At 34.9% G+C, this 1,114,719-nt stretch overlaps 36 protein-coding genes, 6 long non-coding RNA genes and 1 other non-coding gene across 131 annotated transcripts; 24 read left to right on the forward strand and 19 right to left on the reverse strand.

The window, feature by feature from the left end:
• Positions 1 to 46,152: 46,152 nt before the first annotated feature.
• LOC129925957 (uncharacterized) lies at positions 46,153 to 47,549 on the forward strand. The gene is made up of 2 exons (XM_056027561.1): positions 46,153 to 46,558; positions 46,873 to 47,549. Exon 2 carries the CDS (start codon positions 46,935 to 46,937, stop codon positions 47,547 to 47,549), a length of 615 nt encoding a protein of 204 aa, XP_055883536.1. The 5' UTR covers positions 46,153 to 46,558; positions 46,873 to 46,934.
• A 27,210-nt stretch (positions 47,550 to 74,759) lies between these two features.
• On the forward strand, positions 74,760 to 87,726 carry LOC106078151 (39S ribosomal protein L42, mitochondrial-like). Of its 2 annotated transcripts, none has more exons than XM_056025242.1 (6): positions 74,760 to 74,916; positions 80,598 to 80,664; positions 81,364 to 81,448; positions 83,054 to 83,086; positions 84,432 to 84,553; positions 84,643 to 87,726. In XM_056025242.1, the coding sequence occupies exons 1-6, from the start codon at positions 74,862 to 74,864 to the stop codon at positions 84,704 to 84,706; spliced, it is 426 nt and encodes a 141-aa protein (XP_055881217.1). In that variant the 5' UTR covers positions 74,760 to 74,861; the 3' UTR covers positions 84,707 to 87,726. The 2 variants fall into 2 exon arrangements, with proteins under 2 accessions (XP_055881217.1, XP_055881218.1); XM_056025243.1 differs by having other exon boundaries at positions 74,786 to 74,916; positions 80,601 to 80,664.
• LOC106078150 (uncharacterized) lies at positions 86,094 to 135,646 on the reverse strand. Its single transcript, XM_013238910.2, has 27 exons — positions 135,296 to 135,646; positions 115,796 to 115,975; positions 113,985 to 114,093; positions 113,671 to 113,891; positions 113,337 to 113,476; positions 112,704 to 112,948; positions 112,500 to 112,603; positions 111,900 to 111,981; positions 111,356 to 111,439; positions 110,259 to 110,374; positions 110,021 to 110,135; positions 109,733 to 109,842; positions 109,011 to 109,091; positions 108,590 to 108,890; positions 108,216 to 108,374; positions 107,922 to 108,128; positions 106,309 to 106,443; positions 105,916 to 106,214; positions 99,448 to 99,640; positions 99,165 to 99,347; positions 98,738 to 98,897; positions 98,221 to 98,408; positions 95,750 to 97,840; positions 92,169 to 92,436; positions 90,584 to 90,694; positions 89,029 to 89,148; positions 86,094 to 88,924 (listed from the first exon to the last, which is right to left on the reverse strand). Exons 2-27 carry the CDS (start codon positions 115,888 to 115,890, stop codon positions 88,377 to 88,379), a joined length of 6,465 nt encoding a protein of 2,154 aa, XP_013094364.2. The 5' UTR covers positions 115,891 to 115,975; positions 135,296 to 135,646; the 3' UTR covers positions 86,094 to 88,376.
• Positions 135,647 to 135,857: 211 nt separating this feature from the next.
• LOC106078152 (calcium-dependent secretion activator 1-like) lies at positions 135,858 to 182,646 on the forward strand. Of its 7 annotated transcripts, XM_056025226.1 has the most exons (29): positions 135,858 to 136,801; positions 140,710 to 140,790; positions 142,286 to 142,449; positions 144,135 to 144,161; positions 149,252 to 149,345; positions 149,736 to 149,857; positions 150,459 to 150,570; positions 151,812 to 151,948; positions 152,196 to 152,262; positions 152,435 to 152,543; positions 152,658 to 152,852; positions 153,808 to 153,828; positions 155,777 to 155,913; positions 156,641 to 156,828; positions 158,875 to 158,976; positions 159,129 to 159,192; positions 159,961 to 160,084; positions 163,873 to 163,979; positions 165,961 to 165,972; positions 167,612 to 167,768; positions 168,034 to 168,175; positions 169,715 to 169,870; positions 174,698 to 174,848; positions 175,631 to 175,705; positions 175,894 to 175,977; positions 176,142 to 176,249; positions 176,338 to 176,442; positions 176,905 to 176,991; positions 177,874 to 182,646. In XM_056025226.1, exons 1-29 carry the CDS (start codon positions 136,007 to 136,009, stop codon positions 177,976 to 177,978), a joined length of 3,828 nt encoding a protein of 1,275 aa, XP_055881201.1. In that variant the 5' UTR covers positions 135,858 to 136,006; the 3' UTR covers positions 177,979 to 182,646. The 7 variants fall into 7 exon arrangements, with proteins under 7 accessions (XP_055881201.1, XP_055881202.1, XP_055881203.1 ...); XM_056025227.1 differs by lacking the exon at positions 165,961 to 165,972 and having other exon boundaries at positions 135,859 to 136,801; XM_056025228.1 differs by lacking the exon at positions 153,808 to 153,828 and having other exon boundaries at positions 135,859 to 136,801.
• Positions 182,647 to 183,866: 1,220 nt separating this feature from the next.
• LOC106051712 (WD40 repeat-containing protein SMU1) lies at positions 183,867 to 205,984 on the reverse strand. Its single transcript, XM_056025236.1, has 13 exons — positions 205,843 to 205,984; positions 198,976 to 199,042; positions 198,723 to 198,866; positions 197,512 to 197,664; positions 195,172 to 195,322; positions 194,808 to 194,896; positions 194,384 to 194,524; positions 194,200 to 194,295; positions 193,975 to 194,102; positions 193,753 to 193,854; positions 193,433 to 193,625; positions 193,189 to 193,341; positions 183,867 to 184,083 (listed from the first exon to the last, which is right to left on the reverse strand). The coding sequence occupies exons 1-13, from the start codon at positions 205,866 to 205,868 to the stop codon at positions 183,985 to 183,987; spliced, it is 1,542 nt and encodes a 513-aa protein (XP_055881211.1). The 5' UTR covers positions 205,869 to 205,984; the 3' UTR covers positions 183,867 to 183,984.
• A 118-nt stretch (positions 205,985 to 206,102) lies between these two features.
• On the forward strand, positions 206,103 to 211,104 carry LOC106052342 (uncharacterized). The gene is made up of 3 exons (XR_008777313.1): positions 206,103 to 206,764; positions 206,839 to 207,395; positions 208,909 to 211,104. It is a non-coding gene; the product is annotated as an uncharacterized LOC106052342 (long non-coding RNA).
• Positions 209,540 to 226,636, reverse strand: LOC106052316 (ras-related protein Rab-7a-like). 3 transcript variants are annotated; one of them, XM_056025240.1, is made up of 7 exons: positions 226,499 to 226,621; positions 222,967 to 223,081; positions 220,492 to 220,577; positions 219,809 to 219,914; positions 219,548 to 219,674; positions 218,464 to 218,682; positions 209,540 to 211,770 (listed from the first exon to the last, which is right to left on the reverse strand). In XM_056025240.1, exons 4-7 carry the CDS (start codon positions 219,859 to 219,861, stop codon positions 211,552 to 211,554), a joined length of 618 nt encoding a protein of 205 aa, XP_055881215.1. In that variant the 5' UTR covers positions 219,862 to 219,914; positions 220,492 to 220,577; positions 222,967 to 223,081; positions 226,499 to 226,621; the 3' UTR covers positions 209,540 to 211,551. The 3 variants fall into 3 exon arrangements, with proteins under 3 accessions (XP_055881215.1, XP_013063134.1, XP_055881216.1); XM_013207680.2 differs by lacking the exon at positions 222,967 to 223,081 and having other exon boundaries at positions 226,499 to 226,636; XM_056025241.1 differs by lacking the exons at positions 220,492 to 220,577; positions 222,967 to 223,081; positions 226,499 to 226,621 and adding an exon at positions 220,152 to 220,170.
• Positions 226,634 to 236,271, forward strand: LOC106052301 (EEF1A lysine methyltransferase 2-like). Of its 5 annotated transcripts, none has more exons than XM_056025238.1 (8): positions 226,634 to 226,747; positions 232,192 to 232,289; positions 232,442 to 232,510; positions 232,626 to 232,691; positions 234,588 to 234,702; positions 235,145 to 235,252; positions 235,362 to 235,593; positions 236,164 to 236,271. In XM_056025238.1, the coding sequence occupies exons 3-8, from the start codon at positions 232,452 to 232,454 to the stop codon at positions 236,268 to 236,270; spliced, it is 687 nt and encodes a 228-aa protein (XP_055881213.1). In that variant the 5' UTR covers positions 226,634 to 226,747; positions 232,192 to 232,289; positions 232,442 to 232,451; the 3' UTR covers position 236,271. The 5 variants fall into 5 exon arrangements, with proteins under 5 accessions (XP_055881213.1, XP_013063126.2, XP_013063116.2 ...); XM_013207672.2 differs by having other exon boundaries at positions 226,642 to 226,734; XM_013207662.2 differs by having other exon boundaries at positions 226,653 to 226,797.
• Positions 236,272 to 237,606: 1,335 nt separating this feature from the next.
• Positions 237,607 to 312,532, reverse strand: LOC106052259 (transcription cofactor vestigial-like protein 4). 9 transcript variants are annotated; one of them, XM_013207623.2, is made up of 6 exons: positions 280,117 to 280,230; positions 267,987 to 269,070; positions 252,062 to 252,254; positions 244,767 to 245,305; positions 240,409 to 240,507; positions 237,607 to 239,137 (listed from the first exon to the last, which is right to left on the reverse strand). In XM_013207623.2, exons 2-6 carry the CDS (start codon positions 268,954 to 268,956, stop codon positions 238,893 to 238,895), a joined length of 2,046 nt encoding a protein of 681 aa, XP_013063077.2. In that variant the 5' UTR covers positions 268,957 to 269,070; positions 280,117 to 280,230; the 3' UTR covers positions 237,607 to 238,892. The 9 variants fall into 9 exon arrangements, with proteins under 9 accessions (XP_013063077.2, XP_055881209.1, XP_013063087.2 ...); XM_056025234.1 differs by having other exon boundaries at positions 244,776 to 245,305; positions 279,969 to 280,227; XM_013207633.2 differs by having other exon boundaries at positions 267,987 to 269,043; positions 280,049 to 280,222.
• A 10,526-nt stretch (positions 312,533 to 323,058) lies between these two features.
• On the reverse strand, positions 323,059 to 335,779 carry LOC106052247 (OTU domain-containing protein 5-B-like). The gene is made up of 10 exons (XM_013207572.2): positions 334,555 to 335,779; positions 332,407 to 332,500; positions 330,710 to 330,774; positions 330,456 to 330,612; positions 330,183 to 330,331; positions 329,710 to 329,772; positions 329,460 to 329,597; positions 328,612 to 328,765; positions 328,135 to 328,251; positions 323,059 to 328,020 (listed from the first exon to the last, which is right to left on the reverse strand). Exons 1-10 carry the CDS (start codon positions 335,050 to 335,052, stop codon positions 327,794 to 327,796), a joined length of 1,662 nt encoding a protein of 553 aa, XP_013063026.1. The 5' UTR covers positions 335,053 to 335,779; the 3' UTR covers positions 323,059 to 327,793.
• A 281-nt stretch (positions 335,780 to 336,060) lies between these two features.
• Positions 336,061 to 336,131, forward strand: Trnas-gcu (transfer RNA serine (anticodon GCU)). The gene has a single exon. It is a non-coding gene; the product is annotated as a tRNA-Ser (tRNA).
• A 5,923-nt stretch (positions 336,132 to 342,054) lies between these two features.
• LOC129925628 (uncharacterized) lies at positions 342,055 to 346,475 on the reverse strand. Its single transcript, XM_056025259.1, has 2 exons — positions 346,248 to 346,475; positions 342,055 to 346,068 (listed from the first exon to the last, which is right to left on the reverse strand). Exon 2 carries the CDS (start codon positions 345,128 to 345,130, stop codon positions 343,568 to 343,570), a length of 1,563 nt encoding a protein of 520 aa, XP_055881234.1. The 5' UTR covers positions 345,131 to 346,068; positions 346,248 to 346,475; the 3' UTR covers positions 342,055 to 343,567.
• Positions 346,476 to 353,724: 7,249 nt separating this feature from the next.
• Positions 353,725 to 401,102, forward strand: LOC106051703 (ectopic P granules protein 5 homolog). Of its 2 annotated transcripts, XM_056027040.1 has the most exons (46): positions 353,725 to 353,788; positions 357,432 to 358,535; positions 359,624 to 359,791; positions 360,332 to 360,492; positions 360,710 to 360,792; positions 360,947 to 361,086; positions 361,286 to 361,497; positions 361,621 to 361,720; positions 361,839 to 361,959; positions 362,764 to 362,920; positions 364,881 to 365,024; positions 366,842 to 366,859; positions 368,079 to 368,227; positions 369,291 to 369,442; positions 369,584 to 369,724; positions 370,063 to 370,227; positions 370,671 to 370,793; positions 371,405 to 371,661; positions 372,638 to 372,778; positions 373,028 to 373,151; positions 373,380 to 373,477; positions 373,667 to 373,763; positions 374,861 to 375,097; positions 375,279 to 375,445; positions 376,459 to 376,755; positions 377,174 to 377,297; positions 377,661 to 377,802; positions 378,284 to 378,455; positions 379,069 to 379,159; positions 379,653 to 379,730; positions 379,816 to 379,958; positions 381,084 to 381,252; positions 382,151 to 382,345; positions 383,424 to 383,555; positions 383,726 to 383,807; positions 383,937 to 384,094; positions 385,458 to 385,650; positions 386,508 to 386,681; positions 389,277 to 389,452; positions 389,722 to 389,901; positions 390,246 to 390,403; positions 390,795 to 390,988; positions 391,344 to 391,592; positions 396,275 to 396,497; positions 397,619 to 397,828; positions 399,126 to 401,102. In XM_056027040.1, exons 1-46 carry the CDS (start codon positions 353,729 to 353,731, stop codon positions 399,424 to 399,426), a joined length of 8,160 nt encoding a protein of 2,719 aa, XP_055883015.1. In that variant the 5' UTR covers positions 353,725 to 353,728; the 3' UTR covers positions 399,427 to 401,102. The 2 variants fall into 2 exon arrangements, with proteins under 2 accessions (XP_055883015.1, XP_055883016.1); XM_056027041.1 differs by lacking the exon at positions 366,842 to 366,859.
• Positions 401,103 to 401,465: 363 nt separating this feature from the next.
• LOC106052217 (plexin-A2-like) lies at positions 401,466 to 509,032 on the reverse strand. Of its 6 annotated transcripts, XM_056027044.1 has the most exons (29): positions 508,937 to 508,995; positions 506,660 to 506,747; positions 505,968 to 506,035; positions 441,551 to 442,626; positions 427,739 to 427,927; positions 427,499 to 427,621; positions 427,163 to 427,399; positions 425,998 to 426,175; positions 425,460 to 425,550; positions 425,242 to 425,344; positions 424,926 to 425,045; positions 424,643 to 424,747; positions 424,330 to 424,426; positions 423,622 to 423,818; positions 423,156 to 423,301; positions 422,887 to 422,992; positions 422,008 to 422,144; positions 421,653 to 421,820; positions 421,236 to 421,329; positions 419,956 to 420,207; positions 418,624 to 418,782; positions 418,069 to 418,369; positions 417,012 to 417,131; positions 416,648 to 416,731; positions 415,316 to 415,500; positions 414,804 to 414,913; positions 414,328 to 414,502; positions 412,108 to 412,244; positions 401,466 to 403,676 (listed from the first exon to the last, which is right to left on the reverse strand). In XM_056027044.1, exons 4-29 carry the CDS (start codon positions 442,586 to 442,588, stop codon positions 403,505 to 403,507), a joined length of 4,824 nt encoding a protein of 1,607 aa, XP_055883019.1. In that variant the 5' UTR covers positions 442,589 to 442,626; positions 505,968 to 506,035; positions 506,660 to 506,747; positions 508,937 to 508,995; the 3' UTR covers positions 401,466 to 403,504. The 6 variants fall into 6 exon arrangements, with proteins under 6 accessions (XP_055883019.1, XP_055883018.1, XP_055883023.1 ...); XM_056027043.1 differs by lacking the exon at positions 506,660 to 506,747 and having other exon boundaries at positions 508,937 to 509,032; XM_056027048.1 differs by lacking the exons at positions 505,968 to 506,035; positions 506,660 to 506,747; positions 508,937 to 508,995 and adding an exon at positions 454,757 to 454,995 and having other exon boundaries at positions 426,004 to 426,175.
• LOC129925858 (uncharacterized) lies at positions 456,884 to 461,119 on the forward strand. Of its 6 annotated transcripts, none has more exons than XR_008777592.1 (4): positions 456,884 to 456,989; positions 458,765 to 458,955; positions 459,433 to 459,542; positions 460,384 to 461,119. It is a non-coding gene; the product is annotated as an uncharacterized LOC129925858 (long non-coding RNA). The 6 variants fall into 6 exon arrangements; XR_008777594.1 differs by having other exon boundaries at positions 456,907 to 456,989; positions 458,799 to 458,955; XR_008777593.1 differs by lacking the exon at positions 456,884 to 456,989 and adding an exon at positions 458,029 to 458,073.
• Positions 509,033 to 525,444: 16,412 nt separating the features above from the next.
• LOC106052165 (RNA-binding protein 5-like) lies at positions 525,445 to 544,466 on the forward strand. The gene is made up of 23 exons (XM_056026922.1): positions 525,445 to 525,565; positions 532,791 to 533,126; positions 533,227 to 533,344; positions 533,721 to 533,864; positions 534,043 to 534,109; positions 534,586 to 534,659; positions 535,326 to 535,436; positions 536,004 to 536,064; positions 536,258 to 536,317; positions 536,487 to 536,760; positions 536,854 to 536,887; positions 537,012 to 537,141; positions 537,337 to 537,413; positions 537,564 to 537,630; positions 538,097 to 538,188; positions 538,285 to 538,467; positions 539,132 to 539,284; positions 539,404 to 539,442; positions 539,711 to 539,920; positions 540,038 to 540,094; positions 542,946 to 543,052; positions 543,445 to 543,571; positions 543,886 to 544,466. Exons 2-23 carry the CDS (start codon positions 532,798 to 532,800, stop codon positions 544,009 to 544,011), a joined length of 2,640 nt encoding a protein of 879 aa, XP_055882897.1. The 5' UTR covers positions 525,445 to 525,565; positions 532,791 to 532,797; the 3' UTR covers positions 544,012 to 544,466.
• Positions 544,467 to 545,642: 1,176 nt separating this feature from the next.
• Positions 545,643 to 626,998, forward strand: LOC106054102 (cAMP-dependent protein kinase type II regulatory subunit-like). 8 transcript variants are annotated; one of them, XM_056026929.1, is made up of 16 exons: positions 545,643 to 545,797; positions 547,538 to 547,589; positions 552,481 to 552,528; positions 575,479 to 575,511; positions 575,912 to 575,964; positions 599,068 to 599,193; positions 615,111 to 615,175; positions 618,201 to 618,342; positions 618,454 to 618,555; positions 620,796 to 620,870; positions 621,794 to 621,814; positions 622,199 to 622,264; positions 623,164 to 623,172; positions 624,385 to 624,448; positions 625,247 to 625,315; positions 625,417 to 626,998. In XM_056026929.1, the coding sequence occupies exons 2-16, from the start codon at positions 547,565 to 547,567 to the stop codon at positions 625,545 to 625,547; spliced, it is 1,029 nt and encodes a 342-aa protein (XP_055882904.1). In that variant the 5' UTR covers positions 545,643 to 545,797; positions 547,538 to 547,564; the 3' UTR covers positions 625,548 to 626,998. The 8 variants fall into 8 exon arrangements, with proteins under 8 accessions (XP_055882904.1, XP_055882907.1, XP_055882905.1 ...); XM_056026932.1 differs by lacking the exon at positions 552,481 to 552,528; XM_056026930.1 differs by lacking the exon at positions 545,643 to 545,797 and having other exon boundaries at positions 547,428 to 547,589.
• Positions 626,999 to 627,182: 184 nt separating this feature from the next.
• On the reverse strand, positions 627,183 to 651,342 carry LOC106054101 (tyrosine-protein phosphatase non-receptor type 12-like). The gene is made up of 14 exons (XM_056026923.1): positions 651,053 to 651,342; positions 647,366 to 647,474; positions 646,196 to 646,272; positions 645,829 to 645,963; positions 645,113 to 645,181; positions 642,643 to 642,848; positions 641,301 to 641,367; positions 638,418 to 638,495; positions 637,828 to 637,926; positions 637,669 to 637,708; positions 637,107 to 637,370; positions 629,383 to 630,008; positions 628,883 to 628,901; positions 627,183 to 627,818 (listed from the first exon to the last, which is right to left on the reverse strand). Exons 1-14 carry the CDS (start codon positions 651,155 to 651,157, stop codon positions 627,742 to 627,744), a joined length of 1,971 nt encoding a protein of 656 aa, XP_055882898.1. The 5' UTR covers positions 651,158 to 651,342; the 3' UTR covers positions 627,183 to 627,741.
• A 282-nt stretch (positions 651,343 to 651,624) lies between these two features.
• LOC106052155 (uncharacterized) lies at positions 651,625 to 669,485 on the forward strand. Its single transcript, XM_056026933.1, has 5 exons — positions 651,625 to 651,785; positions 660,849 to 661,011; positions 662,319 to 662,582; positions 662,973 to 663,170; positions 663,519 to 669,485. Exons 2-5 carry the CDS (start codon positions 660,865 to 660,867, stop codon positions 663,867 to 663,869), a joined length of 960 nt encoding a protein of 319 aa, XP_055882908.1. The 5' UTR covers positions 651,625 to 651,785; positions 660,849 to 660,864; the 3' UTR covers positions 663,870 to 669,485.
• An 8,326-nt stretch (positions 669,486 to 677,811) lies between these two features.
• LOC106052145 (serine/threonine-protein kinase A-Raf-like) lies at positions 677,812 to 699,669 on the reverse strand. 2 transcript variants are annotated; one of them, XM_013207444.2, is made up of 17 exons: positions 699,528 to 699,669; positions 688,733 to 688,834; positions 688,205 to 688,477; positions 687,801 to 687,904; positions 686,853 to 686,985; positions 686,553 to 686,743; positions 686,284 to 686,455; positions 686,095 to 686,134; positions 685,755 to 685,856; positions 684,427 to 684,569; positions 682,492 to 682,688; positions 682,181 to 682,357; positions 681,707 to 681,753; positions 681,449 to 681,579; positions 680,938 to 681,069; positions 680,711 to 680,845; positions 677,812 to 679,398 (listed from the first exon to the last, which is right to left on the reverse strand). In XM_013207444.2, the coding sequence occupies exons 1-17, from the start codon at positions 699,627 to 699,629 to the stop codon at positions 679,216 to 679,218; spliced, it is 2,364 nt and encodes a 787-aa protein (XP_013062898.1). In that variant the 5' UTR covers positions 699,630 to 699,669; the 3' UTR covers positions 677,812 to 679,215. The 2 variants fall into 2 exon arrangements, with proteins under 2 accessions (XP_013062898.1, XP_013062904.1); XM_013207450.2 differs by lacking the exon at positions 685,755 to 685,856 and having other exon boundaries at positions 699,528 to 699,668.
• Positions 699,670 to 699,704: 35 nt separating this feature from the next.
• On the forward strand, positions 699,705 to 706,902 carry LOC106052134 (putative Dol-P-Glc:Glc(2)Man(9)GlcNAc(2)-PP-Dol alpha-1,2-glucosyltransferase). Of its 3 annotated transcripts, none has more exons than XM_013207418.2 (4): positions 699,705 to 699,724; positions 700,002 to 700,183; positions 701,693 to 701,890; positions 705,826 to 706,902. In XM_013207418.2, the coding sequence occupies exons 2-4, from the start codon at positions 700,025 to 700,027 to the stop codon at positions 706,876 to 706,878; spliced, it is 1,410 nt and encodes a 469-aa protein (XP_013062872.2). In that variant the 5' UTR covers positions 699,705 to 699,724; positions 700,002 to 700,024; the 3' UTR covers positions 706,879 to 706,902. The 3 variants fall into 3 exon arrangements, with proteins under 3 accessions (XP_013062872.2, XP_013062863.2, XP_013062883.2); XM_013207409.2 differs by lacking the exon at positions 699,705 to 699,724 and adding an exon at positions 699,771 to 699,913; XM_013207429.2 differs by lacking the exon at positions 699,705 to 699,724 and having other exon boundaries at positions 700,025 to 700,167.
• A 2,927-nt stretch (positions 706,903 to 709,829) lies between these two features.
• LOC106052081 (U8 snoRNA-decapping enzyme-like) lies at positions 709,830 to 716,450 on the reverse strand. 5 transcript variants are annotated; one of them, XM_056026949.1, is made up of 4 exons: positions 716,381 to 716,450; positions 713,740 to 713,951; positions 711,378 to 711,644; positions 709,830 to 711,092 (listed from the first exon to the last, which is right to left on the reverse strand). In XM_056026949.1, exons 2-4 carry the CDS (start codon positions 713,947 to 713,949, stop codon positions 710,880 to 710,882), a joined length of 690 nt encoding a protein of 229 aa, XP_055882924.1. In that variant the 5' UTR covers positions 713,950 to 713,951; positions 716,381 to 716,450; the 3' UTR covers positions 709,830 to 710,879. The 5 variants fall into 5 exon arrangements, with proteins under 5 accessions (XP_055882924.1, XP_055882923.1, XP_055882922.1 ...); XM_056026948.1 differs by having other exon boundaries at positions 716,340 to 716,394; XM_056026947.1 differs by lacking the exon at positions 716,381 to 716,450 and adding an exon at positions 716,302 to 716,366.
• Positions 716,451 to 716,484: 34 nt separating this feature from the next.
• LOC106052061 (formylglycine-generating enzyme-like) lies at positions 716,485 to 731,531 on the forward strand. Its single transcript, XM_013207306.2, has 8 exons — positions 716,485 to 717,462; positions 719,263 to 719,337; positions 721,035 to 721,117; positions 722,336 to 722,458; positions 726,336 to 726,450; positions 727,275 to 727,391; positions 727,587 to 727,646; positions 729,508 to 731,531. Exons 1-8 carry the CDS (start codon positions 716,980 to 716,982, stop codon positions 729,631 to 729,633), a joined length of 1,182 nt encoding a protein of 393 aa, XP_013062760.2. The 5' UTR covers positions 716,485 to 716,979; the 3' UTR covers positions 729,634 to 731,531.
• Positions 728,854 to 741,507, reverse strand: LOC106052072 (histone-lysine N-methyltransferase SETMAR-like). 10 transcript variants are annotated; one of them, XM_056026943.1, is made up of 4 exons: positions 738,697 to 739,886; positions 734,098 to 734,177; positions 732,960 to 733,070; positions 728,854 to 732,453 (listed from the first exon to the last, which is right to left on the reverse strand). In XM_056026943.1, the coding sequence occupies exons 3-4, from the start codon at positions 733,044 to 733,046 to the stop codon at positions 731,644 to 731,646; spliced, it is 897 nt and encodes a 298-aa protein (XP_055882918.1). In that variant the 5' UTR covers positions 733,047 to 733,070; positions 734,098 to 734,177; positions 738,697 to 739,886; the 3' UTR covers positions 728,854 to 731,643. The 10 variants fall into 10 exon arrangements, with proteins under 10 accessions (XP_055882918.1, XP_055882914.1, XP_055882912.1 ...); XM_056026939.1 differs by having other exon boundaries at positions 734,111 to 734,177; positions 738,697 to 739,885; XM_056026937.1 differs by having other exon boundaries at positions 734,111 to 734,868; positions 738,697 to 739,885.
• Positions 740,575 to 786,957, forward strand: LOC106052308 (protein polybromo-1-like). 2 transcript variants are annotated; one of them, XM_056026920.1, is made up of 39 exons: positions 740,575 to 740,775; positions 754,713 to 754,846; positions 755,213 to 755,458; positions 755,584 to 755,757; positions 756,344 to 756,544; positions 756,647 to 756,814; positions 758,004 to 758,095; positions 758,914 to 759,150; positions 760,136 to 760,205; positions 760,319 to 760,417; positions 760,884 to 760,946; positions 761,886 to 761,963; positions 764,282 to 764,473; positions 764,732 to 764,863; positions 765,058 to 765,221; positions 765,327 to 765,453; positions 765,594 to 765,761; positions 765,949 to 766,086; positions 766,218 to 766,303; positions 766,400 to 766,442; positions 766,524 to 766,610; positions 766,718 to 766,948; positions 767,104 to 767,195; positions 772,376 to 772,511; positions 773,767 to 773,868; positions 774,523 to 774,597; positions 774,848 to 774,997; positions 775,118 to 775,199; positions 775,347 to 775,422; positions 775,514 to 775,686; positions 775,981 to 776,075; positions 776,477 to 776,548; positions 776,900 to 777,052; positions 777,561 to 777,686; positions 778,625 to 778,769; positions 779,360 to 779,437; positions 781,014 to 781,127; positions 784,052 to 784,148; positions 784,953 to 786,957. In XM_056026920.1, the coding sequence occupies exons 2-39, from the start codon at positions 754,745 to 754,747 to the stop codon at positions 785,182 to 785,184; spliced, it is 4,896 nt and encodes a 1,631-aa protein (XP_055882895.1). In that variant the 5' UTR covers positions 740,575 to 740,775; positions 754,713 to 754,744; the 3' UTR covers positions 785,185 to 786,957. The 2 variants fall into 2 exon arrangements, with proteins under 2 accessions (XP_055882895.1, XP_055882896.1); XM_056026921.1 differs by lacking the exons at positions 779,360 to 779,437; positions 781,014 to 781,127.
• LOC129925958 (uncharacterized protein K02A2.6-like) lies at positions 745,065 to 745,931 on the reverse strand. The gene has a single exon (XM_056027563.1). It carries the CDS (start codon positions 745,929 to 745,931, stop codon positions 745,065 to 745,067), a length of 867 nt encoding a protein of 288 aa, XP_055883538.1.
• An 11,184-nt stretch (positions 786,958 to 798,141) lies between the features above and the next one.
• LOC106052050 (ER degradation-enhancing alpha-mannosidase-like protein 1) lies at positions 798,142 to 813,611 on the forward strand. The gene is made up of 12 exons (XM_013207295.2): positions 798,142 to 798,476; positions 800,244 to 800,316; positions 801,146 to 801,249; positions 801,366 to 801,537; positions 802,767 to 802,950; positions 803,094 to 803,185; positions 804,192 to 804,274; positions 805,414 to 805,534; positions 806,205 to 806,449; positions 806,788 to 806,884; positions 807,890 to 808,129; positions 808,516 to 813,611. The coding sequence occupies exons 1-12, from the start codon at positions 798,187 to 798,189 to the stop codon at positions 808,630 to 808,632; spliced, it is 1,818 nt and encodes a 605-aa protein (XP_013062749.2). The 5' UTR covers positions 798,142 to 798,186; the 3' UTR covers positions 808,633 to 813,611.
• Positions 813,612 to 821,092: 7,481 nt separating this feature from the next.
• LOC106052014 (glyoxylate/hydroxypyruvate reductase A-like) lies at positions 821,093 to 835,431 on the forward strand. 5 transcript variants are annotated; one of them, XM_056027968.1, is made up of 10 exons: positions 821,312 to 821,644; positions 823,668 to 823,799; positions 824,651 to 824,688; positions 825,152 to 825,291; positions 827,680 to 827,756; positions 828,370 to 828,472; positions 829,386 to 829,503; positions 829,714 to 829,781; positions 831,113 to 831,242; positions 831,721 to 835,431. In XM_056027968.1, exons 1-10 carry the CDS (start codon positions 821,515 to 821,517, stop codon positions 831,805 to 831,807), a joined length of 1,023 nt encoding a protein of 340 aa, XP_055883943.1. In that variant the 5' UTR covers positions 821,312 to 821,514; the 3' UTR covers positions 831,808 to 835,431. The 5 variants fall into 5 exon arrangements, with proteins under 5 accessions (XP_055883942.1, XP_055883941.1, XP_055883943.1 ...); XM_056027969.1 differs by adding an exon at positions 823,019 to 823,166 and having other exon boundaries at positions 821,511 to 821,644; positions 831,113 to 835,431; XM_056027970.1 differs by adding an exon at positions 823,023 to 823,166 and having other exon boundaries at positions 821,542 to 821,644; positions 831,113 to 835,431.
• On the reverse strand, positions 829,654 to 852,888 carry LOC106052044 (uncharacterized). Its single transcript, XR_001214965.2, has 3 exons — positions 852,730 to 852,888; positions 830,230 to 830,297; positions 829,654 to 829,808 (listed from the first exon to the last, which is right to left on the reverse strand). It is a non-coding gene; the product is annotated as an uncharacterized LOC106052044 (long non-coding RNA).
• LOC106051982 (stimulated by retinoic acid gene 6 protein-like) lies at positions 836,325 to 839,321 on the reverse strand. The gene has a single exon (XM_056027962.1). It carries the CDS (start codon positions 839,319 to 839,321, stop codon positions 837,333 to 837,335), a length of 1,989 nt encoding a protein of 662 aa, XP_055883937.1. The 3' UTR covers positions 836,325 to 837,332.
• Positions 839,327 to 882,537, forward strand: LOC106051684 (molybdate-anion transporter-like). 3 transcript variants are annotated; one of them, XM_056027965.1, is made up of 15 exons: positions 863,650 to 863,829; positions 867,524 to 867,708; positions 868,651 to 868,795; positions 872,770 to 872,830; positions 872,936 to 873,043; positions 873,621 to 873,739; positions 873,938 to 874,074; positions 874,505 to 874,683; positions 875,976 to 876,046; positions 876,158 to 876,212; positions 876,464 to 876,566; positions 876,706 to 876,773; positions 877,116 to 877,195; positions 878,272 to 878,311; positions 879,446 to 882,537. In XM_056027965.1, the coding sequence occupies exons 2-15, from the start codon at positions 867,561 to 867,563 to the stop codon at positions 879,452 to 879,454; spliced, it is 1,323 nt and encodes a 440-aa protein (XP_055883940.1). In that variant the 5' UTR covers positions 863,650 to 863,829; positions 867,524 to 867,560; the 3' UTR covers positions 879,455 to 882,537. The 3 variants fall into 3 exon arrangements, with proteins under 3 accessions (XP_055883939.1, XP_055883940.1, XP_055883938.1); XM_056027964.1 differs by lacking the exons at positions 863,650 to 863,829; positions 878,272 to 878,311 and adding an exon at positions 839,327 to 839,474; XM_056027963.1 differs by lacking the exon at positions 878,272 to 878,311 and having other exon boundaries at positions 863,651 to 863,829.
• Positions 882,538 to 898,217: 15,680 nt separating this feature from the next.
• LOC106057862 (sodium- and chloride-dependent GABA transporter 1-like) lies at positions 898,218 to 954,321 on the forward strand. Its single transcript, XM_056026973.1, has 15 exons — positions 898,218 to 899,020; positions 900,805 to 901,223; positions 926,198 to 926,329; positions 927,519 to 927,730; positions 932,593 to 932,708; positions 933,337 to 933,469; positions 936,893 to 937,027; positions 937,172 to 937,275; positions 938,189 to 938,313; positions 938,408 to 938,520; positions 939,856 to 939,987; positions 940,826 to 940,928; positions 942,859 to 942,959; positions 945,520 to 945,687; positions 949,474 to 954,321. Exons 2-15 carry the CDS (start codon positions 901,001 to 901,003, stop codon positions 949,582 to 949,584), a joined length of 1,908 nt encoding a protein of 635 aa, XP_055882948.1. The 5' UTR covers positions 898,218 to 899,020; positions 900,805 to 901,000; the 3' UTR covers positions 949,585 to 954,321.
• On the reverse strand, positions 918,552 to 934,528 carry LOC129925854 (uncharacterized). The gene is made up of 3 exons (XR_008777581.1): positions 933,797 to 934,528; positions 927,566 to 927,827; positions 918,552 to 918,871 (listed from the first exon to the last, which is right to left on the reverse strand). It is a non-coding gene; the product is annotated as an uncharacterized LOC129925854 (long non-coding RNA).
• A 2,618-nt stretch (positions 954,322 to 956,939) lies between the features above and the next one.
• LOC106051974 (F-box only protein 39-like) lies at positions 956,940 to 969,525 on the forward strand. The gene is made up of 7 exons (XM_056028007.1): positions 956,940 to 957,127; positions 963,028 to 963,320; positions 965,359 to 965,684; positions 965,866 to 966,005; positions 967,286 to 967,444; positions 967,664 to 967,907; positions 968,807 to 969,525. The coding sequence occupies exons 1-7, from the start codon at positions 956,955 to 956,957 to the stop codon at positions 969,092 to 969,094; spliced, it is 1,623 nt and encodes a 540-aa protein (XP_055883982.1). The 5' UTR covers positions 956,940 to 956,954; the 3' UTR covers positions 969,095 to 969,525.
• A 6,224-nt stretch (positions 969,526 to 975,749) lies between these two features.
• On the forward strand, positions 975,750 to 992,475 carry LOC106051957 (sentrin-specific protease 8-like). Of its 2 annotated transcripts, none has more exons than XM_013207190.2 (6): positions 975,750 to 975,903; positions 985,547 to 985,635; positions 988,248 to 988,356; positions 988,457 to 988,572; positions 988,663 to 988,716; positions 988,871 to 992,475. In XM_013207190.2, the coding sequence occupies exons 1-6, from the start codon at positions 975,785 to 975,787 to the stop codon at positions 989,065 to 989,067; spliced, it is 684 nt and encodes a 227-aa protein (XP_013062644.1). In that variant the 5' UTR covers positions 975,750 to 975,784; the 3' UTR covers positions 989,068 to 992,475. The 2 variants fall into 2 exon arrangements, with proteins under 2 accessions (XP_013062644.1, XP_055881912.1); XM_056025937.1 differs by lacking the exon at positions 975,750 to 975,903 and adding an exon at positions 983,833 to 983,870.
• LOC129925725 (uncharacterized) lies at positions 976,628 to 978,744 on the forward strand. Its single transcript, XR_008777459.1, has 2 exons — positions 976,628 to 976,865; positions 978,311 to 978,744. It is a non-coding gene; the product is annotated as an uncharacterized LOC129925725 (long non-coding RNA).
• LOC129925726 (uncharacterized) lies at positions 978,562 to 980,974 on the reverse strand. The gene is made up of 3 exons (XR_008777460.1): positions 980,653 to 980,974; positions 979,437 to 979,527; positions 978,562 to 979,320 (listed from the first exon to the last, which is right to left on the reverse strand). It is a non-coding gene; the product is annotated as an uncharacterized LOC129925726 (long non-coding RNA).
• A 1,305-nt stretch (positions 992,476 to 993,780) lies between the features above and the next one.
• Positions 993,781 to 1,015,590, reverse strand: LOC106051928 (centrosomal protein of 83 kDa-like). 4 transcript variants are annotated; one of them, XM_056025933.1, is made up of 14 exons: positions 1,015,438 to 1,015,590; positions 1,006,266 to 1,006,475; positions 1,005,973 to 1,006,123; positions 1,004,732 to 1,004,956; positions 1,004,418 to 1,004,534; positions 1,003,637 to 1,003,768; positions 1,002,637 to 1,002,883; positions 999,585 to 999,729; positions 997,685 to 997,834; positions 997,367 to 997,598; positions 996,306 to 996,437; positions 995,693 to 995,793; positions 995,298 to 995,490; positions 993,781 to 994,899 (listed from the first exon to the last, which is right to left on the reverse strand). In XM_056025933.1, the coding sequence occupies exons 2-14, from the start codon at positions 1,006,448 to 1,006,450 to the stop codon at positions 994,705 to 994,707; spliced, it is 2,205 nt and encodes a 734-aa protein (XP_055881908.1). In that variant the 5' UTR covers positions 1,006,451 to 1,006,475; positions 1,015,438 to 1,015,590; the 3' UTR covers positions 993,781 to 994,704. The 4 variants fall into 4 exon arrangements, with proteins under 4 accessions (XP_055881908.1, XP_055881909.1, XP_055881911.1 ...); XM_056025934.1 differs by lacking the exon at positions 1,015,438 to 1,015,590 and adding an exon at positions 1,015,181 to 1,015,312; XM_056025936.1 differs by lacking the exon at positions 1,015,438 to 1,015,590 and adding an exon at positions 1,015,119 to 1,015,134.
• Positions 1,015,591 to 1,023,754: 8,164 nt separating this feature from the next.
• On the reverse strand, positions 1,023,755 to 1,029,788 carry LOC106051905 (selenoprotein K-like). Of its 3 annotated transcripts, none has more exons than XM_056028113.1 (7): positions 1,029,770 to 1,029,788; positions 1,028,819 to 1,029,014; positions 1,027,204 to 1,027,288; positions 1,026,866 to 1,026,884; positions 1,025,842 to 1,025,894; positions 1,025,533 to 1,025,594; positions 1,023,755 to 1,024,581 (listed from the first exon to the last, which is right to left on the reverse strand). In XM_056028113.1, the coding sequence occupies exons 2-7, from the start codon at positions 1,028,838 to 1,028,840 to the stop codon at positions 1,024,550 to 1,024,552; spliced, it is 273 nt and encodes a 90-aa protein (XP_055884088.1). In that variant the 5' UTR covers positions 1,028,841 to 1,029,014; positions 1,029,770 to 1,029,788; the 3' UTR covers positions 1,023,755 to 1,024,549. The 3 variants fall into 3 exon arrangements, with proteins under 3 accessions (XP_055884088.1, XP_013062574.1, XP_013062581.1); XM_013207120.2 differs by lacking the exon at positions 1,029,770 to 1,029,788 and adding an exon at positions 1,029,546 to 1,029,763; XM_013207127.2 differs by lacking the exon at positions 1,029,770 to 1,029,788 and adding an exon at positions 1,029,522 to 1,029,763.
• On the forward strand, positions 1,025,357 to 1,036,815 carry LOC106051850 (ubiquitin thioesterase OTU1-like). Of its 12 annotated transcripts, none has more exons than XM_056028107.1 (4): positions 1,030,011 to 1,030,026; positions 1,031,210 to 1,031,390; positions 1,031,550 to 1,031,666; positions 1,034,816 to 1,036,815. In XM_056028107.1, exon 4 carries the CDS (start codon positions 1,034,825 to 1,034,827, stop codon positions 1,035,800 to 1,035,802), a length of 978 nt encoding a protein of 325 aa, XP_055884082.1. In that variant the 5' UTR covers positions 1,030,011 to 1,030,026; positions 1,031,210 to 1,031,390; positions 1,031,550 to 1,031,666; positions 1,034,816 to 1,034,824; the 3' UTR covers positions 1,035,803 to 1,036,815. The 12 variants fall into 12 exon arrangements, with proteins under 12 accessions (XP_055884078.1, XP_055884081.1, XP_055884079.1 ...); XM_056028108.1 differs by lacking the exon at positions 1,030,011 to 1,030,026 and adding an exon at positions 1,030,137 to 1,030,271; XM_056028110.1 differs by lacking the exon at positions 1,030,011 to 1,030,026 and adding an exon at positions 1,032,081 to 1,032,176 and having other exon boundaries at positions 1,030,878 to 1,031,390.
• A 209-nt stretch (positions 1,036,816 to 1,037,024) lies between these two features.
• LOC106051674 (CXXC-type zinc finger protein 1-like) lies at positions 1,037,025 to 1,049,667 on the reverse strand. 7 transcript variants are annotated; one of them, XM_056028096.1, is made up of 14 exons: positions 1,049,595 to 1,049,667; positions 1,045,849 to 1,045,935; positions 1,044,682 to 1,044,782; positions 1,043,292 to 1,043,425; positions 1,042,805 to 1,042,891; positions 1,042,364 to 1,042,432; positions 1,042,000 to 1,042,073; positions 1,041,348 to 1,041,507; positions 1,040,923 to 1,041,095; positions 1,040,322 to 1,040,529; positions 1,040,092 to 1,040,199; positions 1,039,779 to 1,039,922; positions 1,039,050 to 1,039,205; positions 1,037,025 to 1,038,694 (listed from the first exon to the last, which is right to left on the reverse strand). In XM_056028096.1, the coding sequence occupies exons 2-14, from the start codon at positions 1,045,920 to 1,045,922 to the stop codon at positions 1,038,554 to 1,038,556; spliced, it is 1,629 nt and encodes a 542-aa protein (XP_055884071.1). In that variant the 5' UTR covers positions 1,045,923 to 1,045,935; positions 1,049,595 to 1,049,667; the 3' UTR covers positions 1,037,025 to 1,038,553. The 7 variants fall into 7 exon arrangements, with proteins under 7 accessions (XP_055884071.1, XP_055884077.1, XP_055884076.1 ...); XM_056028102.1 differs by lacking the exon at positions 1,049,595 to 1,049,667 and adding an exon at positions 1,049,573 to 1,049,591; XM_056028101.1 differs by lacking the exon at positions 1,049,595 to 1,049,667 and adding an exon at positions 1,049,566 to 1,049,584.
• Positions 1,049,668 to 1,056,469: 6,802 nt separating this feature from the next.
• LOC106051839 (ADP-ribosylation factor-like protein 8A) lies at positions 1,056,470 to 1,066,193 on the forward strand. The gene is made up of 6 exons (XM_013207052.2): positions 1,056,470 to 1,056,701; positions 1,061,355 to 1,061,435; positions 1,062,545 to 1,062,618; positions 1,063,576 to 1,063,737; positions 1,063,957 to 1,064,027; positions 1,064,223 to 1,066,193. Exons 1-6 carry the CDS (start codon positions 1,056,579 to 1,056,581, stop codon positions 1,064,267 to 1,064,269), a joined length of 558 nt encoding a protein of 185 aa, XP_013062506.1. The 5' UTR covers positions 1,056,470 to 1,056,578; the 3' UTR covers positions 1,064,270 to 1,066,193.
• A 5,596-nt stretch (positions 1,066,194 to 1,071,789) lies between these two features.
• Positions 1,071,790 to 1,111,757, forward strand: LOC106051826 (isocitrate dehydrogenase [NAD] subunit gamma, mitochondrial-like). 4 transcript variants are annotated; one of them, XM_056026516.1, is made up of 14 exons: positions 1,071,790 to 1,072,104; positions 1,088,649 to 1,088,744; positions 1,099,408 to 1,099,508; positions 1,104,729 to 1,104,844; positions 1,105,304 to 1,105,361; positions 1,105,489 to 1,105,621; positions 1,106,090 to 1,106,223; positions 1,106,330 to 1,106,432; positions 1,106,599 to 1,106,745; positions 1,106,881 to 1,106,975; positions 1,107,238 to 1,107,298; positions 1,107,795 to 1,107,883; positions 1,110,922 to 1,110,949; positions 1,111,301 to 1,111,757. In XM_056026516.1, the coding sequence occupies exons 1-14, from the start codon at positions 1,072,039 to 1,072,041 to the stop codon at positions 1,111,316 to 1,111,318; spliced, it is 1,245 nt and encodes a 414-aa protein (XP_055882491.1). In that variant the 5' UTR covers positions 1,071,790 to 1,072,038; the 3' UTR covers positions 1,111,319 to 1,111,757. The 4 variants fall into 4 exon arrangements, with proteins under 4 accessions (XP_055882491.1, XP_013062486.2, XP_013062495.2 ...); XM_013207032.2 differs by lacking the exon at positions 1,110,922 to 1,110,949 and adding an exon at positions 1,108,724 to 1,108,749 and having other exon boundaries at positions 1,071,791 to 1,072,104; XM_013207041.2 differs by lacking the exon at positions 1,110,922 to 1,110,949 and adding an exon at positions 1,109,218 to 1,109,271 and having other exon boundaries at positions 1,071,791 to 1,072,104.
• The last annotated feature ends 2,962 nt before the right edge of the window (positions 1,111,758 to 1,114,719 follow it).

A 1,114,719-nucleotide genomic window follows, 5' to 3' on the forward strand; every position in this document is an offset into this window, starting at 1 on the left:
TTCCCCACCCCACATCATGCATTTCACTCTTATGATAGTGTTAAATACTTCCACCCCCCCCCCCACATCATGCATTTCACTCTTATGATAGTGTTAAATACTCCCCCCCCCCACATCACGCATTTCACTCTTATGATAGTGTTAAATACTCCCCCCCACATCATGCATTTCACTCTTATGATAGTGTTAAATACTCCCCCCCCCCACATCATGCATTTCACTCTTATGATAGTGTTAAATACTTCCACCCCCCCCATCATGCATTTCACTCTTATGATAGTGTTAAATACTCCCCCCCCACACATCATGCATTTCACTCTTATGATAGTGTTAAATACTCCCCCCCCCCACATCATGCATTTCACTCTTATGATAGTGTTAAATACTTCCCCCCCCAAATCATGCATTTCACTCTTATGATAGTGTTAAATACTCCCCCCCCCCCACATCATGCATTTCACTCTTATAATAGTGTTAAATACTTCCACCCTCCCCCTACATCATGCATTTCACTCTTATGATAGTGTTAAATACTTCCCCCCACATCATGCATTTCACTCTTATGATAGTGTTAAATACTTCCACCCCCCCACATCATGCATTTCACTTTTATGATAGTGTTAAATACTTCCCCCCACATCATGCATTTCACTCTTATGATAGTGTTAAATACTTCCCCCCCCCACATCATGCATTTCACTCTTATGATAGTGTTAAATACTTCTCCCCCATCATGCATTTCACTCTTATGATAGTGTTAAATACTCCCCCACATCATGCATTTCACTCTTATGATAGTGTTAAATACTTCCCCACATCATGCATTTCACTCTTATGATAGTGTTAAATACTCCCCCCACATCATGCATTTCACTCTTATGATAGTGTTAAATACTCCCCTCCCCCCATCATGCATTTCACTCTTATGATAGTGTTAAATACTCCCCCCCCACATCATGCATTTCACTCTTATGATAGTGTTAAATACTCCCCTCCCCCCATCATGCATTTCACTCTTATGATAGTGTTAAATACTCCCCCCCCACATCATGCATTTCACTCTTATGATAGTGTTAAATACTTCCCCCCACATCATGCATTTCACTCTTATGATAGTGTTAAATACTTCCCCCCACATCATGCATTTCACTCTTATGATAGTGTTAAATACTTCCCCCCCCCACATCATGCATTTCACTCTTATGATAGTGTTAAATACTTCCACCCCCCCACATCGTGCATTTCACTCTTATGATAGTGTTAAATACTTCACCCCCCACATCATGCATTTCACTCTTATGATAGTGTTAAATACTCCCCCCCCCCACATCATGCATTTCACTCTTATGATAGTGTTAAATACTCCCCCCCCCATCATGCATTTCACTCTTATAATAGTGTTAAATACTCCCCCCATCATGCATTTCACTCTTATGATAGTGTTAAATACTTCCCCCCCCCACATCATGCATTTCACTCTTATGATAGTGTTAAATACTCCCCCCATCATGCATTTCACTCTTATGATAGTGTTAAATACTTCCCCCCCCCCACATCATGCATTTCACTCTTATGATAGTGTTAAATACTCCCCCCATCATGCATTTCACTCTTATGATAGTGTTAAATACCCCCCGCATCATGCATTTCACTCTTATGATAATGTTAAATACTCCCCACATCATGCATTTCACTCTTATGATAGTGTTAAATACTCCCCACATCATGCATTTCACTCTTATGATAGTGTTAAATACTTCCACCCCCCCCCCACATCATGCATTTCACTCTTATGATAGTGTTAAATACTTCCACCACCCCCCCACATCATGCATTTCACTCTTATGATAGTGTTAAATACTTCCCCTCCCCCACATCATGCATTTCACTCTTATGATAGTGTTAAATACTTCCACCCCCCCCCCACATCATGCATTTCACTCTTATGATAGTGTTAAATACTCCCCCCCCACATCATGCATTTCACTCTTATGATAGTGTTAAATACTCCCCCCCCCCACATCATGCATTTCACTCTTATGATAGTGTTAAATACTTCCACCCCCCCACATCATGCATTTCACTCTTATGATAGTGTTAAATACTCCCCCCCCCTACATCATGCATTTCACTCTTATGATAGTGTTAAATACTCCCCCCCCCCACATCATGCATTTCACTCTTATGATAGTGTTAAATACTCCCCCCCCCCCACATCATGCATTTCACTCTTATGATAGTGTTAAATACTCCCCCCCCACATCATGCATTTCACTCTTATGATAGTGTTAAATACTTCCCCCCCCTCAAATCATGCATTTCACTCTTATGATAGTGTTAAATACTCCCCCCCCACATCATGCATTTCACTCTTATGATAGTGTTAAATACTTCCACCCCCCCACATCATGCATTTCACTCTTATGATAGTGTTAAATACTCCCCCCCCACATCATGCATTTCACTCTTATGATAGTGTTAAATACTTCCCCCCCCTCAAATCATGCATTTCACTCTTATGATAGTGTTAAATACTCCCCCCCCCCACATCATGCATTTCACTCTTATGATAGTGTTAAATACTCCCCACATCATGCATTTCACTCTTATGATAGTGTTAAATACTTCCCCCCCCACATCATGCATTTCACTCTTATGATAGTGTTAAATACTTCCCCCCCCTCAAATCATGCATTTCACTCTTATGATAGTGTTAAATACTCCCCCCCCCACATCATGCATTTCACTCTTATGATAGTGTTAAATACTCCCCCCCCCCACATCATGCATTTCACTCTTATGATAGTGTTAAATACTTCCACCCCCCCACATCATGCATTTCACTCTTATGATAGTGTTAAATACTTCCACCCCCCCACATCATGCATTTCACTCTTATGATAGTGTTAAATACTCCCCCCCCACATCATGCATTTCACTCTTATGATAGTGTTAAATACTTCCACCCCCCCACATCATGCATTTCACTCTTATGATAGTGTTAAATACTCCCCCCCCACATCATGCATTTCACTCTTATGATAGTGTTAAATACTTCCACCCCCCCACATCATGCATTTCACTCTTATGATAGTGTTAAATACTCCCCCCCCACATCATGCATTTCACTCTTATGATAGTGTTAAATACTTCCCCCCCCTCAAATCATGCATTTCACTCTTATGATAGTGTTAAATACTCCCCCCCCCACATCATGCATTTCACTCTTATGATAGTGTTAAATACTCCCCACATCATGCATTTCACTCTTATGATAGTGTTAAATACTTCCCCCCCCACATCATGCATTTCACTCTTATGATAGTGTTAAATACTTCCCCCCCCTCAAATCATGCATTTCACTCTTATGATAGTGTTAAATACTCCCCCCCCCCACATCATGCATTTCACTCTTATGATAGTGTTAAATACTTTCACCCCCCCCCACATCATGCATTTCACTCTTATGATAGTGTTAAATACTTCCCCTCCCCCACATCATGCATTTCACTCTTATGATAGTGTTAAATACTTCCACCCCCCCACATCATGCATTTCACTCTTATGATAGTGTTAAATACTCCCCTACATCATGCATTTCACTCTTATGATAGTGTTAAATACTCCCCCCCACATCATGCATTTCACTCTTATGATAGTGTTAAATACTTCCACCCCTCCACATCATGCATTTCACTCTTATGATAGTGTTAAATACTCCCCCCCACATCATGCATTTCACTCTTATGATAGTGTTAAATACTTCCACCCCTCCACATCATGCATTTCACTCTTATGATAGTGTTAAATACTCCCCCCCACATCATGCATTTCACTCTTATGATAGTGTTAAATACTCCCCCCCACATCATGCATTTCACTCTTATGATAGTGTTAAATACTTCCACCCCTCCACATCATGCATTTCACTCTTATGATAGTGTTAAATACTCCCCCCCACATCATGCATTTCACTCTTATGATAGTGTTAAATACTTCCACCCCTCCACATCATGCATTTCACTCTTATGATAGTGTTAAATACTCCCCCCCACATCATGCATTTCACTCTTATGATAGTGTTAAATACTCCCCCACATCATGCATTTCACTCTTATGATAGTGTTAAATACTTCCACCCCCCCACATCATGCATTTCACTCTTATGATAGTGTTAAATACTCCCCCCCACATCATGCATTTCACTCTTATGATAGTGTTAAATACTCCCCCCCATATCATGCATTTCACTCTTATGATAGTGTTAAATACTTACCCCCCCCATCATGCATTTCACTCTTATGATAGTGTTAAATACTCCCCCCCCACATCGTGCATTTCACTCTTATGATAGTGTTAAATACTTCCCCACCCCACATCATGCATTTCACTCTTATGATAGTGTTAAATACTCCCCCCCCACATCATGCATTTCACTCTTATGATAGTGTTAAATACTCCCCCCCCCACATCATGCATTTCACTCTTATGATAGTGTTAAATACTCCCCCCACATCATGCATTTCACTCTTATGATAGTGTTAAATACTCCCCCCCACATCATGCATTTCACTCTTATGATAGTGTTAAATACTCCCCCCACATCATGCATTTCACTCTTATGATAGTGTTAAATACTCCCCCCCCCACATCATGCATTTCACTCTTATGATAGTGTTAAATACTCCCCCCCCACATCATGCATTTCACTCTTATGATAGTGTTAAATACTCCCCCCCCCACATCATGCATTTCACTCTTATGATAGTGTTAAATACTCCCCCCACATCATGCATTTCACTCTTATGATAGTGTTAAATACTCCCCCCCCACATCATGCATTTCACTCTTATGATAGTGTTAAATACTTCCCCCCACATCATGCATTTCACTCTTATGATAGTGTTAAATACTCCCCCCCCCCACATCATGCATTTCACTCTTATGATAGTGTTAAATACTCCCCCCCCCATCATGCATTTCACTCTTATGATAGTGTTAAATACTCCCCCCCCCCCACATCATGCATTTCACTCTTATGATAGTGTTAAATACTTCTCCCCCATCATGCATTTCACTCTTATGATAGTGTTAAATACTCCCCCCCCCCCATCATGCATTTCACTCTTATGATAGTGTTAAATACTCCCCCCCCCCATCATGCATTTCACTCTTATGATAGTGTTAAATACTTCTCCCCCATCATGCATTTCACTCTTATGTTAGTGTTAAATACTCCCCCCCCCCCACATCACGCATTTCACTCTTATGATAGTGTTAAATACTCCCCCCCCCACATCATGCATTTCACTCTTATGATAGTGTTAAATACTCCCCCCATCATGCATTTCACTCTTATGATAGTGTTAAATACTCCCCCCCCCCCACATCATGCATTTCACTCTTATGATAGTGTTAAATACTCCCCCCCCCCCACATCATGCATTTCACTCTTATGATAGTGTTAAATACTCTCCCCCCACACCTTTTTTTCAACCCCTTTCTTCACATTTTAGTAAACTTCTCTTTCCATTTCCGCTTCAAGCGTCAGGTCCCCACGTCGAGACAGAAGGACTCTGTACAACGTAACAAAGTGAAATTAGAATATATCCGCTAGAGAAAAAGACCCATTTGTCATGCACTTGTTTCTCTCCCGGCTTGCACTCTGTTACTTGTAGTTGGCTTTCCTTATCCGCCCAGTTGATCGGATGTCAACTTGTTTGTGGCGCTATGACCTTGTACCCCATGTTGACAAGTTACAGGAGTTGGTTGAAACAAAGTGTTAGTAATATGGAGCTCCTGGATCTACAGGGCACCCTTGGGCTAATTCGATACTGTGGGTACCTAAGGTGTCGCATATACAAGACACTATGTATCTTAAATAATTTTTAGGTAATCAATATTCTGGATATACAGCAAGCCCAGACAGAGATAGGTGCAATAAGCACGTGCTATGGGTGGAAGCTATCCCCCCCCCCCTTTTAAAAAAATGAAAGTGTAAATGCATTGTAATAATAAAAAGGAATAGCCTTCGAGTCCAACAATGTGAAAGTATTTCACGGGGCTACCCAGATTTCATTGTTTGGGGTAAAATAATACAAAGTTATTATCTGTCGATGCTTCATTATCGGAACATGGGGCAGTAAATTTTGGTGTCTCGGGCTAGAAGAAATAATGATAATAACAAGGAAACGAAACAGGACAAGATTTCCAGTGTTACTGCAGACAAGGTGATCACTGACCCAAGCAACCTATGCACTGATTGTAATCAGCTTTTCAACGCTGTAATCTTTGAGTTTCATAAGCAATGAGACTGTGCTCATCTTCAAGTTCCTAGGTGTAACCATATTTCTATTTTAGTGCTAGATGTCTTGATGTTACGGTGAGATTGTGTTGATCAGACAATGCGTGATAATTTAGTATAGATTTCTACTTTTAAACCATTACTGAACACTCAAACAAATCGTTATGCCGAAGATTCAAATGCAAACTATAAATTCAAAACAACTGAGATCCTTCAAGAATAAATACAAAGCTTTAATTCTGGAACTAGAAATCACTGTAATCAAATAGACACTGTACAACACAATTTCATTCAATTAACTATCGTCGTGCAAGCTCTCAACTGAATCAATCGGTCCTTTAAATACTTTTTACCATCTACCTCTCTCTATATCTATATATATGGAAACAATCAATCTCGCTACTTTTATGGTCTGGAATTAACTTGCCGCCATATGCGAATGAACTTGCACGCTTCTGTTCTGTGAAACTTCGTCAACAACATTACCATGACCTTGCGGTGCAGAAATCTAAAAATAAACTTAATACAATAGCTGCTTTATGCTACGTGACAATAGGAAATAAGACTGTGCTCATCTTGGAGTTAATAGGAAATACGATTGACCTCGTCTTTGACCTCGAAGAGAGAGCTTCATTAGTGATAATAAAATAATCTGGATTTTGATTTTTAAAAGGCAAGAAGAGAAATATTTAACCCCTTCAATCTTGGCTATCGGCCCTAAACGAATTAACCCCTTCAATCTTGGTTACCATCCCTCAAATTCCCTTTATCTTAGCTCATACTAAGACTATTAGGAGATATTTTACAAGCAGTTCCTCTTATCATATTTCATCTTCTACAAAATGCTACAAATATTGTGTATACAAAGAATACAACTACGTTCGGTTTACATTAAACCAGTCAACTAGATTCAAATGTGAACATACTAAAGAGAGGGGGGATTCTGCACAACCCTATATATTCATATTTAGTTGTGCTTGTTTGTTCAGTCTAATGTATTTCAGTCACAGTTGAATCTAATTGCTTGAGAGATTTAGAATGAATAGTGATAGAGGAAATACATTGAAAGAGCTTATCGCCCTTGGTTGAAAATTGTTTTCTTTATCCTTCAAAATCTTCTTTTTGATTTCTTTGAACAAGACAGCGAGCTTAACGATTGGATGACGAAGACGTGAGTTGCAACTACATTTGTTTATTCTCCTCTGTTAATCTACTTATGATGCTTAATCTGTTATGTTCCTTCTCCTCTGCCTGTCTACTTATGATGCTTTAAACTGCTATGTTTATTCTCCTCTACCTATCTACTTATGAAGCTTTAAACTGCTATGTTCACTCTCCTCTACCTATCTACTTATGATGCTTTAAACTGTTATGTTCATTCTCTTCTGCCTATCTACTTATGATGCTTTAAACTGCTATGTTCATTCTCCTCTGCCTATCTACTTATGATGCTTTAAACTGCTATGTTCATTCTCCTCTGCCTATCTACTTATAATGCTTGAAACTGCTATGTTCATTCTCTTCTGATTATCTACTTATTTAAACTGCTATGTTCATTCTCCTCTGCCTGTCTACTTATGATGCTTAAAACTGCTATGTTCATTCTCCTCTGCCTGTCTACTTATGATGCTTTAAACTGCTATGTTCATTCTCCTCTGCCTGTCTACTTAAGATGCTTTAAACTGCTATGTTTATTCTCCTCTGCCTATCTACTTATAATGCTTGAAACTGCTATGTTCATTCTCCTCTGCCTGTCTACTTATGATGCTTTAAACTGCTATGTTCATTCTCCTCTGCCTATCTACTTATGATGCTTTAAACTGCTATGTTCATTCTCCTCTGCCTATCTACTTATAATGCTTGAAACTGCTATGTTCATTCTCCTCTGCCTATCTACTTATGATGCTTTAAACTGCTATGTTCATTCTCTTCTGCCTATCTACTTATGATGCTTTAAACTGTTATGTTCATTCTCCTCTGCCTATCTACTTATGATGCTTTAAACTGCTATGTTTATTCTCCTCTGCCTGTCTACTTATGATGCTTTAAACTGCTATGTTCATTCTCCTCTGCCTATCTACTTATGATGCTTTAAACTGCTAAGTTCATTCTCCTCTACCTATCTACTTATGATGCTTTAAACTGCTATGTTCATTCTCTTCTGCCTATCTACTTATGATGCTTTAAACTGCTATGCTCATTTTCCTCTGCCTATCTACTTATGATGCTTTAAACTGCTATGTTCATTCTCTTCTGCCTATCTACTTATGATGCTTTAAACTGCTATGTTCATTCTCCTCTGCCTATCTACTTATGATGCTTGAAACTGCTATGTTCATTCTCCTCTACCTATCTACTTATGATGCTTGAAACTGCTATGTTCATTCTCTTCTGCCTATCTACTTATGATGCTTTAAACTGCTATGTTCATTCTCTTCTGCCTATCTACTTATTTAAACTGCTATGTTCATTCTCCTCTGCCTGTCTACTTATGATGCTTGAAACTGCTATGTTCATTCTCCTCTGCCTGTCTACTTATGATGCTTTAAACTGCTATGTTCATTCTCCTCTGCCTATCTACTTATGATGCTTTAAAATGCTATGTTCATTCTCCTCTGCCTGTCTACTTATGATGCTTTAAACTGCTATGTTCATTCTCCTCTGCCTATCTACTTATGATGCTTTAAACTGCTATGTTCATTCTCCTCTGCCTATCTACTTATAATGCTTGAAACTGCTATGTTCATTCTCCTCTGCCTATCTACTTATGATGCTTTAAACTGCTATGTTCATTCTCTTCTGCCTATCTACTTATGATGCTTTAAACTGCTATGTTCATTCTCCTCTGCCTATCTACTTATGATGCTTTAAACTGATATGTTCATTCTCTTCTGCCTATCTACTTATGATGCTTTAAACTGTTATGTTCATTCTCCTCTGCCTATCTACTTATGATGCTTTAAACTGCTATGTTCATTCTCCTCTGCCTATCTACTTATAATGCTTGAAACTGCTATGTTCATTCTCCTCTGCCTATCTACTTATGATGCTTTAAACTGCTATGTTCATTCTCTTCTGCCTATCTACTTATGATGCTTTAAACTGCTATGTTCATTCTCCTCTGCCTATCTACTTATGATGCTTTAAACTGATATGTTTATTCTCCTCTACCTATCTACTTATGATATACAAACTGCTTTGACATCTAATAAATCCCACAGATGTAGAGCACCGAGGATAGATTGAATACAGAACTGAGTAGAAACTGGGGCAATGTTAGACTTGACAGCTTACATTTCTACGTTAGTTGCTCGGAGGTCTGGGGAATTCAGACAGACACGCACCTTGCTTCATGAGTAATAATGAACGCACGCGATTTCCTCATCCCTGTGGTTGTGTGTGTGTGTTTATGAAGTATGCGTGAGATGGGTGCGTGTTTATGATGTATGCGTGAGATGGGTGGGTGCGTAGAAAGGCCCATGTTATGAGTGTGTGGGTGTGTGTGGGGGGGGGGAGGGTGTGTAGAAAGAAGTGAACAACTGCTAGAAGGAAACAAGTCTTGACTTTGAACAAAATGACGTAGAAACTCGTGTTCAACTCGAGGCTCTCGATCTAATGACGTCACCAAGCAGACGACAGGACTAGATGGTTGGCATGTTGTCCCATTTTTTGTTTAATCAGACATCTTATGACTTTTTATGAAGAAAGAAAGATTATTAGCATCCAAAAAAAATATATATATATATATTTATGTATATATATACACATGTGTGTGTGTGTGTCCATAATTAATTTTTAGTACATTCTGACCCTTCATTCTCTCGTGAGACGTTTATTGTACCTTAGTATAGGTTCGTCATGGAGTTAGTAGAAAAATTGTATATTCAAACCCTCTATAGCTACGCTCATAAAATTGTGAGTGTGTAGTTTGCTTTTTTATATTGAAGAGGTGGTTTTTAGCTGCAAACCCCGCTGGAGAGGGGTTTTAAACACGCTCATAGAATCTGGTGACTGGATAGTCTTATATTGAAGAGGGGGGGGGTTATCGTTAATTTCGAAGTGGGTTTTAAAATCAAAATCTTCCTTATCCATGCTTTTGGAATATAGGGATTGGCGTTTGCATATTTTTGTTTTGCTTTGTTTTATAGGAGAGGGGGATTTAACAGCAAAACTCCCTGGTAGGGGGATTTAAACTCAAAAACTCCTTGGCTGCGCTGGGGCAAGTGATAGTTTAGTATTTAAATCTCAACTTAAATAAACAAAATCAAAGCAAAAAATCAGTCACTAAACTCCGCCCCCCCCCTTGCGGGTGTGTGTGTGTGATTTCATTGGGGGGGGGTGAACCCCCAAACCTCCCCCCTGGATACGCTCATGATCTTATCTTTCTTTCTTTCTTTCCATCCATCTAACTACCTACTGACTAACCTGTCTACCTATCTTTATATGTCTATCTATCTATATAACTAATTAAGTAACTAACTATATATTTGTATTATGTAACAATATGGCTACCAACTATAATAATTCCCTTCGATGGAGCAGTCGTGGGGGAATAAAATTGAATATAAGGTTTGGAAAAGTCAGAAAACTAACAATCTGCCCTCAGCTTTCGGTTATCCATGATCCGCTTTCACCTCTCAGTAAGTCAGTGCCTTGGGCCCAGGCTCTCCACGTCTTTGTCCTTTGAGACTTGTGTCTATAACAACCTTGAAACTAATGAATGTACACACAGCCTGACTATTAAATATCACACACACACACATACACGCACGAGTACGAACACATTCCGACACTAATAAAGTGTGAGTGATTTATTACCTTAATGACTAAATGCTTTGCTGAAGTCGAGGCTATTGGTCAAATTTAGAAAAGTCGTCCATTGATTGGCTGATGGCTGCTGAGTGACGATGACAACATTTTTTACAAACTTCATTGTCTGTCACAGCCTGTCATAAAGGTGATGTCACTGCTACTGTCACCATGAGTCACAGCCTGATTGACACATGTCTCAGTACACCGGAACATGTTTCACTTTCACTCACAACGATCTGCGGGTTTTTAAACAATACATTTTCTTACATTTATGAATAACTAGCATTACTCACCTGCTTCGCGCGTTGATTTCTTCCAATGCTATATATTCTTTATTTTGCCATTTTTCTTACTTATAAAAATACGATGACATAAAGTTAAATGCTCCCCAATACATTCCTATAGCCAGCGAATTCTAGTATCTATTACGTTGAATTGGACCAGCCTTTCAAGCATCCCTTCTCTCCACTCCCCAGCCCCACAACAAATAGGGTCTAGTGTTAGTTAGGATTTCAGTTTTTATTCGAAATATTTCACAAGCCCTATGATATTTTTGAGGCCTGGGCCTATTTTTTTTCTTATTATATCTTTCAAATGCTCACATAATACTTTGGCGTACTCTACACCTTTATTATTTATTTTTTTTTGCATTTTCAATACAACTGCCCGCATTTCAACAACCCCCCCCCCTTTTTTTTTTTTTGGCCAGTGTACTCTAGTAGATGTTATGTTTAATTGGGACAACCCTAGCCCTAGCAAACACACTCACGTCCGGCCTGTAAACTCTAAGCCTATTTCACTTTTTTTCTGCCCTTCCCAACCCCTCTCTGTTAAAAAAACACAAAAACAACACTTGTTATTAACTGTTACATCTAATTGCACGGCCTGCTTTATAATGCTACCCCTCCAAAACACAATTTTATTTTTGCCAGTGCTTCAAACACCATAATTTTTTTTTAAAATCAAGTGTTAAAAATCATCTCAGCATGGGGTTATAAATTCCGTTTCAAGTTTGTATAGATGAAATTACTCAAATTAAATTGTGCGAAAAACAATATTTACAAAAATAAATGAAAATAAAACCTTTAAACCCCTCTTGGCTACGCTCATGGAATTTGGTGACTGTAATTTGCTTTCGATTTTTTTTTTCGAAAAACGGAATTTTATCGTCAAAACCATCTGTTATGGGGTTATAAACTCAAATCCTTGTGGAGGGTGAAGTTTTAAACTCAAATCCTTTATTTCGCTTTAGTTTAATATAGAAGAGATTTTTTTTTTAACCTTAAAATTACAGAAGCTAGTCGTATTAAAAGAATACTTCAGATGCCAAAGACTTCCTGTCTAGGTGTAAGTCTAATGGGTGCCTATAAGCCATAAGCTGAAGCGAACAGTAAGTGCTAATTAGCATAATTGTTTATTATGTCGTCTTGGAAAAAAATACTGGGTCGAAATTTCGACTAAAGAATTGTTTTGGTTAAATTTAACCGCTGCGGTTTCGATCGTGAAAGGTGCTTGGTATAGAGCCTGGGCCGGCTCCTTCGACCTAGGAGCACTAGCGGATCCAGAACTTTGGAGTGGGGGGGGGCGATTTTTTTCCAAACCCTAACCCTAACGCCCAGTAAACCCTAACCCTATACATAAACGTGCGTACAGCACACACGCACACACACACACACATATATATATATATATATATATATATATATAAGAATAAATAAGCAATATTTCTCAGTATTTTCATGCATTCTTCACTGCAGAAACGCATTCTCCTGACATCTACAGCTCTTTATCCATCAGTGGAGTTCGGGGCGAAGCCCCGACGCCAAAAAGCGTTTTCTTGCATTTTTCACTGCAGAAACGCCTGCTCCTGACATCTACAGCACACTATTCATCAGTGAGTTTCGGGGCGTAGCGCCGACGCATAAAGCGTTTTCATGCATTCTTCACTGAAGAAACGCATTCTCCTGACATCTACAGCTCATTATTAATCAGTGGAGTTCGGGGCGAAGCCCCGACGCCAAAAAGCGTTTTCTTGCATTTTTCACTGCAGAAACGCCTGCTTCTGACATCTACAGCTCTTTATCAATCAGTGGAGTTCGGGCGATGCCCCGACGCCAAAAGCGTTTTCTTGCATTTTTCACTGCAGAAACGCCTGCTACTGACAACTACAGCTCAGTGATTTTCGGGGCGTAGCCCCGACGCATAAAGCGTTTTCATGCATTCTTCAATGAAGAAACGCATTCTCCTGACATCTACAGCTCATTTTAATCAGTGGAGTTCGGGGCGAAGCCCCGACGCCAAAAGCGTTTTCTTGCATTTTTCACTGCAGAAACGCCTGCTCCTGACATCTACAGCTCACTATTCATCAGTGAGTTCGGGGCGTAGCCCCGACGCAGAAAGCGTTTTCATGCATTCTTCACTGAAGAAACGCATTCTCCTTACCTAAAGCTCATTACTCATCCTATTAAAAAAGGTCTAATTTGAATGTATATGCCCTTAATACATTGCAAATTAATCCGATTTGTTCCTTGAAAAGATAAGATACCCCACATATTTAGATTAAGGCTTTGAGGATCGAAAAAAAAATTTGATAAATAATATTCAATAAAATTCAAGCATAAATTGTGAGTTATAGTCCCAAATTTAACTAGAAAAATATTAGATTGAGTAAAGGTTGGAAAAAAGGCTACTCATCTCAATCGTGACTCTTATACTGAAAATTTTTGCTTGAATTCTAACTTTTCCAAAGCAAAGTCTTTCTTAAAATAATTATGATAAATTCATGTGAAATCACATAAACTCTGGAAATGGGAGGGGCGGTAGAATGAAAACGATTTATCCTCGCTCCTTTTTATAATTTCTGCTAATGATTGCATTTGTCATTAAAGAATAAAGGTGGGGCCACTCGATACGAGAATTTAATTTATAGCATATATAAATTATATTAGTGGCTGATTTTTTTTTTTACATTTTGTAATTTCTTAACTATAATACAAAAAGAAAAATTATTGCTTCGTCCGATGAGGGAAAGGAGATGGCATGTATCGCCCCTCCCACCTTTTTCCTTTTATATTTACTAATCATAAAATTTGAGATTAGAGTGTGGTGCGACATAATATACAAATGGTTTCACATATCAATTATATAGAAATTCAACTATTTTTATTCACAAACTATGATTTCTACATAAAAATATGGCCGCCCCCCCCCACTCAGAGGGCTAGAGCGGGGAGGGCAGTACATGCAATCGCCCCCCCCCCCTTACTCCACCGAATCGGCCAAGATACCTGAAGGAGAGCGACATAATATCAAATTTATATATTAATGCAACTAATCTTGCTCACAAACTATGATTTCTCCATAAAAAAGGACCGCCCCCCCCCCACTCAAAGGGTTTAGGTGGGAAGGGCAGTAGAGGTTTCGCCCCCCCCCCACACACACACCAATCGGACAACAGGGGAACGACATAATATAAAGATCGGTTAAAATATCAATAACAAGTTTTAATCATAATTGATTCTTTTGGCAAGCTGTGATTTCTACAAATAAATTGGACCGCCCCCCCCACTCAAAAGTTTATGGTTGGGGGGGGGGCGGATTGATGCTGTCGCCCCCTCCCGACCCCACCTAATCGGCCAACATACTAGAAGGGGGGGGGCGAAATAATCTAAAAATAGTTTGAAATATAAATAACTAGTATATATTATTAACATAAGTAATAAATTCGTATACAAATTGTGTGACTTCTATACTAAAATTCGTCCGCCCCCCCCCCTTGGGGGGGTCGGCCGAGTGGGGGGGGCGATCGCCCCTACCGCCCCCCCCCCCTGGATCCGCCAGTGCCTAGGAGTCACGGAGGTCACGCCTGGGCCGGCTCCTTCGACCTAGGAGTCACGGAGGTCACGCCTGGGCACACTGAAAGAAGTAACCGTTAAATTTTCGTATTTTTTATTCCACTGCAAGGGAGGAGAATCAGTGGTGTGTCAGTCTGTGAATGAGGGCTATTACGAATATATTATAGATATACTGAACCATTTCATCAGTCTTTAAGTAGTGTCGTCCCATGTAACAATACATAACACAGTTGAAATCATTGTTGATATCTTAGATCTCATGAGCTTTGAAGTCACTTTCGGTTATAACCTTTCAAAACCTCAAACATATCATCGCGTGCCAATTTGAAGTTATTTCTACTAAGACATGGTCAATGTTCAACAAAGAGGCTCAACATCAAAATAATAAGCACAAACACACACCCTCACTCACATAGACAAGCCAACTTTCGAAGAAGACTTACATAAGTCTTGCCAACACGTCTGTAATTGTATATATATATATATATATGAGGACGTCTAGAACGGTGTTCAGTAATGTACGGTGAATGTGTTGATTGGAGGACAGTGTTACTCTGTGATTGTGTGAGTGTGTGTGTATGTTGATTTGGTGTTTGTATCTGTTTTTATTTGAGCTATGGCGACCTGATGACGTAACAAAGAAACAATAGAGTGATTAGAATCCTGTCGTGATATAGGAAACTGGTGCGGAAATGCTCCATGATATCCACACACACACACACACACACACACGGGTTACCTACTGGCGTTTATTAAAAGACGCTTACTAATATCGTGGGCTTAGAAGATTTCATTGCAAACATTTGTTTGTAGTCACCGCTCCTTGTAGAATCACATGTAGAAAAGAGAGCTTTAAAATATATATATATATATATATAAATGTATACAGTATAATATACACAAGCTGGTTATTAGACTGGTCTCTATACATAAATATCAAACCATTTAGTTTACTTATTTGCATAATGATAGAGTATTCTAAATCATTTGCATGACAGAGGGGCCACCGTTGACCATTTTGTGTTAAAGTAACAGAGTTATTGTTTGGAAGTTGGTACCCTAGAGGCCCTAGGATGTTTAACAGAAAATCTTTGGATACAATCATTGTGTTGGTTGAATCGGGTAACCAGAGTTATTGTAAGGTTATTTTTAAATGACAACATGCTAATTATTATTTAATTTCTGAAAGCGAAAAATGTAATTTTTAAAATCACTTATGCAAGCAGTTTTTTCATAAAAATACACCATTTTTACAGCTATTCACTATTAATAGTAACAAACACAGGAGGCTATTTAGTATGCGAGATGGCAATTTACCATATTTTGTAACACAAAACGGTTTTAGATTTCTTGTAAAAAAAAAATTAACTAACTACTAAATTAAACAAAAAAAATAACTAACTACTAAATTAAACAAAAAAAATGGTTACTATTTTTTTCAAAGAGAAAAAAATCTATTTAATATGCATATAAGTGGAACATAATTTAAAACAACAATTAATAAGTTGCTTTTTCATATTATCACGTGAACAGCAACTATGAACAGACGGTAATAAACACTTAACTACGGATTTTTTAATGAGAATTTGAAGATAATCATTATATGAAATCAGTTGGACCAGTTTCACATTTAACTTCACCTTGACTTTCTCCTATCCCTTGGTCTGCTGGACCGTTGTTGCACTACACAACATCTGTCAACCTTCTTTCTCCATTCTTCTCTATCATTTGCCTTTGATAGAATTTCATTCTGATATTCTTTCTGAAAATATTGAAACCTGCCTTTTTACCTGCCTGGCTGGACCACTTCGGGGACCGATTTTGAGTTTGTGTTTTTTTATGAGTCTATTCCATTGCATTTACAAGTACAATGCTAATTTTAGTTATTATTATTCTAGATATCCTTGTGTTTAGTGTGTTTTTACTTCTATACTAAAACCAACCAAAGGAAACAATGCAAAAAGATGATGTTACCAATATTAATAGTTTGTGAAGTGTGTTATTTTAATCTCCGGGACATGCGGCTTACGAACACATCCTCTGATTTCAATACGTTAGTCTCAGGCGAACTCTTAAAATCTACACCACAAGTTTAGGTCAAGGACAAAATATAAGAGTCAAGCTAAATATACTTCTGATGTCATGTTACATACACAAGGCTTTCGTTTTTTTTTTTTGTTTGTTTTTAAAACCGGACTCACGTGTGTCTAGTCTCTCCTATAGTTCATAGTTTTATAAGTGGCGGAGACTCCGTGCATTACGCCCTGAATAGACATCTTCAAGCTTTGAGCTCTAACTTTATTTTTAAAATCATTTTAAAAATTTTGTTTGAAGTTTGAAGTTGGTTGGAAATTTGATGCAATATTGAGTCATTTATTTCTAGTCTAGCTAAAATTTCGCATATATATATATATATATATATATATATGGCTCCTTTTGTCTCGAAAGGCAATGGATGCGCCCAAGTGAGTCACTGGTTTTGGCTTAATCTTGAGACGGGGCAGAATCTGGTGTGGCTAATCAAGCCAATTCTAGAACGGCAGACTTTGCCACAATTCGTACATTTGTATGCCTCTGATTTAGGGCTAGCAGACAGGGCAGCTTTCTTTTTTTCCCTCTTGATTAAAGCCGCTTCAATTCTTTTGTTCTCAGCAAGGGTTGTCCCAGCACGCACAGTCTGTCTCCATGCACTCCGGTCTTTGGCTATGTTTTCCCACATACTTTCACTGATGCCTGAGGCTCTCATGTCTCGCTTGCAGACATCTCTATATGTTAGTCTTGGGCGGCCCTTGGGTCTGACTCCTTCCACAAGCTCAGCATATAAGATATCTTTATATATGACATAGCGGTATGGCTGGGTAACGCATTGGATGGAGCGTCACGAGAATGTCGTGGGTTCGGTTCGCATATTGGTGATTTTTTAAATTTTACTTAAAGACAAAAAAAAAATGTTTTTTTGTTGCTATATTTCAACCTAAAGTAGGACTCGATCAAAAGAAATCCTCTTCATTCTGACTACAATCCACACAAGATTTAAAAGCGAGTTCGTGTTTTCACACAACTCATAGGCAACTCCCGAAGGATCCATACATGAGTCATCTGTTCAGTTTTCAATGCCGGTAAAAAAAAGATTTCAATATTTTCAGCACGAATATCAGAAGCTATGAACCTACAAACTAGCGACAACCACAACCCTCCCTCCCTCATAACTGCTTTGTTTTTTATTATATTATTGTAGAAGGGGACCAATTTCATTGACACTCTAGCCCCATTTAAAGTGTCCACTGAGGAATGTTCAGGTAAAGTAGCCGTCTGCAACAGTACTGCCCACTTTAGAGGTAACGATAATCTTCTTAGCTATGTTTCATGGCCGCGAATGTGTTTGCGAGCAGGGGCGGACTGGGTGTCATCATCGGCTCGGGCATTTCTATACCACCCGGCCCATAAATTGTATATTATATAATGGACATCCTATTCTAGGTCTACCTGAAACCTTCTCAAAATCATTATGTTGCGTTTGATTATTTATCGTTAGATGTACACATGCATACAGTAAACATTATATCTTTTTAAGGAATATACCGGTAGGCCTTATGTAAAACTTATGTTGCTTTTTAATGGCTGTGTGTAGGCCCCTAAAAGAATGAAACCTACTAGATCTAGTAGCACTGTCTACGGATGTAAGCTATTATATTATTGCGGAAAATGTGTTAGATTAAATTAGTAGGCCCTAGTCCTAGTAGATTCTGTATAAGATTTTTTTTAAATACGTCACCCAGAGGGCACTTTTACAAGAGAATACAATAAAACCTTTGACAAGAGAATACAATAAAACCTTTGACAAGAGAATACAATAAAACCTTTGACAAGAGAATACAATAAAACCTTTTACAAGAGAATACAATAAAACCTTTGACAAGAGAATACAATAAAACCTTTTACAAGAGAATACAATAAAACCTTTGACAAGAGAATACAATAAAACCTTTGACAAGAGAATACAATAAAACCTTTGACAAGAGAATACAATAAAACCTTTTACAAGAGAATACAATTAACCTTGAACAATTTAATACGTGACGCCCTTCTCTTATAAAATACAGACGTTTTTTTTTTTAAAGTTTATTTCTGTGGTCCTACCGGCCCATTTTGGGTACCGGCCCACCGAGACATTTGCCCGAATGCCCATATAGCCAGTCCGCCCCTGTTTGCGAGGTCAGTTTTCATTATCACCTCGGTTGATAAAACAGCCTGCTATATTGTTATTGTCGATAACTTCCATAGTAGCTTGATCTCTAAGCTTAGTTTTTTTTTTGTATTTTGTTATTTCCCCCCCCCCCCCCCCCAACTTTTTCGTCTATTGTGGGCTAGTGGTACCGAGATGTCGACGACCGATGCGTTGTAGATTTTTTTTCTTTTTTGTCAATAAAGAGTAAATCTGGTCGATTCAACTCCACCAACTTATCAGTTATACTAGGTCTATCCCAGTACAATAGATAATTGGTTGACTTGAAATCCTTCCGAGGTGAGTATTTGTAGTAAGATTGCATTAATATTGTTATGACTTTGCCATGCGCACCGCCATCCAAGATAGTGCAGAAAGAAGGTGCGCACTATCAGTGACCAGACAAGTCGGATGTTGACATAAGAGACTAACTATTTCCGCCCAAGGCCAGAGCCAATATGGAGATGCTGTACTCAAGGCAGATGCCCTTTGTGTTTGTCATGTCTCAGTGTAAATAAACGTCTATGTCCTCGTTGAGTTGCCTCACTTAAGCTATTACAATTGGTTGTCAGAAGTGGGATTATAGGCAACTCAACGAGAGGAGGTAGGATTTACAATGGCAGCTTTGAAACGATTAGACCAACTCTCGGTTAGAGAGCTTAGGAAGGAACTTCGTAACCGATATGAAATAATTGGTGGTACCAAGGAGGTGCTTACAGCTCGTCTCTGGCAAGCCTTGATTGATGAAGACGAAGATCCGGAGACCTACCTATTTGAAATTGAACCGGAGATTTATTAGCTTATTGGCAAGATAAATGAAGCAATGTGTGAACAAATTAACAGTATGGGGAACAAGATAGATAAAATGTTGTCTCAGCTGAAAGAAGGAGTTAACTCGTTTGTAAAGGAGCAGTTGCCTGTAGACTCGTTGGTTAAGAAGTTGCGTGGTCAAGATTGTGGTTGCACAAACAGTGGTGACGGAGACGCTGGGGATTTGAGCGCCGTCTGTGTCTGTGTTGTGGGCAAGTCTTGTGGTTGTGACTTTCAAGACGAGAAACGTGATGGCGATTGCTGTGATGATCTCAACGGGATGTACCGAGTCAAACGGAAAGAGACAAATGAAGTATTTGTTCCTGTTGTACCTGTTACCAGTACCTTAACTGAAGTCTGTTATGTGCCTGAAGCGTTTGTTCCTGTTGTACCTGTTACCAATACCTCAATGTGCCGGACAGATCAAGACAACGTTGGGTCTGCGTTCGAGCCTGTTGCTGTGGACTTTAAAGACCTCTGCCTATCTGCCGGTGCTCACGAGGGAAATTCGAAGCTTGACAACAGCATCCAGAAGTTTAGCATGAACTGTACGTGCGGCGCTTCACACATAGAATTTAGATGCCAAGAAAACCACCAACAGGGCATATGTACTTCTACCATCATCATCGACATTGGCATAGATGAATGTCAATCAAATCTCTCTAAATCTGAGCTATCAAGAGAAAGACATTTTCCACTTGAACCTGAAGAGACCTATCTTCTGGACGTAAGACTGTTGTCTGAGGATGACTTCGGTGCATTGGACTTTGCTTGCAACGTGGCTGCATGTGAACCTGAAGCTCCCTTGAGAGGCGTCTGTCGGGAAGGTCTGCTGAGACAGCGTGTCCGATCAACGGCTGTGCTGAAGAAAACAGTGCTCGACCCTATCTCTTTGTGTGGCAAACGGCCACGTCATTATCGCAACAACAGCCTGGTCAACTGGAGAAAGAGAAAGCGGCACTGGAAGAAAACAATGCGGATGGCCTCGTGGGGAACACGCTCCCTGCCGCCTGTGGCTCCCACTGATCGACCTCCACCTGAACTGTCAAACCTCAGCTGCAGTGTTTCTTTTTGGGACGAAAAGTGCTAAGACGGGGGCAATGTTATGACTTTGCCATGCGCACCGCCATCCAAGATAGTGCAGAAAGAAGGTTCGCACTATCAGTGACCAGACAAGTCGGATGTTGACATAAGAGACTAACGATTTCCGCCCAAGGCTAGAGCCAATATGGAGATGCTGTACTCAAGGCAGATGCCCTTTGTGTTTGTCATGTCTCTATGTAAATAAACGTCTATGTCCTCGTTGAGTTGCCTCACTTAAGTTATTACAATATTATTATTACATTATTAATATTCATAAGCAATCAATGAAATGAGTGTCATGAAGATATGTTTCAATGCAAACCTGACATAACAGATGCTATTTAACGATGATAAAATTGGTGGTTGACATAATGATATATATATATATATATATATATATGTAATTTTAAAAAAGTTTGTATTTTATCTAAAAATAAAAAAGGCATTGTATATTTCATTTAAAAAATAAAACAGTTTGCATTCAAAAGATAAAAATTTGTCATTGCACAATATCTTTTCTAGTTTTTTTTTTTTTTAGATCTAAGCGTGACAGACGGGCGGACAAACAGACCACACACGACTTATAGCGGCTTTTCCCATTTTGAAGGCCGTTAAAAACACAATCTCCTAGAACCCAAGTAATTCATCTCTTATCTGAAATGGTCAGTCACAGTGATAGGTCTAGATTTCTTGACCCCAAAAAATGTATTTTTCCTATTCAGTTCAATGTATTCAAATTCCTTGCTTCAGGACAACTGGATTGTATCTACCGATTCATTTTAGTTTTCAATAGAAGTTGGTCAGTTAAACAAAACCACATCAATTCGATCATAGCACAGTGACATTAATTGCCAGAAAGACACACTCCAAACTTCCATGACGACATTTGATTTCAACCTCGAGCTTGATGACAATACAGCTGAGAACAAAAAAAAAGGAAAGGGGAATTCTAAATTGTCACGTGTGCTCACACTGGAAACAACTAGATCAAGATTTGTTAGCACAATGTGATCATCCCTTACTTCAGGAACTCTCTTGACATGAAGGTCAAGTACAGAGAATTTACTTTTTTGGGGGTATTCCATAAATGTTTGAAATTAAATCTTATACGAAACTCCAAGTTAGCTCCGCTCTGTCACATTAATATTGAGTTCGATAAATGATTAATTATAATTTGTTGAGAAAAGTGTTAGAATTTTTCTTTTGAAACCAAATGATTTAGCCAATGGAAACTATACAAATTTCCATTCTGAAGTCATCCTCTTAAAGACAGGAAGTGAATCGGATCTATCTTTAGCTTCGGTGTCTCATGTCAATTGCTTCCTTAACATCTTGAATTTAACTAACGTCAACTTCTTAAAATAGAATATGTACATGGCAACTACACATTTCCTCCTATCCAATCTCAAATGTTTCTTGAGATTTTTTGAAGGGATGTTACAAGTTTGACTAGGATAAAGGTTGAATAGGAATAGCATAATTGATACATTTGGAATCACATCCTGGCCAATAATATGATCTTGAGATTGTGTACTTATTGTCAGTGTCTGTCCTTTGAACCTGAGTTAATCGGGTATTCAGATTTTGACTACGGTTCGGGTAACTTGAAATTCGCTAAATATAAATGCAATTATATTGTGGGACAGTTTGAAGTGTTTTTTTTTCTTTGCTTAGATGGAAATTGATCATTGGAATTTCGTTTGCGTCTGTGAAATAAATGTGGTGGGTTTGGCACAGAAGACAACTAAATGATGAAGGCAACTCGTAGGACGATTCGAAACTGTTTATTATACACTAAAGACCTGCCAAAGGCAAACATAAAACATAATTACAAATAAACATAAACTAAACATAAACTAAACATAATTAATAAGCCTAAATGGTTAGACCAAGTTGTTCACACAACATCAAAGTCTAAATACTAAATCTTAACAAAAAACGAAAAGAAAATCATATAGTGTAAACCAACCATCTCTTATACAAACACAAGAGAGATATGGAACACCCGAAACATAATAAAAATAAAAGACAATGTAGTTCTCTAAAAATAAATCAACTAGTTGTTCTACATAAAACTAATATACATTGTTTGAAGAGTTTCGCTCTTTACTTTCCTTACAAAAAACTACAACAATTAAATAGAACAAATCTATACACTCACAAATACAATGTTTCTTAAAAGCCAGTATCTAAACACTTGTTGTAAAAATACATTTACAAAATGGACAGTTCACATTCTATATAGAATACTACAGGTACGCATTTCAATAAATGAATTCATCTACATGCTGGCTTCTAAAAATAAGAATAGTCCAACATGAACAAAAACCGCGGTAGTGATATTCTATATAAACTACTACCGGTCATTAAATTTACAAGCTAATATGAATAAGTGATTACCTGCAGCCATACGAACACATGGTGTAGAACCAAGCACAAAAGGGAGTGGAGACGACTTAGGTCCAGTAACATACGGACATTACAGCGATACGAGATGCCGGTCGAATGGACAGTGCCCACGTTGGTCTGCCTTGTCATGCGCGGACACAAGGTGCCATCTAGGGTGAAGGGTCACGTGGATATCGGGGTGGCCGGTGTTTTTCTAAAAAGATATCCACTCCACTACAGAGCCCCTAGCTTGAAACGACCCGTCCCGGGGCGTTCAGCCTAGTATGTTTCTGAAAACTGAAACAACTGTTTCTTGTCAGTGTCTTCTGGAACGACAAGCATCTTTCCAGTTTGTAACGTGCTGGTTCCATCGGTCATACAGAGTGGTCTGTCTTTCTCTAAACATAATGACTGGGAAGCTGTAGAAAGTGTGATAGGGAGCAGTGAGTGAAATCGTCTTTGTGGCTGGTTAAAATGCCTGTAGTTTCTTCTTTGTCTATCTGGCCTCCGGACTCTGTTATGCCTGTTCTTGTTTGGCTGCCCAGTGTTAAAGTTTCTATTTCTCGATGTTTGAATTGAGTGACTTGCATCTGTATTGTACATTGCATCAGCTTGTGGCTCATTGGTTCGTTGTTCTACTTGGTGGGTTGGCTGTGAAACAATGGGTTCACTATTGCACACAGATTGAACCTCAGCTGTGAGTTGTGGTGATTGCTGACAGTGACGCCTTACATGTCCAACTTCCCAGCACTGGGTGCAGACTGGTGATCCATCATCAGTGTATGGGAAGAATCCTCTCTTGGTCCTCGTCCACAAAAGACCCGGTGGTGCTGTTGGTCGACTTCTGTTTTGAAAATGGACAGTTCACATTCTATATAGAATACTACAGGTACGCATTTCAATAAATGAATTCATCTACATGCTGGCTTCTAAAAATAAGAATAGTCCAACATGAACAAAAACCGCGGTAGTGATATTCTATATAAACTACTACCGGTCATTAAATTTACAAGCTAATATGAATAAGTGATTACCTGCAGCCATACGAACACATGGTGTAGAACCAAGCACAAAAGGGAGTGGAGACGACTTAGGTCCAGTAACATACGGACATTACAGCGATACGAGATGCCGGTCGAATGGACAGTGCCCACGTTGGTCTGCCTTGTCATGCGCGGACACAAGGTGCCATCTAGGGTGAAGGGTCACGTGGATATCGGGGTGGCCGGTGTTTTTCTAAAAAGATATCCACTCCACTACAGAGCCCCTAGCTTGAAACGACCCGTCCCGGGGCGTTCAGCCTAGTATGTTTCTGAAAACTGAAACAACTGTTTCTTGTCAGTGTCTTCTGGAACGACAAGCATCTTTCCAGTTTGTAACGTGCTGGTTCCATCGGTCATACAGAGTGGTCTGTCTTTCTCTAAACATAATGACTGGGAAGCTGTAGAAAGTGTGATAGGGAGCAGTGAGTGAAATCGTCTTTGTGGCTGGTTAAAATGCCTGTAGTTTCTTCTTTGTCTATCTGGCCTCCGGACTCTGTTATGCCTGTTCTTGTTTGGCTGCCCAGTGTTAAAGTTTCTATTTCTCGATGTTTGAATTGAGTGACTTGCATCTGTATTGTACATTGCATCAACTTGTGGCTCATTGGTTCGTTGTTCTACTTGGTGGGTTGGCTGTGAAACAATGGGTTCACTATTGCACACAGATTGAACCTCAGCTGTGAGTTGTGGTGATTGCTGACAGTGACGCCTTACATGTCCAACTTCCCAGCACTGGGTGCAGACTGGTGATCCATCATCAGTGTATGGGAAGAATCCTCTCTTGGTCCTCGTCCACAAAAGACCCGGTGGTGCTGTTGGTCGACTTCTGTTTTGAAAATGGACAGTTCACATTCTATATAGAATACTACAGGTACGCATTTCAATAAATGAATTCATCTACATGCTGGCTTCTAAAAATAAGAATAGTCCAACATGAACAAAAACCGCGGTAGTGATATTCTATATAAACTACTACCGGTCATTAAATTTACAAGCTAATATGAATAAGTGATTACCTGCAGCCATACGAACACATGGTGTAGAACCAAGCACAAAAGGGAGTGGAGACGACTTAGGTCCAGTAACATACGGACATTACAGCGATACGAGATGCCGGTCGAATGGACAGTGCCCACGTTGGTCTGCCTTGTCATGCGCGGACACAAGGTGCCATCTAGGGTGAAGGGTCACGTGGATATCGGGGTGGCCGGTGTTTTTCTAAAAAGATATCCACTCCACTACAGAGCCCCTAGCTTGAAACGACCCGTCCCGGGGCGTTCAGCCTAGTATGTTTCTGAAAACTGAAACAACTGTTTCTTGTCAGTGTCTTCTGGAACGACAAGCATCTTTCCAGTTTGTAACGTGCTGGTTCCATCGGTCATACAGAGTGGTCTGTCTTTCTCTAAACATAATGACTGGGAAGCTGTAGAAAGTGTGATAGGGAGCAGTGAGTGAAATCGTCTTTGTGGCTGGTTAAAATGCCTGTAGTTTCTTCTTTGTCTATCTGGCCTCCGGACTCTGTTATGCCTGTTCTTGTTTGGCTGCCCAGTGTTAAAGTTTCTATTTCTCGATGTTTGAATTGAGTGACTTGCATCTGTATTGTACATTGCATCAACTTGTGGCTCATTGGTTCGTTGTTCTACTTGGTGGGTTGGCTGTGAAACAATGGGTTCACTATTGCACACAGATTGAACCTCAGCTGTGAGTTGTGGTGATTGCTGACAGTGACGCCTTACATGTCCAACTTCCCAGCACTGGGTGCAGACTGGTGATCCATCATCAGTGTATGGGAAGAATCCTCTCTTGGTCCTCGTCCACAAAAGACCCGGTGGTGCTGTTGGTCGACTTCTGTTTTGAAAATGGACAGTTCACATTCTATATAGAATACTACAGGTACGCATTTCAATAAATGAATTCATCTACATGCTGGCTTCTAAAAATAAGAATAGTCCAACATGAACAAAAACCGCGGTAGTGATATTCTATATAAACTACTACCGGTCATTAAATTTACAAGCTAATATGAATAAGTGATTACCTGCAGCCATACGAACACATGGTGTAGAACCAAGCACAAAAGGGAGTGGAGACGACTTAGGTCCAGTAACATACGGACATTACAGAGATACGAGATGCCGGTCGAATGGACAGTGCCCACGTTGGTCTGCCTTGTCATGCGCGGACACAAGGTGCCATCTAGGGTGAAGGGTCACGTGGATATCGGGGTGGCCGGTGTTTTTCTAAAAAGATATCCACTCCACTACAGAGCCCCTAGCTTGAAACGACCCGTCCCGGGGCGTTCAGCCTAGTATGTTTCTGAAAACTGAAACAACTGTTTCTTGTCAGTGTCTTCTGGAACGACAAGCATCTTTCCAGTTTGTAACGTGCTGGTTCCATCGGTCATACAGAGTGGTCTGTCTTTCTCTAAACATAATGACTGGGAAGCTGTAGAAAGTGTGATAGGGAGCAGTGAGTGAAATCGTCTTTGTGGCTGGTTAAAATGCCTGTAGTTTCTTCTTTGTCTATCTGGCCTCCGGACTCTGTTATGCCTGTTCTTGTTTGGCTGCCCAGTGTTAAAGTTTCTATTTCTCGATGTTTGAATTGAGTGACTTGCATCTGTATTGTACATTGCATCAGCTTGTGGCTCATTGGTTCGTTGTTCTACTTGGTGGGTTGGCTGTGAAACAATGGGTTCACTATTGCACACAGATTGAACCTCAGCTGTGAGTTGTGGTGATTGCTGACAGTGACGCCTTACATGTCCAACTTCCCAGCACTGGGTGCAGACTGGTGATCCATCATCAGTGTATGGGAAGAATCCTCTCTTGGTCCTCGTCCACAAAAGACCCGGTGGTGCTGTTGGTCGACTTCTGTTTTGAAAATGGACAGTTCACATTCTATATAGAATACTACAGGTACGCATTTCAATAAATGAATTCATCTACATGCTGGCTTCTAAAAATAAGAATAGTCCAACATGAACAAAAACCGCGGTAGTGATATTCTATATAAACTACTACCGGTCATTAAATTTACAAGCTAATATGAATAAGTGATTACCTGCAGCCATACGAACACATGGTGTAGAACCAAGCACAAAAGGGAGTGGAGACGACTTAGGTCCAGTAACATACGGACATTACAGCGATACGAGATGCCGGTCGAATGGACAGTGCCCACGTTGGTCTGCCTTGTCATGCGCGGACACAAGGTGCCATCTAGGGTGAAGGGTCACGTGGATATCGGGGTGGCCGGTGTTTTTCTAAAAAGATATCCACTCCACTACATAAACAAAAAATTGCTTTCAGTGATTTTGATCGAATGTTAGTTGAATTTGGTGTCTACAGTATCAACAAAGTCTAGCCTGGTGAAGGTTATGAAACCATCTGGAAAATCACCCTCAATAAAAAAAACATCTTCGAAACTACTTTTTGTATGCATGCCTATTCCTACATTGTCTAGGTACTGACTTCTTGTATGCATGCCTATTCCTACATTGTCTAGGTACTGACTTCTTTTATGCATGCCTATTCCTACATTGTCTAGGTACTGACTTCTTGTATGCATGCCTATTCCTACATTGTCTAGGTACTGACTTCGTGTATGCATGACTATTCCTACATTGTCTAGGTACTGACTTCTTGTATGCATGACTATTCCTACATTGGGTAATTGGGTAGGTACTAACCTGTTGTAACCCTGTCTATTCCTACATTGTCTAGTTAAGTCTAGTACATTGTCTAGGTACCGACTTCTTGTATGCCTGTCCACTACTACATTGTCTAGGTAATGATCTCTGATAATCCTGCTCCCATATTGTCTAGGTAATGATCTCTGATAATCCTGCTCCCATATTGTCTAGGTAATGATCTCTGATAATCCTGCTCCCATATTGTCTAGGTAATGATCTCTGATAATCCTGCTCCCATATTGTCTAGGTAATGATCTCTGATAATCCTGCTCCCATATTGTCTAGGTAATGATCTCTGATAATCCTGCTCCCATATTGTCTAGGTAATGATCTCTGATAATCCTGCGCCCATATTGTCTAGGTAATGTCTTCTGGTATTCCTGTTCCTACATTTTCTAGGTACTGACTTCTGGTATTCCTGCTCCTACATTGTCTAGGTACTGTCTTCTGGTATTCCTACTCCTACATTTTCTAGGTACTGTCTTCTGGTAATCCTGGTCCTACATTGTCTAGGTACTGTCTTCTGGTATTCCTGCTCCTACATTGTCTAGGTACTGACTTCTGGTATTCCTACTCCGGAGGATTTCCAGCTACCCGTCGCCTCAGCGTGGCCCTCCGGTGGAAACATCCAGAGGTGGATCTGGACAGGCTAAGAACGAGTAGCGAACCAGGCCTTCTAGCAGGTCTCCCTGGGTGAGCTTTTGTTTTTTTTATCTCACTCGGGGTGGGGATGGAACAAGTAACCTGCAACCCAGTCCAAAAAGTCCGCCACGCCGTTCCACAAAGGGGGTCGTCATCAGTTCCGGATTGCTGGATTGGCGGCCCTTGCACGGAATAGTGGCGGTTACAGTATAGGAATATGAGACAAGCTCCCCGCAGTTAGCGCTGTCCCTGACACTTATAGCGGGTGACTTAAGATTCGGGGACGGTGCGCTGTGTACACGGCACGGCCCGGTTTTACCAGTCAGTCTTCTGGTATTTCTGCTCCTACATTGTCTAGGTACTGACTTCTGGTATTCCTGCTCCCACATTGTCTAGGTAGGCCTACTGACTTCTGGCATTCCTGCTCACACATTGTCTAGGTACTGACTTCTGGTATTTCTGCTCCTACATTGTCTAGGTACTGACTTCTGGTATTCCTGCTCCCACATTGTCTAGGTAGACCTACTGACTTCTGGTATTTCTGCTCCTACATTGTCTATTTACTGACTTCTGGTATTCCTGCTCCTACATTGTCTATCTAGGTTGTGACTTCTCGTATGACTCTCAGCTACCACATAGTGTCGGAACTTGTTTTGCCCCTCCCTCCTACAACACTATTTCTTCTCTCACGTGCCTTATTTTAGAAATCTTACTTCTCTAACACACGAAGTTATATCCATTTTTTTTTACAGCTAGAAAACAAATAGCCAGCCAACTAAACACTGGTTTTACATTCTTACTAAAAAAAAAAAAGAAGTTTTAATTTAAACAATGTGTATGTGCCGCCCTTCTTGTTCTTTGATCTCTAAACTATTTGTACCCAACCATTTTCACCACGAGGTCATAAAATCGCTGAACTTGCTCTTCAGTCTAAGAAAATATTTCTGATGTACGTGTACATTTTTTTTTCAGAAAAAAATATGCCATCAATCACTGACCTACTATCATTCCATTTTAGATCGATCAATTTCCAATCCATCAATGAAGTATGTGCAATCAAATTAAAAAGATCTATTTAGGTTTAGAATTATACAGAAATATATTGTAATAGCCTCGACTAATTTCAAAGATCAAAGTAGATCTAGATCTTAATAAAATATATTCTTCTATTATTGACATGTTAATGTTGATTGATACTAGATGGTTCACATCGTAAGCTGATTTTTAAAAATTGTATAGGCTACCAGCATTACCCACCGGCTTCGCCTGTTGATTCCCAGACTATATATTGTTTATTTGGCCAAGGACCCCTCCCATTCTTTTCTTACTTATAACAATAGAATGCTATAAAGTGAAATGCTCCCACATGCATTCCTTTGGCCAGTTAATTCTAGTATCTATCACATTGAATTGAACCAGCCCGTAAATTCGAGTATCACTCCCACCCGCAACATACTTAACAAATAGGGTCTAGTGTTATTTACACTATGTAATTTTTCTTATGATTTTCAGTATTCAGGATATTTCACTGGCGTTGGTCATGTTTTCTTATTACACCCTGCAAACGCTCACATAATACTTTGGCTGCACTTCCAACCTTATTTTTCTGCACTTTCAATAAAACTGCCCGCATTTAACCCCCCCCCCCCCCAATTTCATCAATGTATGTTGCGTTGGAACGGCCCGCTTTAAATCGCCATATCAAACACACTCAATTCTGGCCTGTGAACTCTATATCACTTTTCTCGCCCCCCCCCCCCTTTCTTATTTCACCCCACGCTTGAATTTTAGTATCTGTGACATTGAATGTCACGGCCTGCTTACCCCCCTCCCTAACACCTATTTTTTGGCTTACCAATAGCACTTACCCCCCCCCCATTTATAGTAGTACATACAATATATGAGTAGGCCCTATACATCGACTTGTTAGTCCGTGAATTATTGTATCGTCCCGCTTAATTTCTTTCTCTCTCTCTCTCTCTCTCTGTAACCCAGTTTTAGTTGTTGTTTTTTTAACCCTGCGCACCATAATGACAGATTTTTAACTTGATTGGGAACGAACCACTTCATAATGACCCTCCCCCCACACGACACACTCATGCACACGTGTTTTGCATGCTTTTGTCCCGTGAAAACTAATATAATTTTCATTCCTCCACTCTGGTCTGGGATCTAAATATACTGAATTCAACATATAGCTAGACATCTAGATAAAAATAAATATAATCAATAGAGAAACCCTACAAAACTCAATTGAAACGGATAGGATGCTTCTAGACCTTGGCCTGTTTCTGCTCTAAGAAAAACGCTGAGTAATTCTACGGCGCGTGATTCATGTGATATCACGTGACTTCATTCATTCAAGTGACTTCAAGTGTGTGATTCAGCCAATCACACTAGTCTCTATTGTACATTGTATACAAACACCAGGAAGACGGGATTACCATTTCTCATATTATCTCAATTGAACTTTGTTCAAATTTTTAGCAATATGTGTATACAGTTAGGGCCTACTTTTTTTTTCACTAGGACAATACGTTATATTTAGTTGCCTACTCATCATATTATGACATCACGCTTAGTTTTTTTGTAAATAAAGGAAGCTAAGCTGTTAGATGTTTTCTGAGCCATTGTGAATTTTCACGCTTCAATGTTAATTTCGATTTTTAAGATCAGGTCAACATTTTCAAAACGACAATCAATAAAATAAAAAAATAATAAAATAAATCAATATAGAAAACTATGGGGCGATGTAATGAAACCTATAGAAAAAAAAAAGTAAGGAAATCCGAAGAAAATGAAAGAGATTTAGAACAAAAATAAGCAATGTTGTCGACTCTTTCATTTCAAGATCACTGTTGCCAACTAAATATCTCAAGAATGACTGCTGATCGTCCTATCAACTCTAGCTTAGTACCGCTGATTATTTTCCTATTTAAAAAAAAGTTTTAGTTGCGCCATTATCAATGAGCAGACTCGTATGCTTCTTCCATATTGATAGTCCACTGAACACGTCATTTCTTGATAGGAAGGCTTTTCATTTTAATCCAATGATAGTAGTAAGTCAAAGTAAAGTTCCCCTTTCAGACCTAGTGGTCTACAGGGCAGATGACCTTTATATCAAATGATAGAGGCTTACCATTTTAATTAGTTGATAGGAGACTTACCTTTTTAACTAGTTGATAGGAGGCTTACCATTTTAACTAGTTGATAGGAGGCTTACCTTTTTAACTAGTTGATAGGAGACTTACCTTTTTAACTAGTTGATAGGAGGCTTACCATTTTAACTAGTTGATAGGAGGCTTACCATTTTAATTAGTTGATAGGAGGCTTACCATTTTATATTTTTGATAGGAGGCTTACCATTTTAATTAGTTTATAGGAGGCTTACCATTTTACATTTTTTATAGGAGGCTTACCATTTTACATTTTTTATAGGAGGCTTACCATTTTATATTTTTGATAGGAGGCTTACCATTTTACATTTTTTATAGGAGGCTTACCATTTTTACATTTTTGATAGGAGGCTTACATTTTTACATTTTTGATAGGAGGCTTACTTTTTTAATTAGTTTATAGGAGGCTTACAGTTATTTGATGGCTAACCATTTGTGCTGGTTGGTAGGATCCTTTCCAAGTTAACACCACCGATAGTTGATTGACATGTGGAGATGGTTTTCATTGTTTTCAAGCTTCTGAAGAGGCAATTCTTCAAACATTATGAACATTATGAATTCCTTGTCCTAAAATACATTTCTGTTTCATAAAGTATACATTATCAGGTCAGGTTGAACCTCATATTTATCACTGGAGTCTAGTTTCATTCATAAAGTCTTCCTTATAACAGTTTGTATGTTTGTCTGTTTATGTTATCTGTTGACCAAATGTGTACACAATCTTACAAAAACTTTACTTGAAATAAAATAAAACACTGAGGCTCTTGGTTTATTTCGTTATTTAAAAAATCAATCCCCCCCCCCTTCACAATCATAGCTACGTACACCAACTACGTTCACTTTAAAATTAGATATTGATTTTTTTCTCTCAATCACATTCCAAGACTGAAGAAATTAAAACAGCAGTCTGTCCCGAATAGGAGTAAATAGGGTTGATATGTATCTAGTGCTTCCGCTGTTTTTAAAAATACCCAAGTCTGGGTATTTAGACTCAGAATTATGCAAATTCTGTTTTTCTTATTGAATCTGTGTTTGCAAAATGAAACGTCTAAATTTTTTTGCTCTGCCTTTAGCCCGTTGGACCGCTGAGGCACCACACATAATCTGCCAACCGTCTCTGTACATTCATCAATTTCTGAGAAACAACATATGATTCCCTGATCCTCATATCTTGTGAGAGAAAAAAACCTAGATGAGAAAACGCTAGTGTTATATCATTTTCTGTTGTAGCAACGGAATGACACGACAAACATTCAAACAAACAATTAACGAAAGTTTCAGTAAGGTTGTTAGGCTAAGGAATCTCACACATTTGCTCCCACAGAAACAGTCGGCCTATATGTATTTCTATCTTGTCAACGTCACTACATGTGTAACTCTTAACCAAGAGACCGTCACATACACTCCTAGCGGGAGATCCACTAGCCTCAGAAATTACTCGATGGTTTCATAAACGATCAGGTCAAGTTGAACTTTTTTTCTTTGAATGGCATACGTCCCATTCATAAATTCTTTCTTTAGTTTGTGTCATGTGTGTGTGTGTGTTTGGTTGAGTGCGTTATTTTTCCAGTGACTTGTACGTTTGAAGCAAGTCTTTAGAACGTCACTATGTGTACCTATAACGAATGTTTTATTCCTGGTGTATTGTTAACTACACGCATGACAAATGATGGCTGCATATACTATTTATCGTAGGGCTGATGACCAATACATTTTCTTTTGTATTTTAGTTAATTAGCGTGTATTGGACCACATGAACTTGTAGTAAATAGATACCGTTTCTCTCCTGCATTACTTGTACATGTTCCGGGACACTAATTGTCAGCCAATTAGAGAATTTGCTACCTGGACTGGAGGTTTCAACTTAAGGACACGGTCGTACTTCCGGTAGGATAACTCAAGTCTACATTTGTCACACTATACGATTGGAGTTCCGGATCATTAAATTAACTACTCACCTGAAGCAAATAATTATGCTAAAAACATTTAAATAAGTCCAGTCTTCTATTGTAAAAAGTGTCTAGATATAAATATTGTTCGCATTCAGTCTCAGTGGGCCTTGATGGCGTCAAACAGAAATTGTCATCAAGATAGGACAAAGTTAAGAGATCTACGAGACGCGCTACAGATACTAACTTCCTCATTGTCCGAAGATGATTGTGCTGTTACGTAGATGTATCATGTAGACAGGCTGTCCCCCCAAAAAATGTTAATTACAATTTTTTAAATAGTTTTTACGTAAAATGCTTTAGCGGTAATGTCTACGAGTCCAAACATAAAGGATGAGTGAAGTGTTTCACATGACCACACAAACCCAGTCGCAACCTACATATTTTTCGGCCTTTCGTGCAGACAAAGCCATTATCCACCGGAAGTTGTTATGACACCTTTACAATAAACCAGATGAAAGCATTCCTCACATGAAGGCACTGGTACACAAAGTCTAACTGACAACACGAGTTCACGTTTGGAAGTTAATATCAAGTTTGGTATAAAAGTAAGAATATTTCAAGGGGCTTTTTTAAAAATCATCTATTACAAAAGTTCAATCTTATTTCCTTCTTTGGTGTCATACCTTAGAGCTCATTTAGGCCCCAGTTGGTTGTTAGTCAAGCGAAATGAGTCAATTCGAGGCTATGGGCCCCTAATGGACGTGTGCCAGGGTTCATTGAACCCCTTCGCGCCATGGATGCTACGCCACTGAATTAGAGACGTTACTTCAAACGAGAAGAAATGTTTATATTTCGTGCTAAAATATGCACAACAAATTATCGTTTAATTAAAAAAAAAGACATCTTATGAACACTTCCTTGATTCTGGACACCGTAAGCACCAAAAAGCTTGCTATTTATAGATTGGGCTCCGTGTATGATAATCTCAAACAGCTTACGTCATGTAAACAAAGTGTTGTTTTTTTTAAGATAAAGGTATGACGTCATTACAATGACAATGAAATGCATCAATTATGCAAAAATGAATATGGAAACTACAGAATAACAGAAAAATAACATGTCATATTTTATTCAATAAATAATGCATGTAAGTTTTATTTCTTAGGTTGTAATGATTGTCATCAATCCTATGGCAATCGGAACACGTTTCTCACAGAATTTAATTTAGCGTTTATAACTTTTTTTTGTTCACCCACGCAGTCTATTCCGCTTAATTTAAACACATCAGAGCGCAATTATATTGGTCCTATTACTTGAATAATTAGTGTTTTAGTAATTGAAGATTCTGTCGGAATAAGCTGCTGGCTGTTTTGTTATTGCATTTATTGTGTAAAGTAAGTTCAAAAACTTTAAAAAGCAATAACCTGTACGCCATAAAAGTCTTTTTCGTCGTCCATTTCACTGTTCGGTCTAAACTAGTCTAAAAAGTCCCATGGTAAGCTATAAGCTACTTAAAAATCGTCCATCAGCCATCAGTTGTCTCTGATGTTAGGTCATTCCACTCATGTCAATGTTTTAGTTGGTCAGGGATTCTCTTACTTTCGATGCAATGGAAAATTTTGTAACTTCGAAAAGTTTAACGGAACACTTCCCTTCTTTTCATTTCTAAGGCTGAATTATTAATAGTTATTTAAAATATATTTAAACATTTCAAATAATTGTTAGTATTTGTTTAGAGTTTCAAACTATAATATAATATAATATAATATAATATAATATAATATAATATAATATAATATAATATAATATAATATAATATAATATATACGACAGAAAATATTCGAGATTAGTTAGTTTCTGCTGCCTGCTTTAATTAGGATCTAATGCCTTTATTGACGTTTTGATCCTAAAGATGCATATTATGTAGATAACAGATACAATTTTAGTAAGTTAATAACTGAATTTAAACAGCTTTTTTCAGCTACAGTCTAGTCCATCTTTACACAAATCACATTTTAAAAAAAGATTATTGAATCCTAGGCTTGTCCCTAGGTCATTCTGAACTATTCAGTCAAGGAAAATGTACTGTGAATTATAGTATTATTCTTACTGGTTTTGAGAACATATTTCATGAGTGTGGATTTCAATCTTTGTGGTGTAAAATACTTTGAATATTTTGTCATGTATTTTAGAATTTAATTTATTAAAACATTTTTGTAAGGCAGAAAACAAAATGACATTCAACAGATGAAATATCCAAAATAAAGGCTTATTTCGTTGTTACTTTCAGGATACCAGATTCAAACTTTTTTTTTCTTCCAATGCTGGAACATGACACGTTACAAAACTTATCTCTTGATTTAAAATCTTATCATTAATAAAATTTTAATATTTCCACGTAAGTTCATGTAAATATATGCCCATGAGTAAACCTTCTATGGTTCGATCAAATGTGAAACAAATACCAGTTCTAGGCCTACAGCTAGTTCTGTGAAAGAGGCAGATTCATCCATTCGCAAAGCATATTTAGTGCAGGGTCGAACTGTTTGTTTGTTTGTAAAATGTTTGACATGTTTCGGATGTTCCTTCAGAGTTGAAGATAATTTACTTCCTAGTCCATACCTCCCACAGGACGACGGGGGGGGGGGGGCACAAGACCATTCGATAGGTCGCAACATGTGGGTAGTAGAAACCAATAGCTTGTTGCCACGTGGTGCAGACCTGTGACGTGGCAACGAACTATTGGTCTAAACTGTCCACTGGTTGTGACGTTGCTGGTCAGTGTTCAGGCATTTTATGACGATTGGTCTCGGATGGCAGCGGACAGAGTATGAACCCTGGGCCATTAAGAAGTCAGAACGACAGTCCAGCGCGCATTTGGCTAGTGCCTAGTAGACCTATCTTTATTACGTGGTAAAACAATATTACTTAATAGTTCATTGCTCACATATGTGTAACAGTATGCTCGTTAAAAGCGTATGGCTCCTAGTTTTTGGCACAGTGTCTCTTCATTTGTATGAACTTAGCCGATGCAATAAGTCACCTATGTCGAATTTTCATGTTTATCCATTAAAACTCTTTTGAAGTTGGCACTTTTCGAGTGAGTTATGTGTGCTATACTTACCATTCGACAGCTGCGCTGGGTCGGACACTTATCAAGCGCATGTCAAAGGCGATATTCTTTGGTGAGCGTTAAGGAGGATGGCTTAACATAGGTGCCCTTCTTAAGCGCTTTAAAGGTAAAATTAGATGCCATTTTGCCCTCACTGGTATAGAGGAAAGTAGCTTGCAGCAGATTGCCTACGTAAGTGACAGCGAGCGCTCACGAAGGTTGCGGGACATACATTTGAGGCTCAGAGGAAAGCCATATAGAAAACTTAAATATACCCCTTGCGGACAACGGCTTTGTTTGCATCAGATGTGGAAAAATATGCAGGTAGCAACTGGCTTTAATCTTCGGAATTGAAGACATTATACCATTCATTCATTAATGTGTACTAGATCTAATTACTTTTTCATGAAACGTTCATTCCTGTTTGGGAACCTCGGATATAGAGTCCTTTGAGTAAACATGAGTAGGGATGACCTTAAAGTCTCTAGATTCTTTCTTTATTGACACTTGTACACCGGCATCTGTCATTTCTCTTGTCTACTGGCTCGTTGTCAGTCAGTTCATTAATACTGACAGTGCAGGTCAAGGTAGTTTAGAGGTTAATAATATGTGTAAGTAGGTCAGGTCTCTCTCTCTCTGAGCTACTGATGTGTTGTGTCTGTTTCTAAATGGAAGCCGACACAAAAAAAGAAAGCGAAAACAAAGCCGGTATAAAATGGCGTCGCACCTTCTTAGAAGACCTAGAATCCGTGGGCACCATCTGAGAGAGGCAGTTGAAGTCACCTATGACTGATCTCTGTGGAAAGAGCTTGCCGCCCTATGCGCATTAGGACCTAAGTACTTCTGGTTAGAGATTTATTGGAGTTTAGACTCGCACTTTACCTTGATTGTAATCAATCTATTGTTTAGATATCGCTTAATGCATCAAACTGAAATTCACCGAAGTATTTTAAATACAAGTACATTACAGTGGTAAGAGTGCTAGAGCCATTCTAAGTGGACTTCAGGATGTCGGCTCTCGGGCGTTTTGACGTCTGCCTAGAATTCAGTTGTTTCTCTCTCGGTTCATTTGCCTGTGCAGTTGTATTTCCCATGTAATTAATTAATGCGATAATTATTATTGGATGTTTTGTCTGACCTTTAGGACATAAACAAAAAAGATACAGAAAGATCCATCACATCGCCAACTAAAGTAAAATAAAAGCCATTAGAAGAATTATTTTCCTTTTAGTTTGATTTACATTGTACTTAAGAAATGTGTCTATCGGTTGTGCTGGGTTATCTTTCAAGAACTATATCTAATGAAATTCTCTCTACAATTACACGCTATTATGTTCAGGCTACACAATAGATACATTATTTTTTGTTTTGTTTTTTAGCAAACACAAATATTTAAGTTGTGAAACTAAATATATAAGGATTTCAGATCAAAGGGAACAAGCAAAATAATGACATTAAATGAAAGAGAAATATAAACAAGATTACAAAGACAGTTTGTGTGGAAACACAAACTCAAAATCGGCGCCCGAAGTGGTCCACCCAGGCATGTTAAAAGGCAGGTTTCAATTTTTTCAGAAAGAACATCAGAATGAAATTCTATCAAAGACAAAGGACAGAGAAAATGGAGAAATAAGGTTGACAGATCTTGCGTGGTGCCCCAGCGGTCCAGCAGACCAAAGGATAAATGAAAGTGAATGTGAAGTTAGATGTGAACCTGGCCTAACTGATGTCTTTTAATGAATATCTAATTGATCTAATTGTTTTGTAAAGGGTAAATCTCTTATTCATATCCTCACGAAAAAAAAAACATTTCCGTAAAAAATAAAAAAATAGTTAGTTGTATAATGTCGCATAGTGGGGCACTGCAGTTCACACGATAATATGAAAAACTACTTATTAATTGTTGTTTTAAATTATGTCCAAATAGATTTTTTCTCTTTAAAAAAAAACAACTTTTTTGTGTAAATGTAGTTGTTAGTATGACAGAACTTACATAACTTAGCAATACAAATGTAACCAAAAATATTTTTGACAAAAATCTAAAACCATTTGCATAAATATGTTAAAAATATGGTAAATATGGTAAAACGGACAGACGGACAGACATTCCACACAAAACTAATAGCGTCTTTTCCCCTTTTGGGGGCCGCTAAAAAGAACTGAGAATAAAACTACACATTTCATTGTTTGCAATTAAATAGAACCTTTTGTGTTTCAGCTGGGCTGCAGAAAAAAAAAGATTCAAAATCATTTTCATGTTTTCTAGTAATTTCCATACGTTCAAATACGTTAAAAATATGTAAATAAAAATAAAGTTAAAGGATGGACTGATTGACGCTAAAGAAATAAAGAACTGTTTTTTCCTCAAGGTTGCTGGGTTAATAAATAGTTTAGTTTCAAATCACAAGAAGTAGATCTCTAGCTCTGCTTGTTGCTTTTATCATTCAGTGGTTTTTCTGGTTATAACAATGAAACAAGAAGAGTGGCCAGCGTGAACGAGCGCCGCATCATCAAAAAGCTGAGAGAAGAAGCAGGCCTATATGCAACTAACCGAACCTACCCATGACACGTATGCGGCCGGCTTTTTAAAGCGAGGATTGGACTTAACAGTCATCTTCGAGTTCATAGGAAATGAGAAATGTGATCATCTTCGATCACGTAGGAGGAGCTATATATATAACATTTTATAACAATATATTCAAACACTGGACTAGTTGGCTAGTACAGACTATTTAAAACAAAAAAATTAGTCATATGTAATTTCCCTTAAAATAATTTATTTATGATTATTTGTATTCCGTTTCCAATCCTCCGTGAAGGGGAGAGTCAAATAAGTTGTGGTTTTGTTGGAACTATAGAAAACAAAATTCTTCACCTTCATCTATCCCTTAGTCTGTTGGACCGTTGAGGCACCACACAAGATTTGTCAACTTTCTTTTTCCATTCCTCTCTATCTTTTGCCTTGAATATAACCTCTTTCAGTAGCAGGCCCGTCCATTCTATTATGTTGTATTCCCATCGCTTTCCCTGTCTCTTCTTCTTTTTCCTGGTACTGTTCCCTGAAGGAAGGTCTTTGCGAGCCTCAAAGACCTTATAATATGGCCATAGAGTTTTAGTTTGCGTTTTTTTTCAATAGCAGGTCATCATGGGGTCCAGTCACTGTAGTAACTCTTTAAATGTGATACCTAGGATCCTCCTGTAGCATCTCAATTCCATTGCTAGGATCCTTCTTTCTAGCTCTGCCGGCAGCGTCCAAGACTCGCAAGAATACAAAATTGTAACCATGACCAGAGAGCGCATCAGTCTGATTTTGGTGTCGAGGGCTACACCTTTGTCTTTCCATATTGTTTTGTGTTTTGTAATGCTGCTGTCGAATGTGTAATTTGGTCCATTAGTTCTGGTTTGGTTCCCTCATCTGAGACAATAGTACCAACGTATTTAAAAATAATGACACTTTTCAGCGTTTCGCCACCAATGCTGATGCCCCTATCAAAGCCCTGATGGCTATTGGTCATAATTTTATTTATTTCGGCATTTATTTCCTTACCATATGCTGCGGAAGTCTTGTCTATGCACATGACTAAGTCAGCTAGTCTGTTCTTGCTAGACCATCTATGTCATCCTCGAAGCGCAAGTAAGTAATTCTTCTTTCTCCAATGCTTACAGTACCTTCATAGCCCTCGAGAGCATCTTCCATGAAACAAAATTAGCTACGAATAAATAGTGAAAAATTAATGAACAACGCTTTAGTTAGAAATTGGTGAACACTTTAGTTAGAAAATAATGAACATTTAGCTTTCAGTAACCTAACATGAATGAAACAGTCAGTGTCACCCGGTGGAAAGTCGTATGTGTATGTTTGTATGCGGAGATGCTGCACACAAAAAAAAAGAGGAAAAAGGGGGGGGGGTTCCTCTGTGTTATTTTCTGCTCCGTTTTAAACATCCAAACTTGCTTTGTCATGACTAATTCACTTCAACACTCATGTTTTATATACCTGCGTGTAAATTGTACAGGTAGCTTACCGTAAACCTATAGGCCTATATTTTTTAATTCACGATATTACAATGATATTAATTAAACCTGTTGCTAGTGAAAAAAATTCAGCGAACCATTAATTGAAATAGGTGATTAATAGCTACCATATAGGCTACTAAACAAATGCAATCACACACAGAGTTACAGAAATTGTTCTATTGTAAGATCTACAGTGTAGGTTAGATTTATCTATATTATAGTATTATATCAATCAATCAATCAATCAATCAGACTTTCTGATTTAGACTAGACCCTTTAAAAACTAAAATCAACAACAGTCATCATGAAATTGCTCTGGCTATTTATCCTAATAATTACTAAATACACACTAGCTGAACACAGAACCAGATCTACCTTAGTCAACACTAAACTTAAAAAGGAAACAACAGTCATAATCAATCATCACACTTTAGATCAAAGCAACTTAAAAAATAACCTAACATACACATCCATAACACTAAAGAAGATTACCCATCACAAATGGAAGTTCTCAATCAGACACAGCAGAAATAAATACCTATCACTGGGCCAATATGACAATATTAATAGCAGGAGATGTAGAGTCAAATCCAGGGCCTAGATCTAAAGATAGATGCAACATCTGCAAAAAAGTATGCACCATGAAACAGAAAGCCATTCAATGTGACACCTGCGATGGATGGTACCATGCATCATGTCTCCATATGAATACACCTGTGTATTATGCCTTAGGCAACAAAGATGCATCATGGCACTGTGTACCGTGTGGGTTACCTCAGTTTACATCAGGACTGTTTGATTCATTTGATGCAGACACTTCTAACCCATACAACATCCTAAACACCATCCCAAACCAAACTCACCAACCACTAGCCAGATCCACTCCTGTTAAACCTAAATCTACTAAAATTAATACAACAGCCTCACTAAACAAACCTACTAAAGAAGTAACACCAAAATACCTTAAAACCTTAGTAATACATTTTCAAAGCATTAGGAACAAAACAGCAGACTTAGAAATTTTATTAGAATGTGAGAAACCAGACATAATTGCAGGCACAGAAACTTGGCTACATCCTGAAATTTATAATGCAGAAATTTTCAATAGTAATTATGAAATTTTTAGAAAAGATAGGGCTGATAATCATGGAGGAGTTCTTTTAGCAATAAAAAACACTCTTATAGCAGAAGAGTGATCGTTAAATGAACTTGTGTGTTACCCGTGCTTGTAATCGTGCTAGTATTTGTAATCGTGTTCGCATCATCGTAGTCTGTGAATCGTGACCAGTCTGTACTGTGTTATTGTGTGTATCAGTCGTGTTTTATTGAAATAAAGCCTTGTTTCTAAGGTTATGAATTGACTTAGTATATTACAATTTATTTCAATACAACCATTCTTAAATGGACAAGTTTTTGCGTCCCAATAGACTGGATGCTGATCCTAGTTCAACTAATGCTTCAGTTACATGGAAACATTGGATTTCTTGTTTTGACAGATTCGCAACGAAGGTAGGGGCTAGTGAAAGCGAACAGTTTAACCTGCTATGCAACTTTGTGTCTCCATCCTTATATCAGTATATTTCTACCTGTTCTAAATACTCAGAAGCAAAATCTATTCTTGAGAATTTATTTGTGAAGGCCCCTAATGAAACATTGGCCAGACATTTGCTTGCAACTTGCAAACAAGAAGTCAATCAAAGTCTTGATCAATTTGTACACAAGCTGAGAGTGATGGCCAGAGATTGTCAGTTCCGAGCTGTCAGTACTGACAAAAATGAAGAGGACGCCATTCGCGATGCCTTTGTTAGCGGCATGCGTTCGAGTGTAATTAGACAGAGGCTACTTGAGAAAAGATCCCTTGACTTGAAAATGGCTTTAGATATTGCCAAGACTCTCGACATGGCCCAAAAAGAATCCAGTTCGTTTAGTACTCCGTCTCAATTGGTAGAGTCATCTCTTTCGTCATCGGCAATCTCAACCGAAGAAATGGTGGACTCAGAAACAATCGCAACAGTGAATACTAAATGTTTCTTTTGCGGAGGTAGTCGGCATCTCAGAGCGAAATGCCCTGCCAAAGACTGCATGTGTCATTCGTGCGGGAAAAATTGACATTTTTCGAAGGTTTGCAGGTCTCGCAACACTCCTATAACCAAAACAAAAGTCAAAACATCTCCTAGCCACGAGATTAAAAGACAATCTTGTAAAGATTGTAGCTGCATTAAGGACTCTACACATCTAACATCACTAATTGTTACTTCGTCTGTACCTGGTTTAACTAAATCAACAGTACACATCTCTGTAAATGGCGTGAACCTAAAAGCCCTAATTGATACAGGTAGCGGGGAAAGCTACATTTCTTCAAACATACCAAGAGAGTACGATTGGTCAGTGACACGTTCAAAGCACAAAATTTCTATGGCGTCATCTCAACTGTCAAGCGTCACAAGAGGCCACACGTTTGCATCGCTAAAATACAAAGGGGAAGTTTACAATCAATTCAAACTTTCGTTACTAGATGAACTTTGCACTGATGTAGTGCTTGGGTTAGATTTCCTCACATTACACAAAGAACTGATAATTCCATTCAACGGTGGTCGACCTGCATTTCATGTCTGCTCGCTCAATGCTGTTAAGGTAGAGGCACCACAATTGTTTGCAAATTTATCCCCTGATTGCAGACCTATTGCTACTAAATCTCGTCGTTACTCCTTCCAAGACACACAATTTATTAAACCTGAAGTTGAAAAATTGATACGAAACGGTATCATTGAACCTTCCAAATCACCTTGGAGAGCTCAAGTCCTTGTCACGACCAATGAGCGGCACAAAAAGCGAATGGTCGTTGATTATATCCAAACTATAAATAGATTTACTTACCTGGACGCTTACCCCATGCCTAGAGTGGATGAAATGGTGGAGAAAATTTCCAGGTATGAAATCTTTAGCACATTGGATCTGGAGAGTGCTTATCACCAAATACCTATCCAACAGAGCGAAAAGAAATACACAGCCTTCGAAGCTTGTGGTAAACTCTACCAGTTTTGCAGAATACCCTTTGGGGTCACTAACGGTGTAGCTTGCTTCCAGAAAACCATAGACACTATTATAGAAAAAGAAAAGTTGTCTGACACGTTTGCCTATGTCGACAATGTAACAATATGTGGTACAGATGTAGACTCCCATAACAAAAATCTGTTGCATTTTCAGAAGGTAGCTCTGGAATACGGAATAACTTTCAACGAAAGTAAAAGTGTATTTGCTACTAAGAAGGTAAAGCTGCTTGGATATGAAATATCCAAAGGGCATTTGAAGCCTGACCCTGATAGATTTCAAGCTCTGCGAGATTTGCCACCTCCAAAAGATCTGAAGTCTCAGAAAAGGATTGTAGGACTTTTGGCATATTATGCTCACTGGATACCAAATTTCTCCGACAAAATGTATCCTATAATGAAAAATCAAATTTTTCCTGTACCTACAGAAGTAAAAACAGCGTTGGAAGACTTGAAAGAAGAATTGCAGAAAGCAGCAATTTTCACCATAAAGTATGACCATCCTCTAATTGTGGAAACTGACGCTTCTGACATCGCAGTAGCTGCCACTTTAAATCAAGAGGGAAGACCTTTTGCATTCTTCTCTAGAACTCTTTCACCTACTGAAAGGCATCAATCTGCCATAGAGAAAGAAGCCACTGCAATAATTGAAGCCATACGCAAATGGAAGCATTATTTGTGTGGCAATCATTTTACCCTTATTACGGACCAGCGGTCTATTTCATACATATTTAAAGACACTCATGACAAGAAAATTAAAAACGATAAGATACAAAGGTGGAAATTGGAACTAGCAAGCTTCAAGTTTGATATACAGTATAGACCTGGGAACGCCAACACAGCAGCAGACACCTTGTCTAGAGGGCACTGTGCAACCATGACGAAACAAAGTAGCCTGAAGACGTACCATGACTACCTGTGTCATCCAGGTGTCACTAGACTTCTACATTATGTCAGGTCAAAGAACTTACCCTTCTCGGTTGAAGAGGTCAGACAGACCATTCAACAATGCAGAACCTGCAATAGAATTAAACCGCAATTCTATAAGGAATTTGCAGGTACGCTCATCAAGGCCACACAGCCGTTTGAAAGAATAAGTGTTGACTTTAAAGGTCCTTTGCCATCAGCTACTCGCAACAAGTATTTGTTAACAATGATTGACGAATATTCGCGGTTTCCATTCGCTTTTCCCTGTCCTGATATGACATCTAAGACAGTAATAAAGTGCTTCGACCAGTTATTTTTCCTCTTTGGAACACCCAGTTTCATCCACTCTGATCGTGGCACATCATTTATGTCCACAGAAACTACAGAATATCTACATTCTAAGGGCATAGCCACTAGCAGGACAACGCCCTATAATGCCAAAGGAAATGGGCAAATAGAAAAGCTGAATAAAACATTGTGGCAGGCTATTTTATTAGCATTGGACTCAGGGAAGTTGGAACTATCACAGTGGGAATCTGTGTTGCCCCAGGCACTTCACTCAATTCGATCATTACTGTGTACTTCTACTAATGAAACTCCACACGAACGGATCTTCAAATTCAACAGAAGATCGCCAACGGGAACATCCTTGCCTACTTGGCTACAGAACCCAGGCAAAGTATTACTAATTTTTCGATAATGAGCCATTTTCAAACCCATATAACGGTCGACTTCGAGTTTTCCCGATGGGGCCAATGAGTTGAGATTTTTTTCTCACTATTATGCATATACCGTGAAATTTTAAAGAAAATCGTTAGAGCCGTTTTCGAAATAAAATGTATATATATATATATATATATATATATATATATATATATATATATATATATATATATATATATATATATATATATATATATATATACATATAAATATATATAATATCAGGTGACCGAGCCTCGCTCGGATGAATAATTTGTTAAGGAAGGATATATACCCGAAGCAGTGGCGTAACTAAGGGGGGGATGGGGGGGGAGAATTTTAAAATCCCCCCGGGCCCCCTAGGAGGGGGGGCCCCCAAACGGGTGTCCGAAATTTATTGTAAATACATAAATTAATATATTTGATTGACTAATAGTGTCAACGAGTGTCTTTTTTTTTCAACATTTATGGATTAAATTTATCACAAAGACTAAACCTAGATCTAGGTCTATCAGTACGTTGACTTTGTTGACATTTTAAAAATATTTTTTTCCCACAGAGATCAAAGTTTTTTTTAAGTTAGTTTTACATTTTAAACTTTGTTGCCACGAATAAAACTGCATGATATAGAGTAATTCACCAAATTGGAACACTGACGTTTTTGAGCATAAATGGAACAGCTCGCCGTTTTTTCGTTCATTTGCCTTTTTGTCTTTACTTGTTGCAGAACTTCCGGTATGCTAAAGCGCATGTTCCATTTTTGAACACATATCTCACATACTTTTTCGTTTTTCTTCAATGTTGAAGTACCAATAAGAGTTCAAAGTGAACAGGTATGTTTTTTGATTTTTTTTACCTAGTCGGGATAAACTCAACCAGGTCAAGTGTTAAGGATATTGCTATGGACTATGAAGCATCAGCTAATTAGAACTGGTATAATAGGATTATAAATAGGTGTAGAAATACATGTAATTCATGGTCAATGCTGTCTATTTAACCTAAGATTTTTTAAGAGGGGGTGTTCCATTATGTTTACGATTGTCGATTAGTAACAAAATTGAAACACTATAATTTAATGTAGACATCTCTAGTCTATATTTATAATAGAATTTTATGTGACTAATGTTTGTTTGTTTTTTTATTCTAGACTCGTCCAACTATTAGATTCTAGATCTGGACTAAATCTAGATTTCTAGACCTAGATCTATCATGTCTTCAAAGAAATCAACACCTATACGTTACATACGTCATGACATAGATGTAATAAAGGCAGCTTTGGAAGATATTCAAAGTAAAGGAATGTCCTTAAGAGAAGCAGCCAAATTTCACAATTTACCTGTTACCACTCTTCACAATAAGCTGAAAGGGAAGAATCCCCTTCTTTCTAAAAAGACACTTTTAACTGTGGATGAAGAGAACAAACTAGCCAAATGGCTTATAGAACTTGCCAAATATGGCTTTGGCAAAAGTAATAATGAGGTTTTAGAGACTGTACGGGCCATCATTGCTGCCAGAAAGGATAGCACTCAAAGTCAAGAACAGATAAAGCTACCAACCAGACAGTGGTTGTTTAGATTTTTCGGCAGGCATCCAGAACTATCTTCAAGAGCCCCAATGTCCCTTGGGAAGGAGAGAGCTTTAGTTTCACCTGAGGCAGTAAGCTTATGGTTCACTAAATTTGAAAAAGCCATCAATTCTGTTGACCCTACCATTTTAATAAGTCCCAACAGAATATTTAACGCTGACGAGAGTGGTTTTGGTTTTGACAAAAAAAACCGTAAGGTTGTAGCTTTTAAAGGCAGCAAACACATTTACAAAATGTAAATATATGTTGTATATAAATGTAAATATCTATGTATATAAATGTAAATATCTAATGTATATAAATGTAAATATCTAATGTATATAAATGTAAATATCTAATGTATATAAATGTAAATATATGGTGTACATAAATGTACATATTTATCTTATAAAAAGGCATCTTTTGTTGTTTTTTTTTCTTCTTTATTTGCATTTTTTTTATATTTAAAACATAAAGTAATGCATAATTATAATAATGTCAGGTCTTCATAACAATTTATCATTGATGTAATAAGCAAAATGATGAAGAAACTTGACCCATAAAATGAGAACAATATAGATTCTAACTAAGTATTGATCAATCAGGTAGGGTAAATAGTCAAGGTGTCTAGATTAACCAGATACAAACAGAAAAAGAAAATACACAGGGCATGGTAAGAGTGATAAGGAATCATTAACATAGGTAAATAAATCTGTTGTGAAAAGAAAAATGATAGAATTTGAAGATTAGAACGCTTTTAAAATATTATTTCTTAGATTTGTTTCATTTAGTTGTCAAGGTGTTCCATTTATGAGTCAGGGAAAAAAATCTGTTCCAATTCATTAACACTTGAACACAGCAACCATGCCCCCATTAGACCTCAATTTTTTTTTTAACCATACATACTAATCTATAAGATCATGTCTATTTTTATTGACCAATGGATGACAAGTTTACAGATACAATAAGATTTTTCCTAGGTCTATCCAATACAAAGATATGAAAATTCAAAGTTAAAAATTGGCGTCAACTAGGCTTTACAGCGAATTCCAGGTATTTTGTTACCTTTGCTAATAATAGATCTAAATGGCGAGTATTTTATGGCTACACTAATTAACCTTGAAGCAAAATTTACAGAATCGAGTATAACAAATCCAAAAGTTATTCTTAATAATGCTAGAATAGTCCATTATTCGGGTTTGACGTCTAAAATTTCTGAATTAAACTTCACACTCGAGTTATTACCCCTCTATTCATCTTTCCTCAATCCAATGGAAACTCTCTTTTTATTTCCATCTAATCCTTTTGCTTTCGCACAAAACATAAACAACAAACAATGACGTAATATCATATAATATTAGCACATCATTCCTTTTGAAGTTATTATCTCACCCTTCCTTTTAAAGTTCTTAAGAGTGATATCTACTAGTAGGTCCGGCCTTAGCATTTGCGGGGCCCTATGCGAAACGGATCGCACGGGGCCTAGTCTGGGTAGGGATAAGCATAATGTCAAAATTATTTTTTTTGAATAAGAAAATAGGCCTACTTTCGTCTTTGCAATACATTTTTATCAAATGAAAGCTCGCAATGCCACTTTTTATTTATAGCACCCCAAAATTTCAATTTCGTCTATTCTTCAGGAGATTTGAATAAATTCAAAAAAAAGTTCAGGACTTTATCGTTTATTTTGCCTTTCATGAGATTTCCTGAAGGCCCTGGAAAATCAGGAGGTCGCGAAAACCCTGTTATTTTATATACATTATAATGGTTTAATTTAATAATGTACACTTAGAATTAGCGCGGGTCCTATGAAAGCGCGGGGCCCACCGCCACCGCATAGGCTGCAGTGGCCTAAGGCCGGCCCTGTCTACTAGGAACTTTAACAATTCGTCCACTTCTGGTTGTCTTGACTGGCACAACAAGTTCTCTAGACGTTGGTCTATAACTGTTTCGTTTGTTCCAACAGTTTGCAGTTCATTGTCTCCATCGGTATCATAGTACTCACAGATGTCTTCATCGAAACTCTTATTCAAAAAGCGTTGATTTCTTCTGTATGTTTTTCCGTTTGTCTTTACGATGTAAGATCTGGGTGCTGAATGTTTTTTTATGACAACTGCTTTCTGCCATGTTTGACCTAGACGAACTCTCCGACAGAATAATCTTTTGCTTTAGTCTTTAGTCTTGCTTTTGCATTGTATTTCACTTTGCTTTTCATCTGTCGTTCGTTGAGTAATGTCTCTGCATTTTCAGCTACCGATGGTTTCAATAGTTTGGGATCAGTTGGAATGATTCCCTGAGTCTTCTACTCGTCAGCAGTTGTGATGGTGAATACGGCAGTCCACTTATCGGAGTATTTCTATACTGGAGCATAACGAGATATGGATCTTTCCCACTTTTGTATGCTCTGAATCCTTTTTCTTGCGCACAAAACATAAACAACCAACAATGACGTAAAACCATATAATATTAGCACATAATCTTCTTCATGCAGTGGAAAATTAAGAATTTTTTGCCTATCTTGAATTCTGGTCAAAGCTAGTGATGGGAACTAAACTAATTTTTTTTAGTTAAACTAAAACTAAGTTTGAACTAAAAAAAAGTAATTAAACTTTTAGTTAATCACAAATTGAAAAAATTAGTTAAACTAAACTAAGAAATTTTAGTTAAACTTTTACAAACTATTTTGACCTTTTTTAAGGACGAAACAGCCATACATGAAAAATATAAAGCACAACCAATCTCTTTAGCTAAATGTAATAAACATTTATTTGTGCACATGAAACAAGATTTAAATGTCTTTATGAGATAGATGTAGATCTTAATAGAATCACTAGAATTAGAATACTATTATAGAAAGAAATTAGAAGTAATTGTCCAAGTTCTAATATAAGTTACCTTTAGAAGTAATGATAAAACTGCACTCTAACTAACTCGACCTAGATTCTAGAATATTCTGGATCTAGATCTAATATCTTCTGCAAACGAAATTATCAGAAACATAATCTGGATCTAGAATTAAATCTAGCTACTAGACCTAGATCAAATAATTAATATTTTAATCAAAAAATAATCTAAGAAATACTAGTTAGGCCTACTACTACTACTACTACTATATTAGTAGCATATTAGTTGAAACATTGTTATTTTCATAAACTTCAGCTATTTTTTAACGTTATATATTTCATATTCCGGTTATTGTGTTGGATACATGATGTATTATTATGTTATTAAAAGTTCTATCATTTTTTAAGAAATTCACAAAATGTTACATTAAAGTTTCAAAAATGCGTTGACGAAACAGATCTAGATCTATTTTATTACTTAGAAACCAAATTTAACAATGAAAGGGCGGGGTAAGACACATTTGACCTGTGTAACTGTAAGAGTAGATCTCGATTTATCCTTGACTATCAGATGTGTTATTTGTTCGCTAAACAACTGAAGCCTATTACGCACAAGGAAAACACATGGCAGTCTTTTTATCTTTTATAACAACTAGTCGACATATCGACTACACACTAGCCCTAGAGCTATCTGACCAATACACACTGGTCTGCTGTCCAACTTTTAGTGTTCTACTCAAGTTCAAGTTTGTTTACTTTTGGGCAGAGAGGAAAAGGGGGGGGGGATGAAAGTGTTACTTTTTTTTCTAGGACTGGTTACCCGAACGCTAAGAACTGTAAGTGTAGTCATTCATTGTAGATCAAGAAATCTTGATCTCAGTATGGCAGATTATAGGCCAACGCTTCGGTACCTTCTATCAAAGGTTTAACTATTTGTTTTAGTTGAAACTATTAAAAAATGTATCTCTAGATTCTCCTGTTATTAACAAATTATAGTTTAGCGCTAATGAGTAAATTGAAACCACTAAATATTGACTTAAAACGCTTCAGATTCCCACTACAAACTAACTAAAACTAAGCACGGTGCGCGTTGTATACACACAACCACGTGACTAGGGAGGAATACGAATAGTAGAATCTCTAACTAATAGTTCTAGTCTAGTCTAATAAAGTAAAGTAATATAGATTTCAATTAATAGATCTATATTATTGACTTATAATTTTAAATTTACATCTAGATCTAAGACTAGGCTAAGAGTTAGACTCTACTTAAGACTAAGAGACTAAAATAATTAAATATAGACTATTATGCCTATAGATCTAATAGTAGTAATAGACTAATTCTAATACTAATAGACTAGACGTCACTAGACTCTAGATCTATCTACTAGTAAAAAGTTTTAAAATAAAATAGAGTCGACATTTCTTTTAGATCTATAGTAAAGCAAAATTCTTTGTCTGCAGCTATACAGGAACACACTGGTGTTTAAAAAAAAAGCAACAAAATGTAGATCAATAGAAGCAAGGAATTATCAGGGTTTATCAAGCAGCGAAACTTGCTAGAAATATAATGAACACGTTTATTTTTCTCGCCTTTCAAATACATTGGGGAATAGCGACCATTATAGGGTAAAGGTCAAAAGGCTTTCTAGTGAACTGTGCACCCTCTAGTTATTTCTCCTCTATATTATTTATTACATATATTCTCCAAATTAGATAGATCTAAATAGTTATTGGTATGTCTGTTAAAAAAGTTTGTAAAATTTGTAATTAAACTTTTTAGTTTGTAACTAAAAAAAATTAATTAAACTAGGATTTTAACTAAACTTTTTTTTTTAAATTAAACTTTGGCCTTAACTAATTTTTTTTAGTTAAACTAAAAGTTAGCAACTTTTTAGTTAACTTTTGCCCATCACTAGTCAAAGCTCTTGCGCCCAATTAATATAGTTCAGAAGAAACTACAAAAGTCTGGACTGCATATACGGGAAGCTGCTAAAGAAATTAGTACCCTTTCATGCTTTCTGCAAAATGATGAGAAACTGACAAAAAACCAATCCATCGAAAAAGCAAAAGAAGGTAGTGAATACTATGGACTCCCTGTAATCAAAACAACCAGAAGAAAGAAAAGATGGGAAGTAGGACTGTCAATAGAACTGCAATTCAAACGTGTTGCGACAGAAGTGCTGGACAGATTTCATATGGAGATGAAGAGCAGATTTCAAAGGTTGGAAAGAAAATGGATACCTTTGGGTTTCTTCTTGAACCAAGACACCTGTTAGATGAAGACCCGCTTATGACAAACTGTGCTACTTTTCCTGTTTGTATGATGAAATAAATGGCAAATCGCTTTTTCAATGATGTCATTGATGCACGAGCACTTTTCATCAACAAACCAGTAATACAATCACCAATAGACATATTGAGGAAACAGGCTTCATATGTTAATTACGTGTGCTCAAACTTTGCAACCTCCTCCGAATACCGCTAACTCAGGCCACTTCCATTACGTCATGTGAGAGATCATTCTCAAAGCTCAAGTTCATCAAAAGCTATCTCAGGAGCACAATGACACAAGAAAGGCTTATCATGGCTTTAATGTCAGTGAAGTCACAAATACTAGAAAGTATCGATGTAGTTGATGTTATAGATGTCTTTGCTGCACAGAATGCACGACGTGAAGCGATATCAATTTAGATTTGTCACTTGTGCATTATTTAACTAATAAATAAAGGTATTATTCATTAAAAGAGTCTTGATGATTACTTTTTGTTATGTTTACTGATATACTGAACCAATTGGATTTGGGGCGTATATATTTTTGCGTACATTATCCCATGTCATATGTCGAATGTCAAAATGTAAGGGGCCCCCAAAGAGGTCAATCCCCCCGGGCCCCCAAATCCCTAGTTACGCCCCTGACCCGAAGTCATTTTGAGAATATTTTTGTACCAGGTGGCCGAACCTCGCTCTGTTAAATAATTTCGGAAGGTTATATACCCGAAGTCATTTTGGGAATATTCTTGTAATTACGAAAATGAACGATCGGATAAAGACTACTAATCTGAAGAGTTGTTTTAGTGTTCTGTTAGTTCTAATTGTAGGCCTAATTGTACATGTCAATTAGTTACCCATACGGGATACGTGCCCTGCCCAGCCTGACTGTCGGACTATAGGAAGTTCATACCGGCTTTTGCCATCCATCCATCCTAGTGGTGCTATGGCCTGCTTTTACACATCCATCCATTCAGATCTCCCCTGGCCCTAACTCCAAGCTTTTTACCGAGGTTTATAGTTAAATCAAAAGAGGCTGCAGCGTAAGCAAACTCGTTGACCGCTCGCTAGATATCATGTTTAGTGTGAGCAAGTAAGGCGTAGAGAAGTTGTGTTATGACCATTTCCTTTGTTTTGGTACAGGACAGTAGACACCGAAGCATGAACACATGGTAATAATTCACCAGCAAAATAATAATAATAATAAGGCTTGTCTTAGAGTCCGAAAATTAATGAGGATTGCAGCTGTGACCTACATATCTTGCCACATCCAGGGCAAGCATGCTCGATTAAGATTTTCTTTTAGCGTCTGCGTCTGTCCTCGGCAGCAAATTTTCTTTTGGTCTCAAATGTGTATCCGCGGCCTTTGTATAGAGGGAATTCTTTAAGTCCGACAGTTACGCTGGACAGAGCAGTATCCTGTATGGGAGACGAATCTCAGACGAACGCATGCCAAAGGCAGTCTTTTTTGGTGAGCTAAAAAGTGGTCGACGTAACACCGAAACCCTTAAAAGACCAGCTTATGGCGCAAACTTGACTTAGCTGACATAGAAAAGAGCACATGGTTGCATGCAACCTCAGAACGAGACAGCTGGAGGTCACCAGCAAAATAAACAACAAAGTAAAAGGTATCTACACCGCTCTACACAATTAAAGTGTAAACAACTTATTAAGCACAGTGTAAACAACTTATTAAGCACTTAAAACACAATAACTAATCATACATCGGCACATTTAACTTCATTACTTTTCTTTCATAGTTCTATAATAAATCAATCTACAGTAAGATGGTGCGCAAATGTTTAATTAGGTCTATTGATCCTTTAAAACTCGTTCTTGTTTGCAAAGAAATATTTTAGTATACTGCGATAAGCCTAGTGACATAAACAGCGTTTTTCCCGTTTACGTCATGGAAAATTTTCATTCATAAAACATTCTAGCCAAAATTAATTTTTCGATAATGAGGCATTTTCAAACTGATATAACGGTCGACCTCGAGTTTTCCCGATGTGGCCAATGAGTTGAGAATTTTTTTCTCACTAATATGCACATACCTTGAAATTTTAAAGAAAATTGTTAGAGCCGTTTTCGAAATAAAATATATATATATATATCCTATACTCTTAAGCGAGCAATTCTTGTATGTATGTATGTATGTATATATATATATTTATATATATATATAAATTTTATTTCAAAATTTATTTTTTGTATGTATTTATGTGTGTGTGTGTGTACATAATCTATATTGCATTCTGACCTTCATTCTTTCGGAAGACGTTTATTGTGCCCTAGAATAGGTTCTTCCATAAGTTAGTGGAAAAATTGTAGATTCCCCGCCAATACTAGCAAGAGGTCTGGGGGAGCGCTAGGAGCACTATTTCTGATATTGAAAGCCAACAAAATGCATATTCTGAGGTATCTACAGTGCATTTTCCTGCTATTAAAAAGTTTTATTTCAAAAACCTAATGTGCTATTCTTACTGACTTAGACCCTCCCGCGCCGTTTGGCGCATTTACCGTCAAGCTGTTTCCATAAAATTGTAGATTCCCTGCCATTACTATCAACGGGGTCTGGGGAGGGCTAGCGCGGGGCGAAGCCCCACCGCCAAGCACTATTTCTGGTATTGAAAGCCAACAAAATGCATGTTCTGAGGTATCTACAGTGCATTTTCCTGCTATTAAAAAGTTTTATTTCAAAAACCTAATGTGCTATTCTTACTGACTTAGACCCTACCGCGCCGTTCGGAGCATTTGACGTCAAGCTGTTTCCATAAAAATCTGTCACTGGTAATGTCTGAAGCCTCTTCCAACCTGCCATGAGGACCTCAATGAATGAGTGGCGTCAAGTTGTACTAGGATATCATTGCAACTCTTCTTATGCGTAAGTCCTTTTGTCGGAGAACATGTCCCGCAAACCTCATGCGTCGCTCTCTCATAATCTTACTAAAGGATCGACTCCCAGTTCGGCATAGGATTTCCTTGATTTAAACCCGATCTCTATAACTGACTACTAAAATCTGTCTTAGCCATCTTTGTTGAGCCACATTTAGTGTTTTTCGATTTCGGCAGATGACTATTCACTACAGTTTATTAAGGGAGCCCTGCCACTGGTAAAAATGTGTAACCACTCTTGAATACGCTCTTGGAATTAAGTGACTGTAGTTTACTTTAGATTTTATATCGAAAAGAGAAGTTTTATCGTCAAAATCATCTGTTGGGGGTTTTCCACCTCAAAATCCTCTGTAGGGGGATCTTAAACTCAAAACCATCTGGAGGGGTTTTAAACTTTAAACAAACGCAATCTGTAGAAGAGGGGTTTAAACTCAAAACCCACGTTTGGATTGGCTACGCTCAAATAATTTTAGTGTGTAATTTGCTTTTTTTTTATATTGAAGAGGTATTTTTAGCATTAAACCCCTCTGAATGGGGGTTTAACTCAAAACCCCTTTTGGCAACGCTCATAGCATTTTGAGTGCGTAATTTGCTTTTTTTCTTATACTGAAGGTGTATTTTTTAGCCTCAAACCCCCTGGCGGGGGGTTTAAACTCAAAACCCCTTTGGCTGCGTTCATAGATTTTAGTGTGAGTAATTTGCTTTTATTTATATTGAAGAGGTACTTTTTAGCTTCAAACTCCACTGGAGGGGAGTTTAAACTCAAAACCCCTTTGACTACACTCAAAACATTTTGAGTGTATAATTTGCTTTGTTTTTATTATTAAAGAGGTATTTTTTACCTTCAAAGTTCAACCCCGCTGAAATGGGGTTTAAACTAAAAACTAAGTCAAAACCCATTTAGCTACGATCATAACATTTTGAGAGCGTAATTAACTTTTTTTTATATTGAAGAGGGGGTTTATCGTAAATTTTGGATGGGGTTTTAAAATCAAAATCTTCCTTAACTGTGCTCTTGGAATTAGGGGATTTTCGTTTGCATTTTTGTTTTGTTTTATAGAAGAGGGGGGGGGGGGGAGTTAACTGCAAAAACCCCAAGTAGGGGGTTTTAAACTCAAAACCCCCTGGTAAGGGGTTTTAAACTAAAAACCCCATTGGTTGTGCTGGGGCAATTGATGGTTTAGTATTAAAATTTCACCTAAAATAAACAAAATCAAAGCAAAAAATCATTCACTAAATTCCGATCCCCCCACCCCCCCGAGGGGGGGGTCATTTCGGGCCCATGATATATATATATATATGTCTATCTATCATATATCTATCTGTCTAAAATATTTTGCATATTTAGAGGTACTTTACGTTTCCGTGAATTTGACGTATTTAGCTTGAGTCTATTCCTTTCTGTAAAGTAGCAATAGTTAGGTCTGACACAGTCAAGTCTGACTCAGTAATTACGGGGCTTGTCTATGTCAAAATCTAATTAAGACTCGCTCCTCCAACATTCACTCAGGTGAACCAACATTTCCAAGCAAACTAGAGAGATCTGTGGCTGGAAGCTCATCCTTCTTTAATGTTCTACAGCCCCTGTCTAATTGAATTAATTTAACGTGTTCTCCAATGGGTATGTTTAAGAAGTCAGTCCCACTCTAAACAACATTACACCAGTCTACGCGAGACTTAATCCTTCTGAATCACCTTTAGGGTATGGCTCGTTGCATCTCGATTTTTCGAGTGATATCCAAAAAAATATTATAGACCCCAATATTGTTGTATATCTAGGAAGGCAACTCAAAGAAATCACAGTGGATGAGGAGGTTTATTTATACAATAAGAACGGTGAGAGGATCATTGTCACACACACACGCAAAGTTGATCGTTTTATTTCTTCTTGGCTTTCAGACCTAGCCGAGAAATCTCTAGTACACCCAAAAATTTTGTTTTAAATCCTGTAGAGCAACCTTTTTCTTGAATACCTGCTTCGCAGATAACAGGCAACTGAAGTAAAATAATAATTACTTGTTTTGAAATAGCGTGGTACTCTTCAGACAAACGAGGTAAGAAATGATATACCTGTTGAGCTTTGTTTCAAATAAGAATCAGTCAGAATGTAATCCTAAATCAGTTGAAAGATCATACTGGTATTACTATACATTTTATTTCGTTACCAAGAAGAGCTAATAAAATCATTTTTTTTTAAACTTTAGGAATTCATTGACTTGTAGGCCACTAGTTAACTACGTCCAAGAGTTAATGCAACACATATTCGAGCCTCGCGGAACAGAGCTGGGAAACAGTTTTATAAGATGGTGGACATGTTGTTTTAATGTTGTTTTTTTTTTGCAGCGTATTGGAGATGTTCACGACCAACTAAACAATGTCAATGACGCTAAATTGAACTTCACTGTTGCCAACTAAATAAAAAAAAAAAGGATTGAGGTAATATTACAACACTATCGCGATACGTGACAGTTGATCTACGTATAAACTCTTCTTTTATTACCACTGATTAGTTTTCCATCTGTTTTTAAATAAGTTTTAAGTCACAGTGGAAAGTCGAATACACCCACCATATCAAAACTATTTTGTGCTTAAAAATAAAACGGAGGAGGTTAGATCATGGACATTTGAGTCTGCAGTGCTAAAACAAAACGGAAGAGGTTAGATCATGTGGTTAGATCATGTGGTTAGATCATGGACATTTGAGTCTGAGGTTAGATCATGTGGTTAGATCATGGACATTTGAGGCAGAGGTTAGATCATGTGGTTAGATCATGTGGTTAGATCATGGACATTTGAGTCTGTAGTGCTAAAACAAAACGGCAGAGGTTAGATCACGGACATTTGAGTCTGCAGTGCTAAAAACAAAACGGCAGAGGTTAGATCATGGACATTTGAGTCTGCAGTGCTAAAAACAAAACGGCAGAGGTTATATCATGGACATTTGAGTCTGCAGTGCTAAAAACAAAACGGCAGAGGTTAGATCATGGACATTTGAGTCTGCAGTGCTAAAAACAAAACGGCAGAGGTTAGATCATGTGGTTAGATCATGTGGTTAGATCATGTAGTTAGATCATGTGGTTAGATCATGTGGTTAGATCATGGACATTTGAGTCTGCAGTGCTAAAAACAAAACGGAAGAGGTTAGATCATGGACATTTGAGTCTGCAGTGCTAAAAACAAAACGGCAGAGGTTAGATCATGTGGTTAGATCATGTGGTTAGATCATGGACATTTGAGTCTGTAGTGCTAAAACAAAACGGCAGAGGTTAGATCACGGACATTTGAGTCTGCAGTGCTAAAAACAAAACGGCAGAGGTTAGATCATGGACATTTGAGTCTGCAGTGCTAAAAACAAAACGGCAGAGGTTATATCATGGACATTTGAGTCTGCAGTGCTAAAAACAAAACGGCAGAGGTTAGATCATGGACATTTGAGTCTGCAGTGCTAAAAACAAAACGGCAGAGGTTAGATCATGTGGTTAGATCATGTGGTTAGATCATGTAGTTAGATCATGTGGTTAGATCATGGACATTTGAGTCTGCAGTGCTAAAAACAAAACGGAAGAGGTTAGATCATGGACATTTGAGTCTGCAGTGCTAAAAACAAAATGGCAGAGGTTAGATCATGGACATTTGAGTCTGCAGTGCTAAAAACAAACGGCAGAGGTTAGATCATGTGGTTAGATCATGGACATTTGAGTCTGCAGTGCTAAAACAAAACGGCAGAGGTTAGATCATGTGGTTAGATCATGTGGTTAGATCATGTGGTTAGATCATGGACATTTGAGTCTGCAGTGCTAAAACAAAACGGCAGAGGTTAGATCATGTGGTTAGATCATGTGGTTAGATCATGTGGTTAGATCATGGACATTTGAGTCTGCAGTGCTAAAACAAAACGGCAGAGGTTAGATCATGTGGTTAGATCATGGTCATTTTAGTCTGCAGTGCTAAAACAAAACGGCAGAGGTTAGATCATGTGGTTAGATCATGTGGTTAGATCATGTGGTTAGATCATGTGGTTAGATCATGTGGTTAGATCATGGTCATTTGAGTCTGCAGTGCTAAAACAAAACGGCAGAGGTTAGATCATGTGGTTAGATCATGTGGTTAGATCATGTGGTTAGATCATGTGGTTAGATCATGTGGTTAGATCATGGACATTTGAGTCTGCAGTGCTAAAAACAAAACGGAAGAGGTTAGATCATGGACATTTGAGTCTGCAGTGCTAAAAACAAAACGGCAGAGGTTATATCATGTGGTTAGATCATGGACATTTGAGTCTGCAGTGCTAAAACAAAACGGAAGAGGTTAGATCATGGACATTTGAGTCTGCAGTGCTAAAACAAAACGGCAGAGGTTAGATCATGTGGTTAGATCATGTGGTTAGATCATGGTCATTTGAGTCTGCAGTGCTAAAACAAAACGGCAGAGGTTAGATCATGTGGTTAGATCATGTGGTTAGATCATGTGGTTATATCATGGACATTTGAGTCTGCAGTGCTAAAACATAACGGAAGAGGTTAGATCATGGACATTTGAGTCTGCAGTGCTAAAAATAAATCGGAAGAGGTTAGATCATGGACATTTGAGTCTGCAGTGCTAAAAACAAAACGGCAGAGGTTAGATCATGGACATTTGAGTCTGCAGTGCTAAAAATAAATCGGAAGAGGTTAGATCATGGACATTTTAGTCTGCAGTGCTAAAACAAAACGGCAGAGGTTATATCATGGTCATTTGAGTCTGCAGTGCTAAAACAAAATGGCAGAGGTTAGATCATGGACATTTGAGTCTGCAGTGCTAAAACAAAACGGCAGAGGTTATATCATGGACATTTGAGCCTGCAGTGCTAAAACAAAACGGCAGAGGTTAGATCATGTGGTTAGATCATGGTCATTTGAGTCTGCAGTGCTAAAACAAAACGGCAGTGGTTAGATCATGTGGTTAGATCATGGACATTTGAGTCTGCAGTGCTAAAACAAAACGGCAGAGGTTATATCATGGTCATTTGAGTCTGCAGTGCTAAAACAAAATGGCAGAGGTTAGATCATGGACATTTGAGTCTGCAGTGCTAAAACAAAACGGCAGAGGTTATATCATGGACATTTGAGCCTGCAGTGCTAAAACAAAACGGCAGAGGTTAGATCATGTGGTTAGATCATGTGGTTAGATCGTGTGGTTAGATCATGTGGTTAGATCATGGACATTTGAGTCTGCAGTGCTAAAACAAAACGGCAGAGGTAAGATCATGTGGTGAGATCATGTGGTTAGATCATGTGGTTAGATCATGGTCATTTGAGTCTGCAGTGCTAAAACAAAACGGCAGAGGTTAGATCATGTGGTTAGATCATGTGGTTAGATCATGTGGTTAGATCATGGACATTTGAGTCTGCAGTGCTAAAACAAAACGGAAGAGGTTAGATCATGGTCATTTGAGTCTGCAGTGCTAAAACAAAACGGCAGAGGTTAGATCATGTGGTTAGATCATGTGGTTAGATCATGTGGTTATATCATGGACATTTGAGTCTGCAGTGCTAAAACATAACGGAAGAGGTTAGATCATGGACATTTGAGTCTGCAGTGCTAAAAATAAATCGGAAGAGGTTAGATCATGGACATTTGAGTCTGCAGTGCTAAAAACAAAACGGCAGAGGTTAGATCATGGACATTTGAGTCTGCAGTGCTAAAAATAAATCGGAAGAGGTTAGATCATGGACATTTTAGTCTGCAGTGCTAAAACAAAACGGCAGAGGTTATATCATGGTCATTTGAGTCTGCAGTGCTAAAACAAAATGGCAGAGGTTAGATCATGGACATTTGAGTCTGCAGTGCTAAAACAAAACGGCAGAGGTTATATCATGGACATTTGAGCCTGCAGTGCTAAAACAAAACGGCAGAGGTTAGATCATGTGGTTAGATCATGTGGTTAGATCGTGTGGTTAGATCATGTGGTTAGATCATGGACATTTGAGTCTGCAGTGCTAAAACAAAACGGCAGAGGTAAGATCATGTGGTGAGATCATGTGGTTAGATCATGTGGTTAGATCATGGTCATTTGAGTCTGCAGTGCTAAAACAAAACGGCAGTGGTTAGATCATGTGGTTAGATCATGGACATTTGAGTCTGCAGTGCTAAAACAAAACGGCAGAGGTTATATCATGGTCATTTGAGTCTGCAGTGCTAAAACAAAATGGCAGAGGTTAGATCATGGACATTTGAGTCTGCAGTGCTAAAACAAAACGGCAGAGGTTATATCATGGACATTTGAGCCTGCAGTGCTAAAACAAAACGGCAGAGGTTAGATCATGTGGTTAGATCATGTGGTTAGATCGTGTGGTTAGATCATGTGGTTAGATCATGGACATTTGAGTCTGCAGTGCTAAAACAAAACGGCAGAGGTAAGATCATGTGGTGAGATCATGTGGTTAGATCATGTGGTTAGATCATGGTCATTTGAGTCTGCAGTGCTAAAACAAAACGGCAGAGGTTAGATCATGTGGTTAGATCATGTGGTTAGATCATGGACATTTGAGTCTGCAGTGCTAAAAACAAAACGGAAGAGGTTAGATCATGGACATTTGAGTCTGCAGTGCTAAAACAAAACGGCAGAGGTTATATCATGGTCATTTGAGCCTGCAGTGCTAAAACAAAACGGCAGAGGTTATATCATGGACATTTGAGCCTGCAGTGCTAAAAACAAAACGGCGGAGGTTAGATCATGGACATTTGAGCCTGCAGTGCTAAAACAAAACGGCAGAGGTTAGATCATGGACATTTGAGTCTGCAGTGCTAAAACAAAATGGCAGAGGTTATATCATGGACATTTGAGTCTGCAGTGCTAAAAACAAAACGGCAGAGGTTAGATCATGGACATTTGAGCCTGCAGTGCTAAAAACAAAACGGCAGAGGTTAGATCATGGACATTTGAGCCTGCAGTGCTAAAACAAAACGGCAGAGGTTAGATCATGGACATTTGAGCCTGCAGTGCTAAAAACAAAACGGCAGAGGTTAGATCATGGACATTTGAGCCTGCAGTGCTAAAACAAAACGGCAGAGGTTAGATCATGGACATTTGAGTCTGCAGTGCTAAAACAAAACGGCAGAGGTTATATCATGGACATTTGAGTCTGCAGTGCTAAAACAAAACGGCAGAGGTTATATCATGGACATTTGAGTCTGCAGTGCTAAAAACAAAACGGCAGAGGTTATATCATGGACATTTGAGTCTGCAGTGCTAAAACAAAACGGCAGAGGTTATATCATGGACATTTGAGTCTGCAGTGCTAAAAACAAAACGGCAGAGGTTATATCATGGACATTTGAGTCTGCAGTGCTAAAACAAAACGGCAGAGGTTAGATCTTGGACATTTGAGCCTGCAGTGCTAAATGATGCACACAAAAATATCACTTGAAAAAAAAGACGTAGCTAATCAACACTTCCTTTATTTTGTTCAGCGGAGACACCAAAAATATTTGTAGAGAGTTTTTCCGCCATGCATGCAAATCTCCGATACGAATGTGACGTGGTGTGTCTATTGTCTTCAAACCAAAACCTGACAGCTTCTCATGATGTATTCGAATCGCTTTAGTCCCATCCCTAACAACACTTGATGTTAATTGTGCGCTGTTTTCTCAATTGACAGTTCACATTCTGTGTTGGTGGGCTGCTTCGTGACGTTGGAGAACCCTTTGTACATGTATAAATGAAATCTATGACTTCTTCAAAGCGATACATAACTTAAAATATTGATTCAAAAAACGAAGAATGGTCAAATAATTGACGTCAAAAAAGATCTTTAAAGATCTATTTCCAAAACAACTGGGGGGGGGGGGGGAGGATCATAAAAGATTGCCCAGTTTAAAAAAAAAAGGGATAGTTCAGGAAGGTGAGATGTTCAGGCGTAGAATAAACTGTGGCCGCTTCATCAAAACTTAGCCGGCGGCTAACTTTGAACTTGTCCCAACCAAGAGTGCACATTTGTGTCTCGCTAGACTTGATTGACAGTTTCATCCTACGACCTTCTCTTTGTTTTCTTATGTATAGACTTCAAAATGTTCTTGCAGATAAAACATTATTCTTATTTATAGAAAAAAAGAAATGAAACAAATTTTTTACTGAAATCATCGTAATGGATTAAGGATCCTATGTAACACTATTTTTAAGAGTAATTTTAGTTCAAATGAAATCGCAATAAAATAAAAAAAAAGAATAGGACTTAGTATTAGTATTTTTTTTAATTGAACTACATTTCTATATTTAAGTACAGGTATAGGTCACTCTTCGTGGTAGGCCTACTGTATGCGTCTACTTACCGCTCAAAATGTTAAAATGTTGAGATCGATGTATACTGGTAATTATATTTTTGTAAAGTATACATGATACTATTTCTACATACTTTTTAGCTTTGTATTACGCTCCACAGAAAGAACGTACCCCCACCATCATATGTTGTTGTTTTTTAAATTCAATTCCACACTACCTAAGAAACAAAAAATCCCAGAAAACTATTACAGGCTTATTGAACAGGTCCTTCGGGACCGTGTCACCTTATCACGCTGTACTGTTCTGTACATAGGGGCCGACTCTTTTTCAGGACCCTAACGCTTTGAAACGTTGTTATGGGTTATGAATGGATTAAAACTAATATTTGTAAATTAGACTTATAAGTAAAACTTCTTTTTTAATGTAGCGCGCGTGCGTCAGCATGTTAGTGCAGTTGACCAGAACGAGCTGCCGTCAGAAGGACACCAACTTGGGTCATGACTGCCCTGGGTTGTGACAAACATTCTGATAAACGTGACAGCAGACCCTAACCGTTCTAATTTAGTACGCAGATCTGTAGCGTGTTTATGTATGTATGGCCATGAGCAAACAGTCTGACGCACATATACACGAGCATATACACACGTGAACTGCTGGCTTAAATAATCTAACACTAAATTTCGTTGACATCTTAAAACGAATGTGTCTTTAGATGTGTGTGGTGTGTTTCAACACATTGCAGGAGTAGACTATCTCAAGCAAGAGATACAAAGTGACAAAATACATCTACATATTATTCGCGTAACTGTTGTCATCCATGACCTATAGGGTCACCACACACAGAGAATCCAAAACCCACAACTTTCTACCCATTGACGCCACTGTCACAGACCAGCGTCACATGACCTCCATCTCCCCCTTCACCATCCAGAAATAGCCGGACTGCGTCAATGTGTTGGTCGTCAACAGACCTCAGGACATTTATCATTTTATCTCACAGAACAAGCACTGTCTTAGTTGGCAGTGTTAATCTATTCAAACAAAATTGGGCCTAGATCTAATTATCACAGTAGACTGTTAGCCCCATTTCTTGACAATTACAAAAAAAAAAAAAAAAAGAACACATGACTAAAACAACAACAAGGTAGCAGTTCAATCAGTGCAAACGTATCAATTAAGCTTCGGTTTGTATGAATTCTTACTACTGACATCTTGTAATCCTTTTCTTACTGACGTCATTATCTTATTTTACAATGTACAGACTTCTTTCAAAATATATTGGTGTCAGATCCATGTGTTAATCCAATCGTTGGACAACTAAAACTGTACCGAGTCTTTGGTTTTGCTTAGCTAGAGGAATTTAGGCCGAGTGACCTATCGCGCCCGAAGGTCGTCGTTTACGAGTCTTTCACAAGCGCACCCCTTTTGGAGTAACTTTCTTTTGGTTCAATGGTTTAGCATGGTGCGTTTCATTGAGGTGATGGCGTAACTTTCTTTTGGTTCAATGGTTTAGCATGGTGCGTTTCATTGAGGTGATGGCGTAACTTTCTTTTGGTTCAATGGTTTAGCATGGTGCGTTTCATTGAGGTGATGGCGTAACTTTCTTTTGGTTCAATGGTTTAGCATGGTGCGTTTCATTGAGGTGATGGCGTAACTTTCTTTTGGTTCAATGGTTTAGCATGGTGCGTTTCATTGAGGTGATGGCGTAACTTTCTTTTGGTTCAATGGTTTAGCATGGTGCGTTTCATTGAGGTGATGGCGTAAAACAACTCATGACTTCAGTAAGCAATAGCAACGAGAGAGACATGGGAGAAACTAGAGAGGGAGAGACGACAGAGAGGGGGCAAGAGAGAGAGTGAGAGAGACGAGAAAGAGACGAAGGAGAGAGGAGATGGAGGGAAAAAGACGAGAGAGAAAGCGGAATAGAGAGAGATGAAGGGGAGAGGAGAGAGAGACTAGATGGAGGGAGAGAGACGAGAGAGAGAGACTAGATGGAGAGAGACGAGATGGAGAGAGAGACGAGAGAGAGAGAGCGGAATAGAGAGAGATGAAGGGGAGAGGAGAGTGAGACTAGATGGAGGGAGAGGGACGAGAGAGAGAGACTAGATGGAGGGAGAGAGACGAGATGGAGAGAGAGACGAGAGAATGAAAGCGGAATAGAGAGAGTGAGAGAGACACGAGGGAGAGACGAGTTGGAGAGAGAGGCGAGATGGAGGGAGAGAGACGAGATGGAGGGAGAGAGACGAGATGGAGAGAGTAACGAGATGGAGGGAGAGAGACGAGATGTAGTGAGAGAGACGAGATGGAGGGAGAGAGACAAGATGTAGTGAGAGAGAAGAGATGGAGAGAGAGACGAGATGGAGGGAGAGAGGCGAGATGGAGGGAGAGAGACGAGATGGAGGGAGAGAGACGAGATGGAGGGAGAGACGAGATGGAGGAAGAGAGACGAGATGTAGTGAGAGAGAAGAGATGGAGAGAGACGAGATGGAGGGAGAGAGACGAGATGGAGAGAGACGAGATGGAGAGAGAGACGAGATGGAGGGAGAGAGGCGAGATGGGGAGAGAGAGAGACGAGATGGAGAGAGAAGAGATGGAGAGAGAGAGACGAGATGGAGGGAGAGAGACGAGATGGAGGGAGAGACGAGATGGAGGAAGAGAGACGAGATGGAGTGAGAGACGAGATGGAGGGAGAGAGATGACGGAGAGAGTGGGAGATGTAGTGAGAGAGACGAGGGAGAGAGATGAGATGGGGGGAGAGAGACGAGATGGAGGGAGAGAGACGAGATGGAAAGAGACGAGATGGAAGGAGAGAGACGAGGGAGAGAGACGAGGGAGAGAGAGGAGATGGAGGGAGAGAGACGAGGGAGAGAGACGAGATGTAGTGAGAGAGACGAGATGTAGTGAGAGAGATGAGATGGAGGGAGAGAGACAAGGGAGAGAGACGAGATGGAGGGAGAGAGACGAGATGTAGTGAGAGAGACAAGATGTAGTGAGAGAGACGAGATGGAGGGGGAGAGACGAGATGGAGGGGGAGAGACGAGATGGAGGGGGAGAGACGAGATGGAGGGAGAGAGACGAGATGGAGGGAGAGAGACGAGGGAGAGAGACGAGATGGATGGAGAGAGACGAGGGAGAGAGACGAGATGGAGGGAGAGAGACGAGGGAGAGAGAAGAGATGGAGGGAGAGAGACGAGATCGAGGGAGAGAGACGAGGGAGAGAGACGAGATGGATGGAGAGAGATGAGGGAGAGAGACGAGATGGAGGGAGAGAGACGAGATGGAGGGAGAGAAACGAGGGAGAGAGACGAGATTGAGGGAGAGAGACGAGGGAGAGAGACGAGATGTAGTGAGAGAGACGAGATGTAGTGAGAGAGACGAGATGTAGTGAGAGAGACGAGATGGAGGGAGAGAGACAAGGGAGAGAGAGACGAGATGGAGGGAGAGAGACGAGGGAGAGAGACGAGATGGAGGGAGAGAGACGAGGGAGAGAGACGAGATTGAGGGAGAGAGACGAAATGGAGGGAGAGAGACGAGGGAGAGAGACGAGATGGAGGGAGAGAGACGAGATGTAGTGAGAGAGACGAGATGTAGTGAGAGAGACGAGATGGAGGGGGGAGAGACGAGATGGAGGGAGAGAGACGAGATGGAGGGAGAGAGACGAGATGGATGAAGAGAGACGAGGGAGAGAGACGAGATGGAGGGAGAGAGACAAGGGAGAGAGAAAAGATGGAGGGAGAGAGACGAGGGAGAGAGACGAGATGGAGGGAGAGAGACGAGATGTAGTGAGAGAGACGAGATGGAGGGAGAGACGAGGGAGAGAGACGAGATGGAGGTAGAGAGACGAGGGAGAGAGACGAGATGTAGTGAGAGAGACGAGATGTAGTGAGAGAGACGAGATGTAGTGAGAGAGACGAGATGGAGGGAGAGAGACAAGGGAGAGAGAGACGAGATGGAGGGAGAGAGACGAGGGAGAGAGACGAGATGGAGGGAGAGAGACGAGGGAGAGAGACGAGATTGAGGGAGAGAGACGAAATGGAGGGAGAGAGACGAGGGAGAGAGACGAGATGGAGGGAGAGAGACGAGATGTAGTGAGAGAGACGAGATGTAGTGAGAGAGACGAGATGGAGGGGGGAGAGACGAGATGGAGGGAGAGAGACGAGATGGAGGGAGAGAGACGAGATGGATGAAGAGAGACGAGGGAGAGAGACGAGATGGAGGGAGAGAGACAAGGGAGAGAGAAAAGATGGAGGGAGAGAGACGAGGGAGAGAGACGAGATGGAGGGAGAGAGACGAGATGGAGGGAGAGAGACGAGATGGAGGGAGAGAAACGAGGGAGAGAGACGAGATGGAGGGAGAGAGACGAGGGAGAGTGACGAGATGGAGGGAGAGAGACGAGGGAGAGAGACGAGATGGAGGTAGAGAGACGAGGGAGAGAGACGAGATGTAGTGAGAGAGACTAGATGGAGGGGGAGAGACGAGATGGAGGGAGAGAGACGAGATGGAGGGAGAGAGACGAGGGAGAGAGAAGAGATGGAGGAAGAGAGACGAGAGAGAGAGAGAGAGAGAGAGAAAGCGGAGAGAGGCGAGATAGAAAGAAGTCGGCATGAATGTCGGTGGCAATTAATAACCGAACGGAAAACAGGATGGATCGAGGATGGAAAAGGTGAAATGAAAGACCTTAGCAATACACCCTGGTAGCCATCATGATAGCGTAGCTGAACACATTTTTACAAAGTTTATATTAACTCTTTCTCACCTAATTGACGATACCATCGTTGATTTAACCTCATTAAATTAAATTAATGTTTGGTTGTATAAACTTTACTTTGTGTTATATAAAAAGTGCATGCATTCCCCTTTCATTCTAGACCAAATAAATCACTTTCTGATAACAAACAAAAAAGTTATTGAAGCTTAATCATAACAGGGTAAAAAAATAATAATGTAGAATTCCGTCGGAACTTAAAAAATAATTACGGAGACAAAGAGCTAACTCACTCTGTCTATGGTCTGAACATGTTTTTTTCTTTCATTTCTCATTATCGGATCAAGTTGAAACTACACAATTATTCATTTACCTAAAAAGACATGAATCAATAAAAACAAGGTTACAAAGACAGTTTGTGTGGAAACACAAACTCAAAATCGGCCCCTGAAGTGGTCCACTCAGGCAGGCTTCAATATTTTCAGAAAGAACATCCGAATGAAATTATATCAAAGACAAATGACGGATAAGAATGGAGAAAGAAGGTTGACAGATCTTGTGTAGTGCCCAAACGGTCCAGCAGATCAAAGGATAGGTGAAAGTGAATGTAAAGTTAGATGTGAACCTGGCCTAACTAGTTCCCCTTTCAGTTCATCTGTTTTTGTGGCCTACGGTTAACGAGGTTGTCATGTAGCCAGCATAACGACTAACCACCTTTACTTTTCCCCAACTAAAGTCAGGTACCTATTAGAGCTGGGTGGACTCAGAAGCGTCCAAAGATTGCGAAGTTAAAAATCCCAGTCTTCACCAGGATTCGAACCCAGGACCCCCGGTTCGGTAGCCAAGTGCTTTACCGCTCAGCTACAGCGCCTCCCCTGGGCTAACTGAAGTATTATAATTGATGTAATCGTTTTAACAAGAATCAATCTCTTAGTTTAATCCTAAAAAAAAGGAAAAAAAAATTTTGCGATTTAAAAAATTGTTTAAGAAAATGCAGTTAACAAGATTGCCATACAATGTAAATTAGGTTTAACTTATAATGCATAATAAATAGCTTTTTTCTCTTTAAAAAACTGCTTGCATAAGTGATTTAAAAAAATTAGATTTTTCGCTTTCAGAAAAAAAAAGTAGCCGTTGCATCAGAATGGTCTAAAATATTGTGATGTCGGATTTTCACTATCTTTTCTAGTTTACGAGATCTAAACGGGACGGACGGACAGACGGACAAACATTTCACACAATAGCGTCTTCTCCCCTTTCGGGGGCCGCAAAAATCAACTAGGCCTAATTGGTTAATTATCAGTGATTAATTTTGTTTGATATCGAAGTAAAGGGAATAAATACTACTTAATGAGAAATATGTAGGCATATATAATGGATTTATATCCCTATTAGACCTACGTTTTGGCACATTTTACTCTCGTTTCCCATTCTCGTAATGAAGTTGAAATGTTGCATAATTATTCATAGTCGATGACAATACACGAATCAATAATAAAAAATCAGTTAATCAATTAGTCTGAATTAGTACTAATTAATTAATTTTGTTTTATATAGCAGAAAGAGAGCTACACCCTGCCATTTTCAGATAAATAGCGATTCTTCCCCTTAGAATGGCTTAGATAAGTTTTTGTATTTTTCATTGCTCGAGAGAGTCCAACAAAGCTATAAGATGACGTACACGTTCAGTATACTACAATAAGCTTTTATTTGCCGTTGTCTATTAATATTCTCTGTTTAATTGTCTATTTTAATTTGTCGTGTGTCACTTTCCCTCACTCGCTTAGAGGAGAAGACATGACAGCAAATGACTTCGCAAAGAGACAGAAATATCTACAAAAGACGCCGCAGACATACATCTACATTTGAGACGCAAACAAAAAGCTATTGACGAAGACAAGCGTGAACGGCGAAAATATTGAAATCGATCCCCGGCAGACAATGGCTTTGTATGGCAAAGTATGTAGATTCTAGACTAATCTAGACCACTTGTTTTATTGGCCCTCTGCATAGACATGCCAATAAGTGATATAGGCCTACTCTCAAAGACAAGCCTTGATGTTGTTCTGTAGTCAATGATAAAAGTTCAAATGTGTACAATATTTAATTAATAGTTGGCCTCCTTCAGTCGTAACGATTATGCTTCATCTCGTGATACACTTTCTTATGCAACTATTTTGTCCTGCAGTGTCTTTTAAGTTAGTCATTTTACTAACGGTGTTAGATCTACTCTAATCAAATTGGAATATTCGTTTATTATAAATCTCACTTCTCTATTTTGTATTTGTTCTAGTTTCTTTATGTTTTCTTGGGTTGAGGGATCCTAAACAGAGGATGCATAAAACCTTAAATCTAGATATTATTGATTGATGAATAGATTGTATGATTTGGGAAAATTTACATTTATCCCCCTTTCCTATTGGTCTTTTTGGTTGCCCCGTCGGGAAAAACTCATGTAGGCCTATTTAGATCTAACTAGAATCTATCTGTTACGTTTAGATTTTATAAAAAGGAGTGTTCATAAACCTTTTTTTATCACAATAGTAAGATCTAATAAAGGGAGTTTTTGTTTAAATTAAAATGTTTTACATCTAGACTATAGATTAGTATAGATCTATTCGTAAAGAACAAATCCGGATAGCTTACACAACAATGGCTGGTGCAAATGATCCGCTTGAGCTTTTCCATATTTTTCTCTATATAAATTGAGTAGATTTAGATTTAGTAGATAACATTGAACTTCTATAGAAGCCATAGTAGGCGAAGGCCTATTGTGCGTAGGGTCACCTTTTTCAATTTGGGGTAAAAAAAATGAGTACCCATAGACATATAGATCTATATATAGACTGGACGATAAAGTAAAAATTATTATGGGAAACATTTGGGAAAAGATAAGTTTGTATGAGTTATACAGCAATTATGAGCAGTGTAAAATTAAAAGTATTTATAGTTTGTTTTTTTTTTAGCCATAACCTATATAATTGATAGAACGCCTTCTGTATTATTATATCTCTAATCGTGCCTACATAATTAAAATAATTATACATAGTTTTAAATACTAGATTTAGATCTAGTCTATATAAATACTATAGTAAAAAAATACTACTTACTACTATACTATACACTATAGTTGTAATCTGTATAGTCTAGTCTATAGACACTATAGTACTATAGTCTATAGTTAGTATATAAAATAGTCTAGGACTAGATTGTCACTAGATCTATAATCTATACTTATATTAGATCTAGTCTATAGTCTGCATGCAAAGATGATAAACTGACTAGTTTAATAGTTAGTAGTAAAAAGTATGAAAAGTATTAGACCTAGTTATTACAAATATTAGTCATATTTATTAGATTTAGATTTTTAGATCTATCAATATTATTGAATATTAAATTAGTGAATTTAGTGACAGTCACAGTTATTCTGACTTACTGAAACTGAAAGTTAATGTGTATAATATTCAATTTTTTTTTCAACCTTTAGAATTTATCCCTTGGCCTATCGTACTACGAACACTAGAGCACGTTCAGCTCATTTTCTTTGACTTTTTTTGACTAAAAACTAATTCTAACAATTTGAATCGATAAGACGACCGCCATACATTAATAAAGAAGCCATGTCAACAAACATAGATCCACATCACAAACCTATATATATATATATTTGCCTATGTCTATGATTATGAAACAAAGGCAAAATACTGGGAATATGGTAGTTTTGTACTTTTCAAAACTAAAGATCATAATTATATATTAGTCCTAGAATTTATAGCTCAATTGCCGCCATTTTTTTTTCACATAGATATAGTACATAAAACCTATTTGACTTCCCCCAAATAAAAATAACTTCCTACTTCCAGTCTATATTTATTTATGTCTATGTGAGTACCTTTCTTGTATTTTAACTTTTATTATTAGATCTAATTTATTAATAGTTAAAATTTAGGCAATCCGTCATTCACTGAGTACTGGCACCATATATATATATATATATTGTTATAAACCTGGTGGTGGCACAGATGGGGGTAGTGGTGTGAGTGTAGTCAGCCGACGCAAATCGCCCCATGCCTAACCCTAACCCTAACCCTAGACGAGCGGTCAACCGTGACGAGTTACGACGGTCAGCCGAGACGAGTGTCAACACGGCGGTTCGGGAAGGATCGACGGCGGTCCGGGAAGGATCGACGTCGTGAACAGAACTCAGGAGTGTCACGAGAGTTGTAGTCATCTGACCACCTAGAAACGTCGAGCGGCGTTCTGTCCGGTTCGAGAAGGCCAGTAGGGACCCTATATAAGAGCGGAGGTGTCGCAGTCAAGACGGTTCACGGCAGGGGTTCAGAGCCCGGTTCACTACAGTCCGGTCGACTACAGCACAGTTCAGCGGTGTGGTTCTGTACGGAGCATTACGACGGTTCAGTGCGGAGTACTGTCAAGTACAGTTGAGAGTTGGCGTCTTGATCTTGGTCTGCGATCGACTCCGACACAACGAGCCTAGTGTGTGAAGTCAGTCCTGAACTGTTGGACCCAGTGCAAGCCCGGAACGAGACGGAGAGGCCAGTGCAAGAGTTGATACTGCGGAACGGTGTTATCGGAGAGATATTTGTACAGTGTACGTGTTGCCAATTGTACAGTATTGGCTATTATTTATTCAACTATTAAAGTGTTACGTTACTTTGGAGCCCTGAGTTGTCAAGTTTTTTAAGTTGGTGGTGTATGGTGCAGTTTGCAGAGAGCCTGGATAGTGAGATTCGTAAATATATATATATATATATATATATATATATATATATATATAAAATATATATATATATATGGGAAAGGACCAATGGCGAACGCTTTTGTGCCAGTTTTTAGTTTAGAATTTATAACTCCGCTATGGTTAAACTTATTTAAAAAATGAAAACATCTGCGGACTCCTCAGCTATTGGGCGATAAAACTAAATGTGACTCTTTTTTCCAAATCAGCTATTAAATTTATAATTTAAGTCAACTTACGATAGGGGTCGGACCTAATCAGCGAACGCAATTTTCGCGGGAGTCATAATGAGCGAAAGGCCGTAAAAAATAGCGAAATAGCATGTTGAAATATAGGAAATTATGCTTCAATTAGTTCTATCATCTAACTTCTTCCATGAAGCATTATAACTATTGTCCTCCTTGTGGCATTAGGTCTAAATTTTTTTCACTTTTCTTGTGCTCCACATCTCTTTTCTCTGCTTGGAACTGTTGTCTATATATAACTTACGAAACTTGCGATGAAATATTTTTTTTTAAAGAAACTACAAAATTCTATCTCGCCTCCTCCTATAGGCTAGTCCACGTCGTTTTACTCCCCATTTCATAAACTCTCGTTACTGCCACTATTTTTTTTTAAGAACACATGTTCAGTGCACTTAATCACCATCAACTCGATCTCCCCCCCCCCTTACACACACACATACACAGACGCGCGCTGATTGACCCAAAGGCAGATCCCGAATGCGATGGATTGATGATATATGGGAGGCAGATCCACAACAGCTTGGGTTTCGGGCATGGAGACGAAAGGATCAGGAGAGATCTTGTAATTTTATACATGTATATTAAATGATAATTATTATATTTATTACTAAATATATAGTTCGCATTTTTTCCGCTCCTGAGTACGAATATTTTCTCCTGGAAAACTCTTGGAAATCTCCTGAAATCCTAATCTCAGAATGGTGGGGGAACCCTGTGAACCCCCGTATAAGCCGTATAGGCCTAAGCGCTGATAAGATCAATTGAAGCGTCATTTCACCCTCACTGGTACAGAGGAAAGTAACTGCCAGCATATGACATCTGAGAGACTGTTGGAGAGCTGCGAGTCAAACATTTTAGACAGAAAGAAAATGCGGGAAAATATGCTGGTCGCAACTGGGCGTAGTCATGTGAAACACGTAATGCACTCATCCTTAATCTTCGAAATCGAAGACATTGGGTTAAGGTTAAAAATAGGCCTATTATTTTAATATTTCAGTTTACAAACAATAACAATAGATAAGACAAAAAGTAAAACAGATTAAATCAGTCATTAAATTATCATTAAATGGCTTTTTAAGCTTATTATAGGGGCTTTCGCTGAATAGGTTTTCAGTTAAAAAGGTCATTTTGAGTGAACACCCCATAATATATTTTTTTCAACGGAATAAAGAGCCTTTGCTATTATAGCTAACTATTTCCTCATCTCTTTAGAAGTACAATATGCAAATCTTTTTCGGCCAATGTCCATTGGTGCTTTAAAATCGCCTATTCTCGTTTATCCGGAAACGTTTTGAGAATGAAATTTCCATACATGTCAACTTTGACCTTCAGCTATGCTTTATTGTATGAGGGAAAACGAAAGTGAATATGTGGGAAATGTAGAAAAATGGAGTCTTTGTAATACCATTTTATTAGTTCTGCAGTTACTTTTGAAATAATTAAGAATGAATAAAAATTACGGGGAGGTGTTCGCTTTATATGCCATTTCGCTGATGGGCCTTTCCTATATATATATATATATATATATATATAATGTTCTAGATCTAAAAATTCTTGTTTTTTAATTCACCAATCTGTCTTTTTAAAAAAGAAAATGGCTGCGCCCTTGATACGAACCCATTACAAACAGATCATATCCTTTATTAAAGGTTCATTTGCCATTTAAATATAAATAAATCTAGATATTATAATATAGATTTTTATGTCTCTACTAATACTAATACTATAGTCTATACTACTCTATACTCTATATAGATCTACCTATAGAGTCTAGTCTGTATTATGTAAGATAAGAAGATATAATGATTTATTATAATAATAATGATTTAAATGATAATAATCTGATATAATATTTATAATATAATAATTATTATAAGACCTAGCTAGATCTACTACTCAGTTGTCTACTGACTAATCATAATCTAATGAGTCTAATGAATTTATTTAAATTTGTGACATTTTGTCACATTTAGAATTAGATTTATTTCAGTATTTGATGATTTTGATCATTTTCAGAATTTGTGCACTTCCAATACTTCCAATACTTCCATTCGAAAAAAATATCTAGCTAGATCTAGCTAGCTAGACTATTCAGTATTCTAATTCTAGACTAGACAGTGACTAGAGTCTAGAGTAGGCACTCTCACAGGCGGCCATATTGGATCTAAAAACACATTTGACATCAAAACAATTTCCTGTTCAGGTTTTACAAAACTGAAATTAAGCATGTCCTAAGAAAAGACATTGCTTTATAACTGAGTGTTTTTATGACATTTTCTTGAGTTTATTCTAAAGATAAGAGGTTCCTCTAACGGCTAGTGGGAAAAAAATATTTTTTTCTTTTACTATGTCCTAAATATTTTAATCTGAAAAATTTGAAATTTTCAAATAACAAGGAAAAAAATATAGGTCTCCGTACATCTTTAGTTTTAAACCATACACTTAGAAAATTCATTCAGCTTTCCAATGATACCAAATTTATTATGATTAAACGAGTCAACGATATTTTAAAACTTAGCACACTTTTATCAGGTACTAGAATTTCACTAAGGTCGGGATGACCTTTTATCAATAATATCTGTTTTTTACATAAGAGTGTCACTAGAGCTATATGATATATCTAAGACGTCTAAGTTATATTCTACTTTATTCTAGTAGTACTACACTAACTACAGATCTACAAAAGTTAGCAATTTTTAAACTGACTTTACTTTTACTCAACTTACTTTAAATACTAGATCTATATTAGTATATATATATATATATAGCTAAACTTTACTTATATTAAGTTATATATATATATTAAATAATATATATAGTTATTATTCAAAATTATTGTTATTTAACTTATTTTACATCACATTTTGAAAATAACAAAAAAAAATGTACAGTTGTAGGCTACTTAATCTGAAGTCAATGAAGTATTAATAATTTTATTTAATAATAAATTTGATAGCTTTTTACACTGAGGAAAACAACTTCAACAACACAATTTAAAAATTTAAATTTTTAAAACTATTCCTGAATGTTTAAAGGCATATATATTTAGAATTATACATCAACAGAATTGATACTATAAAATTATAAAAGAAATCATTAATGTTTCAAGGGGTGAAAATTGTATAAATATTTTAGTCACACTTTAGTGGTAGAAACCATTGACAGTATAGTATATAATCTATAGATCCTATCTCTGAATTCAGACCTAGATGCTTTCTTGCAGCCATACCCATACATGGGATAGGCTTCATGATTCAGATATATATGGCTCCTTTTGTCTCGAAAGGCAATGGATGCGCCCAAGTGAGTCACTGGTTTTGGCTTAATCTTGAGACGGGGCAGAATCTGGTGTGGCTAATCAAGCCAATTCTAGAACGGCAGACTTTGCCACAATTCGTACATGTGTATGCCTCTGATTTAGGGCTAGCAGACAGGGCAGCTTTCTTTTTTTCCCTCTTGATTAAAGCCGCTTCAATTCTTTTGTTCTCAGCAAGGGTTGTCCCAGCACGCACAGTCTGTCTCCATGCACTCCGGTCTTTGGCTATGTTTTCCCACATACTTTCACTGATGCCTGAGGCTCTCATGTCTCGCTTGCAGACATCTCTATATGTTAGTCTTGGGCGGCCCTTGGGTCTGACTCCTTCCACAAGCTCAGCATATAAGATATCTTTCGGGATTCTACCATCTGGCATTCGGGTGACATGTCCGAGCCAGCGTAATCTTCTTTGTGTCAGGAGAGCATACATGCTGTTCATATTGGCCAATCTCAAAACTTCCTGATTGGAGACATGGTCCCTCCAAGAGATGCCCATTATGCGTCTCAGGCAGCGCAAGTGGAAACTATTCAATCTGTGCTCTTGGTACATGTATGTTGACCAGCTTTCACTGCCATAAAGGAGAGTGCTCACAACACAGGCGTTGTAGACTAGGATTTTGGTCGCTGTGGTCAATTTACCATTTTCCCAGACGCGTTTGGAGAGTTTTGCCAATGCTGTGGTAGCTTTTCCTATCCTTTTTGTCAGCTCGATGTCTAAGTCTAGGTTACTGACAATTGTTGAACCCAAGTAGGTAAATTCCTGCACCACTGAAAGGGTGTGGTTCCCAATTTGTATTATAGGTATTTCTGCGACGTCTTGTGCCAGGATTTCGGTCTTGGAGAGACTTATAGTAAGGCTAAACTCTTGACAAGCAGCTGCTAAGGCGTTCACTAGCTTCTGTAGACCTCCTTGTGAGTGAGATACGAGTGCCGCGTCATCTGCAAACAGCAGCTCCCTTATCAAGATACGACGCCTTTTCGTTTTGGCTTTAAGACGTGCCAGGTTAAAGAGCCTTCCATCGGATCTGCTATGGATGTATATTCCGTCTTCCAGGGATTTAAAAGCACTGGATAGTACGACTGAGAAGAAGATGCCAAATAGTGTAGGGGCCAGTACACATCCTTGTTTTACACCGCTCTTAATGGAGAATGGCCTGGAGGAAGAACTTTCAAACTGAACGGTACCCTGCATATTTTCGTGAAAAGCTGACACTAGTTTTCTTAACTTATTTGGGCAGCCGATTTTCTCTAGTACAGCAAACAGACCGCTTCTGCTAACAAGGTCAAAGGCCTTGGTCAAATCAATAAAAGCTATGAAGAGGGGCTGCTTTTGTTCTCTGCTCTTCTCCTGTAGCTGCCGCAGAGAGAAAATCATATCTGTTGTAGATCTACCTGCCCTAAAGCCACACTGCGACTCTGGATAAACACGATCTGCCAGGATCTGTAATCGCTTTAGTAATACTCTAGCAAAAGCCTTTCCGACTATGCTAAGCAGTGAGATGCCTCTGTAATTGTTACAATCAGAGCGGTCGCCTTTATTTTTATAAATTGTAACAATGTTGGAGTCTTTCAATTCTTGGGGGACCATTCCTTGTTCCCAGCACAAGCTTAGCAGTTCATGGAGTGGTTTGATTAGGGCATGTTTTCCAGCCTGAATTACTTCAGCAGGAATGCCATCTCCTCCGGGTGTTTTCCCATGTGCAAGCATGTCAATGGCAATGCTCAGCTCCTTTACTGAGGGCGTTTCGTCTAATTCCGTCAAAACTGGAAGTGATGGGAAGTTGGAAACAGCATTTGGTGAGATGGCGTTTTCAATCTGGTAGAGTTCTGCATAGTGTTCTACCCATCGTTCCATTTGCAGCGCACGATCGCTGATGATTGAGCCATCTTTTGACTTGAGTGGAGCACACTTGCTGGTGTGAGGTCCAAAGGCTTTTCTCATGCCCTCATATAGTCCTCTTATGTTACCACAGTCGGCACAAGATTGAATATCTTCGCATAGCTCCTGCCAGTATTTGTTAGCACATTGTCTCGCTACTCTTTGGGCATTGTTACGTGCAGCTCTGAGCCTTTTTAAGTTGCTTGGGGTGGGATCCTTCTTGTAGATTAGCATGGCTGCTCTCTTGTTCGTAGTGGCAGTTTCCATTTCTGGTAGACTAGCTTCAAACCAGTCTTCGCTTTTCTTGGTTTTGTTTCCAAAGACCAGTGATGATGTTTGGTAGATTGTATCACGCATAAACGTCCAGCTTTTTTCTACCTCAGTCACAGAGAAGTTTTTAAAAGCTTCCTCTAATTTGTTCTCAAATTCGGTGCAAAGATCAGGATTTTTTGTGCTAGTAGTATTCAGGCGTGATTTTCTTTTTCCCTGTGAAGTGTGGATCTTAGTTGGCAGCAGTCTGGTCCGGCAGGACACTAAAGTATGATCAGTATCACAATCCGCGCTTTGGTAGCTACGTGTCAGCAGTATATTTCCAATGTCCTTTTTTCGTGTCAGTATCATATCCAGCTGGTGCCAGTGCCCAGACCTAGGGTGCCTCCATGAGACACAGTGCTGTGGCTTTGTTCTGAAGTATGTGTTGGTAATGCAGAGCTTATGGTATGTGCAGAATTCAAGCAGTCTTTGTCCGTTCTCATTCATCTTTCCGATTCCAAAAAGCCCAAGACAGTCTGGCCAGGTAGTGTGATCTGATCCTACTCTGGCATTGAAGTCACCTAGAAGGATCATATGTTCTTTTTGAGGAATGTTTGCAATGGCTTCTTTGAGGTCATCATAGAACTTGTCTTTGTCCTCCTGAAGCGAGCATAGTGTGGGGGCATAGGCACTAATTAGAGTGACTTTTCCAGATGCTGTCATCATACTTATGCTTAGTAGCCGTTCCGAGCCACCAACTGGAGGGACTATCATGGGAAGAAGACTGTTCTTGACAGCAAAGCCCACACCATGTATTCGAGTCTCATCCTGTGCCTTCCCTTTCCAAAAGAAAGTGTAGTCAGTCTCGCGGAGCATGCCGTTTTCGGCCAGTCAGGTTTCTTGCAGGGCTGCAATGTCAATATGTAGCCTTTTTAGCTCGTTGTTTATAACTGCCGTCTTCCTTGCATCGTCGATCTGCCTTAGATCATCAGTGAGACCAGGACACATTGTCCTGACATTCCAAGTGGCCAGTCGCATGACAGGGATTTTCTTTTTCAGTTTAATTTTTCTTCTTTTGTTGCTTGGTGCAAGTTTCCAGCCTACTTGTCGTTTTAAACTAAGCTCTAAGCACCCATTAGAGCAGGCAGGCTCATGATTCAACCCTGAGATAAATCAGGATCTACAGCTTATGACCCATTGGCAGCTTGCAGCTACTCCCTGGCAGAGACTGTGATGCTTCTGATCCCAAACTGTATATTTGCACTTGCCTTTCCTTTGGACATTTCAGCTCCCTGGAGAGGGCAAACTGGTGTTTTGGCGACATTGTTCTCACCATATCTAATGCCAAGCCAAGGCATTCATCTCATTACTATGAGATGATCCATAACTGCTTTGCGAATGAAGGAGGCCATAAAAATCTATATATCTATCTATTATGTATGATATATATCATATTTATCATGATAAAATGCTCTGACGGGCATCATGCAGACTACCTAGCAGCATATTAACAAATTTTCATGTTTTCTATCAGCTTTAAACATTTTCTTGAAAAATTGAATTAATAAAACTAAACAGACTTAAGATACTCTTCTAATAACAGTACTTCAACCTTTGTAAACTTTTATTGGTGGATACTTCTTCAGCTAGTGACAAGGGCTGTAGCTGATTTTTCTCTTGTTTGTTGTAAGATGTTTTCCATGTTTCGAATGTTCCTTCAGAGTTGAAGATAATTTACTTTCTAGTCCAAACCTCTGCAGGACGACGGGGGATGGGATCGGGCAGGGTTTGAACCCAGGACCATCCATAAGTCCAAACGACAGTCCAGCGCGCAAACTGCACGACCAGGCAGCCAATCTGATTTAATTTTCTTTTTTATGTAGCAGGTCTGCATTATCCCTGTGGCTCACCAAAATATCTGCATCTCTCATCATGTCTTCAAAAAATAAGGTAGGCTATCATATTTTGTAGTTGTGATATAAAATTCCTGGTCTCCCTTTGTCGTCTTTGTTTTTCCAACTTCTCTGCCTTATCTCAGATAATGAAAATTTTACTACTACCATTTAAAAGCTACAACATCTGTATTATGAAAATCTTTTGATTCTTCTGAAATAAATAACAAGTTTCTGTCTGTCCACTAAATAAAATGACATGCTTAACTCTTTCTCTGCTAATTGAAGAGACCATCGTTGATTTGACCTCATTAAATTAAATTAATATTTAATTTTATAAACTTTATTTTGTGTTATATAAAAAGAGCATGCATTCAACTTTAATTCTATACCAAATAAAATATTTTCCAAAAACAAACAACAAAGCTATTGATGCTTAATCCTAACAGGGTAGTGAAAAAGTAATGAGCAAAATGAAGAATTCAGTCGAAACGTGGAAAAATAATTATGGAGAGAAAGAGTTAAGAAGTAGAAGAGACTTTGATTTATGAACTTTGTTATGAAGTGAAAAGTTTTAACATAGTATAAAATCTTATAACCGCACCTTTAATTATGCAGAGAAAATTTGAAAAAAATACATTGGTAACAATATGTCTTTATCACATAATTTTTCCAACAAATAACTTTTTTTTTTTTTGCATGAGCGCATGGACTTAATATTTTCTTTTATATCCGAAATTTTTTTTTTTTCTTCCAGATCACCTGATGTTTGCTTGTCCCCAGATAACTCTATTATAATGTGTTGGCACCCAGAATCTGAACATCCTTATGAACACACATTAGTAAGTAGTGATACTGCTAATTTTTCTTATTATATTTTTGGGCTAAGACCTATGTAAAGATTTTTCAACTTTTCAAAAGCACCAGGAAGAATGAATTTTAAAAAATCTTGATAATTTAACATTTGTTTTTAGCTTGTGTCACATGAAATATCAAATGCGGTCAATGTCTTCAATTATTCGTCCTCATATACAACTTCAAGAATTATTTTTTAATATAAAACTCAATAATAATAGTACTAACACTGGAGGACCATAAAACCATTAACAGAAGAGGGTTTAAGCTTCAAGTTTTGGTAATATTTTACACCCAAAAAATCCTGAATAAGTGTCCTATTTTCATTGCATTTAATAGAATAATTATGTAGGCTATTCATTTACCAAAACAGGAATTACCTTTTTGCACAGCCTCTGAGAGAAATTAGCCTGTTTAAACTTATATCTAGTTGTGTGAGTAAAGGAGAGTGAATATTGGGTAATGCTATGCTATTGGGATGGAAGGGATGATTTCCATTTAACCATTTCAACTGTGCAGCATGACTTATTGATTGAAGAATATGAAAGCTTTTGTAATGGCATAAATGCTCTGCAATTGAATATTTTTTATTAAGCTTATATCAACTCACTCTGTCAGTCTATCTGTGTGACTGTCTGTCTGGCCAAAAGTTTGTATGTTATTTCTCTGACACCCAATCTCGGATGTAGCTGAAATTTTGCATAATTATTTCTTTTACCTGACAACATAAGAATCAATAATTAAAAAATTTAACCAATTAGTTAATAAACTATTGGTGATAAATGATTTAGTTTCATATCTCAAACAAGGGAAATAAATAGTACTTGACTAAATTGGTTGTATAAGCTGAATTAGTCCCCTTTATTTTAGCTTGTTGTCTTAGTGAACACAAACATGAAATAGAAACAATAGATAACTATACAATCTTCTATGTTCATAGACTCTTCGTTAGCATAGTGGTTACTGCGTTAGTAGGCAGGGGAAACCTGGGGAGGCCTTAGCCCACAAGCTTGAATTCAGGTCGTTTTTTAAAAAAAAAATACATTTGAAAAACGATCACTCAGTTACCTTGTTCGTTCTTCCCCTACCCCTTTCCAACTGGTCCAGACAATTGATAGGTTCATAGCGTATTGAAATTCTACTAAACAGAAACAATTGGTAAAAAAATATTTCTAGTTTCACAGATTTTTTTATAAAGTATTTTTTTGTTTTTCTTGATTTTAAAATCTTATTGTATTTATAGTAATACATTTCATAACTTGAGATAGTAGGTGCCACTAATTAATTAACAATGAACTGGGATTCAAGTGAGTGAAATAAGCAATTCATCAGTTTGACTCTCTGGCTGTTGTCAGCTGTGCTCATTGGAATGAGAGGTTCAAGTCAACTAGATCTTGTTTTGGGTGGATAACCTACAATACCTCACAACATTTGCTATATAACATCTGCTAATCCAATTAGTCCATTGGTTGACACGTCTAATGCAATGTGTGTTTGGCACTCTATTTCGAAAAGCATGATCACTTTTGTAAGCAACATTCTTGGATTAACTAAAATGTTTCAGATAATTTTTCTTTTATTTTCTGCTACAGCCTCTTATTCGGGATAAAACAGAAGTTGAGAATGTAAGTCATCTTTTATTTCTAATTTATTTTATTATGCTTTATCTATATAGCTCTGCAATTTAATCTAAAGCTAAATTTTAATAGTTAAGTAATTATTTTATCAGCTTTTAGGAGAACAAAAATTTGGAACCTGGGCAATGCACACTGATCTTGAAAATGGCTCCAAGGATGTTTTTTCTAGAAATTTTAAGTTTATTTATATCTTTGGAAAAAAAAATGCTAGCTAATTGGCCTTACAGGGAAAACTCTGGTTTTACTTATAATTTTTTCAAATATAATCATCTTTAAATTAGATTTAGTCTGGAGAGCTAGACTATCTATATATTGAACACACATCGGTGGAAATTTCCAATTATATTCACTAAAGAGTTAAATAAACAAACAGAGTTCCAAAGCATTTTGCAGTGTCTTACCTAGAAAGTTGTCAAGACTACTGTCTTTTAAAGTTTCTAGTCTGGATCTATATCACCAAACTAGAATCTTCTATACTTTATCTCTAACTAGATCCAGTTATCTATTTTATACTACTGTCTTTTAATGTTAACATGTCTGGAGCTGTATCATCAAAGTAGAATTTTATTTACTTTGAGTAGATTTTTACATGCTATAACCAGGATTTTTTGGAGGGAAAAGGAAAGGGGAGGGGGGAATCAGGACATGGTTTAAAAAAAACAACAAATTTGAGATTTTTAAAATCTATCATTTCATTAGTTATAGAGAGCAAAGTAATCACTCTTACAGAAATTCATCTTTATAAAGTAGGAATTGTCTTAAAAAAACATTTTTGTGTCTTGTTTAAAAAATACTTATTGCAATTATAGAAATATATTCCAGTACTTAAGAAGGAAGTTGCCACTAATTGATTAACTGTAAATAAGATCTAGCATGATCTGTTAATAAATATATATTTTTTTTTTAGCTCATTTATCAAAAACATCAAATGTCTGAGGATGACATATTAGTGAAATAGATTTCTCACTCATTATCTGCATGGTGATTCTATTTTTGTTCCACAAGAGTGTGTGGTTGTAATATAAAAGCAGTTAACCTTTGTTTATAGCACTGTTTGTTTACTTATTCTCTAAGCCTCACAATGAAACTATAATGTTCAATTACTCTTTCAATACTTTTTTAAAAATTAATTACCTATGACCACTGCCTATGGCTGCCTGGTCGTGCGGTTTGCGCGCTGGACTTTCGTTCAGATTTATCGATGGTCCAGGGTTCAAACCCTGCCCGCTCCCATCCCCCGTCGTCCTGCGGGAGGTTAGGATTAGGAAGTAATTATCTTCAACTCTGAAGGAACATCCGAAACATGTAAAACATTTTAAAACTTGATTTTCAGACTGACTCAGTACTAAAGGTCCAGCATCTGATAGATGAGAAATTAAAAAACAGACCAGATGGGCCAACAGTCAATGAACTCTCTGAGTTGTTCTGTACAACGAAACATCAATTTTATAGACGGTACGAAAGAGATTCTAAAATGGCATTAAGAAAGAAATTGAGTTTAGGTTTCAATTTTCAAACCCTTATTCTATCCTTTTTGTTTTCAGAAAGCGCCATGAAAAAAAGACAGAGATGATAAAATACAACCCAAAAGATAGAGAAGGTTTTTAATAAAAAAAAATACTAAATAAAAATTGCATTTCTTACTTTTTTTTTAATACATTGGGGAAGGGAGACAATAAGTTAATGTATATCAATGTTATATTTATATTAAGGGAAAAACACATTTTAACCTACTGGCCTGCTTTCAGCATATTAGGTCATTTCTTCATAATCTTAAGGTACACTATTCAACATATGTTTACAGTATACTAGGTTATTTATCTGTGATATTATGGTACACTGTCTCAAGAAAAAAACTAATTTCAACAATATGTTTTCAACATACTAGGTCATTTATCCGTACTATTATAAGAACACTATCCTAAGAAAATATCAAAATGTTAACTTTTGCTTTTAGTGTGCTAGGTCATTTCTCCATAATCTTAAGTAAAACTATCTAAAGAGAAAGTGTTTAACATATGTGCTCTATAGACTATGTCATTTCTCCTGTATTTACTTGTCTTAGAAATTATAGACGTTTCTTGAAAAGAGAAGATAGTGACATCTGACATGCATTCATGTAGTGCATGTTAGAGACTTAAACTCTGCTAAGTTATTGGTTTTCCTGTCTAATGGCACCAGAGAAGAAGAAGCACTTCTATGTATTTATCCTAGCAAAAGGAATAAGAAATCTGACCAAATAAAAATAGATTTAAGTCCTAAATAGATGATTTGCAAAAATAAAGGACATCTGATTTTTGGTTCAATTTGTGATTTTCCATTTTACTTCTTAATGAAGGCTTCAAACTTTATTTGAAATCTGTATTATACTTTTGTAGACCAAGAACTATTATTTCCCCCCTCTCCTCAAATAAATTTTGTTTCTTCCTTAACATTTAATAAACTGACCAAATAAAAATAGATTTAAGTCCTAAATAGATGATTTGCAAAAATAAAGGACATCTGATTTTTGGTTCAATTTGTGATTTTCCATTTTACTTCTTAATGAAGGCTTCAAACTTTATTTGAAATCTGTATTATACTTTTGTAGACCAAGAACTATTATTTCCCCCCTCTCCTCAAATAAATTTTGTTTCTTCCTTAACATTTAATAATATATTGAAAATGTTGACCACTTATTGAGAAATTTAAAAGGATTTGATATTGAAACAAATGTTCTTATTCAAATATTGACTTACATATTTTAGTTTTATATAAAAAATACTGTTATGGTATTAACCTAAATGAATATTTTTGTTTCAAGTAGTTAAAAGAGTAGCTAGCATGCAGAAAATTAGTCATGATTCTTTCATTAGATTTCTAGCTTTCATGTAAAAAAAAAAGTTACCCCAGCCCCTCCCCCAAATTTTTACTAAGGGTCATGACTGCTTCTGTAACAATTACAGTAATGCACTGTTCATAAATTCAAACACAAAAAAACAAACAAAAAGCGGCATCACTTGAAACATTTTTATTTTTTTGTACTTCTCATCAATTTGGAATACAGGAGCATTTAAATTAGCTTTTTTTTTTTAATTTAAATTTTTCTGCAGTAGACAATACCAGTCTAGCATCTTATGACACTTAAAACATGAAAGTAAGCATCCAATCATAGAATGACTCATTAAAACAAAATATGTACACAACAAACAATGTCTTCTATTTTAGTGTGTTATAACAGTGGGACTAATGTTGCTTAACTCTTGTCTTGCTGTCAAGCAGCACTAGAGTGAACAAATCAAATAGCTGCTAAATATTGAGCCAATAGAATAGCTATTTACACAGAATAAAGGATTTAATTTCAATAACTAAGATGACTTCTCTCATCATATTCTTGATTGAAAAATCAATGTACAAAGGCCACCCTACAACTCCATTTAAATATAGTTCAGCTTTGAAAACAAGAAAAAGAACATTACATTCCAACCATTGCAAAATGAAACTCACTTGTACCAAACAGCTGGGTTCATTAGTGCCAATAGGATTCAAGAGTAGGTTGGACTAATGATTTACATGCTGTAAAGACACTACTTTAAACCACTTTGTATGTACAAACTCTATTCAGTAGACAAATGTACATAACATCACACAGTAAAATGTTTGCCACAAGAATTCATTTAAAACTTTTAAAAATTATTTTCAAACATTGTATATACACTTTCTATTAATCATACATTCCATATTACTTAAATATATATTATACATACACCTAATGACTTATGCTAGGCATTACCAAAATAAAAATAAGTAAGAAAAAGAACTCTAACCCAAGCACTAAGATCAAAATAGACTAACATGTCTTGTGAAAGTTTTTAATTAACTTCTTTTGTAACAAAAAATATCTTCTACCATTGAGAATGTAAATTATATAGAGAAAAAAAAAGAGGGATACATTTTATTTTCTATTGATGTTGACAGCTTTGTGTAGCAATAAAATTGTTAAGAATCAATTTCAAGATTGATTCATAAAAAAAAATTTGAAGAATGTTTTTCCAAAACTTGATTTTTTTTGTAAAGTTTTAGATTACTTTTTTTTTTTAAATGGAAAACCATTCATCTTATTTCAGATGAAATTACTACACCATCTAACAGCAATCATTTTGGTCCATTTGAATGAAATTAACAAGTACTCATATATAAAATTTAAAAACTTTTTAAACTAATGCAACTTGTACTAGATTCAATGATACAAGATTATGAAGATGTTCTTATCATCCATGAAAGAAAAAGTTTTTGAGAAAGTGTTTTAAAATCCTGTTCATTAACTTTTAATAGACAACAGGCACTTTATAGACATATATATATATGTATACATTAAAATATAAAAAAAATTATATATCAATATTTTTGTTGAAACAATTCACTTTTTACTAAAGTGGTAATTAGAATGTTGTTGGTCTACAGTGATAAGAAGTCAGATATTAGAACAGTAGATCATGACTTCTACTCATGACTGTTGAAACATTTCACTTTGATGAAAGTAGTAATAAAAATGTTGTTAGTCTACAGTAATAAGAAGTCAAATATTAAAATAGTAGATCATGATAGCTAATGGTTCTCTTTGTGATTTCTCATTGTCCTTTTTTGTCCTGTTTTCTCAATAAATTTTGAAAAAAACAACAACTCATTTAACAGAAAAATAATAACACTGAATTGTTTTCCTTTTTTCCCCCCATTAACTAAACAGCATCTATCAGAAATAATAGTTATGAAAAATTTAATGGATTAATTTGAAAATACAAAAAATACACAGAATAGTTGAAGTGAAATAATGAGAAAATTTTAAACTGTACAAAATGGCTGGCAGTTGCAATAACTGAAACAAAAATGGATTAATATCTAGATTTAAATAAAAAAAAAAAAAAGAACATTCAGATAGCAAAAGCTAAATATTATTTGTGTGTACAAATCACTAAGCATAAAAAAAAAAATACACTGTATAATCATATAAATAGTACACAGACCAAAGAATAGAAATTAACAAGAACAAAAGTTTCCTTCAAACAACTTTGAACAAATAGAAAGAAAACAGTGCACAGCAAAATAATTGTCAACAACTTAAGAAGATTGACACAAGCACCTTGAACTTAGTGGTTCACTTTAATGTAGACTTCTAACTCTAGTGAATGACAGGAAGTTGTATCCTACCATTTTATAAAGCAACACAAGTGGCAACATAAATGATCATCACAATAATACACATATAGTACACAATTTACAACTTGTTCAGACTCGAGTTCTAGTATCTGCTCCTGTTCTCTGGGTAATGAGTTGATGAAGATGCTGCCTTGCTGCTCTTACCATTCGAGCTTTGAACATGATTCTGTCTGTGTGAGGGTGTTGAAGCTGCTGGAGATGGACGGTGATGTGGTGGTCTAGGTAGTGGCGGGGGCGGAGGGGGTTGGTCTTCTGGAACAATGTTCCCACTCACAACTACTGTTTGCGACTGCAACTGTGATTGTCTATGAGAGGGAGGATAGTCATAGAATGTGTGATTCGTTGATGATTGTGGTAGTGATGGGGATGTAACAGATGTTAAAAGAGATAAGCTGGTAGCCCTTGTCAAAGGATGTTGAAGATTTGAGTGCAACGTTGATGAAGGTGGCGGTTGATGTGTGTAAGAAAGTGGCAGATTTGGCAACAAGGTACCATTAAGCCCAGGAAATGCTGACGAAGTGTCTCGTTCCCTACCATGGGACATTCCAGGGGACTGAATAGTTAATGATGTTGATGTAATGTTTGATTGCTGGTGATAGTTGTAACTAGAACTTTCATTCACACTTGATGCTGTAGTAAAAAATAAAACAACATAATTAGGGTTTACAATTCCAGAGCAGGACTGCTGTTAATAATAAAAACAATTCCTATTTTTTTAAAAAATCTACCATTACCATGAAACCCTCGTGATGTAGTTACATTTAAATTCAGAGGTGCTGATGGAGGCAGAGGAGGTGGGGGAGGTACTTCATCATCCACAGCTTCATTGGATGATACTACTTCTGACTCTTCCCCTGTTAAAAAAAGGATATATCTTCTTATTACAATAGCTTGACATTTATAAAAAAATGAATTATGTGAAAGTAAAAGTCTTAAAAATAGATACATTTTTGCCAATTCAGTTAGGTCATTATCAGCAAATTAATAATTGCACATGTCAATATTTATTTAAAAAATGTGTACAAGATAATAATATCAAAATAGTTAGTGATAAATACACTGAAAAATGCATTAACCTTGAAATTTCAGTATGAAATCTAGCAAGCTAAGTATTTGTATAAATAATGTATATTTTAAAAAAAAGTATATACCTATAGTACATATACTAGTAGAAGGAATTACTTCAATAAACATAGACTATTCATAAATTGCAAAGTAAAACAAATTGAGTGCAAATAGAATATAAATATACAGTCAAACCCTGCTATTGGTAAAAATGGATACATCAAAAGTACAAATGATTCCAAGCTCTATTCTTGAGTACAATACATACAGCAAGGCATACAAAAAAAGCTTACATTTTCAAATTATTTGATTCACTGCAATATATGTAGTTGTCATACTATCTAAATAGACTAAAACTGCTAAGAAAAAAATAATTAATTTAAAAAATACAAATTTTATCACATTTAGATCAACCTAAAAACATTCTGATTAAACTAGCAATTAAATGCTTATGAGTCAAATCCTCACTCTGGTAGATCTTCTTTTCTATCAACTGTTACCAAATGACATTATGTAAAAAAGAAAAGTGTGATACATTTTTACAAGCTTGCTATGCCAGGTAGCTCAGTAACTATTATAATTTCAAGATACATCAACACCTAAGAAATTTAAAAAATATATATTTGATATTTTAACATTTAAAATTTTTACTTCATGTTTATAAAATCTGATGAGCAGAGTATACATGAGGCAATTCCCTTCACTCCATTCTTGCTAACCTGAAACTGACTTTTTTTTTTTTTGTCAACAACTTTGCTTCTTTTTCTTGCAAATTATATTAACTGTTCTTTTTATCTTTTGTATTTAGCATTTTCTCTTTATGTATAGCACAACATAAAAAAATAAATAAAAAAAAGCAACAACACATTGCTTGCATGGCAGAGACGATTCCAAATGAACTGTTCTGTCCACACTCACCGTTGTGTCTTGAGGCAGGATGAGTAAAATGTAGATGATATAGTGGTAGTGCAGTGCCAGAAGAATAGAATGAAGGATGAAGTGGAGGGGGTGGTGGTGGAGAGGATGGATAGTTCAGCCCCTTCGATCTTTTTGCCTCTAAGCCTAAAAGTGTTGTAGCAGAAGTAAGCAATAGGTTTAAAGTTGTTTCAATGAAGAATTAGTAACACCTACAAACATTGAAATAGAATGTTTTTTTTTTTTTAGATGTATCATTTTGAGAGATATCTTGTACTTAACTAAAAAATAACAACACTAGTAACAAACCTTTGACTTTCTTATTCACATCCTCCCCACAATCTTCAAGGCCAAACTCTAAACGAAGCCTCTCTGAAAGACTTAACTGTTTCTCTGTTTTTGGCTTCTTTTTATTTTCACCTGGAAAAATTTAAAATAAACATGAATCTGCACAGATAAAAAAAAAATTTATGTCATTTTTTATATACATTTTGTCCACACTCACCGTTGTGTCTTGAGGCAGGATGAGTAGAATGTAGATGATTTAGTGGTAGTGCAGTGCCAGAAGAATAGAATGAAGGATGAAGTGGAGGGGGTGGTGATGGAGTTATATATATATATCTTAGGCAATTAATTCTTGTCAAATGCGAATCAATTATACTACTCTTTGAAGCAGAATATTAAACGATTCATTTCAATGATAATTTAACTTATTAAACTCTTTCTCTCTGGAATGATGCTCCTTTCATTAATTTATAACGGCCTTTTCTGTCGGATGATGAGCCCATTTTTGATGCTTTAAAACTCATTTCTTTTGTTTTTTTCAGCCTAAATGTTATTGATTGCTTAAAACTTAAATCTAGAATAGTTTTCCATTGTTTAACAAGAAATTTTTTCCTTTTCACAATTCACAATGTTTTTACAGATTATGATGTATTAACAACTGAGTTTTTAGCACAGAGACAAGTGTGAGACTGTGCATCTTGTCTCCCTTCCTCTAGCTCCTAGCCATTGACTACATAATGAGTAGAGCAATGAATCAGACTACCTTCAGTATTCCATTGCGTGAACAAAACAGAACGACAGACTTCCCCAATGATGTTGCTCTACACGGGTCTACAAATAAATACATACAAGAATTGACAGAGAGCAAAGTAGAGAGGCACCCAAAATTGGCCTCCGCATAAACCTGGATAAGACTAAAATTGTGCGAGTGGGATATAAGGGAAAGGGTGCCTCCGTCAGACTTGCGAGTCAGAGCTTGAAGAGTTGGACAAGTTCAGATACATTGGCAGCAACATAACAAACGGTGGAAATGCATACCATTACGTAGTCGAATAGGAAAGGGAGGGAGCATTTTCAAAAGGCTGCCTAATTTGACAAGCCAAGCCATTTGACTATAAACAAAAATACACCTTCTTAACACAATCATCATCCCAACAGCAACATATGCATGTGAGACATGGAAGTCATTTGCCAAATTGAGTAAAAGACTAGATGTGGCTCAACAAAAATGGCAAAGAAGGATTTTAGAACTCAGTTATAGAGATCAGGTCTCAAACAAGGAAATCTTATGCCGAACTGGGAGTCGACCACTTAGTGAGGTGTGAGGTTTGCAGGACATGTTCTCTGACAAAATGAACTATGCATACCAAGAGGTATGAGGAAAGCGCAAATATGGACGTCCTCGTATATATATAAATCACAAATAATATTTTCTGGTAATAAACAAGAGTTGCTGAAGTTTAATCATAACATGCTACAAATGGGCCAAGTAAATAAGTATGTAAAGAATAATTACAAAGAGTTAATGATACATGAAAGAAAAGCACTGCACTTTAACTTCAAAATTAGTTTTTAAGTTTTAATATTACAATGTCAGTTCATTACAGACCTTTCTTTTCATCAGCTGATACGAAAAGCGGAAGAGTTGCTAGAGTTGGCATATGTTGCTTTTTATGATTGGAACTCATCAAAGGTGACTTTGTTGGTGATACAGAAGATGATGTTGATGGTGAAGATGCTAAATATTCTGACAAAGTTGCAGACATTTTGTGATTGTGTACTAAAAATGAAGATGAACTGGATGTCTCTGTTGTTTTAGTTTCTGTAGCACAAGCTGGTTTTTCCTTTAAACGTTTACGATATTCCAACAAACTGACCTGAACAGTAGAATAGTAATAGAATTTAATTTAAAAAAAAGACATAAATGTTTAGAGAAATATTTGTTATTAAATAATACTAATTTCTAAAGCAAGTAAGTAAATAAAACAACATTAACAGACAAGTGTTACCTATGGAAATTCTTATAACTCAACTCTTAAAGAAGCTTTTTTTAAAAAAAAATATAAATATTTTTTGTGAACGCAATGTCAGTATGGATTGGTCACTAATCCATAAGTTTCCTATTTATGCACAATTCCTTTGACACATCTCAAAGTGTAAAAGGTGGATGATGTTAGAGATAATAAGGGTAGTAGAGAGATTGTTTTTAAATGTGAACAACATTATATAAAACACTTTGGTCAACATTGTGACATGCTTATCTTCTCTTGGGAAAAATTGCTTTAATTCGGAAGTACTGTAATTCCTTATACATATATATATAATTTAATATATATATTTTGCATTTTGCAGATCTACTTTTAAATTAAAACGATATTATCAATCACAATGTAAATGATAGAGAAAAAAAAAATATGTACAAAAAAAAAAAAAAAAGATAAGCTGGGATCAAACCCAGCACTACTTTCTGTGTCATATATTTTACCACAGATCAGTGTATTTTTAGGCTCTGAACTTGAAGTAGGTTATGTACATCTGGTTTTACCAAAACATTTCATAAATATTGTAGGCCTATATGTAAAACATTAGTACTTTTTATTTAATATGTTTATTTTTAATGAAAATTAAACAATTACAATATCAGATTTAAAATTAAATTAATGGTGAAACTTCTGAAGTCTAGATCCAAAGCTATTTATTACACATAGACTGAACATATTTTTTGTTGAATTTGACAATGTAAATCTGATACACAGTAAAATTTATCACTTGATTGTAATAATAGTTATAACAAATATTATTTATAGATCTATTTAAAAAATATATAAATAGGGCCTTTCAGAAATGTTATTTGTCTACATCAGATGTGGAATTTGCAGCTGGGTTTGCATGGTCATGTAAAACACTGCACTCATCCTTCTTCAGAATCCAAGACATTGCTATTATTATTATTAGAGTATATCTCTACTGACATTTTTACACTTTACAAATTTGGTTTTGACTCAATATTTTCTATGTTTACATCTAATATTTAGATCACAGCCCTATAGAAAAAATTATATATTAAAATCTGAATGCTGTCTACATTTAGACTAGGAAGTTTTGAATCGAAATGGATCTGAGATATGAGTACCATACAGAAAGCAATAAAGATTTCTTGAACGCTTTCTCCAAAGATGTCAGTGCTCCATCATGGACTTACGGTGGCAAGGCTGCACAACAAAACAGTGATGTCCTTGGACAGTTTAGAGGGACTTCTTTTAGTTTGACAGTAACGATGGGCAGGGCAGATGAATGTATACCAAAACCAGTCCTTTTCGCGATCCAGTCTTATCAAAACCAATGTTGGATCTAGATCTTTCTTTTTTTTTTTTAGTTAGGGTTAGGGGTTAGGGAAAAATTGTAACTATCAAACTAGAGTTGTCATGGTGTGGCCAACAAGCTAGTAATTTTTTTCTCAGCCATATAATTCAACTGTTAAATTTCTAGGAAACTAGAGCCTTTTTGAGATCCATGTCCAGGTTCCACAAGTTGTGACTTGAATAGATGTATTGTAAAAAATCTTTTTTTTTTTTTAAAAGCAAAGGGGGTAAAACCACAAAATCACTGCCATATATCTCAATACTCCAAGAATAAGCTCCCCCCCCCCCAAAAAAAAAAAAAAACAAGATTAATTAATTAGCATTAATTGATTAACCAAATGGGTAATTTTTAATTGATTAATGTATTGTCATTGACTATGAATAATTGTGCAAAAAAGTATAGGAAGTGGGAGGCAAAATGTGCACGAAATGTAATGAGGAAAATAACTCCACTTATACAGCCACATCTCTCAGTAAGTAGCATTTTCCCACCTTGTTCAATACCAAACAAAATAATTGATTAATAATTTGATTGATTTATGTTTTGTTAGGTACAACAAAATATTGAGTCAAGTTTCCACGTCATACGAGAAAAGTTGCAGGAGAAATAATGACTGTGTACAAAAACAGGCAGGTAGAGTGAGTTGATTTGTAATTAGATACTATCTGGTCTATATATCTTGTACAATAAATAAAAATAATATATTGGGGCTAATTCATTTCAAATATATTTAAACAATATTTATTAGTCTACAATAGATTTACTTCATCCAAATCTATAATCTCTTTCTGTCGCAAGCAGCACACAGTACATAAGTATGTGCTTCTCACATACCTAAATATTTTTTCTTCATTTTCTTTTGTAACTTAATTTGGAAACTGTGGGTCAAATTTGAACTGACACATTAATATTTTATATTTTAGCAACATGGCCCATTTTAAGCTTTACAATTGTTTGATTGGTTTAAAGTCTATGAGACTATATTCAAACTAGATGTTATAATAACATTCATCTAGAAAATTCTTATACGGGGAAAAAAAAAGTATAACAAAGGATGTATGTATTATTTTCTATTAATTGATTGTTTCGACTGATCACTATATTGAACTACTTAGTACTATACCCATAATCACAGAGCAAATAATGTGGAAATACTATTTTGGTAAAAGGTACCATGTTCAGACCTTGTGATGTATATGGGGCAGATGATGTAAAGCTCATCTATGGTAAATTGTTAAGAAGGGCACCATGTGGCCAGCACAATGACCAACCTCGTTTACTTCACTAACATAAGACAAGTACTAATTAGAGTTGAGTGGACTCAGAAGCATCCTTAAATTTTCTGATCAAATTCCAGCCTTCACCAAAATTCAAATCCCTTGGTTTGGAAGCAAAGCGCTTTACCACATCGCTACCACGCCCCATAAAAAAAGATTACTTGGACAGTTGTCAACTGTAACAGCATATGAGTTAAAAACTATTTAAAAAAAACGGTAATGTAAGTAGAAGTGAAAGGTGATTAAGGTACCTGGATAATTTGTTAATCATGACAGATAGAAAATGAGGTAAAACTATTTTTAATAATATAAAAAAAATATTTAAAAAATAAGATAATTTGAATAATTTGTTAATTATGACGGATCTCTTTTCGATACCAAAAACTAATTCCAATAGGTGACTATGATGTTCATTAGTAAGGTCCTCACAAAATAAATGAATTCATATTAATTACCTTTCACAAAAATATTATAAAAAGATTTAATTGTTAATAAAACATGAGCAAAGAAAAAAAAAGAGTCCCATCTAAAAAGTTACAAAACTGATTACCTTTTTTTTCACAGAGGGTGTAGCTTCTCCTGAGGATGATATTGGTGGTGAACAACTGATTGAACTGACATCAGAATTGGTAAGTGACACTGGCTGAGCAGATGTGCCAGGTGAAGTGGAGCTTAGTGCACATTCAACACTAAACATGGATGATGATGGTGAAGATGAAAGCAAAGAGGATGATGGTGGAGATGTTGTGAAAGAACGTGGAGCCTGAGAACTACCAGGGACAAGACTGCTGGCAACTGTACAGCTTGTAGCTGATGCTGTTCGATGGCCTGCAAAAGAAGATGATGATGGCTGTGCTTCTAAACTTTGGTCTGACTGATCCTGGGTGACTGGCTCAGGAGGCAAACTCTGTGAAATTCGTGAAAGGCATTCAAGATTTTCAGTTGAAACTGCATTGTCAGTAAAAACGTCAGCATGAAGATGCTTTCTTCTATAACTTTCCCAAGAAGAATTATTTAATAAAGAATCAACACCATTTGAAGAAGAGACACCTAGGCCTTCCAAAGATGATTCATCACCAGCATTTACATGTTCTGAGAGACAAGGTTCACTTGGTTGACATTCATAGTTACTATCACAACATCCACCTTCAGCAAGGGTCATCTGTCCACACTCATTCACTTTAGCTTCATTTGAAAATGATGACCTAATGTTTCTTACAACTTCAGAGCTAGTGGAGTCTACATTATTATCCAAGGTTACTGTGAAGAACGGAGCATTTTCTAAGCAGTGTGATTCTGTGACAGCAGTGTCTTCTGTTTCTTCAGTTTCATTAGTAGTACTAATAAACAGACGACTGCTGGCTTGGTTTATGCCTACCGAGTCACACGTTTCTTCAGTATCACTGTTATCTTCTCCTTCCTGTGCAGTATTATTTTCCATATTAACATTATTAGAATCACACTGCAGACTTATGGACCCAGTTTCCACATTATGCTGCTCAATTTCTTCTAATGAATCACAAACAAGACTGTGTTCCACTGTCATAGAATCATCTACATTTGATGAGGTCAAACCACTGGAACTGATACATTCCAACTCATGTCTGGAACTGGAGGATGTAGGCGGAATACTTTCTTGAGCTCCAGAAGCCATTACATTGCTTGGCTCTTCAAATACTGTTGGTAATTCATTAGTTTCTATCCTATGTACATGTTGTGAGCTATCAACAGTTTCAATCTCTTCTCTCCCCAAATGGCTTTCATTTAAAGTCCTCTGACAATCGAAATCTCTTGCACCATTTAACTGTACACATACAGAGTCTGTGCAACTATTATCACAGATATCACTATTGTGGCCAGGTGTGACCAAAGGCATAGTTTCAACAACATCCTCTGAACTATTCACTTGACACTCATTGCCTGTACTAAAGCTCAGCCTATCCTGACGACAACTTCCAAAATATCTGTCAGTAAGATTGACACTTGTAGTCCCATCTGTTAAAGAAGAGGGTTCCATCTCATGGGCATTGAGATCTATTCGAACAGTGGCTGGACTATCGACATCCATGATAGTCTTGGCTGTGACACAGCCTGCTTCACTGCTTTCATCTATTAAACTATTTACAGTTTTGTACACAGAGTTACTATTTACAAGCACAACATGTGAGGTTGATGCAGAACTATCTATTCTGTCATCTTCTTCAAGACTTTTATACATTGGCTTCAACAAATGAAGCCCATTCTCATCAATGCGAGAGGAAGAAGCAATAGGCTTTAAAACGATGTCCTTATTTGGAACTTCACTGCTATCTACCTCCATTCTTTCAAAATGCCCTCTGTACTTTAGTGAATATTGTGAAGGTTGCTGTGGAAATGGCACTGTCAAAGTAGACAGCGATTCTGCAATACCATTTACCCATGGCAATGAAACTGGTACTGGTAAAGGATCTATTTGCGAATTAGATATTGATTCAAGTCTTTGATCTAAGAGTCTGTTCCGAGTATCCAAGGTGTTATGTTCTGTGTGTGGTGCTCCATTAGTAAATCTAGAGTTTGTAGCAGAGCTAATCTTTCCATCATTCATAGCGCCTGTTTCTCTTATGCCATTATGAAGTGGGTAGCCTTTGTGCAACAACAACCTCTGAAGGGAACCCAGTAGAAAAAAGAAATCAAAACAAAAAAAATGAATTAAAAGCAAATTAGTGAACAAAATTCTAAAAAAAAAATCTAATTTTAAAATTAACATTTTGCACAAGTATTTGCAACTGAAGACTAACACAAAGAAATAATTAATAACTAAAGTTTAGATTTAATCTGTTTCATTGAATCAACTTTATTTACACTTATCCATATTATCTAGCATTCACCGCCCAACATTCATCCCGCAGAAAAGCATAAACAAAACAGCATTCATGATTTATTTCTATACAGCTATGTACACAATTTATTCACACCCTGCTCCCACTCCCCAAAATGTTTGACCACATTCCCCATTCAATCAGAGATTAGTGGACTTCTTACATCATCAACACTGTGACGGTGAACTGGGAAAATTTGCTTCACACCATTGGTTTTAGTTGTGATGCCAATACTGTTTGATGAGAAATTCTCAGACAAAACACCAGCACTGGGAAAAGGTATAGGTCCATTGGTCTCAACAGACAAGGATTCCCTCATTAGCCTTCGCTTTTTTAAAGGGGTAACAAAGTCTGAAATTGAATGTATTACAGAAATGGTAAATAAAATCATGTGCATGACATTGTTCAACTATCACTTTATGATTTGATGTGATAGTTAAATGGTTTACATCTGTTGATATAAGGTAGATGCATGCTGGTTACAACATAGGTTACAGTGATGACTCAATAATATTTAAAGATTAAAGCAATACAAATTTAAGTTTAATAGTTTGCCATTGCCATTATTGTCATATATTAAACCCTAACCACTTATGACTTAATGTAAAGTAGGTCAGAAATTGGAAACAAACTCATTGTATTATCTGCTAATAAATTGTGATTGCTAAGATACAGCTTACCTAAAGGTGATGCTGCTCCAGGACTTACTAGACCTGTGCCTGGGTTAGGACTAGAGCTACCATGTATAGGCGAAGACCCACCATTTTCTGTATTGACTGACAGACTTGGATGAAATGCAATAGGGGCAGGCACGTCATGCATAGCTTGACGTAACCATCGCTGCAGAATATAGACAATGAATAATAACAATTTTACCATGGAAAATATAAATATCATAATTACTCTAAAAAACCTTGATGTAATTTAGAGGCACTTTATTTGAACCGCACACACAAAAAAAGATATTCTTAAAAACAATTGAAAACATGAATAAGATAATGTGCTATTAGATTAAGACAATACAAAACAATTCAATGCACTTTTTAAAACTTGTATGTTTTTTTTTGACAAACAGATGTTAACTGGGACTTTCCACAAGTTGAATACCTTTTTAGCAGATCCAGCACTAGATTCTGTACCTTTGCTGCTACAACCAGCACTGCTGGAATTTCTTCTCTGAAGATGGTCCATTGTGTTAACATGTGGATTGGGTAAACACTGAACAAACATCTCTTGTTCTTGTTTGTTACTTTCATCTTCTTGCTTGTTAGACCATTCTTCAAATAAGTGCTAGAAACAAAAATTATACAATAGTACAATAGTAACTTTTTTTTGTACTGCTAAAAAATGTCAGAAGCTTTTTAGATTGTTACTATGATTTACAACTCACTTTCTTTGTTTTAATAAATTTGAAAATGCCCCCATCTGTTTCCATGACTGGAGCAGAACTGTTAGCAGACGTTGAAACAGGAGTGGAAGGTACTGAAACCAGAGCAGAAGGAAAACTACCATTACTGTTTCCATCTTCTGTTGATACAGATGCTACATCAGATACGGCTGTGGTACTCTGTACTCTACTTCTCCTAGATGATGAAAAAACATTTAAATCTGTTTATTTAAACAAACTCTTTAAGAAGAAATTAATATATATAATACTTTGCATGCTTTAAGGCAAGAAAAACATTATTTTGATCTATTAGAATAGGCCTTGATGAAAGTTAAAAACATCCCCCCCCTTACTTTTTAATTATATACTGCTTATAATTTTTTACTGCTAACAAATGAACTGCCATCACATGTCTAACTAAAAAGCTGCAGGTCTGAACAATGACATTCTAACTGTACAATGTGCTAGAAACAAATAAACAACACAGCTATGTAGTTTGTAGTATGACACCATAAGACATGAGGGTGTTTAAAATTAAAATAAATATAGAATCACTGGAAGTATAAAATGTCAGAAATAGATGAGATCAGTAAATTTAAACATAATAGAACAAGGAATAATTTTGAATAAAAGTTGGATTGAAGAGTTTCTGTATGAGAAAGCCTGTTTGTTAAATCATGAATGAGTGAAACTATGAAAAGTTCTAAGGACTTGATATGTGCTGAGAAAGTAATGTCACCGAAGGCAAGTCCAAAAGCACAACAGAATTTACTTTGAAAACCTCATCTCAGGATAATTTCAGTCTTTGTCCTTGCTACAAAAAAGCAGAATCAATTTCAAAACATTCCCTTCCCAGACATGCCTACCCCCAATACCCAGAATGTGGAACACTCAGGTTGAAAATGTGGAACATAAATGTGTTTATTACTAAATAACAATGCCAGTTCGCTTCTTATACATTAGATGCACACAGGCGGCTCAGGCCATATGGTCGTTCACCACTGACACAGAGCAGCAGTGGAGTCCGGCAGCCCCCTGAGTGGCTGAGCAGCCCTATTTAAGAGTGCACTGCTCACCTCCATAGCATGAGGACAGGGCTAGAAAAGGTGCCCCAAAAATTGCCTGCTCAAAACTATCCTAGCCAGCCTACCACAGTTGGCTGGAACCCTACTCAAGCGGTGGAAATGCAAAGAAAAAGACGAGGATAGTTCCTCTTACCATAGGCGCATGGAATGTGCGCACACTACTTGACAACGACACATCTGATAGACCACAAAGACGAACTGCACTAATAGCCAGGGAGCTCCACAGATACAACATAGACATAGCAGCACTAAGCGAGACTCGGCTTGCAGATGAAGGTGAACTCTGCGAAAGAGGAGCTGGATATACTTTCTTCTGGAGCGGTAGAAGCACTGAAGTACGACGTGAATCTGGAGTCGGCTTTGCCATAAAAACATCAATAGTATCCAAACAAGTTGGGCCTCCCAAAGGAATTAGTGATAGGCTCATGACCCTAAAGCTGCCTTTACAAAACGGAAAGAAACATATTTCCATTGTTAGCTGTTACGCACCCACCATGACCAACCCAGATGATGTCATAGCAAAGTTTTACGAAGAACTAAACTCCACCTTACTTGATATTCCAAAAACAGAAAAGCTACTCATTCTCGGTGACTTCAACGCAAGAGTCGGCTCTGACCATCACATCTGGAAAGGAGTCCTAGGCAAATTTGGGATAGGTCAATGCAACAGCAACGGATTATTACTACTCCAGACCTGTGCTGAACACAAGCTGCTCATATCGAACACAATATTCAGTCTTCCAATAAGAAAGCGAACTTCCTAGATGCATCCCCGCTCAAGACACTAGCACCTCATAGATTACGTCATCACCAGACAATCTGACCGTCAGGACATTCGTGTCACCAAATCTTGCTGTGGTGCAGAATGTGGAACAGACCACCACCTCATCATCACAAAACTAAACATTCGTATCCAACCAAAAGACGTCAGCAAAAATCAAAACCCCCAAAAAGGCTGAACACGGCCAGCTTAGCAGATGACAAAACTGAAAAGTCGCTTGCAGATGCAATAGAGAACTGCCTCAAGTCCACCCTTCTAACTGAATCAAATGTAGATAAAAGCTGGGAATGCTTCAAAGAAGCTATCTATAGCACAGCATTAAACATACTCGGTCCTATGGAGAGAAAGCATCAGGACTGGTTTGATGAAAACAGTACTGAGATCAGAAAACTATTAGACGAAAAGCACAAGCTCCACAAATAGTGTCTGAACAACCCAAACTCCCAGTCCACTAAAGATGCATTCACTAACATCCGCAAAAATGTGCAAAAACAGCTACGCCAAATGCAAGATACCTGGCTTAGCAAGAAAGTGGAAACAATACAGGAATTTGCTGACAAGCACGATATGAAGAACTTCTACCATGCCATAAACGAAATCTATGGACCCACAAAGTCAGGCTCATCCCCTCTATTAAATGCTGATGGGACAATCCTATTGACAGATAAGGAAGAAATCCTAAAACGCTGGGCAGAGCACTTCGAAAAGGTTCTCAATACACCTTCCATCATAAATGAAGCGGCCATAGACAGGCTACAGCAAATACCAATAAATGAAAAAATGGATGACCCCCCTACGCTAAAGGAAACCGATCTTGCCATTCAACAGCTCGCAAGCGGAAAAGCCCCAGGAGCTGACTCCATTCCCGCAGAGTTCTACAAAAAAGGTGGATTAGCCCTGATTGAAAGACTTCATAAGCTCTTCTTAATTATGTGGGAAAAAGAGTCAATACCACAAGACTTTAAAGATGCCACAATTGTTCATTTATACAAGCGAAAAGGAAACCGCCAGATCTGCGACAACCACAGAGGAATATCTCTTCTCTCTATTGCTGGGAAAATCCTTGCACGCATCCTACTAAATCGGCTCATGCAACACATATAATATGGTCTACTACAAGAAAGCCAGTGCGGTTTCAGAAAAGAGCGTGGAACCATTGACATGATCTTTGCAGCAAGGCAGCTCCAGGAAAAATGCCAAGAACAAAATGCTGACCTGTTCTCAATATATGTCGACTTAACAAAGGCATTCGACACTGTTAGCAGAGAAGGACTCTGGAAGATCATGTCAAAGTATGGCTGTCCACAAAAATTCATAACTATTTCATGATGGCATGAAGGCTCGTGTCCAAGAAAGTGGAGAACCATCAGAGCCCTTCAAAGTATCAAATGGGGTAAAACAAGGCTGTGTCCTAGAACCTACACTGGGTATCATGTTCTCCGCTATGACAGATGCATTCACAAATAGAGAAAACAACGGGATAAATATATCATACAGATTTGATGGTGGCCTATTCAACCCGAGGCGGCTTAAAGCAAAATCAAAAACAAATGCAGCAGCAATCAGAGACTTGCTATTTGCTGACGACTGTGCCCTAAATGCCTGCTCTGAAAACGATCTGCAGAGCATCATCAGTGACTTCTCAAGAGCTTGCTCAGACTTTGGCCTTACCATCAATACGAACAAGACTGAAGTCTTATGTCTACCTGCTCCTGGGAAAGCCTACTCGGATCCAAGCATTACTATAAATGGACAGGATATAAACGCAGTGGACAAATTCACATATCTTGGCAGCACACTCTCCAGAAATGGAAAAATCGATAGTGAAATCGACATGCATATCGCCAAGGCCAGTGCATCCTATGGCAGACTGTCTACAAATGTCTGGAACAGACGTGGTATCACCACAAACACCAAGCTAGGGGTCTATAGAGCCGTCATCCTCCCTACATTGCTCTATGCCTCAGAAACATGGACAGTGTACAGTAAACATGCAAAGAAACTAAACCACTTCCACATGACGTCTGAGAAAAATACTAAATGTCAAATGGCAAGACAAAATACCAGATACAGAAGTCCTTCGAAGAGCGTGTCTGCAAAGCATCCACACAATCCTGATGCAGTCCCAGCTGCGATGGGCAGGTCACGTCTACAGAATGGAAGACCACCACATCCCTAAACGACTCTTGTATGGCCAACTAAGCAAAGGAAAGCGCTCGCAAGGTGGGCAAAGAAAGCGCTTCAGGGACACCCTCAAAGCTTCTCTGAAGGCGTTCAGCATAGACCCAGGCACCTGGGAGACAGAGGCACATGACAGAGCATCATGGCGTCGCGCTGTGAAAACTGGCGCACAGGTTGCTGAGGAAAAAAGAACAACGCTGGTAGAAAAAAAACGCCAGAAAAGAAAAGCAAGACAAACGACACTAGCTCCAGCTGGAATAACCTGCCCAGTGTGCGGCCGAACATTCCGGGCCAACATAGGTCTCACCAGCCACATGAGGAGGCATAAAACCCCAATGCAAAGCCCTCAGCCCCCTGGATGACAAAGTGGTCATCATCGAACCACGATGGACGAACTATATACATTAGATGTAAATAGTATAATATAATTAAAACTAAGAATACTTGTAGTCCTATATCTTAATTATGCCCTATGAAATTAATAGTTATAACTCTATATGATGAATTCCATTGCCTTAACTAGATCAAATGGTTGGAAAAAAAATAAATATAGATCTAGGTCTACATATTGAGTCTAATAGTAATTATAGATCTATATTACAGAAATAGATCTAGATTTACTTACTATAACAGTACAAATATTCTAGAAGTTAAAGAATTTATTCTATTCACTACGGATGGCTGCCTGCGCGCTAGACTGTCATTTAAATTTATCAAACCCTGCCCCTTTGTCCTGCAGGAGGTTTGGACTAGGAAGTAAACTATCTTCAACTCTGAAGGAACATCCGAAACATGTAAAACATTTTACAAACCAACATTTTACAAACACTAAATAGCAGCGCCAGACTTAACCATTGTGACCGAGAAGTCATGGAAAGAGATTTATTAATCTATGTATGTATGACCATTGAGGGGCCCTATGCGAAATGGATTTCGCGGGGCCAAGTTTGGGTAGGGAAGCGGATAATAAGTGAAATTTAAGAGTTAGTATTAGAAAATAAATTCATCTATGCATTTCATTCATTCTTTACTACGTACAGAATTACTTTATGAGCCTTGCGTGTAGCAAAGTCATACAGTATATCATAATAATTCTGTTTCATACATTGATCACGCTTAATAGCAAGAATTACCAAATGTTTCAATCTATCTTTGAGAATTGTTGACCTCAAGTAATACTTCATTAGTTTGAGGCGCGAGAAGCTTCTTTCACCAGATTACACAATTACGAATGATGCATAATGCCACGCGTACGATTGGCGTTTTCCATATTGAATGACACCCCAAAATGACAATTTTTGTGAATATATTTCCATATATTTTAAGGACTTTTTCATATATTTTGCCATTTCTGGAGATTTCCAGCAGCTCCTGGTAAATGGACAGGAGGGCGCGGGAAATCTGGCTAAAAAAAAAACAGTCTAAGAATATAATTATAAGAATAATATAGAGAGACTTAAGTCTTAAGACTAGATCTAAATAAAAGATTTAAAAGACTAACTAATCTAGCTAGACTAGATGATCATGATGTAGACCCAGACCATTGTCAGGAAAGAAAGGATTTTAATGGAGCGTTTGGCCTATTTGCGCTTACTAGATTCTAAGAATAGATCTAGTATCTAGACTACTAGATAGTCTAAATCTAATTTATCTCAACCATATCTTCGTAATTCTCTCTATATTTTTCATTTGGCATTCAGTATTTTCATTTTGCATTATTAATAAATAATGAAAATAACAGAGATTTTTTTTGTTGGAATTCAGACTTGGCAAAACAAAAAAATGGTGAATGCGGACGGTAGGCATGTCTGCCTTCCGTTTAGAATGGTCATTTGTTATGCAATGTATGTTAACTATTGGGGAAAAATTGTTCTGATTAAGTTAAAGATGAACAGCAATTCTAGTCTATCATCACAAATGATCTTAGTCTATCATCACAAACACAGACAAGAAAACTGAGAACTAGTAAAGATTCTTTGTGATCAGCTAGTTGGGAAAGCAAAAGACACTTTTCTCTGACTTTGGATGACAATAAAGATTTTTCTTAAACTGCATATCTGCTGATTTAATAAAACATAACACAACTACGATAGATGATCTGTCTACAATTTGGAATATAGGTTTGGCATGGGATACTTTGCTACACATTTCTACAATTGGGTACCATAAATATCTTATGCTCCAACAGTAGCATCAATGAAAATTAGTGTTTGCATTTTGTATGTTATGTACAACCCACCATTAGGTTTTAACAATTTATGTGGACCATCAAATCTTAATGAAAAAGGTTGCTGCCCCTGTATTAGAAAGTTACATGTACTACTGAAAAGGAAGCACACAATAAATATACGTATGTATATAAATATATATATAAATGTATATGATGATTCTTTCAATATGAAAATTAAATACACATATATTCACCTTCGCTTCCTTTTTCCAGATTTCCTAACAGGCTTGTGGGGATGAATTTCCTCCTTTGCAGCCTTTGTTATCTCAGGTATGGTCACTGTTGTTGTAGTGGAGGATTGACAGGAAGTCATACTAGTACTACTCATTATATTGATGGGGCTTTCAGGCTTTGCTTCAGTGCCAGCATCTAATGATTTAACATCTGTTGGTTCATCAACATGTGTCTCTGATTTCAATTCTAGTTCCACTGAACTTTCTTGTGAACCTGAGCGGGAATGAATAGTACTGCTACCTAAATGGCCCTCATGCTCCTTTAAAAAAAAAAAGAAAAGAACAGGTTTTAAATGAAATAAAGGCAAAATGAAATTTTCATAGTTTTTATTGATATATTTTTTTTATTATTACCTTTTTAGGCTTTACATCCAGACATTTTTTAGTGCCAGTTTCTCCTCTTGCTAAGGCTTCTTTGCGTCTTTCCTCCCTCCTTTCCATTTTTTCAAATGCTTTCATTATAGCATCAAGTTTTCTTTCTTCTCTAGTCTGGAACAACAAAAATATTGCATGCTCTCATTTTAATATTTATTAAGTGTGAGAATAGTGAAAATTTAAAAAAAAAAAAAAAAAAATTGTATTTGTACACATCAAAGAATTTTTTTCCCTTATGTGGCTGTTCGTACAATATAAAAAAAAACTCTGCCTAAAATCTTTAAGAACCAAAAATATTTTGCAAATACCTGGTATCAAGGTTACGCGGCGTTCCAGTACCACCTCATCGTGGTCGCCGCGTGAACACTCCGCTCTTTGGGAGTGGCCAAGGGTACTGGTTGCTTGCCTCTGATGAATGGGCAGCCGGCAAGTGTAAAAGGAACTCAAAGGGGTTATGTCCAGCCCCCCCCCCCCCCCCCGTGGGGCCCCAGGGCAACGGTTAGTAAGAGACTCACAGGTTCTCCGCAAAGCGGATAGCGCTGGACACCAACTCAACGGTTGGTGGGGTTCTCCTGGGACTCGGCTGATTCGCAGGTCTTTCTTTTGGCAATGACTGGACTGACTGGCGCGGCCTTAGCAGGCTGCATCGGGCGGACCGGTTGGCGTCCACGAGCTAGGCTCTATCTAGCCCGTTCCCTGGCACGCTAGTGGCGGAATCCGCCGCGACTAATGGCAACTCTGACACTGGGAATGTCAAGAAACATGCGCCGCCCCACTCCTGCCTTGCAGGAAACTTATATGCCAAACTGTGGCGGTGATTGCTTGGGCAGGTCTCTGCCTTGCCCTTAGTGGCGACACAAGTATAGGCCATGCACGCTGCTGCATTAGAGCAGTAACTAAGGCCGCCAACAGCCTTAACCATACAACCATGATAGGCACAGACACAGAAAAAAACGGGCACGAGCAGACCCGAACAGGCTCCATGCGCTGGGTAGTGGGCGTCAGGCCTGGACACGAAAAGTCAGCTACTAGTCGCCCCGCGACCTCGATGAGGGGGAATTTGTCAGGTCGTGAAAAGTTAGCTAAAATTCCTCCATAGAGTCCTGGGAGGAATCCGACAGAGCATGTGGTGTCTGGCAGCGCATGCGTCACCCAGATCACGACGATCCATGGTGGCGACTGAGGAGGTCAGAGCAGTCAATAGTTGCGCAGTGCAGGACAGAACATTGTCCTATTGGGGCATACTTTGCCCGGTTCCGCACTAACTTTGACTCCCGATGCCGTCACTGTGGAGAGAGCGTCGAAACAGTGTCGCATGTCTTGTAAAATTGTCCCCAGCTCCGCGAGCTAAGGGGGGGACTTGCCTGTGCAGTCACTCGACTTGTATGGTAGCTATGAGGCACTACGCCGGATGGCTAAGTTTTTTGCCAGAGCACTACGGGAGGACTAGTCCTTCCTGCTCTGATTTTTCAATAGTTCATCTCAGGTATCAAGGTTATTCTTAATTCAAAGACCATGAAAAAATATATAATGGTGTAATCTTTCAAATATTTTTTTTCTTCACTATAACAGTTTAACCTATAAAAACTTACCATTTTTCTTGGACATTCAGCACCAGCATTAGAGTCGTCTGATTCATTTCCTGCAGCTAGTGCTGCAAGGGTAGGCAAATCATTTCGAACCTCCAAACTTTCTTCAGGATCCTCTTGGCTTTGTCTCCGACAGGATAGTCTTCTTTCTCTTTTTATTTCTTGATGATGATAATGGTGGTCTTTTCCTTCCTTGTCTTTTGTTTTAGTCTGCACATGAAAACAGCCAATTTGATTGAATTTCATGATAATAAATCTTTTTCTTTTTTAATGCTTAGACCACATGAAAGTTCTTACCTCTTTTATCTTAGAGTTTTTATCCTTACAAGGAACCAGTAACTTGGCCTCTGGTTTCTCTTCTTTGATAGATTCTTCAGATATCCGACTACCTCTACGAGACGATGTGGCTGATTTTGGATGAGGTGCAGGTGGTGGAGCAGGTGGAGGAGGTGCTTGCTATATTGTTATATAAACAAATGTAAGGAAACATAAAAATAAAATGTTTTAAAATAAGTATTAATTTCAAATGGTTTCAGCAATATAAGGGTAAAAGGTTTTTACTAATAATTTTATGCCAATTAAGAATAAGTGATAGTCATTGGTGAAAGCCATAGGTGAAATTCAATTTCTTATTTTAGGATGACCAGAATTTGAAAGTAAAATGTACTTACATGTAATAAATCTGGTACTTCAAGTTTAAGAGTTTTTGCTAAATCTGGCTGTTCGTCCAAAAGAGCAGATGCAGCCAGTAAGGTTGAGACATTTGATAGTTTAATTGGACTGCTAAGTTTTGGAGGTGGGCTTGTGGGTAAAGGAAGTTTGACTGGCAATGTTTTATTAGGTGAAGCCAATGTTTCATTAGGACTAGCCTGGATTGTGCTTGTGTTAGATGCTTCAAATAAGGAATTGGTTTCTACTTCAGTACCTGAAACTCGTCTTCTACGTTTAACAGTAGGATCTTTAGCTGATGACCTTTAAAATAAAATTCAATAAATAAATAAACTATCAATGTTATGCCAAAATACAAATAAAATAATTGCATCATTTATTTGAGCTTAACAGTTTAAATGTATATTTTACTTGAATACTTACTTATGGGCATTCCGAACTTTTTTCCAAAATCTGGATACAATGCAATTGTTTTTTATGCAAGCACATTCAACACAAAAGGAACTAAAGAAAAAAAAATGTAAGCAACAAAAATTAATGCATAAAAAATTTTTTGATTCAAAACTAGCCGGATATGGCCAAAGGCCTTAGTTTGTGTATCACTGATCTAATGCATTGGAATTAGATCTATGTCGAATATGGCTACATGTTTCCTAACACTATATTTTTCACATGAAAAGAAAAAAGAATATGAAAATGGGGTTTATCTGTTTAGCAGACATTCATAGCTAATATTAAATACTGTGAAAATGGGTTTACCCCATTTGTTAAAAAAGTTTTTTTCTTCAATAGAAATAAATGAAGGTATTTTTATGTAGAAATATTGCCTTCTTGTTGTGGGAGAGTCCTTGCAGTGATTTTAGGAACATTCATGCCAAATGTTATCAAGATTGGTCAAATGGTTTTGGTTCAATAAGTAACATTCATAATCCTTACAATGTGCATTATATAGAAGTAAAACAAACAAAAAAAAAATTAAAGAAATTCAGAGCAATTTCTTGAAAACTATAAATAACCTAATGTGATTTTCTTAAAAAAATCTAACAGTTCTTTTTTAAGTTTTTAAAAACTAAAGATTTGATGTGAGATTGCAGACAGAAGTTTGAGTAATGTGAAAGTCATCCATTTCATCAGCAATTACTTACCATTCTTGATAATTGTAATCAAAAGCAATGGTAATTTCTGAACCAACAACAATTTCTTTCTGTGAGACTATTACAAAATATACTTTTCCTTGCGCAAACAAGTGCTTGACCTAAAAAAATTGACATCTTTTGAAATACTAAGCCACATTTTTAATACTTTTCAAGAATTATATAAATAATAAATTATTTCACACAGAATACTAACATTTCAATATTAAAATAATTGTACTAAAATTTCAAAGATGTATTATTTAAATTTTTCAGTAAAAGTTCTTCAACAAAACTTACCTCAGAATTCGGAGTGCATGACCTTCTGATAAATCTGGCTTCATTTCCAAAAACTCTTGCATCAACACAAATATCAACGTCCAATTTGGAGTAAAAAAGAACAAATGGCTGTAACCTACAAAAAAAAAGTGTTTTTTTTATGATATAGACAATACAATTATTAATTTAAACATTTATTTTCAATTAAAAACAGAAGTTTGAAAAAATTGTGATAAATAAAATTAAAAGAAAATCTCACTTTTTAAATGAATTGACAAATGCATACTCTTGATCGTAATCATGTCTAAGCATGACTTTACCCTTGTACTCTATGATTACCTGACCAGCAGGAATTTCTTGTGTTGCTTTTAAACCCTAAGGAAACAAAGACACTTTAATAAAACTTGAAAAAAAGTAATTATCAGACCCTAAGAACAAATATAATAATTACATGTCAATAATGCACTTATAAAAACCATATTAATTGTTAGAATTTTATTAGCAAGGGTGTCATTCATTTTCCAAGTAAACCCTAAAATTTAACTTTACATAAACTTAGCAAATTTGCTATTAAGTGAGCTGGCTGAAATGTTCTTAATTAAAAAATTTGTGAAAAAAAATTGAACAATAAAAATTGATTTGCATATTTACTCGCCATAAAACAATGGTCACTGTAATACAAATCAAACAAAGGTACAAAAAACAAAAAAACAACAACCCAATAATGTAAAATTCTAGGAAAAAAAAAATGTATATACGTATATAAATTACAATAGATCACACTAATAGAAAATACACATGAGATATTAAAAAGATACCCTTTAAAAAACACATTACTTATGCAGAAAAAACAGAAACCATCACAAACTGCATGTGTCATGAAGGTAATCAGCTTTTAAAAGTGAAAATTAGATTGCACAGGTATCACTAAGTTTTATAGGAAGAAGCATGAGTAAGTGGAAAAGTAAAATGAGTGTTATATATCTTGAAATTCAAATGACAAGAGACATAGCTGGTGAAAAGGAAGGCAACAGAAAAGCAATGTCCACATAAGTTGTTAACAATTTCTGTAACAAGTGGTTGTGGAAACTAAAGGCAGTCATTTTCCTATTTTCTTTACAACTACAACACTCCTGATCTGCATCATCTTAAACAGCTAGTCAAGCATCCATGAAACAGTATTATATGTGAAAATAAATAATATCTATGTGAATCAATTTATAAGTTTTTGATTTTAGTCTACAAATGTAAACAATACAGAATTTTGGATCCTTCAAAGCACAAAGATTACTGAATAAACTATTAAATGATATTAATTAGACTAATATCAAACAATTTCAGATTTTAAAAAATTACCTTTCTATTTTTTTTGACGTCTGCTACTGTTGTACATGTGTGATGTGTTAACACATGCTCTGGCAGTAAAGAGGAAACATCCAACTAAAATAAAAAGTAACAACCAATTTATTATTAAAAAGTAATTAAAATATAACTTTCTTTTACTTAAAACAACAAAAAATCAAGCATATTTAAAAAAAAAAAAAAATTCAATATTAAAATATGTCTAAGGGGCAAACTTTAACATGAAATGGAACAGGGGCAGATGACAAGTACAGTATTTTAAGTATTTGATCATCATTTTGACAAGGAAATACAAAATGCTTAGTTCAGGCCACCTTGGTTGACAATAGACAACGATGAATAGGATGATGAATAAGATAGGTGCTAACTACAGATCACTATCTTTTACCTGAATAAAACAGAATTTATTCTAAGGATCTCAAAAACTTATTGACTAGTACAACAAAAATCATTACAATGTTCAGTAAAAGAACAAAACAAAGATAATATTCTCAGTATTCTGTTTAGAAAATTTTTATCAGCCATATCAATTACTGACCACATTAGAATTACTGACTAACTCCTTTACAGCTGCACTATACTGGTTTTCATTAGCATGTTCATATGAATCAGTCCATGGGCTGCCAAAATAAAAAAAAATTGTTTAGATTATTCATATCTTTTTATTTTCATAAAACAAATCCTAATATTCTTTTATATTCATTTATTTAATGAACAACTAATGATGTTAAAATATTGTAACTGACAAAAAAAGAATAATAAAAATGAAAACTTCAATAACACTGTTGGTTTTTTGTCACTTATTTTTTTTAAATAAGATCCTTTCATTGACTCTGTTGCTATTATAATTATATAATTATAATAATTGTGCAAAGACTAAGCTATACATAATTGTTTATTTTTTATCAATTTAAAGTAGGCCTATACAGTTTACTAGAGATGCTTGATGCTGTTTCTCTTAATGTTAGTCATAACTAATGTGGATGATTAACTTTTTCCCACAAAACACAATATAAAAGTTGTAAAATGCTAAAGAGTAAAGCGCATGTTGTTGAATGCGAGTGAAGGAATGAAATAATTAAGACATCTATTTTAATCATAATTTTATTTTATACAGTATTAAAATGTTACATCATACCTTTGACTACTATTCCACGGATCAGCATTCAACTGCTCTACCGTTAACAATGGCCTATTTTTTATTTTCCCTATTTTGATCTTCTGTTGGCCTTGCTTAAACAACTTGAAAAAAAAAGTTCAAATATGTTAACATCCTTAAACAAAAAAAAATGTATATATTATTATTTATATTTAACTTTAAAAAAAAAAAAAATACATTTACTTTCTTAGGCTTTGAAGCTTTTATGTTCTCTTTCTCTTTTTTCCCAGGCTTCTTTATCTTTTTCTGTTCAAGTGTTTTTCCAATTTTTAATTTTAATGGTGGTTTATCTTTTACCTTCGTAGTGCGCTTGTGTTTTAGACCTTTTTTTTTGGTAGAAGGAAGTTTCTTTCCCATCGAAGCTAGGGCATTGGCTGCTTCTTCAGGATCTGTATCAGTTGCACTTGAATCTGACAAAACATTACGAGCTAAAAGAAAACAAAGTATAATATTAAAAAGATAAATAATACTTTTAAAAATGTAAATAGCACAATAATTATCAACTGCAAATTATTATTAGAGCAACAAAGTATAATTTTAAAAGATAATAATTAATGATTTAAAAAATTTTATAAATTAATTGCAAAAAATAACATAATAATTATAATAGATAAATATAATAATTTGACTACAATACAGTCAAAGTTAATATTGAAATTGATTACAATATTATTGAATTACACAATCTAAGAGGTGTAGATGTGGATTTCAGTTTTCCTAGTAAGGTACATTAGTTCTTAAAGAATACAGAAACATGATTACACAATGATGTATATACATCGAGTAATAAGAAAAATTTTTTTTAGCAAACATTACCAGCTAATTCTTCTCTTTTTCTTTTCTGTAAGGCTTTAGCTTTGATGGCATCAAGAGTTCTGGGCTGACATATCTCACAAAAGTAACTTTCAGGGATATTATTTCTATCTACTCCCATGCAGTCTATGTGCTGCCACACACTGAAATACATATTATTTTATATTCATTCTTGTACAATAAAATTATCATTTTTTTATGCATATATATATATATATATATATATATATATATATATATATATATATATATATATATATATATATATATATATATATATATATATAGCATTATTTCTACAAGAAACATCTTCCCAGCATTAAAAGGACTTTGTTACCTGCACTTGTCACAACAAATCATGTAACCATCATCATGGAGGTAACCACATATGCAACGTGTAACACTGTCTTCCACAACCTCCTCTGCCACAGAGACAAGAGGAGTTGTCTTAACCTCTTCTTCCATTTGCACAATGCCATTGACTTGTAAAGGTGACGGGGGCCTGGGAGAAATTGGTCTTGGTGGTGATGGCGGAGGAGGCATGCCATAATTATGATCCTATATAAAGAAAAATATTATAATTTTCTTGCAGGTTTTATTTATCCTTATAGGTATACTGTTATATTAATAATTGGTTGAAATATTCATTACCTGGTATGGCAGACCAAAACAGCTGAAGCTATTAAGAGATTGCGTACTGGAAGGAGGCAGAGGTCTTTGATAAGTATGTTCAGGTAGTGGAATGTCAAGAACATCAGCGCTGAAATAAATGTCAATTCTTTTAAGCAAAAGCATTAATAAAAATAATTGTTAGAAATTTATAATTATGTTTGAGCATTACACTGTATATAAATTATTGACATATTTTTTTCATGCTCAATATGTTTGAGAATCATATTCATCGACATTCTTGCAGTTGTAATCAAGCAATTTATAAAAATTTAAAAACATAATAAAAATCACAAAACCAAATATCTTTTCTTTTCTTTTTTAAAATTTGTTTTACATTTGAGTCTAAAATTAGTATAATTAGCTTCAAATTACTTATTTCCATGGCCAGATTTTTTTCTTTCAAATATATAATAAGCAAAAAATGTTCAGCCAAAAAAAAAAAAAAAAAAAAGGTTTTGGAGATGAAAAATAAACACCTGTTACTGCCTTAGAATGCAATTTGCCTAAACCACTAATCACTAGAAACTTACCTTTCCCCCCCTAAAATATATGTGAATAGGTTGAGCGTTTGGCACATGCACAAGAAACAGATTTTTGCAACTCAACAATCGTTATATATATAGGGCATTGAGAAATGCTTTAAAGAGAGAAAAACTCCCTGAAATCTGTCTAGCAATAGACAAAAATTAAGAAAAACAAAAATTTGTTGTGATTACAATAAAAACAACAACAAATACATTCCCATAAATAGAACAGACATAAGAAGTTCATTGAGTGACTATACAGATGTCTTGATCCTATTCATGTTTCTTAGTCAATGAGTAGTGTTATACAGTCTGACAGAGTAAGGAACGAACAAGTTTTTGTACCATTCGGTACAAGTTTTGATTGACAGAAGTCGCCGATTCACGATGACTTGATGTAGATATGATGGAGTGAGTGGCTGTTGTCTTTCAAGATTTTCCCAACTACTTGAGATATTATCGCTCAAAAATTTCAATTAAATATGGTTGTTTTGCGCTTGTGGTTTTTGATGCTCTTTTTATAAGATTGTCTAAGCAGTGCAACAGTTTAGATGAAATATTGCCTTGCCAACAGGTTATTTCATATATTAGCAGATTTGTATAGGACAAATAGCAGCTGGGCAATTTTCTTTGACAGAATTTAAGGTGGTCTTCAAACGAAAGCTTGTTGTCAACAATGACACCTAGATATTTGTATAAGTTAACTTGTATCAGTATATATATAGTTTATCTGTATTTTGTGTATCATTTGTTTGTTTCTTCTGAAATCTATTAGTTCTTTAGTTTTTGTGACATTCAGTTCTAAAAAGTGGTCAGTGCACCAGTTTCTAAAGTCTTCTATTGAGCTTTGATACTGAGTTACTTCTCCTGAAAAAAGACTTACTATGGCAGTATCATAAGGGAATTTTATGAATTCTCAATAGCTAAGGAAATAGATCACAGAATATCAGAAAAATACAATATAAGAATATGAGTTAATTAGACCAAACTGATAAGATGTTCTTTTTTTGTCACTTTCAATTACTTTTTTGCTAGTTTTCTCCTCAATGCCTATACAAAGTCTTGTCTTCTAGGTATCAACACTAAAAAGAAATGTCTTAGAAGGGCTAAATATTATTAATGGATATAATTTATACACACACTGAGTTTAGTTTGATAAAAATTTCAAAGATATGCTAATTTCTAATTACAAGAATTATTTAAAAGTTATGTTTAAAATAATTATCTTATAAGCTAGAGAAAGGAATGCTAAGAAAAAATAATTACTCAGTATATGACGATGATGCCTCATCTCCACTTCCATAATGCAACTCTTGACCACTGACAGACTTCACAGCACCAACTCGTAAAATTACACTCATCGCGAGGGTACAAGATGTAGATGTGGACTTTCTACATCCTCTGCTTTATTATCAATGAACTTTAACATTTCAGAATATAACAGCGCTTAAAGAAAGAAAAAAAAAAAAAGAAAGAAAGAAATGTTGTTTAACAATTTAAAAAATAATAATAAAAACATTTAAAATAGAAATAACTTAGTTGTGCCAAAAAAAAACCATACTTTAACTCTTTGGCTCCGCAACAACGCACAGGACGTTGATTTAAAAAAGGGGAAAAAAGTCGGACCAATGCTGGGGGCATCGGCTATTTAAAATTATTTTTTTCTTTTCTATTTCTCCAATTCATGTTTTTTATTGCTTAATTTTTTTATCTAGAATAGTTTCCCTTTGCTAAACATCCGGAATTTCCTTCATTTAACGTGTTTTTATTTTGTACAAAGTTTGTAAAGAGATGACATTTATTTTTTCTGTGTGCGTGTTTTTTTTAACATGGAGCTTCAACCAAGGCCATATAAACTTTGTAGATCTAAATATTTCTTTGATAAAGAAGTATAATAATTCAGATGACAGTGATTTTGTTTCATCTGATGGTGATATTGATAAATCTAATTATATAGATCTAGTAAATTAATTTATAGATCTAGAATCTAGGGCTAGGTCTAGTAATGATGAAGTTTATCAGCTGATGAAGCCTATAGGGAAGCAGATCTGAAAGTAAAGAGAAGCTGTCGGCAAGATAAACGGGACTGGATTGAGCAGAAGGGACAAGAGGCACAAGCAGCTGCAAGCAGAAATGACACAAAAATCCTCCATCGTATTGTCCGAGATCTCACTGGAGCAAAGGGTGGACATGGGGCACCAATAAAAGACAAGCAAGGCAAAACGAAAGAAGAACAGGATGCAAGATGGGTAGAGCACTTTAAAGAGACCCTTAACCAACTGTCGCCAGACCTAACTTACATATTCAAGGACCCATCTCCAGACAATGATCTCAAGGTCAAGACCAGACCCAATAACTGCTGAGGAGGTTACCATGGCCATTGCAGTGCTAAAGAATAACAAAGCACCAGGACTAGACATGATATCAGCAGAAATGCTAAAATATGGGGGACAGTGCATTGTTAACAGAATGACTGATCTCTTAAATATCTGTTGGCGAACTTCAAAAGTCCCAGAGGACTGGCAAAAGGCAGACTGCAACAACTGGAGGGGTATTACTCTCCGCTCTGTCCCAGGCAAAGTTTTCAGCACTGTTTTGTTGAGACGGCTTCAACAGTCTGTAGATAAAAGGCTCAGAGAAGAACAAGCAGGTTTCTGAAGAGCAGATCATGTACAGAGCAGATTTTCGTTTTACCAAATATCATAGGACAAAGTCTTGAGTACCAACAACAGCTAACGATCAGTTTCGTGGACTTCAAAAAAGCGTTTGATAGTGTCCACCGAGAGTCACTATGGAAAATAGTTAGAGAATACGGTATCCCAGAAAAATTCGTCCAGATCCTACGACACCTTTACAATCAGTCTAGTTGCTGCATTAAAACAGAAGAGGGAACAACAGAGTTTTTTACAATCGAGACAGGTGTGAGACAGGGGTGCATCTTATCTCCCTTCCTTTTCCTCCTAGCCATCAACTACATAATGAGGAGAGCAATGAACCAGACTGCCTTGGGTATTCCATGGCATGAACAACTCTGATTGACGGACTTGGACTTTGCTGATGATGTTGCACTACTCGGGGCTACAAATAAATGCATTCAAGAAATGACAGAGAGCCTAGACAGAGAGGCACCCAAAATTGGCCTCCACATAAACTTGGATAACACTAAAATTATGCGAGTGGGATATAAGGCAAAGGGTGTCCCCCGTCAGACTTGGCGAGTCAAAGCCTGAAGAGCTGGACAAGTTCATGTACCTTGGCAGCATCATAACAAATGATGGAGATGCTTACCATGATGTAGCGTGCCGAATAGGAAAGGCAGGGAGCATTTTCCAAAGGCTGCAGTCTATTTGGACTAGCCAAGCCATTGGCAGACATGCCTACCCCCAAGACCCAGAATGTGGAACACTCAGGTTGAAAATGTGGAATTTTGGGCCCCAATGTGGAACATACACGCATTTATGTTTGTACGCAATATAAATAAAACTTCAATTATATTACTTTAATAACAATACTAGTTTGCTGTTATAAATTTTATGTAAATAGTATAATATAATTAAAAGTAAGAAAACCTTTAATTCATAATTATGTCCTTTGCTTTTCTAGGGCTCTACTCTAGTCACTCTAGAAGTTGTCTCTAGTGCTAGATGTAAAATAATTTAAGAGTCTGTCTACTAGTAGTACTAGTCTAGGACTAGACCTACATCTAATCTAATAAAATAAATAAGTCCTCTAAGTCTAAGAACACAGATTATAATAATAATATTATAGATCTAAATATTTATGTCTAGATCTATGGACTTAATTGAGAACTAAATTTATTACATACGATAATGATGCATAGAATTCTAGAGATCTATCACCTTCTATGTCTATTTCTCTAGATACTAAGATAGATCTAGATTTAGTATCATCTATCTTTAATCTAGTTAAATCTAGTAATCTAGTGCTGGATCTAGATACTACTAATTTAGACTATGTAATAAGTAGATATATATATATAGCCTTATTTAGGCCTTAGCCTTACTGTGTCTAAGTTAATTAATTATATTTAGGTCTAGATCTCTAATAACCTATTTGAAAAAATATCCTTTTCTTAGACTTAGATTACTTAACTTAGTCTTTAAGTTTAGAAGCTAAGAAACCTAAGAAACCAGACTAGTCACGTTACTGTTAGAATAGCGCCTTTGTCTGGAAAAGAAAGGGATTTGAATGGAACATTAGGCTTATTAGCACTTTCTAGAGTCTAGATTCTAAGAATAGATCTAGTATCTAGACCTAGAGTACTAGATCTAGATCTATGTCTAGATCTAGCTCAACCATATCTTCGTAAATTTAGGACACACCGGGTCCGGGAGGAGATGAAATGTAAACAATAAACACAGACCTAGATATATGATATATTTTATTTTGCATTCCGTATTATTAATAAATAATGAAAAATCTGCTATTTTTTTTTGTGTCGGAATTCAGACTTGGCGGAACAAAAAATCGTGAATGCGGAACATATGAGCTTTTTAAATGCTTTTGCGGGACGGTTCCGCATAATGCGGGACTGTAGGCATGTCTGCATTGGACTCAAGACAAAAATACACCTTCTCAACACAATTGTCATTCCAACTGCTACATATGCATGTGAGACGTGGAAGTCATCTGTCAAAATTGAGAAAAGACTAAATGTGGCTCAACAGAGATGGCTGAGACGGATTTTGGGAGTCAGTTACACAGACCAGATCTCAAACAAGGAAATCCTATGCCGAACTGGGAGTCGAACACTTAGTGAGGTTGTGACTGAGCGTCGCATGAGGTTTGCGGGATATGTTCTACGTCAAAATGAATTACAAACACCAAGAGTTGCGATAACATGGAAGCCAAAACGAGGAAAGCGCAAACAGGGACGTCCTCGTATTACCTGGCGACACACCTTCATGGAGGACCTCAGAACAGTGGACACCAGGTGGGAGGAGGCTTCAGACATTGCCAGTGACAGATCATTATGGAGACAGCTTTCCGCCCAATGCGCCAAACGGTGCAGGAGGACCTAAGTCTAAGAAGCAGCTCCACCCCCAGCTAATGTTCAATGTAGATCTAGAAATAGTTTAGCTGTCTCTACATCATCTAGATCTAAATCTAATCAGATAGAGGTAGATCTCTAGATCTATCATCTAGGCACTGAAACAGATCAATTTCAGATTTGTTCCATCAAGAAATTGGGTTGTCAACCTAGACTTAGTCAGCACTGCATCTATTGAGCTGGAATGTTTTTTTTTTTTCATTGACAATCACATTGTTGATAGTCTTGTCAGCAAAATAAATAGCTATACTGACCATAGGATTAAATTGAACACCCCTGCTAGAATAAGATCCATTTTCAGAGAATGGAGACCTATAACTATAAAGAAAGACAGAGTATGTAAACACTGTAGGTCAGGGAGAACGGTTTATGTTTGCGCTGGATGGGAGTTGAACCCACACTTCATATTGACTGCTTCCATGAATATCGCAACTAGAAGGAATATTTATATACTAAGTACATGAAGAATTTAAGAAGAAAATATAATAAATATATATATGCTGTACAGTTGGACTAGTTTTAGGGTAAAAGTTTTTTGTTCCAAGAGTGTTGCTTTTTTTATGGGTGTTTTCATTAAAGTAGTGACATTGGATTATTAGTTCCAGTTTATTATTTTTTGCATCTATTGCTGTTTCTTCTATGGTGTTCTGTAAACAAATGGATAAAAATGAGAAAAAAAGCTATTTGGATTCAATTTGAACAATAAATTTCTTGTAACATGCACTTGGATGGATATTTTCAATGTCGGTGAGTTTTTCATTTTTAATTTTTATATTCAAAACCCAAAATTACAAAAACATGATTTGCAAACTAGAAAACATAAGAAATGGAAAGAGCATCCATTTCTCTTTAATTCTATATCAAATTTATTATTTTCCAATAATAAATAAAAAAGTTATACAAGTTATATCGAAGCAAAGTAGCGCACTCTGAAATGGTGGAAAAATTAATTCCGTCCAAAAGTGGCAAATAATTCAGAAGTAATTCCGGAGCCAAAGAGTTAAGGAATTTTTATTTTCTCTGTATATTACTCATTATTTACAGGACTTAATTGCAAAATTTCAAATTAGATTTTTTTTTACCAAAATGTTTAAAGAAGTAGAGGACTATTTCAAAAGTCTTAAATGTAAATTTATATTGAAATTATCAACAAAATACATTTCTAAAACTAACTCAATGATCAATTATCACTAATTCTCATGCTTGCTATGGGTGATAAAACGTGAACATTTAATGTTATTCCTTTACAAGTTTATATAAGCCATTCTCTCTCACGATCAAAATAAAATTACCAAAACAATTTATTATTTGCAACAAAATGTTTTTTTAAAGCCAACATTTAAATGTCTCATTTCCTTCTGCTTTAAACACATATTAACACTTTTTTTTTTGGTGCATTACTTTCTTTCAATCCATTTTTTTAAATTTAAATTTATGTTATTTTTTCTACAAAGATCTATTATTCCAGTCTGAAATGTAACGACTGACGACTTGTCAGTAGTTTTAATTTTTAATTTTTATAATGCAAAATTTTATTAATATTTGGCTTTATAAATAAAAAATGTGTGTTACATAAAAGGGCATGCATTTCCCTTAAATTCTATACCAAATATAACACTTTCTGATGGCAAACAAAAAAGTTATTGAAGTTAAATCATAACATGGTAATGAACTATAAATAAGCAAAATGAATAATTCAGTTTGAACAAGTGGTCATGAACAGTTACAGTTAAATCTCTATGCTTGACACCCAGTGACTTAGATACTATCAGTTAAAGGAAGTATGTGAAAAGACAATGAATTTTTGTCTTATGTCCAGTTTAGGATTTGAGTGGAAAGAAAACAATTTATACAAAAAATGTGAAGGAATCCTTTTTTAACAAGATCTAGGATTTGTCTGTTAATATCAACACCCTAGATTTGCTTTAAATTGGCTTAAATCTGGTATAGCAAGATTTCAAAGATAGTTTCTTGAGCCTAGAGTAATTCTATCAGGGTGAAATATTGAAATTGTAAATAATGTGTGAAATTGCCCAAAATTGTGGCTTTTGATGTAACACGGAACACCGTGGTATGATTGAATTAATATCATACTAAAACTGCTAAACATTGCATTTCTGTTACAACAAGCATGAAAGATTTCTTTGAAAGTATTTTTTTTTCCTTAAAAGTTTTCTAAACATGCACAACGAGCATAAAATAGGTTGAGTCTCAAATGAAGCGCCTGTGCTGCGTGTGTTAAGAATGGGATTATTTTTCCCACGACACTACTTTTTATGAATGAGAGAAGTGCAATTTCCGCTGGAAATACTAGCATAGTAATTAACAGGAGTACTTAAACAATAGCGTGTCCCACAATTAATGATTGATGCGCCTGAAGCGTTGACATGATCAATATTGTACAAAAAACTCATTTAAACTGTTTTTTTTTTTAAATCTTTTGTGGAACAACAACAACCCATCAGGTACGTAGATATTTCATTATTCTACTGAAATTTAAGCTTATTACAAATAAGTTTGATTGCAATATCCTAATCAGAGTGCTTTTTTAGTACGAGGTTACTAAATTTAACCATTTAATCATGATGTCACGTGAAGCGTCTTGAATACAATTTAGTCTTAAATCGTAAAATTAATCAATTTTAAAACCTGTTACTAAACAAAACATTTATATTTTTAAAACAATTATGTTGATGTACTAGTGGACGTGTGTAGGAATTTAAAAATAATCTACATTTTTAAATTTTGATAAGTAAATTGGATTAGGCGTTGAGGCGCTCCATGGGACCCCGTGTTGGTGTTTTCCATGCATAAATTATGGCCTCACATGTAGCGTCTAGTACGAGTTCAGGTTATTAAGTTTTTTGTATTCATGGAAAGTTTCAATTTAGATTAAATAATTTAAATATATGCAATAAAATATTTTCATAATTAATAATTTTAAATGAACATTTTTTGACATCTTTCATTATATTTTTTTTTTTGTAATTTTACTTTACATCCTTTGAGGCGTTTTAGTTGACAACACTTCATTTGTTTACTAATGGTGTCCTAGTTAAGTCCAAATAGATTTGAGTGATATTTTGTTAAAGATTTTACAGTGTCAGATAATATTAGCTACATCTAAAATAATAATAGTGGTAGTGTTTAGAAATATTAAATAGTTAAAATTTACTTATTACTGGAAATAAGATTTAGATCTATTTGATTTTTCGTTGGAGGCGCATCTCGGGCACTTGTATTTAAAACTTTTAAGAGCTAGACTAGATTAGAACTAGTCTAGATCTAGTTCTAGTCTTTTTTATCTAATTCATTATCTAGATTTATTCTAGACCTAGATCTAAAATCTAATGATCTAATTCATTATCATTAGATCTATTTACTCTTGATCAAGACTATTCAAGACTTACTCAATTAGATCTAAATCATTATCTAGATTTACTCTTGATCTATACTAACTAGACTAGAACTAATTCATTATCTAGGTCTAATTCTAGATAATAAATAAAAAAGTAGATTCTTTCTTTAAATTGACAAGTAATATATTTGTATATCCAGAAGTTCAGGATATACAATTAGTGTATGCAGACATGATTGTTACTGAAGTGATGGCAATAGTTTGAGAGAGTAGAGAGTGGAAGGCTTTGATTTCTGAATTTGTCAAATGAAATATGTGTACAGATTTATGAATTTTCTTTTCTATATTTTTTAAACCTATTTCTATGTGTTAGACCAGGGCTGGCGAACCTTTTTCAGTCCGAGTGCCAATTAATTTCAATTTAAAAACAATGAAGATTGTTGCGTGCCCAGTAGCTCTACTAGTGACGCCGCTATATAAAAGAAGTGCTACAGCCAGTAAGTCAACTGCATGTATAAAAACAGCTTAGTAACAACATTACTTGTTTATTCAATTTTATTATCCTGACCTACAGATTTGAAGTCTTAGGGCAGGTCAATCAGTGCGACTTCTGCTGTTGTGTGGTAGACGATAACAGTTTGATATCTGGTGTATACCGTGTATTCTTCAAAGTTACACACGCCGCACTTAGTTCATCGGTCAAGCAACTTCTGGCATCTGATTAATATAATTCATTGTAGAAAATAAAGATTCGCATGAGTAAGTAAACGAGAAAATTGACAGAATAGATGTTGCTACTTTTATCAGAGAATTGAAAGTTTTAGGCAGGTCATTCCAAACTTGAAGAATCTCATTTTCTGCTAATATCTGAGGTTCTAATGATCCATTTAACCGTTCACGTTCAATTAATTCAAGTCGTATTCGTAAGTTAATAAATTTCTGTCTCCAAATTGCGCTGGACTGAAACTCAACAAGTTGCATTTCAAAGTCGTGTAATCCCATCCAAGAAAACATGGTCAAATCCAGAGTTTCTAACTGGATATTTTATAAATTTGGAGGTGTACTCGAATTTTCGAAATTGTTCAAAACGCAGTGAAAATTGTTCAGCAGTTGTGTCAATTATCTCTAAAAATAATCTTGTCTGATAATCTTTGCCGGTAGTATCATGAACTTTTAAATCATCATAAAATTTCTTCAGTTTGTTAAAATATTTTAATTCTTCCTTCTCTATGTCACGTTTGTAAATCTTCAACTTTTTCTCAAATGCTGTCAAGATGTCAAATGCCTGATCGACAGATTTTCCGAAACCTTGCAACTTCGTATTAAGTTCATTTAAATGAGATGAAAAATCGGTAAAAAACATTAGTCTGATAAGCCAGTCAACATTTGTCAATTCTGAACAATTTTGTTTGTTATCATCCATAAAGATTCGAATTTCATCAAGGCATTCCACAAACCGTTCCAGAACGTACGTTGTTGTACATTAATAAGCCAAAGTAACTGGACTGAACTTCATTTAGCAGCTGTTCAAATTTTCTCTAATTCAGTAATGAAGTTTACGGTTTTTGTTACACATTTCATAATGTCTTCAAGTTCCTTTAAGCCGTTTTTTTGAACATAGGGCTTGTTGGTGAACAATGCAGTGAAAAGTTATTAGTGGGTGTCCAACATGCCCTATAAACAAAGTAACGAAACCTGCATCTTTTCCAGTCATACTTGGAGCACCATCAGTTGTAACAGAAACTATTTTTTTGAGATCTACACCTGCATTTCTGAGTTCAGTCACAACAGTTTGACATATATCTGCACCTGTTGTTGTCTTTGGTAAAGTTGCTAATTTTATTAGTTCATCGTGTATTTCATTTTCTTTGCTATATTTGGCAATGATGGCCAGTCTGATGTTGCATCAGTACTTTCATCAAGGCAAATAGAATAGGCTTGACATGCATTAATATTCTTCTTTACTTGTTCTTGAATATTAACGTGCAATTTCATAACTCTTGCTTTAACCGTGTTTCGGCTTATTGGCAAATCCTTTATTCTCTGAATGACTTTATCCTTGTTTTGAAAGTCTTCAAACAAATAAGACGCACATTCTAACATTGCTTCCTTGATATAATCACCGTCACTGAAAGGTTTACCATGCTTAGCTATAATTTTTTAAACTTCAAAACTTGCAACCACTAAGTAAGAAGAACTTTTAACAAAGTTTACAAAAGAACTGGATTGTAAAATCGCTTTTTTTAACTCACGCGATATATGTTCTTTTTGCTCATCCTCGCTTTTGCCTAAAAGCCAGCTGTGATTGGACTCATAATGACGTTTTACTGATGATGTCCGACAAACAACACTTTCCAAATATATGGCACATAAGGCCTTGTTTTCTCTGTGAATCATTCCATATCTTTCAGTCCACCACTCTTGAAAAGGTCTTCTTCATTTAGTTTTCTTTTTTTTTTAATTTTTGAGAATGACAGGTTATGGTAAATATTCTGATAAAAATTTATTGATGGTAACGCTAGCAATCGATGTAAGACCGACACGTTTTCAGTATCAACAAAATGGCGGAAGCTAAAAAGATCTCGTTCAAATACAAGAACTATCTTGAAAAAAAATTATTATGCCCTATGCTCCCCAAATGAAACACAGTCATATGAACAAATTATATGGAATATGATCCACTAGCGCTTCTTCCATATTATTTACAGTTCTCGGAATTAATTGAACGTTATTAATTATGGTAATTTGAGATATCCATGATTTTTCCAAAAAACACATTTCTTAAGGGGGTCAACGGGTCAAAAATAATCAATTTTCATCAAAAAAATCGATTTTTCAAAAGTTGCATATTATGTTATAAAAATATCTTATAAATGATATTTTCAAGCTAAAATCATCAAAATATCAATATTTAGATGTAAAAAACGAGTTTGAAAGGGGTAGGGTGTAGCCCTTTTGTTCAAAATGTTGAAAAAATCGTCATTTTATGATGCCGATTACCACGTTGCCCGCAATGACAGTGTATCATGTTTGGTATGGTTGTAAAGCTTACGACCTCGTCTATACTGCCCTACAAATGACCCACATGTGTAAAAATAGCCATAGCCTTGAGACCGGTTTGAACAGCCTTAGTTCACATGTTTCTATTCAAATCCGATTGGATGCCGTATGTTTATATACAAAACAAACGATTTTGATTGGTTGTTGTCGGCCATGATGCTTGGATGTCAAGGATAACAACGATAGCCTCTTAGTATCGATAGTAGACCTTGTGCTGTCCACATGGAAGTATTGGCATTATACTAGGAAACAATACGCTTGTCTTCATCTTTATTTTCTTACGGTAAGAACAAGCTTTCTTCAATTTTTATAGATCTACATTGAATAAAAACGTTTTTTTTCGTAGATCTAGATCTAGATATAATAATCTAGATCTAGTACTAGACTCTACTATTACACTGTGACTATGACTATAATACTTCTGACTATACTATTACTATTAGCACTAGTAAAAAGTTGTTTAGACCTAGACCAGCGTGTTGTTTGCATTTTTACTGGCAAACTCAACTGTTTTAGTGTTTAGATCTACTATCAGTAACTAAACACTGTATCTATTCCTAGAAAACTAAGAATCTAGTCTAGATCTAGATTCTAGTCTCTGTAGTATATCGTAGCATATAGATCTAATATCTAGATCTAGATCTCTAATTATCATTTATTTATCTCGATCATCTAGACTCTTAAACTTAGACTAGTGACTAGTCTTGATCTAGAATCTAGAGTTAGAGCTAATCATCTAGATCTAGACTAGTATGGATCTGGATCTAATCATCTAGACTCTAGCTAGACTATTATAGTCTGGATCTAGAATCTAGATCTAATCATGATCATCTAGACTCTAGTCTAGTGTCTCTAGACTAGTCTGGATCTGGATCTTCTAATCAGCTAGACTCTAGATCTAGACTAGTCTGGATCTAGATCTAATCATCTACTAGAACTCTAGTAATAAAAAAAAAGTAGTAACTCTAGATCTAGACTAGTATGGATGATCTAGATCTAATCTTGAAGTCTTGATAGAGATAGACTAATATAGATCTAGTGAGATACAGACAACAGAGTCAAATTTAGATTTAGATCTAGAATATCAAGTTTTAAAAAAAAAATCGTAATCTCTAGATTTTAGATCTAGGAAAAGAGTTACCAACAAAAATACAACTCTTGATATGAGTATATCAGATATTATATGTAGATCGACACTTTTATGTTAGGTTATGATGCTTAGATTTAGTTTTTAGATCAATCAAAAACTTATTATAACAAGATCTAGATCTAGACTTCAGCTTTCTTTTTTTATTTTTTTCTTCAGCTAAAGTCGTCAACAAGACCATTTTGGACCACTGTTACACATGATACACTGATGCAGCTATCAGATAAGACTTTTTTTTTTCTACAAATATAATTAGCTCTGTATATATCAATGTTGTGATTATAAATAATTTTGTTTCTATTTCACTTCATGTATAACTTTTTTTTTCTTTGCTTTGTTTTTTGAACAGGCATATATGATCCCAGATTGTTGACAAGACCATTGCTTGCTGATGCTAAAACTTTCTGGAAAAATCACTGCTCTATTCAGATAAGACTTTGTTCTTTTTATGTGGATATACTTATATATATATATGTATATACATATATAGATAGATAGATATACCTGTATTTTTCAGTTGTTTGTAATATTTGTGCTTCTTATTTGTATTAGAATTTATACATTTTCTCATTTTTTTCTTTTTAGATAAAAATGCCTCCACTAAAACAATCATCAATAAAAGCTGCTCCTAAATCAGAGAACAGAAGAAGTAGACAATCAAAGCTTGCTTTGGAAGCCTTACTACGGAAATGTGCTGCATCCCCTTTGCTTACTTCCTCATCGCAAAATACACCTGTTTTTACCTCAGATCAAGTTACTTCAAATTCATCTGTTTTGACACCAGTGCCATCAACATCGCCATCTTTATCCTTACTAATGGACTCAACCTTGTCAACAGATATTCAACAAACTTCGTCAATACCTGCATCAAAACGCAAACTTGCTTATTTTGCAAATAAAGAATCCAGCCCCAAAGAATCTTCTTTGCCCACAACTTATGTCTTCTTAGAAACACTGCAGACCTTATTTGATGGCCTTCAATGTGGAAAATGTGGTACACAGTGTCTACAGCTGAACCATGATGCAAAAAACAAATCAGGGTTTGCAGTGCTTCTTCAGGTGTTTTGTGCCACATGTTCCCAAGTAAAGTCACAAACTTACACCTCGCCTAAAGTGGAAAAAATATTTACTATCAATAGGCAAGTGGTAGCTGCATCACTTGCAACTGGTATGGGCTATGCTGGACTTACCAAATTTTCTGAACTGATGAACATGCCGGTGATGCACAGCAAGTCCTATGCTCACCATACTACGCAAATCCACAAAGCTTCGACGCTATATTCCAAGAAAATCCTTGATGAAACAGCACACATTGTCAGAAATGCCTATCCTGAACAAGAAGGAAACAGTATTGTAGACATCGACATTTCTTACGATGGCACATGGCAGACCAGAGGACACAAGTCTAACTATGGTGTAGGATGTGTCATTGACAATCGGACAGGTCTTATAATAGACTTCCAAGTAATGTCGAAATACTGCCATGCTTGCAGCAAGAAAAAGGACCAACTGAACAAAAAAGTCATTACCAATGAACAATTTGTGGCTTGGCAACAGCTTCACAAGCCATTAAGCAACATCAACCACACCGGATCTAGCGGTAGTATGGAGCAGCAGGCAGCTCTTATCATGTTTTCCAGATCTATTGAGACATTCGGGTTGCGCTACAGAACTGTTGTGTCCGATGGTGATAGTAATACAATCAAAGCAATCCACAAGTCCAATCCATACGTGGGTCTAAATGTGGAAAAGCGCGAGTGCATCAACCACGTTAGCAAGCGTTTGGGTACAGCCTTACGAAATGTGGTGGACACTGCAAAAAAACAAAAAGTAACTCTTGGAGGTAATGGCAGAGGTAAGCTTACCCAAACTAAAATTGCTGTCCTACAAAAATATTTCACCAAGGCTCTGCGTTCATTCACTACGGTTCCTGAAATGCGCAAGGCAGTTTGGGCTACTTTTTATCATTGCACCTCCTCAGATGAGTCCTGGAACCATAGCTACTGCCCTGAAGGATCACTGTCCTGGTGCTTTTTCAAACGAGCTGAAGCACTGGGCGTTCCAGCTGCTTCCCATTAAGAGATGAGTTCCACATATCTCTCTCCATTAGTAGCTGAATACATAAAGCCAGTTTATGAGAGACTTACCGAGGATGATCTGCTCGGACGATACACCGAAGGGCAAACTCAAAATGCCAATGAGTCTGCACATGCTCTTATTTGGAGTCGTTGCCCAAAACACCTTTTTATTGGTAAACAACGTGTGGAGGTGTCTGTTTCTGTTGGGATTGGGGAGTTCAACATGGGCTCGTTGGCGTCTAAATATTTTTTGGATTTCTTAAAATTGGATGTTGGTATTCATACTGAAATATTGGGGTCAAAGAGGGACACAATGCGAATGTCTAAGGCACAGCGAGCATTAGATAACAATGAGAGTCTTCGAAGACAGCTGAGGAAGAATGCGATAGACAAGGAAGGAAGAAGGATTGAGTTGGTTGAAGGAGGTGCGCAGTATATACCTGGAGGTGCTGACTTGTAGCTTTAGAATTTGTAATTTTAAATAATTTTTGTCATCTGCAGTTGCATTTATTTGTTTTTGCCTGAACCACATTTGTATATATAAGTGTACATATCATTTATGTATATGTTTGTATTTATATATTTTATTTTATGATTGATATTGATTTTATTTATTTGCTGAACCATATATGTGTGTGTATATATTTATGATTGATATTGATTTTATTTATTTGCTAAACCATGTTTGTGTGTGTATATATTTGTAAATATCTTTTTTTCTATTCTATTATTAATAATGATTTTTCTGAAGAAAACTTTTACAAATTATCTTCAATTATTTTTTTTATAAAGTTATTTTTGTTTCATAATTAATATAATTTATAAATTGTTTTGCATATGTTGACTAATTAGCTATCTTTTTTTTTTATTTGTATGTTTTTTTATGTTATTTAAAGTAATCACTTGTAAATTATTATTATTCTGGTGTTTCAAACAGTACTTTAAAAAAAAATTTTTTTTAAGAAAAGCGGGGTGGGTGGGGGGCACACAAATGCCATCTTATAAAATAATTAAGCAGAATTTCAATTGGTGCTTGTGTATTTTCTTTTCTTAAATGTCATATCTGCTAAATAAAAGAGTATTTTTTAGCCTTAAATGTACAATTCTTGTTGTTTTCTCTCTTTGAAACTTTATTTTTCGTTTTTCTCAAAATGTCAATTTTCAAGGGGTATATGTTTTTAAGAATCACTTTTCTCAAAAACTATCTATTCAATTATCATAATATTTGGTATAGATGTTTAAATATGGTCCTAGCACAGGATGACAATAGAAAATGTCATAAAATATTAACAGGAAATGAGTAACAGTCATTTTAATGGGTTTCAATGAACGAAAACGCTGTCCGCGGAAGAGGTGAAAATGAAAAAATTAATTAAAAAAAAATTATATAAATTTTTCAAAATGTCTTATTGTCATCCTGTAAGGAGTCTATCAACATACCAAATTTCAGACCTGTAGCTGTAATAGTTATTTCAGAAACACATTCTTAAAAATGAGGTGATTTTACCCCTCGACCCCCCTTTTTGATGGAAAAAAAGTTTAATTTCATTTAAAATTTATATTTTTAAAGCTTTTTATGTGTTTTTATGATCCAATACATCATTTGAATACATCAGATATCATTAAATGTTGAAAACTAAAAAAAAGGGTTTCAAGGTAGATGACCCCCTTAATATCATCGTCGTCGCGTGCCACACAAGATCGTTTCGCGTGCCACACAAGATCGTTTCGCGTGCCACACAAGATCGTTTCGCGTGCCACCTTGGGCATGCGTGCCATAGGTTCGCCATCCCTGTGTTAGACTAACAAAAGATATCAAATATATAGAGTAGAGTCACTATTGCGGAACAGTTTGCAGCTACTTTTAGTTTTCAATTTTTTGCTCCGTAATGGTTAGACCTATGGAAAAACTAAAAGTATCTAGACATTGGCCATCCATTTTCCGATAAAAATAGATGCTTTGTTTAGTTTTTCAACAGATATTTAAATTTTACATTCAATTCGACTGAGATATGGGTAGTCACAATTACGGAACAGGATTTTTAAAGAAGTCACAATTGCGGAACACAGTAAAAATGTCAGAACAAAGCCTATATAAAGCATATATTTTATTAGTCTAATACTTGAACTCCTTATCCTTTACATTAATTTTCTTTTATTAAATCTTAAGACAACACATTGTCACTTTTAGATTCTCCACCTCTTCTTTAATAGTATTTGAGGTCACACTACCCAGATTTTCCATACAAGGTTTTTTTTTTCCACTATTCTTTTATTCTTTTTTGTTATATTAATATTATATATATACATGGTATTATGATTTGTCTTCTTTTTGCTGGACGTATGGTAATCATAAATTATATATTATAAGTAATATTATTCTTTAAATGTTTTTAAATTTATATATACTAATACAAACTCATATTTAAATTTCGATATCTAAATCACTATGTAAATATTAAGCTAAATGATAGTAAATGCGCAGGTCAAATAAATAACATCTATAGTGTTCCACAATTGTGACTATCTTTAAAAAGGTAAAAACAGGATAAACACCTCCTAATTTTTTAAAAATTGAATTCCTGGTAGATAGCTATGAAATGAAGTTTTTCCTCATCCATTTATAAACCGAAAAATATGTGTATCATGCAGGTGATATGTCATTATCATTTTTAAAAAGCCTTAAGCCATGGCCTATGCGGTTCTCCTGGTACGTGAAAAATAATGGACGATTCCACACCTGTCAACTTTAACCTGGAGTCAAAATTAATTTTCTGCTGTGAAAGGAAAATCCTTATATTGGAAATGTAGATAAATGGACCATGCGCAGTACCGTTACAGTAGTTTAGCAGAAAATGTCAAAATAAAGTAGATTTTAACTAATTTCGACGAGCTGTTCCGCAAACATGCCTGCTCCGCAATAGCGACTGTACTATATTTGTCAATGATTAAAAGTAATAATGACCATTTACTTGTGCACAGATAAGACCAAATTTAAACTTTTTATACATTTTTCTACATACATTTTGTGAAATTAAAACAGCATTTTTACAAATGGGTACTTTATGGTTAGAATAGTGAAAGTAATCAAAAGCCTGATGGATCACTTTAGTGTAAGAATAAAATAATTTCTATATTCTCACTGAATATCTTTTTAAAAAACTAACATGTAGTGTCACAGGTGCTACGGTGTCCCAATTTTTTAATTGAGCTCAAATCTACCTTTCCTATGCAACAGCATAAATTTCATTATCTAACGACTAATAACAATAAAGACAGTTATATTATGCTAAAATACAATGAATTTATTAATTGGGTTTTGTTAAATTATCAAGTGGTGTCCCGGCGATGCACCTGTGATGAAAAAGGGGGTACCCCTTGAATGGACGCTGCTGTCAAAATCTACATCTTGCAATTCATTTTCTATTGATAAATTCTTAAAGTACACTGGTTGAAGAAGTGAATACAGTTGAAATGAAACCAAAAACTTAACTTTAATTTTTAGCCTAATGTGACACTTTTTGGCACCAGTACTGGAGAAACACTCAATATATAAACTTTTCCCTTAGCAGAACAAGATCTCCTTAACACAGTTTGGTAAATACTGGTCTAGACTATTCTAGTCATATAGATTTATAAGTTAAATAGATCTAATCTAGATTGTAGATCTATCTAGATACTAGATCTATATATAGATGAATACTGAGACTATCATTAATGACAACGTTAGTCATCACCTAAAATCTAGCTAGATTCTTAATCTATATTTTATATATTTTATTTTATAACTTAACTGTCTAAAACTAAAGGTAAAAGTAAAAATACAGTGACTATTACTATTGACTATTCAGTATTCTAGTTGATCTATATATTAAATATATTATATTATATTTATACTTTAGAAATCTAGTATTTAGATATTCTAGATCTAGTAGGTACTCTCATAGGTGGCCACTTTGGATCTAAAAACACATTTGACATCAAAACAATTTCCTGTTCAGGTTTTACAAAACTGAAATTAAGCATGTCCTAAGAAAAGACATTGCTTTATAACTGAGTGTTTTTATGACATTTTCTTGAGTTTATTCTAAAGATAAGAGGTTCCTCTAATGGCTAGTGGGAAAAATTGTTTTTTTTCTCTTACTATGTCCAAAATGTTTTAATCAGAAAAATTAGAAATTTTCAAATAACAAGGAAAAAAATATAGGTCTCCGTACATATAACATTTATAACCATACACTTAGAAAATTCATTCAGCTTTCCAATGATACCAAATTTATTATGATTAAATGAGTCATCGACCCTTTAAAACTTAGCACATTTTTTTTGTGTACTAAAATTACACTAAGGTCGGAATGACCTTTTATCAATAATACCCGTTTTTTTATATATTAGTAAAATAAAATAAGTGAACACTAAAACATGTACAATGAACAATCACTTATTTATACCAATATCATTGATTATTAACTTAAAATGTAATAAAGATCTGCATGCTTGGGAGTTCTTTTGGACAGTCGATGTCGAAACACAAGAAGCTAAAATCTGTAAATCTAGGTATCTAAAATATCCTTTCAAATAAATATACTTAGATCTAAATCTTAAATCTGATGATTATTTTTCAAATCTACACTTTTGTTCTATAACTAGATAGATCTAGATCTCAACTTTTTAAGCTCGGCGACCCCTTTTTACAACCCCCCACCCTGCCGCGACCCCCCCCCCGCACACACACACATACAACAATAGAAGAATAGACAATAACAATCCATATTTTCGATGGTATTAGGCGACCCATGGCAAATCGTCAATCGACCTCCAAGGGGGTCATGACCCACAAGTTGAGAACCCCTGATCTAGATCAATTTAAAAGCTTATTGTGTTGAAAACTTGACAACCAGGAGCATTTTTCTTTTTATAGTCTTTAATCAAAGAAAATTAGAAAAATTTTAGTTTTTCGTAATTTACTAATGATATTTTAAAATTTTAATTTTATTATGATTTGCCACTTATAAATTAAAATTCCTCCTTTGAAACTGTACAATTTGATATATCTTTTTGAAATATTCACAAAAAAAAAATTTGCTTCACTTTTTAAAAATTTCTCTATAGATCTATTGAATCTATTGTAGATTCTTATACTATAACTGAACACTGACTTTTGGGAACTAGGTCAAATTTTTATTTTATTTTTGTATTTGGTGAAGGTTTAAATTACAAAAAAAAAAAACAAAAAAACTGAAAGCAGATTCTTATTCTTCAACTAACGAACAATAAAAATATATGCGTTCCTATGTATTACTACTCATAGTCATAGTCAAAATTTTATTTTAAAATAAATTGGGTCACTTCATTCTCTTAAGCTGAACGCAGTTTTTGTGCTTTCCCCTTCATTGGACACTGAGCACTGTCGCTGAACACCACTATGTAATTGCTAATAAAAAGATCTAAATCTAGATTAGAATAATTAGCTCTACTTTAGAATCTAGATCAGCTTAGTCTAGCCTAGAATGGCCTAGATCTAGATTATTCTAGCTAGATCTAGAAATCTAGATATATATTTATTATTTTAGAACATCTGCCCTGCCATGATCTGGGCTACATCTCTAAAAAAGAATGCCTAATCATGACTTATACACTTAAGATCTAAATCTAGATCTAATAATCTATGACTGGTATGACAAGTCTATCATTTATCATGATTCATATGATAATGATATATTATACTCTAGACTAGACAGTCTAGACTCTAGATTCTACTATCAGTAACTATCTAGCCCCTAGACCTAGAGTTAGACTAGACTCTAGACTAGAGTACTAGATCTAGATCTAGCTAGAGTCTAGACTCTAGTGTCAGTGAAGTCTAGTGTCTAGAGTTAGAACTAGCTAGACTCAGCTAGAGTAGAGCCCAAAAAAAAAAGTAATCTAATCTAGATCTAGAGTCTAGAAGCTTATTTCAAATATGATATCGATCAAATAAAAGTAAAAGTTAAAAACACTTCACTTTTTTACTAACAAATTTAACGCTAAAAGAAAAAAAGGAAATACTCACTTATAGCATCAATATAATATAATAACAACCATCCTAAAAAGAAGAGGATCTTCTATCAGCATATTAAAATTGTCAGTTGGAAATGAGAAATATGAAAGTAATCCAAACAACCGACGTAAACAAAACAAACGCTCAAAACCTCAGTCGGTTTGTTTACACAGTTTAAACTACTTTGCACATCAAAATAACTTCGATAATATAAAAATCCAAAGATAATGTAATGTATTCCTAAAAAATGTAATACTATAACATCAATATTTCGTTATATATTACTGTTCAAAGCAAAGAATAAAGATAATAAATTAGTTTATGATTTTGATGCCTATCCATTATGGCGGCCATAATATTGAACATATTGAAAGGGGTCTTCATAGACGGTTAGCACGGTTTTTCTCGCGTGATTATAGAATATATTTCTCAATAAATATATTTTTTAATAATTTAGATTGAATTCGTGGGATTTTAGTAAAATACCCAAAGATCTAATTTTTTAAATATAAATAATAAAAGTATTTTATTTTGGTCTTGTAAAAGCTTCCGTAATTAATCATTACTAAAGCGCATGCGCGGAAGCCAATACTATCACATATCAATGTCCGCTATTTGTTAGAATGATAAACAATTTGTTCACTAGCTAGATCAAACTCTACAGGTCTAGATCTAGATATCTAAATGTAAAGCAATAGCATATTCATTTGTTAAACCACGATAATGCTTGACCCCTCTTCAAGTGAAGAGGAATCTGATAATGGCGCTGTTGAAGATGGGGATGAAAATAACTCAGATGTTCTCAGTTTGCCTAGCGCTGAACAGAGAAGTTTGTCTGCTAGCGGAGATAATCTGAGTGTTGTTGGTGGACATTCTCGTTCAAATAGCATTAGACCCTCTAGTCCCAGTCCATCATTAGTAAGTGACAGAGATAAAATAGATGATTTCGATAAAAGTGAAAGAGAAGAAGAAGAAAGGAAAAGGAGGTTACAATTATATGTTTTTGTGATGCGCTGTATTGCTTATCCATTCAATGCAAAACAACCAACTGATATGGCAAGGAGACAAACTAAGGTAACAAAAGCTCAGTTGCAAACAATTAAAGAACGTTTTCATGCTTTCCTAAATGGAGAAACACAAATTGTAGCAGATGAAGCATTTACAAATGCTGTTCAAAGCTATTATGAAGTTTTTTTAAAAAGTGATAGAGTTGCAAACATGGTTCGAAGTGGAGGATGTTCTGCTAATGATTTTAGAGAAGTGTTTAAAAACAACATAGAGAAAAGAGTAAGAAGTTTACCAGAAATTGATGGATTAAGCAAAGAAACAGTCCTTAGCTCATGGATGGCTAAATATGATGCAATTTACCGTGGTGATGAAGATCCTAGAAAACAACCTCAAAGAATATCCACAGCAGCTTCAGAATTAATTCTAAGTAAAGAACAACTCTATGAAATGTTTCAGAACATTTTAAATGTCAAGAAGTATGAACATCAGATACTTTACAATGCATGTCAGGTATATTAATTATATAATCTTTATTTAGACCTCTAATATCTTACAATGTTTAGAATAGAATTATACTTGAACATGAGAACATATAAAATATACTCTTCAACAATTAGACATTAGCAATACTTCAATAGATTCATGCTTGTTATATATTATACTTTTGCACACCAAAAATAAAATAAATTCTTAGGGGTTTATTATGTAATTATGTTTATGTAAATTAGCCTCCTCCATTTGTCTTAAAATTATCACTTTATTTTCACGGCATTACTATTGATATTTTTAATACCTTGCTCAACATTTTAATCTGCTTCTTTTTGACCTACATTCATTTTTTTTTGCATTGTTTTTTTTTTATTTCTCCCTAGAAACTAAAATACCATGAAATATCATAAATATATCAGGCATACATTTTTTCAAGCAATGTTTAGTTGATTTTATTTATTGTATTTTTTTTTAAAGGAAAACACAAACACACTCAGAATATAGAACATAGATGAAACCTAGGTGTGTTTATTTTTGTGTTATTAAAATTAAAATTTACACCCTGAAAACTAAACTCTTGAAATCTTATTTCCTTGACACAACCAAAAAATATGACTTGGATCTGGAGTATCCAGAATTTAGCATGGTCCTAACTTATTTAAATAAAAAAACAAAAGTTATATATGGTAAGTTGTTGCAGAAATATTATAATAAAATATAATATCATATATAATTAACAAAACATATACTTTAATTTAATAAATCTAGATCACTTTTTTTACAGGAACATAGGAATCTAGTTTTGTAATATATATACTTAGTTTCTCAATTCAAAATGATCACTTATGAAGTTATTATGATAAAACATTACACGAAGAGAAATAAAATAATATATATGTCATATCGTTATTATACATTTGGACATAACTTACATCACTTATAATTATTTGTTACTACAATAATAAGGGTAATACAATAAAAAATAAATAAACAGAGCTTACATCAGCTTAAGATCTACCAGACACCATTTGCTTCCTGTGAATTTTTATGAATAGGCTCCATTCTATGTTATATAAATTGAAGATAGTAAAATAAAATATACAAGTTGCTTGAAATTGCTTTGCAAATATTGTATGCTTTCATAGCACAAGTGAATAAAATGAGTTAGTAACAAATCTAGAACTGAAAAATGCATCTCTCTATAGGTTAGGTCATGACAGCTGGTTCTTCATTTCAAATATATTACAATAAAACATGTTTAATTAAAAGGTATGTTATACTAGCTAAGCTTTATCCTGCACTTATTATTTGGTGCTATAATCTATACTAACCATCAAATAAGCTTTTATTAAATCTCTCATTTATAATGCAAAGGTGAATTAGGTAATTAACATATATATATATATATATATATATACATATACTCAAGTTTATTATGTCAGAGTCAGTGCCTTATAAAACAAATAGCAGTAAATTAAGAAAATAAAATGAATTTATTCTCTTTGTTATGACTGTCTTTTCTTGAAATTTATGAAAAAGAAGAAATAAAAATGAAAATAATTTAAAACCCCTTCAAGAAGGTTCTAAGTTTAAAACCCCCATCTGCAAGAAAAAAAAAGGTTTTTGAGAGTTTATTTCCCCCCACCCCCCACCCAAAAGGAAAACTACAGTTTATAAATTCCATAAATGTAGCCAAGGAAGTTTTGAGGATAAAATCACTTTCCAATAAAAGCAAATAAACTACTGTCACTAAATTACAAAAGAGTAGCTAAAAAGTATTTTTTTGAGCCCCTCCCCCTTTTTTTTTCCCAACAAAAATCTGAGGGATAACGTCACCTAATTCCATAATTGTAGCCAATGAAGGCTTAGATGTTAAAACCTCAATCCAATAAAAATTAAAAAGCTACTGCTACTACATTTCATGGGCGTAGCCAAGACCAGTATGAGTTTAAACACCCCCTACCCCCCCCTTCCAAAAATAAAAATAAAGGGAAACTGCAGTTAAAAAACTCCATGAGCTAGCCAAGGGGGGTTTTGTGCACTGTAGATACCTCACAATATATTTTTTTTTAGTATCTATTACAGGAAATAATAGTTGTGCTCACAGTCCTCCCTCAGACCTCCTAGCTAGCAAGGAGAGGTGACTACTTTTGTTCCACAAACTCCAGAAAGAAACTATTCTAGGGTACAAAAGACATCTGAAAAAATGAAAGGACTGTAATGAAGATTAATTATATATTTAAATATTATATATATATGCATGTCAATGTGTGCATGTGCGCAAAGGAAACAAAAATCACTTCCCCAATCTTCTATATTACTCATATCGTACAGCTAGCCTCCATAACTCAGGCCATAACAACAATAACAAAACTCAAGGGCCATGACTCCACTTTACCTAGTCAACCAATGAAATAATAATAAATAAAATAAATAAACATAGAAATACTCACATCTTACAACCAAGGTTCTATAAAGTGTTGTCCACAATGGTCTATACAAACACAATCACCACAATCTCCATCAATCCCAAAATGACTGAATCATCTCATGGAAATTTTAAAAAATGGCATTAGTTATGGTCTGAATGGTGTCACCTACACAGCAGTTTTTCCTCCCTATGTAGCTGATCTGTCCCTCCTCATGTAGCTGATCTTTCCAAAGAAACTGCTAGTGTTGGTACCATTTAGGATAAGTGGCATCACAGGCTTTGCCAGGATGTTGCACTGTAAGCTACCTAAAGGTTGCTGGCTCATGATTTTTCCTGAAGCCTTTCTCATATTTGGGTATAGATGCAAGGCAGCAGATGTTTGAATTCAGTTTTCCTTCTCCTATGTGGGGAGCCAGCTAGAAAGCTGACAAACCCCTTACTGGTTAAGGTCCAATTACTTGCCTTTGCCCCTTCTGTTGGTCATAACAGTTCTGCTGGACCCAATATCTAAGCCATATATGAAGGCCAGAAGTTGGAGTGGTTGTCAGAAACTATTGGAGATGCATGCCAATGAAAGCTTTATATATTTTGTGGAGTGATTATTTCCATTAAAATCATAACTTAACAAAATACTGAGACTAAAAAAAACAAAACAATGTGCTAGGATAAATTCAAGAATTTTGTTTGCAAATTTCATTCATGATTGAAATGTATTGCTTAAATCAACCATGAAATATAGTTTAATTATTTAATTTAAACATTAATTGGATCAGCATAGGACATAATAGCATCTATAAAATAATATTCTAATTTGTAAGGAAAGTCTGTAATTATTTCTAAGATTATTGATGACATATATCAAAGTTAAAAGACTTGTTGCATTATCCACCTTTTTAAAAATATCTTTGTATTACATATATCTTTTTGTTCCTGAAGTATGCTTTATTGACACTTAGCTAACCAAAAATGTTTCCCACAACAAATTACTCAATAACATTTGGTTCAATGACAATAGGTTCACATTGTCTGTGAAACAAATTTGTTGTTAAGATTCATTGAACCATTTTTCTTGTAGCTAGTTGTTTGTGCACCACTTGTCATTTAATACTAAACCCCAAAACTCTCAGTTGAGTACTAACAACTAGTTGAAAGAAGAAGGAAAATAATGTGAAAATGTTTCCTAAGTAGGTAGATATATATATACTTATTCTTCTTTTATCATATTGAATTGAAGGTAACTGTATGTACATTTTAGAAAATATTTAAGTTGTAAAGACTTTTTAAGCACTATATCTATTGAATTCTCAATTCTAGCTGTTAAGAAATTGTAACTTCATTGCCGATTGAGCTGTAATAAGCTACAGCTTAGTTTTTGGTCTGTTAAGCTATTGATTTAGTTCAAATAATACTCACAGTTTCTCCTAAACAATAAATTAGAATTAAATCATTTATTACCTGAACCATATCTCCAATACTTATTTATTATAAAATTTCACAGTTGGACAATGCTGATGAACAAGCAGCACAGGTCAGGCGTGAATTAGATGGCAGACTCCATAATGTTGAACAGATGGCTAGGGTAAGTTATTATGTGCAGGTCACATAACATATTAGATAAAGTTCTTGTATACTTATATTGTTTTCATTATTTTTTTTACCTGCTCGATATTAGAATATGAACACTTTTTTTACACTATAGATGCCATTTTCCATCCTCCATCGTTCTTAATTTATGGATAGGAAGATTTCTTTCTTTATTTCTTTCCTATCTCATGATAGCTTGTAGGATTGTTTTGGAAGGACGTTTGATGTTTTTATTTTTACAATGTTGTGCCTGATGTTGAATATTTGTATTGGCCATTTTTTTTGTTTTACGTTCCTTGTAGGAAATGTACATGGTACAGTGGCTTTAAGAATAGACCAAAATTGCTCCTGTATCAATGCTATTACAAACAATAAAAGATTTTAGCTGTTTATTTTGTGTCACAGATTTGCTATAAAAACTATTATTACACATTGTTTTACAATTTATAAAAACATGAAACTTTTATCAGTGCATTGTATAATGTGTTATACAAACATTCAAGTGAATTGTATTGCAATTTCTATCTTCTTTTGCTTTTCTTTTTTAAACTGTGTTTATTAGTTTGCATCTGTTCATTATCCAATAATTGTTTATGATTGATTTAAAATGCCCATTTTTTTAAACTCATTCCATCACTCAATTAATAGACCCTTGATTAGTGTCTAAAAGTAGTTTTTTCCATTTCTTTCTGTCAAAAAACTAGCTAGAACTAGTCTTAATCATTGTTTAATTAGTTCATTATCCTGACTCACTTGAGAAAGCTACTGAGGCTTATGGAGACAATGGAGTCATTTAACATTGAACCATTCATATAATATGGAAGTATCCAGTGTGCAGGCTCTTAAATAAATAATAATAAAAAAACATGTCTGTAGGCTTATTGATCTTTGCTTATTTTTTTTTCTTCTGAACTTCATACAATTATACTTTCCCTATAGCCATAAGAGAAGCCTCTGTACTAAATCTGTAGACATTACATTTGCATTGGTCTCTTCTGGAGTAGAGAAATAACACAGAGAAGCAAAAAAGCCTTACAGAAAGAAAATACTAAATATAAGACACAGCTAAACAGCTGTTTACTATAGTGTCTGGCAGATCTGATGAGAGGGAAAAAAAACACTATGTACTATACCAGATAAAACCCAATGTTAAAATGCAGTCAATTTGCCAAGAATTTACCAGCTTATAGACACTATATTAAATTTAAAATATGTCACATACACTCTTAAGTAAATGTTTACAAACACAACAGTAATGCATAGCTTAAATTAAAATAATACTGATGTGTCATAAATATTTCTTATAGTCCCCCCCTCTGGGGTAGCTTGTAAAATGGCCAGTGAATTTTGTCTACACCCAAACCATACTAGAAGATCAATAACTGAAGAGTGTGCTGTGCAATCTATTCCCACAAAAATGTTGACAGGATATGTTTTCATTTTTTTTTTTTGGTAAATAATGCTTTTACTATTGTGCATAACATTTACAGACCAGACGCCATCCAAAATTTGTTGTGAAAGAAATGGAAAGTATGTACTTAGAAGAACTGAAGTCTTCCATCAATATTTTGAAATCTAATTTGGAAAGCTTGCCTGTTTCTAAAGGTGGCACTGATTCAAAGTATTCTTTGCAAAAGCTCAAAAGATACAACAGGTATGTTAGTCACTCAAATACAAAGGTAAAAGTAAACAATAAATGTATACATATATACATGTTTAAGGTCCAAGATGTTTGAAAGTAGTTTGTACCTCCATCCTAACTAGCAGAGTCAAATATTATTTTGAAAAATCAGTTGTCAGACATTCTGTTACCTACCAGGAGTTGCCAATGTTTTATTTTCTCAATGATAATTCTCCATGTAGCATTAGCTTGTCAAACATAACAAACATAAGATTCTTAGGTATCTTATATAGTCTTGTTCCTCACACACACACACATATTCTACCTACACTTACAATAATAACCTTTCTTCTAATAATCTTGTGTACACTCAACAAGTGGTCAAGGGATGTACCATTGAGAAGTTGCTCAGAAACTCTGTACTTTGAATAGTGGTGTAGGAGCAAGTTTTAGACAAGATTTGGTATTATTGGGTTTACCTACTGGTCAAATATGGATAATAAAAATAATACATTGTCATTATTTTGAGGTCTGATCACATTTTGCATGTGTTGTTACAAATTATTGTTGACTTAACATTAGAGTCACCTGCCCAAGAGAAATTTCCCTGCAATATTTATGCAAACTATTAGAAAACCACCACACCATATCATGCAATACAAGATCTCTCTTTGTGTTCAATAACATTTGTAGAGTCCATGTCACTTCCTACTCTGACAATCTAGTAGCCATCTTTTGTCACTAGGCATCTGGGAACTGTCTGCTTAAACCTTTCAAAAAAAATTTTTTTATTTTTTTTTTTACTAACAATAAGTTGTTAATTCATGTCTATCTAAATAAAAAAAAAAAGAATGCAAAGTTCATAGTTATATCATTTGAAAGATTACATCAATCTAAAGTTTAACTAACTATAATTTGAATTATTCTTTCTATCTGTATTTTTCCCATGTACATGTTTTCATTTAAGTCATTAATAATTGTTTCTTGGATTTTAATATATTTATTCACTCATGAGAACTTTTGCTTTGTGCAAACTTGCATATCAATATAAATACAAAATAAGCAAAAGACAGCAATGTTTTTTTTTTCATTTTTAAATAATGTTTTATTTGAATTTCTAAAGTATTTGGCTAGTCATAATGTTAATAATAAGAAAAAGATAATTCTTGATACTAACATGAGTGAACATTTGAAATTGTTCTTACTATTTTATTCAGTTGCGTTAAACAATAACAAGATCACCCAAGTAAATAATTAAATATCAAAATTAAAAATAAAAAAAAACAAAAACATATCCTAAATCTGCTTATGAAATGAATTATTTTATCACTTTTAATCAGCACATTTAAATTCAAGCAAATTTAGACACTTAATGTGAAAAATCAAACTCTCTGAATGACTCGACAAATTTTTTAAAATCAGTTGTTCTAAACCATATTTCATCAATGCTTTTCACATTTAATTAGCAGATAATTTCAATATAATATATTCTTTCTTAAAAAAAATAAAAATAGATTTTATGAGATTTTCATTACCATTATTAAATAGCGTAACATAGTTTCTTTTGATTTAAATAACATTTATTAAAGCAGAATACAGTACTTTCTGTTTCCTTGACATCAAGAACATAATCTAATGATTCTGTCATTTCCTCAATTTCACCAATATATATATATATATATTCCCTTTGTTCTATTGTTGATCAAAACGCTGAGCAGGCCTGCTGCCCAAACTTCACCTACAAGGTATTATTAGTAGCCATGGCTCATATAGCACCTTGTGTGTTTGGAAGATTTCTGTGCAGATTTTTGTTTAACATTTTTCTCCTTATATTTGTTATTGTCATGTTTACTACATGAGATCAGAGAGACTTGACCAAATAGAGAAAGTAGTAGTAAGACTTGAGTGTTTCATAGAGGCATTTCTTTTTTGAATGCTCAATTAACTCCTTAGATCAGTGGTTCTCAAACTGTGGTCTGCTGACCCTTGGGGGTCCGCGCAACAACAATAGGGGGTCCAAAGAAATATGAAAATCTCATACAATTAAAATAATTTCTTCGCTAAATGCTAGTTTATCTGATCGAATAATTTGAATTATAATAATCATCTTACTGTTTAATATGTATATTACCAATTATTCTCTGACAACCTAAATGAAAGATAACATTCTCCACTTGGATACTCACCACTTGATATTGAGCACTTTTGCATTTATACGAAATCAGATCCCAATCACATTTTAATCCATTCTAATACAATTACAGCTTACACAGCTTATTTTAATTAATAAAAAAAAATGAGGAACCAATTTTTGAACAAATTCTGGTTTCAATAACAGATAACAACTTTATATCCTGCATTATGAGTTATTGTACAGAAGTTGTTGACTGCTTTCCCGTCTTCTTAGTTGGTACTACGTTGATACATTGCCGTCATGAACCTAATCACAAATATAAGAAATTTGTGCTCATTGAGATTTGCATTAGCTATTTATAAATATTGTGCTGGACTCATTATTTTTATTTTTTTAAATTTTATTTTAAACAAAAGTTATAATTTCAACAAAATCTTTTTTTTTATTTTACATTTGTAATTTATATACTACCGTATGCATTTATGTAGCTTTTTCACTTTGGAGTCTGTGGACAAATTTTGACAATTTTATGGGGTCCCTGGGTCAAAAAAGTTTGAGAACCTCTGCCTTAGATAATAGAAAATATCCGTAGTCATAAACAGTTTGGCTTATTCTACTTCTTTAGACAATAGAAAATCTTATTAGCTGTAAACAATTTTTTTTTTTGCATGCAAATTAATTATATTGACGTGATTGTCAAACATTTTTTGTGAACATTTAATAGCAAGAGAAAAAAGGTTGTATAAGAACAAAGGCAGAAAGAACCGCAACTCCCAAAGAAAAATAATATATAATATTACTCTTTAAACCTATTTCTTGTGTCACTCTTTCTTTTTAAGGGTACATGTGCTAATGTTGTATGTTCTATATGTAATGCATTTCTTTTGATTCTTGTAATACACTGAATGAACTGGAGTAATATCCCCTATCACCCAACTGTCATATTACCTTTTTACTTCTGGCCTTTGGGTGTCTGTTGAAGTACTCTTTGGCCAACACTTTCTACTTTATAGAATTAAGCACCATCGCCTCTTGGCAAATTTCTCTGTCATGCTTCTGGAATAGTATAACTAAGGTTTTTCTTTAAAATTTTACATTAATTCATTGCAAATTTAAAGTACTGAGAAAAGAAAAGAAGTTAAACAATACTTTTAAGATATGTACTTCATTAAAAACAATTTTTTATTTGTTTGACCTCCTGGAATCAAAGGGCAAGTTTTAGGTGAATGAAGATAGCATGCTCATTTTAGCTCTTTTTAGTTTACATTATCAGTGTGCAGTTTGAACTGTAGAATGTTTGGCTTGATGAATTTAATTCTAGTTTATTTACAGTATCTCAAATTTTTGTTTATTACATTTTATTTATAAGACTTTGAATGATTTTATATATATTTGTAGAGACATTGTCACTGCTGTGGCAATTTAGAGACTGGCTATTGAAATGGCTTGTACTATTTCTCATATAGTTCTTGAGTTCTGTCATGACTTGCTGCATGTACTTCACATTGACTGCACTTTGAAGCTAATCATACTATGGAGTTCTGTTTCTTTTCTTTAATGAAAGCATCACTCTTAAACTTAATACCATTCTACCCCAATGATCACTATGCTGTATGATCACTATATGCTTTGTATCACTTTAAACCTAACACCATTCTCTACCACCATATTATTCTCTACCATTATATCCAGTAAAATAAAAAAGGCCATTTTACCCTCATGATCACAACACCATTTATGATACCCTGTTGGTGAGTCAAAGTACTGTTATAGTCACTATAATGCAAGGACCAGCATACCCTAACAATATGTATTCATTTAAGTTAGGTTGGTCAGAGTGCAGTATTTATACTAAAACAAGTGATAATGGCAGCTTCTAATATTCAACTCACACCTAAATTTCACTTGCACCAGTAATCATGAATTAGTCTTAAGAGATCATTAGAAACATTAATTAGAAAAATAAGCATCTTTTTTTCCATTTGATCATTAGTTTTGTTAGATTGACTATTATTATCCATACTTTAACTCTACCAACTCTTAGTCCCTACACTTAGTTGTCTCTTATGCCTAAGATTTTGAATGCCATACAGGAAAATACTTATAGCAGCTTTGTGCCATTTAGGAAGTTACTGAAAAAATGGTTCAGTGGTCTGGTGGAGTTAGTATATTGTTATGTATTTATAATATAAATACCTTACATACTATTACATTAGCTGACTAGGAAGTATTACATTATTACATACACTGCCAAAAAGATTTAAAAAACCAACCAACCTGTGTTGAAGCTATTTGTATGAACACTTAATTTTACAATTAAACTAGCATCAGGGTAGGAATGGCTGTGACTGGTTGACAAATGTGACGGAGGCAGTGATCAAGCATGGCAAGAAAGGGCTATTTAAGAACACACTCATGCGAACACTGCATTCCGATTGCCCCTGTTATGGTCATGTGATCTTTTAGTACAGTTCAGCGTTTGTACAGTCAGTGTCAATAAATTACAACACAACTCAAATTTGAATTATCAAGATCTTGAGTTGTAAAAATGTTTGTAAAATGTTTTACATGTTTCGGATGTTCCTTCAGAGTTGAAGATAATTACTTCCTAGTCCAAACCTCCCGCAGGACGACGGGGGATAGGAGCGGGCAGGGTTTGAACCCGGGACCATTGATAAATCTGAACGACAGTCCAGCGTGCAAACCGCACGACAAGGCAGACCAGAGTTGGTTGTGATGTTTTGTCCAACATTAGTAGTGAAATAGAGGCTACAGTATAACTTAAATCCTACAAAACTATAACACAATCTCTCTTTATCAGCATGTTTTTACAATTTATTTATTGAAGTTTATTTATTTTTTATTTTTTTGTAAATGCATACTTAATAAATATCAAATAAATGGCACACTTTCAAAATAGCACAAAATGCCATTGATCCTATTTGAACATGATAAAGATGATAATACAATTTATAAATATTTCATAGCACATAACTTTCACTGTCATTTCTTCATTTTGCTTTAAAAATGTGTACATGTAATATGCATACTTATTTTTAAAACCAAAAGAGCATGCTTTCAGTAAACCATAAGTAGCCTTTGCACCTATTTTAAACACACTCTAAAAAAAAAACACTACATATAAACAGCCTAAAAATGAAGTCATATTCTGTTACACATGTAGTCTCAAGATAAAACTTGCAATAACACAAACTGCTTTTTGCATCTCTTTTTTAAGAAATGGATTAAAAATGTGGGCATACAAAAACAAGAGGGCATTATTTTATAAAACATTTGTAACCATTCAATTATTTTCAAGCACCATGTGGATATTTAAATTGGAGCATTAATAGCATTTTTATTTTTGAGATCTAAATAAAACAAAGTATTAACAAAATTGATGTGTTCCCTACACATTTGACATATTTATTTATTTTTTCTTTCTTAAAGCTTTTTAAGATTATTGTGAACAACAAAAATGTATCCTTTCAGAGTAGTAATATATTTTTAAAACAGTACTTCCAGCAAAGAGGACATTATTGTAAAAAGATCCAGGCTAATTGCATAAAAAAAAGATTTTTTGTTAAATATAGATATAAATATAAAAAGAAAGTTCCCCTTTCAGACCTTGTGGTCTGTAGGGCAGATGATGTTAAGGTCATCTTTTTTTCTGGCCTATACTTAACGAGGGTGTCATGTAGCCGGCACAACAACCAACCGCCTTTACCTTTCCCCAACTAATGTCAGGTACCCATAGAGCTGGGTGGACTCAGAGGCACCTAAAGATCCTGAAATTAAAAATCCATCTTCACCAGGATTTGAACCCCACACCAGTTCGAAAGTCCAGCACTTTACCACTTAGCCACCACGCCCCCTAGATACGATACACAGTTGTTTAAAAATAGAAAAAAATTAATAAATAAAAGGATATATTCATGTTTGTGTCCTAGACAAACATTACTGCTAAGAAAACCTTTAAATTTGCCCAGCAAACAAGCCAAAAAAAAAAAAAAAACCTTGGGAAAGTTCAAATTTTTTATATGAACTGCGAGAGAAACATGGCTCTAACATTTCATTTGTTTTCATTTCCATCATCACTCTTAAGCTTTGAATCAATTTCTCTTTGTTTTGAGCAATATTTTGGTTTGTAGTGCATGTCAATGTGCTGTCATTTTCCTGTTTGAAAACTGCCAGATGTCAAAAGAAGAATTCAACGTTTTCTTTTTTCATTAACAAGTTTGCATGCTCTTTTGAAACATTTGGTGATCTTGATTAGTTGCTCTTCTTTCATGTCCTCTATTTTTCTTCTTTTGTCAAGTAATTTTTAGTGAAGATCATATTAGCCTATGATACAAGTACTAAAAGCAACAACCACATTACATCCTAAAATTCATTCATTTACTTTTAGACATAATTATTTCAAAGAGTAACCCTCGACCCTTTAAAAAAAACAACAACATATTAAACTGTAAGTTTAAAGAAAAATCTTTAATTTAAACATTTTAAAGTTTTCTTGCCTTTTTTTTTTTTAAATCCTGTATTTTCCTCCCTAAACAAATTGTTTAATAAGTTTTGTGCCATGCCAACATTAGCACAATCTGTCCAATTGAAATGGCTGATTAGTTGTCACTAAACTATGAACTACTTGTGTGCTGCTTGTGTTTAACTGAACTTGTGTGTTATTGTATGTGTCATTCATAGAGCACAGCATTCCTCTCTTTCCAAACTGGATACTAATGAAGACAACGATCCAGGTCTGTCCAAGATGGATGTCGTACTCACCTTCACACTTGAGGTAATACTCACAGACTTTGATCTACAACATTGTCATTTGAAACATACAGATATAAATGATTTTAAATGTTTTCATCTTGACTTGCTATTTGAATTCATTTTTTATGTGTTTGCTATTTCATACAAAAGAATGATTAATATTTTACCTTTAGTAAAGGGAATATGAATGATGTTTTTCTACTTAATGTAATTATTTTGTGTCTCATAGTGTTATTGTTTCAATATTTCAGTTATCACTTATATTGTATTAAATTGTGGGTGGTAACTTTGAAGTAAGAGGATGTGAAAGCTGACATCACAGACAATATTTTGATTTGGTTCAAAGATTGGCTTGTTGTGAACTTTCATTTTCATTTGTTTTTATCTTGTATTTACTGCTTTTTTTTTTTAGGTCCATGTCATTGAAGTCAAAGGTCTGAAATCTCTTGCTCCCAATAAAATAGTTTACTGCACCATGGAAGTGGAAGGTGGCGAGAAGTTGCAGACAGATCAGGCAGAAGCATCTAAACCTCAGTGAGTATCCATTTGTTTTGGTGAAGTCATAACTTATCTCCATATATTTTTATCTTTTTTTTTTTTTGTTTGTTTTAATGCATTTAGCTGAAACATCAGCTGACATTTAAAACTAGTTTTTATATCTAAGTCATAATCTTTAGGATTGCAGATTCTACATATTTTTTATCAACATCACACGGGTGAAACTGTTGTCTTTTTGAGGTGGATCAAAGATTTAATTATATATGCTTCATTGGTATTGTATTCTCAAAGATCTTTGCAAAAGTAGTCAAGTATTTCCCTTTAATCGGATGCCTCAGCTGGTCTTCAAAGTGTTTACAGAGTAACTGTTTTGTGCATTATGAGCTCACAGAAATAGGTTGCTTAGCATATTTACAATATGTATTGCTTCTATTAACCATAATTTCTTTCACCATTTTATGCTTATGATCTAGCCGACTCCTTAGGGTTGTATTGAAATGAAATATAAGCATACTAGTCAGAGGACTTGAAATTTTACTATTTTTGTTACCTTGTTTATAAAAAAGAGGCTAAACTTTTTTGGTTTCCAAGACAATGTCATCAAATAAATAACTTTAAATCCAACTTTTGTTTGCAGATGGGACACGCAGGGTGATTTTACAACCACTCATCCACTTCCTGTTGTTAAAGTGAAGTTGTACACTGAAAGCTCAGGGATGCTCAGTCTAGAAGATAAAGAATTGGGAAAAGTATAACTTTCATTTTGAGTCTATTTACTTTTATTTGCTGTTTATTTCAATGAAATATACAAACTAATCAAAGACAAGGGAATTAGCACCCTGTAGATCCCAAGGTCTGCAATGGGTACTTTACATTTTTTAAGTGCAGGTATGGCTGGAGGGATATCATATCATGATCAGACAGACATTTTAGTAAATGTTCAAGATTTGGGAGTGAGATAAAAAAACTCTTGGAACTTCTGGAAAAAAACAACTTTTCTTTTAATTTTTTTAGCGACTCCCGAAAGGGGAAAAGATAGTTTTGTGTGAAATGTCTGTCCGTCCCGTTTAGATCTCGTAAACTAGAAAAGATAGTGAAAATCCGACATTATAATATTTTAGTCCATTCAAAGTTCTGATGCAACGGCTGCTTTTTTCTTTTCTAAAAGCGAAAAATCTAATTTTTTAATTTTTGAAATCACTTATGCAAGCAGTTTTTTCATAAAAATACACCACTTTTACAACTATTCACTTTTAATAGTAACAAACACTGGAGACTCTTTAGTAGGGGAGATGACTATTTGCCATATTTCTAACACATTTTGCAAACGGTTTTTGATTTTGTCAAAAATTATTTTTTTTACATTTGTATTGCTAAGTTATGTAAGTTCTGTCATACTAACTACTACATTTACATGAAAAAAAATGTTTTCTTTTTTGTTAAAGAGAAAAAATCTATTTAGTATGCATATAAGTTGAAAAAAATTGAAAACAATTAATAAGTAATTTTTCATATTATCGTGTGAACTGCAATATCTGAAATGATAAATAGAATACACAATTTTTTTTTTTTTTTTTTTTTTGAGGAATTAGAGATTGACCATTTACAAAGCAATTAGATCAATTAGATATTCATTATAAGACATCAGTAAACAGGTTCACATTTAACTTCACATTCACTTTCACCTATCCTTTGGTTTGCTAGACCACTGGGGTACCACACAAGATCTGTCAACCTTCTTTCTCCATTCTTTTCTGTTATTTGTCTTTGATCGAATTTAATTCTGATGTTCTTTCTGAAAATACTGATACCTGCCTGGGTGGACCACTTCGGGGGCTGATTTTGAGTTTGTGTTTCCACACAAACTGTCTTTGTAACCTTGTTTTTATTATACCTTTGCATATTTTTCTTATGCTTTAGGACTATCGTGACTAATTTTTTTAATTAACTTCGTGACAAGAATTATACTTTTTATTTTTTGTATCAAAAGGTTGTTATCAGACCAACAGCCAATAGCTCAAGAACTCCTGAATGGCACCATATGCACAAAACAAAAAATTTTCCAGATGATTTAAGAATAAAGATTGCAGTGAGGATAGATAAACCACAAAATATGAAACACTGCGGGTTGGTCTCTCATATTTCTCACTCACTTTTTTCATGTTAACACATTTATCTTATCTTATGAAATACTGACATTACTTCAAAAAAGAAGAAGCTATCATGCTAGTTTATGTATTTGTGAGACATTAGATTTTAAACAATGCGAATTTAAATAAACCTTTGAAATTTGAAGTTTTAAATCATTAAAAAAAGTAGTTAATGGTATAAATCTGAGAGATACTTAATAATGACAAATATGTTTTTGTTACAGGTATTTGTATGCACTGGGAAAAACAATTTGGAAAAAATGGAAAAAACGTTACTTTGTTCTTGTGCAGGTAATGAAAGAGTTTGTTCATAATAATGTTAAGAAGGGGGGAGGGGGGCAGAACCTTTTGATGCAGTTCTATAATATAGTTGTGAAGATATTATTTATAAAAAAAAAAAGAGATTGCTATCTTAATTATTGAGTTTTAAGTGTACTCGTTTAAATTTGCTAATACATTCCAGGTATCTCAATACACATTTGCAATGTGCTCATATAGAGAAAAAAAACCTGACCCAACAGAAATGATGCAATTAGAAGGTTTTACTGTTGATTACTGTGAGCCACTTCAAGGTATTTGATGAGATTATTTATTTTGATTGAAAGTCATAAAGAAAAAAACTTGTATTTTAGTAGTCATCGTGGGGGGAGCATATGAACAAAATTCCTATTTCTTTCTCTCTTCAGATCTAGATGGAGGAAAGTACTTCTTCAATTTGGTCAAGGAAGGTGACAGCTTAAACTTTGCAACAGAAGATGAATCTGAGCGCACCTTATGGGTACAGGCCATTTACAGAGCTACTGGACAGACACATAAACCAGTGCCTCCTGTTGTGCAGACAAACAAGATTTCTAACACACAAATCTCTCGAATGCAAGGAGGTAATCATAATTGCTTCATAATTTTATATACATTTTTTGTTTTTTGAAATATTTAAATAAAAACACACACACTTATTATAAAATAGAACAACAAACATAAAAAAATAGTCTACTTTTAATAATTTAGAAACAACAACACCTAATTAGCTTACTAGTTAGCCTTTACTAAAAGTTCTGGGCACACTTTAATTAAAAGTGATGACAAAACAAGTAGGCCTACAGTTGTCAACAATTTGGTTTTCACTTAGAAGAAAATATAACATACTCTTTTAAAAAATAACATTTTATATGAGATTACAAACATATACTTAAGGATGGCTGTTTTCTACTGTATTAGGTGTCCTCTTTAAAAGCCACAAATTCTACTAAGAATATTTTTTTGGAACTGTTTTCATCTTAATAATGAATTTTTAAAATGGATTTATCTTTTATAAGCTTAATTTTATCCTCTGAACTTAGTACAACTGAATGGATTTAATTTTGTTTTAACTTTAACATGGACACCTGAGTTTTGACACTGATTGTTAAGATGTCAATATTTTTTTGACAACATGAAAATGTCTTATGCTTAAAAATAGGTGTAATATTATAATTATTAGGTGTAATATTATAATTATATAGTTTCAACATTAATTAATATATTTTAAAAGGTAACAATTTTTAGTCTCAACACTTATTATAGCAAGAAAATATTAGATCCATAAATCTTTCTCAAAACATCTACTTGTATTTCTTAAATGGTGAAATTTTGTTCAATAATATACAAGCTTTGTTCTTAAATAAATTTTCCTTTTACATTTTAATTAAGAGAAGACTCATGATCAGCTAAAGCATTGTTAAAAAAAAAAAGAAACATTTATGATGATACAAAATCAGTTGAAAATGCTGGCCAACATAAATTGAAAATACCAATTTTTAAATGACTTTGTTGTTGAACACACTTTTGTTTTTCTAGACAGCCAAACAGATTTAAAAAGTAAGTAGATCTAATCACTGTAAATCTTAAACATGAACATAGTTCAGCCTTCTTATTAGTTACTGTAGAAACCATTTGGTTAATAGGTCAACAGTTCTTTTGCTGCTCTTTTTGTTGTCCAGGTATTTCAATAATGAAATGAAGTTTCATAAAAAATTAGTTACTGTATACATACAGCACATTTTATCAATCAGTTAAAGATATAATTTTTTAGCATTTCTAAATAAAATGAAGTAAGAAAAAATATATAAGCTGAAGTCTTTTTTTTCTTAAAGTTGCAGGTATTTTGATGACTTTTTATTGTTTTAACTTTAATTATTTTTATTTAGTTAATGAAAAAGAAAATGAAATTTAAACCTAGTATAAATTGGTAATTTGTTTATTAGTATTGAGACTCAACACTTAAAATACCAGTTCAAATATTTTATCTATAGCAATAGTTACCTTAAGTAGGCTTAGACCTATGTATGTATTTTTTTTTCTTAATTTTCTTTAGAAGCCAATTTTTTTTAAAGTTCTTTACTTATCAATTATATATTAACTTACCCTACAACTACTATCTGAAAGTGCTAGGACTAAAACAGAAAGTGTATAGATAAACCTCCCTAGCTATATTTCATCATATTTTTTTCTTTTCCTAGACATCTCCTTTTTATTTATGACTGATCAACCTTTACCTAAAATTTTTCATTTGTCAATTAATATGAAAACAGCAACGTTGTTTGCATAGCTTGTTTAAAAAATAATTGTTAATTTGGCTTTCTTATGCTGCATACTAAATCATGATTTTTATGATTATATTTGTTTTATACACTCTTTTTTTTATATAAATTAATGTAAAATATCAGATTGATTTACTTTTGAAACATTCATCGGTCCAACAAATAAAGATTAAGTAATTTTTTTTACGCAGTCTAGGAACTACAACTTGGTAGTCAAATTCTATGTTTTTTAAGCCTACCTGGGAGATTGGAGGTTTAGTCTTTTTGAAGAATTGTAGTTTTAATGTAGAATGTTAGGCCATTTCAGTCGACCCAGTTTTTTTCAAAACAATAGTAAATTTCATTCATACTTCTTTTCTTCATTTTTCTGAATACTTGAGAAGTTTAAACAAAAGCCAATGTTGTGAGATTATTCAATGCAGACATCCATGTTGGTGATTGTCTCTGTCTTCCATCTTCATTTTCTAAAGTTTAATTAATCATAACTAAAACTCCTTGTTCTAGTAGGGTTGATTCTTGCTGTACAAATGAATTTAGTTAATGAACAAAATATGAATCCACAATTCCATTGGACATCACAAACTAAGATGCACTCAACATTGTACTGCAAAACATCTATATTTCAGATTTTATGATGTATAACTAAAACATATAGGTTACAGTAATTTCTAAATAAGGTTTGATAAAGAAAAGTAAAGTTCCCCTTTCAGACCTTTATGGTCTATATGGTCTATATGGCAGATGATGTAATGGTCATCTGTTTCTGTGGCCCATGGTTAACAAAGGCTTCATGTGGCCAGCACAATGACCAACCGCCTTTACTTTTCTCCAACTAATGTCAAGCACCCATTAGAGCTGGGTGGACTCAGAGGCACCTAAAGATCCTGAAATAAAAAATCCCAGTTTTAACTATGGACACCTTGGTTTGGAAGTCAAGTGCTTTACCACTAGATAAATAAAAGCTGACTTATTTTGACCCTTGTTTCAATTTAGTAGAAACACCTTGTCATTCAAAATTGTACTTATCTCCTAGGAAAAGCTAGAAACTCAAAATGATTTTTTAATGGTTGAATGTTGATTGCAGCATTCGCAACATGGAAAAAGGGAAACTCTGAGATGCTCTGTTCACCAGCTTTTTAATTTCTTGATCATAACTTTTAAGTGCATTTGTGGTAATTAATTAAAAGCTGATTTTTCAACGTTTTGTAATGTTATCCTCCAAACAGATGCAGACAGGGCACGTAAACATGGGCTGGATGAATTTGTTCTGGCAAATCCCTGTAATTTTGAACATCATGAGTTGTTTAGCATTCTTCAGACATTGACTTTAGACTATAGACTTAATGATGCTTACACATGTCTGGTAAGATGTCAAGAATAAAGCTTTTGTTTCATTTAATCAAGCCTTGTTATAGGAAACTATATTTATGTATATTTATGTAACATCTACTATTCTGTGTGGCTGAGTTGCATGTTCAGTCCTCTGGGGCAATCACATTTGTTGGGAGATGTGATATCTGGGAGGTTTCTGAACTGTTTTGAGGAACTTAGCAAACATAATTCATGTCAAGTCAAATCTTACATTAAAATTCCAAGTCTACATAGGGATTTGAACTTAATCTATGCCACTTAGCCACACATCACACCCGTGTTTAGATGTCTTGGCTAATCAAATCATTGGTATCAGTGAAATCTAAAGCCATACATCCCACCCATATTAAGATGACTTGGCTAATCAAATCATTAGTCTAAATAAAATATATAAACACTTAATAGATCATAGTACATAATGACTCTAAAAATCAATTAAAATATGCTTCTTAGAATTTCTAATTTTGACACACAAACTTACCCTATGTATGTTTAAAAGTTCATTTGTGTGTGTGTGTTTCCAACTAACTTGTTTTAGATAGAAGCTAATTGTCATATCTGTCAACTGTAGAGAATACAAGGAAAACTTTTTTAGCATCTTTTGCAGATTATTCAGCACTATTAATCTAGTTTTAAAAGAAAAAAAAAAAGAGGAAATTCAAACACTTGTTAAAGGAAAAAGAAAATACATTAGTTGACATTATCTATATTTCTAACAGGGTTGGTTCAGCCCAGGGCAAGTATTTGTTCTAGATGAATACTGTTCTCGCTATGGTGTGCGAGGTTGTCACAGACATCTATGCTATTTAAATGACCTCCTAGAAAGAGCTGAGAAAGGAATTCTTATTGACCCAACTCTTATACATTATAGCTTTGCCTTTTGTGCCTCACATGTCCATGGAAACAGGTAAGGTAGTGAGTTTTGGTTTGGTGTAATCTATTGGGTTCTTATTTATTGATAGCACTGCCCTCACACTTTGGCATTCTTCATCAGTTTGTAACAGCATATGAAAGCTTATAATTATTCAATATAAACGTGAAGCTAAGTGCTGAAATGAAATATTTATTGCTTTGTTTCCCTCCCCCTAGAGCAGGGGTGGGCAACCTTTTTGTATCGAGGGCCGCATAAAAAAAAAGTTTGGGAATGGCGGGCCGCATATATATATATATATATATAAGCTTATAAGCTTGCTGTGTAGAATGTCTTTTAATTCATATATACACTGTATTATATTCACGTTTCTTTCTTTATTTTCACACTCCACGTTGAATTACAACAAGAGTTAGCAATTTTTTAAACCAATTTTACATTTTTTTAAAAATTGCTGTTGTCTTTTTATATCACAGTATCCACACAAATATACAGTTGTACTTAATGTGCAGTATTTTACTTCTTACACTCGTACATAATGTTTCTTAACTCTGAAACTATCTTACTAGTTGTTACCCCCGTGTGTGACTGCTGTCAAATTACAGTCAGTCAACATTGACCAGTGATTATACTATTTTAGTTTCCACAAAAAAAAGATGCTTGCTCACTGAACGAGACAATAAATATTCCATAAGTTAAATGTCGGGACGAGCGAAACCTGCCCTTGTGGAGCATAACCAGAGAATGCTGACCATGTCCTTCAATTGTGCATACTTAATCAAGAGACCCGAACAAGACTGGAAACTACTACGCAGTTCATATCTTATTACTGATCTGAACCCTCCAATATGTAAAATGAGAACGAAGAAGAAGAACTGATGTATGTGTACCCAAATAGTGTGAACAGCAGCAAAGCTTTTTTAAGTGTGGAAATACAGCTTCTGGCACCCATAAGACTCCTGTGTTAGTACTGACTGGAACTTCTCTTTGCTTTGAGTTATGTCCTCTGGATCGGCTTCTGTGCTAAATGGTGAGCTGATGGTATTAAAAACTGGTTCTTGGCGTCTTAAAATTTGCTTTTATAAATTGCACAATAAAGGAATCTTTATAAGTGTTGTACTTTAAATCATTCCACTAATAATAGTTGCACCTTTCAGTAAAGGAAAATTACAAAACTATTTTCTTTTGCTTGCTTGTAGAAATGGGAAAGTCTTGTTTGAAAAGATTTAACATGTATTTACATTTCATATGTAAACAATCAATTGCAATAGCAGTTATAAGTAAAATAAAACATGAAATTTGTCTTCCACTCTTCATTAGAAATATTGGTAACAAGGTCCTTCAAGGAACAAGCACTTTCTTCCTTGAGATTTTATATTTTTCTCCTTTGCCTTGCCTATGCTAAGATAGCGGATATATTGGATTATTTATTCAAAATCAGACTACATGTGGTTTTAACCTCTAGCCCTATTAATCTTATATACTATTCCCATTAGAACTATTCAATGTTGAAATTACATGCAGCTTTGTGCAAACTTTCCTGTTTCGAGTTTATGGTTCTCAGTCAAAGATTGCGCTCCATCAGTTGTTACACTTGCCATCTTGTTCCAAGCCTACCCAACACTCAACACAGTTCTTCATAGCATTGTGTCTTCAATTGTGTGTATCGATGTATAGCCGATAATCATTAGTCGTCGTTTACTTAAAACTTTTTATAATAAGACAGTTTCAATAATCTATTTAAAAGTTGTTTATAATATTTGCATTTTTCTATCTTTATACTGTGGGCAAACCTGATTTCTGTAGGTGTTGGCGGGCCGCATAAAACACCTCGGCGGGTCGCATCTGGCCCGCGGGCCGTAATTTGCCCACCCCCTGCCCTAGAGCATCCCTTTCTTGAAATTGTATTCTACCATTTATATCCCATATTATATAAAAGCAGCAACATCTGTTTGTGTTTTATTTAGGGAACATTTTTTTGTTTACAATGGGCTAAGACATGAGTACCTAGATTTCTGAGTGAATGTCTCAAATATTGTTGTCAATTTTGGTTAGTTCTCAAAGTTTTATTGTTTTTTTCAGGCCTGATGGTATAGGCACAGTTTTGCAAGCAGAGAGAACGACATTTGATGAAATAAAAGAAAGATTGAGGATACTTCTGGAGAATCAGATCACACATTTTAGGTAAACTTGCTAGTGTTAGTTTCAATTTTGTTTACTGTATGCATCAACTTACCTCAGTTTAATTTGGTCTGCATTGCATAAATTAAAAAAAAAACAACTCTAAAAATAAACATTTAATTTGTTGTTTTATTTTGAGTAAATTCTCTCTTTAGATATTGTTTTCCCTTTGGACGTCCAGAAGGTGCTTTGAAAGCAACATTGTCGCTTTTAGAAAGGGTATTTCTATTTTTTTTTTAAATTTGTGTGTCTTAATTTCTTCTCTAGCTGACAGCATAATTGTGAGTAAATGACCCATCTGCCTTTATTTTTAACAACTTTTAAAATTTGCTTTCTATTGGGAGCCATATTTACTCTTCCTCCTGGGACTAGTGGGTCTTCATACAATTGTAAATAGCTCTACATTCAACAGTAAATGGTGGCTGAGTGGTAAAGTGTTTGGCTTCTGAATCAAGGAGTCTGATTCGAATCTTGATGATACTTTAAATTTCGCGATTTTTATGATGCCTGTTCGTCTGACATTAATTGGGGAAAGTAAAAGCAGTTGGTCCTTGTGCTGGCCACGACACCCTCGTTAACTGTCAGCCATGGAACCAGATGATCTTTACATTATCTGCCCTATAGATCACAAGGTATGAATGGGGTTCTTGTACTTTTTTTTTTTTTACTCAACAGTCAAGTAAATATAAATACTAGAATTGCTGACATCTTTTTTTATCAGTGGTCAGTTTATTAATTCCAGGAAAAATGTTTTGTGTTGTACAGTTTGCTCATAAGGATTCCTTCTAGTTCTCATAAGCTCATAATTTCTAGAATTAATTTATTTCCATTTGTATCAAACCATTTTCTTTTCTTTCTTTAATCCTCTTTTTTTCTTTAATCCTCTTTCTTTCTTAAAAGGTTTGTTTCCCTTTAGGTCTCTCTTTTTTTTCTTTTATTTCTTAGATATAAATGTTCATGTTAACATCTGTGACTACATAATTTCAGGTTTTAATGAAAGATATAGTCACACCAGTTCCACCTGAAGAAGTACGACAGGTCATTAAAAAATGTTTGGAAAACGCGGCTCTAGTGAATTATACCAGAATTTCTGAATATGCAAAAATAGAAGGTAAGTTGAAAGTAACTTCTAAAAAAAGAACTGTGGGCAGTATATCGTTCTTTTTTTATTCTGTTATATTTCTAAACTTGTTTCTGTCTATAAATTTGGCATTTAATATAAAAACTATTCATCAGACTAGACCAAATGAACTTGTGTTTTGAGCATTATATTCTTCTAAGCCTTCTCTTTCTCTCTGTTTTTTAAATGAATCTATCGTACATCCAGGCAGATATGAGCTAATATGTTTACTGCATTATGTTTGTCTAGAAATCTAAAGTAGTGCATTTAACCATTAATCTAGCATTGTTTAACAAGTAATGTAGAGGAAACTCTGCGCTGTGCTTTGCTTGGATGTACACAGCATTTGGAAACGGTTTTAAAGCATGAAATGCATGTGTGCACTTTTCAATTGGGTACTTTTCTATTTGAACAAAGTAAATTAATTTTCCCTACCAAATTTTGATTTATCTGACAATAATTGTTTTCATCTGAAATAATGTTCAATCTACTATTCTTCGTCTTGGGCACACAGGCCGTAAAAAAGGTGATCTTATTTCTGTCATGTCATTGATGTGTAGTTCAGTTTCAAATTACCTATTATTTTCTTCCTGATTCACATGTTCATTAGCTGTAGTGTTTTGTTTTTTTAACTTAGTCACTTTGAGAAATAGTTTGCTGAAAAACTTTTTTTTTTCTTTCTTCGTCATCTGTATTATTAAAATATTTTTTTTCTCTGTATTATTTTTTTTCTTTAGAAATGTACTTGTCTGTCACATGAACATATTTAGATTTATAACACAAAATTATCAATTAGATGAATTATACAAAATGCTTATCTTTTTTTTAAAGTTGATTTGTGTATTGTGGTAATATACTTAAGATCTTGTTACTAGGTACAGTAAATTCTAAGCATAGTTACCTTTAACTATTCAAAAAATCATTATAATTTTTAGAAAAGCAAAGATAAATGTAATTGTTCATTATATTTCATGTGTAGAAGACCTTGTTTTTTTTTCTTTTTTAAAAATGTATTTATTATTGCCATAGCATTGGTGGGATTGTTTTTATTTTCAAATCAATATTTACATCCAAACTTCAGTCGTAGAAAACTGTCATATCATTCACAAAACGTCAGTTAGTTCTGCTTTCATTTGTTTGATAGCTTTCTATTTCTTACATTCATTCACCTGTTTATCCACATTCTTGTAAACACATTTGTAAGACTGGGTTTTATTGTGGAATATTTGCATCTATTTCTTGTATCGAAATAATAGGTAAAATCCTTGAAAAGGGAATTGGGGAGGGACAGGGGAGAGTAGGGTTTTTTTATACAAAGAAGGTGTGTTTTTGTTTTCTTCATACCAATTTTAGTATAAGGTTTTGTTCAAATATTTTAAAGCCTTTCACTTTCTTTTGTAGTACTTTTTTTAAAGAGAATCTGGGGCAATGGCAGGCAAATAACACAAAAATGGAATTCTTAGTAACATTAGTTCATAGTTTCATAGTACCATTTTTTTTTGTAGACTTATAGACTATGTGATTTCCTTATTATGTTCTTTTATTTTTCTCCCACTTACTTTAATGCTTCTTCAAAAGTCAATGTTGTTTTGCTGTTGTCAGTATTACAGCATCCTGAATCAGTGATTGGTATCAGTAGTTATGTACTTTTACCCTCAACTCTAGATACACATCTAGTGCAAGATACTAGCATTGGAAACACATAAAACTACATTCATACAACAAATATAAAGATTACTTTCTTTCCTAACTTTTCTTTTCAATCTTTACTGATACAAATGTAAAGATCAGAAAATTGTAATGAAATTATTTCATGAGTATAACAAAGTTTAGAAAAATAAATAGGACTTAACAAAAAAAAAATTTTATTGTATTTAAAAAAAAAAATTAAATTGTTTCACCATGCTATAGCTACCATTCCTTTGAAGTTTTCTATTTATGCAACTAATTGGTGTTGGACATTTCAACTCCTTACTTTCAAGAGAAATAAATGTGCCATGAACTTTTGTTTTCTATTAGTTGACTTTTAAAAATGGGTGTTTGTTAAAATGAAATAACTTTTTTCAATAATTATTCTTATCAAGTATCATATTTTGTAACCTCTTGGCCAGTTCTTTCATAATTAAATCATTTTTTTTTTTATAATTTAAACTTGCTTGTTTCATTTTATTTTATTATTTTTTATTTTTTTTGCTGTTAAGTCCTTCATTCTCTTCATTTATGTGCACATATTCTGGACTTGTGGTATTTTTTACCAATGTTATTCATTTTCCTTTTCAACCTTTTATGCACTCCAGGAACTGGTGGTAGGTATACTTTTCTAAAATGGCTCTCCTTTTATTGTCATTTAATGTGTCATGAAAATGTACATTTTTACAAACTTTTTTTTTTTAAAGATCCAATCTTGTTTTTTTGTTGTTGTTGTTTTTTATATGTTTATTATCTCACAGCTAACATTTTTGTATTGTGTATAATGAAAGGTACAAATAAAAAAAAAAGAGAAAAGAATATTTATTTTATGTTTAACTCTTCAGTTTAATATATCCTTGTTAACAATTTTTTTTTAAATGGCACAACATTAGTTCATCAAGAACATATTTTAACAAATATGTTAAATGTTTTTGAGTTGTTGTTTTTTTTTCAAGTAAACTGTTTATGTAAATTGATCTTTCTTCACTCATTTTCATTTTTTAAACTATTATTACAATTCTTTTGCTTTTGTTGTTGTTGTTATTTCATTTACTTTCAACTTTTTGAGCTGTAGATTGTAAACAAAATTGTTTCTGTTTCAATGAGTATCATGTCTGCTTGTTGTCATTTCTCTAAAAAGTATTGATGTCATATTTAAGTAGGTCTATGTCTCTTCTTGAAGAATTTGAAAATTAAAAAAAAAAACAATTAAAGTAATGAAAAGGTTTGATTTGTGGAATTAAATGAAAGGTAGACTTAAGTTTCAAATAACCTAAATAGGTCCTCTGTTCTTTTTGATCTCTATTTCACTATTCATTGTGTTAGTGTTAAACATTCTTTACAAGAATAACCTTTCATATTTTACTTGTCTACATAATATTTATTCAAAATTTGAATTTTGATTGATTCATTAGTGAGCAATAGTGTTTTAGGTTTATTAAAGAACTTGAGTTGAGTCACATGTTTGAAAGTACACAGTTTATGTACATTTATAAAAGTTTATTAGGAATCCTTTTAATTTTTTTTTTTACTAGATTTAACATTTATTACATATATTGGCATCATGGTGGCTGAGTGGTAAAGTACTTGGCTTCAGAACCTAGGGGTCTCTGGTTTTGAATTCTTGTGAAGACTTGGATCTTTTAAATTTGGGATCTTTAGGCCACCTCTGAGTCCAGCCAGCACTAATGAGTACCTGACATTAGTTGGGGAAAAAGTAAAGGCGGTTGGTCATTGTGCTGGCCACATAACACCCCTATTTACTGTGGGCCACAGAAACAGATGACCTTTACAATATCTACCCTAGTTCTGACAAAAGGGTACTTACATATTATATTAACTCTTATAATAATACAACTGGTGCTCACTGAACCATAGAATATATTTTTTTCAATATTTTTTACATTTAAATTAATACAAATTATTTTACTGAAGAAAACTAAGTCAGTAGAAACAAAAAATCTGTCTTCATTTTTAAACCTTTTTCTTTGCAATTAAAATTTTCCAAATTGTAAAATATCACGATGCCATGTTGTTGATAAAAACAAAAGAACATTGTACTATCAGCCTTTCACACCATTCTCTATCAGAAGTACTAGGGGATGATGTACCACCCAAGAAGAAGTTAGATGACATTATGCACTTGGCTGAGCTGTGTATAGAAGTGCTCCAACAGAATGAAGAGCATCATGCAGAGGTAACCAATCAAACTTTAAGCTTTCCAACATTTCTTGGGGCATTTGTGTCAGATTTTCTTGCTTTGCAAAGTTGCTTGTGAAGTTTGTTATCAAGCCTTTTTTTTTTCCCAAAGCAGGTTTGTAATTCTAACATATACATTAAAATGCTAATTGCATTTTAAAAAACTAGTTCAAAAGGGAAAAGAAAAGAAATTACAGCTCTAAGTTTTAGGTTTGGCTTTTGTAGAGGTATTTTTAAAAGTGTTACAAAAAATTTTAAAATCTTTTTTGGGATATTGCAATTTCTAAAATAAAATATTCCATTTATAAAAATGATGCATTTAAATTACTGAATTTATTTTAAATTCATTTTACTGTATGGATTGCTTAAAACAAAAAAATATCTGATGATTTGTTCAAACAAGACTAGAAAGAAATATTTTATATTCTTTTAATTTTCTTCCAAATTTCCTATGGTAGTTTTCTGGTTCACACAGCAGCCTATTTAGTTCTTTGCCAATTCATTATCAGTATCTGTGTGACATTGGTTTCTTCCATAGCATTGGATTGATTATTTTGAATCAATTAGTTAATACATTGAATCTTTTTCATGTCAAAATCTAACATAAAAAAAAAAAGAAATGTGTATTGTTATTATGTTTCCATTACATATGTATGTTGTGTTCTAGTAGTCCTACTATGATTTGTTATTGAACTTGTTTAATGTTTTTGAATCTCTTAATCAAATATACATATATATATATATATATATATAGGTTATTTTTTTTTTAAATATCAATCTGATCTATCTATACACATTAATCTGATATATAGACTCTTTATTAGATCTAGTTCTCAATGTTTTGTTTTTTTACTTGACACGACCTTCAATTTTGTTTAATTGGCTCTTTTGATTCTAGCAAAGCTCATGTCCTTTTTATTTAGTAAATATTCTCCTGTTGTTACAGGATTATCATTATATAAAACATTTAATTTATTGACTTTGTCCTTTATTTGGATAGTTCATGTGACTTAACAATTTTTTTCTTACTTTGACCCTTTTTTTTTGTTAATCACTTTTAAAAGATTTTGTTAATCACTTTTAAAAGATTTCTTTCATTAATTTCCTTTTTAATTATGAGTAGCAAAACTCAATAAAAGCATATCTTTATGAGGTTATGTGACATTTTGGCGCAAGAGGTTCTGAAGATAATTTATAAAACACAAATCTTTTATAATAAATATTGATTTTTCACTGTACTGTACTGTACTGAAAATATTTACATTCTCCCCTCCCCTCCAGAAAAAAAGATGTAATAATTTTATCTATTTAATTAACGCATATTGTGAATTATGGATGGCTGCCTGTTCATGTAGTATGAGTATGGTACATGTCGTCTGGATGGCCCCTGTTTTGAACCCTGTTGACCAAAATTCTCAGCCACAAACACATGATGTTATTTATATATAATTACACAACAAACTTAAATCCCTAATCTAATGGATAAAAAAACTATTGTTCTTTACAAAATATGTTTGAACGCAAACACACATACAGAGTATCATAAAATGTACATATTGTGACTAAAAAATTTTCTGCCAAAACAGCTATGTCAAAACAATCATCACACCAAAATGCTTCGCTTTATGAGAATTATAGTATTGAAATCTAGATTGAACTAAAGTATCATGTTATTCAGTTACTATTGACTGGACTAGACACAAATGTACTGAGATCTATCACTGCTTTAAAAATACTGAGCGCAGGCTGGAGGAAATGCTATATATAGCAATGTGAAATCTGCACTCCTTAATCTTCGGACTCGAAGACAAACCTAATTATTATTTGTTCTTAAATTGTAAAATGAAAGAAAAATTCAAGCTGTAATCAATCTAATTGTTAGACTTGTTGTGTTCCTTTTGTTCCTGTGTCTATGGTCTATTGCATGATTCCACATTAACACTGTGCTGTTGTGCTTTCTCCTCCCTTGGCTAATATAGGCATTTGCATCGGTGAGTCATTCCATCAAGCATATAGACTTGCATTTTATTTTTAAACTCAACTGTTACTGTTAAGCATCATTTAGTTCTTTCAATGTTCACCATTTGTACAATCACCATTTTGTTAACTTCGAGGAATAAGATATTCCTTTTTTTTTTAATTTTCTATACACTGCTTTACTGATAAATTCTTTTTTACTATTCTAAATGTATTATCTTTTCTTGATTTAAATCAGCCTTTGATATAAACATTCTATTTCCTATCAGATGTCAATATATCTTATTTCTTTATAACTTAACAAAAATGTGTTGATCACGCTAAGTTTGTTTCAGCACTTTTGAAAACAGTCTTGATGTTTGACTTAGTTGGGAGAATGTGCCACTTTAGTGATTTCCCATTACAAACACTTTGCTTTATTAAGTAGTGAGCAATTTGAACAAATACTTTTTTTTTTTTTAGAATAAATTGTTTGCTGTCATTTTTTTTTTGTACTTTAAATTCTAGCTTTATGTGTGTGTTTATTATTATTACTTTGTTATATTTGAAGTCCAATGGTTTGCACATACAAGTCTAGTGCTATTCATTTAGTATGGAAAAAATTATGACTGTATTAGTTTTAAGGCTGTTCACTCTTATATAGTAATTAACTTTTTAGCTCCTCATCTTGATGGGACATATCCATAAGAAGTTCAATGCAGTGTAGTTTTTTTTGTCTAAATTAAGTAGTGAATCACTTGCTAGTCATGTAGTCCTTTAGGCATGACCTGATATGCATGGGAAAGAAAAGTGCACAAAAAGGAGAGATTCAACTCTTTTAGAAATGTCCTAGGGTGTTAACGGAATAGTTCATCTTTAGTTCATGTTTATGGCAATGCTGCATTTTGATTTTTTAAAATTCTATCCAAATTTCAGTCACAACAATTTTATTGCAATTTTTACTTATTTATGTTTAAACTCTTCAGACTTAAGTCTAAATTATTTATTAATTGATCACACACACACAGAAAATCATTTTTTGATTTCATGTCACACTTTTTTTTTTTTTTTTTTTTTTTTTTTTTTTACAAGAAAAAAAAAACATTTAAAAATTCAATCTCAATTTTTAGTTTCAATAGAAAATATTTCCATCTTTGTATCAGCTGCTAAAAATCATGTGAAGAATGTTTTGAGTTTCTGTCACTGGCAAACATAGTGTATGCACATTTATATTTCCAGTTTGTTTCTATCTGCTCATACCTAGATTCACCTGCACAATATGTAGATATCTATTTCTTTTGACCAAAATGAAATGTACCTGGCAATGTCTGCACAGCTTCATTTTTATCCTCAAAGATTTTGAACAAGTAAACGTGTTTCAATTCTGTTACACTTTAAACAAATGTGTATAGCAGTTGAAGAATTTGTTTTGTTGTTGTTTTCAACTCGTTATGTTAATGTTTCTTTGTCTTTTTCAATGTTTTGTAATTAAATGATCTAAATTTAGGTCTCTTTAAAATATAAGTAGGGACTTTCACAATGTTGATAGAAAACTTTTAAAACCAAATGATCTCTCATACAAGTTAACAATGTGTGTGTGATATTCTTCAGTTCTCATTTTAGACATGAAAGCAATAAATGATGTACCAGATATATTTCATAAAACTCTTTTAGGCATTTGCTTGGTTCAGTGACTTGCTTGTTGAACATGCTGAGATTTTTTGGTCACTGTTTGGAGTAGACATGAATTCTGTTCTGGACGCCCAGCCTCCAGACACCTGGGACAGCTTCCCTTTGTTTCAATTGCTGAATGATTATCTTAGAACTGATGGTAAAACATTTGTTTTTCTAATCATTTTTATTTGTAGCTTTTAATGCTGAATAGAAACCACACATATGATATTGTCTTTTTTTTTTGGTTTAAATTAAGTGAAAATGACAAATGATCTCCATTTTGGAACTGTCAAATATTGGTTGATGTAGTCTGTTTATTGAAAGGTCCTTACTCTTGAAACTCAAGCAAATCTCAGATTTTCTCTATTCACTTTCTAGGTTCTTTCTAATAATAATTAAGAATCTTTACTTCCAATCTTCAGAGAATTTGTGTAACGGAAGCTTCCATCAGCAGTTGAGAGATGTCTTTGCTCCGCAAGTTGTCCGCTATGTGGACCTTATGGAATCTTCTATTGCTCAGTCTATCCACAAAGGGTTTGAAAGAGAAAAATGGGATCCCCAGGGGTAAGCTTACTGATGCTTTCTATTAACATTTTTTTTTTGACTAGATTAATTAATTGACCTAAATCAACAGCTAAACATGAAGGCTGCATATTTCATCTCTACTACCATTACTCTTTCTGAACTAAAACTTCTCAATAACTATTTCTAAAATGTCTACTTGTAAATGTTTTATAGCAAATTACAATATCTTGAACATAATAATTTTGTCCATAATGTCTGAGTCTCTTTAGGAATCACAAATGTAGATAAAATCATAAAAATATTATACAGTTTAGATTTTTCTTTTTTTTTTTTTTTATTGTTATTCTACTTCATTTTGAATTAGACAAGTTTTCAAATAGATGTGATAGAAATGTTGAAGAATGTTGTCATTAATATTTTTACAGCCTTCGTCTCTGACCTATGGATTTAGAGTAGAAAACATGTTGTGTAGAACTAATGTAATGCTCAGTTTTGTTCCTTTAACTTTCTTTTTTTTTTTTCTTTGCAAAGTTTTGTTTCTTCTAATACCACCAGATATTTCACTTACCATCCCCTAATGGTTTTACTTGGAGCAAAGCATTTGTACCAAATGTGAAAAAAAAACAAATACTGTTTAATAACAAGCTTTGATTTATCTATTGTTTTGTTTTTTTTTGTTTGTGTATCTACTTTTATGTTTTAAAAGCTAGTAATTTTTTTTTTCTACTCATTTGAAATTATCATTCCCATTTTTCTGTTTTGATTCATTTTTTTTTTGTCCAAATAATGAGAAAAAACTACTAAAACATGTAAAAATGAACAATTTTTTCCCCCATTTTTACTATATATAGTTTAACATATCAAAGATAATAAATTACATTCCATTATTCAGAGTGCACAGCTAAATTAATTGTTTTTAAAAGCTAGAAGGTTTGGGTCTTTTTTTTTTTCCTCTTGTTCTTGTTCACATTGAAGTGAAGGTTTCACTTGGCAACAAAACTACATAATGGTACAGACTTGATTCTACTATTTCACACTTGTATACTATGAATAGTACATTTTAAAGAGTATTAAATATTGCATAGTTTTTATGTATTTTGTCTGTCTTAAGTAAGAAAATCTTAAGCTATTTACCTAATTTTCTGTTTTAAAGCTCTATCATATTTGTTACCTACTTAAGTAGATCAATCCTTACTAAGTTAAAACATAATTGCTACTCTTGTCTTGACTAATACTATAGCATTTGAATGAATTAGAGTCTTTAAAGTCTACAATTTATTTCAATCTGACATAGAACTCACTCCTCTATCCATATCTACGCCCTCTCCTTCCATTTTATTATTATATGAACCTATAAGTTTTGTTTTGAAAAAATATTTTGTTAGTCATTGATTTCCTTCATATTTGCATTTCATTTTAAGATAATTTTTTTTTTCTTTCTCACTTGAGGACATATTTGTAGAGCTTAGGAGAAGTAGTTATATGCAAATATGAAATAAGCATAGGCTAACTTAATGTGTTTTTTTAAAATACATGTTGTTACTTGTAATCTTGACTTTTTATCATTTATATCCATAGAAATGGTTGTTCCACATCTGAGGATATGCTTTGGAAGCTGGATGCATTGCAGTCTTTTATCAGAGACTTACACTGGCCAGAAGAAGTTTTTGCTGAACATTTGGACCATCGGCTCAAGTTGATGGCAGCTGATATGATTGAGGCAGCAGCAAAAAGGTTGCTACTTAGTTTAGTGATATTTACTTAGTGCTTTACTTAACATTAGGTTTTTTTCTTTAACCTTTCCTCAAAACTACCAGCTTCACTTACTATTCTATTACTAGTCAACCCACGGCATAGCATACGCCGCTATTTTGCAGGGCCGGCCTTAGACTTATGCGACCGCAGTGGGCCCCACACTTTCATAAGACCCTGCGCTAATTCTAGGTGTAAATTATTAAATTAAACCATTTTATAACTTATAACAGATTTTCCGCGGCCTCCTGATTTACTGAAATTGCAAAATATACGAAAAAGTCCTAGAAATCTCAGGAAATTATTAAAATCTTTTGAAAACTCATGCAAAACTCCTGAAATATATAGACAAAAATTGTCATTTTGGGGTGTTATTTCATATGAAAAACGACAATCCTACGCACGATAAAAAAAAACGGCATTATGCAATACCCATAATTGTGGAATCTGGTAAAAGAAGCTTCTCTTGCCTAAAACTAATGAAGAATTACTTGAGGTCAACAATTCTGGTAGATAAATTGAAACATTTGGTAATTCTTTCTATTGAGCGTGATCTAGATAGGAAATATAATTTTTATGATAAACTGTATGAGTTCGCTAAAGGCTCGTAAAGTAATTCTGTATTAGTAAAGAGTGAATAAAATGCAATGATGAATTTATTTTCTAATACAAAGTCTTATTTTTCACTTATTATATGTATCCCTACCCAAACTTGACCCTGCCAAATCCATTTTGCATAGGGTCCCACAATGGTTAAGTCCAGCCCTGCTATTTAGTGACGGGTGAATTCAGAATATATTACCTGTTCTCCCCCCCCCCTTCTTTTTCACATGGGGTAACTCTAGTCTGACTTGCAGAAATAAAAGAGTGATCTTTCAATGACTTTTTGGTCACAATGGTTAAGTCCAGCCCTGCTATTTAGTGACGGGTGAATACTAGTTGTTCTCCCCCCCCCTTATTTTTTGCTACTAAAGTTACGTAGGATAACTCTAGCCCGACTTGTAGAAATAAAAGTTATCTTTTCTTTACTTCTTGGTGTCCAAACTGTTGAGCCAGTAAGAGAATTATATATATAGATTGCTTGACTTGAAACTCTTGATCAATTCAAAGGCTTTGGAATGTACACTACAATTCAAAACAGCATTATTAGATTATTTTTTTTTATAATTATCATGAAAAGGAAAATCTTTTTTTTTTTTTCTAGTTAATTTTACACAATTTTTTAAATTTACTTAACTCAATGAGTGCGGAGCGTCTATCCCATAGACGGTCTGTCTGCCCCTAAACGCACGGAACGTCTATCCCATAGACGTTCTTACCCTACCTTTGTTTCGTTGCATTTTTAAATTAACATTTTTAACTTAAACAGTGGAACTATTTTTACTTTATAAAAGAGTTCTTCATCATTTGTTTACATAGAAATTAGTAACTTTTGGCTTTATTTAGACATTTATTTATTACTTTTTTTACAATGTAAAAAAATGTCGCCATGACTACGCTATTCCAAGACTCACCCACACTGTTTACTACTGAAAAAACTTTATAATTATTCTAAAATTTATCACAAATAAATAGTAATGATGAATTTTATATACATATATATATATATATATATATACATTAGATCCAGGTAGGTCTAAATTTAGTGTATTTATATCTATATTATTAGTATTTAGATCTAAATCTATTATTGTCAGTAGGCTAGGTGTAGAGTGTAGTCTGTAGATCGAGATTGACTAGATCTAAGCTTTTATCTCTAGGCTTGGACTCTAGATCTAGATATATCTCTAGATTGTCTAGATCTACGCTTATGATAAATAAAAAGAAAGGAAATGGTAGATCTACATCAAATAATCATCCACTGTGGAAATTTTCTCGTTTTTTTTTATAGTAATGTTTATCTGTAAAAATCTACAACATCATGGCTATGCTTGTCCAAGACACACCCACAATGTTTACTACTGAAGAAGCTTTATTATTGTTTTATTTATACTTCTATGAATTGTAATAATGAAGATCTTGATCAAGATTTAGCATAGGATGAAGCAGACTTGGACATTATTAGCATTTAGATTTAGATCTAGTATTGCCTTATGCTTAGGCCTTTAGGTCTTGAATGTAGATCAAGGTTGACTAGATCTATACTTTTATCTTTACACCTTTGTAGATTCCTATAGATCTAAATCTAAGCCTAAGATAAATGAAAACAACAGAAATGGCTGATCTAAACCCAATATTCATCCACCATGCTGGGCCTTTTCTTGGTATATTTTCTAGCAATTTTTTTTAGTATTGTTTTTTGGTAAAAATCATCACAATCACTATACTGGTTCAAGTTGGCACTCCAAAAGGTTTACTACTAAATAAAAGTAAAATATAAAACTATTCTAAATCCATAATTTATCACAAAGGAACAGTAATAATAATTTATTAGATGTCTAAATCTTAGGTAAAATGAATTAGGATTTTTATTGTCCTTCATCTAGTTAGAGATTTAGGCTTTAATCTCTCGCTAGCCTATGTCTTGCACTGGTCTAGTATTAGAATGAAAGATGTTATAGCCAAATAAAAAGAAGACAAATCTAGATCTATATCCCATTCATTCAAATGTACATAATATTTGAGTGCATTTGGTTGATAGATTTAGTAGTGGTATCTATTGTTATTGGTAGTAATGAAAAGCGCAATAATTTTCACTTTTTTTCTGACTAAAAAACCAGGTAAAAATAATAATATAATCAATGATTCATCATCTTTTATTGACTGTTTTATCACATTTCTTTTTGAAAATGCTGTAAATAGTCTAAATATGCTGTTTCAACAGTAATGCAAAGAACAAAATGTAAAGTTAGGTCTCAAAAGTTCTAAATTTGGCATCCATTTTTTTTTCTGAGTGTCATATTAATTAGATTATAATTTGTATCTTATATTTAAATAGAAAGATGTTTACATTTTCACATTCTCCATTCATTTACCTTTACTTTGATACCAAATATGTTACTATAGCATCATTTGTACTTAAATAATAAATTTTTGTTTTAGCCATGTTTGGAACATTTTCTTTTTTTTTTTTTTTAAAGTAACATTTTTTTGAAAAAAAAAAAAACTGCAGTCAATGAGTTAAGAAGAATACCAACAAATGTTTATTGTATTATAAAGTCAATTCTATCCTAGTTAATAAAAGGTCTTATACACTAACTTTCTAGGCTTTTGCAATGCAGTGATGGGAATTTTCCAAAAATTAAAGAATTTCAAAAATTTTGTCTGATCCTTTTTTTTAGACAAAAAATTTGAATTTTTTTCCCCCCTATATTTCTCTGATTAAAAAAAAAACATGCAATTTTTAATTTTTTTTTTTCTCTGTAGAATGTGAACTAAGACTTGATTTGTTTTGTACATTCACATATCCAAAATCTCCTTTTATCTAGATCTAGATTTACAGTGATTTGAAGCATTCTAGACTAGATTATGCACTTTGAATTTGCACATTTTGAACTATCTAAGGTCTGGATTAAGATTCTAGAAATAGATTAGACTAGAAGAATGAGTAAAACTGAAAGCCTAAATCTAGATCAAGACAATCATCATCTGCTGAGAGATCTTCAGTAGATAGAGATTGTAAGCTTAGATCTAGGTCTAGATTTTATTGACAAAAAAAAGGTTATGATCACAAATCTCCTGGACTGGAAGCAAAATAAAATGTACAGATAAACACCTAGCCTAGATGAGTAGGCTATTGACATAAATCTAGATTGTAGAGCTAGATCTAATAGTGAGTAATAACCGTATATATTATATATTTATTTATCTACTATGTTTGCTAGCAAGAAAGTGTGCCACACAAGGAAGCCTTTAGTTAAACTTGAATTAATATGCTTATTATGCAATTTCTTCTCATGGCTCATCTGGTTACTCTTACTTAACAACTCAATGGAGATTAAAAAACTTACTCAAAAAGGCTTTTTTAAGCATTCTTAGTGAAGCCAGAGTAAAGTTCCTTTTCATTCTTCTACATTTAATCAACCAGTGAAACAAACAGAAGTGTAGCTCATACTTTTGAAGCATTCAAAAACTCAACACCTTAGTTCTTTATAGTTATTTAAGAGAGATGTTCTTACAATATACATGTTCAAACTGTGTCAAATTGTGCCACTCCAGAAAAAAAATGGGCTTGATTAGTCACACCAGATTCTGCCTAAACTTAAGATGAAGCCAAAACCAGTGACTCATCTGGGTGCATCCATTGTCTTCCAGGACAGAAGGAGACATTTATATCTTACAATACCAGTAAAGCATAAATCTATTATTGAATGTTCAATCTGCCTGGACCAGTTATAAAAAGCTAGGTGCAAAGTGCAAAAAAAGAAAAGCTGTCAAAGTTTTCTTATCTAAATGTACAAACAATAAAGTTCATGTCATGAAATTGATTTGTAACATTATTTAGAGAAAATACTAAATATAGTTCATTTTTACTTCATTTAAAAAGAACTTAGTTAGGTTACCATGACTTGGTGGTTCACAAACACGGGTGTAGAAAATTTCCTAAAAAATTTTTCAAAGTCTGTTCCCATCACTGACAATTAAATTTTTCCAGAAAGAGAGGAATAATTCTCTGAATGATAAGTTGTCACTTAGATTTTTATAATGTTTATAAACTGCACCAGTTATTCAAGTTAATAGTTTAATTTATACATTTTTATTTAACCGATGTTTGAGTATTTAGAAGTGCACTTCCTAATGATCTCATGTATAAAATGTTCATTGAATGTTTTTGGTTGTGTTAAACTGAACATTTGCACCAACTCTCAGAACCTTGAAGTGCTTTGAAATCTGGCTGAGGAAAGGAGGTAAAAGTACCGACTATCTTGTGTTTACTGAAGTCTGCACCATGATGAATGTAATCATTGACTGCAAGAACAAGGCCCTTCATTTGTGTGCACTAGACCATGGGCAAAATATGGTGAGAATATTTTCTACGTGTTGGCTTTGGTGACAGCTAAATGAAACAAATTATGAGATTTCTAATAGTATTGTTTTAGCAAGTTGAGTTGTTCATGCTAATTGCATAAATTAACCACTGTCTTTAATGACTGGGTAATCAAGTGATAGCAGACTTCATATATCAAGCAGTGGTCTTTTAAATAGAATGATATTTTTTGAACTCTTTATTACTTACTTTGTGTACCATAATATTCAAATTACTTCATAAATTCCTTACATTTTATATTAATTATTTTACTTACTTTTTATTTCATTTTGATGTTATGGTTACAGAAATAAAACTAAAAGTTAGATATAAATAGGATCATGATCAAACTGATTGGTGTTCCCTTTGAGACATTTCTACCAAACACTACCTAATGCCAACTTAATTAAATCATTTTTTTCTATTCATTGCTACACAAAAAAAAAGTCTCACTTATTTTGCAAGGTGGTTTTGTTAATTCAGGAAACCAACTTGTATATTAAGGATCTTTTTTTCAAAATGTGTGAGTCATTGAACTGTTTTTTGTCGATATAACATAATATTTTTTAATTGATAAATATAAATGTAATGACAATAGCACAGAAACCTTACAATAGCACAGAAACCTTACAGGGTTTTATGTTTACAGGAAATCACAGCGACCTTCATGTGCAGCTTGTGTCATGTTTTTTTTTTGTTTTTTTTTTTTTGCAAACTCCAGTTTGGCTCGAAAACAAATATCCTTTCTTTAAAGTGTTTTTTGTTTTGTCCCTCAGCATCAGTATCATACTAAAATAGATGAATCTTTGGAAAGGGCTCAAATAGAGATGGCAAGATGTCTTATTGAAAAGGTAATTATTTACTTAGCCTGTAGAACAGCACTAGGCTCATTCTTTGTGATGTATAGAACTAGATCCATTTGTTACATTTGAAGTATGATACTCTAATTATTGTTTAAATATATCTATAAAGTTTGCCACTAGACAAATGACGAGCATTACATGGTCAACAAATGAAATATGTGCTTATTGTGTTTCAGCTTCTGTCAGTTCTAGAGAGTATATTGAGTAAACTGGCTCGTTATGATGAGGGAACCTTTTTTGCTTCAATTTTGTCCTTGACAGTATGTATTATTTGGATTTAAATTTTAAGTGATAGTATCAAAGTACTTTACACTAATACTATTTAATGTACATATTATCAAAGTACTTTATACTGATATTATTAAGTGTACATTAATCAGAGCACTAGTACTTAAAGTCCACATTGTGCTATGGATTATTGTAGAAACCTGTGAATGAACTGGGCAAAGCTTATGTTGACTTCATGAGAGGCAATCTGGATCAGATGAGGAATAAAATCAATGATGAACTGTACACCCTGTCTTTATTTGAGGTAATTTCAATCAAATGTTGATACAAATTCTTGAGACATAATGTTAATGCAATGCCTTATGTCATTGACAAATATTTCTCTTTTGTAGCAATGGTACAGTGGCCAGATGAAGATGGTTTGTGATTGGTTGACTGACAGACTAGATCTCTCATTACACCCATACCAGTTAACATGCCTCATGACAATTAACAGAGTATGGAAATTACTTTATTGCTGATCATTTTATTAGGGAATACAAAAAATACATTAATTAATATTAGGGAATTGTATTACATGTAGTAACAATGACTAGTTTAGATTTTTTACAATTTTATTATCATTATTATTTTAATGTTTATTCATATGGCAAGTTTCATTACATGTTGATGAATCTCTTTGACTGATCAATTGTCTTAAATAAAGGTTTCTGTTGTTTTTTTTAGATTTAAAAAAAAATGGAGGGGTCTTTTTATCCATAAACCAGTTCCATTACAACCAGCATGAATCTCACGTATAACATTGTTTGAATGTCCAGTAGTCTTAAACACTCTTCCTCTAAATGAATGACCTTTGTCTAGTGTCTATGTTATTCTTTGACTAGTCATTCTACCTTCTTATGTCAATACATGTCCTGTCTGATACAATGACTCTTTTTTGTTTCATCTTGAATATTTAGAAATGTTTCTCTGACTTTGAATTGCAAGGAGTTCCTGAAAACTCTCTTAACAGTAAAACTTACCAGACAATATGCAGTAGACTACAGGTTAGCATTGATATGGAGTACTAGTGTAACAACTATCTAAATCAATCTCTAATAAATAGGTTAACCAAGTTGAAGAAGTCTGTTATAAGTTACATAAAGGAATATAATTTCATTTTCCTTTAAAGCTGAATTTATGTACAAAGTTTATTGTGTTATTATTGAACAAAAAAAGACATGAGGCATGGTGGCTGAGTGGTAAACCTCTTGGCTTCTGTACAGAGGAGTCTCAGGTTTGAAGTTTGGGATTCTGGATTTTTAGGATGCCCATTAGTCCATCCAACTCTAATGGTTACTTTGCATTAGTTGGGGAAAGTAAAGGCGGATGATCATTGTGCTGGCCACACAACACCATCTGGAACCTTCTGCCATGTGAACATCATTTACCCTACTGATCACAAGGTTTTGTATCACTTTGGTAGTTTTGTTGGAATGTTAAATTGAAGATTGCACATTGAAAATAGGTGTAAATAGGAAGTTTATCATGTTATTTTGAATATTTAGTCTATCAGTTATATTAAGCTATTTACTATATCTGTGGTATTTTTTTATGCACAAGTTGGCGCTTCATTTAGCCAATGTATAATAATCTAAAGAAGTTGGTGCTTTACTAAAATTTGTATTATTTTATGGTAAAAATTTGTATTATTTTATGGGCAAGATGGTGTTGTACAGTCTTTGTATTTATTGTATGGTAGTAATAAAGTAAGTAGTAAAGTTTCCACTTTCAGACCTTGTGATCTATAGGGCAGATGATGTAAAGGTCATCTGTTTGGAGGGCTATAAACTTTAGCATTGCTTATTCATGATTGCTAGAGTAATTTTGGACTTTGATTATCTCTTCTGTAACAATAGTTATGTTGATTTATTTATGTTTTTATCTAGGTGGAGGAGGCCACTCAGTCAGTCACACAATCAGAAAACAGTGGAAGAACATTTCTGAGTAAACCAGCTAGTTCCTCAGCTGTAAGTGGTGACGATTCTGATTAAAGCATCTGCTCCATCTTGTGTGATTTTCTACAAACAGTGATATCTTTTTATGATACTACCTTCAATTATGCAGGTCTTTGTGTGTGCGTGGATGTGTGTTTTTAGTGAAAAATGTTTACCATTGCGTTAGTGTGGCATTGTTTTTTTTTTTGTGTTTTTTTTTTTAACTTTAGCTTGTTAATCCTTGGATTGCTTTTTTATCTTTAAATGTTGAATTTTTTAAGTGAAAAATATTTGGAACATTTCAGACAAACTCCTATCAAAGAAAAGAATTTTTAAACTTTCTTCAATCTCAAAGCTTATTAGAAAAAAATGCACATTATTTGTATATTTATTTACTTTAGAGTTTTGATGTTCTAATGGATATTGAACATCACCTCTGACTGACATTAATGAACACCTGAGGTTATATTTGTAGAAAAAAAAATCTCAAGTGTCAATTTGTTGATATTATTAGCACTTTTTTTTCCTGAATAGTTGAACTGTTTCACTGCTTTAAGCTTAAACAATCCAATCTAACAAAAGCCTACAGAATGTCACATGTCATATAGGCCTAGTACAGTGGTGGTTGGCTTACCTGGATAGATTCATTCTAAAGGGGTAAAAAGAAATTATTGTGAGTAATGGAAACTAAAAGAAAGTATTTCATCTACTTTATAGGTTCAAAAGCATTACACAATTATTAACTTGGCTATGACACATTTGTCAGTTGTCTAAAGTGTTTATAAATTCTTTTTCAATTCATTAATTCATTTCAAAGTCGAGTAAATTTAGTCCCACATTTATCACATAAAAGTGAAGTGTATCTGATTCTGGAAATGTTTGAAACAAAACGTATAACTACTTTCTCATAAAATAAGTATTTATTGTTTTCTTTCACAACTAATAAAAAATAGCAAACAGTATTTTGCCTGAAATAAATTGAAATTGGGGTTTAAAACATTTCTTTTTTAGACTGAACTTAAAACAAAACAAAAAATTGTGGCTTTGATTTTAAAGGAATGTTTTTGATAAATTAAAAAAAATAGCCAATGGATTTTTGCCAACCTGAAACAGCTTTTCCAATAAATTTTCTTTAGAAGCTTTCTTTCAATTATTATCATTATATTCATTTTATAATTACTGAGATTTCAGTCAAATGGGAAGAACATCTAGCTGTACATGCAGTTTTTAATTCTTCTTTAAATTATAATAATAATAAGTGTAAAATTTAAAAATATTTTTAATGGCTGAATACATTTAAATATGTAGATTACAGAATAAATTTATTAATTATTGTGTTTAGTAAAATGTGATTTTTTCTTTAATGCTGCTGCAAAGCCTTAAAATCTCTCTCAGTATTTGCCATCACTTTTACCTGGATTTTAGCTTCAGCCATTTGGTCCACTGTTACCATAAATTGTAAAAGTTTCTTCCACTCACAAAAAACAATTTTAATTCACAACTATTTTCAGGACTAAAAATGTAAAACTAGAAGGCAGGACTTCTTTCAAAACAAATATGACATTATTGGATTGAACAGAAAAGAAACCAAAATTAATTCTCATCTGAACCCTTTTTTTTTTTTGGGAGAGATACATTGTTGATTCAATAGTAAACATTATTTCATATTCCTTTCTATAGTGTAAGGTATTTGATATAGACTAAGACTAAGACTGCTTTATTGATCCTTTGGAAATTTGTTGTGATTACAAGGATTCTTTTAGCGTATAAAGACAACACAACAGAAACATGCACATAAACACAACTTTAAGTGTAACTAAATAGTGTAAATATTAACATTAGTTTAGTTTAGATAAAGAGTTAGTATGACATGATTAAAGATCATTGCTCTTTTGGTTGTTATTTACATTTTTTTTTATACTGGTATGTTGAATCCATTTTCTTTTGTAGTAGTATTGAAGCTTGTACAGTTTATTTCTTGCCAGTTGTACTCTTTCAGATACAAATGTTTCTCTGTGCAATACTTTTGTCTGTTTTATCTTATGTGATACTTTGTGATATCTTGTATTTAAAGAAACTCTTATGTATGTACTATAGAATGGTGCAGCCATAGATCATTTCTAAACTTTGTACAACGAATGTAAGAAAGAAAAAGAAACAACTAAAAAAAAACTTTACATTTATGAATAATGGAATGTTATAGCCAATTATAAACAGAAAATTATGACTGAAATACATGGTGAAATGTATGAATGAAACAGACTTACAAAAATTATTTCTAAATAGCTACTACTTAGCTACTTAAATTTACCACAACTCTCTAAATTCATAGAATTAAAACCAGTGAGAAGCTGATGCCTGCCTCCCTTCAGTGATGAATATAGCTAATTTTTCGAACTTATCTCAAAGAATTTTGTGTGATAACTGGACCAACACCCTGTACAGCAGTGCTGAACAACTGAAGAGAACAACACACTATTTTTCCTTGGCACAGTCTGCTAAAAGCTGGCTAGAAGAAGAAGTGTGATAACTGGATAGGGATGTGCCCCATTTTCATACATGCAAAGCTGTTTCTTATTGGTTGTCTTTCTTAGATTCGTTTTACTTGCAAACCTTGTTACTTACTGGTTGACATTTTAGATAGTTTGGATTTTTATACCGGTAATTGTAAAAATGTAGACATGAAAATTTTTTAAAAAATTTGTCTTTTTTATACTACAAACTCTAAAAGCACTATGTTCTTGGAAACATGATACAAATTGTTTTGTTAAAAGATGCCAAAATAATGTTTTGATTCACCTATATTAATTTACATTTTAAAATTATTTTTTTTAAGCTTGTTAGATTATTTTTAAACTATACTTTTTTATAGTCCAAACTTGCTTGTATCCAATTATTTTTAGAGAGTGTTGCATTCATTATTTAATCAATGTGTTCAATGTTTTCAAAGATGAAGTTTGTGTGCCTTTTGGCCCTGCTACAAACTTTTTCAAAAGATTGGAACCAATCTTCCAGCAGCTCTTAGTAGCTTATATGCCAATGTAATTTTTCTTTGTCTAGACCAACTTTGAACTTCTTGAATACAGATGTGAAAAAAAGATTGGGACCAATTGACCAGCAGCTCTTTGTGAGCCATATATACCAGTTTGATTTCTTTGTCTAGACCAACTTTGAACTACTTCAATAGTTTATTGCCATTATTTTTTGTTCTCATGAGATGCCAACAATCTACATGCACTAAATTTTTAAAGAATGAACTATTTGCATAGTTTTACTTAAATTTAAGTTAATTAATGCTGATAATAGCAATGTTTGGGTAAGTACATTTTTTTTTAAATACCTGTACTGTAATACAGCAGTTATTCATTTGTGGATTACTTAACAATAATTAGAACATAGATGGTCAATGTTAATTTTAATGACATATTTTTTTTCTTGATGATATATGTGATTATCTAGTGGTTCTAAACTTTTGATCAATTGAGGACCACTTATATAAGAGAAAAACCCTGCTAAAATAAATCATGCTAATGGTGCATTGTGATGTTTAAATGTATTGCTTGGCTGAGCCACTAGTTAAGACTTTAAAGAAAGGAGGATGGGGTGTTTTTTTTTTACTAGTTGATGTTCAGCTCTAATGTATTTTCCTCAACTCTGTATGTGTGTGTATATTAGCATGATACAAAGTTGTGTCAATATTAGCTCAATATGTTGATATGTTAGACTACTACTGACTGTTCATGTCATTGAAGCACCAATGTAAACATGCCCTTATTGTTCATGGCCTAGCACATCTCACACATCATGATCTATTTAGCTAGGAACTGTGTGGTTTAGGTTAGTAACTAGCAATGTTTTCATGATCTATTCTGAAACTGTTACAATGTTCCTGTTTACACTTTGGCTATTTGTTTCTCCTTGTTATTTCATTCCTGCTTCATGACTTGTCATTTGGTTTGCATTGTTCACATGGAGCACTGTATATTATATATATATATATATATATATATATATATATATATATATATATATAACTACCTACAACTAGGTCACATCCATTACTTGACTGTACAGTTCTATCATTCATTCAGTCTCTCTTTACAATTTGTTTGCCCATTTTTACATTAGTTGATTTCTCTTGACGGTTGTGGTGGTGTTTTTTCCTTCACTATTTTGAACTATTTCAGGAGGAGTGCCTGTAAAGTGTGTTTAAAGACAATCTACATTATTTGGGGAGGTAATGGCTTCAATGGTTATAGAACTCATGCTTACCCACCTGTGTGGTAGATTGTGCATGTAGCGACAGTTACATCATGGGGCGATCACAAGTTTGGAGTCACCTAATTTTATCCTTATGCAAATCTATTAGACAAATGTGCAATAATTTTTTTCTGTCCTCACTTTCCTCTCTAGTCAGCACCAGAGTATTACATAACAGTGAGAACTGAATTAGTTTACTTTGTTTCCATTTTACTTACATGATTAGATAAGGACTGGCCTTGAACTTTCTGATTAGGTACAATTTCTTCCTTTCTGCTGTTTACAGTGTTCTATTTATGATGTTCTTTTTTCTATTGATGTTATAGTTGGATACTGTGTACTAATTTACCCTGGAGAAAATATTTTCATCTTTTTTCCCCCTTCTTTATTACAATTGTATCCTCATGTGACACTGTTTTAATACTTTGAGGTTGAATTAGGAATAAAGGTGTCATTTTATACAGCCATGTTTGTGTTTCTTAATTTCTTTCATAATCAAACTAGTTTTTTTGAGAAGATTCATTAAAAAAATGTGTCATCACTCAAGCCCTCATGACATCTGCTGACATTTGCTATGCTGGTAGAATGACAGGTTTTAACATGTTCAGCAAGAATATTAGAAGTTATAAACTGCAAGCTACCTATAGTCACAATCCCACCTACCATACATAGGTAAAGTAAAGATAACCCTTTCAGACCTTGCGATCTATGGGAGCAGATCATGTAAAACTCATCTGTTTCTATGGCTGAGGGTGTCGTGTTGCCAGCACAATGACTAACTGGACTTTACTTCCTAAATGTATGTAACTACCCATCAGAGTTAGGTGGACTCTGAGGCATCCTAAAAATAACAAAAGTCTTTATTGGAGTTTCACGCTGTTGGCTCAGAAGCCAATTACTTTACCATGCCCCATACAAAAAGTCAAAAAGCATGATTGCCTGTCATCACATATAGACCAAGATTTATGGGCAAATTGTAGCCCTGCTGTGTTCTAGTTATGGATGAAAGGCCCAGTTTGCCTTTAATGGCATGTGTAAATGAAAGTTATCTAAATTATTAACTAATAAAACTGAAGTAAATACCCAAGATTTAGAATACAAAAATATTTAAGTCATGGTATTTGTTTTCATTGACGCAACCATGACTACTTGATTCTAGTTCTGCACTATTAGCAATCAGAAAAATTGCCCACATTTATATAATGGCCTATGCCATAATCAAAACTGTAAATACACATAATGTCTTTCAGAAAGCAGAATATGCCTTTAGTATGCATAAAAATAATGGGAAAAGATATGTACATACAATGTGCATTATTTTCTTTTTAATAAGCTGTTCAGTTGACTATTTGTAGCTGATACACCAGAAGAGACACAAAGAAGTACAACTGAATGCATAAATGTTGCAAAGAACAGAATTACACTATAATTATCTTTCGTTGTTTATATATATCCCATACATTTATGTATGGTATTTTTATGAATTAATGGCTTGCATTTTGAATTTTCAAATAAAACAGTTCACTTTCAAAAAACAAATAGATGTGCTTAAATATTGCAAGCTGCAAAATATGGTGAAATCATATTTTCAATAGCTCTGCTAATTTTTGAGATCTAAAAATGACTACACAAAACCAATAGCAGCCTTTCCTTATATGAATGAAGTTCTAAAAAAAAACAAATAATAATAATAAGTCTAATCATTTTTTTTTTGGTGGTTTTATTTTTTCTTATACTAAATAAGCATATGAAGATACTATAGTAAGAACAATTTAAAAAAATAAAAGTTAGGAAAACATGATCTTATGGCTTCCACAATTTTAATAATCCATCTTCTGAATAAGTAGCAATTAGATTCTGATGTGGGTGGTGACTGATTCCTATGACATCTTTTTCATGAACCTGGTCAACAGAAGTAGGCAATTAGTAGTTCAACAGACTAAGTAATAATTATATATGTATAAATAAATGCAAAATACCATTCAAATCATCCAGTTATCTAACTTGAGATCTCTGAAACCAGTGAACAGATTTTGTACACAGGTCTCTAAGTGCTTGCCAAGAAATGATTTTGATACTCACAATATGATAGCGGAAATTTGCAAATAATTGCAAGCTTTTTCTTTAAATCTTTTAATTTAATTTTCATTTAATTGGCAAACTGGCAGCAGTACAATTTTTTGTTTCTTCTCTAGAACAGTGTTTCTCAAACATATTGTTCTGTGAGGCCTGAACAAGTGTAATAATAAACTAGTAGGCCACTACTTAAATTAATCTCTTTCTAAAAATATAAGCCAAGTGTTCCGTTAAATACTCAGATTGTGTAAAGTGTTCCATTAATAAAAAACATGAACATGAAATAGTATGAAGTGTGTGTGTGTGTGTGTAGAATAACTACAATATGAACTGTTTAGTCTAAAGCATTAAATAACATAATTCAAAAAATCCCAAGATTTATCAGAGTGAATATGAGGGCCTATTAAAAGTGTGTGCGTGTGTCTATGTTCATGGGAGAACTTTTTGTATAATACAGTTTATAGCTGCTTCTATCTACCAGTTGCGCATCTTTCATGTGTATAGCATGCTAAGTATGCTATGGTCCAATCTCTTTAAGACTAGAAGGCAAATTTAAATGAAATACCATTTAGTTCTAGATTTTCATTCAACATTACTATTTTTAGGTTTAATTTTAAGTTTCATATTTAATATAAGTATTATTGTTAAATTCACACACCAAAATGAACTCAGCAACTGGGAACCTTGTGCCTCATGTAGTTTGACAATTTTAGAAATGTCAGGCTTTAAATTAGTCAAATCAAGAAAAAGTTCTCCTCTTACTCATTGAGTTTGTGACACTAAATCCAGTTTCAACCATTTATGTTGAGGGAAATAATAAAACTAATTCCATTTTCAACCACACAGTTTTGGTATTAACAGCAACATTTCAATACAGCCATATTTCTGTTGGGCCTCCTCTTTTAAAATTCGTTTTACTGGTGACATAATTTTGTCACTCTTATTTTTTCAAGCAACTCAATAAGACCATTTGAATATCAGTAACAGATGTTTTAAAAAATGTGTCATCCATGTTTCAATGTTTAAATTGATTACATCCTAGAAGCAAGTTATTATTTCTTCATTGAGCATTGTTAGGTGAGTAAAGTAGCCTACATAAGCAAGTAACAATGAAGAATTTTAAATCAAATCATCTCATCCATATGTAAAAAAAAATTTATTAGTTGAAATTTCCTAAGTTGTTGCTTCACATATTTGGCCATTTCACTAATCCATCTTCAAATCAAAGTGTTACATATTAATACATTCTTCTTCTTCTTCTTCTAGCCAGCTTTATTGCTGCTGAGCTGTGAGCTCTTTTGCAGACTGTGCCAAGGAAAAAAAGTGTGCTGTTTTCTTCAGCTGTTCAGCACTGCCGTAAAGGGTGTTGGTTATGTTGGACTGTAGTGGAAGTAGGGTCTGCCTAAGGTGGATTAGGGAGGGGCATTCAAAGAGGATATGGTTTACGGTTTCAAAGGGGTGGGCGCAATGTCTGCAAAGGGGTAGTTGTGTGGAGTTTATTTTGTTCAGGTGGTAATTTAATAGTGGTGTGTGTCCTGTTCTTAGTTGGAATATTTTAGATTGTTCTTTGCCGGGGAGGAAGTTAATACTGTCCAGTTTGTTAGGCGTAGTCATTTCTCTGTACATGGCTCTGCCTGTGTTTCCTGATGCCCATTGGTTGAGCCACTCCTCTTTGTGATTGTTGACTAACATTGACCTTAGGGTGAGGTAGTTAACAGGTCTATCTGGTTGTTCCATAGATGAACCTGCCTTTGATAGCTTATCTGCCTTTTCATTTCCCATGATGCCAATGTGTCCAGGGATCCACTGTAGTGTAATATTGATATTTAATTTTGATATCATCTGGTGGATTATCACAATGAGTGTTGTCAACTCTTTTGGGCTGTTTGAGGTGCTGCTGTTAAGTGCTTGCAGAGTAGATTGGGAGTCTGTAAAGACAACAATATCTGATGGTGGTTGCACTCCTTCATATAATTTGTTTTCCACTGTCTGGAGTGCTATGGTAATTGCCTCAATTTCGGCTTGGAAGTTTGAGCAGTAATCACCACAGGGTGCGCTTATCTCAAAGTGTTTATTTTTAGGGAAGACCAGGAAGGCACCAAGACCAGCATTGATGGTAGCTTTGAAAGCTGATCCGTCTGTATAAATATGGATAGCTGTTTTTTGATAGCTTTCGATTGTTTCAAGCGTGCCTACTTTGAGCTCCAGTGGATTTGATTCTTTTGTTAAGGTGTTATTTAGTAAATGTGTTTTGATGGTTGGTTGTTTGTAGTTTAGTCCGGGTGTAATGTTTGAAAACCTGGTAATTTTTTCTCTGTTATTGGGTAGGTGGTGTTTTAGGGCTAGTTCGTCAGTAAGTTGGATCAGAGTCCTTTGCTTTTTTTGGTTGTTTTTCCTATTTCTCTGTGTTAGTAATTTATTTGGATGATCGTCCTCCAACCTTCTGTATCTCTCAATAGCTTCTCATGCTGCTCTGTTGCGCCTTAACTTAAGAGGTTCAATATTGGAGTCTATTTCACATGCTTCTGTGGGAGTAGTTCTCATACCTCCACTAATTAACCGCAAGGCTTGGTTTTGGATTGTATCTAATGATGATTGATAGGTTTTGTTGGCAGCTACTTGTATGGAGAGACAGTTATCCATTACAGATCTGACATATCCAGTGTATAACTGTCTTAAGGTTTTCTTTTTAAAAAAGCCTGAGGAAACACCCAGCCTACACTAAATATTAATACATAAGCTCATTAGGATTTTCATGCTTAGCAGTGAAAATGACGTTTTGTAAAGCTGGAATGATCAATTTGTAACCAATATTGAGACTTAAATGGCATTGTTGTTTTTTTTGCTCTAAGTTCTGCAATTTTGTAAGAGACCACTAAATCATCTTCAGCTTTTCTATTGTTGTTTTTTTAAATTGTTGGAATAGTCAAGTGTTTTTTTTTATGTACTCTGTTGTTTTTTTTTCATTTTGTCAGGATGCTTGCTATATGTTCATGAAGATTACTTGGTTTTATAGCGTCATTTTAAAATGTTTTCATGCAAAGTAAACACATGGGCATATGTTTATTTTGTGGCAATTCAATAAAATCAACGGAAAGATAAATAACAGCACACTGGCGAGTTTATTCTTTGGCAGACATTGTTAAAGTTTTCATTTTTAAATAAACATTAAATTATCCAATTTGTATGTTAGCTTAAAATTTCTTAATTAACCTTTACATAATATATTTTTGTCACTTTTGCTTGCAGTTAATGAAATAACATAGAAAATGGGATTTCACAGACTCCAAAAAGCAATCTATAATGTCACTAATTATAATTTGTCTAACTTTACTTCGCCAGTGCAAACTTTGAAGAAATTTGTTATTCTTTTTGTTTTAGAGCACCCCTAGTTTCTTCTTTCATCTCAAATAGCCCCATTAGTGCCCAGCACCTTCTACCGCACCTTTGGATCCCAGTGCCCCCCATTTTCGTGAAATCAGCCCAAGAGGGGTGTTTTTGCCCTCGTTGAAGACCACTGGTCTAGATCTATAACTGACGCAAAAAGACAAGCAAACTGTGGTGTTGCTTTCAAACAGTTCAGCTTAAATATAAATTCACATGTCAAAAGTGTATGTGGGACAGCTTCATGATTTTATTCCACATCCCGATACTAGAATTCAAATTAATGGGCTATAAGTATGTTGTGAGACATTTTAATGGAAGTGAAAAAAAAAGTGGGAGAAGCTCTGGCAACAAATTAACAGGCATCACAAGTAGATAACGTAAGAAGAGAGGACGTAGAGGAGAAATAAGAGTTAAGTGTAGAAGAAGAGGACAAAGAGGCTTCCTTCCACCCATCGTAACAGGCAATGTTAGGTCTTTACAAAATAAGATGGAAGAATTAACAGGTTGCTGTGAACATCTGTATCAATTTAGAGAGTGTTCCTTAATGTGTTTCACTGAAACCTGGCTCAATGATACCCGACTCTTCTGTTGATCTTGATAAATTTTACGTTTATAGAGCAGACAGAACAATTAATTGTGGGAAGTCAAAAGGAGGAGGACTCGCAATCTATATAAACAAGGAATACTGCAACGCCAATAATGTGAACATCAGGAATAAAATTTGTGACCCTAACATTGAACTTATGTGTGTCACACTTAGGCCTTACTACTTGCCTAGAGAATTCACCCAGGTGTGTGTTGTTGTTGTGTGCATACCACCGACGGCTGACACAGTGACTGCGTTGGAAATAATTTTTGATGTGCTTCACAATGTCCAATCAAAACACCCAGACTATGTTTGTAACGTAACTGGAGATTTCAACAACCTAAATATTGACAACACACTGTCAAACTATTGCCAGTATGTCTCCCTCCCCACAAGGCAGGGTAGAACGCTCGACAAATGCTACGTAAACATTAAGCAGGCTTACAAATGTAAAAGTTTGTTCCCACTTGGAGAATCTGACCATGTATTAGTCCATCTTATACCAAATTACAAACCTACTCTTAAAACTACAAAGAGAGTTATAAAAACGGTCATGATGTGGTCTGAAGAGGCTGTAGAAAAACTACGAGGATGCATTGGGAAATCTTTATTGAGAACTGTCCAGACATAAACGAACTAACAGAAACTGTTAACTCATATCTATCATTCTGCGAGGAGTTAACAATTCCAACAAAAACAATACAAGTCTATGGAAACAATAAGCCCTGGATGACCAAAAAAATCAAACACCTTACTACTGAAAAGAAAACAAAGTATAAGGCTAGCAACGAAGAGTTTATAAATGCTAAAAATAAAAAGGAAAACAAGAGCCCTACGTCAATTTTGTAACTGAGGATGAAGTGACCTTGTTATTATTGTTATTTAAAAGAGTAGACATAACAAAAGCTTCTGGACCAGACAAAATTAGTGGCAAGCTGATCAAGCTATGTGCGGAGCAAATTTCTTCTATCTTCTGTCATATCTTTAACCAGTCATTGCAAACGTGCGTAATTCCACACATCTGGAAAACTTCAGAAATCATACCAGTGCCTAAGAAACCAAAAATAGATTGCTTAAATGATTTCCGCCCAGTAGCACTAACACCTATTGTTATGAAATGTTTTGAAAAATATATGCTTAAACAACTTGTAGCAAAAGTCAATAACAGCCTAGACCCTCACCAATTTGCATACAAAGCAGCTAGAGGAACAGAGGATGCCATTCTATTGCTTTTGGACCAGCTTTATAAGCATCTCAATATACCCAAAACATATGCACAAGTCCTCTTCGTAGATTTCTCCTCGGCTTTCAATACCATACAGCCACATCTAATGATAAACAAACTGAGTAACTTAAATGTAAGCCCTTACTTACAAGCATGGGTTCTAAACTTTTTAACCCAACTGCCCCAGTATGCAGGGGTGCCACCCATGAGACCAAGTAAACCCTGAAACCAGAATTTCCAAATTTTACAAACCCTGAAATCATAAACCCCAAACTTTACCAACCCTGAAACGTACCGCATATACAATTTAAGGAACAAAATTTTACGAAGAACAGTATTAAATTACTACTAGATCTGTATCATAATATGCCCCCCATGTTTTAAATAGTAATCAGTAAGCCTATCATTATAATAAATAGAGTTTGTGTGTATTTATTGATAAAGCTTGTAATACAAGTTAAGAGGATTTAGTACAATTTTATATTAACAATGTTTGTAAACCCCCCCCCCCCCCCCCAAACACACAGTTATTTTAAATGATGTTCCTCTCTTAACATTTTTTCCCTCATTATTCCTTTGAAGCAGCCTACTTTAATCAACATTGATAAAACTGATTCCATCAATGTACATGCATGGACCTGTAAATCTATTGCAACAAGATAAAATTGATTTTGAGATTTAGTACAGATCTACTCCAAAATGAACATTAAGATTTAGTTTCTAATATTTAAATGTAGACCTAGTGACTAGAATGTGCTGGACTGCCTATACATAATTATAATTTATTTGTATAAATCTATTGACCAATCGATCTATTTTTTCTAGCCTTCAGGCGAACGCAAACTTACTAATTTAATTCTTCAATCATTGATTCTAGTTCTGATCTAAAAATGATGTAAATATCCTAAATCTAGATCCTACTTCTATAATAATCTAGACATAGTCTAAGGCTCTATGTCTATATGGAACCTATACTTATACAAATTTTAAAATATAAAACACGGAAAAAAAAATAATTTCTCACTCGTGAATTTTTTTTTCTTTTTATTTCTAGATCTAGGACTAGCCGCTCGCCGCTAGGTACGCGAGTAGATCTAGACTATATCTATACTAAATACAAGACTTTACAGTCTAGATCAGATCTAGATTGATCATAGAAATAGATCTAGACTCTAAATCGAGCCGATTCGAGGCGCGTTCCGTAGATCTAGAAATTCTTTATAGATCTAGATCTAGAATGTTTACACTTTTTTGTCATTTAAAAAAAAAAAAAAATACTGTACCGGTAAATAAAGCTTAGTGCGCATGCAAAGTGAAAGTCTCGCGAATAGCGAGATATGAGACTGGTCGATTTTGTTTAAAAATGGCGGCTCGCGCGATCGGAACTAACAAACTAAAATTAACGGGGGAAAATGACCAGAAATTTCGAAAAAATCTAAATCAACTAAAACCCTGGATTTTTACAAAATTGTAGAAGGCAAACCCGGAGGGGGGGAAAATCGGACCCCTCAAAACCCGGATTTCCGGGTTATTCCGGAAAAGTGGCACCCCTGCCAGTATGTTAAAGTCAACAACACCAAATCGTCAACTCGAGTACTATGTACGGGTGCTCCACAAGGTTGTGTTCTTTCTCCTGTACTATACACTCTTTACACTAATGACATAAGAAGCATCTATGACTCAGTTAAACTCATTAAATTCGCTGATGATGCTGCCATAGTCGGTCTTATTTCAGGAGACGAAACTCAGTATCGAAGCTCGATAGAAGAGTTTACAAACTGGTGCACCGACAACTTTCTAGAACTGAATGTAACAAAAACTAAAGAAAAAACAAACTATACGTGAACTGCAAATAAACACTACATTTATAGAACAAGTAAAGGCCTATAAATATCTAGGCGTTATCATCAACAACAAGCTTTCATGGGAAGACCACCTAGGAACTGTGACAAAGAAAACAGCCCAGCGACTCTTTTTTTCTATACAAACTCAACAGTTTTAAATTAAACAAGAAGATCCTTGAGACCAGGGGTGCCAACCATGAGACCAAGTAAACCCTGAAACCCGAATTTCCAAATTTTACAAACCCTGAAATCATAAACCCCAAACTTTACCAACCCTGAAACGTACCGCATATACAATTTAAGCACCAAAATTTTAAGAAAGAAGAACAGTAGTAAATTACTACCTAGATCTATGTCATAATATGTCCCCATGTTTTAAATATGTAATTAGTAAGCCTATCATTATAATAAATAGAGTTTGTGTGTATTTATTGATAAAGCTTGTCGTACAAGTTAAGAGGATTTAGTACAATTTTATATTAACAATGTTTGTACACCCCCCCCCCAAACCCACAGTTATTTTAAATGATGTTTCTCTATTAACATTTTTTCCCTCATTATTCCTTTGAAGCAGCCTACTCTAATCAACATTGATCAAACTGATTCCATCAATGTACATGCATGGACCAGTAAATCTATTGCAACAAGATATAATTGATTAGAGATCAACTCCAAAATGAACATTTAGATTTAGTTTCTAGTAATAGTATTTAAATGTAGGACCTAGATGGCTAGAAATAATACTAGAATGTGCTGAACTGCTTGTACATAATGTCATAATTATAATTTGTATAGATCTATTGACCAATCGATCTATTTTTTCTAGCCTCTAGACTCTATAGGTTTTCAGGCGAATGCAAACTTATTAATTTAATTCTTCAATCATTGGTTCTAGTTCTGATCTAAAAATGATGTAAATATGGTTATCTAGTTCATCCTAAATCTAGATCCTACCTCTATAATACTCTAGTCCAATATACTCATAGCTCTAGACATAGGCTAAGGCTCTATATGGAACCTATACAAATATTAACATAAAACACGGAAAGAAAAAAAAAATCTAATTTCGCACTCGTGAATTTTTTCTTTCTATTTCTAGATCTAGGACTAGATACGCGAGTAGATCTAGACGAGACCTCGCCTTAATCTAGACTATATCTATACTAAATACAAGACTTTACAGTCTAAATCAGATCTAGATTGATCATAGAAATAGATCTAGACTCTAAATCGAGCCGATTCGCGGCCCGTTCCGAATGTTTACACTTTTTTTTTTTAAATCTGTACCGGTAAATAAAGCTTAGTGCGCATGCAAAGCGAAAGTCTCGCGAATCGCAAGATATACGGCGCGACTGTACAAAATCTGCTAACATACGGAATAAGTTGTTGGCAAGGCAACGCCTCATCTAAACTGTTGCGAAGTCTAGAAAACATCATTAAAAAAGCATCAAAAATTACACTCACAATATTACCACATTTAAAGGAACTTTTTGAACAAACGTGCCTAAGATAAATCGAAAAAATCTTGGAAGACAACGGCCACCCGCTTTATCAGAACTACGCCAGGTTGTCGCGAAGTGGGCGACTGCTGTCAATCAAAACAAGAACGGAGCGGTACAAAAACTCGCTCGTACCTCACTCGGTTAGACTCATCACTGCCACTCATTGATCAGGGAACATGAAATGCACCAAGATACCTGTGTGTAGTCGCTGAATGAACTCTTTATGTTGTCTGTTGTATTTATGTGTATTTTTCTGTTGTGTTGTCTTTATATGAGAAACGAGTCCTTGTAATCACAACAAATTTCCGTAAGGATCAATAAAGCAGTCTTAGTCTTAATTATAAACAAGAAGTCTCCAGGAATGAATCAAGTGTCTGTAAAACTTACTGTTAAAGTTCTCTCCAACTTGCCAGTGGTAACACTGAAACAATAGAGTACCATGTCCTCACCCACACAGTAAATCCACTCTCCACGTGGTGACAAAGTTGCACAAACAAAGTCTCCACCTTCTCTCTTACCACTGGAAAAACTTCTAACAATCTGCAAATAGTTGGAAAAACATTGAATAGAACCCTCACTTGTAGCTGCTAGCAAAACTAACATCTAATAATGAACAAGCAATGGAGGCTACCTGTCCTTGGAAGTTCATAATAACAACAGTGTTGGACCTGTTGCATACAACAAACTGCTCAGCATTACGAGGTAAGATGTGAACACTGTGAACTGTGGTATCTGCACCAGAGACACTCCCAAGGGATTTAAATGTGTTTTGGCATTCTGTGGTTTTGACACTCCACACTTTGATGGTTCCATCAGAGCTGGCACTGAAATTGTAAAAACAGTTCAATATTTTGACTGTTGCAGACCGTCAGGAGAAATAAGTTGCTGAAAGCAACAGCATTTGTAATAGTCTTAAATAATAATAAACTTAAATAAATATCACTAATCAACCTGAGTATATGGTGACCATCCTGTGAGAATACAGCATCATTGACAAAAGAAGTATGACCTCTAAACTCTTTCAATGTTTTCCCAGACTTCATACCATGAATACTAAAGAAAACGAAAAATAGTTATTAATATGCACATTATGTATAATGATTTGACAAAACTCAATATTTTTTTAAAAAGTAATAATTGAAAATAGCTAAATAAAAACAAAAAATGATTAACCGGATAGTTTGGTCAAAAGATGCACTTAGAAGCTGGCTATTGTCTCTGGCAAAGTTCACACATGTCACTCCTTTACTGTGAGCCTTATCAAACTTCCTGAGACATTGTCCAGTCAGAATTTTCCATACCTATCAATCAGACCAATGGATTGTATGAATGTTAACAGTGTACAGCAATTCTAAGTACACAAAACTTTGGTGTCTCTACCTTACAACTAGCACTAACCTTTATTTTACCATCTTGAGCTCCTGTTGCTAACATCTCAGAATCTCTGCTGAAACTCATACACAGAATGGCTTCATCCATCATCATGAAATTATCCTAAGAAACAAGTTTTAAAGTTGACTATTGTCTACTCTAGCTCTACCAATTTAATAAAAGTAAACTTTAATAAGAAAAATATACTTGCCTGTGCTTGATATCTTAAATCCTTTCTGATTTTTCCAGTTGTGAAATTCCAAACTTCAACAAAGCCATCAACTGAACCAGTCACTAGATATTGGCCATCAGGAGAGAATCTAGCACATTCAACATGAGCTTTTTGGCCAAACTATAGAAAAAAATAATTGTAATTTAAATAATACTAACAGAGATTCAGGAGTTCACTGTGTTTATTATAAAATGTAAAACAAAGCCAATGTCACTGAAATAATTTTTTTTTTTTATTTCAAGCCTTCCTTGGTATAGCCTCCTCAAAGATCTGAGGATTATTCATGCAAAGTATCATCAAGAACAGTGTAAATTTTTTTCCTCAAATAATTAATAAATGTTAGATATAAATTACTAATGTAAACTAAAAGAAAGTATGTAAATCTATCTAGATGAGAATGTACCTTAATTTGTTTGCTCATCTGTGTAGGGTATTTCTCTTCTTCTTGTTCTTTAACAGCTGCTTTCCCTCTAAACACATCAATAGTTGTACCTAGATGAAGACAGAAACAGTAGACAATTGAATGAAGGAACAAAATTAGACACTTATTGGGACTTTGTACAAAGTGACAGAAAGTATAAATTAACCAATCATTGTCATGAACAATACAATAACAGGAAAATTCAATACCATACCAACATAGGACAACAAATGATTTTCGCAGTCTACCTAGACCTTAGGACAATAAGAATCCATGGGATAGCAATCTTTCTAGGTTGAAAACACTATATAAAACACTTTTCTACATCAACTATTTAGGATCCAACCTGGTGGAAGTAATCCTTGATGCTGTTGCCATTTCAGAGATTGTCCCAACAATGCTAACAATCTTGAAGGAGGGACAACATTCACTTCCACAGCTAATGCTTGAGCAATGGCAGCTCTTCTTTTTTCTTTGGTCTGTCCTTCAGGGTAAGCCTGAAATCAAGTCAAATGTATCAAATCAGATGTATAGTAACAAAAAAACAAATTCAGTTATAAAACAAATGGCGATGACAGTGAAAACTGCCCAAAGTAGTTTGCTTAGATATTTTACTTCTGCTTTATACGTCAAACAGCTAGTAAGTACCTGGCTTTAGGGTTAGGGAAAGAAAAGGGTTGTTGCAATGGCCACATGACACATTAACCATTGGCCAAAGAAACAGATGATCTTAACTTCATCTGCCCTATAGCTTGCAAAGGTCTGAAAGGGGAACTTTTACTTTTAGTGATTAGTATTACCAATATAACAGTAGCTCAAGCTCTATAGGCACCTGACCATAGTGACTTCTATAGGCCTTAAAAAAGAGAGAGATGGTCACTTAATAACATCTATTAGAGCATGCTCACACTAAACCATATCTTCATGACAATCATAGAATGTAAATGAATATTAACACGCACATGGGCGCCCGCAGGATTTTTTGCAGTGGGGTGCAAGTTGCCATATTGGCTCAAAGTCGTAGCTTCAAATTTTTTATTACAGAGAGTATTAAAGAAAAGAAATGGTGCCCCCCCATATTACACTATGCAATATTAAGTTCACTGTTAATACTTGTTTCATGAAATAAATTTAAACAAAACATGTGAACAAACTAGTTACTGTACACTTTGGTCAGTTTATCCGTGCGGCCTGTGCATCTCAACGGTCGATCAATAAAAAAAATATGCAAACACTGCCAAAAATGTAAATAATTTATTACTACAGAATTGCTTCCTATCGTCGCGATGGACAAGTCTGCTTGCAATTATGTTGCAATTCTTGAATCGTTTTAGGATGTAGACAAAACCGGTTAAACTGAGCATTATTATTGCTTGAAAAGCGAGACATTAATGAAGAAACTAACGAGACATCAATGAAGAAACTAACAAATCAAGATACGGTTCTGTAATAATCCCAAAATCCAAACATGTGGTTTTTGCTCAGTGTCTGACCACTGCGAAATCTCGACAGCACCAACTGAATACCAGGTACCAAGCGTATCTGCCAGCAGTAACTCCTTCCTCAAGATGCCATCCCTGAAGTGTTCCTAAACAAGGTCAAGTTGGGTTTTTAAAATACACCAAACAGTCAACAATCATCTTATAGTTGTGACTTAAAGCGCTAATAAATTCATATTTCTCAGTACATTATGTCTCCCACAAAAGAGGTAAATTTAGTATGAATGCTCTTGCTTGGGACTGTTGCAGAAGAAATATATATAATCTTCTTGATGACACCAATAGCATTACGTATATCTGAAAGGTCATTCCGGTCAATGATAACAAATTTAAGTCTGTGGGACGAGCAATGGACAAGGTCTGCTTTTGGATATTTTTCACGAATTCTTGCCAAAACACAGTTCTAAATGCTAGCCATCTCGGGACAGCCAACGTAACCTTGGCCAATTAGTTTGTCGATGTGAAAAATGTACATAATGTATTCGCTGACAATGGCGTTAGACACAGGCAGTGCGTCTCTATTAACAACAGTGACAAAACCAATGAATTCTTCTCGAGTACAATAGCCATCAATGAATCAAACGCTCAAACATATCTGTTCCGTACCTAAGATATCTGCAGTTTTATTTCCAAAATACCAAGAAAACGTAGTTAATTCATGCTGCAGCTTCTCATATATTTTGGTGTCTTGCTACTGTCAGTGGTCCATCAATACAAATTAACGTTTCGTCCCAGACAATGGCACATGAACAACTTTTTTATATCTCTTCTATCGTAAACTGGTGGACGTGTTTAGCCTGCTATTTATCAAGGGCTAACACCAAACGGAACTCTGCAAGATGTAAATGCATTTCATACAATTATAATGGCAACACTAATGACCTGTACATCTCTTTTGAATGGACAGAAGTAGTTTGTAGTTCATTACTTCTGATAGTAAAGTAACCCTTTCAAGCATGGCAATCTAAAGGGCAGATTCTGATAAAACGTGCTTAAAATATTGAAATCTGCCTTTTTGCCTGCAGGGTGGACCATTTCAGAGGCGCTTGTAAGTTTCCACACAAACTTTGTGTAATCTTCTGAAAGCATTGAAATGCAAATTGTTTCACTCCACCAAGTTCTCTCCTAGTTCAGATAAACTACATTAATATTAAAGTAAGCTAACAAACAAAAAATGTAAATCATACTTCACGTGGATCGAAGTAAGATCTAGCCAGCATGTTCTCAAGATGAATGTATCTGTCTGGCTGACTGTGTTTCATCATAATCATGGGATCTGTCTGACGTAGCAATGATCTAGCTGCACCAAGCTCTCGCAGCTCAATAAGTTCCAGCACAATCTAATTTGAAACATGAAGGAAGTTATAATAATAATAATGAGAAGAAAACTTTTTCTTCAAAAAGGTACAGCCTTCTTAAGGTCAATCACCAAGAGATAATAATAATGCTAATACCCACATAAGTTGTTGGTCTTTACTGAATATTCAGCTAGTTTGAATGAATTTTTTCAAACTCCAGAGTGTCCGAAATTAAAACACTATGCCATAATAAAAAGCTTATATCAACCCACTCTCTCTGGTACAAGGTACAAATCTTGTACACATCATTTCTCCCACTTCCTATTTTAGGATGAAGTTGAGACTTTGCACAATTTAATCATTGTTGATGACAATACGTGAATAAATCAAATAATTAACCAATTAGTCGATTAATTAGTGTTAATTTTGTTTTTATATAGAAAATGGAAGATAAATCTTGCAATTAAGAGAAATATGGCAGAAATTGTGCAGTTCTTTCTCTTATAATAAGCTTTGTTGTTGTTGTTGTTGTTTTTTTAATTATTTTTTTTTTAAATTTTGCTTGATTTTGTTTTTCAAACTAGCCAGATCTTGCAACATCAGCACTATTTCTTTTCCCATAATTTAAAACATCAGGATACTGAACATAAATTGTTTCATAAATTTTATCTATATTAATTCAATGTTATAATTTTCTTAAAATGGAAATTTATATCTGTACAAAGCGAAGTGGATTGTATATTAAAAAATGTTTAAACAATTCCTTAGAGATAAGAATACTGTCAACATTTCCATTTTTATAACGAATAATAGTTTGAAAATAAAGCTTATTACAATATATGATATATTCATATTTTACTTTTTCCTGTAAAAATGTAAACATAATGAAAGTACAATTCAATGGAAAATTATTTTAGTTTTTAATTAAAATATAAAAAAATGGATGTCTATCAAAAAAAAAAATGTTTTTTGAAGATATTGATATTTTCACAGACTAGAAGAAAAATAGTGACTTTCTGTTGTTTTTCTTCAGTAAACAAAAATATTAAAATATCCAAACTGCTCAATATTCTTTATAACCAAAAGAGTGGAATACTTACTTGACCATAAAGATCTACCAGTGTATTGTCAGGGAGCTTGAGTGTTTGAATAGCTTGAAGAACACTGTCCCAATGACCAGCAGTTATATCAGAGATGAAACTGTCCACAGACTCTACAGTGTTGAGTGAGATACCACTCTCTTCCTGTAGCAACAGTAGAACAGTCTTCAACAATAATTCTAACACTGGTTATATCAATATATAATAACTTAAGTAATGAAGGTTCCTTACAAATTTCCAAACATAACTTTACCTGTAGACATGATAGTGTCCTTAGAAGATTATTTTCTTTGAGGTACTGTTCTATAAGTCGAACAACACTAAAAACAAAACAGAGACTAGAACTATTTAAGTTAAAAAATAACATAACTTAAAATGATAAAATATTAAACATCATTTTAGGCTTCAATGCCATCAAAACAAACATTTAATAAAGCTAGTGTTAATGTGTTGCTTTTTTTTATTTAAAAAAAAAAGCAACAATAACAAAAATAACATCTATACTCTAGAGTAGCGGTCTTCAACAGGGGCGCTAGCGTCACCCCAAGGTAGGATTTTGTGAAACGTAGGAGGAGGGTGGTAATTATGATGTAAAAAACAAACATACAATACCATTATGAAAATAAAGAAAGAGAGAGAATACATATTGTTAGACACTTAATTTGTATTTTTAGTTATGTAGAGACACACCATTGTAGACGCATTTTGAAAGTGACTAGTGACGCTGGGGATTAGTTGGGTTGGAGGCTTCTTAGAGACAGAAAATCAGTTGGTGATAGGATTCTATAGGGTTAGAATGTATTTTATCGACAGAGACAGTGGCCTTTTCATGGATTAAACATTTGTTAAACAGTTCAACAGATTTCAGACTTGTCTCTTCACTGTTAAATCGATGTTGTCACGAACAAGAAACTCATACATTTGCAGAGTAATCTGTCATAATCTGACAGGCATCAACAGTTAACTACAAGACAGACAGGCATCCATCACAATATGTAGATTAAAATGTCACGTTTATTAAACATATATATGTATTTCAGTCTGTTTCTTCAAATAAGTCGTGTACTTTTCAATCATTTCAATAGAAATAGTTTCACCTTTCAGCAAAGTAAAATGACAAAAAAATGTTTTCACTTCCTTGCCTGGAGAAATGGGAAAGCTTTGTTTGAAAAAGGTTTAACGTGCACATACATTTCATATGCAAACAGCCCATGTTGCAATACTTGAGATGAAAAACATGAAGTCTGTCTTACACTCTTTCTTAGAAATATTAGTACAAAAAAAAAGTCACTGTCAATGTTCTTCAAGGAACATAATAATTTCTTCATTTAGATTGCATAATCTTCTCAATACCTTGCCCATGCTAAGTACTTCTCGGAACTGCCTGCGGTTAATACCCCTTGTTCTGATCAGTTGATCAATGAGATAATTGTGTCAATAATATTGTAACGAATCTCACTATCCAGGCTCTCTGCAAACTGCACCACACGACACCACCAACTTAAAGAACTTGACAACTCAGAGCTCCAAATAAAGTAATAGTTTGATGTAAAATAAATCACAGCCAATATTATACAGCTGGTAACATGTAACACAAGACTGTACAAATAAATCTCTCTGTTAACAACTGTACCGCCAAATCAACTCTTGCACTGGCCTCTCTGCCTCGTCCCGGACTTGTACTAAGCCGTTGTTCTGAACCTCCGCTCTTTAGATAGGGTCCCTGCTGGCCTTCTAAAACAGGACGGAACATCTCGACCGTTCTGGTTAATCACATGATCACATGTCTCGTGAAGCTCCTGAGCTCTATTCACTCTAGATATTTCTACAAACTTTGCCAGTCATCACAGTTGATCGTCTTCGCTCGTCACGGTTGACCGCTCGTTTAGCACTGGCCTGGGGCGATTTGCGTTGGCTGTCTACACACACCACTACCCCATCTGTGTCACCACCAGGTTTATTACAATATGTTTAATATTCAATGCAGCTTTGTGCCAACTATCCTGTTTAGATTTTATGGTTGGGATATTGTTCTTTAAACTAAAATTTATTTTTTTAAAAACGTTTTTTCTCAGTCAAAGCATGGGCTCCATCAGTTGTTACACTTATCTTGTTCCAAGCCAACCCAACACTTTTAAACAGCTCTTCACAACATTGAATAAATACTGGCCTGAGTTTGTGTCTTTGACTGAATGTTACGAAATATAGCCAATAAAAGAATAATCTTCGTTTACTTTTTAAAACGTTTTAGAATGACATGTATAGACAATGGTTCTTTAGCCTCTTCATAAGAATCAGAAAATTCAATAATTTATATAAATCTGGTTATTATTGTCTATTTTTAATATAGATCTATCATCTACATCAGGGGTGGACAACCTTTTTGCATCAAGGGCCGCATTAAAAAAAAATTGGGGAATGGGTTGTTGTTTTTTGCATATATATATATATAAACAAACTTACAACTTAGATAAGCTAGCTAACTGTGTATAATGTATTTTAATTCATATTTATACTGTATTATACATTCACTTTTAATTTTTTCACACTCCCGATTGAGGAATTACAACAAGAGTTAGCCATTTTTTAAACCAATTTTACTATTTAAGATAAATTGCTATTGACTTTTTTAATCACAACATTTCATCACAAATGTACAATCTTACTTAATGTGAAGTATTTAACTGTTTGCATTCGAGCATAATGTTCCGGAACTGTGGAACTACTAATTGTTATCATTGTGACTGCTGTCAAATTACATTCAGTCAGCAGCAACCTGTGATTACAATTGTTTAGTTTCCACAATAAAAAAATACTTGTTCACAGATGTATGCGGACCTAAATAATGTGAAAGCTTAGCAGCGAAGTTTTTTTTAAGTGTGTAAATGCAGCTTCTGGCACCCAAAAAACTCCAGCGAAAGCACTGACTGGAACTTCTCTTTCAGGTCATAATTTGCTTGGGAGTTATGTCCTCTGGAGCTGAATCAGCTTCTGCACTAAATAGTGTTATTGACATCTTAAAATTAGCTTTTTATAAATTCCACAATTAAGGAATTCAAATAAGTCTTGTACTTTTCAACCAATTCACTAGAAATAGTTACAACTTTCAGCAAAGGAAAATGACAAAACCTGTTTTCCCTTGCTTGCGTGGAGAAATGTGAAAGCCTTGTTTGAAAAGATTTAACATGCACTTACATTTCCAGACCTGCCTACCAAAAAAAGTCCAAATGCGTAACGCTGATAGTCAAAATGCGTATTTTGGCAAAAGAATGCGTAAGACTTAAGCAATCCACTATTTTGTCATATATATATATATAATATTAGATCTAGATGTCATGATTAGATCTAAAATCTAAATCTATATCAATACGACAATAGAGATGATATCTAGACTAGATCTGGATCTATCTATATAATGAATATAATCTACTCTAGATCTGGGCTCAAGAGTGTTACCGATGCAGTGGATCTGCTACAAACGTAGGTCTACTCCAAACTTTCGTAGGCCTACTTTCATCCTTGATCTATTCTATACTAAGACTAAGAATCTAGTCTAGAACTAGACTAGATGATAGTAGATGTTATCGATCTAGATCTAGTCAATCTAAATTATACTATGATACTACAACTAAATTGGATCTAGTCTAGTAATGTAGAGAATCATGACATAACGTAATGACTAGCTAGACCTATTCCTGTATAACAAGTTATCTAGATTCTAGATTAGATATCTACAATGTCACTCAATGTGTTTTGAATCGATAGCACTTCGATATTTTTTTCTATACAAATGAATACAGGAATCAGGGACTCAACATAGATCTAATTAATTTCTACTAATGAACTTACTAAAAAAAAAAGTCACGTTGGTGTATCAGCTAACTGACGGTACCAACCTGCCACTCCGTCACTCTTGCGTTCTTCATTTATAGACTAAATCTAATTGCTTTTAAGAACCAATCAACGTATAGATTTGGACACAATGTGTTCCCCCACCTTTTCTGTTCCTGACCCCCCCAAAAGGACGGCTTAGCGTGACCTCCGTGACCGCTCGTAAGCTAATCAAGAGAGGGGGAAAAAAAGGATATGAAATGCGTAACGCGACGGGTTAAATGCATATTTGCATACTGACTGCCATTTTTGGGAGATTTTGCGTAACGAATACGCATTTTGCTTAACGGTAGGCAGGTCTGCATTTCATATACAAACAACCCATTGCAATAGTAATAATGAAAAACATGAAATCTGTCTTCAACTCTTCATTAGAAATATTAGTAACAAAGTCACAGTCATGGTCCTTCTAGAAACATACAAATTTCTTCCTCGAGATTTTACATTCTTCTCATTACCTTGCCCATGCTAAGCCAGCGGATACTTTGGAATAATTTGTTTCTAAATTTTAAAATACTTGTCTGAACTGTGGTTAAGACACCCAACTTTAATAAGCATAGATGTACTGTATTTGCAATTAATAATATGTTGATATTTTATGCAGCTTTGCGGAAACTTTCCTATTAAGAGTTTATGAATCGGATATTCTTAATTAAAAAAAAAAAAAAAAAAAACTTTTTTTCTCAGTCAAAGATCAAGCTCCATCAGTTGTTACACTTGCCATCTTGTTCCAAGCATACCCAAAACTCAACACAGTTCTTCATAGCACTGAATAAATACTGACTAGAGATTGTGTCTTAGATTGAGTGTATTAAAGTATAGTATAGCCAATATACATAATCTTCATTTACTTGAAACTTTTTATAATGAGACAGTTTCATTCATTATTATAGAGATATTTAGAATTATTTTTAATAAATTGGATTTTTGTAGGTGTCCGCGGGCAGCATAAAACACACCAGCGGACTGCAATTATGTGGCCCGTTGGCCGTAATTTGCCCACCCCTGATCTAAATCCATTTGCATTTTTTAAATGTATAATGATAATCTATGTGGGCACACCTGATTTCTCATTTTCTGTAGGTGTCTGTGGGCTGCATAATATAATTATAAATTATAATAATATATCATAAATTCTGGACTGCCCACCCCTGATCTAGAGTAAGGATGGTTGTCGGACACGCTAAGCCATTCTCCTGCCATTTTTAAGTTTCAAAATTCATAACTCGGTAATGGTCTAACCTATGAATAAACTGATGGTGTCAATGAATTCGTCATCCTTTTGTCTATAAAAATAGCTATTTTGTAATGTATCACTACGCATAGTTAAAATTAGATCTGATGTGAAGAGGGGTAGGTTGGGTTTTCTGATGCGTAAAAGTTTTCGTCATGATTTTTGTCTCTGTAAAAGTTGTTGGCTGGTTTGGAGATTTATCGGACGCTTCAAAGGAAATAGATGTCTTCTATATATTAAACATGTTATTATTAAGACATTTCATCCTTAATTTTATTATTCTGTACATTAGCGCAACGACACAAGCCATATCACTTTTCCCACGCTCCACGCTTTCATTCTCGGCTTGTAACTGACGTCTCACCACGGCTACTACTTTGGGCCTAGCCTGGCTGGTCGCGCTAGGGGAAAAAATCGCCTCTGTTGGGGGGGAGAAGAGGAGGAGTATTCTCTCTAGTCTACCTACAGGGCACTTTTTTTCCCCCGTAGCACAGCTCAACTAGCGCAGTGCGTGCCTGTCTCACCTTAGCCTTTATGGTACCAGTCAGATTATTGCTAGTCTCCTGCTCTCTCTCTCTCACCTTTTTTTTTTTTTTTTAGAGCGTGTAATGGTATGCTTAAGAGACGTGGAAAAAAGGGAAAAAGGGGGGGGGGGGAGACTTCATGTAGTATACTCTCTTTTGATTTTGACAATCTCTTAGAATGTTGATGTTTCACACAATGGCCATTTAGCGCACCTGGTCGATCAATAATTATAGGCTCGAGGTCTACAATGATATTGCTATTGTGACTTTTTTTTTTCAGCTGCCCATTGATGCCAATTTATTATTGTATACATATGTGCACTTAAGTGCTATAACATTTGTACATATTTGTTGCATATTAAATGGTTTAAAATAAATGGTTATATGTTTTGCATACACCACATTAACTTTTTTTTTTATAAATATGTTACGAATTTTTTTTTGTGAAACATGTAACAAACACACACAAGAACACATACATAACTTAAATATACATTTTGTACTATATTATTTTAACAAACAACAAAATTATTCTTGTAAATGTTTAAAAACAAAACAATAACAATTTGTTTATTTCCCCATAAGTACTGTGTCAAGTTATTTCCCTTTGATGACTAGCGTCATATGACGATATGTTTTCTTATTCAGAAAGGTAAAACTTGTTGGCCACCCCCAATTACATATTTAAGTGGGAAAGGAGAGTCTGGGTTGTACAATTCATCTGTTTCTAGTGCCTATTTAGAAGCATTATATCTGGGTTTTAATTGGGTAATGCATCTAGGGGCTTAAAAATCGTCTTAGCTCCAGACCCTATCTCGTTCTTCCCCTTGGGAGAAAAAAAGCTAAGTTTTACAGTAGTCTACTTTGACCCCAGATAATATTACTTTCTCTCAATATAAAAGGGAGCTGTACGTGTCGGAAGTGTGACAAAATAGTCCATGCGCAATATTTATGCGGAAGTTGGGTAGTAAACATTCAAATAAAGAAGATTTAATAATAATACATCGAGGTGTCTGATATGTGAGACGAAACCCGGGTGTCCGACAAACATCCTTTACTCTATATCTATTTAGATCTACTATTTAACTATTAACTATTACTATCTCTAGATTCTACTAGACTTTAGTTTAGATCTAAAGACTAAAGTCAGTTGTGTGTACCAAGTGTACATTGTCACAGTGACAGTGTCACCGTCACCCGGAGTGTGTTATGTAATATTAATTTTAATTAGAATCTATTATAATAATTAGATCTAGAAACAAGAATCTATTTTCTCCATGACCATTGACCACTCTCCCTCCACAGTCACCACACAAGTCACAAGAGAAGTTTGTACCAAGTTTAAGTTATTTAAAGTTTATTTATTAAAAATATAATACAGTATCCAGATCAACTAGATATTATATAGATCTATAATATATAGACTCTATATAATCTAGATCTAGATTTACACTCTCTCTAGTCTACTTACTCAGCAGACTCAATTTCAACAGCCATTTTCTAAATATTTCTAAAACGTGGATTGGAATAGCTGTGCTTCTTTAAATATTTTTGTCAGGATAGTTGTATTCTGTTTTTTTGTTAATAATTATTGTTATTATCATCATTATCTAGCATCTAGACTAGAAATTAGAGTTTTATATTATAGTTTATCATTTTATCCTCTACTACCATGCATTATTTTTTTTTATTTTAAATCTAGATCTAGAATCTAGAGTAATCTTCACCATGTTTTTTTTTTTCAATATGTCAACCTTCACATCAAAACAAATTTATCTTTGTAGAAGTGGAGGTAGATCTAGTCTAGACTTTAGATAGATCTAGATCTATGTCTAAATCTAGATTAGATTCAAGTTAGAAAAATTTAATATTAAAAAAAATTGGAAATTCTGCGACTAGATAGTAGTGTGCGGCGGTATCACGAAATTAAGCTTAGTAGCACATTTGAATTAGTAAAACAAATATTCAATATTGAAATAGTTATGAGTTATGGATAACTGAACTTACTTGTCAAGTTCAATGAAGTTGGTGATGGTTTCATCTTGATCCGAGATTGGGTGTGGAAGAAATGTGTACAAACATTTTACCAGACAGACAGTGAAATTTGCCCTTTCAGAAATGTTTGTCTAGAGAGAGCAGATGATGTAAAGGTTATTTGTTTCTGAGGCCTACAGGGCACTACAGCCAGTACAGGGTGTCATCTGGCCAGCACAACGACCAACCGCTTCTACTTTTCCCCAACTTACGTCAGGTACCCATTAGAGCTGGGTGGACTCCGAGGCGCCCAAAGATCCCGAAATTAAAAATCCCAGTCTTCACCAGGATTCAAACCTGGACCTCCCAGTTTGGAAGCCAAGCACTTTACCGCTCAGCCACCGCACCTCCCAGACTAAGTGAGTTGATATTTAAGCTATGTAAATTAATGTATTTTCTTGATGCATAGCATTACCAGTTTTCGTCTTGATAGTGACCATGATGCACTAGTTAGCAAAATGAGCTGTTCTTCAAAGTCTAAAGCAAAAGTGACTAAAAGTGCCTAGTGACCTACCATCACCAACTTGAGAAGTAAGTTTAGCTATCCATAACTATTTGTTTTACTAATTCAAATGTGCTACTAAGCTTAATTTAATTATGGCCATTCAGATGTACAAAGACCTGGATTTCTTCTATCGTGTGGGTGTAGGTCAAAGACAAGTGATAATCAGTTGAAAGAGTGCCTTTCTGTTTTCATAACCAAATAGCATTATAGAATTGCAATGTTACAAATATTTAAATTTCTTTACCCTACATAATAAAAAGTAAAGTAAAGTTCCCCTTTCAGACCTTGTGGTCTATAGGGCAGAAGATGTAAAGGTCATGTGATTCTGTAACCAACTGTTAACGAGTGTGTCATGCGGCCAGCACAATGACCAACCGCCTTTACTTTTCCCCAACTAACATCAGGTACCCATTAGAGCTGGTGGACTCAGAGACGCCCAAAGATCCCGAAATTAAAAATCTGTCTTCAGCAGGATTCGAACCCAGGTTGATTTGATTTTGGTTTGAGGCACATCGGCACAATTTAGGCCATGTCGTGCCTGCAGTCCCTTAAGGATCCCTCTCTCTCTAAACAACATGGGCCAGATTCTATACAGTCATATCATTAAAATCAAGGTCTATTCACAGTTAAAATAGTAAAGGTAGTAAAAATTTAAATATTTGGTAAAAATCTAATGTAAATAGTGCATGTTCACAAATTCATAAATCAGATCTTCGTAGATAGCCCCACTTCCCGGATAAAGCCCAGTACCTTCCCAGGGTCGACATTATCAAATAGTGTATTTAAATTAGTGGCTCTAAAATATTTCGCCCTGACATCCTGGTATCTGGGGCAATCAACGAGGATATGTTCCACAGTGAGGCGAGAGTCACAGTACTCACAAAGTGGGGGCTCCTCTCTTTTCAGTACAAAAAAGTGCGTGATGTAGGTGTGGCCAATCCTAAGTCTGGACATGGTCGTGCTACCACGCCTTGTCAGACCCTTAGATGTGGGCCGCCACCTGACATCCGCCACAATCTGCCTGAGTTTACTGTGAGTCTCAGCCTCCCATCGGTGGCAGAGGCATTACTTTGTCTTAGGTCCGAGTAGGGAATTTGGGTTCCTGACACCGCATGATTTAGGGCTCTCTTTGCTTCTCTGTCTGCGGCTTCATTTCCCTCAATGCCAACATGGGAGGGGACCCAGATGAAGGACATCCCTACGGTCGGCTGTTATTTGGTCCAACAGCTTCAGGCTCTTATGTACCAATGGGATGTCAGTCTTCATCCGCCCCAAAGCTTGCAATGCAGATTTGGAGACGGAGCAGATTATAAATTTCCTCCTTTCTGATGCTTTTACGGCCATAAGTGCAAGCAATATTGCGTGCAATTCGGCCGTAAAGATGGAGCAGCCATCGGGGAGTCTACGGGAGATTGTTTTGTTCCGAAAGGAGCAGGCACACGCGCCTTTCCCTCCATTTTGGATCTGTCTGTGTAGATGGTGCCACAATCTCCGTAGCTCTCCTGCAGTTCCCTAAAGTGGACTTGTAGTATGCTTTGGTCTGTATTTTCTTTTTTGAAATTAAGGAGGGATAAATTTAATTTGGGTTTATTCATTAGCCAAGGAGGGTTCTGAGGGGTTTCTATTTTAGAGATTTGGTCAATGGGTGAGGTTAAATTTTGGATGGGTTCTCTCATTCGAAGGCCCAACGGCTGTATGACGTTAGGCCTTCGATTGTATAATTCTACCTCTGTGGGGTTAAATATGGAGTCAAAAGCAGGGTTCGTGGGGTTGGATTTTAGCTTGACTATATACTGCATTGCAAGCTTTTTCATTCTTATATCCATGGGGAGTTCTCCAGCCTCCACATGGAGACTTGGGATAGGTGATGTACGAAACTCGCCGAGACATAGACGCAGGGCAGCATTTTGTATTGGTTCCAGTATTTTTAGGTACGACTTCCTTGCTGCTCCATATATTATGGATCCGTAGTCTAGCTTGGATCGAATTCAAACCCAGGACCCCTAGTTCAGAAGTCAAGCGCTTTACCGCTCAGCCACCGTGCCTTCACTCTACATAATACCGTACTTTACATAAAGACTTAAATAGGGCAATAATAATAAAAGCTCACTGTTTTCTACAAAACATTCATCTCTGATTTAAAAATAGCCCTTCTTAGTTGAACTATTGAGAATGTTAACCTATTTAAGAAATAAGAAAGGATGTCTTATGAAAGATGTTAGGATAGTTTGTGGCAATGGGTTAGGTGTAATATAGCTAATTATTTTCATTATGTCCAATAGGACAAGTTTTGTAGACCATCCCTTATGATGACCAAAAAAAAAAAAGCTGTTGTTTGGAAAATGCCATGGAAGTCTTTATATATGTTAATTTGAATATATCCAGAAAGGATTTAACAGAATTCATACAGAAACTTTATATTGCATTTAATGTTTCTGAGATGGTTTCAACAACTTTATTTAATTAGACTGCCATCAATATCATTTTGAGAGACATTGTTTTATGTGACTGCGAAATACATCTCAAATTGTATAGTAGATATCCTTTAGGTTGTTGTTAGTCACAGTAATTATTAAATATAACTTTGTATAACATTTTTTTAAAAGTTTTTAATAAAATAAATAAAAAATTTGACTTTAGACATTTATTATCAATGAATCATATAAACAAAAAGTTGTTCATGTATTGCAACCATAATGATTCACATTCGCTCATGCTCACTTAGGTGTGTGTTGACAGTCTTATCACAAGGCCCAACTGAATAAATATGTTGAGTAGCTTATCATTCAATTCAAAGAACATAGAAAAGTATAATATTTCAAACCATATGTCATACAATGACATCTCTAGTCTGTGTAAATTGAACTACCATAAAGCCTGTTAACAATGAGGGGAAAAAACAATGAAAAAATATAGCATAAGCAGCCTTGACAAATTAATAATACAGGATACATTGTAACAATTACAATATCATATACATTTGTGTTTGGACTGAGCTTTAAAAAATACATTAACTTTGTTAGAACTGGTTTTAGTGCTTTCGCAATAGTTGCCTTCAGAAATCCTCTAGAAATAAATATGTAGTGGTTCATTGACATAAGCCTGGAATGCTACTTGATATAATTTGATGGCATTTAAAACCAACACCTCAACAACATATTTAAAAAAAAAAAAACTTCCAGAAGATTTTATGTACTAAAATTTATTAAAAAATTGTTAAGAACCAACTTAACAGATTTCATGTACTAAAATTTATCACAACTTATTAAGAACCAACCTAACAATTATAACTAACTATGTGTGCTTCTTCATTCTCTTTCTTCTTTTTCGTTCTCACTATATGTGCTGTATGGCTTATATTTATATAATAATATGTATATCAATTAATATACAAAAAATTGACTATAACACCTTACATGATGTGTTAACAATTAGATATCAGTGATAACTACAAGAGAGCTAGTCTAGTAGCATTTTCTTTAGCCCAACACAATGAAGTCAAGGTGATCATGGCAATAATATATATTCAACCCACAAATACAAATGAAAGCTCTTGACTTAAAACACACATACTTTCACACATTAAACCATGCAGAACTTCAATCAACTAAATTGCAACACTTATTCTTCTGTTACAAGAATCAACACTTGGTCAAGAAGATAGGAAGAATAATTATCTTGAGACATAAACAGAACAAAAGACTTTAAAATGAAAAAAAAAATATTAAAAGGGCATAATGTAAACAGGACCAGCATCTTCTGTAGATTAAGAAACATTGATATTTATATATTAACATAGTTAACATTTATCAAGAGTTCCTTCAACTGACTTTAGTACCACTGGTCATCAATGAATATCACCATGTCCTGGTTTCTGACTTTACAGCAAAACTGTTTTCAGTTGTAACCTTAATTATGTTACACAAAAAAAAAAAAAAAAACCCAAAAAAACTCCAAAACGGTTTTAATTTGTTTAGTACTAGCATCACAGTGACAGTGTGTTGTACTCACATATAACTTGGAACACAATAACTTAAATAAAACAATATAATTGAAATGTAAAAAAAAAAAGAACTCTAATACAAAGTCAAACAATCTCTATAAAGTACCAAGCCATTACAGGATGCACTAAAAAGGTTCAGATTTGTTACATGTACAAAGTTTATTCATTTAGTTTTCATGGTGCTTTTTTTTTTTTTTTTTGAATAAAAGAATGATGTTTAAAAAGTATGTAATAATGTGATGTCAGACATTCAAAGTAAACAAACAAAAGAATATATTAAGCAGTGAAAATCATCAACGTTTCAAGAATGTTCTTCAGAATCACATACTGACATTTACTTAGCCAATAGAATAACAGAAAAATAAAAAGGTTCACATTTACACTAGGTATTTTGCAGAGAATTATCAAATTTTTAAAGGAATAAAAATACTTTTTAAAATAAAATACTTTTGCAATAATTTTAGTTTTCAGATTTACTGGGTTTTGTTCTAGTAGACATTATTAGAAAACAAGTTTTTAAGACAATCAACTGAAAGATGTATATTTTTTAAATAAGTAATTGTGTTGTTGTTTTTTCCTCAGCAATAATGTATATGGTATAAAAAAAAAACAGACTGTACAAATACTAACAACTAACTTCAGCATGCGCAGTTTTCTCTTGGTTTGGCTTGATCATCTTTAAGTTTAATAGGATCTGGGAAGTCGCTGCACAGTTCAACATCTGATTCTTGAGCCATAGCATTCTTAGCCACAGCCTGGAATGCTTGTTCCACATTGATTGCCTCTTTAGCAGATGTTTCAAAATAAGGTATGTCACCTTTACTGTGGCACCAGCCTTGAGCCCTACGTGCTGATACCTAAAAAGAAATCATTTGCCAGTGACAAACTATTAAAAACATAACGTCATGGTGCTTGAAAACATTGCTTTGAAATGAGTGTGCCCACAATCCCAATTCATATATATTACCAATAGTAATTGATCTAGCATTCAAACAAAAATAGTCTAACAGACAAAAAAGTACATAAGTGGTAAAATATTTGACATAATGCTTCAAGGGAAACCATTTAACCATAAATATTTTTTAAGTAATACTTTTAGATCCATATCCATAACATTAAAGAAGATTACCCATCACAAATGGAAGTTCTGAATTAAAAACACAAAATAGATACCTATCACACTTAATATTAATAGCAGGAGATGTAGAATCAAACCCATGACCTAGATCTAAAAATAGATGCTACATTTGTAAAAAAGTATGCACAATGAAACAGAAAGCCATTCAATGTGACACCTGTGATGAATGGTACCAGCATCATATAAATACACCTGTGTATAATGCATTAAGCAACACTGTTGCATCGTGGCACTGTGTAACGTGTGAGTTACCTCAGTTTACATCAGGACTGTTTGACTCCTTTGATGCAGACACTTCTAACCCATACAACATCCTAAACACCATTTCAAACCAAACCCACCAACCTCTAGCCAGATCCACTCCTGTTAAATCTACTAATACTAATAAAACACGATCATTAAATAAACCTACTAAAGAAGTAATACCAAAATACCTTAAAACCTTAGTAATAAATTTTCAAAGCATTAGGAACAAAACAGCAGACTTAAAAATTTTATTAGAGTGAGAAACCAGACATAATTGCAGGAACAGAAACTTGGCTACATCTTGAAATTTATAATGCAGAAATTATGAAATTTTTAGAAAAGATAGGGCAGATAATCATGGAGGAGTTCTCTTAGCAATAAAAAAAAAAACACTCTTGTAGCAGAAGAAATTACCTTACCTAACTCCAAAAATTTAGAATCAACATTTTGTAAAATCCACACCACCTCAACATCCCTAATAGGCAGTATTTACAGACCACCAAATTCTAGTTTAGAGTACATGCAAGATCTAAGTAATCAGTTAACTACACTTAAAGAAAAAAATAAAAATGCAGTTTTTTGGATTATGGGTGATTTCAACCTACCTGATATAAATTGGAAAACACTAACCATAAATAAACACCAAAACCTCAAAAAGGACAAAAATGAGCTTTTCATAGAAACTTTACACAACCTAAGTTTAGATCAAATAATTAAAAAACCAACTAGATTAAACAACACATTAGATCTCTTCTTAACCAACAGACCTGGATAAGTAGTAGATTATGATATTATCCCTGGTCTATCAGACCATGATATTAAAATACACAGTCAGATAAAAGCAGTAAAAAAAAGCCAATACAAAACCCAAAAGAAAAATCCTACTGTGGAATAAATGTAACCTAACACAACTTACACCAAGCTGCATTAAACTTTCAACAACATTCATATTAGACATTAGACATTAACCTCTGGATGACCTCTGGAATTTCATTAAAAACTATCTACAAAAAAAAATATAGAAAATCATATACCAACTAAATACACATCAAACAAAATAAATAAATGCTGGTTTAATAATAGATTAAAGAAGCTTTGTAAACAGAAGGAAAACCTATATAGAAAATTTAAAGAAACTAAGGCAGAAAGAGTTTATAAAAAGTATATAAAAATTAAACACCTAGCCCAAAAAGTAAGCTGACAGCTGCAGAGTGAATACATATACAATGTAATATCTAAAGATACAAAAACCTATGGTCATACATTAAGTCTAAGAAAATGGAAACAACAGGCATAGCGCCATTAAAAGGAGAAGATAACATAATGATAATTAAACTAAATCTAACATCCTAAACAAATACTTTGCATCAGCATTCTCAGCCCCAGGAGACAAAGACATATTACTTAATTTGAACGAAGTAGACAACATAGGAGATATAGTAATACAAGAAAAAGGAATCCAAAAACTATTAGCCAACATCAAACCGAATAAGGCATCTGGACCTGATGGTATTCCAGCTAGATTACTCAAAGAACTAAGCAATGAGCTAGCACCAGTGTTCAAAATACTTTTTCAGGCATCTCTTAACCAGGGTAGAATACCAAGGGACTGGAAAGAAGCTAATGTCACCCCATTAAAAAAAGAAAAATCTAACCCAAGAAACTACAGACCAGTATCACTTACCAGCATCACATGTAAAATCCTAGAACACATAATAGGTAGCAACATCATAAACCACTTAGACAAACATAATGTCCTTACTCCATACCAACATGGCTTTAGGAAATATAGATCATGTGAAACACAACTAATAGGATTAATTGATGATTTTTCAAAAGGTTTAGATAACAGTGAGCAAATAGACGCTATCTTACCAGATTTTTCCAAGGCTTTTGATGAAGTTTACCACCATAGTTTGCTTAAAAAACTAAAATATTTCAGCATTAATGGTCCATTGCATCAGTGGATTAAAGATTTTCTGATAGGGAGAGAACAAACTGTAATAATGCTCTAAATCAACACCAATAACAGTAAACTCAGGTGTACCACAAGGAACAGTCTTAGGTCCACTACTATTTTTAATTTACATAAATGATTTACCAAATTGCTTTAGTTCAGGAACAAAAGTCAGATTATTTTCAGACGATTGCATAATATATAGAACAATAAAAACAACACAAGACACAGAAATTTTACAAAGAGAATTAGAAGAATTACAGAAAAGGGAATCAAATTCAAGCATGTCTTTCCACCCAGAAAAATGTCAGTTATTAAGAGTGACAAAAAAAACTAAAACAAATTAATTCCACTTATCTTATTCATGGTAAACCAATAATACAAACTAAAAACGCAAAATACCTAGGTGTTATAATAAATGAAAAACTGTCATGGAATCCCCATATTGAAGAAACTATAAAAAAAATCAAACAAAACATTACGGTTTATTAGAAGAAATTTCTATTATTATTATAGCTTTTATATAGCGCTACTTTCATGCTTATATAAATCAAATAAGAACATAAAACTAAAATGTTATTTAACCTTCGTTAGGCCAATAATAGAATATGCATCCTCTGTTTGGGACCCTCAACTCAAGAAAACATTAAGAAACTGGAACAGACACAAAAGAGAGTAGTGTGATTCATAACAAACGAATATTCACATTTGATTAGAGTAACACCTTTAGTAAAATCACTAAATTTAGAAAGCCTTCAGAATAGAAGACTTAACAATAAAGTAGCAATTATACATAAAACACTGAACCATAATCTTCAAATACAAAAACAAAATTTAATAAAATACTCAGAAAGACATAAAGACAAAGGCACATTCCTCGTTCCATATGCTAGGACAAATTAGTACAAAAGCTCCTTCTTCCCTAGCACTATTAGAGCATGGAACGGGTTGCCTGAGCTAGCCAGGAAAACCAGTGAATTGGCAGAGTTTAGGTCATTGGATAATATACATGACTAAATGCATGACGCGTAGGACGTAATCATCTTCTTTTTTGAAGTAACGTCTGTATCATATAAGATAAGATAAAGGTTTTAAAATAAGGAATGTCTGAAACAGCCCTCTCACTACTAATGCACTCGCCACACATCCAGTCACATGAATTGCATAGCTCAAGTGAAGCATGAGGTTACTTAAAGCTGGCTGTGATTTTTTAAAAGTAGAAATATAAATTGTTAAGAAAAAAAAGGATGTTTTCTAACTTTTGCTTTAGTTTCTATGGGCTTCCAAGTTTGGCGAAAAAAAAAATTTTTCTTCACACTGATGGATCTTTTTTGCAATGACCTTTCAATTTTTAGACTCCCTTATTACAGGTATACCAAAGTCGCCAGATAATGAAGATTTGATATAGACATTGATAATGAGAATTTAGCACTAGATCTAGACTTTGAGAGTGATAGTGAAATAAACACTGGATCTAAATCTAGAGTTAAAGAATCTAAAACTGACTTGTTGTTGTTTACCAAGTGGAAACTTTGGCTGTAATAGTTAAGGTTGCACAGAAATTTGATAAGGACAGTAGTCCATTAGATTGCTGTAAACATTTGAAATATTTAGGAGCCAGGAGTCGCTATCTCAATTTTTAGGTTGTTTTGTTAACAAAAGTAATGCTACATTTTTTTTTATTAATTATTTTATCCTATTTATTTTACTAAATCTGACTTTAGAGAGAGATTTTTTTTTTTTGGTTATCTGCAGCATGTTGGAATGGATTAACCAAAAAAATTAGTGTTTTTGTTTTTCACTAGCCTACAAAAATGGAACATAATGTTTAGCTATACTTTGAATATTATTGAAAATGCTTTCAATAGGAATATTAATGTTTCAGCTCTAGAATAAGACAATGATTGAGGTAAAAGATTTATCAATAGTAGCGATAGTGAAGAAGAAATTAATGCTAGATCTAATATTGATAATGTTATATCTAGTCGAACAAGAAAAACTGGTCACCCTCACCTCCGTTACATAGATGTAATAAAACGTGACCTCAAATTAGTGAACATCAATACTGACTATTGGGAAGACATAGCTCTAGGCCGCACCAAATGGAGAGAGATAGTAACCAAGAAAGTTATGGACAGTGAAAGTACATGGGTCTCAGCTCAGGAAGAAAAATGTACAATCCGAAAAACGGCCAGCTCCTCTATCACCGAAGCAAAAGCCACCTTAACCTGCGCTATCTGTGGACGGGAGTGTCTCTCCAAAATAGGGCTCCACGGCAACATGAGGAAGTGTGCTCTGAGATGAACCATAGTCGTTCTACGACTGAAGGAGGCCAATGGAAGAGTCAAACTGGAGAGAGGAATGTAACTAAATCTGAAATGATATTTAAATGTTTAAGCTCTGAAAATATATTTATGACTTGAAGCATAATGTTAATCTTAGGACTATTATTCTATATTATAGAAGGAAGTTTTTTTTAATGAGTATTATTTGTTTTTTCTGTGAATTAGGTCAAAATATAATGATTGAAATAAAGTTATATCCCTTCTCTTTGGGATGGAGTAAACAGTTCCTGTCAATTAATTAAGGGTTAACCATTTCACCACTAAGCAGTTGTAAGAAACTATCTACCCTATCCCTAAGAGAAGGGATATAACTCTGTATCAGCTATTTTAAAATTCACAGAAAAAAACTAATAAAACCTAACAAAAACCTTCTTTTTATAATAGAAAAAAATAGACTTAGGGTTAAGCATCATGTTAAAAGTCATAAATAGGCCTACAGAGCTCAAAAAAAAACAACATTAAAATATCACGTCATATTTTGTTGCCTTCCAATCTCCCATTTCACATATTCAATACCGGTACTGGATCTAGCATCAATTTTTTATTTATTTTCACTACTACCGGACTTAAATGGTTCTAAAACACTTACCCCAATCATTATATCCTTATTCTACAGCTTAAATCTTAATATTCCCATTAAAATCTTATTCTATTAAAGCCTAAACATAAGCCTAAATATGTTCCATTTTCTAGGCTAGCAAAAAAATAACATGTAATTTTCAAAAAATCATAAAAATCCAATCTAACATGCTGCAGAGACAAAATAAGCACATAAAAATAGCATCACTATCGCTCTTCTAGGTCAGAGTTAGTAAAGGTATAAATAGTTATTTAAAAACTAGCAGTGCGTGCGTAAACGAAACAACCCAAAATCAGCGATTGCCTGTGACTCCCGGCGACTCGAGTTGTCAACCAGTAGCTGCAACTCCCGGTGACTCTAGTTGTCAAAGGGTTAAGTAATGACATAATAGACTAATGGTAACAGTCAAATATAGACTCCATGAATGCAGAACCGTGACATGAGAACAGCGCTAGCAGAAGAAATGCAAAAGCAAGGCCAATGACACTAGTTCCAGATGGAATAACCTGCCTAGTGTGCAGCCAAACATTCCGGGTTCACATAGGTCTCACCAGCCACATGAGGAGGCACAAAACCCCAGTGCAAAGCCCTCAGTCATCTGGATGACAAAAGTGGTCATCATCAAACCACAATGGAAGAACTATATATATGCAGAACCACAGGAGGCAACTCAAGGTCACCCACGGGAACCCAGCAAATGCTTAAGATATCTATAAATTTATACATAAACATAATGTTTTTAGTTCCTACTAATAAATATTACTGGACTTCAGATAAAAGTTGGAGGGTACCTGCAGTATTAAAAGTATTTTTTTGTTATTATTAGCTTTTTAAGATTTTTAAAAATATACTCTGTAATAACACTCTTTGTGATTCCAGGTTACCTCCCTTAGCTTGGTATTTCCAAGGCAGGATAAGGGCTTAGTGGCAAAAGGGTTAAGAGTTTGCCAATAACAATTGAAAAGCTAACTGCTTAAAATAAAAGCCCTTAAATGTCATTTTTAGAATTCCTCATTTTTCTCTCAAACCTTTTATGACATGCATGGACAAGACTGAAATGAACAGGGTTGATATCAACAGCAACATTGCCGTAAATTTTACATTTTGTTTTTAACTCCTATTTGCAGTTTTTGATATTTGAGAAATTATAATCCATATATATAATCCTATAACATTGATTTTTAACTTCCCATTGTGTAACTTCCCAACTTCAAGATACAAATAAGAATACTATTAATACCGTAACAGAAATAAAATAATTCAGAAATAAAAATATAGACTTACTGCCCTGTTTTCCAAATCAATTTTATTGCCTATAACAACAAAGGGGAAGTTTTCTGGGTCACGAGGAGATGCTTGAATCAGAAATTCATCTCGCCAACTGTCAAGAGAGCGAAAAGTGTTTGGCATTGTGACATCAAAGACTAGGACACAACCATCAGCACCTCGATAAAAGGCTACACCTAATGACTGGAATCTTTCTTGACCAGCAGTGTCCCAGATCTGAAACAAAAGCAAATAAAAGATTTTAAAAAATTGAATACTGTGTGTAAAATTTTCCAAATGTAACTATAACCAAATCAAGTTTAAGATATATTGCACAATTATTAAAAGTTGTTTATTTTTTATAAAAATAGAGCAAACTAATCACTTACTTTTATAAATCTAAATAACATATATTTTAATTTTAAAATCTTTTTTATTGTGTGTGTGTCTTTAGTAAATAAACACTTGTATGCACATTAAAACAAATAATCTTGAATAAATTGTTAGTTACAATTTAACAGCATTATGATAAATACATTTCACGAAAGAAAAAAAAAAGTTTACAAAAACTAATGACAAAGTTTAAATAAAAATTACATTTTGTAATTCACAGATGTGTCTAGTCTATATTATAACCGCAAGGGCCCTGACTGATTGACTGACTCACCTATCATTCATTCTCCCACTTACCATCATGGATGAAAAAATACCAAAATTTAACCTGTTATCTTTTTCTGTGTGCCTAAGATAACTAAGCACCTTTCATTATCAAAACCACAGCAATTAAATTTACAGATACAATTTTTTATTTTCAATTTCAACAAGTTTTTTTTTTAATCCAACATTTTAAAAAGTACTAGATTAAACTTGAGTTTACTTTTTGTGCACTGATATTAACAACTTATTGGTTAGCTCAGTCTGGAGAGTATCAGACTTTAGAACTGAGGGTCGGAGATTCAAGTCCTTAATAAAGATGTAACTTTTAAAATACAAACAATATATAACCAGGAAACTAATCAATGGGCAAAGCCAGTGGGTAATGCTAGTTAGGTATATCGGTAGTCTAAAACTCTCAACTAATACGAAAATAAAAAGTATTGACCTGCATTGTAACAAGTCTGTCGTCAACCATTACTTCTTTAGTTAAGAAATCTGCTCCTATTGTGGCTTTGTACTGATTGCTGAATTTTTTGGCCACATACTGGTTCATTAAAGATGTTTTGCCCACTCTAGAGATGAATAAGCAAATCATGAGTTATGAAAGTTAAAAGTTATGAATTTTCTATGTAAAATTATCAATCAAAATCATTACATTTACAACAAGCTGAATGAATGAATTATATTAAAAAAAAAAAAAACTCACCCACTGTCTCCTAAAATGATAACTTTCAACAGCACTTTCTTTCTAGATGCCATTTTTACACAAAGTTGTCAGGAGACAAACAAAAAATTTACAAGAGTAGTTCTATCTAAAAATAGAAAAAAAAGGGTTAAATACTCATATGCTAAAGAAAGTTAACTTAAATGATAAAATAATAAAACTTTCAGATGCAAAAAAAAAAATATATATATTTTTTTTTACCAACTCATATTTTTGTATTACAAATTGTTTCAAAAGAAATTATTTACTTCATGTATTAAACATGGAACGTAAAATGAAGAATAAATAACAATACACCATTACCATTCCATGAATTCATTCATACCTTTGAACGAAATAGCATTTTAATGATCCTGTTGTGTAAAGTTTTATTTTTAGAAAACAATCACTTTAAAACTTCTGACCCTAACAATATCAAAGCTTACTGAGCTGACCAGATAATATATCATTGTGGTATTATCAAAATCCTATTTTTATCAGTAGCAATGTAAGAACTTGTATACAGATAACTTGGCTAAACAAAAGGAAAGATGACACCCTTTGTAAGGCAGACCCACAAATATATCTTTAATTGTAATTGCCAGTTTGACAATAGGTAGTAGGCTATTTTTACTAATGAGAGTAATTTATAACTCAATGCATTTATAATCTCAAAGTATGATTACCTTTGTATGCTTTCAGCTGAAAGCTCTGTTGGACAGTAATGGGAAGTGGGCTGACAGATTGCAGTGTGTGTAGTCCTCCAGTGATTCTGAGGAATACAAAAAAAAAATAATAAAAGGTATAAAATGATCAGCAATTAAAGTTAAACTAAAAGGAAGAGTTGAAGTTAAAAAGCCACAGCATTTACAGTAACTGTCACTCTGGTTGCCTCTTATCAATGTTATCACAGCTTATAGTAGAGATATCTAGACCAGATAGTTGGGTCACTTGGGGAATAAGGGTTTATGAAAGACATGAAAGAGGACTTATGTGTAGTTTAATTGCTAAAAGGGAAAAAATTAAACAAAATAATAATGGAAGTTTGTGTAACAAACTCATACCCTGGTGCACCTGTGTATATCATTCATGCTCACACAAATTTTGCCAAATTTAAGTACATTCTCACTATCACACCACTGTATACGTACAGAAGTCACAGTTGTCGTTATATTTGAACATGTTTGAAAAGATAACAGGTCACAATTAATTATTTCAAGTAGGGTGTTTTTTCCTGGATAAGAAAATTTGTCATTTTCATGAGGGTTTTATTCAATAAACATTTATTAACAAATGATCTTTTAACAATGAAGCGTAGACCATTGCTAGAGTTATCTACTTTAGTTACAGTTGATATATATTCCAGATTTCAACAATATAATTTAGATCTAGTCTGTACCTAAAGGGAGGATACAAAAATAGATCTAGACTATGGTACAACTAGAAGAATAAACAGCCTAATTTTTAGACTAAATAAAAAATACAAAGTTTTTAAAAAGTCCTATCATCAAATGCCTGTTGTGTAATACCTTCTTCCAGAATGTCAAGATAATAAAGAACGCTGATAGTAAATGTAGAACAAGACGTTTAATAATAATGAAGGGAGTCATCAAATGTTGTCCAGCTGAATCTCTACGTCCATAAAACTGCCTCTCTCTTAAGTCTTCAGAAGTATTCTGTTTACATTTCGCTTTTCTTCCTAAAACGTCCAATAAAAGTTTAAAGACCACAAACCTTTGGAAGCAATTATCATAAAGCCTTTGGCCTCTACACCACCAAGGCGGATGCTTCTTTATCTCATGAAATATGAAATACTGCTGCAATACAAGCCAGGCAAAGAAATGTCTATTACAGATACCCTTTAAGAGCATCACTACCAATAAAATATCCCTCAAGTGATAACTGGGATGCACAAATTAATGCACAAGTTAATCTCATTGTCTATAGTCAGTGATGGGAAAAGGCTTTGCACTTCTTCATCTAGCCAGCTTTATTGCTGCTGAGCTGTGAGCTCTTTTGCAGACTGTGCCAAGGAAAAAAAAGTGTGCTGTTTTCTTCAGTTGTTCAGCACTGCCATACAGGGTGTTGGTTATGTTGGGCTGTAGTGGAAGTAGGGTCTGCCTAAGGTGGATTAGGAAGGGACATTCAAAGAAGATATGGTTTACGGTTTCATAAGGATGGGCGCAGTGTATGCAAAGGGGGAGTTTATTTTGTTCAGATGGTAATTTAATAGAGGTGTGTGTCCTGTTCTTAGTTGGAAAATTGCCTTTCCACTTGCATTTCACTAAGCAAATAATAGTGGACCCCCCCCCCCTTTTCCCTCTAGGTGCTTTTTGACGGAGGCCTGGTTTGCATTACTCCAGACGGAGTACTACTGGATATAAACCCATCATGAAGTTTTTCTGGATATGGTGAATGTGATAGTGTGAAGGGGCCTAGATTCAGGATGTGACGATTCCACAGGGCATACCCAGGGCACCTTAAGCTTTCTACTGCAGAATATTTTCATTTGGAGAGCTCTATGGATGGCGGAGAATGGACCATTGGCCAACCCCACCTTGTCCCAAGGATATTCCGGTTACAGTCTTTAGACCCAGATGTTCTTTTTATGTCAGTTTTGGAGAAAATTGCCAAGACTGAAAACTACCTTAAAATGTGGGGATTATATATTTAAAAAAAAAAAAAAACCAGAGGAAACACCCAGCCTACACTAAAGACTTTGCACAAATTTTAGGAAAGTTTCCACAGCAGCGTTTTTGAACCAGCCAATTGCAGCGACTCAAATAAGAAGTTGCTGAATTATTTTTAAAGTAAGTAAAATTAATTAAATTTAATATTTTCTTTAGGCAATGTTACAAATTAATTACACTGCATGAGTTTTAAATTAATGCACTCATACACACAAAATGCATGCAAGGCACTATTGTTTGTACATTTAGATTAAAGGACTTTGACAGCTTTCTGCAGCTTTATATTGGTCCAGGCAGTCTAAACATTCTATAATAGATAGTTGCTTTACTGGTATTGTAACAACTCCTCTCTCAAACAACTATAAAGAATTAATGTATGGCCAATCGTATAGCCAGCTCAACTGCTGCAGCAAATCTTTCTCTACCATCACCAGATAACTCGGTTAACAACTTTCTGTTGAAAAAACATACCTATTAATGATACGAGCCTAGGCTCATATTTGAAGGTACCAGTATGATAGAGAAAAAGAGGGTCAGTGAATAAACATCTTCAGTCCAGTGCATAACCAGGAAAGGAAACCATAATCTAAAAAATAAAGTAGAGAAGGGAGAAACATGGTGGGAAGGAGGATAATTAATGGAGTATATTTGAGAAATAACACAAAGGAAGGAATAAGTAGATGATTATCTTAAAATCTATATAGGAATGTTGTGTTGTCTTTATATGAGAAGGGAGTCCTTGTAATCACTTAACAAATTTCCATAGGATCAAAATAAGCAGTCTTAGTCTTACTGAAAAAAAATGTCCAATGAAAGGAACCTTACTACCCATTTTGATTTTTATTCTTAAATATGCATAGGAATACTAAGTAGCTTAAAATTATTATGGTCAAATGGCACATATAGTTGACTCTTGATAGTCTGATGATTCATAATCCGACACACTAAGTAATCTAATGCAAAGCTGATGTCAATTCTTGTTATGAATGTAAATACTGTAGTATAATGTATCATTTTTAGAATGTAGATTGGCTTAAAAATGTACATTATATTATATATATATATCGAGCATAAAATTGACTAAAATTCACAGAGTATTCAGGTTAGGTGCAAATTATCTTTACTAGATCTGAGATCCAAATCTAGACACTGTGTGATTATCCCTAGCTAGATCTAGATTTAAGTCACTAATATTTACTGACTTTCCACGTGAAGTCACTCTTACTGTTACAGCAAGCACATTTTAGGTGAGAGAGTGCCCAGCAAGGTGTAGCGTAGATGTTAGGCTGGTATCTGCTCTAATTATAGACAATAGTCACTATAGACTAAATCTAGCGAGTCTACAGACATAACAGTGAGCGGAAACAACAATTTCTATGCTGCCTTCAGAAAAATAATGCAAGGTAAAATGATGTTTTGAGCCATGGAAATGCTAGTTTGTTGTTTTTTTTGAGTGGGTTATCCAAATACTCTGAGTGGATCTTTTTAATTGTAGATCTAAACTCTAAACCTAGATTTCAGTAATACAGACTAACAACTATTATAACCTATGGTATTTAATATATATAGAAGATGTGTCTTATAAATGTTCTTGCTCAATAAAAGAGTATGTATATAGATTAGATCTAGATCTAACTTAACTAGATCTAGATTAGATCTATGGTAATTTTCATCTTCCGAACAAGTTAAGTGCTGCTGCAACAATTTTTACGTTTGAATTTTTATAGCTCCGTAATGGTTAGTCCTATGAAAAAAACTGGAAACAGCTGTAAAATCGTCATCCATTTGTCAGTAAAAATAGATATATTGTTTCCTTATGCTACACAGTTACAACAATAAAATATGAAGTTGAAGAGGGTCAGGTCAATGAGGTCCAGCGCTAACTTTAGCTAAAATTATTCCCCGCTCTGTACACTAACGAACACTTCATGTTATTGTATCTAAAAATAATATTATCTTCAATTTTCTTTTTTTAAATACTGGTATCTATTTCTTTTTAAACCAAATCAAGACCAACAGATTAGTGTTACTTTTCCTGCTCTTAATTGGTCGCTTTTCTGCTTATAACTGACACCACAACCAGAACATTAGACAAGTTTTACCTATACTGTGTGTAGCCTACCTAGGCCTAGTTGACCCAAATAAAAAATATAAACTGCGCAACCCCGCTTGTCTAGTCCGCTCACTCTGCTCAGTGAGTGTGACCTAATTTGGTACCTGATTGATCAATAATTGTCCCTCTCTCTACATTTTTTTTCTCTGATACTGTGCTGATGATAACACTCTTAGTACCTACCTGGTTTATCAATAATAAGGGCACCAAGGAGAGACTAAATGAGTGAGAGGGAGAGCAGGGTTGTGCCTATCACTGTGTTTGTTTCTTTGTTCATTGTTTTTTGCAAATTTTTTGGTTAAGTGTTAGTAGCCTATCACTTTAGATTGTCTTAACATTTGTAGAGCATTAGTGATGTGTGGCAAAATAGTAATAAAATAGTGTAAAAATGTAGATATAGTGCTGCCTCAAAGTCTTTAATAGTATAACAGCTCAATGTTCATTAAAATAGCTTTAGTTAATGTCATTGATAGTAATAAACGAATATTAGTGAACACCCCCTTTTTACACAAAGGTTATGACATGTATGTGTTTTTGAGCCTATTTAGAAGAATTTTAGATAGGTCTTGTTTAGCTGGTACCCAAATTTTCTTTAAAAAATCTTCACCCCGGACCTACACTCCTATCCTAGAAGAAAAAAAATATAGTCCTACCAGTGTTCTTTGAACTAGTGTAAAACCCTTGTTTTTCAGAGTACAAACAAAACAATAGATATAGACTAGTTTTGTCATAGCTATCAAAATAAAGGCTCATTTTAACAAAGATTGTGGGGTGTTCAGTAATATCAGAAAAAAAAAGGTGTTTGTTAGACGAAAATGACAATATCAAATTTATCTAGACAAGTCTAGAACTAAAATCTAACTAAATTACTTTATTTTAGACTATTAGTGACTAATTTGTCATTTGTCTAAAGTTAGTCTAAACTCTAGTATTTTAAGTCTTGGGAAGTAAAGACCAAAGAATTAAATTAAACGAGAGATTGTCAATAGTAATAGCATGGTCATGGACATAGTTCTAATATTAGTTAGTCAGTAGTATAAAGTGTATAAAATGTATAAATTAAACGAGAGATTGTCAGAGATCTCGTAGTTTAAAGTGACTAAAGAGTAAAGTGAAAAAGTGTGTAACTTAGTAGTAAGTCTAAACTAGATCTAGACTACTAGAGTTGAGTTTAGGCACATTGGCACAATTTAGGCCATGTCATTCTAGAATACTAGTCAAGATTGACTAGAATTGACTAGATTGTCACTAGATTGTGACTAGATATTCTACTTCTACTACTACTAGATTCTAGACTAGATCTAGGTCCTAGGACAATCTAGGTCTAGTCACTAGTCCTAGAATCTGGTTAGGGCTAGATTGGCTAGATCTATCCTCATCATGATCATCATCATCTTGAACTTCTTAATATTCTTATATGCATTTCTACTGTACTGTAACTATTAAATTCTATGTCTCATTGTGACATCATTGTCTGCCCTGGCCTGAATAAATAATAAAATTAATAATATCTAGATCTAGATATTATATCTAGATACTAGATTATAGATATAATAAAATTTATAAATAATTTTAAAAAAATTAATATTATTTAAATTTTAATTATAATCTACAATATTAATTTATTATTATCTAGATCTAGAATAGATCTCACATCTACCCTCCTACATAGTGTACAATAGACTAGACTTGTACAAGTACATGTAACAATCATACAATGAATGATAATACAATGTAACAACTAACATTTTTTACATTCATTTTCATCTCTGACTAAGTCTAGTTCTAGATCTAGATCTAACATTCGTAACATTAATTACAAGAAAACAAGTCTATGCCATCCTTGTCAACAGCAAAGATGAAACATGTAAATCTGACGACTATATTCACCTGGTTAAAATGATTCCGTCTGAAGCAAAAATGTTTTCCTATCACATAGATTACAAATGTCAGTACGGAAAACAAACACCCTCATCAATATGGCGCTAAATCCCGTGACCAGTGACGTAAGCTTGCTAAAGGTCAGCTGTTTTAAAAAGCTACCGGGTTATTTTTCTTCCTTTGATAAAATAAATGTAAACACATGTCACATGGGAGATTCGGATTATTCGCAATCTCCACACTCAGTTAAGTAGACAAGTATGATTATCAACAGATATATTCAAATCTAGATCTAGAATGTTTTCTAGGTTCGACTTTAGATTCATTTAATTAAATTAGCACGAACCATTAAAGTCTAAATCTATTATAATTACTAGATAGATCTAAATCTAGATCTAGATAAGACATCATTTCATGATCATAAGATCTAGAACTAGAATAGATTGAATTATTTGAATAGCGGCATCAATAGCCACAATAGATTAACTACTTTTATTACTTTTAACTTCTAGATCTAGATTCTAGATCTACTGACTCAGTGACTACTCATCTAGAATTTAGATTTAGAATTTTCCTGGTATGATGAATAGACAGACTAGATCTCATTATCTAGTTGCTAGATCTAGTTACTAGTGAAATCTAGTCATCTAGTCTAGCTAGTAGGAAGGACTCTAGCTAATCTAGACTACTCTAGACCTAGACTTTAGACCTATCTAGATAAGTAGATTATTATAGAGTCTAAGTGACTACTACTAATTTAGTAAAACTGACGTTAGCATCAATGCATAGGATAGGATATGATTCAGTAATTCCCACCAATAGTTCACAGAAAATATGTTTATGATACTTTATGTCCTAAGGCAGTTCTGAACATAAATTCATTTAAATATGAATGGAAGAGTCCATTGCTTGTTCCGAATTGGTGTTTTAATTTTCGTTTTGCTCTCATCGACATATTCTCGATGTTTTGAGTGTGTGTATCGCTGTCGTTGGGGTCTACAAAGTTGTCTTGATGTATTACTACAGAATGACTGTAGACCCCATTATTTATGTTTGCTATATTAGCATAAGCAGCCCATCCATCAGATACTATGTGCGTACCAGGCCAAATGTGTTATAGCTTGTGTTAACGTTGCTGCACTGTGATCAGGCACTTCGACTAAAAAACATTTTTTGGAAAGTTTTTCAACACCTCCAAACACCCAGTGTCCTACTCTCTACTGACCTCTATGGTATTTTCGATGAAAGTATTTTGTCTCATCAATCTCAACAACAATTGGATCTCCATTTTCGTAAACCAACTTTATCCAACCATCAAATAACCTAACGGAACCATCCAATCAACCAACCACAGCAAACCAAAAACATCCAACCATCAAACACCCTAACACAACCATCCAACAAACCATAACCAACCACTGTCAAACAACCATCCACAGCAAACAAACAATATCCAACCATCAAATACTGTAACAGAACCATCCAACCATCCAGCCAACCACAACCAACCAACCACTGCTAACCAACCAAAACAACAAACCACAACCAAACATCAATCAAATCAACCAACAAACCATCCATACGACCAACAAACCTACCAAAACCAACCAACATACCTAACAACACCATCAAACCATCCAACCAACCATAACCAACCAACCATTATCAACCATGTATCCACACCAAAACAACAATATCCAACCAACAAACCTACCAACATCATCAAACCAACCAACCATAAACAACCAACCATTGTCAACCAGCCATCCACAGCAAACCAACAATATCCAACCAACCAACCTACCAACACCATCAAACCAACCACAACTGACCAACCAACACCATCAAACCATCCAACCATACACTGCCAACCAAACAACCAACACCATCAAACCATCCAACCAACCAACTATCCACAGCAAACCTACAATATCCAACCAACCAACAAACGTAAGAACACCAACAAACCAACCACAACCAACCCACCAACCTACCAACACCATGAAATCATTCAACCAACCACTGCCAACCAACCCCATCAAACCAACAATATCCAACCAACCAACAAATACCATTAAACCAACCACAACCAACCAACACCATCAAACCATCCAACCAACCACAACCAACCAACCACTGCCAACCAACCCCATCAAACCATCCAACCAACAATAACCAACCAACCAACACCATCAAACCATCCAACCAACCAACCCCATCAAACCATCCAACCAACAATAACCAACCAACCACCCACAGCAAACCAACAATATCCAACTAACCTACCAATACCATCAAACCAACCACAACCAACCTAGCAACACCATCAAACCATCCAACCAACAAACCATTGCCAATCAAACAAAAAACAACAAACCACTAACAACCATTAAACCATCCATCCAACCAACCAAAACCACATAAAATCAACATCCAACCATCAGACACCTTAACACAGCCTATCCATTCAACCACAACCAAAAAACCACTGCCAACCAACAAAAAAATCACAACAATCAATCAAATCAAACAACAAACTATCCATCCAATCAACTACAATCAACCTACCAACACCATCCAACCACTGCCAACCGAAAAACCACAGCAAAATAATAAGATCCAACCATCAAACATCCTAACACAACAATCCATCCAACCAACCACAGCAAACCAAAAACATCCAACCATCAAACACCCTAACACAACCATGCAACCAACCATCAATCCAAGCAAATAACCAACCACAAACATCCATCCACCCATCTATCCATCATCAAAATTTACCTTAGTTTCTATAATTAATTACTTTATTTATCTTTAGTACACTTGCAACAGCCTTTAGTAAACAAAATGTGAAAGAAAAAAAAGATCCTTAAAATACTACTAGTTGGCAACACCACTGTACATTACCAACAAACAAAATGGCGGTGTGCAGATCATATTAAAAGTCACTAACGTACTTTATTCATATCATTCAAAATGTAAAGATTCTTTTTTTTAAATCCAAATTTATTAAAAACACTAATTACATGTATTAAATGAATTAAATTTTATCCTGGCTAATTATCGGCATTTTATGAACGCGGGACGCTGATATACAGGATAATATATTATATAGTAGAGTCACTATTGCGAAACAGCTCGTCGAAATTAGTTAAAATTTATTTCATTTTGAAATTTTCTGCTAAACTACTGTAACAGTACTGCACATGGTCCATTTCTCTACATTTCCAAAATACAGGTTTTCCTTTCACAGCAGAAAATTAATTTTGACTACAGATTAAAGTTGACATGTGTGGAATCGTCCATTATTTTTCACGTACCAGGAGAACCGCATAGGCCAGGGCTTATGGCTTTTTTAAAATGATAATGACCCATCACCTGCATGATACACCTAATTTTCGGTTTATAAATGGATGTGGAAATACGTCATTTCGTAGCCATCTACCAGGAATTCAATTTTTAAAAAATTGGGAGGTGTTCACCCAGTTTTTACCTTTTTAAAGATAGTCACAATTGTGAATCGCTGTTGATGTTATTTATTTGACCTGCGCATTTAGCTTAATATTTACATAGTGATTTAGATTATCTGAATTTAAATTTAAATATAAAGAGTTTGTATTAGTATACTTAAATTTAAAAACATTTAGAGAATAATTTTACATATAATATAGAATTTATGATTACCAGACATCCAGCAAAAAGAAGACAAATCATAATATCAAATATCATATAGGAGTATATATAATATAAATTTAACAAAAAAGAATTAAAGAATAGTGGAAAATAAAACCTTGTAAGGAAAATCAGGGTAGTGTGACGTCAATTACAATTAAAGAAGAGGTAAAGATTCTAAAAGTGACAATTTGTGTCTTTAGCTTTAATAAAAATAAAATTAATGTAAAGGATAAGGAGTTCAAGTATTATATAAGACTAATAAAATATATGTTCTTTATATAAGCTTTGTTCCGACATTTTAACAGTGTTCCGCAATTGTGACTTCTTAAAAAATCCTATTCTGTAATTGTGACTGACCATATCTCAGTCGATTTGAATGTAAAATTTAAATATGTGTTGCAAAACTAAACAATGCTTCTATTTTTATCGGAAAATGGATGGGCAATGCCTAGATACTTTTAATTTTTCCATAGGTCTCACCATTATGGAGCAAAAAAGTGAAAACTAAAAGTAGCAGCAAACTGTTCCACAATAGTGACTCTACTATATATATATATGACGATAATTATTAAAATATTAGATCTATATATATTTATGATTATATTATATATATTATATAAAATTAAAAACTAGATCTAAAAAAAAAATAGTATATATATTATTTATATTTATAGTATATGTAGAGCTATAAATTTACTATGAAGATCTAAATTTAGAATTTAGATTTAAAGTATTATTAATTTATACTATTAACTATATTTATATAGATCTAGATCCAGATATATATAGTTACAATTTAAAGAATCTCTCTGTATAGATCTAATATTATATATATTTGAATTATTTCCTTTGGGTTGAAGTGAAGAAATGAAAAGTGTGTTGTTTGTACTCTTAGTTGCTCTACTCTAGCTCTACTAGAATTTACTAGATCTAGATCTAGCCAATCTAGTCTGCATTATACTGTCTGTAGTGGTAGCACTGTAGACTGTAGACAAAACAATCAGGTAGTGTGAGTGATTGTTAAACTTGGCCAAGACCAAAGGCTAAGGCAAGGATTATCATATCATAATTATTAATAGATCTAGATTTATTTATAATAATTTATCATATAGTCTAGACTTAGATATTCAATATCTAATTTAGTTATTCTACCTATTCTAGTAATTAGATATATCAAAATATAATATGCATTGAGAGATAATTTACATTAGAATGGCTATGAACTTTTAGGATGAGTAGGATGACAGACTTTTTTTTTTTGTTTGCATCACTCAATGGAAACTAGAATGGCCAGTAAAGCACATTTTTAAACAAAGCATACCCTTCTTTGAATTACTAGACTACTGTTAAATTGAAGCTTTGGTCTTCTCACAGAACAGTTTGAAAGAAGAAGTTACATCATTATTCGCAATTTAGTCCACTCTTTACACATCTTTTTTTTTGTAAGTCAAAATTCTAGATCTGAGGGGCACCGTTTTTAGAGCAACCCATCTACACAAACCATATTATACTCTCCCCCCCCCCCCCCCCACCCTCCAAAAAAAAAAAAGACACACATATGCTTTTAATAGGGCCCTTATATTCACTGTGACAAATTTTTAGGTTTTTCATTTTTGATTTACAATAGACTTGAATAGAGCCAGAGGCCTACTTGTAGATCTAGGTATAGTCTTTCAAGTCTTTCTAAAATTATGCTTAACATTATCATTAACTACAGTCTTTACATTTCAAACTGTAGTAATTTTCTACACACACACGCTTTCATGCCTATGTTCCGTGCTCTTTTTTAAAAACACATTTCATAATCACACTTATCTAAGGATAATCCATCACATCACATTCACTCTGACAATTATCTAATTTAGATCTAGAGAAGAATTAGATTAGATCTGTGTAGAATTAAACAAATTTAAAAATTAAAAAAACTGGAAAGGGTTAAAGCAGAAAAAATTAAAATTTTGAATTTTGTACTTTAGACATTTAAAACATATTGGGAATAAAATTGTTTTTCTTAAATTTAACAGCTGTTGTTTCTCCAACATTCATTTCAAGTTTAGTCTCCAACAGTGCACAAACTAGAGCACACCTTCTGCACTAGCTTGGATGGTTGAGTGCAAAGCAGGTTATAACAAATTTTTAAATCAATAAAAAAAATTCAATCGCTGATAAAAGAAAGAAATGGCATGCCACTTTCATTAATTTTAGCTTAATCTTTAAATTAGTTATAAATTAAAATATTGAATGGTTTCTTTAAAATGTTTTTTTTTTCCTCAGTTCTACGGCCATGAGTGATGATGGATGTCTTGCTGATTTCAACTCTTCTGCTTTGGGCACTCAAGAATAGTAAGTTATAATTTATTTTTAGTGTAATATGGTTTGAATTGTTTTACAATTGATATCTACATGTAATTTATATATGAATTTCTTGTTGAGTGACATTGTTTGTTAACTTTTTAAGCTGGGATGAAGCCTATAGCAGAGAGTTGAAAAAGTATAATGAAGTGGGAGATGTTGGAGAAATATGGTATGGATGTTTAATTTTATATTAGGCCTAAATAACTTGTTTAAAGTAAATGTTAGTAATTATTAATAATTCTTTGTATAATAGTTATTTTTTGGAATGTAAAGTAATGTCCAATTAGATCATTTTGAATATTTAGGAAGATAAGGGGAGATAATAAAGTTTGATAGATGAAGTGATATACTCAGGGTAGAGTTACCAGACTTTGAGGGAAAAAAAAACTCCTTCCAGTAGGCCAAGGCTTAAAATGTGAGCATGTCTAGCTTTTTGATCTATGGTATAGCTCTGCTGGCATAATATCTAAAAATCAAATTTATTCCTTTGTATCTTCTGGTCTAAACACACTGTCTTCTTTTGTGTGTGAAGATGTCTTATAACCATGATGCTGTAGGGTGGGGGGTAATAATGTAACATTATTAAGGTGAATGGATGGCTGCCTGGTCGTGGGGTTTGCACGCTGGACTGTCGTTTGGATTTATAGATGGTCCCGAGTTCAAACCCTACCCGCTCCCATCCCCTGTCGTCCTGCGGGAGGTTTGGACTAGGAAGTAAACTATCTTCAACTCTGAAGGAACATCCGAAGCATGTAAAACATTTTTACAAACGAATGTAATCTTAATATCAATAAAGGAATCTTGATATATTCTTGAACCCTGGCCCCTGAGACTTTGCTACTCCACTGCTCACTATGCTGACAATAATAAATATTAGCATCACAGCTTTGTGACTTATGTTGTGCTCCTGACCTGTTTTCCTTCAATAGTAGAACATTCTAGGGCTAATGTATCTAATTAAAGGGGATTATGTTTGGCTACACTTTAGACTGGCTAATTAATATTTACTTTTTTATCTGTACTAGAAAAATTTATATCCTTGTTTGTGTTTGTGAATAGCTTGCTGGACAAAAAAAAAATTAAATCAAGTTAAACACCTATCCAGATGTGAGGCACGGTGGCTGAGGGGTAGAGTGCTTGGCTTCCGAACTGGGGGTCCCAGGTTTGAATCCTGGTGAAGACTGGGATTTTTAATTTCAGGATCTTTGGGCCCCTCTGAGTTCACCCAGCTTTAATGGGTACCTGACATTAGTTGGGGAAAAGTAAAGGTGGTTAGTTGTTGTGCTGGCCACATGACACCCTTGTTAACTGTGGGTCACAGAAACAGATGACCTTTACATCATTTGCCCTATAGATCGCATGGTCTGAATGGGAACTTTACTTTTCTTTGCTTATCCAGATAAGCTATATTAAAAACAGAAAAAAAAGTGTTTTTTTTTTTTTGTTGAAATTCAAGTGAATTCAATTAAAATTCGATAAAAAATCTATGTTGTTAACGTCTTGTTTTCTGTTGTTTTGAATGTCAAAGTTTTCTTCTTCTAAGTACCATACTAGAAACCAACCATCTCAGTGTCATGGCAGTTAATGTTTTTCAACTATAGGCTTCTCTTGCATGCTGCTTGTAAAAAAGAAAAAAATGTGTTCTTTTTGAGTGTCCAATTAAAATCTAATATGACTGGGCAAAAAATAAAAGACTTGACAATAATTTTAATAACTTGAAAAATACATCATCATTATGAGTTCGATTTGAATTCAAATATAGAATCTGTTTTTTTAAGGTTTAATGTCATGGTAATTGAAAATGGAAAAAAAGGTCATCTGGACGTTTCCATAAATTAATGTAGATGCACAAGATATAGAGTAATTATTATGTAAATGTAAACTTGCAAATAGATTTGTAAACATAAATTGAGATACTGCATTTAAAAAATTTAATTTTTATTTTTTTTCTCACCATTTTGTATAATTTATCACCACTTTTCTATGGTTCATCTTCATATATTGTATGAAATATTTTTAAATCATTATCACAACAATGAATAGTCCAAAGTTTTTCTTTTTACAGGTTTGGTGAAGAAGCCCAAGATAGAATGGTCAATTGGCTAATGAAATCAGGGCGTTCTTTGAGTGACCATATTTTGGATATAGGCTGTGGTAATGGAATGCTTCTTCTTGCTTTAGTAAGTATATCATTCAACTGTTATCATGCTTTTAACTGAAAATAATAGTTAAAATAGCAAAAACATAAACAATAAAACCACCTTTCTTAAGTCCTAACCCTTAACCAAACATTCACAATATAATCATTATCCATATTCATTTTTTTTTTAAGTGGCATTGTATTAGATTGTTTTTTGTTATTTTCAATTTGAATAATGTTATGATTAACACCCAATTCTACTGAGTTCTGTTCCCTGACATGTTGGGAAGTAAATGGGGCCAGTCGTTATGCTGGAAACCCTCATTAACTGTCAGCCATGCTTCCCAGCATCTGCACTATAGATAGACATAGTCTACACATTTATAAATCTAGTAATTAGCTAATAAAGATTAATTCATATAGTATTTGTTGTTATTAACAAATATTATTTGTATTCTAAACTGTACATTTTTTTTTTCAAGCGAGAAGAGGGATTTTCAAATTTAACAGGCATAGACTATTCTGAAAGTGCAATACAGTTATCCAGAAGTATAGCAGAAAAACATGGTTCTACAGATATAATATTTCAAGTAAAAAGTTATAGTTTTATTTGTTTTGGTTTTTGTATTAGATTTTTATTTGCAATTGTTTTGCTTCTTTTGGACTTTGTAACTAACTCTTAAATAATTTCTGTAATAGGTTAGTAGTATATTGAATCCTGATGAGATTGCCACTCTTACCAAAAAGCATCTTTATGATGTTTGTCTGGATAAAGGTACATATGATGCTATTAGTCTTCGAGATGTCAGTCAGCCAGATGACAACAAAATTTACTGTCAAAATATTAAAACATTATTAAACAAAGATGGTATTCTTATTATCACTTCTTGCAACTGGACACGTGAGCAGTTGGAGTTACAATTTAGACATGGTAATCTTTTAGTTTTTTTTTGTTGTAGTGTTTCATTTAAACTGAATAGTTTCTTTGAGTGATCAGACAAGCATACTGATGTGTTGCACAGTGGGTATAAACGAAACATTCCATAAATTCTCCAAAAATTAAATTTTATCAGACTGACTAAAACTAAACATTGTTTTTATTTATTTATTTATTTTTTTTTAGTACACTCCCAAAATGCAAATAATAATTATATAAATATCATAAATCATTTGAAGATGTTTAATCTATGTCTGTTTGATAATAAGTAAAAATGTTACACTTTGTTGTGCTTGTTGGGGTAAAAATGGTACAGCAACATTGATAGAGAAATGTATCCTAATGGGATGCTTTACTGAGCAGATCAGACGCATTGTGCTTCGTGTACACCTTGTGTCAATGCTCTAAAGCAGATAAGCCTTCTTGAAATAGTAGTGCTGACACTCTCCTGAAAGATGTTAGGAAGAGAGAGAAGTGGGGAGGTTTCCATCAATTAGTATTTCCAAAAATCATTAAATTATTCTATTAATCATTTTTTATCTATTTATATATATTCTTTTTCAGAATTTGAATTAGTTCATGAACTTCCAGCTCCTAAGTTTACTTTTGGTGGTAAAACAGGTCAAACTGTCACAACACTTATTTTGAGGAGAAGAGATGATCTAAAATAACTGTTTTGTTGGTTGTTTGTTTTTTTTGAACTTTTTGATACCTAGCATGAATGGAGAGGGAGGTGGGGAGTACAAGTGTCATTGCTTTGAAGTTCAATTCAGTGTTGTTATACAAGTCCATTGGAAAAGTGGCATTGGAGTTAACGCCCCTTGGTTACACAGTATTCAACATTAGCTCTTATATAAAAGTATCTTATATCTTGAAAAGGACAGTTTGTCCAGTAAGTTTTAAAAAAAATTGCACTGGTCTGGTCATCAACTTAAAAAAAATTACCATTAAAAATACTTGAAGGTTTATGAACATTCTTTTAAAAGCTCCATATGTTTCTCTTGGTGGTCTAGTCCAGGGGTCAGCAATCTTTTGAGTTGGAAGAGCCAAATATTTCAACATTTCTAAAGAGCCACAAGATTTTTTTTCTTCCGAACATTTCGTTAAGAATTCTTTAAAATGACGATGGTAGTGTGCTTTTTACAAGATGCTGTTAAAAATCTTGATTAACAAATTCATGACCTCAACTATTTTGTCCGGAAATGTTTGGAACAAAACGATTGTTTGTATATTATGCATTAAAACTTAAAAATTTCATCGTTTAATTTTGTACCACAGAATCGCTGTTGCCCCTTTACTTTTTCCTGTCATACTTCTGGCTCCATCAGTTGCTATTGAAACGATTTATTTATATCGATTTTATTGTCTTCAGTGTATGCACAACATTAGCTCTATCTTTTCCTCTGGTTTGTCATGAGAGCGGTAGCAATCCTAGAAGTTCTTCTTTGGAACTTGGGAAGACATATACCTGACAAAAAGGCCAACTTGTTCTGTGTTCTATATCAAGTAATAAGGCAGAAGAAAATTGAATATCTTCCACCTGCAAATATGTTACATTTCAAGACATGGAGAGGGGTGGGCTGAAAAGCGAGTACAAGTGGCTGAGAGATAGAATTGAATCAGAACAATTTTTTTAAAGTTTTTTTTCAATAAAATGAATAATATTTACGCGCGGAACTAAAGAGCTGCAGATTAACATCCAAAGAGCCGCAGGTGGCTCGCCGCCGCTCGCGAACCGCAGGTTGCCGACCCCTGCTCTAGTCATATAATTTCTTAGTTTTTTTGTCAAGAATCTACACTAGGTTTCACTCCCTTAATCTGATCTTATGAGACCCTGCCAACTATGTTCTCTTTTCTTTTTAGAAATTTAAATTCTGAACCAGAACATCAACATAAAAAAAAAATTATTATTTTTCTAAATTGAGAACAAATATTTGTTAATCACTTTATACACATATTTTTTGGTATATACAAGGAAATTCTGGTAAATGACTATAAACAAAGTAATAAATTTTGTTGAAACATTTTTAATGAATCAAACCCACAAAAAATGTTGATCTACAAACAAAGGAAACAGTAAGTGTATGTGAAATATGTTATGTGAAATATGTGCCTGACTTGTAGTCAACAAATTTGCCAAACAAGACTGTAATATCACCACAAATCATCACATCAAACATTCTAGTACCGGTAAGAAAAAATCAGCTACATAGTGATAAAAAAGATTACTAATACTTGAAAAAATACTTTCAATACAAATTATTATATATATATATTGGTCCAACAGGATGTCATGTGACAAAAAAGATGTTTCCAACTTGGTGGGGAAAAAAACTTGAGATGACATATAGTTCAAATTAAGAATTATTACAATTTATATATTGTTTTAATGACTAATGCACAGATTTAGTCTTAATTTGCTGGCTATAAAGCATCAATAATTGAAAAAAAAATATATTTTTTAAGGATTTTATACTAAGCCACGCTGCAGAAATAATCATGTAGGGCAAATTATTGAAAGCCTCTCAAGGACAAGTTGGTTATCCAGTCATATGTACAATGTACTTACATACCTACAAATTTTTTTTGTTGCTATTATTTTAACTAAAGTCTGAAATTTACAATATACAAGTATATTTACAATATATGAGACTAATGTGGGTCAATGCTAACTAACTGGATAAACTAAAGACATACAGCTACTCATTGGGAGTGTTCATGAATGATTTTGTGAAATGTAGCTGTGCTCACACACAAGTGCTAGCTGATGTTCATTCAACTAGAAGGAAACCATGGCATGCTTGTATGGAGTGTAAGTTAATGATTACTGTACAGTGCATTGAAATATATGAATTGTTAACTTTAAAATTCATTTATTTTAATTTTACGCTACTAAAATGCTGAGTTTTCACTACAAGACACAATCACAGATAATGAATACCAAAAAAAAAATGAAACTGCCATCGATGCCAGGTCAGAGTTTTCGCATCACTGTATTACATAGCAGTGAATGAAACTGATGTTTGGTGAATTTAAAGTTTATTCATCATTGTATTGTTTTCTCACCACTGTATAGCTGTTATAACACTGTTATAATACAATAGATATACATATCCCAATACTAAGAAATGACGAATGAATGTGCACTGCGTAGAACGAATGCCAGTAGATTCACTGTCCATAATTTGTGCATCCATCCAAAGTCATACTGAGGTTCAAATCAACTTACAAATATGGATGTTACCAAAAGTCTTTCAGTCACTGGATAATGAATAATGTGAATATCATTACATTCATGTGGCTAAAGATGTTTGTAAAGATGATGTAGGTGAGGTTGGATGCTGCAGAGTCTGGCTACTGGAATGGAGTTCATCCACAAGTTTAGTTTCTGCTTTGAGCTTTTTCCACATTGTTGCCCCAAGGGCTTTAGCGAAGTGAGCATCCACCGTACCTGGGTCAATCTGTGGTTCAGATCTTGCTTTGATTTCAGTCCACATTTGGTCACCCAGTGCCCGGGCAAAGTGATCATCTACTGAACCTAAAAGAAAAAAAAAAAGTAAAAATTATTTACAACAGCAGCAAATGAGTTGGCTAATCTAGTTCAGTACTATTTCTTAGAGGTATTTCCTTGGATTTTTTTTTAAAAATATTTCAGAGCACCTAAAAGCAAGCTAGTTAGAATTGACTTATTTCTATAGGTAAGGTAGAAGAGGATGCTGTAATCAAATGTTTTTAAGCACATGCAAGGAAAGTTGAACAATTTATCACAGAAGACATTTTGAAGCCAACAGAACTATCAATACAATTAGACATTTCAGGACAGAGAATTCAAGAAGTTAGGAACTCATAAAGTTTAAAAAAGAAATCCTAAGATAATTAATTAAACATGGATCAGAATAAAGTTTCATTTTGTGAAGAAATATCTATAAATTCTGGCAACCTAAACTACAAAATAATTAAGTTGAGCTCAATGTTAAATTTTTTTCCAACAAAGTTAGATTAACAATGCACAGCTTAAAGGACATAACAAAGTTGAACAATAGGCCCACCATGTAGATCTACTATTACTGATATCAAAACAAATCTAAAGCTTTTACTAAACTTCAAGACTTAAGTGTTAGAAGTAATAAAAAAAAAAGATGATTTATGTTTTCAAATGTTTGTTTTTTTCATTGGATAATCATTCTGAATGGTTATGCTGGGCAGCAGTACAGTAGGTTAAGTTGATCATATGACCCAGTTTAGTAATACAGAGTAGAAATAATAATTAATGAGGCAAGTAATTAGGTAAGTAAAAAATGAAACTTTGAGAGTGATTCATATTTCAGTTGAGTTTTAGTTCATAAGCTCAAGCCAAAAAGAGGGTGTTGTGTGGTTAGCACAAAGTCAAGCCATCTTTACTTTCCCAAGCTGAGGACGGGTACAGAGTTAAAGCTGAATGCATGTACTTAAAAAGAGCATGGGTAAAGGTACACCTTTCAGACCTTGTGATCCCTAGGAGAAGATGATGTAAAGCTCATCTGTTTCTATGGCAGAAGGTTAATTAGGGTGTCATGTGGCCAGCATACTTACTAACCATCAATCATTACTTCCCCTATGTACGTCAGGTACCCTATAGAATTGGGTAGGTTCAGGGATGTCCTAAAATCCCCTTTTCCACTCAGCCACCATGCCCCCACTTAAGTTGAAACCTCAAAAACATTTTTTTTTATATAAATCCAGTCGCCTACACCCAGACTTGAATCTGGGGCCTTTGGTTCAACAGAGGTACACTATCTACTCTAACATCCTACCCCCCAATCAACTTACAAATTTTCTCTGAAACATGAACTGTCATTTGTTTAGGTGGGGAGGGTTCATTGTAACACTTGCCCAGAGATCTGCGAAAATGTTCTTCTATTGCTTCATCTGAAAGAAAAAAAAGAATAGGCTTACATGAAACCTTTTAGGTTATGCAAGTGGTACAATATTTTAATTATTTTCATGCTTTCCTAAGTAGAGTTCAACAAAACCAACAGCATGGGGCTCACAAGTCAAATATTTTGGGCCTATAAGGGTCCTTGTGGCATTGCGATCTTTTCCCTTTGCACATTTGTGACTAAAGAGGCTAATCCTTGATACACAGGGGCGGCCATAGGTTGGGCATATGTAATCACCAGGCGCGGTTACATTTTCACACTTCTTTCTGCTACAGTTATGAATAGCATCTGCAATCCAGAACCCTTCCTTTATGCTCGCTCTCCATGTGGACCTATCCAGTGCCACTTTTCCCAGCTAGGCCTGTCTATTTTAAAGAGCTTCATGTCGCTGGATCACTGGATCATTAACTGGACTAGATATCGAACGTCTTAGCTGTCACAAAGGCTTAGGCGAGAGTTCGGTGAGGTTGAAATAAGATTACTTGCTATAGTTGCTCATTAATCTCTTTTAGATAAGCGAAATTGAAACAAACTACTGATGGGTTTTTGTAGTAGGCCTATAGCTTAATCGTAATTTTCCTATTAAAAGACTAGAGCTAGTTACTTTATGGTCAATCAATAAAAACGTTCGGAAATGCCCGAAAGCGATAGTCATTTCAAGAACGCGATAGTCCTTTCAAAACCTATGTTGCAACTAGATCTAGTTCTATAGCCAAATTTAAATTTATTTGTTACTTTGACAAATTATTACAATTAAACTAGAGTTTTCCCCGTGTGACCAACGAGCTAGTAATTCTTTTCTCAGCGATCAATATAGGCTACAATCAGTGATGCCCAACCTTATTTGGCCTGCGGGCCATTTTAATTTTTGGCATTCGTGTCGCGGGCCATATCACAAAAACGAAAAAAAAACCAATAAGCTATTTTTAATAGTTTTATCTGTGAACCGACTTACATAAATTAATGTGATGCATGAATATATCTAAAACTTTCTTCTGAATATCTGGCTGCATAGATGACACATTAAGTCGGACCACTGAATGTAGATGTTAATCAGTGAGGCGATTATGTAACATGGTTATCGCCCATTTCATCACTGAAAAAGTTTGTTCACACACATCAGTGGCTTGTAAATATTGTGATCATTGTTAACGCTCGTTTTCGAAGATTTGAAAAGTTTCTAGAAGTCAAAAGTCTGCATCACTTGAAATTTGTCAAGCAGGGATGTCTGACTTTGTAAGTCAATCAGTTCCAGTTGTAGATCTGTCAGAGCACTTGACACAACGGCAGCAAACGGATTTTCAAAAAGACGGATTTCATTTTTTAAATTATAAAAATCCACAAAACTTTCACTGAAATTATCCATCAAGAGCCTCAGAAGTTGGATCATTCTTTCTTTCCGCCTGTTGAATGAAAAGAAGTGGTTTTGTTTGGAAAGCGCTTATGTCTGCATACTTATGTGAAATCAATTTGTCTTTCCTTTATAGTTTGGTGTTGAGTTCATTTAGATGTGATGTGATGTCGCATAAAAATAGCCAAATCCCAAAACCATGAGGGGTCGTCGATAGTGGCACTTGTTTTGATATTTCCGTCATAAATATTTCAATTTCGTGTCTCAAATCAAAAACATGTTTAAATACCTTTCATCGGCCTAACCAGCTCCCAACTTCACTGTGAAATAGAACGTTTTCATATTTAGACTCTATTTCAGTCAGAAAATTTTTGAAAGTTCTGTGATTCAACGCTTTTGTGATTTTATGAAATGTACAGTGTTAAACACAATCATCATCACATAGTCCAGATTCAAAATCTTTCCACAGAGCAAGGTCCTCTATGATTGATGACACTTCTTTGAACATGTCTTCTCCAGCTGTAGTCCCATGCATGCTCCTCATAGCTGCTAACTCTTCTGTTATATCAGAATTGCAGTTTGTATTGCAAATAAATAGCAAGAGTTGAGCGGTATCAGTTATGTCAGTGGACACGTCAGCGGCAATAGAAAACATTTCGAATTCAGCTGCTTTGTCTTTTAATTGTGAATGGAGATTTTCATCCATATCTTCCACTCGCCTTGTAATTGTCATGCAAGAAATGTTGACAGCTTCTACTGCATTCTTTTCAGGACATTTCTTCCAACCTTGCTAACAAACACTTTTTTACACCTTCGTCATCGGAAAAGTCTTCATTGCTCTACTTAAAATGTGAGCAACTCTGTAGCAGGCCCGTATCGCCAACTCATTTTCTTGTCTGTTTTTGTTAAATATTCTCGTCAATCCCCCAATCTCTAGACGTAACTTGACAATGTTGTCTTCGCAGCTCAAACCAAGAATGTCACCATATGTGTTTATGTGTTTGTTTCGTAATGCCTTTTAATGGTATGTTCTTTAAAAACAGCCACACTTTCTTTACAAATCAAACATGTTGGCACACTATCCTACTCCACCAAAAAAAGTAAAGATCTGTCCAACTTTTCCTGAAAGTTTCTACATTCAGAGTCCACTTTTCGTTTCTCTCCCATTTCATTAAATCACAAACATTAAACACTGACGGTACCAATCGCTTTGACATCAAAATGAAGCATCAATGATGCTCTGTGTTGTTGCACACACAAGGTGTCAAGGACACGGCTAGCTCAAGACAGTAGCGGAATTTTCCAAAAATTAAAAATAGCTGTCAAGTCTTATTGTTATTGAAAAAAAATAACACTTGTGTTCTTACAATTAAAAAAAAATATTTACTATGAATATTAGAATACCAAACATAAAGATGGAAATCTTCAAAGAATGAGAATATTTTTTCAATATTCTAATTTAAAATTACTTTTTTTTTACATTTTGTTCCAATGTTTTGGCGGGCCGGATAGAATCGCGTCGCGGGCCGGATCTGGCCCGCGGGCTTTAGTTTGGGCATCGCTGGGCTACATCAACTGTTAAATTTCTAGGAAAATAGTTAGAGCCATATTTTTTTAGATCAGCGTCCATGCAGGTTCCTGGTTCCATGAAGTACTCAGTGCTCTTTTTTTTTTCTGACTGTACGCACCGGTACGACACCTTTTTCAATGTGGGTAAAATTGTTTACTTTTCTTGTATTTTAACGTTTAATATTAATGTATTAGTAGCTAAAAGTTAGGAAATCCATCAATGAGTAACGGCACCTACTTTTTTTTTACAAAAGTTTTACAAAAAAAAAAAAGCACTGGAAGTAGGCCTACTAATTTGTTTAAGGTAGGCCTATTGTAAAAATCGATTTTGGTAAATTTAACCGCTGCAGTTTCGATCGGGAAAATGGCTTAGTTGTTTCAAGTACCCGAAAAATAGGCCTACTAACATGTTAAATTTTCGTATGTTATAGTCCAAGGCCTATCAGTGAGTGCGTCATCAGGGCCAAGAATGTTTTTATTGTAGAAGATGAATTGACAATTCTCATCATGAATTGACTTTGTAGGAGTAAATTTCAATCAAGGAAAGTTTTGAAGTGGACTTGTTGAAGAGGTATACACTTTTACGAGTGGCCTATTATTAGATCTAGATTAATTACCTCCAGTGGTGGTCCTGAATTGCTGGAGTGTAATGTGTAGGTATAATTACTGTATATATTATGTGTACACATTTATTTGGTGCAAGAAATGAAATAATAATTACACCACAAGCCACAAGGATCAATTTTCTGGCTATAGGCCTAGATCTAGAAAATAAGCGCATTAATAAGCCTTAACTACAATAGTTTTTTTTTCTTTATCACATTGTTTCGAAAAGAGTTTGTATGCCTATCTAGATCACACACACACACACACACACACGTTGTGTGCGTGTGATCTAAATTTATTGGAAATTTTCACACATGGCGAAAAAGTTAAAAAAAAAAAATTAAAAAAAAAATTGCACGCTTTTTGGTGTATCCTTTTTGGCGTATCCTGTACATTGAAAAACAAATTAGGCGCCAAATCTTTCTGCGAAGTCGCTCTTTTTCTTTTCATTTAGCCTATGTCAGGTCTTTGATCATAAAAAAATCCAATTAAAAAATAGTGCATAGTTTCGTTAGGCCTCTTACACATTATGAAACAGTCATCTCAATTACGATCGAGCATGATGAAAACCACGGTGAGGTCGGATTTTTAAATAGCACTTATAAAAATATAATTTATTTGTCCGTGACAGACAGACAGACAGCACAATATCAATGGCGACAAAATGTAAGAAGATTATTTTTGTGTACGACATATAGAAGATGAAAGAATAATAAGATTACCTTGCGTACCGGGCTCATGACTGCCATTAGGATTGGTAGGGACACTCTGATAAGCCGCATTCTGATCTCTGTCAATGTTTCTAATTGGCGAGCCTCGTTTACTAGGGGATAATTTGTTGCCTTCTTTGCTCACTGGGGCGCTAGATAAGGACAGGTTGAGAGGGGCGTGCTGGACATCTACGCGACTTCCGAGGTGCTCACCATACTGAGGAGGCGGCGTCTTGCTGTGATAGGGTGGCAGGGTAGGTGGCATCTTGGGAGGCGACGACAACATTGCCGGCAGTGCAGAGGGCGCCGATGTTGAATCTGGATGCAAGAGTAAATGCCTGTTGGAGTGAGTAATCAAAGATGGTCCAGGATGGTGGAGGGGAAGTGGCGGAGGAGGGGGATACTGTGAAGAGTACTGTATCAAAGGCGGTGGAGGGAGGGGGTATGAAGGGGGCAGGGGAGCTGCAGTACGGAGTTTGTCGTGACTTATCGTGTCATGGGAATAATAAATGGGGGGCAGTTGGTTCTCACAGCTGAAGCTTGAACATTGCCTGAAAAAAAGCAATATAAAAAGTCAATTGTTGTTCTCATTGCATTACAGTTTCATAGTGTACACATCAAAGGACAATATTACACTGAGAGTAACGTACGATAACTAACAGAAATATACAAATAAAATAAAATATAACCAACAAAATAAAAACTTCCGTGAAAATCAAGGAGGGTTAGTGGTAGTGCTGGATTAATCTGGTAGCACAATGTTGTTGACTGTTTGTGTGTGTAGGCCCTATATATAATAGAATATGTATGCATATCATGTAACAAGGGTGTGCTATTTTTAGAAAATGAGGCAATGGTTTATTTTTTAACTGTATGGGTGGCCCCTTAGCATCAGGAAATAGAACAAGTAAAATATAAAATGAAACGCCGATGTTTTTGACAATTAAAAAAAACATTATGTGTGTTTTCATTTACAGTTAAGGAATATATTATTCTTTTCATTGTATTTTCTGACGTAATTATCTGCGCATCCAGACGGTCAGAAGATTCTTTACCGGGTTTCTATAAAACGTCAGAAATCGTAAATGTGTAGCCTACATATTTCTGACCAGGTTGTTAACATCAGTCGGACTCGCAGCCCATCTACCTTTTCGGCAGGGAGGGGTGTGCATGAAAATGCTACTTGTTTTTCCTAGAATTGGTTATCCTAAGGCTCTGAGTTGATCTATATTATTGTAGATCTAGAACAATTCTATAACAGCATAACAGAAAACCATACAGTAAAGTTTAATAATCTCGTAAATGGGATAGATATAGTAAGCCAAGAAAAAAATACGAGTTCAACAACATTTGATTTGTGTAACTAGTAAGGATATAGCTACATGCTTGACTATGTTAGTGTGCTATTTTCTCGCCTGACCACTCAACATACAACAAACACTAATGCGTAACACGTAGGAGAAAACACGTGGTCGTCTTGTCATGGCCGAGTACACGTAGAGGTCGCCTACTTCAGTTCTGACCAGTTTGTTAGTCGGCCTGGGCAATGCACCGTGGCGCTCGGGTGAAAACAGTCGTTAGAGGAGACGATTAGGTCAATAGGGAAGCAAAAAAAGAAACCCCGTTGAGATGCTGAGTCCATTGCATTGGCGGGCCTGGAAGAAAGCCCCCAACAACCATGTCACTATCCACTAACCGTTTTTATGGTGGATAACTGCATGGCTGACGTGGTACAGAGAAGAAGTTTACCGGGTGTGCTCGGCCATTGAGATAGGAGCCATCGGTAATAGGGATGTAATTACTTACGTCTGCTTGGATTTTTCCCAGACAGAAGTTTGTTCAGACAGGCAGACGGGGGCAAGCTTCCATGGGCCTAGAGCCCCAGGAGTCTCAGCTTCAGCTCTTATGACAATGACGAAGAATCAGTCGGACACACGGTCTATTTACTTTCTGTGGCAGAGAGGGTACATGCACGTGGTGAGGATGGAAGAAAGACTTGCTAACCCAGTCCCTTCAGTTTTACCCTTCCCCAGAAGGTGATGATCTTCTCACGGTCTGCCTCGGTACATACAACAAGAAGAGTCCTCCCGTGGCCTTGGAGGAGTAACCTATGACATTGGCTCACATTATTGTTGGGGGCTTCCTGGCAGGGGGGGGGGGTCAGTGAAAAGCCAACTTCCTAGCCACTGGATAAAATCCTTTACCGGGTCAAAGGTTCATAAAAGGAATTTATCTCAACCTTTCTGGAGAGAGGTGAAGTGAATGAAAATGTTACGTTTTTTTTTTTCGAAATTCAAAATCTCAGTCTTCACCGAGATTCGTCTCAACAGGTCTGGGAAACCAAAAATTCTCGACCTGTATGGTGACATGTATGCACTACACAAACCAGCAAGGTTTCTGTCCAGGGCTTTTGCAAGAGAGGATTTGAGCCTCTCAAGCCCTCACTCAAATGAAGTTTGATGATGATGAGGAGGAGTGGGGTGAATGAAAATGTTAAGTTTTTTTTCCTCGAAATTCAAAATCTCAGTCTTCACCGAGATTCGGACCCAGGAGCCCACGCTCGGAAGCCAGGTGCTTAACCACTCAGCCATGGCGCCCCCGAAATGGGAGAAATAACGTGTAAAAGATTCAGCCCAGAGAGAGACAGACAGACAGACGGAGTGAGTTAACATAAGCTTTGTAAAAAGCAGACGAAAGAAGGTGAGAATGAGTGGAGACAGAAGTTAAAGGTAGAATGAAAATCCTGTTACAACTTGAATCACATTTAGACAATTACTATCATTGACCTCCTTCAGCCGAGCAGAGACTTTGGTTCAACTCACAGAATGAAATGAAAGCCTGGGTATCATTAGCTATGGTCAGAACGATGTCGCTCACACACGAACGATACAGTTTGGGAACAGCGGCGTCGCAGGTTCTGCTAGGGTGTAATTTGGCATTCACTATACTCCTACATGTAAGACAGGACTAGTTATATGCAACTAGAACACAACCTAACCCCAATACACAATAAGGAGATGTAAATGTATCTAGCAGAGTATAGAATTTTGCTGGGACAAAGAACCACCACAAAAAATAATGTTTAGATAGCTGGCATATCTATTTTAAAACCTGCTTCTGTGCAGGGAATTCTAGCTAGTCCATTGACTACTTGGTAGAATACAGAGGGAGGTCGCGAAAAAAACAACACAACTGGTAGCAATGTGGACGGAGAGAAGAACTTGCAAATGACATTCAAGGCACCACCGAGACACAACAGGCTTGGGATACAGGATGGTGGTAACGAATTGGATGGATGTATGGATGGATAGATAGATAGATAGATAGATAGATGGATGGATGGATGGATGGATGGATGGATGGATGGATGGATGGATGGATGGATGGATGGATGGATGGATAGATAGATAGATTAGATTAGATAGATAGATAGATAGATAGATAGATAGATAGATAGATAGATAGATAGATAGATAGATAGATAGATAGATAGATAGATAGATTAGATAGATAGATAGATAGATAGATAGATAGATAGATAAATAGATAGATAGATTAGATTAGATTAGATTAGATTAGATTAGATTAGATTAGATTAGATTAGATTAGATTAGATTAGATTAGACTAGATTAGATTAGATAGATAGAGGATAGATAGATAGATAAATAGATAGATAGATAGATAGAACGTTTGCAAGTCACAAAGAGGATGGGTCAAGTTGTCCGTTATTATGCTTCAACAAAGCCCGGGCAAGGTAACCTTCAGGTCAGGTCAACTTGTCAGCGCTGAAGTTGGTTATGCCCATTAGTCTGTCGTTACGGGTTGCAACCAGGTCATGTCGGGACACCATGCTCGCGCGCAGAAATAAGTACTACAAAAAAAAAAAGCTACTCGCATGCCGTATCAACCTTCACCCCCCCCCCCCCCCCAAATAATAATGACGACCACTGAAGTCATCCCGAAGTTCAAAGGTCAGCGCTCTATCAGCAGCTCGACCCCTCCCCATCCTCCAGCTCAACTTGCTGTGGTGCTGTCTCCGCAAAGGTAAAAGTATACACGGTGCCAGAAGTAGAGAAAGCAAAAGTTTAAAAGGTTGTTTCCTGTCTCGGCTTATTGGCGAGGATGATTCATCACTTATGGATGAGCTCCAAAACAGAGAATTGCTTCCCCTTTTTTGTTTCTTTCAATCTTAGAAAAGTAAACCCATTTGTTCAGCCCCAATTTCTGTTCTGTTTGGAATGGGAGAACAGTGGAACGACGTCAGCACGATGCTACGTCTGCTCAGAAGAGAAGACGTTAGATTTATTAAAGGTGGGTTCATGGCATAGCAAAACATAAAGTCTTGGAACGAAGTAAAAACTAAAAAAAATAAAAAGTTTAGCTGTTTCTTTCTTGAAGCGTTGTGGTCGAAGGATTAGACGTTCCACTTCCCAACCGACAGCCTCGTGTACAAAATGCCGATGAAGAATGTATCCATCACTGTCTATCTTTCAAGCACGTAAAAATGCTTTTTTTTTTAAACGAATGTCAAGACTAACAATGGTATATATTTATTAAATGAAAGTCTACATGGTCCCTCCAAACATTATATTGCGACTATTTACTGTGCCGTCAGAGTATTTTAAAATAACAAATTTAGAACTCGGGACAATCAGCTACACTGTTTTATTGAATTGATTTAACCCACAGAGACAGCAGCTCAAGCGAGATTGCAAGTAACAAGTTAAAGCGTTATGGTGGCTTGTCAAAAAAAAAAAAAAAAGTAAAATCAAATAGTAGAATACATGATCTTCAAAGACATTCCTGCAAGAAACAGTGCCAGGAGAAAGAGAAACACAACATTAAAGAATGGACAAATCTCACTTTGAAGTAGACTATAAGAATAACAATATGTAAACTGGTCAGCAGGTGGTCTAACGGCCGAACTGTGAACGTGTCTAAAGAGTCAAGACAAAACCTTGAAATTATTTGATAAGTAAAAAGTTTTTTCTCCTTAGCACACGAGGAGCTTTCAGGTTCCTACAATGTACCATTGCTGTGAAAGGATCGCCATTAATTGGAAATCGGTCCACATGTGGAACGGCTAGATAGAAATAGATCAGGCTACTATTTCCTAGATCTCATATAATGCACTGGGTAAAGTTGAAGTCAGACAAAATGGTATATTTCGTTTCAATGCTCGCCATGAGACCGGAAAACATACATAAAAGTCTCAACAGACTCGAATCAAGTCAAGCCGCACAAAGTAATGTGTATTCTTTAGTTGACTAAAGTAATCTTTCCATAGGGCGTCCTTGGCGTTGTTTAGGTTTGTTTCCTTTATTTCTAAGTCTCTCCCAATCTTCCTCTTCATTTTCTCACTTTTGTTTTCTTTCATTTACCTTATTTCACCCCCACATTTCTCCACGTAGATTTCTATTCTTTTTCTATGTATCTATGTTTAAATCATGTAAGGCGGATCTTAAAAACGAATACTAAACAAAGCGAAGTTATTAAAGATTCATCGTGAAAACCCCCAACAAAGAATACGAAGTTCGGTCAAAAAAAGTCACGTGTATGTAAGATAAAGTATGTCAACTCCCACCCCTAAGCGTTTAAATTGTTACACTTTTTTTTTTTCTCTGGGGAGACATCAGTCTTTTTCTTTGTTTTTGATTCTTAAGCCCCGAGAGACAAACTCTGCCATGTTCGTATTCTATAGGCCTGTGTCCAAGTTAAATCCACGCAGGGTTCGCTAGACAGTTTAAGTCGAACATGAAAGTAAAGCCGTAAACCACAGCCTTTAGCTCATCGTTAATCCGACAGGAGATGCCCTGGTGTGCTGTTATGACATTACATCAAGATGACAGCATCAAAGGGTGACTCGGGTTTTCCCCCGTCAAGATCGAGATCTACTTTTAATATTTCAAGCCAGCCTGAGTCTATATTTGGCAATAAGCATTAGAGCTATTTGAAGTCTTAGCCTCTGAAACAGATCCTCTAGACTAGAGAGAATAGGTTTGGTGTCAGGAATAGACAACCGCAAGACAATCAGAGACTAGAGCATAGATCGGGTACGTCAATCTATTTCACAATGAACATATTACGACTGGGTTTACAGTACTTACTGACAGACCTGTCAACCTGACAAGTGGTTTCTAGCTAAGGTAATAATCAAGATCTTGTCCGGCAGAGCTCATGAATGATTAACTGATGGTGAAAATTGGAGAGCGACCATTATTTCAATTTTTGAGATGGGAACTGAAGGGGAAAGTCAAGGAGCGGCATTAAAATACTAAAACACTTTCTGATTATTCGTCAACATGCTGTCATTCAGTAATTCTATACCAAACGACCAAAATATACACAATCCTAAAAAAAAAAAAAAGCTTATATAAAGGGAAAGAACTCCGTCTTTAAAACTATATCTACCAATAATGTACAAATTATTTCCCTTATTCGATATCAAACTAAATAATTAATAACTAAATAAGTAATAACCAATAATTAATTAATTAATTAATTAACTAATTGAGTATTTTTGTTTATTGATTTATGTTATGTTAGGTACAATAAATAATTGTTTAAAGTATCAACTAACAATTATCTAAGGGGACTAAACCCACCAAATTTAGCCACAATGTATGTGAATACTGAAGTATTAGTTTCCCTTTTTGCTAATTAAACAAAATAATGAATTACCAGTAATTAATTGTCTACTTTGTTACTTTTGTTTTATTGATTCGTGTTTGGTCTATGTCAATAAATAATTGTGCAAAGTTTCAGTTTGATCCGAGAATCGGTATGGAAGAAATAACGTGTACACACTTTTGACCAGACAGACAGTCAGAGTGAGTTGATAGAAGCTTGGTATCAAGCATACCGGTATTAAACAATATTTTGATAGAATTTCTTATTTCGGAGAGCGACCATTATTTAAAATGTTGAGATGTCACTAAGTAAGTCTTACTCGACTAGAATTCTACTCTACTGACTAATGACGGTGTGAGACTTACTCGACTAGAATTCTACTCTACTTTCTAATGACGGTGTAAGACTTACTCGACTAGAATTCTACTCTACTGACTAATGAAGATGTGAGACTTACTCGACTAGAGTTCTACTCTACTGTCTAATGACGGTGTGAGAATCGATTAGAAGTCTACTCTAATGACGGTGTAAGACTTACTCGACTAGAATTCTACTCTACTTTCTAATGACGGTGTAAGACTTACTCGACTAGAATTCTACTCTACTGACTAATGAAGATGTGAGACTTACTCGACTAGAGTTCTACTCTACTTTCTAATGACGGTGTAAGACTTACGTCTGAGTGCTCGCCGACTTTTTGACATGACTTAATCTCTCAGAATGCTCCCTGTCGGCATCCAGGGCAGCAGATACTTCCTGGCGCTCCCTGACACGATCTTGCTTCCATGTTTTTGTGGTGAGCTCTTTCCCTGGAGATGACCGCCGCGTGTCAGACGAAAGGGGATTGTGAACACCGTTAAAGGAGGACTCTGAAACGAAACCAAAAGACATGAGATGTAAACAATCAATACAATTCTGTTGCTGAAGTAAACATGATCTCATAGACACAATATCAAAGGCACTATGTCAGGCATGTCAAGCACGGCGTTCGGGGGCCGCATGCGGCCCGCGACCACCTTGGATGCGGCCCGCTTGGCCACCTCAAAAATTATCAAAATAATGTTAAACTATTACGCTGGAAAATAAAAGATGACAAGCTGCCTGAATTGAAAAATTTTATTTGTTAAACTGAACAACGAGATTGAGTCTGCAGTGAAAGCCAGCTACATTTTTTTCAAACTTAATTGCAAGCCATAGCTAATCCATTAGTGAAAGGGATTTTATGAAGGAGTGTGTCGTTAAAGCTGCGGAAGTCCAGAAAATGTGAAAGCATTGAAAGAAAGAAATTTAACTAGTAACTGTGGCAGATAGAATAATTGACATGTCAGTCAGCTTGAGTGAACAATTAAAGAACAAAATAGATTTTGAAATATTCTCATTGTCAACTGATGTAACGGGTGTAGCACAATTGGCTATACTCATAAGGACCTGTGACAGGAATTTTGAGATACATGAGGAACTACTTGAGCTCTGTTCTATACATAACACCACAACAAGCGAGGATGGTTTTGAGAAATAACAGGTGATATTGCAGTACAAAGCTACTTACAAAAATAAGTGAGACTAATGCTAATTTTGAATTTGCTCATTTTCAGTGCATCATTCACCAAGAAACATTACGCACAAAGCAATTACAATTCCAACATGTCATAAGACTGGTTTCAGTCACTATCAATTTTATTCGTGCCCTTGGCTTAAATCATTGCCAATTTTCAATGTTTCTGAATGACATTGGACACTAAATTTGCTGGCTCTCCTGTCATAAAGAATTCAAGAGATTTGTTGTATTGCGTGAAGAAATTGTATTGTTTCTGAACATGAAAGGTGAACCTGTTGAACATTTCCATACTGACGAATGGGTTCAGGATTTGGCATTTGCAATTGTTCTCACTGGTCACCTGCAAGACTTGAATTTGAAACTTCAAAGTAAAGACAAAATTGTCACAACTGCGTGTAATCTTGTGAAGTACTTCCAAGCAAAATGACGACTGTGGAAACATCAAATATGTATAGAAAATCTTGTTCACTTGTCAGGAACTAAAAAGATTAAATACGGCTACAACATTTTATAAATATTTCTTACACCTGGAATCGTTAGTAGATGCTTCCACTGGCCGTTTTCATGACTTCGTTTGATACGAGCAAGAATTTTCGTTGTTTTTATCTCCATTTTCATTTGCTTCTGAAAATGCTGCTGGTGTGCAACTAGAGCTGATAGAATAGCAGTTAGATTCTTTGTGGAAAGCGAAGAATAAAGAAGTGGCTGCGCCAAAATTTAGTTATTTACCTAAATGGTTCGTTCAATTGCTGAAATTTGCAGCCAGAATTCTAGCTATGTTTGCAAGCACTGATCTCTGTGAGCAGTTCTTTTCTATAATGAAAGCTACAAATCACCTCACCGTTCGAGATTATCTGATCAAAATTTGTCGTCAGTGATGATAGTGTCAGTGGCAAACAAACTTCCACCCGATATTAATAAACTTGTATCCTAGAAATATGTCAAGCATCAGGACAAAGAAAACAAGATTACAAAGAGAGTTTGTGTTACACAAACTCAGAGGCGGCCCCCGTCGAAGTCGGATCCCTGTCGGATCTGCATATTCGCAAATAATATTCAAGGGGTGATTTAATTTTGATGGTCAAAAGTAATTATGTTTCAAAGATTCATTAGCCGTAAATTTAAATTTAAATTAAATTTAAAAAGTAGATTAGTTTTAGTATATTAAAACATTGCAATATTGATCAAAACGTTTGGAAATGAAAATCTACACTTTTTTTACACTTTAAGTTTGGAAATTGAAATTCTACATCTTAATCTAGTCTATTTTAGTCTTAACTAGATCTAGAAATTGTAGATCAAGACTCTAAAATAATTTTAATTAGAATATAAATCCAGATTTAGATATACTGTAATAAAAATCTAGATCTAGTTTAAAAAATCTAGATTAGATCTAAATCAAGATACCATTCCTTTTTTAAACGCGAATCACATAACGAGGCTTAATAAACATTACTATACCGAGTTCTTTTTTCATTTCATTTAAAGAATTCATTCCATATGACTTCAAAGGAAAAAAAAACACTACGTCACACGGCTTAGCTAGACTAAAAATCGTCTTCATCATTACGAGCCATTTATCGAGTGTTCATAGACATTGGTGCACCGAGTGCGTTCTTTTAGCATTTTATTTAAAGAATTCATTCCATATGACGTCAAAGGAAAAAAAAAACACTACGTCACACGGCCTAGCTAGACTAAAAATCGTCTTCATCATTACGAGCCATTTATCGAGTGTTCATAGACATTGGTGCACCGAGTGCGTTCTTTTAGCATTTCTTTTAAAGAATTCATTCCATATGACGTCAAAGGAAAAAAAAACACTACGTCACACGGCCTAGCTAGACTAAAAATCGTCTTCATCATTACGAGCCATTTATCGAGTGTTCATAGACATTGGTGCACCGAGTGCGTTCTTTTAGCATTTTATTTAAAGAATTCATTCCATATGAGGTCAAAGGAAAAAAAACCACTACGTCACACGGCCTAGCTAGACTAAAAATCGTCTTCATCATTACGAGCCATTTATCAAGTGTTCATAGACATTGGTGCGCCGAGTGCGTTCTTTTAGCATTTCTTTTAAAGAATTCATTCCATATGACGTCAAAGGAAAAAAAACCACTACGTCACACGGCCTAGCTAGACTAAAAATCGTCTTCATCATTACGAGCCATTTATCGAGTGTTCATAGACATTGGTGCACCGAATGCGTTCTTTTAGCATTACATTTAAAGAGTCATTCATATGACGTCAAAGAAAAAAAATTCCATTACCTCACAATAGGCTAGTACCGGTACCATAAAAAAATGTCTTTATTTACACGAGATATTTAACGAGGGTTCATAGACATTGGTGCACTGAGTTCTAATAGAATTTATTTAAAGAGGATCAAAGCCGCATTGTTTTTGCGTTTTGTCTGTCAGTCGGTCTGTCCGTCATCTTGATATAAAAAAAAACAACAACTAAAAGTTATTAAAAATTGATTAACCTTTATTTTACGTTTCAAAACATCGCAATAATTTTTAGGTATGAACACAATTGAAAAGTTTATATAATAGATTGTTCCGGATGTTTGTATAAATAGTAAAAAAAAAAGAGAATTTCAGATAAATGTAATACCGTTAATTACATTTTTTGGATGGTCTCGTATATAAATTAGATGTACTACAGCAATTTGGAGAGATTTTCATACCTTACTTTGGTGTTTGGATTCTGTTTTCCTTAAAAATCGGAACATAATATTAACGATAATTAGATTTTTTAATGTTTTAGGTAGAAAGTTAAATGTACTGTAAGAGAGTAGTGAGTTAAAATATTTTTCATAAAAATCCGTAAAAACATTATTTCGTAAATGAGAAGATTATTTGTTTATGAATTAGAAGAGGGGGTTCAAACAATTATTTGGCGTTAGTAGATTTTTAAAAAAATTCGGAACTTTCTGGCGACGATTTGTAAGAAACAAAATCCGGAACTTTCTTTATCGATTACAAAACTTCTATGTTATGTTTCAGCAAGAAAATTAAATGTCTAAAAAGTAATGTTCAGTAATCAATTCTAGTAAATTACTTTTTTTTAAAGCCCTGAACAACCTATTGTCGATATTTTTAAAATTTGTTTAAAGATGAAAATACGGAACAATTTGATATTGATAACCAAATTATAGTGACGCATTGTCAAATAATATAAGTGTAATATTAGTAAATTATGCGATTTCAAACAATCATTAGGCATAATTCATATTTTATAAAACAATATCCGGAACATTTTTACACTTAATGAAATATAAGTCAGTATAGAGATTTTGATTTAGCATTAATATGATATTTACATAAAAAACGGAACAACATATTATTGATAATGTGTTTTTGCAACATTTAAGCATGGAAATTGAATGTAATATAAATTAGAAGAGCAAACAAACATTTGTTGGGGTTGATTAGTTTTGCACAAAAAAAATCCGGAACAATCAATTTTTAGATAATTAAAACTATTGAGATGTTACGGGAGGAAAATTAAAGGGTAAATCAGATTTTCAATTGCTTTTAGAGTTTTAGTTTTTTTAATCTAATCGTGACGGACAGACCGACCAACAGACAAAACGCACAAAAATAATCTTCTTTTATTCGGATGGGGGCACTAAACAAAAAATAAATAAAATCTGATTAAGTTTAAGGAATTGGTTTAGCACCTGATCATGTTGCGACGTTACGCTACTGCACGAAAATCGCTGCATAAAAAGTCCATTTAAAAAAATGTGCGTGAAATTTACATACAAAGTGCATTATTAGCCTTTATAAACAAACAGAAATGTTTTCTTTTTAATTTTAGCAGCTAGTTGACCAGAAAAAACATCTTTAACTATTATTTATATTTGTTGTAAACTTTTCCTGTACATTTTAAAAATATATTTGACTTAGTGATACTGAAAATACACAAAAATTGTCCATCTTTGTTAGCATATTGTAACATTGCCTCCCTTACATTTAAGTAATTGTTTTAGAATTGGTGTATTTTTATGAAAAAATCGCTTGCATAATTAATTTTATAAATTAAACGGTTTGCTTTTAGAAAACCAAAAGTAGCCGTTGCACCTAAACTTTTCAAGCCGCATTTAATGATGAAATAATATTTTTCATATCTCTTCTAGTTTTCGAGATCTGAGTGTGACAGACGGACAGACGGACAGACGGACATTTAGCACAAACCTAATAGCGGCTTTTTCCCCTTACGGGGGCCGCTAAAAATGCGCAATCTTAGTAATTTATAATTACTGCAAATTTAGCTTAAGGGACATGTATTCCATTAATTATTGTATTCTATTGTATTGTTTCTAATTTACATAAAACTAGTAGCCTTTTTTTTCAACTGATTTTTGGCTGCGGCCCCTTAGGATATAGTAAGATTTTTTATGCGGCCCATACACCTTAACGAGTTTGACATGCCTGCACTATGTCATAGACACCATGTTGTAGACACCATGTTGTAGACACCATGTCATGGACACTATGTAATAGAAACTATGTCATAGACTCATGTAAATTATAAGGGTCTGGTGTGAAGGTATATTTGGTTTTCTATAATTATAATGTTTTGTTTGGTGTAATGCACAAGTTGTAAGACAAAATTCCTTATAGATAATAAAGATTATTATTATTTTTATTTTTATTATTATTATTATTATAAGACACAATGTCAAACTTTCTTAAATAAAACACTTCGCTCCATAAGCCGCCCTACCAAAACTATCACTTCAATGAATGTTTAGTACACTACTATCACTTCAATGAATGTTTAGTACACTACCATCACTTCAATGAATGTTTAGTACACTACCATCACTTCAATGAATGTTTAGTACACTACTATCACTTCAATGAATGTTTAGTACACTACCATCACTTCAATGAATGTTTAGTACACTAGTATCACTTCAATGAATGTTTAGTACACTACCATCACTTCAATGAATGTTTAGTACACTACCATCACTTCAATGAATGTTTAGTACACTACTATCACTTCAATGAATGTTTAGTACACTACCATCACTTCAATGAATGTTTAGTACACTACCATCACTTCAGTGAATGTTTAGTACACTACTATCACTTCAATGAATGTTTAGTACACTACCATCACTTCAGTGAATGTTTAGTACACTACTATCACTTCAATGAATGTTTAGTACACTAGTATCACTTCAATGAATGTTTAGTACACTACCATCACTTCAATGAATGTTTAGTACACTACCATCACTTCAATGAATGTTTAGTACACTAGTATCACTTCAATGAATGTTTAGTACACTACCATCACTTCAATGAATGTTTAGTACACTACTATCACTTCAATGAATGTTTAGTACACTACCATCACTTCAATGAATGTTTAGTACACTACCATCACTTCAATGAATGTTTAGTACACTACCATCACTTCAATGAATGTTTAGTACACTACCATCACTTCAATGAATGTTTAGTACACTACCATCACTTCAATGAATGTTTAGTACACTACCATCACTTCAATGAATGTTTAGTACACTACCATCACTTCAATGAATGTTTAGTACACTACCATCACTTCAATGAATGTTTAGTACACTACCATCACTTCAATGAATGTTTAGTACACTACTATCACTTCAATGAATGTTTAGTACTTTACTATCATCTAAGTTGACCACTTAAAGGGGTTTTTAGTCAATTAGCCAAGGCTACTTTGTTTTAGCATCTCTTGCCGTTAATATATATATCAATATATATGTATATATATATATATATATATATATATATATATATATATATATATATATTGAGAGAGAGAGAGAGAGAGAGAGAGAGATAGATAGATAGATATAGATATATAGATATAGATATACATATAGATAGATAGATATACATATAGATATATAGGGGCCGGTGTACATGATGCTCAGTGGCGTAGCTAGGGTGGGGGAGGGGGGTCCAAATTTGAAAATCCCCCAAATAAGTGTCAGAATTTTGTTTTTACATTAAATATAATGCCATTATCTCATGTCATGATGTCGAATGTCAAAATGCAGGGGTCCCTAAAGAGGTCAAGTCCCGCCGGGCCCCAAATCCTAATCTACGCCACTTTGTCTTCTTTCTATTGTTAAAAGGTCTACGCCATTTGACATTGCTATACACATGTGTAAGTAGATAAGTGTGTGAAAATATTTGTTTCTAAGGTGGAAGTCAATATGAATGTAATGACACAATAAAGAGAAAAAGAAAAATTCAGATTGGGTTTTAAGTGTGATCCCAAGATAGCATCAACGTCACACTTGTAACCATCGGACAGAGACCCATGGACATGCCTGATAGAGAGAATGCCTGCAGCCAACTAAAGGATTATACAACACTTGCGCTCTTTTGAATTTAGGATACCCAGAGGCGATCTCAGCCTACAAGACGAGGTCTAATAAATATGGCCTTGAAGAAGTAGTTGAAACAGTTTCTATCAGTACTTCCCCATTTCATGTTGACCAACTGATAAGAACGTCCATAAGGCTAAAGCGCGGACCCTTTAGAGAATGGGATAACACCGTTTCCCACCTCAAACAGCTTCAGCGTTGCAGCATGTCATAGGAAAATTATAACAGATCAAGACCGAGGATGGAAATTTGTTTGGGTTGATGTTGTTTTTTTTAAACTATATAGAACTGTACACAGTATTTGTTATATTTATCTATCTTGATTCTTTCAGCATGCAAAGTTCTTATTACATCATTCTCTCATTGGCGATCTTGGAGCGAACAGGAGCGACGACCCTTGATAGGACATTAGTTTGTCATCATCAGCCCATCATAGAGATAGGCGGTGCCTCTGGCAAACATCCTAATGGACCAATACGATATAGATTGTAGTCTGGTAGGTTTATACTAAAACAGTTCTCCTAAAGTCTTAAAGAAATGGACGCGTTACTCATTAAAGTCGAAGCCTTTCCAGCATCTATCTATTACATATCAATAATATATCCAGCTCTTGGCATGGTGTTTTGGGCCTCGCTATCGCCCAGGGCCCGCGTACTGCTAAGTCTGCCTCAGCTAGACTAGTTCTCTTTATGGTAGTGCAACCTTCAGTGTAGACTTCCAAACTTGGCTTCTTCTTCTTCTTCGTTCTCGTTACTTAGCTAAAGAATTGAGTTTCTTGAATGTTGTTTAGTTAGAGCCAACAACAAAATGATTGGCATAGTTTGAAACACATATTGCTTTAAAGTTGAACACTGTCTCACATTGGATTAACAAGAGTAACTTTTTTTAAAGTCAAGTACTTTCATTCTTGAGTTTCAGGTATACTTTGGGCAGGTGATTGCATTACAATATCATACAGTTACGGATGGTCCGCATTGGATAGGCACATTTATAAAATGTATAGATCTGATTGTTTAGTACACTACCATCACTTCAATGAATGTTTAGTACACTACCATCACTTCAATGAATGTTTAGTACACTACCATAACTTCAATGAATGTTTAGTACACTACTATCACTTCAATGAATGTTTAGTACTTTACTATCATCTAAGTTGACCACTTAATTAATTGGCTATCCTGCAAGTAGTGTATTCATTTCTCCACAACACACCTCTATTCAAAGAAAAATAGATCTGACACTCCCTTGTTTACGTAGATATAAATTATAAATGGATGATGTCCGTGTCTTTATAATGTAATACACTTTTATTTTCAACTTATGGCAGAAATAAATATCCCAGTGTAGGAAAATTGTCAACTGTAAGTTTCGTGGCCTCCCTTGTCTTTCATTCATAAATCTGAACGTGTTCAGACCCGATGCTGCCAACTACGCGATTTCGGATTGTCATAAAAACATTTTTTTTTATAAGGAGAGGGGAGGAGATAACACGGTTGACAATCCCCCCTTTTTTTTAAACCCCTCCCTCTCTTTCCCCCCAGTCACACACAACTTCGTTTCATTCAGGAACTGAATAAATTATTAAACGTGACAACGATCACCTCTGACCTGATAAACCAACTTTTTTTTTAAGCAACAAGTCGTGTAAATAACAACAAACAGAAATAATCTGATTATTTGTTTCTTCTAAATGTGAAATACATAGTTACGTTTGTATGTTTGTTTGTGCATTGAGAGGTTGAAAAGTAAACAATATGTCTGTATCTTAGAAAAGAAAACGAGCAATGGTCGAGTGCGGTGTTTGTACACAGTTTACCATGCAGTATATTTTTGTTCAGATTTGTTTGTTGAAAAAGTTCAACACGCTGATGTGAAGTGATTAATGCTCTCTACTGTTACACACTATTTGACGATTACATTTTTTTTTTTAAAAAGGTAACAGACTCAGACTGTTAAAAAGGTAACAGACTGTTTATTTGAACACAAGTGACGCATGTTTAATCCAAATCAGTGGTTCCCAAACTTTTTTGTCTCGTAGACCCCTTGCCATGTTTTCTGGTTTTCGGTAGACCCCCTGCTCAACTTGCAAATTTTTGCAAATTCATCAACATTTTTTAACAAATTTCTAACTGTAATGAGTTGAAGAGCGAAAAGGTAATTTAAAACTACACAACTTAGGATATTATGTTTCATATACGAATTTGTTGTTCTATGAAGTAGTCTTTCCAACATTAAATATTAATTAATTAATTAATATGCCTTAAGTATCATTGTAAAAGGTTTCGCAAAGAGCAGTTGTTCGTGTATTTCTTGATCTTTCACGTTTGGCTCAAATATTGAATCTGCGGAACTGTTTTCATTAACAGGAAAGAGGCGAAGGCGAGTAACTGGAGCCTAAACCAGGTCTCGTGGGTCAACCTTAAGGAAATATAAGGAGAGAGTGACTATTAGCGCCATGTATTCCTGGGCCGTTCCCTCTTCCTCTTTCCTTATGGGTTCCAGGTTAGGGCTTGCCTTGTTATGCTTGATGCAGGTTGGCGAAGGGTGTGAACTATCCATCTCAAGCGTTTCTGAAGGATTTCTACTTCAACGGGCTGCTGCTTTGTTCTTTGCCACAGTTCCTCATTCGAGATCTTGTCTGGCCAGCGGATTATAAGAATCTTCCTCAGACAGGTATTGATGAATACCTGGATTGTTTTCATGGTGGTGATGGTGGTTCTCCAGGTCTCTGCTCCATAAAGTTGTATTGGCTTAACTATTGGCTTAACAATGGTGTTACATAGCCTAATCTTGTTGGTGGTGCTTATTTCCCTAGATCCCCAGGTGTTCTTCAACTGATGGAAGGCTGCTCGAGTTTTACCATGGCACCGCGATATCGAAGCAGATGCCAAGCAGATGGGCAAGACGTGGGAATAGTTGAAGATATTCGCCAAGAACCGAGATGCCTGGAGGAAGCTGGTTGGTGGCCTATGCCCAGAAGGGACTACAGGCATAGATGAGATGAGATAAAATGGTGATCATTAGACAGTTTGTAGCACACAGCGCTACACCTTGTCAGACCAAACTGTATTTCTATCTTTTGCAAAGATTTACATAAGAAGCTTTTAATTTTATAACTCATGCCACCAAAGCGACCATAAACTGTATAGTCGCTTAAAGAAATTCTTTCAGTAATAACAGATGTAGGTTTGTGTAAAACGGCTGGTAGAATCAAGTAATAATAAGTAAAGAAATCTTGTAAGACACTCACAAACCATCATCTTCTCTATATGATGTCGAACAGAGATTTTGTGGGTCTATTCTGAACTTTGAGTGTTCAAAAGTTTTTCAAATCTTAATTTTTGTCAGGGTGACATTGTCTCAGATGCAGATCCATATCGTCATAAAAAGGTCCCTTAGGCAAATGTGTGCTTGACAAGGAAGGAATCCCAATTTTAAATAATTAATGCTGTACTGTCTACATTTCTTTCTTTGTTTTCTAAATATTAGTTACATGTAGACAAAATTAAGCTATTTAAATAAGTATTGAAATTGAATACAACAATTATTTGTTTGAATAGCAGGATAAATATTGAAAGGATTAACTCGGGTACAAATCATATATTAGTGTAGGAAATATTAACATGAATGGAATGTGAAAATTAAGTAACGACCTGCTTGGATGAAATCTATTGTCGTAGACCCCCGTGGACATCTCATAGACCCCCAATTTATTTTTTCACTTTCGTAGACCCCTTGGAGGTCTTCGTAGACCCCTGGGGGTCTATATAGACCACTTTGGGAATCACTGATCCAAATAATTGTTCGAGGTCTGAAGTAGTTTAGCGCACCAAAAAGGGACGGACTGTGAACGCGACATTGAAACTAACGTAATAGGGTCTAGATACTCAGTTACAACAAGAAGTTTGAAGAGCCTTCATCCTCTCCACATGCTGTGCTGGTTCGCTAGAACGTGATTTGAAAGTCCACTGGAGTCAGGGTTCTATCACCTAAACAACTTTCTAGGGGGGGGGGGGCACGGCGAGGACCTTCATAGAAGCAATATCGTGTTAGCTACAGAGACTCTGATCCCCGTTACAAATCAAAAGCTTATTTCAATTGTTATTAGAATTGAGAAATATCAGAAATAAATGTCAGACTTCGTGAATAATATCACAAAAGAAAAAAAAATGACCTTGTGGGTATGCGTCTAAAGTAGGCGAAATGAAGTAACTACCGTTGTGGGTATGCGACGAAGCTCAAACATTTATACGTTTATTGGCAATGTTTTTGCAGAAGAAAACGAATGTTTACCCCAAGATGTAATTAGTGTCACAAAATGTTCAGAAAAGTGGATCGTAAATGTGTAAAATCAATGTGTTAAGAAACGCTAGTCGTAATTTGTTTTATGGTGGGGGGGGGGCGTTTTTCCCAGTTAGTGACGGTACACTGGGTACAGTATAGAAATACGAAGGAAACCCTCGTGGGCTCGTCCTCCAGCCTCACTAGTATGGAAGAACCAAGTCGGGGCTCAAGGAGCTGTGTATCACAACAACGGATGTGATTAAATGTTCAACTAGTTTATGCTGGCCTCTGGACAAAATCCTTCCCTTTGGTTAAGGGTCATAATAGGATGGAAGCTCGACTTTTAAACGGACACTCAAAGGTGCAATTAATTAAGCGACTGTTCAATAAGATAGCTTCCCCCAATTTGTGGCGAACTGTCATCAACCTTGATTCCCCTGACTCCCTAAATCTCTCAAGGCTATACATCTGTTTATTCCTTCAGTATACATGGAAAGGGGAGGGAGCGGGAAAATCACGCGGAACACTCAAGCAGTGGATGTCTGCATGTAACACGTCCTGAGAGTCTGGAGGTGCACAATAAACAAGACAGGCTACACGGGAGAGAAAAAAATACGGGTTGGGTATTTAAATGTGCGCTGATGTCAGCATCCACACTGAAGCCAAAGGTACACATCTATACAACAGTGCACAGCCAGAGTGTGCATGTCGCAGTGTGTGCACTTTGTTGGACGTGTTTCCAGAGACTAAGTTCTAGTCATGTAATACGTTCTTTCCAGACTCTAGAGTGCAGATCTTTGCAATAGAACATTGATATTGGTGGAATAAGGATCTTTGCAATAGAACATTGATATTGGTGGAATAAAGATCTTTGCAATAGAACACTGATATTGGTGGAATAAAGATCTTTGCAATAGAACATTGATATTGGTGGAATAAAGATCTTTGCAATAGAACATTGATATTGGTTGAATAAAGATCTTTGCAATAGAACATTGATATTGGTGGAATAAAGATCTTTCCAATAGAACATTGATATTGGTGGAATAAAGATCTTTGCAATAGAACATTGATATTGGTGGAATAAAGATCTTTGCAATAGAACATTGATATTGGTGGAATAAAGATCTTTGCAATAGAACATTGATATTGGTGGAATAAAGATCTTTGCAATAGAACATTGATATTGGTGGAATAAAGATCTTTGCAATAGAACATTGATATTGGTGGAATAAAGATCTTTGCAATAGAACATTGATATTGGTGGAATAAAGATCTTTGCAATAGAACATTGATATTGGTGGAATAAAGATCTTTGCAATAGAACATTGATATTGGTGGAATAAAGATCTTTGCAATAGAACATTGATATTGGTGGAATAAAGATCTTTGCAATAGAACATTGATATTGGTGGAATAAAGATCTTTGCAATAGAACATTGATATTGGTGGAATAAAGATCTTTGCAATAGAACATTGATATTGGTGGAATAAAGATCTTTGCAATAGAACATTGATATTGGTGGAATAAAGATCTTTGCAATAGAACATTGATATTGGTGGAATAAAGATCTTTGCAATAGAACATTGATATTGGTGGAATAAGGATCTTTGCAATAGAACATTGATATTGGTGGAATAAAGATCTTTGCAATAGAACATTGATATTGGTGGAATAAGGAACATAGTGATTGCTTGCAATGGTTTAGCAAGGAACAACAAAGTCCAAATACCCATTGAAAAAGAAATTCTCTATTTAATCTGAATCTATACAGCTCTCTACTACTTGTTTGCATCTCTATACTAAATGTACATACATTTCTACTGAATCTAAATCTTCCTAAATTCAATGTTGAGATCTCTAGATTAGATTTACATAGGTCTTTATAAAACATATAGATCTAGTTCTAAGTTCCATCCTACAGCGCAACAGTTATCTGCCCTTGTTGTACGACTGTTTCTAAAAGAACATTTTTTCCCGTGACCCACTTTGTGTAAGTTCTTGAATGGCAACGTAACTTTGTGTGGCAGTGGGAGGTGTGGATGACTCATTCAACCCTCTCCGCTCTCGCTCTCTCTCTCTCTCTCTCTCTCTTTTCCGTCAGGTATTACCGAATTGATGATTCAACAAGCTAAAAAAAAAAAACACTGCACAACTAATACCCCCCCCCCTATTTTTTTTCTCCTTACTTCGTAAAGAAAAAAAAAAGGAGCGAACTAAAAAGAAAGAATGGAAGTCTAAATCTAACAACTTCAAACCAACCGTCAATGAGAGATTATAACTACAAAGCTTTCATTTATTTTTAGTTGTTTTTTTTTAGATCTAGATATCTCTCACCCATTTTTTATTACCCCCTCCTACGGTCCCACCCCTTTTTTTTTGGTCCCCGCTCAGTCCAAGACACCATTGGAATCGTCTGCCCATGCTGACGTGGGGATAGATGACACTAACAAGTGTTCATAATGGCAATGTCTTCGATTCCACGATGAGACAAGTGTTAGCTACACACCATAATCCATGTTTTCCTTTAGATACTCGCAATCCGCTACACCTCATTTTACCATGTTCAGGACATTCCCAACTCGGAACATCTCTCGTGACAACCATGAAATGGCGATTGGACATACAATGTTAACGAAACCAACAAGTTGACAGAACTAATGCTACCAATTAGGTCCACAGATGGATCACGGCCTTTCAATGTTAATAAGTTGACAGAACTAATGCTACCAATTAGGTCCACAGATGGATCACGGCCTTTCAATGTTAATACGTTGTGTCTCTACAGTCTTAAGAATTTTAGAAAAGAGATCCTAGAACGAATAAAGATGATATCCTGACCGTGGAGTTTATAAAGACGCCTGGCCGTGTGAAGTTTATAAAGACGCCTGGCCGTGTGGAGTTTATAAAGACGCCTGATGGTGTGGAGTTTATAAAGACGCCTGGCCGTGTGAAGTTTATAAAGACGCCTGGCCGTGTGAAGTTTATAAATACGCCTGGCCGTGTGAAGTTTATAAAGACGCCTGGCCGTGTGAAGTTTATAAAGACGCCTGGCCGTGTGGAGTTTATAAAGACGCCTGGCCGTGTGAAGTTTATAAAGACGCCTGGCCGTAAAGTTTATAAAGACGCCTGACCGTGTGGAGTTTATAAAGACGCCTGGCCGTAAAGTTTATAAAGACGCCTGGCCGTAAAGTTTATAAAGACGCCTGGCCGTAAAGTTTATAAAGACGCCTGGCCGTAAAGTTTATAAAGACGCCTGGCCGTGTGGAGTTTATAAAGACGCCTGGCCGTGGAGTTTATAAAGACGCCTGGCCGTAAAGTTTATAAAGACGCCTGGCCGTGGAGTTTATAAAGACGCCTGGTCGTAAAGTTTATAAAGACGCCTGGCCGTGGAGTTTATAAAGACGCCTGGCCGTAAAGTTTATAAAGACGCCTGGTCGTAAAGTTTATAAAGACGCCTGGCCGTAAAGTTTATAAAGACTCCTGGCCGTAAAGTTTATAAAGACGCCTGATGGTGTGGAGTTTATAAAGACTCCTGGCCGTAAAGTTTATAAAGACGCCTGATGGTGAAGTTTATAAAGACGCCTGGCCGTGTGAAGTTTTTAAAGACGCCTGGCCGTAAAGTTTATAAAGACGCCTGGCCGAGGAGTTTATAAAGACGCCTGGTCGCTATATGGTGCTGAGTTTGAACCCTGCCTACTGTGCCGACGAAGGTTTGGCCAAAGGAATGTTGGACGTCAACTACGTCACGGAAAGATTGAAACAATGAAGCTTGTTATAGGATAATGTGTTCATAGTTGAAGGGACAAGAACATGTAGACGATTAGCTGGGAGTTGAGGAAAGTAAAGCTTAGTGGCCACATGACACCCTCATTAACCGTGGGCCACAGAAACAGATGACTTTTACTTTACTTTTTTTTTTTAGTCACGTGATAATTATCAACGGCCTAGCAAAAACTATCCTACAGATCACAGTACCAGGTGGAAGGAAGAAATGTGTATAGATCTTATTATTTGCCGACTCCAAGGTGAGCCAATGCAAGAGCTGTCACAAACTTAAGCAATGGAGGTTCAACAACTTTTCTTATTCCCAAACTTTTTCTTCCTCAAATAAAGTGGTTAGATAATGAAATACTTGTTTCTAAACACTATGTCAAAGACATTAGGTAAAATAAAATGCCCTTTACATTACTATTTGTATTAGAATATAAATTAGGTGTATTACTTATCAATCAAATAATGACATACATTCAAGCCAACAGCACACTTAGATCCATTCTAAAGAATATTTCTAGTGCTAAATAACTTGAAAACTATTTCCAAGGTATATTGACATGAAAGGGTGAACTTACCTTTGAATGGAAGAGGTCTGTGAACATTGGGGGCTAACAAAGACGAGGAGGTAATATAACGTTCTAAAAAACTGCCCACAGAGGAGCGAGTGTCCAGAGAACTGACCCGAGGTTCGTACAGACTTAGCAGTGGTGGAACCGGCCTTGAAGCTATGATGGAAGACGGCGTCTGCCACGGGTGAGGGTGAGAGAGTCCGAGATTCATGGATCTGGAGCACCTCTCACTGGGCGGGACGCGGTCTTCATACAGAGTCAATGGCAGGCAAGTCACAGAGAAAGGAACATTCTGACGCCGATGTGAGTAAATGTCTGAACACGAGTCTGGACTGACGGAGGACTGGCGGTGAGGGGACGGGGAAGACAGCGACGATGATGGAGACGACGATGAAGCCAAAGTCGTTGACACATGGAGGGGCGACAAGGACAGAGCGTCTGATATTCTGGAGGATGCTGATGGCAGAGGCAGTGAGGCAGCCTCGGGATAGTCTTTGATCACGACGCCAGGCGCTGACGTGCGATTATGATATACAGACCCACCGAGGAACCTGTCCGTATATGATGACAAGTGTAAGGGCAAAAGCCCCGAGTCCGAACGAAAAACACCGCACAGGCCCCTGGCATAGAGCAAGTCTGTGTAGCTGTAGTGAGTGGAGAGGTCGGTGAAGATGGATCCGCTACTCCGTGCACTCTCCATGCCAACGCCAAGTTCCTTCATCCGGTGGAGGAAAGACAGGTGACCAGACATCTCAGACACATCTTCGTGGGAAGGCAGTGCGAGGGGCAAAGTGGACATCTTCTGGTGCTCGAAGTGGTCACTCGCCATGTGATAATGTGGGCGCAGCAGGGTATGTCCAGGGACATTATCCAATATCGACTCGGGCAGCAGCAGCTGTTGATGAGCAACCGATGCAGAGAGTTTTGGATCGTGCATGTTGATCTTTGTAGACACACTGGCTATAACCGAAGACATTCAAGATCCAAAAGATCAGTTCATAGTTTTTGTGTTTCTAGATTGTCACCATGGAAAATGAAGATTCTTCACTCGCAATACGCAAGACTGAATTAATAGAACCTATAAATGTCGCTAAAATCCAGAAAAGAATGATAATATTTGGCTACACTATTAAGCATTATATGTGCTGCTTACTATATTGACACTGTAATATGTATGCGATTGTGATAGAAATACTTAAAGAAGGTACGTAACGGATAGCGTAAAAACATGTCTAAACTAAAAACAGACGCGAGGCTAGAGTTACTTTATAAATGAAAGACTAGTGACAGGACGTCAGATCAGGGTAACGCAAGGACGTAGGACTATAGTAGTGTTGAGATTAAATTTATATCAATGCCGAAATCTTAACTTTTACACTGCTACATTTCATTGTGACTAGTGCCGAAAAAAACAACATATATTTCAATAATAATAACATCGAAAACTAATAATATCATATACGTTACACCTATGCGAACCTCAGTATCAAATCCTCAACCATTTAAATAATTTGCGGAATTCATACTTTTGGCATCCATGTGAAATAAAATACAAATATGGCAATGAAAACAAATCTACTAAGTAACCGGAAGTGAATGTTTACGATGACCTCACGTGCCGGTTTTGCTGGTTTCCGTGTCATCAAGTCGAGAAACTCAAACAAGTGTTTAACAAAGCAAGTGTTTAACAAAGCAAGTGTTTAACAAAGCATGTGTGCGCCTCCCTGGCCACGTCTGGCTCAGCGTGAAGTAGGTGAGCAATCCAGTTTTCCCACCCTGCCCCCTCTTCCCACACGTACTCACTCCAGATAAATGAAAGAATTGAGTGTCAACGTGCTTCAAACAGCAAGTCTTTGGTCATCAGACTTTGGACTTGGATTGGGCGAGCGAGTAGTTCTAAAGGTGGACCCACGAAGTCAATCAGAACTGAATGTGGCCCCGCAAGTCAAGCAAAACTGAAATGGGCCTTCAAGTCAAACATAACTAAAGGTGTGTCTTAAAAATTAGTAAGCATAATAATTCAAAAGGGGGGGGGGGGTACTAGGATGGTGGGTCAGTTTTAAACACATGTATGTGAGACGGACGTTTATTATGTCATATCGTAATGGACCTCATTCACCAATCGTAAACAAACAATATTTATATGATCTACATAGAAGTAATGAGCGTATTACTGTAGCTATCATTCGGAGATTTAACTTAGAAATATTTCATATATTTTACTACAGCAAGTATAGCAAATATCCAAGTTACCTATCACTCAGAAATTCTACCCTAGCAGCCATTCAAAGATTCAAATCATTCAAAGATTCTACTACAGAAGTCATTCAAAGATTCTACTACAGAAGTCACTCAGAAATTCTACCCTAGCAGCTATTCAAAGATTCTACTATAGAAGTCATTCAAAGATTCTACTACAGAACTCACTCAGAAATTCTACCATAGCAGCCATTCAAAGATTCTACTATAGAAGTCATTCAAAGATTCTACTACAGAAGTCACTCAGAAATTCTACCCTAGCAGCCATTCAAAGATTCTAGTATAGAAGTCATTCAAAGATTCTACTACAGAAGTCACTCAGAAATTGTACCATAGCAGCCATTCAAAGATTCTAGTATGGAAGTCATTTAGAGATGCCACTAAAGCAAACAATTAGCAGATTTAGAGATGCTAAACTTAATTGACGCTCCTTAGTTGTGTTCACTGTGTTAGAGGCTCAAGACCTTACTTTCAAACATTATATCAAAGTCCGATTATTTGAATGAAAGTGATTAACACATTTATATTGTCTAGTCCGGACAGGACATTGGGGGAGGAGGAAGTAGCCCATGGTCACGGAATGGGAACAAATCCAAACCAGAGGCCGTGGAGTGCTAGGATAGGAGGAGGACCTAAGTCTGTATGTACACTGGGTCTCTGACCCCAAGGTATTAGATATAATATTTCTTAACAACAGAGTGTACGGAGCTGGATTGGGAAACCATGCATTCATCTCGGACTAGTTTGTTGGACTTCTCCAAGGTTAGGGCTGAGAACATTAAAGAACGAAAATGAGACATCAAGAAAACAGCCAACTAATTATCTGTATCTACATCTAGTGTCAAGAAAACAGACAACTAATTATCTGTATCTACATCTAGTGTCAAGAAAACAGCCAACTAATTATCTGTATCTACATCTAGTGTCAAGAAAACAGACAACTAATTATCTGTATCTACATCTAGTGTCAAGAAAACATGAATGAATGCCCTACAGCCTACACACGCCAACACACACACAAAGAACACTGCTAAACATCTTCATTCAAAACTTCTCTTGATCGTGCATTAACTCTCTAGATTTACATATCTATCCTCCACCCGCCACACATTCACAAACTTTGTTTCTAAAGTTGCAATAGTAAAAGGCTTGGGGGGGGGGGGTATAATGTGAGAAGAGGAAGGAAGGCGCCATATGGATAGGAGGTGTGTGTGTGGGGGGGGGGAGAGATGGGGGAGGCGGGTCATCTCCATTTGATTTGAAGCTATCCACGCATCCGGTAAGATACATATCTATGCTGGTAGAATAAAGTAGAGTGAATCTCAAACTGATCACAACTTGTTCACAGTACCCTGAACGCAGACATCTTAACATTTCAAGAGAGAAACTTGGGTGTAGGCGTGTGTAGAGAGTTCATGTGCTCTGAAGTCAACTTGAAATCTAATTGAAAAGTCGATAAAACAAAGTCTCAGATATTTACTGGATGTACGATTGTTTCTAGACAACTTAAGACACACTTGGTCAGCATCAAATGTAGAAATGATTAGATTAGATTAGAATATTAATCTTCGGGCTTGATTGTGTCTTCTATAGACTATATTTTTTTTTATTAGTGATCAAACAAACAAAAAGGCAAGGTTAAAAAAAAAAGAACTTCGCTTTTACACTATGACACTAGTGAACTTTTTTTCCATTCGACCTTTTGAGTTCAGGAAGCAGTTGATATTCAAACACCGTGAAAAAGATAAATCACGATTTTTTTAAATCCAGAGAATCAAAAACAACTCCATTAAGATAAAGTGGTCAACTCACGCCTGCTGACCAATTATATACATCGCCCAGTTGTCGAGTGTGACTGCACTCTAGATCTGGTATCTAGGCCTATACATCTCAGTGAACAGAAACTATAAGCCTGTACATCTCAGTGAACAGAAACTAAAAGCCTGTACATCTCAGTGAACAGAAACTAAAAGCCTATACATCTCAGTGAACAGAAACTAAAAGCCTGTACATCTCAGTGAACAGAAACTAAAAGCCTATACATCTCAGTGAACAGAAACTAAAAGCCTGTACATCTCAGTGAACAGAAACTAAAAGCCTATACATCTCAGTGAACAGAAACTATAAGCCTGTACATCTCAGTGAACAGAAACTAAAAGCCTGTACATCTCAGTGAACAGAAACTAAAAGCCTATACATCTCAGTGAACAGAAACTATAAGCCTGTACATCTCAGTGAACAGAAACTAAAAGCCTGTACATCTCAGTGAACAGAAACTAAAAGCCTATACATCTCAGTGAACAGAAACTAAAAGCCTATACATCTCAGTGAACAGAAACTATAAGCCTGTACATCTCAGTGAACAGAAACTAAAAGCCTGTACATCTCAGTGAACAGAAACTAAAAGCCTATACATCTCAGTGAACAGAAACTAAAAGCCTGTACATCTCAGTGAACAGAAACTAAAAGCCTATACATCTCAGTGAACAGAAACTAAAAGCCTATACATCTCAGTGAACAGAAACTAAAAGCCTGTACATCTCAGTGAACAGAAACTAAAAGCCTGTGCATCTCAGTGAACAGAAACTATAAGCCTTTACATCTCAGTGAACAGAAACTAAAAGCCTATACATCTCAGTGAACAGAAACTAAAAGCCTGTACATCTCAGTGAACAGAAACTAAAAGCCTGTACATCTCAGTGAACAGAAACTAAAAGCCTATACATCTCAGTGAACAGAAACTATAAGCCTATACATCTCAGTGAACAGAAACTAAAAGCCTGTACATCTCAGTGAACAGAAACTAAAAGCCTATACATCTCAGTGAACAGAAACTAAAAGCCTGTACATCTCAGTGAACAGAAACTAAAAGCATGTACATCTCAGTGAACAGAAACTATAAGCCTGTACATATCAGTGAACAGAAACTAAAAGCCTGTACATCTCAGTGAACAGAAACTATAAGCCTGTACATCTCAGTGAACAGAAACTATAAGCCTGTACATCTCAGTGAACAGAAACTAAAAGCCTGTACATCTCAGTGAACAGAAACTAAAAGCCTATACATCTCAGTGAACAGAAACTAAAAGCCTATACATCTCAGTGAACAGAAACTATAAGCCTGTACATCTCAGTGAACAGAAACTAAAAGCCTATACATCTCAGTGAACAGAAACTAAAAGCCTATAGATCTCAGTGAACAGAAACTAAAAGCCTGTACATCTCAGTGAACAGAAACTAAAAGCCTATACATCTCAGTGAACAGAAACTAAAAGCCTATACATCTCAGTGAACAGAAACTAAAAGCCTATACATCTCAGTGAACAGAAACTAAAAGCCTGTACATCTCAGTGAACAGAAACTAAAAGCCTGTACATCTCAGTGAACAGAAACTAAAAGCCTATACATCTCAGTGAACAGAAACTATAAGCCTGTACATCTCAGTGAACAGAAACTAAAAGCCTGTACATCTCAGTGAACAGAAACTAAAAGCCTATACATCTCAGTGAACAGAAACTAAAAGCCTGTACATCTCAGTGAACAGAAACTAAAAGCCTGTACATCTCAGTGAACAGAAACTAAAAGCCTATACATCTCAGTGAACAGAAACTATAAGCCTGTACATCTCAGTGAACAGAAACTAAAAGCCTGTACATCTCAGTGAACAGAAACTAAAAGCCTGTACATCTCAGTGAACAGAAACTAAAAGCCTGTACATTTATGTGCGTGAACATCAAGTGACAGACACGAGAATGTTTCTGACAGGTTTTTTTATACCAGACATAAATGACGTCAACAAATATAGATCTAGTTATGAGTCAGACGTTTCCTCTTGTTTTGTAGGTGTATAAATCCAAGTAGCTATCATGACACACTTTTCAGGAGAACTTTTGAGAATCCCTGGTTACAGCAGACAGATAAGAAGTTGTCAGAGAGGAAAGGGGTTGGGAGAGTAAGTACGGATGGGGAGGGGGGGGCTATTTCTGTTGAATCCCAGGTTACAATTTCATTCATAAGTGAAGGATTTCATTCAGGATTGAAAACCTGAGCTGGTTATGAAACGGTTCACTTCAGTCTTGATACAAACAACAAGATGAAGGGATTGCTACTGTAACGAGCCCCAACGAATTTTGACTTTTCCAAACCAATTAGAAGTTAAAATACACGGACCGCTATCAATTCCGATCATATTTTCAATCGTAATGTTGGAAACAGATGTGTCTGTTTATTGGTAAACAAATGATTTATTTTGTAAACAAATAACACACAGAAAGGGTGGCGACGCAATGTAACCGTTGGTCCAACCAAAGTTAAAATATGTATTTAGCATGTACCTATGTAGACTATATGTAGACACTATTTTTAAAGGATTTTCACTTGGAAGAAAGGCAAACATCGGAATCACATTTTTCAAACAAAAAATAAAGCAACTATATTTAATACAGATTGTGTTTTAGAAGTCCAAAATATTCTGTCAAAGGATTGTTTATAAGAATTGATGAGATCCCAAAAAAGACTTGAGTACAGGTTTTCTATATGTATGAACTACGTATTTCCGGTATTCAAAGACAATGACTTACGTCATTTTAGGAGATTTGGAAGAAGACGCCAACCAGATGGGCAAAGATGTGGGACAGTTGGAGAAACTCGCACAAAACCGAGAGCCCAGAACCGAGACATCTGGGGGGAGCTGAAGGGACTACAGGCAGAGAAAAGATGATGATCAATTTTAGAGATTTAATGGTATAAGTTGTTTTTTTAAATGTATACAGACAATTGTACACAATTAAAAGAGATCAACAACTAGGCGATAACCAGAGTACCAATGTCAGATATTGATCAGCTTCATATTGGAATACCAGAAATTATTCCAAAATGAGAAAGATTTAAAGAAAAGGTTTCTTCATCTAGGTCTCTGGATATTATGTCAAATTCAACTATTCTACACTATTCTCACCAGATGTTCGTTTTGTTATAACTTAGTGTTTGAGAAAAGACTTCGAAAGATATTTGGGCCTTGTACAAGAGAAGCTATCGTAAAATAGTCTAGTCATTGAAAGAGAAGCTATCGTAAAATAGTCTAGTCATTGAAAGAGAAGCTATCGTAAAATAGTCTAGTCATTGAAAGAGAAGCTATCGTAAAATAGTCTAGTCATTGAAAGAGAAGCTATCGTAAAATAGTCTAGTCATTGAAAGAGAAGCTATCGTAAAATAGTCTAGTCATTGAAAGAGAAGCTATCGTAAAATAGTCTAGTCATTGAAAGAGAAGCTATCGTAAAATAGCCTAGCCATTAAAAGAGAAATTCTACAAAAACACAGCAAAACACAGTTCTACAAAGACACAGCAAAACACAGTTCTACAAAGACACGGTAAAACAGTTCTACAAAGACACAGTAAAACACAGTTCTACAAAGACATAGTAAAACACAGTTCTACAAAGATACAGTAAAACATAGTTCTATAAAAACACAGTTCTACAGAAACACAGTTCTATAAAAACACAGTAAAACATGGTTCTACAAAGACACAGTAAAACACGGTTCTATAAAGATATAGTAAAACAGTTCTACAGAGACACAGTAAAACACAGTTCTACAAAGACACAATAAAACACAGTAAAACACAGTTCTATAAAAACACAGTAAAACACAGTTCTATATATTAAAAAACACACAGTTCTATAAAAACACAGTAAAACACAGTTCTATATATTAAAAAACACACAGTTCTATAAAAACACAGTAAAACACAATTCTATAAAGACAGTAAATCACAGTTCTACAAAGACACAGTAAAACAAAGTTCTACAAAGACACAGTAAAACAAAGTTCTACAAAGACACAGTAAAACACAGTTCTACAAAGACACAGAACAGAAAGATATCATGACGAAATCTTTGTCACGTTTAAACTTGATAAATCTTAGCTCGTTAATCATGGAAGATTTGTAGAAGATCAATGAGAAAAAATTGAACAATGAACCTATAGAACGAAGCTGAAAAGATGTAACACAAACAAACATTTAATGTTACAAAAGAGATAGGCCTAGATGTACGTCTGCTCTTGAACAAAACTAAAATCTTTCCATGCTTCCCTCCCACAGACTTCTGCTCAGATCTGCTCCGCAGCTCATTATGTCATGCAGTCTGCTTTTCTTAGCACGCATGTCCTTCAGCCCACAACATGCTCGTGGTTTCATAAATAAAGCCAGACTTTTCCCTCCACCCTCTCCCCGATGCACGTCTGCCAGGAGCCAATCGGTGACGTACTGGTACTTTGGACGCAGAAGACAATCCGCAGAAGTTGTTTTAGTAAAACGTGACTGTAACGATTGTAACCTTCTTCCTCCCACCCCTTTGTTAGAATTTCAAAAGTACAAAAACGAACTGGGTTCAATGAAATCAAGTGGCGGGATTAGCGTAACATTAGTTGTCATTAACGTAGCGATATAGCGCAAGACAATGGTATTAGACATAGAGACTATATCGGCACAGGACAATCAGGGCTGGCCTTAGGCAGATTTGACTGATTGCTTCAATAGGGCTCCAATTTACATTCAGCAAGTAGCGCTATCAGTCATGGCTCTTGTCCCAGGTGATGTAGGACTTCAAGGGTTAACATATTTAGTGTAGGTCTAGGGTACGATATTGGCACATAGTGCGTTTGAGTTGCTACCTATGCATAGTATATAACAATATTGATATAATGATCTAATTAACAGTAAAAGTTGTTACATAATTAAAAGAGCAGGCCTCGCAAGTGTCCATTAAATTGGACCCCGCATTTTCGTAAGGCAGGCCCTGAGGACAGTGGTATTAGACTTAGAAAGTATAGCGATATGGCACAGGGCAATAGTAAACTATATTACTTCTTTGGTAGGTTTATTTAATGATGGTGTTTTAGCATGGTCACTGCATGGGGGAGATGTACCTCCTAGAAGTCTCCTAGTGTCAACGAGACTTAATTTCACATCCGTCATATCTTTGAGTTGAAAAAAAAAAGGGGGAGGGGGAGATATTTTGGACCAAAAAAAAGTTTATTTTAATAAGACTGCACACAATACCTTGCTCTCTGTTTGTATATTATAAGCTGGGAAAAAAATGTGAACTTGGAGACTTTAGATAGTCCGATTTCATTATACTGAACCGTTTAGAAACTGTAGTAGAGATTTCCTTATCTAGAGTTGTTCTTTTATGTAGATAGATAGTTTCATGGTTTTATATAGTCTATTTACTTTAGAATAGAAGGTCAATTACAAGAACTCTGCTTCAATCAAAACCGAGGCCAAGTAAATGGATCGCTTCTTTTCAATTGTCTGAAAGTCTGTTAGGGACATATGATACAAAACATGGCTATCTGAAAGTTTCTTTGGACATATTATTTACTATGAAGGATTAACGAAGACTGGAATTGGTATAGAAGTCTCAACAAATTATTTACAATTTAAATACTTTTTTGTCAATTCAGTTTTCAGAAAACCGATTAAATTGCTGACCTAGTTTTAAAAAGTGGGACACAATAGTTATAACCTAGTTTTTAAAAGTGGGTCGTACGTAATTTCTAAAATTCTATCCTATTTCTAGATTTTCTAAGCACTAAACATCTAGGTTAATCTAAATTCTAAGACTCGTTTAATTAGTAAGAAAAATAAGTGAGCCATTTGTTTAAAAAAAAAAAACACATCAGCATAAACATTTGACAAAAACAAAAGGCCTATTTAGTTAGACATAATTCGAAGTACTAGTATTATAAAGGTAGTCTAGATTTATATGGACAAGTGAGATTTAGTTGCGAGTGAGTACCGCTAAGTAAAACTGTATCGCTTATGACTACAATAAGCCAAAAAACATAGAGAAATTCTGCTATAGATTAAACTATACAAGTATAACTAAGCAATGGAATTTGGTACATGTACAGATATTATCTTCTTCCCATTTGTATCTATGGTGCTTTAGTGTAGTGACTAAATACGTTCGACAAGAAGATGTGCAAATTTTGAAGGATTTTTTTTTTTACTTCGGGCCCGATAACTACCAATAGGATGTTGTTGTTTTTTTCTTCGGGGCCGATAACTACCAATAGGATTTTTTTTTTTACTTCGGGCCCGATAACTACCAATAGGATGTTGTTGTTTTTTTCTTCGGGGCCGATAACTACCAATAGGATTTTTTTTTTTACTTCGGGGCCGATAACTACCAATAGGATTTTTTTTTTTACTTCGGGGCCGATAACTACCAATAGGATTTTTTTTTTTACTTCGGGGCCGATAACTACCAATAGGATTTTTTTTTTTACTTCGGGGCCGATAACTACCAATAGGATTTTTTTTTTTACTTCGGGGCCGATAACTACCAATAGGATTTGTTTTTTTACTTCGGGGCCGATAACTACCAATAGGATTTTTTTTTTTACTTCGAGCCGATAACTACCAATAGGATTTGTTTTTTTACTTCGGGGCCGATAACTACCAATAGGATTTTTTTTTTTACTTCGAGCCGATAACTACCAATAGGATGTTGTTTTTTTTTCAGGTGGGAAAGAGGGAGAGGGAGATTTAGGCTTCAATATTAGGCCGATATATTTTACCATATCCTAAGTTGTTGTGCTACACATTTATTCTCGAAATTAGTTTAAGTTTGTACATGTATAAGATTCGAATAGAGCTAAAAATGGGAGCTAAACATAAATAAAAGTTATGGCTTTAATTTTTCAGTCGCTAATACTGCTTACTTCCCGGATATCGGGAAAAAAATGAGTAGGCCTATAGATTTATATAAAAGAAAGAGAATAATATGAAACGGTCATTTATTTATTGTTCTTCATTTCAATACTATTTCTGTAGATTAGTATTTAAATTCTTTATACTTGTGTGCTGACTTATCAAAGATTCAAGTCTGTGATAATGAAATTTTCAATTTTCTGAAATGGATGGACCTTTAGCAAATCTCTAGCATAAAAGCTTGAATATTGTGTCACTAGATTTAGGCTATATATAAAGTTACAAGTTTATTTTAATCAAACAAACCATTAATAATGTAGGTTGGCATAAGTTTCATTTGTCATTACATATTAATCAGAGTTTTGCCATTTTACATGGGTCCAAATCTTGACATATAATGTAGATATGAGTCAATGTCTTTCATTGTTTAGTCATGATATATAATCATTGAAATTCAGTGCAATATAAATCACAATTTGTGAAACTATACAATTACTTTCATTCCCAGGAATGTAGTTGGTAGTTAAGGGCCGTGATTCCTTTTTGCACAGCGCGGAAGTTATGCAACAAAGTAACCAAGTGACCGCTGAGTTTTGTTGGTTGGTATTAGATGCTGCCGTGTTGGTAGATCAAGATGCCTACTAAGACCAACAGTAGAAGCAACAGAGTTATTTGCGCTACTAGCCTGCTAAGTATCAGTTTTCTAGGGGTACGAATGCATACATTATATAACATTAGAATCGGCCCAACTCAGTAGACTTGAGTAGTCTACCATTCTATCAGCAGTTAGATCTAATCTAGATCTAGATGTATAACTCCAGTTCTTGAACACATTACCCGACATCTTATTACAACAAACCCTTCATTTCCCTCTTTATAAACATGTAATGTAGACCCAGATTTAGATGTAGATTCTAGATTAACTTCATCAGTCACGATATCACGTAGTCAAGGTGGCGCTGAGGGGTTCACAAAATTGAAATGAATTTAAATCGCATGCAAATATTTACAAATTAGAGCCACGATCCCAAACACAAGACTACACTCTTTGTACCGAATAGATGACACAATTGCACCAACATTCACATACAATAGAACCAAGTGTTCGTAAGTAATCCTTCCTATACACTGTTCACTTAGAGCCTACAAGATCCTCACATTAAAAGAGTCTGGTGTATCTAGAAAGAACTCGTCTCCCTGTACGATCCCACGGAGAGAGAGAAGAAAATAAACAGGGCCACCACCAGTTGAGTCAGGTACAACAGGTAAAAAAAAAATAGGAGACACCCCCCTGGACGACCTGGCGTAACAGTAGGGGAGGAGGCCGACTAACGGTAGCTGTTACCGTGCGGTTTGGCCGCCGCTCTCACACTCGGTCGATTCATGAATCCGCTCCCCCCTCTCCCCCACGCACCTTACACCCTACCACCCCGCCCCAAACGTTGTGAACGCTCTGGCTACTTGTGGAGGCTCCCACTGCTAGGCAGAGTGTTTCAAAGCAAGAAGATTGTAGAAAGTCTTGTAGATTGGTAGATATAATAGATATAGACACATATTCATGAAACAAGAATATTGTAGAAATTCTTGAAGATTGGTATATCAAATAGATATAGACACATATTCATGAAACAAGAAGATTGTAGAAATTCTTGTAGATTGGTAGATATAATAGATATAGACACATATTCATGAAACAAGAAGATTGTAGAAAGTCTTGTAGATTGGTAGATATAATAGATATAGACACATATTCATGAAACAAGAAGATTGTAGAAAGTCTTGTAGATTGGTAGATATAATAGATATAGACACATATTCATGAAACAAGAAGATTGTAGAAAGTCTTGTAGATTGGTAGATATAATAGATATAGACACATATTCATGAAACAAGAAGATTGTAGAAAGTCTTGTAGATTGGTAGATATAATAGATATAGACACATATTCATGAAACAAGAAGATTGTAGAAAGTCTTGTAGATTGGTAGATATAATAGATATAGACACATATTCATGAAACAAGAAGATTGTAGAAAGTCTTGTAGATTGGTAGATATAATAGATATAGACACATATTCATGAAACAAGAAGATTGTAGAAAGTCTTGTAGATTGGTAGATATAATAGATATAGACACATATTCATGAAACAAGAAGATTGTAGAAAGTCTTGTAGATTGGTAGATATAATAGATATAGACACATATTCATGAAACAAGAACACTATTACTAGCGCATGTTTTTTTTTTAATTGTTATTCAACAATGTTTGTTTTTTTCCCTTGGACTTATAGATCAAATATCTTAACTTAATTCATTACTTCGAATACCATGAAATTCATTAGTGTAACGTAATGACTTAAAAACACAACTCAGTTCCAGGAGTGAAGATATTACATTGCAGCTCAAAACCCCAACAGAACAACAGGTGATGTCGGCGGGGTGGATTTAAACGCGAGATCATCCTAAAAACAGTCTGAATCTCAAACCCGATAGCCAATTTGATAGATAAACAGTTTGATAGATAAACAGCAAGAGAGAGCAATGGAGACACGTTGATGACTTGGTTTTTCCTCTAACGGTCAGTGGTGTCAACCAAACGTCCCATCAGCAGTCACTCCACACGTTGACCTCCCACACAACCACACTTGCTCCATTCCCACCAGGCAGTAGTTCCCACGTCTGCTAGAATCAATGGCCCGATTGTTAGTGCGGCTATTGTACCTTTTATTTTTTACAAACTCAGCTACCTTGACCTGTGGTCTTGCTCGTTCCAAAAGTTGTGTGTGACCTCTTAGAGACATACACACACACACACGTGAAAACACTCCCAACAATGTTTTCGCCCTCAACCGTTTTATCCGAAACTCAAGTTGTAAACCAAGATAGCAGCATGCAAACCCATGGCTTTTTATGTCTTTAGCTTTAGATGTATACAATACCAAAGCATAACTATTAGGTCATATCTGAGCTAGAAAGTCTTCAAACCTTATAGCTTTGTTTTACAGAATAAATCTTTGACTCTATTGAGTACACAATGAAATGTTTCGCGTGTTTGGGCCGAACGAACATGGCTTTATAGTAACGTTTCATTTAATGTTAATCCATCCCCTTTATGGATCGTGCATCCAGACTATTCCAGACATTTCCTGACATAGATATTAATAATAGACTTTTACATAGCAATCACTAAATTTAGAGACCCTTCAGGACAGAAAATAAAAAAGTACCAAAAAAATAGAAAGTATTATAAAACACTGAACAATATAAACAAATGCAAAAACAAAACCTAATAAAATACTCATAAAGACACAAAGATAAATGTACATTTCTTATTCCATATGCTAGGACAAACTTTTACAAGTGCTCTTTCTTCCCTAGTGCTAATAGAGCCTGAATCAGCCAGGATAGCCAACGACTTGCCAGTCAATGATTAGCATGTATGACTAGATTGACACAGGATTAAGCGTAGGACGTAATTCTATTCACTTTTGAGGTAACATCTGTAATAGATAAGATAATACTACCGCAGACCTGATACATTGGACAATGTGAAGGAGAGACAAGCCTAAATTGTTTCTAATGTTTCTTTGATCCAAGTTGAGCAGTAGATGAGTTGCTTACGCAGACAGAGAATAGTAATGTCATACAATTGTATTTGTTCAAACTAAAATATTGCACGATTGTCATTGTACTCTTTTAGGAATAATAAAAAAGAATAATAATAGTTTATGCTAATATTGTAAGTCATTTGTTTCAACATGAGATTCACGAGTTTCTTGTAGGAATGGATGTGATAACATTGCACTGCCCCAGCAGTACTAGATGACAATTAGATTTAAAAAAAAATAATTAGATAACTATTTTTACTATGTACAATGTAATTAAAAAAAAAAGAGTCCACAACTTTCTTAAAGTATTTACTATACATCTGTTTATACAACTAGATATAGACAGTACATTCACACTTATAGCATGCAGATATAAGCGGGTCCACATAGATTTGATCAATTTTAAAAAGAGACAACATATACACTTAAAACACAATAAACAAATTTCAAATGTCCCACAACTTCATTGTGTATGTTATTTTGTAAACTAAAAGTAAAACTGGGTCCATCCCTATAAAGGCAGACAACCCTATAACAGCTTGCTGCACTTTTTTCACACACCCCGATTTCCACAGCCCTTACAAACGACACACACACACACACATGGCGGCCTTTCCCCCCCCCCCTAGAGCCTCATTGTCTTCTTCTGGTCCTCTTTCTTCTCCCCCCCATTCTCCCACGGTACGAGCATTCTGTAGCCACCAGGAGCCCAATTTGTCACCAACCCTTTGCAATCAGACTCCTTGCACTTTCACACAGTGCCCCGCATGAGGGATTCCTCCGCAGTTAGTCCCAGATACAGAACAATGAAACTTCATTATTGGTACTATTATTATTATTATTATTGTTATTATTATTGTCGTTGTGGTTGTTGAACCTGTAGTGAACGACGTAGATGAATTCACTCAGAATAAGAACAAAGGAACGAAGCAAAAAAGAAAAACAAGCAAAATATTTATTTAAATCATTTTTTTTAAACAAAGCTTATCAAAGGGGAAAGAACGCCACACATCGCAATAATGAAGAAGTTATTTCCTTTATTCGAAATCAAACAAAATAATTAATTACCAATCATTAATTGACTAATTGGTTAATTTTTTAAAAATTGATTCATGTTTTGTTAAACACAATAAACAATTATTCAAAGTTTCAACTTGATACAAGAACGGATGTGAGAGAAATAACGTGTTAATTATCTAAGGGGACGAAACCCTACACGTTTAGCCGTTTCTGTGAATACTGAAGGATTAATTTCCCTTGTTGGTATCAAACGAAATAATTAATATCAGTAATGAATTGATTAATTGTTTAAATTTTTTTATTGATTCAAGTCTTGGCTATGCCAATGAATAATTTTTTAACTTGATCTGAGAATGGGTGTGGGATAAATAATGTGTACAAACTTTTCACCAAAACAGACAGACAGATAAACAGACAGACAAACGGATAGACATATAGGCAGACAGAGTGAGTTGATATAAGCTTTGTAAAGAGCTACATTCGTGCATGATGTTGTGTTTTCAAACTTGTTATTAAAGACCAAGCACATAGCGATCTAGATCTAGCGTCCTTCAATTCTGAGATTTCAGACAATGAGCTGCAAGTATATAAAAAAGATAATTCCAGATTGTCGGCTTTTCACACAGTGATGTCTTTGAAAGATTGTGAGCATTTAATACTTTGAAAGATTGTGAATATTTAAAACTTGCTTATAATCTGTGCAATAAACACTTTGAAAGATTGTGAGTATTTAATACTTTGAAAGATTGTGAATATTTAAAACTTGCTTATAATCTGTGCAATAAACACTTCGAAAGATTGTGAGTATTTAATACTTTGAAAGATTGTGAATATTTAAAACTTGCTTATAATCTGTGCAATAAACACTTTGAAAGATTGTGAGTATTTAATACTTTGAAAGATTGTGAATATTTAAAACTTGCTTATAATCTGTGCAATAAACACTTTGAAAGATTGTGAGTATTTAATACTTTGAAAGATTGTGAGTATTTAATACTTTGAAAGATTGTGAATATTTAAAACTTGCTTATAATCTGTGCAATAAACACTTTGAAAGATTGTAAGTATTTAATACTTTGAAAGATTGTGAATATTTAATACTTTGAAAGATTGTGAATATTTAAAACTTGCTTATAATCTGTGCAATAAACACTTTGAAAGATTGTGAGTATTTAATACTTTGAAAGATTGTGAGTATTTAAAACTTGCTTATAATCTGTGCAATAAACACTTTGAAAGATTGTGAGTATTTAATACTTTGAAAGATTGTGAATATTTAAAACTTGCTTATAATCTGTGCAATAAACACTTTGAAAGATTGTGAGTATTTAATACTTTGAAAGATTGTGAGTATTTAAAACTTGCTTATAATCTGTGCAATAAACACTTTGAAAGATTGTGAGTATTTAATACTTTGAAAGATTGTGAATATTTAAAACTTGCTTATAATCTGTGCAATAAACACTTTGAAAGATTGTGAGTATTTAATACAGTGATTTGTCTTTGAAAGATTGTGAGTATTTAATACAGTGATTTGTCTTTGAAAGATTGTGAGTATTTAATACAGTGATTTGTCTTTGAAAGATTGTGAGTATTTAATACAGTGATTTGTCTTTGAAAGATTAGGCACGATCATTCCCAACTTGGCTACTCAAGTTTGAACAGCAACTGTCTTTCAAAGGCAATTCTACAGGGCCAGGCTGGCTAGCAGGTGGTAAGAAGCTCGGAGGGTATAAGGGAAGATAGCGAATGACACTAAAGATGGACGCGCTGGTCCCTCGCTAATTGACCGAGAACAACATATGACCGGGACAGATGGCGTGGAGTTGTGGAAAAAGTCACTCTCAGTGACCCTCCCACGAGGTTATGAGATTGAGTGGGTGATTCAGCATGTGACATCATATTTGACTACAACTAATTAAGATTTGCAGTTTTAAAAAAATGAGCGTGGGAGGTGGGGTTAATTCATTTGTCGACAATTTGAGAGCCTTTCGTTCTATTGTAACTTTTCAAAGAATAACCTTCAAGGTTTTTATGAGCTAAATTGGAAATAACAGAGAAAAAAAAAAAGGGGGGGGTGATCTTGCGTAAAGTAGAAAATAATTACGTGGGCGGATAAGTTCATGAAAATTGCCACATCGAGTCTCAGTGTCAATAGGCCTTGACTTTTGACCCCATGAAACAGCGACATATGGCACAAATTGAATTTAACTTTTTATTTTAGTTTGATCCAGCGAGGTCAGCTTTAATTAAGCTTGGGTTATAGTGACCTTGTGCCGGGAGAAGCAGACGACGTTAAGGATATTAGCATAAAGGGTTAATTGATATATATATAATAACCTTTTCAAGCGGCATATGCTTAGTAAGTTGTAACAAGTCTTCTCCAGGAATCAAACCAAACAATCTCGGACCCGCCCGGCTTCATGATGTCCTTGTTAGGAATCTTCATCCCCTACACCAGATAGAGGCTGGAAACTCAGCAGAAGTCTACCCTTTCAACATATAGAAACAGATAGTATGGTGTGCTATCTTTATTTTAACAGCAGCGTTGAACAATTTCTTATGAAAAGTCCCCCCCCCCCCAAAAGGTCCTCTTTAGTCTATAGGTATCATATTGAAATGTTAAAATCATTGTCTAGACGGGGTACACGCGAGAGTATAGATATAAAATGATGGCTAAAGGATGATGACAAAGGCAACTGATTTAATTGCCAGTTAGATCAACGCAGAAGAGACGCTAAAGGTCAATGAGCAAGTGAAGGCACCATGCTATAGGGAAATATCTCTAGTGTGAGTACTAGATCTATGCATCAACATCTCTCCCTCATCGTTAATTAAGTCCTAGCTGTAGTCATGGACTACAAGGACCGCATCAAAAAGTATGGCATACTGATGTATTGTTCCGTTGCACTTTTAATAAAGCAGTCAACTAAAAAAATAACAACAAAGACATCTAGAATTAAATGTGTACGGTCAAGACAATTAATGGACACTTTTTTTTTGTTGCGAGCCTTTGATCAAGTTGAAAGTTTTGCTCCACAGTTCATGTTGTTATAGCCGTTACATTGCAGAACACAATTTCAAGACCAAACTTACACAGTCGTCAAATCGTCACGTTATTTAGCTATCAGTCAGCAATCCACCCCCACTTGTCATCTGTCTATAAAACTGCCCAAGTCCACTTCATCTATCTCTCACCATTATCGATCTGAGTGGGCCCCCGTCAAGAGGACCGATAACAATCTGCCCCATACACAAGTAAATATGCTATTTCTGTAGTGGTCCCCCCTGCTTCATAGTCAACCCACATTCATCACACATTTGAAGGGTCCTCCACACAGAGCAGTCAACTTGACACTTGCCAACTACCAGGCCATCAAATAACTTGGAGCAACGTAGAGTCATTGTACATTCCGATAAATCCGATAAACAGAACTAAGCGGACAGAGTGTGTGGGTGGGGAGCCGTGTAGAGATTAGCATCAGTTCAAGTGTTTTGATTACATTCAATCTAGTAAATCTAATTCACAACTGATTCGTTGTAGGCCTACATTCTAAAACTCAATCTGTTCCACTCAACCTCATCCGCTGCCTTCTGTGTATTGAAAGCTATATCTAATTAACTGGACAAACAAATGCAGATCCCTCGACACTAAAATCACTGATGCGCTCCCTGGTCACGGCCACATTCTTAAATGCATTCGAATCTTGGACGCTGACAGCAGATCTCGAGAAGAGGATCCTTACAATGGAACTAAGATGCTACAGAAAGATCCTGGGTGTCACTTACAAAGACCACAGCACGAATGAAGAGATAAGAAACAGGATTAATGCAACTATTGAATCCCACTCTCAAAAAACGTAAACTTAAACTCTATGGCAACATCACAAGGTCCTCAGGGCTCGCAAATACCTTCCTTCGGGGAACAGTACCAGGAAGAAGAAGAGGAAGACAGAGAAAGCGATGGGAAGATAACATCAAAGAATGGACAGGCCTATTGAAGACAAAAGACAGAGAGGAATGGAGAAAGACGGTTGACAGATCTTGTGCGGTGCCCTAAACGGTCCAACAGACTAATGGATAGGTGAAGGTGATTAAACAAACATATTTATTCTGGTGAACAAACTGCACAGTAGGCTGTGTAGTGCTCGAATAAAGTTAAGAAATTGTGTGCAGATTTATCACCTAATTTGTTTGATTGTTTGCTTTTTCTATTGGATATTTTCATAAATGCCGGGAAAATCTATAAATAGCCAGCTTATTTTTGGTGTGTCCGGTGTACAAACTAAAGGAAGTGTTAAGCTTTGTTTTTTAAAAGTCGAATGATTCTCTTTTTGTACTTTTTTAGCACTGCAGAATAAAATGTTGAGATGCCACGTGACCATGAATTCTACATTTAACTGAAATATATGCACCAAAAAAATATTTTTTTTAAATGCTACAATATTTTTTTTCTCTACAAAAAATAAATAAATTACGACACAGGTCACACATGTTGAGGCTGTTGATTCATGTACAGACACAACTCTCAACACACACAATGCATTGATAACAATTTCAGAATTCCTCTTTTTTACAAAGCTTTGTCTGTCTTTCTGTTTGTCTGTCTGGTAAAAAATTTTGTACACCTAATCTCGGATCAAGCTGAAATTTTGCACTATTATTTTTTTTACCTGGCAACACAAGAATCATTTTTTTAAATACCAATTTATTTAATTAACTATTGGCAATTAATTATTTTGTTTAGTATCTCGAACAAGGGAAAGAAATTGTAATTGACTGAAGTGTTGATATAAGCTGAATTAGCCGTTGTCTGAGTCTTAGTAAACACAACATGAAAATTAGGACGAGACTATAGAAACAAGAGATAACTAACAATCTTAGGACGAGACTATAGAAACAAGAGATAACTAACAATCTTAGGACGAGACTATAGAAACATGAGATAACTAACAATCTTCTATGTTCATAAGCTGGTTACCGCGTTGGCTTCAAAAGCCTGAGAAAACTAAAGCCATGAGTCCGAATTCAGGTCGCTTCCCCCCCCCCTTTTTTTTTAATAAATGCTTTTTTATTGTTATTCTAAATAAATTACAAATTTAATTACATGACTGATCCAAACTAATTGATACAACTATGCTTAATATAGGTTTGTTTTTTGTTTTTTTAAATATTTCTTTTGTTTTCTAGTTTATATTTTTTAGCTTATAAACTCTTCATGGGTTAAGTGTTAAGTGGGTGGGTGGGCGAAAACGGCTATAACGATGTTTCTAGAAATTTGACAGTTTATGTATATTTTTTTGGGAAAAAAAAAAGAATAGCTAATTGCCACAAAGGAAACAAATCTGGTTTGACCGTACTGATTTTCCAAATTCTAATCATCTTTAAAATGAAATTTGGTCTAGAGGTCTAGATATTCTCTATCTTGAACACAGCTATGTCAGCGGGTATTCCCGCAGGTATTCATTAAAGAGTTCAATTAAATAAATAGATGGACAGAAACATTTTGAGCACCGTCTGGATCTACAGGCCTACCATTAGAATGGTATAGACATATACATTAGCTAAACCAGGGTTGATTGGGGGGGGGGGGGCATAGGGACGGGGTATAAAAAATGTTGTTGTTTTTTTCTCTCATCATTAATGTCATCAGCTTCATAAAGGAGGAATTGTCTTTTTTTTATGTCTAGTCACTATGTCTGTCTGTCTGTCTGTTCAAAAGTTTGTACACCTTATTTTTCCTACACCAATCTTGGATCAAACTAAAATTTAGCATAATTTTCTTTTACCTGACAACACAAGAATGAATAAATAAATAAATAAAAATAGTTAATTAACTATTGGTAATTAATTATTTTTGGGGGTATCGAAATTGCACTTGACTAATGTAGTGGAATAAGTTGAATTAGCCCCCTTTGTACTTTGTAGTTTCCCCGCTTTAAAGTTAGAAGCCTTCTATTTTCATAAGCGATTCGCTGGCGCATTGGTTATTGTGTTGGTTTGATGAGGCTTAAGGATGCTTGAGCTCTCGAGTTCGAATTCAGGTCTTTAACCTTTTTTTTTAAATAAATACATTTAAAAAACGATCACGGTAACATTCACCCAGATACCCCACCCCCACACTTCTGTCAACTTTCAACTTCAATAATATATTCTGCGTTAAATGTTTCTATAGTTCTGAATGCCAATTCTCTATTATGCCGTTGAAAAAATGTTTAAGGAATGAATGACAGCACTAAATGACTTCGAGGGAGAGAGTTAAATTAATAGACAACACTAAATGACTTCGAGGGAGAGAGTTAAATTAATAGACAACACTAAATGACTTCGAGGGAGAGAGTTAAATTAATAGACAACACTTAATGACTTAGAGGGAGAGAGTTAAATTAATAGACAACACTTAATGACTTAGAGGGAGAGAGTTAAATTAATAGACAACACTTAATGACTTAGAGGGAGAGAGTTAAATTAATAGACAACACTAAATGACTCCGAGAGAGAGAGAGTTAAATTAATAGAACACACTTAATGACTTCGAGGGAGAGAGTTAAAAGAGAACACTCAATGACTTCGAGGGAGAGAGTTAAAAGAAAACACTCAATGACTTCGAGGGAGAGAGTTAAATTAATAGACAACACTCAATGACTTCGAGGGAGAGAGTTAAGAGACCACACTCAATGACTTCGAGGGAGAGAGTTAAAAGATAACACTCAATGACTTCGAGGGAGAGAGTTAAATTAATAGACAACACTTAATGACTTCGAGGGAGAGAGTTAAATTAATAGACAACACTCAATGACTTCAAGGGAGAGAGTTAAGAGACCACACTCAATGACTTCGAGGAAGCGAGTTAAAAGACAACACTCAATGACTTCGAGGGAGAGAGTTAAATTAATAGACAACACTTAATGACTTCGAGGGAGAGAGTTAAATTAATAGACAACACTCAATGACTTCGAGGGAGAGAGTTAAGAGACCACACTAAATGACTTCGAGGGAGCGAGTTAAAAGACAACACTCAATGACTTCGAGGGAGAGAGTTAAATTAATAGACCACACTTAATGACTTCGAGGGAGAGAGTTAAATTAATAGACAACACTAAATGACTTCGAGAGAGAGAGAGTTAAATTAATAGACCACACTTAATGACTTCGAGGGAGAGAGTTAAAAGACAACACTCAATGACTTCGAGGGAGAGAGTTTAATTAATAGACAACACTCAATGACTTCGAGGGAGAGAGTTAAGAGACCACACTCAATGACTTCGAGGGAGAGAGTTAAAAGATAACACTCAATGACTTCGAGGGAGAGAGTTAAATTAATAGACAACACTTAATGACTTCGAGGGAGAGAGTTAAATTAATAGACAACACTCAATGACTTCGAGGGAGAGAGTTAAGAGACCACACTCAATGACTTCGAGGAAGCGAGTTAAAAGACAACACTCAATGACTTCGAGGGAGAGAGTTAAATTAATAGACAACACTTAATGACTTCGAGGGAGAGAGTTAAATTAATAGACAACACTCAATGACTTCGAGGGAGAGAGTTAAGAGACCACACTTAATGACTTCGAGGGAGCGAGTTAAAAGACAACACTCAATGACTTCGAGGGAGAGAGTTAAATTAATAGACCACACTTAATGACTTCGAGGGAGAGAGTTAAATTAATAGACAACACTAAATGACTTCGAGAGAGAGAGAGTTAAATTAATAGACCACACTTAATGACTTCGAGGGAGAGAGTTAAAAGACAACACTCAATGACTTCGAGGGAGAGAGTTAAATTAATAGACAACACTCAATGACTTGGAGGGAAAGAGTTAAAAGACAACACTCAATGACTTGGAGGGAGAGAGTTAAACGACAACACTTAATGACTTGGAGGGAGAGAGTTAAAAGACAACACTCAATGACTTCGAGGGAGAGAGTTAAATTAATAGACCACACTCAATGACTTGGAGGGAGATAGTTAAATTAATAGACAATACTTAATGACTTCGAGGGAGAGAGTTAAATTAATAGACCACACTTAATGACTTCAAGGGAGAGAGTTAAAAGACAACACTCAATGACTTGGAGGGAGAGAGTTAAAAGACAACACTCAATGACTTGGAGGGAGAGAGTTAAAAGACAACACTCAAGTTAAAAGACAACACTCAATGACTTCGAGGGAGAGAGTTAAAAGACAACACTCAATGACTTCGAGGGAGAGAGTTAAAAGACAACACTCAATGACTTCGAGGGAGAGAGTTAAAAGACAACACTCAATGACTTGGGAGGGAGAGAGTTAAAAGACAACACTCAATGACTTCGAGGGAGAGAGTTAAAAGACAACACTCAATGACTTCGAGGGAGAGAGTTAAAAGACAACACTCAATGACTTGGAGGGAGAGAGTTAAAAGACAACACTCAATGACTTGGAGGGAGAGAGTTAAAAGACAACACTCAATGACTTGGAGGGAGAGAGTTAAAAGACAACACTCAATGACTTCGAGGGAGAGAGTTAAAAGACAACACTCAATGACTTCGAGGGAGAGAGTTAAAAGACAACACTCAATGACTTGGAGGGAGAGAGTTAAAAGACAACACTCAATGACTTGGAGGGAGAGAGTTAAAAGACAACACTCAATGACTTGGAGGGAGAGAGTTAAAAGACAACACTTAATGACTTGGAGGGAGAGAGTTAAAAGACAACACTCAATGACTTGGAGGGAGAGAGTCAAAAGACAACACTCAAGTTAAAAGACAACACTCAATGACCTGGGAGGGAGAGAGTTAAAAGACAACACTCAATGACTTGGAGGGAGAGAGTTAAAAGACAACACTTAATGACTTGGAGGGAGAGAGTTAAAAGACAACACTTAATGTCTATGATGAAAAGAGTTAACATACAGCGCACAATGGCGGAAATGATAAATCTGAAATATATGACGAAACGATTGAACATCCCAGTTTGACCAAACAAGAAACAAAGTCAAACCTCGGTGGAAACACTAAACACGAAAGACAAGACATGTTCTACCGAGAGAAAAGACTAAATGTCGAGAGAAAATACTAAATGTCGAGAGAAAAGACTAAATGTCGAGAGAAAAGACTAAATGTCGAGAGAAAAGACTAAATGTCGAGAGAAAAGACTAAATGTCGTATAAGCTCTGGCAAATTTTGTTTTAAGAAAAGGGGGGGGGGGCTAAATCTGCTCCTCTAATCTGCCTGTATGTCTGCTGACGTGCAAATGTTGTGACCGGGGGTAGACGTTTGTCTCTGTGTGTGCTCCTCTGTAGCAGACGAGAGAACCCAAGACACCTGCAAGTAATAATATTAGCAAGTTCAAGGTTTTAAGGTGGTACATTATCTGCACCTACCTAGTATGAGTCATCGTCTGTTTTTCCCCCTCCCTTCCTCGAATTTTTCCCTTACATATATATTTTTTGACGTAAGCCAATAGAACAGTGTTGTTGAGAGGGGGGGGGCAGCTACAAACGTCCAAAAGTTTAATCCAAGTTGCTGACTGGAAACTAGGTCACCTATTCACAGACGCAATTCTGACGTCTGGCAGTCAATTGAATGTTTAAATTACTGTTTTGTTGTTTGCCCCTCAGTTTAAAAAAGAAAGAAAGAATACAGATATCTTTCAACTCGGTCACACACACACACACACTCCTACACGTTGCACAATATGCAGACATTAAACTGTGTATTGTTTCTATTGTTGGAATCCATTGTGTGCTGTATCCAAGTCTAACCGAGACGAGTATTACATACATTTTATTTTTATTGTCAACTCTATTGTTCCAATAGCAAGGTGTGTGCGTGTGTGTGTTTCACATTCTGTAGGCATGCCTTCTTTTAAAAGTTGACAAAATCACATCTTCTCAACGAATTTCTGTCAGTCAAACCCGGGTTTCCTATTTCCATAAGGCCAGGCAGTGATAGAACTAAGCATGTCTAAGCACACAAGTGCATAAAGTTAGCACGCACCAATTGATGGGGAGGAGGAGGTACATTAAAAAAATAATCTCATTCGTTCATATCAACATTGTGAACTTAATGCATATTTCACTTTGAACGACCATGGTTTATCTTGTAAAAGACTTTTCATGTGACTGTTGAGTCCTACTTTGAGAGACAATCCCGTCCACGGGGTCTGGAAATTTAGGCACCGGATATTTAGGCACCCGGAAATTTAGGCACCGGATATTTAGGCACCCGGAAATTTAGGCATCGGAAAATCAGGCACTTTTTGACAAGGCTGAAAATTAGGCACTCTTAAAATAGCGACCTTAATTTTGAACATAATTAAACAATTTTAATGTATATTTTATCCTTAAGCTGTGGGCTATCGGTGACGTTATCAAAAGTAGCAACTATAACGATTCTTACTGCTTTTTCATGATACAAAAGAAATTTCCGGGTGCCTAAATTTCCGGGTGCCTAAATATCCGATGCCTAAATATCCAGTGCCTAAATTTACTAGATTCCCCGTCCACATAATATCGCAGGTTAAGGTGGCTTTCGCTTTGGGGGTAGAGTAGGTAGCCATTTTTTGTTTGGCACGCTTTTCTTCAAGAGCTGACGCCCATTTTTTTTCGCTGTCCATAGCTTTCTTGGTCACTATCGCTGTCCACATATTGCTGTCTAGGGGGCTTTCTTCCCAATAGTCCATATCAATATTCACTGCTTTTAGGTTTCGTTTGATCACAACCACGTAACGGAGGTGGGAGCGACCAGTCGCGAGCATGACCAAGCCAGGTGTCGTTGTCTGAGGTTTGTGAAGATGCTGGGAAGACCCGTTCGCTCAAGGATCTCAGTGCTGCAATCTCTCTCTCTCTCTCTCTCTCTCTCTCTCTATTGCTTTGTGATTTTCAAGATCCTTCGGAGGCAGCCGAAGTGGAATGAGTTTAGTTTTCTCTCTTGCTCTGCATAAGTAGTCCATGACTCACTGCGGTACAGCAGCGTGTTAAAATGCATGCCTTGTAGAACTCCATTTTGGTCACTGCAGTGAGCTTCCAGATTTCTTAAACTCTTGGTCTGTGTCTAGCAAAGGTCGATGCAGCCTTTCATATGCGTTGTTGTTTTTTTGTTGTTGTTTTTCTTTGTGGAACTGTGAATCCAAGGTAGCAGAATTCATTTACGGCACCTAGATTGTTTTCATCAATGAGGATGGAGGGTGGTGTTGTAGCAGGTGGCTCCGAAATGTTTGTTTTCTTCGTGCTTATGGTTAGCCCATACTCTTTACAGGCTGAGATAAGCGTGGCATTAGTGACTGATGCTCCTCTTGTGTGTGTGTGCCACTACTGTTGCATCATCCACTAATAGCATATCTCTTACCAGGGTGGTTCTGATTTTCGTTTTGGCTCTCAGTCTAGGAATATTTAGAAGTTTGCATCAAATCTGGAATGGATGTAGATGCCTTCAGTGGATTTGTCAAGGCCATGGTGGATTAGCAGAGAAAAAATTATTCCGAAGAAGGTTGGGGCCAGAACACATCCTTGTCTAACTTCGTTGTTTATGCTGAAACTTTCAGCCAGGTGCCATTGAACTGCCCTGTACCCATCATATTTTGGTGGAAGGAGACAATTACATTTAATAGCTTGGGTGGAAAGCCTATTATTTGCCAAATGTTAAAGAGGCCATCTCTACTGATTAGATTGAGACCCTCAGTCAGGTCAACGAACGCAATGTACAATTCTTTTTTTCTCTGCACTTTTCCTGCAGCTGACGATTGGAGAATAACCTGTTGGTTGTGGATCTTCCTGAGCGAAGGCCACACTTTGATTCTGGATAGACCCGTTATGCGAGTTTTTGTAGCCTGGGAAGTATCACTCGAGCAACGCCTTTTACTACAATACTTAGGAGAGAAATGTCCATGTAACTGTTGCAGTCCTTTCTGTTACCTTTGTTCTTGTGGACAGTGACAATCGTGGACTATTATTGGAGAGTTTCAGACATGGCGGAACAAAAACAACTTTAGAAATAGTCTAGTTTTTGGTGTATCGTGTGTACCAAATGAAAGCAAGTGTTCATACATTGATTTATTTTGTACAAAGCTGTCAGTCTGTCTCGGACTCATTTTGTACACTCCTCTCGGATCAAACTTAAACTGTGCACAGTTATTCATTGTCCCTAACAACGCATGAATCAATTAAAAAATAGACAAATCATTATATCAATTCGTCTTAATTTATTAATATTTTTTTTAATTGATACATAACTATGGGGAGATAATCTGATACTTGTAAACTAATATTTATAAAAATGTGTACATATTACATATATAAAGGCAGCACTTAGGACACAATTTTAAATAAGAGAAAATGGTAAATTAATTTTCACAAAATAAGAGACAGTCCTTACTAGGGCACGAACTATGTACCCTCCGATTCGACAGCTCTGCCAAGTGAACAAATCGATAGACCATTTAGATTCCCCAAAACGATTTTTATGACCTATAGCGGTGATGCCCAAAATACGGCCCGCGGGCCGGATGTGGTTCTATCCGGCCCGCCGAAACGTTGGCACAAAGTGTATAAAATCCAATGTCAAAAAAAAAAGTTTAAAATATCTTTCCCTACGTTAGAGTAGATGTATTGGTACCTATAGTAAGCCAATACATTTGTTTTATAAAGAAAGAGTAGCTCCCTTTAACCCTTAAAGTGCTGAGCTGTTTTACAATTAGTGCATAGAAAATGGAATTACAATTCTGATGTTTAGAGGCTAAAACTACCAGACGCGTTTTAAGGGTTAAAGAACATACCATTCAACTGCTTTAGGAAATCAAACAAATAAATAAATAAGGCGTCATTTTTGGTTTGAGACTCGATAGTTAGATTACACCTAGAGTGGAGGATGGATGAGAATATTTACCGAAAATGAGAAGAAAATGAGTCGGCTGCATGTCTATTTTCTGTTACCGCTGCGTTCAAAATTTTGGAATTTATTCTCGATAAAAACAACAGTTTTGAAATCAGAAAAGTAGTAGCTATTTTGAGCATGGATGGGGTCGCCAGTGGCGAAACACTGACAAAAAAGTTTCAACCATCACAGAGAATCTTTGTCCCTTGGAGAAATTAGTGGAAGTGACTACTGATGGTGCTACAACTATGGTTGACAGCTATAGTTTTTAGAAGTGAAATGGAACCGAGCCTCTGTGGTCTCATTGAATTATTCACAAACAAAATCTATGGACCATGTGATGATGATCGTGTTCAGATTGAACAATATTCGTCGTTTCTAAAATCGATCTGCAGCCAATGTGCCAAATGCCCAGACAGAGCTACAACTGAAACTGATAGACTTACAAACTAGACATCCTTGCTTGATACAGTTCAAGTGATGCAGATTATTGATTTCTGCTCCATCTTTCTTGCATAACCTTTTCGAAATCTCCAAAAACAAGTGTTATGGATGACCACAATAATTGACTTACTGACTTAATCCTGTGCACTCTCATGGGAGCATAGGGCCGCAAACTCTCCAACGAACTCGATTCTTAACAGTTTTCTTCATCTGCTCCCAATAATTACAAGGAGTTATTAGTGGGACAAACTTGTTCAGTGATGAATCGTGCGACACCGATGCTACGTAATCGTATCGTTTCTTAGACAAACATCTAGGATTCTAGATTCAGTTCTTCGCCTTGGCGTCTCAACTATGCAGCCGGATATTTAGTAGTTTTGGATAAACCTCTCATGAATTAATGTAAATACTAGATTCGCGTGTTTTTAATCAAAATTGGTTTATTGTAGAATTCCCTTTTTTCCCCTTTTTCTTCATGTGGCCCGCGACACGAGTGTCGGATATGGTAGCCATTCCAATGATTAGAGAGTCTTCCTCTAACCAACCATGACTAAAATAAAAGACTAAAAAAACGAAAGAATTTAAAACCAATATTTGGATGTAATGAATGTGATTGGAGCAAGACAAATATTTGTTCTAGTTCAAGCAAAGTCCTTGGTAAAACATTTTTTTAAAATGTTTTATTATATTAGATCTACCAGTCGGGCTGACATTGACGTCATCAAGTGGCTAATGACCGACAGAATCAGGTGTAGGCTGGACCTGGGCTACTGACGAGATGTATTGTGACAATCGGCGGATTGGTTTGGGCGAGGACGTGGTGTAGGGTGAAATGTCCTACTGTAAACATACTCAACAAGGCGACAGCAATATGTCCGTCAAATCTCCAGGTCAACTAGTAGTCCATAACGAGCAAGCACTCATTTACCATGAGCTTAGATCTGGTAGTCTTTCACGACTATATATATATATATATATATATATATAGGTAGTATAGTGTCAAATGACGCCTCACTTTTAAGGGAAGTTGATAACCGTCTGGCCAGGGCTAGTAACGCTTTTGGACGCCTTCAGGCGAGAGTTTGGAAGAACAAATCGCTCCGCCTGCCTACAAAAACCAATGTCTACCAGGCGGTGGTTCTCTCAACCCTTCTATATGGCTCTGATACATGGACACTATATAAAAAACAACTAAGACTTCTTGAGCGCTTTCACCAAAGATGCTTGCGCTCCATCAAGGACATACGGTGGCAGGACCGCACTACAAACAGCGATGTCCTTGCGAACGCCGGTATGGACAGTATAGAGGGACTTCTTATGGTCCGACAGCTTCGCTGGGCAGGGCACGTATCCCGTATAGGAGACGAACGTATGCCAAAGGCAGTCTTTTTTTGGTGAGCTAAACTGTGGTCGACGTAACAGAGGCGCTCCACGGAAACGCTTCAAAGACCAGCTTAGGCATCAACTTTCCTTGGCTGACATAGAAGAGAGCACCTGGCTGCATGCGGCGTCGGAACGAGACAGCTGGAGGTCATACACGAAGGCCGCGGGATACACATTTGAGACCAATAGAAAATCTGCTTCCGAGGACAAACGCAGACGGCGAAAAGTAAATCTAAATCGACCACCTGCGGCCAATGGTTATGCTTGCCTTGGATGTGGCAAGATATGTAGGTCACAGCTGGGGCTGCGCAGCCACGGGAAATACCGTATTCCTCACTAATCTTCGGACTCGAAGACAAGCCTTATATATATACACAAAAAAAAGAAAAAAAAAAGAAACTAGGTGCCGGTACTCAGTGATGGCTTGCCTAACTTTTAACTACTAAAAATATTAATAAACGTTAAAATTCAAGAAAAGTAATAATTTTTTCCCCACATTGAAAAAGGTGACGGTACGCCGTAACGATGCGTAACGTCACAAAAAAAGTACTAAGGCTTGCATGGGAAGGTTGGGTCTGTTGTAGAGTAGCTCGCTTTGAATCTCTGTTTATTTGTTAGATATTCGATAAATAGCATAAAAAAATAAGAAAGCGAATGTTTCCTTATGATTTTACAGGGCATGTTTAACTGACTAACTGTGTCAAAATGATCAAATTTAAAACTTGTACAAAAGGTGTCGGTCCAACAGGGATAGGCCTATGATTGATACTTAGTAATAACAACAATCAAATCGGATTGTTAGTTCCATTAGTCTCACACAGAGAACACTGCGGACTATAACGGTGAATATTAAAAACATTAATTCAGTTAGTAATAAAGTCATCTTTCTGCAATTTTAATAAAATGTATTTTCATGATGCACGCCTATTGTATGACATTTCACTTCGCTAGGAGAATGTAAAAGTTTTGTGTGACATTTCACTTCGCTAGGAAAATGTAAAGTTTTGTGTGACATTTCACATCGCTAGGAGAATGTAAAGTTTTGTGTGACATTTCACTAGGAGAATGTAAAGTAAAAAAATATTCGAATTTCGGAAGATGACGACAGTGTGAGTAGTAATTGAAAGAAAAAGTTTCCTGCCTGATTGAGATATCCTGTTTCACTGCACCCGTGGCTTACTGAGAGTGCCTGGGGCAGCAAGTCATTTCTCCCCCTCATAATAGTGTACGTTATTCATATTTGCATAAGGGAAGCCACCAGTTAGCAATATAAAACTTATATGAAAAGTTACAAGAGAAATCTACGATATTTTATGTTTTGTTTTGATTTTCCTCTTCCCCATTAACGCTCTGTCCAGCCCCACCCTCGGTACGTTACTGCACGGGACATGAGATACAGGTTTTCGTCTTATGGGGTCGGCGCAACGTCTAGCCGACTTTATTTTCTTAAATGTCACCCTGGGCAATGCTTCTCGGCTTTAAAGTGGCGCTCGGGTGGACACGGTCGTTAGAGGAGACGATTACGGCAAGATGGATAACAGACCGCCTTTAACCGAGTCCATTGCGAAGAGGGAAGAAAACCCAAACAAACCTGTCACTATTCACAGACCATTCATCATGATGTGGTACAGAGAAGGAATATGGGGGAGATTCCCCGGTGTGCCCGGCCTTTGGCCTCGCTAGTAACACGAGGGTCTTGGGATACGAGTCATCGGTATATAGGAATGTAAAAATGTTCATCTGCTTGGAACTTTCCCAGACAGAAGTTTGTTCAGACAGATGAAGGCGAGCTTCCAAGGAGAGTTTTGAGTTCCAAGAGTCTTAGACTCAACTCTTAGGACAACTACGAAGAAGAAGATCACGTGTCACATAAACTTTAGAGCTACTGGGATACAGAAACTTTACAACAATGCCGAAGTTTCTATCTATCCGAGGGATATTCATTGTGAAAACATTGGTTCGGAAGACGATCTGTTCTAGCTTGCTGCGATTCTTAAAATCTCCAGACACTACCCTTGCTGGTCGATTTTATTCCTGGCTTCAACCCATGCCTTTGAAGTGAATCACTTATCTCATGGGCCACCCACAAACGCTAACAACTTAAGAGCCTGTATACAATGTTATTATGGATCGCCACGTATGTCAGAGTATACTTATGTGTGCGAGTGTGTGCATAGACTGTACACAATACAGTCATGAATGAATGAACTTTTCAATGAATATACCGTAACGCTTTACTGACTGTGGATATTTTTTTTTTCGCTTTACTCCTCGCGCCATTGAATCCTACCAATGCATTCGCTGTACCTCAAGTTTGGGGTGTCCTTTTTTTTACCAACCCCTCCTCCTCCTTCACCCTTTTGTTTTTGTTCCACTCCTCTCTTTACCCCTCCTTCTCTTATTCTCATTATGAGTTGACAGCCTGGGTATGTGTGAAAGCTAGAAGTGTGTGTGTGTGTGTGTGTGTGATATTTTGCACCTCTGTTTTGTTGAAATCTAGGTACTGTAACACCTTCAAATTTTGTCCATTTCCGTGTGTTGGAAAAGTGTGATTGACATGAAGCTCCAATGAATCAAATGCATACAATGCACAAAGCCTTACAAAAAGAAAAGGCTGAATTGTGCCTTATACCATAATAACACTGTGCATACAAGAACACCTGGGTGTAATAGATTTTCAACCATAGAGTTGAACAATACAATATTTTTTAATAAAGTTGCTTTTTTTTAAAGACTTTTCTTCCTTTACGCAGCTGATGACTTTTTGTTATTAATATGACATTAAAAGACATTCTAGTTTGGTGATATGTCTATACATCTAGACTTACAAGACGGAGTCGTAGCTAAATCAAACGTAATGACTTTATTACTTGGAAAATGTACTGATACATACAGACAGCTCCATCTTTTTTTCTCACACACTAAATTTATCGTATTGGAAAGAGGGAGGCACACCAACATATTCTTGAACCCGGGCCCACCGGTACCCTGCTACGCCACTGATTGTCACACGTGATAAACAGCATATAAAGTACTGGGGCCGATAACTTTGAGCTTGGTTCAACTGTGTGATTGTAACCCACCCTGTCACATAGTGTAGCTTATTGAATGTTATACATTACAGACGTCCCTTCAAAACTAGAAGATATTCACGTGTCAGTGGCGTAGCTACCAATGTGCGGGTGGTGCGGGCCGCACAGGGCACCAAGTGGAGAGGGGCACCAAGATTCCCCCAGTGTGTATTAATTTCCTATTTCCGTGAGCTTTTCAGTAAAAACGACTAATTGTATGGACACGTTTCTTAAATTTCTTAAGTCTAAAGAAGCATCGAGATAATTTCAAGTCACATCATTGCCAGAGTCCACCGACTATAGGCGAGCTGTTAATGGGTATGAATTAACTGAACAATTAAAAGCAACAAAGCAAGATGAGACGGTTATCATTGAATTCAGAAAAAAAGGATGAGGCCGACATCGTGAAAAGAAGAAAATACTTCAATACCGCAGGTTCTAGAAACTAAAGGACAGCACACAAGCATGTCCTCAAAAATTCATACTGAAGAAGCTGAACCATCAGACAGTGTAAACAATACAGAAAGCAGGATAATAAACTCTAGACTGAACGACATTGGAGATTGGCCTGATGTCATCACAGATAATATTCGCATACACCTTTTCACTCAAGGATCTGAAACAGTTCAGCGTATGGACAGTCAATTCAGAGAGGCGTATAGACATCAAGAATCAGCAAAAGAAAAGGCTAGAAAGCTTTTAAAGGCTTGGTTTTTCCGGCAAATGTCAAACGGCGAGAAAGTTCTTAGAAAGTGGATGTGTTATTCACCAAAAAAAAATAAAAAAAAATATTATTTTGCTTCCCCTGCATGCTCTTCTCAACAAGATCAAGTACCAAATCTTCATTTAAATCCAAAGATGGATTCAATGAGTGGTGGAGGTTATCCCCGAAAATAGAAAAACATGAGACCAGCAGAGCTCACATTCAGTCATCGCTTGCTTGGAGGGAACTTGAAGTTTGCCTGAGAGTAGGGAACAATATTGACAACAAGGCCCAAGATTTGATTATACAAGAGACGAAAACCTGGAGAGTTAGTAAAATTACTATCAAAGTACGATCCACTCTTGAGGGAGCATGTGCTTCGAACTAAGCTTTGTTCCATATCGAATATATACATGTCTCCACAAATACAATATTGGGGGATTACGCTAAAAAAACAAATCATACAGCAAGTAAAACAAGCCAAATATTTCTCTATTATTTTTGACAGTACACCTGACATCTCAAAGCTGGATCAAATTTCCCAAATTTTACGGTATGTTGTCATGGAGAATGACAGGATGCAGGTTCGTGAGTCTTTTGTTGACTTCATCGACACAAAGGCTATGATAATGCTGCGGTCATGAAAGGTCATTAAGGTCATGAAAGAATTAACAATATTTGATTAATGAATAGGCCTACATATTATTTTGAAAAAAAAGTAAGGTTTTGCAATGTTATTAATTAGTTAGTTGTTTTGTGTTGTTTTTTTTTTGGGGGGGGGGGGGCATCAAGATGAGGTACCGCACCAGGCATCATATACTCTAGCTACGCCACTGTCACGTGTCATTGTAGTCTTCAACTCTGCAAAGCCATTGGTTTTCCTGGCTGATTCAGGCGATCCGTCCCTTTAATGGTATTAGGAAAGAAGGAGCACGTGTACGACTTTGTCTTAGCATATGGAATAAGAAATATTTCTTTCTGGGTATTTTACTAGGTTGTTTTTGTATTTGTAAGTAATGGTGCAGTATATGTATGTATGTATGTATATATATATATATATATATATATATATACTTTACTGTTTAGTCTTCTGTCCTGAAGTGTATGTATGGTAAACTGTAAATTTAGTAGCCCCCCCCCCCGACATGGTGAGAACACTCTCGTGTCAGTTGTCATAGTAATGTAAATCTGTGAGCTGACAAAGACATAGAAGACTTAACAGGAAACACTATGGGATGGATCTTTTTTTGGGGATGTCAAAACATGCGCACAGTCACACGACACCATGCTTAATGTCATGTCAGCTGATGGTGACAAAAACAAATTCATCACCAAACGAAAGAAACAGAAATAGCAAGAACTGAAACATTTAGAGGAGAAAAATGTGTGGATGTGTTGTTGCATGAGTGTTTTAGCAGTCATTACTCACCAGGTATGAATGTTTGTATGGAGATACTTTTAGACAAATCCGTTTCCTTGACACAGAGAGAGAAAGCGAGGGGGAGACACCGAGGAAGGAAGGGGGGAAAGAGAGAATTCAAAAGAAACAAAACGGTCGTGGCGAATATAAACATAATTCACGGGGAGTGAGAGCAAGGATTTCCCTGGCGAAATCAGCAACCTGTTCTACATAGGACAGACATTTGAAACCAGCAATTTGTTCCATACAGGACAGACATTTGAAACCAGCAACCTATTCTATATAGGACAGACATCTGATATCAGCAACCATTTCCATATAGGGCAGACATTTGAAACCAGCAAAATGTTTCATATAGGAAAGACACTTAAAACCAGCAACCTGTTCCATATAGGATACACATAAGAAACCATCAACCTTCTCCGTATAGGATAGTTGAAACCAGCAACCTGTTCCATATAGGATAGACACTTGAAACCAGCAACCTGTTCCATATAGGATTGACAATACGGATAAAAAAGCGTATGTCCAATGATATTTAAACCAATAAAAGGCTGCGTAATTTAACTAAGATAATCAAACTAAGGCAATGCTTTTCAACTTAACAAAGACAAAGGTATCATTCATCCAGGATGACTGCCTGGTCGAGTAGCATGACCTCTGGACTGTCGTCTCGATGTTACCGGGTTCGAAACCTGCCCACCAAACACCCGCCCCCATCGCCGTCTTTCGGGAAGTTTAGACCAGGACGTAATCCTCTTTACTTTTGAAGAAACAAACAAGTTGAGGCGGTTTAGTTCATAGAAGACGATACTGACTTTGTGGAAGCTTCAAGACACATGACACGATTCTGACAGACACGACACCATGGCGTTATTGCCTTCACTCAAGTGCCAAACACATTTCGAATGAAAGTTTCAACCACAAATGCAAGAATGCGATATCCCAGATTTAAAGCAGTTCGAATGAGACAGCCACATATATAGAGGTGCGTGAATGTACCAGCTACATATTTAATGGAGCTCGAGACTCACTCTATAGGGTAGTGATGCCCAACCTGCGGCTCGAGAGCAGTATCCAGTCAGTAACGCGATGCTTTCCAACCTTACAAACTTCCTCTCCAATAGGCATACTTGGAAAACAAAAAAATGAGGAGCCCAAGTATAGGGCGTATCATGCCGGCCGATTCATTGGAGAATATAGAAAGAAGGAGTGGGTGTTTTCAGGACGTTGAGAGACAACTCTTACCAAGCCTATCATCTAGTTCAACATACAGAAGCCTCAGTATCCGCTGACTAGCATCCAATCAAAAGAAATGAATATAGTGTTATTGAAAAAAAAAGAATTAGAAAGGAAATGTACCAAGTTTCTACACAGAAATCAAGGGCGGTAATTATGACAAAATGTGAATATTGAGATAAGGGCGATTACCAGGTCATTTATTTTATTCGTGAAGAAATGCAGGGTTGCTTCCCGTCTTTCACTCGTCCTGTAATACTAATTTAAATGAAGTAAAATCTGTTCAGATAATATAGAAAATAAAAAGTTTATTAAGCACGTTAATCGATAATGCAAATTAATCAATTTTTTTAAAATCACGAGAAATTTCTGTTTTCATATTAACTAAACGCGGTCCCTGCAGATTCGCAGTTTACTAGGCAACTAGGCTATGCAGGTCAAAAGGGATATCTCGATTAAAGTGTATGTGTGTATGGTTTTTTTTTTTAAGGAGCTAAAACATCCGAAAAAAAAAATGTTTTGACAATAACAAAACTTTAAAAAAAAATGTTTAAAAAAAATCATTTCCGTCATTTTGTTCCCACTACTAATCATTACTATTTATAGGATATATCATATACGCCTTTAGTATGGCATTCCCCATTAAACCTTACGTCAAATGATATAAAAGCCAGATGTTTTTATGTTTCTATGGTTTCAAAAAAAGTTTTCATGTGGCCAGCACAACGACCACAGCCTTTACTTTCCCCAATTAATGTTAGGTGCCCATTGGTTAGGAGGGCTCAGGGGCATTCTGAGATCAAAAGTAACGGTTGTACCTATTTTTAGTACGCTACAAAGATATGGTGTAGTTATGTAGTTATAGGGTGGACAGACAGACGACCGACAGACAGACCGCACAAAACTAATCACGGTTTTTCTTCTTTTGTTAGTCGCTTATAATGAATCATGTGTTTTTCTAAAAAAAGCATGTGAGGAATGGGAAAAGTGGATCAATAAGAGATAACGTTGACGAGAGCAGACGAAGCAGCACATAGTGTGAACACACGGCGCGTGCTCATGATGTGTTGAATACACGCGTGTCGGAGTAGCCACCATGGCGCGTAGAGGTATATTGCGCCAGGGGCCCATGACCATTAGGGGACCACGAGGACACTAAAATAAAAACAAATATAGACGTTTAGAATTGTGATACAAATGGAATGACACTAATAATGTCTATTATAACTAACACAAACACACAAAAACTAGTAACAAATGGTCCTTCGATAATCTCGATGGTCCCGGGTTCGAGCTCCGCCCTCGACTATCCTCCGCCGTCCTGCAGGAGGTTTAGGCTTGGATGTAGTTACTTCTTAATCTGAAGGAACATCCAAAACATGTCAAACAAAACTAACTGTCATAATACTTATAAATGGCACTCATAATGGTAGTAGACTACAAACATTAACATGCTTTTGTTGTTGTTAATGTACTGATACATACAGGAGATCTCATGTTTTTGTTTTATTTCAAGTATACAATGGGATCCTGAACCCGGGACTACGGGGACCTTGCTACCTCACTGCACACTCGACATCTATTAGTGTACTGCACATTTTATTTGACATTAGTTTCCAATGTGTAAGTGTAATATGACGCACCTGGTTGTTTATTAACATGATAGTTGTTGCTTTTGTTGTTGTTTCTAAGTCAATAAGTGTGCTGAATTATGTGAGAGATCTGACACAATATGTAAGCTGGAGTAAAGGGGAGGGCTGGGGGCGGGGTAATAGAATTCCGAATCATTCTCGTGTTTCGCGGAAATACCTTTAATTATCCATAGTGTGTAAAACAAAAAAGGCAGTAACTATCAAACAACACACTCACACAGGGCCGCCGCTACCTATTGTGAAATGTGTGCATTGCACACAGGCGGCCGAATGTAAGGGGCGGCCAAATCATTATTTACAGATTATTTTTATTTATTTTTAGTTAAATAATAATAATAAAATTACTTAAATATTTTATTTAAATTCTAATTATTCCATTATCCTTTGAAAACTTGCGGGGGGTTGGGGGATATTCGTACAATAAGTTATTTTGTAAACTTTACAAAGAAAAAAAAACGCGCGATGGATTCCCATGGCTTTTTCCATAAGCCCGACGCTTCCTGGCCTTGAATTTTCGCGGGTTGTTAGCAATATTTGTTTCGAATTGAATAGCCCGATCTGTAAGTAGATCTAGTAATTAGAGAGTCAATTTAAAAATATTGTCACTTTTATTTGAAATGGCTGTTAGTTGAAAGTAGAATATTTTTGGCCGATTATAGAGTGTAGATGTAGATCTACAATAAGTTCATTTGTGTTCCAGTTTAAAATAAATTTTAATTATCTTCTTTTAGTAGTAAGTTTCTCAAACTTTGGGTCCTCCCCCCAGAGTGGGGGGTGGCGAGTACCTAGAAAGGGGGGGGCGCAACTTCCTGACAAAAGGGGGTGTTTTAGAGTGTGTGTATGTTTCCTAGGCGACAGTAAGAAGAGTTTAAGCGATTGATTTATAGTTAGGCATTGAGGATGATGAAATTAGCGTAATGCAAATGTGAAACGGCAGATAATCTTGAGACATGAAAGAGTAAAGACGTTGGTTTGTGGTGAGCTGGAATACGTTTAAATATCAGTATATTTTATTGATACTACACAATCTCAAGTTAAATATGTGAATACTAGTCGACCGGCGGCGTAGCATACGTCGCTATTTTGCAGGGCCGGCCTTAGGCCACTGCAACCTATGCGACTGCAGTGGGCCCCGCACTTTCATAGGACCCGCCTAATTCTAGGTGTATAAATTATTAAATTAATCCATTTTATAACTTATAAAAGATTTCCCGCGGCTTCCTGTCGATTTACCAGGAGCTCCTGGAAATCTGAAATTGCAAAATATACGAAAAAGTCCTGAAAATCTCCGGAAATTATTAAAATCTTTTGAAAACTCATAGAAATCTCCTGAAATATATAGACAAAAAAAATGTCATTTTGGGGTGTCATTCAATATAGAAAACGCCAATCCTACGCGCGATAAAAAAAAAAACGGCATTATCACATAATTGTGGAATCTGGTCAAAGAAGCTTCTCGCGCGTCAAACTAATGAAGAATTACTTGAGGTCAACAATTCTCAAAGATAGATTGAAACATTTGGTAATTCTTGCTATTGAGCGTGATCTATGTAGGAAACAGAATTATTATGATATACTGTATGACTTTGCTACACGGAAGGCTCGTAAAGTAATTCTGTACGTAGTAAAGAATGAATAAAATGAAAAGATTAATTTATTTTCTAATACAAACTCTTAAATTTCACTTATTATCCGTATCCCTTCCCAAACTTGGCCCCGCGAAATCCCAACAGAATATCATTTTAAAACGTCTCCGCTAGTATAATTCTTCTGGATTTTTTGTCTCAGAATAGTCGAATTTCTTCAGTCTATTGCACTTTATTATACTGACGACTTTTGTGTGGAGAAAAAAAAACAACGTCCTCGATAGAGACGTCTTACTTAACAGGAAAAATATTTTTAAAACGATCACCCCCATTACAGAAGTACATGCGCAATATGTAGGCCTACCTAGAATGTCCCTCTCATAATACTATTGGCCAGGGCTGCCTCTTTTTTTTATAAGATTTAATATGGCCCTCGACTTTTTTTGATTAGGATGAACAGTGCGTTCTGAAAGAAAAAACATCAATGTAAGCCTTTTTTAAATTCTCTCTTCTTACTAAGAAAAAAAGGCCAGAATACGCTTAGCGCCGAGTCCCGCCCGGAATTAAACCCCTTGCTGACTTGAGCGAAACCTGCCGCATCTTCAATTCTATCTCCATGAAGAAACGTTTACAACGCTTAAAATTTATAAGGCAACACCATTTTGGAAAAAAAAATGCCCATTATTTTTGGTGAAATGTCATTTCCTAAATTTGGATTCTACACATAGTGTTCAAGACATAAATGAAAAATAAAACCTAAATATTGTGTTTCTTTTCTTTTTCCTTATATTCTTTAAAAAAATGCAATGTTAAAATTGACAACAAAACATCTTAGATGGCATGGGGAGACGAGAACAATGTGGCGAATAGGAAAGAAAAAGGAATCGTCTACAAAATAGATTTAAATCAAAGAGCGCTTTAGGTCACAGTGTCCAGCTCAGTCTTAATGAATTTTTTTGCTAAACAAAAAAAAAAGGGGGGGGGGCGGCATTAAAAAATTTTGCACGCAAGCGCCCACAACCCTCGCGGCGGCCCTGTCCACACACATGTGCAATCAGCAGACAAACAAGTAACCACGAAGAGTAGCGAGCTGGCACAGTGAAATCTAAAAGTACATGGACTGGTCAGTAGTCTTGAAGTAGGGTCTGATGTTTTTGTGATTCTCCAGAGTTAACATGTTACAGCAGTAGGTACAACATGTAACATATATAACGACAGCACTAGGTACAACATGTTACATATATAATGACAGCACTAGGTACAACATGTTACATATATAATGACAGCACTAGGTACAACATGTTACATATATAATGACAGCACTAGGTACAACATGTAACATATATAATGACAGCACTAGGTACAACATGTTACATATATAATGACAGCACTAGGTACAACATGTTACATATATAATGACAGCACTAGGTACAGCATGTTACATATATAATGACAGCACTAGGTACAACATGTATGCTATATTTGCAGAGAAAGAGATTACTTTAAAATTTTACCTCATTTTCCTTTTTCACTAATGTCGGCGCTATTTTGTGGGAGAACCGTACTAGGTACAACATGTTCTGACCTCTGGGTGGCCAAGTGTACGACAGGAAGACCGCAAATTGTTCACAGATAACTGGTTCTAAGAAAATTCGTTCACGCTAATTGTTTCCCCCAACAGTTGATTCACCAGACAAATAGTTCAGAGACACTTGGATCTCAAAAAAATGTTTTAAAAAATGTAACATTGTCTGTTAATAAATAGTGAATGGATCCCCTAACGCCTAAGATAATACGTGAATAGTTTCTTCACACGACCTGGAAACCAAAGTACATTTTTTTTTTCATTTTCGAAAGGTCAAAGGCCTAAATGCACATTTAAGTCATGCGTGAGACGGTTAAGTTTACATATTATATAACATAGTACAAAAAGACCAGTTTTGTGTGTGAGCTATGAAACAAGTTATTTAAGTGATGAGACAAGTTATGTATGTGAGTTATGAGACAAATTTATGTGTGTGTGTGTGTGATGAGACAAGTTATGTGGGTGAGTTATGAGATAAATTTATATATGTGTGTGTGTGTGATGGAAGTCATCTGTCAAAATTGGAGGGCGGGGGGGGGGGGGGTTAAACTCAAAACCCCTTTGGCTACGCTCATAGAATTTTGAGTGTGTAATTTGCTTTTTTTTATATTGAAGAGGGGGTTTATCGTAAATTTTGGAGGGGGTTTTAAAATCAAAATCTTCCTTAACTGTGCTGTTGGAATTTGGGAATTGTTGATTGCATTTTTTTTTTGTTTTGTTTTATAGAAGAGGAGGATTTAACTGCAAAAACCTCTGGTAGGGGGTTTAAAATTCAAAACCCCCTGTAGGGGGGTTTAAACTCAAAGCCCCCTGGTAGAGGGATTTGTATCTCAAAACCCCCTGATAGGGGTTTTATAAATCTCAAAACCCCCTGGTAGGGGGATTTAAACTCAAAACCCCCTGGTAGAGGGTTTTTAACTCAAAACTGCCTCGGCTGTGCTGTGGTAAGTGATGATTTAGTATTAAAATCTCACCTAAAATAAACAAAATGAAAGCAAAAATCAGTCACTTAATTCCGTCCCCCCCCCCCCCGCAAGGGGGGATTTCATTTCGGGGGGGGGGGGGTTGAACCCCAAGAACCCCCCCCCCCCCCTGGCTACACCCATGTCACACACATACACATTATTGACACTGATTTCGCCTTTTTTTTCACTTTTCGCTGAATCTAAAAGCTAGCACCATTGAGGCCTGTATGTAAAGAGTTCAAGATTGATAAACTGCCCAAATGACGACGAGACAAAGAGAAACGTCTACTACATCTATGTCTTCATTCAGAATATAAATAATGCGTATATATATATTTTTTAAAGATTTCTAAATCTTGTCCAGACTTGCTCAAAGTCCAAGACGACTCCGAGATAACCAGAAAGTAATAAAGTCGAAAGTTCTGTAATCTCCACAATCCCCTTTGAAGGGTAACCCGAATAATTGTGCCATGCAATGGAATGGAATATACCGTTCAATTCTAACCCAGAGTCCATAGACAAAGAAAAAAACAACTTTAGCCTTTAGTCACTGTACATACGTCTTGCTTCTTGTAAACATAATAACTCAATGTTAGCATCATGTAGTAGGTAGTTCAGTACCTACTGATATCTGTACTAATAAGTTGTTTTTTAGTGTGTTTTTTATATATATAGACATTGTATTCTTCTAAACTACCAGTTAAAAATTTGTTGACATTTTTCGTATATTTTTTGTTTCATTTTAGTAAGCAACATATAGATCTAGTCGTGTCACACTCTGGTGTATACTTTTTTTATCGAAATTCTATAGTCTTTACTTTTATAATCATTTGACAGAAGAAAAAAAGCTTCATGTATCAGATCTCTAACACAAGATAGCGCCACCTCTCGGCAATGCTTTGGCCATATGTTCAAATTCCACACATACCTTGCATATTAGCGCATGTTACAGGTCACGGCTCGAATGTACATTCTAAAACACTAATGCAAGCCAATTCAAAATAATAGTAGGCCTACCATAAACCCAGGCTTAATTTTGAACTTAACAATTACAAGATGTATTCTTTTACATAAAAAAATATAACGTAATTTTCTATGATCGTAGTCCACAAGATAGATAAAGCTTAGGACTACCATTCTTGAAAACCTAGAAAATCCTACGATTTTATGACTTTTTAAACACCCCAGAACCCATGACGTTTAGGCCCAACATGTTTGATTATGTCAATATCAAAAGATATATTACAAAAGAAAAAAAAACCCACTAAATTGTATAGGTTTCTTATACTAACTTATAGCTTTTCGAGAATACATTTTGTAAAATGTAATGAATACATTTTTGTAAAAGAAATAACATATAGATTGTAGATTAGGTTAATCTAGATCTAGATCTTTCAGTCAACAACTTAAGGGTTTTGGATTCGTTTAGAAAAATACAATGTAATAGTTTTGATGTTTGGAAAAAAAATAGATCCACACACCGTAAACATAAACAAACCAAAACAAAAACAAGTAGATCTAGACCTCTCCTATATAGAATATAGATATCTAAATCTAGATCATAAAACGGAAAACGAAAGAAAACGGTGCAGCTAAACAGCTGTAAACTATTTTTTTACTTACCGCTATTCCTAGCAGACGTTTCAATCATTGATGCCGCCCTGGATAGAACATCGAGAGGCGACTCCATTGGCTCTAACTCCATACCAGTGTCCGAAACAAATGAAGTCCACTCGCTTTCAGCCTGTTCCTTCATAATAGCCACATCGATTGTTTATAAAAACACGCGAACCATCGCTATGCTATCCAAACATGAATTTTATGACAACACCGGTATGTAGATATAGTTATTTCCAGTCTAGTTCACACAATCGTTTAATCGATTTAAAAAAACGACGATTTTAATATCTTCACATTTAATGTAATCCAATAATTTTGTTTAAATGAAACCCTCCCAAATGCTGAGTCTACCTCGTGCTTGAGCGAATCTAGAACATAGCCTGTGAGCTACAACAGTCAGGAATGACAGGAATTTTTCTAGGTCACATGACCGGCGTTTTGTCACGTGACCTGCTCAAGATGCCTTTCTAGGCCACATTATTCATGAGCGCCTAGGTCAAGAATTTCAATTCATAAAAGAATCAACAAGGATTTCTGTATTATACATATGCATCTGGTTTTAACGTATTTAATTTGCTATTTGACTGAACTGGTTCTTTTTATTTTTCTCTGTCATTTTGTTTATAATGTCAATCTCAAAGGAAAAAAAAATACTTTTTAATTTTATAAAACATGACATGCCTTTATTAATTTTTTTAGTGTCATTTAAAGAATCTAAATTCTAGATTAATCTAGATATATCTACTAGTATTGCTGTAAAAAAAAAAGGATACATTATAGAGAATCAACAAATTTAAATAAAATAAATAATATAGTCAACACTGTGTCTCTGCCATCAGCATGGTAATTAACTGTACACAATTTATCTTATATAAAGTACAGACGTTTCTTCAAAACATAAGATAATTATATATAGCCTACACATGGGCGTAGCCAGGGAGGGGGGTTGAAACCCCCCCCCCCGAAATGATCCCCCCCTGGGGGGGGGACGAAATTCAGTGACTGATTTTTTGCTTTCATTTTGTTTATTTTAGGTGAGATTTTAATACTAAATCATCACTTACCACAGCACAGCCGAAGGGGTTTTGAGTTAAAAACCCTATCCAGGGGGTTTTTGATTTTAAAAACCCCTACTAGAGGGTTTTGAGTAAAAAAAAACCTATCAGGGGTTTTGAGATAAAAATCTCTCTACCAGGGGGTTTTGAGTTTAAAACCCCCTACCAAGGGTTTTGAGTTTAAAACCCCCCTACTAGGGGTTATGAGTTTAAAACCCCCTACAGGGGTTTTAAGTTTAAAACCTCCTACCAGTGGTTTTGCAGTTAAATCCCTCTCTTCTATCAACAAAACTATTAAAAAAATGCAAACGACAATCCCCAAATTCCAAGAAAACAGCTAAGGAAGAGTTTGACTTTAAAAACGCCTCCAAAAATTACGATAAACCCCCTCTCAATATAAAAAAAGCAAATTACACACTCAAAATTCTATGAGCGTAGCCAAAGGTGTTTTGAGTTTAACCCCCTTCCCCTCCAGTTGGGGTTTGAAGCTAAAAAATACTTCTTCAATATAAAAAAAAAAGCAAATTACACACTATAAAATCTATGAGCGTAGCCAAAGCGGTTTTGAGTTTAAAACCCTCTGCCAGCGGGGTTTGAAGCTGAAAAATACCTCTTCAATATTTAAAAAAAAAAAAAGCAAATTACGCACTCAAAATGCTATGAGCGTAGCCAAAGGGGGTTTGAGTTTAAATCCCCATTCAGAGGGTTTAGATGCTAAAAAATACCTCTTCAATATAAAAGAAGCAAATTACACACTAAAACTCTTTGAGCGTAGCTAAGCTGCTAATGAGGGATTTTGAGTTTAAATCCCCCTCCTCCAGATGGCTTTTTTTTTTTAAATTAAAAACCCTTTCAGTTGGTTTTGAGTTTAAAATTCCCCTACAGAGCGTTTTGAGTTGAAAACCTATCTCTTCAATATTATTTTAAAGCAAACTACAGTCACCAAATTCTATGACCGTAGCTAAATGGGGTTTTGAATTTAAAAAAAAACAGAAAAAAACTCCAGAGATTTTTTATTTTAAAACCCCTCAACAGATGATTTTGACGATAAAACTTTCCTTTTCGAAATAAAATCTAAAGCGAAATACAGGCATGAAATTCCAAGAGCGTAGTTAAGAGAGCTTACAAATTTCTACCAGTGGCTGGGCTCCATTAATAAAGTGTGATATAGTCATCTGCCGAAATTGAAAAACACTAAATGTGGCTCAACAAAGATGGCTAAGACAGATTTAAGGAGTCAGTTATAGAGATCGGGTCTAAATCAAAGAAATCATATGCCGAACTGGGAGTCGAACCCTTAGTTAGGTTGTGACTGAGCGTCGCATGAGGTTTTGCGGGATATGTTCTCCGACAAAATGAATTACGCAAAATAAGAGTTGCGGAAACAGCTTGCCTGAAAATGCGCCGAACGGCGCGAGTGGGTCTAAGTCAGTAAGAACATCACATTAGGTTTTTAAAATAAAACTTTTTAATAGCAAGATAATGCACTGTAGATACCTCAGAATATGCATTTTGTTGGCTTTCAATACCAGAAATAGTGCTCGGCGGCGGGGCTTCGCCCCGCGCTGGTGGAGCACTGCGAGCTCCCCCAGACCCCCTTGCTAGCAAGGGCTGGGAGTCTGCAAGATTTCCACTAATTCCAGGAAGAACTTATTCTAGGGCACAATAAACGTCTTCCGAAAGGGTCAGAATGTAAAAAATAGTAATTATGTACACACACACACACACAAATATATATAATTGTTTTCCGCGGGGGAGGAAATCCCCCCCCCGAAAAAAATCCTGGCTACACCCATGAGCCTACATTGTAGACTCTCTACCAAGTCATTGGTTTTCCTTACTGACTCAGGCAATTCATTTCATGCTCTAATGACACTAAGGAAAAAGGATGTTGGTATTTTCTTATACATCTAGATCTAGTATTGTGCCTTTTTTTTTCCTCCGAGCGCAAAATAGCTGCCTGGTCGTGTAGTTTGTGTTCTGGACTATCGTTTTAATGGTTTGAACCCTTTCCCTCCACCTCCGGCCCTGAGGGAGATTTAGGCTAGAATGTAATAATCTTCAATTCTGACGGAACACACGCAACTTGTAAAACAAACAAGTGGCGTAAAAATTGTAGGGCCTATACTTTGTGTCGACCATTATAAGCGCTCAGCAGCTACCATAAATTCATTTCAAGTAAAATATAATATCTTTAATTGTTCAAATTGGGTCTGTGCATTACCAGCCAAAAGCCGCCCCCCCCCCCCAAAAAAAAAAAAAAGTTGAAAGTGCCAAATGAGTTTTTTGTTGCCTTATGCTTATTCTCTACCTCTATCAGGGACCTGCACCCATTAACCGTCACCGCTGATTGCTTACAATTGACGGGGTTGTTCAGGCATAAGCGTTACTTTTAGGCTACTCGGCAGCCCAGTTGGGATACTGGAAAGCAATTTTCGAACTAACTGACAGATGGCCAACACTTAGGGATTGTAGGCCTACTAAGTGTTGGACTTGAAACTGGAGGTGACCCGCGATTGTTCTCTTTTATCCACAAAATGAGTTCAGCCTGGCTTCAGTAAAAAGATAAAGAAGTGAATATTGATTATAGAGCATTCCTTTTTTTTTTTACATGCTATGTTCCTTCGGGAAAAAAAAGAAACGATAAAGGCAATAGAGGATAAGTCGCTTACAAACTTCACCGAGACCTTGACACAGGAATGTGGTGAGTGGTGTTATTGTGACTAAAAGTGTAACTCCAGGCACTGAAGGGGGAAACTGTGCCGAGCTGTGGCTATTGACAGGCAACACCGTGCGTCACTCTGCCTGTCTGCGTCTGTCTTAGCCTTATCTGTAGTGCACAGGAGAGTTACCAATAACAATAATCTAACCTCTTTCCAAGCAATCAATAATCTAACCTCTTTCCAAGCAATCAATAATCTAACCTCTTTCCAAGCAATCAATAATCTAACCTCTTTCCAAGCAAATTGTTCATTAAAACCTGCCAGCGATCAGCCACATCCAATGTTTCAGGTCCTGTTTGTTTCTATCTGAATACAGCCAGTGCAAGAGGTCCTGTTTGTTTCTATCTGAATACAGCCAGTGCACGAGGTCCTGTTTGTTTCTATCTGAATACAGCCAGTGCACGAGGTCCTGTTTGTTCCTATCTGAATACAGCCAGTGCACGAGGTCCTGTTTGTTTCTATCTGAATACAGCCAGTGCACGAGGTACTGTTTGTTCCTATCTGAATACAGCCAGTGCACTAGGTCCTCTTTGTTCTTATCTGAATACAGCCAGTGCACGAGGTCCTGTTTGTACCTATCTGAATACAGCCAGTGCACGAGGTCCTGTTTGTTTCTATCTGAATACAGCCAGTGCACGAGGTCCTGTTTGTTCTTGTCTGAATACAGCCAGTGCACGAGGTCATGTTTGTTTCTACCTGAATATAGCTAGTGCACGAGGTCCTGTTTGTTCTTGTCTGAATACAGCCAGTGCACGAGGTCCTGTTTGTTCCTTTCTGAATACAGCCAGCATGAACATTGCATGATTTTTTTTTACTTGCAGACAAAGAGATTGATGACAACATATTAGTCCATGTGAGTGTGTACTATTTATGGATGCGATTAAATGATTATCCAATTGATGGCCCTTTGGAAGTGGCTTTGGAAAAGAGCCCATCTCTATTCTTGGAATCAGAAGACAAAGGGTAGCTCATTGCACCTAAACTTTGCAAGCTATAAAATATGGTGGCTTTGGATTTTCAATAACTTTCTAGTTTTTGAGAAATAAACATCACAGTCTGACTACACAACACTAACAGCGGCTTTTCCTCTTAAGGGAGCTGTTTAGAATCAGTAGATGTCTGTATCATTTTTGGGAATAACGCTATTCGATTGTTGCCTATATGTAAGTTTAAGAGGTTAGGGTACAAAGTCAATGTGATCCTCCAAATCATTACAGCAATTGCCAAATGACACAGTGTTTATGTATAGTCCTTAATAAAAAATCATGGCTGCCTGTTCGTGAGGTTTGCACGCTGGACTGTCGTTCAGATTTATCGATGGTCCCGGGTTCAAACCCTGCCCGCTCCCATCCCCCGTCGTCCTGCGGGAGGTTTGGACTAGGAAGTAATTATCTTCAACTCTGAAGGAACATCCGAAACATGTAAAACAAACAAACAAACATCATTTCGCCTTTTGGCTATAAATGCCCCCGACATCCTTTAATTTACTATGGAACATTACTTCCCTTGTGCATAAAACGGCCTAGCTAGAAATCAGAGCCTTAACTTTGCTGACATCCAACTGCTTAATTTAGCAAATATCGTGTGCCCCCCCCCCCTTTTAAAAAATAATAAAATAGGCCTATGTCCAGTCGCACTAATGATCCAAAAGCCTCCATTAAAATTGACTTTTGCAGCGTTGTTTGTGAGTGTGTATGGGAAGTATTGACTTGACCGTGGTAATAGCTTGAGAGAGACGGGAAATTGGGCTGTATACACGCACACACACACACTGAAGTTGGCTTATGCTTCTTTCAATCCAACCTTATTTTCAATGCAAACCTTAAGGCGGGCGAAAGAATGCGAAACACGCATGACGTCATTGTGTATGTTTTGCCACATTGGCCATTGCCTAAATGCAAGTCTTATGAAAAATAAGCAGAATCTGTTTATTTTGGCATTTAAAAATAGCAGATTTGTATGTCTCTATTTTAAATTAAAGGTGCTAAATAAAGCATTTTTTATTTTAATTCTGGAGATTGGAATCAGATCTAGTCTACATTTTAGTTTTGAGAGGGGGAAGTAAAAACATTAACCTAGATATAGCTGAAAATACCCAGTGATGGAACATGGAAGCACTGACAGAGCGTGGTGGCTAAGGTGAAGAAAACATTTTTTTTTTTTAGATTTACTTTTTTTTTTTTGTTTGTTTTTTGTCGTGGCACAAATCATTCGTACACAAAATTATACAATAACACAAGTTATTCTCTTTAGTCACGCAGAGTACAATTAGCCTAGGACTGAAAGTGTAGCCATGCAGGGGGACCCCCCCCCCCCTTTTTTTAGTGAATTTTTGGGTAAAATGGAATTTTATTACTGATTTTTTGCTTTAATTTTAATTATTGTAGGTGAGATTTTTAATGTTAAACCATTATTTGCCACAGAGCAGCCAAAGTGGGTTTTGAGTTTAAAAATCACCTTCCAGGGGGTTTTGAGGTTAAAACAAAAAAATAATGCTAACGACAGTCACCAAATTCCATGAGCGCAGCCAAGGGTTTTGAGGTTAAAAAACCCTCTTCAATATTAAACTAAAGAAAACTACAGTCACAAAATTCTATGAGCGTAGTTCAGGGGTTTTGAGTTTGTTTAAAAAAAAAAATCTCCAGATACTTTTGAGTTCCCCCCCCCCCAACAACTGGTTTTGATGATTAAACTTTCTTTTTCGATATATAATCTAAAGCAAACTACAGTCACCAAATTCCATGAGCGTTGCCTGTTTTTTTTCCAGTTCGGAGGCGAAAAAATATATGTTGGCCTTTCAGGAGGACTAGCAATAGCATCAATTTTCTTGAAGTTTAAACAAGAACTGTTTTATTTTCTCTCTCTTATTTTCTTCAATTCTTCCGGATATAATGAAATTTTCTATTGTTTGCATGTGTGGCCATTATGTCACCTTTTTCATCTCCTTCTATTAAAATGTGTACTGGGATCCATTGGAGGACAGTTTTTTTTTTTTTTGGTATTATTTTAGGTTTATTGGAGCTGTCATTAACTTTTTTTTTTTAATATAGGAAGCATCGGAGTTTTCCAGGCTTCGAAAGCCTGTTTTGGCATCGGTCAGGAAGACAATTCGGTGGTTTGGCGTGGGAGCAGCAAGTTCTAATGTTCCCCTTTCTGCTCTTTGGCTGACCGAGATATCGCCAGTTGCAGTGTATTTTTCTAGTCTTTCTCTCACTGTTCTGTGAGCATAACTTCTTCCCCCGTTTGTGTTGGATACTTGAGATGGCAAAAAAAATTTTCTTGCCCAGGTCTTCTGAGGTCTTTACTGCATTAGCGTCTTATATACTGCATGTGTCTTTTTGAAGTCTACTAAGTTCATCTAAAGTTCTTTTTAAGGGACATTTGTTAAAGCAAGCGAAAAGTTCTTGTTCTATCGCATGTAGGCCTATTTATAAAAGAAATAATAATAATAATATTTAAAAAATCACTCGTTCGAAGCTACATTCTTGAAGTCTTTCCCATTACAAACCAAAACTTCGAAAACTTTGGCCTATAATATCAATGGAATATTAGCTCAATAATTTGCTACATGCATTTTTGGCGCCTGGGGGCAAAGCGAAGTATTGGCGTCGTCAGGTTGTAACACACACACACACAAGTAACACGTGAACTTTTGGGCGTTATAAAGACCTGTGCCACTTCAATTTCGGCCTTCTGTGCTGAAAAAAGAGTGTGGACTTTGAAATAGATTTAGCATGAACTAAGACTATAGATAGAGATTCAACGCCAGATAAGTCTATATAAATAGTGTTTAAACTGTTGAAGGATATGAACCTGTATGAAACTAATAAAGATAGCTGAGCCTAAACCAAAAAGTAAAGTTTCAGACCTTGCAGTCATCTGTTTCTGAATCTGAGGCCCTCGGTTAACGAGGGTGTCATGTGGCCAGAACAACGACCAACCGCCTTTATTTATTCCCCAACTAATGCCAGGTACCCATTAGATTTGATGGTGGCCTATTCAACCCGAGGCGGCTTAAAGCAAAATCAAAAACAAATACAGCAGTGATCAGAGACTTGCTATTTGCTGACGACTGTGCCCTAAATGCCTGCTCTGAAAACGATCTGCAGAGCATCGTCAGTGACTTCTCAAGAGCATGCTCAGACTTTGGCCTTACCATCAATACGAACAAGACTGAAGTCTTATATCTACCTGCTCCTGGGAAAGCCAACTCGGATCCAAGCATTACTATAAATGGACAGGATATAAACGCAGTGGACAAATTCACATATCTTGGCAGCACACTCTCCAGAAATGGAAAAATCGATAGAGAAATCGACCTGCGTATCGCCAAGGCCAGTGCATCCTATGGCAGACTGTCTACAAATGTCTGGAACAGACGTGGTATCACCACAAACACCAAGCTAGGGGTCTATAGAGCCGTCATCCTCCCTACATTGCTCTATGCCTCAGAAACATGGACAGTGTACAGTAAACATGCAAAGAAACTAAACCACTTCCACATGACATGTCTGAGAAAAATACTAAATGTCAAATGGCAAGACAAAATACTAGATACAGAAGTCCTTCGAAGAGCGTGTCTGCAAAGCATCCACACAATCCTGATGCAGTCCCAGCTGCGATGGGCAGGTCACGTCTACAGAATGGAAGACCACCGCATCCCTAAACGACTCTTGTATGGCCAACTAAGCGAAGGAAAGCGCTCGCAAGGTGGGCAAAGAAAGTGCTTCATGGACACCCTCAAAGCTTCTCTGAAGGCGTTCAGCATAGACCCTGGCACCTGGGAGACAGGGGCACATGACAGAGCATCATGGCGTCGCGCTGTGAAAACTGGCGCACAGGTTGCTGAGGAAAAAAGAACAACGCTGGCAGAAGAAAAACGCCACAAAAGAAAAGCAAGACAAACGACACTAGCTCCAGCTGGAATAACCTGCCCAGTGTGCGGCCGAACATTCCGGGCTCACATAGGTCTCACCAGCCACATGAGGAGGCATAAAACCCCAGTGTAAAGCCCTCAGCCCCCTGGATGACAAAGTGGTCATCATCGAACCACGATGGACGAACTATATATATAGATCTGGGTGGACTCAGAGGCGCCCAATGTTTCTGAAATTAAAAATTCCAGTCTTTACCAGGATACGAACCCAAGACCCCAGTTCGGGGTTTAAGCGCGTTACCACTCAGCCACCGCGCCTTATAAAGCAGTCACTGGGTGAAAGCATCTGTTTAGGTCTACTACACACCACAGCTAGTGATTACTTTGATCTCTTTATGGTGAGATTAGGCTTCATGTTTATTTCTTTTAAACCACTAGCAGTACACACCAGCTACGCCCGTTGATTTGTTCCCAGGCTTTAGACCTATATTGATACCTAGAGTCGGCCCAGCCCCTTTTTTTGTATTAGACGGACCATATTTTAACGATACAACCATACATACTTTTTTCAGCGCGTGAGTTAGTGTATCTGTGAGTTAGTGTATCTGTTAGTGTATCTGTTAGTTAGTGTATCTGTGAGTTAGTGTATCTGTTAGTTAGTGTATCTGTTAGTGTATCTGTTAGTTAGTGTATCTGTGAGTTAGTGTATCTGTTACAATGACATTTTACATCCCGGTGTCTATTTTGTTTTCTGTCTGTCTCTCTCTTCGCTCTCTGGAATCCCCATTTTGTTTTCTGTCTGTCTCTCTCTTCGCTCTCTGGAATCCCCATTTTGTTTTCTTTTAACCTGCGCATCTTACTTTGTCCAACATAGACTTTTGACTTGATTTTGAAACACCTGCTCCATTATGCGCCCCGGACACTTAAACACACTCTTATGACTTTTCTTCGACTTCAATTCAATCTATATTATTTTGTTCTCTAAATGAAAAGAAATATCAATTTGGTTTTATAAACTGTAATCGTTTATCTCACTCCTTTTGAATGATGCGAAATGACAAGAGATCTAGATTTACCCTTTGAATGCTATTTTTGGACAATGTTAGACAGGGTTAGGGTCTAGCTTATTAATTTTTTAAAATTTGGACCGTATCTTAATGGAAATGATGTAATGCATATTAAAAATAGGTAGACTTGGGGGGGGGGGAATTACGACATTTGTGAGATACTTCTATTTATACTTTCTACATAAACTGCAGCCTTTTGGGAAATACCGAAAATAAAATACAAAGGTTTGATAGTTTTTGCGGTTTTTCGCGAATAGCGATAGTCAGTTTGCGAAGCTGTCAAAACCGTTCTTGGTGAGCACCTAGGAGGTAAAAAAAAAACCTGTGTAAGAAATTTGATGCGGATACGTAGGCCTACAACAGTTAAAGAGATCTCGTGATCAATAAGTCATTCAGTGGTATTTTACAAATATAGGCATACAAGATATGGCATTTGTTTTTATTCTTGACTCTTTACAGTACGTATTCTATTTCTCTAGTAATTTCTTACAATTTTCTGCCAGCTTTGAAACAAATGACTTTCATATTTCTATCAGGAACAGTTATTTTAAGCAATCATTAGTATTCGCTTGACAGCAATCATTAGTATTCGCTTGACAACAAGGTATATAAGGTAGGAGTTGGCCTCCTTCACTAGTAGAACGACTAGGGTTGGACTAACGAGATGAATGCCTGGGCATTATTGATGGTCGGAACAATGTTACCCACAGCAGTTCCCACACAACTGACGTATCCAAATGAGCTGCAAATATTCGATACAGTTTGGGATCAGTAGCGTCTCAGGCTCTGCCAAGTTGTAGCATTGTGTGCCACAAGCTGCCTAAGGGTCGCCAGCCCCTGATTTTTCCTCACGGTTGTCTCCCGTAGCCTTTCCCGTGTTTGGGTGTAGCCACAAGACAGCAGAGGTTTGGATTAAGAGTTGGGTGGCCAGCCACGGCTATTGAGCCACTCTTGCCTGAAATAAGGTAGGCCCAACATTTAATGATGTATTTCAATGTGTCATGACCCATGTACAAGTTATTGTGTAATGACCTTGATATTTTCAACACAAAGATTTTAAAAAGTTCAACTTGAAAATGTGCATTTAATTGACCAATTGATCACTTTTAAATTGTGCGTTTAATTGACCAATTGATCACTTTTAAATTGTGTGCTTAATTGATCTTTTAAAATGTGTTTAATTGACCAATGGATCATTTTTAGCATCAATGAAAAAAAAAAAAGAGTTCAACTTAATAATGTGTGTTTAATTGACCAATTGATCACTTTTAGCATCAATGAAAAAAAGAGGAAAAAAAAAGCAGAATAGAAAATAAACATGATTCAAAATTATTCTGTATTACTAAACATTCCAAAATGAAACACAAACTATAGATCAAGATACATCAGCAGATTCTATACAATGATCCAGTGGTTCAAAAGAAAAAAAAAAGAATGCAGAATAAAACAACAGACTACACTAGGTGAATAGATTCTAGAATCACAAGGTTATAGATCTGTGTTGTGACATAGTCAAGGATTATTGCATAATCTTCTGAATGCACCTTCAATTGAAACAACAAATGCAATGTATTCAATGAAATGTCCTACTAAACTTCCTCTCTCAAGTACACCAGAACTAGGCTGGTACTAGATTAAAAACATATCATCTAGCACTAGAAACAGTTGTAATAAGACAATCTACATATGAAATACTTTTATCACAAAAACATTTCAGGTCCGAATAACTCCACTGACAGAGTTGTCTTTTTTTAATAATACATTCATATCACAGGAAAGACATTTTTGTTTTCAAATAGTTCTAAACTCTAAACATTTTATCAGTGATACAGAAATTATGTTTTTTTTTAAAGTTTCAAACACTAAGGATGTGTCCAAGCACTAGGTCCTAGGCAGATGTTTCAAAGGTCATGGGTCATGATGGAAGGCAACATTTTATTCAGGATTCAAAACATTCCTAAATACATCCAGCTCTACTCTATACATGATCAATTCAGAAAGCCACTAAGCCTTGAACATTTTGCAATAGAAACTAGTTCCTATGTCCTCTATTTCAAAACGTTTCCTCTTTACTCACATTCATTATCTCAACAAGTTTATAAGTCAAGACTGACTCTTTTAAGAAGAAAAAAGCAAATATTTCTTTTAGAAAAATGTTTGAATGAAAGAATCAAGGCAATGCATTGGATGTTGCCTTGTTACTTTGGTTAAAGTTAATAAAAATAATGCTCCAAATTCAAAACAAACCAATCAAAAAAAAATCTTAGAGAAAACAATCTCAAACAAATCTGCATAAATTATAAATAATAATTGAGATTTTTTTTTGACAGCCTCACTCAAGTTTCAATCACTCAAGAATTCTTGCCTAATAGTGATTTTTTAATTTGATTTCAAAGTACAAAAAAAAAATCTTTATTTTCAGAAAATGTGCAAAAATATAGATTTTTTTTGCAAATGACAAAAATTGTCAACAAGTCTAAAAATTGTACAAAGTTTGAGGGCAACTAGTTATGATGTCATAGTGCCACCAATCTGCAATGCCTTCTTTCAAAACACCAGTTTTTTTTTTTTTATTAATTTTAAGATGTTTTTTATCCACTATAAACATCTCTTTAAGCTTAATAAATCTTACAATTAAAATGATTTCAATTGATGTAAAGCTAGATTATGGTCCAAGCTACCAAAATAATGTATTTATGTTATTTACAATTAAGAAATTTTTCAAAAAATTCTTTAATTTGTCTCAAGTTTTCTTGAAAAAAATAAGTACTCTAGATTACATTTTAAGATTTTAGATCTAGTAAACCTACTAATGATTAGTACTAGCAGTTTATATTTCTAACATGGGGCACATATAAATTTCCTACATACTGACATACTGTGTGTGGTATGTGCCTCAGACTTTCCTCATGATAGTCCTGAGTTTGAACCCATGCTTTGCAGAAAGTTTGAACTAGGATGTGATCCAATTCTGTAGAAACAACTGAAAGTCATTATAAAAAAATGTTTTTTTTTTATATTTTGAAAATTAAGTAACATTGTTTTAAAAACTTAACTTAAATTACTTAACTTGAATTTTGTTATCATAAGATTTAAGAAATACCCTTTTAGACAACAACCATAAGGGCTGACTGACTTGGACAATCTTAATGTTGTAATAATGAAGTTTTCATAAATATCCATGTGACATATATATATGTATGCCAATCATTTTTACATTATGTTAGAATGGATTCATGAAGGCTACCCTTTAATATTACTTTTAAAGTTTTACATGCTTTTTTTTTTATAACCTTTCTAAAAATATATACCAAATAAAATTTGTGTGTGTAATTTTCCCTTAAAAAAAAATTACACAACTCATTTTGAACAAGATCAAACCAAACAAATTACTTTTTCCATGTAATTCTTACAGTTTCATTTCATAGAAGCTAAACAAAAGAAAGGAAGTAAGTATATGTCAGAGTACCATACAGTAGGAATTGTTAACTTTCCCAAAATAAAAAAAATATAATTATTGATCTTAAATTTATCTGGGTAATAATTTTCATTCATAAAAAAAAAAATTATGAATAAAACCAAGCAAGAATAAATAAGAGTAACTCCACATTTAGCCACAATGTCAAAACAGAGAAGGCGAGCTAGTGCAATCCCTTTTAAAGTGATTTTTAAGATTGCTGTTAGGTTCAAATTTATCTAGTACATATAGTCCCTCTCTCATTTTAGTCCAAACATTTTTTTCCTTCCTTAAAACCCAAGACTTGCCTCATGGACTGAACAAAAAAAAAGGTGTAGATATATTTGAGATAAGAATACACCTGACAATTCATTGGACATCTTACAAAAATATTCAAGTGGATCTAGTTTTAGACAAAATTACATTAGAAAGTTAACCATTTCTCAATAAGAAAAAATTATATTCCATAAAAACTGGGAAATGTATTGTTTCAAAACTTTACAAATAGGCATTCACTAGTTTTCTGTTTAAAAGAGAAACTTCACAGAGCAACCCTTTTTTTTTTTCACCATCTAATTGATCATAAATGAGTTAATTAGTATAAGAAATCTCAAAGTAAAAAAAATTGAAATAAAAATATAATCATAACCTGTCTAGAGATTTATATAGATCTATAAATTTTTTTATTTTTATGGCAGCATCTACTTTTGTACATATCCAAAGCTCTCTTTAACAATACATTTATTAAAACAACACAATAGTATTTTTTAAACAGAAAACAATTTACTATTTTTGTTACTTAGCTACATACAGAGCATATTAATAGTTGGAAATTAACTTTGCATTACCCCCCCCCCCCCAAAAAATAATTATTTCAACCCAAAGTAATTAGTTAAATTAAATAATATAATACAGTGGAATCTGGTTAATGGGACCAACTGCTTTTTCAGACCGAATCCTAGAGTAATAAAGCAAATTCTATTATGTACGTTTAAAGTTATTCACTTATTTGAACCTACATTTAAAAAAAAAAAAAAAAAAAGAGACAAAAGAAGGAGAATGAAAAAAGAAGCCACAAGTCAGCACTTAGAGTGGATACAAAGTAGTTCAGCAAGATAGTTCCTGGACTTCCTGAGAGGACAAATGATTTGATGTGGTCAATCAACATCGGCAGAAAAATACCTACCATTGTGTTGTAGAGTGTATCAAAAAGAAAACATGTATGCAAATTTATTTGTCAATGAACAAAGTAAGTAAGCAACAGTAGTTCTTGTTTGCACATTTGCTGTATGTTCATATTGTGCAATAAAAGTTTAATAAACATTTAATGTGCTAAAATGATAAAACTCCTGTATGAGGCATGTTCATGCTGGCTATTAGGACCAAAATGATGGCATCTCAATATGGTCACAGCTAAACCTCATTCTATTGTATTTGGTACACAAATGGGAAGAAACAAAAAGCCAAAGTTATTATTCAAATTAAATTATTAATCATTTGATACAATTAGAATATGCGATTGCACAACTATCACCATATCCCTAATTAGGGTTTTGATTATGACTAATTTATTAGTAGTTCATATGGGGAAGAAAAAATGCTGAAAATGAAGTTTAGAATGTTCTTAAAAAAGAGATATAGAAGAAAGTTAGGGAACTGAAATTACTCAATTAGTGCAAAAAAAAAAAGTGTTCAAGAGTAATATTTTATAAGTGTAATAAATAGCAGAGTTGAGATTATGTTTGATTCATTGGCCATGTACAAATGAAAACTTTAGATCCTAATTATGCATGACTGACAAGCGGTTCAATATTTTCAACCAGTAGTACACATGCAGTTAAGCCAGTTTTCAAAAGATACAATTTGCACAGCTTGGACATAGAACATTATAAAAACTCCAAATAACCATGACTGCTCCAACCATTTGTTACTTCTACAAAAATAGAGATATTCTAGAATGAAATTCAAAAGCAATTTTGGCCAGGTGTAAAAGATGTCAGTATTTGAAGATTTTCAATACATTTTTAAAAATATACTTGGAAACCAAAGCTTTTGCTTGCAGTTGCAAACCAGTTTTTCACATTTCTATTATGAATTATAATTCTTGTTGCATCGCTGGAAAAATTTATTAAAAAAAAAACACACAAAAAAACTCAAAAGTATTAGAGAGCAGAGAGGACGGGTGTTGGAAGCATGAGCAAAGACAACCATTTTTGTTTGAGTCCAAATATACTAAACAAAAAGAAAAAAAAAAAAAACTTTATAAGCTCAAATCAAAAATGGATTTTTAAAAAATTGAAAAACACACACAGGGTTAAAGGAATACAATAGGAGAGCAAACAATGTTTGACTTCTTTAGTCACTTGAATGCATATATTTATATGGAGTTCATTTGTGTTCAATCTTGTAAAAAAAATCATTTGAGAAATAACCAAAAAAACAACAAAATTAAATACTCAAAGTATAAAATTTAAATTAACACAGCTCTAAAACCTTGCTTAAAGTTAGCTCTTGTGACTAACATATTTGTTGCAACTGGTAGAAGTTGAGGCACCACTACAACCAGCACCATCTCCAGCAAAAGATGAGGAGGATGCAGATGTGGAAGGGTGATTTGAAAAGGAAGAAGTTGATGGAGTGTTCACTTTTTTCTTCAGGGAGTCCAGGTACTCCTGCTGTGATTGTGCAATCACCTGAGCTAAGATGTCTTCTTCACTCCAGTCAGAAAGACCTGAAAATATTTATATGTATTATATGTATTATTAATATTAGATATTTAAAAAAAAAACAATGTTGCAAGTACTGGGCTACATAAAACATAACATTTTATAATGATAAGGAGTACCATAAAGTGTGGGAGGTAGGTGGTCCATTATACAGACAGAATTATTATCATCTCCATTGGCACTGGCTCCACTCACTGAGCTGTGGGGTGGACTGTGGCGTGGAGATTTGGATGAGCCTATGGATGAAAGCAAAATATAAACTATATTTTCCAGACGATAATTTGTTGGAACAGTATACAGAACATTTTTAGCATGCAATATACAATACGAACACCTGTATTTCATAACAATAAAGAATGTGTGCAAAAATTTAAATATAATGGTGCATCAAAAGGTTTGCAATAAAAAAATTTCATTATAAGGATTGCATTAACAGATAAATTATTGCCAATTTAAATGTAAGCCATTTATAATTATCAAATCAATAAGCATTAATAAACAATTTCCACTAGACTAACATGTCAAGATTTTTTTGGTTCTTGAGCTTAAACTGATCTAATAACAATCAAGAATTAGTCAAGAGAAAGATCGAATACCAGGCAATGAAATAAATTGGTCATCAGACTGCATTTGTTGTTGTGGACTACTGTTGCCACTCCTTAGTTGTCTTGGAGACCTCATGGGAGCTGATTCTAGTAAGTTGTGAGAGACATCACTAGTAGAGCTACAAGTTGCACTGGCAGTTCGAGCCTGACAAATTTTAATTTTAGAACAAGAGCAACATTAAAAAAATACTTTTTAAAAAAAGATTATATAATTAGTTTGGATCAATCATGCAATTAGATTTGTAATAGATTTAGACTAACAATAATAAATCTATGCAATTTGAAATATTTAACCGATTGTTTTTGTTTAGTGCAATTTCATGCTTTTAGCTTTGGGAATGCCTATCTTTTGTCTGGACCAGTTTGGAAAGGGGGAGGGAGAAAAGAAGAGAGTATCTTGGTGAATGTTATCATGATCGCTTTAATAAAAAAAGTACCACCAGATATGTTAAGTAAAATCTCTTTCCCCTGTTCAATACCAAACAAAATAATTAATTACCAAGAATGAATGAATTAGTTAATTTTTTAAATTGATTCTTGTGTTGTCAGGTACAAGAAATAAATGGGCAAAATCTCAACTTGATCCAAGATTGAGTTTGGCGAAATAACATGTACAAACCTTTTACCAGACAGAAAGAGTGAGTTGCTATAAGCTTCATAAAAATACAAGCTTATAAAAGAAAATTCTGCTGTAAATGTTCATAAACAGAACATTAGATTTACACAAATATTTCAACCCAAGCTGTCAAATTATACTGGTTTCACCATTAATAAGAAAATAACAAAATATACTTCTTTTTTTTAAACTGGATATCACAGATAACAGGAGTTTTACTTACAGAGGCACCTTTTGATCTGCGAGTGGATTTCTCTTGTTCTCTGAGCCACTGCAAATATGACTCTCTGGCCACTTGCTCATCTATTGATTCTTGTGTCACTTCCCAATCTGTTTCTCTCAGTTTATCTTCCAACATGGTCTGCAGGATTACATATTAAACATAACTTACTGTTATTGTTGTTTTTATATTTCTTAAAAACAAACGTTGACAGTTAACTTACTCAGAAAAAAAATGTATTGACAGTTATTACCTGCTCTATATGAAATGTTTCTGAACTTTTGATAGCATCATGCATGAGATTTCTTTCCGCCAGCTAAATCAACAATAAAAATATTTTTTTCTATAAATATATATTTTTTATTTCTTTTAAGAAAATATATAAATAAGTTATTATGCAAAATGTAATAACTAGTTGAAAAGCATCTGTAATTATATTAATGTATTCAAATATCAACCAACAGTGAAAAAAAAGGCATCGCTCATATTAATTTATGCAATCTGAAAAATAAAGTCATTTATAAATAACATTATAAATTGTTTTATTATTATGAGCCAAAGTACTCCATTCATAATAAGCCTTAATTTTAAAAAATCCTTCTAAACCATTTCATGAATAAAAGTAGAGATGTGATTTTACCAATAAAGTCTTCCCCCCCCCCCCCCGACAGAGCTTTTATCATTGATATGTTAAATAATTAAACAATATAAATCTTAGAAACTAACCCCAGGTTGGAGACCTGGCAATCCTAATCCTACACCAATGGAAGCTGCATAGGGATCCACTATTGAGTTGTAGTGAACATTTCCATGGTAACTGAGCCGTATAGGAGGATTGTCTGTTTTGTAGGCAGTATCAAATGTATTCATAGGGTCTGAATAATTTGAAAAACAAGAATTGTAGTTTTTTAAAAATTAAGTACGTTACCGGTATTCAAAGAATTGTGATTAGTAAATTATTGATAGAAAATGTGTATGATTTTTTTTTAACTACTATACCTAAACTATATTGGTACACTTCCACTGGTCGATTAAACAACTCAGTTATTGCTTGAATTTCAAGGTGATTGCCATGACATGAATCCATTCTTTTTCTATTGATATATGTTGTGAAATCTTCAGTAACATATTGAGAATAGAAATCTGCATTCTTTGACTGGAGACAAAATTTATAGAAATTTTGATTAGCACTTTAACAAACTAAAGACATGTATAGCTAATTGATTACTTGCTAATATATATATAAATATTACCATATAATCAAGACAATGTTTTCTAACAGTGCCATGCATCTCTTGGTCCCCATAAACCTGATCAGCTGTGAAATAATAAGATTACCAAAGTATTAGAATAGACAGACATTTCAGTGGATACTATTGTAGAATATATTTTTACATAGATTTTTTAACTACTGCAATATTATAAATATTCAATTTGTAGGTGAAAGTTGTTTCTCTCGAACAAGATTGCAATTTTAAAGTAATCTTTCAAAAATGCAAGGTCAATAGTCTTGATCTACTTCTTCTTCTAGTCAGCTGAGATGTAGGCTCTTTTAATGTCTATGCAATGAAAAAATAGCCAATTTATTAACTGCTTAGCACCATCCAAAATGTTTCCTGAACTTGGTTTAAGCTAGAAAAAACATTTTTATATACATCTATACATATAATTTTCTTCATGGCTCAACAGTCTGGACACTAAAAAGTAAAGGAAAGAGCACTCACTAGCCAAGTTTGGGTAGAGATACAGAAAATAAGTGAAAATTAAGAGTTTGTATCAGAAAATAAATTAGTATTTGCATTTCATTCATTCTTTACTACGTGCAGAATTACTTTACGGGCCTTACGAATAGCGAAGTCATACAGTATATCATAAAAATTCTTTTTCCTACATAGATAACACTTAATAGCAAGAATTACCAAATGTTTCAATTTATCTACGAGAATTGTTGATCTCAAGTAATTCTTCATTAGTTTGAGGTGCAAGAAGCTTCTTTCACCAGATTCCACAATTATGGGTATTGCATAATGCAGGGTTGTTTTTTTTTATCGCGCGTAGGATTGTGTTTTCCATATTGAATGACACCCCAAAATGACAATTTTTGTCTATATATTTCAGGAGATTTCTATGAGTTTTCAAAAGATTAGAATAATTTCCGGAGATTTCCATGAGCTCCTGGAAAATCTATTATAAGTTATAAAATTGTTTAATTTAATAATTAACACCTAGAATTAGCGCGGGTCCTATGAAAGTGCGGGGCCAACTGCAGTCGCATAGGTTGCAGTGGCCTAAGGCCGGCCCGGTAAAATAGCGGCGTATGCTATGCCTTTTGTTGACTAGTATACTATAAAGCAGAAAGTAAAACATATGTATGTATGTATGTCCCGAATAGAAATCAAAACCATTTGACCAATCTTGATAAAATTTGGCATAAATGTTCCTTAGATCATGGCAGAGACTGAAGTGTATGCTTAATGTCCTTCCCACTACCAGAAAGCCCTAAAAAAAAAAAAAAAACTTAATTTATCTTTATTAAAAAACAAAACTTTTTAACAAATTGAGTAAGCCCATTTTCACAGTATTTTATATTAGATTAAATTATCAATATGTCAGCTAAAGTTTTAAACCCCATTTTCACACTATACTTTCATTTTCATGGCAAAATACTAAAATAATGTTAAGAGAATATTCGAGATGTTTGACATAGATCTAAATCCAATCCACTAGATAAGTAATACTCAAAATAAGACCTGCAGGATGTGGGTCATATCCGACCAATATACAGACATACACACACATATATATGTGTATATATGTATGTATAAATAATAAATAAAAAAGATGTTTATTTCAAGACTAATCCTTACAACTGAGTGACTTTTGAACTAAAATGTAATTTTTTTTTAAATTTAGTTAAGACATGAGAATATATTAAATGAAGTTGACCTACCTACTGCTCTGAACAAACATGCCCCATCCTCTCCCATTTTCTTGATTATAAATCCTTTTTTTTCTTTTAAAGCTTTTTCAAACCACTGCTCAAGCTGTCAAATAGAAAACATTAATGAAAGAAGGTGATACAGAAATAATCATTCCAACTCAAAGTTTCCAGTTGAATACTGGATTGACAAAAACAGCAGCTACTTTTTTATCTTGTACATCTGAATTATATGACATTTATATTAAAATAGTTCCTTTTTCTCTTTAAATTTAGAACATTTCTTTGCATATTTGTATAATTAGTTATCTCTATATTTTAATTATCCTTTTGAAGAAAAATTCTGGTGAATTCTTAGTACAGGTAAAGTTTCCTTGAGTCTACTCCTCAATAATAATAAAAAGATGACCAGATTAATGTTAAAAAAAAAAAAAAAAGGTCACCTTCATTTCTCAATAAAGAAATTATATGCATACATTCTTACTCAAATGTGAACGATATCAGGCAACAGATTCTAATGTCATTCTTTCATTTATAATTTGATGACTATTTCTGACATCTTTTAACCAGTAGGACCAGCTGGTTAAAAAACAAAATTAATGTGTCCTGAGTTGATACTACAAACCAACTTTGACTGAATACAGAAAGGAACAATGTGATATTAACATAATTTATCATAACATTATTTATCATAGTATAGGTAATAAGATGTAAAAGGTTTCTTTATTACAAAGTGTATATAAACTCACTCTGTCTGTCTGGTAAAAAGTTTTTACATGTTATTTCTCACACACCCATTCTCGGATCAAACTGAGTAATGAGTAATGGTTTAATAAAGCTTATTAAATGTATTAAAAATCTATTCTGTACTAAAAATTTTTTACTAGCAAGATGCTTTCTTATGACCAAAGCTATAGAAGTCACATTCATCAAAACAATGGAGGAACTTGACACCCTGATAGATGAAAGAAGTAGAAAATCCTTAAAACAAAATGTGCATGAAAATAGAACCCTGGACAGCTAAGAGAGACAAACCAATTGAAATATCTGCAAGTAGGACAATTATCTGAACTCACTTGATTAAAAAAACCCTCTAAACCTATAAATACCAGTTTGAAAATATAAACCCTTCAATGAGAAAAGCAGTACAGTACTAGTACAAGAATGATTTTTCACAGTTGAACTCCAAATCTCTTTTTGCTATCAGAGCCTTATTGAAAACGTAACAAAGAAATCTACCTAAAATCTATGACAAATTTTTAAGGAAGTAAATAATACAATTTTATTTATTCATTACCTCCAGCAACCAATGTGTCAGTGATCACAAACAAAACTTTTAAGAAGAGCTGGCATTCTCAAAGAATAGCCCAACGGAGAATAGCTGGAAAATTTCAATGGGCAATCTCTCAGACAGCTTAAGCGCCAAAGGGTTTAGCATTAAAACTAGCAGAGTACCACCTTATAAACTACTTGACCCATTTAGGTTAAAAAAAATAAAAACATCAGATAGTCAAATGGACCAATGCCAAAAACGGTCAGACTTGAACCTTTAAAAAAAACCTCTCCAATATCAACCAACTCAAGCCAGCACTTTTATAATAAACTTTTAATCAATCTCAGCAGTAGCAATCTGTCTGTAATTACCACTCTTTCCAAAGAAGGTGCATAAATTACAGAAAGTGACATTTATTAAAAGATGGGACAATTCTGACCAGAAAATGTTAATGTTGATCATGTCCTTCAAAGCTGCATCTTACCCGTATACAGTGCTTTTTTTGTAAAAGAATAGGTGCCTGTACTTATTGATGGATTGCCTAACTTTTAACTACGAATAAATTAATTATAAATAAACGTTAAAATACAAGAAAAGTAATAATTTTTTCTGTCACAAAAAAAGCACTGCCCTTATCAAGATACAGTGGTGGCAGAATACAATTTAAGAGACTAACTTTATGGAGGAATGCTGGATCTGATCTGAACCAAACTTCATAGTGAAAATGAAGAGGAAGAAGCTTAAAAAAAAAGAGTCATGGGAAGGGTCATAATTAAGCTTTCGAGTTAAATTTTATTCTTTTTTTTTGTATACCTTCTCACAGTATTATGTAAAAAAAAAGTCCAACTACGTTCAGATGCTTTCTAAACATTTTTATTCGTACTAACCTCATTGATATTTTCTGGAACTGCTGGAGGTTGACTATGTTCATCTTCACTATTATATTCTTCATCACATTCTTCAACATTTGTTCCTAAATGTGGTAGATTGTTTGTATTGTTAGGAAGAGCACCTGGATTAGGCACATGATTATTGCGATGTTTTCGAATAGTTCTGTGGGGTGATGAACGATGGCGTCTTTTATGATTTGATGGGGCTTCATGTCCATCAAACTCATAAGATGTGCTTGAAGACAGTGATTGGGTCAATCCAGAAAGAGAGTGTGATAAATCATCTCGGCCAGATGTTGATGGTAGCCATCGTGTGGGTGATGTCCTAACTCGAGGTGTCTTTTCAAGCCTATTTTCAGAGTTACTGCTGAGATGATAATGACCATGCTGGAGTGAAAGGCCATGACCATGGGGGTGGCCAACAGCTGAATGGGGATCAGTAGTTTCTGTATCATTTTTCTCTTTAACAACCTTCTTTTTTGGTTTGATGGTCATTTCTCACTTGACGGCTGTCGCCTACTTTATTAGTGAATATTGACTCAGACTCACTGTGTCGAATCTGATTAGACTCTAGATCCTAGTAGTTCCTACTCCCCTAGCCTAGACTTAGACTCTAGAGAAATTAGTAAAGTAGATCTAGATCTAGTCAAGATTATACGTTTTATTTCGTAGAATCTAGATCAACTATTCTAATCGTAGGGTAGGTCGTAGGGTTAGACTAGAACTAGATTTGATTCTGATTCTATTAATCTATTTCTAGTCGAGTCAAGACTCGAGCCTCTAGTCTAGTAGATCTATATTATTCTGTATATAGTATATAGATTCATTATAGATCTACTAATACTATAATAAATAATATTATTAATATAGATGTAGATCTACTAGATTTAGGTTAGCAACAGCTACAGTCAGGGCTACAGCTAGACTGAGACTCCACCGACGCCACCGTGACAGTAAAGTTGACCCGAACTAAACACGATAAAAACCATTGACTTTATCAAATCAACCTAACTAAATTCTAAATTAGGAATGTGAAATAGAAGAAACAATTGATTTGCTAAAATACTGCGTTAACAATAAAAACAAACAATAAATCGCAAGCGTATGGCGTCTTCACTGTGACGTAATTTGTCTATTTACATCGACAGCGCCATCAAAAGGGCGAATACTCTTATGCAGTGAAATGGATATCATCTTCCTTAGGGAGTCTAGTCTAAAAAATCGAGATTAAAATAATCATAATAATGTAGAATCTTCTCTTTTTTTCAGACCCTCGATCTAGAATCTAGATTAGATCTAGCTAATCAATAAAAGACTAAAGTGCTTGAAATACATCTAGTTTCTTGTAAAAAAAAAAAAACAACTAGAAATATATATCAATAGTGATTCAATAGATCTATATCTAAAAATCAAATAGGATAAACGGATGATTTTAAAAAACGTAACATTCATTATTAAAAAAACAAAACAGTATAATTTTGTTTTTAAGAAAATTTGATATGAGCATCGGTGGTCTAGTGGTAGAATACTCGCCTGCTACGCGGGTGACCCGGGTTCGATTCCCGGTCGATGCAATATTTTTTTTTTGTAAGGCACTGCTTAAATCGCGTCGACCCCTTTTTACAATTCTACACTATTCGGCGCGTCGACCCCTTTTTACAATTCTACACTATTCGGCGCCACCAAACAGTAAACGCATTTTCCTTCATGAGCACTTTTACTAATGTTACAAAATGTAATCCTAATGTATAATATCCATGGGCGTGCGCCCCCCCGCCAAAGAAATTCCCCCTCCTCCCGCAGGATGTGGAATTTTAAGACTGACTTTTTTGCTTTGATTTTGTTTATTTTAGGTGAGATTTTAATGTTAAACCATCACTTCACCCAGCGCACCCAAAGGGGGTTTTGAGTTTTAAATACCCCTCCAGGTGGTTTTGAGGTTAAAACACACCTCTTCTATAAAACAAAAGAGGGGTTTTGTGTTTAAAAAAACCCTCCAGAGGGCAAACTACCTCCATAGGGTTTTAAGTTCAAAACCCCATTCAGCGGAGTTTGAAGCTAAAAACTAGCTCTTCAATTTAAAATTAAAGTAGGCCTATACTACACACACAAAACTCTATGAGCGTAGCCAAGAATTTACCCCCCCCCCCCCTTTTTTTTTTCAGAGGGCTTTAAATTTAAAACCTCCTCCAGATGGTTTTGAGTTTAAACCTCCACACACACACACAGATAGCTTTAAGGTTAAAGCAAACTACAGTCACCAAATTCTACGAGCGTAAGGTTTTTTTAGTTTGTTTATAAAAAAAAAACATCTAGAGGTTTTTTGTAGTTTAAAACCCAACACTAGATGGTTTAGTCGATAAAACTTTTCCTTATAAAATCTAAAGCAAACTACAGTCACATGCGCGTAACCAAGATTGGTAACAAATTTCTACCAGTCGCTAGGCTCCATTAATACAGTGCAGTGAATACCAGATTTGATTTTTTAACAAAAATTTTTTAATAGCAGGATAATGCACTGTATAAACATCAGAATATGCATTTTGTATAAGCAAACATAGAGCACCATCTGTGCTGACACTACTAATACTTTTCAAAGAGAATCTATACTTTTACAAAATGAACTTTCTCATAAACATCACACACCAGTGTAATCGTTTCAGGAGATTTGCAAAATAGAAACACATCTTTAAAAATAGACATCATTTTAATACCTAACTTTAGGCCTACCTTTGTAATACCAAGTGTCCTTGTCGACAAAACTCATGCAGATACTTGCTATCAAAATGTCATTTAGGTATTTAGGTTTTATAGACTCGACTTATAGAACCTGTTACAAATAACGTACTAGGGATTTTGTATTCCTGCTCTCAAACTACTGAAGAAAAACCATAGCATTGAACAAAAATCCTTTAAAAACAAAAACAACAACAAAGCTTATCTAAATGGGAAGAGCTCCGCCCTCAAAACTATATCTTTCAATAATTTTTTAGTTATTTCCCATGTTCGGTATCAAACAAAATAATTAATTATCAATAATTAATTTACTAATTGGGTATTTTTTAAAATTCTTGTTTTGTCAGGTACAATAAATAATTTGTTTAAAGTATCAACTTGATCGGAGAATCCGCGAGGGAGAAATAACGTTGACAATTATTTAAGGGGACTTAACCCAACAATTTTAGCCACATCAGTGAATACTGCAGGATTAGTTTCCCTTGTTGGTATCGAACAAAAAAAATAATTATCAGTAATTAATTGACTAATTTGGTGTTTTTTAAAATGATTCATGTCTTGTTTATGCCAATGAATAATTGTGCGAAGTTACAACTTGATCCGAGAATGGGTGTGGGTGAAATAACGTATTAGAGATTTTTTTAACATTTGCAACAAGATCTGACAATCAGGAGGATGACCAAAATCCTCAACCCAATTACTTATCATCACTCTACAGGACCATCAGCCTCATAAGCCATCGCAGGAAAATCCTATTAAAAATATTCTTAACCTTCTAAAACCAATAGCTAACAACATTATATCAGAAGAACAAGCGGGTTTTAGACAAGGTCACAGCACAACAGAACAAATCCTAAACCTCAGGATACTTTGCGAGAAATAGCTCCAACACTAACATAACCTTTTTCACGTCTTCATTGACTTCAAAAAAGCTTTCGACAGAGTATGGCATGGGGCACTCTAGGCGACAATGGAAAAATGTAATGTAAATCAAGATTTAAAAGTTATCCAAAACCTCTATAAATAGACCACAGTTGGAGTGAGATAAACCTGCCTACTCTTACCAACTCTTTGCAATGTCTTCCTTGAAAGGATAGTGGAAGATGCTCTCGGGGGCTACGAAGGCTATATAACATATGGCAGCAATACCGACTCCCCCCCCCCCCACACACACACACTAATTATGACCAATAACCAACAGCGCTTTAAAGGGGACATCAGCGGTGGCGAAAAGCTGACAAGAGTCCGTAGTTTTAAATACATTGGAGCTGTTGTCTCAGATGAAGGAACCAAACCTGAACTACTGGCAAGAATTGCACAGTCTTATCTTTTTTACCTTTACCTATCCCTTAGTCTGCTGGACCGTAGGGGCACCACGCAAGATTCGTCGACCGTCCTTTTCCATTCCTCTCTGTTCTTAGCCTTAGTTAGAACCTCATTCAATGGCGTGCCCGTCCATTCTTTTATGTTGTCCTCCCATCGCTTTCTCTGTCTGCCTCTTCGTCTTTTTCCTGGTAGATTTCCCTAAAGGAAGGTCTTAGCAAGCCTCGAAGATCTTGTGATATGGCCATAGATTTTTAGCTTGCGTTTTTTTTACGACAGTTAGCAGGTCATCATGAGGTCCAATCGCTGCAGTAACGCTGTCTCTAATCTCTTGTTTTTTTTTTTTTTTTTTTGCGGTATTTGAATGTGATACCTAGTATCCTTCTGTAGCAGTCTACAGCAACACTCAAAACAATCGGGACAAACAAAGGCATAGCACTAAAAATCAGACTGATGCGCTCCCTGGTCACGGTCACATTCTTGAATGCTTACGAATCTTGGACGCTGACAGCAGATCTCGAGAAGAGGATCCTTACAATGGAACTAAGATGTTAAAGAAAGATCCTAGGTGTCACTTACAAAGACCACAGCACGAATGAAGAGATAAGAAACAGGATTAATGCAACTATTGAATCCCACTCTCAAAAAACGTAAACTTAAACTCTATGGCAACATCACAAGGTCCTCAGGGCTCGCAAATACCTTCCTCTTTTATGGAGAAATCATAGTTTGTGAACAAAATTATTTGAATTAATAAATAAATTTTATATAATGTCGCTTCCCTTCTGGTATCTTGGCCGATTCGGTGGGGTAAAGGGGGGGGGGGGCGACTGCATGCACTGCCCTCCCCACTCTAGCCCTATGAGTGGGGGGGGGGGGGCGGTCCTATTTTTAATGAAGAAATCATAGTTTGTGAACAAAATTAGTTGAATATCTATATAAGCTGCGTATTGATATATGAACCCATTTGTATATTATGTCGCACCACACTCTAATCTCAAATTTTATGATAGTAAATATAAAATGAAAAAGGGTTGTACCAGGTGGGAGGAGCGATACATGCAATCACCTTCCCCCCATCGGACAAACCAATACTTTTTCTTTTTGCATTATAGTTAAGAAATTACAAAATAAATAAAAATCTGTCACTAATATAATTTATAAATGCTATAAATTAAATTCGTATATCGAGTCGCCCCACCCCTATTCTTTTAATGCCAAATGCAATCATTAGCAGAAATTATAAAAAGGAGCGAGGATTAATCGTTTTCACTCTACCGCCCCCTTATTTTTCCAGACGAACGAAGACATGACGTTTTAAAACAGGATAGTCAAATATGGCGAAGGAGTTTATGTAATTTCACATGAATTTATCATTTATTTTAAGAAAGACTTTGCTTTGGAAAATTTAGAATCCATACGAAATTTTTCAGCATAAGAGTAACGATTGAAATAAATTCTAAACCCAAATAATCTTTTCCTAGTCGCCTTTTCCCAACTTTTACTCAATCTGATATTTTTCTAATTAAATAAATTTGGGACAATAACTTACAATTCATACTTAAGTCCTAAAAATGCAAAAAAAAAAAAAAAAAAAAAAAAAATTAGAGTAGAATCTAATTGGTCCATTTAATTTCTTCTCCAACTTCCGAAATTTTTTTGTTTAGAGCTTTGAATTATAGTTCTGTAACAAAACAAAGTTACAATCATGCCTTTTGAACAAAATGTATCACTTACAAATGAGCATTAAAAAAAAATATTTATCGAATAATTTTTTTCGGCGGCGATCCTCATAGCCTTAATCTAAATATGTGGGATATCTTATCTTATCAAGGAACAAATCGGTTTTATTTACAATGTATTAAGGCCTATAAATTCATATTAGAATATTTTTCAAGTAAAACATTATTCAAAAGGTCCTTTTTCATAGGATGAATAATGAGCTTTAGGTCAGGAGAATGCGTTTCTGCAGTGAAAAATACAAGATAACGCTTTTGGCGTCGGCGCTTGGCCCCGAACACCACTGATGAATAATGACCTGTAGATGTCAGGAGAATTCGTTTTTGCAGTGAAAAATGCAAGATAACGCTTTTGGCGTTGGGGCTTGGCCCCGAACCCCAATGATGAATGATGACCTGTAGATATCAGGAGAATGCGTTTCAGCAGTGAAAAATGCAAGATAACGCTTTTGGCATCGGCGCTTGGCCCCGAACACTACTGATACTGATAAATAATGACCTGTAGATGTCAGGAGAATTCGTTTTTGCAGTGAAAAATGCAACATAACGCTTTTGGCGTTGGGGCTTGGCCCCGAACCCCACTGATGAATGATGACCTGTAGATATCAGGAGAATGCGTTTCAGAAGTGAAAAATGCAAGATAATGCTTTTGGCGTCGGGGCTTCGCACCGAGCCCCACTGGGGAAGCTCTCTCCCAGACCTGCAACCTGGGTTGTTTTTTTTCGCCTAAGGTTGAGAAACACTGATGTACGCACGTTTGTGCATAAGGTTAGGGTTTACTGGGCGTTAGGGTTAGGGTTTTGGACGAAAAATCCCCCTTCCCCATCCAAAGTTTTGGATCCGCTAGTGGGCCTAATCTATATTATACTTACGTAAAAATATAAGTAACGCTTATAAAAGTCAATAAAATTGAAGCAATTTAATAAATTTACTTTTATCACAAAATTACGGTTATACGGCTGATTAGGCCATGTTGGCTTTAGACCTAGATATAGTATCCAGCCATATTAAATTTTTATTTCTTTTACTTTGAAAAATTATAACGATCATTCTAGAGTTTTCCCCATGTGGCCAACGAGCTAGTCAATCTTTTCTCAGCGATATACAACTGTTAAATTTATAGGAAAATGGTTAGTCATTTTTGAGATCAGCTGTCCGTTTTCCTGTGTCCAGGTTTCTGCTGGTTCCACGAAGATCTGACTTGAATAGAGGTATTGTAAAAAGAAGACAGAGGAAGCGATGGAAAGTCAACATCAAAGAATAAACATTGAATGGATGAAATCTACCCAAGGCAAAGGACAGAGAGGGATGGAGAAAAACGGTTGACTGATCTTGTGTGGTGCCCCGACGGTTCATTGAACTAAGGGATATGTGAATTAATTATTTCACTTGATATCGAAAAAGGGAACTTTAATTCTACTTTATAGAGAAAATTGTAAGTGCGGAGTTCTTTCCCTTATGTAAGCTTTGGATTTTTTTTTCTTGTTTTCCTTGATGCTCCGATGAGATTTGTGCACAGTATATATATATATATATATATATATATATATATATATAATATATATATATATATATATATATATATATATATATATATATATATAATATATATATATATATATATATATATATATATAATATATATATATATATAATATATATATATATATAATATATATATATGTGAGCAGGTCAGGCAGGCGCGAGTGGGAGGGCCTATTCTTGCTGCTGCTCAACATTAAATTTTATACAGTAGGCAGATGTTTGCGCTACTGGGTGGGCTCATCTGTGACACCTCAGTCTACGACCAAGGGCCTATTCTTGCTGCTGCTCAACATTAAGAGCTAGAGTCACCTAAGTAACCAGACATACTAAACTAAACTAAATGGAAACAAGATAACAAACTTTAGTTTACGATAAATAAAACAAAATGAAACTTTATTTACATGGAATCAAATAATAATAAAATATAATATATACACTAAACACTATAAACTACCCTCTAAATCTACACCACTACAAACACTAACAAACTAACCAAACTAACTAACACAAACTGATCAAACCAACTATCTAACAAAATCACTACAACTACTACACTAGACCTAGATCTACACAAACACACTACCATAAACTAGTCTAGATCTACAATATCCTACTATTACACTCATAACACTAACACTAAAACAAGAATATCTTATTCTTAGGCTCAGTACCTTACTATTCACTAAGAACAGAACTGAGAAACAGACTATAAATATAACTAATTTTACCAAGGCATAAAAAGAAACAAAATAACACTAGATTCTAGCTTCCCTAGAATTAGAATAGATCTAACAACAGTAGTTATAAACAGCAGCTCAAAGCAGTAACACAGCAGTAATAATAGCCTGCAAAACATAAATGCAAAACTATATTAGATCTATATTCTATTAGGACTGATGGATGCCGCCATCTTCCGTACAGCATGTTGTTAACTATTATGACAAATAGTCCAAGTAGAAAATAAAATAACTACCTTACACATAGTATAGATCTAGTAAAAAAATATAAAATATTTCTACACTTACAGGCCGTCCCAGGTACAGGAATAAAAATATAATTAGATGACAGACCACAACGATCTTCAGCTGTCACACAGACAGATATGGTACTGACCACTGGTCAACTGTACACTGAACTGTTTTTAAAACAGCGTGGCATCACTTTTTATACACAAAAAGCGGAAGTAGAAATAATAAGTTTGGCACTAGCCTATAAAAATAAAATATATAAAAATATAGCTCTGGGAGCACAAGCTCACATTCATCCCACCTTAAATTTTTGCGTCCTCGCAAAACAAAATACTAACAAACTACTTAAAATGCATTACATACATACTGCTGACATATTCTACCATCAAAGAAAATACACACTAAAATCTATTTCACACAAAAATATACATCTCCATGACAAGACTTAAATTACATTGCTTTACAAGGACAAAAGCAAAAAAATATACACTTCATCAGCTAAAAACACAAGTAAATACTCTTGATTCTGTACATTCTCAAATATAGGTACAGCAACTACTAAGCTTTTAAAAAAAACTTTTAAATACACATGTAGATAACATGTACTCATAGAGTTATTACAAACTAATACATCTTGATACATTGGAATGCAACCAACATATTAAATAAAAATTAGAAATATACAAATGAAGAATTGTGCTAGTATGGTGAGGAAACGAACTTCATTTCCTCCTCTCGTAAATATCGGTAAGTACTGCCGTCTTCTGCCTCCACCATGTACCAGCCAGAAGCATACTTGGGTACTGCAGTAATTACAAAACACGAGGGTTCATACTGCATGAACATTCTTCCCTGGCCTCTGACTCTCTGTTCGACAAGAACTCGGCACCCAATGTTCAGAAGGTCGTTCCTTTTCTTCTGCAACTCAGGAACCTCATGAGAAAGCAAGGTGGATTCTGGCTGGACCGGATGAAACTGTAGGAAAGGATTTGTCTCCCTACCTTCTTCTGCATGATTACTGGAAGTGCCAGGTGAGGCAACTTCTGAATGAATCGACATCATTTCTGCCACTGCGGGTTGGTTTCTGCGAACAATTGAATCAGGAGCAGTGTTGGATCGCCTAGGATTCTGTGGCACCTCAATCGACAATTCTGTTGGCTTGGGGGCAGGTTGCAGTTGTACTGCCTGTGGTTGTTCCACTGCGGCAACCTGAACGTGATTCACTGCTGCAGTGACATCAGGGCAAGCTCGGGTGAAATGGTTCCGGCTTCCACAATTCGAGCAGTTGCTTCTAGAAGGGTGTTGCTGGTGAGCCCGGTTCCCTGGCTTCTTTCGCTGACCTTGGAACCTGTTCTGCAGCCTGCAATTTCTTGCCAGATGGCCAGGTTTGCCACATGTGTAGCATTTCCTGTTCTTCATCGTTGGCCTCTTATGGTTAAGAGTGCGTTTTGGTTGCCTACCCGGTTGCGAGGTTATCTGTCTCACATTGCTGCTAATGTGATCGGGCTGATGGTTGTTGCAGTGGGGACAGCTATAGTTCTGTGGCCCTGAAAATTGTAGGCGCACAATCTGGGCTACAAGCTCCTCCACTTGCTTGGAGAGCGCAGCTAGCTGGCCTTCAATCTTTATCTCACTGCATGTCACCTTGGTTGTGGCTTGAGAGGTTACATGTTCATCTTTAGCCCATCTGATGGCTATGTCCCTTATGGACAAAAAGCTAATGTCTGGTCGTTCAAGCAACCTCTCTAGTAAATCTCTCCTAAGGGCTCTGTCGTTGAGATTTTCCACAAAATGATCTCTCAGGACAGTTTCATCAAGGACTGTTGCTGAAAGGGTACTCTGTCTGTCTACCACTGCTTTGAACGATTGCTGTAGCCGATGCGAGTAGGAGCGAATAAGCTCTCCTGGGCGTTGACTGATGCGGTAGAGTTCTCCCATAAGCTGAGAGACACTCCTCCTCTCCCCATAGGATGACCGTAACAGTTGGGTCAGTGCCTCTGGAGACTCCCTGGTTGCTTGAGGGTAAAAACCAAGCTCAGCCTTCACTGACTCCCCCAGATGAGAAATCAGGAACTCACACTTCTCATCTGGCTGCTGTATGTGCTGGGACTTCCAGGCTCTCTCCATATCTTGAAGGAACTCTTCGACTTCCCTGGCTGGGCCATCGCCATGGAAGCGTCGAATGTTCCACTCCGTTCTTGGCACTACAACCAGTGTCTGAGACGGCTGCATTCTTGCTGCTGCTGCTGAGTCGCTGTTCATCTACGTAACTACTCAACAAAACTAAAGCCTAATAACCTCTCTAACAAACGCCTAAAGAAAAACTGAACTATACACTATCACTACTTCCTATCACTGCCTAAACTCGTACAAAAACCTAATCTATCCCAATAAAAAAATACAAGTCTGGTCACTCAAGCACAGATCCCACTTCTGACACCAAAAATGTGAGCAGGTCAGGCAGGCGCGAGTGGGAGGGCCTATTCTTGCTGCTGCTCAACATTAAATTTTATACAGTAGGCAGATGTTTGCGCTACTGGGTGGGCTCATCTGTGACACCTCAGTCTACGACCAAGGGGCTAGAGTCACCTAAGTAACCAGACATACTAAACTAAACTAAATGGAAACAAGATAACAAACTTTAGTTTACGATAAATAAAACAAAATGAAACTTTATTTACATGGAATCAAATAATAATAAAATATAATATATACACTAAACACTATAAACTACCCTCTAAATCTACACCACTACAAACACTAACAAACTAACCAAACTAACTAACACAAACTGATCAAACCAACTATCTAACAAAATCACTATCTTATCTTATCTTATATAATACAGACGTTACTTCAAAAAAGAAGATGATTACGTCCTACGCGTCATGCATCTACACAAACACACTACCATAAACTAGTCTAGATCTACAATATCCTACTATTACACTCATAACACTAACACTAACTATTACACTCATAACACTAACACTAAAACCAGAATATCTTATTCTTAGGCTCAGTACCTTACTATTCACTAAGAACAGAACTGAGAAACAGACTATAAATATAACTAATTTTACCAAGGCATAAAAAGAAACAAAATAACACTAGATTCTAGCTTCCCTAGAATTAGAATAGATCTAACAACAGTAGTTATAAACAGCAGCTCAAAGCAGTAACACAGCAGTAATAATAGCCTGCAAAACATAAATGCAAAACTATATTAGATCTATATTCTATTAGGACTGATGGACGCCGCCATCTTCCGTACAGCATGTTGCCAACTATTATGACAAATAGTCCAAGTAGAAAATAAAATAACTACCTTACACATAGTATAGATCTAGTAAAAAATATAAAATATTTCTACACTTACAGGCCGTCCCAGGTACAGGAATAAAAATATAATTAAATGACAGACCACAACGATCTTCAGCTGTCACACAGACAGATATGATACTGACCACTGGTCAACTGTACACTGAACTGTTTTTAAAACAGCGTGGCATCACTTTTTATACACAAAAAGCGGAAGTAGAAATAATAAGTTTGGCACTAGCCTATAAAAATAAAATATATAAAAATATAGCTCTGGGAGCACAAGCTCACATATATATATATATATATATATATATATATATATATATATATATATATATATATATATATATATATATATATATATATATATATATATATATATATATATTGTTACGAATCTCCCTATCCAGGCTCGCTGCAAATGGTACCAAACCACACCACCAACTTAAAGAACTTGACAACTTTGGGCTTCAAAGTAACGTAATAGTTTAATGTCAATAAATAACAGCCAACACTGTACAATTGGCAGCACGTAACACAAGACTGTACAAATATCTCTCCGCCGTATCAACTCTTGCACTGGTCTCTCTGTCTCGTCTCGGACTTGTACTGAGCCGTTGTAACGAACTGTAGATCGGGAAGTTGTCACTCCTGGTCTCTGATACCTTCGCTCTTTATATGGGGTCCCTACTGGCCTTCTCGAATCGGACAGAACGTCGCTCGACCATTCTGGGTGGTCAGATGACTACAATTCTCGTGACGCTCCTGAGCTGTGTTCACGACGCCGATTTTTCCCGAACCGTCATGTTGAAACTCGTCTCGGCTGACCGTCGTAACTCGTCACGCTCGACCGCTCATCTAGCGCTGGCCTGGGGCGATTGGCGTTGGCTTCCTCTTCTTCTTCTTCATCGTTCTCATTGTTATGTTGGAGTGTTCATATGACTAGACCAATACATGAGATGAACTGCGCAGTGGTTTCCAAATCAGGGAGCTCTCCATATAGTTTTCTTTCTATTGGGGTGATTTGGGGCCAATGTCTTATACGGGCCTCTTGGTAGAGAGAGCAGTTTTGGAGGACGTGGTCGGCATTTTCTGGTGATACTCCACATGGGCAGATTTCACTGGTTCCAATTTTGAGCTTCCGGAACATGTGTTGTCGCATTCTGTTGTGTCCGGTCCTGAGTCGAAAGATTAGACGTTGGTCTTGTCGGGATAGCTTATAGTAAGCATCATCTTTCTTGTGATTTGGATGGGAGCTCGTCCATTTCTCATTTATTTTATCTACAATTAATTTCTTCATTTCTTCTGGATAGAGTGCAGAGTTTACTTGTGAGTTTGTTCTCCCACTCTTGGCGAGTGTGTCAGCCTTCTCATTTCCTGCTAGTTGTATGTGAGCTGGTATCCATTGAATAACAGTTTTTTTGCGTTGGCTGACTACACACACCACCCCCATCTGGCTCCAAATGGCTCCCTGTTTACTGTAATCAGAGATGAGTTAAATTTTTCGTTTTGTTGTATTAAATCAGACCAAATTCATTAAAAAAGCTATTTAACTAATAAACTAATATCTTTAAATTATATATTTAACTTAATTCAGCATTTTTTCTACTAATTAATTCAAATTAACAATTCTTAGCTTAGGACTATTTTGTCTCACTAATCCTTATAATTTATTAGATCTAGATCTAGTCTATATTTATTATTATATCCTTAGATTTTAGATCTAGTCTGTCTAGTGTTAGACTTAGACTTTAATTAAGGCTTTAGATCTACTAATCATCTACTAATACTACAAATAATAACTAATAGTAATATTCTATGTAGTTAGTTATACACGTAAATATATTGATCTAGAATTAGATCTAGATCTAGTCTAGGTCCACATTTTGAATTTAATAAACCATTTGATTTGATTTAATTGTCATTGTAAACTAGCTTTCACTTTAGATTTAGACTTAACTTAGGCATTGTAAACCTTAAACTAGATTTAGACTAGACTCCTTTAAAAACTAAAATCAAGAACAGTCATCATGAAATTGCTCTGGCTATTTATCCTAATAATCACCAAATGCACACTAGCTGAACACAGAACTAGATCTACCTTTGTCAACACTAAACTTAAAAAGGAAACAACAGTCATAATCAATCATCACACTTTAGAACAATGCAACTTCAAAAATAACCTAACATACACATCTATAACATTAAAGAAGATTACCCATCACAAATGGAAGTTCTCAATCAGACACAGCAGAAATAAATACCTATCACTGTTAATATTAATGGCAGGAGATGTAGAGTCAAATCCAGGGCCTAGATCTAAAGATAGATGCAACATCTGCAAAAAAATATGCACCCTGAAACAGAAAGCCATTCAATGTGACACCTGCGATGAATGGTACCATGCATCATGTCTCCATATGAATACACCTGTGTATTATGCCTTAGGCAACAAAGACGCATCATGGCACTGTGTACCGTGTGGGTTACCTCAGTTTACATCAGGACTGTTTGATTCCTTTGATGCGGACACTTCTAACCCATACAACATCCTAAACACCATCCCGAACCAAACTCACCAACCACTAGCCAGATCCACTCCTGTTAAACCTAAATCTACTAAAATTAATACAACAGCCTCACTAAACAAACCTACTAAAGAAGTAATACCAAAATACCTTAAAACCTTAGTTATAAATTTTCAAAGCATTAGGAACAAAACAGCAGACTTAGAAATTTTATTAGAATGTGAGAAACCAGACATAATTGCAGGAACAGAAACTTGGCTGCATCCTGAAATTTATAATGCAGAAATTTTCAATAGTAATTATGAAATTTTTAGAAAAGATAGGGCTGAAAATCATGGAGGAGTTCTTTTAGCAATAAAAAACACTCTTATAGCAGAAGAAATTACCTTACCTAACTCAAAAAATGTAGAATCAACATTTTGTAAAATTAATACCACCTCAACATCCCTAATAATAGGCAGCATTTACAGACCACCAAATTCTAGTTTAGAATACATGCAGGAACTATGTAATCAGATTACTACACTTAAAGAGACAAATAAAAATGCAGTTTTTTGGATTATGGGTGATTTCAACCTACCTGATATAAATTGGAAAACACTAACCATAGATAAACACCAAAACCTTAAGGACATAAATGAGCTTTTCATAGAAACTTTACACAACCTAAGTTTAGATCAAATCATTAAAAAGCCAACTAGATTAAACAACACATTAGATCTCTTCTTAACCAACAGACCTGGATTAGTAGTTGATTATGAAATTATCCCTGGTCTATCAGACCATGAGATCATAAAAATACACAGTCAGATAAAAGCAGTAGCCAATACAAAACCCAAAAGAAAAATCTTACTCTGGAATAAATGTAACCTAACACAACTACACCAAGCTGCACTAAACTTTCAACAAACATTCTTATTAGAAAAAGACATTAACCAACCAGTCGATGACCTCTGGAATTTCATTAAAAACCATCTTAAAAGCATAATAGAAAATCATATACCAACTAAATACACATCAAACAAAATAAATAAATGCTGGTTTAATAATAGACTAAAGAAGCTTTGTAAACAGAAGGAAAACCTCTATAGAAAATTTAAAGAAACTAATGCAGAAAGAGTTTACAAAAAGTATATAAAAATTAAACACTTAACCCAAAAAGTAAGCAGACAGCTGCAGAGTGAATACATAAACAATGTAATATCTAAAGATAACAACAAAAACCTATGGTCATACATTAAGTCTAAGAAAATGGAAACAACAGGCGTAGCGCCATTAAAAGATGAACATAACATAATACATAATGATAATGAAACTAAAGCAAACATTCTAAACAAATACTTTGCATCAGCATTCTCAGCCCCAGGAGACAAAGACATATTACTGAATTTGAACCAAGTAGACAACATAGAAGACATAGTAGTACAAGAAAATGGAATTCAAAAACTATTAGCCAACACCAAACCAAATAAAGCTTCTGGACCTGATGGTATTCCAGCTAGATTACTCAAAGAACTAAGTAATGAGCTAGCCCCAGTGTTCAAAATACTCTTTCAGGCTTCACTTAACCAGGGCAGAGTACCAAAGGACTGGAAAGAAGCTAATGTCACCCCCCTATTTAAAAAAGGAGAAAAATCTGACCCAGGGAACTACAGACCAGTATCACTTACCAGCATCACATGTAAAATCCTAGAACACATAATATGTAGCAACATCATAAACCACTTAGACAAACATAATGTCCTCACACCATACCAACATGGCTTTAGGAAATATAGATCATGTGAAACACAACTAATAGGACTAATTGATGATTGTTCAAAAGGTTTAGATAATAGTGAACAAATAGATGCTATCTTACTAGATTTTTCTAAGGCTTTTGACAAAGTTCACCACCATAGTTTGCTTAAAAAATTAAAATATTTCGGCATTAATGGTCCACTGCATCAGTGGATTAAAGACTTTCTGATAGGGAGAGAACAAACTGTAATAATAAATGGCTCTAAATCAACACCGATAACAGTAAACTCAGGTGTACCTCAAGGTACAGTCTTGGGTCCACTACTATTTTTAATTTACATAAATGATTTACCAAATTGCATTAGTTCAGGAACAAAAGTCAGATTATTTGCAGACGATTGCATAATATATAGAACAATAAAAACAACACAAGACACAGATATTTTACAAAGAGAATTAGATGAATTACAGAAATGGGAATCAAATTGGAGCATGTCTTTCCACCCAGAAAAATGTCAGTTGTTAAGAGTAACAAAAAAACTAAAACAAATTAATTCCACTTATCTTATTCATGGCAAACCAGTATCACAGACTAAAAACGCAAAATACCTAGGTGTTATAATAAATGAAAAACTATCATGGAATCCACATATTGATGAAACTACAAAAAAATCAAACAAAGCATTAGGATTTATTAAAAGAAATTTCTATAAATCAAATAAGAACATAAAACTAAAATGTTACTTAACCTTGGTTAGGCCAATAATAGAATATGCATCTTCCGTTTGGGACCCCTCAACTCAAGAAAACATTAAGAAACTGGAACAGACACAAAATAGAGCAGTGAGATTCATAACAAACGAATATTCACATTTGACTAGAGTAACACCTTTAGTAAAATCACTAAATTTAGAAAGCCTTCAGGACAGAAGGCTCAAAAGTAAAGTAGCAATCATACATAAAACACTGAACCATAATCTTCAAATACAAAAACAAAATTTAATAAAATACTCTGAAAGACACAAAGATAAAGGCACATTCCTCGTCCCATATGCTAGGACAAATTTGTACAAATACTCCTTCTTCCCTAGTGCTATTAGAGCATGGAATGGGTTGCCTGAGCTAGCCAGGAAAACCAGTGACTTGGCAGAATTTAAGTCATTGGTTAATATGCATGACTAAATGCATGACGCGTAGGACGTAATCATCTTCTTTTTTGAAGTAACGTCTGTATTATATAAGATAAGATAAGATCTGTGCCACTACCAGGTTTATAACAACATATATAAATATATATATATATATATATATATATATATATATATATATATATATATATATATATATATATATATATATATATATTTATTTATTTATTTATTTATTTATTTAATAATTGTGAGCAGGTCAGGCAGGCGCGAGAGTGGTGGCCTATTCTCTTCTGCTGCTCAACATTAACTTATTTATAACAGTAGGCAGGTGGTAGCTCTACTGGGTAGGCCCAATCTGTGCACCTCGGTCTCCGACCAAGGGGCTAGAGTCGCCTATGCAACCAGACAGCACAATTAAACTAAACTAAACTAATCTAGCTAACTAAAAGAAAGCAATAACGAAACTTTTACTTTAGGATAAATAAAACAAAAAGAAACTTTATTTACATACACAAATAAATCAATAATAAAATATAACATATAGAGCTACACTAACACTACAACTGAACTCATCAACTAACTAAAACCCTCTAAATCTACAAACACTAACAGACTAACCAAACCAACTATCTAACTAAATCACTACAATTACTACCCTAGACCTAAGCTTAGAATTAATAAAATATAACAAAAAAAAAAGGTACAAGGAGGCGATGGCAGACTAATGGCAGTCTAATGGCAGACTAATGGCAGACTAATGCAGACTAATGGCAGTCTAATGGCAATAAGGATAGCCTGCAAAAATCAATACATAAAAACGTTAAAAAAATAGTAAAAAGCTAGACTAGACCTAGTCTAGTACATAAACCTACCTAGAGACATGAGGTAATTACATATTAGTAATTAGCCTCCATGTAGCTAGTAAAAGCCACAGAATTTAGGTCAAGTCTACGCCACAACCCACACAGGCTGGGTAGACAATAAACAGATCTAGACAACATCAGATAAAAGTCACAACAATACACATTAGATCTAGGTTAATGAGCCGACTTATATAAAGTAAACAGATTGAAATACAGATAAAAATAGATAACAAATAGACCTGGGGTCGCACGCTCACATAATATATATATAAACTGTAGAATTCAAAAGCTGAAAAGTGCGTGGTGGTCCTAGAAATGTTAGAGGTAGTCATTGTAATAAAAAAGAAAAAGATGTGACAGCAGTTATATGTGTGTTTGTGTACCCTGTGTCTGTGTAGAGGGGATCTGGTCGAAAAGCAACATAGAGTATTTTAAATATTTTAATATTGAATTCAGAAGTTGAAGAAAAGTTAGAGACTGTACGTAGTAGTAACTTTTTTGTTGTGGTCGGGGGGGGGGGCGTATAAATAAAAGTAATAATTGAATCCACTGGCCAAAAGCATGTGTATATGTGTTCGGTTGAGGGTGGGGGCGTATAAAGCGGGTCGTTCCAAATCAATTCAAAAGTTTCCGTCAGAGAAATTACAATGCGCGGAGTGAAAAAAAAAACAACAATATTGGGGTTCTAAATAGAGAGAGAGAGAGAGAGAGAGATTAGTATAATAGTCTTATAATAGTTTCATGCATGATCAGTCTAGAGATGAATATTGACACTACGTAGAGAGAATTAAAGCAACAACGGAGCTTCGCTTAAGTACAGATCTGATGGAGAAGCTATGCTATAGTTTTATGTTCTTAATTTGATTTATAGTAATTTCTTTTAATAAACCCTAAGGCTTTGTTTGATTTTTTGATATTTTTCTTGGTGGAAAGACATGCTCCAATTTGATTCCCATTTCTGTAATTCATCTAATTCTCTTTGTAAAATTTCTGTATCTTGTGTTGTTTTTATTGTTCTATATATTATGCAATCGTCTGCAAATAATCTGACTTTTGTTCCTGAACTAATGCAATTTGGTAAATCATTTATGTAAATTTGGTTTAAAGATCTTAACGTAGCGGACAAACTCATACTTGCACACACGATGGCTAACAATGAGTAACATACATACAAACACGAAATAAAAAAAAAAAAAGAATAGTGTGGCAGCTTAATGAACATGTTCTAATTTTAGCAACATACACACACATCACATGATCAAAACAAAAAAAATGGCTGAAGCTGTCAGACCGAAACATCGAAAGCAAACTAAGGTAGAATACTAGAGTCTAAATTTTGTTGACTTATGTCATATTTATTAGATTATTGAAGATCATGATGATGATCTGATCTAGTGAGTCAGTGTCAGTACTGTTCTTCACACACTGGGCTCGTTGTGTCGGACTCGATCACAGGCCAAGATCAAGACTGTGAGTGTGAAGACTCCAACAGTCTTGAACAGTACTCCAACTCCATCTCACATTCTCAGATCTCTGAGTCTGATCTCGTAACTTTAAACTTACTACTTAGCTTACTTATTACTAACTTACTACTTAGACTTAGTCTTAGTTAATAACTTTAAAAAAAATTAACTTAGACTTAGATCTAGTAACTAGTAAGTTAGTCTAGTGAGGTGTCTTGACTGTATGTGTATTTGATAGTACTCTGGGTATCTGCACCAAACTGCCGTAATGCGCCATACAGAACCACACCGCAGAACCAAGACCAAGTTGTCTGTATTATGTATAGTGTAGTGAATTGGACTGTAGCAAACCCGGACTGTACTGAACTGACGTGACTGACACCTCCGCTATTTATCTAGGATCCCTAATGGCCTTCTAGAACCAAATGGAAAGTTGCTAGACTGCAGCTAGACCATTCTGGTTGATCATATGACTATGTCCCTCGTGACGTTCCTGAGCTCTGTTCACAACACAGATCCTTCCTGAACTGTCTTGGCTGATCATCTTAACTCATCACAGTTTACCACTTGTCTAGCGTTGGACTGGAGCAATTTGCGTTGGCTGTCTACACACACCACTACCTTCATTTGTGTCACCACCAGGTTTATTACAATATTATATAGATCTAGACTCTATTTTTACTCTAATCGAGTCTCTAGTCGACTACACTAGATCTATATCTATACACAGTATACTCAGTTTATTATATAGATCTAGAAATATAGCATATCTATATAATAGAATATTATTATGATATAATATTTTATAATACTATTTATTATGATGATCATTATCAATTATTATCAAATCAATTGAATTTTTCAAATATGAAAAATTGTCATATCTCATATCATGAAAAAATTGTTGATCTATATTATAAATTATATATTTTTATAATAATGCATACTCCATATTATTAGTTAGATCTAGAGTAAGTTATCCACGTCTAACACCTATAGGCCAAAAATTCAAAGTTTGACTTTGACCTCAGATTATTTAATAATGGTTTGACATAGAAAAGAAAATTAAGTACCAAAATGTTCTTCAGTTTAAGGAAAATAAGGATTTGTACCTCTAACCTATATCAGTTATTATATTTAAGGTCAAAGAGGCCATATGTCATCATTTAATCAGAACAAATTTTTCACACTTTATTTGATTTTGAACACTATAATTTGTTCCAAACGGTCTTGATATTTTGGCACAATAAACTCAGATTTTAATTCTATATTAATATTAATTAAATTCTAAGATCCCCAGGTATAGCCCCTCATATGAAATCATAAAGCTAGGTCACTGGGATTGTGTCTTCTACACTGACTTTTAGACTGTAATTTTATGTTTGCATGATTAATTGTGTGTTAAGTGTTTGTGTTTTTTTGTGTGTTTATTCTTTCAATAAATTCCTAATACAGTTAAAATCTTGTAATTCTTGTAGTCTAGTACAGGCTAGGATGGCCATTCTTGCCTAAATAGCTGAATCCTCTATATATTTCTATAAATCTAGATCTATCTAGTAGGTCTACATCTAGGCATTTAACTTCATTCCATGTATTCAACTCGCTCCCAACATATGCCCATTTATTCTCTTTAAAAAAAACAACAACAAACAAACAAACGAATAAATCAAAAGCAACATGTTTTTCAATATAAGATTATTAACATCGATGTCTAAAGCTGGTTGTTCGGAATAAATTTTGGAAAGAAAATCGTAATTTAATACAAGCACCCTATTACATTTTTTAAAAATGAAATCAAACAACTTGGCTTATCAATCATATGAAATCAGCTATAAAAAAAAAAAAAGAACCAATTTTGGCGGGCTCATTAGCATAGACAGCCAATTTAAAAAAATATAGACTTAACCCTAGGAAGAGGTAAAGTCTTATTAAATACAGATGTTACTTCAAAAAGAAGATGATTACGTCCAATGCATCATGCATGTTAACCAATGGCTTAAATTCTGCCAAGTCATTGGTTTTCCTGGCTGGCTCAGCAACCCATTCCATGCTCTAATAGCACTATGAAAGAAGGAGTATTTGTACTACTTTGTCCTAGCATAAGTCATCCCGGTAACATAGAGAAAAAAAAACAAACTGACCTACAAATTTAAAATTCTTTTTTCTTACATAAAAAGACAACAAAATGGAAGGAATTGGGTCAGAATCATTGGAAAATGGACAATCGCAGTATACAGAGCGCTGGTTTCATATTAAATAATATCATAATTTATAATAATAAAATATATGATTATATTCCACTTGTTGTAATGTCTACATTTAGATTAAGATTGTTGAATTTTAATAAAACTGACAAGACAATAGTACCTAATAATAATATGATATTTACATCATCACAAGTGATAGAAAATTAAGATACTTGGTGTAAATAATCTAAACTTCCTAGATCATAGAATGGAATAGATCTAACAGATCTAGATAAACTTCCTTGATCATAGAATGGGATAGATCTAACAGATCTAGATATAATCTATCAGTGTAGGGTTAGGGTTGTATTTTTAGACTTTTTTTAGGAGTATTAAATGAACCCTAAGACACTAGTCACAAGAATTTTAAATAGTTCTATAACTACATTATTCCACAATCACCACTACTTGTAGGCAGGTATCAAACTGGTCAAGAAATAAATAAAAAAAAAACAAACCTCATAGATGTAAAAGTTTCCCTTTTAGACCTTATGGTCTATAGGGCAGATGATGTAAAGGTCATATGTTTTTGTGGCCTATGGTTAACGAATGTGTCATGTGGCCAGCACAACTATCAACCGCCTTTACTTTTCCCCAACTAGTATTAGGTATCCATTAGAGCTGGGTGGACTCTGAGGTGCCCAATGATTCCAAAATTAAAAATCCTAGTCTTCACCAGGATTTGAACTCCAGACCCCGGTTTGGAAGCCAATCGCTTTATCGCTCTGCCACTGGGCCTCCTCCTCATAGCTGTAGTCACCATTTAAGAAGAAAACATGCAATAGAGAATGTCTGCAATATATCTTTCTATGCCTTTATGTCCCCTGCATGTGCATCCAGTAAGTCTTGATTATTGCTTCTCTTAGTAAGTGAAGAACATTCTTTCCAAATAAAACCCACTAATATCCCATGCTTTTTGTTGTGTTAAATACAAACCTAATTAATAACTTATCAAGATACTATATGAACAATATAAAGGTCAGAAAGGGTTTATACTTCCTTGAACTCCATCAGGGTCAGAGCACAAAGGACTGGGGTAGATACAGTAAGACACACACACATTTTATTAAAAGTGGGGACACTAATTATACAGGTGACCACTCACCAAGTTCAGTGATCAACAGGCCACTAGAAAAAACAATCCAAAGATGAACACAAAAAAAACCTGCCCTAATGTATTAATAGAATATTATGTCAACAATAGTTTGTAACGCATAACTAGAAATATACTTTTTTTTCTTTTTACAGATTAAAAAAGTGAAGCCAGTAACAAAAAGTAGAGAGATTTCCCCCATAAATGATCCACTATCCGAGATTCAGGCAGATAAAGAAGACATTTTAGTTATCAGTTCTGACATAACCGAGGACAGCTTTAAAGACACAAACCTGCCTGACCTGTTATTGGAAAGGAACACCCTGAAAGAAGATGTTATTGTTAAACTTAAGGATGGTTCATCTGAAGTTTCTAGTGAGATACAGTCAGAACTAGGAGGCTTGACTAGTGAGCATCAAGCTCCTAGTAAGACTCAGCCAGCACTGAAAGAAGATGTTATTGTTAAACTTAAGGATGAGTCATCTGAAGTTTCTAGTGATAAACAATCAGAAATAGGAAGCTTGACTAGTGAGCATCAAGCTCCTAGTAAGACTCAGCCAGCTTGCTTGGAAAATGAAAATCAAAATGTGAATTCAAAAGGTATTGAAAAATGTGTAGCATCAGAACCCCATAATTTGCCCCAGAGACCACAAAATTTGCCATCATTGATGTTATCTTCTAAACAACAGTTTCCAGAGTTAAGTACCGGAAGTGGGGCAAGTTTACAAGACATTTCATCTAGTAAGAATACGTTTTCAGAGCATCAAAATGGGAAGCCATCTATCCGAACTTCAATGGAGTTACCATCTCCTGCTGTTGTTGAGGATCCTAATACACCAATGTCTCGAACAGTTTCTCCATCCACTCCAAAGATTGTCAAAGAGAAAACATCTCCCACTGTACCTGCAATTATACTGGAAGAGAAAAGCCCAAATTTACTTGCCCAGGAAGCAATAGCAAGAATGAAAAACTTGAATATTGTTAGTAGTTCAGCTTCCGAAGTTACCAGCAGTCCTGTTCTCCAACAAACAGGCTCTAGTTCCTGCCATAAGTCAGAAAGTATAGCTAGTCAGCAGGCTCAGTTTAACCTCCTAAGCAGTAGAACACAGACAATGTCACCACAACATATCTATCCAATACATCAACTGGAGCAAACAAAGGAAATCACTAAAACACCTATGTCTCTGACAGATCTCCTATCATTGTACTATAACCCAGAGCTGGCAACTAATGAAAGATTTGTGGAAGAGTTCACTCAGGTATCTTTATCTTGGTTCCCTGACATCTCATCAAATGAGACATTTCATCATTGCAACATTTCATCACCATAACATTTCGTCATTGCATAAAGTGCATTTTGCAAACATAAATACATGTAGGTGTAATTAAGTAATTAACATACTGAGCAAGTTAACCCTAACCCTAAATGATGAATTGCTATAATGATGAAATGTGGCAATGATGAAATGTCTCATATGATGAGATGTCTGGTCACCCTTTATCTTCACTGCTTTTAGACATTACTTAAACTGAAAAAGGGAAGAATCTCAGTTATCCTCTACATTTACAAAATTATTAATTCATCAACAATCCTTTTCAATATATTCTGAAAACAAACATACACTGTTTTTACTCAATTGTTTAATCTTTAAACTGGGGATTCCCAAACTGAATAGGTGTTCAACAAAGGATGGTAGTAAGTTACTAGTACACACAAATTAATTCCTTGGTAAAGGCAGAAATAAGATTAACCATGAGCTTTTAATTTTGAGGTTTTCTCAAATCCCCATGGTTGATTAGACTTGTATATCTTTGTTGATATTTTTATCAAGTGTAATTAAATTAACTTATTACAAGGAAAATGTATTACTATTTTTAACATATAAGACGAATTGGATCATTTGTCATTTTTTTTTTAAAATTCATCAGCTGAATCAAATCTTTCAGCCCTTTCCCTGATCCCCAAGCAGGATAAGAAGAGGGCGGGGGTGCAAACTTTTTTTTTTTCGCAGGGGAGGGGTCACAAGAAAAAGTTTGAGAAACACTGCTAATGCTGAATTTAAAAAAAAACAAACATGTTTTGAGTATTATTATTACAATTAGGGAATAATTCAACCAAAAAGAAGGCCAGTGTTCCTCTAAAGGTTTTGAATGTGGGAAGTGTTCCACTACAGAAAAGTTTAGGAACTCCTGCCTTAATCTAAAAGCATCTATAGATAGTTTTAGTGTTGTTGGAAATAAGGATTTTTGAATAAGTTGAATAAATATAGAAAACAAAAAATTAAAACCAGACCCGACAGTAATGTGATAACATTCCATGAGGTTATTTACTTATTTGATGCAACAGAAAGAGATCAAGAAAGAGAACCATGAGTTCTATGAGATTGTGTCCAACTATAATCGAGCCAGAAGGCAACTACTTAGTGTGGAAGAAGATATTAAAACACTGCAAAAGAATTACACAGCTCTACAAAAGGAAGTTTGGATCACTCATGTGAAATCTTTGTCAGTGCAGGTATGTGTTCCTTTCAGGAGGGAGCCAGGTACTCTTCTACTTGACCATTTTGTTCCTTTACTTGTTTACTAGAATAATAGTCCTATAGTCAAGTGAAAATAATAGATAATATTTTGTAATAAAGCCTGAGCCAAAGTCTAAAGGCTTATACATCGTTTCTTTTATTATACATCATTCCTTTTAAATTTTTGTGTGTGATTATCTATAAGAATTGTTTTGCAGTAGCTAAATTTGAGTATGTCCTTTTTTCTTAAATTTTAAACTTTTTCTTTTTTTTTTTTTAAATTTATAGCTAATATAGTCATGCATTATTTGCAGTTCCCTAGGTCATTCAGAATTATTGCTGTGTCTAAGTTCCTTACTATATCAAGCCTTTTGCTAGATTATATTGAGTTTTTAAAATAAGATTATAATTCATACATAGTCAGGCTTTTTTTTTTACTTGTAAAATATAAGGTTTTTATTATTACCAATATTTTTGTCTATAAATCTGAAGATAATTTTTGACCAAATGAAATTTTGGCCTACCTGTTCTTTAAGGGAACCTGTGCAGACCAGGCCAGAGTCTATGCAACACACACCTATGAGCAGTGTGAGCTCATTGCAGATAACTTGTCGAAAATTGGGTCAACGCTGGAGAACATCCGTTTACAAATTTGTGATAACCTTTCTCTCTTCGCGTACACATCTCAAATATCAAAGTAATGTATTCTACAATGACTTAATAGAATTCTTGTTACAAAGCATTTTTAAAATACTGCCATATTTTTCAACAAAACTATTGTGTATGAATTTTTCTTCCATTCTCTTTTTTACTATTAAAATTAGTTTGAACATTTATTAGATTAACCCCATTCAATTGTCTTGATTATTTTCAATATCTTTGAGAAAATAATGGATGGAACACTTTGGTTTCAGACTCCAAGTTGAGTCTTACATTCACAATCTGTACTTGTCCTGCCCAACTTTTCGTGATATGGCGAAAAACATGCCCATACCAGGTGAAACATTATGATCTAAAGATATTATATAGTATCAAACATTGGGAATAGGTAGAAAGTAGCAATGTAAAAATATTTGTTTATGTCACATTGTATTCTAGGTTCTTCTAAGTACCAGTTTACTAAGTTTCTATATCTGTTAAATCTTTTTTAGCTCGCCATGATGCTCCATTTGCTGAGCAACATGATATCCAGCGGATTAAAGATTGTATAAGTGTCCTTTTTGTATTTCACCGCAAGCCAATATTTGATACTGAGTTTGTTACAAACATAAGACAGTGGACTGTGCGTCTGGTATGTAAATAAGTTATTTCATTAATAGGACTCATAATGTTTAATGCTGGTATAGTTACTTTCTTTATTATAAGCATACAATAAGGGGCTATTAATTTTGATGACTAGATCAACTACTTCAGCCACAGCATCCTTTTTTTCTCGTCTTATCTTTCATTTATTGATGTATGTATATATATAGTATATTGTTTATTGGTAGATATCATCTCTGCTACGAGTGGCCTCCTTCTCTGATCATTTATTTGTTCTCAACCATCTTTTGCGATGCCCATCTGGTGTGGGGAAGTGGTCAGCAGAGTTGGTCCAATGCCCCAGGTTTCAAGGGAATCCAACCCAGTATCAGTCCAACTTCAGCTGTCCCATGCTGAATCATACAATCACAGCTATGGCCACAGTATTGTTACCTGTTAAGTGAGTAAATGCTTCAGTGGATAGAAGATCTGATTCTTCTTAAGTTATTATCCATTTATAACCTAAATTAGTTATTGCCATTCACAACTGCATGTTTATAATGATTTCTATTTTCCTGGGCAGAGCAAGAGAGGAATTCATGCATCAGATGCAGATGAATCTTAATGAACAAAGTGGATCAGATGACAGGGCGTGGATACTGGTTGATTCTGATGGAGAAGAGGTGATCTTATCATTCTTAAAAATTGTGTAACTCTTTGTTAGCTTTGAATGTATGTCTGTTGTCAGTGGGTTGAGATTAACAAATCTTTATTTGTTTGTTTGTATATTTAATCTTTCAGGATGAGGATCCATCAAACTCTTGGCTCTACCTTCATGAAAATGATATTGTAGCTTTCCTAAGACAGTTTCCACTGGCAGATATTTTCAGTTACATTTTATTATCTTCAATAACAGAAACAGGTCAGCACAGTTATTTATAAGTGTTTGTCCATGCTTGCTACTATTTATTATTGCATACAGGTAAACTATGTTTCTGACTACTTGCTGATTTGATAACTTTTTGCCGATCTTTTTAACCTGATATATAACAGTCTAAAACATTTAAACTGACTATAACAAACAGAACCTTTATTATTATCATAAGAATCTTTAACTCAAATGTAAAGGCATTCCAACCGTATTGGTCTGAAATAACTACACAAAGAACAGACCTTCATCAACAGATGTTTGAGAAATATCTTGAAAATACAGTGGTATGACACAGTAGAAAATACAAACTCTGGGAGATGGGCAGACAGAGGTGCAAATATAAGAAAAAAAGTGGAGATGAATTGTTCACACCCTAAGAAATGCTAACAACAGAGCTAGACAAGGACTTAGATTGGAACCCCCAGGGCATAAGACACAAAAAGGCCAAAAGAACATGACGACAGTGTACTGATGGAAGCGAAGAGGTCAGGAAAGAGCTGGGAAGATGTTAAAAGACTAGCTAGAGTCCTTTGAGAGTATCATGTTTTTACTGAGGCCCTAAGTTCCTTGAGGAACACAAAGGATGATGATCATTTTCATTAGCTTCTTTCTTGTATTTATATTTGAATATTTTCTTTTAAAATTATTTTTAAAAATACTTTTAGAAGAATAAGCTTTTATATGAATATAAAATTGGTGATGAAAAAAAAAATTTGATCTTGATGACATTGATTACTAAAAAATAAAATTAGTAGCTGCTCAAAAAGTTTAAATGTGTGTCCATTCAATGTCCAGGTGCTGTAGACTATGACATTCGTAGAAGTACAGAACCTATGATGTTACGGTTGTTTGCTTTCACCACTACACTGATTCAACTGTTAGGTACAGGTCTAGTCACTTACAGCATGGCTCGCTACCGACAACTGAACAAACGACTAGGCAGGCTCATTAGGTAATTTAGTGTCAAATAAAATGTCATCATTTTTTCTACTTCATTACTAAACCATGAGATACCACCTGTGTGGAAGTCATCTATAATTGTACCTGTGCCAAAGGTTTCCAAACCGAAGGAAATGAATGACTATAGACCTGTTTCACTTACTTCCATTGTGTCTAAATGTTTAGAAAATAAAAAATTGGTTAAAATGTTTCTTCTGAATGATCTTTGTAATAAGTTAGACCCTTTACAATTTGCTTACCAAAAAGGTAAAGGTGTAGACGATGCCATCCTAAATATTTTAAACTGTGTCTACAAACATCTGGACTTACCGAACACTTATGTAAGATTGTCCTTTGTTGATTTCTCATTAGCTTTTAACACTATACAACTTCATTTACTCATTGAAAAGATGAAAGCGTTGCAGATTAGTCCATACATAATACTATGGGCTAATGAATTTTTGACCCAGAGAGCTCAGAGGGTTAGGGTAAACAATGTTATATCTAATGAACGCATAGTTAACACAGGGGGCTGTGACATCGCCATTGTGGTTCATTTTGTACACCAATGATTTTCAATCTGATAGTTCTTGTTGCTCCTTCACAAAATTCGCTGATGATGCGGCTCTTCTTGCCCTGCTCTCAGAGAGCTCAGACGTAAATGAGTATTTCAAAGAATTAGAACACATTGAGGAATACTGTAAAGATAATTTTTTATTATTAAATGTAAAAAAAACCAAAGAAATGATAATCGATTTTCGCAGGGACAAGAAGGAAAAGGATATTGTTTCTGTAGCTGGAGAGACTATTGAAATTGTGCAAACCTTTAAATACCTTGGTACTATCCTAGACAATAAACTAAATTTTACTGCAAATACTGATTATATCAGCAAAAAAGGGCACCAAAGATTACGACTACTAAGAAAACTGTCCTCGTTTAATGTTAGCGAAAAGGCCTTGGCTATGTTTTATCACACTCACATCTGCAATATTTTCAGTTTCAATATCACTGCCTGGTATGGCAATCTGAGCATTAAAAATAGGAATAAACTTAATAGAATCCTCAATGCTGCTGGCAAAATCATTGGCAAAAAACAAACCGCATTTGGGCAGTTGTTTGAGACAAACATCTATAAAAAAGCTAACAAGATCCTCGAAATAAAGAATCACCCTTTGTGTCAGGATTTTGTGATTTTACCATCACAAAAGAGATACAAGACACCGATAGCAAAGACAAACAGACACAAACACTCTTTTGTTCCCCTGGCAATCAAATCATTAAATAAGAACAATCTGGTATAAACTTTGTCACATATAAATTATGAGTAAGTCTGGTGTGAATGTACACTTTGGTTTCTTATAGTTATAATGTTTTTTGTTTGGTGTAATGCACAAATTGTAAGACAAATTTCCTTACGGATAATAAAGATTATTATTATTATTATTATTATTTGCATTGATTCTGTATCAGAAATAATGATGTTTAAGTATTGATCTATCTGAAATTTTTTTTTTAAAATTAATCTTGACCCACATGTGAATCTAGTACTGACATATCACAGACTTAAATTTTTTTTTTTAGATATGCTTAAAATAAAAATCTATATACATATAAATTATTTAGTTATTAGAAAACATATATGCACTTTTATAGGAAGCAATTTTTTGTCTAGAGTGAAAACATTACATGACTTAAATCTTTCTTTCAATAGTCTCTCCCTACTGTAGATTTAGCCTTTTTTTATTAAGTGAAGGGGAATTTACCATAGATTAGCTCCCCAGAGATCTAAAGAATGTTCATGCTAAGTTGAATGGATTAGTCAAATGGAGTTTATTTCTATAAATAATATACAGATACCTTACAGTTGCTTTAAATGTTATCAGTTACACTATACATGTCATTGTAATCATTTTGTATATTTCAATGTATTTTGTCATAGGGGTACATTTTCATGTTGTTTTTTTTCTCTCAGACAAGCTATTTCATTTGTTTCTGACCACTGGCTGAATTTCAAAACCTATTATGGTCCATTATCTCCTGCCAGTATGCAGAATCTACAGATTGAGTTTGATCAATTGTTTATGCGAGCCACATATAGCATCTTAAAAGCTCAAAGGTATGTAGAATGTCAATTTTTTTTCTAAAAATACATATTCTTAGGGCTTTAATATATTATGGGATGTGACCAGCCTAGAAGTTTTTTTTCTAATCTTTGATTTTTTTAGGCTTCAATGAAAGTTTGACTGCTGCTCTCAAATTGGTTTGCTTGCCAAGTGAAGTCAAACATACACTTTAAAAATATTAAATCCACTAGAAGAAATATTTTATGATGATTAAAAAATTAAAAAAAATGAACAGTGATGCCTAGCTTTGCCTTGGCTTTATAATTCCAAATGTTTATGCAATTTAATGTCAGTGAAAATAGTAAATGTCATGTAATGAACACAGTTCTGAAATGTGTAATGAACACAGTTCTGAAACATATTATGAACACAGTTCTGAAACATATTATGAACACAGTTCTGAAACATATTATGAACACAGTTCTGAAACATATTATGAACACAGTTCTGAAACATATTATGAACACAGTTCTGAAACATATTATGAACACAGTTCTGAAATGTGTAATGAACACAGTTCTGAAACATATTATGAACACAGTTCTGAAACATATTATGAACACAGTTCTGAAATGTGTAATGAACACAGTTCTGAAACATATTATGAACACAGTTCTGAAACATATTATGAACACAGTTCTGAAACATATTATGAACACAGTTCTGAAACATATTATGAACACAGTTCTGAAACATATTATGAACACAGTTCTGAAATGTGTAATGAACACAGTTCTGAAACATATTATGAACACAGTTCTGAAACATATTATGAACACAGTTCTGAAATGTGTAATGAACACAGTTCTGAAACATATTATGAACACAGTTCTGAAATGTGTAATGAACACAGTTCTGAAATGTGTAATGAACACAGTTATGAAACATATTATGAACACAGTTCTGAAATGTGTAATGAACACAGTTATGAAACATATTATGAACACAGTTCTGAAATGTGTAATGAACACAGTTATGAAACATATTATGAACACAGTTCTGAAATGTGTAATGAACACAGTTCTGAAATGTGTAATGAACACAGTTATGAAACATATTATGAACACAGTTCTGAAATGTGTAATGAACACAGTTCTGAAATGTGTAATGAACACAGTTCTGAAATGTGTAATGAACACAGTTCTGAAATGTGTAATGAACACAGTTATGAAACATATTATGAACACAGTTCTGAAATGTGTAATGAACACAGTTCTGAAATGTGTAATGAACACAGTTCTGAAACATATTATGAACACAGTTATGAAATGTGTAATGAACACAGTTCTGAAACATATTATGAACACAGTTATGAAACATGTATATCACATTTTTAGTGTCTATACATGAATCCAAGCTTTTACCAGAAAATAAAATGTGACTTAAAATGTGTTGTCCCAAGTCGTTTCTGTAGAAGAATTCTGAACTCAACTGTTTTGTATACATTTGTATTTTATTTTATTGATCATACAAATAGTCTTTTTTAAAAACTTCACCATAATGGAAGCGTGGCTGAGGGATTTATAGCATAGCTTGTATGTACCAGTCTTTCTTAGCATGAGTTGAAATCCTACTTCTACCCAAACAGTTTTTTGAAACCAAATGACACTGGGCAGACAGATCAACAGACTCAAAAAGTGAAAGTATGTAATTAAAAAGAAGGGTCTGAAAGTTAAATAATACTTTTTTGACATGGCCTTGTCAGATTTCTAAAATATGTTCTACAAAAGTAGAAGCTTAGCTTAGCTTATATCTTCTTTTAATAGTTTATTTAAAATTATGTTATTTTTATCTAATCTTGTTAAATTAGAGATGCAAGACCAGCTTTGTAAGATATTTTGTCTGATAAGTACTTATATATTTGTTGGGCTGTAGTTGTTTACATTCTATATATATAACTTCAGTGTATTTTGCTTCTGGATTTTACTTTTCTGTAGACATGCCAACTTTTGTGCAACCTTTAGTTCATTTCAATTAAAATATGTGCATTGTATGCACTTGCTTGAGTGTCTAAATATTATCATGTTCAATTGTTGACTGTTTCTTTTAGAAGTGCTAAGCAATAGATACTTGTAGGGTAAATGTAAAAACAAAAGAACAACAGCAACAAATGGAATATTGAGGTGAAGTATTCAAACGTTTGTCAACAATTAAAGGGACAACTGTAACTGTTTTATTCAAGAAATATTCATTTTCCAGTGTCAGGAATTTTAAAATATTTTGATCTGTTTCTAAAAGATCTTCTAAAATTAGTGAAAGAATGTGCAAACATGATCATCTAAACAGTGTATAAAATTTTATATTCACTTTAAAAAAAAAGAATTTCCTGTAAATATCAATTAACTTTTTAAAAATAAAAATTGACTGTGTTCTTTATGTGTTCTTTGTGACAATCTGTATCTGATTATACCTCAGTTATTTATACCACAGTTATTTCTATGAAAAATCTATAGTATTATTTTTGATGGAAATTTAAATTTTAATATAAACTTATTAAATTAAATAATTAGCTCATTTCTTTTTTTTTTAATTTAGAATCTGTAAAAAGATATAAGTTGTTTTGTTTTTAAAGAAATTCTTGGCATATACAAATTAAAAATTAAAAGTAAATTGTAAATTATATAGTTATTTATTGTTGCATATTAGTTTTCACTTTGTCAACAAACACTATTAAACACCACTTCTTCAGTGTTGGAAGTTTACTACTAACATTATTACAATAATAACATAACTCTTGGACTTATGCTTCATTTCTTTATCTTTCCTTAGTTTTAGACAATTTTTAAAAATTTATTTTGACTTGCACCTCATTATAGTTATTTACAGTTTTATGATGTTCGTTAAAGTATCATATAACTCATTTATTACGAATTTTTATTGTAAGTATTGACACAATCCATGAAATTTGATGCAGAGAAAACTACAACAAAAAACTTCATGTCAAATAAATGCTTATATTGTACTTAAGTTTAATAAGAATCACAAGACAAAGGTATCAGTACATTTTGGAACTGTGCTTTTAACATTTTTAAATTTGTTTTACATAGGTTAGGCTCCTGGCAGTTTATGGCAGACATGCCCTACACTTGTGTCTCTATGGACAGTATGTGGCAGTTACTCTGGGTACTACACCAAGGGGAAGGAATCAGTGTTGATATGTTACCTCCTGTTGAAACCTGTAAAACATATTTGAAAAGTAAGTGTCATAATTTAATTGGCTCAATGATTACTTTGATTACTTATTATTTCTTTAATTGATGTATTTCACTTGATGACTCATTCATCACTGATTCTCCCAAATGAGGTGGATGAAAAAGTATGAAAATTTAGCATGTTATTACTATAGATCAATCAAGCACCTATGATTGAAGTGGCAAAGCTTTGTACCAAAGCTTTTTTTTTTTTGTGAATTTTTTTGTTTTACTGTTTTGTCCCATTATGTTGTCATAAAGCTAACATACAAATATTTAATAGCACAAAATAATAGTTCCTTCCTTTTTTTAAAGCACTGAATAACACTTTTTGGCATATACCTTAAAATATACAGACTTGTTAAAATACAATCTAATTTTTGTTTGTTTCAAGTAATAGATGGTTTTATAAACACAAATGTGTTTTTGTATTCTAAGTTTAAGTGTGATAGACAATGCTATAAGGTCTAGATCTACAGCTAAATATAAAATTGAGAAGCTAAAGAATAGTCAAAAAGTGTATTTAGCACTTTTTTTGTGGTGGATGGGTAGGTATAGCAATCAGCACTGTGTGTATATATATATATATATATTTCAGTTGTATTGACTATTCTGCGCCCCTTAGTTTAAACACTGAAAAAGCTGTGTAGTTCTGCCTGCTGGTTAGTAAATGAACTAATTTCAGTAGTACAAATAGATTTTTTAAAGATTTTTCAATGATTTTAAAATCCAATCTTAATTATAATTGTTGTAGTTCTGGGTTAAAGATTAAATATTGCATGACTACGTCTTTCCAATTTTAATGGTACCTGACTTTTATCAGCCAATCATTGTGCTGTAAATTGTTGGCTTCAGAAACCTATGCAGTCCATTCACTTCATCTGTACACTGAATGTATTTATTATTTATTGCTCTAATATTTAAATGAAGTGTTATTAACAAACATTGAAAGCAAAGGTTAAAGTATTGAAGAGATCATTGTGTTATTTAATTGTGTCTTTGAAAGTCTAAGCTGCTGACTATTCTTGATTACTGACTTTAAATATTTTGTAAAAATTTCTTGACCAGATTCTGACAGTTGGCAGCAGCTTGCTGATAATTTAATGCACATGCCGACATCAGAAGCCATTTATTTACTGACAACTTTTGCCAATATGGCAGTGTGTAGGTCTTCAGAAGAAGAAGTCTTCATTCATTTGATTACACTTGAAGTATTTGAGGTCAGTTTTAGTCTGTTTCGGCATTTTAATTAAAAAAAAAATAGATTTTTACATTGAAGATCAACCTTTATTGAAAAAAAAGATTTATAATACTGTTTAAAATACTACTCAAAATGTGTTTCTGCATTCATGTATTTCTAGATTGCCTACATTTGCAATCATACCAGAGAATTCTGCAATAAAGTTGGCAGGGAGCTGCTGTCTAGCATTATACTCACACATCCTACTGCTCTCTCCTTCCTGCTTACTAGGGTCAAAGAGGTCATGGACAAGCTTGGAAAGGTCAGTCACTCAATTGTACAGAATTGAAATTCCTCTAATGATATGGGATATTCAATCTTAGTTTGGCATTGCAAAACGAGAAGTAGGTTAACATAACCATGTATAATACATTGATACATTCTATTGAAAGAACATCAAAAAATTAAAAAAACAACACTTTTTGTACTTAAATATAAATAGGCATAATGTGTTTATAAAAATATAGGAATAAAAAAGATATGACTTATGTCTTAGCAAACTTGTTACTCTCTTTCATTTACTAAATATTTTTTTCTTTTGTTTCGTTTCTTTTGTGTCAGCAACTCTGTGTGATTTTTAAATGCAATTGTACTCTCTAGATGGCACTCTACTTATTTTCTGAGCTCCCCGTCAGCATCTGGCAACCCACAGATCCAGACATTCTAACACTGCGTCAGTGGCTCCTTAATCATGAGCTGATCTCTAATGAGAACCAGCTTGCTCAGATCATACTAGCCAAGATAAACTGGGATGTCTTTGAAGAGGTCAGAGGTTACATTTTAATATTTGAGATCATTGAAGTAATAGTTTGGATGTAACATACATTTTAACTTGAGCTGCATTCGATCCCCTTGAAATCCCATCGTTGATTATTCTACTTTTAATTCTCTTATAGAATTATTTAATAACCGTTCCTCAACATGGAGGGTGTATGTGTAGTAGTTGCATTAGATTCCTTCTTTATGCATGTTGATTGGATCTGTAAGAATACTTGGCTTATTAACAAACATCTCATGCCAATTAAAATAAAATTCAGTACTTCTCTAAACTAAAAAAAAAACATTTTTAACCTCTACAAAGTCTTTGAAATTGAAATGTTTTAACGTATGAAGATTGCAATCAGTCTTATTATGCACTTATTCAATTTTTTTTTAGAATATTAATTTTAGATTATTTTTGTTTCATATTTTATTTGTTCTCTTTTTAGACTGGGAAACTTGTTGTTGACATTCGTATCCACCGCCAGATTGCACTTTTGTTAGTGGAGGCATACTCAAAGTTCATATCTGATAAAAAAGCTGGGTTTTTTATTCTAGAAGGCATGAAATATGTAAGTTCCATCTTAAAAACTTGAATGACTAATTAATTTTATGGATATGTTAAAAAAGATTGAAGCTACAATAATCTATATCAGTTGTATAAAAACATATTTGTTCAAAGTGCATTTATAAAGCATGTGTCATGTGAGTATTGGAAACAGATTTTCTGTGCTGAATGGTTAATTGTATGATGAGTAATCAAGCACCTTATCTTTACTTACAAAAAGAAATATGACTTAGCTGTTTTTTTGTTTCTGTTGTTGTAAGTATTTATCTTTGATAGTTGAGAACTAATTTTAAATATTTGACAAGAAATGATTCATCATTCTTTAGAAAACTTTGTCATTCTTCAGATAACTTTGTCATTCTCCAGATAACTTTGTACTTCTTCAAATAACTTTGTTATTCTTCAGATAACTTTGTCATTCTCCAGATAACTTTGTACTTCTTCAAATAACTTTGTTATTCTTCAGATAACTTTGTCATTCTCCAGATAACTTTGTCATTCTTCAGATAACTTTGTCATTCTTCAGATAACTTTGTCATTCTCCAGATACCTTTGTCATTCTTCAGATACCTTTGTCATTCTTCAGATAACTTTGTACTAATTGTTGCTTTTCAGATGTCATCCTACTTGTCCTATGTGACTTCAAATCTCAGCCCAGAGCAAAAGTTTAACAACTGGGTTTGGAATGTGGCACTGAGACTGAAACTTCATCAACATTCTGTCACTCTACATTCATCTGGTGCTCTTGATTTGAACTTTAACCCTCCAACATTAGGTGGTGACACTTGGCTTACTCCCTTACACAGAGCTACTTCCAGTAAGATTCCTATTGCCTGTTTTGTGACTCTAACCATGACCAATATTGGACACAAGTAAGTCAAGATAAAGGATTATATTCTACTTTACATTTAATCATTTTTTGGGTGAATTTAACAACATGTATACAATATTTTATTTGTAAATCCACTATATCTTTTATAAAATGAAGTAAATATATATATATATATATATATATATATATATATATATATATATATATTGTTATGACCCTATTGGCGGCGCAAAAGGGTTAACTATAGGCTCAGCTGACACACACGTGAATCACTCAGGTCAGCGGGGCCATGGACAAGGGACAGTATTACGATTACACGATTACACGCAAATATGACCAATGTTATGGTCATGTGATCGAAAGCCTGCGTGTACGAGGACACAGTGTGTAGGAAAGCGGCAGTTCAAGACCGGAGAGCGTCAAGACCGGAACTGTTAGTCGGCCATGAAGTCGGTCCTGGTTGAGTCCTCAGGTGTTGATGTACAAGTCCAGAAAGAGAGACAGTAGAGTTTTGTACGGGGATGTACAGAGTTGTTGATGTGTTTGATGCCAATTGTCTAGTATTGGCTGTTATCTACTTATTCACTCATTATTAAAGTACCCGATATTGTGGAGCTCTTGTTGTCAAGTTCTTGATGTGTTGATGTGTTGTGTTGTGTTTAGCAGTGTTTACAGAGGGCCTGAGTAGGAGAGAGAATTGTAACAATATATATCTATATATCTATCTATATATATATATATATATATATTACACTTAATATATCATTTGTACTGGATAACAGATAATAACTTGGATTTTTAATCATTTGTTAAAAGTCTGATTTTGAAACATTTTTTCAGACTTTAACTTTTTAAAATTATTTCTTAAAACTGAAACAGTGAATTTCCCACTCTTAGAATTGATTGTTAGCAGAAGCTTTCGTTGACCAGAAACTTGCCTGTGAAAAATAGAGCTGCATTGGTGAACTCTATTTCATTATGGTAACTCTTTGATTAAAAAACAACAATTGTTTCAGCATCACCAACTTTATCTCAGAAGGCTTGGACTTGTTGGGTGTCCTAACTGCTAACTATCAGTACACCACTGCAGTGCATATACTGGGATGTGTAGTGCCACTGTTTACAGACAGTCAGCATTACCTGCTGGAGAATTCAAGGTAATTTTAGGAATCTCACCTAAATCTCATGATATGGTGTTTAAACACAGAGGCAGTAAGTTTTTATATGTCTGCTGCTTAACTCACAGTTTCATGACATCATATAGGTGTTTTTTGGGGGTTTTAATTATTGCTTTTTATTTCTTAATTTCTTTAGGAATTATTTTACTTTTTGTTTTCAAGCAACAATTGTTTTTCTTTTTACATTTGTGTGTCCAATATTTGTAAGTTCTTCTCATTTCTCTGCAGTTTTTGCCAGATCTTACAAACTTTACTTGGCGCAGATGAATCATTGCTCAAATCAACCAAAGCGGCCATCATGACTGTAGAGTTTCCTGGTTTAGTGACACAACAACTATCACAAATGATTCAGGTAAAATTTGTAATCTGCTAAAAATTTATTTCTAGTGGTAATTTAAAAGGAGACATGAATGTAAATTAATTTTTTAAACTTATGGAAACCATTGGATCAGTTAATTCAACATTTAAAACGCACAGTATGGATTTAAATTTAAAATACATTTAGTGTTTGTTTTTTTGGTCATTAAAATGTGTATTCTAAATTAGCTCTCAATATTGACTCAAATCTCTTGTTACCTAGGCACAGGTTACCAGCCATCTTGTACACAATAAAGCTGACCTGTATATTTTATTCTGGTTAAAGGCAATCTTTAAAGTGTGCAAATATTTCACTGACAGGTGAGAGGTTATAGTGTCTAGACTTTTTTTTTATTCCCTTTGATGGATGGATGGATAAATATTATTTTCATGGATTATTAGACTCAAGCTCATTTTCATTTTTGACTCTGTTGGTTTGTCAAGCTATTCAGTTTTTTTTGTTTTTTCTTGTTGGAAACTGACAAGTTCTTACAATTTGGTATATTCCAGGAACAGCTGTTATATTGCTGATACTTTAATAAGATGGAGTTTTGTCAAGAAGGGAGTTCTAGATCTGATAACAGACATTTTTAAAGAAAATTATAAGGTATGGCCCTAGTGCTAATTTGTGAAATGTGTTTATGTAATAAGTATGTCAGCATGAATGGCTTAATACTGTTTTTATATTCTAACAGTGATAGTTTGAGAATCATGTCAGTGATAAAATCTGTGGTCAAAATGGAGACGGATGGAAATTAAATGAATTTTTACACAGCTTATATCAACTCACTCTGTCTCTCTATGTTTGTACACGTTATTTTTCTCACACCCAATCTCATATAAGCTAAAATTTTGCGCAATTATTTCTAGTACCTGGCAAAACAAGAATTAATTTTTAAAAATTAACCAATTAGTTAATTAACTATTGGTAATTAAATATTTTGTTTGGTATCAAACAAGGGAAAGAAATTATACTTGACAGATGTGGTGGTATAAGTTGAATTAGTCCTCTTGAGGCTTGAGCCCTGAGTTCGAACTCAAGTCATACAACTTTTTTTGGGGGGGCATTTAAAAAGCAATTACGTAAAATTCACCCTGATACCCCCCTTATTCCCCCCCTCCCTTTTCCCAACTGGTCCAGACAGGTGATAGGATGGGAAGCCTGGTCGAGAGGCTAAGTAAGCTTGAACTGGTTTGGTTTGGCTACCTATGAAGGGGGCTTAAGGTTCGACACACAACTTGAGCAGAGTTGTGTTTACTGAAGACCTAATGGTAGCACAGAAAACCTTCTCTCAGATACTCCCTTCCCTGCACTGGTCCACAAATGAGATTGGATCCTAGCGCTCTGAGCATGCTATAAGCATATAAAAGCTATAATTATTATTATTATTAAACAGAAACAAAAAATTGTTACAAATATTTCGAATCGCACAGATTTATTATTGTTAGTCCAGATCTATTACATATTTAATGACATGATTGATACAATTACACTTTATATATGCTTTTTTTTTAAATATTGTCTACATAGAGTTTTGGAACCTTTTTTTTTATTGTGAGTTCCAACTCCTAAAACATATTTCTTTGTTCTTTTTTATTTCTATATTGTAAAGTATATTTTCTCAGTCTTGAGATTTTAAGATTTTAGCACTATCTCTAACTTCATATACACTTATTTTTTTTTATATAAACATTTATCAACAGAAATTTTGTGTCGCAGTGAAAAACAGGCAAGGTCTAGTGACTTCCATGTTTAGTTGGATTGCCAATGCCAACACCCTGCCAACTTTTATGGAAGGTGCCTCAATGCCAGAGTTTTCTTGGCTGGCTTACATGATCCTGAGCATAGAAGGAGAGTATGAGGTGAACACAAGTCTTTGGCAGACGCTCATCATGGAGTTACATGCCCCTAACCGTCCCACTGTGGAGAACGCATTGAAAGTAAGTTGTTCTGCTACATACTGTCAATAGTTGAACTATAGAAAATATTGAGTTTGTTATTTGCTAGTGTAGTTTTGTCCACTAATTAATAGAGAGAAAACATTTCCAGACAAAATTAATGCACAATGTTTATATCCTGAATTATGTTTTAAATATTGTATAGTTTGATTTTCTTTTCTAGGCTGCAGTCTTGAGGCTTCAGCTTGACCAGTCACCGTCAGTGGCTAGACTGACAATCTACAGATGGGCTCATCAAGCCCTAGACACTCCACCTGACCATCCTTTACTTCCCATTATGTGGCAGAGATTTTTTGCTCTTTTCCTGGGACGCCAAGTGTTTGAGTCAAAGTAGGCTCCTATTATTTACTTGAGTCAAAGTAGGCTCCTATTATTTACTTGAGTCAAAGTAGGCTCCTATTATTGACTTGAATCAAAGTAGGCTCCTATTATTGACTTGAGTCAAAGTAGGCTCCTAGTATTTACTTGAGTCAAAGTAGGCTCCTAGTATTGACTTGAATCAAAGTAGGCTCCTATTATTGACTTGAGTCAAAGTAGGCTCCTAGTATTTACTTGAGTCAAAGTAGGCTCCTAGTATTGACTTGAGTCAAAGTAGGCTCCTAGTATTGACTTGAGTCAAAGTAGGCTCCTAGTATTGACTTGAGTCAAAGTAGGCTCCTAGTATTGACTTGAGTCAAAGTAGGCTCAGTAGGCTCCTAGTATTGACTTGAGTCAAAGTAGGCTCCTAGTATTGACTTGAGTCCTAGTATTGACTTGAGTCAAAGTAGGCTCCTATTATTAACTTGAGTCAAAGTAGGCTCATATTATTTACTTGAGTCAAAGTAGGTTCATATTATTAACTTGAGTCAAAGTAGGCTCATATTATTTACTTGAGTCAAAGTAGGTTCATATTATTAACTTGAAAATCTCATTGAAAAATTAGTTTGTAAATATCATCATTTAATTACTCTGTTGTATTTGCTATGTAGCCATCAATTTAGTTTGGAATTTCTATACTTATAAATTTGATTCAAGGGTTGGAGGGTTATGTTTGATATGTATATACATATATCAAAGCCTAATCTTTCAGCATTCATTGACATTTAATTTTATGTTATCAACTTCCAAGATCATTAGTTGACATTAAATCAGTTGGGTGTTATTTCTTTTTATCATTGTCCTTATGTACTGTATAGGTTATATAAAAACACTGCACTTTAATTGGTCAGATGTTTTCTTTTTAGACACATCCATCTCTCATAAACTGTAATTGATTTGTTGACTTCATATTTGAAGCAATATTTACATGAGTTGAATTTGTTTGTTAAATGTTGATATGATGGTTCATGTTGTATGTATTCCAGTATTTCTCAGAGAGCCAGTGTTGGGGAACGTTTCTTTAGCAATACCTTTTACAACAGCTTGCTGAAGAAGATGAGGAAGTGTTTGTCTGACACGTCTGCCTTCCATCTCAACTACGACCCAGCAGCTGATGCTTCCAAGAGAAAGAAGAGCAGTCATTCTAGTTACACTACTCCACCTTCCTCTCCAAGGACACCTGTTGATTGTGATGTATTTGATGGCACTGCTGCCAGTGCCCCTAGTCAAGATGAAAGTTTTGAGTATACAAGCTCTAAGGAGTTTCATGTCATGTTGGCCAGGTACTTTACAAAAAAAAAGATCTCAATCTCTAATCACATTTGATCAATCTTTAATTATTCTAAAGCTTAATTTTTAGTATTGTCTAAACCTTGGGATTTTGGTTAATGATAAGATTTAATCAGAATTTATAAATTTTCTTTTTATGTTGTCAAACATAATGACTGAATAGTTAAAATGTTTTACTTCTGAACAGATAAACTCAATTTCTCAAAACCAATTAGGGCATTCTATTTAAATGTTCATGACTAGATTAAACTTCTTGCTCTTGCTGTGGTAACACCAAAAAGTACTTCAAAGAATAATAAATTAGAATAATGAATCAAGAGCTCAGCCACTAATAGTGATGTATCATTTTCAATATTTGAGAAATTGTAAGAACTTTAAAAACATCTCCTTTCTCTTCTGATGAATGGCCAGGTTATACCAGATGTACAAGCTGTGGCTGGAAGAACCTAGACTCCATGATGGAAACTTATACCTTCCTGCACTACCACCACAGTATGAGTCAGCCAGACTAAACCAAGTATTTCAAGGCTTTATGGTGAGTAAGATCAGGAATGGGAACACTTTTTCAAAAAAGTTATTCCCTACATAAATTGTTACTTAAAATTGTTTAAGACTTTATCAGAATTTCATTTTTTGTGTCTGTCATCAGACTTCAAGTTATTGTTTAGAAAGAAATAAACAATCAACAAATCAGACTTTTTATTTTCTAAAATGATTGCATTAGTGTTTTTTCTTTATTTTATTACTTTTCTACAATGATTCAGATTGAATTAATGATTATTATTTTCTTGTTTGTTAAAGGAAGATGTTTTAATCTTTGTAATAACTTTTGTAAAATCTATCGTATGTCAGTCATATGTTTAACTTACTGTTGTCATTATCAAAATTTATATTGTAGACACCATGGCTGGAGTTTGTGGACTTGGAAGGTATTCAATACAACCTGAGCTGTATGGCTTCTGACTGGAAGAAACATTTAACATCTGCCAAAGCACATTTGCCCAAAACACACATGCTTTCTTCCAATGAACCTAAAAATGGTGAATTTGACAAAATATAGTTGCAAAATATTGTTAGGCATTTTTACTTAACAAAGCAATTTATAACATACTGTCTCTTACAATCTATAACATACTGTCCTTTACAATCTATAACATACTGTCTCTTACAATCTATAACACACTGTGTCTTACAATCTATAACATTCTGTCTCTTACAATCTATAACATACTGTCTCTTACAATCTATAACATACTGTGTCTTACAATCTATAACATACTGTCTCTTACAATCTATAACATACTGTCTCTTACAATCTATAACATACTGTGTCTTACAATCTATAACATACTGTGTCTTACAATCTATAACATACTGTCTCTTACAATCTATAACACACTATGTCTTACAATCTATAACATACTGTCTCTTACAATCTATAACATACTGTGTCTTACAATCTATAACATACTGTCCTTAATTAAATTTGGTAACATCCATTTTTTTCCACTTTGTTTCCAGCTACAGAAAGAATTTTGAGAAGGCTGAGAAGGTTTGATCCTCCTAAAGATCCACCACCTGTACCTACTATACAAAGTGCTGTCCCTTTAATAAACCCAACTCTTGTTGATGATAAAACTTCTTTTATCACCATGGTTCAGGCAGACCAGCAAGTGTTCATATTTTTTACAAAGTGAGTCTTAGAGTTGAAAATAATATTTACTTTTAAAACTATTTTATTTTGAACATAATTTTAAATATGTTAAATAAAAAAAAAAAAAACTCTCACTAATAAATTATTTAGTAGTTGTGGTTTTATGATGTCAAACAACTGCAAGCTATTGGCTGCCTATGGTATGTGCTCTGGACTGTCATCTCCATGATCCCAGGTTCTAATCCTGTCCTCCACTATCCCCTTCAGTCCTGCGGAAGGTTTCATCTAGGAGGAAATAATCCTCAATTCTGAAGGAATGTAAAACAAATAAACTAAACAACAAGAATGGAATGGAAATAATTTTGTTCCCATGTTAACACCAGAAAGAAAGAAAAAAAAAATTTCCTGTTTAAGAACTTCAATTCCATATAATTATATTTACCTTATAAGGTGGCAGTGACTAGCAGTAATGAGCCAGCAATGACTAACACTTGACCACTCTGTCTCATAGAATATTGATTAGTCACTTGAAACAGATGAAAGCTGACAATACTTCTATTCAGTAATGAACATTGTTTGTTTTTTTACCAAAACTTAACTATTTTCTATGTACAGCTCTAAAGATCTCTACTTTCAAAATATTCCCCTCTAGGGATTTCTCTGATCGTCATGCCCATCACTGTGCCTTGGATTTCAACTACCTTGAACTGTTGCCAAATTTATATTCCAACATTAAAAAAACTGTAAGCATCTGTTATGGAGCAAAACAAATGTGTAATTGTGCTTCCGTTTTATATTTCTTTTGTTTTGCATTTCTTCTGTTTTGTACTGGCTGCAGTCTTTTTGTTTTGGCACCTCATTTTTGTTTTGTTTTGTATTTTTCATTTTGTATTTTTTCTACTGTTTTATATTACTGTATTTTCTCTTGGTTCTGTAATCTGTCTCTATACTGTCCTATAATAATGGAGTATTAGAAATCCTAGTCCTAGTGAATGTTTTGTTGTATGTGTGTATATAGGTTTAACTGTGTATAGAGTATTACTGTAAAGACAATTCAAAACAATCTTAGGTATTGTATTTTTTTTTGGTAACCTTTGTTTTTTTTTAACCCATGAAAAATGTTCTAATCTTAAGTTAGCATTGCTTTAACATTAAAAGGACAAAAAAACTAAAAGTTTACTTATGAAAAGATCTAATTGTGTAAAAACAAAATGTACATTTCTTTCCACATTCCAGACAACTGTGCTAGCTGAGTGTAAAAGTAAAGTGAATCCTCTACACAAGTGTTCTAATCCTGCTATCATTCCAATCTCAGTGAGTTCCCTTGTCTTTTAATACAGTAGTTTAATGCCGCTAATATGTTACTGTGTTCTAATGGCCATTAAAAATGATTCATTAGATTGAAGTGAAACACTTGAATGAGATGGTGCAGAGACGTCTGGAGGAGAACAGAGCAGAGTATCAACAAGTTTTGATTCAATCCTTCCTCCCCCCTGCCCCAAATGTTTGTATTGCTGCTGTCCACACAGAGAATGCCATCACGTAAGTTACAGATTTGTTTGTTTTGGAAGTCCAAGTTTCCACTTGTGTTTAACACAGTTTGAGTTCGGGCTTATGAGGATCAAATACTCTCTGTTAAAAGCCCTGGATAACAACCCTGTGATTATGTGTAATTTGTTGTTATTAAGATACTGTAACTGACAAAATGCCTGGTGACTATTTACACATCGTCATGTAACAATACATGTCAACATTTTTTCCAGAATGTAGACAGTATGTTAGTTTTCCTTTTTATTCCAGAAGTTACTATAAGAAAAAAAATGCCCAAGGGAAATAGTTTTTTTATTAGTGATGCAATAACTGCAATTCATCATATACTAGAAGTTGGTTATGTCAGAACATAGAAGGGGAAAAAATTATAAACTGAGGGTTCCAGTGGCATAGCTAGGGATTTGGGGGCCAGGAGGCTTGACCTCTTTAGAGGCCCCTGCATTTTGACATTCGACATCATGACATGAGATAATAGTGTAATATTTAATGTAAAAACATTTCGGGCACTCATTGGGGGGTCCCCACATGTGGGGGGATTTTCAAATTTGAACCCCTCTCCCCCCCCCCTCCAGTTTGCCACTGCAGGGTTCATAAGTTCTGTGCTTGATGTTGAATCAATTTCTGTTATTTTGTTATTCAAATAAAACTATATTGTATATTCTTACTGGGAATATTGTGAGTGCTTTTTCATTTTGTCATTATGAAAGAATTCAATTTCTTAAAGAGGATTTTGTTGGTTCTTCACCAAATGTTCCTGATTACAGGCTAGGGAATAGTGTCATCAGGCTAAACATTTCAGAATCTTACTAATCAAATACAGTACCACAAGCTTGTAGTGTCATTACTGTGTACAAAATATTTACATTTTTACTTTATTGAATAATCCACCACCAAAAAAACACAACATGTTGGCCAGTAAGTTGATGCTTGAAATTGTTCTAAGTAAGACTCACGACTTGATATCTGTATTTCACATCAGTTTGTATCATTTATTTGTTCAACATAGTTACACAATTTAAATAAAGTCTAAGTGTTTTTTGTTTTTACTTTCTCACAATCATTTTCTTTTCATTGTCAGCTGTTACAAGATGATATTAAGAAATATTTTTTTTTCAGAATGCTAATTAAACAAAATCAAGCTTGTACTGACGAAGCTCGTCTTCAAAATTTAAATGCCATTGGTTGCAGTATTTTTTATTCCATGGTCAACTCTGTTTGTGACCAGACAGACTTCTACCCTCCTGCCAGACAATTTTTTGCTTCCTGTATTGAAGTCTTGGGCAGAGTTACGTTTTTTTTTTCTTATAATGAATAGCTTTTATAACTGAATAAGACTAAGCTATTATAACTGATATGAGACTAATTTTATGTTAGAAATAAAATGTAACGTAATAGTGGTCATAATTGATGTTTGATATGAAAGTTTTATTATTTAAAAGAATTAGAACTTTAGAAGAAAAATGTGGATATTTTTTTTTTATTATAATCTAGCTCTATTGATTAAAAAAAATAATTTTTGTTATAATGACAAGACATAAGGCTGACAAATCTCTTTGCTTGTAATTAATTCTAAACTAAATGCAGAACTTAATAAAGAATATTTAAAGAATAAACTAAACAGATTTGTATGAAAAGCATAAATGAAAAATAAATTGTGTATGAGACAGTTTTCTTAGTAATCATAATCTTTGCTGCCCTTTTTTGCTGATATAATCAGTATTTGCAGTAAAATTTAGTTTATTGTCTAGGATAGTACTCTTTTGTTCCCCTGGCAATCAAATCATTAAATAAGAACAATCTGATATAAACTTTGTCACATGTAAATTATGAGTGAGTCTGGTGTGAATGTACACTTTGGTTTCTTATATTTATAATGTTTTTTGTTTGGTGTAATGCACAAATTGTAAGACAAATTTCCATACGGGCAATAAAGATTATTATTATTATTATTATACACCTGAAAATATTTTATTGCAAAAAACATTAAATATATGATAAACAAAAATGCTTGTACAATAAGCAAACATAAATGGTGTTTCAATAATAAACATTCTATAAAAAAAACTCTGGTACATAGAAAAGATATTAATATATCTATGATAAACAATCTATAAACTTTTGGTACATATTAAATATAATTCAGTTTTACTTTGTGATAAACTAGTTTTTTATTCCATTTTTAGGAGTTTATCAGTCGTGACCAAAATCAAACTCACATTGTGCTCCAGTTGTGCCTTGAAAAGCCGTCAGTGTCTGGACTGGTCTCCCCTCACTTTATACCCAACAATTGTCCTGAAAGTTTATTAGATATGTATCAACAGCTTCTGCAAGTCTTGCAGTCACAAAACTTGGACTTGGTGTTTGCTCTTCTCACTAAGGTAAGTGTGTACCAATAGCAAGTTTCACTAAGGTCATTGTGTACCAATAGCAATTCTCATTAAAGTAAGTGTGTACCAATAGCAAGTTTCACTAAGGTCATTGTGTACCAATAGCAATTCTCACTAAAGTAAGTGTGTACCAATAGCAAGTTTCACTAAGGTCATTGTGTACCAATAGCAATTCTCACTAAAGTAAGTGTGTACCAATAGCAAGTTTCACTAAGGTCATTGTGTACCAATAGCAATTCTCACTAAAGTAAGTGTGTACCAATAGCAAGTCTCAATAAGGTCATTGTGTACCAATAGCAATTCTCACTAAAGTAAGTGTGTACCAATAGCAAGTCTCAATAAGGTCATTGTGTACCAATAGCAATTCTCACTAAAGTAAGTGTGTACCAATAGCAAGTCTCAATAAGGTCATTGTGTACCAATAGCAATTCTCACTAAAGTAAGTGTGTACCAATAGCAAGTCTCAATAAGGTCATTGTGTACCAATAGCAATTCTCACTAAAGTAAGTGTGTACCAATAGCAAGTCTCACTAAAGTAAGTGTGTACCAATAGCAAGTCTCACCAAGATATTTGTGTACCAATAGCAAGTCTCACCAAGATATTTGTGTACCAATAGCAAGTCTCACCAAGATATTTGTGTACCAATAGCAAGTCTCATCAAGATATTTGTATACCAATAGCAAATCTCACTAAGGTAATTGTGTACCAATAGCAAGTCTCACCAAGATATTTGTGTACCAATAGCAAATCTCACTAAGGTAATTGTGTACCAATAGCAAGTCTCACCAAGATATTTGTGTACCAATAGCAAATCTCACTAAGGTAATTGTGTACCAATAGCAAGTCTCACCAAGATATTTGTGTACCAACAGCACTTCTCAAATATTAATGTACAAATAAAGCAATATTTTGGCCTGGCACTGCAACTAAATCAAAGTTTCCAAGTAAAGTCAAGCTGTATATATATTCAGAGTCACAAAAACCTAGACAAGAATTAGAAAATTTTCTGTGATAATTTATTTCTTTTTTGTCCCCAAAGAAAACACACTCTGTATTTTGTCTCTTTAGTTCAACATACAACAATGGTTGAAAGAAAGTTCTCCAAGTGAAATTTCTAGAAAGAGATTTATTGAGGTCTTAGGTTCAGCCATGATGTCATGTGGAGCTGAGTTGAATGCCAAAACAAAACTGGTCTTTGGGGTAAATTTGTAGTTTTCTTTTTTTTACTTCAAATTCAATGTAGATTTTTAAAATGAAACTATTCATAGATTCAATTTTTTTTTTTTGAACTAACAATTTAGAAGAAATTTGGCTCATTATTCAATTTTTTAAAATGAATTATTTTGAATGATTCTTAATTTGCTTCTCAGATGTATTTATCTCATCTTGCTGCAACCATTGAGAGTAACTTCCCCTCAAATCTCTATTTTGCATTTAACATGATCCTACAAGGTATGATTGCAAATGAATTACACAAAATACTTTCAAAACCTTTTTTTTTTAAAAACAAAAATAACCTTTTTTTGTTTGTCAACATGAAAAATGTTTATACTTACCTACCTCTAAATACGCCATTCACAGGCTCAGCAACAGAACAACTCAACTCTAAAGTCTGGGAAACTTTGCTCAAGTCTTGTTTTACTGATCAGCTGCTGGTTACTGAGTCAGTGACCAACTCTCAAACATTTGACCCTTCTGTTGTGAAAGCTTGTGTTGATTCAACTCTATCAACCATTCAGGTTGGTTTTTTAAAAAAAAGGTACCTCTTTCCAACCTAGCAATTTATGAGGGCAGATCTGTTTCTATGGCTGATGGTTACCAGCACAACCACCAGCTGTCTTTAGGTCTCCAATGTATGTAGAATTGGGTGGACTCAGGACCAGCTATCTTTAGGTCTCCAATGTATGTAGAATTGGGTGGACTCAGGACCAGATGTCTTTAGGTCTCCAATGTATGTAGAATTGGGTGGCATCAGGACCAGATGTCTTTAGGTCTCCAATGTATGTAGAATTGGGTGGACTCAGGACCAGCTATCTTTAGGTCTCCAATGTATGTATAATTGGGTGGACTAAGGACCAGCTGTCTTTAGGTCTCCAATGTATGTATAATTGGGTGGCATCAGGACCAGATGTCTTTAGGTCTCCAATGTATGTATAATTGGGTGGCATCAGGACCAGATGTCTTTAGGTCGCAATGTATGTAGAATTGGGTGGACTCAGGACCAGCTATCTTTAGGTCTCCAATGTATGTAGAATTGGGTGGACTCAGGACCAGATGTCTTTAGGTCTCCAATGTATGTATAATTGGGTGGCATCAGGACCAGATGTCTTTAGGTCTCCAATGTATGTATAATTGGGTGGACTAAGGACCAGCTGTCTTTAGGTCTCCAATGTATGTATAATTGGGTGGCATCAGGACCAGATGTCTTTAGGTCTCCAATGTATGTATAATTGGGTGGCATCAGGACCAGATGTCTTTAGGTCGCAATGTATGTAGAATTGGGTGGACTCAGGACCAGCTATCTTTAGGTCTCCAATGTATGTAGAATTGGGTGGACTCAGGACCAGATGTCTTTAGGTCTCCAATGTATGTAGAATTGGGTGGCATCAGGACCAGATGTCTTTAGGTCTCCAATGTATGTAGAATTGGGAGGACTCAGGACCAGATGTCTTTAGGTCTGAGGGTGGACTCAGGACATGAAAAAAGGTTCAAATTTCAAAAGTCTTGACTGGGATTTGAACTTGAGACCATGCTCTGCCAACTACATTTGCATGTAGCAGATTAGACCTATAATAGGTAGATTAGACCTGTATTTCTTTTCTCATTGGTAAATAGATGTTTAAACTTATACAATAATCTTACAATTGAGCTCACATTTGGGTTATGAGGGGATGGTAGCTCAATGTTTAGTTAGATCTGGTAGTAGGGTGGCTAAAGACAATGTGGTTACAACTTGTGCCTGGTGGCAATTGGTTGCTTTTTGAGTTCATGTATATTTGGAAAATGCTACCTTTTTTTTTGACAATATTTTACACTCTGGTATAATGCATTTAAAATGATATTTTAGTAATATATTTTAACAGTTGTCACTTTTTTGTACAGGTCAAAGAATTATTGGACTGGATCAGTTCATTCTTTATGCATGCTAGAATCAATGATACCAACTGTTTGACCTTTGGCCTTTACAACCGTTGGGGAATGTATGTTCCATATATCAGTTTGATGATTGGTGCCCTTAGCCGCTGTTTAGTAACAAAAATCATAAAAAGTTCAAAGAGCTTGACACCTTATCAGAGTAAGTCCTTGACCTTGGCATCTAGAAATCTATTTTATCGTAAGATTCTTGCAAGATGGCGAGACAAAATCACCCAATTACTGATTGTGCTTTTATATTTTGTGACTATGTAAAATTTTATTTTATTTTATGAGTATTGTTGTATTGTTATGTGAAAAGCTTAATTGTTAAACAAATTTTTATTCAGATTAAATTTTTTTTTTTTTTTTAAATGAGCGAGATTTGTTAAAAAAACAATTTTCAATAAACAATTTCTGCTTTTATTATAAACATCTCAGCTTAGCTTAATATTTTTATTAAAGTGGAAATGTTTTATTGTCAATTAAATTGTGGGTGATATTTAGATACACATTTTTTCTCCAATCTTTTGTCAGAGAATGCAAATCATAAAATTAAACTAATATCCAAATGCACAGTTTCCCATATTACCAAAACAGAAATTACAATTTTAATAATGGCTCACAAATCAGTGAAGAAGTCATCAAAGCTCGGTAAAAATAAAGTTCATTGTTTGTGTGTTTTTTTTTATAGGTTTTTTTTTTCTGAATTTTTACAAGATGTTTTCATTATGACATTTGTTGATGAACTATATAATGAACAGGTTTTTCTTATAAAATTGAATATCACTGTTACTGTTTTGTTTTTGATTCTTGAACAAATATTTTCTATAAGCTAACACATGTAGCTATCTGTTTATGTATCCTTTGTTCTGCTTTCCTCTTATTGCTGAGCAATGTAATGTTAATAAAAGTACACAATTTTTTCAAAAAAAAGATTTTACATGAACCCAATTATCAGTATCTGTATCTGGTCAACATATTTTGTTTATAAAATTCTCATTAACTCTTGGCTTGCAGTCATGGAGTTTATCTGGCAACCATTGGTAGCAGTTATCTCCCCATGGCTCCAGCCTCTCCTTCAAGCAGATGGCACCTTTGCATTGCCTTGGATGGAAGCTGATGATGTGCTAGCTGTCCATTTGATTTCCTCCTTTTACAACACAGTTCTGTACATCTACCAGATGATGAATTGTAAGTTTTATTTTCTTGTTTGGATACCGTCATGGAGTAACTAGTAAGCTGTTAAATAGTTGAATTGTTTTGCAAATATTTAGTCTACAGATTATTTATATTTCTTAAAAGGGAAACTCCAATGGTTTTCACAATTTTTGATGTAATATGTGTTTTGATTTACAGAAAATGAATATATTATCCTTTTTCTTTTATTTTAAATAATAACTTAGTAATTGATGTTTTACTGACGTCATTTTTTTTGCGCATCCAAAACGGTCAGATTTTCACCAGGTTTCTATACGACATCACACAAACCTATTCATTTAATAAATTTACTTACTATTTAACAGAAAACCATACAATAAAATTTACAATCCTTTAAAAGAAATAGATCTAGGATTATGCAGTAAGACCTAGATCTTGTAAGCAAAGAAAAAAATATGAGTAAATAGTAAATCTACATGCTTGACTAACCATGGCAGTGTGTATTTTCTCGCCTGACCACTCAAATTTCAAATAGCTTCTAGTATTAAAAGGGGGAGAACTCTAGAGAATTTTATCCTTTTCAGCACACTGGCAGAATGAGCCACAAATTATAGAATGTGACTTCCTAAAAGTGCAGGAAGAACAATTTTGTTTACAAAAATATTCATTTCTCAAAATTAGTATATCGCTAGATGTTAAATGATTGTCTATGCTCTCAATAAAAAGTATATAAAAATTAAACACCTAACCCAAAAAGTAAGCAGACAGCTGCAGAGTGTATACATAAACAATGTAATATCTATCTAAGGATAGCAATAAAAACCTATGGTCATACATTACGTCTAAGAAAATGGAAACAACAGGCATAGCACCATTAAAAGGAGAAGATAACTTAACACATAATGATAATGAAACCAAAGCTAACATCCTAAATAAATACTTTGCATCAGCATTCTCAGGAGACAAAGACATATCACTTAACTTGAACCAAGTAGACAACATAGGAGATATAGAAGTACAAGAATAGGGAATCCAAAAACTATTAGCCAACATCAAACCGAATAAAGCATCTGGACCTGATGGTATTCCAGCTAGATTACTCAAAGAACTAAGCAATGAGCTAGCACCAGTGTTCAAAATACTTTTTCAGGCATCTCTTAACCAGGGCAGAGTACCAAGGGACTGGAAAGAAGCTATTGTCACCCCCCTATTTAAAAAAGGAGAAAAATCTGACCCAGGAAACTACAGACCAGTATCACTTACCAGCATCACATGTAAAATTCTAGAACGCACAATATGTAGCAACATCATAAACCACTTAGACAAACATAATTTCCTTACTCCATACCAACATGGCTTTAGGAAATATAGATCATGTGAAACACAACTAATAGGACTAATTGATGATTTTTCAAAAGGTTTAGATGATAGTGAGTAAATAGATGCTATCTTGCTAGATTTTTTTCCTAGGCTTTTGACAAAGTTCACCACCATAGTTTGCTTAAAAAACTAAATAATTTTGGCATTGATGGTCCATGGCATCAGTGGATTAAAGATTTTCTAATAGGGAGAGAACAAACGGTAATAGTAATCTCAGGTGTACCTCAAGGAACAGTCTTAGGTCCTCTACTATTTTTAATTTACATAAATGATTTACCAAATTGCATTAGTTCAGGAACAAAAGTCAGATTATTTGCAGACAATTGCATAATATACAGTACAATAAAAACAACACAAGATACAGAAATTTTACAAAGAGAATTAGATGAATTACAGAAATGGGAATCAAATTGGAGCATGTCTTTCCACCCAGAAAAATGTCAGTTATTAAGAATAACAAAAAAAACTTAAACAAATTAATTTCACTTATCTTATTCATGGTAAACCAGTAACATAGACTAAAAATGCAAAATACCTAGGTGTTATAATAAATGAAAAACTGTCATGGAATCCCTATATTGATGAAACTATCAAAAAATCAAACAAAGCATTAGGGTTTATTAAAAGAAATTTCTATAAATCAAACAAGAACATAAAACTAAAATGTTATTTCACCATTAATAGAATATGCATCCTCTGTTTAGAACTCAAGAAAACATTAAGAAACTGGAACAGACACAAAATAGAGCAGTGCGATTCATAACAAACGAATATTCACATTTGACTAGAGTAACACCTTTAGTAAAATCACTAAATTTAGAAAGCCTTCAGGATAGAAGGCTCAAAAGTAAAGTAGCAATTATACATAAAACACTGAACACTGTAATCTTCAAATACAAAAACAAAATTTAATAAAATACTCAGAAAGACACAAAGATAAAGGCACATTCCTCATTACATATGCTAGGACCAATTTGTACAAATGCTCTTTCTTCCCTAGTGCTATTAGAGCATGGAATGGGTTGCCTGAGCTAGCCAGGAAAACCAGTGACTTGGCTGAATTTAGGTCATTTGTTAATATGCATGACTAAATGCATGACGCGTCAGACGTAATCATCTTTTTTTTTTAAGTAACTTCTGTATCATATAAGATACTTACCAAACTGTATTTCTAGTCTTTTAGTAGATAATTAGCATGTCTGCTGTTTGTTGACATTATTAAATTATTACTTTTCCCCCTTTATTTAGCCTATGAAGCAGGAAGTGGCAGTGGAGTCATGTCCCTTCTTGTGATGTACTATATGACAGCCTTGTGTACAAAGACAACCAAATCTCATGTAATTCATCTCCTTGTCACTGAATCAAAGATATTGCCCTGGAAAGAACTACGCCCAGATCTTCAGCTCTTAGAAGCAATGATACGTGTAAATATATTCAGATTTTTGTATGTTGGACCAAGTTTAAATATTTGCTTAATGGAATATGTTTCTATATAACTAATATGCCTTTGAACTTTATAGAAACATTTAAAATGATTTTTTAAAATTTTAACACGTGCTTACAATTTATTATAAAAGAAATAAAAAAAATTTCAATCACTTAAAATTGATAAATTAATGTTTGTTTAAAACCTTTTTAAATTCTATGTTTAAATGCTAGAATGAATATACATTTGTCATTAATTTATTTACAGGTCAAGGAAGTTGCTTCCCCTTGTTGCTTTGCTTTCATTGGCTACATTATACCCCAAGTTCAATGGCAAGAGATTATTGACTACTCCAAATCACAGCTTCACCCAGAAGTTGCATGTCGTATGCAGACAGGTGTGGCCATATTACTCATGCAGTCCTATATAGACACGGAGATGGCAGAGGTTTGTACAATTGATTTTGGTGTTAATGTAACATGCAATGTAATGTCATATAATATAGCTCAGTGGATGACTGACTGGTCATGTAGTGTGCACTCTGGACTGTCGTTCAGTGGTCAAGATGCTCCCAGGTTTGAACCCTGCCTGCTGACGTTTTGCATTGTTCTTTTGGAGGTTTGTGCTAGGATGTAATTATCATCAAATCTGAAGGAATAACAGAAACTTGTCAAACATTTTACAAACATGTCATATAATGTAATGTCATTATTGTACTGTAATACTAGATAATAAAAATTGTATCTAGAAATCTCTGCTAGTCAGTAAAGGATCCTCCATGTCTATTTTAGAATGAGCCCATTAGTGAGCTCCTCTTGGCTGGGGAGAAGTTTGATTGGTCATTGATCAACAGGGAAGGCTTCTCCTGTGTATGTCAATGGTTTCTGCAACTTTGTGATCCCAAGTGTGTGCTAGGGGAATGGTCATCTAGGCCAGCACTTGGACTCAGGTCAGTCGAATTGTTTTCAAATAGTAATCTTTTCCAGCCTAGTTGAGAAATGTTCCTACGAATATCTCTACAATTCTTCTATGATATTTGATGCTCTGGGTGGTTTGTATTCCATGCAGTCATGTGTTTGATCAACTTATGTGCTGTAGAGAGACAAGAAAACACTTGGCATTTACACCAAAGGTTACCAGTTGAAGCTGGAGTTTCTATTAGTTAAAGATTTTTAAGCATGGGGAAAACACAGGTGGTCAATCATTGAACTGGACATGTAATCTGCTTGTAAACTGTTGACTTATAATTATGTCAAGTTGAACTCTCCTGTGTTTCTTAAAGAAACATTAATTTTAAGTACATGTAAAACTGATACTTTTTTTTTTTACAATCTTTGCAGACTGTTAAAACAGATGGCTGGGTTCCATACCAATGTCCAGTGGACTGAGGTGGTGTCAGTGAAGAGAGAGATCTATCTACACTGTGTGTCCCAACAAATTTGTCATGCCACGTACCTGGCTGGAATTAAAATTGATGCTGTTTGCACTGTTCTCATCAATTTGTTATCTGAAATAGAAGCCATAGAAACCTCAGGTTAACACAAATAATAGACATAGCATTCTCCCCCACAAAAAAACTTAGATATGAGAGGGGCACATTAGGTTGTCATGAAATAAAGTGTCAAAGTTATCAACCCTTTGTTTATCTTCAGATCTAGTCTGATAATTACTCTATGGCTAAAAATAGTCCAGGGGAATTAATAATTTAAACTATGTATATAATAGTTTCTATCTAATTTACAATTAATATCTTATATAATCTTCAGTACTTAATAAACATTTTGACTGACTTTTTTCTTTGAAGTTTGACCACCATTGTTAGGTTTAGAGATTGAATGATTTAAAATTTCTGTTTTGATTGATGATGTATTCACAATTTATTTCTGCAGTGCCAACAGTTGGACATCAAGAAGAGGAGTCCAGTAAACTACTGAAAGAAATCTTCAGCCTACTTAACAATAGTAACCCAGAGGGCTCATGGTTGGAGTCTATGCTGTCAGAGTTAACAGGCTGGTTAAAGTCTTCACCACAGAGTATTATGTTAGTTCCTAGCATTAAGGCTGCATCAAGGTCACTGGCCTCCCTGCGACACATGTGCACTGTTCTTGAAGCTGGAGTGGAAGCCTATTTTGATGGATGTACGTAATATTTTCAGGGACAATAGACTAGTGCTAAAACACATGACTAGGAAACCAATATTCTATCCTTTAAGACCTAGTGATCCATAAAGCAGATGATGTAAAGGTCATCTGTTTCTGTGGCCCACTGCTAACGAGGGTGTCATGTGGCCAGCACAACGACCAACCGCCTGTACTATTGTCAGGTATCTATTAGAACTGGATGTATTCAGAGGCACCCCAAAGATCCTGAAATTTAAAATCCCAGCTCATAAGTCATAGCCATGAACTTAGAGGTCTGACACCTGATGCACATACCTTGCCGTGGTGTGACAGCTTGAGTGCCTCAATGACCCTCAGAGCTATACCGGCGGGAGCTCATCACTCCTGGCAGGTACTACCAAGCCGGACAGGTCTGTTAGGAAAGAGGCCAGACAAAAGGTGCATCCCCCTCCCCGGGACACAGGGGTTGTGCGATAGGCTAACAACCTGTCCATGGAAAAAAAAAAGTGTTATAGAAACCAGAACAAAAGCACAAACACTAAACATTGTCAGAGGCGAAAGTAGAGCTCCACAAAGGAGACTTATGAAGCTATGCAGGGAAAGTCGAACGAATCCTGTGAGGCCGACCACTCTACTTAAACCAATGAAAAAGAAACACTTCCTTATTCAGAAGGCAGCATTTAACTTGGGAACATGGAATGTCCGCACTTTACTAGAACCAGGTAGATGTGCACAAACTGCCAAGGAAATGGCCAACTACAAACTACAGATCCTGGGAATGAGTGAAGTTCGATGGAACACATTCGGTGAAACAAGACTGCAATCAGGAGAAACCCTTCTCTTCTCTGGAAAGGAAAAAGAAGATGACTTACATGAAAATGGTGTAGCACTACTACTAAACAAGGAAGCTTTCAAAAGTCTTTTAGAATGGGAACCAGTTTCAGAACGAATAATTAGAGCCAAATTTTTGTCTAAGTTCAAAAATGTTCACATCATTATGTGCTATGCTCCCACCAACCTTGCAAGTGATACTGACAAAAATACATTCTATGACCAACTGCAAAGTATAGTTGACAAAATACCTACAAGAGATGTTTTGATCGTCATGGGAGACTTGAATGCCAAAGTGGGAAGTGACAACAGAGAGAGAGAGAAAAGTATGGGCACCCATGGACTTGGCACCATAAACGAAAATGGAGAAATGTTTGCAGACTTCTGCACATTTAATGAATTAGTGATAGGAGGCAGCATTTTCCCCCACAAAAAATGCCACAAAGTGACATGGGTTTCACCAGACAATAAAACAGAGAATCAAATCGACCACATTACCATACGGCGGAACTGGAGAAGCACATTACTAGATGTACGAAACAGAAGAGGAGCAGATATTGGCTCAGACCACCACCTAGTTGTTGCCAAACTAAAAATGAAGCTGGCCAGCAATAAAACAGAAAGAAACAAAAGGAAAAGATTTGACCTAGACAAGCTCAACAACACACAGATTAAAAAGGAATTCCAACTATCCCTTCAAAATAGATTTGCTGTGCTACAACTAGATGAGGCCAAACAAAGCGTCGATAAATCTTGGCAAAATTTCAAAGAAATTATTACTGAAACAAGCAATGAAGTACTAAGCCTTAACCCTAAGAAGAAAAAACAGTGGATTAGTGACGAGACATGGAAATTAATCGAAGAAAGGAAATGCGCTAAACAGGCAGTTAACCTAGCAAAAACAAGAAACCACAAGCAACAATCAAAACAAGACTACCAAGCAGTTTCACAGAAAGTCACCAAAATGCTTAGGCAAGACAAACGATCATTTTACAATAATCTGGCAGAACAGGCAGAAGAAGCAGCAGGTAAAGGAGATATAAAACAACTATACAAAATCACCAAACTTCTCAGTACCAAAAAGGCTAATTGCAATGTTCCAGTCCGAAACAAATACGGAAAACTACTTTCTTCAATAAATGAACAACTTGAAAGATGGAAAGAATATTTTCAAGAAGTGCTCAATAGACCTAAATCACGAAATCCACCAGATCTAAATGCAGGACCAACACTAGACATAAACATGGAAGAAATAACAAAAGAAGAAATAAGGAATGCACTCAAACAAATGAAGACAGGTAAAGCAGCTGGAATTGACAACATACCACCCGAAGTCCTAAAAGAAGGAGGAAGTGAAATAGTTGACCAAATGCACAAACTATTCAACAAAATTTGGTTAACAGAAACACCTCCGGGTGAGTGGAAAAAGGGCTTGCTAATTAAAATACCAAAGAGTGGAGATCTATCACAATGTGAGAAATGGCGAGGCATCACTTTGCTGTCAGTACCAAGCAAGATTTTTAGCAGAATCCTACTAAACAGAATAAAGGGAGCATGTGATGAACACCTAAGGGAAGAACAGGCCGGATTCAGAAAAGGGAGATCTTGTGCTGACCAAATAGCTACACTCAGGATAATTGTAGAACAATGTGTCGAATGGCAATCTCCTCTCTATGCAACTTTTGTTGACTTTGAAAAAGCTTTTGATAGTGTCGACAGAGAATCTATCTGGACAGTAATGAGACATTATGGGATCCCCAATAAAATAATAACCATAATCAAGAACCTTTATGATGGTTTCACCTGCCAAGTAACCCACTGTGGCAAGCTGTCAGAGGAATTTCCAGTCACAACAGGAGTCAAACAGGGATGTCTTCTTTCACCACTCCTGTTCCTTCTAGTACTGGATTGGGTCACAAAAGAAGCCTACTCTAACGCAGGGAAAGGAATCCAATGGACTCTCACACAAAAGCTGGAAGATCTGGAATTCGCTGATGACATAGCCCTATTATCACACAGACTACAGGATATGCAAGAAAAGGTCACAGCTTTAAGCGAAGTAGGAAAAAGAGTAGGCCTCAAAATAAACCACCAAAAAACTAAAGTACTTAAAGTAAACAATAAACAAAGTGGAGACATAGTATTGGATTCTCAGACAATAGACCAAGTAGAAAATTTTATATACCTTGGGAGTGTAGTCAGTATATCAGGTGGAACAGATGAAGACATTAAACGCCGTATAAATCTAGCACGTCAGACATTTACACAGCTAAAACCAACCTGGAAATCTCCTTACATCTCAAACAAGACTAAACTAAGAATCTTTAATTCTAATGTCAAGGCTGTCCTACTGTATGGTTCTGAAACATGGAGAACAACTGAAGCCACAACAAAAAAATACAGACCTTCATCAACAGATGCCTGAGAAATATCCTAAAAATACACTGGTATGACAAAGTAGAAAACACCAAACTGTGGGAGATGAGTGGACAGAAAAATATAGAAGTGCAGATCTTAGAGAGGAAGTGGAGATGGATTGGTCACACCCTTAGAAAAGATACCAGCAACAGAGCTAGGCAGGCCATAGAGTGGAACCCCCAGGGAACAAGACGCAGAGGAAGACCAAAAAGAACATGGCGACGCAGTGTACTTGAAGAAGCAGAGAAGACCGGGAAGAGCTGGGACACCATCAAAAAGCTAGCAAGAGACCGTGGAGAGTGGCGTGTTTATGTCGAGGCCCTATGTTCCATGAGGAACTCAAAGGAATGATGATGATGATGATGAAAACACATGACTAGGAAACCAATATTCTATCCTTTAAGACCTAGTGATCCATAAAGCAGATGATGTAAAGGTCATCTGTTTCTGTGGCCCACTGCTAACGAGGGTGTCATGTGGCCAGCACAACGACCAACCGCCTGTACTATTGTCAGGTATCTATTAGAACTGGATGTATTCAGAGGCACCCCAAAGATCCTGAAATTTAAAATCCCAGCTCATAAGTCATAGCCATGAACTTAGAGGTCTGACACAACATAGCCATGAACTTAGAGGTCTGACACAACATAGCCATGAACTTAGAGGTCTGATGCAACATAGACATGAACTTAGTGGCTCACACAACATAGCCATGAACTTAGTGGCTCACACAACATAGCCATAAACTTAGTGGCTCACACAACATAGCCATGAACTTAGTGACTCACACAACATATCAATTTAGAGGCTCACACAACATAGCCATGAACTTAGTGGCTCACACAACATAGCAATTTAGAGGCTCACACAATATAGCCATAAACTTAGTGGCTCACACAACATAGCCATGAACTTAGTGGCTCACACAACATAGCCATAAACTTAGAGGTCTGACACAACATAGCCATGTACTTAGAGGTCTGACACAACATAGCCATGAACTTAGAGGTCTGACACAACATAGCCATGAACTTAGAGGTCTGACACAACATAGCCATATACTTAGAGGTCTGACACAACATAGCCTTGAACTTAGAGGTCTGACACAACATAGCCATGAACTTAGTGGCTCACACAACATAGCCATGAACTTAGAGGTCTGACACAACATAGCCATGAACTTAGTGGCTCACACAACATAGCCATGAACTTAGAGGCTCACACAACATAGCCATGAACTTAGAGGTCTGACACAACATAGTCATTTATTTTAAGGACTTCTTTCAAAATATTGATACTTATGAAAATAAAACCAATTAGCACAATTGATCTTTCAGTCTATTTAATTCTTTACAAATCAAAACAGTTTGAACAACTGAAGCATACATTTTAAACAACTATTCTCTCTCTGTCTGCTGAGTCCTTAACTCTCATCATTGTACTCTCATCAGATGACCAGTCCAGTGAAGGCCTTCAAGGTTGGCCCTTTGTCCTAACAGTATACCAGGTGCCAGAACTGAACCAAGCTGGTTATGTACAAGATGCTCTGTCCGTGAATGCTTTCCTGGTTCTGTTTGCCTACCTGCAACACAAACTTCCATTTTGTCAAAAGTTGTCAGATGAACTTGTCATCATGGAAGAGATATTGGATTGGTCCTCAAAGTGCCAGGCACAGTATGCACTTCATTGTTTCTTATTTATTGTCTTGTTTAAAATAGCATCAAAACACTGAATATATATATATATATATATATATATTCAGTGTTTTGTATATGTTTATAAAAGCTAAAAGGAGCTGCCATAGATAAGGGCTTGATGGGAGTCTGTTTGCCTGGTATGGATTCAGGCCTGTCATCTTGATGGTCCTGCTATCATTTCCATCAAACCATTGTCCTGTTCATATTCTTTGTTACCCACACTTATATTCCAAGTGTCATATTTCCATTCATCAACCCAATTCTATAATGTACGACTCAATTTTGGTAACAGTGGATCTATAGACTGCCATAAACAATACTACCTTATAACATCAAAAAAGAGTAATTTTTATGTTAAAGGATTCCGTTTAAAATTCTCCCAAGTATGTTCACATTAACTTATATAGTACTTCTACAGTATTCTATATCTAAAAAAGATAGTTCTTATGTTGTGTGTTGAGGATTGAAACTCACAAAAGTATGGTAGAGTCCATTATTTTTATAAACAGTAATGCAAGGGCAATTATGTTTAAATTATGTTTACAGCACTTACTGTTATTTAAAGTTGCCCATTCGGCAGCCCAAACAGCCCATTTAGGCATAGGCCTACCAGGCATTTGCCCTAATACCAACATAGCCAGTCTGCCCCTGAGCACTTAGTATCAGCTACAATAGTTAATCTAACGGTAAAAAAAAGGGTGTAAGGGGAAATGCTAAATCATGGAAAATGTCCCTAATGGGCTATTACATTACATGTGTCAAAAATGAATGTGGGGTGGGGTGGGGTAGATTATAATGTGGGCTATTCCAGATGCTGTTAAAGAATGAAAAGAATAACTTTAATGACTAAAATAATCATTTGCCAATACATATACGTTATAACTTGTTCTGCTGCATATAGGTAAAATTTAAACTAGTTCTGACTCATTGGATGTATACTTTTAATATCTAGCTGCAAATATTTAGTTTCTGTGTGGTCATAAGTTTTTTTCCTATATTAAATATCCACCTCATCATCAAACTCTGAGTGAGGGATTTAGGATTGACATTGTGAACATGATGAAATGATGAGATGATGTTATTCAACATTTTTTTCAGGGCAAAAGATGAAGCTAAAATAATCCTCTGGTGGCATCTTTTGCTGCGTCTAATTGTACGACAGTTAGAATTCTCTATCTCTCCTATTACTGGAACCATTAATATTGTCAGCAGATTTATTAACTATTTGAACGAAATAGCACAAGAAAGGACAGGTAAAGGTCTGTTGGGTGCTATAGGATTAGGTCAGAGATCAGCACTTTCACAAAGGTCAGTGATAACATTTATTTCATGCTACATTTTTTAGTTTGCTAAATTATCTCAAGTATTGAAGTATTTTCTTATGTGACTACACTAATTAGGCATCTACATATATTATCTTATCTTATATAATACAGACGTTACTTCAAAAAAGAAGATGATTACGTCCTACGCGTCATGCATTTAGTCATGCATATTAACCAATGACTTAAATTCTGCCAAGTCACTGGTTTTCCTGGCTAGCTCAGGCAACCCATTCCATGCTCTAATAGCACTAGGGAAGAAGGAGTATTTGTACAAATTTGTCCTAGCATATGGGATGAGGAATGTGCCTTTATCTTTGTGTCTTTCAGAGTATTTTATTAAATTTTGTTTTTGTATTTGAAGATTATGGTTCAGTGTTTTATGTATGATTGCTACTTTACTTTTGAGCCTTCTGTCCTGAAGGCTTTCTAAATTTAGTGATTTTACTAAAGGTGTTACTCTAGTCAAATGTGAATATTCGTTTGTTATGAATCTCACTGCTCTATTTTGTGTCTGTTCCAGTTTCTTAATGTTTTCTTGAGTTGAGGGGTCCCAAACGGAGGATGCATATTCTATTATTGGCCTAACCAAGGTTAAGTAACATTTTAGTTTTATGTTCTTATTTGATTTATAGAAATTTCTTTTAATAAATCCTAATGCTTTGTTTGATTTTTTTGTAGTTTCATCAATATGTGGATTCCATGATAGTTTTTCATTTATTATAACACCTAGGTATTTTGCGTTTTTAGTCTGTGATACTGGTTTGCCATGAATAAGATAAGTGGAATTAATTTGTTTTAGTTTTTTTGTTACTCTTAACAACTGACATTTTTCTGGGTGGAAAGACATGCTCCAATTTGATTCCCATTTCTGTAATTCATCTAATTCTCTTTGTAAAATATCTGTGTCTTGTGTTGTTTTTATTGTTCTATATATTATGCAATCGTCTGCAAATAATCTGACTTTTGTTCCTGAACTAATGCAATTTGGTAAATCATTTATGTAAATTAAAAATAGTAATTAAAACTAAAAGGATTCATTTTAAAAATTTAATTGTAAAAAAAAAAAGACTATACAATTTTATTAATTTTCCTTTTTTTAATTCTAAGAAGATTGCTATTACCTTAAAATCGATTCTTCACTAGAGCATATTTTCTTAATCTATTCAAAAATTGGCTTTAACACTGCCCACTGCTATCTTCTTTTTTATCAACTCTGCTGCTAAATTTTGAAAATGATCAATTTTTGTTTATTTTACAATTTTTTGTTTTCTTGTCTCTAGCATGCGTTTAGTGGCCAAGAGTTTAGCAATATTTCTAGCAAGTCAGGTCATCAGTTCAGAGGTTATACGGACCAATCCTACATCTCGTCCCTCTAGCAATGTAAATGTCAGTGATCTTCGAACATTACGTAAAAATAAATCTTATGCCCACTTGTCAGGAACTATTGATCACATTCTTAGTTTTGTTCAGAATGCAGATAACACCATGAAAGATGTGCTCCCCTTGTTTGGTCAAATTGTCACAGATTTATATTCAGACAAGCGATATTTGTATGAGGTTATGGAGGTCAACACTCGTTAAATCAGACTTTGAAACATGGAGAGTATTTAAATAAGCTAATTCATTTTATATGATCTTATAGTTTGCCAGCACCATAGAGGATCTATTTGTGAACAGTTCCAAATACCTTATGTGATTGAAATGTATCTAGTATCAACTTTATATTACAAATTGTTCATAGATTTTACTTTTTTTTTTTAAATCATAAATGTATGCCAAGGCGTACAATTGATCAGTAATTCTAAAGTGACTTTGTAAATAATTTAAATGAAAGTTATGAGGAAATGACCATTATTTCTTGCCATTATTTTATTGGCTAAATAATTGACTTCCCTTAGTGTTGTTCAAACGACTTATCTCCCCTGACATTGGCTTTCCAGTCAGGAGTCACAATGCTAAGATTTGAAATCTGGTCCTATTTCTGATTGTTCCTTGAGAGCAGAAAAGTCACATGAAACAAAATATCTTTAAATAAGTTTCATTGATAAAATCTACATCAAATTTAGATAAAGATGTAAATGCAAATAGTTACGAATGAACGGTTCATTTGATTAAGTACAGATGTTGAATTGTATAGTGAATACCACCAAGATCTTAGCACTTTGTTGATCATTAGCTTCAGAGATTTACTTGGCCAGTTCATTGCTGTGTTATTGTACAATGATAGCCCTTGCCCAACAGTTGTACTGAAGTATAAACTTGGTCTATTCAAAGGAGTGCTAACCAAAAATGTTTCTTTAGTTCTGTTGCTCTGGGACTCGAACTTCATTCAGCTATAGTTATAAGTAAATGAATGCTATATTTTGTGTGTATATATATACACACCTACCTACCTGTACACCTTGAATTTTTTTTCATTTAGAAATTGTCCTTGGGAAGTGTTTCTGGACTGAATCATATTTCACATTCCATTAATTGCAGGCCTACGTTCTTTACTGTTACTAAAAACTAATGTTTTCACTCATTTACTTTGTGTAAATTAATTGTGTGTTCTTGATATTGGAATGGTTCTTTGAAATCCTACAGTAATTGCTGTGATTTTGCAGTTTTATGTATCATTATATCTTAAACACAATTTTGTGTTGTTTTTTTTTCTCATTGATTGAAATTAATCATGAATTAAATCTGATACAGAATTTTGTTTTTGTTTTAAAAGTACCATCATGAAACACATAACCAGTCCTGTTCTCCCTTTCCATTGATTCTTTTTATTTGTTCCCCTTCCCCCAAACATTCAAACCAGCTTCTTGCTGCAATAAGCTCATTTCTGAAGCCTGCCATTCTGGTGCTTAAGGCATTATTGTGATTTAGTAATACCTTGAACAGAGCTTCAGACTACTGCCATTCATCTATTTGATGCATATTGACATCAGAACATCATTGTTAGATTTTTTTTGTGTGTACATAAAATATTTAATAAATTAACTATCCACAATATACCAGTGATGTTGTACATGATTCAAAACAGTTCACTATTATAAACTGCCAAATAAACACTGCATTGCTATGCATTAACTTTCAGTTTCTATTGGACATGACCATATTGTTTGTTGTTGTATCAACATGAACAACTCACTTAAAGATGATCACCTCTTAGTTTTCAGTGTTTCTAAGTAATCATTGGATCTTTCATCAGATAAAAGATGAATAAAACAAAAATTTGAATCATTTAATTAAATCATTGCTATACTAACGTTGCTATGTGTTTTGGCTCATCTTTATCACCAGTAGATCAAGTCTTTTTTTTGTGTTCATTGTTTCATATTCAGAACTGAGCAAACAAAGAACTCTTCCTGTGTTTAGATTCTAAAAAACATGCAATCATTTTTTTCTTAATTCAAGAACCTTTTTTTTTTTTTGACAGCTCTAACTTTGATAATCATTCAAGAACATATTTAGTTTGAAAAGCCACAGTCAGTCTAAAACATTATATTTGGATAACAAATAAATAAAAATCAAATCTGTACCCAGTATGTTCAGATGCTTTAAAATCTTGATGTGTGCATCTGTATAGACTCTTAGCGCTGATACTTTTGGTGTGATAGAACAATAATAACTCATTTTGTTTCCATACAAATTTATTGGCATCAAATCACTAGTACAAAATGAACAGTAACATTGTTTTCTAATGCTACTAAAATGATTGCTCAATTGAATAAAACAATGGTAAAATTACTTTCATGAAGCCAATTCTACAGCTCATTTTTAGGGCTAGGATGGGATTGATTTTATTAAGCTCATTATAAAATTTAGTTATTAAAATGACTGGATTCCTCAATAGATTAGGCAAATAATTGGATTGAATTGCTTCAATAGGAAACAAAACATTCCTATACACAATGTGATCTGAAAGAATGGACACAATTCATTGAATAAGACACAAAATGCTCTTCACAAAGTTACACTGGAGTTCAATGACAAAAGTTTCAAGAATTCATACAAAGAAAAACCAAATATCAAAAATTGCACTTTGTAAAAAAAATAATTGATATGATAAAAATAAATCTTTACAAAATAAAAATATATTGGTTTAAAAAAATGTATTACCTAAATATATCAGTAACATGACCAACTCTGTATTGTACCATGACAATCTTATGTTCTCTGGATGTATCAGATCGTATGTAGTCAGATTATCATAAAATGCTGTGAATTCTTCACCTTAAAACCACTTCAATACACAGATAGCCCATTTCATTGTGTGAACAGATAAAAGATGATCTTAAGAGTTAATTCAATTCTCAGCTCTATATTATCACCATATAATGGGTCTCTTACATGGCAAGTGATATTGTGACAATTGTTCTTTGTTATTTACTTTGAGCAGAGAGTCATGAACACCCTAGAGATTAGAGCTGGATTTGAACTGAACTTATGACTAAATGCTTCAGATAATACAAATGTGTCCTTCTTGTCTTGAAAATGTTTTTGTATTTAGATACAACTGTAAATAATGCTCCAATGGTCAAGGTTATAGACAACTCTGAAATGAGGCAAAGATCAAATATTTGGCTGCCTTTTAAAAATTTATATACTATCTATGAATTAGGACTGAACCACTTCCTATGTTTCAAGGCACATAGCAGTTGTTTCCTCTAGGAGAACAAAAAACCAATGAGAACTGCTCTAATAAAAAGCAGAAGATATCTTGCTCCATTAAAAAAAAATAAAACTTGCATACTTGACAAAGCTTTCATAAAACAAAAGCTTTGATTGTGTTGTACAAAAAAAAAAAGAACATTAAAATAATGAAAAGATGTACACAATAAAAGATGTATAGTATATATATAGATTTATGTATAGAACAAAAAGTAGCACCTATATACAGGACACAGAAGCATTTTGAATAAATTGCTGCATGAACACAAGTTTTGCACATTAGTAAATCGACATGACATTATAGCAAATTTATACGCAGGACAATATAGTGGACCACTTTGGACACCAACATTGGTCATACAGAAAAGACTTGACAATGATAAAATATCAGCAATAATTATTGCATCATACAATATCATAAATGAAATCAACTCATATGTACAGTTTTTACATAATATTCAAACATACACTTGCTTTGACTTACAACTAATCTTGTCTACTTTCATCAAATAAATAATTGGACTTAAAATTTTCTTCATTTCAATGCAAAATTCTTCCATTATTTGATGACTAAGTCTATAGTACATCCAACTTGCCAGTGAAATTTTAAATTATTGCTAGTATATTTTATTTAAGTCTTACTGAACATACTACTTTACAAATCACAACATTTGGACAAATGATAAGATATTGCAGACTTCCAGCTTATGTCAACATGGCTTAGTGTTTTAAAAAAATGTCTATTAAGTTTCAAACAATGTACATTTTAACTACTTTCTGCCACTAGTACATGTTGAACACCACAGAGCTACAGTTGTTCATTTGATCATGAGTCACATTTAACTACTGACATCTACACAATTATTGCACTTGAGCTGGTCAGCACATTGGTCTATTAGTCTCACAGAATGAATTCATCCTGTTGACTGGGAGATTCATGAAGTGTTTATAATCCATCTGAATGTGATCTGGTTCAATGTGTTCTAGGACATCCTAGAGTCTAACCAAAGAGTTCCTTGTATTCCTCAGCACCCCCTACCTCTACAGATTTGATCATAGGATGGGATTCTTGCTTGCCATCATTTACAAATGGTGCAAGGAGTTCCATAACATTTCCAAAGGTTGGTCTACTTTGGGCTTCACTTGTCCAGAATGACAGAATAAATTCATATCTAGCAGAAACAAGAAAAATATTTCAAATTAACAATTTATAAATAATAAAAAAAAGTGTTGGTCTTAAAACTGATTCAAAGGCAATGTTTTCCTAGCACACAGACACATGTACTTACATCACTTCCTAGCACACAGACACATGTACTTACATCACTTCCTAGCACACAGACACATGTACTTACATCACTTCTTAGCACACAGACACATGTACTTACATCACTTCCTAGCACACAGACGCATGTACTTACAACACTTCTTAGCACACAGACGCATGTACTTACATCACTTCTTAGCACACAGACACATGTACTTACATCACTTCCTAGCACACAGACACATGTACTTACATCACTGCATAGCAGACAGACACATGTACTTACATCACTTCCTAGCACACAGACACATGTACTTACAACACTTCTTAGCACTTAGACACATGTACTTACATCACTTCATAGCACACAGACACATGTACTTACAACACTTCTTAGCACACAGACACATGTACTTACATCACTTCTTAGCACACAGACACATGTACTTACATCACTTCCTATCACACAGACACATGTACTTACATCACTTCCTAGCACACAGACACATGTACTTACATCACTTCCTAGCACAAAAACACAAGTACTTGCATCACTTCTTAGCAGACAGATACATGTACTTACATCACTTCCTAGCACAAAAACACAAGTACTTACATCACTTCCTAGCACACAGACACATGTACTTACATCACTTCCTAGCACACAGACACATGTACTTACATCACTTCTTAGCACACAGACACATGTACTTACATCACTTCATAGCAGACAGACACATGTACTTACATCACTTCTTAGCACACAGACACATGTACTTACATCACTTCTTAGCACACAGACACATGTACTTACATCACTTCTTAGCACACAGACACATGTACTTACATCACTTCTTAGCACAAAGACACATGTACTTACATCACTTCTTAGCACACAGACACATGTACTTACATCACTTCCTAGCACACAGACACATGTACTTACATCACTTCTTAGCACACAGACACATGTACTTACATCACTTCTTAGCACACAGACACATGTACTTACATCACTTCCTATCACACAGACACATGTACTTACATCACTTCCTAGCACACAGACACATGTACTTACATCACTTCTTAGCACACAGACACATGTACTTACATCACTTCCTAGCACACAGACACATGTACTTACAACACTTCCTAGCACACAGACACATGTACTTACATCACTTCTTAGCACACAGACACATGTACTTATATCACTTCTTAGCACACAGACACATGTACTTACATCACTTCTTAGCACACATACACATGTACTTACATCACTTCCTAGCACACAGACACATGTACTTACATCACTTCTTAGCACACAGACACATGTACTTACATCACTTCCTAGCACACAGACACATGTACTTACATCACTTCTTAGCACACAGACACATGTACTTACACCACTTCATAGCACACAGACACATGTACTTACATCACTTCATAGCAGACAGACACATGTACTTACATCACTTCTTAGCACACAGACACATGTACTTACATCACTTCTTAGCACACAGACACATGTACTTACATCACTTCTTAGCACACAGACACATGTACTTTATATCACTTCTTAGCACACAGACACATGTACTTACATCACTTCTTAGCACACAGACACATGTACTTACATCACTTCCTAGCACACAGACACATGTACTTACATCACTTCTTAGCACACAGACACATGTACTTACATCACTTCCTAGCACACAGACACATGTACTTACATCACTTCTTAGCACACAGACACATGTACTTACACCACTTCATAGCAGACAGACACATGTACTTACATCACTTCATAGCAGACAGACACATGTACTTACATCACTTCTTAGCACACAGACACATGTACTTACATCACTTCATAGCAGACAGACACATGTACTTACATCACTTCCTAGCACACAGACACATGTACTTACATCACTTCCTAGCACACAGACACATGTACTTACATCACTTCATAGCAGACAGACACATGTACTTACATCACTTCCTAGCACACAGACACATGTACTTACATCACTTCCTAGCACACAGACACATGTACTTACAACACTTCCTAGCACACAGACACATGTACTTACATCACTTCTTAGCACACAGACACATGTACTTATATCACTTCTTAGCACACAGACACATGTACTTACATCACTTCTTAGCACACAGACACATGTACTTACATCACTTCCTAGCACACAGACACATGTACTTACATCACTTCTTAGCACACAGACACATGTACTTACATCACTTCCTAGCACACAGACACATGTACTTACATCACTTCTTAGCACACAGACACATGTACTTACACCACTTCATAGCAGACAGACACATGTACTTACATCACTTCATAGCAGACAGACACATGTACTTACATCACTTCTTAGCACACAGACACATGTACTTACATCACTTCTTAGCACACAGACACATGTACTTACATCACTTCCTAGAACACAGACACATGTACTTACATCACTTCCTAGCACACAGACACATGTACTTACATCACTTCTTAGCACACAGACACATGTACTTACATCACTTCCTAGCACACAGACACATGTACTTACATCACTTCTTAGCACACAGACACATGTACTTACATCACTTCCTAGCACACAGACACATGTACTTACATCACTTCTTAGCACACAGACACATGTACTTACATCACTTCTTAGCACACAGACACATGTACTTACATCACTTCCTAGAACACAGACACATGTACTTACATCACTTCCTAGCACACAGACACATGTACTTACATCACTTCTTAGCACACAGACACATGTACTTACATCACTTCCTAGCACACAGACACATGTACTTTGTTAAGACCTCTGCGCGGTGTTGATTCTTGACAATCTGTCTAGTGTAGATCTGACTGTAGGTAACGCTGAATTCAACACTTCAGTAACACCGGCGAAAGGCCGAAACAATCAAATATGTAGTCGACGCTGATATGTTGTTCTAACAATATGTTTAATACTCAAAAGGGAATCGTCCGATGTCAATAATGTCGTACTCAAGTCTACTACTTTACAATAAGCGTCCTCCTTCTAGCGTCGTTTAGAGCGTTCTTATTTTTAAAAGATCTGTCACGTCACTTGTTGCTAATTAAAACTTTACCCTATTCCCGAAACAATTAACTAATTCCTAACTACTTCCTAATCATGTCATAACAACTCCTCCCCCTCCCGCTAAAAAAAATTGCCTGTCAATTTTTTAATCTACTGTCTTAGTCTTACAATGTGCAAGGGCCAAAATGTAGGGAAACATAAAAGACAACACAACTTGAGTCTTGATTGCGATTTCAACTTCTCTTTCTGTGTCCACAATCAAGTTCCTCTGAACACCTATTTCCCTCAAGTGTCACTAACTGATACTGTCCAATGTGATGTGCCATAGGTGACCGCAGACATAGTTCGTTTGCGCTGACACTATAGGTGTGTCTATCTATACTTCATCACATCACGTTCCAGAGGTTACACCGATTTCCCTCACACGTCAGGACAGACAATTTACCTAATATGACAAATTGATATTTCTCAATACTCGTTCTCCCACTATACACCTAACGTTCTTTCGGGCATTTACAAGTGTATTTTATTTCCTCTCTCCACTTACTTGTCCCCACACGACCTCACTCTTTACTGATGTATGATCATGATCAAATACAAAGAATAAATTATAAAACTTACTTTTCCTTGATGTAACTACATCGTCGCCTTATAAATGCCCTTTCTATTCATACACACATACATGCAATGCATACATACTACCCGAAATTACATAACCAACATGAGCTAATCTAATAATAACGCAATCGCATATACATTATAACATAAATATCCTATTCAAAGATACCTTAACACAACCTAATATCCGTCTAGTTATGACTACTAGTTAGGTCAATTAATTAAGAATAAACAATTTAAATAAACTCCAACTTATTTACACACTACGGTCTCATAGTGCTATGTTTCACAGTCTATCTACACGACTCATACATTTGTTCTCTCCAACTGGAGTTAACATCTCTTCTTACACCACTATAGCCCGCTTGTGGCCTTCTACCTCTGTATGACTTGCGATTACCGCTACCATAGTCATCTCTTCTACCATCACTGTCGGATACAGACCTGTGCCTCCTCTCCGAACTCGCAATCTTCTGTTTAGACTGTTCTGCCCTACTCCAACAGTCTTTAGCGATGTGTCCATGTTTATGGCAGTTAAAACAAATTATGTCCTTTCTAGGTTTATTTCGCTTCTTGTTGCCATACCTGCTTTTCCAACTTCTAACCTGTTTGTCGGAAGCGGCTCTGACACCTGCTACATTTCCAAGTAAAATATCTCTAGATAACCTCGGCATGGCTACCCCTTCGCAATACCCTGTGTATAATGGAGATTGAAGAAACACTTTGCATGCTTCGAACCTCTTAACTGCGCCGTCTGCCAATCTGACCGATTTGGTATAGCCTAAATAATCCTTAGATTTCACTAATCCCCCTCGAACTGCGAGTGTACTGCTAGCTGTGTCCCGGATCACATTTACCTGTTTATTATTTATCATGCCTGGATATAGTTTAAATCTATCTTCCCCACAATCAACGTAATTAATTTCTTCATCTGGTTCACTATGTCCGTTATCACGATCCCTGTCTTGAATGCTCCTTACAAAATTAATCCTATCCGGTGGCCGATTATCCCTCTCTTGTCTACGGTTTTCTCGATTACCTCTCCTATCACTAGTGCCCCTATTACCCTGTGCATTTCTATTGCCAGCTCCATTCCCTCTATGTTTCTTACACTGGTATGCCATGTGTCCCTTTTCCTGACAGTTAAAACATGTAACATCCCTAAAGTTTCTATCACCCGCTTTAGGTCTATCTATTCTCCTATCATAACTTTCCCTGCCATTGTTTTCATTTTCCCAAGGTCTATCCTTTATGCCCTCATAACTATCCCGACGATTGTTCCCACGTTCCCTGGCCCTATCATTTCTCCTACCATAATCCCTATCACTAACATCATTTCTCTTTACATAATTTACCAGGTCAATAACTTTTTTGTGGTCGCTAACTGAAAGTGGGTTGTTTGGGTAAGCATTCTTAAAGATCCTAATGATTTCTACCAAGTCTTCAATTACCTTAGGGTTTCTTTCTTTTACAAAGGACTGTAGCTGAGGGTCGCACTTATTGATAAAGTTATCAATCAAGATAAAGTTCCTCAACCCCTCGTAGGTGTTCTCTACATTCTCGAATGCGAGCCATTTAGTGAAGAAGTCCTTCTCTGAGTTGATGGTTGTCTGCGGATCAACTTGGCTGGATGGAGTGTTTTCATAATACTTCTTTCGGAATGTTTCCGCGTTGTGCCCGTATGCGTTTAGCAGTTCCTTCTTTAGCACCTGATAGCTGTTTTGCATGGCGTGGTCATGGTTTTGGCAAATCGTGAGGGCTTTCCCATGTACGAAGTCCAACAAGATTTCGGACCACTCTTTCTCCTGGACATTAAACTTTGCAAGTTTAATTTCAAAGCGTTTCAGATAGTCGCCGATGTCGTCCTTGTCTTCCGCAAAAGGTTGGATTTTCTTCTTCATCCATGCGGCGCTACTGTGGCTTTCTATGTTGGCGCTATTGTTGCTGTTTCCTTCGGTGGGCACGCTTATACCAGCCTCTATCCTCATCTGTTCTACTTGAATTCTCACTTTTCTGTCCGCCTCTTCTTTTTTCTCCCTCTCGATGCGTTCCGCCTCTCTAACCTTTTCCCGCTCTATGCGATCTGCTTCTTCTTTTTCTTTTTCTCTTGCTCTTTCAGCTTCTCTGACTCGTTCTCGCTCTCTGCGGTCTGTTTCTGCCGCCACCATCTGCTGCACATAGGCGGCCAGTTCTTTGCCGCGTAGTTCCAGTTCTGTCTTGGCCTCTTGGATTAGCTTTTTCCTAAACTCTTCTAGGTCGTACCCTGAAGTAGCTGCCATATTACCTTTATGTTACTTTACCTCGCTTTTTATTTAAATTATCTTACACACAGGCCTAATAGCTTCTATTACCTATGTTCTATAAATCAAATTACCTTTTGAGCGTAACCTCGCTCCGCGCCTTCCTAATACCTCTTGATTCAAATAAATTAAATTCGTCACTCTACCCTCGGCGTCTAGACTACCAACTCCGACTTTTAATAACTTCTGTACTTTCCAAGATACACTTAGTATCCTTGGTACCCGTGTGTAGGCTACACTCTGACCCGACTGAATACGCTGTGCGACACACGCACACACACCCGACTACGTGTTACTCACACGAGTCGCCGGTAAATAGACCAACCTGTCTATTTACAAATACTAAATTTACAAATGGGCAATCAGGCTTCACCTCAATTGTTCCCCAGATCTAGTCTAGATTACGCTAGATCTTAGTTACTTCTTACCTGCTTTCACAGCCAGGAGTGTATATAACTTACTCATACAAATCAACTATGAAATTAAACCTAAATACGTTAAACACCAAACTATGGATCTAGTTCTAATGAATGAGGCTTTCGTCTGACAGTAAGACTTAAGACGGGAGTATTGCAAACAATTAATACATGACGTTACTAAAAATGATTAACTAAATGATTCACATTCACATACAGGACGAATTAACAGCTAAACGTATATCTGGACCTCTTGCTAGATTACACCTAATTTTAAGGATATCCCCAATCCACCATGATTTAACCTGGTAGTGATAATCTAGCGAGTGGTCACTTCCCTACAGACTCTAATTATTCTAAGGAGAAAGTAGTTAAATAACACTTGACTTATCTGTCTAAGAAGCGGCGATAACTCCACAGTCAGTCTCGGGTCCACTCTTCCTAATGTCTGTCCCGGCGGCAAGGCTCACGGCGATGTCTTCCCTAGCGGTGAGATAAAGACAGCGAACGTTTCGGCTCTCCAAGGTCCTTCGGTAATGGTCTGCAACGGCTCCGGTTCTTCGGTGGTACGGCGTCTGGTTCTGGTTCACGGTGATCTGTCGTCTGGCTCCGGTTCGTCGGTGCCGTAGAGTCTGGTTCCGGTTGCTGGTTCCAAGGCTGGTACGGTGGTTCCAGGTGGTCGTCTGTCCAAAGTGAAACTGGAACGGTCCAACAGCTGACACAGCGACAAAGTCAAAGTCCAGTGCTAAAATACCGGCTATCTGGCTATCTAACGTGTAGCACAGATTCAGCCGAGACGTAGATCAAATTAGCACTACTGTACTTAAGTGCCGTAGGCAGTAAGATGGCTCCTACGTCGCAAGTTCTCTGGCGTGACCTCAACGGTCGATCTTGGCCTTGCAGAGGTGACCTTCACGTTCGTTCTCAAGATGCCGAGCAGGCGCTATCTCTTCAGTACGGTTTCGAAAGGACGGTTTTCTTCCCTTCAGCAAACTGTAGCCTTCTCAATACCGAACTACAGGCTTCAATACGATGCCCCAACGTATGGGCGTTTACAAATTACAAATGTAGATCTAGATCTATATTTCGTTACCTCCTAGGTCTACGAGTCCAGGATCTCACTGGCTTTCCTTCGCCGACGTGGCTGTATGATCAGGGTCTAGCTGCAGACTAGGCCGATGACGTTAACTTCTGCCTCCTCCTAACAGAGGGCTTCTATTCTTCTTGATGTTGCTGCCAGTGAGCTCCGAGTCAGGGGTCGCCACGTTGTTAAGACCTCTGCGCGGTGTTGATTCTTGACAATCTGTCTAGTGTAGATCTGACTGTAGGTAACGCTGAATTCAACACTTCAGTAACACCGGCGAAAGGCCGAAACAATCAAATATGTAGTCGACGCTGATATGTTGTTCTAACAATATGTTTAATACTCAAAAGGGAATCGTCCGATGTCAATAATGTCGTACTCAAGTCTACTACTTTACAATAAGCGTCCTCCTTCTAGCGTCGTTTAGAGCGTTCTTATTTTTAAAAGATCTGTCACGTCACTTGTCGCTAATTAAAACTTTACCCTATTCCCGAAACAATTAACTAATTCCTAACTACTTCCTAATCATGTCATAACAACTTATATCACTTCCTAGCACACAGACACATGTACTTACATCACTTCCTAGCACACAGACACATGTACTTACATCACTTCCTAGCACACAGACACATGTACTTACATCACTTTCTAGCACACAGACACATGTACTTACATCACTTCTTAGCACACAGACACATGTACTTACATCACTTCCTAGCACACAGACACATGTACTTACATCACTTCCTAGCACACAGACACATGTACTTACATCACTTCCTAGCACACAGACACATGTACTTACATCACTTCTGGACAACTTTTAGGCTTTGGCAAACGTTTTCCACTTTGAATTTGTTGCACTACATCTTTAGGCTTTGTGTTGGGGTATGGCTCGACTCCACGGGTCAACACTTCCCACATTACAATACCAAAAGACCACTGAAATACAAACTCTAATTGAAATACATGTTCCACTAGCATCATGTTACATAATAGAACAAGGACATTTGGTCAAACTAAGTACTGAATGAAGTAAAAAACTAAACTCAACAGGGCAAGAGCATGTTTTAAAATCTAACATTCATTAGTTATTAAGAGCAAAATAATTGCTCTAAAAGTTGTAATCCTAATTAATCTTTGTACCTGAAGACAAGCCTTATTGTCTATTTTAGGGGTGGGCCACATGCGGCCCGCCGGAGTGTTTTATACAGCCCGCTGACACCTACAGAAATCAGGTGTGCCCACAGTATATATATACAAATAAAAATGCAAATATATTAAAAATAATATAAATATAAATTATTGAAACTGTCATTATAAAAAGTTTCAAGCAAACGAAGATTACGCTTATTGGTTATACATCAATACACTCAATTCAAGACACTATCTCTGGTCAGTATTTATTCAATGCTATAAAGAACTGTGTTGAGTGTTGGATAGGCTTGGAACAAGATGGCAAGTGCAACAACTGATGGAGCTCGATCTTTGACTGAGAATTTTTTAATTTTTTGTTTAAATATCCCAACCATAAACTATAAACAAGAAAGTTTGCACAAAGCTGCATAAAATTTCTATATATCATTAGCAATCAATACTAGTAGTCAACCTTTCTATGAGCTAGGGCTGTTAACCACAGGAATCTCCTATTAAGAAGTAACAACAACCCAATGAATTCGGTAGCTTAGCATGGACTTTGTTACAAATATTTCTAATGAAAAGTGAAAGACAGATTTCGTGATTTTGTTATAGGTGCTATTGCAAATTGGTTGTTTACATATGAAATGTAAATGCATGTTAAATCTTTTCAAACAAAGCTTTCCCATTTCTACATGCAAGAAAAGGAAAACAGGTTTTGTCATTTTCTTTGGCTGAAAAGTGAAATGATGAAAATACAACACTTATTTCGATTCCTTAATAAAGCAATTTATAAATTTTAAGACGTCAACAACCATTTTGCAATACCATCAGCTCACTAGAAGCTGATTCAGCTCCAGAGGACATAACTCCAAGCAAAGAAAAGTTCCAGTCAGTACTTCCACGGGAGTCTCATGGGTGCCTGAAGCTGTATTTCCACACTTAAAAAAACTTTGCTGCTGTTCACACTATTTGGGTATACATACATCTGTTCTTCTTCGTCGACCTCATTTTACATATATATCTGAGATGACAGTTCTTCGAATTGACTCTGTTATATAGGACGGTTTTGGGGCCAGAGTCTTGTTCGGGTCTCTTGATTTAGTATGCACCATTGAAGGAATGGTAAGCATTCTCTGGTGATGCTCCACAAGGGCAGGTATCGCTCGTCCCGACTTTTAACTTCCGGAACATATATTGTCTCATTTTTTGTGTGGAAACTAAACAAGTATAATCACTGGTCGATGTTGACTAACTGTAATTTGACAGTAGTCACAAGGGTAACAACTAGTAAGCTATTTCCACAGTTCCGGAACATAATGTACGAGCGTAAAATGTAAAATACTGCACAATAAGTACAACTGTATATTTGTGGGGATAATGTGATATTAAAAGACAAGAGCAATTTTTTTTAAAAATCGTAAGATTGGTTTCAAAGTTGCTAGCTGTTGTTGTAATTCCTCAACGTGGAGTGTGGAAAAAAAAGAAATGTGAATAAAATACAGTGTAAATATGAATTAAAAGACATACTACACGGTTAGCTAGCGTATCTTTCTAAATTATATATATATATATATGCGACCCGCCATTCCCAATTTTGTTTGCCCGCGATACAAAATGGTTGCCCACCCCTGGTCTAGTTGTATAAGGGAAATAATGTTGTTGTTTTTTATAAAGTATTTTTAGTTTTTCTTGTTTATTAATCCAAAGGACTTAATTTTTGTTAACTAATGTCAGGTATTAGCTCAGAGTTCTTTATTAAGTATTATAATCTACCAGAACAGAATGACCACAAAACCTTATTATTCACTGAACACTGCACCAAATTTTAACCAAAGCTTTATTATACAAAGGAATGGGAAAACTATTATAAGAAGTAAAAACTAACCACATCAGACTTTGATGTAAAGGTGAAGTCTGTAATAGACTCTGGTGCCATCCACCTCACAAGTTCAGAAACTGTTCCATCTTCTGCTATATAGAACTGTTGAGGGAAAAGGCTGGCAGTCACTACATAGTCTGTTAGTTTGATAGATGCTGGCTTGCCATCTTCCTCTGTAATACTGGTAAAGGGATCAAACAAATATTGAAACATCAAACACAAATTTGCAGCTTCCAAACATGTGTTGGTCATAGAATAATCTACTTTTACAATTTGTCCATTGTTTAACACTGATGACCTCTCTTGCTAGCTGTTATGGTGATCTATCTAGTGCTACCCAATAAATAATATGTGGCTGCTATAATCTCACAAGCTACCACAAAAATAATAAATAACTGGTATAGTGATCTTTCTAGTTACCCCACAAATATTGGGTGGATGCTGTGAAAATGTTGAAAAAAAATCTACTTGATGTTACTTACATGCAATTCCTGGCTGCTAAATTCCTATGTACAATTCTAAGATGTTCTAAATATGCCATAGCATCAGCAATTTGATTACAATACACAAGTAAGTCAGTCAGGCTCAGAGACTAAACAAAAAAAAAGAAAAAAAGTTAAAAATCAAATAAATTGTAAAAAAACAAACAGGCTTTCTTAATAGTTTCTTTTAGTGTCTAGTTCAAACTAGTTAGGACATTTTCTAAGATGTAATTCAGTCTTTTTGTTGAATATATCTTTATCTATTTTCTAAACTTATTTATTAATTTTAAAAAGATTTAGCCATTAGTACAACAGTGTTACACTGAGTTCAAAATTGGTTATCAAACAACAGTGTTACACTGAGTTCAACATTGGTTTTTATATTATCAAGATTATCAATATTTTGATTTCAATAAGATTATGCTTGGTCCCTTATCGTTATTATTACTTTATGATCTCATTTATAATACTTCTATTAAAGCAAACTCAAACTCAATCAATGAAATGAGTACCTTAGCTGGCTCCCTGACATAAGAGCCCAGATCTTCTGTGGCCATAAAGGGCATAACAACAATAGGATCATCACTAGCACTGACCACAGCCCCAACAACACGCAGAAGATGTGGATGGGACAAGTCACGCACCATGGCAACGTCCTGAAGGAACTGTTGCAGTGCCTCAGCTTCAGATCTACAGGCTACAAAGAAAAAAGATACAATATAGCTGATGGCAACAATCATTCTATATCTTCCAATAGCAACAATCATTCTTTCCAAATCTTCCTATAGCAACAATCAAATGTAGCTTTCTATATCTTCCAATAGCAACAATCATTCTTTCCAAATCTTCCCATAGCAACAATCATACTTTCAGAATCTTCAGTATAGCAACAATCATTCTTTCTATATTTTCCAATAACAAGAATTGTTCTTTCCAAATCTCCCTAAAGCAACAATAATTCTTTCAATACTGGTATCTTCCAAGGTCTACAAATACAATTTCCAAATCTTCCTACGTCAAAATTTTTTAAAGATTACAATTATAATTTCTAAATTTTACAATGCCAACTGTTATTCTATCAAAATCTCCAATGGCAATACATTTTTCTTTCTAAAGCTTTCAATACACTTAATCAGAGATGCCTACATGGCAAATTGGAAATGTGTATCCCCATACCTGAAAATGTGTATTTTGAGGGGCAAATGTGTATTTTCCTAAATATAAAGAGATATATTCTGAAGACTAAAATCATTCAAGCATGTAGCATACACAAATCCAAAAGATTAGCACAGCCTAAAGTTATATCAGACATTCTGTACATTTTTCAAAATATTTGCACATTAAGTATATGTCATAGACTTTTAAGAAAAACAGTATGTTGGAATGTTGCCGTTCTTGTCATTTGGCCATTTTAAGATCATTATGCCTCTAGTGTTTTATTCCTGATTCCATAATAGCACCAACAGGAAAATTCATTCAAAAGAGTGGGACTTTATGCTAGAAGTGAATTTAGACTAAAACTTAAGTCCCTTTCCAGACATCGACCCACTGATCTATGTAGACATATATCTATATGGTTAGCAACAACATTCTGGGGTTTTTATATTATTTATTTTTTTATTTATTTGCTTTTGTGGGGGAAATGAGTATTTTTAGATGATAAACTTTAATTGTGTATTTCTGTGTCCATTAGCATACAAACTATGCAAGATGCAAACTTGTAGGCCTAATTGATTTGTTCAAAACATTCCAATGCCAAGAAGTGATTCATCCTCCTTTCACTATCATTTTGTTGAAAACATAATGCTGACTAAATCAAGTCATGGACAAGTAAGTTTACTAACCTAATAAAGTTTTAGCAGCTACATCAGCTTGTTTATCAGAGTCTGTGTGTTTATAAACAGCCTTATAAACAACTCCATAGTAACCTGCACAACAGTACAATTTGTTTACAGTTACTGGTAACTTAAATATGCTATATAAATGTATACAAACTCAATAATCCTAATGTTATCAGGTATTTAGTAATACATACATTAACAATAAATGCTACTGAGTGTAAGAAGTTTTCTCTCCACTTCACAAATAAATGAATGCATCATTAAGCTTGTCCCACATAAACATTTCTTTTGTCTTCATTCTTACAAAATGTTTTTGTTATGTACATATAAACTGGTAGAAAGTCTAAACAAACATGTGCACTCTTACCTTTACCAATTAAATCTCCTATATCCAACTTTGAACGTGATATCAACGCAGCTGAAATACTTTGTTTCAATACAGGCTCTTCAAATTTAGCTAGCAATTCATTGATGTAGGGGCTGGAGTCTATCAGATACAAAAGACAAATTGAATGTAATTATGACATAAACATTACTATTTGTTTTGTTTTTTTGTAAGTTCTCTATAAAAGGTACTCTCCCCTTTAAAAAAAAAAAGGGGAAAAGGATTTAAAGCTCATGTTTTTATGGTAAACAGTTAATGAGGGTCCCATGTGGCCAGTACAACAACCAACCACCTTTACTTTCCATAACTAATATCTGGTACCCAGAGAGCTGGGTGGACTCAGGTATGTCCTAAAAACCCAGAGCTGGGTGGACTCAGGTATGTCCTAAAAACCCAGAGCTGGGTGGACTCAGGTATGTCCTAAAAACCCAGAGCTGGGTGGACTCAGGTATGTCCTAAAAACCCAGAGCTGGGTGGATTCAGGTATGTCCTAAAAACCCAGAGCTGGGTGGACTCAGGTATGTCCTAAATACCCAGAGCTGGGTGGACTCAGGTATGTCCTAAAAACCCAGAGCTGGGTGGACTCAGGTATGTCCTAAAAACCCTCAAGTTCAAAATCAGTCTTCACTAAGATTCAAACTCACCACCCCTTGGTTTAGAAGGCAAGTGCAATACTAGCCAGCCACCACACTGATACTCTCACTAACCAACTTTATTTTGTGTGTTAGAAGTTTAAAAATTAACATTTTTAGGCATTTGTCAAAGTTTGAATACAAACAATAATGTATGAGCTGCAATAAACATAATAGGAACCCAGAGGCTTTTATGCCATAAGTAGTCATCAGTGAATACTGTCTTGTACATAATCTTGTACACAAGCAACTGGTTCTATGTGTACTGACCAGAAGGTTTTACCAACCACATTCTTTGCTTCTTAGATATATGTGGTACATCCTTGATCAAAGTAATATTGAATCCCACCAGAAATAAAAAAATGCAACTTTTTTGTTTCCATGCACAACTTTTAATCTGGTCATACCTGAGTTTCTGTCCATCTGTCCTCCATTCATGTCCACTTTGATAGGCAGGTTATCCATGTTGGTCATTTCCTCTTCATTAGACTTCTTGCCCTCATAGTCCTTCAGGACATCAGGAATGTAGTTCTGGTCAGGTTTATGTTTACGATGGCGACGCAGGACACATATGGTGAGCAGGATGACAATGAACAAAATGGGCAGCACCACACCAAGTATAATACCAAGTGCTATTGGTTTACTTGTCTCTGCTGGGGAGTAATAGCGTAGAAATCCTGGAGCAGACTTTATGTTGCCTATATGGACCTGCAGAGATCAAGCAAAAGGGTAAGGTTTAGTAAAAGATGGATATTATTACTTACTTATTTTTTTCAAACTTTTTATTTTTATTCTGATTATTATGTTTTTCAAAACTGTAAATTCAATAACTTTAGCTAGAAAATGTGTGGTCGCAGAGTATAAAAGTCAAGTTTTGATAAGACCACTACTGACTAATGAGTTACATTGAGTTAAATTTCATATACAACACTATTAGATCCTAGCTAGAGATGAGAACTTACTGTAACTTGAGCTTTGCCTGAGGAATCTGTGCCTTCAGGTGTGCTGCTAGGTGGCAGACAAGTGATGGACTTGTCACTAGCAGATACTTGGGTACATTGAGCTTGACCAACAAAGACATGAACACTGGCTATCAGGACATTGACCACATGAAAGGAACCCTGCAGACAAAAGTCAATGACATTGTGTTAGTTCTCTCAAACAGCAACAAATTCTTTGAATGTAAGACAACAAAGTAAGTCTCATTGACCTGCAAGAAATAATTCATTGAGGTAGTAGCTAAAGCTACTCTAGACCCTTACAGACTTTGTTCTCTTACTGACTAGTGAAGACCTGTAAAGACCTTTGTACTCTTACAGACTACTGAAGACCCTTACAGATTTTGTACTCTTACAGACTACTGAAGACCCTTACAGACTTTGTACTCTTACTGACTACTGTAGACCTGTAAAGACTTTTGTACTCTTACAGACTATTGAAGACCCTTACAGACTTTGTACTCTTACTGACTACTGAAGACCTGTAAAGACCTTTGTACTCTTACTGACTACTGAAGACCCTTACAGACTTTGTACTCTTACTGACTACTGAAGATCTGTAAAGACTTTTGTACTCTTACAGACTACTGAAGACCCTTACAGACTTTGTACTCTTACTGACTACTGTAGACCTGTAAAGACTTTGTACTCTTACTGACTACTGAAGACCCTCACAGACTTTGTACTCTTACTGACTACTGAAGACCCTTACAGATTTTGTACTCTTACAGACTACTGAAGACCTGTAAAGACTTTTGTACTCTTACAGACTACTGTAGACCTGTAAAGACTTTGTACTCTTACTGACTACTGAAGACCTGTAAAGACTTTTGTACTCTTACAGACTACTGAAGACCCTTACAGACTTTGTAATCTTACTGACTACTGAAGACCTGTAAAGACCTTTGTACTCTTACTGACTACTGAAGACCCTTACAGACTTTTACTCTTACTGACTACTGAAGACCCTTACAGATTTTGTACTCTTACTGACTACTGAAGACCCTTACAGATTTTGTACTCTTACTGACTACTGAAGACCCTTACATATTTTGTACTCTTACTGACTACTGAAGACCCTTACAGACTTTGTACTCTTACTGACTAATGAAGACCCTTACAGATTTTTGGAGACCCTTACAGACTAATGAAGACTCTTACAGTCTATTGTAAACTTTTGTAAATTTCGCTTAAAACAAATAGTTCAGCATACATACACATAACTGCACACACACACACAAAATTCATAAGCTTATCATTTACAAATGTACATGGTGTGAGGAGACATTTACAAACTACCTGGATGGAAAGCAGATCTTGTTCCTGGAATTTCTTGGTTCTTTCATCCTCACTGAAAGGGTGAACTATGGGGTCTGGGTAATAGCGTAAAGGTCCAATGGTACTGGACACATTCTTCAGCTGTTCAACAGAGGCCATGATGAAGCCATACTGTACTTCTAGTGGACTTGTGTCCAGTATAGTGACATCAGGAGCATGAATGGCTGGCACTTGGCACTCCATAATGTTGACGTTGGTTACTTTACAATCCTACAATTTGAGACAATAATTTTTTTTTTCAAACTGGGCTAAAATTTATAAAATTTTTAACCTGACCTAGCTACCAACAACATTAAACGGTCAATTCTTTGAGCCATTATTTTGCACACAAAAAATGCAATAAATAAATAATTAAAGACATTATTAAAACAATATTTGAATCTGTTTAACTGAAGCAGCAATTTTCTTTTAGCACATGATCAGAAACACATTTTGCAACATTAATGCATACTACTTTAGCAGATTAGAATCAAAATTCAATAAATCAAAAAAAAAGCTGATATGAAAAATGAAGTGAAATTTCAGCAGGGAAAATATGATTGTCAATAATTTTAGAAGCTAAAGGAAATTGATGACACCCAAATAAGTTGATGTTAGAACTGTGCAAGATGTCTAGCAAGATGTCTAGCATTGTGGCACTATTTCATGCTGGAGGCAACTAAAGGCAGTACCATTTGTGTACAATGTTTGGGATTCAAGATTTGCCTGTCAAAATAATGCAACAGATCATTCTGAATAAATTATTCAAATACAGAACAGTATTTGTTAGGTCCTTTCTAAACAATTTTTCACTCCATAAAATTTGTCAGCAAAAATAGTTTGTATATTTGCTATACATATGTCACAAATAATACATTCTATTGACATTTCAAACTTTATGGCTAAGGCATGCGCCATCTTGAACCTAAAGGTATATTCCTGTACTTTGACAAGGCAGTTATTAAGACCAAAACTATCAAGGAAGGGCAAATGTAATGTAAAAAGAATGTCTCTTATAATTCCCTTAACCCCCCCTATAAACTACTTACCTCTGTATAATTCCCTTAACCCCCCCTACTTACCTCTGTATAATTCCATTAACCCCCCCTATAAACTACTTACCTCTGTATAATTCCCTTAACCCCCCTACTTACCTCTGTATAATTCCCTTAAACCCCCCTACTTACCTCTGTATAATTCCCTTAACCCCCCCCCCCCCTACTTACCTCTGTATAATTCCCTTAAGCCCCCTTACTTACCTCTGTATAATTCTTTCCTTGATAAGCTGTAAAGAACTGAGGCCTTTGTATCAAATCAAACCCTTCACCTCGTATAGTCATGGTAGTTCCACCACTAAATCAAATATTCAAAAGAAGGATAACATGCTTTCTTTAAATGACCTACATCTGTTAATGTATTTTAATCCAAGCCCTAAAGTTATGCTACAGGTACTAATGAGAATCTTTAATAATTAAAGAATGATTTAGTTGTGTATGCTAAATCTGAGCATATAATTTATGTTTATCAATATTACATTTATACATTTTTATCAGATGATACATCTAAATATTTCTGTGTAATGTTACATTGAAACACCTTTTTTTTAATGTTGCATCTCTCTATAAAAGCTAAAAGTATATTTCTGTTAGCAGACGTGTGTGTCCTCATTTTATTACCTAACTATCGTCTTCAGAGGCTCTATCAATTTCACTGTTGGATCAGGCTTGTAATGAAATGGGGTATTCAAACTTTTTCTATAACCACTAAAAATAACTTCCAATCTGACTTCTGTGTTTTGACTGGGCTGTGCTGGACTTTTGCACTCAATGGCAGTTCTGTTGATTCTGTTGAGGGAAGACAATGTCAGTTAGTCCCAATCCTATCACCCTAGCTGACAAACTGAATACAATAATAAAACATTGGAATTTTGGTTTTTGAAGTAAACCCTTCATTTGAATCAATGTTATGTTTTGTTTGTTTTCTTATTTCTACTCCTGCTGCTCAAATGTAAACATTAATTTGAAAGCTTACTTTAATATTTCACACATTCCACCTTCCATTTTAACACTTGTTTCACTGCCAGCATCCAAATGATCTCCAGTTAGTGTTAAAACTGTGCCACCAGATTTGGGTCCAGCTTGTGGGGACAGTGACAAGAGTAAAGGGTCCTGAAGAGTTTAATTATACACAGAGTCATGACAACCGTTTGCACAGTTTAAAGAGTGAGTCAAACCAAGAAGTATAGACAAAATTATATTTATAATGCTTCTGTTCTATCAGTGATAAGATTACACTACTATTAACAATGTTCTGCTAAATGTCAAAATGGAAGCACATTTTACTGTTTGACAGCTGTGCTCGGTAGGGCACCAATCTCATATTGGGGATGACCATTTGCCAAAGTTGAGCTTTTATGGCTAACAGAAGTGCGGCTGTTCAGCTCAGGCTTACACTTGCCCTAACTTAAAGAAATATATCTGGCAGATACACTGTCTTTGAAACAGACAGCAGGACACACAGGAGACCAAAATGAAAACTAACTATTGAAGAAAGAAATAAAAAATATAGTTGATATTGATCTCAATGGCTTTATCTATAATGGAAGTGTCCAAGTATGTAAGTCTGCATGGCTACATGAAACACAATATGGCTTTATTATTAGAAAGTGATGACACTCAGATGATAGTAAACAGAGTCACAGCAAGACATGTACACACAATATATTGTACGCATAACCAGGATTACTAAAAGCATTAACAAAAGTAACATTCAACAGTTGAATATATTTGATAAGGATAAGATTGTATATCCATCCAGATTAAATGGACACTGTAACACCAATACTGGCCTTAAAATAATATCAACAAATGCAAACTTGTAAATTTCATTTATGTCTAACGTAAAACTTACCACAAACACAAACTCGGCATCAGACTTCACTGTATATTGGCCACTTATGGTGACTGTTATAATTCCTTTGGTCTCTACATCAACTTGACCAACTTCACACAAAAACCTAAGAGTTCAAAATGTCCTTTACTTCTCTAAGCACAAGAGAATATCTATATTCAACATCTAGTGCCAAGAATCAGACTTTGAATTACAATACACATGGAAAAGGGAAGAAGGGAGACATCAACTATCAAATCTACAAAGAAAAATGTCCATTATTTTCTAACCTTGTAGCTGCATGATAGTGATCAGATTTGATAGTACAAGGTTTCCCAGCAACATCTGCAGTTATGTCAGAGTAAACCTTGCCTAAGTTGATACCAGTGACAGTAAGGAGTGTTGACCCTTTGATTGGCCCAGTAGCAGGAGTGAACTGTTGACAATAGCATTAAGAAAAGAACTTTAGAATGTCCCAAGTAATTTGTCATTCAGGTAAACTGCACACATCTAAAACCAAAGTACCCATCATAGCTCAACAAATTTAAAATCAATACATCCTCTAAGCACAATTTGCAAAGTAAAAAACTAAGCATCAGTCAAGCACAATATACACAAAAAATGCAACTTTCAGTCATATAGGTAGTAATATTCTAAAACTTTAAAAAAAAACTTAAGGCATTTAAAATATAAAAACTATTCTACAGTCAAAGCTTAAATAAAATAAAATGATTAAGCAAAATGAAAGACCCTAACTCTAGTGATCTGTGGATTGGGACACGTCGCAGCCCTGTCTAGCCAAGAGTTTGTACAGTTCCTTTGTAGGAGACATTTCCCTTCACATTTGGTTGGATCATTGCAGGATCCCTCACACCAGCCACATTCATATTCTGGATCCATGGACAAACACTGACCACAGTAGGTGACCATATGCATACACTTGTAGATTCTCACTAAAACAAACAAACACAAATCATTTGAACAATGCTTTAAAAAAAAAAATTAAAAACCATCATTAGTTAAACCTGCCTATAGAAACTAATGCTTAATGGTAAGGTTATGCAATAAAAAAATACTTTAGTTTTTAGTTTATTTCCTTTGAACTGTTGCAAGCATTTAGAATAATGTGTCCCTGTCCTTTATATTTGATAAACTTATAAGGCAGAAAGAAAGATTCTCAGTGGCAGCCATTTAAAAAAAATGACAATAAGATTAGAAAGTAGTGTAGTTCTCCTTCCAGTTTGATAGCAGGTACAATCTTGCTACTTCCTGCAGGTAAAGTGATAATTAAACAACACTTTACCATTAGGTTGAAATAAGTTTAAAGATTTCATGTCTCCAAATGTTTCATCCAAGTTCATAAAGCAGTTCTCAAGCCTCAGGAAATAATAAATTAAAGACATAAATCAGTTCATTCGATGAGAAATTTTGAATACATTTGTATTAAAAGGAAGAAAGAAAAACCTTGAAGTCCATTTGGATTATCTAGAGGTAGATTCTTTGGTCCCCAGGTTACCATAAAATCAGCAATGGTATATGGGCTCTCCCCCTCAAAGCTGAACTGTAAACAAAGTAAAATGGAAGATATGTAATTAAAATACATATATATATATATATATATATATATATGTCTAAGCCTACTTCTAGAAGTAGATCTGAAGTTGCATTATTATCTAAAGGGTTACATTTTGAAACATGTGTGTTATAGAATTACAAAGATAATAGCAGATAGTAGATAGTAATAGTAGATCATTAGATACAAAAAAAAAATGTTTACCTGCACATTGGAGCAAGACAGTGATGAGGATGTAATGCTTGCATCTACTATTGTAGTTTGACCAGAGTGGGTAAAGGAACATTTCAAGTTAGTATTTTGTTCAGGCTGGAGACAATAATGGAATAGATAAACACAGATGTTCTATTCAAGATGTGTTGTAATGTTCTATACAATATAGATCTATGATGCTCAGTTCTCTGCAGGATGTAGCACTACACCATGACATGATTGAAGGATAACAAGTTTCTAAATGAAAAGTAGGGCTAAAGAAGACTTGACTCACCAATATATTCCTAACTAGAATAGCTATTTGTTTTCTTAATCCCGAGTGAACCAAAATTCCTCTGTCACTGTTGGTTGGTATTATTTGTGGACAGTTGTCTTCAGAATTCACAGATTTTGCCTAAAAATTAGATGGTACAAAGTAATGTATTAAATAAGATAAGATAAGATACAAAAAAACTACTTATGGATTTAGAACATAAAAATAATATGCTAGAATGTTTATCAAATTTTGTTCAATGTTGCCTTTAAAAGAAAGTAAATAATGAAATAAAAATATTATAATAACAAGTCCTCAGATGAAGGTTTAGACTTACTGTTGTGCCATTAGGATATTTACAAGCACTTTTAGACTCCACACACTGACCAGATGTATAACACCACTTGCAGCCAAATTTACTAAGGGTGCAGTTGGTACATCTTTTGAAGAAAAACAACATTTTTTAGATTTTTAAAAAACTTCAATGATCAAACCGTAAATCAAATTGAACCTACAACTTACTTCAGCATCAACAAGATCACATGGTCTACTTACGAGGAGTGGGCATTACAGTTGAATAGTGAGACACTTCTAGTCACAATAGATTTTCCCTTCACATGGAAGTGGACATTCAGCTTCTCATGATCTACATTGAATGAGACAATAATAGATTTGTTAGAAATAAAAACTCAATTAGCAAGTATGTACATGTAAACATCTTCAGTTTCAAAAATCAAACATGGAATAATAATAATGGCTTAGCCTTTATCTTAATTTCTTTTCTTGCATCTGAGACAATAAAAAAAACAAGTCTAAACAAAATATTTCTTCTGTTTAATGCAATTTCTAATTGAATTTTTGTATAAATACAGTCCAAGTCATGGAAAGCATTTGAATCAAAGATTAAAAACTTCAGAAATTCTCAGAGTTGGGCTGCCATTGTTCTAGTGTAAAATGACTTTTAAAAGAAACTGAGTTCATGATATACTCTTTCATTTGTTATAGAGACTATGATATGTGCCATGAATAAATAATGAGATGACTTTATGAATACAACCAGTACTTATGTCATGACCTTCCTCCTTTAACTCACCCTCACCCTGAGCTATTGGAGTCAGTTTGTCCATCCCAGGTAGTGGGCAACTGATGAGGCGGTCATTGGTGATGGACGCAGGCATACTGTGTTTCATTTCCCCAGACTGGTACAGACAGCCAAGGTTAAGGTCACTGGATGGGGTCAGCAGCACAGACTCCAGGGAGAACTTTAGAGTCTGATGAGGAAAAAATAATATTGACATGAAGTGTTTCTTCTAAAAGTAATTCTGAAATAGCCAATCAGTTTTAATCAAGGTGAATAAGGAATTTATCTTGCACACACAAACTATTTAATCCCCTATGATCCATTTATTCCCCTAGACAGAGCCTAGGATCTAGATTTTTAAAATTCTTTTTAACATCAATCCCATCCTTTTATTTATTGAAGTGCTTATGTGTGTGTGCGTGCATGTTTGTAATCTTATCCTTACCCTCCCCCCCCCCCCCAATCTAAACAGCTATGAACACGTAGGCACCACATGAGCCCACTTCCTAAACTTTCTGCACCAGACTTCTCACTTGTATTAAGCCACTGTGGTGGGGTGGTGGAGTATTCTAGTAGTTGCAGTTATACTGATACTGTGTAGTTGGACATTAATTTAATAAAGCTGTTTTGTCTTACAGATGGCCAATTAATACTTTTATTACCAACATTACTTTGTTCTACATGGGTTACAGTAAATAATGACATACATGAAAGGGTGTGTCCATAAATTGGCATAACAAGATCAGTCATATTTTCAAGGGATTACAAATAATGGCATTAAGACATCTTGTGGTACAAGTCCTTGGCCAGATTTTCATAAATGACTAGATTAGCAGTTGGATATTCTTTTTTTTTAAAGTTTCTGTAATTGTTAAATAAAATAAGACTAACTTACAGGTAAAATGAGTCTAAAAGTTGAGTATGCACATTGTCAAAGGATCTAACAGCAGATATAATAATTGAGTAACAAAACCAAATCTTTAAAAATAATAATTTTTATATCAGAGTATTTGATTTGATTTAAATCAATCTATTGACCTTTATAAATTATAAAAAAAAATGATAATTTGATTTATTAAAAAGTATTTGCCATTGTCAATAACAAAATGGACAGCAATGAGCTTGTTTCTGTTCATGATGAAATCTATTTAGACATGTCTGCATTTGTTGTACACACCTGATCAGATTTTCCTAAGGTCTGATAACTAATCACACTGGGATACACATCAGAGACATTCAAGCATGTGTTCTGTTCAGCTGAGAGCCAATAAGGTTTGAATGCAGAAGGTTGACACATTTTCTTCACAGAGCACCTGGCCTCCATAACACACCAGCCACAGAGTGGATCCACCCCATCTACACACTCAGCACAGGTTGAATGACTCTTACAGTGGTCCGTGGACAAGAGGTAAACCTAGGCAATAAAGTAGGTTACAATGATATTTTAGAGCAATATAGGATGTATAGGCCATGCATTTTAAATATTGCAATATATGTTTTTGACTCTATTTACCTTGGATGAAGTCAATGCATAGATTTTCTCTGGATGATAGGCATTAAGTATTTCTAGTATAGGCTGTGACATGCCCAGGTGTAATCTCTTCACTACAGTAGCTGATGTCTTATCAACAAGCATCTGGTAATGTACAATGTAAATGTTTTATCTGAACTCAATATTATAATATGTCAATGGTTTGTGCTAATGTTTGTTTATTGCATGGACCAATAGAGTTTATTTCACAAAAAATATTACCCTTATAATGTAGCCTTCTTGTGTTCCTGCATGTAGCATGTTTTGTTCTGCTTCTTGGGTTGATGTAAGGGAAGTAATTCTGTCATTCGGAAGAGATATAATGGGTTTTTCTAACAGTGGTGTCCTCCCTTCCAGTGATGGGTGAGCTTTAGAGAAATCAGAACTGCCACAGTAATCCACTGGGTTGCTCTGATTAACAGAGAAGTTTACATTCATTAGAGACCAAAGAAATATTAGGTTCGAGAAAAAACAGTCACATTATTTACAAATAATCATTTTTTAAAAACATTTTTGACAAAAAGATATTGACTTCAAAAACAAGTAGGTGTAATATAGCAGGGACAGAGAAACATGTATCCACATCTTAGACAAACAGATCCAGATATCCAAATCATAGACAAACAGATCCAGATATCCAAATCATAGACAAACAGATCCAGATATCCAAATCATAGACAAAACAAGTGTTCTACTCACATCATTAATAAACAGATTCAGATATCTAAATCATAAATAAATAAATAAAAATAAATTATAGCTTTCATATAGTGCCACTTTCATGCTTATAGCATGCTCAGAGCCCTATGGTGCTGCCTTTAGGCGCTAAGTAAACACAACTCTGCTCGACTCGGGTGTTGAACCTCAAGCCCCCTTCATAGGTAGCGAAGCCAAGTTCAATCACACTTAGCCTCTCGACCACGCTTCCCACGTGGGAACAAATAAAGTACTCTACCCAAATCATAAATAAACAGATTCAGATATCCAAATCATAACAATGATAGTGTTATACCCATGTCAAGACAAAATTTCTATAGCATTCACATATATACACAAAACTGTCTCAAGGCTTTGGACAAGACATACACATTAATTGATCCAAAATAAAATACATATCATTTTTTGGAAGTACAATTAACATCTATTGTATGATCATTATATTAAAATTATTTTTAATTATAGAAGATACATTCAATGTGCACCACACAGGGCACAAGTTAATGTGTTTGCTGTAAACACTGACTCATTATTTACAACTATACAAAAACTAATCAATATGAGTGGGGAAGATGAATTTGAAGTTAAACAATGGAGAATGTTGTCAATGTTTAATATCTCTTGATATATATGATACTTGGCACTATTCAGGAGCCAATGTTCAGACTGCAGAGTTGGTTATAAGATGTCACTCAAGAATTTTATTATTTTGTTGACCATGTCATGATTCTCAATGTTTTAACATGAAATTTCCACCGTCAATTGTGTAGCCATATGTTGTGATGGCAGACATGTCTAAGAATGTATTCTTCCTGGCCAGAGGGTGTCAGATTACCTGGCTAGGGAGCAGCACTGAGCAGTCCAGGTTACAGCAAGCTGTTCACTGAACAATGCTTGAGGGATACATTTCTTTCAAATATTTACATTGAGTGGGGCAGGGAGATGAGGAGACCTGAAACTGTCTGAAGGTGTGATGACAATAGCCAGAGGCATACACAACAGAATGGAGTCATCTTCACAATTGATAGATCTCAAAGGCACATGATGAAACATTAGATTTATATATGGAGGTGCATTTAGTACACAGAAGAATACAAACAGAAAAAAAAATATGTGAAGAGCATTGACTGTAAGGGGATGACCAGAAAATGAGATCAACATATTGTAATTGATGTACATAGGCAGTTGGAACTGAACACAAGGTCTATAATTTAAATAAATCAACAGGACATGGTGTGTCTGCCTTATAAAATGATAACATATTTTTATAATTTATTCAGTGGAGCAGAGAAAGTGTAGGTAAAAGGATTTAAAAGTCTATTCATAGAAAGTTTAGATACGCTAATGACAAAGGCAGACACTTCAAAATAATATTTCAACAAAATTCAAAGACAGAACAAAAATCTGAGATAATTGGTGACTTTAATTTTGCTAAATTGTTTACTAATGTTGATACTTCTATAAGTAATGCTTGGATACATCCATCTAGTGTTGTAAAAATGGAAAAATTACACCTCAGTGAAAGTATGCAGAAAGTACAATGTTATTTCTGGTCAAAAAATGTACAAATTCATCAGATCAAAACCAATGAAACAAATGTAGTTCAGTTCTTTAAACACTTTGGCTAGCAAAAGAATTGTGATAGTCGACTATTGCATCGTCCCTAGTGCTTACATTCAGAAAGAAATCAGGGAGATGAGTTGCTGGAGGAACTGATTAGCCTTCACTTACAAAGAGCACATTGCGCCATGGCTTTGTCCTCATGAAAACCTCCTAATTATTGTCATTTAAAAAAGTGCAAACTCAGGTGTAGTAAGGCTAAGTCAGAGGTAATAATCCAAAGTCAGATGACTTTCCTACAAGGAATAGTACCAAGAAATGAGACAGAAATGAGAGACAGAAATGAGAGACAGTTACAAGAAATGATGGGAAGACAATAGATCATCACACAGTATTAGCTAGCTTCCAGAGCTTACAGATCTAAGTAAACTTTCAGAGTCTATAGATCATCACACAGTATTAGCTAGCTTCCAGAGCTTACAGATCTAAGTAAACTTTCAGAGTCTATAGATCATCACACAGTACTAGCTAGCTTCCGGAGCTTACAGATCTAAGTAAACTTTCAGAGTCTATAGATCATCACACAGTACTAGCTAGCTTCCAGAGCTTACAAATCTAAGTAAACTTTCAGAGTCTATAGATCATCACACAGTATTAGCTAGCTTCCAGAGCTTACAAATCTAAGTTAACTTTCAGAGTCTATAGATCATCACACAGTATTAGCTAGCTTCCAGAGCTTACAGATCTAAGTAAACTTTCAGAGTCTATAGATCATCACACAGTACTAGCTAGCTTCCAGAGCTTACAGATCTAAGTAAACTTTCAGAGTCTATAGATCATCACACAGTACTAGCTAGCTTCCAGAGCTTACAGATCTAAGTAAACTTTCAGAGTCTATAGATCATCACACAGTACTAGCTAGCTTCCGGAGCTTACAAATCTAAGTAAACTTTCAGAGTCTATAGATCATCACACAGTACTAGCTAGCTTCCAGAGCTTACAGATCTAAGTAAACTTTCAGAGTCTATAGATCATCACACAGTACTAGCTAGCTTCCGGAGCTTACAAATCTAAGTAAACTTTCAGAGTCTATAGATCATCACACAGTACTAGCTAGCTTCCAGAGCTTACAGATCTAAGTAAACTTTCAGAGTCTATAGATCATCACACAGTATTAGCTAGCTTCCAGAGCTTACAGATCTAAGTAAACTTTCAGAGTCTATAGATCATCACACAGTACTAGCTAGCTTACAGATCTAAGTAAACTTTCAGAGTCTATAGATCATCACACAGTACTAGCTAGCTTCCAGAGCTTACAAATCTAAGTAAACTTTCAGAGTCTATAGATCATCACACAGTATTAGCTAGCTTCCAGAGCTTACAGATCTAAGTAAACTTTCAGAGTCTATAGATCATCACACAGTACTAGCTAGCTTCCAGAGCTTACAGATCTAAGTAAACTTTCAGAGTCTATAGATCATCACACAGTACTAGCTAGCTTCCGGAGCTTACAAATCTAAGTAAACTTTCAGAGTCTATAGATCATCACACAGTATTAGCTAGCTTCCAGAGCTTACAGATCTAAGTAAACTTTCAGAGTCTATAGATCATCACACAGTACTAGCTAGCTTCCAGAGCTTACAGATCTAAGTAAACTTTCAGAGTCTATAGATCATCACACAGTACTAGCTAGCTTCCGGAGCTTACAAATCTAAGTAAACTTTCAGAGTCTATAGATCATCACACAGTACTAGCTAGCTTCCAGAGCTTACAAATCTAAGTAAACTTTCAGAGTCTATAGATCATCACACAGTACTAGCTAGCTTCTGGAGCTTACAGATCTAAGTAAACTTTCAGAGTCTATACATCATCACACAGTACTAGCTAGCTTCCAGAGCTTACAAATCTAAGTAAACTTTCAGAGTCTATAGATCATCACACAGTACTAGCTAGCTTCTGGAGCTTACAGATCTAAGTTAACTTTCAGAGTCTATAGATCATCACACAGTACTAGCTAGCTTCCGGAGCATACACATCTAAGTTATCTTTCGGAGTCATCACACAGTATTAGCTAGCTTCAGGAGCTTACAGATCTAAGTAAACTTTCAGAGTCTATAGATCATCACACAGTACTAGCTAGCTTCCGGAGCTTACAAATCTAAGTAAACTTTCAGAGTCTATAGATCATCACACAGTACTAGCTAGCTTCCAGAGCTTACAAATCTAAGTAAACTTTCAGAGTCTATAGATCATCACACAGTACTAGCTAGCTTCTGGAGCTTACAGATCTAAGTAAACTTTCAGAGTCTATACATCATCACACAGTACTAGCTAGCTTCCAGAGCTTACAAATCTAAGTAAACTTTCAGAGTCTATAGATCATCACACAGTACTAGCTAGCTTCTGGAGCTTACAGATCTAAGTTAACTTTCAGAGTCTATAGATCATCACACAGTACTAGCTAGCTTCCGGAGCATACACATCTAAGTTATCTTTCGGAGTCATCACACAGTATTAGCTAGCTTCAGGAGCTTACAGATCTAAGTAAACTTTCAGAGTCTATAGATCATCACACAGTACTAGCTAGCTTCCGGAGCTTACAAATCTAAGTAAACTTTCAGAGTCTATAGATCATCACACAGTACTAGCTAGCTTCCAGAGCTTACAAATCTAAGTAAACTTTCAGAGTCTATAGATCATCACACAGTACTAGCTAGCTTCCAGAGCTTACAGATCTAAGTAAACTTTCAGAGTCTATAGATCATCACACAGTATTAGCTAGCTTCCAGAGCTTACAGATCTAAGTAAACTTTCAGAGTCTATAGATCATCACACAGTACTAGCTAGCTTCCGGAGCATACACATCTAAGTTACCTTTCGGAGTCTATAGATCGCCACACAGTATTAGCTAGCTTCCGGAGCATACAGATCTAAGTTAACTTTTGGAGTGTATAGATCAGCGTACACACGTCTTATTGAGATTGGAGGATACATTATATTTGAGCTCATCAAGTAAACACTCATTTTTGTTTCGGTTGTTTAACATGCGAGTTGAGTAATATTAAAGACAAATTATCGTCATTATATTTCATCTAATGAAAGAAATTTACAACAAAAAAAAAAAAAATATTGTGAAAACTTTGAGGGGATGGGGTGACGTATGTTTCCTATTTCAACACAGTGTAATGAAATCTTGAAAGATTTCCATCTGGAGCAATGAGCCAGCCCCGCTACTGTTTGTTGACAAAACATGAGAGCTCCCCTCCCCTTCAGTTTCTGTCTGGTTACACAAGCCGACTAATGGAGGAGGGGGGAGTATGTTTTACACTAACATCAACGGGGCGGACTGCACACAGTAGATCCAGTAGACATTTCTTCAAACAGATTGTCTTCATTGTCTCAATGTCATCCCGAACAACCGTTACACGCTACAGAAATATCAGAACCTGTCGCCGTATAAAGCCGTAAGTAGATCAAAAGTCACCGAAATATCAGAACCTGTCGCCGTATAAAGCCGTATGTAGATCAAGTTACAGAAATATCAGAACCTGCCGCCGTATAAAGCCGTAAGTAGATCAAGTTACAGAAATATCAGAACCTGCCGCCGTATAAAGCCGTAAGTAGAAATATATTCTTCCAACGCCCCACATTTTGATGTGTATTACTAGTTTACAAGAACTTGTGTTAGCTAGAAAATATCTTCTATTAACTAAGAAACAAGAACTTGTTTTAGCTAAGAAACTAAAACTTGATAATTATTTTCTAGTACCAGAAAACCTATGAGCGCCCTGTGAAGAGACTGGGTTCCTTGCTTCTAGCACTACCTCTACATGTCTTTTGAAGGCCACTAGGGAGTACAGACAGGGTTTAAATAATGATGTAAATCCATGTAGAAACAGGACGCCACTGGGTGTTCGTCTCGAAAGGAGACCCTCCCTCCCGCTCCCCTAGTCAAGGTGCTACTAGTTCACCACCAGATGAGCTGCACATGGTCCCTTCTGTTCACTGAACTCTGGGTAAGACGGACAACAAAATGCCTAGCCATTAATCCTAGACCTTTTTCTAGGCTTTAGAAAAAAAAAAAGGTCAGTATCACAAGCCGTCATGATTGGTGACCAAGTTATTATGTAGAAACAAATAGAAATTAGCACAAAAAAAACTTATTTAGGGGAACAACTCCACACTTACAACTCTATAAGTCAGTCATGTAGAAATTATTTCCCCTTTTCGATATCAAACAAAGTAATTAATTACCAATAATTAATTAATTGATTTGTTAATTTTTTAATTGATTCATGTTTTGGTAGGTACAATAAATAATTGTTTAAAGTTTCAACTCGATCCGAGAATGGGTGTGTGAGAAATTCTGTATTCAAACTTTTTACTAGACAGACAGAGTGAGTTGATATAAGATTTGAAAAAAAAAAAAAGCGCACATTGCAAACTTCCTTACTATACATGCCTAGGGCTACTACTACTAGTTTGACCAGTAAACAAGGAAAACCCCTTTTGTTTTCAAAATGTTCAATCAGCCACTCAAGAGAAATGGGCTAAGTATTAGAAGACAGGTCATGTTTTGTTGACTGCGAGGCAAGTGGAACACATTTTGATAAGCTAAGGAAGGGCAGTTACGGAAAGACGAAGACAGTCAAAATAAACAGACTGACAGACAAACATAGAGACAGGCATACAGACATAGATAGTAGTAAAATGGTTTACATGGTTCGGATGTTCCTTCTGAATTGAAGACAATATACTTCTTAGTCCAAACCTCCCGCAGGTCGACGGGCATGGGAGCGGGCAGGGTTTGAACCCGAGACCATCGGTAAGTCCGAACGACAATCCAGAGCGCAAACCGCACGACCAGGCAACCATCTATCCATAGATAGATAGATAGATAGATAGATAGATAGGAGAGAGAGAGAGAGAGGGAGAGAGAGAGAGTTGGGTATCAACTAACGACAGGCCGTGTAACAAATGACTTCAGCAGCACGAGTACAATGATCTGGTAGTTCCTGCTGGGGGCCCCTTCCAACGTTCTTTCACTTGGACTAGTGAAAGAAACAGCTGGCGCAGTCAGTGACGGGCCCCGGCGACTTGGGGATTTACGACAGCCTCCTTCTCCCATTATAGCTCCATCTCCTCCTCCTGCCATTCCAGCAGACACAGTTGTTCCCCTCACTCCCCATGACTTGTGAGCTCCTGAGTTCAAAGTTGTGCTATTTTCTACCTCAACTGCTCCACTTCTCTCCCCCTGTCCTATTGAAATACTTGAATGGTTTCAACAGAACAAAAGTGCCTACCTTAGCCTGGCCTTGAAATGGGAGGCTATTACGGCGGCTCATTTAGCCACGTTGCTCTCCCTTGAAAGACAAAGATGAAAGACCGCAAGCCCTATACGGCGTGTAATTAAAGCTCTAAATTAGTCGCAATCTTCTTGTTGTCTCCACCACGTTTGTGAAGTGTTACGTTCAAACTAAGGTACCATCATTTTCAAACAAAACTCGTTACGGCCTATCGATTGTCTTCTGCCTTGATGTCGATACCATCATCCCAGACAAGCAGCCAACAGGACATGTTCGGGTTAGGACACACACACAATAGGGGAAGAGTAACTTGTATTTTCCAGAGTGTAATCAAGTCATCATTCCCACACCCCAGTCTCACCCACTCCACGTTGAAGAGAAACTGGACAATTTTATCCCATTTTTACCCCCGTTTTTTTCTTATGACAGGCACGCGCGCTCCCATCTTAAGTTTGTTTAAAAGCTTTTTTTTTTTTTTCTTATTAATCTCTAGACAGGTATTCAAAGAAAGAGGGGGAAAAACTGAGTTGAGATATGCACCTTAGGTAGAGCTTGCTGTAGGCCTATACCTGTAGGCTTGAGTTAAAATGATTGAAGAGAAGTGCTTTCACTGCAGTACTTGCATCTTAGCCAGTGTCAAAGTAAATAGATTTTACTGAGAAGTGGACAACCAAAAGTTCTTCCTCTCACAGCACGGACATTGTCTCAGCAAAACAAACAAATGTGTTATCTGTTGGTACAAGTTTTGTTTCACCAACTGAGCTATAGATCTGTTGGTCAAAGTGTAATTTGTATTTTACCAACTGAGCTATAGATCTGTTGGTCAAAGTGTAAGTTGTATTTTACCAACTGGGCTATAGATCTGTTGGTCAAAGTGTAAGTTGTATTTTACCAATTGAGCTACAGATCTGTTGGTCAAAGTGTAATTTGTATTTTACCAACTGAGCTATAGATCTGTTGGTCAAAGTGTAAGTTGTATTTTACCAACTGGGCTATAGATCTGTAGGTCAAAGTGTAATTTGTATTTTACCAACTGAGCTATAGATCTGTTGGTCAAAGTGTTAGTTGTATTTTACCAACTGAGCTATAGATCTGTTGGTCAAAGTGTAAGTTGTATTTTACCAACTGGGCTATAGATCTGTAGGCCAAAGTGTAATTTGTATTTTACCAACTGAGCTATAGATCTGTTGGTCAAAGTGTTAGTTGTATTTTACCAACTGAGCTATAGATCTGTTGGTCAAAGTGTAAGTTGTATTTTACCAACTGAGATATAGATCTGTTGGTCAAAGTGTAAGTTGTATTTTACCAACTGAGCTATAGATCTGTTGGTCAAAGTGTTGTAAGTTTTATTTTACCAACTGAGCTATAGATCTGTTGGTCAAAGTGTAAGTTGTATTTTACCAACTGAACTATAGATCTGTTGGTCAAAGTGTAATTTGTATTTTACCAACTGTGCTATAGATCTGTTGGTCAAAGTGTAAGTTGTATTTTACCAACTGAGCTATAGATCTGTTGGTCAAAGTGTAAGTTGTATTTTACCAACTGTGCTATAGATCTGTTGGTCAAAGTGTAAGTTGTATTTTACCCACTGTGCTATATATCACGTACACTGTATCAGCCAAGGTCTGCTGGCAAGGTCAAATACCTCGGGAAAAACCAGCCTTGTATTACTTTCATTTTCGAAATGAATTTCATTGGTTTCAAAATGTTAATTATTATGTTGGGCTGCATTTATTGGTTGGTTTTGCAAGAGAAGGTTGTTGATCACGTGATGACGCTCTAAAGCCCGGATGAAGCGTGTAGCTCCCAGTCAGTCTTGTACGGAATGTGTTAGTGTAAAGATGTACTAAAGTCGTGTGTATAGATTTGTAGGGATAAGATCTAACTTGTATGTAGTTAAGAATATATATATTTTATTTGTATCAAGACTCAGATATATTATTGAATAGATCAGTTATTCAAGTACATTTAAGCATTGTAACTATTTGTGAATAGTGTTTTCAAGTTATTAATTAAAGTAATTGTTTTTGAACGAAGAGAAGTTTCTTCATTGAATTTAGATCGTACTTAGATCATATTTGTCAATTTGTTACTCCTAGACCTAGATGATCCTCTTATCAATTGGCAACATTCTGTATGATCGTATTATCAGCATAGATCTGTCTACTTCTATACGATAAGATCTTATCGAAAGATCATTTCAAGATCCTCGGCAATCACGATCATTGATGGTGCAATATAGTTCAAGTCTGATTGTGACAGTGGCATCATCTTAGATTGTGACATCAACACCATTGATGATTGTGACACTATAGATCTGTTGGTCAAAGTGTAAGTTGTATTTTACAAACTGAGCTATACTATAGAATATAGATCTATAGGTCAAAGTAGTATTTGAGCAAGCAAGCTATTCTATTTGCTCAATTCAACTGGTTACATGTATTTGTGACTAAATGTACAATTTCCTCTTTGTACAGAATGTATCAAACGTCAGGGGAACGTGCACATCTAGTTATTCATCACGTAGACATTGGCTCATTTGATTTTATACCTTTCTCTTGACGTTGAATTGATTTCGTTCCAAGGATGAATGGCAAGTAACATTTCAAAGAATTCAGGCACGACAACGTTGTGCTATGCTAGAATCAAACTCGAGAGCACATAGTCTGCTTTACTCAACTTATCACATAGTCTGCTTTACTCAACTTAGCACATAGTCTGCTTTAATCAAATTAGCACGTAGTCTGCGTTACTCAACTTAGTACATAGTCTGCTTTACTCAACTCAGCATGTAGTCTGCTTTACTCAACTTAGCACATAGTCTGCTTTACTCAACTTAGCACATAGTCTGCTTTACTCAACTTAGCATGTAGTCTGCTTTACTAGCACAGTACATTTCTTTTTTATGCACAAAGAGAAGATATTTAGCACAGAATTTCTTTTTTATGCACAAAGAAGATATTTAGCACAGAATCTCTATGCGTATCTTATAGATATTCAGCACAGAATTTATGGCGCAACTTATAGATATTCGGCACAGAATACCACTGACTCACTGATCAAGAATTCTCTTTAAACTGCCGTGCGGATCCTCATAAATTTCGTACACAGGTTCCTTAAGAACTGGATATTATATATTCGCTACATGACCACCATAATAGCGAAGAACCGCAAGCTTTCTATCAAACCTTTCCATTTTATTTTCGGTATTTCCCCGAAAGGCCGCACTCTATAATATTAAGCCTTAACTTAAAAAGATATCACGCACATTTAAAGTAATTTTCCCCATAAGTCTACTGAATTATAATATGCTTTATGTCATTTCCGCTTCCTTTAAGACGCGGTCTAAATAAAAAACAAAACCAATCCTAATAGCCTAGCATAAAAGCAAGGAATGGTACTTTAAAACACTGTAAAATAATAATAATAATAATAATCCTAAAAGCATTAAAAAGATAAATTTAGATACATTGTCATTTTGCTACATTTAAAAGGGGGGAGATAAACAATTACAGTAAATAAAACCAAATTGATATTTCTTTTTATTTTGAGAGAGAAATACCAAGAGAAATGTAAAAAGGGGAACGGGAATGTGGCTTCAATTTGGGGCCTTCGAAAAAAAACATTTTATTCTCTAGGCCTGAAACTGATGGTATGAAGAAATGAATGCTTTGTATAAAACTGTACATTGCTTGCATTAAGATTAAAGGCTGGGGAAAAAAAGTAAAACTAACCAGAAAAAAAAAAAAGGAGGGGGGATCCACGGTCGAAATATAATCGAGATTAAAGAAATGTCATTAAGCGTATAACTTTTTTTTGCCGGCGGGGGGGGGGAGGAAGTTCAGCGTGAACGTGCTACTAGAATGAACGGGCCCTAAATATAAGTGTGTGTGTCTGGCGAATTAGGAAGAAAAATGAGTGTGTGTGTCTAGCGCATTTGGAAGAAATATGAGTGTGTGTCTAGCGCATTTGGAAGAAATATGAGTGTGTGTGTCTATCGAATTTGGAAGAAATATGAGTGTGTGTGTCTATCGAATTTGGAAGAAATATGTGTGTATATGTCTGACGAATTAGGAAGAAATATGAGTGTGTGTGTCCGGTGAATTAGGAAGAAATATGAGTGTGTGTGTGTATCTGGTGAATTATGAAGAAATATGAGTGTGTGTGTCGGGTTAATTAGGAAGAAATATGAGTGTGTGTGTCTGGCTAATTAGGAAGAAATATGAGTGTGTGTGTCTAGCGCATTTGGAAGAAATATAAGTGTGTGTGTCTAACGAATTTGGAAGAAATATGTGTGTATATGTCTGACGAATTAGGAAGAAATATGAGTGTGTGTGTGTCTGGCGAATTAGGAAAAAATAAGAGTGTGGGTATATGTCTGTCGAATTCGGAAGAAATATGAGTGTGTGTATATGTCTGGCGAATTAGGAAGAAATATGAGTGTGTGTGTCTGGTGAATTAGGGAGAAATATGAGTATGTGTGTCTGGCGAATTAGGAAGAAATATGAGTGTGTGTGTCTGGTGAAGTAGAAATATGAGTGTGTGTGTCTGGCAAATTAGGAACAAATATGTGTGTATATGTCTGAGGAATTAGGAAGAAATATTAGTGTGTGTGTGTCTGGTGAATTAGGAAGAAATATGAGTGTGTGTGTCTGGCTAATTAGGAAGAAATATGAGTGTGTGTGTGTCTGGCGAATTAGGAAGAAATATGAGTGTGTGTGTGTTTCCGGTGAATTAGGAAGAAATATGAGTGTGTGTGTGTATGGTGAATTAGGAAGAAATATGAGTGTGTGGGTGTTTCCGGTGAATTAGGAAGAAATATGAGTGTGTGTGTGTGTCTGGTGAATTATGAAGAAATGTGTGTGTGCGTGTGTTTCCGGTGAATTAGGAAGAAATATGAGTGTGTGTGTCTGGCAAATTAGGAACAAATATGTGTGTATATGTCTGAGGAATTAGGAAGAAATATGAGTGTGTGTGTGTCTGGTGAATTAGGAAGAAATATGAGTGTGTGTGTCTGGCTAATTAGGAAGAAATATGAGTGTGTGTGTGTCTGGCGAATTAGGAAGAAATATGAGTGTGTGTGTCTAGCGCATTTGGAAGAAATATAAGTGTGTGTGTCTAACGAATTTGGAAGAAATATGTGTGTATATGTCTGACGAATTAGGAAGAAATATGAGTGTGGGTATATGTCTGTCGAATTTGGAAGAAATATGAGTGTGCGTGTCTGGCGAATTTGGAAGAAATATGAATGTGTGTGTCTGGCGAATTATAAAGAAATATGAGTGTGCGTGTCTGGCGAATTTGGAAGAAATATGAATGTGTGTGTCTGGCGAATTATAAAGAAATATGAGTGTGTGTATACGTCTGGCGAATTAGGAAGAAATATGAGTGTGTGTGTGTCTGGTGAATTAGGGAGAAATATGAGTATGTGTGTCTGGCGAATTAGGAAGAAATATGAGTGTATGTGTGTATGGTGAATTATGAAGAAATATGAGTGTGTGTGTGTCCGGTGAATTAGGAAGAAATATGAGTGTGTGTGTGTCTGGTGAATTAGGAAGAAATATGAGTGTGTGTGTCTGGCGAATTAGGAAGAAATATGAGTGTGTGTGTCTGGCGAATTAGGAAGAAATATGAGTGTGTGTGTGTATGGTGAATTATGAAGAAATATGAGTGTGTGTGTGTCCAGTGAATTAGGAAGAAATATGAGTATGTGTGTCTGGTGAATTAGGAAGAAATATGAGTGTGTGTATCTGGTGAATTATGAAGAAATATGAGTGTGTGTGTCGGGTTAATTAGGAAGAAATATGAGTGTGTGTATGTGTCTGGTTAATTAGGAAGAAATATGAGTGTGTGTATGTGTCTGGTTAATTAGGAAGAAATATGAGTGTGTGTGTGTCTGGTGAATTAGGAAGAAATATGAGTGTGTGTGTGTGTCTGGTGAATTAGGAAGAAATATGAGTGTGTGTGTGTGTCTGGTGAATTAGGAAGCGGGTTTTTCGCAATCAAATCAAAAGTTCATGTTGGGAGACATTACGATAGCAGGATAAAAAAAAAAATAGGGGGTTCCAGAGAGTAAAGAGAGAGAAAGAGAAAGAGGGCCCTAAAATGTCATTGTAACAGATAGACTAATTCAATGGTTTTTTTTTAAGTAGGTTAGAATTATCGTTAAAAAGTGGCTCGTTCATTACAATCTAAAAAAAAAAGGGGGGGGGGGGTCTTAAGGCCATACTAAACAATCTAAAGCCAGGGAACAGGCGTAGCCGGTGTGTAGTGCTAGTTATTGATAGTTTGAACTGAATTTCTGGGCACAACTTATATGCACATCTTGTAGCTATTTAGTACAGAATATCTATGCACACAAAGTTGAAAAGAAAAAAAAAAACCTTTGAAAAAATATATTAGTGTAAATAGCAATTAGAAAGAAATGTTTTGACATTAAAAAGATACTTACGCTGGACATACAGGATCTGATTGACTGATAGTGAGCTGGACCAACTTTTCCTTGGCCGGCATAGCAGCTCTTGACAGTGTCATCAAAGGCTTTATTGATGTCCTGCAAAAAGTAGTGACACACCCACGAAGGTCCTGTTGAGCTTCCAACTGAAGCAAAGGACAAGACCAGGGAGTTTCCGTCCATCAATGTAGCCGCCTGGGCAATGCCAGAGGACGCTGCCGGATCACTGCTACACTCTAAAGGTATCTCCACGTAAGATCGGAAGTACTTGTCCCCTTGGCACAAACGGCTGATCCTGGTCACCCACTCAGAAGATTTCAAATCCTTCTTCTGGTTCACTATGAAATAAACATATCCACTCGAGGCAAAGGCGTAGACGAACTTCAAGGTGAAATCTTTGCGATTCCCGTTGATCATGCTAATCCTGGTGCCGCCTTCGGTGTCTCGGTGAACAAACTCCAGGTACTTGAGCTCCCTGCTGCTGATACTTGGCACGAGGTCGCGATACTTCTCAATACCCAGGGAAGTGTACTCAGCTCCAATGTACAGACTATTGGACTTGTCTACCCCTGGGGCTATCAGCATAACACAGGAACCCTCAGCTGTGTTAGGTACCAGAGGTTTATTGGCCACACTGTTTGTGACGGTGATATTGTTCAGCTTTAGAATCTGACAGAACCCATGGAAGAGATTAGTGCACAGGATGATAGATTGGTCTTCATAGTTAATGACCAGACCTTTGGTAATACTAGCAGTCGGAACTTTGGCTTCAGAACAAGGTACTATAGGATGCGGGCAATTGGGGTTATCCTCCCTTGGGCCCACCACAGCACTCTGTACCAGACTTAAATTAGAAGTCAACTGATGGAGCCTGTTAGTGGCTCCAATGTACACTTGTCCAGTGTCTTCATCCACTGCTATCTTTTGAAAGTGGTTATCCTCGGGATCTCTAAAAGTGTGCAGTACCTCCAGGCCTTGGACTATACAGACCAGACAATGAAACGACACCAAATAAGATGCCAGAATGAATCCCATGGTTGATAGAGCCAAAGACTTTTCAAATCATTTGTAGCCTGTCAAGTATACAAAAATAAATTAACCTTCATTAAAAAGGGCAAAAGTTAAAGAGTAAAACCCTTGAAGTTCTAATAAGTACACATACTATACACAATTGAACAGTAAGACAGTAGTCAAATGAAAGAATAGAATAATGAAATAATCAGGGACACAATAAACAACTTTGATCCTGTTTGATAAAACACCAAAAGTAAGTCAAGTGAATGTATCTGGGGTGGGTGTGTGACACGTTTTATATGCTTTCATAGGTCCACATGGTTCATCCACTATGGGTTTTAGGGATTCCATTGATTACAAGGTTGGCTTATGTCTAGGTAAAAATTGGGTTTTCCACACACAACGTTTTGTGTTTCTGTTTCATTGTGTTTTTTTTTCAAACGAACTTTTCATTTTCAACATTATTTCTTCCTATACACACAAATCAAACCTGTGATAAGATGTCATCTTTTGAATACACACAAATCAAGCCTGTGATAAGATGTCATCTTTTGAATACACACAAATCAAGCCTATGATAAGATGTCATCTTTTGAATACACACAAATCAAACCTGTGATAAGATGTCATCTGTTGAAGCCAAGTAAAAACTTCTAGTATTGCATGTTACTTTGTCAGTTTCATCTACAGATTACGTTCGTTGGTAATGTAAAAATTGAATAAGATGAAAAGACTAATTTGGATCTTTTTGGATTTTTGTCTCCAATTGTTTTGTTTTAAAGCTAAAACTCATTTGGTATCCTCGCTGAAGGAATCTTTGTTTCTAAAACTCATTTGGTATCCTCGCTGAAGGAATCTTTGTTCCTAAAACTCCATTTGGTATCCTCGCTGAAGGAATCTTTGTTCCTAAAACTCATTTGGTATCCTCGCTGAAAGAATCTTTGTTCCTAAAACTCATTTGGTATCCTCGCTGAAGGAATCTTTGTTCTGTGCAGACCTACGTTTTAGGAAGACTAAACAAAACATGAAGGGAGATAGCTTTGCTTACCATACAGAAGCAACTACTACAAAAAGTTCTCGCAAGGCACAAAGAATTTTTGAGGTCTTGTCCAGGTGTGCGTTTACCTGTCTTGTGATGTTTTTTATCAGGTGTGCTATCATCATGCAAGCATTATAAAGAATGCACATCGACTGAAGGGGTAACACTTTAATTTTGTGTTAGCTCACTTTGCCTTCACATTTGAGTCAGCTATCAATATGTAAACATTATTGAGTGAAGTTCATCTCTTTCTTATACTCTCTCTCTCTCACACACACACTTTCTAAATGAAGATTTTGATCAACAATCGTTGTGCTAATATTATAGTCAAGTCCATCTCTCTCTCTCTTTCACACACACACATACGTCACATTTTTATTAAGCTACGAACATGGCTACCAACGTTATAGACAAACCAATGTACTGGAGATGTAAGCTACGAACATGGATACCAACGTTACAGACAAACCAGTGTACTGGAGATGTAACAGTCTTAGTCTCTATCTCTTCCTTTCTCACCCCACTTCGTGTATGTATCAGTCATTTACTCCCTATAACAACTTTCTGATCAACATGGTGTCTAGACATAATGAGCTCATTCTGTTGAGTCAATCAGGTTCAGTAGAGGGAGAACTAAGAAATGATCGTCTAAAGAAAAGCTGACAGGACCATGTCAAAGAATGGACCGGCTCTCTCTTGATATCCTACTAAGAACAGTTGCAGACCGGGAAAAGCAGAAGCCAACAGCATCAAAGTCAGAACTAAACTATCATCAGAACAGCATACGGTAGATAAGGCGTTGACTTGATCTGAATCTGGTTTTCAATGTGAAATATGCTTGGTCTTGTAGTTGTATGATGGCTGTCTGGCTTCGACAGATTAGCTCACAAGATGCGCGTTAGGTGCGTTTAAAACGACCAAGAACAAAACCTTAGTCCAGACCGTTAGATACTTTGACTATAGTTTAATACTTAAAGACCACAGTCGAGTCTCTGTCCGTAATAAGATGTTGTCACATTGAATTCCAAACACCAACTGAAGACTACTAACATAACCAAGCTAAACCCTACTAACCGTGACGTCACAATGTTACATTAAAAGTCCGTCAACTATGGTGCGTCTCTATAATATGCGTCTCTATAGTATGTGCCTAACAGATGATCAGGTTTGTTCTAGGAATGGTCCTAGCCAGACAAGGGACACTTGGAAGCTTGATTTAAAAACCAAGTAGAAGACGACTCCATTGCAAGATGTTCAGGGGCAAGAAGTCGGCAGTAATGAGACAATGGATGAACACAAGGGCAAGTATCGTGTTACCTGAGTACCAAGTGAATACCGACATGTTATCTGTTTGAAGTGACAACAAAAGGATGAACTCGATGTATCTCTGCTGACTAATAGAGATGTATTTCTATCTCCACTGTCATGTACACAACAGTAACATAAAAACACAAGTTTCACGATATTTCCATAGGAATGATCTCATTTTCTGTTCAAACTGTTTGTAGGTATATTTTCAATAGTAAAGTAGTGAATCAATACATTAGAACTAAATAAACAAGTCATTAATAGCGTGTGAGTGTGTTTACAAAGCTTTCTCTTTTTATCGTTTCTAAGCACCAGCCTTCTCAATGAGTACATGAAATACATTTGGGTAATCTCATATTCAAACATCCAACCCTAAAGACAGTGGACCTAGATCTACATGGCGAGGCAGGTTTTAAGTAAAGCCGTCAATAATGTGAACCCGATGTTGACATTTTATCCTTCACCTAAAGGAAGCGCTCACCTGTAGAAATGTGACGCAGCCGAGAGAGCTGCTCCCAAACCCTTAACCCGAGACTCTACAACAGCGGTACGAGGGATTGGAATGTACAAGTTAAGAGTGGACAACTAGCTGCAGGTGTTGCCACATGGCTAGCGAGTTCTCTTGAAGTAGGCCCCCGAGTAGCTGGACACCTGATGTGCTCACACAACAGAGCGAGTCTGCGATGACCCAGAGAAACTCTTTTGTGGAGACTCACTGAATATGTACTATCACATCATAAGGCATCTTCTATGTAGGCAAGTGCACCAAGTTGAGTGATCAATAGTACACAAACTTTCGCTTTCTTCGAGTTTTGGCACATCGGCACAATTTAGGCCATGTCGTGACCGCTTTCTTCCAATTTATATAAACTAATAAACTAGATGCCATAGATGCAATCAGTGTTGTTGTTTTTTTTTTTTTTTTTGTAATAAAAAAATAGGTGCGGTACTCAGTGATGGATCGCCTAACTTTTAACTACCTTTAAATTAATAATAAACGTTAAAATACAAGAAAAGTAATATTTTTTCCCCACATTGAAAAAGGTGCGTACCGGTGCGTACCGTCACCAAAAAAAGCACTGGATGCAATAATCTTCGCAGGGAAAATTTAGAAATGACATTCCAAGATTCAGTTTACATGCACCCTAACATTTCTGAAAGCACTCAAATGCAATCAGAAAGAAACAGAAGAGCTAACGATACGTTGAAATGTGGAGGCGATATAATGGCACGACAAAAGTTAACATGAAAAACAAAATGGAGATTGGGACAGCTTTGGACCTAAACTTATATAATTAACACTAGCAAGGACCACATATTGAAAGATGTCAACTAAAGAATAAAATAAACATTACTTGGGCTACCAGTTCGTGGACATTACAAAAAAAATGCTTCTGCTTTCTACCAATTTATATAATTTTTTTTACACCAGATAAACCAAAAAAAAAACAACCTATAAATGTAAATCCATTTTAAAAGTCAAGTAAAGGAAGGTTGACAAAGTATTTGTTGGTGAACTATTGATCAGGTGAATCCAACGAGTCTGTGAACACTTTGCAGTAACATCCTTTCCTACTTGTAGTGTGCACTCCCTGAATTCAGCCTCGTGACCACCACCACCACAACTTCCCACATCCATAACAGTGGACTGGCCAACAAGCCCTAGGCTGAACATTATACACCTCCCATTTCACACATACCATATACCCCCCCCCCAATCAGCACCATCCTCCAAGCAAAGAAAAAAAAATGAAATGAATAGGAAATAACTAAAGCTGAGGTACATGTAACTCAAGAAATATTTAAATCTAGTCAAAAGTGAAGCTTTGAAGATTCAATGAACTAAATGGTGTGTTCAGGATGTTTCCGGAACACAATGTGCCATTCGCTGGGATTAAATTATCCAAACAAGCCAGTTATGTGAACATTTCCATCAGCGTGGTCAATTACAGTCAGCGTGTACAAGCAAAGACCAAGTCAAAACAAGGGTGGAAATTCAAAGCTCTATCAATAGAAATTATCCAATCTTATATAGCATACGTATCACTTGTGGCCCACCCTATCATTTCAATGGGCGGGTAATTCTAGTCTAGTTCTGCCGCTAGAATGAATGCTTTTAGTGTTGTTGTTTTTTTCTCACCATGAAAAGATTTGCGAGTCCAGCCAAGTCCAGCACTGCGCCATGAGACCGTGTCCATCTGCTGTAAACATGCTCTAGCCATTAGTAGCAGACGACGTGAAGTTTCGCCAACTCTTTGATCTCCCAATCATTTAACAAGCAGAGCTAATGCGGGCCGGGCGAACCTGTGTGTTGTATGTAGGCCTATTTGCATGCTGGGAATTGAACAAGTCAGACGGCGGTTCCAGTAATTGGTGCTACAAATATGCCGTCTGATAAATTACATTTGGGAACACGATGGCATAATGAGACAAGTTTGAAGAGCACTTCATCAGGACGTGTAATAGGAGCAGGATTGTGGGTTTTTTTTTAATGGCCTGATATCAAAATGTCTAGAATATTTACATTTTTTTTAGTTAATGGCCTGATACGAAAATATCTAGAATCTAGAATATTTACATTTTTTTTTAATTTCGAAGCCAACTTTGAAACAAATATTTAACTATAATTAAAATTAGATCTAAAACGCATTCCATATTTGTATATTTATTTGACATAAAAAAAACATTTAATGTGTTTAAAAAAAAATAAAAGACGGCAGAACAATAGAAGGCTTATACAAATGAAGACAAACAAGTTAAATAAATATATATATAAATAAATAAATAAATAAATAAATATAAATATAAATATATATATATATATATATATATATATATATATATATATATATATATATATATATATTATTTTATTTAAAAAAATCTTATATTGAGGGAAAATGCATCAATTATTTTGAATCAATCATATAATCAATTTTGAATATAGACTTACACTAATAAATGTCGACGATTTGAATTTTTTATTTATTGTTTTCTTGAGCGCAAATTTCATATTTACAGCATGCTAGTTAATGTTAATTTCAACTAATTGATTTACTAATATTTATTTTATTAATTCATGTGTTGTCATCCACAATGAATGTTTTGCACAGTTTCATCTCGAGACCGGGAGATATAACGTGTCCAAGATTCCAGTCAGACAGAGTGAGTTAAAGGTTGGAAACTTGAGAGTCAGACAGAGTTAGTTAAACTTTGAGAGGAACTAAGGGCAGACAGCAGAACATGATTTAACTTGTGCAATCTTTCAGCACACTGAATATCCAATCCATGTCAATACGATCAAATAAGCAGGATTATTTCAATCTTTTCTCGGCAGTTACATATTGTCTGTAAGCACATATAGTGCTGACGAGCTGACCATCCCAAACATCTGCACTAACAATGAGACTCATTGGCAAATCTCAATAGTTTGTACCTATCATTGAGACTAGGTCTATAGTCTATATACTAAATAGAAACACCTAAATGATGGGAGAAGCAGGCAGACCAAGACAGTTTTATGATGGGCCGAGGCGCCAGTTGATGGCAGGCAGAACGACTTTCAGTTCAGTCAGTTCAAACCCGTACACAGGGGATCACAACTCAAGTAGATGTAGATGTGGCGTATGGCTTGGAAACCAACACGAAACTCTGGTTTTGTGTGTGGCACATGGGTCTGAAACAGCAAGGCACTGGTAGGTGCGTGTATGTGTGCGTAGCACGACAGGGGCCTGCACCAGCTCGTATACGTGTAGCTTATGTTGTATAATCACGGGGTTAAGGAACAACAGGAGACGCAGGAGGAGGGGGATTACATTGATCTACCCTGGTTTACCAAACTTCGGTCATTCCGAAAAGAGATGAGTTGGGCTTCGATCTAACTCACCTTTTCCCAATAACTAGGCCACTATATAAAAAAAAATGTGCTGTTAAAAAAAAGGCATTGTATTCTAAGAAACAACCAATACAGACCAAATGAAAATGATACTTTGTATTGTGCTATATGGACAAAGCCTATTATATCTTATTTGGTCTGTTTCCTTCACTCTTTATTGAACTCTTTCGTCTCTCAAACATTGATTAAGTTTCAGTCAAAAGTATTAATTCATGGAAACGCTTAAGATTCGCAAACAAAAAACATAAATTAAAATTTAAAATAGTTTACAAATACTCTCAAACCGTCTAGTAATGGAGTAATGGGAGACTGTATAACATTCAAATCTCCAAAACATTCTGTACAATTCATTCCGCTGTGAGAACTTGAGAATGGCCCATTTGTTTTGTTTGGGTCTTGTTGTGCTCTAACGTACAAAGACAGACAGTGATCATCACTCACAGCAGCTTCTTTAATGAACTCAACAGTCACCGCTCATCTTTACAACCAACAACCGTCTGTGCGCATAGTAGCAGATAGGGATTACACTTCGTGGGAGAACACATCACAAAAAACAAGACAAAATGACCACTCAGGGAATGAGATACGATGGGCAGGAGGCTTCAGCCGATAACCACCACTAACATGGAGGATACATCTTTGACAGCACTAACACATCCAAGGTAACTGTATCTGGCAAATAGCAAGTTTTGTGAGCAAAGCAAAGGTTATAAACATTCCCATATTAAAAGCTCTTCGCTCATTGTGCACAGAGAAGTCGAGCAATGAATGTGAGTGTGAGAGGAACACTGCCCTTTGAGACGCGGCAGATCTACGTGTTCATTACTGGAGCTGCTATGTGAGAGGAACACTGCCCTTTGAGACGCGGCAGATCTACGTGTTCATTACTGGAGCTGCTATGTGAGAGGAACACTGCCCTTTGAGACGCGGCAGATCTACGTGTTCATTACTGGAGCTGCTATGTGAGAGGAACACTGCCCTTTGAGACGCGGCAGATCTACGTGTTCATTACTGGAGCTGCTATGTAAGAGGAACACTGCCCTTTGAGACGCGGCAGATCTACGTGTTCATTACTGGAGCTGCTATGTGAGAGGAACACTGCCCTTTGAGACGCGGCAGATCTACGTGTTCATTACTGGAGCTGCTATGTAAGAGGAACACTGCCCTTTGAGACGCGGCAGATCTACGTGTTCATTACTGGAGCTGCTATGTGAGAGGAACACTGCCCTTTGAGACGCGGCAGATCTACGTGTTCATTACTGGAGCTGCTATGTGAGAGGAACACTGCCCTTTGAGACGCGGCAGATCTACGTGTTCATTACTGGAGCTGCTATGTGAGAGGAACACTGCCCTTTGAGACGCGGCAGATCTACGTGTTCATTACTGGAGCTGCTATGTGAGAGATTAGACCAGTCATTAAAACACTAATGAGTAACACACCCGGATACACACACACGCGCACTTTCGTAACACTGGCCCACATGCTTTTGTAACATACATAAACATATGTAAACGCACATGTATAAACCATTCATATAATTAAATAAAGAAATATGGAACCAATTAGTTGGTTTTCAAAAGACTTATAAGGAGGGGGAGACAAGTCATTGTTTATAACTAGCCTGCGTGTACAAGGTGAGACTAAAGATATTGTTGGAATAAGAAAATAACTAGATTAGTTTAACAATGTCAACTAAGAACAGAATACAAATGTACATATTTGTGTTTTTCTATTACACTGGACTTTAAAATAGGACATTCACCGAACCAGGAATGAGCTGAATGAATGTATAGAATGCCGAAGGTCGATTGGTTTCAAGTGCTACTAGCCAAACTGATACTTCCAATGAGAAAAGTTTTACATCCACATGATTCAAGTCTAGGAGGAGGGGAAAGGACTTAATATTAACTAACTTGAAGGCGGGGGGGGGGAAGAGATTTAAAAGACAGCCGCCAGCCCCCCTCATTCCCCAATACCACTCCCTATACTGGGGCCTGTACACACAATTCTCCAAGGCTCCATTGGCGACTACTAATTAGACACAGCTTAGCGCTCCTGTAAGTTCCTAGACTAGTCAATGATTATGTTACAATATTCTCACTGATCAGTCAGTACATCGATCAATGATCCAAAGTCTTGTTTCAAACAAAAGGGGACCCTTGTGTCGCTCGAGATCAAAGACACCTGCTAGGGACGACCCCCGCCGTGTATTCATATAAAATCAAACTATCATTGATAGTTGGACGTATCCTTACAAATCAATCTTAAGTGGAGAACAGGGTGAGAGAAGGGAAGGGGGACTGTTACCAGACGTAGTGGTACGTTGATGGAATACAGAGCCGCTACACACGGGGACGGGACGAGAGAGTGGTGTGCTATTGTAGGGACACTCGGAGATCCACACCATACAATGTCGGTTCAATGCCTGCGACAACAGTTTATATGTAAAGGGCCCGACTGTTGAATGGGGCGGAACAAGAGAGCAGTTGGACTTGCTTCACACAACACCTACTTCCCAAAGACCAGCCAGACAGCAAGGACGGGGAGTCATAAAACAACAAAGAGATTTATTGAGAGGGCGTTGGAGACGAGGATGTGACTGTGTATCGCGACCACTGTGTGTGTATGTGCTGTGTTAGGTTTGCCTTGTTTCATATGGCAGTGTGAAAATGTCTCACAAATAAAAGCGAGAAGAAGAAAAAAAAACAGAGCAGTGGGGTGCCGACTTAGTGACTCTTGGAGCGGGGCAAAAAAATAATTTTTCGATAGATCTAGTATCTTTTTAAAGATCTCTGCAAAAAAAAAAAAATTTCGATAGATCTAGTATCTTTTTAAAGATCTCTACGTATGGCGCCTGCTAATACAATACCTTACATGATAAAAATAATATTAATACTAAAAATAAAGATTTTAAAAATACCAATACAATAATATAGAGTAAAAACAATAAAGAAAAAAAGTGTTGTTTTTTTAACATACCACGAAATGGCAGCCGGTTGGAAGAAGATTAGCATACCCATGGCTAGGCTGAGATATAGACAAACATTAAAAGGTGCAATGCACAAATAAAGCCAATTCGTAATTAGCTAAGAGATACGCACGAGCTATTGTCAAAAAAGTTTAGGAACAAAAGGTGTAGTAGCTACATTTTAAACCCAGAGACTTTGTTCGGAGTTGGTTTTGTTTGGGGGGTGGGAATTAACTCTTTGGGGAGTAAAGAAAGATTTCTTTTTCATCATAGAAACCATTCGATTTGAGGCTGGGTTTTTTTTATTTGTGCAAATTAAAATAACATTAATAATGAAGAAAAGTTATCTGAGTCAGACATAGTCAAAGTCAGACTAGGAAACTTATGATCTAAAAATAATCAAATATTTAATTTGGGTGTTTGTCAACAAGTATTTTGAATCGGAAACTAATAAAGAGGGCAATGGCGCTGCAAGTGCAGGAGGCTCATCACAAAACCATTAGTACTTTAATATTTCGTTGTTGTGGTTTTGTTTCAAGACAAATATTGAAAAGAAAAAAAACAGACTGCCACCCCATGTGGAAGCGTGGACACTAGATACTGTCTTATTTCAATGAGATCAAATCACATACCCCGGTGTACTGTATTAAAAAAGCTCCTATTGCCCACTAGAACATGTATACACTTCTCACCAGAAGTCGCTGGGACAGTGTCAAAATGTGGCGGTTGGTTCAGTGAACACTGAAATCTCTCTACACTTTTGTCTTTTAAGCAGGACCATTAGATGTAAGCGTAAATAGAACCATAGAAGACAGAACCATACAAAAGCAGTTCATCACATATGTTTATTGTAACAGACATAGCTTTAATAACATATCATCCCATATGTTTATTGTAACAGACATTGCTTCAATAACATCTCATCCCATAAACTTAATTCTCACGCTATCGCAAAGAGACCATACAACATGGTTTCGATAACTTCCATCCCATCCATATACTTATTGTAACAGACATTGCTTCAATAAGCAGCTATCAATAATTCACTGGACACCACTACATATACAACGTCTGACCAGCGGCTATTATTCTTATGGCCATGACTATTAGACCGATCTAGTGGACCGCTCCATGCGTTATTGTTCTACGACCACTCCATGAATGAAACGATGAGTCAACAGCCCCACCACATGACCCACACGGGGCCTTCAAGAGGAGGGCCCACAGCTGATGGTTAGCCTGAAATGTCACACACACGACTGACATTTTCTAATCTGTTGTTTTAATAAAAACACAGCCATTCCAGAGGCAAGCGTCTTGTCCGGCATGTTATTGCCTTTTCAATAAGAGATATTTTATTTAGGGATGGATGATTTGTGATGGGGGATGGATTAGTTCTGCTGAGATGCTTGTGCTGTCACTAGTGATGACCATAGATATAGTTAGCCGATCAAATGTTTTAGCATCCATTTCATTGATTGACTGAGCTGAATATATTAAGTGCGAGAGTAAAAACAAAAAAGAGGGGCGGGGGGGGGGGTAAAATGCATTGCTGCCGCTCATCAAAACCTAACTATTGGCCACTAAAATCTATAACAACCTGTCTAACAGTTTTATGTTCAAAGTAGCCCCAGTAGTAAAAACTTGTCAGTTCCATCTAGTGTTATTTCTCAGTGTGCCGGAGCTGCAAGTTGGCCATGATAAAGTTATCAATCAATACAGGTTTGGTATGACTCATAGTCCACTCTCTCTACAAGACAGCATTGACTCACTCAGGCATCAACAAACTGGTACACTGCATTATTTATTCTCAGTTAGTTTATCCAATTGTCTATTACTTAATTGGTTTCACCACTGAATGGACTAACCCCAGACTCCTCATGCTATTGTACAACAAAAAAATAAACCGGTAACGTTCGTTTATACATTTGAAGCGAACTCTACACTCTATAGAAGACTATTCAACATTGTCTTACTCAGTTTATAGATCTAGATGTTATACAGTGACTGAATGGGTCCTAATAATATTTTAAACTAGAAACTGGGTCCAAACAAATAATTCTAAAGACGAAAGAATGGGCGGCACATCGCTATAACGAGGCTGCTTTAATGGGCGGCACATCGCTATAACGAGGCTGCTTTAAAGGGCGGCACATCGCTATAACGAGGCTGCTTTAAAGGGCGGCACATCGCTATAACGAGGTTGCTTTAAAGGGCGGCACATCGCTATAACGAGGCTGCTTTAAAGGGCGGCACATCGCTATGCCTATAATAAGGCTGAATTGAATGTTTAGGGTGACAGTAAACCAAGCGAAGAACATTGTCCAAACAACCAAACAAAATTAGGTAATGTTCAAAGTATACTTACATTCTTTGATCTACATTTTAATCAATTGGCAAATGAGCTAAATCCATGAATTCAAAAGTAATTTGCTACATAGATTTAGTCTACAATGTGCGTACAACTCATGCGAACGTATAGATCTAATATTCTTCTATGTTGCGTCTCGAGAGACCAAAAAAAAAAAATTAATTAATAAAGATAACAAAACTTGTGGCGCCTTATGTTCTATTTAAACAACTATGTCCGCACACCATACATTTACAGTGATAAATAACTAGAGAACGTTAGTTTGTAAAGATTCTATCGCTTTCAAGTTGATTCTGTTCTAGATTAAAATTAATTGAAATGTCTATGTAGAAATGACCAAATTATACTTGCTATTAATAAAGATTATTTCATTTAGATTTATAGATCTCCGGCAGTCATGGTCTATGCAACACACATCAGCGAGACTGCTAAACTAGTTCTAAACTAGTTAAGGCAAAACTAATTATTAAAAAAAAAAAGGCATGGCGTGTAATGTTTGAACATTTGCCTGCCAGTGTGTTGCCCTACGCCATTCACAGCAGAATGAAAAACAATACCGGTGTCCTGAATGCAGGCATTAGTTTAGGAAAATTCAAGTCCAACTTACTCAAGTGTGTGTCAAATGACGTTCCTCCGAGCACACATGCACACAAAGGTAGCACTAGAATGAATGTGTCCTTGTCCCCGTTTACAAGCTCTAGACTAGCAGCGGTCTATATCCCAGGGCATTGAGAGAACAATGTATCATACAGCAGGCCTTCCTCAGTTCACACAGCAAAGAATCCCAAGAAAGATACTCGGGCAAGCCTTTCTCTCTAGCAAGCGGCTACTAGACTAGTAGTGTGGGACCAAGGGGGTGACTCGCTGTTTTTAGCGGCCCGGATTGGAGGGGAGAGAGAGAAAGAAAAAAAAACGTGGATTTGAGGGATGGGGGAGCAGGAGGGGGCGTCTGAACGCTACCGTCAAGAAGCAGCGTGTGAGTGAAGAAAAAAAAAAGATTGAAACGAGTGGTGTGAGATGGGGAGGGAGGAGGGGGGCGCGCGGTAACGTACCTTACGGGTTACAACACCTGATACGAAGGGGAGCAAACATTTAACAAACAGGTTGAGTCATAGCAGACGTGAATATTATTACAAGCTTCTTTTCACGGCAAACCAAAGCAGAGCGCGTCGTAGCCCAGAGCCGCTAAAGAAGATCTGTCAAGGGGAATAGCACTGTCGTCTAGTGAGATTGAAGTAAACTGTCTGGCTCACAACATCGGACTTGAAGACTTACTTTGATACCGGTACCTTTGCCCCCCCCCCCCCGACATGTCTGTCTCACAACCCCACCCCGCACGTCTGTCTCACAAACACAGGACTTGAAGACATGCTTTGATACCGGTAGCTTTACAACCCCACCCAGTATGTATGTCTCACAAACACCAGACTTGAAGACATACTTTGATACCGGTACCTTTGCCCCCCCCGGCCCCAACATGTCTGTCTCACAACATCTCTGAAGACTTACTTTGATACCGGTACCTTTGCCCCCCCCCCCCCGACATGTCTGTCTCACAACCCCACCCCGCACGTCTGTCTCACAAACACAGGACTTGAAGACTTACTTTGATACCGGTACCTCTGCCCCCCCCCCGGCCCCAACATGTCTGTCTCACAACATCTCTGAAGACTTACTTTGATACCGGTACCTTTGGCCCCCCCCCCCGACATGTCTGTCTCACAACCCCACCCCGCACGTCTGTCTCACAAACACAGGACTTGAAGACTTACTTTGATACCGGTACCTTTGCCCCCCCCCCCCGGCCCCAACATGTCTGTCTCACAACATCTCTGAAGACTTTGATATCGGTAACTCCCCCCCCCCCCAATCATGTCTGTCTCACAACATCTCTGAAGACTTACTTTGATACCGGTACCTTTGCCCCCCCTCCCCCCCCGGCCCCAACATGTCTGTCTCACAACTTCTTTGAAGACTTACTTTGATATCGGTAACTTTCCCCCCTCCCCCGGCCCCATCATGTCTGTCTCACAACCCCACCCACCCCAAGCTTGCAAACATACACTCACACATGTGCAAAGTCAATGTACAGAGCACAAGGCCAATACTTTGCAATTTCCACTACCGAAAAAAAAAAGGTTAAAGATTGTTTTTTTTTTTAAATTATCTTTAGCCCAGGTCGCTGGACAGGCATGATCCTGTTTCTCACGACAACTAACCAACACTATGACCAAACTTTCATTGACTAAGAGCGTGTGACACATCTGACAATATAATCAGATAGCCATTGCACGACACTCTATGTATAATACTCCAAGGCACAGACAGCAGGAAGAGGCATCAAGGTTACTAATTGTTTGATATAAGCTACTTTGATGTAGTGACAAAAACAACAAGCAATCCGTTATTTTTCATCTACTAGGAAAAAAAAAAGGGGGGGGGGGGTCCTTAAGATTACAATTAGCATTACCACCATATGCATTCAAGTGTTTGCATTCAATAGAATACATTCCACAACAAAGTTTTATTCACTAGTTTGATTTGTTTCTTTCAAGTTTTGTATTCTGGTTGTTGTTTTTTTTTATGTCACCAACTAAGAAAATAAACATTGCAACCATTTTAAATTGTATGTGTAGATCATAGACTATATATTACATGGACTGCCAACACTAAGGAAACTAAGCATAAGTTCCTTTCACCGAGGCGTTCTTGGTTGCGTGGTAAATTGACTTCCGGTAGAATTTGTTACTATATAAAGAAACTATTCCCGAAGATTTTTACCATCAATTTTACAGCAAATCATAAATGGAAACTTAATTGTCATATACGATGTTACAGAGGTAAGTGTGCACAAATCAATTTGTGACTTAGATCTATGACTATAAAGCTTTGTAACTGATTTTCTTAGCCAATATAGATAATATTAATTAGCCAAGCCTGTATTTCGTGTATTCTTATTTACGACATTAATTGTCTGCTAATTGGTGCTGCCAGTTTGGATTATTTGTTTTTCTTTTTTTTTTCATCACATTTGATAATTATTATCATTATTTTTACAATGTATATTTTAAATGTGATAAGCGATTTACTGAAAGAGTCAATACATTTCTGAGAGTGTCATTTATTAATTTTGTATATAATGGGTGATACAGGCCTAAGTTAAGTCTGTGAATGAGTCAGTCTAAATAAATTAACAATATAGTGAGTCAATAATTTTAAGCCTACAATCTTACATCTTTACCAACTTTTGTTCAGATCTACAAATATTTTTTTTATTCAATTTGATTTTAATTTCAAGATAATGTGCATTTTTATCTATAGTAATGGAAAATCAACCATAAAAAAAAAATCAACGATGTATGTATGACTAACTGAAAAATCTGCATAAAAATTTCGGCCTTCAAGTTTTTAGTGTTTTTTTTTTTAACTAACTAGAATCCCAAATAACATCCAATTCTTCTAAAAGCTATAAAAAGATCTGATATTGTTTCGAATATATTCGCCCAATAAAATTTTAGAATCATTTAGGCTCTACTTCACTAGAAAGTGATTGTACACATAAACATGTAGACTTTCACCCAGATGTAGTGACCTATGGCTATAAACTTTATCTACAAATACGAACTTACACACAACACACTACTACACTACTATATATATATATATATATACATATATATATATATATATACATATATATATATATATATACATATATATATATATATATATATATATATATATATATATATATATATATATATATATATATATATAATAGAACACTATTTATGTAAATGCCCATTTTTAAGTTTGTAAAATAATAATTTGTTTTTATAAAAAATCTGGCTATGCCTATAGTACTTTTAACAAAATTATGACTAAAAATATTATGAACGTCGAGTCTCTAGATTCATCATCTTTGTGTGTCTGATAAACCCAGAGAATGAAGATATAGAATCTATATATAATATAGGCCCCCTATTATATAGAATCTAGCTTTAGTTGACTCTAGACTAGATCTAGGATAATTTCAAGTCTAGATGTTCAGCTTCATCTTACCTTGATCATGATGATTAATTTTAATCTGACTTCCTGACTTGTTAACTTAAACTTCGTCTTACTTAGCCGTTAGGCGCCTTAGCCTTAGCTTCTTCATATGTGAATCATGAATGGAAGTGCTTGGCTCACAGTGTCACAGATCGTTCTTTAAACTATTTGAAGATCTACTTTTTCTTTACTAACGACTCTAATCTATATCTAGTTTATGTCTATATTTTATATGATAATAATAGACATAGACTCTTATACTTATAATAAAGACAAAGTTATAAGATCTAGAATCTGTATCTAGATCTATTCCCATTTGTGATTTATACACTACAGATTTAATGTTTCTGATGAGCAATACTACTATCTACAGCCATGCCCATTAACATAGGCCCTACTCATGTGCTAGATCTAGCTCTTTTGATCACAACTCATATCTTGCCTAGATATAAACAACTGTACTAGATTGGACTAGACATTCTAATCGGTTCTATTTTCGTTTTTCATTATTCTCACATATTTTAGTAGGCAATAGGTACCAAATTGTGCTATTTATTCACTGTAGATCTAGATCTTAACTTTTCTCTTAACTACCAAAGAAGTACACAAAGGATGTTGAAAGGTACCCAAAGGGCTCTAATTGCTACCATTCAATGTGTGGAATCAAGTATTTACCCAGATACTGCCACAATATGCTCTTATTGTTTTCAAAGGAGTTTTCACACAGTGCCAGAAGCTGTATAAATACATTTAACAGTAAGTTTTTAAGTAATTAATCATTTATTTTTAAACGTTATGTAAGTCTATTTTAATTGTAAGAATCCATGTGCTATTTTATTTAAAGCTAACTTATAGGTGAATATTTACACAATATTGTTGTTATGTTGTAAATAAAACATATTATATTCCCTCCAGCCTGTGCAGGGTATTTCTAAAGTGATAATTTTCTCATGCAGGCCAATACCACTCTTTTGTTATCTAAGGTGTTTTCCTTCAAATTATACTTTCTTGCATAAGAATTAAATATATTATGCAACAATTCTCAATTAGAAATACAGATTAACCAGTTATCTTGGTGGAAAAGGATGTCAGATGAGTTGAGAAAATGCTTAAAGAAAGTCTTTACATAATTCTTTGAACTAAGTCACTATAAATATTTTGGAGATTTTTAAAATTTAATTAGAATTTTATTATTGCTCACATTAAAAGCAATTGTTCTTTTCTTTTCCGCAGATGTATATTTCAAGAAGAAATGATGCTTTCTTATTTCTAAGAGTTTATCAATAGGATGAATGCCACAAAACTCACTTGTTATGCCAGAAACTCTTCCTACGAAACTTCCAGTAAGTAAAAAAAAAAGTAAAGTTTCCCTTTCAGACCTTGTGATCGATAGGGCAGATGATGTAAAGATCATCTGTTTCTGACCATTCTGTTGCCTACGGTTAACGATGTGGCCAGCACAGTGACCAACCGCCATTACTTTCCCCAACTAATGTCAGGTACCCATTAGAGCTGAGTGGACTCAGACTCAAATTAAAAATTCCAGTCTACACCAGGATTTGAACCCCGGTCCCCGGTTCGGAAGCCAAGCGCTTTACCGCTAAGCCACCAGGCCTCCTTTCAGTAAGTAGGGCAGCTTAAAATTTAATACTTTTATCTTAGTGCAAAAAGAATAAAAGCTGTCTTCAAATTCTCCCTTTAAATTTGCAAAGATATGTTTATAATTTAATGTATGCAGTAAAAAATTATGTTTCAAACACTCAGTACAATATTCAATGACTCTCTTTATTTGGGTTACCTCAGCATGCTTGTGCAGAAAATTTCCTGAATTTTTTTAAAAATCTGTTCCCTTCACTTTCAAGTGCATTTAATCATTCATTAAATTTTCATAATATTACTGAATATAATGTCAAAGATTAAATATTGTTATTATTATACTATTCCTTTTTTTTTGTAATATTTTTGTTTCATAATATGTTCCCATAGCATTTTTTGTGTAAAACCTCTAATATACTTTACTATACTCCTAATATACTTTTTAAGGAACTGTTTTGTTAGATGTTTTCAGAATTGATTTTATCCGTAAAGGACTTGAACATATGGAAGTTTGGTACTATATGAAACTAAGATTGAATTGGTGACTTGTTATGAATTTAATGTATGTTGTTTCTATTCCATCAACAGTACTAGAATTTGTCCAGTGCCTGTGATCCTCTGAGTTGAAGGAGAATGTGCTCCATAATACCTACTAGGAGCTTGCTGATAGCTGGAAGTTCATGAATACTATGTTGTCCTTGATTTGATGATTCTGAAAACTACCATTTCTGAAGACTTGAGCATTATTTCTATAATTTAAAAAAATCTTTTCAGGAAATATTGTGTTTATAATATTAAGAAAAGGAAGATAATATTGTTCTTACTAATATTATTGACTTATTAAAATAGAAAGCACATCATTACCAATATTCACTTGTCAATAAATGTTAGCATTATTCAATTTTTAGTTACATGTTCAAACTATTAAATTTTATTATTTAAATTATAGCAACTTTCTCTTTCAGTCCAGCTTAAGATACATTCCTGTAAAAAGTCTATAATAATAAGTTAATGTCGATGTAGTATTGTTCAGACACTTACAAGTTTAATCATCTATACTTCACAAAAAAAAAGTGTTTGAATGGTTTTCATTTGTTTGTACATCAAATATGTATTAATATAATTATCATTTTTAGATGAAACATTAAATACTGAAGATGACCATCTCAATTTCTGATGTAGGCCTATTCTCATTTCATGAAATAAACAAAATATTATCTGAAATTTCATCCCTTCATGGTAACTGTAACTGGCTTCATAAAAAAATGGAGTGATGACTGGGTTGACTATACATTTTTGTATAAATAATGCATCAATGAATGTAGCTTATACTGTTCTTTTCCTCATCTTGAAATGTGTGGACTGATAATTAGCTGTTGCATGATACTCTAAATGACAAATATCTTCTACTCATTACAATAGCATATTTCCATGCTGTTTGGCTAAGTGGAAGCAGATAAAATTTGTTCCTCTATTAGCTGTAAAATCTCGAAATTCATGAGCAGCTGAGAAAAAAAGAAAAGAAATTCAAACTAGTTTAGACATGTTATAAATATATATATTTGCTAATTAAAAAATGTAAGACTACTTTATGTTACAACAATGGACAGCATCTTTAAAGTTGATTTCAATGCAATCACAAGAAATAATTTTTTCTCTACAATTAGGCCTGCTTTAATGATTTTTTTTTATGTAAATAAATTTTATGCATAGGATTAAATATAACATGTACTTAAGGAGATTTTTTACCTATTATTTCACAATTACAAGTAATTTAAAGTGATACATGTATTGATAACACAATATTATTGGAGAAAGTAAAAAAAAATCTCACTTGTAATAGATCCCTTTCAATTTGAAAGTTAGTGACAATCAAATCAGGTTTGTGGAAGTAGTATGCTCCTTAAGTTAAAAAAACCAAAAACAACGAAAAATGCATTATAAAAAGTTTTTGCTTTAAATAAAATTTCTCTTGGGTGACTTGAGTAGAAAGTAATAGAAATATGAACTTCATTTAGCAATATGCTCACACTAAGCAGAAGTGGTTTTTACTAGTGAAAATTGTCTGTCCAAATAAGCTATTGAAACTACTGTTAGCTTCACATGATATGAACTGTAAAGTTTGACAGTTCTTCATCTAAGACTTTTAGGTACCGGTATTATCTATCAAGAGCAGGGTAAAACAAGGATGGGTTTTGGCAATCAACACTATTCGGAATTGTTTCGTGTGTACTCTCATAGCGTCTTGGAAGATGGAGTAGGCCCTATATATCCACAGTAGATCGGATGGAAGGCTTCTTAAACTGGCTTGGCCAAAACGAGGAAACTACATAACCTGATTAGGGAACTGATGTTTGACGACGATGCTGCTCTCACTACCTTTCGCAGTAATTATTACAAAGGCTAGTCAATACTTCGACAGCTGCAGATCAATAGTTCAGTCTTACAATAACTCTCACCAAGACAGAAAAAGGGCATAAAAAGTCAACATCATCAAACTCCATTTGAGTGAGGGCTTGAGAGGCTCAAATCTTCTCTTGCAAAAGCCCTGGACAGAAACCCTGCTGTATTGCGTAGTGCATACATGTCACCATACAGATCGAGAATTTTTGGTTCTGACCTGTTGAGACGGAGATCAGCAAGTCTGGGGCAGTCAAACAGAAAATGAGGCACGGGGGCACCAGGATTCGAAATTTGGCCATAGCCGTGAGAAACATGAGGCAACAGGACAGTGGCCTGTCCTGCACCGTGTTATAATAACTTGCCATAAAACATCACAGAATGTACTTTTTCTATTTTATCAACGACAGCATCTAAATGCCAAACATACTTTTCTTACATTTTTCAACTCGGAGAAAACTTTACATCTAGACTTATTACTTTTACTTTAGGCCTACACCTAATATAGGACTTTTTTACAACTTATAAACGAAAGGTCATTTTAGCCTATTATAGTAAGAGCATATAGATCTAAATTTACCGGGTTATCCTTCTGAATAAGTCTTACTATTTGGTTTATATATATATATATATAGGCCAAGAACCTCAATTCAATCAATGTCGTAAACAAGAAAATACACGAAATACAGGCTTGGCTAATTAGTCTATATTGGCTAAGAAAATCAGCTATAAAGCTTTACAGTTATAGATCTAAGTCAGAAATTGATTTGTGCACACTTACCTCTGTAACATCTTCTATAACAATTCAGTTTCCATTCATGATTTGCTGTAAAAGTGGTGGTAAAAATCTTCGGGAATGGTTTCTTTATACGTAAAAAAAAAATCTACCGGAAGTCAATTTACCACGCAACCAAGGACGCCTCCGTGAACGGGACTTGTTTATTGAAATATATAGGCTTAGTGCGTAGAGTTGGCAGTCCATGTAATATATAGTCTATGGTGTAGATGAGAAACAAACTTGGAGATGTCCAACTGGTATTTGTGAACAAGGAGACGACTCATCCACTAAGAATGAAACAAATATTACAACAGACATGCATTTCACTGTAGATAAAAACTAATTATACTATAAATAAATCTACGGTAAATAAAAATTGTAATTACATATGAAATTGTAAATAAAACAAAATAAAAATATTGGCAGGGATGCCCAAAATACGGACCGCGGGCCAGATCCGGCCCGCCAAAAACGTCGGCACAAAGTGTAGAACATCTCCCCTCCAATAAAAAGGTTCGAAAATGTATCTTTACCTACGTTAGGGCCCTCACTATTTCTCTGCTGGATTGGTTACCATGACCTTTAACATTTGTGCGTTTATGAAATGGGACATCAAAATATAGAACGGCATTGATTTGAGCCGCGAATAAAGGAAGATTAAACCAATGTCTAGACTAGAGATAGGAGAATGGATGAGAATATTTACCACAAAAAGAGACAAGAAAATTAGTCTTCGGTAAAGCTACAAAGTTGTTCCCAGTGAAGTTAATTTCCGATCCGACGCGAGATAAACTCATTAATTAGGTCCCTCAATACTAGTAATAGCTTCAGGTCCATTTCATTTGTTTGTGTACCTTTTCGGTCATCTGGCCCGCGACAAGAGTGTCGGAAAATAAAATGGCCCGCAGGTCGAATTAGGTTGGGCATCACTGTGACCTAAAGTATGGCTTACGATCCATATTCTAAGAAATACTCTCTCACCAGTGGATAACGCTTATGATATGTCAAGTTAATTTGGTTAGTAAATAGAGTCTTGACTTGACAGTGTTAGAGAACCACTGATTCAGAAGCAGTCAACACTCGATCAACTCAAACACCGGATTACAAATTGTGTGCAGTCCAATGAAATGTGAGATACAACAAGCACAAAACCACAACATGTGAAAAGGGAGATAAGTGTGACAAAATTAGTTGCTTCTAAAGCTGTAAAACATGTCGCCACCACTTTGGACACTATCTTGCTAATCTTGTCATGACATGTGAGCAGTGATCTGTCTTTCTGAAGTCTCAAAGGGACAACATCGAGATCTAAATAACAATTATTATTAAAATATTATTTCGAGTATGGTAATCGCTTTTAATTGACAACGTAGCGACTAATCCAAACATTTTCAGGAAACTATTCCCGCTTCAATTCCAATGCTGAGATACTATTGCACCATAAGACTGCAATCCAACTTTCTGATTTTAATTTTCTAGATCCTCTTGTCACAGGACTCTTTTCAAATTAACATTTGTTAATTACTTCGATTAAACATCGCAAAAGTACTATTTAAAAAAGCTCCATTCCAAGAATCACCAAGTCTTCAGACAGCTAAGTTAACCTGCAAATCGATGCTATGTTAGCTTGCTAATCTCTCGGGGGCTATTTTGTGTTTGTTTTTCAGGAGTTCGCGCGTGTTCCGGGTTTTTGTGAGTTAGTGTTTCTCTTTACAAATAGAGAGAAGTCTTACCCAAACAATCAGACATTCTCTTGAGTTTCATTATAGAATTCACCGTTTGACAACATCGTACTGCAGATGGGATTATTTCCGAAAATCGAAACGACTAAGAAAAAGAACCTTGAAAACCAAAATGTCGAAGAATGTATTACTTAAATCATATTCCATAGTTAAGCTAAAAACACAATGCCATGTTAAGAAACACATGCTTAGCTCCAAAAAAATACAGTGAATTCCATGTAGTCAATGTAGATAAACTATTAGGAAGATAAGATAGTGACCAGTTACCGAGTGGTGAGTTGATGGGGTATACTGAGTGATAGTCTATTGGGTGATTCAGTTACTGACTGATAAATTAAGGGGTGATCATTTACAGAGTTACAGAGTGTTGGGTTAATGAGTGATACGTTACTGAGTGATCAAATAAAGGGTGATAATTTACTTAGTTACTGAGTTTTAGGTTAATGAGTGTTAAGTTACTGGGTGATAATTTACTTAGTTACTGTGTGTTAGTTTAATGAGTGATAATTTACTTAGTTACTGTGTGTTTGGTTAATGAGTGATAAGTTACTGGGTGATAATTTACTTAGTTACTGAGTTTTAGGTTAATGAGTGATAAGTTACTTAGTTACTGTGTGTTTGATTAATGAGTGATAAATTACTTAGTTACTGTGTGTTAGTTTAATGAGTGATAAGTTACTTAGTTACTGTGTGTTTGGTTAATGAGTGATAAGTTACTGGGTGATAAGTTACTTAGTTACTGTGTGTTTGGTTAATGAGTGATAAGTTACTGGGTGATAATTTACTTAGTTACTGTGTGTTTGGTTAATGAGTGATAAGTTACTGGGTGATAATTTACTTAGTTACTGAGTTTTAGGTTAATGAGTGATAAGTTACTTAGTTACTGTGTGTTTGATTAATGAGTGATAAATTACTTAGTTACTGTGTGTTAGTTTAATGAGTGATAAGTTACTTAGTTACTGTGTGTTTGGTTAATGAGTGATAAGTTACTGGGTGATAAGTTACTTAGTTACTGTGTGTTTGGTTAATGAGTGATAAGTTACTGGGTGCTAATTTACTTAGTTACTGTGTGTTAGGTTAATGAGTGATAAGTTACTGGGTGGTAAGTTACTTAGTTACTGTGTGTTAGGTTAATGAGTGATAAGTTAGAGTGAAGGAGTGACGAAAATATTTGAACATTCACATACTAAAAACTAATTTAGATCATATTAATTAAGGGCACATGAAGCTCAGATACAATTTAGTGCAACTAGAGATTGCTCAATAGCAAACAACTATGTGGTTCCATATTGCCCATAAGTCAATGAAGCAAAAGATGATTTGTGTTGTACTGACTGACCCATAGTTTCCTTTATATCAAGTACGGGTACTCTGTAATGAATGGTTGAAGCTTTTCATTTTCCAACAACCTAAAGATAAGTTCAATGGCCCATTGACTTCAATGTGCTTGGAGTGCAAACAAAATAAGAGGAATGCAAACAAATCGTTGAAAAAACAAAACCTAGTCATGATTTATCTTTTCAACATGAACTTGTGTGGAGGTCAAACTCATGGAAGTACAGCGTCGTCTCGTGTAGTTCTCATGACCTCGTCTCCAAGTGGGTCATGAGCAAAGCTAAAGTTCAAAGAGAAGGTGTTTATGGGTAACAATGCTACATCGGACACTCAGTATTACCCTAAGCTAGGGCTATTTGGGCAAACGGGCAAATGCCAGGTGGGCCGGCACCAAATGACAAAAGAAACATTTTTTTTTCAATGCAGACAATTTAAAAAAAAAAATGGACAGCAGCAAGACACAGGTGTCCAACACGTTTTCTTTTTTTTTTATTACAATTAAATGTATTTGTAATTCAAGAAGAATCTAATAAAATGTACATTATACACTATACGTATTATCATTTGCAAAACGTTAGATCGTTCTTTTTGCTATTCACGAGCGGCATGGACTTCAACACTGTTTAATGTCTTCGAGGTTGTGTTTGGCCTAATCATGTTGCTGGTAGGCATGGACGTTTGATGGCACTCCCGTTTGTTTTTGCTCCTTCCCTCACAGCGCTCCCCCAGTCTCCCTAGCTGTCAATGACGGCGTGTACTGTCTATCTATTAACTAAAGGAATATATATATACGAAAGGAAGGAGGGTAGAAAAAAAAAAACTCCCCGCACCGAAAAAACCCATGATATGACATGCCATTTGTTGGCCGGTTTATATGGTATTGCCTGGGCCTATTTCGATACCCAGTCCGCCCCTGACCTAAGTAAACCAATGTAAGTCCAAAAGGTGGTGTGCAAACGAAAGCTAGATCTATGCCTTGAGATAAGTTGAACGGCACGGACCAACACAAAGTACTGTATTGAAAATGTTATATTGAAATGTACTTATTGAATTTATTACTCCACATTACTACTTCGCTATCTCCAATGTTATTTCTTCAATTAAATGTATCACATTTAGTAGATTTATTTAAATCTCTCAAGGCAATACACTTTTACCCACTGGGGCACATTGTACATGTTGTTACTTCATGGTTCAGTATGCTGGTTTCATCTAGATCTAGCTAGAACTTATAAATATAGGCCCACCTCTAGATTAAGATAGTTTGAAAACAATTCACTGCTTCTTGTACATTTGAATGACCAATGAGCAATGACACAGTGATATTGATATTTTTAATTCCAATGATATTTTCTTTACGTGTTGTTTTAAAGCACTAACTAGTTCATTGGGATCCTGTCTTGTAAACAATAGTTTGGGCGCTGAAAAGTCCGGCATAGTGCTAACTCAGACGGAGAAATAGTATTCTCAGGTTGAAATGGTTGACGATAGGGATCAAAGGGTAACAATTTGATAATACTACCTGAAAAGAATCTTGGATATCATTCCATTTCTCTCAAAGCAAAATCTGGCACTCAATGGGCATCGCGAACGTGTTGAAGAAGAATTGCAAAGACAAAATCTAGATATCTTAGGTCATTTCTATGTGTTTGTGAAATTACTATCCAAGTAGGCCTACAAATAACCGGAAATAAGCGTTTGGTTAAAAACCACTACAGCGCCAGACGAGAAGCCATCACGATGGTTATTGATTAATTTTTTTTTTAATCTAGAAACCTAGTACACTTCAATGATTCATCAAAATAACTTTTAAAAATTTCGGAAAATTATTTTACGGAGATCATTTGACGCCCCTCTGGGAGTAGCGCCCAGGGTATGGTACTCACTTGCACCCCACACCACCTCTGCGCGCTACGCCACTGCAACGAATGTACTAAAACTAAGTTCAAGTGTTCACAATGACCTTTTCCAACAAGGCGCTACTGGAATCTGCCCATTAGAGCCAAGACATCGAAAAAAACAACAACTTTTTTTATAAATTATCTTTTCTGTTTAACTCTTTAAACGAAGGCTCTAATTTGTCAACAAAAAATACTAAATTATGTCTTGGATGTTCATCATCCCATCTTTTATGACTAGAGAAAGCCAGTGATGTCTGTAGTGTAATATTGGTGTGTACACATCAAACAAACTTCTTATCACATGATGATATATTCTGCTTTGCCTTTCCCCTTAGCCCAATCTTCAATTGAAAAACTAGAACGAAATACCTGACCGAAACAAGCGCAGACGACGTAGAGCTCTTTGAAGAGGGAGGAGGGGGGGGGGAACAAGTGCATGCTAAATGCATTTCTAGATGAAAGCAGAAAGGAGCTTAACATTTTCGAGAGAAGGGGGAGGTAGGGTGAAAAGGAGAAAATAAAAAAGACTTGTGACTAGTCTGGTGCGGTGTAAAAACAAAACAAAACCTAGCAGTCTAGCTGACGGTACAGATCAAAGCTACTGGACGCGCTGGCTAAAGAACATTATGGGGAAGAAGATGTAGACTTCTGGGAAACCCTCCAGACATTCGACCAATCGCATGGGCTATGCTTTCAAATACAGGAGGCTTTTAGTGCCGGCTATTACAGTAGCAGATGGTCAACAGGCTCTCTTGTAAAGCTTGGAGGTCGGAAAAGAAGGGGGGGGGGGAACAGAATTTATTGGATTGCCTCCCACACAAACTTAACTTGCGTTGGCGCATAAACATGCAACTTAATCGCATGGCCAGTTTAATGCGATGTCATTAAAAGTCAATATATAAGACACATGCTTTATTGACAAAACAAATGCGTTAATTAAAAACTTATTTCTTAATAGGCTTATAAAAAAACTTGAATAACGATCCATGAATCACTCGTTTTCAAGTCAATGTACATCCTATATATATATATTGTTAAGTATTTCTGAATCTTCTGGCTAGATGTATTAGTTGGCACACAAATAAAAACACAGCAAAGAACTTGACGACTAAACTTTCAGTTTCATATAACTTTAATGACTATTAACTCTAACAATTCGTTACTGTAACATGTAGCGTAGAAGACTGTACAATATCTGTCAGTTTACAGTTAGCTATACTTCGTTGCAATTCATCTCTTCACTTCGTTGCAATTCCTCTCTTCTCAACTTTCCTCGAGCCGTATTCCACAGAACAGACCAACGACACACTTCCCAGTGTCGCTCCAGGTCTCCCAAAGCTGAACCAAGTCGTACTCAAGTCTACCGAATCAGAGCCGCACGCGTCTTACATCGACTGTATCGACTGTAACAGCTCAAGTCCACTGTAGTTCGCTGTATAGACTTTAACGACAGTAGTCCACTCAAGTTAACTCTACCCTAGTTAACTTGCATCGAGTCGTACACATTTCTCTTCCACAGAGCCGCACACGTCTTACATCGTCTGTATCGACTGTAACGGCTCACTCACGACTCCATACGACTGACTTTAACATTAACTCTCTGGCTTATATAGAGTCCCTAATCGCTTGTCCAAAGTTGCACAAACACGGCTAGTATCCTCTGAAATAACACGTGAGGAAACGTCACATCCTGTCTTTGTTTATACATGTAGATTCCAGAAAACATCGGCTGCAGTGTCATCAAGTTGGGGTCACACGTAGTGACCTCTATCTGTCACTGTTCATTAGTAACTGTCCCCCTACTTAGATCTGTTCGTCCCCTGGAACAACACGTGAGGGCACGTCACATCCTGTCTTTGTTTGTACATGTAGATTCCAGAGGACACTCGCTGCTGTGTCATCTCGCCGGGGTCATACGTTGACCTCTACCTATCACTGTTCATTTGTAACACTGCCCCCTTCTTAGATCTGTTCGTCCCGAACAGATTCTACTTCACCACGATACTGATGAAATCGATCGACGATCAAGAAGGAAGCTTTGGTGGTTGCCCCCTTCTCAGAGATGTTCTTGCAATCTGGCCGTTGTCCATCTTCTTTCCATAGAAGAATGGGAGCCAAATCCTCATTTTTCAGCAGGTCCTCACAAATGTTTTCATCAATCTTGGTATGGAAACATCGATCTTCAGATGACGACATTGGGCATTCTTGTCGAGAAAATTCATCAGCATTCTAACGAGTTCGTGCTTCACTGGCTGAGTTTTACATTCTCCAGCATCTTTTTACAGAGCTTCTTCAGAGATACACAGGTTCATCACAGTACAGCAATATTCACATGTTCTTCTTACAACAGCAACTGACTTTGGGTTTGTACGATGTCTGTTGGGTTGATCTTCTTGTACAGTTCTGTCACAGATGGTTACTCACTACAGTTCTGACATCTTTAAACTACTTCTTTTCTGTCCTTCTTGCTTCTGACTTAATTAGCGTTCTTCTAAAACCTTTGTTATACTTCATCAAGCTATTCTCATGAGGAATGTTCTTAAATTATTCTTTAGTGGCTTCACACTTTCAACTGATAGTAAGGCTTTCTTCTTTGGTCTGATGGTTCCGGACAGAATCTTTCTAAAAACATGGGCTGTGGAGTTTCATCAGTGCAGGTGGGGGTCTATCAGTGGGAGAAGTAGTGGGCTTGTTTTCTAACAACATGGGCTATGGAGTTTCATAAATGCAGGTGGGGGTCTATCAGTGGGAGAAGGGGTGGGTTTGTATCTTGATCTTGTTGGAGCCATCCACGTTGCACTCTGCATATGTCGCTTTCTCCGCCTCCTCAATTTGATATTTCTTTGGTTGCGTTGATGTCGTTGTCGTTGTCTTGCTTTCCTGTCGATCAATGCTGATGGCAGCGACTTAGCACATAGGAAGGCATTGTATTTCATAGCTGTAGTCATCAAGACTGTTGATCTAACAAGTTGCTTCAGCATTATTCTTTGATGGGTGCTTTGCGAATGAGCTGCAAGTCCACTTGAAGGCAAGTTGTCAAACACGTCATCACCTTCATCCGAGTCTGGAGCACTCGCCTGTGGGGCAGGTTGATAACATTGAACGTGCAAAGGTCCATCACCTTCAGCATCAGATTCTATTGTGTTTCCTTGACTTTGACCAGGACTTCTCGCGCTGATCTTGACAGCTGGACAAGCTTCTGTTAAGTCTAGAGCTTGTTGGTGTATTTCTAAGCATTCACAGTCTTCTTGCATAGCTACGTACGTACAGTTCTTGTCAAACGCATGGGTGCAATAATCCAGCTTCGAGTTCCTCTCGTAGACAATGGCAGATAGAAGACAGAAGTCTTTAAGGTCCACAGCAACAGGCTTGGACGCAGACCCAACGTTGTCTTGATCTGTTTGGCTGGTTGAGGTACTCATATCAGGTTTATCTGTAGCTAAAGCTTCGGTCAAACTATAGGTCTCTTCTATTGTTCCTTCAGCTGTCTCATTCTGCTTTTCGTTGAAATAGTAACAGCTACCGTCTCTTTTAATTTCTTGTGGGCCACATTCGTTTGGTTTGCTATCACAGTCACAGACAGCACAACCATCACCAACATGCCTATCGTAATTGTCTGTATCGCCACATTCTTGGTTGGACAATTGTTCGCTGTTCATCAATGGTGTAGCTCTTTCATCTGTCGACTCAATCTGATAATGTTGGGTGTTCAGCAGCTCGTTAATCACGATTCTAGTTTGATCTTTTATCGTATTTGTTTGTTCTTCTGTCTTGTTGGGCTTGGTAACTATTTGTTCATTCTCATTCATGGCTTTGATCAAATGGTTAAATGAAGAAAATCGGGTGTTGATTTCTGATTCTATCTCCTTGATGCTCTCATTCACCGAGTTCATTTTGTATTGCAAAGTTCTCAGGAGCTCTGTCATATTAGGTTTGATTTCAAATTGGCAAGTGTCCGGATTCTCATCTTCCTCCAACATGGCTTGTCTGAGACGTGCTGTTAGCGTTTCCTTATTTCCGTTAAGCTTTAGACCTCTTTCTCGAAGCTCATGTCTAAGTTCTTTCATGTCAAGTTCAATAAGAAGTTTGATGGAACACATTCTAGCCAGAAAGATCCCACTTCTGACACCAATTGTTAAGTATTTCTGAATCTTCTGGCTAGATGTATTAGTTGGCACACAAATAAAAACACAGCAAAGAACTTGACGACTAAACTTTCAGTTTCATATAACTTTAATGACTATTAACTCTAACAATTCGTTACTGTAACATGTAGCGTAGAAGACTGTACAATATCTGTCAGTTTACAGTTAGCTATACTTCGTTGCAATTCATCTCTTCACTTCGTTGCAATTCCTCTCTTCTCAACTTTCCTCGAGCCGTATTCCACAGAACAGACCAACGACACACTTCCCAGTGTCGCTCCAGGTCTCCCAAAGCTGAACCAAGTCGTACTCAAGTCTACCGAATCAGAGCCGCACGCGTCTTACATCGACTGTATCGACTGTAACAGCTCAAGTCCACTGTAGTTCGCTGTATAGACTTTAACGACAGTAGTCCACTCAAGTTAACTCTACCCTAGTTAACTTGCATCGAGTCGTACACATTTCTCTTCCACAGAGCCGCACACGTCTTACATCGTCTGTATCGACTGTAACGGCTCACTCACGACTCCATACGACTGACTTTAACATTAACTCTCTGGCTTATATAGAGTCCCTAATCGCTTGTCCAAAGTTGCACAAACACGGCTAGTATCCTCTGAAATAACACGTGAGGAAACGTCACATCCTGTCTTTGTTTATACATGTAGATTCCAGAAAACATCGGCTGCAGTGTCATCAAGTTGGGGTCACACGTAGTGACCTCTATCTGTCACTGTTCATTAGTAACTGTCCCCCTACTTAGATCTGTTCGTCCCCTGGAACAACACGTGAGGGCACGTCACATCCTGTCTTTGTTTGTACATGTAGATTCCCGAGGACACTCGCTGCTGTGTCATCTCGCCGGGGTCATACGTTGACCTCTACCTATCACTGTTCATTTGTAACACTGCCCCCTTCTTAGATCTGTTCGTCCCGAACAGATTCTACTTCACCACGATACTGATGAAATCGATCGACGATCAAGAAGGAAGCTTTGGTGGTTGCCCCCTTCTCAGAGATGTTCTTGCAATCTGGCCGTTGTCCATCTTCTTTCCATAGAAGAATGGGAGCCAAATCCTCATTTTTCAGCAGGTCCTCACAAATGTTTTCATCAATCTTGGTATGGAAACATCGATCTTCAGATGACGACATTGGGCATTCTTGTCGAGAAAATTCATCAGCATTCTAACGAGTTCGTGCTTCACTGGCTGAGTTTTACATTCTCCAGCATCTTTTTACAGAGCTTCTTCAGAGATACACAGGTTCATCACAGTACAGCAATATTCACATGTTCTTCTTACAACAGCAACTGACTTTGGGTTTGTACGATGTCTGTTGGGTTGATCTTCTTGTACAGTTCTGTCACAGATGGTTACTCACTACAGTTCTGACATCTTTAAACTACTTCTTTTCTGTCCTTCTTGCTTCTGACTTAATTAGCGTTCTTCTAAAACCTTTGTTATACTTCATCAAGCTATTCTCATGAGGAATGTTCTTAAATTATTCTTTAGTGGCTTCACACTTTCAACTGATAGTAAGGCTTTCTTCTTTGGTCTGATGGTTCCGGACAGAATCTTTCTAAAAACATGGGCTGTGGAGTTTCATCAGTGCAGGTGGGGGTCTATCAGTGGGAGAAGTAGTGGGCTTGTTTTCTAACAACATGGGCTATGGAGTTTCATAAATGCAGGTGGGGGTCTATCAGTGGGAGAAGGGGTGGGTTTGTATCTTGATCTTGTTGGAGCCATCCACGTTGCACTCTGCATATGTCGCTTTCTCCGCCTCCTCAATTTGATATTTCTTTGGTTGCGTTGATGTCGTTGTCGTTGTCTTGCTTTCCTGTCGATCAATGCTGATGGCAGCGACTTAGCACATAGGAAGGCATTGTATTTCATAGCTGTAGTCATCAAGACTGTTGATCTAACAAGTTGCTTCAGCATTATTCTTTGATGGGTGCTTTGCGAATGAGCTGCAAGTCCACTTGAAGGCAAGTTGTCAAACACGTCATCACCTTCATCCGAGTCTGGAGCACTCGCCTGTGGGGCAGGTTGATAACATTGAACGTGCAAAGGTCCATCACCTTCAGCATCAGATTCTATTGTGTTTCCTTGACTTTGACCAGGACTTCTCGCGCTGATCTTGACAGCTGGACAAGCTTCTGTTAAGTCTAGAGCTTGTTGGTGTATTTCTAAGCATTCACAGTCTTCTTGCATAGCTACGTACGTACAGTTCTTGTCAAACGCATGGGTGCAATAATCCAGCTTCGAGTTCCTCTCGTAGACAATGGCAGATAGAAGACAGAAGTCTTTAAGGTCCACAGCAACAGGCTTGGACGCAGACCCAACGTTGTCTTGATCTGTTTGGCTGGTTGAGGTACTCATATCAGGTTTATCTGTAGCTAAAGCTTCGGTCAAACTATAGGTCTCTTCTATTGTTCCTTCAGCTGTCTCATTCTGCTTTTCGTTGAAATAGTAACAGCTACCGTCTCTTTTAATTTCTTGTGGGCCACATTCGTTTGGTTTGCTATCACAGTCACAGACAGCACAACCATCACCAACATGCCTATCGTAATTGTCTGTATCGCCACATTCTTGGTTGGACAATTGTTCGCTGTTCATCAATGGTGTAGCTCTTTCATCTGTCGACTCAATCTGATAATGTTGGGTGTTCAGCAGCTCGTTAATCACGATTCTAGTTTGATCTTTTATCGTATTTGTTTGTTCTTCTGTCTTGTTGGGCTTGGTAACTATTTGTTCATTCTCATTCATGGCTTTGATCAAATGGTTAAATGAAGAAAATCGGGTGTTGATTTCTGATTCTATCTCCTTGATGCTCTCATTCACCGAGTTCATTTTGTATTGCAAAGTTCTCAGGAGCTCTGTCATATTAGGTTTGATTTCAAATTGGCAAGTGTCCGGATTCTCATCTTCCTCCAACATGGCTTGTCTGAGACGTGCTGTTAGCGTTTCCTTATTTCCGTTAAGCTTTAGACCTCTTTCTCGAAGCTCATGTCTAAGTTCTTTCATGTCAAGTTCAATAAGAAGTTTGATGGAACACATTCTAGCCAGAAAGATCCCACTTCTGACACCAATTGTTAAGTATTTCTGAATCTTCTGGCTAGATGTATTAGTTGGCACACAAATAAAAACACAGCAAAGAACTTGACGACTAAACTTTCAGTTTCATATAACTTTAATGACTATTAACTCTAACAATTCGTTACTGTAACATGTAGCGTAGAAGACTGTACAATATCTGTCAGTTTACAGTTAGCTATACTTCGTTGCAATTCATCTCTTCACTTCGTTGCAATTCCTCTCTTCTCAACTTTCCTCGAGCCGTATTCCACAGAACAGACCAACGACACACTTCCCAGTGTCGCTCCAGGTCTCCCAAAGCTGAACCAAGTCGTACTCAAGTCTACCGAATCAGAGCCGCACGCGTCTTACATCGACTGTATCGACTGTAACAGCTCAAGTCCACTGTAGTTCGCTGTATAGACTTTAACGACAGTAGTCCACTCAAGTTAACTCTACCCTAGTTAACTTGCATCGAGTCGTACACATTTCTCTTCCACAGAGCCGCACACGTCTTACATCGTCTGTATCGACTGTAACGGCTCACTCACGACTCCATACGACTGACTTTAACATTAACTCTCTGGCTTATATAGAGTCCCTAATCGCTTGTCCAAAGTTGCACAAACACGGCTAGTATCCTCTGAAATAACACGTGAGGAAACGTCACATCCTGTCTTTGTTTATACATGTAGATTCCAGAAAACATCGGCTGCAGTGTCATCAAGTTGGGGTCACACGTAGTGACCTCTATCTGTCACTGTTCATTAGTAACTGTCCCCCTACTTAGATCTGTTCGTCCCCTGGAACAACACGTGAGGGCACGTCACATCCTGTCTTTGTTTGTACATGTAGATTCCCGAGGACACTCGCTGCTGTGTCATCTCGCCGGGGTCATACGTTGACCTCTACCTATCACTGTTCATTTGTAACAATATATGTGGAAGAGAAATGTGTACGACTCGGTGCAAGTTAACTAGGGTAGAGTTAACTGGAGTGGACTACTGTCGTTAAAGTCTATACAGCGAACTACAGTGGACTTGAGCCGTTACAGTCGATACAGTCGATGTAAGACGTGTGCGGCTCTGATTCGGTAGACTTGAGTACGACTTGGTTCAGCTTTGGGAGACCTGGAGCGACACTGGGAAGTGTGTCGTTGGTCTGTTCTGTGGAATACGGCTCGAGGAAAGTTGAGAAGAGAGGAATTGCAACGAAGTGGAGAGAAGAATTGCAACGAAGTATAGCTAACTGTAAACTGACAGATATTGTACAGTATTCTACGCTACATGTTACAGTAACGAATTGTTAGAGTTAATATTCATTAAAGTTATATGAAACTGAAAGTTTAGTCGTCAAGTTCTTTGCAGTGTTTTTATTTGTGTGCCTACTAATACTTCTAGCCAGAAGATTGAGAAATACGTAACAATTGGTGTCAGAAGTGGGATGTCTCTGGCTAGAATGTGTTCCATCAAACTTCTTATTGAACTTGACATGAAAGAACTTAGACAAGAGCTTCGAGAAAGAGGTCTACAGCTTAACGGAAATAAGGAAACGCTAACAGCACGTCTCAGACAAGCCCTGTTGGAGGAAGATGAGAATCCGGACACTTGCCAATTTGAAATCAAACCTAATATGACTGAGCTCCTGAGAACTTTGCAATACAAAATGAACTCGGTGAATGAGAGCATCAAGGAGATAGAATCAGAAATCAACACCCGATTTTCTTCATTTAACCAGTTGATCGAAGCAATGAATGAGAATGAACAACTAGTTACCACGCCCAAGAAGACAGAAGAAGAAACAGATACGATAAAAGATCAAACTAGAATCATGATTAACGAGCTGCTGAACACCCAACAGTATCAGATTGAGTCGACAGATGAAAGAGCTACACCATTGATGAACAGCGAACAATTGTCCAACCAAGTATGTGGCGATACAGACAATTACGATAGGGATGCTGGTGATGGTTGTGCTGTCTGTGACTGTGATAGCAAACCAAACGAATGTGGCCCACAAGAAATGAAAAGAGACGGTAGCTGTTACTATTTCAACGAAAAGCAGAATGAGATCGCTGAAGAAACAATAGAAGAGACCTATAGTTTGACCGAAGCTTTAGCTACAGATAAACCTGATATGAGTACTTCAACTAGCCAAACAGATCAAGACAACGTTGGGTCTGCGTCCAAGCCTGTTGCTGTGGGCCTTAAAGACTTCTGTCTATCTGCCATTGTCTACGAGAGGAACTCGAAGCTGGATTATTGCACCCATGCGTTTGACAAGAACTGTACGTACGTAGCTATGCAAGAAGACTGTGAATGCCAAGAAATACACCAACAAGCTCTAGACGTAACAGAAGCTTGTACAGCTATCAAGGTAGGCGTGAGAAGCCCTGGTGATAGTCAAGGAATTACAATAGAAACTGATGCTGAAGTTGATGGACCTTTGCACGTTGAATGTTATCAACCTGCCCCACAGTCGAGTCCTCCAGACTCGGATGAAGGTGATGACGTGTTTGACAACTTGCCTTCAAGTGGACTTGCAGCTCATTCGCAAAGCACCCATCGAAGAATAATGCTGAAGCAACTTGTTAGATCAACAGTCTTGATGACTACAGCTATGAAATACAATGCCTTCTTATGTGCTAAGTCGCTGCCATCAGCATTGATCGACAGGAAAGCAAGACAACGACAACGACATCAACGCAACCAAAGAAATATCAAATTGAGGAGGCGGAGAAAGCGACATATGCAGAGTGCAACGTGGATGGCTCCAACAAGATCAAGATACAAACCCACCCCTTCTCCCACTGATAGACCCCCACCAGCATTTATGAAACTCCATAGCCCATGTTGTTAGAAAACAAGCCCACCACTTCTCCCACTGATAGACCCCACCTGCACTGATGAAACTCCACAGCCCATGTTTTTAGAAAGATTCTGTCCGGAACCATCAGACCAAAGAAGAAAGCCTTACGAATCAGTTGAAAGTGTGAAGCCACTAATGAATAATCTAAGAACATTCCTCATGAGAATAGGTTGATGAAGTATAACAGAGGTTTTAGAAGAACGCTAATTAAGTCAGAAGTAAGAAGGACAGAAAAGAAGTAGTTTAAGATGTCAGAACTGTAGTGAGTAACCATCTGTGACAGAACTGTACAAGAAGATCAACCCAAGTCAGTTGCTGTTGTTTAAAAGAAGAGCATGTGAATATTGCTGTACTGTGATGAACCTAGTTATCTCTGAAGAAGCTCTGTAAAAAGATGCTTGAAAATGTAAAACTCAGCCAGTGAAGCACGAACTCGTTAGAATGCTGATGAATTTTCTCGACAAGAGTGCCCAATGTCGTCATCTGAAGGTCGATGTTTCCATACCAAGATTGATGAAAACATTTGTGAGGAACTGCTGAAAAATGAAGATTTGGCTCCCATTCTTCTATGGAAAGAAGATGGACAACTGCCAGATTGAAAGAACATCTCTGAGAAGGGGGCAACCACCAAAGCTTCCTAATTGATCGTCGATCGATTTCATCAGTATCGTGATGAAGTAGAATCTGTTCGGGACGAACAGATCTAAGAAGGGGGCAGTGTTACAAATGAACAGTGATAGGTAGAGGTCAACGTATGACCCCGGCGAGATGACACAGCAGCTAGTGTTCCCTGGAATCTACATGTACAAACAAAGACAGGATGTGACGTGTCCACACGTGTTGTTCCAGGGGACGAACAGATCTAAGTAGGGGGACAGTTACTAATGAACAGTGACAGATAAAGGTCACTACGTGTGACCCCGACTTGATGACACTGCATCGAGTGTTTTCTGGAATCTACGTGTATAAATAAAGACAGGATGTGACGTTTCCTCACGTGTTATTTCAGAGGATACTAGCCGTGTTTGTGCAACTTTGGACAAGCGATTAGGGACTCTATATAAGCCAGAGAGTTAATGTGAAAGTCAGTCGTATGGAGTCGCGAGTGAGCCGTTACAGTCGATACAGACGATGTAAGACGTGTGCGGCTCTGTGGAAGAGAAATGTGTACGACTCGGTGCAAGTTAACTAGGGTAGAGTTAACTGGAGTGGACTACTGTCGTTAGAGTCTATACAGCGAACTACAGTGGACTTGAGCCGTTACAGTCGATACAGTCGATGTAAGACGTGTGCGGCTCTGATTCGGTAGACTTGAGTACGACTTGGTTCAGCTTTGGGAGACCTGGAGCGACACTGGGAAGTGTGTCGTTGGTCTGTTCTGTGGAATACGGCTCGAGGAAAGTTGAGAAGAGAGGAATTGCAACGAAGTGGAGAGAAGAATTGCAACGAAGTATAGCTAACTGTAAACTGACAGATATTGTACAGTATTCTACGCTACATGTTACAGTAACGAATTGTTAGAGTTAATATTCATTAAAGTTATATGAAACTGAAAGTTTAGTCGTCAAGTTCTTTGCAGTGTTTTTATTTGTGTGCCTACTAATACTGCTAGCCAGAAGATTGAGAAATACGTAACAATATATATATATATATGAATTAGAAACCTTGTGTTACTTTGACTCATTGACCAGGATCGACTCATATTCAGACAAGTCCAATGACAGAAAAGGTGCCGCATAGTCTTACAAGACATCTGACTTTAGTTCCTATGAACATTATTTGCTATTCTTTAAAGCACTCTCCTTTATGGCACTGAGAGCTGGTCAACATACATACATTTAAAAAAAAAAAAAAAGGCGCAACACTATGAAGTGTAGGGCACTGCAAACTATTGCATCACTAATTATGGTGAAAGAAAACGTTGCTATTATTCTTATAACTGATTCCGTCAACCTCACAGATCTAAAGATAGATAGATTAGTTAGATAGACAGACAGATAGAATATAGAGGGCTTGATTTTATTTAGTTTAGCGCAGAAATAGATGAACAAAATTCAATGCAAAACAAAAATTATTTTTTTTTTATTTTGCTAACTTCAATGTACGAATCTTTATTTATTTATAAATAGCTGCTTTTACTCTACTATATATTTGAAAGTTGCCATTCACTGATTCATTGATCACGAAATTTCTAAAACTATTGTACGTATCCATATGAAATTTCGTACACAGGTTCCTTTTACCTATCAGACGCTTACTAAGAACGGTTTTGACGAATAGCAACCTTGGGACCGCTATTTGTGAAAAACCGCAAGCTTTCTATCAAACCTTTGTATTTTATTTTCGGTATTTCCCCAAAAGGCTGCAGACTACATTTGTTTTTAATATCTCGTTTTCCTTATTTTTAAAGCAATTCTTTTCTTTTTCCCCGAAGTCTATTTATTTTTAATATGCATTATGTCAGTTTTACTTCCTTTTCAAAATAGACTCAATAACTCTGCATGAATTTTTTTTTAAAAATAAATCTTACAACAAACTAGATCTAATGCAAATAAATATACTTCTTTTTTTTTTGACAATAACTCTTTGATGCAAAGTTTTGAGAGAGAGAGAGAGAGAGAGCAAAGAATGGTACTTTATAACACTATTTTTTAAAAAAAGGCTAAACTCTTATAGCATTGAAAATGTAGATTGTAGATCTATTGTCGTTTCGCTACATTCAAAAGGGATTAAATAAACGATTACAATGAATAAAACGAAATTGATATTCCTTTTTATTTAGAGAACAAAATACCAAGAGAAATGGAGAAAGGGGAACGGGAATGTGAACGAATGACTAACATTTTGTTGTTACCGGGGGAGGGGGGATAAGTAAAAGTACTACTAACATCAACGGGCCCAAACTATGACAGCCTGTATGTGTCGGGGGCGCATTAAGAAGCGGGTCTTACCGAATCAAGTCTATGTGGTAGACATGACGATGCGCAGGTAAAAAAACAAAATGGAGGTTCCAGAGAGCGAACAAGAGAGAGAAAGAGCGCGGGTCGTAAAATTTCATTGTAACAGATACACTAAATCACGGGCAAAAAATGTATGTCAGGTTAATTGTTAAAATGTGGCCCGATCATTAGAATTTAAAAAGAAAAAAAAAAGGGGGTCATAATCTATATTATAATTCTCTTCATGGCTCAAGAATTTGGACAAGAAGTAAAGGAAAGATCACTTTTTTTATTTCTGCAAGTCGAACGGACTAGTTACCCTACGAAAAAAAAAGGAGGGGGGGGGGAGAACAAGTGTTATTCACCCGTCACAAAATAGCAGGGCTGGACTTAACCGTTGTGACCAAGAAGTCATGGAAAGATCACTCTTTTTTTATTTCTACCCCACGAAGTTTTAGCGGCGAAAAAAAGAGGGGGGCGGGGGGAGAAGAACAAGTAATCTACTCTGTATTCACCCGTCACTAAATAGCAGGGCCGGACTCAACCGTTGTGGGGCCCTATGCGAAACGGATTCAGCGGGGCCAAGTTTGGGTAGGGATACGGATAATAAGTGAAATAAGTTTGTATTAGAAAAGAAATTTGTCTATGCATTTTATTCGTTCTCTACTACGTATATAACTAATTTACAGGCCTTGCGTGTAGCAAAGTCATACAGTATATCATAAAAATTTTATTTTCTACATAGATCACACTCAGTAGCAAGAATTACTAAATGTTTCAATCTATCTACGAGAATTGTTGACCTCAAGTAATTCTTCATTTGTTTGAGGCGCGAGAAGCTTCTTTCACCAGATTATACAATTACGGGTAATGCATAATGCCGTTTTTATTTATCGCGCGTAGGATTGGGGTTTTCCATATTGAATGACACCCCAAAATGACAATTTTTGTCTATATATTTCATGAGATTTATATGAGTTTTCAAAAGATTTTTGATAATTTCCGGACATTTCTATGACTTTTTCGTATATTTTGCAATTTCAGGAGATTTCCAGGAACTCCTGGTAAATCAGGTGGCCGCGGGAAAACTGTTATAAGTTATAAAATGGTTTAATTTAACAATTTACACCTAGAATTAGCGCGGGTCCTTTGAAAGTGCGCGGCCCACTGCGGTCGCATATGTTGCATTGGCCTAAGGCCGGCCCTGCAAAATAACCGCGTTTGCTACGCCATGGGTCGACTAGTACACAATAAAAATCCTAGGAACAAATCAACGGGCTTAGCCAATGTGTGCTGCTAGTCTATTAAGTATTTGTAAAATACCACTGATTGACTCACTGATCACGAGATCTCATAAACTGTCGTACGTGTCCGCATCAAATTTCGTACACAGGTTCCTTTTACCTCCTAGGTGCTCACTAAGAATGCTTTTGGACCGATTCGAAACCTGACGACCGCCATTCGCGAAAAACCGCAAGCCCTATCAAACCTTTGAATTTTTATTTTCGGAATTTCGCAGTCTACATATAAAGCATTTATAAAAATATCATGAATTTCATATTTTTTGAGCAATTTTGTTCTTTTCCCTGAATGTACCTATTTTTAATATGCCTTACGTCATTTCCAATTCCTTTTACACAAAAAATCCTAATAACATTAATAAGTTATGTCTTAGGTTGTTGTTTTTTCGAGAGAGAGAAAGAGAGAGAGAGAGAGGGCAAGGAATGGTACTTTGTAACACTGTCCAAACATCTACTCCTAATAGCATTGAAAAGGTCAGTCTAGATCTATTGTCATTTCGCTACATTCACTACATTCAAAAGGGTTCAAATAAACAATTGCAATTAATAAAACCAAATTAATATTTCTATTTTTTAGAGCGAACAAAATACCAAGATAAACATAGAAAGGGGAACGGGAATGTGTACGTAGATCTCACTTATTGTTGTTGGCAATGGGGTGGAGGGAGAGGGTAAGTCAAAGTGCTACTAAAATTAACGGGTCCAAAATATACGTGTAACATATTGGTATTATATGTACATTTGCACACTAGCGCGTCAGTGCAACACCGCTTGTGTTTACGTAATAAATGGAGTTCCTAATATGTCTCTCCTGTTAAACACTAGTTTGTTATTTGTGTAGTACGAATATTCTACAATAAGAGCGTGTATGTGTCGGGGTGCATTATGTCAAAAGTCCATGTGGGGACAATTATGATGCGTAGGCTAAAACAAAATTGACGTTCCTGAGAGCGAAAAAAGAGAGAGGGAAGGAAAGATCCCTAAAGAAATGTGTCTTACAATTTTTGCATTATACCAAACAAATCATGATAACTATAGAAAACCAAAATATACATTCACACCAGACACACTCATAATTTACATTCGAAAAGTTTATGTCAGATAAGTTTCTATGTAATGATTTGATTGCCAGGGGAACAAAAGAGTTTTTGTGTCTGTTTGTCTTTGCTATCGGTGTCTTGTATCTCTTTTGTGATGGTAAAATCACAAAATCCTGACCCAAAGGGTGATTTTTTATTTTCAGAATTTATTTAGCTTTTTTAGCGGCCCCCGAAAGGGGAAAAGACGCTATTAGTTTTGTGCGGTCTGTCTGTCCCGTTTAGATTTCGTAAACTAGAAAGGATATTGAAACTCCGACATCATAATATTTTAGACCAAAGTTCTAATGCAACGGCTACTTTTTTCATTTCTGAAAGTGAAAAATATAATTTTTAAAATCAAGCATGAAAGCATTTTTTTCATTAAAATACACCGCATTTTTACAACTATTCGCTATTAATAGTAACTAACAATGGAGGCTATTTAGTAAGGGAGATGAAATATAACCATATTTTAAATACATTTATGTAAAGGGTTTAAAATTTTTTTAAAAAATCTTTTTTTATAATTCTATATCAAAGTTAAGTAAGTTCTGTCATACTAACTACTAAATTTACACAAAAAAAAAAAATATATATATATATATATATTTTTTTTTTTTTTAAAAGAGAAAAAATCTATTTAGTATGCATATAAATGGAAGATAATTGTAAACAACAATCAATAAGTAGTTTTTCCATATTTTCGCGTGAACTGACAGCATACAGAACAAGAGTTAAACTCTATAACTAAAGGAATTTTTTTTACGATAATTTACATCTTTCTCTTGAGGCTTTGAATAAGATATTGACCCTTTACAAAACAATTACATCAATTAGATAATCATTATAAGACATCAGTTAGGCTAGGTTCACATTTAACTTCAAATTCACTTTCACCTATCCCTTGGTTTTCTGGACAGTTGGGGCACCACACAAGATCCGTCAGCCTTCTTTCTGCATTCTTCTCTGTCAATTGCATTTGGTAGAATTTCATTCTGATATTCTTTCTGAAAATACTGAAACCTGCCATTTTACCTGCCTGAATGGTCCACTTCGGGGCCTAATTTTCCACACAAACTGTCTTTGTAACCTTGTTATCAAACAGCTGCCGAAATGGGGGTTGTTTTTTGCCAATGACTTTAACAACAGCATTTTGGATTCTATAAAGTTTTTTTATTTTTAATGTTCAGATTGCCATACCAGTGATATTAAAACTTAAAATACTGCAGATGGAAGCGTGATAAAACAGCCTTTTCGCTAACAATACACACCATTACACACAAACACGCACATCTTGCTTTCACTAAAACAAAACACATATATCTAGAGAGGTGTACGCACTCAAATGCGCGTTAATTTTAAGCCCTTTTTAGCGGCCCCCGAAAGGTGAAAAGACGCTATTAGATTTGTGTGGCCTGTCTGTCCGTCCCGTTTAGATCTCAGAAACTAGAAGAGAAATGAAAATCGGGCATCATGATATTGTAGACCAGGGGTAGGCAAATTACGGCCCGCGGGCCACATGCGGCCCGCCGAAGTGTTTTATGCGGCCTGCCGACGCCTTAAGAAATCAGGTGTTCTCACACATTACACATATAAAAATGCAAATATATTTAAATAAATTATTGTAAATATCTATAGAGTAAAGTGCGAAGTTCGAGCGCATTAAGCCCGCTGGCAGCAATTTTCAAGTTTGGATTTTTATAGCACCGTAACGGTCTGAACTATGAAAAAACTAATGGTATCTCTGAATTCCCCGTCCTTTTTTCGATAAAAATAGACTGGATTTAATGTATCACTAGGCTTGATTAAAATTAAATACGAAGTCAAAGAGGTGTAGGGTAAGTATCGTCAAGCGTACTTTTCCTCGAGCGGATTTGTTAGTAAGCTCGATCGGGTTGATGGAAGGTTCGAACAGATCAAAGAAAATATATCTAAAAACATGTTTTAATATTTAATTTTCACTATAAAGTCATTTTCTTTTTACTCCAGCGCAAGAACACCATCCATTGCACCATTTCCCACCCTCCACAACTTCAAATAGTCTCTTTAAGCTGAAGAGCAATCAGACTTAAAAATAGCATTAAGCCCATTACCCATTTCTTCACTACCGGGTAGTAAAAAAGAATAATTCCACATCTCCTGAGTTTGACCTCACCATGAACTTAGTATTTACAAGGAAAAGGAAATAGTATGTGTCGGAATTAAAGACAAAAAGGTGCATGCGCAGTAGCAATATAGTAGTAATTTGGTAAACATTCAAATAAAAAAGTTATAGCAATAAAAAGTGAACTGTTCGAACCTCTTGACAAATCGGGGCTGCTCGAACTTTGCACTTTACTCTAGATCTAGAAATTATTAAAACTTTTGATTCTTATCACTTATCATGAAGAAGCTAAAGAAACATTGTCTTAAAAGTCATTCTAAAAAGTGTAAAGTAATTGAAGATTATTCTTAATGGCAATATTTCGAAACATTCAGTCAAAGACAAGCACAAGCCAATATTTATTCCATTCTATCAAAAACTGTGTTGAAAGTGTTGGCTCGGCTCGTACAAGATGGCAAGCGTAACAACTAATGGAGCTCGTGCTTTGACTAAGAAAAACAGGCTTTTTAATAAAGTAAAGCATGAATTATCAAATATATTGTTGGAATTGATTTCTCAATGATCTTATCGTTGGCACAGGGCCAGCCTTAGGCATAGACAAACTGCTTAGGGTCACCAATTGATGAGGGCATTGCATGTACTACTGTTTTATTATTTTAGAGAAGAAATAGCGAAACTTGTCATGAATGTTATTGTTAAATTACAATATGTTTATAATAAATTGAATAATTTTACTGTTGTCGCTGTTTTTTTTTTATTTTATTTGAGGCCAACTAATTCACTTTGCCAAGGGCCTCCAATTATCTGCCGGCCTTGATTGGCAGTTCCGAGAAGTACTTGAAGATTTGGAACAAAACATTCCGATGTTCGGTTACCAGTAGTATCCGCTGGCCTAGAAGAATATGAAATCTCAAGGAAGAAATAGTTAGGTTCATTGAAGGACATTGATTGTGACTGTGACAAGTCAAAAACTCGCTGTCAGAGTCACTCTAAATTATCACAGCATTAATTATTATTTTTCATTATTTATTTATTTTATTTATTTCCCCATCCAACCCCTAAATCATTCACCCGCCACACCTTTTCCGCTCCAGGCTAGACTTAGTTGACCACATCTGAGATAGTTAAGGCGCGTCCTTTCATTTATCTTCCCTTGACCGGGGCAAAGATACGCACAGACTCTTTGATCTTATCGGCAGGATGTCGGACAGCCGCAGTGGACACAACCTTGTGTGGAATGCAAGTCACTCCTCCCCCCCCCCTTTTTCTCCTACGTCCCTCTTTGATCTAGGAGATTACTCGAGTCAAAGTGCCTCTCGACGCTCCCATCTTAAGTCTAATTCACCTACGTGTAAGATAATTCTAAGCCTAGGACATTTCCTGTGTCCGCCCACATTTTCCAGGCCTTTGTATATAAGGTAAATTAAATCAAGTCAGACCCTCTCTTCCTCATTCAAGCTGAGCTATCGAGTCTGGACTATATCACTTATTCTCACTCCTAGAGGAATACCTGGTGGTAAGCCGAACTTAATCATAAGTTCCATCTTAATTACTCTGTGTATATTTCCATATGGATTTTATCATGTGTATTTTGCTTAGTTCATTTATATTTAATTAGTGCATTGTGTATTTCTCACTGGCGTAAGTAGAGAACATAAACATGTCCTATGTATGTATTTATTTATGTATTGCATTAATCTATTAATGCTACGTTGCTCAATTGATCGTTGATGCACCCATGTATATATTTGTACATCTTATTCTATTTCCTTTATCTCGGTTGACCGCCTTGATAATTTTACTAGCGCACTAACGCTGCGTCTAGAAAAGATATACGAGTTATCTCCCCTGTAGTGAATGGTCTCCCCTGTACTCATTTTACTCTAAAGAGAGTCGCGCCGCTTGAAGGGACACCCTCTCCATTCAAGAACGCTTCATTGTTCTCGACCCACGGACATATGTAAAAAAACCATCTGGGTCGCTGACCACCGCCCATCCCCCCCCCTTCTTTCTCTATCCACCTGTGTTGTTTATTTGAGATTATTATTTCCCCTTTTATGTACATTTTTATATTATTACTTTCCCTTCTATGTACATTTCTATATTGCTACTATCTGCCATCTATTCTCCAAATCCCATTTGTCATCATCCCCCCATTGTACTCTAAAGCAATTTTACCAATCTGACGAATGCACCTCAGTCGAGGGCATCGATAAGATGCATGAGAGACATGTCCTAACTTGTCTTTATTTATCCGCAGCCTCCCTCAGGTGTCTGCCTATTTACTGGATCAACTATTTGTTTGATATCAAGAATCACCTACTATCTTTGTGCTTAGTGCTATTCAGCACTGCACTGGCCTATTTACCTGCCTATTTATTTATTGGATCAACGATCTATTTACCTGCATTTGTGCTTATTGCTATTCAGCACTGCACTTGCCTCCTGAGATCTACTCAACTCTACCACTTGGCGCTATCGGCATTGCCCGCCTATTCGACAGCCCACCTGTCAAGCTATTAGGTGCGACGTCCCTATAGATTCAGATCTGTGTGAGACGTCATAGCTACGCCAACCCTCTGCAACTCACTGGACATATCCTGTCAACTACGCTGCCCACGGCAGATCAGCTCTGCCCGCAGTAACCTTGTGCCCACGGTAGCCGGCCACCCGCCCTACTGTGCCCACTACAGATATTAGATTTTGGGGATTGAGACTCCACAAGAACTATATCACCGGCGTCCCTCTATCCGCTAGAGCGCCACCTCCAGCTGCAGAACCTCAAGCCAGGACACAGCCAGCTGCGACATCAACAGGAATACCAGCTAAGTCAGAGGACAAAGTGACATACTCTCTTATTAGGTGCAAGAGTGATGATTAAACATAGTATTCACTAGAGATAGATGCAAACCCTCCCCCTTTTTATTCTTATATGTATATTTATGTAAATAAATATTCTTTTATTTTAACTTTTGTATCTATCTATCATTGCTTTGTCTCGTTGCGTGTCTGCTCCCGATTCATATGCTGATAGGTTGGTGTGTGATAGCTTTAAAAATAATCATCCCCTAGACAATAAACGTGCCAAACACACGTCACATTTCCACACCTGTCACAGTGACTTTGTTACTAATATTTCTAATGAAGAGTTGAAGAAAGACTTCATGTTTGTTTTTTTATACACTGGAGACATTGCAATGTTTTGTTTGCAAATGAAGTGTATCTGCATCTTAAATCTTTTCAAAGTGAAATCGGGTCTTATCATTTTCCTTAGCTGAAAGGTGAAATTATTTCTAGTGAAATTGATGAAATTACAAGACTTATTTAGATTCCTTGATAGTGGAATTTGAAAGCAAATTTTATGACGTCAAGATCTTGGAACTAGTTTTCAATACCATCAGCTCACCATTTAATGCAGAAGCTGATTTAGCTCCAGAAGACATAACTCCAAGCAAATTATGACCTGAAAGAGTAATTCCAGTGAGTTCTTCCACAGAAGTTTCATGACTGCCAGAAGCTGTATTCCCATACTTAAGAAAACTTTGCTGCAAAGCTTTCCCATTATTCGGAACCTAATTCATCTGTGAACACGCTTTATTTCGTTTGTTTGAAAATTATGAAGTGTTAGAACAGGTCAATGCTCACTGACAGCAGTCGCAAGAACAAAACAACTAGTAAGCTAGTTCTACAGTTACAGAACATTATGCACGGATGTAAACAGTTAAATGCTTCACATTAAGTACAATTGTACATTTGTGGTGAAATGTTGTGATGTAAAAAGACAATACCAAAATTTAAAAAAAATTATTCGTAAAATTAGTTCAAGAAATTGCTAACTGTTGTTGTAATTCCTCAATTGGGAGTAAAAACAAAATTTTGCGGCCCGCCAGTCCCCAAATTTTTTTAATGCGGCCCTAGGTAGAAAAAGGTTGCCCACCCCTGTTTTAGACCATTCAAAGTTCTGATGCAACGGCTACTTTTTTTTTTTCTGAAAGCGAAAAATCGAATTTTTAAAATCAATTATGCAAGCTTTTCATAAAAATACACCATTTTTACAACTATTCACTATTAATGGTAACAAACACCAGAATATTTTTTAGTAAGGTGGGAAAATATATACCATTTTTTATAACACATTTATGCAAATGGTTTTAGATTTTTGGTATTGTTAAGTTATGCAAGTTATGTCATACTAAATACCGGTACTACATTTACAAATAAAAAAAAATTTAAGAGAAAAAATCCATTTACCATGCAAATAAGTTAGAAATAATTTTAAACAACAAATAAGTAGTTTTTCATATTATCACGTGAACTGCCGTGAATATATATTAGCGTGGAACACAAAACTAAAGGATTTATATATATATATATATATATATATTTATATTTCTCTTGAGGCTTTAAATAAGAGATTGACCCTTTACAAAACAATTAGATCAATTAGATAATCATTATAAGACATCAGTTAGACCAGGTTTACATCTAACTTCACATTCATCTTTCATCTATCCCTTGGTCTGCTGCACATTTGGGGCACCACACAGGATCTGTAAACATTCTTTCTCCATTCTTCTCTCTCATTTGCCTTTGATAGAATTTCATTATATTCTTTCTGAAAATATGGAAACCTGCCTTTTTACCTGCCTATATGGACCACTTCTGATAGAATTTAATACCAATATTCTTCTGAAAATATTGAAACCTGCCTTTTTTCCTGCCTAGGGGGACCATTTCTGGGGCTGATTTTGAGTTTGTTTCCACACAAACTGTCTTTGTTACATTGTTTGTTATTATTTATAATCTTTTATAATCTTTTCATTTCTGCAATTGGTTCGCCAAGCATATTGTTTAAATCCGATGACCGCCCATTAGGTCCACTGGCTGCAATTATTGATGTTAGTAGGCGCAGCCACTTGCAATTATGTTCGTTGAATGATTTCAAAGAATGTATCCCCTTCAAAAAGGATGAAACTGTAGGCTAACAAATCAACGGATCTAGCTTTCACTTTGTATTTCCTCTTTCTTCTATTACAAGACATCTAATTGTCTGGATTGATTACCAAGACAGGCGGGAAGCAAAGAAAAACAGACCCACTACCTCGGAGGAAGCCACGTGTGTGAACCGACTCCCTTGAATCCTATTTATATCCCTACTTTACTCAACAGAGATACAGGAAATCTTTGAACTTCATTTTTAATATCTCGGCGGCAGGTGTTAAGATCTGCAGACATGTAGACAAATTGATCTACTTAAAGCCAAAACAAAAAGTGAAGCTAATCCTGGATCCCAAACCACTAGGCAGACGTCTTGCGACTAATGTGCTACACTGTTTAGCTCGACAAGTTGAACATAAGGAGTCGGACATTGGCTCAACTTGAAATATTCAGGCTGTCACTAAAAAAAAAAGGGACTGCCATTAAACAACAAAAACTGTCAGTGAAAAAGAGTTCCAGTAAACAATAGAAACTGTCAGTGAAAAAGAGAATGTCAGTAAGTAACAGAGACTGCCAGAGAAAAAGAGACTGCCATTAAACAACAGAAACTGCCTGTTGTGGACTGTCAGCACTTAAAAAGACACTGCCAGTTGTCCATTCAGGTATCCTGTTGGACTGGTCAGCTTCAAAGTAAATAAATACCATAAATATTCAATTTATAATTCTGAAATCCGATTTTAAACAATAAACCCTTAAAACTGCAATGTCCAGGGCAGCACAAACATGTTAAACCCTTCACTATGCATTACCATACAAAATGAAGCCAGAGCTCAAAGAAATAGTCTAACAGAAACAGACTTTGGAGCGTATAGAAACCTAACATAAGCTATGTTGTTTTTTTTACCCAAAAAATTGATTTATTTTTAAACGCGAACACTGGACTAATTTAATTTCCATAGAGCGGTTGGCATTTCACGTGGTCTGATTTCCTCCGAATCTAAATCTTATCCAAGTGTACAGTGCTGAGCCAGTTATTACTAAAACTATTGGAATATTTCCCCGCAACGGCCTGTGCTTCAGTTGTTCATGTTCCAGCGCATGCCACGCTCTTAGACATGGGCAAAATTGATTTCAATTAAATTGTACAAGCGCTAAGAATTTTTCGGTTTTTAGAAACACCTCTTTTTCTTAACCCCAGGAAAAGTTCTCAGTTTAATTAACGACGTAGCTTCAGTTTCCGTGAAAGCAAATACACTATAAATAATTATACCCCGTCCAGGCGTTGCTCTGTTTTTATTTACAAAGTGCTCTAGGTCTAGTTTTAAAAAAGCTATACATTTATATACATATACACATTCTTTTTTTTTTTAAGGCACAACCTTTAAATATACTAGTTTAATCAAAGCGCACGTTATATATATCAAAGTTAAAAGTAGGGCCCTACTGATATATGGACAATAATATAACATATATTGTGAATGTATAAATAAACTAGTTAGTGAGTCGCTACGATTGAAACAGTTGGTATATATATATATATATATTTGCCTGCAACACTTTTTCATCCTTCAATAAAAACAATGTCTACTGAAACGCCTCTAACACATCAGCACACATTTTGGACCTTGCCCATACACATCACCAAGAAACAAACCACACACTTCTTAGACTATTCCATTCCAAAAGCGCATAACCTAACGATCAAGCATGTCTTGTTAGTTTGACCTGATTTTCATTTTTATATTCAGTGGAACATTACAATGCCATCGCATATTTTTTGCAATTCCCCATTAGAAAGCCGTCATCCCAAACGACGAACTTTTAGGCACACCCTTCTTTGGGTCATCAGCTGCATCTTAGGACAGCCAGCATTAGAATGCCTCCTCACTACACACATTGTGCCCGTATATAATCTTCTATATATATAATTCTCTTCTTCCCTCAAGAGTTTGGACGGGAAGAAGAAGGAAAGGAAAGATCACTCTCTTATTTGTGCAATTATTTTTTTTGAGTTTTCTGGATATTTCCACGACTCTTCGTATATTTTGTTATAAGTTATATACGGTTTAATTTAATAATTTACACCTAGAATTAGCGCTGGTCCTTTGAAAATGCAAGGCACACTGCGGTCACACAGGGGCCTTAGGCCGGCCCTGCAAAATAACGGCGTATGCTGCGCCGTGGGTCGACTAGTATTATATAAGCCTTGAAAGGTAAATCATTATAATTTGCTCCTCTTGCTGAACAATTCGCAATTTATTGAAATGTTTATACATGGCTTTTGTGTTTGCATCAACCCGTTAGAGATGCACGTTACATAGAATAACCTCATCTCCACAAACTGTATAGTCACTGAGACAATGTTTCATTTTAGATTGAGAATTAGGGGCCTAATTATACATCTAGATCTAGTAATGATAAAAATTGTGCTACACATTATCATAAGCTACAGTCTTTACATTTGAAACTGTACTTAGTTTCTCCACACTCACACATGCATGCCTTCATACTAATGTTATCTCAGAGATCTATGGATAATCCCTCACATTCACTCGTGGATTCCTTATTCTAGCTCAAGATAAGTAGATCTAGATCGAAATCTAGTAATTACAGGAAAGATTCTTTAACATTGTCTAATGTTACAGAGTGTAGTCATCTTGTCTAATGTTACAGAGTGTAGTCATCTTGTCTAATGTTACTGAGTGTAGTCATCTTGTCTAATGTTACTGAGTGTAGTCATCTTGTCTAATGTTACTGAGTGTAGTCATCTTGTCTAATGTTACAGAGTGTAGTCATCTTGTCTAATGTTACAGAGTGTAGTCATCTTGTCTAATGTTACAGAGTGTAGTCATCTTGTCTAATGTTACAGAGTGTAGTCATCTTAGGTACACACTCGTGCGCGATCATACATAGGTTTTGTTCTCGAACAAAAAAAGGAATTGACCTACGTCGGCGCACCGTCGGATTACTGAGTGTGTGGGATTATGACGTGTCGGGGTATCAAGAGTGAACTACAATTCTTCTAATAACTTTCCATTGTCACGGCTTTAGTCTGTCACGCGTAGCATAAACACTATCTGCATACTAGAGCGCCGCTGCTTTTCTATTGTATTTCTTCCTTTCGGTCTGAAAAAAAATAAAGACAGTACACAAAACACAAGACAGTAAACAAAAACAAGAAAAACTAATTTTTTAATGACCTTTGTATAACACATCTTTACTTTTGTGAAGCTGAGGAGAAAAAGGTGGGGTGAGGGGGGAGTGTATCCTAACGCTTTCCGTGCTACATTTAGGCGAACATCAAACACAACTCAGCTCGAGTCACTGGCGGATCCAGGGGGGGGGGCGGTAGGGGCGATCGCCCCCCCCCACTCGGGGGGGGGGGGCGGACGAACTTTAGTATAGGATTCACACAATTTGTATACGAATTTATTACTTATGTTAAAAATATATACTAATTATTTATATTTCAACCTATTTTTAGATTATTTCGCCCCCCCTCTAGTATGTTGGCCGATTTGGTGGGGTCGGGAGGGGGCGATGGTATCAATCCCGCCCCCCCCCCCTTAACTTTCGAGTGGGGGGGGGGGTCCAATTTATTGGTAGAAATCACAGCCTGCTAACAAAATCAATTAAATATCTATATCCTTGTAACTTGTTATTGATATTTTGACCGATCTTTATATTATGTCGTTCCCTGTTTGCCGATTGGTGGGGGGAGGAGACGAATACCTCTTCTGCCCTTCCCACCTAAACCCTTTGAGTGGGGGGGGGGCGGTCCGTTTTTATTGAGAAATCATAGTTTGTGAACAAAATTAGTTGAATTAATATATAAATTTTATATTATGTCGCTCCCTTTCTGGTATTTTGGCCGATTTGGTGGGGTGAGGGGGGGGGGGCGATTGCATGTACTGCCCTCCCCACTCTAGCCCTCTGAGTGCTGGGGGGGCGGTCCTATTTTTGTGGACAATCATAGTTTGTGAATAAAATTAGTTGAATATCTATATAATATAAACTACGTATTGATATGTGACCCATTGTAAATATGTCGTACCACACTCTAATCTCAAATTGTATCATTAGAAAATTTAAATGAAAAAGGGTTGTACCAGGTGGGAGGGGCGATACATGCAATCGCATTTCCCCCATCGGACAAATCAATACTTTTTCTTTTTGTCTTTTTGTATTATAGTTAAGAAATTACAAAATTAAAAAAATCTGTCACTAATATAATTTATATATACTATAAATTAAATTCTTATATCGAGTCGCCCCATACCTATTCTTTAATGTCAAATGCAATCTTTAGCAGAAATTAGTAAAGGAGCGAGGATTAATCGTTTTCACTCTACCGCCATTCCCATTTCCAGACAGAGTTTTTCTAATTTCACATGAAGTTATCATAAGTATTTTATGAAAGACTTTGCATTGGAAAAGTTAGAATTCAAACGAAATTTTTCAGTATAAGAGTCATGATTGAGATGAGTTCTAAACTCAAATAACGTTTTCATAGTCGCCTTTTCCCAACCTTTACTCAATCTGATATTTTTCTAGCTAAATAAATTTGGGACTATAACTCACAATTTATGCTAGAGTTTTCTTGAATACTATTTATCGAATAAGTTTTTTTTCGGCGGCGATCCTCAAAGCAAAAATCTAAATACGTGGGGCATCCTATCTTTTCAAGGAACAAATCGGTTTTATTTGCAATGTATTATGGGTCTATAAATTCAAATTAGAATATTTTTCAAGTACAACATTATTCGAAAGGTCGTTTTTTAATAGTATGAATAATGAGCTTCAGGTCAGGAGAATGCGTTTCTGCAGTGAAGAATGCAAGAAAACGCTTTTGGCATCGGGGCTTCGCCCCGAACTCCATTTATGAGTAATGAGTTGTAGATGTTAGGAGAATACGTTTCTGCAGAGAAGAATGCAAGAAAACGCTTTTGGCGTCGGGGCTTCGCCCCGAACTTCATTTATGGGTAATGAGTTGTAGATGTCAGGAGAATGCGTTTCTGCAATGAAGAATGCAAGAAAACGCTTTTGGCGTCGGGGCTTCGCCCCGAACTCCATTGTGAATAATGAGCTGTACTTGTCAGGAGAATGCGTTTCTGCAGTGAAAAAAGCAAGAAAACGCTTTTGGCGTCGGGGCTTCGCCCCGAACTACATTGTAAAGAATGAGCTGTACTTGTCAGGAGAATGCGTATCTGCAGTCAAAAAAGCAAGAAAACGCTTATGGCGTCAGGGCTTCGCCCCGAACTCCATTGATGAACAATGAGCTGTACTTGTTAGGAGAATGCGTTTCTGCAGTGAAAAAAAGCAAGAAAACGCTTATGGCGTCGGGGCTTCGCCCGAACTTCACCAGAGAACCTTATAGCGCTGCCCCAGTTGTTTTGGTTTTCGCCGAAGGTTGAGAAATGCTGCTTTTTTTATTCTCATATTTATATATATATATATATATATATATATATATATATATATATATATATATATATATATATATATATATATATATATATATATATATATACATATATATGTGTGTGCGTGTGTGTGTGCGCGCTGTATGCACGTTTATGCGTAGGGTTAGGGTTTACTGGGCGTTAGGGTTAGGGTTTGGAAAAAAATCCCCCCCCCCCACTCCAAAGTTCTGGATCCGCTAGTGGCTCGAGTCGGGTCAGTTTTGATTTGGCGACAATGAGGCGACTATTCAAAACAAAACTAGGATTAGAGGGGTAACGAAAGTGAACACAGACTACTCTTGGGGGCAGCTTTGGTTTCTGGACTAGATCTTTTCATTGAGAAAGACATTCGACGGTGCCCTTCATTACGCATTAAACGCCTTATTCGACAGCGTTCACCAGCAGCGTCGAGTATTTTCTGCACTGTTGGCCTTTCGCCTGTGTTATAGGATTTAACTGAGCGTTATCCCTGGTTAGACTTATTTGCACAACACAACGCGGAGGCGCCTAACAATGCATACGTTTAACAAACAATACTCCTTAATTATCAAATTACTTTAGAGCAAAAAAAAAAACAACCTTACCCCAATAAACAAAAGATGCAGCACAACAGACGTAGCCACTCAGAAATAAAACAAATATACATATTTAAGTGCATGAGAAAAGTGTACAGAATCCATGCAATACATTACTCCGGGAAAATCATTGATAAAATCCTTTCCAATCCACTTGCAAATTTAGGGGGGGGGGGGAGGAGGACAAATCTTATTTCAAGGTTACCTTTATTCATTTTTTTTTTACAATTTAGTTTAATATAAAAATAAATTACTTAAATATTTAATATTTATTTTATATAGATTCTAATTATTCCATTATCCTATGGAAACATAAGCACGAGAGGGATTCCTAGGGGTTTTCCATAGGCGCCTAGTCATTTCCGGGTTTGATTTTTCACGTGCTGTTATAATAGGCCTGTTTACTTTTTAAATATTATTACTGACACAGAAACAACTCAGGCTACACATTTTTTTTCTTGAATGACCAATAACCCCTCACCTTAAGTAGTTATTAAATAGTTCAATTTTAAAATATTTTCACTTTTTTTTAATGGTAATAAGTGAAACATACAATAGTTTGGGATGAAATAGAATTAATAGTCACTATTACTTAATATTTCATTTCATTGTGACGGTATTTTCTATTTTAATCCACGAGTAGTGTTTCAGTAAAAAAAATTGTGTTAAAATTTAGTGGACTGAAAGAGAAAAACGAAAAGCGAATGATGGTACAATTAGCGTTATTAGCGTTAATGTTAAATGATCCTAGTAAGTGGTCTAAAAAATGTAACTTTCGTTAGTGTCGATTTCTAATTCAAAATAATTATCAACAAATAAATTTCCACGTAATACAGATGGTAGGAAATGTTTTCCATTTTAATATTACCGACGTTTACCGAATGGTGAGAAAGTACGCTGCCAGTAACTTTATTAATTTTATTAATTTTTGTATTCCGAGTATTGAGTATTCTTGATCCATATCGGTTGTTTAAGGAAAAAAATAAAAACATTACAAAAGGATAAAATGATTAGGGATTTAGGGTCGTATTTTTTTTTTAATTCTGAAAAGACACACACACACATATGCTGATGGAAAAAAATGTTTTAAATTTTGCCAGCAAGAAAGCACATAAGATTTTTGTAGTATCATTTTATTAAATTGATTTTTTTTTTCAATTTTTTTTTTTTTGCAAATATAATACCTTGACAATAAATACACATTAGGTCGAAATAAAAGTCTGTTTTATTTTTATTTTGAAAAAGGGGGGTAACTGCCACACTGGGCATCATATACCCTAGCTACGCCACTGAGTTGGAAGCATTTCATAAGTAGTGGAGTGCTTAGTTCCATTTTCACTTCCGGTAATATCAACCTTATTATATATAGCTATATGTGTGTGAGAGAGGGGTAGGGGAGAGAAAAAAAAGGACAGAAAGGAAAAGTGATAGAAAGAGAGAGAGAGAGACGAATTTGAATGAGTTCAAAAAAAAAAAAAGGCTACAGACTGATAGTGTTCTTGACAAAGTAAAATATATATTTACAGATCGATCATCTCTGAGTTATACATAAATGCTTAAGACGATAAAATGAGCTCAAAAGTAAGTCCATCAACAAACCAATGGTCAGAGACTTACACGTGAGAGTTTTCAATAATAAATGTATATTTGTTTCAGTGAGGAGAAGATGGTCAACAAGAATTAGAGAAAAAGTAAAAGAAAAATATCACTAAAACTGAACTGATTACTCTGATTCCCCCCCCCTTTTTTTTTTAAAAAAAAAAAAAAAGCAAGAATGTAAAAAAAAAATGGACAAACGAAAAGAAGGTAGGTCACAACTAATTGGATGGAGACCACTGAAGGCGGGCAAATGTTTAGCAAAAGTCAAATGAATATAGCACAATGTGGTGTCAGTGCCAAGTTACTGTCGTCCTTGTCATTCCTATATCAATGGAGGTTTCGTTTCTCCTTTAACACTGTGGCGGTGACTATCACAGCCCTTCTCCCCAATTGAAGGACGTGTGGTAAAGTGCTTATAATGAACACTCAGAACACTCGAGCAGGGTTCGATGACTGGGGGAATAATCCGCCAAACTATTCCATTTTCAAACCTTAGCATCAAACCATGCCGTATGCAGTAACCAGTCGTCTAGGTTTTAGTATCGTCTGTTGGTATGCGCGCGCGTGTTCAAATTCTTCCCCATAATCTAATTGTATGTGTTAGGAAAAGAAAACAGAACTAGTCCAAGACAGTCACCTCCAGCCTACTGCTTTGAAATGAAAACAACAGTCTATGGAAGTAACGTCTCGTGAAATAGTTTTGAAGCTTTTTTTTTTCTTTTTTTCTACCGATCTGTAAGTCAACGAATTTACCAGAAATTGTTTTCCCGCTTGAGTGGAGCAATAAAAATCTGAATCACTTTTCCTGGCAAAGATCAGGAGGCGATGCAACCCCCCACACCCGGGATTAGTCTGTAATTACGTCTGCAGCTGTCTGCCTATGTTTCTGGCGATGAAAGAGACAACAAATAGGCAACATGGTAGAAAAGAATTTTTTTTCCTTCTTCCTCTACATCTTTTTTTTTTAATACCAATACCTTTTTTTTTTAAAGTTAGAGCCGCCTTTCCCGTTACACGTTCGTGACGTCTGCTGATTTTTTTTTTCTGGCCAGGTTTTTCCCCCCTGAGTTTATAGTTTTTGATTTTCCTATTAAGAAATGCAATTGGCTTTGGCTTCTTCCTTTGAGGTTTTCCTCCCCCCAGGCCCCTCTTTCCTTTCGAGTGGTATGTTTATATAAATCCTCGGTAAGAAGTGGAAGGGTAGTGAGTCTCGATCACGTGATGTTGCGTTCACAGTCAGCGAAAAAAAAAATGTTTATATGGAGAAATTATTAGATTAGCCACAGGTCAGATAAACTTACAGACGTACAAACCAGGCATGTGTGCGCATGAGAACGTTCTGCCATTTGAGTTCGAGTCCAAACTTTTTCTAGAGCTCCAAGTTTTGCTTTGATAGTAAGCGTCTAGATCTAAGTAGGATAGGATACGTGAGCAAGTAGCAAGACAGATACCACGATATAGTGAGACTTCAAGACTCGAGATTGAGCAAGTAGCAAGACAGATACCACGATATAGTGAGACTTCAAGACTCGAGATTGAGCAAGTAGCAAGACAGATACCACGATATAGTGAGACTTCAAGACTCGAGATTGAGCAAGTAGCAAGACAGATACCACGATATAGTGAGACTTCAAGACTCGAGATTGAGCAAGTAGCAAGACAGATACCACGATATAGTGAGACTTCAAGACTCGAGATTGAGCAAGTAGCAAGACAGATACCACGATATAGTGAGACTTCAAGACTCGAGATTGAGCAAGTAGCAAGACAGATACCACGATATAGTGAGACTTCAAGACTCGAGATTGAAACGTAGAGCACTTAGGGTGGATACAAATATAGACGCGGAAAAATGACATGGGCAAAAAACTGTGACTATACATTAAAACAAAAAGTATTCGCTGTGGAGATGAAAAACATAGTAAATGAGGAGCGAGAGTGAAAGAAAAAAAAAGGGGAGGGGTAACGTGAAAGATGAAAAAAAAAGGTGTTAAGATGGAGAACTAGGGAGAAAGATGAATGCAACTAACAAACGAGTGGACTGAGTAAATAACCCATAGGTAGGACAACAGGACAGAATGGAACATCAAAGCGAAAAGTTTTAACAACAACAGCGGGTCAACTTGAGGGCCGTTGACTACCTGTAATTATAGAGCTAGTTAGATAATAGTTTTAAAGTTTATATTATATTATATTATATATTTAATTATTGTAATACGCCCAATTTTTTTTGGCCAAATAACCTTACAGTCGATGTCACATATTACACTACATATAACGTCACACAATTAAAAGGACATGCTGTGGACAATTAAAACAAAATGAAGTTCACCGTGAAATAGGATTTCTTGGAGATAAGACTGGCTGTAACTTGAACTGACTTCTTGATCTTGTTTTTACAATGGTTTAGTTGTAGGCTCTTTGAATACCAAATACATAAAAGGTGGGTTTTTTTTTTGTGTGTTTTTTTTAACAAACTTTTGGAAGACCGAAATAGCTAATACACCTTTTTAAACGAGTCTAACCAATTTTTTTTAATTATGACTTTTCTTTTCGAGATACGACTACGAACCGCTTAGTTCACAGTGTTTTAAAAGTGGCTTACTCGTATGTGCATACTAAGTTCCAAAACACAACGGTAAGCTACGCTTTTAGAAGAAAGTAGCACCTACTTTGAGATTGGTGATGGAGATGGGAAATCGGACTTTGAATAGATCTAAACGTGACAGACGGACGCAGACAGCGCAAACAAAATGTCGGCTTTTTCTCTAAAGAGGGGCATCTAAAAAACGGAAATGTTTTGGTCTACATCAAAGGAATAATATTTTTCTCTCAGCTGTCAGCTAGGATGATATTATGTTACTCAATACATGTTTGATCGACCTACTACTCTTCAGTTTCAAAATTCTAATCCAATTGCTTTCTTGGTGAATATATAATGCAATTGGTATTGATTTCTTCATAAAATAATCTTTGATTATATTTGAATCGATGCAAAACTATAGAGAAAGCATCACAGATTTTCAGCAGACTCAGGCCTCCCTTTTGTATGTAACAGGACGTTAGGTACATGAGCAGTAGGGCCTATTCTATAATAAAGTAGGCTACAAAGAATTTTTGGCGTCATTTGGGATCTGAACCAAACTACTAGCATCAATGTATATTTGTAAGTATGTTAAGTGATCGTTGCGAATGTTCCACTCAAACAAACTCTAGTGGTGGAATTAAAATTAATGCAAGCAATATTATTTTTTTAAACAAAATGATTTTATCAGCTAACAACACGGGAACCTGGCCACCCACAAGTCTCTGGAACTAGAGTTAATACACAGATATATGTTGAGATTAAACGTGTCAATTAAATAAGACGAATGGAAACCCGATACAACAAAAAATAGTACAAATATGTTTGTAATATTGGAAGGCGAGATGAATATGATATTTAGCTTATACAAAAGTCTAATGCGGTTACGTAAATTTTAATCGAGTCGAATGTCGTCATTAGGAATATGTAACAAGTAAATTGTCTCGAGTGCGTTTATAAAGGATATTTAGCTTATAATTGAAGTGAAGTGAATAATGGGAACTATTTAGTTTGTAATCGATTTGAATGTGATTGTGGACGCTATCTACCTTGCAATGAACTTGAGTTAAATGAACGTGACATTTGTTACGAGATCAAAGGGAAGGAAGCTCAGACGTGAAAAATACCTGTGCAACTTGCCTGCACACATTTCTTACACATCTGGAACGGTGCTGTACCGCTTCTTACTAGTTCGACCCAGTCCAACACCCAGGTCCAGACAAAGTAAATACAAGTTTGAAAACGGAGAGGGGGGAGGAGCACAAATCATGGTTTTCAATGGTAAATGTTTTTTTTTTTATTTTTTGTTTGGAAACGTGTACTGTGTCTAGAAATTACTCAACTTGAGTTCTTCAGTCCACGACTGCTTCCAACAATAGCTAAATGGAGCAGAGTCTTCTCCTGGAGACGGCTTGTCATTGTCAAAAGTTAACGCAGCGAAAAACGTTTGGGGGAGAGGAGGTACAGACAAATTACACATTCTTGGAAGGAGGCTTACACTTAGACAACTTGCGTGGAGAACAGGGGGGGGGAGAGGCTAACGTTGTCAATGTGTTGAGATGTGATTTCTGTAGGATATTAATGAGGGGAACACGAGGAGTGTGTTAGATACTATTTAGTACATGTGTGTGTGTGTGTGTGTGTCTTCGGCCAATGGGTTTATAAATCAATGAACAAACGAGCTTATTGTGCATGTAAAGTTTGGGTGGATGTACAACTCAGTATATGTACAAGTCTAGATATACAAGTCCATATTCGTTAAGGTTCAATAAATATCTTAATGCATTTGTATATTAATGTATATGTTTTGTTCAGTACATATATTATATAGGTTTATAAAGGTTTTTAAGATCTTAAAGATGAGTTGGGCTTGGTACACGAGTTGGATAGAATCCTGTAGCGGAAACAAAGAGAACTACTAATATGCCTACATATGCAATTTATAGAACAAAGATTGGTTAAAAAGTTTCTTTAATAGACATGAATTTGGGCATTTTTTGGGCGGGACATTAAACATACACTATGGTCTCCGCCATGATGTAAGGAGCAATGTACCAAGTTTGATCACGATTGGTCCAACGGTTACCTTACATTCACAACGTCTTCCCCTCTACCACCACATCCAAGTTGAGTCCTGTCTACTCTACCGTAATTCCAATGGTTTTTAAATGTTGTTCTTCACATTTGAATGAGCCAGTGGCTCATCAGCCAAAAAGCTTTTAAGAGAAATGTACGTTACAATGTGCCCCTCTAGTTGGATTAGAATTGACTCCAATTAAAACTGACATAGATCATCTCTATACATTTGCAAGACTTTACTTTCTTACAACGCATTGACATTGATGAAAGGCGAGGCTTGGGCTTCCTGGTCGTGTGCTCTGTTGTCCAGATGGTTCCAGATTCGAACCCTGTCCGCTGCCATCCTGCGGGAGGTTTGGTCTAGAATGTACTTATCTTCAAATAAGAAGGAACATCCGAAACAAGTAAAACAGACACACAAACAATGAAAAGATCAATTCGTTGCTTGTCAGACATCCAGTGTATGTACAAGTCTAGAAGGCTCCTTCAGAAATACCAAGGACTGGGAGTGCCAGGCACACATCCAATCTATACAAACGTTTGAAACCAAGCTTACAGCCATGCAAAGTATACTTCGAACCTCTCCTTTTAGCCATTTAACTCGGATCTTAAACTCTGAAATAAGGTGAAGTAGAGGAAAGAAAATGGGGAGGGGGGGGGCTGCGAAGAAGCAAGAAAACCTGCTCCAGCATCTAACTCAAGTGGCTGACTTCCATACAAATGTCCATTCTCTTGGTTTCTACATCGTGCCAGTGTAGCCGTGATATCCACATATAATACCAGCCCAGCCAGACCTGGCCCATCAAAACTCCCAGTCATATGTACACATACCGATCGCTCCACTTGAACCAGCGCACGTCTCTCCCCGGTAGACTGAAACTATGTCTCCGAGCTGCTACGAGCATACACGATCTATGGAGCAATAAATCTCCGCCGGCACTTTAAAAAAAAAAAATGAAAGAAAGACTGGAAGAAAATAAATAAATAGCTTCCCCTACAGCCCGGCAGTTACATACAGCGCCACGGACGGAGCTTTGTTCTTAAAAAATACTTTTTGTTCGTGCCGTTTTTACGAGCGTCTGTATTGGCGCCTAGCTAGACCTTTTGGATGGCAGCAATTATGCAAATGCAGATAACCGCTGGGTGAGAAATACACAAAACAGGGATTAGCATTCTTATCGAGGGACAAAAGATTAGGAAATGGGCAAATTTTAGGGCTATTTCGGATAAGATGGAAAATGAGCCCGCTTGAGCATTCTCTCTATTCTGAATGTACAGCATGAGGTTGTCCTGGTCAAAATTATCAAGATAGATCATGTAAGACGTGTATTGATCCAGACTCTTCTTAAAGCATTTCTGTCCATTTTCTCCCAACAGTCAATGTTCAGTGTCCACATCTGCAGTTTCAAGAATGTCTTCTATCAAACGAAGATATACGAGGACGTATGTTAATGTTAGACTAATAATATTAGAAGTGCTAACTTGGATCAATTGTGTGGAGACGTTTTAATCAAGCGTGGAAGCGAACAACGTCTGACTACGTTAAAAACTGAAACAAAATGGAGGCAGTACCAACTGCATACATCTACATTCAAACTTGTTTTCTTTTAAAAGATCATTAACAATCAAACAAACCCTCCCCATCCCACAAGAATAATATACTATCTCTTTCTTCTTTTTTTTTTTTTTATTTTGTCTCATTGGAGATGACGTTTCATATTTCCTTTTACACTGCATTCTTCTATGGGGTTATAAGGCCAGAAGGTCAATTTTTTGGTCATTATACATTTATTAGTGATATGGCCAGAAGGTCAATTCTTTGGTCATTATACATTTATTAGTGATATGGCCAGAAGGTCAATTTTTGGTCATTATACATTTATTAGTGATATGGCCAGAAGGTCAATTCTTTGGTCATTATACATTTATTAGTGATATGGCCAGAAGGTAATTTTTATAGGTCACTTTACATTGTATTTTCCTAACAAGTGCTGTAGCTAGAAGTTTATCTTACATTCTCCTAAGAGGTAATATAAAGAGAACTTCATGTTCTAACCAGGCTGCAAATAGAACGCAGTCACATCCAGATAGTATAAATCATAGACTTGAATATGTGAACAAAGAAATATTTGAATAGCCTCCAAATTTTCAATATTTATTAAAAATAGTGATGAGAAAATTGAACAACTTTCAAAATTAAAACATTGATTTACATTTATTGTTAAAAAAAAATAAATCATTTCATTTATTTTAATTTGAACACAAATCATTTTGATTTTAATTAGTACAGTACCATTTCAAAATTGTAAAATGAATAAATCCATACACTGTTTTATGTAGTCTGTTACTAATACTTGTAGGAAAAATGCATTTTTTATAACTGTTACTTTTGTTTATTCTATATAGAAAAAAAAATTAAATATAACTATAAAGGTAATGTACATCATTCGACCATTTTTCAGCAGTTAAGAACTTTTGAGTTAGTGCACAATTTTGGATACAAATTCACACAAAGAAAAACACAATGTGACTATTCTTAGCTTACAGGAAGCTCAGTCTGAGAAATATTAAAAAACTAGCGAGAAACCATGGAGAGTGGCAAGTTTTTACTGAGGTCCTATGTTCCATGAAGAACACAAAGGAAAGATGATGATGATAGGAAGGTTCAGATATCACAGAACAGTATTGGATCAAGTGATAATTGTGCAGACTATTTCTTCCATTCTTCACAACAATTATTCCTTTAATTACACACAGTAGATTAATGTTCAGTGTTATAAAAAAAAATTAATTAAAAAAGAAAAAAAAGAAACAAAACAAAACAAATCATACTAATATTGTTTTAAATAAAAATACTGGGTAAAAATCATAATTAAATGAGAATTGTATAAACTGACTAATGTGTAACACATTCTCAATAACTTTATCAGACATATAATTGACCACTATTATGACCAATAAAAAAACAAAGATAATAAAGGGTTTATTGGAAACATAAATTCATGTGCAGATCAGTAGTACAAAAACAATATTGTAAGCATCAAGACAAACTGCCTGTTGTTCAGGTGCTTGTGACTAGGCACACACATAGGTTTCCAAAACAAAAGTGCACACTTTGAGGGGATCTATTTTAAGCACAATAAAGACAATGGTGAAATCAGATTTTCAAAAGCTTAAAGGACAGAGGGGCAACATACAATTTTCTCCCTACAAATGCTGCTAAAAAATAAAGTAGAAAAAAAAAGGAAAGAAAAAAGGAACATTCTTACCTTTTAGGTTTCAACTTCACTAAGAGATATATCTAATGGTATGGAGTCCTTTGTGTACTACAGTGTCTCTGATGAATTTATTGAAATTAATTTTTTTAATGATAATAGGAGAAACAACGCTCATTCAAAAAAATGTAATGTCCTACATTTCCCTCAAGCTAGAGATTTGACTTAATAATTCATTGGTTATGCTAATATATATCATTAGCCTGTTTCTTCTTGATGGTAATGAATTTTATTTTTCAATTTTACTAAGACTAAAACACTAATTCAATTTTTTTTTATTCAAAGGGTACGTAATCGTGGCTTGTAAAGTTCACATGTGTAGTAGCCAACATTCAACATAGGTTTATAGCAAATAACAGTCAACAAGTGTTTATAGTGGCCAACAGTCAACAAGGGATTATAGTCGCCTTCCCAAACGACTTCTATATGTGGAGTTGTGTGCAGGAAAGCACTCCCAGGGAGGTCAATACAAGCGCTACAAAGATACTCTCAAGAGCTCACTCAAGGAATGCGATTTAGACATTCACGACTGGGAAGCACTAGCTCTTGATCGCTCCTCATGGCGTGAAGCTGTGAGTCTCGGCGTCTCGAGATTTAACGCAAGAAGAGTGGCCACGGTGAAAGAGCGCTAAACCAACAGAAAGATGAGAGCAGAAGCAGGCCTATCTGCAACTGATCAAACTTACCCATGCCACATAAGCGGCCAGCTTTTTAAAGCCAGGATTGGACTTTGCAGTCATCTTCAAGTCTGTAGGATTTGAGAAATGTGCTCATCTTCAATCACAAAGGAGGATATATATATACACACATTTCAAATTGTCACTTAATTATGCAACATGAATATTATAAACATGCAGTAGAAAAGTAAATAAATGAAAGTCATAACAGAAATTTTTTTTAGCAATTTAAGCACAATTTTATATACAATGATATAAAGCTTAAAGACATCATAAATTTAGAATTTGATTATGATTTTATAACATTAACAAAGTCACATTTAGGCTTAGATTGAAAAAAAAAATATGGTTGGGGGTTGACGCTTAGTGAAGAATCTTATTATGGGGTCGCCGAGCTAAAAAGGTTGAGAACCGCTGTATTAGGGTTTTTTTTCTGCTTCAGTAGAATATATAATTTCTCTCTATAAGAGATCCACTGTCTGTGGCCTGCCAGTCTGGTTTCTTGCATCAACATTTAGTCTAGTAGCTAGTAGAGCCTATCTCTATCTATCTATCTCTATCTACCTAACCCTCTATATTCTCTCTATTTAAATCTAGATCTATCTAGTAGGTTTTGATCTAGGCATTTATCAATTAACCTCACTCAATGTATCAAGCTCACTTCAAACATTTGCCCATTTATTCTCTAAAATATATATATATATATATATATATATATATATATATAAGATCATTAACATTGATTTCCAAACTAGCTGTTTGAAATAAATTTTGGTAAGAAAATCGTAACTTAACACAATTTGGCTTATGAATCAAATATTAATATATAAAATAATAATATAGGAATATAGATTTATAGGTCTAGATCTAGAAATCAAGATCTAGTTTATTACGTTTATTATCTGATAAAATGTGATTTCTACTATCTAGATCTACTCATCTACAAGTCTACATGATGATCTAGATTCTAGAAAGTAAATCTAGAATCTATTTCTAGACTGTCTAGAGTATTCTTACTATTTTTAATTTTAGAGATCTAGACTAGTCTAAAATAAGTCACTACTACACTAGTGATTCTAGTATCTTCTACCTTTATTCTAGTCCTAGAGACTCTAAGACTAAGAGACCCTAAGACTAAGAGATTCTGAGTCTGACTGACTGTCTCTACTGACTCTGACTAGAGTAGAGTCCGTTTGATCGTCATATGAGCTGAGCTGAAGGCTCTTCAAGCTCAAAGTTTGAAAAAAAAAACCTGTTTGGACGCCAAACAGTAAAAAAAAAAAACCTGTGTGAACACAGTTGTGTTTGAGAGATACCAGAGTCAATGCCTATGTAAAGCATTGCTGTTTCCAATGCCTTTGGCCCCCGACGCATGCTTGGCTGCACATGGGCGAAGGTCGAGGACACCGGGAGCCTCCGCCATTTTCATTCGTTATACCAAGCTGATCGTGGGGGACACGCCATTTATGCAACGGTCCCTTGAGGGACAGCGCATGGGTGTATGACAGGTTTGTGTGGACTTTTTTACAACCCCGCCTGTGCAAGAGGTGGACTCTCGTCTACCCGTGGGCATCCCCATGGGAGTTATGTTTCGCCATTCATTTAGCCTAGCTACCCCCTCAAGTAGCCGTTTCCACCCAGGTGCCACGATGAGGCAGAATAGCGTACCCAGGAGAGTAGAGTGACAGTAGAGTCCTACTTAAGTACTAGTACTAGTACTCTAGTAGTACTACAGTACTACTACTACTACTACTAGTACTAGGCGGTAACTAGATCTACTAGGCCTAGGTAACTATAGAGTAATACTATTTAAGTAATAATACTATAGACTATAGTATAGAGAGAGTCTAGAGTAGAGCCCCATACCCGACCGCTACTGACACTACTGTACTGGCCCTAGCCCTAGACTAAGACTGCCTTAGGCCGGCCTAGGCCCTAGACTCAAGACTGTAAGTTACAGTGTAAGAGTTAGAATCCGCTCCTAGACCTAGAATCTAGATCTCTAGCTAAGATTATCAAAAATTAAATCATTATTATTCATTATAATTCAAATAATTGATTATTCTAGACTCTAGTCCACTCTTAGTAGTCTTAGTCTACTAGATTACTACTCTAGATAAGATAATCTTACTCTTAGCCTTAGCTACTACTCAGCTAGTTACTAGTTACTAGTACTAGTCTAGTCTAGATTAGCAGTGAGTATTGCTACTATAATGACTAGGATCTAGATCTAGATCTAAAAACTAGGTCTAAGTCTAATCTACTTATGGTTTAAATATTGGTTACCTTCTTAGTAAATAAAGTACTCTTACTACTCTTGGTCTTATAACTATATAAGTCACCCTAATTTGAGTGAACCGGCAAAACTCCAAATAGGAAATCCTACTTTTTAATTGTTATAGTCAACAACTGACTCAACGGTTCTCAATCAGGGCTATCACTACCTATTGTGCAAATGATATGCCTATTTTGTTGTTTGATCTAGCTCAGTGATTCCCAAAGTGGTCTATATAGACCCCCAGGGGTCTACGAAGACTTCCAAGGGGTCTACGAAAGTGAAAAAGTAAATTGGGGGTCTATGAGATGTTCATGGGGGGTCTATGACTTTAATGTTCACACCCCATTAATGTAACTATTTCAAACACTTATAAATGATTTGTACTTAGTTACAAATATCTACCGGATAGTTCAAAGGTAAAATAGTTGTATTTAATTTCAATGCTTATTTAAATTGTTAATTTTGTCTACATGTAAGTAATGTTTAACAAAAAGAAATCTTGATTTTAAAGCGTTTATTATTTATTTTCTAGTTAAATAAGCGATTGTCTATAATAAGAGCCTTTTTATGACCATATGAAACCAATTACACTCGAGGATTATTTGAGACGATGCCACCCTGATAAAAAGAGAAAAGTGAGAAAAAAGTTCAGAATAGACTCACAAAATCTTTCTTCAACATCATATAGAAAAGATGGTGGTTTGTGAGCATTTTACAAGATCCCTTTACCTATAGCCAAATACGGAAAACACTGTAGATAAAACATTGATTTTACCAGCCCTTGAAGTAGTTTTAAAAACTGTTTTACACAAACCTTCATCTGATATTATGAAACGAATTTCTTTTAGTAACACTACAGTTCAAGGGCACATCGGCGGGATGAGCAATAAAGCTGCAAACTGCCTAATGGTCTTCAGCTCCATATTTTTCCCCAGGGCTGACCCACGAAACCTTTCCCATGTTTGGGTGTATAGCTGCAAAGCAGCAGAGGTTTGAATTCTATTTTCCTTCGGCTAGGTAGGCTGCAAGCCAATTTAAGGCTAACTTGGCTGCAAGCCAAGGCTAACGAGTCCCTCCTGCCCGAAGCTTACTGGATTAGGCGCCAATAACTCACCTTTGCCCCTTCTCCTGTTAGTGAAAACAGATCCGCAGGCTCAATATTTGAGCCAAACCTGAACAAAAAATACAGGAGAAACTCTTTGCGACAACTTTTACAATAATACATAAGGCAAATTAATAAATTAATATTTAATGTTTGAAGGACTGCTTCATAGAACAACGAATTTCCTATATGAAACAATATCCGTAGAAACGGATGATGAACATGCACAAAAAAAAAAAACATTTCCAATGTGCATGGCGATTCCAGCAATACATATTAATTGTTATTTTAATAGGTTTAAATTTGAATTTTATCTGTAAAAAAAAGATAGATCTCTCTAACTTATGATGTAGCCTTAAATTACCTTTTCACTCTTCGACTCACTGCAGTTAGAAATTAGTTTAAAAAATTAGTTTGTGAATGTGCAAAAATGCAATATAAGTTAAGCAGGGGGTCTACCGAAAATCAGAAAACATGGCAAGGGGTCTACGAGACAAAAAAGTTTGGGAACCACTGATCTAGCTAGATCTAAATAATAGATTCATGCTTACTTTTTATTTTTCATCTAAAACCCAAATTATGATTTTTTTTCTGCTATGCGAGTCTATAAAGCACACAAATAGGCTTACAATGGCCCGGCCGAAGATAAGAGACAGAAATTTCTTATCGTATCTTATTTGATACAGACGTTACTTCAAAAAAAGAAGATGATTACGTCCTACGCGTCATGCATTTAGTCATGCATATTAACCGATGGCCTAAATTCCGCCAAGTCACTGGTTTTTCTGGCTAGCTCAGGCAACCCATTCCATGCAAAACATTTTACAAACATGCTCTAATAACGCAAGGGAAGAAGGAGCATTTGTACAAATTAGTCCTAACATATGGAACGAGGAATGTGCCTTTATCTTTGTGTCTTTCTGAGTATTTTATTAAAATTTGTATTTGAAGATTATGGTTTAGTGTTTTATGTAGAATTGCTATTTTACTTTTAAGTCTTCTATCCTGAAGGCTTTCTAAATGTAGTGATTTTACTAACGGTGTTTTTCTTGTCAAATGTGAATATTCGTTTGTTATTAATCTCACTGCTATATTTTGTGTCTGTTCCAGTTTCTTAATGTTTTCTTGAGTTGAGAGGTCCCAAACAGAGGATGCACATTCTATTATTCGCCTAACCAAGGTTAAATAACATTTTAGTTTTATGTTCTTATTTGATTTATAGAAATTTCTTTTAATAAACCACAATGCTTTGTTTGATTTTTTTTTATAGTTTCATCAATATAGGGATTCCATGACAGTTTTTCATTTATTATAACACCTAGGTATTTTCCGTTTTTAGTCTGTGTTACTCGTTTACCATGAATAAGATAAGTGGAATTTACTTGTTTTAGTTTATTTTTGTTATTGTTATTCTTAATAACTAACATTTTTCTGGGTGGAGATTTAAAACATGCTTCAATTTGATTCCCATTTCTGTAATTCATCTAATTCTCTGTATAAAATTTGGTAAATCATTTATGTAAATTAAAAATAGTAGTTGACCTAAGACTGTTCCTTGAGGTAGACCTGAGTTTACTGTTATTGATGTTGATTTGGAGCCATTTATTATTACAGTTTGTTCTCTCCTTATCAGAAAATCTTTAATCCACTAATGCAATGGGCCAGAGGTTTCTATGCAGAAGCGTATTATTTATCACAAATGCTGATTGCACTATAGAGGTGATACATAAGTCCAAGCTATATGGAGTGCTACATGGAACCGCTTTCATGGCACTTGTCAGGGATCTGTATTATATAAGATAAGAAGATAAGATAGAAAGAGCCTTGTTAACGAAAACGATCTATAGCAGGTGTTCTGTATCTATATCTCTCGCGATGACGATATGTAAAGTAAAAAAAGTAGTATATGAGTCAGATCATAGGCTACTTTTGACAACTTTCGAGGCTGATCTCGTTCTTGGGAAAATTATAGACGTTGATCGCCGTAAATGTACGTCCTTTCTTATCTACCCTACATCTAGGGTGATGGCGTAGGTTGGTCCAAACAATTTGGGGCCGGACGTTTGTCTAACCAGTGGTCTTCAACCTATTTTGGCCTACCGCCCCCTTTTCGATTTTTTTCTTTAAAAAAAATCCGCCAGCGCCCCCCTCTAAGAAAAACACTTATAAAGAAGCATGAGAAGGCAAATTTGAACAAAATATCATCTATCTATTAATGTTGTCAATATCCCGCTTGAGAGACGACCGCGTGCCAAAAGCGATTGTTGTGAACTCCTTGGTCTATGACTGACGAGCTTTAAGAAGAACTGAGTTACAGAGGTGCCCCCTCCCTCGTGAGCGCTATAAAGATTTATTCAGGCGCCATTTTGCTCTCACTGGCATAGAGAAAAGTACCTGGCAGCATTCTCTGGCAGCAGATAGCCTCTGAAAGAAACAGTTCGAGAGCTCTTACAAAAACTGCTGGACAAACATTTGATACTCAAAGAAACGCCATTATTGAAGACAGGCGCAAAAGACGGAAAGAAAACTTAAATAGAACACCAGCATACAACGGCTTTGTCTGCATAAAATTCGGGAAAATATGTAGGTCGCAGTTGGGTTTGCATAGTTATGTGAAACACTGGAATCTTCGGAATTAAAGGCAAAAACAGCCAATATTATCATTATACAAAAAATTATGTCAAATAATTTTCAGTGATTACACACAAAAATTAATTGTAAAGACTTTCTTTCAAATCCTAAGAATAGTCTCCGTTTAAATTTTTGAATATTAGGGCCTACTGTTTTTTGGTTTAACTGTAAATTTAGTTTCATTTTTTAATATAAATATTATTATTGCTGAATTCACTACAAAATGAAATTAAGCTAATGGGAACCTTGTGCCCCATGCAGTCTGACAATATTAGAAATTTCAAGCTTTAAATTAGCCAAAACAAGGCGAAGGTCTCCTCTAATGGCTACATCCAGTCTATTTCTTTGTTTATTCATTAAGTTTATTAAGCACTGAATCTATGTTAACAATGTATGTTTACTGAAAAGCCAATTTCGACCACAGTTTTGGAATTTTACTGAAACATTTAAATGCAGCCACATCTCTGTTGTGCCTCCAGGGACGTAGCTAGGAATATCCCTCGTTTGGGGGCCAGGGGGCTTGACATCTTTGGGGGCCGCTGCATTTTGCGTAATATTTAATTTAATTAATTTAAAAAGCACTAATTTGCCCCCCCCCCTTTGAATGGGGACCCGGGGGATATTCCCCCCACCCTTGCTACGCCACTGTGTGCCTCCTATGTTTACATTCTTTTTACCGAAGACATAGCTTTGTAAATCTATTTTTTCATGCAACTAAATTTAAACATCAGTAACAGATGTTTAATAATTGTCATTTAAATATACATATTTTAAATTTTAGAAGCGAATCTTAATTTCTTCATAGAGCATTGTTATGTGAATTGCATAGATATCGGTGTCCTTGGGCAGTAATTCATTTGTCAACAAACAAGTTATGTGAGATTCTAAAACTCTGTAAAATAGATTTAATATCTCGATAAAAGAGAAAATGATATTATCAATAAAAGTTAATCTCTTTCCTAGCAGTCGGAGGTTCGTTTCATTCATTTGTGTTAGATGCCTTCCATGTAAAACATTTTTTTTTAGCCTTCTTTAAGTCATCGCCAACCGTTGAATCTTCCCGTTTCTCAAAAACAAAAATTCTTTAAGAGTTAAAAAAAACGAGCCATAACAAATAACAAACCCCTTTCGAAATCCAGCGAACTTCAGTTTACAACAAGAGTCTAACAACCTTTTTCATCATTTGTTTCACAAAACTGTTGAAAGATGCGCTTATTTTAGGCATGGGTTTGTATTTTATTTAAAGTTTTATAATGATTCAAATAGAAATGAAATTGCGGGCTAAACTTTTCTTGAGTATCATAACTCACAAAGTGAATAGTGCAGTGGCGTAGCTAGAGTATATGATGCCTGGTGCGGTACCTCATCTTGATGCCCCCCTCCCAAAAAAAAAACAACAGCTAACTAATTAATAACATTGCAAAACCATACTTTTTTTTTCAAAATAATATGTATTCATTAATTAAATATTGTTAATTCTTTCATGATCTTAATGACCTTTCATGACTGCAGTATTATCATAGCCTTGACCGCTGCAGTCCATTATGTCTTAGCCAACCAAACGCAATTTCTCTAGAATCATCTCAGCGATTCCAGCAGCATGCGTGTCCTTTGTGTCGATGAAGTCAACAAAAGACTCACGAACCAGCACCCCTTCATTCTCCATTACAACATACCGTAAAATTTGGGAAATTTTATCCAGCTTTGAGATGTCAGGTGTAATGTCAAAAATAAAAGAGAAATATTTGGTTTGTTTTACTTGCTGTATGATTTGTTTTTTAGCGTGATCCCCCAATAGTGTAATAAATTCATTTTGTATTTGTGGAGACATGTATCTATTCGGACTGGAACAAAGCTTAGTTCGAAGCACATGCTCCCTCAAGAGTGCATCGTACTTTGATAGTAATTTTACTAACTCTCCAGGTTTTCGTCTCTTGTATAATCAAATATTTTTGTCAATATTGTTCCCTACTCTCAGGCAAACCTCAAGTTCCCTCCAAGCAAGCGATGACTGAATGTGAGCTCTGCTGGTCTCATGTTTTTCTGTTTTTTGGGTTAACCTCCACCACTCATTAAATCCATGTTTGGATTTAAATGAAGATTTGGTACTTGATCTTGTTGAGAATAGTATACAGAGGAAGCAAAATAAGGATTCTTTTTTTTTTTTTGGCGAATAACACATCCACTTTCTAAGAACTTTCTCGCCGTTTGACATTTGCCGGAAAAAACAAGCCTTTGAAAGCTTTCTAGCCTTTTCTTTTGCTGATTCTTGATGTCTATACGCCTCTCTGAATTGACTGTCCATACGCTGAACTGTTTCAGATCCTTTAGTGAGAAGGTGTATGCGAATATTATCTGTGATGACATCAGGCCAATCTTCAATGTCGTTCAGTCTAGAGTTTATTATTCTGCTTTCTGTATTGTTTACACTGTCTGATGGTTCAGCTTCTTCAGCATGAATTTTTGAGGACATGCTTGTGTGCTGTCCTTTAGTCTCTAGAAACTGCAGTATTGAAGTATTTTCTTCTTTTCACAATGTCGGCATCATCATTTTTTCTAGATTCAATGATAACCGTCTCATCTTGCTTTGTTGCTTTTAATTGTTCAGTTAATTCATACCCAATAACAGCTCGCCTATAGTCGGTAAACTCTGGCAATGATGTGACTTGAAATTGTCTCGATGCTTCTTTAGACTTAAGAAATTTAAGAAACGCACCTCACTGCGGTCAAAGAAACTGCTTTATGCGGATGACATTGTCCTCTGGTCAACCGGCAAGAAAGCCGACCAAATACAGGCGGCATTACAAGCAGACCTCCAAACCAACTCCTCGTTGTTGCGACAAATGACATATTCAGATAAACGTTGCCAAAACGACATGTCAGTCTTGAGCATTGTTCAAAATCAGCTGGGCTCTCCACTGACAGAATCCCAATTAGAATAATTAGTACTTGCCCTCCGTGGAGGAGAAGTCGGCCCCACAAATAAGCATATCCCTTATAGGGCAAGAGGGAGCCACCCAGAGGCGATTAACACCTGCCATACTCCAAAACTTGGCATCATCTACACTAAAGTCCTACCCATCATATGCAATTTTCTGTTATACCGATGGGTTGGTAATAAGGGACCCCGATAGATCTGGGTATGGGGCCCTTATAGTCTACCCAGACCGGACAGAACCAGAGATGCCGATTTCTCCGTCTGAGCTTAAAAGGGTTTTGAGGCGCCATCCAGACTAGTCAGTCTTGAGCATTGTTCATCATTTTGTTTACGTAACAGTATTACAATTAATTAGTTAGTTAAAACAAAACCTCGTAGAAAACAAAGGTTAGCTTATTTTAAAATATTGACATTACAATAGAATTATTTCCAAAATTAAACTATAAAGAATCATAAAGAAATGAATAAACTAAGACAAATGTTTAGAGCTAGAGTTTAGAAATATATTTGTAAACTCAATATCTAGATTAAACCAATGGACTAAACACTGAAGTAAAAAAAGGTTGGCCTATCTTCTTCTTCTTCTTTATATTACAGAGCATTGATCAGTGTAGTAACAACATGTACCGTGTGTCCGAAATAAATCTAGTAAATTAGATTCAAAATGTTCTATAGCTTATATTGTATGGAAGAAATAGTCAAGGAGATGAAACAAAATAGCGACATGACTAGTTTATAAATCGTTAGTTCATGTTTAAAATACAGTAGTTTATGTTTGTTCGTGTTCATACAATCAGTCGTTTTTACTGAAAAGCTCACGGAAATAGGAAATAAATAAACACAGGGGGAATTTTGGTGCCCCTCTCCACTTGGTGCCCTGTGCGGCCTGCACCACCCGCACATTGGTAGCTACGCCACTGGAATAGTGAATAGATTTGTTCTTTATTCTATATTACATATGAAGTCATTGTAGCATCCAACCACTGATGGTTTCCTATATGTCCTCATAAGCTAAATAATAAGACAATTTTGAAATAATATTTCATCTCTAACAGAAAAAAAGTCTTTTTGTGTTACATATGCTTTAAAATAAATTTAGTTTTAATCAATTTTTCAACTATATCACAAGTATTTTAAAAAAAGCTATGCATTTTTCTAAGAAACCATTAAAAAATATCCTGCTTTGCCGTTTTTTGTTTTTAATATTGTTTTAATTGTAGATTTTTATAATTGTTCATGAATATTCTTAAATTATTTTCGGAAATCGCTATATGTTCGTGTAGCGGACTTGGTTTCATAACCTCATCTTAAAATGCCATCAAATTAGAACTTACTTTTTTTCTAGTAGCAATTCAATAAATCTCAAGGAAATATTACATGACATACCAGTGAGTTTTCGTAACAACATTTTAGCAATGTTTTTTTGTTTTTAAAAAGTTAAAATATTCTTTGAACTGTTACCTTTAATGTTTTTTGCAATTAATTATTTACATATCAATATATTAACATATCTAGATAAAATAAACTAGAATCAAAAAGGCGTATTACCTACTTTATCAAATCTTAAACATTTAAACGCGCGAGATCCAAGGACAATAGATACTCTCTGATCATAGCAAAAGAGTAAGAATTTAAAAATAGAAAATGGGATTCCCGAACTCAATTTCTAACGCTGTTTCTGTTCTTAAATTAGAAGCAAGTTAACTATAATTTGTCTATATTTAGTTTCCCAGCTTTAATGTTGAAGAATTTTAAAATTTGTTTTGTTTCAGAGCACCTTTAGTTTCTTCTTTCCGCCTTTATGCCCAGCGCCCCCTTACCGCCCCATTTTGTGCCCAGCGCCCCCTACCGCCCCTTTGGCTCTCAGCGCCCCCCAAAATCTCGAAAACGCCCCCTAGGGGGCGATATCGCCCCCGTTGAAGACCACTGCAACCATTGTGTGCATGACAGGCAGTTTGTCCATATATAGTTATCGGTAGTATGTTGTAGTAAGCTATTGCTACTGCGTTTCTTCCCTTCTATGGTCCACTGGAGGATCGGGGGGGGGGGGCGTTTGGGGCGATCGCCCCCCCCCCCCCAACTCAACCGACCCCCCTCCCGAAGGGGGGGGTGGACGAATTTTAGTATAGAATTCACACAATTTGCATACGAATGTATTACTTATGTTAATAATAGGCCTATATACTAATTATTTATATTTAAACCTGTTTTTAGATTATCTCGCATGTTGGCCGATTTGGTGGGGTCGGGAGGGGGCGATGGCTTTAATCCCGCCCCCCATAAACTTTCGAGTGGGGGGGGTCCAATTTATTGTAGAAATCACAGCTTGCTAAAAGAATCAATTAAATATCTATATGATTAAAACTTGTGATTAATATTTTAACCGATCTTTATATTATGTCCTTCCCCTGTTGGCGGTGGGGGGGGGGACGAATACCTCTACTACCCTTCCCACCTAAACCCTTTGAGTGGGGGGCTGCCCTACTTTTATGGAGAAATCATAGTTTGTGACAAAATTAGCTGAATTAATATATAAATTTTATATTATCTCGCTCCCCTTCTGGTATTTCGGCCGACTTAGTGGAGTAAGGGGGGAGCGATTGCATGTACTGCCCTCCCCACTCTAGCCCTCTGAGTGGGGGGGGGCGGTCCTATTTTTATGGAGAAATCATAGTTTGTGATCAAAATTAGTTGAATATCTATATAATATAAACTACGTATTGATATGTTAACCCATTGTATATTATGTCGCACCACACTCCAATCTCAAATTTTATGATTAGTAAATATAAAATGAAAAAGGGTTGTACCAGTTGGGAGGGGTGATACATGCAATCGCCTTCCCCCCATCGAACAAACCAATACTTTTTCTTTTGTATTATAGTTAAGAAATTACAAAATACGATAAATATGTCACTAATATAATTGACGCTTCAAAGACCAGCTTAGGCGTCAACTTTTCTTGGCTGATATAGAAGAGAGCACCTGGCTGCATGGGAACGAGACAGCTGGAGGTCACTCACGAAGGCCGCGGGATACACATTTGAGACAAAAAGAAAATCTGCTGCCGATGACAAACGCAGACGACGAAAAGAAAATCTAAATCGACCACCTGCGGACAATGGTTATGCTTGCCCTGGATGTGGCAAAACATGTAGGTCACAGCTGGGGCTGCGCAGCCACGGGAAAAACTGCATTCCTCACTAATCTTCGGACTCGAAGACAAGCCTTATATAATTGATATATGCTATAAATTAAATTCTTTTATCGAGTCGCCCCACCCCTATTCTTTAATGCCAAATGCAATCACTAGCAGAAATTATAAAAAGGGCCTATAAATTCATATATGAATATCTTTCAACATTATTCAAAAGGTCTTTTTTTAATAGGATGAATAATAAGCTTTAGGTCAGGAGAATGGGTTTCTTAAGTGAAGAATGCAAGAAATCGAAATGGTTTAATGGTGCTGGTTTTAATGAGCCCAATCTGACAGGTGGGAATTACCGTGGGATAGGTGCCACAAGTTCCATTTTTGGATCAATTTGTGTTGTTTTGAGGGCCGGGAACTCTCTGTGTTACCTCCAGTCAGTTGAGATGCTGTCCGTTGTCATGAGTAGGTTGAGGCTGACGACCGATCACTGGCGGATCGGGGGGGGGGGGGCGGACGAATTTTAGTAAAGAAATCACACAATTTATATACGAATTTATTAGTTATGTTAATAACACATACTAATTATTTGTATTTCAACCTATTTTTAGATAATTTCGCCCCCCCTCTCTAGTATGTTGACCGATTAGGTGAGATGGGGAGGTGGAGATGGCATCAATCCTGCCCCCACCCCAACCATAAACTTTCGAGTGGGGGGGCGGTCCAATTTATTTGTAGAAATCACAGCTTGCTAAGGAAATCAATTAAATATCTATATAATTAAAACTTGTTATTGATATTTTAACCGATCTTATTATTATGTCGTTCCCCTGTTAGCCGATTGGGTAGGGGGAGGGCGAATAGATCTACTGTCCTTCCAACCTAAACCCTTTGAGTGGGGGGGGGGCGATCCTACTTTTAATAAGAAATCATAGTTTGTGAACAAAATTAGTTAAATTACAACATAATTTTTATATTATGTCGCTACACTTCTGGTATCTTGGCTGATTCAATGAAAGGGCGGGATGCAATTACAATACATACATACATACATATATATATATATTGTTGTTTGTTTGTTTTACATGTTTCGGATGTTCCTTCAGAGTTGAAGATAATTACTTCCTAGTCCAAACCTCCCGCAGGACGACGGGGGATGGGAGCGGGCAGGGTTTGAACCCGGGACCATCGATAAATCTGAACGACAGTCCAGCGTGCAAACCGCACGACCAGGCAGCCATCCTTGTAACCTTCTATGGCAGGCATTCAATGAAAGACAGGTTGGCAACAGTAAACGATGTATTTATTTATTATAAGCATCAACAAATAGTAATAGTTACTAGTTAGACTTGGACTTCTGCTATAAAGTCACAGGGAGTAATATGTCTAAGTTCTAAGAGTCCTACTTCATACCAGAACACAGAACAGACCACCGACACACTTCCCAGTGTCGCTCCAGGTCTCCTAAACAGTTTCCTAGTATCACACAGGACATAAAATATGTCTTCCACTAGTCGTGTACAGTAGTGCTCAGATGCGCACCATTAGTGTAGCGCGGGAGCGGGGTTACAACATTGCCCCCTTCTCAGATCTGTTCGTCACTAACAGATTCAGGTGCCCTACAGGGTGGTGGACGTTGTTCAGTGCAGGTGGAGGTCGGTCTGTGGGAGCTACAGACGGCAGGGAGCGTGTTCCCCACAAGGTCATCCACACTGCTCTCTGCAGGTGCCGCTTTCTCCTTCTGTTCCAATTAATCTGCCTATTATAAAGGCAGCGTCGTTTTCGTTGTCTGGCCTTTCTCTCAGTCATCACCGACGGCAGCTTCATGGCAAGAAGTGAGGTAGTGGATATCATGGCGGTGGTCATCAAGACCATTGGTCTGGCACTTTGCTCCAGCACGCTTTCTCGATGCACCGTAGGCCACCAGGAGGCCAGGTTATCAAACACGGCATAATCTTCAAGCGTGTCTGGAAGGCATGTCTGTGGTGCACGTGGGCAACCTCCTTTGGGCACAAGTCCATCTGCTGCACCACCATCAGCGCTTCTCTTGCTGCTACTGGTATCAGGACAAACGTCGGTTTGGTCAATACTTTGTTGGCAGGTCTTCCGGTGATCATACTCTCCCCTTGAGGCGGCCCCGTCAGTTCTTATTGAACGTCTGGGTGCAGGCAGGAATCACGATGACATGATCAGATCTGTGCTCAGCGCTGTCACAACAAATGTCAGGATTCTTGTCGTAGGAGCCAAGCTTGCACGGCTCGCTAGTACAGTCATAGACATTATCATCAACGGCGTCTCCGTTGAGTAGCGGATTGTTTATACCTGTCGACATGGTAGCCATCTGGTCGTCGGTCTTGCTCATCAAGGTATCAAACGTTTCTTGTCTTCAGTCTTGTTCAGCGATGTAATGGTACCTATCTGTTTAATCATGGTACAGATCTGCTCGTTGACCTCTTTCAGCACGGCACTCATGAGTTCCTTGATATCTGGTTGTGCTTTGAACAGATACGAGTTAGGATTTTCCTCTTTGTCCAGCAAGGCTTGTCGAAGACTTTCTCTCATCTTCTCACTGGAACAGAAAATCCTCAGCTCCCTGGCTCGGCGCTCCTCTTTTAACTGTTTGTAGCTCAGCTCGTCTAGCTTCATCAGCGTTGTCATTCTTTCCTTTCGTTGAGCTGCCTAAATCCCACCTCTGACACCAATTATTGTAACTGAAGGGAGGCAACTCAACGAGACATAGACGTTTATTTACACCGAGACATGACAAACACAAATGGGCATCTGCCTTGAGTACAGCATCTCCACATTGACTCTCTCCTTGGGCGGAAATCGTTCTCTTCTAATGTCAACATCCGACTTGTTTAGTCACTGATAGTGCGCCCCTTCTTTCTGCACTATCTTGGATGGCGGTGCGCCTGGCAAAGTCATAACATTTGAAATTGTTGCAACTCTAGGTTAGGCACTCAACGAGAAGGCATGCAACTCAACACAGTTTAACAGGAAATAATAGTTGTGTTTATTCAGTAGAACAAACACATAACATGATGATTCATCCTTCAGCTTCCTCAGAGTCTTACTACTAAGTATACCAGTCCTTTGCTACTTAACCCGAATGTGGACCAACGACAGCCTTCCCCGCTTCGCTCCAGGTCCCTACTACAACCTTCAGGCAGCACAAAAGTTGGCCTCTTAGTTTCCCAAACATTCAGACTCTTCACAATCCCTGATGCACTGTTATTCTCTCCATTCTAGCGTCTTCCTGTTTACGTTCAACAGTGCGCTAGTGCGCACCTCAAACACTGGTGCAAGGCAGTATATATATATATTGTAATAACAGAAGGGAGGCAACTCAACGAGACATAGATGTTTATTTACATGGAGACACGACAAACACATCGGACATCTGCCTTGAGCACAGCATGCAACATCTTCATTTCGGTTCTAGATTTGAGCGGAAATCGTTCTCTCCTCTCTAATTTCAACATCCTTCCTAGTCTAGTCACTAATAGTGCGCACCTTCTACAATATCTGGGATGGAGGTGTGCATGGCGGGGTTATAACATTGCCCCTTTCTTAGCACTTTTCGTCCCGAAAAGAAACACTGCAGTAGAGGTTTGACAGTTCAGGTGGAGATCGATCGGTGTGAGTCACAGGCGGCGGGGAGCGTGTTCCCCACGAAGCCATCCGTACTGTTTTCCTCCGGTGCCGCTTTCTCTTTCTCCAGTTGAACAGGCTGTTGTTGCGACGATGACGTGGCCGTTCAACACACAAAGAAAGTGTGTCGAGCACTGCTTTCTTCAACACAGCCGTTGACCGGACACGCTGTTTCAGCAGACCCTCCCGACTGACGCCTCCAAATGAGACTGCAGGTTCACATGCAGCCACGTTACAAACGAAGTCCAATGGTCATCCTCAGCTAACAGTCTCACGTCCAGGAGATAGATTTCCTCAAATTCAAGTTGAAGATGTCTTCCTCTTGCCAGCTCAGATTTAGCCTGGATTGATTGACATTCGTCTATGCCAATGACGATGATGATGGCAGAAGTACACATGCTTTGTTGGTGGTTTTCTTGGCATCTACATTGCCTGTGTGATGTGCCGCACGTACAGTTTATGCTAAACTTCTGGATGCAGTTGTCGAGCTTCACATTTCCCTCGTGAGCACCGACGGATAGGCAGAGGTCCACAGTAACAAGCTTGGACGCAGACCCAACGTTGTATTGATCTGTCCGGCTTATTGAGGTACTTGTAACAGATACAAAAGGAACCAAAGCTTCAGGCACATAACAGACTTCAGTTTCTTCATTTGTCTCTTTCCTTTCGATTCGGTACATCCCGTTGAGATCGTCGCAGCAATCTTTGTCACGCTTCTCGTCTTGAAATTCATAAACCACAAGACTTGCCCACAACACAGACACAGACGGCGCTCTAATCCCCAGCGTCTCCGTCACCACTGTTTGTGCAGCAACACTCCTGACCATGCAACTTCTTCACCAAAGAGTCTACAGGCAACTGCTCCTTCATCAACTAGTCTATTCCTCCTTTCGCTAGAGACAGCATTTTATCAAATTGATCTGTTTGTCCTTCCACTTGCAATACACTTTCTACTACCTTGTTCCCCATCCTGTTAATTTGTTCACGCATTGCATCAATATCTTCCTGTTGTATCTTGCCAATGAGCTCAACAATCTCCGGATCAATTTCAACTACCTAGGTCTCCGGATCTTCTTCTTCATCGATCAGGGCTTGCCGGAGACGAGCTGTAAGCACCTCCTTGCAACCACCAAACTTCAAGCGTCTGTAACGAAGTTCCTACCTTAGCTCTTTAACTAAGAGTTGATCTAGTTGTTTCAAGGATGCCATTGAGATCGAATCCTACCTCCACTCGTTGAGTCGCCTATAATTCCACTTCCAGACACCAATGTAATAACTGAAGGGAGGCAACTCAACGAGGTATAGGTGTTTATTTACATGGCAACATGGAGATACGACAAACACATAGGACAACTGCCTTGAGCACAGCATGCAACATCTTCATTTCGGTTCTAGACTTGAGCGGAAATCGTTCTCTCCTCTCTAATTTCAACATCTTTCCTAGTCTAGTCACTAATAGTGCGCACCATCTGCACTATCTTGGATGGCGGTATGCACTGCGGGGTTCACGCATTTACTGGGCGTTAGGGTTTGGGTTTGGAAAAAAATCGCCCCCACCACACCCACTCCAAAGTTCTGGATCCGCTAGTGCCGCCGATGGAGGTACGAATGCAGTGTTCACTCAGAAATGGACGCGACTGACATGTTCACCGCCATCAAGGTCAAGGTGTGATCAGTAGAGCACTTAACCTGCACAGGCCTGATCCCAATGCGACGCTACCCGGGCCTGTAAGAGTCGGCTTATTTCCGCGTTGCTCCATAATTGGCGGCCTTAAGTAGTCCTAGCCCACATGGGCCGTCATGCATATAAGTGTAGTGTCCACCGCACATGAACAGAAGTTCTGCATTGGGTGACACCACTGTCACTGTTGGGCATATAGCCGAAAAGCCCAGCAGGGAATCGGCAGCGAAGCGCCATTATCCCACAGAGGCGGTCATAGGGGTGGCGAGTGGGGCACTTCCCAGACCCCGTGATAAAGGAGGGTCTAGCGATAAAGAGAATACTTTTTCACCGTCAGCCCATAGTACAAAAATGTTCGTGGCTCTCGCCCACCACCATGCGTACAGCAGCTTCCTCTGATTATTCTGTGACCACTGTAAAATATGTTATCCAACGACCAAGTGTGAACCAGAAGCTCTACAGCCCAAGTCCTGTCTGAATTTTCCACAATGGTAGCGACCATTGCGGTCATTGGGTTGTACCATATACATGGTGTACGGCCCACTCGCTAACAACGGGAATTTTTTTCATATACCCATATCGTAACCGCCCCAAGCCGTGAAAGGACCGCCATACCAGCTTGCTCACTTAAAGACGGTCCCCTTGTGGAACGTTGTGAAGGACTTATTGAATTTGGGTTGTCAGGTCTCTGTTCTATCCTCACCCCGAAATCCGGAAGAACTTTTGTGTGTATATAGAATTTTGCAATGTAAATCCCACTAATTCCAGGATCCCATCGCTACACTGGCTACAAATAGGAACACTGACCTATATATATACTGTGATAATATGTCGTTCAGTGCTTAGTTGTAATGATATTTCATTCCCAGTATGCAGCATCGCTAGATGCCAGAAAAGCAGCAATTTTTTTTTTAAACTTTTTTTTTATATATAAAGGAAGACACAGTTTGTAAATGTAATAGTATACAGATAAAATTGTTAACCAAGAGATTTGCTGAAACATGTTCTGATAATTGACCACTTCAAAAATCAATAATTAAAACAAAATTATAGTAGGTAGAATTGCTCGTCTTTTAGGGAAAAGATCATAGAAAATTGTATCATTTTATGTGGTTAAAAAGAATGTGACACATATTTCATCATGTCTGACGATAATGAAGTCGTTTGGGAGACAATTTAAATTGACATTCACTGTAGATTCTAAAATGCATTCATATATATATATATATATATATATATATATATATATATATATATATATATATATATATATATATATATATATATATATATATAAATTGTTTCATTTTTTTTTATTTCTCTTAAAATTAAAATTCACATTTAATTTAAGTAAATATCCTGGCATACACCTTGAGCAATATACAGGAAGTGACATATCTAAGGACATGTTTGCTTCGTAATTCACCGTTAATAATTTTTTCCATTGAATATTATTAATATATTAATCTAATTCTGGATCTGTGTAAGTAGAAAATCTCGAATTAACAAATACGTATTTAGAATATATTCTGGAATAATTAGTCTAGATAGATCTAGTCCTAGATTCAATTAGATCTACTGAAGTTCAAGTTGTTTAACACATCATTTCAATCCACTGTCTGAGACACTGAATTTCACTTTCAGAGTATTCAGACGATTTCAGTCAGCCAACGACTGCTGAGTCTAAGTCTAGCGCCAGCGGCAGTCTTGAGTCTAGCCATACTCATGATTTATATCATTTATGATACTTCCCATAGACATAGACTCTACAACTACAAGTCTCTAGATTTAGCTCTAAATCTACAAGTGAAATAGTACTAGTTTTTTAACTAGTAGTACAAAAGAAAAGGGTCTGTCAAAATTACCGACTGTCTCTATCTTATCTAGTCACAGTCTAGTGACTAGTCTAGAATAGATCTAGAATCTAGTCTTTTTTTCTAGATCTAGATCTAGACTTAGAATAAAAATTTGAATTTATATCATTTAACCATGCCATTAGCTAGGTGAAATAAAAAATTTATCTTTGAAAAAACAATTTTTCATTAGTACATGTACATCATTAAAATACTTTGAAAAAACCTTCCAATTGTGTTTAAATTATGACTATATGTTTAATAGTTAGAAAGTTATGATTTTTTTTGTGTCATTTTGGCTTAACATTGGTTGACATGGAACAAGTAAGATGAGAGATCTCGCAGGCTCACCCCCCGCTCAAAAAGTTTAAAAGTAGGAATTGAGTTTCGTAGACAATAGATCTACTTATTAAATAAGAAATTTAATAGTAGATCTAGAGAAGCTTCTTATATTTTGAACACCTCATCGAATTCTCCTTCCTTGAAAAAGGGGAATCTTTTTTTGTTTGTAATTCATTTATTTTTATGTTTGGAGCTATAAACGACATTTCGGGACTGCGCTTGTCCAATTTTAGATAAGTTCTGGTAATTTTGTTCCGTTTTTTCAAAGCAGATGGCAGTTTTTTTTAGATTCTCGGTAACCATGTATGTAAAGCTTTTGTTTTAACCTCCCCCGGCAATTCATACCCATATAAGGTATGAAGGCTATGTTATGAGCCTGTTTGATCGTAGGCTGATGGGCATATCAAAATAAGCTTCCAAACATCTTTAGAAAGACATTCTAATCACATTTATACTGTTAGCTGTTAAATAAAAATTTAAAAAGGGGGTGTACAACCTATAATAATGAATTCAGCTCATTCTCCTTCCTTGGACACAGTAAAATCGTAATAAGAAATATTATTGGGATTAATAAATCTGATTTTTTCAATGAATAAACATGACCTAGATCTAGATATCTAGAATATATAATTTATGAATGAAAGAAAAAGTGCGGGCTGCTAATTTGAAGCCAGAGACCATGCCCACTGCAGGTGATCACTCCAGATGAGCTGGCGGTGAGGAGAGGTATACACTAAGCTTTTAGTGTCACAAACTATCAAACAGTCAGTGGAGGGAAAGGGGAGAGAGTCATGAAAAGAATTATAAACATCTATGGGAGGGAGGCGATGTTAAGGTGTAACAAAACAAACATCTAAATTATGAAAAGAAGAGGAGGGTCCTTGGGTGGGGATTAAAAGAAAGAGAGAGAGAGAGAGAATACATGTAGCCTAGTTGAAAATATCATGTTTATTAAATTATAATAATTTATTTATAGATATATAATCTATATAGATTTATTTCTGTCTGTTTCTACACATAGATTACATAGGTATATTATATATAAATAATAAACTATAAACAATATTTATATATACTATATATAGAGTTAGAGAGAGAGAGCGTATGAGGTAATAGACTATAAATACATATTGCAAAAGTGAATCTACTTCTTTTAATATTAGCAATTAAATAGTGGTGTTCAATGACAGTGTTCACTGTTCAAGTGAGGAGAAAACCCAAAAACTGCGTTCAGTATAGGAGCATGAAGTGACCCAATTTATTTTAAAATAAAATCTTGACTATGAGTGGTAATTCAAAGGAACACAGCTATTTTTATAGTCCTTTAGTTGCAGAATAAAAATCTTGTTTCAGTTTTTTTGTAAGTTAAACCTTCACCAAATAAAAAAAATAAAATATAAATTTGACCTAGTTCCCATAAGTCTGTGTTCAGATATAAGAATCTACTATAGTATTCATAGTAAATTTCTAGCTCACAAATCTTATTTCATTTATATTTATGAACTTTACTTGTTTAAAATGTAAATATTGATGAAATTATTGAAATAAACAAATTATCGGGTCTATGTCTACAGAGAGGCGGGGACAAAATGGCGGCGTTGAGATGGCAGAAAATAACAAAATATTTTAAAAGTGGGATCAAAATCGTGTGAAACATTTTTTTTTTAAATGCGCTTTAAAATTCATGTGCTCGCTAAATAAAACCTAAATTTATTTGAATATATGCAGAATATTAGGCCTTACGTGGCCTGAAGTGGTTTTACATCGAGGACAAAATTTCCTTATCAAAAACTCACAAAAAACTGTAAATCCCATAGCCCACAATGCTAAGCCGTATTTTCAAGTTTTTGAGTGATGCAGACCTGCCTACCGTTACGCAAAATGCGTATTCGTTACGCAAAATCTCCCCAAAATGACCCTCAGTACGCAAATACGCATTTAACCTCGTCGCGTTACGCATTTCGTATCCTTTTTTCCCCCCTCTCTTGACTAGCTTACGAGCGATCTAAGCCGTCCTGTTGGGGGGGGGGGGGGGGAACACATTGTGTCCAGATCTATACGTTGATTGGTTCTTAAAAGCAATTAGATTTAGTCTAGAAATGAAGAACGCGAGAGTGAGGGAGTAGCAGTTTGGTACCAGGTTGGTAGGCCTACCTCTTAGTTAGCTGATACACCAACATGATTTTTTTTTTTTTGTAGGTTCATTAGTAGAAATTAATTATGTTGAATCCCTGATTCCCGTATTCATTTGTATAGAAAAAATATCGAAGTTTTATCGATTCAAAACACATTGAGTGACATTGTAGATCTAGAATCTAGATAACTCGTTTTACAGGAATAGATCTAGCTGCTAGCTAGACTCAACTAGCTAGACATTACGTTATGTCATGATTCTCTACATTACTCTACAATCTAGATTTAGATCCAATTTAGTTGTAGTATGATTTAGATTGATCTAGATCGATAACATCTACTACCGTCTAGTCTAGAATGTCTAGATCTAGATTAGATTCTTAGTATAGAATAGATCAAGGATGAAGGTAGGCCTACGAAAGTTTGGAGTAGACCTACGTTTGTAGCGGATCCACAGCATCGGTAACACTCTTGAGCCCAGATCTAGAGTAGATTATATTCATTGTTTAGACATAGATCCAGATAGATATCATCTCTATTGTCGTATTGATTTAGATTGTAGATCTAATCATGACATCTAGATCTAATATGACAAAATAGTGGATCGCGCAAGTGTTACGCATTCTGGTGCCAAAATACGTATTTTGACCATCAGCGTTACGCATTTGGACTTTTTTTTGGTAGGCAGGTCTGGTGATGCGATCTATAGATTGCAATAATACTTGGTAGAATTATAGCCAGGCATGATATCTAGCACCATTTTCCTGGACCCTGTATTGCTAAAAACAAAAAAGGGATATTTTTTATAATAAATTTAAAAATGATAAATAACTTTTAAAAAAAAACACATAATTAAGCATTAACTAGGCCATTGTCTAAATTAATGTATAACACCAAGTTTAAAACTTCTCACATTTCATTCATAAGTGTAATAAATTTCCAAGTGCAGCCTATGTAAAAAAAAAAAAGTCAAAAAACGCAATCTCAACTGTATCAGTAATTTTTTACTTCCGCTTTTCCTGGTATTTTCGCCTAGCTATAACCTGAGTCATAGTAGGGAGGCGAAAAAAAAATTATCTTTGAAAAAACAATTTTTTTGTTAGTACATCATTAAAATACATTAAAAGAACTTTCTAATGGTGTATAAATTATGACTGTATGTTTAACAGTAAGAAAGTTATGATTTTTTTTTGTGCCGTTTTGACCTAACATTGGTTGACATGGAACAAGTGCTGATAGAGCTTGTCACTGGCTTAGCCGGCGAGACACACCCCCAAGGTAAAAAGTTAAAAAGTTGGAATTGAGTTTTATAGACGATAGATTTACTTATTAAATAAGAAATTTAATAGTAGATCTAGTATTCGTAGTAAATTTCTAGCTCACAAATCTGATTTCATTTATATTAATGAACTTCAGTTGTTTAAAATGTAAATATTGATGAAATAAACAAATTATCTGGTCTAGATCTACAAGAAATGTCAGAGAGGTGGGGACAAATTGGCGGCGTTGTGATGGCAGAAAATAACAAAATATTAAAAAATTGGGATCAAAATCAGCTGAAACAATTTTTTTTCAAATGCGTTTTTAAAAAAATTTAAAAAGTATCTAGATTTGTAGCTAATAATATCTGCTACAAGATTATAATTTCACTTGTTGGTGACAAACAATATATTCTATTAAAAAAAATAAAACCTGAAAAGTCCATTGAGGTCAATGTTATTTCTTTTTTTTTCAAGTTTGTACGGTGTTGACGATAGATTGATCTGAAAATTGGTAGGATTATAGCCAGACACATGTACTATTAGCAGGAAAAAAATCAATTTGTTACGACTTATCTGTGATGAGTATCTGCAAAAATAAAAATGTATATACTTTCATTGCAAAATATTTAAATAAATTTTTTTTTTTCAAAACATTGTCAAAGACAAAAATGTTCTCCATCATCAAAAGTAATCGAATTCACTCTTTTTAGCAATGATATCTTTACATATACTGAGCATAATCAATTTCAAACAAAGAACTATGTAGCAGTAAGGAAAACTCTTTCTCAAGATTTTACATCATTTTTTTGGACACCCGAAGTTGTGGAATTTCACCTCCCTAAAACATTCCTTTTGAAAAAAAATAGATCACTAACAAATGAGCTTTTTTTTAAAAATATTTTTCGGATAAATTTTTTTTTGGCGGTGATCCTTAAAGTCTTAATCTAAATATGTTGGGTATCTCATCTTTTCAAGAACAAATCTGTTGTATTTGCAATGTAGTAAGGGCCTGTAAATTCATATTAGAATATTTTTCAAGTAAAACATTATTCAAAAGATCCTTTTTTAAAAGGATGAATAACGAACTGTAGATGTCAGGAGAAAGCGTTTCTGCAGTGAATTATAGTTACTATAGTTGGCACTTCAACAAAATAAATTGTTTTGATCATATTGTTTTGTAATACTGTAATATTAAATATATATCATTTCATGATTAATATAGATCTAGAATCTAGATCTATAGACTATTACAAATATTTTACAAGATTCTTAAAATAATTTTTTTTAAAAAGATTGTAACTTAACTGTTCTAGGCTTTGGTTACACTAGTATCACTAGAATTCACTATGACTAGTGACTAGATTTAGCCTAATTTAGGCTAGCAGGCTAGGTAAATAGGTTAGCCTAATGCCCTAGAGTTCTAGACTAGACTATTGACAAGTCATTGTGACCTGTATGGATGTGGATAGATGGAACTGATCAATCTGCTTTTTTTTTTTTTTTTAATTTATTTTTTTACCAGTAGCGCAACTGTTCAGGCTCCATGACATCAGGCTTTGGCTGTTTTTTATCTCCTGGTCGATGAAAAATTATTATGATAAGATAGGCTAGACTGGGCTAGATTGGATTAAGGCTAGGCTTAGTTAGCAGGCTAAGTTAGCCTATTATAGACTAGAGTATTGACAAGATTTAATGACATCTATGCAGTCAATCTAGTTGCTGCATTAAAACAGAAAAATGGGCCGGGGTCTCTCTGTATTACCTCCATTGAGACAGAGGTGCATCTTGTCTCTCTTCCTCTTCATTCTAGCCATCGACTACATAATGAGGAGAGTGATTAATCAGACTGCCTTGTGTATTTCATGGCGTAAACAGAACCGAATGACAGACTGGGCTTTGCCATCAATGTTACACTAATTGGGTCTACAGAGTGAGCTCTCAACATTCTACTTTTAGGACCATTTTTAGTGGCCCCAAAAGGGGAAAAGACGCTATTAGTTTTGTGTGGTCTTTCTGTCTATCTGTCTGTCCCATTTAGATCTCGTAAACTAGAAAAGATAGTGAAAATCCGACATCATAATATTTTAGACCATTCAAATTTCTGATGCTACTTTTTTCTTTTCTGAAAGTGAAAAATTAAATTTTTAAAATCACTTATGCAAGCAGTTTATTCATAAAAATAACCACGTTTACGATTCAACTATTCACTATTAATAGTAACAAACACGGGAGGCTTATTGGTAGGGGAGATGGCTATTTACCAAATTTTTTACACATTTATGCAAATAGTTTTAGATTTTTTGTCAAAAAAAAATATTTTTTTTAATTTGACAATTTGTATTGCTAAGTTATCTAAGTTCTGTCATACTAACTACTACATTTACACAAAAAAAAAAATGTTAACTTTTTGAAAAATAGAAAAATCTATTTAGTATGCATAATTTAAAACAATAATTAATAAGTAGTTTTTCATATTATCGCGTGAACCTAACTAAAGGACATTTTTTGTACGGAAATGTATTTTTCTTGAGGATTTGAATAAGAGATACAAAACAATTAGATCAATTAGATTTTCATTATAAGACATCAGTTTGGCCACGTTCACATCTAACTTCACATTCACTTTCACCTATCCTTTGGTCTGCTGGACCTCTAGGGCACCACACAAGATCTGTCAATCTTCTTTCTCCATTCTTCTCTGTCATTCTTCTTTTATAGAATTTCATTCTGATGTTCTTTCAGAAAATATTGAAAAAAAATATATATTGAAAGTGTACTAAAAAACAACTTATAAATAAAAAGTAGAAAATATGTCTAATGTTAAAAATATACACTTTTACACTTTTGGAATAAAAACAAGCTAGGAAATACTCAATTTCCTGTGTATGCCTGGTACACTAGGGTATATGTACTTTCATTAAAAAAATTCCTTAAAAATAAAAAAAAGTATTTAATCTGGTTTTCATTTTTAAAAAAGTCACCATATTTGACTTATTATTCTGAAGGCTGCTAGTGTTGTAATGCATCCTACCGCATTAGACACTTTTAGTTAATATTCAGATTTGTGTAAGTCTTGTTTAGTTGATTTCTTACCATTTTATTATTTTAATAATTTCAGAGATGTAATGGCTTTCTTTCATGGAAATCTGAATCAGATCTTTGGAGGTGGTGGTCCTGGAAATTTTCCAAACAATTTACCCAATATGCCATCTTTACCTCCTGGTAGTTTTAACAGTTTTGATAATTTTGGTCCAAATTTTGATGAACAGAATCGCAATTTCAGCATAAATCCAGATTTCAGAAATGCGGATCCTCGTCATGGTGATGTAAATAATTGCATGGAGCCTGTTGCTCCTTCCTTGGATAATGCTGGCTTTCAAGGTCGGGACAGAGGAAGAGATAGAGACAGAGATCAAAGAGATATGCGAAGCAGAGATGATAGGGATCGTGGCAGGTTTGGAAATATTTATTTCAAGCAATTTTAGATACTGATACTTGAATCAATGTATTAGTTGTACAAATATTCTTTGCTCATAATTTCTGTTTTTTGTTAGGGATAGGGACAGAAGAAGAAGTGAAAGGGATAGAGGCAGAGGGGATTGGAGTCAAGAAAGGGATTCTTCTCGTTCTGGCAGACATAGAGATAGAAGTGGAAATAGAGATAGAAGCCCAGTAAGTCTGTGTCAAGATTTATTTAATGATTTAAAGATGTAATCACACTAACAAATATAGATTTTAACTTTTTTTTTTTTTCTTAAACTTCACACTATATTTAAATATGTTCTATTGGTACAACTTTCCACAGATACTTTGGTTACTGTAAATCAAGGAAAACAAAAATATTTATCACATTTGTAATTATGATGTAAATATTAAGATAAAATCCAGTTCTGAGAGCTATGTCCTCTCGATACATTAATGTGACTGAAACTCACATTGTGGTAATAAAATTGTAGTACACATTAAACAAACGTAGAAAAAAATATCTTAAAAACTTTTCTATTATTAAAAAACTTAATATGGACTGCTTGTCTTTTTAATAAATTAGATGTCTGATGAAGGTGACAGATATCGTGGCAGAGATTCTGATTCTCGTTCATCTGAAGATAAAGGTGGAGATAAGTGGGTCTGCAATCAACCATCTCGAACAATCATACTGAGGGGACTTCATATTGATATTGATGAAAAAATTGTAAGAACAAAAACTTTATTTAAGTAGTTATAAGGGAAAATGAAAGCCTTACTTGTGTTCTTTAACGTATACTAAGCAAAATGTATATATGTGTGTGTGTATATATATATATATAATATATATATATTCAGTTTTATTAGCTGTACCTAAAATTTGAACCTTTGACTAAATATTTAAGATTGGAGCTGAACTTATGATGCTTGGTTTGCCAGTTAAAGACATCAGACTTATCCGTAGATCATCAGGTAACTTAACACTTTTGTTGTCATTAAATTTTTATATTTTGTTGATTAGATTATGTAATAGATTAAAAGTCTAATAGTTATATCTATTTTTCTACTAACGTTTTTAAGATGTGTTATTAACAAAAGTAGAATTTTTATTCCTCTTGAAATATTGTAAAAGATGACATGATTTTATGCTGATGGCTTTTGAGTGTTTTGAGCTATGGTGTAAAAAAAAAAGTATTTATATCTGTGAATCAGAAAAATGTCAACTTTGAGGTTATCCTCATAAAGTAGTTCCAATATTAAATATCCTATTTGAGTATCGGAAGAAGGAAACACCCAATGTTGTAATTGCATACAATAAGGTAAGGAGATGGAAAAAGTGTTATTGATTGGGTCAGTCATCCTTCTCAGGTGGGTCTGCTCACTGATGATTATTGTTTGCAGTTTGACTGTATTGTTTAATAAGCTTCGTTTCCACCTTGCTTACACAGGTGTCTCTCGAGGCTTTGCTTTTGTGGAGTTTCATAACGTAGCAGATGCCCAGCGCTGGATGGAACACACACAGGTTGATAATCTCACACAAAAAAAAATCTAAAAGAAATAATATGCTGTGGATTGTAGATGGTTGATAGAACGTCTACCATTTTATAACTGCACTTGGTTGGTCTGTTTACTGAAACAAAATTTAACTTTTGAGTCAAACATGAGGCTGAACAGGATATGTTTTATTTCTTATTTTTAATCATTTGAATGGTTTGGGGTAGTAATAAAAAGATGGCCATTGCTAATAGAGGGGTATGTATGAAAGGAAAAATACTTGAAGTTTTGTTTCTAAACTTTGTATTTAAATTGTACAGTGTAGATGTCTGGACTTTGCTGAGCTAATGATTGGTAGTAAAAAAAAAAAAAGTTACTCTAGTTTAGACTATATAGAAGCTCCAAGATAGCATGACTGTACTGTTTATTCTTAGTAACAAATAGTTTAATTTGGTATAAGTTACAGAATCAAACATAGCAAGAAATGCTTTGAATTTATAAACAATTTGCTATTAGTTAGTAGTTGGAGTGTCCTTGTGCTCTCATCATTTCGCCTCGCGGCGTGGCTTATGTTTTTGTTTCCAAATTTGCATAATTTAAAAAAAAAAGAAAGCTTCCTTTGTTGTAATGGGCTGGATGGTACATTTATTATCTACTTTACAATTCTGAAATTATTTATTGACCTTATTTTCAGGGTAACCTTGTGCTATTAAATCAGTACCGTGCAGTTATGGCTTACAGTGTTACACGTGATAGAGGACTTAGAGATGGTGGTTTGCAACGCAATGACTGGGTTTGCATTAAAGTAAGTTTATTTACATTTCTACTCAAACTTTGATTTTTTTACAGTTCCTCCATTTAGGTTGCAAAATCATAAAAACACCTGGAACCTTGGTGAATACAGTTCTCTAAAAGGTTTCTAACAATTTTTCCTAGAAATTTAACAGTTGATGTATATCTTTGGGAAAAGAATTACTAGCTGTTTGACCACACTGGGAACAAAAATTTAAATACAGCTAGAGAATCTTAATTTTGAACAGACTATGTCTTTGGGTATTTCCGCATTTAAGAGTCTAATAAATTAATGTTCATGAACATTTTGCGCACCATCTTCTAAATCTAGATCTATAGGCCTATCAGCAGATTTATTTGGGTGGAACAAGGGGGAGTGGAAATAGTTTCCACTTTTTTAAGTCTGATATTCATTACTTATTAAGAGAAAAATAATCCCTCTATTAGATGAACAAGAGGAATTGTTTTTTGTCTTTTAAAGAATTTTTATATTTTTCTTGTTTTTAATAGCCATTTTTTAAATTAATGATGAATGTTTTAATTATAACTAAAAAAAAATACTGACTCATTTAAATTACAGTGTTTGAGTCACAATTTCAAGCGCAGAGATTTCTGTTATAATTGCAACCTTTCTCGAAAGGGTAAGTAATATGTTTTCAGAGCAGAAACATGTACTATCTTGAATAGTATAGATAATTGAAAAATAAACTTTTGGAACATTTGGGTAATCCATTACTAGTGCTGCTCAGTAACCATGGATACAGCCGATTGTATGGTTGGTACTGTCTTGTAGACATGTAATTTCTGTACATGTTGTCTAATTTTTATCCCTAGAATCTGAAAAAGGCAAATCTTCTGATGGGCAAGATGAAATTGGTACAAATCCATGTAACAGTGAGTAATTTAATCCATCATTACTGTTCGAAACTTTTCATTTGTATTATTTATATTGGGAAAATGGGGTTTATAAATTATATTTTAATAAAAAAAAATATAGTCAAATATTATATTTATATATGAAAAGAAAATAAAGTATCTAATAATACATTTTTTTTAAAAACAGCATTAATATTCCGAGGCCTGGATGCATTAACAACAGAAGAAGCATTAGTGACTGCTCTGACTCAAGCTTTTGCACCAAATCCCTTAGCAACCATTAAAAATGTATCTGTAATACGAGATGACTTGGGCACATCTCGAGGATTTGGATTAATTGAATTCCCTTCTGTATCAGCCTCAACGATGGTCCTTGATTTTCTCAGCAAAATGGTTCCACCATTGGAAGTCGATGGGAAACAGCTTATTATAAATTATGCCAAAAATACATACAATACTACGTAAGTAGTTCTTTTCTTTATATTAAGTCAAGTCAGTACTGTAGAAAAAAGTTGGAAAATAGATGTTAATTGTTCTCATTTTATTTTCTTTAGGATGGCTTACATTCAACAACAGTCACAAACACAAGTAAGAAATATAGCTTTAAATTTTTTATATTTTTTTTTTTGTTGGTGAAAAAAAATAAATATTGTATTTGATGTGTAAACGCACTATCGTAAAGTGTAATCAAAGCTTTCTATTGTTTAACCAGTTTTATGACAGTAACTATTATCAACAAAATGGCCAATATTATGATTCTGCTACACATCAGTACTATGACTACTCACCAGCATATGGTTCCAGTTCTTCTGGATCTTCAGCTGCAGCCAGTGTCAAAGAAAGTAAGCAAACTTTATGAAAAATCAAAGATTTAACATCTTTTTGTAGAATGATTTTAATTTAAAAGATATTTTGACTACCAAAAATGATACTTAAAAAAATTACATTTAATAATTTTCTTATAGGAATTTTAAAATAATTCGTCAGTTTGTTTGTGCAATGTTAAATATCTCTCTCAACATCATCTCTTTTTTAAGATACCACCAACACAGCTGCAGCTGTAGCACAGGCAGCTATACAAGCAGCTCAGGCTGCAAAACATTTACAAAAGCAGGTAAGTTTATTATTTAATATTAGTATAAAGTAGATTATTGTTTATGTTTTGTGCTGTGGACCCTACCAACAAAAAGCTTGTAGTTAATGTAAAACATACATGTTTTTCACCATTTGTACATCTATTGAGCAGATACTTCTTGTTTTCTAGATACAGAAAAAAGTATTAGGCTCAACTGGCACTGTCACTGTTAATGGTGTAGAGTATCCAGTTTACCGTAAGTAACAAGTTCGCATTGAATTGTATTTATGCTTATTAAACATCCTATCCTTAAATAATTTAGCCAAATCTTGTGTGAAACTTTTCCTTGGCACAGTCTGCAAAAGATCACACTGCTCAGCAGCAAAAAGCTGGCTAAAAAAGTGTGAAATGTCATAGGGCACTTTTTTTAATAGCTTTAACATAAGTGTTTAATATTAATGATGAGCTGGCATTTTTAACAAAAGAAAAAAACAACTGAAGTTTACATCCTTATTGTTCTAGTCATATGCCTTTAATCATTATTGATATATTTTCTGCTAATGTTTGAATACATTAGATGTATATTAATGTTTGAATACATTAGATGTATATTAATGTTTGAATACATTAGATGTATATCTATCAACAAACTTTTGTTTTCACTTATTAATTTGACACCACACTTTCTTTCTAAAACTTTTTTTTGTCTTTCTGTCCTTCAGCTCCACCTGATACATCCAGTTATCAGTATGAAGAAACATCTGGATATTATTATGATCCTCTTACGCAGTTGTATTATGATTCCAATTCACAGGTGAGTTTATTAGATTATGATGTCATCAACTTGGTTAGCAAACTTAATTTGCACATTAATTGAGGTAAATTAAAAATGTCCTTACATCTATTCCAGTATTACTATAACTCTACCACTGGTCAATTCATGTATTGGGATGCAGAGAAATCAACTTACTTACCAGCGCCTACGGGGGATGATGCAAATAAAGAGGATTCTGGAGATGTTCAAAATAAAAAAGATGGAAAAGAAGAAAAGAAAGATAAGGAGAAAGTGAAAATTGCTAAAAAGATAGCAAAGGTGATGCTAGTTTTCTTTTTTAAATTTGTTGCTAGAAAATAATAGTTAAAAGAATGAAATGGTTGCTAAAAAACTATTTTGAATTAAATAACAAAAGATTTAATTTTATTAAAAGAAATAAATTAACCCTTTAAAGAAGTACATTGCTTTTCCATTGATTCATATAGTAAATGTGTTATTTTATTGAGTATTTTTTTAAAATAACATACAAGTTTCAATAATGTAGATTTGATTCATCTATTTCCATGCTAAAAGAAAAAGTAAAGGATTTTATTGCATACATGTTACACATTTCCGTATTCGTATTTCATTTAACTTTATAAAACATAATGTTTGCATCTCTTCAAAGTTGACTTACACTAAAATAATGCAATTAATAATATACATTTTTAAAATTTGACTTACTTATTTTATGGTCTTAACACTTATCAATTATTCATTTTAATTTGATTTTTAAAGCTACACATGTCTGGGTGTATATAATTTCAATGTTATTTAAACACATTTTTAATGTTCAAAACAGGTTATTTGATAATTTATTCACATTCCTCATATTACTTTTGGATATAAATATTAGGGTTTACAAGAAGAATTTTTTTTTTGTTGCATTACTAGTAAAATCATTTGATAATGATTTGACCTCATTCTTTTTTTTTTTTATTAGGATATGGAAAAATGGGCCAAAAGTATAAATGCTCAGAAAGAAGCACAAAAAGAAGTGTTCAAACGTGCCCCTAATGCTCAATCAAGTGCATCTTCCTCTTTCAAAACAGAATCTGCTACAGCTGATGCTGGTTTTGCAATGTTACAAAAAGTGGTAACAAATTTGTTTGTGAATTATAAGCAACTTATGTACACTGATTTCATAGTATTCTTATCTTTTGTAGAAATAGTGTGTCAAGAAAATACTCATCATCAAATAAAATTACATTTCAGAAAGAAGATTTATCAATGATGCCTCCACCACCAGTTGTAGTAAGTATAATGCTAGCATTACATAATTATTACCATAGTGTGATAATGCCTGGTGAAAACCGTGCTCCAATTTCCATATCTGCACCCAAAGTCCTCTGTACATAAGACTTACAATTACACATTTAAATTTAATGATAATCTCTTTCTTTTTTTTTAATTTAGGAAACAAAGACGATAGGAATGCATGAAATTTACCTCATCTGCCCCATAGATTGCAAGGTCCAAAAAAGGAACTTATTTATATATATTTTTTATTTATTTTTTAAAGAAAGCAGACAAGCCAACAATTACAAACAAACCTGGTTTAGTAGCATCTTATGGTGGTGATAGTGACAGTGGAGAAGAAGATGATAGTGGTGGCCAACTAGATGAGTCAAAACTTGTTGACTGGACTAAGTTAGCATGCCTATTGTGTAAAAGACAGTTTCAGTCCAAAGAAATTCTCAGCAAGCATACTTTAGTTTCAGAGTTACACAAAGTAAGCATTATATTATTTATTTCAATTTTCAATGAATTTTTTTTTAAATTAAGAAGGGATCTCTAGTTAATTTTTTTTTTATTATTGTTTATTAAAACATACATGTCTCTATTGCAGCAAAATTTAGAAGCCCTGACCAAATCAAAAGGATCCTCCAATGCCAGTAAAACAGAGGTATCTAATCTAGATAACTAGCTTGGAAAATATAATAATTTAGGTGACAGGTCATTTCATTCTATGGTCTTTTTATCCAACAAATAAGAATTCTAAGCATTATGAAATCAGCAATATTTCAAAATGTTTATATTGATTCATATTGGAAATGGCTCCAGAGGATGGGTAAAGTCAGTGTTAATTAGAATATATAAAATGTTATCTCAAGATGAAAAATGACCTGAAAGATGGCCGTTACACAGTTGCCTTAAAGTATGCAGCTTGTGTGTACGCAAATGGACACAAAAAATATGTGAGTGCGGTTTATCATCTGAAAATATGCATTTCCCCTCTGAAGAAAAAAAAAAATTAAATTAAAAAAAATAATAATAAAGTAGTTCTTGTTAATCATATAGATCTATATAGATCAGTGCCTTAATGCCTGGAAATGGACTATTCCGATTAGATCTAGATCTACTATGAGATAGTATCACTTTTTTTTTTTTTTTTTTCGCTAACACGTGAAAATGTTAAAATGTTTACTAGATTTTACTGGTCTAAATAAAGCTGAATTCCTTATTTTTATATGAAGTCTTCCACCTGATTGGGAATTGATTGATTAGATCTTATCTAGATCTAATTCTAGTCTTTAGATTCCAGATCTAGATATACATCTAGAATATTCTAGATCTAAATGTGACCAGGTGTGTAAGCCTACTAGACTTAGATTTATCTAATTACTAATTATAGATTTAGACTACTGGCTAGGTCTAGTAGCTCAAGCAAGGCTCTAGATATCTGTAACTAGATCTAGATCTACTCAAAAACAGCAGTTACTGCCATCTTATCAAGAGATTTATTGATCTCTTTTTTTATCCTTTATGGATTCTAAAATTAAAAAAAAAGGTCAAAATTGGCTGTTCTAACTTTGTTTAGGTATAGATCTGGAATCTAGTAGGTCTATTTCACATTCACGATAGAGCCTACAATTCCGTGGGAGTGTTAAAATACCTTTAAATAGCCATATGCACATTAAAAACCAATCAACTGTTAATGAAGCTACCTACAGATCTAGATATATTCTAGATCTAGATTCCATTTTTTGTAAACCACCAAATTCAGGAGAGAGTTTTGTTTTTTGAGAGGAAAGTGAGAAGGGCAGAGGTTTTAATAGAATATTGGTTGAGCTTAATCTCTCTCTTAGCTTGATAAACTGATGTTCCCTGATTTGCATAACATCTTCTGTGGCAGAGTGAAAGCTACTCTTATAGTCACTAGCAACTAGCTAAGTTCCATTACTTATGAAGGCCTAAATTCAAAGATTGAAATCAGGGGCATTGAAAGCTGAGTGTGTTAGCCCTTCTTCAATACATCAGTTTTATAAAACAACTTCAAGTATCACAAACCAGAATAAATAGCTTTATCGTACAGCTATTCAGCATACTCAATAGCCCAGCTTTTATATTAGAAACAATTTAAATGACTAATGAAGATTATCTGCCTGAAATAAAATCTTTAAAATGTTTGTTATTAGTGATTGTAGAGGATGCCAAAGCTATCATTGCTAACTTTGCAAAGAATGGTCTGAAAGAAGAAAATCTGAACTCTTTCAAAGTGTGATAAAATATTTCCAGTGTCAGGATACCTTGTAAAGAAATTGCCTATAAATCCTATAAACAAAACTACTTTTATAGAATTAAAAGTCATTGATCCAGTTTAGCAAACCATTACATCTGGTTTAAGTCTAATTTCACTTGTAACAAAAATTTTCATTCTTTTGAATGAATATTCTGTTGCCTCTATTATGGAATGTAGAAAACACTACAGGCATTATGATCATAAAATCATTGCAAAGTGACAAGAATGGCAGCATTCTAACATATTCTAGAAAAGTCTATTAGATGACAAAGACTAAAAGTGTAAATTGTCTTAAATATAACTTTATATTGTGTTAACTTTAGGATTGCTGCATTTCGTGTATGTTACGTGCTTGAATGATTTTTAGTCTTTCCTGAGTATATTTCTTTATATTTAGAAAAATACACATTTGCCCCTCAAAATACACATTTCCATTTATCATCCTGCATGTATGCATCTCTGCCGTTAGGAGATAAGTTATCAACGGCATGATCATAATTCTTAATTTATCTCTCACAAGATTTCCAATACTTCCACGTCCACCACACCTTGGACTTTGATAAGTCATCAGTGGCATGACCTTGAATTTTTCTTATCTATCAAAAGATTTTCACCACACCTTGGCCTTTGATGATAATGTCATGCAGTATGTGTAGGATAATATTGACATCCCCTACATCAAATAGATGCAATATAACTAAATACACATCCAGATGATTTCTCCACAAGAATGAAGAGGGAGGGGGAACACTGAAACACTGCAAGAAAATATCAACAAGCATTATAAACAAACATATTTATACCTTAGATGAAAAAAAGTGAAAATTCAAAGCCTTAAATGCAATATTACACAATGACTGAGAAAAAAAATATTTGAGGATGAAATGACCAGGAAGCATAATTTAAAGTCACTGAGTATTTTGAATGTCTAACATTAAGTTCTACATACTATTACAAGATATAATTAGTTATTGTATTAAGAGCCCAATAGGTTAAAATTCATTTTAAAATGATATGTATCACATAAATCTGGATGGGGGATTTTGGAATTGTCATTAGTGTAGGCATCAATCTACTAATTGATGTGGTATTAAAAATAAAGACACATTTGTTTTTTCAGTTCACATCTGATAACAAAATTAATTTTTGTTTATCAGAGTTTAATAGAGTTATTTGATTTCCATAATTCTTGAAAGCTTTAATGTTGTTATCCTGTTTTCAATCCAATTTGTAGTATCGGGACAGAGCTAAAGAGAGAAGACAAAAATATGGTGCTCCTGAACCACCTGAGCCTAAGAAAAGAAAAGATCGTGATTTTGAAATTCCAGAACCACCTGTAGTGTAAGAATTTTTGAGTACTATGTATATGTTGTTAGTTTATAAATACTTGCTTTGCATAGAATTTTACAAGTCTTTACATTTTGTTTCTTGCATAGCCTTGTAGAATTGTATTTTTGTTCTACTTGTTAACTAAGCCAAAAATTAAAATATTTTTATTTAAAGTTTTAAATGCATTAAACTTAAATTCATCAATTTTTAATTTACAATTACTGTAATGATACTGTCTGAAGTTAATTTTAATTAGAAAAGTTATTATAATCCTTTTGATTTAAATGATCCAAATAAGGGGTAAGGCTGTGTGAGTGTTTTTGTGCTTTCTCTAGACATCATGATACAATGATAATGTTGTATACATATCAAACACAAAGGACAATGTTTTGATTTGGTTTTAGGTATGAAGAGCCTACCAAAAAAGGAATTGGTGATGACAATATAGGCAACAAATTACTTCAGAAGATGGGCTGGTCTCAAGGCATGGGGCTTGGTAAAAGCAATCAAGGAAGGACAGATCCTATTGAGGTAAGTTGTGATCCCAAGAATTTTTAGTGGCCCTCCAAATGGCAACATTTTGATGCCTCCTCTATGTGGAGTGAGGAATGTGGTTGTTAATGTGTAGTTCATAGCTTCTGATAGTTAGGCTCAAAATATTGCATTGTTTACCAAAGAAATGACACATGGTTGGACGCTTCACAAACTTTTTTGCAATCATGTTTTAATTCAAATTTTTTCATTAGTATTTAAAAATAAAATCAAAACCTTCTTAAGGAAGTAATTTTCTTTTTAAAGAACTGCTGTTGGTTAGCAAATAAGTTGTGTGTTTATTATATTTACAGGCTAGAAGAAGAAATCAAATGGCAGGGCTTGGTGCTAGAGGTGCCAATGTTGTTGCAGATGTTGGAGATAATTACAGAGAAGCCCTCAAGAAAACCATGTTTGCTCGTTATAATGAATTGGATTGACATGTCTGTGTGAGATGTGTTCAGGCAGCTGCAAATATTTTTAGACTTTAATTGTAATTATGTTCATTATTGTCAATAGAATGTAAATAGTGTACAGATCTACATTTGTCAGTGTACATAACAAGCTTAGACCTCAACATGGTTTGGCTTTCATGCAGTATTGATTTATGTATATATAGAAGTAAGATTAATAATGATAAATTATGATTCATTGTGTCTTGTTCCTTTGACATGAATTCTCTTTGACCCAGAACAAATAATTGACAGACTGTTGGCACCATTGCTTCATGTAATCTTTGATTTCTTCAGAATCTCTGTTTTTGATTGTCACTGACCACCATTGTATTTGTCATGTTGCTCATAACTGAATGATTTCCCTTTTTGCAATAGTTCATTTAGACATTCATTTGTACAAATGTAGTATAGACTGTCCATTAAAATAGCTGTGAACTAAATGTGTTTGTTTTGGTTTCTTGCTCTTCTACACAGAAATCAGGGGGGAAAACTACCAAGATTTTTAATGCAGCCAACTTGTTACTGGAAGACTGTTTCCTTTCAGTGTTTAAAATTTTAATTATATCTAGGTCAAATAACGCGTGAGTATAAATGAGTTTGATTGGTGCTCCAACGATAATTTTTTTTGTTTACATCTTGGGTTCCATGAGTACGCAGCTAGAGCAATAATGATTCGTATCTTTACAGCTCATCATGCCTGCTTTTTATGCGTCTTATATTGGCTGTTAGATTGACATAGTCCACCATGACAACTACGAGTCGAATCTGGTAGGCTTCAATTCCTGAAGTATTAGTCAAGTGGTGTTCACGATTCAACCAGTTTGTATTTGGAAGCCTTCAACTTAGGTCGACTACTCACACTTGATGTTTCATTGCCCTTAAACAAAGTCGCTGACGCTGCTGATCCTGCGTTTATTCGGCTCCAGAATTAACGGAGAAGCGAATCTGCGTTTATCTGGGTAGCATAATATCCATCGACGCATCTCCGTGGTAACAGCAATTTTTTTTACCTTGGTCGACAAGACGATTGGACACCATCTGAGAGACTTGGGAGCTTAAATATAGAAAGCGTCTCCAAAATGTTTCGGATGTTCCTTCAGAATGGAAGATAATCGACTTTCTAGCCGAGAGCTCCCTCCGGGGGGGGGGGGGGCGGACATGGTATAAATCTGGGACAATCGAGACGACCAGGCAGCCATCTTGTTGTCAGTGCATGGACGTCAATTCCATGGTCTGTGTTCTAGGCACAAGATGATAAGAGAACAAAATAAATAGGTTGGAAACTGGCGTAGATTGTAGACTGGTTTGCGATGGACAAGCAAGGCATTGCATACAACTAAAACCAGGATTTATAGGTACTTATTTTGGCTGTAGATTATTTCCTCGGAATTTTTATTGAATGAAAAGACTTCTCGAGCAACCTTTATCTCTCTTTAAGGACTTTCACGTGCAAATTGTGTGTCCCCCCGATTTCGTTTAGAAGAATTAAACGTGTCTAATTTAAATTGACCACTGATTGAAAGTTCTCACTAACATGTTTGGTGGCAAGTTGTGCATTTCTTTTCTTGAGACTTTCTATGTGCGCACTCCAACAGTGTCTTTTGTGTACTCTTGTCAACACGTGTGGAACTGTGCACAACCGGAACAACAATACGAACCGTTATAGTTAGCCAATGTTTATTTGTTCAGCTTTAACATAACTTTGTCATTTTGTTGATGGGAACTTTTTACCCGTGCTAGGAACCAATCCACGGAATGAATCACATTTCAGGTAGACTAATCCAAGTCCAAAAAATAAATAAGTTCAAATGCTTACCGGTACATGGATGTGAAAGGCTGCACCGCATACCACTTACAAAAATGCTTGAGATGTAGATTATTCTTAATCTTAGTAGTCTTACTATAGTCTTAGTGGTGCTAGTCATTCTAGATCTAGATTCTACTCATCTATAGAATAGGTCTCTAAACTTATTTTAGATTTAAAAGCCTTGAGTTTTCAAATACTTTTCAGCTTTTTTTTTTATAGGGGGAAAAAAGGTGTGGGGTAATAAATCTTGTATGGGTCTTGCTTGTGGTGATGTAGATTTAGATGTAGACCTAATGATAGTTACAATACACGTAACAATAATTAATTTAGATGATAATAATAAAGGGTCTACTAAAATGTATATATTCTAACTTTATTTTTATGCAAAATACAAATAGATCTAGTAGACAGTATTCATCATCAAAGATTGCGGGGCCCTATGCGAAACGGATTGCGCTGGGCCCAGTCTGGGTAGAGATAAGGATAATAAGTGTAGGCCTAAATCAAGATTTTGTAGCAGAAACGAAATTCGTTTTTGCATTTTATTCATACCGGTACTTTACTAAGTACCAAATCACTGTCAAATGAACTTTACGAGCCATCTACAGTAGATAGTTGTTTTCCAGCAAAAAGCAGATAAACTTTTAAATCTGTCTTTTAGATTTACTATCGATTTAGCAAAATATCGCTTTTGATTTTTTTTAAGAGGTCGAGATAGATTTAGATCTATATGTGTATGCCAGTGTCTATTAAAATAAATTAATTATTTGAGCTTCTGTTTTGGTTAAAATTCGCCTTATTATGACAATGCCGTTTTTTTTTAATCGCGAGTAGAATTGGCGTTTTACATACGGTATTGAATGACACCCTGAAATGTCAATCATGTCTGTTTTTTAGAAGATTTGCATGAGTTTTCAGGTGATTTTCATAACTTTTTCGCATATTTTGCAATTTCAGAAGAATTCCAGGAACCCTTTTAATAATAAGTTAAAATGGTTTAATTTAATAATTTACACCTAGAATTCGCGCGGGGCCTATGAAAGTGGGGGCCCACTGCGGACACATAGGTTGCAGTGGCCGAAGACCGGCCCTATCCACACGATGCAGCTTTTTGTGGTTCCCATGTCACAACCTAATGCTTCAAATCTCTCTCCCCCCCCCCCCCCCCCCATCATTTGTTGTTGTGTACGTGCTGCTGTTCAAGCCAAACACTAGTCCACAGACACAACGGGCTCTTCAAAGCTGATACCAGTGAGTTGATAATAGCCTATCTATGGAGTGGCGTGGCATAAGCCTGCATACACTAACGATAACACGAGAATGTTTTACCCTGAAATGTTTTAAAATATAGGCCTACAATATTAGGCCTAACATAAATATTTCCCCATGTATTTTCGTCATCCTTATGATCTCCATCTATTTTAAATACTTCACTTCAAAGAGTGGAAAACCATTTATTGTTTTGTTTTATTTTTTTTTTAAATAAAACATTTAAAAGATTTGTGATTTTTTTTATCAACCTCACGACATCTGCTTAGCTAGTTCGTTATCTGTCAACTATTTTGTGCATTTCTTTAAGTGCTGTACGTTTCATTACAACTTGTTGATAATTCTTTAAGAAGCAAATCAATGTGTGGGTCGAGTCTATGTAATAAAGAGTTTACTAATAAATAGTTGACAAATAGATGCTGTCTTTTCTTTCAGAATTCTCTGTTTCAGAAAAGCATCATTATGCCGTGCTGGTGTTGTTTTAAAGGTCAGTGATTTCTAATACATGTATCGTACTTTAAACAAAAATAAAATCTCCCCATTTGTTCACAGTGCTTTGCTAAAAGTTTTACTTATATGTCAAAATGTTAGGAATTTATATAGCAGGAGAAAAGAATGGCTACAGTAAATATAAAGTCATTTTTTCTCACTTAAGACCCAATGACTTTGCTTATAATGAAATCATTGTTTCCCAAATGGCTCAGAGCATCGAGAAAGTTCTTTTCAAAGGCGTAACCAGGATTGTGGTCAAAACATAGATGTAGTAAACACTCAAGAATGCTGCTATGTTATCAGCTGAACGACTGGTAGGGTTCTAGACGAGGTTCTAGTCCAAAAGTAATGGGATTCTAAAAAGGAGTGGACGTAGGACCATGATATTAAAATAAATTCAACATATAATATTTATAAAATATACGGTACTTCTTTGTAATATGTACGCCATTTTTTAAAAAATATTTTATATTCACCATTTATAATGTAGCAAACGTAATCCTAGCGCAATCTAGCCTATAAAAAAAATAAGAAAAGAGGGGGGGGATACTGAGTGAAAAAAATAGGAGCCTACATTTAAAAAAAAAAAAACAAAAACCAAATTACAGCACATAGGTTTGGTGTCATCTGAAGATTCATTGATAGATAATAAGTAGGCCTATACATATCTTTTATGGATGCTCTTTTACCCTGTTTTTTTTTTGTTTCAACCCAACTACCCTAACCCTCCCTTACCTTGTCCTTCGTTTCACCTCTAAAAACCTGCCAATTTTGTTGTGCTTCATAAATCTCAATTAGTTGCAAATGTTTGGTTTGACTTCTGTGTCCACTAAAGGGAAGACAAATGAGTTGCAAATGTTTGGTTTGACTTCTGTGTCCACTAAAGGGAAGACAAATGAGTTGCAAATGTTTGGTTTGACTTCTGTGTCCACTATAGGGAAGACAAATGAGTTGCAAATGTTCGGTTTGACTTCTGTGTCCACTAAAGGAAAGACAAATGAGTTGCAAATGTTTGGTTTGACTTCTGTGTCCACTAAAGGAAAGACAAATGAGTTGCAAATGTTTGGTTTGACTTCTGTGTCCACTAAAGGGAAGACAAATGAGTTGCAAATGTTTGGTTTGACTTCTGTGACAAATTAGTTGCATAACGCTGGATGGGAATTAATCCTACCGTTTATATTCACTTCTAGAAACAGACCTCTAGGCATAGGCCTATGCTCATAATGACACTAAAGACACATTATTATTTTAATGTAGCCTACATCTAGGCCTTACAAATGTTGACATTAGATAAATGCGTTCTAGAACTGGAATTCTTTTTTTTCTTAATACCCAAACAACTGGGGAAACAAAAATCAACATAGGCATGAGCAAATAAAACGGTTATAAAAAAAATGTGTCTTAAAAAAAAGTTATTTATAATGCGTCGACGAGACTCGCTGCTTGTAAAAAATAGTCACTTCCCGAATCTACTCAGATAGGTCTAAACATAATTTCATTCGTTGTCGGTTTCAACGTTGATATCATCACGGCACAAGAATTGCCTTACAAAACGTTTTCCAGCCCTCTCATGTTTTTTTTTTTTGTTGTATTTGTTGTTTCAACATATAATCAAAGCGTCTTTAGTTTCTAAAGCGAAAAAGCATTCATTCACTTCACCAGTTTGCATTTACTCAAGGGGACCAGATATTTGGGGAGCGAAAGCGGCACATATGTCTATAATGGGACGTAAAAGATTCAGATTTTTTCAAGCAATATTTCATTCAACAACTTAGACATTACTACAATGTATCACAATGTACAAACACATAAGTTACACATGATGTACACACATAGGCCTACAATAATTTAAATATTTCCAGGCTGTCTGAAAAGTTTTTCTTTCTGAGTGATCCAATTGAAAGGTTTACCTATCAAATAGGTCGCTTCTCTCTCTGAAAAAATCGTCACAATTTGCGTAAAAGTTTACCCTACGATTGTCGCTATTACACCGCTTTTGTAATCAACACGCGTCATCCAAAATAGTAAGTAAGTCGTATCCGTATGCTTACCGGCATGGGCGTAGCCAGGATTTTTTTCGGGGGGGGGGGGGGGATTTTTTTCTCCCCCCCCCCCCCGCACCCCACCCTCGAAAAAAAAAGTATGTATGTGTGTGTGTGTACATGATCTTTATTACATTCTGACCCTTCATTCTTTCGGAAGACGTTTATTATGCCCTAGAATGTTTCTTCCTGGAGTTTGTGGAAAAATTGTAGATTTCCTCGCCATTGCCAGCAATGGGGTCTGGGGGAGCGCTTGGAGCTCTGGTATTCTGGTATTGAAAGCCAACAAAATGAATATTCTGAGGTATCTACAGTAAATTTTCATGCTATTAAAAAGTTTTATTTCAAAAACCTAAAATGCTTTTCTTACTGCCTTACTGGCGTCAAGTTGTACTAGGATGCCATCGCAACCCTTAGTATGCGTAAATCATTTTGTCAGAGAACATGTCCCGCAAACGTCATGCGACGCTCTGTCACAACCTTACTAAGGTGTCGACTCCCAGTTTGGCTAGGATTTCCTTGATTTAGACCCGATCTCTATAACTGTCTCCTAAAATCTGTCTTAGCCATCTTTGTTGAGCCACATTTAGTGTTTTTCAATTTCGGCAGATGACTATTCAATGCACTTTATTAATGGAGCCCCGCCACTGGTAGAAATGTGTAACCTCTCTTGAATACGCTCTTGGAATTAGGTGACTGTAGTTTGTTTTAGATTTTATATCGAAAAGGGAAGTTTTATCGTCAAAATCATCTGTTGTGGATTTTAAACTAAAAAATCTCTGAAGTTCTTTTTTTTTTAAAATTCAAAACCCCAAAACGTTGATTTATAGAATCAGCCAGAAACATGCGGAACGACAACGCACAAAGAGTCGGCAGGAAACATGCTGACGTCAGTTTTTGAGAAGAAGGCAGAATGCTGCAAAGTAAAATCACTATCCGTGCTTCTAACACAGGGTCCTGCGAAGCATCGAATTTGAAATAAGGATAAAGAAAGAAACGCACCTAAGCGATATTCGAAGATGTTAGTCAAAAGATTTAGAAACGATTTAAAATAAAAATGTGACATTGATCGACTTTTTTTTTTATGAAAGCGTGACAGACGGCCCAATGCGGGACTGTACCGCCATAGTCGGGACGTCTGGTCACCTCAATTTACTTATTCAGTTATCTCATCCTGTACATTGCGTTTATAGTCATACACTAATTCAGTTCTCTAAGCCAGGGGTGGGCAACCAAGGGCCGCATTAAAAAATTGAGAATGGGGGGGGGGGCGCATATATATTATTATATTGTTATATATACTTATAACTTTAAAAAATACGCTACCTAACTGTATGATGTCTTTTAGCTCATGTATTATACATTCACTTTTCATTTTTTTACACCCCTAATTGAGAAATTACAACAAGAGTTAGCAATTTCTGTAGCTAGTTCTACGTTTAAAAAAAAATTGCTATTGTCTTTTTATATCACATTTCACCACAAATATGTAGTTGTACATAATGTTAAGTATTTAGCTATTTACACTCGTGCTAATGTTCCGGAACTGTGGAGCTAGCTTACTAATTGTTATCCTTGTGACTGCTGTCAAATTACACAGATGTTTGTGTACCCAAATAATGTGAAAGCTTAGCAGCAACTTCTTTTTTTAAAATATGGAAATACAGCTTCTGGCACTAATTAAACCCCCTGGAAGAACTGACTGGAACATCCCTTCAGGTTATAATTTGTATGGAGTTATGTTCTCTGGAGCTGAATCAGCTTCTGCGCTAAATGGTGAGCTGATGGTATTGAAAACTGGTTCTTGACATATAAAATTTGCTTTTATAAATTCCGAGATTAAGGAATCTAAATAAGTTTTGTATTTTTAACCATTACAGTAGAAACAGTTTCACCTTTCAGCAAAGGAAAATGACTAAATCTGTTTTCACTTGCTTGCCTGGAGAAATTGGAAAGCCTTGTTTGAAAAGATTTAACATGCACAAACATTTCATATGCAAACAACTCATTGCAATAGCTGCCAAGAAAAACATGAAATCTGTCTCACACTCTTCATTAGAAATATTTATAACAAAGTCACAGTCAATGTCCTTTAAGGAACATACACATTTCTTCCTTGAGATTTTTTTTTATTCTTCTTATTACCTTGTTCATGCTAAGTCAGCGGATACAACGGAATATTTTGTTTCTAAATCTTCAGGTACTTTTCGGAACTGCCAGTGTTTAAGACCCCTAGCTCTAGTAACATGGGCCACGGGAGTGTGTGATGAAATAATAAATACATATTTTAAGCAGCTTTGGGCAAACTTTCCTGTTTAGAGTTTATGGTTAAGATATTCTTTATTTAAAAGAAAGAGTTCCATCAGTTGCACTTGATATCTTCTTCCAAGCATACACAACACTCAACACAGTTCTTCTTAGCATTGAATAAATAGGCCTACTGGACTGAGATTGTGTCTTTGACTGAGTGTATTGAAGTAGAGCCAATTAGCTTAATCTTCATTGACTTGAAATAGTTTATATTGGGACAGTTTCAATAATTATAGAGATATTTAGAATTAATTTTAATATATTTGCATTTTTATATGTATATATCGTGAGCACACCTGATTTCTGTAGGTGTCCGCGGGCCGCATGTGGCCACCGACCGTAATTTGCCCACCCCTGCTCTAAGCCATCGAAAACATTTTGATGGTCATTCGCTAATAAGTTCGATAAGCCATTTTGTAATTCACTCCTCCCGCCCCATTGTGTGCATAATTTCAGTTCAAGGTAAATAATTTAATGGCGTTAATGCTTTATGCTTTTGTGTGAGTTGCCAATTTGTCCTTTCCATTCTCCTAGGTAAACAGGGTCAAGGATCACATGGTGATGGAGGCAAAGATGACATGGGTATGACAACCTAGACACATCCCATTTATACATTTTTCTTCCAACATCTTAGATGTGTTAAGGATGACTAGCTTCTTACAATTTAGCTGTTTTTCCAAACGTATGTCTGGCAATGACTCTTTTGTTGTTTGTTCATGTATTCTTGCTGTCTGTCTGTCTTCACATAACGTTGTAGCCTTGCTACATATGAACGTGTATGTTGATAGGTTAGGGCAGAGGTGGCGTATGTTTAATCATTCTGCCAGTTGAAATGCCAAATCAATTAAATTTATTAAATGTTAATACAGTGATAAGTGTCAATTTAAAAAAAGCTCCTTTAGTAATTGAATTAAGCTATAATTGCCTTAAACTACAAGTCTGTTTATTGATAAGTTATTTAGGTATAAGTGCTTAAAACATTCAAAACAATTTGATGACTATTGAAAAACAAAAGATTTCTTATGATATTAAGTGTAAACCGTGATAACCGGCAACGCCACCGCCTTCATATATCTCAACACCAATAGCCTTGTAAATAAAACAAACAAAATATACTCAATATTTTTTTTTTTTTTAAAAAAAAGCTTATCTAACTCCGCACTTACAGCTATATCTCTGTATAATATATAGTTTATTCCCTTCTCCAATAAAAAAAATAGTTACAAACAATCAATTGGCTAATTGGTTAGTTTTTTCTATTGATTCATGTTTTGTTAGTCACAATATATAATTATTTAAAGTTTCAAATTGATCCAATAATGGGTGTGGGAGAAACAACGTGTACAATTATCTAAGGGGACAAAACCTTACAAATTAAAAAATATCTGTGAATACTGAAGGATTAATTTCCCTTGTTGGTATCAACCAAAATAATTAATAACCAGTAATGAATTGACTAATTGTTTTTTTTTTTTAAATTGATTCATGTAGGCCTATTGTCTACCTACACCAATGAGTAATTGTGCAAATTACAACTTGATCAGAGAAGGGGTGTGGAAGAAATAACGTATACAAACTTTTTACTAAACAGACAGATAAAGTGAGTTGGTAAAAGTTTTGTAAATATACTTTTTATGTGTACGCGTTAGCAAATATTTAAATTGACTGTCCGCTTGAAGTGTGCTCGTAATATTTAAATGCAGTTCCGGATTTACGGCAGTGCGTCAACACAGAGTCTTACCCTTTACAAACTCAAAAATATACAATTTTAAAACTAAAATATGCATGTTAAATATTTTTTTAAAAGATGTAAAATGATATTAAATTTAAGAGTACTCTATTTTTTTCTTATAAAATATGAAATATAAGCACTATTATTAATAAATGGATTATAATTCAAGCTTTCGAAAAAGTGTAAGGGCCTCCACAAAAACGTACTTAAATCCGGCCCTGAGTGGCAAGCCATAAAGCTAGTAGACAGAATTTCATTCATACTCACTATCACGATCATCAATGGTGTTGATGTCACAATCTAAGATGGTGCCACTGTCACAATCAGACTTGAACTATATTGCACCATCAATGATCGTGATTGCCGAGGATCTTGAAATGATCTTTCGATAAGGTGATCGTATAGAAGTAGACAGATCTATGTTGATAATACGATCATACAGAATGTTGCCAATTGATAAGAGGATCATCTAGGTCTAGGAGTTACAACTTGACAAATATGATCTAAGTAGGATCTAAATTCAATGAAGAAACTTCTCTTCGTCCAAAAACAATTACTTTAATTAATAACTTGAAAACACTATTCACAAATAGTTACAATGGTTAAAATGTACTTGAATTGAATCTACACAATAGTATATCTGAGTCTTGATACAAATAAGATATATATTCTCAATTTCACGTTACATACAAGTTAGATGTTAACACTACAACTTCCGAGACAAGACTGAGGCTATTTTGCATCTTCGCCGGGTTTCAGCTCGTAATCACGTGATCAACAACTTACCCCTCCCAGACCAACCAATCATTGCAGTCTAATGTACAACAATTAACTTTCGGAACCAATGGAGTTCATTTAATTACATGCTTGTTTTTTTTTCCCAGCTATATCAAGCTATGTCGGCAAACAACCCGAAACTGTTACCATATATGGTCATAGTGTACGTGACACTCACATATATACATGTCTCCCTAACACCACATTTACATGATACATCTATACTCGCATATATACATGACTCCCTAACATCACATTTACATGACACATCCATACTCACATATATGCATGACTCCCTAACACCACATTTACATGACACATCCATACTCACATATATGCATGACTTCCTAACATCACATTTACATGACACATCCATACTCACATATATGCATGACTCCCTAACACCACATTTACATGACACATCCATACTCACACATTTACATGACACATCCATACTCGCATATATACATGACTCCCTAACATCACATTTACATGACACATCCATACTCACATATATACATGACTCCCTAACATCACATTTACATGACACATCCATACTCACATATATGCATGACTCCCTAACACCACATTTACATGACACATCCATACTCACATATATGCATGACTTCCTAACATCACATTTACATGACACATCCATACTCACATATATGCATGACTCCCTAACACCACATTTACATGACACATCCATACTCACATATATGCATGACTCCCTAACACCACATTTACATGACACATCCATACTCACATATATGCATGACTCCCTAACACCACATTTACATGACACATCCATACTCGCATATATGCATGACTCCCTAACATCACATTTACATGACACATCCATACTCACGTAAATACATGACTCCCTAACATCACATTTACATAACACATCCATACTCACATATATGCATGACTCCCTAACACCACATTTACATGACACATCCATACTCACATATATGCATGACTCCCTAACATCACATTTACATGACACATCCATACTCGCATATATGCATGACTCCCTAACATCACATTTACATGACACATCCATACTAACATATATACATGGCTCCCTAACACCACATTTACATGACATAATGATTATCAAATTTACTTGGTAGTGGGTAGTACAGTAGCACATATAAATCCAGAAGATTCCACCATCCTCTCTAGATAAATTAGTGTAGATATACTTCACTTTGAAATCTATATACCTCTAATATGACACATATAGTGTCTCTATACTTCACGTTGAAGTTACACTGTCGTGTAGTGTTAGTATATTGTACATAAAAGTCACAATACCTCTAAACAGCGTAGTGTTAGTATACTATAGGGCCTACTGTACATTGAAGTCGCAATATGTGTAGTCTTATCTTATCTCATAAAATACAGACGTTACTTCTAAAAAGAAAATGATATACGTCCTCGTATCTGGAACAAGTAATGTCCCTTTATCTTTGTGTCTTTCTGAGTATTTTAGGTATTGTTTTTTTTTTTTTTTGGTATTTGAAGATTATGGCTTAGTGTTTTATGTATAATAGCTAGTTTACTTTTGCGTTTTTAAGTCTTCTATCTTGATGGCCTGAAGGGTCTCTAAATTTAATGAATTTACAAAAGGTGTTACTATAATCAAAGGTGAATATTCGTTTGTTCTGAATCTCACTGCTCTATTTTGTGTCTGTTCTAGTTTCTTAATGTTTTCTTGAGTTGAGGGGTCCCAAACAGAGGGTGCATATTCTATTATTGGCATAACCAAGGTTAAATAAAATTTTAGTTGTATGTTCTTATTTGATTTGTAGAAATTTCTTTTAATAAACTCTAATGCTTTGTTTGATTGTTTAAAAATAACTTAATCAATATGGGGATTCCATGATAGTTTTTCATTTATCATAACACCTGGTTTGCCATGAATAAGACAAGTGGTATTTATTTGTTTTAGTTTTTGTGTTACTCTTAATAATTGACATTTTTTTCTTGGGTGGAAAGTCATGCTGAATTTGATTCCCATTTCTGTAATTGATCTAATTCTCTGTATACAATTTCTGTTGTGTTGTTTTTATCGTTCTATATAGTATGCAATCATCTGTGTAGTGTTGGTATCCTGTAGATTGAAGTCGTAAACAGGTCATACACTCACAGAATGGATAAAGAATAAAAGGGTGGGGATGAAAACGACCATTGCCTGTTTACAAGTAAAACAAGTGACTTTCTTGGAAAGATCGGTTAATAGCTGCAAAAAACTAGAAGCCCCTCTCCCACCGATTAAATGCCTTGTCGGTGCACAGATTCACGAGACTTGAGGGTCATTTAAAAATAACTTGAGTTACGCACCATTTAATGTAAAGGGATAAAAAAAAAAAGGTTAAGAATGAAAGGCTGTAAGTGAAGATACTGCGTCTATACTCGTAGGTGTTATAGTTTTCAAGGCAGTAACTTAGGGGTCACACATGTATGAACAAGTGAACTGAATGAAGTAACGGTTTAATAACCATTTACAAACGTGGGTCTTGTTGACAGAGAAAACAAAACTGGAATAATGTCCTTACTCGAGAACAAAAGTTAAACAAACAAAAGAAAAACATTTTAAAAATTATTTAACAAAAAAAAAAAAAAAAGCTTATAATAAGTGTAATTTGCATCAATTAATTTGGATCAGTGTTTCACAATTGACGAGTGCATTTGAAATATTTTTACCAATTGTTTTTGTTTAGCAATTAGCTTTATCAGTGCGCTATGATCCTATCACTTGTCTGGACCAGTTGGGAAAGTGGTAGGGAAGAAGGGAGTATCTTTGTGAATGTTTACGTGATCGTTGTTTTTTAAATGCTTTAAAAAATGTTGACTCGGGGCTTAAGAGTCCTCAATGGGACTAATGCAATTTAAATCATCACATCTGTCAAGTACGATTTCTTTCCCTGGTTCAAGATACCAAACAAAATAATTTATTACCAAAAGATAATTAACTAATTGGTTAATTGTGTTGTCAAGCAAAAGAAATAACTGTACAAAATTTCAGCTTAATCCGAGATTTTGTGTAGGAGAAATAACGTGTTATTTTTACCAGAAAGACAGACAGAGTGATTGTAAATTGTAAAAATTAAAAAAAAGGCAATTTAAAAAAAAAGCTTATCTAAAACTATACCTATCAATAATGTGCACTTTATTTCTCTTCTTCGATATAAAAACTTACATTACCAATAATCAATTGACTAATTGGGTATTTTAATTATTTTTTTTACTGATTCATGTTAGGTTAGGTAAATAAATTATTGTTTAAAGTATCAACTTGATCGGAGAATGTGTGAGGGAAAAAAGCTTTCACAACTATTTAAGGGGGCTAAACCCAACAAATTTAGCCATATATGTGAATATTGAAGGATTAGTTTTCCTTGTTGGTATCAACAAAAAAAAAACAAACTACCAGTAATTAATTGACTAATTGGTTACCTTCTTTTTATTGGTTCATGTCTTGTTTATGCCACTGAATAATTGTGCGAAATTACATCTTGATCCGAGAATGGGAGAAATACACACTTTTAATCAAATATTGCTTTTGAATTTCATAAACTATTATTATCTTAATTTAAAAAAAAGCATGGTGGGTAATTCATCTACAGGTAAAAAAAAACACCAAAAAACAACTAGAAATCGTGAACTAAAAAATAGTAAGCCTATAGTGATAGTAGAGATGTCCTGCAGAGAGAGACTGTGATGGGATGGGGAGAGGGGGTGTTCACATTTTTTTCTTTTTTTTTTCTTGTTCTATTTTGGCACTTGGTCATTATAGATAAAACTTTAAATTTGTATAGCTTTGGATTTTAGAAGACCATATTTGATTCATCTGAAAGAAAGACTGCTATGAGCTTTGTAGCCAAATCTTTTTCGTTTTCTTACCTTTTGAACAATCTAAAATATTTATACCAAAAATAACTTATACGTTGAGTCGACAAACAAAGAGATGGAGGTCATTGAAGAAAGGGCAAGTGGAGGAACTGCGCCATCAGCCAATGAAATTATCATCACAGATTTCATATCAATTCTTGATGCCCTCAAAGGGTAAGAAGAATGGGTTAGAAACCCAAAGACGTTCCTGGAGTACGGAGAGCGCCTATGTATTGTATAGAATGTGGAGGTATGGATTCAATGGATGCCGGCCCACCGCGGTTTGGGCTGTTAACCAGCAGCAGATCTTATACAAAATCCACTTGCCTTCTGGCACCTGTACCTGCTCTCTTATGAAAGTAATAAAGCTCTAATCTGTGATAGGGAACAGCTGAAAGGTATAGAAGAGAAGAGGCTGTTCTAGCCCAGTTCAGAGTCGGTCAGTGCTCAACAGCGCGTACTTTAGGTGATTCTGAGAGAATTAGTACTCGTGATGCCGCCACTGCAAAGAGGGCGATCAGTAACTTTTCGTATCGTCTTACGTGACAGGGATATGAAAGAGAGAGAACTGGTCAGGTTGAGGTTTACTTCTTTTACGGGGATAAAGAGACAACTCCCAGCTCGATTCCTTTTACGTACTCTAAGAGAATAGTCTCGGCACGTCGCACGTCACGAAAAGGGTTTCAGAGAAGAAGGAGCTCAGTAATTTCCATTGTGGGGTTCGAGTGGCTCCCGTGCACCAAACATTTTCGCGCATTTATGAGCTTCAGACGCTCATTCTTCTTGAGTCTACATTACTCTACAACAGGGCCTACATTTCTCCTAGTAAGAAGCTTTTCAGATAAAATAAAATTTAAAAGGACCGATTCTGACGAGTGAGGGACATTCAAGGGAGTTGAGCGTTCAAGTTTGTGATATTCTTGACCGACGTTCTTTCTTGTAAAGGGCCTGTTACTCGGGAGACACGTGTCCATTTTGAAGTAAGAAGTAGTAGACTATAGAATGCTCTTCTTTTGTCTTCTCCAAAAGAATCTGTTGAATAAAATTTGTTTCTAACCGTTTCGCGAAAAAAATCTTTACTTTGAAGATGATACAGCGTCGCATAAGACTAATTTAATAATTTACTTGATGAATGCTCTAATATAAATAACTACAATCAAATAAATCCGATTTATTGTCCTTAAAAAACGCCTTCGCACTCCCTTTTTCCGCACTAAATGTTTTGGTCATTGATTAAAACACAGAAATAAAATATGCTACATAAAAATAAAATATACTTAGATCTAGATACGTAAATTAAACATGTATAAGTATAATTGGGTATCTCGCTACAATCAGTTTTGAAAAAAATTGCCCACGTTTGCAAAAGTGCATTTTTTTCCACGTGGGTGTCATCCGGTGCATCCCGCATCCCCGCCACCCATAGCGACGACGGCACCGCATGCACGGCTAAATTAACATATAGATACGCGTGGGATGTAGATCTAAATATGTTATCTTTAGAGGAAACGGTGGAAACGTCTGTAATTTGTAAGAATGTTCGCGAAAAATTTTTAATAGTTATTCAAAGTACTGGGAGATTTAGTGATGATTTGGTGAAGTAAGGCTTTTGCTTTAATAAGCGCTTCACAACTTACTTATTAGGCACGTCAAGGTCCTGACTCTTAAATATATTTTAATATCCCCCCCCCTTTTTCGGAGTTTTAGAATAACTTATACTATAGAATATACATAATGGGCTTTAATAGTTTTTTTTTTTTTTTGGGTGAGATTTTAATGTTTAACCATCATAGACCCCAACGCAGCCAAGGGGAGTGGGTTGAGTTTAAAATCCCCCTTCAAGGGGTTTTGAGGTTACCCCCCCCCTTCTATAAAACAAAAAAAGTATGCAAACGACAGTCATCTAATTCCATGAGAGTAGTCATAGTGGACTTTGAGTTTAAAACCTCTCAATTTTTTTAAACGATAAAACTCCCTCTTCAATATAAGACTAAAGCATATAACAGTCACCAGATTCAATGAGCGCCGCCAAGAGGGGTTTTGAGTTAAAAAAAAACATTCAGAGGGTTTTAATTTAACCCCCATCCAGAGAGTTTTGAGTTTTAAACCCCCTCCACCGGGGTTTGAAGCTAAAAATCCACCTCTTCAATTTAAAATTAAAGCAAACTACAGTCACAAAATTCTATGAGCGTAGCCAAGGGGGGCTTTTAGTTTAAACCCCCCCTTTAGATGGCTTTAAGTTTAAAACACCCTCCAGAAGGTTTTGAGTTTAATCCCCCTCTTCAGAGAGTTTTGAGGTTAAAACCCCCTCTTCAATATTATTCTAAAGCGAACTAGTCACCAAATCCCATGAGGGGTTTTGAGTTTGTTTAAATAAAAAACTTTAGAGATTTTTTAGTTTAAAACCCCGCAACAGATGGTTCGATATAAAATCTAAAATCCATGATCGTAGCCAAAGGGGGGGGGGTGTGCACATTTTTACCAGTCGCTGGGCTCCATTATTAATGTGCAGTGAATAGCAGATTTGGTTTTTGAAAAAATTTTTAATAGCAGTATAATGCACTGTTAATACTTCTGAATATGCTTTTTTTTTGTTTTAAATACCGGAAATAGTTCTTGGCCCGGGGCTCCCTCCTACCCCGCTGGGGGAGCTCACAGCGCTTCCCCATAAAACCTGGTTAACAATGGAGGGGTGTCTACAGTCTTTCCACTAACTCCAGGAAGACCCTATTCTAGGGTACAATAAACGTATTGCGAAAGAATGAAGGATCGTAATGTAATAAAGATTAATTACCAACACACACACACACATATATATGACGGGGGGAGGAAAGAAGAAAATCCCCCACCCCCGAAATAAATCCTGGCTACGCCCATGATATATATTATAGGCCTATATCTATATATCTATCTCTATCTATATAAATCCACTCTATCTTACGGTTAAGAAGTGTCCGTTTGTAGCAGATCCGGATCTACGGCAGTGCGTCAATCGAGGGCCTTACCCTCCACATAGTGGCGTAGCTATGGTGGGGGAGGGGGTTCCAAATTTTAAAATCTTCCCGGGCCCCACTTGAGAGGCCCCCAATTGAGTGTCCAAAATTTGTTTTAACATTAAATATTACACCATTATCTCATAACATGATGTCGAATGCCAAAATGTAGGGGCCCCTAAAGAGGTCAAGCACTCTGGGCCCCAAAATCCCTAGCTACGCCACTCGAAAATATACATTTCTAAAAATAAAGTAAGCATGTTAAATATATATATAAAATAGAAGGACATTGAGATTAACTGTGAAAGTAGGCCTACTCTATTTGTTTAAATGTGAAAGTACTCTATTTCTTTAGGGGCCTTCACATACTTGACTGTAGAGAGCTGCTGGTACCAAATACAAATCGACACTCTAGACCTAGAATTGAAATAAATAATATAATAAAATAATATAAACAAAATATTCACTAACAGGGAATCGGTGAATAAATGATTGTGAAGATCTTTAAAAAGATTAAAGATTACTGTCATGATCTTTAATGGTGTTGATGTCACACTCTAAGATGATGCTACTGTCACGATCAGACTTGAACTATATTGCACCATCAATGACCGTGATTGCCGAGGATCTTGAAATGATCTTTCGATAAGATGATCGTACAGAAGTAGACAGATCTATGTTGGTGATACGATCATATAGATGTTGCCAATTGATGAGGATCATCTAGGTCTAGGAGTTACAACTTGACAAATGTGATCTAAGTACGATCTAAATTCAATGAAGAAACTTCTCTTCGTTCAAAAACAATTACTTTAATTAATAACTTGAAAACACTATACACAAAATAGTTACAATGCTTAAATGTACTTGAATAACTGATCTATTCAATAATATATCTGAGTCTTGATACGAATAAAATATATATTCTTAACTACATACAAGTTAGATCTTATCCCTACAAAAATTTACAACCGACTGAGGCTATTTTGCATCTTCCCCGGTTTTCAGCTCGTAATCACGTGATCAACAACTTACACCTCCCAGACCAACCAATCATTGCAGTCTGATGTTTCCCTGCTATTTCGAGCTAAGTCGGCGAACAACTCAAAACTGTTACCATATATGGTCATAGTGTACGTGACATATTACCCCCCGCTATCTTAAGCATTTGTATGGTAATAGAAATGCGTATAATACACAAAAAAAAATATTATGATATTACAACTCATTTGGTTAATATTAATATGAAAATGTGTACATATCCAAAAGTATTACATATGAAAAATAAAAAATGAGTTGAGATACTACAAAATGATTGTAGTTACACAGTTAGATGCTCATAAAAAATATGTATAATGTCTTTAAACATTAACAAGTTACTATACACTTGATGTCACATTCGAAATGAAATGAGGCTATACTGACATATAATAAAGATGATTAACTATATACATCTGGACAGTGTGTCAGCGAATACATTCAAGTGACCTGGTATTGTCTTGACATCAAAGTGGTAGTCCATGAGTTGTAGACTCCAACGTGTTAATCGTCCGTTTGCTATCTTCTTTGAATTCAGAAAAGCTAGTGGTGCATGGTCTGTAAGTAGTGTGAAGTGTGCACCCAATAAATATTTAGTGAATTTGGAAATGGCCCAGACAATGGCCAGACATTCACGTTCAATAGTGGAGTATCTAGTTTCGGCTGGTGAGAGTTTCCTGCTGATAAAAAACACAGGATGTAAAGTCTCTTGGTAATCCTGCATTAAACATGCTCCAATGGCTGATGAAGATGCGTCAGTGGCGAAATGAAAAGGCTTTTCTCGGTTCGGAAGTTTGAGTATACTGTCTCTGAAAAAAAGTTGCTTTGATATTCTCAATTGTGTCTTGTAGTTCCGTAGACCATGGAATCTTGATAGGTTGACCTTTCTTGGTGAGGTTGGTCAATGGTGATGTGAGTGCTGTGTAATTAGGAATAAATGTTCTGTAAAAATTACACAGTCCCAGAATGCTTCTAACTTGTTTCTTAGTTGTGGGAACCTTGATGTCTAAAATGCGTTTGATGATATCTTCTTGTGGTCTAAGTGAGTTGTAGCTAACTCTATGACCTAGGAAAGATACTTCATTCATGGCTAATTCTACCTTGCTAGGTTTTATCGTGAAGCCGTATTGGTGTATTATGTTGAATACTTCATGTAATCCTTTCATGTGTTCATTCCATGTTTTATGGAATATGCAAATGTCATCTATGTAAGATACTGTGTCTTTTCGTTGGTTCAGTATTCTATGTATAGCTCTGTTAAAAGTGCTGCTGGCGTTGACCAATCCGAATGGCATGTAGTTGAACTGGAATAGTCCGAATGCTGTTGTGAAGGCTGTAAATGGTTTTGATTCTTCCTTCATAGGAATCTGGTAATAACCTCTAGATAAATCAAGTTTGGTGAAGAATCTTGCCTCTGAAAATTGTGTCATAAGATCTTCAGGGTTAGGCATGGGGTATGAATCGAGACGAGTTATTTTGTTTAATTGTCTGAAGTCGACACACATTCTTGGAGTTGAAGCTTGTTTACGTTTGACAAGTACAATTGGTGCGGCATATGGTGAATTAGAATGTTCTATGATGCCTTGTTCTAAAAGTTGGTTGATTTCTTGTTGAAGGAAATCTCTGTAGTGTATTGGTAAAGGATAAGGTTTTGATTTTGTAGGCTTGGAATCTGTAAGTATGATTTCATGTTCAACAGTAGAAGTTTTTCCTGGAATATCTGTGAATATTTCTGAATGTTCTTGTAGAATGTTTGTTAATTCTTGTTTTCTCTGATGTGATAATTTATCAATTTTGATATCATGGCAAAATTCTGTTTGCTTCGGTGGTGTATCTGGCATTATGAAATCATTGAAATCATTCATATCATTTTCTTCTTCTTCAGGTATGACTGCTAAACATGACATAACTGTTTCTGTCTGTTCTGTACTCGTATCATCATCTGTTTCGGTGTTGTACTTTTGTAGCATGTTGATATGGTATATTTTCTTCTTGTTATGAATGTCAATTTCATAATCAACATCTGTGATTTTTCTGAGTACTGGGAATGGACCTTGCCATTTGATAAATAGCTTGTTATTCTTGTCTGGTAACAATAAACATACTTTGTCTCCTGGTTCGAACTGTCTGAGTTTTCTGGTTTTGTTGACTCTAGCTTGAGTATTTCTGTTTGCTTTAGCTGTGGCTTCTTTAGCTTGCTCACATGCTGATATGACAAAGTTTCTGGTATCTGAGGCTTGCTGACATGCTGTTTCTGTTTCTGATGAATTTGAATCTGGTTGTATTGTGTATTCTTTGCTATTTGCATTGTTGAATTGGCGATCTTGTTTGCCGTATAAGTTGTCTCTGTATGGTGTAGCACTAAAGGATAGAGTTCTTGGATTCTCGTATAAGACTTGAGATATAGAGTCTTTGTTGCCAATAGTTAAGGATGGACATGTGGAAGATGGAGATGGACTTGTGATAGGTAGGGATGGGCATTCAGTGAGTAGGGATGTCCATGTTGGCTTGCTCATCAACTTTGTGGCTTGACTTGATTGTATTGTATTGCCTCTGCGACGTTTCATTCGGCAAACATGGCAAGAGCTGACATATTTCTTGACATCTTTGGTGATGCTTGGCCAATAGAATTCTTGAAGGATTCTTTTCTTCGTTCTGGTGACACCCATATGACCTGCATGTGGAAGATTATGTCCTGTAGCCAATATTTCTCTTCTGTATCTTTGAGGTACAAGGACTTGTTGTATTGTTTCGTTCTTGTTGTGACTGTTCTTCATAAGGATACCATTCTGAAAATATGGTTCATCTGTGAATTTTGACTGTTTGTTTGCTTGCGCCTTCGTATAAAGTCTCTGCAATGATGAATCGATCTTCTGTTCATGTTTGAATTCATCATGCTGAAATTGTGGTGGTACATCGTCATTTTCTGGTAATGTTCTGATTACTGATTCTGACTCGTTTTGAATGTTCTGTACTTGAGTCTTAGGTATTGATTCATTTTGGCTTGTTCGTTCTGATGAAAATTGTTCTTTTGGTTTGGTCATTGATCTGGTTACTACTGCATAACATTCTTGATTTCTTTCAATATTGTTTGCCCACTCTAAAAGTTCTTGTGGGGTGCTGTCTCTGACTCCTTCAATGTTGCCTATGATTAAGTCAACTGGTAAATCACGAACAACCAAGGCTTCGGTTAGACCGGTAAAGAATGGCGTCTTAATGTTTATTATGGCCTCTGGTAGACTGCTGACAGTGCCATTAAATGCTGTGACTTGAACTGATTTTCCTGTTAGTTGTTCTGACTTGACGAAACATCTCTTGATTAATATAGATGTGCTTCCGGTGTCACGTAGCACCTGTACTTTTTGATTTCCTACCAAACCTGGATAGAATTTAAGACCATTTGCTTTCGCTATGACAGTCATAGTTGAATGTTCATCTCTATCATTTCTGTTGGAAAAATTCTTCTTATATACATATCGTGGTCTGGAATCTTGAGAGTGGCTTCTGTAACGAGGTCTTTCATTATATCTTTGATTTCTTGTAGATTGCTTGCCATGGTATGGATTGCTGGTGTTAAACTGCTTTCTTCTGCATTCATGAGCTTGATGACCTTTCATATGACAATATGAACATTCAATAATCTTGGTTCGGCATTGAGAAGCAGGATGTCCTATGTTGTTGCATTTGTTGCAAATGATTTTATCATATTTTGTATTCTGTGAATTTCTTCTGTCTTGTGAATAACATACAAAGTTTTCATCTGCTGCTGGTTTGACTGGCTTGTTTGGATAAGCAGCTTTATATTGTCTGATGATTTTGGTTAACGTAGGAATATCCGAAGGACTTCTTTCAATTATATAGGATTGGATATCTTCTGAATGAGCATGTGTGATATAATCAATGATGATATGTTGTCTGATAGCTTGATAAGTATTTTCCACTTTAGCAAGAGATATCCATCTATCGAACCACATGGTCATGTTCGAAACGAAAATTTGAGGATCGTCTTCTTGTTTCGGTCTTGAGCTATAGAATTTCTTTCTGTAGTTGTCTGAGGTTGCTCCGTATTGACGTAGTAATGCTTCCTTGATATCATGATAGTCACTGCGCTCGTTGACTGATAACTGCGAACAAATGTCAACTGCTTTTCCTGTCATTTAACTGAGAAGGGAACTTGACCAATGTTCTTCAGGTAAGCCAGACGTTGTTGCTAGTTCCTCGAATCTAATAAGGTATGAGTCTATGTTATCTGTAGACTCATTGAATGAATGGATCTTTGACATGAGTTTATATCGATCAAAGACATTAGAACTTGCTTAAGTAGTGTTGGCTTCTGTACTTTTTGAGTCTTTTAGTTTATTTTCTTCGTGTTGCATTTTCAATTTTTCGAATTCCATTTGTGCTCTTTCATGTTCTCTTTGTCTTTCAGCTTATTGTCTTTGCTTTTCTGCTTCTTGTCTTTGTTTTTCTGCTTCTTGTCTTTGCTTTTCTGCTTCTTGTCTTTGCTTTTCTGTTTCTTGTCTTTGTTTTTCTGCTTCTCGACTTTGCTTTTCTTCAGATTCTTTGTCTTCTTGACGTTTCTTTGCTTCATCTTCTTCAAGTTTTCGATGTGCCCAGGCTTCTTGTTCATGTAGCGGTAATTTGAGTGCTTTAGCTCTGTCGAGTAATTCTAAGAATAGTTGTGTTCTAAGTGTAGGTTGAGAACTTGAATCCATTGTATAGTTCTTGTGTTCTAGAATATATGACTTGAATATACAAATATAGTTCCTTTTGAATATAACAATGTTAGTTATGCCGTATTAGGCTATGAAGTAGAACTTTGTTTTACAGTAGAAGTACTACTGGAGTCGTTGTAGGAAGTGTAGATGTATTCAACCGTATCAGGTTAATAAAATATTGCTGAGCCGTACAAGGCTATTAACTTTCTTTCTCTTGAGATTGTAGATCTAGTATAACTTGTAGTATTAAAGTCGTCGTTCTATACGATTGACTTGATATCATTTAGTAGAAAAATGTCTACTTGATAGCTTATAGTGCCAGGTAATTGCTACTGGGCTTATCTGTAATAATAATGATGTCAGTTGAATGATACTTGATAGATTATAGTGCCAGGTAATTGCTACTGGGCTTATCTATAATACTAATGATGCCAGTTAAATGATACTGGGCTTATCTACTGTGTCAGTTGAATAATACTGGGCTTATGTTATGCCAGAACTGGGCTTATGTTATGCCAGCTAAATATTACTGGGCTTATATATCGTGCCAGTTAAATAATATTGGTCTTATTGCCAATGCCAATACAATATAATAATATTAGATCTCGAGAGTTATAGTGAAAACTCTATCGTAGATCTATATCTATGATAAGATAAGATATCGATAACCAAACTGACCTTTGAACACAGTAGAACTATTCTCAAGTTGAAGAAAATCGAAGTGTTGTAATTGACGAAGTTTCGAAAAATGTTTCCTTGAAAAAAAAATATTTTTTTTGATGATTTTTTTGATGATCTTTTGATGACCTTGTGATGACCTTTATCGAGTGTCGGAGGTGCCAGATGTCATGATCTTTAATGGTGTTGATGTCACACTCTAAGATGATGATACTGTCACGATCAGACTTGAACTATATTGCACCATCAATGAACGTGATTGCCGAAGATCTTGAAATGATCTTTCGATAAGATGATCGTACAGAAGTAGACAGATCTATGTTGGTGATACGATCATATAGAATGTTACCAATTGATAAGAGGATCATCTAGGTCTAGGAGTTACAACTTGACAAATATGATTTAAGTACGATCTAAATTCAATGAAGAAACTTCTCTTCGTTCAAAAACAATTACTTTAATTAATAACTTGAAAACACTATACACAAAATAGTTACAATGCTTAAATGTACTTGAATAACTGATCTATTCAATAATATATCTGAGTCTTGATACGAATAAAATATATATTCTTAACAACATACAAGTTAGATCTTATCCCTACAAAAATTTACAACCGACTGAGGCTATTTTGCATCTTCCCCGGTTTTCAGCTCGTAATCACGTGATCAACAACTTACACCTCCCAGACCAACCAATCATTGCAGTCTGATGTTTCCCTGCTTTTTCGAGCTAAGTCGGCGAACAACTCAAAACTGTTACCATATATGGTCATAGTGTACGTGACAATTACACTATTACAATCTCAAAGGTCATCTATTTATTGAATTATATAGGATTCTTTTGTATGAAGTGGCTTCTGATTTACATTTAACCAATTTTAGCTTGGAAATTGGAGGCCAATAACCAGTATGTTGATTAATTTGTTTAAAAAAAAAAGAGGGGGTATTTTTATTAAAAATAGTGATGGCAAAAGTTAACTAAAAAGTTGGAAACTTTTAGTTTAACTAAAAAAAAAATTAAAGCCAAAATTTATCTAGAAAAAAAAAAGGCGTAGTTAAAATTGTAGTTTAATTTAATTTTTCTTAGTTACTAACTAAAAAGTTTAATTAAAATTTGTACAACTTTTCAACACGTGGTCAGGGTTGAAACACATATAGGCCTACCTATTTTCTGGTCATGCATCAATAACTTTGATTATAAAACAAAAAACGATGCAGTTAACAACTATTTCGTCAGTCTGCATTTGAAGAGGGTAAAGTAAGGTGCTGGTAGAAGTTATGGGAGTCAATATCTGCACTTTAAAGTAGCAGCATTATAAAATGTTAAACATTTTTTGCCAAAAGCTTTTATGCAATATTATGAATGGGGTTTTAATTTCTGTTTATTGTGGGAATCTGATTAGTGAGTTAGATCAATATTTAGTGGTTTTAATCAATTCATTTGCGGAAAACAATAATTTATTAACTGCAGGAACATCAAGTATAATCGTAAGACTTATTATTGAGATCTAAGTCTAAATTGACAGTTAGGCCTATATAGATCTAAAAGCATTATATTAGTAGGATAACCAACTCTAGAAAAAAAATCCACACCCTCTCTGACCATAAAGTAAATAGACTGTGTCCAACTGATTTTAACAACCTGGTTAGCTAGACGTACACATGTAGGCCTAGTGTACTGTACGTGTGTAGCCGATGACACTTCAAGACTACCCTGCATTTTTTTGTTTGCTTAATGTCAAGTGGTCAGACAAGAAAATAACACACTGGCATGGCTAGTCAAGCATGTTCTTAGATATTATTTCTTTACACTAAAATAGTAAACACCCTCCCTGCCCTGAAAGTAAATAGACGGTGTGTCCAACTGATTTTAACAACCTGGTCAGATAGACGTACACATATAATATAAAAAAAAGAGTACCATTCTTTTCTAAAGGTTTTAATTCAAGGCAAAAATACAGCACGCATATTTATTTAGACATCTTTTTTTTTTAAATTTTATTGTGCCTTAAAGTTTATGAAAGAAACATATTCCTTATTTTATTATGGATACATATTTTTACAATGTTAAAATAATTAGATCGACCCGTAGGCATACAGTCGAATGATTATAGCTATATATAGATCTAGTTCAACCCCCCCCCCCCCCTCCAAAAAAATTTATGAAAAGTTTGTATAGGTTAATTTTTGTTTAGTTTAGTTTAACTATATTTTGAAATTCATTATACACTTTTAGTTTAACTACTTCATTTTAGTTGAAAATTAGTTTTAGTTTAACTTTTAAAATTTAGTTTTGTTCCCATCACTAATTAAAAATTAGGGGAGAGAAATAATTTTGACTCACAGTTAATTCGTCCCCAATTGGTTATCGCACTTTACAAAATCAAGTTATAGAAAATCATGCTTTATTTGGCATTTTTTTCTATCATTCAAAGTAGATCTAGATATATTAATTTGAACTGAATTTTTGTTATCTTGCATCACGCATTCTTATCCCTTTATTGGTTAGATATTTTACATAGTTCTAGATAATATAAGCTTTGTATAGATCTAGATATATGAGATAACAATAGGCTAAGTCCAAGTGCTAAATAATATGCACATTTTTTTCCCAATCGATGTTTTAGACAAAATAAATCTAGTGCGAGACTGTTCTAAACGCCAAGCAGATGTAGCTTCCGTTCAACAGGATAAATCAGTTTGTTCATCAACGACATTTCATTACACAACATTGTTATGTTAAATTCAACGAAATGGAGATATTTAGTTGTAGATCGAAGCGCGATTATATTCTAAAACTTAACATAAATTAGTCTAGGTGGCGCAAGAATTTAGGGAGTAGTGAGGTGCCCCTTAGTGACGTCAAGTGTTCTTCGTTGCGGTAAATGTTTTCGTTACAGCAGTATTGCTAAGAAGCGCTACCGGAACACTGCAGAAGACACGAAATAATGATTTAAACTCATAGATCTAGCTTAGCATTATATTTCCTAACTGGATTTAACAATGTGAATTTCTTTTGCGCCATTCAAAATAGTCTAGATTCTTTAAATAAATAATTTTATTTTTAAATAGCTTAGATTCTAGATTAACATTACCATGAATTTCGAGATTCCGCCAGGATTAACTGACTTGCTACAAGAATTTACTGTTGCTGTTTTGAGAGCACGCCCCCAAAATTTAGAAGCTTTTGCATGTGAATATTTTAACAAATTAAACGAAAAGAAGAATCCTAGTCTTAAAGGAAATTCCATACGATTTCAGACAGAAAAAACTATAATTAAGGATAATAACAATGACACAGGCGATGAAGATGAGGACGATGATCCGCCTGGTAAATGATTTACTTAAATTTACTAAATGATTTTAGTCAGTTTTTAGATGTTTTACATTTTGCAGACTAGAGTTCACACCCTTTTCAAGGATGATTATTAGATTAGACTAGATCTTGGTCTGTCTGCTACCACTTATAATTCATTGCTAGACTACTTTAGACTTAACTGCTAAATAAGTAAATCTAATGTAGTGATGGTCTAGACTTTCTAAAGTAGTCTAGCAATCATCAGCAATGGATTAGAATTAGATACAAAAAAATATCTAAGAATCTAGATCTAGTCTACTGCAACACACAACTCACAACACTAACTCAGTAACTGAACTAACTTAATGACACTGTGACTGAGTGTGTGTAGTAACAGTAGTAGTGTGAGTGAGACACCTATCAAAGTCTGCACATTTATATATATATATATCTAATCTGATCTAAATCTAGATGATCACACTAATCACAAAAAGTACTTTTTATTACATTTATTGGGTCTAGTAACATCTTATTTTTCCTAATAGTAACTTAACATAAAGCATTAAATAAAGTATCAAAATTAAAGTTTTTATTTTCTAATATCAAATTTTAGGTTAAATACTTTCTTAGCTATTCAGAACTTAAAAAAAACAACATTGGTTTTAAATTAAAAAATTTAAAGTGATACAATGTAATAATAATAGTTGGCCACCTTCAGTAGTAATGACTAGTTTATCTTGTAGAACGGTTTGTCATGTGACTGTAGAGTCCTATTTTGGAGAGACACTCCTGTTCACATATATCTCAGGTTAAGTGACTTTCGCTTGGTGGTAGAGGAGCCAGCAATTTTTCGGGTGGCATGCTTTTCTTCCAGAACTGAGGCACGTCTTTTTGCTGTCCATAGAGACAGGTCATCTTGAATTAATTGTAGATCCAAGGTAGCAGAATTCATTTACAGTAACAAGCTTGTTGTCATCATTGAGGATGCAGGGTGATGCTGTAGCAAATGGTCCCATACGATTTGTTTTCTTCATGCTAATGGTTAGGCCATACTCTTTACAGGCCTGAGAGAAGCATGACATTAGTGACTAAGCTCCTCTTGTGAGTGTGCCACTACTGCTGCATCGTCCACAAATAGCATATATATATATCTCTTACGAGGGTGGTTCTGATAATATAGCAGCTATCTTAAGTATGTCCTCTTGAACCATTATATTATTTTACCGAAGTGGAGTAGTCTACATCAGTGATGCCCAACCTACATTTTTAAGGCCAAGACATAAAACCTTTCATCCCAATGTATATTGGAACAGTAAAGGTTTTGTTGAATGGTTTTTGTTTGCAGGATGACCCATTACTTGTAAGGTCCAAACTGGTTGAGCTTCAATAGCATACATCCCTGTCTGTCTTGCTCACTCTAAGGGGATTTTCTGTGCTCTTAAAAAAAAGTACTAATTTGTAATTACAACATTTTTTCTGGGTTGGACAAATAACAAAAATATCAAATAATCTTTCTTATGAAAACAACGATTAAGAATTACTTTATCCCAAAACAACACAGAGTAGTGTCCCTTTTTTGCTTTTTAAAATAAAGGAACTGTATGTATAGTTTAAATAAAATAATTATAACTTGTAACTGTTATAACTGTTACACATGTACAGCAAATAAAGAAAAGATTTAAAATGAAAAAAATCCACAGCTCTTGGAGCTTAACTCTGGCAGCTTTAAAAATAAGTTTACACATATGACTTAAAATAAAGACATTTGGTGGAGTGTTAGTTTTGAATCGCCAGTCAGATCAGACTAAGTAAATTTTGACTGTTACCTCCTCATATGTTTAGTCTCTGCATTGGTCGGTATTAAAACATCTTTCCTTAATCCTTAAAATGTGCACTCATTAGTGAAAAAAGTCTCAATAGCCATATATGGCTGTCTTTTTTCATTATATTATATTTTATTATATTATATACTAAATATAAATTGTAGGTGCATTTGTGACATGTATCATGTTCTAAATGTTTCTCTCTCTTTACTTCATTAAAATTAACAAGTATTTTAAAATGTATTTGAAACTGAATATATATATGCCATTCATTATATATCCTTTAAAATGTGATACTGACCTGTGAGAGCTATAGATTTTCGTAAAACAACTGTTAAACCATCTATGCAAAAAAAAAAAAAAGCATTCTAACCCAAAAAGTATTTATCATATCAAAAATAATTTGTTGTCCATTCATAAAATTTATAGTATTAAATTTAATCTATATATTAAAAAAAGTATTTTTTTCTTTTTTTTTACAAAGCAATAATTTTAGGTATATCCAACACTAAATGGAAATTTTCAGCATTTTCTTCTTTTCATTGACAGTGATAAATATATACATTAACTGTGGATGTCTTATAACTTTGAAATAATTATTGTGAATGGACAATGTGTATCAGCAACAAACTTAGGTTGTAGAAGCATGAAGTAACTACTAGTGATTTACAGTAGATTTATAATACAGAAATTTACAAAATGCTAGATTATACTGGTATTTGTTTAGCAACTACCAGATTTCATTATATAGTATATCATAAAAAGGGAATGAAAGTATTTCAATGATAGTCTCTATATTGCTCTATCCAAGAGAAGTTGGTAGAGTAGTTCCGTTACAGATGGCCAGACAGCACATAAGAGTTGTGTATCATCTTAGCTCTTTAATTCTAGATATACTACCAAAAAATCATGAAAATAAAAACAAAATTTTATTTTATATATGTGAAACAGTTAAATATATCATCCAAATTGTTAGTACTCATCTGTACATTAGAAACTATGACAATCTGACCCACTGTAATGTATGTATGACAGTCAAAAAGCATACAATATAAATAGGCTTGGGGGAAGTGTGTAGTATATATTCTGTTAAAGCATACCAGAATGGATATTTCTTTACTGTTATTATTAGAGAAATGTCTTGACACTGTTGACATCTGGTGTTGTAGAAAAAAAAAAAGGACTGAATTGAAGTAAAATGTAACTTTCATAAAAACAAATCTAACCCACATAATACACTTTTAAAAACATTCAGCTGATCAGCATGCAAAGACAGTAATTTCTTTTCATCATAATATTATTTTAGTTTAAAAATGGTAAATGAATAAAAATACACTTTCTTTAAAAAGTTTCCTTTTCAGAAGTCTAATGTCTTCTGTATTTGGTAAGCAAATGGATAGACTAATAAATCTCTGCAGTGTGCATTCTTAATTATTTTCCTCTTCTCCAAGTATACCTAAACTTGCTGTAACACCTCTTTTCCTCCGGATAATTAGCCATGGATTTCTTCACCTTGCATGCAATTAATATTGTGGTCAATTACCTCTTCAAAATGGCCTCTTCTGTTAATACAATTAGACTAACATGGGATCCAGATTTTCCAGAGCCTCACAAAAAGTAAATATTGGGATAAATTTTGAGTGATTTTCAATGGCTTGTAGAATTATGTTATACAAATGCCTTTTATGTTGGATTGTTCAACATTGCAATATACAGATGAAAATAAATTTTCATCATCGCCTGAAAAATAAAATAAAAAAAAAATTTTGATATGAAATAGTTTATTTAAATAATTTGATGTTTAGCTCACTTATACTGATGTTTCATGCTTATTTGTAAACTGAACACAAAATGTATACAATCAATAACTATTTTAAAAATATGTTTGATACATTAAAAAAAAAAACCAACTAAATAAGATACAGTTAAACCACCATATTATTCACATAAAAGCATTTTATTTGAAAACAAACAATAGTCATTCCAGAACTGATGGAGGCCAACATTTATATGTTATATATATTTCTCTCTCTCTCTAAAACATTCATCCTAAAATCTCTGCTGACAAATAGCCCTAATAACATATTGCCTTTAGGCATGACAAGTATGTTGTAACTATGTGTCATTCTAATTGATAGACAAACACCTAGGCTTACAAATAACATTTTACTCTTTAGACTTAAACCTTGGCTTAAAATAACATTTTATTTTGTTATTATTGTTGACTTCTTTTGCATTTTGCAGTTAGCTTTAAAAATACTCTAGCTTAGACCACAGTGTAGTGTAATTTTCTTAAAAAACTAAAGTTATTTCATGCCCTCCTAAAATCTAGTCCCAAGAAGATTATTTTGTTAAAATATGGTCAGTTTGATAGATACCTACAGGAATGAGTTTTGTCGAATTGGTAAACTATTTAAGAAAATTACTAGACCTACAGATACAAAATGTTTCAACAAAACAAAACTATCAATGCTTGTATGTAGAAAAACAACCAAGCAACACCACATACTCTAGCCATGTATAACTCTTGAGTTAAGTAACTCTAATTGAATGTATTTTGTTGTGTCTAACAGCTCCACCACAAGCTAGAGACAGAAGAAAGTCAGGTAAATAAAACTTTGTTCTAGATATTTTCATCAGTAGGTTTGTTCAAATAAAAAAATAAATAAATTATAGCTTTTTACATAGCGATACTTTCGTGCTTATAGCATGCTCAGAGCGCTATGGTCCAATCTCATTTGTGGACCTGTGTGTGTGTGTGTGGGGGGGGGCATCTGGAAGAAGTTTTCCGTGCTGCTTTTAGGCACTCAGTAAACACAACTCTGCTAGAGTCGGGTGTCGAATCTTGAGTCCCCTTCATACTTAGACCAGGACAAGCCAAGTTCAAGCGTACTTAGCCTCTCGGCAAGCATCCCCATATAACATACTAACATATATATTTATTTTGTTACATAAAAAGTTTCATTTTAGAAAAACGAAAATTGAAAATTCTGTTTTTCTGTTTAGTTTCGGCAGAACGTTATGACCCTGAGGCTGATGATGATCAGGGATACACTAAGGTACATTTTTATTTATTTTATTGTTAGTTTGATTACATTTTCAGTGTTCCTCTATTTGTTGAAAACAGTTTCTTGACTAAGGATTGTGAACAAACTAGATGGTGGTTATAGTGGCTGTCCTTACACTTAGCTTGGAGTGACTATTCACATTATAGTACTTGTATTAGGATATTCAAAGAATCTGATGTTTTTGTTAGACTTATTAATGACTTACTGCTTAGTAGTTCATTTCAAATTCTCATTCCTGAATGAACTTATGGGGCTTCAAAATGTCATTTATTGTTGACTTTATGTCTGTTCATGTTGTTTGTACTCCTTTCTCCCCTAATAGCTGTAGGTGTAAAACTGACTAAACCCTTTGTATCTATATTGGTAACATTGACTTAAGCTCTTTGTATCTGTAACACAAAGCCTGTCTTGAACATTTGTATCACAAGAAATTCATCTATGTACTGCACAAACAAATCTATATATGACAAGTATGTCCAAAAAAAAGTCTCTATTATTTCTGTTCAAGAATGTGGGTGTGCACTTAAAAGGCTTGTTCAGATAGTGATTAACTTTGTCTTTCTTTATGTGATGTACTTTCAACAAAAGTAAAAAGATTTTCTTACTGATAACAGCAGTATACTTCTATCTCTATGACACAAAGCCAAAGCTCTAAGTCTTGTCTCAACAGTATATAACTTTATACTGCTGAGGAAGAACTTTGGGTGGGTGTGAGAAGGTTATGTATAGAATAATTTTTAGCCTAAAAGGAGAGTATTAACCAAAAAGTAATTGTTTTGTGAACCTGTTTCTAAAGTCCCTTCTGTGAATCTATCTTCAAAATCTCTTTTGTTAACCTGTTAAAAACATAAAACCTTTTTTTTTTTTTGTATTGTAATCCTCTATCTATAAAATCCTTGTTAAGTTGATGTTATAAAGCTGCAATAATCTATTTGTGACTGTTTGGTTCTATGCCACTCTTGTAGTGCAAATCTGTAATGTGAAGGAATTCTTTAATTTGTTGTGAGCAATGTGTACTTTGTTTAACTCCAAGTGACAGGAAGAGTGTGTAGAAGTTGATGTACAAGAACACTTCAAACTGTTTAGCACTAGTGTTCCTAACTTAAAGTCTGACCTATATTTCAATAGTTCTTTAGGCTTAAGTCAGGAAGAGCACGTCTTCTGTGTTAGTATTTACAAGTACTACAATCCTATTATCTGAGGTTTACAAACTTGTCGCTCATTTGGTTTGAATAGGATTTCAAGTGGTCGTACTTTGTGATTAATGAAGCCCATCAGTTTAGTCCATACAAGAATATATCTAGAAACTTGAAGTCAAGGCCTAAATATTTCATACACAGAACGAATAATTCTTAAAAGATTTTCCAAGCGTCTAATAGTAGTAATTAGTTGTAAAAAATGTTTTATTGCTCTCCACTGTTAAAACTACAAAGATAAGGGCACTTCCCACTATACATAGATAGGGCTACAGGTAGAAGGAAGATACTAGCAATAAACGACATCAGGTTTTCTGCAGTTTATCTTTAGTAGACTCTAAGCAGAGGGCCGAAACAGATGACATATTTTCGCAGAAAAGTAATCAGGTTACAGAACATTAAAAAAAAACAACAAATACTCATCTCATCATATCAATAATGGTTTTTAGTTGTCAGGAAAAATGAGTAGATTGTGGTGTCTTTTGAGAACTTGCATTAGGCTTGCTTACACAGCGTTAATTCAGGACTCCTCAAAGCTGCCCAACAGATAACTTAATGCGCTCAACATGCATCCATAAGTTATCATAAGCCATACAAAAAACCACAGCCAGTAGATAGAAACTTGATTGTAGATCATGCTGACAATCTTAACAGACATTACACTGATAAACATCACATGGATGTCAAACATCTTTTTGTTTTCAACCAACATCTCGTATAAAATGTTATAAAGCAAAACAAAGAAGGGGGTTAGTGCTTGGAAAGAAAAGTCAAGCGAAAATGTAAAAAAAAAAAAAAAAGCTTATTTTGAGTGAAATTGCATAAATTATTTTGAATCAGTTATGGAATTAACTTTTAGTAGACCTAGATTAACAATAATAAATTAATGCGATTAGAGTATTTTTATTAATTGTTTTCGTTTAATGCACTATGGCCGAATCACTTTTATGAACCAGTGAGCATTGGGGAGGGAGGGATCAGGGAGAAGGTTTCCGTACTTCCTTTAGAGAAGAAAAAAAAAAAAATTAAAAAAAAAAGTTTTTTCTAGTCACAATTCGAACTCGAGCTTTCTCGAAGCAAGGCCGACTTGTTGGCCACTGAGCTATCCAAGTACTTACAAAAGGTTTTAGGAGGTTTTATAGTTTTTGTGAGTTTAATCATTTTTGCGAACTATCCAATTCTCCACACAAGGCTTATCTCCCCTTAGCTAAGTAGGCCCTACTGTCTTTATATAAAACAAAATTAATTAATTGATTCCTGTGTTGTCATCGACAACTAATAATTATGCACATTTCAATTTGATCTCTAAATGGGAAGTGGCAGAAATAAGCTTCCACCCAGAAAACAGAGAGTGAGCTGATAAAAGTTTGTAAAAACGATTGAGAGAGCCAAGAGGTCAGAACTGTTTAGCATACAAATACTTGTAGGATTGTTTTCCTAGAAACTGTTACTCTTGTTATTTGACTTTATCTTACATTTATCCGCTGTTTTGCTTGCTGAAATATGTTTGTAAGTATAACAAGCAATCATCTAATCTAATGGTTAAAAAAGGCATCTAGTTATCATTACGCTTGCATTCTTTCCTAATTGCACAATTTGTACATATGGCCCCTTATCTCCAAATAGTGTTTGTGACAAACTTGGTCATATTTGACTAGCCTAAGAATAGCCAAAATTGAAAGCGCACTGGTGTGAAGTGCATGCTGGGTTTTCTCTACAATGAGTTGCTTTGTTTAAGGCAAGGGCCTTAGTTAATTGTCCTACTTATGGCCTTTACAATGCACTAAATAATAGGAGTCATTGCTGCCAAATGCTTCAAACCAATTCTAAGACACTTCCAATCGATGACCTGTTTGGATTAGATAATTTTAATTGATTGTTTCCTGAAGTATGCTTGAGTCAATTGAAGCTGACATCAGAAACCTTAACATTGTGCTATTTTACTATCTGGTCGCTTAGAACTGAGAAGCAATTCGATCTAGTAATGAAACGAGAATAAACGTAATTTCTGTCAAATGAAATAAGAAGAAACTAACGCGGCAAGAACTTCAAAAAAAAAAAAAAAAAAGCAATTCGGGATGTACTTTTAATTCTTGTTTGTAATCTTTTGATAAGTTTCTATTTCTACTGACTAATGGTTCTTTATTAAAGAGCTCGATTCCTATCTATCATTTATGTTTTGGAGTCTTAGTGAAAACAACCTGAAAAATAGGACGAGACTATAGAAACAATAGATAGCTATACAATCTTCCATGTTCTTAGGCTCTCCACTCGCAGAGTGGTTACCGTGTTGGCTTGAGAAGGCTTGAGCCATGAGTTTGAATTCAGGTCGTTCCCACTCCCCCCTTCCCTTTTTTAAAAAAAAATGCTTTAAAAAAGCGAATACAGTAAAGATTCCCCCAGATATCCATTGCTTATCCCCCCCCCCCTTTTTTTTTTCCATTTTCTCAAGTGGTTCAGATAATTGATAGGATCATGCCTTATTGAGAAAGCAAAAAGCATTAAATAGCGCTAAACAAAAACAATTGGTAAAAATATTTCTAATCGCACACATTTTGGTTGTAGGTCTAAAATCCACAGATTTATTACAAATTTAATTACTTGACTGATCCAAAATCATTTATACAATTACACTTCATATATGGTTTAAAACAAAAGTATTTTAAAAATGTTTTTCTTGTTTCTTAGAGAGATTCACGTGGTGGCCTAGTTAGTGGAACACCATCCCTCGCAGAACACACTTTTGGAAACACTGTCTTAGTCTGTTGGACCGTTAAGGCACCACAGGAGATCTGTCAACCATCTTTTTCCATTACTCTCTGCTCTTTGCCTTTGATTCACTGACAGTCCTGGATTTAACTATATTTTCAAAACTATCAGTTCATTGAATAACAATACAACAGTATCAGCAACACTTTCGACGCGAGCGCGTCTCTTTTTAGTTTATAGTTTCTGATATTCTTCCTGAAAAATATTGAAACTTGCCTTTTTGCCTGCCTGAACGGACCACTTCGGGGGCCGTTTTTTGAGTTTGTGTTCCCACACAGACTGTCTTTGTAACCTTGTTAAGTTGTGGGTTGTAAAGATACTGTCGATCTAAAAAAATTTCATTGGCGCTTGTATTGCAAATGTATTGTAAAATGTTTTACATGTTTCGGATGTTCCTTCAGAGTTGAAGATAGTTTACTTCTTAGTCCAAACCTCCCGCAGGACGAACGGGAATGGGAGCGGGCAAGGTTTGACAGTCCAGCGCGCAGCCATCCATAGCGACGTGTGAATACCCACTTGTTCTCCCCCCCCCCCGTCTTGTTTTTCGTGGGGTTACTATCCGCAGAAATATGAGAGTGATTTTCCTTTACTTCTTGCTCGTCCAAACTGTAGAGCGAAGATTAGAATTATATATATTGTTACGAATCTCACTATCCAGGCTCTCTGCAAACTGCTCCATACACCACCAACTTAAAGAACTTGATAACTCAGGGCTCCAAAGTAACGTAACACTTTAATAGTTGAATAAATAACAGCCAATACTGTACAATTGGCAACACGTACACTGTACAAATATCTCTCCAATAACACCGTTCCGCAGTATCAACTCTTGCACTGGCCTCTCCGTCTCGTTCCGGGCTTGCACTGGGTTCAACAGTTCAGGACTGACTTCACACACTAGGCTCGTTGTGTCGGACTCGATCGCAGACCAAGATCAAGACGCCAGTCGTCTCAACTGTACTTGACAGTACTCCGTACTGAACCGTCGTAATGCTCCGTACAGAACCACACCGCTGAACTGTGCTGTAGTCGACCGGACTGTAGTGAACCGGGCTCTGAACCCCTGTCGTGAACCGTCTCTCGTGAACCTTGCTGTAATGAGCCCCTTTTCTCGACCGTCTTGACTGCGATACCTCCGCTCTTATATAGGGTCCCTACTGGCCTTCTCGAACCGGACAGAACGCCGCTCGACGTTTCCAGGTGGTCAGATGACTACAACTCTCGTGACGCTCCTGAGCTCTGTTCACGAACCGCCGTCGATCCTTCATGAACCGCCGTGTTGACACTCGACTCGGCTGACCATCGTAACTCGTCACGGTTGACCGCTCGTCTAGCGCTGGCCTGGGGCGATTTGCGTCGGCTGACTACACTCACACCACTACCCCCATCTGTGCCACCACCAGGTTTATAACAATAGCATACGCCGCTGTTTTGCAGGGACGGCCATAGGCCACAGCAACCTATCCGACTGCAGTGGGCCCCACATTTTCATAGGACTAATTCAATGTTTAAATTATTAAATTAAACCATTTTATAACTTATTATAACAGATTTCTCGCGGCCGCCTGATTTTCCAGGAGCTCCTGGAAATCTCCTGAAATAGCAAAATATATGAAAAAGTCATGGAAATCTCTGGAAATTATTAAAAATCTTTTGAAAACTCATACAAATCTCTGGAAATTATTAAAAATCTTTTGAAAACTCATACAAATCTCATGAAATATATAGACAAAAATTGTCATTTTGGGGTGTCATTCAATATGGAAAACGCCTATCCTACGGGTGATAAATAAAAACGGCATTATGCATTTATAGACAAAAATTGTCATTTTGGGGTGTCATTCAATATGGAAAACGCCAATCTTACGCGCGGCATTATGCATCAGCCGTAATTGTGTCACCTGGTGAAAGAAGCTTTTCGCGCCTCAAACTAATGAAGAATTACTTGAGATCAACAATTCTCAAAGATAGATTGAAATATTTGGTAATTCTTGCTATTGAGCGTGATCTATGTAGGAAACAGAATTATTATGATATACTCTATGACTTTGCTACACGCAAGGTTCGTAAATTAATTCTGTACGTAGTTAAGAATGGATAAAATGCATAGACGAATTTACTTTCTAATACAAACTCTTTTAAATTTCACTTATTGTCCGCTTCCCTACCCAAACTTGGCCCCGCGAAATCCGTTTCGCATAGGGCCCCACAATGGTTAAGTACGGCCCTGCCATTTACATATATATATATATATACTTAGTAGATTACTTAATCTCTTTCCATGACTTCTAAGTCACAATGGTTAAGTCCGGCGCTGCTGTTTTGTGTTTGTAAAATGTTTGTTTGTAAAATGTTTTACAATGTTTCGAATGTTCCGTCAGAGCTCAGTTAACCACTAAAATACTTAGTGACACCTCTGTTGGACCACTACAGCACACAGTGATAGCTCAGTTAACCACTACAGCACACAGTGATAGCTCAGTTAACCACTACAGCACATAGTGATACCTCTGTTTGACCACTACAACACACAGTAACATCACTCTTGGACCATGAAAACACCTAATCACCCCCAAGTCAACTCAATTTGCTCAAGATTGTCACGAGAGAACCAGGCTTTCCCCCTTTTGTATAACCAGATTGCCATTTATAGATGAATCAATACCAGTCATAATGAGGCCAGTCTAGCCATTTGGATGTTAGTTGGTTTCTCATTAAACTCAAAGCATGGGCATGGGCACAACATAGTCAATAGATTACAACTGTGTTTGTTGACAGAATGCACACACGACATGTTCAATAGATTACAAGTTAAAAACTGTGTTTGTTGACAGAATGCACACACGACATGGTCAATAGATTACAAGTTAAAAACTGTGTTTGTTGACAGAATGCACACACACATGGTCAATAGATTACAAGTTATAAACTGTGTTGACAGAATGCACACACACATGGTCAATAGATTACAAGTTATAAACTGTGTTTGTTGACAGAATGCACACACAACATGGTCAATAGATTGCAAGTTATAAACTGTGTTTGTTGACAGAATGCACACACGACATGGTCAATAGATTACAAGTTAAAAACTGTGTTTGTTGACAGAATGCACACACGACATGGTCAATAGATTACAAGTTATAAACTGTGTTTGTTGACAGAATGCACACACGACATGGTCAATAGATTACAAGTTATAAACTGTGTTGACAGAATGCACACACGACATGGTCAATAGATTACAAGTTATAAACTGTGTTGACAGAATGCACACACGACATGGTCAATAGATTACAAGTTATAAACTGTGTTTGTTGACAGAATGCACACACGACATGGTCAATAGATTACAAGTTAAAAACTCTGTTTGTTGACAGAATGCACACACGACATGGTCAATAGATTACAAGTTAAAAACTCTGTTTAATGACAGAATGCACACACATGGTCAATAGATTACAAGTTATAAACTGTGTTTGTTGACAGAATGCACACACGACATGGTCAATAGATTACAAGTTATAAACTGTGTTTGTTGACAGAATGCACACACGACATGGTCAATAGATTACAAGTTAAAAACTGTGTTTGTTGACAGAATGCACACACACATGGTCAATAGATTACAAGTTATAAACTGTGTTGACAGAATGCACACACACATGGTCAATAGATTACAAGTTATAAACTGTGTTTGTTGACAGAATGCACACACAACATGGTCAATAGATTGCAAGTTATAAACTGTGTTTGTTGACAGAATGCACACACGACATGGTCAATAGATTACAAGTTAAAAACTGTGTTTGTTGACAGAATGCACACACGACATGGTCAATAGATTACAAGTTAAAAACTGTGTTTGTTGACAGAATGCACACACACATGGTCAATAGATTACAAGTTATAAACTGTGTTGACAGAATGCACACACACATGGTCAATAGATTACAAGTTATAAACTGTGTTTGTTGACAGAATGCACACACAACATGGTCAATAGATTGCAAGTTATAAACTGTGTTTGTTGACAGAATGCACACACGACATGGTCAATAGATTACAAGTTAAAAACTGTGTTTGTTGACAGAATGCACACACGACATGGTCAATAGATTACAAGTTTTAAACTGTGTTTGTTGACAGAATGCACACACGACATGGTCAATAGATTACAAGTTATAAACTGTGTTGACAGAATGCACACACGACATGGTCAATAGATTACAAGTTATAAACTGTGTTGACAGAATGCACACACGACATGGTCAATAGATTACAAGTTATAAACTGTGTTTGTTGACAGAATGCACACACGACATGGTCAATAGATTACAAGTTAAAAACTCTGTTTGTTGACAGAATGCACACACGACATGGTCAATAGATTACAAGTTATAAACTGTGTTTGTTGACAGAATGCACACACATGGTCAATAGATTACAAGTTAAAAACTGTGTTTGTTGACAAAATGCACACACGACATGGTCAATAGATTACAAGTTATAAACTGTGTTTGTTGACAGAATGCACACACATGGTCAATAGATTACAAGTTAAAAACTGTGTTTGTTGACAGAATGCACACACGACATGGTCAATAGATTACAAGTTATAAACTGTGTTTGTTGACAGAATGCACACACATGGTCAATAGATTACAAGTTAAAAACTGTGTTTGTTGACAGAATGCACACACGACATGGTCAATAGATTACAAGTTATAAACTGTGTTTGTTGACAGAATGCACACACATGGTCAATAGATTACAAGTTAAAAACTCTGTTTAATGACAGAATGCACACACATGGTCAATAGATTACAAGTTATAAACTGTGTTTGTTGACAGAATGCACACACGACATGGTCAATAGATTACAAGTTATAAACTGTGTTTGTTGACAGAATGCACACACGACATGGTCAATAGATTACAAGTTAAAAACTGTGTTTGTTGACAGAATGCACACACACATGGTCAATAGATTACAAGTTATAAACTGTGTTGACAGAATGCACACACACATGGTCAATAGATTACAAGTTATAAACTGTGTTTGTTGACAGAATGCACACACAACATGGTCAATAGATTGCAAGTTATAAACTGTGTTTGTTGACAGAATGCACACACGACATGGTCAATAGATTACAAGTTAAAAACTGTGTTTGTTGACAGAATGCACACACGACATGGTCAATAGATTACAAGTTATAAACTGTGTTGACAGAATGCACACACGACATGGTCAATAGATTACAAGTTATAAACTGTGTTGACAGAATGCACACACGACATGGTCAATAGATTACAAGTTATAAACTGTGTTTGTTGACAGAATGCACACACGACATTGTCAATAGATTACAAGTTAAAAACTCTGTTTGTTGACAGAATGCACACACGACATGGTCAATTGATTACAAGTTATAAACTCTGTTTGTTGACAGAATGCACACACGACATGGTCAATTGATTACAAGTTATAAACTGTGTTTGTTGACAGAATGCACACACATGGTCAATAGATTACAAGTTAAAAACTGTGTTTGTTGACAAAATGCACACACGACATGGTCAATAGATTACAAGTTATAAACTGTGTTTGTTGACAGAATGCACACACGACATGGTCAATAGATTACAAGTTAAAAACTGTGTTTGTTGACAGAATGCACACACACATGGTCAATAGATTACAAGTTATAAACTGTGTTGACAGAATGCACACACACATGGTCAATAGATTACAAGTTATAAACTGTGTTTGTTGACAGAATGCACACACAACATGGTCAATAGATTGCAAGTTATAAACTGTGTTTGTTGACAGAATGCACACACGACATGGTCAATAGATTACAAGTTAAAAACTGTGTTTGTTGACAGAATGCACACACGACATGGTCAATAGATTACAAGTTATAAACTGTGTTGACAGAATGCACACACGACATGGTCAATAGATTACAAGTTATAAACTGTGTTGACAGAATGCACACACGACATGGTCAATAGATTACAAGTTATAAACTGTGTTTGTTGACAGAATGCACACACGACATTGTCAATAGATTACAAGTTAAAAACTCTGTTTGTTGACAGAATGCACACACGACATGGTCAATTGATTACAAGTTATAAACTGTGTTTGTTGACAGAATGCACACACATGGTCAATAGATTACAAGTTAAAAACTGTGTTTGTTGACAAAATGCACACACGACATGGTCAATAGATTACAAGTTATAAACTGTGTTTGTTGACAGAATGCACACACATGGTCAATAGATTACAAGTTAAAAACTGTGTTTGTTGACAAAATGCACACACGACATGGTCAATAGATTACAAGTTATAAACTGTGTTTGTTGACAGAATGCACACACGACATGGTCAATAGATTACAAGTTATAAACTGTGTTTGTTGACAGAATGCACACACGACATGGTCAATAGATTACAAGTTATAAACTGTGTTTGTTGACAGAATGCACACACGACATGGTCAATAGATTACAAGTTAAAAACTGTGTTTGTTGACAGAATGCACACACACATGGTCAATAGATTACAAGTTATAAACTGTGTTTGTTGACAGAATGCACACACGACATGGTCAATAGATTACAAGTTATAAACTGTGTTTGTTGACAGAATGCACACACGACATGGTCAATAGATTACAAGTTAAAAACTGTGTTTGTTGACAGAATGCACACACGACATGGTCAATAGATTACAAGTTATAAACTGTGTTGACAGAATGCACACACGACATGGTCAATAGATTACAAGTTATAAACTGTGTTGACAGAATGCACACACGACATGGTCAATAGATTACAAGTTATAAACTGTGTTGACAGAATGCACACACGACATGGTCAATAGATTACAAGTTATAAACTGTGTTTGTTGACAGAATGCACACACGACATGGTCAATAGATTACAAGTTAAAAACTCTGTTTGTTGACAGAATGCACACACGACATGGTCAATAGATTACAAGTTATAAACTGTGTTTGTTGACAGAATGCACACACATGGTCAATAGATTACAAGTTAAAAACTGTGTTTGTTGACAAAATGCACACACGACATGGTCAATAGATTACAAGTTATAAACTGTGTTTGTTGACAGAATGCACACACATGGTCAATAGATTACAAGTTAAAAACTGTGTTTGTTGACAGAATGCACACACGACATGGTCAATAGATTACAAGTTATAAACTGTGTTTGTTGACAGAATGCACACACATGGTCAATAGATTACAAGTTAAAAACTGTGTTTGTTGACAGAATGCACACACGACATGGTCAATAGATTACAAGTTATAAACTGTGTTTGTTGACAGAATGCACACACATGGTCAATAGATTACAAGTTAAAAACTCTGTTTAATGACAGAATGCACACACATGGTCAATAGATTACAAGTTATAAACTGTGTTTGTTGACAGAATGCACACACGACATGGTCAATAGATTACAAGTTATAAACTGTGTTTGTTGACAGAATGCACACACGACATGGTCAATAGATTACAAGTTAAAAACTGTGTTTGTTGACAGAATGCACACACACATGGTCAATAGATTACAAGTTATAAACTGTGTTGACAGAATGCACACACACATGGTCAATAGATTACAAGTTATAAACTGTGTTTGTTGACAGAATGCACACACAACATGGTCAATAGATTGCAAGTTATAAACTGTGTTTGTTGACAGAATGCACACACGACATGGTCAATAGATTACAAGTTAAAAACTGTGTTTGTTGACAGAATGCACACACGACATGGTCAATAGATTACAAGTTATAAACTGTGTTGACAGAATGCACACACGACATGGTCAATAGATTACAAGTTATAAACTGTGTTGACAGAATGCACACACGACATGGTCAATAGATTACAAGTTATAAACTGTGTTTGTTGACAGAATGCACACACGACATTGTCAATAGATTACAAGTTAAAAACTCTGTTTGTTGACAGAATGCACACACGACATGGTCAATTGATTACAAGTTATAAACTCTGTTTGTTGACAGAATGCACACACGACATGGTCAATTGATTACAAGTTATAAACTGTGTTTGTTGACAGAATGCACACACATGGTCAATAGATTACAAGTTAAAAACTGTGTTTGTTGACAAAATGCACACACGACATGGTCAATAGATTACAAGTTATAAACTGTGTTTGTTGACAGAATGCACACACGACATGGTCAATAGATTACAAGTTAAAAACTGTGTTTGTTGACAGAATGCACACACACATGGTCAATAGATTACAAGTTATAAACTGTGTTGACAGAATGCACACACACATGGTCAATAGATTACAAGTTATAAACTGTGTTTGTTGACAGAATGCACACACAACATGGTCAATAGATTGCAAGTTATAAACTGTGTTTGTTGACAGAATGCACACACGACATGGTCAATAGATTACAAGTTAAAAACTGTGTTTGTTGACAGAATGCACACACGACATGGTCAATAGATTACAAGTTATAAACTGTGTTGACAGAATGCACACACGACATGGTCAATAGATTACAAGTTATAAACTGTGTTGACAGAATGCACACACGACATGGTCAATAGATTACAAGTTATAAACTGTGTTTGTTGACAGAATGCACACACGACATTGTCAATAGATTACAAGTTAAAAACTCTGTTTGTTGACAGAATGCACACACGACATGGTCAATTGATTACAAGTTATAAACTGTGTTTGTTGACAGAATGCACACACATGGTCAATAGATTACAAGTTAAAAACTGTGTTTGTTGACAAAATGCACACACGACATGGTCAATAGATTACAAGTTATAAACTGTGTTTGTTGACAGAATGCACACACATGGTCAATAGATTACAAGTTAAAAACTGTGTTTGTTGACAAAATGCACACACGACATGGTCAATAGATTACAAGTTATAAACTGTGTTTGTTGACAGAATGCACACACGACATGGTCAATAGATTACAAGTTATAAACTGTGTTTGTTGACAGAATGCACACACGACATGGTCAATAGATTACAAGTTATAAACTGTGTTTGTTGACAGAATGCACACACGACATGGTCAATAGATTACAAGTTAAAAACTGTGTTTGTTGACAGAATGCACACACACATGGTCAATAGATTACAAGTTATAAACTGTGTTGACAGAATGCACACACACATGGTCAATAGATTACAAGTTATAAACTGTGTTTGTTGACAGAATGCACACACAACATGGTCAATAGATTGCAAGTTATAAACTGTGTTTGTTGACAGAATGCACACACGACATGGTCAATAGATTACAAGTTAAAAACTGTGTTTGTTGACAGAATGCACACACGACATGGTCAATAGATTACAAGTTATAAACTGTGTTGACAGAATGCACACACGACATGGTCAATAGATTACAAGTTATAAACTGTGTTGACAGAATGCACACACGACATGGTCAATAGATTACAAGTTATAAACTGTGTTTGTTGACAGAATGCACACACATGGTCAATAGATTACAAGTTAAAAACTGTGTTTGTTGACAGAATGCACACACGACATGGTCAATAGATTACAAGTTATAAACTGTGTTTGTTGACAGAATGCACACACATGGTCAATAGATTACAAGTTAAAAACTGTGTTTGTTGACAGAATGCACACACGACATGGTCAATAGATTACAAGTTATAAACTGTGTTTGTTGACAGAATGCACACACATGGTCAATAGATTACAAGTTAAAAACTCTGTTTAATGACAGAATGCACACACATGGTCAATAGATTACAAGTTATAAACTGTGTTTGTTGACAGAATGCACACACGACATGGTCAATAGATTACAAGTTATAAACTGTGTTTGTTGACAGAATGCACACACGACATGGTCAATAGATTACAAGTTAAAAACTGTGTTTGTTGACAGAATGCACACACACATGGTCAATAGATTACAAGTTATAAACTGTGTTGACAGAATGCACACACACATGGTCAATAGATTACAAGTTATAAACTGTGTTTGTTGACAGAATGCACACACAACATGGTCAATAGATTGCAAGTTATAAACTGTGTTTGTTGACAGAATGCACACACGACATGGTCAATAGATTACAAGTTAAAAACTGTGTTTGTTGACAGAATGCACACACGACATGGTCAATAGATTACAAGTTATAAACTGTGTTGACAGAATGCACACACGACATGGTCAATAGATTACAAGTTATAAACTGTGTTGACAGAATGCACACACGACATGGTCAATAGATTACAAGTTATAAACTGTGTTTGTTGACAGAATGCACACACGACATTGTCAATAGATTACAAGTTAAAAACTCTGTTTGTTGACAGAATGCACACACGACATGGTCAATTGATTACAAGTTATAAACTGTGTTTGTTGACAGAATGCACACACATGGTCAATAGATTACAAGTTAAAAACTGTGTTTGTTGACAAAATGCACACACGACATGGTCAATAGATTACAAGTTATAAACTGTGTTTGTTGACAGAATGCACACACGACATGGTCAATAGATTACAAGTTATAAACTGTGTTTGTTGACAGAATGCACACACGACATGGTCAATAGATTACAAGTTATAAACTGTGTTTGTTGACAGAATGCACACACGACATGGTCAATAGATTACAAGTTAAAAACTGTGTTTGTTGACAGAATGCACACACACATGGTCAATAGATTACAAGTTATAAACTGTGTTGACAGAATGCACACACACATGGTCAATAGATTACAAGTTATAAACTGTGTTTGTTGACAGAATGCACACACAACATGGTCAATAGATTGCAAGTTATAAACTGTGTTTGTTGACAGAATGCACACACGACATGGTCAATAGATTACAAGTTAAAAACTGTGTTTGTTGACAGAATGCACACACGACATGGTCAATAGATTACAAGTTATAAACTGTGTTGACAGAATGCACACACGACATGGTCAATAGATTACAAGTTATAAACTGTGTTGACAGAATGCACACACGACATGGTCAATAGATTACAAGTTATAAACTGTGTTTGTTGACAGAATGCACACACGACATTGTCAATAGATTACAAGTTAAAAACTCTGTTTGTTGACAGAATGCACACACGACATGGTCAATAGATTACAAGTTATAAACTGTGTTTGTTGACAGAATGCACACACATGGTCAATAGATTACAAGTTAAAAACTGTGTTTGTTGACAAAATGCACACACGACATGGTCAATAGATTACAAGTTATAAACTGTGTTTGTTGACAGAATGCACACACATGGTCAATAGATTACAAGTTAAAAACTGTGTTTGTTGACAGAATGCACACACGACATGGTCAATAGATTACAAGTTATAAACTGTGTTTGTTGACAGAATGCACACACATGGTCAATAGATTACAAGTTAAAAACTCTGTTTGTTGACAGAATGCACTCACATGGTCAATAGATTACAAGTTATAAACTGTGTTTGTTGACAGAATGCACACACACATGGTCAATAGATTACAAGTTATAAACTCTGTTTGTTGACATAATGCACACACACATGGTCAATGTAGATTACAAGTTAAAAACTGTGTTTGTTGACAGAATGCACACACGACATGGTCAATAGATTACAAGTTATAAACTCTGTTTGTTGACAGAATGCACACACGACATGGTCAATAGATTACAAGTTAAAAACTCTGTTTGTTGACAGAATGCACACACGACATGGTCAATAGATTACAAGTTATAAACTGTGTTTGTTGACAGAATGCACACACATGGTCAATAGATTACAAGTTATAAACTGTGTTTGTTGACAGAATGCACACACGACATGGTCAATAGATTACAAGTTATAAACTGTGTTTGTTGACAGAATGCACACACATGGTCAATAGATTACAAGTTATAAACTGTGTTTGTTGACAAAATGCACACACAAGGAACTGTATTTGGTGTAGATGTTACAGGCAAAGTGAGAAACACTGCATTCTGTAGAATGCCTGAAACCTCCAGGCAAAGTGAGAAACACTGCATTCTGTAGAATGCCTGAAACCTCCAGGCAAAGTGAGAAATGATTTCTATAGATTGACTACAGCTGCTTTGGGCAAAGTGTTAAATGATAATTTAAAGGAATATTATTTCTATTCGCCAGTAATCTAAATGATGTAGTCTTGTTTTTGAAAGTGTTGAGCATATTTCATTACGACTAAGTGTGCATGCTATGTACAACTGAATGGTACTAGGTACAACGTTGATACAAAAGATGTTTCCTATTGTGGTGTATGAAAGGTGAAAGAAAATAGGTCAGTTATGTAAGCAAGGTCCATACGACTACTAAGAAGGAATCACTTGACTAGATATTGTAGTGATGCTCGTGGACAACAATGACGTTCAGTGATCATGTGAAACAAGGTCTGAACTATTGTCACATAGTTCACAATTGAACAAAAAAAAAAGGTGCGTATACTGGTATATTATATTATACTCATTGGGCTGTTTAAAAAAAACAGAAATGTTTAAAATAATTATAATAAGGTATTTTCTCATTTAAACCCTTTCTATCAGTTTGATCTAATAGACAAATCATTTCAATTATAGCCCCCACTAAGATGTAGCAGTAATTTTATTTTTACTTATTCACAAGTAAAGCTGCACTGAAAAAAGACCTATCAACATGGGGGGAAAAAACGCGTAAAAACATTTCGCTAACAAATGTGTATGATGTCCACGAGATACTGGTCATTTGTCCATCAAGTTTGATTCTACGCGAATTGACTTGTTGAAAATAAAATCACAATCCTAAGCCATGCCACATCAAGCACAAGTATCTGAAAACTTGCGTTTATTGCTTCTTTAATGGTTGACTTTGTTAATTCACTTTTATTTCTAATTGTGTGTGCGTGTATAAATGTATGTAAAGTCTCTGCCAGGTAGGGTCACTCTACTTTCGACCAAACCTTTCGTCGAGACACTAAAAAAAATTGGCGAAATATTTTTGGTGGTGACTTTTTACCAGTTTGAAAGAATGAATGTTACTCTTCTTACATTTTATTAAAAAATAGAATTTCACTTCAAATTAATATTTTAGTTTGGCTTGGTTAAAAAACAATATTTGTATCCCTAGAAAACTAAAGGGATGGGCGACATCTGAGCGTGCAAGAAAACCATCTCACGGAACTTGATCAGCTGCGAGTCGTGCAAAAAATAACACCTAGTGCAACATCTTCTAGAGATCTTAGCTTTCAGATGTTCATTATTGCACTTGGTCGATTGATTTTGTGCTCAGGTCAAATTGGACGTGATCTCAACTATGACAATGCTAGTGAAACAATGGCGGCCAATGAGGGAATTAGCGTTGAGCCAGCCAGGGGGAAAAAAGCAATTTTTAAATATTGTTTTAAATCTATTGTTATTAAAAACTATTATTTTACCGATGAAAACACTTCAAACTTGTTTGGGAATCAATAAAGGCTGACATTACTGGGATCACTCAGTTTAGATTGGATATTACTTGCTTGTTTCTAGTCGTTTCTTTTGGGATTAAATACAGCTATTTGCTCCGAAACTAGTGAGATGTCAAAGCACAAACTGCAACAGAACGGGGAGCCAGATAGCCTCGGCACATTTATTTCTTGTGTACCGAACAGAAAAGCAGCGATGTAGAAATTTTAATTTAGATTATAGAGAATCTTGATGAATGGATTTTTTTTTGTCTTGGGCGTTTGTAGCTCTTGTTTCTAAACCTAAAGTAGTCTCTAATCAAATGACTTCAGCTGCTGTATGATCCACGTCACATTTCTTCAGTTCCTTTACACGAGTCCGTTCAAACTAGAGTCCTTTGCTTTGGTTCACACTAGAGTCCTTTACTTTGGTTCAAACTAGAGTTCTTTACTTTGGTTCAAATTCGAGTTCTTTACTTTGGTTCAAACTAGAGTCCTTTACTTTGGTTCAAACTAGAGTCCTTTACTTTGGTTCACACTAGAGTGCTTTACTTTGGTTCACACTAGAGTCCTTTACTTTGGTTCACACTAGAGTGCTTTACTTTGGTTCACACTAGAGTCCTTTACTTTGGTTCACACTAGAGTCCTTTACTTTGGTTCACACTAGAGTGCTTTACTTTGGTTCACACTAGAGTCCTTTACTTTGGTTCACACTAGAGTCCTTTACTTTGGTTCACACTAGAGTGCTTTACTTTGGTTCACACTAGAGTCCTTTACTTTGGTTCACACTAGAGACTCTTGGTTCAAGAAGTACAGATGTCAACTATGTGGAAGTTTCATCTGGATTGCCACACAAAACAAGAACATTAGATACTAGGACAATGCTCGTAAGAAATGCGCAATTGCCATAATTTCCCTTTAAAAGACCAATGTCGTCTTTTAAATTTGATTTTGATGATAAAATCTTTGCTATCGTGCCTGTACGGTTTGTTTCTGAAATGAACTATAGAGCCACAGCGTCTTACTGCCAACACATTACGTTAGTCTGTACATTTCAAAAGAAGCTTTTTATAGACAAACATTTTTTGTATTCAAAATGAAGTGCTTCAAATTTCCTTTTACCTTTGTTGTCCCTTCCTGAGTAAATGATTGAGTCATTTTGTTACATGTGCAATAATAAGTTGAAATCTGAATTGTCTTTCAAGTTTCACTTTGAATTGAAATTACTCTGTTAAGTTCTCAATCTGTTTTGGCACATGCTGTATTGCCTTTCTCTGGTCTACATTCAATACTCAGTGTACTCTAAGCAAGGCTTTAGATTAGACAAACTTAGGTCATCAGCGTACGGTATTAAGGCGGCATACTCTTTCCACATAGATCGGTCTTAGGCGATTTCCACAGCCTCTTACCAGGTCATGATTACGGATTTTAGGTATAAGAAGGTGCGACTTTATGTTAGACGTGGGCGGCCTTGTTTTCGTTCTTCTCTATTTGGCTTGTATGTTCTGGAAGGCTTGGTCAATGGGTTCCCTCTTGTCTAAGGCTATGTCCCGCCAATCTCAAAACTTTCGGTCACAACTTCAATTAGGAGGCGAGTGCCCGTTCGGGAAAGAATTTCTCTACCGGTGATATGTTATTCCTAGGATCCTTCTCAGCCATCGCTGCTGAGCCATGTTTAGCCTCTTTTCAACTTTTATGGACGACTTTCATGTCTCGCAAGCTTAGGTCGCTGTTGGGACAAAGATTGCATGGAGAAGTTGTATCTTGGTCTCCGGTCTACAGATTAGAAGAAAAAAAATCTTATCTAACTCTATAGTTTTTCAAATGGTTCACATAGGGCTAATTGACGTTTTAAAGCCTTAGATCTAAACTTCGGCACTGAAAACGTGGAGACCTGCTAGGTCTCTCTTCTACAAGATCTGATAAGCTCTCGGTGAACAACTAAACCATGTTGCTAGTAAATATATCTCAGTCATCATAATGTAAAAAACTAACAAACAATGAAAATGTTCCGAACATGTTATGGTTGATATTTATTTGACACCGGGACAATAACACTATTCAGTTTTATGTGGTTTTAGACTTGTAGTCTTTAAGTCGGAATACTATATGGCATTCCTTTGCTTGGCGGCTTCTTTTATTGTTTTGTTAACCTCTCATTTCGAAATGTTATTGTGTATGTGTGTGTTGTCACATTCACCCAATGTTTCTGATCTCAAGAGACATTTGTCAAGGGACACAATTCAACCAAAAATGGATGCTCCGTGTGGCCTGCTTTAAGCTTGGCTCATTTTGATTTTGAAAGTTTTTTTTTTTTTTTTTTTTGTTTTTGTTTTTTACTAAAGTGACAATTGACCTAGGTTAGTTGCTACACAACACAAACATTTGGTAGCTATTGTTAATCAAACACAAGCCATGTGTAGAGAACGTATATTCTTGTGTCTTTGTACTAGTGTCGTTAACTTACTGGCTTGTTCCATAGACTTCAGACTCTTGTTCCTACATGTGTTGATTATGTGCACACAAGTCATTTGTTGACATTTCGTTCTTTATCTTTTCCCCCAATGATTACCAGAATCATTATCTGTTAGGCTTTTGTTAGGGTAAGATTTAACATGGTGTCAAGGTGTGGAGATACAAGGTCTAAAGTGTCAAGATTGGAAGATACAAGGTGTCAAGATAGGCAGATACAAGGAGTCGAGGGGAAGATACAAAGTGTCAAGATAGGCAGATACAAGGAGTCGAGGGGAAGATACAAAGTGTCAAGATAGGCAGATACAAGGAGTCGAGAGGAAGATAAACAAGGCATGAAGAGGGGTTAGGGTTAGATGTCATGGGCAGAGATACAAGGTGTCTTGCTGGGCAGATTCGTATGGACACATATAAAGGTGTCATGGTAGGCAGATGCACGGTGTCGTAATATGCGATGCCGTATTGGGAGAAACAAAAAGTCACGTTTAGGCAGATAGAAGGCGTCTGGTTGGGCGGATCCCAAAGAGAATGACTGTAAGGAGAAAGTGTCACAGAGAAATAGGCTAGCGTTGAGAAAATTGATACGATTGTAATGCGTTATGCAATAAAGAATACAACTATCAACAAGTTAATGCTTCTCCATCAGGACAATAGACTTTGTTGGTGTACATGCACTCTTTCTTTACCATTATGGAATTCAGTCTATAAATAAAGTAGAGATTTAGTGTCCAAACAAATATCACGTGTGTAGCTAGGCCTTTGAAAAGAGATTTCAAAGTCAAGTTTACCACATATCGACATAGCTGATATATATATATATACCAGAGACGTTGGTCGAATTACTTTTATATTATAGATTATATTAAAGCAGAGCGTTTTGAAATTCAAAAAGTCAGTTAGTCAAAAAGTCATTTCTCTCTTTGCTCGTCAAGTCTGTGCTGTCATGTCACGTGATACTTGGCTAGAGCTCATGATGATGCACATCAAGTTTGGGTTTCATTTTTGTTGGAGAGAAACAACACCCGTCGGACATTGACTTCTTAATGAACTTTTTACCTGTTGAGCGAGCAAGGTAGTTTGTTGTCTGGTGGAGCGGATTAGTCAGGTTTAATGTTCACGTTGCCTGCAAGTCATTAGCTAGCCAGTGTTGGCATGGGACACTGTTGTCCAGCTCATCAAGATGTCAATGTGTGTGTGTGTGTGTCCGTGTTGTTTTCTGCCAATCTGTCTGAAATGCGGTCCAAACAATCAATACAGTCTTCTCAGTACAAATATTTGTTTGATATTATTTTTGGATTTGTCCCGAGAGGGACGTTACGTCTCTGTGTATGTGTGATTGGGTGCGGGAATGTGTAGGAATCATGAATCTGTTTGTTTGGTCTTGTTTATTTTGAGTGCCTCGATAGGTTAGGGTGTTTAGTCCGAGACGACTCAGCATAAAAAAAGAGAAATAAATGAGTATTGTCAACTGACTTTCGGCAACATGCGTTTGATTATTTGTGACATGCAAGGGCAGCAACTTTCCCCAGTGTAAGACACAAGACTTTGTACAAGAAATCGATTTTTGAACATTTTGTTCTACAATCTATTCATTACGAACACGCTTAAGTATCTCAAGGTACATTCCGTTCAACACTCTCTTTCTCTCTCTTACTCTCTTCAAAGTTATTTTATTTTTTGTGACTTGTGCTCTTTTGTATTGTCTCTTGGTAGCTGTGACTATTAGCTTGTAATAATACTTACTGTCGGGGGTTGAAGGCTTATGCAAGTGACATGTTGTTTTTTAAGCTAGAAGCAGAGGATGCTTAGTGTTTGTGTATTTGTAATCTCATTATTTACCAGGAGCTCCTGGAAATCTCCTGAAATTGCAAAATGTACGAAAAAGTCCTGGAAATTATTAAAATCTTTTGAAAACATACAAATGTCCTGAAAATTTTTCATTTTGGGGTGTCATTCAACATGGAAAAGGCCAATCCTACGCGCGATTAAAAAAAAACGGCATTATGCAATACCTGTGATCTTTGTAGGAAACAGGATTCTTATGATATACTGTATGACTCCGCTACACGCAAGGCTCGTGTAGTAATTCTTTGTGTAGTAAAGAATGAATAAAATGCAAAGACGAATATATTTTCTATTACAAACTCTTAATTTTCACTTATTATCCGTATCCCTATCCAAGCTGGCCCCCGCGAAATCCGTTTCGCATTGGGCCCCACAATGGTTAAGTCCGGCCCTGCTAGTTAGTGATGGGTGAATACATAGTAGATTACATGTTCTCTTTCCATGACTTCTTGGTCACAATGGTTAAGTCTGGCCCTGCTATTTAGTGACGGGTGAATACTACTTGTTCCCCCCCCCCTTTTTTTTTTCGCCTCTAAAATTACGTGGGCTAACTCTAGTCCGTCCGACTTGTAGAAATAAAAGAGTGATCTTTCCATTACTCTTGAGCCATGAAAAGAATTATGTATATAGAAGATGTTTGAAGAATGAAATTTACAAATTCAGTTTCATCTTCTAAGCTGGACATTTCATACTGTTTTCACCGTGCACAACAAGATTGATTCAAAACGTTCTTGTGAGGAAGACTTTGCAATGTAATTCTAGAGTCACCCGTTTTCTTATGTTACATCTTTCCTACGTAAGATTGGTCAACTGACATTGTTCTGTTGATGTTCTTTTCATGAACGAAATCGGCCCACTACAAGACGTCTGACTGAACACGAGGAAGATGTTAAATAGGACCCAACTTATGTGCATGCCTCGAATGTCTTTCACAGTTCAGAATCAATCCTTCCCACCTATTACACTTTGAGAAGCACTTTAATGAATTCTAATGTTTAATTTTCAATATATGAATGGAAATGTTAGGATAGTTTGTTTTTATTGTTAGCAAAGTATTTTGAATGTTTAGTGCGAGTCACGAATGTAACACCAATAAGAATTTAGAAGTTTTTAAGTACAATATAATTGTTTTTTGTTGTTTTTTTTTGCATCCTGTTAGTTCTGATTATATATAATAATGTAATGATAAAAATAAATACTATGCATTGTTCGTAATTAGGCGTACACAATACATCAAGTGCACTGCTGTTCCTATATGAAGAATTTGGTCTCCCTTTGTTTCCAGGTGGTTCACCCCAAGTCAGATGATCAAAGAAAGAGGCTGACTGATGCTATTAAACACATTCTCTTATTTCGTTCTCTGGACCAAGAGCAGATGCAAGAAGTTTTAGATGCCATGTTTGAAAAAGAGGTAACGTGTCCTTCTTGTCTTTAGCTGCGCACTTTCTGCGTCTCTCTCTCGGAGTGTTGCTTGTGCTCTCTGTGTGTGCTAGGTGGGTCATCTGTGTGTGGTTTGTGTGTGATCTGTGTGTGAATGTAGTGTTCACTGTGTGGTGGTGTGTGTTGTTTGTGTGTGTGTTTTGAGTTTGTTCTTGGTATATGAATGTTGTGTATGTGTTATTTCTTTTAATGGAATGGCGGGACTTGTGGTAGCTTTTCACTGAATTTCATGACATCGTATCAATTCACTTTGTATGTCTGGTAAAACGTTTGGTAATTAATAAATTATTTTGTTTGATATTTCGAACAAGGGAAAGAAATTATAATTGACTGGAGATCTGGTATAAGCTGAATTAGTCATATCATAGGTCGTTCTCTTGAATCTTAGTTAACGCAAACCTGAAAAATAGGGCGAGACTTTAGAAACAATAGATAGCTATACAATCTTCCATGTTCATAAGCTCTCCACTCTCAGAGTGGTTACCATGTTGGCTTGAGAAAGCTTGGGCCATGAGTTCAAATTCAGGTCGTTCCCTCTATTACAAATTGAACTACATGACTGATCCAAACTAATTAATACAAGTACGCTAAAAAGTTAAAAAAAGAGAGTATTTAAAAAATATTTTCTATTTCTTTCGCTTTGCTTTGGAACATTTTATTGCTGTATAAAAGTGTGTCTTCTTATTGATGTATTAATAGTCATACATTAAAACCAAGAAACCGTTAAAATCGGATCAACCTATTGTTTTGTTATGATGTCAACTTTTACCTACTAGTCTATTTTGCAATATTAATTTCTGACATGTCAGACTGTAATGCAATAAACCAATGTATCTTATTGAGTTCGTCATCGCGACCCGATCAAAACGTCTTGAGTGCGTATTTAATTTCTCAAGTAGACTGGGCCTTAATATGGGCTGAAGAAACGAAAGAACTCTCTACGATGACTAAGTTCTGTTTCATCCACGATATTTTTTACAAATGAGAAATACAGCGAAAAAACAAATGTTTAAAAGATGGAGCAGAAAACTCAAGCCAGACACTATTCTTGTCACAAGCAATATACATGGCTCATTCTAAATGTTAAGAAAGAATCAAATGTGACCAGAGATTTCTGTGTTTATTTTATAGAAAAATAAATGGCGCTTCTCCACGCCTTGAGAATGGCCTCCCCTTGAAACGAAGAACGAATATGTTTTGTTCCTCGTCTTGTTTGGGTTGTGTGGGTGGAAGGCGATGGAGCAGCCATCCTAATTTGTCTTCAAGACGAATGAGCTTTTTGTTAATAATGACATTGTATGTTGCAATCACAGCCTAGATAAGATGGAGGGAGATGCAGTTGAACTTATGAGCTGCTGAGTGGTAGGCTAATAGAGAGAACAAAGAAAAGTCATTTTCCTCTTTTTCTCCGAATCATCTACGTAGAACTTAGGACATGACGTAGAACTTAGGACATGACGTAGAACTTAGGACATGGCGTAGAACTTAGGACATGACGAAGTGTACTTGGACCTAAGTGTGGAAGACAGTGCCAGAGATTAGGTCAGTAATAGAATTGTATTGGACCCCTCAACTTGAGAAAAGATTAAGAAAATGGAACAGACACAAAATAGAGCAGTGAGATTCATAACAAACGAATATTCACATTTGACTAGAGTAACACCTTTAGTAAAATCATTAAATTTAGAAAGCCTTCAGGAAAGAAGACTTAAAAGTTAAGTGGCAATTATACATAAAACACCTAACCATAATCTTCAAATACAAAAAACAAATCCTAATAAAAATACTTAGAAAGACACAAAAATAGGACTAATTTGTACAAATGCTCCTTCTTCCATAGTTCTATTAGAGCATGGCCTGAGCCAGCCAGGAAAACCATTGAATTGACAGAATGTCTTTGGTTAACATGCATGAATAGATGCATGATGCGTAGGACGTAATCATCTTCTTTTTTGAAGTAACGAAGCGAAGTGGGAAGCGTGGTCGAGAGGCTTGGCTTGGCTACCTATGAACGGGGCTCGAGGCTCGACACCCGACTCGAGCAGAATTGTGTTTACTGAGCGCCTTAAGGCAACACGGAAAACCTTCTCCCAGATACCCCCCCCCCCCACCACACTCGTCCACAAATGAGATTGGGCCTTAGCGCTCTGAGCATGCTATAAGCATGAAAGTAGCGCTATATGAAAGCTATATTTTAATTTTAACGTCTGTATTTTATAAGATAAGAGGACTCAGAAAATGTTTTGAAACAGTGTAAAGAACATGCCCATTAAAGCACTGAATCCTCACTGGGCAACTTCTTGTGTATTTGTTTCTAATCTACTTCCAGATTAAAAGTGTCTACAGACATTTTGGTATGTTAATGCTATACTTTAGTGAGACTCTGCTCGTGTTAGAGGAATACTTTGATATCTTACCAAATCATTGTGTCCAAACTCTATGTGTCACCCTTTCGAAGCAAAGGCATCTTCAAAATTGTTTTCTCTTGACGTAGGAAACAGAATTGCGTCTAGTGAAATACATTTAGTCATATTACTAAACTGTGTTTCTCATGCTCTAAGAAAGTCATCCCCTGCAGGAAGTAATGACTAAGTCTAAGGCAGCGGTTCTCTAACTGTGAGTAATGGGGGTGATTGGTGGGTGTCAAATATTCTAAATAAGAGATAGTCGTTTTTTCTAATTAGGACCGTTTCAAATGTGGACCGTTTTCGCTAGATTTGTTTGCGACAATATCGTCTTAAAACATTTTGATAAGATATTTCAAAACGTATCCTCTAAAACGATTCTTCTCGACTTTCAGAGCGGTCTCCAGACTGTCGTACTAACGTGCTTTTGTTGACGACTCTTGCATGACAAAAGCAAAAACAAAAAATATCAAAAAGATGATCACACCATTACAGACGTTAGTGCTATATATGTACTTGGAATGTCCCTCGCATAATAGTATTGACCAGTGCTGCCTCCTTCTTTATTGGACTTGATTTTACCTACACATTTTTTAATGGCCAGTGCGCTCTAAAAACTCGATGTTTTCTTAGCTCTTATTGCAAAACACTTAAAAAATCCGCCTTTTACACCCTTTTTTACTAAAACTTTTTTTTTAAAGCAGGAATAAACTTGTGAAGCTCAGCGCTCCTCAGACCCCCTTGCTTGATAGAGAAAGAACCTGCTGCCTCTTCAATAATATCTCCAGAAAGAATATTTTGTAGTAGGCAACGCGCTCACACACACACACACATACGCACACACAAATCATCCAAACCATCCTGGAAGGTTACAGCGGGCTAAGGTTTCTGAAGTAAGTTCTGATTTGTATGAATAACTTCATTGAATTATCTGAAACGATTCTTTAAACCGTTTTAGTAAGCATGAAGATCTTTACAGTATGCCCCCTCCTCCCCCCCCAAAAAAAAAAAACCCACAACAACTCACTAGAATTGTCTTTTTTTCCTTCAATTCAACACTTTGTCAAATAGTAGTAAATCTTCAATACTGCGAAGAGACAAAAACTGAGCAGGTTCAATCATATTGTAAGAGGTCCTTTTCGAAAGTCATCCTTCAAGGTAAAGTGTGGAGGAAGCACGAAGAAAATAAAAGCTGGATGAACAACTTGAAAGAATGAAGCTGCCTGTTTTGGTATCCTGCTAAGAACAGCTGCTGATCGGATAGAGTGGATGGATCTGGTTACGTGAACTGTCACAGCACCCCCTACGACGAAAGTCAAACGAAATATAATGACGCAACTTAGAAAATCAGAAAAGGTTTTGGTACTCTGGGGCTCCTCCCTGAACCCTGCCTGTGTGAGCTTTTAAAGTTCTCTTGGACTACCTAGCTGACTGGGAAAGCGATGAATGTCGCATTTTCGGTTTAGTTGTGCGTATCAAGACCTTTCCGTCAAGTCTAACAGCATTTGAAGTCCATGTTCAGCTGATGTTAATGTGTTTTTAATATTAAGATATCTTACATTTAAATACATATAATAACTTTTGATAAAATGTAATAAACATCGAAATTTTAATATTTAATCGACACATTTTACAGTTGTGTAGCTCTGTATTATGGATTAACAAAAATAGTAAACTGACGATTTTTTTTGGAGGGGTGCTAACCGCACCCGGTGACACCGACCCTAGTGACGCCTCAGCTGTATTTAGACTGCCTTTACTAAGTTTCCATGTCCAAATGTTCTGGGAAACTAGTGTGTAGATGTGCATTCTGCTCACGTGTGACACACACAACGTTAACTTTGACTTTCTTGAAGCCATTGATCCAGACAAGTGCAAAATGTTCCAAATTTTGATCTGGAGTTCATTCCCTTTTCCTTTGTTGTAATTACGCCGCACATAATAAAAGTCTGTGAGAGCTTGCCTAATGATGACTTGCTGGAGAAGACAGGAGATCGAAGTTTGTTTCCCTCTGATTCATGTACAACAGAGGTTCTCACTACATAGTCAAACTCAAATCTCCGATGTATGACATTAAGACCTATATAAGGGGGAAAAAAAGAACATCTCTTTCTCTCAATTTGAATAACCCTACGCTTACTAGATAAAGCATTCAACGTGTTGACTACATCGGCGTGATGAGAGACATTCGTATATACATTTGGTTTGATCATGTCTTACATTTAGTGTGTTCATGTTAGCATTACATGTCACATCTATCTAAAATGGAAACAGTAATTCTGACAGACATGGTCTCCAACCTCATTTAGGTTGTACTGATCAATGTTCTTGGTAATAATGCTTCATTGTATGTAGGCAGTAACGATAACCAATTCTGAAGGGTTCAAACTTGCTCATTGAGTTAGCTAATTGTGTTAAAAAAAATGCTCTGCTTTGTAAGCTCGTCTTTGTGCGTAATCAATGACTGCACACCATGTTTGGCTAATGTGCCTTGACGTTATCCCGAGAGTCTAGTGGATACCCTGTTAGTGCATCGATAGAACCATTGAGCAGAAAGGTGAGAGTTTACTTTAGCCTAAAGATAATAAGTGATTTCTGAAGAACATTTCGATTCCCGTTTTGTCTGTCGCCATCACACACGTTCTTGAGCTGTTTAATTAGCTGTGTGGGTTTATTATAGAATCTATAGTTCAAGCACAGAATGCTTGGTAAAATATCAATAACAGAGCGATTTACCAAAGTTGGCAACGTGAATTCTAGATCTCTGGATATTCTATTTAGTGAAGCATTGTCTCGCAAGACTGACGATAGGAGCTAGGGGGAGAGAGTGTGACACAATGTGGCACCTCGTGTTAGTGAAAATAATACGTCTTCCCTTTCATTGGTGGCGCTGTTGGTTTGGTCGTTGTGTACATTGCTTGTGACGGGAGTTCTTTCCCCTTGCCTAACAGTTTGAATGGTAACTCCTTGAGGTGTCCCACAGCTAACGTTGACTTCCAATCAATAGCGCAGTGGCTTTGATTTCTACCCCAAAGATAGCGCAGTTTTAGTGTCAAACACATTGATTTGTCTTTTTACAAAAATCTGGTTCAAACATATGTGTCTGATTTTAACATATCCCTTCCCTATTTATGGACTTGTTGCAGGTCTGGTTTTTAGTGAGACCTACTGTATTAAAACCTAATTGGTATGTCGTGTTCCGCGATCACAAGAGAGCAATTGCTTTAGAAACCCAAACATTGCAATTTGACTAAATTTTTTTTTTGCGTATTTGATTTGTATATGACATTGTTTTGTGTGCACTTAACTTGTATATCACATTGTTTTGTGTGTATTCAACTTGTATATCACATTGTTTTGTGTGTATTCAACTTGTATATGACATTGTTTTGTGTGTATTCAACTTGTATATCACATTGTTTTGTGTGTATTCAACTTGTATATCACATTGTTTTGTGTGTATTCAACTTGTATATGACATTGTTTTGTGTGTATTCAACTTGTATATGACATTGTTTTGTGTGTATTCAACTTGTATATCACATTGTTTTGTGTGTATTCAACTTGTATATGACATTGTTTAGTGTGTATTCAACTTGTATATCACATTGTTTTGTGTGTATTCAACTTGTATATCACATTGTTTTGTGTGTATTCAACTTGTATATCACATTGTTTTGTGTGTATTCAACTTGTATATCACATTGTTTTGTGTGTATTCAACTTGTATATCACATTGTTTTGTGTGTATTCAACTTGTATATCACATTGTTTTGTGTGTATTCAACTTGTATATGACATTGTTTTGTGTGTATTCAACTTGTATATGAGATTGTTTTGTGTGTATTCAACTTGTATATGACATTGTTTTGTGTGTATTCAACTTGTATATCACATTGTTTTGTGTGTATTCAACTTGTATATCACATTGTTTTGTGTGTATTCAACTTGTATATCACATTGTTTTGTGTGTATTCAACTTGTATATCACATTGTTTAGTGTGTATTCAACTTGTATATGACATTGTTTAGTGTGTATTCAACTTGTATATCACATTGTTTTGTGTGTATTCAACTTGTATATGACATTGTTTTGTGTGTATTCAACTTGTATATGACATTGTTTTGTGTATTCAACTTGTATATCACATTGTTTTGTGTGTATTCAACTTGTATATGACATTGTTTTGTGTGTATTCAACTTGTATATCACATTGTTTAGTGTGTATTCAACTTGTATATGACATTGTTTTGTGTGTATTCAACTTGTATATCACATTGTTTTGTGTGTATTCAACTTGTATATCACATTGTTTTGTGTGTATTCAACTTGTATATGACATTGTTTAGTGTGTATTCAACTTGTATATGACATTGTTTAGTGTGTATTCAACTTGTATATGACATTGTTTTGTGTGTATTCAACTTGTATATCACATTGTTTTGTGTGTATTCAACTTGTATATCACATTGTTTTGTGTGTATTCAACTTGTATATCACATTGTTTTGTGTGTATTCAACTTGTATATGACATTGTTTTGTGTGTATTCAACTTGTATATGAGATTGTTTTGTGTGTATTCAACTTGTATATGACATTGTTTTGTGTGTATTCAACTTGTATATCACATTGTTTTGTGTGTATTCAACTTGTATATCACATTGTTTTGTGTGTATTCAACTTGTATATCACATTGTTTAGTGTGTATTCAACTTGTATATGACATTGTTTAGTGTGTATTCAACTTGTATATCACATTGTTTTGTGTGTATTCAACTTGTATATGACATTGTTTTGTGTGTATTCAACTTGTATATCACATTGTTTTGTGTGTATTCAACTTGTATATCACATTGTTTTGTGTGTATTCAACTTGTATATGACATTGTTTTGTGTGTATTCAACTTGTATATCACATTGTTTTGTGTGTATTCAACTTGTATATGACATTGTTTTGTGTGTATTCAACTTGTATATCACATTGTTTAGTGTGTATTCAACTTGTATATGACATTGTTTTGTGTGTATTCAACTTGTATATCACATTGTTTTGTGTGTATTCAACTTGTATATCACATTGTTTTGTGTGTATTCAACTTGTATATGACATTGTTTAGTGTGTATTCAACTTGTATATGACATTGTTTAGTGTGTATTCAACTTGTATATGACATTGTTTTGTGTGTATTCAACTTGTATATCACATTGTTTTGTGTGTATTCAACTTGTATATCACATTGTTTTGTGTGTATTCAACTTGTATATCACATTGTTTTGTGTGTATTCAACTTGTATATCACATTGTTTTGTGTGTATTCAACTTGTATATGACATTGTTTAGTGTGTATTCAACTTGTATATCACATTGTTTTGTGTGTATTCAACTTGTATATCACATTGTTTTGTGTGTATTCAACTTGTATATGACATTGTTTTGTGTGTATTCAACTTGTATATGACATTGTTTAGTGTGTATTCAACTTGTATATGACATTGTTTAGTGTGTATTCAACTTGTATATCACATTGTTTTGTGTGTATTCAACTTGTATATCACATTGTTTTGTGTGTATTCAACTTGTATATCACATTGTTTAGTGTGTATTCAACTTGTATATGACATTGTTTAGTGTGTATTCAACTTGTATATGACATTGTTTAGTGTGTATTCAACTTGTATATGACATTGTTTAGTGTGTATTCAACTTGTATATCACATTGTTTTGTGTGTATTCAACTTGTATATGAGATTGTTTTGTGTGTATTCAACTTGTATATGAGATTGTTTTGTGTGTATTCAACTTGTATATGACATTGTTTTGTGTGTATTCAACTTGTATATGAGATTGTTTTGTGTGTATTCAACTTGTATATGAGATTGTTTTGTGTGTATTCAACTTGTATATGACATTGTTTTGTGTGTATTCAACTTGTATATGACATTGTTTTGTGTGTATTCAACTTGTATATGAGATTGTTTTGTGTGTATTCAACTTGTATATGAGATTGTTTTGTGTGTATTCAACTTGTATATGAGATTGTTTTGTGTGTATTCAACTTGTATATGACATTGTTTTGTGTGTATTCAACTTGTATATGAGATTGTTTTGTGTGTATTCAACTTGTATATGACATTGTTTTGTGTGTATTCAACTTGTATATGACATTGTTTTGTGTGTATTCAACTTGTATATCACATTGTTTAGTGTGTATTCAACTTGTATATCACATTGTTTTGTGTGTATTCAACTTGTATATGACATTGTTTTGTGTGTATTCAACTTGTATATCACATTGTTTAGTGTGTATTCAACTTGTATATGACATTGTTTAGTGTGTATTCAACTTGTATATGACATTGTTTAGTGTGTATTCAACTTGTATATGACATTGTTTAGTGTGTATTCAACTTGTATATCACATTGTTTTGTGTGTATTCAACTTGTATATGAGATTGTTTTGTGTGTATTCAACTTGTATATGAGATTGTTTTGTGTGTATTCAACTTGTATATGACATTGTTTTGTGTGTATTCAACTTGTATATGAGATTGTTTTGTGTGTATTCAACTTGTATATGAGATTGTTTTGTGTGTATTCAACTTGTATATGACATTGTTTTGTGTGTATTCAACTTGTATATGACATTGTTTTGTGTGTATTCAACTTGTATATGAGATTGTTTTGTGTGTATTCAACTTGTATATGAGATTGTTTTGTGTGTATTCAACTTGTATATGACATTGTTTTGTGTGTATTCAACTTGTATATGACATTGTTTTGTGTGTATTCAACTTGTATATGAGATTGTTTTGTGTGTATTCAACTTGTATATGACATTGTTTAGTGTGTATTCAACTTGTATATCACATTGTTTTGTGTGTATTCAACTTGTATATGACATTGTTTTGTGTGTATTCAACTTGTATATGACATTGTTTTGTGTGTATTCAACTTGTATATGAGATTGTTTTGTGTGTATTCAACTTGTATATGACATTGTTTTGTGTGTATTCAACTTGTATATGACATTGTTTTGTGTGTATTCAACTTGTATATGACATTGTTTTGTGTGTATTCAACTTGTATATGACATTGTTTTGTGTGTATTCAACTTGTATATGACATTGTTTTGTGTGTATTCAACTTGTATATGACATTGTTTTGTGTGTATTCAACTTGTATATGAGATTGTTTTGTGTGTATTCAACTTGTATATGACATTGTTTAGTGTGTATTCAACTTGTATATCACATTGTTTTGTGTGTATTCAACTTGTATATGACATTGTTTTGTGTGTATTCAACTTGTATATGACATTGTTTTGTGTGTATTCAACTTGTATATGACATTGTTTTGTGTGTATTCAACTTGTATATGACATTGTTTTGTGTGTATTCAACTTGTATATGACATTGTTTAGTGTGTATTCAACTTGTATATCACATTGTTTTGTGTGTATTCAACTTGTATATCACATTGTTTAGTGTGTATTCAACTTGTATATGACATTGTTTTGTGTATTTGACTTGCATTAATATTAATAAGAACAAAGTTACTAAAAACAAAATTCCATAAAAAACAAAAAAAAAAACAGAATACTTCAGCTGGGTACTAATATAGATATAGACCAGATTTACTATGTGTGTGTGTGAGAGAGAAAATCGTTGGTAGACTGTTGTAATTGCTAATGATGTAACTATTATAACTACCATCACTGTGAGACTTTTTTTTGCCTACTTATGTCTTTAATGATTGTGAACTAATAGATGACCTTAATTCCAAGCTATTGAAGTCTAGATTACGAAATGTATTGTATCTACGTCACTGACGGACAATTGTATTGTATTATTGAGTGTTAATTATGTTGTATTATTGAGTGCTAATCGAATTGTATTACTGAGTGCTAATTGTATTGTATTATTGAGTGCTAATTGTATTGTATTATTGAGTGTTAATTATATTGTATTATTGAGTGCTAATTGTATTGTATTACTGAGTGCTAATTGTATTGTATTATTGAGTGCTAATTGTATTGTATTATTGAGTGCTAATTGTATTGTATTATTGAGTGCTAATTGTATTGTATTATTGAGTGCTTATTGTATTGTATTATTGAGTGCTAATTGTGTTATTAAATTTCAACGTTGGCTAGAGTGCTCAATGCTGTCAAAATAATGTTGTGGGCTAATCTAATCTGACTTCGACTATGTATCAATTATTACTTAACATTAGCCACAGAACATTACAAGTTAAATATAGTTGATAACAACCTTCAGTTCTATAAAATGATACTTTATTAACCACTGGGAAATCCGTCCAGTCTTCCTAAAACGTCGCTATATCTAATTACTATTCAACTACTATTCAAAACACAACCTACTTCTAACATAACGCCATGTTGGTCTCCTGTTCGCCTAAGTCTACTACGTCATTAGTCTGTCTTACTACGTCATTACTTTTACTGTCGCTTAAACTATACACAATATCCTATACTCTTAGGCGAGCAATTCTTGTATATATATTTATATATATATATATATATATATATATATATATATATATATATATATATATATATATATATATAAATTTCATTTCGAAAACGGCTCTAACGATTTTCTTTAAAATTTCAAGGTATGTGCATAATCGTGAGAAAAAAATTCTCAACTCATTGGCCACATCGGGAAAACTCGAGGTCGACCGTTATATCGGTTTGAAAATGGCTCATTATCGAAAAATTAATTTTGGCTAGAATGTTTTATGAATGAAATTTTCTATATGACGTCAATGGGAAAAAAAACTTGACACCGCTTACGTCACTAGGCTCACAGCAGTACACTAAGACATTTCTTCGCAAACAAGAAAAAGTTTTAATGAATCAATGGGCGTAATTAAACATTTGCGCACCATCTTATTGTACATTGATCTATTATGAAACTCTAATCCTATACTCTTAAGCGAGCAATTCTTGTATGTATGTATGTATGTATGTATATATATTTATATTTATATATATATATAAATTTTATTTCGAAAACGGCTCTAACGTTTTTCTTTAAAATTTCACGGTATGTGCATAATAGTGAGAAAAAAATTCTCATCTCATTGGCCACATCGGGAAAACTCGAGATCGACCGTTATATCGGTTTGAAAATGGCTCATTATCGAAAAATTAATTTTGGCTAGAATGTTTTATGAATGAAAATTTTCCATGACGTAAACGGGAAAAACGCTGCTTACGTCACTAAGCTTACAGCAGTATACTAAAATATTTCTTTGCAAACAAGATCGAGTTCTAAAGGATCAATAGACCTAATTAAACATTTGCGCACCATCTTACTGTAGATTGATTTATTATAGAACTATGAAAGAAAAGTAATGAAATTAAATGTGCCGATATATGATTAGTTATTGTGTTTTAAGTGCTTAATAAGTTGTTTACTCTTTAATTGTGTAGAGCGGTGTAGATACCTTTTACTTTGTTGTTTATTTTGCTGGTGACCTCCAGCTGTCTCGTTCTGAGGTTGCATGCAACCATATGCTCTCTTCTATGTCAGCTAAGTCAAGTTTGCGCCATAAGCTGGTCTTTTAAGCGTTTCGGTGTTACGTAGACCACTTTTTAGCTCACCAAAAAAGACTGCCTTTGGCATGCGTTCGTCTGAGATTCGTCTCCCATACAGGATACTGCTCTGTCCAGCGTAACTGTCGGACTTAAAGAATTCGGATACACATTTGAGACCAAAAGAAAATTTGCTGCCGAGGACAAACGCAGACGCTAAAAGAAAATCTTAATCGAGCACCGCGGACAACGGTTATGCTTGCCTTGGAAGTGGCAAGATATGTAGGTCACAGCTGCAATCCTCATTAATTTTCGGACTCTAAGACAAGCCTTATTATTATTATTATTTTGCTGGTGAATTATTACCATGTGCTCATGCTTCGGTGTCTACCTCTCCTGTACCAAAACAAAGGAAAGGGTCATAACACAGCTTCTCTACGCCTTACTTGCTCACACTAAACATGATATCCATCTAGCGGTCAACGAGTTTGCGTACGCTGCAGTCTCTTTTGATTTAACTATAAACCTCGGTAAAAAGCTTGGAGTTAGGGCGTGTTGACGGAAGGCCCAAGAGAGATCTGAATGGAGGGATGTGTAAAAGCAGGCCATATCCCTCCACGGGCTGTAGCACCACTGGGATGGAAGGATGGCAAAAGCCGGTATGAACTTCTTATAGTCAGGCTGGGCAGGGCACGTATCCCGTATGGGTAACGAGCATATTGTTCGGCGCAACTGAGGTGCCCCACGGAAACGTTTCTTTAGAAAACTAATGCGATGATTTAAGTCTAATAAGAAAAAATGCGCCATTTTACTTTGTCACTAAGTGCATGTTTTACCCTATAACGTAGAAAAGTTACACTGCAATGACTTTCTTTCAAGCCATTAATAGTAAGCCTACAATTGTTTTACGCAAAAGATGGATTGTAAAACTATAAGACGGACGTGAGCTGTAGTTTGTCTAGGCTGTAGGAGGACTTAAAAGACTTTAAATTTAATCGACATGTACAATTAGGCCTACAATTAGAACTAACAGAACACTAAAACAACTCTTCAGATTAGTAGTCTTTATCCGATCGTTCATTTTCGTAATTACAAGAATATTCCCAAAATGACTTCGGGTATGACTTCCTTAACAAATTATTCATCCGAGCGAGGCTCGGTCACCTGATATTTATACTCTTAAGCGAGCAATTCTTATATGTATGTATATATATTTATATATATATATATATAAATTTTATTTCGAAAACGGCTCTAACGATTTTCTTTAAAAATTTCACGGTATGTGCATAATAGTGAGAAAAAAATTCTCAACTCATTGGCCACATTGGGAAAACTCGAGATCGACCGTTATATCGGTTTGAAAATGCCTCATTATCGAAAAATTAAGTTTGGCTAGAATGTTTTATGAATGAAAATTTTCCATGACGTAAACGGGAAAAACGCTGCTTACGTCACTATGCTTACCGCAGTACACTAAAATATTTCTTTGCAAACAAGAATAAGTTTTAAAGAATCAATAGACCTAATTAAACATTTGCGCACCATCTTACTGTAGATTGATTTATTATAGAACTATGAAATAAAAGTAATGAAATAAATGTGCCGATGTATGATTAGTTATTGTGTTTTAAGTGCTTAATAAGTTGTTTACACTGTGCTTAATAAGTTGTTTACACTTTAATTGTGTAGAGCGGTGTAGATACCTTTTACTTTGTTGTTTATTTTGCTGCTGACCTCCAGCTGTCTCGTTCTGAGGTTGCATGCAACCATGTGCTCTCTTCTATGTCAGCTAAGTCAAGTTTGCGCCATAAGCTGGTGTTTTAAGCGTTTCGGTGTTACGTCTCCCACTTTTTAGCTCACCAAAAAAGACTGCCTTTGGCATGCGTTCGTCTGAGATTCGTCTCCCATACAGGATACTGTTCTGTCCAGCGTAACTTTCGGACATAAAGAATTCCCTCTATACAAAGGCCGCGGATACACATTTGAGACCAAAAGAAAATTTGCTGCCGTGGACAGACGCAGACGCTAAAAGAAAATCTTAATCGAGCACCGCGGACAATGGTTATGCTTGCCTTGGATGTGGCAAGATATGTAGGTCACAGCTGCAATCCTCATTAATTTTCGGACTCTAAGACAAGCCTTATTATTATTATTATTTTGCTGGTGAATTATTACCATGTGTTCATGCTTCGGTGTCTACTGTCCTGTACCAAAACAAAGGAAATGGTCATAACACAACTTCTCTACGCCTTACTTGCTCACACTAAACATGATATCTAGCGAGCGGTCAACGAGTTTGCTTACGCTGCAGCCTCTTTTGATTTAACTATAAACCTCGGTAAAAAGCTTGGAGTTAGGGCGTGTTGACGGAAAGCCCAGGAGAGATCTGAATGGAGGGATGTGTAAAAGCAGGTCATAGCACCACTGGGATGGATGGATGAGGCAAAAGCCGGTATGAACTTCTTATAGTCCGACAGTCAGGCTGTGCAGGGCACGTATCCCGTATGGGTAACGAGCATATTGTTTGGCGTAACAGAGATGCCCCACGGAAACGTTACTTTAAAAAACTAATGCAATGATTTAAGTCTAATAAGAAAAAATGAGCCATTTTACTTTGTCACTAAGTGCATGTTTTACCCTATAACGTAGAGAAGTTACACTGCAAAGACTTTCTTCCAAGCCAATAATAGTAAGCCTACAATAGTTTTACGCAAAAGATGGATTGCAATACTTTAAGACGGACTTGAGCTGTAGTTTGTCTAGACTGTAGGAGGACTTAAAAGACTTTAAATTTAATCGACATGTTCAATTAGGCCTACAATTAGAACTAACAGAACACTAAAACAACTCTTCAGATTAGTAGTCTTTATCCGATCGTTCATTTTCGTAATTACAAGAATATTCCCAAAATGACTTCGGGTATATAACCTTCCGAAATTATTTAACCGAGCGAGGTTCGGCCACCTGGTACAAAAATATTCTCAAAATGACTTCGGGTATATATCCTTCCTTAACAAATTATTCATCCGAGCGAGGCTCGGTCACCTGATATTATTTAACTAACTAAACTAACCTACTCTCTAAACTAGTACATTACATTTCATTGTAATTATTTACAAGTAGGTGAACATATGAACATTTGTTAAAGTGCTTAATGTATTGCCATGGCAACAATTATGCTAATATACTAAATGTATCAAGTCATTGAATGCTAGAGTGTTTAGGTATTGTATCTATGTCTCTGAATGCTTGAGTTTGGCAAAGTGTTTTGTGCCAAAGTAGAGAACTCCTGACGTGCCTAAGTAGATTAGAACAATAGGCTTGTGATTGATTTCTCAATGAGAGAGGATTTCTTTTTTAGAATTGATTTAATTGAAACACTGTTTTTCTTATTCAACGCATAAAATGATTTTTTTAAATATGGAAGTCTATAAAATGGAAGAGCATCGATGTCTCGGTATAATTTCACTGCTAGAGATTCAGTCCATATATTTAGTATAGGCACTGTATAGGAGGCTTGACAGTTTGTACTGGTTCATGTCATTGATTTTGTCTGTAGATCTAGGGACATGACCAGCTAACAAGATGTATCCAATAAGAAGAGTTTAGCGTTGTTTTTTTTTGTTGAGACATGCTCATGCTTGACCTACATTTTGTTTTACACTTCCGTGATGTTCATGAACTGGGTCAAAAGAAAGCAAAGTCGTCTTCAGCTAAAGATACAGTGCAAGATTAGGTTTCATTATTTTATCTTTTTTTTTACCATCAGTTCTGCCATCTTTTGAATCTTCTGTCCTGTCAGCGATTAAATACCGAAATAAATCAAAAGTTTGGCTACAAATCTAGTTGGTTCTAATGGCTCTAGGTGTAGCACTATGTTTGTTGTGTGTAATCCAGTAGTACACTGCTGTATTTGCAGGTCAGCCCGGGTCAAGAGATCATCACCCAAGGAGACGACGGGGACAATTTCTATGTGATAGATAAGTACGTGCCTCTGTGTGTGTGTGTGTCTCATCGTTGTGTGTGTGTGTGTGTGTGGTGCGTGCGTCTGTCGTGGTTGTTAACCATTTTGAATGTGTTCTATTTACCTTTCCTTTGAAACTAGTATGTGAATAGAAGTATAATGTATCTCCTGTTTTTATCTTCAGAGCATCCACATGTTGATACATAACACATACACGCATAAACAAACACACGCACACATGTCTCTCTAATTGAGAGTTAGAGATAATCGACTCATCTTTTATGTGGTGACAATTACGACCTGGATATAAACCTTTAACAGTGATATGTATCATTTCTAATGTACCGTACTCGTTTGGTTGGACACACCCTTATTTGTGTCTTACATTATTAATGAGCTCCATGTAGAGAGCTACCATATCAGATACACACACTTTTAATATCACGTCTAAAAAGACTCTGGCCGCTAGTTAGTAATAAGTTCCAGTTGAAATAGGACTTGACAAAATGTTGGATAGGTTCGTGTTGCAATGTTTAGTTCATCCTAATCATCTCGTACTTGTACTGGTCTCATTCTACTGGTACGCTGGGATGACATATCTAAATTACGTTGGTGTTTGTAATCAACTTGATCTAGATTATAGAAACACATATTGCGAATGTAGATTTGTGTGAAGATAATGTTTAGAGATTAACAGTGACCAGTTTAGGAAGCTGAACAATACACCATGTCTGTATGTATGGACATATAAGAAGCTGGTAGCTATGTTTGCTTGAAAAGTTGAGGCGGATGGCTCAAGACAGCTGTAGATCAATAGAATTGATGAGAGAACTTTGTCAACTACAATTCAATCACAAGTCTGAGAATGATCATTTCAGTTGTCATGTCTGTTGAACTGCTGTCTATGTTAGTACAGAATGTACTTCATGTCTAGATGAGTGGAAATAGCTTTTCACTGTGTGTCTAGCTGCTCTATTGACAGCATTGATCATGTTGTTTGTATTGTCACCACTAGGCCACAGAGAGAATGCTTGGGTGTTAACATACTTTGTGCATTTGTGACTTCTGTATGTCATCCTGAACACATACTCACCTTTAGACAACACCTTTTTTTTTTTTAGCCTTTATATCCCCCCTCCCCCTTTTTTTTCTCTTCTCACATTAACTACACTCTCCTCTTTTTTTTCCCTTCTCTATACAATGTTGTTTTTCCTCCCTGTAATTCTTTCTTTTCTTCTCTTTTTCTCTGACATTTTGATCAACTGTGTGTGTCTCCAATCAACTTACTGGTGGTGGTATTGTTGTCAGACATAATGAAATCATTATTGATCCAATATTCAATAAACACAAGTGCACCTAGATTGTTGAACACAAAATTGAGCGCTTACCCCTCCATTCTGTGAGGAGGAGATTATTTCTTGGTTCTAGTGTGTACACAGAAGTTATGGTTGATTGGTTGTCAAGTGGCCTTATCATATCTGCTGAATGGATTAATTGGAAACTTATGAGCTGAGTGGGTTTTCATGGCGTTTCTTTCACTTATTGGGTTAATGGAGATTGGTGTGGGGGGCCATGTGAGATACCTGCCCTTTAAATTATAAAAATATTTTTTTTGGTTCTATCATTCTTCCAGCAAGGATGTGTAGCACCCCACTTTTATCACACTACGTTTTCTCACCACAATGATTTGATCACATTTCTTCTCAATATGTAAGACACTACCCTTTTTTTTCCATTAGAATCATAATACTTTGCTCCCATGACTTTTTAGATTTGGATCCTCCTCCACTGTTTGGCCCATAGGGCTTGTTTCCATTCTTTGTTTTTAATCATTTGATCACTGAAAGTACTTTAATCATCACTTATTCACCTTAAGTTTAGATTGTCACCACATCTTATAGCAGTGATCACACAATGTTCTATTCACTACTTTAATCATCATTTATTCCCCTTTACTTTAAGAAAGTTACGACATGTTATAGCAGAAACAACAAAAATATTGAAAGTCACCATTTTAATCTCAGAATTTCATTTTATCACTTAACTGTATAAATTTAGCTTTCTGCTATGGTATTTCTATTGTGTGCAATCTTGTAAACTGCCCTATATATGTCAGTGTTTAGAGCTTTCCAAACAAACAAACAAAAAATATCTTTGAACCCAGTCAACCATGTCAGCAATCCAGTCCATTTCTTATCCACCTAAAGTCTCCTGGAGCATCCACTAGTGTAAATACACTGACACTTGTCATACTTAGTCTCAATGTGTGCGTGTGTGTGTGTGTTTGGAGAAAGGTAGAGGTGGGGAAGGAGGTTGTAGAGCAATACAAAGGACATAAAAGTGATAAAGGTGACACCCATCCAAAAACAAAATGGTAAAGTTAGCCCTGAACTAGGCAGTTGAAGACTAACAGTACTGATTTTTTTTTTTAATATTAGTGTTTGAGCCTAGAAACAAAAGAATAGGAAATATTTGAAATATTATTTGAAAGTTATATTTTATAATAGGAATAATTTTTTTTTTAGTTTGGCTGTAATTGAATGTTTTGTCTAACCTTATGCTGGTCAAATGGGTCAGTTCACTTGTCAGATGGTCATGTAATGTAAATGTCCAGTTTCTGAAACCACACTGGTTAGTTCCATGGTAACCTTGCACTGCTTTTATTAGCCTGTTTGTTTTAATCCCAATTCCTATTTCCCAGACAAATTCTACCCAGCTAATGTATTGCTCAATCCTATCTAATGTATTGTTCAATCCTAGCTAATGTATTGTTCAATCCTATCTAATGTATTGTTCAATCCTATCTAATGTATTGTTCAATCCTATCTAATGTATTGTTCAATCCTAGCTAATGTATTGTTCAATCCTAGCTAATGTATTGTTCAATCCTATCTAATGTATTGTTCAATCCTAGCTAATGTATTGTTCAATCCTATCTAATGTATTGTTCAATCCTAGCTAATGTATTGTTCAATCCTAGCTAATGTATTGTTCTAATGTATTTTTAAATCCTATCTAATGTATTGTTCAAACCTCTCTGTCCAGTGGGAAATATGATATCAAAGTCAACAACAAAATAGTTGGCCATTACAACAATGAAGGTTTCTTTGGAGAGTTAGCCTTGATGTATAATATGCCAAGAGCAGCCACCATAGTGGCATCTTCAAAAGGCACAGTCTGGGGTCTGGTAAGTTGCACAGTGGTTCATGTTTCTCTTTTGCTAACTTGAAATAGATCTAAAGCTGTTAGACTGTACATTTGAGAGTTTCTGCCACTAAACCATTTGGGATCGTTGCAGGACAGACAGACTTTTAGAAGAATAGTATTGAAAACAGCCTTCAATAAGAGGAAGCGGTATGAGAAGTTAATAGAAGGCTGTTCCATGCTGAAATCACTTGATGTAAGTACTGAAACACTTTTAGATTGATAGATTGTCTTGAAAGGTTGATCACAGTTAGTGAAAATTCCAGCAATTTCTATCCCTTTTTCTAATATCTTGATGGAACTCAAAAATAAGGAATGAATTTCAGCATTCACTTATTTCTTCTATTTATGTAGGCCCATACATTGGGAAAATCAGATTAGGTGTTGCAATGCAGATGAGAAAAAGAAATAAAGGGAGATCATTGTTGTGTCATCATCTTGTCTAATGGAATAGTGTTAAAAATATTTGACAACATTAATCCTTATACTTAATTATTTGTTAGTGTATCAGTTCAACCCTAAAACATCAACCTACTGGTTAACTGACAAATAACAATTCTTTAGAAAAACATAGGGTACATATTTAAAATGTAGAGAACTTATAGACTAATCTGTGTGTCAACTTTATTTGATCTAGATTATTCATTTAATGCAATTATACACATTCACATATGTTTGCTTTAAGTAAAAATTTAATTTCTTAGGTGGGTTATGGTTAGGAAGAAGTCACATAGTAGATAAAGTTAGTGTACAGTTGGACCATATCATTGAGTTTCTGAACTTTATCAAAGTTGGGCCTTTGAAGCTTCTCACAAGATGATTTGATTGTCTATTAACTTACTAGTTGATTTTAATGAAACTGATTGGTTGAACACTGAATACTTTGTAACACTTTGTGTGTGTGTGTGTGTGTGATAAAATATTATTTCATTACTAAGTAAGCCAACAATATAAACTTCTGGGTTGCTTTGATAAACCTTTTATTTCCTGCATTGTATTAAGGCCTTCCCATCTAATTAATGGTTAAGCACCATCTGTTGGTGTTTCATCCTGGTCCAGGGTCACATGATGTACTTCATTAGAGTTTTTCCATCTAGCACTTGCCAGCCAAATAATTGTCTTCCCCTATGGCCTGGTGTTTGTGGCAACAACAAGTTGGTCATTGATGGATAGCTGGCTCCCCTAACCCTCCCCTCTCCTCCGCTTTCTTTCCCTTTTTTTTTCTTCTTTTATCTTAGCTTGTTCTTAATCCTTTTGATATGAGAGTTAAGGCCCTTTAGATTGGTTCCCAAGGTTCCCTTTTCTTTTTTTTTTGCTCATTATCATTTATTTTGTTCTGTAATATCTTGCTTGATTGTAATTGTACTAATCCTATATGATCTTGTTTGATGGACCAAATGAAGCAGTTTATTGATATAATTAGTTTGTCTTTGTTTAAAATTGTATTTTTTATATGAAAAATGAAAAAGGTTTGGCTGGTGTAACAGCTCAACTCTTGTGACTGGCTAGATTTCAGATCTGTGTGGTGGACTTCTTCAGTGTAGTGGATCTCAGTTGTTGGTTTTTTCTCACCAATTTTGTATAAACTTATACTTTTTAAAATAATAATGCTAGGTCTAGTAAGTAGACATTTTGGTGTACTACTGAATGGTGGGAGGTGCCTCTCTTCTCCCTCAGTGTAGCTGGTTGTTGGTTGCTAAATAGACTGGGACATTTTGTGGCTACTGTCAGGACTACTAGCAAGTAGTGATCTACTGGAGGAACTCACCTTTGACCTGAGACTCTAGCCAGAGGTTGTGATAAAGCCTGGGATGGACTTGTGTGTGACAACATTTAGCTAGAGGTTCACCATTGATCAGATGTTTAGTCTTGGCTGAAAGAAGAACATTGTCTCAGGAATCCTGCTGTTCACCTCAAAAAATGACTTCATAATTTATCTATCTCAATCTTATAGTAAATAGTGTTTTAATATTGCAGATTAAGATTATTACTATAATTGGCAAATAAACAATAACAAAAGAAAAAACAACACATTAATCTCATGAAAAGCATCTACATCTGTGTTGACAATTTAAGATGTACAAATACATAATGATTTTTTTTTATCTTACTAATTGAAAAAAATATACACTTATTCTGACCTTTTCTCCTTCAAGAGAATGTCAATTTTCATGATTGATCCCTAATTAATATAAATAAGTTTCATCCTTTGCAGTCTCATGCCTCTAAAGAAACTTGTTTTGACCTGAATGTGAATTTTATTTGCCATTAAGACTATTAACACAGTTACTAAGCTGCATATTTATTTAAGTTGAATCAAGAATTCAAATACTATTTTGTTTCTATGTTTGTTGCAGGCAAACCAGAACACTCCGGTTTGATGTTAGGAGAGTCTTGGTTGAAATGTATAAGTTTTTTTGTTGTTTTTTTTTTCAGATGTATGAGCGTATGAATGTGTGTGATGCCTTGACTTCTCAAGCATTTGCCCCAGGAGATAAAATTATAACTCAGGTGAGACCTTTTGCTTTTCTGATTTGCAATATTTTGTCATTCTTGTTATATGATACCTCTAAATAATATTATACTTCATATTATTGTCTTATTCCATCAGTTCAATGAAACAGGGAAGTAAAACAATGGCCATTGATCTGATGGGCCCCAGCAACTTCTTTTGTAATCCACACAATACTCTGGTCTGCCTAGTACAAATATGCTGACCTAACCATTGGGTACAAGCTAAAACATTTCCTTCCTTCCCCCCATTTCTTTGTTTACCAGTCAGTGTGGCGATGCTCCAAGCTTCTCTTTCCTCATGGATGTTGCATCAACAATGTTTTGGTTTTTAGGCCATGAATGTAAGCTATGGTCTGAATGTAAGCTATGGTCTGAATGTAAGCTATGGTCTGAATGTAAGCTGCATCTGAATTTCAGACCCTTTACAAACTCAAAAAGTGTGCAGCTTAAATTAAATAGAATACTACTACTTCTATGGCCTCCTTCAGTCGCGAAGCGACTATGGATCATCTCATGGAAATGAGATGAATGCCTGGGCATTAGCTGTGGCCCACACATCAGTTCCACGCAGCTGATGTATCCAAAGTAGTGGCAGTGCCGATACAGTTAAGGGTCAGCGGCGTCGCAGGTTCTGCCAGGGTGTAGCACTGGGTGCTGCGAACTGCCTTAGGGTCACAAGCTCCTGATTTTTCCTCAGGGTTGACTCCCAAAGCCTTTCCCATGATTGGGTATAGCTGCAAGGCAGCAGAGTTTTGAATTCAGAGTTTTCCTTCTCCTAGGTGGGTAGCCAGTGAATGGGATACATAGAAAACTAGCATCCGAGAATTATGTAAGCTAACAAGTAGAGTTATTAGAATGCACACTGAAATAAATAAATAAAATCATCATTGCTATTTATTTGTTGTATTTTCCTTTGCTAGGGCAGTGAAGGTTCACATGTTGTAAGTTGTGTGCTGCGTGTCTAACAGTGACCTAACATAGCGTATCAAAACTTAGTTTCTGTCTAGCATTAGGATAACATGCACTTTTGAGTTCCATTGTATGAAATGACTCAACATTTTTTTTTGGTTTCACTATTGCTTCTTTAGATAAAGAATAGTAGTTAAGCTTGTCTTTAAACATCTCGCTTGTGCTCTGTGCTGTTATTGATAAATTTGTATGTTTACAATTTAAACCTTCTTAAAAGTTTTTTGACTTCATATTTATAAAGTTTGTTAAACTTGGGTTCTTATTCAAGTGTGAAATATATACATTCCTGTGTATAATTGTCTAATTGTAAACTGTAAATTGTCCTAGTTAAAGATTCCTCCTGTTTGTATTGCTAGGGTGACAAGGCTGATTGTATGTATTTTGTGGAGGAAGGTGAGGTACGAGTGGCCATGATCAACAAGGTGAGTTCAAATTATCTTTGATATTGTTTACTCTTTACTTACCCACTTGCACATTTTTTTGTTGCTCCCTTTGTTCAGGTACCGTAGTAATAATTAATGGTCAGTCTACAGGAAAACTAAAAAGGTAGACTCCAAGAGAATATAAGTTTCTGTGTATTTTTGTGGCTAGGTTTCTGTAATATAGGATTATAAATGTATAACAAGTATAACAAAATAGATGCTATTGGTGGGTCTATTTAGTGTGGGGGCATTTCTGAAGGCTAAGGCTTAGTAGAAACAATCCTAGAATATGGAACACCCAAAATAGATTGCAAACATCACAAATGAATAGTCACATTTGACTAGAGCAACACCATTGGTAAAAAACAACTTAAAAACACTTCTGGGCAGTAGACCAAAAAGTAAATTAGCAAAACCAAAACAAAAAACAACCTCTAAACAAATTGCAAATTGAAAACCATAACCCTGATGACCTATTTAGAAACTGACAAAGAAAACAGTGCATTATGGGAGGATGTGTATGAGCCATTAGAGCATGGAAAGGGTTCCTTGAATCCGAAGGGAAATGACTTACTAAGAATTGAATTCTCTAATAGAGCATAGATGTTTTGGATAACAAATTGACAGGCACCGGATGTAAATATGTTCTTTTTTTGAATAAATATAAATTTATATTGATCTAATGAGTTTTCCCCTTTATGCTGAGCCAGTCCTAAAGGAAAAATTAATTAGTCTTCCCTCATGAGACATTAGTATTGCTGTGGCCTCAGAATACAAGCCACAAGGTCACATTAGCTCTCAAGTTTGACTTTCCCCTATACTAGTATTACACCAATAAAAGTTTGGGCACTGTATCATCAAAGTATCCTTCTAATGTGTCTCCACGTTTCCTATTTCAGGCAGATGGGGTAAGAGATTTTTCTAGTTTGATGGTTTTCTTCTCATTTTCAAAGCTTGAGTTTGTTTTTTTATTTATAGAGAAATCATTTTGAATTTTCATTTCATAGAACAATAGCTTATGCTTTTTTAAAAAAAAAAAACATGCTTTAAAAAATGTATTTGAGATACCTGGTGTGTATTAGAGGCATAATTCTTAAATTAACTTTTTTTTTTCAAAAAACTTCTCATAGGTGTTAGGATTTCTCTGTCTTAACTTACCTTAAATTCTCATGTAATTTCTAACAATTATTCTTTAAATATTTGGAGATTATTATTTTTTTAGCCAAAGTTTAAATTAGATTTCTAGTCAGTACATTTGGATATATTACTATTATTCTTCTAAGTCTTGTATTGTGTTGGTTTCAATAGATATTTACTAAAAAAAATTCTAAACATTTTTTGCCTATGTGAAGATTATTTTCTTCTAAAATAGTACCTACTCTCTTTGATTAGACTTCTTAACTGATGTGCTGTAACTGATTGGTAGTCCTGGTCAGTCCACTTAGCATGTGTACTAACTGCTTTATGTTTGCTTACAATAATACTTGCTAGATTGATTTGGTGTTCACAGTGTGACTTGTAGTGACATTCTACCAGATTTTTTTTCCTTCTCGTGTCATTGCTACTCTTAGTACTGAATGAACTCATATCTACTTTTACAGCAACTGACTGGCTATTTAATGGATTGCAGCTTGTACACTGTATAATTCAAATATTCCAAAGAATGTATCTCAGAATTAAAGCATGCATTTATTAGTTAGCATTATAGAACTATAGTTGACTCTTGATAGTTCAGTGGTTACAAGACCGAAAGGGTTTGGAAAACTGAAAACATGGAATAGTCAAAGGTTAGCTGTACCGGGTACTTCAAAGTATTCAATTTATGTCATAATAAGATCTTCTCTTAGACTTTGAAGGGTACCATTTAAAATGAACACTTAAAAGACAAATTACAAAAAATACAAAACATGATTTCAGCTTTCACATACCACTACTTAATTGTACTACATTCACAGTATACAGTATACATTAATTACATGAATTTACATCATGCCATGTCTGATTTCTGAGTGTGTCATATTATGAAGTGTTTTACTATCAAAGAGTCTACTGTACTAAATTTATTCTACCAGAAATCTGACATAAAGTTATTCTGTGTGTTATTAAATGCTTTTTCACAGGCTGACCCTAAGGCTACTGTTGAAAAAGAAATCAATCGTATAGGCCCAGGAGGATATTTTGGAGGTGAGTGACTGTCAGCAGTGTGAGTGCTTTGTAGAAAAAGCAATTAGTGAATGATCTATAGCAAGAACTTATTTCCCTCATTTTCCATTAATGACTAATCCCATGAACAGAGTGTATTCAATGTACATCTAGGCTTCTATCTCAATCAATGTGCCTAAGCTCCTTATCAATAACAATGTAATGCAAACATTTACACAGAAACTTTCCTCTATACTGAGGCTCCCTGCCCCATCACACTTAGTATTTGCTCACATCCTGGTCTTTGAAAAGAAGGAATAATCCAACTAAGTTACCCAGAGCTTGTTCTCCTTACACCATCAAGGCTCTCTGTGCCATAGCTATCCTATTCAAATATGGGGCTACCAATGTTTTGATCAATCATGCTTTTATCACCAAGACAACAAAGAACTTAACATTTAGTCCTAGACAAGTTTCCATAATGATGCAGCCAAGTCACTTGCTCAGTTACTAAATCACATGAAACTATAACATATTCATTTGTTTCTCCATCAGTGACAAGGATGCTCTGTGTTACAATTATTTGTGATGGGCAGTTCCAAGGAAATTAATAAAACTGCATTATATGACAAAAATTTTAATAAAATAGATGTAAATTGACACAAAAATAAAACATCTCTTTATTATATTTTGTAATGTATACAAGCAAGAATTATTTATATACTGTCAGAATTTTTTCTTTGCATTAATTTTTTTCCTCATTATATGCTTAATAAATATCGATCTTCACTTGTGTTTCCCAAAAAAATTTAAAGTTGTCCAATGTTTCTTGTTTTGTAGAATTGGCATTAGTGACTAATAAACCACGAGCTGCTTCAGTCTATGCCATTGGCCCTGTCAAATGTGCAGGTTAGTGATATCAAATGTTGGTAATATTTCTGAAGTTATTCTAGGCTAAAAATGTAGGCTAAATCTCATTGCATGTTTTTTTGTTTGTTTGCTCCATTTAGTGCTGGATGTCCATGCTTTTGAAAGACTGATGGGTCCCTGCATGAACATTATGAAGCGAAACATTGAAAACTATGAAGCCCAGTTAGTCCAGATATTTGGCAACAAGTCCAATATCTCTGATTTACGATGAAATTAGCCAATAAAAACTTAGTTTTCAATTAGTACCTTTGGATCAAGAATGAATTCTGAATGTTAGCTAGGTAAAAAGTGATAAACCCTGACTTTAATCAGGGACAAATTTCCAAAAGTTTTCATATTTTACAGGGTAAAACTGATTTTTCTCTTATCACAAAAATTCCTTTTTGAAAATAGCTACCTCAATCTTTTGTCTAGTGTGAGCACATTATTATTGCAATGAACAGCAGTATTATGCTAGAATACAATTTACTTGAAAGTGGTCCTAAAAATGCTTATCTCAAATGTGGTATTGAAACAATAGCATTGCAATGACCTCATTACTAATAACCATTGTATGGCTAACAATGCAGGAAGAAACCATTATGTTACTGGTACTGGTAAAATGGTTTATGAACAGAAAATAGTATTGATTGCCTCCCTGTTTGAATCAAACATCTTCAACATGCTCTAGTGCAGTGAATGACTTCAGAATGTATATTTGTATTGTGTTTATTCAATCAAATCTTTTTTTTTGAACCCATTCATCTGTTCTCTTTGTTTTTGTTTTCACAACACTCTTGGGTCAGTTCAACTTGGTGAGTGATTGGTTTTAGGGTTTTCCTTTGGGGGTTGGGGGGTAAGATTCAAAGCAATATGGAAATAACATCAGTGTATACACACCACATATAAATATGTAACAAAATATATGTGATGTTGATCCTTTGTATTTTGCTCTGTCATTCTTAAGAAATTATTTATATGTTTGACATAATAAATAGAAGTTATATGTGTGCTTTAAATACCAAATCATCATTATTTTTTTCTGTTTCAAATTTGCTCAATCAAATATATCTATGTGTTATTATGTGTTGTTTTAATGACCATGTGATGTTGCTTAGGACGGTGCTAATGGGCCAAAGATTTTATTTGATGCTGTAAGCATGGGAATAAATGTTAGAAAGGCCCAACTATTTCTGTATTATACATATATGTCTATAAAAAAAAAAAGCATTATGCTGTCAACCATGAATAATGGATCCTCCTATCATGTTGTTCTCCTTCATTATCTAAATGTGGATCACTGCACTCAATGTTATAGAAATAACAAGTCAATAGTGAAAAAAAATGTGGGAATCATTGCAAAATATCTAATGCAGCAATTCTCTTGCCAACTTTGATTGTAATTGTTGTCACATAGCTGTATGTGGTATTTATGGGTGAATACATTTTCTGTACAATTTTGTTCACAGCTGAAGTTTAAAATAAATTTAAAAAAAAGAATCTAGAATTGGCCAAAATAGAAGAACATCTGCTTTCAAATTACTTTGGCTGGCAATTGTTTTGTTTTCATTAGTTTGAGAGTGAATGTTAACTTTTTTTTTTTCAAAATCTTTTTCCCATTGTGTTTATTCAGTAGTCACCTGCTGCATGTGTAGGACTTAACCAATAAAATTATTGACTTGAGACTTGATTTATTTTATTATCCAACTTATAAACTGAAGATCTTGAGAATGCTTGTTTCATCGAATTTAGAAAGAGATTTGATTTTAGTGATTGAATCAAATAAATCTGAACTAAGTTGGAGATGTGTTCAACAACCTATTTGTAAATCAAAAGCAAAAAAAAAAAAAAAAAAAAAGACAAAACCTTTTTCTTTTTAGGGTGGGTGGAACATTTCAATTTATTTTTGTTAAGTCCTTAAAATATTGTAATACTGTACTATTTTTTAATATCTTTAGTCCATAGCTAAGCCACTAATATGATAACATTGCAGTCACGTGTAAGAAGATAATGCAGACAAAATGACTAAAGAAAAATAAAAGCAAAAAAGGGGCTTACACACAAATGTATACTTGATCAAGTCTAATAAATAACTAAGGAACAAAATTTAACAGTAACCTAATGTCTGGATGACCATAACTATTTAGTCGCTTATGGATAGGATCATCAATATAGTTATCAGGCTGATTTTGTACCAATTGCCTGAATGCAACATTCAACAAATGATTCTAATAAATGAACTTATAGAAGTAAAATGATAGAAGACAAAAAATGATCACAAAGTCTTGAAGTGTCAGTGAAATAAAAATAACATTGAGACAAAATAATGATCCCCATTGGACAATGGAATGGCACAAAGTGTAGAAAAGAAATTCTTGAGCTTTTGAGATAGACCCATTGAAGATGTTGAATCTATTTCATTGAATCTATTTCACTTTCCATGATTGAGGCATCGGGACTGGACCTTTGACTCTAGGTAGTCTAAGTAGTCTAGCCTGGCAACCTGCCCAATGAAATGAAACAAAATTAGACACCTACATTTACACATTTGCTTATATAAAAAGCATAAAATATTCACACACAATATAGACTGTAAAACAAGACTCCTGTCACCATTGTCAATGTTTCAGGTAATATAACAGCTCTAAGCCCAAGGATAGAAAGCTATTTTATGGAGCACCCAAAGAACATTTCTGTATGAGCTCATTTAGTACCGGTACTGGGGTAATAGGAGAAACATCTTGTACCATTGCTCTTTCCCTTGCCCAAGACCTTATATGCATGCACACACTAATGCAATTACTAAATCCTATCATCTATTACACACGAATTATTATCTGGTGTAAAAGTAAGAAACGAGCTAAATAAAAAACAGCCTAACTAAGGAAAAAAACTACTGCATTTACATTTATATCTCTCATTAATGTAGAAGTTATTTCCCTTATTCAACTCGAAGCAAAATAATTAATTGACTATCTGGTTAATTTTTTAAATTGATTCATATTTTGTGCACGGTGCAGTAAATAGTTGCTTAAAATTTAAACTCCGAGAATAACATTATATGGGATAAAACCCTACATATTTAGCCGTACCTGTAAATACTAGAGGATTAATATCCCTTGTTGGTATCAAGAAAAATAAATAATAACCAGTAAGTGATTGACAAAATGATAATTTTTTATGCACTATATTTTTTATATTGAGTTGTCAAAAATGAGTTCCATGATTTCCTTTTGAACACTAGGCCATGCAGAAACATCTAACTTTTGATGCATGAAATTGATTAAAGGCAATACAGGTTATCCTACTCAAGATAGCAGGCTATACACAGCCCAGGACACTAGGTCACAGAATAATTAATTTATCATGGCATTCAAACATCAATATGTTTGTTATAGCTATCAAATGTTCATTGCTATGTGCATGACTAAGAAAAACAGCCACACCTACATTACATCAACATGCTTTTAAAGATGTTTTAAATATAGACATTACAACATGAACATCTATTCTAATTTTCTGTTTCTTGGTTTCAAACAAAATGAAAAGGCTGGGAGAGAGACCTACCTGGTGGACTTGTAGAAAGCTATCATAGAGATGGAAACAAAAAGTGAAAACATTATTGTTAAAAAGTAGTAATATTAAAATATTGTGTTGATATTCTAAATATTAATCAAGTTACCAGCATAAACATGGACCAGGCTGATGGCCTATTACCCTCACTAGGAGTTGCTCTAACTTAATGGCAGTATGATGCTAAAGTAGCCATCACTCTGAAGATAGCGCTAATCAGTGCTTTTTTTGTGACCGTACGCACCGGTACAGTGTAACTGCAACTTTTTTCAATGTGGAGAAAAAAATTATTACTGTTCTTAATTTATTAGAGTTAAGAGTTAGGCAATCCATCACTGAGTACCGGCACCTATTTTTTTACAAAAAAAAAAAAAAAAAAAAAAAGCACTGGCGCTAATTAATACTAATGATGCATGTTGAGCAACTTTGTTTAATTTAAATGTCTGAGCCTAGATTTGTCAATGAATTGGCTAGTTTGAAATGATGGCACTTACATTGGTTGATGTTTTGGTATTGCTCACAAAAACATCATCATAAGCAGGATCAATGGAGGAAGAAGAACTAGCTCTGCTCTCAAAGAACTGTCTTTGGCTACCTGCCCCAAATACAATGGAAGATGCATTGTCCACCTCTGAATAGCCACTGGAGTTTCTCTGGCTACCACGGCTACTCGCTCCATGGAAAGAAAATGGGTTGTCCACCTCAGAATAGCCACTGGAATATCTCAGGCTACCAGTACTGCGGCTATTTGCTGCATGGACAATAGAAGATGGGCTGTCTTTAACAGAGTGATCAGGGGGAGCTTTGGACTCTTGTTTGTTGACAGTTGCATAAATGTTAAGGTTAGGTTTAATAGGTAGTAGAGGTTTGTTTGGATTTGTGTGGGTTTCCATTTTAAGTTTATTGTTGATAGGTGGATTATTGACTGTTGCTCTAGTGACAATTGGTGGCTTGCTGGGAGTAGCAACTGGTGGTTTATTGACTGTTGCATACGTTTCACAACTTTTACTACTGGTCAGTGGTTGTTTGCAGACAGTGGCATAAATATCTCCACTAGTGGCTACTTCTGTTAGTTTAGAAGACTGCTTTGGTTGGGTTTTGTAAATAATCTGTGCAGTACCTGGTGATAGGTAAAGAGACAAAAATACAAATCTCTATTTTGTCTACTGAAAATATCAATTAAGCCTATACACATTTAAGCAAGAACCATATCAATGCAGCAACTTGAAGTATTAAGCAAGCAGCCTAGTTGGCCCACTATGTACAAGCCTATTAGTCTCATTGTGGAATTTGTTATATATTAATGGTGGATATTTTCATTTCAAATAAAAAGACATGAAGAAAAAAAAACAAAAAGGAAACATTTCCAAGAATCATGCTTAATTTCATATATTTGGAAGCAATTATAGATTTTAAAGGTAAAACTAGATAAAGAAAAATATGTAGATCATTACTTAGGATGAACAAAAAAAATCTGTTCATATTGAAAGATAATTGTGTGTAATTAAAAGATTGTTTGTCTCCATACCTGAATAATCTAAGTTTAATTTGTTCATTTCTATTCTCATTGTTATAAACCTTATCATTTGATTGGATAAACTGTCTTCATCATGTCAACAGAACAGTCAAACTTATGGAGGAAAGAGGTCAGAAGGATTTGGCTAACATTCAGCCAGACAGTGGGCTGAAACATTTCTTTTCAAACTATTGACTATTGAATCAATTATGTTTAATGTTATGTTAACAAATATTTTTTAACAAGATGTGGTGATCAAGTGGTAAAGCAAATGGTGGCTGATCATTGTGTGGGTTAAATGACACCCGTGTTAATTGTCCTCTGTCTGAAGAATGATAAGGTCTGAAAGTTTACTTTGACTAATTATATATTTATAATTTTCCTTTAACTAATAAATGGTTAAATTGATTGACTGTCAAACGGCCCAAAGTTTGAATCATATGATTGCATGTTCTTGATTTTGCTCACCTATGAAAGAGCAAATAATTGGAAGATTTCATTGGCCTCAGACTGAAGTCATCAAGAGGAAACTTTCCTTAACTGTATGTCAGAATTAAAAATAACTATCACACTATACTAGTAATATAAAGCTTGAGAAACACACACAAACACAAAGATTGGTATGGTGTGTACCAGTTGTGTTTCATTTATTAAAACTATGCTAATTTTGGGTACTTATTTTAACGCAATATGATATAAATTGTCAAAGTTATTGCTGAATATTTGTTTACAATAACTTGACTATCTAAAACAGAAGTGACAGTTGTAACTTCTGCATTTGTCAGGATAAAACATGAAAGTGATATTACTACTGAGAGAGACCTGACTATAACGTGTGTTCATAGGTTTAAATGTTTCTTCTGCTACTACATTTAGTACTAGGCTCTTATCAACAAGTAACAAAAGCACCAAATGAAGACCAAGGTCTGATGTGTATATTTCAATGTTTAATATAAATTCACATAAAGAACAATATGAACATGCTCTGCTGTAGACATATAACTAACAACTTGAAGAGTACATGACCTACTTAGATGTGAACACAAAAAAGAGTAGATCTAGAAAGAAAGAATCTGAATATAGTCTAATACATGGAGTATCTGGAATAGCAAAAAAAATTTAATTACCAGACATTCTCCAATAAAAATTGATTTCTTTCACAAGTGAAACAAATTTTATGATTGACTTTCAAAGTACCAAAAAAAAAACAACTTGACTCACTTTCTAGGAACACAAATACTTATCAACCTCTCAAGTACTAAGTTCCGTTTTTTTTCTTCTTCAATAAAAAGTTTGCTTCAAGTTAGTAGTCTAAATGGAACATATCAAATTAACTTGTACAAGAATCACTGCTTACACCAGATACATCTGCTAGGAAGTATGCAGCCTGGTGTGGGCCAAGTGCTATATGCATGCAAGTACCCTAGTCAAAGTGATCTGCCTAAAATTCTATGCTCACATAGGAACATGGCTCATGAACCAGAAAGTTTCTCTGACTCTCCTTGTTACCAGAGTCTGAGTGAGGAGAACAAGACTTTGAGTAGTAGTCAAGTCAAAATATATAATGTAGGGAGAGTCAGTATTTTGAAACAGATGTCAAACAGTTAAGTGTATTTTTAAAATATGATTACAATGTTACAGATATGCCTAGTACAGAAGTACTTTGAACAAAATTTAGTAATTAACAACACAGTCTGTCTTTTTATACACTGATTTAAGCTGAAGGAAAAACCCAATTATGCAAAATGTAAATGAAAAAAAAAAAATCACTCCTTTATGTATATTCTAAAAGAAATGATATAAAACAGGTTATCTATTTGTTACAGTGAAGATTTATGACAAAATAAAATAAATGTAGTGAACATATACTGACTATTCCATATAACTTAGTTGTCAAGAGGGGAAACAAAACTAAAGATAATAAACTAGAACATAACATTTATATATCTAAAAAATATATATAGTGTTATTAAATAAATCAATCCTGTGCATAGTGAAATGAAATGATTGTAACATACGGTCTAATAAAAAGTGGAAAGAAAACAAATAGAATTATTAGATGATCAGTTTTTATGAAACATATGTGATCAATGTCATGTGTACAAATAATCTCTAAATCTAGTTGATTTCTTTTGTACAGCTTTAGATCTTTAATTGTAAGTACACAGAATTACACTATGCTATAAAACAGAAATAAATGATGGTATTAAAGAGATGTACAGACACCAAGATAAAATGAGTTAAAAAAAAAACAAAAGCAAAGAATGAGACAGACTGTAAGAAAAGGTGAAACAGAGAGAACTGGACAGATGGAAAAGAAAGTAGACAGATCCAACATTGACACTGCAGAAATGTATATAACAATTTGATTTGAACAATTCATTGTAGATATTAAGTAAAAACCTTTTTTTCTTTTGACAATAAGATTGCAGTGTAGCAGGTATAGCACAAAAATAACAACCTTGCTAGGTTTGCAGTTTTGGATGACATATACAACAACAAAAGGTTAATGTATGCGGGTCAATACAAGTTAAAAGTATATTCTGTGTAGATAAATAAGTAGTTAATGCTACAAAGCTCATATGAGTTACTCTAAATAAGTAGGTAATGCTACAAAGCTCATATGAGTTACTCTTCTTTTGCCTTTGTGTTGGCAGCAATAAATAAATCCCTTTCACTGTAGGTATAATTGAGCAGCCAAATAGAAAGTACAACAACAAATGTATCACCTGTGTTTGAGCTGATTTCCTTAGCTTTCAAAAAGGATTTTGTGTGATTTATTTTGGAATTCATGTATCATAGTTTTCAACAGATCAACTTTCTAGCAGAACAAATAGAAAGTGTCTAAGCTCCAATGCCAAAAAATAAATAAACATGTGATCAACTGTGATCAGTACTAAATGCAAAGCATTTCATAATAAGTAGTTTATACTGACTGGGGGGAGAAGGCATACATTTGAAAGAGGGTATATGTAGTCTGGGGTAGGTTTATCATGCAAGTTAATGGAATGATTACATCTAAAAATTCCCCAATATTCAGTACTCAGTAGGTGTGTAAGGTAAGGACAAGTTTGAGCTCATGGTCGCCCCTATGGTTTTATGATTGGTGCTCAGATCAATGGGTGATATAAAAGTAGAATTATAAAAAAATTAGGTAGAACCAACACTAACAAATATAAAAATATCTAATGTTAAGCAAGAATATAAGCATGGCAGTGAATAATGAGTGTAATTTTCACCTAAAAATTGTACAAAATTTAGCCCACTGCATGATTGATAACACTTTACAAACATTTATGATGAATAAAATGTATTCTCAATGGAATTCTTTTTCACACTAGTCCACACAATGAATAAAGAGCATCAATGACTTATAAGAGATGTGATCCACTACATACAGTGCTAAAAAAAAATGAAAAGGTGCATTTTAAAATAAACAAAGATATTATGAAACACTATATGCAACCTGCATTTTTAAAAGGGGTTTCAGGCATTGAAAATACTGAAAATAAAACAGAATTTCAAAAGCTGAGAGAAATTGAAATAATCATTGCACTTTTAAATAATTAAATCTCAATTTAATTCAAGAGATGATAAAATCAAAGGGCAGATGCAATTCTGTTAAAATGAAAGGATGGCCTGAGAGAGCACTGTGTAAATAAATACAGAAATGTTCAAGAAAATCAAATGTATGTCAAGTTTGAGGAGAATGGCACAACAACAATGAAAGAGTGCTAGACTGCTTTACAGTGATCAGAGTTACATGCTATGTGCATGCAACTATTAGTTTTCTTAATAAATTAAGTTTAGCACAGACAGATCTATCTCTAGCTGTAATGAAGTTGCTCAATAGTTTTTACAATTCAAACAGGGATTCCTTAATTTTCTGTTGGATAATAAAAGTAGATTGAGATCAGGTGTTACTTCTGACAGTGCAATTTAACTCTACACATGCAGGTACATTATTAAGTGTGAGTGTGATCAGTAGGTCAGAAACATGTGAAGATAAACACAAATGTTCTTACAAAAACTGAGCCACAACAGATGTGGAAGACTAGGAAATAGATGGTCATTTCAAACACACTGTTTGAAAATATATGGTTATTATATACTTAAAAAGTATTGTATTTTTTTTTTTGAGTCAAAAAAATGAGAGACACAGAGAACTATTGCAATAAACTAGTGGTTGGGTAAAAAAACAACATACAATTAGATCTACTAGTCTTGCTTATCACTGAGTAGAATGTGAAAAGGTCTAAAAGTAAATCAAATGTCTTTAATGCACCACACCCAATTGTAAATAATGTGATTCTAAAATAATAATAAAAAAAAAAAGCTTAACTAGAATAAATTATTAAATAGCAAAAGATAAGTTTATTAAAGCAATAATGCTTGCCTGCCCTTTGCCAAAAGATTGTAATGCAAATTATACTTCATTTGTATTAGCTGTTTATATTAAAAGAAATAATACATGGGCATGAATCCATACAGAAAGCGTATAGAAGGTATATTTTAGGATAAAGCTTCTTTATTCAATAGGACACTTATGCTACTGGTTACTACACCCAAAATATTCCTACAGAGACAAAGAAAAATACAGTGACTACTAAAAATAATGTCTCCAAGTGTAATTTCCAGTTGCATATTGAATGTTTTCTACTGAATAAGCTCAAACTGATTCTTCTTTGATAATAGAATAATAACATTAATCACACAACATTTCTGCTCAGATGTGTTGCTGCTAAGTCATATAAGAAATGGGAACTACTACATTGTATTGGCCAGTAAACAAGGGCAGGTTCAAGGCTTTATTCTATTAATCCTGTTATATATAGTCTAGCTCTTATAAAAACTGTACATAGGACACATAAAATAAATGTTGAAATAAATAAAATTAATCATAGCAAATATAAAAAAAAAAGCTGTATATATTTACAGGGACTACCCCAACAGGCAACCAGTGCCATGTTCAATATAAACAAATGATATGATAGACAATATAAAACAAACACAATTTTCAAAATAGAGTACATTTAAAAAATGTAAAAAAAAATAAATCTGGATATAAAAATGGATGCTGTTGACCATTATGCATAAACTTATTTTTTTAAAAATCTCTTTGAAAATTAACAAAAAAAATCTTCAAAATGCTAACAGAAATAAAAATAACCTCAAATATATTTCAGTTAATACATAAGTAAAAACAAACAAAAAAAAAACAAACTAGAAGATATTTGTGTTGAAGGTCCACAAAACGATACAGAATGACCTAAATGTTGGTTTAAAAGTAATAGATAAAAAACAATGACCAGCAAACTCTGAATAGATTCAAGGAGGAAAGGACAACCAAAATAAACAACAATAAAGACACACACACAAAACACAAGTATTTGAGGAAGGATCCATCTTGAGCAAGACTTGGACAAAATAATACTATACTCCTAGTTTGTTTTTGTCACTATTTCCTTCAACAAGAAAACTTCTGATTTGAGTTGTAGCTTTTGATTTTTTGTTTTGACAACATGATTACTTCAAATAGTGTGATATAAAATTATCTTGTAAGTGTACAGCTTTTGAATTAAAGTATTTGCATGAAATTCAATCTCTTTGTGTTGAACTTGAATAAAGAACTACAACTTTGTAGTTCAACAGAACACACTGCTTCAACATGCCAGGATCAAAATGGAGGCATTTTTGTTTTCATCAAGTCATCCAAGTTCAGTTGATGTCCCTTTTTAAACAAGTCAATTCTGTCAGAAGCTTTTAGTCCTATCCACAACTTAGTTTGATTCCATTCAAATGTCTGCCTAAAACTTCACTGGCTAACTTATATAAGCTCAACATAGTGTCATAGGGATATACATTAGCTACTGATTTTTTTTTCTTGTACAAACTTGTATACACACAAATACACAGTTTCCAAAGTTTGGTACAAATCTATATTTTACAAAGTTGCATTAAATTTTGTTTCTTACAAATTCCTGAAAATTGCTAATGTACAAAGAAAACTCAACAAAGCATGCAATAAAGAATAAACCTCTAATCAAAAGTTTGAACAACAAATTAGTAGAAAGCCTGGCAAATCTATACAACTGTTAATTGTAATTATGTTAATTTTATAAAGCAAAGCATTTCAGCATTAGCCCAGCATCTAAAACTAGGATTTAGAAAAGAAATATTTTTTAAAATGATCTATTCAATAGTGTTAATTGTGCTTCTGAAACAAAATGCAGTGCTCAATGAAACAGAAAGAAAACAAAAGGTGTATACGTATAGAAGAAGATGATTTGGGAGAAAGACTTTTTGTATGTTGAGTGGATAGAAACAGATTTGAACAAATCCTGATGGTACAAAAACAGTAAGTAGAAACAATTTTTCAAAATACTAGGAGCCTAGGAACTACAATCTTAACTTGGTACTTAACATTGATATCAGGAGATAGAAACCTTCATTATAACCTAGTTACTAAGTCTTGAGGAAGTGTAAAAGATTTACGCTTCTGTGCATATGACTCTGTCTCAGCAGTTTTAGTCTGATTCAACTGAAGACTTTGGCTTTTACCCATAGTATTGGGAGGAACAGCACTAGTTGGAACACCGGAAGGATTGGTAGCAGAGGTGGGAGCGCATGGGTCGTTAGGGTGAGCAGTTAGGTCGCAATTCTCAGGAGTAGAATGAGATAAATGTTCAAATGTGTTCTTACCACCTGCATGATGTGGTGAGCCAACTTGAATGACTGTTGAATGAATGGGTGTGATGGGTTTACTTTCAGAGCTGGCAGGTGGGGGTGGTGCTGGAGCCTTCTGGCTGGGCACACGCTCCTTGAAAGCATTAGTTTCATAACTTGGCGGTTTGACAGTAGGTTTTGAGACTACTGCTCCCTGATTTCCATTCTCCTTGGGTAGGTTTGAATCTTGAATAATGTTCCCCAAGGAGACACTGTCTTCATAGACATTCTCCTCTTTTTCTACAACATTACAAAATTGATTGTGTTTATAATCAGCTTTCATCAATAAGAAATGTGACAAATTGTTCAAATGTTTTTATTATTATATTATTTCAATGGAATAAATGAATTTTGTAAAATTCAGAATAGATTTTTTTTTTACTATCACAATGTTTTGTTTACTTCTGGCAAGAATTGAAGAATGAAATGCTAACATTTGATTATACTTTGAAATTGAGATTTGTCTGTTTAAAAAAATCATAATAATTTTTTTTCCTTTATTAGTTAAAATATAGTAAGAGTATAGTACTTAACTTACCAGGTGCCAGTTCTCTAGTGCTGTTCATGTAATTATTTTCCTACAAAATAAATTAAGAATAAAAAAAAGATAATTTAAATTTCAACACAAATTAGTTTGCAAGTGTGTTAACTAATATCTTTCAGATACATCAAGAAACATGTATTTAAAATTGTTTACCGGTTCTAGCTCAACATTTTCATAGGTATGTGAAGCCATTTTAGCCAACCATTCTTGACACAAAGACTTCAGCACCTGGTTTACAAGGGCATACTGCTCCTATTTAAGGAAAGTTCAAGATATAATGATTTATAAATTTCAGATAAAAAAAAAAGAAATTTCTGTAAATGTATAAAAAAAAAAAAAAGATAGCACTGATCATAAACTCTATTTTAAAGTTTTCTCTATTTAAGGAATGTGATCTCAGAAAGTGTAACCCAGCTCATTCAAATATTACTGTCATAAACAAGTAACAATTAATTAACATTTCTAAATTTGATCTTGTCGTTGTTTGTGGACTAACAATTTATGCCAGAATGTATGTGCATTTTGTCCTGCAGGTTTTTTTCTCTGAAACTCAGATATACATCTGATTTTTTAAAATATAAACAAGACTGAAATGTAATTGAACAAACCACCAGATTACAAGTGGGATCATCATTTCATCTTCAGGATTTATATAGCATGCCCCACCTATTACTACAAAAGTGTTAATGATTAAGCAATGTGTACACACAACAGTGAGATTTAAAAGCTATTCTCTTACTTACAGCAGTTTGAACTATTGACATTCTTTGTTCACGAAATGTACAGATAAGTTCATAAAGATTAAAATCTTCATCAAACCTCTGGGAAACAAAAAATTTTTTTGTATCAATATGTCATTTATTTGAACATTGTACAAGCTATGTATGAAATATAATATTGAAAATAATTTTTGCAACAGTTGGATCTATTAGAAATTTCTTAATTATTAAAATTTCAAGCAATGCAAATGCAGATATAGTACTGAAAAACAGCATGTTCTAACGCAGTGATGCCCAACCTAATTCTACCTGCGGGCCATTTTAATTTCCAAAACTCGTCTTGCGGGCCACGTGACCGAAAAGTTACAAAAACTAAAAATTGTTCTGAAACTAGTTTACCAGAACCCCTTGGATTTAGTACTACATTCGTGTGATTTGACGATTATATTTTTTAACACGTCATAAAATAGCTTCATTTCTCTTCTTAAAATGTTAGCAACAGTGTAGTTACCTTTAAAACTGACTCATTTTCTTGTCTTTTTTTTGTTGAATATTCCCATCGTTTGTCCTATCTCTATTTGTAGTTAATCTTTTATTCGTGGTTCAAACCAAGGATGCCACCATATTTTTTTGTATAATGCCAATGCATATGTTGTTTATTTAAACAGACACACTTTCTTTATAATAAGTAAAGATCCACCCACATTTCTTGGCAGATTTTACATACATAAACGCACACACGTTAAAGGTCATGGTACCAATCCATCAGAAAAAAATTGAGAACCCTAAAGTAGGTAAATACCTTTTTCAACTTTTTTTGATTTTTTAAACTTTGTATCAACCTTTCGGCGGGCCGGATGGAACCTCATCGCGAGGCCATATTTTGGGCATCACTGTTCTAACGAGTGTAAAGATCCAAATCTGGTTTCCTTTTTTATTTTGGCTGCAAGGCAAAAACTGCTTGGTCACCTATCAAGGTCCAGATACCCCTTCACTAATAGTCTATAGCATGAAAGAATCCCTTCATAAGAGCAGTTTGAAAAAAAAAAAAAAAACAAGATCAGCCCTTATCAAAAGAAAGAAAAAAACAAACTTGTGGTCATACCAAAAAAAAATTAAGAAAAATAAAAAAATAAAACAAAAATTACTTTTTTAAAAAGAGAAAAATAACTTTTTCAGTGTAAAGAAATAAATAACATGCTAATAACAAAATGTATTAAGCATTACAGCCCAAACAAATTAATTTCTATGCTGACATTTTCAATTCTTAAAATTGTTAAGGAAAATCCCCCCCCCCTCCCCCCAAAATAAATTTAGGTATGAATGTTTGGAGTTCCAATTTATGTTTAAAGATAACAAATCAAAACTGACAGCTTAATCTGAGGTATACGACAATTTGGTGATGTTGTTTGGCCTAAGAGGTTCTGATGATAATTTTTAAAACACAAAATTTGTATAATAAACTTTTTTTTTTTCTCGCTATACTCGACTATAATATATAAAGTAAACATTATCCCCCTACCTGAAAAAAATTAGACTATTTCATGAACAAATAAGCGACCTTTGGATGGTTGCCTGGTTGTGACGTATGAGTTCGTGACATGTCATCTCAATAGGTTGGAACCCTGCCTTTTGCAAATACCCCACTATCCTGTGAGAGCTAGGATGTAATATTCTTCAATTCTGAGGGAACATCCCCAACATGTAAAACATACAAACTATGAAAGGTCAGATTACTAAATGAGACCATGATATTAATATGCTTTCCCCACCCCTATAAATTGTTGGCAAATTTGTGAGATACATAGAAAAACATTTTAAGTTTTCTCTTTTTGTTTAGTTGAAGGTACTGGTATTATAAATGCATTATTTTTGTGTGCACTAAAAATTGAATCAATTTATTTGTCTATCATTGTTTCATTTAGTTTTTGGACAATACTAAAACCCATGATTGCTATTAATAACTTTTCCCATTCTATTAAATGGGTTCCCTCAGATAACCTAGTGACTTAAACGATCAGGTAGTTATTTCATGAGCTCTCTTTGAAGTGCTTGTGTCAAATGGTGGGAGGTCACATCACTTTACACTTTCAAGAATCTTCTTTTCTATTTTGCACTTCTTTTTAAGAAAAGATTCAGTGCTTGTTGAATGAAGTGAGTTATTTTGAGTGAGTTCAATAGAAGACATATGTAAATTCGCTTTTTGAAATGCATAGTTTTCTACAGCTTTCAGCTTAGTAAATGAGTGATGATTTTTATTTTCCTTTCATCCATCAAGACAAAGTATGAAAAGTTTGATCCTTTAAATTACCACTTATATAGACTGTATGAAAAGCAAAAAGCATAAAAAGACATTAAATTAAGAGAAATAAAAAAAAAATATAAATATATGATCAGAAATGTGCGTTAATATCCTATTACATGGAGTGAGATATTGACATTCACGGCTGGGAAGCACTAGCTTTCGATTGCTCCTCATGGCGTGAAGCTGTGAGTGTTGGAGTCACAAGATATGAAGGAGGGAGACTGACCAGCCTGAAAGAGCGCTGGACCAACGAAAAGCAGAGAGAAGCAACAGGCTAATCTGAAACTGACCAAACCTACATGCCACGTATGCAGACAGCCTTTCAAAGCTAGGAATGGATTTATCAGTCATCTTCGTGTCCATAAGAAATGAGAAATGTGCTCATCTTCCACTATAAAGGAGGAGCTATATATTACTAGGGATTTAATATAAATGTATTCTCCAGTAAGCTTTTAGCCAGTTTTCTTATCAACAAAACTTAAGTTATCAAAACTTAGTATGGGTGTATATATAAAGTTTCTCTAAACAATTTGTATGCATTCATGACATAAAACATTTTAGAATTCATTCAATTAGTACTGGGAAAGCTAACTATTCCTCACCCCTTCTTCTAGCAATGTCCAGACATAGTCGATTGCAGCTATAGCTCCAGTTCTGCCACAGCCAGCACTGCAGAGGAACAAACCAAAATATATGTTGAATATGTTGAAAACACTTACTCCCTACTAGAAAACAATAGATAACAACAATTTTGTACATAATAAAAATTAAGTGCTAAAAAACAACCCTATATAGATTCAAGTAATTTGATTAGGGGAAAAAAAAGTAGTCCTGGCTTTTAGGAGTGTTCGGTGTAACTGGTCTGAATTAGGCCTTTCTCAAGCACAGAACAAATGAATAAGGTAAGAACAAAACCTGACATTAAGTCATATTGTCATAAAACAAAAGAAAAGCAAAATATGTTCACAAAAGTTAGAGAAAAAAATAATTCTTGTTCTAGCTATACAAATTGTAATATGTACTTAGTAACCTAACTTAAGGCACTAGCTAATTTAAAGAAGGTATAAAAACAAATTGATGTTAACAAACAACATGAGTTTGTTCCAAGGGAATTTGTTACACAAAATCATAAATGGACCCTGTGAGGAAGTCATACGCCACAAACATGTACCTAAATTGCATTTACAACAAAGACCTAAAGTTAACTAGAATGATAACCACTATTGTCATAAAGAGATCCTTTCTTAAGAAAAAACATGGACATTTGTCAATGTCTTATATAATCTAATGAATAACATGAACTGCCTTTTTGGTGTTTGCTCTAGTTAATAAAACAATGCATGACCCAAATGCATTTTTGAAAATATTGTTTTAAAAATGATACATATGTATGTGCATACAACATGCTAAATTAATTCTAAAAGCAAAAAAAAAAAAAAGTTTGCTTTTGGATAAATAAATAGCTTTTAAAGTAATTTTTCAAGGTTTATAAAATGATAATGGCATGGTTGGTTAAAACTAAATTTTTGAAATAATTTATATCCAAATAATAGGAGGTGCTATGGCTGAGTGGTAAAGTGCTTGGCTTCTGAACTGATGTCCTGGGCTCTAATCCTGGTATTTTTAATTTTGGGATCTTTAGGCACCTCTCAGTCCACCCAGCTCTAATGGGTACCTGACATTAGTTGGGCAAAAGTAAAGGTTGTGCTGGCCACATGATGCCCTCATTAACCGTGGGCACAGAAACATATGACCTTTACATCATCTGCCCTATAGATCGCAGGGTCTGAAAGGGGAACTTTAATAATCATAATTAGCTGAAAAAGCAAAAGGTTGCATTTTCACAAGTCCAAAAGCAATTATTTCAACCATTATAAAGCCAATGTTAAGTTGTTAGACACTTTAGTTTTAAAACTGGACAGACGGCACAAAAAGTATCCAAACCTGCAATGTATCAAAAGCGGTAATTCATCATTTTGCCTGGTCCTTCGCATGATTCCTATCAAGTCTCTTATATGTGCTGGGTCATCTGGGATTCCATGATCAGGCCACCCTGAATAGTGAAACTGAATAACAATTCGTTGTTCTTCACCTCTGGAAACACTCAACTTTCGTTGAATAAAATCTGATGCAATTTCCTGTTCATCTTCCTGTATATAGATGATATAGTTGATAAAAAACAAAAAAGGAAAACGCAATTACTATCAATTAAAAAAAGTATTCTAATTAAAAATAATATTGTATCCAATCACATAATAGATAATCCTAAAAAATGAAAGATTATACATATTTCCATGTATCAGGGTTAGTAGCACTTTTCCATGACAAAATTTTAGGAGATTTTAGGAGGTTTTTTAAGGATGAAATGTATGATGTGTGTGTGTGTGTTTCCTATCCGTTTGTGTGATACATAGTAAAACATACACAAAACTAAGCATTTATCAAATCAATTATTGTTATTTGATTTTTAAAATAATAAATATCTTGCCAATATGCCACAGAAACAATGTTATCAGCTGTGGTATGTCCACAGAAAATGTAATGAAAGTTATCTAGTAACAACTTGACTGTCATCCCAAAACCTCAAAGAACCATTTTTTTTTCAAAGATTTATTTAAAAACATTACAAATGGTTACTTTTCCAATTTTTGTAAAATAAGAAACATTCTTAGAGATGCCTTATTCATGATATATATTCTATGTGATGGGAATGTACATTTTTAGTTCCTATGTGTATCTTATAGATACTAGAGTCATGGTGTGCATTTGAGGTAATGTTTTATTCTTCTATTAGTTAACTTAAATCCTTTTCATAAACAGAGCCAGTAATATATAGGGCAATATTGGCCTATTTGAATGTTTAGTTGACATTTGCTTACTAAAAAATGGCTTTTGGATTGGGGGGGGGGGGATTTAGACCTATTCGCGTTTTTTTTCCTAGCAGAATCATTTTCAACCATATAGTTTCCCTGGCTTTTTACGAGTGAAATAATTTTTACGGACTTTTCACAGCTGTATGAGAAATATTTTCGTTAAATCTACAGTAGATCTAGACTCTTGATCTAAGTCGCTAAAATTCGCGGACTTTTCACGGCTGTGAGAGAATTATCTTCACTGAATTTACAGTAGATCTAGACTCTTGATGTAAGTCACTAAAATTTGCGGACTTTTCAGGGATGTGAGAGAAATATCTTCACTATATATATTCTAGTGATTTAGCGTAAACCTAGACTCTAGATCAAAGTCACGAAAATTCGTGGACTTTTCACTGCTGTGTGAATATTATCTTCACTAAATTTACAGAAGATCTAGACTATAAAGCTAATTCGATAAAATTCGCAGACTTTAACTCTAAGTCACTAAATTTTGCTGACTTTTCACGGCTGTGTGAGAATTATCTTCACTTGATTCTAGTGATTTAGAGTAAAGACTAGACATAAGTCACTAAAATTCGCGGACTTTTCGCGGCTGTGTGCGAATTATCTTCACTGAATATACCGTAGATCTAGAGTCTAGATCTAAGTCACTAAAATTTGCGGACTTTTCGCGGCAGTATGCGAATTATCTTCACTGGATATACTGTAAATCTAGAGTCTAAATTTGCGGGCTTTTCACTTTTTTGTGCTAATTATCTTCACTAGACTCAAAGTGATTTAGCGTAAATCTAGAATCTAGCGTATTTCTAGAGTAATCTAGACATTAGATGTATCGAGATCATTAAATTGACAAAAATTCACGGAGTTTTCAGGTTAGGTGCGAATTATCTTCAATAGATCTAAATTAGATCTAAATCTAAATACTATTACAGTTACTAGATACTAGCTAGATCTAGAAGATTTACGGACTTTCCACGCGAAGTCACTCTTAGTCTTACACTTACAACAAGAAGATTTTAGGTGAGGGAGGGCCCGGAGGAGTGTAGCCTACAAATTAGTCTTGTAGTTTCTCTAATAGTCACTACAGACTAGATCTAGCGCGTCTTTAGTGGTAACAATAAATGACTTCAGAAAAATACTGCCAGGTGAAATGCTTGCTTGAGCCAAGGCCATCTTCAATCACGAGGTCGCGCTTCACAAGTGGGTGAAAGGCGGTGTAGACGCGTCACTGGTCAGCTCATTAACACAGCCAGCCCGTAAGGTCATGCGATCAGAATGCCTAGTTACGCTGTTGTTTTTCCCCTCACATTTTTAGCAAGAAATAAGCAAAATTATAATTAAAAAAAAAATATTGGGTAAAAATTTTAGGAGAGTGGACAAAATTTTAGGAGACTTTCGGCATTTTTTAGGAGAATTTTAGGAGTTTTTAGGAGCGCTACGAACCCTGATGTATGGTCATTTATATCTGGGAATATGCAAAATACAGATCTACATCTATTAATTATTTTCCGTTTTTGAAAATAGCCAAAAACACTTACAGTAAAAACTGTGATATCTCCAAATACATCAGATTTCCCTAAATCATTCCAGTACTGCTTACATTTGATCTAAACATAAGAAACATTATTATAACAACAAAAAGTTAAGAAGTGTTACTTTCAGTATTGAATTACAAAAAAGTGATCACACTGGACCAAAACAACAACTTTAACAACAGACTAAACAGATTTAAGCTATTTTCGGAACACCATAATTTTATATTATTGTAAATAAACCAAGATTCTGCTGGTTGAATTATTCAAGGTATTAATCTCAATAATTAATCAGTTCATTCATGTGCAAATCCTGAAGAAGATCATGATTTTTATTCTGTACTTTAAGATGCCTCTCTAACATGAGCTGCTTAGTTCCATACTTGGTCATTTTCACAAGGAATATAAATAGAGCTACTTTAGATCCAAGATCAATTTATCTAAGGATATTTTAAACTTTTATTAAATCCTTTTCATTTCACAATTACTAAATATTTAGATAAAATCATTATCAACATATTGGGCATGATGACTGAGTTAAAGTTAGCCTATAAAATGATGGTTGGGATGTTTTGTTTTTTTTAAATTAGGCTAATATGATAACTTTGTTAACTTTTGGCCATAGAAACATTAGAACACAGCATAATCTACCATATTTCTTAACTTAATTGTAAAAAAAATAAAACTAAGTACAATGGACTAAAAATAGTGAATCTTTTTACCTTGCCCAGCTCAACAATCCTACAGGCCATGAATATAATTTCCACTTTGTATTCCCAGATCATTCTCCAAAAGTCATTTACTGTTGAAGCCAGGGGTCCTTGAGTAGCTATGTAACCACCAGTACCTTTCACACCCTGTGGGTAGACAACAAATTAAAATAATTCAAGTTATAATAGTGAAGATAAATTCCTACATTTAACATTATCCCACATTAGTTGTGGGAATGTAAAAAGTTTACTCCAACCTTGCTTCTATACTAAAATTCTTTGTGTTAAATATTTGATTCATTCAAAGACCTTAATTTAGTTCTAGATCTATACAGCTTGATTGTAACTGTACTAAAATAATAGTACAGAATATACTTACAATTAATCTGCTGGCATTGATATAATCTGAATCAACTTCTCCATCCATCGTGCTCAGGACAACTCTGTGTTCATCATCTAAAACATTGAAGATTTTTACAAAGCTTATATCAACTCACTCTGTCTGGTAAAACGTTTGTACATGTTATTTCTCCTACACCCAATCTCGGATGAGCTGAAATTTTACACAATTATTTCTTTTACCTGACAACACAAGAATCAATTTTTTAAAATTAACCAATTAGTTGATTAAGTATTGTTATTAAATTATTTTGTTTGGTATCTCAAACAAAGGAAAGAAATTTTAATTGGCTGAAGTTATGGTATAAGCTGAATAGGTTGTCATCTGAGTCTTAGTGAACACAAACCTGAAAAATAGGACGAGACTATAGAAACAATAGATAACTATACAATCTTCCATGTTCATAAGCTCTCCACTAGTAGAGTGGTTACCATGTTGGCTTGTGAAACCTAAGACAGCTTGAGCCATGAGTTCGAATTCAGGTTGTTCCTGATTTTATTTTTAAAAAAATATAAATGTTTTTTTATTGTATGTCTACATCTATTACTAATTGATACAAGTATGCTTAATATAAGCTTTGATTTTTTTAAATATTTTCTTGTTGTATTATGAAAAGGCTTAGTTCATCCATTAAGAAGTTGGCAATGTTAATATATTTCAAAGCATCCTTATATATATACTAGCCGGGTATTACCCGCAGCCTCAGGGCCTTACTTTGGGTGTTACTAATCTAGTGGATTGGATTTAGAGCTATGTAAAAATTGGCGAATGTTCCTTTTGAAATGTTTTTCTTTCACCACGAAAATAAAAGTAAGATTCTAAAAATCAGTTTACCTGTTAAGCCGATATATACATATCAAATATAAAATACTGTGAAAAAACATTTCACTCTTAATAGAGATAAATTTGGTTATTTTCTTTTATTCTTAGCCCCCCCCCCCCCCCCCCAGGTGGGAGGACACTAAAGATAAACTACAGTCTCTGCCATGACCTAAGGAACATTAATGACAAGTTTTATCAAGATCGGTTAAACGGTTTTGATTTCTATGCTGGACATACATACACCTTACTTTGTGCTTTGTATATTAGATAAATACATGTATATACACACATATATACACATAGTGGAAACAAGTATTGACAACTTACAGGGCAAGATATCTTTGTATCTATTTTTTTTTAAGTTTGCTTCTGTTTTACCGATGTCCATAGTGAATATATTATCTTTACGGCGCTGTATCTGAGTTTCCTGTATCCTCTGGTAATAGAAAACAAAATATTTTATTTGCCTGAGAAACAAAACTTCAAAAATTAAAAATAAATACAACATTCTAAACTGAAAATTATGAGCACAAAAAGAACTGTTCATAAATATTTTTTAGGTGTTAAAAGCAAAAATAAGGAGCGAAGGAATAAAAAAATATATAGGGTAGGTAAAAATCAACGGCCGTAGCCGGATGCTAGTTTAACATATCCCATTTTTATTGTGCAAGAATGTTTGTAAGACATATATTACATAGATATATGGCGCAGAGGCGTAAAATAGATTCAAGTCAACAGTCTGTAATATTGAGGCCTAGGATTAGATCTACTCCTGAAGAGCATTAGAATAACAAACTCTAAAAAAAAAACAACAAACAAAACAATTTCATCCAAACCCCTCCCTGCCCAAAAAGTAAATATAGGTTGGGCGTCCAACTAATTTTAACAGCCTGAACGGATAAACACATATATATAAGCCTAGTCTACTAATATAGTGTGTAATCCCCAACTCTCACGTCACATGACATAGCAACCAGGTGAAAATCTGACCATTTTAGGTGCCCAGAAAAACATCAATTACAAAGTTATTGAAAATAAAATAAAAAGAATAATATATTCATGATTTGTAAATTAAAACAAATCTAATTACATAGAATCTATATATTATTATAGATTACAAAATTGTCAAAACCATCAGTTGCCTTTTAAATTTTAAACAAGTATTGGACTTTAGGAATATACAAATTTAGAGTCTAGATCAAATCTAGATTCTAGAATCCAAGGAGTAGCCTCTAGAGACTCTATCTATAGTCATTTCTGTCTAACGAACAGGTTAAGCCCTGCCTCTGCAATTTTTACATTTGAATTTTTATAGCTCCGTAATGGTTAGTCCTAGGAAAAACTGCAAACATCTTTAAACTCATTATCTATTTGTTTTGTTATGCATAGTTACAATAAACTATGATGTCGGAGAGGGTCAGGTCAATGAGGTCAATCAGGTCCATCTCTAACATTAATGAACAACATTCCATATTTTATAACATAACAAACACTCTCAGTGTGCTAAGGAACTCTTCATAGTTATTGGGTTCAGAAAACTTTATTATTTTCAATTTTCTTTTTTTTATATCAAGATCTTTTTACACCAACTCAACACAGACAGGTCAGTGTTACTTTTCACACTCTCTATTGGTTCCTTCTCTGTTTATAACTGACGCCATAACCAGGCCATTAGACACAAGTTTTACCTATACTGTAGCCTATCTCGTTGACTCAAAAAAAAAAAAATGCATGCCCCGCTTGTCTAGCCCCCTCATTCTGCTCAATGACTGTGACCTAATTTGGTACCTGACGATTAATAATTGTCCTCTGCTAATTTTTTTTTTCTAATACTGCGTTGATGATACCCTAAGAGAGGGAGAGCAGGAATGTGCCTATCATTAAGTTTGTTAATTGTTTTAGCATATTTTTTGCTTTAGTAACCTATCACTTTAGATTGCCTTGTCTTTTTTTACATTTAAAGCGCATTAGTGATATGTGCAAAATAGTAAAAAATAGTGTAAAAAATGTAGCACGGTCTCACGAGTCTAGCAGCTCAAAGTTCATTAAAATAGTGTTTGTTAATGTCATTCATAATAATATAATTTTTGCATTATGTTGCATATTTATATTTTAAGATATATAAAGTGTTTCCTGCAAAATAATGCTAACATTAAAATAAAAAAAATATTGGCTCTATTAATATTTTGCGATATCTAAAACTGTTTTGCAAATGAATGAATGAATATTTTGTCGTCGCTATTTTATCAGGGTACCAGTACCTTTTGCAATGTGGGGAAAAATTATTACTTTTCTTGTATTTTAATGTTTATTATTAATTTATTAGTAGTTATAAGTTAGGCAATCCCTAACTGAGTACCGGCATCTATTTCTTTTTACCAAAAAAGCACTGTAAATATATTTATATATAAATATATATGCCGATCCCCATTCCCAATTTTTTTTTTTAATGTTTAGCTCTGCAACCATACAAGTTGGACTGCAACCGGAGCCTGGATCCACTACACCAGCCCACCAGCAGACAGCATCAGTACTAGCCACACCCGTCTCATCAGTGCAGCACCGGACCTAAAGCTAAGCAAGCAGCCTAATGACACTCAGACCACTTGGTTCTAATATCTGATGATGATAGTCTTATATATGTAAATAAGCTAGATCCCATACTATATTTATATATAAATTTATATTTATTTATATATTTATAAAAATTTATTAAAATTTATATAAATTTTATTTCGAAAACGGCTCTAATAGAACGATTTTCTTTAAATTTGCGCTCGGCTCAGTTAGGGTAGGGATGAGGATAATAAGTGAAAATTAAAATTTTGTATTAGAAAATAAATTCGTCATAGGATTGGTGTTTACCATATTGACTGACACCCCAAAATGACAATGTTGTCTATTTTAAGGACATTTTTTTATGAGTTTTCAGGAAATTTTTATAATTTCAGGAGATTGCCAGACTGTTAGTATATTTTGCAATTTCAGATTTCTAGGAGCTACTTGAAAATTAGGAGACCACAGGAACCCTGTTATAAGTTACAATGGTTTAATTTAAGAATTTACACAGGTACCTAGAATTAGCGCAGAGCTTATGAAACTTCAGGGCTTGCTGCGGCCGCATAGGTTGCAGTGGTCTAATGATATCCAGCTCGCGGTCAACGAATTTTCATTACGCTGCCTGTTTTGATTTAACCATAGACCTATGTAAAATGGAAGTCATGTTCCAGAAGTCACACAATAAAATCTACTCAGCCCCAAAGATCAACACGAATAGTCATCCCTTAACGTGGTAGACAACTTCACATATCTGGGAACCACAGTATCAAATGATGCATTACTTTAAAGGGAGGTTGATAGACCGCACTACAAACAGCGATGTTCTTGCAAAATGGTATGAGCTTCTTATAGTCCAACTTTGTTACAAGGTGCACGTTTACCCTATAAGGTAGAGATTTTGTATCACTTGATGTTTCGTATTAAAGCCATAATTGATATAATAATTGCAAAATTAAATTCTGAACGTAACCATTTAAGAAGCTACACTGCAATTTAGACTTTCTACCAAGCCAATAATAGGCCAATAGTGATGCAATGTGAGATTTATTTTTCGAGACTACAGGGAGACTTTCTACTCGAATTGCCATGTATGACATGTAGTCTGATGTACAATGTCATTTTGAACTAAAAGAACACAAAAAATACACTTCGGATTGGTAGTCCTCTACCAGATCGCTCATTTTTGTCATTAAAAAATAAGCCCGGGTAAATATTGTTCGTTAATAGATTATTCCTCCGAGCAAGGCTCTGTCACCTGGTACTATATAAGTATATTTAATATAGAAATCTAGTCAGATATGAGATACTGACTAAAGTTACAGTCTAATAGATTTTAGTCTATGTAATTTTCACTATACACAATGAATAGTACACTTAGTAATACTACACTATTGACTATTTTATTATGTATATAGTATTATTAGTATACATCTAGATTCTACTCAAGATTTTTACTTGATATTCTTTGTCGAAACCATTTCCGTCATTATCTTCTTCTGCCTCTAACTTTTCTACATAACGAATGAATTCTTTGATACATTTCTTTGTATCCTTCGGCATTTTGGGGGATACTTTGTCCCCTCTTGGCAATCAAAATACACAAAATACTCTACGTGAACAATGTAAACATTTAGATTCTAGATCTAGCTCTTTCAGCTATTTCTTGAGTCTAAGTCTAATCCAGTGTGTATTTTAATTCACATCCCGGAGTGTAGTCTATCTTTTCTTCCTTTATTATGCAGAACGACCTTCCGGGTTCTACTATTGATGCTACCATGAAAAAATATTCAAGAAATATTGTATCTAAATCTAAACTGAAAATTTTTTACCTTTATAAAATCTATAATTTTAAGTTAATGGAATTAGATCTAACTTGTTTATGAATTTGAATCAGTCATTAGTAAACATACAGCAAATACAACTAAAGATTAACAACTCCAACTGTAATGCATTTGCAATTAAAAGAGTATAATTTTAACGAGTATAAAAAATTGACAACACCTCAATCTACTATCAACAATAGTAATAAAAATTCTAGTTCCGTATAAACATGGCGAATATTGTTTATATTGTTTATCACTAGTTCTATCTAGATCTCGATAGTAAATTTAACTTTGGATGTAGATCTATTTAGATTATTTTGATATTTCTACCAAACAACCTCTTGTCCGATAAGCAAATTTTAAATGTTGGTATTATAATTATTAATAATAGTAATATTCTATATTTAATATTGTGACATAAATTGTCTAAGTCTAGACTAGATATTCTAGACTCTACTATTACTATAACTCTAGACTTAGACTAGTCTACTACTGAGGCTCACTCTCTATAACTATAATAATTAATAACTAACTTAGTTGTCAGGCAGGGGTTCAAATTATATATATATGCTGCTGCTTGTTTCTTGTCTCTTGTTCTTGTTGACTTGGTTCCTGTGGCTCACTAGGCCACTAGGGGTTTCTTGAATATTTAATAATACTTGCTTGATACTTTCTTGGTTACTCTATTATTATAATTCATTAATACTTGCTTAACTCAAATACGAACACTTAATTAGTTAATATACATCAACTCTAACTCCTTATATTCATGAATATCGATAATACTTTAATACTTAATAAAGCACACAATTATATCACACTTATGAAATAGTAATACACAAAACACCAGTCCATCAACTTATAAATATATAAATGCATAAATACCAGTCCAGGAAGTAAACGTCCAACCTTCCTGGACCAGGAGCAAGACCTTACTGACTTAACACATTCTCTCGCACATTCAACGAAGACTTAATCATTCAGTTCACAACACGTGCAACACTTTGCATTCATAACAAGGGGATATAACAATCATACTAAAATATTAAAGTAACATTCTCGCCATACCTCTCTTTGACATCCCCGCTCTCACGATATGACTGTTATTAGATAACAGTCATTCAAATATATACATAAATATACATACATACACACACTGTGTCATACACATACTTATATACATATATATAAACATGTATATCTACACACAAATGCATATAATGTACATTAAAGTGAAATAGCCCTTATTAACCTAACAAAAGAAATATGTCAAGCTAAGGCTATCACTTATATGACACTATTTACAACAAAGGGAAAGAGAGAAAAGAATAAATGAGAAGGAAAAAAAAAGTGGCATGGAGAGTTAAATTACAATTTGAAGTCGGCAGGCATAGTCCTTCCCACGTTAATATTTAATATGTAAAACAGCAAACATACAAAAAAAGATCAACTCCTATGTATAGCAATAATATACGACAAGATACCATCTCTAATAGTTAAAACCGCGTTTGACATTGTATTGGGAAAAAAAAGATGAATTCTAACAATTACAACTAATATAACTATGCTAAGTTGCTATGTTAGTCTTGACAGTGTATCAGCTAGTAGACAGTGGTCTATGGTCAAATTGGATTGTGCATCCTCCTGGGTATCTTAGGTATCTGTCTAGACGTTGGACACTCACGCTACTAATGAAGTAATGCTACTCTCTATGTATCAGCTCTCTGCACTTACTGGAAGGAAGCCATCTACTTGGTGCAACACACAGCAAGCTATTTTGGATGTACTGTTTAGATAAATACAATTTAACTATTAAGATTTGGTACAAAAAAAAATTAAAATACATGAAGACAGACAATGCTGAATTTTCTCTATTGCCAAGTCGCACTCAGGAATTCAGGCGACCCTCGTGGACATCCCCTTCTCAGCGACAGGGAGAGGGGAAACACTACGTCAAGATTTCTTTTTTCTTTTTATTGGAAGTTTTAGGTACAAAAACATTTGTAGCCTGTTGGGGTCTGGTTTAACTTTACCCCCACCAACAACTTGATAAACTCCTTTTATTAGGTTTAATCTCTGTAATGGTTTGTGTGCTCTGTGAAATGGTCTCAGAACATAAAAAAATTTTTATTGTCAATAAACTGACAATCAATAAGTTCCTTATCAATAAGTTCCATAGTAGTTAAGACATTTTCTATTGCTTCTCCAATTTCTATCTCATTAATATCATAAACAGTATAATTACAATCATTATGTTCCTTACTTGTTAAGACATTCTCAATTTCTTCATTATCTTCTATCCCATTTATATTATTAACAATATCATGACAGTTATTTTGTTCCTCATTAGTTGATAGGTCATTTTCAATTTCTATTTTATAGGGCACATCTCCCTGTAATGACAGTTTTACTTCCAGTTCCATTTTCAACTTTACCACTTCTATTGCCTTTCTTTCTAATTCTAATTTTAATCTTTCTAGATCTAGTTTTTGTTGGTTTAAAACAAACTCTCGTGATTCCTCACCCTCAATTCCAAACATGTGGGCCTGTTCTATTATTACCTCAATTGACCTAGGTTTAAACTCGTCCATGGTGATCACAAATATTAAGAAATATTACTGAATAATCTTAAATTAATTTATAAAGGTTAAGTAAACAAGTAACATTGTTCAATTTACATAAGACAATAAATTATAAAAAGGATCAACAAAAAAAAATTCAACCTTTACCTCCACTACTGAAAAGGCAATGTACACTCGACCCTGAATAGTAAGTGAGTAGTAGTAGTAGTAGTGTCTCTTTAAATGGTGATGTCTCTAAATTGTGATGTCACGCCGTGCTGAATCTTCGGACGTCAACGAAAAAAATGGGGAGGGATGCATTGACCTCGGTAGAATGTACAATAATCCAATAGTAAGTGAGTAGTAGTAGTAGTAGTGTCTCTTTAAATGGTGATGTCTCTTTAAATGGTGATATCCCTTTAAATGGTGATGTCCCTTTAAATGGTGATGTCTCTAAATCCAATAATCCAATAGTAAGTCAGTAGTAGTAGTAGTAGTGTCTCATTAAATGGTGATGTCCCTTTAAATGGTGATGTCCCTTTAAATGGTGATGCCATCCTGTGCTGAATCACAAGTTGTCAACAAAAACTTCTGTGTGTAACAGTCACAATCGTGTGTAGAGGTCAACCAGTGAAAAAAAAATGCAGGCTCTGGATAGTTCAATAACTTCTTCAAGGTGACGAAATAATATGTATAACAGACACGGTACCTGCCCGGACGGTCCCTCAGATGTCAATAATAATACTGTAACTGTATTAATAGTACACTGGTTAATACACTGGTGTTAAATAATACAGATTGTCTTAAATCCACTCAAATATGTGAAGGTAGTATCTCGTTTGGCTGATCGAAGAGACAAATAATAGGTAACAGGTACAACGATACCTGCCTGGACGAAGCCTCCAGATGTCAGGGGTTCTAATTATATATATGCTGCTTGTCTCTTGTCTTGTTGTGTTTCTTGACGTGGCTCGTTAGGGATATGAATACTCAATTACACTTATTAATACTTGCTTAGTTACTCAAATAAGAACAGTTACCACTAGATACACAACTCCAACTCTAGATCTCCAAGAATATAACAATGATATTTTAATATCCAATATAAATCAAATAATGCACAATAAATATTACTAAACAAACACCAGTCCAGGAAGCGACTATCCAACCTTCCTGGACCGGGAGCAAGACCTTACTGACTTAACACACTCTCTCGCACATTCAACGAAGACTAAATCATTCAGTTCATAACACGTGCAACACTTTGCATTCATAACAAGGGGATATAACAATCATGCTAAAATATTAAAGTAACATTCTCGCCATACCTCTTCCTGACATTAGTAACTAGAGTCTAAGTATAATTATGATATATAATAATCATAATAATGTAATATATAATAATTAGTAGAGTTAGTAGACTCTATAAAGACTACTAAAGTTTAAACTAATAATTATTAATAGTCTAGATTCTAAATAATGACTAATGAAATTTGAATAATGAAATTACTCAGTACTGTACTGTGAGTTTTACTCTACTACTGACTGAGTGTCACCGTCACACCGTAACTGTCTATCAATTAAGAATTAAGATCTAGGTTCACAGTCAGCAATAAACAAACAACCACAATTCAATTAGTGTCATGGCGGAGAACCATACTTTAATATATTATAATTATATATTGAACGCGTGCACCTTTGCGCACCATATCAACATCGCCTTTTCTTTAAAAAAAAAAAAACATTTTGGGGAGTATCATAAGAAAGATAAAACAAAACCACAACAACATAAACAACAAAACATAACATACATATATACGCTTCAATGAATATGAAACATATCACATTTAAAAATCAACATTGATTAGTTCATTAAGACACATAGTCATTGAATCTTGTAGGTTTCTTCAACTGATCCCTTGGTCACAGGGAATGATGAGTGGCGAATGAGTTGATCATGAGTTCTATTGTCCTGTAAGTTGTCATCAGTATCGGGGAATATATCTTCTTGTTCTGTTTCTCTGTTTGGGTTGATATGCACTCTGTTTCTTGGGTATACTGCACCATTGTTACCTCGAATAATGTAAGCTACTATATAATCCACCTCTCCATGTAGGGTCATTAGGTGATTGAAAATAGACCATCTGTCCAGTTCTCAGCTGACTTAAATTTCTTGACTACTTATAATAAGATGTTTTTACACTCATCTGATGTTTTTCTTTCTTTCTCATAATGTTCTCTTGACATGTAAAACTCTTAATGTTACAGGAGAAGGGGCAAAGGCGAGTAACTGGCGCCTTAACCAGTAAGCTTCGGGCAGGAGGGGCTCGTTAGCCATGGTTGGCTACCCACCTAGGAGAAGGAAAACTCTGAATTCAAACCTCTGTTGCCTTGCAGCTTTATACCCAATCATGTGAAAGGCTTTGGGAGTCAACCCTGAGGAAAAATCAGGAGCTGGCGACCCTAAGGCAGTTTGCAGCACCCAGTGCTACACTCTGGCAGAACCTGCGATGCCGCTGACCCCAAACTGTATCGGCACTGCCGTTCTCTTGGATACATCAGCTGCATGGAGTGGGGGGAACTGATATGTGGGCGACATCGTTCTGACCACAGCTAATGCCCAGGCATTCATTTTATTTCCATGAGATGATCCATTGTCGCTTCGTGACTGACGGAGGCCATAGAATGTTACTCCTTTTGTTTGGTATCAGTGTTTGAGTCATCCGACTTAAAAACATCTAAGTGGGCTTAGATTTGTGTCTTGCCTTGGAGTATTTCTAAATTCCAGGAGACTTTCATAAGCATCTGACTTTGATTCTCTAGATTTCTTTTTTATGTTCTTCAAAATTTTAACTGCTGACTCAGCCTTTCCATTGGATTGATGGTGTCCTGGAGAAGATTTCAAATGAGTCACTCCTCATTCAATCATAAATTTGGAAAAGTATTCCAACGTAAATTGAGGTCCGCTACAGACTTTGGGCACCCCATATCTTGCAAATAAAACTTTCAGTTTCTTTATAATTGCGTGTGTTGTTGTCAACTGCATGTTTTCTACTTGGATGAAATTTGAATAATAGTCCACTATAACTAGATATTGTTGGTCACACACTTGGAACAAATCAATTCCAATCTTGTCCCATGGATTAGAACCTATTTCGTGCTGTATTAATTCTTCTGGTTTGCTGGTTTGTTTTTCTGACATATATGTAACATGAGTTGGCTATTTCCTTTATTCGAGCTGATAATCCAGGCCAGAAAACTGTTTCTTTTGCTCTTCTTTTCATTGAGTCTACTCCCAGATGTGCTGCATGGAGTTTTTCCTCTATTTCCTTGCGAAGTGATATTGGTATGATTATTTGTTCTTCTTTCAACAAGAGTCTGTCTTCGTATGTTAACATGTCTCTTAGTGAAAAATATTGTTTGAGTTCAGGTAGACTATTTTTTTTTGTTTGGCCATCCATTTATGATATACTGAATAAGTGTTTGCATCGTTCTTTCTCTGTCTCGATTCTGACTTTCTCCAGTACAGCATCGTTGGTATTGCCAGTCCGACTGTATTGACACAAACATCACGGATATCAATCTTTTCCTCTGATGGGTCTCTACTCAAAGTATCAGCAATGAAAAAATTTTCGCCTTTGACATATTGAATCTGGATATCGTAACGATAAAGGCGCATCATTAGACTTTGTAGCCTTCTCAGAGCAGAACTGAGTGGTTTTTGAAGGATTTTTTCCAGTGGTTTATGGTCATTCTGAACTATAACTGTCCTGCCATGCGTATACTGGTCACAACGTTCCAAACCAACAACCACTGCCAACAATTCTTTTTCAATCTGTGCCCATCTTTTTTTTAGTATCAGTTAATGATCTAGAAGCATATTCTATTAGACTGCCATCTTGTAATAACGCTGCTCCAAACCCATTTTGGCTACTATCTGCTTGTAATGTAAGCTCTTTGTTAGGGTCAAAATATATCAGTGTGCCATTAGTCAATATTTTCTGTTTTATCTTGTTGAAAGCTCGTGTGCACTGATCAGACCAAACAAATGGTGTGTTCTTTCTTGTCAACTCTGTTATGGGCTGTAAATCTGTCGACAGGTCTGGAACAAATCTTGCAAGATATTGAACCATGCCACAGAATCTTCGGACCGATGAGATATCTTTTGGAGCATTCAAACTCAAAATTGCAGACACTTTGTTCAGGTCTGGTTTTATTCCTGCTTCTGTAATAATATGACCCAGAAAGTTAATTTCAGTTGTTCTAAAAACAGACTTTTCGTGGTTCAATTTAATCTTTTTTTCTTGACATCTCTTCATCAGCTCTCTTAGGTTAATATGATTTCTTAGTGCTTCTTCTTTCGTTCTTCCTCTTCCTACCACTATAATATCATCGACATAATTGAAACAGCCTTTCAGTCTTTCTAGTGCTAGATTTAATCTTCTCTGAAAAATTTCTGAACTCACTTTCAGACCAAATGGTAATCGCTTCCATTTGTATTTACCAAAAGGGATTATCATTGCTGTCAAATTAGATGATGCTGTGTCTAGCCTGACATGCCAGAAAGCTTCTTTGCTCATCCAATTTGCTGAATATTTTGGCATTGTTCAAATCTGCCAATATGTCATCTAAAGTAACAAGATTATAGAATTCCCTTAGTAAAACTTTATTCAGGGCTTGTGGATCTATGCAAATCCTAATTTTTCCATTAGCTTTTTCCACTATTGCCATCTGACTCACCCACTCTGTAGGCCCTATCATTGGTTCTATGATTCCTCTCTACTCTATGGTCTTTAACTCCTCCTTAACTCTTTCTTGTAAAGCAATTGGGATCTTTCTACACAGCAGAATTTTGGGCTTAATGCTGCTATCAATCTTTAAAGACACTTCTCCTAAGTCACCTAAATCACCCGTAAACTTTGGACTACAGTCTTCTTCTTGGTTATTCACTACTGATGCTATGAACCTATCTTTATTGACGTTGATTAATTTCATTCTTGTTAAAGTTTCATTACCTAAAAGGCATGCTAGATTGTTTTGTACAACTATATATTCTATCTTAAATTTTTCGTTAGTTTTCTTATTTCTCATCGTAAGAGAGGCTTTCCCTATGGGGTTCATTTTAGTCTTATTCCACAATATTAATCTTTGCGTTGCCTTTTTTTAATCTGATTCTTATTTACGTATCTCTCCTGTATGGTATTTACATCAGCTCCACTGTCCATTTGAAACCTTACACGATGACCATTTACTGTCATAACTGCTTTCATCCTTTTTGTTTTGCGGTTCTCTAAAGACATCAACCATTTATTTTCTACCATCATGACCATCTATTGTGTCCGAATGCAGCTGTCTTTCATCATCTGACATATCCTCTGACCCTTGCTGAATTTTCTTTTTGCACATTTTGTTCTTGATGGTGTTGCTACTTTCTCAATCATTGGAGGGTCGGCTTGTAACTGTCTTAACTGTTGTTTGTTGGTTGTCTCGTAAGCTCTGCAAATGTCTATGCACCTTTCTAATGTTAGATTACTATCTTGTAGTAATTTCATTATGAGGCATTCATGTCTTACTCCGAGAACTACTCTGTCTCTAATTAAGCTATCTTCCAGGCGTTCAAACTTACACGTTTTTGCTAGTCTTCTCAGATTTGTAATGTACTTTTCAATGTCCTTGCCTTCTTGCTGTTCACGAGTATTGAAAATGAAGCGCTCATAAGTTTCATTCGTTTTTCCAATGCAACAACTTTTAAATATGTTCAATATTTCTTCCATCTTTCTTTCTTTGCCGTTCTCAATTTCAAGACCTTCATATATGTCCATCGCTTTTGTCCCTATAATTGTAAGAAAGGTGGCCACTCTGACCTCCTCTGATTCTTCTGCCACAGAATCATAGTTTCGCCAGCTCCGGTGAAACTTTTGCCAATTAGCGGCCATGTTACCTTCTACCTCAAGTGGCTCAGGTACGGGAAGGAAATTTCTAGCCGCCATTGTAAGGCGTAGCCCTGTAATTGTTGTCTATTTATTATCTACCGATTAATGATTACCTCTGATCATTAATACACAGATGCCACCATATTAATTAAGATCTAGGTTCACAGTTAGTGTCATGGCGGAGAACGTGTGCACCTTTGCGCACCATATCAACACTGTCACTGTGCACAGGTGACAGTGACAGTCACTGTGTCTTTTCAGTGTGAAAATGTGTCAGTGTGCTTAGTTATTTCAAATTATAGATCTAGATCTCTTTAATAAATTAGACAGTAAATTCTTGAGTCTTGACATCTCATAAAAAGGGGATTATATAGAATCTATAGATTAGATCTAAGATTTTGCTTTAAGATAACTTTAACTAGTTTAACTTTTACTTTTAGGTTAGGCCAGGGATGCCTACATATTCCTCTCAACAATACTTTTTACTAAAAGCAGAACTAGATTTTACTATAATGACTATATAGATCTAGATGTAACCAATCAGATTGCTTCATTCTTACAGTGGCTGTTATGCGTAGTGAAGGCCTAGTTTATAGCTATGATAGTCATTGGTACAGTTATATATGCTAATATAGAACTAAAAAAAAAAGTACATTTTTATCCACACCCCTCCGTGTCCCTAAAAGTAAATAAATAATGTGTCTGACTGAATCTAACAATCATTTTAACCTCTACAAGAGTTAATCTAAAGATTTATTGAAATATTAAAGGTTAATTGTTTTTTAAATTATCTAAAAAAAATATACAATTAAAAAAACATTTTGTTTGGTTCCATATGTTCATTTTTTTTTTAATGATTGTATTTGTCTATTTTGTTTTAATTTTTTGTAGAACATTAACAATTAAACATTAAGCTTTGATGTATATTTCTCAGAAGTTAAACTACAATTATGTCTAAAAAAGACAGACGGCGTGTGATGGCCCAGATATGGGGCACTCCGACAAGCCATGATATTGATATGGTAGATGAGGGGAATCAGATTGTAGTTTTTTCTAATTATAGAGGCATCATAAACTGGTGGATGGAGATTTTTAAGGTAAGCATTTTTCTGGATATCTATCTGATGAATACCTATTTAGATACTAAAAAAGAACAACTAAGATAACATTGATTAATCAAGAGATCTCATCATTTGCTGTACTAATTGGCATGAAATTTTGTAAACAGGTTCCTTTTACCTCTTAGATGCTTGCTAAGATGTAGTTTTGACAGATTTGCAGCCTAAATACTGCATTTTGAGAAAAACCGCAAACTTTTTAAACAAAGTTTTGGATTTTTTTTTTGGTATTTCCCCCAAAAGGTCACAGTCTATATATAAAGCATAAATGGAAGTAGGACTAAAATTCAGAATTTTTAAAGCAAATTTGTTCTTTTTCCGCAATTCAACTTATTTTTAATTTGCCTTATTTCAGTTCCTCTTCCTTTTAAATGCTGTCTAAATAAAAAAAAATAATCCTAATAGCATCAAAAAGATAGATTAGAGTCTTTTTTTTTTCTGTTTCTTTTTTTTAAGAAAGAGAGATAGAGCAAGGAATGATACTTTGTATCACTGTTGTTTCTCTACATTCAAAATGTGTCAAATAAATGATTACAATAAAACCAAATGGATATCTACTTTTATTTAGAAGACACAATGCCAAAATAAATGTAGTGTGGGGAATGGGAAAGGTGCATTCAATTGGAAATGGCATTGCAACTGAAACAGATGTTGGCATTGTATAATACCACACATTGAATGCCTTATGATTTAATGATGAAAAAAGAAGGTAAAACTAATTCAAAAGCTGAAAAGTGTGTGACAAAGGGTTGATCAATCTGAGGATGCTTAAAAAAAAGTTAGGGCAGTGTGTTAGTGTCTGAGTATGGGGGTTATGGTCGAAAAACAACTTAGGGTATATACTATAAATTATATGTGGGACTAACTTTTTTGATTGTTGGGGGGCGTGGGTGTATAAGCGTAAGTGATACTAGAATTCATGGGCCAAAGGGTGTGTGTGTGTCTTGGATCGGGGTGTTATCAAGCAGGTCATTCCAAATCAGTCAAAAGTCTGTCAGAGAACATTATTGTGCACAGGGTGAAAGAAACTGAAAGAGGTTCCAGTGAGAGAGAAGGAGAGAGAGAGAGAGACAATAAATTGTGGGCTAAAAAGTATGTCATGGGGATCATTCAAATATGGCCACTTTATTGGAATTTAAAAAAAAAGGATGGGATATTCCAGCCATAAATTTAAACAAATCAATAGACGTAGCTGTTGTGTAATGCTTATTGCTTAATCTATTACTCTGTCTATTTCTCAGATATTTGTACTAACATTTACCAGACTTTTTTTTTTACATTTTAAGGCTTACTATCCCAACATAAAATGTCGTGAAAAAGGAGACACTATTAAGATCAAACCAACAATGGGTGTCACCATCAAACTTAATAAAACAACAAGACTCATGAAAATCAGTGGAAAGGATCATTGGCCCTGGTTTGTTGACACCTTTGAGAAACTTCTTGATGTTGGTAATGGGGATGCTGTTGAGTTGCAGAGTGATGGAGCATCAGCTGTGTCTGAAAATTCAGTTACCAGATATCTTCAGCTTGATAAGGATGATGAAGAGGTTAGTAGTTGACACATTTTACATTTCAGCAAGTTCACTAGATTACAATATTAGGTAGCCATCACTTTGACCTACCATATTTTACTTTTCTAGTATAAACTATTTGAACTGGCTGGGGCTTATGAACATGTTCATTTTTAGTCTGGACAAGGACCTAACTCAAGCTAAATCCATTTAGTCTACACTGGATGTAAAGTTGAATGTGGCTTGCCTATTTCATGGCATTTCCCCAAAACTATTCTCCATGTCTCTTGTACTCTTAGTATTTAAGTAAAGTAAAGTAAAAAAAAATATTTAAGTAGTATCTTTTAAATCTTTGTGTCAAAAAGTTTACCTTGCAAGTAATTTTAGTTTCTCAAGAAATATTGAATATATCTCTTCATTTTTCAGGTTCAAGATTTGCTTGATAGAATTCCAGAAGGTGGGGGAATCATGCACCATGAATTTATTATGCGCCTTTGGAAAAGTTTATTAGATGACTGGTTCGGAGTAGGAGCTGCTGTGTATATTGTGACACCAAGAATAGACTCTGAAAGATTGTTTACAGTAATGTTACTTATGATCAGAAATAAAGGGACAGGTTTTTCAGTAAGTATTTTAAATAGAGAAGTTTTAATAAGGGTTTGTCTTTGATTCCAAAGATTTAGGAGGAGTGCAGTATTTCATGTGACTTTGCAAACCCAGTTTCCACCTGCATATTTTGCCACATCTGATGAGACAAAGTCCTTGTCCACCAGGAGTTTATTTAAGATTTCTTTTTGTCTTCAGCATGCTCTTTTCTTTGGGCCACAAATGTTTGTGAGAACTCTCCTGTTGTCTCGTTCAGAGATATTTCTCTCCCTCCCTTTTGATGCATTAAAAAATATATGAAATACAGAAAAAAGTTGTTTTTTTTAAATTTATTATTAAAATTCATTCTAAATCTTTGTTTCTTAGGTAACTCTTTTAACTCCTGCAAAGCAAGATGGTGAACGCTTTGAGAAAATAATGGAGAAAACAAAACGTAGGATGAAAGAGGTTAAAACAGCCCAGGATAGCAGGCTCATCTCAGACGTCAAACTGCAGTGGGTAATGGACACACTCATCATACAGCATGAGGATTTCTCCACTAATTTCATAGCAGCACATAAAGATGGTGAAGCTGAGGTTCTGACCACCACAGCCCATTTCCACAAGGCACATTTTCATCACCAACAAAAAGACAATGTGTGTTATAATAGACTCAGCCCACACGACCTCCGTAAAAACTACTTGCTTCCTCTTAATATTGGCAACAATGTGTTTTGAAATGAATTGAGAGCTTTTGTTTGTACTTTCCCTGATTAGAAATGCTGATAGCTCAAGATATATTTTCAAATGTCTGGAGCATTTGCCTTTGGAAAAAAAAAGATAAACCACTTTTTTTGTCTTTTATTGTTTAAAAATAAGACTGCTTTGTTAATATTTGTATAGAGTGATTGTTGAAGACAGTTTTGAAGTTACTTAATGGAGTGAACTAGAAAGTATTAGCCCAGCCATTTTTAATAAATACAATTTTTAAGTTAAATTTTGTATTCTTTTTTTATTTCCTCTCCCCTTTCTGCCACTTAATGATTGGCTGTTTCCACGTTTAAACATTACAGTTTTAGACTTTTAGTCTGTAGAAATATTGGAAATTTATTAACTCTTTCTTTCCTTAATTATTTTCCACGTTCAGATGGAATCATTCATTTAGCTCATTTGTGTTTCACTTCCCTGTTATGATTGAACTTCAATAACTTTTTTTGTATGTAATCAGGAAATGTTATGTTAGTTATATAATTATAGAAGAATACTTGTTCTTTTTATATAAGATAAATTAAAGTTTATAAAACAAAAATTAATTTAATTTAATGGGTTCAAATCAACGTTGGTATCATCAGTTAGGAGAGAAAAAGTTATGGTTAGGTTAACAATACTGAAATATTACTTTTTAAAAAGTTATTAAACTGGTCTTGAAAACTATTGGTTGATAGTCCTACCGAAGTGTCACATCCCTGTTGTATATTCATATATTTATTAGAGTGATGTTGTGAATGCTTGTATAATATTGATTTACTATTGATATGAACAAATTGATAATCAATTTGATTAGCATTTTATTCTCTTGCTTGTACTTCAGTATTTTTATGACTACAATTTATAGTCACAGTCTAACAGATATTATTAAATAATTCCTTGTAATCAGAGTGAGATCTTAGAAGGCTTAAATCCTCAACAAATTGATACAAGTCACTATAATAATTTGTTAAATTTGGAACTAATTTATTTACATTGTCTAAAGCAGTGCTTCCCGCATTTTATCTTTAATAGAACACTTCACACATTTTAAGTATTTAGTGAAACACTTTTCTTATTTTTAGAGAGATTAATTTACATGGTGGCCTACTAGTTAATTATTCCTTTAGTTCACGGAACACAGCTTGGGAAACACTGGTCTGAAGCTAAAATAGCACTTTAACTGTTATTTGAACAAACCTTATTTCAATTGAAGGGCTGTTATTTATTCTTCTTGTCTCCCTTCATTATCTATACATCTGTTGTACAAAATGTTGCATAATGTTTTTGATTATTTTTGTTACAGAAGATTTTATCATTATTATTCTTGGTGGTTGTGAATTTTTTAAATAATTTATTATATCTCAATGCGGATTTATTTACCTTTGGACCAACACCATTCTCACCATTCATTAATTTCTGTGCAATCAAGCTTAACCTGTAAATTGGCATTTTAATTTCTTCTACCACTTTCAGACATTGTGAAGTGCTTTACTATAAAAAACAATTTAATGCATCTACCAATGAAGGTGTCACCTCATATTCCAACCTTGCATGGCAAGTTTAGCACAAGCAATTTTTCAAGTCAAGATTGACAGTCTAGTTCACTTTGTGTCCCATAGGCTACTTAATCATTTTTAATTTTCATTTGAAAATAATAAAAATAGTTCAATATGTTAATATTACAAGAACAAGCCACCTCCATATCCAGTTTGTCTTCTGGAAACACGTTTGAATTATAAGTAAAGACGAAGAAAGAATTATTTTTAATTTAATTTTGTAAAATATTTTTTTTTACATACACTTAAAATGTTATTATTGTATGTAGTTTGTTATTAATTTTTAATTTTTCGTTAAATCTTATTATTGTATACAGATCTGTCATTAATTGTTTGTTGAATGTTATTATTGTATACAGTGTGTTATTAATTTTTAATTGTTTGTTAAATGTTATAATTGTGTATAGTTCTGTTATTACTTGTTTGTTAAATATTATTATTGTATACAGTTCTGTTATTAATTGTTTGTTAAATGTTATTATTGTATATAGTTCTGTTATTAATCGTTTGTTAAATGTTATTATTGTATACAGTTTGTATTTAATTTTAAATTGTTATTTAATGTTACTTTGTAATTTTGAATTCTTATTTATTTTTTATGTTTCATTTTTTAAGTTGAAGATTTAAAATTGAATGATTTGAGGTGTATATTAATATTTCTTGTCTCAAAACGATAATCTCTCTAATGATGATGACCAAGTAATTGCTGCAAGTAATAAACTAAAGATAAGCACTCAAAGAACTTAGCTATAAAGAATATGGTAATTAATTAACACTTTTGCTTTTCTTTTATCTATATTTGTTAAATATGCTAATTGTACATGATTATAGAAGTGCCTCTTTTTAATCATAAAGCCATGCTAAAAATAGTCTGTTACCATCTTGGCCCGTAAAAAAAAGATCTTCGTATACATAGTGTTCAAAATAAAATTTGTTTTTAAGACATGGGTGATTTAACAAATAAGACTTTGAACAAGTTGATTTACTGTAGTTAAACAAATCAGGAAAATTCAATCTGAGTATTGGACTTTTTGATATTCTAATATTATGCCATTTAGGGATGTAATGATAGTGTTTTAATTAAAAGATCATTTATTAAAACCTTACTTTATTGTTTGAGATCAACAAATAGCTTTTTTTTTTTCTAAATTTTTATTTCTGCTAATAAATGAAAGCAAAACTTTTAAAATGTTCAATTTTATCCTTGAAATTATTCTAGTGCAAAGGTACATGAATATAACAATTGTAGATTTATTTATTTAACTTGTTATGAAACTTTTATTAAAAAAATATTTAAATTAGTTTTGATGTTATGTATGTTTAAATGTTGTTTTTACAAAGCTTATATCAACTCTCTCTGTCTGGTTAAAAAGTTTGAACATATATTTTCTTCATTTCCTATTCTTGGATCACTTTGCTCAATTATTCATTGGACATGAATCTATAAAAAAAATAAAAAATTTACCAATTAGTTAATTAATTATTGCTGATTAATTATTCTGTTTGATAATGAAAAAAGAGGAATAACTGCTACTTAATGAGAAATGTGGATGTGTATATTATGTTTTGACATGTTTTTCCTCCCACATCCCATTCTTGGATCAAGTTGGAATTGTACATAATATTCATAGTCTACGACAATACATGAATCAATCAAAAATTAACCAATTAATTATTGCTAATTAATGAATTTTGTATTACCTGTCATAAAAGAAGCTAAACCCTGCCATTTTCAAATAAATTGCAGTAATTAGTGGTTCTTTCCCTTAGATAAGCTTTTTTTTTTAAAAACTATTTTTTTTTCTTTTTCTTGTTTCACTCTTTTTATTTCATTCAGGCCTAATGTGTAAATGGTATCATCACTGTGCTGATTGAAATGTTTGTTGCAAAAAGTAACAAGTTTATACTTCAAAAAAAAAACATTCCGCAAAGATTCTGCTTATTAATCAATATACATTTAATAAATGAATCACCCTTAGACTACCGGTACTTTATTTCATTTATTCTAGCAAGTTTGGATGTTATATGATTTGCTCTGATATTGAAAAAATCTTTTAAAAATTGAAAAGGTGAAAGAAAAAAAGGAAACATTCCTATGGCAAAAAAAATTACAATATATGCAATTTTAGAGGCTCTCTATTTTTGTAAATGTTACAGATTTTTTTTTTGTCTATTTATACTATTGTAATTTAAATTTACACTATTTTGGCATGAAAAATATAATCATCTACATTTTGTTGATAGAATGTCATAATATTTAAACCTTTATTCCTAAAACCATTTTAAATACCTGATACCTATGAAGGGGCCATAAAAAAAAAGTAAGTTGTACAAAGAGAGAAATTCTCATCATGAGAAAATTGACTAAAATAGTGCTAGCATAGATGAATGAAAGATGACATGTCTGTCTATTCATTTAATTAGTTTAATTCTTGAAACATTGGGAAATTGTCATTTTTACTTTGGGATTTATAACTAAATGCAAACACAACAGATTTACTGACCCATGGAAAAAAACAAAAAAATTTCTTGAGGCCCCTCATACCCAAACAATGTGCCCCATCCTTGATGTGCATGCCCCACATTTGGAGAAATGCTGTGTTAACTCTTACTTGTTTTTATGGCACATAAACAAATGAGATCTGTGTGTGTGTGTAACAAAAAAAGATTTAGTAATCTATAAGGGGCTTTATAATACTTTATATCCATTTATATATAAGGACAAGAACCAACTGATATTATTGTTTATATGTTTTTCTTCCATTAAGGGATACTAAAACTCAAAAGGGCCAAAAAAATGGATGTTTCATATGGGAAAAAAATACATATATTGAGTAAAAAAAAAACATGGTTATGTAAGGTTTGAGAACTAAATTAGGAAAGAGGTGTTCCTTTTGACTGTAATATGGGCCAAGGCAAAGGGTTACTACAATTCACTTGTCAAATGGTCTAGGTGTGTAAGAGAGGCATAATAATGCATGTCATTCCTTTGTAGATTTAAACAAAAGAAAAAGTGTTCTGACAAATTAGTCTAATTATAATTTGAGATTTCCATCTCAAGTACACTTTATGATGATGGTCTACAAATCAGTTCCAATTTAGTAATTGTATTTCCGAATTTTGTGTATTTTAAAATTCAATTATGTAGTGTAAAATGTGAGTTTATCTACTTGTAGACACAATCAATTCAAAGAATTTAAATTAGAACTTCATATGACTTTATTTTGTTTCTAAAATAGAGATTTGTTACTGTACACAAGTAGCGTGGAAGACTTGTACAATCAATGTACTGGACCGTACCAAGCTGTACTAAAGTAAACTTGTACATTCTCTCTGTGGCTTCAATAAGGTCCCTGAAAGATTGCTGATATTAGAAATTTCAAAAGCATTTAGTGAATCCTTTCTAGAAAAGCACATGGCCATATTTCACAATGATTTGTTAATACCTGTAAACTCAGAAGTATACTGACTTCAGTCACGTGAGCACAAGGTGATCCCTACCTGTGCAGCCAGTTCATTTAGAACAATATTTTTCACTGCATAAATTTCAAAATTTCAGCAAAGATCTTCTTTAATCTGTCCTTTCTTTTTAATCATATAAATTATAAGGAATAAAATTAAAACTTTACTCACAAATACCAAATCCTAAAATATTATTTATCTATTTCCTTCATTTTGATTAATGTAGGTTTCAGATGTTCATTCAGAAATGATTATTACATCCTAGCCCAAACCTGCAGATGGCTGCAGGCACAATTTGAACCCAGAACCATTTTGATGACAGTTTTAAATTTCTATATATTTTTATCAGTAAACCAGTAAAGGTGAATGTACACTTCAAAAAGATGTAAACCATATTTACATATATCTAAGTACCTGTATAATTACTTTTTGTTTACTTTGCTTGTGAATATTATGTTTGTGTATGTAAATCTTTGACTGCATTTGTTATTCTTTTTTGTCTCACTTAAAAATTGTTCTCATTGCATTTCCATATTGAGGAATGAACATGATAAAAATGAAAGTTATAACTTATGTTCTGATTATATTACAAAGCTTATGATCAATCCTGTCTGTCTGGTAAAAAGTTTGTACACATTATTTCTCCCACACCCAATCTCTGATCAAGTTGAAACTTTTCACAATTATCCATTGGCATAGACAAGACATGAATCAATGAAAAACAAGGTTACAAAGACAGTTTGTGTGGAAACACAAACTCACAATCGGCCCATGAAGTGGCAGGTAGAAAGGCAGGTTTCACTACTTTCAGAAAGAATATCAGAAGCTATGAACTACAACTACAACCTTAGCTCTGTCCATACAACAAAAAAAAAGAGACATGCTCATGTTGCAAATACTGCTGTATTGTTAGTTTGACTAACGACTTCATACCACGATATGGAGATTTATTAATGTTATTATTATTACATTGTTAATATTCATATGTATTCAAATTTCAATGAACAGATAGTAGTGAAGATATAGTTAAATGTGAACCTGGCGTAACTGATGTTATTGAGGATTTTGTAATTGATCTAATTGTTTTGTAACTCATTCAAAGCCTCAACAAAGAAACTTTTCCCTTTATTTATGTGCTTTGTACAATACTGACCACGCTACACTTTATGTGTACAATATGAAACATTACCTGTACTTATTAATTGTTGTTTTCCACTTAAATGCACACTTAATAGATTTTTTTCTTATTTAAAAAAAGTAAACATTTCTTTTTTTAAAATGTAAGTAATTAGTAGACAGAAATTATCTGATTTAGTAATACAATTTTTTTAAAACATTTTTTTACAAAAAAAATAAACTGTATGCAATATAAAATGCGTAAAATAACATTATTTCTATTATAATATATGCACACAAAAATCTAAAAGAATTTTTCCTATAAAGTACAGAACTGATAATTCAAATAATTGTTGCATTACATTTACATTATTCAAAATATTGTACATATTCAGCATATATAATTAATATTATAGAAAATACATCTTAGTTCCATACATCACTTGTCTCTACATGATATTTGAGCATGAACTTTCTAACTTTTGTAACTCAAGAAAATATCAAAATTATACAACTTCACAATACTGAAAAATACATGTCATCTCATCATATTACTTGCTAATACAGAATATCTGAGTATTAACTTACTTTTCAATATATGAAATCTAAACATGTACAATGCCAAATTACTCTTTTCGAAAACTATTATAACAACAGTATTAATGCAAATATACTAAGTAATAAACAATTGCTTGACATAAGTATTAAAATAAATCTTGACCCAGCTGTACAGTCTTAATAAATGTGCAACTTTCTTCTTTCCAGGTACTTGAAACAATTCTAGTCTGTCTGTACATTTCTTTTGTTCGGGCACTTGAAACAATTCTAGTCTATCCGTACATTTCTTCTTTCTTGGTTCTTTATAGTTCAAAATACGTTTAACAATATTGTCATGTGTTTTCAGAGAGTTTTGTTCAACTCTGCTGTTGAAAAATGTCACTTTTGGTTTCAATACAAACTTTCTTAGTTTAGCTACAAATGTACTTTGTTTCAATGGTACACAATGTCTCTCAGTTCATGAATATGTTTCATTCTAGCTTTAAGCAACATACAACTATTGTCCTTATAAGATTCTTTGCTTTTCATATATTCAAACAAGAACTGTCCAAAATCGACACTAAATCTTTCTTTTAGTGACAGTTTACGTTGTAAAATGATTGAAAAAGAAAACGTTGAGTTTGAATGTTCATGTATGCATTGCACTAATAAATCAGTTAAGTCTTTCTGCAGTAAATCTCTATTGTGCAAAGTTAGAGAATGAACATTTGAGTTGGCAAGTATGTCAGTTTTTAAGTTAATCACATTGTCTATAAATGTTGATATGTCAGGAACATCATGAAATATCTCAGAATATCCTTCACTTGTATTCAACAGGCTTTTCTTACTTTTCATCTTTAAATGATCTATGTCAATGTCTTTGATAGATTCAATTTGTTTCGATGTCGTTGGTAATAGTTCATTTATATTGTCTTCATTTTCCTCTTGAATTGTTTCTAAGCATGTAACATTATCTGCTAGTTCTTTTGATAAGTTTTCATTATCTGTATCCTAATTGTATTTTTCAAGCATTTGAACATGAAACACTTTGATATATTTGTTATTGTTGATTTCATAAGTTACGTTTGAAATCTTTTTGATGATAGTAAATGTACCTTGCCATGTATAAATCAGTTTATTTCTCATGTCAGGTAACCATAACTTCACTTTGTCTCCTTGTGTAAAATTTCTAAACTTTCTGTATTCATTTAATGCTCTTTCATTTTCAATGTTGAGTTTAGTTTCTTTAGTTTTTTCACATGGCTCTATGACTGTAATATTTATATCAAAACCATGTTGAAATGTTTTATTTTCTGATTCATCTTGCTTTGACTTTGACATTGATGCATTCGAAACAAATATGTTCAAATCTGTATTTGATTGACTTTCTTTGGAAGCACTTTGTCATATCACGATTGTTGCATAAATTGTCTATCAATGTCAGACGACCTTCTGTCTTAGAGTTAAATGTAGAATTGTTTAATTCCTCTACATTTGAGTCATTTTTGTCTGGTATAATATTTTCAACTGGTTCATAACTTTGTTCAACATTCATATTCTGTTCTTGAACTTGTTTTCTCTTAGGATTGTTCATTTGACAATCTGGACATTGACTAACATGTTTCTTAACATCTTTTGTAATACTCGGCCAATAAAATTTGTCAAGAATTCTTTTCTTTGTCCTCATCACACTCGCTAATTTGGTATGTAGAAAATTGTGATTCTTTTCAATGATGTCTTGTGTATATTTCAGTGGTAAAATGATTTGTTCAACAAACTCATAGGTATCATAATTAACACTTTTCTTCACAAGTATTCCTTCTTTGAAATAAGGTACATTAAGTCCTGGCTGCTTTGCAATTGTTTGTGCCTTCTTGTACATTCTTGTCAAAGTTGTATCTTTTTTCTGATCAGCTTTAAATTCTTCATTATTAAATAGTTGAAGTTCAGTAGTATTCTTGTTGTACTCATAAACAATGTCTCAGGTCCTTCAGTAATGTTTGTATCTTTTTCTTCAGTTTCATTTTCTGTTTCTTTTATTTCTTTAAGTTTCCTTTCTTCTTCTTCTTGTCGTGCTTTAAGTTTTCTTTCTTCTTCTTCTTGTATTTCTTTAAGTTTCCTTTCTTCTTCTTCTTTTCTTTCTTTAAATTTTCTTTCTTCTTCTTCTTGTATTTCTTTAAGTTTCCTTTCTTCTTCTTCTTCTTTTGCTTTAAGTTTTCTTTCTTCTTCTTCTTTTTCTTCTTTGCGTTTCTTCTCTTCTGCCTCTATGTCTACTTGTCTTCTTTTGTCGTCCCTAGGCATTTTTCTTTCTTCTGCCTCTTTTTCTTCTTGTCTTCTTTTTTCTTCTCTAATCCTTTTTCTTTCTTCTGCCTCTTTTTCTTCTCTAATTCTTTTTTCTTCTCTAATTCTTTTTCTTTCTTCTGCCTCTTTGTCTTCTTTACGTCTTCTTTCTTCTGCCTCGTCGTCTTCTTTACGTCTTTGTATCTCGTAATTCACTTTTTGAGTGCACCATTCCTCCATTCTTTCTTGTGGCATGTTACCGTAAGCGGCCACTTTGATGTATGCTTTCCACAGGTACGAGACTAAAGCCATTGTAATAACTTAATAACTTTTCTATTTATAAGTACTGCCTACACTAGCGATGACAGACACCTGTCCACAGGTGAGAGGTTAACTATGGCTGACCTAGTTAAATATCGATCGGTGTCTCCTCTTGAGGAATGCAAGTGGTCAGTATTTGTAAACAAACTAGTGTACAACTAGCCCTAGTAACGTTGCATTCACAGCTTAGTAGATATAGCTTTCACAGCTTAGTAAATATAGCTTTCACAGCTTAGTAAATATAGCTTTCCCAGCTATGTAAATATAAAATGTAAGGTACTGACCTTAAAACAGATGATCTGTCTTGCAGGACGTCCTCTATGTCAACTATTATGTAACCTGTTGACTGGAAGTTTCAATCATAAAATATTTTTCGTAGCAATGAATGTACGTCTTGTTGAAGTTTTCTGAAAGAGGCTCTTCTTGTAATGCTTAGTTGAGGCTTTGTCGTTATAAGAGGCTATGATTTATTTGTTAGAGGCTTTTCCTTTCAAATTCGTAGTACTTGCTAGAATGTGCCGACTTTATTCTTTGAAAATGCAGTATGTGATGCTTGTCTTCGTCGGTGCCTTTATTTATAGATGCCTTTTTTTTGTCAGGAGGTGCCAATATATGTGACGTATTTATTCTTCGATGTCGCCTTTATTGTTTGATGCATGTATTCATCGATGCCTTGCCTTATTTATCGGAGGTGCCATAATATGTGATGAACTGGCCGAAGGATTGTATTAATAAGTTGATGAATTCATATGAAATGAAGAAAGAAACATCTCTCTGTATTTTCTTCAAACTTCTTTAATAACTTCTTCAACTTTCACATCAAATTAACTTCTTAATTCAATAACAACTTGACACTTCATAAATAAAACTTAAAATACATAAAACTTCACTTAGTATAACTTCAACTTCAACTACTAAAACTTTACTTAATGGACCCGCTAATATCACAAAACTTATTACTAATCAAGGACTGAGCGAGGACCAGCGCTCTACAAGAACTACTACTATGCGAGGACCCCATCTAACTGACTTTCCCCTTATTTATCCTTTCTTTGATAGTACGTTCCAGAATCATGGAACCTTCTCAGATAATTATTTTAGTAACTTTGACCTTCTAGAAGCTGACGTGTGCTATTTTTTCCCTTAACCTCTTTCTTTGATTGGATATCTAAAATTAACTTGTTTACGCTGGACACTTGCACTGGTTTGAACTTGCTTCTAGAAACTGGTCGAAATAGGTCACAGACTCGACTCGTGACACTTCCCCTTAGAAAATTGAACACATTATTTCTTTCACACCTATTCTCGAATCAGGTTGGAAATTTAAATAAATATTTTAGTACCTAACAAAACATGAAATTTTTTTTTTTTAAATTAACCGATTAGTCAATTAATTATTTTGTTTGATATTGAATAAAAGAAATACTTTATTGAGATATATATATATAAATTGTTTCCCTTAGAAAAGTTATGTTTTTTTTTTTATAATTTTTTTTTTAAAATTTGCATATTTTTGTCTTTACCTCATGAAGTTTTCAAGTCCAGTTCTATTACATTTTCTATAAATGTATTCAGTATAGTGATATTTGCTAGAGCAAAACAAAATTAAAACATTAACAGAATAAGTTGGATTAAGAACATGAAAACATACTTTAATTTGGAATTGAATGGCAAAGAATGCAGCATGTTGAATTACACCCCTTTATATTTTAAGTAACACAAACACTTTTTTTTCATTACAAATTTATTTAGAATGTTCAGTTAGTAACTATTTACACCATTAACAAAGCTAGAAAATTCAATACAGAAGAGTGACCAAATATGGATTGCACATCATGTTAAAACACTCACATGTACACTGACACAGCTGTAGAGAGCCCTTTTCCATCAGCTGTTTTAGAAAATTGACTAGGTATAGACTTCAGAGTTGAATGGGAATCCACACTGGTTTAAACCATCCACTAAACACATTTTAATATCTAAAAATACAACTAATGTTTAGAATATAAATTTCACAGGAGAATTAGGTAATGGCTCTGGAAAGACTTCAAAAGAACTCAAAATTCTAACATCTAAATGGATTGTTAGCTTTCTGTGTGAGATGTCAAGTTAGATAAGATTTGTTGACAATAACTGATTAATCAGTACATTGTTAGCTAATGGATTAAAGCTAAAAAAAAAAAAAATATTAAACAAGTGTACAATTATGAACAAGTGCTAACAAGTAAAAGATGAAATTAGAATGGATTCAAATATTCTATTCACTCAATACAGATCTATATAAAGCAATAAACAAGTTCTTTGACTAAATGAATTCATTTTTTTTTTTGTCCTTTCTACAGCTGACTACTCAGAAATTGAGTAAAATGATCTTTTTGTTAATATTAAAGGTGGTTTTTATTCATAAATTTTTCAAATAAAAAATTTTTAATGTCTGGCATTAAGTATTTAACAGTGATTAAAAATATAAGTTGAAGTGGTAATGAGTTTGACTACTGAGAGAGCCAAGGATATGAACTGTTCTTCTAAATTATGTTTATTTGTTGAATACATTACAGGACAGAAGGGAGGTTTTATAAGGGAAAGGGGGTAACAGGAATTTTAAAAAGCCAAACATGTTTTTGATATATATACATTCTAATCACACAAAGTTATTAGCTCTATATATAATATGTACACAAGTATGTTTAGATTTTTTTTCCAGTGAATACTTATTTGATTACAGTATATACAGAGGCATCCATTTTGTTAGCAGTATCATATGTACACAGTGATTACAAAGAGAAGTTTTTCAAAATTCTTGATAGAAAAAGACAACACATATGCACCCATGCAAACTTAACAATCTGATGCTAGTAGCTGAAACATTTGTCAGTACACACTGATTGAAAGCTTTCAATGATTTAAAGATGGTCTACGAAGTAGCATTTAGCAAACAAGCCACACATTATTGAAAACATTGACAAAGAGACTATCATTATATTTTTAAAGTCTCGTATACATTTATATACACACAATATCATACAATAATTTGCAACATCAAAAAATATAGTTTTCATTAGGGAAAAAGACATTTTTATGATTTCATCATTGTTATAAAAAAATGAAATGGAAAATTTTTGTCACAGCCTGTCAACTCGGATTATATTTATATAATATAACAACATCAACATACTATTTACAGTGTCATTAATACATAGACAACCAAACAGAACAACACAAAGTGTTTAATGAAATATCTCCAGTGGAACAATGTAGTTAGAAATAAATAAACTATACTAGTTCTGCTACAGAGTAGTTACAATCTAGGCTTAGGTGGCATAAAATTTAAAATAAAAAAAAAGGAATTTAACTTTATGTTTAGTTCATCCCAAATGAATAATTTGATCTACGCTCATCCATAAGGGCAAAAAAAAACCCAACCTATCCAATAGGAATTATTATAATCATTTTTTTTTAATTTATTTTTGCACAGCGCATCTTTCAAGGTAAAGCAAGCTCAATCCACTATGGTCCAATTTCTTTTGTGGACATGTGGGAAGACAAGAGTCTGGGTGAAGGTTCTGGCAACTTTAGGTGCTCAGCAAACAAATCAGCTTTAGTCTGGATTCGAACTTGAGCCACCTTTTAAAATAAATACTACATACTAAAATCTCCTCAAAGATGCTAATTTCGTATCATGTTGTATATCACAGTGATGGCAGTTTTTCAATCAATGTGAGGTAAGCTGCTATATGCGACTAAGTTGACATTTTCTACTGTTCTCTTAATAGGTAGTTCATAATGTTTTTTTCCTCAGCTACACACAATGGAACCATCACTTTGAAAAAAAAGCTATTTGTATCTGTCTACCTACAAAGAAGACCATTTAGCCTTTTTAAGAGACATATACATTGAAATCAGATCAATATGCTTGTATTGGTTCTACATTATCTTATTAGGTTACATAAAATACAGTATCAAGAAACATGTAAATCTTTTAAACAGGTAAGCAATGCACAAACAGCATGAGACATATATGAGACAATAAAGCGTTATGTAAAATATATAAATAGAATCCAGTAAGTGGCAACAAAAATAAAAGCCTAATAATTAACACTAAAAAAAATGGTTATGCCAATCTTCCATTATTTATAATACTTATTTTGCTTAGCCACCAGTGCTATATATCTTTTTAAACCTAAGTGGAAATGAAATGGAAATGAATCACTTATTGTTAATGTAATTTTCAAAAAGATATATTAAAACAATGATGCAAGTGAAACTATACATGTGAAGGGTAATAAATAAATAACACTTCTTGAAAAAAATAAAATAAAAAAGACATAGCAATAAACAAACTTTAATTGTCTATTAGTTATTATTAACTGTAATATAGTCAAGTCAAGAACGTCTCTCCTTTGACTTATCTGAGCCTAATTACTACATACACATCTACAATATCACAAATTTACTGGAATTTTTAAAGCTCAATAGCCAAGAAATCTTGAGTTAGAAATAGATTGAGAATAAATAATGATTGAAACAAGTACAAAATAAATTAATAGGTATATTTGCTTATCCATTACTATTTGGATATCCTGTGTCAAGTCAGTCATTCTCCACTAAGTTTCAGCGCCATAACTATAAACTGAACAATTTGTGAAGATTTAGAAAAAAAAAAAAAAAAAAAACAATAAAGAAAGACATGGTAGATTTTTGTTATGTAATACAATTGTAATGACCTTCGAGTACTAACAGCAAATTTGTTTTTGAAGTTTCCCCTCTGCCTAATTCTGAGTTTATCCTCAAAGTGGTTGTTTTGTTACATAAGCGTAACAGACAATAAATTACTATTTGATAAAATATAATATACACATAAGAGATCTTTAGGTAGGCTGAGCCAACTACAAATTATTTTTGTATCACAATGTCAGATGCAACCCATTAGCACAATTTTACAAAACTAAAGAATGTATAATTGATATTTCATTTCACAAGATCATTCACAAAACACAATAATTAACAACAATATTATATAATCTTTGAAAGCTGAGAAAAATAAACTTATAGTTCAAAATTTAATTGCCTGGCAATTAAAAATGCAACTTCCAATTATAACTGGCCTCAGAGACTCATTATTACATACAAGTCATTCCAGAATCTGATTTTGAAAAATAAATAATCCTTACGCTTAATAAAAAAGAGGAAATACATTTCTAATACACTGTCCAAAAATTTCCTATCAATATTCTTGTTAGCAAATCATTTTATTTGACATAAGGTCTGGTTTATACAGCACTCTCTTAAAAATTAAATGTATGCAACCATCTGAGCACTCCTTTCAGATCTTACGATCTATGGGAGCAGATGATGTAAAGGTCATCTGTTTCTACGGCCAACAGTTAATGAGGCTGTCGTGGCTTGTACAACTGTCAACAGCCTTTACTTTCCCAACCTATATCAGGTCCCCACTTCAGTTGGGTGGGCTCAGGGGCATCCTAAGAATCCCATAGTTCAAAATCTCTTCACTGGGATTCCAACTTGAGACCCCTTGGTTCGGCCACCAAGCCCAATCTTAGCACTGTAATTAAAATATTGACTGTAGGACTCATGCATGTTACAGTCAATGTGATAAAAAATTTTCCTTGTCTAATTTTCGGAATCACAATTTACCATACTTTTGCAATTCAGAGTCTGAAATTTATTCTCCAAATCAAGAAAAGTGTCAATGTTTTATGGCAGCTATCTCAGCTTGCTTGATAGTTTTTCATTTATTGAAAATGGACCATGAAATTCAGCATCTAGATTTTCAGCTTGACTATGTAGTACAAAAACAAAAGATTTGTTATTCAAGAGCTCATAGAAAAAGAATCACTCTTAGCACAGCTTTTGTTGCTTTCTTTTGTCAAAGAAAAACAGACACATTTGTGGTTCAAATGTAAATGAGCCATAAAATGTAAAAAAAAATGACACAAATACTGGATGTGGTTTTATGTGATTTCATTGTGGTTGACCACAGTTGCATATCTAAAATGTGGATAAAATCTGTGTCATGTTTTCCCACACAAGGAAGAATGCAGTTAATAGTTTCCACCAGTAAAAAAGAATTTGGGTGTGTAATGACTATTAATGGGGGTTTTCGGTGAGGCACATATGTGTTTAAAATCTAAATCAAATGAGTCTGTTCTGTGGATAGTTGGCTCTGATTTACTGCGTTTGATCTTAGGGATTGATGTATACAAAGCCTCCAATGAAGCCAGAAGCTGAAAGCAAACAAAAAAGATAAGTGACATGGATTAAAACAAATACATTTGAGTTTATTTTCACTTAAAGAAAATTTTCCTACAAAAAATAACTATCCATGGTACATGACCACAAGCAGATCTTTGTAAGCTCTGCTCATACACTAGAAAATGGAGGCTAATACTTCCAACTATTATCTATTCTTGCCTTGGATGTGCCGTTTCAAACACCCTTTCCAGCTTACTCAGGGTAGCTTTCATTTAAGGTTATGGTTATTTGTCATATTAGTAGGATGGCTGCCTTGTCGTGTGGTTTGCGCACTGGACTGTCGTTCGGATTTATCGACGGTTCAAACCCTGCCCGCTCCCATCCCCCGTCGTCCTGCGGGAGGTTTGGACTAGGAAGTAAACTATCTTCAACTCTGAAGGAACATCCGAAACATGTAAAAACAAAACAAATAATACATTTTAGGCGCTGTTGTTCCAGGCTGAAGCATAAAATCTACCCAAGAATGTTGTGTTCACCTTAATTGCAAAGTAAGGATGCATGAAAAGCTTTAGGAAATTGTAATAAAGGCCTCTAGGAAACTATGCATGGTAAAGAAGTAGGGAAAGTCAAGTAGACATGCTATAATGACTTATAGGTAACAGTCTAATCACAGGTTAACTACAGTATGACAGTGCCAATTTGTAGCTAAGAATTGTCTGCTGTTAGGTGCATCTGTGCTGTCTTATGCAGATAAGCCAAACGGAGGTAACACTCAAATAGTGAAATCAAATAACACAGGTGAAAGGCCAACAATAGAAGTAAGTAGATGCTGATAGTGAATATCAAACAAGACGTTTAATAATAGCGAATTAAGCAAAATCTATATGTCCATAAGACTTCCTCTTTCTAAAGCCTTCAGAAGTATTCTGTTTGAAATTCTTACTAAAATCCCATTCTTGTTTTTACTAGTCACATCATCAAGTCAAAACATTCCCTTTCTATGAAACAAATAACTAATTCCTAATTGTGCTCTAACACTGCACATACAGATGGGTTGGTATCAGTATAATAAAGTAAAGCAAACTATAGAGTATTGAGTAACATTTAAAGCTTTGATGCAAAAGCCACAGCCATGTTCAGGCATTGAGAACAAAGATTATGGGGAAAATTGAAGAAATTTAGACTAAAATCTTAATCTACTAAAAAACAAGGATTTTTCAACACTAGGAGGGGAAAAAATCTGACCCAATTTACAGGATATCCTGAAAAGTGGCACCCCAAATCCCAAAACATTTTTATTGTTAATGAATTAAGAGCCAATTATTAGAGCTCTCATAATATTACCTGAGGGAAAAGTGGTCTATCATTTCTGTCAAATTCTAAACAGTTAAGCATGAACCTGTTGAGCTGTTTTGGTGTGTCAGAGCGACATCGGGTAAAGTCTGGCTTGAGATAACCTTTGCCCACCATAAACAAAATCTAGGTAAGATAAATTAATAATTAGCAAAGATCAATGTAGTAAATACAATGATAGATAAAAATATCCAGAATGAAAGTGATTAAATAATTACCTGATCTTTATTGTTGATATTGGAATAGGGTAATGAACAAGTCAGGAGTTCATAGAGCACTATTCCAAAGGCATAGACATCAGACTGGAATGTATAAGGATTCTGTTCTTTCATTCTAATAACTTCAGGAGCCTATTCAAATACAAATTTGTCAATATTAACAACTCAACAAATGAAAAAAAAAAAATTTTATATACAAAGTGAAGATGCTTCTTCCAAAGAACATTACATTTTTTTTAGATTTAAATGTGTGTTTCTAATTACTCATTTTTATATTGAATTGTGCCTCTGTGCCTCCAAACTCTACCATTACTCATATCTCCTATGGTGTACATGTCAAGGTGGCTAGAAAAATTGTAAAAAGGAATTTCTTTTTTTACATAAATGTTCTAATTAGCCCAACCCCTTTTTATATGTTCCAACTTTTCAAAAACTTTTCTGATCTAAATATTTTTATCGTCAATAATATAAAACAATTAGACCGATTATATTCTGATTCAAACATACTGACCATCCATAATATAGAACCAGTTGGCTGTTGAAACATATGTGAACCACTCCATCTTGTTTTCACAGTTGCTAAACCAAAGTCACCAATTTTAACAGTCATATTTTCTGTACAAACTTCTGTCAAAAAAATATCTATCATTTGAATTAAGGGCTAATAACGGTGAAGATTCAATATATTATATTATTATATATAATATAATCTCTGAATACATTTAAATCAACAAATGAATACATTTAAATCAACAAATGTAAAGGATACTGTTAGACTTTAAATCTCGATGAATTATTGATTTGGCGTGAAGGTAACTGTGGAAACAACAAAACATTTTTTAACAGATTGAAAATAGTACAAGTGGAACTGTTTCCTTAAAGAATAAAATGAATGTGAACCAACAGGAGAAATGTTTGCTAATCATAACTTGCATAACTCAAATAAAATGAAAAAGCTCAAGAAATCTTTATGTCTTTTTTTAAACTTTCAATTCCATTTAAATAAATTTCACTCTATGCATAGCCTTTTCTATTTTCCCCATTTTTGAACATTAAAAACTGATAAGTACAAGGTATTTTTGTCCTGCCTTGATATTGTTAGTAGAATTTATTAAAGAGGTTGAAGCTAAGGTAAAATTAATGTTAATAGAAAGGTTTTAAGTGTGAGTAAATGAAATAGAATCATTTGACAGAAACTGAAAAGCATACTTAAATAAAAAGAATAAAAAAAACATCAACTCACTCCATTCCTTGTGCAGTTTGCTTAGCAATCATAGTGAGCTGATCAATGCGAAATTTAGTCTCTTGCACATGGAGATGTTTGTATAGACTGTGACCATCACACCACTGAGTAACAATAGCCAAATGAGGCTTAGAAACCAAACCCATAAATAACAGAATGTTTAAATGGCGAGTTTTCCTGATGAAAAAAAAGAGAATAGTGGTAATGTTATGAAGTTATAATAATATGATTGAGTTAAATAAGATACAAACTAAGATAACTAGAAAAAAATGTTGCTTCTACTATTGAACAACAACAAACACAAGGCTAACCTTAAAACACCAACTTCATTTTTAAAGGCTTGCATCTGTGCTGGAGTTGGATCAGTAACATTAAGTTTTTTAACTGCTACAGGGCCATGCCAATGAGCTTTAAACACTGTTCCAAAAGAACCTGAACCAATTTGCCGATCATACATAATTTCACCATTAGGGATTTCCCAGTCTTCATTTGAGTCTCTTCTAGTTCTCTAGTAGACAAAAAATAATATTAAGATGAATTTGAAGTTGCTCATTTTATAAAAGCTATTAGATTTATTCTTTCTAATTAAAAAGAAGTCAGTGACAGGGCTGCTTCCCAACAACATGTGATGCTCTAAGTAATTTGGCTATTTTAGGAGAAATCCATTTTAAAAGAGAGTAGTTTTCATTGTTTATTTTGGCCGGAACATTCTCTTTTTCTTTTTTAATAATGGGCTATATTTTAACAATCCCCCTATGAGTTTAACTTATTGTTATCTATTACAATGAAATTTAAAACCCGTTCTCTTTCCTTCTATCTCTATTTTGTTAAAAGCCTGCTCTATTTCCTTTCTATCTCCAGAACCCCCATTTTGTTGTTTTTTAACCTGCGCATCCAACAACATCTCATGATACAAAAACTATCTAACTCCTGTGATCGACCCTTCAGCACACACTTTTCAGTTTTTGAATTCTATATATAGCTCCTTTGATTAGTTTACTTTTTTGTATCCTTTAAAAATAAACACTTTGAGATAAGTGCACCCTGTGGCGATTACTGCTCAAACTTCCAAGCCGAAATTGAGGCAATTACCATAGCACTACAGACAGTGGAAAACAAATTATATGAAGGAGTGCAACCACCATCAGATGTTGTCTTTACAGACTCCCAATCTACTCTGCAAGCACTTAACAGCAGCACCTCAAACAGCCCAAGAGAGTTGACAACACTCATTGTGATAATCCATCAGATGATATCAAAATTAATGGATCCCTGGACACATTGGCATCATGGGAAATGAAAAGGCAGATAAGCTATCAAAGGCAGGTTCATCTATGGAACAACCAGATAGACCTATTAACTACCTCACTCTAAGGTCAATATTAGTCAACAATCACAATGAGCAGTGGCTCAACCAATGGGCATCAGAAAACACAGGCAGAGCCATGTATAAAGAAATGACTACGCCTAACAAACTGGACAGTATTAACTTCCTCCCCCGCAAAGAACAATCTACAATTTTCCAACTAAGAACAGGACACACACCACTATTAAATTACCACCTGAACAAAATAAACTCCACACAACTCCCCCTTTGCAGACACTGCGCCCACCCCTTTGAAACCGTAAACCATATCTTCTTTGAATGTCCCTCCCTAATCCACCTAAGGCAGACCCTACTTCCACTACAGCCCAACATAACCAACACCCTGTATGGCAGTGCTGAACAACTGAAGAAAACAGCACTTTTTTTCCTTGGCACAGTCTGCTAAAAAGCTCACAGCTCAGCAGCAATAAAGCTGGCTAGAAGAAGAAGAAGTATCCTTTCATCTAAAGGCAAGCAATTAATATTAATAGACACAAACATTTCTATAGACAGTTTCAGACCTAGAGAAAAAAAATGCTTTTGTGAAGGCCCCAAATGAATGCCAACTACATTTATTTTGATATAGCGTCCTCTAAATAAAAGGAAATATCAATTTGGTTTTACTAATTGTGATCATTAATTTGATCCCATTTGAATGTAGAGAAATGACAATGCTACTATATATCATTCCATTCTCTTTCTCTCTCGAAATAAAAAAAAAGTAATTGTAGATCTTGATGCTTTTAGGATTATTAGTTTTTTTTTATTTAGAGTGCTTCTAAAAGGAAGCTGAAATAAATAAGGCAACTAATTTTAGGAGCACTACAATATATATTTCATCAGCCTTTAACCTTAAACCTAATCAAAAGATTTCAAGTACCGTTCTTTTGCCAGGATCTGTTTCCACTGATTTGGCACGAGGGCGCACATGCTTAGTAGATATTGTTGGCGATGAATGAGCACTTTTTGTGGGACTTCCTGCAGGAGATTGAGATGGGAGCGTCAATGTCTGAGATTGTTGATCTGTTTAAAAAAGTAAAAAAAAAGTTTTTTTTGGGGGGGTTAAATTTGAAATAAAATCATAATATTCTAATGCATTTAATAATTGTATACAACCAAAATATTATAATCCATTTTTTTTTAATTTCTTCAAATTTAAAGGTAATTCAGTTACCATTGCATGTATTAAAAAAGCCAAGTATAGTTCAACGTTTGTGTAAAAATATACCACATTAATCAATTATGAAATAAACTGGGTAAGGTATTTGATATCTTGAGCAAAAAAATAATATTAAAATTAATTATCATGCTTCGCCATACATATCCCCAAGTTAGAATTAGGTTAGCTGAAATAAGCAACTAGGTTTTTTTGTTCATTCAGTCAATATCATGCTCATTAATTTCTTGTCTAGTTATGCCATAAATAGTATAATATCCTTTTTTATTTTGGAAAATACATTTCAGTAAGTTCATTTTTAGTCATTTTTTGTCCACCTGAATTCATTTTATTTTCATTTATTTAACAACATATTTAAATATGAACTAAGTATGGAATATAATAAATTAAAGTTTTCAATTAAAGACCAAGATCAGAATAATGTAGAGGTAGGGTTTAAACAATTTAAAGATTTAACTTCAAACACAATTGTATGAGCATGCCAAACTGAGACAGATGCTAATTTTTAACTATGGAAGAACTAACAAGTTTTACCTAAGAAGTAGCTACTTTTTTAAATATGGAGTCACGACTTACTTGTACCTATGAAGAAGGCCTTTTTTTTCTTCAAACCTTATCAGTAAGAGCTTATACTTTAGGACATTGTTTATAAAATGTCATAAATACAAAAGAAATGATAAAAAGATTGGGGTAAAATTACAAACTATATGACGAAATAATGTGTTTGGTAACACAAGTCACATTTATTCCTTGCCTTAGAAGGACAACTTGAGCTCACAACACTATCAATGAAGTTTTCAAAGTTAAGACAAATGTCTACATAAATTGTGAACAAGTAGAGAGAGAAGTTTAGAATGATTTGAAACATGTTAGCCATAAAAAACCATGCTAGTAAAAGGTCACTACAAGTACAAAGAAGGGGCAGGAAAAGGAAAGAAAACCTTTACATACTGGTTAATAGTTTACAAATTGTTTCCAACACAAGCAATGCAATTTGTTTTTTTTCTTTTTCTTCAAACAGTGCATACTACCTCTATTTCGAGATTTTGGAACATTTTTTGCAAATGAGGCACTGCTATCACTAGCATGTCGTTTGTCCTTATAGAAACTAGACCGATAACTGGTAAACATATCTGTAATGACGAAGAAGCAGCATTTTTTTTTTGTTTACTCGTAAAAGTACATTTGAAAAGTGCTCATTACCTATGACTGATCTAGCAAGATAAATCATGAATTTACAGAAATAAAATATCCAATTAACAAAGGTACTAAACCCAGATCAACATCAGCATATAATCCTTTCTTCAGAAAGAAACTAAAGATATAAAAATATTTAGAACAAAAAGTACAGAATGAAAAAAGTTAACTTACTAGCTTGACTTTGCAACTCTCTGAATCTTCTTAGATATTCCTGAAATAATACATTTGTTTGGGTTAAATGTTATACTTACAATACAATGTCTCTCTCTCTCTCTATATATATATATTTGTGGAAAAAAAAGGTATCTATTTTATACTAAAACAATTTCCTAACATTTTAGACTAAAGCAATTTCTTTACCTGTTGAGAAATATCGCCACTGTCCACTATGTTAGCACAAACATTTGGGGCAGAGGTTGACCTTTCCCTGTGTCCTAACTGAGGAGCAGGTGGACGACTAATATGAGTCCCTTTTGATCCTGACTGACTTTGCTTCCTGCTCACAGGAGTTCCCTGAGGCTCAGCTAATAAACTAAAGCAAAAAATGTTCAAGTAAGATGCTGTGTGTGGAAAAATCTTGGCTACACATGAATGATAAAGATCTTTAAATGTATTCTACATAAACTTACTGATGAACTTGTTCACGAGAATTTTCCCTCATTGTGCGCAAATATACTTCTAAGTCACCTTGACAGCTTCGCGGTACTTTATCCTCACAACGTTGGTGAAATTTAAGCCCACATGTTTGACATCGAATACTTTGAAACAGGAGGTTACGGCAAATATCACAGAAGGTTAATGAAAAGTATGTCTTCCTTCCCTGAAATAAAAATTATTGAACATAAAATCATTTGTTGTTTATATATATTTATATAGTGGAAAGAAGACAGTATGAATATCCTTTTCAATTAATTCATGTGATCACTTACATAGTTATGGGATAAAACTACAGCACGTGGCATTGATCTTGTGATACCATTATCATCATCCACCTCCATAAGTTCAACAGAAACTTCTTGTCCAGCTAGTTCCCCCATGTCAGTGTTCCATGTTAATTGAATTCTATATGGGAAAGTAATTATATTCATGTAACAAAATATAAAAAAAAACTGTAATAAAAAAGTATTTTTTCAAAGCTAACTATAAGCAAGTCATTATATGTCCATTTTCAATATTTTGGAAAGTGCTTCTCTTAATAATTAGCCATGTCCATTCAAACCTTATTACATCAGACTTAGCCTAGATTTTTCAAATTGGCGCTCAATATTGAGTAAATCTTTCCTGGCCTTACATGGGGAAGCTGACAATGGCCCAAGTAGCCTTGATACTACAAATACGGATGTTGGGGACCATCAGATAGAGAGGTCATCAAAAAGCCAATCTCTTAATTCTAGCCACTGGAAGAAATCCTTTCAATTGGTCAAGGGTCTAAGAGCCTTTTGTCTGAATGTTTTCTGGACACACACAAAAATGCTGAACATAAAAAAAACAAAAACACCTTCATTAACATTTTAAAAAGCTTGATTGCTTTTTTTTTTTAAGTAAAATAAAAACAAGGTTTGAGTTCTTTTGATAAGTAAAGCTTCCCGTTCAGACCTTGTGATCTAAATAGCAGATGATGTTAAGGTCATATGTTTCTGTGGCCAACAGTTAGCAAGGGTGCCATGTGGCCAGCACAACAACCAACCACCTTTACTTTTTTCCAACTAATATCAGGTACCCAGTAGAGATGGGTGGACGCTCAAAGAACCTGAAATTAAAATCCCAGTCTTCACCAGGTTTTGAACATGGGACCCTCGGTTTGGAAGCCAAGCACTTTACCGCTCAGCCACCACGCATCCTTCATTAGATAAGAGCTTTCAATAAAAATTCATTACCTAGTTTTGTGCCTAAACACCTGGCACTGAGAGGCATCCAACTGTCTTCTCTTCATGGCTTTCATTAGACCTTCCTTTAGAGTTGTACCAGGCTTAGCAACAACCTATTAAACGACCATGAACTCATGAAAACAAGACTTTGTGGTCAACACAGTATATTCAAATTTAACAATCAAAAGTGAAGAGTTTACATGAAAATAAATTTAAAAAAAAAAAAAAAAAAGAAAGGGAAAGTTGACTGGCTAACATGTTTCTTAATATTAAGTAATTCTAACAAACTTAAAACAGCAATATAATTTAAGAACACTAAAAAACTAATGTAGTTTTTAAAAAATGCCTTTACTCCTGTGTCAAGGTAGGTAAAAATCAAATACAAAACAATTTCACATAAAAAATGTTCTTACTGTTGTGACCATACTGTTAGGCAAATATGCTTTGATGTGAAAGGTGGACCTTTCCATTCTACATGCAAGCTGTGGACTTCTTTGTCCTGTGGGCAGTTGCCTCAGATTGTTATTGCTGTTGTTGGGAGTTAATGGAGGGCCTGGAGACAATAGGGGATCTTCTGGCAAAGGTGGAGATGGTGGGGGTGAACCTCTTCCCACACTGATTTGATCCTGAAGCCTTTGCTCTCTCAGTTGATATTCATGAATTTTATTGGCTAGTTCTTCATATTCCTTGACACAAAGAAAAAGTGTTTTGTTCACTTTTTTTTTTTTAATTTACAAAACAATGTCTTAATTTTTTTTAAACATGAATCCAAGTTCTAAGATATAATTGTTCTGAAATATAACACACATCAAAACTAAAATTTACTAAAAAAAAAAAATACACTAAAAAATTGAAAATACTTCTTGTTCCTTGACATGTTTTTAAAAAAATCACAGATACACAAATTTAGTGTTGCTTTTAATCCTTTTTTTTTTTTTTACCTGCACATAGATAGCTGGTGGATGCTGGTGCCTGCCAAATTCTTCATTCATGGCCTCCAATTTTTTTCGTGTCACTTTGATGACACGTTGAATATTTTCAATCTAAAACAAACAAAAGAACTTAAATAAACCAAGTTTCAAAAGTGTTTTTATTTTTACAAAATTAAAACATCATTGAGAACATGTGAACAACCTCATTACTCTAGTACTAATAGTTAAATATAATCAGGACTTCACCCAATATGCCCCATAGAACTCCTTGAACCTGCAATCCCAATCTATTGGTCTGCGTGTGTGGCTTTTAACACCTTAAGATAAGTAGTTGGTAAATAAAAAGGTGAAATTCACACAGGTTCCACTTGTTGAACTGAAGGTGAATGACTATAATGACATGACCTATACATTTTTTAGTACATTACACTAATACTATTATAGTTAGTAATACAATGGAAACAAACAACAACAGAATACAGGTCAGGAGCAAAAAGATTTATATTACAAAATGCAGTGAACGTTATCATAAATGATTCTAAATTTGGAAAAGGATTGTCATTAAAACACACTGAAATGGAAATAAATGATAAAATGTCAATTATCTAGACTATTATAGACTTGATATTAGAAATTATATTAAAAGGGTTAGTAGCACTTTTTCATGTAAAAAATTTTTGGGAGATATATTTTTTAAATGGATATAATATATGTTTATGTGTGTGTGCATTTAATTTTTTTTAAAGAAAAAATTATGGGCCTAATAGACTGAACAAACTAAAATATATTGCTACTTGGTCCAATCAATATGCCCCAATAATATATCATATTAATATATATGAATATGGACTTGGGGAGGGTTGTGTTCTTCTATTAAGGGGTTACTGGATCCGATTTTGGGTAAAAAAATCGATTTTTCAATTTTGGTGTAATTAAATAGGCGGACATGTATTTTATAAACTGGCACCAAAAATTTTCTAAAAAATAGCATTTATTATTGAAAAAAAGCATTTTAATGATGCGTGGTGAACACTATTTTCCATATTTTTCTTAATACAAATTCACTGTTTTTGAGTGAATGCATTTTTTGTGACCCCCCCCCCCTGTAACATATTTCTAAAATCTCTAGAACTAATAGAGATAAATGTGTCAAATTTGGTACACATATTCAGAGATAAATAATACAGAGAATCAGCTAGTTTTAATGACTTTAGCTGAAGAAGTTTTTAATATATGATCTTTTGGGAAAAAAAAATGTGGATGCATTTTACAGGAAAAAAATCACCCATTTTTAAAAAATCATAAAATGCACAATACTAGGTACTTTGATAAAAAATTCAACTTTAATGAATCTAAATGAAACTAGTATAGTTAGATAGATCTTTTTGAATGGAGTTCATTGATACCTCATTTATGCTTCTAGGTTAATTAGAACATAAGTTATGACCATTTTAGTATCGGGGAATTAGCCTATTAAAATACCCAAAAAATTGTGACCGAAAGGAGGAGCTTATACATTTAAACTGCTATAACTTTTTAACGCTTAAAGATAATGTAATGAAATTTTCCATAGAAAAGCACAATTATGTTCTGATAATTATGACAATTTTAAATCTGTGATATCTATTAACACTTTTTTGTGTTAAGCGCTTGATGTAGGAGTAGGCGTTGAAAAACGGCAGAAACAGAATACATATTCACACATAAATGGTCATAACTTTTAAACCAATGGAGATAATTGAATGAAAATTTCAACATAAATGCATGATTATGTGTTATTTATTTCTTCTTTATGATTCTGAGATAGAAGTTGAAACTTTTTTTTTTAAATTTCTTAAATGTGGGTCGACATTTCGAAAACGACAAAAAAAAAATAGGTTGACACTTAAATGGTTATAACTTTTTAACCAATAGAGATATTTAAATGAAATTTTCAACAGAAATACATGAATATGTGCTATTTGTTTATCTATTATAAACACTGAGAAAGAAATTTAAGAAAAATTTTTTTTTCTTTGTTAATGTGGAACGACAATTTAAAAAACGACCAAAATTTATGTTGGTTATAACTTTTTAACCAATTGAGATATTTAAATGAAATTTTGAACAGAAATGCATGATTATGTGTTATTTGTTTATTATATTTTAACCCTGAGATAGAATTTTTTTGAAAATTTGTTTTTTGAGTTTCAGTTTTTTTCGACAAAATATTATGTTGACACTTAAAATGTTGGTTATAAATTTTTAACTAATTGAGAAATTTAAATGAAATTTTCTACAGGTATGCATGCATGATTATGTGTTGTTTATTTTATTATAATCTGAGACAGGAGTTTTTTGTTTTTTTTTTGTAATATAATGTTTCAACTTTTTAGCCTTAAAAAATTACTTATTAGGCTTTTAACTGAAATGAACAGCTTTTTGCTGATACTTATAATAAACTTTGGATGAGCAACATGTTGGAAAAACAACACAAAAATAAAAACAAATTTTTTTTTTATACTTTGAGAGCTGTAACATTTTAATCTTTAGACATAATTATACAAGATTTACAACAAAAAAAAAACAACTAGTGTTTAAAATATAAGTATTTAAATAACAAATATGGGTTTCTTGATGTCATCAGTCTGAGTGCATTTGCAAATGTACGTCAGTATCCAAAGCTTGTGAGGATCATGCATGACTGTTTGAAGATGAACATTGTTTGGGTGTACCCTATCTGTTTTGCTGAAATAGAATAAATACTTTTACTGCATACCATTGTAGGCTTGCTGAAAAAGTAAAATTATCAAGACTTAATATAAATGGTTCATTGCACAATCATCAGCTGTATTGTGAAATATTTTTCACATTAAATAAATATTAAATAAATAACATCCCAGATATGCAACATGTTTCCTTAAAATTGGTCAAGCGGTTTTGTTTTCTATTCGTCACATACATACATACATACATACATACATACACCTCACATTCCACTTTATAAAGTAGATTTGATGGGTAAGCACATAATGAATTTGTTTGTTGTTGGAAATTATCAATTGAAGGACTGTTTATAATTTTAAAAGATGAAGCAAATATGACCTACCAGTCCCCTCACTACATTGCAGATTAGGGACAAAAGTAATTGACACAATTAACTTCAACTTAATGTAAATATCACCCCAAAAAAAATCAACAACTAGACAAAGCTTATCAATAGTTATAAATATCTGATTAATGAAAATCGGAAAAGGCTAACATTTTGGTCTAATTATTCTTTTCTATGGATTGTAATCTATAAAAAGATTAAGTGAACACAAGTACTGGTATGTCCCCTCAACAGATCAGGGACAAAAGTAACAAGAAATGACCCACTTCATCTTTGCGTACCAGTATGGTAAATATAAAATCTGGAAAATATGAAATTGTTTCATACTTTGCCCACTGAGGCTCAATTTCATTTCTATTTTAACATAAGTTCTGTTAGGTACTGAACAATGACGGTTAATAGATGTGTACATGAGTGGATAAGGCATTTCTAGTATGAAGTAAACTTAATTATATATATATACATTTTAAAAAAATGATTAAATTGAAAAAATAAAGTTACTTCCCCGATTAGGCATTTGATTATCCATAGGCTTGCAGAGTAAGAATTCTTGCTCTCATCGGACCAATGCCAAATGTACTGTACAGCACAGCTCTGTCACATAAAAAAAAGTTAATCATGAGTCTACATTAGCATATATATACATTATTATCTAATCAGTCACAAAACTGGCATCTCCTAGAATAATATCTGCAACAAGCTCATAGACAGATAACTCAGTAGCTTCAGTTTCTGAAGTGTATAAAATAAAAATGTTACTTCCCTGAAAGTTTGTCACTTCTCCTTTGAAAACTGTATCCACCTGGTTATTTGTCCATACATGATGAAACTTTGAAACTGCTTGAATCAAGTTAGCAGCTTCCCCTTCCTTGCCGAAAGTGTTGCTATTCACTGAATACTTTGCATCGAACCTTCTGAGGACTTTCTTTGCTTCACTCGCCAAGCCATCAAGTGGGTGAAGGTTACAGTGCAAGACTAACAAATCTTTAGCAAAGAGCTGACTGAGTTGCTGGCTAACACAACTATTGACGGGGGCCCTATCTGTAAGTGTTGTCTGAAGCATTTCCCTAAATTTGTACAGTATTAGATGTTGTTGTATGCCTGAATATGTGGAGTATGTTGTCCCTAAATTTCTAATAACGCCTACAATGTGCACAAAGTAATCTAGTGTAGACCCACCCCCAAGTTTACCTATCTCTAGTGTAAATGTTTTCCCACCAAATGATAAATTTACTTCATTAAAATGCGAGCCATCAATAGTTGTGGCATCCCAAGCCAATGTTGCTATCAGCGATGGTGCTGTATACAAAGCCTCCGCCAACTGCAAATCGGATATGATGCCCATCTCATAAGCCATCTGTGCAGTAGTAGATGGAGCTGGAATCTTCACAATTGAAATGTGTGTCAGTTCATTTAAAATGTACCTGACAAGAAGCCCTGCTTTTTCTACTGGCACTTGACTCTCCAAACAAGCATAGAGACACTTACGAAATGGGGCATCATACTTTCCTGCCAGGCGGATGCTCTGAGTAGAATGGCTGGAATAGCTATCAGTCAGCATCTCCCCAAGTTCATCTATCCGCACCTTGCCTTCCTCCAAAGATAACTTTAACGCCTGAATTCTGTCCTTCAAAAGGTTTCTCTGCTCTGATCTTCTCTTAGCAATTCTTTTCCACTTAGAAAGTTCAGCTGCTGCCTTCTTCAGTTTCAAACTCATCTGACGATTCTCTTCACTCAGGCGTTCATTTTCACTCTTCAGGGTAGCTTTTACTTGACGATAAGATGTTATCAGTGTAGATTTCCTACCAAGCTCCTGATTGACTCTTCTGGTGTTGAAGCGCTTCCTTAAAAGACGAACTGCTTTTCTGCTGACAAGCAGTTTTTCGGACAAACTGGCACTGTGAGCTACAAAATGCTGTCGTTGTGTGCAACAACGAGCACAGTGTCGTTCTGTGTTACCTGGCCTTTCAGTGGCCTCAACATCACCGTCAGGTCGCAACTTCTTCACCATACTAGGTCGTTCAGTGCTGTCTTGGACAGGTCTCTTTTTGCCAGCAGCATCGATAGAAAAATTTTTATCCAGGTAAGGTGCAACTAGGTGCCAGCTGCGGGTAATCTTCCTGGAAAAATTCTTCATCTCGGACATATGCCTTCGAACCTTATTGATAACAGTAGCCTTGGTTGTTGCAATGCCAACTTTTGCAAAATAACTGAATACAGCATCAGCCACATTCACAACAGTGTTGTTGTAAAGAAGAAATTCTATGTGGCCAAATTTCAGTTCAAATCCAACAGCTGCAGTTGAAATATCAACACAATAAGTGTCCGATACATATATCCTGAAGTCCTTCATGCTGCCAGGTATAAAGGTACCTGCCATATCCTCAATCCTATCAACACCGACAACATCCACATCAAGGCCTGCCACGCCCACATTATCTGGGGAAAGTGTCACAAAAAAAAGTTAGTTTTATTTAATTGTGAAAAAAAAAAAAAATGTTTCAAACAAAATAAAACATGTACAATTTTAATAAAATACAGTTAAAAGATTTTTTTATAAAAGGATAAAACATTTTATGTAAAATTGAAGGCTCAACTTCATGTCCAGCCAAGCCTTCACTTTAAAATAAATTTCTACAATTATCTTAAATTAAATCATATAGAGAATAAAGTAGATCTATAGATTAATATCTGAAAAAGTATTTTCATTGAAATAAAATGATATTTCAATTGATTTGTGTTATATTTTGTTTATAACTTATATTTAGTAGTGATTATTATGGTAACTATCACTTAAAATTTTGTATTTATAAATTATTTTATAATTATCGCAATTATATTACCAGCCATTGCAAGAAATTTAACTAAAAACGAAAAATAATAATTGAACTAGTTTAAAATCATTCTAAAAATTTTAAAAATTGCATTCAAAATCACGGATGACTAAATAAAACTGTTCTTGATGATGGATTAAAAAAAAATCGATCTAACAAAAAAGCTATGCAGCCATTGATAACCATTGAATCTATCATTTCCGGTTAGTAATGGTTAGTAATGGCGGCTAGTTTCGTTTTCTAGCCAAGATACCTGATGCACTGGGTCCGTTTTTACTAATAAAGTGGAACACTTATTGCGATAATATGAACAAAAATAGTTAGATTAGATATTAAGGTACACGGATTGACTTTAAAAAATATGCTTTTCAGAATAATAAAAAAAAATATGGATGGTCAACTTACCCCTATGCTCAACACGCTGGAACTCCATGAAGACGATAGAAAAGCACTGATATAAATCCAAAGAATTAACTGATATCCGATCCTTGAACAAACAAAGGGCTCTGATTATCCTTTTGTGTCTGATTTTGAAGACAAAACCAGACTGGAACGAAATCTCTATTGTTATCGGCTTAAATACTGCCGCACGAATACTACCGGTTCCAGTAACCAAAAAAAATCTCGCGCGACCGGAAAATCGAAGTATCTACACAATACTAAGGGAAAATGTATAAAATCTAGCTAGCTCCTTCCAGCCACCTTTATACTTTAAGGTGTAAGTATTTTTAGCTTTGAAATTTATCAATTTTGAAAAATTTTAGAATTTTCCTATATGAACTAATTTTTGTTTATTTTCAAGATGGCTGCCGTTACCATGGCAACCCGGAAACATTAGACAACATTCAATATATATTTTTTATTATTGAGTTGTCATATGATATAATATAACAATAGTTATTAAGTTAAAGCAAAAATAAAAAAAAAAAATTTCGCTATCCAGTAACCCCTTAAGACTAATAGAGGCTATATGTGTATCAGCACAATCTTTTCCCACTTTTTCACTCTTTCTCCTTTGTAAATATTATGTAAGTAACAAAAGCAGTTGTATTTTAGGTCTACCTGTACCTCAAGTATCTGGTCAGTAGATTTAATGTTTTGGTCTTTTGAGTGGACATCCCCCCCTGCCCATGTAAATAAGTCATAGATCTATTAGAGGGTCTAGAATGAGAAGGGGCTGAGCAAATCCAAGTCTTAAAAAAATAAACTTAGACTAAGACTTACTAAGATTTGTAAGATAAATAGACTAAGATGTAAATCTATTATCTAGATCTAGACAAGAGTTTAAGTAAGTGACTTACTTATAACTAATTTAAGAGTCTGAGTGTAAAGAATAATTAGATCTATAATAAGATCACAATGAATCACAGTGACTGAAAGAATCTGAGCTGAGTGTCGATGTCTGTGAGTGTAAAGAATAATTGGTATTAGTATACGACACTAGAAACGCTAAATTAGGTTTCTTTTATATTTTCAGAATATGCAGAAAAAAATGCAGATTACAAATATGCAATTTGATTTCCTCGGAGATAAATAGTTTTTAAAATATATATTTTTAAAGTTTTATTTCTTATTACCATATATTGTCATTGGAAATACACCATTTTGGTTTTAAGGCTTAGTACTAGACTATCTCCCTTGAATTACTTGCCAACTTTTTTCTGTTGCTGTTTTGTCTTTCTTTCTAGCAGCTATTAGATCTAATATTAAAATTCATTTAAAATGCAAACAATCTTTTGTACTTTGAAAAATAACTAAAAATCGAAATTAAAATCATGTAGTTAAAGTAATAACAACAGACAAAAAAATTAATAGAAAAATAAAAAAAATAACTCTAAGCCTAACAAAATATCTTTTATTGGCAAATAAAAGTAATTAAATAAATAGATACCGGTACCCTGACTTAAAATACATGAAAATAATGGACATAAAAATTGTTATTTAATGATGAAATTAATGACATGCAAAAGAAAAATGTGGTATCTTTTAAAAAATGGGTATATGTCTATGTATTTTTATGTAATAAAATACAAAGGCAAGAAAAAAAATCAAATAGCCAAATAGATCTAATCTGAATATATTGTAAGATGAAATATTAATCAACACTTAAAAATTTAGGCTAAATCATCATACTCCAAGCAGTGGATTTGGCAAAAAAACGGTTACATGTGGCCTCTTGTGGTACAACCACATCAAAGTGATTACCATTTGTATGCAATAGTGTTATATTGCAGCATATATGGTTGTCTGTGTGAGATAGTAGCCTATGTATGTGTTTGCATCATGAAATAAAGGTTTTAATAATAGCCATGAGTATTTTGTTTTGTTGTGGTTTGGTGAGAATGTATAGATGTCTCTTTGCAGTAGTGTAGGAGCTGCAAGCATTTCTGCAGATTTGTCCCATGTTTTTTCATCAGCTCCATATGCTGCTGTTAAAAAAAATATGGTAGCTATAAGTACATTTCTTTATCCTTCTCTTATTATGTACGGTAACTTATAATCATATTGAATGAAAAACAATGCACAATATAAGAACAAGCAATATCTACAACAAGGTAGAGAAAGTAATGATAGGCTTGAAGAGTGGAAGGGAACTGCTTTTATAACAGATTCGGGAAATGTTACAATGGCATCACAGTTAGTAACCTTGTGATGGCTCCAAATAGGGATGGGGCGATGAAAATCAAAGGCTTTATCAAATCTCTTTAATGAGATGAAAGAGCTTCAAGATAAAAATACTATGTCACTACTTCTGTGGACCAAATAGGGGAGGGGGACTAGACTCTATGACAATCAGAGTGTATTTGTCATACATAACTACTTCTTGATGTAACTACTTATAGACTGCTGGCCAACACGATATGATCCAACCACGGGAGTTTTTGTCGTACATAACTATCTGTACAAGCTGGCCGACATTATAGGATACAACCAAGAGAGTTTTGATCGTGACATGGTTTATGTTGCATCACGTTTCAGTCTTAGTCTCATCCGACTAGACCTCAGTTGAACTGCATGTCGGTGAAACGAACCGACAAAGAAAGCGAAGAAGGATAAATTTTGACCAAGTAAAACACCGTACCTTGCCCTTCTCCCTTTATGAGCATACCAGCGATCCTAGCAGTAGATGACCTAATATGACCACGGCGCCGGCGAAGCTCCGAGCAGAGGAAGGTGATTACATCACACCTAGTTCTGCCGTAAAGACAAAGATCGCGTGTGTCGGCCGGCGCAGCGAAGCTCCGAACAGCGGAAGGTGATTACATCACACCTAGTTCTGCCGTAAAGACAAAGATCGCGTGTGACGGCCGGCGCAGCGAGGGTTTAAAGATACGTAAGAATAAATGGAGACAATCGCCACCTGTACGGTACGGCGGGAGAGAAAAACTTGATTTGGACTCCGTAACGGAATGTAATACATGGGCGCTAGTGGATCCATGTGAAGAGAAGGGTTGGTAGGTGGAGTCGCTACCCCCCCCCACACACACACACACACAACTACACATCTTAAACAAATTTAGTGTAATAGGTGAGGAGTTGTTTTTTTTTAATGAACTCCGAAAGTAAAGATGCATAAATTATCTAAATAGTAGTGTATATGCTTCTTACCTGTTTCTTTATACATTGGCTTTTGTTCCCCACTCTACGCAAAGTAAATTTCAGATTGTGAAACATGATAGTTTAACAGGTGCTACGTAACGTTTAACAAAGACGTTCGTGATCTAGTTACACTCGACCTATCCTCCCTCCAAGAGAGGTGGAGCCAGAGGTAGTGGTAAGAGTTATAAACACAGACATTAGTCCTATCTGATCATAAAACACACGCCAAAAAATCTCTGGTAGACAGTAGACTCCACTCAGAAGACCTTACGGCGAAAGAGAAAGGGACACTGATCTGTGTCAGCTTCATAAAATTCTTTCTCTTCGTGGTGTGATTTTACGAAAATAGAGAGCGCTCAAAATTCGTTAGAAATGTATAGATCTAACTGTAGTCTTAATCATCAACAGATAAACATAAAAGTATTATTTCTTATAGTAATAAGTTTCCCGTACTAGATCTATATCATTTATTGTCATTGCTCTAAAAAGATCACTAAGTCATAATGCATAATTTTGTTCAAAAAAAAAAAAAAAAATTAAACATAACATGTATATATAGATGCGTGTTTCATTTCATTTAATTCATGCATATTTGTTTTTTTTTATTTTATCATTATTTCGCTTTGCTTGGTGAGTTAATATATTAATTATAGATCTAATTGTTAACATATATTTTTTAATTAATAATTTCATAAGTAGAAAAAAAGAAGAAACAACAAGTTCATCAATTTATTAATAACATTTTATTTAGACCTTCATTTCAGTAAATACACTTGAAAAATCATAAGTTGACAGCATAAGAACAAAAACTCTCTTTAAAAAAAGTTATTGAAAGTTCAATATAGGTAAGGGAGATAAATATTGTTAACAAACAACACGGTGGTCGGCAAAGGTATCTGCGTATCTAAACTATTACCGAATAATTATATAAGATCACAGTGAGTGAGTGACTGAAAGAATCTGAGCTGAGTGATGATGATGTCTGTTTCAGTGTGATGTGTCTGATGCGATGATCATTATGTCTGGTAATCATTCGTGGATTTATGATGATACGTCGATACTCTACTAGTCATACTGTCAATACGATGATAGACTCCAGACTAGATTTACTAAGGACTAAACTAGGAGGGGGGGGGGGTCTAGCCAGCTACTCAGGCTCAGCTACTCAGCAGTTAGTTAGACGGTCTACTCACGGTTCTCGATTTAATCAATACGGATCTTTTACCTTTAAAAGGAATATATCTCTATGTCTAGAACAAAATAAAAAAACTAATGTTACCTCTTCTTGGAGATTGCCAGAGATGTTTGCTTCATCTCCATTAGATCCAATAGTGAAATTTGGTATGTCTCCGTTCATTCCCGATTGTTGAACAACCGCCATATTAGCTACATTGATGGATTAAGTCACGTGACCTCCTATATTATCACAAATTCTCGCGAAAGAGCGTGAGTGTGACATGAATCTTCTTTTTCGACGTAAACATTTGGCTAGACTAGAATCTATCTAGACCATGGACCATGTCTAGACTAGAACTAGATTACTAGATTACTAGATAGAGATCTAGAATAGATAATTTAGACTAGATCTTCTAGACCGTGATAGCCCACAATTAGTCAATTAAGATCTATAACCTTAGTATAGATCTAGACATAGATGACTAAGATGTACATCATGATCATAATATAATTTCATAAATTTAAAATTAATACATTACAATTTGAATTTACTTTACATCACTTTCGATTTCTTCAGAAAACAGATCCACTCTCTAGAAAATGCAAGATAAAGTGATGCATATTTTTGCATTAAGTTCCTTGATGCTTTTTACTGGAGTCATTTTTCAATTAGTCCAAAAAGCTCAAAATAATCCTTATATGGACGAAATTTTTCATATACCTCAGGCCCAGCAGTATTGCAGGTCAAACTTTTCCCATGTATGTTGTTGAATTTCGTAGCAATTTGTCAATTAGTGACTTAGTCTCTTAGTCTTAGCTAAAAAAAAATATTTAAAAAATTATTTTTAAAGATCTAAATCTAGCGTATATAATTCTAGAGTCTAGACTATCTAGAGTATAGTCACTATAGAATAGACTATAGAATACCATTCGGCATCATTCGCTTTAGTATATTGTCTTCATTTGATAACACAATCCATCATTTAAAATTTTATCTTATAAAAAATTTTTTTAGAGATGTTAAAAAAAAAACTATTATTATCTATGATTCTATGTTAACCTTCATCCCAATAAAATACTTAAAACTCTATTAAGCCATTCATTTTCGTTGGCTGATTCAGGCAACCTATTCCAAGCTCTGTGGCGCTTGGAAAGAAAGAATATTTATTGTCCAAGCTTATGGAAAAACATGAGATTTTTGATAATCTTATAACATAAAAAGCTCTCTCACTCAACACTAATTCTCCTACTAGCCTTGGGCAAAAAAAAAAAAAAATTAACTTATCTTTGGTCTACGACAACTAAGATATTTTCATGATCAAAACCGCAGCTGTTAAATTTACCAAAGACGATATTCTATTTGCAGTTTTGACCCAATATGTTTTTATTGGAAACCAACATTTTGAAAATTACAAGATTATACTTTTGTTTTTAAGCACTACTTTTTATGCATATAATGTCCTTGTCTATAAATAATTCTTGATTAGCTCAGTCGCTAACCCCTAACTCTAGATGCTAGAGCATCAGACTTATAATCTGATGGTCATGTTTCATGTCCCTTATTGGGTTTTTTAACTTAAAAAAAAAAAGCTTTTTTTTTTGCTCGATTTAATTTAATCATTTTATCTACATAAGAGTTTGAAACAGAATTTATCACCTTGATCCTGATACAGTTAAGATGATTTTAATCCTTGATTAAAAAATGTATCGTGTTTGAAAACATTAGATTGCCTTTCTATTTTCTAAGGTGTTTGTGTGTGTGTGTGTGGGGGGGGGGGATAAGTGATATTGAATTCACTGGCCAGAAGTGAGTGTGTTTGGGAGCGTGTTTATATTATTATATGTTATAAGTAAGAAAAAAGGAAGGGGATCTATGTCAAAATTAAGAATACCCAGTATATTTCTGGGGAACAAATCAATTAGTGTAGCCAGTGGGTAATGCTAGTAAATAATTATAGAGCCTATTCTGCTTCTACCATAGTACTACAGTTCCCAAGAGAATAGTTTGGCCAAGTTGTTAGTTATCTAACATTTTAATGCTTTTAACAAATCTTTACTTATATTTGCCTTCAGATCTTTTAATTGTGTCAACTTGCAGACATATTAATTAAAACGCGCAGGATTTTCCTTGTTGTCTATCTGAATGTGATTAATGTTAAAATTGCATTACTTTCTACAAGTAGTTAGTTTTAAAAGTTTCATAATCAAAGTTTATTTTTGTAATTGTGGCTGTTTATGATATAATTAACTGATTTTTTTTTATTGCAGTGGGACCCAATGATAACAACCTTGCCAGGGCTATATATCACATCATTTCTTTCACTTAACATAATAAGATCTTTCAGTGGTGTCAGCTTGGTAGATCTTTGTACTACACAGAATTTGAGAGCTATGAATCTTCTTTTTTGTATTGGAAACTTTGCAATACTTTTTATCTTAGGGAAAAAGCTCAATGAAAAAAGCAAGGTTATCTATTTTTGTAATCTTCAATTTAATTATTATCTTTTTATCATCGTAATCATGAGAAAAAGTTGAAAGGCACATGTTTGACATGATTTCCACATAATATACTTTCTTCAAAGAGTCTTAATCATCCTATTAAGACATCTTCATCTTATTTTACAGAGATTCCTTCAAATAAAATAATTACGTCCTATGTGAATCCATATGTCAGTCTAGGTGTACATTTTATTAGAGACAAAAATCTTACTGAGCCATTGTTTTTCCTTGCTAATTCAGGCAAGCTGTGCTCTAATGGTACCAGGGAAGAAAGAGCACTGATATGAATCCTAGAGACTTTGGGAATAGCTTTTCTCAAATATAAATGAAGCATTTTTTTATTTTTTTAAATTTTTTTTTTTTACATCCAGTGTGTGGTATCAAACAAGGGAAAGAACTACTTGAATTTGTATCTTATCTTATCTTATCTTATATAATACAGACGTTACTTCAAAAAAGAAGATGATTACGTCCTACGCGTCATGCATTTAGTCATGCATATTAACCAATGACTTAAATTCTGCCAAGTCACTGGTTTTCCTGGCTAGCTCAGGCAACCCATTCCATGCTCTAATAGCACTAGGGAAGAAGGAGTATTTGTACAAATTTGTCCTAGCATATGGGACGAGGAATGTGCCTTTATCTTTGTGTCTTTCAGAGTATTTTATTAAATTTTGTTTTTGTATTTGAAGATTATGGTTCAGTGTTTTATGTATGATTGCTACTTTACTTTTGAGCCTTCTGTCCTGAAGGCTTTCTAAATTTAGTGATTTTACTAAAGGTGTTACTCTAGTCAAATGTGAATATTCGTTTGTTATGAATCTCACTGCTCTATTTTGTGTCTGTTCCAGTTTCTTAATGTTTTCTTGAGTTGAGGGGTCCCAAACGGAGGATGCATATTCTATTATTGGCCTAACCAAGGTTAAGTAACATTTTAGTTTTATGTTCTTATTTGATTTATAGAAATTTCTTTTAATAAATCCTAATGCTTTGTTTGATTTTTTTGTAGTTTCATCAATATGTGGATTCCATGATAGTTTTTCATTTATTATAACACCTAGGTATTTTGCGTTTTTAGTCTGTGATACTGGTTTGCCATGAATAAGATAAGTGGAATTAATTTGTTTTAGTTTTTTTGTTACTCTTAACAACTGACATTTTTCTGGGTGGAAAGACATGCTCCAATTTGATTCCCATTTCTGTAATTCATCTAATTCTCTTTGTAAAATATCTGTGTCTTGTGTTGTTTTTATTGTTCTATATATTATGCAATCGTCTGCAAATAATCTGACTTTTGTTCCTGAACTAATGCAATTTGGTAAATCATTTATGTAAATTAAAAATAGTAGTGGACCCAAGACTGTACCTTGAGGTACACCTGAGTTTACTGTTATCGGTGTTGATTTAGAGCCATTTATTATTACAGTTTGTTCTCTCCCTATCAGAAAGTCTTTAATCCACTGATGCAGTGGACCATTAATGCCGAAATATTTTAATTTTTTAAGCAAACTATGGTGGTGAACTTTGTCAAAAGCCTTAGAAAAATCTAGTAAGATAGCATCTATTTGTTCACTATTATCTAAACCTTTTGAAAAATCATCAATTAGTCCTATTAGTTGTGTTTCACATGATCTATATTTCCTAAAGCCATGTTGGTATGGTGTGAGGACATTATGTTTGTCTAAGTGGTTTATGATGTTGCTACATATTATGTGTTCTAGGATTTTACATGTGATGCTGGTAAGTGATACTGGTCTGTAGTTTCCTGGGTCAGATTTTTCTCCTTTTTTAAATAGGGGGGTGACATTAGCTTCTTTCCAGTCCTTTGGTACTCTGCCCTGGTTAAGTGAAGCCTGAAAGAGTATTTTGAACACTGGGGCCAGCTCATTACTTAGTTCTTTGAGTAATCTAGCTGGAATACCATCAGGTCCAGAAGCTTTATTTGGTTTGGTGTTGGCTAATAGTTTTTGAATTCCATTTTCTTGTACTACTATATCTTCTATGTTGTCTACTTGGTTCAAATTCAGTAATATGTCTTTGTCTCCTGGGGCTGAGAATGCTGATGCAAAGTATTTGTTTAGAATGTTTGCTTTAGTTTCATTATCATTATGTATTATGTTATGTTCATCTTTTAATGGCGCTACGCCTGTTGTTTCCATTTTCTTAGACTTAATGTATGACCATAGGTTTTTGTTGTTATCTTTAGATATTACATTGTTTATGTATTCACTCTGCAGCTGTCTGCTTACTTTTTGGGTTAAGTGTTTAATTTTTATATACTTTTTGTAAACTCTTTCTGCATTAGTTTCTTTAAATTTTCTAAAGAGGTTTTCCTTCTGTTTACAAAGCTTCTTTAGTCTATTATTAAACCAGCATTTATTTATTTTGTTTGATGTGTATTTAGTTGGTATATGATTTTCTATTATGCTTTCAAGATGGTTTTTAATGAAATTCCAGAGGTCATCGACTGGTTGGTTAATGTCTTTTTCTAATAAGAATGTTTGTTGAAAGTTTAGTGCAGCTTGGTGTAGTTGTGTTAGGTTACATTTATTCCAGAGTAAGATTTTTCTTTTGGGTTTTGTATTGGCTACTGCTTTTATCTGACTGTGTATTTTTATGATCTCATGGTCTGATAGACCAGGGATAATTTCATAATCAACTACTAATCCAGGTCTGTTGGTTAAGAAGAGATCTAATGTGTTGTTTAATCTAGTTGGCTTTTTAATGATTTGATCTAAACTTAGGTTGTGTAAAGTTGCTATGAAAAGCTCATTTATGTCCTTAAGGTTTTGGTGTTTATCTATGGTTAGTGTTTTCCAATTTATATCAGGTAGGTTGAAATCACCCATAATCCAAAAAACTGCATTTTTATTTGTCTCTTTAAGTGTAGTAATCTGATTACATAGTTCCTGCATGTATTCTAAACTAGAATTTGGTGGTCTGTAAATGCTGCCTATTATTAGGGATGTTGAGGTGGTATTAATTTTACAAAATGTTGATTCTACATTTTTTGAGTTAGGTAAGGTAATTTCTTCTGCTATAAGAGTGTTTTTTATTGCTAAAAGAACTCCTCTATGATTATCAGCCCTATCTTTTCTAAAAATTTCATAATTACTATTGAAAATTTCTGCATTATAAATTTCAGGATGCAGCCAAGTTTCTGTTCCTGCAATTATGTCTGGTTTCTCACATTCTAATAAAATTTCTAAGTCTGCTGTTTTGTTCCTAATGCTTTGAAAATTTATAACTAAGGTTTTAAGGTATTTTGGTATTACTTCTTTAGTAGGTTTGTTTAGTATCTGATAGATGTGGTAGCATAAGTTGAATTAGTCCCCTTTATATTTTGTGTAGAGAAGTAGGTGGTGACCTAAATTGAAGAATTGAAACTAACAATATATAACTATAAAACTTTCTATTTTCATAAGCACTTCACCAGCGCAGTGGGTAGTGTATTGGCTTGAGGAGACTTCAGCCTCGAGTTCGAATTCATCATACTTTTTTTTTTTAATTTAAAAAAGGGATCACAGTAACCCTCCCCCAGATAAACCTTCTCCCCCCCCCTCCCCAAATGGTCCAGACAAGTGATAGGATCATAGCGCATGAGAAAGCTAATAGCATGAAATTGTGCTAAGCAAAAACAATCAGTAAAAATATTTCTAATAGCCCAGATTTAATTACGACTGATCTAAACTGATTCAGATTGATAAAAAATGGATAAATTACACTTAATGTAACCTTTTTTTTATATTCTTTTATTTTGCTTGTTATATTTATTTTTATTTCACATATAGGCTAAGTCAGAATAAGAATAAAATAAATAATTAATTACTTAGTTGTAAATTCATAATAAAGAAAACATGGCAAAGTTTCTATTTACCTTACTTTTTTTCTTTTTGTTTCAGGGAAAAGATGTGAACAAAACAACAAAACAACTTTTAATGAACACAATTGTACTTTTTCTATTTCCAGTCTTGTATTTCTTTTCTTGGTTATATTACACTGATCCTGGGTCTACATTCTTCACATTGTTAATGTATACTTTATGTATACATAATTTCCATAAGTGCTCTTCACTATTTGGAATCATTGCCATACTTTTCAGGCAGACTAATGTTGTGTGGGTTTTATTTTGCTTTGTATTAGTAGCAATTGAAATTTTAGAGAAAGAACTCCAGCATCATACTAAAGAGAAGATTCATAATTTTAGAAATACTGACCTTTTAAAGCTTTTGCTGAAGATTCTTCTGAAACCTGCGATTGTTTTTAAACTTTCTAAAAAAATAATTTTTCACACATATTCATATGTGTGCGTAATAGCTGGATTTATTGCCTTTGTCAAAATCAATAATGGTATAGTTGTTGGAGACAGATCTAACCATGTCGCAAGTTGCAATATTCCTCAAGTTTTTTATTTCCTTTTGGTTTCATTATTATTTTCTTTCTTCAATTTCTTTCATACAAAAAATATTTTTGCTTTCTTTCGTGCTATATTAAAAAATCCCTTTAATGTTCTTCTAATGGTAGCACTCTCTGCCATAGCTGTAAAATATTTAACATATGAACACAAGTATACTTTAAGTGATAATAGGCACTATACCTTTTATGTTTGGTCCAGGTTGTTCAAGAAATTTCACTGGGCAAGGTATACTTTCATACCATCATATCTCTTCAGTCTTTACCAGTTTTTTAGTGTTACTAGCCACAGGGGTATTCTATGGCAGTTGTTATTTTTTACATGTGCTGCTGCTTGTTTGGTGCCACAGTCATTATTTGAGTTTCGTTATTACATTGTTCCATTTCTCATACTTCGATTAAATATGACACTGCCTTGTTCAAGGATATTATTGGCTGAATTATTTTGTTACATCCTTTTGAATGTTTTTACAGTGTACATGTTTATTTCAAGACCTTTTTACTGGCCTAATGACCCACTCCCCCAGAGATTTATGTGGTAATTAATAAAAGATTTTCATATCCAATGTATTTTCTTTTATCACCTTCATGAATACACGTCTTTTTGTTTGTTTCTAAGTTAATTTAGGCACATACTGGTTTATATGTTGCTGGGTTTTAGCGTCCTATGAAAGGGGAATAGCGGCTATTAGTTTAGTGTGGTTTGTCTGTCTGTCCATTCGTCTAACCCATTTAGATCTCATAAACTAGAACAGATATTGAAAGTCTGATACCATATTTTAGATCTTTCAAAGTTCTAATGCAACGGCTATTTTTATGTTTTCTGAAAGCGAACACTTTCATTTTTAAAATCAACTATGCAAGCAATTTTTTCATTTAAAAAAATACATCATTTTTACAACTATTCACTATTAAAAGTAAAAAACCCTGGAGACTATTTAGTAGTAAGGGAGATAATTAGTTTGCATATTTTAAACCAGGGATGCCCAACCTTGTACGGTCTGCGGGCCATTTTTATTTTCGACACTCGTGTTGCGGGCCACATCAATGGAAAGATGAAAATAATGAAATAAACTATTTTAAATAGCTGATTACAAACCCGTGGCCCTAATAGGCAACGCTACATAGAAAACAACTGTCTGCATCGCTCGAAATGTCTCAAACAGGGGTGTCTGGCTTTGTAAGTCAGTTTCAGATCTGTCGGGGCACTCCTCAGAGTCAGTAAAAAAAAAAAAACATTTCGAAATCTGCTTCTCTGTAAGAACATGCGTTGTCTCATTTAGTTAGGAATGGCGATTTGTAGGCTACCATATCTTCCACTCGTTTTGCAATTGCCATGCGAGAAAGACTGACGGCTTTAACTGCATTTTTTTAATTAATTTTTTTTCATCACTGCTCGGAAGCACATTTTTGACACTTCATTTTTGAACTCTGATGCAAGCAGCTCTGTAGGGTTACCACCACCTTATCACCAACTCATTTTCTTGTCTCTATTTGATAAATATCAATGGCTAAAATCACTCAACTAGGCGTAAATTAGCAATCTTTTTCTCTGAGGCTCAAGCCAACAATGTCTTCATTTTTTTTTTAATGTTTTGGTTTACAATGTATTTTTTTGTTCTGCTCTTACAAAGCAGCCAGAAAATTAAAAGCAGCCACATTTTCTGTACAAATCAAATCAATGTTAGGTTATTATTTAAAAAAAGCAAAGATCTGTCTACTTTTTCTTGAAGCTTCTACATTTAGAGTCTACTCGCAGTGATACCAAAGGAACATGAACCAATTGAATGCAATAATGATGCAAAACAACAACACTAAAAGCTATTGCAAATCTGATTTAACCAAGATGTCAAGGACACGGCCAGCTTGACAGCAGCGCCATTGTCCAACTTTTGTCGCCAAAAAATAAACGTTGTTTTCTTTAGAAGAGTAATATGAACATTAGACTATATTAGATTTGAATTAAATCCATTCATCTCTAATGTAGTTAAAAAACATTTTTTTACCCTTTTTATTTTCTACACTTTGTTCCGATGTTCGGCGGGCCGGATGAAGCCACGTCACGGGCCGGATATGGCCCGCGGGTCGTAGTTTGGGCATCACTGTTTTAAACATTTATGCAAAAGGTTTAGATTTTTTGTCAAAAATATGTTTTTAAAAAATTTGTTTTACTAAATTAAGTTTTTTTTGGCATTCCGTACTAGCTACTTTTTTTAAGGGGCCCCTGCATTCTGACATTCAACATTATGTCACAAAATAGTGTACTTGATAAATACTGGTATGTCTAAATTCCAAATGGTACTGCTTCTTCTTCTAGCCAGCTTTTTGCTGCTGAGCTGTTAGCTCTTTTGCAGACTGTGCCAAGGAAAGTGTGCTGTTTTCTTCAGTGTACAGGGTGTTGGTTATGTTGGGCTGGAGTGGTAGTAGGTTCTGTCTAAGGTGGATTAGGAAGGGGCATTCAAAAAGGATATGGTTTACGGTTTCAATAGGGTGGGCACAGATGGTAATTTATCAGAGGTGTGTGTCCTATCTTTAGTTCGAAGATTGTAGATTGCAGGGGAGGAAGTTAATAAATGGTACACAAAATATAAGTAAAATTTTTAAAAATAATCAATAAGACTTTTTATGAATAATACCATTGTTTATTGGCGAGATGATTCACAAGTGACAAATCTCAATTCATATTGCCGTTCTTATGTGCAGCAAAGGCATCTATAATATCTAGGTCAATGCTGTCTAGTATTTTTGACTCCATGTGAATAGCAAGATTACATGGCAGTGGTGTAATATTTAATGTTAAAAAAATTTTTTAGGAAATTCATTTGGGTTGGTGGGGGCCGAGCCTCAGGGGGACTTTCGAATCTGGAACCCCCCTTCCCCACCCTAGCTAAACCACTGTCTCAGTATGTTACTATGTAGTATCATGTCATTAGTTGAACTGTCAATACAACAGTATCGACAATACTTTCAATACAAGCACGTCTCTTCTTTTTGTATCGACAGAGTTAGGGTTGTAGTTGATAGTTTCTGATATTTTTTCAGAAATTTTTTAAACCTGCCTGAGAAGACCACTTCAGGGGCCGATTCTGAGTTAATGTTTCCACACAAACTTTCTTTGTAACCTTGTTGGTAAATGGATTGAGTCATTTTCACTCATGTAGAAGTACATATATTGTAATCATTTTTAAAAATACAACAGAATTAAAAATACAATTTTAACTATATAAAATGTTATATATTGGTACACAGTAAAAATGTATCCCAAATAAAAGCTAAGGGTTGGTAAGTAAAGGTAATCCTTATAGCATAAGCACATGACTCACTTAACCTAGCTTATGAAAGTTTACAATAAGGCTCTTCCAAACTTGCATTTTAAATATAGCTTTGGCTGATCAATTATTTAACCCAGCGCACAACAAATTGATTTCATTAAAATAAAAAGTAATGTTAAAAGAAAAACAAAAAAAAGTTATAATTTATCTCAAGAGACAAAAAGACTACATTGATTTAATTTTGATATAAAAAAAAATACTCCAAAAGTATAATGAACACTATATATATATATATCATATTTTTTAGCAGAAATAATTTTATTGATAATACAAAATAATATTGTTTTGGATTTTTTAAGTACCAGTATTTAGTGCACGTGCACTTGATATTTAGTATTTCCTGAAGTTAATTAACATACCAAATCTTAACCATAAATCTCTCTCTCTCTCTCTCTCTATATATATATATATATATATATATCAACAATAAATATTGTCTAGAAAATAAATGACTACTCTTGTAGCTTTGGGAAGCATAGTGTTGCTAGGTACCAGTAATTGTTTTGTATTGTATAAAATGTGGAGGAATGTTTAGGGTGTTCAAAGTTTAAATAACAACTTGCTTTTAAACAATATAGTGGGTTTAAATTCAAAGACCCCATCATAAACCAAGAGATTAGAGACAGGGTTACTGCAGCAATTGGTCCCCATGATGACCTGCTATGTATCCTAAAAAAACGCAAGCTTAAACTCTACAGCTAAATAACAAGATCTTCTGGGCTCACAAAGACCTTCATTCAGGGAACAGTACCAGGAAAATAAGAAGAGGCAGATAGAGAACGCGATTGGAGGACAACATAAAAGAAGGGACAGGCCTACCATGGAAAGAGGTTATAACTAAGGCAAAAAAGAGAGAGGAATGGAGAAAGACAGTCAACGAGTCTTGCATGATGCCCCAACGATCCAATAGATTAAGGGATGGGGAAAGGTAGTAGATTTAAACAAATTACTGTACCGGTAAAAGTTAGATATCCTATATTTTCTAATGACTTCGTTTTTATTTGCAGAAGTCACTCATATGTGAAATCTTATATTGAACAAAATTAATCCAATAAATAGGGTTTGAAAACTGCATGTAAAACATAAATTAATCTTTTATCTATGAATTCCCAAACAAGAACAAAAATCCACATAATGGCCAATTTTATCTATGAATTACCACACAACAACAAAAAAAATCCACAAAGTGAACTATCCTAGTTTTACATTTTTCATAAATGTGTTTTACTTTTTATACTTTCTGCATAATCCTTATAAGCTTTGAGGGCTGTTCCCATCTCTGATTCACTAAATAACTTTGCTTCTAATAATCCATGTATAAGTTCAGCTCTAGCATTTCCAGCAAACTGATTAGCAAGAAAAGCAGGGAATCCTCTAACACCATCTCCCATGGTAAACAGGGGGACTCTCACAATACCACAAGTCTGTATAAAAAGCAAAGATAACGATATCAAAACTAATGCTATCAGTACTTTTTTTAAAGCATTTTTTTTGTTCATATCTAAAAAAAAAATTAAAAAATTACCTTTTGTGCTTTAAAGTGTAACATGTCAGGTGTGTGTGTATTGTGTGTATGTATAATATATATTGTCATATGTGTAACTTTATCACAACCTCATCAAAAGCTCATTTTATTTTTAATTACACTGTAAGAGTATAAGTAAATCTTATTTACCCAAAATAAAATCTTAAAAAAACAAAAAAATCACCTCGATTCCATATTCTTCAGCACTTAATGTTTTCTGTTCTAGAGTGGCAAAATCTTCAGGTGATACCTCCATTAAATAAAAATGAAGAATCATTTTTTTCATTTCCTGATAATAGCAGGCTATGTGATGATTTTCTGTAAAGGAATATTTATGTAGGTCAAGACCTATCTCTTCATGCATTTCTCTGTTGATGCCATCCACAGCCTTTTCACCATCATCCACCAGTCCACCAGGAAAGCCCAAAAGTCCATCAAACCTTACTTGCATCTGTTGACAAATGTGATTTTTTTTTTAAAATCATAAAATGTTTATTACTATTACTAACAATGTCTCTCAATTTTTTTTTTCTTTTTTTTTTTTTTTTGCTGATAAAAAAAAAGTAAGCTCTCTTTTTGGACCATGGGACTGATGACATATCTATTTTTCCTAAAAAAAAAACCAACCCAGTCTTCAACAGGAATATAACTCATAACCACTTAATTTGGGGGGACAGGCACTTCTATTTACTACTAAAGGCCATTAAAAATATTTTTGACATATATATATATGATTCCTGGATTTGTTATGTCCTGCATAGTTAGTGGCTCTGTTGCAGATATTAACTTGGGGGCAGCAGGGTGGTGTCAGCTATTGCAGACAGCTCATGGTGTCACACCCCTCCTCCCCGCCCCCTTTTTCAAAACAATTTTTACAAAATCTCATTAGTTTTTCATTTTGTTGAACCACATTTAAATGTTTTCTTCCAATGAACTTTTTGAATCTATCTTGTTTCAGACCCCTCTTGCAAAAACAGTAATAAAAGATGAAAATGATAAATCAAAATTTAATTCTTTACATTTTTTATGTACCGGGGTATTGTAATAATTTTATTGATTAATATTCAAAAAGGGATTTATAACTACAAATCTAATACTAGGCCTACGGTACATAACTTTTGGCTTGCCCTACAGGCTTGACATTAAGAGAATGGTCTTAAGATTTATTAAAACTTGCTTTTCTTTTTGAAATTTCCATTACTGCACAATTGATTAAGAAATCAAAACTGATCAGCTCAGAGTAAAAATGCAAAAAAAAAAAATTAATTCTTTTAATACTGGGTTATATTTAGATGACATCACCATCTCAAAGAAATTCCTTTTATGTACCGGTAATGAAGACTGATCATCAAAATGGATAAATGTCAAATTTTAATTTTACTTTGCTAGAAAGTGTGAGATTAAGCAGGTTGTGCATGATTTCACACAATTCATTCTTCATCATGTCAATCATAGTAATGAGTTCCTTGTCAATTTTTTTTATGTCAAGTCCAACAACCTATGTTTTTCCCTTTTTAAAGTTTGTCAACATTAGACCTAGTCTACATTACAATAGCTTTTAAAGACAACAGTTCTTTGCTATGGAGCAGTTTTGAACTACTTGCTGCTGGTACATAGGTGAAAGTACATTTTGACATTTTGCTGGTTTACAAAAGTATGGGGCAATTGCTTGGAATTGTACATATTAGGATATCTAGCTACCATCAATTGTTTAAAAAAAATTGGTTTCTGAAAAAAAAATCCTACTAGGTGATTGGTGTGACCCAGTACAGTCTGCGTCCCCTAGCTATCTCATGAAGAAGTTATGTAATTTGTATGTACATTTCTAAAGAAACTTCAAAAATGGTCATTGTATTTTTTTAGCACATATTTCTACTACTTCTTCAATAGTTATGCTATGATGATGTTATAAGAAATAAGCTACATTGGTATCTATCTTCATGCTGGCATTTATCCCATATAAGATGTCTTCTCAATCACTATTTCTGCAAGCTTAAAAGAGATGAACATTTAAAAACCAAACAAAGTCTATAATAATTTCATGAAAGGTATAAAAAGCTTATGAAAATAAAAAATATTCTATTGTTCTGTTTTGAATTGGATTTTCAAAATGCCCGAAAAAGAAATCATCAGAAGCCATTGGAGCTAGTGGAGTTTGGCTGACTTGTGTCTTATTATTTGGAGACCCGTGGGTATTCTTGCAGAACTTAGCTGATGAAGGTATAAACAATGTGAAAGTCAGGGTAAGCAAATGCGGTGGTATGTTAAGTGTTATTAGAACATGACGTTTCATTATCACTAATATGATGTTGCACTGAATAACCAGTTTACCATGTAGTATGTCATTGGCCTAGTGTTAGAATTTTGGAACACCATTTCTTTAAATTCTTGTTTATATTACTCAATGTAACAATCATAATTTTCATGCAAAAAAAAGTTATTTCTGCATGTGGCCAGTTACAGCCAGTCTCTGTTGGCATTTTTTTAGCACAATATTTTAATATACCATTAATCAAAGTCTTACTTTACATACCCTTTATACTGACCATAACAAGACCTTTTTGGTCATAAAGGTTCCACAATAAATTTGACTTCTTGGCAAAGATCATACCATGTGCAGCATGCTTCAAATTTATTGTGCTGGACTCTAAAGTGCTCAGTTCTTCTTTAGTTACAGCTCTGTAGTCATTTATACTATCACCCAGTTTGCCATAACCTTCAGAATCTTTAAGATGTCCCCAACCAATATGAGCCATGTCTGAAATAACAACAATAAAATTAATTTAGAAATTGAAATTTCATAAAATACCTCTAAGTTATTAACTTAAAAATTATAACTAATTCTTACTCTTAATAGATGACATATTTTGTTCTGAACCCTAATTAAAAGAAACACATTTTAAACATTTTCTTTTAAATTTTCTTGAATTCCAAAACACAGTTTTCAAATACAATTTAAGCTCACAGCAACTCTTTTTACGTTTGACATCTTTAGTCTCTAGGTACTCTGTTGTGAGCTACTGAATTCTGAATGTAATACATTTTTTATCCCTTAATTAAATTTTGACTAGGTCAAAGTTTAATTTTTCTAATAGCCAATGGTCCAAATGCTTGTATGGAGAAATAATATATTTTATTAATAATATTCCTAATATTGGTTAAGAAACATAATCATATGGGGAGAAGAGTCTAAATCACTAAATCATATAATGTGTTTGATAATTAAATGAAAGTGTCTTTATGTTATTTGTAATGATTGCATTATGAGGAATTATGATATTTTGAGAGGGTTTATTTTCTAGTTTTTTGGTTCAAATGACAGTATTTAATATATACCTTTAATTTGTTAATATTAAAATAAAAGTTAAGCTACTTTGTTGGTTATATTAAATCTAAATATATATCTTTCTTCATTTTAATAATATATGTAACACTCAGCATTACAATATTAGCTCCCCTGCCAAGGGAAATAATTCTAACTAGGAACTATTACACTTAAATTAACAATGTTAATTATAGATCACAAATGTGTCTTAATGTATGAGATTGCATATATATTTGGTAAGTTTTGTGTACCTTATTTACCCTGATTTAAAAAATAATGTCTTACAGTGATTTTCTAATTCATTCATTTTTGTGATGTATTACTTTACTTTTTTTTTAGTGTTATAAAAAATTTCTCAGGTAAAAAAGCACTCAAGACAAAAATGAAAACACTATTGCAAAGAATGGGGACCTGTTCTTTGAAATGAAACACTGATGTTGGGTCATGTCAATTGCATTTATACACATTGGCAATATCAACTAACCAAGCTTGCTCGAATTACAGGCATTACATAACTTCAAACTTCAAGTAATCATTCCTTTGGGGCTTACAAACTCAAAAAAATGTGCCTGTCAGAACAACTTGACATCAGTTTCCATTAGTCTGCTCAATGACATCGCAACAAATATCTTTTATTAAGTAGATTCAAAACTGTTAAGTTTTAATCTATTGACACTCTAGGTAGGCAGTTTAATATTGTCTAGAGCATACAAAACCAGCCAACACCATAATAATTAAGACATCAAATGAGAAAATTTTAATTTGATTTAACATAGTTAAATCTATAGAAAACATTACAAGTCAGACACTTTAATTTTATTATCAAACACAATTTGAAATACAAAACATTTGGACAAATGCAAATGTGAAACATTTATGATAATTATTTCTGCCCATTGTGCTGACTGATGTTTTTCTTTAGCTTTACATGTTTATGATAAATCTCTTCAAATTCTGAACTTGAACATTAAATCTTATCCCAAACCTCCCATAGAATAGTTTAAATGGGGCAGGCAGCAAGCAGGGTTTGAACCTGGGACCTTAGAGACCACTGAATGAAAGTACAGGACACATACCACACGACCATGCAGGCAGCAATCCTATATTCTATATGTATCATCATAAAAATAAGTTACTATAAATTAGATCTAGGCAATGTTTGCACAATAGGGTGGGCACTGTAAACTGTAGTACAGTATAGTTTGGTAAACTAAAGTACAGTACATTGCCCAATTGGTTATATATATATAGGCCTTAGGCCTAGTAGGTTCACAATATTGTGTCCAACCTTAACAAAGATCAACAATATGGTCTATGGTCAATAACATATAAAATATAACATACATACTCATGGAACATAGTGACAGTCGTCATAGTCAAGTCTGTTAAAATTAAATATTTTATTAGAATCTAGACTCTAGTCACAGTCTAGTGACAAATTTGAATTTACTGAAGCCCGACACTAGGTTGATCTTGATTATTATGATTATAGTAATTCTCTAAATATATAAATCTAGATCTAGTATTTCGTACGAGTACGGGTGCTAGAGTCTAGAAATATAAATGTAGATCATTCTTTACTTTTACTGACTGTAAGTCTTTTACTCTTTACTTTAGCCTAGGCATAAATCTAGTATTTCGTACGAGTACGGGTGCTAGAGTCTCGAAATATAGATCATGTAGATCTATCTTTAGTCTTTTACTCTTTACTTTAGGCTTCTCGTACGGGTGCTAGAGTCTAGAAATATAGATGTAGATCTATCTTTAGTCTTTTACTCTTTACTTTAGGCTTAGTCGAAGATCTAGATCCTAAGATATTACCCTAATTAATATAAATATATATTATTAAAGTAATCCTGTACCGGTATATTCTGGATCTAGATCTAGGTCGAAATAAAATTAAAAAAGAGTTATCGGTCTTTATTTATCTAGATCTAGATCTACGTCTATGTAGCCTACTGTAGAAAGTTTTTTTGTTTTTTTTAAGTGACAAAATTAAGACATAAAATTAATAAAAAATAAAAATTAGATCTATAGATCTAATTAGATCTACAATCTAGATCTAAATATCGAACGAAAAAAAACAAATCTATATATTATTCTAGATCTAAATCTTGATCTCATTGTAGATTAATGTAGATCTAGTAATTTGATAACTAGACTCTCTACCTACCATAGTCGCATAGTTTGGCATAGACATTGACTATATAAATAATATAAATATAGATGTACATAGATTAGATTCTAAGGCTAAGTTAAACTGGGCAAAGACCAGCAACGTCAGAGTCTGGAGTCTTTAGTCACTTACTCTATTATCGAAGACAAGCCTTATTAAAGTTATTATTATAAATTATAGATCTAGAGATTCTAGATCTATCTAGAATAGTCTAATCAAGTCTAATGGTGTGCTAGAGCTCGAAGTAACTAGACTAGATATAATCTAGTGACTAGTGAAAAAAAAATGATATTTTTTAATATTAATAATTTTGATCTATTATTAATATTTCTTATATTTGGAGACCAATTTGTTTGTTCTAATTGCTGTGAACCCGAAACACTCACACGTAATGGTGAATGCGGCTATAGTCCAGATAATAATGAGATTAAGGATTGTGGTTGTAAAGTGAACAGAGAATGTTTATCGGACATTCATAAAAATGCACACAAACCCTCAACAGATCTACACAGAAATGACCTGGAATTACATCTAGAACAGGACAAACTTTTGGAAAGTGAAAAAGTGAAAAGCGAGATTCAAAGATTAAATCACATGGTCTATATTCCTGGTGGAACTTTTACAATGGGTTCAAACAAACCAGTGTTTGTTGCTGATGGAGAAATGCCAGCAAGGCAGATATCACTGAACTCATTTTATTTAGATAAATATGAAGTTAGCAATGCAGAATTTGACAAATTTGTGAAAGACCAGAATTATGTAACAGAAGTAAATTATATATTCATTTATAATACATCTTTATATAGATTAAAGCAGGTTTCTCGAACATTTGTGATTTGTAAGCTTTATTAAACATCCTCTGTATTATTATTAAAATGTCTTTATTTGAACGGTTACTGTGGAAAACTGCTACATTGGTGTTGCACATAACTTTACAAGCACCATTTTTTTTTACACTTCCAACACATATGTTTCTTCCTTTTTTCACTGAAAAAAATAGTTTTACCTGGAAAGTTCACTAGGATATAAATTATTTTATCTCCTTGGTCTGCACTTAAGGAGATTTTTATGCCCAGTGATGCATCAGCTAAAAGAAAAACCAGTACATTATATAAGACTTCTTAACTCTTTCAGGTTGTATTTTGATTAGAAAAAAAAAAGAGTTTTCCTGGACAAATGAAAATTTGCAGGGGAGTAGTGTTACTAAAACTAATCTAACTTTTTTAATATCTTATATAACCTAATATATTTGATTTTATTTTAAAGGAAAATGAATTGCCTATAAAAGTGTAATAAATAAATTATTTAAGAAAATATTTCTTTTAATAAGTTTAAACTGAGTATGGAAAAACAAAATATACAAAAATATTAAAAAAATGATATACCGGTACTGAAAGATTTAATCTTCTACATTTCATCCATAAATATTGAAAAATTACAAACCTACACACTATTTTGCTCTTTAAATTCAATAAAAAAAAATAAATGTTTTACTTAAATTTTTTGGGTCCCATGAAAAATAAATAAATAAAAAGTGTAACATTATAACGATAGGAAAACAAATATTGTATTCCAAGATACTCGGTGAGAGTAACGTCCCACTGAAAGTATTAATAGACTGGGAAACAGAAATTTCACAGCCTTACTGTTTTGCTGCCAAAATATGTAAATATACTGGGGAATCCGAGAGCAAAAAAGCTTAAATGTAATACAGATAATTACACATAACATCAGATTTTAAAGAGGAGCGTTTATATTGATCAGTAGTAAGAGTTAAGTTTCCACAATTTTATTTTATTTTCTACTTATCCCTTTTTCCATTTTACTTTTTTTTTTCATTTTTAAAGTGACTATTTAAAAAATACCACAGAAGCAATACACTAAAGGTCTTGGTGTGATACAGTACATGCACTGAGCTTAATAGAAGAATGTAGAGGTGCTATGTATGGTCTCAAAGGATTGTCATAATTATAATTATTATGGCAATTGGAGGAATTTTTTTGTTTGTAATGTGACAGATAAAACTTGTACCTAACAGTCTTGGTGTTCATCAGTTAGATGCTGAGAAGGACATGTGGAGGATCAGAAAAGTGATGACTTGTGTTTTTGTGCTGGTGTAAAAAGAAAGATGAAATTTGAAAATTAAAACATTTTTTAGATATATTTTCTTTGAACTGTTTGATGAATCTTTTTGAAAAAGTTTTTGAGTAATCACTGGGATTGAAAATTGTTTGAATATTCTTAGGCTTGATGATAGCCACCATGAACCTTAGATTTAATTTTAACTTTGTTAATTGATAAATTACAACATAGCTATTTTTATCAACAAATGGATAAGGAATTTAAAGATGCTCTCAGATTTTTCATTAGCCAGACCATTACAGTTATAAAAATTCAAAAGTAAAAAATAGCACTAACTTGGCGTTGCGTGTTTGAGAGACCTGCTTTACTTTATATACAGTCACATTGTTCTACCAGCTATCATTTATGAAAAATTGCAGTCGTTTTTATACATTAGCATTCATTTTATTTTTCGATAAGACATAAGTTTATGCTGTATCTTTTCAGGCAGAAAAGTTTGGCAATTCATTTGTGATGGAAATGTATATTAGTGAGGAAACAAAGAAAAAAATAAAACAAATGGTAATGTACACCTTTTATTTTCCTTTTTAATCTTTTTTCAGAAGCTCTTGAAAGGGAAAAAAATGCTTTTGGTTTTATGCTGTCTGTCCAAAAACTAAAAGGGCTATTGTAAATCTGATTTCACTATCCTTGTAACATCTGGAGCCATAGCCTGTGTATGCTTTTCCTGAACCTGGCAGATTAAAGGATTCTGTCTTTCTTTGTTTTTGTGAGGCCAAATGATTGACAATAATACTTAAGTTTGATTTGTAGCTAGCATTTGAAGAGCAGTTACGATCAAATAAAAGATCTCTGACTTGCTAATTTTATCTTTGATTTGTCTTTGAGATACCTGGGGTTGAAATTGCCACTACTTGTTCAAAACATTTTACTCCATCAACATCATTTTCCCTCTATGCGTTCAACAAAGCAGATTATATATGACTTAATCCTGTGGGTGCCAAGATATTATCCTGGTTCTAACTATTGTGGATTATTACACCATGGTCTCTGGTTCAAATTGAAGTATTCTCCTGATTTCCTACTAAGCTGTCTGGTATGCATTGTAGACTTTTGTCATCATCTTCCCCAGTTGTAACTCTTATTGTCATCATCCCCTGCTGTCCTACAAGAGTTTTGGCTTTGGATATAGTAATCTTTTTTTTTCTGAAGGAATGTCCAAAGCATATGAAATAAAGTATATCCTGTATGATTTAGGCAATAATACTGTAATATTCTTCATTCTGAAAAGAACATTTTTAAGTTATATGACAAAAGAAATGGTGCTATGCTAGTGTTGTGGATATCATTTATTTTATTTACTTAAGCAAGGTGCATATGTGATATTAATAACTAGTCGACCGTAGCATGCGCCGCTATTTTGTAGGGCCGGCCTTTGGCGCGATAATTAAAAACGGGATTATGCCTTAGCCGTAATTGTGTAATCTGGTGAAAGAAACTTTTTGCCCCTCAAACTAATGAAGAGTTACTTGAGGTCAACAATTCTCAAAAATAGATTGAAACATTTGGTAATTCTTGCTATTTAGCATGATCTATGTAGAAACAGAATTATTATGATATACTGTATGACTTTACTACATGCAAGGCTCGTAAAGTAATTCTGTATGTAGTAAAGATTGAATAAAATGCATAGACAAATTTATTTTCTAATTCAAACTCTTAAATTTCATTTATTATCCGCTTCCCTACCCAAACTTGGACCCGCAAAATCCATTTCGCATAGGGCCCCACAATTGTTAAGTACCGTTCTGCTATTTAGTGACCTGTAAATATACATAGTGGATTACTTGTTCTCTTTCCATGACTTCTTGGTCACAATGGTTAAGTCCGGCACTGATATTTTGTGTTTGTAAAATGTTTCGAATGTTCCTTCAGAGTTGAAGATATTTTACTTCCTAGTCCAAACCTCTTGCAGGATGAAGGGGGATGGGAGCAGGCAGGGTTTGACAGTCTAGCACGCAAACCTTACGACCAGGCAGCCATCCATAAGTGTGACTACCACTTGTTCTCCCCCCTCTTGTTTTTTTGTGGGGTGACTATCCGCAGAAATAAGAAAGTGATCTTTCCTTTACTTCTAGCTCGTCCAAACTGTTGAGCAAAGAAGAGAATTATATATATATATATAGATTATTAATTAATTAATAAAGCCAGTGGATATAAATTTGAAAATGAAATGTTTAAACCTGTTGGACATGCAGGTTGCAGCAGCTCCTTGGTGGCTTCCTGTTGAGGGGGCTGATTGGCAACACCCAGAAGGACCTGATTCTAATATAACAAACAGGTTAGTATGTAACAACACATTTTTTAAATTTATTATGCACTTGCTAACTTTGTTAACTTAGAAAAGATGTACTTTTCCTTACCTCAATGATTATCTATTTGAAAGTCTATCAGACTGCATTCAACAAACCTTTTAAAAAAATTTCCCATGAAAAGATAATGGATCAAAATATCATCAGGAAGTATTTAATCTACATTTAATTTCAAAAACAGAAAAAGTAGTAATGAAGCTGAAGCAAAAACACTTGGCAAGAAACCTTCTAAAGCAGTGTTTCCCAAATGTTTTCCTTAATGGAAAACTTGGTACATTCTGAGTATTTAGCAGAACACTTAACTTATTTTTAGAGAGATTAATGCCAGTTGATAAGAGGATTATCTAGATCTAGGAGTTACTATTTGACAATACGATCTAAGTATTTTATTATATTCAATGAAGAAACTTCTCTTCGTCTAAAACAATTACTTTAATTCAGAACTTGAAAAAGCTATTCACAAATAATTACAATGGTTAAATGTACTTGAATAAAATAGCTGATCTACACAATAATATAATTGAGTTCTAATACAATACTCTAGTACAAGTTTTCACTAACACGTTCCATACAAGACTTGCGCAATCTAGACCCTTCCCCGGGCTCTAGAGCGTAATCACGTGATCAACAACTCTTCACTGCAAGGCCAACCAATAAATGCAGCTCAATGTACAACAAATAACCAATCACATCCATTTCAACACATTACGTCTGCCGCGTGATGGATAATCCAGAGGTAGCTAAAACTCTGCTGACAGGCTAAATATAGACTATGTCTAAATATAGATACAGTGTACGTCACAATTATAATTATATTTTTGAACATATTAAATCAACACTAAACTCATTTTTCTTAATAGTTATTAAAAATGGTAACAAACTTTTATTGCAGTAATTATTAATAGTACAATAATATTGCCATGATAGAAACTGTCCTATTTTAAATTATAATTGGTAGCCTAGGCTATATGTAGTACAGTGAATATAAAATAAAATGACAATACATAAATATATCTACCTTATTGCTCATTATAGCTTGGAATGGGTTGCCTTAAAAAGCCAAGAAAACATTCTTTATCTTAGGAAAGTATTTTGTATTATGAGATTTTATTACATTATTGTTGACATAATATTACCAGTCTGCATATATCATGTACATTTTGTATGAGACTTGTATATCTGTACAGAATGAATCATCCAGTCACCCATGTTTCCTGGAATGATGCTGTTGCCTTCTGCAAATGGGCAGGCAAAAGATTGCCAACAGAAGCAGAGTTTGAATATGCATGTAAAGGAGGAAAGTCAGATAGGTTATATCTGTTTATATATATATATATATATATATATATATATATATATATATATATATATATATATATTTGTTTTGAAAATTAACATAGTTTATATTTGATGATGTTTTTTTCTCTTTTCTTTTTTTATGGCTACTTTATTGTTTAATTTTGTCACCGGGTTATTCTGGATGGTTGTTGGGTAACATTGGGTTCATATTTTAGTATTACAGGATAAATGTATGTATGTGTAATGTAGGCATAATCAGGATGAATACTTCTACCTTTAGACATCTCTCATAAAATCTATATATATAATTCTCTTCTTCCCTCAACAGTTTAAACAAGAAGTAAAGGAAAGATCACTCTCTTATTTCTGCGGATAGTCCTTTTATCAAACACTGCCCGATCCCATCCCCCTTTGTCCAGCGGGAGGTTTGGACTAGGAACTAATCTAAGTAGTCTACTAAATAGCAAGGCCGGACTTAACCATTGTGGGGCCCTATGCGAAACGGATTTCACAGGGCCAAGTTTAGGTAGGTAAGCAGATAATCAGTGAAATTTAAGAGTTTGTATTAGAAAATAAATTCATCTATGCATTTTATTCATTCTTTACTACGTACAGAATTACTTTACGAGCCTTGCGTGTAGCAAAGTCATACAGTATATCATAATAATTTGTTTCCTATATAGATCACGCTCAATAGCAAGAATTACCAAATGTTAAAATCTATCTTTGAGAATTGTTGACCTCAAGTAATTCTTCATTAGTTTGAGGCGCGAGAAGCTTCTTTCACCAGATTACACAATTACGGCTGAGGCATGATGCCGCGCGTAAGATTAGCATTTTCCATATTGAATGACACCCCAAAATGACAATTTTTGTGTATATATTTCCGTATATTTTAAGGACTTTTTCGTATATTTTGCGATATCTGGATATTTCCAGGAACTGCTGGTAAATCGACAGGAGGGCGCAGGAAATGTGTTTTAAGTTTAAAAATTGTTTAATTTAATAATTTATACACCTTGAATTAGCGCAGGTCCTATGAAAGTGCGGATCCTTTGAATTGGGGGCCCACTGCGGTCGCATAGGTTGCAGTGGACTAAGACCGGCTATGCAAAATAGCGGCGTATGCTACGCCGCCGGTCGACTAGTGAGGAAATAACTCATGATATAGCAGACACAAATAACACGTTTAATATATATATATATATATATTATCTTGCATCATCACATAGAAATGAAATGCACAATATCTAATTATAATCAGTGACAATCCTTTATAGAAATACTTGACAAATATTTTAATAATTTAGTAACTGGTACAAGTCTCAAGTAACTCAAAACTCTATAGTGGCTGCTTACAATAACTGGTGGCCTCTACTAACTGCTTGTGTATAATGACTACTCCTTACTGACTGCTCTTACTGATTGCTATCAAGTAACTGCATAGCTCAAGGTTAAAAGTGTTCACCTTCAGAAACATGAGTTGTGAATTACACTCTTAATATCATAATAGAATATCCTACTGTATGATCCCAACTTTGAGATGGTGACAAATGTTTTCCTAGTAACTTTTTTTTTAAACAGTAATTTCTTTTAGTATTTGTTAACCAATTTTTTAAAAATATAGTTGTACAATAGCATTATCAATAAGAACAAGACCTTTTGATCTGAAAGTTACGATAGGACTTACTTTATTTTACCATCCTATGGCCACAGATACTTTAAGTTTTCTTTTGACTATTAAAATATGTGACTTTTTACCTATTACTTATTTTTATAAAAGTCTCTAACCTTTCTCATGGCCATAACAAAAGTACATGGCTTAGCTATGAAACAGAACAAAAAAAAATTATGTTTCTGTTTAAAAATATAAACATTAAACATTGGAATTTACTTACATTTTGATTTTATGTGTCAGACTTTGAAATATAGCACAACAAGTTTTATAATCTAAAAACTGAGGCCAAAGGCAAACATGAAAATTAAAATAAAATTAATTTATTGCTTTTATATAGCGCTACTTTTATGCATAGGGGGCGCAGTGGCTGAGTGGTTAAGCGTTTGGCTTCCGAACCTGGGATCCTGGGTTCAAATCTCGGTGAAGAATGTGATTTTGAATTTCTGGATTTTTAGGGCGCCCCTGAGTCCACCCAACTCTAATGGGTACCTGACTTAAGTTGAGGAAAGTAAAGGAGGTTGGTCATTATGCTGGCCACCTGACACCCTGTTTGTTAATGTGGCCCACAGAAACAGATGACCTTAACATCATCTGCCCTATAGATTGCAAGGTCTGAAAGGGGAACTTTACTTACCGTACTTTTACGCTTATTGCATGCTCAGAGTGCTATGGTGCAATCTCATTTGTGGTCAGTGAGGGGATTGGATATCTATCTGGGAGAAGGTTTTTCCGTGCCGCCTTTAGGTGCTGAGTAAACACAACTCTGCTTGAGTTGGGTGTTGAACCTCGAGCCCCCTTCATAGGTAGCCAAACCAAGCCAAGTTCAAGTGTACTTAGCCTCATTTTTAAACTGGTCCATGTATAGACCATTGTTTTCTAAGTAGATAAATAAAGTACTAGTACCTATGAATGCTTCGTTCTTTTTTCTGATAAAAATATGTAAAGTATATTATTTAGTTTCGTAATGCATATTTAAATTTTATATTCAAGACGACTGTGATAGTATCAGTCACTATAACTGAACACATTTTTTTAAGAAGTCACAATTGCAAAGCACTTTAAAAATGTGAAACATAGCATAGATAAATCATTCATGTTAAATTTAGGTTGTTAACATCTTATTTAACTGTAATTGTTGTAACGCTACCCTGATTTTCACTACAAGGTTTTATTTTTCACTCTTCTGTATTTCATTTTGTTATTTTATTATAGGTTATTAGATATTATAATTTGTATTAAACTGTAAAAAAAGCAAAAACATCAACAATTAAATAACAAACCAAAAGAAAGAAATATGTTAACAAGTATACATATTTATATACATCAGATATTTACATAGTTATATACGGTACCTGAATGGTACACAAGATATTTATACTAGGCCATCACTTAGCCTAACAGCCACTGTAAGAATGAAGTGATAAATGGTTCGTTAGATCTAGATTGGCTTTCAGTATTGTTGAGGGAACAGATGTATGCCTAAACTAAAAACAAAATGTCAAAGAACTCCATTTTTTTTTTAGATGTCAAGAATTTACTGTCTAATTTATTAAATATAAATGTTTCTAAGCATTTAAATAAAAAACGGAAAAATGTTTACTTTGATATTACAACTTTTACGCAGAATTTAAATATGTCAATAACTCAAATTTGAAAAACCATCAGAGTTTCCCTTTAAACTTAAAGGGCAGGTTAAATAAATAACTTATGGTGTTCTATAATATTGACTTTCTTTAAAAAGGTAATAACTGGGTGAGCACCTCCCAATTATTTAAAATTCAATGCCAGGTATGAAATGACATTACCTCATCTATCTATAAACCAAAACATGTGTCTCATGCAGGTGATAGGTTATCATCATTACAAATAGCCCCAAGCCCAGACCTATGCAATTCTTCAGGAATGTGAAAAATGATTTCAGGCCTGTCAACTAATTAATAACAATGCTTAATATAAGCTTTGTTTTTTTTTTAAAGTATTTTAAAAAAATATTTTCTTGTTCGAAATTATTTCAGTTATCTTTTAGAGTACCGGTACTTAATTTATATTATTGTATTATAAATAAAATATAAATAAAAATTGCAAGTTTAAAAAATATACAATAATTTTTTTAAGAGTGTATTAAAAATGTTGATAACTTTTATTGTAGATAGAAGACAATTTATTTATTTACTCATCCATTTATTTTGAAAGTTTTTTTTCATTGTCAGATTATTTCCATGGGGAAATAGTTTAAACCCAAAAGGAGAGAACTGGATGAACATTTGGCAAGGAAATTTCCCAACTTTTAACTCTGGAGAGGATGGCTATGTGGGAACTTGTCCTGTAATGAACTGTACTTATTTGTATTATTTGAGCTTATATTTTTTATGTGAATATTATTTTCTTTACACTGACTAACAGAATAAGATGTAAACTCACATAGTAAACATGTACAATGAAATTTTATTATTCATTTAGCTAGATCCATCTACCTACATGTATTATGTCTTTTTTTGTATTAAAAAATTAAGGATATTTTTGTATGATAATGAAGTATTAAAATATTATCTCAATCTTTATCATTTATATCTCATCATTAAAATGTGCAGTGTTAAAAAATATTTGCAGCATTTTTTTTTAAAGATACCTTTGTTTTGCTTGTGACATCAGTTGTTGAACTGTTTACATTCTTGGGCTTTTGATTCTTTTTTTTTTTTTCTCGTCTCTTTTATTGGCTTTCTTTTTTTTATTAACATCAAAAATAAGCACATTTACATATTCAATTTTAAAAAACTAGGTTGAACTAGAACAATATCACATACCGTAAGTAAGATTCATAATTAAACTAACATATCATTAATTGAATGAAACATTCAAATAATATCAATAACAATGGTTATTCTACCTGTTGACTCTTTGCAACCTTGTTTTTTTTTTTATCTTCTTTCTCTTATCAGGCCAATATTTTCTCTCTCCCTTTCCTTTGGACATTTGGTCTTATTAAGTACATTGCTTTTTTTAAAAAAATATTTAATATTTATACAAACATAAAAGTGTAGATTTAAATTTTCCTTCTAAATGATTAAATAATAATGATTGTTCAGTTCTTTCTTCTTTAGCTTTTTTTGTTGTTTAATAAAAAGAAATAATGTTGGTTTTATTTCCAGGTAACAGCATTCCCAGAGCAAAATAAATTTGGTTTGAAAAATATTATAGGGAATGTCTGGGAATGGACAGAAGATTGGTGGGAGACCAAACACACTACAAAAGAGAAAAAAAATCCAGTAAGTTTTTTTTTTTTTTCAGTAGCTAACATCAAAGAAAAAAACATTTTCTTGAATTAAAAATGTATGCAAATATTTACATGCATTAGTTTAAGTTTAGCTTGGACTGACTTTTTTTTTCTAAATGTACACAATGAATAACATTTAGGCAGGGTTACACAAAGACATTATTGCTTACTTGATTTCCTTCCCCAGAAAGGCCCTGATCATGGAACAGATAAAGTTAAGAAAGGAGGATCCTATATGTGTCATAAGGTGAGATAATGAGTTTTTATGTCTCATGCTATTATATTTTAAAAGAAAAAAAAATATTTATAAGCATTTTTCAAAAGAAAAAAAAAGAATTTTCTTTAAAAAAAAATGTTAAGTTACTTTTACTCATTAGACTCCAATGAAATTTATTTTTTTTTTTAACCACTTTTTCCTTGCCTTTCCTTGGACTAACTTAACACATTTTCACTTGCAATGATGCACTGGAAGTCTCCATATTTGGATTTTTCTGAATCAATTCATTATACGTTTTTTAAGTATTAATAACTTTTTTTTTTTTTATAAAACAAGGAATGGCACTTGTTATTAACACCCATAAATAAATATGTATATGTTAAGGTACATATTTATTTATGTGTTTGACTGAATTGTGAAAGGTAATGTCTATTCTTTTGGAGAATGCAAAGCAAAGGTTATAAAGGGCTTGATGTAGATCTAAAACCAAACAATGATCAAAGTGTATATATCAAATGGCTGCCTGGTCTTGTGATCTGTGCTTTTGATTATCCTCCCCTGCCATCCTGTTTCTGCTAGGATCTAATAATCTTCAATTCTGAAGTGTAGGGGCTTATGTTCAACATATATTTCTAACTGACCCTTAAGGACAGATTCTAGATATAGAATAGACAAACCAATCAAATGACATGTTTTATCATGTTTAGTTTTGACCTAGATGTAAATCAAAATGCTACTTAGAAATCATATTTATAGACTTTAAAAAAGTGAACAATTGAATGTGAATTATAATAAAAATTTAGTTAATTTAATTTATTATTTAATTTAGATAATGAAAAAAAATAACCTAAAATATTTTTTTTTAAATTGATATTTTAATGAAGCCATTAGGCCTAGAGAGGGACAGAACTTGATGCCCTAATTTAGTATAAGTATTTTAAAACAGGCTGTATAGGTGTTTATTTGAGAGATATGGTTGTAAGTGCAGAGTTCTTTCTCTAAGATAAGCTTAAGGATTTTTTATATTTTGCTTGTTCTCCTGTACATTTCAGTATTACAATCAGGTGAGTGTAAAGAACTTCTTGGGTTTTAGTTCTATATTCTATATAGCTCGTGTAGGGGTATAATTCAATCAGTGGGGTGTAAGCTAAGTGAATGAATAAGATGTTACCTATAGTTATCATTTTATAGTAATCTAGTACGAACAATGTAGATACTACAAAGAAACACTGAGTAATAATATGTCATAGAATTTATTTACAAAACTATCAAATGCAATATAAATTATTCTCAATAATTAGTGTTAATATGTTTAAAATGCAACAAAACATAGAGCTAGGTAACATACATTTATATCAAAGTAATTAGAGAATGAAAGCTGAGACATTACCCCAATACAATACATGAGAATACATCCCCCTCAAAAAACAGTTCTGACCAAGACCAGCTGGTCGTGCAGTTTGCGCGCTGGACTGTCGTTCGGATTTATCGATGGTCGAGGGTTCAAATCCTGCCCGCTCCCATCCCCCGTCGTCCTGCGGGAGGTTTGGACTAGGAAGTAAACTATCTTCAACTCTGAAGGAACATCCGAAACATGTAAAACATTTTACAAACAAACAAACATCAGCACAGGAAACCTTATTAACCCCCTTGAAAACCCTGTGCTAAAACAGTTCACATCTCACAACAAATAACATAAACAGACACACACACAATCTCACATTTTACACTCCCCTACTCTTGACAGTGAGTTAATAGTAGGCAACAATATCTAATAAATACTTTTATTTCTAATTATTTTTTTTCAAACGCACCCTAGTTAATTGATTTAATTATTAAGTATATTAATTTATTTTAAGTCAATAATGTACTATAATTCTTTTCTTGACAGTCCTATTGTTATCGTTACCGCTGTGTAGCCAGAAGTCAGAATACACCTGACAGCTCTGCAGCAAACTTAGGATTTCGTTGTGCCAAGGACTTGCAGCAAGATTATTTACAAAAAGAGGAATTGTAACAGCTAAGAATAATTATTGTTGCTGAAAGTGTTATATTAATTTAATTCTATTACAATTTTTAAAAAATCAACCTATATAGGTTGTAGAATATGGAGATAATAATGTTTTTACATTTTGTTATTATATCATCATCATAGTGTTGTGGTAGTTCACATAATCAAATCCCTCCACTTTTATATGTAATTTCAAATGAATTATTTTTAATCTTTTTGTTATAATTTTATTCTTATCTAAAAAAACAACAACTGCATCTTAAACAAACAGAACAAAGTTGACTTTTATCAAAAAAATATAACCTCTAGTAAGAAAACTTAGTTAAAAAATGGATTTGATCCATCCTCTAGCATTTTTTAATTGCTTATTCTTTCCCAATAGCTAGTCAGAATATTATTTAACTTTATTACAATAATTATAATGCTGCTATCAAATTGATTGAAATATTTTCTTTAAAATGGTAGCTCATTGCATTAAGGATTAATATTTATGATTTGAATAAAATTAAACTTTGGGATGACTTATTAACATATCTTTTTTTTTCTGTTCAAATCTTTAAATTGTAATGATCTATGGTGCATTATATTAGGTTTTCTCAAAAACCTTTAATAAATACAACAATGATTTGACAATTTGCTTCAACATAAAATAAACTTAGTCCTGTCTCTTTATCACTGAATTCATCTAACTTTTATCAGCTGTTCGCCCTCTTTTATACACTTATCTGCATCTATAAAACTTAAGGTTACATCAGAATTTCTCATCCAATACAAATACACGCACTCCATAGCATGGAGAAAAATAGGACCCATAAGACTGTTGATGAAAGTTAGTAGTTCCTAGTGTGTCATATCGATATATGAAATGTTCCTATGGCATTTTGTTAACCCAAAAGTCACTATATTAACAATTACTGTTATAATAAATCACTAGTGACTTATTCATTTATGAACAAAAAAAAGTAAACAAGCAAAATTATTTTTTTAAATATTTTTTTTTAAAAACAAAAAACAAAGCTTATTTATGGGGAAGAACAAAATAATCAGTTACCAATAATTGATTGACTAATGGGTTAATTGCTTAATATTTTGTTAGGTACAATAAATAATTGTTTAAAGTTTTAACTTAATCCAAGAATGGTTATGGGAGAAATAACATGTACAATTATTTAAGGGGACAAACCCAGCATATTTAACCATATTTGTGAATACTGAAGCATTAATTTCTCTTGTTGGTACCAAACAAAATATAACCAGTATTTAATTGACTAATTGATTAATTTTTTTAATTGATTCATTTATTGTCTATGCCAATGAATAATTGTACAAAGTTTCAACTTGATTTGAGAACTGGTGTGGGAAAAGAATGTGTTCAAACTTGAGCAGACAGACAGTGAGTTGATGTACGCTTTGTAAGAAGAAAGTGCTGTTGTAATTAAAATTTAACCTTAGGTTTGTGGTGCTAAAAATTTCAAAATCTTCCTTATTTACCTGCATTGCATGCCAAACACCCATAGAGGCTTCCTAAGAATGGTAGTAAAGAAAGTTTCTTCCAGATACCCCTACCATACTTGTAGATAAAAGAGAGTGGACCAGATGAAAATGAGCATATATATACTTTTTTATTATTATTATAACACTTAAAATGTTTCTCTTGTGTAATTTTATAGTCTTTCAAAGTATTGTAATAATTAAAACAATATTTTTATGTAAGCAATATATGATTTTATACCTCCATTTTTAAATTACAAGTATTAATGTAAATGTTCATTTTATTTATATGTATGCCACATTGTGTCTTCATACCTATGCTTAGTGGCTAATTCCATTTATACAATCTTCAAAGATTTTAAAATAGGTTTTTAATGATTAATGACAATAAATAAAACCTTTTTTTTCAAAAACATAATAGATTTTTTTTTTCATTTGTGACTGTGTAATAAAAAAATAGGTTATTTAAAAACCTAGACATTAAATTAAATTTATAATTATCGCTAACAATTAAGGAAAAAAAAATTAGATCAGATCTTTATCATATGGCATAAAGCCTTTACATAAGTTACTACCACAGTAACAAGGTTTACGTTTCACTTGTCTAATGTCAACTTTTGAATCAGTAATTTCAAACAAATGAGGCAATACTTTAGTGCTTTCTATACAAGACTTAGAAGGTAAAGAGACTCTAGAAGCTCCACTGTAGTTGAAAGTTAGCTCCTCCCCTGCAATAATGTCTTTACTAGCAAACAAGGCAAGTCTGGGGACAGAATGATTGTTTCTGACAGGTACCATAACAAGATTAGGATCACAAGAGTGGTTGATAAATCTGCCAATATTGCCCACTTTCTGAGGGTCAACATATGTAAGCAACACTTGTTCTTTCCAATATTCTCTTACAACTATCAAGTAATTGTCTTTATTTGAGCTCTCAGTTGCAGCCATTCTGTGTTTAGCTTCCTCTCCATTAATTACTTCTCCTGCATACTCACACACAAAGTGTAGAACTGCAATGTTTTCTAATGTCCGCAAGCCATAGCCTTTACTTTCAGTTTTAAAAACTTCCAGCTTTTTCTTTATTCCTTTTTGGACAATTCTGTTGTTGCATAGTTGGCGGCAGCATGTACACATCATTCCACATTCTAATACTGGCTGGGATGATTCCTTAAGAACACTGGATTTTATTGTCTGATCTTCTGTGTATGCAGCTCCAAAATACTGAAGACAAACACATGAATCTAAACTGCAACTCTCCTCACAAGTACATCCTTCATACTGCTCTAAAAAGGCATCTATTATATCATCTGATCCTGGGATATTTGTTTTAGAATACTAAGAATAGGAAAAAGAAAACAAAATTTAATTTGTTAAAAAAAGTAAAAAAAAATTTGTAAAACTACTTTATTCAATTAAGCAAAATTTACTCTTAGAAGCCTTTGTTTAGAAGCTGTAATTATCTTTTGTGTTTAAAAATAACATGATTAATTAGTTTAGCCTTTTTTGATAGCTGTGCTTGATATAAGTAAAGTTCCCCTTTCAGACAGGTCTATAGGGCAGATGATGTAAAGATCATCTGTTTCTGTGGCCTACGGTTAACAAGGGTTTCATATGGCGAGCACAACAACCAACCGCCTTTACTTTTCCCTAACTAATATCAGGTATTCATTAGAACTGGTTGGACTCAGATCCAAAAATTAAAAATCCCAGTCTTCACCAGGATTTGAACCTGAGACCCCTGGTTCAGAAGCCAAGCGCTTTACCACTCAGCCACTGCACCCTAATTGTTATACATTTTCTTTCAAAATTATCACATTTTTATGGAACAAAAATAAAGTTACCTTAAAACTTTTGTCACAATTAATTGAACCAGTGATTAGCGTATCTTCACAGCTGAGAACAATTTCTGCTATATTCTTTTCATCCATCAATAAAAGAAAAATACAAATAAACTGGGAAAAAAAAACATATATGTCTCAGAAGGCAATATATATATTCACAGATTTAGATCTTAAATTTTATTCTCCTCTAGATTTAAATAATTGTCAGAGTGAATGTGAGGGATTATCCTTAGCTTAATGAGATTATAAAATGTGTTTTTACAAAGACCAAGAAACATCTTGCATGTGTGTGTGTTTAGAAAAGTTCTTCAGTTTGAAATGATAATGCATAGCACAATTTTAGAACAGCTATGAGAAGGCTACAAGTGATGGGCCTAAGAAGTGCTTGTGCATACTCTATCAACCATAGCGCAGCACTGGTATCAGGTATCTGCTTGTATAATTATATAGATCTATAAGCCTGTAAGTATACAAGGGTTACATCAGTCCAAAGTTACTCTATTTTTTGGTTAACACATCTCCCATGTACTATATAAAGCCTTGTTTTGACTTAAGTGAATTTTTCATTGTAAACGTAAACTTCCTGTGTGGGAACTAATTGGTGTTCACATCAAAAGAACACGTTATGGCATGGCTGTGAGGAAGATGTACCGTGTCCAAGACACATTGTACACCATTTTGGCTTGTCATTCACACTCTCACATGTTTTCTAATTGAGATAGCCCTTTGCCCATCATTATCTGCCTCTCCAGAGTCACTTGTTCCAATATCTTCAGCAATGTCAGCATCTTCTGCACCTTCCTCCTCCAAATAAGCCTGTTAAATTCTCTTTTTTCTTTTCTTACTATTTCATTTAATTATTAAGCATGTTTTATCTTTCCTTAATGTGTTTTTCAATAATTATGCAGGATGACTATAGTCTATAGTTATAAGTTATAGTTCTATTTGGACTCTCTAGAAAGTCTACATCTAGTAATATGAATACTATAGACTATAGTATAGTTATACAGTAAAAGTAGTAATTACTAGTATAGTATTCCTATTACTAGTTAATTAGTTAGATTACTAAAATATCTAGACTTTCTAGAGAGTCCAAATAGAACTATATATTAAGTTTATTAAGTATAAAAGATATTACATTTGTGACAGACCTCGTGTATGACGTGTGTGATTGGCTTGGTTAATGTCCAGGGAATGATTATTTTTAACTGCCACACACTGGTCCATCAGAGATAAATCGGGAGCAGACACGCAACGAGACAAACAATGGAGAAAGATACAAATAATGTAAGAATAAAGAATATTTATTTACATTAATATACAAATTAGAGTAAAATAGGGGAGGGGGTTTGCATCTATCTCGTTAGCAATATTGTATCATTATACTAAGCACTTAATTAGAGAGTATGTCACTTTCGTCCTCTGCACTTAGCTGGTAGTCCTACTGATGTCGCAGCTGGCTGTGATCCTGGCATGAGGTTTTGCAGCGGGAGGTGGCGCTGTAGCGAGTAGAGGGTCGCCGTTGATACAGTTCTTGTGGAGTCTCAATCCAAAGTTCTGATATCTGTAGTGGGCACAGTAGGGCGGGTGGCTGGCTACCGTGGGCACAAGGGTACTGGGGGCAGAGCTGATCTGCTGTAGGCAGCGTACTTAGCAGGATAAGTGAGTTGCGGAGATCTGGCGGAGCTATGACGTCTCGCACAGATACTGGGTCTATAGGGAAATAGTGCCTAATAGGTTGACAAGTGGACTGTCAAATAGGCAGGTGGAGCCAATAGCGCCAAGTAGTATAGCCAAATAGGCAGGTAGGCCAATAGGCAGGTAAATAGTAGAGCTTATTAGGGAATTGAGTAGGTTGATGAGTGGCTGTCAAACAATGCCGAATAAATAGGCAGACACCTGAGGGAGGCTGCGGATAAACAAGGACAAGTTAGGACATGTCTCTCATGCATCTTATCGATGCCCTCGACTGAGGTGCATTTGTCAGACTGGTAAAATTGCTTTTGAGTACAATGGGGAGATGATGACAAATGGGATTGGAAAAATAGATGGCTGATAATAGCAATATAAAATGTACATAGTAAGGGAGACAATAATCTCAATGAAACAACATAAGTTGGAAGAGAAAAGGGGGGGGGGAGAATGGACGGTGGTCAGCGACCATGACGGTTTGTTTACATATGGCCGTCGACCAAGAGCAATGGAGTACGCTTGAATGGAGAGAGTGTCCGTTCAAGGAGGCGCAACTCTCGTTAGAGTAAAATGAGTAAAGGGGGAGATAATTCATATATCTTCTCTAAGCGCAGTATTAGTGCGCTAGTAAAATTATCAAGGCGGTCAGCTGAGATAAAGGTAATAAAATATGATGTACAAATATATACATGGTTGCATCAATGATCAATTGAGCAACGTAGCATTAATTAATAGATTAATGCAATACATAAATATATATATACATATGCCATGTTTATGTTTTCTACTTACGACAGTGAGAAATACACAATGCACTAATTAAATATAAATGAATTAATAAAATCCACATGATAATATCCAGTGAGAAATATGCACAAAGTAATTAAGTGGAACTGTGATTAAGTTCGGCTTACCACCAGGTATTCCTCTAAGAGTAAGAATGAATTGTTAATCCAGATTCATCTGGTCAGCGAGAATGAGAAATAGAGAGTATAGAGGAAATGCGATAGGCTAAGGATTATCTCTCACATGGGTAAAGCCCGACGAAAGTCACACCTTGGAAGGGTCAAGAGGCGTGGTGACACGAATAATCTCTCTGATCAAAAGAGAGATGTGGGTGGGATGGAAGAAGGAGCGAAGTATATTCAAGCCCAGATTGTGTTGACGGTGAAAGTCAGACAAAGACTAGGACATTGTCTAAGTGACTATTGGGCATCCATGGAAAAATGTACAGCTGGATCAGGGCATTCTTAAAAAACAGAACCATCCAAACCCGATTCGATGGTGCCATCTCTAGTAAAAAAAAGTTTGGAAGAAGGACTACCACAAGGTTCAGCCCTTAGCTGCACTCTCTTTCTAATCTTCATGAATGACCTCCCGGACCTCATTTCGGTCAATAAGGCACTTTATGCAGACGACCTTTTAATTTGGACTACAGAGAAATAAATATCCAGTGCTGACTAGATCCAAACTAAATAGAGCCCTCACAACTATCTCCACATATTCAAAATTATGGAAAATGGAAATAAACAAAGAAAAGTGAGTTTATTCAATCTTTAGCCACAGCAACAAAACAGCAAAAAGAAACTACATCCTAAAAATAGACTCACAGCCAATAAATAAAAAAGAAAATCCAACATATCTTGGTGTAAAACTAGACCAAAGACTGTCTCTAAAACACTTAATGGCAGATTTAAAAGAATAAGCATCACAAAGATTAAACATAATAAAACACCTAGCAGGAACATCCTGTGAAGCTGAAAAGAAAACCTTAGGACAGTTATACACTGGATACGTCAGATCTGTAATGGATAACTGTCTCTCCATACAAGTAGCTGCCAACAAAACCTATCAATCATCATTAGATACAATCCAAAACCAAGCCTTGCGGCTAATTAGTGGAGGTATGAGAACTACTCTCACAGCAGCCTGTGAAATAGACTCCAATATTGAACCTCTTAAGTTAAGGTGCAACAAAGCAGCATTAGAAGCTATTGAGAGATACAGAAGGTTGGAGGACGATCATCCAAATAAATTACTAACACAGAGAAATAGGAAAAACAACCAGAAAAAGCAAAGGACTCTGATCCAACTTACTGACGAACTAACCCTAAAACACCACCTACCCAATAACAGAGAAAAAATTACCAGATTTTCAAACATTACACCCGGACTAAACTACAAACAACCAACCATCAAAACACATTTACTAAATAACACCTTAACAAAAGAATCAAATCCACTGGAGCTCAAAGTAGGCACGCTTGAAACAATTGAAAGCTATCAAAAAACAGCTATCCATATTTATACAGACGGATCGGCTTTCAAAGCCACCATCAATGCTGGTCTTGGTGCCTTCCTGGTCTTCCCTAAAAATAAACACTTTGAGATAAGTGCACCCTGTGGCGATTACTGCTCAAACTTCCAAGCCGAAATTGAGGCAATTACCATAGCACTACAGACAGTGGAAAACAAATTATATGAAGGAGTGCAACCACCATCAGATGTTGTCTTTACAGACTCCCAATCTACTCTGCAAGCATTTAACAGCAACACCTCAAACAGCCCAAGAGAGTTGACAACACTCATTATGATAATCCATCAGATGATATCAAAATTAATGGATCCCTGGACACATTGGCATCATGGGAAATGAAAAGGCAGATAAGCTATCAAAGGCAGGTTCATCTATGGAACAACCAGATAGACCTGTTAACTACCTCACCCTAAGGTCAATGTTAGTCAACAATCACAAAGAGGAGTGGCTCAACCAATGGGCATCAGGAAACACAGGCAGAGCCATGTACAAAGAAATGACTACGCCTAACAAACTGGACAGTATTAACTTCCTCCCCCGCAAAGAACAATCTACAATTTTCCAACTAAGAACAGGACACACACCACTATTAAATTATCATCTGAACAAAATAAACTCCACACAACTCCCCCTTTGCAGACACTGCGCCCACCCCTTTGAAACCGTAAACCATATCCTCTTTGAATGCCCCTCCCTAATCCACCTTAGGCAGACCCTACTTCCACTACAGCCCAACATAACCAACACCCTGTATGGCAGTGCTGAACAACTGAAGAAAACAGCACACTTTTTTTCCTTGGCACAGTCTGCAAAAGAGCTCACAGCTCAGCAGCAATAAAGCTGGCTAGAAGAAGAAGAAGAATCTTTACCCTGGTCAAGGGTAGATAAGCGAGAGGTAGTGGCTTTGTTGTTGACAAGATGGTGGACTCAGTCTAGCGAGAAGAGGAAAAGGAGGATGAAATTGGGACTGAAAATGAGAAATAATTAAAATAAAATTTAAATAAAAAATAAATAATAGTAATTAATGCTGTGATAAAATTGAGTGACTCAGACAGATAGCTTTTGACTTGTAACATTTATCATTTACTTACATAGATGTGTATAGTCTATATATAAAAATATATAATTTATAATCTAGAATCTAGATCTAAAATCTAATAAATTTCTATTTGAAATTTTCTAATGATTAATTATGATCTAATAAATAATATAAATATTATATTTTAAATATTAACCAGATAAGACTGATAAGTCTTAGTTATTTAGCGCATTTAGGGGTTAGTCTTAGTGACTTTAGTTTTAGTCTTCTTCTTTGCCAAATAATTATTTAAATTAATAAATATATATATAGATCTAGATCTACATCTAGATTTATTTTAACTTTTCAGTCTAGAAATAGATCTAGAATTACTCAATTAGATCTAGATTATTTCTAGATTCTAAGATACTTAAGATACTTTAAGATAGTAATACTAGATCTAGATTAGTAGATCTAATACTACAATTATACAATAGTTGAATAGTTACAGTTAGTATGAGTTGAGTTAGTGTGAGTTACTCAGTCGTCTCAGTCACAACAGTTAGTCAAGTTAGTGAGTTACACTTACAGTTACAGTAGTTACAGTTAGTGTGAGTTAGTGAGTTACACTTACAGTAGTTAGACCATCTACTCACAAGATATATATTATATATAGATCTAGATCTATAATCTTCGGACACAAGACAAACCTTATTCCTTATTATTATTAGACTAGAGTACTCTTAGTCGTCTTAGAGTCTAGATCTATACTATCTAGATCTATATATAGTAGCTTCTTATATTTTGGACACCCCACATCAAATTCTCCTTCAATGAACGGGTCGCTTTTTTTGTTTGTTCTTCTTCATCGTTCTCATTGTTATGTTGGAGTGTTCTTATGACTAAACCAATACATGAGATGAACTGCGCAGTGGTTTCCAAATCAGGGAGCTCTCCATATAGTTTTCTTTCTATTGGGGTGTTTTGGGGCCAATGTCTTATACGGGCCTTTTTGTTTGTAATTCATTTGTTTTTAATTTTTATGTTTGGAGCAAAAATCAACGTTTCGGGACTGCGCATGTCCAATTTTAGATAAGTTCCGGTAATTTTGTTCCGTTTTTCCAAAGCAGATGGCAGTTTTTTAGATTCGCGGTAACCATGTATGTAAAGCTGTTGTTTTAACCTCCCCCGGCAATTCATACCCATATAAGGGATGAAGGCTATATTATGAGCCTGTTTGATCGTAGGCTGATGGGCATATCAAAATAAGCTTCCAAACATCTTTAGAAAGACATTCCAATCACATTTATACCGTTAGCTGTTAAATAAAATTTAATAAGGGGGTGTACAACGAATAATAATGAATTCAGCTCATTCTCCTTCATTGGACACAGCAAAATCGTAATAAGAAATATTATTGGGATTAATAAATCTATGATTTTTTCAATGAATAAGCTTGACCTAGATCAAGATGTCTATAATATATAATTTATGATTGAAAGAAAAAGTGCGGGCTGCTAATTTGAAGCCAGAGACCATGCCCACTGCAGGTGATCACTCCAGATGAGCTGGCAGTGAGGAGAAGTATACACTCAGCTTGTAGTGTCACAACCTATCCAACAGGCAGTGGAGGGAAGGGGGAGAGAGTCATGAAAAGAATTATAAGTATCTATGGGAGGGAGGGGGGTGTTAATGTGTCACAAAACGAACATCCAACTTATGAAAACAAGAAGAGGGTCCTTGGATGGCAATTAAAAGAAAGACAGAGGAAATACGTACATGTAGCCAATGTAGCATAGTTGAAAATATCTTATTTATTAAATTATAATAATTAATTTATCGATATATAATCTATATAGATTTATTTCTGTCTGTTTCTACACATAGATTACATAGGTATATAAATAATAAACTATAAACGATATATATATATATTTCTATATAGATCTATATTCTATAATATTATAGAGTTAGAGAGAGAGAGACAGAGAGAGAGTATATGAGGAAATAGACTATAAATACATATTGCAAAAGTGAATCTACTTCTTTTAATACAATCTAAAAAAAAATTAAGTAACACAGATATAATTTATTAGCAATTACATAGTGGTGTACAATGACGGTGCTCACTGTCCAATTGAGGAGAAAGCCCAAAAACTGCGTTCAATATAGGAGCATGAAGTGACCCACTTTATTTTAAAATAAAATCTTGACTATGCGTGGCAATACAAAGGAATACAGCTATTTTTATAGTCCTTTAGTTGCAGAATAAGAATCTGCTTTCAGGTTTTTTTTGTAAGTTAAACCGTCACCAAATAAAAAAATAAAATAAAAATTTGACCTAGTTCCAGTAAGTCGGTGTTCAGGTATAAGAATCTACTATAGTATTATTGAAAAATTACAGAACAAAAGATTTATAATCATATGGAAGAAAATAAAATCACTAGACTATTAGTCTTACTAGATCTATTCAATTTTTTAAAATAAATATAGAAAATATAGCTAAATCTAAATTTGAAATTAATAGTATTCTTAATAGAAATATCAAAAGATAGATCTATATTTAGATGTACAGATTTAGATTCAGATCTAAATCTATATTTTTAACAATGCAAGTGAATGAATTTTATATACAACCAAGATGGCGTAACCCATAAATAAAATTGATTAGATCGCAGCTAAAGATCTAGTTAAGACTCAGATAGATCTATATTATTCCAGTAGACTTCTGAGACTTTTAAAAATATAGATCTAGTCTAGATCAATAGTCTTTAAACTCTAATACAAAGGTGAGATATAGATCTAGATCTATATTTAATTAGAATTATCTAGAAATCTAGATTAGATCTAGATTATAGTAATTTTCAACTAAATTCTAAGATATCTAAATAGTAGAGTCAGAGTCACTAGAGTAAATTCACTAAATTGTCACTACTCTACGACTCTAGACTCTAGACCTACTCTACTGTAACTAGTCTAGTGTAACTGATCATGACTGATGATGTACAACATTTACCTTATCATCATGCCTTATGCCAATTATTGTGACTTATGGTTATCATGATTATAGATCTAACATTTTCATTATTATACTAAGTAATAATACTATTATTTAATTATTATAATTATAGACAAGAGTTCTAGATCTAATCATTTTTTGAATATTTAGAATTAGAATCTAAATTCCCCACATATAAAATTAAAAAATTATATTTATTATATTAACTAAATATATGAAATTATATTATTAAAAATAATAAAAAGGGAGGTGAAATAAAAAAATATATGTCATGTATCTTTGAATAAACAATTTTTCATTTGTAACAATCATTACAATGTAACAATGGTGTATAAATTATGACAGTGACAGTATCTGAGTATTGTGTACTGTATGTTTAACAGTTATAGTTAAAAAGATTTTTTTGTGTGTGTTTTGACCTAAGTTGACATGGAACAATTGAGAGGAGAGCTTGTTGCTGGCTAAGCCAGACGAGACTCACAGTGAGGTCAAAAGTTCAAAGTTGAAGATGAGTTTCGTAGATGATAGATTTACTTATTAAATAAGAAATTTAATAGTCATCATCATCAAACTCCATTAGAGTGAGGGATTGAGAGGCTCAAATCCTCTCTTGCAAAAGCCCTGGACAGAAACCCTGCTGTCTTGCGTAGTGCATAAATGTCGCCATACAGGTCGAGAATTTTGGGTTTCCCAGACCTGTCGAGACGGAGATCAGCAAGTCTGGGGCAGTCAAACAGAATATGAGGCACGGTTTCCTCTTCTTCCCCGCAGCGTTCTTTAGTGGTCTTGGTGTTCATTTTAGAAAGAATGGCAGTCAGTAATATTACTAATATTGGAAGGTGGTCACTACCAATATCGCCTAGTACTTGATAAGTTATGACAGATTCCAAATTAGCAGAGACTAAAGAAAGATCTGGTCGTGATAGTGAACCATTGCTAGCATGCAGAAGAGTAGGAGGAGAGTGTTTATTTTGCAAAAGAAAAAGGTTAGTAGAATTGCACAGGTCATGAACTTTTTTACCAGACTGATCAGTGTCATCATAGCCCCAGGAAGGTGAATGGGCATTTAGATCTCCAGCTATGATAGTGTCTACAGTTATTGTTTCTCTGACATCTAAAGCCAGTTCTTGTTTTGGTGGATTATAAACATTGATGCACTTAAAGCATCTTATTATTTTTCCAAATTTCTAATACCAAAGTGTCTGTCCTCCCCTGACTCAAGTCTGTGGACACTTTCTTGGCGACCAGAGCATTAGCCACCAATGTAACCAGGCCTCGGCAATCCCCACAGGAGCAGCGTAAAACAGAGTACCCGGGTATTGAGACACTTCTTTTTTCACCTATCAGACATTCTTGTAGTAGGGCAACATCCACACACTCTTTGAGGAGCAGGTTAGTTATTTCAAGTGTCTTTGGAATAAGTCCTCGGACGTTACATTGAAGGACTTTGAAAGTTTTAGCATCAGATTTGGAAATTTGGGGATCATGTTGCTTTATCTTTCCAGCTAAATTAGTGTGGGGGATACTAACTTTCCCAGTATGAGGTGTTGGTGTTGGGTTAATTTTTTCTGAGACTTTTGGTTTTTTTAATTCTAGTGTTTGTTTGGGGGGAAAAGGATGTTATCAGGGTTTGTGTGTTGGGAAGAACAGTAGCTCTTTTTTCACAACGTGGCCCGTTCTCCCTATGTACCAATGTTGCGAGGCGATTAGTAGCACATTTTTCTATGCCAGGCCTAATGCCCTTTACCTGGCCAGCAGAGCCTGTTAGGGTCTGCTCAGACCCACTTTTCTTTGTAAATTTACTCGACATTGTTGTATGGGTTCCTCCAGGGGGAGGAGATTTGGGTTGCCCCTTAGAGCGAGCAGTGAAGAACAGTCCAGACATGAACATTGAACTATGAATCGATCGAAAGATCAGTTAATTCAACCACTCGCTCGTATGGGCAGGGTTTAATCCACGAAAGTGGAGTGAGGCAGGTGACCTTTTTTTAAAGCCACCAGTTTAGGGCCCGCAAATTTTGATGGCTTGACCCTCTACTAGTCTCCAGGGCAGCGGCTGATCAGTTCAGCATTAGCTAAAGCCCAGACAGACACAAATCCCTACACCAGACGAGCGTGCAGGGGTTATGTTGATCAGATCTTAGCATTACCCAGACCTCACCAGCAGAACTCTGCACCAGGAGAGCATGAGAGCCTGCTAGGAAAGTTGGGGCTCCCGCAACGCTAGCCTTTTTCAGACCACCCTGAGAGCAAAGGGTGGACTTACTCCAGTTACCAGGGGACACCATGAGGAGGTCGGCGGTCACTGTCCCCCATTTAATAGTAGATCCAGTTGTAAATTTCTAGCTCACAAAAGCCGATTTCATTTATATTTATGAACTTTACTTTCAAAAACTCAAACTCTTGTTTAGAATGTAAATTGAAATAAACAAATTATTGGTTCTTGAGCTTTAAGAAATGTCAGAGTGGTGTAGCCAAATTGTGGTGTTGTGATGGCAAAAAATAACAAAATATTTAAAAAGTGGGATCAAAATCATCTGAAACAATTTTGTTTCAAATGCGCTTTTAAATTTGTGCACTTATTTGTAGTACACAAAAACTATTTCAATATATGCAGAATATTAGGCCTTACATGGCCTGAAGTGGTTTTTACATCTTTTTAAGAAATTTCTTTAAAATAAAAAACTGTTAACTTCCAATGCTAACAGTATTTTCAGGTTTTCGATATCACACGCATAAGATAGCGCAATAAAACTTGGTAGAATTATAGCCAGGCAGGATATCTGGACCCTGTATTGCTAAAAACAAAAAAAGGGGTATTCTTTATAATAAATTTGAAAAATATAATTAACTTTAAAAAAAAACTCCTAATTAAGCATTAAATAGCTCATTGTCTAAAGTAATCGTTAACACAACTTTAAAACCTCTCACATTTCATTCTAAAGTGTAATAAATCTTCAAGTGCAGCATGTGTGAAAAACATCAAAATGCAATCTCTAAATTATCGTTCGTTTTTTACTTCCGCACTTCCTGTTTTTTTCACCTAGCTAAATTAAATTATATATTAAAAGTTAATATTATATGACTATGAGATTTTGTTTTAGCGGAATGCCCGTGTTACTCCCCTTAACAATACTAAAAGTGGATCTAGATCAAACCAATCGCATTGCTTCTTTTCTACAGGTATTGCTAAGCCTAGTAACGTCCTATTCATAGGCTATAATATTTATTGGTACTTCTTCTTCTTCCTTGTTCTTCTTTATGTTGGAGCGTTCAGATGACAAGACCAATACATGAGATGAACTGCGCAGTGGTTTCCAAATCAGGGAGCTCTCCATATAGTTTTCTTTCTATTGGGGTGTTTTGGGGCCAGTGTCTTGTACGGGCCTTATGGTAAAGAAAACAGTTTTGAAGGACATGGTCATCATTCTCTGTTGACACTCCACATGGGCAGATTTCACTTGTTCCAATTTTGAGCTTCCAGAACATATGTTGTCTCATTTTGTTGTGTCCGGTCCTGAGTCGAAAGATTAGACATTGATCTTGTCGGGATAGCTTATAATAGGCATTATCTTTCTTGTGATTCAGTTGAGAGCTTGACCATTTCTCATTTATTTTATTTACTATTAGTTTCTTAATTTCTTCGGCAATTTATTGATACAGTTTAGATCTAAAAGCTTTAAAGAAAACAACAACATAACATTTTCATCCACTCCTCCCTGCCCAGAAAGTAAATAGGTGGTGCTTCTGACATCTTTAAGAATGTTTCTTATTTTTAACAAAAATGGAATAGTAACCATTTGTAATGTTCTTTAATAAATCTTTTTAAAAAAAATGGTTGTTTGAGGTTTTGGGATGACAGTCAAGTTGTTACTTGATTAAAAGATAACTTTCATTACATTTTCTGTGGACATAACAGCTGATGAAGTTGTTTCTGTTCTGAGTGGGATGTTGGCAAGATATTTACAATCTATCACACAAACGAACGGGACACACACACACACACACACAAATATATATTTTTTTAAAAGTACTAAATACATATATATTTTGTTCTTTTTAAACTCCTCCGCCTGATTCAACTTCATACGACCGTTGTTGTAACTGACGAGTTATAACTCCCTTTTGCCAACACTCGTGGCCACGCGACCTTGACTTTAGTCTCACCTCTTCACCCTTAGCAAGGGGAGGTAAATCTTTAGCGTGGGAGTTGTAGTAAATCGCTGATCTCCTCTGGTTTTCTTTCAGCGCTTTTCTATGTTTCTGAGGATCCAGAACTTGAGGTTTCAACAGGCTTTTAGCTATAGGCAGCAAGGTTCTGATTCTTCTGTTGAAGAATGCCTGTGATGGGCTAGTACCAGTTTTATTCGGGGTGCTTCTATGATTAAGTAAAGCCATGAACTGATCTTTATTTTTAAGAAACAATGTCTTTACAGTCTTCACGGCTGATTCAGCTTTCCCATTTGATCTGGGATAGTGGGGACTGCTCGTCAAATGGTTAAAACTCCAATCATTGGCGAATTTTGCGAAGCTGTCCGAAGATAGCTGAGGTCCATTGTCAGAGACCACTGTAGATGGGATGCCATATCTAGCGAAATGGGCTTTAAGTTTTCTTATGACAGTTTCTGAACTAGTGTTCTCTAGGCGATCAACTTCACAGAAGTTACTGTAGTAGTCCACACACACAAGATAGTCTTTGCCGTCAAGTGTGAATAGATCAACACCAACCTTTTCCCAGGGGTGTGTGGGAACTTCATGATTCATTAAAGTCTCTTTCTGTTGGTTGGGTTGAAAAGCTTGACATATTTCACAAGTTGAAATATAATGCTTTATGTCACCAGTCATTCCTGGCCAGAATAAACTCTCACGAGCTCTTTTTAGACATCCTTCAATGCCTGAGTGTGTAGAGTGAACTTCTTTTTTCATTTCTAGTCGTAGTGACTTGGGCACTACTACTCTTTCACCTTTAATAATAATAATAATAATTTTATTTATAAAGCGCTGTTAACAAACAAAATGTAGGCTCAAGGCGCTGTAACAACATTACAAACATAAACACAACTGCCGAAATAACAGTTAATCTAAAAAAGTTTTAAACAAGTAGGTCTTAATGTTCTTCTTAAAAGTGGTATAGCATGTTGTCTGTCTGAGATCAATGGGGAGTGAGTTCCAAACCTTTGGTCCGTGAACTGAAAAAGCACGCAGACCGTAGCTTTTGAGGGAGAAACGTGGCACTACTAAAAGCGTTGAGTCCATTGAGCGCAGGGTTCTCTGGGGGACATATGGAGTAATCAGTTCGCTAAGGTACAAGGGCATCTCATTGTTATATATACACTGATGACAAAGTGTGGCGACCTTGTAATCGATTCTCGCTTTCACGGGAAGCCAATGGAGCGTGCGCAAGAGCGTAGTAGCAGAATCTTGTCTAGTTTTTTTAAGGACTATTCGAGCGGCGTTGTTCTGTATACGTTGCAGCTTGGCTATTTTGTCATCAGGTATACCTGCTAGCACGGCGTTGCAGTAGTCAAGGCGGGAGAGTATGAATGCCACAGCTAGCGTTTTTGTTGACTCCGTTGTTAAATATGGTCGGATCTGGCCTAATCTGCGCAGCTGCAGATAAAGACCTTTGCAGAGCTGATTTATGTGTGGGTTGAAAGATAGTGTTGAGTCGAAGAAAACTCCAAGATTCCGCACTACATGGACAAAAGGAACATGGCAGTTCGTGATAAAGAGAGAATCTGTGCTTTCAACTTTTGAGACATTGTTCCTAGTGCCAATCTTAATTATTTCTGTCTTGTCTTCGTTCATCTTGAGTTTATTTTCAACCATCCAATCGCTCACCCTTGCAACGGTACCACTGATATTCTCTGCCAGATGGGACACCTCTGAGGGTACTGATGAATCGTATAACTGTGAGTCATCGGCAAAGAAATGGTATAAGATGCCGGTTGGCCGTATGACACCGCTGAGTGGATATGTGTACATAGTGAACAGTACTGGGCCTAGAACTGATCCTTGGGGTACTCCGTACTTCAAAAGTAAGCTTGTTGATTCCGTCCCGCTAACAACGACACTTTGGGTGCGTTCCGTCAGGTAGGATCCAAGCCACTTTAGGACGACTCCTGCTAAACCAAAAGTTGCAGAGAATCTGGCCATCATAATTTCATGGTCTAGCGTATCAAAGGCTGCGGACAAGTCCAGCATAGAAAGAATTGATATGTGGCCTTTGTCGGAATTGTGAAGTAAGTCGTTTAGTACCCTGACCACTGCTGTCTCTGTGCTACGGCACTTCCTATATGCAGATTGAAATTCTTCCAAGAGACAGTACTGTTCAAGATGAGAAAGAATTTGCACTAACACGATGCGCTCCAGAAGCTTTGACAGGAAGGGAAGATTTGAAACCGGGCGATAGTTTTTTAGACATTCCGGGTCAAGACTGGATTTCTTTAATAAGGGCCTGACAAGTGCATGCTTAAATTGCTGTGGTACAATGCCTGAAGTCAGTGAAGAGTTCACAATGTTGGTAATTGTAGGTACAAGCTCATCTAAACATTCAAGGAGCAAGGAGGTTGGAATGGGATCAAGGTCACATGACTTATTTGGCATCTTCAAAATAGTACTTTTGACATAATCTTCAGATACACGCTGAAACTCGCAAAAAGGAGTATTTTGAAAAATTGGAGAGTGGTCAAGCTGTGATGAGAGGGATGGCATGTCATTTCTAATCTGCTCAATCTTCCCAATGAAGAATCTATTGAAGGAATCAGGAAGTTCAGATAATGGGATAGATGACGGCAAACGTTCGTTATTTGCTCCCCCTAACATTTCAGCGGTGATCCTGAATAGCTCCTTTGAAGAATCAGAATTTTCGATTTTTTGTCGAATATGACTAGCTTTTGCGTCTCTAATCATACGGTTAACCTTGTTTTTTTCTCGTATGTATATTTGTCGATGTATCGTCAGACCTGTCTTTTGAAATGTACGTTCGGCACGTCGGCGAATAAGTTTGGCAGTCTTTATGTCTTCCGTCAACCAGGGTGCAGATGGCCTAACTGAGACTGTACGAGTGACAAGAGGTGCATGGCTGTCCAGCAACTTTTTCAAGCAAGAACTGTAATTGCTGAGAACGTCTGTGTTGCTCTGTTGCAACAGCAAAGAGGTCACGTCCATTTTGAAGGAGGCAATATCTATGGCTTTAAGTTTACGGGAAGTCACGTTTTTCTTTGGCCTTTTTGCTTTTGATAGGCGCATTTCAAAGTTTACGAGAAAATGATCTGACAAGCCGCGGTCTGAGACATTGAGTTTGGCTACAAGCTCACTTGCATTTGTAACAATCCAGTCAAGAGTATGGCCTTTGACGTGTGTCGGAACATTTATCAGTTGGTCTAAGTTGCGATCCTTTAGCGCATTTTTCAGCGACATCGCGTATGTCTCATTTTCACTGTCAAAATGCAAGTTCACATCGCCTATGACAAATAGATCTTTTGTTGATATGTGACTGTCAAGGAGGTCTTGAAATTCTTCGATGAAAACTTTTGTTGTCAGTTTATTTCTCTTGCTTGGTGGTGGGCGGTACAGGAAAATAAAAGTCAGTGTTCTACTGTGGTGGGAAAGGCGAAACTCGCACATCTCAAAGGTCGTGTACGTTGAGCTTTCAGGTCTTATTGTTACATACTTGGCTAGACTATCTCTGTACAGTATTGCTAAGCCCCCTCCGCTGCCTGTTTTTCGAGGTAGACTCTTTAAAATAAAGCCTGGGGGCGTTAGCTCAATGGTTCTTGGCTCATCACCAACTTCTTTAAACCATGTCTCACTAAGGAAAACGATGTCGTAGCTATCATCAGTGATGGTGTCTGCAAGCTCAAGGGTTTTGTTACTGACTGGGCGTTGGGGTGCATTATTTTAAGCAGACTGGAGGATATAGTCACCAGAGGCGTAGCACATTTTGAAGACACCGGAGGAGTAATATCCCGAATTATAGGTTTTTGATGGGGACATCTGACCTCTGTTGTGTGAGGAGCAATAGGGGTGGGGTGGTTAATAAAACAGTTTAGTAGGGAACTGCTGAACTCTGTCGTAGAAGAAATGACAGGGGTAGGGGTGGGGTTAACAACACAGTTAAGAGTCCTGGAAACTGTGTGACATGTATCTGTTGAGTTGAATTGCGGTAGGTTATACCATAGGCGAATAAGACGCCCAGCCCTAGACCCACGAACTGTCGGCAGTTTACGCCCGATGCCAAGTCGACGAATATTTCGGAAAACCTCGCTGTCTAGTCGTGATTTGAGTAACACACATGTGCGTCCTATGCGACGTAATAGATTAGCGTCCATGACTCCAGTACGGTGATTTGACACACTAGGACTGATGACACACAGGTTTGCGCTCCGACTGCTATGTAGTGGCCACGGTACACGGTTTTACCAAGCACATCAATCCCTCGGGCTATGAGTATCACTCTGTTACTGTTTATATAGATGCTTGTTAAACTAAAGGATAGTAAATGAATACAAAAACTAATTAAATTTAATTAACGTGACTTAAATCTATCAAACTAAATACACCAATCTATAGACGAAATCAACACAAATCTAATGGTATAAGAAAGATCACTTAGCTCTAGAAAATAGCAACACAAAAATCCTCCAAAACGAGAGACGAAAAAACACGACTGCTGCCTGCTGGCGCAACAAAAACATGAATATAAAACTTTGAATATAAGCCCCTCTTGGACTGACATTTCGTCTCTGAAATTATAATAAGGCGTTAGCTGATATGGTAGAAGATGCTTGCCTTCTGGCCAACCTTGATTAATTGTGATTAGAAGTTTTTGAAGCGTCCTATCTTTCTCGGTTCCTTCCCTTAGTTTCTGTAGTTTTTCTTCCCCAATTGCTAGGAAACCGGCCATATTTATGAGCTCAAACTCCCCTTGACTGTTTGCTGACGACTTGATATGAGCTCTTGAAAGTGTATCGGCCAGATACATTTCTTTTCCCTTTTTATAAATCACAGTTATGTCATAGTTTTGTATACGCAACATCATTCCCTGCAATCTGCCACCATGTTATATTATCACAATACACTTAACAATACTGATGTTTAAAGTTACACTCCAATTTTATTAACATGAAACAAGGAGAGAACAACCAGCAGAGACTAATACACAGTGACTACACACTACTGACACACTTCAGAGTAAACCGTGAAATCGTGAACATACTGAACAATAGAACAAGGGAGACTACAAGAAACAAACAAACACACACACAACATACATAAACATAAATACACATATAATGTAACATTGATATGCTTTGATCACATAAATATAGATAATATAAGTAAATACTAACTAAAGCTTTAATTTCAAAATCAATTGCCAAAGATTTATTTCTGTTTAAACTGAAGCTAGAAAAGGGTGCTATCTAAATTATCTTTTTAGTTAGACACTAGTGAATAAATTTAAATTAATTAAATCTACTTAAATTGTCCTGTCCTTTCCCTGCACTATCAACTAAGAGAAATTGAGTGAACAGAACTGTACACAATTACCAGTCACAAAAACAGCATATTAATACACAGACTACAGAATCCTAGATCTTGAGATATAAATACCCATATTTAAAAAAATTAACAAGATAAGAAGAGTTAAAAGAATTAATCTAAAGCTGTAGTCTTATTCATGATAATTTATTTTTACTATTGTAAAATAAAGTTGTTGATTATTTCAAACCCAAAATGGCAAAATGGAAATGCAAATACTGACACTAGACACAAAGATTAACTTAAAGCTAAATTATTAGACCTAAACCTAATATATTTCATGAATCTATTTTATCTAGAAACAGTTTAACACATTAAATATATGTGGTTTAGATTATCATATATATATATATATATATATATTAGGGGTGCACCGGATAATCCCTCCGGCTCCGGCTTCTGCCGAATATCCGGCATTTTTTACTATCCAGTGTTATTCGGCTCCGGTCGGATATCACTACCGGATAGTAAACCGGATAGTAAAAAATACACCTATTTAATATGCATAAAGTGGACCTCGTTCCATTAATGTCTGTTGTAGAATGTATTAATGTTTATATTAAATTGTGCTTAAAAATAGAGCCATTATGAATATGCACCAAACATCGTTTATTATAAAGACAAGGCGTGTTAATACTTAATATAAATAGAAATGAAACTTTACATCATAAATGCGCTTTACATACAAAGCAGCAATGGCTGGCACTTTTTTCAATTTGTCTTGACCTTTGAGTAGGTTAGTTAACATGTTAAAATGCTACATTCCTTGACTACGTCATGCTGACCAGACGTCTGTCTAGCTGTGCGGGTATAACGGTATATCTCCAGAGGTAGAGATGAACAACTCCCACCCCTTTTATTTGTTTAGTCCATCACATTGAGTTTTTTTTATAGGCAGGTGACCACAAGTTAAATACGATGGACGTAGGTTTAATGTCAGCGTATTGACACTCTCTAGAGGTCACACCTTTCGAGGGAACTGAGTTTGTTTACTTAGTAGTTAATCTTTATTAGGGGGGCTGGACTACAATAGCCACACCTCTAAGGTAACTAGGTATATTTCCAGATGAACAACTCCCTCCCCCTTTTATTTGTTTAGTCCATCACATTGAGTTCATTGATTGACAGGTGGCCCCAAGTCAGATACGATGGACGTAAGCACTCTCTAGAGGTCAGTAGGTTTGTTTACTTAGTAGTTAATCTTAATGGGGGGGGGGGGGGGGCTGGACTTCAATCCAAACATCTACACAGGTATCTGGACAAAGATTTTGCCTATTTGGAGAAAAATCTTAATCACGTGGTTGGGCACCTTTTCAAGTGTGCCGAGTTACTTGAACATACATCTCAATTAGTAAGCTGGACTAAAGATCACACGCACCTAAACGAGTGACCTTTAGCTACACAAACCGCGAGATTAAATAGCCCAGTAAGCCAGTAACTAATTATTTTGTAGAAGACACGACCAGGGCTATCTTTAAATGGAGAGCTAAACACCCCCTACTCTTTATTTTATTTCTTTGGTCCTTGACACCCAATTTATTGATAGACATTGACCATTTTTTAAGCCAGAATGAAAAAACACAACGTGCTAACAAAGGATATTACACTATCAATAAATATTACGGTTGAATTACTTTTTCTAACTTGTTAAGTTGAATAATACTCCTGCAGTTAAGTGTCTTGATTTGATAACAATATTCTTAATACTTTGTGACAGTCAATTAACTCCTTGTTATTACTAATTTTTTTTTACTTAAGATGCATACTTAGCCACTGTGTATCAGGCCAGGATGACTTTTACACACCTGACACCCATAGGCTTACTATCGTTCCCTTTTGTAACAGTTACTGAAACCACGAATAAAATAATTAATAAGTAACAATTAAGGAAGATGTTTCTAACATACGTTCTTTGCATTTAATGTTTCTTACGTACGTTCTTTGCACAATAAAATAAAACAAAGATGTGCATGTTTGCGTTTGTGTGTTTTTTTGCCTTGTATTAAAACCTTTAGAAAGAAAGCTAATTTCATTGTTTAATTCTTTTGACTTAATAAATAACGGAAAACCTTACAGTAAATTTTAAAATCGCATAAAATAAATTGAATAATAGTACCGCAGTTAGATCTAGCAAACAAAGAAACAATATGCTGGAGCGTAAAAAAACAACAACCCTTGACCTCTAACTAGTGGACGGGTATAATTTATCTACATGCTTGACTGACCATGCCAATGTGTTATCTTTTTTGACTGACACCCAACTCTATTGCGTGCGTATGCTCAAGGAAAAAACCATGCTTGATGGTTAACACAAACAACTATACACACTACACTAGGACTACATGTGCAGGCTCATTAGGTATATCTGACCAAGTTGATGGTCTGAAATTCAATGAACACATACATCTGACCACTATACAAGGCAGATTGCACTTTACTTATGAGAGATTTACATTAGTAACTAGTTAAATATATACTAACATTATTTACATTGACCTTCCTACACACATCCTTTACAGTTGGTGGCATCGTACATACACACAGACACATTCATGCTATGCAGATTTTTAGAAATACTGTTAAGCTTGAATAAATCAATCAGTAACATTTCTTCTTCTTCTTCATCGTTCTCATTGTTATGTTGGAGTGTTCATATGACTAGACCAATACATGAGATGAACTGCTCAGTGGTTTCCAAATCAGGGAGCTCTCCATATAGTTTTCTTTCTATTGGGGTGATTTGGGGCCAATGTCTTATACGGGCCTCTTGGTAGAGAGAGCAGTTTTGGAGGACGTGGTCGGCATTTTCTGGTGATACTCCACATGGGCAGATTTCACTGGTTCCAATTTTGAGCTTCCGGAACATGTGTTGTCGCATTCTGTTGTGTCCGGTCCTGAGTCGAAAGATTAGACGTTGGTCTTGTCAGGATAGCTTATAGTAAGCATCATCTTTCTTGTGATTTGGATGGGAGCTCGTCCATTTCTCATTTATTTTATCTACAATTAATTTCTTCATTTCTTCTGGATAGAGAGCAGAGTTTACTTGTGAGTTTGTTCTCCCACTCTTGGCGAGTGTGTCAGCCTTCTCATTTCCTGCTAGTTGTATGTGAGCTGGTATCCATTGAATGACAGTTTTTTTGCTGTTGTGGTTGAGCTTTGTGAGTGCTGTTCTGAGGTTTTTAATATAAGGGGAATCAGAGTTTTGCAGGCTTTGGAGGGTTGTTTTTGCGTCTGTTAGAAAGACAATCTGACTGTGAGGGGAACTTTGATGCTAGCATGGTAGCAGCTAGTGCTAGTGCTTCCCTTTCTGCTCTGTGACTGTCAGAGAGCTCTCCAGTTGCAAAGGATTTTTCTAGTTTTCCTCCATCTGGCCATTCGATAAGTATTCCAGCTCCTCCATTTGTGGTGGCTTTATGGGATGAGCCATCCGTGTAAACTCTGATCCACTGATTGCTAGGGTAATTGGTATGTAGAAAACAGTTCACTATTTCCTTGAGCTCTGTTGGTCTGTAATCAGATTTTCTTTTTATGTTTTCAATATGGTTCCTTATAGTAGGAAGAGGGCTTTCGTCCCAGGGTGGAGATTCATTATAGTATATCGAGGATTCCAGAGTAATTTTTTCAAGTTGGTGTTTCTTTTTTAGGTTTAGAGATTCCTGTATGAAATTGGTCCTTTTGAGACGGTTTTTTGTGCCAGTTTTGTGGATTTTTGTTCTGAGTGGGTGCCTCTCCAAGGTTTCCAATTTTGTGAATCAGTAACAGAGTTTAAAACAATAAGGTATATAAAAGGAAAAAAAATAAAACCAACCAATATAGGTAATTTAGGTATGTTATTTATCAGTTTAGTAAAATGATCAGCAACACAAGCTATTAACAAGACACTTAGGTATCCGGCCCCGGCCGAATATCAAATTTTACTATCCGGTCATATCCGGCCCCGGCCGGATATCAAAAAGTACTATCCGGTGCACCCCTAATATATATATATATCACATTTACGTTTCTGGACAATATTTTTGTGAAATTTTAAGTACTTGTTGAGCCCTTTGGTGGTAACAATTTTAATTCAAGCTTTGCTTAATTAAAAAATATATATTATATTCAATAAGTAACATAGTTTAGGATTTACTTGTATTAAATTATTACTTGTTTTTTTTAATCTAGTTTAAATTAAAAATAAATAGACACTTTGAAGAATGCCTAAAAAGCGTTTGAGGCCTGACAGCAAGGAAGATGTAGATGAATCACCAGGTCCATCTCAAGTAAAAAGAAAGCGAAAAATTCTGAACTATGATCCGGTTAGTAGATTTTTGTAAAGTATATAATATATTTTTCTTTTACTCATAAATAGATTAAACTTAGTAAGTGTATAGCACAAATAAGAAAAAATAGAAGGTAATAATTTGTTCAAATCTTCTAATTTGTACATCCCCAAAACAATATGCTATACTTTGTTTTAATTCAATGCTTTTGTAAGTCTGCAAACTGATTTTATAGATATAACTCTTTTTAAGACTTGATTTATAAGGTCTTCCAAGAAAAAAAATGTGTTAAATTGAAATTTGAGACGTTAAAATGTGGTAGAATGAAAGAAAAAATATTTTAGTGTTAACATTTTATGAAATAGAATGCCAGAAATAATTTTCTCGAATTTTAAAACACAGCATGAAATCATCCACGAGTTGTATGATACCATTCGCAATCACAAAACTGAAGATGGAAGAGTATTGTGTGAGGCATTTATTAGGGTGCCTAAGAGGAGAACAGCTGCTGACTACTATGATGTGGTTCACACACCTATAGACTTGCTGAAGATTCAACAGAAGGTGAAAACTGACAGCTATGACTATGTTGATCAGCTGAGCGCAGACGTTGTGCTTATGATAAACAATGCCAAAGCTTATTACAAGGTACACAAGGAAATAAACAATAGCTTAAAATTAATCCAACAATTTTACAATTATTTTATTTACTTTTTTTTATACCTTTAGTTTATTATTATATTAGCATATTTAGTTTTTGTTTATATCTACAGAAAACATCTCAAGAATACAAAGATGCTTGTGATTTGTTGCAACTGTATGAAGAAACTAGGGCAGATTTAGTTGAAGCTGTTTTTGGTGTTGGGGACAAAAGTGAACGATTGTCACGTAAAAATTCTGTGGTAAAGGATGTAGCAGAAGTTGTGCCAGAAGAAAACAGCATTGAGGTAATTAGTATATTTTTTTTTTTATAATTATATTTTGTTCAATGACTATCATCCTGTAGTAAGAGCTTAACATATATGCAAGATCCACTGGAGACACGGTGGTTAAGTGGTAAAGTACTTGGCTTCTGAACCTAGGGGTCCAGGATTTGAATTTTGGTGAACACAGGGATTTTTCATCTTGTGAACTTTAGGGCGCCTCTGAGCCCATCCAGCTCTAACTGGTACTGTAGCCAATAATAGTTGGAAAAGTAAAGGCGGATAGTCATTGCGCTGGCTATATGACACCCTCTTTTAACCATGGGCCACAGAAACAGATGACCTTTGCATCATTTTCCAGATAGATCGCAAGGTCTAAGAGGGGAACTTTACTTTACAAGATCCACTGGTGTTTGATAAGATCTAAAGACCTATTACATTCATGATATTAACAATCAGCATAGCAGTATACAAATGCAGTGGGATTAGTATATTAAAATACCTATACTCAGTTTATTGGTAATTATATTTAGATAAAAATATTTATGCAGTACTTATTGTTAAATTAGGGTAGAGTATCAATAAAATAATAATTTGTAAAAATTGCTAGAGTGATGATGTTGATGAGGAAGATAATGAAGATGAATATGAGGAAGATACATCAAGGAACAGTAGCAGGCAAAGGGAGCGATCACAAAGTGCAAATGAAGAGTTGGCAGAAGACTTGGAACAACTTTTTGCTGCCATAGTTACTACAAAAGATGGTGACAGAGACATTAGTCAAGCATTCCAGCTTCTACCACAGAGAACAGTGAGATTTTTTTTTATTAGTTCTTTGTGTGTTGTTGTTTTTTTTTTTTTGTAAAGGTGTAAAAATCTGTGTATAATTTTTTTCATTTTGTTTTTCTAATAGAAATATCCTCAGTACTATGAAGTTATAAAACAGCCCATTGATCTGAAAATGATTGCTACCAAGATACAAAAGATGCAGTATGCAAGCCTGGATGCCCTTGAAAAAGATTTACTTCTAATGGTGAAAAATGCTAAAACCTTTAATGAACCCAAGTCTCTAATTTACAGGGTTTGTACAAATACCAATTCTAATATTTGAACATTTTAGAAAAAAAAAATATTTAAAAAAAAAGAAAGGTAAAACTTTTAATTTATATATAATTCAAATCTTTCTTCAAAAGTACTTTCATTTAAACTAGTCGACCTATTAAAACCCATTTAAACTATTTTGCGGTGCCTATGCGACAACAGTGGGCCCCGCACTTTCATAGGACCTGCACTAATTCTAGGTGTAATTTTATAACTTATAACAGATTTCCCGCGGCTTCCTGATATACCAGGAGCTCCTGGAAATCTCTTGAAATTGCAAAATATACGAAAAAGTCCTAGAAATCTCCGGAAATTACTAAAATCTTTTGAAAACTCATACAAATCTCCTGAAATATATAGACAATAATTGTCATTTTGGGGTGTTATTCAATATGGAAAACGCCAATCCACTGCGCAATAAAAAAAAACAGGCATTATACAATACCCGTAATAGTGGAATCTGGTGAAAGAAGCTTCTTGCGCCTTAAACTAATGAAGAATTACTTGAAGTCAACAATTCTCGTAGATAGATTGAAACATTTTTCTTTCTATTGAGCGTGATCAAGCTAGGAAACAGAATTCTTATGATATACTGTATGACTTCCCTACACGCAAGGCTCGTAAAGTAATTCTGTACGTAGTAAAGAATTAATAAAATGCAAATACTAATTTATTTTCTAATACAAACTCTTAATTTTCACTTATTAACCGTATCCCTACCCAAACTTGGCCACGCCAAATCCATTTCGCGTAGGGCCTCTTAATAGTTATTTCGGCCCTGCTATTTAGTGACAAGTGAATAATACTTCTTCTCCCCCCTCCCCTTTTTCTTTTCCGCCCCTTATGTTACGTGGGGTAACTTTAGTTCGACTAGCAGAAACAAAAGAGTGATCTTTCCTTTACTTCTTGGTTTCCAAACTGTTGAGCCATGAAGACAAATCATATTCATTTAAATACTGTTTTAAAACTTTAAAGTAAATAAATGTTTTCAATTATAAAATGTTTTTATTTTTTGGGACTGTACTGGCAAATATATTCTCCTTCAATAGTTACACTTTTAGTGCTCTTTAATATCTAAAGTTAAGCTACTCTTGAGTTTAAACTATTTTACTTAAGTATCCATTGTATCATCACAAAGTATTTAATCACAGCTTTAATTTTGTGTCTAGGATGCAGTGACATTAAAAAGGGTGATCACTGAACGTAAGCGAGAGCTGGAATACAAAAAGTCAGGTCAAGTCAAAACAAGTGAAAGACTGAGGTGAATGGCTTTTATTAAAAAATTATCACAATTAACATAAATAAAACGCATAGATTGTAAGTAGGGGTTTCAGCACTGAATATTGTGCAGTGTATCCAATTATTAGTATTATTGTGGATTTTTATACTTATGTATCTCTAAAAAATTGTTTTCTTAATAACCCTGAAAAGATCATTACACAGCTTAAAAGTTTGGATATATTGTTTTTCAGTACTTAGGTGATATTATGCATTTCAATTTTAGACTATGATGCACTGGACCAAAGGTCACATCCAGGATTTTTAGGAGAAAAATAAGGAAGAAAATATTCTGAACCAAAATGGAGGATTAAAATGTATTAGTAAAATATACCACCTCAATTCTTCATTAATGTTGACCCAATAGCAGTTTTAACAACCATCATTACTCCAATGAACAATTAAGAAGAAACAAGATCTACATTTTAAAATTCTTCTAGTTTTCCTGAGACCCCAAAACTTTATTTCTACATTTAGTCTTTAAGAAGCTTAGTTATTCACAATCATTGTTATCACTTTCATTATTCATTATTGTCTTATTTGATTGAGTCTATCTGCAGTTTCATCTAAAGCTTTCCTAATGCCACCAAGCCATACAGATTATCTAATTTCAAAAGGGACCCCCCCCCCTTTTCATTTTTTCCCACACTTTGTAATCTTAGTTGGCAGAGATATTTTATTTTAATGTCACAAATGTATGTACTTTAATGAAAATTAAGAAAAATAAATATTACATCTAACTCTATAAAACTAATAGCTGCTCAATCAAATATGTTCAGTTGTTCATTTCAATTTTCTCAGCAGGACCAAGGACAAATGTGTCATTCAAAAAATGTCAGCAATATGTGCTGCCCTAAAATATCCATCTGATGACAATGAAGAAAGCAGCCATTTTGAAATGGATTCTGAAGCTGATGGAGGAGGAAATGATCTAGTTGAAGATGATCCACAGTGGATACTTTACAATTATGTGAAAAACTACACAGATTCTACTGGTGATACTATAGCAGATCCCTTCATTAAATTGCCTAGCAAAAAGTAAATAGATTTCTTTTAGATTTAAAAAAAAAATTTTGTATAGATATAGATATATTTAAACTTTATTAATCACACCTTAACCTTTACTCTTATTCTTCAATATGATGCTCCAATAATTAATTTGAAAAGTCGCACCAGTATTGCTTTGAAACTCCTTTGTTTCACTTTCTTTCTTCTCCTAATGTTATTGCTGAAAATTTAATCTTGAATAGGTTCCTCTTTTTTTTAAATATTTTTCTTTCATTGTGTATTTTAAGTATTTATGATATATTTAAGCATGCTGCTTAAATTTTCTCTTTTTAGCCAGATTTTTTCAATGGTGGTGTAATGGGATAATAAACTCCATTTTATGTGTTTTAAATAACACATGGTGGTGTAATGGGATTATAAACTCCATTTTATGTGTTTTAAAATAGTACTTATAAAGTTTAGCGAAAATGTGGATATTATTTTTACAAAATATTTTTATCCAATTTGGATAATAAATTATTTCCTCGATCTAGACTAGTTTTGATCTAGATCTAGGTGACTAGTCCACAGTTGGTAAGTTTTCATTTTTAATTTTATTTTTTTTGTAATCCAAAGAAAATTAATTTGTATTATATAAAAAAAATAGCATGCATTTCCATTTGATTCTATACCAAAAATAACATTTTCTGATTACAACCTAAAAAATTATTGAAATTTAATCATAACATTGTAGTGCACTTATAAATGGTCATATTAAATAAATAATTCTCTCAGAACTATAAAATAGTTTTTAGAGAAAAAATGAAGAAAAAAACATAATTTCAATCATTTTTATGTTAATACATACATACAAGTGTAACTAATTCAAATTATAAAACCCAATTCTGAGTGTAAAACATTATTTTAATTATTCAAATATATTTTGATTTGACATAGTTGAATTTAATGTAAGACATTAGATTCAGCATTTGTAAAATTAATTGATAATCGAAGTCAACATCTATTTTTTTTTAAGGTTTTATCCTGATTATTACAAAGAAATAAAGAGACCCATGTCACTTCAAAAGATTCGCTACAAAATAGAGGTATGAACTTTTGGTAACTTATTTCTAACTATCATTTTGTTATAAAAGCAATTTTTAAAATATTTTTTGTGTGCAATTTATTGAATACAATATAATTACTCTATTTACTTCAGATGAATCATTATGAAACAATGCAAGAATTAGCCCAAGATTTTAATCTTCTGTTTGAAAATGCAAAGAAATATAACCAAGATAAATCACCAATACACAAAGTATGTACAGCCCAGAGTTTCTTCATTGAATTTTTGGTACTTTCGAAATGAAATCAAACTTTATTTTTATGTAAATTACTTAATTTACTTTTTTATAGCTTCTTGTTATAAACTTAGTGTTAAGTTCCATCTACACTACTATATATATATATATATTGAAGCTGCAGTCATAAAACATTTCAATCATTATCAACCACTTCACTTAATTAAATGACTACCTACATCACAATGTTTATCACAGTTGGATGGATGCATCTGTAGACTTTAAAAAAAAAAACCTTCTCTTTTTGAATTAAGGAAAGGTTAAATTATTAGGGGCTAATAAAAAAAATTCAAGCATCACAACTAGACTGGTGCTCATCAAAGTGAAGGATAAACTGAGAAATTTCAAAATTTATACTCCCCTTTTTTGACGATATTTATTCAAAATTTGTTCTTGTAAATGTAAAACAAACTTTTATTTTAGTGTGCAGTAGAGCTCCAGAAAGTTATGATAGAGAAATGTCGTGAGTTGGATCCAGATTTATCTGTAAGTTTTTGTTTCATATTTATTAACTTCTTTGTTGAAACCTTAATTCTTTTTTTTTTTTAATCATTGTTTCCTTTTAATTCTCTGTTGATGTTCACTGAATACAAGCAAATATTCTCCAACAACAAATGAAGCCAGCTTTGTACAAGCTGAAAGAAATTATTGTGATCAATTTGCTTCTGAATGTGAATTTATGCAGAAGTATATAAAAAACAAAACTTACACTTTGTTAGGTAGTGATTCTAGTGGTTATCTTAGGAATACTAAATAGTCTTTGTGGCTTAATCAAATGTCTTGAATTCATTGTCACAAAAATAGTTAGAACTTCATATTCTGAAATGAAATCATTGTTAGTTTTGAATCTTGTCATTAAGATTTAACTATTTAGCAATGACTATTTTTCTCAGTAATTTTGTTTTGTAGATGTGACCTGAGGAAAAAAAAATGCTGCTAATTAACTTACATGTCTTTATGAACTTAAACTTTCAAACTTATTTACTTATTAGATTTGTGCAAACTTTCAACCTTATTTACTTATTAGATTAGAGTAATTGTAGCTCTAATGTTTACACCAAAATTTCTTGTCTCTCTCTCTCTCAAAACAAAAACCGTAGGTCACACAAAATTTGAACTATTCATTTCAATCTAAGTAGCAGTATTACTTGACTAAAATGTATGAAATCTGTATTTTAACATTACCACTGAATAATAGGATTTATTATCTGAAACATAGATTTTTGTTATTTATAAAAAAAAAAAAAAAACTTTTTATGTTTTTCCTAAAAATTGTTTAATAGTGTTAAAAAAAAAGCATTTTACAGAATTCAGACTTTCTAATCATAAAACTGGCATTGTCAATTCCTTTGGGTGTGCCCTTCATATGGATTTTAACAAATAATTTTGAATGGAGGGTGTCTGATTATCTTCTTGGTACTCCAGGAAGAGTTTATTGAAGCGTTGGAGAATACGGGTAATGTTGAGGATGAAGATGAAGATGCACAGGAGAGTATAGAAGGGGTGAGTCAACCATCCCCTCTTTTACCCATTTTTTTTTTTGTTTGTTTGATCTTTACATCTGACTGGATAAATGCTTTAGTGCTTTATTTTCATTTGAAAATTCTCACTTGCCAGACCATCATGACCCTATAACAAAGATAGTGGAAAAACTGGCTTAAATGTTATGAATGTTGTGAAGCCTAACTTTTTTTTCTACAGTTTCCATCTATCTACTCCACTATGTCATGATCCCCTGAATTGGGAATTCCCAAGTGAAAAGAATGCACCATTTGTGACAATAGTCTTTAAAATGGCTGCTTTGATGTGCAGTGAAGCATGTCTCAAGATGACATGACAGTTTTGTCATGTCTTAATGTTGTCATTAAAACATACTGCTTTTTGGCTTCTGCTAAGACTTAAATATTCCCATGAAATCTTTATTTCTTTGATGCCCATGATTATTTCTAAAGTAATCTCCAACTTGGAGGAGTAAAGTCATGCTTTTTTTTATTCATTCATTTTGTAATGGCTTCAAAAAAAAAAAAAGGAAAGGAAAAAGTTAAACAAGAAATGAATTTTACTGGATTATGCTATGCAGTAGATGCTTTCTATTGAATGAAGATTCCTTTTTTTTGTGATTATTGTGAGCCACAGTTATTGTCTAATTGGTGAATTTCATAATGTAAATAATCCTCTATCAGCAATGCTTTATTTTCTATTCAATAACATTTTATTAATTTTTAAAATAATTCTTAAACCAAAATAAAACTATTTATACTTATAAAATATGGTTATTTACAATAGATAAAAATTAGCCTATGACTACTTATTTCTTGTGCTATTCAAATCCATATTTGCACTCAAATTATTTTTAATTGGTGATAATGGTTCTAAATATTGATAGTTATATTTTTATCTGATCAAGCATTCTTATGTTAAGCAAGCACTCAACACTGGCATAACTTAAGGTATTAATTTAGTCCTTTGAATTTATAAAAAATTCTACCATATTTATTTTTTTTATAAAACTTTTTGACTTGCACCCATTACATTCTATTAACACAAGGTGTGCCTTCTAGTAAGTATGACATCACCACACATTGCAAAGTCTTCTGAAAATAGTTTTATATAAATAATTTAGTTTTACAACTTTTTTTTAACTTTTTCATTTTTCCAATTTAAAAAGAAAAAATTGTTAGTCAATGTGTACAAATAGTATAACACAAGATATAAATTGCATTACTGTTTGGTGTAAGATTTATGTGTGTAATGTTCAAAACAACTAAACCAAATCATTCAATATTGATTCTTCTCCTAAAACAAATAAGTTTTTCATAATTAGAATTATTCTATATTTGTTTTCTTAAATTAAAAATATTTTAAATTGTTATGATTTATAGTTGAAGTGTAGATAAATACAAACTTTGCTAAAAAGCTAATAATATCTCTGTTGTATGTGTATATTTATCAAACCAAAGCTTGTTATAGATAAAATGAACTCAGCATATAAATGACTATGTTCTAATCTGTGAATTAATAACTTATTACAGAAGTTATGAAAATGGCACAGTAGTCAACACTTTTTAACTCTCACTTCACTCTTTTCCTTGTTTTCAATGATGAAAATGTTAATTGGCAATGAAACAAATTATTTGACTCAGTTACTGAGGCATTGAGTCTACCATGCCCTTGACACATTATGATAATCCATTGAGCTGTTTATTACAAAAATTCAATGCAGATTAGACTGGATTCACTTAAGACTGCTTTACTGATCCTTATTATAAATTTGTTATGAAAGAACACTAAACAAATCAGACACAACACACAGACAAGTTCCTTCAGTAACTACACACACACACATTTTTTTCAATCTCTTTAGTTAACAAGTAGCACTGATATTTTGTCTGTCTTCCTCCTACAAGTTACTGGATTATGCTCTGCTAATCTAGTAAATGACAAAAGTCCTTTCTATCCATTGAAATTTGTCTTTGGTTTATTATTCTTGTATTTTTCTCTGCTCCACTAATCTTGTAATTAATAACAGACTCCTTCGTTGTATATATATTAACAGAAATCTTTTTGGTTTACTAATTTTGTATTTGATAAGTTAACTTCTAGTTAAGTATTTATTGAAAAATATCCTTTCGCTCCACTAATTGTATACATGTACATGTGCTCAGTTTGTGCTTAATGTCCCCTTGTGTGATTGTTGTTGTCAAAGGTAGTCATCATGCTTGACTAGCCATTGTGTTTTTTGTTGAGCTTGTTAAGTAGACTATTTCAGAGTTTCTTCAACCTTTCTTAGAGTGATATTTATTTCAATTTTTATTTTAAAGAAAGAGGAAGAAGATTTTGCAGTGGATGAAGATGCTTCTACAGCACCTACAGGACGAGGACGTGGACGCAAGTCTAGCCTAGGACTGACCAATACACCTGATAGTGATAAGAAAAAAACAGGAAAAAGAGGACTTGATGACAATGTTAGAAAAAGATTGAAGTTGTTGTTTTCTACTGTGTATGACTATAGCGTAAGTAACTTTGATCGACGAGACTGATTTCTTGCTATCTGTGCTTTTTTCTGATGATGATTTGTTTATATAATGGCTTGCACATTATTGTGTAAATGTCAATTAAAGTTTTATCTACAATAAATACTTTTATGTATATTGACATTGTATAAATACATCATTTTGTGTAACTTTTCAACTCACTAACAAAAGTGATGGCATAAAAACTTTTGAGATGTCATTGAAATATGAAATACTGGCTTTGTTTATTTTTCTTAGGACATTAATGGGAGGTTGCTGAGACCTATTTTTATGGTCCTCCCTTCACGCAAAGATTATCCTGATTATTACCAGGTTATTATGGAACCCATTCACCTGACTATGATAGAATCTAAACTTAAAGCTGATAAGGTATTTGTATTTTTTTAAAATTTATTTTCATTACATTCATTTATATTCGTAACCTAAAAAACAATGAAATCTAATTTTATAATATGAAAATCTGTTGTCTTTAATATTGGTCATTGTACTTTTTACAAACTAATTGGTATACATTAGAAGCTATAAATTCCTATTAATATGATATGAATATACACACTTCACAGTATCCCAATGAGCAGGCATTGTTGTCAGACTTTGAGCTAATGTTTAACAATGCCAGGCATTACAATGAAGAGGGTTCTCAAGTTTATCAAGATGCCAATACATTGGACAGGGTCCTTAGAGCCAAGTGGAAGCAAATGTCTGGGAAAACTTCTGGTGGTAGAAGGTAATGTTACACTAGCAACTACTATATTATACTATCGTGTTCCTATATAACCAACTAGCATTAGTAAAGTTGAATTTATTGTGAACTAATTGTTTTTTTTTCTAGATCTAAACTTTCTGAATGTAATCCACTGGCTGAGAAGCTTCAAGAGTTGTATGAAAGTGTCAGAGACTACCAGGACAGGGCTGGTAGAGCATTGTCCTCACCATTTATCAAACTTCCCAACAAAAATGTAATATATGAAACAACTAAATATAAATACCTATTTTATTTCATTATATGCCTCTCCTAAAAAAAATCCATCTAGATTGGGAGAGGAAGGAAGAGAGAGGATCCTATTAACAATGTGTGTGTGTGTGTTCTCTTCTCAAGGATTACCCTGATTATTATGAAGTCATCAAACGACCAATAGACATGCTGCGTATACAACAGAAGATGATGTCTTCACAGTATGAGTCAGTGGAGGATATGGTGGCTGACTTTGTCCAGATGTTTGACAATGCTTGTAAATACAATGAGCCAGATTCTGTCATTTACAAGGTAAGCAATTGTTTTGAAGTTCTCTTTTTTCATTTACTCAAATAAGCACGATTGGTTTTCATAGAATTTAGCTATTAGAGTAATATACAACAGTTATACTTATTGATGAAACTAATTTTAATTTCAAAATTGAAAAGAATATTAATGGGCGTTTGTATTAATATAGATATTTATAAATCAAAAACAGGATGCCCTGGCACTGCAGAGAGTTTGTTTCCAGAAGAAATTAGAGCTGATGTCTGACTGTATGAATAATGTACCTGATGTGAAAGCTTTGACTCAAGAGCTTATGAAAAATCTGTTCATTTCTACAATTAGTCATGAAGTAAATAATAATCACAAAACAAAATATATTTTGATTGCATATTTTTCAAAGATTTGATTATAAAACAATTAATTTTGTAAGTTTCTATTCTTAAGTATGATAAAGTTTGAATGTTTCTAATCAATCCAAAGGATGATGAAGGCAGATGTTACACTGATTCCTTTGCTGAACTTATTGAAAAAGATAAAGCTCTACAATTAAATGGAGAGATTACAGAGTAAGGAGCATACTTTTTTTTTTCCTCAATGCTAGTTCTTTCATAAAAACTTAGGAGGTTTTTAACAAAATTACGTTATTGTGTTGTTTTTTTCAGGCGACCTTTGACTTTTGATCAAATTAAAAGAAACTTAGATAAGGTATGTAAGATCAATTTGAAATTTTTTTTTGTTTTGCTTGCTTTTTGCTTGTTCTTTACCCAATAAATCTTTCACAACCAGGGTCGCTACCGAAGAGTGGATAGATTCCAAGAAGATATGTTTAAAGTCTTTGAAAGAGCCAGAAAATATAGCCGCACTGATTCTCAGGTTGGAAGATTTCTTTTTATTTGTCCTTCAATTTTCAGCCTAATCTAGTGTGTTAGTAAGCTACAGCCTATATAAAATTTATAGCCAATTTTTTTATTTTATCCTAGCTTTATGAGGATGCTGTGGAAATGCAAAACTTTTTTATTAGAACTCGTGATGAGCTGTGCAAGAATGGAGAAATGCTGCTGACTCCTGCTCTTAGCTACACAGAGCGTCATTTAACTTTGGCATTAGAGCAAGAACAAAAAGAGAAACTGGAACAAGAAAAACTAGAACAAGAGAAACAGGAAGAGGAAGAAAAAAAGAAACTCTCAGAAGAAAAGTCAGAGGAAGAAAAGGTCATTAGTTATTCTTCAATCTGATCATCTTAACAATCAAAATCTAGTTGTAGTGGAATACATTTGTAACTTAAGAGATCCTTTTAGTTATGCAGTTTTCATTCAGGTTTTAAAATTCTTAACAAAGATTATTGGAATTTTTTTTTGTATGATAGACAAGTGAAGGTGAAAATGGTGTAACTGATGAAGAATGTGAATACAAGGGACAAATGTATGCCAAGGGAGATTTTGTTTACATAGATTCACGGTGAGTACAGCAAGGAAGTCCTGTAGCATGTCTTTGTTTATATATCACTATACTGTAATAAACTGAGATTGTATGTATTAGGGGTGCACCAGATAGTCGCTTCGACTGAATATTCAGCTATTTTTCACTATTTGGCTATATTTGACTTCAGCCAAATATCACTGCCAAATAGTTGGCCGGATAGTAAAAACTACACCGTAGTACCTATATTTCTATTAAAATTGTTAGGCACCTCCGCACTAAGTCTTTTCCAGATAAGTCAAACGGAGATATCACTTAAATATCGAAACAATACAGGTAAAGGCCAGCAATATAAGAGTAATCGATGCTGATAAACGATGTCAAACAAGATGTTTAATACTTAATGAAGGGAACCATCGAATGTCGTAAAACTAAATATCTACGTCAATAAAAATCTGCCAATATTTATTAAGTGGACATGATTTAATAATGTCAGTTCTGAAATACATTAACGTTTGTGTTTCAAATAAAAGAATGTGCTTTAAAACTATGACTATGCACCAAACATCTTTTAGTTCAAAGACGAGGCGTGTTAATCTAAATAGAAATAAAACTTTGCATTATTAATTTGAATTACATACACAGCATCAATGGCTGGCACATTTTAAAATTTTGTCTTGACCTTTGAGTGGGCTAGTTAACGTAATATTTTTAACTAAGTCACGCTGACCAGACATTTGTCTAGATGTGCGGGTATATTTCCAGAGGTAGAGATGAACAAACCCCACCTTCTTTTGTTTTGTGTACTCCATAACATTGAGTTCATTGATAGACAGGTGACCACATTAAGTCAGATGTCAACATGGTGACACTGTCTAGAGGTCACATCTTAAGAGGGAACTGAGTTTGTTTACTTGGAGAAAAGTCTTTATTAAGGGGGCTGGACTTCAAGCCGCACCTCTACACATGTAACAAGAGTAGAGATGAACAACTCCCACTCTCCTTTATTTGTTTAGTCCATCACATTGAGTTCGTTGATTGACAGGTGACCACAAGTCAAATACGATAAATGTAGGTACTCTCTAGAGGTCACGTGAGGGAACTGAGTTGGTTTACTTAGTAGCTAATCTTAATTAGGCGTGGGGATTTCAAGCCACACCTCTACAGGGGAAAGCGGACAATGAGTTTGTTTATTTGGAGAAAAATCTCAATCACATGGCTGGGCTACAGGCCACACCTCTTCATGAATGCCTAGTTGGCTTACTTGGATTTAAATCTCAATTAGTAAGCTGACTAAAGATCACACACCTTTTGCCACACAGAACACAAACCGATTTCATAGCCCAGTAAGCCAGTACTAATTAGTTTGTAGAAAAAAGTAAAAGGCTCAGATTTCTACATGCTTGACTGACTGTTATTTTTTTGCCTGACCACTTAACACTATTGCCTATGCTCAAGGAAAAAAAAACATGTGATGGTCAACACCATCAACTATACACACTACACTAGAACTACATATTTTACTTCTATCTGACCAGGTTGTTACAATCTGTCAAACACACAGTCTATTTATTTTTGTGGGTAAGGAGGGTGTGGGTGGTTTTTTAGCTGCCTTACGGGAAAAGACGCTATTAGTTTTGTGTGAAATGTCCGTCCGTCCGTCCCGTTTAGATCTCGTAAACTAGAAAAGATAGTGAAAATCCGACATCATAATATTTTAGTCCATTCAAAGTTCTGATGCAATGGCTACTTTTTTCTTTTCTAAAAGCAAAAAATCTAAAATCACTTATGCAAGCAGTTTTTTCTTAAAAATACACCACTTTTACAACTATTCACTATTAATAATAACAAACACTAGAGGTTTTTTAGTAGGGGAGATGACTGTTTACCATATTTTAAACACATTTATGCAAATTCTCAGCCCCAGGAGACAAAGACATATTACTGAATTTGAACCAAGTAGACAACATAGAAGATATAGTAGTACAAGAAAATGGAATTCAAAAACTATTAGCCAACACCAAACCAAATAAAGCTTCTGGACCTGATGGTATTCCAGCTAGATTACTCAAAGAACTAAGTAATGAGCTAGCCCCAGTGTTCAAAATACTCTTTCAGGCTTCACTTAACCAGGGCAGAGTACCAAAGGACTGGAAAGAAGCTAATGTCACCCCCCTATTTAAAAAAGGAGAAAAATCTGACCCAGGGAACTACAGACCAGTATCACTTACCAGCATCACATGTAAAATCCTAGAACACATAATATGTAGCAACATCATAAACCACTTAGACAAACATAATGTCCTCACACCATACCAACATGGCTTTAGGAAATATAGATCATGTGAAACACAACTAATAGGACTAATTGATGATTTTTCAAAAGGTTTAGATAATAGTGAACAAATAGATGCTATCTTACTAGATTTTTCTAAGGCTTTTGACAAAGTTCACCACCATAGTTTGCTTAAAAAATTAAAATATTTCGGCATTAATGGTCCACTGCATCAGTGGATTAAAGACTTTCTGATAGGGAGAGAACAAACTGTAATAATAAATGGCTCTAAATCAACACCGATAACAGTAAACTCAGGTGTACCTCAAGGTACAGTCTTGGGTCCACTACTATTTTTAATTTACATAAATGATTTACCAAATTGTATTAGTTCAGGAACAAAAGTCAGATTATTTGCAGACGATTGCATAATATATAGAACAATAAAAACAACACAAGACACAGATATTTTACAAAGAGAATTAGATGAATTACAGAAATGGGAATCAAATTGGAGCATGTCTTTCCACCCAGAAAAATGTCAGTTGTTAAGAGTAACAAAAAAACTAAAACAAATTAATTCCACTTATCTTATTCATGGCAAACCAGTATCACAGACTAAAAACGCAAAATACCTAGGTGTTATAATAAATGAAAAACTATCATGGAATCCACATATTGATGAAACTACAAAAAAATCAAACAAAGCATTAGGATTTATTAAAAGAAATTTCTATAAATCAAATAAGAACATAAAACTAAAATGTTACTTAACCTTGGTTAGGCCAATAATAGAATATGCATCCTCCGTTTGGGACCCCTCAACTCAAGAAAACATTAAGAAACTGGAACAGACACAAAATAGAGCAGTGAGATTCATAACAAACGAATATTCACATTTGACTAGAGTAACACCTTTAGTAAAATCACTAAATTTAGAAAGCCTTCAGGACAGAAGGCTCAAAAGTAAAGTAGCAATCATACATAAAACACTGAACCATAATCTTCAAATACAAAAACAAAATTTAATAAAATACTCTGAAAGACACAAAGATAAAGGCACATTCCTCGTCCCATATGCTAGGACAAATTTGTACAAATACTCCTTCTTCCCTAGTGCTATTAGAGCATGGAATGGGTTGCCTGAGCTAGCCAGGAAAACCAGTGACTTGGCAGAATTTAAGTCATTGGTTAATATGCATGACTAAATGCATGACGCGTAGGACGTAATCATCTTCTTTTTTGAAGTAACGTCTGTATTATATAAGATAAGATAAATGGTTTTAGACTTTTTGTTAAAAAAAACAAATTTTTTTACATTTGTATTGCTACGTTATGTAAGTTCTGTCTTACTAACTACTACATGTTCCCAAAAATAATGTTGACTTTTTTTAAGAGAAAAAAATCTATTTAGTATGCATATAATTTGGACATAATTAAAGCAACAATTAAAAAGCAGGTTCTACAGCAGAGACACAGAACACTGAACTATAGGAATTTTTTTTTTTTTTTTTTACGGAAATGTTTTTTTCTTTTTGTTGAGGATTTGAATAAGAGATTAACCCTTTACAAAACAATTAGATCAATTAGATATTCATTATAAGACATCAGTTAGGCCAGGTTCACATTTAACTTCACATTCACATTCACCTATCATTTGGTCTGCACCTCACAAGATTTGTCAACCTTCTTTCTCCATTCTTCTCTGTCATTTGTCTTTGATAGAATTTAATTCTGATGTTCTTTCTGAAAATATTGATACCTGGCTTTTTACCTGCCTGGCTGGACCACTTCAGGGGCCGATTTTGAGTTTGTTTCCACACAAACTGTCTTTGTAACCTTGTTTCTTCTATGTTTAGTTTTCCTAATGCTTAGATCTGCATAGCTGTAGATTTAAACATAGATCTCAATAATAGACCAGACTACAATTTAATCTATGCTTCGGCATCATCTAAGGTTCAAGCTATAAATAGGTATGATTGGTGTTTCTGCTGTTAATAAATTATCGTTTACCGCAAATGAATTGATCTAAAACAATAAATATAGAACACTTCAGATTCCAACTAATTAACAAAAAGCTATTATCAGTATTAAGCCCCTGAAGCCAGAACCAGAAGCAGTCCTTAGACTTTAAATTACAAGCCTGATGACCAGTTACATTAGCAAATAGTTAAATATATATTTACGTATTTTACATTGACTATGCCACACACCCCTTTACAGTTGGTGGACTCTTACATAATACACACACTCATGTTTCACAGATTAGTCTGTGAAAGGCCTATCTGTTTATAAATACTGTTAAGCTTTAATTCATCAATCATTAACAGAGTTTAAAGCAATAAAGTAAATAAAAGGAAAACAATTATTACGAATATAGCTGTTATTTAACAGTTTTGCAAAATGCTCAGCAACACAAGCTATCTAAAGACATATAGCTATTCGGCTCCGGCTCCGGACAAATATCATATTTTACTATCCGGCAATACTCAGCTCCGGTCGAATATCAGAAAGTACTTTCCAGCGCACCCCTAGTATGTATACCCCTTTTCGTTTCCCTTATGTTTGAACAATTCACTGGACATGAAAATTACTGCTTTACTCTTAGTAAATATCCTAATGCTTTGACATATAAGTAAAAAATACATGGAGCTATTGGAATGGGTCTTGTTTATCTGTTAATATTTCTTTATTGTTTTATTTTTTAAAAATCAGATAACAGAGCATCCCCCTCTGGGGATACCAAAGATAGCTCTGTTTTATCTTACATTCTCATAGCCCCTTTAGCTGCATTCTGTTTGTTCTAAGCACTTAGTAAATCTTAATAAGTAATATTGTTAAACTATTAGATCATAAATGTTATTTAGTCACCTAATAGCTACTGATGTAATTTACAAAACCTTGTGTAGAGTCATTGGCATATCAGTTTTGTATTTGTGTATAGAGATACTCCAGAACCCCATATCATGGTGATAGAAACATTTGGCACAGATCAGAGTGGGCAAAAAGTAATCAAAGGTAACTGGTTCTATCGACCTGAGGAGACGTACCATATTGCAACACGCAAGTTTCTAGAGAAGGTTGGTGATTTCTTAATTATGCCTGTTGATTTAGATATACCCTTAATTAACATTTAAAAACAGTGTATCTAAAATATGTTATGCAGTATATCTCTGTGGCATTTTACGTCTCGTGAGACGATCTTTTCCCTTTGCAACTTCTTGTGTGACTAAAGAGGCCAATCCTTGATACACAGCTGCGATCACAGGTTGGGCATATAAAATCACCAGGCGCCATTGCATTTTCACCCTTCTTTCTGCTTCTGTTGTGTATGACATCTGCAATCTGTGACCCTTCCTTTATGCTCTCTCTCCATGTGGATCTGTCCAGTGCCACCTCTTCCCAGTTGCCAGTGTCGATTTTGAAGAGCTTCATGTCGCGTTTGCATACATCCGTATAACGTAAAAGTGGGCGACCAGCGGCTCTCCTGCCTTCAATTAGATCGCCATACAGGATGTCCTGTGGAAGTCGACCTACTGGCATTCTACGAACGTGGCCAAGCCAGCCAAGGCGTCTGCTGCTGATAACAGAGCGGATGTCCTGGCATCCTGCTCTATGTAGCACTTCCTCATTTGTTATCTTATCTTGCCACCTTATTTTAAAGATCCGCCTATTGTGGCTGATTCTGATATTCAGCTACAGTCCATGGTTGACAAACTATCTGCTGCTTGCCAGAAGTTCGGCTTAAACATCAGTCAAAGCAAGACTAAGATACTTGTCCAAAACACAAACACTGCACCTCAAGTAAGCATTAATGGCCAACCACTAGAAATTGTTGATCACTTTTGTTACCTTGGCTCCATCATATCCAACAACACTCTACTGGATAAAGACATAAACAACAGGATAGCCAAGGCAATGGCCACCATGTCACGGTTGCAGAAAAGAGTCTGGGACAACATATTGCTGACTAGCAGTACTAAAGCCCTAGTCTACCGGACCTGTGTGTTGAGCACCTTGCTGTACGGAAGTGAAACATGGTCAACCTACTCATGGCAGGAAAAAAAGCTGAATGTCTTCCACCTCCGATGCCTATGCAGTATATAGAGTATTAAAAAGACTTCTGTTATAGTAGAAGTCACCAGCCCTTATTCCCTCCTTGAAGGTTGAAGAAAGTGTAAAACAAAAGAAATGTGGCTTGATGCTTATCTTACTTGAGTTATGGGAAAGTCGGTGTGTGTGAATACTGTGATGAAACATGCAGTCATGGAAATCAAAAGTTTGATATGTTTTAATATATATATTTTAATAACTAGACAATAATTTTATCAATAGGAAGTGTTTCGAAGTGAAACAAGTCATGGAACACCCTTATCTGAAATTGTTGGACGTTGTTGTGTTATGTTTGTCAAAGACTACTTCAAACATAAGCCAGAGGTAATATGATTTGGCACAGATTCTACTAACAATATTAAATATATATTTTTTTGTTAGTTGAAATAAATTTGTGTTTAACTGTGAGCATCATATTGTTATGATTTTCTCTACCAGGCCTTCTGTACACATTGCTTAACAACACAACACATCTAACTCAAGAACTTGACAGCAAGAGTTCCAAATAACAATGTGATGGTTTAATAACTCAATACATCACCAGCCAATACTACACAATTGGCTACACTAACTTCAAATGCTTTGATGTACATAACAGAACTGCCATACCAAACTCTCCTAGTCTCTCTGTCTACTCCTGGACTTGTACAACTACATTCTCGAGGACTTACATTGTACTGCATTGTCTGTCCTGCCCTTTCTTACACACTGTCTCTGGTCCACAAAGGCTTTCAATCATATGACCATAACATGGGTTATATTTGCATGTACAAGAGATACTGTCCCTTGTCCATTGACAGCTATTGACCTGTGTGTTTTGCATGAGTCACACATGTCAGTAGATCGCACACACATTAATCCTATCAGTCCGCCATGGAGTTACAACAATATAATAATTCTAATAAGTTTTCACATAGGAAATTAATTTAGAAAAATATAAAAGTTTTTGTTTCTCTATATCTCTATTTTGTTTCTCAGAATATTCCTGATAAAGATGTTTATGTTTGTGAATCACGTTACAATGTTCGTCACCGCAGTTTCAAGAAAATAAAGGTGGATATTATTGTCTCATGTATACTAATGAGTTACTAGAAGAAACTTGTTGATCCCTGAGAAAATATTTTTCTTTTGTTCTGTCACTAGTGTACACAGATATTTAATCAATGTGATGTTTTTTTGTTTTTAAAATCCTTGTACGAGTAGTGTGACTTTGGAAAGAAAAAGGATATGTTTAAATAACAATAGAGACAGACACAAGGCTGTTATTGTTTTTTGCTCACTATTTGAACTGTTTTATTTTCAGGTTTGGCAAATTCCACAAAGTAAAAACTTAAATTTTGTCCCCCGTGATGTGCCATTGACTCCAGTCAGAGTTGTTTCTGTCTTTGCTGATAAAATGAGTAGTGATGGCGTGTTAGATGAGAGTGATACAATCTTGGACAAGAAAAGGGAGGTAATTTACATGAATCTTTTTGATTTGTGCTCTCTATTTTAAATTAAAGAAATACATTAAAAAAAAAAATACAATTACAATTTTGAAACATAACAAAGTATGTTTACCTTTTAACTTCAGATTGTACCTTCAGAAGTAGAGCATGAGGATGGTAATACATATTATGATCAATATGTCTGTGACTTGGGGTGTTTTAAGTGTGGTGAGTTGCATTGTCAAATCAATGTTGATAAGATAATGATAGTGATAATACCTCAATGCATACTTTAAATAACCGTAACCCTAATGTAACATAACTGCATCAGCTGTTCTATAACCAATATTAACACTCTGATGTGTCTATCTTCAGGGGATGGTGTATACATCAATAACCCTGCCGGACTTCCAGTTATTGCCAGAATAGATAAAATATGGACAGACAACATGTAAGGAAGTATTGAGATTTCATTTTATCCTAAAATTAGTTTATAAATCATAGATATTTTTTTTCAATGTTTTTTTATATTATTTGTATAGGGGTGAAGCATTTTTTCACTATGCATGTTTCTTGCGTCCATCTGAAGTGGAGCATGCACCAACACGTTTGTTTTATAAGAAAGAAGTGTTTCAGTCATCCCTTGAAGACTGTGCTCTGATTAAGAATATTGTTGGCAAATGTTGTGTTCTGCACATGAAGGAGTATTGTTCCAGTGAGTTTTTATTAGCAGCTGTTTCTTTGAATTTGTATTAGCTCATTGTAGGATGTAAACATATTTAAACTTATATGCTAGTAATGTAAGAAATAAATAATAATTTAGATTGAATGTTTTTATGCCACTATTGAGAATTACAAAGTTTATTTAAACTTATCTGCTAGTAATGTAAGAAATAAATGATAATAATTTAGATTGAATGTTTTTTATGCCACTATTAAGAATTACAAAGTTTGATTACCTAACATAAGTTGTTTTTTTAACCTGTAATACTTTTTATGATCCTGTCAGGTCGACCAACTGAAATAGCTGAGATTGATGTGTATATAAATGAATCAAAATATCAGGAAGCTGACAAATCCATCAAAAGACAGAAATTGATCAAAGTAAGAAAACTTATCTTGACAATGTCTTAAATATAAATAACATTAACAAAATAGTGAGAGCTAAATTATTTTAAAGCAACAGGATATAGTCTAGTGTGTCTTAAGTGATTTATTAAACAATTACTCTCTTTCTCAATAGCAATTGCTGATATAGTTGCATTATCATCCAAGATTTGCACTTAATAGTTGACAAACTTTTATGTCACAAAAAGACCTTTTCTTTATGCAATAGCCAAAAGAATATTTATCACAAACAATCTGTATTTATTGCCTGTCATTTTATAGCTGTAAGTTTATGTATTCATTTATCAGTTTAAAAAAAAAAGTATCAAACTTTTCAAACTCAGTTTGAATATGCATGCTTAGCAATAAAAGATGAATATTTCTGATTTGTTTTTCAGAAGTACACATTGTCTCCTAAAGTGGTTGATGATGAAATCTATTTCTTCAGGAAACCTATAGCACTTGGAAAGGTAAAATAGAAATCTTTAAGTGATTTCTTAAAACATAAATAAACTTTTAATTAGATATTTAACAAATATGTAATTTTAATTCTTTGGATATAGGATTTGTTGACTTCTTCCATTTGAATTTAGACTTTGATAAGACCTAGTTCTAAACAAGTAAGCAGTGTAAAAAAAATAGAACGAAAAAAAAAAAGATAATTTCCTTTGGTCCTTTAAGTTGTCATAAGTGCACAGTTTTGGGAACCATGTATTGAGACTAGTAATGACCTATTCCTGTATCTGTTCTTTTATATTCAAGATCATAGGGTACTTAATTTCTTCAGCTTCAAGTAAGGAGTTGTCTTTTTCTAAATCCAGGAGCCTTCTCCCCTTTTGATGAAACAAAATACTGAAGAAAGTTTCTTCCTGGACAATGAAGATTCTTTGGGTGCTGAACCTGAAGCAAGTAATGATGGGATGTCTGTCAGTATGGATGTACCAAGCCCTGCTCCCACCAAATCTCATAAAAAGGTTTGTACATCTCAGTAATTAAATATATCAGACAACACCTACTTAATATGTGGCTTATAACATATTGTTTATAGTGGAAGTTTTCAAGAAGTACCTCTATGATGTCATCGCTCTGCTTGTCCTATCTAAAAAAAAAAAAGTGGTTAATGATGGTGTTATATTTTTAATAAGGTGTCAGGCATCCATCAGGTCTGGGTCAACAAATATTTTTCTGAAAGCCTAAGTGAAAAAAAAAAGTTTTCTATTAGGACTATTTAGTTTAGCAGTCAAGCACTTTCACCACTTAGCCTATTGCAAAAAGTAATATTTGTAGAATGTTCACAAAAAATGAAAATATTCAATAAGCTCAGATGTCATAAAGTAAAGACGGACATCATGGCTATTAGTTTGCTATTAGTCACTGTCTTATCGGCTGCATTAATGAAAAATAAAATCAATATTTTTGCTGCTACATTCTGTTTATTTCATTTTCCATGTATTCTAAATTTTGTATATGTTTAAAATTTAGAAACCCATCAATCCTCGTCGGCAGCCAAGTGGTTATATACTATTTGCTGGGGAGATAAGAAAGCAGATTTCTCAGGACAATCCCAGCTGCTCTTTTGGAGACATTAGCAAGATTGTTGGCACTAAGGTTAGTTAATTGTATTGCACATTCAGGGTAAGAGAGCATAATTTAACAAAGTAGATCAAAGGAAAAAGTGTTTGGTTCAGCTCTTACTGCCAGTCAATCTGTTTTTCTCAATTTATGTTATTCATGTTCATTAAATTTATATTTTATTTATTTCTGTGATTTGAAGTTTAATGTTTGGATTTATAATGTTACACTGTGCGATTTAGTTTTAAAACCTGTGAGGTGCTGTTCTATGGAGGGGACTATCATAATGGTAATACAAATACATCAACACGTAAATAAGCATGCTACATATTCATTGAAAAAACAAATGTCATTCTTGAATATAAGTGAGAGAAGAGAATACTATCACACTTACATCAATTCTCATTTAAGAGCGCCACATATTGTTATTGCTAGCTGTACATTTATATCTACTTTAAAGTCTTTTATTTATACTTAGGTCTTTTAGCCTAGATTAAATAATTAAACAAAACATGTAGATCAGGCCTAATTATTTACCTTATTCTTGTTATAAAGATGTACTTTGAAAAAGTATTTAGTGTTGTATTTTACCCCTCCAACTAGCAAAACTCTTTGAACATAGATAACAAAAAGGGATTGTGATGCATTTTATTTATTCTTCTCTAAGACTTGTACACAAAACATTAGAGTTGACTGGTTACAATTTTTAAAAGCAAATTTTACATACATTTTTGTAGTTCTGGTATTTCAGTGACTAATTAGACTCAAACAAGCTCAATTTTAAAATGTTTGTGTAATGCTTTTTTTCCAGTCTGTTTTAACTTATGATTGTAAAAAGATATCTACAATAGAATGTGAAACCATGAATAGTTTTAGTTCAATAGATCCTTAACTCTAAATAGGTCTTATTGTGAACTTCCTTAGGGTAGCCATTAATAATTAATTGCTCCAAAATGTTGTTTTATTGTTTACAGTGGAGAGCCTTGTCAAAAGCTGAAAAAGATGTTTTTGAAGAGAAAGCTCGTAAGCTAGCAGATGATGTGAATGCCAAACAAGCTGAAACAGAAAAATTATTGAATGAATCTGTTCGTTCTCAAAGCCCAAGTTCTGATTTTGGAAGTAAGAATTTTATTTTATTTGTATTCTATTGTGGTTTCTACTTTTAACGGAAAATAATTTGCTTGAAAAAAAAAAAAGGTGTTGAAAAAAGAAATGTAATAAAGATTTTTAGTGATAAAAATTCTATTTTTTAATTTATTTCCACTGAGAGAACAATAGTAGAAACCATCATTTCTAAATGAGATATGCATTTTTTTTTTCTCATATGTTTAAATGTCAGCTAAACAAACTTGCTCTTAAGGGCACTTTTAACAAATAATTGTGCTTTAAAAATAATGAATTTCTTTATATACATGTTCTATAGATGTAATTATTCACTGTATGATTTGATGTGCTTGTTTTTGCTTTGAACAGCTTTTTTTTTTTTTTTTCAGTTACATTCACATTTTTTTTTACTTCAGCATGTGTAATTATAATTATCATCATATTAAAACTTAACATCAATTCCACTAGGATTTTCCTTTTTTTTTTTTTTTTTTTTATATAAAAAAAGTTAATTTGTTATTTATTGCATGCAACCTTCTTCTGTGTTTATTTTTTGTTTATATTTTGTGTGTTATTGTTCCCCACATTTTTCCTTGTTTTTTTAGCTGCCCCAGCAACACCCGTTCACCCCATTTCTCAAGCTAGCCAACAGGGTTTTATCCAAGGTCATATGACCCCGGCAGGTGAGTGTTGTAACAATGGAAAGCAAAGATATAGTTAAACATCCCTGGGTTTGCGTATAATCTATTGAATATTTTAGTAAACAAATGATGATTTAATTCATTTGGTTGACAAATTAAACTACAAATATTTACATAGTCAAATTTGAGTTGAAAGCCTTAACTTTGCAGTATGTAATTGTGTTGTCTCCCTTTCACTTAGTGTGCATTCCCACAGATTCCATAAAGTAAATGTTAATTTTACAATTCCTTTGGAGCGTCCTAATTCATATTATCAATCCCAGTCACTATGGTGAGACTGCAGACATTTTAAATTCAAACAGAAATATGTATCTAGTGCCTGTAATACCTTGCCTGATATACAAAGAGTAAGATATAAAAGTAAAGCTGGAGGATTTGGATATACATTGCTGCGTTGTTTGTGTTGCTGCTTCCAACTAATTGTTTCCTGCAGTTTTTGTGTCAAGTTTCTAAATGGATCAGTGGGAACATGACTCAAGTGCAATTTTTTTTTTGGTCTCCAAGTAATTGTGTATTTTGTGTTAGTCTTATGCATGACATATGGTTTATGTTGTGTATTCTTTGCATTTTGTTTGAGCCAGCCCCACCTCTATAGTTCTTTAGATTTATAATAACAAGGTCATTGAATTTTTCTCCTTTCATTGTTCATATCTCATGATATCTATTCCCAGGTCAATTAACACTAAACTAAATAATCCAGGATTTATATGTTCCTATTCCATATTTAATTAACATTTATTTATTTAATTTTGTGACCTTTTGTCACAGGATCAACTTGTATTGATCAATGTATCCCAAGGACAATATGAGGTTTTCCTGTACCATTAGTTCATCATCCTATGTCTAGATCAAAGTTCTGTTTTTAAAGACATTTTTCCAAAAGTCAATATATTTGGTAGTGATTAGGCTTTTTTTCACTTATATTCCAAACATTTCTTTTATGTTTAAAGTTCATGATAAATGTGAAAATTGTAGTATTTTTATTTTTTTTTTTAGTTTTACCAACATATTTATCAGAATTTGTTACATCAAGTTACCGGTATAAGATAAGATAATTTTATTAGTCCAAGCAAATGAAAATTCAGTTTGACTACAATTGTCCACTTCAGCATTACTACCAAGTTAAAGTAAATTTGCTGTCAGTAGATATTAACTTTGTTGGCACAATAAATGATTGAGTATATTTTGTAGATTTTGATAAACTAGTATTTGTAGTTTGACAAGTTAAAAATGTACAAACCTTTATTTTCCAATAGCACACAATAGTTTACATTTAAGGTTACAGATTTTTGACACACAAATATAATTTTGGTGTAACTGCCCTTCTTAGATTTAAATAAGAAAAATAATGTTGGCACACTTATTGCTTTAGATTTAGTAAACATGATGGTGGTTCACTTATAGCCTAGATGTAGTAGACATAATGTTAGCCCACTTGTGAAGGAGACATTATTTTCACCCATGTATTATGTAGACATAGGAGACAGAATGTTAATAACTTGTATAAATTACTTAATTCAAACTGTTTTGTTGCTAAATCAAATGTTGAACCTTTCAGGCCCTTTCAATGTCAGCCCCTTGCCTTTGTCTGGTATGGCCAATGGTATGCTGTACCCCATGCAAGGATATCCTCCCATGTCACCTCTGATATTGAATAATAGCTACATGATTGGTCAGCAGTCTAGAAACATTTTCTCTATCACTTGTAGTCCACAATCTTTCTAACAAATAAAATTCTGTACTAATAGCCTTTGCCACAGTGTATCCCAGCATGCAGCTTGTGCATACCTTTTTAGCTGTCTTGTTACATCTCTTGCAGCTTTTGACATTGTTAATCATTTCATATAAAAAGTATTAGAATAATAATATGTTCTTTCATATTTAGTGCCTATTATAATTTTTTTCTTTTTCTGCTTTTATGTATCATCATACATTTTACATCATACATTAAAGTATTATTTTTTGTTTGAAGCTTGAAATAAATTGTAGCATTGATTTAAACACTAATAGAACAACAAAACCTGATGTTTAGTGAATTTTCTATTTTTCAATAACATACAAAATAAATATTTCAATCATTTTCTAACTGTTTATTGTAATTTTGTGCATTTCATTATTCAAAAGTTAATACTCTTCATTACTTGTAGATAATATTAATTTTTTGCATGTATTTTCACTTACTTTTGCATGAATATTGATTTTTTATATAAAAAGATTTTTTTTTAAATCCTGAATCAATACAAATTTTTTATTAATATAAAGCATGATTCCAGTTACATTAATATTTTGATAGTATATTTTCTAAATTATTAATTGATCAATCAAATATATGTGGTAATAAAATAATTTTTTTAAGAGATCAAAGTAGACTAAGGCTAAACAAAACATGTATTCTGTGTTTCAAGTTAAACTAAAAGTGTAGTCACATTTGTGCTGTTTTGTTTTTTTAATATGAACCTATGACAGGGAAAGCAGCTAGCAGTCACTTGGAGTTATTCAGGTCTAAGTGAATAACATTGAAGAATTGGACTATGGTTTCATTAACACATTGAAAAGATTTCATGCCTCAGTTCATACAAACTTAAGTAATGAGTTTAGTTTTTAATAGTAATAAGCTCAGGAAAATCATAATGAATTTTTTTTTTAATAGAAAGAAATATCCCTCAGTTTATCCCTTTTATATATTTATATTAGCTCATAGTCCCTAAGATCCTAATTGCTTTGCATATCTTAACAATCCCCCCTTCATGCTAACACTATAATTTGTCTTTTTTTATATGAATGCACTCCAGAGAAAACTTGTTCATCTTCCCACTTTCAGTACCAAATGTCACCACTTTATGAGCCTTTAAGTTCATTGGTACACAGTTTCTCAGCCACAACAGATTGGTGGAAGTTGAACAAGTTTAGGCTGGTCATATCTTTAAAATTGAACTCTTGCATTCGAGTTAAATGTAATGATCTATGTTGTAATGTGAAATACTTCACATTTGTTTCATCATTGGATTCAAGAACAAGGCCTATATAGGTCTAGACTGTGCAAACAAATTTCATGAAAGATAATTACTACATTCATAAAATATTATATAAGAGATAGTTTATTTTGTTTCCAAAGTAAAATTTAAAGCATTGAGAAAAGTCCATTATATCTTTCACATACTGATCAATGCATTCTGTATGTCTGAATGAACCAAACAAACTTGATTTGAATCTTAGTGTAAAGCAGTAACAGTGAACGCAAAATGCTTTTAATTAAAAATATTTTTTGAATCAAGTTTTTAATTCAAGTTTCTTCAATTCCAAAACACATCACATTTCTTTTTAAAAGTTTGAATCAAATATTTAAAAACTTTTCTCCTTTGTTTTTCCTATATTTTAATTTATTTCAAACTATTTGTGTTAACCAATAACCAGAACTTCTAGTATCTAATCAAAAGACACAATTGGCTTGATTATTTTTATTTTAAGAATGCAGGATCCACATAGTTTTCTATTCTTGAGATAGTGTTAACCAAAAGCACATTCAGTTAGCAAACATCTTCCTGGACAATCTTTAAGCATGAATCACACTAACATATATTTAGTTGTTGTTTTTTTTTTCTGTATTAATTTTTTTTTTAAGAAACAGGTAGTTGTAATATAACTTACATTATTCTTTTTTTCCCCTCTATGTAATTGTATACAAACACTTTGAACAAAAATGTTTGTGTGTTTTGTCTTGGACCTGTTGCCCTTGTTCTGACATCTATCTTCTGCATTGACACTTTTATTTTCTCTTCTATAGCTTAATTTCTTTTCTTTTAAACATAAAGCTTTTAACATTCTGTAACATTTTTGTTATTGGTAATTAATGAAAGATATAATTTTGTTAATTGCATTACATTATGTTATGTTATGTCATTCAATTATATTGTCTTGTAGAAGAGTTGTCATTAATGAACAGGTATAATAATTTTTTACCCAGCTTCTTTTGTAGCATATGAATTTCTTTTTCTTTTAAATCTTAGTATTTATTATTTTTAACTATACTTTTTAAAAAATGAACACTGCTCATTAAATCTTCGTACAACTCCAAGTAAAAGACAAATTTATTTGGCTAAAGGCGTTGGTTATTGGTTGTCTTAAATGATATTAGACCTATAAAGAATGAGGTAACCTATACTTATGATTGTCCTAAATGATGTTAGACCTATGAAGAATGAGGTAGCCTAAAAGTAAAGATCCTCTTTCAGACCTTGCGACCTATAGGGCAAATGATGTAAAAGTCATCTGTTTCTGTGGCCAACAGTTAATGAGCGTGTCGTGTGGCCAGCATAACAACCAACTGCTTTTACTTTCCCCCAACTAATGTTTGGTACCCATTAGAGTTGGGTGGACTCAGAGGTGCCCTAAAGATCCAGAAATTAAAAATCCCCATCTTCACCAGGATTTGAACCAGGGATCCTCAGTTTAGAAGCTAAGTGTTTTACCACTCAGCCACTGCACCTCCCAAAGAATGAGTTACCCTATACTTATGATTGTCATAGATGATGTTAGACCTATAAAGAATGAGTTACCCTATACTTAGTCCTAAAAGTACCCTCTACTTTATTTCAGGTCAACAAGCAACTACACAACAGTGCCCACCCTCGCCAATGTTTGTATCTGTCCCTCCTAGAACACACAAGCTGATGCACTCTGAAACTTACTTCAGGTTAAATATACTAAAAACTACTAATATTAAGAGTGGTGGGGGGTGATGATTAAGTAAGGATAATATGGTGTGAACCTAATTGATTGATAAAATATGGGGCAATTTTTTTTATAAATCCTGTCTATTACTGTCAGAGGCAAGCATCGAAAAATGAGTTTTAAAAGGGGAAGGAGTGGGAGTAATCCACTTTGAAAGATTGAAATCTATTATGTAATGCTAGGAATAACACTCTTTTTATTCTTAACTCTCAATATTTAAGGTTTTAATAAGTCATGCCAAAAAAAACAACACAGAACAATGTCTAATTCAAAATTTTAAAAAATTTCCAAATATTTTTAGAATAGAACAAAATGTTTTTAATATACTAAACTTCCCAAGCTGGCTCTATTTACTTTGGTATCCATGCTATCCTTTAAAAAGATTTTCAGTTTAGAAAGAAAAAGCTATACAGATCCAGTTTTTATTTGAAAAAAAGTTAAGAATTTCATTCTGAATGAGACTTCTTATACAAAGTTTTATACAAAGTTTTAAAAAACTGCTAGCAACTTTCTATCCCATTGTACTGCATTAGTAGTTAACTGTTCATGCTACATCTTTTGACAATTGTAGTTCTTGGGTTAAATGATATTAACTAATGTTTGACATGCCAAGATTATTTCTTCTCTTTGCTTTACAATCCTGAGCTGTATTTTGTCTCAAATCTTCAGCTATTTATGTTCAAATGTACTTTTTAAAGATCCGCTACAACTAAAAACCAAATGAAATAACCATCATTACATATACATCACTGTATTCTTTTTACAGATACATAGAGAGTTTAACTTCAGATTCTCACTACATCTCCAACTGGGAGAAAACATTGTCAGCCACACAGGACAACACACCTGCTGTACCAGAGGCCAACCTTCCCGGGCAATGGTTGGCTCAGGGAGCGGGGTGTCATGGCAGCATTACAAGTGCATTGTGGGCACTACGTGACTTTATGTTGAAAGATGCTCTAAACATTGCCAGAGCTGTACCATTTGATGATCTTTAAATGCCCAGTTGGCTAAATTCATTCTACTCTGGGCCCTATGGGGAATAGGATAATATTGTGTTAACCTAATTGAAAACAATAGTTTCAAGTAGAAAAAATATGGGGCATTATATTTTATTTTCAAAATAATTTTTTTTTAATTTTTAAATTATTATGAATATGGCATTTAAACAAAAATCCTTGTTATTTTAGAGATTTTTGTTGTCTTTTATTAAAAACATAACAAAAAAATGATACAGAAAATAAATTATGAATTTAAGGAAAGTCTTTTTAAAACCTAGGTTACTTTAATCTAAGTACAGAAAGATTTTTAAATTAAAAGTTTTACTATTTCTTCTACATTGTATATGAAAATTCCATAATTTTCTTTATGAACCCTTCTTCTTTTAAACTAAATGTTTCTCAAACTTTTACCAGTAGCACAAGCCTAGTGGAATAAAACTTTCATTCTTGCACCTCCCCTCCCCACCCCCCAAACTACTAAGCCATCTGGGGTTGTGCTGTAGGTTTTGAGAATGTTATAAAAAAGAATAAACTTAAAGGCATACAATTATAACACAATTTTTCTGTTTTTCTTTGCATATATATTTACAATAATTTTGGAAAACAAATTTACATAATGAATGTTGTTCATCACAGTTAGCCAGTTTATTTTAATTTTTTTTAAATTATTGTTTTGTAAATACATTTTTTAAGTGTTTTGTGTGTTTGAAACTAATCTTTCTGGAGAAGGTAGAGGAGATGCAACAGGTTTCTCCCCCAGCCAGCATTGAGTTCTGGGGGAATGCTGAAAGTTTTGTTTTTTTTCTCTTAGATTGCTTGTCAGAAAAGGTTCAATTGAAAAGGGTCGGGGCAAACCAATATGTATGTCAAATTAAGTCTAATAAATAATGTGTCAGTAATGGCCAATTCAAGGTTCATATTTGGCACATTAGATCATCTTTGTGTTAAGTAAGACATATTATCGCTTATCTTTTTTTTTTTTTTTTTTTGTCATGTGAAATTCTTCAACATAACCATGTACAAGTCAGACAAGAGTTCAATTTTTTTTAGTAATTGATTGTATGAAAATCATTTTACTAGGTTAATATTCAGACAGATTTTTTTTTGTCCCAGCTTCCCACCCCCACCCTTCCAATCAATCTTGCCAGGACATCCATGGAGGTGCATCCCACAGTTTGAGAAACGCTGCTTGAAACCGTTATTTCAATTCAAAAACTGCTTTGTCTTATGAACTTTGTATTCAACTAGCTACTGATGTACACAATACACTTGTTTGTCTTAAGAGGCAGCACTCATGTTTTTAACATGTTCATTAATATCACTTATTTTAACTCTATACTCTATTGTTTTAACTAGGAAAACATTTTTCTTTTCAATGTACATATATCATTTAAATTATGTTATTGTTTTTTTTTTCAATGTCTGTGTAAAGTGGAAATGTTGTATGACTAGTTGTTTGTTAGATTAGATGCTACAGGTTTTTGTGCACAATACACAATCTCAAAAAGGATTGACTATTACGCAATTGTTTTTAATTGTTTCTGTGGTAAAAGCAATCTCATGATTAATGAAAACATAGTTTTGATATTTGAGGAGGCGAATACTTAGGTGAGCCCATATACATAGGGTCATTGAGCTGACATTGATACTGTTGAGTGTATTGCCAAGTTAAAATGTTTATGTTGTCAAAGTTTTTATAATGCCATCTTGAATGCTTCTCTATGTTCATGGTTTTTCATTTATTTTTTTTTAATAAACTCTTTGTAACTATTTATAAGACTTTATTGTTTATTCAACAAAGTTTAATGCTACAGATAAATGCTGGGTATCAGATACCAGGAAAAGAAGACAAATTAGTTTTAAAAGTTTTTAAAAGTCAACACTCTGGCTGGCAAAAAAGAAAAACTCAATAATGTGAAGAAACTAAAGCTGGTTTGGTCTTATTGTAAGACATGACTTACTATCCAAAGTCATTCTTCAAGGTACAGTGGAGGGAGCATGAAGAAAGTGTCCAAAGAAAAGCTGGCTGGATAACATAAAAGAATGGACCAGCCTCACTCTTGATATCTAAGAACAGCTGCTGATCGGGAAATGTGGAGGGATTTGGTTACGCAAACTGTCACAGCACCCCTATGACAAAAGTCAAGGGATGAATGAGAGAAATACCCATACATGTTACACACACACATAAATATAAGAACACTCATTCATTCATCTATTGCGTGATCTCTGGAACCACTACCAAATGGATTTGCTTTAAATTATTAAGAAAATGAATATACCTAGTTTTTTGTGTTTTTTTTTTGCGGGTGAAGAAGTAAATGGTGGAATTCATGGTGTGGGGAGTGCTATGGTGTGGACTGTTTCATTTTAAATGAACAAAATAGGAGGGGCAAACTAAAATATTGCATAAAACGGAACAAGATCATGTTTGAAGTGTTATGAAATAGGCTTAAATTATGACAACCTTTTTCACTTCCCGTTTTGGTAGAGGCTCAGAATCAAATATGTCAATATATAACCGATAAAACTGAGATGAACTTGGATTTATTTCAGAGCAGGAAAGCTATATGTACCAAATAGCCGGCCTGGTTCTGTCCGCTCTGAGTACTCTATTAGGGCACCATACAGTGTTCTATCTGGGTTCTTCATGAACGACCCATCAGTGTTTATTGTGTGCCTTGCCATCTGTTGTAGCTTGTCAGATGGAACGTGTCTAGGGGTTGCTCCATTCTGCCGGCTGATGTTGATGGGAAGAGTGGACAGCCTCCTCCACTGACGACAAGTAGGCTTACTAATTAGGCTATCTTTACAATAGCATTTATTGATTTGACCAAGGCCTTTGACCTTGTTAGCAGAAGCGGTCTGTTGCTGTACTAGAGAGAATCGGCTGCCCAAATAAGTTAAGAAAACTAGTGTCAGCTTTTCACGAAAATATGCAGGGCACCGTTCAGTTTGAAAGTTCTTCCTCCAGGCCATTCTCCATTAAGAGCGGTGTAAAACAAGGATGTGTACTGGCCCCTACACTATTTGGCATCTTCTTCTCAGTCGTACTATCCAGTGCTTTTAAATCCCTGGAAGACGGAATATACATCCATAGCAGATCCGATGGAAGGCTCTTTAACCTGGCACGTCTTAAAGCCAAAACGAAAAGGCGTCGTATCTTGATAAGGGAGCTGCCATGCTGTTTGCCGATGACGCGGCACTCGTATCTCACTCACAAGGAGGTCTACAGAAGATAGTGAACGCCTTAGCAGCTGCTTGTCAAGAGTTTAGCCTTACTATAAGTCTCTCCAAGACCGAAATCCTGGCACAAGACGTCGCAGAAATACCTATAATACAAACCACACCCTTTCAGTGGTGCAGGAATTTACCTACTTGGGTTCAACAATTGTCAGTAACCTAGACTTAGACATCGAGCTGACAAAAAGGATAGGAAAAGCTACCACAGCATTGGCAAAACTCTCCAAGCGCGTCTGGGAAAATGGTAAATTGACCACAGCGACCAAAATCCTAGTCTACAACGCCTGTGTTGTGAGCACTCTCCTTTATGGCAGTGAAAGCTGGTCAACATACATGTACCAAGAGCACAGATTGAATAGTTTCCACTTGCGCTGCCTGAGACGCATAATGGGCATCTCTTGGAGGGACCATGTCTCCAATCAGGAAGTTTTGAGACTGGCCAATATGAACAGCATGTATGCTCTCATGACACAAAGAAGATTACGCTGGCTCGGACATGTCACCCGCATGCCAGATGGTAGAATCCCGAAAGATATCTTATATGCTGAGCTTGTGAAAGGAGTCAGACCGGCGCCTTCGACATAGAAAGCCTTAGCTCCGACCAGATCGAGGCCTACGTCATCACTGGTCAGAGGCCAAGGTTATGCGTCACTGATGATGCGTGTGTACGTAACCACGGAGGTCACGGTCAGACCCAAGGGCAGCCCAAGACTAACATATAGAGATGCATCAGCGAAAGTATGTGGGAAAACATAGCCAAAGACCGGAGTGCATGGAGACAGACTGTGCACGCTGGGACAACCCTTGCTGAGAACAAAAGAAATGAAGCGGCTTTAATCAAGAGGGATAAAAAGAAAGCTGCCCTGTCTGCTAGCCCTAAATCAGAGGCATACACATGTACGAATTGTGGCAAAGTTTGCCGTTCTAGAATTGGCTTGATTAGCCAGACCAGATTCTGCCCCGTCTCAAGATTAAGCCAAACCAGTGACTCATTTGGGCGCATCCATTGCCTTTCGGGACAAAAGGAGCCATATACAGTAGGCCTACCCTATCAGGGGAGAATCAAGCATTTTCACATTAATTGTGCGCAAATTGTAAAAATGACCACATTTTAACGGGGTTCCTTTCCCTCTACTGATTGAATTAAATTGTAGTGAGTAGCGAAATCGCCCCGCGTTCTTATGCAGTCAGCATTGCCATGTCTCTCCTTAAATTAAGGAAAGTAACTTGTGTAAATATAAAACAGAAGAATCTATGATAGTATGTAAGACATTTTTCTGGGGAGGATGGGGGTATGTGATATTACAATTATGTGTGGAGGGGGGAGGAACGTTATTGTTATAAACCTGGTGGTGGCACAGATGGGGGTAGTGGTGTATGTGTAGTCAGCCGACGCAAATCGCCCCAGGCCAGCGCTAGACGAGCGGTCAACCGTGACGAGTTACGACGATCGGCCGAGACGAGTGTCAACAAGAGAGTTCGGGAAGGATCGCCGACGTGAACAGAGCTCAGGGGCGTCACGAGAGTTGTAGTCATCTGACCACCTAGAAACGTCGAGCGGTGTTCTGTCCGGTTCGAGAAGGCCAGTAGGGACCCTATATAAGAGCGGAGGTGACGCAGTCAAGACGGTTGAGAAAGCGGGTTCACGACAGGAGTTCAGAACACGGTTGACTACAGCACAGTTCAGCGGTGTGGTTCTGTACGGAGCATTACGACGGTTCAGTGCGGAGTACTATCAAGTACAGTTGAGACGAACGGCGTCTTGATCTTGGTCTGTGATCGAGTCCGACACAACGAGCCTAGTGTGTGAAGTCAGTCCTGAACTGTTGAACCCAGTGCAAGCCCGGAACGAGACGGAGAGGCCAGTGCAAAAGACTTGATACGGTGGAACGGTGTTATCGGAGAGATATTTGTTATCGCAGAGCTATTTGTACTGTTCTACGTGCTGCCAATTGTACAGTATTGGCTGTTATTTATGGACATTAAACCTTTACGTTATTTCGGAGCCCTGACTTGTCAAGTTCTTTAAGTTGGTGGTGTATGGTGCAGTTTGCAGAGAGCCTGGATAGTGAGATTCGTAACATTATAATAATGGTGTAATGTTTAAGGATATAAAAAAGGACTCTGATCAAAATAAACAGCACTTAGTATCGACTAGTTAAACGTAAAAGGATACTATAATTCAAGAGCCAAGTGAATGTGTGCGGAAGTTTAAAAAAAAAAAGGGTTCCACCCCCCCCCTAAAAAAAACAAACAGAGTCTATAAATATTTCAACGTAAGGGATACTAGAATTCATGGGTCAAAAGTATATGTGGGAATGTTACAATGATGACTGTTACATATGAATTACGAAAAAAAAATGGATTGGGAGGTCTCTCAAAATAAAGCGCATCAAATAGGCCTATTTATAAAATTGATCTTTGGATTTTTTAAACAAGAGTAGGCCTATATTGTGATTAATCAACATGATTTTCAGTGATCATGTGTTAAGATAAAAGTATATTTATTGTAAACCGATTTTCAGTGATTACTAGTCATGGAAACTTTCTTTTGTGAAAAAGTTATGCGAATCAGTAGTCGTTGAATTTTTTGTTACTGTGTGAATTGTCTAGTGAACTACCAAAGTTTCGTCGAACCATTTGTTGTGAACAAATAATCATTGTCTGTGAACCATTTGTCATGACCTCCTGTAAATGGTAGCCACTAAATTCGGAAAAGTACGAGTTGAGACTAGGTCTCCTGAAACTCTAAGCCAACGAAAGCTACCCTCTGCTGGCCTATTTGAACAATAGTTCTGTTTGAAAGGGATCCAGCAGATTAAAATTGGTTGCAACTTGGTTGGTATCCCATAAGACACTTGGGACTAGATGCTAGACCCGAAGCCAAGCACCCTAAGGAAACCCCGTAATTTTCTTTTTGTGCAATAACCTGTGTTCCTTGACACCCCAACGTAGGCCTATATATATATATATATATATATATATATATATATATATATATATATATATATATATATATATATATATATATATATATATATATATATATATATATATATATATGATATATATATCATCATGGGCGTAGCCAGGATTTTTTTCGGGGGGGGGGGGGGGTTCGGGGGATTTTTTTCTCCCCCCCCCCCCGCGAATTTTTTTTTTATGTGTGTGTGTGTGTACATAATCTTTATTGCATTCTGACCCTTCATTCTTTCGGAAGACGTTTATTGTGCCCTAAAATAGGTTCTTCCATGAGTTAGTGGAAAAATTGTAGATTCCCCGCCAATACTAGCAAAGGGGTCTGGGGGAGCGCTAGGAGCTCCCCCAGCGCGGGGCGAAGCCCCGCCGCCAAGCACTATTTCTGATATTGAAAGCCAACAAAATGCATATTCTGAGGTATCTACAGTGCATTTTCCTGCTATTAAAAAGTTTTACTTCAAAATCCTAATGTGCTATTCTTACTGACTTAGACCCTCCCGCGCCGTTTGGCGCCTTTGCCGTCAAGCTGTTTCCATAAAATTGTAGATTCCCCGCCATTACTGGCAATGGGGTCTGGGGAGCGCTAGCGCGGGGCGAAGCCCCGCCGCCAAGCACTATTTCTGGTATTGAAAGCCAACAAAATGCATATTCTGAGGTATCTACAGTGCATTTTCCTGCTATTAAAAAGTTTTATTTCAAAAACCTAATGTGCTATTCTTACTGACTTAGACCCTACCGCGCCGTTTGGAGCATTTGACGTCAAGCTGTTTCCGTAAAAATCTGTCACTGGTAATGTCTGAAGCCTCTTCCCACCTGCCATGAGGACCTCAATGAATGAGTGGCGTCAAGTTGTACTAGGATATCATTGCAACTCTTCTTATGCGTAATTCATTTTGTCGGAGAACATGTCCCGCAAACCTCATGCGTCGCTCTCTCACAATCTTACTAAAGGGTCGACTCCCAGTTCGGCACAGGATTTCCTTGATTTAAACCCGATCTCTATAACTGACTCCTAAAATCTGTCTTAGCCATCTTTGTTGAGCCACATTTAGTGTTTTTCATTTCGGCAGATGACTATTCACTGCAGTTTATTAAGGGAGCCCAGCCACTGGTAAAAATGTGTAACCACTCTTGAATACGCTCTTAGAATTAAGTGACTAGTTTGCTTTAGATTTTATATCGAAAAGAGAAGTTTTATCGTCAAAATCACTTGTGGGGGGTTTTCCACCTCAAAATGCTCTGTAGGGGGATCTTAAACTCAAAACCATCTGGAGGGGTTTTAAACTTTAAACAAACGCCATCTGTAGAAGATGGGTTTAAACTCAAAACCCCCGATTGGATTGGCTACGCTCAAATAATTTTAGTGTGTAATTTGCTTTTTTTTTTTTATATTGAAAAGGTATTTTTAGCATTAAACCCCTCTGAATGAGGGTTTAAACTCAAAACCCCTTTTGGCAACGCTCATAGCATTTTGAGTGCGTAATTTGCTTTTTTTCTTACACTGAAGATGTATTTTTTAGCCTCAAACCCCCCTGGCGGGGAGTTTAAACTCAAAACCCATTTGGCTACGTTCATAGATTTTAGTGTGAGTAATTTGCTTTTATTTATATTGAAGATGTACTTTTTAGTAGTTTTTAGCTTCAAACTCCATTGGAGGGGAGTTTAAACTCAAAACCCCTTTGACTACACTCAAAAAAAAACATTTTGAGTGTATAATTTGCTTTTTTATTTCTATTAAAGAGGTATTTTTTACCTTCAAACCCCGCTGAAATAGGGTTTAAACTAAAAACTTAGTCAAAACCCATTTAGCTACGCTCATAACATTTTGAGTGCGTAATTAATTTTTTTTTATATTGAAGAGGGGGTTTATCGTAAATTTTGGAGGGGGTTTTAAAATCAAAATATCCCTTAACTGTGCTCTTGGAATTAGGGGATTTTCGTTTGCATTTTTGTTTTGTTTTGTTTTATAGAAGGGGGGGGGGGTTAACTGCAAAAACCCCAAGTAGGGGGTTTAAAACTCGAAACCCCTAGTAGAGGATTTTAAACTCAAACCCCCTGGTAGGGGTTTTTAAACTCGAACCCCCCCTGGTAGGGGGTTTTAAACTCAAAACCCCCTGGTAAGGGGTTTTAAACTCAAAACCCCATTGGTTGTGCTGGGGCAATTGATGGTTTAGGATTAAAATCTCACCTAAAATAAACAAAATCAAAGGAAAAAATCATTCACTAAATTCCGATCCTCCCCCCCAAGGGGGGGGATTTCATTTCGAGGGGGGGCGGGGGGTTTGAACCCCAACCCCCCCCCCCTGGCTACGCCCATGATATATATATATATATATATATATATATATATATATATATATATATATATATATATATATATATATAGAGAGAGAGAGAGAGAGAGAGAGAGAGAGAGAGAGAGAAAGAGAGAGTGCTTTTTTGTGACGGTACGCACCGCTATGACATCATCATTCCTTTGAGTTCCTCATGGAACATAGGGCCTCGACATAAACACGCCACTCTCCACGGTCTCTTGCTAGCTTTTTGATGGTGTCCCAGCTCTTCCCGGTCTTCTCTGCTTCTTCAAGTACACTGCGTCGCCATGTTCTTTTTGGTCTTCCTCTGCGTCTTGTTCCCTGGGGGTTCCACTCTATGGCCTGCCTAGCTCTGTTGCTGGTATCTTTTCTAAGGGTGTGACCAATCCATCTCCACTTCCTCTCTAAGATCTGCACTTCTATATTTTCTGTCCACTCATCTCCCACAGTTTGGTGTTTTCTACTTTGTCATACCAGTGTATTTTTAGGATATTTCTCAGGCATCTGTTGATGAAGGTCTGTATTTTTTTTGTTGTGGCTTCAGTTGTTCTCCATGTTTCAGAACCATACAGTAGGACAGCCTTGACATTAGAATTAAAGATTCTTAGTTTAGTCTTGTTTGAGATGTAAGGAGATTTCCAGGTTGGTTTTAGCTGTGTAAATGTCTGACGTGCTAGATTTATACGGCGTTTAATGTCTTCATCTGTTCCACCTGATATACTGACTACACTCCCAAGGTATATAAAATTTTCTACTTGGTCTATTGTCTGAGAATCCAATACTATGTCTCCACTTTGTTTATTGTTTACTTTAAGTACTTTAGTTTTTTGGTGGTTTATTTTGAAGCCTACTCTTTTTCCTACTTCGCTTAAAGCTGTGACCTTTTCTTGCATATCCTGTAGTCTGTGTGATAATAGGGCTATGTCATCAGCGAATTCCAGATCTTCCAGCTTTTGTGTGAGAGTCCATTGGATTCCTTTCCCTGCGTTAGAGTAGGCTTCTTTTGTGACCCAATCCAGTACTAGAAGGAACAGGAGTGGTGAAAGAAGACATCCCTGTTTGACTCCTGTTGTGACTGGAAATTCCTCTGACAGCTTGCCACAGTGGGTTACTTGGCAGGTGAAACCATCATAAAGGTTCTTGATTATGGTTATTATTTTATTGGGGATCCCATAATGTCTCATTACTGTCCAGATAGATTCTCTGTCGACACTATCAAAAGCTTTTTCAAAGTCAACAAAAGTTGCATAGAGAGGAGATTGCCATTCGACACATTGTTCTACAATTATCCTGAGTGTAGCTATTTGGTCAGCACAAGATCTCCCTTTTCTGAATCCGGCCTGTTCTTCCCTTAGGTGTTCATCACATGCTCCCTTTATTCTGTTTAGTAGGATTCTGCTAAAAATCTTGCTTGGTACTGACAGCAAAGTGATGCCTCGCCATTTCTCACATTGTGATAGATCTCCACTCTTTGGTATTTTAATTAGCAAGCCCTTTTTCCACTCACCCGGAGGTGTTTCTGTTAACCAAATTTTGTTGAATAGTTTGTGCATTTGGTCAACTATTTCACTTCCTCCTTCTTTTAGGACTTCGGGTGGTATGTTGTCAATTCCAGCTGCTTTACCTGTCTTCATTTGTTTGAGTGCATTCCTTATTTCTTCTTTTGTTATTTCTTCCATGTTTATGTCTAGTGTTGGTCCTGCATTTAGATCTGGTGGATTTCGTGATTTAGGTCTATTGAGCACTTCTTGAAAATATTCTTTCCATCTTTCAAGTTGTTCATTTATTGAAGAAAGTAGTTTTCCGTATTTGTTTCGGACTGGAACATTGCAATTAGCCTTTTTGGTACTGAGAAGTTTGGTGATTTTGTATAGTTGTTTTATATCTCCTTTACCTGCTGCTTCTTCTGCCTGTTCTGCCAGATTATTGTAAAATGATCGTTTGTCTTGTCTAAGCATTTTGGTGACTTTCTGTGAAACTGCTTGGTAGTCTTGTTTTGATTGTTGCTTGTGGTTTCTTGTTTTTGCTAGGTTAACTGCCTGTTTAGCGCATTTCCTTTCTTCGATTAATTTCCATGTCTCGTCACTAATCCACTGTTTTTTCTTCTTAGGGTTAAGGCTTAGTACTTCATTGCTTGTTTCAGTAATAATTTCTTTGAAATTTTGCCAAGATTTATCGACGCTTTGTTTGGCCTCATCTAGTTGTAGCACAGCAAATCTATTTTGAAGGGATAGTTGGAATTCCTTTTTAATCTGTGTGTTGTTGAGCTTGTCTAGGTCAAATCTTTTCCTTTTGTTTCTTTCTGTTTTATTGCTGGCCAGCTTCATTTTTAGTTTGGCAACAACTAGGTGGTGGTCTGAGCCAATATCTGCTCCTCTTCTGTTTCGTACATCTAGTAATGTGCTTCTCCAGTTCCGCCGTATGGTAATGTGGTCGATTTGATTCTCTGTTTTATTGTCTGGTGAAACCCATGTCACTTTGTGGCATTTTTTGTGGGGGAAAATGCTGCCTCCTATCACTAATTCATTAAATGTGCAGAAGTCTGCAAACATTTCTCCATTTTCGTTTATGGTGCCAAGTCCATGGGTGCCCATACTTTTCTCTCTCTCTCTGTTGTCACTTCCCACTTTGGCATTCAAGTCTCCCATGACGATCAAAACATCTCTTGTAGGTATTTTGTCAACTATACTTTGCAGTTGGTCATAGAATGTATTTTTGTCAGTATCACTTGCAAGGTTGGTGGGAGCATAGCACATAATGATGTGAACATTTTTGAACTTAGACAAAAATTTGGCTCTAATTATTCGTTCTGAAACTGGTTCCCATTCTAAAAGACTTTTGAAAGCTTCCTTGTTTAGTAGTAGTGCTACACCATTTTCATGTAAGTCATCTTCTTTTTCCTTTCCAGAGAAGAGAAGGGTTTCTCCTGATTGCAGTCTTGTTTCACCGAATGTGTTCCATCGAACTTCACTCATTCCCAGGATCTGTAGTTTGTAGTTGGCCATTTCCTTGGCAGTTTGTGCACATCTACCTGGTTCTAGTAAAGTGCGGACATTCCATGTTCCCAAGTTAAATGCTGCCTTCTGAATAAGGAAGTGTTTCTTTTTCATTGGTTTAAGTAGAGTGGTCGGCCTCACAGGATTCGTTCGACTTTCCCTGCATAGCTTCATAAGTCTCCTTTGTGGAGCTCTACTTTCGCCTCTGACAATGTTTAGTGTTTGTGCTTTTGTTCTGGTTTCTATAACACTTTTTTTTTTCCATGGACAGGTTGTTAGCCTATCGCACAACCCCTGTGTCCCGGGGAGGGGGATGCACCTTTTGTCTGGCCTCTTTCCTAACAGACCTGTCCGGCTTGGTAGTACCTGCCAGGAGTGATGAGCTCCCGCCGGTATAGCTCTGAGGGTCATTGAGGCACTCAAGCTGTCACACCACGGCAAGGTATGTGCATCAGGTGACAGACCGCTATGACATACCGGCACCTTTTTCAATGAGGAGAAAAATTATTACTTTTCATTTATGTATTAATTTATCAGTAGTTAAAAGTTAGGCAATCCATCACTGATCTGAGTATACCCTCCCCCCCCCTCTGGCTACAATTATGGAAATTGGTGACTATCATTTATCCTTCAGTTTTTGTTGTGTAAAATAAAAATGGGGAGGGTGGGGGTATCTCAAAACCACCTTGGAAATATTTATGGAATTTAGAGACTGTGGTTTTCCTTTACATTTTTATTGGCGTTTTTTTGTTTAAACTCAGCCCCCCCCCCACATGGCTACGCTCATGAAATTTGGTGAGTGTAGTTTGTTTTAGTTGTTTTTTTTTAATTGAAGAGTGGGGTTAACCTCAAAATTCAAAACCCCGCCTTAAGTGGAGGATTAATGTAAGCTTAAAACCCTCAAGATGAAAGTTGAAAACTGAAAACCACCCTAAACTAGAATCTATATACATTCATAAAAGTTGGTGCCTGTAGTTTGCTTGATTTTTTTCTTGGAAAAAGGGGGGGGGGGTTAAATAAAAACCCTCTTAGCTACACTCGTAAAATTCGAGAATAGATTTTTTTTTTTTTTTTTTTTTTTTTCTTGAAGAGGGGTTTTTTAACCTCAAAAGCCCTTTCTTTGGCATGCTGGGGCAAGATATGGTTTAGCATTAAAATCTCCTCTCCAATCAAAAAAAATTTCAAGCAAAACAAATGGGACGAAATTTCACCCACTGCGGGAACGATTTCATTTTGGTTGCATCCTTTTTTTCCACAGATACGCCCATGATTTTAGATCTAGACTCCAGCAGTCTAAAGATCTAGATTGAGTATATATATGTATTTTCTTGAATTCACCCATTGTTTTTTTTTTTGTATAGGCCAGTGCTAATTTAATTTACGGAAATTTTCGGAGTTTGGTGTAAACAGAAAACTAAAAAGTAAGAACAGAGGCAACGATGAATGTTAGGTAGTCTGGTTGTTGTATGTGTGGCAATTGTACCATGAAATTAAATCTAGTAGCAAAACTAGTCTTAATCAGTTTTTTACTTAATCTACTTCTCCTGTCAGACTGTTGGTGTTATAGTTATAGTCACGACTGGGATCCCATTCACAACAAATATCTCTATTTTAGCAATGAAGAAAGACTACAAATGCTGGATGCATCGAAAAAGATGTTTCAGTTTGGTTACGAAAATTACATGAAATATGCATTTCCAGAAGATGAGCTTGATCCCGTTCACTGTAGAGGCCGAGGCCCCGATTATGAACAACCGTAAGTCATGAGGAGAAAAATTGGTCTATTTAAAAATAATATATTTATATAGTATATAGATCTATATATTTATATATATATATATAATTATTATAATAATTAAATATATTAATATATATTTATAAATCATAAATGTATATCATAGTATATGTCATTATTAATAGTAATAGACTTAAAATAATGATTGATTAATGTGTAAATACTGTAAATTACTATTTTTACCTAATTTTTTTTATTTAACAATTTATTAATTAATCTAAAAAGTAAAATCTAATATAATGAATATGAAGCTGAAACTGAAAGTAAGGCATATGTTAATTATGTAATATGTTGTATGTATCATGTATTGTATGTATGTCCCGAATAAAAATAAAAAATGTCTGACTAATCTTGATAAAACTTGGCATAAAAGTTCCTTAGACTTAGATCATGGCGGAGACTGTAAAAGTAAAGTTCCTTTTCTGATCATGTGGGCTATAGCCTATAGGAAAGATAATGTAAAGGTCATCTGCTTCTGTGGCCTACGGTTAACGAGGTTGTCATGTGGCCAGCACAATGACGAACCGCCTTTACTTTTCCCCAACTAATATCAGGTACCCATTAGAGTATGATTACAGCTGGGTAGACTCAAAGGCGCCCAAAGATCCCGAAATTAAAAAATTTATGAAGCTGAGGAAATAAATAAGAAGTAGCGAGTGTTGCTAAATATTTTTAGTGTCCCCCGAAAGGAAAAGATGCTATTAGTTTTGTGTGGAATGTCTGTCCGTCCGTCCATCCTGTTTAGATCTCGTAAACTAGAAAAGACAGTGAAAATCTGACATCAAAATATTTTAGAACATTCAAAGTTCTGATGCAACGGCTACTTTTTTCTTTTCTGAAAGCGAAAAATCAAATTTTTTAAAATAACTTATATGCAAACAGTTTTTTCATAAAATTAAACCACTTTTACAACTATTCACTATTAATAGTAACAAGCACGGGAGGCTCTTTAGTTAGGGAGATAGGGTTAGGGTTAGGGTTATTTTTTAAAGAGAAATAATCGATTTAGTATGCATATAAGTTGGACATAATTTAAAACAACAATTATAAGTAGTTTTTCATATTATCGCGTGAACTGTAACACTGCACTACAGCTATAGAACTCATAACTAAAGGAAATTTTTTAAATTTTTTTTTTTTTTACGGAAATATTTTCTTGAGGAATAAGAGATTGACCCTTTACAAAACAATCTTTAGATCAATTAGATATTCATTATAAGACATCAGTTAGGCCAGGTTCACATCTAACTTCACATTCACTTTCATCTATCCTTTGGTGTGCTGGACCGCTGGGGCACCATACAAGATCTCAACCTTCTTTCTCCATTCTCTCTGTCATTTGTCTTTGATAGAATTTCATTCTGATGTTCTTTCTGAAAATATTGAAACCTGCCTGGGTGGACCACTGCCGGGGCCGATTTTGAGTTTGTGTTTCCACACAACTGTCGTTGTAACCTCGTTTGAAGTGTGTTTGTTTCAGTCTTTTTTTTTTTTTTTAATTAACATTAAACTTGCATGTATTTTCTACTTTTCTAAACTTTGGAAACATTAATGTGCATTAAATATCCATTATAGCACAATTTTCTGTACTGCAATCTTTGTATCCATTACAACCCATCCAAAGCCATTACATCCATTGCTGCACATTGTTTCTAGTAGAACTTAAAAATAGTTGGTGACTATTGCTGTAGCTCTAACTTTAAAATTTTTTAAAAATTTACTTTACAGGGACAACATTAATATCAATGATGTACTTGGAGATTACGCTTTAACCCTTGTTGAATCTCTTGATACATTAGCTGTAAGTAATTTTAGTTTGATTTAAGTAACCTTAGCCAAATCACAAACATACCCCCTCTTTATAACATAATATAGTGATGCACATGTACTAACTATACACTGAAATGCTTGATTTCTGTAGGCTAGCCTGGTTGTAGAGAAAGGGTGATTGTGGGACTTGGCTGCTAATACATATTTCATGTCTTAGTGTATTTACACAGAAGTTTTTATTCAAGAATATAGAAGTTCTCCTACCTTCAAATGCCGATAAAAGTAATGCAAGTAATGCATAGTGTTGATCATACAACATCCTTGTCAACCCTTGGCCACAAAAGTCAAGTGAACTTAACATTCTCTACTCTATGATCTTTTAGATCTCTAAGGAGATTTTTATATACTTTTTAATACCCTTGCTGGACTACATATTTTCTATAATAATATCCCTTTAGTGACAGCAAGAAGGTTTCCATGGCCATATTGGTTCAATTAATCTTACACTAACTGAACATTTAGAAGGGTATTTTATTAAAATATGAATGAATTGAGAGTTTGGTCTTGGGTTAGGAAACCCAACTAATAATGCTTTCCTTATCTCACATGTGAAGTTGTGTGAAGTTAGGTTTCTGTATCCCCTCTCTTTGAACCAAAATGGCCTAACTTTATTTTAAATTAAAATTAACAAAACAAAAAAAAACCCAGCTAACCCTAGTAGTGTTATCATAGCTATCATTAATTAAACTAAATTAAACTAAAAGAATGAAATAAGATCCAGCATGAAGTACATGGATACTGGAAGGGGTGATGTGTGTTGGAAATATAACTACAAGTTAATCTCTTTGTTTTTGTTGCAGGTGATGGGTAACAGTCCTGAATTCAAAAAAGCAGTGAAGCTTGTCATTGAACATGTTTCTTTTAACAAAAATAACACAGTACAAGTCTTTGAAGCCACTATCAGGTCCAACACTTGGATAGAATGTTTTAAAGATACAGAGACAGTAATTAATATTATGATATAGATGTTTTTAAATTGGCTTTGCTTGATGTATTCTTTCTATTTAATTTTAATCATAGAATGCTTGGTTCATTGCTGTCTGCTCATCTGATAATAATTGATCCTCAACAAACTCTAGGAGACATGTCCATTCCAGACTACAACAATGAACTGCTAGAGCTGGCTCATGACTTATCTACCCGCTTGCTCCCTGCATTTAGTAATACAGCTACAGGGATTCCTTATCCAAGGGTAAGAAATAAATTAAATGTGTTACTGTGTGATGAAACCATTTACTGGATGAAACAGTTATTTTTTTAATAAGTTCAAAATAAGACTGATATTGGTTAGAAACTATGAATTAGATCTAGCTAGTTTTGCCCCTTGATTTTTGTGTATAAACATATTTACACTATCTATGATCAGGATCTGAGAAAACTATTTAAATAAGACTGAAATTGATTCCAAGACCCAGTAAAAAGAATATTCAATTTAGTTGAAATAAAACCTTCAGAATATGCCTCAACTTAAATTTATTTCATTAAATAAAAAGGATTACTAAAAGTACTAGAAGCATAAAGCATTCTTTAAGGAATAAGCAAATACATAATTCTTTTAGGTTTTTGATATAACCACGTTTTTTCAAAAGTAAGCTGCATCCTTCTTTTTTCCAAGATTAAATTTCAGAAAAGATTTACATTGTGAGTGTAAGTTGTAGCTGTTTATTTGCATGTTGCACATTTTCCCCTTTGTCATATTTCTATGTTTTGCTAGACAATGTAGATTTCTGCATGTGTCTCTTTGGTCATTGATATTGACATTTTCGTGCTATTGGCATCATGTACAAAAGATATGTTGGTGCAAATAGCAGGAGCCTAATGCTGGCTGAAAATGTAAAAGGTATTTCAACATTAGGTATTGATGAGACCTGTATATGGCATAGTGGAGACCTAAGTTCCAGTGTTAAAAGACATAAAAGAAGTTCAAAGCATGGAAGATGTATAATTATATTGAAGTATTAGATTCAGTGGGAAAAAAAACATGGACAAGGTCTCTTAACATTTTCTTCTGATTTGCTAAAAAAAAATGTTGTAGAAGTTGTTAGAGCCTATACAAATCAACTCACTGTTTTCAATAATTTTGGACTCTTTGAAAAAAAAATTGAAGATAAAATTAAAAATAAAATAAAAAATTTATTCATAGTTTTAGTCATTATCCTTATGTGTAACTACTATTGGTCATCATTTATGGATGTAGCTTGACACAGTACTCATATGGTGATCTACAAATCTGGACATTTCTGTTGCTTTTACCAGAGTATGTTCACTATATATCTGCTTTCAGATACAACAAATGTAGTTGAAATTATTGAGTCCTTCAGAGTTAATTAAAAATATTTTTTTGATTGTATTGCTCAATACAGTTGATTACACCTGAGGCAAAAAATTCTAATATTTTTCTGATCATATACTCTGATCCAGGTTTCTCTTTCAGAAGGTGTTCCTACGAATTGTGTCAATGTAACCTGCACATCTGGAGCTGGAACATTGGTCTTAGAGTTTGGACTTTTATCACGTCTGCTGAATGACCCAGTTTATGAGGCAGTGTCACGTAGAGCAGTTACCACATTGTGGAAGTTGCGTTCAAATGTTACTGGCCTGTTAGGTAAGCCATGGATACATATTGTGTGAATAGTAGTTTAGAGCGCACTTTTTTGTTACATTTAACTATGGGTTATAATAATAGTCATTTTGTTTGTTTTTATAAAAAGTTGAGTCCAACAATACATTTTCTTGTGTATATTGTAGGAAACGTTATCAATATTCAAACTGGTGAGTGGGTTGGTGCAATGAGTGGACTTGGTGCTGGCATTGATTCATTTTTTGAATATCTTCTAAAGGTATTGAAATAATTATATAGTTTAAAAAATTCATATTATATTTTTAAAAATATTGAAATGTTAATATTAATGATGGCATTAAGTCACAATGACATGTCTTTTAAATACGTTTTGATTTACTCTAAGCAGTTAGTTATATGGTATGTCTAAAAAAAAAAAAAGATAAAAATTAATTACTTAAAACCTTTGTTATCTAAAAATTGATTTTGGACGCTTGATTTAAATAAAACTGTATCTATCTATGTTAAAATTAAGACAGTTACTCCTGCAGCCTCTGTAGCATTAGGATTTCACACAATTGACTCCTTGTAACTAAAACAAAGAATGAAGTAAATGTTTGTTTGATTCTTGTTACTTATGATATAAGTGAACTGAATGTTTGATTCTTGTTACTTATGATATAAGTGAACTGAATGTTTGATTCTTGTTACTTATGATATAAGTGAACTGAATGTTTGTTTGATTCTTGTTATTTATGATATAAGTGAACTGAATGTTTGTTTGATTCTTGTTACTTATGATATAAGTGAACTGAATGTTTGTTTGATTCTTGTTATTTATGATATAAGTGAACTGAATGTTTGTTTGATTCTTGTTACTTATGATATAAGTGAACTGAATGTTTGTTTGATTCTTGTTACTTATGATATAAAAGAACTGAATGTTTGATTCTTTTCTTAAACAGAAATACTCTGTTCATTTTTAGTATAGACAAAAATGATTTTAGGAAAGAGATATTGTCTAAACTTAACAAAGATGGCAAACGCTATCAATCAGAATTGCTGACAGGATTTATTGGTAGAAATGCTTTGAAAGTAATAAAATAATGTTGAAATGAGTGTTTTGGCAAAAGCAAAAATTACATTTGTCTAAATATTGGGAGTTCAGAATTCAATTTTAAGTCAATTAATACTTTTGTTTTTTACTTTATACTATTTGAATACATTATTTTCTTTCTCCTGATTTCTGACTCTGAAATATTTCTGACTGTGTACATTTGTTTCAGGCTTATATTTTATTTGGAGAAAAAAGTGACTTGGAAATGTTTAATGAATCCTATGAGACAATAAAATTCCATTTAAGAAGAGGGTAAAGAATTATTTTTTCTAAACAAAATATAGTCACACTTTCGCTAAAAAGTTAAAAAAATTATTTCATTTTCTATTTTAGATATATGGTTCAGATAGTGTGAAAGTAATTTGATTAAAGAAATGCTGAAATTTCAATATTTCATTTAATATCATAATTTTTAAATAATTCACTTATACACTCAGTGAGTCTCAAGTTTTGCATCCCACACTTATAATTTTTCCTACCTACTTATTCAAAGTGTGTTTTGAAAGATATCCTTTTTTTTTGTCTCTGTTCAACATAGCAAAAAAAGAAAACAAATTATCTAACAAGAAAAACATAACAAAATACTTTTTTTAAAAAGTAACAAAGCTTATATTGAGTGTAATTGCATCAATTAGTTTGGATCAGTCATGCGATTAAAATTGTTATAGATCTGGACTAACAATAACAAATCTGAATGATTAGAAATGTTTTTGTTTAGTGCAATTTCTTGCTTTTAGCTTTCTTAATGTGCTATTATCCTATCACTTGTCTGGACCAGTTGGGAAGGGAGGGAGAGAAAAGGGTATCTGTGTGAATGTTACTGTGATCACTTATATATGGATAAAAAAAACTTGTTCACCCAGGCCTCAAGGGGACTAATTCAACTTATACCACCACTATCTGTCAAGTACGATTTCATGTCCATGTTCGATAACAAACAAAATAATTAATTACCAATAGTTAATAAATTTTTATTATTTTAAAATTGATTCTTGTTTTGTCAGGTACAAGAAGAAATTGTGCAAAATTTCATCTTCGGTGTGGGAGAAATAATGTGTACAAACTTTTTACCATACAATTAGACTGAGTAAATTGATATAAGCTTTGTAAAAAGAAAATAATTTATTTACTTTTAGTTCCAAAGCTAAAAAAAACAACATGTGATTTAAAATATAAAAAAAAAATATTTTTTTTTAAAAACTAAAAGTTTATTACATTTTTGAAAGTAGAAATCTCTTTTGAACCCCATATGTCTCTATCTGTGACTTAAATTGAGAGCACCCAATTGGATGAGCACTGATTTGTGCTATAGTTTTTTACAGAATTAATTACTGAAAGTAAAATTTAATTTTGGTATCAATAATATTATTCAGCAAAATTTGATTTTTCAGTCGCCCCAAGTGTAACTATGGCTCTGGCAATGTTCCCCTCTACGTCAATGTAAACATGAAGACAGGAGAAACTGTCAACACCTGGATTGACTCCCTTCAAGCTGCATGGTCTGCTGTACAGGTAAATTGTTAGTTGTTTTGTTTTTCTATGATTTGTTTTTAAATCAGTTTTACACTTTTTTTCTTGAAGGTTACTAAATTATGTTTTATCTGTTAATTGCCTACATATTTTAGAGACAAGCAATATGTATGAACTATTAGGCACTATATCTTTTTTTGATTGTAGTGTTTAAAAGATATTTTATTCAAATGATTTTCTTGACCAGATGTAGTAGTAATAGTTAAAAAGTTAAGCTTAGCATAATGTTACATTGATTTTTAAAAAACGAACTTTGATACTATTTTGATAAGATATTCAAAATATTTTTAGATGTTTTTTTTTATTATGCTCTTTGGATTTTAAAATGTTTTTTTTTCTAAAATTAAGATTAAAGCTTTATTATTCACAATCATTTTGTTGAATAGAATTTAATACACTTCTCAGTCTTGTAGTCCTGTAGACATTTTTAGTTGAATTTTTTCTTTTTTAAATAATGATATTAAATTTATGATTTGAAAACAATCCTGTGTCCTGATACATAAAAAAAATGTTTTCTCTAAATATTTATTAAATCAAGCAAACAAATTGCTGTTATCATTTTTGTTTTTAGGCATAAAACTATTTTGATATCATCTTCAATTGCTTTAAATATGAGACTTTCGTTCTTAGAAATAAATTTTTTATTTTTTAGGTTTTAAATGGTGATATGGAGGAAGCCATTTGCTCCCATGCTCTTTATTATGCCATATGGAGACGGTACAATGCACTTCCTGAAAGATATAATTGGCAATTAAAAGCTCCAGATGTTAGATTTTATCCTTTGCGCCCAGAGCTTGTGGAATCAACCTACTTTTTATACAGAGCTACCAAAAATCCTTTTTATCTCCATGTTGGTAAAGATATATTAGAGAGTATCAATCGACATACAAAAGACAGGTGTTTATCCATTCTTTTAATTATTTTTTGATGTTGGTTTCATTATACTTTTTTATAATAAAATACCAAATGGTATTTTAAAATTTTGTATTTTAGTTCTGTGAAATTTTTTGCAAGTCTTTACATAAAAATGTGTGGAAATAAGTAACATTCTTATTTTTCATGCGTTTTTAAGAATACTTAAATATAATTTATGATTTGAAATATATTTAATCATGTTACATTATAGTTAAATGTCTCAATAAAAGTTTTAAAATAATTGAGTCATGTATGCTTTGATATTTGTTTATCACCATTTATTAAATAAAATGTACCATTGGTTTTATTTGTATGTATAGGTGTGGTTATTGTACTATACATGATGTAGACACCAAAGAATTAGAAGATAGAATGGAAAGTTTTTTCCTTAGTGAAACATGTAAATATCTATATCTGGTAAGTCTTTTTTTTTGTATCCATTGAAATAGATAACCCACTGAAACCTTAAGACATGTGGAGCAGATTTTCCCCAATTTTTTGTATCCCACTATGTGAGACTAGATGCCCAGAAACATGCTTGAATTGCTAGTAAAAATCTGTCATACTTTGAGTTTGATGTCATATCTCCTAATTCTTATTGATCACATTTTCTTTAAAAATCAATTAAAAGTTATTCAATGGATACCAGCTCACATACAACTAGCAGGAAATGAGAAGGCTGACACACTCGCCAAGAGTGGGAGAACAAACTCACAAGTAAACTCTGCACTCTATCCAGAAGAAATGAAGAAATTAATTGTAGATAAAATAAATGAGAAATGGACGAGCTCCCATCCAAATCACAAAAAAGATGATGCTTACTATAAGCTATCCCGACAAGACCAACGTCTAATCTTTCGACTCAGGACGGGACACAACAGAATGCGACAACACATGTTCCGGAAGCTCAAAATTGGAACCAGTGAAATCTGCCCATGTGGAGTATCACCAGAAAATGCCGACCACGTCCTCCAAAACTGCTCTCTCTACCAAGAGGCCCGTATAAGACATTGGCCCCAAATCACCCCAATAGAAAGAGAACTATATGGAGAGCTCCCTGATTTGGAAACCACTGCGCAGTTCATCTCATGTATTGGTCTAGTCATATGAACACTCCAACATAACAATGAGAACGATGAAGAAAAAAAAGAAGAATTAAAAGTTAAAACTTTTATTAATAATATTTTGAAGTAGTTTGCTTAATTTATTTACCATCATTATAAAGCTATATTTATATTATGACAAAGGCAACGTTAACCTTTCAAATATTTACGGGTATATTGGGTTTGAAAAGTTTAGACTAAACAAGTAGGGTTCTGAATGCATCATCTTCTATAATTTTAATATAATATGCATATTTTAAGTACCATAAACATAATATGTAATATATTTTAAGTTACTGCATTTAAAACTTCATTTCAGTTGTTTGATGTAGACAATCCAGTCAATCAAGAATTTTCCAAGTATCTTTTCACTACAGAAGGCCATTTGATTCCATTAGATAGGAATTTCCACAGGAAACCTTGGGAAGATTATAATGAAGTGCACTCACCAGAAAAACTAGTAAAAAAAAAACTTGATGTGAAATTATTGAACAATGAACTTGAAGACTCTGAAGAGAATCACCCCGTGATATTTTATGCTAGGACCAATTCTTCTATCGTAAGAATTTTTTTTTTTACTGCAATATATATATATATATTTTTACTGCAATATACATTCCATGTATGATAGGTCTAAATCAAGCATTCATTTTTTTCTCATGCAGCTCTATGCTAGGACTAATTATTCTGTTGCATTAGGCCAATTCTGAAAATAGTACAAAAATGTTTGTGGTTAATATATTAACAATTTCTTCAAGACCTCATAGTTTATTGGCAGGTGGAGTAGATTTTTCTTGCATTATGGTCAAACATAAAGATAGTTGAAGTTAAGAACATATGCTAAGACAAAGTCTTTTGATCTGCAACCTGCATCTCATAGTCCTTCTATAAACACCTTGCTATTATATATGTTTATTAAATATCATACCTTTTCTTTATTCATAGTGTGATACAGTAAAAATTGAAAGGCGTTATAATCTGCCTATCTTAAGCCAGTACTTGACTCAGCTGGAGATTGCAGTTGGATTGCGAGAAGATCCCTGTGACTCAAGGTTGGATTAACAGATTAATATTATTGTTCTAGTGTCAATGTTGTAACTTGCAATACTAAGGTGCAGATACCCTTAAAGTATTTCCTTCTGTTGTTACTAACTGCTGTTTCCAATGTGTAATTTAAAAAGAGATTTTAAAAAAGGTATGTCTATGCACCAGATATCTATCATGTGTTTCGATGTGAAATCAAAGCCAATTGAAGAGCAGATTTGTATGTCTGTTCAAAACTCTGTTCATATTTTTTTATTTGTGGTATTATTATTAATTAGTTTTTTTTAAAGATTTGTTAATTATGACTTGTAAACTCTGACCTAAATAATATTCTGAACCACTAAAAACACTAATCAATGGAATAACTAACTATAAACCCAAAACCATTGTGCCAGTTCTAACAAAGAAAAGGAAAAGGAAACATTCAATCTTCATTGGGTCTTAGTTAACATGAAAAAAGAAATCTTTTCACTAACACAATGTTTATCTTTGGCACTAAAAGTTTCCATACATCGTAAAGATGTGTTTTTCTAAAGGTCTGTGTATATCAGGCCATCGTGTTTGTGTACAAAAGTTTTCATGAAATAAAAATAATAAAGTTGCACTTTGACTACAAGAAGATATTTTCAGAGAAGACAAACTATGTCAACAGTTTTTGATTAAGTATATTTATCTCTGTATTCAGTAATGTCAAATGTGATGCTAATTATCTTAGTATTAACACCAGGAATACATTCATGTAGCTTATGATTTGGATAAATAATATGAGTTAAGTTAATAACATATATCCTAAACTATATTAAGCCAGGCGATGTTCCTAATAAAGCTGTTTTGTCTTAAAGCTATTAAAGTTGATTGTGTGACCCAAGCTTTGTATTAGAGCCAAAGTAGATGAGTTGAAAGTATACAATCTCTCTTCAATTGTAATGATCTCAGCATCTGGCATAAAAGAACACATTACTTTATTTCGTGGCCATGGAGTTGTTTATATTTATATACTAAAAATGTTTTAATTTGTGTTATTTCTCTATAATAGTCATTTATGCATAATATTTAGTTTCCAGTAAGAAACCATTGATTATTCCTATTTTTTTATGTGCTTACACATTTTCTTTAATTCTTTTGTAAATTATAAATATTATAGTCTTAACATAGACTTTGTCTGGATGTATGCCACTATATATCCCTCACCCATTCTTCCCTTAAATTATTTTTTTTTAATAAAAGTATTTTAGTATGTATAACCTATACAAGTTATCACTGTATTTTAAAATGAAAATTGTACATTTTGTACATTAAGAAAAATACAAATGTTTGTAAGGTAAGGTTTCAAATTTATATTGGATTATTTTTGGGGTACTTTTCTCTAATTAATGCTTTAATAGTGTAATATTATAACATAGTAATATAGAATTACTTTTACCATTTTCATTTTAACACAAAAATAATTGCAAAATGAATATTGTGGTATATGTGAAATCCAGTTATATAAAAATCATAATATTTATATAGGGTATATAAAAAGATTATATGACAGTAAAACTTTATTGGTAGTTAAATGGAGACAAACAAAATGGATAAGTGAAAGTCACTTAAAAAACAAAAACATTCCTTATGTGAGTAACATCCTAATTCTTTGTTGTGTTAGTTTTCAAGAGTTTGAGACATACAGAAATTGTTTTAGTTTTCACGTTCCCAACTTATGACATTGCTTATCTACTTGCTTTAGTTTCAATAAAATACAGAGTTTAAGAATAAAAATGCTAACAAAATGTTTAGCAATCAGCATTGATGTCTCAGGGCAATGATTCTTAATTAAGTTTATATCTTTACATTTTAGAAACCAGACAGTTTGGCTAGACAATCTTAGTTGTTTAGAAAAAGAGATTGATTTTGGACGAGTTCAGGTTTTGACTTGATTAGTGTGCTAATGTTATACAAATAAATTCCAATGTTTAAAAAACAATTTCATAAAGATATAAAACATTGCTAGCTACTGTCAAACTTTATTATAGCAAACTTCACAAGACCTACTTTATATGATGTTTATAAGTGATTATAATATTTATTCCTTTCTTTACATAAAATCTACTTTCTAAGTCTCTGTGTACAAATGTAAGCATCTACCAATGTTTTGATTACTTTATTAATTTCATGGTACAATTGCTTAAGCTAAAAAAAAATATTTTTGGTTAGTTGAGGTTGTCATTTTGAAAGAAATTAACCAATAAAATGTGTCATGTACTTGAAACACACTCTGTATGTTATTAAAAGACAGAAATTGAAGGGACCACAAGAGAAAAAAAAAATTATTACATACAATATCAACCCTTCTGAAAGAGCAAAATATTTGACCTTGGTTGTTTAAAGTTAATTGAGATAATAGCCTATTTTTTCATTTTTTAATTTACTGATGAACTTATGCAATATGGTGATTGTAGACTAATATAGTCTCACTATGTGCCAATGTTACTGATTCATTGATGTTATTTTAATAATGTTGCTTTGTATACTTCCTTGTGTGTATTGCATTTATTTTATAAAGTAATTTAAAAACGAAATTGTATCACAAAAACAATTTGTCACATTAGTGGTAGAACATTGCTAAATTATCTATTTCAATCCTCAAATTTGTACTAAAGTGATTTCGTACAATATCTGACTCCTGTACAAACTAAGAGAAAATCTCTGTGTGAATAGAGAGTTGGTTAGGTATTAGGCTTTTCATGAACCTTTTTCTCTTACTAAATACACAGGATAATCCTCTATATTTAAGTAAGTTTGTAAATTATATGTTTATAAACTTATGCTGTAAAGAAATGAAACATTTAATAATGAGCAGTTGTAAATGTATCAATGAAGAACACTGATCTTTTATTACTTTTACTTGTTTTGTTTTTCTTTTTCCAACACTGTACTTAGTAGTATACAATGGTAGAAAACTTAATGCAAATTATTTTAAAATTCAAGAATCACTATCTCAATATGGCTATTTTTTTTTTTTACAAGATCAACTATTAACTTTTAAGATTATATTTTTGTCCCTATGCATTGTTATAAGCAATACATAGCTAGAATAAGAGCTATTGTTTACACATAACTATATATTATTCTAAGCAATAAATGTTATGGTTTTAAGTCTAAACTATATAAAAAAAGCCTCACTTCTCTTTAAGCATTATAAAAGACAACTTTCTAATTGTATTAGTCTATGCAGCTTTTTTTTTTCTATTGCTCCAGTACTTCCATACCAGACCTATTATTATGCAGGCACATGAACTTCCACTTGTCTCTGTATAATGTGTCTGTCTTGCCTGTTATGGTTCTGGTCATTAACATAATTGAGCATCAGCATGACCACTTGTCATTCCCTAGTTCCTTTTGTTTGGGTCAGCACAAGTGTTATTTGATTCAAGTGCCTTAACTCAGGGTCTTCTGTTACATTGTTTCTTTTAACTATTGAACCTGGTCCTTTGCACTATTGACTTTTGTTTTGAAACCATATCTTTAATTATCTTCTGTGCTCTGTGTCAATTACAATCAACATGTTTTCACCTTGCAGCTAATAGCATTGTCGAAATAGACCAAGATTGCTTTTCATACAAGTAAAATGTTATATGGCTGTGAAAATAAACATGTCTATGTACATTTGTATTTATCTTTAAGAGTTCAAATAACAGACAGGGTAAAAGAAATGAACACCAAGCTTTGAACATTTAGTGTTGTCTAACATCATTATATATTAAAGTGAATTGTTCAGTTTATAAAGCTTGGTAAAACATCAAATGTATGAATTGAAATCTAATATATATTGTTCAACTAGATATATTTGCTGATATATGACTTGCTCATTGTTTATTTAAAACATCTAAAGTTAATCATTGTAAAACTAATTTTTTGTAGCAAGTTATATCTTGTTTGAAGTCACTCAATAATTTTTTTTGAATGCTTATCATAAAGAAGTCAAGCAATAATCATATAAATATATTTGTTAGTGTGCACCTCTCAATTTAACACTATTACATGTAACTTTCACATTTATTTTCTATACAAAATGGGTTAGCTGTGATTGTTAGGGTCACTGAAAGTACATCTAATCTGATCTAAGTTACATCCACATGGATCAGTGAGACACACATTTTATTTGTTTGCAATAAAGCTTTTTTTTTAAAAAAAAAACATAAATTTTTCAATTTATCTATTATGAAGTTATCCATTATTAATCTTTTAATTATTTTAATAATATTTTTGCAAAATGCCAAGCAAAAATGTACTTTTTCATTTTCTTATATATTATTTTCAGTGCTTTTTTTGTGACAGTATGCACCGGTAAATGTAAAGAAAAGTGAAGTTCCCCTTTCAGACCTTGCGGTCTATAGGGCAGATGATGTAAAGGTCATCCATTTCTGTGGTCCACGGCTTACAAGGGTGTCATGTGGCCAGCACAACGACCAACTGCCTTTACTTTTCCTTAACTAATGTCAGGTACCCATTAGAGCTGGGTGAACTCAGAGACGCTCAAAGATACCAAAATTAAAAATTCCAGATTTCACAGAGATTCAAACCTGGGACCTTCGGTTTGGAAGTCAAGTGCTTTACCGTTCAGCCAGCTCGACTCCACCTTTTTCAATGTGGGGAAAAATGAATACTTTTCTTGTATTTTAACATTTATTATTCATTTATTAGTAGTTAAAAGTTAGGCAATCCATCACTGAGTACTGACACCCATTTTATTTTACAAAAAAGAAGCACTGATTATTTTTATAACTTAATAAGTTTTTTTTTGGCTTGGGGGGAGGGGGGGGGGAGACAAATATTTTTGAAAAGTAAAAGTGTCATAAAATGTTAAATGTTCACCAGAGATTTCTCAATGACCTACATTTTGTTGTTTAACAGCTGAATGTAGTTATGTAGAGGTGCTACATGCTAGGTGCTGCTATGTTGACTCTTTTACCAATCCTGATAACGATAAAGATAGAATGTGTGTTTGCATTTTATTGTGCTCCAAGTAATACTTATTTATTTTATGCACAGTCTGTACTATTTTGTAGCAAGGCCCCATGTTAGAATGTTGATTGATTTATTTAGTTGCAGTTCCTAGTTTTGTTCAACCAGTTTCTGAAAAGACAATGTTTAGGTAATATTTATTAGGCCTACATTATCATCATTATCCTTGGGCTTGCTGACTTCTACCTCTGGCTTGATTATCCTTGGTTTTGTTGAGCCCAACCTCTTGCTCGACTATCCTTGGGCTTGCTGACTTCAACCTCTGGCTTGATTATCCTTGGTTTTGTTGAGCCCAACCTCTTGCTCGACTATCCTTGGGCTTGCTGACTTCAACCTCTGGCTTGATTATCCTTGGTTTTGCTGAGCCCAACCTCTTGCTCTACTATCCTTGGGCTTGCTGACTTCAACCTCTTGCTCGACTATCCTTGGGCTTGCTGACTTCAACCTCTTGCTTGACTATCCTTGGGCTTGCTGACTTCAACCTCTTGCTTGACTATCCTTGGGCTTGCTGACTTCTACCTCTGGCTTGATTATCCTTGGTTTTGCTGAGCCCAACCTCTTGCTCTACTATCCTTGGGCTTGCTGACTTCAACCTCTTGCTTGACTATCCTTGGGCTTGCTGACTTCAACCTCTTGCTTGACTATCCTTGGGCTTGCTGACTTCAACCTCTTGCTTGACTATCCTTGGGCTTGCTGACTTCAACCTCTTGCTTGACTATCCTTGGGCTTGCTGACTTCAACCTCTTGCTTGACTATCCTTGGGCTTGCTGACTTCAACCTCTTGCTCGACTATCCTTGGGCTTGCTGACTTCAACCTCTTGCTTGACTATCCTTGGGCTTGCTGACTTCAACCTCTTGCTTGACTATCCTTGGTTTTGTTGAGCCCAACCTCTTGCTTGACTATCCTTGGGCTTGCTGACTTCAACCTCTTGCTTGACTATCCTTTGGCTTGCTGACTTCAACCTCTTGCTTGACTATCCTTGGTTTTGTTGAGCCCAACCTCTTGCTTGACTATCCTTGGGCTTGCTGACTTCAACCTCTTGCTTGACTATCCTTGGGCTTGCTGACTTCAACCTCTTGCTTGACTATCCTTGGTTTTGTTGAGCCCAACCTCTTGCTTGACTATCCTTGGGCTTGCTGACTTCAACCTCTTGCTTGACTATCCTTGGTTTTGTTGAGCCCAACCTCTTGCTTGACTATCCTTGGGCTTGCTGACTTCTACCTCTGGCTTGATTATCCTTGGTTTTGTTGAGCCCAACCTCTTGCTTGACTATCCTTGGGCTTGCTGACTTCTACCTCTGGCTTGATTATCCTTGGTTTTGTTGAGCCCAACCTCTTGCTTGACTATCCTTGGGCTTGCTGACTTCAACCTCTTGCTCGACTATCCTTGGGCTTGCTGACTTCAACCTCTTGCTCTACTATCCTTGGGCTTGCTGACTTCAACCTCTTGCTTGACTATCCTTGGGCTTGCTGACTTCAACCTCTTGCTCGACTATCCTTGGGCTTGCTGACTTCAACCTCTTGCTCTACTATCCTTGGGCTTGCTGACTTCAACCTCTTGCTCTACTATCCTTGGGCTTGCTGACTTCAACCTCTTGCTCGACTATCCTTGGGCTTGCTGACTTCAACCTCTTGCTCGACTATCCTTGGGCTTGCTGACTTCAACCTCTTGCTCGACTATCCTTGGGCTTGCTGACTTCAACCTCTTGCTTGACTATCCTTGGGCTTGCTGACTTCAACCTCTTGCTTGACTATCCTTGGGCTTGCTGACTTCAACCTCTTGCTTGACTATCCTTGGGCTTGCTGACTTCAACCTCTTGCTTGACTATCCTTGGGCTTGCTGACTTCAACCTCTTGCTTGACTATCCTTGGTTTTGTTGAGCCCAACCTCTTGCTTGACTATCCTTGGGCTTGCTGACTTCAACCTCTTGCTTGACTATCCTTGGTTTTGTTGAGCCCAACCTCTTGCTTGACTATCCTTGGGCTTGCTGACTTCTACCTCTAGCTTGATTATCCTTGGTTTTGTTGAGCCCAACCTCTTGCTTGACTATCCTTGGGCTTGCTGACTTCTACCTCTGGCTTGATTATCCTTGGTTTTGTTGAGCCCAACCTCTTGCTTGACTATCCTTGGGCTTGCTGACTTCAACCTCTTGCTTGACTATCCTTGGTTTTGTTGAGCCCAACCTCTTGCTTGACTATCCTTGGGCTTGCTGACTTCTATCTCTGGCTTGATTATCCTTGGTTTTGTTGAGCCCAACCTCTTGCTCGACTATCCTTGGGCTTGCTGAGCTTAATCCCAGTGTCTTTTATTTTTCCTCTGTGCCAACTTTTTATAAAGCTAATATCAACTCACTCTCTTCGTCTGTCTGTCTGGTAAAAAAGTTTGTACACGTTATTTCACTCACACCCAATCTCAGATCAAGTTGAAATTTTCCACAATTATTTCTTGTAACTGGCAAAACAAAAACAATTAAAAAAAACAAACAACAATAATTACTTAAATAACTATTTCCTACATAGATCACACTAAATAGCAAGAATTACCAAATATTTCAATCTATCTTTGAGAATTGTTGACCTTAAGTAATTCTTCATTAGTTTGAGGCGCGAAAAGCTTCTTTCACCAGGTGACACAATTACGGCGATGTATAATGCCGCGCGTAAGATTGGCGTTTTCCATATTGAATGACAGCCCAAAATGACAATTTTTGTTTATATATTTCCGTATATTTTAAGGACTTTTTTTTTTATATTTTGCGATTTCGGGAGATTTCCAGGAGCTCCTGGTAAATCGACAGGAGGGCGCTGGAAATCACTTTTAAGTGATGGTTTAATTTAATAATGCATACACCTTGAATTAGAGCGGGTCCTATGAAAGTGCGGGTCCTATGAATCTATATATATAATTCTCTTCTTCGCTCAACGGGTTGGACGAGAAGAAGAAGTAAAGGAAAGATCACTCTTTTATTTCTGCGGATAGAGTTATCCCACGAACTTTAAGAGCCTTGCGTGTAGCGAAGTATTACAGTGTATCATGAAAATTTTATTTCCTACATAGATAACGCTCAATAGCAACAATTAATGAATGTTTCAATCTATCTTCGAGAATTGTTGAACTAAAGTGATTCTTCATTAGTTTGAGGCGCGAGAAGCTTCTTTCACCAGATTACACAATTACGGCTAATGCATAATGCCGTTTTTATTTATCGCCCGTAGGATAGGCGTTTTCCATATTGAATGAAACCCCAAAATGACAATTTTTGTCTATATATGTCATGAGATATGTATGAGATATGTACCATGTGGGTTACCTCAGTTTACATCAGGACTGTTTGATTCCTTTGATGCAGACACTTCTAACCCATACAACATCCTAAACACCATCCCAAACCAAACTCACCAACCACTAGCCAGATCCACTCCTGTTAAACCTAAATCTACTAAAATTAATACAACAGCCTCACTAAACAAACCTACTAAAGAAGTAACACCAAAATACCTTAAAACCTTAATAATAAATTTTCAAAGCATTAGGAACAAAACAGCAGATTTAGAAATTTTATTAGAATGTGAGAAACCAGACATAATTGCAGGCACAGAAACTTGGCTACATCCTGAAATTTATAGTCAAGTCAGTCTCCTAGTCAAGTCAGTCTAGTCTAGTTTTAGTGTTAGACTTATCATCTACTAATACTACTAATAATAACTAATAGTAATATTCTATATAGTTAATTATACACATAAATATATTAGATCTAGATCTAGTCTAGGTCCATATTTTGAATTTAATAAACCATTTCATTTGATTTGTCATTGTAAATTAGCTTTCAATTTAGATTTAGACATAAATTAGGCATTGTAAACCTTAAACTAGATTTAGAATAGACCCCTTTAAAAACTAAAATCAACAACAGTCATCATGAAATTGCTCTGGCTATTTATCCTAATAATTACTAAATACATACTAGCTGAACACAGAACCAGATCTACCTTAGTCAACACTAAACTTAAAAAAGAAACAACAGTCATAATCAATCATCACACTTTAGATCAAAGCAACTTAAAAAATAACCTAACATACACATCCATAACACTAAAGAAGATTACCCATCACAAATGGAAGTTCTCAATCAGACACAGCAGAAATAAATACCTATCACTGTTAATATTAATAGCAGGAGATGTAGAGTCAAATCCAGGGCCTAGATCTAAAGATAGATGCAACATCTGCAAAAAAGTATGCACCATGAAACAGAAAGCCATTCAATGTGACACCTGCGATGAATGGTACCATGCATCATGTCTCCATATGAATACACCTGTGTATTACGCCTTAGGCAACAAAGATGCATCATGGCACTGTGTACCGTGTGGGTTACCTCAGTTTACATCAGGACTGTTTGATTCCTTTGATGCAGACACTTCTAACCCATACAACATCCTAAACACCATCCCAAACCAAACTCACCAACCACTAGCCAGATCCACTCCTGTTAAACCTAAATCTACTAAAATTAATACAACAGCCTCACTAAACAAACCTACTAAAGAAGTAACACCAAAATACCTTAAAACCTTAATAATAAATTTTCAAAGCATTAGGAACAAAACAGCAGATTTAGAAATTTTATTAGAATGTGAGAAACCAGACATAATTGCAGGCACAGAAACTTGGCTACATCCTGAAATTTATAATGCAGAAATTTTCAATAGTAATTATGAAATTTTTAGAAAAGATAGGGCTGATAATCATGGAGGAGTTCTTTTAGCAATAAAAAACACTCTTATAGCAGAAGAAATTACCTTACCTAACTCAAAAAATATAGAATCAACATTTTGTAAAATTAATACCACCTCAACATCCCTAATAATAGGCAGCATTTACAGACCACCAAATTCTAGTTTAGAATACATGCAGGAACTATGTAATCAGATTACGACACTTAAAGAGACAAATAAAAATGCAGTTTTTTGGATTATGGGTGATTTCAACCTACCTGATATAAATTGGAAAACACTAACCATAGATAAACACCAAAACCTTAAGGACATAAATGAGCTTTTCATAGAAACTTTACACAACCTAAGTTTAGATCAAATCATTAAAAAGCCAACTAGATTAAACAACACATTAGATCTCTTCTTAACCAACAGACCTGGATTAGTAGTTGATTATGATATTATCCCTGGTCTATCAGACCATGAGATCATAAAAATACACAGTCAGATAAAAGCAGTAGCCAATATAAAACCCAAAAGAAAAATCTTACTCTGGAATAAATGTAACCTAACACAACTACACCAAGCTGCATTAAACTTTCAACAAACATTCTTATTAGAAAAAGACATTAACCATCCAGTTGATGACCTCTGGAATTTCATTAAAAACCATCTTAAAAGCATTATAGAAAATCAAATACCAACTAAATACACATCAAACAAAATAAATAAATGCTGGTTTAATAATAGACTAAAGAAGCTTTGTAAACAGAAGGAAAACCTATATAGAAAATTTAAAGAAACTAATGCAGAAAGAGTTTACAAAAAGTATATAAAAATTAAACACTTAACCCAAAAAGTAAGCAGACAGCTGCAGAGTGAATACGTAAACAATGTAATATCTAAAGACAACAACAAAAACCTATGGTCATACATTAAGTCTAAGAAAATGGAAACAACAGGCGTAGCGCCATTAAAAGATGAACATAACATAATACATAATGATAATGAAACTAAAGCAAACATTCTAAACAAATACTTTGCATCAGCATTCTCAGCCCCAGGAGACAAAGACATATTACTGAATTTGAACCAAGTAGACAACATAGAAGATATAGTAGTACAAGAAAATGGAATTCAAAAACTATTAGCCAACACCAAACCAAATAAAGCTTCTGGACCTGATGGTATTCCAGCTAGATTACTCAAAGAACTAAGTAATGAGCTAGCCCCAGTGTTCAAAATACTCTTTCAGGCTTCACTTAACCAGGGCAGAGTACCAAAGGACTGGAAAGAAGCTAATGTCACCCCCCTATTTAAAAAAGGAGAAAAATCTGACCCAGGAAACTACAGACCAGTATCACTTACCAGCATCACATGTAAAATCCTAGAACACATAATATGTAGTAACATCATAAACCACTTAGACAAACATAATGTCCTCACACCATACCAACATGGCTTTAGGAAATATAGATCATGTGAAACACAACTAATAGGACTAATTGATGATTTTTCAAAAGGTTTAGATAATAGTGAACAAATAGATGCTATCTTACTAGATTTTTCTAAGGCTTTTGACAAAGTTCACCACCATAGTTTGCTTAAAAAATTAAAATATTTCGGCATTAATGGTCCACTGCATCAGTGGATTAAAGACTTTCTGATAGGGAGAGAACAAACTGTAATAATAAATGACTCTAAATCAACACCGATAACAGTAAACTCAGGTGTACCTCAAGGAACAGTCTTGGGTCCACTACTATTTTTAATTTACATAAATGATTTACCAAATTGCATTACTTCAGGAACAAAAGTTAGATTATTTGCAGACGATTGCATAATATATAGAACAATAAAAACAACACAAGACACAGATATTTTACAAAGAGAATTAGATGAATTACAGAAATGGGAATCAAATTGGAGCATGTCTTTCCACCCAGAAAAATGTCAGTTGTTAAGAGTAACAAAAAAACTAAAACAAATTAATTCCACTTATCTTATTCATGGCAAACCAGTAACACAGACTAAAAACGCAAAATACCTAGGTGTTATAATAAATGAAAAACTGTCATGGAATCCACATATTGATGAAACTACAAAAAAATCAAACAAAGCATTAGGATTTATTAAAAGAAATTTCTATAAATCAAATAAGAACATAAAACTAAAATGTTATTTAACCTTGGTTAGGCCAATAATAGAATATGCATCCTCTGTTTGGGACCCCTCAACTCAAGAAAACATTAAGAAACTAGAACAGACACAAAATAGAGCAGTGCGATTCATAACAAACGAATATTCACATTTGACTAGAGTAACACCTTTAGTAAAATCACTAAATTTAGAAAGCCTTCAGGACAGAAGGCTCAAAAGTAAAGTAGCAATAATACATAAAACACTGAACCATAATCTTCAAATACAAAATTTAATAAAATACTCTGAAAGACACAAAGATAAAGGCACATTCCTCATCCCATATGCTAGGACAAATTTGTACAAATACTCCTTCTTCCCTAGTGCTATTAGAGCATGGAATGGGTTGCCTGAGCTAGCCAGGAAAACCAGTGACTTGGCAGAATTTAAGTCATTGGTTAATATGCATGACTAAATGCATGACGCGTAGGACGTAATCATCTTCTTTTTTGAAGTAACGTCTGTATTATATAAGAAGATAAGATAAGAGTTTTCAAAAGATTTTAAATAATTTCCTGAGATTTCCATGACTTTTTCATATATTTTGCTATTTCAGGAGATTTCCAGAAGCTCCTGGAAAATCAGGCGGCCGCGAGAAATCTGTTATAAGTTATAAAATGGTTTAATTTAATAATTTACACATAGAATTAGTGCGGGTCCTATGAAAGTGTGGGGCCTACTGCGGTCGGATAGGTTGCTATGGCCGTCACTGCAAAATAGCGGCGTATGCTACGCCGCCGGTCGACTAGTATTTAAATTTTAATAATTTAGTATAGTTCCGTGGTATAGTGCCACGTAATAGCACGCCCACACGACAAGAGAGCGTTTGATATGCACTCTTCAGACTTTAAATACACAAAATAAAGTGTACTTTCACTTTCATAACAACTTGGATTTGAACGGGGATTTCCTGTGGCTGCAGCTAACAGATCATATGGAGATGACAAGATTTGTTATACACTTATGATCTAGAAAATGAGCGCATATAAGAAAGTAGCCAAAGTATTTGTTGCGTCCCGTGTTCAAAACCTCGCAAATATTCTAAGAACTTCCACTAGTGACATTGTTGTGGAAGAATGTTCGCTTTCACAGAACCCTGAGAACCGTAAGTGTAACTTAGTGTAAGTCACTGTCACACTCATAGAATAGATTCAATAGAATCAGATCTATGTCAATGTGACATTCCACAGTTTCATGAAGCTCACAGTCACTCACAGCGTTATACACACGAACACTACAGTTGCTGATATTAAGTATTCAATTATTGATAGATCTCTAGATGTAATAATTACTTACGCACAGTAATAATAAAAAAATAATCATTCGACTCTTATATTTTGACTAATTGTAACTTTCACTATGTAGATCTATAATTCTAGATCTAGATTAGACTTGATTAGTATTAGTTTTAAAATTAGAGATCTAAGTTGACAAAATTAAGTAGAGGAACTTAAAGAAAATAATTCATCAGTATTTTTTTCTTTACATTGGGAAGCATGGTCGAGAGGCTAAGTGCGCTTGAACTTGGCTTGGCTTGGCTTGGCTACCTATGAAGGGGGCTCGAGGCTCGATACCTAACTCGGGCCCAGTTGTGTTTACTGAGCACCTGAAGGCAGCACGGAAATAACCCCCTCCCTCCCACTGGTCCAGAACTGAGATTGGACCAAAACGCTCTGAGCATGCTATTAGCATGAAAGTAGCGGTATATAAAAGAAATAATTTATTTTAATTTTACTCAGTATGAGTTTAAAAAAAGAATTCTTTATATTCAAGTTGTTTTTAAAATGATTACACGTTTCAGATTTTCCTTCAGAGTGAAAGATAATTTACTTCCTAGTCCAAACCTCCTACAGGACGACAGGGATGGAGTGGGCAGGGTTTGAACTCAGGACTATCAATAAGTCTGAATGGCAGTCTAGCATGTAAACTGCACAACCAGGCAACCTATTTTGTGATAATAAAACCTGCCCTCTGGACCTATTGCCCATTTGAGCATGACAATTAGCTATTTATTTTAAAAAGCATATATTTCTTTGCACTAATTACGCACTGTTAATCTAATTTCTGAGCCATTGCACCTGCAGTACAAAATAATTTCTATTATTTAGTTGGCAACAGTAATCTGTCAATCTCTCTCTTTTTTTTGTCTATTTATTTCAAAATCGCTCCTAATTTTCCTTTTTTTATTTTCTTAAATTTCATTAAGGTTCCATGATATCACCCCCACATTTCTTTATATGGCTGTTTCTTCTATTTATCTCTTCATATTTTACTGCTTAAAGAATCGGAACTGGATATCGAAAATCAAAATGCAAATGAAGAGCAGAGTATGATGATTAACTTAAGTATAAAAATCCCCAATTATAAGATTCTACTGTGATATATTTTCAGTTTAGTCCCTCTAGATAGCTAAATTAAAGTATTTGAAAGTGGCCAGCTTTACAACCAACCACCTTTACTTTTCCCCAACTAATGTCAGGTAGGCCTACTCATTAGAGATGGGTGAACTTAGGGGCACCTCAAGAATCCAGAAATTAAAATCCCTGTCTTACCTGAATTCAAACCTGAGACGCATTTGATCAGAAGCCGAGCACTTTACCAATTAGCCACCATGCCCCACTTTGTAGGTTAGTAACTATCATTTATTTTCTCAAAATTTTCTTTAAATATTCTATATATTAGTATGATGATAAAATACGATATAGGTTTTCTGTTGTTGAAATATTTCTGTTTGAATAGCTTACAAGAAAGAAAAAAAAAAAAAGACAACAGCATAGTATATCTGTCATATATATATATATTTTAAAAAAAAGTAAAGTTCCCCTTTCAGAGATTTATAGAACAGATGATGTAAAGGTCACCTATTTCTGTGGCCCATGGTTAACAAGGGTGTTATTATAGTCAGCACAATGACCAACCTTTTACCTTTACTTTTCCCCAACTAATGTCAGGTACCCATTAGAGCTAAGTGGACTCAGAGGTGCCATAAAGATCCCAACATTAAAAAGCCCAGGACATCTCAGTTTGGAAGCAATTTATCACTCAGCCACCATGCCTCTAATCTTACATAGCTTAATTTTTAAATATCTGATTCCATGAATGTTGTTATATTTTTACATCTGTTTTAGCCACAGGAATATCTAAAGAATTGGAGAAACATGTTTCTGAAATTGAATTCCTCTTTGCTGATCCAGATATCATTGGGCAAGTGCTTGCCCATCCAAGAAATAAAGTGAAATGGGCGCAGAGTACTTTTGCTGGTAAATCTCTGAAAAGAATTGTGTTTGTAGTCTTCTAACCTTTTGTCATTTTAATTAGAAATGTTTTTGACTGTTGTAATAAAGTTCAGAGTGAACATACTTTTAATAAAATTATTAAAACCCATGCATAGTAGGTACTCCTATAAGACCTATTGCCAAAGTGTTGCCAATTTGAGTGTTATAAGAAGTTTGAAAGCTCATACCCTTAATTTGATCTCCAGTCACTTCATCCCTGGTCACTTCATCCCTAGTCACTTCATCCTGTCCACTTCTTTATAAATCTGAATCTTAGGTCTTGAAACAATAGGGCAACAGGGAATAAAGTTGAAATAAGCAATGATTGGCGCACATTTACTTTTATAAGAAATGCCACCTCAGATGTATCTATTGTTTGGTCTTTAATTTTATGTCCATAATCTATTAATTCATTTTTGTGCTAATAGTGATCATTGTTTTGTATTAAGGTTCAACTCCTATTTCTTCATCTTTGGACAACTAAGGCCCAGCATTTTAAGCATAATTTAAACTTTACAAACTAGTAACAGTATAGAACATTTAATGTTGATTTTTACAATGGAAATAATAACTAGATGTTTTTATGACTAGTGGCAAAGGATCAATATATGTGTAGTTTTGACCATTGTGAAATTTGTGACAAAAAGTGCTGTTAATTCATGTGGCACATGATATTTTCATTACTATTCATTAACAACTGAGCAACAGGTGTAAAAAAATTAGGGTGCATAAAAACTGAATTTATATTTGCCTTTTTTTCAAGCTATTTTTTTTTTTTTTTTTGCATAGATAAAACTAACAACAATAATTCAAATTATTTTTTCTTTAAATTTTAGGTTTGGATGCCTTATTTAAAGCTATAGACAAACTGCATGTAAGCTTCATGATTTTTTATTTATATTTTTCATGATTTTGAAAAGTAAAAAAAAATAATATTATAGATAAATAAAATTACTACACAATCAGCAAAATAACTTATTAATATTGATTCTTTATGCTACTCTCTTTGTCTTTTTTGGTGGATTCTTTTATACTTTTATTCTCCATTCTTGAACTAAGTTGACATTTTTCACAATTATTCATTGTTGATGGACAACACATGAAAAAATTAATCAATTAGTGAATCAGTTAGTGATAATTAATGGATTAAAAAAAATGGTGAGATAAAACTTGCAATATATGGCAATAGCTGAATGGTGCTCTTCAACACTCAGTATTAGTTGTTTTTTTAAATATTTGTTTTATCTTGCACACTGTCACTTAATAATTTAGAGTTTGTTTTTGTAATGTTTTAAGTGATGTTTTGGGAAATTTTCTTTTTATTTTTATTGTTTTAGCAACTACCTGATGTACTTATTAGTAGACAAACTGGCGGCTTTGGACAAAAGATGGGAGAATATGTTATTGGTCAAATTATAGCCAGAGAAAGAAAATTTGACATAATGAGAGACCTACAGAAACAGAAAAGCTTTGATGGGTATAAGTTTTATATGTGCATGTTTTATTGAATGCATTTTCACCTTCACCTATCCCTTTGTGTTCAACCATTGGGGCACCACACAAGATCTGTCAACCATCTTTCTCCATTCTGCTCTGTCTTTTGCCTTGGATAGAATTTTATTCAATAACAGGTGTTATGAAAATTATATTCTGTATTGGTTGTCGTTCTTATGTTTACATGTGCTTGTAACTCGTCCGTGAAACCACCAGCACCACCGAAGACATAGCCAGACCGTCGGAAACTCAAGCAGATGAAACTACACATACATACAATCTTAGAGTAAGGAGAACTAGGCCCAACTACAAAGTGTAAAAGCTCATCAGCTTACTAAACTCTTATTTTGACATTCAATTTGTCAATACTAGTCTCCAAAATGACATTTATTTATTTTACTACTTTCATTTGGCTTTGTTGACTTGACTTTAATATGATGTTTGATCTATCATGCTATATTTTAATAAGCTATTTGATTTATCATGTTATATCAGCATGTTACAGCATGTCATGCTATTCTAGCATGGTTGTTTACTTGAATTTCTATTATTATTCTGCACTTACTTAATTCTGTTATTAATTATAATACTAGTTAGCATAATTTGAACCGGGGGTGAATGTTATGAAAATTATATTCTGTATTGGTTGTCATTCTTATGTTTACATGTGCTTGTAACTCGTCCGTAAGAATGTGTTCACAAAATGTGTGTTGTGTAGTCATGCAGTGTATTAAAGCCATACTATACAGACACGTTTTCGACTCTCTTATCATTATGTTCATAACAACAGGCCTGACCATTCTTTGAGGTTGTCTTCCCATAGCTTTCTCTGCATTTTAATGTTGGTAAAAAAAGAAAGTAATATAGCGCAAACATTTAGATTCCAGTGCAAACATTTAGATTCCAGTGCAAACATTTAGATTCCAGTGCAAACATTTAGATTCCAGTGCAAACATTTAGATTCCAGTGCAAACATTTAGATTCCATGTATGAATTCTAATTAAGCCTTCACAAAATAATCAAAGAATTTTATAAACCAAGCAACACTCTATCTCACTGCCACAATAGCATACAGAGATGTATGAGCAGCGGTAGTAACATTGAGAAAGGAATGAAAAACTCATATTCATAGAAACAATCTCTTGAGAGGCATGGGAACATAAATAAACAGGATACACAGGGAAGTGATAACCAATTGTTTCAACTAGAATTGTACTTTCAGAGGCTTTCTGTTAATGACCATTGAATACTTTCTATCACTTTCATTGTAAGCTTATTTCTCCTTCTTTCCACTTACATGTTTCTCTGTCTCTTTCTTTATCCAATACTTATCTATACAATATTTCTCTCCCCTCTTTCCAAAATGTCTATGCAGACCTTAATATTGGATTCATTTCTATTCCTCCCTCTTATATTTGTTAAGTCAAATGTTCCTCAAATGCTAGACTCAATCATAACCCTCTCTTTAATATGTAAGTTAAACCTATCTACATATGTATATGAAACCTACTTCTAACATCAGCTAAATCTTTTTGAAAGCAAGTAATCAATAAAACTTGCTGAATGCAATGCAAAGTGGCATATAACAGAAAGTGAGTTTGAAATAACTAAATATTCAAAGTTTCTTCTCTTGTTAATGAAGTCCTCAAGCTTGAGCGTATTTCCTATTTGATATTTGCTCACATTTCTTCAATATTGTTAACATTATTTTTTTCTTTTCTTTTGCTTTGTTGATGAAGTCAACTGTAAAACTCACAAAAGTTTTTTGCAACTGGGTACTTTGATAGAAGCCATGTATCAGACCTCACTTATCTCAATGTCATCATTTGGGCCTCTAAAAATGTTCACTTCAAGTGAAGGCTTACATTACAATGAGTTAGGGTTATACATTAGCGTAAAGGTTGGTTGGGGCTTAGAAAAAAAAAGGATATAATCATGTTTGAATAATCAAATTGTTATGTAAGTTTTAAAATGTTTTTTTTTTTTGTATTCTACATTCCACTGATAACATATTTTGGAAAATTTCTTTGCATTGGTCAATTTAATATTTCTGATCTATTGACCTAGTAAAAAAAAAACACCAACAAACAAAAATTGCTAATTCTTGATTTTTCGTAATGATCTTACATCCCTACCAGATTGACTTTTCTTGTCATTGTTATCCCCCCTCTCCATCATGAATGATTTTTTCTCAGCTGGGTCTGTTAAGTATTGAATGGCATTTATGTGAATGGGAAAGGGTGAGAGACTTGATTAGTTAGTAAAACTTGAGAAATACTGGTAAGCTAGTTTAGCTAAAATAAACATTCATTATTCAAGGTATTTCATTAGCTATGACAAAAACTTATTTCCAATACTTTGTTTTATCCAGGAGTCAGCTATACAGTTATAGATGCCTCAATTCTTTATCAATAGGAATCTTAGGTTTTGGAACAATAGGACAAGAAGGTATTCATTGTTTATTTAAAGACCAAGATTTATAAATACTTTGGTCTCTTAAAGGTCTACTTATAATTGGCTTATTTTGATTAATAAGTATAATTATTATAATAATATGTTTGTGATATTACTTCATTTAGAGAAATACTGTTTTTGTATGTTACTTAAAAAGGAGACGCTAGATTTTTTAGTGTGATGTTAAATTAGCTTCTGTTCTACTTGGGCTTGACAGAGAGAGGGGTCAAGAGACAGAGAGTTAAATATGAAGTAAGTGTAATCTTGAGCTAAAAGAGCTAGAGTGATTACAAAGTGGTATGGCATTATTTCTAATATATGCTAATTATATATAAGGACTCTTCTTTATTTCAGTTTTGAACAATAAACTCTCATATATTCCATACCTTTAAATAAAAAAGATCATAAGTTAAAAACAAAAGTGGTATCTGGGTAAATGTCCATAGCTGCTGTAGTCAACATGAACAAAGATAGTGAGTGGAAAACATCACTCAAAGAGCTGCTTGACAACAGATATTTATTTACTAATTTTATAGTTCTTAATTTTTTTTTTTTCATGTGTTAATTTTTTAAATTTTAACCTTTTATTAATTTCTTGGTGTTCTAGTTGTGAGACAGTGTAAGGCTATGAACATGAATGTTTGGGCTGCAGTCAGAGATGAACGTTTTGATTCTGGTGAAAATCTAAATCATTCTGTAGATAACTTTGTGTAAGTCTTATCTTTTTTATTAAGCATTACAATGATGTCATTAATTTCCAATGTTACATTTGAGATTGCAGTGAATTGACTAAATTATATATATATTTTTTTAGCATACAATTATTTGATTGGTCAAAAATATTTTTAGTCTTAGTTTGCTGTAGTGAGGCTTGGTATTTAACTTAGTAATTAGCACTCATAAAGTCTGAAGTCTGCAATACTATGAGTTTTAAGACAATAGTTAGCATGATTTAAATTTTAGAAACCATGTTTTGATAACAAAGAGTTACATCTGGTTGTGCTGCACTAACTTCTGTTTATCTCTGCATCATGGTATCAAGAATGATTATAATATGCAGCTTAAACGTCCCTAAAGACCTCAGGATTTACACCTTTTGGCCTTTAAATATTTGCAACCAAATAATTATTCAGTAAAGAAACCGGGTGATGTTGAAATGTCAAATACGCTACTTCTGGTATGTGGGATAATTGAAAAGAAAAATTACAAATGTTCTTGAGTGTGTAGGAATTCATTCCCTATATTGGTTGCTGTAATGTATGATGTAAAGGTCATGAGCTGTAAGGGACTTTGTACCCATCCAGATTGAATTTAGTATATCCATTGTGTGTATAAGCATGAAGTATCAGTTTGTATGTTATCTGAAACATTGATTTTCAAAACATTTGTATCCAACTGGACTTATGTTTAGGGAATATTTGATGTACTTTACCATGGCATCATCATACAAAGTGATATTATCACCACACCTGCCAACAATGAGTTATTTGTTTATGAAAGAAACAATTAATTGTAAGCAAATATTATAATGTGTAGATAAGTTAATTAATTATTATATACAAAGTCAGTTGAGCTACTTTATTACATAATGATTAAATTCACAAACTATGTTCTTTATTTAAGACCTATGTCTCGTCTTAATGAGATGTTAACAGAAGTTGATTATTTGGTGAATGTTTTACCCAGTACACCCAAAACACGAGGATTGCTATCAGACAAACTTCACTTTTGTGAAAAAAAAGTATGTAAATATTATTTGTAATATTTGATTTAGCAAATATATTTATAAATCAAAACTACCATACATTGTTATTTGATAACTTTGAAATACAAAATAAAATGTATATTATTATTCAAACAATTTTCAAAGAGATATTCATAAACAGCATGATGAAATAAAACTTTTAAAATTTATTTACAACATGATGATGTGACATAATTTTTTTTTTAGAAAACAATTTTTATCAATATAGGACGAGGGGATATCGTGGATGACAACAGCTTGATAACAGCAATCCAGTAAGTTGAATAAACTTTGTGTTAAATCTGAATAAGAAATGGTCAAATAATAATATCTTTATCATCCTACAAGAAAATTTGGTTTAGGACTATTACACATAACAAAATATTTCAATGATGGAATGATATGTACATTCAAATAACAGTATTACACAATATATGAACAAAAATTTTGATTACTATTCAGGAAATTTTGGAGGAAAATTGAATTAATTAATAAAATAGAATAGTTTCTGTTAGATTTAGATAAGGCACATATTTTACTTGCTTAAGAGTTTAATTTATGTTTAAATGAATAAGTAAATGTAGATTGTAAATCTATTCTAAATTTATACAAACAGCATAAATAAATTTATTTTGTAATAACTATTTAGCTTTATAAAGATTTTTTTTTAATTTGAATTCTTTTGTAGATCTAAATGTGAAAAATTCAACTTTGTAAACTTACAATTTCTCCATAAAAAGTGTGAAGACTATAAACAAGATTTAAGACTAGACACCAAAATTTTAACAAAACTGAAAAAGAATTTAAAAAATGTATTACATTTATAAAATTAAAATAAGAACAGAGATATTTCTATATGTTCTATCATTAGAAAAAAAAGTGATTCTGAATCAAATTTAGAACTAACCTAAATCATTTTTACAACTCCCAAACTCTTCATGGGTTCAAAAAGTATAAACTAGATGGAAACTGGAAGCTAGACAAGTTTTTTTTTTTTAAATAGACTAATTATTTTCCTAGAAATTTGATAAATTATGTATATTTTGGGAACAAAGTAACTATCTAAATGGTTGGACAGTGAAAAAAGTCTTGTACAACCATAATGATTTTTTAAAATATAACCGTCTTAAAATCAAATTTGTCTTTCTATTTTAAACAACCTGAATTACCTCACTCAACTCAATTATTTCTTTGTGTTTAGTAAAGAGTTGAATTACTAAATAAATGTATATAAACATTTTGCCTGCTGTCTTATTTAGAAATCATTAGCTGGACTGTTAATAAAAAAATGTGATTGTGCAAAACTCACTAGAAAGACTCCATGCTATTATGAAACGTTACAAGAATATAATGGAATGAGAAACCAACATTATTTTTATAAAGGAGGAAATAGATTTGTACAAACTTTTCATTATGTTACTTGTGGCAATGCAATGCAACAAGATAGTATTATTTTCTTTAGCAACAAATGGTACCATGGTTAGTAAAATAAACCTCTTTGCAGTAGAAGATTTCTTTGTTAAAAACATTCTTTAAAAACAAAACAAATTGATTTCCCTACATTGATAATGTCAAATTTAGTTTAATTTAAATTCTGTGATACCAGAAATGGTTGGCTTGGTGGTGCTATCCTTGATGTATTCAATACAGAGCCATTACCCAGTACCAGTGAACTGTGGAATTTGCCCAATGTAACTATCTCACCACATGTTAGCGGAATAACATTTGCTGTTGAGGTATGTGGAGTTCAATGTTTTGGTTTCAGTGACAGCTTTATGAACATTTTTCTTACTTTTAATAATGAGATATTTCAGATACATGAACTAAATTCAGATTATAATTCCTATAGATTACACTAAATTAGTAACATCTTTGATGATATTGTTTCTTAGATTAACATTGACAACTGTTTCATAAATAAGCCAGATTAATATATTTTTAATTATTTAGATATGTTTTTAAAAAAAACTGGAAATAAAAATAATTTTAGGCGATCTATGGGGCAGATGATGAAAATAGGTAATCTGTTTCTGTGACCCTGGCTAACAATTAAGGGTGTCATATGGCCAAAACAACTACGAACAGCCTTTACTTTTCCCCAGTTACATTAGAGTTTAAGTGCTTTAAAAATCACAAAATTTAAAACCCCAGTATTATTGAATTAAAATTTTTAATTTGAATTTCTAATAATTTTTTTTCTTTTTTTTTCTGCAGACAATAGAGACTTTCTTACTAAATTTAAAATTGTATCAAGATGGTAAACGGTTAATTAATCAGGTAGATTTATCACATGGCTATTAAAGCTGGATTTTAAATTTGTTGTAAAATATTTTAATCAGAATTATAAGGTAGTCATACAGCCATTCATTCTTTTTCTTCTTCATTCTCATTTTACATGTCGGAGGGTTCAGATCAGTAATCCTATATCTGAGATGAATTGCACAGTGGTTTCCAGATCAGGCAGTTCTCCTTATAGTTTTCATTCTATTGGAAGGTTTTATGGCCAGAGTCATGTTCGGGCCTCTTGATATAGTATGCAGTTTGTAGGACATGGTCAGCATTCTCTGGTGATGCTCCACAAGAGCAGGTTTCGCTCGTCCCAACTTTTAGCTTCCAGAACATATGTTGTCTCATTCTGTTTTGTCTGGTTCTGAGTTGAAAAATTATGTGTTGGTCATGTCAAGATAGATTATAATAGGCGTCTTTAGCTTATAATAGGTGTCTTTTTTCTTGTAATTAGGATGTCTCTATTATTTTTATCATTTCTTCTGGTTAGAAAGGGATTTTTATTTGTTTGTTCATTCTTCCATCTTTGGCTAGTATGTCTGCTTTTTCATTGCCGGAAAGTGTTCCGGAATTCATTGAACAGTTTTCTTGCTGTGGATGTTAAGGTTTACAAGGGCTGTCCTGAGTTGCTTTATGTAGGAAGTATCCGAGTTTTTTAGGCTTTGAAGGACTGTTTTGTCATTGATCAGTAAGACACTTTGGCTGTTTGGTGTACATGGGTAGTTTATTAGTGTGGTAGCTGCTAGATCCAGTGCTTGCCTCTCTGCTGTATGGCTGTCTGAGAGATAGCCAGTTGCAATTGACTTTTCCAGTCTTTCTCCATTGGGCCATTCAATTTGTATTGAGATTTTTGGAAGGATCCATCTGTGCAGACTCTGACCCATTGGTTGTTGGGGGTAATGGGTTTTTAGAAAAGAGTTCACTAATTCCTTCAGCTCTGTTTGGTTATGATCGGATATTGTTTTACGCTTTCAATGCAGTCTCTTTTAGGAGGGAGGGAACTCTTGTCCCAGGGATGAAAAACGTTATGCTGCTTTGTTGACAATAGTGATATTCTCTAAGTGGTATTTCTTTTAAAGGTTCTGTGATTCCTGAATGAAATGAGTTCTTTTCAGTCTATTTTGTGTGCCAGTCTTGTGGATTTTAGATTTGAGTGGATGCCTGTCTAAGGATTCTATTTTGGTGAATTGGGACATGTTTTTTTTCTCTTCTTTCATTCAAAGAGACTAGGGCAGCAATTTCCTACCTAGCACTAATGGGTGTTCTTTTTATAGCCCCTGTTATAATCCTAAGGCCTATATTTTGTACCTTGTCTATTTTCTGTAAGGTTGGTTTTGGCTGCTGAGCCCCAAGCTGTGGCACCGTATTCTAGAGTGAGTCTGATGTAAATGGTGTATGTCTTTTTTAGAATGTTGTGATTTGCTCCCCTGTCGCTGCCAGCTAATTTTTTCATAAGGCATAAACTTTGGATGCCTTTTCTTTGTATTTTTTCAATTTGTTTTTTTCCAAGTTAGTCTCCTGTCATATGTGACCCCAAGATATGTAGGACTGTCCTTTTTTTCCAGAGCTTCCCTATCTAGTGTTAATTTTATTTTTGCTGTTTTGTTGATAGTGAGAAGGTGTTTGTAGTCTTTTTTGGTGTTGATGGTCATGCCCCAGTCTTTGGACCACTCACTGAGTTTGTCGAGAGCTTCTTGTAGCCAAAATTTTGATGTTCCTACATATTCTTCAGTGCTGATTAAGGCGAGGTCATCTGCTTACATGCTGCTTTTGACTTTTCTTGGAAGGTTTTGCTTAAGATCCTCAATGTATATTAGGATTAGTGTTTGAGGACTGAACTCCTCCTTGAAGAATGCCATTTTTTATGCCCACAGTGCAACTTCTTTGTCCTTGCATGCAGACCAAAGCTTTTCAATTGTTCAGATATTCTTCTATCCAGTTGTACATTCTGAGGGATATGTGATGGTCTATTAATTAGAGTAAAAGGCCTTGTTCCCAAATGTTTTTCCAAGTCAACCCAGACAATTGTTGTTGGCTTCTTTCCTTGAAATCCATCTTCAATCTCATGTGTGATGAAGGTGATTTGGTTCTCTGTAGATCTGCCTTTTCTAAAGCCAGCTTGGGCTTCAGTAAGTAGATTGTTTGACTCAAGGATCCAAGGGAGTCTGTTATTGACCACTCTTTCCATAAGTTGGTGAGGCTGATTGGGCAGTACCTGTCTAGTTTGTTTCTTTATTCGCCAAGCTTTAATATGGGGATCATGATGGCTTTCTTCAAGATGTTTGTGATTCTGTCTGATTTCCAGCATTAAAGATCTGCGAAGCAGGACGTTTTGGCGCCGCCGTTTTGGCCCCGCCGTTTTGTCGCGAAGGACGTTTTGGCGCGAGCCGTTTTGGCGACGGGACGCTTTGGCGCGAAATACATTATGTACGTTTATTGTATTATTTCTTTTTAAAAGAATTATTCATATCTATGTTTTGCACGAGTGTTTGTGTTAAGACATATTTTTCACGTACTAAATGTAAATGTGTGTTTGTTTTTCACATCATTTTCTTTAATAAACATTTTGGCTTTGTGTATGTGTGTTTATTAGGAGGCACACTTTTATTTTCAAAAAGGTTTTTTAAGATATTACTTTAAAATTAAAAACAAAATGAAACGATGATAGACTAAAAATTGATGCAATTATTTGATCTCCAGCTCTACATACCAAACACTTGCTAATAATAAGTAAAAATATAATACATCATATACATGTACCATGTTTCTCAAAATATTTTAAGTTAAGTATACTTAGACACCAGGGTTATTTGCCTATGTCGCTGGAATTCAAGGGTTCATTAAAAAAAAAAAGCTAAGTGCTTATTAAATTATCGTCAAATGATATCTCGCGCCAAAACGTCCCGTCGCCAAAACGGCTCGCGCCAAAACGTCCCGTCGCCAAAACGGCGGCGCCAAAACGTCACGTACCGAAAGATCTGTAGCAGTTTTTTTTTTTTGGCTTGAGGGCCTAAGTGAAGTAGCATGTTGTTAGAGATTTAGTCGGGGCCTGGGGCTTCTTTTTGGTTTGAGGTCCTTTAGAGCTTCATCTAATTCTTTCATTTTTAGATTTGTTATCATTCCTGGAGAGTATGCTGTTTTGTTAACTTGATTTTTATCTTGGATTTCTACATGGACATCTTTAATTCGGCTTTCATTGATTGGTATATGACCTAGACATTAAAAATATTTTATGAATTCATTTGCAGCTTCTTGGCCTTTCAGAGGTTTGTTGTCAGTTGCTAGTCATTCTTTTAATTATTCTACTTATCTTTCAAATCAGACATTATCCATTTATCTCCTGTAGAGACAAGGCCCATGGAGGGATTATGTCTCCTTTAATACATCCCTTTTACATTCATCAGAGCCTAAAATGTTTTCTATAATGCATTATTTAATTCAATAGATAACTAAAGAGAAGAGCTATACATATGTTATTATATTGCCCATTAAATAAAATACCACATTATGTCATCTCTCTAAACATTGAAATAGTTTGATATAGACCATATCTACAAATTTCTGTCACTGAATGTTAATATTAAAAACATATTCTTCTGCATTTCATTTTCAATAAATATAAATTTTTTTTCAAAGTAACTTTGAATTTTCAGTACATGTTATGTTATGTTTATGTTTACAAAATGTATTTAAATGTCTGTATTTGGGATGATGACATATTTGATAAAACTTAACTTTTTTGCATTTTTTGAGTTAAAAGTGTAATTGGTAGTATAACTTTACACTAACCCACAATTGGTTTCAACCATTATAGCATTTAATATTGGGCTGAAAGAAACATGTTATAATAAATGTACAGGTAGACTGTATTTTAGCTCATTGCCAGTTAGTTATTTCTATTTCTCAAGAATACTCAATTCAATAAAGATAATTCAACTTTCATGCTGTTTACCAGTACAGACAATTTATCCGTATGTAGATGAGTATAGAAGGTATATTATTTTTCTTTCAAGTCTACAGTATCTCTGTTTTCTTTTCTATTCAGATAGTTGCTAGAAACTGCCATTTGATCATTGTTTCCTATCTGACCCTTTAGACATGAGTTCTTTGTCATTTTACACTCATTTTGTAAATTATGCTATTACAGGGCATACTTTCTTTATTCTTTATGAAACAGCAGCAGGTGGCCTTTGGTTTTATTCTCTTTGAGATTAACATATTTAACAAAAGTTTGGTGTAGACCAGCGGTTCTCAACCTTTTAAACTCGGCGACCCCTTTTTACAATCCCCCACTCTGCTGCGACCCCAAACACACACATACACATACGGCAATAGAAGAGTAGACAATAACAATTCATATTTTCGATGGTCTTAAGCGACCCCTGGCAAATGGTCAATCGACCGCCAGGGGGGTCACGACCCACAGGTTGAGAACCCCTGGTGTAGACTAATTATGTTAGTTCACATTTTTTTGAGAACCCCTGGTGTAGACTAATTATGTTAGTTCACATTTTTAATAATAAATCTAGTAATTCATGTTATAATTCTTTATAGAATCCACAATTACAAGTTAAGTTTCATCAAAAGATTCCTATAAACTCAAACAGCATATCTTAAATATTGTCCAGGAGGATACATATCTAATACATCAGCTATAAACACTTTGACTTTGTTATCAATAAAAGCATGAATTATGAGAATGGTAAATATTTCATTCTTAAATATTTTATTAGTATGCAGTACTTTCTGTGAATAGAATTGTATTTACTATGTACAATAATTACAATGAATACATCATTAAATAGAAACTACATCATTAATATGCTGATTAAATAAGAATGTAGAAATTATTCCCTTGTTTGTATCAAACAAAATGATTAATAACCAGTAATTAATTGACTAATTGATGTTTTTTAAATTGATTAATTTATTGTCTACGCCAATGAATAATTGTCCAAAGTTTCAACTTGGAGAAATTACATATTGAAACTTTTATCTGGCATACAGAGTTGATATAAGTTTTGTAAAAAGTAAAAACAAATTAGGTTACGAAATAAATTATCAAAATAATATCACAAGGAGCAAGATTTTACACTGATATGAAATATACAATAAATACAACAAAAAATCAGATACATTGTTGTAAATAAAAACAAAGTGTGAAGATAACCAAATATAAACAACAAAAAAAAAAGCAACTAAATTTGGTAATCAAGATCATGTTGGTCAATATTTATAAATGGAAAAAAATAATCACATGCACCAAGATTTACCCTGATATAAAACAAACTTTAACAAACACACAATAAAATATCCCTTGAATGTTCCTATGCTTACAAACTATTATAATGAAATGTAATATTATCAGATTATCTACGTGTACTCAATGTCAAGACATCCAAGGGGCAGTGGAGAAACATTTTATTGAACTATTAGCTAATACAAATATTTGCAATTCATAATGTCGTCACCAGAGCAACAATAAAGACCATTAATGCATGTAATTAACTTTAATTCAATATCAAAGAAAAATTTGCAGCTCAAGTAAATGAAATATTACTTTCAACGGCTGGGCTAGTAGTGTCTTCTGCTATGTTTATCAGGCTACTGTCATTTGAAGGCACAAGACGTCGTTTCCTAAGCTTGCTAAGCTGTGGGTTGTGTATGAGCGTATATAACAAAAACCATCGAGTCCTTGCGAGTTTAGAAACAGAAAACCCTTTTGTATCATACAATGTCCATAAGTTTTGCAAACTTTCAGCGGAAGTCTCGCTTCCAGTGGGTGATGCTGCTCCGTATGAAATGTGATCAGCGTGCGGGCTATTAGGACAAAGCGGTGTCGCATCATGGCTGACCTCTCTATGACTCGCTCTGAAGCGAGCAGCCAGCGCTTGTGTCCATAATAGATGGGCGAACACTCTCATGCTTGGATTGTTGTGTGCGTTGTCCACCAATAGCATTGAAACATACGCCCTGTAGCCGTTGTCATAATTTTCCTTGTCTCTAGTGAAAACACTTTTATCCAGGCGATCAACGGAAAATATTCCAAATATTGCACTCAGAAATATTCTTAAAAGGCAAGTGAACAACCCGACTGCCATGTTGGTAAATAGGGAATAATAGTTAACAAGTTCATAAAATTTTCTATTGTTGACATTTAGAGGTCTCTGCTTGTCAGACTCGTGAATCTTATCTTGAAGTAACAGACGATTGCAGAGATAGACTTGAAGGTAAAAGAGGACAAGCATCATAACAGGAAAGCTCAAAAGTTGCACAATACTCAAAAGGACATCTCCAATCATGTCGAATGCAATGAAAAAGTAAATAGGCTCTGCGATTAATAATGTGATGATAAGAACAAAACCAAAACTGAGAACCAGCCCCCACATCATGAAAGCTACCTGGTAACCAGGATATATCATGCTGCTGGTCAGGAGATATTGGCTTGATACATCCATCTGAGGAAGGAAAGTTTTGTCCCCTTGGTAGAGTCTCAGCATGTGGTACCGATAGTTTCTAGTAGCCATAAAAATGTGTGTTAATGAGTTCGAGATGGAGGCTAAGAGAGAAACGGAAGCGCATATGCTTACAAGCGCCACCTGTTCCTTATCACTGGAGGTAATCTCTGTCTTCTGCAACACTAAGTGAAAAATGGTGTATAAAATTTGCAGTGTGCCCGAAATCAGGAGCATCCCCATCCAGTAGATAACATTCAGCTGCACGAAGGCGATTGCAAATATTCGGGTGGGATATTTGAAAAAGGGAAAACTGGTAAATAATTTTAACTTCCTGCTTTCGTGCATCTGTTGTACAAATGTTTTATCTCCCCAGATATTGGACGATGTGGAGTTTTTAGACTTCCTTAAAACCCAGCGAACATGTTCTTCCTGATGTGGCTTTATGGTAGTCATCATTTGCTTGTTTAAGAAAACTTTAGTTCTGAAGCACCTCTGAATAACGTAGATACAGTAACCTATCAGCACGACATAGCAGCAAATGATTGGAAGGCCCTGGAGAGCTGCGGTTGCCTTGTTCAAATCTTGAGAAACAGAATCATTTGCACTCACGAACCAGTATGTGGTGTTAGCGCTCTCCTGAACGCCCTGTATAGTGTCTACAATATTCAAGCTCAGCCATACAGCTGAATACAAGATGCAGACAACGGCTCCAACAACGCGATACCGCGTAGAAAGACACGCAAACAAAGGGAAGCATGTCAGGCATCCCACGAAAGCTTGCAGGTATACGTATATTGCTCGTCCCCATAATGGCATGTCAAATCCCAGGGTGTTCTTTGACGTCACCAGGGACACGATCGTGCTTGTAATCGTGCCAAATGCCATTGCATAAGCAGTTCTGTTGTCGTAGCCATCCAGGAAGGAAAACGGTATAACGAGAGCGGGCCTTCCGTGGCAAATGTCGCGCCTGTTTTTTCTTTTTTCTATGAATGACAGCAGTAGAATAACAGGAGCTACCACTAGAAGCATCCACAAGTTGATGATGTAGATATTAAAATTATCGAGATCCATTTTGGCCAGTACCAATAGTCAGATTGGTATTCTCTGTTCGGGTATTTAGACTCAACCAAATCTAATCATCTGAAAATCAAATGAGAGAAATTTTCAATGGACCTAGATCTATAGATTTAGACAACACATTTTGATACTGGTTGCAGTAGCATTGTAAGTAGGTTATATAACATTTGCTTTTAAGACTACAAAATGAATGACATTGATGACGTAAAGAAGGCCTAGATTTTTAATGTCTAATAATTTTTTTTTCTATTTAACATTAAGGCCAACATAACACATTCAAAATACGAGATTTAATAAAAATGCTTCTCACAATTATATACATGGACATCCATAGATCTCAGTATAGTTCCATGATACATCAAGGTCTCTATAAACTGTGGCTTGGCTAATCAAAGTCGCTGAAACACACATTGTATAAACCCACATAACGATCAACCAAATAAAATGGGTTGAAATGATTTGGACCGTGTGAAGTCCAAGCTTATCAACAAAGTGCAATGTAGGGCTTGGAACGGAAACAGATCTATAAAGAACGATTGCTAGACCCTGTGAATTATAATAATGCTTGTTTTAAAATCAAGTGTAGGCTAACATTAATTACGTTTGAAATGTACATCTTGGTCTAGATGACTAATTATATAAAAAAAAAGTAGGGTCAAATCGGAATCTTGTCGCGGGTTAAAGGTAGAGCGTTAAGGTACACCACAAGAACACACACAAACACTGTGTATCTGTACGATATATAGAATCACCATTAACTCCTTTGGGTCCTTTAACAAAATGCAAAATATTAGACACTAATCTGTAAAGAACTACTTTCATCCTTAAAAAATAACCCCACAAGAACTCACTTAACATCACAATAATTTACATCATAAGACAGTGGCGTAGCTAGAGTGGGGGGATGGGAATTTGAAAATTCCCCCATCCCCCACTTAAAGGGGGCCCCTAAGGAGTTCAATCCCCCCGGGCCCCCAAATCCCTAGCTACGCCACTATCATTGCATGGTTATTTTACTTGATTGAAGCTTCTCATCTCGGTACCATTTTAATGTGTGTCTTCATAGAGTACATGTGGTATATATCTAGTGCCAATATTTATGAGGTCAATGAGATTTCAATAATTAAAAAGTAACAACTCGTCGTCACCCCCCCCCCCAAAAAAAAATACAGCTTAAACAAAACTCTAATATAATATAAAAAAAGAGTTCAAAGAAAGTTTGTATTTTCACAAAAAACAACAACTCAGAAGCGGGTCGCCTTAGGGTCCACAAATGCAGTAAAATCAAGCTTCGGTATCTTTAGCATGAATATCAAAGCTTTGAGCTACAAACTATCATCAATCACAATCCTGTCTCTTTCGATAGAAATATTCATTTAATTTAAAGCACGATTGCCTGCAACCATGAGGTCTTGCTTGTGAAACGCCTTGTGTGAACGATTTTCTACGTGTAGGCAGAGTTGGGACCTGGTGACCATACTCATTTCTGGCCTCTGGAATAAATCCTTCCTTTTGATCAAGGGTCACAAAGGTTTTGGCGCTACTCAACTGATAGGCTATGTGGCCACATTACTGTAGTTCTAGTAATAAACATACCAAACCATTGCCTATTACATCTTGCTTTAAAAAATAGTAAAGATATGGAAGCTGTTTTTACTAAAAAAAGTTTTTATACAATGTCTACAAAAGCAAGTTACGCACCAAGCACTGCTATTGAAAGTTAAACAGAAAAAAAGAGTTTCATTAGTGCTTACAAGAAGAAAGTGTAATCTTGTACTTATTGATAGTTCGGCTTTAAAAAAACAACATATTGGGTCGAAATCGCGAATACAAAATCGTTGTTAGTAAATTGAACTGCTGCTGTTTCGATCGTCAAAGTGGCTTAGTTGTTGCATGTGCCTGGTAAGTAATACCAGATTAAATTTCCCTATGTTTTCGTTTCCCTCGACAGGGAGAACTAGTCATGAGTTAAGTCAGTCAGGGCCCTTGGGAATATATTCTTATCTTATCTTATATAATACAGACGTTACTTCAAAAAAGAAGATGATTACGTCCTACGCGTCATGCATTTAGTCATGCATATTAACCAATGACTTAAATTCTGCCAAGTCACTGGTTTTCCTGGCTAGCTCAGGCAACCCATTCCATGCTTTAATAGCACTAGGGAAGAAGGAGTATTTGTACAAATTTGTCCTAGCATATGGGACGAGGAATGTGCCTTTATCTTTGTGTCTTTCAGAGTATTTTATTAAATTTTGTATTATTAAATTATAGACATAGATTAAATTTTCCTCCCTTTGCTGCTGCTTTAACGAGCACGCAGGTCGGTGAATGGGACATTATTAGACAGTTGGTCCGTCTCACTTATCTTCCTAAAGTAAAGTTTAATAGGTGTTACCGGTATAAATAGTACAGTTATGTTTTCCCAGTGATTGTCCAAACACAATAGTAACCTCGTGTATGTTGTTATTTCTGGCAATTTTTGGATGTGTTGTACATTTCTGATTGACTGCTGAAAATGAAAAATAAATCATAGGCCTACTAGGCTACTTGCAGGTGTCTTCCTACCACAAAATTAAGACTTTCCATTTATCTTCATCTTTTTTTCTTGGCCTTTTGTGAACTGCATTAAAATATAAAACTAACTGCAGTTTCTGTTTCGTTTTTAAGCAGGGTGCACAAAGATTTTCAATTTCACAGAACCAAGTCGTTTGGACTGTGCCACTTCCACTCTTATTGTAGGGTCCCCGCCGACCTTCCAGAAACCGACGGACCGTCACTCGACCATTCAGGTTGATCCCTTGACTACATCCGACATGACTGGCCTGAGTACTAATTACAACACAGATCATTCCAGAACGTCTTCGAATCCCAGTTGACCGTCTCCACTCGTCAGGGTTGACCGCTCGCCTAGCGCTGGCCTGGGGCGATTTGCGTCGGCTGACATACATACTACTACCCCTATCCGCGCCATCACCAGAATTATAACAATATATATATAATTCTCTTCTTCGCTCAACAGTTTGGACGAGCAAGAAGTAAAGGAAAGATCACTCTCTTATTTCTGCGGATAGTAACTCCACGAAAAACCAAGACGGGGGGGGGGGGGGGAGAACAAATGGGTATTCACACGTCGCTACGGATGGCTGCGCGCTGGACTGTCAAACCCTGCCAGCTCCCATCCCCCTTCGTCCTGCGGGAGGTTTCGACTAAAGTAAACTATCTTCAACTCTGAAGGAACATCCAAAACATTTTACAAACACTAAATAGCAGCGCCGGACTTAAACATTGTGACCAAGAAGTCATAGAAAGAGAACAATTAATCTACTATGTATATTCACCCGTCACTAAATAGCAGGGCCGGACTTAAGCATTGTGGGTCCCTATTAGGCAAAACAGATTTCGTGGGGCCAAGTTTGGGTAGGGAAGCGGACAATAAGTGAAATTTAAGAGTTTGTATTAGAAAATAAATTCGTCTATGCATTTTATTCATTCTATACTGCGTACACAATTACTTTACGAGCCTTGCCTGTAGCAAAGTCATAGAGTATATCATAATAATTCTGTTTCCTACATAGATTACGCTCAATAGCATGAATTACCAAATGTTTAAATCTATCTTTGAGAACTGTTGACCTCAAGTATATCTTCATTAGTTTGAGGCGCGAGAAGCTTCTTTCACCAGATTACATAATTACGGCTAATGCATAATGCCGTTTTTATTTATCGCGCGCAGGATTGGCGTTTTCCATATTGAATGACACCCCAAAATGACAACTTTTGTCTATATATTTCCGTATATTTTAAGGACTTTTTTGTATATTTTGCTATTTCGGGAGATTTCCAGGAGCTCCTGGTAAATCGACAGGAGGGCGCGGGAAATCTGTTTTAAGTTATAAAATGGTTTAATTTAATGATTTATACACCTTGAATTAGCGCGGGTCCTATGAAAGTGCGCGGCCCACTGCAGTCGCATAGGTCGTCGTGGCCTAAAGCCGGCCCTGCAAAATAGCGGCGTATGCTACGCTGCCGGTTGACTAGTACTAAAATAAAAAAAATAATTTTGGAGATGTTAAAGGATTGTTTAGGCCTCATGGGCATAGCCAGGGGGGTTTTGTTTATTTTAGGGGAAATTTTAATTCTAAAACATCACTTGCTCAGAAATAAAACTTAAAACCCCCTACCAGGGGGGTTTGCTGTTAAACCCCCCTCGTCTATAAAACAAAACAAAAAATAAACTAATAATGCAAACGACAATCCCCAAATTTCAAGAGCATAGCTAAGGAAGATTTTGATTTTAAAACCCCCTCCGAAATTAACGAAAACCCCCCTCTTCAATATAAGACTATCCATTAATCAGTCACCAGATTCTATGAGCTTAGCCAAGAGGGGGAAGGGTTTACCCTACCTCAGCAGGGTATGAAGCCAAAAAAATACCTCTTCAATATTTAGAAAAAAAAGCAAATTACACACTCAAAAGGCTATGAGCGTAGCCAATGGGGTTTTGAGTTTACCCCCCCCCTTTTTTTTTTCAATTAAACACTAAAAATTCTATGAGCGTAGTCAAGCTGAGGGAGGGGGGCTGAATTTACCCCCCCCCCTCACCCAGAATTTGTTAAAAAAACAACTCCAGAGATTTTTTTTTAGTTTAAAACCCCTTAACAGATTATTTTGACGATTAAACTTTCCTATTCAATATAAAATCCAAAGCAAACTACAGTCACCTAATGGCAAGAGCGTAGCCAAGAGAGGTTACAAATTTCTACCAGTGGCTGGACTCCATTAATAAAGTGCAATGAATAGTTATCTGCTAAAATTGAAAAAGACTAAACGTGGCCCTACAAAGACAGATTTTAGGAGTCATTTATAGAGATCGGGTCTCAATCAAGGGAATCCAATGCCAAACTGGGAGTCGACCCATTAGTAAGGTTGTGACAGAGCGTCGCATGAGGTTTGTGGGACTTGTTCTCCGACAAAACGAATTACGTATAATAAGAGTTGCGATGACATAGAGGCCATTACAAGGAAAGCGAAAACAGGAAAATCCTAGTACAACTTGGCGCCACACTATCTTGGAGGTCCTCAGAAGAGGCTTCAGACATTGTCAGTGACAGATTTTTGTGGAAGCAGCTTGCCGCCCAATGCACCGAACGGCGTGAGAGGATCTAAGTAAGTTAGAAAAGCAGATTAGGTTTTTGAAATAAAACTTTTTAATAGCAGGATAATGTAGATACCTCAGAATGTGCATTTTGTTGGCTTTCAATACCGGAAATAGTTATTGGCGGCGGGCTCAGCCCGAATCGCGCTGGGGGAGCTTACGGCGCTCCCCCAACACTCTTGCTGGCAAGGGCGGGAAGTCTACAATTTTTCCACTAACTCCAGGAAGAACCTATTCTAGGATACAATAAACGTCTTCCGAAAGAATGAAGGGTCAGAATGTATTAAAGATAAAGATTATGTACATGTACACACATACATACATACATACACACACACACACATATATATATATATATATAGGCCTATATATATAATATCAGGTGACCGAGCCTCGCTCGGATGAATAATTTTTTAAGGAAGGATATATACCCGAAGTCATTTTAGGAATATTGTTGTAATTAAGAAAATGAACGATAGGGTAAAAAAACTATCAATACGAAGAGTTGCTTTTTCGTTCTGTCAGTTCTCAATTTATTGTACATGGCGATTAGAATAGAAAGTCCCCCCAACAGTAGGCCTATAGAAAACCACAGCTCACGTCTTAACGTTCTACATTGCTTCCTTCGTGTAAAACTATTGGGCTACTATAGGCTTGGAAGAAAGTCTTTGCAGTATAACTTCTAAAATGGTTACTTTCTGACATTTAATATTGCAATTAATATAATCATTATGGCTCTGAGACATGGACACTTTACAGAAAACAACTAAGACTTCTTGAGTGCTTTCACCAAAGATGCTTGCTCTCCATCATGGACATACGGTGGCAGGACCGCACTACAATCAGCGATGTCCTTGCCAACGCCGGTATGGACAGTATAGACTAGTATAGAGGGACTTCTTATGGTCCGACAGTTGCACTGGCTAGGGCACGTATCCCGCATGGGAGACGAACGTATGCCAAAGGCAGTCTTTTTTTGGTGAGCTAAAATGTGGTCGACGTAACAGAGGCGCTCCACGGAAATTCTTCAAAGACCAGCTTAGGCGTCAACTTTCCTTGGCTGACATAGAAGAGAGCAACTGGTTGTATGCGGCCTCCAAACGAGACAGCTGCCACAGTGGACCCCGAAGGTTCAAAAGCCCCGCGCTAATTCTAGGTGTAAATTATTAAATTAAACCATTATAATTTATAATTGGGTTCCCGTGGTCTCCTTGTTTTCAAGGAGCTCCTGGAAATCTCTTGAAACTCATAAATAAGTCCTTAAAAAGACAAAATTTTCCTTTTGGGGTGTCAATCAATATGGTAAACGCCAGTCCTACGCGTGATATAAAAAAAAAACGGCATTGTCAGCTTTCATTTAATAAAAATGTAATGCAAATACGAATTTATTTTCTAATACAAAATCTTTATTTTCACTTATTATCCTTATTCCTACCCTTACTAGTCCGCGCGCATTCCATTTCACATAGGGCCCCGCAAATGTTAGGGCCGGCCCTGGTTGTGCAAGTAAGGCATAGATAAGCTGTGTTATGACCATTTCCTATGATTTGGTATGGGACAGTAGACTTCGAAGCTTAAACACATTGCAATAATTCACCAGCAAAATAATAAAGTAAAAGCTACCTACGGGTGTGCGCAATTAAAGCGTAAACAATTTATAAAGCCTACATACATACATAAAGATATTTAATTTCATTATTTTTCTTCCATAGTTTCATAATGGATCATTGTACAATAAGATATTGCGCTAATGTTTAATTAGGCCAATTGATTCATTAAAACTTTTTCTTGTTTGCGAAAAAAAGTCTTATTGTACTGCTGTGAGCCTAGTGACGTAAGCGGTGTCAAGTTTTTTTCCCATTGACGTCATATAGAAAATTTTCATTCATAAAACATTCTAGCCAAAATTAATTTTTTGAAAATGAGACATTTTCAAACCGAAAAAACGGTCGACCTCGAGTTTTCCCGATGTGGCCAATGAGCTGAGATTTTTTTCTCATCAATATACACGTACCTTGAAATTTTAAAGAAAATCGTTAGAGCCGTTTTCGAAATAAAATGTATATATAAATATATATCACTGGCGGATCCAGGGGGGGGGCGGTAGGGGCGATCGCCCCCCCCCCCCCCACTCGGCCGACCCCCCCCCCCCCCGAAGGCGGGGGGGGGGGGGGCGCGGACGAATTTTAGTATGGAATTCACACAATTTGTATACGAATTTATTACTTATGTTAATAATATATACTAATTATTTATATTTCAACCTATTTTTAGATTATTTCGCCCCCCCCCCTTTCTAGTATGTTGGTCGATTTGGTAGGGTCGGGAGGGGGCGATGGCATCAATTATTGAAAAATCATAGTATGTGAACAAAATTAGTCGAATATCTATATAATATAAACAGGTGGAAGTGCGATACATGCAATCACCTCCCCCCCCCATCGGACAAACAGATACTTTTTCTTTTTGTATTATAGTAAGAAATTACAAAATTAAAAAATATCTGTCACTAATATAATTTATATAAAGTAAATTCTTATATCGAGTCGCCCAACCCCTATTCTTTAATGCAAAATGCAATCATTAGCAGAAATTATAAAAAGGAGCGAGGATTAATCGTTTTCATTTTACCGCCCTTCCCCTTTACAGACAGAGTTTGAGTAATTTCACATGAATTTATCATAACTATTTTAAGAAAGACTTTGCTTTGGAAAAGTTATAATTCAAACGAAATTTTTCAATATAACAGTCACGGTTGAGATGAGTTCAAAAGCCAGATAATCTTTTCCTAGTTGACTTTTTTCAACCTTTACTCTATCTCATATTTTTCTAGTTAAATAAATTTAGGACTATAACTCACAATTTATGCTTGAATTTTATTGAATATTATTAATCGAATTTTTTTTTCGGCGGCGATCCTCAAAGTCTTAATCTAAATATGTTGGGTATCTTATCTTTTCAAAGAACAAATCAGTTTTATTTGAAATGTATTAAGGGACTATAAATTCATATTAGAATATTTTTCCACATTTTTCAAAAGGTCCTTTATAAAAGAATGAATAATGAGCTGTAGGTCAGGAGAATGCGTTACTGCAGTAAAGAATGCCAGAAAACGCTTTTAGCGTCGAGGCTTCGCCCCGTACCTCACTGATGAATAATAAGCTGTAGATTTCAGGAGAATGCGTTTCTGCAGTGAAAAATGCAAGAAAGCGCTTTTGGCGTCGAGGCTGCGCCCCGAACCCCACTGATATATAATGAGCTGTAGATGTCAGTAGAATGCGTTTCAGCCGTGAAAAATGCAAGAAATTGCTTTTGGCGTCGGGGCTTCGCCCCGAACCCCACTGATAAATAATGAGCTGTAGATATCAGGAGAATGCGTTTCAGCCGTGAAAAATGCAAGAAATTGCTTTTGGCGTCGGGGCTTCACCCCGAACCCCACTGATAAATAATGAGCTTTAGATGTCAGGAAAATGCATTTATGCAGTGAAAAATGCAAGAAAACTCTTTTGGCGTCGGGGCTTCGCCCCGAACACCTCTAATAATTAAGACCTATAGATGTCAAGAAAATGCGTTTCAGCCGTGAAAAATGCAAGAAAACGCTTTTTGCGTCGGGGCTTCGCCCCGAACCCCACTGAGGAAACTTACAGCGCTCTCCCAGACCCCCAAGCTTGCAAGAGAAAGGCCTCAGCATGACTGGTTTTTTTTTCTGTTTTTTTTTTGCCGAAGATTGAGAAACAGTCTTATTTTATTCTCATATATATATATATATATATATATGTGTGTGTGTGTGTGTGCGTACGCACGTTTATGTATAGGGTTAGGGTTTACTGTGCGTTAGGGTTAGGGTTTGGAAAAAATCGCCCCCCCCACTCCAAAGTTCTGGATCCGCCAGTGATATATATACATACATACATACAAGAATTGCTCGCTTAAGAGTATGGGATATAATATCAGGTGGCCGAGCCTCGCTCGGTTAAATAATTTCGTAAGGAAGGTTATATACCCGAAGTCATTTAGGGAATATTTTTGTAATTACGAAAATGAACGATCGGATAAGACTACTAATCTGAAGAGTTGCTTTAGTGTACAGTTAGTTGTTAGTTCTAAATGTAATTGTACATGGCGATTAAATATATTGTCTCTTAAGTCCTCCCACAGTCTAGACAAACCACAGCTTACGTCCGTCTTATAGTTTTACAATCAATTTTTTGCGTAAAACTATTGTAGGTCTACTATTATTGGCTTGCAGTATTCCCCGTCGCCACGCAGCCCAAGCTGTGACCTACATATTTTGCCACTTTCAAGGCAAACATAACCATTGTCCGCCGGTGGTCAATTAAGATTTTCTTTTCGCTTCTACGTCTGTCCTCGGCAGCAGATTTTCTTTTGGTCTCAAATGTGTATCCGCGGCCTTTGTATAGAATGAATTCCTTAAGTCCGACATTTACGCTGGTCAGAGCAGTATCCTGTATGGGAGACGAATCTCAGACGAACGCATGCCAAAGGCAGTCTTTTTTTTTAATAAGCTAAAAAGTGGTCGACGTAACACCGAAACGCTTAAAAGACCAGCTTAGGCTCCAACTTGACTTAGCTGACATAGAAGAGAGCACATGGTTGCATGTGGCCTCAGAACGAGACAGCTGGAGGTCAGCAGCAAAATAAACAACAAAGTAAAAGGTATCTACACTGCTCTACACAATTAAAGTGTAAACAATTTTTTAAGCACTTAAAACACAATAACTAATCATACATCGGCACATTTAATTTCATTACGTTTTATCCATAGTTCTATAATAAAAAAATCTACAGTAAGATGGTGCGCAAATGTTTAATTAGGTCTATTGATTCTTTAAAACTCGTTCTTGTTTGCAAAGAAATATTTTAGTGTACTGCGATAAGCCTAGTGACGTAAGCAGCGTTTTTCCCGTTTACGTCATGGAAAACTTTCATTCATAAAACATTCAAGCCAAAATTAATTTTTCGATAATGAGGCATTTTCAAACCAATATAACTGTCGACCTCGAGTTTTCCCGATGTGGCCAATGAGTTGAGAAAATATATAATTTCTCAACTCATTGGCCACATCGGGAAAACTCGAGGTCGACAGTTATATTAAAGCTATTATGCACATACCGTGAAATTTTAAAGAAAATCGTTAGAGCCGTTTTCGAAATAAAATTTATATATATATATATATATATATATATATATATATATATATATACAAGAATTGCTTGCTTGAGAGTATAGGATATATATATATATATATATATATATATATATATATATATATATATATATATATATATATATATATATATATATATATACACAAGAATTGCTCGCTTAAGAGTATAGGATATATATATATATATATATATATATATATATATATATATATATATATATATATATATATATATATATATATATATATATATATATATATATATACTAGAATACTAACAAACGGGCCTACTTAGTACGGTAGCTAGAATACCACTTCCCACTCTGAAATAAAAGCATGTTCGAAATATTTTTTTAAAACTAAGTCTGGCGCATTTAAATTCAGGTTGTCTTTTAGTTTATTCCCGACTTCATTTAAAGTTAAAGGACTTCATTGTCTTCATGTCACTTTACAGATCTATGGTTTTTCTAAATGGGATGAATGCTGACATCATGGCCTATTGCGTGACCTTCATATCCCCCTTGTTTATAGATTTTATTGCTTTGATATTTTATGGCAGTTGTTTGGATGTTATGTGAGACTGTTAGGCCGTCACACAAAACTCAATAAAATATGCATTAAACAAAAATACAACTAAAGAGGTAGACAATGAATGACTTACAAATAGATCTAGATCTTGTAGGCTATGCATATTAAGAGTTAAGACTAGCAAGGAGAAAGAGTAGGTTACAAGTGCTCTTCGAGCAGGGAATAGATAATGTCTGAATGAATTGATAATAAAATTAGATTAGATTTTTTTCAGTTCTTACTATTTAGCTCACATCATAGACCAATATATAGATCTGTGGCTCACACTTTTTTCATAGTCAAAAGGTGGAATTTGGTAAAAAATTTCAAGTCAAAAACTCTAAGTAAAAAATTGAATCATTTATTGATTATCTCAAAGCTTAAATTTCGCACAAAATGGTATGTATGTTTTGTTAAGTTGATAGGCCATATACTTAAATTTATAGGCTAGGCCGTTTGAGAGGCGCGCTAAATACGCATATTTTGGGATATCCATACTGCCAAATTTGTACAAAGCTTGTATCAACTCAACTTTGTCTGATAAAAGGTTTGTACACGTTTTTTCTCCCACACCCAATCTCGGATCAAGCTGAAATTGTGCACACCTATTTCTTTTATCTGACAAAACAAGAATCAATAAAAAAAATTAAACAATTAGATAATTAATTATTGGTAATTAATTATTTTGTTTGGTATCGAACAAGGGAAAGAAATTATACTTGAATGATGCGGTATAAATTGAATTAGTCCCCTTTATACTTTGTTTTATAGTTTGAAACTAACAATAGATAACTATAGAAACCTTCTATTTTCATAGGCACTTCTCTGGTACAGAGGTTAGTGCTTGGCTTGAAGAGGCTAGGTCGTTCAACTTTTTTCTATATATATATATATATATATATATCCTATATTTATAAATTCATTTAAAAAGCGATCACGGTAATATTCACACAGATACCACTTTCTTTCTCTTCCCACCCCAAGCTAAAAGTATGTCAGAGCGTTTTATTTCTAATCGCACAGTTTTATTATTGTTATTCTAGATCTATTACAAATTTAATTACATGAGTGATCACAACTAATTGATACAATTACACTTAATATGCTCTAAGCTTTGTTTTCTTTTAAAGTATTTTAAAAATATTTTCTTGTTTTTCCTTTTATTTTTCAATGACTAATACGACTGAAGCAGTGGCGTAGCTACTAATTTGCCATCATTTGGGGGGGGGGGCTCAAATTCAGATTGGACTAAAAAGCATTATGACACAAGAATACTTGCCAGGTTGCATGTTGAAAGTTGTTGATAAAGATGTTTTACGAGAAATAGGTTTGGACACAATTATAACCGATCTAAACAATGTAGTTGTGAGTAGTTTGTTGATGAGGGATATTCCTAGGTTTTGAATGTGGCTATGTTCATGTATACATTTCTTTTACTATAGAGAACTTTTCATGTTTCTCATTTTTCAATTATACTGTTGTCCGTTAGTAACATCAATAGTTTCAAATGCATGTACTTAAGTATTATATTCAAACTTATTAAAGTTGCGATTGTAGGCCTATTGTATATTTTGTTTCATATATAGCCACAGAACCAGACTAAATGTAGACATACATATATAACTTAAAACCCGTCTTTGCGTGTAATTGCTCTGCTTTACTTAATTTGCATAACAAACTTTAATTCTTAAAAGTGCTCTTTCTTATCTAGTTCCATTAATCCAGCGGTTCTCAACCTTTTAAGCTCGGCGACCCCTTTTTACAATCCCCCACTCTGCCGCGACCCCCCCCCCCCCCGCTCACACACACAGCAATAGAAGAATAGACAAAACAATCCATTTTTTGATGGTCTTTGGCGACCCCTGGCAAATCGTCAATCGACCCCCAAAGGGGTCGCGATCCACAGGTTGAGAACCCATGCATTAATCATTACTAGAGGCTATGGAACTGGTTATCTGAATCAGCAAACCAGTGAATTAGTAGAATTGAAGTCTTTAACTTGTACGATTACATTAATACAGAGATACTCGCACGTAGATCTTACTTTTACTCTCTTAAAAAAACGTCTGTAATTTATAAGAAGGATTATTATATGAGATCGTGTAGGCTACCAATATAAGCACATTATATGGCAATCGATTTGTGGGCCGGATTGTACGATAATGCCAGGGTCGATTTTGACACTTAATACACTTCTGCAATAAATATCTTTTATGTGTTACAGCCCGATGTGTGGTTAACGTTTTGGAGCAGACGTCACGTGATTTAGTGACAGACTGATAGGTAGACAAGATATAGGCCTATATAGATGTATGCTATATAGATCCTGAAGTGTCTTACAACGTCACTGACTGAATATGTATTGTATACTTGGATACATTTATTTTGTTAATATTTGAAATAAATTTAGATCTATACCTTATTCATATTACCACTTTACAATTGATAGCATAGAAAATGTGCCTTCGATTTAATGAATGTTACATTACCTTTTCCCTTGCAGCCATAATCAATACTGGAGATTAGACGCTCTAGATAACAATATGCCCATCTATAATATAGATCTAAGTCTGTTGGACAACAGGAAACCAAAATAGTCCAACGCTAGTCGCAATGCTAAAAATACATTACCGGGAATGTGAAAAACAGTCACGTGAATTGTTGAACTGGTTTTCAGTTACTTAAAACGATACCATGATATTTTATACAAGTCTGCTATCAGTCTGCTGATATGGTGGCCAGCTATAAACTATTTGTTTAAAATAACAAGAGGGACAGGCAAAAAAAAAATCAAAGGGCAACTCTACACTGTCATAGAATAATAAAAGTAAGGAAAGTTAAGACCATATGTATCACGCAGCGGCGCAGCCATCGGTGGAGTGGACGGGCCGGCCTTAGGCGTTGGCAAACTAGGCAGCCGGTTTGGGCCTCCGATTGTTAGGGACCTCGCACAGGACTCTATAGACATTTTTTATAAAAGGAGAAATATCGAAACCTGTGTCCAGCGTTATTGTTTGAGTAGGCTACATTAAGTTTTTTAATAAATTCTGTAATTTTATTTTTTTGCTTTTTAATTTTTCTAATTCATTTGGGGCCACCAAATTCACTTTGCCTAGGCCTAGGGCCTCCAATTATCTAAGGCCGGCCTGAGGGTTGTTGTTACTGGTCGTTACTTTGTAGCACCAAACTGCTGGTAGACAACTAAACCGTTTAGCGTAATATATCTTAGCTAATAAACTTGAAAAACTTCTTTGGGAACAATACTAAATATAACTTTATTTTTAATATAGACGAAATCAAGTTAATATGAAATTCTTCAACAAATATCTAACTCATTACAATAACACTACCGTTTAGGGTGCAGTGGAGGTTCTTAAGAGATTCTCAAGAGAGCGACCCATACTTTTTTTTTTCAAAATGCAGCATATGTTTACCATGTCATGGTACTAAAAAGATAGTTGGCCTAAAATGTTATATTTGTTTCTTTTACTAGGCATATTTAATTCTTTGTCGGAAAGAAGTGCAAAATTTGGAGGGTTTGGCATTGATTAATATTCTTCTGTAAAGTAGGTTTGCATGATTAGGTAGAACAACATCTATAAAAATGTAATTCCAGGAACAAACATATATTGTCTTCTTCTACTTTCATATCAACATGTTGAAGAGTTCAGGTCACTAGATCTAGTCTGATCTAGTCCTATATCTGAGATGAACTGCGCAGTAATGCCAAGACAGCTACACAATGGCGGCAAATGTTTGACGATACACTGACATTTCTTCTTCTTCTTCTTCGTTCTCACTATGAAGTTCTAGATCTATTTCTATTTCTGAGATGAACTGCATATCAAGCAGTTCGTCTTCGTCATACATTCTTTTAACTAGAAGTATTTTGGGCTCTGTAGGCCTATAATTTTGTTCAGGTCTCTCTATAAACTCTGGAGGACGTTGTCGTCATTCTCTGGTGATACTCTACTTTGACATGTTTCGCTAGGTATCCTGTAAGTAAAAATCCCCCTTTCAGATCTTGCGATCTATGGGGGCGGATGATGTAATAATGCAGTGGGTACCGAGTCACATAGGTGTGACTGGCAACACTATTGCAGACTCCTTGGCCCACCAAGGAGGGCTAATTCCACCCACCGAACAGGCTGTAAGTTTCCACCATGCTTTGGCTATAATTAAAAAAAAAACAGAAATGGAAAAGTGGTTTGAGTGCTGGGACAAGTCCCAAAAAGCCCGCAGGAGTCTGGGAGCGCATGAGGCGCCTTGACCGCACTTTCCCGTGGTGGAAGCTGTTTAGGCCTGAGCAAGCTATAGCACAGTGCAGGACAGGCCACTGTCCCGTTGGCTAATATTTCTCACAGCTATAGCCAAATTTCGATTCACGGTGCCCCCGCTGCGGGAAAGAAGAGTAAACCGTGCCTCATATTCTGTTTGCCCCAGACCATCTGATCTCCGTCTCGACAGGTCTGGGAAACCAAAAATTCACGACCTGTATGGTGAGATGCATGCACTGCGCAATACAGCAGGGCTTCTGTCCAGGGCTTTAGCAAGAGATGATTTGAGCCTCTCACGCCCTCACTCAAATGGAGTATTATGATGATGATGATGATGTAAAAGTCCTCTGTTTCTGTGGCCCACGGTTAACGAGAGTGTCATGTCCACATAACGACCAACCGCCTTTACGTTTCTTCAAATTAATGTCAGGTACCCATTGGCCTGGGCTTGCTGTCCTGCCTCAGAGTGGCGCCCGGGTGGAAACGGTCGTCAGAGGGGACGACTAGGCTAAAGGGTAGCGAAACAAGGCTCCTGTGGAAGTGCCTAAAGTGGTGTGAGAGCATCTCCATTGCACTGTACGGGGATGTAAAATAGCTCCCTCAGCGATCTGTCAACGTCCAGGCGCCGTCCCTCAAGGGGCCGTTACATAAATGGCGTGTCCCGCACGGTTAGCCTGGTATAATATACGAATACGACGGGGGTCCCAGTGGTGCGGTCTTATTCCGCGTCTCTAGTCCGAGAGTCCGCAGTGTCCGTGTCCATTGGAAGTGAACGCAAAACAAACTCTAAGTTTAACCCCTAGTCTAAACCCCCCACCCCCACCCGTCGGACAGGATAGCGGGAAGAAGGAACTCGCTGTCCAATTCAGGCCGGTGAAAGGGAGCTTTTGTTCGCTTTTTGCTGGCCTTAGTGTTTCAAGTGCGACGCACAACACTACTAGACAATTTCAGATGGTACCCATTGGAGCTGGATGGACTCAGAGGCGCCCAAATATCCCGAAGTTAAAATCCCAGTCTTCACCAGGATTCGAACGGTTCCTCTGTTCGGAAGGCAAGCGCTTTGCCGCTCAGCCACCGCACACCCTAGGTATCCTGTAGGTGATTTATAAATAAATAAATATATGGGGATATGGTTCATTAGAAGAACCATAAAAGAAATGCCCCCCCCCCTTTTTTTTTTTCATGTTATGGTGTGTGTGTGTGTGTGTTTATGGTGACGGCGAGAAGAAGCTAGCGATTAGTTTCTGGCAGTTTGAGTGATGCAAGACAAGCGGCACTGTCATAAGCTGTGTTGGGTACACCAGACGACTCCGGGATGCCAGAGTGTAAAGGCGTGTTTTTATAGTGAGTTAGATTTGTTTAAAATATATGTTTATTTCATTTCATCCCAAGTTAAATTTGTCAATGTCGTAATGAAATGTATCTATGTCGTAATGAAATGTATCTATGTTGTAATGAAAGTTCTATTTAGTTTTGTTCACAAAGAAGTTATTCAAGTTATTTCAAGCTTATAAGTTAAAATATAATACGCCTTCAGCGGTTTAGTTGTCTTACCAGCAGTTAGGTACTACAAGTCAACGACTGTCCACAACACACTGCCCCTCATTTTTCAAGAATTAATGAAAATTTTCCCTTTCAGACCATGGGGCAGTTCATATAAAGCTCATCTGATCTGTTTCTATGGCCAGCACACAAAGACCAACCAACCTAACTTTCTTAAAATTATTTTTTAGGACTTATAATAATAATCATAATCATATTACAAGGGATGGAAGCAGGGTTTGAACTCGAGCAGTGGCGTAGCGAGGTACCCGTGGGTCCGGGTTCAGGATTACGACATTTGGCCCTTTTCGGTAAGTTAAGTGTAAGTGAAAACAAACTGAGCCATATTGTCTCTAGCATGAGAGTAGATGTCCAAGAAAAAAACTCATAAGACAGACAACACACAAAGTTCACAAATGTTCCTCATGGGCTGAGCGAAGTGGAGGCCCTCAAACCTCGGGTCAGATATTCTGAATGTGTATTGTTAGTACCGGTAGTAATTATAGAACCTGAAGACTTCCCACGGCGCAATAGTCCTGATTAAATGTTTAACATCAATTTCATAGGCGACATAAGCTTATAAGTTAAAATATAATACCTGGTCGTGCGGTTTGCGCGCTGGACTGTCGTTCGGATTAATCGACAAAAGTTTTTGAAGCCCCTTTGTTAAGATCTTTAATGATCCTACTTCAAGTTATTTCAAGCTTATAAGTTATAGTCGAGGGTTCAAACCCTGCCCGCTCCCATCCCCCGTCGTCCTGCGGGAGGTTTGGACTAGGAAGTAAACTATCTTCAACTCTGAAGGAACATCCGAAACATGTAAAACAAACAAACAAACCTCTAAAATACTTTGAAAAATTAAAAGAGTCATCTTTTAATTATGAGTGAGGCCTGTATTACGAAACATTTTGGATTTAAAATTTGAAGAACAATCAGCATCACCCAACATTTTTTTTTTGCCTTTGAAAGTAAAGGCGGTAAATAGTGTTGTTTTTTAATCTTCGTTGCTGTTTGAGCATATACTAGCAGAGTGATCTGCTAATCCCAAATACAATGAAATAATGAATAGGCCTAATAGTAAATATGGATTAAATTTGACATGACCAGCCAGCCTTCCAATGAAAGCCACTTAAAATTTCTTTATTGCATCCTATAGAGCCTATGTATAGGGCAAGGGGTTTGTTCCGAAATGTTTTTATACTTAAACAAACAACAACAAACGATTCACTTATTCGCTTATCCCTTTGTATCGCCCGAAAGCTTGAATTAACAACATCTTTGCATATGCCTCACGGGCGTAGCCAGGATTGTCTGGGGGGGGGGTCCTTTATGCGCGCACACACACACACACATATAAATATAATTGGGGGGGGGGTAACCACAATACCCCTTTTGACTAGGCTTATGAAATTTAGTGATTGTAGCTTTACTTTTCTTTTTATTGGGAATGGGTTTTAACTTCAAAACCTCCCTTTGTTACGCTCATGGAATTTATTGACTAGTTTTCCTTTAGTTTTTTTTTTATTGGAAGAGGTTCAAACATCAATCCTATCTTGGCTACGCTCATGGAATGTATTGGCTATATCCAGGGCCGCCGCTACCTATTGTGCAATGTGTGCAGGCGGCCGAATGTAAGGGGCGGCCAAATCATTATTCCAAGATTCCCTTTTCTTTAATTTTCGGTTTAATAATAATAATAATAAAAACTTAAATATTTTATTTCAATTCTAATGATTCCATTATCCATGAAAACTGGGGGGGGGGGGGGGGACAATAGTCGTACACTAAGTTATTTTGGAAACGTTAAAAAGAAAAAAAAGCGTCTCGCGAGGGAATCTTACGGGTTTTTTCATAAGCTTTACCTGGCCTTGAATGTTCTCGGGTAGTTTGTAATATTTGTTTCTAGTCGAATAGCCCGGCCTGTTGATCCAGTAATTAGAAAGTAAATTTGTAAACATTGTCACTTTTATTTGAAATGGCTGATGTTAGTTGAGAGTAGAATATATTTGGCCACTTAATAGAGTCTAGATGTAAGTTCATTTGGGTTCTAGTTTAAAAATTTTTAATTATCTTCTTTTCGTAGTAAATTCAGTTTAAAATGGTTTCTGTTTTATAAATATTTAATATTAGAACTACCTAACATTTAACTATATATAACGGTATTTAAATTTTCTTTTTAGTGTTTTATTTTAAAAAATTTTGCAATCATCCCGTTTTGGATTATTATTACTATTGTTATGTTTCGCATTATTGATCATCAGTATTTTTAATGCAGCATTTCTCAAACTGTTGGCTCCTTCGGGGGGAGGTACCTCTATGGGGGGGGGGCGCAACTTCCTGACAAAAGGGGTGTTTTAGATTGTGTTTTTTAGGCGGCGGTAAGAATAGGTTGATGGTTATGCATTGAGGATGAAATTAGCGTAATGCAAATATGAAACGGCAGACGATCTTGAGCAGGGGCGGACTGGCTATATGGGCATTTGGGCAAATGCCCGGTGGGCCGGTACCCCATTGGACCGGTAGAGCCACCGAAAGGGCTGCATGAATACAAGTAAGTTGTTTCAATATTTCTATTATTCTCTTTAAAAGCAACACTTTGATTGCTACATCTGAACGAGAATACATGTCAGGTTCTTGTATTCTTGTATTTATCAAATTATTATTATATATTTCCAATGTAAATATTTATTAATATTAAATATTATTTCAATTTGTATTATTGTTATTATTTTCTGAACTTATAATATTTTGGCTCAAGTTCAGCCTGACAAGCACATCATACACATATAGTTGTAGATAAACTAATAAACTAAGTGTATGATGTAAATAACAATAAAATTTATTCTTGTGATATATTTACAAATGACTGATTCATGATGACTGATAATAATAGTATGAAATATCAATATGTAATAATATGTAATCTACAATGATCCAGTTAGTCTCCTTAGATACAGAACATTCATATAATTATGAAACACATAGTATATTACCTTAACTATAATAAGTAGTTCAATGGATCACATAGTCCTTCAATCTCAAAAACAACAACTGGTAATATATGTAGATCTAGCCTCTAGATCAGGTACTGTCCACTGACGACAATTCCAAAAAGTAGAAGTTCATAGTTGACACTACACCATCAGGTCTGACCACTGCAACCCGCAGTCTGGAATCTTGAACCTCAGACTCATGTACAAATCCACGTGCACACCAGACGACAATCTGAGAGAAAGACCTCAGTCCTGTAGACTGTAGACCTAAAGTTGTACTCTCAATATAGAACTGAGACTGAATAAACAAGTCTTGACACTGAGACTTGACACAGAGTCTAACATATAGACTTGACACTAATACTTGAAATAGAGTCTTCAACTGAGACTACGACTACAACTTAGTCTTGACGCTAAAACCCTATAGAAGATAAAAGAAAGGATTCTTCTAATCATCTATATCTAGTCTAATTATAGACTTACAAATACGAACGAATTCAAATAGAAAAACTATACAATGAAAAATAAAACTCACCCTAAACAGGGGTCAAGATAATCCAACAAGAAAATGTCCAAGGCAAATTGCTAAGGCTATCCAATAACAAAAACCAAGGAGAAATTCCAGAGCTCTCAACACACTTCTATCTGTACCAGCGTACAAAACAATGGAGAGACTGTACTAGACGATAAATGACGCAAATCACACACACACTAAATTTACGTCACTAGAAGTTGTGACAAGCAACAAAAGCTCAGTCCTCTAGTCTACACAGAAAATATTAATAATGTAATGACGTCATCAATATAGTGATCAACGCCGCACTATCAATTAGAGAACTAATTCTACTATACAGTTACATAGATAACTGCGACAATACATTGTACACTTTTTAAGTCTAATACTAATCTAAAGCATTGTCGTAAATATCTTTCATCTTATATAGTGCTTCTAGTAGACGTCACTAAATGATAAAAAAAAAGAGAAAATTAAGGCCTTTATTTCTTATAGAGATCGACAGTGTGTTTATATTCGGATGAATCTATAAAGGGACCAATAACAACGGTCCAAGTCTCTCGAGTTGGCCCCGCTACGAAATCCTTCACAAATCACAATTATTATCTTGAACAGTGTAGATTGGAATCAAATTGCAAAATAATCGAAAAGAAGGAACAGAAAACAGTAAGATATCAAAATATAAAGCAACAAATGCTGGAATCCTGTGCAAAAAAACAACAACAAACAAACTAAAATTATTAGTGTTTTCTCGCAAGTACTAGAGCATTCGCCAACGTAATCATGACAGTATTTACGAATGAAGAGGCTAAATGCCATAAGAAACACTAAAGACAAGACGACAAAAGTATTGATTTAGGTCTAAATATAAAAGGCTTTGCTAAAATATGAGATAATCTTGACAGCATTTGTTTTACTGAACGTAAGGATATTAAAAACAAGCGAACATGATCTGTTGTGTGTGTGTATATATAGCCAGCTCTAAGTTGCAGTCAAACTAGGTTTCCAAGTTATTGAGAAACCATGATATGTGAGTAAAGTAAAGTTCTCTTTCAGACATAGCGACCTTTCTTAGCCAATAGTTTACGAACAGGGAATCATGTGGCTAGCACGACAAGCAACTTTTCTCAACTATAGTCAGGTACCCGTTAGAGTTAGGTGGACTCAGGGGAGCCCTAAAAATCCCGAAATTAAAAATTATAGTCTTCACCGAAATTCGAACCCAGGACCCCAGGTTTGGAAGCGCATAACCTCTCAGCCACCGCGCCGCATGACCGTATGAGATGGGCAGTTAAATAATGGAGGATTAAGGTTTATATTTGTAAATTGAAGTAGGCCTACATATGCCTTAAAAAATGTCAAGGAGTGAAAGTGACTCATAAACAATGTGTTCGTTGATGGAGGAGCTTCAGATGTCTTGAATGTAAATGAGAATTTTTCACAATAAGAGATTCCCCATTCCAAGTGTTATACTTTATTCCTTTAGAATATTTTCAAAATCAACAATAAACTATTCATTTACTAACTACTTTCGATACATTATTAAACTTTACAAAATACTTATGAGGACAGGTATGATTGGACGCCCATCATGTGGCAGACAATGTGTGGGCCGGATTGTTCAGAAATGCTCCAGCCGATTTTGACACCCAGTCCGCCCCTGATCTTGTAAAGTAAAGATGTTGTTTTGTGGTTAGCTAGATTTGGTTTAAATATCGGTATATTTCATTAATATTAGATCTCTATCTCAAGTTAAATCTGTGAATATTGTAATAACAATTATAATGAATTTACGTTCACATAAGAAGTTTGTTCAAGTTATTTAAAATGTATTTATTGAAACTATAAAACGCCCACATTGGTTCAGTTGTAGGCCCTACTAGCTGTTTGGAGCGACAAGTCAACAACCAACTAACAACAAGGAGAGGGGGCGGCGAAATTTTTTTTTACTTTCAGTGTAATTTATCTTAGTATTTGTAAAATTAAATGTTTAAAATTTAAAATATCTTAAGTAGGAGATTTTAAAACGTCTCCGCTAGTGTGATTCTTCTGGATTTTTGTTTGTCCCAGAATGGTCGAATTTCTTCCGACTATTGCACTTCATTATGTGTGAAAAAAAAACGTCCGTGACAGAGCCGTCTTACTTAACACAAAAAAATATTTTTAAAAAAGATCACGCCCATTACAGATGTACGATCTTAATATATAGGCCTATCTAGAATTGTCTAGCATAATACTATTGGCCAGGGCTGCCTCTTTATTATAAGACTTAACATGGCCCTCGACCTTTTTTTTTTATTAGGATGAATTGTGCGCTCTGAAAGAAAGCACATCAATATTAACCTTTTTTAAATTCTCTCTTCTTACTAAGAGAAAAAGACCAGAATACGCTTAGTACCGAGTCCTACCCGGAATCAAGCCCATTGCCGACTTGAACGAAAACCTGCCGCATCTTCAATTCTACCTCCATGAAAAAACTTTTACAACACTATTTCAGAAACAAAAATGACCATAGACCTATTATATATATATATATATATATATATATATATATATATATATATATATATATATATATATATATATATATATATATATATATATAAATATATATATATATATATATAAATATATATATATATATATATATATATATATATATATATATATATATATATAATCGAGCTGTAAGATTAATAATAAACGAATATTCACATTTGACTAGAGTAACACCTTTAGTTAAATTACTAAATTTAGAAATCCTTTAGGAGAGATGACTCAAAAGTAAAGCAGCAATTATACATAAAACACTGAACCATAATCTTCAAATACAAAAACAAAATTTAATAAAATACTCTGAAAGACACAAAGATAAAGGCACATCCCTCAATCCATATGCTAGGACAAATTAGTACAAATGCTCCTTCTTCTCTAGAGCTATTAGAACATGGAATGGGTTGCCTGAGCCAGCCAGGAAAACCAGTGACTTAGCAGAATTTAGGTCATTGGTTAACATGCATGCCTAGATTCATGACGCGTAGGACGTAATCATCTTCATTTTTGAAGTGACGTCTATACAGGTCTATGAAACTGACTCATTGAGTGAAATTTCATTACCTAAATTTGGATTCTATACATAGTGTTAAAAATATAAATGAAGAAGTAAAACCCTAAAAGTGTATTATAATTAATTGAGACTAAACTTCTTTTCTTTTCCATCATATTCTTTACACACACACACACACACACACACACACACACAAATGCAACGTTAAAATTGAACAACAAACAAACATTAGAGGTTATGGAAATACGACAACGATGCGAATATGAAAGGGGAAAAAAATGGTACGAAAATAAATCAAAGAGCTCTTTAGGTACAGTGTCCAGCTCAGTTTTAATGATTTTTGTTTCTAAAAAAAGGGCGGGGAGGGGGCGGCATTTTAAATTTCGCACGCAGGCTGCCACAACCCGATCGCGGCGGCCCTGGCTGTGTCTTTGCTTTTTATTATAGGAAGGGGATTTTAACATCTAAACCCTTCTTGGCTACACTTATGGAACTTGGTGACTAGTTATACTTCAGTTTTTATTGGGAAAAAAAAGGAGATTTCCTTGGCTACATTTATGGAATTTAGATACTATAGTTTTCCTTTAACTGACGAAAGGGGGGGGGGGAACTCAAAACCCTATGGAGGGGGTGTGTGTAAATTCGATCCCCCCCCCCCCCCCGTCTAAGTTCATGGAATTTGGTGACTATAGTTTGCTTTTTTCTTTCTTTCCTTTTTTTTTTTTTTTATTGAAGTGAGGTTTTTAACCTCAAAACCCCTTTGGCTGGCAGTGCGATGAAGCATGGTTTAACTATAAAATCTCTTCTACAATAAACAATTAAAGCAAGACATCAGTCACAAAATTACACTCTCCCTTCTGGGGGTGGAAGGATTCTTTGGGGGGGGGGGGGGGTTGAACCTCGACACTTATTCGTAACTTCCTCCGGCTACGCCCATGATATGCCGTATTGTCACCATGACATTGTAGCAATAATAAGATATATAGGCAAGTGATATTTTTTATTTGATGTGAGCAATGTACATTAACTTAGGTACTTCCGCCTTCCTTAGCAAGTTTATTTTTGTTATAATTTTCCACATTTCTAGGCTAGTTAGGATCTGAAAATCTAGATCTATTAGAATTTAGATTAATTAGATCTTCTAGATCTCGACTAGATTCGTTGATTGCTAAGGCTAAGCTCACTTTGGAAATCGGGTAACAATTATTGCATTTGATTGATATAATAATTATAATAATCATGACATTGATTATGATTGATTTTGATTATCATACGACATACTCATACTCACATACTGTCACTGTCACATACAGATATTTTTACTTGAGATACACATTCACATACAGTATACTAGGACACTGTCACTGTATACACAGTATAATACAGTGTATGATAATGATTTAAATGATACAGTAACACTCACACTGTAACAGTATAACAGTGTAGTGAGTGTACACATAGTCTGACAGTCAATGATAGTCATGATCATTCATGATGAGTCTCAGTCTCAGAGATACTGAGTATGAATCATTATTTTTTTTTATTGCAGATCAATTATTATCTCAATTATCTGAATTATCATTATAATCATTTATTCATTATATATTATAGATCTATATAGTAGATTCTTATATCTGAACACCGACTTTCGGAAACTAGGTCAAATTTTTATTTGGTGAATGAAGGTTTAAGTTTAACAGTTAAAAAAAAATGAAAGCAGATTCTTATTCTTCAACTAAAGTAGCCACTATAAGTATTGGACAATAAAAATAGCTGTATTCCTTTGTATTACCATCCATCATTAGTGATGGGCAAAAGTTAACTAAAAAGTTATAAACTTTTAGTTTAACTAAAAAAAATTAGTTTTAAAGGGCCATTGGCCATTGTTTAACTAGAAAAAAAAGTTTAGTTAAAATCATAGTTTAATTAATTTTTTTTTAGTTACTAACTGAAAAGTTTAATTAAAATTTGTACAACTTTTCAATATGTGGTCAGGGTTGAAAAGCACATCCCTATTTTCTGGTCATGTGATATCAATAACTTTGATTATCAAAAAAATGATGCAGTTAACAACAATTAAGTCAGTCTGCATTTGAAGAGGGTTAAGTAAGATGCTGGTAGAAGTCATGGGATTAAATATTTACAGTTGAAAGTAGCAGTATTATAAAATGTTAAACATATTTTGCTAAAAGCTTCTTTGCAATATTATGAATGGGATTGTTCCGAATTTTTTTTTTTAAGCCACGTGGAGTTGTTTAATTTCTGTTTCTAGTGGGAGTCAGATTAGTGAGTTAGGTCAATATTTATAGTGGTTTTGATCAATTCATTTGCAGCAAACAATAATTTATAAACTGCAGGAACATCAAGTACACCCTTTTTATAGTCTTAAGACTTATTATTGAGATCTAAGAATTGACAGTTAGGCCTAGATAGATCTTAAAGCATTAGGATAACCAACTCTATAAAAAAAAATCTTAATCCACTCCCTCTCTTGACCATAAATTAAATAGACAGTGTTCAACCGATTTTAACGTTTGGTCAGCTAGACATACACACCTAGGCCTAGTGTACTGTGCGTGTGTAGTTGATGATATTACAAGACCAAGACTACCCTGCATTTTTTTCATTACGCGTTAAATGCAATAGTGTTTGCTTAAGGTCAGGGTTAGGAGTGGAGTGGTCAAGCATGTTCTTTACACTAAAATAGTTACACACCCTCCCTGACCAGAAAGTAAATAGACGGTGTGCCCGACTGATTTTAACAACCTGGCCAGATAGACGTACATGTGTAGGCCTATATAGTGTACTGAGTGTGCAGTCCATAATGACAAGATCACCCAGTTTTTTTTGCCTTGCGCGTTTAACGGCTATGCAATAGTGTTAGTTGTATTTTTAGTGGTCAGACAAAAAATAGCACATTGGCATGGTTAGTCAAGCATGTATTTTACACTATGAAATAGTTATACCGTCAAACGTTTCTTAAAACTCCAACAATTTCGTCTCTATTTCATTGGTTAACCAACTCTATAAAAAAAATCTTAATCCACACCCTCTCTTGACCATTAAGTAAATAGATTTTAACGTCTGGTCAGCTAGACATACACACGTAGGCCTAGTGTACTGTACGTGTGTAGTACTAGATCTAATTTTTTAAACTCTAATTGTATGTTATTTAATGAGATTTAAACTTTACCGGTATAAGTAATTAAAATTTTCCGTTATATAATAAGTTAATATAATTAAAAAATAAAAGAGTACCTTTCTTTTCTAAAGGTTTTAATTGATGGCAAAAATACAAGCACACATTTATTTAGACATCTTTTTTTTTAAATTTTATCATGCATTAACATTTATATAAGAAACATATTCCTTAGTAGGCCTACTGATTTTTATTATGGATAAATATTTCTAGATCACCCCCCCCCCCCCCCAAAAAAAAAAGAAAAAGTTTGTTATAGTTTAATTAATTTTCTTTAGTTTAGTTTAACTATATTTTGAAATTCATGATAAACTAATAGTTTAACAACTTTATTTTAGTTGATAACTAGTTTTATAACTTTTAAAAGTTAGTTTAGTTCCCATCACTACCCATCATAGAGTCAAAATCCCAATAGTCAAGATTTTATTTTAAAATAAATTGTGTCACTTCATGCTCCTATATAGAACGCAGTTTTTGGGCTTTCTCCTCACTTGGACAGTGAGCACCATCATTAAACACCACTATGTAATTGCTAATAAATTATATCTGTGTTACTTACACATTTTTTAGATTGTATTAAAAGAAGTAGATTCACTTTTGCAATATGTATTTATAGTCTATTAATCTATTTCCTCATAATACTCATATACTCTCTATCTGTCTCTCTCTCAAACTCTAGAATCTCTCTCTATATATATAATTATCGTTATTAGTTTATTTATTTATATACCTATGTATAATATTAACTAGCTAGATTAATATTCTGATAGATCTACTCTAGATTCTAGAATCTAGATCTATTATAAATATTGTAATATATTAATATTATTTAATATATATTTTTATAGATCTACATCTATAATATATTTACTAATTTACAATGGCTGTCAAGCACAAGTGACAAAGCCTTGAGGCTGATTCATTCATCGCTAGTCACTAATTCTCCCACTTGCCGTGAATGAAAAAATATGTCACTTTTTATATGAAAATTTAACTTTTATGAAGGAAATATCGCTTAACTTTGGTCTAGGACAAGTTCTAGGTATTTTCATAATTGAAACCACAGTGGTTAAATTTACCATTTACTCATAATTTTAGCACCCCCTCCCTCCCAAATGCTTTACTATGCTAGAGAGTGACAATAAGTGGCAATTCTTACCTTTTAAAACCATACATATGAAAATGAAATGTATATTTTAGACCTTGCACACTCTATATACGGCAGATGATGCAAAGGTCATCTGTTCTGTGGCCCATGGTTAACTAGAGTGTCATGTGGCCAGCACAACAACCAACTGCCTTTACTTTCCCCAACTAATGTCAAGTACCCATATATGGGTGGACTCAGAGGCGCCCTAAAGATTCCGAAATTAAAAATCCCAGTCTTCTCCAGGATTTGAACCCAGGATCCTCCAGTTTGTAAGCCAAGTGCTTTACCACTCGGCCACTGCACCTCTGAGTATACCTACTAGTTTAATATAAACAAAAAACAGTGTCACTTCTGCTTCTCTTCTTATTTCATATACCATAAAATTTCCATTGATTTGCTCAATTCACTCCTTTTCCACCCTGTTACTTTTGTACATTGACTTTTATATGCAGACTTAAAATCTTAGTTTAAAACCTTAATGTTATACACTCAGCCATTGACTCACAAGATTTCTGAAAGACTTTTTGTTTCTTAATTGCAGTTCTCGTTGATGAATCGGAGAACATAAACCAGCCATCATGGATATTTTTCTTGGTGGATTTTACATACTGACTGTCTTGTGTGCTATTCTGTACCTGCTAACAAGGGCAGCATTACCATCAGTCGCAGATGCAGCCTTCAGTGTATTCCAACGCACCTATCTTGTGGTGTACCTGCTTGCTATGGGTGAGTCTACTTTAAAGTTTTAATTATGAAGTTTCTAGACATAGAGACAGCTACATAGAAAGATATTTACTGAGGTTTTTTTTATTTTATTTATTGGGGATTTCTGTTTGCTATTTGAAATATTTCTCTGGTCACCCATAATTTCCTTCCAAAATATTTATGGCCTCCTTCAGTCATTACGACTTTGGTTCATCCTGTAGAACTCTTTTTTCAATGTGACCCTGGAGCACTATTTTGGAGAGATACTCCCACCAACATATATCGCAGGTTAAGGTGGCTTTCTCTTTGGTTCTGGAGGAGCCAGCCATTTTTCATATGGCACGTTTTTTCTCCAGAGCTGAGGCCCATGTTTTTTTCACTGTCCATAGCTTTCTAGGTCAGCATCTCTTTTCACATAGTGCGGTCTAGGGCTATGTCTTGCCAATGGTCAGTATCAATGTTCACTGTTTTAAGGTCTTGTTTGATTACATCCACATATCAGAGGTGGGGCAACCAGTCTTTCTTGAGCTGCAAGTTGAATATTCTCACTGAGCTCTACCCAGTATTCATTGGCACATATATGTGCTGTCCTCTGCACAGTGGCTGTAGCTTCTTTCAGAGTTAACAGGTTGCATTGGGTGTGTTTTGCCTTGTATGTAGCGATTGCACCAAAATCCCAGTATTTAGATTGTAAAATTGATTTAAATTTATCAACAAAAAAAAAATATGTTTCACAGTTAATTGTTTTTAAAGTTTATTATGTTTGCTGTAATTGTAGAATCTATGTATGAAGTACACTCTTTGAATTTTTACTTATTAATTAAATAGAAAATATTTAAAACAATATTCAAAGAAAATTTCATTTCCATAATTTTAATATTTACAAAACATTTTTGTTCAAACTAATTATGGATGAGTCTGCACTTCAAGGCATTACTAACATTTCTTGTTATTGTCGATAAGCTGGAGACTGGCTCCAAGGACCTCATGTCTATGCACTTTATGAGAGCTATGGGATGAGCACAGATCAGATTGACATATTGTTTGTTGCTGGCTTTGGTTCAAGCATGGTGGTAGGAACCATTGTGGGTTCCATTGCAGATAAATAGTAAGTAGAACACATAAGTAAAACATTCATGAAACCTCTTTACAAGTTAAAACTTTTTACTGTACAGATTTAAGTAAAAAAAAAATTTTAGAGGAGACCTCTTTACAGGTAAAAATGTTTTACTGTACAAATTTAAGTAGCAAAATGTAAATACTCTGATTTTATGGAAGTTCATTTTTATTAACTATATCCACATTTAAAGTGTTTGTATTTGTTTTGAATAAAAGTTTATCATCATTTTTACCAATGTTTAGCCAACAAATGGTAACACTGTTACCTAAATTGTTTTGATTTTCTTTTTACTTTTTTTTTATCCAGCTGATTATTTTTATTTTACTGCCATGGCTTAAAGGTTGTTTTGGCCAATTGTAGAGCTACTTGCTCTGATTATCTTACTGCCATGGCTTAAAGGTTGTTTTGGCCAATTGTAGAGCTACTTGCTCTGATTATTTTACTGCCTTGTCTTAAAGGTTGTTTTGGCCAATTGTAGAGCTACTTGCTCTGATTATTTTACTGTCATGGCTGAAAGGTTGTTTAGGCCAATTGTAAAGCTACTTGCTCTGATTATTTTACTGCCTTGTCTTAAAGGTTGTTTAGGCCAATTGTAGAGCTACTTGCTCTGATTATTTTACTGTCATGGCTGAAAGGTTGTTTAGGCCAATTGTAAAGCTACTTGCTCTGATTATTTTACTGCCTTGTCTTAAAGGTTGTTTAGGCCAATTGTAGAGCTACTTGCTCTGATTATTTTACTGCCTTGTCTTAAAGGTTGTTTTGGCCAATTGTAGAGCTACTTGCTCTGATTATTTTACTGCCTTGTCTTAAAGGTTGTTTAGGCCAATTGTAGAGCTACTTGCTCTGATTATTTTACTGTTATGGCTGAAAGGTTGTTTTGGCCAATTGTAGAGCTACTTGCTCTGATTATTTTACTGTCATGGCTGAAAGGTTGTTTAGGCCAATTGTAAAGCTACTTGCTCTGATTATTTTACTGCCTTGTCTTAAAGGTTGTTTAGGCCAATTGTAGAGCTACTTGCTCTGATTATTTTACTGCCTTGTCTTAAAGGTTGTTTTGGCCAATTGTAGAGCTACTTGCTCTGATTATTTTACTGTTATGGCTGAAAGGTTGTTTTAGCCAATTGTAGAGCTACTTGCTCTGATTATTTTACTGCCTTGTCTTAAAGGTTGTTTAGGCCAATTGTAGAGCTACTTGCTCTGATTATTTTACTGCCTTGTCTTAAAGGTTGTTTAGGCCAATTGTAGAGCTACTTGCTCTGATTATTTTACTGTTATGGCTGAAAGGTTGTTTTGGCCAATTGTAGAGCTACTTGCTCTGATTATTTTACTGCCATGGCTTAAAGGTTGTTTTGGCCAATTGTAGAGCTACTTGCTCTGATTATTTTACTGCCTTGTCTTAAAGGTTGTTTAGGCCAATTGTAGAGCTACTTGCTCTGATTATTTTACTGCCTTGTCTTAAAGGTTGTTTAGGCCAATTGTAGAGCTACTTGCTCTGATTATTTTACTGTTATGGCTGAAAGGTTGTTTTGGCCAATTGTAGAGCTACTTGCTCTGATTATTTTACTGTCATGGCTGAAAGGTTGGTTTGGCCAATTGTAGAGCTACTTGCTCTGATTATTTTACTGTTATGGCTGAAAGGTTGGTTTGGCCAATTGTAGAGCTACTTGCTCTGATTATTTTACTGTCATGGCTGAAATGTTGGTTTGGCCAATTGTAGAGCTACTTGCTCTGATTATTTTACTGTTATGGCTGAAAGGTTGTTTTGGCCAATTGTAGAGCTACTTGCTCTGTTTACTGCCATGGCTTAAAGGTTGTTCTAGGGCAGGCATTTCAAACTCATTAAGGTGTATTGGCCGCATAAAAACTTACTATGACCTGAAGGGCCACAAGCAAAAATCAGTTGGAAAATATAACCTACTAGTATTATGTAAATTAGATACAATACAATAGAATAAAATAATTAATGGTAACCTGTCCCTTAGTTATTATTATTATTTTGACTATTAGAAATTACTATGATTACAAATTATTTTTGTTGTCCTGATGTTTGATATCTTTTCTGGGATGCAAGTTTATTAATGTCAGGTTGAAGTTTGTTTGCCACTGACACTTTCCTCATGATGACAAATTTTGATCAGATAATCTCAAACGGTGAGGTGTTTTTGAAGCTTTCAGTATGGAAAAGAGAGAAAGTAGCAAACATAGCAAAAATTCTGTGTGCGAATTTCCGAAATTCAAGGTACTGTTCAGATAAATAACTAACATTTTGGCACATCTACTTCTTTCAGCAGAATCTGACTGCAATTCTATTATCAGCATTTTCATGAGCAAATGAAAATGGAGATACAAACAACGAAACTTCTTGCTGTTATGAAACAAAGTCACGAAAACGGTCATTGATAACATCTAATAACGATTCCTCGTTTAGGATATATTTAACCAAATGCTGCAATCATATTTAATCTTTTTAGTTCCTGACACGTTAAGAAGTGAACAAGATTTTCTCTTGATATTTGGTTTATTCACAGTCGTAACTTTGCTTGAAAGCATTTCACATCATCACTTGTAGTTGTGACAATTTTGTCTTAACCTAGAAGTTTCAAATTCAAGTCTTGCAGGTGACCAATAAGATCAACTACAAATACCAAATCCTGAACCCATTCCTCAGTTTGTAAATGTTCACGTTTCATATTCAGAAACAATACAATTTCCTCACGCAGTGCAAAAAATCTCTTCAATACTGTATGATAGGAGAGCCAGCGGACTTGTGTGTAGTAGGGAACACAATCCAGTTTGTGTCCAACGTCATCCAGAAACATTGAAAATTGGCAATGATTTAGGCTATGGTCATGAATGAAATTGACAGTGACTGAAACTGGTCTTAACACATGTTGGAACTGTAATTGCTTTGCACATAATGCTTCTTGGTGAATGATGCATTGAAAATTAGCAGATTTAAAATTAACATCAGTCTCTCTTATTATTGCAAGCAGTTGCGCTGCACCAACACCATTTCTAACCCCAATTATGGTTGGTGCGCCATCCGTTGCTAAACTGGCTAGCTTTACCTAAGGTAAATTGTACTGTAATATCACCTCCTGTAATTTCTCAAAAACATCCTTGCTTGTTGTTGTGTTATGCATTTAACAGGGCTCAAGTGGTTCTTCATGTACCTCAAAATTTCTGTCACAGGCCCTTATGAATATAGCCAACTATGCTACACCCGCTACATCTGTTGACTCATTGAGAGCCAATGAAAAGAATTAAAAAATCAGCCTTTTTGTTCTTTGTTTACACAAGCTGACTGACGTCATTTATTTTATCTGCCAGAGTGTTCCTAGTTAATGTTATGTCTTTGAATGCTTTCACCTTTTCTGGACAAATTACTTCAGCAGCTTTAATGACACAGTTCTTAATAAAATCACCTTCATAAAATGATTTGTGACAATTGTAAGTCTAACTCTAACATATTGGCTTATTTATAATGTGATTATTAACAATTAATAATAATTAAAAAGTTTACAAATCAACAATAAGCTTAAAAAAATAACTTGAAAGATAATTCAAACTTAATAAATAAATGAAATTTTCGAGAAATTATTTGCTTTAAAAAAATCTGATCATTAAATAATAGTTAATAAGTTCAACAAAGTTGGTTGTTAAGTTTTTTTCTTTTTTTCAGTTAATATATTTTCCTGAAAAGTAGTGGTGACTGTTAAACACTTAATAATTTAACACTATTTTGATAATTTTTGAAGTGGTTGGGGGTCGCATGCGGCCCTCAAATGCTATGTTTGACATGCCTGTTCTAGGATTAAAATCTCAACCACCCTAAATCAGAGAATGCTTCTATTTGAACCTTGAGAATCTCTTATAATTAAAAAGTTACCCGTTTTAAAAAATGTTTTGACATTAATTTTATAAAATTTCAATAAAAACTAATGTTCTTCTTTATATAACAGTGGTAGAAGAACAAATTGTATATTGTATGGTGTACTTTATGGTGCAGCCTGTGTAACAAAAGTAAGTTATGTTCACTAAATAATTAATTTCATTCCATAATGGATATCAGAGATTGTTAAAAAATGCAAAAGTTCAAAATAAAATAAAAATGTTTCATGTTTTCAGCATTTTGGAAACTTCTGGATACTTATGATTGGACGTTTGCTAGGTGGAACAGCTACTTCAATACTTTACAGTGCATTTGAATCCTGGCTGGTGTATGAACATCATAAGGTATATATTGACAAGTGTTATTAAGAAACTAGAATCAGAGTACTTAAATAGTAATGAACAGAACACATGCAGAGGCACATTGTTTTCTTACTTTACAAAAACATTAGTTTTGAACATTAGCAAACACTTTTGTTATTTTCTGAAAATGCTGGTTTCTAATAACCATCAAATCAAAATCATCATAACCTCTTAGAAATAAGTTTTATGGTTTGTTAAACTTTTAGACCATTAAAAGTTTGATACTTCTGTAGTCAATATTACAACATCCATGTGGTTCAGTATGTATGGAAAATGTGTTTCAGTCAACACACAACAGCATTGCCTTTCTGAGTGGCCATACATTTTAGACTTACTTTACAAAGTAAACAAACTATGTCTCCTCTGTTTATCCAAATGAAAAGTGTCATAAGAAGTATAATTGGTATGCCTCCTTTACCACTCCCCCCTCAAAATGTACAGTACTATTGCATCTCGACATCACACTTGAGAGCTGGCTGTACTACAGTCACCTCAAGACTTATAGTTTGTACATTTTACTCTTAATTTCTTTCATAATTTTTTTTTCTTTATTTCCCAGAGAGGATTTGATGCCAATTTATTGGGTAATATATTCAGTTTGGGAGTTCTTGGGAATTCAGTAGTTGCTATAGTTGCAGGTTTGGTGGCCCAGAAGTTTGCTGATTTGTTTGGCTATGTGTAAGTATGCAGTTTTCACAGTTTTATTGTTATTAAAATAGTGTGTTATGTAAACTGTAGTTAACACTTAGTTTTATTCATTTAGCTTGACTGTTCCTTACCCTTAGTTTTATTCATTTAGCTTGACTGTTCCTTACCCACTTATTCATTCTTCACTCTTTTAAAGTCACTGTTCCTTGTTCTATTTGACCCTGCCAGAGCCCCATTTGATGTCTCTCTGTGTGTGCTGTCTTTAATGGTTATCATTATCATCATGACTTGGACTGAAAATTATGGAGACAAAACCAGCAACATTTCCCATTCCTTTGGTGTGGCACTTACTGCCATCAAACAAGGTAAGAACACATTTATGGGCCTTTATATTAGTTGTTCATATTACCTCTTGTCTTGCAGACATAAGAGCTTAAGCTTTAAAAAAAAAAAAAAAAAAAAAAAAAAACAACAACTAAGTTGTATATCTGTTATTCATCTTGCCTAGTCTAGTTGTTTGATTGATGAATATAAAATATTTATAAAAAATGCACACCCACCATTAATATAAATAATGTTAGCTATGTGATACTTTACATTTCAAAGCATTTAGTTAAAGTCACGACATCTTCCTTTGTTTTCCAGTATTTGTCTGATCAAGGGATGATTTTTTTAAATCCATTTCTTGACATATTATTATGTGATTACAAAATAAAACATTTAATCAAAAGTTTTAAACAAAAATAAAATTTTTTGTTTATTCCTAAATAATTAAAACTACTAAACGTATTTCAGACCACAAAGTTTTATGCCTTGGACTGATTCAGTCATTGTTTGAAGGTGCTATGTACTGTTTTGTTTTGGAGTGGACACCATCTTTAAGTATAATTAACAGAGGCAAGGCTGGTGCTCCAAATGAAATTGAAGAAGTCCACACAGATATTCCACATGGACATATATTTGCAGGGTTTATGGTAAGATTATGAGATAGAATTTTTGATTCTGTTTCCTCTTCCTCTGTATTTAAAAAGTAGTTTAAGTTCACTCCAGTTTTAATATGAATTATATTTAATTCTCTTCATGGCTTAAGAGTTTGGACGAGAAGAAATAAGAAAAAGTAAAGGAAAGATCACTCTCTTATTTCTATGGATAGTCACCCCACGAGAAAAACAAGAGGGGGGGGGGAACAAGTATTCACCGGTCACTACAGATGGCTGCCTGGTCGTGTGGTTTTGCGCGCTGGACTGTCATTTGGATTTATCAAACCCAGCCCGCTCCCATCACCCTTCGTCCTTCAACTCTGAAGGAACATCCGAAACATGTAAAACATTTTACAAACATTTTACAAGCTCTAAATAGCAGCGCCAGACCCATTGTGACCAAGAAGTCTTTGTAAGAGAACAAGTAATCTACTATGTATATTCACCCGTCACAAAATAGCAGGGCTGGACTTAACCATTGTGGGGCCCTATGCAAAACGGATTTTGAGGGGCCAAGTTTGGGTAGGGAAGAGGATAATAAGTGAAATTTAAGAGTTTGTATTAGAAAATAAATTCGTCTATGCATTTTATTCATTCTTTACTACATACAGAATTACTTTACGAGCCATGCATATAGCAAAGTCATACAGTATATCATAATAATTCTATTTCCTGCATAGATCACACTCAATAGCAAGAATTACCAAATGTTTCAATCTATCTTTGAGAATTATTGACCTCAAGTAATTCTTCATTAGATTGAGGCGCTAGGCTTCTTTCACCAGATTACATAATTACGGCTAATGCATAATGCTGTTTTTATTTATCGCGCGTAGGATTGGCGTTTTCCATATTGAATGTCACCCCAAAATAACAATTTTTGTCTACGTATTTCCGTAAATTTTAAGGACTTTTTTGTATATTTTGTAATTTTGGAAGATTTTCAGGAGCTCTTGGTTAATCGACAGGAGTTCGCGGTAAATCTGTTTTAAGTTATAAAATGGTTAAATTTAATCATTTATACACCTTGAATTAGCGCGGGTCCTATGAAAGTGCGGCCCACTGCGGTCGTATAGGTTGCAGTGGCCTAAGGCCAGCCCTGAAAATTAGCAGTGTACGCTGTGCCGCTGGTCGACTAGTATGAATTACAACACTCACCCTGTCACACTCACAAATTCAAATATTAGAATGAAAAGTAATAAAATATACAATGTTCTTATGAAATGTGACAGATTTTTGTCAGTGACATTAACAATTGTACATGTTTTGTTTCTTTTGTTGTTTAGGTTGCCCTTATGATTGGCTCATCACTGTTTAAACTGTTGTCCAAATACACATCAGTCGAATCATTCATGAGGTTAGTTCAGATTAACTTACATGGTGTAAAGTGTTGTTTAGAAAAACAAACAAACACAAGTTAGTGAAGTTTTTAGTTTTTTTCATCAAGTTTATTTCCCACTTTTTCTAGGGTTGTGCTTTTTGTTGCTGCTCTAAGCTTGATGACCCCAATACTGTACAAAGGAGTAAGTTTTATTTTGAATTGGCTTTATTTTTATTTGCCTAGTTTTACTTTAACTTTTGGTCTAATTGCTGGAATTTTTAGAAATGTTTCAGTGTTGAAAACAAAAAATTATCTTAAAGGGTTTTTATTTCCCATATTATTATAGTCAATAAAATGTGTTGTATTTCTCTGTATTTCCCATAGTATTATAGTCAATAAAATGTGTTTTATTTCTCTAGAAATATATTTTATTTGTTTGTTTGTATACCACAGAACCAGATGGTGATATTTATTGGCTTCTTAGTCTTTGAGATGTGTGTTGGTATCTTCTGGCCATCTATGGGAACAATGAGGGGCAAATATGTAGCAGAAGAAAGTAAGTTTGGGAGAATGGATTTTAATGTAGTTCTCAGATGGGATTTTTTTTTTTTTCATGGCTTAAAATGTTTTGGAGCAAAGAAAAAAAAATTTTTTTCTGTTTAAATATTAATTCTTTGTTTTTTCTTACCTTGCAGCCAGAGCAACCACGATGAACATTTTCCGTGTGCCACTTAACATGATAGTAGTGGTTATCTTACTACAGGTAAATGTATACTACTTTATTTTTCAGGGGGGGGGGTGGGAATGAGAGCTTGGCTTCTGAAGTGAGCGGTCTTGGGTTTGAATCCTTGTGAAGACTGGTATTTTGAATTTTGGAATTTTTAGGGCCCCTCGGAGTCTATCCAACCATAATGGTTGTGTAACAGGGGAGCACAGAAACAGATGAATTTAAATCATCTGCCCTATAGAATGCAAAGTCTGAAGGGGTACTTGTTATTTTTTGTCTTTCAACCTAATATTTAATAAGTGAATTATGAAGTATTTGGTTGTATGGAATCAATAGCATCATTTATTTCATCATTGCTATTTTTTTGTTTGTCCTCAGCACCTGGAGAGAGATACCATCTTTGAGTTTTGTGCATTGTTTCTGATCATAGCTGTTGTATGTCAGCAGTGGCTGTACACGTGAGTTCCATTTGTAGTAATCCCTTGATTATTTCAAGCTTTAGCTTTATTGATATAGCGTGTGTGAATGTCTGGATTTGCTCATAAAATTTAAGTTTCACTTTGCTCCCAGTGAAATAAATACTTATCCCACCTTACTCTTATTACTGATACTTAAAAGTTTTGCTGTAAAACTATTAAACTTCAAATAATGCTTGCTGCTCAGTTTTCTATTTTGTACTCTTTAATACTGTATATCTATTAAGTTATTCTTTAACTCTGGTATTCATTAAAAAAAATTACACTGTTTATGTTTCATTTGAGCTATCTAACATAGTAAGCAGTTATACAATGAATGTAATAGAATTCAAGGAAGAAGAGAAGTATTGTTCAGAAAAAAATTAAAAACTCTTATTTCAGGCTGTTATTAACTCTTTCTCTCCGCATTTATTTTCCCCGTTTTGATAGAATTATTCATTTTGCTTATTTGTATTTCACTTTCCTGGTATGATTATACTTGAATAACCTTTTTGTTAGCATCAGAAAATGTTATATTTGGTATCGAATTACACCACAACTCAAAGTTTTTAAATCCAAAAATCAATTTAGTTTAATGGGATCAACGTTGGCATCATCAATTAGGAGAGAAAGAGTTAAGCTTACTCAATACTCAAATATTTTGGAACAAAGCAATTCTAATTTGCTGTTGGATCCACACTGCTATTTGGATTTTCATATAAGAACAGTAAATAGTCTTTATGCCATTGGTCCTGTTTAAGATCACTCTATCCTGTTACATTTCTTTACTATGTTTGTTGTGAACATATGTAATTGTCATTGTGTTTCTCTCTTGTAACTGGATGGTGTGAACATTATTGTAAAAAATGTTTTACTTATTTCGGATGTTCCTTCAGAGTTGAAGATAATTACTTCCTAGTCCAAACCTCCCGCAGGACGGCGGGGGATGGGAGCGGGCAGGGTTTGAACCCGGGACCATCGATAAGTCCGAACGACAGTCCAGCGTGCAAACCGCACGACCAGGCAGCCATCCATTATTCATGTGCTGTAGTTTATCTTTCTTTGTAATTTACTTTCAGTCTGACATATTCAGCTTCAGGTCCTCAAAAAATGTCATTGGTAACCTTATACTCTTTTTTTTTTTATTTAATCATGCATGATCAATTAATTATGTAGTTGTCAATTACTTCCCTTGGAATCAGCAACCACTTTTTTCCCCTCTATATTAAATCACAGTTTGCTTTATGTTTTTAATGCATTTTATTATTCTAACCTTTCCGAGCTGAGCTATACGTAATAAATATTTGCTAAACTATTAAAGGTAAATTAATGTTTAAACTCATAACAAACTTATGTTCTTCTTGTTTTCCCTTAATAGCTTATCATCTAAAAATATGTTGAACCATTTCTGCTAAATTTAACTGATGTCACTTATCTTTATAGAATAAAAAATAAACGTCTGTATCATGTTGGCTTGTGGCTTAGGTACTTCTGTGAGAATACAGTATACTAGTGAATTAAAACAAGCAAACTGGAGAATGATTTAATTGTACAGAAGATAAAGTCTTGAAGTGAAACAAAACAAAGGGAATATACCAATCTTACTTTTTTTTTTAGGATATCAAGCCTGTATGTTGGAAAAGTACTGTTCAATTTTTGTTAAAAATTGTTTGCATACATTTGAATTTCTACAGGCACACATGAATTTGATAGTTTTGAGAGACATGTTAAGATATAAGTCCTTTGGATGAGTTAATATGTATTAACACATTATTATTGATTTGAAATTAGTTATAAAATATCATCTTTCACTTCAGCAATAGGTGCTTGGTACTGTGATCTTTTTTTTTTGTTTACTTTGCTAACATATATTACTATAGTTAAGTACCACATTTGATAACTGTGCCTATTTAATTTAGCTAAACATCAAAATAAACTTATTCCTTCTTTCTAAAAGACTTACTGAGTATTTTCTTAAAAATTCCACATTTAGCTAGCTATTTATTCATGTCTTTTGTAGTTTCTTATAAAACATAATGCAGCTCAATTACTCACATATTTAACCATACATGTATCACTGTCCAGTATTTTGCTTACTTGTTTAATGCCAAATAGCGGTTTGGATCTCTATTTCTGGAAAAGCTTGTTGTTTCAATATATTTTTGAAAGTATAATGCTGGTTGACTTCATTTCTGTTTCACAGAAAAAGTTTCTTCTAATGTTTATGTAACCAATCTACATGTTGCCTTACAGATTGTATGAAGGTTTACCCAAGACTACTTACCTGAGCACCACTGCGGATACACTCAGGAGAGATAGTGTCACAGAGGAGAAGCCTAAGAAAGGAATTGATGATGAAGAGGAAATAGTCTAAATAAAAAAAATACATATTTACTGCTTTTGTGAACACAATTTTTTTGTGTGGCAATTGTATCTTGTTGATTTTAACAAAATGTTTTGGTCTTGTAATTTGTATGTATTTGGGTTAATTTGACACAACCATTAGTGGTTTTTGTAAAGATCTTTGACTTATACGTATATTTATTTATTTTTACCAATTGCCATTAGGTGCCATAAAAAGTAACATGAGAAATTTTTGGCTTCATCAATCGTAGACTCCATGGTTTGAAGCTAAAGGAAATATTTTCCCTTCATTTACAGCAATTTTTTTAACCAAAATATTTTGTTGCCTAAAGCATTGTAAGATTTGGTTCTATTGGGCAAAACTTATTCTGAAAGCAACAATGTGATAAAAAGCATGATTATTAAGTAACTGTCTGCATCTGAATGATGCCATTGACTTACATGGACTAAATGGACTTCACTGCCTTGTTGTTACTTGATCATTCCATTTCAACCTTTTTCGTGAAATGTTATATCTAGCACTGACTCATCAGTGCTGGCTTCAATTTTACCAGTTTTAACTAGGTGTTTTATTTGTAATTGATAGAAAGTTTAAGTAACCTTGAAATATTGAAATCTTTAGTTTTTTTATGACCTTCAACATTATTCAATCAGAGGTTGGACCATTTTTTTTTAAAGGGCATTTTTGTCCCAATCTTATCCAATTTGAAGATCTGACATAAAAAAACTAGTTAGATGTTGGACTGTGTTATGTAAGCCTCAAATATGTAGAGCTTCATGCTGTCTACCATTGCCTGGAGTATCTCAGACATTACAGCCTATAGTAACCATAGTCTCTCTCATCTTTTGAAATAATTGATGCATTCTTTACATTTCTAAATAACAATGTCCATCCGCCACCATCACTTCAGTAGCAAAAAATCAATCAGCAGATGATTCCATTGATAACACAACAATTAGTGTTCATTGTCTTTTAATATACTAACTTTATCCTTGTTGATTAAATCATTATCAGAGATGCCACATTGTATAGTTGACTACTAGAGTATTTATTAGTGCTACTTACATTTGTAAATATTGCCTGCCACTAAAGAAACTTTTATTCATATACTTATGCTTGTTTTTGAACAATGCATTGGTCTGTGTTGTTTCTTTCAATTATCGTACTAGTATTGTTCCTCACCTCATTCTAGCATTGAAAAGCTTGCACTATAAGACTAGTCTCTCATGAACTACATTTGTGTCATCTCAATGAAATGCAATCATTTATAATGATACATGTGGACAAACAAAATAATGTTATGACAAAAACAAATGTATCATAACAGCAATAACTCCTCATATTTATTAAAAACTTGATGCCTTGGTTCTTGGAAAGCAGATTTTTTTCAACATTGGAAATGTAAAACAATTATGAAAATGTTTTTTTAGTTGTTTTTCTTTGATTGAATATTTTTTCTGAAGTTCACCAGTAAATTTGTCTTTGATATTACTGGGCTTTAGCAACATCTTGACTTAAGGTATATTTACAATTAATAGCATAATAAATTAGTTCATATTTGTAATGTATTGTACCTTATGGTATTTTTTTTAAATGCTGTTTCATTTTTAATATTTTTTCAGTTTTTTTGTATTATAATTAACCTATTGAAATATTCTGGTGATATATATATATATATATATATATATATATATATATATATATATATATATATATATATATATATATATATATATATATATATATATATATATATATATATATATATATATATATATATATATATGGTTCAGATAATAATTGTTTAGAAAGAGTAAAATAGAATTTTAACTGATACAGAGTGACTCAGTTGCAATTCATATTTCAAGTGATTCAGAGTGCTCATTTTTAAGGAGTTTATAAGATTACTACTGAACTACCTAAAGTACTAGTTAGAAATGTTGACAGCAGCACTGAAAACAGGGTCAATTAAAAACCAAAATATGTTACAGTTGCATTGCTTGTGTAGAAGTATAATTGTTATAACAACATTTGTATTTCACACAAAATTGATCACACTTCACTTAGTTTCAAATTATATTTGTTCTGTCTTAGTGTTGGTTAAATGCTGATATATAACATTTTGTTTTGTGATTTTTTAAATTTGGATAGCTTGGGAGCTTTTTGGCTTTGTATGGTCCTGCTAGTCTCACAGATTATAGCAGGCAGATAGTGACATGAAAAAAATACAGTTTGATTCTTTTCAAGCTTCTTTTAATCTCTAAATTATTTTTTTCTGAACAGGCAAAGTGTTGGGAGGGGTCAAATAATTTTTGTCTGTCACATTAGTAACACTGAATTCACTTGTTTGATTTGTATTACAACATTTGGAAAGTTGGGCTACTAGAATCTTTGTAATGCTCCAATGAGATCCCAGCACATTTTATATTGGCCAGTGTGCAGGAGTTGTAAACTATAATCAATTTATATAACCCTTAAGAGAGTGAAGAACGCAAGGTCAAGGGGAGCTAAAACTAAGAATTTTATTAGACTGACTGTGATGAGAATATGCAGCATAAAATAAAGTGTGAATTGTTTCCTTGTCTCCTAACACTATAGAATAGAAGTGTTCAGTTACACAGTTCAGAAAATGTTGTTTGTTTAGTGGTTCACTGTATTGATATTATTATATAACTTCTTGTTTTGATCAGCTTGTGGTGACTTTGTTTTGGGTTTTCATTGTGTTTTTTTTTAAATATTTCCACACAAATCTTTGTTATCAGTGATGGCATAGATTTATGTTTTTGTTTGGGTTGAAACTATTTATGCAACAAATTGTGTGTGTTGTTGAAGAAGTCTCTGATTATCATTATGAACATTGTTCACATTTATTTGACTTATTGACGGATGTAATTCATCCTTGAGGGATTGATTGGATCTTTTGGTTCATGTTAGTAACCCGACTGTTTAAAGTTCAATATATTCTATTTTTAACTCCAAATTTCTTGGTTTTATTTAATGTATGCAAGAATAGATTTTAAGATGGTCACACTTTGTCATCAGTGTATCTGTAATAATGAAATGTGCCCATTCCATGTTGAGTCCATATGCCTGCTAGAGAAATCTCTCCTTGTTGGTACCACATTACCAGATGTTGTTTTATTTAAAATATTTTTACTGTCATTAAGATCATTGTATTGGTCTAAACAAATGGAAATTCAATTGTCCACCTCTGCATTGCTACTGTAACAATAACACTAGAGATTCAAACAGCTCAACGTACACATTCTATGTACTTCTTGGTAATTACAAATGACATTGAAACACCCTTACTGAAGGTGGATTAAAAGAGTTTTCTTTGCTAAGTGAATAGAGGGGAGCCGACCTCAACGCCCAGATCTGATGTAACTATGGTTTAATGGGTGCTAATCGTCTTTAAGAATTTTTTGTGCTTTGGAAAGACATGAAAAAGTTGACTTCAAGATATGGTAGCAGTGTTTAAGAGATACATGGCCTGCAGCCACTTAAAGATTATGTAACACTGGCGTCCTGTTCGAAGATCTCACAGTACGGTAGACGAGCCTATGGAATTTGAACTTTCAGTATTTCCTGTTAGTCACCCTCAAATATTTATTGCTATTATTACGATAAACAGGTGCTTAATGAATAAACAGGTGCTTAATGGGCTTCGGCAATACTAGAAGTTATTTATCAAGCAATATGTTTAAAAAAAACTGTCTTACAGCTCCCAATAATGGAACTTCGGCATCGAATTTTATTGTGATGTTTGTGTCTTAAAAAGTATTTTTAGAAACCATGTCTGATGTTCTCTTGTCCAAAAGTAGGCTAATTTACATAATTAGATGTAGAAAACCCAGAATTCCTTTTAATGAAATGAAACAGTTTCATTCCTCAAGTAGAACGTATGAATAAACATAACTTAATTTCAACAATAGATTCACTAAAGTATTTAACATGAAGATTGAAACTTATTTTACATAATAACTTTTTTCTGTTGTCTCCCCTTAAATACACCTATAAATAGAATCTCATAGAACAGGAAAATGGGGGCGAAGTGGCTTGGCTTCCGAACCTGTGGTCCTGGGTTCAAATCAAGGTGAAGACAGGGATTTTGAATTTCAGGATTTTTAAGGCGTCCTGAGTCCACCCAATTCTAATGGGTGCCTGACTTAAGTTTTGGAAAGTAAAGGCGGTTGGTCCTGGTCGCTGTGCTGGCCACATGACACCCTGCTCATTAAAGAAACATTACCTTAACATCATCTGCCCTATAGACCGCATGGTTTGAAAGGGGAACTTGAAACAGGAAATACACTTTTCATTCCGAATTAATTCCGTCTATTTTTAAACTTAAAACTCAATATCGCAGTTTTCTTTTGGTGAAGAGTAACTTTACTAATATAACGGCCATTGCGTTTTTGGCTATCCTTGTAAATATCGAATGGAAATGAGTCAATAAATGTAGACCGACTATATTCTATGTCAAAGGCCATCTAACATATATATTATATTGTTTCTATAATATGCCTCTGTATATTTGCATATTTCAGTATTTCTCAGAAACAATTGTAAAACATGTAGGTGTAGTAGGTGCATCGCTGTAATCTTGAGCACTTTTATTGCTTCAAATATTTTAAAACATTTCAATGTAGCCCTTGTGTAGGAAGTGGGAATTCACATGTTTGAGAACGACTACCCACAGGAACCGCCACTACCCAAAGCTTCCTTTGTTTTTGTTCTGATGAGTGTTACGTTCCCCAAATTTCAAACTTTCAGCGTGAACTGTTCAATTAATTTCTCAAATGTAGGCCCCGCTGGATACATCGTCTGGATGTGAGGGAAAGAAAATATTAATTAAAGAAGGGGAAATCACTAGCCGCGGCTATCGAATGCCACGAGAGTTGTCGAAGTTGACAAACATGATTGGTGAGGTAGACAAGTGGCCCACTAGCCACCACATTACGAGAGTCTCTCACAACTGTCAACATTTCACTAAGATGTAGCAAAGAGCCTCTTGGACAGCCTACTCCACCGGACGATGCCCCCATCCCCTGTCCTCTGTACGCACACTCGTGTCCGTCCTCAGACTCGCCTGTAATAGGGTATCAGTAGATTGGGCATGTATGGAGGTTTAAAGATAGTGTCTTTCTGTAATCCTCCCCCCACCCTTCTTTTTCTAATAATATTAACAAAGGCATCGGCAACAATATAAAAACAAATACATACTTTATGATACTTTTCTTAAAACGATTTCAGTACATTAAGAATTTCAAACTAATTTGTGTAGGCCTAACAGTGTAAAGGTTGCTCCTGTCATTGTGGTAAAAAGTAGAAAATAGTGTTACTGGCAACCCATTTAACCGACAGTAAATTGTGGATGGATGGAGGTTTAAAAATAGCGCCTTAATTACTTCGCTCTTACTAACTAATGAATGATCGAAAAAAAAAAAAAATTACCTAGCCCTAATTCCAATTCTCGAAAAAATGGGTTACGCCCCTGTATAAATTTACTCAGAATATAAAAAATTCTATTTTTTTATATAGATCCAGATTAAAAAAACCTTAAAAGACATAGTCTAGACTAGAAAACTAGATCTAGTTAGAGATTAGATAATTAATAGTGTGTAGTAATAAACTGTCTATATTTTATACATATTTATATTCACAAATTAATTTGAACTGTCCTACCATTAATGATTTCTACATAAGTGCGCAAATTGTTCATTAATGTCCGTTTATATAGGCCTACTCAACTCATGGCTCAACTCAACTGAATACATGCGGGAATTCCCATCTACGTGTGTTCAAACTCAAAGTAGACGAAATGTCATTTTAAGATGATTCTATTTTGAAAAAAAAAATATAATGGTCGAACCAATTTTTCACTAAGTACTCAATTAACTAGAAGACTTATATTTTTATCTTAACTGTCAAATTTCTTGGTAAATCGTTAGAGCCTTTTTTGAGTTTCCAATTTTAGACCCCACCCTTGAAGAGTTTGCAAACTAATCAGAGGAATTAATTGTAAAAAGAAGTGTTAATTAATGTAAAAAAACAACAACAACAACAACAGTCTACATGTAATGTTTGCATCAAAACAGAGACAGGTATATTTGAAAACAGTGATTCCCATCTTCATATATATGACCTTCGTGGTCGAAGATGAGCACACATTTCTTATTTCTTATGAACTCGAAGATGACTATGGAGTTCAGTGCTCACTGTACAAAACCGGCCACATACATGGCAAGGGTAAGTTAGGTCTGCTGCAGATTTAGCTCTACGTTATTTCATTCTGGACGTCGTCCTTACCTCTGGCATCTCGAGACTTAACGCCTTGAGGAGCGCGAGAGAGTTAATTAATGTCTATTTCCTAAGATATTCTCTAACAAAATCACTATGAACTGATTTTAATTTGAAACAAAGTTCAACTATAAATGCTATCTGAGTGAGTTTGTCTGAGAAGTACCACACTGTTTCAAAACAGGCTGCTCGTTAGTTTACGTCAGTTTCCTACAACTAATTTGTATTGCAAAGAAGTCAAGTATAGAAACAGATATTAAAATACAATTTACCAATACTGCGCCTGATATCAAATGATTATTTGAAGGACACAATACAATCATTTTGTCATTGGACCCGAAATATGAAACTATAATAAAATACAAATATATGACTAAACATATGAAAAAATAAAATAAATAACAGTAATTAATAAGAATGTTAAATTTAGAATATGATATAACAATTATTTTTTCAAAATATTTAAACAAATTGGAAATAATTCAATCCACAAAAAAAAAAAAAAAAAAAAAAAAAAAAAAAAAATGAGCCGTGTTCCGCTGAAGTCTCTGAATGTGGGAAGTGCTTCATTAGAACCAAAGTTTGGGAAACACTGCTCGGTATCTTCATTTACTTCATTTGATCTGGCTACTCATAGTTAATCTAGTCAAAGTTTAGAACGAAAGTAAAACATTAATCTAGTCAAAGTTTAGAACGAAAGTAAAACATTAATCTAGTCAAAGTTTAGAACGAAAGTAAAACATTAATCTAGTCAAAGTTTAGAACGAAAGTAAAACAGACTGACGTGAAGCCACTTGTGCTGGTTTCTCTTTTCCCCCTCCTGAGATTGACACAAATAGGCAGATGGAAAGGCGAGGGGAGGGGGTGGGGATTATCATTTTGCTTTTTACCGTGAAACATTCTTTTTATTATTTTTTGTATTACATTTTTCAAAGAAATTGATTTTATTTTTTCCCCTCCATTACAGATTTACATATGCTACCAGATGTCAATGTACAGATTAATTAGGTCTGCAAATATCTAATTTTAGTTTATATTTATTTGTAAGAATCACTTAATGTTGTTTAAGCAATAAAATAAATATTTTCGGCTTTTAAAAAAAAAAATAAGGTATTAAATTGTTATTGTTTTTATTGGGGATCTAAATCATTAAACATATTAAATTAAAAAAAGTGAGGGGGATGAATGGTCAATAACATTATAAAGGGTTCGCGCTGATAAAGCAAATGTCGCATTTCACAATTGACGGGGCTGACGCGTCGTGTCCGTCCCAAAATAGTTCTAGGCTAAAAAAAAAAAGTATTTTTATTTTGTCAAAATAATTTATTAATATTACAATTATTAGCCGAGTATAATTTAGTCCAAGGTCAGCTCTAGTCCAAAACAATCTAATAAGTAATTAAATCATTAGTTCCATGATAAGCAGACACTATATAGGGATAGGTAGGCACTGAACAGAACTGCTGACAGTTTGTAGGGCTATGTACGGTTAAACACGAGCTCTAGGAAAAACAACAGGACAATTTCTTCCTACCAAAATATCAAAGCAAGAGATTTTGGTTGGTAGTGCAAAGAAGGGGAAAACGGGGTGGGGGTAATCCCAGCGACGAGCGAAATTGATTTGAGGAGTTGAAATTGTGTGAAAAAAGCCCGAACCGACGCCAGATGTCGCTGAAAATGTGAGATTGATATCCTGGAAGATCGACAACCAATTGAGCCATGTCTGGAATTGGAACGAATTCAGGGGCGGAGATGTCATCTGAGAAATGTCTGCGTGTACTTTGAACCATATTTACCCCCTTCCTCTTGACTGCCTTGCTTTTAAAAACAGCAAATAAATACAAAATATAGAATTTTATAGTTTAAATACCTATTTATAGCTCTGTTTGATACTGAAAGTAAATAAATAAAAAGGATTGCCCCCTAGTTTCTGTTTTTATATGGCCGAAATATATTTCCCCATCTGTTATTAAATAATGACATTATATATAATAATAGTTTCAATTCAGTTACTTTCCTAAATGAAAAGCAAGAGCATAGAAACAGCGTCGTCCATTTTGGATTTAATAAAGAAAAATGAGTAGAACTCCCTCTCCGTAATTTGTAATCATATAAACCAACAAGATTCAAAAGTCAACGAGAAAAAAATTACAGGAGCTGATAAACTTAAACATTGGTATCGCCAAATGTGGCATTCTTTTCTTCACACTTGCAAGTGATTTTGTGCCCAATGTAAAGCCTAGCAATCCTTTAAATGAAAAATGGGAAGATACCGAAACCAACTGGCAACCCATGGCGCTGTTTAACCTATCTAAAGGCCTTGGAATGCATACAGGGGAGAAATCATCTAGACATATCCATTGTCTCTCGAGACAGAGGGAACCATATGTAAAGCTTACCCGTAGTGATAAAAAAGCGATGTGCCTAAGATAATACTGTAAATTAAATCTGGCTTTGATATTTCAATTTTATTTAGCAGAGAAGTATAGAAACAGAACAAAAGAGCATATATTTAGCTACAAAAGAGCAAACGATACAAACAGAGCATATATTTAGCTACAAAAGAGCAAACGATACGAACAGAGCATATATTTAGCTACAAAAGAGCAAACGATACGAACAGAGCATATATTTAGCTACAAAAGAGCAAACGATACGAACAGAGCATATATTTAGCTACAAAAGAGCAAACGATACCAACAGAGCATATATTTAGCTACAAAAGAGCAAACGATACGAACAGAGCATATATTTAGCTACAAAAGAGCAAACGATACGAACAGAGCATATATTTAGCTACAAAAGAGCAAACGATACCAACAGAGCATATATTTAGCTACAAAAGAGCAAACGATACGAACAGAGCATATATTTAGCTACAAAAGAGCAAACGATACGAACAGAGCATATATTTAGCTACAAAAGAGCAAACGATACGAACAGAGCATATATTTAGCTACAAAAGAGCAAACGATACGAACAGAGCATATATTTAGCTACAAAAGAGCAAACGATACGAACAGAGCATATATTTAGCAACAAAAGAGCAAACGATACGAACAGAGCATATATTTAGCTACAAAAGAGCAAACGATACGAACAGAGCATATATTTAGCTACAAAAGAGCAAACGATACGAACAGAGCATATATTTAGCTACAAAAGAGCAAACGATACGAACAGAGCATATATTTACCTACAATGGAGCAGATGATACCAACAGGGAACTATCTAGCTATCTGAACAGCTCAGAAAAAAATGCCAACAGATAGGCCTAAGCAGCTACAAAGGAGCGCTATCTACGTTCAGAGCCAATGTCTAGCTACAACAGAATAGATGATGGATCGTTTTGACCTAGTTGATGAAATATCACCAGGCAGTGCAGCTAATATATAGGTATATATAACCACAATACAAACGAGACATTAAAAAAATAGAAAAAAGATAACAGACAAATTCGGAATTGCATATTTTTACAAAGCTTATAACAATTCAATCTGTCTGTCTGATAAAAAGTTTGTACTTTTTATTTCTCCTACACCCATTGACAAGACATGAACCAATAAAAAAAAATTACTAATTAGTCAATTAATAACTGGTAATTAATTATTATGTTTGATACCAACAAAGGAAATTTATTTTTCAGTATTCACAAATACGGCTAAATATGTAGGGTCTCGTCCGCTTAGATAATTGAACACACTATTTCTCCCACACTCATTCTCGGATCAAGTTGAAACTTTAAACAATTATTTATTGTACCTAACAAAACAGGAATCCATAAGTCAATTGTTTATTGGTAATTAATTATTTTGTTTGCTATTGTATAAGGGAAATAACTTCTACATTATTGAGATATATAGATGCAGAGTTCTTCCCCTTACATATAATAGCTTTGATTTTTTAAAAAGGATTTTTAAAAATATTTTGCTTTTTTATTTATTTGTATAGCTTTCATTCTAAAAAGTGTTCACTCGAGAGGTAAGTTCTATAAAACAGTCCTGTATCCCAGTTGAGTAGAGCCGCCAATTAGGTCAATTGTATATATGTAATGTTACATGGCCAACTCTAGGACTGACCCTCATTACTTTCTCCAATAGATGCTTAAAGCAAGTATAAAAATGTCTTTCAGGCTAAGATATAAGAACCAATGATTCAGCAGCCACGTACAGATTATAGAAAATTTACATTTATCCACCACTATCCTTTCAGTACCATGTGGACAATATTTGTTCACTGTCCCCAAACCAATCAGATGTGATGATAACCCTCCCTTAAAAAAATGAACAGTCTTTGACTTCACATTGAATGTCTGCTAGCAACTAGAGCTGGCAACACAGGAACACAAGGAACATCGTGATGGCCAGGGAACAAAATCTGACCTTCCTAACCTGATCTTGAACCATGTGTAATCAAATCATCATGACAAGAGACGATCATTAATATTTCAAACATATTCATTATTCATTATGCCAGGATGAATACAGTCAATCTAGTTGCTGCATTAAAACGGAAGAATGAACAGCAGAGTTGTTTTTAGCACCGAGACAGGGGAGCATCTTGTCTCTCTTCCTCTTCCCCCTTGCCATCGACTACATAATAAAGAGCGCAATGAATCAGACTACCTTCGGAATTCCTTGACGTGAACAGAATCGAATGACGGACTTGGACTTTGCCGATGACGTTGCACTACTCGGGTCTACAAGTAAATTGATACAAGAAATGACGGAAGGCTAGATACAGAGGCACCCACAATTGGCCTTCGCATAAACTTGGATAAGACTAAAATTGTGCGACGGGGATATAAGGCAAAGGGTGCCCCCGTCAGACTTGGCGAGTCATAGCTTGAAGAGTTGGATAAGTTCACATACCTTGGCAGCATCATAACAAATGAAGGGGGTGCCTACCATGACGTAGCGTGCCGAATAGGAAAGGCGGGGAGCTATTTACCAACGCTGCGACCTATTTGGACAAGCCAAACTATTGGAATTGAGACAACACAATCATCATCCCAACAGCAACATATGTATGCGAGACATGGAAGCCATCTGCCCAAATTGAGAAAAGACTAAATGTGGCTCAACAAAAATGTCTAAGATGGATTTTAAGAGTCAGTTACAGAGATCTGGTCTCCAACAAAAAAATCCTATGCCGAACTGGAACTCGACCACTTAATGAGTTTGTGACCGAGCGTCGCATGAAGTTTGTGGGACATGTCCTCCGACAGAATGAATTACGCATACCAAGAGTTGCGATGACATGGAGGCCAATACAAGGAAAGCGCAAACATGGAAGTCCTCGTATAACTTGGCGCCACACTTTCATGGAGGACCTCAAAGCAGTGGACACCTGGTGGGAAAAGGCTTCAGACGTTGCCAAGGACAGATCATTGTGGAGACAGCTTGCTGCCCAATGCGCCGGGTAGGATCTAATGTAAGTAAACTCACTTTAAAATATTCACAAAGACTTCATTTTTCTATCCGGAACAAATCGTATGGACTTGTACAAGAAATGAATTTTTTTAAAATTCTTATTAGCAAAATGACATTAGCATTTATGACTTATTTTGCTTTCTTACAAAAAATATACTTGATCTATTATTACTAAATCAGTCAGCTAAAACTAGCGTAGAATCATCCAGTTGGTCTTCCAATGTGTTGAGCCACTCGTGACGTGTACTTAACTCTTTTACCTTAGGTTGAGATGAAGACGTCAAGGTTGAGGTTATGTCGTGTGCCTGGCTTGACAGGCGAGGGAAGGCGTTGTCATGACAACCTGTTGCTAAACCAATAAGAAAAGACATTATTAAATTTCTGGAAATGGTGACAAGTAAGTGAACTAGCAGACGATAGATTGAGCCAGTGTAACCGAGGAGAACAGTTTGTTTGTGCAGTCCGTGAACTCAATCGTATAATTAGGATTTGGTGTTTTTGTCCATTTGTTTTTAGTTAAGAGTTCAAACTCCTGGCGAATTGATTGTTACTTTTTAAAATTATTATTTTAAGAAGACATCTTTTTCTTAATGCTCATTTCCTTTAGAGTAAAACACGTTTTCAAGAAGAATGAGTAAAGTATCATGAGGCAGGTGAAATGTGTACAGTAACATGAGGCAGGTGAAATGTGTAGACTAACATGAGGCAGGTAAAATGTGTAGAGTAACATGAGGCAGGTGAAATGTGTACAGTAACATGAGGCAGGTAAAATGTGTAGACTAACATGAGGCAGGTAAAATGTTTAGAGTAACATGAGGCAGGTGAAATGTGTAGAGTCACGAGGCAGGTAAAATGTGTAGAGTAACACGAGGCAGTTAAAATGTGTAGAGTAACACGAGGCAGGTAAAATGTGTAGAGTAACACGAGGCAGGTAAATGTGTAGAGTAACAGGAGGCAGGTAAAATGTGTAGAGTAACACGAGGCAGGTAAAATGTGTAGAGTAACACGAGGCAGTTAAATGTGTAGAGTAACAGGAGGCAGGTAAATGTGTAGAGTAACACGAGGCAGGTAAAATGTGTAGAGTAACAGGAGGCAGGTAAAATTTAATGTAACAAATACAATGAAATATTAGATGTCGCCTTTTTTTTAAAACAGGGATAAACGGATCAATATAGATAAATAGATAAACAGACAGACAGATAGAAAGATATATATATATATATATATATATATATATATATATATATATATATATATATATATATATATATATAGATAGATAGATAGATAGATCGATAGATAGATAGAGTTAATGCTTATTTGATGTACATTATACATGATATAATGTATATTAATCTTATCTTATAAATTACAGACGTTCTTACATAAGAGAAGATAATACCCACCTACACGTATCCATCTGAGTCCACCCAACTCTAATGGGTATCTGACTTTAGTTGGGGAAAGTAAAGGTGATAGGTCGTTGTGCTGGCCACATGACACCCTGCTCGTTAACCGTTGGCCAAAGAAACAGATGACCTTAACATCATTTGCCCTGTAGTTCCAAAGGTCTGAAAGGGGAACTACACGTATCCATTTGTTAATCTAGTCAATTTAAACTCTATTAAGTCATTGTTGTTTTTCAACCCGTCCCATGACCTAATGGCACCAAGGAAGGAGAAGCACTAGTACGAATTTGTCCTAGCATATGGAATATAACAAAATTTACCTTTATGTTTTGGTAGGTATTGTGTATTAATAAATTATGGTTCAGTGTTTTATGTCTTATTGCTACGTTACTTTTTTTAGTCTCCTGTTTCGAAGTAATGAATTTAATGATGTCCAAAACGAAACTTACATAGCTGTATGTCTCCAACAACTCTGACCTATGTAGCAATATTTTTAACAAAGTGTGTTACTGTTTCTTGCTTTATTCACATGCCATAGGAAGTCAATTACAAATGAAAGTTAACTGGCCAGATTACGAATTGAAGATTTCTTCTTATAGAAAAGTCTTCACTGCATTAACAATGCAGATCAAGATCAAATCTGAATAATCTCTAGAGCACCCGATTTGAATTATACTAGTGTTGACTTCATCAACTGATATTTCCTTTGTTCTTGTTTTTTTCCCCTCAAGTTTGCTTCCATCCCCCCCCCCGCTCTCTCTCTCCACAAGACAGCCAATTGTGAGTGAGAATAAGATTTTTAAAAAGTTCTAGTTGATCATGACTGATCCGGAAGGGACTATTAAATGCACTACTTGTATGGTTCAGGAAATCAAAGAAGGGAAAGGGTTAAATGTTGACACCTCTTTTCCCCTAACTATTTCACTTGGTTCTTTTTTTTTCCCAATAACTTGCTATTTGATTTAGTCTTTCAACAGGAGAAAAAGTTCATCATAGGTCTGCCTTAAATAGTACTGATAGGAAATGTTCTAGATGTGACTTTGCTAACGTTATAAAATCGTATTCGTAATGTACATTTCTGATACGCATTGCCAAAGCCTAATGTTTAATCACGAAAAAATAAGTAATATATTTCTTTGCGTGTTACAGATTTCGTAGGCTGACTAAAAATACGTTAATATTATATAGGACCAACTAAAATGAATGTTAAACGTTAGAATCCAGACCAACATAGGTTTTTTTAAGAGCACCAGCTGTATATAACTAATATTTTTTACAATTTTATACTAATCCAGACATCAACCATCTATATCTAATACATCACGTGCTATAGAATCCTTTTCAAGAGATTTGCAAAAGAGAAACTCATCTTTAAGGGTCGTCATCATTTATATCCTTCAGGTCAACAGTCATTGTGATGTGCAACCCCTTTCTTGAGCAAGCTGGATTCTAAATCTTGGAAGTGGAGCATAGGCCAGATGACCTGATCTAAAATATCAGCAGACATTTCCCAGATGACCTGATCTAAAATATCAGCAGACATTTCCCAGATGACCTGATCTAAAATATCAGCAGACATTTCCCAGATGACCTGATCTAAAATATCAGCAGACATTTCCCAGATGACCTGATCTAAAATATCAGCAGACATTTCCCAGATGACCTGATCTAAAATATCAGCAGACATTTCCCAGATGACCTGATCTAAAATATCAGCAGACATTCCCAGATGACCTGATCTAAAATATCAGCAGACATTTCCCAGATGACCTGATCTAAAATATCAGCAGACATTTCCCAGATGACCTGATCTAAAATATCAGCAGACATTTCCCAGATGACCTGATCTAAAATATCAGCAGACATTTCCCAGATGACCTGATCTAAAATATCAGCAGACATTTCCCAGATGACCTGATCTAAAATATCAGCAGACATTTCCCAGATGACCTGATCTAAATATCAGCAGACATTTCCCAGATGACCTGATCTAAAATATCAGCAGACATTTCCCAGATGACCTGATCTAAAATATCAGCAGACATTTCCCAGATGACCTGATCTAAAATATCAGCAGACATTTCCAGCTATTCCTTTGAAAACAGAGCCATAAGATAAGGAAATGGCATTAACTTAGTCACAAAATCGACTCCAATCGTTACTGGAACAATGTATTAAAGAAAAAAAAAGGAACTAAAACCGTGACTTAAAAAAAAAAAACAGTCCCTCTTGGCAACTCCAGAGTTCACGCGGCAACCACGATAAGGTGGGAGCTGAAATGCGTAGGACGTAATTATCTTATATTATGAAGTAACGTCTGTAACATGTATGATAAGATACAATTATTTAATCTCTTGTAGTAGACACGTTATGATTACTTAGGCCTACATTTTTAAAAAGTTAAAAAAGAAAACAGTGAGAAATGGAAGTACTTGGACGTACTACTTCACAATTACTTGTTGACGACTAGTAGGTGTAGCTTAGCTCAAACTGCGAGACACGGGACTTTTGCGGTAAATTTTAACCACATTAATCTGGTAGCACAAAAAGCCTGCCTGGACAAGGTTCTCGAAAACGGCTCTAAAAAAATTGACAGTTTATGTATATCTTTGGGAGGCGAATTGCTAACAATTGCACAAAAGTGAAAACTCGGATTCGACCGTTATAGTTTTCAAAATATTATCTACTAACATGAGGTCTAGACAATCGATATTTTCCACACATATACGTCAGCGGGTATTAAAAGTCATTTAAGAGATAAATAAATAAATAGACTTTCAGGAACATTTTGCGCACCGGCTTCTAATTCTGGATCTAAAGACCTAGAATTGTATACACTCTGAGTACATTTATACATTAGCTTAACCAGGATTTATTTTTGGGGGATTTTCCATTTTTATTACAAAGCTTATATTAACTCACTCTGTATGTCTGGTAAAAAATACACGTTATTTCTTCGACACCCAACCTCAGATCAAGCTCAAATTTAGCACAATTGTTTCTTTTACCTGACAACACATGAATCAATTTAAAATTTAAATTTAACCAATTAGTTAATTAACTATTGGTAATTAATTATTTTGTTAGGTATCTCGAACAAGGGAAAGAAATTGTACTTGACTAAAGTGGCGGTATAAGCTGAATTAATCCCCTTTATAGAACGCCTCTTTAAAGTAAATTTGAAGCAATAGATAACTATACAAACTTCTATTTTCATTAGCGCCTCATTAGCAGAGTGGTTAGTATGTTGGCTTGAGCCATGAGATCGAATTCAGGTCGTAACCCTCAGCATTTTTTTAAAAATAAATACTTTTAAAAAGCGATTACGGTAAAGTTCATTCAGATCTCCCTTTCTTCCCCTCCGCCATTTCCCAACTGGTCCAGATTAGGGATAAGATCATAGCCTATTGAGAAAGCTAAAAGTATGAAATTTAATTACATGACTGATTCAAACTTATCTATTTATTAGCTATTAAGAGCAAAATAATCACTCTTACACAGATTGATCATCTGTAGGCTATATGGGAGGAATTGTCTTTTTTTTTTTTTTGTTCCTTGTTAGTCATCCACCATAGTTGGGAATGTGAAACATTTTTTTAAAAACAATCACAATGATATAATTGTACCTTTAACATGTTTCCTTCCAATTGTTGATGTTAATACTTTGTTATTTTGTTAAGCCCCAAGTTGGCAGGTTGAGTTGTGGCTGGTGGAATCCATAGCACAAACATGAAATTTGGAATCCTAGTTAACTCTTCAATCTGAAGTTCAATAAAGAAAAAAAAATATTGTGAATTGGAGAGAGAAATAAACTTGTTTCATTGTTTTCTTAGTTTAGGTAATTATAAAAACTTTCCGGATTCGAACATAGACTGTGTGACTCTCTCTCTCTCTCTCTCTCTTTGTTGTTGTTTCTAAAAAAAAATCATCTTCCTTTGTCTTGTGTTTTTTGTTGTTTCATTCTATCCTGACACACTTGCTCGATTATTGAAGCTTTCATTTCAATACTCACGCTATTTCATATTCTGACTCACAGATTATCTACTCACATAATTATTTACTCATCAATCTGCCACGCTATTGTACGTGCTCTTTCTCTCCTTCCACTGAGCTCTCCTCTTGCTTGTTTTCTCTTGATGTAATCTCTCTTTCTCTCCTTTCACTGAGCTCTCCTCTTGCTTGTTTTCTCTTGATGTAATCTCTCTTTCTCTCCTTTCACTGAGCTCTCCTCTTGCTTGTTTTCTCTTGATGTAATCTCTCTTTCTCTCCTTTTACTGAGCTCTCCTCTTGCTTGTTTTCTCTTGATGTAATCTCTCTTTCTCTCCTTCCACTGAGCTCTCTCCTTGCTTGTTTTCTCTTGATGTAATCTCTCTTTCTCTCCTTTCACTGAGCTCTCCTCTTGTTTGTTTTCTCTTGATGTAATCTCTCTTTCTCTCCTTTCACTGAGCTCTCCTCTTGCTTGTTTTCTCTTGATGTAATCTCTCTTTCTCTCCTTCCACTGAGCTCTCTCCTTGCTTGTTTTCTCTTGATGTAATCTCTCTTTCTCTCCTTTCACTGAGCTCTCCCCTTGTTTGTTTTCTCTTGATGTAATCTCTCTTTCTCTCCTTTCACTGAGCTCTCCTCTTGTTTGTTTTCTCTTGATGTAATCTCACTTTCTCTCCTTCCACTGAGCTCTCCTCTTGCTTATTTTCTCTTGATGTAATCTCTCTTTCTCTCCTTTCACTGAGCTCTTCTCTTGCTTGTTTTCTCTTGATGTAATCTTTCTTTCTCTCCTTTCACTGAGCTCTCTCCTTGCTTGTTTTCTCTTGATGTAAGCTCTCTTTCTCTCCTTTTACTGAGCTCTCCTCTTGCTTGTTTTCTCTTGATGTAATCTCTCTTTCTCTCCTTTCACTGAGCTCTCTCCTTGCTTGTTTTCTCTTGATGTAATCTCTCTTTCTCTCCTTTTACTGAGCTCTCTCCTTGCTTGTTTTCTCTTGATGTAATCTCTCTTTCTCTCCTTCCACTGAGCTCTCTCCTTGCTTGTTTTCTCTTGATGTAATCTCTCTTTCTCTCCTTTCACTGAGCTCTCCTCTTGCTTGTTTTCTCTTGATGTAATCTCTCTTTCTCTCTCTCCTCGCCAACAAACTAACTCACACCCCAACTGTCACCCGATAGCTCAATTATTCAGCAAATTAAATGTCCTCTAATCGACTATTTGTACGTAGGGGACATCTACGACTATTTGCTCGGGATGGAGAGAGAACTTCCTATTTCCCCCCTGCCATCCTGGTTGCAGTCACCTCCCATTTAATGTTCAAGCAAGCACATTCCTCCCCCCCCTGCCCTCGGTTTCCCCCCTTCTTTTCCCTCTGACTAGGTGAGCCCCCAGTTTGAAGTGAAACGGAAGAGTTCCCCAGTCCCAGACTTGGCCTATGACATAGCCGTGGTTCTATAAGGACACTGCCCAGCCACACACAACTAAGTCGTCCTCTCCCTCCCCTAGTACCTTCCCCCACTTCCCAGGTATAATTGGATAATTGGACAGCTCTTGTGGCTAGTTTATAGAGGAAAAAGTGACGTGACATATTCTTGGACGATGTTGGAAGTTATCACAGCATCGACTTTCTTATTCAGTCGATAAACATACAAATATTGATACAGTTTCTGAAAGTGTTGATCCAGATATAAATAAAGTCATCGATGAATATGTTAATTTATTTTAAAACCAACCAGTACGGACAATCTAATAAGAAAACAGCTAAAACAACAACAACAAAAGTCAGAAAAGTATATTTAGTCAGTTTCATTCATTTTGGGCTTAATGGATTTAAGAGCCGAATTAATAAATAAAGATATGGAAAGTTTTTTTTTATAAACCTGCCCTAGAAGTCAAACAGTTGCTCACATCAACCAAAATAAATTCGTTCGATTAATTTCGAAATCCGAAAGTTAATTAATTTTAAAATTTCATATGAGAAGTCTACATTTATCGTAGATTTTCCAAAGAAGTAGAAACAAAAATCAGGCCACACTTTTGGAGCCATGTTACACTTGTAAGCTATTAAAAGTTACCACAAAATAGTTGGCGCCTTCTCACTGGGGGCGATAACTGGGTTTCTAGAGGAGAACTGTTCCAGTTTGGATACCAAGCGTCCCCGGCGACTTTGTTGAGTGAACTGTTCACATGGTGCCGTAACGTAGATAGATCTAGTCTAACTTGAGCATACAAATGTCAACCACTTCTCATGGCCTGCACTGTGTGCTTTAGTCAGACATGAACTAAAGGGAGTGAATTCTTCTTTGTTTGTATGTGATAACTTTCTGTTACGATGGATGTAACAAGGTAAGACTTAGCGAACACAGAATTCTGTCTTGCGTCTTACGGGATGTAGTTGATTTTTAAGTCAATTATCAAGCCCGCAAACGATAACCTATTATTTTAATAAAGTATTTATAGTTGTATATTAATTGCAGTGTACATTTTATAATTAACAGAATAACATTCTAACACATGGTTTTGGGAATGTGGTTAATATACACACACAGGCGTGTCATTTTTGATATGAATTAGACTACGTATATAATCTAAGTCATTTATAGTGTACAGAAGACAAACACATAAAGAAGATAGTTCAAATTCCCTGATGTTAAAAAAAGTAGAGTTCCCAATGTCTAACTAGTCTACATATAGGCCTATACTTTGCGTCTTCTCTCTCTAGCATAGAACTTATAGGCCTATACATTGTGTCTTCTCTCTCTAGCAAAGAACTTATAGGCCTATACATTGTGTCTTCTCTCTCTAGCATAGAACTTATAGACCTATACTTTGCGTCTTCTCTCTCTAGCATAGAACTTATAGGCCTATACATTGTGTCTTCTCTCTCTAGCATAGAACTTATAGGCCTACTCACATAAGGTTGAAATACAAAGGTTGTATGTAGTATAGAGAACTTTTTTTTAAAAGACATCTATTTCAATTTCTACTCAATAATATTTACACCACAAATATTTTTGTCGTTTCAAAAAATCATCTTTCTTTGTATTTTTGTTTTGTTGTTGTTGTTTCACTCTATCCCTGACACACTTGCTCGATTATTCAAACTTTCATTTATCATCTGGTCAACATTTTTGTTCAGGTTTTTTTAAATACATGACATCCATCGGGCCAATACAGCGCATTTAGTAAATAATACACCCTTTATACATGGCTGCCTGGTCGTCTTCTCTACACTGTTGTTCAAAGGTCTCAATGGCTCTGGGTACGAACCCTGCCCACCCCCAAGGACGTAATAATCTTCAAATCTGATGGAACATTTGAAACATGAAAAAAGAAAAAAAAAAAAAAAGAAAGAAAGAAACAACTACATAGTATCTCTTTCTAAACCAGAAGATTTATCAACGTGGGATAGACATCTATTTAAGACAAAACATAGATTTTTACAAACAAAAAAATATAAACAAGATTTTTTAAAGACATTGGTTTCTGATAGCTTCGAGTTTCTATACAGTTAATTATGAAGGAGATGAAATTAAAATAGAAACATTTTCCGGTACCAGAAGATTCGGTAAATTTAGATTCCTGAGTTTGAGAAAACTGTTTTGTGGATCCAAACAGTTCATTAAGTCTGTAAGTTTCATGCTTCACGTTAAGTCTACTTCAGTGAATTTATTATTGAAAAAAAATTCTGTTGTGTGTTAATACTTGAAGCAAAGCATAGTTTGTGTTCTCCGTTTTAGGATTTCAATTTAAATTATTCTATTTCGAAAAGAAAAGTCCTATAAGTTCTTCATCCCTACCAGAATCCCCAGCATACAATTGGATTTAGGGCCATAAGATTTCAATTTTTGAGAATAATAAGGCGTATTAAGACCATCGCATCAAGACCTTAAGCTATGAAACACACCAATCGTCATGTACACATGTACAAAAGATGTTATCCAGGTCGGATTTATCCATCGCCCAAACAACACTTTATTCAAACTGTGTATTAATGATGACGCTTTTCATTTCTACAGCTAATTATTTTAACTAGAATATTTTCTACTCTCTTTCATAAAGATATCAGCTAAATAATGTGACTCTTATCTGCTGAACGACTCATTATTTCTTGTATTTTTATTTCACAGAATCATGAGTAAATAGTCAACATTTCTCCACTATGACAGTACCCATGGACTGATCAAGGCGAGACAATAACCTGAACAGAACGAGTTCACATCTGAATATCCTGCTACCACTCCTGGAGAAAACGTGGTGTTATATTCCTCACCTCTAGTCACTTCGGGCTATCTTCCGTCAAACAGATCTGGCAGGAAGGCGAAGATGCCCGACAAACATAACAACGAATATATAGAAATGGGCCAGGGAGGCGCCCCTAACCAGGAGACATCTAACAATGGCCGGGCTATAGAAGCTAAACTGGAGGATACCCCGGAGAGAGAGTTATGGACAGGGAAAATCGAGTTCGTGCTGGCCTGTGTTGGTCAGTGTATAGGATTCGGTAATGTCTGGCGATTCCCGTACCTGTGTTACAAGAATGGAGGCGGTAAGTCAGTAAATTATAATTGCCATGGTCCCCTCAAAAGATCGTTAAGGCAAGTCCAAGCTCCACCATCTTGCTCGTGAAATAGTTTTTGAATCTTTGTGTATTTCAAACACCATATATATATATATATATATATATATCCCTCTTTCTCTTTTATTAAAGGGACACCTGTATATAAAAATGGCCGTTGAGCTATTATTGTCTGTCAGTCCGTTTGCTCCTGAATCTTACTATCAAGTTTAAGTCTCAAAAACTAAAAGAAATTTTAAAAGTGCATTCTCACCATCGTCCTACTCGTGTTTGCAAATAGAAGACAATGTTACTTTAAGCCTTATGTTTTTCAATTACCAACATACCAGTTTAAAGCCATGAAAAGTAGTGTTATAGGCTTGTTTCGCTTATTGTAAGGGTATAGCAGTAACACGGATCATCCGAAAGTGTCATTGAGTTTTAAAAATTAAGTTTTCATGGTGTATACACATAGCAGCCATTTTGAAAGAAGAAGTTAATAGGGCAGGGCGTATTCTTTCGGGATCAGGCACAAGATCAGTATGATTTCAAAAGAATTCAACATAGATCCTCAGATCTACCAAGGCTCCCTCCCCCAAAATATTAACAGGGGGCAGCACCTGACTCGTGTGTTGCCTTTTGCCTACCCATGACATAACCTATTGAAATTATACAACAATTAAGAACAAAAACAGATCTCTGTACAAAGTATAAGGATAGTTTAGGGAAAGTGTCAATTGTTTAGGAATAAAAGTTTGAAAAGGTCACACAAAAGTAGAACGTGGATATTGTCTCCCCTGACACAGTTCCAAAGAATGCGTTCACAATGCAAAGTGCTTAAAAAAATTGTGCCAACTGTAAATCATGACTCTGCAGTGATAATCGCCCCTTGAGAAACAACTGGCTCGTGCTTTCCGTACGCTCTTCAAATGGCAGACGCCACGACCTGTACCGAGTTGAAACAACTAATTTATAGCTTCTCCCATAGTTAACTGCTCTGATGGGTGGGATTATACTGAGATAGTAGTGAGATAACTGAGTCTGAAGAACAAACGTAGACAAAAGCTCTATAGAATTCAGTGGAACTTTTGTTTTGTTTTCTTTCTAAAGCTAAGTCGACACAAATTCTCAAGATCGTATTCTTGGTTTGGATTTGAGTTCGAGACCTAGGGTTCAACAATTCAACGTTTTACCATAATTTCTTATGCCTATATATTATAGAATGGAGATTGCGATGGCTAAGTGATAAAGCGCTTGGCCTCCGAACCGAGGGGCCCCGGGTTCGAATGCTGGGTTTTTTAAATTTCAGGATCTCTAGTGCGCCTCTGAGCCCTATCAGCTCTAATGATTTCGAAATGTTTAGCATGAATATCAAAAGTTATAAACTACAAGCTACCCACAAAGATCTTTCTCTATACCAAATACTAATTTAAGGATTTTTTAAAAAGTTATGTTCCTCCACTCAGACTATGCGATCATACGGGCCAGATGATGTAAAGGACATCTGTTTCCTCGGCCCACAGTTAACGAGGGTGTCATGTGGCCAGCACAACGACCAACCATCTTTACTTTTTTTCCCAGCTAATGTCAGGTACCCATTACAGCTGGGTTATCTCAGAGGCGCCATAGAGATCCCTAAATTAGGCGCCAACTTTTAACTGACATAGAAGACAGCTCCTAGCTCAAGACGGCTTCAGAACGAGACAGATGGAGATCAAAAAGACGGCGGCATACACTTTTGAAACAAAAAGAAATCCACTGCCGCGGACAGACGCAGACTGCGAAAATAAAATCTAAATTGACCACCGACTGTGTCCTCACTGGAAGTGGCAAAATATGTAAGTCGCAGCTGGGTTGCGTAGCCACATGAAACACTGCGTTCTTATAATATAAAACATTTCTCTTTGAAAGAGGCTAACATTTTTAGTATGTGTTGTTGTTGTTATTCTAACGTAAAAAATATATGTTTGTAGATCTACTAGAAAAACTTCTATTAAAAATATTGTAATGTGTTTTCTAGATACACTATTTACTATAACTTGCCAGAGTGTTTTATGCGGTCCGCGTACACCTACAGAAATCTGGTGCGGCCCACAAATCCCAATTTTTTTTGAACGCGACCCTAGATAGAAAAATGTTGCCAATCCCTGCACTAAAATGATGATTTACACACCTATATAGTTCAGTGAGATCATTTACAATGCACATCAGCAGACACTTGCAATAAAGGAGAAACAAATCTATTATTCAGCTCACGTTTAAATTCTATGTGCGTATTCCTCTAATCCAGTGATGCCCACTCTACCTCAACCTGCGTATTCCTCTAATCCAGTGATGCCCACTCTACCTCAACCTGCGTATTCCTCTAATCCAGTGATGCCCACTCTACCTCAACCTGCGTATTCCTCTAATCCAGTGATGCCCACTCTACCTCAACCTGTGTATTCCTCTAATCCAGTAATGCCCACTCTACCTCAACCTGCGTATTCCTCTAATCCAGTGATGCCCACTCTACCTCAACCTGCGTATTCCTCTAATCCAGTGATGCCCACTCTACCTCAACCTGCGTATTCCTCTAATCCAGTGATGCCTACTCTACCTCAACCTACGTATTCCTCTAATCCAGTGATGCCCACTCTACCTCAACCTGCGTATTCCTCTAATCCAGTGATGCCCACTCTACCTCAACCTGCGTATTCCTCTAATCCAGTGATGCCTACTCTACCTCAACCTGCGTATTCCTCTAATCCAGTGATGCCCACTCTACCTCAACCTGCGTATTCCTCTAATCCAGTGATGCCCACTCTACCTCAACCTGCGGGCCATTTTCATTTCCAACACTCGGCTCGCAGGCCACATGAACAAAAAGGTCCAAAAAACGAAATGAAATAGACCTGAAATTATTTGATGAGAAACTTACATTAATTAATAAGACATTGGAAGTTTATCTTTTTTTTTTAACGCGTCGGAAGTGGCTTCATTTCTCTACTTCAAATGTGAGCAACAGTGTAGCTAGATTTACCACCGACTCATTTTCTTGTCTCTTTATGGTAAATATTCTAACCAATCCTCCGATTTCTAAGCGTAGTTTAACACTCTTTTATTCGCGGCTCAAACCAAGAATACAATCAGATGTGTTTCATTTATTTGTATTTATGTTTTGTTTTTTAAACCGCCACACTTTCTTTAGAACTTAATATGTTGGTTTATTATCATGTTCCACAAAAAGTAATGACCCCGTTCACTTTTCCAGGTAGATTCTGCATTCAGAGTCACATTTTATAAACACACTTATCTTATCTTATACAATACAGACGTTACTTCAAAAAAAGATGATTACGTCCTACATTTAGTCATGCATATTAACCAATGTCTTAAATTCAGCCAAGTCACTGGTTTTCCTGGCTAGCTCAGGCAACCCATTCCATGCTCTAATAGCACTAGGGAAGAAGGATTATTTGTACAAATTTGTCCTAGCATATGGGACGAGGAATGTGCCATTATCTATATATCTTTCAGAGTATTTTATTAAATTTTGTTTTTGTATTTGAAGATTATGGTTCAGTGTTTTATGTATAATTGCTACTTAACTTGTAAAAATGTTTGTAAAATGTTTTACATGTTTCGGATGTTCCTTCAGAGTTGAAGATATTTTACTTCTTAGTCCAAACCTCCCTCAGGACGACGGGGGATGGGAGCGGGCAGGATTTGAACCCTCGACCATCGATAAATCCGAACGACAGTCCAGCGCGCAAACCTCACGACCAGGCAGCCATATACTTTTGAGTCTTCTGTCCTGAAGTCTTTCTAAATTTAGTGATTTTACTAAAGGTGTTACTCGAGTCAAATGTGAATATTCGTTTGTTATGAATCTCACTGCTCTATTTTGTGTCTGTTCTAGTTTCTTAATTTTTTTTCTTGAGTTGAGGGGTCCCAAACAGATTCCATTATTGGCCTAATCAAGGTTAAATAACATTTTAGTTTTATGTTCTTATTTGATTTGTAGAAATTTCTTTTAATAAATCCTAATGCTTTGTTTGATTTTTTGATAGATTCATCAATATGTGGATTCCATGACAGTTTTTCATTTATTATAACACCTAGGTATTTTGCGTTTTAGTCTGTGTTACTGGTTTGCCATGAATAAGATAAGTGGAATTAATTTGTTTTAGTTTTTTGTTACTCTTAATAACTGACATTTTTCTGATTCCACTTTGATTCCCATTTCTGTAATTCATCTAATTCTCTTTGTAAAATTTCTGTATCTTGTGTTGTTTTATTGTTCTATATATTATGCAATCGTCTGCAAATAATCTGACTTTTTGTTCCTGAACTAATGCAATTTGGTAAATCGTTTATGTAAATTAAAAATAGTAGTGGACCTAAGACTGTTCCTTGAAGTACGCCTGCGTTTACTGTTGTTGGTGTTGATTTAGAGCCATTTATTATTACAGTTTGTTCTCTCCCTATCAGAAAATCTTTAATCCACTGATGCAATGGACCATAAAGGTCGAAATGTTTAGTTTTTTAAGCAAACTAAGGTGGTGAACTTTGTCAAAAGCTTTGGAAAAATCTAGTAAGATAGCCTCTATTTGTTCACTATTATCTAAGCCTTTGGAAAAATCATCAATTAGTCCTATTAGTTGTGTTTCACGTGATCTATATTTCCTAAAGCAATGTTGGTATGGAGTAAGGACATTATGTTTGTCTAAGTGGTTTATAATGTGGCTACATATTATGTGTTCTAGGATTTTACATGTGATGCTGGTAAGTGATGAATCATGTTACTGTCAACCCTTAGCAAGGTCTGACTAGGATAATATTGGAACGCCTAAAAGATGCCCTAGACAAAAGACTAAGACCAGACCAGGCTGGATTCCGTAAAAAGAAATCATGCACTGACCACATTGCTACACTACGTAGTATCCTAGAACAATCTATCGAGTGGCAAGCTCCTCTGTACATGAACTTTGTGGATTTTGAGAAAGCCTTCGACAGTATTGACAGAGACGTAATCTGGAGACTGATGAATCACTACGGAAATCCAACAAAATTAACCAATATCATGAAACAGTTATATGATGACTCATCATGCCAAGTAATACACAATAGTAAGCTGACCAACACTTTTCAAGTAAAAACAGGAGTAAGACAGGGATGTATGCTTTCTCCCCTGATATTTTTGCTGGTGATTGATTGGGTCATGAGACAGACAGTTTTAGATAATAAAAGCGGCATACAATGGACACTAACACAACATTTAAAGGACCTGGATTTCGCCGATGACATCTGCCTCCTCTCCCATACACAACAAAATGCTCAGACCAAACTGACCAGACTCTCAGAAATAGCGATGTTATGAGGATCAACAACAGACAAGAGAACCCAATCATGCTACAGGGAGAGAGTATCCTTGATACGGACCACTTCACATATCTGGGAAGTAGAGTTGGTAAAGACGGCGGAGCTGATGATGATATACTTATTCGGATCAATAAAGCTAGATTTGCCTTTTCAACTCTTCAAACTATCTGGCGCTCTAGGGCATTATCTCAACACAACAAGATACAAATCTATAATACAAACGTTATGTCTGTCCTTCTATACGGTTCAGAAAGTCACTAAAACAAATATGGAAAAGCTCCACACCTTTTTAACAGATGCCTACGCCGGATATTAGGAATTAGGTGGCCAGAAAAGATAACTACTATCGATTTGTGGGAAAGAGCTAGACAAAAGCCCATAGCCCAAGATATCATAAAACGAAAATGGAGCTGGATAGGACACACCCTACGAAAACCAGCTACCAATGTTGCACGGCAGGCACTTGGGCAGACCCAAGCAAACCTGGAAGAGGTCAGTCATCAGTGAAGCTGAGGGTACTGGAATGACATGGGAGCAGATGAAGAAAGCTGCTCAGAACCGAGTTCGGTGGAGGGGTGTGGTTGCGGCCCTATGCTCCCCTGAGAGTTCACAGGATTAAGTCTGTCTGGTAAGTGATACTGGTCTGTAGTTTCCTGGGTCAGATTTTTCTCCTTTTTTCTTTTTTTTTTTTGCAAAAGGTTAATAGTGAGGGCCATAACATAGGAAAAGATGCATTTAAATATTTTTTTTATATAAAGGAGGGAATTTCTACACTTTCTGCTGACTGTCCGGCGGACAGGATAGAACCCACGTCGCGGGCCGAATGTGTCCCACGGGCCGTATTTTGGGCATCACTGCTCTAATCTAATCTGAATATTCGTTTGTTATAAATCTCACTGTTCTATTTTTTTTTACTTTTTAGACTAGTTTGTCCTTTTAGCTCTCGTGTTTATGTTTATAGTTTTATTACAGCGCCTTGAGCCTGCATTTTGTTTGTTGACAGCGCTTATTATTATTATTATTATTATTATTATTATTATTATTATTATTACGGCATTTGTTCTAGTCTTTTAGTTTTCTTGAGTTGTCCCAAACAGATGATTCTTATTCTAATATTGGTTTAACTAAGATTAAATAACAGTTTAGTTTTATGTTCTAGTTTGATTTGTAAACATTTCTCTACTAAGCTCTACTGTTTTTTACTCATTTTGTCGAATGTGTCTGTCTGCAAGGTAAAACGTTTGCACACGTTATTTCTTCCACACCCAATCTCGTATTAAGCTTAAATTTTGCACAATCAATTCTTTTACCTGATAACACAAGAATATAAAAAAATCGAACAATTAATTAACTATTACTAAATATTAATTATTTTGTTTGGTATCTTGAACAAAGGAAAGAAATCCTACTTGACAGATGTGGTGGTATAAGTTGAATTAGTCCCCTTGAGGACTCTTGAGCCCTGAGTGAACATTTTTTTAAGTATTTAAAAAACAATCATGTAAAGCAGCGGTTCTCAGCCTTTTCAGTCCCGCGACCTCTTTTTGCAATTGCCCTCAACGCGGCGACCCTCAACCGTAACATCTGTGCTTTTGATAATTTTAAAAACCATAATCATAATTTAAATTTCTTGTATAAATTTCCAAAACACTATATATTTCTGCTTATAGTGTTTATCCCAATGACTTGCTTTTTATTTAATTTTCAACTGCGTCTTCACCATATTGAAGTTTTAGACTTATGTGGCAACTTGAATAGCACGACGGAGCATGGAGCCAGTGCACTGTATCTTACATTCCAACAATTTGTCAATAAAACCAACTTCATTGTGGAGTTTGAGCTTGTTTCTCTTTCACCAGTTCTAAAATTCTAGGGCTGTTGGAAAATCCTTTTTGTCAAAGATATGTGGTTGGAAATTTAACACATTTAAGATTTTCTGTATTTCACTTTCATTGCTAAAGAGCGCTTACAACTGTCGTAGTTTTTCTAAGTTTTTTTAAGAAAAAGAAGAAGAAAAATTGCCTCTTGAAAACCATCTCACTTCAGTGTGAACTAGCAGCACATTTTAGGGCGCACCAAATTCATTACAACGCGTTGAAAACAGTCTGTTTTAAAACAGTCGATTTCCTAAAATTGAAAACAGTAACATCGTTGGTTTTTTAAATTAATTCTTGCTATTCTTTTGAAAATTACCAATATTCGTTGATGAATCATACAGTTGATTTCAAGTGACTTAACACATTATATATGCAGCACGGAGACGCCACTTTACACACGTTGAAACCAAGATTAACATCCAAGCATACCTGGAGCAGAATCATTAGAGACACTACAAATATTATTCCAAAAGATTTTGTCAAGTATATCAGATGCTGCAGTAGTCGTGTCAAGAGATTGCAAAAAAGAAACTCGACTATAAAATTGCAATCATTTAGCTCATTTAGTATATATTGGCTTTCTAGACTCAGCTTTACATCTAAACTAATGTCTGTCATTGTCGCCATAACTTGGGGAATGTTTGATCTCACAATGACGTCTCACTCTCTTTAGCTTTATAGATTCTGACAACAGAGGATATTGTCACGAGTCGAGTCTGTGACCTATTTCGACCAGTTTCTAGAAGCTCGAGTTCAAACCAGTGCAAGTGTCCAGCGTAAACAAGTTAATTTTAGATATCCAATCAAAGAAAGAGGTTAAGGGAAAAAATAGCATACGTCAGCTTCTAGAAGGTCAAAGTTACTAAAATAATTATCTGAGAAGGTTCCATGATTCTGGAACGTACGATCAAAGAAAGTATAAATAAGGGGAAAGTCAGTTAGACGGGGTCCTCGCATAGTAGTAGTTCTTGTAGAGCGATGGTCCTCGCTCAGTCCTCGATTAGTAATAAGTTTTGTGATATTAGCGGGTCCATTAAGTAAAGTTTTAGTAGTTGAAGTTGAAGTTATACTAAGTGAAGTTTTATGTATCTTTAAGTTTTATTTATGAAGTGTCAAGTTGTTATTGAATTAAGAAGTTAATTTGATGTGAAAGTTGAAGAAGTTATTAAAGAAGTTTGAAGAAAATACAGAGAGATGTTTCTTTCTTCATTTCATATGAATTCATCAACTTATTAATACAATCCTTCGGCAAGTTCGTCACAGATATGAAGAGATCATGAGAAAATGTGGATTAGGTGAGATGAATGAAAATGGAGAGAGATTTGAAGATATGTGTGCCACAAACAACTTAGTGATTGGAGGAACTGTCTTCCCACACAAGTCCATGGAATGGAACTCCCCTCTCTACGTCAGTTTTATAGACTATGAGAAGGCTTTTGACAGTGTGGACAGACAGACCCTCTGGAGACTTTTGAGACACTATGAAGTGCCTGAAAAAATTACAAATATCAAGAAGTCATAGGACTTGCAGAATTGTGCATGGCAGACAACTGACAGATGCATTTGAAGTCCAAACAGGAGTGAGACAAGGCTGTTTACTCTCTCCCTTCTTGTTTCTACTAGCCATGGATCGGGTCTTGAAGAAAGCAACAGACCAGTAACGGAATGGTACACAATGGACGCCGTGGAAACAGTAGATGACCTTGACTTTGCAGATGACTTGGCTCTTCTTTCTCACACACAGCAGCAGAAGCAGGAAAAGATAAATGTTGTTGCAGACAATTCAGCTAGAATGGATCTTACCATAAACAGATGTAAGAGCAAGGTGTTCAAATAAAGGCATCCAACAATACATCCATTACAGTCCAAGGTGAGGCGCTGGAAGAGGTGGAAAGGTTCACCTATCTTGGCAGTATCCTAGACCACCATGGAGGAACAGATGCAGATGTCAGAACACGCATTGGTAAAGCTCGAGCAGCCTTCCATCAGCTGAAGAACACCTGGGGATCTAGGGAAATAAGCACCACCTCCAAGATTAGACTCTTTAACATAATTATTAAGCCGATACAACTTTATGGAGCAGAGACCTGGAGAACCACCATCATCACCATGAAAAAAATCCAGGTATTCATCAATACCTGAATTTTATTTTATTTTTCAGAGATCCATTTTCATGATTTCGTAAATAATTAAAATATTTCCTTCAATAACAAGATGGCATATTACTACTTCTATAGCACAATGCTTGTAAAGATTTTGATTCAGTTGTTTGTAACATTTTCACTTGACAAAAAGCAGTAACCCATCCATGAACAATTTTGAAAAAAAAAATCTATTTATTACGATGGTCTTAGGCGACTCCTGGAGAATCGTCATTCGACCAACAAGGGTGTCGCGACCCACAGGTTGAGAACCTCTGATGTAAACATTCACCCCATGATCCACACAAGCGATAAGATCATAGCGCATTGAGAAATCTAACAGTTAAACAAAACAATAGGTAAAAATATTTCTACTCGCACAGATTTATTAAGTGTAGGTCAGTTATATATATATATCATATATTTGCATGAATGATTCAAACTAATTGATACAATTACAATTAATATAAGCTTTGTTTTTTTTATCGTATTTTTTTATTTTCTCTTGTTTAATAATTTCATCGATATGGAGATAACATGATATTGTTACGTATTTCTGATTTTCTGGCTAAATGTACTAGGCACACAAATAAAAGAAACACTGCAAAGAACTTGACGACTCAACTTTCAGCTTTAAATAACTTTATTGAATTATAACTATAACAATTCGTCACTGTAACATGTAGCGTATACGTCTTACATCGACTGTATCGACTGTAACGGCTCAAGTCCACTCTCTTCTACTGTCTCGCACAGTAGAGAACAGTATCGACGACTGTACTGACTCTTTTCACATGAACATCTCTGGTTTATAAAGAGTCCCTAATCGCTTGTCTATTGTTGCAAAAACACTGCTAGTACCCTCTGGAACAACATGGGAGGAAACATCACATCCTGTTGTTGTTTATACATGTCGATTCCAGAGGATGCCTGCTGCAGTGTCATCTCGCCGAGGTCACACGTAGTGACCTCTACCTGTCACTGTTCATTCGTAACACTGCCCCCTTCTTAGATCTGTTCGTCCCGAACAGATTCTATTTCACCACGGTACTGATGGAGTCGGTCAACGTGGACAACCTTCAGCTTGGACCGTGGACTTTTCTGTATCCGGTAGACCACGTCGTTTATTCTTTTTACGACACGGTATGGACCTTCCCAGTCTCTTTGGAGTTTCGGGGATCTGCCTTTTCGTCTCTGTGGGTTATAGAGCCACACTAGATCATTCTCATGGAACCCCGACGTATTGGCCCGTTTGTCATACCTCGTTTTCATCAGGTCACTGTTGGTCTTGATGTTTCTGCGGGCCAATACATGAGTATTCTCCAATCGTCTTCGGAGATTGGTGACATATTCAGTTGAAGACACTGGCGTATCTCTCGGAATCCCAAATAACAGGTCACATGGTAGACGAAGCTCACGACCAAATAACATCTTCGCTGCGGTATATCCTGTGGTGCTATGAACGGACCCTCTGTATGACATGAGGAACATGGGGATATGGCTGTCCCAATCGTCTTGTCGGTCATCAGTAACCTTAGACAGATGTTGTTCTAGGGTTCTGTTGAATCGCTCCACCATCCCATCAGATTGCGGATGGAGAGCTGTCGTGTGAGTCTTTTCGATGCCAAGTGTCTTGCACATCTCCTGGAAAACTTTGGACTCGAAGTTCCTGCCCTGGTCAGAGTGCAACTCATTAGGTACACCAAAGCGACTGATCCAGTTATCCACGAGTGTTTCGGCCACTGTGATAGCTTCTTGATTTGGTATGGCATAAGCTTCTGGCCATTTGCTGAAATAGTCCATGACTACCAAGATGTATTTGTTTCCTTTCTTGGTTTCAGGAAATGGGCCTGCTACATCTATTGCGATCCTCTCGAATGGAACACCAACATTATACTGTTGCAAAAGACCCCTAGTTTTGCGTCGAGGGCCTTTTGCTGCCGCACATATGTCGCACCTTCGACACCATTCCTCTACATCCTCTCTATATCTGAACCAGTAGAACCGCTGACGAACCTTTTCCAGAGTCTTATTGACACCAAGATGAGATCCGCTAGCGCCATTATGCATCTCTTTCAGTACTTCAGCAACTCTCACCTTCGGTAACATCAGCTGAAGGCGATTGGATGTTCCATCAGCAGATTCCCAAACTCTTTTGATGACACCATTGACTAACGTCAGCGAGTCCCACTGAGCCCAGTACGCCTTGGTGGCTACCCCCTTCTCAGAGATGTCTTTCCAATCTGGCCGTTGTCCATCTTCTTTCCATAGAAGAATGGGAGCCAGATCTTCATCTTGCATTTGGTCCTCTCGAATCCTTTTATCACACCAGGGTCCGGAAACATCTACTCCGAGCCGAAGACAATTGACAGCTACCTCCTTTTCTTCAGCCCTCTTGCAGTGCTTACATTCTGCTTTGCAGGGTCGTCGAGACAGTGCATCAGCATTTTGGTGAATTTGCCCTTTTCGGTGCTTCGTTTCAAATTCATAGGTTTGAAGACGTTCGATCCACCTTGCCACCTGACCTTCAGGGCTCTTAAACGAAAGCAACCATTGCAGAGCTGCGTGATCTGACCTTAAGATAAATTTCTGCCCGTATAGGTACTTGTGGAAATGTTTTATTGCATCCACAGCAGCCAGCAATTCACGTCTCCTCACACAGTAGTTCCTTTCAGCTCTCGATAGGCTTCGACTGAAGTATGCGATGACTCGTTCAGTTTCATCCACCTTTTGGGACAAGACTGCGCCTATTCCAGTGTTGCTTGCATCTGTGTCGAGTATGAATGTCTTCCCTGGAATGGGGTAGGCCAATACTGGTGATGAGGATAGTGTGTTTTTCAGCCTCTCGAAAGCTTCTTGACATTCAGATGTCCAAATAAATGGCCTCTTTTGCTCTGTCAGTTGATGAAGGACCTTACAGATGTTTGAGAAATTTGGCACGAAACGTCGGTAGTATGTACAGAGTCCCAAGAAACTTCTCAGCTCATGGATATTACTTGGCGTAGGCCATCGTTTCACTGCCTCAACTTTGTCAGGGTCAGTGCTGACTCCGTCATTTGACACAATGTGACCAAGGTACTTAACGTTTTTCCTGAATAAGGAACACTTCTTTGGGCTGAGTCTCATTCCCGCACTTCTTATCCGTTGAAATACTTCCTTCAGATTTGCAAGGTGCTCTTCAAACGTTTTGCCAATGACAATAATGTCATCAAGGTAAACAAGGCATGTAGTCCAATGAAGTCCTCGTAAAACCCTCTCCATCAATCGTTCAAAGGTGGCTGGTGCGTTGCAGAGACCGAATGGCATCACAGTAAATTGCCAGAGGCCATTGCCAGCAGAGAAGGCGGTTTTCTCTCTATCATTGGGATGCATTTCAACTTGCCAATACCCACTCTTTAGGTCGAGAGTAGAAAATACCTGGGACCCTGCAAGCGTGTCCAAAGTATCGTCGATTCTAGGAAGTGGATAACTATCTTTATGTGTGACTTCATTCAGAGCTCTGTAATCTACACAAAATCGCATAGATCCATCCTTCTTCTTTACTAAGACAATAGGCGAACACCAAGGACTATTTGAGGGCTCAATGATTCCTTGCTGCGTCATGCCCTCTATCATGTCTATAGCTTCTTGTTGCTTTGCTAGCGGCAAGCGACGTGGTGGCTGTCGAATCGGTCTGGTGTTTCCAGTGTCTATTCGATGTTGTACCATGTTTGTCCGTCCGCAGTCTGTTTCATCAGATGGCAGAATATCTTCAAACTCAATGATCAACTGTTCCGCTTTGCTGAACTGCTCATCTGATAAATTCACTTTCATTTCTGTCAGGAGCTTGGTAATTTGTGGATTGAGAGGTTTGGTGGAATTAACGATCGTGATATCATTATTACAGTTTCTTATCAGGTCAAGAGTATTACATATTGCGATGGGGCTGTCTTTCTCTAGATGTCTCTCCTGTAGGCCGAGGTTCATGATTCTGACGGGCACCTTTTGATCTTTTCCGACAAGGACCAATGTTTTTCCTACTGCCATTCCGCTGTTGTCATTTTCAATGCCTTCCACTATCGCCGTCATCGTTGCAGTTTGACCATGCTCTAACTTTCCCCAGATAATTGCTTCAGACTGAGCTGGCAAACTTGTATCTTCTGTTAAAAGGATTCTTCTTATTTGACCATTCTCTTCATCTTCATCCCCGAGCAAGGGAATCTCAACATCACCACATTTCAAAGTACCACCTCCGATGTTCAGAGAGAATTCACATTTCTGCATAAAATCGAGCCCAATAATACAGTCATCCGTAATGTTAGCGATCAGAAATTCAAGTATAAATGACTGATGCCCGAGCTCAAAGTTTATATTTGTCAGTCCATGTATAGGCATCATCTCTCCACTGGCCGTCTTCAAGGAGTAAGAGTTCACTCTCTTGATTTCGTTCTTTTTGACAATGTCTGGACGAATGACTGAACGTGAGGCACCAGTATCTAGAAGAAAACGGTAATTTCGAGATCCAATTCTACCATTGATGTACAGACTTTTATTCTTCCCTAACACAGCGACTGGAATTATAGTTGCAGGGGCTGTCATGTTCTTGATCGCCGATTTTTGCCCCATAAAACCGGCGAAAGTTAGTTTCCCTGGTAGACATGAGCACCTGACCTTGCATCTGTCTCCAGTCTGTGCTGATACTCTGTTTGTCGGGGAAATCTTCTCGTGCAGTTCCTTTGTAGATGGCCAGGTTCTCCACAATTCCAACAACGTACACTGGTTCTATTCTGTCCTTCATGCTTCTTATTTGGTCTGCGTTCTTCTAGCACTTCAGTTACCCTTCTGAGAAGTTGTGTAAGATCTTCTTCTTGGACTTCCAGCATACGCCCATGATGGATATTCTTAGAGGCGTCTTTGGCGGCTTCATAGGAGAGGGCGTAGACCAGAGCTTCGCTGGATTTGCGCTTACCACTGATTCTTATTGCCTTCTTCAGTTCTGGATCTCGAATAGCATCAATGAATGCATCAGTGATAATGACGTCCAGAAAGTCTTGTGCTGCTGTTGGATATGCCAAATGAGCAAGACGTTCTATGTCCGCCTCTAGCTCTTGCAAGGTTTCACCGGAGCGTTGTTGTCGGGTTTTCAACTGAACTCTATAAACTTCTTGTAAATGTTCGTCTCCGTAACGGAGCTCCATAGCCTTAACAATGGCAGCGTAATCTTGTTGATTTGTTATTGACTGAAGCAGTTCTGCTGCCTTCCCTCTTAAAGCTAACACCAGAGCAGTCGCTTTCTCTTCTTCAGTGTTCCAGTTATTAACCTTGGCCGCTGCCTCAAACTGTCTTTTGTAAACAGTCCATGAGATGGATCCATCAAACACAGGCGGCTTTATCTTCCCAGAGATTTCGGGCACTAATGTTTTTGTTCTAGTACCCCGTTCCTTACTCAGTTGTTCTTGGACATGAGTCCTTATCTCTTCCATTTCTTTTTCCACAGTGTTGACTCTCTGGTCAATCTTCTCGTTCATAGAGCTCATCTGTTCATTTACTTTTTCATTCATGGCGTTTATTTTCTTGAGGCTCTCCTTCATTAAGTCCATCTGGCCCTGCATGTTACTCAGGATCTCTGTCATATCTGGGTTTAATTCAAATATGTATTCATCTGGATCTTGATCTTCCTCAATAAGGGCCTGTCTTAGGCGTTCTGTTAGTGTTTCTTTGTTACCATTGAGCTGCAGACCTCTCTCACGAAGTTCTTGCCTTAATTCTTTGACCAACAGCTGGTTAAGTAGTTTCCTCGAAGACATTTCAGCCAGAAAACATCCCACTTCTGACACCAATTGTTACGTATTTCTGATTTTCTGGCTAAATGTACTAGGCACACAAATAAAAGAAACACTGCAAAGAACTTGACGACTCAACTTTCAGCTTTAAATAACTTTATTGAATTATAACTATAACAATTCGTCACTGTAACATGTAGCGTATACGTCTTACATCGACTGTATCGACTGTAACGGCTCAAGTCCACTCTCTTCTACTGTCTCGCACAGTAGAGAACAGTATCGACGACTGTACTGACTCTTTTCACATGAACATCTCTGGTTTATAAAGAGTCCCTAATCGCTTGTCTATTGTTGCAAAAACACTGCTAGTACCCTCTGGAACAACATGGGAGGAAACATCACATCCTGTTGTTGTTTATACATGTCGATTCCAGAGGATGCCTGCTGCAGTGTCATCTCGCCGAGGTCACACGTAGTGACCTCTACCTGTCACTGTTCATTCGTAACAATATCTATTCATTGATTATTACCCCTAGATATTTTGAGTTTCTAGTCTGTGTAACAGGTTTACCGTGAATAAAGTAAGTAGTTTTTACTTGTGTTAGGCTTTTTTGTGTGTTATTCTTAATAACTGACATTTTTTCTGGGGGGAAAGACATGCTCCAACTTGATTCCCATTTCTGGGATTCTTTTCATCCTTTTTGTAAAATTTCAGTTTATTGTGTTGTTTTTATTGTTCTGTATATTATGCAAAAAATCTGACTTTTGTTTCTGAGCTAATGCAATTTGGTAGGTCACTTATGTAAATTAGAAACATTAGTACATTTGAGTTCTTTATTATTGGTGTTGATATAGAGCTATTTATTATTTCCTATTAGGAAATACCGAATCCATTGATGTAATGAACCATTAGTGCCAAAGTATTTTAGATTTTTAAGCAGTCTATGGTGGTGAAATTTGTCGAATGTCTTAGAAAAGTCTACTAAAATTGCATCTATTTGCTCACTATTATTTAATCCTATTGAAAAATACTCAGAAAAACACAAAGATAAAGATAAATGTATAATTACATGTGCTTGGACAAAATCTGCACAAGTGACCCTTCCACCCTGGTGCCATTTAAACATTGAACGGGTTGCCTGAATCAGTCAAGACAATTAATGACTTTTTAACATGCACGACTACATTGACACATGAACACGCTTAGGACGTAATTATCTTCTGTTAAAGAAGGAAAGTCTGTAATTTATAAGATATGTTTAGCCTTGAAATAAGGTAATAATCATGATGTGTTTCTCATGGAGTGCATCCATCAGCTTTTGGAATATAACCAATGCCTGAATTCAGAGGCGTAGTGTGTGTGGGGAGGGCAAAGTTAGTGGCTTCGCCCCGCAGCCAAGCACTATTTCCGGTATTGAAAGACAACAAAATGCATATTCTGAGGTATCTACAGTGCATTATTCTGCTATAAAAAAGTTTTATTTCAAAAACCTAATGTGCAATTCTTACTGACTTAGATCCTCCCGCGCCTTTCGGCGCATTGGGCGGAAAGCTGTTTCCACAAAAATCTGTCACTGGCAATGTCTGAAGCCTGCTCAGAGGACCTCCATGAAAATGTGGCGTGAAGTTGTTCTAGGTCACTAGGATATCCCTGTTTGCACTTTCCTAGTAATGGCTTCATTTCATCGCAACTCTTATTATGCGTAATTTATTTTGTCCGAGAACATGTCCCACAAACCTCATGTGACGCTCTGAAACAACCTTAAAAAGGGGTCCACTCCCAGTTCGGCATAGGATTTTCTTGATTGAGACCTGATCTCTATAACTGACTCCTAAAATCCGTCTTAGCCATCTTTGTTGAGCCAAATTTAGTCTTTTTCAATTTTGTCAGATGACTATTCACTGCACCTTATTAATGGAGCCCAGCTACTGGTAGAAATTTGTAACCTCTCTTGGCTACACTCTTGGAAATAGGTGACTGTAGTTTGCTTTAGATTTTATATCGAAAAGGGAAGTTTTATCGTCAAAATCATCTGTTGGAGGGTTTTAAACTAAAACAATCTCTGTAAGGGGATTTTAAACCCAAAACCACCTGGAGAGGTTTTAAACTTAAAAAAAAAGCCATCTGGAAAAGGGGGGGGGGTAAACTCAAAACCCCCATTGGCTTAGCTACGTTCGATGAATTTTAAATATTGCTTAAGTCTAGTACAGTTATATCCAACCTTATTCGACCTGCAGGCCATTATAATTTCCGATGCTCGTGTCGCGGGCCAAATGACTAAAAATGTAAAAACAAAAAAACGAAATGAAATGGACCGAAAACAATTCTATTAAAACGTATGGATCTACTCCTTACATTGATTAATGGAAATTGGAAGTTGATCTGGTAAACTGCTTATATCATTTCTCTACAACATTCTAGTCTCGTTACAACTGTTTCCAATGTACCCATGAAGAGTTTGCAAGCTCATAGATTTAGTTGGAACCCAAAGCTGTAGAGAAAAAAAAAAACGATTTTTTTCATGAATGACTTGGCTAAAATGTTTCTAAAAATAAATAAAATAATTTTAAATGTAAAAGTAAAAAGTAGCGATTTAATAGCTCACATCTTTCCCACATGGCCATCCACTTGTGGCTGGGCCACACATGTTACTACCACGACTACTCTCGCGAGTCACGTGACTTGCACTCTGCGAGGCTTACAGTTGCTTTATTTTTTCAATTCACACAAGTCACCAAACACAATGTAACCTTGACCTACTTGATGATGTGTACAGAGAGAGATTGAGAGAGAAAGAAACACAATGTTCTCTGGCAGGGGGAGAAGTCACATGATCTCGAGAAATGCCATGGCAAATTGTCATACTGGGCAGCCTCTTCATTTGCTCCAGTGACAAGTACATAGATCCAGTTTAGTACAACTAGTGATTTCTTTCAATATTGGCTTTTTTTTAAAAATCTTTGCCCGATTCTCAATAAGCTCCGATTTGTCCTCCACCTCCTCCCCATCGTACGAGATTACACTTGGTATACCAACATGGAAAAGTAAAGGAAACACGCAAAATATATATATATATATCATGGGCGTAGCTGGGGGGGGGGTTGGGGTTCAACCCCCCCCCGAAATGAAATCCCCCCGTGGGGGGGGGGGGGAGGACGGACTTTAGTGACTGATTTTTTGCTTTGATTTTTGTTTATTTTAGGGTTAGGGTTAGGGTTTAAAACCCCCTACCAGGGTTTTTTGCAGTTAATCCCCCTCTTCCATAAAACAAAACAAAAAAAAATGCAAACGACAATCCCCAAATTCCAAGAGCACAGTTAAGGAAGATTTTGATTATAAACCCCCTCCAAAATTTACGATAACCCCCCTCTTCAATATGAAAAAAAAAAGCAAATTATGCACTCAAAATGTTATGAGCGTAGCCAAAGGGGTTTTGAGTTTAAAACCCCTACCGGGAGGTTTTGAGTTTGAAACCCCCTACTAGGGGTTTTTGCAGTTAAATCTCCCTCTTTTATAAAACAAAACAAAAAAATGCAAACGACAATCCCCAAATTCCAAGAGCACAGTTAAGGAAGATTTTGATTTTAAACCCCCTCCAAAATTTACGATAAACCCCCTCTTCAATATGAAAAAAAAAAAAGCAAATTATGCACTATGAGCGTAGCTAAATGGGTTTTGACTCAGTTTTAAGTTTAAACTCCCCTCCAGTTGAGATTGAAGCTAAAAAATACATTTCAATAAAAAAAAAGCAATTTACACACTCTAAAATCTATGAGCGTAGCCAAAGGAGTTTTGAGTTTAAACCCCCCGCCAGCGGGATTTGAAGCTAAAAATACATCTTCAAAAAAAAAGCAAATTACGCACTCAAAATGCTATGAGCGTTGCTAAAAAAGTTTTTGAGTTTAAATCCCCCCTTCGGAAGGGTTTGATGCTAAAAAATATTTCTTCAATATAAAAAAAGCAAATTACACACTAAAATTATTTGAGCGTAGACAAGCCAATGGGGGGTATGGAGTTTAAACTCCTCTCCTCCAGATGGTTTTGAGTTTAAAATCCCCATACAGAGCGTTTTGAGGTGGAAAACCTCTATCTTCAATATTATTCTAAAGCAAACTTAAGTTACCAAATTCTGTGATCGTAGCTAAATGGGGTTTTCAATTAAAAAAACAACAAAGTAAGTCCTGAGATTTTTTAGTTTAAAACCACCAACAGATGATTTTGACGATAAAACTTCCCTTTTCGTTATAAAATCTAAAGCAAACTACAGTCACCTAATTCCAAGAGCGTATTCAAGAGAGGTTACGCATTTCTACCAGTGGCGGTGCTCCATTAATAAAGTGCATTGAATAGTCATCTGCCGAAATTGAAAAGCACTAAATGTGGCTCAACAAAGATGGCTAAGACAGATTTTAGGTGTCAGTTATAGAAATCGGGTCTAAATGTAGGAAATCCTATGCCGAACTGTGAGTCGACCCCTTAGTAAGATTGTGACAGAGCGTCGCGTGAGGTTTGCGGGACATTTTCTCAGACATAATAAGAAACGGGAGAACATCCTAGTACAACTTAGCTCCACACATTCATGAAGGTCCTCTGAGCAGGTGAGAAGAGGCTTCAGACATTACCAGTGACAGATTTTTGTGGAAACAGCTTGACGGCAAATGCGCCAAACGATGCGGGAGGGTCTAAGTCGGTAAGAATAGCACACTAGGTTTTTGAAACAAGACTTTTCAATAGCAGGAAAATGCACTGTAGATACCTCAGAATATGCATTTTGTTGGCATTCAATACCAGAAATAGTGCTCTTGGCGGCTCCTAGCTCCCTACCCCCCCCCCCCCGAAAAAAATCCTGGCTACCCCCATGATATATATATATATATATATATATATATATATATATATATATATATATATATATATATATATATAAACAAAGCTTATCTAAGGGGAATATCTTCTTACTTACAGAAATATCTCAATAATGTGCAAGTTATTTCCCTTATTTAATATGAAACAAAATAATTATATACTAATATATGGCCTTCTTCAGTCGCGAAGCGACTATGGATCTTCTCATAGCAATGAGATGAATGACTGGCATTAACTATGATCGGAGCCATGTCACCCACACATCAGTTCCCCTCTCTTAATGCACCTGGCTTACCCAAAGGTACGGTAAGTGCCGATATAGTTTCAACTAGATTCGAGAAAGGGTGTGGGAGAAATAGCATCTAAGGGGACCAAACCTTACATATTTATAAATACTGAAAGATTAATTTCACTTGTTAGTATCAAACAAAATAATTAATTACCAGTAATACATTTTGTAATTAATTTTTTTTATTGTTCATGTGTTGTGCAAGCTAAAGCTTAATCCGATATCGGGAGATGGAGAAATAGCTTGTACAAACGTTTGACTAGACAGGCAGACAGTCTGAATTGATCTAAGCTTTGTAAAAAAAAATAATACTATTGAAAAAAAGAAACAATGCTTATATTTCGTGTAATTGTATCAATTAGTTTGGATCAGTCATGTGATTAAAATTGTAATAGATCTAGAATTAATCTGTGCAATAAAAATATTTTTACCAAATGTATTTATTTAGCTCTATTTCATGCTTTTAGCTTTCTCAATGCGCTATGATTCTATCACTTGCCTGGACCAGTTAGGAAAGGGAGGCGGGGGGGGGGGAGGGATAATTGGGTCAATATTACCGTGTTCGCATGAGAAAAAACGTATTCACTCAGGGCTTACACCTAATCAAGCGGACTAATTAAACTTCTACCACTTCATCTGTCAAATGCGATTTCTTTCCCTTGTTTTTTTTTCAAGATAACAAACTAAATAATTAATTACCAATAACTAATTAACTAATTTTTTAATCTTATTATACATGTGTTATCAGGTCAAAGAAATAGTTTTGCAAAATTTCAGCTTGATCCGAGATAATGTGTGGAAGAAATAACATGTACAAACTTTTTAACATAGGGAAGACAGGGTGAGTTGATATAAGCTTTGTAAAAATCAAAGTAATAATTATGTCTTACAGTGGTTACCTAACTTTAGTGTCTTTTTGACTTCTTGTCATGTTTTTAGCGGCCCCTGAAAGGGGAAAATACGCTATTAGTTTTGTGTGAAATGTCTGTCCGTCTGTCCCGTTTAGATCTCGTAAACTAGAAAAGATATTGAAAATCCGACATCATAATATTTTAGACCATTCAAAGTTCTGGTGCAACGGCTACTTTTTTTTTTCTGAAACCGAAAAATCTAATTTTTAAAATTAGTTATGCAAGCAGTTTTTTAAAGAGAAAAAGCTAATCTGTATGCATTATTAGTTAGACCTAATTTTAAACGAATAGTAATCTTGTAAAATTCATTTTCCTGATTTTCTTTATAGCGGGCGCCACGTAGAGTTTGAGCCTTTTCAAAATAATTACATCAATTATAAGACTATTAGCCAACACCAAACCAAATAAAGCTTCTGAACCTGATGCTATTCCTAGATTACTGAAAGAACTAAGCAATGAGCTAGCCCCAGTGTTCAAAATACTCCTTCAGGCTTCACTTAACCAGGGCAGAGTACCAAAGGACTGGAAAGAAGCTAATGTCACCCCCCTATTTAAAAAAAGGAGAAAAATCTGACCCAGGAAACTACAGACCAGTATCACTTACCAGCATCACATGTAAAATCCTAGAACACATAATATGTAGCAACATCATAAACCACTTAGACAAACATAATGTTCTCACCCCATACCAACATGGCTTTAGGAAATATAGATAATGTGAAACACAACTAATAGGACTAATTATGATTTTTCAAAAGGTTTAGACAATAGTGAACAAATAGATGCTATCTTACAAGATTTTTCCAAGGCTTTTGACAAAGTTCACCACCATAGTTTGCTTAAAAAATTAAAATATTTCGGCATTAATGGCCCATTGCATCAGTGGATCAAAGATTTTCTGATAGGGAGAGAACAAACTGTAATAATAAATGGCTCTAAATCAACACCGATAACAGTAAACTCAGGTGTACCTCAAGGAACAGTCTTAGGTCCACTACTATTTTTAATTTACATAAATGATTTACCAAATTGTATTACTTCAGGAACAAAAGTCAGATTTATTTGCAGACGATTGTATAATATATAGAACAATAAAAACAACACAAGACACGGATATTTTACAAAGAGAATTAGATGAATTACAGAAATGGGAATCAAATTGGAGCATGTCTTTCCACCCAGAAAAATGTCAGTTATTAAGAGTAACAAAAAAACTTAAACAAATTAATTCCACTTATCTTATTCATGGCCAACCAGTAACACATACTAAAAACGCTAAATACCTAGGTGTTATAATAAATGAAAAACTGTCATGGAATCCACATATTGATGAAACTATAAAAAAATCAAACAAAGCATTAGGGTTTATTAAAAGAAATTTCCATAAATCAAATAAGAACATAAAACTAAAATGTTATTTAACCTGGTTAGGCCAATAGTAGAATATACATCCTCCGTTTGGGACCCCTCAAATTTGTACAAATACTCATTCTTCCCTAGTCCTTTTAGAGCATGGAATGGGTTGCCTGAGCCAGCCAGGAAAACCAGTGACTTGGCAGAATTTAAGTCATTGGTTAATATGCATGACTAAATGCATGATGCGTAGGACGTAATCATCTTCTTTTTTGAAGTAACGTCTGTATTATATAAGATAAGATAAGATAAGACTTCAGTTAGGCTAGGAGAGGCGCGGTAGCTGAGCGGTAAAGCGCTTGGCTTCCGAACCGGGGGCCCCGGGTTCGAATCCTGGTGAAGACTGGGATTTTCAACTTCGGAATCCTTGGTCGCCTCTGAGTCAACCCAGCTCCAATGGGTACCTGACACTAGTTGGGGAAAAATAAAGGCGGTTGGTCGTTGTGCTGGCTACATGACCCTCGTTAACCGTAGGCCACAAAAACAGATGAACTTTACATCATCTGCCCTATAAACCACAAGGTCTGAAAGGGGAACTTTACTTACTACTGTAAGTAGTACACAATTTGAGCACGTTATTTCTGCCACACCTATTCTCGATTGATGGAGAGGTTGCAGTTTTTTAGCGAATAGCCGTCTCTCGGTTGAAAATCTGTCAAAACCGGTTCAAAAACAGATGAACTTTACAACATCTGCCCTATAGACCACAAGGTCTGAAAGGGGAACTAGTTACGCCAGGTTCACATCTAACTATGCATTCACTTGCACCTATCCTTTGGTCTGCTGTACCGTTGGGGCACTACACAAGATCTGTCAACCTTCTTTCTCCATTCTTATCTCTCATTTGTCTTTGATATAATTTCATTTGAATGTTCTTTCTGAAAATATTGAAGCCTGCCTGGGTGGACCACTTCGGGGGCCGATTTTGAGTTTCTGTTTCCACACAAACTGTCTTTGTAACCTTGTTTTTAGACCTTCTGTATAGCTTATTATGTATTTTTTGCAAATTCATCAATTTCAAATTTTTTTTTTTTCAACTGATATCTGAGTGCAGTGAGGTGAAGAGTTATGAAGTAATTCAAAGCTGCATGTGGATATAGTTGTGGATATAGTTGTGGATATAGTTGTGGATATAGTTATTAAATTCAAATTAAAACAAAGCAAAATAATATTTAATATGTATTACATATGTGTAAAAACAGTAGGCCTACGTTAAAACTTGCAAAATCACTTTTCGTGTGTAAAAATTATTCAAATATTTATCTATTTTATCGGGTGACATCTTCTCAAATAATTCTCAATCTTAAAGGTTTCATAGCGCCATTAGACCTTTATGCCATATAAAACTGATGATCAAAAGGCACATTACTTGTTTGTTAAGGAAGGAATGAAGCCAAGCTTTAAATAATCGGCCCTGTACTGTCTACATTTCTTTTGAATTTTTATATTCGGCCATTATAAATACTATATATAAGTTACCACTGACTGACTGATTGATTAAGAGTTCTGTTAAACTGTCTTACGGATTCGCATTAAATTACGTACACGGGTTCCTTTTACCTTCTAGGCGCTTACTAAGAACCGGTTTTGACAGATTTTCAACCGAGAGACGGCTATTCGCTAAAAAACTGCAACCTCTCCATTAATCGAGAATAGGTGTGGCAGAAATAACGTGCTCAAATTGTGTACTACTTACAGTAGTAAGTAAAGTTCCCCTTTCAGACCTTGTGGTCTATTGGGCAGATGATGTAAAGGTCATCAGTTTCTGTGGCCTAAGGTCAAGGAGGGTGTCATGTGGCCAGCACAACGACCAACCACCTTTACTTTCCCCACACTAATGTCAGGTACCCATTAGAGCTGGGTGCACTGAGAGGCGCCCCACTAATGTCAGGTACCCATTAGAGCTGGGTGCACTCAGAGGCGCCCCACTAATGTCAGGTACCCATTAGAGCTGGGTGCACTCAGAGGCGCCCCACTAATGTCAGGTACCCATTAGAGCTGGCTGCACTCAGAGGCGCCCCACTAATGTCAGGTACACATTAGAGCTGGGTGCACTCAGAGGCGCCCCACTAATGTCAGGTACCCATTAGAGCTGGCTGCACTCTGAGGCGCCCAAAGATCTCGAAATTAAACAGACTGAAACTATGAGTTGCTATAAAAAGGAAAGAATGGTTCTAAAGTATTTATGGAAGTTGTAAAAAGAACCCATTTTCCATTTTATTGATATATTGAGTATTTTTTTTTTTAGTTTTTAAACGTTTCCATATTATTTAAATGGTTATATCTTTAATTTTATCTTTAATTATACATGATTCTTTTATTTTAAATCTTACAACAGGAGCTTTTCTAATTCCATTTGTCAGTACCATCATCTTTGCTGGTATTCCAATGTACTTTATGGAGCTAGCATTAGGTCAATGGCTTAGCGTAGGAGGCATCGGCATCTGGAAGATAACACCCATTTTTAAAGGTAAATTCTTTGGACTGTACTGCCTTTAATTTTATGTCAAAATCCCAATTTTTATTATTTAGTTGTTTTTTTTTACTCACGGGAATGTGTGTCTGAGTGTAAAAAAAAACTTAAGGGGGTGGGAGGGTCTCGGGTTCAAATCCCGACTCAAAAGGAATCTCCTAAAGGCTCCCTACCCCCACACCCACAGGTCCAGAGCGTACAGAAAAATGCGTAAAACAAGATTTTTTTAAAAAATATACCGAAATAAGCATTACACACCGGCTACGCCCGTTGATTTGTTCCCAGACTTTTTTTGGTCCGGAACCTCCCCTTCTTTATGTTATTTAAATATCCCATTTTAAGCGCTTTACCACTCAGCCACCAAAACGCCATCTCCACCTGTATGTAGTGATTGTTTATGCACTGGAAGTGATCATCGCCTGCGGACTGGAAAGATCATCGACTTATGACGTTGGGATAGCGCTTTGGAACTTGGTCTAAGCTTAGCTGACTGACTGACTGTCCCATTGCTAATATTTACAATTTACTAATCTGGATGAAATTGAATTGAAATAAAATATTAATTATTATACAGTCATATCTTTTTTTTTAGATGTTCAAGAGATTTGCTATAATTAAATATATGATCTCATATGGTAGTTTAGTGACAGTTTAGTCTATTTAAAATAGTATCGATGCCCTAATGTAGTTTGAAAAAGGAAGTAATGTGAGCGTTATAAGAATTGAACATTTCGTGTTGGATATCACATTAAACAGATGTATCTTCTAAAAAGTGTGATCTATATTGTATTTAGCAGCATTGCATTCCATAGTGAATTTTTTTTTGGTATAATATTTAAGATTGTGACGATATATGTTTGAGTGCCAGATGACAACGATGACTTGATGTTATGATGAGATTGTGTTGATCAGACAATGCGTTTCTGGTGTTATAATTGTGTATACATCTCTCCTTTATCTGAATATCCCCAGTCCTTTAATAGCCCCCTAGAAGTAATGTTCAAACTATTTTTAGAGCTTACGGAAAAGCCGTCATCGTTTTAAATATACTTGTCATTACTTGTCAACAGCGTACAACCATGACCTTGCGCTGCTGAAATCTAAAAATAAACTTAATTTAACAGCTGCTTTATGCTACGTGACAAAGATAAATATTATTATTACAATACAAGATATCTAATTTTAGGAGTTGGCTATGCATCAACCATTATGGCCTTCTGGCTGAATACTTACTACATCGTTATCTTGGCCTGGACAGTGTTCTACTTGTGTCACTCCTTCACGTCAGTCTTGCCCTGGGGTCACTGTGGTAACGATTGGAACTCCCTCAAGTGTCTCAACTCCTTTGAGCGCTATAAGATTCCATTCAACTGCACCAACGGCACCTCCTGGTTTGAGGTAAGATACTTGACGTGTAGACAGTGCCGGCATTTGGCAGATTGCTCCAAATTGGGCCCCGGGCCACCACTGCCACCTATTTCATTTGAATTGCTTCCTAAGTATGTTTTATAATAAAATGTTAATAATTAATAGTAATAAATAAATAAATTATGGATTTATATAGCGCTACTTTTATGCTTATAGCATGCTCAGAGCACTTTGATCCAATCTCAGTTGTTGACCAGTGGGATGGGGGGGGGGGGGGAGGGTATCTAGGAGAAGGTTTTTCCGTGCTGCCTTCAGGCGCTCACTAATGGGGCCTCGCAAGCATCCATTAAATATGACTCGCAATTTATAAGGCCCTGTATCTAGATGCTCACTCAAAACCATTAATGCATTTATGTTCAGAAGTAATCTAAAGTTTTGTAATCTAAAGTTTTGTAATCTAAAGTTTTGTAATGTGGTCTTCCACTATTGCATCTTTCACGCGCGACATTTGTATTGTCTGGTTAATGATAGTCAGAATTCTAGACGTAAATCACAGTGACACAATATCCCAGCCCAGTGTCCGTGAAACAGTTCGAAATAAACACTCATCCACGATAGAAAATTGAATTATTTAATATCACAAACTTAAATTGTGTAATAAACAAGATTACAAAGACAGTTTGTGTGGAAACACAAACTCAAAATCGGCCCCCGAAGTGGTCCACCCAGTCAGGCTTCAATATTTTCAGAAAGAACATTCAAATGAAAATATATCAAAGACAAATGAGAGATAAGAATGGAGAAAGAAGGTTGACAGATCTTGTGTAGTGCCCCAACGGTACAGCAGATCAAAGGATAGGTGCAAGTGAATGCACAGTTAGATGTGAACCTGGCGTTACTAGTTCCTCTTTCAGACCTTGTGGTCTATAGGGCAGATGTTGTAAAGTTCATCTGTTTTTGTGGCCTACGGTTAACGAGGGTGTCATGTAGCCAGCACAACGACCAACCGTCTTTACTTTTCCCCAACTAATATCAGGTACCCATTGGAACTGGGTGGACTCAGAGGCACCTAAGGATTCCGAAGTTGAAAATCCCAGTCTTCACCAGGATTCGAACCCGGGGCCCCCGGTTCGGAAGCCAAGCGCTTTACCGCTCAGCTACCGCGCCTCTCCTGGCCTAACTGAAGTCTTGTAATAGATGTAATGTAAAGGATCAATCTCTTATTCAAATGCTCAAAAAAAAAAAAAGGAAATATAGTCTTATAATTGATGTAATTAGTTTGAAAAGGCTCAAACTCTTATCAAAGCCGAGACACTATAGAAAAAAATCAGGAAAATGAAGTTTACAAGATTACTATTCGTTTAAAATTAGGTCTAACTAATAATGCATACTGATTAGCTTTTTCTCTTTTAAAAAACTGCTTGCATAACTAATTTTAAAAATTAGATTTTTCGCTTTCAGAAAAAAAAAAAGTAGCCGTTGCATCAGAACTTTGAATGGTCTAAATATTGTGATGTAGGATTTTCAATATCTTTTCTAGTTTACGAGATCTAAACGGGACAGACGGACAGACATTTCGCACAAAACTAATAGCGTCTTTTCCCCTTTTGGGGGCCGCTAAAAATCACTCAGAATAAAAATTTCAGGTATAATAAAGACACAAAATAAATTGATTTGAAATAAGTTCACATTGAATCTATTTAAAAGAAGCACAATGATCCAACGATCCCGACTTTTGTAAACTCTGGGACTTCTAGAACTATTTGGATTCTGGTTATTTTTAGCTCTAACATAAAGCTTCCATTCTTTCGAGATTAAAAAGTTGTAGAAGACAACTCTGATTGATGTTAGTGACATTTACATTTTATCATAGAAGAAATAAATAAACACATTTAGCCACGTCATAATATTGATAAAACAATTTAAAAAAATACGTATCACGTGTAAGTGACAGCCACTATAGATTACATAATTTTGTATAGAAAATATATAGAATCACGTGGCTAAATGTAATTTGTTTACGATTGGTAAATAAGGTCCATTAGAGCAAAAACAATATTCTCAATGAAAACTATTAAATTATTTTTAAAATAAACTATTGTAAGAAACAATTTTGTTTTACTAATTACATGATCTAATTGGGCAAGTAAATGAATTCAGTTCAAATTGCTCTGTCATTAATATTAAGAAAGAATACTCAAACTTTTGTAGCTTTATTTTTAGAGGCCCCGAAATGAGCTTTGTGTGGTCTGTCTGTCCGTCGATTCCGTTTAGGTTTCAAAAAACTAGAAAAGATATTTTTAAAAATCCGACATCATGATATTGGAGATCTTTCAATCTTTTTTTTTCGTTTCTGAAAGCAAAATATGTAATTTTTAAATCAACTATTTAAGCAGTTTTTTTTTCTTAAAAATTACCATTTTTACAACTATTCACTATTATTAGTTTAAAAAACAACAACAACACGGGATACTATTTACTGAGGGAGGTGATCATTTAGCATATTGTTATAAACCTGGTGGTGGCACAGATGGGGGTGGTGGTGTGTGTGTGTAGTCAGCCACCGCAAATCGCCCCAGGCCAGCGCTAGACGAGCGGTCGAGCGTGACGAGTTACGACGGTCAACCGAGACGAGTTGTAACATGACGGTTCGGGAAGGATCGGCGTCGTGAACTTAGCTCAGGAGCGTCACGAGAATTGTAGTCATCTGACCAGTTGCCAAGTTCTTTAAGTTGGTGGTGTCCTGTGGTGCAGTTTACAGAGAGCCTGGATAGTGAGATTCGTAACAACTGGTGTCAGAAGTGGGATTTGCAATGGCTACTACGAAAACGCTAGTGCAACTCCTTGTGAAGGAACTAAGGCAAGAGCTCCGTGATCGAGATCTGAAGACGAGCGGAAATAAAGAAACCTTACAAGCACGCCTTTGAGAAGACATTGTGGAAAAGGGGAAGATCCGGACACATATCTTTTTGAAGTCGAACCAGATTTGCGAGAAGAGATCGCCAGTAGCAAGAAGGAGCAGATGGCAGCGGTTCGTGAGGAGCTAGGAAACACCAATTACAAGATAGACGCCATGGACTCGGGAATCAAAACGGAGTTATTGGCAATGAACCAACGCATACATGCTGTGGAGGAGAAAATCACCAACATTGACGAGCAGATGAATCAGAGAGTCGACGCAGTGGAGAAGGCCATCGACGAAATGAAAATACAAAACCAAGAAGCCACCACATAGTGGAAACACTTGTGGAGAATTGGATGAGCCGTTTTGGTGCTCCTAGGGAATTACACTCCGACTAAGGCCGAAACTTCAAATCCAAGATATTCCAAGAGATGTGCCAGGTACTCGGCATCGAAAAGACACGCACAACTCCTCTTCACCCCCAGTCAGACGGAATGGTGGAACGATTTAACCGAACACTGGAGCAACACCTGTCGAAAGTCGTCGATGAACATCAAGATGACTGGGACACCTATATCCCAATGTTCCTTATGGCATATATAGGATCGATTCACAGCACCACCGGTTACACTCCAGCAAAGATATTATTCGACCGAGAGCTGCAACTACCATGTGACTTGTTATTCGGGATTCCAGGAAATGTGCAAGCCTCTTCGACAGACTATGTCGCAAATCTCCGAAAACGGATGTAGAAAACTCACGCTGTAGCCCACAGGAACATCAAGATCAACAGTGACCAGGTGAAGACAAGGTACGACAAACGGGCCAATGCTTCTGGGTTTCATGAGAACGATCTAGTTTGGTTGTACAACCCACAAATACTGGGAGGGACCCTACCGCGTGGTAAAAAGAATCAACCATGTCGTGTATCGAATACAGAAGAGCCCAAGGTCCAAACTGAAGGTCGTACACATCGACAGACTCCACAAGTACCATGGTGAAGCCGGATCTGCCCGGGACGGACAGATCTAAGGAGGGGGCAACGTTATAAACCTGGTGGTGGCACAGATGGGGGTAGTGGTGTGTGTGTGTAGTCAGCCAACGCCAATCGCCCCAGGCCAGCGCTAGATGAGCGGTCGAGCGTGACGAGTTACGACGGTCAGCCGAGACGAGTTGTAACATGACGGTTCGGGAAGGATCGGCGTCGTGAACACAGCTCAGGAGCGTCACGAGAATTGTAGTCATCTGACCACCCAGAAACGTCGAACGGCGTTCTGTCCGGTTCGAGAAGGCCAGCAGGGACCCTATACAAAGAGCGAAGGTATCAGAGACAGTGATTGACAACTTCCCGATCTACAGTTCGTTACGACGGCTCAATACAAGTCCGAGACAGAGAGACCAGTGCAGGAGTCGATACGGCGGTACGGCTATTAACGGAGAGATATTTGTACAGTCTTGTGTTACGTGCTGCCAATTGTACGATATTGGATGTTATTTATTGACATTAAACCATTACGTTATTTGAAGCCCAGAGTTGTCAAGTTCTTTAAGTTGGTGGTGTCGTGTGGTGCAGTTTACAGAGAACCTGGATAGTGGGATTCGTAACAATATTTTAAACATATTTATGCAAAAAGGTTTTAGATTTCTTTTCAAAAAAATGTTTTTAAAAAATGTGTATTACTAAATTATAAACATCTAGTCATAATAGTAACTCACAAAATTTTTGTTTTTTAACAAAGAAAAAAATCTATTTAGTACATATATACGTCGAATGTAATTTAAAACATCAATTAACAAATAGTGTTTAATATTAGACACGTGAAGTGCAACAATCACATATGTGATATACTCGAGTGGGGGGGGGGAGGCGATTTTGAGTCGTGTCTCCACACAAACCGTCTTTGTAACCTTGTTTTTACAAACTTATTAATGTCGAGAAGAGTAGCATATCAATGTCAGATTTTTTTTAATGACGTGATTGTTTCAACAGGTGAATGTTACTAGCGAGTACAATGCTACTAACATCCCGAAACTTTACCCAGAGTTCAACTGCACGCAGGACTATGACGCTTACAATTATATTTCACCAGTCAAAGAATTCTGGCAGTAAGTATAACAGATGTTTATATAGAATACAACATAGGATACTCTGCGAATACTGGAAGTAAGTGAAACAGATGTTTATATAGAATACAACATAGGATACTCTGCGAATACAGGAAGTAAGTGAAACAGATGTTTATATAGAATACAACATAGGATACTCTGCGAATACTGGAAGTAAGTGAAACAGATGTTTATATAGAATACAACATAGGATACTCTGCGAATACTGGAAGTAAGTGAAACAGATGTTTATATAGAATACAACATAGGATACTCTGCGAATACTGGAAGTAAGTGAAACAGATGTTTATATAGAATACAACATAGAATACTGTGCGAGATGCTTAAAGGTTGAGGTTGGAGTATCAAAATCAATTGTGTCGAATTTATTTCTGCACGGGCCACTCGCAAGTGCATTCAAAGAGTTAAATCCTTCATCTCTAGACCAATGTGTGCGCGTGTGTTTTGGTAGGATTCAATCTAAATATTTGACTCATTTGAATGATTCTGAAGCTCCCTATCCAGTTCATTACAATATCAATATGCGATATAGACAGATGTCCATTCAATACTAATTAACAACCAGTATATGGTATACTATCAAGGAAAAAATTCTTTTTGATTTCAGACTTAAAGCTCTCAAAATCTCCAAAGGCATTGACCACGCTGGTCAACTCCAGTGGGAAATGTCGCTGTGTCTACTGGCTGTCTGGGTTATGTGTTACTTCTGTATTTGGAAAGGAGTCAAGTGGACAGGAAAGGTCATTACAAAATGTGTTGATTTAGTTTGGACTCTCGGATTTGAAATTGATGGATTACTGGTAGAACATGTTAGCTTAGCGTGAAAGCGTGTCTATGTTTGAGGGAGTACTTGCTTAGAGGTGTGTGGAGGTGGACTTCATTGTCAGCTACCATTAATTAATTTTACATTCCTTTATGGAATCAATGAGGACATTTTTTTAAAAACATAAACCAAGTTTTTAAAAATATAAATGATTAATTTGTTGACCAGAGAAAAAAAAAACAATTATAAACAAAAAAATAAGTATGGATACGTGTATATGTATGTATTTAAATACGATACTCACTAATTATCCGGTTGGGGCTTCTTAACAGAACGCCCAATGCGTTATTTGAGTCCAATAAGATGAAAAGACATTCCAGTGACCAGTCCAAATGAGCACCAAAATTCACAAAACAACATCCACTCAAAAAAATCACCCCACAGAAACTTCTTTCTTTTTCTCTATCTCCTCTTACATGTTTCCTGTGTCAATATACTACACACTTCCTGTGTCAATAAACTACACACTTTCTGTATCAATAAACTATACATTTCCTGTTTCAATAAATTACACATTTCCTTTGTCAATTTCGATAAGATACACACTTCATGTGTCAATAAACTACACATCTCCTGTGTCATCAAACTAGACACATCCTTTGGTAATGAACTACACACATCTTATGTTGATAAACTACACACTTCCTACTACATATTTTCTGTGTCACTAACCTACGAACTCCCTGTGTCAATAAACTTCACACTTCCTGTGTCAATAAATTACACAATTCCTGTGTCAATAAACTACACACTTCCTGTGTCAATATACTTAACAATTTCTGTGTCAATAAACTACACACGAATATTTTCATCAAAACAAACCATGTTATCATTTTGACGGTTGACCAGTCTACACGTGGTCAGTACAAGAAAAAGGGACGTTTTGCATTGATTTGGTAGGTTCGAATCCTGGTTAAGACTTGGATTTTGAATTTCGGAATCTCTAGGGCTCCTCTGAGTCCACCCAGCTCTAATGTGTACGCGACATTAGTTGGGGAAAAATAAAGGCGTTTGTGCTGGCCACATGAAACCCCAGTTAACCTATGTCACAGAAACAGATGACCTGTATATCATTTCCCCTATAGATCACAAGGTCTGAGAGGGGTACTTTCTGTACATGATTCTAAAATGCTCATCAGGTGAGTACAGCAGGTTTACAACAAAATACTTGTCCTATTGAAATTAAAATTCTAATATGTGTTTTCTATCCTAGCTTCCGATATATTCATATGGTATTCTTTTCCGATTGCAGATTCAGTTGCTAGGAATTATGTTTACAGAAGTAATTAGTCACATATTTCATAGCATTAAATTCACGGAAAGCTCTAATTGAAGACAGGTGCAGAAGACCAAAAGAAAACGTAAATAGACTGCCGGTGGACAACTGCTTAGTCTGCAGGAGAGGCGGAAAAATCTGCAGGTCGCAACTGGGTTTTCGTGGTCATGTGAAACACTGCACTCATCCTCAATCTTCGGAAGCAAAACAAGATAGATATTTGAGACCAACTATTTTTACATTCATTTCGCATTGTAAAAAAAATGTCGACCGTTAAATTTTCCAGAGAAAAAAATAACATTTAAAATTTGGTTATGCAGTGCTACTGTAACAATTTAAGTTATGTTTTAAGTGTAAATAGGGAGCTTGTTACTTGGGAGCTTGTTACTTGGGAACTTGTTACTTGGGAACTTGTTACTTGGGAACTATACAAGCTGTTCCAATCGGAGGCTGCCCAAGCACTGCCTGGGCGAGTGACATATCAGGACTACTAATATTTATATAATGGGCTGACGGTTCCAATGTTCCTGGATTAACGTATTGACATTACTTTAAAAGCAGCACAAGCAAGCGACTCATGTAATTCACTGTAAGACAGATGCAATGATTGGTAAACTTAGATTTAATCTGATTTTATCTGATTGATATCTAAAGAAATTTGTAGAGACATATGAACACATATAGCTAGCCCTCTTTGTCTGATACGTCTTAATCAGGTTACACATTTTTGAAGGGAATTTTCTTGACTTGTTTTCCTGTGTTTCTGCAGTCTCTAGATCTACTTGCGAGACGAAACGTGAGGTAAACACATTATCCAGTTCCTGATAAGCTCTCTAGTTTTACGGGGCACTCTAAATAGGTTATGTCATGTTTATATGAACAGATTGTGTGGAGCTGATAAATGTGACTGTTTTTTTGTGTGTGTATTGCTTGCTTAACTATATCATGGATGAAGCAGAAATGCGAACTCTTTATGAAGCAATTTTAAGATCAAGCCTTTTCTCAACTATTAAGAGAAAACAAGAAAAACATTTTAAATACAGTTTTAAAAAGACATTACTTAAAATTAAATTAAATGTGTTAAAATAATTAATATATTTGTGTGTGTGCTTTAAGCTGGATATTGAATCAGTACTTTGGCACCGTCAGTTCGATGTACCAATGACGTTACCCAATGAGCAAAAGCTACAACTTTGTAATTGTATCATTATTTGTTCGTACTTTCATGATCTAGTCCTCTAGAATTAGATCTAGGATCTAGATGTAATCTACATTAGATTTATGTACAAATATAAGCAAAGCTTACAGAATCCATCAATAAAATGAAAGCAACTTTAAATTTAATAAACGATTCAGTTATCAGTGCACTACGACTGACTACACTAACTACACCATGTTTTTTATAGCTAAATTTGAAAAAAAAAATATTTTGAAAATTATAACGGTCATTCTAGAGTTTTCTCCGTGAGACCAACGAGCTAGTCATTCTTTTCTCAGCGATATACATCAACTGTTTAATTTTTAGGAAAATCGTTAGTGCCGTTTTTGAGATCCGTGTCCAGGTTCCACCGTCCACACCTCAGGTTCCATGAATTTCTGACTTGAATAGAGGTATTGTAATAATTTTAATTGTTACTGTTAACTATTTTGAACAAAATGACTATAAAGTCTTTAGAAGTGTTTGTGTTTTGTCATTGAAAATTGTAAAATAGTTATGCGAACAGATTCTGAAAATAGTTCTAAAAATCATTTTGAGAATAGTTCTAAGTTCTGAGAATAGCCCTGCTTCTACTTGTGAAAGTGAATCTGGTTAGGTGGGAAATGGTTCATGTTTGGGGTTGAAAAGGAGGGGGCGGATGGGTATGTGGCTAGATAACGAGGGAGAAAGCTCGAAACTATTATATGTCATAAACTCTTTCATTATCTTTAGCATTTATTACTATAATTTCAACCCTCGTACAACTACTTTTTGGCACCACTTTGACAAGTTTGGGGCCCTATGGTGTAGAGGGAACATATCCTGAGACCTTGCATAATTACTTGACACTATTCATCTTTCTCCAGGTTGTCTACGTCACTGCTTTGTTCCCTTACATTCTATTGACAATACTTTTAATAAGGGGCGTCACTCTTCCAGGAGCGGCCGACGGAATTCGTTTTTACATCACTCCAAAAATGTCAAAGTTGGCTGAATCTACGGTAAGTGAGGACAGAGTCATTTTAAAATGAAGCCATCGGTGTTCTTCTTTAGTTCAACTATGAAATACAGAGAGTGAAATGCATATAGGGTAACTAATGAATTGAAGATGTCTTATACTAAATACGTCCTCTTGTATTCCGCAGGTCTGGGTAGATGCAGCCTCACAAATTCTCTTCTCCTACGGAGTCGGACTTGGGACGTGTACGGCCTTAGGAAGCTATAATAAATATCATAACAATGTCTACAAGTAAATCTTTTTCTTTTTCATGGGAGTTTCACTACATTTACAATTTTTTTTTTTTTTGGGGGGGGGGGGAGCTTTAAGCTTTTTTATTTTTACAAAGCTTATATCAACTCTGTCTGTCTGGTAAACAGTTTGAACACTCATTTCTCCCAGACCCAATCTCGGATCAATTTGAAATTTAGCACACTTATTTGGTACACCTGACAAAACATGCATCTATACACAAAAATAACTAATGAGTGAAATAGCTATTGATTATTAATTTATTTGTTTTGGTATTGAACAAGGAAAGGAAATCGTACTTGACAGATGAGGTGGGATAAGCTGAATTAGTCCCCTTGAGACAGCTCGACCCCTGAGTTGAAATTCAAGTCCTACACCCTTTTTTTATACGAATTTAAAACGCGATCAAGGTAACATTTACCCAGATACCCCCTTCTGTTCTCTACCCCACCAACCCCTTTCCCAACTGGTCCAAACAAGTGATAGGATCATAACATAAGCTAAAAGCATGAAATTGCGCTAAACAAAAACAGATTTATTATTATTAGTCTAGATCTATAACAAATTTAATTACATGACTGATCCAAACTAATGATACACACTTAATATAAGCTTTTGTTTAATCTGCACTGTGGTGTCTTTTGTTTAATCTGCACTGTGGTGTCTTTTGTTTTTCTTGTTTTTTACTTGACTGTCATTTACATTTCTTGTTTTGTTTTCAAATAGTTTAAAATACATAAATAGAAATAGAAATAAATAGAATAAAGTGTGCACTTCAGTGTGACAGTGTTTAAAGATTTAAAATGGCACATCCTGTGTCTTATTGAATTTAATCAATGAAAACTACACATATCTGTTTGTCTCTAGAGACACAATGTTGATTTCATGTCTCATTTGTTTTTTAACTCTTCAGGGACGCAGTCTTGATCTCATGTCTTAACAGCAGCACCAGTGTATTTGCTGGCTTTGTCATTTTCTCTGTGATCGGTTTCATGGCTCACGAACAGAAAAAAGATATCAGCCTGGTTGCTGAATCAGGTCAGGTCAAGATAAACAGTAATTAACTTAATTTGCATATTTACAAACAGGAACTAAGAACCATAATAATCACATTTTGTGTTCACTTTTACAGGTCCCGGCCTGGCCTTCCTGGCCTATCCCAGTGCTGTGGCACAACTCCCCATTTCACCTTTGTGGGCCATCTTATTTTTTCTCATGTTGCTTATGCTGGGTATGGACAGCCAGGTCGGTATACATTTAGAACAATCATTTATAGCAAATAAATCTATGCTGTTCATAAACATTCATATTAAGATACAGGCGTCAAAGATACATTATTAATTCTTTTTCCCATTTAAATTGCAATCAATAAAAGGGGAAAAAGAACATAGAAATTTTATTTTTTTTTTGTTCAAGATCTAATAGGCTTATTACTTCACATAGAGATAAATGTTAAATGTTTTACACATTTTGGATATTCCTTCAGATTTGAAGATAATCTACAACCTAGTCCAAACTCCCGCAGTACGACGGCAAATTTTCGAACACAATGACCTAAACCATGTGAAGTTGATAAACAACCAAAATAAAATAATTCTTTTTTTCAACAAAGCTTATCTAAGGGAAAGAACTGTATATTTATAGCCATATATATCAATACTGTAAGATAGATTTCCCTTAATCAATATCAAGTAAAATTAATTAATTACCTGTAATTATTAATTAACTGGTTAATTTGTGATTGATTCATTGATTGAACATTGAATAACTGTGAAAAGTTTCAACTTGATCCGAGAATGGGAAGTGGGAGAAATAATGTAAAAAAATAAATGACCAAGCAGATAGCCAGGCAGAGTGAGTTGAGATTACCCAGCGGATAGCCAGGCAGAGTGAGTTGAGATTACCCAGCGGATAGCCAGGCAGAGTGAGTTGAGATTACCCAGCGGATAGCCAGGCAGAGTGAGTTGAGATTACCCAGCGGATAGCCAGGCTGAGTGAGTTGAGATTACCCAGCAGATAGCCAGGCAGAGTGAGTTGATATTACCCAGCGGATAGCCAGGCAGAGTGAGTTGATATTACCCATCAGATAGCCAGGCAGAGTGAGTTTATATTACCCAGCGGATAGCCATGCAGAGTGAGTTGATATTACCCAGCAGATAGCCAGGCAGAGTGAGTTGATATTACCCAGCAGATAGCCAGGCAGAGTGAGTTGATATTACCCAGCAAATAGCCAGGCAGAGTGAGTTGATATTAAGTTTTGTAAAAAAAAGATAAAATGTTGTGTGCGCATAACTATAAAGGGCTTACAGTTCTCCTTGGAGTCAAATTTAAATTAAGCCAGGAACTCTCCTTCCCTCTTTGCTGGGACGTGATAACTGGACGCCCCTTGAACTTCCTAATTAGTTTTCCTCTTAACACAAATGATGTTTTAGGTATAAACTTGAATGTAAACTATTTCCCTCTCAGAGTCTTGAAACATCAACCCAACAAAACACGTTTTTACAGTTTTATAAATTGTAATTATGTCCCCTCTCATTCTTCAAACTGGTAACATCTCTATGACATGTTCTCTCATCCCAGTTCTGTACAATGGAAGGATTCTTCACAGCGTTAATAGACGAGTTCCCTCAGTACCTGAGACAACGCAGGGAACTTTTTATAGCTGTAGTTTGTCTTATATCCTACCTCATTGGATTGTCAATGGTCACTGAGGTAAGTAACAATTAGACAGTAGGCCTACTTATACCTATAACCTTCAGCTAGTTTGTTAGTCAACATGTCTTCACAACATAAGATCATTATAATAAAGACATGGCACTAAATGTGCAATGTTACCCACTGTATGAAAATCTTGGCTTTCTTGTTCAGCAATTTTGTTCACGGTAGTTCTACAGACTCTGTGTCAACGTTTTCACTGAAATTTTCGACCACATACGGTTCACAATGATCTAAATTATGTGACGTGACATTGATTAAAAAACTCATTTTTGAAAGCATTCAATGGTGGCAGTATCTTTCGGGAGACTGCAAGATGATTCTTGACACACTTACAACGCACTCGGTTCTTTATAATTAAAAGCATCTGACATTAAAAAAAAACAGAAGAAGGGGATTTTTTTAAAAGCCTCAAAAACTGAAATTTAATTTCAAACCTGTGACGTAGCAACGAGCTATTGGACTAAACTGGCCCACATGTTGTGACATTGCAGTGTTCAGACCTTCTCTAGCGATTGGTCTGGCTCCACTACGTAAGTCACGACTACATTGGAAACATTAAAGATCGACTTACCATTAAAATTACATCGGATTGTATCAATGACAATTTGTTGTGATGCGTCCACATAAAAATACTACATAATTCTTACACACTCGATAGGGCACTGAAAACCCCAATTACAACAAGTAAGAAAAAGTAAGAAAGAAATGTCCCCATTGGATTATCTAAATGCTGAAACAGTGAAAAAAAGAGAGTTCGTGTAAAGGCGCATTACTCCTGCTCCGATTGAACATTCAATCCTGACTAAAACTGTTTCTTTCTTTGCTCCCTCAGGGCGGGATGTATGTTTTCCAGCTCTTTGACTTTTATTCAGCAAGTGGTATCACAGTGTTATTGCTGATCTTTTTTGAATGTATTGCTATTTCCTGGTCATATGGTGAGTACACATTTTTTTAAAAAGACACACTCACTTTATTGTTATGTTGAGAAAGATTGTTAAGAACACACACACACAATCTAATAGTTATGGTGAATGGAAATTCAAAGAAGACGCACACATCTTATCTTATCTTATATAATACAGACGTTACTTCAAAAAAGAAGATGATTACGTCCTACGCGTCATGCATTTAGTCATGCATATTAACCAATGACTTAAATTCAGCCAAGTCTCTGGTTTTTCTGGCTAGCTCAGGCAACCCATTCCATGCTCAAATAGCACTAGGGAAGAAGGAGTGTTTGTACAAATTTGTCCTAGCATATGGGACGAGGAATGTGCCTTTATCTTTGTGTCTTTCAGAGTATTTTATTAAATTTTGTTTTTGTATTTGAAGATTATGGTTCAGTGTTTTATGTATGATTGCTACTTTACTTTTGAGCCTTCTGTCCTGAAGGCTTTCTAAATTTAGTGATTTTACTAAAAGTGTTACTCTAGTCAAATGTGAATATTCGTTTGTTATGAATCTCACTGCTCTATTTTGTGTCTGTTCCAGTTTTTTAATGTTTTCTTGAGTTGAGGGGTCCCAAACGGAAGATGCATATTCTATTATTGGCCTAACCAAGGTTAAGTAACATTTTAGTTTTATGCTCTTATTTGATTTATAGAAATTTCTTTTAATAAATCCTAATGCTTTGTTTGATTTTTTTGTAGTTTCATCAATATGTGGATTCCATGATAGTTTTTCATTTATTATAACACCTAGGTATTTTGCGTTTTTAGTCTGTGTTACTGGTTTGCCATGAATAAGATAAGTGGAATTAATTTGTTTTAGTTTTTTTGTTACTCTTAACAGCTGACATTTTTCTGGGTGGAAAGACATGCTCCAATTTGATTCCCATTTCTGTAATTCATCTAATTCTCTTTGTAAAATATCTGTGTCCTGTGTTGTTTTTATTGTTCTATATATTATGCAATCGTCTGCAAATAATCTGACTTTTGTTCCTGAACTAATGCAATTCGGTAAATCATTTATGTAAATTAAAAATAGTAGTGGACCCAAGACTGTTCCTTGAGGTACACCTGAGTTTACTGTTATCGGTGTTGATTTAGAGCCATTTATTATTACAGTTTGTTCTCTCCCTATCAGAAAATCTTTAATCCACTGATGCAGTGAACCATTAATGCCGAAATATTGTAATTTTTTAAGCAAACTATGGTGGTGGACTTTGTCAAAAGCTTTAGAAAAATCTAGTAAGATAGCATCTATTTGTTCACTATTATCTATTATTCTTATAGCAATATTGAGTAAAATTGTTAATCAGAGATATCTGCATGATCGTGTGGTATGTGCTCTGCACTGTCGTTGCGGTGGTCTTGGGTTCGTTGCCAAACCCAGCCTTCCCGCAAGAAGTTTGGGCTAGGATATAATAATCTTCAAATCTGGAGGAGCATTTCAAAATAGTGTTTCAATAAGCATTTGTTAATTGCTATAGTTTCGTTTTAAATGTGATACTCAATATTTAAACCGACCACCAACCAAGAACAAAAACAACAAAAAACATGAACCAATGATCAAAACTTTTGATGAATTAGTCGAGCAGCTGAAAACATTTTAAACAAATTAGTTGACACAATTAGACAGAACCTTGTACATAAAATCATGGCTTAATAATACAACTATTAAATGTATAGATCTTGTTCTGGCCTTTCAGTTAACTAATACAGCACTCTCTTATAATGCGATGTGCCAAATGAAACACACACACACACGTACATTCACACTAAAAATAAACATGTTCACAATTTGAAGGTGAACATTTCTCATGACGAAATGTTGACTACACCAAACTGACCCAAGTCATCGGATTCAAGACTAAATAATAAAATGACTAAATAGTAAAATGTTTAACTCTTGTAAATGTTTCAGGTGTGAACAGATTCTATGAAGATCTCAGAGATATGTTTGGATTTTATCCATGTTTTTTCTGGAAAATATGTTGGTGTGTAACTACACCAGCCATTTGTCTCGTAAGTAGATCCACATTCATCACTGAACTGAAACTTGAAAGAAATCTCTTATAAAGAAGAGATCCTGCAATACAAAAAATCTTTTTCTAGCATCGATTCAAGTGTAAAAAACTTACATTATAAATACACCAAGTCAGTGGCGTCACTAAGGTGGGTGTCACCCGGTGCGGTTAGTTCAGGGTGTCACCCATGTCCCCCCCTCAAAAACATTTCGTGGTTTTTTGTTTGTCTGTTGTGCCATACTACACATACTTTATAATTTACTACATGAATTGATTGTTAAACAACTAGAAATGACAATTTATCCATAGGTCAGTTTAATACATAACAATGTTTTTTTTTCTTTTCTGGATTGCAAACTTGAAAACGTATCAATCACTTACAATTAATCTGTTTAACGATTTTTAATCAATGTGCCCGTTGTGAAAGTGTCGTCTGTTCATTGTCAAACGAGTTCTGCTTTTGGTAAAGAAAAAGTTGGTTTAGTCACAACTTTGTCAATAGTTTAAAGGTAGGCCTACTCTTATATATATCTTTGGCCTTCTAGTACACCTTCTCCACAAAAAAAAAAGCAAAGATAGGTAAAATAAAAGACATCTTGCAACAGATCTTAAGCTGTACCTCTAAAGGCTGTATTTTAGAACGAAAAAATTATTTCCATTGTACCAAAACTTTAAGGCAAGAAGCATTTTCTGAAAAGAATGTTGACCATATAGATTAAGTGAATGGCTTTTCTGTTGTTTCTTAACATTTCCTGTACTCTTTTATGGCTCCATACAGCGAATCTGCATTTTTTTTATATACCTGAGCTCGACATATCATAAATTCAAGCTAACTCCTTTTCTAAACATTTTAAATTATGTAACTAGTAAATCTCACCAGCTTTTTTCTCCCTTAAAATCTTATAACTTATGAATCTGATCAGTGGGCACTATGTTAGGTGTGCTGTCATACAAAATACAAATGTGCTTACAGTAAGTTTCTTATAAATATATCTTTTACGTGTTATTCAGTTTTCAACATTATAGACACACTTTCAGTTATGGCTTTATTCACACATTTTCATCATCTATTCTATATTCAATAAATAAATAAATGAGAATCGGACCTGCTCACATCCCAATTACAAGAAAAAAGACGCATATTATAAGCTATCTCGACATGACCAACGCATTATTTTGCGACTCAGAATCAGACACAACAGAATGTGACAACATATGTTCCGGAAGCTAAAAGTCGGGACTAGCGAAACCTGTCCCTGTGGAGCATCACCAGAGAATGCTGACCATGTCCTTCAAAGCTGTATACTATATCAAGAGGCCCAAACAAGACTCTGGTCCCAAAACCCTCCTATAGAAGAAAAACTATACGGAGAACTGCCTGATCTGGAAACCACTGCACAGTTCATCTCAGATATAGGATTACTGATCTGAACCCTCCAACATGTAAAATGAGAACGAAGAAGAAGAAATAAAGACTCGTTGTTAATATATTCACGAAACGTCAAATATTCTGATTGTATAGAAAAAATCCGTGCAATTTATCCTTCCATTGTTTTTCTTCTTTACATCAATCATAGCCACGACTTGCTTGTCAATTGTATTAGTAGCTGGATGCCCTTGTTTTCCAATTTTTCTATCCTGATGACTGTTCTTCATGCGTCTTTTGATATTCCTATTTTGTACTTATTCCAACACTTATTAAGTTATTAATTTGTATTTCATTTCTATAGAATTAGTTGAAAATAGTTGACAACAAAAAAACATACAATTTATTGCTACTAAGTAACTAAATCATCCCCAATAGGAAGCATCAGAACCATTATTTTAACAACTGGCGAACTTTTCCTTTTGTGAAATTGGCCCACGACAAAATAGAACCTATCCCCTAAAATATTTAAGACTATATTTTTAGATTGATTCATTGTAACATTTCCTTCATTTTGGCTAGAGTTCCATTTACATTCAACATTTGAAGTTACGTCATTATCTTCAGAAATCTCAATGGCCACTTATTTAATTGCCAACTCTACAAAGTTTACATTAATTCCATGTGAAATTTCGATACTATCATATGCCTGAAGAATGTCGTCATTTGTTGACAGTGACTATTAGTTGGCATATTCTGATATTACAATGCTAGCTATTATTTGAATACATTCGATAAAAATATTGTAAAAGTCAAAGCAGTGTTTATATACATGTAGCTAATATACAGCTGAAAGTAAGGTTTCACATCTGATTTTGATTTTGATATAAAGTATGATGTAACGTTTTGGACTATTTGTAGAATTTCATTAAAAAATTAAAATATGTTTAGCCGAAATATTTTTATAAAATGTATGTAGATTTATTCATCAATTGTGAATAACATGTTCCAACTTTTAGCCATTGACACTTTTTTTTGTCAGTTATTCCAAACGGGCATTTTTTTTCACTGGGTGTCACCCTGTGTGGACCGCATCCCCCTAGTGACGCCACTGCACCAAGTAAATATAAATGTGTAACTGTGTATTATTATGTATATTTCTGCAATCAAAACTAGTTCAAATGTATTTCAGGGTGTTGTTTTGTTTAGTGTTTTCACCTTCCAGCCAGTGACCTACGTAGGTTATAAGTTTCCTACATGGGCGCACACGATTGGCGGAATAATAGGAGCCTCATCTGTGGCATGTATACCTTTGTACATGATCTACAAGAGTATTATCACAACTGGAGGACCTCGTGAGGTAAGCCACTGCAATTTTAACCAGCTGCATGCTAATTTTGACCTAATTCTGTTTTTCGATATTAAAAGGAATATATTTTTGTTTTTGTTCTTTAAATGAGGGAAGAGTTTTTAAAATTATAAAATGTAGTACTTACTGGTATACTAATACATGGATTTCATCTGTTTTATACTCGTATTATCGTATTAGTCCTGTACTACTCAAAAACAACTTTACCTTCTCATGGTGACACAGGCACACATCCCTTGAGAAGAAAATTATCATCTCTTAAAGACACTGCCATAAATTTATTGAAGATGCAGTTGTCATTTCTTGAAGACATAGCTGCACATCTCTTGAAGACACAATGATCATTTCTTGAAGACACAGCTACACATCTCTTGAAGACAATAATCATCTTTTCGGGATTGAGCGAGTAACGATTAGGGTTTATAGACACTATAAAAGTAATGCCACTTACAAGTAAATTTAGTGGAGGACAGTTTCCACTGGTTTAATACATATTATTGAGTTGCCTTAACAAGTATATGGGGCTTGGTGGCTGAGTGTTTTAGCGCTTGGCTTCAGAACCGAGCCTGATATAGATTGGGCAAGTACATGGGGCTTGGTGGCTGAGTGTTTTAGCGCTTGGCTTCAGAACCGAGCCTGATATAGATTGGGCAAGTACATGGGGCTTGGTGGCTGAGTGTTTTAGCGCTTGGCTTCAGAACCGAGCCTGATATAGATTGGGCAAGTACATGGGGCTTGGTGGCTGAGTGTTTTAGCGCTTGGCTTCAGAACCGAGCCTGATATACATTGGGCAAGTACATGGGGCTTGGTGGCTGAGTGTTTTAGCGCTTGGCTTCAGAACCGAGCCTGATATACATTGGGCAAGTACATGGGGCTTGGTGGCTGAGTGTTTTAGCGCTTGGCTTCAGAACCGAGCCTGATATACATTGGGCAAGTACATGGGGCTTGGTGGCTGGGTGTTTTAGCGCTTGGCTTCAGAACCGAGCCTGATATACATTGGGCAAGTACATGGGGCTTGGTGGCTGAGTGTTTTAGCGCTTGGCTTCAGAACCGAGCCTGATATACATTGGGCAAGTACATGGGGCTTGGTGGCTGAGTGTTTTAGCGCTTGGCTTCAAAACCGAGCCTGATATACATTGGGCAAGTACATGCAGTTGGTCTCTGGCCACAGAAACATCAATGTCTGAAAGACGTACCTTCACAAATATCTTGTGTGTGTGTGATTCAATAGTATGGTTTTAAATTGTAGCCTTCATGATTATTCTTATTGGGTTCGGAATTTCTGATCTTGATTAGTTCTCTGTTTTATTCAAGTTGTATTACATAGTGCAGGGAATCCACTTAGAGGTATTATCACAAATGAAGGTACACTCAATTTAGCAAATAAACAACTTGACAGTAGTGCCCATACAACAGGATTTTTGTTGTTCGATGTATACTGTTGTATATTATCAATGATTTTTTAAAGGTAAAAACAACAAACAAACAAAACAAACAACAACAGCAAAAAAACGATGATTTTTGATTGATTGTGTTTTTATTTTTATTTCCTTTGTAAATTCCACGTAATCAAACTACATTACCATTTTTTTTTAAATATTTAAATTATTTTAACATATCATCGAACCATGTTGTCTATAATACAGAGTTATTAGGTATTAGGATTTTTTAAGGTGATTAAAAGTTCCCCTATTAGACCTTGTGGTCTATAGAGCAGATGATGTAAAGGTCTTCTGTTACTGTGACCTACGGTTAACAAGGGTGTCATTTGACCAGCACAACGACCAACCGCCTTTACTTGTTGATGTCTAAGAGCTGAGCCGAAGGCACTTCGAGCTCTAAGTTTGAAAAAAAAACCTGTTTGGACGCCAAACAGTAAAAAAAAAAAAACCTGTGTGAACACGAAGTTCTGTTTGGGAGAGACCCTAGACAATGCCTATGTAAGGCATTGCTGTTGACCGATGCGTTCGGCCCCCGACACGTGGACTAGAGACACGGCCGAAGGCCGAGAATGCACCGGGGACTTCTGCCATTTTCCTTCAATGTACCAAGCTAACTGTGCGGGATCCGCCATTTATGTAACGATCCCTTTGAGGAACAGCGCATGGATTGGTGACGTGTTTGTGGGGACTTTATTACAACCCCGCCCGTGCAATGAGTGGACTCTCGTCTACCCGTGGGCATCCCCACGGGAGTCCTGTGTTGCTACCCATTTAGCCTAGCCAATTCCTCAAATGGCCGTTTCCACGCGGGCGCCACGATGAGGCAGGGCAACGTGCCCGCGACCGCCTTTACTTTCCTCAACTGATGTCAGGTACCCATTAGAGCTGGGTGGACTCAGAGGCGCCCTAAGATTCCAAAATTTAAAATCCCAGTCTCCATCTTTACCGCTCAGACACTGCGCCTCTCTTTAATGTGGTTATATATGTTGTTACAAAATGAGATGAGGTTGCTTGTATGAGTACCCCATGTTACATATTAATGGGGATTGATTCTAAAAGAGCAGCCCACTCAATATAACAAAATTTTGATCAATTAATTTACCTATTAGCGGGTATAGCTAAAAATATTCAATTAGAATTATAGCTAGATTTAGGTATTTAGATCAAAAGGTCAGTGTTAAGTGTGCTGGCACGTTCGTCCAGAGGTGTGCAGGTCCCTTCTTGCACTGCATAGGTTATTAGGTATAACCTCCAGGTATACAATTCAACTAATGTATGCAACAAAAGACTCACATGCCGACACAACAAAAAGTAAACAAAAGATACTCAAAAATAATATGGCACACAGCCCTAGTCATATGTCACATTATCGTCACATTCTGGAGAATACACATTTACAAGAGTAAAATAAAGGTCACAGGCCTCAGGTCAACACATGACCACTTTTGACCATTCTGGGGTTACAAGCTTCAGGCTGACACTAGCCACTTTTAGCCAAAAAAAAAACAACAACAAAAGGGTCATGATGAACTATAGGCTTCAGGGAAACTTATGAGCATACAAGCTTCATAGAATCTCACCTATAGACATCCGTTTGGTAAAGCCCACCTGATGATTCAATACAGGTTGAATCCCTCAGAGACAAGGCTATAAAAATATGTAGAGTCCATCTGATGATTCAATACAGGTTGAATCCCTCAGAGACAAGGCTATAAAAATATGTAGAGTCCATCTGATGATTCAATACAGGTTGAATCCCTCAGAGAAAGGTTACAAAAATATGTCACGTTTGGGAGTACCCCAGGATGCAGAACATCAGGGTAAAGATATACTGCCTGGAAATCATTTGAGGCTATATCTACTAATAAGTATACATTGCACAAAATACAATAATACTAAAGATATACTTAGCCCAAAGATCTCCAGAGTAGGGCACATTTCTCCGAGTACCCAATGACACACGACCACTAACAGAAAAAAAAATACTATTCACAACACAGGTCAAGTGGTCAAGCTGGTAACTCAGGAGCAAGTGGCCACTAAGCACAGTTTGCAAGGCCTTTTATAAACTACATAAGGGGAATCACTTCTAACTATACAAGTTATCATTATGTCACATATGTATTAATGGATTGATATGCCGATTAGGAGTGGAGAAAAAAAAAGATAATTTTAGGAATTCTTTTTCAATTCTGAAACCAGATCTCGTCGTTGTGTATGTGTGTGTTCACATCCTTTAACAGATTTAGACTTGGGTGACTTTTAACTCTAATGTTTACCCATTGGAATAAATTGAAATGCGTTTAAAATGTTCTTATTTCTTCAACTATTTCAGAGGGTAAAGAAACTATTCAGGCCCGACATGTCATTCAGTAGAGGGTCGGAGCAGCCCCCACCTTACTCGACCATACCAAGGACCGTCGGTGAAGGTGCAGTTAGGTTGTGAGATGTCTCTTCCCAGTGTCCAACCAAAACTTGCACACCATCAAGTCCAGGCACTCGTGCCACTCCAGATGTTGCACTGACATCAAATGACACTCGTGTATAAGTTTATGACATCCAATGACATTCGCTATAACGTAAGCTTATGAAGCAGATAATACATAAAACATTTTGAGAGCGGTTTGAGAAAGAAAAAGAAAAAAGAGACCTGGTGATTTGTGTCTTTTTAGATAACTTGCTGTTAATAACTTGATTACATTTTAGTGTGTTCATTTCGCTGGCACATTTCACGCTAGTAGGTTGCTTGTGTCAGTCACGTGTGACCTAATTAGATCTAATACTTCCACCAGTTTCTCTAACATCTATTTATAGCCTACGTTCTAAAGTAGAAACCAAAACTAAAATAAAGAGCATTTCACATTGAACAGAAAATATTTTATTATTAACTATGTATAATTTCACTAGAGGAATGTTAAGATAAATTTAACATTACTATAAATTTGAAGACTAAGACAGAATTCATGGAATTTGCTTTACCTAAAAATTTTGTATTTTTATTAACTGATATCTAGAATCTATACCCTATCTCTATGTGTAGCAGTTATCATTTTTCTGTTTCAAAATGTAATTGAAAATATCCAAATGTAATCATGCCATGATGTAATATAATCAACATGTGTAAAATATTTGTTTCTGTTGATACTCTGTTCTCATTTTTTGGTTCACCTATGTTTGTTTTTTATCTCATGTGTTATTCTAACAGAAAATTGAGAATCTATGGCCTAGGCTAAAATCTAAGTCCATTAGGCATCTGAGCTAAGAAGAATGTTAACATTTGAAAGAAAAAAAATCCTGTACTGGGTAAATCTTTAATCTGAAAGAATGATCAAAATAATTATCTAATGAATTTTATTTCTATTTCTAGTCTTTGTAAAGTTAGATTTCATCTTTTGTATGAAAAGTCAATTTACTGAACTTGTTATTCGCTTATTTAAATTCATTTAAGAAACACAGTGTGCTAGAAATAGTGTTTCACTTATTGTGAGTGGAATTACAAGAAATTTGTTCATCATTCTAGGCTACTCTACCAGAATAAAATATTATCCCTTCTAGAAATCAGCATCAATTAAAACTTTCATAACTTACACAATGAATGGATCTTGTACTATGCTTGCTCACCATTAAGTTTGACAATTCAAACCTAACATTATCAGGAGTGGTTGCTGTAAAAGTGCTGACCACAACAGCCTTCTTTGAATGTCCTCTACTTTGTTTCAACGCACATCGATAACAAAAGTGTCCATTTTAATCTTAAGTCTTGTCTTTCTATACATCTTTGCAAATCTTTCATAAATCCCTTTTGTCTCTCTCACTTAGCAACTGTCATCCATGGGGCTAACATAAACACCTATAACCTTAACACATATTGTCTAAAACTCTAATATTAACACAAACATTAGTTGTATCTAGTTCAAACACATGTCCGTAACATGAACACCTGTTGTTCTTAATCTAAATACCTCTTGTCCCTTATCTAAATACCTCTTGTCCCTTATCTAAATACCTCTTGTCCCTAATCTAAATACCTATTGTCTTATGCAGTGTTTCCCAAACTGTGTCACCCAGAACCCTAGTGTTCTAAGGGGCCTGAATAGGTGTTCCACGAACTACTGGAATAGTTAACTAGTAGGCCACCACGTGAATTAATCTCACTAGAAAAAATAAGCAAAGTGTTCCGCTTAGTACTTAGAATGTGGGAAGTGTTCAGTTAAGGAAAAAGTTTGGGAAACACTTGTCTAAAGCACTGTTGTCCCTAACGCAGTTAATTGTTCTATTTAGCCTAAACACAACAATGTCTCTAAGCAAAACAACTGTTTATTTTTTTTCTGGTAGCATGATTTATTTTGACCTGTAAACATTGTGATCATAACCATCATTTTTTTTTCGGAAATGTAGACAACACAGCGTAGAAATCTATAGTCTGTATTGTTCGAAATTTCTCAAGCTGGAAATCTGGATTTGTAAGTCAATCAGTTCCAATTGGTGTCACTCCTCAGCGGCAATAGTAATTATTTCAAAATCTGCTGCTCTGTCATTTAGTTTTGAATGGATAATTTTCACCAACATCGTCCACTCGTTTTGTCAGGCCAGAAAGGCGGCACAGCTTCAACTTTTTTTTCAGGCCGATTTTATTCCATCACTGCTAGCAAGCACTTTTTAATGCTTCATTTCTCTTGTTAATGTGAGCAACTCTGTAGCCAACGTTACAGTCTACTCATTTCTTGACTTCTTGGTCAATATTTTCGTCAATCGCGTAACTCTAGACGTATGCGATCTTTTCTTGGCGACTCAAACCAACAATGCCACCATATTTTTGTAGTAGTTTGTTTTAGAATGCTGTTTATGCTATGTTCCTTAAAAACAGTCACATTTCACAGATCAAACATGTTGGCTTATTATGTTCCACCAACAAAAAAAAAGGATCTGTCCACTTTTCCTGGAAGTTTCAACATCCAATTTTCGTTTCTTCAGCTCTTCCATTTCATTTACGTGCAAATGTGACACGACACGGCACCAATCATGTTGATGTCACACGACACGGCACCAATCATGTTGATGTCAAAAGTACACGAAACAAAAGGATGCAGAAAAGATGTGAAGTGTTACACACATGAGATGTCAAGAACACGGCTAGCTCTTTACAGCCGCGGTATTGCCCAAGACTCTAAATTCTAAAACAACTGTCAATTCTTGTCGCCGAAAAAAAACAACTTGTGTTCTTATAGAAAAAAAGTTAACATGAATATTACAAGAAAATAGATTAGAATGAAATCCATCGAAGAAAAAAAGCTAGAGTCCTAACAGAAAAATTTTCAACCTTTTTTTCCCCTACATTTTGTGCCGATGTTTTGGCGGGCCGGTCCAAACCACGTCGCGGGCCGGATATGACCCGCGGTCCGTAGTTTGGGCATCACTGCTCTAGACAGAATTATTTGTCCTATTCATGATCCTGGTAGCCAGATTTGGGAAACCTAGAGTAAATCAATACCTTGATTGTAGTTTGAAAACCATGATTGACTATTTATTGTTGTGTTCAAAACTTATAATGTTATGTTAAAGAGTTCTTAAAGACTGCTAATTGGTATTTCACACAAAAAATAACATTTTATTGGTGTATGACTTAGGCTTTTTTTTCAAACACTTTGTTAATTCATACACTATTAGATACGAAATTGAAATGTTTTTCTTATTTTCTCCTATCTTCATCATAATATGTTTATTTATAAATACTGTTGCTCAGCATGGTGTCAACGCTTTTTCTTCCTGTGTTCTCAGACGTCTGTAAAATGTTAGAGGAATGAAGTTTTGTGAAGCATTCGATCAGCGATACATGCAATACTCTTGTTTTGAACTCGCCTTTAGCTTCTTGTTGAAGAAACTCTGGACGTGTTCTGGGAAGTAAAATTGTCGTTTATTCCTGTCTCGTTTTATTTGTTTTAAACTGTTTTACTTAAGGTCAATGGGAAGAGAGAGTAATGAAGCCTCTGATGCCTTTCCCTTTTTTCCCCCGTAAATTGGTGATTTTTTCTACTATTTTTAAATTACGAATTTAGCTTAGATGATCTATTGTGAAAGTTGGACACTGAACGTTGAGTCTTAAAAAGAATTCAGTTTTTTTAGAAAAAATGCTGGGTTTCAGATACCAAGAAAAGAAGATACGAGTTTGTACTAGTCAGGTAAAAAGGAGTACAGCTGGTTTGGTCATATGACTTACTATCAAAAGTCATCCTTCAAGGTACAGTAGAGGGAGCACGAAGAAAGGTTCGTCCAAAGAAAAAGCTGACTGGACAATGTAAAAGAATGACCCGGCCTCTCTCTTGATATACTGATGAGAGAGCTGCTGACTGTGAAAATGGAGGGATTTAGTTATACAAACTCTCACAGCACGCCTACGGCGAAAGTCAATGGATAGATGATGATGATGATCAATGACTTTACTGTTTCCCAACCTTCGGAACACCGACCGTGTTTGTCCCGTGACCCTCTGTTATCCGACCCCTCACACTTCTGCCCAGTGTACAGTATGAAGCAACCTAGGATCAGTTCCATTGGTCTGAGGGAGATCTCAGAAATTTAAACTGGTCCCAAGTCCGAAAAAGGATGAACACCTCTGTACTTTACTGTATCCTTTTACGTGGAGTTGTAGCTAACGATCTAGAGTGGCGAGGTATGAAGTGCTGAACATGTTTCTCGTTTATTTAAAGTTTTTTAAAGTTTTTGATTTTTTATGTCATGTTCTGAGTTATTCTCCTGATTGTGGAGCTCAGTATATATTCGAGCTAAGAGTTGATTCAGATATTTAAAAACTGTTTAAATTGAATACAGCCTACTTTGTTTATTAAATGTCAAAACATTTATAGTTGGAGACTGGTAATAATGGTGTGATTGCCAGAAATGTAAGATAGGTTTTAAATGGAAGTCAGAGAAAATGTTTTAAGAAGGTCGAAGGTTTATACAACTTTACAAATGCATTTATTTGTGTTGTGTATGCTCTTTTGTTATCTAGTGTATGGCCCTCATAAAGTCGACATTGTATATTAATGTAGAACTTTTCAATGTTTTTCTATTAATGTGTTTTTTTAAACATATGACTGTTTAGATCTAGAGCTGACCCAGACTACAGCATGCTAGCTGGCTCATAGCTATTCTTACTTAATACACATTAATTTATGTACGATCATTTTTAGTCTCTTTTTTTGTGTTGTTTTTGAAGTCGAGAAAGAAAACAAGAGCATGTATAAGATCAATAAAGTTATGATATTTTAAGAATACCTACATCTTACACGTAGCCAGGATATTCTGTTGTATTCTTAGCTTCGAAAATGCATTTTCTGAGGTGTGTGCAGCTAAAAAAAGTGCAGATTGAATAAGGCTTGTCTTCGAGTCCGAAGATTAGTGAGGAATGCAGTATTTCCCGTGGATGCGCAGCCCCAGCTGTGACCTATATATTTTGCCACATCTAGGGCATGCATAACCATTGTCCGCAGGTGGTCGATTTAGATTTTCTTTTCGCCGTCAGCGTTTGTCCTAGGCAGCGGATTTTCTTTTGGTCTCAAATGTGTATCCCGCGGCCTTCGTGAGTGACCTCCAGCTGTCTCGTTCTCTGAGGCCGCAAGCAACCAGGTGATCTCTTCTATGTCAGCCAAGGAAAGTTGAAGCATAAGCTGGTCTTTGAAGCGTTTCCTAGGGGCGCCTCTGTTACGTCGACTACCTTTTAGCTCACCAAAAAGATTGCCTTTGGCATACGTTCGTCTCCCATACGGGATACGTGCCTGAAGGCGTCCAAAAGCGCGCCTGGCCCTGGCCAGACGGTTATCAACTTCCCTTGAAAGTGAGGCGGCATTTGACACTATACTACCCAGATATGTGAAGTGGTCTACCACGTTAAAGGGCTGTCCGTTTACGGTGATCCTTGGGGCTGAGTATGTATTATTGGGTGACTTCTGGAACATGACTTCTGTTTTCCCGAGGTTTAAAGATAGACCGAAAGATGCGGCAGCGTATGCAAATTCGTTTACCGCGTTTTGGAGATCATGTTCATTGTGAGCTAGCAGGGAGCAATCATCGGCATAGAGAAGCTCCGTTATGACCATCTCCTTTGTTGTTTTTTTTATGGGATAGTAGACGTCGAAGATTGAACACATTGCCGTCTGAACGAAACCGGATGTAGATGCCTTCGTGCAATCACTGCCTCATTTGACCCAGCACTACGCCAAAGAAAATAGCGAATAGAATAGGAGCAAGTACACAGCCCTGCTTTTTTATTGGGAAGTGATCAGAAAGGGCACCATTGAATATCAACTCTGCTAATCTATGTTCAGAGGTCTCGGCTCAAATTTCTTCGCAAAGCTTCTATCAACTCAGTCTGTAGGTAAAACGTTTTGTACACGTTATTTCTCCCATACCCAATCTCGGATCAAGTTGAAATTTTTGCACAATTATTTATTGTACCTGACAAAACAAGAATCGATAAACAAAATTACCAATTAGTTAATTACCTATTGATAATTAATAATTTTGTTTTGGTATCGAACAAGGGAAAGAAATAGTACTTGACTAATATTGTGGTATAAGTTGAATTAGTCCTCTTTATACTTTGTATAGTGAATTAGGTCGTTTGAAACTAACCATGGATAACTATAAAAACCTTCCATTTTCATAAGCACTTCACTGGCACAATGATTAGTCACGTTAATGCATTGGCTAGAAGAGGTTTGAGCCCTTGAGTTCAAATTCAAGTCGTAGATCTTTTTTTTAAATGCATTTAAAAAGAAAAGCGATTACGGTAACATTAACCCAAATATCCCTTATTTCTCCCTCCGCCCCCCCCCACCTCCTTTACAAACTAGTCCTAACTGTCCTAGATCTACACTAACAAAAATAAATCTGTGCGATTAGAACTATTTTTACCAATTATTTTTGTTTAGCGTAATTTCATGCATTTAGCTTTTCAATGCGCTATGATCCTATCACTTGTGTGGACCAGTTGGTTAATTTTATTTTATTGATTCTTGATTTGACAGGAACAAGAAATAATTGTGCAAAATTTCAAATTAATCCGAGATAGGCTATGAGAGAAATAACGTGTACAAACCTTTTATCAGACAAAGTTAGTTGATATAAGCTTTGTTAAATGTTACTGTTATTCCGCGTTGAGATTTAGCAGATTATCTGTAGTTAAGTCTCTAAGTCTAGGTGTGACTATCTATCTTCTTAGAAGACCAAAAATCTGTAGGCAATAGCTGGGAAGAGGCTGTGGAATTCTCCTGTAACCGATACTTTGTGAGTAATGTGACTCTCGCCTCACCGTGGAACATATCCTCATTGATTGCCCCAGATACCACGATGTCAGGGATACATTTTTTAGAGCACACAACTTAAAAACACGTTTGATAATGTCGACCCTGGTAAGGTACTGGGCTTTGTCCGGGAGATGGGGTTGTCTACTAAGATCTGATTTATGAATTGTGAACATATAATATTTACATAAGATTTTTACCAAATTATTAAATTTTTACTACCTTTACTATTTTAACTGTGAATAGACCTTGTTTTTAATGATTTAACTGTATAGAATTTAGCCCTTGTTATATAAAGGGAGAGTGATCCTTAAAGGATTACGGGCACGACATGGCCTAAATTGTGCCGATGTGCCTAAATTCAAAACTCAAACTCAGAACGTCCCGGCCTATGCGCCCAATATAAGTAATGAACTTAACACACATTAAGTTTTCCTCACCGGATTTCTCCTCAAAAGAATAATTTTATTGGTGCTAAAAAGTGCTTCTGTATCAAAGGGTTCTGGCTAACACCATGATCAAGCGTGAAATGGCCAAAACCTTTGCTGAAGCTCTGAAAGCGTCTCTAGAGACCCGGCTCATTGTTGTAGACGACAGTGATGAAGAGGAAGAAAAAAGGTTAATGAAACAAGCCGAACAGAAGCCTTGGGAATGCTTACCTTACAATGTGCTAGTAAATATTTGTAGGTAGGTAGATCTACAATAAGCTAGATCTAACACTGATTGTGACTGATTTGAGATTAATTTTAACAAGTCTACTAGAATTAAACCAGTTTATAGTTTGAATCTTATTTAGACTAGTTATGCACCTGGATCTAGATTCGATGTCTAAATTGAGCACAGCAGGAATGTTTAAGAGAATGGTAATAAGATCCACTTCTACGGGAAGAAAAGAAACCCGCTTCAAAAGTTGTTAATATTAAACGGTTAACATGTTATGAAATATTTTTAACTGTTTTTTTAAATACTTTTTTCAATTTCATGTGCTCCAGAATCATATTAAAACACTTTCAGGTTTATGAGCGATTCTCATAAGGTTAAATAGCAACATCTCTGAAGGTATCTAGTGTATTCCAAAGTCTCTACCTTTAATAGAAAGACACTGACATTCATAGGTTACAAATAAGGCACTGTCTTCAAAGATTAAGGCTCAGATCGAGGCTGGCTGCCTGGTCGTGTGGTATGCGCTCTGAACTGTCGTTTGGTCGTCTCGATTGTCTCTGGTTCATACTCTGTCTGCTGTCATCACTCGTCGTCCATCGGGAGGTTTGGACTAGGATGTAGGAAGGAACATCAAAAACAAGTCAAACAAATAAACACATTTCACCGGAAGACACAGACCCATATGTAACCTACATATTTTGTCAAATCTGGTGCAAGCGAGGCCTTTGTCTGCTGGGATTGATCTAAGATCTCTTTCATCGTTGGTGCTTGTCTTAGTTCACCACGCCAAGAAAAGTAACCTGAGAGAAGAATGAAAAAAAAAAAGGTTGACGAATCTTGTGTGGTGCCCCAGCGGTCCACAGACCAAAGGATAGGTGAAAGTGAATGTGAAGTTAGATGTGAACCTGGCCTAACTAATGTCTTATAATGAATACCTAATTGCTCTAATTGTTTTGTAAAGGAACAATCTCTTATTCCTTAAGAAAAAAACATTTCCGTAAAAAAAAATTCCTTTAGCTCAGTGTTGTATCGCCATGGGTCAACGTTGCAGTTCACGTGATAACATGGGCGTAGACGTTTATTATGCCCTAGAATATTTCTTCCTGAAGTTATTGGAAAAATTGTTGATACCCCGCCACTGCCAATAATGGGGTCTGGGGAAGCGCTTGGAGCTCCCCCAGCGCGGGGCGAAGCCCCGCCGCCAAGCACTATTTCTGGTATTGAAAGCCAACAAAATGAATATTCTGAGGTATCTAAAGTAAATTTTCCTGCTATTAAAAAGTTTTATTTCAAAAACCTAAAATGCTATTCTTACTGGTGCCAAGTTGTACTAGGATGCCATCGCAACCCTTAGTATGCGTAATTCATTTTGTGGGAAAACATGTCCCGCAAACCTCATGCGACGCTTTGTCACAACCTTACTAAGGTGTCGACTCCCAATTCGGCATAGGATTTCCTTGATTTAGACCCGATCTCTATAACTAACTCTTAAAATCTGTCTTAGTCATCTTTGTTAAGCCACATTTAGTGTTTTTCAATTTCGGAAGACGACTATTCAATGCACTTTATTAATGGAGCCCCGCCACTGGTAGAAATGTGTAACCTCTCTGTTAAACTAAAAAATCTCTGGAGTTAGTTGTTTTTTTTTTTAATTCAAAACCCCTTTTAGCTACGGTCATAGAATTCGGTAACTTTAGTTTGCTTTACAATAATATTGAAGATAGAGGTTTTCCACCTCAAAACTCTCTGTAGTGGGATTTTAAACTCAAAAACCATCTGGAGGGGTTTTAAACTTTTAAGAAAAGCCATCTGTAGGAAATGGGTTTAAACTCAAAATCCCCAATTTGCTTGGCTACGCTCAAATAATTTTAGTGTGTAATTTGCTTTTTTTTATATTAAAGAGGTATTTATTTTAGCATCAAACCCAGCTGAAATGGGGTTTAAACTCAAAAACCCTTTAGGCAACTCTTATAGCATTTTGAGTGCGTAAATAGGGTTTGTTGGACTAGTCCGTTTCGTTTCTTTGATTAAAAAGTATTGGGCCGGAAGTCGCTTTTTTTATTTATTTATTTTATGAGTATTTTACCCAAGATCTGTGTTGTTTTTTTAGGACTAGCTTATTTCATGTACCCGGCATTTTCCGATACACAATTTAATACACAAAGTAATTGTTGAAAAAAAATTGTAGTGATTTTAAACTTTAAATGATTACTTAAAAAGGTGTTTTTCTAATCAATTTGAATATTATTTTGTTATGAATGTCACTGTTTATTTTGTGTCTGTTCTAGTTTCTTAAATTTTTCTTGAGTAAAGGGGTCGTTTTTCTCCTAATGGGTATACCTGATTTCTCCAAGCAGCCTTTGTAAAATATTGGTCCTAAATAATGCTATGTTTATAAACGAAAAATCGCATGGCTGCATTATGATGAATGTACGTGTTAGTTCAATATATTTTATATTACTAGGTAACTATAAATAACCGCATAAATAGATGTAAGTTTAATTTTTTTTTCTGTTAGATAAAGTCATATGGCAAATTTTTGTTTATATCCTAATTCTAAAAAGGAAGAATAATAGAATTATACAGTAAAAATAATCACTAAGTTTTTCTTTTAATAGTTTTGAAAGTCTGAGTTTGTGTTTTTGCAGAGCTACAAGCTACACTATGAGTCAGTCCATCTCTTCTGACTATTTTGAAATGAGAGTAAAAATGTAGGCTTCGATATTTTTAGCCTGAATTTAAGAAGTTACAATCTTCAAACAACTAATATATTGCCTCTTCCATAAAACTTTGTACTTAAAAAATAAATTTATCCAATGCTCGAAATCCTGCTTGTATACTTAGGCCCTATTTAAATCGATCCGGTATCAATGTATTGAGTAGCGATAACCCCGCAAAAAAATTAAATAAAAGAAGATTGAGATATACATATATTTTTGTGACGGTACGCACCGGTACGGGGTACCGGCACCTTTTTTCAATGTCGGGAAAAATGATTACTTTTCTTGTAATTCAACGTTAATTGTTAATTTATTATTAATTGAAAGTTAGGCAATCTATCACTGAGTACAGGAGCCTCTTTTTTATTTTTACAAAATAAAAATAACTTTATATACTTTCAGCCGACATGCCGTATTACTAAAAACACCTCTATGTGAACTTCTCAATCATCTAGAGTCTTAGACAGTCATTATTTAAGACTAGATTTAAGTAGAGTCTAGACCTAGATTTAACAGGCCTATTATTATAAAAAAAAAAATAAGTCATTATAGACATCATTTGCAATTTTATTATTAGGTCTAGGCATTGAAAAGTAAATCTATTAATAAACTAAAATCGATCTAAGTCTAAGTACTAACTTATTAAATAAGTCATTATAAGTAGAAGTATTATAATGAATATTGTATAGATCTAGATTGACTATATTATAGATAGATCTATAGATAGATCTCTAGTTTAGTAGATTAAGTATAGAGTATAGTAAACGTATTACAGTATTATTAGATCTATGTCTTATGTCTATGTCTATATCTAATTAATTCTAATAATCTAATAATTAGAAAACTTTAGTCTTTATTAATATCTAGACTTTTTTCTTATAAAAACTGACTATAGGCATAGCATAGGCTAGACTCGGCAATCTAGTCTCAAGATAGAATCTATACTATTACTAGATCTATTCGATTTTTATATATAGATCTAGACTAGAATTAGGTTATAGATCTAAATATACTAATGGAGAGATGATATGAGGTGTTAGCAAATAGCGTCGCTCAAGAAACAAACCTGGGTTTTTCTAAACTCTAATACTTGGTATGTAATAGTAAAACAGCACCTACCTAAATAAATCGTAACTAGCAATCAAAAACCTATATTTATTGTAGTATATATAGGTCTGTGGTTGTATTTTATATACCCTCGTAACTTCTTCTATAGAGAAATTACTTTTTGTAATTTCTTTCACTGAAAATTGGGCTATTCGCGTCTGACACATATATAATTTTTATGTTCAGCAACAAACCCTATTGCTTTTGTTTTATATTGAAGAGCTATTTTTTTTAGCTTCAAGCTCCATTGGAGGAAGTTTAAACTCAAAACGCTTTAACTACACTCATAGAATTTTGAGTGTATAATTTGCTTTGTTTTTAATATTAAAGAGGTATTTTTTACCTTCAAACCCCGCTGAAAAGGGTTTAAACGCTCATAACATTTTAAGTGCATAATGTACTTTTTATTTTCATATTGAAGAAGCATTTTTAGCTTCAAACCCCGCTGAATGGGGGTTTAAACTCAAAACTGATTTACCCACGCTCATAACATTTGGAGTGCGTAATTTGCTTTTTTTTTTTATTGAAGAGGTATTTTTTAGCTTCAAACCCTACTGAAGAAGGGGTGGGGGGTTAAACTTAAAACCCTCATAGAATTTTGAGTGTGTTATTTGCTTTTTTTAAAAAATGAATAAGGGGTTATAAAATCAAAATCTTCCTTAACCTGCTCTTGGAATTTGGGGATAGTCGTTTGGTTTTTTGTTTGTTTTGTTTTTAGAAGAGAGGGATTTAACTGCTAAAAACCCTGGTAGGGTTTTTTTTAACTCAAACCCACTGGTAGGGGGTTTTAAACTCAAACCCCCCTAGCTGGGGTTTTAAACTCAAAACCCCCTGATAGGGGTTTTAAACTCAAAACCCCCTGGATAGGGGGTTTTAAACTCAAAACCCCTTGGCTGCGCTGCGGCAAGTGATGGTATAGTATTAAACTGTCACCCAAAATAAACAAAATCAAAGCAAAAAATCAATTACTGGTTCCTGGCTACGCCCATGAGCGATAATATGAGAAACTTCTTATTAATTGTTGTTTAAAATTATTCCGACTTCTATGCATACTAAATAGATTTTTTCTCTTAAAAAAAATTAAACATTTTTTTTTAAATATAGTAGTTAGTTTAACAGAACTTACTTAACTTAGCAATACAAATGTAAAAAAAAATGACAAAAATCTAAAACCGTTTGCATAAATGTGTTTAAAATATGGTAGACTGCTATCACCCCTACTAAGGAGCCTCCCATGTTTGTTACTATTAATAGTGAATAGTTGTAAAAGTGGTGTAATTTTCTGTAAAAACTGCTAGCATAAGTGATTTCAAAAAATTAGATTTTTTTGCTTTCAGAAAAGAAAAAAGTAGCCGTTGCATCAGAACTTTAAATGGTCTAAAATATTATGATGTCGGTTTTTCCCTATCTTTTCTAGTTTACGAGATCTAAACGGGACGGACGGACGGACAGACGGACAGACAGGCCAAACAAATCTAATAGCGTCTTTTCCCCTTTCGGGGGCCGCTGCGAATAGGACTACGTACTTAAATATATATGTAATATTAACTTATAAGTAAATGTAATTGTTTAGCTTCAAGATACGTTGAATAGGAGAATTTACGTGTGTTGTCAAAGTTATAAATGTTAAGAAATAAATTCCTAATATGTGTGTGTGTGTCTCACTGTATACAGTGTGTGTGTGCGTGTGTCTTTACATTTTTAGAATGAAAAACACTGATAGGCTGGAAAGTTTATTTTTAAAAGGTCTTCACCTTTCACCTGCTGGACCGTTGGGGACACATGATCTGTCAATCGTATTGCTCCATTCCTCTCTTTCCTATGCTTTGACTAGAAGAGTCTCTTTCAGTGAAAGACCGTTCATTATTTGATGTTGTCTTCCCATCGCTTTCTCTGTCTGCATCTCTTGCTTTCATCTGGTACTGTTCCCAGTAAGAAGGTCTCTGCGAGCCCTGACGAGTTTGAGTTTGCTTTTTTTCTTTTTACAGTGATGCATTCTTTTTGTTTGTCTGTAAGTAGTTTTAAGAACACTCTTGTATTAATGCAACTAAACTGCTCAGTTCAGTTTTTTTTTATTTACTAATTATTTGCGTTTAGGTTTCTTCAAGGAAAAGATCGTTCAAGGATGGCGCTTGTGTGCAGGTCCTGGTATGAAGCCACTAAAAATCCTTCCTTGTGGAGGAGCTACGTCTTCTACCTCTACTCCAACAATGAGGCGCCGCGAGGCCTCAGCTGGCTCAGCACTAGGGTCAACCACTTAAGGCATGCCACGATCATGTGCTTTGGGAACTTTGATCGCTACAGAGACAAATTCCTTCGTGCTCTCCACCACGCGAGCTTGCTTAACCTGGACATCAATGGGGCAGCTTATTGGTGGTCAGCATCCACAGGTTAGTTTCGTTATTCTCATAATCTGAAGCTCGGCACTGTAAAGAAATGTTGGGTTGTTGCAGTCGTGGGCGTATTGGGCGAGGATGTCCTTTGGCATAGATCACATTTAGTGGGACCAAAAAAAAGTTCCACATATTGTGTACCAGTTCTCGTAATGTCCACATTTAAATAATGCATCGAAAACGGAACACACGCATGCTTGTGTAAAAGTAACTTCTTTAACTTGTAATGCATTGTATTATAAGGTTACCAGGTGTTTCACTCTACTCTCTTTGTAAGATGTATTATCAAAGGTAGAGTGTTGTTGGATATGATGGAGCCAGGATAGCCAAGGCAAAGGCCACCATGTCACGGTTGCAGAAAAGAGTCTGGGACAACATATTGCTGACCAACAGTACTAAAGCCCTAGTTTGTAAAATGTAAAATGCTTTACATGTTTCGGATGTTCCTTCAGAGTTGAAGATAATTACTTCCTAGTCCAAACCTCCCGCAGGACGACGGGGGATGGGAGCGGGCAGGGTTTGAACCCGGGACCATCGATAAATCTGAACGACAGTCCAGCGTGCAAACCGCACGACCAGGCAGCCATCTAGTCTACCGGACCTGTGTGTTGAGCAACTTGCTGTGCGGAAGTGAAACATGGTCAACCTACTCATGGCAGGAAAAAAAGCTGAATGTCTTCCACCTCCGATGCCTAAGGCGGCTCTATAAAATAAGGTGGCAAGATAAGATAACCAATGAGGAAGTGCTACGAAGAGCAGGGTGCCAGGACATCCGCTCTGTTATCAGCAGCAGACGCCTTTGCTGGCTTGGCCACGTTCGTAGAATGCCAGTAGGTCGACTTCCACGGGACATTCTGTATGGCGATCTAATAGAAGGTAGGAGAGCCGCTGGTCGCCCACATTTACGTTATACGGATGTATGCAAACGCGACATGAAGCTCTTCAAAATTTACACAGCAGCTAAGAAGAGGTGGCACTGGATAGATCCACATGGAGAGAGAGCATAAAAGAAGGGTCATGGATTGTAGATGTCATACACAACAGAAGCAAAAAGAAGGGTGAAAATGCAACGGCGCCTGGTGATTACATATGCCCAACCTGCGATCGCAGCTGTGTATCAAGGATTGGCCTCTTTAGTCACACAAGAAGTTGCAAAGGGAAAAGATAGTCTCTCGAGACGTAAAATGCCACAGATTATCAAAGGTAAGGTCAGAGCCAATCACCGCGTTCTGTGGCCAATTTTAAAAGAAAACATTATGAAATCTTGTACAAGCCTTATTGTCATTCAAAGCGGTCCATCTGGTGACGGTCCCACCGGCCTATTGGTATTTGCTCTAGTGCTCATATAGCCAGTCCGCCCTTGATCACATTTTGCCCCAGAGTTTATTCAATATAAAGGCCTAAGAATAACCTCATTTTCCCAAAATAAACTCAACGCATTGCATAGGATCACTAGGAAATACACTTGTAATTACAATGCCTGGAATATATTTTGTAGCTTATTAGATCTATAAAACATCTTCAGATAAAATAAAATTGATCCCAATCAATCAAGATGCCAGTGTCCATTAAAAAATTTAAATATATGGTGTTGGAAGTGCAAACAGTAAGCAAATAGGCCTAACTTTACCGTTCAATATCATTTAGTTTTGTGCTAAAGTGATGTCTACATTCTAACCTTCCTCTAGAACCAAAAAACTAAATGAGAGAAGGAAGAACCAGGATATAACCTTGACCTCAGCAAATAAGAGAGTCGTTGGCGCTGATTGGAACGATGCTGACGATGTGGCATCAAACAGAACTGTTGAGAATGCAATCCATCCGATGAGCTTATTATGAGAAAATTAAAAGAACAACTATCTGACTTTCACATGTTTGTGTACATATAATAAACTTAAAACCAGTTTTAAACCAGCCGTATAACTTTATTTAATTTATAGAAAACCCAAATAAACAATGCAATGTTAGCTTCTTAGCGTTACAATTACAAATCATATTAATATTTCGATTACGTGAAAATGTATACTTTATCTAGGAAGAGCTACCTGTGACACTGTAGTAGCCAAAATTGTTCGACTTCTGAAGACACAGCGTCGATTGGTTGGATTCCAGATGAGGCAGGCCATGCTAGACTTTAAGACGGGTATGGGAGTGCTAGACGCCATTGCTACGGCATCAGGGAATACTCTTCTCCGTCTGGGCCTAGAGGACTTCTTCGGGGACGACATCGTCCTGAACGTGCCTTCCATGCCGGAGAGGTTCACTCAGGGCATTATGAAGTTTCCAAATCTGAATGATTTGACCATCAACTATGAATATTTAACTGATAGTTTGCTACAATGGTTGGCGCAAACAGGAAAAGTAAGTTGGGATATTAATGGATTTTTGTTGTTCAACATTTAGACCTAAAGGCTTTGTTTTAGACATTTAGATAGCGCTATAGTTAGGCAATTAGATTGACGAATAGAGGAATAGAAATACAGAAGGATGGACGGAAAGACAGACATACTAATGTGTATATCTGTTTCTCTCTTCCTAACAGAAAAAGTCCGTGCAGCTAAACGTTGTCTCCTGGCTGACAAATATTCCAGTTCCAATAGTATCCCGACATGCCTGGGCTCAAGTCGCTACGCAGTCTGACGTCAGAGTGTACCTCATCTTACAGAATATAAGAAGTATACGGTATATTTTGGAAACGTTGATAATGTAGTACTCTGACATATAGTGTACCATTTTAAGAATAGGAAACAAAATATTTGCACTTTAAATATCATTTATATTTCTGGATCATATTTAGAATTATCCTACTGACCAAATAACGAAGTTGAATCCCTTCTAGCCAGATAAAATTAAAATCGAATCACATTTTCAAACTTTAAATAAGCGTTTTTTTTAAACAAATATATTGTTTTCATAATATTTGAGACTATTCGTTTAATTTTCTTTGAATAATTTTTAAATTTTATAATAAAAAATAGCCCTATTTTAACACAGCTTATATCAACGCACTCTGTCTATCTTTCATTCTGTCTGGTAAAAAAGTTTGAACACATTATTTCTACCATACCAATCTTGGATCAAGCTGAAATTTTGCTCAAATATTTCTTTTACATGCCAAGCAAGAATCAATAAAAATAATAACCAATTATTCTGTTTTGTATCTCGAACAAGGGAAATACATTTTCCTTGACTAATGAAGTTCTATTCATCCCCTTTATTGTTTGTAAGGAAAAAATAACTATTAATAACCATGAAACCTATTTTCCTAAGTAGGTTCTTAGCACAGCGGTTACTATATTGCTTTGAGGGAGCGGAGGAGGCCTTAGCTCTCGAGATCGAATTCAGGTGGCTCCCTTTTTTTTAAATAAATACGTTCAAAAAAGCGATAACCCAGATACCCCCTTCTTTCTCCCTCCTACCTCTCTCCAACAGGTCCAGACAAGGGATAGGATCATAGCGTATTGAAAAAGCTAAAAGCATGAAATTGCGCTCCTAAACAAAAACGATTGATAAAAATATTCCTAATCGCACAGATTTATTATTAGAAGTCTATATCTATTACAAATTTAATTACATGACTGAATAATTGATACAACTACACCTAATGAAACTTTGATGAAAAAACAACAGCAATAATTTTCATCTTTAAACTTGTTTAGCGAAAAAAAAATTGACAAAATAGATTTAGTTATTAAAGATAGTTAAAAAAAACTGTTTTATTTTGCTCCATATTTATATATCATTTAGTTTAAAATGTTTTTAAAATAAATTTTGCAAATAAATCTATTAAATCTTCATTTAATTCTAAAAACAATCATTTTCACGATGTAATTTAGTAGCTTGTTTTTAAAATTCACTAGCAGAAGCTGAAATAATTTTTAAAAAATCTATCACAAAACGCTAGAACTACATTACAAATAGTCATAGAATATGGTTTAATATTTAGCCAACGCACTTTCCAGAGAAGTAACAGATGCCATCCTCTTACCCGAGATTCCATTGCATAGGCTGGACATTGTAGGCATCGCGGCTCTTGGTAACGACAATGTCCAAGACATCATCCTCATGTTGCAGCACATTGGAGACTGTTACGGGAAAACCTTGTCAGGATTTCGTCTCTGGTAAATGTGATGTTTTATGTAGATCACTAAGTCAACTATCTTTTAAAATTAACACTAATTGATTCTATGTTATTTACGCAATTTAGTAACACAATTTGATTTTATTCATTTTTCTCAAAGTTTTTTTTATTTTAAAGTAACTCATATTAATTATACTCTGGGATTTTTTTTAAATCTGGAAGCAAACGGGCTCATTTCACTTTTTTTATTCATTTCCAGGAGTGACAACGACGTCTGCGAAGAAATCGAAGAGTCCATTTTGCAACTGTTGAGGAAAACGCCCCAGTTGACGTACCTCGACCTTCACATGGATGTCCAGGCACAGTTTCTAGGAATTCTGTGCACACTGCAAACAAAAAAATCCATCCACCTAAAGACGCTAAGGATGGCTCGATCTCTTACAGACTTTGTAGAATTTGAAGGCTTCAGGCATGAAGTGCGTACGTGGTTTCCAGTGCTGAAGGTAGGCACCTCAAGGAGAAAATCAAAGTAACAAATGACATAGTGTATGATGCTTAATAAAATTTTATAAAGTACAACCAAAACTTAAATTACCAACGGGAACTGATTCACATTTCGCAGGACTTCAAAGAATAACAACTCTAAAATGCAATTATATCCCTTAGATGTGAATTAAATGTTTAATTTTTAATACGATGTTGTGGACGTTTGCATAATAAAGATCTATTACTTTTCGTCCTTGTTTTTCAACTAAAATACGATCAAAATACAAAAAAAAATCTTTAAAAAAAAAACTAAGCTTCTATAAAGTGTATCAATTAGTTTGGATCTGTCAAGTAATTAAAATTGTAATAAGCTTTATACAACAATCTATAAAGGGGACTAATTCAGCTTATACCACCACTTCAGTCAAGCACTATTTCTTCTCAACAAAGTAAATTGTCACCAATAGTTCATTTTTAAATGTATGATTCTTTTTATTGGTTCTTGTGTTGTCAGGTAAAGGACATAATTGTGCCAAATTTCAGCTTGATCCGAGTTTGGGTGTCGGAGAAATAATGTGTAAGACTTTTGGTCAGACAGTCCGACACACAGAAAGACAGACAGACAGAGTGAGTTGATATAAGCTTTGTAAAAAAAAAAAGTAAAATAAAAACAAGCAAATAATTGTAAGTTTAAGTTGGCCATATATTGATAAGTCGAGTCATAGCCAGTTACAGCCCCTTATATGAATTTTATGAAATACTATCAATATACCATTGCCTTTTTTGTGTGGATAACTGTATGCATGTATTCAGTAGCTATTTAATTTTTAAGCCAAAGAATATTGTAGCCTATTGGCACTGCTTGTTTAATTTAAAGGCCAAATTTCTATATAAACTTGTATTTCTATATTTACAGGAGCTCAATTTAGATTTTCATATTCGAGCAGAAAGCGCTCCAAACCACAGCGCTTGGAATGAATATGTTTTCATTATCGCAGATGTGGCGGGCATTGTAGACAGTGCAGAAGATAAATTCCAGGCTGAGGACACCTTCAGCGACAGCAGCAACAACAACATCACGAATCCTAACCTGAGAACTCCTTCTGGCAGTTCTATGTTCGAAAGTCCATTCAGAGACACTTCACTCTACTATAGCGGCAGTGAAGACAATTCTAAGAAATGTGAGCTTAAATCAAAACTTTGAACAATCCAGTACAATGGCAACAAGCTGGGCTATCCAACTGAAACTAATATTTATTAGTACCAGCTTAAAACAGACAATATCTTTAACAAAAAACAGGTCTAATTATTTAACGGTAGTTTACTGAAAATCATAGGTCTAATTATTTAACGGTTGTTTAAAAAAAATATTACGCTCTATATTTTCTACAGAAACTTTAAGTTTCCAAAATATTCCGATTAATTGATAAGCTTGATTTAGGTGTTGATGTTCATAAATATTAATGTGTATACCATCTAATGCTGTAATCTAGAATGATGCTGATATGTATTTTTTATACGGACACAACGTCTGACTTTCTATTCCTTCTTTGAACTCATACTTTGTATTGTGTACTCCGTTATTTTTTTTAATGAAATATATATATATATATATCAATCAGAATTGGAACACTATTTGTTGAGTCTTTGAATTTCTTTTAATTGAGCATTGATAACAACTTTCAAATGCTACAATGTGTAGATCTACTGTTTAAAAAAAAAGAAAGAAAACAAGAAATCGCTCCCTTCAATCAATAGCGGTGGGGACAACTTGACAAAGTATTTTGTAGAAAAAAAATTCAACCAATAAATATTAATATGTTGCGCTGTTAAATTTCATTATTTTTTTAAAACAAAAGCTAAATTACCATAATTGTCTAGAGGTCTCGGGAACTACAAGGGAGTGAGGGAATCGTCTGCAAGTACTGAAAGGAAACAAAAAGCCAAATATTATCAAATTTGCAACATTTAAATTTAACTTTATTTATTTTGTATTGTTATTCTCAATGTTAGGACTTGCCGAACTATCTAATTCTAATGTTATACAAGATTCTGTTGAGTCTTCTAACCACAAATGGAAACTGTCAGATAAAATATTTCTTAAAATGGACTAAACGTTTTAGTTAAAACAAATAAAATCTACTTCAAGTAAAAAAAAATATTTTCATTTCATTTCGTAGAACAATAGAACGTCATTTAAAAAAAAAAAACGCATTGGTTTACATAAATTTCAAGTTGTTGAAAATGAAGGGTATAGCTTGGGCTTAACTTGGCTACCTATCAAGGGAGCACGACACCCAACTCGAGTAGAGGTGTTTACTGAGCACCTTAAGGCAGTATGGAAAACCTTCTCCCAGATACCCCCTTCCCGTGCTGGTCCACAAATGAAATTGGACCATAGCGCTCTGAGCAAGCTCTAGGCACAAGCTATAGATATGACAGTTGCACTAAGTGGTAAGCGAGGGGTCTTAGGTTAGATTCGAGGCGGGGATTTTGAATTTTGGTTAAAACACCAGAGTCCAACCAAACTTGGATTTTGAATTTTAGTAGTTTTTAAAACCAACCAACTCTGATGTGTGTATCTGACGTCAATTGGAAAAAGTAAAGGTGGTTGGTAGTTGCGCTGGTCACATATATGACACCTTCGTTAGCCGTCGGCCATATATACTAATGACCTCACATTATCTGCCATAAAGATCCCAGGGTCTGATGTGTGTATCTGACGTCAATTGGAAAAAGTAAAGGTGGTTGGTAGTTGCGCTGGTCACATATATGACACCTTCGTTAGCCGTCGGCCATATATACTAATGATCTCACATTATCTGCCATAAAGATCCCAGGGTCTGATGTGTGTATCTGACGTCAATTGGAAAAAGTAAAGGTGGTTGGTAGTTGCGCTGGTCACATATATGACACCTTCGTTAGCCGTCGGCCATATATACTAATGACCTCACATTATCTGCCATAAAGATCCCAGGGTCTGAAAGAGGTAGTTTACTTATTCCACCTTTCAAAAAACAAGTCTACATGTCCTTACTGAATTAGAAACTTTATCCGTATAAAAAAAATATACTTAGGGTCTATAAGATAATAATAATAATAATAATCTTTATTATCCGTATGGAAATTTGTCTTACAATTTGTGCATTACACCAGACAAAAAACATAACTATAAGAAACCAAAGTGTACATTCACACCAGACGCATTCATAATTTACATGTGACAAGGTTTATATTAGAGTGTTCTTATTTAATGATTTGATTGCTAGGGGAACAAAAGAGTGTTTGTGTCTGTTTTTCTTTGCCATCGGTGTCTTGTATCTCTTTTGTGATGGTAAAATCACAAAATCCTGACACAAAGGGTGATTCTTTATTTCGAGGATCTTGTTAGCTTTTTTATAGATGTTTGTCTCAAACAACTGCCTAAATGGGGTTTATTTTTTTTGCCAATGATTTTACCAGCAGCATTTAGGATTCTATAAAGTTTATCTATATTTTTAATGCTCAGATTGCCATACCAGGCAGTGATATTGAAACTTAAAATATTGCAGATGTGAGCGTGATAAAACATAGCCAAGATGATCCACGCTTTGATGACAACTTCTTAAAGAATAAACTAGTCTTTCCCAATGAATCGTTTATTCGTGCATTGTAACTTCTGCGTTTCATGAGGGGTCGTTAAGTTGAGGTAATTGCTTTTATTTCTCCGTCATAAAAATGTCCGTTTCATGTTTCATCAAAGGTTTTAGAACCTTTCTTCTGCTCAATCAACGCACTTAGCTGTAAAATAAAACCTCTTCATATTCGGACTCTTAGTTCTGTCAGAAGATTCTTAGATGTTTTGTGGTTTAATGCTTGAAATGCTGTAAAATTTACAGTGTTAAACACATCATCACATGGTTCAGATTCAACACCTCGCTGCAGAGGTTTCTTTTGACTTGACAATTTTTCTATTGACTCCTGGCGGTATCAGTAGTCACTCCCACTAATTTCTCCAAAAATGTAGAAACATCCTCCATGATGTCTGAAACTTCTTTGAACAGGTCTTTCTGGTGGCCCCATGTACGCTTCTCATAGCAGCTATCTCTTCTGTAATTTTAAAATTGCTTTTCGTACTGCGAATAAGTACCAAAAGTTGAGAGGTATCTGATATGTCGGCGGCAATAGAAATCTTTTCGAACTCTACTGCTCTATCTGGGAAGCGTGGTCGAGAGGCTAAGCACGCTTGAACTTGGTTTGGCTTGGCTACCTATGATGGGGGCTCGAGGTTCGACACCCGAGCAGAGTTGTGTTTACTGAGCGCCTAAAGGCAGCACGGAAAACCTTCTCCTAGATACCTAGAGACCGGACCATAGAGCTCTGACCATGCTATAAGTATGAAAGTAGCGCTATATAAAAGCCATAATTTACTTTATTTATTTATCTCTTAGTTTTGAATTGAAATTTCTAATTGTCATGCGAAAAAAGTTTGCGGCTTCAACTGAATTCTTATTTTCATGACACATTTCCTCATTTATTAATACTAACCCTTTTTTTACGCATTCGCCGTTTATTTGTCCCTTGCTAAATATTCTCGTTAATCCTTTTCTTCTCTTCTCGGCTCAAATTAAGAATGCCGCCATATTTGCTTATGTTGTTTGTTTTTATTTCATAATGCTGTTAAAGACTACGTTCTATAGCTCTATACAAATCAAATATATTGGCTTATTTTCATGCTCCACAAAAAAAGATCTGTCCACTTTTCTTGGTAGTTTCTACATTCAGAGTCTACTTTTCGTTTCTTCGAATCTCCAATTTCATTAACGCACAAATATTAAATTTTACGGTTTCGCGTTGATAACAAAAGAAGACAACCCAAAATGATGCAGGAAAGATGCACATACAAGATGTCAAGACAAGCAACATAATGATCCAAGGATTTAAAATAAATGTCAAATCATGTCGCTAAAAAAATAAGTTGTTGTTTTTTTTCTAACAAGAATATTGCAAAATCTTGATTCACTTCGGTTAAGGTAAGGACAGTTCATACGGTTCGGTTCGTAGGCCTACCGATCAGTTACAAAGTTCGGGTTCTGTTCGGTTCGGTCGTGTGGGTCGAATTCTGTTAGTTCGGTTCGGGTTCGGTTCGTTTCCCATCTCTAACACCTATCCCACATGGGGAATGACCGCGTGCCAGATTCGATCTTCTTTTTTTTTTTTGGTAAAGGGGGGGGGGAAGCTTAAAGGCGGACGGCGTATTATAGCGTGACCTCCGTGACGAAGGTGCCAATTATAGGCGCTCATCCCCGAAGCACTGTATAGATCACCTCAGGTGCTAGTTTCCCCCACTGCCTTGGAGGATAGCCGCTGTCAGCAGATGGCTTCTGAAAGAAACAACAAGCGAACTCTCGCGATGGTCGCTGTACACACATTTATGGCCTAAAGAAATGCCCTTGCTGTGCTGAAGGCAGATTGAAGACGAATTAACTCGAATTAACCCCGGAGGTCAACGACTTAGCGTTTACGTGTCATGTTAATCTTCGGAATGGAAGACATTGCCATTATTATTATTGTTGTATCAATAAGTAACATATAGTTTTATTTAACAATTAAATATAAACTAGTCGACCGGCGGCATAGCATACGCCGTTATTTTGCAGGGCCGGTATTAAGCCACTGCAACCTATGTGACCGAAGGATCCGCACTTTCATAGAACCCGCGCTAATTCAAGGTGTATAAATTATTAAATTAAACCATTTTATAACTTAAAACAGATTTCCCGCGCACTCCCGGAGCTCCTGGAAATCTCCCGAAATTTCAAAATATACGAAAAAGTCCTTAAAATATACGGAAATACAGAGAAAAAAATTGTCATTTTGGGGTGTCATTCAATATGGAAAACGTCAATCCTACGCGCTATTAATAAAAACGGCATTATGCATTAGCCGTAATTGTGTAATCAGGTGAAAGAAGCTTCTCGCGCCTTAAAGTAATGAAGAATTACTTGATGTCAACAATTCTCAAAGATAGATTGAAACATTTGGTAATTCTTGCTATGGAGCGGGATCTATGTGGGAAACAGAATTATTATGATATATATATATGATATATATATGATATATAATTATATATACTGTACAAAAACTCGTTCGTACCTCACTCGGTCAGACTCTGTCACCGCCACTCATTGATCAGGGAACATGAAATGCACCAAGATACCTGTGTGTAGTCGCTGTTGTCTGTTGTATTTATGTGTATTTTTCTGTTGTGTTGTATTTATATGAGAAAAGAGTCCTTGTAATCACAACAAATTTCCGTAAGGATCAATAAAGCAGTCTTAGTCTTAGTCTTAGTCTTAGTATGACTTTGCTACACGCAAGGCTCGTAAAGTAATTCTGTACGTAGTAAAGAATGAATAAAATGTATAGACGAATTTATTTTCTAATACAAACTCTTAAATTTGACTTATTGTCCGCTTCCCTACCCAAACTTGGCCCCGTGAAATCCGTTTCGAATAGGGCCCCACAATGCTTAAGTCCGGCCCTGCTATTTAGTGTTTGTAAAATGTTTTACATGTTTCGGATGCTCCTTTAGAGTTGACGATAGTTTACTTCCTAGTCCAAACCTCCCGCATGGGATGGGAGCGGGCATGGTTTGACAGTCCAGCGCGCAGCCATCCGTAGCGAGCTGTGAAAACGTGTTCTTCCCCCACCCTCTTGTTTTTTTTTTCGTGGGATGACTATCCGCAGAAATAAAAGAGAGTGATCTTCCCATTTACTTCTCGTTTGACCTGATTAGGGAAGAAGAGAATTATATATAAAGATAGATGTTACCGACAAAGTGCGAAATCCGGTATTCTATAGAATGCCTATAAACGTCAGGCAAAGTACAAAATGAATTCTTGATTTCCTACTTTGCCTAGGCATTGAATGCCTATGTTCTCTATGGAATTACTAGAACTGCTTTATAGAATGGTAGACTGTTAAACAATGGTTTAATTATTGTAGCCTACTATTTTAAATTCCGATTCGTCGATTTAAAGAAGTAACTATTTTTTAAAAAGAAATTGCACTTATCATAGGGTCTAAAGTCATGGGCCTATAAATCATGTATTTATAGTCTTAAGAAATCCTGTTGTTTATTAAATTATTTGTTGCTTTTTTTTTCTTCTCATTTGTTGATATTTAATGTATCTTTCTAAATAAGACATTTTTGTACTATTCCTGGCGCACAATGAAATGGAGAATCATTTCGTACTTAGTATATGATTGTTACCTTTTTTTAATTTTTGCTCTCGCTTTCACTGACTCTTTCTTTCCTTCTCTCCCCCTCTCTTTCTCTCTTTTTCTTTCTTTCTTTTTTTTTCTCTCTCTCTCTCTCTCTCTTTATCTTTCCATCTCTCTTTCTCCCTCCTATCTCTCTTTCTCTTTGTTTCTCTCTTTCTCTTTCCATCTCTCTTTCTCCTTCCTCTCTCTTTCGCTATTTCACTCTGCTCTTTCATTAAACTCATTGTAACGCCAATAAGAGGCATGTATAGGATACCGAGGATGGCATCCTGGTCGTGTGGTATGGGTTCTGGAACTCCTACGGTGGTATCGATGGTTCCAAGTTCGAACCCTCCGCAGGACAATGTGTGATGGCAGCGGGAGGTTTGGGCTAGGAAGTAATAATCTTCCAATCTGAAGGAACATTAAAAAAAACTTAAAACATTTTAACAAAAACAAAGAAACCTTTAACTGTTGAGGAGTTTTAAGTAAGAGTCAGAAAACTGTTTCAGCTATTCGAAAATTACATTGATAAAAATTTCGTACGTATATATATATATATGTCATGGTTACATTTTGTTTGCATAGCGATTATTTGGATGGGAAGTGACGTCATTTGTACCCTATCCTATGAATGAATTTTTAGACCATGGCTGACGAAGATGCAATTGTTCTGAATTTTGGAGATAGCTTGTTACGCAAATCAGACTTTGATTTATTAACAGAACCGAATTGGATTAATGACAAGATAATTGCATTCTGCTTTGAGTAAGTTGTTTTTGCATGAGCAATGACCGTTTTAATTATTTTACTTAAAACATGATGTGGTACATCATCTACTTGTCAGCGTAGCGTAAAAAATAATAATTTGTCCTCAACCTCTGCTCTGGCTCTGCCTTACCTCCCCCGAAACTGTGACTTACTCATTCAACTCATTGGTTATAAACCCTATTTAGCCTAGTCTAGACTAGATCTATATACTTTTATATAGGTCTAGGCTAGGTCAAGAAATGCATTAACTCGAGTCTTGATCTCTGATCTAGGATCTGAGATGGCTAACAACTTAACAAGACTCTACAACAACTAGTAAACAAGTCTAAGTTAGAGACTCAAACTTTGAGTACGTCTATGAGTATGACTATGAGTACTAGATCTAGAATAATCTAGATTCTATGAGTATGACTTTTGACTATGACAATCTAGTATTATTATTAAAGTATATATATCTTATATATAGATCTACTATATATTAGTATATCAAGATATTATAATATATTATATATAGATCTAGAGTAATTTATGCTATTCAAACAAAATATATAGTATTTAAAGCCAAAAAAAAAAAATTCAAGTATTTGACTTTGACAGCGCATTATGATTATTTGATAATGGTTTGACATAGAAAAAAAAAGAAGTTTCAAAATCTTCTTTAGTTTAAAGTTTAAGGAGAATAAGGATGACTACTACTTATAATTGTACCCCTAACCTAATCTAATGGACCTCATTCACCAATCGTAAACAAACACCCCTCAAGTCACGTGACAACCATCAGCTTAATCTAGACACCAACATGGAATCTATTGTTAGAAAACCACTCTTGCTTGTAAATTTTACTTTTATTAACTTGTTAGAATATTGCGATGTTATAAATGCAGCATATGCATGTGAAAATGATTACAGACACGTCATTTAATTACAATGTTACTGGAGTGATTAGCTACAATGGAAAGGTAAGCTCTTTTTAAATTACCATAGAATCTATGACTATCTTTATCTTACTTAGTTACTATCTACTGTATAGACTATAGATCTATGATCTGTCTAGATTAGTCAATCTACTTAATTAAAGTCTAGATCTAGTACTTATTCAAAACTTATTGACTTATTTAAATGATTAGTTAGGCCTACTAGATCTAGAATAGATTACCAGGCACTATTATGACTAGATCTAGTCTAGATTAATCTTAAATCTAGAATCTAGATCTACTAGACTTTTACTACTTTTAGATCTAGACTAGTCTAGATAGAAATTCTAGAATTTAGTAACTATCTAGATTCTAGATCTACTTAGCTCTATCTAATCTAGATTTTTTTTTAGATAGATATACATTTATACATCTAAATCTAGATCTTGCTGTAGACTCTCGTACTCTAGACTGACTTAGACTCACAAGATTAACTTAAGTTGATAGATCAAACTTAGAACATCTAGATCTAGATTTAGATTCTAGATCTAAACTAGTAAAAAAAAAAACAACAACTAGATCTCTAATAGTCTCTAAACTCTAAATCTATAATATTATAATTTTAACCTAGACCTAGATCTGGTCCTGTGAATTGATCTTTGAAAATTTAGAAATGTTGAAAATGTATGATTATAGATGTACTAATTTATTAATTATGTGATAGATCTACATTATAAATAATAACATATAGATTATAAATTTAGCTAGTAATATAGTCTCTAGATCTACCTGGATCTAGATTACTTTGAGATATAGAATTATAAGCCTATGCTATGTAATTCTTTATTGTAGTTAAGACCTTCTTCACTAGATCTAGCTAGATATATATGTTTTTTATATATAGATCTATACTTATAGTCCTAGTCTAGAGCAGTGTTTCCCAAACCTTTTCCTTCAAAACGGAACACTTCGCACACTATGAGTATTTAGCGGAAAACTTTTCTTATTTTTTTAAAAAGATTTATTCACATGGTAGCCTACTAATTAATTATTCCAGTAGTTCATGGAACACTTATTCAGGCGTAAGGTTCTACGGAACACATTTTGAGAAACACTTGTCTATAGTGATTCTAGAGATTATTTCTGGAATAAGGCTAGGTCTAGAATTCAATATAGCATTTACTTATCACCTAGAATAGAGTGACAAGATTTATAATGTAATTAACACAATTTAAGTGATGAACATTGTAGGATCCAATATAATTCTAAACTGATAAATCTAGATGTCTACTACATTTTATCTACATTATAGATTTAGTTTAAATTAGAAATATATTCAGAGGCAGTGCAAGAGGTATGCGAAGTGGGCATAATCTACAACCTGTGCGTGGGGGGTTTATAAAATTAGTCTACACCTATTAATTTTAAAACATTTAATGCATTAATATATGTATTTATTAATTTAAAAAAAAAAATATTTATTCTTTCAGGTCATTGAAGGAGAGTGTCAGTGTGCAGGGGGTTGCAAGCCCGCCTGTTGTAAACATCTTTTTGGTCTTCTGTCTGCTCTAGAAGACTATAGCAGAAAAGAAATGTATGCAGCACCAACAGACAAAATTCAGACATGGCATCAACCCGCCTCAGAAAACGAAGGATAGTTTTAGCTGTGATAAGACTGGTCTACAAAATTTTGATACCAGTGTTTCAATGTCTGCTTTGGCTGCCTTACCTCAGAACACTCCTATATTTTCAGTTTTACAAGCGGATCCTAAAAGATTAACCTCTGACATTGTCTTCTATGACAGAACTATACCATTACCATCTATATTTTTTTAGCTTTGTGATGTTTGCAATTCATTTTGTAGTTCATTTAAATAGATATGATACATTGTCATAGCAAAATAAAGTCTTTGTTTCTTTATAAGTGTATTATTTTATTGAATGATGTGAAAAGTATATTGTACACAAGGAAGCTGATATTATTACTAAAAATATATACATATATACAAATTTTAAACATGAAATAAACAAGCTTATATTAATAAAATGTGCACACCAATTATTTCAAGTTGCCAGAGAAAAATTGATAAGTCAAAACAAACCAAAGTAACAACATTGTAAGAGGAAAACTATATAAATAAGGAAGTAATATTTAATATTTTTGGGCACTGATCTGTAGAAGTACATAATAAAAAAGTTTATATTAATAAATATTAATAAAATATATACACACCAATTTTAAATTTAAATGTTGCTAAAATTCATAATTCATAACAATAATTTGTCTTCTAAACAGCTACTTAAACAAAAAAAGTTATCTCCTTTTAGTTTCAAAGAGTCATAACACAATTTCAACTGAGCAACTTCTTCCAGAAGGCTAGCATTGCCTGGTTCCAAAGTATTTACCCTCATTAGAAGATTTGTAATAAAGTCTTCATTAGTTTGCGCAGTGACATCTCTAGTCTTCTCAATGGTGGTGTCCTGGGGTAAAAGAGGTTGTCTAAAAGGAAACAAAATATATTTAAGTGTACAGTCAAACATGATCATCATAAAAATATTTACAATTAAGATAAAAAAATGTAAAACATAATTACTTAGATATTTCAAAACATTTACCTAAATTCATATTTGGTCTTTTTTCGGCTTGGTGTACTTTTGGAAAAAGAAAACTTGGTCGGCACAGCACCAGGCTTTAGAAGTCTGCGATCTAAATGGAATATATAATAATATAATGTATATTAGTTATAAAACAAAATTTATTTTTTTTCAAAATAATCTACATGTTTGTTTGTAAAATGTTTTACTTAATTCGGATGTTCCTTCAGAGTTGAAGATAATTACTTCCTAGTCCAAACCTCCCGCAGGACGACGGGGGATGGGAGCGGGCAGGGTTTGAACCCTGGACCATCGATAAGTCCGAACGATAGTCCAGCGCTCAAACCGCACGACCAGGCAGCCATCCTAGACCTATAGATCTATATACCATCTGAAAATAAGCCATATAAACCTAATAATACATATGAATAGGGAGGCCTACTGATTAAATATTAACATTAGATCCACTATTTTTTTCCTACTTGTAGGAATCTAAGTTGATATTAAATATACTACTACCGTACTAGATTGTAACTAGATCAGAATTTAGCAAATATTAATAGTAATAATAATAGGCTGTTTAGTATTATTTAAAGTCGAATCAACGCTAATAGAATTCTATAGTCTATATCTTATTCTATAGATTGACTAGATCCATCTAGTTACTAGTAGATCTACTTCTACTAATTTCTAGTCTAGTCACTAATGACACTACATCTAGTCTAATCTAGAAATATGAAATATTCTATCTAGACTAGTTGTTTTATTATTTACATGCTCTTTAAATTTAATTTATAAACTTTGAATAATAATCAGATTTAAAAATCTAGGTCTAGATCTAATTCTGATTGTAAATTTAATAGAATTAGAATATAAAAAATATAGATCTAGAGTATTCTAGAAGAGTCTAGAATAGTAGAATAGGTCTACAGATTCAGATTATAGTTTTATACAGTATAGATTTGAGTAGATCTAGAATAATGTAGATTACTAGATCTAATTAATATTTTAAACTATTTTGTCTAGATCTAGATTCTCTAGACTTATCTAGTCAATCTAGATTCTTATCATGTAGATCTAGATCTAGGCCATTTTTTTCTAGGCCTACTTGTCAAAGACTTAAATATCATCGTATTACTACTACTACTATTATATTAGTATAATACTTCTAGATCTAGAATATAAATATAGATTAGATCTAGATTCTATAGATTATAGATCTATTCTATCTACTTACTTGTAAAAGGCTGGTAAATAAAACAGTCCTCCTCAAAATGTTCTGAACATATTACAGAGTGTACACTTCATCGTCACTTGCAGTGAAGTTTTTTCGTTTCAGTTTGACAACCCATTCTTTACATAGCTTTGGATTGTTCACAGGAAAACGATGAAAACCTTTTTTTTTTTTCCTTTCTTTTTTATGTTCATAATTATTAGTCAAATGCAACGCATTGCTTCCCCATCTTTCCAGTACTAATCTATACTATTCTATACACACAAGTGAATAGTTGATGGTTGTCACGTGACCGTACGTTTCGGTGAATGAGGCCCATTGTTTTATTATATTTAAGGTCAAAAAGGCTGTGTTTGTGTCTTCATTTAATTCAAACAAATGTTGTCACACTTTATTTGATTCCAAACACCAAAAATTTATTTCAAGCAGTCTCTATATTTTGGCATCAATAAACTCCTATTTTAATTCTATATTAATATTAACTAAATTTTAAGTTCCCCAGGCATAGCCTCTCACATGAAATCGTAATATAGATGTTTTCAAATTATGCATAAATACGAACACAAAAAATAAAAATTTGAACACACTTATCTTATATATTATCTTATCTTATATGATAATATACAGACATTACTTGAAAAAAATAGGTCACTGGAATAGTGACTTCTACACTGACTTATTAAATATACTTTTATGTTTGCATGATGAGATGTGTGTTAAATGCTTGTGTTGTTTTTTTTTGTTTGTTCATTTAATAAATTTCTAATACAGATGATCTCTTGTAGTATAGACTAGGATGGTCATTCTTGCCTAAATAGCTGAATCCTCTATCTCTCTGTAAATCTAGATATCTATCTAGTAGGTTTAGATCTAGGCATTTAACTTCATTCATTGTATCAAGCTCATTCCAAACATTTGGCCATTTATTCTCTATAGAAAAAAAAAAAAACAAACAAACAAATATAATATAAGATCATTAATATTGATGTCCAAAATTGTTTTTTAGGAATAAATTTTGGTAAGAAAAGGAATTACCAAAAAAAACTAGGGAAACAGCAGTCTTTTGAAGTTGGTTTATATTCTGGATTGATTGTATTGGAGATTTTCATAAATATTGGAAAAACTATAAATAGATAGCTTTTTTGGTATATATATATATATATAGTATACAAAAAAAAGTGTTGATAAAAGCTTTTTTTTTTAAAGGTATAAATGATAATTTTTGTGCATTTTTTGGCACCACAGAATTAAGCTCTTTCAATTATGCAGCAAAATAATTTCTATACTGAAAGAATTTGGCTTTCAATGTATGGCTCTTAAAAACTTATTAAATAAACAATTGGGACCAATGTCTAATCTTTCGACTCAGGACCAGACACAACAGAATGCAACAACACATGTACCGGAAGCTCAAAATTGGAACCAGTGAAATCTGCCCATGTGGAGTATCACCAGAGAATGCCGACCACGTCCTCCAAAACTGCTCTCTTTACCAAGAGGCCTGTATAAGACACTGGCCCCAAAACACCCCAATAGAAAGAAAACTATATGGAGAGCTCCCTGATTTGGAAACCACTGTTCATCTCATATATTGGTCTAGTATTCTGAACGCTCCAACATAACAATGAAAACAAAGAAGAAAAAGAAACAATTGGGTAACAAACTAATGGTATTAAAGGAGATTTGATACAAATAGCAACTGTCACACATTGAGATAGTGTTAAAATTATAGTTCAATTATTTTTGTATTTAACAGTTCATTTTTGCATCCTTGACATTGATTAGTTTATTCTGAAAATCTTCAATAGCATATAAATAAACTTTTTCCTACAGCTTCATTTTAGTCTTCTTATCTCAATAAATCTCTGAACTTTTGTTTGAAATGTTCTGAATTTGTATCTACTGTCTGAGTTAGACCTTAATCTAATCCCCTCTTCCTCATCATTAGGCCCACTGCTGTTTCTAATTTACATTATAAATGACCTACAAATTGCATTAGTTCAGGAACAAAAGTCAGATTATTTGTAATAGGCCCCTTTATAGAACAATAAAAACAACAAGATACTGAAATTGGGCTAAGAGAATTAGAAGAAATGAGAATAAAAAAATTGGAGCATGTCTTTCCATCCCAAAAAATGCCATTTTTTTAAGAGTTTAACAAAAAACAAACTTCATTTTATATAAATTTTATTATGGATAAACCAGTTATGCAAACTAAAAACTCATCGAGATTGGACCATAGTGCTCTGAGCATGCTATAAGCATGAAAGTATCACTATATAAAAGCTATAATTGTGTAATAATAAATGAAAAATTATCTTAGAACCCCCATATTGATAAAATTATTAAAAAGATCAAGCAAAGCAAATAGGGTTTTTTAAAAGAAATTTTTACAAATCAAACAGGAACACAAAACAAAAATGCTATTTAACCTTAGGCCAATATTATAATATGTATCCCCTCAAAAAAGCAAAAAGAAACTAGAGCAACACAAAATAGAGCATTGAGATTTATAACAAATGAATATTCACATTGTATTAAAGTAACACCATTGGTAACATCAGTAATTTTAGAGACTCAAGACAGGAGAATATAAATGAAAGTAGCACTACTACATAAAACACTGAACTATAATTTACAAATATATACAAAAAACAAAACCTATTAAAAATACTCAGAAAGACACAAAGATAAAGGTGCATGTTTTATTTCATATGCTTGGACAAATTCATACATGCTTCTTTCTTGAATCAGCTAGGAAAACCAATGAATTAATAGAGTTTAAGTCACTGATTAACATTCATGACTAGATTGGCACATGAAATGTGTAGAACATAATTATCTTCTCTTTTGAACTATCATCTGTAATTTTTTATAAAATAAGATCATGCCATAGGAAATGTGTATCCTTTTATAATTTATTTTACAAGTAAAAGTATAGATTAATATTTCTTTTATAAATAGACTAGTGTTATATTTAAAGAAGTTGTTTTTAAAAAATATGACAGATTATAACTAATTTTTTTTTTTTACTTTAATTTTTTTTTTGTATATCTCTTGAGTAATTGATGAAGGCTAATTAACAATGAGTTCCTAATTCTCAGCAGGCACATGTGACTATCTGTCACAGTATCTAATTAGCATAATGTACAGTGTCTGGTGATAGACATTCACTTACTGCATGCTTAGGTTCTCAGCATGATGATGTTATGTTGTCGAAAGTAATAGTATTAAATATTTTATAGATAGGGCTTGGACAACTAGTGCTTGCATTGATATCTACATATGTGTGGATTTAAGCTAATCTCAGCTGTTGACTTAATTTTCATTTAAAGCTCGGTTATCTCCTATTGATGGTTATCTTAGACTTTGAACTGTGCTTGCATATATTTCATGAATGGTTAATAATGAAATTTTGTGTTTTTAAGTGACTTGTAAAATGTAAAGTACATTTGGGCTGAATCTTTTTTTTTTTCCTTCTTAATATTTTCTTTGTAATTTACATGATTAGCTCACTGTCTATTGCTCAACTATTTAACTAACAAATTCTATTCTGTTTTTATTGGCTATGGTGTCATAACCTTTTTTTTTCCATAATAGTTAATTTAATAAATTACTTTTTTTTTGTCTTAGTCGTGTTTGTGAAATTAATGTTACAGTTATGTTCAGGTATCTCTGTTCTTTTAAATTTATTTTTACAAAACTTTAAATAGATCAGTCCCTACCAACATGTTGTGGAAAAAAAATCAATAGACTACTTGTGTCATGTCTAACAAAGTCAATACTGTAACTAGTGCAATGTCCCCTCCCTCCACCTTGCCCTCCTTTTACATTCAGAGAAGTCAAGGAGAAGATAAGAAAGTAAATCCAGATGTGGATTTGGATAGTCTTACATTGGAGTCACATGGCAGCTGGGGGCCTTACATTACAGTCACATGCAGCACATTACATTTATGTTGATGTCAGACTCTTTTGTGAAATTATTTTCTTAATTTACTCTTGGTCTTTTGGTTTATATTTATATACATATATATATATATATTAAAAATTAAAACCTCTATATTTGTGTGTCTGTAGTTTTATTCTAAGATTATATTCACACATTTTGTAAATATATTTTATAATAGATGTTATGGTTGCATTATTAGCATTCATCATTATATATATATGGAACTATGCAGAACAACTCATATGTTCATTATACCACCATACCAGAGCATTAGTATGGCAGTTTGTATGTGAACTCTAATGTTTGAGAGGTCATACAAACAGCTTTATGTTACCTTAATATCGGACCCAATTTTTGGCATGGAAAATATTCTGAATAGATGAAAGATGACTAAAGAAAGAGAACAAGATAAAACTAGTGCTTTACTGGCTTTGAAAGTATACATTCATAATCTCATCTAAATAAAATGAGTAGTCACTGTTTTATTTATCAAGTTTGTATATTTACAAGTCAATTTTGGTCACAACCCCTTTTGTGAAAAAAAGAAATCTTTTGTTGTGTACTGGCCAACACTTCACAACTTGAGTACATCTCTATATCTAGTATGCAATTGGAACTTGCTTTATGTCTGTGTTTTTTTGTTTTTTTTTTAAATGTGTAGCTAACTCTCCTTTACACTTTCTTAACAAATCTCTGTTACCTGTTTGACAGATAATTATATCCATTCTAATGATTACTCAACTTATTATTTTCAATAATTATAATTGTTAAAATATGCCTTAAAAACAATTCTTTATAGTACATTACAAATTACCATTTTTTTGGTCTTTTTTTAATAGAAATATTTATTGTATCTTGTTATTGGAAGCATTATTTTATATATGCTTCATAACTCTTCTAACCATATACACAAGAAAGTGTCAATAAATATGTTATCTCTCTTAACAGATTCTTTGAAAGGGAACAGTTCAATCATTCTGCAGACAGGATAGCACTATTAAATCCATCTGTTGCTGAATTGATGAGATTTGCATCAGGTGAGATAGTGGCACATGAATTAATGGAGATCAATTTGTAGGACTGATGACTGTGTGTTTTCCTTGATAATCTCAATGCTGTTGTTTTTGTATGTATTACTTTCTGAGATCTTGGAACCTGTTCTGACCACATCTGTTGATGGAGTGGCTGATTGCTGGAATAATTTAATGTTGATATGAAGGTTTCATGTTTGAAGCCTTGTTAGGATCTTTTGAGACTATTATGGTATTCTACACAGTTCTAATAATAGCATATAAAGTTGGTCTTTGTGATGCCTAAATAATATTCTCAACCACTGGCTAAAGAAAAGGCTAATCTTTGGGGGAAATATGTATTGTATTGTATGACTAAGCATAACTACAAAACTGAAAGTCTACAGTGCTGTAGTGCTCCCTTCACTCTTATAAGCATCAGAGTCCTGGACCTTATATTCCAGCCACATCAAAAAGCTAAACTCCTTCCACCTAAGCTGTCTAAGGAAAATTCACAAGGTGCATTGGTCTGACCACATACCAGATACTGAAATCCTACAGTTGTCCAACATGAACAGTAAAAAGGTCCCAATTTCGATGGGTGGGACATGTAGTCCGCATGCCAGACAATCGCCTTCCCAAATGACTTCTATAAGGGGAGCTGTGTGTAGGAAAGCGTTTTGGGTGGGGGTGGTGTCAATACAAGCACTATAAAGACACCTTTAAGAGCTCCTTTAAGGGGCATGATATTGACATTCATGGCTGGGAAGCACTAGCTCTCAATCACTCCTCATGGCATGAAGCTGTGTTATTGACGGAGTCATGAGTTATGAAGCAAGAAGAGTGACCAGCATGAAAGAGCGCCAAACCATAAAAAACCTGAGAGAAAACTGACATAACCTATCCATGCCTAGTGATGGGAACTAAACTAAATTTAAAAACTAAATTTAAGTTTCAACTAAAATAAAGTAGTTAAACTATTAGTTTATCATGAATTTTAAATTATAGTTAAACTAAACTAAAGAAAATTAATTAAACTATACAAACTTTTTCATAACTTTGTGTGTGTGTGTGGGGGGGGTGATCTAGACCTATCTATCTAGCTATAATCATCCGACTGTATACCTACGGTTCGATCTTATTCTTATAACAATGTAGAAATATTTATCCATAATAAAATCAGTAATAAGGAAGATATTTCTTACATAAACATTAATGCACAATAAAATTTGAAAAAAAGATGTCTAAATAAATATGTGTGATTGTATTTTTGCCTTATATTAAAACCTTTAGAAAAGAATAGTACTTTTAAAAAAAAACAATATTAACTTATTATATTATGGAAAATCTTACTTAGCCTATACCAATGAAGCTTAAAATCTCATTAAATAACAAACAGATTTAGAATTTCACATTTCTAGTAACCAAAGAAATAGAAACAAAATTGTTGGAGTTTTAAGAAACAGTTGACCTGTGTAACTATTTTAGTGTAAATTACATGCTTGACTAACCAAGCCAATGTGTTATTTTCTTGTCTGACCACTCACCATACAACTAACACATTAATGTAAAAGGCGCAAGGAAAAAAATGCCGGGGGGGGGGTCTTGTCATTATGGCCTACATTCTACAATACACTAGGCCTAAATACATGTGTACCTCTATCTGACCAGGTTGTTAAAATCAGTCGGACACACAGTCTATTTACTTTTTGGGCAGGGAGGGTGTGTAACTTTTTTAGTGTAAAGATAGATCTACGTACATGCTTGACTAACCATGCCAGTGTGTTATTTTCTTGTCTGACCACATAACGCGCAATTAAAAAAACGCAGAGTAGTCTTGTAGTATCATCGACAACACACGTACAGTACACTAGGCCTACATGTGTATGTCTACCTGTCCAGGTTTTTTAAATCAGTCAGACATTATTTACTTTATGGTCAGGGAGGGTGCAATGTAAATTAAGATGGGTTTTTTTTTTCTAGAGTTAAAAATCCTAATGCTTTTAGTTCTATATAGTCCTAACTGTCAATTTAGACCTAGATCTCAATAATAAGTCTAGAGACTACAATCTATTATTTGTTTCGGCTTCATCTAAGGTTTAAGCTATAAAAAGGGTGTACTTGATGCTCCTGCAGTTATTTTTTTTTGTTGCCGCAAATGAAAGGATTAAAACCACTAAATATTGACCTAAATTGCTAACAGATTCCCACTAAAAACAGAAATTAAACACCACCACATGACTTTGAAAAAAATCTAAACAACCCCATTCATAAAATTGCATAGAAGCTTTTGGCACTTTCAAGTGCAGATATTGACTCCCATAACTTCTACTTTACCGTCTTCAAATGAAGACTGACAAAATAGTTGTTAACTGCATCATTTTTTTTTTTGATAATCAACGTTGTTGATATCACATGACCAGAAAAGAGGGGTATGTGTTTTAATATATATATATATATATATATATATATATATATATATATATATATATATATATACACTTGTTATATTTCTAATTCTCCTCATGTGAAAAATGTTTTGTCTAAATAAATGAAAAATGTTATTGCTACTAGATCTTAAGGAATTTATTATATCGATTGAAATGTTTCAATAGAATGTGTTTCTTTGTTTGTTGCAGTTGAAGACTTAGCTGTACTTTTAGAGCCTTTACATTTGCCTTCCAAACAGTATGTCTTTGTACCCATCAATGATAACCCAGACCCAGCTAAAGTTGGAGGCTCACATTGGTAAGTGTTCACCAGAGATGTTACTATGAACTTCTATTTGTCTAGTTCTCAATGGAAGTAAACCATTTAGATGTTACTGTCCTATAACTTTGATTTGCAGGAGCCTAATGGTCTATGTTAGAAGTAAACAAGAGTTCCAGCACTATGATGCACTCAAAGGAAGTAATCAAGCTGTAGCCAAAAAATTTGTTGATAAACTGCAGCCTTTTGTCCAAGGTAAAAAAAAAAAAAAAAAAATTGTCAAAGATGTTAGCCTTAATGTATTTATAAATTAAATGGACAGCATTTTTTTCTCTCATCTTTTAGCACCACGTGGAAAATTGAAATATGTTGAAATGGATTGTCCTCAACAGCAAAATAGTGAGTAATCTATTTATGCTAACAAAATAATTTCAATTAGATTTCCCCATAGACCTTGAAAGAAAGAGTAGTATAAAGAGATATTGTAATAATACTGACGAAGGTGAATTAGGAATGCATATATTATTTCAAGACAGTTTTAATCATTTTTCAGGCTATGACTGCGGCATCTATGTGATAGCTATGACTGAGCACCTCATCAAAGAGTTCTGTGAATGTTTCAGTGTCCCAATCACAGAAGTGGTTAATCACAACATTGTACAGCAAAAACGCAAGCATATTGAATGCCTGATACAAGAGCTGGCGGTGGCAGACCCAAACAGTGACACACACCATCTTTTCTCTTCTTAGTGTTTGAATCTCAGGGCACTACGATATTAATCTCGTAGTTGGAAGGAACTCAACATAAGTGTTTACAATGTGTGTGTGTTAGTGTGACAGGAAAGTGTTGGGCTTGTTGATCATGGCACTGTTGCAACAATTAATCTTGTATTTGTGTTGGAAAGAGAACTAATACATATGAACAAGATATTAGACACTGTAACAATGACCTACTGTAAGTGGTGCTGGTAGTATAGTTAGATGCTAAGCATGTTCTATGGACATTCACACACAACTTGTTGGTTGGACACTGTACCATTTATTATTGATGTAGACTAGTTTGCTTTTACATAACCAATTTTTATTTGATAATAAGAGAGTTATTAACACAGACACACACACAATGTCTTCAGAATGTTGTGTTCATGGAAATGTTAGTTTGTAGTCATAACATTTACTTGAACTATTTTTATCTTTCCATTCAAATAATGTTGAATATTTGAACCCAAGTTTCTAGATTTTTTTGCCCCCCATTTAAACAGAGTTTGTTTGTTTTAAGTTCATTATTTTATTAAAATGATAAAAAAAAAACTATGTTTATATTGTATATCATATTTTGTATTAATGTATAAATACTTAGCTGTATAGAGGAAAGTGATTTTTATAATTGTATTCATATACATTATATAAGTGAAATACCTCAGAGAATAGACTGTGAATTGTATGAATGTGGTCTGTGTCCTGTGGATAGAATGTAGTGCACATCTGATCCAGCAGTCTAGTGGATAGAATGGAGTGCACATCTGATCCACCAGTCTATTGGATAGAATGTAGTGCACATGTGATCCAGCAGTCTAGTAGATTAAATGGAGCGCACATGTGATCCAGCAGTCTAGTAGATAAAATGTGTAATCCTGATATCATTTGACATTGTCTCTCCGGAATCATCAAATTGGTCAATTTTATATTCATATGACAAAGAAATATTTGAATGAAGCCCTTGTTATTGTTAATTTTCAAACCATTTTGCTTTTTTTTTTTTTCTTACGGTAACGGTACACAAAAAAAAACAAAAAAAAAACACTAAAATGATTGTTGTAATTTGTACTAGGCAGAAGATTTAAAAAGTGTGACTGCCAACCTAAAGCTGTAGGCTTCATTTATATATATTCTCCATTTAATGAGACTAAGGTCAGCAGTTTGATTTGATCCTTTGTTGTGCACTATGTTTTTCAAAAGTAACCTAAACAGTACAATGCCAACTTATTTTACAATTGTATTTCTATGATATTGTTTATTAGTTTACCTAAATGCTCCTTTATGTCAATGCTATCCCCTGCTTGCATTTTGTAATAAACTACTAATATCAGTCTCTCCTATTTAGGTGAGTTGAATGGAGGTCTGGTTGTAATATCCTGGTCTGTGTTATCAGCACTCTGCCCTATAAAAGGAAACTTATTTAATTCAATGAAAAACAAGCTGTTAATTGCATACATATTTATGTTTGTATTGACCTAAAATTTATAATCTTGACCAAGCTCTGTCTAGTCTTTTGTTTAGCTAGATTGATTCAACTTTTTGCCTAATGTGTACTAGACATGATACAATTAGAGATTACTCTTTCTACAGGGCTGCTATGGTATAGCTGTTATGTTAGTGTGGAGAAATCTTGAATGATTTGTATGTTTCCATGACTAAATGTGTATAGCTGCTGTTTTCAAGTCATCTAAACTATTTATAAATATCTATATTAGCCCATACTTGGGGTTATTGTTACTTTTTGGTGAACATTTTTTATTAGTATTAACTTGCCAAACCTCATTTTGTTGTGAACATTGAATGTACAGCTTCTTCTTCTATATTGTCTACATATTGCATGCTCTATCCTGACCACCCATTGTACTTTGAGTTTTGAGCTAGATCTTTTTCCCTTTAAGTAGTAAGATTCAACAGACTACACTATGCAGTTTTTATATCAGATTCAAGTTTACCAAAATTATCCAATGCACTTTTTAAAAATGTGTAGTCTTGTTTTCTTTTTTTTTTTTTTTTTTTTTTTTTTTTTTTTTTTAAATCACTAATTTTGTTCATTTAACATTTGCTTTTTATTGTCATGTACAAATCAACATATCCTCTTTTTTTTTTTTACTGGACCTCAAGGAAAATAAGTGGTCAGATTTTTCTTAAGCCTAAGGTGTGTTTATTTTGGCCTTTTTTTTCTTTATTCTATTTATCAGTTATTTGCTCAGCCCAGTCTGGCAGCTAAATGTGTACAGATAGCTATGTTGTTTTTATTTTGCTTTTCTTAGTTAACAATTTATTGAACTATAACCCAGTGGTAGAAATCTGGTGGTGGGTAGAAAATATCTAGTGTACTGTATTAGTGCATTGCTCATATGCCATTGTTGTTTTGTTGTGTTTTATGTTAATGATACAAACTTTTAGTTTTTGTGATTAGAATTATTTTTTTTTTAAATAGCTGACCTAACCACATTGATGGTAGGACTAGCAGGTATGCATCAGTATTTATATTGATTAATAATAAACTTGTAATTGTGTTGTAAAACAATAGTATTACTTTATAAATGCTTCAGGTTTGATGATGGTACTAGGAAGTTGATAGATGGGGTGGGGTAGATTGTGTGGTGATTGTTGGGAAGAAATGAACAGCAATTGTCTTTTATTTATCTTGTAGATTTATTTAGTTTCTTTATGTCAGCTTCTATTGTTCTTTCTGAATATTATAAATATAAAGGCTGATTCTTGTGTGCTCCTTGTTATCTGTTCATTTGTATATGTTGTTCAAATGTCTAGTGCTAGAAACTATTATTGGATCTCGCAGTGTGCACACATTTTTTTTGCTCCATTAAATACCTTTTTTAAACATGGATTGTTTCATGTTTGTATAATGTATTTCTGAGTGAAGGTTGTGTCTATTTTATGCTGTAATAAATGTATTGAACCATTTCATGATGCAGAGGTGTATATCCTATCTCTATGTTTTAATGCTGTGTATACTTATTAATCCTATTACCATTGAAGTATGTGAATACAATTAACCAAGCTTTGTTAATATGTAAAAACCATGTAGTTCTCTATATCCATTCTGAGCATTATGGGGACATTATCACACATTCAATGATTTGTATTTCAATAACACTATGTGCCTTGTTTTAGATTCTACTTCTTTGATGATCAGAGAAGGTGTGTGTGTGTGTGCTTACTGTTGCTGTGAGATGTTTGTATTGATAGATGTCTAGATTATCCACACACTAATAATCAGATTGTCATGAGTGACTGATAGCATGTTGTGATAGTCACTGGGTCAACTGGATTCTGTTTTTAGATTTATCTGCTCTTGTTGACTGACTACAGCAAATATTTTCCATATTAATGCTTCATATAATAATAAATAAATACTTATATGATGAATTGAAATATTTAGTTTTGTTTCATTTATTGTGCAGATGTCTTAAAACTGTCATTGTTTTAGTCCTTTCTCTATATGTGCACTGTTGTCAACAAGACAATGTAAAGAGATATAGAATTGAAAAGCAAAGTTTGCAACAAAAGCACTAAGTTAATTCTTCAACTAACCAGATCTCATCAATATGAAGACTTTATTTGAATTTACAAGTTTAAACAGATTGTATTTAGATTGTCATAAGTATTTTATTCTTAATGATACAATTTATGAAAGTGTGAAAGAACAGGCTCCACTGTGAGGTTTAGGACATTCAATTTCAAATGAAACAGTAGATTGTGATCTTACAAAGCTTATAGCGACTCCCTCTGTAAAAGTTATTTCTCCCACACCCATTCTCGAATCAAGTTGAAACTTTGAAAAATTTATTGTACCTAACAAAACACGAATCAATAACAAAAAATTACCAATTAGACATAATTATTTTGTTTGACATTGAAAAAGGGAACTAGCTAATACATTCTTAAGTGATGTAGCTCTGAGTGCAGAATTCTTTTCCCTTGATAAGCTTTGTTTTTGTTTTTTGCTTGTTTAACATTAGTGCCTGGTAATCAACTGTGACAGTCCACAATACCACATACCCCAGCTTTGGAGCCATCTACTGAGAGTCCACAGTAAAAGATACTGTCATGCACATATGAAGTTGCTTCTTTGGTAGGTGTGTTTCTTCTGTGCACCATAATAGTTTGTGTGCTGCTTCTAAGGATGTGCTATGTTGGCGTCATTGCTTGTCATTGCTTCTTTTTGTTTTGTTTGGGTAGCAATTTTCTTGGCTTTATCTGTTTTTTTTGTTTTTTTCCCAAGTATTGGGAATGCAGGCTTAGGGCTCTGCATGCACCCTACTTGGTTATTATCTATGGCATTGATTTGTTGGCATCGCAAGCCCAGACTGGATTGTTTGAACTGTAACTAAGGTGTGCTTTCTGGTTAGCTAGATCTATGTTGCATAATTTCACCTAACTTATGCACTCTGATCTAGTATTTATTATTATGTATAATCATCATTTATGTCATATTTTATCATCGAATCATTAAACCTTTGTTTAATAATTAACACTCGTTCACTACAGAGGAAATGAAAGACATTTTTAGAATGTCATAAGGCTTCCTCTTTATTTCACAACTCCCTGTGACATCTGTCTCCTCCTACAAGATCTTCTTAGTCTACCAACAAAGTTTTTGCAAGGAATACTCAGTGTCTTTCATTCTGTTTGCACTTTAAAACAAAAGGTTATAAAAAAAAACCTGTCTCACTCTGCTTACATATTTAGAAATATTTATTTCTATTATAACACATAAATAAATGAAATAAGATAAAGTACTGGTCAGGTGTATAAAAAATGCGTCCACCATTGAAAATAATTAGCCCAGACAAATACACATTTAAAAGTACTGTAAAAAATCCATTGCATTAATTTATTAGCACAATCACTGATGAATAAGGAAAAAGAATCCCTGTACAATGTAGGTAAGTTTAGGATTAACTATAAGAAGCTGAGAAAAACATTATTCAAATATGCAAAGTAAATTTATATATATCAACTATAAGAACACAAAAGTAAATATATTCCTTTCCTTTTCTCTCAAGCTAAGTTAAATATTGTGCCTATCTATTGTATATATCAAAAATAAAATCAAAAGACAGACAAAAGAATGATGCTCAAAAAAACAACAAATAATTGAAACATTTGAAACTTATAATGGAGAATTGACATCTTCTAGATAGCATGCAGAACCATTCTCAACAAACATATTTTACAGTTGTAGTAAAAGATGAATCAGCTTAAAACTTTTGATTCTCTGGAACCAGAGATGATAAATAGATGTGCATTATAATTGGCAGAAGTTAGAATAAAAACATGTCAAGTAAAAATCTTACTTTGGCTCAATGTAACTTAATCTAGTTTACATTAGATAAATGTAGCCTCTATTCCACATTCAATAAAAACAAATGGTAAGGTTTAATTAGTAAAAAGGTTATATTAAAGCCTAATGTAAAATTTTGATTATTAGTAACAAAAGTATAAAATACATTTATTAAAATATCAGCTTTCTTAAATATAAAACAATATTTTTAAGTATAAATGTATAAGTAAGCATACAATGTAATATCAAATCCATCAAATTTATAAATATAATTTAAACTTTTACTAATTATATATGATTTAAGATATGTCAGTAGTTCAGGATTCATTTGACTTTATGGAATGTTCTTCATCAGACTTGATGCTGCCAGAATATTGACAAACATCCTTCTCAATGTCTTGTTTTTCTCGAGGAGTAAGGTCAATGAGTTCAGCCAGTTGTTGATGCTGCACCTTGTCTAAGGCTTCCAGTCGTAGCCGCAAAACTTTTAAATCTTCCTGATGTTGCTCCTCCTATGTTTAGAAAAAAATGTTAGAAAAATCAGAGTTTAAAAAAGCAAGCGCAGTATCTTGCTATTTTAATCTTTTATTACAAAAATTTTATCAAGTCTAAGTCTGTCTGGTAAAAAGTTTGTACAGGTTATTTCTTTACACCTAATCTCAGACCAAGCTGAAATTTGTTTTTTCTAGTGATTGGTTTTCTTCAATCAATTAAGATTAGTGAATAATATAATTTTATTGGTCTGCTCCCCACCTTAAAAACTTTTAAAAAGCTCTGTTCTTTCATTCTATTTATTGACAGAATAATAATATTTAGAATGCAACAGTAAAAAAACAACAATCTACAGCTGTTTTCTATAAAAAAAAATATACTAAATCTTTCCTTCAAAACATAAAGAGATTATACTTACCAATTCATTATCAAATCCTGACTGTTGCAGTACAGTAGAGGCATCTAGCAATACCTCTGAAACTTTCTTTTTGTAAGAAGTTGAACTACTGGAAGGAATTGAAAACAATATAGTCCTGAATTCATTATGGCGGCGCCATAGATCTTTCCACTGCTTGTGTAGTCGATTATATTTATCAAATGGAACACATTTTCTGCAGATTTAGTAAGAATTTTTAGATTAGATTAAAATGTGCTGAAAATAAAATTGATCTTTAAATACAAATGTTTATACACTTATGTAATATAAATTTAAAAAACTCATACTCAGGTCTTACATCTGTTTACTGGTCCTAAACATTTTTCTCTTTAGTAAGAGTTAAATCAATTTAAAATAAATATAAAATGTATTATTACTGCAAAGCCTTTTTTTCCAGGTCCAACTCTGTATTTTGTGCTTTCAATAACATCAACTTGTCCTTCAGTTTCTCAGTAATTAAAGCAGTTTTTGTTTTTAGCTGAAAATATATATATTTTAAGGAACTTACTGAATAAGGCTAAACAATCAATTTTACTCTAATAATGAGGCTATTGTTTTGAAGGTTTTACACACAAGTTTTTTCTTTCATTTAATGGTACTCTGAAATAACAATTAAAGTAACATTAATTGATTTAAGATGTGTGCAGAAATGCATGAAGGAAATCATTTAAACCTTGCTACTTTAAAGTTGTGCAATTAATGGAGTGATATGGAAGTGCTCTAATTTGAATTCAATTAATAAAACAGTTTCATCCTAGCTGACATTCTCTTAAAACTAGAATAATTTCTAGAAATATAATAGTCCCCATGGCCTAAAAGTCAGATGCAAAACACAATTTAAATAAAGCAAATCAATACATACATTTTTCACACACACATACACCAATAGAATTAAGTAATTAAAAATACTGTTTTTCTTAATTTTAATCTAAAACTATCTAATTGATTATATTATAATTATTAATCTATGTCAATGAGAATAATTCACACCTTTTTATGTATGACGGAAGCCCTGTTATATTTGGCTAAAGATTCATTTAATTTTTCCTCTAGCTCATGTATTCTACCTTCAAGCTGCACACGGTCATCAGCCATGGCAGATCGTTGTTGCATTAAAATGACCTAATAAAAGAAATATATAAAAACTGTTAAACTAATATAGTTGAAAATGAAAAGTTGTCATGGAATCCTCATATTGAAGAGATTATTACAAAAATCAAACAAAACATTAGGGTTTATTAACATTTTTTTTACAAATCAAACAAGAACATAAAACTAAAATGCTATTTAACTTTAGTAGGCCAATGTTATGCATCCTCTGTTTGGGATCCCTCAACTCACGAAAACATAAAGAAACTAGAACAAATACAAACTAGGGAAGTGAGATTTATAACTAACAAATGTTCCAATTTGATTAGAGTAACACCATTAGTAAAATCACTAAACTTAGAGACACTTCAGGACAGAAGAATAAAGTAAAGTATATATATAATACATAAAACAATAAATCATAATTTACAAATAGAAAAACAAAACCTAATGAGATACTTAGAAAGACACAAAGATAAAAGCAAATTTCTTATTCTATATACTAGAACAAATTCGTACAAGTGCTCCTTCTTCCCTAGTGACATTAGAGAACGGAATGGATTGCCTGAATCAGCCAGAAAAACCAACAACTTAGCAGAGTTTAAGTCATTGATTAACATGCATGACTAGATAGACACATGAAATGCGTAGGACATAATTATCTTCTTTTTTAAAGTAACGTTTCTACTATAAAAGATAAATAAGATGATATGTAACAACAGCACTAGAAAACAATTGCCACTGAGATAAAAGTCATTAAGACAAAATGAAGGTCAAATTTTGTTGTTATATTTTTGTGAATTGAATAAAAGAAGGGGCATTCTAATATTAAGGCATGATAAGAATGGAGAAGGATGGTCAATGAAACTTGCGTGGTGCCCCAATGGTCCAGCAGACTAAGGGATAGGTAAAGGTAAAAGAAGATTTTATTAAGTTATTTTAATAAAGAAACATATAAATGCCTGGTGATTATTCTGAAGTTGCTCAAGCTGGGATTTAGTCATCTGGAGTTCTTCTCTTAACAATTCTGCATTATTTTTTATTTTCATGTTGGAATCTGCCAGCTCATTTTCAGCAGAATGAAAGCCATTGATTTCAGTTTGCAGCTTATAGACTTGAGATTTCAACAATGAGTTTTCAGAACGTTCTCGTTCCACTTGACTTTCAAGACTTTCCATGTGACCAAGCCGAGCTCTAACAAAAAAAATTTTTAATCATTATTTTATTGAGCATTGTTAAAGCTTTGCAATGCAATGTTAAGGAAAAGAATAAATACATACTTAATGCTGATTAACTCCCTCTCTGCCTGGTCTTTGGCTGCATTGGCTTGGCTGACACGATCATTAGCTTTCTCTTGATCTGCATGGCGACGAGCTTCATCATCAATTCTGCGGCGTTCCATTTCCTGAAGTTTAGTTTCTAATTCAAACCTTTAAGACAAAAGTCATTGATGGAGTTTTTATAACAGAGCAATAGATCCAAGATATCTCTTTAATGTAAACATATAACATTGAATCAATGCATCTTTGATATCCATCTAATATAAATGTAAAACATTTTGTAGTACTAATTCCACTGAGATATTCAAAAACATAAAAATAATAATAATTGTGCAAAATTTCAACTTGATCCAAGAATGGGAAGTGGAAGAAAAAAAAAAGATTTTAACTAGACAGACAAAGTGATATAAACTTTGTAGAAAATAAGGGAGCTTGTTATAACTGAACAAATTTGTTCAAGTACTTAAAAAAAAAAAATAATAACTTTCCCTAGATCTTAATGTGACCTATGCCCTTATACCTATGACCTAAAATATATGGACCACTGTCTACTAGGTCTAACATTCAGTGAAACTTTGACAAGTAAAAACTTTCTGCCCAAAACTAGAAACGTGACATTGACTCTACATTGACTAAATGATTTTATCAACTTGAAGTTCATAAAATCATAACAGGGTTACACAGAAAGCCCCAATGTACCAACATACCATGGAAATATCCCACTGAGAAAAAAATGGCCATTGAGAAACTGCTTCTAAACTGTGGATTAATGAGCTTCACTTTTTTCCCCATCAAATGCAATGTATTCATTTGTAGTAGCCCACAGAAAGTCATTTTTGTTTCCTGTTTGCTGACCCACGTATTCATCATGGATGTTTCCATATGTGTACAAATGGTGAAGCCAAGAAAACAACTCATCTCTCACTTGCTCAAACATTGTGCTTACAAGCTATCTCAAAGGTGAAATTCTCTGTGTATTTAGCTTTGTATAGTGCTAACTTGGTCTTACACAGACCTGTTGTATATCATTAGGATAAAGGCCAAAAAAATACATCTCTCATAATTGTAAACCAATACCATAATGATTCTTTTAATTTTAAACTGATTTAAAAAATAGTGTTTTAAATGTATTTTTAATTTCTGATTTTTTTTTTATAGACAAATACAACAAATAAAAACATTTTAAGCAAAACTCATATCTATTCTAACAGCAGTGGTCTGTACATTTAATCTGCCTTATTTCTATGGACATTGTCTGTTTTGGGCACACCTTTAAAAATGTTGTTTTGATTGTGAGAGAAGGGAAGGGAAGTAGACTTTTCATCATCACATCTGAGTTCCAAAATAAGGCTTTATGCTATATAGTAATAAAACAAACAGAACGGATTTTTATAAATGTACTAGTAATCACTAAGCTACAGAAGTAAAGTAGCCCATTGAAACAACCAGCCTATCAATCATAATAAGTAAAGGCCATGCATTAATAGAAACTGATAGATTTTCAAATCAAGCTGCACAAAAAAAAAAAAAACAAGATAAATATCAAAGAATTAAAAGCTTAAAAATAGTTTTAGAAATAAATTTGTGAAAATACTTAATTTCTTTCATTTCTGTCATATCTAACCTTTTAAAGTATTAATATATTTTTTCCACCAAATGATACATACATATATTAAACATAAATGAATAACAGCACCAGGGACCAAGTTTTTAAGAGAGAAAGTAGTGAATTAAAATTTTAATTCACTACTTTCTCTCTTAAAAACTTGGTCCCTGGTGCTGTTATTCATTTATGTTTAATATATGTATGTATCATTTGTTTCAGCACCTAGCTTCAACTCTATGTTTATATTTTTTCCACCAGAATGCAATTAGTTAATTAAAAAAAAACCCCACTAACTTTTCATTTTCCACTTTGACAATCTTAGAAAACTCTTCCTCTCTGGCTGCTTGAACCCTTAGCACAGCATCTCTCTCTTTCTCCTCCAACAGATGTTGTAACTGAAGAACTTTGGCTTGTGAAATGTCCAGTTGTTGTTTCATATCTTTTTTTTTTCCAATAAATGAAATAAAAATGGTGCATAGATCCATGAAATAATTAAGGATATAAACAAGTGTCTCCAAATATTGATTACAATTAACAGTTCAACTTTTGCCCAAATCTTTTACAAATACTTATTTTTCCTATACAGCTTTAAACTACAAAGGAAGATCTTGGATAATTTTTACTGTGCAACAACGTGAAATTTGCTAACATATGGAATAACTTGTTGGCGAAATCCCAAAATATCAAATATCATTGTTGGCAAGGCAACATTTTATCAAGAATGTCGCGCCACTTAGACAACATTATAAAAAGAGCATCAAAAACCACACACACAACACTACCATATTTAAACAAACTTTTTGAACAAAAATGTCTCAGCTGAATTGGAACGATCTTGGAAGACAATAGCCACCCACTCCAACAAAACGTCAAGTTGTCGCGAAGTGAGCAATTTCTGTCAATCAAGGCTAGAACCAAGCAGTACAAAACTTGTTTGTTCATTACTCAGTCAGACTATCAGCACTACTCCTTGACTAAGAAATGTGAAAAGGATCAAGATGTCTGTGTGTAGTCAGTCAATGAACTCTTTATGTTGTGTCTGTTCTATCTATGTGAATGTTTCTGTTGTGTTGTTTTTATTGAGAAAATAGTCCTTGTAATCACAACAAATTTCCATAAGAATAACAAACAGTCTTTGTCTTATAACATGGAAAGTGATCCTAAATTTTTTATTTGCAAAAATAAATTTAGTGTACACTTTTCAAACATTACCAATAATTAATAACATTAATTAAATCTATGAAATTATTGGCAGGCATTTATTCAATAGCATGTGTACAGTCAAAAAACATATTTAAAAATGTGTATCTTTAAATAAATAAATAGTAAAGAAGAGTAAAGTTCCCCTTTCAGACCTTGCGATCTATGGGGCAGATGATGTAAAGGTCATCAGTTTCTATGACCAACAGTTAACAAGCAGGGTGTCAAGTGCAGGGTTAGTAGTACTTTTCCATGACAAAATTTTAGGAGATTTTAGGAGGTTTTTTTAAGGATGAAATGTATGATGTGTGTGTGTTTTTCCTATCCACTTGTGTGATACATAGTAAAATATACACAAAACTAAGCATTTATCAAATCAATTAGGCCTATTGTTATTTGATTTTAAAAATAATAATAAATATCTTGCCAATATGCCACAGAAACAATATTATCAGCTGTGGTATGTCCACAGAAAATGTAATGAAAGATGGTTGCTTTTCCATTTTTTTAAATAACAAACATTCTTAGAGATGCCTTCATAATGTGTATTCTCTGTGATGAAAATGTACATTTTTAGTTCCTACTAGAGTCATGGTGTGCATTTGAGGTAATGTTTTATTCTTTTATTAGCTAACTTAAATCCTTCTCATAAACAGAGCCAGTAATATATATATAGGCCTATTTGAATGTTTAGTTGACATTTGCTTACTAAAAAATGGCTTTTGGATTTTGGGGGGGGGGGGGGGATTAGACATATTCGGAGGGGTGTAGCCTACAAATTAGTCTGGTAATAGTCACTACAGACTAGATCTAGCACGTCTTTAGTGGTAACAATAAATGGAAACGAAAATTTCTACGCTGACTTCAGAAAAATACTGCCAGGTGAAATGCTTGCTTGAGCCAAGGCCATCTTCAATCACGAGGTCACGCTTCACAAGTGCGTGAAAGGCGGTGCAGAAGCGTCACTGGTCAGCTCATTAACACAGCCAGCCCGTAAGGTCATGCGATCAGAATGCCTAGTTACGCTGTTGTTGTTTTTTTCCCCGCATTTTAGCAAGAAATAAGCAAAATTATATTTTAAAAAAAATATTGGGTAAAAATTTTAGGAGAATGGACAAAATTTTAGGAGACTTTCAGCAATTTTTAGGAGAATTTTAGGATTTTAGGAGACTTTTCATTTTTTAGGAGATTTTAGGAGCGCTACGAACCCTGCAAGTGGCCAGCACAACAACCAACTGCCTTTACTTTCCCCATCTAAAGTCAGTTACCCATTGACATTTAACTAATTCTAACCTTTTTTAAGTCAATAAAATAACTTAAATTAGCAAAGATTAGTTAAGGATGATTGGGAATTTTCTAATTTAAAAAAATGGTCATTTAAAAAGTAAGCAATAAGCCATCATGATCAAAACATTTAGACCAGTGATTCCCAAAGTGGTCTATATAGACCACCAGGAGTCTACGACGACTTTTTGTATCAAAGTTCTTGGATGTCAAAGATCTTTTTTTTAAAACAAAATTTAATTCAATGATAATTGTACATTGCTTTTTTTTAACAGACTTGTTTCATAAATTCTATTAGGTTAACTTACATGTGGGCATAGGCGTAGCCAGGATTTTTTCGGTGGGGGATTTTCGCAACCCAACCTCACCCCCAGCTATGCCCATGCATGTGGCCACATAATTCCTAATGTCCATTAGACATCGTTGAAAAAAAAACAACACATAACACAGCTCATAAATCAGAAAAAAAAATTAATTCAGCAATATTAGCTAACCAAGGGGTCTACCGAATCCTGGAAAACATGTCAAGGGGTCTACGAGCCAAAAAAGTTTGGGAACCACTGATTTAGACCTTATTGTGACAGACTACCACTTGACTGTGACAAAAGTAATTATTCTGGAAACTTTATAGTATGTTCAACAGTAATTTATCTAGATAATTCAAGTTTTACAGTAATCAATCTTAATTCACTCAGTGTTGGTGCAAATAGTAAATGAAGTGAATCTAAGTAAAAAAAAAAACACACACACACACACACAAAGGATCTGTATATATTATTCATATATAAAATTGAAAATTCATTAAATATAAATGCCATGCTTTGTAAATTGCATGATGAATCTTGACTAGATCAAATTGTACCTTCCAGTTCATTTCTCAGTCTATCCCTTTCTTTCTCAAGCTCTCCCCTCTGTTTCAGCATGTCCATTTTCAGGTTAGAAAGGTCAACCTTGGACCTGTGGATGGTCTCTTCAGCATGATTTTTCAAAATGGTGTTTTTTGTTTCGACTTCATGCAGCTCTCCTCTGAGTTTATTCTGATCTGTGATGACTGCTGTCAGCTCATGATGAATTGATTCTATTTGGCGTTTCAATGATTCTCTTTCAGACTTGCAAAAAAATGTAATTTATTTATTTATTCGTGTAACATTAGCAGTATATAAATAGTAAAGGTCCCTTAATGACAATGGGGCTGGTAAAGTTAACACTGGCAAACTGTTATTCAGGGTATAGCTACAATTAACAATAGCCTTGGTAGTCATATATAAGAGTTTCTGAAGAACCTAAGTAAATCAAACAAAATCACTTGTCTGGACCAGTTGGGAAAGGTGGTATCTTGGTGAATGTTGACATGATCATTTTTTGTGCATAATTTCAGCTTAATTTGACATTGAGTGTGGGAGAAATAACATGTACAAACTTTTTACCAGGCAGATAGAGAGTTATTATAAAAGATTTGTAAAAATCCAATCTCCAATAGGATAAACATTCAAGACCCTAAAATCTTCATACAAGAGCAGTATCCCTTAGCCTTTATATCTGCAAAAGGTGCTTGCTTGATCACAATATGCACTTGTAAACTTTTATACAAAGTTGGTCCCTTCTGTAGCTAACCTTTACTTTAAAAAATCTCCCCATCATTCACACACCTCAAATATTTTAATGATAGTAAAAAATTTGAAATGGATTTATTTTATATAACTTTACTTAATTGTGTAGTAAATACTAGTAATGTACAAATACAAATTACACTATTCAATTTACCTGTTCTAAAATTTATGATTAAAAAATCTTACATTGAATCTATCCTAAATTTTACTTTAGTACTATTTAAAAAAGTTGGCTTTTTTTCTAAACCTCACCTCTAAAGATCTGATTGTTGAAATCTGTTCAGAGACCTGCTTGGTATGTGTCCGCATAATGTTATCTGACTCCAGGCTTAGCTTCTCTTTTAGAGCTCTTACCTCTTCAAGCTCATTCAATAACTCTTTTACCTAAGAACAACAAAAACTTTTATATTCCATTCTTCTCCTCTTTTATATAACTTTGTTTCCTTTTTCAAAACAATACAAATCACCAAAGAAAAGAAAATTTTTTTTTTGTGATGCTTGAATTACATTTTACATAACTTTTCTGTGCTTACTGAAAAAAACAACAAAGTAAATTGCCGACCAGATATCAATTGGTAAGCATGACTGAGTCACCTATAAGAACAATTAGAGATCACTTTAACAAAAACTGAGCTCAAAAGTTTGCATTTAAATTACAATTAAGGCTGTGATCTAAGTATTATTTTATAGCAATTATATTTAGAGAATAATTACTGCATTAAAAAAGATATTGTTTGGATACTACTTAAAAACAATAGCACTCATTATATTTCTAAAGACTGAGGAAATGTGCATGATTGCACTGACTCTAGGTACTGATTCTAATCTATATGTATATATTTGCTGATTTTTCACAGCAACAATAAATCTTAAATCTGTTGCTAAGCTAATAAGGAACATTGTAAATTACAATATTGAATATTGAAAGAAAAGAATTTCATTTTGAATCAATCTTTTAACATAGATTCTACTCAGTATTTTTAAAATGTAAATTAACCAATGAAACAGATAATAATAAAAAAAAATAACAAACCTGTAGATTTAATTGTGCATTATCTCTTTGCAGTACTCTGACTTTCTGTAAATCACTACCAGTTTCAGTTTGAATTTTTGTAATGGTTGCATCACGATCTTGTCGTAAATTAGTCAGCTAGTTTAGGGAATGTAATAAACTTCAGTTTAAGGTCTCAGTTCCACTTTATTAAAAGTTTGTTCTAATACTGACTTACAGACACATGAATCACTAAAATCCTATTCCTTTAAATTAATCAATGATGTATGATAAACTGTTAAAAAATCTTCACCTTTTGAATTATGAAAATAGAACCACATTTCTTAACAACTCACCTCAATGTCATGCTGTTTAACTAAATCCTGCATTTGTTGGACATGTTCAGTTTGATTGTGTTCATACTCAGCTTTAAGGAAAGACAACTCATAACGAAGCTTACTCATAGCTGCCCTGTATTCTTCCACCTCATCTTCCTGTTTCCTAGATTTCTGAATGTAAATCTTCTCCAAGTCTTCAAGCATTTGGGATTTGATAAGTTCAAGTCTTTGTGGAGTTATCATCTGCAGAAGATAACATGGATCTAATTTTCTTTTATTAAGCAGGGATTATAAAATAAAAAAAACAACTTTATGTGTTAATTTGTACTTTGAATTTATCTATATGTAAAATTAAGAAAGCTTCCAGTAAAGAAGTTAAGCAAGGTAACATTTATAACTGTAATCAAAGTGCACTAATCATTTAATTATCTCATTTCTTGGAATAAGTATGATAGTGTTTTTTGTTTGTTTGCCATTAAAATCTTTTTTTTTTATTATCTCTAAATAAAGTTAACATAAAATTACAAATTGAAAAAAAAAAATTAAAAAAATCATTGTAAATGAGAAAAAATAAAAAAATCAAATTACTTGTTTTCAATATTAACAGGATACAGTGTCCAAAAGGTTGTCATTGCCAGAAGTGGTAATGGATATAAGCACTACACTACCTATAAATTGCTTTCTAATGGCATGGATCTCAAATAGCCTCTGACAAGCAGTCCAACTCCTGGCCTTCACGTGTGTCTCCGATATTGAGTCCGGCAGAACGGTTTTCACTAACAGGAGAAGGGGCTTGTTAGCCATGGAGAAGGAAATCTCTTAATTCAAACCTCTGCTGCCTTGTAGTTATACCCAATCATGGGAAAGGCTTTGGGAGTCAACCCTGAGGAAAAACCCTTAGGAAGGCAGTTTACAGCACACAGTGCTTCATCCTGCCAGAGCCTGCAACACCACTGACCCCAAACTGTATGGCAGTTGCTGTTCCTTTAGATACATCAGCTGTGTGAAGAGGGGGAACTACTGTGTGGGTGACATCAATCCAAACATAGCTAATGCCCAAGCATTCATATCATTTCTATGAGATGATCCATTTAATCCCTTTCCAACTGAAGGAGCCCATATTAATAATTACACATTTATTTCATAATAACATTCAAACAATAAAAACTCCACTATTATTCTCTTAATAACAGATGTGTCATGTATACAGTATTATCATACAACTGTAAATTATGCAAAACATTTGTAACCGAAATTACCTTTGTTTTAAGTTCATTTATTTCAGCCACTTTTTCAGCAAGTTCTCTGCCACAAGCCTCAAACATAGATAAATATTTTTCTTTCACCAGTCGAGACTCTTCAAGGGTTGACTTGTTCTCTGCCTCTAATTCTAGCAATTTTTCTTGAAGACTTCAAAAAAACAACACTAATTCAAATAATTTAGTTTTTTGTGCATCTTTATATATAAAAAAAAAAAAAAAAAATAAAAAATGAATTAATTTTGTAATGTTGACTTTATTAAGCTAGGTTAAAAAGTCTTCATTGCTCTTACCATGTGTGCTCTACTTTGAGTTGCTGGTAGTTGATTTTATGTTTTTCAGCTCGTGCTTTTTCATCAGACAAGAGTTTTTGTAGTTCAGTTTCTACCATCAGTTGTGGTAACTGATTGCTTAGATTACTAGCAATTAGTCTGTTACCTCCAATGATATGGGAGGAATGAAAACTTGTGCTGGCCATTTTCTGTTAGTTTATTTATTTGCACCTGTATTATATAATAGATGATACAATTTTATAAAATATAGCATCAGATTCTAAGTAACTTATTAAGGTCTGTGTGAAGTTGTTAAATTGAATATTTGTAAGAAATGAAGAAACTAATAGTAAATAAAATAAATGAGAAATGGACAAGCTCTCATCCAAATCACAAGAAAGATGATGCCTATTATAAGCTATCCTGACAAGATCAACGTCTAATCTTTCGACTCAGGACCGGACACAACAGAATGAGACAACATATGTACCAGAAGCTCAAAATTGGAACCAGTGAAATCTGCCCATGTGAGTGTCACCAGAGAATGCTGACTGTGTCTTCCAAAACTGCTCTCTTTACCAAGAGGCCTGCACAAGAAACTGGCCCCAAAACACCCCAATAGAAAGAAAGCTATATGGAGAGCTCCCTGATTTGGAAACCACTGTATAGTTCATCTCATACAGTGGTCTAGTCATCTGAACACTCCAACATAAAAAATGAGAAGAAGAAGAATATCTGTTTTGATTGAATGTTATTCAGTTGTAATGATTAAGTCTAATCATTTCATGATGTTGTATATATTACAAACTGACTTCAAATAGAATAAAAAACAAGAGAAATCCAAGAATAAGAATACGGAAAACTTTAATCCAAAATCCAATACTATATAAATTATTTCAAAAAATCCAAATATTAATTAGCAAATACAATTTTTAAGCTGTTATAATACAGAATGGATTTACAAGCCCAGAGTCAACAGTGAAATTATTTAAAAATGTAAATTTCCAAAACTGTGATGTCACACGAATTTTCCATTATTCCATTTGCTGCTTGAAAATGAGTATTTACATGGGAAATGTATACTTGTATTTTTGGTCTTGTTTCTTATCTTATTCATTACAGACATTCCCAAAACAGAAGATAATTATGCTCTACACATATCTTAATGTATGTTAATTACAGACTTAAACTCTGCTAGTCAATGATTTTCCTGGCTGATTCAAACAACCAATTCCATGCTCTAAAGACACTAGGGAAAAAGAAACACTTTCACAAATTTGTCCTAGCATATGTATGGAATAAGATGCAATTATCTTTGTCTAGATCTGAGCATTTAATTACATTTGTTTTTAAATTGTATTTAATTTGTAAGTATTGTTTAGTGTTTTATGTATTTTACTTTTTAGTTTTCTGTCCTTAGCACCTTGTGTCTCTAAGTTTAGTGATTTTACTACTTAAATGTGAATATTAGGGGTGCACGGGATAGTCGCTCCGGCTTCTGCCGAATATTCAGTCTTTTTTCACTATTGTGCAATGTTCGGCTCCGGTTGAATATCAGCGCCGGATAGTTGGCCGAATAGTAAAAAAGTACACCTTCTACCTATTTAATATGCATAAAGTGGAACTTGTTCCATTAATATCTGTTATAGAATGTTTAAATGTTTATATTTAAAACATAATAATGTGCTTAAAAATAGTGCCTATATGAATATGCACCAAACATCTTTTCTTCATTTTGTCTTGACCTTTGTGTGAGTGTTTAACATGTTAAGATGTTATATTCCTTGACTATGTCATACTGACCAGACTCTGTCTAGCTGTGCAGGTATATCTCCAGAGGTAGAGATGAATACCCCTTTTTATTTGTTTAGTCCATCACATTTAGTTTATTGATAGACAGGTGACCACAAGTCAAATACGATGGATGTATGCACTCTTAAGAAGTCACACAAAAGAACTGAGTTTGTTTACTTGGTAGTAAATCTTAATAAGGGGGCTGGATTTCTAGCCACACCTCTACACAGGTAACTGGACAATGAGATTGCTTATTTGGAGAAAAATCTCAATCATGTGGCTGGACTACAGGCCACACATCTACAAGAGTACCCTACTGAGTTTGCTTACTTGGATATAAATCTCAATTATTAGATGGACTAAAGATCACACCTAAATGAGTGACCTTTTGCTACACAGAACACAAATCACAAGATTTCATAGCCCAGTAAGCTAGTAACTAATTATTTTGTAGAAAAAAGGACAATACTAAGATTTGTGTATATTAGCATAAAAGACACGACCAGGACTCTCTTTAAAGGGTGAGCTAGACACCCCCAACTCCTTATTTTATTTATTAAGTCCTTGGCACTCAATTAGATAGACGTTGACATTTGTATAGCTAGAATGGATAAAACCAACATACAAAGACAGCATACTACACTGTAAATAAATATTACAGTTGATTTGCTGAAGTGCTAAGAAACACTTGACCTCTGTAACTAGTGTACGGGTATACTAGATCTACAAGCTTGACTGACCATGCCAATGTGTTATTTTTTGCCTGACCACTCAACACTATTGTGTATGCCCAATGAAAAAAAAAAGCGTGATGGTCAACACCATCACCTATACACACTACACTAGGATTTGAGTGTAGGCCGACTACGGCCATCTGACTAGGTTATTAAAATCAGTCGAACACACAGTCTATTTATTTATTTGGGTAGGGAGGGTATAGATGAGTTTTTTCTTCTATATTTGGTTTTCCTAATGCTATTAGATCTATATATATAACTGTAGGTCTAAAACTTAATCTCAATAACAGGCCTAAAGACATCAATTTAATCTATGCTTCGGCACCATCAGGTTCAAGCTATAAATAGGTACAATTGATGTTCCTGCTGTTAATATAATATCGTTTGCCACAAATAAATTAATCTAAAACAATAAATATTGACCTACAACGCTTCAGATTTCAACAGCTACTATCAATATTAAGCCCTTGAAGCCAGAACCAGAAGCGGTCCTTGGACTTTAAATGACAAGCCTGATGATCAGTTGTTAGTCTGAAATTCATGAACACATACATGCGACCGCTATTCAAGCCAGATTGCACCTTTGAGAGATTTACATTAGTAAGTGACTTACTTTGACTTAATCCTGGGGAGCATAGGGCCTCAACCACACCTCTCCACCTAACTCGGTTCTGAGCAGCTTTCTTCATCAGCTCCCATGTCATTCCAGTACCCTCAGCTTCACTGATGACTTGGGTCTGCCCCCTTTCCTCTTTCCTTGTGGGTTCCAATCAAGTGCCTGCCTTGCAACACTGGTAGCTGGTTTTCGCAGGATGTGTCCTACCCAACTCCATTTTCGTTTTGTGATATCTTGGGCTATGTGCTTTTGTCTAGTTCTCTCCCACAAATCAACAGTAGTTATCTTTTCTGGCCACCTAATTCCTAATATCCGGTGTAGGCATCTGTTAACAAAGGTCTGCCTTAGAGTGCCAGATTGCTTGAATATTTGAAAAGGCAAACCTAGCTTTATTGATCTGAATTAGTATATCATCATCAGCTCCACCTTCTTTCCTAACTCTACTTCCCAGATATGAGTGAAGTGGTCCATATCAAGGATGTTTTCTCCCTGCAGCATGATTGGGTTCTCTAGTCTGTTGTTGATCCTCCATTAGTAACTAGTTCAATATATATTTACATTTCAATTATTTCAATATATATTTACATATCCCATTGACCATCCCACACACACCCTTTACAGTTGGTGGCCTTGTAGATACACACACTCATGTTACACAGATTAATTTGTGAAAGGCCTATCTGTCTATATATTGAGGTAAACAAATAAAATTATAGAATTCTTGGGTAAGAAAGCATTACGATGCCAGAGTCATAATAAAAAAAAGGCACTGACCAAAAAGCAACATTGAGCTTAGGAAATTAAAATACTTTTTAATATTGAATTAAAAAACAAACAAAAAAAAAAGGTCAGTGATTGAATGTGGAATAAATATTTAGGAGTAGTAATGGGTGGAGGGGGGGATGAGATAAGCCAGTGTTTATCAAAACTGTGTTCTACAGAACTGTAGTGTTCTACGAGGCCTGAATAGGTGTTAAACAAACTACTGAAATAATTAACTAGTAGACCACAACATGAGTTTATCTCTCTAAAAAAATAAGCAAAATATTCCGCTAAATACTCAGAATGTGCAAAGTGTTCCGTTAAGGATAAAGTTTGGGAAACACTGACATAAGCCTTTATAGTGTTATGGCTCTGGCTATTTATTTTAATAATCACTAAATACACACTAGCTGAACACAGAACCAGATCTACCTTAGTCAACACTAAACTTAAAAAGGAAACAACAGTCATAATCAATCATCACACTTTAGATCAATGCAACTTCAAAAATAACCTAACATACACATCCATAACACTAAAGAAGATTACCCATCACAAATGGAAGTTATCAATCAGACACAGCAGAAATAAGTACCTATCACTGTTAATATTAATAGCAGGAGATGTAGAGTCAAATCCAGGGCCTAGATCTAAAGATAGATGCAACATCTGCAAAAAAGTATGCACCATGAAACAGAAAGCTATTCAATGTGACACCTGCAATGAATGGTACCATGCATCATGTCTCCATATGAATACACCTGTGTATTATGCCTTAGGCAACAAGATGCATCATGGCACTGTGTACCGTGTGGGTTACCTCAGTTTACATCAGGACTGTTTGATTCCTTTGATGCAGACACTTCTAACCCATACACCATCCTAAACACCATCCCAAACCAAACTCACCAACCATTAGCCAGATCCACTCCTGTTAAACCTAAATCTACTAAAATTAATACAACAGCCTCACTAAACAAACCTACTAAAGAAGTAACACCAAAATACCTTAAAACCTTAGTAATAAATTTTCAAAGCATTAGGAACAAAACAGCAGACTTAGAAATTTTATTAGAATGTGAGAAACCAGACATAATTGCAGGAACAGAAACTTGGCTACATCCTGAAATTTATAATGCAGAAATTTTCAACAGTAATTATGAAATTTTTAGAAAAGATAGGGCTGATAATCATGGAGGAGTTCTTTTAGCAATAAAAAACACTCTTATGGCAGAAGAAATTACCTTACCTAACTCAAAAAATATAGAATCAACATTTTGTAAAATTAATACCACCTCAACATCCCTAATAATAGGCAGCAATTACAGACCACCAAATTCTAGTTTAGAATACATGCAGGAACTATGTAATCAGATAACTACACTTAAAGAGACAAATAAAAATGCAGTTTTTTGGATTATGGGTGATTTCAACCTACCTGATATAAATTGGAAAACACTCACCATAGATAAACACCAAAACCTTAAGGACATAAATGAGCTTTTCATAGAAACTTTACACAACCTAAGTTTAGATCAAATCATTAAAAAGCCAACTAGATTAAACAACACATTAGATCTCTTCTTAACCAACAGACCTGGATTAGTAGTTGATTATGATATTATCCCTGGTCTATCAGACCATGAGATCATAAAAATACATAGTCAGATAAAAGCAATAGCCAATACAAAACCCAAAAGAAAAATCTTACTCTGGAATAAATGTAACCTAACACAACTACACCAAGCTGCATTAATCTTTCAACAAACATTCTTATTAGAAAAAGACATTAACCAACCAGTCGATGACCTCTGGAATTTCATTAAAAACCATCTTAAAAGCATTATAGAAAATCATATACCAACTAAATACACATCAAACAAAATAAATAAATGCTGGTTTAATAATAGACTAAAGAAGCTTTGTAAACAGAAGGAAAACCTATATAGAAAATTTAAAGAAACAAATGCAGAAAGAGTTTACAAAAAGTATATAAAAATTAAACACTTAACCCAAAAAGTAAGCAGACAGCTGTAGAGTGAATACATAAATAATGTAATATCTAAAGATAACAACAAAAACCTATGGTCATACATTAAGTCTAAGAAAATGGAAATAACAGGCATATCGCCATTAAAAGATGAACATAACATAATACATAATGATAATGAAACTAAAGCAAACATCCTAAACAAATACTTTGCATCAGCATTCTCAACCCCAGGAGACAAAGACATATTACTGAATTTGAACCAAGTAGACAACATAGAAGATATAGTAGTACAAGAAAATGGAATTCAAAAACTATTAGCCAACACCAAACCAAATAAAGCATCTGGACCTGATGGTATTCCAGCTAGATTACTCAAAGAACTAAGAAATGAGCTAGCCCCAGTGTTCAAAATACTCTTTCAGGCTTCACTTAACCAGGGCAGAGTACCAAAGGACTGGAAAGAAGCTAATGTCACCCCCCCCCCTATTTAAAAAAGGAGAAAAATCTGACCCAGGAAACTACAGACCAGTATCACTTACCAGCATCACATGTAAAATCCTAGAACACATAATATGTAGCAACATCATAAACCACTTAGACAAACATAATGTCCTCACACCATACCAACATGACTTTAGGAAATATAGATCATGTGAAACACAACTAATAGGACTAATTGATGATTTTTCAAAAGGTTTAGATAATAGTAAACAAATAGATGCTATCTTACTAGATTTTTCCAAGGCTTTTGACAAAGTTCACCACCATAGTTTGCTTAAAAAATTAAAATATTTCGGCATTAATGGTCCATTGCATCAGTGGATTAAAGATTTTCTGATAGGGACAGAACAAACTGTAATAATAAATGGCTCTAAATGAACACTGATAACAGTAAACTCAGGTGTACCTCAAGGAACAGTCTTTGGTCCACTACTATTTTTAATTTACATAAATGATTTACCAAAAATTGCATTAGTTCACGAACAAAAGTCAGATTATTTGCAGACGATTGCATAATATATAGAACAATAAAAACAAAACAAGACACAGATATTTTACAAAGAGAATTAGATGAATTACAGAAATGGGAATCAAATTGGAGCATGTCTTTCCACCCAGAAAAATGTCAGTTGTTAAGAGTAACAAAAAAACTAAAACAAATTAATTCCACTTATCTTATTCATGGCAAACCAGTAACCCAGACTAAAAACGCAAAATACCTAGGTGTTATAATAAATGAAAAACTATCATGGAATCCACATATTGATGAAACTACAAAAAAAAATCAAACAAAGCATTAGGATTTATTAAAAGAAATTTCTATAAATCAAATAAGAACATAAAACTAAAATGTTATTTAACCTTGGTTAGGCCAATAATAGAATATGCATCCTCCGTTTGGGACCCCTCAACTCAAGAAAACATTAAGAAACTGGAACAGACACCAAATAGAGCAGTGAGATTCATAACAAACGAATATTCACATTTGACTAGAGTAACACCTTTAGTAAAATCACTAAATTTAGAAAGCCTTCAGGAGAGAAGGCTCAAAAGTAAAGTAGCAATCATACATAAAACACTGAACCATAATCTTCAAATACAAAAACAAAATTTAATAAAATACTCTGAAAGACACAAAGATAAAGGCACATTCCTCGTCCCATATGCTAGGACAAATTTGTACAAATACTCCTTCTTCCCTAGTGCTATTAGAGCATGGAATGGGTTGCCTGAGCTAGCCAGGAAAACCAGTGACTTGGCAGAATTTAAGTCATTGGTTAATATGCATGACTAAATGCATGACGCGTAGGACGTAATCATCTTCTTTTTTGAAGTAACGTCTGTATTATATAAGATAAGATAAGATAAATAAGAATTTAAAAAAAGGGAGAGGATAATGTTTAATAAACAATATATATATAGCATGAGAACTAATGAATGGGTGTAGCCGGTTGCTTGTTTGTTATCTGACAGTTCTACTTCATGTCTGTTCTACTTTCTTAATGTTTTCTTGAGTTATGGCATGGAATATTTAACAGAGGATGCATATTAATTATTATATTCTAATAATGGTTGTCACAGATGCCATTATAGAATTATTTGTACATTTCACATTTAAAAGAAATATAAACCCTTGACTGAGCCTCAGGAATTACCCCACAAATCTAGACCCTTGACAGCACCTCAGGTTTTACCCAAGACGTGATTATGATGTTGCAAATCTATTGGTTGATTTGAAATTAAACAAAGACATTTTTTTTAAAGAGTTAGCGCCAGAGAATTGGCGAGAGTAAAAAAGAACGCCAGTCGATAAAATATTTTCATAGTAGTCAGTCGGTCTTCTAAGAGCTCTGTTTTAAAAGCCTTTGTGATATTTTGTGTTGATTGATCTGTAATTTGTACATAAGCTGTACTTACGTTTTATATTTAAATAAAGTTCCAGAGTTTTGTTTTAACAAAGAATCTTTTATTGTGATTCTAGATCGTAATTTATTCAACTATTTTTAATTCAAGTAAAATCCCCGGCATCACAACACATCGTGACATGCAGTGTTGTGACAATGGTCTAAAGTCTAACCAAAGAGGCAATGTTGAATATAGCATTTTTAGTTGTATGTTCTTGTTTGATTTGCAAAAAAAAAAAAAAAAAAATTCTTTTAATAAACTCCAATGCTTTTAAAGGTGATTTTTTAAATTTTAATTCAACATGAATTTCATTTATTAAATTTGGTTATATTTTAGATCTAGATTCTAGATCTATAGATCTAGTTAAGTATTGTAGTAGACATCTAGATTCTTGATAAAAGATATAATTATAATAGATCTAGATCTATATATATATGAATATTATATTATTATTAATTATTAATAATGATTCATTATTTATCATTATAAACACCTAGAGTCGTAAGCCTAGACTAGCCTAGACCTAGAGTCCTAGACTAGAGTGCCTAGACTATTGAGTGACTGACCTACATTCTATGCTAGATCAGTAGATCTAGGAAGAATATATTAGGGCAAATGCGGATATTACCTATATTAGTATTAAAACTGTAAATAAAAACATGCATAAACATGTTGTAATTTTCAATGAGTTACTAAGAGTGAATGAGTGCAACACTGAAACTGAACAGACTAGACTAGTAGTACGGACTCTCCGGACTGGAGATACATACTTTACATGGATTTCATACTATTGATAGTATAGAGAGTGAAAGACAGTCACAGTTCTTATTAAATTCAATGTGATCATTTTGTTGTAGACTGAGATTCTAGAATAAAAGTTTTTACCTCGATCTATATAGATCTAATTTTCAATGGATTAATTATTTCTCATTCTGAAGTAAATCGTTTGTCCTCTTAGTAGATTAATAAATCCCATTTTTTATGTGTGTTTAGAATTCCATTTCAAATGTATCCGGAAGTTTACAAGTGTATAACTATGAAGTTACCTCCCCTGATTATCGTACCCTGAACTATATTAATTTGTTACATTGACACCTTCGATAGAGTCACGGATTGAGTTGTAGAGTTGCGCTGATTAATAACGTATTCATCCTGTTGTACTGTTAGACTATCTCTGTATATTAAAATAGAAATATTTAGGGTATGATCATGTTTTAGCTGGCGGCCGCCATATTAAAATGATGATAGCAACAGCTCCTAGGCAACCAATTGTTGCCAGATGGATTTTGTTGGTTAAATAAAATGAGTTATAGTGTGCTGCCAACTATTACATGAATAAAATCTGAATACATTTAGATAAGAGGGAATGTAGACCTATTTATTTAAACAGGAAATAGATGTACATTTTACTAGTGAATCTATATTATTTCTCAATATTTTATTTTGTATGTGTTGGTGTAGATTGAGTTTGTTAAGAATACATGTTTTTGTGTTCTATTGAATCTGAAAAAAAAAATAAAAATAAAAAATCGGTATTTTTTGTTTTTTCACATAGATGTTCTTTTTTTTTTAATTTGATGATGCTTTATTTCATTATGTGTGTGTATGTACATATGCGTGTATATATGTGCATGTGTGTGCGTACGTACTTGCGCGTGTGTTTTATATGAAATTATTGAGAGTTAAAAAATACTTAGCTTATCAAGTATCTTATTAATGGTAAAACAATTAATGAGACATATTAATTCCACCATCCCCTCCTTTCTCATTCTAGGCAGGGGACTAGACTAAGGTAGATTTATCAGTACCATCATTTTAGTACATTTTAGTTTAGAAAACGATTTTAAGGCGGTAGAGGAGACAAGTGCACGCTGACACAGTACCGCTAAAGCTTAAAATTCGTCAATGTGCACATTACTTAGCTAGTCTTTGGTTTGGGTTGGACATTAGAGTTGCATTAAAGAATAATCCATTTGGTTTATTGGCTTGACCACATAACAGACGTTGTTACGGATAAATAGTATCCATGCCACAGCAACAATTGCGTAGGAAGGTCAACACAAACGTTACAAAGACACCCTTAAGAGTTCTCTCAAGGAGTGTGAGGGAAACGCTATAGCTCTGGGTCCTTTCTTATTGACTGCGGCCGTGAGTGTCGTGTTTCATGATATAACGCAAGGAGCTTGGTAATCAACAAAGAACGTAGATCTAAGATTTAAAAAAAAGGAAGATGAGAAATGAAGCAGGCATATCTGCTGCAACCCATGCCATCTATGTGGTCGGCTTTTTAAAAAAAAAATGGACTCCAAAGCCATCTTCAAATTCATAGAAAATGGGAAATAATCTCATCTTCAGCTACGAAGGAGGCGCCATATATTTAAGCTAGCTAATCTGCTCATTAACTGATTAGCTACAGGTTACGTTAATGTGCAAAAATCGACAATTTTCCTCTAGATATAGGCCTACTGTTTAGGTACCGTTAATGTTAGGGTTAGGATAGAGTTAGGTTTATCTAGGTATGCAAGCTCCTGCAAATAACTACAAAATAATAATTTAATTTATTAAGCGCTGTTAACAAAGCACTATAAACCTTTGCAGAGCTGATTATTTTGTGTGTCAAAAGAGTTGAGTCAAAGATAATTACAACACAACGTAATACCTGAACAAGTGGATACTGGTAGTTGGTGATAAATACGAAATTAGTCGTATTCTAATTCTGTTCTAAAGTTGCTGCTCGGCGGTCTGGAAGTTCAAAAGAAAACAGCGCCCACTTTTACTGCGCCAAATACCCATATTGTTCATATCTCACAACCATCAAAGAAATACCTCACTTATTAGACGTCCCATATTTGACCACTGAAGCAATACACCACAGGTGCCTTATATAAGTCACACTCATACAATACGCCTCACACGCACACCAATTACCATTCACACGAGGGGAGGGGAGTCATATATGGAAAATGAAAGAATGTCAAGAAGAGGGGAGGGAAGAGAAAGTGGCGAAAGAAAACTAAGTCTTACGGGGGGGGGGGGACAGAAGTTAGCAAGACATCCAGGATGACATAACATCCAGACGATGGCGTTTTCGGCTAGCGGCTCATGGGTGTCCCTCTTTGCTTTAACAGTGATAAGGGGAGGGAAGCTAAACGACCTCTGTGACCCGAAGCTGAGTCTGCCTTGGTCCAATAAATGGAAAACGGTGTGTGTGTATGTACAGTAGATGGACTGGGTGACAAACTCAGCTCTGCTATTAACATATCATTTTATTCTTTCTGACTCACAATCGACTGGTGTCTGGAAATATTTAAGCTCCCAGTAATTTAAGCACCCGGGACCGGGAAATCGGGCACTTTTTGACAAGGCAGAAAATTAGGCACTCTTCAATAGAGACTTAATTTAGAAGATAATTGATTTTTTTAGCGCATGTTTTATTCCGAAAATACCAACAATAACTAATTTTCAACAGAATGTTCATGAATCAAAAGAAAAGCTGACAAACGGAAAAAAAAGTACAATCACAAGAATACGGGGGAAAATCACATTATATAATTTAGGCCTGCACATCAAAGGATTCTGTGGAGGGGAGGTAGAGATGATTCCCCGCTTAATGCTTCACATCCACCACCAACCCGTTAGATTAATTGTTCATATTATTTTTTTTTTAAATATATATTATGTCGCTGCCTCTCTCTAATGTAAAATTCAGCCACTCATAAGTCAGTAGTAAATGCAAAGTCAAGTTTGAGGGTAGAGTATTGAATTTTGCCATTTCAGCCCCCCCCCCCTTTTAAACGATAAAGCAAAAGATTCCGATGATAGATACAGAGTCGGATCGGGTGTGATGACGATAAATATAATCGCCTTATCCCCAACTACCTTAACCTTTAAGATGTGCTTGTGGAAGGGAAGGCAGAACAGAATGATAAATTTGTCAAATTCAGATAAATCTAACAAAAAAAATACTAACCCTAACCCTAACCCTGAAGACATTAAACGTCGTATAAATCTAGCGCGTCAGACATTTACTGATTTACACAGCTAAAACCAACCTGACTGTAAATCTCCTCACATCTCAAACAAGACTAAACTAAGAATCTTTAACTCTATTGTCAAGGCTGTCCTATTGAATGATTCGGAAACATGGAGAACAACTGAAGCGACAACAAAAATAGTACAGACCTTCATCAACAGATGCCTGAGAAATATCCTAAAAATACACTGGTACGACAAAGTAGAAAACACCAAACTGTGGGAGATGAGTGGGCAGAAAAATATAGAGGCAGAGGTGTAGATCTTAGAGAGGAAGTGGAGATAGATTGGTCACAAGAGAAAATGCCGATAGAGATCTAAAGACTGTTTTTGACAGTAGAAGTTCCCTGTAAGCAAGCACTGATAGTTACTTTCATTGGCCTACAGTGACAGGATTGCGCAATGCATCTGGCCCTATTCGGCACCTTCGACACGCCCTATTACAGTAAGACCTGGACTTCATCATTCTCTGGTCAATCTGTTGTTTCCCGATCAAAGGATCCAGCTATACACACCCACCCCTCCCCTACCAGCCCCATGCCGCAGATTCACCCCTCCCTGCCCGCTCCCGCATTTTCACCCCACCCCCTGACCACCCTCCCAGTCCGCTCCCGCTGTTTAACCCCACCCCTGACCACTCCCAGCCCGCTCCCAAAGTTTCAACAATTTCTTGAGCCAGTCAGTCAGTTTCAGTGACCTTGGTTACCTAGCCACATTCCTTGACTCTTGAGGCTAGATTAGAGAAGACAGTCATTTTACCTGGGATATTTCTATTAAATGAATAAATATTTATATATGAAATTCTTTTCTATAAGGACATCAGTAGTTTATTGCATGTATCCTCAAGCACATTCTAGATACAATGCAACAAGTCTCATAACACACAACATTACACTAGACTAGTCCACTAGATTTAGGCTTAGATCATCGATCTATTTAAATTCAACATTCATTTCAGCTTTATTGAAAAATGTTACAAGCTGTCAGCACCTTAAATCTTCATCAAATCATTTAAAATATACTTCATAGATCTATACAATACTCCCATCATATATAGGGCAATATAGGCCTAAATCTATTTAAATTCAATTTCTATGAAAAAAAAATAGGTACCTAAATTTACGCTTTATTAATGTCATTCCAATTTTAAATAATATTTTACTCCCCCCCCCCCATATTTCTTTTTTTAAAGTACTACTTCTACTACAATAGTAAATATTCCTATTATTTCTATTTGTTTTATTTTCTCTCTCTTGCAATCCGCTATAAGCTGGCGATATTTATATAGGTCTGTGAGTCGGCTCTGCAGCGCTATTAATGAGGTAGTTCCTTATTTCTGACCTACTTTAACCAAAGTCACGTGATTGTTGGACAACAAAGAGGAGAATGGCCTTGTCTTCCTATATTTCCATTGCTGTTGCTCCTCTATTTTTACGAAATTTTACATTTACAAACATTTTAAAATATACAGAGTACATCAACGAACTCCCTGAATGTTCAAATAATTATACGAATGTTTTCATAAAGAGCCAAGAACTGTTTAAGGATAGGTTTAAATTATCAATGATATTTCCTTTATAGTCATGACAAGCGTCAACACTTTGCTGATGATAGATCTACATTCACATACAGAAAATGTTTTTACAAACGTTCTTGTAAGATTAAAAAAAAAAGCTTGGTATAAACTACACAAAATACACACACACACACATATATATATATAATATATATATATATATATATATATATATATATATATATATATATATATATATATATATATATATATATATATATATAGGCCTATATATGGGATAATATGCATATTAGTTGAAACATTGTTATTTTCATAAACTTCAGCTATTTTTAACGTTATGTATTTCATATTCCGCTAATTTGAAATATATTATGCACATCGATTACATTAAGAATTATTTTTTTTTGTGTTGGATACATGATGTATTATTATGTTGTTAAAAGTTCTATCATTTTTAAGAAATTCACAAAATGTTACATTAAAGTTTCAAAAATGCGTCGACGAAATAGATCTAGATCCATTTTATTACTTAGAAACCAAATTTAACAATGAAAGGGCGGGGTAAGACACATTTGGCCTGTGTAACTGTAAGAGTAGATCTCGATTTATCCTTGACTATCAGATGTGTTATTTGTTCGCTAAACAACTCAAGCCTATTACGCACAAGGAAAACACATAGCAGTCTTTTAATCTTTTATAACAACTAGTTGACATATCGACTACACACTAGCCCTAGAGCTATCTGACCAATACACACTGGTCTGCTGTCCAACTTTTAGTGTTCTACTCAAGTTCAAGCTTGTTTACTTTTGGGCAGAGAGGTAGGGGGGGGTGAAAGTGTTACTTTTTTTTCTAGGACTGGTTACCCGAATGCTAAGAACTGTAAGTGTAGTCATTCATTGTAGATCAAGAAATCTTGATCTCAGTATGGCAGATTATAGGCCAACGCTTCGGTACCTTCTATCAAAGGTGTAACTATTTGTTTTAGTTGAAACTATTAAAAATATGTATCACTAGATTCTACTGTTATTAACAAATTATAGTTTAGCGCTAATGAGTAAATTGAAACCACTAAATATTGACTTAAAACGCTTCAGATTCCCACTACAAACGAACTAAAACTAAGCACGGTGCGCGTTGTATACACACAACCACGTGACTCGGGGGGAATACGAAACTACCTCATTCTATTATTTCTATATGTTTTTATTTCCCCTCTCTTCGAGTATGGTTTCAGCTGGCGATATTAAAAATCAACTAGGTTATCTCCCCCTGAAAATAATTTTTTTAGCATCGATTCAACGCTGGGACATCGCAAAATTGGATATTAGATATATCTAGAATATTTTAAACAATGTTTTGCAAACAATTATACAATATTGCACTTGATGTAATTTGATATGGTTCAGGGCTCAGGTCACTATAGCTAGCGGATTGGGAAGGAAGGGATGCGATAGAGCCTTTTTTTTTCTTTATTTGGTAGAGTAATTATACATCCATTTGAAATTGTCATGTAGAGTTGTGCATCGCACTTGGAACCCTAAGGCCAGCAAAAGCGAACAAAAGCTCCCTCTTATCGGCCTGAATGAATGGCGCACACCTCACTATACGCCGTTCTGTCTGGCGGAGGGTGAAACTCGGGATTAAACTCGAAGTTTAGTTTTGCGTTCATTTCCGGTGGACATGGACAGCGCCTCAACGTTGACAGATGGCTGTGGGAACTCTTTTAAATCCCCGCACAGTGCAATGAGGACACTCTCGTATACCTCTTAGAGGCACTCCCACTGGAGCCTTGTTGTGCTACCCTTTGGCCTAGCCGTCCCCACTCACAACAGTTTCCATCCTGGTGCCATGATGAGGCAGGGTAGCGTGCCCGGGAATTACACATCCATCCATCACAGTGTCGCCACAGCCCATGAGGGGTCTGGCCTGCCTAAATACATCCTTCCATTCAGATTTCTCCTGTGCCTTTCATCTCCATGCCCGAACCCCAAGCCGTTTTAAATTGGCCTCCATATCATCAAATCATCATATTCTTGATCTGCCTTTGGGTCGCCTAGCTAGCTTTTGGTATTTGCCAGTTTACAATTTTCACTCTTCATTTTTCTGACATTTTTTCAAGGTACCTGCCCAATGAAGTCTGTTCTTTTTTATTTCGTCACTATAGTTGGATGACAATTCGTTCATGCGACTATTTGTTCACCCCACAAATCGCTCACTGACAACTTGTTCACCAATGGAGTTGGTTCATGACAAATCGTTCACTGACAATTCGTTCACAGACAAATTGATTTAGGATTATATTCCACTTTATCAAAAAATTATTTTATTTTAATTTGTGTATTACATCTAATATTCTCTCTCTGTGGCATTTTATGTCTGGAGAGACAATCGTTTCCCTTCTCATGTGATACACAGCTGCATTTACAGGTTGGGCATCTGTAATCACCAGGTACTGTTGCACTTTCACCCTTCTTTTTACTTCTGGTGCAATCCAGGACCCTTCCTTTCTGCTTGCTCTCCATGTGGATCTATCCAGTGCCTCTTTTTCCCATCTGTTAGTGTCGATTTTGTAGAACTTCAAGTCACATTTGCATTCATCGGAATACCATAATAGTGGGTGACCAGCGGCTCTCTTGCCTTCTGTGACGTCCATGCAGAATGTCTTGTGGGAGTTGACCTTGGGGCTTTATGAGAACGACTAAGCCAGCCAAGTCGTCTACTGCTGATAACAGCGCAGATATCCTGGCACCCTGCATGTCCTTCCACCTCAGATTTTACTGGGGGATTTTAAAAATAAGGTGGCAAGATAACTAATAAAGCTTAGGCCTATGTTAACTCACTGTCTCTGTCTGGTAAAAAGTTAGAACATGTTATTACTCCCACACCCTATCTGGAATCAAGCTGAAATTTCGAAATTATTATTAGTTAATTAACTTTTGGTTATTAATTATTTTGTTTGTTATCTCGAACAAGGGAAAAATAGTGTACTTGACTGATAATGTGGTATAAATTAAATTAGCCCCTTTTATACTTTGGAGGTCGCTGCTTTTAAGTTTGAGGCTAGTGGTTAGTATATTGGCTTGAGGAGGCTTTAGCCCTCGAGTTTAAAAAGCCCTCACCCAGATGCCTCCTTCTTTCTACCCCACCCCTTTCCAACTGGTCCAGGCAAGTGATAGGATCATAAGATTGTGCTAAACAAAAACAATTGTTAAAAATATTTTTAATCGCACAGATTAATTTGTTAGTCCAGATCTATTAAAAATTTAATTACATGACTGATCCAAACTAATTGATACAACTACACTTAATACAACTTTGTTTTTTTTTTAATATTTCTTTTGTTTTTCTTGTTTACTTGTGTGGAAACATATTTATTAATCTTGTTAATTGAAACTATTTCGAATTGGAAGGAAAAAAAGAATTACCAGCTATTACAAAAGATGAGAGAAGCAACAAGGTGTGTGTGGTTAAAACCTAATAATCAAGTGTGCAGACTATCTCAACTTTTATTTATCAGGTCTGCAATTGATTAAGAGCACTACACTAGCACAATGATGAAAGGGTTTGTTGGTAGTGGTATAGTCATTTTGTGAAATATAAACAAAACAAAAAAAAGGCAAATTTTTGCAATTGAATTATTGAAAGTGTTTATTGATGTTTAGTTGAAAGTTTATCATAAATATGTTTATGTGAGCACTATCTTAATTCATGTAAAATGTGATTCATAAACATTACTTCAAATGTAACTCAACAATTCATGTAAACAAACAAGATACATTTGGTATAAATATATTTGCATGAAACAATGATTGTTTTCCAAAAAAAACTTTAATAAAACAGATAAACTTAAGGCTCACCAGACATTCTGAACAGTCAATAGATTCAATACATACCGGGTACCTAAACAATTAGCACTGTGCATGTTATACTGTGAAAGACTAAATTAATAGTATCAATATATGTTTAAAATAAAATTGGATATTAACAAGTTGCACATGGGTGAAAATATTTATATTTGTTACAAAGAAATCAGTTTGAACCAATGAAACCATTGACCAAGCATGCAGATCTAAGATGTCACACTCCCGTTGGAAGATGAATGGCAACTTTTCATCAAATGTTGACTACCAACAAACATCTTGATCAATGGACCTTATGAGCAACTGTCAAATATGTTTGGTGGTGAATATAAAGCATTTCACACTAGCTCACAAACATACACACACACATTCACACACACTGTAATTATACAAACTTGTGTTTTGCATTTTTATGGCACTAAATCTGAACAAGTTTTAAATTTGGCAGTTGCTCATAACAAACTAAGGCACTAGAATCAACCATGATAAAAAAAAAGCATCAGCAAGAACTTTTCCATTCAAGACGATGCACATTTTTCACAGGGACTAGTGCCTTTTACCTGCCTCATCCACCAGCCATTGGTGGTGGACCTGGACCTGGGAATAGAAAAAAAAAAAAAGAGTTAGGGCCAGGAAAAAGCAAAGAAAATTACTTATGTGCCATAATTCAATATAACTCATGGTCACATTCATGGAAAATGTTATCTCATTAGAATTGGTATTTGTGGCTAGTTACATAATCCACTTCGTTACTATTGAAGGGACTCAAGTTGAATCCTGACTCAAGCTGAGTTGTGTCTCCCAGATACCCCCCCCCCCCAGCGTCCACAAAAGAGATTTGACCATAGGAAACTAAGCATGCTATATCTAAAGGTGTGTGTCACACTTCAATGAGTAGTCAAGACAAGGTCAAGGTTAGTCGCAAGAATGTGGCATCACATGATCAGATGATAATGAGTGCAAGGTCAATGTGTGTGAGTTAGCTGAGGTCACAAAAAGGTGGGAAAGAAGGCTAAACATTAAGATAGCATGGGAGTGGAAGGAACGTTCTAGATATTTTTGGGGACAAGATTATTTAAGTAGGTATTAGGAGTTTTTCCTTTTTAGTTGGTTTGAGTTAAGACTTATACAGTTAGAGATAGATGTTGCTAGTGAAGGTACAAAGTTGGTAAGTTGATTTGACCACTAATCTATATTAGTATTGTTTTTACTATATCTATATTTATTATTTCAAGTTCGGGTTTAAAAGAATTAAAGTCAAGGAAATTATATCATACTACATTATTCTATTGTATCTTAGTAATGTTTGGACATATCAAATGCACCTCAGAATCAGCATGTCATATGATTTGGAGAATACAACACAAGTCTATCTCTTCAAAAACATATGACAGATTGCTATACAAAGGTAATTTTTTAAAGAGTAAGTCAAAATAATTTAAGAATTGTAAAAGATAAATTTTAGCAAACAGCTAGTTATTTCATCCTACTAATTACAAAATCCAGCAATGAAAAAGTTAATACAGAGGGAAGAAATTTTATTTTTACCATCATTTCCTCCACCTCCAAATCCACCCATTCTTCTTGAAGGACCACCACCGCCTCCACCCCTGTAAACATGAAAATTTAAATTAACCAAAGCTTCATTTCATTTAACACAACAGCTTATTGTACATCAATAAAGTTGCTTCAAAAAAAAAAAAAAATGTGCACCTTAATGCAAAAATTATTTGTACTAATACATTTATACTTTAACAATTGATCATTGTAATTAAAGTTTTAGAATTACATATCAAGCTCTTCAAAATATGGGATGCACATAACCTAGCAATGTTAAAATTAGAAAAACATACTTACCCAGGCCTTCTATAGTCTGAGGAATATTTATTTCCTTTAGCATTCTTATTTGGCTGTAAAAAATATATATATATTAATAGTACATATATATATATATATATATATATATATATATATAAAAATAAAGGCAAGGGCCCTGATGTACTGACATATCTCTAATATCACTAATAAAAATATGAAAATTTAACCAAATTTTTAACAACCAAACACCTTTCAGGATCGGAACTGCAGTGGTTAATTTTATCGAAAACGATCATTTGAGAGTAATGCTAGTATATATTTAATATAGAGATGATGACTTGTAAAAACAAAATGAGTTGGTGGGTCAGAGAAGAAAACAACTCTACACTGTTAGATAAAAGCTTTTTTAACTTATCATTCAATATCAATATTAAATAATAAAAACAAATAATAGTAACTTATTTTGAAGATTTTAATATTAGACACCACCAAATCAATCCATTCTTCCCTAATGCTATTAGAGCATGGAATGGGTTGCCTGAGCCAGCCAGAAAAACCAGTGACTTGGCAGAATTGAAGTAATTGGTTAATATGCATGACTAAATGCATGACCTGTAGGACGTAATCATCTTTTTTTGAAGTAACCTCTGTATTATACAAGATAAGATTACTCACGCGTTTTTGGTTCTAGTAAGAAATTTACTATGTTGATTTGCTAAAAATTACAAGGGCTATCTTCATAGTTAGATTAGTATGTCTTTTTTTTAAATTGTTTTTAAAAATTAAAATAAATTGTTAAAAAGAGTCAAAAGTTGATTTTTTTTCCTTGTAAAACTTTATTGTCTTATTTCTTTGCACTCAACATCTTGTTTTTATTGTGGCAGAAATGTTTACATTTAATGGTAATGACAGATTTTCTTAAAATTCATTCTGACAATTTTATTGGATATGCAAATAATGTTTGTAATGTGCTATCAGGAAGTTATTTTATTTTGCAAAATTTTTTTGTTAATAAATAAGGGAAATAATTTACTAAATAAAAAAACTACATTTCCAAACTTACATTTACAAGTGTTTGGAAGCTGGAAAAAAAAGTGTATCAATTAATGGTGAACATATTTATACGATTCACAATGACAATCACAACATGCATACACACACAGAAATAAATACAACTTATATTTCTAATATTTAATAAATGATTTAAAACTCTGTTCATTTAAACATTTAGATTACTCTAATGTAATCAAAGTTTCCGTAAAACATTCAAAATAAGACTTTTTCATAGATGGGGAACAAATAATTACTAAGATAATCATATGTTTATTGATTTTAGACATGGCGGAAATATGAAAATAAATATTCAAGAGACTTTAAATAATGAATAACTAGAATACTTACAAAAGTACAATGAAATTAATAATTCCCCAAATGAATTCTGTAATGGTTCCCAACCTCCATAGTGATTTAGAATCTGTGATGTCTCCTGAAAAAATATTCATATTTACACAAGTCAAACAATGACAGTGAATGTTTCAAAGATGAACAAAATTAGCAAAGTTTATTAGATTTACTGTAAACACAGGAACCAACTGTGAAAAAAAAAAATTAACTGTGTAATCAAATGATCAGTTTTAAGAATAATATATTGAGTGACTTATAATCACAATTTAAGGTATGAATGACTGCATAAAGCAGTTATCCTATAATATACAATTACCCAGTATTTCAAAAGTTAGGCATAAAGAATTTGTAAATAAATTCTTAAACTACATAATTGATAGCACAAATTTCAGTATTCCATTCCTCTTTTACCACAACATCTTTTGAATCTTCTACAACATTGACAATGACAAGCCATTTTAAGAGACACATAATGCACAATGTACAACAATTAAAAGCTAAATAGTAACTAAAAAGACACTGCTGTAAACTTAGTGTTCAAACAAATATGACTAGTGTTCATACTCAAGAATAACTTATATTTAGTGGGCAATAGTTGGATTTGGTTACTTGTTTATACTATGTGAACTCTTTTTTTCTTCTTTTTTAAAAAGAAGAGTATGTATTGATTATTAATACATTTTATGTAAGAGTTTGTTGACTTTAGATAACCTCCATAGATTTGGAGTCTGTGATGTCACCTGTGAGTGTTTTAACACAGAATGGTGACATAGTATCTATATCTATTTAGAATCTAGTTTAAAATGTCCCAAATGAGACTTCATGATCATTAAGTATTTAAAGTAAAGTGAAATGTCACCTGTCTCTGTATTCAAAATATTTGCAAAAACAAACTTGTAACTAATTTTAATTTTTCAATAACCATGACAGGCAGAGAACCTGTTCGACTCGGAAATGCCAAATCCTAAATACCAGTTAAAAAGCTACTAGACCCTACTTGTAGATATCATAAATAATAATGATCATTTGTCACTTCTTCTAGATGGCTGAACCAATGTATATCTACCTTGGATTAACACACATTGTACGCTTAAATAATTTTTAATTTTACGGATGCTGAATGAAACTACTATATAAAAATTTGGAATCTATTTTGAACAAAATAGCATATAATTCAGAGCGAGTATTGTAAAATAATTTTATTTCGTATTCATAGGTGGTTAAGACTTTCTGTTTTGTCAGTGATATATTTACTTGATGTCACTAGTGAAATACTAGAAGCTTTTGTTCTAACAGATATTACAGGGGTTCTTTTTGTCTGGATTTGTTTTTTCTTATAGATTTTCTACATGGATAATATTCTAATCTTGGTTTAGGATTAGGGCTTAAGAGTTATTGATAGCCCCACCTCAAACCACATGCATCCCTACAATAAAAATTTAATTTCCTTCTCAAGTTCCATCCTTCACAATATGAGGTAGTGTATGAGTAGAGAAAGCAAAGCAAGGTCATTTTATAATTTGCTGTTTTACTAAAAAGATCTAGACTATATATATATAGATTTATTATAATATATACTGATCAAGTATATACTGAATATAGTGTTACAAACCTTTCGATGTTATGTAGGGCATGATAACAATAATATTTAGGTCTGACCCCCTCTTGTAGTCAGTGTGGTGAAGTTTAGTCTATTCTACTAATTCTAGATCTTCCATCTGATCATCTAGGTGAACAGGTCTAGAATCTTTCTAGTAATTTTAGAGTTCTAGTGCAGTACTGGCTAATATAACTAGCTAGATCTAGATCTAATAAGAATAAGAGTTATTAATAATATTAAGACTAATTACTAATTTAAAATAGTAACTTTAAACAAAAACTACTTAAACTAGACTACACAGTCACAGTGTGTTAAGTGTGTAACTGTAACACACTAACTGTTCTAACACAGTAACTTGAGTTTGAGTAACACACTATTTGTCTTGACTATTTAAAAGTATTTAATTTTAGTATTTATTTAATTTAGTTTAAATTTGATCATCTATCAATCATCAATATGATATTCATCAATATCATGAATATAACATTAACAATATCAATTATTTCAATATCATGAATGTCATTACGTCATCTTCTTTTTTGAAGTAACGTCTGTATTATATAAGATAAGATAAGACACTATGACTAGTATGATTACTATTAGTATTAAAAAAAAATTATTATCATTAATAATTAATTTAATTATTATTAATAGATCTCTACTGACTCTACTGACTCTACTCCTCTAGTTAACTTAAAGTTAAAGACAAACTCACAAAGTAAAATTTAAAAGTTCTCACTCTAAGTACTTAGACTTAGGATATTTAATATAGACTATAGACAGGATCTTAACTGTGGAATCTAGATTATCATTAAGACACTAGATCGTCTATAGATAATCTAAAGATATTAGACGATTAGTGACTATTGAGTACTATAGTCTAATCCATCTATAATCTATATCACGACTATATGATTAGATCTAGATATGAATCAGCTGGATTGATTTAATTTAACGTTTTACGATGATAACGTGTAACTGTGACAAACAGAAACTCTTTTGCAAGAGAATATTAATAAAACAGAACGTATTATTTGTAGCTGCTGGTTTGATTTGCAGCTAGATCTATATAGTAATATACATCTATTTTTAGTTTTACCAACACACAAATTGCTAACGTTTTATGGCATCCGGTAATATTTTTGCATCTTATTTTTACCAAATCCTAAATCTAAACTATATCATATTCGTAGTAACCCAATATCAAGATCTACGATCCCGTATAGATATATATATATAGATCTAAATAATACTAATAATAGATATAGACTCTAGACTACTAACTCTAGATCTATTCTAAGTCTAAAAAATAATAATACTAATACTGAGACTAATACTAATAATAGAGAATTATCTAGAGTAACTTACATCTATCGAACACCTTCGTTTTAATTTAAGTTTAAGGTAGATCTACTTATCGAACACCCCATTGTATTTTTTAAAATTCTCCTTTATTTCGATAAACGTAAGTTACTGTAGTATTACTTAGAGATGGAATCTAGATTTTTAGAAGTGAAACATTTATTATTATATATATCGTAATGGTAATTCTGCAGGAGTTCAAGGGGCAGCTATCTTTGTTATTGTTTAGACTGTAATCTTATATCTTGGGTTTTCTGTCAGATTTGGGTTTTTGTTTGTTTTCATTTTGTAGCTAAAAAATATGCTAGATCTAGCTATACCGGTATCATCTAGTCCTAATAAGTCTATTAATTAGACTCATCTAATAACTAATAGACACCAAAACAGGTTAATGCTTGACTCCCAATTAGTCCCAATGGGGGAGGTAACCTAGCACTCCCACAAGACTCCCCCTTTTTTAGCATAAGGCGAAATTCTAATAGCCTTAATTGGCAAATTAATAGAAAAATGAGTATTAAAAAGTACAAACATTTGTTAGAAAACAACAAAGATAACAAAACATGACATATTAGATTAATTAGATCTAGATCTATACTCTATACATATATATAGAATTATAGAGAGATCTAGAATGTCTAGATTTGTAGATCTAAACTTATAGATCTAGTCAATCTAGAATTTTCTAGATCTACATTTATAGATCTAGAATCTAGATCTAAATTTATAGATCTAGATAAGAAACGTATTGTATTGACACCAACTCAAAATTAAAAGAAAAAATAGAATTGCTTTGAAAACACAGAAATAATGTTAATTCTTGGTATTTTTAAGACACTATCTTGGGATTTCTTTGGAACATAAACAATAACAAAATAGTAACAAAGATGGCTGCCCCTTGAATTCCTGCAGAATTACCCTAGAAATTCTAGTAGATTAACTTTAAGTCTTAAACTTAAGTAGATACTAGATTAGAATTAGATCCATACCAACTCTAATAATAATTTTATAATAATGCAGTAGATAGTAATTAGTTTAGTAAAGTAACCATGAGTCTGAGTATGAGTGGCATGAGTACTCATAAGTACTGAGTACACTCAACTACACTGGAATACAGTGGGAAAGTCTACAGACTAGTGACTAGAATCTAGTACTTACCACAGTAGTAGTGTCACTATGACTATATAGATAGTAACTGACACCAATTGAACACCTTCCTGTTAAGGTACTTCTCGAACACCCCACTGTATTTTTTTAAATTCTCCTTTATTTCAATGATTATGATGAAAGTAGTCCTATTGTGCATTGTACAATTCATTTATAGTTTAAATATATATTTAGTTTCCTTTTCACCAGAGGATAATTTTTTTACTTATATTCAAAGTGCAATGGTATTATTGGTGTAAAAACGTCACTTTTCTTTACCTCGAATGGTGTTTCAAGCAATCTCAGCTTCGCAAAGAATCGAACACCATTTTTATGTTAAAAATAAACATCGAAGGTATATAACTAAAAGAAGACAAAATATTTAAAATATTTTTTTTTAATTGTTATTTTTCAAAATAATGTAATTCGAACTACAGATATAAATTACGTATTACATGTGTTACAATTTGTATATCTGCTATTTGTGGTTTACCGTAAATGTGCTTTTTTTTTTTAAAGTAAATAGCCACCTAGTTGACCAAAAAAGTATTTTAGAGCACGCTTAGTATATGTCACACACACACACAAACAATGTATCTATAATATATAATACATATCATCACGCTTAGTGTTTGTGACATCGATATGCACAGATTCAGATTGTACCCATTTTAAAATCTGGATTTTATGACACATATACTTTGACGCTATTAACATTATAACGCAAAAATATCAAATTTACAACCAAAATATATTTTTTTTTTTTCAGATGCCCTATTCTATTAAGTTCTGAATTATGTGTTATAAACCAATACCTAGCGCATGTGCTTGATGTGAAGAGATATTAATTAAAGGAAAGGGGGAGGTATAGAATGTAGATATGGTATTTTAAAATTAAAATGTCTTTGGCAGGTAAAAGGAGGGGGGGGGGGGGAAACAATCAAGACACTGTATCAAGAGATCATCAATAATTGATCGATCATTAAAATGTGACGTCAGCCTCAATTCCACTTTCCAACATTCACACATTTTCAATGCAAAGTAACAATTTAAATTTCAAAACTCAAGCCAAGCGCAGCCATCAGACAAACACACAACAAAAAAGGGTCAGTGATAGCACAACACAGATGTAAACTAGGCCATCTACACAGCCCCAAAACATTGTTCAAGTTGTAGTAAGAACAATGTTGATGGGAAAGGGGGAGGAGCCATCAATCGAGTAGCAACGATCAAGACGCTAATTAGGTCACAAACACGTAAGCGTGATGATATGTATTATATATATAGATACATTGTTTGTGTGTGTGTGTGACATATACTTAGCGTGCTCTAAAATACTTTTTTTGGTCAACCAGGTGGCTTGGGGTGGATCTGTCTTCATCTATAGGTAACACAATTCACAAGCTACCATAGCTTTTCGCCCCCCCCCCCCCCCCAAAAAATAAATCTAGCACTTACTTTTGGGCTGTTACATACACTGAGCGTGCTAGATACGTAGAGCCGCACATGTTTTGTTTTTAGGTCAACCACGTAAACTGTTGTGTCCTCCAATGGCTTGAGGAGGGCAGGATTATCTATTGGCTACCTAAGCTTATTAGGCTCTCCCCCAAATAAATAATATCTGAATTTATAAAGGGCCTTATATCTCAAATTAGATTAGACCTAAATTAGTACCGGTATGATAATATGTCGGTAATGCGTTACTGGGCCTACCACCTTACACTTAATGTATATTGTCAGTTTCTAAGCAGAGATGGGCAATATGGAGCATGTGAAAATGACTAAAAATTGTCTGTCTTGACATGTCGTAAAAAGAAAATGATATAAATAAAAAAAATTTAAAGATTAAAACACTTTTGAAACACCATACTTTTCACAAAATTTTAAGATTATAACACTTTTAAAACACCATACTTCTCATGTGTTTGAGAGTTTCTTAAGATGTTCAATTCTTGAAGGTAGCTGTAAAACAGTGTTCGAAACTTTAAGTTCTTGAAATCTTGAAAGCATCGACCTGACCCACTTTAACATCAAATATAATTTTAACTATGAGTAGTAATACAATAAAACATATCTCTACTTTTTAAGACAAATGGATGAGGAGTTCATAGATACATATCAGTTTTTCCTAGGTCTAATTCTTACAGAGATACACAAATTCAAATATAAAAAATGTTGGTGACTGAGCTTAACTTGTTCGATTGATGTAAGTTACTCTAGTTATAGAGTCTAAGAGTAGCACTTCTAGCAGTAGATCACTAAATCATCATCATGACTAAGATCTAGAATCTAGATCTATGCATGGACTAGTTGTGACTAGACTTTGTAAGTGTCACTTGTCTCTGATAGAGTCTAGACCTCTAGTTAAGTATAATATTACTATAGATCCATACATCTAAGAGTCTATTAATTAAATCTATAATCTGTCAAGCCACGGTTAACTTCCGAACCTGGAGTCCTGGGTTCGAATCTCGGTGAAGACTGATTTTGAATTTGGGGATGTTTAGGGCACTCCTGAGTCCACCCAACTCTAATGGGTACCTGACTTTAGTTGGGGAAAGTAAAGGCGGTTGCTCATAGCGTAGCCACATGACACCCTGCTCATTAAGCATTGGCCAAAGAAACAGATGACCTTAACATCACCTGCCCTATAGATTGCAAGGTCTAAAAAGGGAATGTCTATGTAGTCTAGGTTATTTTCTCGCCCCCCCCCCCCCCCCAAACAATTCCCGGTAACATTTAGCAGTTAGATTCAAATAGTTCAAATGTTATCCAACTAGAACCTAAACATGATATAGAGCAAGTAAAGCCAAGCCAAAGAAGAAAACAAAAAATTCTAAATCTACATCTTTTATGTGTTGTAAATTCTATTATATTTTTTATTTTTGTTTTATTCCTCCAGCAGATGTTGCTTATAGTTAAAACAAAAGAAAGTAAATTTATGATGACCCGACAAAATAGCTTGAAATTTTCCGACAAAATAGCGCAAGACAAAATAGTGCGTACTTATATACGATGTGTATAAAAGTACCGAATTATTAGTAATTTAATGTTCTGGGCAGCAATTTTGTTGATGTCTCTAACTTTTTCAATATTAATAGATCTGAAAGTATGCCATATTTGCAGAGAACGAGAATACTTTAAATTTTATATCATTCCCCGTTTTCATAAATGTTTAAAATGCATAACTTGCAAAAAAAAAATAGGATTTTTAAATGTGGTGACCCCTTTCAAGCAGTGATGGAATTTCTACGTGACATTTCCTACAATTTAACTTACTGTTTGCATATTTATGTTTTAAGATATCCTGCAAATGACTGGAGAATAATAACATTAAAACAAAAAAATAGTGGCTGAATTCATATTTTACGATATTTAAAGTAGTTCTTTCAAAATGACTGAAATATATATTTTTCTGCGCTATTTTGTCCTTGCTATTTTGTTGGGGTACCAAAATTTATAATTCTTGTCAATACTAAATTATTTTTTATTTTCTTTGTCTAGAAGTATAAAATGTCTGATGGTGGTCTTCGATTGCGAATTCAAACTAAAGCAGGTCCAAAAGTACTGGAAGGATTATTTTTGGCATCTACTGTTGGTACTTTAAAACAAGTTATATCTGATTCTGTTAAGATACCTGTAAACAAAATAAAAATTCGTCAAGGTTACCCCCCCAGAGTAGTAGACATCAGTAATGAAGTAGCTGAGTTGTCCACACTTCCATTTCGTTCTGGTGATACACTTATTGTTGAAGAGGATGAAGCCTTAGAGACACAGGCCTCTTTTTCCAGCTCAGACCAGTCCAATGTAGAAACAGCTTCTTCCTCTCAGCATGAACAATTGGATGCTCTACTGCATCATCAACTAGAGGAAGGAGCATCAGGTATACTCACCAGAAAAGTGGTACCTGCTGATAACTCATGTCTATTTACTAGTATACATCTTCTGATGAATGAAGGCTTGAAAGACGTGTCTGCCTCCCTGCATCTCAGAGAGGTTATAGCAGGCATTGTTTCCAGCAATCCAGATACTTACTGTGAAGGCATCCTTGGTAAACCTAATAGTGCTTACTGCAAGTGGATAAGGGATAAAAATTCCTGGGGTGGGGGGATAGAACTTTCTATCCTATCCCAATATTACCACACTGAAATTGCTGTTGTGGACACACAGAGTGGTCGTGTGGACAGATTTGGAGAAGATAGGAATTATAAAGAGCGCATTTTCCTGATTTATGATGGAATCCATTATGATCCTTTAGTTTATGAGTCTGTAGAGCAGACTGGACAGATCAAGACAAAATTTTCCATTCACAATGCTGTAATGTTAGCTCAGGCGCTTGAACTGGCATCAGAAGCAAAATCAATTCGCCAATTCACAGACGTTGAAGGATTTTCTTTAAGGTGTTGTACATGTCAGCAACCTCTTAGAGGCCAGCGAGAGGCCACTCAACATGCAAGAGCAACTGGTCATATACAATTTGGAGAATATTAGGATTTATAAATTTTAAGAGTTTGATTTAAACAACATTCAATGCTACTATAGTCTTGTTTGGAATATATTTTACTTGTATTCTTACAATATTTAAAAATATATTCACTTATATCTAATTTCTTGCTGTTACACAAAACTAGTTAGAATGTAAATGTGATTTATTTATTTGTGCTAGTATTCAGAGCTGGCTAAATGCAGAGCCTTACAGTGTAAGCAACTATCTACTCTGAATCTGCTACTTGTTACTCACCCCCCCCCTTTCCCCCCCCCCCCCCCCCCAAAATCGGCCGGGGGGGGGGCGTGTCCATATTGACAGCGTGCATCTACCAATAATTATTAACTGCATCTTAATATATTGGTCATGTTAGTGACTTCCATAGTTTAAAAAAAAAAAATGGATTCATCTACCAAGTTGTATACTATAAAAAAAAAAGATAAAAGACTTTTGCTTGCTGTTGCAACACATCTATTTTTCAATACTGCTCACAACAGTTTTTAATCATAATCAATGCTAGTGCATATCTATTTACTAGAAGAAATACTAAAATATCTTCAGACAATAAACCACAGGTCCAATGGAATGTTTTCAAATCTAAGCACTAGAAAATTTGGTGAACTTTCAATGGAATGAGTGACCAGTAGTATTTTTAAATGTTAGATAGTCTTAACAGTCTTTGTATTTTAAGTAAGTTAAGCACCTTCTGTATGTACAAAATAAATGTCCATCTCTAAAAAAAAATATTTATGGTCACTTTACTATTAAATCAGTATTACTTGACCCATATAACTGTTTAGTTTTATTAATAGTCTTTTTGTTGTTGTTTTAAAGACAACACAAATATGGAAGATCTAATTTTAAACAAATTTTTGTTGATATTTTTTAGTAATCATTAAAAAGTGTTATCTAATTAATTTACCATGCTTTAATTTTAATGTGACTGTTTTTTTCTATTCATAAATTCACATTATTTGCTTCCTTCTTTACACATGAAAATAAAGAATAATGTGCAGGACTTAAGTATTTTTATATAAATGTTTTATTTTTAAAAAAGATGAAGAAAAATAATGTCTAAGAGGTGGCTGAAGTTAATTTCAACATTCTTTGATTGGGGTATTAACTAGTATGGTAAATAATCAAATATAGGTACCTTAACCCACAACAGTACAGGTGTGTGGGCAAACATTTTCTATAAAATATTAATAAATGATAATCAATGCAAGATAAAAATAATCATGTATTACTTTATTTCACATTAACACATTACATTTTACAAAACTTGCTTGTCTGAAAACATACATTTTATGAGTAAGCAAATATGATAATTGGCTAAAAGTTTGTCATTTATTCATTCAATGTTTCAATAACATTGATGGCGAACATAAATTTTAACTTCTTCAATGACAATCACAATCAGAAACTCTAACACAATTTTAATTGAACTTAATTAGAATCAACAAGAATATGTAGGGTGGTATCTACCTGCAAGATCTATATACTTAGATACCCAGGTCATTTGGGGAAAAAAAACACTCTCCTCATATTTTTCAAAATATTAAGCTTAAGAATACAAAAACAAACAACTAGTACACATAATTTTAAAAAATCTAATTATAACTTTACATTCTTTTCATCATTTTGGTTAACCATACCATCTAATAAGACTAACATAAGAATCAAGTTTAGTCTGCTCGAAAACTACTTTGAAAGGATTAAAGCTGAAGTTTAAATCTTAGAATTAGCTGATGTACTTTCAAAAAAGCATATCCATGTTAACTCATGATTTTAGAGATTGAGATTTCAATATATTGACTTGGCTTTCCCTGGCTTATAAGAGCAACACTTTCATAATGGAAAGTAAGAGCTATAGCAAAAAGAACAGGAAATTTGTGTGAATATTCTTTTATGACAATCATCACAGATCTTTTGTAAGTTTGTCCAGATTTTTTTAAACCTTAGTGTGGGTTATTAGAATGGAAATCAACACTCAAATGTTTCTTAAGTAGTCTATTAAATCAAAAGTATTTCTTAGTTGGTGCAGAACACATGCATAGATATATAGCTAAAAATGTCTTAAGGATGGACCCAATTTCCAATCCCACCTACTAAAACCCTGCCATCCTGGGGGAAGCTTGGGCTAGGACATATTGATTTTAGACGGGGCTTCTGAAACTGTCAAGTCAAAAGATTTTAGTTAATTTTTTTCTTCTATAAATTTTGTACATGCCAAAAAAAACACTATTTTAACAGAATAAAAAAAAAGGAAAAATATACTAGTACTGTGAAAATGAAAATCAATTAGCTAGATAATAACAGTTCACAAATAATGAGTCTTTGTTATGAAAGAAAAAAATTAGACAAATAGTGTATGGTAATAGAAATTAATATAGAAAGCATACTGATGATACCCAGTATGTAAGGGTTGTAGTCATCAATAAGCCAATTATCTCACATGATTAGTGTGAAACAATAGTTTTCTAACACTAAACTTAAGGATAACTAATTTTATTATTTCTGCTATCAAGAATGATGTACTGTAATAACTGCTTCAGATATAAATAATTTATGATTTGTAAATAAAATGTTGACTAAACAGATGTGTTTGAAAGAAAAATTTCTATTTTAAAAAAAAAATTATCTGGAAGAAACTTATCAAGATCATTTTTCTATAGTTTTACTTGTATCCATTTAGGCCACAGAAGTCCAACAAAGACAAAAATGGACTCAGGCCCTGATGCTCTTCACTTGTAAAGCTAGGAGGCAGCAGATTTCATAGGTGTCATGGGATCATGGTCTACTGTCTGGTGTAACATCAGTCCTAACACTCCCATTCTGTTGGACATTGCCATTCGAATGTTTCTTTCTTGTTCAAAAAGGTCGTCTAATTTCATCCACTAGAAAGGGGTATAGAAATAAACATAATTACATATTAAATGTTCACTCATAAAAAATCACCACTGAATTCAATGTAACTAAATATTTTAAGCATTTAAAAAATAAGTAACTTATCTGATCAGAAGGAAACGAAGAGCTTGATTCTAAGGCCAGTAGTGTACAATGATAGTTGTGGCCAGATCAATGACTTTTAAGTTCCTCTGCTTAAAATAACCACTATCCATTCATAACCATTAAGAATTGATTTGCCTATCAAAGTAGACTATCCTGCCATGTTATGTAAGATTTCACTTTACTTTGTGTAGGGGTGTAAAGTGAAGTATGTATTGATGTTTAAAAAAAAAATTTACCTACCTGTCTCAATCTATGCATGTCTATTTCGGCTCGTCTGAGTTTTTCCCAACAAAAATGTTTTACACATTTCTTCTTAGGTGCTCTACACAAATTCTCTCCTTCTGTAAATATATCTTCTGAGGCTATTGGGCAACCACAAACAGCATCTGGGCTAACCTAAAATATTGAAATACAAAAAAACTACAAGAAAAACTGATCTTACAATGAAATATGTAAAATAAAGTATAAAAACAACTAGTTGATAATATATTTCTTCATCCACTTTTCAACTAAGAATGAAAATATGGTATGCTATAAGAGAGCATAATTTGAATGCTGTATCTTTCAGTTAATGATGTAATGTAAAAGTTTCATCCATTAGTCCCACTTCTTTATGACTATTGCCTTCGATTAAATGAGAAGCACAGAGTGAATGCTTTATGAATATAATCACACAGATGGACAAAAGCAGTAGACAGCATGAGACTGGACCTCAGTGTTGTTTATGTGAATTTTGGATTTATAAAGGTAGTTTTTAGCTACACTGGTTATCAAATTTATTTGATGTTTGTGGTCGCACTGGATAATTAAAATGTAGTGTACATCACATAATAGATCTAATGGTATTAATAATTATCACAACATAATAGATCTAATGACATTAATAATTATCACAACATAATAGGTCTAATGACATTAATAATTATCACAATCTCAAAAGAAACAATACTACAAACTATAAATTATTACTTTTGGTTCCTTGGTATGCTCAGGGCAGAGGACCTTGAGTCGTTTGCAGTACATTTTTTGTTGAGGGTTGTAGAAATCACAGAACATAGAGTTACCTTCAATGCGTGTCTTATACAATGACCAAAATGATGTTTGAGCTTCAAACTGAAATGAAATACACAACTCTTTTGAAAAAAATATCCTTAAGCAATTAGTCAACTATGTAAGCACATTTTCCCCTCACTAAAATTTTAATTTTCAGTTAATAATTTAAAATTATATTCAAATCAATACATGAAGATAAATTAAAGCTAACTAAGCAATGAGTAAATACTTTCAAATAACATTTTTCCATGTGCCTCAATGCTCCTTTCTGATTCAGTTCAGTTCCACAAGTCACACAGTAAACACTTAACTCAGTGTCTTCCTCTTGATCTAAGCCCTGCCAACAAAGAACACAGTAGTACTTTGTGTATTAAAAAAATGTGTGTACCAATATTTGTAACAAACAACAAATAAAATACTTTTTTTTAAACACATTACAGAAACTCTACAATTGAAAACCTCTTGCTCTGCTATCATTGTAAGACGTTTTCCTCTCTCTACTAAAGCATCTAATTCTTGTATTTTCATGTCAAGTTGTCTTAGCTTTAGTCTAGCTTCTAGATTTTCTTGACGCAACATTTCAAGAACTTTCTTGTTATTTTCTTCACCAACACAAGGGCTGCTTTGCCATTGCTGAATTCTTGAAGGTAATATCTCATAAATACGGCTACAGAAAGAACAAATGACTATGTTAAAAATTATTTTTTTTACCAAAATGTAATTACTTATATTTCATCTCCTATTGAGAAGGATTGTTTTAAAGTAAAATTGAGGGAACAAGTCCTAAAAATTCAATTACCTATTCAGTTTTTAAAATGTCTCATTTATGCCATCAATCCACCATTCACATGGTGTTCCTTTTGCTTTAAAGCTGAGCATTTGGTGTTGCATGTTTAAGAACTAGTTAATAGCATTCTGATAATCATTAAGTACTTAGAGCTTTTTTTTTTTTAAATTCTTTATTGGGTCATGAATTTTTTTTAACATGTGGTATCTTAAAACCCCCCTCATCAAATGTTCCTTGTAATCTGTTTTACAAATTCTCAATTGTTTTATGTACCTTTTTGCTAGTTTCATTCCACATTCATCAGAGCAATATTTTGAACCGATTTTGGCTGGTTCCACACATCCTGGACCATAGCATTGTCTTGGTGTATCAACATCTGATTCAAGAGCATCATCAACTTCCCCACGACGACGTGAGCTAGATTTTTGCCTCCATTTCCGAGACATCTGTTTAAAATAATTTTAGCTCACTGTAGGCCTACATTCACTAACATGTTTGAGGTCAAGAAATATTTCATAATGAATTAATAAATTTATCAATGTCTAAATCCTTAAAAAATAAATTATTATGATGGCATGAATGTTTAATATCCCATATACTAAAATGGAATAAACTGTTAGTTAAGTTTTAAAACTTAAGTGCTGTTTAAGAATTAATTGTTTCAGAAAATAATTCAATTTAAAATAAATATTTCATACTGTAGTTTTTTCTGGAGATTTTTTTAACTTCTCTTTATGTTTTATTTTCTTCTTTTCCTTTTTCTTTCTGGGTGAAGATTCAATAGGACTGGCTCTTCGTTCTCGTTTCTTTGGAGGAATTTTCACATTTTCATAGGCTTCTTCTTCATCAAAGTCATCTCTAAAAGAAAAAGTTAATCAAATTACATACAAATTGTATACAAGCCAATTTTTTATTTGTATATTATAGGAAGTCTACTACAACATTACAATTGTAACCATGTGTAGAAAAACAGTTGTTTTAAAATAAATATGGGTGTTGGGGTATCAATAATTGCCATTTTTCAATATGGTCAAAATTTTTAAAAAAGGAGACAGAATTAATGGTCTAAACATTTAAACTAAAAAATGAATTATCAGACCTTTATAAAAAAGAAATGAAATTATTTATATAGTGTTAACTTGAAACACAGCTCAGTTGGCTCACTAAGTTCTAACAATTTTTCAGTAAGCGATATTTTGATCAGTATAGTTCTATCGTGTGAAGAAAATATTTATCTCATTGTTAAATTTCTTTGACTCCTTTAAAATTCTTAAGTTCTGACAATGTGCCATCAAATTTAAATTATAGTTCCACCATTCTCATAGTTAAAAGATTCCTGAAATGACTTACTCAAACTCAGACAAATCAGTGACAGCCTTTTCTGAAGCAGTATCCACTACGGATCCTTTTTCTGAAGATAGACCCTAAAATTAAAAAACAAATTATCTTGTAATGATCCTGTAATCTAAATGTGTCATAAAATGAAACAAGTCAAATTTTATTACATCAACTTTTTTTTATGCGTAAATAACGTATTTAATATTTAAGTAAAATTTGATATCTATAATCTTTCACATGGCAACAAGGGTAAATACAATTAAAATGTACATATAATTCATAAGTTGTATTTTTCATAGAGCAATAGTTATCATTCCAATCAAAATTTAAAGAGAAATAAACATATTAAACAAAGAAATTTTTGTTGAAAACTCACATAACTAGTACATTGTCGAAGCCGACATTTTTGCCTCAGTCTGTTAGTACCTCCAAACTTTTTCATATCCTTTATCAACAAAATTGAAATGGGAAAAATATTATTTAAAAAAAAAAATGTTTAAAAATAAAAATTTAGGGGTAGCACTAGCATCTAAAATTCTCACATCTAACTACAAATTCTCAGAAAATGTTAAAAAAAAAGAGCATTAATTTGTCATTGTTGTCCAATTTTTTTTTTATTCTTTGCTATAATACACATTATTTAATGTAATAAGAATATATCCCCATAAATGAATATCAAAATTTAAACTTTTTGGATATGATAAATCCAAGTCTTATTCAAGTTTAAGCTGCTTTACCAAAAATATAGATTTATCCTATAGCGGAGTCATTCTTCTTAATAATGATTAGAAAAACTACCAAGACAAAACATCCATACCTTACAAAAATCACATCTCCCACAATCCTCAGTACGATGGCAGGCACTGCATTCACCACATTTGCGAGTCATTCTACTTTTACCAAGCTGTGGAGTCAATTACATTGGTGAATATTTTGATATTCATTCAAAAGTGTTGAATAATAAGAAAATGTCCAGTCAGTAAATAAGAACTATAAGAAAATAATAAAACTAACAGTACTGTAGGTGTGAAAGAGGGGAAGCAGAAAGATTTGTAATTTTCATTTTTAAATGAAGTATTTAATGACAGACAAATAAGTTCTTTTAAAGTAAATACATTTTAAAAATTTTGTACAAGAAAACATAGCTGCCAGAAGAGGTCAAATGATTCAAAGTAATAGATATTCTAATGGTAGCTTTTCTAGAATGGTTTAAGTGTACACTGTTAACAATATTAAATTTCACTGACTATAAATTATTACCTAGATTAAATCATGATTTTAAGAAGGAAAAAAAGCATACCCACCATATTCTCCCTAAGTTTATTTTTGTATTCCTTTTGTTTTTTATCAAGCTTAGCATCTTGTTCACTAGATTCACTCAGACTCCGCCTTTCCTTTTTCTTATTTTTATACTGTATTTCCAAGGTGGGATTGTGAGCTGAGAAATACATGTCAATTAAATATGTATTTTATAATAAATAATTAAGACAAAATCAAAACCTTAATTAAACAAGGTTACAAAGACAGTTTGTGTGGAAACGCAAACTGAAAATCGGCCCCCAAAGTGGTCCACCCAAGCAGGTAAAAAGGCAGGTTTCAAAATTATCAGAATGAAATTCTATCAAAGACAAATGACAGAAAATAATAGAGAAAAAAAGGTTAACAGATCTTGTGTGGTGCCCCAGCAGTCCAGCAGACCAAAGGATAGGTAAAAGTGAATGTGAAGTTAGATGTGAGCCTGGCCTAAATGATGTCTTATAATGAATATCTAATTGATCTAATTGTTTTGTAAAGAGCCAATCTCTTATTCCTCAAGAATAAAACATTTCCGTGAAAAAAAAAAAATCCATAAAAAATATTAGTTCTATAGTGACCGCAGCACTGCAGTTCACGTGATAATATGAAAAACTACTTATTAATTGTTGTTTTTAATTATGTCTGACTTATATGCATACTAAATAGATTTTTTCTCTTTAAAAAAATAATAAACATTTTTTTGTGGGTAAATATAGTACTTAGTATAACAGAACTTACATAACTTAAGAATACAAATATAAAAAAAATAATTTTTGACAAAAAAATCTAAAACCGTTTGCATAAATGTGTTAAAAATATGGCAACTAGTCGTCTCCTCTAATGAAGACCCTCAAGTGTTTGTTACTATTAATAGTGAATAGTTGTAAAAGTGGTGTATTTTTATGAAAAAACTGCTTGCATAAGTGATTTAAAAATGAGATTTTTGCTTTCAGAAAAGAAAAAAGTAGCTGTTGCATTAGAACTTTGAGTGGTCTAAAATATTGTGATGTCGCATTTTCAATATCTTTTCTAGTTTACGAGATCTAAATGGAACGGACAGTCAGGCCACACAAAACTAATAGCTTCTTTTCCCCTTTCGGGAGCCGCTAAAAATGTAAAATAATGCAAGAATTTTTTTTGTAACTCATTGAACTAATGCTCCATTCATTTAATTGGATATTATAGTGAACAGAAACAAAGCAGAACATCTATTGTTGATATTTTTGCTCCTTTTTAGATGCAAGTATTCAAGTAAAATGTTTATAAAAGAGGCAATCAAACCAACAGGTTCTTAAAATGGGTGTGGGAGAAATAACAAGTACACACTTTTTACCAGACAGAGTGAGTTGATAGAAGCTTTGTAAAAATATTTACTAAGAAATGAAATAAAAATGTTACCTCTACATGCATCACAGTAGTAACGTTTGATTGATCTCGCATCTAGCTGAGTTACACCAATACAATCTCCATGATACCATTCTTCACAATGGTCACATCCTCTATTGAAACAAAAATACACTAGACGAACATTTGCATTTTTTTAATTATGTAAATATTTCATTTATAGGTATATAAATTACATGCTTATTTTTCACAAAAATGCAAATATATATTTGTTAGGACATTAAACCTACTAATTTTTGTAGTTGCTGCAGCACTATTAAAGTCTAAGATAAGATAATGTTATGAATCTCACTATCCAGGCTCTCTGCAAACTGCACCATACACCACCAACTTTTGGAGCCTTGACAAGTCAGGGCTCCAAAATAACGTAAAGGTTTAATGTCCATAAATAACAGCCAATACTGTACAACTGGCAGCACATAGAACAGTACAAATAGCTCTGCGATAACAAATATCTCTCCGATAACACCGTTCCGCCGTATCAAGTCTTGCACTGGCCTCTCCGTCTCGTTCCGGGCTTGCACTGGGTTCAACAGTTCGGGACTGACTTCACACACTTGGGCTCGTTGTGTCGGACTCTATCACAGACCAAGATCAAGACGCCGTTCGTCTCAACTGTACTTGACAGTACTCCGTACTGAACCATCGTAATGCTCCGTATAGAACCACACCGTTGAACTGTGCTGTAGTCGACCGTGTTCTGAACTCCTGTCGTGAACCCGCTTTCTGAACCATCTTGACTGTGTCACCTCCGCTCTTATATAGGGTCCCTACTGGCCTGCTCGAACCGGACAGAACGCCGCTCGACGTTTCTAGGTGGTCAGATGACGTACAACTCTCGTGACACTCCTGAGCTCTGTTCACGACGTCGATCCTTCCCGGACCGCCGTCTATCCTTCCCAAACCGCCGTGTTGACACTCGTCTCGGCTGACCGTCATAACTCGTCACGGTTGACCGCTCGTCTAGCGCTGGCCTGGGGTGATTTGCGTCCGCTGACTACACACACACCACTACCCCTCTCTGTGCCACCACCAAGTTTATAACAATAAGATAACTTTTATTGATCCAATCAAATGGAAATTTCGTTTGACTACAATTGACAACTATCTAAAGGTTATGACTTCTAGTTAACTCAGCACTAAGTATGTATGTCAACTTACATCATAAACCTTTCACAGTCAGAAGATCTACAAATACAATAAAGAGTTTCACCAACATCACTGCCAGGTTCCATTATTCAAAGCTATCTGAAATTCAGAATTTTATATTTAAAAAAAATGTATACAAGTTCATGAATTTCTTAAGGGATTAATATCAATAGTGGAAGTAAACTCTTTAATTTATATCTATTAAAAATGATAGATATTCAAAAGATATTACAATTTAAAAAGAGAAATATGTAAGTTTCGGGGATTTTAAAGGAAACTCTGATGGTTTTGACAAATTTTAATATGTGTTTTGATTTACAGAAAATGAATATATTATATTCTTTTATTTTATTTTCAATAATAAATTAGTAATTGATGTTCTGACGTAATTCTTTTGCACACCCAAAACCGTCGGGTTTTCACTTCACATATTATTTAAATTATTGACTTAGAGAATAAAGAAAAACCATACAGTACAGGAAGGTTTACAATCTCATAAAAGGAATAGATCTAGGTCTTTGCAGTTAGCTCTAGATCTTGTAAGCAATGAAAACAATATGTGTTAAGAGTAGAACTACATGCTTGACTAACCATGTCAAATTGTTGTATTTTATTGCCTCTACACTCAACACACAACAAAAAATACTACTGCTTGATTGTCTTGTCATGACCGACTACATGTTTGTTAGAATCAGTCAGACACAAGATCTACTTACTTTTTGGGACAAGCAGGGGTGTAGATGACAATCTACCTTTTTTTCTCAAATTGGTTATCCTAATGCTTTTATATATATCTTATCTTATATAATACAGACGTTACTTCAAAAAAGAAGATGATTACGTCCTACGCGTCATGCATTTAGTCATGCATATTAACCAATGACTTAAATTCTGCCAAGTCACTGGTTTTCCTGGCTAGCTCAGGCAACCCATTCCATGCTCTAATAGCACTAGGGAAGAAGGAGTATTTGTACAAATTTGTCCTAGCATATGGGACGAGGAATGTGCCTTTATATATATATTTATATATACCGGTATATATATATTTCAGTATTTCAAAACATAATCTCAAAGAACCCATTTTTTTTTAGATGTTAAGAATTTGCTAATTTATTTTAAAAAAATAAATGTTTCTAAGCATTTAAATAAAAAAATGGCAAAATGTTTACTACTACAACTTTTTATGCAGAATTTAAATATATGTCAATAACTCACATTTGAAAAAACATCGGAGTTTCCCTTTTACAATTGTCAGAAAAAAAGATTAAGGAATAACCATAAATGTTCTAAATATACAAGTATTTTAAAATTACTTTTTTTTTGACAAAGAGACCTGGAATGATTACAGGAGTACAAATTCTTACCGAAAGAATATTATTAATAACAACTTACTAAGCAAATCATAGTTCACAAGTAGTGTTGAAAGTGATACACAAATTAGCATGTCTTGACGTATTTTAGAAAATGTTCGTGCAATTAATGCAATTTCCAAAATTGTACTGCAAATGTTTGTTTTTAACTCTTCAATTTATCTGGTTTGTTACTGCACACTTTACCCTGTAAGTTACCCCACAATTAAAAATTGCAAGCAGATAGAACCGAGCCTCTTTTTATTTTGGTCACCTAGATACGGTAGTCTGACGGACAGAGAGATATTTTTTTTATATATAATCTGAACATTGCATAGCAAAGCTCTTAAAAAGTTGTACTAGATTGTCTGCCATGATTTTTGAAAAAAATCTACACATTTTTACAATATTTTTTAAGATGTGTGTGCAATGGGCTAGGGATTTTAATAGCTTTAATACTTCTCTCAGTTCGGCCAGAGAGTCCAGATCTAGATCATCTGTACTATAATACTAGATATTTAGAATTAGTAGATATATATATATATTATATGTTATTATACATATATATTATACATCCTGTGGCATTTTCCCTTTGCAACTTTTTTGTGACTAAAGAGGCTAATCCTTGATACACAGCTCTGGTCACAGGTTGGGCATATGTAATCACCAGGCACCATTGCATTTTCACCCTTCTTTCAACTACTGTTGTTTATGGCATCTGCAATCCGGGACCCTTCCTATATGCTCGCTCTCCATGTGGATCTATCCAGTGCCACTTTCTCCCACCTGTTAGATCTTTCCCACAGCTTTCCCCCAGATATATTAAATATACTAGTGAGATTTATATATAACACGTGGCCTGCGGGCCTTAGTTTGGGTATTACTAATCTACTGGATTGAATTTAGATCTGATGTCAAACATGGAGAATGTTCCATTGACATTTTTTAAATTTTTCCATGAAAAAAAAACTAGAGTGAGAATGAGTTTACCCATTCAGCCGACATATTCATATCAAATATAAAGTACTGTGCAAATAGGTTTACTGTACCCAATTTGTTAAAAAGTTTCGTTTTTTAATAGAGATACAATTAGGTTATTTAACTTTTTGTATATTTCTTTAGGCCAAAGCGGCCTCCAGTTGTGGGAGGGACATACATAATCAAACACTATGGTCTCCGCCAGATTGCAAAGATATATATATATAAAATCTAGATCTAAGGAATTATCATTTATAAGTATGGCATTTATGATTGGCCTAGCCTGGCCTAAGTAAGCCTATTAAATGATAATCACAACATTATGAAATGATATGATAATGAATCATAGTCATAATGATGATAATTATTAATGATAATGGTTTTGATTTTTATTCAGGACATACACACAAAAGTTGTCAAAAGTGACATACCGATGATGTTGTCAATAAATAACTGAATCTATATATATAATTCTCTTCGTCGCTCAAGAGTTTGGACGAGAAGAAGAAATAAAGGAAAGATCACTCTCTTATTTATGCGGATAGTCACCCCACAAAAAAACAAGGGGGGGGGGGTTATAAACAATAAAGTGGGGTTATGGGGTTTGTGCGCTGGACTGTTGTAAATTATAGTAATAATAATAATACATTTACTAGATTCTACTAGATCTAATAATAGTTAATAGTAGATCTATATACTAATAAGTCTAATATAGTATATAGATCTATATTAGCTTAGCTATGAGTATGATAGTTTTAATTTTAAGTTTACATTATTTACTTTACTACTTACATTATTTTTTACATCGGTATGTCACTAGTCTAGTATCAAGTATGTCACTACTAAGTACTATCATTACTAACTAGATCTATGTCATATTGACTCATAATGACTCATAAAACTCATTTTTTACTCATATGTTTATGTGAGTCTGTCTATTCTAGTAGATCTAGTGTCTTTGACTTAGACTCTTAGAGTGTCTAGTTACTAGTAGAGTCTAGACTGTAGTCGGTGTACTGTAGTAGTGTAGTCAGTCACAGCCAGTGTAGAGGAGAGTTTTCAGTCTAAAAGTGTTTAAGTTAAAGTCTAGCTTAGTAGCTAGTCTAGAATTTAGATCTAAGATTCTAGATATAGGACTAGATTAGATCTCTCGTCGAGTCTATTCTGAATAATTCTGTATTCACGTCTAGTCTATGGTATAGTATACTATAGTCTATTGATCTTACTTAGAGTAGACTGACTTACTCAACTTACTGACTAGATGAGTAGATCTAGACTTCTCTAGCTCTAGAGATTAGATAGATTTTTTAGATCTATTCTAGTGTCTAGATCTAGACTGCTAGAAGCTAGATTTAGATCTAATCTAGATCTATTAGTAATTAGATCTAATCTAATTATTAACTTAAGACTTAGATCTAAGTCTTGACTGACTTGAGTCTTGAAGTTGATGAAACTGTAAACACACCACAAAGAGGTTTTTTTTTTTTTTTTTTTTTTCAGAACTGGCCTATACATTATACCGATCTTTATACAGAAAATCTAGATCTATATATGTCATGGTTCGTAGGAATCGGAAATAAGTAGCGTACGCTGCTATTTTCAGGGCCGGCAATCTATGCGACCGCAGTGGGCCCCGCACTTTCATAGGACCCGTGCTAATTTTCAGCACTGTTTTGTTGAGACGGCTTCAACCGTGACCTCAGTCTGTAGATGAAAGGCTCAGAGAAGAACAAGCAGGTTTCCGAAGAGGCAGATCATGTGCAAAGCAGATTTTCGTTTTACGAAATATCATAGAACAAAGTCTTGAGTACCAGCAACGGATAACGATCAGTTTCGTAGACTTTAAGAAAGCGTTTGATCGTGACCTCTATGTCGAAGGTGCCGGTTTGATAGTGTCCACCGAGAATCACTATGGAAAATAGCTAGAGAATACGGCATCCCAGAAAAATTCGTCCAGATCCTACGACACCTATACAGTCAGTGTAGTTGCTGCATTAAAACAGAAGAAGGAACAACAGAGTTTTTTAGCATCGAGACAGGTGTGAGACAGGAGTGCATCTTATCTCCCTTCCTTTTCTCCTAGCCACTGACTACATAATGAAGAGAGCAATGAACCAGACTACCTTTGGTATTCCATGGCGTGAACAAAACCGAATGACGGACTTGGACTTCGCCGATGACGTTGCCCTACTCGGGGCTACAAATAAATGCATACAAGAAATGACGGAGAGCCTAGATAGAGAGGCACCCAAAACTGGCCTCCTATAAACTTGGATAAGACTAAAATTTTGCGAGTGGGATATAAGGTAAAGGGTACCCATGTCAGACTTGGCGAGTCAAAGCTTGAAGAGTTGGACAAGTTCACTTACCTTGGCAGCATCAAAACAAATGATGGGGATGCCTACCATGATGTAGCGTGCCGAATAAGAAAGGCAGGGAGCATTTTCTAAAGGTTGCAGCCGATTTGGACAAGCCAAGCCATTGGACTCAAGACAAAAATACACCTTCTCAACACAATCGTCATTCCAACTGCAACATATTGTTACAAATGAACAGTGACAAGTAGAGGTCAACGTGTGACCCCAGCGAGATGACACAGCAGCCAGTGTTCTCTGGAATCTACGCGTATAAACAAAGACAGGATGTGACGTGCCCTCACGTGTTGTTCCAGAGGACGAACTGATCTACGAAGGGGGCAGTGTTACAAATGAACAGTGACAATTAGAGGTCACTATGTGTGACCTCGGCGAGATGACACTGCAGCAGGTGTTCTCTGGAATCGACATGTATAAACAACGACAGGATGTGATGTTTCCTCCCGTGTTGTTCCAGAGGATACTAGCAGTGTTTGTGCAACTTTGGAGGATCGATTAGGGACTCTATATAAGCCTAAGAGTTAATGTGAAAGTCAGTCGTGAGTGAGTCGTGAGTGAGCCGTTACAGTCGATACAGACGATGTAAGACGTGTGCGGCTCTAGTGGAAGAGAAATGTGTACGACTCGATGCAAGTTAACTAGGGTAGAGTTAACTGGAGTGGACTACTGTCGTTAAAGTCTATACAGCGAACTACAGTGGACTTCAGCCGTTACAGTCGATACAGTCGATGTAAGACGTGTGCGGCTCTGATTCGGTAAACTTGAGTACGACTTGGTTCAGCTTTGGGAGACCTGGAGCGACACTGGGAAGTGTGTCGTTGGTCTGTTCTGTGGAATACGGCTCGATGCAAGTTGAGAAGAGATGAATTGCAACGAAGTGAAGAGATGAATTGCAACGAAGTATAGCTAACTGTAAACTGACAGATATTGTACAGTCTTCTACGCTACATGTTACAGTGACGAATTGTTAGAGTTAATAGTCATTAAAGTTATATGAAACTGAAAGTTGAGTCGTCAAGTTCTTTGCAGTGTTTTTATTTGTGTGCCTACTAATACATTTAGCCAGAAATTTCAGAAATACGTAACAATATGCATGTGAGACATGGAAGTCATCTGTCAAAATTGAGAAGAGACTAAATGTGGCACTATAAAAATGGCTGAGACGGATTTTGGGAGTAAGTTACACAGATCGAGTCTCAAACAAGGAAATCCTTTGCCGAACTGGGAGTCGAACACTTTGTGAGGTTGTGACAGAGGTTGTGACAGAGCGTCGCATGAGGTTTGCGGGGCTTGTTCTACGACAAAATGAACTACGCATACCAAGAGTTGCGATGACATGGAGGCCAATACGAGGAAAGCGCAAACAGGGACGTTCTCGTATAACTTGACGTCACACCTTCATGGAGGACCTCAGAACAGTGGACACAAGGTGGGAGGAGGCTTCAGACATTGCCAATGATAAGATCTTTATGGAGACAGCTTTCCGCCCAATGCGCCGAACGTCGCTGGAGGACCAAAGTCTAAAAAAATATATCGTAAAAGTGGGCGAACAGCGGCTCTCCTGCATTGTTAGATTCGCCATACAGAATGTGGAAGTCGACCTACTGGCACTCTACGAACGTGGCAAAGCCGGCCAAGGCGTCTGCTACTGATAACAGAGCGGATGTCCTGGCACCCTGCTCTTTGTAGAACTTCCTCATTGGTTATTTTATCTTGCCCCCCCCCCCCTTTTTTTTAAAGATCCGCATTAGGCATCGAAGGTGGAAGACATTCAGCTTTTTTTCCTGCCATGAGTAGGTTGACCAAGTTTCACTTCCGTATAGCAAAGTGCTTATCACACAGGTCCGGTAGACTAAGGTTTTAGTATTGTTAGTCAGCAATATTTTGTCCCTCACTATTTTCTGCAACCGTGACATGGTGCCTATTGCTTTGGCTATCCTGTTGTTAATGTATTTATCCAGTAGAGCATCGTTGGATATGATGGTCAACAATGTCTAGTGATTGGCCATTAATGGTTACGTGAAGTGCAGTATTTGTGTTCTGAACTAGTATCTTAGTCTTGCTTTGACAAATATTTAAGCCGAACTTCTGGCAAGCAGTAGATAGTTTGTCAACCAGGGACTGAAGTTGAGTATCTGAATCAGCCACAATAGCTGCATCATCAGCATACAGAAGTTCCCTGATAAGTATCTTCCTAACCTTGGTTTTTGCCCGCAGCTTTGATACATTAAATAGTTTTCCAGAGGATTTTGTATGGAGAAATACACCTTCGTTGATGTCGTTGTACGCATAATGCAGTAGGCAGAAGAATATGCCAAACAGAGTGGGTGCGATTACACATCCCTGCTCGACACCACCGCTAACTTCAAAAGGTGCTGATTGGGCTCCATCGAATTGGACAGTAGCCTACATTTTGATAATTAAACGCAAGCATGCTCAGGTGTATTTAAGTAGGCTAGCTAATATATGTATTTTTACAAGTAGATAGGGTCGGCTTACGTGTATTCTGAGGGCAGAAAGGTCAAATAAAATCTCAATTTCTACGAAAACACAAAATCTGCAGAATAATTCAACTTTAGTTATTTTATTAAATTAGTCTGAAACCATAATATTTGATATTATTAGGCTTACTAAAGGAGTAAAGCATAACATTTAAAAGTGAGCAATATAAAAATTACATGCAACTGTATACATTAACAAAGCCCCATTCGATGGATAAGAACAGGGGCGGACTGGCTATATAAGCAAACGGGCTTTTACTAGATTCTCTAGAGGCCGATATTGATACCCATTCCGCCCCTTGATAAGAATATCCCTCACCAACTACTCGCTATATGCCTGCATCACTAATGCTTGTGTCCTCATCAATTTCTTGTAGAACGTCTATATCAAAAGCCGCTAACTTGAAAGTGTTCTTGTGCCACGAAAAACATGTATATGTGTAACCCTGCAGGACCAAGCTAAACAAAGGACGTTTTGGCCACGAGGCCTTCATCGCTACAAAACAAACAAAAAAAAAAGACAAACAATTAACACAAAATAGTCTTAAGTTAACTTATCTGACCGATGTTGTTCTCTATCGAGGCAGAAAAGAAATGAGCTACGCTGGTGTAAAAGCGCGGGAAATCGGAAGGGGGCGTGTTTTTAAGGTCCAGCTTGTGTTTCCAATATAAATCATTTGACACCTTGAGCATATTATAGATATATGACTCCTCTACTATTCCAGTTAAATTTGCCACTGATTTTGATGGTCAAAAAAAGGACAGGTGATGGTGTACGGGTGTGGCGAGTGTGTGTTTGCAGGTCTGACAGTTACGTCGCTTACATGGCCAAGTGCCAGGTTCACTCGAAATGTTGCGAGTTTAGTGTGCACTAATATGTCTTGTAGGTTCTGGTCTCGCCTGAATACCACAAGAGGTGGGGATGAAAAGACGTCGCGAGTATGTTCATCGGCTAGGTCGCTAGGAGAATGTTCAGGTTTTTCAAAAAGATGTTTTTTGCTTTCACGTTGTGAGGGTGGTAGGTTAATATCAATTTGGGCCTCTCTACGTAGCCAGATTTCGTTTTTTTTCTTGAAAGCTTGTGAGATTTTCCACTCGCGATAAGGATTTGTCTAAAATAGCTTGAGGGTAACCACGACGCAAGAAAAACTCTATCATTTCGGTGGCTTTTTCAGTGAAATCATTGTCGTCTTGGCAAAGGCGCGGATACGCAGAAGTTGGGAGTAGGGGATAGAATCTTTACAGGAAGGTGGATGGGATGACGAGTATAGAAGATAGCTATGGCTGTCAGTTGGCCTATCTTTGTAATGGGTGGATGTAGATAGAGAGTTTTGGGCTATGTCTATTTGTATTTCTAAGAAGTTCACTCTAGATATGGAAATAGTATAAGTGAAACGAATGGCTGGATTGAAGTTGTTAGTGAACTCAATAAACTGTCAGTAGGCCTATCTTTGTAATGGGTGGATATAGATAGAGAGTTTCAAAAAGATGTTTTTTGCTTTCACGTTGTGAGGGTGGTAGGTTAATATCAATTTGGGCCTCTCTACGTAGCCAGATTTCGTTTTTTTTCTTGAAAGCTTGTGAGATTTTCCACTCGCGATAAGGATTTGTCTAAAATAGCTTGAGGGTAACCACGACGCAAGAAAAACTCTATCATTTCGGTGGCTTTTTCAGTGAAATCATTGTCGTCTTGGCAAAGGCGCGGATACGCAGAAGTTGGGAGTAGGGGATAGAATCTTTACAGGAAGGTGGATGGGATGACGAGTATAGAAGATAGCTATGGCTGTCAGTTGGCCTATCTTTGTAATGGGTGGATGTAGATAGAGAGTTTTGGGCTATGTCTATTTGTATTTCTAAGAAGTTCACTCTAGATATGGAAATAGTATAAGTGAAACGAATGGCTGGATTGAAGTTGTTAGTGAACTCAATAAACTGTCAGTAGGCCTATCTTTGTAATGGGTGGATGTAGATAGAGAGTTTTGGGCTATGTCTATTTGTATTTCTAAGATGTTCACTCTAGATCTGGAAATAGTATAAGTGAAACGAATGGCTGGATTGAAGTTGTTAGTGAACTCAATAAATTTGGTTAGTTCATCTTCTGTCAGAGATGTTATGCCAAGCCCATCATCAATGTATCCCCTATAAAATTCGGGCATGGGACCCGTGTAAGATTAACAAATGTTGAGTTTTAAGAAGCCCATGAATAGGCAAGCATAATATGGACCGAATGCCGTACCCATATTATAGCTACTCCGCTGATTTGGTCGAAAAATAGACCATTTAACTCGAAGGAGTTGAGAGTTAATTAGTACAAGCTCCGTGATGCGAACTAGGATGTCAGTGGAGTTAGATTTGTGCTTGTTTTCTGGTATTTCAAAAAAGTAGCGAATGGCTTTAAGGCCGTCAGCATGTTGGATGGAGGTGTAAAGGGAGCTGACATCTAGGAGGAAGAGTAGGTATTCTTTGTCAGGTTGTAATTTGACTTGTGCTAGTGTTAACAGGGCGTGGTTGGTATCTGTAATGAACGTAGGTAACTTTTCGACTATAGGTTGAAAGATTTTGTCCAGAAAGTTCAAGGGGTTACTGCGCATGGTCCATTTCTCTACATTTCCAATATACGTGTGGAATCGTCCATTATTTTTCACGTAGGCCTACCAGGAGAACCGCATAGGCCCATCACACCTGCATGATACACCTTATTTTCGGTTTATAAATGGATGTGGAAAAACGTCATTTGTAGCCATCTACCAGGAATTTAATTTTTAAAAAATTGGAAGGTGTTCACCCAGTTTTTACCTTTTTATAGATAGTCACAATTGTGAAACACATAGATGTTATTTATTTGACACGCATTTAGCTTAATATTTACATAGTGATTTATATTATCGGAATCATAAAACAATATCAAATATCATATATATATAATATTAATAAAACAAAAAAGAATTAAAGAATAGTGGAAAATAAAACCTTGTAAGGAAAATCGGGGTAGTGTGACGTCAATTACAATTAAAGAAGAGGCAAAGAATTTTAAAGTGACAATGTCTTAAGCTTTAATAAAAATAAAATTAATGTAAAGGAAAAGGAGATCAAGTATTATATAAGACTAATAAAATAAGTGCTTTATATGGGCTTTGTTCTGACATTTTTACCGTGACTTCATGTTCCGTAATTGTGACTCACCATATCTCAGTCGATTTGAATGTAAAATTTAAATATGCGCTGCAAAACTAAACAATACGTCTATTTTTATCGGAAAATGGATGGGTATGCCTAGATACTTTAGTTTTTCCATAGGTTTAACCATTACGGAGCAAAAAATTTAAAACTAAAAGTAGCAGCAAACTGTTCCGCAATAGTAACTCTACTATATACAAAAATTATATAGGCTAATGTTTTATTATAGCCTTGACCTCATGACTTAAGTCATGTGATTATTTAATAGTACTTCCTGTTTTAGAGGCGTAAAGACAGAAACATTGTTAATCTCACAATCTAAAACGAATCATTTGTGACTCTTTCAACAACGGTAGACAGCCATGTTATCATTCTTTCAAAGAATATTAGACTGGTTTAAAAGTTTATTTTGGAAAGAAGAAATGGAATTAACCCTTGTTGGGCTGCAATATTCAGGGAAAACGACATTTGTTAATGTTATCGCTGTAAGTAAAAGTTAAAAAAAAATACTTAAATAGTCTGATACTATTATTATTTATTATACTAAATTTTTTACTAGACTCTACTGAATCTGATCATAAATGATAAATCATAGTGAATGTGGTATCAGATAGGATAGAGTAAGACAGTAAGACTCATGATGATGATGATCATCATGAATGATAGAGTCATACTACTAGAATTAGAGTATTTAGAGTCATGCTAGACTAGTCATAGACAAGAAGAATTCTACTACTCACATCACTCATTCACTGTTCATCACACTAAAAAAAGTGACTAAAGTTAAACAGTTAAAGTGACTAATTTAATACTAACTAATCTACTATATTATCTACTATAATATTATCAATATATTGTCTATATTAATATTATTAACTAACTTAGAAACTAGATTTTACTAGACTTTATTAGAGTAGTTTATTTAATCCGGACATTACATGAATTCAGACACTCGCTGTTTTTGTGGTCATTTAATCTTTATTTTGATATTTAATATGAAACTAGCACGCTGTATAATGTGCTTGTCCATTTACCAATGATTCTAACCCAATTTCCTTCCATTTAGCTTTCTTTTTTTTTTTTTAAAAAAAAGGAATTTCAAATTTGTTAGTCAGGTTGTTTTTTTTCCTATGTCACCAGGATGACTTTACCTCTTCCTAGGGTTAAGACTATATTTTTGATTGGCTAAGTCTATGCTAATGAGCCAGGCAATATTTATTCTGTTTTTGGAGCTGATTTATTTAATTCATAAACCAAGTTGTTTGATTCCATAAAAAAAAAATTAATAGGGTACGTGTTTGAATTAAATATTACGTTTTTTTTTTATAAAAAATGTATTTCAAACAGCCAGATTTGGACATCAATGTTAATGATCTCATATTATATTTGTTTTTTTTTTGTTGTTTTTTTCCAGAGAAAAAATGTGCAAATGTTTGGAGTGAGCTAGGTACATTGAATGAAGTTAAATGCCTAGATCTAGACCTACTAGATAGATCTAGATTTAAATCCAATAGAGAATATAGAGGATTCAGCTATTTAGGCAAGAATGGCCATCCTAGCCTGTACTACACTACAAAAGATCATCTGTATTAGAAATTTATTAAATTAATAAACAAAAAACATAAACATTCAACACACATCTAATCATGCAAACATAAAATAAGCCTAAAAGTCTTTGTAGAAGTCACTATCCCAGTGACCTAATTTTGGTAGAATAAGTGTGTTCATATTTTAATGTTTTGTATTCATATTTATGCATAATTTGAAAACATCTTAATGATTTCATGTGAGGGGCTATGTCTGGGGATCTTAAAATTTAGTTAATGATTAATGTTAATGTAGAATTAAAATCTGAGTTTATTGATGCCTAAATATAGAGACTGTCTGAAATAAATTATGGTGTCAGGAATCAAATAATGTGGGTCATATTTGTCTGAATTAAATGAAAACACATGGCATCTTTGACCTTAAACATAAGGGGTACAAATATAAGTAGTCATCCTTATTCTCCTTGATACTTCATTTTCTTTTCTATGTTGAACCATTGTCAAATAATGCGCAGTCAAACTTTGAAATTTTGGCCTATATGTGTCTGAATAGCATAAACTACTCTAGATTATAGTCTAAATAAGATGATCATTGATGATTTAAATGTATAGTATTACATAGGACGTAATCATCTTCTTTTTTGAAGTAAACTGTAATGTCTTTATTATTATTATATAAGATAAAAGAATGTAGATTGACTATCATTGACTAATTCTCGCTAAGTCACGAAATCTACTCTAAGCCCAAAGTCTAAGCAAGACTAAGGCTAGGTCTAAAATTTTCATGCATGCAAGATTACCGGCTATAGCCAGCATGCCAGCAAAATCGAAGTAAAAAAAAAACTTGCTGGCAAACGCCAGTCCGACTGATTGCCAGCTCCGTATCTGACTTTTTTTTACACATTCAATAACGTTTTGATCTTTCAAACTAAAACTTAATTAGTCAAATTCAAAGAAAGACAGGAAGTTACAATTCTTAAATTACGGCCCATGCGCTTATTTCAGGGCTTTCGCTTTGTATCAAAAAAGTAAACAAAAGTTAGAAACAAATCTGTATGGCTCCGGCCTGAGACGCTTAATTTAATAAGTAGATCTTATTCTAATAAGTTTGATCTGCCGGCATAAAAATTGAACCCAGACCTAGAGATCTAGATTCTAGATCTATTTCTACATTTTAAAATGATTTTAGAAGTTGAGTGTGTTTACCCGAAAATGTGAAATTACCGTATCATCGTATGAATAATGATAGGTCTAGCCTAGCTATAATCCTATATTAGTCTAGAGTCTAGATCATCTCATAGGATCGATATCAATGAGTATTAACTATTATATCTAGATAATTAGGATAATTGGTTAGAATCTTACATTTACAATCTACCACTGGTCTGACTAGGTCTGGGCCCTGGGCAGAAGCAGCGTAGATCAAAAGTAGATTGTATCTGATCTATTATCAGATATATTCTACTATTAAAGTCTAGATCTTATTAAATCTAGATCTAATAATAAAAAAACTTATTTTAAAAAAGGCAAGACTAGTAGATGATTCTAGCTGGCTAGGGCTAGACTTCTATCATCTAGCATTACTAGGTAGATTAGTGTCTAAATCTAACTTCAAGATCTAGAATTATATCTGGGGTATATAATTTGGATTTAGGTCTAGGCTAGACCTAAATCTAGATAAAATTTAATATTAAATGTCTAGTTAACTAGTAGCTCTAGTCACCGTCTAGTGACACTCTACTCTGTTATGACATGAATAGTATATATTTAGTATTTGTTTCGGGTGTAAGGGGAAAGTTTTACTTAGCGACAAGTGACTTGACAGATCTTTAAAAAAAATAGGAACGCTCTAAGTGACGCTATAATTAAGACGCTTTGTGTGGAGCAGTAGAAATAACAAATAATAGATATATGGCTCTACTGAAAGACATTGGATGGATCCCTTCTTAAGTATTAAAGTATTTATGATTGTTTGATACTAGCGTCGACTACTTATATTGATTGTTTGGCGTTTCGCCAATGTTCCTGATTTAGTTGAAGGTTACCTCATGATCATTGCATCGATTACATTGACACCGCGGAAGAGCCTTAACAACTATACATACTGTAGCTGTAAATGTTTTATTTATGTTGTGAAGATACAAGAGGCATCATGCTTGCAGGTTTTTTGGGGTTGTCAACCCTTCCCTGCAGGCAAAACAAGGCTCTCTTGCTTGCATCCATGAAAATTCTAGATCTAGTTTCTAGTAAATTCTAGTAATCAGACTACTTTAGTCAGTGAGTAAACCTTAATCTTAGGACAAGAGTAAGAGAAACTATATAACTCAAGACTCTATATAACTACTCTCTTAGTTTAGTAATCTGGCTCTGGACCTAGTCTAGATTCTAAATTTAGCAATCTCATCTAGGAATGTCTCTAGATTGTAGAGATAATACTGTGTGACTCAGTCTAATACTGGTGACTGTACTTGACTGTAGTACTTAGTAGTGAAGAGTCTTATAGAGTCTAGAATAGTAATACTAATACTCATCTATTATTACGTAAATCAAATCTCGACTTATAACGAATACATATATACTATAATTATAGTAAATCGATTATTCTTTATTATTTATATCATTATCATAGAATCTAGATCTAATTTTCACCATTCAACTTCTTATTAATGTATTTTTTAATTAGATCTAATTGATAAAGATTCTAAACTAAAAGAATAAAAAAAAACAACAGATAAAATGAGTCTTAATGAATGTGCTATGACTAGGAAACTATTTCTAGTATAACTTTTAGTTTTATTTTTTTATATTTAAATAATAATTGTAATTACTAAGTCTATATTTATATTAGATTTAAATCCAAATCTATTAGGCAGTTTGATAATAAAAAGTTCAAAACAATAAGCTTTTGGTAGAAATCAAACTTTTCTAACTGGCTCAGTTTTGTACATTGTCTACTTCCCATTATGTATAAGATAAGTTGTGTGAGGTTTGTTAGTTGATGCTTCAAGTGCACATGATATCATCAATCATCAGTGTTTCATTTAAAAGAGGAGGCCACATTCTTTACAATGGACACTCTATGGTGATTTTTTTTTCTCCACACTTCTAACCTGGGATATTTAGGATCTAAAATAGGTAAATGGTTGCCATTCCTGTTGATGGTCGATGTGTTGATAAATGTAAATGTTGACGCGAGTTCGTAAATACAATCAACAACAGAACAGTTTGTAGATAAACTGAATAACTCCTGCTGGTAACTTCAAAACAATTTAATGAATAAAAGGGGCATTGTCTATCTCGGTCGTCATTTGTCCTTATCCGTTGATTTTATATTTCCGTTCTTACTTTTAATGATTCGTCATGTCACTAAGGAAAAGCCCAATTAAACCCAAACTTCTATGCGTCTTTCTATTGTGTTATTACAATATATATATATATATATCCTAGTTAACCATAACTCAGTTTATCTTTCTAGTTGGCTATAAATGGTTGATGTTGATTTCATATTAAATCAACTGATTTAAAAAACTTATAAATTGTGCAAAAATATATCTTAATAAAATATAGATCTAATTGTCTTTCTTATTGCAGTCTGGCCAGTTCAGTGAGGATATGATTCCAACAGTTGGCTTTAATATGAGGAAAATTTCAAAAGGCAATGTCACTATCAAAGTAGGTATTTTAAGTCTTTTTTTTTTTTTTTTTTAAATAATTGTATTAAATATTCTTTGATCAGGAAATCAATTAAACAAACGACTCCATTGAACCGAGTCAGAGAGTTCCTAATATTGCCCACTGTCACATATATATAACTGGCATATAGGTAATTTTGACTAGAAAAACTTCAGGGCAACATAGTCTTATTCTCACTTTCTTTCTCATGAGCTTAGTTTTCTTTGTGACAAATAAAACATTTTAAAAGATACACCTTACCCACAAATGTTGATTTTACCTCAGCACAAGAAGCCTTTCTTAATTTGTACTAGTTCACAATTATTTATATGGAACTGGACAACTATAGCTCTTTTTAAGTCTGGTGTAGGAAAAAGGATGGAGGGGGAGAGATGATTTCAAATGAGATAAAACTAGACTTCAAGCAACTAACATTCGTATAACAAACATAACCATTTTTTTTTTTAAATCCAGAGGAGATAAATGAGATAAAACTAGACTTCAAGCAACTAACATTCGTATAACAAACATAACCATTTTTTTTTTTAAATCCAGAGGAGATAAATGAGATAAAACTAGACTTCAAGCAACTAACATTCGTATAACAAACATAACTGAATAACTCCTGCTGGTAATTTCAAAACAATGTAATGAATGAAAGGGGCAGAGTCTTTGTCGTCTATCTCGGTCGTCATTTGTCCTTATCCGTTGATTCTGATTATTATGTAAATAGCATTTAGAAACATGTAAAACTCTTTTTTTAATATTTACAATAGATTGTTTTAAAAATATATGTTTACTTTTATACTAGGATGTCTTGGCCTGCAGGTTGATCCCCTTTTGTATTTATCACTCTCTTGCTTTCATGCCTATTTCTGAATGCCTTAAGAGTGAGGGCATTTAAAAATTTACAACTTTTGCCTTTTGTATTTACTTGCATTTTTGCTAGCTCTTTAAAGTATTTAAAAAAAACAAACAAGCAATGTATTTTTTAAAAATTACTTGTGGGAGAAGATATTTCAGTGCATTACATGATTAATAATAATAGTAGCAAAGCTTTATAATCAATAATTAATAAAATGTTATAAAATTTTGTATCTTTTTAACAGCTTTGGGATATTGGTGGACAGCCTAGATTCCGAAGTATGTGGGAAAGATATTGTCGAGGAGTCAATGCTATTGTGTAAGCCTTTTTTATATTTTATGCATATACAATTATTTGTCAATAGTTGGATATTTTTATATATTGTGGTAATGGTAGTCAAATCCTGTTAATGGGACCAGCTGCATAGTTTGACAGAATAAGTACATAAACAAATCCTATTAATGTGTGTAATATTACTAACTTATTTGGACGAAAATTCTGTTTTATCAGATCAAAGAATTTGAGAGTGAATTTTTAAGTCACAAGTTGGAAAGTTCAAACTTCGTAATTAGGAAGAATAATTATTCATTGACAACTAGGTTCAATGCTATGATGAAAATGGGTATACTGCATTTGTTGCTTGAATTGCAGAGAAAGACATAACTGCATTGGAAGACCAAGAAAGGGATGATGATGCCCCTTAGTAGTTGGTGCAAGTGACAGTGTAGGATACTAGAAAAGGCATTGAATCTTTGCGCTGCTATTTCATTCAGGATGGAAATTAAAGCATTTCCGTTTCTGTGTTAGATGTTTGTGGTGATTTTGTTTAAGTGCTGTCGGTCAAGAGAATGCATCATATGTTCTGTAACCATTAGTGGAGATTTAGTAAAATTTTAAAAAAAAAAATGCTTCACATGCATTGTGTTCTAGATCATTTTGAAAAAATTGTTGGCAAATTTATTTTTCAATGAACAGAGTTTGCTAAGCATCATTAGCAACAATTATATCACATAATTAGGGTTTAATAAACTTCTAATGAAACATAAGGTAAGTTCATTTAATTAGACCAACTGGTTATTTGGACCAAAATGATTCATGTCCATGTGTGGTCTGGATTAACCAGATTCATCATCATCTTTCCTTTGTGTTTCTCATGGAACGTAGGGCCTCAGTAAAAACATGCCACTCTCCACAGTCTCTTGCTATTTTTTTTTCTTCAGATTCAGTTGTGTAATATTTAACAAAATTACATGAACTAATGTTTTTCACTTAAAGGTACATGGTTGATGCTGCTGACCATGACAAATTAGAAGCTTCTCGCAATGAACTACACAATTTATTAGACAAGCCTCAGTTGCAAGGCATCCCTGTGTTAGTACTTGGTAATAAAAGAGACCTTATAGGAGCATTAGATGAAAAAGATCTCATAGAGAGAATGTAAGTTATACATTAACTGAATGTTTACAAAAACAATTTATGTTATTCACACCTTTTTTTCTTTTAAGACTTTTGAAAAAAATTGTTTTTTGTTGTTTTTTACTTGTGGTATTAGTCTATAATTTAATTTCTTTACATGAAAAAAAAAATGCCAAAGTAGCATCAGATCAGCCTGAAATGCTTATAACTATTTTTTATAACATGAATATTTCTTTTCAGGAATTTATCTGCTATTCAAGACCGAGAAATTTGTTGCTATTCTATATCTTGTAAAGAAAAGGAAAATATAGGTAAGTGGTAATATAAAAAAAAAGTAATAAAAACAATAATTTTAAAGTGTATGTAATTGTGAGAGATTGGAATTAATTTTATTCATTTTGAAGTGTGCAAATGATGAATCTATTTTAGCATGTAAGTATTTATTATTTCTGTCTGAAATAAGAAAAGTTGTATGTAATTGTGTTTTGTTTTTTTTTCCTATTAAGATATTACTCTACAATGGCTGATTCAGCACTCGAAGTCTGGGCGATAAAGGCAATTAATTCATTGGCAGTGGCTGAGAAATGTAAATTGTTGGATGATACTCATACTTAGTGTAAAAGAAAGATGTAAATGAGTGTGTGTCTGGGTTTTATTTTTGGATAAATATTTTGTACTTATGTCAATTGGATAAAGTTTGAATGAAATATTAAAACAGAATTGTTGATTTACAGGTCTTTTTTTTTCTTTACAAATTATTTAAAATTGCATTGTTAAAAATGAAAGACTTAAATTAAAAACAAAATATTTCAACATAGTCTGTATTATTATTTTTTTTTTAAAGAATGTAACATTAAGAATCCTGTAAACACTTGGATGTCTCCTTACCACACATTAAAAAAAAATAGTAAAGGCATTGTTCACATCATTTTTTTTTTTCAGAATCAGAATGTTTTTGAAGGTTGTAGTATTGAAATTTTCATTTTGTGCAATAATAATTAATCAGCTTAATTTAAAAAAAAAAATTGTGACACCCAGAGAGGATTTTATTGCATGCAGTAAATGTACTAAAAACTCCTATTTAACAAGATGTTGACAAAAAACGTAGCCAAAACTCCTTTTTTTTTTTTTTTTTTTTTTTTTTTTTTTTTTTTTTTTTTAAATAGTTTGAATTAATTTCACAAATATTTTGATAATTGAACAAAACTTTTCTCACTCATAATAGATGTATCTTTACTTGAACATTATAACATGTAAAAGTCTGTAAATTATGATACATGTTTTTATTGTGCCCATATTTTGTTTCTACTACAAGTCTTATGATGCTATATGTTTGACAAAGAGTTGTGCTATGACCAAAGTCTGCATTAAGCTATTTAGGAGAAGAATTAATGAGCCCTTTAGTTTACATGCTGCAAATTGGTAGCCTCATTAAATGTGTATAAATGTATTAGACGACCATTCCGTGTTTGTTTGTTTTTAAACCTTTGTATATATTTCTAAATATATACTATTACTATATGTGTTTGTATGCATTCAAATATTGTGCAGGCATTATTAGCTCTACTCTATTAGTTCTTGTCTTTTTTATTCTACTGTTTGTGCCACTAACCCATCTTTTAACTCTGTTATGGTCTAAACTGTTTCATTTTTTTTATCAGTAAACATGATTTGTACATGCTTTTTTTTTTAAATGAGTGACTTTAAACATTATTACCAGGGTCTCCCCCTATACATCATCTGTATTATAAATGTTTGCTAGATAAATGTTTTCAATGCTATTGTCTTCAATATTGTACATTATTGTTTTCTATTAACTATGTTGTGATTTGTGTTTTGCTATTAGGGAACTTGTCTATAATAAGTTTTTAACTTATAATAATTTTCTATCATTTCTAGTCTTAATATATGTTTTTAAAACACATTGACGCCAATTGTATAGCAATCTTTAGAAGTTATTTCTTATAAGTACCGGTACTTTTGCTTATATTATTCAATGTGTTATAACATGTTTGTGATATATTATTTTAGTTAAAATGAAATTTAAAAAAAAGAAACATAAATTGTACTTTCCTTTGGATTCCTTGTGGAAACTTGACATAAATGTTCTGTTTGTACCAATTTTCCTTGTACACAATTTGTCCATGCTTTTTGGAAAGTTTTAGCATTGGCAAAACGTTAGATTTCTTTAAAATAAAAGTAGACCATTTTTGTAACCATTATTATTTAATTTACTTTTGTTGTCCAGAGAAAATAGGGGCGAAAATCATATTTGTTTGCGCTTCCAGTGTATGACTAGCATGGTGTATTCATCTCAAGTTACATTTTGTATGGTATGGAGTTTTTGCAAGAGGATATTAGAGCGTGGAATATTATATCATTGTGATGTCATTAAAAAAGATGGTTTCTGTTAGCTTTTCAATTTTTTTATTACAATTATTTTCTATTTTGCTGGACAATAAATATTAAAAATATTTGTCTTTTGTTGAGAACAGTTTGAAATGTTAACTAGAAACGCAACAATGAATAACTATAAACAAATTAACCCTCATGAGTCTATGTACACACTTCGTTAACACACATGACTCATAACATTCCAACATTTAATTTCTTAGTGAAGGAGAATCATTCAAGATACTCATAAACAATGTCAACATTAATTACAATTTCTCTTTTTTAATTTTTTTTTTTATCATTCTTTATTTCAACGTTAAAGGCAAAAATCCTGAATCCGAAAAAAAAATGTAGGGAACATGAACGAGAAAGAGGATAGTAAATCTTATAGTAGCAAGTAGTTACTACATAACAAAAGCACAATGAAAAAGAGTTGTGTAAAGCAAAATATAAAATCAAACAACTCTTAGCACGTGAACATATTGAATAACAAAATGAAATAGTAGGCCTATTCAGAAAACTAGAAATAACGATATGATGAATAACAAAATGAAATAGTAAGCCTATTCTGAAAACTAGAAATAACGATATGATGAATAGAAGAAAAATGAAATATGTTCACAAATGCTTATTTACACAACTAGAAATAAAGATATGATGAATAGAATAAGAAAGTGTTACACAAACTTATCCAGTCTCCCTTCTTTCAGTATGGTCAGAAGTGGAACTCCCGATTTGCCCGTTGGGGTTCATCACATTAGCTAGTTGTGCTCTTCCAGGACACCAGCGAATTTCAATTCTTTCAGATGCCGCAGTCTTGTCTACTAGCTTAGTGATCTGTAGTGCTTCAATGACACTTCAGTTGTCAATGAAAACTGTGATAGGCAGAGACTATTTCTTAATACCACAGTGTTCTATTACAATTCTGTAAAAGATGGCAGACTCTAGGCCTTCTAGCAAGCATAATGCCTCAGCAGCTATGGTAGATCTCACTACCCTTTTGGGGGTGCAGTGGCTAAGTGGTTAAGCGCTTGGCCTCTGAACCTGGGGTCCTGAGTTCGAATCTCTGTGAAGACCGGGATTTTGATTTTCTGGATTTTAGGGCGCCATTGAGTCCACCCAACTCTAATGGGTATCCGACTGTAGTTGGGGAAAGTAAAGGCGGTTTGTTGTACTGGCCACATGACACCCTGCTCGTTAACCCTTGGCTATGGATACAGATGACCTTAACATCATCTGCCCCGTAGATCGCAAGGTCTGTAAGAGGAACTTTACTGCTTTTACTACCCCTTTGATCTTCGTGGCCTTCCAAAAAATTGGATCTCGACCCCTAGTTGGGAAGTTTCATCTTTGTGATTTCCAGTGAACGATCAGTCTTCTTCTTCCTGGTCTACAATATTGATCTTCGACATGTTTTCCAAACTGTCTGGGCATTTGGGCAAAAGATGTCAGTATGATCCACATGATGTAGGCCTACATTTCCATCAGGACCAACTGGGTTTATGTTTCTGGAACTTTGTTTTGGAACTCCATAACCTCGGGTGTCGCTTCTTCCTTGTCCTCCACCTCTCACCTGATGTCCAACTTATGGTTCATACTTTTAATGTTATTAATTGAATTTAAAAAAATAATAACAAGGTTACAAAGACAGTTAGTGTGGAAACACAAACTCAAAATCGGCCCCCGAAGTGGTCCACCCAGTAAGGTAAAAAGGCATGTTTCAATATTTTCTGAAAGAACATCAGAATTAAATTCGATCAAAGACAAATAACAGAGAATAACGGAGAAAGAAGATTGACAGATCTTGTGTGGTGCCCCAGCGGTCTAACAGACCAAAGGATAGGTGAAAATGAATGTTATTTTTATAGATATGAACATGGCCTAACTGATGTCTTATAATGAATGTCTAATTGATCTAATTGTTTTGTAAAGTGTCAATCTCTTATTCAAATCCTTGAAAATCCATAGAAACTTTACACAACCTAAGTTTAGATCAAATCATTAAAAAGCCAACTAGATTAAACAACACATTAGATCTCTTCTTAACCAACAGACCTGGATTAGTAGTTGATTATGAAATTATCCCTGGTCTATCAGACCATGAGATCATAAAAATACACAGTCAGATAAAAGCAGTAGCCAATACAAAACCCAAAAGAAAAATCTTACTCTGGAATAAATGTAACCTAACACAACTACACCAAGCTGCACTAAACTTTCAACAAACATTCTTATTAGAAAAAGACATTAACCAACCAGTCGATGACCTCTGGAATTTCATTAAAAACCATCTTAAAAGCATAATAGAAAATCATATACCAACTAAATACACATCAAACAAAATAAATAAATGCTGGTTTAATAATAGACTAAAGAAGCTTTGTAAACAGAAGGAAAACCTCTATAGAAAATTTAAAGAAACTAATGCAGAGAGAGTTTACAAAAAGTATATAAAAATTAAACACTTAACCCAAAAAGTAAGCAGACAGCTGCAGAGTGAATACATAAACAATGTAATATCTAAAGATAACAACAAAAACCTATGGTCATACATTAAGTCTAAGAAAATGGAAACAACAGGCGTAGCGCCATTAAAAGATGAACATAACATAATACATAATGATAATGAAACTAAAGCAAACATTCTAAACAAATACTTTGCATCAGCATTCTCAGCCCCAGGAGACAAAGACATATTACTGAATTTGAACCAAGTAGACAACATAGAAGACATAGTAGTACAAGAAAATGGAATTCAAAAACTATTAGCCAACACCAAACCAAATAAAGCATCTGGACCTGATGGTATTCCAGCTAGATTACTCAAAGAACTAAGTAATGAGCTAGCCCCAGTGTTCAAAATACTCTTTCAGGCTTCACTTAACCAGGGCAGAGTACCAAAGGACTGGAAAGAAGCTAATGTCACCCCCCTATTTAAAAAAGGAGAAAAATCTGACCCAGGGAACTACAGACCAGTATCACTTACCAGCATCACATGTAAAATCCTAGAACACATAATATGTAGCAACATCATAAACCACTTAGACAAACATAATGTCCTCACACCATACCAACATGGCTTTAGGAAATATAGATCATGTGAAACACAACTAATAGGACTAATTGATGATTTTTCAAAAGGTTTAGATAATAGTGAACAAATAGATGCTACCTTACTAGATTTTTCTAAGGCTTTTGACAAAGTTCACCACCATAGTTTGCTTAAAAAATTAAAATATTTCGGCATTAATGGTCCACTGCATCAGTGGATTAAAGACTTTCTGATAGGGAGAGAACAAACTGTAATAATAAATGGCTCTAAATCAACACCGATAACAGTAAACTCAGGTGTACCTCAAGGTACAGTCTTGGGTCCACTACTATTTTTAATTTACATAAATGATTTACCAAATTGCATTAGTTCAGGAACAAAAGTCAGATTATTTGCAGACGATTGCATAATATATAGAACAATAAAAACAACACAAGACACAGATATTTTACAAAGAGAATTAGATGAATTACAGAAATGGGAATCAAATTGGAGCATGTCTTTCCACCCAGAAAAATGTCAGTTGTTAAGAGTAACAAAAAAACTAAAACAAATTAATTCCACTTATCTTATTCATGGCAAACCAGTATCACAGACTAAAAACGCAAAATACCTAGGTGTTATAATAAATGAAAAACTATCATGGAATCCACATATTGATGAAACTACAAAAAAATCAAACAAAGCCATAGGATTTATTAAAAGAAATTTCTATAAATCAAATAAGAACATAAAACTAAAATGTTACTTAACCTTGGTTAGGCCAATAATAGAATATGCATCTTCCGTTTGGGACCCCTCAACTCAAGAAAACATTAAGAAACTGGAACAGACACAAAATAGAGCAGTGAGATTCATAACAAACGAATATTCACATTTGACTAGAGTAACACCTTTAGTAAAATCACTAAATTTAGAAAGCCTTCAGGACAGAAGGCTCAAAAGTAAAGTAGCAATCATACATAAAACACTGAACCATAATCTTCAAATACAAAAACAAAATTTAATAAAATACTCTGAAAGACACAAAGATAAAGGCACATTCCTCGTCCCATATGCTAGGACAAATTTGTACAAATACTCCTTCTTCCCTAGTGCTATTAGAGCATGGAATGGGTTGCCTGAGCTAGCCAGGAAAACCAGTGACTTGGCAGAATTTAAGTCATTGGTTAATATGCATGACTAAATGCATGACGCGTAGGACGTAATCATCTTCTTTTTTGAAGTAACGTCTGTATTATATAAGATAAGATAAAAAAAGAAAAAAAAAACATTTCCCTAAAAAAAATTCCTTTAGTTAGGCCTAAGTGTTCTATGGTCCTTCTGCAACAATGCAGTTCACGCGACAATATGAAAAACTACCAATTAATTGTTGTTTTAAATTATGTCCAACTTATATGCATACTAAATAGATGTTTTCTCTTTAAAAAATTTAAGAAAACATTTTTTTTGAGTAAATATATATAGTAGATAGTAGAACGTAACTTTTCTTTGGCAGAATGATGATGAGTGATTGGGTCCAGGTCTTGGGTTATTCTCCTGACTGCCAGATCTTATTGCAATTCTTAAATAGTGTGTTTATCATGGTTTCTCCTCATGTCTCTGTAGAAGTTTGCCATGGATGGTGTCAATTAACTCCGGCTGTTTTTTTCTCTTTTTTAGGCCTTTCACCGCTAATAGGGGCCTACTACTTCCGAACGAATAATTATGGTATTTGTCGATGTTGGTTACTGCAGGGACTTTAAGTAACTCTGCTGGATCTTCTGAGCTAGGCCTATACAAAATTGACCCATTGTTAACTTGTCCTATAGCTGCCCCTTTGGTTGTGAACTCCGTAGATGGGAACTATAGTGTTGCTCCTTTCACCTCGCCTTCTGCGCTGGAAAAACATCTATTATATAGCTGCGGCTGACTTCCTACTTTTTTGTTTTTTTCGGATTTCGGCTCTAACCCTTCCCCTCAAAATGTGCTGCTTATAGTGGTGCTATCAATCAATGTTTTATTTAATTGCTATATGGGAACTGTAGGCTATTATACAGAACTAAAAAAAAAAAAACAAAAACAAAAAACCACCTACCAGTTAGTATTATGTGGCATTTTACGTCTCGAGAGACGATCTTTTCCCTTTGCAACTTCGTGTGTGGCTAAAGATGGATGGCTGCCTGGCCGTGCGGTTTGCGCGCTGGACTGTTCGGATTTATCGACAGTCGAGGGTTCAGACCCTGCCCGCTCCCATCCCCCGTCGTCCTGCGGGAGGTTTGGACTAGGAAGTAAACGTCAAGTAAATCTTCAACTCTGAAGGAACATCCGAAACATGTAAAACATTTTACAAAATGAAAAGAGGCCAATCCTTGATACACAGCTTCTGTCACAGGTTGGGCATATGTAATCACCAGGCGCCATTGCATTTTCACCCTTCTTTCTGCTGCTGTTGTGTATGGCATCTGCAATCCGAGACCTGGTGTATTGTTATTTTGGATAACTTCCATAAACGCTTTATCTCCAAGCCTATAGGTAAGCCTATCTAATATTATTGTTATAAATATTACTATTTTAAAATGAAAAGAGCGAAATAAAAATGTATTGTTAACTGCTAGAAACTAGATCATAGTACTTGATGATTAAACAGTTCAGCTTTAGGTTTTAGCTTATCTAAAAGTCATTGAATCTTTTTGAATGTTGTAGATCTAGAAATCTATTTTAGATCTAGATCTAGAATTATATATATAGATCTATATCTAGCAATGTCAAGATCTAGATCAAGAATCTGAAGTGTCTAATTTTATTTCTTGATAATTATATTAATCTAGATAGACCTATATCATAATCATAATATCATATCTATTCTAATTTAAATTAGTTAACAATCAGTTACAATGTCAGCGACTTTTCGATATCGATTGGGTCATAAATATTTTTTAAAAGCAAAATCTCTACTGCCGGTAGGTAGCTAGAATCTAGAATTCTAGAACTAGAATCTAGATCTATATAGATTCTAGAACTAGAATGCTAGTCTAGATCTAACTCAACTTATTATTATAATTTATAATTAATATATTATTATAACTTATTACACTTATAACTTATATATAGTACTAGTAACTAGATCCAGTTATTCATTCATATTCACTGTCCTTTACAAGACAAGTAGAGTAGAGAGTAGGGATGTGACATAAAAAAATTATCTTTGAAAAAACAATTTTTTGTTAGTACATTATTAAAATACTTTGAAAGAACTTTCCAATGGTGTATAAATTATGAATGTAAGTTAAACAGTTAGAAAGTTATGATTTTTTTGGTGGCGTTTTGACCTAACATTGGTTAACATGGAACAACGAAGTAGAGAACGTCTCGCTCGCTAAGCCAGCGAGACACACCCCCCGCTCAAAAAGTTAAAAAGTTGGAATTGAGTTTCGTAGAGGATAAATCTACTTATTAAATAAGAAATTTAATAGTAGATCTATTATTATAAGTAAATTTCTAGCTCACAAATCTGATTTCATTTATAATTATGAACTTCACTTGTTTAGAATGTATGTAAAAATTGATAAAATAAACAAATTATCGGGTCTAGAGCTACAAGAAATGTCTGAGGGGTGTGGACAAAATGGCGGCGTTGTGATGGGAGAAATTAACAAAATATTTATAAAGTGGGATCAAAATCGCCTGAAACAATTTTTTTCAAATGCGCTTTTAAATTAAAAAAAAAATAGAAGCGACCAATAAAACTCTTTAAAATCTATTTAGACCTATACATAATTGCTATATCTACTAGCCTATGCAAGTTTTTATTCTTAAAATAGTTTAGTTTTCAAAAAAATTAAAAATCCCATAGGGAGCAGTGCAAATTTATGCATCAACATTATAATCGATAACAATTAAAGTGAGCATGGTATCGTGATAAAACTTGGCAGAAATATGGCCAGATATATATTCTATTAGCACAAAAAAAATCGGTAAAACTTTACATCGCAGGACCCTAGTTTTTCAGGTCAATTATTTGGCAGCTGTCTATCCGCACGTATGATGACGTACTGACGTGACCTCACCTGCTTGCGCGCAGAGCGCGCCCGGTCACTGCCCTCTCTCTCTCTCTCTCTCTCTCTCTCTCCTCTATGTAATATAGATTTAGATTTTTTTGTACAATTTATTCTTGGAATAACTATTAATGTTTAGATGGTATTTTATGTTTTTAATTGGGGAATTTTTATTAATATATTATTAATTAATTACAGACCTACGTATCTTTGCTAAAAAAATAATATTATAAATCTAATCGTGATAAATCTAATCGTGTGTTAACTGTTTTGTTTCTTTTAAATACGTATTGAAATACATTTTTTTCTGCTCTCGTTTTTTTTTTTAGAGTATGTAATCTTATTTTTCTACTTTAAAAATAATTATAATTATTAAATATGCAAGCAAAAAATGTGTATTTTGTATATTTATATGTTTGCGGAAATATAGGCACAGGGTTGACGTACTGCCGTAAATCCATAACTGGATTTTTATATTACGAGTACGCTACAAATGGACATTTTGTTAACCATGACGAAGTTGCCGACCGTAATATGTCTCCTTCTGTCTTGAAAGACAAAGGATGTAAATAATGTACTCACATGAAAAACTAGTTTGTGTTTCTTTTTGAGTCCACGAACAATCGGATCCTACTAAGTAAGCCGATTCCGAAGCGGCAAAGTTAGCCACTGTTCGTATGTCTGAATGCTCCTGTTTTAGGGCTATCTAACAGGGCTGCTTTTTTGTGCATCCCCTTTTTTATGGCAACTTCATTTCTTTCGCTATCGGCGAGGTTCGTACCAGCACGCTCAGTTTGTTCTGTTGTCCATCCTGCGCGATGTTCTCAAACTATTTGTTTATACCTGTAGTCGTCAAGATAGGAACGGCCCAGGAATATATGGTGCCGCAATTTGGAAGCAGATGTCAAGCAGATGGGCAAGACGTGGGGACAGTTGGAGAGAGTCTAACTTGACTCGCTGATTCTTAAGATGAAGGTTTATGTTTCTCATCTTTGCTGCCACTTGCAGTTTTCTCAGTCTCGTAAATGGTCCTGACGTTCCTTGTACTGATGATGGTGAAGGTCGGATAATCCTGGCGCCGAACAGCTGGAGATCCATCTTCTTCCAGGTCCGCTGTTTGGTTTTTCAAGTTCTTTATTGTTTAGGTCAAGTGACCCTAGCATCATATAAGTAGATAAAATTTTTACGGAATAGGCTACTTCCAAATATTTGAAATAAACTAAGATACACGTCCAAAAATCTCTATAAAATGTTTACAAAGCTGTGCATTTTCTAGTTTGTGAACCTAGTATAAAATGCAAAGGTTTATAGACGCCAACTAAATTAGGTAACTTTTGGTGTGCTTGGAGTGAATGGAAAAATTCAAATCCAGCAGTGCGCGGGGACCTGGGCGGGTGTCTTGTGGGGGGGGGGGGGCCTGAGCCGTAAGGGTAAACTACAGGGTGCGTCAAAAAAATGGTTCAAAGTTCCTCTAGTCCTGTAGCCCAGATGGCCCGCTCTGAGTCAATCGGCTGGTCGAGCTGAGCTACCAGCATAGGTCATCGACCTAAAGGGTCAATCAGGGAGCTGCTGTATCCAGTTTCAAAGCTCCTGATTTGAAACACGATCCTCCAAGAATGACACATTATGGTATAATGCTGTCTAAGCGGGCTCAGAGGGCACTGGTAGGATGAGAAGCGCATGGACCATGGATAATAACAGCCTCATTCCATTCAGTGAAGAAGAGGATTAACTTAGATAGTGTCTTAACAACAAATGACAGTGAAGAGGAAGAGAAGGATAATATTTACAACAGACTGACTATCATCATACTCGACAGACTTAAAAAGAGAAAGATAGGGACGGCCCAGGAATATATGGCGCCGCAATTTGGAAGCAGATGTCAAGCAGATGGGCAAGACGTGGGGACAGTTGGAGAGACATGCCCAGAACCGAGACGCCTTGAAGAAGCTGGCTGGTGGCCTATGTCCCATAAGGGACCACAGGCAGAGATGAGATGATGGCCAACCATGTACATCTAATAATAGGCTTGCAATTCTTTGCACTATAAAAGGTATATTAGAAAGTTCTTCAACTTCGTACGAGTCAAAACGTTGATTTGGAATAAATAAATAAAAAAATACGAGCAAGAGCATTATGAATCAACTGAATTTGCCGGGTATATTGGTGGTGAAACGCAGATATCTCAGGCCCTGCTCAGTCACGGTGAAAGACAGGGCATTTGAATACTTTTGTCCAAGCATATGGAATAAGAAAAGTGCCTTTATCGGCTTCAACAATCTGTAGATGAGAGGCTCAGAGAAGAACAAGCAGGCTTCCAAAGAGGCAGAACATGTGCAGAGCATATCTTCGTTCTACGAAATATCATAGAACAAAGTATTGAGAACCAATAATGGCTAACGATCAGTTTCGTAGACTTTAAGAAAGCGTTTGATAGTGTCCACCGAGAATCAGTATGGAAAATAGCACCGGTATAGCCCTGGTGGGTTCATTCTGAACACCCGAATGGCTCGACCCTTGTTGGACTCGATGGCGGGTGGGGAGCACAAGTGATGAACAGCCACAATTGTCTATGGACAACAGAAAAAAAAACCTACTTGCCCCAGATTTATGTCTGGGCAAGAAAGGAAGAATGGAAGAAAGAAAGAAGGAGGGCACAAGAAACTCTATCAAGCCATCATTTCTGGTGGCCAGGTGTACAGAAAAGGGGAAAAGCCTAACAAAGATGAGACCTTTTCTCATCTACAATGCATTTAAGGCAGTAGCTGGAGAGCCCAAGAGTGTATCAAAGTTGCACGAGTCATCTGAACTTCTCGTAGAAGTTGATAGCAAGATACATTCTAATGGGCTTCTACGATGCAGAAAAATCTGTGATCTCCATGTGGAAGTCATGCCACACAAGAGTATGAACATTCGATGTCTATGCACCTGATATGAACCCCAATTGGTAACAAGACTGGAAGGATTAGTCCTCCCGTAGAGCCTTGGCGAGAAACTCTTCTGTTAGGCGTAGTCGTACCTTCAAGCTCCCATACAGGTTAAGTGACTGCAGACAAACTATCCCGCAGCTCTCGGAGCTGCATACACTCTTGCAAGAGACGCGCCACTGTCTCCACCGACTCTCCACAGTGTCAGCAACGGGCATCAAAATTTGGCCGGAACCTGGCAAAGTAAGCACCAACAGGGCAGTGCCCCGTTTTACACTGCGCAATGATAGATTGTTTCGACCTTTTTAGCCTCCACCATGGATCGTCGCGGTCCGGGCGACGCAAATGTTGCCAGACTCCACGGGCTTTGTTGGAGCCATCCCAGGATTTCAACCACTTGCCATGTACCCACTCTCGGATTAATGTCGTAGCTTGGTTAAACGTGTCTATGCACAGTAGCCTATAAAACACTTAGGCTGAAAATATGTAGTGATCACGTTTGTGACAATAAAATCTCCGATCGCGCCCCCCCCCCCTCAGACGTAGGGCCTGGGGTGCTTGCCCCATTAGCTACACCCTATGGCCGCTATTGCTTCTTATCTCTCTTCCATTTTCTGCTTAGCTCTATTTTAAGAAAAACTTTCTTTTGGAAAATTTAGAATTTATACAAAATTATTCAGTATAAGAGTAAAAATTGAGATGAGTTCTGAACCCTAATATTCTTTATCTAGTCGCCTATTTGCAACCTTTACTCAATCTGATATTTTCTATTGTATTAATACATTTGGGACTATCACTCACAATTTATGCTTGAATCCTAAAAATGCCAAAAATTTAGAGTATAATCTAATTGGTCCACTTAATTTCTCCTCCCACATTTTTTTTTGTTTAGAGCTTGGAATTATAGTTCTGTAACAAAACAAAGTTACAAACAGGCCTGTTGAACAAAATGTATCACTTACAAATGAGATTATTACTTAGGTGTCTGTGAGGGTGGGTCGGGGTTGGTAGGTGGTGGGGGGGGGGCTCCATTCTGTCTAGCGCTATGTCATGTGCCAAACTGTCCAATGGGGAGAAATGGAGGAAAGGAACGACGTAGGTATTAAGAGAATTGACCTTAATTACTGGATGGCATAGATATGTTAAAAAAAAAGTGGACAAGATTAGAGGGCGATAGCCACATAGCCGTAGGGAAAGAGCAAACATTCGCATGTATGTAAATAGAATGTATATACGGCGTACCGGCACCTTTTTCAATTTGGGAAAAAATATTACTTCTCTTGTATTTTAACGTTTATTATTAATTTATTAGTGAGTACCGGCACCTATTTCTTTAGAAAAAAAAAAGCACCGAATAGAAGTAAGTATGATGCTGATACCATCCCCTTACCAGGCTAATTGACCCCACTTTTTATTTGGTAGGGGGGGGGGGGAGTCAATATATCCGTGTTTTATGGCAGACCGTCTAGCGAGTTTGATAGCAGACGTGAGAAGAACTATTGCGCCGGAGAACAGAGATCCTATACGTTGGTTACGGTAAGACACAACGCCGACGGGGCAGTAAAGCACGCGCGTAGCAAATAAATAGGAAATGGTGAAAATGTTTCAAATAACTATACAAATGGGATTTTTATATAGTTTATTTAAATAAACACACTTTTTATTTAATTATTCTAATAATTAGCTAGATAAATAAACAAAATCTACGTATCTCTCTTTCTATGCATCCATTTATCTATCCTCTCTCTGTCTAACTTATCTCTCTCTATCTATCCCTCTCTATCTATCTATCCTTTCTCTATCTATCTATCCTTTCTCTATCTATCCCTCCCTCTCTCTCTCTACCTATCTATCCTCTCTCTGTCTAACTTATCTCTATCTATCTATCCCTCTCTCTCTACCTATCTATCCTCTCTCTGTCTAACTTATCTCTATCTATCTATCCCTCTCTATCTACCTATCCTTTCTCTATCTATCTATCCTTTCTCTATCTATCCCTCCCTCTCTCTCTCTACCTATCTATCCTCTCTCTGTCTAACTTATCTCTATCTATCTATCTATCCCTCTCTCTATCCATCTATCTATCTATCCTTTATCTCTCTACCTCATCTCTGTCTATATATCTAAAATGTTTCTTTTTAAAAGCTATACAGTTGAAGATACATGAATCTTTTTAAGTAATAAATGTAGGTTTACATACTCAATACATACAATACATCATGAGCCCGCAGGCCATATAAGACAGATGGACATGTTGCGTAACTCCCTCGCCACATGCTAGACTGTCAACATCCACCCATCCCTTCCTATCACACCCCCTGCTGTTTTGTCATGTAACCCTCACTTAAATGGTCAAATCACACACATTTGGATAACCCACGACAGATTTGCATGATTGGTTTGTTTGTCTTAAGTCATGTGTCCACGTTTTAGTTAGGGCAGTTTATTATCAAGCTATCCAACAGTGAACATCGCATCGTCGCTTTCAATTTTTTATTCCTGATTGATTCGGATACAAAACCCAGTGTGAGTTTCAATCTTTTCAATTCTTTAGTTGTCTCATATAGCTTCATGTCATGACATAATAGATTCCGTTAGCTTATCTGCTTCTCACTTTCCCAACTGATTATTTTTTTCATTGTTTCCTATTCACTTAATGCTTACTTTATTACATTGGAAGTTACAACTTACGTCACTTGACTTTGTCTCTATAAATATTTCTTTGATCATAAATTGGTACCTAGCTGTAATTCACTTAAACATCAGTGTAGAAAATGGGGAGACATATGTTATCATTATCTATTAATACAGTTGATATCAATTCACTTCACTGGTTTTATGTAAAAGCCTTAGAGTTGCTTCTAGTCTCACTCTAGTGTAGCTGAACTAAGTATTTAATTTAATTATGACATTTGCGAAGTCTATGTGGACATAAAAGTAGTCGCTATAGTTTAAATATATCATTCTTCATACATACAATTAATGATGTAGCTCGAAACTATGTCTATCCCAAATTAATGCCGAGCGCTCATTTATTATCGGTTCCTGAAGACAAAAGTGGACATCATGGTCATGGTAATCTATGTATCTTTCTTTACACAAAAGCCTCTATACAATTAATATTTGAGCGTTGTATGTTTTACGGTGGATTTCACAACTTGAAATAATAAAAAAAAAAAAAACATTTGTAGAGATCTGGCAGAAATAAGACCACTGTTCAATGAAACTGGATTTTTTTTAGTTGTGGGGTAAATTTTTAGCGTGTTATTTCCACTGTGACTCCAGTGTAGGCCTACTTTCTTAAATTTTATGCTTGAGAGCCACACGTTAGAACTGAATCACAAATATTCTTATATTTGAACATCTTCTAGTTTAGGCTTAGCTTTCATCTCTTTTTTTTTATATCTATATTCGTTTATACGGTTTAAATGCAACTGCAACTTATTTCATTTACATCAGCACTGAGCCTTTGTATTGTATAGCATATGTCTCCTCTACCGGCTTTAAATATAAAAAAAAACAAAAACAGTTACATTTTAGTTAAAATGGCGGTAACTCCTCCGTTGTCTGGTTCCAAGTCCAGAATGTGAAAGGAGGAGGGGCGAGCATATGTTAGGCTACACACTACTCTTCATAAACATCTAGCGGTATACCCATCTAGCTACTGTTATTGAAAATGCGTGGATTTCAGATAAATATCTGTACTTATAAGGAAACCCATTCAGTTTAATTTAATTTGAAAATAAAATAAAGAATATGTTGCACATATACGAAACCCAATATGATTGGTTTACTTCATAGACTATGGTTTACTTTAATTTTAAAGTAAAATTACATTAAATCAATAAATTAAAAAATAATAATTTAGGTCTGTAAAACATTACAAATGAAAAAAAAAATAGTGTCAGCAAAAATATATAAATATAGGCCTATAACCCGTACATATATAGGATAACGGTACCATACATTTGTGACACAAACAAACTAAAAAAAAACAAATTAAAAAAATAAAGATTAATTCATTCTCATTATTTATTTTTTATAGCCTTTTAAATATTTTTTTTATTGCATAATATAGATCCAGAGTTTTCATATCATTAGCGAATGACTAGATCTATCACGAACTATTAGGCCTACATGATACTACCGACACCGTCTAGCCGGTAGTGACCTTGTGACCTGATTACCGTAGCGATAGACAGCGCGGTGCTGCCACTTGCGTAACATTCTTCATAAGGGTCCTGCGATGTAAAGTTTTACCAAAAAATCAAGTTCTAAAACATAACCTGAAATGAGTATCAGTAAAAAGAAAAATACATATACTTTCAAGTAAACAAAAAGTAAGAAAATACACATTTTTTTTAAAAGTCCACATGAAAAAAGTGTTCCTCAATATAAAATGTATCCATATTCACCTCTTTTAGCCACGATTCCAATGGATTTAAAATCATAATCGATTTCAATTAAGGGCCTATGTACAGAAAGTAAGATAAAAACTATCTCAAAATTTGATGACATTTTTTAACTTCCGGTCTTACGGATTTTCACATATCTATTGAGAGTAAGTAGACCTAAATTGTCCTAAATCAAGTTGAAAATTTTTTTTTATCAAGTCAAGAAAATCACGTAGTTATAGAATCTAGAGATCTAATCATCTATATTAGTCTATAAATTAAAAAAAAAGTATTTTTATAATTATAATCAACACTTGTATTGTAACACACTCACTCTCAGCTCAGATCAGTGTCTCACACTGTGATGACTGTGACTCAATTAGGGATGCACAGGATAGTACTTTTTGATATTTGGCCGGAGCCGGATATGACCGGATAGTAAAATTTGATATTCTGCCCTGCCGAATACCTAGATGACTCAAACAGCTCGTTTTACTGAAGTTTTAGCAAATCTTCTATATAACATACTATTCATATTATTTTTTTTTCTTTTATTTACTTTCTTGCTTTAGACTCTTATTACTGATTGATAAATTAAAATTAACAGCATTTTTTAACAGATATGTTTATCATAAACTAATCTTTGTAACATGAGATAGTGTGTGTGTATGTATGAGGCTGTGTGTGTATGTTATGTATGAGCCCACCAATTGTAAAGTAGTTTGTGGAATGTAGAATATATATAAACTTGTATGTAACTATGTAAATCTTTCAAAGGTAAAGTGCAATCTTGGTTTTATAGTGTAAATCTCTCTTAATTATAATGTAGGTAGATGTTTGTGTTCATGTATTCGACACCATCAATTTGTCATTAGGCTCGTGTTTTAAAGGCCACAAACAGATCTAGTGGCTAAGTATATATCTTAAGTAATACCAGTAATAATGAGGAGTTACTTGACAATCTTAAATTATTATTAAGAATATTGTTATTCAATCAAGACACAGGTAACACAAGAGTAAGATTTGCCTGGTTTACCATGTGACAGTACTATTTTACATGCATTGCAAACTGCTTTAGAGTTGTCCATTGTTTTGACATTAAAGTAATGCCATATAAGTGACTTTTTATCAGTCATTATTATTACTGTCCAATTTACTAAAGGCCCTTTTATACCCGTGACTTGTGTAACAAAATACTTGTAGGGGTGTGTCCTGTAGATCAGCGCCCTAATTGACATTTCTCTCCAAGTAAACAAACTAAGTGTCATCATCTAGTGACCTCTAGACAGTGTCAGTATGTCTTAACAATTTGCGTTAATCCATTCTGCGTTAAGAATGGTCATTGTCTATCAATACATTAAGCGTCATGGATTAAACAAGTAAGAAGTTTGGGGTGTTGAGTCTCTTGAGCCCTCCCTATATACCTCTGGTCAGTGTCTTCTATGCTAATATACACAGATGCTTTCTATTTGTATCTAAGCTATTAAATATAATAATTATTAATAATATACTCTTGGTTTTAGGGTTGCAAAAAAATCACTCTGTAGGTGTGTGTTTTATGTATAACCTCATAATTGACATTTATCTCCAAGTTAGCCATCTTGGCAACAGCGTAGATGTTTGGCTTGTAGTCCAGCCCCCTAATGGACCTCATTCACCAATCGTAAAAAAAAAACATTTTGCCACATGGTTCTCTATATCTTCTATTCAAATTACGCAATCCATAAAGGCTGTCATGTGATACATTTTTTTCATTGTTTTATCAATATTATCACATGGCTAACTGTTGTTTGTTTACAATTGGTGAATGAGGTCCATTGAAACTTAACTCAAAGTAAACAAACTTATTACCCGGTCAATAGTATAAAAGGTGTGGCTTGTGGTCCAAACCCTTGATTGACAACCTATCTCATAATAAACAAACTCATACCAGATTAACCTTATAGAGGTGTGGCTAGTAGTCCAGCCCCCTAATAAAAATTCTTCTCCAAGTAAACAAACTCAGTTCCCTCATAAGATGTGTCCTCTAGACAGTGTCAACACGTTGACATCTGGCTTAATGTGGTCAGCTGTCTATCTGTGAGCTCAATGTTATGGACTAAACAAAAAAAAAGAAGGTGGGGGCTGTTCATCTCTGGAGTTATACCCGCACATCTACACATGTATTTCTATTATGATTAACACGCCTTGTCTTTGTACTAAAAGATATTTGCTGCATAGTCATAGTTTATAGTTTTAAAAACAAATTAGATTCTTTTATTTGAAACAAAAACAAAGACACACTCGCCAAGAGTGGGAGAACAAACTCACAAGTAAACTCTGCACTCTATCCAGAAGAAATGAAGAAATTAATTGTAGATAAAATAAATGAGAAATGGACGAGCTCCCATCCAAATCACAAGAAAGATGATGCTTACTATAAGCTATCCCGACAAGACCAACGTCTAATCTTTCGACTCAGGACCGGACACAACAGAATGCGACAACACATGTTCCGGAAGCTCAAAATTGGAACCAGTGAAATCTGCCCATGTGGAGTATCACCAGAAAATGCCGACCACGACCTCCAAAACTGCTCTCTCTACCAAGAGGCCCGTATAAGACATTAGCCCCAAATCACCCCAATAGAAAGAAAACTATATGGAGAGCTCCCTGATTTGGAAACCACTGCGCAGTTCATCTCATGTATTGGTCTAGTCATATGAACACTCCAACATAACAATGAGAACGATGAAGAAGAAGAAAAACAAAAACGTATTTCATAACTGACATTATTGAATCATGTCCAATTTATGAATATTGGCATATTTATATTGACATGGAGATTTAGTTTAAATTTCTTGTTCGACATCGTTTATCAGCGTCGACTACCTTAATATTGTTTGCCTTTTGTGTTGTTTTGATATTTAAGTGTTACCTCCATTTGGTGTATCTGGAAAAGACTTAGTGTGGAGGCTTTTAACAATATTAATAGAAATATAGGTACTACGCTGTAGTTTTTACTATCCGGTTTACTATTCGGTAGTGATATTTGACCGTAGCCGAATATTGCCGAATAGTGAAAAAATGCCGACTATTCTCCAGAAGCCGGAGCGACTATCCGGTGCACCCTTAGACTCAATAGATCTACCACTATTTGTCTACCCACAGTAGTGACACAGTTCACAAAACACATCTAGATTAGATCTATATGAGTAGTATAATAGTATTGTGACCTTGTACTATGATTAGTCATAAGAGTCATGATAAGACCAGTGACTTCTTCTGTACTGTACTGGCAAGTTAGTCCAGTGGTTCTTCGTGGTCCCAAATTATATTAGCATTGATCATAGCCTCTAGATTCTAAATATACAACTCACTAAGACATACAAATAATAATAATAAGTTTTCAGTTGCAACTAAAAAATATGGAAATAAAGGCCAACAAAAAAAAAAATTTTGAAAAAATAAAAATAGTTCAGGTCAAAACAATCAAAGGGACGCCATCTCTGAGGCACACTAGTGTCCCATCTCAATCAAAAAACGATGTCTTATAAAAAGTATAGTAGGAAAGATATGGTCATAACAATCAAGTGACTGTCATCCCTGAGACACATTACTGTCCATCTCAAAGCAAAAGTTTGTCTTTTAAATACTACTCGACCCGAATCTGATCTTTGCGGAAAAAAAAAACACATACAGGAGAGGAAAAGAGACTAAGTAGACATATAATATTTATAGAAACCAACTGATTAATAACAAATATAGCTCGTTATCAAAAAACACATTCCCATAATAGCAGCACACTCCTCTTAAGTAACACTGTCAGAGCACAACAACAAAAGAATTATATAAACATTACATGGATTCAGTTCAAAATAATGTACACTGGTCAGTTTAAAGACTCTAGAGAAAGTGGCAATGAATACAGTCAACAGAGACTTCAATAGTGTATTAAAGGGAACTAAATCTTCTTGATAAAAAAGTAACTACCCTTATTATCCCATTTATCACTTGTATAATCTAGAGCAGTGATTCCCAAAGTGGTCTATATAGACCCCCAGGGGTCTACGAAGACTTCCAAGGGGTCTACGAAAGTTAAAAAGGGAATTGGGGGTCTATGAGATGTGCACGGGGGTCTACGATAAAGAATCTTAATTCAGCATGTCGTGACTTTAATTTTGACAATTGGAATTTTTTTTCATACACACATTTATGATTTGTACCTTAGAAAATCCTTAAAATTTTTATCCTGCTGATTGAATGAAAAATTGTTTTGTTTAATTTAATAACTATATTTAAATAGTGTAGTTTTGTCTAGTTATAACTTAAAAATAAATAAATGTAGACTGTACAGCGTTAAATATTTGAAATTGAACTTCATTACTTCCTTGTCAAACAAGCGAGTGTTAATGTGCCATTTTTTATGATGCTATGAAACCAATTAAGCTGGAGGATCATTTGAGATGATACCACCCTAATAAAAAGATAAAAGTTTGCAACACTCTAAGATAAAGTTCAGAATACACCCACAAAAACTCTCTTTGACATGACATTGAGAAAATGACTATAGTAAAATACTGAAAATCTACACATGATAGGTAAATTATTGATTTTACTAGCCATTGAAGAAATAGTAAAAACTCTTACACAAACTTATATCATTAAAAGAATTTCATGTTTGGGTTTTGTGACCGGTGTCTTGTTTTGGGCCTCTTGGTGAAGACTGCAATTTTGAAGGCATTGGCGGCATTCTCTGGTGACACTCCAATAGGACAAATTTCAATGGTCCCAATTTTGAGCTTCCGGAACATATGTTTTCTCATTATGATGTGTACGGTTCTGATGTGAAAAATTTTAGGTGGTTCTATCGGGATAGTTTATAATAGGTGTCATCTTTCTTGTATATCGAATGAGAGCTTGTCCATTTCTCGTTTTTACAATTTACTATTAGTTTCTTCTTTTCTTCCTGATAAAGTGCGATGTTCAAGTGTGTATTTGTTTTCTCACATTTGGTACGTGTTTCAGCCTTCTACTTCCTTCTATTTTAACATTGGCGAACAGGTCACACAGTATGTTTTGTACAAAATCTTTTGGATGTTCCTCCAGATTATGTGGATAATTGCATCTAACCCAAATCTCCCGACGGGAGATGCGAGCAGGCAAGGTGACCACCGAACATCAGTCTAGGCATCATGAGTTGTTTCATTTAGGATACATCAGAGTTTGTCAGGCTTTGAATAACTATTTTTAATGTTGGTCAAGAAAAAATTTAACTGTTTGGCGAACTTGGCCGATTCGCTAGCATGGTATCTGTTAGCTCCACTGCTCCTATTTCTTCTCTGTGGTTAATTTTTAAATTATTTTTTCTCCATTGGGACATTCAATGAGTATTCCAGCTCCTCCGTTTGTGGAGGCTTTCTGAGAACCATCCATGCAAACTCTGACTCATTGGTTGTTAGGGCAATGGATTTGTAGAAGAGTTCACTAAATTCTTGAGCTCTGTGGGAATATAGTCAGATTTTTCTTTCTTCTTATATAAGTCTTTGCAAACGACATATTTCTGCAAACAACAAATTTCTCTATACAGCTGGCTGAGTCAACCTTGTCTGGTAATGATGTATTTTTTTATTCAAATTATTATGGCTCAAGAAATCCACGAAAAACTGCTCTTTGTGAAAACTTTTACTGTGATACTTAAGGCACATTAATATTTAATGTTTTGAAGAACTACTTCATAAACCAACAAATCCCTATATGAAAAATAATCTCCGTAGTAACGGATGGTAAGCTTGCAAACCTTTAAAAAATGTGTATAGTGATAGTAACGATACATATTAACTGTTATATAATGGTTTAAATTTGAATATTGTTAATACATTTATTTTAAAAAATTAATTCCAACTTAAAATGTAGGTTTAAAAAACTTTTTCACTACTCGTGTCACTGGTTAGAAATTATTTTAAACAAAATGTGTAATTTGAAATTGATGAATTTTCAAAAATTCAATATAACTTAAGCAGAGGGTCTACGGATAACCAAAAAACATGACAAGGGGTCTACGAGACAAACAAGTTTGGGAACCACTGATCTAGAGAATCAATAGTTCTTATAGTCTAGATCTACTAGCAGAGCAGCAGCAATATGATAATTCTTGACATTAGTAATGAGAGAAGGTGAAAACATATATTCTAGATTAATCTAGATCTACACCTTCCAAACCGAAGGAAATGAATGACTATAGACCTGTTTCACTTACTTCCATTGTGTCTAAATGTTTAGAAAAATTGGTTAAAATGTTTCTTCTGAATGATCTTTGTAATAAGTTAGACCCTTTACAATTTGCTTACCAAAAGGGTAAAGGTGTAGACGATGCCATCCTAAATATTTTAAACTGTGTCTACAAACATCTGGACTTACCGAACACTTATGTAAGATTGCTCTTTATGGATTTCTCATCAGCTTTTAACACTATACAACTTCATTTACTCATTGAAAAGATGAAAGCGTTGCAGATTAGTCCATACATAATACTATGGGCTAATGAATTTTTGACCCAGAGAGCTCAGAGGGTTAGGGTAAACAATGTTATATCTAATGAACGCATAGTTAACACAGGGGCGCCCCAGGGGGGCTGTGACATCGCCATTGTGGTTCATTTTGTACACCAATGATTTTCAATCCGATAGTTCTTGTTGCTCCTTCACAAAATTCGCTGATGATGTGGCTCTTCTTGCCCTGCTCTCAGAGAGCTCAGACGTAAATGAGTATTTCAAAGAATTAGAACACATTGAGGAATACTGTAAAGATAATTTTTTATTATTAAATGTAAAAAAAACCAAAGAAATGATAATCGATTTTCGTAGGGACAAGAAGGAAAATGATATTGTTTCTGTAGCTGGAGAGACTATTGAAATTGTGCAAACCTTTAAATACCTTGGTACTATCCTAGACAATAAACTAAATTTTACTGCAAATACTGATTATATCAGCAAAAAAGGGCAGCAAAGATTACGACTACTAAGAAAACTGTCCTCGTTTAATGTTAGCGAAAAGGCCTTGGCTATGTTTTATCACTCTCACATCTGCAATATTTTAAGTTTCAATATCACTGTCTGGTATGGCAATCTGAGCATTAAAAATAAAAATAAACTTAATAGAATCCTAAATGCTGCTGGCAAAATCATTGGCAAAAAACAAACCCCATTTGGGCAGTTGTTTGAGACAAACATCTAATCAAAAAGCTAACAAGATCCTCGAAATAAAGAATCACCCTTTGTGTCAGGATTTTGTGATTTTACCATCACAAAAGATATACAAGACACCTATAGCAAAGACAAACAGACACAAACACTCTTTTGTTCCCCTGGCAATCAAATCATTAAATAAGAACAATCTGGTATAAACTTTGTCACATGTAAATTATGAGTGAGTCTGGTGTGAATGTACACTTTGGTTTCTTATAGTTATAATGTTTTTTGTTTGGTGTAATGCACAAATTGTAAGACAAATTTCCTTACGGATAATAAAGATTATTATTATTATTATTATTATTACACATTATTCATTATTATATATATATATAATTCTTTATATTGTGTCTGTTGTATTTATGTGTATTTTTCTGTTGTGTTGTCTTTATATGAGAAAAGAGTCCTTGTAATCACAAGAAATTTCTGTAAGGATCAATAAATTACTGACACTAACTTATAGTGGAAATCTTTTTTTTTTTCCCTTAAAAATAAACTTAGAAAATGCCATAAAAACGACTATTTAAAAAATACACCTTTTCTAATGACAAGATTAAAAGCAAAGATATAACAAAAAAAGTGTCACTGATGTCAGCCATAATTATGAGAGATAAAATGGCAGAACTTAGTTCATCTCAGCTTTGCTTGTCCCATTGTGGCATTCACTTTTTTCTTTTCTCTCCATCATAACACAAGGGATTTTCCCTCCCTTGTTTTTCAGGTCCCGCACTACCATATTCTGAGGTCTTTTTCTGGACATTTGAAGGACATAATCCAGCCATCACCATCTTCTTATTGTTATAGATGTACAATAGTTTATATTTAGTTTTAAATGATGAACCTTTACTAGTCTCTTTAATATAATGGCTGGTCTCTACAAAAAAAATTATTTCTTGTAGCAACTCCTGACAACTGAAGATAGTGCAGGGTCAGTCTCTATGTGCTATGAATCAAAAAGACAATATGTATGGGCTCCACATTTGTATCAAGCACAGGTAAGAATTAGCTACACTAAATATGTATTTATTTATTGAGCCACTGGAAATACTGCATTCCTCATTAATTGTCACGATCATCAATGGTGTTGATGTCACAATCTAAGATGGTGCTACTGTCACGATCAGACTTGAACTATATTGCACCATCAATGATCGTGATTGCCGAGGATCTTGAAATGATCTTTCGATAAGATGATCGTATAGAAGTAGACAAATCTATGTTGATAATATGATCATACAGAATGTTGCCAATTGATAAGAGGATCATCTAGGTCTAGGAGTTACAACTTGACAAATATGATCTAAGTACGATCTAAATTCAATGAAGAAACTTCTCTTCATCCAAAAGCAATTACTTTAATTAATAACTTGAAAACACTATTCACAAATAGTTACAATGGTTAAAATGTACTTGAATTGAATCTACACAATAGTATATCTGAGTCTTGATACAAATAAAATATATATTCTCAATTTCACGTTACATACAAGTTAGATGTTAATACTACAACTTCCGAGACAAGACTGAGGCTATTTTGCATCTTCGCCGGGTTTCAGCTCGTAATCACGTGATCAACAACTTACACCTCCCAGACCAACCAATCATTGCAGTCTAATGTACAACAATTAACTTTCAGAACCAATGGAGTTCATTTAATTACATGCTTGGTTTTTTTCCCAGCTATGTCAAGCTATGTCGGCAAACAACCCAAAACTGTTACCATATATGGTCATAGTGTACGTGACATATTACCCCCCGCTATCTTAAGCATTTGTATGGTAATAGAAATGCGTATAATACACAAAAAAAATTATTATGACATTACAACTCATTTGGTTAATACCAATGTGAAAATGTGTACATATCCAAAAACATTATACATGAAAAAATAAAAAAAATGGTTGAAATGCTACAAGATGATTATAGTTACACAATTAGATGCACATTTTTGATCATAGTTCATAAAAAATATGTATAATGTCCCTAAACATTAACAAGTTACTGTATACTTGATGTGACATTCGAAATGAAATAAGGCTATACTAAAATATAATAAAGATGAGTAACTTTTCTTCGAAGGTACTTTGAATCTGTAATAAACATATTACAAAGTTAATGTGATAATACAATGATGAAACTAAGTAATTAACTATATACATCTGGACAGTGTGTCAGCGAATACGTTCAAATGCTCTGGTATTGTCTTGACATCAAAGTGGTAGTCCATGAGTTGTAGACTCCAACGTGTTAATCATCCGTTTGCTATCTTCTTTGAATTCAGAAAAGCTAGTGATGCATGGTCTGTAAGTAGTGTGAAGTGTGCACCCAATAAATATTTGGTGAATTTGGAAATGGCCCAGACAATGGCCAGACATTCACGTTCAATAGTGGAGTATCTAGTTTCGGCTGGTGAGAGTTTCCTGCTGATAAAAAATACAGGATGTAAAGTCCCTTGGTAATCCTGCATTAAACATGCTCCAATGGCTGATGAAGATGCGTCAGTGGCGAGATGAAAAGACTTTTCTCGGTTCGGAAGTTTGAGTATACTGTCTCTGGAAAAAGTTGCTTTGATATTCTTGATTGTGTCTTGTAGTTCCGTAGACCATGGAATCTTGATAGGTTGACCCTTCTTGGTGAGGTTGGTCAATGGTGATGTGAGTGCTGTGTAATTAGGAATAAATGTTCTGTAAAAATTACACAGTCCCAGAATGCTTCTAACTTGTTTCTTAGTTGTGGGAACCTTGATGTCTAAAATGCGTTTGATGATATCTTCTTGTGGTCTAAGTGAGTTGTAGCTTAACTCTATGACCTAGGAAAGATATTTCAGTCATGGCTAATTCTACCTTGCTGGGTTTTATCGTGAAGCCGTATTGGTGTATTATGTTGAATACTTCATGTAATCCTTTCATGTGTTCATTCCATGTTTTATGGAATATGCAAATGTCATCTATATAAGATACTGTGTCTTTTCGTTGGTTCAGTATTCTATGTATAGCTCTGTTAAAAGTGCTGCTGGCGTTGACCAATCCGAATGGCATGTAGTTGAACTGGAATAGTCTGAATGCTGTTGTGAAGGCTGTAAATGGTTTTGATTCTTCCTTCATAGGAATCTGGTAATAACCTCTAGATAAATCTAGATTGGTGAAGAATCTTGCCTCTGAAAATTGTGTCATAAGATCTTCAGGGTTAGGCATGGGGTATGAATCTAGGCGAGTTATTTTGTTTAATTGTCTGAAGTCGACACACATTCTTGGAGTTGATGCTTGTTTACGTTTGACAAGTACAATTGGTGCGGAATATGGTGAATTAGAATGTTCTATGATGCCTTGTTCTAAAAGTTGGTTAATTTCTTGTTGAAGGAAATCTCTGTAGTGTATTGGTAAAGGATAAGGTCTTGATATTGTAGGCTTGGAATCTGTAAGTATGATTTCATGTTCAATAATAGAAGTTTTTCCTGGAATATCTGTGAATATTTCTGAATGTTCTTTGAGAATGTTTGTTAATTCTTGTCTTCTCTGATGTGATAATTTATCAATTTTGATATCATGCCAAAATTCAGTTTGCTTCGGTGGTGTATCTGGCATTATGAAATCGTTGAAATCATCCATATCATTTTCTTCTTCTTCAGGTATGACTGCTAAACATGACATAACTGTTTCTGTCTGTTCTGTACTCGTATCATCATCTGTTTCAGTATTGTACTTTTGTAGCATGTTGATATGGTATATTTTCTTCTTGTTATGAATGTCAATTTCATAATCAACATCTGTGATTTTTCTGAGTACTGAGAATGGACCTTGCCATTTGATAAATAGCTTGTTGTTCTTGTCTGGTAACAATAAACATACTTTGTCTCCTGGTTCAAATTGTCTGAGTTTTCTGGTTTTGTTGACTCTAGCTTGAGTATTTCTGTTTGCTTTAGCTGTGGATTCTTTAGCTTGCTCACATGCTGATATGACAAAGTTTCTGATATCTATAACATGCTGTAATGCTGTTTTTGATTCTGGTGAATTGGAATCTGATTGTATTAGAGATTCTTTGAGTATTGACATGGGTCCTCGTGGGTTGGCGCCATATGTCATCTCAAAAGGAGAGAACCCTGTAGTTTCTTGTTGACATTCTCTATAAGCGAATAGTGCTGGAGGTAAGAGTATATCCCAGTTTTGTGGATTGTCGTGAGCGATTTTCGATAAGATTTTCTTCAGAGTACCATTAAATCGTTCACAGAGACTGTTGCTTTGAGGGTGGTAAGGCGTTGTGAACTTCATCTTGACTTTGTACATGTCCATAAAGGTTTTGGTTACATCTGCTGTGAATTGTGTGCCTCTATCAGAAAGGATGACTTCTGGGAAACCTTTTCTGGAAAATATTTCTGACAGAGCTCTGGTAATGTCAAGTGCTGATATATTGACTAAAGGAATTGCCTCTGGCCATCTGCTACTTGTATCAACCAGAGTTAAGATGTACCTGTGATTTCTGTCTGACGCTACTGGCATAGGACCTATCAGATCGACTGACACTTTTTGAAAAGGCTTGTCTGTCAGTTCCATTGCTTGAATTGGTGCTTGTATTCTGTTGCTTTTAGGACCTTTCATTTGGCAAACATGGCAAGAGCTGACATATTTCTTGACATCTTTGGTGATGCTTGGCCAATAGAATTCTTGAAGGATTCTTTTCTTTGTTCTGGTGACACCCATATGACCTGCATGTGGAAGATTATGTCCTGTTGCCAATATTTCTCTTCTGTATCTTTGGGGTTCAAGGACTTGTTGTATTGTTTCGTTCTTATTGTGACTGTTCTTCATAAGAATACCCTTCTGAAAATATGGTTCATCTGTGAATTTTGATTGTTTGTTTGCTTGCGCCTTCTTATAAAGTCTTTGCAAAGATGAATCGATCTTCTGTTCATGTTTGAATTCATCATGTTGGAATTGTGGCAGTTCATCGACATTTTCAGGTAATGTTCTGATTTCTAGTTCTGACTCATTTTGAATGTTCTGTACTGGAGTCTTAGGTATTGATTCATTTTGGCTTGTTTGTTCTGATGAAAATTGTTCTTTTGGTTTGGTCATTGATCTGGTTACTACTGCATAACATTCTTGATTTCGTTCAATGTTGTTTGCCCACTCTAAGAGTTCTTGTGGGGTGCAGTCTCTGACTCCTTCAATGTTGCCTATGACTAAGTCAACTGGTAAGTCACGGACAACCAAGGCTTCGGTTGGACCGGTAAAAAATGGCGTCTTAATGTGTATTATGGCTTCTAGTAGACTGCTGACAGTGCCATTGAATGCTGTGACTTGAACTGATTTTCCTGTTAGTTGTTCTGACTTGACGAAACATCTCTTGATTAATATAGATGTGCTTCCGGTGTCACGTAGCACCTGTACTTTTTGATTTCCTACCAAACCTGGATAGAATTTAAGACCATTTGTTTTCGCTATGACAGTCATAGTTGAATGTTCATCTCTATCATTTCTGTTGGAAAAATTCTTCTTATATACATATCGTGGTCTGGAATCTTGAGAGTGGCTTCTGTAACGAGGTCTTTCATTATATCTTTGATTCCTTGTAGATTGCTTGCCATGGTATGGATTGCTGGTGTTAAACTGCTTTCTTCTGCATTCATGAGCTTGATGACCTTTCATATGACAATATGAACATTCAATAATCTTGGTTCAGCATTGAGAAGCAAGATGTCCTATGTTGTTGCATTTGTTGTAAATCATTTTATCATATTTTGTATTCTGTGAATTTCTTTTGTCTTGTGAATAACATACAAAGTTTTCATCTGCTGCTGGTTTGACTGGCTTGTTTGGATAAGCAGCTTTATATTGTCTGATGATTTTGGTTAACGTAGAAATATCCGAAGGACTTCTTTCAATTATATAGGATTGGATATCTTCTGAATGAGCATGTGTGATATTGTCAATGATGATATGTTGTCTGATAGCTTGATAAGTATTTTCCACTTTAGCAAGAGATATCCATCTATCGAACCACATGGTCATGTTCGAAACGAAAATTTGAGGATCGTCTTCTTGTTTCGGTCTTGAGCTATAGAATTTCTTTCTGTAGTTGTCTGAGGTTGCTCCGTATTGACGTAGTAATGCTTCCTTGATATCATGATAGTCACTGCGCTCGTTGACTGACAACTGCGAACAAATGTCAACTGCTTTTCCTGTCATTAAACTGAGAAGGGAACTTGACCACTGGTCTTTTGGTAAGCCAGATGTTGTTGCTAGTTCCTCGAATCTTATAAGGTATGAGTCCATGTTGTCTGTAGACTCATTGAATGAATGAATCTTTGACATGAGTTTATATCGATCAAAAATATTAGAACTTGCTTGATTAGTGTTGGCTTCTGTACTTTTTAAGTCTTTTAGTTTATTTTCTTCATGTTGCATTTTCAATTTTTCGAATTCCATTTGTGCTCTTTCATGTTCTCTTTGTTTTTTGACAGCTTCTTTATCTTCTTGCCGTTTCTTTGTTTCATATTCTCTTTGTCTTTCTGCTTCTTGTCTTCGTTTTTCTTCAGCTTGGTTTGTTTTTCTTCTTCTGTATCAAGTTGTCGATATGCCCAGGCTTCTTGTTCATGTAGCGGTAATTTAAGTGCTTTTGCTCTGTCAAGTAATTCTAAGAATAGTTGTGTTCTAGGTTTAGGTTGAGAACTTGAATCCATTGTATAGTTCTTTTTGTTTTAGAATATATGACTTGAATATACAAATATAGTACTTTTTGAATATAACAATGTTATTTATGCCGTTACTGGCTAAAAATCTTGAACAGTAGGATTATATCTACTGCTGGAGTCGTTGTGTAGCTTTATGGAACCGTATCAGGTTAATGCAATATTGCTGAGCCGTACAAGGCTATGAACTTTCTTTCTCTTGAGATTGTAGATCTAGTATAACTTGTAGTATTAAAATCGTCGTTCTGTACGATTGACTTGATATCGTTTAGTAGGAAAATGTCTACTTGATAGATTATAGTGCCAGGTAATTGCTACTGGGCTTATCTATAGTAATAATGATGTCAGTTGAATGATACTTGATAGATTATAGTGCCAGGTAATTGCTACTGGGCTTATCTATAATACTAATGATGCCAGTTAAATGATACTGGGCTTATCTACTGTGTCAGTTGAATAATACTGGGCTTATGTTATGCCAGCTAAATATTACTGGGCTTATATATCATGCCAGTTAAATAATATTGGTCTTATTGCCAATGCCAATACAATATAATAATATTAGATCTCGAGAGTTATAGTGAAAACTCTATCGTAGATCTATATCTATGATAAGATAAGATATCGATAACCAAACTGACCTTTGAACACAGTAGAACTATTCTCAAGTTGAAGAAAATCGAAGTGTTGTAATTGACGAAGTTTCAAAAAATGTTTCCTTAGATCTTGAAAAAAAAAAAAAAATTTTTTTTTTGATGATCTTTTTGATGATCTTTTGATGACCTTGTGATGACCTTTATCGAGTGTCGGAGGTGCCAGATGTCACGATCATCAATGGTGTTGATGTCACAATCTAAGATGGTGCTACTGTCACGATCAGACTTGAACTATATTGCACCATCAATGATCGTGATTGCCGAGGATCTTGAAATGATCTTTCGATAAGATGATCGTATAGAAGTAGACAGATCTATGTTGATAATACGATCACACAGAATGTTGCCAATTGATAAGAGGATCATCTAGGTCTAGGAGTTACAACTTGACAAATATGATCTAAGTACGATCTAAATTCAATGAAGAAACTTCTCTTCGTCCAAAAACAATTACTTTAATTAATAACTTGAAAACACTATTCACAAATAGTTACAATGGTTAAAATGTACTTGAATTGAATCTACACAATAGTATATCTGAGTCTTGATACAAATAAAATATATATTCTCAATTTCACATTACATACAAGTTAGATGTTAATACTACAACTTCCGAGACAAGACTGAGGCTATTTTGCATCTTCGCCGGGTTTCAGCTCGTAATCACGTGATCAACAACTTACCCCTCCCAGACCAACCAATCATTGCAGTCTAATGTACAACAATTAACTTTCAGAACCAATGGAGTTCATTTAATTACATGCTTGTTTTTTTTTCCCAGCTATGTCAAGCTATGTCGGCAAACAACCCGAAACTGTTACCATATATGGTCATAGTGTACGTGACATTAATCTTTGGACTCGAAGACAAGCCTTATTATTATAGGTCATTGCATTGCAAATATTTGTATCACCCTCTGTGGATAAGTCTTCCATTTTTTTTTTCACTATCTTACTGTACATACATTGAGAGGATATATATATACTATTATATCATTTTATTTTGACAGCTAATATAAAATAGCCCTATTACCATTGAAATTTATTTATAATAAAAAAAAACACTGATAGTGTTTCCCTCAAGAAAAGGTTGGATTTAATGGCATCCAACTTTACATATAATTTTTGTTTTTAGTCTTGTCAGACTTATGAGAAAGATAAGGCTGCAGTAAAACATTTTTGGTTTGGACCTGATATAAATTGAGTTCATTGTTTCTCTGGTTATTTTATAAATAGCTGGTTATTTTTGTCAGGCAGCAGAACCATGACATTATCATCAACTTGTAGTGTTCTCAACTTTCGACCCTGATTTAGCTTTCTCAATAGTTCTGGTTTCTCTTTGTTTGCTTGCTTTTGGACAGTTTCGCATGCTTTGATTATATTTTGTCTTGTCTTGATGACAAGATCGTATCCTGTCAGTACGTCGTGTTCTATGTTCCTATTAACTAGAAATCTCTGTATAGTGACATGGGTCCCCTAACAGGGGAGCCATAGAGCATCTCAAATGGTGAGAAGCCCGTTGTTGTGTGTGGTACTTCTCTGTAGGCGAACAGTATGGGGTTGATCAGCTTGTCCCAGTAAGTTGGGTTGTCCTGTGCTACTTTGTTCAGCATTGTTTTCAGCGTTGAATTCAGGCGTTCGCACATCCCATTGTTTGGGGGTGAAAACGGGCAGCAAATTGTTGTTTAATATTCAAAGTTTTGCAAAACTGTGCGAATTCATTTGATTTAAACTGGGTGCCTTGATCGCTCAGTATTATGCCAGAGTAACCTGTTCTTGCAAATATAGCTGTTAGTGCATCTCCGGCATCTTCGGAAGAAATTCTTTTCAATGGTATTGCTTCTGGAAACAGTGTGCACATGTCTACAACAGTCAATATGTAGTGATGGCCTCTTCCGGATATTACTGGCATTGGTCCAATAATATCTACAGCTATCTTTTCAAATGGCCTTTCACTTAAGTCTGTTGTTTGTGTTGGAGCTTGCATATATGTTCCCTTAGCTCCATGTATTTGGCAAATATGGCAAAATTTTATGTAGGCCTTGACTTCTTGCGTAATTCTAGGCCAAAAAAATTCATTCAAGATTCTATTCAATGTTCTCTTTACTCCCATATGTCCGGCAAACAGGGTGTCATGTGCAAGCTTTAAAATTGTTTCTCTATACTTCTTTGAAACAAGCAATTGTTGTGTCTTGCCTGCTCTCACATAAACACCATCTTCGCCTATCTTGATTTACCCTCATCTTGGTGGAGCTTCACTTTCTATGAGTTTTATTAGATCTGGATCATTTTTCTGTTCACTGACAAATTTTTCTGTTTTAATCTGTAGTGGGTCTTGACTTTCTGTGTTCGGGTTTCGGTGACATTCGGGCTGTTCACTTGATTATGGCTTCTCATATCGCTATTTTAGGTTTCTGTATTTTCATCTTCATTGTTATAAGGAACTTGTATGTTATCGTTTGTATTTAGCACTACTTCTGCTTTCTTCTGAGCTCTTGTAGTAACCATGGAACATTTCTTTGTGTATTTTTCTTTCCACTTGTTCAATTCTTCTACTGTGCAAGGCTTAGAGCCTTTGATACAGCCAATGATAAGGTCAATGTTGTCAAGCTTATTGTCTAGTACTAAAGCCTCATGCCAGCCACTGATGAACGGTGTGCGTATGTTGATACGTGCTATCAGATGTGTAGTTACTTGACCAGTGTAACCAACACAGTCTTGTTTTCTTACGGTGTACTCTTGGTGGTTGACGTATTCTTTTTGACTAAAATTGCGGTTGCACCTGTATCGTACAGTACGTTGGTCATCTGTTCTCCCACGAAGCCTGGGTATACCTGCAGTTTATTAGCATGTTTGGCAGCAAATGCTCGATCTCTTGGTCTGTCGTTCCAATCTTTATTGCGTTGGTTGTAGAAGCAAGTCTCTGTTGTGTGGTTTGTTCGACCACAAATTTGACATTGGAAACGAACTCTTTGCTGATTACGTTGATATTCTCATTCTTGTAGGTATATGTTGGGCTCCTTTCTTCATCTTTGTCTCTTCGATATCTATATGTTGGACTCATTTCTTCATCTTTCTCTCTTCTTCCTGTATATGGTGGGCTCTTGTCAGCGTTCTCTCTTCTATATAGAGGGCTAGGAGTCCGCATTCTTGCAGCGTTGTTCACCATAAAAGCTGATGCCGCAGTTGGGTTCTCTCTTGCTAACACTTCCCTTATACTGTCTTAGTTGTGCTATCAGGCTGCTGATGGTCTTTGGCTCTCGCTCCGTGACGTATGTTTTCACGTTATTATTGTAAGCTTCCATCACAGCGTCCATTATGATGTGTTCTCTGAGGGTTTCATATTTGTGATCCACTTTTGACAGGTCTACCCATCTATCGAAGTAAATCGACATGTTGGTGACGAATATTTGTGGATCGTCATTCGCCAGAGGTGTCGACTCTTTCAATCTCCTTCTATATTCGTAACTTGTGGACCCAAACTGTCTCAGCAACGCCTCCTTCACGGCCATGTACTCTTTTCTTTCTTCATCTCTCATTTGAAGACAGATGTTGATGGCTCTACCTTTTAAGCGCCCCATGAGGCTTCTTGCCCATTCTGTCTGTGGGAGGTTGCATGATGTTGCTATATCCTCAAATCGCAGTAGATATGAGTCAATGCACTCATTCTGGCTCTCGTCAAATGGAGACATTGTCTAATTGTTTGTATTTGTCAAAGTGTTCCTTCTTTTCATTTTGCTGTTCTTTGTCTTTCTTTTCTTTAAGTTTTAGTTCTAGTTGTAAGATTTCCTTCCTTCTACTATCTTCTTCTTTCTTTCTAATATCTTCTTCTTTCTTTTTGGCTTCTTCCCTATTAAATCTAATTTCTTTCCTTTCTTCTTCCTGTGTTATTTTTAATGTTATGAACTTTTCCAGTTTTTCGCCTTGCAGGCCATTTTCCTTGCCCACTTCTCTATATATTTTATATATTGACATTTGCACTTACTTGTGCCTAGTCGTATCTCGTCGGGGTTGCCAGTTGTGAAGAAACAAGTCCTTTTACGTTTACAGTGCCTTTTAATTGTGGAACATTTTTAACAAAACATATATACACGGCAACATTATATACAGATCTCCAACTTCACTCGCTGACTTCCTCTCTTCTTGTTTACACACTCGTCACTTCCCCCAAGTCCCCTAACTCTCGATACCCAACACTTGACCGTGTGTCACGGTTGACCACACAGTAACTGTGTCACAACAAGAACTAGTATAGTTATAATATATATATTTGTATATTCTTGGTTTAAAAAAAACATAATGATTTCAATATAAGGAGGAAGCGGTTGCAAAGTATGGAGGACGACACACAGTGACTCTCATGACTGGTGATGGGGTAGGACCAGAACTGCTTTCTCATGTACAGGAAATATTTAGGTAAGTTTATTTTATAGGCACAGAATTAATTTAAAATTATTTTACCTAGTTTATATTGCATCTATTGTTGAAATCAAATCACCATGGTTAAATGGAAAATTTAAAGGTATAGTTATAAACAATATTATCTCTACACTAATTTTGGAGTCTATCCAAATAGAAAAAAATTCTGGAAAAAAAAGAGTGACAGTGTCACTCAATTTTATCACAGCATTAATTATTATTTACTTATTTCATCCTTGGTATTTTCCCTTTCTAGGCTTAATTTTACCCCCAAACCCCTCTTTTTCCTCTTCTCGCTGTCGTGAAAACTACAAAATTTTTAGGCCTCACCTTAGATTCCAAATTTAATTTTCTCCCCCACATTAAGGAACTTAAGAAGAAATGCCAAAAGTCAAACATACTAAGAGTACTCAGCCATACGGACTGGGGAGCTGACAGAGATACCTTGCTGCTGCTCTATCGGAGTCTAATTCGATCCAAGCTAGACTACGGATCCATAATATATGGAGCAGCAAGGAAGTCGTACCTAAAAATACTGGAACCAATACAAAATGCTGCCCTCCGTCTCTGTCTTGGCGCGTTTCGTACATCACCTATCCCAAGTCTCCATGTGGAGGCTGGAGAACTCCCCATGGATATAAGAATGAAAAAGCTTGCAATGCAGTATATAGTCAAGCTAAAATCCAACCCCACGAACCCTGCTTTTGACTCCATATTTAACCCCACAGAGGTAGAATTATACAATCGAAGGCCTAACGTCATACAGCCGTTGGGCCTTCGAATGAGAGAACCCATCCAAAATTTAACCCCACCCATTGACCAAATCTCTAAAATAGAAACCCCTCAGAATCCTCCTTGGCTAATGAATAAACCCAAATTAAATTTATCCCTCCTTAATTTCAAAAAAGAAAATACAGACCCAAGCATACTACAAGTCCACTTTAGGGAACTGCAGGAGAGCTACGGAGATTGTGGCACCATCTACACAGACGGATCCAAAATGGAGGGAAAGGTCGCGTGTGCCTGCTCCTTTCGGAACAAAACAATCTCCCGTAGACTCCCCGATGGCTGCTCCATCTTTACGGCCGAATTGCACGCAATATTGCTTGCACTTATGGCCGTAAAAGCAGCAGAAAGGAGTAAATTTATAATCTGCTCCGACTCCAAATCTGCATTGCAAGCTTTGGGGCGGATGAAGACTGACATCCCATTGGTACATAAGAGCCTGAAGCTGTTGGACCAAATAACAGCCGACCGTAGGCATGTCACCTTCATCTGGGTCCCCTCCCATGTTGGCATTGAGGGAAACGAAGCCGCAGACAGAGAAGCAAAGAGAGCCCTAAATCATGCGGTGTCAGGAACCCAAATTCCCTACTCGGACCTGAGACAAAGTATTGCCTCTGCCACCTATCGAGAGTGGCAGAACCGATGGGAGGCTGAGACTCACAGTAAACTCAGGCAGATTGTGGCAGATGTCAGGTGGCGGCCCACATCTAAGGGTCTGACAAGGCGTGGTAGCACAACCATGTCCAGACTTAGGATTGGCCACACCTACATCACGCACTCTTTTGTACTGAAGAGAGAGGAGCCCCCACTTTGCGAGTACTGTGACTCTCGCCTCACCGTGGAACATATCCTCGTTGATTGCCCCAGATACCAGGATGTCAGGGCGAAATATTTTAGAGCCACTAATCTAAAAACACTATTTAATAATGTCGACCCTGGGAAGGTACTGGGCTTTATTCGGGAAGTGGGGCTATCTACGAAGATCTGATTTCTGAATTTGTGAACATGCACTATTTACATTCGATTTTTACCAAATATTTAAATTTTTACTACCTTTAATATTTTAACTGTGAATAGACCTTGATTTTAATTATATGACTGTATAGAATCTGGCCCTTGTTGTTTAGAGAGAGAGTAGTCCTTAAGGGACTGCAGGCACGACATGGCCTAAATTGTGCCGATGTGCCTCAAATCAAAAATCAAATCAAAATCCTCTTCTCGCTAGATTTACTCTACCACATTGGTGACCACGTTGTCATGTTCCTTGGTTTATCTCCCCTTCTCTTAGTTTGAATGTCAAACCACATTTGCTATTCACCAGTTTGCCCATCTGGGCAAGCCTCCATAATTCTAATCTATTCTAGTGTCAAGTCTGTCAACCCTGTTGACTTTACCACTAGCGCGAGACGATCTGAGCTCCTTGCATCTTGCAAGGCAGCCAGACTGTCCCTTCCCTTTTGTCTAGACCCTGAGCGAACGTCACACTTGACCTCCAGCCAGGTGTTCTTAATACCTCATTGGCAAATGAGTGGGAAGAGCTAATCTTGACCAGATGCCACATTATCTATCTTGATTTATCACATGATCTATCACATGCTGTCCATCCCAATCCCTATATCCAGCCAAGTGGCTCAAACTTCTGCAATCGCGAGCAGTCATCAAATTTTATTTAGAACCATGAGGGGCGTTCATTTACAGATTCCATTCATTGCGCTCCCTTACTCTTGTTCTTTTCACTTGGACCTTGTGGTAAGATTATGTTTATTGCTGGACTTTGGTAATTTGGACTTAGCTTTGGACTTAGCATATTTCAATTACACTTATATGTGCATTGTATGTATTTCTCACTTACGTAAGTAGGAAACAATTAATTCATGTGTACATATTTAATTGCATTAACTTATGTCTACTATGTGTTAATATTATTATCTCTACATTGCGTCAATTGATCATTGTCGTAACCTTTTGTATATTTGTACATTTCATTTTATTTCTTTTATCTTGACTGATCGCCCAACATAACCAACACCCTGTATGGCAGTGCTGAACAACTGAAGAAAACAGCACACTTTTTTTCCTTGGCACAGTCTGCAAAAGAGCTCACAGCTCAGCAGCAATAAAGCTGGCTAGAAGAAGAAGAAGAAGACTGATCGCCTTGATGATCCTTCTAACACATTGAGACTGCGTTTAGGAGAGATTACTAAATTACCTCCCCTTGTCTATTTTGCTTAGTCAAGAGTTGTGTCCCTTGAACGGGCACTCTCTACATTCCATTGTTCATGGTTGACATCATGATTGCTGACCAGGACCACTATTATTCTTGTTTAAAAGGTAAAAAAAAATGAAATGAAATTTACCTGAATTTGTAACTAATTGATTAGAAACCCATGGATCTAGTACTTACATTAAGGATTTGGATATCTGAAGCGATTTACTTAAAACAGAGCAACATTGTAGTTAGCTTTACTACCAACTCATTTTCTTGTTGTTGGTAGCCTAAATATTCCTATCGATCCTCCAATCTGTAGGCGTAGGTTAACAATCTTTTATTTAGGTAAAGATACATAAGTCAACCTTTTTATTTTTTTTGAAAAGGTGGGCGGGTCTACTCTACGTGCCAACATTTCGGCGGGCCGGATCTGGCCCCGGGCCGTATTTTGGGCATCACTGAGCTAAGTGATTCTCTGATTGACGACTTATGCCCGAGGACAACACGATGCCCTCTCATATATTGAATATATTTAGCTCAGTGTTTATTTCAGCCTGATTGTGACTACAGACACTGGCTGGTTCCTGTTACGTGGAATTCCTGCCTGTCGCATAATCCCCACAGTTCCTGTTACGTTAAATTCCTGCCTGTTGCAGAATCCCCACACTTCCTGTTTTATGCGGAATTCCTGCCTGTTACAGGATTTGAATCACAGATTCCTCCCTGCTATGATAACGGAATCCCCATTAGCTCTCCTGGCTCAATACGACGACTTCCAGAACTCCTGTTCCTGTTGAACTCACCCTTAACTCCGTGGCTGGAGGAAGGAACCTTGGCATCAGCGAACACTTTGTACTAAGTCCTACACCTGAAGTCAATTCTTAGCCTGCCTGATCATCTGTGATTGTGCCCCACCCCCGCTGTGTCACTCCTACTTTGAGGACACATAAATAGCGGCTGGGTGATTACTAATTCAACTGCAGTATCTCGGCTGGAGCTGGAAACCCCCAAGCTGATACTCATGGTGGCATTCTAAATCAGTCTACAGCACCAAGGCAGAGGGATAAGCTCCTGAGACCACGACCGAACCAAGGAACCTAAGAGATAAGTCAATAGGGCGTTTACACCTTTGTACAGTCAGCAGTCAATATGATGAGTTATCATTTATCTTTACTTACTTCATATGCTACTTAAGGATGTATGATTATACTCCTCACTTTTTGTAATCCCTCCCCATTTCATTTTTATTACATTAAACAATTTTAACATGTTAACAAAAGGGATTCTTTTCTTAATTTCTTAATACCTGTGTGTTCTGTTTCTGATCTGTTACGCACGCTGGTGTATGGTGGTGTTAAAAACCCCCTAGACCTAGCGTCACCATAACTAAATTATATTATAATAAATAGTTTTTAATCAAATACACCTCCCGGAGCCCCATGACAATGGGGACCTTTTCCCAGCGGCACATGACAATATGTTTAACAGGCACTTTTTCTTTAAGTGACATTTTATAAATTTTGGAAAATGTATTCTGTAATTTTACTTGTGGAAAGATAGAAGGGCATTCAAAATATATTAATTTCCCAGGGATGATATCATCAGCTTCTAACATTTTTGCTGAGCTAGTAGATCATTTATAAAACCTGTTAAAATATTGCATGAAATGACTGAGCTTTGGGGGAGATCCTGCTTGGACATTATTTATTAGACACATTTGTAGAGCTTTTGTGATTTATGTATAATAAATGTGTTTTTACACTCAAACAGCTTTATTTCTTCTGAAGCATACCAAACCTATTGTTATTTAGAGACTTTCCCGCTCTGAAACTAGTGTTCTAAAACCACAAGATGGATGTTTTCAGTGTACCAAACCAGTAACCCAACTCTGTAATGATTTATCTGATTTGATGAAATAATGGCCAAAATGGTCAGACTTTATAATAATAATGATCTTTATTATTTGTGAGGAAATTTGTTTTACAATTGTGCATTACAAAAAACAATACATGATTAGAGCAAACATTTGTACAATAGCACACAAGATATACATTCATACCCCAGTTTCTCTGTAACATTTCATGCGAAATTTACAACAGTAAGTTACAACTTCAATGATTTAATTGCCAAAGGAACAAAAGACTGTTTTGTCACATTCTGTGCCATTTGTTTAATGTGGAGACTAAAACAGCATTACATTTCCTAATGTTACTTTCATTCAGATATGCTGGTGCACCAATAGACTTTGAAATAGTAGAAATTAATGCTTCTACCAATACTCCAAAAGATATGGAGAATGCTTTGCTTTCAGTAAAAAGGAATGGAGTAGCACTGAAAGGTATTTTACAATAAAAGAAAATTAACATTGTTAATAATTAGCATATATGTAAATAATAAAAAACCTGACCATATGTACAATAAATTAAAAAACAATCTCTTGTTTCATCTATTGCATCTGTAACATCAACAGTTAGAAAAATATTTCAAACATTAGGGGAAATATATTTTCTTTTATGTTTTTTTTTTACCTCAAAATGTTACTTTATTGTCACAAACTTTTCAGACATAATATATATATATATATATATTTATTGTAGAAACATTAAAATACAACTTTTGTTGAATAGTTTTATATTACTATCTCACATGGTATTAGCACTTTATATCTTCAAAAAGAATGAATGTAATTTAAAGTGGTACTTTGGAATATTATTGGAGGTGGTGTGAAGGCTTTATAAATAAATACACATTTTTAAATATTGCCATTTACTAATTCATTTGCATTCTATCTCTGTAGGCAACATTGAGACAAAGTTTGATGATCCTTCTTTCAAATCTATGAATTTGGCTTTAAGGTAGTCTTTTTATGGATAAATAAATTAATGTGTTAACAGTAACTGGTAACAAAGTAATGAAATAAAAAAATGTATTACCTTCTTGTAATGATACAGTGAGACTGTGATATCTGTTTTGTTTGCACAGAACTAAGCTGGATTTGTTTGCTAGCATTGTGAAGTGCAAGTCTATTCCAGGCATTCCTGTCCGACATCAAGATGTGGATTGTGTTTTGATTAGAGAAAACACAGAAGGAGAATATAGGCAGCTGGAACATGAGGTTTGTCATTAGAGACATGCTTATTCAATCATTGTAACATTGTGTTGTACTAGTCAAGCAAATGCAATAACAGACATATATTGATCTTACTTGATCGCACATAATTGACTTTTGTTATGGGTGAGGATTTGCATGGTTCAGTCCAAACTTAATCTCCAACTTGACAGGTCAGGGAAGCTACAAGTTCTTCGCCTATTTGTGCATTATGCACAAAAGCAGGGTTTCAGTCCAGTGCTTTTGCAAGAGAGGATTTTAGCCTCTCAAGCCCTCAAATGGAGTTTGATGTAGATGATGGGTGAGGTTGATTTCATCTGCTATTTATGAGACATTTTGACAAAAAAAATGTCCAGAGACCTTACACTATTTATGAGACACTTATAAATGAATATTTTCTAAGCATCATATATGGATTGATTTGATGTTTTACTATATTTTTCTTTTACAATACACTATATGTATTGCTGTCAGAATGTGCCAGGTGTTGTGGAGAGCCTGAAAATTATTACTGCAGCTAAAAGCTTAAAGATTGCCAAATTTGCATTTGACTATGCAGTGCAACATGAACGAAAGAAAGTAACTGCCATTCATAAAGCTAACATCATGTGAGTAGTTCAGATGGATTACTTAATGTAAACACAAGTTTTTAACATTTGCAAAACTATTTTGAGAGCTTAATATTAACCTTTATCTTGATTTGTATTTCTCTAGGAAGCTGGGGGATGGTTTATTTTTACAGTGCTGTAAAGAAGTTTCTAAAGAGTATCCTAATATAGATTTTAATGATTTGATTATTGATAATGCCAGTATGCAGGTAAGTCTTGTTAAAAATAAATGCTGTTGTTGTTAACAATATTATTTACAGGTCAGTAAGAAAACAGAGAAAAACTTAAATTTTTCAAACCTTAAATAAGCACATACCCTCCATTTCTCCCCCCCCCCCCTCATGTTAATGCTTATCTACTGATGTCAATTTTCAGATGGTGTCTCGTCCCAGTCAGTTTGATGTTTTGCTCATGCCTAATCTCTATGGCAACATATTGGGTAACATTGCTTGTGGTCTTATCGGTGGAGCTGGTGTGGCTGCAGGAATGAATATTGGAGATAAATATGCTGTCTTTGAGTCTGTTAGTAGCTTGTTTCTTCAAACTATTGCTATATACATTTTAATATTTGTTTTTTTTGTTACTATTAGTGTCAATCAATTTTTTAAACAATATGTTAGAAAAATTCTTTATCCCATTTTGCTTTTTTTTTTCTAGGGCACTCGCAATTCTGGTAGATCGTTGAAGAATAAAAACATAGCGAATCCTACTGGGATTCTTCTTGCAAGCTGTGACATGTTAACCTACTTAGGGTGAGCCTACACTTTTTGAGGAGTATTTCACAGAGTATATCTTTATTTTCTTCTCTTTAGTCCACACCTGCAAGTCACTCTGACCAATTAGTAAAGCTTGAAATTATAAACAGATGGCTAAAAAACTAGTTTATTTTCAGTCAGGAACAAAACCTTATAGTTAGATTTTCAGTACAATACAATTTTTAGTATATTTATAATATAATTAGTTACATATCTTACTAAGAGGGTATTTTAAAATGGGAAATGTTTAACTTTTCAGACATTCGGATCATGCAAAGATCATTAGAGAATCTGTTTTGACTGTGATTAGTGATAAACAGGTATGTAATAAACACTGAGCTCTTTTGTTGGCCTATGGGCCATTTATAATTTTGATATGCCTGCCACGTACCATATCAGTGAAAAAAAAAATGAATAAAGTGTCTGCAACTTTACTATATGCTTTGAGCAGAAGTTTGAGCAGCTGGATAGTCAAATATGGCCTGCTGTCTGTAGTTTTAGAATCACAGGATTAGAACAAAAAGAAATTAAAATGAAAGAAATATAATTAAATTGTATTTATGTATTTATACCATTTCATTTTTTTTTCAACTGCAAAAAAAACAACCTGTTTGAAATATATTTATTATAATGATACATTTTATTCAAAAAATATTTTGTCAAAAATTATCCCTGTCTCTCAATTACTAGCTGTGTTTAAAATTGTATATAAAATAATAATAAATTATGTTATTATCATACCATAATGTATCATTTTATAGATAAATTTGAAATTATGACAATAAAAGTCATTCTAAGTGTTATTCTTATCCATAGATTCGAACACCAGATATTGGAGGTACTTCTACGACAATGGACTTTATTAAGGCTATCATTGATGACATTAGGCCTAAAACTTTAGCATGGTGAGAAATATTATATATGCAAAAGTATATGTATCTGTATATAGGGTTTAAAGTACACTGGCTAATGATTCCTTTCCTTTTTAGTCCTTAATATGGAAAAATGTTCACAGAATTATCTAAATAGAGACTTTGTTGTACTTGGGTACCGCAAGTGAAGGCAAAGTTATAATCATAATCAGTAATGTTTGGTTTGAGCTTCCACTCACCTTTAAATAACACATGCTTTATCATTTGTATTTCTATTCTCCTGGTTGAAAACTAAATAATTGATTTGTCATGAGCTAAAGATTTACTAAATTTCAGTAGAAAATTACCATAACTCCCTGCTATATCCAAACATTCACACAATAGCATGAAAAATCTGAAAAGCCATTAAAAGATTTATTGTAGACATATTACTCGGTAGTTTAAAAAAAAATTTTTTAAAACATATTCAACCATTCAAAACATTGTGTATAATCACAGAAGATTAGTTTACTGACATTGAGATTCTTAAAATACTTCCTCTGTAAATAATCACATAGTCGTTTGTACATCACATTTTAATGACCTGATGGTGACATCAAGCACAAATAAAATGTTTCACCTCTGCACCTTGTTGCACAATGGGTAGTTAAGGGGAATGAAGACCATTGTTAAATTAGCTCCCCTGAACTAGGGTATCTCTGTCACTGGACATTTTACACCATACATTTGAATTGTTTAACTAAGATCCAAAAAGTGAAGTGGTATCTGTACTGTGTTATTGACATCCTGTTATATTGCTATATATGTGTTTGAGAACAGACTATCATCAGAAACAGTGTGAATCTAATCAATTGATTTTTTTTTTATCCTAAGGGTTGAGACTTTGATAGTGTAGTTTAGTAAGCCTCTTGTTAATAAAGTATTCTTGTTGTTGTGCAATGTTTCCATCTGTAATAAGTGGACATTACATTTGTTAGAGTGTGACTACTACTTCACTAAACAAGCTATTAGTGAGATAGTCATCATTGCATGCCAATATTGTCTATCATTTATATATATATATCAAACATACCCGATATCATTTTAAGTAAAATAATGAGCAAGAATAAGAATTTTTTCTTAAGAAAAAAAAATTATAAAATTGATTTTTTTTTCAGTGACAGAATTGAAACACAATTTTTAAAAACCTTTTTTTTTCAAATTGTAATATTTCATGTTTTTTAATAACAAGGTTTAAAAAATTTTCTGCCTAAATTTTCGTTATAGAATTAGGTTTTAAGTTCCGAAGAATCAAAAATGAGATTTCTACTAAGCCACATAACTATACTAATTATATTTGTCCCTTTTATTAATTAACCAATGTGCAGGAGATTATGAGAAAATTCTTGAAATGAGATGTGATCCTCTTGTGTTTTCTGTTAGTAAGTATAAGGTTCATGCATTTTAAAACTATTTTTATAACCAGTAGGCAAAACAAAAAAACAACATTTTTTGTAACAAAATAATATGTTAAGCATTAATCAATTATGGTTTTGAAAATGTAACAATAGGTTTGTTGTCATAATCAATATAATCACCAATTAGTTCACAGAATATCTAACAAACAAAATAATCCTTTATCTTTTCTTATAATCACCTAATATTTTATGTCAATGTTGTTTTATTTGTAATTGTTGCTTGACCTGTTTTATTTTGTACATTTGTAGCTGTTAACACATTGTCCATCACACAATTTTTTTTGTTACTAGCATTTTAAGGCTAACATGCATGCAAGCTAGTTATAGGGCTTCTCAAATTTTTTCTACTCTTTTTTTTTTTAGTTTTTTTTTTTGTTTTTTGCCATTGTCTTTAAATATAAGATGAAAGAAATAAAGCACTGTCTGAATAAATAACACCATTTCATATACTTGAGAAGCCTTTATAGTTCTTGTTTGAGAAGAAAAACATTTTTAACATTTGTAGGCTTCTAGTATCCATAATAGTAGGGTTTTTTTCATGCTGTCGTCGCATTAAGCTGCATTGTGTAGTTTCCTCTCTCCTGCACATTCCACTCATCATTGTAAAGGCTCAGTTAATAGTGATCTGTTGTTTTTTTGTGCATGTTGTCTCCAAGGTCCTTTGTATCTTTTTATAACATGTCTTTGTCATATGTGGTTGTAGTATCCAGTTTCTTCAACCACTTTCATGTTTGATTATTGTCACATAATGTTAAGTGTGAAGGTTGTCTTAATTGTATAAACATTAAACAACATGTTTACATTTCGAGAAACAACAGTAATTTTCCAATAGAACTAATACATAGCCAAGACAGTTAAAAATAAGAAGGAATCTTTTAGGTAGAAGATTCTGATTGTTTCCTGTCTATTGGAGATGCAAATTTTAGAGAGGGTTTCAGTGCATGGAACAAAGGCTTAGAACTTGCTCCCCATTGATCTCAGAGACAAACAACATGCTTCACTACATTTGAGACGTTAAGACCTATCTGTTCAAAACTTTTTTTTTAGATTAGCTTGCCATTTTAACTCTTGTGTTTATGTCTGTTATGTTATTATAGCGGCTTAAGGCTACATTGTGTTTGTTAACAGCACTTTATAAATAAAATTATTATATACAAAAGAAGACAATAAGTGGGATCAGTCAATAAGTTTCAAGCTTCAATGATCCTCAGCATCAAATTTAACTTCTGAAAATACCAAGATATATTAACCACTCAGTTCCTTTATATTACCATTTCTCTATAAACAGTCAGGTGTGGACGTAATACAAGAGTATTTATGGACACTTTAATTATTATTGGAGTATTCTTTAGAAAAATATTTTTCTCCAAAGTTTTGTATTTCTCATAACAATACCTTCAGTAGTGTACATAACACAACAAAATATTTACAAAAAAATGAATTTTTTTTTTGTTTCTACCTTTACATGTATTTTTTGTTTGTACAAAAGTCTGTTTTTTTATTTTTTTTATTCAAAGCTTTATCCTTTAAATCATATTTTTTAAATATTGCTTGCTAAATGTTGTATTTGTGATAGTTTATTTATTTGTATTTATTTCCTCATTTTCATTTCAGGGTAAAGTATTGTAGACTCATCATGTTGGTAGATTGCTCATAGTTCATAGTTGTTTTATTTTTCTTTCCTCTTCAGTTTAAATTTAAAAAATTGGTTTTTATTTTGTGACAGCAAGTTTAAGATTTGTTTTTAAAAGCATTATTAATTATTCTGTTTCATTATTAAAACTGCACCTTTAAAAATACTCTTGTGCTAAATATGGATGAACATTTAACATATATTATAATTTATTATAAACAAATATACAGTGTAAACAATTAATTACATTAAATTTCTGATTATTCAGAAAGTTGTTTAAATTATTTAAGCTTTTACTATTTCATGTTTATAAACACAAATTGTTAATATAATTCTTTTTTTTTTTTTTACTGCTTACAGAATAACTGTTCTGGGTAATGAGAGAGTCAACTGACAGCTTGCAGACAGGCAACATCTTTTCAGATTTGCTATTAAGTCTGAGGAGAATCTCATTATGATCTTTATGTTTTGTTTATAACATTGCTTATGTTGTTGATAATAAGAATATAATTGTAGCTGCCTTTATGTACCAATAAAATTGGTATTAGGTATAATAAAAAATTTATCATAGAATGTCTGTAAAATGTGTATAGAAGGAAATAATGTGTAATAATTTATTATGTAAATAAGTTACTTTCTTTTCCATTCACATGTATTCATAGTTATTGCATTTTAAAACTGATTTTTTTTTTAAGCATAAAAAAAAAGAGTTAAAAAACTGTCCATATTAAAAACACTAATTTCAAAAGCAATGTCTGTGATTCTCTTGTCATCAAACGAATAGAAAATGAGAGTAACATTGTTGTTTTCCAATTCATTATTTTGTTTTTGTTTCTAATTTCATTTCTTTTTTTAATGCAACTAGTTTTTATTGACATAGTGGAACAAAAATGCTTATCTATATATTTATCGTTGGCATCAGTGTGCGAATGATTAAAACCATAGAAAATAAAATTTGTTGTCATTTATGCCTCCAGCTAGAGACTTAGACTAAGATCCTCCTGCGCCGTTTGGTGCATCAGACGGCAAGCTGTCTCCATAAAGGCTAATGGAGACAATGACTGAAGCTTTAAGGTTCTCCATGAAAGTGTGGTGCCATGTTATACAAGGACGTCCCTGTTTGCGATTTCCTCGTAGAGGCCTCCTTGCAGTTGCAACTCTTAACATACATAATTTATTCTGTCGGAGGACATGACCCACAAATCTTATGCCATGTTTGGTAACAACTTCATTAAGTGACCGAGTCCCAGTTCAGCATAGGATTTCTTTGTTTGAGACCTGATCTAGAGAACTATATATGAAATTCTTTGGAATTAAAATTAAGGAATCCTAACACAATTATTCATATTTCCTGTGCGTTTTTAAGATTCATTATGAATGATTAATACTGAATTGTAAATACACACATAAGCAATCACAGCTAGAATGGAACTGTCACTATATAAACATTACTTGTATATTATTTCTAAGTAATATTTTATCAGCTGATTTAAAGTTCTGGTGTAAAACGTACACAAAATATTTCTTACAACTTAGAATTACTTATTCTGAGGCCTGTGGTCGCCATGATGTCTGCAGTCTTTTTTATTACTTCCTTTGGGTCATTTGGTTTGATAAGACGCTCTTAATAGAAGGATTATCCATACAATTAGTTACTACTACTCCCCTCAACCGAATATTCATATCCTTATTTTCAGTAAGTGTAGTTAGTAAACACTCAGCAATTTAAAACCAATTAAAGTAACAAGTCGTTGCATAATTTTGGTCAAGAAAATCGAAAAAAACAACAACACTAAAACTATTTTTTTTATAAGAAATAATAATAATTAAATTCTTATGAACCAGAAACACGGTAAATATGTATATTCTAAAACTGAACTCAGCCCATACTACGCACGGCATCTTCATATTTATCTGCCAGTATTATTTCCATTTTAAACATAAGCAGTTATCATTCTTATTCTGTTCATCAATGGCTTTCGTTGGACCCATGATTAAAGATTGACATATTAAAGTGGAAAAAAATCAAAGATTAAAACAGAGTCAATGGCAGACCGAAACAAACTGACGCCTTGGGTTTCGAAAATCTGTAAAGGTTCATTAGCATTATGAACTCATAGCAGTGCAGGATATAGCAATCTAGAAACCCCATTATCTCGTACATTACAGAATTCTTTAATAAAAATAAATAAAATAGGTCCTTCATAATTTATATAGGGAGGGAGGACTTTTTGGAGTTGGCCTCTTAGGGTCGTAGAAAAACTTAGGCTCATTCTGTAGAGTTTTTCTTGTGAAGCACCATTTCAGTCAAATGTATCACAGGTAAAAATTACGTCTGCTTAGATGTTTTAAGTGCCAATCCCTTTTGTCAGACTTAATTGCGCTTCTTGGCTGAAAAAAAGCTACAGTAGACCTATAGATTATCATAAAGGGATGTGGCAGGTCTGCAGCAGTATCGCCCTCTGACAGGCAACGAGAATCTTCTTTGGAATGGTAATGGCCTTGAAGGTATCTGTGAGGTCAGTTGTCATTATCCCCTCAGTTGATTTCCATTTTAGTTTTCTAAATTATGAGACAGTAACGTGATACGCGATGTCAATAATGGTAGCGTTTTTTTCTTTTTTTATCAATGAACGATTAAAATCTACCGTTTTGTCGGTCAAAATAGGCCTATCCCAGTACAGTAGATGATCAGTAGACTTGAGAATTTCTTGTGGCGAGTATTTGTAATAAGGATGATGATGATTATTATTATAGGTCTATGCATGGTCTATGCCAGGCATGTCAAACTCATTAAGGTGTTTGGGCCACATAGAAAACTTACTATGACCTGAGGGGCCGCAGCAAAAAAAAATCAGTTGCAAAACAGCCTACTAGTGTTTTTTTTTTGTAAATAAGAAATAATGCAATACAATAATTAATGGCATACCTATCTCTTAGCTAAATTTGTAGTACTATTGACTAATTAAACATTACTTTGATTACGCATTATTTTCTTTGTCCTGATGCTTGACATCTTTTCTGGAATACCATTTTATTAATGTCAGGTTAAAATTTGTTTGCCACTGACGCTTTCATCACAGATAACAAAATTTTGATCAGATAATCTCGAACGGTGAGGTGTTTTTGAAGCTTTTATTATAGAAAAGAACTGCTCACAGAGACCAGTGCATGCAAACATAGCTATAATTCTGGCTGCAAATTTCCGCAATTCAACATACCGTTCAGGGTAAATAACTGTACAATTTTGGCAAAGCCATTTCAATATACTTCGATTTCAACTAAAAATCTGACTGCTATTATATCGGCTCTAGTTGCACATTTCCAGCAGCATTTTCAGAATCAAATGAGAATGGAGATACAAAACACGAAAATTCTTGCTCTTATTGAACGAAGTCACGAAAACTGTCATTGAAAGCATCTACTAACGATTCCAGGTGTAGGACAAGCTTTTCACTTCATATTTGGTTTATCCACATTCGTAACTTTGCTTGTAAGCACTTCACATCATCACACGCAGTTGTGACAATTTTGTCTTTACTTTGAAGTTTCAAATTCAAGTCTTGCAGGTGACCAGTGGGATCAACTGCTAATGCCAAATCCTGAACACATTCGTCAGTTTGGAAATGCGTTCAACAGGTTCAACTTTCATGTTCAGAAACAATGCGATTTCCTCACGCAATGCAAACAATCTCTTCAATATTATATGTCATGAGAGCCAGCGGACTTTTGTGTAGTAGGAAACACAATCAAATTTCTGTCCAATGTCATCCAGAAAC

Source organism: Biomphalaria glabrata, chromosome 4 (genome assembly GCF_947242115.1).
Source record: "Biomphalaria glabrata chromosome 4, xgBioGlab47.1, whole genome shotgun sequence".
NCBI classification, from domain to species: Eukaryota; Metazoa; Mollusca; class Gastropoda; family Planorbidae; genus Biomphalaria; species Biomphalaria glabrata.

What these genes read in the sequence shown, in the direction of transcription:
- LOC106052247 (XM_013207572.2), bottom strand. Translation starts at nt 335,052, where the DNA reads ATGACCATCAAACCAAAAAAGAAGGTTGTTAAAGAGAAAAATGATACA. An exon ending in AGTGTACCAATATAGTTTAG is followed by an intron (nt 330,332 to 330,455) that starts GTATAGTAGTTA and finishes CAAATTATTCAG; the next exon opens with ACCCTATGAATACATTTGAT. An exon ending in GCAGATCAAAAGGTGCCTCT is followed by an intron (nt 328,766 to 329,459) that starts GTAAGTAAAACT and finishes AAAATTTGTCAG; the next exon opens with GCTCGAACTGCCAGTGCAAC.
- LOC106052145 (XM_013207444.2), bottom strand. Translation starts at nt 699,629, where the DNA reads ATGGCGGTTGTTCAACAATCGGGAATGAACGGAGACATACCAAATTTC. An exon ending in GTGTTTAGGCACAAAACTAG is followed by an intron (nt 686,986 to 687,800) that starts GTAATGAATTTT and finishes TTTCCCATATAG; the next exon opens with AATTCAATTAACATGGAACA. An exon ending in TCCAAAATCTCGAAATAGAG is followed by an intron (nt 684,570 to 685,754) that starts GTAGTATGCACT and finishes TTTTTTAAACAG; the next exon opens with ATCAACAATCTCAGACATTG.
- LOC106052217 (XM_056027043.1), bottom strand. Translation starts at nt 442,588, where the DNA reads ATGGGATTCATTCTGGCATCTTATTTGGTGTCGTTTCATTGTCTGGTC. An exon ending in CACTATCATGCAGCTACAAG is followed by an intron (nt 422,993 to 423,155) that starts GTTAGAAAATAA and finishes TTGAACTCTTAG; the next exon opens with GTTTTTGTGTGAAGTTGGTC. An exon ending in AAAAGTTGTCCAGAAGTGAT is followed by an intron (nt 403,677 to 412,107) that starts GTAAGTACATGT and finishes TGTTTCTGCTAG; the next exon opens with ATATGAATTTATTCTGTCAT.
- LOC106051928 (XM_056025933.1), bottom strand. Translation starts at nt 1,006,450, where the DNA reads ATGGCCAGCACAAGTTTTCATTCCTCCCATATCATTGGAGGTAACAGA. An exon ending in ACTGAGAAATGAACTGGAAG is followed by an intron (nt 999,730 to 1,002,636) that starts GTACAATTTGAT and finishes GAAAAAAAAAAG; the next exon opens with ATATGAAACAACAACTGGAC. An exon ending in GTCAAAGTGGAAAATGAAAA is followed by an intron (nt 997,835 to 999,584) that starts GTTAGTGGGGTT and finishes TTTGTCTTAAAG; the next exon opens with GTTTGAATTAGAAACTAAAC.
- LOC106052061 (XM_013207306.2), top strand. Translation starts at nt 716,980, where the DNA reads ATGATATTTTTTAATATTAATAATTTTGATCTATTATTAATATTTCTT. An exon ending in CAAAAGAGAAAAAAAATCCA is followed by an intron (nt 727,392 to 727,586) that starts GTAAGTTTTTTT and finishes TTCCTTCCCCAG; the next exon opens with AAAGGCCCTGATCATGGAAC. An exon ending in GATCCTATATGTGTCATAAG is followed by an intron (nt 727,647 to 729,507) that starts GTGAGATAATGA and finishes TTTTCTTGACAG; the next exon opens with TCCTATTGTTATCGTTACCG.
- LOC106078150 (XM_013238910.2), bottom strand. Translation starts at nt 115,890, where the DNA reads ATGAGTGTAATTTTACGAGTTGGTGCTGTGAAGTCTGTCAGTGGTCAA. An exon ending in TGGATGTAAAGCCTAAAAAG is followed by an intron (nt 106,215 to 106,308) that starts GTAATAATAAAA and finishes TTTTTTTTAAAG; the next exon opens with GAGCATGAGGGCCATTTAGG. An exon ending in TGGAGCAGCATCACCTTTAG is followed by an intron (nt 98,409 to 98,737) that starts GTAAGCTGTATC and finishes ATTCAATTTCAG; the next exon opens with ACTTTGTTACCCCTTTAAAA.
- LOC106051850 (XM_056028103.1), top strand. Translation starts at nt 1,025,372, where the DNA reads ATGACAGATTGCTATACAAAG. An exon ending in TGACAGATTGCTATACAAAG is followed by an intron (nt 1,025,393 to 1,034,815) that starts GTAATTTTTTAA and finishes TTCTTTGTCTAG; the next exon opens with AAGTATAAAATGTCTGATGG.
- LOC129925958 (XM_056027563.1), bottom strand. Translation starts at nt 745,931, where the DNA reads ATGAAAAAAGAAGTTCACTCTACACACTCAGGCATTGAAGGATGTCTA.
- LOC106051674 (XM_056028096.1), bottom strand. Translation starts at nt 1,045,922, where the DNA reads ATGGAACCTGGCAGTGATGTTGGTGAAACTCTTTATTGTATTTGTAGA. An exon ending in ATAAACTTAGGGAGAATATG is followed by an intron (nt 1,042,892 to 1,043,291) that starts GTGGGTATGCTT and finishes TTGACTCCACAG; the next exon opens with CTTGGTAAAAGTAGAATGAC. An exon ending in ACTGATTTGTCTGAGTTTGA is followed by an intron (nt 1,041,508 to 1,041,999) that starts GTAAGTCATTTC and finishes TTTTTCTTTTAG; the next exon opens with AGATGACTTTGATGAAGAAG.
- LOC106051703 (XM_056027040.1), top strand. Translation starts at nt 353,729, where the DNA reads ATGATCAAAACAAAAAAAATGGCTGAAGCTGTCAGACCGAAACATCGA. An exon ending in TTTCATGTCATGTTGGCCAG is followed by an intron (nt 376,756 to 377,173) that starts GTACTTTACAAA and finishes ATGAATGGCCAG; the next exon opens with GTTATACCAGATGTACAAGC. An exon ending in AAACAAAACTGGTCTTTGGG is followed by an intron (nt 383,556 to 383,725) that starts GTAAATTTGTAG and finishes TTTGCTTCTCAG; the next exon opens with ATGTATTTATCTCATCTTGC.
- LOC106052316 (XM_013207680.2), bottom strand. Translation starts at nt 219,861, where the DNA reads ATGGCATCTAGAAAGAAAGTGCTGTTGAAAGTTATCATTTTAGGAGAC. An exon ending in ACAGACTTGTTACAATGCAG is followed by an intron (nt 218,683 to 219,547) that starts GTCAATACTTTT and finishes CTTTTGTTTCAG; the next exon opens with ATCTGGGACACTGCTGGTCA. An exon ending in TTGATTTGGAAAACAGGGCA is followed by an intron (nt 211,771 to 218,463) that starts GTAAGTCTATAT and finishes ATTTCTTTTTAG; the next exon opens with GTATCAGCACGTAGGGCTCA.
- LOC106052014 (XM_056027966.1), top strand. Translation starts at nt 821,515, where the DNA reads ATGAGCGCATATAAGAAAGTAGCCAAAGTATTTGTTGCGTCCCGTGTT. An exon ending in AAACAGAAAAGCTTTGATGG is followed by an intron (nt 825,292 to 827,679) that starts GTATAAGTTTTA and finishes TGTTTTATCCAG; the next exon opens with GAGTCAGCTATACAGTTATA. An exon ending in TGGAACAATAGGACAAGAAG is followed by an intron (nt 827,757 to 828,369) that starts GTATTCATTGTT and finishes TTGGTGTTCTAG; the next exon opens with TTGTGAGACAGTGTAAGGCT.
- LOC106057862 (XM_056026973.1), top strand. Translation starts at nt 901,001, where the DNA reads ATGCCCGACAAACATAACAACGAATATATAGAAATGGGCCAGGGAGGC. An exon ending in GTGTTACAAGAATGGAGGCG is followed by an intron (nt 901,224 to 926,197) that starts GTAAGTCAGTAA and finishes ATCTTACAACAG; the next exon opens with GAGCTTTTCTAATTCCATTT. An exon ending in GAGTCAAGTGGACAGGAAAG is followed by an intron (nt 933,470 to 936,892) that starts GTCATTACAAAA and finishes ATCTTTCTCCAG; the next exon opens with GTTGTCTACGTCACTGCTTT.
- LOC106078151 (XM_056025242.1), top strand. Translation starts at nt 74,862, where the DNA reads ATGGCTGCGCCCTTGATACGAACCCATTACAAACAGATCATATCCTTT. An exon ending in GATCATATCCTTTATTAAAG is followed by an intron (nt 74,917 to 80,597) that starts GTTCATTTGCCA and finishes TTTTTTATGTAG; the next exon opens with CAGGTCTGCATTATCCCTGT. An exon ending in TCATGTCTTCAAAAAATAAG is followed by an intron (nt 80,665 to 81,363) that starts GTAGGCTATCAT and finishes TTTTTCTTCCAG; the next exon opens with ATCACCTGATGTTTGCTTGT.
- LOC106052155 (XM_056026933.1), top strand. Translation starts at nt 660,865, where the DNA reads ATGTCTAAAAAAGACAGACGGCGTGTGATGGCCCAGATATGGGGCACT. An exon ending in GGTGGATGGAGATTTTTAAG is followed by an intron (nt 661,012 to 662,318) that starts GTAAGCATTTTT and finishes TTACATTTTAAG; the next exon opens with GCTTACTATCCCAACATAAA. An exon ending in ATAAAGGGACAGGTTTTTCA is followed by an intron (nt 663,171 to 663,518) that starts GTAAGTATTTTA and finishes TTTGTTTCTTAG; the next exon opens with GTAACTCTTTTAACTCCTGC.
- LOC106052134 (XM_013207418.2), top strand. Translation starts at nt 700,025, where the DNA reads ATGCAAGATAAAGTGATGCATATTTTTGCATTAAGTTCCTTGATGCTT. An exon ending in GCAGGTCAAACTTTTCCCAT is followed by an intron (nt 700,184 to 701,692) that starts GTATGTTGTTGA and finishes TTTTTATTGCAG; the next exon opens with TGGGACCCAATGATAACAAC. An exon ending in AGCTCAATGAAAAAAGCAAG is followed by an intron (nt 701,891 to 705,825) that starts GTTATCTATTTT and finishes TTTTTGTTTCAG; the next exon opens with GGAAAAGATGTGAACAAAAC.
- LOC129925628 (XM_056025259.1), bottom strand. Translation starts at nt 345,130, where the DNA reads ATGAACAGCGACTCAGCAGCAGCAGCAAGAATGCAGCCGTCTCAGACA.
- LOC106051905 (XM_056028113.1), bottom strand. Translation starts at nt 1,028,840, where the DNA reads ATGCCCTACATAACATCGAAAG. An exon ending in TCAGACTATAGAAGGCCTGG is followed by an intron (nt 1,025,595 to 1,025,841) that starts GTAAGTATGTTT and finishes TCATGTTTACAG; the next exon opens with GGGTGGAGGCGGTGGTGGTC. An exon ending in TGGAGGTGGAGGAAATGATG is followed by an intron (nt 1,024,582 to 1,025,532) that starts GTAAAAATAAAA and finishes TTCTATTCCCAG; the next exon opens with GTCCAGGTCCACCACCAATG.
- LOC106078152 (XM_056025226.1), top strand. Translation starts at nt 136,007, where the DNA reads ATGCTTGACCCCTCTTCAAGTGAAGAGGAATCTGATAATGGCGCTGTT. An exon ending in ATTGAGGCAGCAGCAAAAAG is followed by an intron (nt 169,871 to 174,697) that starts GTTGCTACTTAG and finishes ACCAACTCTCAG; the next exon opens with AACCTTGAAGTGCTTTGAAA. An exon ending in TAGACCATGGGCAAAATATG is followed by an intron (nt 174,849 to 175,630) that starts GTGAGAATATTT and finishes TTTGTCCCTCAG; the next exon opens with CATCAGTATCATACTAAAAT.
- LOC106052072 (XM_056026944.1), bottom strand. Translation starts at nt 733,046, where the DNA reads ATGGATGAAAAGAATATAGCAGAAATTGTTCTCAGCTGTGAAGATACG. An exon ending in ATTGTGACAAAAGTTTTAAG is followed by an intron (nt 732,454 to 732,959) that starts GTAACTTTATTT and finishes TCCTATTCTTAG; the next exon opens with TATTCTAAAACAAATATCCC.
- LOC106052081 (XM_056026945.1), bottom strand. An exon ending in ACCAAAAAGGTCTTGTTATG is followed by an intron (nt 711,645 to 713,739) that starts GTCAGTATAAAG and finishes ATTTGTCAACAG; the next exon opens with ATGCAAGTAAGGTTTGATGG. An exon ending in CTGAAGAATATGGAATCGAG is followed by an intron (nt 711,093 to 711,377) that starts GTGATTTTTTTG and finishes CTTTTTATACAG; the next exon opens with ACTTGTGGTATTGTGAGAGT.
- LOC106051839 (XM_013207052.2), top strand. Translation starts at nt 1,056,579, where the DNA reads ATGTTATCATTCTTTCAAAGAATATTAGACTGGTTTAAAAGTTTATTT. An exon ending in AAGGCAATGTCACTATCAAA is followed by an intron (nt 1,061,436 to 1,062,544) that starts GTAGGTATTTTA and finishes TCTTTTTAACAG; the next exon opens with CTTTGGGATATTGGTGGACA. An exon ending in CGAGGAGTCAATGCTATTGT is followed by an intron (nt 1,062,619 to 1,063,575) that starts GTAAGCCTTTTT and finishes TTTCACTTAAAG; the next exon opens with GTACATGGTTGATGCTGCTG.
- LOC106051957 (XM_013207190.2), top strand. Translation starts at nt 975,785, where the DNA reads ATGGCTGACGAAGATGCAATTGTTCTGAATTTTGGAGATAGCTTGTTA. An exon ending in ATTGATGAGATTTGCATCAG is followed by an intron (nt 985,636 to 988,247) that starts GTGAGATAGTGG and finishes TGTTTGTTGCAG; the next exon opens with TTGAAGACTTAGCTGTACTT. An exon ending in TTGTCCTCAACAGCAAAATA is followed by an intron (nt 988,717 to 988,870) that starts GTGAGTAATCTA and finishes ATCATTTTTCAG; the next exon opens with GCTATGACTGCGGCATCTAT.
- LOC106054101 (XM_056026923.1), bottom strand. Translation starts at nt 651,157, where the DNA reads ATGCCGAAGGATACAAAGAAATGTATCAAAGAATTCATTCGTTATGTA. An exon ending in CCGCTTTTGATACATTGCAG is followed by an intron (nt 641,368 to 642,642) that starts GTTTGGATACTT and finishes GTTCCTCTGCAG; the next exon opens with TGCTGGCTGTGGCAGAACTG. An exon ending in CACTAGAGAACTGGCACCTG is followed by an intron (nt 637,371 to 637,668) that starts GTAAGTTAAGTA and finishes GTAATGTTGTAG; the next exon opens with AAAAAGAGGAGAATGTCTAT.
- LOC106052050 (XM_013207295.2), top strand. Translation starts at nt 798,187, where the DNA reads ATGTGTGGCAATTGTACCATGAAATTAAATCTAGTAGCAAAACTAGTC. An exon ending in GGCCCCGATTATGAACAACC is followed by an intron (nt 798,477 to 800,243) that starts GTAAGTCATGAG and finishes TTTACTTTACAG; the next exon opens with GGACAACATTAATATCAATG. An exon ending in AATCGACATACAAAAGACAG is followed by an intron (nt 806,450 to 806,787) that starts GTGTTTATCCAT and finishes TTGTATGTATAG; the next exon opens with GTGTGGTTATTGTACTATAC.
- LOC106054102 (XM_056026925.1), top strand. Translation starts at nt 570,881, where the DNA reads ATGAATTTCGAGATTCCGCCAGGATTAACTGACTTGCTACAAGAATTT. An exon ending in ATGCCATGTTTGAAAAAGAG is followed by an intron (nt 599,194 to 615,110) that starts GTAACGTGTCCT and finishes CTGTATTTGCAG; the next exon opens with GTCAGCCCGGGTCAAGAGAT. An exon ending in GAGATAAAATTATAACTCAG is followed by an intron (nt 620,871 to 621,793) that starts GTGAGACCTTTT and finishes TTCCTTTGCTAG; the next exon opens with GGCAGTGAAGGTTCACATGT.
- LOC106051712 (XM_056025236.1), bottom strand. Translation starts at nt 205,868, where the DNA reads ATGGCTGTTGAAATTGAGTCTGCTGA. An exon ending in CTTACTTCGATCCACGTGAA is followed by an intron (nt 195,323 to 197,511) that starts GTATGATTTACA and finishes ACTTGATTTCAG; the next exon opens with GCTTACCCTGAAGGACAGAC. An exon ending in GATGGTCACCATATACTCAG is followed by an intron (nt 193,626 to 193,752) that starts GTTGATTAGTGA and finishes TTACAATTTCAG; the next exon opens with TGCCAGCTCTGATGGAACCA.
- LOC106051974 (XM_056028007.1), top strand. Translation starts at nt 956,955, where the DNA reads ATGATCAAGCGTGAAATGGCCAAAACCTTTGCTGAAGCTCTGAAAGCG. An exon ending in TTGTCAGGATTTCGTCTCTG is followed by an intron (nt 967,445 to 967,663) that starts GTAAATGTGATG and finishes ATTCATTTCCAG; the next exon opens with GAGTGACAACGACGTCTGCG. An exon ending in CGTGGTTTCCAGTGCTGAAG is followed by an intron (nt 967,908 to 968,806) that starts GTAGGCACCTCA and finishes CTATATTTACAG; the next exon opens with GAGCTCAATTTAGATTTTCA.
- LOC106051982 (XM_056027962.1), bottom strand. Translation starts at nt 839,321, where the DNA reads ATGGATCTCGATAATTTTAATATCTACATCATCAACTTGTGGATGCTT.
- LOC106051826 (XM_056026516.1), top strand. Translation starts at nt 1,072,039, where the DNA reads ATGTCAGCGACTTTTCGATATCGATTGGGTCATAAATATTTTTTAAAA. An exon ending in ATAGGCAGCTGGAACATGAG is followed by an intron (nt 1,105,622 to 1,106,089) that starts GTTTGTCATTAG and finishes TATTGCTGTCAG; the next exon opens with AATGTGCCAGGTGTTGTGGA. An exon ending in ATTCATAAAGCTAACATCAT is followed by an intron (nt 1,106,224 to 1,106,329) that starts GTGAGTAGTTCA and finishes GTATTTCTCTAG; the next exon opens with GAAGCTGGGGGATGGTTTAT.
- LOC106052308 (XM_056026920.1), top strand. Translation starts at nt 754,745, where the DNA reads ATGCCTAAAAAGCGTTTGAGGCCTGACAGCAAGGAAGATGTAGATGAA. An exon ending in AAAACAAGTGAAAGACTGAG is followed by an intron (nt 758,096 to 758,913) that starts GTGAATGGCTTT and finishes CAATTTTCTCAG; the next exon opens with CAGGACCAAGGACAAATGTG. An exon ending in AGATTCGCTACAAAATAGAG is followed by an intron (nt 760,206 to 760,318) that starts GTATGAACTTTT and finishes TATTTACTTCAG; the next exon opens with ATGAATCATTATGAAACAAT.
- LOC106052259 (XM_013207623.2), bottom strand. Translation starts at nt 268,956, where the DNA reads ATGTCTTCGGTTATAGCCAGTGTGTCTACAAAGATCAACATGCACGAT. An exon ending in TCATGAGCCCGGTACGCAAG is followed by an intron (nt 240,508 to 244,766) that starts GTAATCTTATTA and finishes TTTTTCTTTCAG; the next exon opens with ATGAAGCAATAGAAGAACAT. An exon ending in TCATGTTTCAGAGAAAATTT is followed by an intron (nt 239,138 to 240,408) that starts GTAAGTTGATTG and finishes TTTTTCTTTTAG; the next exon opens with GTTCAGTAGATGATCACTTT.
- LOC106051684 (XM_056027964.1), top strand. Translation starts at nt 867,561, where the DNA reads ATGGATATTTTTCTTGGTGGATTTTACATACTGACTGTCTTGTGTGCT. An exon ending in GGTGTACCTGCTTGCTATGG is followed by an intron (nt 867,709 to 868,650) that starts GTGAGTCTACTT and finishes ATTGTCGATAAG; the next exon opens with CTGGAGACTGGCTCCAAGGA. An exon ending in CCCCAATACTGTACAAAGGA is followed by an intron (nt 876,213 to 876,463) that starts GTAAGTTTTATT and finishes TGTATACCACAG; the next exon opens with AACCAGATGGTGATATTTAT.
- LOC106052165 (XM_056026922.1), top strand. Translation starts at nt 532,798, where the DNA reads ATGGCTTTCTTTCATGGAAATCTGAATCAGATCTTTGGAGGTGGTGGT. An exon ending in CAAAACATTTACAAAAGCAG is followed by an intron (nt 537,414 to 537,563) that starts GTAAGTTTATTA and finishes CTTGTTTTCTAG; the next exon opens with ATACAGAAAAAAGTATTAGG. An exon ending in ATTCCAGAACCACCTGTAGT is followed by an intron (nt 543,053 to 543,444) that starts GTAAGAATTTTT and finishes ATTTGGTTTTAG; the next exon opens with GTATGAAGAGCCTACCAAAA.
- LOC106052301 (XM_056025237.1), top strand. An exon ending in GGAGATGTTGGAGAAATATG is followed by an intron (nt 232,692 to 234,587) that starts GTATGGATGTTT and finishes TTCTTTTTACAG; the next exon opens with GTTTGGTGAAGAAGCCCAAG. An exon ending in GAATGCTTCTTCTTGCTTTA is followed by an intron (nt 234,703 to 235,144) that starts GTAAGTATATCA and finishes TTTTTTTTCAAG; the next exon opens with CGAGAAGAGGGATTTTCAAA.
- LOC129925957 (XM_056027561.1), top strand. Translation starts at nt 46,935, where the DNA reads ATGTCTTCAAAGAAATCAACACCTATACGTTACATACGTCATGACATA.